The sequence below is a fragment of the Podarcis tiliguerta genome (genome assembly GCF_965153285.1).
Source record: "Podarcis tiliguerta genome assembly, chromosome: 2".
In the NCBI taxonomy this organism is placed as follows: Eukaryota; Metazoa; Chordata; class Lepidosauria; order Squamata; family Lacertidae; genus Podarcis; species Podarcis tiliguerta.
This window is the reverse complement of record NC_139535.1, coordinates 6354691-7453576: the sequence shown is the minus strand read 5'-3', so window position 1 is coordinate 7453576 and position 1098886 is coordinate 6354691. Positions and strand designations below refer to the sequence as shown.

The window sequence follows — 1098886 nt, the reverse complement described above, 5'->3', positions numbered from 1 at the left end:
AAGATGCAGCATTCAGCCATCTCATTGGACATGTAGATAGTGGTACTTAACTGTTAATGTTAGCTTGATTGTTTGTTTATGCAGCAAAGAAACTAAAAACATAATGTGTAGTTTGGGTGAAAAATAGATGATGAGCATTTTCACATTGTACTTCCAGAGTGGCTGGAAGAAGCAGGAGAACAACCCTTAGGCATCCCCCCCAAATAGGAAGCCTAGAGTAACTGGTAGGATCATGTGCTCAGTCACGCAATGGCTTTCCAAGAGGATTGCACCCATTTATGACAGATGAAACTGTTGATGGCTACTATTCATGAGAGCTATGCCCTGCCCCATGGTTGGAGGCAGTAATGCTTTCAAATACAGTCCAACCTCAGTTCTTGAGCACCTCGGTTATCATATGTTTCGGCTGCCAAATGCCGAAAACCCAGAAGTGTTCTGGTTTTTTAACATTTTTCAGAACCCCAATGTCCGGTGTGATTTCTGCTTGTGTGCAAGAAGCTCTTGCAACCACTCAGAAGTTGCCCCTTGGTTGTTGAACGTTTCAGAAGCTGAATGGGCTTCCAGAACGGATTGAGTGTGTCAACCAAGGTTTGACTGTACCAGAATCCTCTTGGGCTGAGGTTCTGCTTGAAGGTTTCCCCCAGAACATCAGGGTGGCCTCTGTGTAAAGAGGATGCTGGACTAGATGGGCCTTTGACCTGATCCAGCAGGCTCTTATGCCTGTGCTGCCCCTTTAGCTGTACGTCTCTCACAGGGAACTTTCCGTAGGCTGTCCTTTGGCATCTCTCTGTGGGAGTGTGTGTGCATTTGGGGTCCTTGTCAGTTCTGCAACGAGGAACATAGGGTGTGGTCCCGCTGCATTTATTTACTTGTGCCATGCTGATGCTGCATGCCAACAGGCGGAGCGTGTGGTAGGTGTGTTCAAGGCGCATGGCATGCATCATGCGCCAACAGTGAGCACTGCTGAGGCATTTGATCAAGGCCTGTATTTTAAAATGAGCTTAAAAATACAGTGGTGCCTCGCAAGACGAAAAGAATCCGTTCCGCAAGTCTCTTCGTCTAGCGGTTTTTTCGTCTTGCGAAGCAACCCTATTAGCGGTTTAGCGGATTAGCGCTATTAGCCGTTTAGCGGCTATTAGCGGCTATTAAAGGCTTAAGGGATTAGCGGATTAGCTGCTAAAAGGCTATTAGCAGCTTAGCACCTTAGAAAAAGGGGGTGGGGAGCGAAAAAAAATCTCAAGACTTGCAAGACATTTTCGTCTTGCGAAGCAAGCCCATAGAGAAATTCGTTCTGCGAAGCGCATTGAAAAACGGAAAACCCTTTCGTCTAGTGGGTTTTCCGTCTTGCGAGGCATTCGTCTTGCGGGGCACCACTGTATGTTTGTATGTTTCATGCCAGGCAGAAAAGCAGCTGGCTAAGTACTTTGGCAGTTGTTTATCCTCTTGAACAGGGCCCCCCTGATTTATAATAGTACCTCAAAGTTGTAAAAGGAAATTACAGGCTAGGGAGCAAAGGTTATATTGACCCCTACATATTACAGAATACAATCAAGCTGCAAAAACACTAATTAAGAGTTGGTAAATAGTTTAACAGAAAATAATACCATGTGCCTCCCATCAGCCACATTTTCCTAAGGTTAAAGGACAAGAGCTAATAGGAACAGCAGCTGGCTGGGAAAGGGGGGTGTAAAATGAAGAGGTTTTTCTCTTTACTGAGTTTCTCAGGCAAAGGCTTTTCTTCTAAAAATCTATCTATGTTATGTATGAAATATATTGGCTTTAATGTAATTATGCAAAGGATGTAGAAAGTAAGAAATGTTAGATTCTTATGTTAGATTCGTATTTCATTGATGGTGTGTGAGAAGGTGATCTCTGTTTAAGATAGAATTTAAAAACCATGAGCCATCTGTTTTAGCCATTTGCCCCTGTTGCCAGAAGGCCAGAAGGCCAGAAGGGCAAAAGAGCGAAAGGGCAATAGGGCAAAGATGATCTAGTAATTAAGGTGCCTTGTCGAGGCAAATGTAAGATATATGGCTACTTGTCTGCCATTTATGAATAGAAGGAAATATAGCTATTTGTCTCCCATAAAAGGTAATAGGAAATGGGTGTATCTTTTATGATTGGTTCTAGCAAACAGCCAATAGGAATTTCAACCAGGCTGATTGGATAGAGGCAGCCAAAGGAGGAGCAAGGGGGCTGGGCTGAGGAAATATAAGTGCTGGCCATCAGGGCTGGAGTGAGCAGAGCTTTGGTAACTGTATACCACTGTGCCTATCATTTATTTGTCTGACAAATAAATTATTATTTTAATTTCTCTATTGCTGCGTTGAATATTTCATTCCAGCTAAGCGTTAACCACAAGCAGGGTGCTACACTGCTAGGACTGCAGCGTCCAGTCTCTTAGTTTCATTTCTGTGCTGATGATTTTGAGCTACCTCCTATGAGCTACCTATGAATTAACTAAACGCTTTCTTCCTGCTCACTAGCTGCTAGTTTATGGTTAGGCAGGCACAGTGGCTGAGGAGGGGGGTGGGGTGGGCGCGTGCCACCCAGGTGCCATGTCTGAGGGGGGCGACCAGAAGGCACTCCGCAGGGTGCTTGCCCTGCCGCCTTTGGCTGTGGTGGTACAAGCCGCCATCGCACCGCTGCAGCCGTGTGCAGAGGATCCTGCCGGTGTCCTTACGGTGGTCAAGTGGGGCTGGGGGCAAACCGCTATGTATGGCACATGTGCAGCATCACTACATACAGGGCATACACAGGGTCTCTACGTACAGGGCATGTGCGCAATGCCACGCATGTGCCGTACATAGCGGTTTGCCACAGGCGCCGCTCAAGCGCCATACGGATGGCAGTGGGATCCCTTCGCCATCGCTACAGCTGCAAGCGGAGGATCCTGCCTCCATTCATACGGTGTTCGAGCACCAGTGGCGGCAAACCGCTGCGTACAGCACATGCGTGGCGCCACTTGCATGTGCCATACATAGCGATGCCACGCATGCGTCACTGCTGGTTAGCCTTCCTTCATTGCTGGGCAGACATGGCTTGGGGAATACAGACTGGCCCAGAGGTTGTGCAGCCATGTGCAATGAGAAAAGCCATACAAAAAATCCCAGTGCAGTAGCATATTTAAAACTACAACCTTGACAGGAGGCAAGAGTAATAAAAAGAGAAGCAAAAGGAATAAAAAACATACAAAATTTATTGATGAATAGAGCAAACACATTAAAATACTTATAGAAGCAAGTGCCAAGTAAAACATGCATTTAAAAAGAAGTACCAGTGACAGGAAAAATACACTGAAGTAGAAGAATGGAGAAACAGAAGCATTTGAAAGATCTCTCTGCCTCTCCATTGCTGTCTTGTGCAGATTAAACTGACGTGAAATGAGTGCGCTATGATAAAAGCTTTCCCCACACTTGTGGGCTATTTGGTGGGAATTGTCTTGTGCTGATTAATTGGATATTTAAAAAAGGGTCTTGCTCTTCAGCCTGAGAAGCTCTGCGATGTCTCCTATTTATGCTTCAGTTGATGTAACCCAAGGCTTCCGCTGCACCCAAATGTTTTGGAACAAATCGAACATACAAAACATTTCTTTTCAGGGCGCGTTACATTATGTTCAACAAGACTTGGTTCAGAAGCATGGCTCAGGCCAAAATCTGGCTCCTCTCCTCTATGAATTCTCTGATGTGCCATAAGGGATGTGCTGCACCTGAAGCTCTCTCCGCATTCTGAGCATTTGTGAGGTCCTTCTTCAATGTGCATCCTGTTATGTTTAATGAGATCAAAAGGAGAAGTAAAGTCCTTGTTGCATTTTGGGCATTTGTATGTTTTCCCTACTTCATGGGTTCTCTGGTGTGCGTTGAGATCTATGCTACGATCGAAGCTCTGCCCACATTTTGAGCATTTATAAGGCTTCTCTTTCGTGTGGATTCTTTGATGCTGCCTAAGGTTGGATTGGGTAATGTAACTCTTGCCACATTCTGAGCATTTGTATGGCCTCTCCCCTGAGTGGATTCTCTGATGTACTTTTAAGGTGCTCTTTTGATTGAAGCTGTGCCCACATTCTGAGCATTGATAAGGCTTCTCTTTCGTGTGGATTCTTTGATGCACCCTAAGGTTGGGTTGAGTAAGGTAACTCTTGCCACATTCTGAGCATTTGTATGGCCTCTCTGTGTGGATTCTCTGGTGTACGTTCAAATTGGATTTGTGACTGAAGCTCTGCCCGCATCCTGAGCATTTATAAGGCTTCTCTTTAGTGTGGATTACTTGGTGTGAGGTAAGGTTTGATCTACTACTGAAGCTTTTTCCACATTCCTCACATTTATAGGGCTTCTCTCCCGTGTGACATCTTTCATGCAGAACAAGGGACGTATTGGTCTTATAGCTTTTCCCACACCACATACATAAATAGGGGGCCTCTCCTGTGTGAAGTCTTTGGTGTCGATTAAGGTTCGACTTGTGTTTGAAGCTTTTTCCACATTGGCTACATTGATAGGGTCTCTCTTCCACCTGAGTTCTCTGCATAACATTCTCGTCCATCTCTTTGTGCTCAGGCCCCGTTGGCAACATCACACAACGTTCTCCTTCATTCTCAGTTAATTGCATATCATCTGCTGAAATCAAGGGGAGAAAGTCTTGATGGGACCCCAAAGGAGAAGGAAAGCTTCCGTTGGCTCTCCACTAAATGTGTCATTTCATTCATTGAAATTGGCTATCTCCCATAGTGAGAGTTATTTATTTCCCCTATGTCTGTTAGGATATCCTGCTGAAAGACACTTTCCCCAGCAGATCTTTCCTTTCCTCTAAAGCAGGAGTTTTAGAGATTGAAGGGAATATTAATGGTTTAAGAATGACCGATAGTTTACTGGAATTAAACAACAGTATATGCGGGTGGCACTGTGGGTTAAACCACAGAGCCTCGGACTTGCCATCAGAAGGTCGGTGGTTCGAATCCACAAGATGGGGTGATCTCCCGTTGCTCGCTCCCTACTCCTGCCAACCTAGCAGTTGGAAAGCACGTCCAAGTGCAAGTAGATAAATAGGTACTGCTCTGGCGGGAAGGTAAACAGTGTTTCCGTGCGCTGTTCTGCTTTGCCAGAAGCGGCTTAGCCATGCTGGCCTCATGACCCGGAAGCTGTATGCCTGCTCCCTCGGCCAATAAAGCGAGATGAGCACCGCAACCCCAGAGTCGGTCACGACTGGACCTAATGGTCAGCGGTCCCTTTACTTTTTTTATGCTGCTGAAGTTTGATGTGTTTGTTGGTTTGCATGCTCTGGTGGAACAATTAGGATCCACGTCCTTGTCTAACCCAAGACAGGGTTTTATTTTCTTATGAAGGATAATCAGGTATTGTGAATGCATTGGCAGAATTCCTGATTATCTTGCCTCCCTATATAAATAAGAATGGAAGGTATTATCACTCTCTGCCGTTCATGTGGTGACCAGTAGGTGGCCATGCCAACTGCAGCGTGAGGAACAGGTGGCTGACACAGGTGAACTGCGGGGGGGGGGGGATATGCAAGGAGGTCAGATATAAAAGGGAGGAGCTTTAGTCAAGTGGGGAGTGGGGAGGACAAAGGGGTAGGGGAAGACGGAACTTGCCTCCAATCCTGCCCTCCTCGTTCTCCTTGTTTTCCTTCTGCAGCTGCCTCTGCTCAACTAAAACTGGAGCCTGGCCTGCATCAGGGAGATTTGCAGCCTCCTCTTCCTTCTCCTCCGGTATCAGCTGAAACAGCAGAAAGGAATCCTTTCAATAGCAACCTTTTGTTCAAGCTGGAGCAACAGTCCACGCCATCTTTTTCACTCGCCCTCTGCAAGTGAGAAATTAGGGCTGCGTTTGTTCACACCACACATTTAAGGTGTGCCCATTTATTGCACACACACCCAATCTCCAAGTGGTGCGGTATTCCCAGGGGTTCCATGCGCTTACCGAGGGCTCGGTTTCCTCAGAATGAGGGACAGCTGAGACTGTGGTATCTTGATAATAAATGGTTTATTTACACATCTATGCAACCTGAGCTCCGATGGAGGGGCTCACAGCATTAATGCCCGCCAAAGGGACTTGCTTCTCCAACCCGTCATCGCAGCTATTTTGAGGCGGGCGCCTCCAGCGCTCTTCAGGACCTTCAAATCCTGAAGACATGTGGAATCCCTTGTTGAGGGCTATATAAAACAATATGGAAGAGGGCAGTGTGGTGTAGTGGTTAAGAGCGGTAGTCTCATAATCTGGTGAACCGGGTTTGCTTCCCCGCTCCTCCACGTGCAGCTGCTGGGTGGCCTTGGGCCAGTCACAATTCTTTGAAGTCTCTCAGCCCCACTCACCTCACAGAGTGTTTGTTGTGGGGGAGGAAGGGAAAGGAGAATGTTAGGCACTTTGAGGCTCCTTAAAGGGAGTGAAAGGCGGGATATCAAATCCAAACTCTTCTTCTTCTTCATCTAGTCTACTGTGGCCTGCACATGGCCTTCCTAACCACCAGAGGGACAGGGCGTGTGATGGCCAGCAGAGGCAGACTAGAGTCTGGTGGTGCAGTTCCCAAGCAATTCCACCAGAGGGCTGGAGCCTTTCGCTGATTGGCTACAGAGTCAACTAGACACTGGGGGGGGGGGGAGCAGCACTTTTGGAGGGAAAACAAAAGGAGCCATTTCTGAGGGAGAGAGTTAGATAGGGCTGGATTAGAAAAGATGGACAGGATTTGACTGGAGATGTTAGAGTGGGTTCAGGTTGAGGGATAGGGTTCAGGATATCTTGATGATAGATGGTTTATTTACACATCTAAGCAACCTGAGCTCCGATGGAGGGGCTCACAGCATTAATGCCCCCCAAAGGGCCTTGCTTCTCCAACCCGCCATAGCAGCTATTTTGAGGCGGGCGCCCCAGTGCTCTCCAGGACCTTCAGACCCTGAAAACATGTGGAATCCCTTGTTGAGGGCTAGATAAAACAATATGGAAGAGGCAACCCTGTCTAGTCTACTGTGGCCTGCACATGGTCTTCTCAACCACAAGAGGGACAGGGCGTGTGATGGCCAGCAGAGGCAGACTAGAGTCTGGTGGTGCAGTTCCCAAGCAATTCCACCAGAGGGCTGGAGCCTTTAGCTGATTGGCTACAGAGTAGGCTACAGATAGGGCTGGATTAGAGAAGATGGACAGGATTTGATTGGAGATGTTAGAGCGGTTTCAGGTTGAGGGATAGGGTTCAGGATAGGATTTGATGGAGAACTCGTTCATATTTGAGTTGAACATCCACACTGAGGATGTCAGCAAGAGGACAGAGCCTCACAGCTTTACATATAGGGAGAAAGTGTTGAGGGTCTGGGAAATGTAAACAGACAGGAATGTTCTGGAAGGGCTGAGACTGAGCCAGGAGAGGGAGAAGATGTGGGAATACAGACTCCATGGGTCTCGAGTTCTTCTAGGAAAAGAAGACTCCTAAAGCAGTCACAAGGGCTGAGGGAATTGCCTTGGTCTATTATTCTATTTCGAATACCTCAGGAATGAGATGATTAAGAGAGTATGTAACTGAAGAAAAGTGCCCCTCACTCACAGACCAAAGTATTAATCTGCAAAGGAAGCTGTGCTGTATTAAATGTATTTAACTGAACTACCTGTTATAACTAAGTAGCAGAAACTGAACCGGGCATTTTGCCACCTCTTCTAGAACCTAAACATCTAACTGAAGTGTCCCAACTGATTTTTAGCAACCAAAGTTTAAGAAGAGCCGTGCCTAGAGCATTATGTTTAAGCCTCTGGCATCTTTATGAAAGTTAACTTTTACTTGAAAGAATGCATTTCCTGACCCGCTTTATTTCACAAACTTCTTTTAGTTTAATAAAACTTTTCAAGGGTGTTTGAGCAAGCCCTGCCCGAAACTCTAATCTACTATGTTTTCCCTCACAGGACAAACTATGGTTAATTATAGAAATTTGTGCAATTGGCTTAAAGTGAAGAGTGTGCGCTATATTTAATGGGGGGCAGTTAGCGTAAGGTTGCCAGATTCTTTTCAATGAATCCGGGGACACTTTTCAATTTCAATAGGAATGATAGGATTTCATCAGGGGACTGATTTATAAATCCGGGGACTGTCCACGGGAAACAGGGAAGTGTGGTAGCCTTAGGTTAGTGGGGTGAGTCCACCGCACTATTAATTGGTAGTAAGTGGGTGCCGCAGAGCTCAACCCTTGGCCCCACAACCAACCCTCTGGCAGCATAACAGCCAGGGGTAACTAAATGCCCACCAATTTAGATCCCTTTAAAATATGATTGGCCCTAGCCCAGTATACCTGAAGGAGCGTCTCCACCCCCATCGTTCTGCCCGGACGCCGAGGTCCAGTGTTGAGGACCATTGGCGGTTCCCTCATTGCGAGAAGCAAAGCTACAGGGAACCAGGCAGAGGGCCTTCTTGGTAGTGGTACCCGCCCTGTGGAACGCCCTCCCATTCTATGTCAAGGAGATAAACAACTACCTGACACTTAGAAGACATCTGAAGGCAGCCCTGTTTAGGGCAGTTTTTAATGTGTGACATTTTAATGTATTTTTAATCTTTGTTGGAAGCCGCCCAGAGTGACTGGGAAACCCCAGCCAGATGGGCGGAGTATAAATAATAATTTTTTAAATTATTATTATTATTATTATATTCATGGAAGTGAAGGCTGTCAACAGCTACTAGCCATGACGGCTCTGTTCTGTCTCCCCAGTCAGAGGAGGTACTGCATCTGAATATGCGTTTTGGGGGACCACAGAAGAGGAGAGAGCTCTTGTGCTTGCATGTTTCCCCACAGGCATCTGTTTGGCCACTGGGAGAACAGGTTGCTGGACTAGATGGGCCATTGGCCTCTGCTTCTTAATTATTTCACCTGGAAGGAGAGCATGACTTCGACGTCTCCCGGTTCTTCATACCAGTAAGCAGTGCTTTTTTCCTTGAAAAATGTTTAGGGGAACTCTCATTTTCCTACTCATATTGAAATACTGCCCCGTAATGAGGCCAGACTTGGATTCATAACTGTTTGGGGCTATGCGTACCTCTGCGTCCCCCGCAAAAAAGCACTGCCAGTGAGGATTCATAGAGTCATGGTCCTCCATGGGTCACAGATACAGGTCTCTCAACTCTGTAAGAGAATACGGGATACGTAACGGAGACACCCAAGATATTAGGGATATTCCCACACCCAGAGATCTTTGAGGAAGGGCCTCGCGTTAAGCCAGGCATCCTCAAACCTGGCCCTCCAGATGTTTTGGGACTACAACTCCCACCATCCCTAGCTAACAGGAGCAGTGGTCAGGGATGATGGGAATTGTAGTCCCAAAAACATCTGGAGGGCCGAGTTTGGGGATGCCTGTGTTAAGCGAATTTCCTCCAGTCACTACACTGTGACCCTCATCTATTTGTGCATGTACCTCGGTTTACATATGCTTCAGGTTACAGACTCCGCTAACCCAGAAATAGTAGCTTGGGTTAAGAACTTTGCTTCAGGACGAGAATAGAAATCGTGCTCCGGCGGCAGCGGGAGGCCCCATTAGCTAAAGTGGTGCTTCAGGTTAAGAACAGTTTCAGGTTCAGAATAGACCTCCGGAACAAATTAAGTACTTAACCCGAGGTACCACTGTATTCTTTTCTATACAGTTTTCTATACAGTTTGCAAGGAACAAGCAGTAGTTAAGATCAACCGCAAATACGGGTTTAAATATGGGCCCTATGCCTTTAACTAAAGAAGCATTGTAATAGAATACAGGCATTATTCCAGTCTTAATGTTTTGATTGATAGGCTCTTTCTATATTTTGACAATCTGTACTTGCTTTTGGCTTGTGATGGGATCATTGTACATTGTGTAAACTGCTTAATATTTTGCTGTACCAAGCGGCATATACGTTAGTAAAATGAATGAATGCAATGAATACTTGGAGGAAGCCATGACTATTTAAAGAGGTACCTTTAAAAGTATGGCATTAATGTGGTCATTTTTTTTTTTTACACTGGCAAAGTACACCTACTCCTAAGGATGCTGCTGCTTCCCGGCAGGGACTTTGAGGTCCAGCTCCCCAGCAGTGTGGTCTCCAAACCTAATATTCCTGCTTCAAGGACACCTCTAACAAAGGAAACATTGAATGCCAAAGCTCCTTTACAGAAGATGATCCAGCAAGAAAGAAGGGAAACTGAAACTGAAACTAAACTTGGGAAAGCCCTCCTTCCGCCTCCCACTCCCAGATACATTAACCCAGAGCTTTCTAAACTGTGTGTCGCCACACAATAGTGTGTTGGCTGAAGTACGTAGGTATATTGTGCGAATTCTCCCCATGCTCCTCCTGGGGCTGGAAAGGGCTTAGTTTAACCTGCAGTTTGCTAGAAAAACTGAATTGCTGCGTCAAAAAATGATGCATGTCTACAAGGCGTTGTCACCAACATGCAAAGTTTGGAAACCTAAACAGTAACGCCCTTTTCTTCTTAATATTGTGGGCTTGAACCAAAGTCTGTTGCCTGTTGCAACAACACTTTCCTCACCAAATTCCGCTCCCACCACTAGGCACCTCCCAGATTCAGCTTCCATCCTCCTCTGAAGAAATGAAAGAATCCCTTTAACTCACCCTGGAAAGTAGAAAGGAAAATGGGTCTACTATCCAGCCCCAATGCAGCACTCACTCTGGGGGTGGAAGACTAAAAGCTAGGATGTCAGCGCCCAGGAAGCGGAGCAGAAATGGGAACTCTATGTTAAGCTTCTCCTACAGGATCTCATGATGTTTTCTCTTGAGCTCTAGACAGGTGGTGCTGAATTTAGGACTCGCCTCTTGCATCCCAGACTTATTCTCCCCCAGCTGTGCACATGCTCAGGTAAATGGGAACAGCTGCTGATTGTTTCTGAGGGTTTTGCAAAGGCTGCTGGGAAATGAAGTTCACAGGGATGAAAACTGAGCCAAGACCAGCAACCAGGCAGCTGAGAGAGAAAGATTCCCTCTCTCTCCTCTTGCATTTTGATTTCTAGCCTTCCTGTTCTCTTTTAAGATTTAAATCCAAAATTTATTTTCATATATATTTTCCACATAGGAACATTAAAAATAAGAAGGCATGGCTTGGGGAAGACAGATTGGCCCACAGGCCAGAGGTTCTACAACCATGTGCAATGAGAAAACCGGTTTAATAAACGTTGTTACAGTATGTTTAAAACTGCAACCTTGACAGGGAGCGAGAGTAATAAAAAGAGAAGCCAAAGGGGTAAAAACATACAAAATTTATTTGTGAATACAGCAAACACATTAAAATACTTATAGAAGCAAGTGCCAAGTAAAACATGCATTTAAAAAGAAGTACCAGTGATTGGTACACTGAAGTAGAAGAATGGAGAAACAGAAGCATTTGCAAGATCTCTCCATTGCTGTCCTGTGCCGATTCAACTGACGTGAAATGAGTGCGCTATCATAAAAGATTTCCCCACATTTGTGGGCTATTTTGTGGGAATTGTCTTGTGCTGATTAATTGGATATTTTAAAAAGGGTCTTGCTTCAGCCTGAGAAGCTCTGCGATGTCTCCTATTTATGCTTCAGTTGGTGTAACCTAAGGCTTCCGCTGCACCCAAATGTTTTGGAACAAATCGAACATACAAAACATTTCTTTTCAGGGCGGATGTGCTGCACCTGAAGCTCTCTCCGCATTCTGAGCATTTGTGAGGTCCTTCTTCAATGTGCATCCTGTTATGTTTAATGAGATCAAAAGGAGAAGTAAAGTCCTTGTCGCATTTTGAGCATTTGTATGTTTTCTCCACTTCATGGGTTCTCTGGTGTGTGTTGAGATGTGTGCTATGATCGAAGCTCTGACCATATTTTGAGCATTTTTAAGGCTTCTCTTTCGTGTGGATTCTTTGATGCAGTCTAAGGTTGGATCGGGTAATGAAATTCTTGCCACATTCTGAGCATTTGTGTGGCCTCTCCCCTGAGTGGATTCTCTGGTGTACTTTCAAGTTGTACTTTTGACTGAAGCTCTGTCCGCATTCTGAGCATTTGTATGGCCTCTCCCCTGTGTGGGTTCTCTGGTGTACATTCAGACTGCTCTTTTGATTGAAGGTCTTCCCACATTTTTCACATTGATAAGGCTTCTCTTTCGTGTGGATTCTTTGATGCACCCTAAGGTTGGGTTGAGTAAGGTAACTCTTGCCACAATCTGAGCATTTGTATGGCCTCTCCCCTGTGTGGGTTCTCTGGTGTACTTTCAAGTTGGTCTTTTGACTGAAGCTCTGCCCGCATTGTGAGCATTTATAAGGCTTCTCTTTAGTGTGGGTTACTTGGTGTAGGGCAAGGTTTCGCTTGTACCTGAAGCTTCTTCCACATTCCTCACATTTATAGGGCCTCTCTCCCGTGTGACTTCTTTCATGCTCAATAAGGGACGAGTTGCGCTTAAAGCTTTTCCCACACTGCTTACATATATAAGGGGCCTCCCCTGTGTGAACTCTTTGGTGTTGATAAAGGTTTGCCTTGTGTTTGAAGCTTTTTCCACATTGGCTACATTGATAGGGTCTCTCTTCCACCTGAGTTCCCTGTATAAGATTCTCGTTCATTTCTTTGTGCTCAGGCTCCGCTAACAACATCGCACAACGTTCTCCTTCATTCTCAGTTACCTGCATATCATCTGCTGAAATAAAGGGGAGAACGTCTTGATGGGACCCCAAAGGAGGAGGAAAGCTTCTGTTGGCTCTCCACTAAATGTGTCATTTCATTCATTTAAATTGATTGTCTCCCATAGTGCGACTTATTTATTTCCTCCTATGTCTGTTAGAATATGCTGCTGAAAGACACTTTGCCCAGCAGATCTTTCCTTTCCTCTAAAGCAGGAGCTTAAGAGATTGAAGGGAATATTAATGGCTTAAGAATTACTGGTAGCTTATACTGGAATTAGGTAAAGGTAAAGGGACCCCTGACCATTTGGTCCAGTCGTGACCAACACTGGCGTTGCGGTGCTCATCTTGCTTTATTGGCCGAGGGAGCCGACGAACAGCTTCTGGGTTATGTGGCCAGCATGACTTCAGCTGTTCTGGCGAACCAGAGCAGCACACAGAAACGCCATTTACCTTCCTGCTGAAGCAGTTCCTATTTATCTACTTGTACTTTGACATGCTTTCAAACTACTAGGTTGGCAGGAGCAGGGAGTGAGCAACAGGAGCTCACCCCTTCGCGGGGATGTGGACCGCCGACCTTCTGATCGGCACGTTTTAGGCTCTGTGGTTTAACCCACGGCGCCCCTTTAGTGGAATTAAACAAGAGTATACTGGTGAAATTTGATGTGTTTGTTGGTTTGCATGCTCTTTCGGAACAATTAGGATACAAGTGCTTGTATAACCTGGGACAGGGATTTATTTTCTTATGAAACAAAATCACTTATTTTGAATGCATTGGCACAAATCCTGATTTTCTTGCCTTCCTAGATAAATAAGAATGGATAGGTATTATCACTCTCTGCAGTTCATGTGGTGACCAGTAGGTGGCCATGCCAACTGCAGCATGAGGAACAGGTGGCTGAGACAGGTGAACTGCTGGGGGGGGGGATATGCAAGGAGGTCACATATAAACGGTGGGGCTTTAGTCAAGTGGGGAGTGGGGAGGGCAAATGGGTAGGGGAAGACGGAACTTGCCTACAATCCTGCCCTCCTCGTTCTCGTTTTCCTTCTGCAGCTGCCTCTGCTCAACTAAAACGGGAGCCTGGCCTGCATCAGGGAGATTTGCAGCCTCCTCTTCCTTCTCCTCCGGTATCAACTGAAACAGCAGAAAGGAATCCTTTCAATAGCAACCTTTTGTTCCAACTGGACCAACAGTCCACGCCATCTTTTTCACTCGCCCTCTGCAAGTGAGAAATTAGGGCTGCGTTTGTTCACACCACACATTTAAGGTGTGCCCATTTATTGCACACACACCCAATCTCCAAGTGGTGCGGTATTCCCAGGGGTTCCATGCGCTTACCGAGGGCTCGGTTTCCTCAGAATGAGGGACAGCTGAGACTGTGGTATCTTGATAATAAATGGTTTATTTACACATCTAAGCACCCTGAGCTCCGATGGAGGGGCTCATAGCATTAATGCCCCCCAAAGTGTCTTGCTTCTCCAACCCGCCATAGGAGCTATTTTGAGGTGGGCGCCCCAGTGCTCTCCAGGACCTTCAGACCCTGAAGACATGTGGAATCCCTTGTTGAGGGCTAGATAAAACAATATGGAAGAGGCAGCCCTATCTAGTCTACTGTGGCCTGCACATGGTCTTCTCAACCACCAGAGGGACAGGGTGTGTGATGGCCAGCAGAGCCAGACTAGAGCCTGGTGGTGCAGTTCCCAAGAAATTCCACCAGAGGGCTGGAGCCTTTCGCTGATTGGCTACAGAGTCAACTAGACACCGAGGGGGGGGGGAGGAGCAGCACTTTTGGAGGGAAAATAAAAGGAGCCATTTCTGAGGGAGAGAGTTAGATAGGGCTGGATTAGAGAAGATGGACAGGATTTGATTGGAGATGTTAGAGCGGGTTCAGGTTGAGGGATAGGGTTCAGGATAGGATTTGATGGAGAACTGGTTCATATTTGAGTTGAACATCCACACTGAGGATGTCAGCAAGAGGACAGAGCCTCACAGCTTTACATATAGGGAGATAGTGTTGAGGGTCTGGGAAATGTAAACAGACAGGAATGTTCTGGAAGGGCTGAGACTGAGCCAGGAGAGGGAGAAGCTGTGGGAATACAGACTCCATGGGTCTCGAGTTCTTCTAGGAAAAGAAGACTCCTAAAGCAGTCACAAGGGCTGAGGGAATCCCCTTGGTCTATTATTCTATTTCGAATACCTCAGGAATGAGATGATTAAGAGACTACGTAACTGAAGAAAAGTGCCCCTCACTCACGGACCAGAGTATTAATCTGCAAAGGAAGCTGTGCTGTATTAAATGTATTTAACTGAACCACCTGTCATAACTAAGTAGCAGAGACTGAACCGAGCATTTTACCACCTCTTCTAGAACCTAAACATCTAACTGAAGTGTACCAACTGATTTTTAGCAACCAAAGTTTAAGAAGAGCTGTGCCTAGAGCATTATGTTTAAGCCTGTGGAATCTTTATGAAAGTTAACTTTTACTTGAAAGAATGCATTTCCTGACCCGCTTTATTTCACAAACTTCTTTTAGTTTAATAAAACTTTTCATGGGTGTTTGAGCAAATCCTGCCCAAGACTCTAATCTACTATGTTTTCCCTCACAGCACAAACTGTGATTAGTTGTAGAAATTTGTGCAATTGGCATACAGTGAAGAGTGTGCGCTATTTTTAGTGGGAGGCAGTTAGTGGGGTGAGTCCACTGCACTATTAATTGGTAGTAAGTGGGTGGGTCTGCCACAGAGCTCAACCCTTGGCCCCACAACCAACCCTCTAACAGCCAGTGGTAACTAAACGCCCACCAATTTAGATCCCTTTAAAATATGATTGGCCTCAGCCCAGTATACCTGAAGGAGCGTCTCCACCCCAATCGTTCTGCCCGGACGCTGAGGTCCAGGGCTGAGGGCCTTCTGGCTGTTCCCTCCCTGTGAGAAGCAAAGCTACAGGGAAGCAGGCACAGGGCCTTCTCAGTAGTGGCATCTGCCCTGTGGAACGCCCTCCCACCAGATGTCAAAGAGATAAACGGGGTACAAATAAATTATTATTATTATTATTATTATTATTATTATTATTATTATTATTATTATTATTTTCATGGAAGTGAAGGCTGTCAACAGCTAGTAGCCATGACGGCTCTGTTCTGTCTCCCCAGTCAGAGGAGGTAATGCGTCTTAATACGAGTTTTGGGGGACCACAGAAGAGGAGAGAGCTCTTGTGCTTGCATGTTTCCCCACAGGCATCTGTTTGGCCACTGAGAGAACAGGATGCTGGACTAGATGGGCCATTGGCCTCTGCTTCTTAATTCTTTCACCTGGAAGGAGAACATGACTTCGACGTCTCCCGGTTCTTCATACCAGTAAGCAGTGCTTTTTTCCTTTAAAAATGTTTAGGGGTACTCTCATTTTCCTACTCATATTGAAATACTGCCCCGTAATGAGGCCAGACTTGGATTCACAAAATGTTTAGGGCTATGCGTACCTCTGCGTCCCCCGCAAAAAAGCACTGCCAGTGAGGATTCATAGAGTCACGGTCCTCCATGGGTCACAGATACAGGTCTCTCAACTCTGTAAGAGAATGCGGGATACGTAACGGAGACACCCAAGATATTAGGGATATTCCCACACCCAGAGAGCAATGAGGAAGGGCCTCGCGTTAAGCCAGGCATCCCCCAACTTGGCCCTCCAGATGTTTTGGGACTACAACTCCCACCATCCCTACATAACAGGACCAGTGGTCAGGGATGATGGGAATTGTAGTCCCAAAAACATCTGGAGGGCCGAGTTTGGGGATGCCTGCGTTAAGCAAATTTCCTCCAAACAATACACCGTGACCCCCATCTATTTGTGCATGTACAGTGGTACCTCGGTTTACATATGCTTCAGGTTACAGACTCCGCTAACCCAGAAATAGTAGCTCGGGTTAAGAACTTTGCTTCAGGATGAGAATAGAAATCGTGCTCTGGCGGTAGCGAGAGGCCCCATTAGCTAAAGTGATGCTTCAGGTTAAGAACAGTTTCAGGTTAAGAAGAGACCTCCGAAATGAAATAAGTACTTAACCCGAGGTACCACTGTATTCTTTTCTATATATTTTGCAAGGAACAAGCAGTAGTTAAGATCAACCGCAGATACGGGTTTAAATATGGGCCCTATGCCTTTATCTAAAGAAGCATTGTAATAGAACACAGGCATTATTCCAGTCTTAATGTTTTGATTGATTGGCTCTTAATGTATTTTGACACTCTGTACTTGCTTTTGGCTTGTGATGGGATCATTGTACATTGTGTCAACTGCTTCAATATTTTGCTGTACCAAGTGGTATATACGTTAGTAAAATGAATGAATGAAATGAATGCTTGGAGGAAGCCATGACTGTTTAAAGAGGTACCTTTAAAAGTATGGCATTAATGTGGTCATTTTTTTTTACACCGGCAAAGTTCACCTACTCCTAAGGATGCTGCTGCTTCCTGGCAGGGACTCTGAGGTCCAGCTCCCCAGCAGTGTGGTCTCCAAGCCAAATATTCCTGCTTCAAGGACACCTCCAAATAAGGAAACATTGAATGCAAAAGCTCCTTTACGGAAGATGATCAAGCAAGAAAGAAGGGAAACTGAAACTGAAACTAAACTTGGGAAAGCCCCTCCTTCCGCCTCCCACTCCCAGATACATTAACCCAGAGCTTTCTAAACTGTTTCTTGCCACACAATAGTGTGTTGGCTGAAGTATGTAGGTATATTGTGCGAATTCTCCCCATGCTCCTCCTGGGGCTGGAAAGGGGTTAGTTTAACCTGCAGTTTGCTAGAAACACTGAATTGCTGCGTCGAAAAATGATGCATGTCTAAAAGGCGTTGTCGCCAACATGAAAAGTTTGGAAACCTATACAATAAAGCCCTTTTCTTCTTAATATTGTGGGCTTGAACCAAAGTCTGTTGCCTGTTGCAACAACACTTTCCTCACTAAATTCCGCTCCCACCACTAGGCACCTCCCAGATTCAGCTTCCATCCTCCTCTGAAGAAATGAAAGAATCCCTTTAACTCACCCAGGAAAGTAGAAAGGAAAATGGGTCTACTATCCAGCCCCAGTGCAGCACTCACTCTTGGGGTGGAAGATTAAAAGGTAGGATGTCAGCACCCAGGAAGCAGAGCAGAAATGGGAACTCTATGTTAAGCTTGTCCTACAGGATCCCATGACGTTTTCTCTTGAGCTCTAGACAGGTGGTGCTGAATTTAGGACTTGCCTCCTGCATCCCAGACTTATTCTCCCCCAGCTGTGCACATGCTCAGGTAAATGAGAACAGCTGCTGGTAATTTCAGAAAGTTTCGCAAAGGCTGCTGGGAAATGAAGTTCACAGGGAGGAAAACTGAGCCAAGACCAGCAACCAGGCAGCTGAGAGTGAAAGATTCCCTCTCTCTCCTCTTGCATTTTGATTCCTAGCCTTTCTGTTCTCTTTTAAAATTTAAATCCAAAATTTATTTTCATATATATTTTCCACATAGGAACATTAAAAATAAGAAGGCATGGCTTGGGGAAGACAGATTGGCCCACAGGCCAGAGGTTCTACAACCATGTGCAATGAGAAAAGCTGTTTAATAAACGTTGTTACAGTATGTTTAAAACTGCAACCACGAGAGGGAGCGAGAGTAATAAAAAGAGAAGCCAAAGGGGTAAAAACATACAAAATTTATTTGTGAATACAGCAAACACATTAAAATACTTATAGAAGCAAGTGCCAAGTAAAACATGCATTTAAAAAGAAGTACCAGTGATTGGTACACTGAAGTAGAAGAATGGAGAAACAGAAGCATTTGCGAGATCTCTCTGCCTCTCCATTGCTGTCTTGTGCCGATTCAACTGACGTGAAATGAGTGCGCTATCATAAAGGATTTCCCCACACTTGTGGGCTATTTGGTGGGAATTGTCTTGTGCTGATTAATTGGATATTTTTAAAAGGGTCTTGCTCTTCAGGTTGAGAAGCTCTGCGATGTCTCCTATTTATGCTTCAGTTGGTGTAACTCAAGGCTTCCGCTGCACCCAAATGTTCTGGAACAAATCGAACATACAAAACATTTCTTTTCAGGGCGGGTTACATTATGCTCAACAAGACTTGGTTCAGAAGCATGGCTCAGGCCAAAATCTGGCTCCTCTCCTCTATGAATTCTCTGATGTGCCATAATGGAGGTGCTGCACCTGAAGCTCTCTCCGCATTCTGAGCATTTGTAAGATCCTTCTTCAATGTGCATCGTGTTATGTTTAATGAGATCAAACGGAGAAGTAAAGTCCTTGTCGCATTTTGAGCATTTGTATGTTTTCTCCACTTCGTGGGTTCTCTGGTGTTCATTGAGATGTGTGCTATGATCGAAGCTCTGCCCACATTTTGAGCATTTATAAGGGTTCTCTTTGGTGTGGGTTCTCTGGTGTACTTGCAAATTGCTCTTTTGTCTGAAGCTCTGCCCACATTCTGAGCATTTATAAGGCTTCTCTTTGGTGTGGGTTCTCTGGTGTACTTTCAAATTGCTAATTTGACTGAAGCTGTGCCCACATTCTGAGCATTTATAAGGCTTCTCTTCCGTGTGGATTCTTTGATGCACTGTAAGGTTGGGTTGAGTAAGGTAACTCTTGCCACACTCTGAGCATTTGTATGGCCTCTCCCCTGTGTGGGTTCTCTGGTGTATTTTCAAGTTGAACTTTTGACTGAAGCTCTGCCCACATTCTGAGCATTTATAAGGCTTCTCTTTAGTGTGGGTTACTTGGTGCTTGGCAAGGATTGACTTACGACTGAAGCTTCTTCCACATTCCTCACATTTATAGGGCTTCTCTCCCGTGTGACTTCTTTCGTGCAGAACAAGGGACGTCTTGCTCTTATAGCTTTTCCCACACTGATTACATATATAGGGGGCCTCTCCTGTGTGAACTCTTTGGTGTTGATAAAGGTTCGACTTGTCTTTGAAGCTTTTTCCACATTGGCTACATTGATAGGGTCTCTCTTCCACCTGAGTTCTCTGCATTACATTCTCGTCCATCTCTTTGTGCTCAGGCTCCGCTGACAACATCACACAACGTTCTCCTTCCTTCTCAGTTACCTGCATATCATCTGCTGAAATCAAGGGGAGAAAGTCTGGATGGGACCCCAGAGGAGGAGGAAAGCTTCCGTTGGCTCTCCACTAAATGTGTCATTTCATTCATTGAAATTGATTGTCTCCCATAGTGCGACTTATTTATTTCCTCCTATGTCTGTTAGAATATACTGCTGAAAGACATCTTGCCCAGCAGATCTTTCCTTTCCTCTAAAGCAGGAGCTTAAGAGATTGAAGGGAATGTTAATGGTTTAAGAATGACCTGTACTTTACTGGAATTAAACAACACTATATGCGGGTGGCACTGTGGGTTAAACCACTGAGCCTAGGCCTTGCCGATCAGAAGGTCAGCGGTTCAAATCCCCGCAATGGAGTGAGCTCCCGTTGCTGGGTCCCTTCTCCTGCCAACCTAGCAGTTCGAAAGCAGGTCAAAGTGCAAGTAGATAAATAGGTACCGCTCTGGTGGGAAGGTAAACGGCGTTTCCGTGCTCTGCTCTGGTTAGCCAGAAGTGGCTTAGTCATGCTGGCCACATGACCCGGAAGCTGTACGCTGGCTCCCTCGGCCAATAAAGCGAGATGAGCGCCGCAACCCCAGATTGGACCTAATGGTCAGGGCTCCCTTTACCTTTTTTATACTGCTGGTGGAACAATTAGGATCCACGTCCTTGTCTAACCCAAGACAGGGTTTTATTTTCTTATGGAAGATAATCAGGTATTCAGAATGCATTAGCACAATTCCAGATTATTTTGCCTTCCTAGATACCGTACATAAGAATGGAAGGTATTATCACGCTCTGCAGTTCATGTGGTGACCAGTAGGTGGTCATGCCAACCAAAGCATGTGGAACACCTGGCCAGCCCAGGTGAGCTGGGGCAGCATATGCAAGGGGGAGAGAAATAAAAGGAGGCCTTTAGTCAGGTGTGGGGAAAGGGCAAATGGGTAGGTGGGTTTGGCACGTATAGCAGGATAGGGGGAGTCTGAACTTACCCCAAATACTGCCCTCTCCATCATCCTCTTCCTCCTGGGTTTCATTCTGCAGCTGCCTCTGCTCAAGTGAAAATGGAGCCTGGCCTGGAGTGAAGAAATTTGCAGCCGCCTCCCCATCACCATCATCTTCCTCCTGGGTTTCATTCTGCAGCTCCTGAAACACAAGAAAGGAGTAATTTCAATAGGAGCCTATTGTTCAAGCTGGAGCAGCAACCTCTCATCATTTCTATCTTTAACTCACATTCCACAAGTGAGAAATCAGGAATGTGTTTCTTTACATACTACACATTTAAAGTATACCCGTTTATTGCACACACACCCAATCTCCAAATGGAGCCTGGCCTGCAGTGAAGAAATTTGCAGCCGCCTCTCCATCACCATCATCTTCCTGGGTTTCATTCTGCAGGTGCCACTGCTCAACTGAATATGGAGCCTGGCCTGCAGTAAAGAAATTTGCAGCCGCCTCCCCATCACCATCCTCTTCCTCCTGGGTTTCATTCTGCAACCGCCTCTGCTCAACTGAAAATGGAGCCTGGCCTCCAGTGAAGAAATTTGCAGGCGCCTCCCTCTCCTCCTATATCACCAGAAACAAAAGAAAGGAATAATTTCAATAGGAGCCTATTGTTCAAGCTGGAGCAACTGCCCCCATCATCTCTATCTTTCACTCACATTCCACAAGTGAGAAATCAGGGATGTGCTTGTTTACATGGGACACATTTAAAGTATACCCATTTATTGCACACACACCCAGTCTCCAAATGGTGTGGTATTCCAGGTTTCCAGGAGCTTACAGAGGGTTCGGTTTCCTCAAAATGAGGGACAGCTGAGAGTGTGGTATATTAATGATCGATAGTTTATTTACACATCTATGCAACCTGCGCCTCTGATGGAGGGGCTCACTATATTAATGCCCCCTAAATGTTCTTGCTCCTTCCACCCGCCATAGCAGCTATTTTGAGACTAGCACCGCCAACGCTCTCCAGGACCGCCAGACCCTGAAGGCATCACATGTGGAGTCCCTTGCTGAAGACTAGACTGAAGACTAGACAGACCATATGGAAGAGGCAACCTTATCTAATCTATTGTGGCCTGCACATCTCCTTCTCAAGCATTAGAGGGACAGGGAACTCAACCCCTGGCCCCACTCCCACCCCCTGGCAGCACATTGGCAAATGGGAACTAAATGGCCACCAACTTGGATGGCTTGAAAATATTCTTGGACATATTCATGGAGGAGAAGTCTATCCATGACTACTAGCCATGATGGCTATCCCCTACTTCCACACTTAGAGGTAGTATTATTTTCTTAATATGAGTGTGGGGAGACCACAGAAGAGGAGAGGGCTCTTGTACCCCTGTTTGGCCACTGGGAGACCAGGATGCTGGACTAGATGGGCCATTGGCCTTTAGTTCTTGATTATTTCACCTCTAAAGAGTGTATCACTTCATTAATGTGTTCCTGGAGTATCACTTCATCAATGTCTTCCAGAGCTTGATCCGATTCAGGGTCCATGTGGAATTGGTCCCCCATGGGTCACAGATACAGGTCTCCCAACTCTGTAAGAGAATATGGGATATGTAGCAGAGACACCAAAGATATTAGGGAGATTCCCACACCTAGAGCATTATGAGAAAGGGCCTCATGTGAAACAGGCTTCCTCCAAATTCTAAACCGTTGTGTGTGGGGGGGGGAGGAGGTAAAGGACTCCAGGACGGTTAAGTCCAGTCAAAGGCAACTATGGGGTTGTGGCGCTCATCTCCCTTTCAGGCCGAGGGAGACTGTGTTTGTCCACAGACAGCTTTCCAGGTCATGTGGCCAGCAGGACTAACCCGCTTCTGGCACAATGGAACACCGTGATGGAAACCAGAGCGCACGGAAAGTCTGTTTACCTTCCCGCCACAGCGGTACCTATTTATCTACTTGCACTGGCATGCTTTCAAACTACTAAGTTGGTAGGAGCTGGGACAGAGCAACGGGAACTCACCCCGTCGTGGGGGATTCGAACCACCGACCTTCCGATCAGCAAGCCCAAGAGGCTCTGTGGTTTAGACCACAGCACCACCCACGTCCCATGAACCCCATGTCTGCATGTATTTTTTCTATACAGTTTGCAAGCAACCAGCAGTAATTAAGATCTACCACAATTTAGGACAGAGCTTAGTGGCTTTTTCTTCTTAATATTGTGGGTTTGAACCAAAGTCTGTTGCCTGTTGCAACAACACTTTCCTCACCAAATTCTGCTCCCACCACTAGGCACCTCCCAGATTCAGCTTCCATCCTCCTCTGAAGAAATGAAAGAATTCCTTTAACTCACCCAGGAAAGTAGAAAGGAAAATGGGTCTACTATCCAGCCCCAATGCAGCACTCACTCTGGGGGTGGAAGATTAAAAGCTAGGATGTCAGCGCCCAGGAAGCAGAGCAGAAATGGGAACTCTATGTTAAGCTTCTCCTACAAGATACCATGACGTTTTCTCTTGAGCTCTAGACAGGTGATGTTGAATTTAAGACTCGCCTCCTGCATCCCAGACTTCTTCTTCCCCAGCTGTGCACATGCTCAGGTAAATGGGGCCAGCTGCTGATTGTTTCTGAGGGATTTGCAAAGGCTGCTGGGAAATGAAGTTCACAGGGAGGAAAACTGAGCCAAGAAGAGCAACATGGCAACTGAGAAAGACTCTCTCCTCTTGTACTTTGAGTTATAGCCTTCCTGTTCTTTTTTAAAACTTAAAATTGAATTTATTTTCATATATTGCCAACATAGGAACATTAAAAAAAGAAAAAGAAAATATGAAATCCATCAGGTTTAGCATCCCAAACACAAGACATACTGCATGTCTTTAGCATCTGCTATTGAAAAATTGAGGGCCCTTATAAATGGTGGTGAAAAAAAGTAAAGGTAAAGTACTCCTGACAGTTAAGTCCACTTGTGAACGACTCTGGGGTTGTGGCGCTCATCTCGCTTTACCGAGAGCCAGTGTGGTGTAGTGGTTAAGAGCAGTAGACTTGTAATCTGGTGAACGGGGTTCGTGTCTCTGCTCCTCCACATGCAGCTGCTGGGTGACCTTGGGCTAGTCACACTTTTCTGAAGTCTCTAAGCCCCACTCACCTCACAGAGTGTTTGTTGTGGGGGAGGAAGGGAAAGGAGTATGTTAGCCACTTTGAGACTCCTTCGGGTAGTGATAAAGCGGGATATCAAATCCAAACTCCTCCTCTTCTTCTTTTTCTTCTACTGGCCAAGGGAGCCGGCATTTGTCCACAGACAGTTTTTCCGGGTCATGAGACCAGAGCAGCGCACATAAACACTGTTTACCTTCCCACCGGAGCGGTACCTATTGGAGAATGTTTATTGAATATATGTGGGGGGGGGGGGAATTGAGTGTATTTGAAAACGTTGGCAGCATTAAGATAAATTCAACTGTGTAAATAAGTTTAAATGGAAGTAATAATGGAATACTGAAATATACTCAGAGTCGAGAGTGGATTTCATGCTCTTTATTCAGTTCATAGTGGTGAGGAGGAATGAATGTTTTCCCAAAGTATCTGCTTTATATACATTATTTACACAATGGGCTGCACGTGATTGGCTAATTCCGGAATTCTCCTGTAGGCCACTCAGGTTGTGGATTCACTTCCATCTGGAGCTGGATTGGGTGGCTCCTGCAGACCAATCATACTGCTGCATTGTTCTAGGACCAATCAGACTCCTGCATTTTGGATCCTATTCAACTCAGTACATAACAAATACCGAATGGTTTAGTTTATATAAAATATGCAGGGGTTTATGCTATGTAAAATGAACCACAGAAAGAGGAGAAGGGAAGACACTGATATTTTAAGGTTGCATAAATGAATATTCTAAATTGTAAAACAAAACAAAAAATAAAAATTCCGAGTGATGAGGGCTCCATGTTGCCTCTTGTTGCCAAGGAGGTACATCTCTGCATAACTGTTTGTGGAGAACACAGACCAAAGAACATGTGAAGAGCCTGCTGGATCTGGCCACTGACCTGTCTAGTCCCGCATCCTGTTCTCAGTGACCAACTTGATTTCCCAACAGGAATCCTGCAAGTAAGACCTGAGCTCAAGAGGACTCTCCTCTCCTTCAGCTACCAGAAGCTGGTACTCAGAAACATATTGTTATGTACTGAAGTTCTCACCCTGGGCCAGCAGGGGGATACTGTAGATAGTTATGCAAATGAAGGATCGAAAGTGACATTCAGTGATTGGATAGTTGGTATGCAAATGAAGGATCAAAAGTGACGTTCAGTGATTGGGTAGTTTTAGAAAATGGCAACAGTTACATTGTTCTGGAGCTTTATATAAGCAGGCTGACTGAGCTCCTTAGTCAGTTCTGTTCCAGCTTAGAAATAAAGAGCTGCTTTGGAAGAATCGCTGTGTCGTCTGATATGTTCGCCCCCAACTTAACACATATACTGCTTCCAGAGCATAGCCACCATAGCTAGGAATGTTAATTGTGCTGAAATCATGCTTTGGGCATGTGGCTGCAGTGGCGTAGCGTAGGTTGCTAGCATCCGGGTCTGCCTAGAGCGGTGGGTGGGAGGGAAACAGATGGAGCATGCATGCGCATTCAGCTGCCTAACGGCGTCCACGTCAACCAGGAGATCGCAGTGACAGAGATAAGAAGAGTAATTCCATTGTCTGGAGAGGTCACTTCCTGGTTTGCCTGGAGAAGCCATTTTGAGCTGAGGCCAGTGAAAGGAGCGCATAGCTGTATGGAGGCAGCAACCGCCCTGTGGCCTCAGCCTATGCTGCACCATGCTGTGACTGGTGACTGTGGGAAGCGATTGCAAGATTAAATAGGCTTCCCACAGGGGGACAAAAGCAGGAGAGTATCATTATTGTAAAGGTAAAGGTAAAGGTACCCCTGCCCGTACGGGCCAGTCTTGACAGACTCTAGGGTTGTGTGCTCATCTCACTCTAGAGGCCAGGAGCCAGCGCTGTCCGCAGACACTTCCGGGTCACGTGGCCAGCATGACAAGCTGCATCTGGCGAGCCAGCGCAGCACACGGAATGCCGTTTACCTTCCCGCTAGTAAGCGGTCCCTATTTATCTACTTGCACCTGGGAGTGCTTTCAAACTGCTAGGTTGGCAGGCGCTGGGACCGAGCGACGGGAGCGCACCCCGCCGCGGGGATTCGAACCGCCGGCCTTTCGATCGGCAAGTCCTAGGCGCTGAGGCTTTAACCCACGGCGCCACCCACGTCCCTACACAGCGCCACCCGCGTCCCTACACAGCGCCACCCGCGTCCCAATTATTGTAGGGTTGTCATTATTGTAGGGTTGCTATATTTCAAAATCTGGACACAAAAGTTGTTGAGCTTTTTTTAGTCTTGCCCAAAGGCATTTCAGGGATTTCTGCCCAGACACAGTTTCCAATGACTGAATCCCAGCTATGTCTGGGAAATTCCAGATGTGTGACAACCATACATTATCATGCTGAACTCACACTTTGTGACTGACTGACTGACTGACTTTGTGACTGAGAAGGAAACACTGAACGGGCCTTAGGTTTGATATAGCCCTTCTCCCATGTTATGAATACCCTTGTTCATGGCATGTTAACACAAAGTGTCACTAGCTTCCGAGCTAGCGGTGCCAGGGTAGCTTAGAAGGGAATGTACAGAAAGACAGGACTACGCAGCATCTCTAGAAATACATACTCTACAGTGTCGTGCTAAATGGGTTTCAAATTCCACACTACTCGGCAGTCTCAATCCTGTGCTCCAACTGAGAACTCCACTTCCCCAGCCAACAGCACCACAGACCTATTCCAGAACTACCTGGCCCTGAGGAAAGAAGAGAGGTCTAGACTTTCCCCAGGTAGTTTGTCTTGGCAAGCTCACACTGAAATTTGTTGTTTAGTATCTTCATGTAAACCACATTGTAAAGGTTTGCCAGAATAGCAGTAGTTAAATATCTTAAACAATGCACCAACATATACTTACAGGGTGTTTAACATGGCAGCCTTAAAGTGACAAATGTATAACATATAGAAACAGAAGAAAAACACAACAATTTTTATTGGCAAAGGCATTCTGATATTTACAGAAGCAATTCCCAGATAAAACATGCATTTCAAAAAGAGAAATGTTTATCGGAATAACATGTATGTCAATTTAAGAATGGAGAAACAGAAGGTTTTGGAACAGCTCTCTCTTCCACGTGGAGTGAACTTCCTATAGCCATGCCTACCTTTTTATTTTGAGTTTGATTCCTCCCATAGGAAACTAAATGAGTAACTAGAATTGGTTAAAATCCATCCACTAAAAGAATTAAAACCAACCAAGATCCATAAAAACTGAGGCAGGGAGTTCCGCAGAAGGTAACCAAGCACAATGTTGCATTTAATTGCCTTCCCAGGGCACTCGACAGGACCCCATCTGCTCACATACAAGTACTAAGATGTCCTGTTGACAATATTTACCCTCTGTGCATTCTTCAATGTGAAATAAGGCATGCACAACCTTTCCACATTCTAAGCAGTTATCCCATTGGCTGCCTCTCTTACACTCATGTATTTGAGCTATCTTCACAGATCTTGCTGCAGTCTGATAGTATCTGTGGCCCCCTCCACCTTATGGATTACTCAAAGTATTGCAAGGCTTGTGTCAAAATGGAAACTCATTTGACACCCATACAAAACGTTTCTTTTTGGGGAGGCTGGTTTCTATTTATACAAGTCTTGACTGAGAAGCATAGCTTGTGCCACAGTCTGGCTACTCCCCTGTATGGCTCCTCTGATGAGCTTTAAGGAAATTGCTGGATCTGAATCTCCAGCCACACTCTGAGCATTCATAAAGCCTCTCTGCAGTGTGGGTTCTTCGATGAAGAATAAGTTGTGAGCCCAGCTTGAAGGTCTCCCCACATTTACGGCATTTGAAAGGTCTCTCCTCAGTGTGAGTTTTCAGGTGGCAACTAAAGCTTGAACTCTCTCTGAAACCTTTCTCACACAATACACATTTAAAGGGTGTCTCTGCTGCGCAGATTCTTTGATGTATAAGAAGATCAAACTTTGAATAAAAACTCTCTTTGCACTTGGAACATTTGAATGGGTTTTGCTGTGCAATGAGTGTTGGAGAAAGAGAAGCACCATCTCCCCTCTCCGCTATGGGGCTTCCCCCTAGCCTCCTTCGTCCATCCTGCATTGTCAGGTTTTCACTCATCTCTTCATCCTGAGGTCCAAATGTGCTGTGTGGTTCTCCCTCAGTTTCAGTCAACTGCATGCCACCTGTAAGAATAATAATATAAAGCCCGATAGAACTCAACCTGAGAAGCAGAAACTTCAGTAGGAAACCCCCTAAATGTGTTTGGGTGCCATTTCCTTTATTTAAACTCACTATTCCACATACTGATACTGGGGAGTCTTTAGCATATGTTCTGCAAAGATCTGCCCAGCGCCCCCAAGTCTGACAAGCGCCACCATTGTGAATGACAAGCGCCGCCACTAGCGCAGCACATCTCTGGTAAAGTCGAAAATCCTTTAGTGAAACAGTAGGTATACATTTCGGTAATACAGTGGTACCTCGGGTTAAGTACTTAATTCGTTCCGGAGGTCCGTACTTAACCTGAAACTGTTCTTAACCTGAAGTACCACTTTAGCTAATGGGGCCTCCTGCTGCTGCCGTGCCGCCGGAGCGCGATTTCTGTTCTGATCCTGAAGCAAAGTTATTAACCTGAAGCACTATTTCTGGGTTAGCAGAGTCTGTAACCTGAAGCGTATGTAACCTGAAGCGTATGTAACCCGAGGTACCACTGTACCTAGGTATATATGTATTTCGTTTTCTAGCTTGATCAAAATTATTTATTATTTCATAACAGGTAGATCAGGGGTCAGCAACCTTTCTCAGCCGTGGGCCAGTCCACTGTCCCTCAGACCATGTGGTGGGCCGGACTATATGGGGGGGGGGGGGCGGTGGCGGCAATGAATGAATTCCTATGCCCCACAAATAACCCAGAGATGCATTTTAAATAAAAGGACACATTCTACTCATGTAAAAACATGCTGATTCCCAGACCGTCTGCGGGCCAGGTTTAGAAGGCGATTGGGCTACATCTGGCCCCCGGGCCTTAGGTTGCCTATCCCTGAGACAGACAGTTAAGAGCTTAGGTGGCCCCCCAGAATTTGGTGCCTGGGTGTGTCGCACCCGGAGTAAAGATGGCCCTGTACTGATATTATCATTCTCCTGGAGAAACCCTCTCAGTGAGTGAGATGGATCCCCCAGCTGTCCTCTTCACGCATAGCTGGGATTCTGAATTTAAATTGTTATCTTCCTTGCCCCCAAGCTATGGGGGTGAAACTCACCAATGACTCACTGAACCACCCTTCTAATATGGTTACTGCCTTACGGAACATACCTAAAGAAAATAGATGCATCATCACTGAATACCCCAATTCCCCAGATTCCTGCAGAGTTTTGTGGGAAACGTGGGGGACTGAATTTAAGATTGGAAAAATGAAGAACTGAAAGAAGTGAAATTGACTGATTCTTCCATCCATATATACAATAGTGGAAACCTTTTGGGGAAAGTATATTTCTGAGGTCTCATGACACCACTTTTTGGGGGAGTAATACCATATTATTATTTATCAATGGAAAGATCATGTAATGAAGAATGTAATGCAACAAAGTTACTGCATATCAGCCTAAGCAAGTTGTGCTTCCTTTTTTCTGGTTATTTGGCTATACCTTTTGATAGAATATAGATAATTGAACAAGCTTCATTGCATTACATTCTTCGTTAAATTATCTTTCCATTGACATATAATTTTATGGTATTACTATAAAAAAGGTGGTGTTATGAGCCATCAAACCTCAGAAATATACTTTTTCCAAAAGGTTTCCACAATTTTGGCCACTAGTAGTATACATATATACTAGGGATGTGGGTGGCGCTGTGGGTTAAACCACAGAGCCTAGGGCTTGCCAATCAGAAGGTCGGTGGTTTGAATCCCCGCGACGGGGTGAGCTCCCATTGCTGGGTCCCTGCTCCTGCCAATCTAGCAGTTCGAAAGCATGTCAAAGTGCGAGTAGATAAATAGGTACCGCTCCGGCGGGAAGGTAAACGGCGTTTCCGTGCGCTGCTCTGGTTCACCAGAAGCGGCTTAGTCATGCTGGCCACATGACCCGGAAGCTGTACGCCGGCTCCCTCGGCCAATAAAGCGAGATGAGCGCCGCAACCCCAGTAGGCCATGACTGGACCTAACGGTCAGTGGTCCCTATCCCTTTTTATACATATATACTGCTGTTGGAATCACAGAGCATCTTATAACTCAGGAACAAAGAAGCCATCTCCCTCCTGCCCTTACCTATCAGGCTGGTCTCATCTCTGCCATCTTCCCTCTTGGGTGTCAGCCATGGTTGCCAGACCACCACTGTGGGGGCAGCTTGGCATGCTGTGGATGAACTCGGAACCACCACCTCTGACTGTACCTGAAATACCAACAGTGGACCATTTTTAGGATAGATAAACATTACTGGATGTGAAGGCTTCATCCTACGTTTCACCACACTATCTTCAGACTCCAATTGCCTTAGCAAGAGAGCAAAACCAGGGCTAGATTTCACCCAAGGGATCTAGAAGTCTTTGTGGAGCTTCTTCTGGAGGTCACAGAAAAGCCACCAAATCAGCCTGGCTTGCAGGCTGTTCAACTGGGACAGGACCGGACCCCGAAGGACTGTCTTCACCCTAATCGCTCAGCCGGGACACGGAGGTCCAGCTCCGAGGGCCTTCTGGCTGTTCCCTCCCTGCGAGAAGTGAAGTTACAGGGAACCAGGCAGAGGGCCTTCTCGGTGGTGGCGCCTGCCCTGTGGAATGCCCTTCCATCAGATGTCAAGGAAATAAACAACAAGGAATAAACAAGGAAATAAACAACTTTCTGACTTTTAGAAGACATCTGAAGGCTGCCCTGTTTAAGGAAGTTTTTAATGTTTGATGTTTTAGCGTGTTTTTAATATTCTTTTGGGAGTGGCTAGAGAAACCCAGCCAAATGGGCGGGCTATAAATAATTTATTATTATTATTATTATTATTATTAATTATTATTATTATTAGCCCATCAGGCTGTTTTCCCCAAACCATGCCCATCCACCCATCAGCTGATGCCACTGATGTATGAGGAACTAGGGAGCCAATATACCATATTTTTCCATGTGTAAGATAATGCTTTTTGCTTAAAAAAAAGTCAATAATTGGGGGTTGTCTTCTACAGGGATGGTGAATGCACTAGGGTGGAAAAACACACAATTTAGCTTCCCGCAGCTGCTGTGTCTGGCTTAGGCGGTCTCCCCCCGCCCCAAAAAAGCTCAAAAACTTGATGATCTGCCCCCGCACATGCACCCTCCCCCACTGCCACCCCAGGCACTCACAGGGGTTGCCACGCCAGTGCTGGTGCTTTGAACATTCAATAAAACATCAAACTTGTTCTGTCTGATGTTTAAAATATTGCTTTCTTAATTTTTGGGTTCAAAAAAACCAGGGGTTGTCTTATATACGGGGGCATCTTATACACAGAAAAATACGGTAGATCAGTCGGTAGAGGATGAGACTCTTAGTAGGAATGTGGCCTTTTCAGTCACTTGGGAGAAAGAGTTTTAGGGCAGAGCAATATTGCAAGATGCAAGGACTTCACGCTCTCCTCCACAGTGACCTTCATGGTCCATTGGCCTTACCGGAGAGAAAGATCCCGGCTTGCAGCTTCGCCTTCTTGGTTGTAAAGTTAGGAGAGATCTCATTGCCTTGTCCCATTACATCTACCTGCCATGGATGCTTTAGCTGAGGTTCCTGCATTGCAGGGGGTTGGATGAGATGAGCCTTGAGTCCCTTTCAATGCTGATTCTATAAAATAACACAGTGTAAGGGTCTCACCTCGAGGTCCTGGAAGACTTCTCCTGTCTCCTCCATCCCAGCTTCTAACGGGGAACTTCTGGGTTTGCTGTCTTCCATGACTTTCCTCTGAAAAAACAACAACAGAAGCCGAGAGTTAACATATGGGCTGGTGTGGTAATCTGAGGGGAAATTAATGAGTTGCCCGAGAGAATCAGACCTAATAAGGACTTCCAATATGGCAGGCATGTCCAACACGTCGGTCGCGATCTACTTGCCGATCACGAAGCTGTTCTAGGTCAATCGCTGGGTGTTGTAGGCCAATCTCCCCCAAAAGCTCATCAACTCTGGGTCATCCTCCCCCCCCCCAAAACCCCAGATCACTGCCAGTTTTTTTTTTTTTAATACTGGAAGTAGATCGCAGTCTCTTGGGCGTTGGACCTGCCTGCAATATGGTACGCTTTGCATACAGAAGGTTGCAAGTTCAATCCCCGGCATCTCCAGGTGGGGCTGGGGAAAGTTCTGTACCTAAAATCCTTGCCAGTCAATGTAAACAGTTCTGAGTTAGATGGACCAATAGTCTAATGATGATGATGATGATGATAATTTATTAAATTTGTATAACACCCTTCATCTGAAGAGCACAGGGTGGTCCACAACAACAAAATACAAAATGAGAACATAATACATAATAAAAATGATAATAAGGATCAGTAAAGATCAGTAACCCCCTACCACAAATACAGTTAAAAGGCCAAGTGTGTTGATCAACCAAAGGCCTGGTTGAAGAGGAATGTCTCCACCCCCATCGTTCTGCCTGGACACTGAGGTCCAGCTCCGAGGTCCTTCTGGCGGTTCCCACCCTGCAAGAAGTGAGGTTACAGGGAACCAGGCAGAGGGCCTTCTCGGTAGTGGCACCCGCCCTGTGGAATGCCCTTCCATCAGGTATCAAGTAAATAAACAACTATCTGACTTTTAGAAGACATCTGAAGGCAGCCCTGTTTAGGGAAGTTTTTAATCTTTGATGTTTTATTGTGTTTTTAATATTTTATTGGGAGCCACCCAGAGTTGCTGGGGAGACCTGGCCAAATGGATGGGGTATAAGTAATAAACAACTACAATAATGCTGGTAGCCCTTCCAGGTTGCATATATGTGTAAATATGGAGTGCTGTGTAACAATATAACTGTATTTAAAGCACATGACTACCTCCCCAAGAATCCTGGGAACTGTAGTTTCCTTATCACAGAGCTACAATCCCCAGCACTCAAAACCAACTACAGTTCCCAGGAATCTTTGGGGGAAGTAATGTGTTTTAAATGTCTGGTAAGGATCTGCCCTATTAATGACGTGCATTATTTTCAATGGTTCTGTTCTGAGTAGAACTCATAACGGCTACAGCCCACTGTCCAGGGGATGCTAAAGATATGAAAATGCCTTGATACAAAATCAGGTGGGTTTTTTTGTCATTGCATACAACACAAAGTTATATGGAGTAAATAAAACAAATGGAAAATAAAGAGAAACCAAACTCTCTTGTGTTCAGTGGGACGTACTCTCAGGTAAACATGAAGCTGAGGCTCCAATACTTTGGCCATGAGAAGAGAAGACTCCCTGGAAAAGACCCTGATGTTGGGAAAGATGGAGGGCACAAGGAGAAGGGGATGACAGAGGACGAGATGGTGGGACAGTGTTCTCGAAGCTACCAGCATGAATCTGACCAAACTGCGGGAGGCAGTGGAAGACAGGAGTGCCTGGCATGCTCTGGTCCATGGGGTCATGAAGAGTTGGACACGACTAAATGACTAAACAACAAACTTGTGTAGGGTCGCAGCATTACAGTTTGAAAGCTTATGGTTTCACACCTTAAAGGTAAAGGTAAAGGTACCCCTGCCCGTTCGGGCCAGTCTTGCCAGACTCTAGGGTTGTGCGCTCATCTCACTCTATAGGCCAGGAGCCAGCGCTGTCCGCAGACACTTCCGGATCACATGGCCAGTGTGACAAGCTGCATCTGGCGAGCCAGCGCAGCACACGGAACGCCGTTTACCTTCCCGCTGGTAAGCGGTCCCTATTTATCTACTTGCACCCGGAGGTGCTTTCGAACTGCTAGGTTGGCAGGCGCTGGGACTGAATGACGGGAGCACACCCCGCTGCGGGGATTCGAACCGCCGACCATGCGATCGGCAAGTCCTAGGCACTGAGGCTTTAACCCACAGCGCCACCTGCGTCCCTAAGCGCCACCTGCGTCACACCTTATGACATCTTAATGTTGGAAGGACAATTCTGCCCATCTTCAGTGATCCAGAGTTCAAAGGACAAAAAGCTTCCCTCACCACCTGGGCTTCCACTGGGGCACAAATTTCCTCCTTTTGTTAACTCACCAAGATCCGTCTCCAGCGTCAACAGAGGGCCCCAAAGCAGCACCCACTCCAAGAAGTGAAATACATTCAAAGGAGCACCCAACGAGTTAAACATCAGGAAGGGAAAGGCAGAAGCAAGAACCCAAATTTGGAGCGCCTTCCTGGGTGAATCCTGTTCTCCAGAGAGTTCTTCCTAGGGGCAAACCAGCCGCTCCAAGAGAGGCAGTCATGACTTTCCTTCCTCCTCCTCCTATAGCTCCTTTCTCATTTGCTCATTAAAATGGGAACCAGCTGCAGGTCATTTGTATGGAGTTTTCAGGGGGCTTGCTGGGAATTGTAGTCATGAGGAAGTAGAAACTTTGGCAGGGAGAAACCGTCGGAACTGAAAAGAAACGGCTGAGGTTTTGTTTTCATTTCAATACGAAGAATAACTTCACATTGTTTTCTTGCTCAGCTTTCCTATAGTGTCTTCTTGAGACTTAAAAAAAAAGGACGAAGGATGTAAGAAAATGGTTTGCTGGGAATCAGGAATGGTGCTGATATAAATCACCCCCACATACCCCACATGAATGGATTTGTTTAGCCCAGTTGGACAGGCAGCGTCACCCAATGGATAGTTCATAGCTGTCAACGTTTTACTTTTTTAAAGGGAAATTCCCTTATTCTGAATAGGATTCCTCGCAAAAAAAGGGAAAAGTTGACAGCTATGAGTAGTTGCAAGGGACGGGGAGACAGGAGGTTAAGGGGTGATATGATAGCCATGTTCAAATATATAAAAGGATGTCACATAGAGGAGGGAGAAAGGTTGTTTTCTGCTGCTCCAGAGAAGCGGACACGGAGCAATGGATCCAAACTACAAGAAAGAAGATTCCACCTAAACATTAGGAAGAACTTCCTGACAGTAAGAGCTGTTCGACAGTGGAATTTGCTGCCCAGGAGTGTGGTGGAGTCTCCTTCTTTGGAGGTCTTTAAGCAGAGGCTTGACAACCATATGTCAGGAGTGCTCTGATGGTGTTTCCTGCTTGGCAGGGGGTTGGACTCGATGGCCCTTGTGGTCTCTTCCAACTCTATGATTCTATGATTCTAGGATCTTGCCCTAATTCGAACAATCACACCACACTGGCTCTCTTATTGAATTGAATGCCAATTAGGGAGTTTTCTGGGTTGGCAAGGGCTGCTGGGGATTGTAGTTCTCATAGAATCACCAAATCACAGAGTTGGAAGGGACCCTAAGGGTCATCTAGTCCAACCCCCGGCAATGCAGGAATCTCAGCTGAAGCAGCCATGACAGATGGGCATCCAACCTCTGCTCAGAAACCTCCAAGCAAGGAAAGTCCACAACCATGCATATTTTTATACAGTGGTACCTCAGGATGTGAACAGAATCCGTTCCGGAGTCCCGTTCACATCCTGAACAGAACGTAAGACGCGACTGTGTGTCTGCGCATGCGCGGGTCATGTTTTGCCACTTCCAAGACTACGCGTGACATCATTTTGACCATCTGCGCATGCGCGAGCAGCGTATGACTGTACTCCTCTGACATCTCCCATGCCCATGCTCAGAATCTAATTTGAAGTTTATATAGAGATCTATACATTTATAAGATTTTAAAATCCTGACTTGCCACTTTTAAAAACCTACAAGGAAGGCAGGCCTTTGTCTTCCTGCAGGTCCACCCCATATGTCAGAATGTCCCCTCACAGTCCTTACATTTCCAACCTTTGTACCAACCTTAGTTGTTTAGTTGTGTCCGACTCTTCGTGCTCCCCTGGACCAGAGCACGCCAGGCACTCCTGTCTTCCACTGCCACCCGTAGTTTGGTCAAACTCATGCTGGTAGCTTCGAGAACACTGTCCAACCATCTCGTCTTCTGTTGTCCCCTTCTCCTTCTGCCCTCCATCTTTCCCAACATCAGGGTCTTTTTCCAGGGAGTCTTCTCTTCTCATGAGGTGGCCAAAGTATTGGAGCCTCAGCTTCAGGATCTGTTCTTCTAGTGAGCACTCAGGGCTGATTTCCTTAAGAATGGATAGGTTTGATCTTCTTGCAGTCCATGGGACTCTCAAGAGTCACCTCCAAAACCATAATTTAGAAGCATCAATTCTTCGGTGATCAGCCTTCTTTATGGTCCAGCTCTCACTTCCATACATCACTTCTGGGAAAACCATAGCTTTAACTATACAGACCTTTGTTGGCAAGGTGATGTCTCTGCTTTTTAAGACGCTGTCTAGGTTTGTCATTGCTTTTCTCCCAAGAAGCAGGCGTCTCTTAATTTTGTGGCTGCTGTCACCATCTGCAGTGATCATGGAGCCCAAGAAAGTAAAATCTCTCACTGCCTCCATTTCTTCGCCTTCTATTTGCCAGGAGGTGATGGGACCATTGGCCATGATCTTCGTTTTTTTGATATTGAGCTTCAGACCATATTTTGCGCTCTCCTTTTTCACCCTCAATAAAAGGTTCTTTAATTCCTCCTCACTTTCTGCCATTTGTTATAAGAAAAACTGCTCCCTTTCCCTTATGGGGTATTTCAGAGCCTGTATAGAGTCCTTAAGTGGGTTTCCCCATCGGTAGATGAAAATAACAGAGGCCAACCGTAGTAAGCCTGATCTTTATTCAAAGAACTGTTGCAACATGGTCCCCCCTCACCACATGCAGGAGGTAGGAGAACCCAGAACAATGCTGTCCAACCCCGTATACAGACTTTTGAAATTGCCCACCCTGTAGCCCAAGACACCCCCCCCCCCCCGAAAAAACCCCATCATACATACATCACAGAAGGAGGCACTCTACAGCAGAAGACCTGCCTGCCAGGATAGCTGATAATAGTCACTGATTGCTTTACCTGGGCAGCCTGGCCATTCTTTTGTGATGGTTAATACTTTAGCTCCTGAATCCAGCTCACAGGCTCACCCTTTTCATACACCAATACGCCCTTAATACAGGATTTGCAAGCAAAAAGACAATAGGAAGGCTTTCCCCCTTTGCCTCCCTTATTGCAGAGGAATATTTAAGGTCATTGGGAGAGTCAAAATGGCTTCAGGACTGCTCTCCCATACTATTTCAGACACATGGTTCATATATTTAGATATGTGTGCATTTATTATTATTTATTCTATATCTGAGACCTTAAAATTCTCATAACACATTCTTGTACCTTTGAGCTAGCTTCTCTGTGGGTCTTTTTTGATATCTTTGAGCCACAACTTCTATTCCCCTTGATCCTCAGCAGGGCTTGGCCGAGGGGTTTTTGGGGAGCAGCAACATCTGCAGGGCATCACATACGCCCGGGACAGGGAGCCTGTGCTCTCCAGATGTTGCACAGCCACTGCTAAGGGATGAGGGGACTTTGGGAGTCCAACAACTTCTGGAAGGCTGCAGCTTCCCTGTTGCTGAAACTGAAAATAATCCACATATATAAGTTTATTGGAGTGGCACAAAATACTTCCTGAGATGTGTGCAAACCTGGTGGCCACCTAGAAGAAACGTCTGACCTCTGTAATTGCCAACAAGGGTTTTGCAACCAAGTACTAAGTCATCTTTTGCAAAGGGATCACATACTTATTTCACTCATTATAACGCACGTCAATTTCTGACTTTTGTCATCTGGGTTTCTGGGGGGTTTTCCTATTGTTATTCTGTCTCTCACAGCTACAACAAACCTACCATTAAAATTATGGACTGGTCATTTCTTCATCAGAGGGCAAACGGGCAAATTTAGCAGGGGATCAAATACTTTCCCCCCTCACTGTATTATATATATTCCCCAAATTGGCTTTGAACTGAGCAAATGCCCAGGGAACAGAGCTATCAACCCCCACTTCCCACCTCCCAGGAGTCGCCTTGGGAACAGAGCCTGGATTCCTAGAGAGGATTTTGACGCGTAGCTTTCTGTTTCGAATGAGACTCGCTTCCCGGAAACAACGTCACGAGCAGCTGCTTTTGAAAAATTCCCGCTTCCGGCCAGCTCTCTCTTTTTCTTGCAGCGTGGCTGAAGCTGGATCGTGGATGCGCGCTGGGCTCGGTGAGGAGATCTCGGCTAAGCTTAGGGGAGGCTTTTGGTGTCTGCAGAGAGATGGGAAGCAGAAACTAAAAGAAGAGGCGGGTGTTTATTTTACTATGAAATAAAGTCAGAAAAGCCTATTTCCGAATTAAAAATTAAGATTGTGTGGGTGCGTGTCCCCCCCCTCCTCTTTTCCTTTTGATTCTTTTGCTCTTTTTACACATTAACTTTGTTTGGGTTTTTTTTTATTGCATTATATGTTGGAAACCCTTCATAAAATCGATTTAAAAAGGAAGGAAGAAAAACATATGACTTTTTCAGGATTTAAAGTTACTGGGGGTTTGGGAAGCATCCGCGCACCAATAGCAACATATTTTAAGGTGATTCCAGAGCAGAGACTCTTTCTACAGATTTCTGCTTTTGCACAACGAGGTAAAAGGGGGGGATTTCAACGGCGGGTCTAAAGCGCCCCTTCAAAAGGGTTTAATCTCCTTTGCAAGCCTGGTGTGGTGGTCTCTGTCCCCCGTCTTTTCAACTTTTGATTTTCCCCATTCCCCAGGATGTTACAAAAGTGAGGCAGAGAGAAAGAAAACTTTTATCAAAATATTTTTTTAAAATAATATTTATTAGATATTTAATAGTTACAGAAAGAAAAAGGATAAAAAAGAAAAGAAAAAACAGTAAAAAAAATGAACAAACAATGCATCAAAAATAGAAAGAAAAAACAGTACAACCAAACAACAAGAAAAAACAAAAACATTTAAAAACACATCTAAATTTCATATCTTTATCTTTCATTTGCTTGTTTCCTCAACTTCCTCACGCCGCCCTTTTTTGTATTCTAGTTCAAATTAGCTGGTTCAGCAAATCCTTGAAAACTTTTATCAAAATAAGGCACAGGGTTGGATTTTACACGGAAAGCTGTAACTGAGAATGGGAGTGTGCCTACCCAGACATATATTTTAATATGAACTTGTATTTTATCATGTACATTGAGTACAACTCAAACTGGTTGAGTTTCTGAAGGCGATAGCTATTGCTACTGGTTATGCTCTGCCTCCAGCTCTGCTTTTGAATATCAGTTGCTGAGAATTGGGAGAGAGTTTCTGTTGCATTCAGTTCCTGCTTGTAGGCTTCCCACTAGAGGCAACTGGTTGTCCCCCTGTAAGAAGAAGGGACCCTCTTTTGGCATTAAGTGGTTCATAAATAATCCTAAGATATGGACCTTTGGTCTGACTGAGCAAGGCTCTTCTGGTGGTCAAGATATTTTTGTAACGCGAGCTGCCCTAAATTGAGTAAATGATGTTTTAGTCTTGCATCTAATCACAGTCCCTCTTGTTTTTCCCCTGCTTTCCTTAGTGCTGCACTGTTTCTGCGAGGTAACCCATTGCGGATCAAAGCCCCACAGTTCACTTCTTGTGGAAGTTGAGGATTTTTAAGGGAGGCTCATCTCCTACTCTCCTTTTTTATATATATTTTTCAAATTAAAATTTTACAGAGATATATCAAACATAAATCATAAAAACAATATTCCAGGGAATCTCCTGGGCTTCCATTCTCCCCTTTGTGGGTCCTATTATTAATCATTTCTTCCTGCATCTTTTATGACAGCCCAGACCTATTACCTCTTCAATTTTGTCCAGAATTAACCTTAAACTACAAGTGATATTGCAATCCTACTAACAGTTTTAACTGTTTACAATGGTCTTTAAGATAAGTTATAAGTTTTGCCCATTCCTTATTAAAATTTTGGTCTTCCTGATTCTTCTGGTCATTTTAGCCATTTCAGCGTAGTCCATTAACTTCACCTGCCAGTCTTCTCTGGTAGGAACTTTATCTTCTTTGCAGCTCTGGGCCAGTAACATCCCTGCAGCTGTGGTCACGTACATAAAAAGTCTTTTCTGCTCCTTTAGGATAAAACTTCTCTGTTTTATCGTGTTTTTAATATTCTGTTGGGAGCCACCCAGAGTATATTATTATTTATTATTTTCCATTTCCCACCTTATCCCTGTAGAGCAGAAGGGCAGCTGAGACTTCCTCTGAAATAAATGTGGTGTCTTTAAGAACCTTCAAGGTTCTTCCCCAATATATAAAAATATATAATCCAGTCATGGAATAAGGATGCTTATTGAGGGCTGGATTGGACCCAGCACTATTGCTCTGCCCTAAAAGGTCTCCTTTCTCTTTCACTCTTGGAGATGGCATCTGAGGTGGCGGCTGTGAGCTCCTCCCCATGTTATGTCGAGAGGAGGCCGCTGTCCTCTGAAATCCAGCGAGGAGATGGTGATGAGAAGGCCTCCCTCTATCAGATCCTGCTTGAGCTCATGGATGCTGTGAATCGCCTTCCTGAGCCGACCTCAGCTGGATCTCCTTCCTGCCCTTCAGGAAGCTCAGAGGCTCCTTGGAGCCTGCAATGTATGTACTTTATAACAGGGGTCCTCAAATCTTCTACCCTTCAGAGTCACTTCAGATGGCTGAGAATTCCTGAGGCCCACCTGACACAAAATGACAGTGCAGGGCAGAGCTCATCAGATAACCAGTGCTATATGGAGGCAGCGTGTAGTGCAATTGGGTGCAAATGACTGGCATAATTGTCCGTGGATACCTAATCCATCTTTGGACATTTGCTAAATTCTCTGCCTTGCTGTTTTCCCCTCTTGTGGCAAGGAGTTCTGTAGGTAAGCTTCCTGAAGTTAAGTACAGCCATTTGCAAGTATCTTTCCTCATCCCCTATACTTCGTTGACCTCAATTTTTAGGGTTGTAAGTTGTTTTGAATTGTTTTTAATACTGTGTTTTGACGCTGTATCTGTCCCTTGGACCTTTGAGTGAAGGGCAGGAAATAAGTAAGTAAATAGCATACTCCTTTCACACTCAACCTTATTTTCCTTCACCCAGCTCCCATTGCCAGTTCCTTCCATCCTTCGGCCTCGGCCCAGTATACCTGAAGGAGTGTCTCCACCTCCAGTGTTCAACCTGGGCACTGAGGTCCAGCTCCTAGGGCCTTCTGGCAGTTCCCTCACTGCAAGAAGTAAGGTTACAGGGAACCAGTCAGAGGGCCTTCTTGGTAGTGGCACCTGCCCTGTGGGTCACCCTCCTGACAGATGTCAAGGCAATAAACAACTATCTGACTTTTAGAAGACATCTGAAGGCAGCCCTGTTTAGGAAGTTTTTAATGTTTGATGTTTTCTCCTGTTGGGAGCTGCCCAGAATGGCTAGGGAGGCCCGGCCAGATGTTGTTGTTGTTATTTAGTCATGTCCGACTCTTTGTGACCCCCTGGACCAGAGCACGCCACACACTCCTGTCTTCCACTGCCTCCCACAGTTTGGTCAGACTCATGTTTGTAGCTTCGAGAACACTGTCCAACCATCGCGTCCACGGTTGCCCCCTTCTCCTTGTGCCCTACATCTTTCCCAACATCATAAATTATTATTATGTTATGTATTATATTATATATATTATATTATATTATATTATATTATATTATATTATATTATATTATATTATATTATATTATATTATAATTCCTTTTGAATTCACTTCTTCCTCCCGTATCAGCTCCCCTCTATTACCCTCTTCTTTCCTGTTCCGTGTTTGTTACTTGATTATTACTATAGTAAATACTTTACTTTTCTCTCTCTCTCTCTCCTAGAGGAAGTTGTGGATGAACCAGTTTCTTCTGGGGAGGAGCCAGAAGCCCCCAGTGAAGCCAAAGTTGCCCACAGAGAAGGGAGATCCCGTAAAAGTTCAGAAGTCGCAAAGGGTAGTTGCCAGAGCAAAGGCCTTGCTCAACATCTACTTGGGGCACTGCTGGGGCTTGGCCCACATCTGACGGCTCCCTCAGCGATAACCTTCTCTCCAGAACCTGGCTCCTTTAGAGGACAGTGAGGGGCAGAGGCCTGGGACTTGTATAACTGCCTGCATCTGACAGAACAATGGGGAGGAGAACTGGGATGCTGTGGAAGCATCCAGCTTTTCAGGATTCCTCCAAGTGAATACCTCTCATTTCCTTGGTGTTGCTTCAGGTGCAAGACCCATTGAAATGAATGGATATGACTAATTGGGGCTTGTTGATTTCAGTGAGCCTACTCTTGAGTTCAGCTTAGCTGCACAATGCTTGAAGTCCCTCCTTATCGCTTACCTCTTCTGGGAAGCCATTGGCCTATATGCACAGATACCTTTCTAATTAAGACCAGGGTTGTTGTCATCGTCACCTACCCTTCTCTCAAAGGTCCCAGGGCAGGTTAGGGCATTAAACCACCCTCCCATCATATGTCAAGGAGATAAAGCACTACACAACTTTGAGAAAACATCTGAAGGCAGCCCTGTTTTGGGAAGTTTTTAATGTTTGATGTTTAGTTTTTATATTCTGCTAGAAGCCGCCCACAGTGGCTGGGGAAACCCAGCCAGGTGGGTGGGGAACAACAACAACATAATTTATTACTTATACCCTGCCAATCTGGCTAGGTCTCCGCAGCCACTCTGGGCAGCTCCCAACAGAATATTAAAAGCATGATAAAACATCAGACATTAAAAACTTTCCTAAACAGGGCTGCCTTCAGATGTCTTCTAAAAGTCAGATGGTTGTTTATTTCCTTGACATCTGGTGGGAGGGTGTTCCACAGGACGGGCACCAGTACTGAAAAGGCCCTCTGCCTGGTTCCCTGTAACCTCACAGGGAGGGAATTCCCAGAAAGCCCTCTGCGCTAGACCTCAGTGTCTGGGCTGAACGATACGGTGGAGATGCTCATCAACAATGTATTCCAGGTATATGTATTTGGAATAATCACCTGCCTCTATTGGAACCCTGTTCCTCCTTATTAAATTTATTACCCGTTCATCATCATCAGGTTCCAGGGTGGGTTACAATTTAAAATTCAGTCTTAAATTCAAGTTGAAGCAGATTAGACACACAGTAATATTGGTGGGGCCCTGAAAACAAACATCTCAGGTGTCTAAAGGTGTGGGGAAGGTTGAGCCCTTCAGATGTTGTTTAATTGCACCTCCCATCATCCCTGGCTGTTGGTCATGCCTCCTTCTGTTTCCTTGCATCTGTTATAGATTATAAGCTGTTTGTGCCAGGGATTGTCGTACCTGTTCTTTGTAAAACCCCATGTTCATAGTGCCGTATGACTGCTGCTACAATTGCAACAATAAAATAATCAAATGCATTTAAGACTAAGCTGATCTTCCAGGGCAGTTGAGGTATTATTTTTTTGTTTTTATTTTGTGTACTGGGTGATGTTCACAATTAATGTGGAAGCTCAGGCACCACCCAACACTTATGCTGGTGCCGGAAACCCAGAAGTGTGTGTTGGGGGAAGAGCCAAGTCATAAGTCATAAACTGCCTTGGTCCAGCATACCTGAAGGAGCGTCTCCACCCCCATCGTTCTGCCCGGACACTGAGGTCCAGTGCCAAGGGCCTTCTAGTGGTTCCCTCGCTGCGAGAAGCCAGGTTACAGGGAACCAGGCAGAGGGCCTTCTCGGTAGTGGTGCCTGCCCTGTGGAACACCCTCCCATCAGATGTCAAAGAGAACAACAACTACCAGACTTTTAGAAGACATTTGAAGGCAGCCCTCTTTGGGGGAGCTTTTAATGTTTAACAGACTATTGTATTTTAATATTTTGTTGGAAGCCACCTAGAGTGGCTTGGGAACCCCAGCCAGATTGGTGGGGTATAAGTAATAAATTATTACTGTTCGTAGTAGTAGTAGCAAATTCTGCAAGGTGAATGTTTCATCAAAGCATTGGCTGCTTCTGTGTAACCACTTTATTTGTAGGGCGACCTTTGCACAAATAAATCATGCTCAAAGCGGCTTACAACAAAGTATCATGAAATCAGCAATTGCAAGCATGGTTTCATAATACTGTAGCAACAAATTTGAGTGGACATAACAGCATACAAAAAACAAGGAAACAGCACTGCTGTAAGTGTAGCCACATTGCACCTTCTGGCAGGAACACAAACATGAAAGCAGTTGAAACATTTCTGCCTTGGTTCTAGCTGCTGCTGCTATGTCAGCTACAAAGGATCAGGTTAGTTGGATCAAATGTCCAAGGACTTGGCTAAAATGGTAAAGGAACCCTGATAGTTAAGTTCATCTCGCTTTACTGGCCGTGGGAGCCGATGTTTGTCTGCAGACAGTTTTCCTGAGTCATGTGGCCAGCATGACTAAGACGCGTCTGGCAAAACCAGAGCAGCTACTTGTACTTTGACGTGCTTTCAAACTGCTGGGTTGGCAGGAGCTGGGACGGAGCAACGGGAGCTCACCCCGTTGTGGGGATTTGAACCTCCGACCTTCCGATCTGCAAGCCCTAGGCTCAGTGGTTTAGACCACAGCGCCACCCGCGTCCCAAGGGCTCAGCTATACAGCTGCAAATAAAAGTGTGTTGTGAAGTGCATTATACAAATGTGACACTAGATGGCGATGGTGAGCTATGGCAAATTCAATATATTTTCCAAAACATTTCAAAAAGCATTTTCATGGCATTTTTAAAATATGCGTCTAGATTCCACCTATGTTTTTGCTTCTGTAAAGAATTACTGCCTCATTGGCATCACCCTACAAGAGACTATAAAATGGTTAACATGATTAAGTGTTTGTGTTGCTTTTTTTTCTTTTTTTCTTTTTTGGCTGCTGCTGGTGGTCAGTATTTACAACTTGAAGGATTCCTACTAGAAAATGATCCCAGGCTCTAACATGGCTAAATGCATCATTTTGTTTGCCAGATCTAGTGGTGCCCTGAATTGCAGCATTTTCTTACACACATTCCAAATGTCTGGGGCATAGATGTGTTAAATTACAAACAGGGTAGTGAGGGGTGCGGATTCTTTTAGCCTGGTGTGCCAGGTTTTTTCTCCCCTCTACATGCACCTTGCAGGCCAACTTTGATAGATGTGCATAGTCACCCACCTGTCAAATATCTGACAGAAGGATGAGGTCAGAGTTGACGGCTGTCACCTGTTCCTCATTCCTTTTTATATACATGTACAGTGGTACGTCAGGGACGTGGGTGGCACTGTGGGTTAAACCACAGAGCCTAGGATTTGATGATCAGAAGGTTGGTGGTTCGAATCCCCGCAACGGGGTGAGCTCCCGTTACTCGGTCCCTGCTCCTGCCCACCTAGCAGTTCGAAAGCACATCAAAGTGCAAGTAGATGAATAGGTACCGCTCCGGCGGGAAAGTAAATGGTGTTTCTGTGTGCTGCTCTGGTTCGCCAGAAGCGGCTTAGTCCTGCAGGCCAAATGACCTGGAAGCTGTACGCCGGCTCCCTCGGCCAATAAAGCGAGATGAGTGCCGCAACCCCAGATTCGGCCACGACTGGACCTAATGGTCAGCGGTCCCTTTACCTTTTTTACAGTGGTACCTCGGGTTAAGAACTTAATTTGTTCTGGATGTCCGTTCTTTACCCGAAACTGTTCTTAACCTGAGGTACCGCTTTAGCTAATGGGGCCTCCTGCTGCCACCATGCCACCACCATGTGATTTCTGTTCTCATTCTGAAGCAAAGTTCTTAACCCAAGGTACTATTTCTGGGTTAGCGGAGTCTGTAACCTGAAGCATCTGTAACCCAAGGTACCACTGTATATACTGGAGGTCTTCTCAGAGCAAAGTATGTAACTAAATTCTCAGATAATAGGGAGGACTCTTCAGATAATAATCATATATTTTGGTCACTGGAGCGCTATCTGAAATCCTGAGGAACTGCAGCCAGTTTAGACAGTATTGGGCAAGGTGGACCAAGAGCCCAACTTTTTGTGAGGCAGCTTCCCGTCTTCCCAAGTGTGCTGCAAATGGCTGTGCCACTTCTTTCTAATAAAAATAATAGAGTAGAGGAAAGGAAAGGAAAGGCAAAGGACCCCTGGAGTCCAGCCAAAGGTGATTATGGGGTGTGGCACTCATCTTCCTTTTCAGACCGAGGGAGCTGGCATTTGTTAGAGAGTAGAAAACAAGGGGTAGGGGAAGCATCATCTCAACTTTATTAGTAAAACAGTCACCATTACATAACATAAGCAATCAAAAACCTGCAACAGCTATTATCCAAGTTCATACTAACAAATGAATTAAGGACAAGCCAAGAGATCCTGATCCAGGATAGTCATTGTGCTCCTGTGCTCCAGGTTTCAGAGGACTGCGACTCCCATCAGATTCAGCCAGCATGACCAAGGGTTAGGGAGATGGGAATGGCAGTCCAACATCCTCTGGGAATACCCGTCTCTGTGCATTTAGAGGCATGTGATGAGAAGAACTCAATGTCCAAAAGAGAGAGATCTGAGCATTTAAGGCAGCCTTTCTCAACATGTGGGTCCCCAGATGTTGTTGAACTACAACTCTCATCACCCCTAGCTAGCAAGGCCAGAGCTCAGGGATGATGGGAGTTGTAGTCCAACAACATCTGGGGACCCACAGGTCAAGAACCGCTGATTAAGGTATAGGAAACCTTTGGCCCTCCAGACGCTGCTGAACTACAACTCCCATCAGCCCTTGCAGCAAGCACGGCCAATTGCCAGGGGTGATGGGAGATGCAATTCAGCAACATTTGGGGTGGGCCAAGGTCCCCCACATCTGGTTTCGATGCCAAGTCTGTGAAAGGAAAATCCCCGTGGCCCCACAAAAAAAGAAAAGATGGCTGTCCTTGATTTGACAGAGGAAAACGTTCCGTCTATCTGGCTTCTCCTCCCACAGACGGTTTTCATAAAATGATAAAATGCAACCAAACTATAAAAACTATGCAACAAAAGCAGTACAGCAATTTCTAAACCCAACAATCATCAAAAGGCTAAAAAAAATAATACACACAACTGGTTGCCTACATGTCTTGGTTTGTGGCCCAAGCCTGTATCCCTGGATGTTAAGAGAGGGCTGCACATCCCACACAGTTTAGGTGGTCCTCCGCCTGTGGGTTTTCTCATGTTCACGAAGGCTTGACTCGTCCTCAAACCTCTCGCCACAGTGTGGACATTGGTGTGGCCTCTCCTCTGCCTTCCCGATCTGTAACAGCACCTGGGTGCCTTCGATTTTCCCACAGGGAAAATATTTCTGTTCCAACGTATCCCGCTGAGTTCTCCGATGTTCGGTGAGGTTGGACAAGGACCGTGCAAAGCTGATCTTGCAGGTCGGGCACCTGGAAGTCTTCGGCCCCACGTGGCCCCTCTCGTGCACTCTCAGGTTGGCTAAGTGAGCAAAGACCTTGCCACACTCCTCGCACTGGTAGGGCATCGCTGCGTGGGCCCCTTGATGTGATCTCAGGCTTGTGCTGCAGCTGAAAGGCTTCCGGCATTGCGAACACGAGCGAGGCATCCTTTCAGTGAGCTGCGTCGGAAATTTGGCGGCGCTTCTGCAGGGACTGCGGCTCCGTTCCTCCAATTTCAAGCTCTGGTTCTGGGCTTCCATCACTTGCATTCTGATCCGAGCAGCAACAGGACATTTCTCCTTGCTCTCTTCTGGTTCCTCTGGTTTAAGGAAGATTCCACCCACCTCAGGCACAGACTGATCTTCTCCCTGTGGCTGCGGTGGTGGTTGTGGCTGCTGCTGCTCCTCAGCTCCCTCTGGCCATCTTGGCCAATCTTGAGTGCCTAAGTTCTGTCCTACCACTTCATCTGCCAAATGTTCTGGGGGCAACTCCATTGGTTCTTCCTCCATCTCTATCACTGGCACCTCAACTGTGGAAATAGGGTGGGGGGAACATGCAAATTAGAGAGTGTCTTCTGGATAAGGCCAATTGCCTAACTAGTCAGCATCCTTGAAGGAGCTGGGAATGTTTAGCCTGGAATAGAGGAATCATAGCATCATAGAATCACAGAGTTGGAAGAGACCACAAGGGTCATCGAGTCCAACCCCCTGCCAAGCAGAAGGAGACAGAAGAGATATGATAGTCTCCTTCAAATATCTCAAGGGCAAGGAAGAGGGAGCAAGCTTGTTTTCTGCTGCTCCGGCGTGTAGGACTTGAACCCACGGCTTCAAGTTACAAGAAAGGAGATTCCTGCTAAACATATGGGGGGAAAAACCCGAAAGAAGAATGGCAGACAAAATTAATGGACTATGCAGAATTAGATAAAATGACAGGAAGGATTCGAAACCTGCGGGACCAGAGATTTACAGAAGATTGGAAGAAATACACGAACTATCTGAAGAGCAACTGTAATCAACAAATTACGCTAGTAGGACTACAAGATGTTTTGTAAAAAGAAATGTATGAAGCATTGAAAAGTAGAGAAAGAATAGAGATATTAGTTATGAGTTAAATGTAATTGTGGAAGTAAGAAATGTATATGTAGTGAATAAATTGGAAAATGATATGTTGAAAAACTATATATATATATATATCCCCCTTGCCAATAAAGGTCCGTATAGTAAAAGCTATGGTTTTCCCAGAAGTGATGTATGGAAGTGAAACTGGCCCATAAAGAAGGCTGATCGCCGAAGAATTGATGCTTTTGAATTATGGTGCTGGAGGAGACTCTTGAGAGTCCCATGGACTGCAAGAAGATCAAACCTCTCCATTCTGAAGGAAATCAGCCCTGAGTGCTCACTGGAAGGACAGATTGTGAAGCTGAAGCTCCAATACTTTGGCCACCTCATGAGAAGAGAAGACTCCCTGGAAAAGACCCTGATGTTGGGAAAGATGGAGGGCACAAGGAGAAGGGGACGACAGAGGATGAGAAGGTTGGACAGTGTTCTCGAAGCTACCAGCATGAGTCTGACCAAACTGCTGGAGGCAGTGGAAGACAGGAGTGCCTGGCGTGCTCTGGTCCATGGGGTCACGAAGAGTCGGACACGACTAAACAACACACACACACACACACACACACACACACACACACATATATATATGGGGAAAAACTTTCTGACAGTAAGAGCTGTTGGACAGTGGAATGGTCTCCCTCATGAGGTTGTGGACTCTTCTTCCTTGGAGGTTTTCAAGCAGAAGTTGGTTGGCCATCAGCCATGGATGCTTTAGCTGAAACTATTGCATTGTGGGGGTTGGAAGGGAAACTGTAGTCCAACCCTACAGCTCTATGATTCTATGTATGTGGGAGTTGCAGGAGGAGTGACAGGTAACCAAAAAGGAAGTTGGTCCTCAAGCCATGAGTAATAATAATAATATTTTATTATTTATACCCCGCCCATCTGGCTGGGTTTCCCCAGCCACTGTGGGTGGCTCCCAACCGAATATTAAAAACACAAAACAGCATTAACATTAAAAACACCCCACAAGTTCACCCAACCTGTGTGTGAGAGAGAACTTAGCACTGACCCATGACCAGCTCTGTGCTCTAGCAGTGTGGCACAGTGGTTACAGTGTTGGGCTGAGACCTGGGAGACTGGGGTTCTAGTCCTTACTCAGCCATGAAGTTCGTCGGATGGCCTTGGGCAAATCACTGCTTCTCAGCCTAGCCTACCTAACAGGGGTGATGTGAGACAAAATGGGGAGAGGGAGAACAATGTACACTGTTTCATGCTCCTTCGTGAAAAGGTGAGACATACATGTAATGTCATAAATTAAAATAAGTGGTCTCACCTGCAGCTTCTTCTTCTGACTCTTCTGATACTGGTTCTTGTGAGGGAACGTGTTGATCCATGGTTATCTTCACAAAAGCCACACTGCTGTGTACTAAGTAGTAGTAGTAGAAATAAAACAAACAAATTGTTATTTATACCCCACCCCATCTGGCTGGGCCTCCCCAGCCACTCTGGGCGGCTCCCAACAGAATATTAAAGCCACAAGAAAGCATCAAATATTAAATACTTCCCTAAACAGGGCTGCCTTCAGATGTCTTCTAAAAGTCAGATAGTTGTTTATTGCCTTGACATCTGATGGGAGGGTGTTCCACATAGTGGGTGCCACTACCGAGAAGGCCCTCTGCCTGGTTTAATGCAAGATTTAATGCCGCTGATCTTGGTTAGGATATAAGAAGAGCCTAGACTCAACACTAGGAAGAACCTCCAATATGGTTGTTTTTGTTTTGTTTTGTTCAAAAAAATACTAGATAGCTTCTAAGTAGGTGTACATTTCTGTGAGATCAAGCTGAATTGATTTAGTTCTGAATTAACGGCAGTGTAATGGCACACATCTGAGCTAAACAATCTGTCCTTGCTTCCAGGCAGCTTCTCGCCCCAAAGAGTGGCCAGCATAGCAGAGAGACCAACAGAAGAATCAGACTTCACATGAGATGCAGAGGACAACACTGACTCTGCACACACTTACTACAGGATCTCTTCACGTCAGGGCCTCATTCACCTGCTCACTGTTCCTTTTCCTATAGGCTACCACGTCCCAGCTCTGTACCAATACCCCTTTGCCTTGTATGGAGAACAAGCAGTCCCGTTTCAATGAGCACAAGTATGACATCAAAAATGGCAATGCTCAGCTCAGAGAACCCTGCTATCGGGACGTAGGTGGCACCAGAGGTGAGAAGAGGGCAAATACCTGCCTTCACCAAAAGAAACTCATCCTTCACTTGCTACCCACTCATTCCTGGTGTAGTGGTTAAGAGCAGTGGACTCGTAATCTGGGGAACCGGGTTTGCTTCCCTGCTCCTCCACCTGCAGCTGCTGGGTGACCTTGGGCCAGTCTCACTTCTTTGAAGTCTCTCAGCCCCACTCACCTCACAGAGTGTTTGTTGTGGGGGAGGAAGGGAAAGGAGAATGTTAGCCGCTTTGAGACTCCTTCAGGTAGTGATAAAGCGGGATATCAAATCCAAACTCCTATTCTCCTTTCTTTCTTGAACCCTAGAAATATCCTTTGTCCCTTCTGTGCCTCAACATTTTCCCCAGCGCCACCACAGCACAGCGGAGTCCTCCTCCCACCCCTGCTTAATCCCCAGTCGTCTCACTTTCCCCTCTCTGCTTTTCTTCTCCCAAAGTATTGCATTAAAGTTAAGGTTACCCAATGAAAGGTCACAACTGAGCCCCAAAGCAACACGCGCCACAGAGCAAAATACATACAAGCCAGGAGCGGAAACAGGGAACCCCAATTACCTCTTCCAAGGCCTTAGCTACAAATGAAGCCCTTCAGGGAAGGTTGTCATGAAATGACTTCCCTCCTAAATCTCCCCTCTCTCTCCCAGCTGTGCACTTGCTCCACTTAATTTGGGCCAGCTGTTAAATTAACCCCTTAGCCTTTGCAGGGGCTGCTAGATTAAGGCGGAAGTCTTAACCTGCTTACCTGGGGGCAGGCCCTAGGGGACTTTCCTCTGAGTAGATACAGGTAGGATTGCAACCTCAGACTTGGGCCTTGTACACATTGCCATTTACTCCCGTGAGCTCTCACTGCTGGTGTTTGAAGCCACATTAGCCACAGTCTTTAAGTATTCTCTACGTTCTTGGGTAATACCATGGTTTGATTTGTTTCCGCTCAAACCAGCTTCTATCTGATTTGAAACTGAGGTGAAGCTGAGGTGTGTACAGTTCTGAAAGCCATTGCACACAAACAGGTTTTTGGTTAAATGGAGGGTTTCAGGTGCGTGTGTGTTGTCGTTGTTGCAGGAACAGGGGGAAGAACGCAGGGCCACATGCATTTTAAGGCACCATGATACAACTTTAATGGCATCTGCAGAGAAGTCTGGGAGCTGCAGTTTGTTAAGGGTGATGAGAGCTGTTAGGAGTAGCCCCTATTCTCCTCACATAACAACAGTTGTCAGAATGATTTAATGGAAACAACAACAACAACAACATAATTTATTTATACCCCACACCATCTGGCCGGGCCTCCCCAGCCACTCTGGGCTTCTCCCAACAGAATATTAAAAACACGATAAAACATGAGACTTTAAAAACTTCCCTAAACAGGGCTGCCTTCAGATGTCTGAAGTCAGATAGTTGTTTATTTCCTCGACATCTGATGGGAGGGCATTCCACAGGGCGGGCACCACTACTGAGAAAGCCCTCTGCCTGGTTCCCTGTAACTTCACTTCTCGCAGTGAAGGAACAGCCAAAAGTCTCTCGAAGCTGGACCTCAGTGTCTGGGCTGAACGATGAGGGTGGAAATGCTCCTTCAGGTATTCAGGGTTGAGGCTGTTTAGGGCTTTAAAAGTCAGCACCAACACTTTGAGTTGTACTCGGAAACGTTCTGGGAGTCATTGAAGGTCTTTCAGGACCGGTGCTATATGGTCTCTGTGGGACTCTGTGGGAATTATCACTTCCTGAGAGGGATAGGAAGTCTCCTAACAATTCCTGGCAGCCTCAACAAAGCACAGCTCCCAGAATTCTTTGGGGGAAGCCATTTGGGGCTACCTTTGAAGGTAACCCGGAAACTACAACTAATCCCTTAGTCCTTAGCTTCCCACTTAAGTGTTGTCATCAGCATCCCAAAATAGTTAGCTAGCTTGCAAGAGCCACAATTAAGTGATCCTCTTCAGCCTAATGGGTGGGCCTTTCCTCCACATCCGCCCATCTGCCAACTGCCTGGCAGGAGAACAAAAGCCAGACAGTTGCAGAGAAGTGGAGACAGGCTAGAAGCTGGATGCATCGACATGCTTGATGTGTGCTAGATTCTAAACTGTGACTAATGGAGAAGCAAGATCTCTTGGGGTGTTAATGTTGTGTGCTGTCAGGAGCAAGTCTGTCACACTGTGCAGGTTGGAGCTAACTCTTTATTAGCAAGAACAGGATTTGCACAGACTTGAGGGAGGGTCAGACCTGATGAGCACAGCAGCTCATCCCAGGTAGGTCTTGCCTCATGGATCAGAAGTCCATTCCTCCCCAAAGCCGTCTAGGTCCCCTCCTCTCCAGCAATCGGAGACTGCACCTGTGTGAAGTGAACCTCTCCTCCACCCTTTTCATGCCTCTTCTGGTTCTGGAAGACCAGGGGGAAGGGGAGTTTGTCATAGCAAGAGGGGGAGACAACCATGACTCTTCAGCAGCCTAACTCATCTTTGCCTCTTGGTCTTCTTTCTCCTCTGCTCCAGCTTCTGCCTCTGGTTCTGGGCTTCTCTCTGCCCCAGACTCTCCCTGCTCACTAAACCCTGTTGCCTCCTCAGCTTCTGACACCTTTTCCTCCCACTCTTCTTCCTCGGACAACTCATTATTGTCCCACCACACATCCCCAGGCTCTGAGCTTTCTTCCCTTGGGGGTTCCTCAGCTGGTTCCTCCCCCCACTCCTCTGCATCCAACCAGTTCATGACATGCAACCTCCATGGTATGCTCAGGTTGTACATGTGTGTCAGTAAAACCATATATCCTGAAGACACCAGTCTCTGCTGACCTTCATTACAAGGAAACTGAACCAGGGTTAGCACCTGGGACCCCTTGAATCTTACAACAGGTGGTGCAGGGCCGGCCCAGCTATTAGGTAACAGAAGCCCCTGATGCAGTGTCCCATGGGTACTCCATCTGCCCTATCTTCTCTGCTATTGCTGGAGAAGGGCACTGGCATTGGTGCTGATTTCCAGTGAAATCCTACCAAAATCATGTAAGATCATGCTGAGTTTATGAGATCGGTGCCAATGCTGGTGCCATTTCTCTGCTGATGGCGGCTGGGCAGAACTTTCCAGTTTTGCCTCAGGTGGCAAAATGGGATGTGCCACACCTGGGATGGTGTGTAAACCATATAATATTTTGGTCGTCCTAGCTTAGCTCTCTTTCTGCTGGAGGTCTTAATAAAGCGAAAGTGCATCTTCCCTTTCCACCTCAGTCATCCAAACAGAGGGGGAGGGTGCACGAAAATATATTCTCCCTGCTTTTACCCCGAGAAAGGGGCCAACAAGAACAAAAAACAAAAAACCAGCTCCAGAATGAGAGTCAGATCTAGAATAATCTGGAACCCGGGAAAGCTTCCAGTCAGTGTAGGCAGTACTGTAGCCAACAGTCTGGTTCAGGGTAAGGCAGCTTCCCATGGAGCCAAGTGTGTTAAGTTTAACGGTGAATTTTGGATATAATGGAGATGTAAAAGATTTGGATGATTATAAAAGATGCAGGAGGAAATGATTAACAACAGGAGGGGAGGAGGGACGTCCAGGGGATTCTCTGGAATCTTGTCTTTATGTTTGTGATTGTAAAATTTTAATTTGAAAACCAAATAAATAAATTTATTTAGAAGAAGAGGGAAAGAGCCCCTTGCATTTGAAAGGAGCACGTTCCTTACTGCTTAAGGGGGCAAACAGAGAGCAGAAAACAGAAAAAGGCACACACTAAGCTTTATTAGCAACACAACCACCATCAAAAAAGCAGGAACAGCCTATTATTAAGGAGAAGCCAAGAGATTCTGATCCAGGACAACCTCCCCTTCCCCTTCGAGTTGCTAATGACTCCGACTCCCATCAGCCCCAGCTAGCTTTACCAATGATTAGAGAAGATGAGAGTTGTACTCTGTTGTCCAAAACAGTTGTACTCTGTTGTCCAAAACAGAGGGTTCACTGCAGTCATCAAAAGACTCTTCACGATTATCTGAGCATTTAGATCAGGTGCACAGAACATTTGGTGCTCCAGACATTGCTGAACTACAACTCCCAGCAGCCTCAGCAAGCATGAGCCATGGGCCAGGGGTGGTGGGAGTTGTAGTTCAGCAACTCTGAAGGGCTAGCAGTTCCCCCACACTTGATTTAGATGCTTATTTTGTGACGGGAACATCCTGGTGTCTCCTCCCAAGGACGGGGAAGATGGCTGTCCTCAGCTATCTAGCTTCTCCCAAAGACAATTTTCACAAATCGGTCACCCAGAACTAAGCAATTAAAGCTATGCAACTGAAAGAGGACAGTGAGCTCTGCATCAAGCAGTCAGTGAAACGCTTTCCTACGTCCTTCACACAATCACCTTCCTAAGCTAAACAACAACAACAGATCTCCTTTGGTGGGTGTTGGATCCCTCAAGGTCCACCACGTTCTTGGAGCCTGACCACCTTCCATGTGGCTTATGTGGTTCTCCTCCTGTGGGTATTCTCATGATCATGAAACCTCGATTCAGCATCAAAGCTTTCATCACAGTTTAGACATCGGCAGGGTCTCTCCATTGTATGGAATGGCCCATGCGGCTCAAGGTCTAGATGGAGACCTGCTATTCTTGCACACAACAAACATTTACATTCTTTGGTTTTGTCGCGAGTTGTCTGGGGTTCTGTGAGGTTTCTTCCCGCAGTCCGAGGACCTCATTGCCTGGTGAACTTTTTCGTGCAATCCCAGGTTTGATTTGTGATGGAAGCACTTTCCGCATTCATTGCATTTGTAGGGCACGTGAAAGGTCTTGTGTAAGCTTAGGCTTGCAATCCGATAGAAACCCTTCCCGCACTCCGAACATTTATATTGTTTCTCGTTTGTCCTGAGTGACGGCAATTCAGAAGTCTCTCTGCTGTGACTGCCACTTTTTCCGAGTTTTGAGCTTTGAAATTGCTTCCCTTCCCCACAGATTCTCAGATGAGCACCATGACTCCCCGTGTCTGGATCTTCTCGTTCAATGAAGATTCCATCCAGATCAGATACACACTGAGCCCTCTCTTTTCCCAATTTCTCCCTTGCTCCATCCTGATCATGCAAGATCTCTCCTTCCACTTCAACCTCCATTCCTTCTCCCTGAGTCTTCCACTCCAGCATATCATCTGCTGGAAATAAGAGAGAAACTTTATTTTAGAGAGAGCTGGCAAGTTGGATGCTAACCTGCAGAAGGTGCAAATACAAAAGTGTAAAGTGTTTCCTTATGCTTATACTTCTTCCCAACTTCCCTCCTCCACGAGTGAAAAGCATGTTGCAATGAGTTTACTTTTCTTTCAGCCCTAACCATCAACAGGGAAAACACATATTAAATAGCCAGGGAAATTAAGCCAGAATTCTAACAGGACAGAAGGAACAGTGATGGATTGGAAGTAAGGGGAATTTCAGGAGCAGCAAAAGGCAACATAAAATGAGGTTGGCCTTTCGGGCACAAGTGGCCACCTACAGGATAATAATAATAATAATAATAATAATAATAATAATAATAATAATAATTTTTATTTATATCCCACCCTCCCCAGCCAAGGCTGAGCTCAGGGCGGCTAACAAGCAATAATAAAAAACAAGTTGAATGAATACAACTTAAAAACACGATTAAAATACAACATTAAAACATTGAAACATTAAAATATTAAAATGTAGCCTTATCATAGGAGGAGAAAGAAAAAAGAAAAAAGAAAAAGGGGGAGGGACTCAAATTGGCTCCAAGCCAAAGGCCAGGCGGAACAACTGTGTCTTACAGGCCCTGCGGAAAGAAATCAGATCCTGCAGGGCCCTGGTCTCATGAGGCAGAGCGTTCCACCAGGCCGGAGCCAGAGTTGAAAAGGCCCTGGCTCTGGTTGAAGCCAATCTAACTTCCTTAGGGCCTGGGACCACTAGGGTGTTGCTATTTATGGACCTTGAGGCTCTCCATGGGGCATACCGGGAGATAGGAAGATATTACAACCCTGACCCCTTAGCAGCTCTGTGACCCACAAGAACACACGGAAAGGGCCTCACCTGGGGGGAATTCTTCCATCCTGTCCAATCCCACTCCAGATGAAGGACTTGAGGGTTTGTCTTCTTCCATGGCCCTCTTTACAAAAATACTGTTGCAGTGTACAAGATGAGAAGGAATGCCAGTGATCTAGGCTGATGAGTTGAGTCTACGGAAAAGAAGATAGTAAGAAGAACCTAGAACCAGCTTGTTACGGAAATTACGGGGGCGGGGGGAGGGCATCTTTAAAGTTGTTAACAGTTACAAATATCATGCCTGAATGTATCCCTTCGACTTGACAGCTCAGGGAATATACCTAGCTTTATGAATCATATAAAATCAACCCCTTTGCCAGGGTCCTCCATTCCAACACCATTTTGCCCTTGGAAAAAGGACTCTTTCCCTGCCACCTCCCCAAGCTTGAAGACATGTATACACTCCAGGAAATGCTCAGAGGTGACAATTGCTGGGCTCATTGTTCTCCAAGGGAAGCCAAATCTGATCACCAGACTTGCCTCAAGCTCCTGACATGCAAAGGAAGTTCTATTGTACTTTGGGTGGTGGGACTTCAGAGGTGCTAATCTTATACCTGGGTCTTGCCCTGACATGTCTGCTTATGCTAACCTTGTACCAAGGACTTGTCTGGACATGTTTGCCAAGGTTAAACTAGTGTAACCCCTGTCTACCCCTCACCTTTCGTGACATGTCAGTGATGTGGCAATGATGTAGCAATGATGCTGTACAAACTGTATTCTGGGATATGGTGGGAAAGTTTTAAAAGTCCTTGTCACCACATCCTTAATGTTTCAATGTTCAAATTCCTCTTTGAACCTGTTGCGCGATAAACTTTGGTCTACAGCTATTTGCTCCGGTTGGTGGCTGGAGCAGCAAATCAGTCTCTTAAGTTTAAGCCAAGAAAGAGCATTCTCTAAAAGACTGAATATCAATATACATATCAAGACTTTGAGATAAGACCACTGAAGAAGCCCGGTAAACTATCTTGGGAGTGTGCTACCTGCAAGCCCCAGTTAAAGGGCCCCATCGGGGGCAAACAGCGGCCTTTTAAACACGTGGAAAACGCTGGCACCCTGTCTCTACAACTCTACTAGCATCTCTCGGTATTGTGAATATCACCGAACTTACCTTTGGTTGGTATCTCCATGAACTTATCTAATAGACCGAGTGAAGCATTTGAAAAAATCTGTTGAAACCAGACATTATAGGTTCATTTTAGGCTGGGTAGTTCCCAAGTCTTTGTGGCTTTGTTTAATGTTTTGTATTTTTCTCAGAAGGTTGATAAAGTAAGCCTAGCCAGAAAATGTGATGAAAATGATGTATAGATGGTATATTACACCCATTAAGTTAGCAAAAATGTATAAAGTTAGTAATAAATGCTGGAAATGTAAAGAAAAAGAGGGAACATTTTATCACATGTGGTGGGAATGTAAAAAGGTGAAAAGCTTCTGGGAGATGATATATAATGAAATGAAAAAAATGTTGAAATATACGTTTTTAAAGAAACCAGAAGCATTTTTACTGGGCATTGTTGGGAGTGATATAAATAGAAAGGAATATAAGCCCTTCTTATATGCAATAACAGCAGCATGAATATTATTGGCCCAAAAATGGAAGCAAGAAGAATTACTGACGATTGAAGAATGGAGGATGAAGTTAATGGACTATGCAGAGCTAGATAAACTAACAGGAAGGATTCAAAACCGGCGGGACCAGAAATTCATGGAAGACTGGAGTAAATTTATGGACTATCTGAAAAGTATTTGTGAAGATCAGACGACGTTTGTAGGTTTGCAAGAAGTTTTGTGAAGAGTATTATTGGAACTATTGCAAAAATGGATAAGGGGGAGGATGATTTGTTAAGAGATTTAAAGGCAATATAAAGTTAAGAAATGCATAAGAAGTGGTTAAAACAGTGGATCATCAGAGGTGCTGATGGAAGTCTAAAAAGATTGTATAAGTGATAAGCTTTGTGGTACATTTTATAATTTACATGTTAAAATCAATAAAAATTATATAGAGATAGAGATAGAGATAGAGATAGAGAGAGAGAGAGAGAGAGAGAGAGAGAGAGATGATAGAGAGATAGAGTAAGCCTGGCCATCATGCCTACTTACCTCTTCCAAGCTCCTGCCTGCAGATGAAACCCTCGCAAATGAAACAGGTATGAGAGGACTTTCCACCTCCTGAGCCTCCTCTTCCACACAGCTGGGCCTTGGCTCATTTTGAGTGGGGCCAGCTGCGAGTCGTTCCCTTAGCATTTGCAGGAATTGCTGGGAGTGCCTCAAGCATTGCAGGCAGAGCATTGCCGAGCAGGTGTGTAGCTTTAAAGAGAACTGTATTGCCCTCACAGAACTACAATTCTCAGGAGAGAGATGATGGTGATGATTAATTGAATTTATATAATGGCCAATACCCGCAGGTTTAATAGATAGACTGCTAAACCATTCTTTTATTATATATATAATTTTTAAATTATTTTTCAACATATTATTTTCAACAATAATTAACCATACTTTCGTATCTTGTACCATTTTTTTTTACTTCCATTTCTTCCTTCCACTATTACATTTAAATCTCATTAACTAATATCTCTATTCATAGCTGTCAACATTTCCCTTTTTTAAAAAAGGGAAATTCCCTTATTCCAAATAGGATTCCTCGCAAGAAAAGGGAAAAGTTGACAGCTATGTCTCAATTCTTTCTCTACTTCGCAATGTTTCATATATTTCTCCTTACAAAACTTCTTGTAGTCCTACTAGCGTAATTTGTTGATTATAGTTGCTCTTCAAATAATTCATATACTTCTTCAAATCTTCTGTGAATCTCTGGTCCCGCAGGTTTTGAATCCTTCCTGTCATTTTATCTAATTCTGCGTAGTCCATTAATTTTGTCTGCCATTCTTCTTTGGTTGGAATTTCTTCTTGCTTCCATTTCTGGGCTAACAATACACTTGCAGCTGTTGTTGCATATAAAAACAATTTAACATCTTGCCTATTAATATCCTCACCTATAATACCAAGTAAAAATACTTCTGGTTTTTTTTTAAAAAAAATGTATATTTCAACATCTTTTTCATCTCAGACTGCTAAACCATTCCATAATTGGGTGGGGGAGTTCCTAACAGCTCTCAGCACCCTTGAACTACTTTGTCATTTCATGGTGATTTAAATAGTCCTTCCTTGGAGGTTTTTAAGCAGAGTTTGAATGGCCACCTGTCCATCTGCATTGCAGGGGGTTAGACTAGATGACCCTCGGGGTTGCCCCTTCCAACTATGATGCTATGAAAGATACATGGGGAATGTGGTCATGGTTAGAACTCCATCTAAACTTCATGACAGCTTAAACTTTGTTGCAGCTTAATAGGGTGGTGAACTTGCTCAAGCTCATGGGGCGAGTTTCCTGGCTGAGAGGGAATTTGAATTCTTGGTCTACCAGCTCCTGGGCTGATTCTCTAAGCACTAAACCACAGTCTCCACAGTTCTCCCAGGGGGAATAGGGGCTCCTAACCACTCTTGCCACCCATAACAGACTACAGCATCTATGGTTTTTGGTGTGTCTCTTTACTGTAAAAATGGTGTTCACATAGTGCTCCAAAGAGGAACAACACATAAAGGTAAAGGAAAAGGACCCCTGACCATTAGGTCCAGTTGTGACCGACTCTGGGGTTGTGGCGCTCATCTCGCTTTATTGGCCGAGGGAGCTGGCATACAGCTTCCGGGTCATGTGGCCATGACTAAGCCGCTTCTGGTGAACCAGAGCAGCGCACGGAAACGCTGTTTACCTTCTCACTGGAGCGGTACCTATTTATCTACTTGCACTTTGACGTGCTTTTGAACTGCTAGGTTGGCAGGAGCAGGGACCGAGCAACGGGAGCTCACCCCGTCGCGGGGATTCAAACCGCCAACCTTCTGATCGGCAAGTCCTAGGCTCTGTGGTTTTACCCACAGCGCCACCCGCATCCTCAGTGCCACAAATGCAAGCCTGAAGCAGCAGTTCTTTCCTTGCAGCAGTTGGGTGGTTTGCATAACCCAGCCAGGAGGCTCGTGGCACCATTCACAGAACAAAAACTACCGTAGATATTAACATTTTGAAAAGGGGGGGGGGGGGCTGTCAGTCCATGACTTGGCTTTCGAAAAACGGGGGGTTTGCAATACTTGAGTACTAGGGAACCATCGCCCTACAGGAAGTACTAGAAAACTGAATGTAGCAACCCAGGTGCTTTGCCTAATTTATGCTGTGTGGTAATTATCTCACTGCAGGAAGTGAAGTTACAGGGAACCAGGCAGAGGGCCTTCTTGGTAGTGGCACCCACCCTGTGGAACGCCCTCCCACCAGATTTCAAGGAGATAAAGAACCTCACAACTTTTAGAAGACATCTGAAGGCAGCCCTGTATCGGGAAGCTTTTAATGTTTGACCAACTATTGTATTTTAATATTTTGCTGGAAGCTGCCCAGAGTTCCTGGGGAGACCCAGCCAGATGGGTGGGGTATAAATAATAAAATTATCATTATGAGTGTTCTGGGCCATGATATCTTATTCATCACAAAAGGGCCGGGTCTAAAGCATTAAGTTCTTTGGATGGCAGTGAAGTTAAGGAAGCAGTGGAAGAAAGTAATTTACGAGAGGAGGACAAACAATTTAAGGAAGATGAAGTGTGGATGAAGGCGGTACCCCAGACAAACCACCACCAACGGCTGTAAAGGCTTGAGCCGGTGTCAGTCCAGGGAAAATTGCCTTGCAGCATGCTGAGGATTGTAAACCAGAATGATAAAAGCGTAATTTGAAAAACCAAATAAATATTATTTTTTTTAAAAAAAGTAAACTGGACTGATGAATCTGCCTGTTTATTAGGATAAACTTTATTCATAACCACCTTTTAAAAACAAGTAGGACATCTCACAGGCCTTGCCTTTTAAACTTTGCACAAATATATGATTCACATAATCTTCTAGAACCTATGAAATGTACAAGGAACAAGCAGCAGAAGAGACACAAGCTATATCTTGATCGCAGGCGATTTAAGTTAAACCAATCCTTGACCTTTGTACCGATTACTGGACTTCTTCAGAGGAAAAATATATACATTCCCCCCATTGAAAGAGTTCTGGTTTTTTAGAGGTTAGCTTAGGCAGGTGAGGTTGATAAAAGATATTTTTTAAAAAATAAAATATGCTAACCCACCATTCCTCCTCTTTAATTTTAAAACTTGGGCTTCAACAAGGCAACACACTCCCCCCCCCCCAATATAAAGGCTGAAAATCATGTTGCTACATCGGGACTGCCTGGCAGGATCAGATGTGGATGACATCTTAAATACGGCGATGGTGATGTAGAAGTTGCAGCATAAGCAGTAGCGGCAGCAGTACATAGCACCATCTTTGTATATGGTGCCCTACAAAGGACACGCACAGATTCCAGGCTGCCTGTTGTAAGTCAGGTGTGCCTCCATTTATCTGGTCCTGGGGTCTGGTCCTTGATAAGTCAAGAGGACCTCCAAGTATTTGGCCCTGGGGTCTGTACTCTGGAAAGGCAGAAGCTTCTCCAGCTATTGGGTCCTGGGGTCTGGGCCGTGATAAGTCAAGAGGACCTCCAAGGAGTTGGCCCTGGGGTCTGTACTCTGGAACGGCAGGAGCTTCTACAGCTGTTGGGTCCTGGGGTCTGGGCCTTGATAAGTCAAGAGGACCTCCAAAGAGTTGGTCCTGGGCTCTGTACTCTGGAACGGCAGGAGCTTCTACAGCTATTGGGTCCTGGGGTCTGGGCCGCGATATGTCCATGGCCCTCTCACCTATCTGGCCCTCGGATTTGCGCTGCAATGAACCTAGGGCCACCTGGCCCCCCAATCTGCGTTGTGTTAGGTCCAGGGCCCCTGAAGCTCTCTGGGGATTGTGCTGTGATAAGTCCAGCACTGCCCCAGCTCTCTGGCCCCAGGGTGGAAACCGCCAAAAGGCCGGCACCCGGTTCTGACGCCAAGATGGTCTGCACCAAAATCCGGCCTGGTCCCCTTCCTCTTCCTCGGACTCCGATAAGGGCAGGGACTCTTTCTGTACAGGCCTGCTGCGGCAAACCGTCACCCCCCCCAGGGAAAAAATTCCATGGGTTTGGATGCCGGACACCACCCCTTCTCCCGTTTTTGTCCCTCTGTCGGCTTCCTTTCCCCCCTCATAACCATTCTGTGGCCTTTCTTGGTGGCTACTTAGAAACGTCTCCCAGTCCCACTCCATGCCATCACCCCCCAGAATCTGTGGGTGGCTTTCCTCTTGCACAAAGGGACCTGGTCCCGGAAGGAGTTTGATTGATTTTGTGGGAGGCATCAGGCCTCGGCCCAACCCAGGGGACCAGCAAGCAAGACCGTCGCTCTCCGCAGCTTCTGAGCTGTTGTCTTGCTCCTCTTCTTTGTCTTCGGCTTCCCCTTGGGCCTCCTCCGGATGAAGCCGCTTAAGTCCTGTCTTCGGCTGGGCTGGAAGCTAGAAAGTGAGGGGAAAGGGCGATATTATATATATATATATATATATATATATATATATATATATATATATATAATATTTTTATTAGGGTTTTTACATAGAAAAAAAGAAAAGAAAAGAAAAATACAAAAATTCAAGAATACAGAAATACAAAAACAACAACAAAAAAGACAATTAAAAACAATTCCATTTTCATGATATTCCTTGCATTTACTTATTTCCCAGACTTCCCCACACCTCCCCTCACTGTATTCCAGTTCAAATATTTAATCAGCAAATCCCTTCCCTCCATCTTAACTTAATCTTTATCTTAATATCTTAATGTATCTTAATCTTTTCTTAATATCTTAATATATTGAGCCTTTAATTTTACATCTTTTAACCTTCGAATTTTCCATACTCCTTCACCACTTTGTTGCTAATAACCATTTAACCTCAATCCGAAGTCATTCTAACATTCATTAATCTTATAATATTTCTGTAAGTAGTCTTTAAATTTCTTCCAGTCTTCTTCCACCGTCTCTTCTCCCTGGTCTCTGATTCTGCCAGTCATTTTTGCATGGAAAGGGCAATATTATAGAACAGCATCAAATGGGGAATAGAGAGGAGGAGGCTAAGAGATGACAGCAGTTACCAGAGGAAGAAGGGAACGGACCAGGAAGGAGGGATGAAATAAAAGGAGAGTTTTGTAGGAAAGGAGAAGAGGAGGAGAAATTGCAGGAGACTGATAAAAAACAGCACTTTTTTTTTCTAGAAAAAGAGGTGCTGGAACTCGCCACAAAAACCTCCCTCCTTCTCTTAGAAGGGCAACAGTGCCCACCTGAGAGGTGCCAGAACTGAGTTCCAAAGCCCTGATAAAACTACTTTTTTGAGAGGCATGTGGAGGAAGGGAGGGGGAAAAAATATAAAAAGGAAAAGCCTCCCCTGCTTATTAGCCTTTAAGAACAGCAAACTCTGCCGAAAATGGGGAGGGTCACAAGAAGATCGCCAGGTTTCATCTTCTTCCCATCAACTATGGTGGGAATGCCTGCTTGCTACAACTCCAAGGAGAATAATTTCCTCAATGCATTTCATATATAACAGGCACTGCAACAAGGCCTACTACTGTTCTGTCAATTATCATAGAAATCGTAGAACTGCAGAGCTGGAAGAGACCCCACGGTCATCTAGTCCAACCCCCTGCAATGCAGGAATCAGAGCTAATGTCACTGGAAACGAGTTATATGATAACAACAAATTAGAAAGATACTGGCTTGTATAGTTTATACAGTGGTACCTCTGGTTATGTACTTAATTCGTTCTGAATGTCCGTTCTTAACCTGAGGTACCACTTTAGCTAATGGGGCCTCCAGCCGCCGTGTGATTTCTGTTCTCATCCTGAGGTAAAGTTCTTAACCCGAGGTACTACTTCCGGGTTAGCGGAGTCTGTAACCCGAAGCATTTGTAACCCAAAGCGTTTGTAACCCGAGGTACCACTGTATATGTGTTTATCCCGTTTTGTTTGTTTGTTTATAAATCAAGTCTTTTCTTGAAGACAAAAGGGGGCTTTGAACTTGGCTTACTTTTCTGGGTAAGCAATCTTTGGAAGATGCTGAGGGACTCCGCATGGTATCACGCAAGGAACTCACACGCGCCTCCCGTAACACCTGCAACAGGGAAGAAGAGATGTTTTAAGGCAGAGCATTAGGGCCGAACCCCATCTAGCCCTCCACCCCCACAGTAAGAAGTCTTATTGGCACCTGGATGATATCACGGGTCATATTTGGCCACATTCCGGGGTGGGAAAATCTGGGGTTTTGATCCGCCATGGGTTGCCTCAGACAAACAGTGCAGCACTGTGGGAAACGAAAAGAAATGCAAGGGATCAAGACTGGATAGCAGGAAATATAATAATAATAATAATAATAATAATAATAATAATAATAATACCTTTATTGTCAATGTACAACCTGTGTACAATGAAATTAACTAAGCCTCCCTCCTCCCCACCCACAAACACTCAGTCTCATTGATCTCTGTGTGCTTGTTGCACAACACACCAACCCTGAACGTCAGTTGCACTGTATTATTTTCCGTTCAGCAGCCTAACAGCCCATGGATAGAAGCTGTTTTTTAGCCTGTTGGTACGGCTGATTATACTTCTATATCTCCTGCCCGAGGGTAGAAGATTAAAGAGGTGCTGCCTGGGGTGTGAATCATCCCTGAGAATTTTTCTCACTCTCCTAAGGCAATGATCCCTTGCGATGTCATCTAGCAGGTTCACCACCCTCTGTAAAGACTTTCTGTCTGTGGCTGTCAAGCCAACGTACCACACTGTGATACAATATGAGAGGACACTTTCTATTTTCTCAGCTTAGGACAGCTCGTTATATAGTGAATGGAGAGCCCTGTTCAATAATGTTTGTACCATTAAATTGACATATAAACTATGGGACAAGGATAACTGTGACTTTAAAGAGGAATGGGAACCTTTTACACAGTACCTAAAGACGCAACAAAGTGAATTGGACTCTTTGGCAGGTGTTGAATAAACACTCACAAACTTTTTATTGATAATAATTAGTTAGATAAATTAAGGATTTATACAATTCTGTAACATGCATAGAATAGCATTTATAGAGAAACCAGAGATTGGAACTGAGGGAAGTCAGGGGTGGGTTGTTTGTGGGAGGGAGGGGGGGAAATGAGGGGAAAAAATTAAGGATGATATGTTTTAAGATAATATGTTTTGTTGAATTACCTAATAATAATAATAATAATAATAATAATGTTCATAGCATTATTTACTAAGATAGAAACTGCTTGGCTCCGAAAGAGACTTCTAGCCCAGGGGGGACAACCAGTTGCAGGAACTGAGGGAATTGGCGTTTGGTGGCAAGGCTGCCTCTGAACAGAAGAAAGCCATGATGACTAGCAGCTTAGGGACATAAGAAGAACCAGGCAGGATCAGGCCAAAGGCCCAACTTCCAATTTTCAACAGGGACCAAGTTGGCGGCCATCACCTCCCCTCCCCAGCCCCTGAAACAACTATTTAAAACCTTCAAAAAGTAATTAAAACCAAGGGCAAGCAATGCCTGGAGAAACTTGTTTAAACAAAAATGTTTTTAGCAAGTGTTGAAGAGTACAGAGAAGAGCCTGCTAGGTTCCCCTTCAGTTTTATACACATGCTTGTATTAAGGGGGGGGGGCAATCAACTTAAATCAATAAGTATTTAGAACCCTTTATGAAGTTGATATAATTATAAGTTTTTCCTTTTGTCTGCCTGGAATCCCCCAAAATTCAGCTTTACTGGAAAGCTCAATTGGGCCCAGTCCTGGGTGGCACAAAGGGTCAGTGGGTTTGGCTTTTAACCCACCCAAGGACGGCTGTGGGCAGGATTCCTGCACTGCAGGGGGTTGGGCTAGATGACCCTCGGTGTCCCTTGCAACTGTACCAATTCCATGAGAGGTCTCTTCCCTCATCTGTCTCCATCCTGTCTCTCCACCCTTGCCCCTTTTCTCACCTAAAAAGCCAAAAACGTTGTATCTTTCCTCAGAGTTCCTTTTGAGGGCCCTTCCAACTCTTGCAGCCTAATCCACCTCACAGGGTCGTTGTGAGAATTAACTGGGGGCTGGGGCTATGTAGGCCACCTTGGGTGCCTTGGGGACCAAGATGGGATATAAATGAAAGGAAAGTAAATAAAGAATTAAAAAACCCCTTATAAGTATCATAAATTCCCTAAGATGGATGGATCAAAAGAGTGGGGGAAATCTTCAGTCTGAGATGAAAGCTGAACCGCTTTGTAACGTCTCCACCCCCATCGTTCAGCCCGGACACTGAGCTCCAGCCCCCAAGGCCTTCTGGCGTTTCCTTCATTGTGAGAAGTGAGGTTACAGGGAACCAGACAGAGGGCCTTCTCGGTAGTGGCGCCCACCCTGTGGAACGTCCTCCCTTCAGATGTGAAGGAAATAAGCAGCTATCTTCTCTTTAAAAGACATTTGAAGGCAGCCCTGTTTAGGGAAGTTTTTAATATTTAATGCTGTATTGTTTTTAACGCTTGATCGGAAGCCGCCCAGAGTGGCTGGGGAAACTCAGCCAGATGGGTGGGGTATAAATAATAAATTATTATTATAACAAAATGCAGGCAAGTGGAGAAATCCACTTAAGTCTACACCAGATGTGGAGTACCTATGGCCCTGCCAAAGTCCGTCTTCCACTTTATCATCCAGGTTCATTGGCTGTGGCTGATGGGAGTTGGAGAGTCCTGAAACATCCCAAGGGCCATAGGTTCCTGTGCAGTTTCACACACTTCTATTCATGCCCACCCCCAGTTGCTTCTTTCCTTGGGAGAGGAGAGACATTGGTCACACCCACCCTAGCCAATTAAAGCACATGGGCTTCCCCCAAAGGATCCTGGGAACTGCACGAGGAAGGGCTGTAGCTCTGCATGCAGAAGCTCCCTAATGGCGTTTATAGGCTCCCCACCTGAAACTTTGGAGACAAAGCCTTCTAGACAACACTGAGCCTACATGGACCAGTGCTTTGACTCAATATGAGGCAGGCTACTACCTTCCTAGTTTACCCCTCAGAGCTACAGTCCTTGGACCCTTAAAATACAGCTCCCAGGATTCTTTGGGGGAATACATATGTTTTTAATGTTTGGTGTAGGTGGAGCCATTTTTTATTTTTGCCTTGCCCTTGGGATACACCCATACTGGGGTTCGGGAATTGCAAACACTTGTGTGAGTCATGCTCTGGACCCACAGTTTAGGATTCCACTTAATAAGCACAGCACTTCTGGAAACAGAAAATTTGGAATAAGCACAGCACTTCTGGAAACAGAAAATTTTAACAGTGCAGGAAAAGTGAGGGTTTCAAACCTAATCAATGCAGTGGGATGGTGTCGTAATTGAGAAAGGGCCTGCTCCTGCAAACCGTTGAGGTGTGTTGCAATCCCCTTTGATTATAGACAATCACCATCGCTGCCACCACCTTTGTGGTGACAAAGATTTGTCTGCAGCCACAGTCAAAGGCGATTGCAATGCCCTTCTCCGGTTTCCGGGAGATTCCCCAGCACTTTTCAGTGGGCAACTGTGCCTTAAACTATTTGGGAATCTGGTTCCCAAGCCAAAGGGGGGGCACTCCCCCTAAGCCAAGTTGAGAAAATTGTCACATGTTTTGTGAGGGGGCACGTTGGACCCACATTTATTAGACTCCTGCTCCTCTCCAGCCATATCAACCACGCTGCAAAAGTGAGGAAGAGGGATTTAAAAAAAAACTCCACGCAAGGATTTTGCACCCGAATCCGCAGCTGAGAGTGGGATCTACTTTTCCGACCAGGGCTTCTTCTAAAACAAAAGCAGTGAGGCGCCTTGCACGGTCGTTTGACTGCGTCGATGCCCAATTTTCTCTTGCAGCGCGCGCGCGCGCCTCTGTTTTAAAGAATTTGCCTCTGGGAATTTATTCCCCAATGGGATCTTTCAAGCGCACGTGTTTTCTCCAGCCGCCGAGGCTTTAAATCTCTGCCTCGCTTTTGCAACGTGGTTGAACTTTCCGGGGAATCGGTGCGCGTGCCCAAAAAAGCTAGGAAAAGTTGGGACATCAAAACGCCTGGTTAAGGAAACCTGCAAGTGAGATCAGGATACTTCTGCGAGGTGCGCCCTTTGCTTTAGAATCCCCCCTTTTGGCGCAAAAGCAATAAAAATAGGTCTAGCCTTGAATCGCCTGTTAGAAGACCCTCATGCAACTGTTGTTGTACGGAGTCTCCCAAAATATATATAATATAAATATATTCATTTACAAAATATGCAGATTTACGTCTCTGGCTTTATTACAGAAGAGACACACAACCCTCACACCTCCAATTTCTGCTTTTCTCTGGAGGAGCTTACCAAAAAAATCCCCTCTCTTGAACTCACCTAAGGTCTTCCAGCGAGAGGATCCAGAAGCAGCTGCGTCCGTGGGGAAAAAGAGAGACCCGGAAGCGGGAATTTTTAAAAAAGCAGCTGGTTGCGACGTCGTTTCCGGAAGAGGAGCCCCATTGGAACAGAAACCCAACCTGGAGATCTTGTGTTCCTGAAATATACTCAGAGTCGCAAAGTGATTTCATGCTCTTTATTCAGCTCATAGTGGTGAGGAGGAATGAATGAAAGTCCCCTCAAAGTATCTGCTTATATACATTATTTACACAATGGGCAGTACATAACAGTTCCCAAGCTTACTCTCTGGAAGGGGGTTGCTCAATTTCCTCCCAAAAGCTTCCGATTTGAGGAAGGGGGGTTCCTTTAGGATTGGCAAAGGTTGCTGGGAATGGTGGTTCCAACCAACCCCCGCTGTGTTTTGGGTAGGAATTTAGGCATGAAAAAGAAAAAAACAACAGGTGAAAAGTTTTGGGTTGTTTCCCCCACCCCCCAGCAAAGGGGAATCTTCAGCTCTCCCCAGCTCTCTTTGTCCCTAACCCTTGGTTTTAAACCTTTTTGCTTGGATACACCATCAGAAATATCAGGAAGTGCAAATTTTACCCTGTGCAGGAGACTGTTTGTCACACGTGGCGAGTGCAGCTTGGAATGTGGGGAAAGGGTGGTGGAAAGGAATAGGATTGGGGGTTGGATTAGATGACCCTTCCAACCCCACAAGCGCCTGGTTCACAAAGGGGCAACCAAAATGACTGAAGTGGGTGGAGGAACTCCCCTGACTGAGCTGGCAGAGGTGGTCTCTGGCATGGTTTTGTATAACATAGTCATTCAGAGTTTGCCACTGGGCCCTGTGGGGACTTCATGGCTTCCATGGCAATCATTGGGCTTACTCAAATGGTCATTATACCACGCACATCACAACTGGAAGGGCACAACCTTGAATTCAAGATTGGGTTGCTGGAATGCACTCAGGTCTTTATTGAGATAGTTAGTAGTCCATTGAGTAGGTCTGTTTACAATTGTGTAGTAACAGACGTTTAGACAAATTTATGGAGGGGAATGGGACGTGGGGGCGCTGTGGTCTAAATCACAGAGCCTAGGGCTTGCTGATCAGAAAGTTGGTGGTTCGAATCCCCACAACGTGTTGAGCTCCTGATGCTCGGTTCCAGCTCCTGCCCACCTAGCAGTTCGAAAGCATGTCAAAGTGCAAGTAGATAAATAGGTACCGCTCCGGAGGGAAGGTAAATGACATTTCTGTGCGCTGCTCTGGTTTACCAGAAGCGGCTTAGTCGTACTGGCCACATGACCCGGAAGCTGCCTGCGGACAAACGCCGGCTCCCTCGGTCTAAATAGCAAGACGAGTGCGCAACCCCAGAGTCATCTGAAACTGGACCTAACAGTCAGGGGTACCTTTACCTTTGTTGTTGTTTAGTCATTTAGTCGTGTCTGACTCTTCGTGACCCCATGGACGAGAGCACGCCAGGCACTCCTGTCTTCCACTGCCTCCCTCAGTTTGGTCAAACTCATGCTGGTAGCTTTGAGAACACTGTCCAACCATCTCGTCCTCTGTCATCCCCTTCTCCTTGTGCCCTCCATCTTTCCCAACATCAGGGTCTTTTCCAGGGAGTGTTCTCTTCTCTTGAGGTGGCCAAAGTATTGGAGCCTCAGCTTCAGGATCTGTCCTTCCAGTGAGCACTCAGGGCTGATTTCCTTCAGAATGGATAGGTTTGATCTTCTTGCAGTCCATGGGACTCTCAAGAGTCTCCTCCAGCACCATAATTCAAAAGCATCAATTCTTCGGCGATCAGCCTTCTTTATGGTCCAGCTCTCACTTCCATATATCACTACTGGGAAAACCATAGCTTTAACTATATGGACCTTTGTTGGCAAGGTGATGTCTCTATGTGGGACAAGAAGCTACAGTTAGAACTGGATATAGAACAACTGATTGGTTCAAAATTGGGAAAGGAGTCTCTCTGCTTATTTAACTTATATGCAGAATTCATCATGCAAAAGGCTGGGCTGGATGAATCCCAAGCCGGAATTAAGATTGCCGGAAGAAATACCAATAACCTCAGATATGCAGATGACACAACCTTGATGGCAGAAAGTGAGGAGGAATTAACGAACCTTTTAATGAGGGTGAAAGAGGAGAGCGCAAAATATGGTCTGAAGCTCAACATCAAAAAAACTAACATCATGGCCACTGGCCCCATCACCTCCTGGCAAATAGAAGGGGAAGAAATGGAGGCAGTGAGAGATTTTACTTTCTTGGGCTCCATGATCATTGCAGATGGTGACAGCGGTCATGAAATTAAAAGACGCCTGCTTCTTGAGAGAAAAGCGATGACAAACCTAGACCTTTACCTTTATGGAGGGGAAAAAGGCTGCCCAAGGCTATTGCCTTCAAGGATATGTTCTCCCTCCTCTACTGAAGGTAGGAGGCCCCTGTGCGATGGGTTTTAGGAGTCACATGTAGAGAAGGTTCTGCTCCACATCTCCTTCTTGTGGGCTTCCCTTTGGGGCAACTCATTGGTCATTGTGATTACAGAATGCTGGACTTGATGGGCCTTTGGCCTGATGGGCTCCAGGGCTCTTAAGATGCCTATAAAGATCATTCAAACTCATCTTTCTGCCTCCTTGACCCATGTCAGTCAATTCAGTAAACATGTTTTTCTCTTGCTCTGCACCTGCTCTTCTGAAGTCCCAGAGGAAACCTCTCTTCCCTTTACAATTATCTGAACCACATCGATTTATTCTTATTATTTACAGAGTCCAAGCGATCCTCACACCCCACCCTCAAATATTGCATTTGGGAACAATAACACAAACACCACAATTAAGGGCAGCTGGAGGATTATTTCTTCCACTGTGCCTGAAGGGTTTGATGTATAAAATATCTCATGTGCCACAGAGTCCTTGGGGCTAAGATATAGGGCAGGTGAGGGGGGAGCTAAGTTTGTGCAAAGCTTAATCAGGACATAGGAAGTTGCCTTTGAGATCTGTACTATCTGCTGACTGGCATCAGCTTTCCTGGAAGGGGACATCCTCAGCCCTGCTTGGAAAGGTTAGAGAGGATTGCAGTTCACACCTTCTGGGTGCAAAAGAAGATGCTTGTCCACTGAATTTTTGGCCCTTCCCCTCAATCCCCCTTCGACAAGAGACCCAGAATGATAACACTGCTTCTGGTGATGTCTCTCACAAAGTGTGGGTTGCAGCAGTGCCCACCTAGTTTGATTGGTGATACAAATTCTCCTGTAAATTTTTACCAGCCAGCGGACCACCTCATTGGTGGAATCATATCTCCAAGATTTTTTGAAAATCCCTATTCCTTCACCTTTTCCAGCAACCCCTTCAACAGAATTGCTCAGTAAGTAATGATGTATTGATGGGGTGTGTTTCTGTTTCCTAGCTATTGTCCAGTTTCCTTGATGTACCTGAGTTACCTCTGTTTTCTGGTCATCCTGGTAAATCACTGGATCCTCTTTTTTGTTGAGGAAACACCTCATTCAGTGGGATGCAATACAATTGGGAAATCTGGGTAGGAATATAATGTTACACAAAAGAAGCAAACACCCTCTTTACTTATAAACCTATAATATGTAACTAGCTGAAGCTGTTGTGGGTCTTTCCTGGGGGTCGAAACAAGCATGCCAATTACTTTACTTCATTCATTTAAAGATCACTGTATGTCTCATGACTTGGTGAAAAACAGTGTTTCAAAGCATTTTAAAATGCAATTTAAGTAATTGGTAGTAGTTTTAATGTGTGCTGCTATCTGAAGAATAACTTTTTCTCTAAAATGTAGGAAATGGTGTGGGATGTGTTTGAGTTGCAGGTCTTCTGTAGTAAGTGATGTTGGAACTGCACAATTATTTCACCCATGCACAGCAAAATCTATGCAGATTGTAAATGTCTACTGTGCTTAGTCTCGTGCAAAGCAAAGCAGCCTGTGGGCTCAGTTTGGCTCCAGGACCATTTTCTCTGTTGTGCAGCCCAGCCCAGCATAACTAAGACTTCTTGGCTGCTCTGTGGGGCTCCTCTCCCCATATCCCCATTAGAAATATGCAAACCATTATTTGGGAACCTATTTTGCGAGACATTGCCTGGGAGGTTATTTTATAGAGGGATGGGTGGTAACCACTGGACCTAGTGGGGCGGCCGCCAAGGAAGAGTTGTGTTCTGGTTTTGCCTCCTCTCTCCTCCTTGCAAAGATACTGCATCCACTGATACTGGCACACCTCTGCCTTACTTTCCCCTGCCACCTCGCCTCATTTCCTATTTGCTTTGATTAACACAAAAAAGAATGCAACTTTTATTTTCACTGAATTGAGGGTAACTGTTTGACACACTGTTTTTGCAGTTGGGAGATGGTGAGGAGCTCACACGTTCTTCCATACCCCCTTGCTGTTCAAGATGTCAATGACAACCCCAGGCTCTTACCAAACACCCCCCTCGGCTACAGTATGTATGACACCTCTTTTCATGGAAGAATGACTTCTCATGCCCTGATAGACCTGCTTTCTGGTGGAGAAATCAGTATTCCAAACTACAGGTGTGGAAGACAGAAAAAACTGTTGGCTGTTCTTGAAGCTGGTGAATCTGACATCTCCACACACATTGCAAGCATGCTGGGCATCTACAAGATCCCACAGGTAAGAACTGGGTGCAGGTCCAACACACCAGGCAATATATGCCACCTAGTCAGACTGTAGGGAAAACCTAGGATAATGTAACTGATTGTATTGCTTACTTTACATTGTACACTGCTTTGAAACATTGTCTTTCATGAGGTGAAGAGCCATATAGAAACAAACTGAGCCTGGAACTTTTTCCATGGTAAGTACAATGGTTTAATGTGCATTGAAATGGGAAATGCATAATGTGTCTGTATTGTATGCTGTGAAGCATGGCTGGAAACTATCATTGAATTTGTCCATGGCAAGTCTGTGTTTATATGTAAGTTGTTCGTACGTTGCTAGTTTGTATAAGTCTTCAATACAATCACAGAAAGGAGCCGCATTTTTATTTTTCCAATTCATCAGTCTCAGTCTTTCTGCTGTGGTTATGGCAGGGAGATTCCACTTCTATTGTCGTTTTGCAAGGCTCCATGTGCTGGGTATATAATTCAAGAGGATGTTTTGCTCTGTAAATGTAAGGTTGTTCCGTACAGTTCTGTTGATGGTTTCAGTTACCTTCTGCCAAAATTCTTTTCATTCTTCATTCATGCGTCTCCAGAATTGTGTACATGACAGTAAAGATGCTTGGTGATACAATTCTAAGTCTGGGATCCCAAATCCTCCTTCTTTTATCAGGATTTGTATTTTTTCCATATTCTTGCAACTGAAGAGCCCCAAAGGCACTTTTTTTTTAAAAAAAGATTTAATTCTGAGAAAGTATTTGCTCGGTATATGAATTTGAATTCCTCTTAAGATATAGGTATTATTCTCTAGGTATTATTCTCATTTTAAGAGCATTGGCTTTCCCCAACAGGTCAAATTCAATGACTCCTATTTGTCGATGTCTTTTGATACCTCATGATATATTTCGTTGATGTTTAATGACACTAATTTAGATAAGTTTCATGGTATTAATATGCCTAGATATTTAATGTTGTCTTTGCAAATATGAAATTAGTATTGTTTATATGCCTGAACCAAAAAGTTATTTTCTATTAACATCAACTCCGATTTGCACCAGTTTATAGTGTAACCAGAGATATTTTTCATTAATACTGGAACAGTACTGTGAAGTTTCGTAATAAGCAGAAGAATATCTTCTATTTGTATTCAAGTGAGTTATGAATTGTACCAAAGAATTCCTTACGCTGTCTAATAGTACATGCCAGGAGCTCCAAACAGATATTAAAAAGCAAAGGCAAAAACGGGCAGCCTTGCCTAGTACCTCTGGATAATGCGAAAGGTGCAGACATTATGCCGTTTATCTTAACTCTAGATGTAGGGGACCAATAGAATAGGTTTATCCATTTTATAAAGTCTAATGGAAAACCATTTTTTTGTAGTACTTTTTTCATATATAGTTTATCAAAAGCTTTTTCCACATCTAGAGATAGTATAGGTAAATCTTCACTGTTCCTGTCTAAATTGATCAAATCCACTACCAGAGAGCCAGTGTGGTGTAGTGGTTAAGAGCGGTATTCTCGTAATCTGGGGAACTGGGTTCGTGTCTCCGCTCCTCCACATGCAGCTGCTGGGTGACCTTGGGCTAGTCACACTTCTTTGAAGTCTCTCAGCCCCACTCACCTCACAGAGTGTTTGTTGTGGGGGAGGAAGGGAAAGGAGAATGTTAGCCGCTTTGAGACTCCTTAAAGGGACTGAAAGGCGGGATATCAAATCCAAACTCCTCCTCCTCCTCCTCTTCTTCTTCTTCTTCTTCTTCTTCTTCTTCTTCTTCTTCTACCAGCCTGATGGGATCTGCAGCTTGTCTCACCTTTATAAACCCTGTTTGGTCATTTTTTATAATAGTTGTTATTACCGCTTGCAGTCTATTTGCCAGTATCGCAGTTAAGATTTTTGTATCAATGTTTATCAAAGAAATTGGGCGATGGTTGGCACAAGCGTCGGGTCCCTGCTAGGTTTTGGAATAACAGGAATATAAGCCTGGTTGAATAATGTTGAGCTGATTCCTTCTCTAAATAGGTGACACAAGATCAATATATGTTTTATACCATTCCACTGGAAAGCCGTCTAGCCCTGGTGCTTTACCATTTGCCATATTTAAGATTGTTTTCCTAATCCTGGCTTCTGATATTGGAGACACCAATAGTTGTTTGGGTGTGTTTTCTAGCCCTGGTAGTTTTCTTTTTTTGAATTCCCTGCCCCCCCATAACCTTTCCTGGTATCTCTTCTGGTTTACTTGTTTTTGTTGTTTAGTCGTGTCCGCCTCTTCGTGACCCCATGGACCAGAGCACGTCAGGCCCTCCTGTCTTCCACTGCCTCCTGCAGTTTGGTCAAACTCATGCTGGTAGCTTCGAGAACACTGTCCAACCATCTCGTCCTCTGTCGTCCCCTTCTCCTTGTGCCCTCCATCTTTCCCAACATCAGGGTCTTTTCCAGGGAGTCTTCTCTGGTTTACTTGTTGTTGTTTAGTCATTCAGTCGTCTCCGACTCTTCGTGACCCCATGGACCAGAGCACGGCAGGCACTCCTGTCTTCCACTGCCACCCGCAGTTTGGTCAGATTCATGTTTGTAGCTTCGAGAACACTGTCTAACCATCTCGTCCTCTGTCGTCCCCTTCTCCTTGTGCCCTCCATCTTTCCCAACATCAGGGTCTTTTCCAGTGAGTCTTCTCTTCTCATGAGGTGGCCAAAGTATTGGAGCCTCAGCTTCACGATCTGTCCTTCCAGTGAGCACTCAGGGCTGATTTCCTTAAGAATGGATGCGTTTGATCTTCTTGCAGTCCATGGGACTCTCAAAAGTCTCCTCCAGCACCATAATTCAAAAGCATCAATTCTTCGGCGATCAGCCTTCTTTATGGTCCAGCTCTCACTTCCATACATCACTACTGGGAAAACCATAGCTTTTACTATACGGACCTTTGTTGGCAAGGTGATGTCTCTACTTTTTAAAATGCTGTCTAGGTTTGTCATTGCTTTCCTCCCAAGAAGCAGGCGTCTCTTAATTTCGTGGCTGCTGTCACCATCTGTAGTGATCATGGAGCCCAAGAAAGTAAAATCTCTCACTGCCTCCATTTCCTCCCCTTCTATTTGCCAGGAGGTAATGGGACCAGTGGCCATGATCTTCGTTTTTTTGATGTTGAGCTTCAGACCATATTTTGCGCTCTCCTCTTTCACCCTCAATAAAAGGTTTTTTAATTCCTCCTCACTTTCTGCCATCAAGGTTGTGTCATCTGCATATCTGAGGTTGTTGATATTTCTTCCAGCAATCTTAATTCCGGCTAGGGATTCATCCAGCCCAGCCTTTCACATGATGAATTCTGCATATAAGTTAAATAAGCAGGGAGACAAAATACAGCCTTGTCGTACTCCTTTCCCAATTTTGAACCAATCAGTTGTTCCATATCCAGTTCTAACTGTAGCTTCTTGTCCCACATAGAGATTTCTCAGGAGACAGATGAGGTGATCAGGCACTCCCATTTCTTTAAGAACTTGCCATAGTTTGCTGTGGTCGACACAGTCAAAGGCTTTTGCATAGTCAATGAAGCAGAAGTAGATGTCTTTCTGGAACTCAGCCCAACCAGTGGTTTTTCCTACTTTCTTCAGTTTAAGCTTGAATTTTGCTATAAGAAGCTGATGATCTGAGCCACAGTCAGCTCCAGGTCTTGTTTTTGCTGACTGTATAGAGCTTCTCCATCTTTGGCTGCAGAGAATATAATCAATCTGATTTCGATGCTGCCCATCTGGTGATGTCCATGTGTAGAGTCGTCTCTTGTGTTGTTGGAAAAGAGTGTTTGTGATGACCAGCTTGTTCTCTTGACAGAACTCTATTAGCCTTTGCCCTGCTTCGTTTTGAATTCCAAGACCAAATTTGCCAGTTGTTCCTTTTATCTCTTGATTCCCTACTTTAGCATTCCAATCCCCTATAATGAAAAGAACATCCTTCTTTGGTGTCACTTCTATAAGGTCTTGTAAGTCTTCATAGAATTGGTCAATGTCAGTTTCTTCAGCACCAGTAGTTGGTGCATAAACTTGGATTATTGTTATGTTAAAAGGTCTGCCTTGGATTCGTATCGACATAATTCTATCATTTTTGAGATTGCATCCCAGTACAGCTTTCACCACTCTTTTGTTGACTATGAGGGCCACTCCATTTCTTTTGCGGGTTTCTTGCCCACAGTAGTAGATATGATGGTGATCCGAACTGAATTCGCCCATTCCCATCCATTTTAGTTCACTGATGCCCAGGATGTCAATATTTATTCTTGCCATCTCATTTTTGACCACATCCAACCTACCCAGGTTCATGGTTCTTACATTCCAGGTTCCTATGCAATTTTTTTCTTTACAGCATTGGACTTTCCTTTCGCTTCCATGCATATCCACAACTGAGCGTCCTTTCGGCTTTGGCCCAGCCGCTTCATCAGCTCTGGATCTACTTGTACTTGTCCTCCACTCTTCCCCAGTAGCATGTTGGACGCCTTCCGACCTGAGGGGCTCATCTTCCAGCGTCATAACTTTTATATGCCTGTTGTCTTTGTCCATGGAGTTTTCTTGGCAGGGATACTGGAGTGGCTTGCCGATTCCTGCTCCAGGTGGATCACGTTTGGTCAAAACTCTCCACTATGACCTGTTCATCTTGGGTGCCCTGCTCGGCATAGTTCATAGCTTCTCTGAGTTCTTCAAGCCCCTTCGCCACGGCGAGGCAGTGATCCATGAAGGGGCTCTGGTTTACTATACAGGTCCAAATAGAATTTTAGGAACTGGTTGTTAATCACAGTTGGAGATGTAGGCACTTCCCCTAATTCACCTCTAATTTATGAGATTATTGACTTCTCCCCCCCCCTTTTTTTTGCATAAGTCGATTTGTAAGAATCTTACCTGCCCTTTCACCTGCCTCCCAATACTTTTGTCCTGTACACATAAGTATGAATTCAACTTGTTCGGACAATATACTATTTAGCTCAAATTTCTTCTTTCATATCTTCCTATACAATTCATCAGTTGTCTTATTAACTATTAATGTCCATAAATAATTTCATTCCTCTTTCATTTTTCTCCCCTTACTATTTCTAAGATTTTTTTTTATGTGATTCAGTCTCTAACTAAAATAGTATTATTAAAATACTGTTGTATTTTATTGTATTTTATTAAAAAAGTATTAAAACACTATTGTATTTTAATAGTCTATTGGAAGCCACCCAGAGTGGCTGGGGAACCCAGCCAGATAGGCGGAGTATAAATAGTAGATTATTATCATATTATTATTATTATTATTATTATTATTATTATTATTATTATTATCTAATAAAAGCTTTATACGATTCCCATTCATAAATCCTAGTGGTCGAAGTCTCAGTATTTATATTGAAGAGTTGTTCACTCTTGGTCTTCATTTGTTTTACAAACTCATCATCGTTAAGTAGTGAGATGTTAAAATACCAGTTTCTTGGTATCTTAGCTGTATTATAATACTTCCAATCCAAGCTTCATTACAAAGGACAAAGAGCCATGCACATATGGGAAGCACTCAATATTACACAATGAGAATTTTTTCTGAAGACCTGTGGTTATCCAGACTTTCCCCCCACTTTGAACCCTTTGAAATAAAGATCTGTGCTCAGATACACAACATCCATCAATCTCACAATCTTGAATTTGATGGTAGAAGGACACTGATATTAAGAAAAAATCCAACCTAAAAGAATTTTTATGTACTTGACTAGAAAACATAAATTTCCTTTTAGTTGTTGTTGTTGTTTTGTCGTTCAGTCGTGTCCGACTCTTCGTGACCCCATGGACCAGAGCACGCCAGGCACTTCTGTCTTCCACTGCCACCCGCAGTTTGGTCAGATTCATGTTTGTAGCTTCGAGAACACTGTCTAGCCATCTCGTCCTCTGTCGTCCTCTTCTCCTTGTGCCCTCCATCTTTCCCAACATCAGGGTCTTTTCCAGTGAGTCTTCTCTTCTCATGAGGTGGCCAAAGTATTGGAGCCTCAGCTTCACGATCTGTCCTTCCAGTGAGCACTCAGGGCTGATTTCCTTAAGAATGGATGCGTTTGATCTTCTTGCAGTCCATGGGACTCTCAAGAGTCTCCTCCAGCACCATAATTCAAAAGCGTCAATTCTTCGGCGATCAGCCTTCTTTATGGTCCAGCTCTCACTTCCATACATCACTACTGGGAAAACCATAGCTTTTACTATACGGACCTTTGTTGGCAAGGTGATGTCTCTACTTTTTAAAATGCTATCTAGGTTTGCAATTGCTTTCCTCCCAAGAAGCAGGCGTCTCTTAATTTCGTGGCTGCTGTCACCATCTGCAGTGATCATGGAGCCCAAGAAAGTAAAATCTCCCACTGCCTCCATTTCCTCCCCTTCTATTTGCCAGGAGGTGATGGGACCAGTGGCCATGATCTTCGTTTTTTTGATGTTGAGCTTCAGACCATATTTTGTGCTCTCCTCTTTCACCCTCAATAAAAGGTTTTTTAATTCCTCCTCACTTTCTGCCATCAAGGTTGTGTCATCTGCATATCTGAGGTTGTTGATATTTCTTCCAGCAATCTTAATTCCGGCTAGGGATTCATCCAGCCCAGCCTTTCGCATGATGAATTCTGCATATAAGTTAAATAAGCAGGGAGACAAAATACAGCCTTGTCGTACTCCTTTCCCAATTTTGAACCAGTCAGTTGTTCCATATCCAGTTCTAACTGTAGCTTCTTGTCCCACATAGAGATTTCTCAGGAGACAGATGAGGTGATCAGGCACTCCCATTTCTTTAAGAACTTGCCATAGTTTGCTGTGATCCACACAGTCAAAGGCTTTTGCATAGTCAATGAAGCAGAAGTAGATGTCTTTCTGGAACTCTCTAGCTTTCTCCATAATCCAGTGCATGTTTGCAATTTGGTCTCTGGTTCCCCTGCCTCTTCTAAATCCAGCTTGCACTTCTGGGAGTTCTCGGTCCACATACTGCTTGAGCCTTCCTTGAAGAATTTTAAGCATAACCTTGCTAGCGTGTGAAATGAGTGCAATTGTGCGGTAGTTGGAGCATTCTTTAGCACTGCCCTTCTTTGGGATTGGGATGTAGACTGACCTTCTCCAATCTTCTGGCCACTGCTGAGCTTTCCAAACTTGCTGGCATATTGAGTGTAGCACCTTAACAGCATCATTTTTTAAAATTTTAAATAGTTCAGCTGGAATACCATCACTTCCACTGGCCTTGTTATTTGCAATGCTTTCTAAGGCCCATTTGACTTCACTCTCCAGGATGTCTGGCTCAAGGTCAGCAGCCACACTACCTGGGGTGTACGAGACATCCATATCTTTCTGGTATAGTTCCTCTGTGTATTCTTGCCACCTCTTCTTGATGTCTTCTGCTTCTGTTAGGTCCTTACCACTTCTTTGAACGAAATGTTCCTTTCATATCTCCAATTTTCTTGAACAGATCTCTGGTTCTTCCCATTCTGTTGTTTTCCTCTATTTCTTTGCATTGCTCATTTAAGAAGGCCTTCTTGTCTCTCCTTGCTATTTTTTGGAATTCTGCATTCAATTTCCTGTATCTTTCTCTATCTCCCTCGCATTTTGCTTGCCTTCTCTCCTCCGCTATTTGTAAGGCCTCATTGGACAGCCACTTTGCTTTCTTGCATTTCCTTTTCATTGGGATGGTTTTCGTTGCTGCCTCCTGTATAATGTTTCGAGCCTCCATCCATAGTTCTTCAGGCACTCTGTCCACCAAATCTAAATCCTTAAACCTGTTCCTCACTTCCACTGTGTATTCATAAGGGATTTGGTTTAGATTGTATCTTACCGGCCCAGTGGTTTTTCCTACTTTCTTCAGTTTAAGCTTGAATTTTGCTATAAGAAGCTGATGATCTGAGCCACAGTCAGCTCCAGGTCTTGTTTTTGCTGACTGTATAGAGCTTCTCCATCTTTGGCTGCAGAGAATATAATCAATCTGATTTCGATGCTGCCCATCTGGTGATGTCCATGTGTAGAGTCGTCTCTTGTGTTGTTGGAAAAGTGTGTTTGTGATGACCAGCTTGTTCTCTTGACAGAACTCTATTAGCCTTTGCCCTGCTTCGTTTTGAATTCCAAGACCAAATTTGCCAGTTGTTCCTTTTATCTCTTGATTCCCTACTTTAGCATTCCAATCCCCTATAATGAGAAGAACATCCTTCTTTGGTGTCACTTCTATAAGGTGTTGTAAGTCTTCATAGAATTGGTCAATTTCGGTTTCTTCAGCACCAGTAGTTGGTGCATAAACTTGGATTACTGTGATGTTAAAAGGTCTGCCTTGGATTCGTATCGAGATCATTCTATCATTCTTAAGATTGCATCCCAGTACAGCTTTCGCCACTCTTTTGTTGACTATGAGGGCCACTCCATTTCTTTTACGGGTTTCTTGCCCACAGTAGTAGATATGATAGTCATCCGAACTGAATTCGCCCATTCCTGTCCATTTTAGTTCACTGATGCCCAGGATGTCAATGTTTATTCTTGCCATCTCATTTTTGACCACATCCAACTTACCAAGGTTCATGGTTCTTACATTCCAGGTTCCTATGCAATATTTTTCTTTACAGCATTGGACTTTCCTTTCGCTTCCATGCATATCCGCAACTGAGCGTCCTTTCGGCTTTGGCCCAGCCGCTTCATCAGCTCTGGATCTACTTGTACTTGTCCTCCGCTCTTCCCCAGTAGCATGTTGGACGCCTTCCGACCTGAGGGGCTCATCTTCCAGCGTCATAACTTTTATATACCTGTTGTCTTTGTCCATGGAGTTTTCTTGGCAGGGATACTGGAGTGGCTTGCCGATTCCTGCTCCAGGTGGATCACGTTTGGTCAAAACTCTCCACTATGACCTGTTCATCTTGGGTGCCCTGCTCGGCATAGTTCATAGCTTCCCTGAGTTCTTCAAGCCCCTTCGCCACGGCAAGGCAGTGATCCATGAAGGGGTTCCTTTTAGTAGGTTTCCTTAAATACCAAGGGTCAACCAGATTCAATTCTTGTATGCACTTTTTGAGAGTTTCTCTAACTAATGAATCTTTTTTTCATGGAGGCCTGTTTCTATCCAGGTAAGGATCAGTTATTTCATTGAAATCACCTTCTATTATAAGTTTATCGTATGTACTTTGACTCAGATGACTAATACATTGATAAAACATATCTAGGGAATCTACATTTGGCCCATATATATTAATCAACATTATTACCATTTTGGCAATTTTCACACACAAAATTAAATAGCGTCTATTTTCATCACTAATAACTTGTTGTGTATCCACCCTCAATCCTTTTTGTATCAAGATAACGAGGCCTCCTGTATTGGAAGCATAATTTGTAGTATATACCTCTAATACCCAACCCTTCATTAACACTTTTTTTTGTCTTTTGCCCACAAATGTGTATCTTGTAAATAAGCGTTATCGGTATTTAAAGATTTTAAGTATTGCAGAATTACTTGCTATTTTTTTTAAATCTTCCAGCCCTTTTACATTTAAACTAACTAACTTCATATTGTATTATTAATTTCCTTTGGGCCACTCTTATCTTGGTCATAAATCCAATATTCATTGCTACAAGGTTTCTTGTAGATGCATATACGTATATATATAAAATGCCATTCATACATCTCATTAAATTGACCATCACCTTTCACATAGAAGTATCCACTCTTAGTCTTGAAAAACACACCACCAGTCTCTTTTTCTTTCCTCACCAGCTCAGTTATGGCTTTGTTCTTAATGATAAAGCTCAGTTCCCTTTTGTCTACTGGATGACTCCAAAGCAAGACACTCAGTACCATGGGGTGGTCCAACTCCTCCTTCATTTCAGATGGACGTGGGTCGGCCTCTTTGCTCCAAAAAATGACAACGGAGAACGGTCCCTGAGTACCTTGACACCTCTGATGATCAAAAAGGAAATTTGTATTGCCTTCACAGAAAGAGTAGAACATAAGACTTGGCTCTGGATACCCCATGAAGCACCTGCCGCGTGGAGAGAAGTCAATGTATTTGTTTACACTGCAGACTCTCAATATGGACTTTACATAATCATAGAGGTGGAATCCTTACTTCAAAGGGTACAGAGTGGAGGGAAAGTCTGGATAACCACAGGTCTTCAGAACAAATTCTCATTTTGTAATAGTGAGTGCTTCCCATATGTGCATGGCTCTTTTTCCTTTGTAATGAAGACTAGAAAAAGGACCAAAAAGGACTACTATGAGTCAATGTCTCCAACTATTTCAAGCTGCATGATAAATGTATATAATTGTTCATATTCAAAGCATACCTTGTCCCTGAGGGGTTTAACGAAATGCAGGGAGATGGAGAAACTGCAGTTGCTGCCCCAGGAAGAGGTGGAAAGAATCCACCTGGAAGACAACTATATCAATTACTTGAATATCCAAGTTGTGGCTCAGGCTTTAAATGCAGCATATTCATCCAGATCAAAGCGGAGTTCGATTGTGGGAGGTGGAAGAGGAGGAGGCAGGTTGGAACATCAAAGTCTATGGTCATGGCAGGTATGTCCGTTCCCTTTTGCAAACTGCAATTCTTTTTTTTTTTTTTTAATTTTTATTTTTTCCAATGCAAAATCATAACAAAAATTACAAACATTGAATCCAAAAAAATACTATACAGACAAACAAAACGGGACGTACAAAAAAAAACAAAAAACCAGAAAAAAGGGGAACAAAACAGAATCAAACGAAAACGAAAAAGCACACATTTACAGGAAAACAAAACATATCACTACATACATTTACACATATTGACTTCCTTCCTTTGTTCTAAAACCTCAGTAAATTTACTCTTACTGTATTGTTGTGTCTGGTTAAATTACTTTCATCTTTATACTTTTTTTTTTTTTATATATATATACACCATTTTTTTCCCCTTTAACCCTGTAAAGCATCATTCATTACATACCAATATACTTACTCCAGAACAATGTTTTTTCATATACTCTTTTGCACAACCCCATTCTTTTAATAATTTCTGGTCCGATTGTCCCCTTATAAATGCTGTGAGTCTTGCCAGATTTATGTATTCACAAAATTTAATTTGCCAATCTTTCACTGATGGAATTTTCCTCCCTTTCCAGTTTTTTGCTATAAGCATCCTGGCAGCTGTTGTTGCATAAAGGAACACTTTCCTTTGGTTTTCGGGAATATCGTTTGTAATTAAGCCTAAAAGGAATGCCTCTGGTTTTTTACTGAAAGATATTTTAAACATCTTTTTGAGTTCTTCGTAAATTTCGTTCCAGAATTGTTTAATAGGTCGGCATTCCCACCACATGTGAAACATTGTTCCTATTTCTTTTTTACATCTCCAACAGATATTCGAATTTAATTTATAAATTTTAGCCAATTTTACCGGAGTTAAGTACCATTGGTACACCATTTTCATAAAGTTTTCTCTTATTATGTAACATGCCGTGAACTTAATATCATGTTTCCATAATTTCTCCCATTGTTCTAGCCGAATCACATATCCTATATCACATGCCCATTTGATCATAACTTCTTTTACTTCTTCATCCTTTAATTCCCATTCTAATAAGAAATTATACATTTTGGATATATTTTTTTTTGAGTTTTGTAATAATACTTTTTGTAATTTTGATTCATCTTTTTCAAATCCTATTGTTTTATCCTGATTGAATACTTGTGCAATTTGGTGATATTGAAACCATGTAGTACAGTATTGGGTCACCTCTTCATATGGTCTTAATTTTAGTTGGCCCTGTTCTTCCTTTAAGAGCTGCTGGTATGTCGCCATTTTTCCTATAGTATTTTTCTTTTTAACAGATGTTACTTCTAATGGTGAGACCCACCATGGGGTTTTCGGTTCTAACAACCTTCTATATCTCACCCAGACCTTGTATAATGCATTTCTAATTACGTGGTTTAGGAATTCTTTATGTACTGCCACTTTGTTATAAATTAAATAGGCATGCCAACCATATCTGTTGTTCCATCCCTCCAAATCCAAAATGTCACTGTTATCCAATTTGATCCAATCCTTGATCCAAGTAAAGCATGCCGCATCATGATATAGTCTCAGGTCTGGGAGTCCAAAACCTCCCCTCTCTTTTGTGTCGGTTAGTAATTTATATTTGATCCGTGGCTTTTTGCCTTGCCATATAAACTTTGTTAGGTCCGTTTTCCATTTTTTAAAACAATCATCTTTACCTATTATGGGAATCATTTGAAAAAGGAACAAGAGTTTTGGTAAAATATTCATTTTAATAGCCGAAATTCTACCCCAGAGTGTTAAATTCAGTCTTGTCCAAGTTTCCATTTCTCTTTTTGTTTCTTCCCAGTTTTTTTTATAATTATCTTCAAACAAATTTATATTTTTCATTGTTAATTGTATTCCTAGATATTTCACTTTTTTTACAATTTGTAATCCAAATTTTTCTACCAGTTCCTTTTTCTCTTGATCTCCCATGTTTTTTACCATTAGTTTCGTTTTTTCTTTATTCAAGGCAAAACCTGAGACCCTTCCAAAGTTTCCCATTTTTTCTAGAGCCTTTGCTATGCTTTCCTTTGGGTTTTCCACCATTAAGACTAAATCATCTGCAAATGCCCTTATTTTGTATATTTTCTCTCCTAGGGATATTCCATTTATTTCTTGATCCAGTCTGATTTCTTGATTTAATATTTCCAAAACCAAAATAAATAATAACGGTGAAAGTGGGCACCCTTGTCTGGTGCCCTTCTGTATTTTAAAATAATCAGTTGTGTCATTATTTATTATTATATTTGCTTCTTGTTGTTCATAAATTGCTTTTAGCCCTCTTGTAATTTGGTCCCCCATGTCCATCTGGTCTAATAATATTTTTAGAAATTTCCATGATACTTTGTCAAACGCCTTTTCCGCGTCCACAAAAACAAAGGCTACCTTCTTACTCGGTTTCATGTCTAAATACTCGATCATATCAATCACTGTTCTTATGTTATCACTCATTTTCCTGCCCGGCAAGAACCCTGCCTGCTCTTTATTTATGCAATCCTGCAAAACTGTCTTTAATCTTGTTGCCAATATTTGTGCGTAGATCTTATAATCATTATTTAGTAATGATATTGGTCTGTAATTGGTTATAAACTCTTTACTTCGTCCTTGTTTTGGGATTACTACTATGTGAGCCTGTTTCCAGGTGTTGGGAATCTTCCCGTCTTCTAGTATTCTATTTAAGAGTGTTTTCATAGGTGATAATAATGGTTCCTCTAATTTTTTGTAATGTATTGCAGTAAGACCATCTGGACCTGGTGATTTTCCCAGTTTCATCTTAATTATCGCTTGATGAAGCTCTGTCGTGGTTATTGGGGAGTTTAGATCTTGAATCTTTTCTTTCTTAATTTTAGGTATATCCTTTCCATATAAATACTTTTTTATTTCATCCTCTGTCTCATTTCCTGCTTTATATAGCTTGTTATAATATTTTATAAAGCACTTTTTAACTTCTTCAGGATTATCTAACGTTCTCCCTTCTTCCACTATTTTATCAATCAGTTTTTCCTTTTGTCTTTTTTTCAATTGCCAGGCTAGCATCTTTCCAGGTTTATTTGCAAATTCGAACGACCTTTGTTTCATCCATTTAATATTATCCTCAATTTCACTATTTAATATTGCTGAAGCCTGGGTTTGTAATATTTTTAGTTTTTGGTTTATTAGTTCATTTTTTGGTTGTTTTGTTAATAATTTTTCATTTATTCCTATTTCTTTCCTTATTTGTTCTAGTTTTTGCTCTCTGATTCTTTTCCTTATTGCACTTTGTTGTATGTAAAAGCCTCTTATGAAAGCTTTACTTGCATCCCATATTGTCCTGATGTCTGTATCCTGTTCTTTATTTAATTCAAAAAATTCTTTCATTAGTTCTTGCGCTTTTTTCACAAGCTTTTCGTCATTTAATATTCTTTCGTTAAGTCTCCATCTTTTGTTAGTTTTCTTGTAATCCTTTAATTCTAATGTGACTGGGTTGTGATCTGTAATAATTTTGGTCTGTATTTCTGCTTTTTTAATTTTAGTTGTTAAATTATTTGATACCCATATGCTGTCAATTCTGCCGGCTGATTTTTTTACTTCCGAGAAATGTGTATACTGTCTTTCTCCTGGGTTTTTATATCTCCATGTGTCAATCAAATTTAAGTTTTCTACCATCTGAAAGAAGGTGTCTGGGAGTCTGCCTTTTTTTTGATTTTCTTTCCCTCTCTGTCCTGTCTAATTCTATTGATGTGACACCATTTAGGTCTCCCATTTAGGTCTCCCACTGCAATTCATTGTCCCAGCTCTGGAATCTTCATGCTAGGATCACAGGTTTTGCATTGAGCCAGACCACTGATCTAGCTAGCTTAGCATTGTCTACCTTGACTGACTAGCAGTGGTTCTGCACAGTTTTTGGAAGGGAATACTTTCCTAGCTCTGCTTAGAGATGCAATTGAGGATTGAATCTGGGACCTTCTGTGTGCAAAGCAGATTTTCTACCACCTAGGTAAACCCAGCCAGATGGGTGGGAAATTAATTAAATTATTATTATTATTACTGGGCAATGCCTCTTCCCCTATCATTCTGCATTCAGGGCCAAACATTGCAGCGATGCCCTGTGTTGGTTTATTTCTACAAATGTATAAGCCACCTTTCATCACATCAGTGTGATCCCAGGGTGGTTTCCATAGGTAAGGTAAAGATAAGTTAAGTCCAGACTATAGGATTGCGGCACTCATCTTGCTTTCAGGCCAAGGGAACCAGCGTTTGTCCACAGATAGCTTTCCATGTCATGCGGCCAACATGACTAAACCGCTTCTGGCACAATGGAACACTGTGACAAAAACCAGAGTGCATGGAAATGCTGTTCACCTTCCCACTGCAGCTTTACCTATTTATCTAACTGCTAGGTTGGCAGGAGCTGGGATAGAGCAATGGGAGCTCACCCTGTCACAGGGATTCGAACCGCTGACCTTCTCATCGGCAAGCCTAAGAGGCTCAGTGGTTTAGACCACAGTGCCACCCGCATCCATAAGAATGCAATGAACATAAAATAGGAAAGACTGTTAAAATAATCCAATCATTTTCCCCAACCCGCCTCCCGGGGAAGGGAATCCTCCTAGAGTCAAAGGAGGGGCACATAAAAAATGGACATAACAGTGAATAATTTGCTAGCAGCAACCAACAAACCAAATTCTAAGGTAGCACCAGACTCTAATTCAGAAATTATCTAAATATGCAGAATCTAGATTTGATTTTTTAATCATGTTCATTGGTTTCATAAACACAGAATCAAAAAGTATATCCATATAAAGAGATTCCTCTAAATCTTAGGACTCCCCCCCCCCATCCCCTCTATGGGGTCTATTTTAAACATTTAATACTGCATATTCTTTCATACTCCAATTTTTATTTCAAACCATATTATTTGAAACCATATCCATGGTAATTGTTGAACTACAAGTGAGATCAAAATCCTACTAATGTTTCCATCTGCTTACAGTGGTCTCATATCTCCCCCCCCCATTCCTTTATAAAGTTTTTGTCCTCTTGGTTCCTGAGTTTTCCAGTCAGTTTTTCCATCTTGTCATAGTCCATCAGCTTAGTTTGCCAAGCTTTTATTACCTTACAAGACCACCACATGTGATAAAGGTACCTTCTTTTTCTGTACATTTCCAACAAGTGTAGTTGTCCTATACTTTTGCGAACTTGGTAAGGGTTAAATACCACTGGTACATCATTTCCCCCCTTCATGGATCACTGCCTTGCTGTGGTGAAGGGGCTTGAAGAACTCAGAGAAGCTATGAACTATGCCGAGCAGGGCACCCAAGATGAACAGGTCATAGTGGAGAGTTTTGACCAAACGTGATCCACCTGGAGCAGGAACTGGCAAGCCACTCCAGTATCCCTGCCAAGAAAACTCCATGGACAAAGACAACAGGTATATAAAAGTTATGACGCTGGAAGATGAGCCCCTCAGGTCGGAAGGTGTCCAACATGCTACTGGGGAAGAGCGGAGGACAAGTACAAGTAGATCCAGAGCTGATGAAGCAGCTGGGCCAAAGCCGAAAGGACGCTCAGTTGCGGATATGCATGGAAGCGAAAGGAAAGTCCAATGCTGTAAAGAAAAATATTGCATAGGAACCTGGAATGTAAGAACCATGAACCTGGGTAAGTTGGATGTGGTCAAAAATGAGATGGCAAGAATAAATATTGACATCCTGGGCATCAGTGAACTAAAATGGACGGGAATGGGCGAATTCAGTTCGGATGACCATCATATCTACTACTGTGGGCAAGAAACCCGCAAAAGAAATGGAGTGGCCCTCATAGTCAACAAAAGAGTGGCGAAAGCTGTACTGGGATGCAATCTCAAAAATGATAGAATGATCTCGATACGAATCCAAGGCAGACCTTTTAACATAACAATAATCCAAGTTTATGCACCAACTACTGGTGCTGTAGAAACTGAAATTGACCAATTCTATGAAGACTTACAACACCTTATAGAAGTGACACCAAAGAAGGATGTTCTTCTCATTATAGGGGATTGGAATGCTAAAGTAGGGAATCAAGAGATAAAAGGAACAACTGGCAAATTTGGTCTTGGAATTCAAAACGAAGCAGGACAAAGGCTAATAGAGTTCTGTCAAGAGAACAAGCTGGTCATCACAAACACTCTTTTCCAACAACACAAGAGACGACTCTACACATGGACATCACCAGATGGGCAGCATCGAAATCAGATTGATTATATTCTCTGCAGTCAAAGATGGAGAAGCTCTGTACAGTCAGCAAAAACAAGACCTGGAGCTGACTGTGGCTCAGAGCATCAGCTTCTTATAGCAAAATTCAAGCTTAAACTGAAGAAAGTAGGAAAAACCACTGGGCCGGTAAGATACAATCTAAACCAAATCCCTTATGAATACACAGTGGAAGTGAGGAACAGGTTTAAGGATTTAGATTTGGTGGACAGAGTGCCTGAAGAACTATGGATGGAGGCTCGAAACATTATACAGGAGGCAGCAACGAAAACCATCCCAATGAAAAGGAAATGCAAGAAAGCAAAGTGGCTGTCCAATGAGGCCTTACAAATAGCGGGGGAGAGAAGGCAAGCAAAATGCGGGGGAGATAGAGAAAGATACAGGAAATTGAATGCAGAATTCCAAAAAATAGCAAGGAGAGACAAGAAGGCCTTCTTAAATGAGCAATGCAAAGAAATAGAGGAAAACAACAGAATGGGAAGAACCAGAGATCTGTTCAAGAAAATTGGAGATATGAAAGGAACATTTCGTTCAAAGATTACCATAATAAAGGACAAAAGTGGTAAGGACCTAACAGAAGCAGAAGACATCAAGAAGAGGTGGCAAGAATACACAGAGGAATTATACCAGAAAGATATGGATGTCTCGTACACCCCAGGTAGTGTGGTTGCTGACCTTGAGCCAGACATCCTGGAGAGTGAAGTCAAATGGGCCTTAGAAAGCATTGCAAATAACAAGGCCAGTGGAAGTGATGGTATTCCAGCTGAACTATTTAAAATTTTAAAAGATGATGCTGTCAAGGTGCTACACTCAATATGCCAGCAAGTTTGGAAAACTCAGCAGTGGCCAGAGGATTGGAGAAGGTCAGTCTACACCCCAATCCCAAAGAAGGGCAGTGCTAAAGAATGTTCCAACTACCGCACAATTGCACTCATTTCACACGCTAGCAAGGTTATGCTTAAAATTCTTCAAGGAAGGCTCAAGCAGTATGTGGACCGAGAACTCCCAGAAGTGCAAGCTGGATTTAGAAGAGGCAGAGGAATCAGAGACCAAATTGCAAACATGCGCTGGGTTATGGAGAAAGCTAGAGAGTTCCAGAAAGACATCTACTTCTGCTTCATTGACTATGCAAAAAAGCCTTTGACTGTGTCGATCACAGCAAACTATGGCAAGTTCTTAAACAAATGGGAGTGCCTGATCACCTCATCTGTCTCCTGAGAAATCTCTATGTGGGACAAGAAGCTACAGTTGTGGGACAATCTCTATGTGGGACAAGAAGCTACAAGAAGCTAACTGGATATGGAACAACTGATTGGTTCAAAATTGGGATAGGAGTACGACAAGGCTGTATTTTGTCTCCCTGCTTATTTAACTTATATGCAGAATTCATCATGCGAAAGGCTGGGCTGGATGAATCCCTAGCTGGAATTAAGATTGCTGGAAGAAATATCAACAACCTCAGATATGCAGATGACACAACCTTGATGGCAGAAAGTGAGGAGGAATTAAAAAACCTTTTATTGAGGGTGAAACAGGAGAGCGCAAAATATGGTCTGAAGCTCAACATCAAAAAAACGAAGATCATGGCCACTGGTCCCATCACCTCCTGGCAAATAGAAGGGGAGGAAATGGAGGCAGTGAGAGATTTTACTTTCTTGGGCTCCATGATCACTGCAGATGGTGACAGCAGCCACGAAATTAAGAGAAGCCTGCTTCTTGGGAGGAAAGCAATGGCAAACCTAGACAGCATTTTAAAAAGTAGAGACATCACCTTGCCAACAAAGGTCCGTATAGTAAAAGCTATGGTTTTCCCAGTAGTGATGTATGGGAGTGAGAGCTGGACCATAAAGAAGGCTGATCGCCGAAGAATTGACGCTTTTGAATTATGGTGCTGGAGGAGACTCTTGAGAGTCCCATGGACTGCAAGAAGATCAAACGCATCCATTCTGAAGGAAATCAGCCCTGAGTGCTCACTGGAAGGACAGACCGTGAAGCTGAGGCTCCAATACTTTGGCCACCTCATGAGAAGAGAAGACTCACTGGAAAAGACCCTGATGCTGGGAAAGATGGAGGGCACAAAGAGAAGGGGACGACAGAGGACGAGATGGTTAGACAGTGTTCTCGAAGCTACAAACATGAATCTGACCAAACTGCGGGTAGCAGTGGAAGACAGGAGTGCCTGGCGTGCTCTGGTCCATGGGGTCACGAAGAGTCGGACACGACTGAACGACTAAACAAACATCATTTTCATATACGGTAGTTTTCTTTCAACGCATAACATGCTGTGAATTTAAAATCTGTTTTCCATAATCTTTCCCAATCTGCCATCTGAATATTATGTCCCAGAACCTTTGCCCAGTGTAATGACTTGACCTGTTCATCTTTTATATGCCACTCTATATAGTAAGCTATACATTTTGGACAGGTAAGTTAACATTATTTTCTAACGTCTCTTTTTGAACTCTTGATATTTCACGACTAAAATCTTTCTTTTTATTTATCTTAAAAATATCATTTAATTGGTGAAACTGTAACCAATCTGTTACTAAATCCCTTATCTCCTCATAATCTTTTAGTTTCACCTGGTGTTCTGCTTCGGTTAACAGCTCTCTATATGTCAGCTCATTACTTCTCATATTCAGTTTTTTCAGAGATATTGCTTCTAGAGGGGAAAGCCACAATGGTGTTTTTTGCTCTAATAGGTTTATATATTTTCCCCATACTATAAAGATTAATTTTCTTATTAAATGATTCTGAAAGCCTTTGTATACCTTTGCTTTTTCATACCATAGATATGCATGCCATCCAAATCTATTGTCGTGTCCTTCTAAATCAAAAATATCTGCATTTTTCAATGCTTTCCATTCCCAGATCCAGCAGATGCAGGATGCCTCATAATATTATTTTAAATCTGTCAGGGCGAAGCTTCCTCTCTCTTTAGGATCAGTTAACAATGTATATTTTATCCTTGGTTTCTTCCTCTGCCAGATAAATCTAGAAATATCTTTTTGCCATTCATTGAAGTGTCCTGCACTGCTGATCACATGTATTGACTGGAATATAAATAGCAATCTTGGCAATACATTCATTTTTATAAGTGATATTCTTCCCCAGAGGGATAAATTCATTCTACTCCAAATCTCTAAGTTTCTCTTTATTTCTTTCCAAGTGTTTGTGTAGCAATCTTTAAATATGTTAATATTTTTAGCTGTCAACCATACCCCCAAGTATTTAACTTTCTTATGTATACTTAAGTCTGTAAGTTGTTGGAAATCCTTTTTATATTGTGCTGTCACATTCTTATCTAAGGTCTTAGTTTTAGTTTTATTTAATTTTAAACCTGCTACTTGTCCAAATTATTGGATTCTCTCCAGAACCTTCAGTAAAAGCTTTTAATTTATATGCTTTATTTCCTACTGTTATTCCTTTAATTGTCTCATCCCCATGTATTTTTCTCACCAGGGTCTCTAAGACCAAAATAAATAATAATGGGAACAGAGGGCATCCCTGTCTTGTCCCCTTCATTATTTTTACATTTTTCTGTATTCCCATTATTCACTATCAGCATAGCTTTTTGATCTAATTAAATTGCCTCAATATCTCTACTGAAAGCCTCCCTGAAATTCATCATTTCAATCATCTTTTTAATGAAGGCCCATGAAATATTATCGAAGGCCTTTTCTGCATCTATAAACAATAAAGCAGCTTTTTTCTTGTTCCTGACCTCAGGTATTCTATAATGTCAATTATATTTCTTATATTATCCTTCATCTGGTGGCCTGGCAAGAAACCTGCCTGATCTTGATGAATTAGATCGAATAAGACCCCCTTCATTCAGTTAGCAAGTATATTGGTCAATAATATATAATCATTATTTAAGAAAGACTATTTTAGCCTAGGCCAATGACTTTTTACAAAATCTACTAAGCACGCCTGGACTAGACAATAACACTTTAGACAGCAATACATTTACAAGCTTTTGCACCCCCACAACAAATGGAGGGACTCCCAACCTTCCTTACAATCTTTGACTTTCAGGGCAACCAATACCACTGGATAGTCTTATTTTTACAGTTTCCTTTAGACTGGTTATTACAGTCATACCTCATGTTGTGTTCACTTCATGTTGCATCTTTTCGGGTTTTCCGGGTTAGCCGCTCGCGATCTGCAAAAACGATCTGCATGCTTCGCGCATATGCAGAAGCACTCTACCGCACCGCGTGCATGTGCAGAACCGGCACTCTAGTTGCAGACTTCTTGGGGTGCAGACGGCACCCCGGAACGGACTGAGTCTGCAACTAGAGGTACCACTGTATAGGGAAAAGAGGATCCTGCAACAGAAACATGACTTTATTCATCTTAGAACTTAGTGTTCTGCTCTTAATAAAGCCATCTTGATAATTCTATCCGTATTTTCCCCAACCTCTTAATCAACCTTTCCTATATGTTGACTTTGGTCATCCCCAAAATGCGGAAGCAGAATGAGGGGGCCTAATAATCTATCACAGTCGCTCTGAGTCCAGAAGAGAGATGTTCCTCCTTGAAAGAAGATAAGGATGCAAAAAATTAGTGGCCACTTAACATACATGGGTTCATGTTATCTTAATGCTGGAGTTTCCTCTGTCATTCCAGCTTCATCCTTTCTTGAAAGAAGTCCGCTTCTATACTAATACTTCAGCTGATGGACAGTACTTGGATGAGGATGGGGCAGTGGCCGCTGACTTTGATATCGTGAATCTGGTGCTGTTTCCTAACAACTCTCTTGCTAGAGTGAAGATTGGGAGAATAGAGAGACACGGGTCCTCAAATATGAAGTTCACGATTAATCCGGAAGCAATTGTATGGCCCAATCTATTTAAGAAGGTAGGGGAAATTATATTTGTTATTTGATTCACTGTGACATGTGCTATGCTATAGCTACATTTTGAATAGTACATATGATGCTTGGACTGCAATCTTGTGCTCACTTCTCTGCAGCTAAGTCCCACTGAGATTAATGAGACCTGCTCTTGAGTAAAATTTCAGGCAAAGGCACAAATGCTACTGACACTTTCTCCCTGGTGCTCAATCTCTTTATGTCTAGACAGTTCCTCGTTCAAGATGCACTGAAAGCTGTCTCCCAGGATTTGCCAAAAAGGTTCAGGAAGGGAAGCCGCCGTGCTGCTATGATTGTGCTCCCTGCTCAGAAGAGACCATCTCCACTAAGGAAGGTAGGGGAAGATATCGGAGGAAAGGACCTTTGATAGAGGGATGGGGCTAATTCCTGAGTCACTACAAACATGATGTTAGTGATGTTATGGCACTGCATGAATGAAATACCCCCTTCAGGGAGGGCTCCCCTGTTCCCACCCCCAGCACCAGGAAATTTTATTTGCCCATGTGGTCAAGCATGTAGAATTAACCTGTATTTAATGATGGTAGCTTTTCTACAAAATTTTGATTTGTGGTTTTTATAGTGTTATTTTCTCATTTCTCATATTGGCTTCTACTACATAACCCATATAATTTTAGAGATGGAGAGGTGAAGCATCTTTGAAATCTACCCATTCATCACTAAAGATTAACTCATATGAAACCTCAAGGATATAACTGCTGCTCAAATAAAATCAAAGCCTCCTGTTCTAAGTGAAGCCAGTGGGAATGAGTTGATGGATTGAGACTTTTCTAGCTGTGAATGTTTGCCTCTCCCCTTCCCAACAAAACAATCTTCTTTCCTGATTTCTCCCATATGCCCACCTTTCCTCAGAATTGAAACAGCATAAGACCATTGTGGGTGTGTGACTGATGTTAGGATACTGAAGTGTCTTTTCCTCTATGCAGATGCTGATGAATGCACTAATTGTCCAGAAGATCAGCATCCAAATGAGGACCGAGATCGATGTGTCCCCAAAGCGATCACCTTCCTGTCCTATGAGGAATATTTGGGGAGCCTCCTAGCTTTCCTTTCTCTCTTCTTATCCTTAACCACAGGTTTTGTGTTAGGAATCTTCATTAAATACAACGAAACTCCCATAGTCAAAGCCAACAACAGGGACCTCTCCTACATCCTCCTCATCTCCCTCCTGCTTTCCTTTTTGTCCTCCTTCCTCTTCATTGGAAGGCCAAGGAAAGGGACCTGCCTTCTCCGACAAACGGCCTTCAGCATCATCTTTTCAGTTGCCGTCTCCTCTGTGTTGGCAAAAACCATCACTGTGGTGCTGGCCTTCCTGGCCACAAAGCCAGGGAACAGGGTGAGGAGATGGCTGGGGAAGAGTCTGGCCAACTCCATTGTCATTTCCTGTTCCAGTGTCCAAGTTCTCATCTGCACCATCTGGCTGGGGGCCTCTCCTCCATTCCCAGATTCTGACATGCATTCCCAGCTTGGAGCAATCATCCTGCAATGCAATGAAGGGTCTGTGTTCATGTTTTATGGCTCCCTCAGCTACATGGGCTTCCTGGCTGCCATCTGCTTCACGGTGGCTTTCCTAGCCAGGAAGCTGCCTGGAAATTTCAATGAAGCCAAGCTGATCACCTTCAGTATGCTGGTCTTCTGCAGTGTTTGGGTCTCCTTTGTGCCCACCTACCTGAGCACAAAGGGGAAATACATGGTAGCCGTGCAGATCTTCTCTATCTTGGCCTCCAGTGCTGGGCTCCTGGGCTGCATCTTCATTCCCAAATGCTACATTATTATACTGAGGCCAGATCTGAACATGAGAGAGCATCTGACAAGAAAAAGCTAAACATGACATTTGATTCTTAGCTCTATGGCTACCATAGAATCATAGAATTATAGAGCTGAACGTCTCCATCAGAATCCTGATTGGAACCACAACTTGTTTTTGGGATTAAAAAATATATATCTGGATCCCTGATAGCATTTTCCAGATGGTTCCAGTAAACCCCACAAATACATGCACATGCATGCATGCGTACATATTATTCTTATTATTTATTGAATTTAGGAGGTCTTGGGGTGGTTCACAGAATAAAATCAAAGTATAAAACCACAAAATATATAATCAAAATAAAACAACGCCCCAATAAACCTGCCCCCACAGCATATTCAAGCAGTTTCCTCTGATTACAATTTGCAGCTAACCATGTGTATGGTGAGGCAAAGGTCCCAAAACAGTATGAACCTCATTTGCCAATATAAAACTGCTGAGGAATTGGAGAGGTGTGTCGCAATCCCCTTTGACTAAGGATGCATTCAAATTTTTGTCACCACAAAGGTGGCGGTGGTGGCAATTGTGCACCATCGTAATCAAAGGGTGTTGCAACACACCTCTACGGTTTGTGGGAACAATCCCTTTTCTCAATTAGAACACCATCCTATTGCTTTGATTAGGTTTCAAGCCCTCACTTTTGAAGCACGATCAAATTTTTCTGGTTCCAGGAGTGCTGTGTTTATTCCAAAAGTGGAATCCTAAACTGTGGGTCCACAGCGCAGCTCATACAAGTGTTTGCAATTCCCGAACCCCAGCATGGGTGCATCCCAAGGGCAAGGCAAAAATAAAAAATGGCTCCACCTACACCAAACATTAAAAACATATGTATTCCCCCAAAGAATCCTGGGAGCTGAAGTTTAAGGGTCCAGGGACTGTAGCTCTGAGGGGTAAACTAGGAAGGTAGTAGCCTGCCTCATACTGAGTGAAAGCACTGGTCCATGTAGGCTCAGTGTTGTCTAGAAGGCTTTGTCTCCAAAGCTTCAGGTGGGGAGCCTGTAAACGTCATTAGGGACCTTCTGCATGCAAACTCTGTGGCTGAGGTACAGCCCTTCCTCATGCAATTCCCAGGATCCTTTGGGGGAATCCCGTGTGCTTTAATTGGCTAGTGTGGGTGTGACCGATGTCTCCTCTCCCAAGGAAAGAAGCAACTGGGGGTGGGCATGAATAGAAGTGTATAAAACTGTTCACAGGAACCCATGGCCCTTGAGATGTTTCAGGACTCTCCAACTCCCATCAGCCGCAGCCAATGAACCTGGATGATAAGGTGTAAGACAGGCATTGGGGTCCATGGTTCACAAAGGGGCATCAATCCTGACTGAGGTGGCAGAGGTGGTCTCTGCAATGGTTTTGTAGGAACATAGTCATTCAGAGTTTGCCAGTGGGCCCACTTGGGACTTCATGGCTTCCATGGCAATCATTGGGCTTACTCAAATGGTCATTATACCAGGCACATCACAACTGGAAGGGCACAACCTTGAATTCAAGATTGGGTTGCTGGAATACACTCAGGTCTTTATTGAGATATTTAGTAATCCACTGAGCAGGTATATTTACAATTGTGTAGTAACAGATGTTTAGACAAATTTATGGAGGGGAAAAAGGCTGCCCAAGGCTATTGCCTTCAAGGATATGTTATCCCTACTCTGCTGAAGGTAGGAGCCCCCTGTGCGATGGGTTTTGGAAATCACACGTAGAGAAGGTTCTGCTCCACATCTCCTGCTTGTGGGCTTCCCTTTGGGGCAACTCATTGGTCATTGTGATTACAGGATGCTGGACTTGATGGGCCTTTGGCCTGATCAGCTCCAGGGCTCTTAAGAGGCCAATAAAGATCATTCAAACTCATCTTTCTGCCTCCTTGACCCATGTCAGTCAATTCAGTAAACATGTTTTTCTCTTGCTCTGCACCTGCTCTTCTGAAGTTCCAGAGGAAACCTCTCTTCCCTTTACAATTATCTGAACCACAGCGATTTTTTCTTATTATTTACAGAGTCCAAGGGATCCTCATACCCCACCCTCAAATATTGCATTTGGGAACAATGACACAAACATCACAATTAAGGGCAGCTGGAGGATTATTTCTTCCACTGTGCCTGAAGGGTTTGATGTATAAAATATCTCATGTGCCACAGAGTCCTTGGGGCTAAGATATAGGGCAGGTGAAGGGGGGAGCTAAGTTTGTGCAAAGCTTAATCAAGACATAGGAAGTTGCCTTTGAGATCTGTACTATCTGCTGACTGGCATCAGCTTTCCTGGAAGGGGACATCCTCAGCCCTGCTTGGAAAGGTTAGAGAGGATTGCACTTCACACCTTCTGGGTGCAAAAGAAGATGCTTGTCCACTGAATTTTTGGCCCTTCCCCTCAATCCCCCTTTGACCCTGAGGCCACAGCCAGACACTTCCCTTTATTTGTCAAGTCACTGCAGCTTCTGATTTGCAAGAATGTGGGGTTTCTTCTGAGCAACGGGTAGTGGGAGGAGCAACAGTCACGAGCAAAGTGTAGCTGATAGACCCAGAATGATAAAACTGTTTCTGGTGATGTCTCTCACAAACTATGGGATGCAGCAGAGGGTAAAGTGTCCACCGACTGTGATTGGTGATATAAATTCTCCTGTGAATTTTTACCAGCCAGCGGACCACCTCATTGGTGGAATCATATCTCCAAGATTTTTTGAAAATCCATATTCCTTCACCTTTTCCAGAAACCCCTTCAAGAGAATTGAGATGTAAGTATTGATGTATTGATGGGGCATATTTCTGCTTCCAACTGCTCTCCAGTTCCCTTGATGTACCTGTGTTAACCCTGTTTTCCAGTAGTCTATTTTTGTGTGAAATATTTGAATTGGTTTTATCATTAGAAATCTACAGTTGAACAATTTATATGATGGGAAGTTTTGCTTCTGCACATGCTGAGCTGAAGCATTCCGTGCTCACCCACCCTAGAATGTTCGGTTACCTGTTCTTAATGCATGGTTGACCACATCTATGAATGCGAATATCAATCAATAGTAACAGTTTAACAAGGAGGTTTTCATACCTGTCTAACTCTGTGTTCCTTTCCCAAACCTTTAATCTATTGATGATTAATGCCTATATGCAGCCTATATGCAACCCTTGCTTTGTCTTTGTGTTAACCAATCAGCAACAAGCACATACGTGGCAATGCTGTAATATTCAATAAAAGGGACTCTCTGAGACATGCTCGGGAGATGCCTCCCGTATGACACTTGTCACTCGTCTGTCGTTTATTTCAACCCAACATTTATATAATCGTTTCATGAGATTCTCTTAATCTCATGACTCCCCCCCCCATCCCCTACATGGGTCCTTGTAACAGAATTTAAATTTACATATGCATACGTTCCCCACAATTTTCATTTTCCAAATTATCCATAATCTTCATCACTTTACAAGTGATTCTTAGAGTCCAGCTAAAGTTTTGATTTGCTTACAATAGTCTTCTAAGTAAATTATAAAATTTCCCCATTCTTTTTTAAAGTCATTGTCTTGGGTCCTGAGTCTCCCAGTTAGTTTTGCCATTTCGGTGTAGTCCAGAAGCTTGGCTTGCCATTCTTCCCTAATCGGGATTATTTCTTCCTTCCATCTTTGGGCTAGTAGCACCCTTGCAGCTGTTGTCGCATACATAAACAGTCTTTTCTAACTGGATTGAGGGTAACTGTGTGACACACTATTTTTGCAGATGGGAGGTTGTGAGGAGCTCACACGTTCTTTCATTCGCCCTTGCTGTTCAGGATATCAATGATAATCCCAAACTCTTACCAAACATCACCCTTGGCTTCAGCTTGTATGATACCTGTTTTCATGGAAGAATGACTTCCGATGCCTTGATAGACCTGTTTTCTGGTGGGGAAATCAGTATTCCAAACTACAGGTGTGGAAGACAGAAAAAGCTGTTGGCTGTTCTTGAAGCGGGTGAATCTGACATCTCCACACACATTGCAAGCATGTTGGGCATCTACAAGATCCCACAGGTAAGAACTGGGTGCAGGTCCAACACACCAGGCAACATATGCCACCTAGTCAGACTGTAAGGAAAACGTAGGATAATGTAACTGATTGTATTGCTTACTTTACATTGTACACTGCTTTGAAACATTGTCTTTTATGAAGTGAAGAGCCATATAGAAATAAATTGAGCCTGGAACCTTTTGCATAGTAAATACAATTGTTTAATGTTCATTGAAATGGGAAATGAATAATGTGTCTGTATTGTATACTGTGAAGCATGGCTGGAAACTTTCATTGGTTGTATCATAAGGTGTTTAGCTCATCTATGTGTATGCTAACCTGGGAGGCATCCCTATTGGGAAGGGTGCTTGTCAGGGGTTCAGGAGCAGAGTCACTGGAGAGGGAAGAAACAGAGAGCGAGGGGGAGGAGTCGGAAGGAAATGTCAGCGGCGACAGTAGTCCAAGATCTCTGAGTCTCTCCAGTGACTCGGAGGATTCACAGAAAGGGGCCCCCATGGTCAGGGCAAGGGGAGTGCCCAGGGGGACACCTCGGGAAGAAGGGGACTCAGAGAGTAGCAGCTGGAAATCCGGACCAGCGTCCCCCCCAGGGTGCAGTAGGGGGGAGGAGTCCAAGGCATCGGGATCAGGGAGCGCGCAGGCAGAGGGAGAACGTGAGGCAGGAGTGGCCACACCCTCGTCAGGGAGCGAGGAAACGGTCATCCGGAAAGTAAAACGCGCGCGCGCGCCAAGTTCAAATGTACAGGAGGGCGGCAAGGTGGGCAGCCCGGGTAAGGAGCCAGGTCCTAAAGCCCGCCGAAGAGAGGGGGAGGAGTCAGAGGGGTCTAGCTCCGCGTCGGAAGAGTCCAGGAGGAAGGAGACCCCGGGGGGTAGTAAGACCCAGAGGAAGAGAGAGAGAAGGAAGAGGTGGAGTAAGATTAGAGTCTTGAACTGGTGCACGGGGGGTGGAGATCCAGACAGAGCTTCGCCGGTCTAAAGTCCAGACGTAGGGCTGGGACGCTGAGACTTGTAAATGGAGACTATTCTTCAATAAAGACTTTGATACTGTACTATCGGCTAGCGTTGGTCCTTGGTGAGCTGGGACCCGGAGCCAGCCCTGACAGTAAGCTCTGTCTCAAATTTTAAAGTTTTGGCACCAAGAACCTCGCCACGTGAGTCGGCGCAGCGAGGACAGAGGAGGGGTGCTTACAGAGCTCACAAAACTCAGGCAAGATGACGACGGAAGAGCAGATAAAAGCCCTGCAAGAAGCGGTGACACAACTCAGCACTGAGGTAATTGCATCCAGGAAGAGAGAGGAGGAGATGGTTACCTCCTGCCGGGATCTCCAGGCCAGGTTGGACGTGCTTTCCAAAGAGGGGCAAACGGGAGCCAAGGCAGAAGGCATAGGTTTGGGGAGAAGGGGAGGAAGCCTTGTATCGCATTTCGACGGGAGTTTGCAGCAGTACCCCAACTTCAGAGCAGACCTGCTGTTTGCGCTGGATTTACTTGACAAAGACTTTAGAGATGAGAGAGAGAGAGTGGGGTTTATCTTGTCCCATTTGCATGGGGAAGCCAAAACGTGGCTGCGGAATCTATGGAGGGACAATGATCCAGCGCTCCAAGATGCGAAGGCTTTTATTAAAGCAATGGACTCCTGCTTTTTATCAAAGGTAGACGTCGATATTGCCAGGAGGGACATACATGGACTTAAACAAGGCAAAGCCAGCGTGCGGCAGTACCATACTCGATTTTTCGGACTGGTTCATGCCCTGGGGTGGGAAAAAGATTCTGCGCCAGTCAGAGACCTCTTTTGGGAGGGGTTGAATGCAGATGTAAAAGCGGAGATTGGAAGAGGGGAGAGACCAAGGAGCACCCAGCAGGTAGTCCAGAGGGCTCTGGAGATCGGGGTGCATCTGGAAGAACGTCCTTGCAACAGGGAAGAAGGGCGTTGGGGAAGGGCACCAGCCAGAGCACCTCCCTTCTTTCCCAGAGAAGCAGCGCGTGCGCACTCCACACCCTCGCAGGGAGGGGGAGAAGAGCCGATGGAGATAGGAGGTGCCAGGGCTCAGTCAGCTAACAGAGCCCTGACACCGGGAGCAGCCAAAACGAAGCCTCCTAGAGGGAACAGGAAGTGCTACATCTGCGACAGTGCTCAACACATGGCGAAAGAGTGTCCCCAGAGGCTCCACAAGCACACTGCAGCCTCCGCAACAGTCGCTGAAGCAGCTCAATTGAAAACGCAGCAACAGTTAAACGACAGAGTCTGGCTGGAGGAAGAGGCACTGGGGTCCAGTCAGACAAGTCAATGAAACAATCCCCAGCACTTTTGCAACCCACAGACCCCCTCCCACCCAAACCAGTGGTGCAGCTCACAGCGTCTCTCCAACTGCCCAATGGACGCACTCTGGAGGTGCCGATCACCATTGACTCCGGCAGCAACGCTGACTTTATAGGACTGGAATTCATTCAGCAGCACAATATACCACTGCTACCAGCCACGCTGCCCCTGAACGTTGTCACGGTGGATGGCAGAGACTTGTTAGGGGGGCAGGTGGTGCAACAAACGCAACCAATGGTGATGCGGATTGGAAATCACCGAGAAGTTATCAGCTTTAATGTCACACACCTGTCGGACACGCCTGTAGTCCTCGGCATGAGTTGGCTGCACAGGCACAGCCCGGCATTGGCGTGGTACCAACGCCAACTGACCTTCGGCTCCTCCTATTGCGCGGAACATTGCATCCTTCCTAGCCCGGAAGAAGGAGGGGACGACCCGCAGCTACAATTAGGCACGCTGCAAGCAGTGCCTCGCAAGTATGCAGCGTTTTTGGAGGTTTTCTGCGAGAAGGAAGCGGACAAGCTGCCCCCCCACAGGCCCTATGACTGCAAGATTGACCTCCTGCCAGGAGCGACGCTGCCAGCCGGGAAACTGTATTCCATGTCTGAGGATGAGCTGCAGGAGCTCAAGGAGTTCATAGACCTCAACTTGAAGCGCGGTTTCATCCGGGAGTCGAAGGCAGCGGGGGGCAGTCCTGTATTCTTTGTGAAGAAGAGGGACACGCCCCAAAAAAGACTTGTGGTAGACTTCAGAATTTTAAATTCCAGAACCAAGCCCGCGGCCTTTCCCATGCCCAAGATAGATGACCTGCTGGCGACGGCGAGGAAAGGACGCGTTTTTACAAAGTTGGATCTGCGAGGGGCGTACAACCTGATTCGCATACGGGAAGGAGACGAGTGGAAGACTGCCATGTTCACGCCCCTGGGCACATATGAATACAGAGTTATGCCCTTCGGTTTACAAAATGGCGCCCACTGTTTTCAAGCTTTCATGCATCACGTCCTGGCGGGTCTCCTCTACAAGACATGCGTCTGCTTCTTAGACGACATCCTGATATTCTCAGAATCTGAGGAGGCCCACGAAGAGGACGTCAAGGAAGTTCTGCAGAGACTGCAGGAGCATCGGCTGTATGCCAAGCTGGAGAAGTGCCAGTTCGACAGGACGGAGGTGGATTTCCTAGGCTACAAGCTGTCGGACAAGGGGCTTGCCATGGACAGCGCCAAGGTTCGCGCAGTGTTGGACTGGAAGAGCCCGCGCAATCGGAAGGAGGTCCAGCGGTTTGTGGGGTTCGCCAACTTTTACCGCAAGTTCATCAAGGGGTTCGCGATGCAGACGGCGGCCATTACTGACACGCTCAGCTCTAAGAAGAAGAAGTTCATCTGGACGGAACAAGCGGAGCAGTCCTTTCAGAACCTTAAGCGTCTCTTCTCGTCCGAAGGGCAGCTACTGCATGTGAATCCCAGCAAACCGATGAGGGTTGAAACAGACGCCTCAGACAGAGCCGTGGGCGCCGTACTGTTGCAGGAGGACCCACATGGGGACTGGAGACCGTGTGCCTTCTACTCTAGGAAGCTCAGCAAGTCGGAGCAGAACTACACCATCTGGGACAGGGAGTTGCTGGCCATTCATGCAGCGTTCAAGGCGTGGCGACACTTCCTCGTCGGGGCCAAGCACACCGTGCAGGTCCGCACGGATCATAAGAACCTGGAGTACTGGCGCACGGCAAGATTCCTAAACCAGCGGCACATCAGATGGGCGGAATTTTTCGCGGATTTCGACTTCAGGATAGAATACATCCCAGGCGACAACAACATCATGGCGGATGCACTGTCCAGGAAGCCGCAATACCTCGAAGAGGCGGCACCAGCAGCGGCCAAGCACATTTTCGCTCCGAAAGCGTGGGCGTGCGCTGCAGCAACCGTGGACTTGGAGGCGGTCCGTCGAGCACTGCAGAGGGACCCCTTTGCACAAGCCAAGATGGAGGAGGTGCACAAGGGCACGGTGAAGGACGACGAGTTCCAAGTACGGGACGGATTGCTCATCCGCAGAGGGGCCCTCTACGTACCGGGAGACGACCTCCGGGCGAAAGTACTGCAGCAGTTACACGACGCACCCACCGCCGGGCACTTTGGCAAGGAGAAGACGGCAGAACTCGTTGCCAGAGATTTTTGGTGGCCCAAGATGCGGGGGGAAGTCGCGGAGTACGTCTCGAGGTGCGACACCTGCCAAAGGGCCAAGTCAGTCCACAAACCTCCGGCGGGACTGCTCGAACCGCTGCAGACTCCGAGCGAACCGTGGGAGAGGGTGGCCCTGGACTTTGTCACGGATTTACCCAGCTCAAGGGGTAAAACGGCAGTGCTAGTGGTGGTGGACATGTTCACTAAAATGGCCCACTTCATTCCGTGCGCGAAGGTCGCCACGGCAGAACAGACCGCCAAACTGTTCATAGACCACGTCTTCAGAGTGCATGGACTGCCACGGTCTATCTTGTCCGACAGGGGGCGCCAGTTCATTTTGAGCTTCTGGCAGAAGCTGATGGGTTTCCTGAACGTCAAGATCAACCTAGCGTCGGCGAGACACCCGCAGACCAATGGACAAGCGGAACGCGTCAACGCCGTCATGCAGCAGTACCTGAGATGCTACGCAAATCAACAGCCGACGACATGGGTGGACTACCTGCCGCTCGCGGAGTTCGCTTACAACAACACGAAGCACGTGTCCACAGGGGTGACGCCGTTCTTCGCCAACAACGGGAGGCATCCCAGAACCTTCCCGGGATTAGAGAGACTGGGGGAGGGGGAGCCACAGGCAGCGGAAGTCTTGGCGGCGGAATTGCAGGAAGTCCACGAGCAGCTTAGGAGGCAGTTAGAGCTGGCAAAGCACGCATACAAACTGCAGGCTGACAAGCACAGGAGGGTTGGTGAAGACATACAGGTGGGAGACTGGGTGTGGTTAGCGGCCCACGCAGTGCCGACCAGATCCTTAGCTAAGAAGAAACTCGGACATAAGCAGCTAGGACCTTACCTAGTTGAGGCACAGATCAATCCGGTGGCCTTCCGGTTGACACTTCCGGAAGGATCCAGAATGCACCCAGTATTCCATAGGTCGGTGCTCACGCCCTACAAAGCACCTCACCGATTTCAGGCGCAGGGCACGGCACCAGACCAGTATGAGGAGATCCCCCCAAGGAGGGAGTCGCCAAGAAGGGAACCCATCAACCAGGTCACAGAGATTTTGGACTCGAGATGGGGGGAAGAGGGAGTAGAATATTTTCTCGCAAGGGAAGGTACCCCGGCCAGCGCCAACAGTTGGGTGCCGGACTATGCCCTGGACGAGCCTCTCCTCAAAGAGGAGTTTCATGCCTTGTTCCCACACAGGCCCATGCCAGCCGAGTATTTCGACGACTGGCTTTTCACACCCACGCTTTCTACCAGCACGTTCCAGGGATTCACCTCGGACGAAGAACCACCATTAGACACACGTTCACCGGAGGGCTCGCCCTCGGGGTTTGCCTCAGACCGCTCGTTTTGGTGGGACAATCGAGGAGAGGAGAGGTGGCTGAGGGGCCCTTGGCAGGCAACGGACCCAGAGGGGAACGAGGGTGAGAGGGACATGGACGTGATGGGGGAGGACGTTGGGTTCGAGCATGGCAGCACGGAGATGGAAGCAGAGGAGAACGAGGTCGGCGAAGACATGGAGGACGAGCCGGATTTCTCTAACTGGATGCACGCCACGGGGGACGAACTGTATCCACCATTCACCCCCACAACGACGGAGCACCCAGCACCCCCGCCGGAGGAAGGGGAGGGGGGAAGGGGGGGCTTCGAGGGGGGGATGGATGTCAGGGGTTCAGGAGCAGAGTCACTGGAGAGGGAAGAAACAGAGAGCGAGGGGGAGGAGTCGGAAGGAAATGTCAGCGGCGACAGTAGTCCAAGATCTCTGAGTCTCTCCAGTGACTCGGAGGATTCACAGAAAGGGGCCCCCATGGTCAGGGCAAGGGGAGTGCCCAGGGGGACACCTCGGGAAGAAGGGGACTCAGAGAGTAGCAGCTGGAAATCCGGACCAGCGTCCCCCCCAGGGTGCAGTAGGGGGGAGGAGTCCAAGGCATCGGGATCAGGGAGCGCGCAGGCAGAGGGAGAACGTGAGGCAGGAGTGGCCACACCCTCGTCAGGGAGCGAGGAAACGGTCATCCGGAAAGTAAAACGCGCGCGCGCGCCAAGTTCAAATGTACAGGAGGGCGGCAAGGTGGGCAGCCCGGGTAAGGAGCCAGGTCCTAAAGCCCGCCGAAGAGAGGGGGAGGAGTCAGAGGGGTCTAGCTCCGCGTCGGAAGAGTCCAGGAGGAAGGAGACCCCGGGGGGTAGTAAGACCCAGAGGAAGAGAGAGAGAAGGAAGAGGTGGAGTAAGATTAGAGTCTTGAACTGGTGCACGGGGGGTGGAGATCCAGACAGAGCTTCGCCGGTCTAAAGTCCAGACGTAGGGCTGGGACGCTGAGACTTGTAAATGGAGACTATTCTTCAATAAAGACTTTGATACTGTACTATCGGCTAGCGTTGGTCCTTGGTGAGCTGGGACCCGGAGCCAGCCCTGACAGTGCTCTTTGTTCTTAGCTGCTGAAGAGAATGGATGTGTTTTCTCTCTGTCTCTAGCAAACTGCCTGAGCCTGAATAGGGGCTTCAGTGGAGAAGAGATGGAGCTCTGTTTTTAGCTCAGAATGCAATATATTTGTAATCCACGTTATTATCCCACATACTGGGACCAGTGTAAGAGTTATACAACTAAGCGAATGTGATTCTGGTTGTTTTCAAGTTACATTCTGTAGGAAAAGCATATTTTTGATAGAGTTACAAACTTGGTGGATCAGGGGAATTCTGTGGACATAGTGTATCTTGATTTCAGTAAGACTTTTGAAAACATCCCCCATAATATACTTGCAGAGAGGTGTGGGCTGGATGAGGTAACTGTTAGGGGGATTTGTAGCTGGTTGACTGAGGGTCCTCTCCTGTGTTTGATGCAGTGTGGACATGGTGATCCATGCATTGGTGACTCAAGGCTCCATTACTGCAATGCACTCCATTATTGCCAGCATGTAACTCCACTGCTATAAAGTGTGCTCTAGTGGCCCAATCACTGTTAGTGATTCCCAATGGCTCAGATGCAGAGTTTGTATCCAACAGGAGCCATGTATTCAGTGTTATGGACCTAATGTTACCAAACTCCTTTCCAGCTGAGGATTGGCAAACCACTTCGCTATTGACTTTCTGGGGCCTACTGAAGAGGTTTATTTTGTTTTATTATTTCAGCAGGCATTTTATGGAAGTCTGATTTGAAAGTTTTACCTTCTTGATTTTTTTGTATTGCCTCTTTCTAAACTCTTTAGAGACTCCTGCAGTTAAGCAGTATAAAAACGGCTTCAATATTGATATTAAAAATTCTTTTTTTAAAAAAACACTAACCTGTCAGATTCACCCTAATTAAATTTACCATCACCTTTCACATAGAAGTATCCAATCTTAGTCTTAAAAAAACAAACCACCAGTCTCTTTTTCTTTCCTCACCAGCTCAGTTATGGCTTTGTTCTTAATGATAAAGCCCAGTTCCCTATTGTCTACTGGATGACTCCAAAGCAAGACACTCAGTACCAGGGGGTGGTCCAACTCCTCCTTCATTTCCGGTGGACGTGGGTCGGCCTCTTTGCTCCAAAAAATGACAACGGAGAAAGGTCCCTGAGTACCTTGACGCCCCTGATGATCAAAAAGGAAATTTGTATTGCCTTCACAGAAAGAGTTGTACATAAGACTTGGCTCTGGATACCCCATGAACTACCTGCCATGTGGAGAGAAGTCAATGTATTTGTTTACACTGCAGACTCTCAGTATGGACTTTTTATAATCATAGAGGTGGAATCCTTACTTCGGAGGTTACAGAATGGAGGGAAAGTCTGGATAACCACAGGTCTTCAGAACAAAATCTCATTATGTGATACTGACTGCTTCTCGTATGTGCATGGCTCTTTGTCCTTTGTAATGAAGACTAGAAAAAGGACGAAAAAGGACTACTATGAGCCAATGTCCCCAACTAGTCCAAGCTGCATGATAAATGTATATGATTGTTCATATTCAAAGCATGCCTTGTCCCTGAGGGGTTTAACAAAATGCAGGGAGAAGAAGAATCTGAAGTTGCTGCCCCAGGAAGTAGTGGAAAGCATTCAGTCGCAAGACAGCTACATCAATTACTTGAATATCCAAGTTGTGGCTCAGGCCTTAAATGCAGCATATTCATCCAGATCAAAGCGGATTTCGATTGTGGGAGGTGGAAGAGGAGGAGGCAGGTTGGAACATCAAAGTCTATGGTCATGGCAGGTATGTCCGTTCCCTTTTGCAAAGGATTGTAAGATTTCTTACTGTCAGCCAGATTCCGTATTGTTTTATGTTTTCCTGTGATTTTGATTCATTTGCAGTCGGTTTGCTTTTTTCAATTTGTTGTGTTGCTGCTTTTTCATGAGTTTCAAGATTCTTGGCCTTGTGGTTTTCTGGAAAGTTTCTGTGTTGTTGTTTTTTGAATGCAGCCCAGTGGCCCCAGCGCTGAGTGAGGGAAGGCTGGGCCAGGGCGGCAAGCAAGCAGGTAAGGGATGTCCCCCTGGTACAGGAACTGGATTGAGGTGCAAGCTCCATCACACTTTCCGTTGAGGAGTTCACGGCTGCACTCCCCTCAAGGGAGAAGTATAAAGGAGCCCTCACCTTTGCATCAGATCCCCTGCAACCTCATGAAGGCACCAAACAATTTAACCCCTGTGTTGCAAACAGTAGTCAGTAATATCCAAGGCAACATGATGACCAAATACAATGATACGATATCAATATGCACTCTTTATATAATAAGAAATATATGAAATCAAATAAACAGAAAAATTATGAATCTCTGAAAGTCACAAATTATGTACTCTTAATTCTCTTGAAAACATAAAACCAAATAAACATAAGTCTTATAAGTCTCTGAAAGTCTTTCTCTGAAAGAAGCAATGAAAACAGGCTGTAAAGCTTTGTTTATGGCATCCAACGCTGTCAAAGTAGTTCACAAACAGACGTTGTGAACAGAGCACGTTCGGCTTCCCAAAAAAGTTCCAAAACCAGAACATTCATTTCTAGGTTTGAAGTGTTCCGGTTCCAAGTAGTTCGAGAACTAAGCTGTACAAAAACTGAGGTACCACTGTCTTTATTTTCCCCAATTTGAACTGCATTTATTTCCCCCTAGTGGGTTCATGTTCTCTCAATGCTGGAGTTTCCTCTGTCATTCCAGCTTCATCCTTTCTTGAAAGAAGTCCGCTTCTATACAAATACTTCAGCTGATGGACAGTACTTGGATGAGGATGGGGCAGTGGCCGCTGACTTCGATATTGTGAATCTGGTGCTGTTTCCCAACAGTTCTCTTGCTAGAGTGAAGATTGGGAGAATAGAGAGACAGGGGTCCTCAAATATGAAGTTCACTATTAATCCGGAAGCAATTGTATGGCCCAATTTATTTAAGAAGGTATGAGAAATTATATCTGTCATTTTGTTAACTATGGCATCTGCCACGCTCTGACAACATTTTGAATTATACATATGATGCTTGGACTGCAATCTTGTGCTCGCTTCCCTGGAGCTAAGTCCCACTGAGATTAATGAGACCTGCTCTTGATTAAAATTTCATCCAAAGGCACAATTGCTACTGACACTTTCTCCCTGGTGCTCAATCTCTTTATGTCTAGATGGCGCCTCGTTCAAGATGCACTGAAAGCTGTCTCCCAGGATTTGCCAAAAAGATTCAGGAAGGGAAGCCGCCGTGCTGCTATGATTGTGCTTCCTGCTCAGAAGGGACCATCTCCACTCAGGAAGGTAGGGGAGGATCTCAGAGGAAAAGACTTTTGATAGAGGGATGGGGCTAATTTCTGAGTCACTCCAAACATGATGTTATTAATGGCACCTCATGAATGAAATACCCTCTTCAGGGAGGGCTCCTCTATTGCCAGCCTTCGGTGTCCCGCTCCCCAGCACCAGGAAATTTTATTTGTCCATGTGCTCAAGCATGTATTATTAATTAGCTCCTCTGCAGAATTTTGATTTGTGGTTTTTATATAGTTGTCAGTTCTCATTTTGGCTTCTACTACAGAATCCGTACAGTTTTACAGTAGGACAGGTGAAACATCTTTCAAATCTACCCATTCATCGGTAATGATTAACTCATAAGAAACCTCAAGGATTCAAGATGAGCACTGCTTAATAAGATCAAAGCATCGTGTTTTAAGAGAAGCCAATGGGAATGAGTTGATGGATTGAGACTTTTCTGGCTGTGAATGTTTGCCTCTCTCCTTCCCTACAAAACAATCTTTCATGATTTCTCCCATATGCCCACCTTTCCTCAGAATTGAAACAGCATAAGACCATTGAATAATATTTTTTTTAAAAAAAAAACCCACTTGTGAAGTTTGCCCTATGGAATTTACCATCATCTCTCACATAGAAGTATCCAATGCCCACCTTTCCTCAGAATTGAATAGCATAAGACCATTGTAGGTGTGTGACTGATATTAGGATACTGAAGTGTCCTTTCCTCTATGCAGATGCTGATGAATGCACCAATTGTCCAGAAGATCAGCATCCAAGTGAGGACCGAGATCAATGTGTCCCCAAAGCGATCACCTTCCTGTCCTATGAGGAATATTTGGGGAGCCTCCTAGCTTTCCTTTCTCTCTTCTTATCCTTAACCACAGGCTTTGTGTTAGGAATCTTCATTAAATACAAAGAAACTGCCATAGTCAAAGCCAACAACCGAAACCTCTCCTACATCCTCCTCATCTCCCTCCTGCTTTCCTTTTTGTCCTCCTTCCTCTTCATTGGAAGGCCAAGGAAAGGGACCTGCCTTCTCCGACAAACGGCCTTCAGCATCATCTTTTCAGTTGCCGTCTCCTCTGTGTTGGCAAAAACCATCACTGTGGTGCTGGCCTTCCTGGCCACAAAGCCAGGGAACAGGGTGAGGAGATGGCTGGGGAAGAGTCTGGCCAACTCCATTGTCATTTCCTGTTCCAGTGTCCAAGTTCTCATCTGCACCATCTGGCTGGGGGCCTCTCCTCCATTCCCAGATTCTGACATGCATTCCCAGCTTGGAGAAATCATCCTGCAATGCAATGAAGGGTCTGTGTTCATGTTTTATGGCTCCCTCAGCTACATGGGCTTCCTGGCTGCCATCTGCTTCACGGTGGCTTTCCTAGCCAGGAAGCTGCCTGGAAATTTCAATGAAGCCAAGCTGATCACCTTCAGCATGCTGGTCTTCTGCAGTGTTTGGCTCTCCTTTGTGCCCACCTACCTGAGCACCAAGGGGAAATACATGGTAGCTGTGCAGATCTTCTCTATCCTGGCCTCCAGTGCTGGGCTCCTGGGCTGCATCTTCATTCCCAAGTGCTACATTATTGTACTGAGGCCAGATCTGAACCTGAGAGAGCATCTGACAAGAAAAAGCTAAACACGACATTTGATTCTTAGCTTTAAGGATATCATAGAATCATAGAATTGTAGAGCTTAAAGTCCCCACCAGAATCTTGATTGGAACCACAGCTTGTTGTTGGGATTAAAAAATGTATATCATTTTACAGAAGGTTCCAGTAAACCCCACAAATATGTGTGTGTGCACCCGTGCATATTCTTCTTATCTATTGAATTTGTATACCGCCCTATACCAGGAGGTCCCTGGGCAGTTCACAGAACAAAATAACACCCCCCACTGCATAGCCAAGCAGTTTCCTCTCACTGCTATTTGCAGCTGACTATGTATATGGTAAGACATATGTCCAAGAACATTGTCATCAATGTTCCCTTGTGATGCGGAGGAAATAGATAATTTGCAGTAGACCTCTTAAAGTTTCTGATTCCCGGGACTTCAATAGTAGCAACTGTGGAGTTGCCCATTGCTGTTTGAAAACATTCCAGTACCAGGCTCTTCTATCTTGAGTTAGACTGCACGTTACTCATAGCTGAGTCTCCTAAGCTGCTTAAGAAGTTGTCAACTGAATTGATTTGGGGGGAGTGCCCCCCCTTTGGCTTAGGAACCAGATTCCCAAACAGTTTAAAGCACAGTTGCCCATTTAAAACTGTTGGGGAATCTCCATGAAGCCGGAGAAGGGCATTGCAATTGCCTTTGACTGTGGCTGCGGACAAATCTTTGTCACCACAAAGGTGGCGGTGGTGGCAATTGTGCGCCATCATAATCAAAGGGGATTGCAACACACCTCTACGGTTTGCGGGAGCAAGCCCTTTTCTCAATTAGAACACCATCCTACTGCTTTGATTAGGTTTGAAACCCTCACTTTGCTACACGGTTAACATTTTCTGGTTCCAGAAGTGCTGTGTTTATTCCAGAAGGGGAATCCTAAACTGTGGGTCCAGAGCGCAGCTCACACAAGTGTTTGCAATTCCCAAACCCCAGGATCGGTACATCACAATGGCAAGGCAAAAATAAAAAATGGCTCCACCTACACCATATATTAAAAGCCTATGTATTCCCCCGAAGAATCCTGGGAGCTGTAGTTTACACGTCCAAGGACTGTAGCTCTGAGAGGTAAACTAGGAAGGTAGTAGCCTGCCTCATATTGAGTCAAAGCATTGGTCCATGTAGGCTCAGTGTTGTCTAGATGGCATTGGCTCCTCAAAGTTTCTGGTGCGGCTCCTGGAAATGACATTAGGGATCAAGCCTAGGACCTCTGCATGCAGAGCAGATGCTCTGCGGCTGAGGTACAGCCTTTGTCACTCAGCTCCCAGGATCCTTTTGGGGGAAGCCTGTGTGCTTTAATTGACTGGTGTGGGTGTGACTGATGTCACCTCTCCCAAGGAAAGAAGCAACTGGGGGTGGGCATGAATAGAAGTGTATAAAACTATGCACAGGAACCCATGGCCCTTGAGATGTTTCAGGACTCTCCAACTCCCATCAATCCCAGCCAATGAACCTGGATGATAAGGTGTAGGACAGGCATTGGGGTCCCTTCCAACCCCACAAATCCATGGTTCACAAAGGGGCAACCAAAATGTTTGAAGGAAGTGGAGCAACTCCCCTGACTCAGGTGGCAGAGGTGGGCTCTGGCATGGTTTTGTAGGAACATAGTCATTCAGAGTTTGCCACTGGGCCCTGTGGGGACTTCATGGCTTCCATGGCAATCATTGGGCTTACTCAAATGGTCATTATACCAGGCACATCACAATTGGAAGGGCACAACCTTAAATTCAAGATTGGGTTGCTGGAATGCACTCAGGTCCTTACTGAGATATTTAGTAATCCACTGAGTAGGTCTATTTACAATTGTGTAGTAACAGATGTTTAGACAAATTTATGGAGGGGGAAAAGGCTGCCCAAGGCTATTGCCTTCAAGGATATGTTCTCCCTCCTCTGCTGAAGGTAGGAGGCCCCTGTGCGATGGGTTTTGGAAATCACATGTAGAGAAGGTTCTGCTCCACATCTCCTGCTTGTGAGCTTCCCTTTGGGGCAACTCATTGGTCATTGTGATTCTAGGATGCTGGACTTGATGGGCCTTTGGCCTGATGGGCTCCAGGGCTCTTAAGAGGCCAATAAAGATCATTCAAACTCATCTTTCTGCCTCCTTGACCCATGTCAGTCAATTCAGTAAACATGTTTTTCTCTTGCTCTGCACCTGCTCTTCTGAAGTTCCAGAGGAAACCTCTCTTCCCTTTACAATTATCTGAACCACATCGATTTATTCTTATTATTTACAGAGTCCAAGGGATCCTCACACCCCACCCTCAAATATTGCATTTGGGAACAATAACACAAACATCACAATTAAGGGCAGCTGGAGGTTTGTTTCTTCCACTGTGCCTGAAGGGTTTGATGTATAAAATATCTCATGTGCCACAGAGTCCTTGGGGCTAAGATATAGGGCAGGTGAGGGGGGAAGCTAAGTTTGTGCAAAGCTTAATCAGGACATAGGAAGCTGCCTTTGAGATCTGTACTATCTGCTGACTGGCATCAGCTTTCCTGGAAGGGGACATCCTCAGCCCTGCTTGGAAAGGTTAGAGAGAATTGCACTTCACACCTTCTGGGTGCAAAAGAAGATGCTTGTCCATTGAATCTCTGGCCCTTCCCCTCAATCCCCCTTTGACCCTGAGGCCACAGCCAGACCCTTCCCTTTATTTGTCAAGTCACTGCAGCTTCTGATTTGCAAGAATGTGGGGTTTCTTCTGAAAAGTGAGTATTGGGGGGAGGAACAGTCACGAGTAAAGTGTAGCTGATAGACCCAGAATGATAACACTGCTTCTGGTGATGTCTCTCACCAACTATGGGATGCAGCAGAGGGTAAAGTGTCAACCTAGTTTGATTGGTGATACAAATTCTCCTGTGAATTTTTACCGGCCAGCGGACCACCTCATTGGTGGAATCATAGCTCCAAGATTTTTTGAAAATCTGCATTTCTTCACATTTTCCAGCAGCCCCTTCAACAGAATTGAGATGTAAGTACTGATGTATTGATGGGATTTATAGCTTTTCTCCAGTTCCCTTGATGTACCTATGTTACCCTTGTTTTCTGGTAACCCTGATAAATCATTGGCTCCTCTTTTTTTGTTGAGGAAACACCTCATTCAGTGGGATGCAATACAATTGGGAGATTTGGGTAGGAAGATAATGTTACACAAAAGCAACAAACGCCCTCTTTGCTTATAAACCCGTAATATAAGGTTTATAATGTTGTGGGTCTTTCCTGGGAATTGAAACAAGAATGCCTGCTATTTTACTTTATTTATTTAAAGATTTCTTTATGATGGTTCAGACATTATTTTATGCAGTGGTACCTCAGGTTAAGTACTTAATTCGTTCCGGAGGTCCATTCTTAACCTGAAACTGTTCTTAACCTGAAGCATCACTTTAGCTAATGGGGCCTCCTGCTGCTGCCACGCCGCCAGAGCACGATTTCTGTTCTCATCCTGACGCAAAGTTCTTAATCTGAGGTACTATTTCTAGGTTAGCGGAGACTGTAACCTGAAGCGTATGTAACCCGAGGTACCACTGTAATGCAATTAAAGTAACTGGCTACCAGCATAAGTTTGACCAAACTGCAGGAGGCAGTGGAAGACAGGAGTGCCTGGTGTGCTCTGGTCCAGGGGGTCACAAAGAGTCGGACACGACTAAACGCCAAAACAATAACAACAGTAGTTTTGATATATGCTGCTCTCTGAAGAATAACTTGTTCTCTGAAATGTAGGAAATGCTTCAGGATGTGATTGAGTTGCAGGTCTTCTGTAGTAAGCAACGTTGGAACTAGACAATTATTTAACCCATGCACAACAAAATCTATCAAGCTGCAAATTGTAAATGACTCCTGTGCTTCGTCATGTGCAAAGCAGTCTGTGGGCTCAATTTGGCTCCAGGACCTTTTTCTCTGGCATCCAGCACAGCCAACGTAACTAAGACTTCTTGGCTGCTCTGTGGGGCTCCTCTCCCCATGCCCCCATTAGAAATATGCAAATCATTACTTTGGAAACCCGTTTTGCGAGACATTGCCTGGGAGGTTGTTTTATACAGGGATGGGTGGTAACCACTGGACCTAGTGGGGCAGCAGCCAAGGAAGAGTTGTGTTCTGGTTTTGCCTCCCTCCTCCTCCTTGCAAAGATACTGTCGACACTAATACTGGTACACCTCCGTCTTACTTTCCCCTGCCACCTCGCCTCATTTCCTATTTGCTTTGATTAACACAAAAAAGAATGTGACTTTCATTTTCACTGAATTGAGGGTAACTGCTTGACACACTATTTTTGCAGACGGGAGATGGTGAGGAGCTCACACGTCCTTCCATTCTCCCTGGCTGTTCAGGATATCAGTAATAATCCCAGGCTCTTACCAAACATCACCCTCGGCTACAGCATGTATGATACCTCTTTTCAGGGAAGAATGACTTCTGATGCCCTGATAGACCTGCTTGCTGGTGGGAAAATCAATATTCCAAACTACAGGTGTGGAAGACAGAAAAAGCTGTTGGCTGTTCTTGAAGCGGGTGAATCCGACATCTCCACACACATTGCAAGCATGTTGGGCATCTACAAGATCCCACAGGTAAGAACTGGGTGCAGGTCCAACACACCAGGCAACATATGCCACCTAGTCAGACTGTAGGGAAAACTTAGGATAATGTAACTGATTGTATTGCTTACCTTACATTGTACACTGCTTTGAAACATTGTCTTTCATGAAGTGAAGAGCCATAGAGAAATAAATTGACCTTTTGCATGGTAAGTACAGTTGTTTAATGTGCACTGAAATGGGAAATGCACAATGTTTCTGAACAGTGGTACCTCAGGTTACAGGCGCTTCAGGTTACAGAAGCTTCGGGTTACAAACTCCGCTCACCAAGAAATGTTTGCTCCAGGTTAAGAACTTTGCCCCAGGAGAAGAACGGAAATTGTAATTCAGTGGCGCAGCGGCAGCATTAAGCCCCATTAGCTAAAGCACGCCTCAGGTTAAGAACCATTTCAGGTTAAGAACAGACCTCTGGAACGAATTAAGTTCTTAACCCGAGGTACCACTTTATTGTATACTGTGAAGCACGGTTGGAAACTTGCAGAGAAGTTTGGGCTGGATGAGATAACTGTTAGGGGGATTTGTAGCTGGTTGACTGAGGGTCCTCTTCTGTGTTTGATGCAGTGTGGACATGGTAATCCATGCACTGGTGACCTCGATTACTGCAATGCACTCTGTTGCCAGCATGTAGCTCTAAAGTGTGCTCTAGCCACCCAGTCACTGAGCTCTTTGGGGGAGTCACTGTTAGTGGTTCCCAATGGCTCAGGTGCAGTCTCTGTGTGTGGTTTGGGAGCTGCATGGTCAGGGAAAAAACAATGCTGTCCAGGGTTGTAAAGAATAATTGGGTGCATTCTTTCCACCTTGGATCAAATCTATGCTTCCAAGTGCTATAAGAATGCTGCAGAGATAGCGCAGAATAGTGCGCACCCTGGAAACGATCTCTTTCAGCTTCTGCCATCTGGAAGAAGGTAAAGTAAAGGTAAAGGTACCCCTGCCCGTACGGGCCAGTCGTGTCCGACTCTAGGGTTGCGCGCCCATCTCGCTTAAGAGGCCGGGGGCCAGCGCTGTCCGGAGACACTTTCGGGTCACGTGGCCAGTGTGACGAAGCTGCTCTGGCGAGCCAGCACCAGCGCAGCACACGGAAACGCCGTTTATCTTCCCGCTATAAAGCGGTACCTATTTATCTACTTGCACCTGGGGGTGCTTTCGAACTGCTAGGTGGGCAGGCGCTGGGACCGAACGACAGGAGCTCACCCCACCGCGGGGATTCGAACCGCCGACCATACGATCGGCAAGTCCTAGGCACTGAGGTTTTACCCACAGCACCACCTGCGTCCCTTTCTGGAAGAAGTTACAGGGTTATAAAGACTAGGACTAGCCGCCTGAGAAACAGTTTCTATCCAAATGCGATTTTGGTTTTAAACACAATGTAAGGTAGTCTCTGAACCAGGCTGGGATAGCTGGGATAGCAGGTTTGTTGGTTTTTGAATGTCTGATGCAGATTTTTTCAATTTCATTGTTTTGTATGGGACAATGACAATAAAGATTATCGTATCGTATCCAACAGAAGCCATGTGTTCAGCATTTGGGACCCTTTTTTTTAAAAAAAAAACAAAACCCATCTTTATTGAAAATTCAAAAAGTGCATAATTATATCTGCACCGAACATGGTGAGACATGGAAATAAAAGAGAGAAAAAGAAGAAGGAAAACAGAACCCACGTAGAAGGGAAAATAAAGGGGAGAGGGGAAAAAAACCAGAACTGTATATTTTACAAAGTTGTTAAAGCCCTGGTGCTTTACCATCTGCCACATTTGTGATTGTTTTCTCATCTCGGCTTCTGATATTGGAGACATCAATAATGGTTTTTGTGTATATTCTAGCCCTGGTAGTTTTATTTTTTTGAAGCTCGCCCTCCCCATAAACTCTTTTGGTGGTACCTCTTCTGGTTCACTATACAGGTCTGAATAGATTTTCAGGAAGTGGTTGTTAATTATGGTTGGAGATGTATGCACTTCATGCAATTCACCTCTAATTTGTGAGATTATTGAGTTTTCTTTCTTTTGCATAAGTCGCTTCGCAAGAATCTTACCTGCCTTTCCACCTGCCTCCCAATACTTTTGTCCTGTACACATAAGCATGAATTCAACTTATTGGGACAATATATTTTTCCTTACTATCTTAAAGGTTTGTTGTTTTTTAATGTGATAAGTATGCTATAATTCGACCTCTAATAAAAGCTTTATACGCTTCCCATTCATATATCCTAGCGGTCAAAGTCTCAGTATTTATATCAAAGAATTGTTCAGTCTCGGTCTTCATTTGTTTTACAAACTGGTCATCATTAAGTAGTGAGATGTTAAAATACCTGTTTCTTGGTATCTTAGCTGTATTATAATACTTCCAATCCAAGCTAATTGCACTGTGATAAGATACACAACATACATCAATCTCACAATCTTGAATTTGATAGTACAAGGACACTGATATTAAGAAAAAATCCAACCTGAAACAATTTTTATGTACTTGACTATAAATTGTAAATTGCCTTTCCTTAAGCGCCAAGGGTCAACCAGATTCAACTTTTGCATGTACTTTTTGAGAGTTTCTCTAACTAATGAATCCCCCCCCCTCCCCCGTGGAGGTGTGTTTCTGTCCAGGTTAGGATTAATTATTTCATTGAAAACACCTTCTACTATAAGTTTATCATACGTACTTTGACTCAGGTGACTAAAACATTGATAAAACATATCTAGGGAATCTACATTTGTCCCATATATATCAATCAACATTATTACCTTTTCAGCAATTTTCATACCCAAAATTAAATAGCGTCCATTTTCATCACTAATAACTTGTTGTGTATCCACCCTCAATCCTTTTCGTATCAAGATAATGAGGCCTCTTGCATTGGAAGCATAATTTGTAGTATATACCTCTAATACCCAACCCTTCATTAACACTTTTTTTGTCTTGTGCCCACAAATGTGTCTCTTGTAAATAAGCGATATGAGTATTTAAAGATTTTAAGTATTGGAAAATTACTTGCTGTTTTTTGGAGTCTGTCAACCTTTTACATTTAAACTAACTAACTTCATATTGTATTATTAATTTCCTTTTGGCCACTCTTATCTTGGTCATAAATCCAATATTCATTGCTACAAGGTTTCTTGTATATGCATATAGGTATATATACAACCTGCCATTCATACACCTAAATTACCTTACACATAACTCTTTATATAATTTGGCTTTATGGACCCAATGTTATCAAACTTTAGCATTTTGGATCCAATATTATCAAACTCCTTTCCAGTTGAGGATTGGCAGGCCACTTCGCTACTGACTTTCTGGGGCCTACTGAAGGATTTTATTTTATTTTATTTCATTTTATCAGGCAATTTAATTGAAGTTTGATTTGAAAATTTTACCTTCTTGATTATTTTGGATTGCATCTTTTGAAACTGCTTAGAGACTATTGTGGTTAAGCAGTAGAAAAACTGCTTTTTTTAAAATTAAAAAACCCATTTGTGAGGTTTGCCCTAATTAAATTGACCATCACCTTTCACATATAAGTATCCACTCTTAGTCCTAAAAATCAAACCACCAGTCTCTTTTTCTTTCCTCACCAGCTCAGTTATGGCTTTGTTCTTAATGATAAAGCTCAGTTCCCTTTTGTCTACTGGATGACTCCAAAGCAAGACACTCAGTACCAGGGGGTGGTCCAACTCCTCCTTCATTTCCGGTGGACGTGGGTCGGCCTCTTTGCTCCAGACAATGACAACGGAGAAAGGTCCCTGAGTACCTTGACACCTCTGGTGATCAAAAAGGAAATTTGTATTGCCTTCACAGAAAGAGTAGAACATAAGACTTGGCTCTGGATACCCCATGAACCACCTGCCGCGTGGAGAGAAGTCAATGTATTTGTTTACACTGCAGACTCTCAATATGGACTTTATATAATCATAGAGGTGGAATCCTTATTTCAAAGGGTACAAAGCGGGGGGAAAGTCTGGATAACCACAGGCCTTCAGAGCAAATTCTCCTTATGTGATACTGACTGCTTCCCGTATGTGCATGGCTCTTTGTCCTTTGTAATGAAGACCAAAAAAAGGACCAAAAAGGACTACTATGAGCCAATGTCCCCAACTAGTTCAAGCTGCATGGTAAATGTATACGATTGTTCATATTCAAAGCATGCCTTGTCTTTGAGGGGCTTAACAAAATGCAGGGAGAAGGAGGATCTGCAGTTGTTGCCCCAGGAAGAGGTGGAAAGAATTCAGTCGCAAGACAACTACATCAATTACTTGAATATCCAAGTTGTGGCTCAGGCTTTAAATGCAGCATATTCATCCAGATCAAAGCGGAGTTCGATTGTGGGAGGTGGAAGAGGAGGAGGCAGGTTGGAACGTCAAAGTCTATGGCGATGGCAGGTATGTCCGTTCCCTTTTGCAAACTGCAGTTCATTGTCCCATGATGTCTGGAATCATCATGCTAGGATCACAGGAAGCTGCCTTGCACTGAGCCAGACCATTGGTCTGCCCAGCTTAGTATTGTCTACCTTGACTGATTAGCAGCGCTTCTCCCAGTTTTTGGAAGGGAAACTTTCCAAGCTCTGCTTAGAGATGAATTGGGGATTGCATCTGGGACCTTCTGAGTGCAAGGCAAATGCTCTACCAACTGGGCCTCTTCCCCCATCATTCTGCATTCAGAGTCAAACATTGCAGCAATGCCTTGTATTGATTGCTTTCTACAAATTTATAAGCCACCCTTCATCACTTAAGTGGGAGCCCACTGTGGTTTCCATTAGAATGCAATGAGCAGAAAATAGGAATGAACGAAAGAATACCTACCTACGGGACCGCCTCTCCTGGTATGCCCCACAGAGGAACTTACGGTCTTCAATTAAAAACATCTTGTAGGTCCCAGGCCACAGAGAGGTTAGGCTGGCCTCAACTAGAGCCAGGGCTTTTTTGGCTGCGGCTCCAACCTGGTGGAACGCTCTGTCACAAGAGACAAGGGCCCTGCAGGACTTGACATCTTTCCGCAGGGCCTGCAAGACAGAGTTGTTCCACCAGGCCTTTGGTCAGGGTGCAGCCTGACTCCCTCCTTTGGCAATCCTTACAAAACTTTAGTTTATGGTTGCCATCAATTTTGAATTTGATTTTAATTAATTTATATAATGTTTTTATAATGTTGCACTATTTTAGTGTTGTTAGCCGCCCTGAGCCCAGCTTCGGCTGGGGAGGGCGGGATATAAATAAAATTTATTATTATTATTATTATAATCCAATCGCATTGTTTTCTACCAACCCGGCTCCCAGAGAAGGGAATCCTCCCAGAGTCAGGGGAAGGGCACATCAGAAATGGACATACCAGCCAATAATTTTCTAGCAGCAACTTACAGACTAAGTTCAAAGGCAACACAAGAGAGAGAGAGAGAGAGAGAGAGAGAGAGAGAGAGAGAGATGTAGAGCTAGTTGGAGAATGCTCTAATACAGGAGTTATCTACCTTTTAGCAGCCTCCTACCCTAGAGGTCCCCCAATCAGTGCAGTTTTGAAAGGTCTAAACATGTAGAATCTAGATTAGATATGAATATCGAGGTTGACTTTTTTTCTACAAAAATTAATAAGCATACTAGGACTAGACAATAACATTTTCGTCTATCATTAGACAGCAATACATTTACAAGCTTTTGCAGCCTCACAACAAATGGAGGGAATCTTTAACCTTCCTTACAATCTTTGACTTTCAGGGTAACCAATTCCACTGGAAAGTCTCCTTTATACAGTTTCCTTTATGTGGTTATTATAGGGAAAAGAGGATCCTGCAATAGAAAGGTGACTTTATCCTTATTAGAACTTAGTGTTTTGCCCTCAATAAAGCCATCTTGATCATTCTATCCATATTTTGCCCAAAATCTTAATCAACCTTTCCAAATGTAATGATGCTGACTTTGGTCATCCCTAAAATACAGAAGCAGAATGAGGGGGCCAAATAATCTATCATAGTCACTATGAATTCAGATGAGAGATGCTGTGGAGTAAATCTGCTCTCCCTGGGCCAAAACTATGTGGAAAATGACCTAGGCAGAAAATGTCGTCACAGTCTTTGTCTGTGAATTACTTTCAGTTTGAGTCTGAGCGTGCTTCGGCACAGAGAGGATGTCTCCATGTCCCCATGGTGATTTACTGCTTGAAAATAAACGCTTTTAGAGATAGAAGAAACTGTCTCTGGACTTTTTACTCCTTCTCCTCACACGGAAGGCAACCGCTGCAACTCTGCATTTCTGCCTAGGTCGTTTTCCACAGAGTTTTGGCCCAGGGGAAGCGGCTGGACGGCAGATTTATTTGCACAGATGCTCCTCATTGAAAGAAGATAAGGATGCAAAAAATTAGTGACGACTTAACCAACATGTGTTCATGTTCTCTCAATGCTGGAGTTTCCAAAACCAGAACATTCGAGAACTAAGCTGTACGAAAACTGAGGTACCAGTGTCTTTATTTTCCCCAATTTGAACTGTATTTATTTCCCCCTGGTGGGTTCATGTTCTCTCAATGCTGGAGTTTCCTCTGTCATTCCAGCTTCATCCTTTCTTGAAAGAAGTCCGCTTCTATACTAATACTTCAGCTGAAGGACAGTACTTGGATGAGGATGGGGCAGTGGCTGCTGACTTCGATATCGTGAATCTGGTGCTGTTTCCCAACAACTCTCTTGCTAGAGTGAAGATTGGGAGAATAGAGAGACAGGGGTCCTCAAATATGAAGTTCACCATTAACCCGGAAGCAATTGTGTGGCCCAATCTATTTCAGAAGGTATGAGAAATTATATTTGTCATTTTATTAACTATGGCACCTGCCACGCTCTAACAACATTTTGAATAATACATATGACTGCAATCTTGTGCTCACTTCCCTGCAGCTAAGTCTCACTGAGATTAATGAGAACTGCTCTTGAGTAAAATCTCAGCCAAAGGCACAAATGCTACTGACACTTTCTCCCTGGTGCTCAATCTCTTTATGTCTAGACAGTGCCTCGTTCGAGATGCACTGAAAGCTGTCTCCCAGGATTTGCCAAAAAGGTTCAGGAAGGGAAGCCGCCGTGCTGCTATGATTGTGCTTCCTGCTCAGAAGGGACCATCTCCACTCAGGAAGGTAGGGGAGGATATCAGAGGAAAAGACTTTTGATAGAGGGATGGGGCAAATTCCTGAGTCACTCCAAACATGATGCTAGTAATGGCACCTCATGAATGAAATACCCTCTTCAGGGAGGGCTCCCCTGTTCCCACCCCCAGCACCAGGAAATTTTATCTCCCATGTGCTCAAGCAGGTAGAATTAATCTGAATTTAATGGTGGTAGCTCTTCTACAGAATTTTAATTTGTGGTATTTATATAGTTGTTTTCTCATTTTGGCTTCTACTACATAATCTGTACAGTTTTACAGTAGGACAGGTGAAACATCTTTCAAATCCACCCATTCATCAGTAATGATTAACTCATAAGAAACCTCAAGGATTCAAGATGAGCACTACTTAATAAGATCAAAGCATCGTGTTTTAAGAGAAGCCAGTGGGAATGAATTGATGGATCAATTCTTTTCTGGCTGTGAATGTTTGCCTCTCTCCTTCCCTACAAAACAATCTTTCCTGATTTCTCCCAGATGCCCACCTTTCCTCAGAATTGAAACAGCATAAGACCATTGTAGGTGTGTGACTGATATTAGGATACTGAAGTGTCTTTTCCTCTATGCAGATGCTGATGAATGCACCAGTTGTCCAGAAGATCAGCATCCAAGTGAGGACCGAGATCGATGTGTCCCCAAAGCGATCACCTTCCTGTCCTATGAGGAATATTTGGGGAGCCTCCTAGCTTCCCTTTCTCTCTTCTTATCCTTAACCACAAGCTTTGTGTTAAGAATCTTCATTAAATACAACGAAACTCCCATAGTCAAAGCCAACAACCGAAACCTCTCCTACATCCTCCTCATCTCCCTCCTGCTTTCCTTTTTGTCCTCCTTCCTCTTCATCGGCCAGCCTAGGAAAGCCACCTGCCTTCTTCGTCAAACTGCATTCAGCAATATCTTCTCAGTTGCTGTCTCTTCTGTGCTGGCAAAAACCATCACTGTGGTGCTGGCCTTCCTGGCCACAAAGCCAGGGAACAGGGTGAGGAGATGGCTGGGGAAGAGTCTGGCCAACTCCATTGTCATTTCCTGTTCCAGTGTCCAAGTTCTCATCTGCACCATCTGGCTGGGGGCCACTCCTCCATTCCCAGATTCTGACATGCATTCCCAGCTTGGAGAAATCATCCTGCAATGCAATGAAGGGTCTGTGTTCATGTTTTATGGCTCCCTCAGCTACATGGGCTTCCTGGCTGCCATCTGCTTCACGGTGGCTTTCCTAGCCAGGAAGCTGCCTGGAAATTTCAATGAAGCCAAGCTGATCACCTTCAGCATGCTGGTCTTCTGCAGTGTTTGGGTCTCCTTTGTGCCCACCTACCTGAGCACAAAGGGGAAATACATGGTAGCCGTGCAGATCTTCTCTATCTTGGCCTCCAGTGCTGGGCTTCTGGGCTGCATCTTCATTCCCAAATGCTACATTATTGTACTGAGGCCAGATCTGAACATGAAAGAGCATTTGACAAGAAAAAGCTAAACATGACATTTGATTCTTAGCTTGAACGATATCATAGAATTGTAGAGTTGGAAGTCCCCATCTGAATCTTGAGTGGAACCACAGCTTTTTGTTGGTAGTGTTTTCCAGAAGGCTCCAGTAAACTCCACAAATATGTTTGTGTGCATGTATCCTCATCAAAGTTCCCTTTTTTCACTTGTGATGGGCAGATAGATAATTTGCAGTAGACCTCTTAAAGTTTCTGATTCCTAATTCTTCACTAATAGCAACTATGGAGTTGCCCATTGTTGCTTGAAATCATTCCTGTACCAGGCTCTTTGATTCTGAGTTAGACTGCACGTTATTCATAGCTGAATTTCCTAAGCTGTTTAAGACGTTGTCAACTGAATTGCTAAAGTGCAAAATGAACTTAGTTAAATTAGAAGAAAAGGGACATTAAACTAGCTACATGAAGGACATAGATAAAAGGTCATATGGGAATGGTGATACACATAGTTTGTGGAAAAGAAATATTTTTGCACGTGAGTGTTGACGAGGTTCAAAAGTGCAAGAGTAGGAGAAAATACATGGAAGGACATGACGGAAACGATATTAGGTAGTCAGAAATGAGATAAGTGGTCTCTGGAGAAGTAAAGTTGTCGTTCTGGAGGTCCGTACTTAACCTGAAACTGTTCTTAACCTGAAGCACAACTTTAGCTAATGGGGCCTGCTGCTGCCGCTGCGCCACGGGAGCCCGATTTCTGTTCTTATTCTGAAGCAGTTCTTAACCTGAAGCACTATTTCAGGGTTAGCGGAGTGTGTAATCTGAAGCATATGTAACCTGAAGCGTATGTAACCCGAGGTACCACTGTACAAGATGCATGTGATAATGGCCTCATGTAGGCATGTCCTGGTATCTATGCTAACCAAAGGGAATGTGAACAGTTTGACACCAGAAAGGCCTATTTCATTGGCAAAAGCAAATTTAAAGCATAGCATCAAGTGTTTTTACACCAAGAGCTTGTCTCCTCTTCAGAAGTAACTGAATCTGGACAAAATACGTCCCTCTGGAAATGTTTTTCCTGCTTTGCATGTTTCGATCTCTGTTTCTCTTACTCCCCACTGTATTAGGAACTCTGATTCTTGAAATAAAATAGTATTTTATTACCTATTTCTGGGGTCTTCCTGTATGGTCTTTATAACTGGCAAACCCCTCACCAGCATAGAATCTGTATGGCTGGATCTAGACACATCAAAAAGCGATTCAGTTAAATGTGTTGTAAACTTCATACAGGGAAATCCTTTTGGCGAATGATGGGACTCCACAGCACCATCTGGTGTCACAGTGTTATAATGCGTATAAAGCACTTTATCTTTATGAACATAGTGAGTCCTATGATAGTGGGAAGGAGATTCCTGAAGCCAGACATCTCAGTTTGAATAATTCTTATTATTTATTAAATTTCTATAATGCCCATCGGCCATAGATGTCAGGGTGGTTCACAATATAAAAATACAATGTAAAAAAGACAAAAGACATAATAAAGATAAGAACAAAAACTAACCAATATTCCTCCACTCAGAAGACATTTCAAAGGGCATTAGATGTCAATCAGCCAATGTCCTGCTTAAAAAGGAACGTTTCGCTCGGCACCTAAAGGTGTACAATGAAGGTACCAGCCGAACCTCCCTGGAGAGCATTCCACAAATTGTGTCCTTGAGGAATCCCCTGGAATCTTTGTGAATCCTCTGAGTCCCTCACCCTTGTCCACTCGGTTATGTGGTAGTGAGGGCGATCACCTTTTAATCCCTTGAAAATAACATAGAACTGAAGAAGGAGGTTGGAAGAATGATGCTGTTTCCCACTTCCTCTTACAGCTTAATGTGTTTATCAAGTCTCACATTAATTCTCTTGGTTTATCTGAGAGTCTGCAACATTTTCTGCCTTTCTGTCTTTGGGATTGTGGTTGTCTTGCGGGTACGGGGGGAGTGACCAGAATGTGTGGCACCCACAGGACTATAACATATCCAGTTGTTTTTAGGGGCCTAAAAAGGTTGGTAGACCCTGGCCAAGGAACGAAGACTGTAAAAGTGGGACTTAATAGAGATGCATAAAATCATGCAGAAAGCGAAAAAGGAGACGCTTTCCCTGAAAAATTAATACTCAAAGAGGCATCCACGGAAGGTAATCCACTTGGATAATCTAGATCCTCTTGGAGCATCTAGACAGAAAATAGGAAGCAATTTTTTGGCTGCTGTAGCCCAATGGAGAAATTCACTGACACAGGAAATAGTGAAGAAGTGTGCATGCACACAAAAGCTCATACCAATAACAAACTTAGTTGGTCTCTAAGGTGCTACTGGAAGGAATATTTTTATTTTGTTTCAGCTACTAACTTAGACACTTTTAAAAGACACATGACTTCCAGCATCAGAGGCTGCATATCTCGGAATGCCAGTTGCTGGGATCAACTCTACTGCCATCAGCTTGGGTGGATCCCAGAAATGTCTGATTGGCCACTGGGTGCAACAAGATACTGCATTGGATTAAGCTTTGAACTGAACCAGCAGCAGGACTCTTCTAATGCTCTTGTCAGCAGCAAAGTTCAGGCCAAACTCTCACTCACCACGTGACCCTGGTCAAACTTTGGAGCAGCAACTTTGTTTCCTCCCAAACATGTTTATCTCCAACTCTGCTCCTGCCCCTCAGGCCACACAGAGACTTCAGGTTGTTGCAAAGATGAACTTCCTTCCCCTTATAATTATCAAAATCATAGTGATTCATTCTGCCTTGTTCCTGAGGGAAAGGTTGATGTATAGAAAATCACCTGTATCAGAAACAGACTGAGTCAAGACTGAGAGTAAGAGGGGTGGGATACATCTGTGTGAGGTTTAATGGCTCTGAAGGTATAGCTGAGCACTACCCATATTGGATAAATAAGAGTTTTTTTGCTTCTTCTGATGTAGCTGGCTATGGGGGTGAGAGGAACATTCACAAGAGAGGTGTAGCAATCAGTCAGAATGAGATCCCAGATGCTGATGCTGCTCATTTTGCTTGAATCCTGTAGAAACCTGAAGGCAAAATGCCCCTTGAATCCAATCCGGGAAGGAATCAAAGCACAGAATTATTTCCAGATTGGCGACTTCCTCATTGGCGGGATAATATCTCCAAATTTGTTTGGTCTACAACTTCCATACATCTTTTCACAGCCCCCATTAACCAGGTTTGAGGACGAGTAAGTAATTATATGCAGAAGGACATCGCGTTTTTCTACTGCACCCCAATGGCTTCTGTTTACTAGGGAAATAGTCTCCATTTTAGGGGTGAGGACTCTGTGGTCTTCCAGATGTTGTGGGACTGCAGCTCCCATCACCCCTGATCACTGGCCATGCTGGCAGGGGCTGAAGGGAACTTGAGTTTCACAGCAGCTAGTGGGTTGCATGTTCCCAGACGTGAACTATTTTTACCTGCTGTGTTGCTTGCTGAAGAACACAAGTGGATAAATGAACCTGATAAGGCCTCAAAATGATTCACTGAATGATCACACCTGCATTCATGAGATGAGTGGGACACTGGCGAAAATCCTACTTTGTGTTCCTGGTATGCAGGTGTATGGGAAATAGCACTTTCTGAACACTTGACCCAATGCAGCAGAGTTTTTAATGGACCAGTAAATAGAACCAAATTTTTAAGCATGTGGTTGTTCTTTAAAGATCACATTAAGAAGCCAGCACAGTTATTGCAACCGCCTATAACACATGGATCTCTATGGAGAGGGCTAATTAACCAGTGAGCCTATTATGTATGTACATTAAGGTTACTTCCAATTAACATATACTCCAAGTGCTGTGTTTGCTGTTCAGGTTAAGTTTATAGTGTTACTGTTGAAAACCAAAACAAAACATATTTAAACAAACAAAACAGATGTCTTTTGTGATTATATTTGGGAGGGCATTTGATTCTATCCCTTCCGATGTCTGAAATAACCTCCAAGAAGATATCAGCAGAATTAGTGTCTGCGACTGCCATTTCAATGAGATTGAACAGTTCCCACAGAGAGAAAAATGAATGACAAGGAACTATCATTCTGGATGAAATGCTATTTTAAGTGGGCTTTATCTCAACCTGCAACTACACAAGAAGCCCCCTTTGATGCAGAATAAGACACGCAATTGCAAGCTTAGCCAAGTTCAGTGCTTCTGAGGAATTAATTTGGCTCCAGGGACTTTATCTCTGCCCCCTCCTCCAGAAGCAATCAACATTCCTAAGATTTCCCCCTCACTGTTGATCCAGACACCTGAATTCACTTGCACATGAGAGACGGAAGGAAATACATCCTGCTGATGGTTTGTTTCACATAAAGACTGGTTGGAACTGACCTTTATCAAATAACAGCCCAATCCGAATCATACCTATTGAAAATAAGCCATACTAATCAAATAGAGCCTCTAAACAGACTTAGCTCTCCATTGCAACTCCTTTGAAGCAGCCAATACTAGCCTTAGCAGCCATGTCCCCATATTTCTCACACATTCAGAAAGAAGAATGTTTTCATCATTTCCCTTTTTTGAAGATTGTGGGCTTCTCCTCTTGAGAAATCCTTATATTTTAATTCTTAAGTGGCAAATGGATTTTCATCTTGTAAGAAGGATACGTATCTTCTCACCCTTCAAACAAACATACAGTCCCCATATTGTAACAAGTGAAAATCCAGTCAAAAAAGTTTAATTGCCAAGGTTTTTGAGTTATTTTAAAGGAAATTCCAGTGATTTCCACCCGGACACTGTTTCCAACTGCTGCCTTTCTTCTTGCAAGAAGGATACGTCCCTTCTCACCCTTCACAAAAAACATGCAGACTAGGTTTGCCATACAGTCATACCTGATGTTACGTTTGCTTCAGGTTACATGTTTTTGGGTTGCGGACCGCGGACAGCGGGAAACCTGGATGTACCGGAATGGGGGTACTTGTGGGTTTTGCCGCTCGTGCATGCGCAGACATGGCGCTTCAGCTTGTGAATGCTGCGGCTTGTGGACTTGCCTCCCCCACGGATTACGTCGGCAACCCAAGGTTCCACTGTATTGCAAAAAGTGAAAATCCAGACACAAAGTTCCTGAGCTTTTTTTTTTTGGGGGGGGGGGGAGATTTGGACCCAATTTTAAGGAAATTTCAGCAATTTCGGCCCGCACACTGTTTCCAACCACCGTCTTCCTGCTATGTCTGTATGGCAGCCCTAATGCAGACCATGATTTAGGGAATCAAATACTATTTATTTTTATTTAAGTGGTGAATGGTTTGACACTTTTTATTTGATTGACTTCATACAGAGCACCATTTAGGTTCTACTGGCATATATTGTCCTTCTTGTTCACCATCCAAGAGATCAGCCGGGATCCCAGGCTCTTACCCAACATCACTCTGGGCTACAGCCTCTATGAGAACTATTACAATGCAAGGATCACTTCTGATGCCATGCTAGACCTGCTTGCAGGTAGGGAAAGCAATATTCCAAACTATCGCTGTGGAAAATGGAGTAATATCTTGGCTGTTCTTGAAGGAGCCAATTCCATCATCTCCAAAGTGATTTCAACCACATCAGGCATGTACAAAATCCCACAGGTATGAAGGGTGGGGCATGGAGGGACACAAAAGAGGTTCAGCAGCAAAATAAATTCACTTTATTGTAAGCAAAAAGAGTCATCAAAGAGGGAGAAAATCCTGAGCTATGTTAAGCTAGATAGCTCAGTTGGTTAGAGTGTGGTGCTGCCAACGTCAAGGTTGCAGGCTTGATCCCCGTATGGGACAGCTGCATTGCAGGGGGGACGACAAGATGAACCTCAGGGTCGCTTCCAACTCTATGATTCTATGATTCTTCCCTGCTAGGGAAGCTTTTAATGTTTAATAGGTTATTGCATTTTAGTGTTCTGTTGGAAGCCACCCAGAGTAGCTGGGGAAACCCAGCCAGATGGACAGGCTTTAAATAATAAATTGTTATTATTATTATTAACACAGAGACTTTGCTAGTGTAGCAGCCTCCCAAAGTTTCCAAATAAAACCAGCCCTGGCCAGCACAATATTTGTTAGGTATTAAATATTTCAGGCTAATCCTGTTCTTTGAAAATGAAACACAATACTTTTTCTTCCCCACTCCAGATCAGTTATGGCTTTGTATCTGGGGTTGTTGATGAGAACACCAAAGTGCCTTTTGTCTACCACGTGGTCCCCAATGAAGAAGTTCAGTACCTGGGGATTGTAAAGTTCCTCCAGCATTTTGGATGGACGTGGATCGGCCTCTTTGCTCCAGACAGTGAGAATGGAGAAAGGTTCTTGAGTGCCTTGACATCTCTGATGGCCAGCAATGGAATTTGTGTTGCCTTTTCAGTAAGAATACCAGAAAATAATGAACCTAAGATGTTCACACAAATTGAATTTATTGCCCTATGGAGACAAACCAATGTATTCCTTTACTATGTAAACATTCATACGGCACTGGGTTTCATCATAACACTACAACAAGAACTCGAGAAACAAATGGATCAAAAAGTATGGCTCACAACAGCTTTTCAAGACATTGACACAAATTTATTTTTCTTTCCCAAGTCCTTGAAGTATATCCATGGTTCATTCTCCTTTGTAATGAAGACCAAAATTAGGAGCAAATGGGACTGCTGTAAATCAGATTCTTATCTTAATCTTTTCCGGCAAAAAGCATTTAGTTGTTCAAACTCAAAGCACGTCCTCAGTGTGAGAGGTTGGACAAGATGCAGAGATGTGGAGAATCTGGAGGTGCCGTCTGAAGAGGAGCTGCAGAGTGTTCTGTCTCAAGACAGCCACAGAACATACTTCAGTCTCCAAATCATGGCACATGCTTTAAATGATGCCTGTTCATCCAGATCAAAGCAGATGTTGATGGCGGGTGGAGGAGACCAGTTGGCATGTCAAAGGCTACAGCCATGGCAGGTATTTCCTTTCCCTTTCTAGAAATCAAACTTCTTTCTACCAACTCTACAATAATCATTCTCATTGATTTAGACATGAATGCAACAGTGAGGAAAAGGTTTTTGTTTTATTCATTTAGATTTAGATTCTTTTTAAAAGGCTCCTGCTGGAAGATGTATATACAGTGTGTATTTCATAAAATCTCAAGGTGGTCTACTGCAATGAAAAACATAAGATGATATAATAAAACCATAAGAAGCCAAAACAAGTTAAAAGCAGACATCCCTCCACCTGGAGGGTGTCTATTTAGTCTTGCCTGTAGGAGAAATTGTGGCACGACAGGAGTTTTGAATTCCAAGGAAGCAGGGATGAGGCATCTAAAATGCTTTCTAAGTTTGGGTGTTTAGTCCTCCGAAGATTCCAGACCAGGTATGCCAGGACTTTGGAGCTCCAAGGGAGCAGGGATGAGATGTCCAAAATGCTTTGAAATGCTGGTGTTTTCCCTGTCATTCCAGCTCCACCCTTTCTTAAGAGAAACCCGGTTGTTGAACACTTCCATGGGCGGACTGTATTTGGGTGAGAATGGGGAGCTGCCCATCATGTTTGATATTGAGAATTGGGTGGTGCTTCCCAATGAGTCTTGTGTTAGGGTGAAAATTGGGAGTATAGAGAGAGAGGCATCCACTGACTTCAAGCTTGCCATTAACCCAGAAGCTATTGTGTGGCCCAAGAGGTTCAACCAGGTAAGAGCCCCTTTATTCCACATGATACACATTAAGATCTAGTAATCTGTTGAATATTTCCAAGAGGAAATCAGGTATAATCTTTTGGAAGTTTGGCTGATGCTTTCATTATAATTAATTAAGTAAATTATTAAATGTGCATAATGCTCTTCATGTGCAGATACATACACAAACATGTATATCTGTATGTTTGTATGTAGGTAATTTTTTCATTTATTGTGGGAGCCTTTTTTGTGGAACCTGATTGAGCTGCACAATATGGTCCATGGTAAATCCAGCAACAGAAAAATTCCTGTGGTGCCCGCCTTCCCTGGATGCCCTAAGCACGTACTTATTTTGCTTAATGGTTAATCCAGCCCGGTCCTGCGAGATCTCATGAGAACATCTCAGAGCCCACGCAAGAGCATCCTGGAGCCCAGTGAGCAAAAGAGAGAGCTTGGGAGTAAGGCCTGCTTGGCATGCCAGCTCCGGAAGGTCAGGGTGGTTGTGCAGGAGCCGTTCCAAGGGGCTCATTCAAGCGCAGTGGAATTTTGGTTCTTGAACTTAATCCATTCCGGAAGTCCACTCAACTCCCCAAACTGTTTGAAAATCAAGGAACGGCTTCAAGTTGGCTGCGGGAGCTTCCTGCCCTCAATTGAAAGCCGCATCGGACGTTTGGCAGAGGCCCTTCTGTGGTGCCTTCCCTATGGAATGCCCTCCCATCAGATGTCAAAGAAATAAACAACTATCTTACTTTTAGAAGACATCTGAAGGCAGCCCTGTTTAGGGAAGTTCTTAATGGTTGATGTTTTAATGTATTTCTAACCTTTTCTTGGAAGCCGCCCAGCGCCCAGGGAAACCTAGCCAGATGGGTGGGGAATAAATAAATTATTATTGTTAAAAAAGCAAACACAGTAGGGGGCGGTTTCCGTTCTACATCAAGCATAGGAGCCAACTCCGAGGAACTTTGTGGGCTTTGGCCCCCACAATAAAATATTTTTTTAAAGTTGATGGGCATTGATTATGTGTTGTGCGGCTTACCTGGGCCCCCACAATATTTTATTCAAGTTGGCACCCCTGACATCAAGGGTGCTTTCCTTTTTTTTTATAAAAAAAATAATTTTTATTAAATTTCCATTTACCAAACCAATCATATCATATCATATTAATTATTCCAAATTATATCAATACGTATAACAAAGTCCAAATATTAAACCAAGTTTTAATTTTTTTGTGGGGGGTACCCATGCTTCGAGTTCGGTAGGAGTCCAATCATCTTTATATTTCTGCTGCTTTGATGTTCACAGTCCCATCTTATCATCTCCTTGTCATTATCCTTTTTCTTCTTAATAACCTCTGAATATTCTCCACCAGCGAGTTGAAAGAAACAGCCTTGTTATATTTCTGTGTGAACTCTGTAATGCTTTCCCGTAATTCATCTCACATAAATCCAAGAGTCCAAGAGTCTTATTCAGGCGGGAGTCGCCATTTTAGTCAATTCCGATGAAATACAGTCTCGGCGTCCGCTCCTTATTTTCCCAGACCTTCTGCACCATAAATCAGTCATTCCAGGAGGGTTATTGCTCTTTCAATGTTACGATCCAAACCTGATAGCAGAACAGTGGCTCGCCCTCCCTAAGACTGAAAATCTTGCATCAAGGTCTGCCTCTTAATGGTGGATCACTTTGTAACTATGCCACAAGAAAGCCTCCATTCTTTCCAGATCTTTCACAGAGTAAATCCTTTTATTAGCATTTTTGTTTCCACACACTCTATTTTTCAATCTCACTTGCAATCAATCATTGTGATGGTTCTTCTAAGGTGGGGGGCGTTGTTAGGTAAATCATATTGGGGGAAAAGAAAGCTCCCCGCCTTTCTGTTCCGTTCAACATACCGGCATGGCTGTGCTTCTTTGATGTAGTCCTTTGTTGATTACGTCCCATCGCTCTGTCTTCTCCATGGTAAATCTATTTAGCAGATAATACACTCCTGACCTCGCTTGAATCATGTGCATCTACTTCTCCAATTTTTTTTTTAAATCTTAAGCAATGCAGCTAGTTTCGCTCCTGAAAGTAGCGTCCGGGAGCTCCAGAACTCGCACAAGGGCTTTCCGCTCAGTGCCCCCACCCCCTCCTTCTTTTGAACTCAGGGGTGATTTATGGACAACCGCGGGCAAGACAGCATCTTCCCACCCCCTGGGAAGATGAAGGAGACTGATATACTCCCCATAATCAGCCTCTAATTACCTTGTGCAAGCTGGATAGATGGTATTGAAAGACATCTTCCAAAGCGCCCCTAGCGGCCCCCCCTGCTGAGTGACATCAAGGGTGCTTTCTTGTGGAACTGGAGACCCTGCTGGGTTCTTTCCAGACACTCTGAGTGAGTTCCATACGCACAAATATTGCTGACACTTCCTCTGTAATGTGCCATCTTTTCTTTATGGCTAGACTGTGCCTCACTCCAGGTGTACCAAAAGGTGTCACGCAGGATATGCCAAGGTGGTTCAAGAAGACAAGCCGGTTTGCTGCTACGGTTGTGTTCCGTGTGGGGAAGGGACCATATCTACACAGGAAGGTGGGTGACACCACAGGAGATGGAATTTGTTGGGAGAATATGAATAGGGCAACATATTAGTCAGAAACTTTCTGTGAAGATTCTAAAGAAATACTTGGATGCATTTTTAATCCCCTTCCAGGAAGTAATTTGAAAGAAATGTCTTGCAGGAAGCAATCTCTGGGATGCAAATTGGGTTCAGCCTGCCCTGCCCATAAGGCACCGCTTTGGCTATTTTATACCAAGTCTTCTAGGATCACAGAACCAGAACCACCCTCACAAAAGGAAATTAAAAATAGTGAAAATAGCAAATATTTATTTAAAAGAGAGAAAGCATAATGCAAAATAATAAAAAAAATTAGGTGAACATTCCATTCCATTGCATTGTAGAACAATTAAAAATTATGGGATTTCAGCAGGAAGTTATTGGATATCCCAGAAAAGGAGTTTGAGACCAGCTGTAGCAGCTTGGAAGAGAGGAGTTCAAGGATATTAAAAATAAATACATCATAAGTTGTGTGTCTTTGCTTCTCAGTTTGATCCTTTTAAATGGTTTGCATGTTTTGTGGTATTTTATTCATTGTGACTTGCTGTTTTTTATTGATTATAGATTAGTAATTCTTTATTGTACATGATAAGTGTTAGCTGTTTATTATTTGCTGATATTAAATTTTACTGTTTACTATTACTTAGAATTATTATTGAATAGTATTGAATTTTGCTTAATTTGATATGTTGTTTAATTTAAAGATATGCTTTTATTATGACTTTTTGTGTGTGTATTACTTCTGTAATCTTTGCTGTCTATTTTGTTGTTTCTTCAGCTTGTAACGCTCCTTCTGCATAGCAATATAGAAAGGCAGTTTACAAATTAAAAGTGATATGAAATATGAAAATGAAGTAGTGTTACTGCACAAAAACTATCGCATAAGGAAATGCACCAAAAACACTTGCATTTCTTACAATACATTCTCATTTTCTGATATCTCCCATATGAGTGCATTTCTCGATATGTAATAGAATATGTCTGTAAGCAAAGCCAAAGCCATTCCTTTTCTCCTCCTCAGATGCAGAGCGTTGCACCAAATGTCCAGAAGAACAATATCCAAACAAGGACCGAGATCACTGCATTCCGAGGATTATCACCTTCCTATCATATAAAGAATATTTGGGGATTCTCCTGACTTCTTTGGCTCTCTTCCTATCCTTAACCACAGGCTTTGTTGTAGGGATCTTCATTAAACACAAGGAAACTGCCATAGTCAAAGCCAACAACAGGGACCTCTCCTACATCCTCCTTGTCTCCCTCCTGCTTTCCTTTTTGTCCTCCTTCCTCTTCATTGGCCGTCCCAGGAAAGTCACCTGCCTCTTTCGACAAATGGCCGTCAGCACCATCTTCTCAGTTGCTGTATCTTCTTTGCTGTCCAAAACCATCATGGTGGTGCTGGCCTTCCTGGCCACAAAGCCAGGGAACAGGGTGAGGAGATGGTTAGGGAAAAGTCTGGCCAACTCTATTGTCCTTTCCTGCTCCAGTGTCCAAATGGTCATTTGCATCATTTGGCTGTGTATCTCTCCCCCATTCCCAGACTCTGACAAGCATTCCCAGGCTGGAGAGATCACCCTGCAATGCAATGAAGGGTCTGTTGCCATGTTTTATGCTGCCCTGGGTTACATGGGCTTCCTGGCTGCCATCTGCTTCACGGTGGCTTTCCTGGCCAGGAAGCTGCCTGGGGCCTTCAATGAAGCCAAGCTGATCACCTTCAGCATGCTGGTCTTCTGCAGCGTTTGGGTCTCCTTTGTGCCCACCTACCTGAGCACAAAGGGGAAATATATGGTAGCGGTGCAGATCTTCTCTATCTTGGCTTCTAGTGCTGGGCTTCTGGGCTGCATCTTCATTCCCAAATGCTACATTATTGTGCTGAGGCCTGATCTGAACACAAAGGAACACCTGGCCACAAAACCTAAAGTTGTTGCCTGATTCTTAACATATTTATAACTGTTTTCCACCACAGTAGTAATGAAACACACAGAGTTGCCTTGGGAATGAATGTATCTCCTTAGATAAAGTTTGCTCTTCATTTTTCATTCATCTTGAATGATGAAGGGGAAGAATTGAATCACATGCCTGGAGAGTGTCTGGACTTACAACTTTTAGGGATATCCCTACCTGTAGCATTACACGGAATGCAGCCTCCCTCTTCATACATAATTACACTTCTCTACCCTATCCAGTTTGTACTTTTTTTAAAAAAAATATTTATTGCTTTTTGAACAATTTACACAGTACAAAACCAAATAAAAACAGAAAAAAGAAAGAAATAAAAAGAAAAAGACAATACAATACAATATAAAAACACTACATAACACTAGACACATTAAACTAACAAAACCAAACAAAAACAATTTAAAACACTCAAACAATTTCAATATCTTATCTTTCATTCACTTATTTCACCGACCTCCTCACACCTCCCTTTTTGTATTCCACTTCTGTCAAATGTTTCAGCAATTCCTTTCCATCTTCCTCTGTTATCTGTCCTATAATTATCCTAGCACATTCTAAACCTTATTTTACCTTTAAAATTCCATTAATCTGTTTATACTTAAATCCTTATAACATTTCTACTAAAGCCATATAAGTTCATTCCAAAAATCTTTTAACATTCATTAATTTTACAATATTTCTGTAAATAATATTTAAACTTTTTCCAGTCTTCTTCCACTGACTCCTCTCCCTGGTCTCGGATTCTGCCAGTCATTTCCGCCAGTTCCATGTAGTCTATGTAGTTTATCAACTTCATCTGCCATTCTTCCTGGGTGGGTAACTCTTGTGTCTTACAATACTTCGCGATAAGTATTCTTGCTGTAAGTATCCAGTTTGTACTTTGACATGACCCAACTTCCTTTCTTCCTGAATTCATAACTGAAGCCTAAAGAATAACTTAGTGTAACTTGAAATTCTGCTTCTAAGGTGACATTTTTTCACCTTCGCGGCATCAAGCAGTTGGTCCCTTACCTTCCCCGCCCCGACCTGGCCACAGTGATCCATGCGACGGTCATCTCCAGGCTTGAATACTGTAATTCGCTCTACGCGGGGCTGCCCTCTACGCGGGGCTGCCCTTGAAGCTGTCCCAGAAACTCCAGTGGGTACAGAATGCTGCAGCGAGGCTCCTCACAGGGTCTCTGCCATGGGAGCATATTCACCCAGTGTTTTCAAGCTGCACTTGCTCCCGGTGGAGTACAGGATCAGATTTAAGGTGCTGCTTTTGACCTTTAAAGCCCTTCACGGCCTAAGACCCTAGTACCTACGGGACCGCCTCTCCCGGTATGCCCCACGGAGAGCCTCAAGGTCCATAAATAACAACACCCTAGTGGTCCCAGGCCCTAAGGAAGTTAGATTGGCTTCAACCAGAGCCAGGGCCTTGTCAACTCTGGCTCCGGCCTGGTGGAGTGCTCTGCCTCATGAGACCAGGAGCTGCAGGATCTGATTTCTTTCCGCAGGACCTGTAAGACAGAGTTGTTCCGCCTCGCCTTTGGCTTGGAGCCAATTTGATTCCCTCCCTCCCTCTCTTTCTTTTCCTTCTCCTCCTGCGATGAGGCTACATTTTAATATTTTAATGTTCCATTATTTTAATGTTGTATTTTATTTTTGGTTTTAAGTTGTAATCATTCATCTTGTTTTTATTATTGCTTGTAAGCCGCTCTGAGCCCGGCCTTGGCTGGGGAGGGCGGGGTATAAATAAAAAATTATTATTATTATTATTCTAGTATTAAAATCAGCAACTGAAAAACGGAATCTCACTTGAGTGTATTAATGCTTGAGGGAACCACCAGAAGGCCCTTGGAGCTGGACCTCAGTATCTGGTCTGGACGATGGGTGTGGAGACGCCCCATTAGATATACAGGGCCAATGTCATTTAGGGTTTTCAAGGTCGGCATCAACAAATGAATGTGACAGCTGTCTGGTGGGAGTGAGAGGGGCACCACGATAGCTGGTGCCAGAGACAATGATGAAGAAGAACCACCACCACTTGTAAGTAAGAAGGCAGGGGAGTGGTGGTGGCATGAAGGCAGGTTGAGATTGGTGGGGTAGTCCCCACTCACCCCCATGGATCAGACCTCTCACTTATTTGCACTTAGCTTCTGGAGAAGGGCAGGATCCATCCTTTTTGTCTCCTTCTCTTATATAGCACCAGCACTCATAGACATCTAATGAATCGGAAGGTTGGGAGATTGAGAGCAAACAAAAGATTGAATCATGCAGTACATAGTTTCTTCCCCCAAATGCCAGTCGCTGGTGACCAGTGCCTGGCAAGGCCCATTGCTTTCATGCCCTGCTTGTGAGCTTCTCAGCAATGTCTGATTGGCCACTGTGTTGCAGGACTAGATGGGAGTTTGGACTAACCCAGCAGGGCTGTTCTTAGCAAAGTTCAAGCCAAACTCGTCCCCGAAATGCAAGTGACTCATGTTGCAGTTTGAAGCCACATCTGCGATTTGGCGTAAACATATTTTCTGTCAGCTCTGTCAGTGCCCCTTGAACCATGTAGAGATCCCAAGAACTTTCTCCCCTTTCAATTATAAAAATAATAGTGATTTATTCTTCCCAAAGCTCAAGAGAGATCTCTGGCAATTGCCCAAACATCTGAAGCCAAGGAAGCCTGAGGTTATACATATCACACTGTGCTGGAGGCTATTGACTTCTTCTGATTACATGGCTGTGGGGGAGAAAGGAGAGGTCAAAATAGAGGTGTAGGAGGCCAAGACGGAATGACCTCCCTGCTGCGGCTTCTGCTGCTTCCTCTGTTTCTAATGGACCATCAAGTCTTGACGTGCAGCGTAAATTAATAATGCAGAGTTTTAAAGAATAAAAGCTTTACTAAGTTAAAATAAACTTCTTCATAAACAACATGGTTCCAGAATTTTGACTGAGATTACATAGTGACTCTGCTCACAACCAAAGCTGACAGACTCTGATTTCTTACAGAGAGCACAAAAGGGAAACTGGCTACTATGTCACATGTCAGACTGACCCAACAGTTAGCAGTTAGGCCAGAATAACTTTAGGAGGCCCAAATGACGGTGCAGTCCCAGCACTTCCCAGCCTGCTTTGCTGCTTCTGCTCTCATGTGTCTTTGTCACATGACAAGTCACATGACAAGTCTGTGGGAAGCTGAAAGCAAAGTGCTCCTTAAATTGGATGAGGGAAGAAAATGAAGCGCAGAGTTACTCATGGCCGGGAGATTTCCTCATTAGCGGAATCATATCTCCAAGAAGCTTTGCTGAGCAACTTCCATATAACTTTTCCCAGCCCCCAGTAACCAAGCTTAAAGTATTAATAATTAAATACATCATGAATATCATGCTTCTCCACCACCGCTTCAATGGTTCCCTTTAACCGGGAAATAGTTCTTATTTCAGGGATAGGGAGACAGTGGCCCTTCAGACGATGCTTGACTCCGGCTCCTCTCATCCTGACCACTGTTTGTGGAGGCCGAGGCTGAGGGGAGTTTCTAATCTCTTTTCCTTTTGCTCCTTACGGTCTTCAAATAAAAACATCTTGGAGGTCCCCGGCCACAGAGAGGCTAGGCTGGCCTCAACCAGAGCCAGGGCTTTTTCAGCCATTGCCCCGATCTGGTGGAATGCTCTGTCATAAGAGACTAGGGCCCTGAGGGACTTGACATCTTTCCACAGGGCCTGCAAGATAGAGATGTCCCACCAGGCCTTGGGCCAAGGCACAGTCTAACCCCCTCTCTCCTTCTGTAATCCTCACAGAACTCTAGCCCAATGGTTGCCATTAATTTGATTTGAATTGATTTTAAAATGAAATGATTTTAGAATGCTGTGATACTTTTATTGTTGTTAGCTACTCTGAGAACGACTTCGGCTGGGGAGGGTGGGATATGAATAATTTTTTTAATTTTATTTTATTACTATTACTATTAATAGTAATAAAATTTTTGTAGAATTGTAGAGTTGAATGTCCCCACCCCTCTGAATCTTGAGTGGAACCACAGGTTGTTGTTGGAATTAAAAAGTAATCTGGATCCCAGATAGTATTTTCCTAAGGGCTGCAGTAAACTCCACAAATATTATTATTATCATTATTTACTCAATTTATATACCACCCTATACAGGAGGTCTCAGGGCGGTTCACAGAAGAAAATCAAGAAGTATAAAGTATAACTATGAAACCACAAAATACATATTCAAAAAAGGGACATTAAACTAGCTAAATGAAGGACATAGATAAAAGGTCATATGGAAATCTGCAACGGTGTTACACATAGTTTGTGGAAGAGAAATATTTTTGGCACATTAGTTTTGGTGAGGATCAAAAGTACAAGACTAGGAGAAAACTTAGTACATGGAAGGACATGACTGAAATTGATATTAGGTAGTCAGAAATGAGCTAAGCCAGACACCTCAGTTTGATTAATTATTGTTATTAAAAATAATAATAATAGCGCCCATTGGCCCAAGATGTCAGGGTGCTTCACAAAATAAAAAGACAATGTAAAAAAGGCAAAATACGTAATAAAAAAGAACATAAACTAACCAATAATCCCTCCACCCAGAAGACATTTAAAAGGGCATTGGATGTCAATCAGCCAAAGGGCTGGTTAAAAAGGAACGTTTCGCTCGGCACCTAAAGGTGTACAATGAAGGTAGCAGCCGAACCTCCTTGGAGAACATTCCACAAATTGTGTTCTTGAGGAATCCATTGAAATCGTTGTGAATCCTCTAAGCCCCTCACCCTTGTCCACTCGGTTATGAGATAGTGAGGGCGATCACCTTTTAATCCCTTGAAAATGACATGGAACTGAAGAAGGAGTTTGGAAAGAATGATGCTCTTTCCCACTTCCTCTTACAGCTTCGGACTATAAAATACTCATTTGTTTTTAGGGGCCTAAAAAGGTTGGTAGACCCTGGTTAAGGAACGAAGACTGTAAAAGTGGGACTTAATAGAGATGCATAAAATCATGGAGGAAGAGAAAAAGGATAGGTTTTTCCTGAAAAATTATTACTCAAAGAGGCATCCATGGAAGAATCCACTTGGAGAATCTAGATAGAAAATAGGAAGCAATTTTTTTGGATACTGTAGCCCAATGGAGAAAGTCACTGACACAGGAAAGAGGGAAGAAGTACGCATGCAGGGGACACGGGTGGCGCTGTGGGTTAAACCACAGAGCCTAGGACTTGCCGATCAGAAGGTCGGCAGTTCAAATCCCAGCGATGGGATGAGCTCCCGTTGCTTCGTCCCTGCTCCTGCCAACCTAGCACTTTGAAAGCACGTCAAAGTGCAAGTAGATAAATAGGTACTGCTCCAGCGGGAAGGTAAATGGCGTTTCCGTGCGCTGCTCTGGCGAGCCAGAAGCGGCTTAGTCATGCTGGCCACATGACCCGGAAGCTGTACGCCGGCTCCCTCGGCCAATAAAGCGAGATGAGCGCCGCAACCCCAGAGTCGGCCACGACTGTACCAAATGGTCAGGGGTCCCTTTACCTTTACCTATGCATGCACACAAAAGCTCATACCAATAACAAACTTAGTTGTTCTCTAAGGTGCTACTGGAAGGAATTTTTTTTATTTTGTTTCAGCTGCTAACTGAGACACTTTTAAAAGACGCATGACTTCCAGGATAAGAGGCTGCAAATCTCTGAATGCCAGTTGCTGGGATCAACTCTATTGCCATCAGCTTGGGTGGATCCCAGAAATGTCTGATTGGCCACTGGGTGCAACAGGATACTGCATTGGATTAAGCTTTGAACTGAAGCAGCAGCAGGACTCTTCTAATGCTCTTGTCAGCAGCAAAGTTCATGCCAAATTCTCACGCACCACATGACCCATGTCAAACTTTGGAGCAGCGACTTTGTTTCCTCAAAAACATGTTTATCTCCAACTCTGCTCCTGCCCCTCAGGCCACACAGAGACTTCAGGTTGTTGCAGAGATGAACTTCCTTCCCCTTATAATTATGAAAATCATCATGACCTGACCTGCCTTGTTCCTGAGGGAAAGGTCGATGCACAGAAGATCACCTGTGTCAGAGACAGACTGAGTCAAGACTGACAGTAAGAGGGGTGGGATACATCTGTGTGAGGTTTAATGGCTCTGAAGGTATAGCTGAGCACTACCCATATGGGATAAATAAGAGTTTTTTGGCTTGTTCTGATGTAGCTGGCTATGGGGGAGAGAGGAACATTCACAAGAGAGGTGTAGCAATCAGTCAGAATGAGATCCCAGATGCTGATGCTGCTCATTTTGCTTGAATCCTGTAGACACCTGAAGGCAAAATGCCCCCTGAATCCAATCCAGGAAGGAAGCAAAGCACAGAATTATTTCCAGACTGGCGACTTCCTCATTGGTGGGATAATATCTCTAAATTGGTTTACTCTACAACATCCATACATCTTTTCGCAGCCCCCATTAACCAGGTTTGAGGATGAGTAAGTAATTTTATGCAGAAGAACGTCACGTTTTTCTACTGCAACCCATTGCTCCTGTTTACTAGGGAAATAGTCTCCATTCTAGGGGTGAGGACCAGATATTGCGGGACTGCAGCTCCCATCACCCCTGATCACTGGCCATGCTGGCAGGGGCTGAAGGGAACTTGAGTTTCTCAGCAGCTAGTGGGTTGCATCTTCCCAGACGTGCTTTATTTTTACCTTCTGTTCTGCTGTGATGCTTGCTGAAGAACACAAGGGTATAAATGAACCTGTTCAGGCATCAAAATGATTCATTGAATGGTCACACCTGCATTCATGAGAAAAAAAATCCTACTTTGTGTTCCTGGTATGCAGGTCTATGGGAAATAGCACTGGAGAAAATCCTACTTCCTGGTATGCAGGTGTATAGCACTTTCTGAACACTTGACCCAATGCAGCAGAGTTTTTAATAGACAGGTAAATGAAGCCAAATTTTTAATCATGTAGTTGTTCTTTACAAATCACATTAATAAGCCAGCTGTCAGGGAGGATTTGGAAGAGCAATGGACAGAAGAGGTGGAACAGGGGCTCAGGGATGCTGAAGAGCCCTTCAACCTCCCACAGGCTCCAGAAGGAAGCTCAGACTCAGGAAGGGAGGGGGCTTTCAAATCAGCACAGACAAGGAGGGAAATGAAACGTAAGGATCAAAGACGTCTCGTGCAATTCCCTCGCCTACTTTGTGGGCACGGGAATCGTCGGAAGCCACTCCCTGAATCTGACCCAACGGGTTTGGACGTATTGTTCTGCACTGTAGCTGTTTCTTGTATATATGTAATAAAGACCAGGCACCCCCAAACTCGGCCCTCCAGCTGTTTTGGGACTACAGTTCCCATCACCCCTGACCACTGATCCAGTTATCTTTACATCAGCACAGTTATTGCAACCCCTTATAACACATGTAAGTCTATGGAGAGCACTGATTAACCAGTAAGCCTATTATATATGTACTTAAGATTACTTCCAAAACATATACTCCAAGTGTTGTGTTTGCTGTTCATGTTAAGTTTGTAGTGTTACTGTTGAAAACCAAAAGAAAACATATTTAAACAAACAAAACAGATGTCTTTTGTGATGATATTTGGGAGGGCATTTGATTCCATCCCTTCCCTGTCTGAAATAACCTCCCAGAAGATATCAGCAGAATTAGTATCTGCGACTCCATTGCAATGAGACTGAACAGTTCCCACAGGGAGAAATATGAATGACAAGGAAACTATTCTCCTGGATGAAATGTTAGTTTAGGTGGACATTATCTCAAACTGGAACTACACTAGAAGCCCCCTTTGATGCAGAATAAGACACGCAATTGCAAGCTTAGCCAAGTTCAGTGTTTCTGGGGAATTAATTTGGCTGCAGGGACTTTTTCTCTCCTTCACCCCCCCCCCCCAGCAGCAATCCACATTCCTAAGATTTCCCCCTCACTGTTGCGTCAGACACCTGAATTCACTTGCACCGGAGAGACAGAAGGAAATACATCCTTCTAATGTTTTCTTTCACAGAAAGACTGGTTGGAACTGACCTTTATCAAATAACAGCCCAATCCGAATCATGCCTATTGAAAATAAGCCATGCTAATGAAATAGAGCTTCTAAACAGACTTAGCTTTCCATTGCAGTTGGCTCTTTATGCAACTCCTTTGAAGCAGCCAATACTAGCCTTAGCATCCATGTCCCCATATTTCTCACACATTCGGAAAGAATGTTTTCTTCATTTTCCTTCTTTGAAGATTGTGGGCTTCTCCTCTTGAGCAATCCTTATACTTTAATTCTTAAGTGGCAAATGGATTTTCATCTTGTAAGAAGGATATGTCTCTTCTCACCCTTCAAACAAACATACAGACTAGAGTCCCCATGTTGCAACAAGTGAAAATCCAGACAAAAGGATTTATTGGCAAAGTTTTTGAGTTATTTTAAAGGAAATTCCAGTGATTTCCACCCGGACAATGTTTCCAACTGCTGTCTTCCTGCTATGTCAGTATGGCAGCCCTAATGCAGACCATGATTTAGGGAATCAAATACTATTTATTTTCATTAGGTGGTGAATGGTTTGACACTTTTTATTTGATTGATTTCTTACAGATGGACATATAGGTTGTACTGGCATATCTTGTCCTTCTTGTTCACCATCCAAGAGATCAACGAGGATCCCAGGCTCTTACCCAACATCACTCTGGGCTACAGCCTCTATGAGAACTATTACAATGCAAGGATCACTTCTGATGCCATGCTAGACCTGCTTGCAGGTGGGGAAAGCAATATTCCAAACTATCGCTGTGGAAAATGGAATAATATCTTGGCTGTTCTTGAAGGAGCCAATTCCATCATCTCCAAAGTGATTTCAACCACGTCAGGCATGTACAAAATCCCACAGGTATGAAGGGTGGGGCATGGAGGGACACAAAAGAGGTTCAGCAGCAACATAAATTCACTTTATCATCAGCAGAGTCAAAAAGAGGGTTCAAAGAGGGAGAAAATCCTGAGCTATGTTAAGCTAGATAGCTCAGTTGGTTAGAGTGTGGTGCTGCCAACGTCAAGGTTGCAGGCTTGATCCCCGTATGGGACAGCTGCATTGCAGGGGGGAGGACAAGATGAACCTCAGGGTCGCTTCCAACTCTCTGATTCTATGACTCTTCAACATGGAGACTTTGCTAGTGTTGCAGCCTCCCAAAGTTTCCAAATAAGACTATCAGCCCTGGCCAGCACAATATTTCTTAGCTATTAAATATTTCAGGCTAATCCTGTTCTTTGAAAATGAAACACTATACTTTTTCTTCCCCACTCCAGATCAGTTATGGCTTTGTATCTGGGGTTGTTGATGAGAACACCAAAGTCCCTTTTGTCTACCGTATGGTCCCCAATGAAGAAGTTCAGTACCTGGGGATTGTAAAGTTCCTCCAGCACTTTGGATGGACGTGGATCGGCCTCTTTGTTCCCAAGAATGAAAATGGAGAAAGGTTCTTGAGTGCCTTGACATCTCTGATGGCCAGCAATGGAATTTGTGTGGCCTTTTCAGGAAGAATACCAGAAAATAATGAACATGAGAAGTTCATACAAAGTGAATTAATTGCCCTATTGAGACAGACCAATGTATTCGTTTACTATCAAAGCAATTATTTGGGATTGGGTTTCATCATATTAATACAACAAAAACTCAGGAAGCATATTAGGCCAAAAGTATGGCTCACAACAGCTTTTCAAGACATTGACACGAATTTGTCTTATGGTCCCAAGTACTTGAAGTATATCCATGGTTCATTCTCCTTTGTAATGAAGACCAAAATAATGAGCAAACGTGACTGCTGTAAATCAGAGTCCTATCTTCGTAATCTTTTCCGGCAAAAAGCATTTAGTTGTTCATACTCAAAGCATGTCCTCGCTGTGAGAGGTTGGACAAGATGCAGAGATGTGGAGAATCCGGAGGTGCCATCTGAAGAGGAGCTGCAGAGTGTTCTGTCTCAAGACAGCCACAGAACATACTTCAGTCTCCAAATCATGGCACATGCTTTAAATGTTGCCTGTTCATCTCGATCAAAGCAGATGTTGATGGCGGGTGGAGGAGACCAGTTGGCATGTCAAAGGCTACAGCCATGGCAGGTATTTCCTTTCCCTTTCTAGAAATCAAAGTTCTTTCTACCAACTCTACAATCATCATTCTCATTGATTTAGACACGACTGCAACAGTGAGGAAAAGGTTTTTGTTTTATTTATTTAGATTTAGATTCTTTTTTTAGGCTCCTGCTGGAAAATATATATACAATGTGTATTTCATAAAATATCAAGGTGGTCTACTGCAATAAAAAACATAAGACCATAGAATAAAACCAAAAGAAGCCAAAACCAGTTAAAAGCAGACGTCCCTCCACCTGGAGGGTGTGTGTTTAGTTTTGCCAGTAGGAGAAGTTGTGGCACAACAGGAGTTTTGAGTTCCAAGGAAGCAGGGATGAGGCATCTAAAATGCCCTCTAAGTTCTGGTGTTTAGTCCTTTGTAGATTCCAACGAGGCCAGGTATGCCAGGACTTTGGAGCTGAAAGGGAGAAGGGATGAGATGTCCAAAATGCTTTGAAATGCTGGTGTTGCCCCTGTCATTCCAGCTTCACCCTTTCTTAAGAGAAACCCGGTTGTTGAACACTTCCATGGGCGGACTGTATTTGGGTGAGAATGGGGAGCTGCCCATCATGTTTGATATTGAGAATTGGGTGGTGCTTCCCAATGAGTCTTGTGTTAGAGTGAAAATTGGGAGTATAGAGAGAGAGGCATCCACTGACTTCAAGCTCGCCATTAACCCAGAAGCTATTGTGTGGCCCAAGAGGTTCAGCCAGGTAAGAGCCCCTTTATTCCACATGATACACATGAAGATCTAGTATTCTGTTGAATATTTCCAAGAGGAATTCAAGTATAATCTTTTGGAAGTTTGGCTGATGGTTTCAATATAATTAATTAAGTAAATTATTAAATGTGCATAATGCTCTTCATGTGCAGATACACGCACACACATGTATGTATGCATGCATGCATGCATGTATGTACGTATGTATGTAATTTTTTCATTTATTGTGGGAGCCTTTCTTGTGGAACCTGATTGAGCTGCACAATATGGTCCATGGTAAATCCAGCAAAAAAAAAAAAATCCTGTGGTGCCCGCTTTCCCTGGATGCCCTAAGCACGTACTTATTTTGCTTAATGGTAAATCCAGCCCTGCGAGATCTCATGAGAACATCTCAGAGCCCACGCAAGAGCATCTTGGAGCCCAGTGAGCAAAAGAGAGAGCTTGGGAGTAAGGCCTGCTTGGCCTGTCAGCTCCGGAAGGTCAGGGTGGTTGTGCAGGAGCCGTTCCAAGGGGTTCATTCGAGCGCAGTGGGATTTTGGTTCTTGAACTTAATCCATTCCGGAAGTCCGTTCAACTCCCCAAACTGTTCGAAAACCAAGGAACGGCTTCCAATTGGCTGCGGGAGCTTCTTGCACTCAATTGAAAGCCGCATCGGACGTTTGGCAGAGGCCCTTCTCGGTAGTGGTACCTGCCCCGTGGAAAGCCCTCCCATCAGATGTCAAAGAAATAAACAACTATCTTACTTTTAGAAGACATCTGAAGGCAGCCCTGTTTAGGGATGTTCTTAATGGTTGATGTTTTAATGTATTTCTAATCTTTTCTTGGAAGCCGCCCAGAGTGGCTGGGGAAACCCAGCCAGATGGGTGGGGAATAAATAAATTATTGTTATTGTTGTTATTTAAAAAGCAAACACAGCAGGGAGGCTTCCATTCTACATCAAGCATAGGAGCCAACTCCTAGGAGCTGTGGGGGCTATGGCCACCACAATAAAATATTTGAGGGGGCTGGGGACCCATAAAGTTAATGGGCATCAATTATGTGTTGTGCAGCTTGCCTGGGCCCACACAATATTTTATTCAAGTTGGCACCCCTGACATCAAGGGTGCTTTCTTGTGGGACTGGAGACCCTGCTGGGTTCTTTCCAGACTCTCTGAGTGAGTTCCATAGGCACAAATATTCCTGACATTTCACATTTAATGTGCCCTCTGTTCTTTATGGCTAGACTGTTCCTCACGCCAGGTGTACCAAAAGGTGTCGCCCAGGATATGCCAAGGTGGTTCAAGAAGGAAAGCCGGTTTGCTGCTACGCTTGTGTTCCGTGTGGGGAAGGGACCATATCTGCACAGGAAGGTGGGTGACGGCACAGGAGATGGAATTTGTTGGGAGAATGTGAATAGGGCAACATATTAGTCCAAATCTTTCTGTGAAGATTCTAAAGACATATTTGGATGCATTTTTAATCCCCTTCCAGCAAGTTATTTGAAAGAAATGACTTGCAGGAAGCAATCTCTGGGATGCAAATTGGGTTCAGCCTGCTCTGCCCATAAGCCACACCTTTGGTTATTTTATACCAAGCCTTCTAGGATCAGAGAACCAGAAGCACCTCACAAAAAGAAATTAAAAATGTCTTCAAAATAAACGAGAAATAGTGTAAATAGCAAATATTTATTTAAAAGAGAGAAAGCATGATGCACAATAATAATAAAAAATTAGGTGAACATTCCATTCCATTCTATTGTAGAAGAATTAAAAGTTATGGGATTTCAGCAGGAAGTTATTGGATATCCCAGTCAAGGAGTTTGAGAACAGCTGTAGCAGCTTGGAAGAGAGGAGTTAAAGATATTAAAAATAAATAAATCATACGTTGTGTGTCCTTGTTTCTCAGTTTGACCCTTTTACATGGTTTGTATGTTTTGTGGTATTTTATTCATTGTGACTTGCTGTTTTTTTATTGATTATAGATTAGTAATTCTTTATTGTACATGATAAGTATTAGCTGTTTATTATTTGCTGATATTAAATTTTACTGTTTACTATTCCTTAGTATTATTTTTGAATAGTATTGAATTTTGCTTAATTTGATATGTTGTTTATTTTAAAGTTATACTTTTATTATGACTTTTTGTGTGTCGTCTGTGATCTTTGCTGTCTATTTTGTTGTTTCTTCAGCTTGTAACCCTCCTTCTGCATAGCCATATAGAAAGGCAGTTAACAAATTAAAAGTGAAATGAAATATGGAAATGAAGTAGTGTTACTGCCCAAAAACTATCACATAAGGAAATGCACCGAAGAAGCTTCCCTTTCTTACAATACATTCTCATTTTCTGATATCTCCCATGTGAGTGCATTTCTTGACATGTAATAGATTGTGTTTGTAAGCAAAGCCAAAGCCATTCTTTTTCTCCTCCTCAGACGCAGAGCGTTGCACCAAATGTCCAGAAGAACAATATCCAAACAAGGACCGAGATCACTGCATTCCGAGGATTATCAGCTTCCTATCATATAAAGAATATTTGGGGATTCTCCTGACTTCTTTGGCTCTCTTCCTGTCCTTAACCACAGGCTTTGTTGTAGGGATCTTCATTAAATACAAGGAAACTCCCATAGTCAAAGCCAACAACAGGGACCTCTCCTACATCTTCCTTGTCTCCCTCCTGCTGTCCTTCTTGTCCTCCTTCCTCTTCATAGGCCGTCCCAGGAAAGTCACCTGCCTCCTTCGACAAACGGCCTTCAGCACCATCTTCTCAGTTGCTGTATCTTCTTTGCTGTCCAAAACCATCATGGTGGTGCTGGCCTTCCTGGCCACAAAGCCAGGGAACAGGGTGAGGAGATGGTTAGGGAAAAGTCTGGCCAACTCCATTGTCCTTTACTGCTCCAGTGTCCAAATGCTCATTTGCATCATTTGGCTGTGTATTTCTCCCCCATTCCCAGACTCTGACAAGCATTCCCAGGCTGGAGAGATCACCCTGCAATGCAATGAAGGGTCTGTGGCCATGTTTTATGCTGCCCTGGGTTACATGGGCTTCCTGGCTGCCATCTGCTTCACGGTGGCTTTCCTGGCCAGGAAGCTGCCTGGGGCCTTCAATGAAGCCAAGCTGATCACCTTCAGCATGCTGGTCTTCTGCAGCGTTTGGGTCTCCTTTGTGCCCACCTACCTGAGCACAAAGGGGAAATACATGGTAGCTGTGCAGATCTTCTCTATCTTGGCTTCTAGTGCTGGGCTTCTGGGCTGCATCTTCATTCCCAAATGCTACATTCTTGTGCTGAGGCCTGATCTGAACACAAAGGAACACCTGGCCACAAAAACTAAAGTTGTTGTCTGATTCTTAACTGTATTCCACCATAGTAGTAATGAAACACACAGAGTTGACTTGGGAATGAATGTATCTCTTTAGATAAATTTTTTCATTCATCTTTAATGATGAAAGGGAATCATTGAATCACATCCCTGGAGAGTTTCTGGACTTACAACTTTAAGGAATATCCCTACCTGTAGAGTTACCCGGAGTGCAGCCTCCCTCTTCATACATAATTATCGTTCTCTACCATATCCAGTTTGTACTTTGACTTGACCCAATTTCCTTTCTTCCTGAGTTCATAACCTAAGCCTACGTAATAACTTAGTGTAACTTGAAATTCTGCTTCTAGTATTAAAAACAGCAACTGAAAAACGGAATCTCACTTGAGTGTATTAATGCCTTAGGGAACCACCAGAAGGCCCTTGGAGCTGGACCTAAGTATCTGGTCTGGACGATGGGTGTGGAGACGCTTCTTTAGATATACAGGACCAATGTCATTTAGGGTTTTCAAGGTCGGCATCAACAAATGAATGTGACAGCTGTCTGGTGGGAGTGAGAGGGGCACCACGATAGCTGGAGCCAGAGACAATGATGAAGAAGAACCACCACCACTTGTAAGTAATAAGGCAGGGGAGTAGTGGTGGCATGAAGGCAGGTTGAGATTGGTGGGGTAGTCCCCACTCACCCCCATGGAGCAGACCTCTCACTTATTTGCCCTGAGCTGCTGAAGAAGGGCAGGATGCACCCCTTTTGTCTCCCTCTCTTATTTAGCACCAGCACTCATAGAGTTTGGGCTAACCCAGCAGGGCTGTTCTTAGCCAAGTTCAAGACAAACTCATCCCCGAAATTCAAGTGACTCATGTTGCAGTTTGAAGCCACATCTGCGATTTGGCGTAAACATATTTTCCCTCAGCTCTGTCAGTGCCCCTTGAACCATGTAGACATCCCAAGAACTTTCTCCCCTTTCAATTATAAAAATGGTAGTGATTTATTCTTCCCAAAGCTCAAGAGAGATCTCTGGCAGTTGCCCAAACATCAGAAGCCAAGGAAGCCTGAGGTTATACGTATCACACTGTGGTGGATGGAGGGTGTTGACTTCTTCTGATTACCTGGCTGTGGGGGAGAAAGGAGAAGTCAAAATAGAGGTGTAGGAGGCCAAGCCGGAATGACCTCCCTGCTGCGGCTTCTGCTGCTACCTCTGCTTCTAATGCCCCATCAAATCTTGACGCGCAGCGTAAATTAATAATGCAGAGTTTTAAAGAATAAAAGCTTTACTAAGTTAAAATAAACTTCTTCATAAACTACATGGTTCCAAACAGTTTGACACTCAGATTACATACTAACTCTGCTCACAACCACAGCAGAGAGACTCTGATTTCTTACAGAGAGCACAAAAGAGAAACTGGCTACTATGTCACATGTCAGAGTGACCCAACAGTTAGCAGTTAGGCCTGAATAACTTTAGTAGGCCCAAATGACTTTGCAGACCCAGCACTTCCCAGCCTGCTTTACTGCTTTTGCTCTCATGTGTCTTTGTCACATGACAAGTCTGTGGGAAGCTGAAAGCAAAGTGCTCCTTAAATTTGACGAGGGAAGAAAATGAAGCGCAGAGTTACTCATGGCCTGGAGATTTCCTCATTAGCGGAATCATATCTCCAAGAAGCTTTGCTGAGCAACTTCCATATAACTTTTCCCATCCCCAGTAACCAAGCTTAAAGTGTAAATAATTAAATACATTGTGGATATCATGCTTCTCCACCACCGCTTCAATGGTTCCCTTTCATAGGGAAATAGTTTCAGGGATAGGGAGACAGTGGCCCTTCAGGCGCTGCTGGACTCCGGCTCCTATCATCCTGATCACTATTTGTGGAGGCCGAGGCTGAGAGGAGTATCAAATCTCTTTTCCTTTTGCTCCTTACGGTCTTCAAATTAAAAGAATATCGGAGATCCCGGGGCACAGGGAGGTTAGGCTGGCCTCAACCAGAGCCAGGGCTTTTTCGGCCGTTGCCCCGATCTGGTGGAACGCTCTGTCGCAAGAGACTAGCGCGCTGCTAGACTTGACATCTTTCCGCAGGGCCTGCAAGACAGCGCTTTGGCCAAGGCACAGTCTGACCCCCTCTCTCCTTCTGTAATCCTCACAGAACTCTAGCCCAATGGTTGCCATTAATTTGATTTGAATTGATTTTAAAATGACATGATTTTAGAATGCTGTGCTACTTTTATTGTTGTTAGCTACTCTGAGAATGACTTCGGCTGGGGAGGGTGGTATATGAATAAAAAATTTATTTTATTTTATTCCTATTATTATTATTATTATCCATGTCTTTTAAAATTATAAACTTGAGGTCTAGGCAGTTTTAGGAATGATATTTGTAAGCTGCAGCAGAAGTTTGGCCAAAGAGCAAGATCAGGACGCTATAAATAAACTGAGGCCTTTGTACAGTTGTCGAATTGTAGAGTTGAATGTCCCCACCCCTCTGAATCTTGAGTGGAACCACAGGTTGTTGTTAGAATTAAAAAATAATCTGGATCCCAGATAGTATTTTCCTGAGGGCTGCAGTAATCTCCACAAATATTATTATTATCATTATTTACTCAATTTATATACCACCCTATACCGGAAGTCTCAGGGCGGTTCACCAGAAGAAAATTAAAGTATAACTATGAAACCACAAAATACATCATCAAAATACAATGCCCCAATAGCCACCCCCCCCACTGCATAGATAAGCAGTTTCCTCTCACTGCAATTCCAGCTAACCATGTGTATGGTGAGAAAAAGTTCCAAAAGCATCGTTGTCAAAGTTCCCTTAGCTCACTTGTCATGCGGAGGAGATAGATAATTGACAGTAGACCTCTTAAAGTTTCTTCACTAATAGCAATTGTGGAGTTGCCCATTGTTGCTTGAAATCATTCCTGTACCAGGCTCTTCGATCTTGAGTTAGACTGCATATTACTCATAGCTGAATTTCTTAAGCTGCTTAAGACGTTGTCCACTGAATTGCTATAGTGCAAAATGAACTTTGCTAAATTAGAAGAAAAGGAACATTAAACTAGCTAAATGAAGGACATAGATAAAAGGTCATATGGAAATCTACACCGGTGTTACACATAGTTTGTGGAAGAGAAATATTTTTGGTACATGAGTTTTGATGAGGATCAAAAGTACAAGACTTGGAGAAAACTTAGTACATGGAAGGACATGACTGAAACTTGGTATTAGGTAGTCAGAAAAGAGCTAAGCCAGACACCTCAGATTGATTAATTATTATTATTAAAAATAATAATAGCGCCCATTGGCCATAGATGTCAGGGTGGTTCACAACATAAAAAGACAATGTAAAGAAGACAAAATACATAATAAAAAAGAACACAAACTAACCAATAATGCCTCCACCAGAAGACATGTAAAAGGGCCTTGGATGTCAGTCAGCCAATGTCCTGCTTAAAAAGGAACGTTTCGCACGGCACCTAAAGGTGTACAATGAAGGTACCAGCCGAACCTCCCTGGAGAACATTCCACAAATTGTGTCCTTGAGGAATCCATTGAATTCGTTGTGAATCCTCTGAGTCCCTCACCCTTGTCCACTCGGTTATGAGATAGTGAGGGTGATCACCCTTTAATCCCTTGAACATGGAACTGAAGAAGGAGGTTGGAAAGAATGATGCTCTTTCCCACTTCCTCTTACAGCTTCGGACTATAAAATACCCAGTTGTTTTTAGGGGCCTAAAAAGGTTGGTAGACCCTGGTTAAGGAAGGAAGTCTGTAAAAGTGGGACTTAATAGAGATGCATAAAATCATGGAGGAAGAGAAAAAGGATAGGTTTTTCCTGAAAAATTATTACTCAAAGAGGCATCCATGGAAGAATCCACTTGGAGAATCTAGATAGAAAATAGGAAGCAATTTTTTTGGATAGTGTAACCCAATGGAGAAATTCACTGACACAGGAAAGAGGGAAGAAGTACGCATGCACGGGACACGGGTGGCGCTGTGGGTTAAACCACAGAGCCTAGGACTTTTATGATCAGAAGGTCGGCGGTTTGAATCCCCGCGACGGGGTGAGCTCCCATTGCTCGGTCCCTGCTCCTGCCAACCTAGCAGTTCGAAAGCACGTCAAAGTGCAAGTAGATAAATAGCTACCGCTCCGGCAGGAAGGTAAATGGCATTTCCGTGCGCTGCTCTGGTTCGCCAGAAGCGGCTTAGTCATGCTGTCCACATGACCCGGAAGCTGTATGCGGCTCCCTCGGCCAATAAAGCGAGATGAGCGCCGCAACCCCAGGGTCGGCCATGACTGTTTTGGGATACTGACAGGGAGACAAAAGCCATCATGCCCCCACGCTGTCTCCGGACGATCCATCGATCTCCCGTAGAAATGCAGTATCAGTCAATTAGCGACACAAGCCTCAGAAATAACTGTCCACATTCCAAGGACTGGTGCACGCTCTATCAGCAGAGTTCGCACAACGAAAGATGCACCCAGGAGAGCATTATTTACAACTTTATTCAGCGTTGGTCAGAACAAAGGAAAAAAAATGACTGCCTGCTTCGATGTCCAGGCACAGAGAGAAAACGAAAGCTAGATACAAAACAGTAACTTCCTGTGAGCAGGAAATACGCAGGCTGTGACTCACAACAGCCTGTCCCCTTTTAAGGTGGAACGGAAATATCCTAACAGACTGGACCTAATGGTCAGGGGTCCCTTTACCTTTACCTATGCATGCACACAAAAGCTCCTACCAATAACAAACTTAGTTGTTCTCTAAGGTGCTACTGGAAGGAATTTTTTGTTTGTTTGCTTCAGCTGCTAACTGAGACACTTTTAAAAGACGCATGACTTCCAGGATAAGAGGCTGCATATCTCTGAATGTCAGTTGCTGGGATCAACTCTACTGCCATCAGCTTGGGTGGATCCCAGAAATGTCTGATTGGCCACTGGGTGCAACAAGATACTGCATTGGATTGAGCTTTGAACTGAACCAGCAGCAGGACTCTTCTAATGCTCTTGTCAGCAGCAAAGTTCAGGCCAAACTCTCACTCCCTACCACGTGACCCATGTCCAACTTTGGAGCAGCAACTTTGTTTCCTCCAAAACATGTTTATCTCCAACTCTGCACCTGCCCCTCAGGCCACACAGAGACTTCAGGTTGTTGCAAAGATGAACTTCCTTCCCTTTATAATTATCAACATCATAGTGATTCATTCTGCCTTGTTCCTGAGGGAAAAGTTGATGCACAGAAGATCACCTGTATCAGAGACAGACTGAGTCAAGACTGAGAGTAAGAGGGGTGGGATACATCTGTGTGAGGTTTAATGGCTCTGAAGGTATCGCTGAGCACTACCCATATTGGATAAATAAGAGTTTTTTTGGCTTATTCTGATGTAGCTGGCTATGGGGGTGAGAGGAACACTCACAAGAGAGGTGTAGCAATCAGTCAGAATGAGATCCCAGATGCTGATGCTGCTCATTTTGCTTGAATCCTGTAGACACCTGAAGGCAAAATGCCCCTTGAATCCAATCCGGGAAGGAATCAAAGCACAGAATTATTTCCAGACTGGCGACTTCCTCATTGGCGGGATAATAACTCCAAATTGGTTTACTCTACAACTTCCATACATCTTTTCGCAGCCCCCATTAACCAGGTTTAAGAATGAGTAAGTAATTATATGCAGAATGACGTCATGTTTTTCTACTGCACCCCAATGGCTCCTGTTTACTAGGGAAATAGTCTCCATTTTAGGGGTGAGGACTCTGTGGTCTTCCAGATGTTGCGGGACTGCAGCTCCCATCACCCCTGATCACTGGCCATGCTGGCAGGGGCTGAAGGGAACTTGAGTTTCACACCAGCTAGTGGGTTGCATGTTCCCAGAAGTGCTCAATTTTTAACTGCTGTGCTGCTGTGTTGCTTGTTGAAGAACACGGGTGTATAAATGAGCCTGATCATGATTTATTTTCATTAAATACTGAATGGTTTGACACTTTTTAATTGATTGATTTATTACAACTATTTATTACAACTGATTTATTAGAACTATTACAATGCAAGGATTACAGTGATTTCCACCCGCACACTGTTTTCAACTGCTGTCTTCCTGCTATGTGTGTATGGCAGCCCTAATGCAGACCATGATTTAGGGAATCAAATAGTATTTATTTTCATTAAGTGGTGATTGGTTTGACACTTTTTATTTGATTTATTTCATACAGAGCGCCATATAGGTTCTACTGGCACATCTCGTCCTTCTTGTTCACCATCCAAGAGATCAACCGGGATCCCAGGCTCTTACCCAACATCACTCTGGGCTACAGCCTCTATGAGAACTATTACAATGCAAGGATCACTTCTGATGCCATGCTAGACCTGCTTGCAGGTGGGGAAAGCAATATTCCAAACTATCGCTGTGGAAAATGGAATAATATCTTGGCTGTTCTTGAAGGAGCCAATTCCATCATCTCCAAAGTGATTTCAACTACTTCAGGCATGTACAAAATCCCACAGGTATGAAGGGTGGGGCATGGAGGGACAGAAAAGAGGTTCAGCAGCAAAATAAATTCTCATTATCATCAGCAGAGTCAAAAAGAGGCGTCAAAGAGGGAGAAAATCCTGAGCTATGTTAAGCTAGATAGCTCAGTTGCTTAGAGTGTGGTGCTGCCAACGTCAAGGTTGCAGGCTTGATCACCGTATGGGACAGCTGCATTGCAGGGGGGAGGACAAGATGAACCTCAGGGTCGCTTCCAACTCTACGATTCTATGACTCTTCAACACAGAGACTTTGCTAGTTTTGAAAATGCCCAAAGTTTCAAAATAAAACTATCAGTCCTGGCAAGCACAATATTTGTTAGGTATTAAATATTTCAGGCTAATCCTGTTCTTGGAAAATGAAACACTATACTTTTTCTTCCCCACTCCAGATCAGTTATGACTTTGTATCTGGGGTTCTTGATGAGAACACGAAAGTTCCTTTTGTCTACCGTATGGTCCCCAATGAAGAAGTTCAGTACCTGGGGATTATAAAATTCCTCCAGCATTTTGGATGGACGTGGATCGGCCTCTTTGCTTCAGAGAATGAGGATGGAGAAAGGTTCTTGAGTGCCTTGACATCTCTGATGGCCAGCAATGGAATTTGTGGTGCCTTTTCAGTAAGAATACCAGAAAAGAAGGGACATGAGATCTTAGCACGAAGTGAATTTATTGCCCTATGCAGACAGACCAATGTATTCATTTACTATGCAAACAGTCATACGGCACTGGGTTTCATCATGCTACTACAACAAGAAATCGAGAAACAAATTGGGCCAAAAGTATGGCTCACAACAGCTTTTAAAGACCTTGACATGAATTTGTTTTTTGGTCCCAAGATCTTGAAGGATATCCATGGTTCATTCTCCTTTGTTATGAAGACCAAAATAAGGAGCAAACGTGACTGCTGTAAATCAGAGTCCCATCTTCTTTATCTTTCTCGGCAAAAAGCATTTAGTTGTTCATACTCCAAGCACGTCCTCGCTGTGAGAGGTTGGACAAGATGCAGAGATGTGGAGGATCCGGAGATGCCGTCTGAAGAGGAGCTGCAGAGTGTTCTGTCTCAAGACAGCCACAGAACATACTTCAGTCTCCAAATCATGGCACATGCTTTAAATGTTGCCTGTTCATCTAGATCGAAGCAGATGTTGATGGCGGGTGGAGGAGACCAGTTGGCATGTCAAAGGCTACAGCCATGGCAGGTATTTCCTTTCCCTTTCTAGAAATCAAAGTTCTTTCTACCAACTCTACAATAATCATTCTCATTGATTTAGACACGAATGCAACAGTGAGGAAAAGGTTTTTGTTTTATTTATTTAGATTTACATTCTTTTTTTAGGCTCCTGCTGGAAAATATATATACAATGTGTATTTCATAAAATATCAAGCTGGTTTACTGCAATAAAAAACATAAGACCATATAATAAAACCAAAAGAAGCCAAAACCAGTTAAAAGCAGACGTCCCTCCACCTGGAGGGTGTCCGTTTAGTCTTGCCAATAGGAGAAGTTGTGGCACAACAGGAGTTTTGAGTTCCAAGGAAGCAGGGATGAGGCATCTAAAATGCTTTCTAAGTTCGGGTGTTTAGTCCTCCGTAAATTCCAACGAGGCCAGTTATGCCAGGACTTTGGAGCTCAAAGGGAGAAGGGATGAGATGTCCAAAATGCTTTGAAATGCTGGTGTTGCCCCTGTCATTCCAGCTTCACCCTTTCATAAGAGAAACCCGGTTGTTGAACACTTCCATGGGCGGACTGTATTTGGGTGAGAATGGGGAGCTGCCTATCATGTTTGATATTGAGAATTGGGTGGTGCTTCCCAATGAGTCTTGTGTTAGAGTGAAAATTGGGAGTATAGAGAGAGAGGCATCCACTGACTTCAAGCTCGCCATTAACCCAGAAGCTATTGTGTGGCCCAAGAGGTTCAACCAGGTAAGAGCCCCTTTATTCCACATGATACACATTAAGATCTAGTAATCTGTTGAATATTTACAAGAGGAATTCAAGTATAATCGTTTGGAAGTTTGGCTGATGCTTTCATTATAATTAATTAAGTAAATTATTAAATGTGCATAATGCTCTTCATGTGCAGATACACGAACACACATGTATGTATGTATGTATGTAATTTTTTCATTTATTGTGGGACCCTTTCTTGTGGAACCTGATTGAGCCGCACAATATGGTCCATGGTAAACCCAGCAACAGAAAAATTCCTGTGGTGCCCGCCTTCCCTGGATGCCCTAAGAACGTACTTATTTTGCTTAATGGTTAATCCAGCCCGGCCCTGCGAGATCTCATGAGAACATCTCAGAGCCCACGCAAGAGCATCCTGGAGCCCAGTGAGCAAAAGAGAACTTGGGAGTAAGGCCTGCTTGGCAGGTCACCTCCGAAAGGTCAGGGTGGTTGTGCAGGAGCCGTTCCAAGGGGTTCATTCGAGCGCAGTGGAATTTTGGTTCTTGAACTTAATCCATTCCGGAAGTCCACTCAACTCCCCAAACTGTTTGAAAACCAAGGAACGGCTTCTGATTGGCTGCGGGAGCTACCTGCACTCAACTGAAAGCTGCATTGGACGTTTGGCTTCTGAAAAATGTTCACAAACCGGAACACTTGCTTCCGAGTTTGCAGCGATCGGTAGCTGATTTGTTTGGGAGCCAAGCCATTCAGGAACCAAGGTACCACTGTATATACATTTTTGCATATACTACTCCTTCCCCGGAATGTAACTCCTGCATAAGATGTGATCATACTCTATGTTTAAATAGTGCTCTTCTTCAGAGTGTTTTATTGCTGCTGTTCTGGGATGGGATTTTTCTTTTCTTTTGTTTCTGCATCTTTTGCCCTGCGCCTAGAGAACTTGCTGGGTTGTTTCCGAACTCTATGAATCAACTCCATAGATACAAATATTCCTGGCAAACAAATATTTTCCCTGTATGTACCTTCTTTTTTATTATTATTCAACTGTGCCTCAGTCCAGTTGTTCAAAGACCTATGTACTAATACCTTTTTCAGTACGTTTCCGAGCACAATTCAAAGTGTTGGTGCTGACCTTTAAAGCCCTAAACCGCCTCAGCCCAATATATCTGAAGGAGCGTCTCAACCCCCCATAGTTCAGAGGTCCAGCTCCAATGGCCTTCTGGCCGTTCCCTCCCTGCAAGAAGTGAGGTTACAGGGAACCAGGCAGAGGGCCTTCTCGGTAGTGGTGCCTGCCCCGTGGAACGCCCTCCCCTCAGATGTCAAGGAAATAAACAAATACCTGACTTTTATAAGACATCTGAAGGCAGCCCTGTTTAGGGAAGTTCTTAATGATTGATATTTTAATGTATTCCTAATCTATTGTTGGAAGCCGCCAAGAGTGGCTGGGGAAACCCAGCCAGATGGGTGGGGTATAAATAAATTATTATTGTTATTATTGTTATTTAAAAAGCAAACACAGCAGGGAGGCTTCCATTCTACATCAAGCATAGGAGCCAACTCCTAGGAGCTGTGCGGGCTATGGCCCCCGCAATAAAATATTTGAGGGGGCTGGGGACCCATAAAGTTGATGGGCATCGATTATGTGTTGTGCGGCTTGCCTGGGCCCCCACAATTTTTATTCAAGTTGGCACCCCTGACATCAAGGGTGCTTTCTTGTGGGACTGGAGACCCTTCTGGGTCCTTTCCAGACTCTCTGAGTGAGTTCCATAGGCACAAGTATTGCTGACACTTCCCCTTTAATGTGCCATCTTTCCTTCATGGCTAGACTGTTCCTCACGCCAGGTGTACCAAAAGGTGTCGCCCAGGATATGCCAAGGTGGTTCAAAAAGGAGAGCCGGTTTGCTGCTACGCTTGTGTTCCGTGTGGGGAAGGGACCATATCTACACAGGAAGGTGGGTGACGCCACAGGAGATGGAATTTGTTGGGAGAATATGAATAGGGCAACATATCGGTCAGAAACCTTCTGTAAAGATTCTAAAGACGTATTTGGATGCAGATCCTTTATTGATTTCTTCATTTTTAATCCCCTTCCAGGAATTTATTTGAAAGAAATGACTTGCAGGAAGCAATCTCTGGGATGCAAATTGGGTTCAGCCTGCCCTGCCCATATGGCACAGCTTTGGCTATTTTGTACCAAGCCTTCTAGGATCAGAGAACCAGAACCACCCTCACAAAAGTAAATTTAGAATGTCATCAAAATAAATGAGAAATAGTGAAAATAGCAAATGTTTATTTAAAAGAGAGAAAGCATGATGCACAATAATCAAAAAAATTAGGTGATCATTCCATTCTAATGCATTGTAGAACAATTAAAAATTATGGGATTTCAGCAGGGTTATTGGATATCCCAGACAAGGAGTTTGAAAACAGCTGTAGCAGCTTGGAAGAGAGGAGTTCAAGGATATCAAAAATAAATAAATCATAAGTTGTGTGTCCTAGTTTTTCAGTTTGATCCTTTTGCATGTTTTGTGGTATTTTATTCATTGTGACTTGCTGTTTTTTATTAATTATAAATTAGGAATTTTTATTGTACATGATAAGCGTTAGCTGTTTATTATTTGCTGATATTAAATTTTACTTTTTACTATTTCTGAGTTTTATGATAGAATATTATTGAATATTGCTTTATATGATATGTTGTTTATTTTAAATTATGCTTTGATGATGACTTTTTGTGTGTCGTCTGTGATCTTTGCTGTCTATTTTGTTGTTTCCTCTACTTGTAACCCTCCTTCTGCATAGCAATATAGAAAGGCAGTATACCAATTAAAAGCGAAATGAAATATGAAAATGAAGTAGTGTTACTGCCCGAAAACTATCGCATAAGGAAATGCACCGAAGAAGCTTCCATTTCTTACAATACATTCTCATTTTCTGATATCTCCTATGTGAGTGCATTTCTTGACATGTAATAGAATATGTCTGTAAGCAAAGCCAAAGGCATTCTTTTCTTTCCTCCTCAGATGCAGAGCGTTGTACCAAATGTCCAGAAGAACAATATCCAAACCAGGACCGAGATCACTGCATTCCGAGGATTATCAGCTTCCTATCATATAAACAATATTTGGGGATTCTCCTGACTTCTTTGGCTCTCTTCCTGTCCTTAACCACAGGCTTTGTTGTAGGGATCTTCATTAAACACAAGGAAACTCCCATAGTCAAAGCCAACAACAGGGACCTCTCCTACATCCTCCTTGTCTCCCTCCTGCTGTCCTTCTTGTCCTCCTTCCTCTTCATTGGCCGTCCCAGGAAAGTCACCTGCCTCCTTCGACAAACGGCCTTCAGCACCATCTTCTCAGTTGCTGTATCTTCTTTGCTGTCCAAAACCATCATGGTGGTGCTGGCCTTCCTGGCCACAAAGCCAGGGAACAGGGTGAGGAGATGGTTAGGGAAAAGTCTGGCCAACTCCATTGTCCTTTCCTGCTCCAGTGTCCAAATGGTCATTTGCATCATTTGGCTGGGCATCTCTCCCCCATTCCCAGACTCTGACAAGCATTCCCAGGCTGGAGAGATCACCCTGCAATGCAATGAAGGGTCTGTTGCCATGTTTTATGCTGCCCTGGGTTACATGGGCTTCCTGGCTGCCATCTGCTTCACGGTGGCTTTCCTGGCCAGGAAGCTGCCTGGGGCCTTCAATGAAGCCAAGCTGATCACCTTCAGCATGCTGGTCTTTTGCAGTGTTTGGGTGTCCTTTGTGCCCACCTACCTGAGCACAAAGGGGAAATACATGGTAGCCGTGCAGATCTTCTCTATCTTGGCTTCTAGTGCTGGGCTTCTGGGCTGCATCTTCATTCCCAAATGCTACATTATTGTGCTGAGGCCTAATCTGAACGCAAAGGAACACCTGGCCACAAAAACTAAAGTTGTTGTCTGATTCTGATATTTATAACTGTTTTCCACCACAGTAGTAATGAAACACACAGAGTTGCCTTGGGAAGGAATGTATCTCCTTAGATAAAGTTTCCTCTTCATTTTTCATTCATCTTGAATGATGAACGGGAATCATTGGATCACATGCCTGGAGAGTGTCTGGACTTACAACTTTTAGGGATATCCCTACCTGTAGCATTACACGGAATGCAGCCTCCCTCTTCATACATAATTATCCTTCTCTACCATTTCCAGATTGTACTTTGATATGACCCACCTTCCTTTCTTCCTGAATTCATAATCGAAGCCTAAAGAATAACTTAGTGTAACTTGAAATTCTGCTTCTAAGGCGACATTTTTCCACCTTCGCCGCATCAAGCAGTTGGTCCCTTACCTTTCCCGCCCCAACCTGGCCACAGTGATCCATGCGATGGTCATCTCCAGGCTTAACTACTGTAATTCGCTCTACGCGGGGTTGCCCTTGAAGCTGTCCCAGAAACTCCAGCGGGTACAGAATGCTGCAGCGAGGCTTCTCACGGGGTCTCTGCCATGGGAGCATATTCACCCAGTGCTTTTCAAGCTGCACTGGCTCCTGGTGGAGTACAGGATCAGATTTAAGGTGCTGCTTTTGACCTTTAAAGCCCTTCATGGCCTAGGACCCTCGTACCTACGGGACCGCCTCTCCCGGTATGCCCCACGGAGAGCCCCAAGGTCCATAAATAACAACACCCTAGTGGTCCCAGGCCTTAAGGAAGTTAGATTGGCTTCAACCAGAGCCAGGGCCTTTTCAACTCTGGCTCCGGCCTGGTGGAACGCTCTGCCTCATGAGACCAGGGCCCTGCAGGATCTGATTTCTTTCCACAGGGCCTGTAAAACAGAGTTGTTCCGCCTGGCCTTGGCTTGGAGCCAGTTAGATTCCCTCCCTCCCTCTCTTTCTTTTTTTCTTTCCTTCTCCTCCTGCGTTGAGGCTACATTTTATTTTAATGTTGTAATATTTTAATGTTGTATTTTAATTTTGTTTTTAAGTTGTAATCATTCAACTTGTTTTTATTATTGCTTGTAAGCCGCTCTGAGCCTGGCCTTGGCTGGGGAGGGTGGGGTATAAATAAAAAATTATTATTATTATTATTCTAGTATTAAAATCAGCAACTGAAAAATGGAGTCTCACTTGAGTGTATTAATGCTTGAGGGAACCTCCAGAAGGCCCTTGGAGCTGGACCTCAGTATCTGGTCTGGATGATGGGTGTGGAGACGCTCCTTTAGATATACAGGGCCAATGTCATTTAGGGTTTTCAAGGTCAGCATCAACAAATGAATGTGACAGCTGTCTGTTTAGTGGGAGTGAGAGGGGCACCACGATAGCTGGAGCCAGAGACAATGATGGAGAAGAACCACCACTTGTAAGTAAGAAGGCAGGGGAGTGGTGGTGGCATGAAGGCCGGTTGAGATTGGTGGGGTAGAACCCATTCACCCCCATGGAGCAGACCTCTGACTTATTTGCACTGAGCTTCTGGAGAAGGGCAGGATCCATCCTTTTTGTCTCCCTCTCTTATTTAGCACCAGCACTCAGAGACATCCAATGAATCAGAAGGTTAGGAGATTGAGAGCAAACAAAATATTGACTCATGCAGTACATAGTTACTTCCCCCAAATGCCAGTCGCTGGTGACCAGTGCCTGGCAAGGCCCATGGCTTTCATGCCCTGCTTGTGAGCTTCTCAGCAATGTGTGATTGGCCACTGTGTTGCAAGACTAGATGGGAGTTTGAACTAACCCAGCTGGCCTGTTCTTAGCAAAGGTCAAGCCAAACTCATCCCCGAAATGCAAGTGACTCATGTTGCAGTTTGAAGCCACATCTGTGATTTGGTGTAAACATATTTTCCCTCAGCTCTGTCCCTGCCCCTTGAACCATGTAGAGATCCCAAAAACTTTCTCCACTTTTAATTATAAAAATGATAGTGATTTATTCTTCCCAAAGCTCAAGAGAGATCTCTGGCAGTTGCCCAAACATCAGAAGCCAAGGAAGCCTGAGGTTATACATATCACACTGTGCTGGAGGGTGTTAACTTCTTCTCATTACCTGGCTGTGGGGGAGAAAGGAGAAGTCAAAATAGAGGTGTAGGAGGCCAAGACAGAATGACCTCCCTGCTGCGGCTTCTGCTGCTACCTCTGCTTCTAATGCACCATGATGTCTTGACGCGCAGTGTAAATTAATAATGCCGAGTTTTAAAGAATAAAAGCTTTACTAAGTTAAAATAAACTTCTTCATAAACAACATGGTTCCAGATAGTTTGACACTCAGATTACATACCGACACTGCTCACAACCATAGCAGAGAGACTCTAATTTCTTACAGAGAGCACAAAAGAGAAACTGGCTACTATGTCACATGTCAGACTGAGCTAACAGTTAGCAGTTAGGCCTGAATAACTTTAGTAGGCCCAAATGACTGTGCAGTCCCAGCACTTCCCAGCCTGCTTTGCTGCCTCTGCTCCCATGTGTGTTTGTCACATGACAAGTCTGTGGGAAGCTGAAAGCAAAGTGCTCCTTAAATTGAAAGAGGGAAGAAAATGAAGTGCAGAGTTACTCATGGCGTGGGGATTTCCTCATTAGCGGAATCATATCTCCAAGAAGCTTTGCTGAGCAACTTCCATATAACTTTTCCCAGCCCCAGTAACCAAGCTTAAAGTGTAAATAATTAAATACATCGTGGATATCATGCATCTCCACCACCGCTTCAATGGTTCCCTTTCACAGGGAAATAGTTTCAGGGATAGGGAGACAGTGGCCCTTCAGATGCTGCTGGACTCCGGCTCCTCTCATCCTGATCACTATTTGTGGAGGCCGAGGCTGAGGGGAGTTTCTAATCTCTTTTCCTTTTGCTCCTTATGGTCTTCAAATTAAAAGAATATCGGAGATCCCGGGCCACAGGGAGGTTAGGCTGGCCTCAACCAGAGCCAGGAATTTTTCGGCCGTGGCCCCGATCTGGTGGAACGCTCTGTCACAAGAGACTAGGGCCCTGCGGGACTTGACATCTTTCCGCACGGCCTGCAAGACAGAGTTGTTCCACCAGGCCTTTGGCCAAGGCACAGTCAGATCCCCTCCTTTGGTAATCCTCACAGAACTCTAGCCCAATGGTTGCCATTAATTTGATTTGAATTTATTTTAAAATGAAATGGTTTTAGAATGCTGTGCTAGTTTTATTGTTGTTAGCTGCCCTGAGCCCGGCTTCGGCTGGGGAGGGCAGGATATAAATAAAAAATTATTATTAATATTATTATTATTATCCATGTCTTTTAAAATTATAAGCTTGAGGTCATAGGCAGTTTTAGGAATGATATTTGTAAGCTACAGTGGGAGTTTGGCCAAAGAGCAAAACAAAGATGCTACAAATAAACTGAGGCCTTTGTACAGTTGTAGAATTGTAGAGTGGAATGTCCCCACCCCTCTGAATCTTGAGTGGAACCACAGCTTGTTGTTGGGATTAAAAAATAATCTGGATCCCAGATAGTATTTTTCTGAGGGCTGCAGTAAACTCTACAAATATTATTATTATCATTATTTATTGAATTTATATACCACCCTATAATGGGAGGTCTCAGGGCGATTCACAGAACAAAATCAAAGTATAACTATGACAACACAAAATTCAAAATAAAAAAACAATACCCCAATAATCCTCCCCCCTTGCATAGACAAGCAGTTTCCTCTCACTGCAATTCCAGCTAACCCTGTGTATGGTGAGAAAAAGGTCCAAAAGCATTGTTGTCAAAGTTCCCTTAGTGATGCGGAGGAGATAGATAATTGACAGCAGACCTCTTAAAGCTTCTGATTCCCAATTCTTCACTAATAGCAATTGTGGAGTTGCCCATTGATGCTTGAAATCATTCCTGTACCAGGCTCTTTGATTCTGAGTCAGACTGCACGTTATTCATAGCTGAATTTCCTAAGCCTCATAAGACGTTGTCAACTGAATTGCTAAAGTGCAAAATGAACTTAGCTAAATTAGAAGAAAAGGGACATTAAACTAGCTAAATGAAGGACATAGATAAAAGGTCATATGGAAATCTACAAGGTTATTATACATATTTTGTGGAAGAGAAATATTTTCGGCACATGAGTTATGATGAGGATCAAAAGTACAAGACTAGGAGAAAACTTAGTACATGGAAGGACATGACTGAAACTTGATATTAGGTAGTCAGAAACGAGCTAAGCCAGACAGCTCAGATTGATTAATTATTGGCCATAGATTTCAGGGTGGTTCACAACATAAAAAGACAATGTAAAAAAGACAAAATACATAATAAAAAAGAACACAAACTAACCAATAATGCCTCCAACAGAAGACATTGAAAAGGGCATTGGATGTCAATCAGCCAAAGGCCTGGTTAAAAAGGAACGTTTCGCTCGGCACCTAAAGGTGTACAATGAAGGTACCAGCCGAACCTCCCTGGAAAGCATTCCACAAATTGTGTCCTTGAGGAATCCCCTGGAATCTTTGTGAATCCTTGAAGCCCCTCACCCTTGTCCACTCGGTTGTGAGATAGTGAGGGCGATCACCATTTAATCCCTTGAAAATGACATGGAACTGAAGAAGGAGGTTGGAAAGAATGATGCTCTTTCCCACTTCCTCTTACAGCTTCGGACTATAAAATACCCAGTTGTTTTTAGGGGCCTAAAAAGGTTGGTAGACCCTGGTTAAGGAACGAAGACTGTAAAAGTGGGACTTAATAGAGATGCATAAAATCATGGAGGAAGAGAAAAAGGATAGGTTTTCCCTGAAAAATTATAACTCAAAGAGGCATCCACGGAAGAATCCACTTGGAGAATCCAGATAGAAAATAGGAAGCAATTTTTTGGATAGTGTAGCCCAATGGAGAAATTCACTGACCTAGGAAAGAGTGAAGAAGTGTGCATGCACGGGACACGGGTGGCACTGTGGGTTAAACCACAGAGCCTAGGACTTGTATGATCAGAAGGTCGGCGGTTCGAATCCCCGCGACGGGGTGAGCTCCCGTTGCTCGGTCCCTGCTACTGCCAACCTAGCAGTTTGAAAGCACATCCAAGTGCAAGTAGATAAATAGGTACCGCTCCGGCGGGAAGGTAAATGGCATTTCCATGCACTGCTCTCGTTCGCCAGAAGCAGCTTAGTCATGCTGGCCACATGACCCGGAAGCTGTATCCCAGCTCCCTCGGCCAATAGCGCGAGTTGAGCGCTGCAACCCCAGAGTCAGCCACAACTGGACTTAACAGTCAGGGGTCCCTTTACCTTTACCTATGCATGCACACAAAAGCTCATACCAATAACAAACTTGGTTGGTCTCTAAGGTGCTACTGGAAGGATTTTTTTTTATTTTGTTTCAGCTGCTAACTTAGACACTTTTAAAAGACGCATGACTTCCAGGATAAGAGGCTGCATATGTATGAATGTCAGTTGCTGGGATCAACTCTATTGCCATCAGCTTGGGTGGATCCCAGAAATGTCTGATTGGCCACTGGGTGCAGCAGGATACTGGATTGGATTAAGCTTTGAACTGAACCAGCAGCAGGACTCTTCTAATGCTCTTGTCAGCAGCAAAGTTCAGGCCAAACTCTCACTCACCACGTGACCCATGTCAAACTTTGGAGCAGCAACTTTGTTTCCTCCCAAACATGTTTATCTCCAACTCTGCTCCTGCCCCTCAAGCCACACAGAGACTTCAGGTTGTTGCAGAGATGAACTTCCTTCCCCTTATAATTATCAACATCATAGTGATTTATTCTGCCTTGTTCCTGAGGGGAAAGTTGATGCACAGAAGATCACCTGTATCAGAGACAGACTGAGTCAAGACTGAGAGTAAGAGGGGTGGGATACATCTGTGTGAGGTTTAATGGCTCTGAAGGTATAGCTGAGCACTACCCATATTGGATAAATAAGAGTTTTTTGGATTATTCTGATGTAGCTGGCTATGGGGGTGAGAGGAACATTCACAAGAGAGGTGTAGCAATCAGTCAGAATGAGATCCCAGATGCTGATGCTGCTCATTTTGCTTGAATCCTGTAGAAACCTGAAGGCAAAATGCCCCTTGAATCCAATCCGGGAAGGAATCAAAGCACAGAATTATTTCCAGACTGGCGACTTCCTCATTGGCGGGATAATATCTCCAAATTTGTTTGGTCTACTACTTCCATACATCTTTTCACAGCCCCCATTAACCAGGTTTGAGGACGAGTAAGTAATTATATGCAGAAGGACATCGCGTTTTTCTACTGCACCCCAATGGCTTCTGTTTACTAGGGAAATAGTCTCCATTTTAGGGGTGAGGACTCTGTGGTCTTCCAGATGTTGCGGGACTGCAGCTCCCATCACCCCTGATCACTGGCCATGCTGGCAGGGGCTGAAGGGAACTTGAGTTTCACAGCAGCTAGTGGGTTGCATGTTCCCAGACGTGAACTATTTTTACCTGCTGTGTTGCTTGCTGAAGAACACAAGTGTATAAATGAACCTGATCAGGCCTCAAAATGATTCATTGAATGATCACACCTGCATTCATGAGATGAGTGGGACACTGGCGAAAATCCTACTTTGTGTTCCTGGTATGCAGGTGTATGGGAAATAGCACTTTCTGAACACTTGACCCAATGCAGCAGAGTTTTTAATGGACCAGTAAATAGAACCAAATTTTTAAGCATGTGGTTGTTCTTTAAAGATCACATTAAGAAGCCAGCACAGTTATTGCAACCGCCTATAACACATGGATCTCTATGGAGAGGGCTAATTAACCAGTGAGCCTATTATGTATGTACATTAAGGTTACTTCCAATAACATATACTCCAAGTGCTGTGTTTGCTGTTCAGGTTAAGTTTATAGTGTTACTGTTGAAAACCAAAACAAAACATATTTAAACAAACAAAACAGATGTCTTTTGTGATGATATTTGGGAGGGCATTTGACTTTATCCCTTCCCCTGTCTGAAATAACCTCCCAGAAGATATCAGCAGAATTAGTGTCTGCGACTGCCATTTCAATGAGATCGAACAGTTCCCACAGAGAGAAAAATGAATGACAAGGAACTATCCTTCTGGATGAAATGCTAATTTAAGTGGGCATTATCTCAACCTGGAATTACACAAGAAGCCCCCTTTGATGCAGAATAAGACACGCAATTGCAAGCTTAGCCAAGTTCAGTGCTTATGAGGAATTAATTTGGCTCCAGGGACTTTATCTCTGCCCCCTCCTCCAGAAGCAATCAACATTCCTAAGATTTCCCCCTCACTGCTGAGCCAGACGCCTGAATTCACTTGCACATGAGAAACGGAAGGAAATACATCCTGCTAATGGTTTGTTTCACATAAAGACTGGTTGGAACTAACCTTTATGAAATAACAGCCCAATCCGAATCATGCCTATTGAAAATAAGCCATACTAATCAAATAGAGCCTCTAAACAGACTTAGCTCTCCATTGCAACTCCTTTGAAGCAGCCAATACTAGCCTTAGCAGCCATGTCCCCATATTTCTCACACATTCAGAAAGAAGAATGTTTTCATCATTTCCCTTTTTTGAAGATGTGTGCTTCTCCTCTTGAGAAATCCTTATATTTTAATTCTTAAGTGGCAAATGGATTTTCATCTTGTAAGAAGGATACGTATCTTCTCACCCTTCAAACAAACATACAGACTAGGGTCCCCATATTGTAACAAGTGAAAATCCAGTCAAAAAAGTTTAATTGCCAAGGTTTTTGAGTTATTTTAAAGGAAATTCCAGTGATTTCCACCCGGACAGTTTCCAACTGCTGCCTTTCTTCTTGCAAGAAGGATATGTCCCTTCTCACCCTTCACAAAAAACATGCAGACTAGGTTTGCCATACAGTCATACCTGATGTTACGTTTGCTTCAGGTTACATGTTTTTGGGTTGCGGACCGCGGACAGCGGGAAACCTGGATGTACCGGAATGGGGGTACTTGTGGGTTTTGCCGCTCGTGCATGCGCAGACATGGCGCTTCAGCTTGTGAATGCTGTGGCTTGTGGACTTGCCTCCCCCACGGATTACGTCCGCAACCCAAGGTTCCACTGTATTGCAAAAAGTGAAAATCCAGACACAAAAATTGTTGAGCTTTTATTGGCAAAGTTCCTGAGCTTTGGGGGGGGGGGGGAGATTTGGACCCAATTTTAAGGAAATTTCAGCAATTTCGGCCCGCACACTGTTTCCAACCGCCGTCTTCCTGCTATGTCTGTATGGCAGCCCTAATGCAAACCATGATTTAGGGAATTAAATATTATTCATTTTCATTCAGTGGTGAATGGTTTGACTCTTTTTATTTGATTGACTTCATACAGAGTGCCATATAGGTTCTACTGGCATATCTCGTCCTTCTTGTTCACCATCCAAGAGATCAACCGGGATCCCAGGCTCTTACCCAACATCACTCTGGGCTACAGCCTCTATGAGAACTATTACAATGCAAGGATCACTTCTGATGCCATGCTAGACCTGCTTGCAGGTGGGGAAAGCAATATTCCAAACTATCGCTGTGGAAAATGGAATAATATCTTGGCTGTTCTTGAAGGAGCCAATTCCATCATCTCCAAAGTGATTTCAACCACGTCAGGCATGTACAAAATCCCACAGGTATGAAGGGTGGGACACAAAAGAGATTCAGCAGCAAAATAAATTCACTTTATTGTCAGCAAAAAGAGGCATCAAAGAGGGAGAAAATACTGAGCTATGTTAAGCTGGATAGCTCAGTTGGTTAGAGTGTGGTGCTGCCAACGTCAAGGTTGCTGGCTTGATCCCCGTATGGGACAGCTGCATTGCAGGGGGGAGGACAAGATGAACCTCAGGGTCGCTTCCAACTCTACAATTCTAGGATTCTTCAACACGGAGACTTTGCTAGTGTTGCAGGCTCCCAAAGTTTCAAAATAAAACTATCAGCCCCAGTCAGCAAAATAAATAAAACCAGCAAAATATTTGTTAGGTATTAAATATTTCAGGTTAACCCTGTTCTTTCCTCTGAAAATGAAACACTATACTTTTTCTTCCCCACTCCAGATCAGTTATGGCTTTGTATCTGGGGTTCTTGATGAAAACACCAAAGTTCCTTTTGTCTACCGCGTGGTCCCCAATGAAGAAGTTCAGTACCTGGGGATTATAAAGTTCCTCCAGCATTTTGGATGGACGTGGATCGGCCTCTTTGCTCCAGAGAATGAGAATGGAGAAAGGTTCTTGAGTGCCTTGAAATCTCTGATGGCCAGCAATGGAATTTGTGTTGCCTTTTCAGTAAGAATACCAGAAAAGAATGAACATGAGTGGTTAACACAAAGTGGACTAATTGCCCTATGGAGACAGACCAATGTATTCGTTTATTATGTAAACATTCATACGGCACTGGGTTTCCTCATGAAACTACAACAAGAACACGAGAAACAAATTGGGCCAAAAGTATGGCTCACAACAGCTTTTCAGGACATTGACTTTAATTTTTATTTTGGTCCCAAGTACTTGAAGTATATCCATGGTTCATTCTCCTTTGTAATGAGGTCCAAAATAAAGAGCAAACGTGACTGCTGTAAATCAGAGTCCCATCCTCTTAAACTTTTTTGGCAAAAAGCATTTAGTTGCTCATACTCAAAGCACCTCCTCGCTGTGAGAGGTTGGACAAGATGCAGAGATGTGGAGGATCCGGAGGTGCCGTCTGAAGAGGCGCTGCAGAGTGTTCTGTCTCAAGACAGCCACAGAACATACTTCAGTCTCCAAATCATGGCACATGCTTTAAATGTTGCCTGTTCATCCAGATCAAAGCAGATGTTGATGGCGGGTGGAGGAGACCAGTTGGCATGTCAAAGGCTACAGCCATGGCAGGTATTTCCTTTCCCTTTCTAGAAATCAAAGTTCTTTCTACCAACTCTACAATAATCATTCTCATTGATTTAGACATGAATGCAACAGTGAGGAAAATGTTTTTGTTGTATTTATTTAGATTTAGATTCTTTTTTAAAAGGCTCCTGCTGGAAGATGTATATACAGTGTGTATTTCATAAAATCTCAAGGTGGTCTACTGCAATGAAAAACATAAGACGATATAATAAAACCATAAGAAGCCAAAACAAGATAAAAGCAGACATCCCTCCACCTGGAGGGTGTCTGTTTAGTCTTGCCTGTAGGAGAAATTGTGGCACGACAGGAGTTTTGAGTTCCAAGGAAGCATGGATGAGGCATCTAAAATGTTCGGGTGTTTAGTCCTCCAAAGATTCCAGGCCAGGTATGCCAGGACTTTGGAGCTCAAAGGGAGGAGGGATGAGATGTCCAAAATGCTTTGAAATGCTGGTGTCTTCCCTGTCATTCCAGCTTCACCCTTTCATAAGAGAAACCCGGTGGCTGAACACTTCCATGGGCGGACTGTATTTGGGTGAGAATGGGGAGCTGCCAATCATGTTTGATATTGATAATTGGGTGGTGCTTCCCAATGAGTCTTGTGTTAGAGTGAAAATTGGGAATATAGAGAGAGAGGCATCCACTGACTTCAAGCTCAGCATTAACCCAGAAGCTATTGTGTGGCCCAGGTGGTTCAACCAGGTAAGAGCCCCTTTAGTCCACATGATACACATGAAGATCTAGTAATCTGCTGAATATTTCCAAGAGGAATTCAAGTATAATCTTTTGGAAGTTTGGCTGATGCTTTCATTATAATTAATTAAGTAAATTATTAAATGTGGATAATTCTCTTCATGTGCAGATACACACACACACATATATGTATGTATGTATGTATGTTCGTATATTTGTATGTATGTAATTTTTTCATTTATTGTGGGAGCCTTTCTTGTGGAACCTGATTGAGCTGCACAATATGGTCCATGGTAAATCCAGCAACAGAAAAATTCCTGTGGTGCCCGCCTTCCCTGGATGCCCTAAGCACATACTTATTTTGCTTAATGGTAAATCCAGCCCGGCCCTGCGAGATCTCATGAGAACATCTCAGAGCCCACGCAAGAGCGTCCTGGAGCCCAGTGAGCAAAAGAGAGAGCTTGGGAGTAAGGCCTGCTTGGCTTGCCAGCTCCGGAAGGTCAGGGTGGTTGTGCAGGAGCCGTTCCAAGGGGCTCATTCAAGCACAGTGGAATTTTGGTTCTTGAACTTAATCCATTCCGGAAGTCCACTCAACTCCCCAAACTGTTTGAAAACCAAGGAACGGCTTCTGATTGGCTGCGGGAGCTACCTGCACTCAACTGAAAGCTGCATTGGACGTTTGGCTTCTGAAAAATGTTCACAAACCGGAACACTTGCTTCCGAGTTTGCAGCGATCGGTAGCTGATTTGTTTGGGAGCCAAGCCATTCAGGAACCAAGGTACCTCTGTATATACATTTTTGCATATACTACTCCTTTCAAGGAATGTAACCCCTGCATAAGATGTGATCATACTCTATGTTTAAATACTGCTCTTCATCAGAGTGTTTTATTGCTGCTGCTCTGGGATGGGATTTTTCTTTTCTTTTGTTTCTGCATCTTTTGCCCTGCGCCTAGAGAACTTGCTGGGTTGTTTCCCAACTCTATGAATCAACTCCATAGACACAAATATTCCTGGCACACAAATATTTCCCCTGAATTTACCTTCTTTTATATTATTATTCGACTGTGCCTCAGTCCAGTTATTCAAAGACCTATGTACTAATACCTTTTTCAGTACGTTTCTGAGCACAATTCAAAGTGTTGGTGCTGACCTTTAAAGCCCTAAACGGCCTCAGCCTATTATATCTGAAGGAGCGTCTCCACCCCCATCGTTCAGAGGTCCAGCTCCAAGGGCCTTCTGGCCGTTCCCTCCCTGCAAGAAATGAGGTTATAGGCAGAGGGCCTTCACGGTAGTGGTGCCTGCCCCGTGGAACGCCCTCCCATCAGATGTCAAGGAAATAAACAACTACCTGACTTTTATAAGACATCTGAAGGCAGCCCTGTTTAGGGAAGTTCGTAATGATTGATATTTGAATGTATTCCTAATCTATTGTTGGAAGCCGCCAAGAGTGGCTGGGGAAACCCAGCCAGATGGGTGGGGTATAAATAAATTATTATTGTTATTATTGTTATTGTTTTAAAAACAAACACAGCAGGGAGGCTTCCATTCTACATCAAGCATAGGAGCCAACTCCTAGGAGCTGTGGGGGCTTTGGCCCCCGCAATAAAATATTTGAGGGGGCTGGGGACCCATAAAGTTGTTGGGCATCAATTATGTGTTTTGCGGCTTGCCTGGGCGCCCACAATTTTTATTCAAGTTGGCACCCCTGTCATCAAGGGTGCTTTCTTGTGGGACTGGAGACCCTGATGGGTTCTTTCCAGACTCTCTGAGTGAGTTCCATAGACACAAATATTGCTGACATTTCACCTTTAATGTGCCCTCTGTTCTTGATGGCTAGACTGTTCCTCACGCCAGGTGTACCAAAAGGTGTCGCCCAGGATATGCCAAGGTGGTCCAAGAAGGAAAGCCGGTTTGCTGCTATGCTTGTGTTCCGTGTGGGGAAGGGACCATATCTACACAGGAAGGTGGGTGACGCCACAGGAGATGGAATTTGTTGGGAGAATATGAATAGGGCAACATATTAGTCAGACACATTCTGTGAAGATTCTAAAGACGTATTTGGATGCAGATCCTTTATTGATTTCTTCATTTTTAATCCCCTTCCAGGAATTTATTTGAAAGAAATGACTCGCAGGAAGCAATCTCTGCCCTGCCCTGCCCATAAGGCACAGCTTTGGCTATTTTGTACCAAGCCTTCTAGGATCAGAGAACCAGAACCAGCCTCACAAAAGGAAATTTAGAAAGTCATCAAAATAAACGAGAAATAGTGAAAATAGCAAATGTTTATTTAAAAGAGAGAAAGCATGATGCACAATAATAATAAAAAATAGGTGATCATTCCATTCCAATGCATTGTAGAACAATTAAAAATTATGGGATTTCAGCAGGGTTATTGGATATCCCAGACAAGGAGTTTGAGAACAGCTGTAGCAGCTTGGAAGAGAGGAGTTCAAGGATATTAAAAATAAATAAATCAGAAGTTTGTGTCCTAGTTTTTCAGTTTGATCCTTTTGCATGTTTTGTGGTATTTTATTCATTGTGACTTGCTGTTTTTTATTAATTATAAATTAGGAATTCTTTATTGTACATGATAAGTGTTAGCTGTTTATTATTTGCTGATATTAAATTTTCTTTTTACTATTTCTGAGTTTTATGATAGAATATTATTGAATATTGCTTTATATGATATATTCTTTAAAGTTATGCTTTTATGATGACTTTTTGTGTGTGTATTACGTCTGTGATCTTTGCTGTCTATTTTGTTGTTTCTTCACCTTGTAACCCTCCTTCTGCATAGCAATGTAGAAAGGCAGTATACAAATTAAAAGCGAAATGAAATATGAAAATGAAGTAGTTTTACTGCCCGAAAACTATCGCATAAGGAAATGCACCGAAGAAGCTTCCCTTTCTTACAATACATTCTCATTTTCTGATATCTACTATGTGAGTGCATTTATCGATATGTAATAGAATATGTCTCTAAGCAAAGCCAAAGCCATTCTTTTTCTCCTCCTCAGATGCAGAGCGTTGTACCAAATGTCCAGAAGAACAATATCCAAACAAGGACCGAGATCACTGCATTCCGAGGATTATCAGCTTCCTATCATATAAAGAATATTTGGGGATTCTCCTGACTTCTTTGGCTCTCTTCCTGTCCTTAACCACAGGCTTTGTTGTAGGGATCTTCATTAAACACAAGGAAACTCCCATAGTCAAAGCCAACAACAGGGACCTCTCCTTCATCCTCCTTGTCTCCCTCCTGCTGTCCTTCTTGTCCTCCTTCCTCTTCATTGGCCGTCCCAGGAAAGTCACCTGCCTCCTTCGACAAACGGCCTTCAGCACCATCTTCTCAGTTGCTGTATCTTCTTTGCTGTCCAAAACCATCATGGTGGTGCTGGCCTTCCTGGCCACAAAGCCAGGGAACAGGGTGAGGAGATGGTTAGGGAAAAGTCTGGCCAACTCCATTGTCCTTTCCTGCTCCAGTGTCCAAATGGTCATTTGCATCATTTGGCTGTGTATCTCTCCCCCATTCCCAGACTCCGACAAGCATTCCCAGCCCGGAGAGATCACCCTGCAATGCAATGAAGGGTCTGTTGCCATGTTTTATGCTGCCCTGGGTTACATGGGCTTCCTGGCTGCCATCTGCTTCACGGTGGCTTTCCTGGCCAGGAAGCTGCCTGGGGCCTTCAATGAAGCCAAGCTGATCACCTTCAGCATGCTGGTCTTCTGCAGCGTTTGGGTCTCCTTTGTGCCCACCTACCTGAGCACAAAGGGGAAATACATGGTAGCCGTGCAGATCTTCTCTATCTTGGCTTCTAGTGCTGGGCTTCTGGGCTGCATCTTCATTCCCAAATGCTACATTATTGTGCTGAGGCCTAATCTGAACGCAAAGGAACACCTGGCCACAAAAACTAAAGTTGTTGTCTGATTCTGATATTTATAACTGTATTCCACCACAGTAGTAATGAAACACACAGAGTTGCCTTGGGAAGGAATGTATCTCCTTAGATAAAGTTTCCTCTTCATTTTTCATTCATCTTGAATGATGAACGGGAATCATTGGATCACATGCCTGGAGAGTGTCTGGACTTACAACTTTTAGGGATATCCCTACCTGTAGCATTACACGGAATGCAGCCTCCCTCTTCATACATAATTATCCTTCTCTACCATTTCCAGATTGTACTTTGATATCACCCACCTTCCTTTCTTCCTGAATTCATAATCGAAGCCTAAAGAATAACTTAGTGTAACTTGAAATTCTGCTTCTAAGGCGACATTTTTCCACCTTCGCCGCATCAAGCAGTTGGTCCCTTACCTTTACCGCCCCAACCTGGCCACAGTGATCCATGCGACGGTCATCTCCAGGCTTGACTACTGTAATTCGCTTAACGCGGGGTTGCCCTTGAAGCTGTCCCAGAAACTTCAGCGGGTACAGAATGCTGCAGCGAGGCTCCTCACGGGGTCTCTGCCATGGGAGCATATTCACCCAGTGCTTTTCAAGCTGCACTGGCTCCTGGTGGAGTACAGGATCAGATTTAAGGTACTTCTTTTGACCTTTAAAGCCCATCACGCCCTAGGACCCTCGTACCTACGGGACCGCCTCTCCCGGTATGCCCCACGGAGAGCCCCAAGGTCCATAAATAACAACACCCTAGTGGTCCCAGGCCTTAAGGAAGTTAGATTGGCTTCAACCAGAGCCAGGGCCTTTTCAACTCTGGCTCCGGCCTGGTGGAACGCTCTGCCTCATGAGACCAGGGCCCTGCAGGATCTGATTTCTTTCCACAGGGCCTGTAAGACAGAGTTGTTCCGCCTGGCCTTTGGCTTGGAGCCAGTTTGATTCCCTCCCTCCCTCTCTTTCTTTTTTTCTTTCCTTCTCCTCCTGCGTTGAGGCTACATTTTATTTTAATGTTGTAATATTTTAATGTTGTATTTTAATTTTGTTTTTAAGTTGTAATCATTCAACTTGTTTTTATTATTGCTTGTAAGCCGCTCTGAGCCTGGCCTTGGCTGGGGAGGGCGGGGTATAAATAAAAAATTATTATTATTATTATTCTAGTATTAAAATCAGCAACTGAAAAATGGAGTCTCACTTGAGTGTATTAATGCTTGAGGGAACCTCCAGAAGGCCCTTGGAGCTGGACCTCAGTATCTGGTCTGGACAATGCATGTGGAGATGCTCCTTTAGATATACAGGACCAATGTCATTTAGGGTTTTCAAGGTCAGCATCAACAAATGAATGTGACAGCTGTCTATTTGGTGGGAGTGAGAGGGGGCACCACGATAGCTGGAGCCAGAGACAATGATGGAGAAGAACCACCACTTGTAAGTAAGAAGGCAGGGGAGTGGTGGTGGCATGAAGGCCGGTTGAGATTGGTGGTCTAGTCCCCATTCACCCCCATGAAGCAGACCTCTCACTTATTTGCACTGAGCTTCTGGAGAAGGGCAGGATCCATCCTTTTTGTCTCCCTCTCTTATTTAGCACCAGCACTCATAGACATCCAATGAATCAGAAGGTTAGGAGATTGAGAGCAAACAAAATATTGACTCATGCAGTACATAGTTACTTCCCCCAAATGCCAGTCGCTGGTGACCAGTGCCTGGCAAGGCCCATTGCTTTCATGCCCTGCTTGTGAGCTTCTCAGCAATGTGTGATTGGCCACTGTGTTGCAAGACTAGATGGGAGTTTGGACTAACCCACCAGGGCTGTTCCTAGCAAAGTTCAAGCCAAACTCATTCCCAAAATTCAAGTGACTCATGTTGCAGTTTGAAGCCACATCTGCGATTTGGCGTAAACATATTTTCTGTCAGCTCTATCAGTGCCCCTTGAACTGTCAGTGCCCCAAAAACTTTCTCCCCTTTCAATTATAAAAATGATAGTGATTTATTCTTCCCAAAGCTCAAGAGAGATCTCTGGCAGTTGCCCAAACATCAGAAGCCAAGGAAGCCCGAGGTTATACATATCACACTGTGCTGGAGGGTGTTGACTTCTTCTGATTACCTGGCTGTGGGGGAGAAAGGAGAAGTCAAAATAGAGGTGTAGGAGGCCAAGCCAGAATGACCTCCCTGCTGCGGCTTCTGCTGCCGCCTCTGTTTCTAATGGACCATCAAGTCTTGACGCGCAGAGTAAATTAATAATGCAGAGTTTTAAAGAATAAAAGCTTTACTAAGTTAAAATAAACTTTCATAAACAACATGGTTCCAGATAGTTTGACACTCAGATTACATACTGATTCTGCTCACAACCGAAGCAGACAGACTCTGATTTCTTACAGAGAGCACAAAAGAGAAACTGGCTACTTTGTCACATGTCAGAGTGACCCAACAGTTAGCAATTAGGCCTGAATAACTTTAGTAGGCCCAAATGACTGTGCAGTCCCAGCACTTCCCAGCCTGCTTTGCTGCTTCTGCTCTCATGTGCCTTTGTCACATGACAAGTCTGTGAGAAGTTGAAAGCAAAGTGCTCCTTAAAATTGATGAGGGAAGAAAATGAAGCGCAGAGTTACTCGCGGCCTGGAGATTTCCTCATTAGCGGAATCATCTCTCCAAGAAGCTTTGCTGAGCATCTTCCATATAACTTTCCCCAGCCCCCAGGAACCAAGTTTAAAGTGTAAATAATTAAATATATCATGGATAAGTATTGCACTTGGGCAAAAAAAATGAGAGGCACAAATACAAGATGGGTGACACCTGGCTTGAGAGCAGTATATGTGAAAAGGATCTAGGAGTCTTGGTTGACCACAAACTTGACATGAGCCAACAGTGTGATGCGGCAGCTACAAAAGCCAATGCAATTCTGGGCTGCATCAATAGGAGTATAGCATCTAGATCAAGGGAAGTAATAGTGCCACTGTATTCTGCTCTGGTCAGACCTCACCTGGAGTACTGTGTCCAGTTCTGGGCACCACAGTTCAAGAAGGACACTGACAAACTGGAACGTGTCCAGAGGAGGGCAACCAAAATGGTCAAAGGCCTGGAAACGATGCCTTATGAGGAACGGCTAAGGGAGCTGAGCATGTTTAGCCTGGAGAAGAGGAGGTTAAGGGGTGATATGATAGCCATATTCAAATATATAAAAGGATGTCACATAGAGGAGGGAGAAATGTTTTCTTTTTTTTTTAATAATAATATTTATTAGAAATTTAACAGTTACAAAAAGAAAAAAAGAAAAAACAGTAAAAAATTTAACAAACAATACATCAAAGATAAAAAGGAAAACAAAAAAAAATACATCAAAACAACAAGAAAAACAAAAACATTTTTAAAAAAACACATCCAATTTCCATTTCTTTGCCTTTCATTTATTTGTTTCCTCGACCTCCTCACACCTCCCTTTTTTTGTATTCTAGTTCAATTTAGTTATTTCAGCAAATCCTTTCCATCTTTCTCAATCTTTTTTTGGTTCTATAATTTGTCTAACACAATCTAACTTTAAATTTTCCACTTTAGCCCATAAACAATCAGTTTTTACTTAATTCCTTATAACATTTCTGCTAAAACCATGTAACTTCATTCCAGCATTCTTCTAACATTCATTAATTTTGCAATATTTCTGTAAATATACTTTAAATTTTTTCCAATCTTCTTCTACCGACTCTTCTCCCTGGTCTCGGATTCTGCCAGTCATTTCCGCCATTTCCATATAATCCATCAGCTTCATCTGCCATTCTTCCCAGGTGGGTAGATCTTGTGTCTTCCAGTACTTTGCAATAAGTATTCTTGCTGCTGTTGTGGCATACATAAAAAAAGTTCTATCCTTCTTTGGCACCAATTGGCCGACCATGCCCAAGAGAAAGGCCTCTGGTTTCTTCAGGAAGGTATATTTAAATACCTTTTTCATTTCATTATATATCATCTCCCAGAAGGTCTTAATCCTTGGGCACGTCCACCAAAGGTGAAAGAAAGTACCTTCAGTCTCATTACATTTCCAACATTTATTATCGGGCAGATGATAGATTTTTGCCAGCTTGACTGGTGTTATGTACCACCTGTAAATCATTTTCATTAAATTCTCCTTTAAGCATTACATGCCGTAAACTTCATACCTGTGGTCCATAACTGTTCCCAGTCAGCCATCATAATGTTATGTCCAACATCTTGTGCCCATTTAATCATAGCAGACTTCACCGTTTCATCTTGAGTATTCCATTTCAGCAGCAAGTTATACATTCTTGACAAATTCTTAACTTTAGGTTCTAACAATTCTGTTTCTAATTTTGATTTTTCCACCTGGAAACCTAATTTTTTGTCCAAATTATATGCCTCCATTATTTGATAATAATGAGCCAATCTCGTACTCTGTTTTTCAATTTTTCAAAGCTCTGCAATTTTAGCCTGTCTCCCTCTTGCTCCAAAATTTCCCAATACTTCGGCCATTTGGCCTCCATATTGAGTTTTTTCAATGCCTTTGCTTCCATTGGTGACAACCATCTTGGGGTTTTATTTTCTAACAAATCCTTGTATCTTATCCAAACATTAAACAATGCTTTTCTAACAATATGGTTTTTAAAGGCTCTATGTACTTTAACCTTATCATACCACAAATATGCATGCCAGCCAAATACATTATTAAAACCTTCCAAATCCAAGACATCAGTATTTTCAAGAAGCATCCATTCTCTCAGCCAACAAAATGCGGCTGATTCATAATAAAGTTTAAGGTCTGGCAGGGCAAATCCACCTCTTTCTTTAGCATCTGTTAATATCTTAAATTTTATTCGAGGCTTCTTGCCCTGCCAGACAAATCTAGAGATATCTCTCTGCCACTTCTTGAAACAATCCATTTTGTCCACGATTTGCAGTGTTTGGAACAAAAATAACATCCTTGGCAGCACATTCATTTTTATCACAGCAATTCGGCCTAACAATGATAGTTTCAAATTTGACCATATTTCTAAATCCTTTTTCACTTCAGACCAACATTTTTCATAGTTATCCTTAAATAAATTCACATTTTTAGCAGTCATATTAACCCCCAAATATTTCACTTTCTTGACCAATGTTAATCCTGTCTCCTTCTGAAACTTTTCTCTCTCCATCACAGTTAAATTTTTCTCTAGAACCTTGGTTTTCATCTTGTTTAACTTAAAACCTGCTACCTGACCAAATTCTTGAATCAATTCCAATACTCTTTTAGTACTAGATTCTGGCTCCTGTAGAGTCAATACCAAATCATCAGCAAATGCTTGCAATTTGTACTGTTTAGCTCCCACTTGTATACCTTTAACCAATTGGTCCCTTCTAATCATGTTTAACAAAATCTTCAGGACCGATATAAAAAGCAATGGAGAGATTGGGCACCCTTGTCGTGTTCCTTTCTCAATCTTAAATTCTTCCGTCACTACATTATTCACAATTAATTTAGCCTTCTGTTCTGAATAAATTGCACCTATACCATTTCTAAAACCTTGGCCAGCCCCCATCCCCTGTAGATTCTTCTTCATAAAACTCCAAGAGATGTTGTCAAAGGCTTTTTCCGCGTCCACAAATATCAAAACTGCTTTAGTATTGATCTTCACTTGTAATTTTTCAATAATATTGATTATGTTCCTCGTATTATCAGACAAGTGTCTGCCCGGGAGAAAGCCCGCTTGATCTTTATGAATTTCTTCTGCTAATACCTTTTTTAATCTTTTAGCCAATATATCTGCAAAAATTTTGTAATCCACATTAAGCAGTGATATGGGGTGGTAGTTCTTAAGTTGTGTCTTTTCAGTCTCTTTTTTCGGTATAAGTGTAATATAAGCGTCCTTCCACGACTCTGGTGCCCTTTTCCCCTCCAATATTTCATTACAGACTTCCTTTAAAGGTTGTATTAACCATTCTTTCAAAGATCTGTAGTATCTTGAAGTCAATCCATCCGGTCGTGGAGATTTACCCAGTTGCATATTCTGAATGGCCCCTTCTACTTCCTGCACTGTAATTTTATGGTTCAACATTAACTTATTTTCCTGGGAGATTTTTTGTAGTCCATTAATTTTCAAAAATCTATCAATGTCTATTTCTTTCTGCTTTTCCTGTGTATATAGTTGTTTAAAATACCTCTGGAAGCACTTTCTAATTTCCACTGGATTCTGTATATTCTTTCCTTCCACTTCCAAATTCGTAACTGTATTAAGTTTTTGTCTTTTTTTCAATTGCCAGGCCAGAAGTTTTCCGCACTTATTTGCCGATTCAAATGTCTTTTGTCTCATCTGTCTCATCTTCCATTCTATTTCCTGATTCATCATTTTCATATATTGTACTTGATATAACTTTCTCTTTCAGAATCTCCTGCGACTTTGGTTTCACCCTCAGTTTCTTCTCTCCTTCCTTTATTTTTTCCAGGATTTTATCTTTTTTCTCATTTTGTGTTCTCTTCTTAATTGCATTCTGTTGTATCAAAAATCCTCTCATGACCGCTTTGCTTGCATCCCAAATTACTCTTTTTTCCACTGTAGTATTCATATTTATCTCAAAATAGTCTCTCAGAGTTTTTGGGGCCTTCTTGGTCACTTCTTCATTCCTAAACAGGGCATCATCCATCCTCCATCTAAAGGAACCAATTGGTATCAGTTTCATTTCCATCTTCACAGCGTTATGGTCGGAGCAAGATTTAGGGCAGATTTCCACTTTATTAGTCTTCGGGGCCAGTCCTCTAGTTACCCAAATTTGGTCGATTCTTGTCCATGTCATCTTAGCCTCAGAGAAGAAAGTTCCCTCTCTTCCCAAGGGGTTCTTCGTTCTCCAGATGTCAACTAAGTCCATGTTTTCAGTCATGTCAAAAAAGGTTTTTGGTAGTCTACCATCCTTGGTGACTACCTGTCTCTGTGCCTTGTCCATATTTGTAGACACCACTCCATTCATATCTCCCATCAGGATCATATTGTCATTGGGGTCTCATGCAACTTTTTGAAAAATTCCGATTTTCCTTCATTTGGTGCATAAATACCTACTATCAAAAATTTCTCTCCTTGTGATTGAATTTCAATTGCGACAAATCTTCCTTGGTCATCTTTAAATATAAATTTCGGTGATAGGCTCTCTTTTGCATATAGGACCACTCCTCTTTTTTTAACTTTATCTGATGAAATAAATTCTTGGCCCAATCTTTTATTAATCAATATCTTCCTGTGAAGCCTTATCACATGTGTTTCTTGCAAGCAAATCAAGTCCAATTGTTCTTTTTTAAGTAAATGAAAGACCCTCCTCCTTTTTACGGGGGAGTTAAAACCATTAATGTTCCAGCTTAATATTTGCAGTGCCATGATGTGATTACTCTGGTTTTCCTCCAACTGCACCCAGTGCTTGCTCTTCTTCCGTCGGTGGTGTCAATGTCTTGTTCATTAGATGGTCCAATCCATAAGGTAGTGTTGCTACGTCCACAAGTCCTCTTTTTGGTGACCCTCTATCCAGTGCTCTTTGCTCTAATCCTCTGTCTGACGCTCCTCTGTCTAACACTTTTGGCTCTTTTCCAAGCTCCTTCTGCAGATCTTCCTCGTGTTTGTTCATAAACTTTACTTTATCTTCTTCTGATCTTATTTTTATTTTCCTTCCTTTAAAAGTGAAGGATAAACCTTGGGGGAATTCCCACCTGAAATTAATTTGGTTCTTTCTCAGCAGAACAACCAATTCTCCGTAATCAGACCTAAGGTCCAAAAGATGTTTCGGGATATCTTTAAATATTTCCACTCTTGACTGTTGTATTACCAGAGTTTTCTGGTAATGCCAACTCAAAATTCTGTCTCTCTCTTCTTTCAATCTGAGGGTAATCAGACAGTCTCTTATTCTATTCTTCTCTTTCCTCCCTCCTCTTCCAAGTCTGAAGGCCCTCACAATTTTAAATTCCTCTTGTTCCGATTTCAACTCCCAAAATTCTACAAATTCCTGCGTAAGAAAGTCTGCCAAACTGCCCTTTTCCAATTCAGGGACAGCTCTGATCCTCAAATTTATCTGTTTGTCCTTAAGCTCAATCATAGAAAGCTTCAACTTATGGTCTTCAAGTTGCCTCACCAGGTCTGGAACTTTCTCTGTTTCCAATTGAGTTACTATAGCTTCCACAGCCGCAGCTTTCTCCTTAGCCTCCTCTGCGGCCTGTCGTGTCAAATTAGATTCCTGTATCAGTTTTTCAATAGATTCTGTGTTGCTATTAACTTTTTGTCCCAAATTATTTAAACTTTCTGTATTCTGATCAATTTTTTTATTTGCATCATCTACTTTTTTGTTAAGTTGTTCCAATGAATCATTTATCTTACTTAATGCAATTGCCAGAGCTTCTTCTGATGCCATACCTTTTGATTTGGGCTGAGTTGAAACAGCCGCAGGTAGGGTGGAATGCCCAGATACAGAGGCTCTTCGCTGCCACGGCTTCCTGGACCTTGTTGTTAATAGGTCTATTTTTTCTTTTTCATCTGTCATAACACTTAAATAGTTCAAGGTTAATCCCACAGTCCCAGAGTCTAAACACAGAGCTGGAAAATTCCAGCACTTGTAGCACTTGTAGCAATTTCAAAAACTTCCTCTGGAGGGACAAAGTTACTAATTGTATTTGTATTAGACCGAAATGTCTCCTTTTTAAAGTACAACTGCAACAATGAAACTGGTTTTACAGTTATTTCTAGTCCCTTTGCTCTTTTTTTTGCGGCAGAATAGGATAGTTGAAACAATGTATCTCTCTTGTTTGACTGGCTGTCAGTGAACGGTCATTTTCTGCTGCTCCAGAGAAGCGGACATGGAGCAATGGATCCAAACTACAAGAAAGAAGATTCCACCTAAACATTAGGAAGAACTTCCTGACAGTAAGAGCTGTTCGACAGTGGAATTTGCTGCCAAGGAGTGTGGTGGAGTCTCCTTCTTTGGAGGTCTTTAAGCAGAGGCTTGACAACCATATGTCAGGAGTGCTCTGATGGTGTTTCCTGCTTGGCAGGGGGTTGGACTCGATGGCCCTTGTGGTCTCTTCCAACTCTATGATTCTATGATTCTATATCATGCTTCTCCACCTCCACTTCAATGGTTCCCTTTAACCGGGAAATAGTTCTTATTTAGGGATAGGGAGACAGTGGCCCTTCAGGTGCTGCTGGACTCCGGCTCCTATAATCCGGACCACTGTTTGTGGAGGCCGAGGCTGAGAGGAGTATCAAATCTCTTTTCCTTTTGCTCCTTACGGTCTTCAAATAAAAACATCTTGGAGGTCCCAGGCCACAGGGAGGTTAGGCTGGCCTCAATTAGAGCCAGGGCTTTTTTGTCTGTGACCCCGATCTGGTGGAACACTCTGTCACAAGAGACTAGGGCCCTGCTAGACTTGACATCTTTCCGCAGGGTCTGCAAGACAGAGCTGTTCCACCAGGCCTTTGGCCAAGGCATAGTGTGACCCCCTCCTTTGGTAATCCTCACAAAACCCTAGCCCAATGGTTGCCATTAACTTATTTGAATTGATTTTAAAATGAAATGGTTTTAGAATGCTGTGCTACTTTTATTGTTGTTAGCCGCTCTGAGCCCAGCTTCGGCTGGGGAGGGCGCGATATAAATAAAAATTTATTATTATTATTATTGTTATTATTATCCATGTCTTTTAAAATTATAAGCTTGAGGTCATAGGCAGTTTTAGGAATGATATCTGTAAGCTACAGTGGGAGATTGGCCAAAGAGCAAGATCAGGACGCTCTAAATAAACTGAGGCCTTTGTACAGTTGTAGAATTGTAGAGTGGAATGTCCCCACCTCTCTGAATCTTGAGTGGAACCACAGGTTGTTGTTGGAATTAAAAAAAAATCTGGATCCCAGATAGTATTTTCCTGAGGGCTGCAGTAAACTCTACAAATATTATTATTATCATCATTATTTATTGAATTTATATACCACCCTATAACGGGAGGTATCAGGGCGATTCACAGAACAAAATCAAAGTATAAATATGACACCACAAAATTCAAAATCAAAAAACAATGCCTCAATAACCCCCCCCCCCCAATGCATAGACAAGCAGTTTCCTCTCACTGCAATTCCAGCTAACCATGTGTATGGCGAGGAAAAGGTCCAAAAGCATCCTTGTCAAAGTTCACTTAGTGATGCGGAGGAGATAGATAATTGACAGTAGACCTCTTAAAGCTTCTGATTCCCGATTCTTCACTAATAGCAATTGTGGAGTTGCCCATTGTTGCTTGAAATCATCCCTGTACCAGGCTCTTTGATTCTGAGTTAGACTGCACATTATTCATAGCTGAATTTCCTAAGCTGCTTAAGACGTCGTCAACTGAATTGCTAAATTGCAAAATGAACTTAGCTAAATTAGAAGAAAAGGGACATTAAACTAGCTAAATGAAGGACATAGATAAAAGGTCATATGGAAATCTACAAGGTTATTATACATAGTTTGTGGAAGAGAAATATTTTCGGCACATGAGTTATGATGAGGATCAAAAGTACAAGACTAGGAGAAAACTTAGTACATGGAAGGACATGGCAGAAACTTGATATTAGGTAATCAGAAACGAGCTGAGCCAGACACCTCAGTTTGATTTTATTCTTATTATTTTATTTATTAAATTTCTATAGCGCCCATCAGCCATAGATGTCAGTGTGGTTCAGAACATAAAAATACAATATAAAAAAGACAAAATACATAATAAAAAAGAACGTAAACTAACCAAAAATCCCTCCACCCAGAAGACATTTCAAAGGGCATTGGATGTCAATCAGCCAAAGGGCTCGTTAAAAAGGAACGTTTCGCTTGGCACCTGAAGGTGTACAATGAAGGTACCAGCCGAATCTCCCTAGAGAGCAGGGTCTCCAGTCCCACAAGAAAGCACCCTTGATGTCAGGGGTGCCAACTTGAATAAAATATTGTGGGGACCCGGATAAGCCATGCCCCATAGAAATTATCACATGATGCAGTGCGCACACACTATGTGGATGGGAATACCCATCAACTTTGCAGGGTCCAGCCCTACTGGAAGGAAATTTTTTATTTTGTTTCAGCTGCTAACTGAGACACATTTAAAAGGCGATCACATGGCTGCCAGGATCAGAGGCTTCATATTTCTGAATGCCAGTTGCTGAGGTCAACTCCAGGAAAGAGCTGTTGCCATCAACTTGGGTTGGCCACTGGGTGCAGCAGGATACTGGATTGGATTAAGCTTTGAACTGAACCAGCAGCAGGACTCTTCTAATGCTCTTGTCAGCAGCAAAGTTCAGGCCAAACTCTCACTCACCACGTGACCCATGTCAAACTTTGGAGCAGCAACTTTGTTTCCTCCCAAACATGTTTATCTCCAACTCTGCTCCTGCCCCTCAAGCCACAAAGAGACTTCAGGTTGTTGCAGAGATGAACTTCCTTCCCCTTATAATTATCAAAATCATCATGATTTAATCTGCCTTGTTCCTGAGGGAGAAGTTGATTCACAGATGATCACCTGTGTCAGAGACAGATTGAATCATGATTGAGAGTAAGGGTGGTGGGATACATCTGTGTGAGGTTTAATGGCTCTGAAGCTATCGCAGAGCACTACCCATATTGGTTAAATAAGAGTTTTTTGGCTTCTTCTGATGTAGCTGGCTATGGGGGTGAGAGGAACATTCACAAGAGAGGTGTAGCAATCAGTCAGAATGAGATCCCAGATGCTGATGCTGCTCACCTTCCTTGAATCCTGTAGAAACGTGAAGGCAAAATGCCCCCTGAATCCAATCTGGGAAGGAAACAAAGCACAGAATTATTTCCAGACTGGCGACTTCCTCATTGGCGGGATAATATCTCCAAATGTGTTTGGTCTACAACTTCCATACAACTTTTTGCAGCCCCCATTAACCAGGTTTAGGGATGAGTAAGTAATTATATGCAGAAGGAAGTCACGTTTTTCTCCTGCACCCTAATGGCTCCTGTTTACTAGGGAAATAGTCTCCATTTTAGGGGTGAGGACTCTGTGGTCTTTTAGATATTGCGGGACTCCAGCTCCCATCACCCCTGATCACTGGCCATGCTGGCAGGGGCTGAAGGGAACTTGAATTTCGCAGCAGCTAGTGGGTTGCATCTTCCCAGACGTGCTCTATTTTTAACTGCTGTGCTGCTGTGTTGCTTGTTGAAGAACACGGGTGTATAAATGAGCCTGATCATGATTTATTTTCATTAAATGATGAATGGTTTGAGACTTTTTAATTGATTGATTTCATACAGTTTGTCAAATAGGTTCTACTGGCATATCTCGTCCTTCTTGTTCACCATCCAAGAGATCAACCGGGATCCCAGGCTCTTACCCAACATCACTCTGGGCTACAGCCTCTATGAGAACTATCACAATGCAAGGATCACTTCTGATGCCATGCTAGACCTGCTTGCAGGTGGGGAAAGCAATATTCCAAACTATCGCTGTGGAAAATGGAATAATATCTCGGTTGTTCTTGAAGGAGCCAATTCCATCATCTCCAAAGTGATTTCAACCACGTCAGGCATGTACAAAATCCCACAGGTAAGAAGGGTGGGGCATGGAGGGACACCAAAGGGGTTCAGCAGCAAAATCAATTCTCATTATCGTCAGCAGAGTCAAGAAGAGGCATCAAAGAGGGAGAAAATCCTGAGCTATGTTAAGCTAGATAGCTCAGTTGTTTAGAGTGTTGTGCTGCCAACGTCAAGGTTGCAGGCTTGATCCCCGTATGGGACACCTGCATTGCAGGGGGGAGGACAAGATGAACCTCAGGGTCGCTTCCAACTCTATGATTCTATGATTCTTCAACACGGAGACTTTGCTAGTGTTGCAGCCTCCCAAAGTTTCCAAATAAAACTATCAGTCCTGGCCAGCACAATATTTGTTAGGTATTAAATATTTCAGGCTAATCCTGTTCTTTGAAAATGAAACACAATACTTTTTCTTCCCCACTCCAGATTAGTTATGGCTTTGTATCTGGGGTTGTTGATGAGAACACCAAAGTTCCTTTTGTCTACCGTATGGTCCCCAATGAGGAAGTTCAGTACCTGGGGATTGTAAAGTTCCTCCAGCACTTTGGATGGACGTGGATCGGCCTCTTTGCTTCAGAGAATGAGGATGGAGAAAGGTTCTTGAGTGCCTTGACATCTCTGATGGCCAGCAATGGAATTTGTGGTGCCTTTTCAGTAAGAATACCAGAAAAGAAGGGACATGAGATCTTAGCACGAAGTGAATTTATTGCCCTATGTAGACAGACCAATGTATTCATTTACTATGCAAACAGTCATACGGCACTGGGTTTCATCATGGTACTACAACAAGAAAACGAGAAACAAATTGGGCCAAAAGTATGGCTCACAACAGCTTTTAAAGACCTTGACATGAATTTGTTTTTTGGTCCCAAGATCTTGAAGTATATCCATGGTTCATTCTCCTTTGTAATGAAGACCAAAATAAGGAGCAAACGTGACTGCTGTAAATCAGAGTCCTATCTTCGTAATCTTTTGCGGCAAAAAGCATTTAGTTGTTCATACTCAAAGCACCTCCTCGCTGTGAGAGGTTGGACAAGATGCAGAGATGTGGAGAATCTGGAGGTGCCGTCTGAAGAGGAGCTGCAGAGTGTTCTGTCTCAAGACAGCCACAGAACATACTTCAGTCTCCAAATCATGGCACATGCTTTAAATGTTGCCTGTTCATCTAGGTCAAAGCAGATGTTGATGGCGGGTGGAGGAGACCAGTTGGCATGTCAAAGGCTACAGCCATGGCAGGTATTTCCTTTCCCTTTCTAGAAATCAAAGATCTTTCTACCAACTCTACAATAATCATTCTCATTGATTTAGACACGAATGCAATATCAAGGTGGTCTACTGCAATAAAAAACATAAGATCATATAATAAAACCAAAAGAAGCCAAAACCAGTTAAAAGCAGATGTCCCTCCACCTGAAGGGTGTTTGTTTAGTCTTGCCAGTAGGAGAAGTTGTGGCACGACAGGAGTTTTGAGTTCCAAGGAAGCAGGGATGAGGCATCCAAAATGCCTTCTAAGTTCTGGTGTTTAGTCCTCTGTAAATTCCAACGAGGCCAGGTATGCCAGGACTTTGGAGCTGAAAGGGAGCAGGGATGAGATGTCCAAAGTGCTTTGAAATGCTGGTCTTTTCCCTGTCATTCCAGCTTCACTCTTTCTTAAGAGAAACCTGGTTGTTGAACACTTCCATGGGCGGACTGTATTTGGGTGAGAATGGGGAGCTGCCAATCATGTTTGATATTGAGAATTGGGTGGTGCTTCCCAATGAGTCTTGTGTTAGAGTGAAAATTGGGAGTATAGAGAGAGAGGCATCCACTGACTTCAATCTCGCCATTAACCCAGAAGCTATTGTGTGGCCCAAGTGGTTCAACCAGGTAAGAGCCCCTTTATTCCACATGATACAAATGAAGATCTAGTAATCTGTTGAATATTTCCAAGAGGAATTCAAGTATAATCTTTGGGAAGTTTGGCTGATGCTTTCATTATAATTAATTAAGCAAATTATTAAATGTGTATAATGCTCTACATGTGCAGATACACACACACACATGTATGTATATATGTATGTTCAAATATTTGTATGTATGTAATTTTTTCATTTGTTGTGGGAGCCTTTTTGTGGAACCTGATTGAGGTGCACAATATGATCCCTGGTAAATCCAGCAACAGAAAAATTCTGTGTTGCCCACCTTCCCTGGATGCCCTAAGCACGTACTTGTTTTGCTTAATGGTAAATCCAGCCCGGCCCTGCGAGATCTCATGAGAACATCGCAGAGCCCACGCAAGAGCATCCTGGAGCCCAGTGAGCAAAAGAGAGAGCTTGGGAGTAAGGCCTGACCGGAAGGTCAGGATGGTTGTGCAGGAGCCGTTCCAAGGGGCTCATTCGAGTACAGTGGAATTTTGGTTCTTGAACTTAATCCATTCCGGAAGTCCGCTCAACTCCCCAAACTGTTTGAAAACCAAGGAACGGCTTCCAATTGGCTGCGGGAGCTTCCTGCACTCAACTGTAAGCCACAATTCAAAGTGTTGGTGCTGACGTGTAAAGACCTAAACCGCCTCAGCCCAATATATTTAAAGGAGCGTCTCCACCCCCATTGTTCAGCCCGGATACTGAGGTCCAGCTCCGAGGGCCTTCTGGTGGTTCCCTCCCTGCAAGAAGTGAGGTTACAGGGAACAAGGCAGAGGGCCTTCTCAGTAGTGGTGCCTGCCCTGTGGAACGCCCTCCCATCAGATGTCAAGAAAATAAACAACTTCCTGACTTTTATAAGACAACTGAAGGCAGCCAAGTTTAGGGAAGTTCTTAATGATTGATATTTTAATGTATTCCTAATCTTTTGTTGGAAGCCGCCCAGAGTGGCTGGGGAAACCCAGCCAGATGGGTGGGGTATAAATAAATTGTTGTTATTGTTATTGTTATTGTTTAAAAAGCAAACAGAGTAGGGTGGTTTCCATTCTACATCAACCATAGGAGCCAACTCCTAGGAAAGTTGATGGGCATCGATTATGTGTTGTGTGGCTTGCCTGGGCACCCACAATATTTTATTCAAGTTGGCACCCCTTACATCAAGGGAGCTTTCTTGTGGGACTGGAGACCCTGCTGGGTTCTTTCCAGACTCTCTGAGTGAGTTCCATACGCACAAATATTGCTGGCACTTCCCCTTTAATGTGCCATCTTTTCTTTATGGCTAGACTGTTCCTCACGCCAGGTGTACCAAAAGGTGTCGCCCAGGATATGCCAAGGTGGTCCAAGAAGGAAAGCCGCTTTGCTGCTACGCTTGTGTTCCGTGTGGGGAAGGGACCATATCTACACAGGAAGGTGGGTGACGCCACAGGAGATGGAATTTGTTGGGAGAATATGAATAGGGCAACATATTGGCCAGAAACCTTCTGTGAAGATTCTAAAGACGTATTTGGATGCAGATCCTTTATTGATTTCTTCATTTTTAATCCCCTTCCAGGAATTTATTTGAAAGAAATGACTCGCAGGAAGCAATCTCTGGGATGCAAATTGGGTTCAGCCTGCCCTGCCCATAAGGCACAGCTTTGGCTATTTTGTACCAAGCCTTCTAGGATCAGAGAACCAGAACCAGCCTCACAAAAGTGAATTAAATATGTCTTCAAAATAAATGAAAAATAGTGAAAATAGCTAATATTTATTTAAAAGAGAGAAAGCATGATGCACAATAAAAAAAAAAATAGGTGAACATTACATTACATTGCATTACATTACATTTTAATTGTAGAACAATTAAAAATTATGGGATTTCAGCAGGAAGTTATTGGATATCCCAGACAAGGAGTTTGAGAACAGCTGTAGCAGCTTGGAAGAGAGGAGTTCAAGGATATTAAAAATAAATAAATTATAAGTTGTGTGTCCTTGTTTCTCAGTTTGACCCTTTTACATGGTTTGCATGTTTTGTGGTATTTTACTCATTGTGAGTTGCTGCTTTTTATTGATTATAGATTAGTAATTCTTTATTGTACATGGTAAGTGTTAGCTGTTTATTATTTGCTGATATTAAATTTTACTTTTTACTATTTCTGAGTTTTATGATTGAATATTATTGAATATTGCTTTATATGATATGTTGCTTATTTTAAAGTTATGCTTTGATGCTGACTTTTTGTGTGCGTTTTACGCCTGTGATCTTTGCTGTCTATTTTGTTGTTTCCTCTACTTGTAACCCTCCTTCTGGATAGCAATATAGAAAGGCAGTATACAAATTAAAAGTGAAATGAAATATGGAAATGAAGCGGTGTTACTGCACAAAAACTATCGCATAAGGAAATGCACCAAAAAAGCTTCCCTTTCTTACAATACATTCTCATTTTCTGATATCTCCCATATGAGTGCATTTCTCGACATGTAATAGAATATGTCTGTAAGCAAAGCCAAAGCCATTCTTTTTCTCTTCCTCAGATGCAGAGCGTTGCACCAAATGTCCAGAAGAACAATATCCAAATAAGGACCGAGATCACTGCATTCCGAGGATTATCAGCTTCCTATCATATAAAGAATATTTGGGGATTCTCCTGACTTCTTTGGCTCTCTTCCTGTCCTTAACCACAGGCTTTGTTGTAGGGATCTTCATTAAACACAAGGAAACTCCCATAGTCAAAGCCAACAACAGGGACCTCTCCTACATCCTCCTTGTCTCCCTCCTGCTGTCCTTCTTGTCCTCCTTCCTCTTCATTGGCCGTCCCAGGAAAGTCACCTGCCTCCTTCGACAAACGGCCTTCAGCACCATCTTCTCAGTTGCTGTATCTTCTTTGCTGTCCAAAACCATCATGGTGGTGCTGGCCTTCCTGGCCACAAAGCCAGGGAACAGGGTGAGGAGATGGTTAGGGAAAAGTCTGGCCAACTCCATTGTCCTTTCCTGCTCCAGTGTCCAAATGGTCATTTGCATCATTTGGCTGGGCATCTCTCCCCCATTCCCAGACTCTGACAAGCATTCCCAGGCTGGAGAGATCACTCTGCAATGCAATGAAGGGTCTGTTGCCATGTTTTATGCTGCCCTGGGTTACATGGGCTTCCTGGCTGCCATCTGCTTCACGGTGGCTTTCCTGGCCAGGAAGCTGCCTGGGGCCTTCAATGAAGCCAAGCTGATCACCTTCAGCATGCTGGTCTTCTGCAGCGTTTGGGTCTCCTTTGTGCCCACCTACCTGAGCACAAAGGGGAAATACATGGTAGCCGTGCAGATCTTCTCTATCTTGGCTTCTAGTGCTGGGCTTCTGGGCTGCATCTTCATTCCCAAATGCTACATTATTGTGCTGAGGCCTAATCTGAACACAAAGGAACACCTGGCCACAAAAACTAAAGTTGTTGCCTGATTCTTAGCATATTTATAACTGTATTCCACCGCAGTAGTAGTGAAACACACAGAGTTGCCTTGGGAATGAATTTATCTCCTTAGATAAAATTTGCTCTTCGTTTTTCATTCATCTTGAATGATGAAAGGGAATCATTGAATCACATGCCTGGAGAGTGTCTGGACTTACAACTTTTAGGGATAACTACCTCTAGCGTTACACGGAGTGCAGCCTCTCTCTTCATACATAATTTTGTTATGGTGGAGTACAGGGTCAGATTTAAGGTGCTGCTTTTGACCTTAAAGCCCTTCACGGCCTGGGACCCTCGTACCTACGGGACCGTCTCTCCTGGTATGCCCCACGGAGAGCCTCAAGGTCCATAAATAACAACACCCTAGTGGTCCTAGGCCCTAAGGAAGTTAGATTGGCTTCAACCAGAGCCAGGGCCTTTTCAACTCTGGCTCTGGCCTGGTGGAACGCTCTGCCTCATGAGACCAGGGCCATGCAGGATCTGATTTCTTTCCGCAGGGCCTGTAAGACAGAGTTGTTCCGCCTGGCCTTTGGCTTGAAGCCAATTTGATTCCCTCCCTCCCTCTGTTTCTTTTTTCTTTTCCTTCTCCTCCTGCGATGAGGCTACATTTTAATATTTTAATGTTCCATTATTTTAATGTTGTATTTTACTTTTGTTTTTAAGTTGTAATCATTCATCTTGTTTTTATTATTGCCTGTAAGCCACTCTGAGCCTGGCCTTGGCTGGGGAGGGCGGGGTATAAATAAAAAAATATTATTATTATTATTATTATTATTATTATTATTATTATTATTATTATATTTCTCTACCATATCCAGTTTGTACTTTGACATGACCCACCTTCCTTTCTTCCTGAGTTCATAACCTAGGGTAGACATGGAATGTTAATGGGATCAATGATAAAAAAAAAAAAACGGAATAAAATTCAACAATATTTGAAAAAACAAAATCTGGACATTATTTGTTTACAAGAGACACATGTAATGAGGAGACATAGAAAATTTTAATAAATAAAAAATTAGGAAATGAATTTATTTCATCAGACAAAGTAAAAAATAGAGGAGTGGTTTTATATATAAAAAATAAAATAGAAGCCCATCAGATATTTAAAGATGAAGAAGGTAGAATTGTGGCAGTACAAGTCAAATGGCAAGGCAAAAAAATAATAATTGTCGGAGTGTATGCACCCAATGAAAACAAAATAGATTTTTTCAGGGACTTAGAGGAGAGATTATTTGAGTACATGGATCAAAAAATTATAATTATGGGTGATATGAACGCAGTGGTCTCAGTGGAGATGGACAGAGTGAGAGCATCAGGAAAAGCAAAGGAAGGGAAACTACCAAAGACTTTTTTTTTCAGTGGTAGAGAACTGTAATTTAATTGCTATCTGGAGACTAAAACACCCATTGGAAAAACAATTTACCTATCACTCAGAAGCAAATCAATCAATGTCAAGAATTGACCAAATTTGGATAACAAACGATCTTACATCAAGAATATTAAAGATTGAAATCCAACCTAAAGTCCTTTCGGACCACAATCCAATAAAATGTACCTTAAAAGGATTTGAAGAAAAATCTTTTCGTTGGAGAATAAATGAAAGTCTTTTTGATGATCAAAAAATAGTAGAGAATGCGAAAAAACAAATGAGAGACTATTTCATTAACAACATGAATAAAGGAACAAAAAACAGCATAGTGTTGGATGCTGGGAAAGCAGTTATGAGAGGTTTCTTTATACAACAAAATGCAATTAAAAATAAACAGAGAGATAAAGGAAAAAAAGAAATTTTAAAACAAATTATGGAAAATGAGAAAAAACTTACTGAAAAACCAAATGATAAAAAACTAAAAATGAATATAAAAACCTTACAAACGCAATTCTCTATGATAATAATAAGGAAGTGGAATGGAACATCAAAATGATGAGACAAAAGAATTTTGAATATGCAAACAAATCAGGGAAATTATTGGCATGGCAAATTATGAAAAGGAAAGGACAGAACATGGTACATAAGATTGTGGTTGAAGACAAAGAAATAGATGATCTGAAAGGAATAAGGAAAGGATTTGTGGACTTTTATAGACAATTATATAAAAAGAAGGAGAAAGATAATTTAAAGAAAATAGAGGAATATTTGAATGAGAAAGGGGTGCAGAAAATTCCGACAAAAGAGAAAAGTAAATTAAATGAGATGATAGAACAAGAAGAAATAGAAAAAGCAATTAAAGAGTTAAAAAGTGGAAAGACCCCAGGACCAGATGGATTCTATAATGGTTCTAGGGATTGCTTGTGCGTAAGTAGCCTTTACTCCTGGCTAGGTTGCATGGTTGAACCCTTTCTGACTAGACAGCCCTCTATTCCATGGCTGCCTCAGTCGCTGGCAGAATCCGTCAGTGGGCGTTTCTTAAACCGCTTCCAACATAAAAGCTGCTTGACACCCAGTCTCCTCCCCCGTTGCCTGCGCGAAAGCTTTTTGCGCAAGGTGGGTGTGGGCAAAGGAGCACTAGTCCCCTCTCCGCTTGTCTCCTGCGAAGAGTCCTGGAGACACCTCTCCGCTTCCTCTATCTCCTCCCCTTCTCCGCTGGTGTTACGCTGATTTCCTTCCCCAGCGTATGGGCTATCCCTCCTCCTACTGGGACCCTCTCCACCATCATCCGGGAGCCCTCTCACCTCCTCCTGCTCCGATGGCAGTTCCCTGACAGATTCAGTGCAAGATTTTACAAAGAAATGAAAGACGTTATAGTTTAACGATATATTAACGAAAAAAGAAATACCAGAAACATGGAAAGAGGCATATATTGCCTTAATACCCAAGCAGGACTCAGATTTGACCCAAGTTAAGAACTATAGGCCGATTTCGCTTTTAAATAATGATTACAAACTATTCACCAACATATTGGCGAACAGAATGAAAAAGTTGTTAAAGGATTTGATACATGAAGATCAAGCAGGCTTTCTTCCTGGCAGACAAATGAAAGATAATATCAGGAATATAATTAATGTTTTGGAATATTTGAATGCCAGGAATGATATGCAAGCTATGCTGATATTTGTAGATGCGGAAAAGGCCTTTGACAATATTTCTTGGGAATTTATGTTAAAACATTTTGAAATGATGGATATTGGACAAAGTATCATGAATGGTATAGGGGCAATATATAAAGATCAAAGAGCAAAATTAATAGTTAACAACGTGGTGACAGAAAACATAAAAATAACCAAAGGTACTAGGCAAGGATGCCCGCTTTCACCAATGTTATTCATCATGGTCCTGGAAGTTTTTTTAAGAGCAATAAGAAACAATCAACAAATAAATGGGATTACGGTAGGAAACAAGCAATATAAGATCAAAGCCTTTGCTGATGACTTGGTTTTAACTCTGGAAAATTCGACAGACACCATAAGGGAAGTTTGGAAGGAAATAGAACAGTTTGGTCACCTGGCAGGATTTATTTTAAATAAGAAAAAGACTAAAATGATTTGTAGAAATATGGACTGAGAAACTATTGACAAAGTGCAGCAACAGTTAGAAATAGAAGTGGTAAAGAAAATTAAATATTTGGGAGTTTGGTTAACCCCAAGAAGCATTGATCTATATCAAAATAACTATATTCCAACAAAGAACAGGATCAAAAAAGACCTAGAGGTGTGGGGAAGAATGAAATTTTCATTTTGGGATAGAATCGCAATAATAAAAATGAACGTGCTACCAATGATGCTGTTTTTGTTTCAAACCATTCCAGTAATCAGAGGGGCAGCGATTTTTAAAAATTTGCAAAGAGAAATTTCAAGGTTCATATGGCAGGGTAAGAAGCTGAGAATAAAGTTTAAGATATTGACGGATGCGGAAGAAAGAGGAGGCTTTGCCCTGCCGGACCTGAAATTATATTATGAAGCATCCTGCCTCTGCTGGTTGAAGGAATGGATAAAATTGGAAAACACTGATTTACTGGATTTAGAAGGTTTTGACAACAGATTTGGGTGGCATGCTTATTTATGGTATGATAAAAAGCGAGTACACAAAGGGTTTGGAAACCACACCAAAGGAGGCTCATTGATAGAAGTTTGGGAAAAGTATAAAAACTTGTTGGAGGCAAAAACGCCATTTTGGATGTCACCATTAGAGGTATTATGTGTGAAAAAAACTAATATGAAGGGGGATTGGGTAACATATCGAGACTTAATAAGAAAAATAGATGGCAAATGGATGTTGAGGCCATAAGAAGAAGTTAAGAGACTGAAGAAGAAGTTAATGACTGGCTGCACTATTATCAAATTAATGAAATGTTTAAAAAAGATCTAAAGTTAAGAGGTTTCGAGGAGAAAGAATCGAAATTCCAGAAAGAAATAATAAACAGTGATTTTAAAATTTTGGCTAAAATGTATAAGATATTGTTTGAATGGCACACAAAAGATGAAGAGATAAAATCAGTCATGATTGACTGGGCTAAAGACTTTGGATATAACATACAAATGGAGGATTGGGAAAAACTGTGGAAAGAAGGTTTAAGATTTACTGCATGTACAACTATAAAAGAAAATGTGATGAAAATGATGTATTGATGGTATTTAACATCCGTGAAATTAGCAAAGATGTACAAGGGATGTAATAAATGTTGGAAATGTAAAGATAAAGAAGGTACATTTTACCATATGTGGTGGGAGTGCAAGAAAGTAAAAAGTTACTGGGAAATGATATATAATGAATTGAAAAAAATATTTAAATATACCTTTGCTAAGAAACCAGAAGCACTCCTACTTGGTATTGTAGGGAATGAGATAAACAAGAAAGATAGGAAATTATTTTTATATGCAGTAACAGCAGCGAGAATACTGATAGCACAGAAATGGAAGCAAGAAGAGTTACCAGCATTGGAAGAATGGAGAATGAAGATGATGGACTTTGCAGAACTTGATAGACTGACAGGAAGAATCCGAAATCGATGAGATCAGAGATTTACTGAAGAATGGGAAAAGTTTGCAGAATATATGCATAATTTAAGTGAAAAACAAATAACGCTTGTAACTTTTAATGAAGCTTTGTAAAAAAGAAAGATTAGAACTGGAGTGAAACAAGATTTAATTTATAAATTAGATGAGATTTTAGAAATGTGTAGGAAATTAAGAAGGGAAGGAGTACCAGCCAAGTTGAGGGAAGTCAAAAAAAGAGTATGGATTTAAAAAATTGTATGAATTGTATTAATTTGTTTTATTTGTAAACTGAATAAAAATTATATTGGAAAAAAAAAAATAACTTAGTGTAACCTGAAATTCTGCTTCTAATGAAGGAGGTGAGGACAGGTGACCCCACCTAGGCCCGAAGTCACCCCAGGCCTCAAGACTTCACCCCAGGCCTCAAAACCAAAGTTCCCATTTCTCTCTTCTAAAAATCCACAGCTTCAGCTTTTCTCTGCTCTTCTCTGCTTTCTCACAAGATGCTGCTGCATAGCAAAAGGTTATTTTTATCAGTACGAGAGAGCTTCAAGGAGCTAATGAATAGACTCTATCAATGCCAAGAATAAGCAGGCCTGGGAACTGAGTCTTATCTCATCCAGTTGCAACACATCTTGGACACGCTGAAACGCAAGGCTCCTCAACCTCCTTGGCTTCTCATCCCCCTTTCCTGGGAAGGGTGCCAAGAGTCCCAAGACAAGAGCTTTCTGTTCATGCTCAGGGAAACTCATGAGGCAAGACTCCTGAGGAGGGGGAGAAGGGGGGGGGACTGGAGGGGAATATATGCTTTGTGCAAATGGCTGTGAACTTGTGCTAAGCTTGGGAGTTATCATACTTGCTCCTTCTACCAAGCCCGGATGGTAGTAATAAAGCTCTTTCTCTGGATCAACCCTGGAGTGTCTGCTTGACTCCCACTTCCCTGTCCCGGGCGCAATGCTCTTCCCTCCTGAAGGCAAAGCCTGAAAAGGCTACAATAGTATTAAAAACAGCAACTGAAAAACAGTCCCAGCACTTCCCAGCCTGCTTTTCTGCTTCTGCTCTCATGTGTCTTTGTCACATGACAAGTCTGTGGGAAGCTGAAAGCAAAGTGCTCTTTAAATTTGATGAGGGAAGAAAATGAAGTGCAGAGTTATTCGCGGCTTGGAGACTTCCTCATTAGTGGAATCATATCTCCAAGAAGCTTTGCTGAGCAACTTCCATATAACTTTCCCCAGCCCCCAGTAACCAAGCCTTTGGCCAAGGCACAGTCTGACCCCCCCCCCTTTGGTAATCCTCACAGAACTCTAGCCCAATGGTTGCCATTAGTTTTATTTGAATTGAAAGAAAGCACCCTTGATGTCAGGGGTGCCAACTTGAATAAAATATTGTGAGGACCCAGGTAAGCCATACCCCATATAAATGATCACATGATGCAGTGCGCACACACCATTTGGATGGGAATACCCATCAACTTTGTAGGGTCCAGCGCTACTGGAAGGAGTTTGTTTATTCTGTTTCAGCTGCTAACTGAGTCACATTTGAAAGGCGATCACATGGCTGCCAGGATCAGAGGCTTCATATTTCTGAATGCCAGTTGCTGAGGTCACCTCCAGGAAAGAGCTGTTGCCGTCAACTTGGATTGCCACTGGGTGCAACAGGATACTGGATTAGATTAGGTTCAGAACTGAACCAGCAGCAGGACTCTTCTAATGCTCTTGTCAGCAGCAAAGTTCGTGCCAATCTCACACACCACGTGACCCATGTCAAACTTTGGGGCACCGACTTTGATTCCTCGCAACCATGTTTATCTCCAATTCTGCTCCTGCCTTCAAGCCACACAGAGACTTCAGGTTGTTGCAGAGATGAACTTCCTTTCCCCAATAATTATCAAAATCATCATGATTTAATCTGCCTTGTTCCTGAGAGAGAAGTTGATTCACAGAAGATCACCTGTGTCAGAGACAGACTGAATCATGATTGAGAGTAAGGGGGGTGGGATATATCTGTGTGAGGTTTAATGGCTCTGAAGCTATCGCTGAGCACTACCCATATTGGATAAATAAGAGTTTTTTGGCTTCTTCTGATGTAGCTGGCTATGGGGGAGAGAGGAACATTCACAAGAGAGGTGTAGCAATCAGTGAGAATGAGATCCCAGATGCTGATGCTGTTCATTTTGCTTGAATCCTGTAGAAACCTGAAGGCAAAATGCCCCCTGAATCCAATCTGGGAAGGAAACAAAGCACAGAATTATTTCCAGAGTGGCGACTTCCTCATTGGCGGGATAATATCTCCAAATGTGTTTGGTCTACAACTTCCATACATCTTTTCGCAGCCCCCATTAACCAGCTTTAGGGACGAGTAAGTAATTATATGCAGAAGGATGTCACGTTTTTCTACTGCCCCCCAATGGCTCCTGTTTACTAGGGAAATAGTCTCCATTTTAGTGGTGAGGACTCTGTGGTCTTCCCAATGTCGCGGGACTCCAGCTCCCATCACCCCTGATCACTGGCCATGCTGGCAGGGGCTGAAGGGAACTTGAGTTTCACAGCAGCTAGTGGGTTGCATCTTCCCAGGCGTGCTCTATTTTTACCTTCTGTGCTGCTGTGATGCTTGCTGAAGAACACGGGTGTATATATGAGCCTGATCATGATTTATTTTCATTAAATGGTGAATGGTTTGACACTTTTTATTTGATTGAATTCATACAGATTGACATTTAGGTTCTACTGGCACATCTTGTCCTTCTTGTTCACCATCCAAGAGATCAACCGGGATCCCAGGCTCTTACCCAACATCACACTGGGCTACAGCCTCTATGAGAACTATTACAATGCAAGGATCACTTCTGATGCCATGCTAGACCTGCTTGCAGGTGGGGAAAGCAATATTCCAAACTATCGCTGTGGAAAATGGAATAATATCTTGGCTGTTCTTGAAGGAGCCAATTCCATCATCTCCAAAGTGATTTCAACCACGTCAGGCATGTACAAAATCCCACAGGTATGAAGGGTGCGACACAAAACAGGTTCAGCAGCAAAACAAATTCTCATTATTGTCAACAAAATGAGGCATCAAAGAGGGAGAAAATCCTGAGTTATGTTAAGCTAGATAGCTCAGTTCGTTAGAGTGTGGTGCTGCCAACGTCAAGATTGCAGGCTTGATCCCCGTATGGGACAGCTGCATTGCAGGGGGGAGGACAAGATGAACCTCAGGGTCGCTTCCAACTGTACGATTCTATGACTCTTCAACACAGAGACTTTGCTAGTTTTGCAACTGCCCAAAGTTTCAAAATAAAACTATCAGCCCAGGCCAGCACAATATTTGTTAGGTATTAAATATTTCAGGCTAATCCTGTACTTTGCTCTGAAAATAAAACACTGTACTTTTCTTCCCCACTCCAGATCAGTTATGGCTTTGTATCTGGGGTTGTTGATGAGAACACCAAAGTCCCTTTTGTCTACCGTACGGTCCCCAATGAAGAAGTTCAGTACCTGGGGATTGTAAAGTTGCTCCAGCATTTTGGATGGACGTGGATCGGCCTCTTTGCTCCAGACAGTGAGAATGGAGAAAAGTTCTTGAGTGCCTTGACATCTCTGATGGCCAGCAATGGAATTTGTGTTGCCTTTTCAGTAAGAATACCAGAAAATAATGAACCTAAGATGTTCACACAAAGTGAATTTATTGCCCTATGTAAACAAACCAATGTATTCCTTTACTATGTAAACATTCAGATGGCACTGGGTTTCATCATGACACTACAACAAGAACTCGAGCAACAAATTGGTCCAAAAGTATGGCTCACAACAGCTTTTCAAGACATTGACATGAATTTATTTTTCTTTCCCAAGTCCTTGAAGTATATCCATGGCTCATTCTCCTTTGTAATGAAGACCAAAATTAGGAGCAAACGGAACTGCTGTAAAAAAGAGTCTTATCTTAATCTTTTCCGGCAAAAAGCATTTAGTTGTTCAAACTCAAAGCACGTCCTCGCTGTGAGAGGTTGGACAAGATGCAGAGATATGGAGGATCTGGAGGTGCCGTCTGAAGAGGAGCTGCAGAGTGTTCTGTCTCAAGACAGCCACAGAACATACTTCAGTTTCCAAATCATGGCACATGCTTTAAATGTTGCCTGTTCATCTAGATCAAAGCAGATATTGATGGCGGGTGGAGGAGACCAGTTGGCATGTCAAAGGCTAGAGCCATGGCAGGTATTTCCTTTCCCTTTCTAGAAATTGAAGTTCTTTCTACCAACTCTACAATAATCATTCTCATTGATTTAGACACAAATGCAACAGTGAGGAAAAGGTTTTTGTTTTATTCATTTAGATTTAGATTCTATCTTTAGGCTCCAGCTGGAAAATATATATATAAAAAATGTGTATTTCATAAAATATCAAGGTGGTCTACGGCAATAAAAAACATAAGACCATATAATAAAACCATAAGTAGCCAAAACAAGTTAAAAGCAGACGTCCCTCCACCTGGAGGGTGTCTGTTTAGTTTTGCAAGTAGGAGAAGTTGTGGCATGACAGGAGTTTTGAGTTCCAAGGAAGCAGGGATGAGGCATCTAAAATGCTTTCTAAGTTCGGGTGTTTAGTCCTCCGTAAATTCCAACGAGGCCAGTTATGCCAGGACTTTGGAGCTCAAAGGGAGAAGGGATGAGATGTCCAAAATGCTTTGAAATGCTGGTGTTGCCCCTGTCATTCCAGCTTCACCCTTTCATAAGAGAAACCCGGTTGTTGAACACTTCCATGGGCGGACTGTATTTGGGTGAGAATGGGGAGCTGCCCATCATGTTTGATATTGAGAATTGGGTGGTGCTTCCCAATGAGTCTTGTGTTAGAGTGAAAATTGGGAGTATAGAGAGAGAGGCATCCACTGACTTCAAGCTCGCCATTAACCCAGAAGCTATTGTGTGGCCCAAGAGGTTCAACCAGGTAAGAGCCCCTTTATTCCACATGATACACATTAAGATCTAGTAATCTGTTGAATATTTACAAGAGGAATTCAAGTATAATCTTTTGGAAGTTTGACTGATGCTTTCATTATAATTAATTAAGTAAATTATTAAATGTGCATAATGCTCTTCATGTGCAGATACACGCACACACATGTATGTATGTATGTATGTATGTATGTATGTATGTAATTTTTTCATTTATTGTGGGAGCCTTTCTTGTGGGACCTGATTGAGCTGCACAATATGGTCCATGGTAAATCCAGCAACAGAAAAATTCCTGTGGTGCCCGCCTTCCCTGGATGCCCTAAGAACGTACTTATTTTGTTTAATGGTTAATCCAGCCCGGCCCTGCAAGATCTCATGAGAACATCTCAGAGCCCATGCAAGAGCATCCTGAAGCCCAGTGAGCAAAAGAGAACTTGGGAGTAAGGCCTGCTTGGCCTGTCAGCTCCGGAAGGTCAGGGTGGTTGTGCAGGAGCCGTTCCAAGGGGCTCATTCAAGTGCAGTGGAATTTTGGTTCTGGAACTTAATCCATTCCGGAAGTCCACTCAACTCCCCAAACTGTTTGAAAACCAAGGAACGGCTTCTGATTGGCTGCGGGAGCTACCTGCACTCAACTGAAAGCTGCATTGGACGTTTGGCTTCTGAAAAATGTTCACAAACCGGAACACTTGCTTCCGAGTTTGCAGCGATCGGTAGCTGATTTATTTGGGAGCCAAGCCATTCAGGAACCAAGGTACCTCTGTATATACATTTTTGCATATACTACTCCTTCCCCGGAATGTAACCCCTGCATAAGATGTGATCATACTCTATGTTTAAATACTGCTCTTCATCAGAGTGTTTTATTGCTGCTGCTCTGGGATGGGATTTTTCTTTTCTTTTGTTTCTGCATCTTTTGCCCTGTGCCTAGAGAACTTGCTGGGTTGTTTCCCAACTCTATGAATCAACTCCATAGACACAAATACTCCTGGCACACAAATACTTCTCCTGTATGTATCTTCTTTTTTATTATTATTAGACTGTGCCTCAGTCCAGTAGTTCAAAGACCTATGTATTAATACTCTTTTCAGTACATTTCCGAGCAAAATACAAAGTGTTGGTGCTGACCTTTAAAGCCCTAAACCGCCTCAGCCCAGTAGACCTGAAGGAGCGTCTCTACCCCCATCGTTCAGCCCAGACACTGAGGTTCAGCTCCGAGGGCCTTCTGGCGGTTCCCTCCCTGCAAGAAGTGAGGTTACAGGGAACCAGACGGGGCCTTCTCGGTAGTGGTGCCTGCCCTGTGGTACATCCTCCCATCAGATGTCAAGGAAATAAACAACTACCTGACTTTTATAAGACATCTTTGTGGGCAGCCTCCCAAAGTGGCTGTGGAAACCCAGCCAGATGGGTGGGGTATAAATAAATTGTTACTGTTATTATTTAAAAAGCAAACACAGCAGGGAGGCTTCCGTTCTACATAATAATAATAGTAATAATAATAATTTATTATTTGTACCTCGCCCATCTGGCTGGGCCTCCCCAGCCACTCTGGGAGGTTTCCACAGAGTCCAAAAATACACTAAGATGTCACACATTAAAAACTTCCCTGAACAGGGCTGCCTTAAGATGTCTTCTGAATGTCAGGTAGTTGTTTATCGCTTTGACATCTGATGGGAGGGCGTTCGACAGGGCGGGCGCCACTCCCGAAGAGCCCCTCTGCCTGGTTCCCTGTAGCTTTGCTTCTCGCAATGAGAGAACCGCCAGAAGGCCTTTGGCGCTGGACCTCAGTGTCCGGGCAGAACGATGGGGGTGGAGACGCTCCTTCAGCTATACTGGGCCGAGGCCATTTACATCAAGCATAGGAGCCAACTCCTAGGAGCTGTGGGGACTTTGGGCCCCACATTAAAATATTTGAGGGGGCTGGGGCTCCATAAAGTTGATGGGCATCGATTATGTGTTGTGTGGCTTACCTGGACCCCCACAATATTTTACTCAAGTTGGCACCCCTTACATCAAGGGTGCTTTCTTGTGGGACAGGAGACCCTGATGGGTTCTTTCCAGACTCTCTGAGTGAGTTCCATAGGAACAAATATTGCTGACACTTCCCCTTTAATGTGTCATCTTTTCTTTATGGATAGACTGTTCCTCACGCCAGGTGTACCAAAAGGTGTCGCCCAGGATATGCCAAGGTGGTTCAAGAAGACAAGCCGCTTTGCTGCTACGCTTGTGTTCCATGTGGGGAAGGGACCATATCTACACAGGAAGGTGGGTGACACCACAGGAGATGGAATTTGTTGGGAGAATTTGTTAGTCACAAACGTTCTGTGAAGATTCTAAAGACATATTTGGATGCATTTTTAATCGCCTTCCAGGAAGTTATTTGAAAGAAATGACTTGCAGGAAGCAATCTCTGAGATGCAAATTGGGTTCAGCCTGCTCTGCCCATAAGGCACACCTTTGGTTATTTTATACCAAGCCTTCTAGGATCAGAGAACCAGAACCACCCTCACAAAGGAAATTAAAAATGTCTTCAAAATAAACGAGAAATAGTGTAAATAGCAAATATTTATTTAAAAGAGAGAAAGAATGCACAATAATAATAAAAAATTAGGTGAACATTCCATTCTATTGTAGAAGAATTAAAAGTTATGGGATTTCAGCAGGAAGTTATTGGATATCCCAGTCAAGGAGTTTGAGAACAGCTGTAGCAGCTTGGAAGAGAGGAGTTCAAGATATTAAAAATAAATAAATCATAAGTTGTGTGTCCTTGTTTCTCAGTTTGACCCTTTTACATGGTTTGTATGTTTTGTGGTATTTTATTCATTGTGACTTGCTGTTTTTTTATTGATTATAGATTAGTCATTCTTTATTGTACATGATAAGTATTAGCTGTTTATTATTTGCTGATATTAAATTTTACTGTTTACTATTCCTTAGTATTATTTTTGAATAGTATTGAATTTTGCTTAATTTGATATGTTGTTTATTTTAAAGTTATACTTTTATTATGACTTTTTGTGTGTCGCCTGTGATCTTTGCTGTCTATTTTGTTGTTTCTTCAGCTTGTAACCCTCCTTCTGCATAGCAATATAGAAAGGCAGTTTACAAATCAAAAGTGAAATGAAATATGGAAATGAAGTAGTGTTACTGCCCAAAAACTATCGCATAAGGAAATGCACCGAAGAAGCTTCCCTTTCTTACAATACATTCTCATTTTCTGATATCTCCCATGTGAGTGCATTTCTCGACATGTAATAGGATGTGTCTGTAAGCAAAGCCAAGGCCATTCTTTTTCTCCTCCTCAGATGCAGAGCGTTGCACCAAATGTCCAGAAGAACAATATCCAAACAAGGACCGAGATCACTGCATTCCGAGGATTATCAGCTTCCTATCATATAAAGAATATTTGGGGATTCTCCTGACTTCTTTAGCTCTCTTCCTGTCCTTAACCACAGGCTTTGTTGTAGGGATCTTCATTAAATACAAGGAAACTCCCATAGTCAAAGCCAATAACAGGGACCTCTCCTTCATCCTCCTTGTCTCCCTCCTGCTGTCCTTCTTGTCCTCCTTCCTCTTCATTGGCCGTCCCAGGAAAGTCACCTGCCTCCTTCGACAAACGGCCTTCAGCACCATCTTCTCAGTTGCTGTATCTTCTTTGCTGTCCAAAACCATCATGGTGGTGCTGGCCTTCCTGGCCACAAAGCCAGGGAACAGGGTGAGGAGATGGTTAGGGAAAAGTCTGGCCAACTCTATTGTCCTTTCCTGCTCCAGTGTCCAAATGGTCATTTGCATCCTTTGGCTGTGTATCTCTCCCCCATTCCCAGACTCTGACAAGCATTCCCAGGCTGGAGAGATCACCCTGCAATGCAATGAAGCGTCTGTTGCCATGTTTTATGCTGTCCTGGGTTACATGGGCTTCCTGGCTGCCATCTGCTTCACGGTGGCTTTCCTGGCCAGGAAGCTGCCTGGGGCCTTCAATGAAGCCAAGCTGATCACCTTCAGCATGCTGGTCTTCTGCAGCGTTTGGGTCTCCTTTGTGCCCACCTACCTGAGCACCAAGGGGAAATACATGGTAGCCGTGCAGATCTTCTCTATCTTGGCTTCTAGTGCTGGGCTTCTGGGCTGCATCTTCATTCCCAAATGCTACATTCTTGTGCTGAGGCCTGATCTGAACACAAAGGAACACCTGGCCACAAAAACTAAAGTTGTTGTCTGATTCTTAACATATTTATAACCGTTTTCCACCACAGTAGTAATGAAACACACAGAGTTGCCTTGGGAATGAATGTATCTCCTTAGATAAAGTTTGCTCTTCATTTTTCATTCATCTTGAATGATGAAAGGGAATAATTGAATCACATGCCTGGAGAGTGTCTGGACTTACAACTTTTAGGGATAACCCTACCTGTAGAGTTACACGTATTGCAGCCTCCCTCTTCATACATAATTATCCTTCTCTACCCTATCCAGTTTGTACTTTTTTTAAAAAAATAATATTTATTGCTTTTTGAACAATTTACACAGTACAAAACCGAATAAAAACAGAAAAAAGAAAGAAAGAAAAAGAAAAAGACAATACAATACAATACAATATAAAAACACTACATAACACTAGACACATTAAACTAACAAAACCAAACAAAAACAATTTAAAACACTCAAACAATTTCAATATCTTATCTTTCATTCACTCATTTCACCGACCTCTTCACACCTCCCTTTTTGTATTCCACTTCTGTCAAATGTTTCAGCAATTCCTTTCCATCTTCCTCTGTTATCTGTCCTATAATTATCCTAGCACATTCTAAACCTTATTTTACCTTTAAAATTCCATTAATCTATTTATACTTAAATCCTTATAACATTTCTACTAAAGCCATATAAGTTCATTCCAAAAATCTTTTAACATTCATTAATTTTACAATATTTCTGTAAATAATATTTAAACTTTTTCCAGTCTTCTTCCACCGACTCCTCTCCCTGGTCTCGGATTCTGCCAGTCATTTCCGCCAGTTCCATGTAGTCTATCAACTTCATCTGCCATTCTTCCTGGGTGGGTTACTCTTGTGTCTTCCAATACTTCGCGATAAGTATTCTTGCTGTAAGTATCCAGTTTGTACTTTGACATGACCCACCTTCCTTTCTTCCTGAATTCATAACCGAAGCCTAAAGAATAACTTAGTGTAACTTGAAATTCTGCTTCTAAGGCGACATTTTTCCACCTTCGCCGCATCAAGCAGTTGGTCCCTTACCTTTCCCGCCCCGACCTGGCCACAGTGATCCATGCGACGGTCATCTCCAGGCTTGAATACTGTAATTCGCTCTACGCGGGGCTGCCCTTGAAGCTGTCCCAGAAACTCCAGCGGGTACAGAATGCTGCAGCGAGGCTCCTCACAGGGTCTCTGCCATGGGAGCATATTCACCCAGTGTTTTCAAGCTGCACTGGCTCCCGGTGGAGTACAGGATCAGATTTAAGGTGCTGCTTTTGACCTTTAAAGCCCTTCACGGCCTAAGACCCTCGTACCTACGGTACCGCCTCTCCCGGTATGCCTCAAGGTCCATAAATAACAACACCCTAGTGGTTCCAGGCCCTAAGGAAGTTAGATTGGCTTCAACCAGAGCCAGGGCCTTTTCAACTCTGGCTCCGGCCTGGTGGAACGCTCTGCCTCATGAGACCAGGGCGCTGCAGGATCTGATTTCTTTCCGCAGGACCTGTAAGACAGAGTTGTTCTGCCTGGCATTTGGCTTGGAGCCAATTTGATTCCCTCCCTCCCTCTCTTTCTTTTTTCTTTTCCTTCTCCTCCTGCGATGAGGCTACATTTTAATATTTTAATGTTCCATTATTTTAATGTTGTATTTTAATTTTCTTTTTAAGTTGTAATCATTTATCTTGTTTTTATTATTGCTTGTAAGCCGCTCTGAGCCCGACCTTGGCTGGGGAGGGCGGGGTATAAATAAATAATAATAATAATTATTATTATTCTAGTATTAAAATCAGCAACTGAAAAACGGAATCTCACTTGAGTGTATTAATGCTTGAGGGAACCACCAGAAGGCCCTTGGAGCTGGACCTCAGTATCTGGTCTGGACGATGGGTGTGGAGACGCTCCTTTAGATATACAGGACCAATGTCTTTTACGGTTTTCAAGGTCGGAATCAACCAATGAATGTGGCAGCTGTCTGTTTGGTGGGAATGAGAGGGGCACCATGATAGCTGGAACCAGAGACAATGATGGACAAGAACCACCACTTGTAAGTAAGAAGGCAGGGGAGTGGTGGTGGCATGAAGGCCGGTTGAGATTGGTGGTGTAGTCCCCATTCACCCCCATGGAGCAGACCTCTCACTTATTTGCACTGAGCTTCTGGAGAAGGGCAGGATCCATCCTTTTTGTCTCCTTCTCTTATATAGCACCAGCACTCATAGACATCCAATGAATCTGAAGGTTGGGAGATTGAGAGAAAACAAAACATTGATTCATGCAGTACATAGTTACTTCCCCCAAATGCCAGTCGCTGGTGACCAGTGCCTGGCAAGGCCAATTGCTTTCATGCCCTGCTTGTGAGCTTCTCAGCAATGTCTGATTGGCCACTGTGTTGCAGGACTAGATGGGAGTTTAGACTAACCCAGCAGGGCTGTTCTTAGCAAAGTTCAAGCCAAACTCATCCCCGAAATTCAAGTGACACATGTTGCAGTTTGAAGCCACATCTGCGATTTGGCGTAAACATATTTTCTGTCAGCTCTGTCATTGCCCCTTGAACCATGTAGAGATCCCAAGAACTTTCTTCCCTTTCAATTATAAAAATGATAGTGATTTATTCTTCCCAAAGCTCAAGAGAGATCTCTGGCAATTGCCCAAACATCAAAAGCCAAGAAAGCCAGAGGTTATACGTATCACACTGTGCTGGAGGGTGTTGACTTCTTCTGATTACCTGGCTGTGGGGGAGAAAGGAGAAGTCAAAATGGAGGTGTAGGAGGCCAAGACAGAATGACCTCCCTGCTGCGGCTTCTGCTGCTACCTCTGCTTCTAATGGACCACCAAGTCTTGACGCGCAGCGTAAATTAATAATGCAGAGTTTTAAAGAATAAAAGCTTTACTAAGTTAAAATAAACTTTCATAAACTACATGGTTCCAAACAGTTTGACACTCAGATTACATGCTGACTCTGCTCATAACTGAAGCAGACAGACTCTGATTTCTTACAGAGAGTACAAAAGGGAAACTGGCTGCTATGTCACATGTCAGAGTGACCCAACAGTTAGCAGTTAGGCCTGAATAACTTTAGTAGGCCCAAATGACTGTGCAGTCCCAGCACTTCCCAGCCTGCTTTACTGCTTTTGCTCTCATGTTTTTTTGTCACATGACAAGTCTGTGAGAAGCTGAAAGCAAAGTGCTCCTTAAATTGGATGAGGGAAGAAAATGAAGCGCAGAGTTACTCATGGCCGGGAGATTTCCTCATTAGCGGAATCATATCTCCAAGAAGCTTTGCTGAGCAACTTCCATATAACTTTTTCCAGCCCCCAGTAACCAAGCTTAAAGTATTAATAATTGAATACATCATGAATATCATGCTTCTCCACCACCGCTTCAATGGTTCCCTTTAACCGGGAAATAGTTCTTATTTCAGGGATAGGGAGACAGTGGCCCTTCAGACGATGCTGGACTCCGGCTCCTATCATCCTGACCACTGTTTGTGGAGGCCGAGGCTGAGGGGAGTTTCTAATCTATTTTCCTTTTGCTCCTTTTGGTCTTCAAATAAAAACATCTTGGTGGACCCGGGCCACAGGGAGGCTAGGCTGGCTTCAACCAGAGCCAGGATATTTTCGGCCGTGGCCCCGATCTGGTGGAACGCTCTGTCACAAGAGACTAGGGCCCTGAGGGACTTGACATCTTTCCGCAGGTCCTGCAAGACAGAGCTGTTCCACCTGGCCTTTGGCCAAGGCACAGTCTGACCCCCTCCTTTGGTAATCCTCACAGAACTCTAGCCCAATGGTTGCCATTAATTTGATTTGAATTGATTTTAAAATGAAATGATTTTAGAATGCTGTGCTACTTTTATTGTTGTTAGCTGCTCTGAGAACGACTTCGGCTGGGGAGGGTGGGATATGAATAAATTTTTTTATTTTATTTTATTACTATTACTATTAATAGTAATAAAATTTTTGTAGAATTGTAGAGTTGAATGTCCCCACCCCTCTGAATCTTGAGTGGAACCACAGGTTGTTGTTGGAATTAAAAAGTAATCTGGATCCCAGATAGTATTTTCCTGAGGGCTGCAGTAAACTCCACAAATATTATTATTATCCTTATGTACTCAATTTATATACCACCCTATACCGGGAGGTCTCAGGGTAGTTCAAAGAACAAAATCAAAGTATAACTATGAAACCACAAAATTTATAATCAAAAAACAATGCCCCAATAATCCTCTCACTGCAATTGCAGCTAACCATGTGTATGGTGAGAAAAAGGTCCGAAAGCATCATTGTCAAAGTTCCCTTAGCTCACTTGTGATGCGGAGGAGATAGATAATTGACAGTAGACCTCTTAAAGCTTCTGATTCCCGATTCATCACTAATAGCAATTGTGGCGTTGCCTATTGTTGCTTAAAATTATTCCTCTTCGATCTTGAGTTAGACTGCATATTAGTCATAGCTGAATTTCCTAAGCTGCTTAAGACATTGTCAACTGAATTGCTATAGTACAAAATGAACTAAGCTAAATTAGAAGAAAAGGGACATTATACTAGCTACATGAAGGACATAGATAAAAGGTCATGTGGAAATCTGCAACTTTCATATGGAAATATTTCTGGCACGTGAGTTTTAATCCCTTGAAAATAACATGGAACTGAAGAAGGAGGTTGGAAAGAATGATGCTCTTTCCCACTTCCTCTCACAGCTTCGGAATATAAAATACCCAGTTGTTTTTAGGGGCCTAAAAAGGTTGGTAGATCCTGGCTAAGGAACGAAGACTGTAAAAGTGGGACTTAAAAGAGATGCATAAAATCCTGGAGAAAGCGAAAAAGGATAGATTTTTCCTGAAAAATTATTACTCAAAGAGGCATCCACGGAAGAATCCACTTGGAGAATCTAGATAGAAAATAGGAAGCAATTTTTTTGGATAGTGTAGCCCAATGGAGAAATTCACTGACACAGGAAAGAGGGAAGAAGTACGCATGCACGGGACACGGGTGGCGCTGTGGGTTAAACCACAGAGCCGAGGACTTTTATGATCAGACGGTCGGCGGTTCAAATCCCAGCGACGGGGTGAGCTCCTGTTGCTTCGGCCCTGCTCCTGCCAACCTAGCACTTTGAAAGCACGTCAAAGTGCAAGTAGATAAGTAGGTACCGCTCCGCCGGGAGGTAAACGGCGTTTCCGTGTGCTGCTCTGGTTCGCCAGAAGCGGCTTAGTCATGCTGGCCACATGACCCGGAAGCTGTATCCCAGCTCCCTCGGCCATTAAAGCGAGTTGAGCGCTGCAACCCCAGAGTCGGCCACGACTGGACTTAACAGTCAGGGGTCCCTTTACCTTTATCTATGCATGCAGACAAAAGCTCACACCAATAACAAACTTAGTTGGTCTCTAAGGTGCTACTGGAAGGATTTTTTGTTTGTTTGTTTCAGCTGCTAACTGAGACACTTTTAAAAGACAATCACATGACTTCCAGGATCAGAGGCTGCATATCTCTGAATGCCAGTTGCTGGGATCAACTCTACTGCCATCAGCTTGGGTGGATCCCAGAAATGTCTGATTGACACTGGGTGCAACAAGATACTGCATTGGATTAAGCTTTGAACTCAACCAGTAGCAGGACTCTTCTAATGCTCTTGTCAGCAGCAAAGTTCATGCCAAACTCTCACTCACCACGTGACCCATGTCAAACTTTGGAGCAGCAACTTTGTTTCCTCCCAAACATGTTTATCTCCAACTCTGCTCCTGCCCCTCAGGCCACACAGAGACTTCAGGTTGTTGCAAAGATGAACTTCCTTCCCCTTATAATTATCAACATCATAGTGATTTATTCTGCCTTGTTCCTGAGGGAAAAGTTGGTGCACAGAAGATCACCTGTGTCAGAGACAGACTGAGTCAAGACTGAGAGTAAGAGGGGTGGGATACATCTGTGTGAGGTTTAATGGCTCTGAAGGTATAGCTGACCACTACCCATATTGGATAAATAAGAGTTTTTTTGCTTGTTCTGATGTAGCTGGCTATGGGGGAGAGAGGAACACTCAAAGAGAGGTGTAGCAATCAGTCAGAATGAGATCCCAGATGCTGATGCTGCTCATTTTGCTTGAATCCTGTAGAAACCTGAAGGCAAAATGCCCCCTGAATCCAATCTGGGAAGGAAACAAAGCACAGAATTATTTCCAGAGTGGCGACTTCCTCATTGGCGGGATAATATCTCCAAATTTGTTTAATCTACAACTTCCATACATCTTTTCGCAGCCCCCATTAACCAGCTTTGTGGATGAGTAAGTAATTATATGCAGAAGGACGTCATGTTTTTCTACTGCACCCCAATGGCTCTTGTTTACTAGGGAAATAGTCTCCATTTTAGGGTGAGGACTCTGTGGTGTTCCAGATGTTGCAGGACTGCAGCTCCCATCACCCCTAATCAATGGCCATGCTGGCAGGGGCTGAAGGGAACTTGAAGTCTGCAGCAGCTAGTGGGTTCCTTGTTCCCATACAATTCCCAGGTCTATTTTTACCTGCTGTGCTGCTGTGCTGCTTCTTGAAGAACACAAGTGTATAAAGGTGCATGGGAAATAGCACTTTCTGAACACTTGACCCAATGCAACAGAGTTTTTAATGGACCGTAAGCATGTGGATGTTCTTTACAGATCACATTAAGAAGCTAGCTCAGTTATATCAACCCCCTATAACACATGTATCTCTATGGAGAGGACTAATTAACCAGTGAGCCTATTATGTATGTACCTTAAGTAGAGTTCCAATAACATATACTCCAAGTGTTGTGTTTGCTGTTCATGTTAAGTTTACGGTGTTACTGTTGAAAACCAAAACAACACGTATTTAAACAAACAAAACAAAAGTCTTTTGTGCTGATATTTGGGAGGGCATTTGATTCCATCCCTTCCCTGTCTGAAATAACCTCCCAGAAGATATCAGCAGAATTAGTGTCTGCGACTCCATTGCAATGAGATTGAACAGTTCCCACAGGGAGAAATATGAATGACAAGGAAACTATTCTCCTGGATAAAATGCTAGTTTAAGTGGACATTATCTCAACCTGGAACTACACTAGAATCCCCCTTTGATGCAGAATAAGACACGCAATTGCAAGCTTAGCCAAGTTCAGTGCTTCCGGGGAATTAATTTGGCTTCAGGGACATTTTCTCTACTTCACTCCCCCCCCCCCAGCAGCAATCCACATTCCTAAGATTTCCCCCTCACTGCTGTGCCAGACACCTGAATTCACTTGCACAGGAGAGACGGAAGGAAATACATCCTTCTGGTGGTTTGTTTCACAGAAAGACTGGTTGGAACTGACCTTTATCAAATAACAGCCCAATCCGAATCATGCCTATTAAAAATAAGCCATACTAATCAAATAGAGCTTCTAAACAGACTTAGCTCTCCACTGCAGTTGGCTCTTTATGCAACTCCTTTGTAGCAGCCATGTCCCCATATTTCTCACACATCCGGAAAGAAGAATGTTTTCTTCATTTCCCTTCTTTGAAGATGTGTGCTTCTCCTCTTGAGAAATCCTTATATTTTAATTCTTAAGTGGCAAATGGATTTTCATCTTGCAAGAAGGATATGTCTCTTCTCACCCTTCAAACAAACATACAGACTAGAGTCCCCATGTTGCAACAAGTGAAAATCCAGACAAAAAAAGTTATTTTGAGTTATTTTAAAGGAAATTCCAGTGATTTCCACCCACACACTGCTTCCAACTGCCGTCTTCCTTCTATGTCTGTATGGCAGCCATAATGTAGAACATTATTTGAGAATCAAATACTGTTTATTTTCATTAAATGGTGAATGGTTTGACACTTTTTAATTGATTGATTTCTTACAGTTTCTCGAGTAGGTTTTACTGGCACATCTTGTCCTTCTTTTTCTCCATCCAAGAGATCAACCAGGATCCCAGGCTCTTACCCAACATCACATTGGGCTACAGCCTCTATGAGAACTATCACAATGCAAGGATCACTTCTGATGCCATGCTAGACCTGCTTGCAGGTGGGGAAAGCAATATTCCAAACTATCGCTGTGGAAAATGGAATCATATCTTGGCTGTTCTTGAAGGAGCCAATTCCATCATTTCCAAAGTGATTTCAACCACGTCAGGCATGTACAAAATCCCACAGGTATGAAGGGTGGGGCATGGAGGGACACAAAAGAGGTTCAGCAGCAAAATAAATTCACTTTATTGTAAGCAAAAAGAGTCATCAAAGAGGGAGAAAATCCTGAGCTATGTTAAGCTAGATAGCTCAGTTGGTTAGAGTGTGGTGCTGCCAACGTCAAAGTTGCAGGTTTGATCCCATTATGCGACAGCTGCATTGCAGGGGGGAGGACAAGATGAACCTCAGGGTCGCTTCCAACTCTATGATTCTTCCCTGCTAGGGAAGCCTTTAATGTTTAATAGGTTATTGCATTTTAGTGTTCTGTTGGAAGCCGCCCAGAGTGGCTGGGGAAACCCAGCCAGATGGGCGGGCTTTAAATAATAAATTGTTATTATTATTATTAACACGGAGACTTTGCTAGTGTAGCAGCCTCCCAAAGTTTCCAAATAAAATCAGCCCTGGCCAGCACAATATTTGTTAGGTAGTAAATATTTCAGGCTAATCCTGTTCTTTGAAAATGAAACACTATATTTTTTTCTTCCCCACTTCAGATCAGTTATGGCTTTGCATCTGGGGTTGTTGATGAGAACACCAAAGTCCCTTTTGTCTACCGTACGGTCCCCAATGAAGAAGTTCAGTACCTGGGGATTGTAAAGTTCCTCCAGCACTTTGGATGGACGTGGATCGGCCTCTTTGCTCCAGACAGTGAGAATGGAGAAAGATTCTTGAGTGCCATGACATCTCTGATGGCCAGCAATGGAATTTGTGTTGCCTTTTCAGTAAGAATACCAGAAAAGAATGAATATAAGAGGTTCACACAAAGTGAATTTATTGTCCTATGGAGACAGACCAATGTATTCATTTACTATGTAAACAGTCATACTGCACTGGGTTTCATCATGCTACTACAACAAAGACTCAAAAAACAAATTGTGCCAAAAGTATGGCTCACAACAGCTTTTCAAGACCTTGACACGAATTTTTTTTTCTTTCGCAATTCTTTGAAGTATATCCATGGTTCATTCTCCTTTGTAATGAAGACCAAAATCAGGAGCAAACACGACTGCTGTAAACAAGAGTCCCATCTTCTTAATTTCTCTCAGCAAAAAGCATTTAGTTGTTCATACTCAAAGCACGTCCTCGCTGTGAGAGGTTGGACAAGATGCAGAGATGTGGAGGATCCGGAGGTGCCGTCTGAAGAGAAGCTGCAGAGTGTTCTGTCTCAAGACAGCCACAGAACATACTTCAGTCTCCAAATCATGGCACATGCTTTAAATGCTGCCTGCTCATCTAGATCAAAGCAGATGTTGATGGCGGGTGGAGGAGACCAGTTGGCATGTCAAAGGCTACAGCCATGGCAGGTATTTCCTTTCCCTTTCTAGAAATCAAAGTTCTTTCTACCAACTCTACAATGATCATTCTCATTGATTTAGACACGAATGCAACTGTGAGGAAAATGTCTTTGTTTTATTTATTTAGATTTAGATTCTTTTTTTAGGCTCCTGCTGGAAGATATAAAGATTGTTTCCCCCCCAAAAAATTTTTATTGGTTTTCACAATATTACAAAAAAGAAACAAACAAACAAGACAAACAAACAAAACAAAAATAAATCATGGCCTTATTGAAAATTACAGTTATTTACTTTGTTAAGTGACTTCCTCGCTTCCCCTTAGTTGAATTTCATTGCATATCCTTTTAATGGTTTTCCAAATCCCAATTTTTATGAAATTTAGCGTATTTTTTGCCCGATAGGACGCACCGTCCCATAAGGCGCACCTAGTTTTTTATGGGGGGGGGGGGAGAAAGGAAAAAAAATATTTGCCCCCCCCCCAGGTGCGGGGCTGGGACGGGGGAAGCCTGAGCTTCCCCCGACCCCAGCCCCCAGAACAGGCAACTCTCCGCAAGCCGTGGGAGCCCGGTGCCAGGCTCCCACGACTTGCAGAGAGATGCGCGAAATCTGAGCTCAGCGCACCCAGCCTTCGGCATGCAGGCAAATCTCCGCAAGCTGTGGAAGCCCAGCGCAGGGCTCCCGCGCCTTGCGGAGAGCTGCGCAAAGCCTGGAGAGTGAGAGGGGTCGGTGCACACTGACCCCTCTCGCTCTCCAGGCTTCAGCAAAAGCCTGTATTCGCCCCATAGGACGCACACACATTTCCCCTTCATTTTTGGAGGGGAAAACGTGCGTCCTATGGGGCGAAAATACGGTAACTTAAACATTAACATCCTTAAATCTTCGTCTTATAGAATTAAACATATTACTTTATCACTTAACATAAATAAAATCCTAAGCCCATTAGGTATCTGCAAGCTATTTCCAGTTAATTTAACTTAACAAATTTAAATAAATAGTCATTAAATTTATTCCATTCCTCCTGATACTCCTCCTCCTTCTGGTCACGGACTCTTCAGGTTAGGTCGACTAGTTCCGAAAAATCCATCATCTTCATCTGCCATTCTTCTATTGTTGGTAGTTCTTGGGTGTGCCACTTTTTATCTAACAAAATACAATACATCTTTCTTGGGCAATTCCAAACCTGTTATTCCAAGAAGAAAGGCCTCTGGTTTCTTAATAAATGTATATTTCAACATTTTTTTCAATTCATTATAAATATTTCCCCAGAAGTCTTTCACCTTGGGACAGGTCCACCACATATGATAAAAGATTCCTTCCTTTTCTTTACATTTCCAGCATATATTGTCACAATTATGATATATCTTTGCTATTTTTACAGGAGTCAATTACCATCTATACATCATTTTCATTATATTTTCCTTTAGCAAAGTCTATGCGCTGAACTTGACCCCTTTCTTCCACAATCTTTCCCAATCCTCAAACATTAGATTATGTCCTATATCTCTTGCCCAATCTACCATCACAGATTTGACTTGTTCATCTTTTGTATGCCACTCCAACAATAGCTTGTACATTTTAGATAAATTTTTACCTTTAGTATCCAACAACTCCGTCTCCAACTTAGATTTTTCATAAGCAAAACCATTTTTCTCATCCAATTTATACAATTCCTTGATCTGGTGGTAATGTAGCCAATTTAGCTTATCTTTAACTTGCTCAAATGGTTTTAATTTGTATCCTTCCTCTTCTTCTATTAATAAATCATAATATCTCAACCATTTGGTGTCCGTATTTAATTTTTTCTGGGCCTTTGCCTCCATTGGTGAAAGCCATCTGGGTGTCTTTCTTTCTAAGAGATCTTTGTATTTTATCCAAACATTGTACAACAATTTCCTAATTACATGGTTTTAAAATGCCTTATGGGCCTTTACCTTGTCATACCATAAATATGCATGCCAACCGAACACATTGTCAAATCCCTCCAAATTTAATAGATCTGTGTCTTCTAGTTGCATCCATTCTTTAATCCAGCAAAGTGCAGCAGCTTCAAAATAGATCTTTAAATCTGGCAGGGAGAATCCCCCTCTTTCTTTAGAATCCATGAGTAATTTATATTTAATTCTGGGTTTCCTCCCCTGCCAGATAAATCTGGAGAGTGCTTTCTGCCATTCTTTAAAGCATTTCACATTATCTATAATTGGGAGGGCTTGAAACAAGAAGAGCATAGTTTGACTATACATCCAAATCTCTTTTAATTTCATTCCATAATTTCTCATAATTAAAAAGGTAAAGGTAAAGGTACCCCTGCCCGTACGGGCCAGTCGTGTCCGACTCTAGGGTTGTGCACCCATCTCGCTTAAGAGGCCGGGGGCCAGCGCTGTCCGGAGACACTTCCGGGTCACATGGCCAGCGTGATGAAGCTGCTCTGGCGAGCCGGCACCAGCGCAGCACACGGAAACGCCGTTTACCTTCCCGCTAGTAAGTAGTCCCTATTTATCTACTTGCACCCGGGGGTGCTTTCGAACTGCTAGGTTGGCAGGCGCTGGGACCGAGCAACGGGAGCGCACCCCGCCGCGGGGATTCGAACCGCCGACCTGATGATCGGCAAGTCCTAGGCGCTGAGGTTTTACCCACAGTGCCACCCGCGTCCGATTATCTCATAATTATCTTTATATAAATTCAAATTTCTCCCAGACAGGTTCACCCCCAAATATTTAACTTTTTTCATAAAATCTAGGCCGTTTTTTCTTGTAATAATTTTTTTTCTTCATTATCCAGATTTTTCTCAATTAATTTGGTCTTGCTCTTGTTTAATTTAAATCCTGCTACCTGACCAAACTCTTGCATCAGCTCCAGTGCTTTAACTGCACTGGAATCTGGATCTTGTAGTGTCAGAACAAGATCATCAGCAAAGGCTTTTAATTTATATTGTTTCAAACCTACTGTAATACCTTTGACTTGTTCATCTTTTCTAATCATACTTAGCAAAACCTCCAGTACTGAAATAAACAGCAGAGGGGAAAGTGGGCACCCTTGCCTGGTTCCCTTCTCAATTCTAATTTCCTCTGACACCACATTATTTACAATAATTTTGGCTTTTTGTTTTGGATAGATCACTTTAATACCATTTAAAAAATCCTGACCTATCCCCATACTCTCTAAATTATGTAACATAAAACTCCAAGAAACATTGTCAAAGGCTTTCTCTGCATCAATAAATATTAACATTACTTTACAGCTCTTTCTTGCGTCTAACTTTTCCAAAATATCCACAACATTTCTAATGTTGTCTTTCATATGTCTTCCAGGCACAAATCCTGCCTGGTCTTTATGAATATACTCAGATAAAACCTTGTTTAGCCTGTTAGCCAGTATATTTGCAAAAAAATTGTAATCCACATTGAGTAGGGAGATTGGTCTGTAGTTTTTAACGTTGGATGTATCCTGACCCTGTTTAGGAATCAGAGTAATATAAGCTTGCTTCCAGGATTCAGGTGCTTTACCCCCTCGTAAAATTGAATTAGATACTTCTACCAGAGGTTGAATGAGCCATTCTTTCAATGTTTTATAATATTTCACTGATAGACCATCGGGTCCTGGTGTCTTGCCAAGTTGCATTGAATTTATTGCCTGTTCCACTTCCTGGTTTGTAATTAAACCTTTTAGTAGATTCTTTTTATCCTTTGGAATCTGTTGCAAGACATTAATCTTTATGCTCGATTTTCCCTATATCTTCTTTATCCTTTTTATACAGTTGTTTATAATTTTTATAAAAGCATTTTCCAATGTCTGCAGGGTTCTCTACAGATTTTCCTTCTGTAACAATGTTTGTAATCGTACTTTGTTTTTGTCTCTTCTTTAGTTGCCAGGCTAATAATTTTCCACATTTATTTGCAGATTCAAAATTTATTTGTCTCATCCTTCTTATCTTCCATTCAATTTATTGATTTACTAACTGTGAATATTGAACCTGTAGGGCTTGAATTTCTTTTTGGATCTGCAAATCCTTTGGGTTTCCTCTAAGCTTCTTCTTTATCTTTCAGTTGTTCCATAATTTTATCTTATGTCTCATTCTGTGACTTTCTCCTAATTGCATTTTGTTGTATCAGAAACCCTCTCATTACCGCTTTGCTGGCCTCCCAAATCACCCTTCCTTGATTCATATTGAGTTCAAAATAATCCTTTAGGGTTTTTGGGCTTTATTGACAATTAATGAGCTTCTCAGCAGATCATCATTCATTTGCCATCTGAAGGAACCCTGAACAAACATTTTCAGGTCCATAGAAACTCCATTATGGTCCGAGCAAGTTTTAGGGCAAATTTCCGTTTTTATTACTTTAAGAGCCAAGTCTCTGGATATCCATAGATAATCTGTTCAGTAAAATACTTGATTTGCATCTGAGAAAAAAGGGAAGTCTCTTTCCATTGGATTTCTAATTCTCCCTATATCTGACAGATCAAAATTTTCAGTTAAATCAAAGAAAGTCTTTGGTAGTCTGCCAGAATTTGTAACCTTTGATCTCTGAGTTCTGTCCATCAAAGTAGATGTGATTCCGTTCAAATCCCCCATCAATATAATGTTATAATCCATATATTCCAACAGACTTGCTTCCAAGTTCTTAAAAAATTCGGCTTTGTCATCATTAGGTGCATAGATTCCTAGTAACAAATATTTCTCGCCTCGTGCTGAAATTTCAACAGCTATGTATCTTCCTTCCTCATCTTTGAAAGCAAATTTTGGATTCCATTTATCTTTGATGTAGAAAACCACTCCTCTTTTTTTAACTTTGTCAGAAGAAATAAATTCTTGGCCCAATCTTTTATTTATTAATTTTTTTCTATGTAATTTTGTAATGAGGGTTTCTTGTAAACAAGTTATATCCAAGTTTTGTTTTTCCAGACTGTGATAACTTTTTCTCCTTTTTTGCGGTAAGTTCATGCCATGTACGTTCCATGAATAAATTCTCAACACTCAAAGGGCAAAGGGATGAGGTGTCCAAAATGCTTTGCAATGCTTTGAAATGCTGGTGTTTTCCCTGTCATTCCAGCTTCACCCTTTCTTAAGAGAAACCCGGTTGTTGAACACTTCCATGGGCGGACTGTATTTGGGTGAGAATGGGGAGCTGCCCATCATGTTTGCTATTGAGAATTGGGTGGTGCTTCCCAATGAGTCTTGTGTTAGAGTGAAAATTGGGAGTATAGAGAGAGAGGCATCCACTGACTTCAAGCTTGCCATTAACCCAGAAGCTATTGTGTGGCCCAAGAGGTTCAACCAGGTAATAGCCCCTTTATTCCACATGATACAGATGAAGATCTAGTATTCTGTTGAATATTTCCAAGAGGAATTCAAGTATAATCTTTTGGAAGTTTGGCTGATGCTATCATTATAATTAATTAAGTAAATTATTAAATGTGCATAATACTCTTCATGTGCAGATAAACACACACACATATATTTGTATTTGTGTTTATTTGTTTGTATGTATGTAATTTTTTCATTTATTGTGGGAGCCTTTTTGTGGAACCTGATTGAGCTGCACAATATGGTCCGTGGCAAATCCAGCAACAGAAAAATTCCTGTGGTGCCCGCCTTCCCTGGATGCCCTAAGAACGTACATATTTTGCTTAATGGTTAATCCAGCCCGGCCCTGCGAGATCTCATGAGAACATCGCAGAGCCCACGCAAGAGCAAAAGAGAGAGCTTGGGAGTAAGGCCTGCTTGGCCTGTCAGCTCCAGAAGGTCAGGGTGGTTGTGCAGGAGCCGTTCCAAGGGGCTCATTCGAGCCCAGTGGAATTTTGGATCTTGAACTTAATCCATTCCGGAAGTCCACTCAACTCCCCAAACTGTTTGAAAACCAAGGAACGGCTTCCAATTGGCTGCGGGAGCTTCCTGCACTCAACTGAAAGCCACTTGCTTCCGGGTTTGCAGCGTTCGGTAGCTGATATGTTTGGGAGCCAAGCCATTCAGGAACCAAGGTACCAGTGTATATACATTTTTGCATATACTACTCCTTCCCCAGAATGTAACTCCTGCATAAGATGTGATCATACTCTATGTTTAAATACTGCTCTTCATCAGAGTGTTTTATTGCTGCTGCTCTGGGATGGGATTTTTCTTTTATTTTCTTCTGTTCCTACATCTTTTGCCCTGTGCCTAGAGAACTTGTTGGGTTGTTTCCAAACTCTATGAATCAACTCCATTGATACAAATACTCGTGGCAAACAAATACTTCCCCCGTATGTACCTTCTTTTTTATTATTATTAGACTGCGCCTCAGTCCAGTAGTTCAAAGACCTATGTATTAATACTCTTTTCAGTACATTTCCGAGCACAATACAAAGTGTTGGTGCTGACCTTTAAAGCCCTAAACCACCTCAGCCCAGTAGACCTGAAGGAGCGTCTCCACCCCCATCGTTCAGCCCAGACACTGAGGTCCAGCTCCGAGGGCCTTCTGGCGGTTCCTTCCCTGCAAGAAGTGAGGTTACAGGGAACCAGGCAGAGGGCCTTCTCGGTAGTGGTGCCTGGCCTGTGGTACGCCCTCCCATCAGATGTCAAGGAAATAAACAACTACCTGACTTTTATAGGACACCTGAAGGTAGCCATGTTTAGGGAAGTTCTTAATTATTGATGTTGTAATGTATTCCTAATCTTTTGTGGGCAGCCTCCCATAGTGGCTGTGGAAACCCAGCCAGATGGGTGGGGTATAAATAAATTGTTATTGTTATTGTTATTATTTAAAAAGCAAACACAGCAGGGAGGCTTTCGTTCTACATAATAATAATAGTAATAATAATTTATTATTTGTACCTCGCCCATCTGGCTGGGCCTCCCCAGCCACTCTGGGAGGTTTCCACAGAGTCCAAAAATACACTAAGATGTCACACATTAAAAACTTCCCTGAACAGGGCTGCCTTAAGATGTCTTCTGAATGTCAGGTAGTTGTTTATCGCTTTGACGTCTGATGGGAGGGTGTTCGACAGGGCGGGCGCCACTCCCGAAGAGGCCCTCTGCCTGGTTCCCTGTAGCTTTGCTTCTCGCAATGAGAGAACTGCCAGAAGGCCCTCAGCGCTGGACCTCAGTGTACGGGCAGAACGATGGGGGTGGAGACGCTCCTTCAGGTATACTGGGCCGAGGCCATTTACATCAAGCATAGGAGCCAACTCCTAGGAGCTGTGGGGACTTTGGGCCCCACATTAAAATATTTGAGGGGGCTGGGGCCCCATAAAGTTGATGGGCATCGATTATGTGTTGTGTGGCTTACCTGGACCCCCACAATATTTTACTGAAGTTGGCACCCCTTACATCAAGGGTGCTTTCCTGTGGCACTGGAGACCCTGCTGGGTTCTTTCCAGACTCTCTGAGTGAGTTCCATAGGCACAAATATTGCTGACACCTCTCCTTTAATGTGCCATCTTTTCTTTATGGCTAGACTGTGCCTCACGCCAGGTGTACCAAAAGGTGTCGCCCAGGATATGCCAAGGTGGTTCAAGAAGACAAGCCACTTTGCTGCTACGCTTGTGTTCCATGTGGGGAAGGGACCATATCTACACAGGAAGGTGGGTGACACCACAGGAGATGGAATTTGTTGGGAAAATTTGTTAGTCAGAAACGTTCTGTGAAGATTCTAAAGACATATTTGGATGCATTTTTAATCACCTTCCAGGAAGTTATTTGAAAGAAATGACTTGCAGGAAGCAATCTCTGGGATGCAAATTGGGTTCAGCCTGCTCTGCCCATAAGGCACACCTTTGGTTATTTTATACCAAGCCTTCTAGGATCAGAGAACCAGAACCACCCTCACAAAGGAAATTAAAAATGTCTTCAAAATAAACGAGAAATAGTGTAAATAGCAAATATTTATTTAAAAGAGAGAAAGCATGATGCACAATAATAATAAAAATTTAGGTGAACATTCCATTCTATTGTAGAAGAATAAAAGTTATGGGATTTCAGCAGGAAGTTATTGGATATCCCAGTCAAGGAGTTTGAGAACAGCTGTAGCAGCTTGGAAGAGAAGAGTTCAAGATATTAAAAATAAATAAATCATAAGTTGTGTGTCCTTGTTTCTCAGTTTGACCCTTTTACATGGTTTGTATGTTTTGTGGTATTTTATTCATTGTGACTTGCTGTTTTTTTATTGATTATAGATTAGTAATTCTTTATTGTACATGATAAGTATTAGCTGTTTATTATTTGCTGATATTAAATTTTGCTGTTTACTATTCCTTAGTATTATTTTTGAATAGCATTGAATTTTGCTTAATTTGATATGTTGTTTATTTTAAAGTTATACTTTTATTATGACTTTTTGTGTGTCGTCTGTGATCTTTCCTGTCTATTTTGTTGTTTCTTCAGCTTGTAACCCTCCTTCTGCATAGCAATATAGAAAGGCAGTTTACAAATTAAAAGCAAAATGAAATATGGAAATGAAGTAGTGTTACTGCACAAAAACTATCGCATAAGGAAATGCACCAAAAAAGCTTCCCTTTCTTACAATAAGTTCTCATTTTCTGATATCTCCCATGTGAGTGCATTTCTCGACATGTAATAGAATATGTCTGTAAGCAAAGCCAAAGGCATTCTTTTTCTCCTCCTCAGATGCAGAGCGTTGCACCAAATGTCCAGAAGAACAATATCCAAACAAGGACCGAGATCACTGCATTCCGAGGATTATCAGCTTCCTATCATATAAAGAATATTTGGGGATTCTCCTGACTTCTTTGGCTCTCTTCCTGTCCTTAACCACAGGCTTTGTTGTAGGGATCTTCATTAAATACAAGGAAACTCCCATAGTCAAAGCCAACAACAGGGACCTCTCCTTCATCCTCCTTGTCTCCCTCCTGCTGTCCTTCTTGTCCTCCTTCCTCTTCATTGGCCGACCCAGGAAAGTCACCTGCCTCCTTCGACAAACGGCCTTCAGCACCATCTTCTCAGTTGCTGTATCTTCTTTGCTGTCCAAAACCATCATGGTGGTGCTGGCCTTCCTGGCCACAAAGCCAGGGAACAGGGTGAGGAGATGGTTAGGGAAAAGTCTGGCCAACTCCATTGTCCTTTCCTGCTCCAGTGTCCAAATGGTCATTTGCATCATTTGGCTGTGTATCTCTCCCCCATTCCCAGACTCTGACAAACATTCCCAGGCTGGAGAGATCACCCTGCAATGCAATGAAGGGTCTGTGGCCATGTTTTATGCTGCCCTGGGTTACATGGGCTTCCTGGCTGCCATCTGCTTCACGGTGGCTTTCCTGGCCAGGAAGCTGCCTGGGGCCTTCAATGAAGCCAAGCTGATCACCTTCAGCATGCTGGTCTTCTGCAGCGTTTGGGTCTCCTTTGTGCCCACCTACCTGAGCACAAAGGGGAAATACATGGTAGCCGTGCAGATCTTCTCTATCTTGGCTTCTAGTGCTGGGCTTCTGGGCTGCATCTTCATTCCCAAATGCTACATTCTTGTGCTGAGGCCTGATCTGAACACAAAGGAACACCTGGCCACAAAAACTAAAGCTGTTGTCTGATTCTTAACTGTATTCCACCATAGTAGTAATGAAAAACACAGAGTTGACTTGGGAATGAATGTATCTCTTTAGATAAAGTTTTTCATTCATCTTTAATGATGAAGGGGAATCACTGAATCACATGCCTGGAGAGTTTCTGGACTTACAACTTTTAGGGATATCCCTACCTGTAGAGTTACCCGGAGTGCAGCCTCCCTCTTCATACATAATTATCCTTCTCTACCATATCCAGTTTGTACTTTGACATGACCCAACTTCCTTTTTTCCTGAGTTCATAACCTAAGCCTACGTAATAACTTAGTGTAACTTGAAATTCTGCTTCTAGTATTAAAAACAGCAACTGGAAAACGGAATCTCACTTGAGTGTATTAATGCCTGAGGGAACCACCAGAAGGCCCTTGGAGCTGGACCTCAGTATCTGGTCTGGACGATGGGTGTGGAGACGCTTCTTTAGATATAAAGGGCCAATGTTATTTAGGGTTTTCAAGGTCGGCATCAACAAATGAATGCGACAGCTGTCTGTTTGGTGGGAGTGAGAGGGGCACCACGATAGCTGAAACCAGAGACAATGATGAAGAAGAACCACCACCACTTGTAAGTAAGAAGGCAGGGGAGTGGTGGTGGCATGAAGGCAGGTTGAGATTGGTGGCGTAGTCCCCACTCACCCCCATGGAGCAGACCTCTGACTTATTTGCCCTGAGCTGCTGGAGAAGGGCAGGATCCATCCTTTTTGTCTCATTCTCTTATAGAGCACCAGCACTCATAGACATCCAATGAATCAGAAGGTTGGGAGATTGAGAGCAAACAAAAGATTGAATCATGCAGTAGATAGTTTCTTCCCCCAAATGCCAGTCGCTGGTGACCAGTGCCTGGCAAGGCCCATTGCTTTCATGCCCTGCTTGTGAGCTTCTCAGCAATGTCTGATTGGCCACTGTGTTGCAGGACTAGATGGGAGTTTGGGCTAACCCAGCAGGGCTGTTCTTAGCCAAGTTCAAGCCAAACTCATCCCCGAAATGCAAGTGACTCATGTTGCAGTTTGAAGCCACATCTGTGATTTGGTGTAAACATATTTTCCCTCAGCTCTGTCATTGCCCCTTGAACCATGTAGAGATCCCAAGAACTTTCTCCCCTTTTAATTATAAAAATGATAGTGATTTATTCTTCCCAAAGCTCAAGAGAGATCTCTGGCAATTGCCCAAACATCAGAAGCCAAGAAAGCCTGAGGTTATACATATCACACTGTGCTGGAGGGTGTTAACTTCTGATTATCTGGCTGTGGGGGAGAAAGGAGAAGTCAAAATAGAGGTGTAGGAGGCCAAGACAGAATGACCTCCCTGCTGTGGCTTCTGCTGCTTCCTCTGTTTCTAATGGACCATCAAGTCTTGACGCGCAGCGTAAATTAATAATGCCGAGTTTTAAAGAATAAAAGCTTTACTAAGGTAAAATAAACTTCTTCATAAACAACATGGTTCCAAACAGTTTGACACTCAGATTACATAGTGACTCTGCTCACAACCGAAGCAGACAGACTCTGATTTCTTACAGAGAACACAAAAGAGAAACTGGCTACTATGTCACATGTCAGAGTCACCCAACTGTTCGCAGTTAGGCCTGAATAACTTCAGGAGGCCCAAATGACTGTGTAGTCCCAGCACTTTCCAGCCTGCTTTGCTGCTTCTGCTCTCATGTGTCTTTGTCACATGACAAGTCTGTGGGAAGCTGAAAGCAAAGTGCTCCTTAAAGTTGATGAGGGAAGAAAATGAAGGGCAGAGTTACTCACGGCCTGGAGATTTCCTCATTAGCGGAATAATATCTCCAAGAAGCTTTGCTGAGCAACTTCCATATAACTTTCCCCAGGCCCCAGGAACCAAGCTTAAAGTATAAATAATTAAATACATCATGAATATCATGCTTCTCCACCACCGTTTCAATGGTTCCCTTTAACCGGGAAATAGTTCTTATTTCAGGGATAGGGAGACAGTGGCCCTTCAGGCGCTGCTGGACTCCGGCTCCTATCATCCTGACCACTGTTTGTGGAGGCCGAGGCTGAGAGGAGTTTCTAACCTCTTTTCCTTTTGCTCCCTACGGTCTTCAAATTAAAAGAATATCGGAGATCCCGGGGCACAGGGAGGCTAGGCTGGCCTCAACCAGAATCAGGGCTTTTTTGGCCGTGGCCCGGATCTGGTGGAACGCTCTGTCACAAGAGACTAGGGCCCTGCGGGACTTGACATCTTTCCGCAGGACCTGCAAGACAGAGTTGTTCCACCAGGCCTTTGGCCAAGGCACAGTCTGACCCCCTCCTTTGGTAATCCTCACAGAATTCTAGCCCAATGGTTGCCATTAATTTGATAAGAAATGATATTAAAATGAAATGATTTTAGAATGCTACTTTTATTGTTGTCAGCCGCTCTGAGCCTGGCTTCGGCTGGGGAGGGCGGGGTATAAATAAATTATTATTATTATTATTATTATTATTATTATTATTATTATTATTATCCATGTCTTTTAAAATTATAAGCTTGAGGACATAGGCAGTTTTAGGAATGATATTTGTAAGCTACAGTGGGAGTTTGGTCACAGAGCAAGATCAGGACACTATAAATAAACTGAGGCCTTTGTACAGTTGTAGAATTGTAGAGTTGAATGTCCCCACCCCTCTGAATCTTGAGTGGAACCACAGGTTGTTGTTGGAATTAAAAAATAATCTGGATCCCAGATAGTATTTTCCTGAGGGCTGCAATAAACTCCACAAATATTATTATTATCCTTATGTACTCAATTTATATACCACCCTATACCGGGAGGTCACAGAACAAAATCAAAGTATAACTATGAAACCACAAATTTTATAATCAAAAAACAATGCCCCAATAATCCTCCCCCCTTGCATAGACACTGCAATTCCAGCTAACCTGTGTATGGTGAGAAAAAGGTCCGAAAGCATCGTTGTCAAAGTTCCCTTAGCTCATTTGTGATGCAGAGGAGATAGATAATTGACAGTAGACCTCTTAAAGCTTCTGATTCCCGATTCATCACTAATAGCAATTGTGGAGTTGCCTATTGTTGCTTAAAATTATTCCTCTTCGATCTTGAGTTAGACTGCATATTAGTCATAGCTGAATTTCCTAAGCTGCTTAAGACATTGTCAACTGAATTCCTATAGTACAAAATGAACTAAGCTAAATTAGAAGAAAAGGGACATTAAACGAGCTGCATGAAGGACATAGATAAAAGGTCATATGGAAATCTGCAACTTTCATATGGAAATATTTCTGGCACGTGAGTTTTGATGAGAATCAAAAGTACAAGACAAGGAGAAAACTTAGTACATGGAAGGACATGACTGAAACTTGATATTAGCTAAGCCAGACACCTCAGTTTGATTAATTATTATTAATAATAAAAAGTAAATTTCTATAGCACCCATTGGCCATAGATGTCAGGGTGGTTCACAACATAAAAAGACAATATAAAAAAGACATAATACATAATAAAAAAGAACACAAACTAACCAATAACCCCTCCACCAGAAGACATTTAAAAGGGCCTTGGATGTCAAACAGCCAATGTCCTGCTTAAAAAGGAACGTTTCGCTCGGCACCTAAAGGTGTACAATGAAGGTACCAGCCGAACCTCCCTAGAGAGCATTCCACAAATTGTGTCCTTGAGGAATCCCCTGGAATCTTTGTGAATCCTCTAAGCCCCTCACCCTTGTCCACCCGGTTATGAGATAGTGAGGGCGATCACCTTTGAATCCCTTGAAAATGACATGGAACTGAAGAAGGAGGTTGGAAAGAATGATGCTCTTTCCCACTTCCTCTTACAGCTTCGGAATATAAAATACCCAGTTGTTTTTAGGGGCCTAAAAAGGTTGGTAGACCCTGGCTAAGGAATGAAGACTGTAAAAGTGGGACAATAGAGATGCATAAAATCATGGAGAAAGCGAAAATGAGTAGGTTTTTCCTGAAAAATTATTACTAAAAGAGGCATCCACGGAAGAATCCACGTGGAGAATCTAGATAGAAAATAGGAAGCAATTTTTTGGATACTGTAGCCCAATGGAGAACTTCACTGACACAGGAAAGAGTGAAGAAGTACGCATGCACGGGACACGGGTGGCGCTGTGGGTTAAACCACAGAGCCTAGGACTTGTATGATCAGAAGGTCAGCGGTTCAAATCCCAGCGACAGGGTGAGCTCCCGTTGCTGCTTCCCTGCTCCTGCCAACCTAGCACTTCGAAAACACGTAAAAGTGCAAGTACATAAATAGGTACCGCTCCAGCGGGAAGGTAAATGGCATTTCCGTGCGCTGCTCTGGTTCGCCAGAAGCGGCTTAGTCATGCTGGCCACATGACCCGGAAGCTGTATCCCGGCTCCCTCGGCCAGTAAAGCGAGATGAGCGCCGCAACCCCAGAGTCAGTCACGACTGGACCTAATGGTCAGGGGTACCTTTACCTTTACCTATGCATGCACATGAAAGCTCATACCAATAACAAACTTAGTTGGTCTCTAAGGTGCTACTGGAAGGATTTTTTTTTAATTTTGTTTCAGCTGCTAACTGAGACACTTTTAAAAGACACACGACTTCCAGGATCAGAGGCTGCATATCTCTGAATGCCAGTTGCTGGGATCAACTCTACTGCCATCAGCTTGGGTGGATCCCAGAAATGTCTGATTGGCCACTGGGTGCAACAGGATACTGCATTGGATTAAGCTTTGAACTGAACCAGCAGCAGGACTCTTCTAATGCTCTTGTCAGCAGCAAAGTTCAGGCCAAACTCTCACTCACCACGTGACCCATGTCAAACTTTGGAGCAGCAACTTTGTTTCCTCCCAAACATGTTTATCTCCAACTCTGCACCTGCCCCTCAAGCCACACAGAGACTTCATGTTGTTGCAAAGGGGAACTTCCTTCCCTTTATAATTATCAACATCATAGTGATTTATTTTGCCTTGTTCCTGAGGGAAAGGTTGATGCACAGAAGATCACCTGTGTCAGAGAGAGACTGAGTCAAGACTGACAGTAAGAGCGGTGGGATACATCTGTGTGAGGTTTAATGGCTCTGAAGCTATCGCTGAGCACTACCCATATTGCATAAATAAGAGTTTTTTGGCTTCTTTTGATGTAGCTGGCTATGGGGGGTGAGAGGAACATTCACAAGAGAGGTGTAGCAATCAGTCAGAATGAGATCCCAGATGCTGATGCTGCTCATTTTGCTTGAATCCTGTAGAAACGTGAAGGCAAAATGCCCCTTGAATCCAATCCGGGAAGGAATCAAAGCACAGAATTATTTCCAGACTGGCGACTTCCTCATTGGCGGGATAATATCTCCAAATGTGCTTGGTCTACAACTTCCATACATCTTTTCGGAGCCCCCAGTAACCAGGTTTAGGGATGAGTAAGTAATTATATGCAGAAGGATGTCACGTTTCCCCAATGGCTCCTGTTTACTAGGGAAATAGTCTCCATTTTAGGGGTGAGGACTCTGTGGTCTTCCAGATGTTGCAGGACTGCAGCTCCCATCACCCCTGATCACTGGCCATGCTGGCAGGGGCTGAAGGGAACTTGAGTTTCTCAGCAGCTAGTGGCTTGCATGTTCCCAGACGTGCTCTATTTTTACCTGCTGTGCTGTTGTGTTGCTTGCTGAAGAACACAGGTGCATAAATGAACCTGATCAGGCCTCAAAATGATTCACTGAATGATCACACCTGTATTCATAAGATGAATGGGACAGTGGAGAAAATCCTACTTTGTGTTCCTGGTATGCATGTGTAATAGCACTTTCTGAACACTTGACCCAATGCAGCAGAGTTTTTAATGGACACGTAAATAGAACCAAATTTTTAAGCATGTGGTTGTTCTTTACAGATCACATTAAGAAGCCAGCACAGTTATTGCAACCCCTATAACACATGTATCTCTATGGAAAGGACTAATTAACCAGGGAGCCTATTATGTATGTACATTAAGGTTACTTCCTTTTTTTTTTTTTTTTAGACTTCTTTTTATTGAGTTTTCCGAACAATTCACACATAACAAACAGTCCTAAAGAGAGTCATAACATACAAACAACATCCAAGAAAAAAAACACAAAAAAACAAAGAGCACAGAAAAACCGAGAAAGAGGACTGTTTGCAATGGATGCAAACTACAAGAAAGAAGATTCCACCTAAACATTAGGAAGAACTTCCTGACAGTAAGAGCTGTTCGACAGTGGAATTTGCTGCCAAGGAGTGTGGTGGAGTCTCCTTCTTTGGAGGTCTTTAAGCAGAGGCTTGACAACCATATGTCAGGAGTGCTCTGATGGTGTTTCCTGCTTGGCAGGGGGTTGGACTCGATGGCCCTTGTGGTCTCTTCCAACTCTATGATTCTATGATTCTATGATTCTATGAAAGAGGGGGGGGGGGGAACAACAAAAACAACAAAAAAAACAACAACGCATTAAATAAATCAGAGAAGTACTTCCCTTCATCTCGGTCTAGGTTATGTAACCATCCTTCCTTTCTGCGGTCTCTGATCTCTCTCCATATCTCCACTTCACAGATTTTATATTTCGCCTACTGTAATTTTAATATTACCTAAATTTGTTTCTGTATATGTTATAAATTTATTCCAATCATTAATAAATTTTTTACTTTTTTGATGCCTGATTCTTTGTGTCAACTTATCTAATTCTATGTATTCAAATAATTTAATCTGCCAATCTTTAATTGTTGGGATCTTAGGGGTTTTCCAGTTCTGCGCCAACAATATTCTAGCTGCTGCCATCGCATACTGGAACATTGTCTTATCATCTTTTTTAATTTCCTCACCAACCATCCCTAACAGAAAAGCCTCCGGTTTCTTGGGAAAATTGTATTTCAGGATCTTTTTTAATTCCTTATAAATGAGTCCCCAAAACCTTTTCACCTCTACACATGTCCACCACATATGGTAGAAATCACCCTCTTTTATTTTGCACTTCCAACACTTCTTATCCCCGGTCTTATACATTTTCTGCAACTTTACTGGAGTGATGTACCAGCGATACATCATTTTTTCCATATTTTCCCGAATTCCCATACAGGCTGTAAATTTCATATCTATTTTCCATAGTTGTGTCCATCTATCATATTCTAAGTTGTGTCCCAAATCTATAGCCCATTTTATCATAACCTCCTTCACCTCCTCATCTTTAGTATCCCAATCCAGTAATTGACCATACATCTTGGATAGAAGTTTGGTGTTTCCTTCTACTATTTCCACCTGGAATTTCGATTTTTTCTCATTTATTCCTATCTTTTTATGTTCGTTCCATAAGGCGTTTATTTGGTGGACTTGTAGCCAACTTACTTGCCTATCTTTTAGCTCCTCATATGTTCTAAGCTTCCATCCTTTATCCGATCTGACCAATAGGTCTTCATAAGTCCATCTTTGCTTGTCCATATTTGGTTTTTTAATCTTTAAAATATCAGTGGGTGATAACCACCATGGAGTGCTTTTTTTCTAGGAATCTTTTATTTCTGTCCCAAACCTCTAGTAACGCTCCTCTAATAATATGGTTTGAAAAACCCTCATGTATCTTCCCTTTATCCTGCCATAAATAGGCGTGCCAGCCGAACCTGGTGTTGAATCCTTCTAGATCCAACAGGTCAGTATTATTTAAAGTAATCCATTCTTTGATCCAACACAGGCACGACGCATCGTAGTATAATTGCAGGTTTGGGACACGAACCCTCCTCTCTATGGTCGGTGAGAATTTTGAACTTAATTCTTGCTCTTTTCCCCTGCCAGATAAATCTGGACAGGGTTTTCTGCCAATCTTTAAACCTTGTGATACCTCTGATCACAGGAATGTTTTGAAATAAAAACAGCAATCTCGGCAACACAGACATCTTAATTGCTGCCATCCTTCCTGACCAGGATAACCTTATCCTACTCCATATGTCTAAATCTCTTTTTATCTCGTTCCAGGTCTTATTGTAATTATTTTCTACTAGATTTATGTTTTTCGTTGAAATCCAAATACCCAAATATTTTACTTTTTTCACAACTTTTATTCCTGTTTGGACCTCTAGCTGTTTTCTTTGATCTTCCTCCAGATTCTTTGTTAAGATCTTGGTTTTAATTTTGTTTAGTTTAAAGCCAGAGACTTTCCCAAATTCTTCTAATATCTCTATAACTTTGCCGATGCCTCCTACTGGATCTTCAAGAGAGATAACTAAATCATCGGCATAAACCTTTAATTTGTATTCTTTTTCTCCAATTTTAATTCCTCCTACTTCAGGTGTTTTCCTTATCTTGTTTGCAAGTACCTCTAGAACCATTATAAATAAGAGAGGGGACAGAGGGCATCCCTGTCTCGTACCCTTCGATATCGTGAATGAGTTGGATAGACTATTATTTATGATTAGTTTAGCTCTTTGTGTTGAGTAAATGCCTTTTATTCCTTTCAAAAAGGGTCCATCTATCCCTGCCCTCTCCATACAATTTAGCAGGAACTCCCATGATACGTTATCGAATGCCTTTTCAACGTCAATAAAAATCAACGCTGCAGATATGTCAATCCTAAGGTCTAAGTATTCGATAATATTAATTATATGTCTAACGTTATCTTTCAATTGTCTATTAGGAAGGAACCCTGCTTGGTCTTTATGTATAAATTTTACTAGGTGTTTTTTTAATCTAGTCGCCATTATCTCTGCAAAGATCTTATAGTCGTTGTTAAGCAATGATATCGGTCTATAATTCCTTATGTCTAATTTATCCGAATCTGGTTTAGCTATTAAAGTAATATGAGCTTCCTTCCAGGAATCTGGTATCTTTCCTTCTCTCATGATGCTGTTCATCACATCACATAGCACCGGAGCTAGGTATTCCTCTAATGTTTTGTAATATTTTGCTGAGAGGCCATCAGGAGGTTACTTCCAATAACATATACTCCAAGTGTTGTGTTTGCTGTTCATGTTAAGTTTATAGTGTTACTGTTGAAAACCAAAACAAAACATATTTAAACAGACAAAACAAAAGTCTTTTGTGCTGATATTTGGGAGGGCATTTGATTCCATCCATTCCCCTGTCTGAAATAACCTCCCAGAAAATATCAGCAGAATTAGGGTCTGCGACTCCATTGCAATGAGATTGAACAGTTCCCACAGGGAGAAATATGAGTGACAAGGAAACTATTCTCCTGGATAAAATGCTAGTTTAAGTGGACATTATCTCAACCTGAAACTACACTAGAATCCCCCCTGGATGCAGAATAAGACACGCAATTGCAAGCTTAGCCAAGTCCAGTGCTTCCGGGGAATTAATTTGGCTCCAGGGACATTTTCTCTGCTTCACCCCCCCCCCCAGCAGCAATCCACATTCCTAAGATTCCCCGCTCACTGCTGAGCCAGACACCTGAATTCACTTGCACCGGAGAGACGGAAGGAAATACATCCTTCTGATGGTTTGTTTCACATAAAGACTGGTTGGAACTGACCTTTACCAAATAACAGCCCAATCCGAATCATGCCTATTGAAAATAAGCCATACTAATGAAATAGAGAGCTAAACAGACTTAGCTCTCCATTGCAGTTGGCTCTTTATGCAACTCCTTTGTAGCAGCCAATACTAGCCTTAGCAGCCACTTCCCCATATTTCTCACACATTCGGAAAGAAGAATGTTTTCTTCATTTTCCTTCCTTGAAGATTGTGTGCTTCTCCTCTTGAGAAATCCTTATATTTTAATTCTTAGGTGGCAAATGGATTTTCATCTTGTAAGAAGGATATGTCTCTTCTCACCCTTCAAACAAACATACAGACTAGGGTCCCCATATTGTGACAAGTGAAAATCCAGACAAAAAGATTTATTGGCAAAGTTTTTGAGTTATTTTAAAGGAAATTCCAGTGATTTCCACCCACACACTGTTTTCAACTGCTGTCTTCCTGCTATGTCTGTATGGCAGCCCTAATGCAGACCATGATTTAGGGAATCAAATACTATTTATTTTCATTAAGTGGTGAATAGTTTGACACTTTTTATTTGATTGATTTCGTGCAGAGCGCCATTTAGGTTCTACTGGCATATCTCATCCTTCTTGTTCGCCATCCAAGAGATCAACCGGGATCCCAGGCTCTTACCCAACATCACTCTGGGCTACAGCCTCTATGAGAACTATTACAATGCAAGGATCACTTCTGATGCCATGCTAGACCTGCTTGCAGGTGGGGAAAGCAATATTCCAAACTATCGCTGTGGAAAATGGAATAATATCTTGGCTGTTTTTGAAGGAGCCAATTCCATCATCTCCAATGTGATTTCAACAACGTCAGGCATGTACAAAATCCTACAGGTAGGAAGGGTGGAGCATTGAGGGACACAAAAGAGGTCCAGCAGCAAAATAATTTCACTTTATCATCAGCAAAAAGAGGGCGAAAATACTGAGCTATGTTAAGTTAGATAGCTCAGTTGGTTAGAGTGTGGTGCTGCCAACTTCAAGGTTGCAGGCTTGATCCCCTTATGGGACAGCTGCATTGCAGGGGGGAGGAAAAGTTGAACCTCAGGGTCTCTTCCAACTCTATGATTCTATGATTCTTCCCTGCTAGGGAAGCTTTTAATGTTTAATAGGTTATTGTATTTTATTGTTCTGTTGGAGGCCGCCCAGAGTGGCTGGCGAAACCCAGGCAGATTATTATTATTATTATTATTATTATTATTATTATTATTATTGAGACTTTGTTAGGGTTACAGCCTCCCGAAGTTTCAAAGTAAAACTATCAGCCCCAGTCAGCAAAATAAATAAAACTAGCAAAATATTTGTTAGGTATTAAATATTTCAGGCTAATCCTATACTTTGCTCTGAAAATGAAACACTATATTTTTTCCTCCCCACTCCAGATTAGTTATGGCTTTGTATCTGGGGTTGTTGATGAGGACACTGAAGTCCCTTTTGTCTACCGTACGGTCCCCAATGAAGATGTTCAGTACACGGGGATTGTAAAGATGCTCCAGCATTTTGGATGGACATGGATCGGCGTCTTTGCTCCAGAGAATGAGAATGGAGAAAGGTTCTTGAGTGCCATGACATCTCTAATGGCCAGCAATGGAATTTGTGTTGCCTTTTCAGTAACAATACCAGACAGGAATGAACCTGGGAGGTTCACACAAAGTGAATTAATTGCCCTACGGAGACAGACCAATGTATTCCTTTACTATGTAAACAGTCATACAGCACTGCGTACCCTCATGACACTAGAAGAAGTACTTTGGAAACAAGAACTTGGGTCAAAAGTATGGCTCACAACAGCTTTTCAAGACCTTGACATAAATTTGCTTTATGGTCCCAAGTTCTTGAAGTATATCCATGGTTCATTCTCCTTTGTAATGAAGACCAAAATAAGGAGCAAACGTGACTGCTGTAAATCAGAGTCCCATCTTTTTAATCTGTTTCGGCAAAAAGCATTTAGTTGTTCATACTCAAAGCACGTCCTCGCTGTGAGAGGTTGGACAAGATGCAGAGATGTGGAGGATCCGGAGGTGCCGTCTGAAGAGGAGCTGCAGAGTGTTCTGTCTCAAGACAGCCTCAGAACATACTTCAGTCTCCAAATCATGGCACATGCTTTAAATGTTGCCTGTTCATCCAGATCAAAGCAGATGTTGATGGCGGGTGGAGGAGACCAGTTTGCATGTCAAAGGCTACAGCCATGGCAGGTATTTCCTTTCCCTTTCTAGAAATCAAAGTTCTTTCTACCATTCTCATTGATTTAGACACGAATGCAACAGTGAGGAAAAGGTTTTTGTTTTATTTATTTAGATTTAGATTCTTTTTAAAAGGCTCCTGCTGGAAGATGTATAAACAGTGTGTATTACATAAAATCTCAAGGTGGTCTACTGCAATGAAAAACATAGGACAATATAATAAAACCATAAGAAGCCAAAACAAGTTAAAAGCAGACATCCCTCCACATGGAGGGTGTCTGTTTAATCTTGCCTGTAGGAGAAATTGTGGCACGACAGGAGTTTTGAGTTCCAAGGAAGCATGGCTGAGGCATCTAAAATGTTCGGGTGTTTAGTCCTCCGAAGATTCCAGGCCAGGTATGCCAGGACTTTGGAGCTCAAAGGGAGCAGGGATGAGATGTCCAAAATGCTTTGAAATGCTGGTCTATCCGACCTAAAACTTTACTACGAGGCAGCCTGTTTCACCTGGCTAAAAGATTGGTGCACGTTGCAGGATTCGGACCTCCTGGACCTGGAAGGTTTTGACAACCGTTGGGGATGGCACGCCTACCTAATATATGGAAAAGCGAAAATTCATAAAAACTTTACCAACCATATAATAAGAAAGTCACTCTTTGCTGTATGGAGAAAAATATAAAGACCTGATGGAGCCTAAAGTCCTGTGGTGGACTTCTCCAGTAGAAGCCATAGCAGTAAAACGGAAAAATACTCAGGAAAGGTGGCCAACATATAAAATACTTCTAAAAAATGAAGACAACCAAATAAAATTAAAAAAACTTTGAGGAAATAAGAGACCACATTTCAGACTGGTTCCAATACCATCAGTTATTTGAAAAATTTAAATCTGACAAACAAAAGGGGTTCTCAACAGAAATTTCCCAAAGCTGACAGAATATGCTGAATTAGATGGTTTATCAGAAAAAATAAAGAATAAATCAAAACAGGGATTTGTTTCTAAATGGGAGGTTTTTTAAAGAATATCTGAATAATAATAATAATAATAATAATAATAATAATAATAATAATAACAACAACAACAACAACAACAACAACAATAATTTATATCCCGCCCTCCCCAGCCGAAGCCAGGCTCAGGGCGGCTAACAACAATAAAACAGTACAAAAGTATAGAACAAACAACACTCTAAAATCATTCATTATAAAATTAATTAATTCAAGCCACTGACAACCATTGGGCCAGAGCTCTGCAAAGATTGCCGAGGGAGGGAGTCAGGCTGTGCCCTGGCCAAAGTCCTGGTGGAACAGTTCTGTCTTGCAGGCCCTGCAGAAAGATGTCAAGTCCCGCAGGGCCCTGGTCTCTTGTGACAGAGTGTTCCACCAGATCGGAGCCACGGCCAAAAAAGCCCTGGCTCTAGTTGAGGCCAGCCAAACTTCTCTGTGGCCTGGGACCTTCAAGATGTTTTTATTTGAATACCGTAAGTTTCTCTGTGGGGCATACCAGGAGAAGCGGTCCCGTAGGTACGAGGGTCCTAGGCCGTATAGGGCTTTAAAGGTTAAAACCAGCACCTTAAACCTGATCCTGTACTCCACCGGGAGCCAAGGCAGCTGGTATAGCACCGGGTGAATGTGATCTCGCAGCGAAGACCCCGTAAGGAGTCTCGCTGCAGCATTCTGCACCCGCTGGAGTTTCTGGGTCAGTCTCAAGCGCAGCCGCACGTAGAGTGAGTTACAATAATCCAGTCTGGAGGTGACCGTCGTGTGGATCACAGTGGCTAGGTCAGGGCGAGAGAGGTAAGGAGCCAACTGCTTAGCTTGGCGGAGATGGAAAAATGCCGCCTTTGTTGTAGCTGCCATCTGCGCCTCCATGGAAAGGGAGGTGTCGAAGATTACACCCAAACTCTTAACGGACGGTGCTGGCACTAATTGCACCCCCGTAAGAGATGGGAGTTGCCCCCCCAATCCCATATCGTCCCATCCCAGCCACAGGACCTCTGTCTTCGAAGGATTTAGCTTCAACCGGCTCCCATGTAACCATCCAGCCACAGCTTCCAAACATCTGGCCAGTGTGTCTGGGGCCGAGTCAGGATGGCCATATAGTAGTTTAAATTCTGTTGCAGCATTCGAGGAACTTCAGTAATAGTTGAAAGGTAGATATAAGAAATTAGATTTAATGAGAATAAGTTTAATTATTAAAAAAATTGTGTATTGGCAATAAGAAATATGAATTTGAAGTATGGAATAGACGGGAGGTTGGGTCTTTAGTGTTAAGACCAATAGATGTTTGATTGTTTGCTAAGAATATTATGTGTCTATGGTTATTTTTCTAATTTGTGTATAATTTGGTATTTGTGTTTTTTGTTTGTTTGTTTTTCTTGTTGTATAAATAAAAACTTTTTTTTTTTTTAAAAAATGCTGGTCTTTTCCCTGTCATTCCAGCTTCACCCTTTCTTAAGAGAAACCCGGTTGTTGAACACTTCCATGGGCGGACTGTATTTGGGTGAGAATGGGGAGCTGCCAATCATGTTTGATATTGAGAATTGGGTGGTGCTTCCCAATGAGTCTTGTGTTAGAGTGAAAATTGGTAGTATAGAGAGAGAGGCATCGACTGACTTCAAGCTCTCCATTAACCCAGAAGCTATTGTGTGGCCCAAGAGGTTCAACCAGGTAAGAGCCCCTTTATTCCACATGATACACATGAAGATCTAGTAATCTGTTGAATATATACAAGAGGAATTCAAGTATAATCTTTTGGAAGTTTGGCTGATGCTTTCATTATAATTAATTAAGTAAATTATTAAATGTGTATAATACTCTTCATGTGCAGATACACACACACACATATGTTTCTATTTGTGTTTATTTGTTTGTATGTATGTAATTTTTTCATTTATTGTGGGAGCCTTTTTGTGGAACCTGATTGAGCCGCACAATATGGTCCATGGTAAATCCAGCAACAGAAAAATTCCTGTGGTGCCCGCCTTCCCTGGATGCCCTAAGCATGTACTTATTTTGCTTAATGGTTAATCCAGCCCGGCCCTGCGAGATCTCATGAGAATATCTCAGACCCCACGCATGAGCATCCTGGAGCCCAGTGAGCAAAAGAGAGAGCTTGGGAGTAAGGCCTGCTTGGCCTGCCAGCTCCGGAAGGTCAGGGTGGTTGTGCAGGAGCCGTTCCAAGGGGCTCATTCGAGTGCAGTCGAATTTTGGTTCTGGAACTTAATCCATGCCAAAAGTCCACTCAACTCCCCAAACTGTTCGAAAACTAAGGAACGGCTTCCAATTGGTTGCGGGAGCTTCCTGCACTCAACTGAAAGCCACTTGCTTCTGGGTTTGCAGCGTTCGGGAGCTGATATGTTTGGGAGCCAAACCATTCAGGAACCAAGGTACCGCTGTATATACATTTTTGCATATACTACTCCTTCCCCGGAATGTAAGCCCTGCATAAGATGTGATCATACTCTATGTTTAAATACTGCTCTTCATCAGAGTGTTTTATTGCTGCTGCTCTGGGATGGGATTTTTCTTTTCTTTTGTTTCTGCATCTTTTGCCCTGTGCCTAGAGAACCTGTTGGGTTATTTCCAAACTCTATGAATCAACTCCATTGACACAAATACTTCTCCTGTATGTATCTTCTTTTTTATTATTATTAGACTGTGCCTCAGTCCAGTAGTTCAAAGACCTATGTATTAATACTCTTTTCAGTACATTTCCGAGCACAATATAAAGTGTTGGTGCTGACCTTTAAAGCCCTAAACCGCCTCAGCCCAGTAGACCTGAAGGATCATCTCTACCCCCATCGTTCAGCCCAGACACTGAGGTTCAGCTCCGAGGGCCTTCTGGCGGTTCCCTCCCTGCAAGAAGTGAGGTTATAGGGAACCAGGCAGAGGGCCTTCTCGGTAGTGGTGCCTGCCCTGTGGTACGCCCTCCCATCAGATGTCAAGGAAATAAACAACTACCTGACTTTTATAGGACACCTGAAGGTAGCCATGTTTAGGGAAGTTCTTAATGATTGATGTTGTAATGTATTCCTAATCTTTTGTGGGCAGCCTCCCAGAGTGGCTGTGGAAACCCAGCCAGATGGGTGGGGTATAAATAAATTGTTATTGTTATTGTTATTATTTAAAAAGCAAACAGCAGGGAGGCTTCCGTTCTACATAATAATAATAGTAATAATAATTTATTATTTGTACCTCGCCCATCTGGCTGGGCCTCCCCAGCCACTCTGGGAGGTTTCCACACAGTCCAAAAACACACTAAGATGTCACACATTAAAAACTTCCCTGAACAGGGCTGCCTTAAGATGTCTTCTGAATGTCAGGTAGTTGTTTATTGCTTTGACATCTGATGGGAGGGCGTTTGACAGGGCGGGCGCCACTCCCGAAGAGCCCCTCTGCCTGGTTCCGTGTAGCTTTGCTTCTCGCAATGAGAGAATTGCCAGAAGGCCCTCGGCGCTGGACCTCAGTGTCCGGGCAGAATGATGGGGGTGGAGATGCTCCTTCAGGTATACTGGGCCGAGGCCATTTACATCAAGCATAGGAGCCAACTCCTAGGAGCTCTGGGGGCTTTGGGCCCCACATTAAAATATTTGAGGGGGCTGGGGCCCCATAAAGTTGATGGGCATCGATTATGTGTTGTGTGGCTTACCTGGACCCCCACAATATTTTACTCAAGTTGGCACCCCTTACATCAAGGGTGCTTTCTTGTGGGACTGGAGACCTTGCTGGGTTCTTTCCAGACTCTCTGAGTGAGTTCCATAGGCACAAATATTGCTGACATTTAACCTTTAATGTGCATCTTTTCTTTATGGCTAGACTGTGCCTCACGCCAGGTGTACCAAAAGGTGTCGCCCAGGATATGCCAAGGTGGTTCAAGAAGACAAGCCGCTTTGCTGCTACGCTTGTGTTCCATGTGGGGAAGGGACCATATCTACACAGGAAGGTGGGTGACAGCACAGGAGATGGAAATTGTTGGGAGAATTTGTTAGTCACAAACGTTCTGTGAAGATTCTAAAGACATATTTGGATGCATTTTTAATCGCCTTCCAGGAAGTTATTTGAAAGAAATGACTTGCAGGAAGCAATCTCTGGGATGCAAATTGGGTTCAGCCTGCTCTGCCCATAAGGCACACCTTTGGTTATTTTATACCAAACCATCTAGGATCAGAGAACCAGAACCACCCTCTCAAAGAAATTAAAAATGTCTTCAAAATAAACGAGAAATAGTGTAAATAGCAAATATTTATTTAAAAGAGAGAAAGCATGATGCACAATAATAAAAAAAATAGGTGAACATTCCATTCCATTGCATTGTAGAACAATTAAAAATTATGGGATTTCAGCAGGAAGTTATTGGATATCCCAGTCAAGGAGTTTGAGAACAGCTGTAGCAGCTTGGAAGAGAGGAGTTCAAGATATTAAAAATAAATAAATCATAAGTTGTGTGTCCTTGTTTCTCAGTTTGACCCTTTTTCATGGTTTGTATGTTTTGTGGTATTTTATTCATTGTGACTTGCTGTTTTTTTATTGATTATAGATTAGTAATTCTTTATTGTACATGGTAAGTATTAGCTGTTTATTATTTGCTGATATTAAATTTTACTGTTTACTATTCCTTAGTATTATTTTTGAATAGTATTGAATTTTGCTTAATTTGATATGTTGTTTATTTTAAAGTTATACTTTTATTATGACTTTTTGTGTGTGTGTTATGTCTGTGATCTTTGCTGTCTATTTTGTTGTTTCTTCAGCTTGTAACCCTCCTTCTGCATAGCAATACAGAAAGGCAGTTTACAAATTAAAAGTGAAATGAAATATGGAAATGAAGTAGTGTTACTGCCCGAAAACTATCGCATAAGGAAATGCACCGAAGCAGCTTCCATTTCTTACAATACATTCTCATTTTCTGATATCTCCTATGTGAGTGCATTTCTCGACATGTAATAGAATATGTCTGTAAGCAAAGCCAAAGCCATTCTTTTTCTCCTCCTCAGATGCAGAGCATTGCACCAAATGTCCAGAAGAACAATATCCAAACAAGGACCGAGATCACTGCATTCCGAGGAATATCACCTTCCTATCATATAAAGAATATTTGGGGATTCTCCTGACTTCTTTGGCTCTCTTCCTGTCCTTAACCACAGGCTTTGTTGTAGGGATCTTCATTAAATACAAGGAAACTCCCATAGTCAAAGCCAACAACAGGGACCTCTCCTACATCCTCCTTGTCTCCCTCCTGCTGTCCTTCTTGTCCTCCTTCCTCTTCATTGGCCGTCCCAGGAAAGTCACCTGCCTCCTTCGACAAACGGCCTTCAGCACCATCTTCTCAGTTGCTGTATCCTCTTTGCTGTCCAAAACAATCATGGTGGTGCTGGCCTTCCTGGCCACAAAGCCAGGGAACAGGGTGAGGAGATGGTTAGGGAAAAGTCTGGCCAACTCCATTGTCCTTTCCTGCTCCAGTGTCCAAATGGTCATTTGCATCATTTGGCTGTGTATCTCTCCCCCATTCCCAGACTCTGACAAGCATTCCCAGCCTGGAGAGATCACTCTGCAATGCAATGAAGGGTCTGTTGCCATGTTTTATGCTGCCCTGGGTTATATGGGCTTCCTGGCTGCCATCTGCTTCACGGTGGCTTTCCTGGCCAGGAAGCTGCCTGGCGCCTTCAATGAAGCCAAGCTGATCACCTTCAGCATGCTGGTCTTCTGCAGCGTTTGGGTCTCCTTTGTGCCCACCTACCTGAGCACCAAGGGGAAATACATGGTAGCCGTGCAGATCTTCTCCATCTTGGCTTCTAGTGCTGGGCTTCTGGGCTGCATCTTCATTCCCAAATGCTACATTCTTGTGCTGAGGCCTGATCTAAACACAAAGGAACAGCTGGCCACAAAACCTAAAGTTGTTGTCTGATTCTTAGCATATTTATAACTGTATTCCACCACAGTAGTAATGAAACACACAGAGTTGACTTGGGAATGAATGTATCTCTTTAGATTAAGTTTTTCATTCATCTTGAATGATGAAAGGGAATCATTGAATCACATCCCTGGAGATTTTCTGGATTTACAACTTTTAGGGATATCCCTACCTGTAGAGTTACCCGGAGTGCAGCCTCCCTCTTCATACATAATTATCCTTCTCTACCATATCCAGTTTGTACTTTGACATGACCCAATTTCCTTTCTTCCTGAGTTCATAACCTAAGCCTACGTAATAACTTAGTGTAACTTGAAATTCTGCTTGTAGTATTAAAAACAGCAACTGAAAAACGGAATCTCACTTGGGTGTATTAATACCTGAGGGAACCACCAGAAGGCCCTTGGAGCTGGACCTCAGTATTTGGTCTGGACGATGGGTGTGGAGACGCTTCTTTAGATATACAGGGCCAATGTTATTTAGGGTTTTCAAAGTTGGCATCAACAAATGAATGTGACAGCTGTCTGGTGGGAGTGAGAGGGGCACCACGATAGCTGGAACCAGAGACAATGATGAAGAAGAACCACCACCACTTGTAAGTAAGAAGGCAGGGGAGTGGTGGTGGCATGAAGGCAGGTTGAGATTGGTGGGGCAGTCCCCACTCACCCCCATGGAGCAGACCTCTCACTTATTTGCCCTGAGCTGCTGAAGAAGGGCAGGATGCACCCCTTTTGTCTCCCTCTCTTATATAGCACCAGCACTCAGAGACATCCAATGAATCGGAAGGTTGGGAGATTGAGAGGAAACAAAAGATTGAATCATGCAGTACATAGTTTCTTCCCCCAAATGCCAGTCGCTGGTGACCAGTGCCTGGCAAGGCCCATTGCTTTCATGCCCTGCTTGTGAGCTTCTCAGCAATGTCTGATTGGCCACTGTGTTGCAGGACTAGATGGGAGTTTGGACTAACCCAGCTGGGCTGTTCTTAGCAAAGTTCAAGCCAAACTCATCCCCAAAATGCAAGTGACTCATGTTGCAGTTTGAAGCCACATCTGCGATTTGGCGTAAACATATTTTCTGTCAGCTCTGTCAGTGCCCCTTGAACCCTGTAGAGATCCCAAAAACTTTCTCCCCTTTTAATTATAAAAATGATAGTGATTTATTCTTCCCAAAGCTCAAGAGAGATCTCTGGCAGTTGCCCAAACATCAGAAGCCAAGAAAGCCCGAGGTTATACATATCACACTGTGCTGGAGGGTGTTGACTTCTTCTGATTACCTGGCTGTGGGGGAGAAAGGAGAAGTCAAAATAGAGGTGTAGGAGGCCAAGCCAGAATGACCTCCCTGCTGTGGCTTCTGCTGCTGCCTCTGCTTCTAATGGACCATCAAGTCTTGACGCGCAGCGTAAATTAATAATGCAGTTTTAAAGAATAAAAGCTTTACTAAGTTAAAATAAACTTCTTCATAAACTACTTGGTTCCAAACAGTTTGACACTCAGATTACATAGTGACTCAGCTCACAAGTGAAGCAGACAGACTCTGATTTCTTACAGAGAGCACAAAAGAGAAACTGGCTGCTATGTCACATGTCAGAGTGACCCAACAGATAGCAGTTAGGCCTGAATAACTTTAGTAGGCCCAAATGACTGCGCAGTCCCAGCACTTCCCAGCCTGCTTTGCTGCTTCTGCTCTCATGCGTCTTTGTCACATGACAAGTCACATGACAAGTCTGTGGGAAGCTGAAAGCAAAGTGCTCCTTAAATTTGACGAGGGAAGAAAATGAAGCGCAGAGTTATTCGCGGCCTGGAGATTTCCTCATTAGTGGAATCATATCTCCAAGAAGCTTTGCTGAGCAACTTCCATATAACTTTCCCCAGCCCCCAGGAACCAAGCTTAAAGTGTAAATAATTAAATACATCATGGATATCATGCTTCTCCACCACCGCTTCAATGGTTCCCTTTCACAGGGAAATAGTTCTTATTTCAGGGATAGGGAGACAGTGGCCCTTCAGATGCGGCTGGACTCCGGCTCCTATCATCCTGACCACTGTTTGTGGAGGCCGAGGCTGAGAGGAGTTTCTAACCTCTTTTCCTTTTGCTCCTTACGGTCTTCAAATTAAAAGAATATCAGAGATCCTGGGCCACAGGGAGGTTAGGCTGGCCTTAACCAGAGCCAGGGCTTTTTCGGCCATTGCCCCGATCTGGTGGAACACCCTGTCACAAGAGACTAGGGCCCTGCGGGACTTGACATCTTTCCGCACGGCCTGCAAGACAGCGCTTTGGCCAAGGCACAGTCTGACCCCCTCTCTCCTTCTGTAATCCTCACAGAACTCTAGCCCAATGGTTGCCATTAATTTGATTTGAATTGATTTTAAAATGAAATGATTTTAGAATGCTGTGCTACTTTTATTGTTGTTAGCTACTCTGAGAATGACTTCGGCTGGGGAGGGTGGGATATGAATAATTTTTTTTATTTTATTTTATTATTATTACTATTATTATCCATGTCTTTTAAAATTATAAGCTTGAGGTCTAGGCAGTTTTAGGAATGATATTTGTAAGCTGCAGTGGGAGTTTGGCCAAAGAGCAAGATCGGGACGCTATAAATAAACTGAGGCCTTTGTACAGTTGTAGAATTGTAGAGCTGAATGTCCCCACCCTTCTGAATCTTGAGTGGAACCACAGGTTGTTGTTGGAATTAAAAAATAATCTGGATCCCAGATAGTATTTTCCTGAGGGCTGCAATAAACTCCACAAATATTATTATTATCCTTATTTACTCAATTTATATACCACCCTATACCGGAGGTCTCAGGGCGGTTCACAGAAGAAAATCAAAATATAACTATGAAACCACAAAATACATATTCAAAAAACAATGCCCCAATAGCCCCCCCACACTGCATAGACAAGCAGTTTCCTCTCACTGCAATTCCAGCTAACCCTGTGTATGGCAAGAAAAAGGTCCAAAAGCATCGTTGTCAAAGTTCCCTTAGTGATGCGGAGGAGATAGATAATTGACAGCAGACCTCTTAAATCTTCTGATTCCCGATTCTTCACTAATAGCAATTGTGGAGTTGCCCCTTGCTGCTTGAAATCATCCCTGTACCAGGCTCTTCGATCTTGAGTTAGACTGCATATTACTCATAGCTGAATTTCCTAAGCCTCATAAGACGTTGTCAACTGAATTACTAAAGTGCAAAATGAACTTAGCTAAATTAGAAGAAAAGGGACATTAAACTAGCTAAATGAAGGACATAGATAAAAGGTCATATGGAAATCTGCAACGGTGTTACACATAGTTTGTGGAAGAGAAATATTTTTGGCACATGAGTTTTGATGAGAATTAAAAGTACAAGACAAGGAGAAAACTTAATACATGGAAGGACATGACTGAAATTGATATTAGGTAGTCAGAAACGAGCTAAGCCAGACGTCTCAGATTGATTAATTATTATTATTAAAAATAATAATAGCGCCCATTGGCCATAGATGTCAGGGTGGTTCACAACATAAAAAGACAATGTAAAGAAGACAAAATACATAATAAAAAAGAACACAAACTAACCAATAATGCCTCCACCAGAAGACATTTAATAGGGCATTGGATGTCAATCAGCCAAAGGGCTGGTTAAAAAGGAACGTTTCGCTCGGCACCTAAAGGTGTACAATGAAGGTGTTAGGGTGTGAAACCTAAGACGCTGGCAAATTAGCAATGTCATGTGACTTTAAGTAGTCAAGCTCGTTAAGTTGTTAAGTTGCTCAGTATATAAAGAGTGTTTGTTTTCTCTGCCTGTTGGGGGCGTGCTGGACGTGAAGCAAAAAATGTGTGAAAGCTCCGGAGGTGTTTCTGTTATCTTTCTGCAATAAACCTGTCTTTGGAAAGACAGGCTTCCCTGTGTCGTTTTTTCTGCTGCTGAGACTTTGGAGCTTGTACTGCAACAAGAATCTCTGCACTGGACTTAATTAATACTCTGCAAAGAAAGCTGTTGCTGGTGGCGCAGCGGAAGCGCTTACTGGACCAGTACACAGACTCTCTTAGGTTATGGATCCTTCTACGTTTCTACAGCTGTATTGTGTGCAGAGAAAGTGAAAGCAGCTTTCGGATGAGAGAAGACCGGCTTGGTCGTAAATCTAGCTCTTAAAGGAACTGAAAGGCTTCAGAGGAGGCTGGAGGCGTCTGAAAAGTGAGTAAAACAAATCCCAAGGGGAAAGAGAAGCAAGGGCACACAGAGGGAGTAGCAGCAGACCCCAAGAATGGCAGTGGAAAATTTCCAGGTTCCCTTTACAAAGTTGAACTCTGCTAATTACGTGCAGTGGTCTAAGAGGGCTCAAGTCTGGTTGGAAGCCAAAGAAGTGTGGGCTGACTATGTCCAGAGGCGAAAGCCATTTGTGGCTGTTGCAGCAGATGCCACAGCAGAGCAACAGGCTGCTGCACATGCTCAGAACAGGGAACATGATAAAATGGACACTAAAGCTAGATGCATGTTGATGGTATCGATAGATGATTCCCAATTACCTCATGTGGAAAATTTAAGGTCCGCATTTGAAATTTGGGAAGCTCTTGGGCGAATTCACCATAGAGCCACGCCCGGAGAGAAGGTGAACATTATACGTGCTTTGTATGAGTTGAAACTGAAGCCAGGGGATAGTGTGGTTGAACACACGTCACAGATGACTGAGTATTTCAACCGACTGTCATCTCTAGGTGTGACTTTTCCTGAAAATATTAAAGTTTATACTCTGCTTAGCAGCCTGCATGTAGGGTTTGAAAACTTAGTACTAACTTTACAAGTTTTGCCAGAGGACCAGCTGAATATGAATTATGTGACTGGTAGATTGTGTGAGCAAGAATATCAACATCATAGAAAACGTATTGATAATTCAAATACCCCAAGGGTTGGATGTTCAGATAATTCCCAGCGTGAGGGAACTAGCAGGCAGAGCTGTAAAGAAGCCTCACAAGTGTCTGCTATGGCCAGCAAGTCATGTTTTCGATGTAGCAGCAGGTTTCATTTGATAGCAAAGTGTCCAGAAAAGCAACAGGAATTTCAACAGTCCAAGGCCAGTTTCCGGAGCTACAAGGGAAGACGACGTGAGAACTACAAGAATCAACGATCCAGAGGGGGAGCAGGTGCTGATAAGGGACTATCTGCAATGGCAGCACAACAGAGTCCTAAAAGGAGCCGACAAACCTTGAAGTGGATAATTGACAGTGGAGCAAGTCACAGTTTAGTTCCAGCGACATCTAGTGGCAGCTTGATGAACTGCAAGACATTGCCAGTTGCAAAAACCGTGACTATAGCAGACAATAGTAAACGAGAAATGAACCTTAAAGGCACAATTTATGTTAACTGTTTGCAAACTAACCTTCCTGTTTTTGTTCTTCCAGGAATGAAGAATGCGCTTTTGAGTGTGTCATGCCTGGTAAAAAGTGGTTTTAAGGTTGAGTTTGAAAATGATGTGTGCACCATTTCGAAACAGGGGAAGGAGCTAGTTAAAATTCCCTGTGAGGATGGGCTTTTTGTTTTGGATGAAGAGCAGTTAGCAGCAGGTAGATGTTCAACAGGTGAAGCGCAAGCTAAGTGTGTAAATAAGGCTCCTCATACAGGTTGTGTACATCTACTACACAGAAGGTTAGCTCATATATGCTTTAAGTATGTAAGCAAGATGCCAGATTTAGCTGAGGAGTGTAACATTAAACCCTGTCCAAATTTTCTGGATTGTTGTGCTTGTAAACATGCTAAGGTTAAGACATGTAACTATCCTAGATCTGATAGAGTAAGCAAGAAACCCTTTGAACTTGTGCACACGGACGTGTGTGGCCCTATGCCAGTCAAATCGCTTGGAGGTGCGAGATTTATGCAAATTTTGGTGGATGATTTTTCAAGAGCTAGTTGGGTTTTCTTTCTGAAAGAAAAATCACAAGCAGCTTCCATCCTGATGGATTGGATTGAAGAAGTTGAATGTAAATTTGACACCAGGGTACGTAAAATACAATCAGATCGTGGTGGGGAATATGTGAACCACACGCTGGAGACGTGGTTAAAAAGGAAAGGTATAGTTCATAGACTTACCAATCCCTATTCACCACAGGAGAATGCAGTTGCCGAAAGAAAATTTCGAACATTACAGGAAGCCATTGCTGCTTTGCTGTTTGATTCTGGACTTCCACAGCGGTTTTGGGCTGAGGCTGCACTGTATGCGAATTATACTTTTAACAGAGTGTACAATAGCACAGTAGGCAATACTCCTTACTTCATGCTATTTGGGAAAAAACCAAAAATTGATCATCTAAGAGTTTTTGGATGTCGTGCTTATGTGCTGGTGCCTAGGGCACAACGTAGGAAAGGTGATCCTAGGTCTAAAGAAATGGTTTTCTGTGGTTATCAAGCAAACACAAAAGGTTGGAGATTTGTGAATGTAGAAGGCAATCAAACGAAAATCACAATCAGCAGAAGTGCGGAATTTTGTGAACAGGATGGTTGGAATAAAATTCATGGAAATCCTGACATACTATTTGATGTGGTGGACAGTAACAATGAAACTCAGGCCCCAGGGCAGGTATTAGTTCCCGAACAGGCTGAGGAATTTAAGTCTGAGGACGAGGGTGAGAAATCGCCTAGTTCACCCAAGTCTGTAAAGTCAGAATCTTCTAGCTCTAAAAGTTCACCTGTACAGCAAGAGAGACGTGTAAAGTCAGAATCAGAAAGTTCTTCAACTACTAGTGACAAACAGGTGACTACTAGTGACAAACAGGTGACGACTAGTGATTCTGAGTCAGAGGGGGAAACTGAAGGAACATCGCAGGAACTGCCAAGGCGTTCCAAGCGTACCAACAAAGGTAAACCTCCTGAAAGGTACCAAGCTATTAGTGTTTGGGCTGGTTTGGCAAATTGCGAACCTGAAAGTTTTGAGGAGGTTGAGCAATTACCCCAGGAGGAGGCCAGTAGGTGGCGTGAGGCCATGCAAAAGGAGTTGAATTCTATGAAAGAACTGGGTGTGTTTTCCATCACCAAACTGCCAGAAGGTACCAAGGCAGTAAGTTGTAGGTGGGTGTACAGGATAAAGACAACAGCGATGGGGAAACCAGAGTACAAAGCAAGACTTGTAGCTCGAGGTTTTACACAAAGAAAGGGGTTACATTATTCCGAAGTCTATGCACCCACTTCAAGGAGTGAAACCCTACGGGCACTATTAGCAGTTGCTGCTCAGAAAGGGTTTAAAGTGAATCAATTTGATGTCTCTACAGCTTATCTTCATTCAGACTTGGCTGAAGAGCTCTATATGGAGCTACCGCCAGGATTAAAAGTTGGTAAATCAAATCAGGTATGGAAACTACATAAATCTATTTATGGACTCAAGCAATCTGCTCATAATTGGAATGAGTGTTTGAATGACGTTTTGGTAGGCATTGGTTTTAGCAGGAGCAAGGCTGACAATTGCTTATATTTCAGAGGTTCAGGAGATGCTCAAGAATCTTTGCTTGTTTATGTAGATGACCTGATTTATACTTCAAAGACACAAGAACAAGTAAAAAAACTAGCCAAAGAGTTAAATAAACACTTCAAAGTTAAGAATCTTGGTGATGTGAAGGTCTATCTTGGTGTTCAGATAGATAGAACCAAAAATGGCAGTTTTCTACTGAATCAAAAAGGCAAGATATTGCAAATGTTGAAAAAGTTTGGCATGACGGAGTGTGCAGGTGTTAGAACACCAATGGAAATGGGTTTTGTAAAAGACAATGAGTTCAAGGATAGTGCTGAATTCAAGCGTGCTGAAATCTTTCAGTCAGCACTGGGAAGCTTACTTCATCTTTCGCAATGGAGTAGACCAGATATTGCTTACGCTGTTAACTTACTCAGCAGAGAAGCTTCAAAACCTAGTGTAAATGCATGGAAAGGAATTCAAAGAGTGTTAAGATATTTACAATACACCAAAGATTTTTGCCTTGAATTATCTTCGGAAGGACAAGCACAGATTACTTGTTGGGCAGATAGTGATTGGGCGAATTTAAAGGATAGAAAATCAGTATCTGGCTGTGTAATAAAATTTGGTAACTCTCTGATTGGGTGGAGATCCAAGAAACAGAACCTGATTGCTTTGTCGTCAACAGAAGCTGAGTTCTGTGCCTTATCTGAGTTATGTAGAGATCTAGAATTTTACAAATGCTTGGCACAAGAGATGTATGAAAAGGCCATCACTCCAATCACTGTATGGGGTGATAATCAACCGTGTCTTAAGTTAGCACAAAATGGGCAGTTTAAAGGTCGTACAAAACATTTGGATATCCGCTTTCAAAATGTTTGTCAAACGGTAAAAGCAGGAATTGTTGAATTAAATTACTGTCCCAGTCATGAAAATCAAGCTGATGGTTTTACAAAACCACTTGGGTTTCAGCGGCATGAAAACTTTTGTGAAGAAATGGGTCTGAAGTAATTTTTTGTTTTTGTATTGCCAGCGAGAGGGGGTGTTAGGGTGTGAAACCTAAGACGCTGGCAAATTAGCAATGTCATGTGACTTTAAGTAGTCAAGCTCGTTAAGTTGTTAAGTTGCTCAGTATATAAAGAGTGTTTGTTTTCTCTGCCTGTTGGGGGCGTGCTGGACGTGAAGCAAAAAATGTGTGAAAGCTCCGGAGGTGTTTCTGTTATCTTTCTGCAATAAACCTGTCTTTGGAAAGACAGGCTTCCCTGTGTCGTTTTTTCTGCTGCTGAGACTTTGGAGCTTGTACTGCAACAAGAATCTCTGCACTGGACTTAATTAATACTCTGCAAAGAAAGCTGTTGCTGGTGGCGCAGCGGAAGCGCTTACTGGACCAGTACACAGACTCTCTTAGAAGGTACCAGCCGAACCTCCCTGCAGAACATTCCACAAGTAGTGTTCTTGAGGAATCCATTGAAATCTTTGTGAATCCTCTAAGCCCCTCACCCTTGTCCACTCGGTTGTGAGATAGTGAGGGCGATCACCTTTTAATCCCTTGAAAATGACATGGAACTGAAGAAGGAAGTTGGAAAGAATGATGCTCTTTCCCACTTCCTCTTACAGCTTTGGAATATAAAATACCCAGTTGTTTTTAGGGGCCTAAAATGGTTGGTAGACCTGGTTAAGGAAGGAAGATTGTACAAGTGGGACTTAATAGAGATGCATAAAATCACGGAGGAAGAGAAAAAGGATAGGTTTTCCCTAAAAAAATAATAACTCAAAGAGGCATCCACGGAAGAATCCACTTGGAGAATCCAGATAGAAAATAGGAAGCAATTTTTTGGATAGTGTAGCCCAATGGAGAAATTCACTGACCTAGGAAAGAGTGAAGAAGTGTGCATGCACGGGACACGGGTGGCACTGTGGGTTAAACCACAAAGCCTAGGACTTGTATGATCAGAAGGTCGGCGGTTCGAATCCCCGCGACGGGGTGAGCTCCCGTTGCTCGGTCCCTGCTACTGCCAACCTAGCAGTTTGAAAGCACATCCAAGTGCAAGTAGATAAATAGGTACCGCTCCGGCGGGAAGGTAAACGGCATTTCCATGCACTGCTCTCGCTTGCCAGAAGCAGCTTAGTCATGCTGGCCATATGACCCGGAAGCTGTACGCCGGCTCCCTCGGCCAATAAAGCGAGATGAGCGCCGCAACCCCAGAGTCGGCCACGACTGGACTTAACGGTCAGGGGGCCCTTTACCTTTACCTATGCATGCACACAAAAGCTCATACCAATAACAAACTTAGTTGGTCTCTAAGGTGCTAATGGAAGGATTTTTTAAAATTTTGTTTCAGCTGCTAACTGAGACACTTTTAAAAGACGCATGACTTCCAGGATCAGAGGCTGCATATCTCTGAATGTCAGTTGCTGGGATCAACTCTATTGCCATCAGCTTGGGTGGATCCCAGAAATGTCTGATTGGCCACTGGGTGCAACAGGATACTGGATTAGATTAAGCTTTGAATTGAACCAGCAGCAGGACTCTTCTAATGCTCTTGTCAGCAGCAAAGTTCAGGCCAAACTCTGACACACCACAAATGACCCATGTCAAACTTTGGAGCAGCGACTTTGTTTCCTCCCAAACATGTTTATCTCCAACTCTGCACCTGCCCCTCAAGCCACACAGAGACTTCAGGTTGTTGCAAAGATGAACTTCCTTCCCTTTATAATTATCAACATTATAGTGATTCATTCTGCCTTGTTCCTGAGGGAAAGGTTGATGCACAGAAGATCACCTGTATCAGAGACAGACTGAGTCAAGACTGAGAGTAAGAGGGGTGGGATGTATCTGTGTGAGGTTTAATGCCTCTGAAGGTATAGCTGACCACTACCCATATTGGATAAATAAGACTTTTTTGGCTTGTTCTGATGTAGCTGGCTATGGGGGAGAGAGGAACACTCAAAGAGAGGTGTAGCAATCAGTCAGAATGAGATCCCAGATGCTGATGCTGCTCATTTTGCTTGAATCCTGTAGAAACCTGAAGGCAAAATGCCCCTTGAATCCAATTTGGGAAGGAATCAAAGCACAGAATTATTTCCAGACTGGCGACTTCCTCATTGGCGGGATAATAACTCCAAATTTGTTTAATCTACAACTTCCATACATCTTTTCGGAGCCCCCATTAACCAGGTTTAAGAATGAGTAAGTAATTATATGCAGAATGACGTCATGTTTTTCTACTGCACCCCAATGATTCCTGTTTACTAGGGAAATAGTCTCCATTTTAGGGCGAGGACTCTGTGGTGTTCCAGATGTTGCAGGACTGCAGCTCCCATCACCCCTGATCACTGGCCATGCTGGCAGGGGCTGAAGGGAACTTGAAGTCTGCAGCAGCTAGTGGGTTCCTTGTTCCCATACAATTCCCAGGTCTATTTTTACCTGCTGTGCTGCTGTGCTGCTTCTTGAAGAACACAAGTGTATAAAGGTGTATGGGAAATAGCACTTTCTGAACACTTGACTCAATGCAGCAGAGTTTTTAATGGACCGTAAGCATGTGGTTGTTCTTTACAGATCACATTAAGAAACTAGCTCAGTTATTGCAACCCCCTATAACACTCAGTTATTGCAACCCCCTATAACACATTTAAAAGGGATGCGGGTGGCGCTGTGGGTAAAAGCCTCAGCGCCTAGGGCTTGCCGATCGAAAGGTTGGCGGTTCGAATCCCCGTGGCGGGGTGCGCTCCCGTTGTTCGGTCCCAGCGCCTGCCAATCTAGCAGTTCGAAAGCACTCCCGGGTGCAAGTAGATAAATAGGGACCGCTTACTAGCGCGAAGGTAAACGGCGTTTCCGTGTGCGGCTCTGGCTCGCGAGAGCAGCGATGTCATGCTGGCGACGTGACCCGGAAGTGTCTCCGGACAGCGCTGGCCCCCGGCCTCTTGAGTGAGATGGGCGCACAACCCTAGAGTCTGTCAAGACTGGCCTGTACGGGCAGGGGTACCTTTACCTTTACTATAACACATGTATCTCTATGGAGAGGACTGATTAACCAGTGAGCCTATTATGTATGTACCTTAAGGTGAGTTCCAATAACCTATACTCTAAGTGTTGTGTTTGATGTTCATGTTAAGTTTATGGTGTTACTGTTGAAAACCAAAACAAAACGTATTTTGTGCTGATATCTGGGAGGGCATTTCATTCCATCCCTTCCCCTGTCTGAAATAACCTCCCAGAAGATATCAGCAAAATTAGTGTCTGCGACTCCATTGCAATGAGATTCCCACAGGGAGAAATATGAATGACAAGGAAACTATCCTTCTGGATGAAATGCTACATTAAGTGGACATTATCTCAACCTGGAACTACACTAGAAGCCCCCTTTGATGCAGAATAAGACACGCAATTGCAAGCCAAGTTCAGTGCTTCCGGGGAATTAATTTGGCTCCAGGGACTTTTTCTCTGCCCCCCCCCCTGCAGCAATCCACATTCCTAAGATTTCCCCCTCATTGCTGAGCCAGACACCTGAATTCACTTGCACAGGAGAGACGGAAGAAAATACATCCTTCTGATGGTTTGTTTCACAGAAAGACTGGTTGGAACTGACCTTTATTAAGCCCAATCTGAATCATGCCTATTGAAAATAAGCCATACTAATCAAATAGAGCTTCTAAACAGACTTAGGTCTCCATTGCAGTTGGCTCTTTATGCAACTCCTTTGAAGAAGCCAATAGTAGCCTTAGCAGCCACTTCCCCATATTTCTCAGGCATTCGGAAAAAAAGAAGGTTTTCTTCCTTTTTTTTTCTTTGAAGATGTGTGCTTCTCCTCTTGAGAAATCCTTATATTTTAATTCTTAGGTGGCAAATGGATTTTCATCTTGTAAGAAGGATATGTCTCTTCTCACCCTTCAAACAAACATACAGACTAGAGTCTCCATGTTGCAACAAGTGAAAATCCAGACAAAAAGATTTATTGGCAAAGTTTTTGAGTTATTTTAAAGGAAGTTCCTGTGATTTCCACCCGCACACTGTTTCCTACTGCTGTCTTCCTGCTATGTGTGTATGGCAGCCGTAATGCAGACCATGATTTAGGGAATCAAATACTAATTATTTTCATTAAGTGGTGAATGGTTTGACATTTTTTATTTGATTGATTTCTTACAGTATGCCATTTAGGTTCTACTGGCACATCTTGTCCTTCTTGTTCACCATCCAAGAGATCAACCGGGATCCCAGGCTCTTACCCAACATCACATTGGGCTACAGCCTCTATGAGAACTATTACAATGCAAGGATCACTTCTGATGCCATGCTAGACCTGCTCGCAGGTGGGGAAAGCAATATTCCAAACTATCGCTGTGGAAAATGGAATAATATCTTGGCTGTTTTTGAAGGAGCCAATTCCATCATCTCCAAAGTGATTTCAACCACGTCAGGCATGTACAAAATCCCACAGGTATGAAGGGTGGGGCATGGAGGGACACAAAAGAGGTTCAGCAGGAAAATAAATTCTCATTATTGTCAGCCAAAAGAGGCATCAAAGAGGGAGAAAATCCTGAGCTATGTTAAGCTAGATAGCTCAGTTGGTTAGAGTGTGGTGCTGCCAACGCCAAGATTGCAGGTTTGATCCCCGTATGGGACAGCTGCATTGCAGGGGGGAGGACAAGATGAACCTCAGGGTCGCTTCCAACTCTAAAAGTCTATGATTCTTCAACACAGAGACTTTGCTAGTTTTGAAACTGCCCAAAGTTTCAAAATCAGTCCTGGTCAGCACGCTATTTGTTAGGTATTAAATATTTCAGGCTAATCCTGTTCTTTGAAAATGAAACACTATACTTTTTCTTCCCCACTCCAGATCAGTTATGGCTTTGTATCTGGGGTTGATGATGAGAACACCAAAGTCCCTTTTGTCTACCGCATGGTCCCCAATGAAGAAGCTCAGTACTTGGGGATTGTAAAGATGCTCCAGCATTTTGGATGGACGTGGATCGGCCTCTTTGCTCCAGAGAATGAGAATGGAGAAAGGTTCTTGAGTGCCTTGACATCTCTGATGGCCAGCAATGGAATTTGTGTTGCCTTTTCAGTAAGAATACCAGAAAATAATGAACCTAAGATGTTCACACAAAGTGAATTAATTGCCCTATGGAGACAAACCAATGTATTCCTTTACTATGTAAACAGTCATACGGCACTGGGTTTCATCATGCGACTACAACAAGAACTCGAGAAACAAATTGGTCCAAAAGTATGGCTCACAACAGCTTTTCAAGACATTGACATGAATTTATTTTTCTTTCCCAAGTCCTTGAAGTATATCCATGGTTCATTCTCCTTTGTAATGAAGACCAAAATTAGGAGCAAATGGGACTGCTGTAAAGAAGAGTCTTATCTTAATCTTTTCCGGCAAAAAGCATTTAGTTGTTCATACTCAAAGCACCTCCTCCCTGTGAGAGGTTGGACAAGATGCAGAGATGTGGAGAATCTGGAGGTGCCGTCTGAAGAGGAGCTGCAGAGTGTTCTGTCTCAAGACAGCCACAGAACATACTTCAGTCTCCAAGTCATGGCACATGCTTTAAATGTTGCCTGTTCATCTAGATCAAAGCAGATGTTGATGGCGGGTGGAGGAGACCAGTTGGCATGTCAAAGGCTACAGCCATGGCAGGTATTTCCGTTCCCTTTCTAGCAATCAAAGTTCTTTCTACCAACTCTACAATAATCATTCTCATTGATTTAGACATGAATGCAACAGTGAGGAAAAGGCTTCCTGCTGGAAGATGTATATACAGTGTGTATTTCATAAAATCTCAAGGTGGTCTACTGCAATGAAAAACATAAGACGATATAATAAAACCATAAGAAGCCAAAACAAGTTAAAAGCAGACATCCCTCCACCTGGAGGGTGTCTGTTTAGTCTTGCCTGTAGGAGAAATTGTGGCACGACAGGAGTTTTGAGTTCCAAGGATGAGGCATCTAAAATGTTCGGGTGTTTAGTCCTCCGAAGATTCCAGGCCAGGTATGCCAGGACTTTGGAGCTCAAAGGGAGCAGGGATGAGATGTCCAAAATGCTTTGAAATGCTGGTCTTTTCCCTGTCATTCCAGCTTCACCCTTTCTTAAGAGAAACCTGGTTGTTGAACACTTCCATGGGCGGACTGTATTTGGGTGAGAATGGGGAGCTGCCCATCATGTTTGATATTGAGAATTGGGTGGTGCTTCCCAATGAGTCTTGTGTTAGAGTGAAAATTGGGAGTATAGAGAGAGAGGCATCCACTGACTTCAAGCTCGTCATTAACCCAGAAGCTATTGTGTGGCCCAAGTGGTTCAACCAGGTAAGAGCCCCTTTATTCCACATGTTACGCATGAAGATCTAGTAATCTGTTGAATATTTCCAAGAGGAATTCAAGTATAATCTTTTGGAAGTTTGGCTGATGCTTTGGCTGATGCTTTCATTATAATTAATTAAGTAAATTATTAAATGTGCATAATGCTCTTCATGTGCAGATACACGCACACACATGTATGTATGTATGTATGTATGTATGTAATTCTTTCATTTATTGTGGGAGCCTTTCTTGGGGAACCTGACTGAGCTGCACAATATGGTCCATGGCAAATCCAGCAACAGAAAAATTCCTGTGTTGTCCGCCTTCCCTGGATGCCCTAAGCACGTACTTATTTTGCTTAATGGTTAATCCAGCCCGGCCCTGCGAGATCTCATGAGAACATCTCAGAGCTCACGCAAGAGCCCAGTGAGCAAAAGAGAGAGCTTGGGAGTAAGGCCTGCTAGTACTAATACCTTTTTCAGTATGTTTCCGAGCACAATTCAAAGTGTTGGTGCTGACCTTTAAAGCCCTAAACGGCCTCGGCCCAATATATCTGAAGGAGCGTCTCAACCCCCCATCGTTCAGAGGTCCAGCTCCAAGGGCCTTCTGGCTGTTCCCTCCCTGCAAGAAGTGAGGTTATAGGGAACCAGGCAGAGGGCCTTCTCGGTAGTGGTGCCTGCCCCGTGGAACGCCCTCCCTGACTTTTATAAGACATCTGAAGGCAGCCCTGTTTAGGGAAGTTCTTAATGATTGATATTTTAATGTATTTCTAATCTATTGTTGGAAGCTGCCCAGAGTGGCTGGGGAAACCCAGCCAGATGGGTGGGGTATAAATAAATTATTGTTGTTATTGTTGTTATGTAAAAAGCAAACACAGCAGGGAGGCTTCCATTCTACATCAAGCAAAGGAGCCAACTCCTAGGAGCTGTGGGGGCTTTGGCCCCCGCAATAAAATATTTGAGGGGGCTGGGGACCCATAAAGTTGATGGGCATCAATTATGTGTTGTGCGGCTTGCCTGGGCCCCCACAATATTTTATTCAAGTTGGCACCCCTGACATCAAGGGTGCTTTCTTGTGGGACTGGAGACCCTGCTGGGTTCTTTCCAGACTCTCTGAGTGAGTTCCATAGGCACAAATATTGCTGACATTTCACCTTTAATGTGCCCTCTGTTCTTGATGGCTAGACTGTGCCTCACGCCAGGTGTACCAAAAGGTGTCGCCCAGGATATGCCAAGGTGGTTCAAGAAGGAAAGCCGGTTTGCTGCTACGCTTGTGTTCCGTGTGGGGAAGGGACCATATCTACACAGGAAGGTGGGTGACACCACAGGAGATGGAATTTGTTGGGAGAATATGAATAGGGCAACATACTGGCCAGAAACCTTCTGTGAAGATTCTAAAGACGTATTTGGATGCAGATCCTTTATTGATTTCTTCATTTTTAATCCCCTTCCAGGAATTTATTTGAAAGAAATGACTCGCAGGAAGCAATCTCTAGGATGCAAATTGGGTTAAGGCTGCCCTGCCCATATGGCACAGCTTTGGCTATTTTGTACCAAGCCTTCTAGGATCAGAGAACCAGAACCACCATCAAAAAAGTAAATTTAGAATGTCATCAAAATAAATGAGAAATAGTGAAAATAGCAAATGTTTATTTAAAAGAGAGAAAGCATGATGCACAATAATCAAAAAAATTAGGTGATCATTCCATTCTAATGCATTGTAGAACAATTAAAAATTATGGGATTTCAGCAGGGTTATTGGATATCCCAGACAAGGAGTTTGAGAACAGCTGTAGCAGCTTGGAAGAGAGGAGTTCAAGGATATCAAAAATAAATAAATCATAAGTTGTGTGTCCTAGTTTTTCAGTTTGATCCTTTTGCATGTTTTGTGGTATTTTATTCATTGTGACTTGCTGTTTTTTATTAATTATAAATTAGGAATTCTTTATTGTACATGATAAGCGTTAGCTGTTTATTATTTGCTGATATTAAATTTTACTTTTTACTATTTCTGAGTTTTATGATTGAATATTATTGAATATTGCTTTATATGATATGTTGTTTATTTTAAAGTTATGCTTCTATGATGACTTTTTGTGTGCGTATTACGCCTGTGATCTTTGCTGTCTATTTTGTTGTTTCCTCTACTAGTAACCCTCCTTCTGCATAGCAATATAGAATGGCAGTATACAAATTAAAAGCGAAATGAAATATGAAAATGAAGTAGTGTTACTGCACAAAAACTATCGCATAGGGAAATGCACCGAAGAAGCTTCCCTTTCTTACAATACATTCTCATTTTCTGATATCTCCCATATGAGTGCATTTCTCGACATGTAATAGAATATGTCTGTAAGCAAAGCCAAAGCCATTCTTTTTCTCCTCTTCAGATGCAGAGCGTTGCACCAAATGTCCAGAAGAACAATATCCAAACAAGGACCGAGATCACTGCATTCCGAGGATTATCAGCTTCCTATCATATAAACAATATTTGGGGATTCTCCTGACTTCTTTGGCTCTCTTCCTGTCCTTAACCACAGGCTTTGTTGCAGGGATCTTCATTAAACACAAGGAAACTCCCATAGTCAAAGCCAACAACAGGGACCTCTCCTTCATCCTCCTTGTCTCCCTCCTGCTGTCCTTCTTGTCCTCCTTCCTCTTCATTGGTCGTCCCAGGAAAGTCACCTGCCTCCTTCGACAAACGGCCTTCAGCACCATCTTCTCAGTTGCTGTATCTTCTTTGCTGTCCAAAACCATCATGGTGGTGCTGGCCTTCCTGGCCACAAAGCCAGGGAACAGGGTGAGGAGATGGTTAGGGAAAAGTCTGGCCAACTCCATTGTCATTTCCTGCTCCAGTGTCCAAATGGTCATTTGCATCATTTGGCTGTGTATCTCTCCCCCATTCCCAGACTCTGACAAGCATTCCCAGGCTGGAGAGATCACCCTGCAATGCAATGAAGGGTCTGTTGCCATGTTTTATGCTGCCCTGGGTTACATGGGCTTCCTGGCTGCCATCTGCTTCACGGTGGCTTTCCTGGCCAGGAAGCTGCCTGGGGCCTTCAATGAAGCCAAGCTGATCACCTTCAGCATGCTGGTCTTCTGCAGCGTTTGGGTCTCCTTTGTGCCCACCTACCTGAGCACAAAGGGCAAATACATGGTAGCCGTGCAGATCTTCTCTATCTTGGCTTCTAGTGCTGGGCTTCTGGGCTGCATCTTCATTCCCAAATGCTACATTATTGTGCTGAGGCCTAATCTGAACACAAAGGAACACCTGGCCACAAAACCTAAAGTTGTTGCCTGATTCTTTACATATTTATAACTGTTTTCCTCCACAGAGTTGCCTTGGGAATGAATGTATCTCCTTAGATAAAGTTAGCTCTTCATTTTTCATTCATCTTGAAGGATGAAAGGGAATAATTGAATCACATCCCTGGAGAGTTTCTGGACATACAACTTTTAGGGATAGCCCTACCTGTAGAGTTACACGTATTGCAGCCTCCCTTTTCATACATAATTATCTTTCTCTACCATATCCAGTTTGTACTTTGGCATGACCCACCTTCCTTTCTTCCTGAGTTCATAACGTAAGCCCAAAGAATAACTTAGTGTAACCTGAAATTCTGCTTCTAATGAAGGAGGTGAGGACAGGTGACCCCACCTAGGCCCGAAGTCACCCCAGGCCTCCAAACCAAATTTCCCCTTTCTCTCTTCTAAAAATCCACAGCTTCAGCTTTTCTCTGCTCTTCTCTGCTTTCTCACAAGATGCTGCTGCATAGGCAAAACGTTATTTTTATCAGTACGAGAGAGCTTCAAGGAGCTAATGAATAGACTCTATCAATGCCAAGAATAAGCCGGCCTGGGAACTGAGTCTTATCTCATCCAGTTGCAACACATCTTGGACACGCTGAAACGCAAGGCTCCTCAACCCCCTTGGCTTCTCATCCCCCTTTCCTGGGAAGGGCGCCAAGAGTCCCAAGAGAGGAGCTTTCTGTTCATGCTCATGGAAACTCATGAGGCAAGACTCCTGAGAAGGGGAAGAAGGGGGAGGGAACTGGAGGGGAATATATGCTTTGTGCAAATGGCTGTGAACTTGTGCTAAGCTTGGGAGTTATCATGCTTGCTCCTTCTACCAAGCCCGGATGGTAGTAATAAAGCTCTTTCTCTGGATCAACCCTTGAGTGTCTGCTTGACTCCCACTTCCCTGTCCCGGGCGCAATGCTCTTCCCACCCGAAGGCAAAGCCTGAAAAGGCTACACTAGTATTAAAAACAGCAACTGAAAAACGGAATCTCAAAGGAGTGTATTAATGCTTGAGGGAACCTCCAGAAGGCCCTTGGAGCTGGACCTCAGTATCTGGTCTGGACGATGGGTGTGGAGACGCTCCTTTAGATATACAGGGCCAATGTCATTTAGGGTTTTCAAGGTTGGCATCAACAAATGAATGTGACAGCTGTCGGTTTGGTGGGAGTGAGAGGGGCACCACGATAGCTGGAGCCAGAGACAATGATGAAGAAGAACCACCACCACTTGTAAGTAAGAAGGCAGGTGAGTGGTGGTGGCATGAAGGCTGGTTGAGATTGGTGGGGTAGTCCCCATCCACCCCCATGGACCAGACCTCTCACTTATTTGCCCTGAGCTGCAGGAGAAGGGCAGGATCCATCCTTTTTATCTCCCTCTCTTATATAGCACCAGCACTCATAGACATCCAATGAATCAGAAGGTTGGGAGATTGAGAGGAAACAAAATATTGAATCATGCAGTACATAGTTACTTCCCCCAAATGCCAGTCGCTGGTGATCAGTGCCTGGCCACGCCCATTGCTTTCATGCCCTGCTTGTGAGCTTCTCAGCAATGTCTGATTGGCCACTGTGTTGCAGGACTAGATGGGAGTTTGGACTAACCCAGCAGGGCTGTTGACAAGGTTAAAGTGCACAGAATGTTCAAAATTCACATTGTCAGGAAAGCATTGCTTAATGTGTGGATTAGGTATAAGGATCTTTTGGAAAACAAAACTCCAAGGTGGTTGTCTCCAATGGAAGCAAAAGCTTTAAAGAAACTCAATATGGAGGCCAATTGGCCAAAGTATTGGGAGATTTTGGAACAAGATGGAGACAAATTGAAACTACAGAGTTTTGATAAACTAAAAAGCAAAGTCCGAGACTGGCTCCATTACTATCAAATAATGGAGGCATTCAAAATGGACAGGAAAATTGGCTTCCAGGTGGAAAAATCAAAATTGGAAACAGAATTGTTAGAACCCAAAACAAAAATATTGTCAAGAATGTATAACTTGCTGCTGAAATGGAATACACAGGATGAGGAAGTGAAATCAGCAATGATTAAGTGAGCACAAGATGTTGGTCATAATATAATGTTTGCTGACTGGGAACGGTTATGGACCACTGGGATAAAGTTTACGGCAAGTAATGCCTTAAGAGAGAATATAATGGAAATGATTTACAGATGGTACATGACACCAGTCAAGCTAGCAAAAATTTATCATATGCCAGATAATAAATGTTGGAAATGTAAAGAATCTGAAGGTACTTTCTTTCACCTTTGGTGGACGTGCCCAAGGATTAAGTCCTTCTGGGAGATGATTTATAATGAATTGAAAAAAGTGTTTAAATACACATTTCGAAAGAACCCAGAAGCCTTTCTCCTAGGTATGGTAAACCAACAGGTTCAGGTGAAGGACAGGACATTTTTTATGTACGCCACAACAGCAGCAAGAATACTCATTGCACAGCATTGGAAGACGCAAGAATTACCCACGCTGGAAGAATGGCAGATGAAGGTTATCGACTACATGGAACTAGCAGAAATGACTGGCAGAATCAGAGACCAGGGAGAAGAGACGGTGAAGGAAGATTGGAGGAAGTTTAAAGACTATTTACAGAAGCATTATAAGATAAAGAATGTTTGAGGACATCAGATTGAATTTAAAAGAATATTAGCAAAAAAATAAATAAAAAATCAACGATTAAGAAAGACTAATGTTTTAAGACATATGGAAATGCAATTATGTTAAGATATTAAGATTAAGTTGAACCAAAGATATGCCAGAGGGAAAGAATTTACTGTCAGAATATAAGATCTAGAATACAGAGTGGGAAGGTCTGGGGAAGTCGCAGATCCAAGCTAAGGTTAAAAAATGCAAAGACACAATAATAGTTTTTTTAAAAAAAATCTTTTATTTTTTTTTCCTGTACACTGTATTTTATATTGTTTGTATGTATTGTTTTTATTTTTTGTTTTGTATTTGTTTGTTTGTATTCTCTGTTTATTGGTTGTGAAAATAAAAAATATTATATATATATAAAAAAAAAACCCCAGCAGGGCTGTTCTTAGCAAAGGTCAAGCCAAACTCATCCCCGAAATGCAAGTGACTCATGTTGCAGTTTGAAGCCACATCTGCGATTTGGCGTAAACATATTTTCTGTCAGCTCTGTCAGTGCCCCTTGAACCATGTAGAGATCCCAAAAACTTTCTCCCCTTTCAATTATAAAAATGATAGTGATTTATTCTTCCCAAAGCTCAAGAGAGATCTCTGGCAGTTGCCCAAACATCAGAAGCCAAGGAAGCCTGAGGTTATACATATCACACTGTGCTGGAGGGTGTTAACTTCATCTGATTAACTGGCTGTGGGGGAGAAAGGAGAGGTCAAAATAGAGGTGTAGGAGGCCAAGCCAGAATGACCTCCCTGCTGCGGCTTCTGCTGCTACCTCTGCTTCTAATGCCCCATCAAGTCTTGACGCGCAGCGTAAATTAATAATGCCAAGTTTTAAAGAATAAAAGCTTTACTAAGTTAAAATAAACTTCTTCATAAACTACATGGTTCCAAACAGTTTGACACTCAGATTACATACCGACACTGCTCACAACCGAAGCAGACAGACTCTGATTTCTTACAGAGAGCACAAAAGAGAAACTGGCTACTATGTCACATGTCAGAGTGACCCAACCGTTAGCAGTTAGGCCTGAATAACTTTAGTAGGCCCAAATGACTGTGCAGTCCCAGCACTTCCCAGCCTGCTTTGCTGCTTCTGCTCTCATGTGTCTTTGTCACATAACAGGTTTGTGGGAAGCTGAAAGCAAAGTGCTCCTTTAATTTGATGAGGGAAGAAAATGAAGCGCAGAGTTACTCGCGGCCTGGAGACTTCCTCATTAGCGGAATCATATCTCCAAGAAGCTTTGCTGAGCAACTTCCATATAACTTTTCCCAGCCCCCAGTAACCAAGCTTAAAGTGTAAATAATTAAATACATCATGAATATCATGCTTCTCCACCTCCACTTCAATGGTTCCCTTTCACAGGGAAATAGTTTCAGGGATAGGGAGACAGTGGCCCTTCAGGCGCTGCTGGACTTTGGCTCCTCTCATCCTGACCACTGTTTGCGGAGGCCGAGGCTGAGCGGAGTTTCTAATCTCTTTTCCTTTTGCTCCTTACGGTCTTCAAATAAAAACATCTTGGAGGTCCCCGGCCACAGGGAGGCTAGGCTGGCCTCAGCCAGAGCCAGGGCTTTTTCGGCCGTTGCCCCGATCTGGTGGAATGCTCTGTCACAAGAGACTAGGGCCCTGTTGGACTTGACATCTTTCCGCACGGCCTGCAAGACAGCGCTGTTCCACCTGGCCTTTGGCCAAGGCACAGTCTGACCCCCTCTCTCCTTCTGTAATCCTCACAGAACTCTAGCCCAATGGTTGCCATTAATTTAATTTGAATTGATTTTAAAACGCAATGATTTTAGAATGCTGTGCTACTTTTATTGTTGTTAGCTACTCTGAGAATGACTTCGGCTGGGGAGGGTGGGATATGAATAAAAATTTTTATTTTATTTTATTACTATTATTATTATTTTTATCCATGTCTTTTAAAATTATAAGCTTGAGGTCTAGGCAGTTTTAGGAATGATATTTGTAAGTTACAGTGGGAGTTTGGTCAAAGAGCAAGATCAGGACGCTATAAATAAACTGAGGCCTTTGTACAGTTGTAGAATTGTGGAGTTGAATGTCCCCACCCCTCTGAATCTTGAGTGGAACCACAGGTTGTTGTTGGAATTAAAAAATAATCTGGATCCCAGATAGTATTTTTCTGAGGGCTGCAGTAAACTCTACAAATATTATTATTATCATTATTTATTGAATTTATATACCACCCTATAACGGGAGGTCTCAGGGCGATTCACAGAACAAAATCAAAGTATGACTATGACATCACAAAATTCAAAATAAAAAAACAATGCCTCAATAACACCCCCCCCCCAATGCATAGACAAGCAGTTTCCTCTCACTGCAATTCCAGCTAACCCTGTGTATGGCGAGAAAATGGTCCAAAAGCATCATTGTCAAAGTTCCCTTAGCTCACTTGTGATGCGGAGGAGATAGATAATTGACAGTAGTCCTCTTAAAGTTTCTGATTCCCAATTCTTCACTACTAGCAATTGTGGAGTTGCCCCTTGCTGCTTGAAATCATTCCTGTACCAGGCTCTTCTATCTTGAGTTAGACTGTATATTATTCATAGCTGAATTTCCTAAGCTGTTCAAGAGGTTGTCAACTGAATTGCTAAAGTGCAAAATGAACTTAGCTAAATTAGAAGAAAAGGGACATTAAACTAGCTAAATGAAGGACATAGATAAAAGGTCATATGGAAATCTACAAGATTGTTACACATAGTTTGTGGAAGAGAAATATTTTTGGCACGTGAGTTTTGATGAGGATCAAAAGTACAAGACTTGGAGAAAACTTAGTACATGGAAGGAAATGACAGAAACTTGATATTAGGTAGTCAGAAACGAGGTAAGCCAGACACCTCAGTTTGATTAATTATTATTATTATAAATACTAATAAAATGTATATAGCGCCCATTGGCCATACATGTCAGGGTGGTTCACAACATAAAAAGACAATGTAAAGAAAACAAAATACATAATAAAAGAGAACACAAACTAACCAATAATGCCTCAACCAGAAGACATTTAATAAGGCATTGGATGTCAATCAGCCAAAGGGCTGGTTAAAAAGGAACGTTTCGCTTGGCACCTGAAGGTGTACAATGAAGGTACCAGCCGAATCTCCCTGGAGAGCAGGGTCTCCAGTCCCACAAGAAAGCACCCTTTATGTCAGGGGTGCCAACTTGAATAAAATATTTTGGGGACCCAGGTAAGCCATGCCCCATATAAATGATCACATGATGCAGTGCGCACACACCATTTGGATGGGAATACCAATCAACTTTGTAGGGTCCAGCCCTACTGGAAGGAAATTTTTTATTTTGTTTCAGCTGCTAACTGAGACACATTTAAAAGCCAATCACATGGCTGCCAGGATAAGAGGCTGCATATCTCTGAATGTCAGTTGCTGGGATCAACTCTACTGCCATCAGCTTGGGTGGATCCCAGAAATGTCTGATTGGCCACTGGGTGCAACAAGATACTGCATAGGATTAAGCTATGAACTGAACCAGCAGCAGGACTCTTCCAATGCTCTTGTCAGCAGCAAAGTTCAGGCCAAACTCTCACTCATCACGTGACCCATGTCAAACTTTGGAGCAGCAACTTTGTTTCCTCCAAAACATGTTTATCTCCAACTCTGCTCCTGCCCCTCAAGCCACACAGAGACTTCAGGTTGTTGCAAAGATGAACTTCCTTCCCCTTATAATTATCAACATCATAGTGATTTATTCTGCCTTGTTCCTGAGGGAAAAGTTAATGCACAGAAGATCACCTGTGTCAGAGAGAGACTGAGTCAAGACTGAGAGTAAGAGGGGTGGGATACATCTGTGTGAGGTTTAATGGCTCTGAAGCTATAGCTGAGCACTACCCATATTGGATAAATAAGAGTTTTTTGGCTTCTTCTGATGTAGCTGGCTATGGGGGAGAGAGGAACATTCACAAGAGAGGTGTGGCAATCAGTCAGAATGAGATCCCAGATGCTGATGCTGCTCATTTTGCTTGAATCCTGTGGAAACCTGAAGGCAAAATGCCCCTTGAATCCAATCGGGGAAGGAATCAAAGCACAGAATTATTTCCAGACTGGCGACTTCCTCATTGGTGGGATATTAACTCCAAATATGTTTTCTCTACAACTTCCATACAACTTTTCGCAGCCCCCATTAACCAGGTTTAAGAATGAGTAAGTAATTATATGCAGAAGGACATCGCGTTTTTCTACTGCACCCCAATGGCTCCTGTTTACTAGGAAAATAGTCTCCATTTTAGGAGTGAGAACTCTGTGGTCTTCCAGATGTTGCGCGACTGCAGCTCCCATCACCCCTGATCACTGGCCATGCTGGCAGGGGCTGAAGGGAACTTGAGTTTCACACCAGCTAGTGGGTTGCATGTTCCCAACCGTGCTCTGTTTTTACCTTCTGTGCTGTTGTGTTGCTTGTTGAAGAACACAAGTGTATAAATGAACCTGATCAGGCCTCAAAATGATTCACTGAATGATTACACCTGCATTCATGAGATGAGTGGGACACTGGCGATAATCCTACTTTGTGTAATTTTTAAGCATGTGGTTGTTCTTTACAGATCACATTAAGAAGCCAGCACAGTTATTGCAACCCCCCTATAACACGCGGGTGGCGCTGTGGGTAAAACCTCAGCGCCTAGGACTTGCTGATCGTCAGGTCGGCGGTTCAAATCCCCGCGGCGGGGTGCGCTCCCATCTTTCGGTCCCAGCGCCTGCTAACCTAGCAGTTCGAAAGCACCCCGGGGTGCAAGTAGATAAATAGAGACCGCTTTATAGCGGGAAGGTAAACGGCGTTTCCGTGTGCTGCGCTGGCTTGCCAGATGCAGCTTGTCACGCTGGCCATGTGACCCGGAAGTGTCTTCAGACAGCGCTGGCCCCCGGCCTCTTAAGCGAGATGGGCGCACAACCCCAGAGTCGGATACGACTGGCCCGTACGGGAAGGTGTAGCTATAACACATGTATATCTATGGAGAGGACTAATTAACCAGTAAGCCTATTATGTATGTAACTTAAGGTTACTTTCAATAACATATACGTGTTGTGTTTGCTGTTCATGTTAAGTTTATAGTGTTACTGTTGAAAACCAAAACAAAACATATTTAAACAGACAAAACAGAGGTCTTTTATGCTGATATGCTGCCTGAAATAACCTCCCAGAAGATATCAGCAGAATTAGTGTCTGTGACTGCCATTGCAATGATATTGAACAGTTCCCACAGGGAGAAATATGAGTGACAAGGAAACTATTCTCCTGGATGAAATGCTACATTAAGTGGACATTATCTCAACCTAGAACTATACTAGAAGCTCCCCTGGATGCAGAATAAGACACACAATTCCAAACTTAGCCAAGTTCAGTGCTTCTGGGGAATTAATTTGGCTCCAGGGACTTTTTCTCTGCTTCACTCCCCCCTCCCCAGCAGCAATCCACATTCCTAATATTTCCCCCTCACTGCTGAGCCAGACACCTGAATTCACTTGCACAGGAGAGACGGAAGGAAATACATCCTTCTGATTGTTTGTTTTGCTGAAAGACTGGTTGGAACTGAGCTTTCTTAAATAACAGCCCAATCCTAATCCTGCCTATTGAAAATAAGCCATACTAATGATATAGAGCCTCTAAACAGACTTAGCTCTCCATTGCCGTTGGCTCTTTATGCAACTCCTTTGAAGCAGCCATTTCCCCATATTTCTCACACATTCGGAAAGAAGAATGTTTTCTTCCTTTTCCTTCTTTGAAGATGTGTGCTTCTCCTCTTGAGAAATCCTTATATTTTAATTCTTAAGTGGCAAATGGATTTTCATCTTGTAAGAAGGATATGTCTCTTCTCACCCTTCAAACAAACATACAGACTAGAGTCCCCATATTGTAACAAGTGAAAATCCAGACAAAAAGATTTATTGGCAAAGTTCTTGAGTTATTTTAAAGGAAATTCCAGTGAATTCCACCCACACACTGTTTCCAACTGCTGTCTTACTGCTATGTGTGTATGGCAGCCCTAATGCAGACCATGATTTAGGGAATCAAATACTATTTATTTTCATTAAATAGTGAATGGTTTGACACTTTTGATTGATTGATTTCTTACAGTATGCCATTTAGGTTCTACTGGCATATCTCGTCCTTCTTGTTCACCATCCAAGAGATCAACCGGGATCCCAGGCTCTTACCCAACATCACTTTGGGCTACAGCCTCTATGAGAACTATTACAATGCAAGGATCACTTCTGATGCCATGCTAGACCTGCTTGCAGGTGGGGAAAGCAATATTCCAAACTATCGCTGTGGAAAATGGAATAATATCTTGGCTGTTCTTGAAGGAGCCAATTCCATCATCTCCAAAGTGATTTCAACCACGTTAGGCATGTACAAAATCCCACAGGTATGAAGGGTGGGGCATGGAGGGACAGAAAAGAGGTTCAGCAGCAAAATAAATTCACTGTATCGTCAGCAAAAAGGGGCATCAACGAGGGCAAAAATACTGAGCTATGTTAAGCTAGATAGCTCAGTTGGTTAGAGTGTGGTGCAGTTGGTTAGAGTGTGGTGCAGTTGGTTAGAGTGTGGTGCTGCCAACGTCAAGGTTGCAGGCTTGATCCCCGTATGGGACAGCTGCATTGCCAGGGGGACGACAAGATGAACCTCAGGGTCGCTTCCAACTCTATGATTCAAAAGTTTATTCCCTGTTTAGGGAAGCTTTTAATATTTAATAGGTTATTGTATTTTCGTGTTCTGTTGGATGCCGCCCAGAGTGGCTGGGCAAACCTCGCCAGATGAGCGGGGTATAAATAATAAATTATTATTATTATTATTAACACGGAGACTTTGCTGGGGTTGCAGCCTCCCAAAGTTTCAAAGTAAAACTATCAGCCCCAGTCAGCAAAATAAATAAAACTAGCAAAATATTTGTTAGGTATTAAATATTTCAGGTTAATCCTGTACTTTGCTCTGAAAAAGAAACACTATATTTTTTCTTCTCCACTTCAGATCAGTTATGGCTTTGTATCTGGGGTTGTTGATGAGAACACCAAAGTCCCTTTTGTCTACCGTACGGTCCCCAATGAAGATGTCCAGTACACGGGGATTGTAAAGTTCCTCCAGCATTTTGGATGGACGTGGATCGGCCTCTTTGTTCCAAAGAATGAGAATGGAGAAAGGTTCTTGAGTGCCATGACATCTCTGATGGCCAGCAATGGAATTTGTGTTGCCTTTTCAGTAACAATACCAAACAGGAATGAACCTGGGAGGTTCACAGTAAGTGAATTAATTGCCCTACGGAGACAGACCAATGTATTCCTTTGCTATGTAAACAGTCATATAGCACTGCGTACCCTCATGACACTAGAAGAAGTACTTTGGAAACAAGAACTTGGGTCAAAAGTATGGCTCACAACAGCTTTTCAAGACATTGACATGAATTTGCTTTATGGTCCCAAGTCCTTGAAGTATATCCATGGTTCATTCTCCTTTGTAATGAAGACCAAAATAAGGAGCAAACGTGACTGCTGTAAATCAGAGTCCCATCTTTTTAATCTGTTTCGGCAAAAAGCATTTAGTTGTTCATACTCAAAGCACGTCCTCGCTGTGAGAGGTTGGACAAGATGCAGAGATGTGGAGGATCCGGAGGTGCCGTCTGAAGAGGAGCTGCAGAGTGTTCTGTCTCAAGACAGCCACAGAACATACTTCAGTCTCCAAATCATGGCACATGCTTTAAATGTTGCCTGTTCATCCAGATCAAAGCAGATGTTGATGGCGGGTGGAGGAGACCAGTTGGCATGTCAAAGGCTACAGCCATGGCAGGTATTTCCTTTCCCTTTCTAGCAATCAAAGTTCTTTCTACCAACTCTACAATAATCATTCTCATTGATTTAGACACGAATGCAACAGTGAGGAAAAGGTTTTTGTTTTATTTATTTAGATTTAGATTCTTTTTAAAAGGCTCCTGCTGGAAGATGTATATACAGTGTGTATTTCATAAAATCTCAAGGTGGTCTACTGCAATGAAAAACATAGGACGATATAATAAAACCATAAGAAGCCAAAACAAGTTAAAAGCAGACATCCCTCCACATGGAGGGTGTCTGTTTAATCTTGCCTGTAGGAGAAATTGTGGCATGACAGGAGTTTTGAGTTCCAAGGAAGCATGGATGAGGCATCTAAAATGTTCGGGTGTTTAGTCCTCCGAAGATTCCAGGCCAGGTATGCCAGGACTTTGGAGCTCAAAGGGAGCAGGGATGAGATGTCCAAAATGCTTTGAAATGCTGGTCTACCCGACCTAAAGCTTTACTACGAGGCAGCCTGTTTCACCTGGCTAAAAGATTGGTGCACGTTGCAGGATTCGGACATCCTGGACCTGGAAGGTTTTGACAACCGTTGGGGATGGCACGCCTACCTAATATATGGAAAAGCGAAAATTCATAAAAACTTTACCAACCATATAATAAGAAAGTCACTCTTTGCTGTATGGGGAAAAATATAAAGACCTGATGGAGCCTAAAGTCCCGTGGTCGACTTCTCCAGTAGAAGCCATAGCAGTAAAACGGAAAAATACTCAGGAAAGCTGGCCAACATATAAAATACTTCTAAAAAATGAAGACAAACAAATAAAATTTAAAAACTTTGAGGAAATAAGAGACCACATTTCAGACTGGTTCCAATACCATCAGTTATTTGAAAAATTTAAATCTGACAAACAAAAGGGGTTCTCAACAGAAATTTCCCAAAGCTGACAGAATATGCTGAATTAGATGGTTTATCAGAAAAAATAAAGAATAAATCAAAACAGGGATTTGTTTCTAAATGGGAGGTTTTTTAAAGAATATCTGAAAAATAAATATAATAATAATAATAATAATAATAATAATAATAATAATAATAATAATAATTTTTATTTATATCCCGCCCTCCCCAGCCGAAGCCAGGCTCAGGGCGGCTAACAACAATAATAACAATAAAACAGTACAAAAGTATAGCACAAACAACACTCTAAAATCATTCATTATAAAATTAATTAATTCAAGCCACTGGCAGCCATTCGACCAGAGCTCCGCAAAGATTGCTGAGGGAGGGAGTCAGGCTGTGCCCTGGCCAAAGGCCTGGTGGGACAGTTCTGTCTTGCAGGCCCTGCAGAAAGATGTCAAGTCCCGCAGGGCCCTGGTCTCTTGTGACAGAGTGTTCCACCAGATCGGAGCCACGGCCGAAAAAGCCCTGGCTCTAGTTGAGGCCAGCCTAACTTCTCTGTGGCCTGGGACCTTCAAGATGTTTTTATTTCAAGACCGTAAGTTTCTCTGTGGGGCATACCAGGAGAGGCGGTCCCGTAGGTACGAGGGTCCTAGGCCGTATAGGGCTTTAAAGGTTAAAACCAGCACCTTAAACCTGATCCTGTACTCCACCGGGAGCCAGTGCAGCTGGTATAGCACCGGGTGAATGTGATCTTGCAGCGAAGACCCCGTAAGGAGTCTCGCTGCAGCATTCTGCACCCGCCGGAGTTTCTGGGTCAGTCTCAAGGGCAGCCCCACGTAGAGCGAGTTACAATAATCCAGTCTGGAGGTGACCGTCGCGTGGATCACAGTGGCTAGGTCAGGGCGAGAGAGGTAAGGAGCCAACTGCTTAGCTTGGCGGAGATGGAAAAATGCCGCCTTTGTTGTAGCTGCAATCTGCGCCTCCATGGAAAGGGAGGTGTCGAAGATTACACCCAAACTCTTAACGGACGGTGCTGGCACTAATTGCACCCCCGTAAGAGATGGGAGTTGCCCCCCCAATCCCATATTGTCCCGTCCCAGCCAGAGGACCTCTGTCTTCGAAGGATTTAGCTTCAACCGGCTCCCACGTAACCATCCAGCCACAGCTTCCAAACATCTGGCCAGTGTGTCTGGGGCCGAGTCAGGATGGCCATATAGTAGTTTAAATTCTGTTGCAGCATTCGAGGAACTTCAGTAATAGTTGAAAGGTAGATATAAGAAATTAGATTTAATGAGAATAAGTTTAATTATTAAAAAAATTGTGTATTGGCAATAAGAAATATGAATTTGAAGTATGGAATAGACGGGAGGTTGGGTCTTTAGTGTTAAGACCAATAGATGTTTTATTGTTTGCTAAGAATATTATGTGTCTATGGTTATTTTTGTAATTTGTGTATAATTTGGTATTTGTGTTTTTTGTTTGTTTGTTTTTCTTGTTGTATAAATAAAAAAAAATGCTGGTCTTTTCCCTGTCATTCCAGCTTCACCCTTTCTTAAGAGAAACCCGGTTGTTGAACATTTCCATGGGCGGACTGTATTTGGATGAGAATGGGGAGCTGCCCATCATGTTTGATATTGAGAATTGGGTGGTGCTTCCCAATGAGTCTTGTGTTAGAGTGAAAATTGGGAGTATAGAGAGAGAGGCATCCACTGACTTCAAGCTCGCCATTAACCCAGAAGCTATTGTGTGGCCCAAGAGCTTCAACCAGGTAAGAGCCCCTTTATTCCACATGATACACATGAAGATCTAGTAATCTGTTGAATATTTCCAAGAGGAATTCAAGTATAATCTTTTGGAAGTTTGGCTGATGCTTTCATTATAATTAATTAAGTAAATTATTAAATGTGTATAATACTCTTCATGTGCAGATACACACACACACACATGTTTCTATTTGTGTTTATTTGTTTGTATGTATTTAATTTTTTCATTTATTGTGGGAGCCTTTTTGTGGAACCTGATTGAGCCGCACAATATGGTCCATGGTAAATCCAGCAACAGAAAAATTCCTGTGGTGCCCGCCTTCCCTGGATGCCCTAAGCACGTACTTATTTTGCTTAATGGTTAATCCAGCCCGGCCCTGCGAGATCTCATGAGAACATCTCAGAGCCCACGCAAGAGCATCCTGGAGCCCAGTGAGCAAAAGAGAGAGCTTGGGAGTAAGGCCTGCTTGACATGCTAGCTCCGGAAGGTCAGGGTGGTTGTGCAGGAGCCGTTCCAAGGGGCTCATTCGAGTGCAGTCGAATTTTGGTTCTGGAACTTAATCCATTCCGGAAGTCCACTCAACTCCCCAAACTGTTCGAAAACTAAGGAACGGCTTCCAATTGGTTGCGGGAGCTTCCTGCACTCAACTGAAAGCCACTTGCTTCCGGGTTTGCAGCTTTCGGGAGCTGATTTGTTTGGGAGCCAAGCCATTCAGGAACCAAGCTGCCACTGTATATACATTTTTGTGTATACTACTCCTTCCCCGGAATGTAACTCCTGCATAAGATGTGATCATACTCTATGTTTAAATACTGCTCTTCATCAGAGTGTTTTATTGCTGCTGCTCTGGGATGGGATTTTTCTTTTCTTTTGTTTCTGCATCTTTTGCCCTTGCCTAGAGAACCTGTTGGGTTATTTCCAAACTCTATGAATCAACTCCATTGACACAAATACTCGTGGCAAACAAATACTTCTCCTGTATGTATCTTCTTTTTTATTCTTATTAGACTTTGCCTCAGTCCAGTAGTTCAAAGACCTATGTATTAATACTCTTTTCAGTACATTTCCGAGCACAATACAAAGTGTTGGTGCTGACCTTTAAAGCCCTAAACCGCCTCAGCCCAGTAGACCTGAAGGAGCGTCTCCACCCCCATCGTTCAGCCCAGACACTGAGGTCCAGCTCCGAGGGCCTTCTGGCGGTTCCCTCCCTGCAAGAAGTGAGGTTACAGGGAACCAGGCAGAGGGCCTTCTCGGTAGTGGTGCCTGCCCTGTGGTACGTCCTCCCATCAGATGTCAAGGAAATTTATTAAATTTATTATTTGTACCTCGCCCATCTGGCTGGGCCTCCCCAGCCACTCTGGGAGGTTTCCACAGAGTCCAAAAATACACTAAGATGTCACACATTAAAAACTTCCCTGAACAGGGCTGCCTTCAGATGTCTTCTGAATGTCAGGTAGTTGTTTATCGCTTTGACATCTGATGGGAGGGCGTTTGACAGGGCGGGCGCCACTCCCGAAGAGCCCCTCTGCCTGGTTCCCTGTAGCTTTGCTTCTCGCAATGAGAGAACCACCAGAAGGCCCTCGGCGCTGGACCTCAGTGTCCAGGCAGAAAGATGGGGGTGGAGACGCTCCTTCAGGTATACTGGGCCGAGGCCATTTACATCAAGCATAGGAGCCAACTCCTAGGAGCTGTGGGGACGTTGGGCCCCACATTAAAATACTTGAGGGGGCTGGGGCCCCATAAAGTTGATGGGCATCGATTATGTGTTGTGTGGCTTACCTGGACCACCACATCAAGGGTGCTTTCTTGTGGGACTGGAGACCCTGCTGGGTTCTCTCCAGACTCTCTGAGTGAGTTCCATAGGCACAAGTATTGCTGACACTTCCCCTTTAATGTGTCATCTTTTCTTTATGGCTAGACTGTGCCTCACGCCAGGTGTACCAAAAGGTGTCGCCCAGGATATGCCAAGGTGGTTCAAGAAGACAAGCCGCTTTGCTGCTACGCTTGTGTTCCATGTGGGGAAGGGACCATATCTACACAGGAAGGTGGGTGACACCACAGGAGATGGAATTTGTTGGGAGAATTTGTTAGTCAGAAACGTTCTGTGAAGATTCTAAAGACATAGTTGGATGCATTTTTAATCCCCTTCCAGGAAGTTATTTGAAAGAAATGACTTGCAGGAAGCAATCTCTGGGATGCAAATTGGGTTCAGCCTGCTCTGCCCATAAGGCACACCTTTGGTTATTTTATACCAAGCCTAGGATCAGAGAACCAGAACCACCCTCACAAAGGAAATTAAAAATGTCTTCAAAATAAACGAGAAATAGTGTAAATAGCAAATATTTATTTAAAAGAGAGAAAGCATGATGCACAATAATAATAAAAAATTAGGTGAACATTCCATTCTATTGTAGAAGAATTAAAAGTTATGGGATTTCAGCAGGAAGTTATTGGATATCCCAGTCAAGGAGTTTGAGAACAGCTGTAGCAGCTTGGAAGAGAGGAGTTAAAGATATTAAAAATAAATAAATCATAAGTTGTGTGTCCTTGTTTCTCAGTTTGACCCTTTTACATGGTTTGTATGTTTTGTGGTATTTTATTCATTGTGACTTGCTGTTTTTTTATTGATTATAGATTAGTAATTCTTTATTGTACATGATAAGTATTAGCTGTTTATTATTTGCTGATATTAAATTTTACTGTTTACTATTCCTTAGTATTATTTTTGAATAGTATTGAATTTTGCTTAATTTGATATGTTGTTTATTTTAAAGTTATACTTTTATTATGACTTTTTGTGTGTCGTCTGTGATCTTTGCTGTCTATTTTGTTGTTTCTTCAGCTTGTAACCCTCCTTCTGCATAGCCATATAGAAAGGCAGTTAACAAATTAAAAGTGAAATGAAATATGGAAATGAAGTAGTGTTACTGCCCAAAAACTATCACATAAGGAAATGCACCGAAGAAGCTTCCCTTTCTTACAATACATTCTCATTTTCTGATATCTCCCATGTGAGTGCATTTCTTGACATGTAATAGATTGTGTCTGTAAGCAAAGCCAAAGCCATTCTTTTTCTCCTCCTCAGACGCAGAGCGTTGCACCAAATGTCCAGAAGAACAATATCCAAACAAGGACCGAGATCACTGCATTCCGAGGATTATCAGCTTCCTATCATATAAAGAATATTTGGGGATTCTCCTGACTTCTTTGGCTCTCTTCCTGTCCTTAACCACAGGCTTTGTTGTAGGAATCTTCATTAAATACAAGGAAACTCCCATAGTCAAAGCCAACAACAGGGACCTCTCCTACATCCTCCTTGTCTCCCTCCTGCTGTCCTTCTTGTCCTCCTTCCTCTTCATTGGCCGTCCCAGGAAAGTCACCTGCCTCCTTCGACAAACAGCCTTCAGCACCATCTTCTCAGTTGCTGTATCTTCTTTGCTGTCCAAAACCATCATGGTGGTGCTGGCCTTCCTGGCCACAAAGCCAGGGAACAGGGTGAGGAGATGGTTAGGGAAAAGTCTGGCCAACTCCATTGTCCTTTACTGCTCCAGTGTCCAAATGCTCATTTGCATCATTTGGCTGTGTATTTCTCCCCCATTCCCAGACTCTGACAAGCATTCCCAGGCTGGAGAGATCACCCTGCAATGCAATGAAGGGTCTGTGGCCATGTTTTATGCTGCCCTGGGTTACATGGGCTTCCTGGCTGCCATCTGCTTCACGGTGGCTTTCCTGGCCAGGAAGCTGCCTGGGGCCTTCAATGAAGCCAAGCTGATCACCTTCAGCATGCTGGTCTTCTGCAGCGTTTGGGTCTCCTTTGTGCCCACCTACCTGAGCACAAAGGGGAAATACATGGTAGCTGTGCAGATCTTCTCTATCTTGGCTTCTAGTGCTGGGCTTCTGGGCTGCATCTTCATTCCCAAATGCTACATTCTTGTGCTGAGGCCTGATCTGAACACAAAGGAACACCTGGCCACAAAAACTAAAGTTGTTGTCTGATTCTTAACTGTATTCCACCATAGTAGTAATGAAACACACAGAGTTGACTTGGGAATGAATGTATCTCTTTAGATAAATTTTTTCATTCATCTTTAATGATGAAAGGGAATCATTGAATCACATCCCTGGAGAGTTTCTGGACTTACAACTTTAAGGAATATCCCTACCTGTAGAGTTACCCGGAGTGCAGCCTCCCTCTTCATACATAATTATCGTTCTCTACCATATCCAGTTTGTACTTTGACTTGACCCAATTTCCTTTCTTCCTGAGTTCATAACCTAAGCCTACGTAATAACTTAGTGTAACTTGAAATTCTGCTTCTAGTATTAAAAACAGCAACTGAAAAACGGAATCTCACTTGAGTGTATTAATGCCTTAGGGAACCACCAGAAGGCCCTTGGAGCTGGACCTAAGTATCTGGTCTGGACGATGGGTGTGGAGACGCTTCTTTAGATATACAGGACCAATGTCATTTAGGGTTTTCAAGGTCGGCATCAACAAATGAATGTGACAGCTGTCTGGTGGGAGTGAGAGGGGCACCACGATAGCTGGAGCCAGAGACAATGATGAAGAAGAACCACCACCACTTGTAAGTAAGAAGGCAGGGGAGTAGTGGTGGCATGAAGGCAGGTTGAGATTGGTGGGGTAGTCCCCACTCACCCCCATGGAGCAGACCTCTCACTTATTTGCCCTGAGCTGCTGAAGAAGGGCAGGATGCACCCCTTTTGTCTCCCTCTCTTATTTAGCACCAGCACTCATAGACAGTTTGGGCTAACTGCACTCATAGAGTTTGGGCTAATCCAGCAGGGCTGTTCTTAGCCAAGTTCAAGACAAACTCATCCCCGAAATTCAAGTGACTCATGTTGCAGTTTGAAGCCACATCTGCGATTTGGCGTAAACATATTTTCTCTCAGCTCTGTCAGTGCCCCTTGAACCATGTAGACATCCCAAGAACTTTCTCCCCTTTCAATTATAAAAATGGTAGTGATTTATTCTTCCCAAAGCTCAAGAGAAATCTCTGGCAGTTGCCCAAACATCAGAAGCCAAGGAAGCCTGAGGTTATACATATCACACTGTGGTGGATGGAGGGTGTTGACTTCTTCTGATTACCTGGCTGTGGGGGAGAAAGGAGAAGTGAAAATAGAGGTGTAGGAGGCCAAGCCGGAATGACCTCCCTGCTGCGGCTTCTGCTGCTACCTCTGCTTCTAATGGATCATCAAGTCTTGACACGCAGCGTAAATTAATAATGCAGAGTTTTAAAGAATAAAAGCTTTACTAAGTTAAAATAAACTTCTTCATAAACTACATGGTTCCAAACAGTTTGACACTCAGATTACATACTAACTCTGCTCACAACCATAGCAGAGAGCCTCTAATTTCTTACAGAGAGCACAAAAGAGAAACTGCCTACTATGTCACATGTCAGAGTGACCCAACAGTTAGCAGTTAGGCCTGAATAACTTTAGTAGGCCCAAATGACTTTGCAGACCCAGCACTTCCCAGCCTGCTTTACTGCTTCTGCTCTCATGTGTCTTTGTCACATGACAAGTCTGTGGGAAGCTGAAAGCAAAGTGCTCCTTAAATTTGACGAGGGAAGAAAATGAAGCGCAGAGTTACTCATGGCCTGGAGATTTCCTCATTAGCGGAATCATATCTCCAAGAAGCTTTGCTGAGCAACTTCCATATAACTTTTCCCATCCCCAGTAACCAAGCTTAAAGTGTAAATAATTAAATACATTGTGGATATCATGCTTCTCCACCACCGCTTCAATGGTTCCCTTTCACAGGGAAATAGTTTCAGGGATAGGGAGACAGTGGCCCTTCAGGCGCTGCTGGACTCCGGCTCCTATCATCCTGATCACTATTTGTGGAGGCCGAGGCTGAGAGGAGTATCAAATCTCTTTTCCTTTTGCTCCTTACGGTCTTCAAATTAAAAGAATATTGGAGATCCCGGGGCACAGGGAGGTTAGGCTGGCCTCAACCAGAGCCAGGGCTTTTTCGGCCGTTGCCCCGATCTGGTGGAACGCTCTGTAGCAAGAGACTAGGGCGCTGCTAGACTTGACATCTTTCCGCAGGGCCTGCAAGACAGAGCTGTTCCACCAGGCCTTTGGCCAAGGCACAGTCTGACCCCCTCTCTCCTTCTGTAATCCTCACAGAACTCTAGCCCAATGGTTGCCATTAATTTGATTTGAATTGATTTTAAAATGACATGATTTTAGAATGCTGTGCTACTTTTATTGTTGTTAGCTACTCTGAGAATGACTTCGGCTGGGGAGGGTGGTATATGAATAAAAAATTTATTCTTCTTATTATTATTATTATTATCCATGTCTTTTAAAATTATAAACTTGAGGTCTAGGCAGTTTTAGGAATGATATTTGTAAGCTGCAGCGGAAGTTTGGCCAAAGAGCAAGATCAGGACGCTATAAATAAACTGAGGCCTTTGTACAGTTGTCGAATTGTAGAGTTGAATGTCCCCACCCCTCTGAATCTTGAGTGGAACCACAGGTTGTTGTTAGAATTAAAAAATAATCTGGATCCCAGATAGTATTTTCCTGAGGGCTGCAGTAATCTCCACAAATATTATTATTATCATTATTTACTCAATTTATATACCACCCTATACCGGAAGTCTCAGGGCGGTTCACCAGAAGAAAATTAAAGTATAACTATGAAACCACAAAATACATCATCAAAATACAATGCCCCAATAGCCACCCCCCCCCCACTGCATAGATAAGCAGTTTCCTCTCACTGCAATTCCAGCTAACCATGTGTATGGCAAGAAAAAGGTCCAAAAGCATCGTTGTCAAAGTTCCCTTAGCTCACTTGTCATGCGGAGGAGATAGATAATTGACAGTAGACCTCTTAAAGTTTCTTCACTAATAGCAATTGTGGAGTTGCCCATTGTTGCTTGAAATCATTCCTGTACCAGGCTCTTCGATCTTGAGTTAGACTGCATATTACTCATAGCTGAATTTCTTAAGCTGCTTAAGACGTTGTCCACTGAATTGCTATAGTGCAAAATGAACTTTGCTAAATTAGAAGAAAAGGAACATTAAACTAGCTAAATGAAGGACATAGATAAAAGGTCATATGGAAATCTACACCGGTGTTACACATAGTTTGTGGAAGAGAAATATTTTTGGTACATGAGTTTTGATGAGGATCAAAAGTACAAGACTTGGAGAAAACTTAGTACATGGAAGGACATGACTGAAACTTGGTATTAGGTAGTCAGAAAAGAGCTAAGCCAGACACCTCAGATTGATTAATTATTATTATTAAAAATAATAATAGCGCCCATTGGCCATAGATGTCAGGGTGGTTCACAACATAAAAAGACAATGTAAAGAAGACAAAATACATAATAAAAAAGAACACAAACTAACCAATAATGCCTCCACCAGAAGACATGTAAAAGGGCCTTGGATGTCAGTCAGCCAATGTCCTGCTTAAAAAGGAACGTTTTGCACGGCACCTAAAGGTGTACAATGAAGGTACCAGCCGAACCTCCCTGGAGAACATTCCACAAATTGTGTCCTTGAGGAATCCATTGAATTCGTTGTGAATCCTCTGAGTCCCTCACCCTTGTCCACTCGGTTATGAGATAGTGAGGGTGATCACCCTTTAATCCCTTGAACATGGAACTGAAGAAGGAGGTTGGAAAGAATGATGCTCTTTCCCATTTCCTCTTACAGCTTCGGACTATAAAATACCCAGTTGTTTTTAGGGGCCTAAAAAGGTTGGTAGACCCTGGTTAAGGAAGGAAGTCTGTAAAAGTGGGACTTAATAGAGATGCATAAAATCATGGAGGAAGAGAAAAAGGATAGGTTTTTCCTGAAAAATTATTACTCAAAGAGGCATCCATGGAAGAATCCACTTGGAGAATCTAGATAGAAAATAGGAAGCAATTTTTTTGGATAGTGTAACCCAATGGAGAAATTCACTGACACAGGAAAGAGGGAAGAAGTACGCATGCACGGGACACGGGTGGCGCTGTGGGTTAAACCACAGAGCCTAGGACTTTTATGATCAGAAGGTTGGCGGTTTGAATCCCCGCGACGGGGTGAGCTCCCATTGCTCGGTCCCTGCTCCTGCCAACCTAGCAGTTCGAAAGCACGTCAAAGTGCAAGTAGATAAATAGCTACCGCTCCGGCAGGAAGGTAAATGGCATTTCCGTGCGCTGCTCTGGTTCGCCAGAAGCGGCTTAGTCATGCTGTCCACATGACCCGGAAGCTGTATGCGGCTCCCTCGGCCAATAAAGCGAGATGAGCGCCGCAACCCCAGGGTCGGCCATGACTGTTTTGGGATACTGACAGGGAGACAAAAGCCATCATGCCCCCACGCTGTCTCCGGACGATCCATCGATCTCCCGTAGAAATGCAGTATCAGTCAATTAGCGACACAAGCCTCAGAAATAACTGTCCACATTCCAAGGACTGGTGCACGCTCTATCAGCAGAGTTCGCACAACGAAAGATGCACCCAGGAGAGCATTATTTACAACTTTATTCAGCGTTGGTCAGAACAAAGGAAAAAAAATGACTGCCTGCTTCGATGTCCAGGCACAGAGAGAAAACGAAAGCTAGATACAAAACAGTAACTTCCTGTGAGCAGGAAATACGCAGGCTGTGACTCACAACAGCCTGTCCCCTTTTAAGGTGGAACGGAAATATCCTAACAGACTGGACCTAATGGTCAGGGGTCCCTTTACCTTTACCTATGCATGCACACAAAAGCTCCTACCAATAACAAACTTAGTTGTTCTCTAAGGTGCTACTGGAAGGAATTTTTTGTTTGTTTGCTTCAGCTGCTAACTGAGACACTTTTAAAAGACGCATGACTTCCAGGATAAGAGGCTGCATATCTCTGAATGTCAGTTGCTGGGATCAACTCTACTGCCATCAGCTTGGGTGGATCCCAGAAATGTCTGATTGGCCACTGGGTGCAACAAGATACTGCATTGGATTGAGCTTTGAACTGAACCAGCAGCAGGACTCTTCTAATGCTCTTGTCAGCAGCAAAGTTCAGGCCAAACTCTCACTCCCTACCACGTGACCCATGTCAAACTTTGGAGCAGCAACTTTGTTTCCTCCAAAACATGTTTATCTCCAACTCTGCACCTGCCCCTCAGGCCACACAGAGACTTCAGGTTGTTGCAAAGATGAACTTCCTTCCCTTTATAATTATCAACATCATAGTGATTCATTCTGCCTTGTTCCTGAGGGAAAAGTTGATGCACAGAAGATCACCTGTATCAGAGACAGACTGAGTCAAGACTGAGAGTAAGAGGGGTGGGATACATCTGTGTGAGGTTTAATGGCTCTGAAGGTATCGCTGAGCACTACCCATATTGGATAAATAAGAGTTTTTTTGGCTTATTCTGATGTAGCTGGCTATGGGGGTGAGAGGAACACTCACAAGAGAGGTGTAGCAATCAGTCAGAATGAGATCCCAGATGCTGATGCTGCTCATTTTGCTTGAATCCTGTAGACACCTGAAGGCAAAATGCCCCTTGAATCCAATCCGGGAAGGAATCAAAGCACAGAATTATTTCCAGACTGGCGACTTCCTCATTGGCGGGATAATAACTCCAAATTGGTTTACTCTACAACTTCCATACATCTTTTCGCAGCCCCCATTAACCAGGTTTAAGAATGAGTAAGTAATTATATGCAGAATGACGTCATGTTTTTCTACTGCACCCCAATGGCTCCTGTTTACTAGGGAAATAGTCTCCATTTTAGGGGTGAGGACTCTGTGGTCTTCCAGATGTTGCGGGACTGCAGCTCCCATCACCCCTGATCACTGGCCATGCTGGCAGGGGCTGAAGGGAACTTGAGTTTCACACCAGCTAGTGGGTTGCATGTTCCCAGAAGTGCTCAATTTTTAACTGCTGTGCTGCTGTGTTGCTTGTTGAAGAACACAGGTGTATAAATGAGCCTGATCATGATTTATTTTCATTAAATACTGAATGGTTTGACACTTTTTAATTGATTGATTTATTACAACTATTTATTACAACTGATTTATTAGAACTATTACAATGCAAGGATTACAGTGATTTCCACCCGCACACTGTTTTCAACTGCTGTCTTCCTGCTATGTGTGTATGGCAGCCCTAATGCAGACCATGATTTAGGGAATCAAATAGTATTTATTTTCATTAAGTGGTGATTGGTTTGACACTTTTTATTTGATTTATTTCATACAGAGCGCCATATAGGTTCTACTGGCACATCTCGTCCTTCTTGTTCACCATCCAAGAGATCAACCGGGATCCCAGGCTCTTACCCAACATCACTCTGGGCTACAGCCTCTATGAGAACTATTACAATGCAAGGATCACTTCTGATGCCATGCTAGACCTGCTTGCAGGTGGGGAAAGCAATATTCCAAACTATCGCTGTGGAAAATGGAATAATATCTTGGCTGTTCTTGAAGGAGCCAATTCCATCATCTCCAAAGTGATTTCAACTACTTCAGGCATGTACAAAATCCCACAGGTATGAAGGGTGGGGCATGGAGGGACAGAAAAGAGGTTCAGCAGCAAAATAAATTCTCATTATCATCAGCAGAGTCAAAAAGAGGCGTCAAAGAGGGAGAAAATCCTGAGCTATGTTAAGCTAGATAGCTCAGTTGGTTAGAGTGTGGTGCTGCCAACGTCAAGGTTGCAGGCTTGATCCCCGTATGGGACAGCTGCATTGCAGGGGGGAGGACAAGATGAACCTCAGGGTCGCTTCCAACTCTACGATTCTATGACTCTTCAACACAGAGACTTTGCTAGTTTTGAAAATGCCCAAAGTTTCAAAATAAAACTATCAGTCCTGGCAAGCACAATATTTGTTAGGTATTAAATATTTCAGGCTAATCCTGTTCTTGGAAAATGAAACACTATACTTTTTCTTCCCCACTCCAGATCAGTTATGACTTTGTATCTGGGGTTCTTGATGAGAACACCAAAGTTCCTTTTGTCTACCGTATGGTCCCCAATGAAGAAGTTCAGTACCTGGGGATTATAAAATTCCTCCAGCATTTTGGATGGACGTGGATCGGCCTCTTTGCTTCAGAGAATGAGGATGGAGAAAGGTTCTTGAGTGCCTTGACATCTCTGATGGCCAGCAATGGAATTTGTGGTGCCTTTTCAGTAAGAATACCAGAAAAGAAGGGACATGAGATCTTAGCACGAAGTGAATTTATTGCCCTATGCAGACAGACCAATGTATTCATTTACTATGCAAACAGTCATACAGCACTGGGTTTCATCATGCTACTACAACAAGAAATCGAGAAACAAATTGGGCCAAAAGTATGGCTCACAACAGCTTTTAAAGACCTTGACATGAATTTGTTTTTTGGTCCCAAGATCTTGAAGGATATCCATGGTTCATTCTCCTTTGTTATGAAGACCAAAATAAGGAGCAAACGTGACTGCTGTAAATCAGAGTCCCATCTTCTTTATCTTTCTCGGCAAAAAGCATTTAGTTGTTCATACTCCAAGCACGTCCTCGCTGTGAGAGGTTGGACAAGATGCAGAGATGTGGAGGATCCGGAGGTGCCGTCTGAAGAGGAGCTGCAGAGTGTTCTGTCTCAAGACAGCCACAGAACATACTTCAGTCTCCAAATCATGGCACATGCTTTAAATGTTGCCTGTTCATCTAGATCGAAGCAGATGTTGATGGCGGGTGGAGGAGACCAGTTGGCATGTCAAAGGCTACAGCCATGGCAGGTATTTCCTTTCCCTTTCTAGAAATCAAAGTTCTTTCTACCAACTCTACAATAATCATTCTCATTGATTTAGACACGAATGCAACAGTGAGGAAAAGGTTTTTGTTTTATTTATTTAGATTTACATTCTTTTTTTAGGCTCCTGCTGGAAAATATATATACAATGTGTATTTCATAAAATATCAAGCTGGTTTACTGCAATAAAAAACATAAGACCATATAATAAAACCAAAAGAAGCCAAAACCAGTTAAAAGCAGACGTCCCTCCACCTGGAGGGTGTCCGTTTAGTCTTGCCAATAGGAGAAGTTGTGGCACAACAGGAGTTTTGAGTTCCAAGGAAGCAGGGATGAGGCATCTAAAATGCTTTCTAAGTTCGGGTGTTTAGTCCTCCGTAAATTCCAACGAGGCCAGTTATGCCAGGACTTTGGAGCTCAAAGGGAGAAGGGATGAGATGTCCAAAATGCTTTGAAATGCTGGTGTTGCCCCTGTCATTCCAGCTTCACCCTTTCATAAGAGAAACCCGGTTGTTGAACACTTCCATGGGCGGACTGTATTTGGGTGAGAATGGGGAGCTGCCTATCATGTTTGATATTGAGAATTGGGTGGTGCTTCCCAATGAGTCTTGTGTTAGAGTGAAAATTGGGAGTATAGAGAGAGAGGCATCCACTGACTTCAAGCTCGCCATTAACCCAGAAGCTATTGTGTGGCCCAAGAGGTTCAACCAGGTAAGAGCCCCTTTATTCCACATGATACACATGAAGATCTAGTAATCTGTTGAATATTTCCAAGAGGAATTCAAGTATAATCGTTTGGAAGTTTGGCTGATGCTTTCATTATAATTAATTAAGTAAATTATTAAATGTGCATAATGCTCTTCATGTGCAGATACACGAACACACATGTATGTATGTATGTATGTATGTATGTAATTTTTTCATTTATTGTGGGACCCTTTCTTGTGGAACCTGATTGAGCCGCACAATATGGTCCATGGTAAACCCAGCAACAGAAAAATTCCTGTGGTGCCCGCCTTCCCTGGATGCCCTAAGCACGTACTTATTTTGCTTAATGGTTAATCCAGCCGGGCCCTGCGAGATCTCATGAGAACATCTCAGAGCCCACGCATGAGCATCCTGGAGCCCAGTGAGCAAAAGAGAGAGCTTGGGAGTAAGGCCTGCTTGGCAGGTCACCTCCAGAAGGTCAGGGTGGTTGTGCAGGAGCCGTTCCAAGGGGCTCATTCGAGTGCAGTGGAATTTTGGTTCTGGAACTTAATCCATTCCGGAAGTCCACTCAACTCCCCAAACTGTTTGAAAACCAAGGAACGGCTTATGATTTGCTGCGGGAGCTACCTGCACTCAACTGAAAGCTGTGTTGGACGTTTGGCTTCTGAAAAATGTTCACAAACCGGAACACTTGCTTCCGGGTTTGCAGCGATCGGTAGCTGATTTGTTTGGGAGCCAAGCCATTCAGGAACCAAGGTACTACTGTGTATACATTTTTGCATATACTACTCCTTTCCCGGAATGTAACTCCTGCATAAGATGTGATCATACTCTATGTTTAAATAGTGCTCTTCTTCAGAGTGTTTTATTGCTGCTGCTCTGGGATGGGATTTTTCTTTTCTTTTCTTTCTGCATCTTTTGCCCTGCGCCTAGAGAACTTGCTGGGTTGTTTCCCAACTCTATGAATCAACTCCATAGACACAAATATTCTGGCACACAAATATTTCCCCTGAATTTACCTTCTTTTATATTATTATTCGACTGTGCCTCAGTCCAGTTATTCAAAGACCTATGTACTAATACCTTTTTCAGTACGTTTCCGAGCACAATTCAAAGTGTTGGTGCTGACCTTTAAAGCCCTAAACGGCCTCAGCCTATTATATCTGAAGGAGCGTCTCCACCCCCATCGTTCAGAGGTCCAGCTCCAAGGGCCTTCTGGCCGTTCCCTCCCTGCAAGAAGTGAGGTTACAGGGAACCAGGCAGAGGGCCTTCACGGTAGTGGTGCCTGCCCCGTGGAACGCCCTCCCATCAGATGTCAAGGAAATAAACAACTACCTGACTTTTATAAGACATCTGAAGGCAGCCCTGTTTAGGGAAGTTCGTAATGATTGATATTTTAATGTATTCCTAATCTATTGTTGGAAGCCGCCAAGAGTGGCTGGGGAAACCCAGCCAGATGGGTGGGGTATAAATAAATTGTTATTGTTATTATTGTTATTTAAAAAGCAAACACAGCAGGGAGGCTTCCATTCTACATCAAGCATAGGAGCCAACTCCTAGGAGCTGTGGGGGCTTTGGCCCCCACAATAAAATATTTGAGGGGGCTGGGGACCCATAAAGTTGATGGGCATCAATTATGTGTTGTGCAGCTTGCCTGGGCCCCCACAATATTTTATTCAAGTTGGCACCCCTGACATCAAGGGTGCTTTCTTGTGGGACTGGAGACCCTTCTGGGTTCTTTCCAGACTCTCTGAGTGATTTCCATAGGCACAAATATTGCTGACATTTCACCTTTAATGTGCCATCTTTCCTTCATGGCTAGACTGTTCCTCACGCCAGGTGTACCAAAAGGTGTCGCCCAGGATATGCCAAGGTGGTCCAAGAAGGAAAGCCGGTTTGCTGCTATGCTTGTGTTCCGTGTGGGGAAGGGACCATATCTACACAGGAAGGTGGGTGACGCCACAGGAGATGGAATTTGTTGGGAGAATATGAATAGGGCAACATACTGGCCAGAAACCTTCTGTGAAGATTCTAAAGACATATTTGGATGCAGATCCTTTATTGATTTCTTCATTTTTAACCCCCTCCCAGGAATTTATTTGAAAGAAATGACTCGCAGGAAGCAATCTCTGCCCTGCCCTGCCCATAAGGCACAGCTTTGGCTATTTTGTACCAAGCCTTCTAGGATAAGAGAACCAGAACCACCCTCACAAAAGGAAATTTAGAAAGTCATCAAAATAAACGAGAAATAGTGAAAATAGCAAATGTTTATTTAAAAGAGAGAAAGCATGATGCACAATAATAATAAAAAAATTAGGTGATCATTCCATTCCAATGCATTGTAGAACAATTAAAAATTATGGGATTTCAGCAGGGTTATTGGATATCCCAGACAAGGAGTTTGAGAACAGCTGTAGCAGCTTGGAAGAGAGGAGTTCAAGGATATCAAAAATAAATAAATCATAAGTTGTGTGTCCTAGTTTTTCCGTTTGATCCTTTTGCATGTTTTGTGGTATTTTATTCATTGTGACTTGCTGTTTTTTATTAATTATAAATTAGGAATTTTTATTGTACATGATAAGCGTTAGCTGTTTATTATTTGCTGATATTAAATTTTACTTTTTACTATTTCTGAGTTTTATGATAGAATATTATTGAATATTGCTTTATATGATATGTTGTTTATTTTAAATTATGCTTTGATGATGACTTTTTGTGTGCGTATTACGCCTGTGATCTTTGCTGTCTATTTTGTTGTTTCCTCTACTTGTAACCCTCCTTCTGCATAGCAATATAGAAAGGCGGTATACCAATTAAAAGCGAAATGAAATATGAAAATGAAGTAGTGTTACTGCCCGAAAACTATCGCATAAGGAAATGCACCGAAGAAGCTTCCCTTTCTTACAATACATTCTCATTTTCTGATATCTCCCATATGAGTGCATTTCTCGACATGTAATAGAATATGTCTGTAAGCAAAGCCAAAGCCATTCTTTTTCTCCTCCTCAGATGCAGAGCGTTGCACCAAATGTCCAGAAGAACAATATCCAAACAAGGACCGAGATCACTGCATTCCGAGGATTATCAGCTTCCTATCATATAAACAATATTTGGGGATTCTCCTGACTTCTTTGGCTCTCTTCCTGTCCTTAACCACAGGCTTTGTTGTAGGGATCTTCATTAAACACAAGGAAACTCCCATAGTCAAAGCCAACAACAGGGACCTCTCCTTCATCCTCCTTGTCTCCCTCCTGCTGTCCTTCTTGTCCTCCTTCCTCTTCATAGGCCGTCCCAGGAAAGTCACCTGCCTCCTTCGACAAACGGCCTTCAGCACCATCTTCTCAATTGCTGTATCTTCTTTGCTGTCCAAAACCATCATGGTGGTGCTGGCCTTCCTGGCCACAAAGCCAGGGAACAGGGTGAGGAGATGGTTAGGGAAAAGTCTGGCCAACTCCATTGTCATTTCCTGCTCCAGTGTCCAAATGGTCATTTGCATCATTTGGCTGGGCATCTCTCCCCCATTCCCAGACTCTGACAAGCATTCCCAGGCTGGAGAGATCACCCTGCAATGCAATGAAGGGTCTGTGGCCATGTTTTATGCTGCCCTGGGTTACATGGGCTTCCTGGCTGCCATCTGCTTCACGGTGGCTTTCCTGGCCAGGAAGCTGCCTGGGGCCTTCAATGAAGCCAAGCTGATCACCTTCAGCATGCTGGTCTTCTGCAGCGTTTGGGTCTCCTTTGTGCCCACCTACCTGAGCACAAAGGGGAAATACATGGTAGCTGTGCAGATCTTCTCTATCTTGGCTTCCAGTGCTGGGCTTCTGGGCTGCATCTTCATTCCCAAATGCTACATTATTGTGCTGAGGCCTAATCTGAACACAAAGGAACACCTGGCCACAAAAACTAAAGTTGTTGTCTGATTCTTTACATATTTATAACTGTTTTCCTCCACAGAGTTGCCTTGGGAATGAATGTATGACTTTAAATAAGGTTAGCTCTTCATTTTTCATTCATCTTGAAGGATGAAAGGGAATCATTGAATCACATCCCTGGAGAGTTTCTGGACATACAACTTTTAGGGATATCCCTACCTGTAGAGTTACCTGGAGTGCAGCCTCCCTCTTCATACATAATTAACCTTCTCTACCATATCCAGTTTGTACTTTGACATGACCCACCTTCCTTTCTTCCTGAGTTCTTAACTTAGTTATACATGGCCAATGTAATTTAGGGTTTTCAAGGTGAGCATCAACAAATAAATGTGACAGCTGTCTGTTTGGTGGGAGTTCGAGGGGCACCACGATAGCTGGAGCCAGAGACAATGATGGACAAGAAAGCCTTTCCTACTCCCAGGAGGGAAGGGATTGTGAGCGGGAGACGATTCCTGCATCATGCGGGGGGCGCTCCGCCCCCTGCTTCAACTCCAGGACTGGCGCCACGCCCCTCCCCGGTTGAACACCCAATAGGGAAGCTCCGCGGAGGCAGGGCTTGCTGCTCAAACGCAGCCGCGCCAGCCCATCCCCACCATTGCACAGACATTTTCTTTGAGTCACCCACCCTCCACTCCCTTTAGATTAGCTGTTCCTGAGACTTTGCTATAGACCTCTGGTTGGTCGCCCTGTTTAATCAGGGGGCCTGGTAGGACATTTTTCCAATTGGCTAAATTGGCCCAGCCTCTTGGTTTTTTTCACCTACCTCGTAGCAACCGTCACAACTTTCATGGTATTTGGCGGTTAGGCATTTGAATGTGTTGTTGGTGTTTCAGGGGGCAAGGTGTGGCCATTGCCTTCCCCGACAATTTTGGGTATTCCGCTAAAGGAATCCGGCGGTCGTGGATCCTGTCCGATGCCCGTGTGGCGGGGGGCCATGGCACGACCCTCGGTGACATCAGGAAGAGAGCCTATAGTTGGATTAGCATCAACAGGCTCCCCCTACTGGTGGTTAACCCCTCCTCAGACTCACCCCTCTACAAGTGGGAGGAGTCTAATGTTCCGTGGTCCAATGCCTAAGCCAATACCTTCTCACATGCTGTCATCAATAAAGCTGTGGCCTTTACCTTACCCATTAACCTTACATTCTGTGTCCACGTGTCTTTATTCCCCAAACGGGGATCGGGTCCTCGAATCACAACCCCCACTTGTAAGTAAGAAGGCAGGTGAGTGGTGGTGGCATGAAGGCAGGTTGAGATTGGTGGGGTAGTCCCCATCCACCCCCATGGAGCAGACCTCTCACTTATTTGCACTGAGCTTCTGGAGAAGGGCAGGATCCATCCTTTTTGTCTCCCTCTCTTATTTAGCGCCAGCACTCAGAGACATCCAATGAATCGGAAGGTTGGGAGATTGAGAGGAAACAAAATATTGAATCATGCAGTACATAGTTACTTCCCCCAAATGCCAGTCGCTGGTGACCACTGCCTGGCAAGGCCCATTGCTTTCATGCCCTGCTTGTGAGCTTCTCAGCAATGTCTGATTAGCCACTGTGTCGCAGGACTAGATGGGAGTTTGGGCTAACCCAGCTGGGCTGTTCTTAGCCAAGTTCAAGCCAAACTCGTCCCCGAAATTCAAGTGACTCATGTTGCAGTTTGAAGCCACATCTGCGATTTGGCGTAAACATATTTTCTGTCAGCTCTGTCAGTGCCCCTTGAACCATGTAGAGATCCCAAGAACTTTCCCCCCTTTCAATTATACAAATGATAGTGATTTATTCTTCCCAAAGCTCAAGAGAGATCTCTGGCAGTTGCCCAAACATGAGGAGCCAAGGAAGCCTGAGGTTATACTGTACATAGCACACTGTGCTGGAGGGTGTTGACTTCTTCTCATTACATGGCTGTGGGGGAGAAAGGGGAAGTCAAAATGGAGGTGTAGGAGGCCAAGACAGAATGACCTCCCTGTTGCGGCTTCTGCTGCTACCTCTTCTTCTAATGGACCATCAAGTCTTGACGCGCAGCGTAAATTAATAATGCAGAGTTTTAAAGAATAAAAGCCTTACTAAGTTAAAATAAACTTCTTCATAAACTACATGGTTCCAAACAGTTTGACACTCAGATTATATACTGACTCAGCTCACAAGTGAAGCAGACAGACTCTGATTTTTTACAGAGAGCACAAAAGAGAAACTGGCTACTTTGTCACATGTCAGAGTGACCCAACAGATAGCAGTTAGGCCTGAATAACTTTAGTAGGCCCAAATGACTGTGCAGTCCCAGCAGTTCCCAACCTGCTTTACTGCTTTTGCTCTCATGTGTCTTTGTCACATGACAAGTCACATGACAAGTCTGTGAGAAGCTGAAAGCAAAGTGCTCCTTAAATTTGATGAGGGAAGAAAATGAAGCGCAGAGTTACTCGCGGCCTGGAGACTTCCTCATTAGCGGAATCATATCTCCAAGAAGCTTTGCTGAGCATCTTCCATATAACTTTTCCCAGCCCCCAGTAACCAAGCTTAAAGTATAAATAATTAAATACATCATGAATATCATGCTTCTCCACCACCGCTCCAATGGTTCCCTTTAACCGGGAAATAGTTCTTATTTCAGGGATAGGGAGACAGTGGCCCTTCAGACGATGTTGGACTTTGGCTTCTATCATCCTGACCGCTATTTGTGGAGGCCGAGGCTGAGGGGAGTTTCTAATCTCTTTTCCTTTTGCTCCTTATTGTCTTCAAATAAAAACATCTTGGAGGTCCCTGGCCACAGGGAGCCTAGGCTGGCCTCAGCCAGAGCCAGGGCTTTTTCGGCCGTGGCCCGGATCTGGTGGAACGCTCTGTCACAAGAGACTAGGGCCCTGTGGGACTTGACATCTTTCCGCAGGACCTGCAAGACAGAGCTGTTCCACCAGGCCTTTGGCCAAGGCACAGTCTGACCCCCTCCTTTGGTAATCCTCACAGAACTCTAGCCCAATGGTTGCCATTAATTTGATAAGAAATGATTTTAAAATGAAATGATTTTAGAATGCTGTGCTACTTTTATTATTATTAGCCGCTCTGAGCCCGGCTTCGGCTGGGGAGGGTGGGGTATAAATAAATTATTATTATTATTATTATTATTATTATTATTATTATTATTCATGTCTTTTAAAATTATATTTTTTTATATATAATATTTTTTATTTTAACAATTAGTAAACAAACAATACAAACAAACAATACAGAACAGAAAATAAAAACAACACATCAAGCAATATAAAATACAATGTATAAAAAAAGAAAAAAAAGAAAAAGTAAAGAAAAAAGTTAAAAACAATCACTGTGTCTTTGCATTATTTAACATTAACCTGTGTCTGCAACTTCCCCAGACCTTCCCACTCTGTATTCCAGATCTTATATTCTGACAGTAAATTTTTTCCCTCTGACATTTCTATAGTTCAACTTAATCTTAATCTCTTAACATAATTACATTTCCACTTATCTTAAAAACATTTGTCTTTCTTAATCATAAATTTTTTTGCTAATATTCATTTAAATTTAGTCTGATGTCCTCAAACGTTCTTTATCTTATAATACTTCTGTAAATAGTCTTTCAACTTCCTCCAGTCTTCCTTCGCCGTCTCTTCTCCCTGGTCTCTGATTCTGCCAGTCATTTCTGCTAATTCCATATAGTCAATAACCTTCATCTGCCATTCTTCCAGTGTGGGTAGTTCTTGCGTCTTCCAATGACGCAAATTATAAGCTTGAGGACATAGGCAGTTTTAGAAATGATATTTGTAAGCTACAGTGGGAGTTTGGCCACAGAGCAAGATGAGGACACTATAAATAAACTGAGGCCTTTGTACAGTTGTAGAATTGTAGAGTTGAATGTCCCCACCCCTCTGAATCTTGAGTGGAACCACAGGTTGTTGTTGGAATTAAAAAATAATCTGGATCCCAGATAGTATTTTCCTGAGGGCTGCAGTAAATTCCACAAATATTATTATTATCCTTATGTACTCAATTTATATACCACCCTATACCGGGAGGTCTTAGGGCGGTTCAAAGAACAAAATCAAAGTATAACTATGAAACCACAAAATTTATAATCAAAAAACAATGCCCCAATAATCCTCCTGCCTTGCATAGACAAGCAGTTTCCTCTCACTGCAATTCCAGCTAACCCTGTGTATGGTGAGAAAAAGGTCCGAAAGCATCGTTGTCAAAGTTCCCTTAGCTCACTTGTGATGCGGAGGAGATAGATAATTGACAGTAGACCTCTTAAAGCTTCTGATTCACGATTCTTCACTAATAGCAATTGTGGAGTTGCCTATTGTTGCTTAAAATTATTCCTCTTCGATCTTGAGTTAGACTGCATATTAGTCATAGCTGAATTTCCTAAGCTGCTTAAGACATTGTCAACTGAATTGCTATAGTACAAAATGAACTAAGCTAAATTAGAAGAAAAGGGACATTAAACGAGCTACATGAAGGACATAGATAAAAGGTCATATGGAAATCTGCAACTTTCATGTGGAAATATTTCTGGCACGTGAGTTTTGATGAGAATCAAAAGTACAAGACTAGGAGAAAACTTAGTACATGGAAGGACATGACGGAAACTTGTTATTAGGTAGTCTGAAACGAGCTAAGCCAGACACCGCAGATTGGTTAATTATTATTATTATTAATAATAAGCAAATTTCTATAGCGCCCATTGGCCATAGATGTCAGGGTGGTTCACAACATAAAAAGACAATGTAAAAAAGACAAAATACATAATAAAGAAGAACACGAACTAACCAATAATGCCTACACCAGAAGACATTTAAAAGGGCATTGGATGTCAATCAGCGAAAGGCCTGGTTAAAAAGGAATGTTTCGCTCGGCACCTAAAGGTGTACAATGAAGGTACCAGCCGAACCTCCCTGGAAAGCATTCCACAAATTGTGTCCTTGAGGAATCCCCTGGAATCTTTGTGAATCCTCTGAGTCCCTCACCCTTGTCCACTCGGTTATGAGATAGTGAGGGCGATCACCTTTTAATCCCTTGAAAATGACATGGAACTGAAGAAGGAGGTTGGAAAGAATGATGCTCTTTCCCACTTCCTCTTACAGCTTCGGACTATAAAATACCCAGTTGTTTTTAGGGGCCTAAAATGGTTTGTAGTAGACCCTGGTTAAGGAACGAAGACTGTAAAAGTGGGACTTAATAGAGATGCATAAAATCACAGAGGAAGAGGAAAAGGATAGGTTTTCCCTGAAAAATTATAACTCAAAGAGGCATCCACGGAAGAATCCACCTGGAGAATCTAGATAGAAAATAGGAAGCAGTTTTTTGGATACTGTAGCCCAATGGAGTAATTCACTGACACAGGAAATAGTGAAGAAGTACGCATGCACGGGACACGGGTGGCGCTGTGGGTTAAACCACAGAGCCTAGGACTTTTATGATCAGAAGGTCGGCGGTTCAAATCCCCGCGACGGGCTGAGCTCCCATTGCTCGGTCCCTGCTCCTGCCAACCTAGCAGTTCGAAAGTACGTCCAAGTGCAAGTAGATAAATAGGTACCACTCCAGCGGGAAGGTAAACGGCATTACCGTGCGCTGCTCTGGTTCACCAGAAGCAGCTTAGTCATGCTGGCCACATGACCCGGAAGCTGTACGCCGGCTCCCTCGGCCAATAGACCGAGATGAGCGCCGCAACCCCAGAGTCGGCCACGACTGGACCTAATCGTCATGGGTCCCTTTACCTTTACCTATGCATTCACACAAAAGCTCATATCAATAACAAACTTAGTTGGTCTCTAAGGTGCTACTTTTTAATTTTGTTTCAGCTGCTAACTGAGACACTTTTAAAAGGCAATCACATGACTTCCAGGATCAGAGGCTGCATATCTCTGAATGTCAGTTGCTGGGATCAACTCTATTGCCATCAGCTTGGGTGGATCCCAGAAATGTCTGATTGGCCACTGGGTGCAGCAGGATACTGCATTGGATTAAGCTTTGAACTGAACCAGCAGCAGGACTCTTCTAATGCTCTTGTCAGCAGCAAAGTTCAGGCCAAACTCTCACTCACCACGTGACCCATGTCAAACTTTGGAGCAGCAACTTTGTTTCCTCCCAAACATGTTTATCTCCAACTCTGCTCCTGCCCCTCAAGCCACACAGAGACTTCAGGTTGTTGCAGAGATGAACTTCCTTCCCCTTATAATTATCAACATCATAGTGATTTATTCTGCCTTGTTCCTGAGGGAAAAGTTGATGCACAGAAGATCACCAAGACTGAGAGTAAGAGGGGTGGGATACATCTTTGTGAGGATTAATGGCTCTGAAGCTATCGCTGAGCACTACCCATATTGGATAAATAAGAGTTTCAGGCTTCTTCTGATGTAGCTGGCTATGGGGGAGAGAGGAACACTCACAAGAGAGGTGTAGCAATCAGTCAGAATGAGATCTCAGATGCTGATGCTGCTCATTTTGCTTGAATCCTGTAGAAACCTGAAGGCAAAATGCCCCTTGAATCCAATCCGGGAAGGAATCAAAGCACAGAATTATTTCCAGACTGGCGACTTCCTCATTGGCGGGATAATATCTCCAAATTGGTTTTCTCTACAACTTCCATACATCTTTTCGCAGCCCCCATTAACCAGGTTTAGGGATGAGTAAGTAATTATATGCAGAATGACGTCACGTTTTTCTACTGCACCCCAATGGCTCCTGTTTACTAGGGAAATAGTCTCCATTTTAGGGGTGAGGACTCTGTGGTCTTCCAGATGTTGTGGGACTGCAGCTCCCATCACCCCTGATCACTGGCCATGCTGGCAGGGGCTGAAGGGAACTTGAGTTTCACAGCAGCTAGTGGGTTGCATGTTCCCAACCGTGCTCTATTTTTACCTTCTGTGTTTCTGTGTTGCTTGCTGAAGAAGACAGGTGCATAAATGAACCTGATCAGGCATCAAAATGATTCACTGAATGATCACACCTGCATTCATGAGATGAGTGGGACACTGGAGAAAATCCTACTTTGTGTTCCTGGTACACTTGCCCCCATGTGGCAAAGTTTTTAATGGACACGTAAATGAAGCCAAATTTTTAAGCATGTGGTTGTTCTTTACAGATCACATTAAGAAGCCAGCACAGTTATTGCAACCCCCTATAACACATGCATATCTATGGAGAGGACTAATTAACCAGTGAGCCTATTATGTATGTACATTAAGGTTACTTCCAATAACATATACTCCAAGTGTTGTGTTTGCTGTTCATGTTAAGTTTATAGTGTTACTGTTGAAAACCAAAACAAAACATATTTAAATAGACAAAACAGAGGTCTTTTATGCTGATATGCTGCCTGAAATAACCTCCCAGAAGATATCAGCAGAATTAGTGTCTGCGACTGCCATTGCAAGGAGATTGAACAGTTCCCACAGGGAGAAATATGAATGACAAGGAAACTATTCTCCTGGATGAAATGTTAGTTTAAGTGGACATTATCTCAACCTGGAACTACGCAAGACACCCCCTCTGATGCAGAATAAGACACGCAATTGCAAGCTTAGCCAAGTTCAGTTCTTCTGGGGAATTAATTTGGCTCCAGTAACATTTTCTCCCCCCCCCCCCCCAGCAGCAATCCACATTCCTAATATTTCCCCCTCACTGCTGAGCCAGACACCTGAATTCACTTGCACCGGAGAGACGGATGGAAATACATCCTTCTGATGGTTTATTTCACATAAAGACTGGTTGGAACTGACCTTTATCAAATAACAGCCCAATCCGAATCATGCCTATTGAAAATAAGCCATACTAATGAAAAAGAGAGCTAAACAGACTTAGCTCTCCATTGCAGTTGGCTCTTTATGCAACTCCTTTGTAGCAGCCAATACTAGCCTTATCAGCCATGTCCCCATATTTCTCACACATTCGGAAAGAAGAATGTTTTCTTCATTTTCCTTCTTTGAAGATGTGTGCTTCTCCTCTTGAGCAATCCTTATATTTTAATTCTTAAGTGGCAAATGGATTTTCATCTTGTAAGAAGGATATGTCTCTTCTCACCCTTCAAACAAACATACAGACTAGAGTCCCCATGTTGCAACAAGTGAAAATCCAGACAAAAGGATTTATTGGCAAAGTTTTTGAGTTATTTTAAAGGAAATTCCAGTGATTTCCACCCGCACAATGTTTCCAACTGCTGTCTTCCTGCTATGTCAGTATGGCAGCCCTAATGCAGACCATGATTTAGGGAATCAAATACTATTTATTTTCATTAGGTGGTGAATGGTTTGACACTTTTTATTTGATTGATTTCTTACAGATGGACATATAGGTTGTACTGGCATATCTCGTCCTTCTTGTTCACCATCCAAGAGATCAACCGGGATCCCAGGCTCTTACCCAACATCACCCTGGGCTACAGCCTCTATGAGAACTATTACAATGCAAGGATCACTTCTGATGCCATGCTAGACCTGCTTGCAGGTGGGGAAAGCAATATTCCAAACTATTGTTGTGGAAAATGGAATAATATCTTGGCTGTTCTTGAAGGAGCCAATTCCATCATCTCCAAAGTGATTTCAACCACGTCAGACATGTACAAAATCCCACAGGTATGAAGGGTGGGGCATGGAGGGACACAAAAGAGGTTCAGCAGCAACATAAATTCACTTTATCATCAGCAGAGTCAAAAAGAGGGTTCAAAGAGGGAGAAAATCCTGAGCTATGTTAAGCTAGATAGCTCAGTTGGTTAGAGTGTGGTGCTGCCAACGTCAAGGTTGCAGGCTTGATCCCCGTATGGGACAGCTGCATTGCAGGGGGGAGGACAAGATGAACCTCAGGGTCGCTTCCAACTCTATGATTCTATGACTCTTCAACACGGAGACTTTGCTAGTGTTGCAGCCTCCCAAAGTTTCCAAATAAGACTATCAGCCCTGGCCAGCACAATATTTCTTAGCTATTAAATATTTCAGGCTAATCCTGTTCTTTGAAAATGAAACACTATACTTTTTCTTCCCCACTGCAGATCAGTTATGGCTTTGTATCTGGGGATGTTGATGAGAACACCAAAGTCCCTTTTGTCTACCGTATGGTCCCCAATGAAGAAGTTCAGTACCTGGGGATTATAAAATTCCTCCAGCATTTTGGATGGACGTGGATCGGCCTCTTTGTTCCCAAGAATGAAAATGGAGAAAGGTTCTTGAGTGCCTTGACATCTCTGATGGCCAGCAATGGAATTTGTGTGGCCTTTTCAGGAAGAATACCAGAAAATAATGAACATGAGAGGTTCATACAAAGTGAATTTATTGCCCTATGCAGACAGACCAATGTATTCGTTTACTATGAAAGCAATTATTTGGGATTGGGTTTCATCATATTAATACAACAAAAACTCAGGAAGCATATTGGGCCAAAAGTATGGCTCACAACAGCTTTTCAAGACATTGACACGAATTTGTCTTATGGTCCCAAGTACTTGAAGTATATCCATGGTTCATTCTCCTTTGCCATGAAGCCCAAAATAAGGAGCAAATGTGACGTCTGTAAACCAGAGTTCCATCATCTTTATCTTTTTCAGCAAAAAGCATTTAGTTGTTCATACTCAAAGCACGTCCTCGCTGTGAGAGGTTGGACAAGATGCAGAGATATGGAGGATCCGGAGGTGCCGTCTGAAGAGGAGCTGCAGAGTGTTCTGTCTCAAGACAGCCACAGAACATACTTCAGTCTCCAAATCATGGCACATGCTTTAAATGTTGCCTGTTCATCTAGATCAAAGCAGATGTTGATGGCGGGTGGAGGAGACCAGTTGGCATGTCAAAGGCTACAGCCATGGCAGGTATTTCCTTTCCCTTTCTAGAAATCAAAGTTCTTTCTACCAACTCTACAATAATCATTCTCATTGATTTAGACACGAATGCAACAGTGAGGAAAAGGTTTTTGTTTTATTTATTTAGATTTAGATTCTTTTTTTAGGCTCCTGCTGGAAAATATATATACAATGTGTATTTCATAAAATATCAAGGTGGTCTTCTGCAATAAAAAACATAAGACCATATAATAAAACCAAAAGAAGCCAAAACATTTAAAAACAGACATCATTCCACTTTGAGGGTGTCTGTTTAGTTTTGTCAGTAGGAGAAGTTGTGGCACGACAGGTGTTTTGAGTTCCAAGGAAGCAGGGATGAGGCATCTAAAATGCTTTCTAAGTTTGGGTGTTTAGTCCTCTGTAATTTCCAACGAGGCCAGGTATGCCAGGACTTTGGAGCTGAAAGGGAGCAGGGATGAGATGTCCAAAATGCTTTGAAATGCTGGTGTTTTCCCTGTCATTCCAGCTTCACCCTTTCTTAAGAGAAACCCGGTTGTTGAACACTTCCATGGGCGGACTGTATTTGGGTGAGAATGGGGAGCTGCCCATCATGTTTGATATTGAGAATTGGGTGGTGCTTCCCAATGAGTCTTGTGTTAGAGTGAAAATTGGGAGTATAGAGAGAGAGGCATCCACTGACTTCAATCTCGCCATTAACCCAGAAGCTATTGTGTGGCCCAAGAGGTTCAGCCAGGTAAGAGCCCCTTTATTCCACATGATACACAAGAAGATCTAGTATTCTGTTGAATATTTCCAAGAGGAATTCAAGTATAATCTTTTGGAAGTTTGGCTGATGGTTTCAATATAATTAATTAAGTAAATTATTAAATGTGCATAATGCTCTTCATGTGCAGATACACGCACACACATGTATGTATGCATGCATGCATGCATGTATGTATGTATGTATGTAATTTTTTCATTTATTGTGGGAGCCTTTCTTGTGGAACCTGATTGAGCTGCACAATATGGTCCATGGTAAATCCACCAAAAAAAAAATTCTGTGGTGCCCGCTTTCCCTGGATGCCCTAAGCACGTACTTATTTTGCTTAATGGTAAATCCAGCCCGGCCCTGCGAGATCTCATGAGAACATCTCAGAGCCCACGCAAGAGCATCCTGGAGCCCAGTGAGCAAAAGAGAGAGCTTGGGAGTAAGGCCTGCTTGGCCTGCCAGCTCCGGAAGGTCAGGGTGGTTGTGCAGGAGCCGTTCCAAGGGGCTCATTCGAGCCCAGTGGAATTTTGGTTCTGGAACTTAATCCATGCCAAAAGTCCACACAGCTCCCCAAACTGTTTGAAAACCAAGGAACGGCTTCCTATTGGCTGCGGGAGCTTCTTGCACTCAATTGAAAGCCGCATCGGACGTTTGACAGACGCCCTTCTCGGTAGTGGTGCCTTCCCTGTGGAATGCCCTCCCATCAGTTGTCAAAGAAATAAACAACTATCTTACTTTTAGAAGACATCTGAAGGCAGCCCCGTTTAGGGAAGTTCTTAATGAGTGATGTTTTGATGTATTTCTAATCTTTTGTTGGAAGCCGCCCAGAGTGGTCGGGGAGACCCAGCCAGGTGGGAGGGGTATAAATAAATTATTATTGTTAAAAAAGCAAACACAGTAGGGGTGGTGGTTCCGTTCTACATCAAGCATAGGAGCCAACTCCTAGAAACTTTGTGGGCTTTGGCCCCCACAATAAAATATAAATTTGATGGGCATCGATTATGTGTTGTGCTTCTTTCCTGGGCCCCCACAATATTTTATTCAAGTTGGCACCCCTGACATCAAGGGTGCTTGCTTGCCTGCTGGGTTGTTTCCAGACTCTCTGAGTGAGTTCCATAGGCACAAATATTGCTGACACTTCCCCTTTAATGTGTCATCTTTTCTTTATGGATAGACTGTTCCTCACGCCAGGTGTACCAAAAGGTGTCGCCCAGGATATGCCAAGGTGGTTCAAGAAGACAAGCCGATTTGCTGCTACGCTTGTGTTCCGTGTGGGGAAGGGACCATATCTACACAGGAAGGTGGGTGACGCCACAGGAGATGGAATTTGTTGGGAGAATATGAATAGGGCAACATATTAGTCAGAAACTTTCTGTGAAGATTCTAAAGACATATTTGGATGCATTTTTAATCCCCTTCCAGGAAGTTATTTGAAAGAAATGACTTGCAGGAAGCAATCTCTGGGATGCAAATTGGGTTCAGCCTACACTGCCCATATGGCATAGTTATGGCTATTTTATACCAAGCCTTCTAGGGTCAGAGAACCAGAACCACCCTCACAAAGGGAAATTAAAAATGTCTTCTAAATAAACGAGAAATAGTGAAAATAGCAAATATTTATTTAAAAGAGAGAAAGCATGATGCACAATAATCAAAAAAATTAGGTGATCATTTCATTCCAATGCATTGTAGAACAATTAAAAATTATGGGATTTCAGCAGGAAGTTATTGGATATCCCAGACAAGGAGTTTGAGAACAGCTGTAGCAGCTTGGAAGAGAGGAGTTCAAGGATATTAAAAATAAATAAATCATAAGTTTGTGTCCTAGTTTTTCAGTTTGATCCTTTTGCATGTTTTGTGGTATTTTATTCATTGTGACTTGCTGTTTTTTATTAATTATAAATTAGGAATTCTTTATTGTACATGATAAGCGTTAGCTGTTTATTATTTGCTGATATTAAATTTTACTTTTTACTATTTCTGAGTTTTATGATTGAATATTATTGAATATTGCTTTATATGATATGTTGTTTATTTTAAAGTTATGCTTCTATGATGACTTTTTGTGTGTGTATTACGCCTGTGATCTTTGCTGTCTATTTTGTTGTTTCTTCAGCTTGTAACCCTCCTTCTGCATAGCAATATAGAAAGGCAGTATACAAATTAAAAGTGAAATGAAATATGAAAATGAAGTAGTGTTACTGCACAAAAACAATCGCATAAGGAAATGCACCAAAAACACTTCCATTTCTTACAATACATTCTCATTTTCTGATATCTCCCATATGAGTGAATTTCTTGACATGTAATAGAATATGTCTGTAAGCAAAGCCAAAGCCATTCCATTTCTCCTCCTCAGATGCAGAGCGTTGCACCAAATGTCCAGAAGAACAATATCCAAACAAGGACCGAGATCACTGCATTCCGAGGATTATCAGCTTCCTATCATATAAACAATATTTGGGGATTCTCCTGACTTCTTTGGCTCTCTTCCTGTCCTTAACCACAGGCTTTGTTGTAGGGATCTTCATTAAATACAAGGAAACTCCCATAGTCAAAGCCAACAACAGGGACCTCTCCTTCATCCTCCTTGTCTCCCTTCTGCTGTCCTTCTTGTCCTCCTTCCTCTTCATTGGCCGTCCCAGGAAAGTCACCTGCCTCCTTCGACAAACGGCCTTCAGCACCATCTTCTCAGTTGCTGTATCTTCTTTGCTGTCCAAAACCATCATGGTGGTGCTGGCCTTCCTGGCCACAAAGCCAGGGGACAGGGTGAGGAGATGGTTAGGGAAAAGTCTGGCCAACTCCATTGTCATTTCCTGCTCCAGTGTCCAAATGGTCATTTGCATCATTTGGCTGGGCATCTCTCCCCCATTCCCAGACTCCGACAAGCATTCCCAGCCCGGAGAGATCACCCTGCAATGCAATGAAGGGTCTGTGGCCATGTTTTATGCTGCCCTGGGTTACATGGGCTTCCTGGCTGCCATCTGCTTCACGGTGGCTTTCCTGGCCAGGAAGCTGCCTGGGGCCTTCAATGAAGCCAAGCTGATCACCTTCAGCATGCTGGTCTTCTGCAGCGTTTGGGTCTCCTTTGTGCCCACCTACCTGAGCACAAAGGGGAAATACATGGTAGCCGTGCAGATCTTCTCTATCTTGGCTTCTAGTGCTGGGCTTCTGGGCTGCATCTTCATTCCCAAATGCTACATTATTGTGCTGAGGCCTAATCTGAACACAAAGGAACACCTGGCCACAAAAACTAAAGTTGTTGTCTGATTCTTAACATATTTATAACTGTTTTCCACCACAGTAGTAATGAAACACACAGAGTTGCCTTGGGAAGGAATGTATCTCCTTAGATAAAGTTTGCTCTTCATTTTTCATTCATCTTGAATGATGAAAGGGAATCATTGAATTACATGCCTGGAGAGTGTCCCTACCTGTAGCATTACACGGAATGCAGCCTCCCTCTTCATACATAATTATCCTTCTCTACCATATCCACTTTGTACTTTGACATGACCCACCTTCCTTTCTTTCTGAATTCATAACCGAAGCCTAAAGAATAACTTAGTGTAACTTGAAATTCTGCTTCTAAGGCGACATTTTTCCACCTTCGCCGCATCAAGCAGCCTTTCCCGCCCCGACCTGGCCACAGTGATCCATGCGACGGTCATCTCCGGGCTTGACTACTGTAATTCGCTCTACGCGGGGCTGCCCTTGAAGCTGTCCCAGAAACTCCAGCGGGTACAGAATGCTGCAGCGAGGCTCCTCACGGGGTCTCTGCCATGGGAGCATATTCACCCAGTGCTTTTTAAGTTGCACTGGCGCCCGGTGGAGTACAGGATCAGATTTAAGGTGCTGCTTTTGACCTTTAAAGCCCTTCACGGCCTAGGACCCTCGTACCTACGGGACCGCCTCTCCCGGTATGCCCCACAGAGAGCCTCAAGGTCCATAAATAACAATACCCTAGTGGTCCCAGGCCCTAAGGAAGTTAGATTGGCTGCAACCAGAGCCAGGGCCTTTTCAACTCTGGCTCCGGCCTGGTGGAATGCTCTGCCTCATGAGACCAGGGCCCTGCAGTATCTGATTTCTTTCCGCAGGAAGACAGAGTTGTTCCGCCTGGCCTTTGGCTTGGAGCCAATTTGATTCCCTCCCTCCCTCTCTTTATTTTTTCTTTTCCTTCTCCTCCTGCGATGAGGCTACATTTTAATATTTTAATGTTCCATTATTTTAATGTTGTATTTTAATTTTGTTTTTAAGTTGTAATCATTCAACTTGTTTTTATTATTGCTTGTAAGCCGCTCTGAGCCTGGCCTTGGCTGGGCAGGGCGGGGTATAAATAAAAAATTATTATTATTATTATTCTAGTATTAAAATCAGCAACTGAAAAACGGAATCTCACTTGAGTGTATTAATGCTTGAGGGAACCTCCAGAAGGCCCTTGGAGCTGGACCTCAGTATCTGGTCTGGACGATGGGTGTGGAGACGCTCCTTTAGATATACAGGACCAATGTCATTTAGGGTTTTCAAGGTTGGAATCAACAAATGAATGTGGCAGCTGTCTGTCTGGTGGGAGTGAGAGGGGCACCACCATAGCTGGAGCCAGAGACAATGATGGAGAAGAACCACCACTTGTAAGTAAGAAGGCAGGGGAGTGGTGGTGGCATGAAGGCAGGTTGAGATTGGTGGGGTAGTCCCCATTCACCCCATGGAGCAGACCTCTCACTTATTTGCCCTGAGCTTCTGGAGAAGGGCAGGATCCATCCTTTTTGTCTCCCTCTCTTATATAGCACTAGCACTCAGAGACATCCAATGAATCGGAAGGTTGGGAGATTGAGAGGAAACAAAATATTGAGTCATGCAGTACATAGTTACTTCCCCCAAATGCCAGTCGCTGGTGACCAGTGCCTGGCAAGGCCCATTGCTTTCATGCCCTGCTTGTGAGCTTCTCATCAATGTCTGATTGGCCACTGTGTTGCAGGACTAGATGAGAGTTTGGGCTAACCCAGCAGGGCTGTTCTTAGCAAAGGTCAAGCCAAACTCATCCCCGAAATGCAAGTGACTCATGTTGCAGTTTGAAGCCACATCTGTGATTTGGTGTAAACATATTTTCCGTCAGCTCTGTCAGTGCCCCTTGAACCATGTAGAGATCCCAAAAACTTTCTCCCCTTTTAATTATAAAAATGATAGTAATTTATTCTTCCCAAAGCTCAAGAGAGATCTCTGGCAATTGCCCAAACATCAGAAGCCAAGGAAGCCTGAGGTTATACATATCACACTGTGCTGGAGGGTGTTGACTTCTTCTGATTAACTGGCTGTGGGGGGAAAAGGAAAAGTCAAAATAGAGGTGTAGGAGGCCAAGACAGAATGACCTCCCTGCTGTGGCTTCTGCTGCTGCCTCTTCTTCTAATGCCCCATCAAGTCTTGACACGCAGCGTAAATTAATAATGCAGAGTTTTAAAGAATATAAGCTTTACTAAGTTAAAATAAACTTCTTCATAAACAACATGGTTCCAAACAGTTTGACTGAGATTACATACTGATTCTGCTCACAACCGAAGCAGACAGACTCTGATTTCTTACAGAGAGCACAAAAGAGAAACTGGCTACTATGTCACATGTCAGAGTGACCCAACAGTTAGCAGTTAGGCCTGAATAACTTTAGTAGGCCCAAATGACTGTGCAGTCCCAGCACTTCCCAGCCTGCTTTGCTGCTTCTGCTCTCATGTGTCTTTGTCACATGACAAGTCTGTGAGAAGCTGAAAGCAAAGTGCTCCTTAAATTGGATGAGGGAAGAAAATGAAGCGCAGAGTTACTCGCGGCCTGGAGACTTCCTCATTAGCGGAATCATATCTCCAAGAAGCTTTGCTGAGCAACTTCCATATAACTTTCCCCAGCCCCCAGGAACCAAGCTTAAAGTGTAAATAATTAAATACATCATGGATATCATGCTTCTCCACCACCGCTTCAATGGTTCCCTTCCACAGGGAAATAGTTCTTATTTCAGGGATAGGGAGACAGTGGCCCTTCAGGCGCTGCTGGACTCCGGCTCCTATCATCCTGACCACTGTTTGTGGAGGCCGAGGCTGAGAGGAGTTTCTAACCTCTTTTCCTTTTGCTCCTTACGGTCTTCAAATTAAAAGAATATCAGAGATCCTGGGCCACAGGGAGGTTAGGCTGGCCTTAACCAGAGCCAGGGCTTTTTCGGCCGTGGCCCCGATCTGGTGGAACACCCTGTCACAAGAGACTAGGGCCCTGCTAGACTTGACATCTTTCCGCAGGGCCTGCAAGACAGCGCTTTGGCCAAGGCACAGTCTGACCCCCTCTCTCCTTCTGTAATCCTCACAGAACTCTAGCCCAATGGTTTCCATTAATTTCATTTGAATTGCTTTTAAAATGAATTGATTTTAGAATGCTGTGCTACCTTTATTGTTGTTAGCTGCTCTGAACCCGGCTTCAGCTGGGGAGGGTGAGATATAAATAAAAAATTATTATTATTATTATTGTTATTATCCATGCCTTTTAAAATTATAAGCTTGAGGTCATAGGCAGCTTTTGGAATGATAATTGTAAGCTGCAGTGGGAGTTTGGCCAAAGAGCAAGATCAGGACGCTATAAATAAACTGAGGCCTTTGTACAGTTGTAGAATTGTAGAGTGGAATGTCCCCACCCCTCTGAATCTTGAGTGGAACCACAGCTTGCTGTTGGAATTAAAAAATAATCTGGATCCCAGATAGTATTTTCCTGAGGGCTGCAGTAAACTCCACAAATATTATTATTATCCTTATGTACTCAATTTATATACCACCCTATACCGGGAGGTCTCAGGGTAGTTCAAAGAACAAAATCAAAGTATAACTATGAAACCACAAAATTTATAATCAAAAAACAATGCCCCAATAATCCTCTCACTGCAATTGCAGCTAACCATGTGTATGGTGAGAAAAAGGTCCGAAAGCATCATTGTCAAAGTTCCCTTAGCTCACTTGTGATGCGGAGGAGATAGATAATTGACAGTAGACCTCTTAAAGCTTCTGATTCCCGATTCATCACTAATAGCAATTGTGGCGTTGCCTATTGTTGCTTAAAATTATTCCTCTTCGATCTTGAGTTAGACTGCATATTAGTCATAGCTGAATTTCCTAAGCTGCTTAAGACATTGTCAACTGAATTGCTATAGTACAAAATGAACTAAGCTAAATTAGAAGAAAAGGGACATTATACTAGCTACATGAAGGACATAGATAAAAGGTCATGTGGAAATCTGCAACTTTCATATGGAAATATTTCTGGCACGTGAGTTTTAATCCCTTGAAAATAACATGGAACTGAAGAAGGAGGTTGGAAAGAATGATGCTCTTTCCCACTTCCTCTCACAGCTTCGGAATATAAAATACCCAGTTGTTTTTAGGGGCCTAAAAAGGTTGGTAGATCCTGGCTAAGGAACGAAGACTGTAAAAGTGGGACTTAAAAGAGATGCATAAAATCATGGAGAAAGCGAAAAAGGATAGATTTTTCCTGAAAAATTATTACTCAAAGAGGCATCCACGGAAGAATCCACTTGGAGAATCTAGATAGAAAATAGGAAGCAATTTTTTTGGATAGTGTAGCCCAATGGAGAAATTCACTGACACAGGAAAGAGGGAAGAAGTACGCATGCACGGGACACGGGTGGCGCTGTGGGTTAAACCACAGAGCCGAGGACTTTTATGATCAGACGGTCGGCGGTTCAAATCCCAGCGACGGGGTGAGCTCCTGTTGCTTCGGCCCTGCTCCTGCCAACCTAGCACTTTGAAAGCACGTCCAAGTGCAAGTAGATAAATAGGTACTGCTCAAGCGGGAAGGTAAATGGCGTTTCCGTATGCTGCTCTGGCTCGCCAGAAGCGGCTTAGTCACATGACCCGGAAGCTGTACGCCGGCTCCCTTGGCCAATAAAGCGAGATGAGCGCCACAAGACCAGAGTCGGCCACGACTGTACCTAATGGTCAGGGGTCCCTTTACCTTTATCTATGCATGCAGACAAAAGCTCACACCAATAACAAACTTAGTTGGTCTCTAAGGTGCTACTGGAAGGAATTTTTTTTATTTTGTTTCAGCTGCTAACTGAGACACTTTTAAAAGACGCATGACTTCCAGGATAAGAGGCTGCATATCTCTGAATGTCAGTTGCTGGGATCAACTCTACTGCCATCAGCTTGGGTGGATCCCAGAAATGTCTGATTGACACTGGGTGCAACAAGATACTGCATTGGATTAAGCTTTGAACTGAACCACCAGCAGGACTCTTCTAATGCTCTTGTCAGCAGCAAAGTTCATGCCAAACTCTCACTCACCACCACATGACCCATGTCAAACTTTGGAGCAGCAACTTTGTTTCCTCCCAAACATGTTTATCTCCAACTCTGCTCCTGCCCCTCAGGCCACACAGAGACTTCAGGTTGTTGCAAAGATGAACTTCCTTCCCCAAATAATTATCAAAATCATAGTGATTTATTCTGCCTTGTTCATGAGGGAAAAGTTGATGCACAGAAGATCACCTGTGTCAGAGACAGACTGAGTCAAGACTGAGAGTAAGAGGGGTGGGATACATCTGTGTGAGGTTTAATGGCTCTGAAGCTATCGCTGAGCACTACCCATATTGGATAAATAAGAGTTTTTTGGCTTGTTCTGATGTAGCTGGCTATGGGGGAGAGAGGAACACTCAAAGAGAGGTGTAGCAATCAGTCAGAATGAGATCCCAGATGCTGATGCTGCTCATTTTGTTTGAATCCTGTAGAAACCTGAAGGCAAAATGCCCCCTGAATCGAATCCGGGAAGGAATCAAAGCACAGAATTATTTCCAGACTGGTGACTTCCTCATTGGCGGGATAATATCTCCAAATTTGTTTAATCTACAACTTCCATACATCTTTTCGCAGCCCCCATTAACCAGCTTTGTGGATGAGTAAGTAATTATATGCAGAAGGACGTCATGTTTTTCTACTGCACCCCAATGGCTCTTGTTTACTAGGGAAATAGTCTCCATTTTAGGGTGAGGACTCTGTGGTGTTCCAGATGTTGCAGGACTGCAGCTCCCATCACCCCTAATCAATGGCCATGCTGGCAGGGGCTGAAGGGAACTTGAAGTCTGCAGCAGCTAGTGGGTTCCTTGTTCCCATACAATTCCCAGGTCTATTTTTACCTGCTGTGCTGCTGTGCTGCTTCTTGAAGAACACAAGTGTATAAAGGTGTATGGGAAATAGCACTTTCTGAACACTTGACCCAATGCAACAGAGTTTTTAATGGACCGTAAGCATGTGGATGTTCTTTACAGATCACATTAAGAAGCTAGCTCAGTTATATCAACCCCCTATAACACATGTATCTCTATGGAGAGGACTAATTAACCAGTGAGCCTATTATGTATGTACCTTAAGTAGAGTTCCAATAACATATACTCCAAGTGTTGTGTTTGCTGTTCATGTTAAGTTTACGGTGTTACTGTTGAAAACCAAAACAACACGTATTTAAACAAACAAAACAAAAGTCTTTTGTGCTGATATTTGGGAGGGCATTTGATTCCATCCCTTCCCTGTCTGAAATAACCTCCCAGAAGATATCAGCAGAATTAGTGTCTGCGACTCCATTGCAATGAGATTGAACAGTTCCCACAGGGAGAAATATGAATGACAAGGAAACTATTCTCCTGGATAAAATGCTAGTTTAAGTGGACATTATCTCAACCTGGAACTACACTAGAATCCCCCTTTGATGCAGAATAAGACACGCAATTGCAAGCTTAGCCAAGTTCAGTGCTTCCGGGGAATTAATTTGGCTTCAGGGACATTTTCTCTACTTCACTCCCCCCCCCCTCCCCAGCAGCAATCCACATTCCTAAGATTTCCCCCTCACTGTTGATCCAGACACCTGAATTCACTTGCACAGGAGAGACGGAAGGAAATACATCCTTCTGGTGGTTTGTTTCACAGAAAGACTGGTTGGAACTGACCTTTATCAAATAACAGCCCAATCCGAATCATGCCTATTAAAAATAAGCCATACTAATCAAATAGAGCTTCTAAACAGACTTAGCTCTCCACTGCAGTTGGCTCTTTATGCAACTCCTTTGTAGCAGCCAATACTAGCCTTATCAGCCATGTCCCCATATTTCTCACACATCCGGAAAGAAGAATGTTTTCTTCATTTCCCTTCTTTGAAGATGTGTGCTTCTCCTCTTGAGAAATCCTTATATTTTAATTCTTAAGTGGCAAATGGATTTTCATCTTGCAAGAAGGATATGTCTCTTCTCACCCTTCAAACAAACATACAGACTAGAGTCCCCATGTTGCAACAAGTGAAAATCCAGACAAAAAAAGTTATTTTGAGTTATTTTAAAGGAAATTCCAGTGATTTCCACCCACACACTGCTTCCAACTGCCGTCTTCCTTCTATGTCTGTATGGCAGCCATAATGTAGAACATTATTTGAGAATCAAATACTGTTTATTTTCATTAAATGGTGAATGGTTTGACACTTTTTAATTGATTGATTTCTTACAGTTTCTCGAGTAGGTTTTACTGGCACATCTTGTCCTTCTTGTTCACCATCCAAGAGATCAACCGGGATCCCAGGCTCTTACCCAACATCACTCTGGGCTACAGCCTCTATGAGAACTATTACAATGCAAGGATCACTTCTGATGCCATGCTAGACCTGCTTGCAGGTGGGGAAAGCAATATTCCAAACTATCGCTGTGGAAAATGGAATCATATCTTGGCTGTTCTTGAAGGAGCCAATTCCATCATTTCCAAAGTGATTTCAACCACGTCAGGCATGTACAAAATCCCACAGGTATGAAGGGTGGGGCATGGAGGGACACAAAAGAGGTTCAGCAACAAAATAAATTCACTTTATTGTAAGCAAAAAGAGTCATCAAAGAGGGAGAAAATCCTGAGCTATGTTAAGCTAGATAGCTCAGTTGGTTAGAGTGTGGTGCTGCCAACGTCAAAGTTGCAGGTTTGATCCCCGTATGGGACAGCTGCATTGCAGGGGGGAGGACAAGATGAACCTCAGGGTCGCTTCCAACTCTATGATTCTCCCCTGCTAGGGAAGCCTTTAATGTTTAATAGGTTATTGCATTTTAGTGTTCTGTTGGAAGCCGCCCAGAGTGGCTGGGGAAACCCAGCCAGATGGGCGGGCTTTAAATAATAAATTGTTATTATTATTATTAACACGGAGACTTTGCTAGTGTAGCAGCCTCCCAAAGTTTCCAAATAAAATCAGCCCTGGCCAGCACAATATTTGTTAGGTAGTAAATATTTCAGGCTAATCCTGTTCTTTGAAAATGAAACACTATATTTTTTTCTTCCCCACTTCAGATCAGTTATGGCTTTGTATCTGGGGTTGTTGATGAGAACACCAAAGTCCCTTTTGTCTACCGTACGGTCCCCAATGAAGAAGTTCAGTACCTGGGGATTGTAAAGTTCCTCCAGCACTTTGGATGGACGTGGATCGGCCTCTTTGCTCCAGACAGTGAGAATGGAGAAAGGTTCTTGAGGGCCTTGACATCTCTGATGGCCAGCAATGGAATTTGTGTTGCCTTTTCAGTAAGAATACCAGAAAAGAATGAACATGAGAGGTTCACACAAAGTGAATTTATTGTCCTATGGAGACAGACCAATGTATTCATTTACTATGTAAACAGTCATACTGCACTGGGTTTCATCATGCTACTACAACAAAGACTCAAAAAACAAATTGTGCCAAAAGTATGGCTCACAACAGCTTTTCAAGACCTTGACACGAATTTTTTTTTCTTTCCCAATTCTTTGAAGTATATCCATGGTTCATTCTCCTTTGTAATGAAGACCAAAATCAGGAGCAAACACGACTGCTGTAAACAAGAGTCCCATCTTCTTAATTTCTCTCAGCAAAAAGCATTTAGTTGTTCATACTCAAAGCACGTCCTCGCTGTGAGAGGTTGGACAAGATGCAGAGATGTGGAGAATTCGGAGGTGCCGTCTGAAGAGGAGCTGCAGAGTGTTCTGTCTCAAGACAGCCACAGAACATACTTCAGTCTCCAAATCATGGCACATGCTTTAAATGCTGCCTGCTCATCTAGATCAAAGCAGATGTTGATGGCGGGTGGAGGAGACCAGTTGGCATGTCAAAGGCTACAGCCATGGCAGGTATTTCCTTTCCCTTTCTAGAAATCAAAGTTCTTTCTACCAACTCTACAATGATCATTCTCATTGATTTAGACACGAATGCAACTGTGAGGAAAATGTCTTTGTTTTATTTATTTAGATTTAGATTCTTTTTTTAGGCTCCTGCTGGAAGATATAAAGATTGTTTCCCCCAAAAAATTTTTTTATTGGTTTTCACAATATTACAAAAAAGAAACAAACAAACAAGACAAACAAACAAAACAAAAATAAATCATGGCCTTATTGAAAATTACAGTTATTTACTTTGTTAAGTGACTTCCTCGCTTCCCCTTAGTTGAATTTCATTGCATATCCTTTTAATGGTTTTCCAAATCCCAATTTTTATGAAATTTAGCGTATTTTTTGCCCGATAGGACGCACCGTCCCATAAGGCGCACCTAGTTTTTTATGGGGGGGGGAGAAAGGAAAAAAAATATTTGCCCCCCCCCCAGGTGCGGGGCTGGGACGGGGGAAGCCTGAGCTTCCCCCGACCCCAGCCCCCAGAACAGGCAACTCTCCGCAAGCCGTGGGAGCCCGGTGCCAGGCTCCCACGACTTGCAGAGAGATGCGCGAAATCTGAGCTCAGCGCACCCAGCCTTCGGCAGGCAGGCAAATCTCCGCAAGCTGTGGAAGCCCAGCGCAGGGCTCCCGCGCCTTGCGGAGAGCTGCGCAAAGCCTGGAGAGTGAGAGGGGTCGGTGCACACTGACCCCTCTCGCTCTCCAGGCTTCAGCAAAAGCCTGTATTCGCCCCATAGGACGCACACACATTTCCCCTTCATTTTTGGAGGGGAAAACGTGCGTCCTATGGGGCGAAAAATACGGTAACTTAAACATTAACATCCTTAAATCTTCGTCTTATAGAATTAAACATATTACTTTATCACTTAACATAAATAAAATCCTAAGCCCATTAGGTATCTGCAAGCTATTTCCAGTTAATTTAACTTAACAAATTTAAATAAATAGTCATTAAATTTATTCCATTCCTCCTGATACTCCTCCTCCTTCTGGTCACGGACTCTTCAGGTTAGGTCGACTAGTTCCGAAAAATCCATCATCTTCATCTGCCATTCTTCTATTGTTGGTAGTTCTTGGGTGTGCCACTTTTTATCTAACAAAATACAATACATCTTTCTTGGGCAATTCCAAACCTGTTATTCCAAGAAGAAAGGCCTCTGATTTCTTAATAAATGTATATTTCAACATTTTTTTCAATTCATTATAAATATTTCCCCAGAAGTCTTTCACCTTGGGACAGGTCCACCACATATGATAAAAGATTCCTTCCTTTTCTTTACATTTCCAGCATATATTGTCACAATTATGATATATCTTTGCTATTTTTACAGGAGTCAATTACCATCTATACATCATTTTCATTATATTTTCCTTTAGCAAAGTCTATGCGCTGAACTTGACCCCTTTCTTCCACAATCTTTCCCAATCCTCAAACATTAGATTATGTCCTATATCTCTTGCCCAATCTACCATCACAGATTTGACTTGTTCATCTTTTGTATGCCACTCCAACAATAGCTTGTACATTTTAGATAAATTTTTACCTTTAGTATCCAACAACTCCGTCTCCAACTTAGATTTTTCATAAGCAAAACCATTTTTCTTATCCAATTTATACAATTCCTTGATCTGGTGGTAATGTAGCCAATTTAGCTTATCTTTAACTTGCTCAAATGGTTTTAATTTGTATCCTTCCTCTTCTTCTATTAATAAATCATAATATCTCAACCATTTGGTGTCCGTATTTAATTTTTTCTGGGCCTTTGCCTCCATTGGTGAAAGCCATCTGGGTGTCTTTCTTTCTAAGAGATCTTTGTATTTTATCCAAACATTGTACAACAATTTCCTAATTACATGGTTTTAAAATGCCTTATGGGCCTTTACCTTGTCATACCATAAATATGCATGCCAACCGAACACATTGTCAAATCCCTCCAAATTTAATAGATCTGTGTCTTCTAGTTGCATCCATTCTTTAATCCAGCAAAGTGCAGCAGCTTCAAAATAGATCTTTAAATCTGGCAGGGAGAATCCCCCTCTTTCTTTAGAATCCATGAGTAATTTATATTTAATTCTGGGTTTCCTCCCCTGCCAGATAAATCTGGAGAGTGCTTTCTGCCATTCTTTAAAGCATTTCACATTATCTATAATTGGGAGGGCTTGAAACAAGAAGAGCATAGTTTGACTATACATCCAAATCTCTTTTAATTTCATTCCATAATTTCTCATAATTAAAAAGGTAAAGGTAAAGGTACCCCTGCCTGTACGGGCCAGTCGTGTCCGACTCTAGGGTTGTGCACCCATCTCGCTTAAGAGGCCGGGGGCCAGCGCTGTCCGGAGACACTTCCGGGTCACATGGCCAGCGTGATGAAGCTGCTCTGGCGAGCCGGCACCAGCGCAGCACACGGAAACGCCGTTTACCTTCCCGCTAGTAAGTGGTCCCTATTTATCTACTTGCACCCGGGGGTGCTTTCGAACTGCTAGGTTGGCAGGCGCTGGGACCGAGCAACGGGAGCGCACCCCGCCGCGGGGATTCGAACCGCCGACCTGATGATCGGCAAGTCCTAGGCGCTGAGGTTTTACCCACAGCGCCACCCGCGTCCGATTATCTCATAATTATCTTTATATAAATTCAAATTTCTCCCAGACAGGTTCACCCCCAAATATTTAACTTTTTTCATAAAATCTAGGCCGTTTTTTCTTGTAATAATTTTTTTTCTTCATTATCCAGATTTTTCTCAATTACTTTGGTCTTGCTCTTGTTTAATTTAAATCCTGCTACCTGACCAAACTCTTGCATCAGCTCCAGTGCTTTAACTGCACTGGAATCTGGATCTTGTAGTGTCAGAACAAGATCATCAGCAAAGGCTTTTAATTTATATTGTTTCAAACCTACTGTAATACCTTTGACTTGTTCATCTTTTCTAATCATACTTAGCAAAACCTCCAGTACTGAAATAAACAGCAGAGGGGAAAGTGGGCACCCTTGCCTGGTTCCCTTCTCAATTCTAATTTCCTCTGACGCCACATTATTTACAATAATTTTGGCTTTTTGTTTTGGATAGATCACTTTAATACCATTTAAAAAATCCTGACCTCTCTAAATTATGTAACATAAAACTCCAAGAAACATCGTCAAAGGCTTTCTCTGCATCAATAAATATTAACATTACTTTACAGCTCTTTCTTGCGTCTAACTTTTCCAAAATATCCACAACATTTCTAATGTTGTCTTTCATATGTCTTCCAGGCACAAATCCTGCCTGGTCTTTATGAATATACTCAGATAAAACCTTGTTTAGCCTGTTAGCCAGTATATTTGCAAAAAAATTGTAATCCACATTGAGTAGGGAGATTGGTCTGTAGTTTTTAACGTTGGATGTATCCTGACCCTGTTTAGGAATCAGAGTAATATAAGCTTGCTTCCAGGATTCAGGTGCTTTACCCCCTCGTAAAATTGAATTAGATACTTCTACCAGAGGTTGAATGAGCCATTCTTTCAATGTTTTATAATATTTCACTGATAGACCATCGGGTCCTGGTGTCTTGCCAAGTTGCATTGAATTTATTGCCTGTTCCACTTCCTGGTTTGTAATTAAACCTTTTAGTAGATTCTTTTTATCCTTTGGAATCTGTTGCAAGACATTAATCTTTATGCTCGATTTTCCCTATATCTTCTTTATCCTTTTTATACAGTTGTTTATAATTTTTATAAAAGCATTTTCCAATGTCTGCAGGGTTCTCTACAGATTTTCCTTCTGTAACAATGTTTGTAATCGTACTTTGTTTTTGTCTCTTCTTTAGTTGCCAGGCTAATAATTTTCCACATTTATTTGCAGATTCAAAATTTATTTGTCTCATCCTTCTTATCTTCCATTCAATTTATTGATTTACTAACTGTGAATATTGAACCTGTAGGGCTTGAATTTCTTTTTGGATCTGCAAATCCTTTGGGTTTCCTCTAAGCTTCTTCTTTATCTTTCAGTTGTTCCATAATTTTATCTTATGTCTCATTCTGTGACTTTCTCCTAATTGCATTTTGTTGTATCAGAAACCCTCTCATTACCGCTTTGCTGGCCTCCCAAATCACCCTTCCTTGATTCATATTGAGTTCAAAATAATCCTTTAGGGTTTTTGGGCTTTATTGACAATTAATGAGCTTCTCAGCAGATCATCATTCATTTGCCATCTGAAGGAACCCTGAACAAACATTTTCAGGTCCATAGAAACTCCATTATGGTCCGAGCAAGTTTTAGGGCAAATTTCCGTTTTTATTACTTTAAGAGCCAAGTCTCTGGATATCCATAGATAATCTGTTCAGTAAAATACTTGGTTTGCATCTGAGAAAAAAGGGAAGTCTCTTTCCATTGGATTTCTAATTCTCCCTATATCTGACAGATCAAAATTTTCAGTTAAATCAAAGAAAGTCTTTGGTAGTCTGCCAGAATTTGTAACCTTTGATCTCTGAGTTCTGTCCATCAAAGTAGATGTGATTCCGTTCAAATCCCCCATCAATATAATGTTATAATCCATATATTCCAACAGACTTGCTTCCAAGTTCTTAAAAAATTCGGCTTTGTCATCATTAGGTGCATAGATTCCTAGTAACAAATATTTCTCGCCTCGTGCTGAAATTTCAACAGCTATGTATCTTCCTTCCTCATCTTTGAAAGCAAATTTTGGATTCCATTTATCTTTGATGTAGAAAACCACTCCTCTTTTTTTAACTTTGTCAGAAGAAATAAATTCTTGGCCCAATCTTTTATTTATTAAATTTTTTCTATGTAGTTTTGTAATGAGGGTTTCTTGTAAACAAGTTATATCCAAGTTTTGTTTTTCCAGACTGTGATAACTTTTTCTCCTTTTTTGCGGTAAGTTCATGCCATGTACGTTCCATGAATAAATTCTCAACACTCAAAGGGCAAAGGGATGAGGTGTCCAAAATGCTTTGCAATGCTTTGAAATGCTGGTGTTTTCCCTGTCATTCCAGCTTCACCCTTTCTTAAGAGAAACCCGGTTGTTGAACACTTCCATGGGCGGACTGTATTTGGGTGAGAATGGGGAGCTGCCCATCATGTTTGCTATTGAGAATTGGGTGGTGCTTCCCAATGAGTCTTGTGTTAGAGTGAAAATTGGGAGTATAGAGAGAGAGGCATCCACTGACTTCAAGCTTGCCATTAACCCAGAAGCTATTGTGTGGCCCAAGAGGTTCAACCAGGTAATAGCCCCTTTATTCCACATGATACAGATGAAGATCTAGTATTCTGTTGAATATTTCCAAGAGGAATTCAAGTATAATCTTTTGGAAGTTTGGCTGATGCTTTCATTATAATTAATTAAGTAAATTATTAAATGTGCATAATGCTCTTCATGTGCAGATACACGCACACACATGTATGTATGCATGTATGTATGTATGTATGTAATTTTTTCATTTATTGTGGGAGCCTTTCTTGTGGAACCTGATTGAGCTGCACAATATGGTCCGTGGCAAATCCAGCAACAGAAAAATTCCTGTGGTGCCCGCCTTCCCTGGATGCCCTAAGAACGTACATATTTTGCTTAATGGTTAATCCAGCCCGGCCCTGCGAGATCTCATGAGAACATCGCAGAGCCCACGCAAGAGCATCTTGGAGCCCAGTGAGCAAAAGAGAACTTGGGAGTAAGGCCTGCTTGGCCTGCCAGCTCCGGAAGGTCAGGGTGGTTGTGCAGGAGCCGTTCCAAGGGGCTCATTCGAGTGCAGTGGAATTTTGGTTCTGGAACTTAATCCATTCCGGAAGTCCGCTCAACTCCCCAAACTGTTTGAAAACCAAGGAACGGCTTCCAATTGGCTGCGGGAGCTTCCTGCACTCAACTGAAAGCCACTTGCTTCCGGGTTTGCAGCGTTCGGTAGCTGATATGTTTGGGAGCCAAGCCATTCAGGAACCAAGGTACCAGTGTATATACATTTTTGCATATACTACTCCTTCCCCAGAATGTAACTCCTGCATAAGATGTGATCATACTCTATGTTTAAATACTGCTCTTCATCAGAGTGTTTTATTGCTGCTGCTCTGGGATGGGATTTTTCTTTTATTTTCTTTTGTTCCTACATCTTTTGCCCTGTGCCTAGAGAACTTGTTGGGTTGTTTCCAAACTCTATGAATCAACTCCATTGATACAAATACTCGTGGCAAACAAATACTTCCCCCGTATGTACCTTCTTTTTTATTATTATTAGACTGCGCCTCAGTCCAGTAGTTCAAAGACCTATGTATTAATACTCTTTTCAGTACATTTCCGAGCACAATACAAAGTGTTGGTGCTGACCTTTAAAGCCCTAAACCACCTCAGCCCAGTAGACCTGAAGGAGCGTCTCCACCCCCATCGTTCAGCCCAGACACTGAGGTCCAGCTCCGAGGGCCTTCTGGCGGTTCCTTCCCTGCAAGAAGTGAGGTTACAGGGAACCAGGCAGAGGGCCTTCTCGGTAGTGGTGCCTGCCCTGTGGTACGCCCTCCCATCAGATGTCAAGGAAATAAACAACTACCTGACTTTTATAGGACACCTGAAGGTAGCCATGTTTAGGGAAGTTCTTAATTATTGATGTTGTAATGTATTCCTAATCTTTTGTGGGCAGCCTCCCATAGTGGCTGTGGAAACCCAGCCAGATGGGTGGGGTATAAATAAATTGTTATGGTTATTGTTATTATTTAAAAAGCAAACACAGCAGGGAGGCTTTCGTTCTACATAATAATAATAGTAATAATAATTTATTATTTGTACCTCGCCCATCTGGCTGGGCCTCCCCAGCCACTCTGGGAGGTTTCCACAGAGTCCAAAAATACACTAAGATGTCACACATTAAAAACTTCCCTGAACAGGGCTGCCTTAAGATGTCTTCTGAATGTCAGGTAGTTGATTATCGCTTTGACATCTGATGGGAGGGTGTTCGACAGGGCGGGCGCCACTCCCGAAGAGGCCCTCTGCCTGGTTCCCTGTAGCTTTGCTTCTCGCAATGAGAGAACTGCCAGAAGGCCCTCGGCGCTGGACCTCAGTGTCCGGGCAGAACGATGGGGGTGGAGACGCTCCTTCAGGTATACTGGGCCGAGGCCATTTACATCAAGCATAGGAGCCAACTCCAAGGAGCTGTGGGGACTTTGGGCCCCACATTAAAATATTTGAGGGGGCTGGGGCCCCATAAAGTTGATGGGCATCGATTATGTGTTGTGTGGCTTACCTGGACCCCCACAATATTTTACTCAAGTTGGCACCCCTGACATCAAGGGTGCTTTCCTGTGGCACTGGAGACCCTGCTGGGTTCTTTCCAGACTCTCTGAGTGAGTTCCATAGGCACAAATATTGCTGACACCTCTCCTTTAATGTGCCATCTTTTCTTTATGGCTAGACTGTGCCTCACGCCAGGTGTACCAAAAGGTGTCGCCCAGGATATGCCAAGGTGGTTCAAGAAGACAAGCCACTTTGCTGCTACGCTTGTATTCCATGTGGGGAAGGGACCATATCTACACAGGAAGGTGGGTGACACCACAGGAGATGGAATTTGTTGGGAAAATTTGTTAGTTAGAAACGTTCTGTGAAGATTCTAAAGACATATTTGGATGCATTTTTAATCCCCTTCCAGGAAGTTATTTGAAAGAAATGACTTGCAGGAAGCAATCTCTGGGATGCAAAGTGGGTTCAGCCTGCTCTGCCCATAAGGCACACCTTTGGTTATTTTATACCAAGCCTTCTAGGATCAGAGAACCAGAACCACCCTCACAAAAGAAAATTAAAAATGTCTTCAAAATAAACGAGAAATAGTGAAAAAAGCAAATATTTATTTAAAAGAGAGAAAGCATGATGCACAATAATAATCAAAAATATTAGGTGATCATTCCATTCCAATGCATTGTAGAACCATTAAAATTTATGGGATTTCAGCAGGGTTATTGGATATCCCAGACAAGGAGTTTGAGAACACCTGTAGCAGCTTGGAAGAGAGGAGTTCAAGGATATTAAAAATAAATAAATCATAAGTTTGTGTCCTAGTTTTCCAGTTTGATCCTTTTGCATGTTTTGTGGTATTTTATTCATTGTGACTTGCTGTTTTTTATTAATTATAAATTAGGAATTTTTATTGTACATGATAAGCGTTAGATGTTTATTATTTGCTGATATTAAATTTTACTTTTTACTATTTCTGAGTTTTATGATAGAATATTATTGAATATTGCTTTATATGATATGTTGTTTATTTTAAATTATGCTTTGATGATGACTTTTTGTGTGTGTATTACGCCTGTGATCTTTCCTGTCTATTTTGTTGTTTCTTCAGCTTGTAACCCTCCTTCTGCATAGCAATATAGAAAGGCAGTTTACAAATTAAAAGCGAAATGATATATGGAAATGAAGCGGTGTTACTGCCCAAAAACTATCGCATAAGGAAATGCACCAAAAAAGCTTCCCTTTCTTACAATACATTCTCATTTTCTGATATCTCCCATATGAGTGCATTTCTCGACATGTAATAGAATATGTCTGTAAGCAAAGCCAAAGCCATTCCTTTTCTCCTCCTCAGATGCAGAGCGTTGCACCAAATGTCCAGAAGAACAATATCCAAACAAGGATCAAGATCACTGCATTCCGAGGATTATCAGCTTCCTATCATATAAAGAATATTTGGGGATTCTCCTGACTTCTTTGGCTCTCTTCCTGTCCTTAACCACAGGCTTTGTTGTAGGGATCTTCATTAAATACAAGGAAACTCCCATAGTCAAAGCCAACAACAGGGACCTCTCCTTCATCCTCCTTGTCTCCCTCCTGCTGTCCTTCTTGTCCTCCTTCCTCTTCATTGGCCGACCCAGGAAAGTCACCTGCCTCCTTCGACAAACGGCCTTCAGCACCATCTTCTCAGTTGCTGTATCTTCTTTGCTGTCCAAAACCATCATGGTGGTGCTGGCCTTCCTGGCCACAAAGCCAGGGAACAGGGTGAGGAGATGGTTAGGGAAAAGTCTGGCCAACTCCATTGTCCTTTCCTGCTCCAGTGTCCAAATGGTCATTTGCATCATTTGGCTGTGTATCTCTCCCCCATTCCCAGACTCTGACAAACATTCCCAGGCTGGAGAGATCACCCTGCAATGCAATGAAGGGTCTGTCGCCATGTTTTATGCTGCCCTGGGTTACATGGGCTTCCTGGCTGCCATCTGCTTCACGGTGGCTTTCCTGGCCAGGAAGCTGCCTGGGGCCTTCAATGAAGCCAAGCTGATCACCTTCAGCATGCTGGTCTTCTGCAGCGTTTGGGTCTCCTTTGTGCCCACCTACCTGAGCACAAAGGGGAAATACATGGTAGCCGTGCAGATCTTCTCTATCTTGGCTTCTAGTGCTGGGCTTCTGGGCTGCATCTTCATTCCCAAATGCTACATTCTTGTGCTGAGGCCTGATCTGAACACAAAGGAACACCTGGCCACAAAAACTAAAGTTGTTGTCTGATTCTTAACTGTATTCCACCATAGTAGTAATGAAAAACACAGAGTTGACTTGGGAATGAATGTATCTCTTTAGATAAAGTTTTTCATTCATCTTTAATGATGAAGGGGAATCACTGAATCACATGCCTGGAGAGTTTCTGGACTTACAACTTTTAGGGATATCCCTACCTGTAGAGTTACCCGGAGTGCAGCCTCCCTCTTCATACATAATTATCCTTCTCTACCATATCCAGTTTGTACTTTGACATGACCCAACTTCCTTTTTTCCTGAGTTCATAACCTAAGCCTACGTAATAACTTAGTGTAACTTGAAATTCTGCTTCTAGTATTAAAAACAGCAACTGGAAAACGGAATCTCACTTGAGTGTATTAATGCCTGAGGGAACCACCAGAAGGCCCTTGGAGCTGGACCTCAGTATCTGGTCTGGACGATGGGTGTGGAGACGCTTCTTTAGATATAAAGGGCCAATGTTATTTAGGGTTTTCAAGGTCGGCATCAACAAATGAATGCGACAGCTGTCTGTTTGGTGGGAGTGAGAGGGGCACCACGATAGCTGAAACCAGAGACAATGATGAAGAAGAACCACCACCACTTGTAAGTAAGAAGGCAGGGGAGTGGTGGTGGCATGAAGGCAGGTTGAGATTGGTGGGGTAGTCCCCACTCACCCCCATGGAGCAGACCTCTCACTTATTTGCCCTGAGCTGCTGGAGAAGGGCAGGATCCATCCTTTTTGTCTCATTCTCTTATAGAGCACCAGCACTCATAGACATCCAATGAATCAGAAGGTTGGGAGATTGAGAGCAAACAAAAGATTGAATCATGCAGTACATAGTTTCTTCCCCCAAATGCCAGTCGCTGGTGACCAGTGCCTGGCAAGGCCCATTGCTTTCATGCCCTGCTTGTGAGCTTCTCAGCAATGTCTGATTGGCCACTGTGTTGCAGGACGAGATGGGAGTTTGGGCTAACCCAGCAGGGCTGTTCTTAGCCAAGTTCAAGCCAAACTCATCCCCGAAATGCAAGTGACTCATGTTGCAGTTTGAAGCCACATCTGCGATTTGGTGTAAACATATTTTCCCTCAGCTCTGTCATTGCCCCTTGAACCATGTAGAGATCCCAAAAACTTTCTCCCCTTTTAATTATAAAAATGATAGTGATTTATTCTTCCCAAAGCTCAAGAGAGATCTCTGGCAATTGCCCAAACATCAGAAGCCAAGGAAGCCTGAGGTTATACGTATCACACTGTGCTGGAGGGTGTTAACTTCTTCTCATTACCTGGCTGTGGGGGAGAAAGGAGAAGTCAAAATAGAGGTGTAGGAGGCCAAGACAGAATGACCTCCCTGCTGCGGCTTCTGCTGCTACCTCTGCTTCTAATGGACCACCAAGTCTTGACGCGCAGCGTAAATTAATAATGCAGAGTTTTAAAGAATAAAAGCTTTACTAAGTTAAAATAAACTTCTTCATAAACTACATGGTTCCAAACAGTTTGACACTCAGATTACATACTAACTCTGCTCACAACCACAGCAGGCAGACTCTTACAGAGAGCACAAAAGAGAAACTGGCTACTATGTCACATGTCAGAGTGACCCAACAGTTAGCAGTTAGGCCTGAATAACTTTAGTAGGCTCAAATGACTGTGCAGTCCCAGCACTTCCCAGCCTGCTTTACTGCTTTTGCTCTCATGTGTCTTTGTCACATGACAAGTCTGTGGGAAGCTGAAAGCAAAGTGCTCCTTAAAGTTGATGAGGGAAGAAAATTAAGCAGAGAGTTACACGCGGCCTGGAGACTTCCTGATTAGCGGAATCATATCTCCAAGAAGCTTTGCTGAGCAACTTCCATATAACTTTCCCCAGCCCCCAGGAACCAAGCTTAAAGTGTAAATAATTAAATACATCATGGATATCATGCTTCTCCACCACCGCTTCAATGGTTCCCTTTCACAGGGAAATAGTTCTTATTTCAGGGATAGGGAGACAGTGGCCCTTCAGATGCGGCTGGACTCCGGCTCCTATCATCCTGACCACTGTTTGTGGAGGCCGAGGCTGAGAGGAGTTTCTAACCTATTTTCCTTTTGCTCCTTACGGTCTTCAAATTAAAAGAATATCAGAGATCCTGGGCCACAGGGAGGTTAGGCTGGCCTTAACCAGAGCCAGGGCTTTTTCGGCCGTGGCCCCGATCTGGTGGAATACCCTGTCACAAGAGACTTGGGCCCTGCTAGACTTGACATCTTTCCACACGGCCTGCAAGACAGCGCTTTGGCCAAGGCACAGTCTGACCCCCTCTCTCCTTCTGTAATCCTCACAGAACTCTAGCCCAATGGTTGCCATTAATTTGATTTAATTTTAAATACATCATGGATATCATGCTTCTCCACCACCGCTTCAATGGTTCCCTTTCATAGGGAAATAGTTTCAGGGACAGGGAGACAGTGGCCCTTCAGATGATGCTGGGCTCTGGCTCCTATCATCCTGACCACTGTTTGTGGAGGCCGAGGCTGAGGGGAGTTTCTAATCTCTTTTTCTTTTGCTCCTTACGGTCTTCAAATAAAAAAATCTTGGCCACAGGAAGGCTAGGCTGGCCTCAGCCAGAGCCAGGGCTTTTTCGGCCGTGGCCCCGATCTGGTGGAACACTCTGTCACAAGAGACTAGGGCCCTGCTAGACTTGACATCTTTCCGCAGGGTCTGCAAGACAGTGCTGTCCCACCAGGCCTTTGGCCAAGGCACAGTCTGACCCCCTCCTTTGGTAATCTTCACAGAACTCTAGCCCAATGGTTGCCATTAATTTGATTTGAATTGATTTTAAAATGAAATGATTTTAGAATGCTGTGCCACTTTTATTGTTGTTAGCTACTCTGAGAACGACTTCGGCTGGGGAGGGTGGGATATGAATAAAATATTTTATTTTATTTTATTCCTATTATTATTATTATTATCCGTGTCTTTTAAAATTATAAGCTTGAGGTCATAGGCAGTTTTAGGAATGATATTTGTAAGCTGCAGCGGGAGTTTGGCCAAAGAGCAAGATCAAGATGCTATAAATAAACTGAGGCCTTTGTACAGTTGTAGAATTGTAGAGTTGAATGTCCCCACCTCTCTGAATCTTGAGTGGAACCACAGGTTGTTGTTGGAATTAAAAAATAATCTGGATCTCAGATAGTATTTTCCTGAGGGCTGCAGTAATCTCCACAAATATTATTATTATCAATATTTACTCAATTTATATAGCACCCTATACCGGAGGTCTCAGGGCGGTTCACCAGAAGAAAATCAAAGTATAACTATGAAACCACAAAATACATATTCAAAAAACAATGCCCCAACAGCCACCCCCCCCACTGCATAGATAAGCAGTTTCCTCTCACTGCAATTCCAGCTAACCATGTGTATGGTGAGAAAAAGGTCCAAAAGCATCGTTGTCAAAGTTCCCTTAGTGATGCGGAGGAGATAGATAATTGACAGTAGACATCTTAAAGCTTCTGATTCACGATTCTTCACTAATAGCAATTGTGGAGTTGCCCATTGATGCTTGAAATCATTCCTGTACCAGGCTCTTCGATCTTGAGTTAGACTGCATATTACTCATAGCTGAATTTCCTAAGCTGCTTAAGACGTTGTCCACTGAATTGCTATAGTGCAAAATGAACTTAGCTAAATTAGAAGAAAAGGGACATTAAACTAGCTAAATGAAGGACATAGATAAAAGGTCATATGGAAATCTACACCGGTGTTACACATAGTTTGTGGAAGAGAAATATTTTTGGTACATGAGTTTTGATGAGGATCAAAAGTACAAGACTTGAAGAAAACTTAGTACATGGAAGGACATGACTGAAACTTGGTATTAGGTAGTCAGAAAAGAGCTAAGCCAGACACCTCAGATTGATTAATTATTATTATTAAAAATAATAATAGCGCCCATTGGCCATAGATGTCAGGGTGGTTCACAACATAAAAAGACAATGTAAAGAAGACAAAATACATAATAAAAAAGAACACAAACTAACCAATAATGCCTCCACCAGAAGACATGTAAAAGGGCCTTGGATGCCAATCAGCCAAAGGGCTGGTTAAAATGGAACGTTTCGCACGGCACCTAAAGGTGTACAATGAAGGTACCAGCCGAACCTCCCTGGAGAACATTCCACAAATTGTGTCCTTGAGGAATCCATTGAATTCGTTGTGAATCCTCTGAGTCCCTCACCCTTGTCCACTCGGTTATGAGATAGTGAGGGTGATCACCCTTTAATCCCTTGAACATGGAACTGAAGAAGGAGGTTGGAAAGAATGATGCTCTTTCCCACTTCCTCTTACAGCTTCGGACTATAAAATACCCAGTTGTTTTTAGGGGCCTAAAAAGGTTGGTAGACCCTGGTTAAGGAAGGAAGCCTGTAAAAGTGGGACTTAATAGAGATGCATAAAATCATGGAGGAAGAGAAAAAGGATAGGTTTTTCCTGAAAAATTATTACTCAAAGAGGCATCCATGGAAGAATCCACTTGGAGAATCTAGATAGAAAATAGGAAGCAATTTTTTTGGATAGTGTAACCCAATGGAGAAATTCACTGACACAGGAAAGAGGGAAGAAGTACGCATGCACGGGACACGGGTGACGCTGTGGGTTAAACCACAGAGCCTAGGACTTTTATGATCAGAAGGTCGGCGGTTTGAATCCCCGCGACGGGGTGAGCTCCCATTGCTCGGTCCCTGCTCCTGCCAACCTAGCAGTTCGAAAGCACGTCAAAGTGCAAGTAGATAAATAGCTACCGCTCCGGCAGGAAGGTAAATGGCATTTCCGTGCGCTGCTCTGGTTCGCCAGAAGCGGCTTAGTCATGCTGTCCACATGACCCGGAAGCTGTATGCGGCTCCCTCAGCCAATAAAGCGAGATGAGCGCCGCAACCCCAGGGTCGGCCATGACTGTTTTGGGATACTGACAGGGAGACAAAAGCCATCATGCCCCCACGCTGTCTCCGGACGATCCATCGATCTCCCGTAGAAATGCAGTATCAGTCAATTAGCGACACAAGCCTCAGAAATAACTGTCCACATTCCAAGGACTGGTGCACGCTCTATCAGCAGAGTTCGCACAACGAAAGATGCACCCAGGAGAGCATTATTTACAACTTTATTCAGCGTTGGTCAGAACAAAGGAAAAAAAATGACTGCCTGCTTCGATGTCCAGGCACAGAGAGAAAACGAAAGCTAGATACAAAACAGTAACTTCCTGTGAGCAGGAAATACGCAGGCTGTGACTCACAACAGCCTGTCCCCTTTTAAGGTGGAACGGAAATATCCTAACAGACTGGACCTAATGGTCAGGGGTCCCTTTACCTTTACCTATGCATGCACACAAAAGCTCCTACCAATAACAAACTTAGTTGTTCTCTAAGGTGCTACTGGAAGGAATTTTTTGTTTGTTTGCTTCAGCTGCTAACTGAGACACTTTTAAAAGACGCATGACTTCCAGGATAAGAGGCTGCATATCTCTGAATGTCAGTTGCTGGGATCAACTCTACTGCCATCAGCTTGGGTGGATCCCAGAAATGTCTGATTGGCCACTGGGTGCAACAAGATACTGCATTGGATTGAGCTTTGAACTGAACCAGCAGCAGGACTCCTCTAATGCTCTTGTCAGCAGCAAAGTTCAGGCCAAACTCTCACTCCCTACCACGTGACCCATGTCAAACTTTGGAGCAGCAACTTTGTTTCCTCCAAAACATGTTTATCTCCAACTCTGCACCTGCCCCTCAGGCCACACAGAGACTTCAGGTTGTTGCAAAGATGAACTTCCTTCCCTTTATAATTATCAACATCATAGTGATTCATTCTGCCTTGTTCCTGAGGGAAAAGTTGGTGCACAGAAGATCACCTGTATCAGAGACAGACTGAGTCAAGACTGAGAGTAAGAGGGGTGGGATACATCTGTGTGAGGTTTAATGGCTCTGAAGGTATCGCTGAGCACTACCCATATTGGATAAATAAGAGTTTTTTTGGCTTATTCTGATGTAGCTGGCTATGGGGGTGAGAGGAACACTCACAAGAGAGGTGTAGCAATCAGTCAGAATGAGATCCCAGATGCTGATGCTGCTCATTTTGCTTGAATCCTGTAGACACCTGAAGGCAAAATGCCCCTTGAATCCAATCCGGGAAGGAATCAAAGCACAGAATTATTTCCAGACTGGCGACTTCCTCATTGGCGGGATAATAACTCCAAATTGGTTTACTCTACAACTTCCATACATCTTTTCGCAGCCCCCATTAACCAGGTTTAAGAATGAGTAAGTAATTATATGCAGAATGACGTCATGTTTTTCTACTGCACCCCAATGGCTCCTGTTTACTAGGGAAATAGTCTCCATTTTAGGGGTGAGGACTCTGTGGTCTTCCAGATGTTGCGGGACTGCAGCTCCCATCACCCCTGATCACTGGCCATGCTGGCAGGGGCTGAAGGGAACTTGAGTTTCACACCAGCTAGTGGGTTGCATGTTCCCAGAAGTGCTCAATTTTTAACTGCTGTGCTGCTGTGTTGCTTGTTGAAGAACACAGGTGTATAAATGAGCCTGATCATGATTTATTTTCATTAAATACTGAATGGTTTGACACTTTTTAATTGATTGATTTATTACAACTATTTATTACAACTGATTTATTAGAACTATTACAATGCAAGGATTACAGTGATTTCCACCCGCACACTGTTTTCAACTGCTGTCTTCCTGCTATGTGTGTATGGCAGCCCTAATGCAGACCATGATTTAGGGAATCAAATAGTATTTATTTTCATTAAGTGGTGATTGGTTTGACACTTTTTATTTGATTTATTTCATACAGAGCGCCATATAGGTTCTACTGGCACATCTCGTCCTTCTTGTTCACCATCCAAGAGATCAACCGGGATCCCAGGCTCTTACCCAACATCACTCTGGGCTACAGCCTCTATGAGAACTATTACAATGCAAGGATCACTTCTGATGCCATGCTAGACCTGCTTGCAGGTGGGGAAAGCAATATTCCAAACTATCGCTGTGGAAAATGGAATAATATCTTGGCTGTTCTTGAAGGAGCCAATTCCATCATCTCCAAAGTGATTTCAACTACTTCAGGCATGTACAAAATCCCACAGGTATGAAGGGTGGGGCATGGAGGGACAGAAAAGAGGTTCAGCAGCAAAATAAATTCTCATTATCATCAGCAGAGTCAAAAAGAGGCGTCAAAGAGGGAGAAAATCCTGAGCTATGTTAAGCTAGATAGCTCAGTTGCTTAGAGTGTGGTGCTGCCAACGTCAAGGTTGCAGGCTTGATCCCCGTATGGGACAGCTGCATTGCAGGGGGGAGGACAAGATGAACCTCAGGGTCGCTTCCAACTCTACGATTCTATGACTCTTCAACACAGAGACTTAGCTAGTTTTGAAAATGCCCAAAGTTTCAAAATAAAACTATCAGTCCTGGCAAGCACAATATTTGTTAGGTATTAAATATTTCAGGCTAATCCTGTTCTTGGAAAATGAAACACTATACTTTTTCTTCCCCACTCCAGATCAGTTATGACTTTGTATCTGGGGTTCTTGATGAGAACACCAAAGTTCCTTTTGTCTACCGTATGGTCCCCAATGAAGAAGTTCAGTACCTGGGGATTATAAAATTCCTCCAGCATTTTGGATGGACGTGGATCGGCCTCTTTGCTTCAGAGAATGAGGATGGAGAAAGGTTCTTGAGTGCCTTGACATCTCTGATGGCCAGCAATGGAATTTGTGGTGCCTTTTCAGTAAGAATACCAGAAAAGAAGGGACATGAGATCTTAGCACGAAGTGAATTTATTGCCCTATGCAGACAGACCAATGTATTCATTTACTATGCAAACAGTCATACGGCACTGGGTTTCATCATGCTACTACAACAAGAAATCGAGAAACAAATTGGGCCAAAAGTATGGCTCACAACAGCTTTTAAAGACCTTGACATGAATTTGTTTTTTGGTCCCAAGATCTTGAAGGATATCCATGGTTCATTCTCCTTTGTTTCTGATATTTATAACTGTTTATAACTGTTTTCCACCACAGTAGTAATGAAACACACAGAGTTGCCTTGGGAAGGAATGTATCTCCTTAGATAAAGTTTGCTCTTCATTTTTCATTCATCTTGAGTGTCTGGACTTACAACTTTTAGGGATATCCCTACCTGTAGCATTACACGGAATGGAGCCTCCCTCTTCATACATAATTATCCTTCTCTACCATTTCCAGATTGTACTTTGATATGACCCACCTTCCTTTCTTCCTGAATTCATAATCGAAGCCTAAAGAATAACTTAGTGTAACTTGAAATTCTGCTTCTAAGGCGACATTTTTCCACCTTCGCCGCATCAAGCAGTTGGTCCCTTACCTTTCCCGCCCCAACCTGGCTACAGTGATCCATGCGACGGTCATCTCCAGGCTTCACTACTGTAATTCGCTCTACGCGGGGCTGCCCTTGAAGCTGTCCCAGAAACTCCAGCGGGTACAGAATGCTGCAGCGAGGCTTCTCACGGGGTCTCTGCCATGGGAGCATATTCACCCAGTGCTTTTCAAGCTGCACTGGCTCCTGGTGGAGTACAGGATCAGATTTAAGGTGCTGCTTTTGACCTTTAAAGCCCTTCATGGCCTAGGACCCTCGTACCTACGGGACCGCCTCTCCCGGTATGCCCCACGGAGAGCCCCAAGGTCCATAAATAACAACACCCTAGTGGTCCCAGGCCTTAAGGAAGTTAGATTGGCTTCAACCAGAGCCAGGGCCTTTTCAACTCTGGCTCCGGCCTGGTGGAATGCTCTGCCTCATGAGACCAGGGCCCTGCAGGATCTGATTTCTTTCCACAGGGCCTGTAAGACAGAGTTGTTCCGCCTGTCCTTTGGCTTGGAGCCAGTTTGATTCCCTCCCTCCCTCTCTTTCTTTTTTTCTTTCCTTCTCCTCCTGCGTTAAGGCTACATTTTATTTTAATGTTGTAATATTTTAATGTTGTATTTTAATTTTGTTTTTAAGTTGTAATCATTCATCTTGTTTTTATTATTGCTTGTAAGCCGCTCTAAGCCCGACCTTGGCTGGGGAGGGCGGGGTATAAATAAAAAATTATTATTATTATTATTCTAGTATTAAAATCAGCAACTGAAAAATGGAGTCTCACTTGAGTGTATTAATGCTTGAGGGAACCTCCAGAAGGCCCTTGGAGCTGGACCTCAATATCTGGTCTGGACAATGCATGTGGAGACGCTAATTTAGATATACAGGACCAATGTCATTTAGGGTTTTCAAGGTCGGAATCAACAAATGAATGTGACAGCTGTCTATTTGGTGGGAGTGAGAGGGGCACCACGATAGCTGGAGCCAGAGACAATGATGAAGAAGAACCACCACTTGTAAGTAAGAAGGCAGGGGAGTGGTGGTGGCATGAAGGCTGGTTGAGATTGGTGGGGTAGCCCCCACTCACCCCCATGGAGCAGACCTCTCACTTATTTGCACTTAGCTTCTGGAGAAGAGCAGGATCCATCCTTTTTGTCTCCTTCTCTTATATAGCACCAGCACTCATAGACATCTAATGAATCTGAAGGTTGGGAGATTGAGAGCAAACGAAATATTGAATCATGCAGTACATAGTTTCTTCCCCCAAATGCCAGTCGCTGGTGACCAGTGCCTGGTAAGGCCCATTGCTTTCATGCCCTGCTGGTGCAATGTCTGATTGGCCACTGTGTTGCAGGACAAGATGGGAGTTTGGGCTAACCCAGCTGGGCTGTTCTTAGCAAAGGTCAAGCCAAACTCATCCCCGAAATGCAAGTGACTCATATTGCAGTTTGAAGCCACATCTGTGATTTGGTGTAAACATATTTTCTGTCAGCTCTGTCAGTGCCCCTTGAACTGTCAGTGCCCCAAAAACTTTCTCCCCTTTCAATTATAAAAATGATAGTGATTTATTCTTCCCAAAGCTCAAGAGAGATCTCTAGCAATTGCCCAAACATCTGAAGCCAAGGAAGCCTGAGGTTATACGTATCACACTGTGCTGGAGAGTGTTGATTTCTGATTATCTGGCTGTGGGGGAGAAAGGAGAAGTCAAAACAGAGGTTTAGGAGGCCAAGCCAGAATGACCTCCCTGCTGCGGCTTCTGCTGCTACCTCTGCTTCTAATGCCCCATCAAGTCTTGACGCGCAGTGTAAATTAATAATGCAGAGTTTTAAAGAATAAAAGCTTTACTAAGTTAAAATAAACTACTTCATAAACAACATGGTTCCAAACAGTTTGACTGAGATTACATACTGATTCTGCTCACAACTGAAGCAGACAGACTCTGATTTCTTACAGAGAGCACAAAAGAGAAACTGGTTACTATGTCACATGTCAGACTGACCCAACAGTTAGCAGTTAGGCCTGAATAACTTTGGGAAGCCCAAATGACTGTGCAGTCCCAGCACTTCCCAGCCTGCTTTGCTGCTTCTGCTCTCATGTGTCTTTGTCACATGACAAGTCTGTGAGAAGTTGAAAGCAAAGTGCTCCTTAAAATTGATGAGGGAAGAAAATGAAGCGCAGAGTTACTCGCCTGGAGACTTCCTCATTAGCGGAATCATATCTCCAAGAAGCTTTGCTGAGCATCTTCCATATAACTTTCCCCAGCCCCCAGGAACCAAGTTTAAAGTGTAAATAATTAAATATATCATGGATAAGTATTGCACTTGGGCAAAAAAAATGAGAGGCACAAATACAAGATGGGTGACACCTGGCTCGAGAGCAGTACATGTGAAAAGGATCTAGGAGTCTTGGTTGACCACAAACTTGACATGAGCCAACAGTGTGATGCGGCAGCTAAAAAAGCCAATGCAATTCTGGGCTGCATCAATAGGAGTATAGCATCTAGATCAAGGGAAGTAATAGTGCCACTGTATTCTGCTCTGGTCAGACCTCACCTGGAGTACTGTGTCCAGTTCTGGGCACCACAGTTCAAGAAGGACACTGACAAACTGGAACATGTCCAGAGGAGGGCAACCAAAATGGTCAAAGGCCTGGAAACGATGCCTTATGAGGAACGGCTAAGGGAGCTGGGCATGTTTAGCCTGGAGAAGAGGAGGTTAAGGGGTGATATGATAGCCATGTTCAAATATATAAAAGGATGTCACATAGAGGAGGGAGAAATGTTGTTTTCTTTTTTTTTTAATAATAAAATTTATTAGAAATTTAACAGTTACAAAAGGGAAAAAAAGAAAAAACAGTAAAAAATTTAACAAACAATACATCAAAGATAAAAAGGAAAACAAAAAAAATACATCAAAACAACAAGAAAAACAAAAACATTTTTAAAAAAACACATCCAATTTCCATTTCTTTGCCTTTCATTTATTTGTTTCCTCGACCTCTTCACACCTCCCTTTTTTTGTATTCTAGTTCAATTTAGTTATTTCAGCAAATCCTTTCCATCTTTCTCAATCTTTTTTTGGTTCTATAATTTGTCTAACACAATCTAACTTTAAATTTTCCACTTTAGCCCATAAACAATCAGTTTTTACTTAATTCCTTATAACATTTCTGCTAAAACCATGTAACTTCATTCCAGCATTCTTCTAACATTCATTAATTTTGCAATATTTCTGTAAATATACTTTAAATTTTTTCCAATCTTCTTCTACCGACTCTTCTCCCTGGTCTCGGATTCTGCCAGTCATTTCCGCCATTTCCATATAATCCATCAGCTTCATCTGCCATTCTTCCCAGGTGGGTAGATCTTGTGTCTTCCAGTACTTTGCAATAAGTATTCTTGCTGCTGTTGTGGCATACATAAAAAAAGTTCTATCCTTCTTTGGCACCAATTGGCCGACCATGCCCAAGAGAAAGGCCTCTGGTTTCTTCAGGAAGGTATATTTAAATACCTTTTTCATTTCATTATATATCATCTCCCAGAAGGTCCTAATCCTTGGGCACGTCCACCAAAGGTGAAAGAAAGTACCTTCAGTCTCATTACATTTCCAACATTTATTATCGGGCAGATGATAGATTTTTGCCAGCTTGACTGGTGTTATGTACCACCTGTAAATCATTTTCATTAAATTCTCCTTTAAGGCATTACATGCCGTAAACTTCATACCTGTGGTCCATAACTGTTCCCAGTCAGCCATCATAATGTTATGTCCAACATCTTGTGCCCATTTAATCATAGCAGACTTCATCGTTTCATCTTGAGTATTCCATTTCAGCAGCAAGTTATACATTCTTGACAAATTCTTAACTTTAGGTTCTAACAATTCTGTTTCTAATTTTGATTTTTCCACCTGGAAACCTAATTTTTTGTCCAAATTATATGCCTCCATTATTTGATAATAATGGAGCCAATCTCGTACTCTGTTTTTCAATTTTTCAAAGCTCTGCAATTTTAGCCTGTCTCCCTCTTGCTCCAAAATTTCCCAATACTTCGGCCATTTGGCCTCCATATTGAGTTTTTTCAATGCCTTCGCTTCCATTGGTGACAACCATCTTGGGGTTTTATTTTCTAACAAATCCTTGTATCTTATCCAAACATTAAACAATGCTTTTCTAACAATATGGTTTTTAAAGGCTCTATGTACTTTAACCTTATCATACCACAAATATGCATGCCAGCCAAATACATTATTGTTTAGTCGTTCAGTCGTGTCCGACTCTTCGTGACCCCATGGACCAGAGCACGCCAGGCACTTCTGTCTTCCACTGCCACCCGCAGTTTGGTCAGATTCATGTTTGTAGCTTCGAGAACACTGTCTAACCATCTCGTCCTCTGTCGTCCTCTTCTCCTTATGCCCTCCATCTTTCCCAACATCAGGGTCTTTTCCAGTGAGTCTTCTCTTCTCATGAGGTGGCCAAAGTATTGGAGCCTCAGCTTCACGATCTGTCCTTCCAGTGAGCACTCAGGGCTGATTTCCTTAAGAATGGATGCGTTTGATCTTCTTGCAGTCCATGGGACCCTCAAGAGTCTCCTCCAGCACCATAATTCAAAAGCGTCAATTCTTCGGCAATCAGCCTTCTTTATGGTCCAGCTCTCACTTCCATACATCACTACTGGGAAAACCATAGCTTTTACTATACGGACCTTTGTTGGCAAGGTGATGTCTCTACTTTTTAAAATGCTATCTAGGTTTGCCATTGCTTTCCTCCCAAGAAGCAGGCGTCTCTTAATTTCGTGGCTGCTGTCACCATCATTAAATACATTATTAAAACCTTAAATACATTATTAAAAACAAATACATTATTAAATACATTATTAAAACCTTCCAAATCCAAGACATCAGTATTTTCAAGAAGCATCCATTCTCTCAGCCAACAAAATGCGGCTGATTCATAATAAAGTTTAAGGTCTGGCAGGGCAAATCCACCTCTTTCTTTAGCATCTGTTAATATCTTAAATTTTATTCGAGGCTTCTTGCCCTGCCAGACAAATCTAGAGATATCTCTCTGCCACTTCTTGAAACAATCCATTTTGTCCACGATTTGCAGTGTTTGGAACAAAAATAACATCCTTGGCAGCACATTCATTTTTATCACAGCAATTCGGCCTAACAATGATAGTTTCAAATTTGACCATATTTCTAAATCCTTTTTCACTTCAGACCAACATTTTTCATAGTTATCCTTAAATAAATTCACATTTTTAGCAGTCATATTAACCCCCAAATATTTCACTTTCTTGACCAATGTTAATCCTGTCTCCTTCTGAAACTTTTCTCTCACCATCACAGTTAAATTTTTCTCTAGAACCTTGGTTTTAATCTTGTTTAACTTAAAACCTGCTACCTGACCAAATTCTTGAATCAATTCCAATACTCTTTTAGTACTAGATTCTGGCTCCTGTAGAGTCAATACCAAATCATCAGCAAATGCTTTCAATTTGTACTGTTTAGCTCCCACTTGCATACCTTTAACCAATTGGTCCCTTCTAATCATGTTTAACAAAATCTCCAGGACCGATATAAAAAGCAATGGAGAGATTGGGCACCCTTGTCGTGTTCCTTTCTCAATGTTAAATTCTTCCGTCACTACATTATTCACAATTAATTTAGCCTTCTGTTCTGAATAAATTGCACCTATACCATTTCTAAAACCTTGGCCAGCCCCCATCCCCTGTAGATTCTTCTTCATAAAACTCCAAGAGATGTTGTCAAAGGCTTTTTCCACGTCCACAAATATCAAAACTGCTTTAGTATTGATCTTCACTTGTAATTTTTCAATAATATTGATTATGTTCCTCGTATTATCAGACAAGTGTCTGCCCGGGAGAAAGCCCGCTTGATCTTTATGAATTTCTTCTGCTAATACCTTTTTTAATCTTTTAGCCAATATATCTGCAAAAATTTTGTAATCCACATTAAGCAGTGATATGGGGTGGTAGTTCTTAAGTTGTGTCTTTTCAGTCTCTGTTTTCGGTATAAGTGTAATATAAGCATCCTTCCACGACTCTGGTGCCCTTTTCCCCTCCAATATTTCATTACAGACTTCCTTTAAAGGTTGTATTAACCATTCTTTCAAAGATCTGTAGTATCTTGAAGTCAATCCATCCGGTCGTGGAGATTTACCCAGTTGCATATTCTGAATGGCCCCTTCTACTTCCTGCACTGTAATTTTATGGTTCAACATTAACTTATTTTCCTGGGAGATTTTTTGTAGTCCATTAATTTTCAAAAATCTATCAATGTCTATTTCTTTCTGCTTTTCCTGTGTATATAGTTGTTTAAAATACCTCTGGAAGCACTTTCTAATTTCCACTGGATTTTGTATATTCTTTCCTTCCACTTCCAAATTCGTAACTGTATTAAGGTTTGTCTTTTTTTCAATTGCCAGGCCAGAAGTTTTCCGCACTTATTTGCCGATTCAAATGTCTTTTGTCTCATCTGTCTAATCTTCCATTCTATTTCCTGATTCATCATTTTCATATATTGTACTTGATATAACTTTATCTCTTTCAGAATCTCCTGCGACTTTGGTTTCACCCTCAGTTTCTTCTCTCCTTCCTTTATTTTTTCCAGGATTTTATCTTTTTTCTCATTTTGTGTTCTCTTCTTAATTGCATTCTGTTGTATCAAAAATCCTCTCATGACCGCTTTGCTTGCATCCCAAATTACTCTTTTTTCCACTGTAGTATTCATATTTATCTCAAAATAGTCTCTCAGTGTTTTTTGGGCCTTCTTGGTCACTTCTTCATTCCTAAACAGGGCATCATTCATCCTCCATCTAAAGGAACCAATTGGTATCAGTTTCATTTCCATCTTCACAGCGTTATGGTCGGAGCAAGATTTAGGGCAGATTTCCACTTTATTAGTCTTCGGGGCCAGTCCTCTAGTTACCCAAATTTGGTCGATTCTTGTCCATGTCATCTTAGCCTCAGAGAAGAAAGTTCCCTCTCTTCCCAAGGGGTTCTTCGTTCTCCAGATGTCAACTAAGTACATGTTTTCAGTCATGTCAAAAAAAGGTTTTTGGTAGTCTACCATCCTTGGTGACTACCTGTCTCTGTGCCTTGTCCATATTTGTAGACACCACTCCATTCATATCTCCCATCAGGATCATATCAGGATCATTGGGGTCTCATGCAACTTCTTGAAAAATTCCGATTTTCCTTCATTTGGTGCATAAATACCTACTATCAAAAATTTCTCTCCTTGTGATTGAATTTCAATTGTGACAAATCTTCCTTGGTCATCTTTAAATATAAATTTCGGTGATAGGCTCTCTTTTGCATATAGGACTACTCCTCTTTTTTTAACTTTATCTGATGAAATAAATTCTTGGCCCAATCTTTTATTAATCAATATCTTCCTGTGAAGCCTTATCACATGTGTTTCTTGCAAGCAAATCAAGTCCAATTGTTCTTTTTTTAAGTAAATGAAAGACCCTCCTCCTTTTTTCGGGGGAGTTAAAACCATTAATGTTCCAGCTTAATATTTGCAGTGCCATGGTTTTCCTCCAACTGCACCCAGTGCTTGCTCTTCTTCCGTCGGTGGTGTCAATGTCTTGTTCATTAGATGGTCCAATCCATAAGGTAGTGTTGCTACGTCCACAAGTCCTCTTTTTGGTGACCCTCTATCCAGTGCTCTTTGCTCTAATCCTCTGTCTGACGCTCCTCTGTCTAACACTTTTGGCTCTTTTCCAAGCTCCTTCTGCAGATCTTCCTCGTGTTTGTTCATAAACTTTACTTTATCTTCTTCTGATCTTATTTTTATTTTCCTTCCTTTAAAAGTGAAGGATAAACCTTGGGGGAATTCCCACCTGAAATTAATTTGGTTCTTTCTCAGCAGAACAACCAATTCTCCGTAATCAGACCTAAGGTCCAAAAGATGTTTCGGGATATCTTTAAATATTTCCACTCTTGACTGTTGTATTACCAGAGTTTTCTGGTAATGCCAACTCAAAATTCTGTCTCTCTCTTCTATCGATCTGAGGATAATCAGACAATCTCTTATTCTATTCTTCTCTTTCCTCACTCCTCTTCCAAGTCTGAAGGCCCTCACAATTTTAAATTCCTCTTGTTCCGATTTCAACTCCCAAAATTCTACAAATTCCTGCGTAAGAAAGTCTGCCAAACTGCCCTTTTCCAATTCAGGGACAGCTCTGATCCTCAAATTTATCTGTTTGTCCTTAAGCTCAATCATAGAAAGCTTCAACTTATGGTCTTCAAGTTGCCTCACCAGGTCTGGAACTTTCTCTGTTTCCAATTGAGTTACTATAGCTTCCACAGCCGCAGCTTTCTCCTTAGCCTCCTCTGCGGCCTGTCGTGTCAAATTAGATTCCTGTATCAGTTTTTCAATAGATTCTGTGTTGCTATTAACTTTTTGTCCCAAATTATTTAAACTTTCTGTATTCTGATCAATTTTTTTATTTGCATCATCTACTTTTTTGTTAAGTTGTTCCAATGAATCATTTATCTTACTTAATGCAATTGCCAGAGCTTCTTCTGATGCCATACCTTTTGATTTGGGCTGAGTTGAAACAGCCGCAGGTAGGGTGGAATGCCCAGATACAGAGGCTCTTCGCTGCCGCGGCTTCCTGGACCTTGTTGTTGATAGGTCTATTTTTTCTTTTCCATCTGCCATAATACTTAAGTAGTTCAAGGTTAATCCCACAGTCCCAGAGTCTAAACACAGAGTTGGAAAATTCCAGCACTTGTAGCACTTGTAGCAATTTCAAAAACTTCCTCTGGAGGGACAAAGTTACTAATTGTATTTGTATTAGACCAAAATGTCTCCTTTTTAAAGTACAACTGCAACAATGAAACTGGTTTTACAGTTATTTCTAGTCCCTTTGCTCTTTTTTTTGCGGCAGAAAAGGATAGTTGAAACAATGTATCGCTCTTGTTTGACTGGCTGTCAGTGAACGGTCATTTTCTGCTGCTCCAGAGAAGCGGACATGGAGCAATGAATCCAAACTACAAGAAAGAAGATTCCACCTAAACATTAGGAAGAACTTCCTGGCAGTAAGAGCTGTTCGACAGTGGAATTTGCTGCCAAGGAGTGTGGTGGAGTCTCCTTCTTTGGAGGTCTTTAAGCAGAGGCTTGACAACCATATGTCAGGAGTGCTCTGATGGTGTTTCCTGCTTGGCAGGGGGTTGGACTCGATGGCCCTTGTGGTCTCTTCCAACTCTATGATTCTATGATTCTATATCATGCTTCTCCACCTCCACTTCAATGGTTCCCTTTAACCGGGAAATAGTTCTTATTTAGGGATAGGGAGACAGTGGCCCTTCAGGTGCTGCTGGACTCCGGCTCCTATAATCCGGACCACTGTTTGTGGAGGCCGAGGCTGAGAGGAGTATCAAATCTCTTTTCCTTTTGCTCCTTACGGTCTTCAAATAAAAACATATTGGAGGTCCCGGGCCACAGGGACGTTAGGCTGGCCTCAATTAGAGCCAGGGCTTTTTGTCTGTGACCCCGATCTGGTGGAACGCTCTGTCACAAGAGACTAGGGCCCTGCTAGACTTGACATCTTTCCGCAGGGTCTGCAAGACAGAGCTGTTCCACCAGGCCTTTGGCCAAGGCATAGTCTGACCCCCTCCTTTGGTAATCCTCACAAAACCCTAGCCCAATGGTTGCCATTAATTTGATTTGAATTGATTTTAAAATGAAATGGTTTTAGAATGCTGTGCTACTTTTATTGTTGTTACCTGCTCTGAGCCCAGCTTCGGCTGGGGAGGGTGGGATATAAATAAAAATTTATTATTATTAATATTATTATTATCCATGTCTTTTAAAATTATAAGCTTGAGGTCATAGGCAGTTTTAGGAATGATATCTGTAAGCTACAGTGGGAGATTGGCCAAAGAGCAAGATCAGGACGCTCTAAATAAACTGAGGGCTTTGTACAGTTGTAGAATTGTAGAGTGGAATGTCCCCACCCCTCTGAATCTTGAGTGGAACCACAGCTTGTTGTTGGAATTAAAAAAAAATCTGGATGCCAGGTAGTATTTTCCTGAGGGCTGCAGTAAACTCTACAAATATTATTATTATCATTATTTATTGAATTTATATACCACCCTATAACGGGAGGTCTCAGGGTGATTCACAGAACAAAATCAAAGTATAACTATGACACCACAAAATTCAAAATAAAAAAACAATGCCTCAATAACCCCCCCCCAATGCATAGACAAGCAGCTTCCTCTCACTGCAATTCCAGCTAACCATGTGTATGGCGAGGAAAAGGTCCAAAAGCATCATTGTCAAAGTTCCCTTAGCTCACTTGTGATGCAGAAGAGATAGATAATTGACAGCAGTTAAAGTTTCTGATTCCCGATTCTTCACTAATAGCAATTGTGGAGTTGCCCATTGTTGCTTGAAATCATTCCTGTACCAGGCTCTTCAATCTTCAGTTAGACTGCATATTACTCATAGCTGAATTTCCTAAGCTGCTTAAGACGTTGTCAACTGAATTGCTATAGTGCAAAATGAACTTAGCTAAATTAGAAGAAAAGGGACATTAAACTAGCTAAATGAAGGGCATAGATAAAAGGTCATATGGAAATCTACAAGGTTATGATACATAGTTTGTGGCAGAGAAATATTTTCGGCACGTGAGTTATGATGAGGATCAAAAGTACAAGACTAGGAGAAAACTTAGTACATGGAAGGACATGACAGAAACTTGATATGAGGTAATCAGAAACGAGCTGAGCCAGACACCTCAGTTTGATTTTATTCTTATTATTTAATTTATTAAATTTTTATAGCGCCCATCAGCCATAGATGTCAGGTTGGTTCACAACATAAAAATACAATATAAAAAAGACAAAATACATAATAAAAAAGAACGTAAACTAACCAATAATCCCTCCATTAGAAGACATTTCAAAGGGGATTGGATGTCAGTCAGCCAAAGGCCTGGTTAAAAAGGAACTTTTCACTCGGGACCTGAAGGTCTACAATGAAGGTACCAGCCGAATCTCCCTGGAGAGCAGGGTCTCCAGTCCCACAAGAAAGCACCCTTGATGTCAGGGGTGCCAACTTGAATAAAATATTGTGGGGACCCAGATAAGCCATGCCCCACATAAATGATCACATGATGCAGTGCGCACACACCATTTGGATGGGAATACCCATCAACTTTGTAGGGTCCAGCCCTACTGGAAGGAAATTTTTTATTCTGTTTCAGCTGCTAACTGAGACACATTTAAAAGGCGATCACATGGCTGCCAGGATCAGAGGCTTCATATGCCAGTTGCTGAGGTCAACTCCAGGAAAGAGCTGTTGCCATTAACTTGGGTTGGCCACTGAGTGCAGCAGGATACTGGATTGGATTAAGCTTTGAGCTGAACCAGCAGTAGGACTCCTCTAATGCTCTTGTCAGCAGCAAAGTTCAGGCCAAACTGTCACTCACCACGTGACCCATGTCAAACTTTGGAGCAGCAACTTTGTTTCCTCCCAAACATGTTTATGTCCAACTCTGCTCCTGCCCCTCAGGCCACACAGAGACTTCAGGTTGTTGCAAAGATTAACTTCCTTCCCCTTATAATTATCAACATCATAGTGATTTATTCTGCCTTGTTCCTGAGGGAAAGGTTGATGCACAGAAGATCACCTGTGTCAGAGACAGACTGAGTCAAGACTGAGAGGTTTAATGGCTCTGAAGCTATCGCTGAGCACTACCCATATTGGATAAATAAGAGTTTTTTGGCTTCTTCTGATGTAGCTGGCTATGGGGGTGAGAGGAACATTCACAAGAGAGGTGTAGCAATCAGTCAGAATGAGATCCCAGATGCTGATGCTGCTCATTTTGCTTGAATCCTGTGGAAACCTGAAGGCAAAATGCCCCTTGAATCCAATCGGGGAAGGAATCAAAGCACAGAATTATTTCCAGACTGGCGACTTCCTCATTGGTGGGATAATAACTCCAAATATGTTTAATCTACAACTTCCATACAACTTTTCGCAGCCCCCATTAACCAGGTTTAAGAATGAGTAAGTAATTATATGCAGAATGACGTCACGTTTTTCTACTGCACCCCAATGGCTCCTGTTTACTAGGAAAATAGTCTCCATTTTAGGGGTGAGAACTCTGTGGTCTTCCAGATGTTGTGGGACTGCAGCTCCCATCACCCCTGATCACTGGCCATGCTGGCAGGGGCTGAAGGGAACTTGAGTTTCACACCAGCTAGTGGGTTGCATGTTCCCAACCGTGCTCTGTTTTTACCTGCTGTGCTGCTGTGTTGCTTGTTGAAGAACACAAGTGTATAAATGAACCTGATCAGGCCTCAAAATGATTCACTGAATGATCACACCTGCATTCATGAGATGAGTGGGACACTGGCGAAAATCCTACTTTGTGTAATTTTTAAGCATGTGGTTGTTGTTTACAGATCACATTAAGAAGCCAGCACAGTTATTGCAACCCCCATAACACGCAGGTGGCGCTGTGGGTAAAACCTCAGCACCTAGGACTTGCTGATCGTCAGGTTGGCGGTTCAAATCCCCGCGGCGGGGTGCGCTCCCATCTTTCGGTCCCAGTGCCTGCCAACCTAGCAGTTCGAAAGCACCCCCGGGTGCAAGTAGATAAATAGGGACCGCTTTATAGCGGGAAGGTAAATGGCGTTTCCGTGTGCTGCACTGGCTTGCCAGATGCAGCTTGTCACGCTGGCCACGTGACCCGGAAGTGTCTTCGGACAGCGCTGGCCCCCGGCCTCTTAAGCGAGATGGGCGCGCAACCCCAGAGTCGGATACGACTGGCCCGTACGGGCAGGGGTACCTATAACACATGTATATCTATGGAGAGGACTAATTAACCAGTGAGCCTATTATGTATGTAACTTAAGGTTACTTTCAATAACATATACGTGTTGTGTTTGCTGTTCATGTTAAGTTTATAGTGTTACTGTTGAAAACCAAAACAAAACATATTTAAATAGACAAAACAGAGGTCTTTTATGCTGATATGCTGCCTGAAATAACCTCCCAGAAGATATCAGCAGAATTAGTGTCTGTGACTGCCATTGCAATGAGATTGAACAGTTCCCACAGGGAGAAATATGAGTGACAAGGAAACTATTCTCCTGGATGAAATGCTACTTTAAGTGGACATTATCTCAACCTAGAACTATACTAGAAGCACCCCTGGATGCAGAATAAGACACGCAATTGCAAACTTAGCCAAGTTCAGTGCTTCTGGGGAATTAATTTGGCTCCAGGGACTTTTTCTCTGCTTCACTCCCCCCTCCCCAGCAGCAATCCACATTCCTAAGATTTCCCCCTCACTGCTGAGCCAGACACCTGAATTCACTTGCACAGGAGAGACGGAAGGAAATACATCCTTCTGATTGTTTGTTTTGCTGAAAGACTGGTTGGAACTGACTTTTCTTAAATAACAGCCCAATCCTAATCCTGCCTATTGAAACTAAGCCATACTAATGAAATAGAGAGCTAAACAGACTTAGCTCTCCATTGCAGTTGGCTCTTTATGCAACTCCTTTGAAGCAGCCAATACTAGCCTTAGCAGCCATGTCCCCATATTTCTCACACATTCGGAAAGAAGAATGTTTTCTTCATTTTCCTTCTTTGAAGATGTGTGCTTCTCCTCTTGAGAAATCCTTATATTTTAATTCTTAGGTGGCAAATGGATTTTCATCTTGTAAGAAGGATATGTCTCTTCTCACCCTTCAAACAAACATACAGACTAGAGTCCCCATATTGTGACAAGTGAAAATCCAGACCAAAAGATTTATTGGCAAAGTTCTTGAGTTATTTTAAAGGAAATTCCAGTGAATTCCACCCACACACTGTTTCCAACTGCTGTCTTACTGCTATGTGTGTATGGCAGCTCTAATGCAGACCATGATTTAGGGAATCAAATACTATTTATTTTCATTAAATGGTGAATGGTTTGACACTTTTGATTGATTGATTTCTTACAGTATGCCATTTAGGTTCTACTGGCATATCTCGTCCTTCTTGTTCACCATCCAAGAGATCAACCGGGATCCCAGGCTCTTACCCAACATCACTCTGGGCTACAGCCTCTATGAGAACTATTACAATGCAAGGATCACTTCCGACGCCATGCTAGACCTGCTTGCAGGTGGGGAAAGCAATATTCCAAACTATCGCTGTGGAAAATGGAATAATATCTTGGCTGTTCTTGAAGGAGCCAATTCCATCATCTCCAAAGTGATTTCAACCACGTTAGGCATGTACAAAATCCCACAGGTAAGAAGGGTGGGGCATGGAGGGACACAAAAGAGGTTCAGCAGCAAAATAAATTCACTGTAACGTCAGCAAAAAGGAGCATCAACGAGGGAAAAAATACTGAGCTATGTTAAGCTAGATAGCTCAGTTGGTTAGAGTGTGGTGCAGTTGGTTAGAGTGTGGTGCTGCCAACGTCAAGGTTGCAGGCTTGATCCCCGTATGGGAAAGCTGCATTGCCGGGGGGACGACAAGATGAACCTCAGGGTCGCTTCCAACTCTATGATTCAAAAGTTTATTCCCTGTTTAGGGAAGCTTTTAATATTTAATAGGTTATTGTATTTTCGTGTTCTGTTGGATGCCGCCCAGAGTGGCTGGGCAAACCTCGCCAGATGAGCGGGGTATAAATAATAAATTATTATTATTATTATTAACACGGAGACTTTGCTGGGGTTGCAGCCTCCCAAAGTTTCAAAGTAAAACTATCAGCCCCAGTCAGCAAAATAAATAAAACTAGCACAATATTTGTTAGGTATTAAATATTTCAGGTTAATCCTGTACTTTGCTCTGAAAAAGAAACACTATATTTTTTCTTCCCCACTTCAGATCAGTTATGGCTTTGTATCTGGGGTTGTTGATGAGAACACCAAAGTCCCTTTTGTCTACCGTACGGTCCCCAATGAAGATGTTCAGTACATGGGGATTGTAAAGATGCTGCAGCATTTTGGATGGACGTGGATCGGCCTCTTTGTTCCAAAGAATGATAATGGAGAAAGGTTCTTGAGTGCCATGACATTTCTGATGGCCAGCAATGGAATTTGTGTTGCCTTTTCAGTAACAATACCAGACAGGAATGAACCTGGGAGGTTCACAGTAAGTGAATTAATTGCCCTACGGAGACAGACCAATGTATTCCTTTGCTATGTAAACAGTCATATAGCACTGCGTACCCTCATGACACTAGAAGAAGTACTTTGGAAACAAGAACTTGGGTCAAAAGTATGGCTCACAACAGCTTTTCAAGACATTGACATGAATTTGCTTTATGGTCCCAAGTCCTTGAAGTATATCCATGGTTCATTCTCCTTTGTAATGAAGACCAAAATAAGGAGCAAACGTGACTGCTGTAAATCAGAGTCCCATCTTTTTAATCTGTTTCGGCAAAAAGCATTTAGTTGTTCATACTCAAAGCACGTCCTTGCTGTAAGAGGTTGGACAAGATGCAAAGATGTAGAGAATCCGGAGGTGCCGTCTGAAGAGGAGCTGCAGAGTGTTCTGTCTCAAGACAGCCACAGAACATACTTCAGTCTCCAAATCATGGCACATGCTTTAAATGTTGCCTGTTCATCCAGATCAAAGCAGATGTTGATGGCGGGTGGAGGAGACCAGTTGGCATGTCAAAGGCTACAGCCATGGCAGGTATTTCCTTTCCCTTTCTAGCAATCAAAGTTCTTTCTACCAACTTTACAATAATCATTCTCATTGATTTAGACACGAATGCAACAGTGAGGAAAAGGTTTTTGTTTTATTTATTTAGATTTAGATTCTTTTTAAAAGGCTCCTGCTGGAAGATGTATATACAGTGTGTATTTCATAAAATCTCAAGGTGGTCTACTGCAATGAAAAACATAGGACGATATAATAAAACCATAAGAAGCCAAAACAAGTTAAAAGCAGACATCCCTCCACATGGAGGGTGTCTGTTTAATCTTGCCTGTTGGAGAAATTGTGGCACAACAGGAGTTTTGAGTTCCAAGGAAGCATGGATGAGGCATCTAAAATGTTCGGGTGTTTAGTCCTCCGAAGATTCCAGGCCAGGTATGCCAGGACTTTGGAGCTCAAAGGGAGCAGGGATGAGATGTCCAAAATGCTTTGAAATGCTGGTCTACCCGACCTAAAACTTTACTACGAGGCAGCCTGTTTCACCTGGCTAAAAGATTGGTGCACGTTGCAGGATTCGGACCTCCTGGACCTGGAAGGTTTTGACAACCATTGGGGATGGCACGCCTACCTAATATATGGAAAAGCGAAAATTCATAAAAACTTTACCAACCATATAATAAGAAAGTCACTCTTTGCTGTATGGGGAAAAATATAAAGACCTGATGGAGCCTAAAGTCCCGTGGTGGACTTCTCCAGTAGAAGCCATAGCAGTAAAACGGAAAAATACTCAGGAAAGCTGGCCAACATATAAAATACTTCTAAAAAATGAAGACAACCAAATAAAATTTAAAAACTTTGAGGAAATAAGAGACCACATTTCAGACTGGTTCCAATACCATCAGTTATTTGAAAAATTTAAATCTGACAAACAAAAGGGGTTCTCAACAGAAATTTCCCAAAGCTGACAGAATATGCTGAATTAGATGGTTTATCAGAAAAAATAAAGAATAAATCAAAACAGGAATTTGTTTCTAAATGGGAGGTTTTTTAAAGAATATCTGAAAAATAAATATAACAACAACAACAACAACAACAACAACAACAACAACAACAATTTTTATTTATATCGCACCCTCCCCAGCCGAAGCCAGGCTCAGGGCGGCTAACAACAATAAAACAGTACAAAAGTATAGCACAAACAACACTCTAAAATCATTCATTATAAAATTAATTAATTCAAGCCACTGGCAACCATTGGGCCAGAGCTCTGCGAAGATTGCCGAGGGAGGGAGTCAGGCTGTGCCCTGGCCAAAGGCCTGGTGGAACAGTTCTGTCTTGCAGGCCCTGCAGAAAGATGTCAAGTCCCGCAGGGCCCTGGTCTCTTGTGACAGAGTGTTCCACCAGATCGGAGTCACGGCCGAAAAAGCCCTGGCTCTAGTTGAGGCCAGCCTAACTTCTCTGTGGCCTGGGACCTTCAAGATGTTTTTATTTTATGTGATCTTGCAGCGAAGACCCCGTAAGGAGTCTCGCTGCAGCATTCTGCACCCGCTGGAGTTTCTGGGTCAGTCTCAAGGGCAGCCCCACGTAGAGCGAGTTACAATAATCCAGTCTGGCGGTGACCGTCGCGTGGATCACAGAGGCTAGGTCAGGGCGAGAGAGGTAAGGAGCCAACTGCTTAGCTTGGCGGAGATGGAAAAATGCCGCCTTTGTTGTAGCTGCAATCTGCGCCTCCATGGAAAGGGAGGTGTCGAAGATTACACCCAAACTCTTAACGGACGGTGCTGGCACTAATTGCACCCCCGTAAGAGATGGGAGTTGCCCCCCCAATCCCATATTGTCCCGTCCCAGCCACAGGACCTCTGTCTTCGAAGGATTTAGCTTCAACCGGCTCCCACGTAACCATCCAGCCACAGTTTCCAAACATCTGGCCAGTGTGTCTGGGGCCGAGTCAGGATGGCCATATAGTAGTTTAAATTCTGTTGCAGCATTCGAGGAACTTCAGTAATAGTTGAAAGGTAGATATAAGAAATTAGATTTAATGAGAATAAGTTTAATTATTTAAAAAATTGTGTATTGGCAATAAGAAATATGAATTTGAAGTATGGAATAGACGGGAGGTTGGGTCTTTAGTGTTAAGACCAATAGATGTTTTATTGTTTGCTAAGAATATTATGTGTCTATGGTTATTTTTGTAATTTGTGTATAATTTGGTATTTGTGTTTTTTGTTTGTTTGTTTTTCTTGTTGTATAAATAAAAACTTTTTAAAAAAGAAAAAAAAATGCTGGTCTTTTCCCTGTCATTCCAGCTTCACCCTTTCTTAAGAGAAACCCGGTTGTTGAACTCTTCCATGGGCGGACTGTATTTGGGTGAGAATGGGGAGCTGCCAATCATGTTTGATATTGAGAATTGGGTGGTGCTTCCCAATGAGTCTTGTGTTAGAGTGAAAATTGGGAGTATAGAGAGAGAGGCATCCACTGACTTCAAGCTCGCCATTAACCCAGAAGCTATTGTGTGGCCCAAGAGGTTTAACCAGGTAAGAGCCCCTTTATTCCGCATGATACACATGAAGATCTAGTATTCTGTTGAATATTTACAAGAGGAATTCAAGTATAATCTTTTGGAAGTTTGGCTGATGCTTTCATTATAATTAATTAAGTAAATTATTAAATGTGCATAATGCTCTTCATGTACAGATACACACACACACATATGTTTCTATTTGTGTTTATTTGTTTGTATGTATGTAATTTTTTCATTTATTGTGGGAGCCTTTCTTGTGGAACCTGATTGAGCTACACAATATGGTCCATGGTAAATCCAGCAACAGAAGAATTCCTGTGGTGCCCACCTTCCCTGGATGCCCTAAGCACGTACTTATTTTGCTTAATGGCTAATCCAGCCCGGCCCTGCGAGATCTCATGAGAACATCTCAGACCCCACGCAGGAGCATCCTGGAGCCAAGTGAGCAAACAGAGAGCTTGGGAGTAAGGCCTGCTTGGCCTGCCAGCTCCGGAAGGTCAGGGTGGTTGTGCAGGAGCCGTTCCAAGGGGCTCATTCGAGTGCAGTGGAATTTTGGTTCTGGAACTTAATCCATTCCGGAAGTCCACTCAACTCCCCAAACTGTTCGAAAACTAAGGAACGGCTTCCAATTGGTTGCGGGAGCTTCCTGCACTCAACTGAAAGCCACTTGCTTCCGGGTTTGCAGCTTTCGGGCGCTGATTTGTTTGGGAGCCAAGCCATTCAGGAACCAAGGTACCACTGTATATACATTTTGGCATATACTACTCCTTCCCCGGAATGTAAGCCCTGCATAAGATGTGATCATACTCTATGTTTAAATACTGCTCTTCATCAGAGTGTTTTATTGCTGCTGCTCTGGGATGGGATTTTTCTTTTCTTTTGTTTTGTTTCTGCATCTTTTGCCCTGTGCCTAGAGAACCTGTTGGGTTATTTCCAAACTCTATGAATCAACTCCATTGACACAAATACTCCTGGCACACAAATACTTCTCCTGTATGTACCTTCTTTTTTATTATTATTAGACTGTGCCTCAGTCCAGTAGTTTAAAGACCTATGTATTAATACTTTTTTCAGTACATTTCCGAGCACAATAGAAAGTGTTGGTGCTGACCTTTAAAGCCCTAAACTGCCTCAGCCCAGTAGACCTGAAGGAGCGTCTCTACCCCCATCGTTCAGCCCAGACACTGAGGTTCAGCTCCGAGGGCCTTCTGGCGGTTCCCTCCCTGCAAGAAGTGAGGTTACAGGGAACCAGACAGGGCCTTCTCGGTAGTGGTGCCTGCCCTGTGGTACATCCTCCCATCAGATGTCAAGGAAATAAACAACTACGTGACTTTTATAAGACATCTGAAGGTAGCCATGTTCAGGGAAGTTCTTAATGATTGATGTTGTAATGTTTTCCTAATCTTTTGTGGGCAGCCTCCCAGAGTGGCTGTGGAAACCCAGCCAGATGGGTGGGGTATAAATAAATTGTTATTGTTATTGTTATTATTTAAAAAGCAAACACAGCAGGGAGGCTTCCGTTCTACATAATAATAATAGTAATAATAATTTATTATTTGTACCTCGCCCATCTGGCTGGGCCTCCCCAGCCACTCTGGGAGGTTTCCACAGAGTCCAAAAATACACGAAGATGTCACACATTAAAAACTTCCCTAAACAGTGCTACCTTAAGATGTCTTCTGAATGTCAGGTAGTTGTTTATCGCTTTGACATCTGATGGGAGGGCGTTCGACAGGGCGGGCGCCACTCCCGAAGAGCCCCTCTGCCTGTTTCCCTGTAGCTTTGCTTCTCGCAATGAGAGAACCGCCAGAAGGCCCTCGGCGCTGGACCTCATTGTCCGGGCAGAACGATGGGGGTGGAGACGCTCCTTCAGGTATACTGGGCCGAGGCCATTTACATCAAGCATAGGAGCCAACTCCTAGGAGCTGTGGGGGCATCGATTATGTGTTGTGTGGCTTACCTGGACCCCCACAATATTTTATTCAAGTTGGCACCCCTTACATCAAGGGTGCTTTCTTGTGGGACTGGAGACCTTGCTGGGTTCTTTCCAGACTCTCTGAGTGATTTCCATAGGCACAAATATTGCTGACACCTCTCCTTTAATGTGCCATCTTTTCTTTATTGCTAGACTGTGCCTCACGCCAGGTGTACCAAAAGGTGTCGCCCAGGATATGCCAAGGTGGTTCAAGAAGACAAGCCACTTTGCTGCTACGCTTGTGTTCCATGTGGGGAAGGGACCATATCTACACAGGAAGGTGGGTGACAGCACAGGAGATGGAACTTGTTGGGAGAATTTGTTAGTCACAAACGTTCTGTGAAGATTCTAAAGACATATTTGGATGCATTTTTAATCCCCTTCCAGGAAGTTATTTGAAAGAAATGACTTGCAGGAAGCAATCTCTGGGATGCAAATTGGGTTCAGCCTGCTCTGCCCATAAGGCACACCTTTGGTTATTTTATACCAAGCCTTCTAGGATCAGAGAACCAGAACCACCCTCTCAAAGGAAAATAAAAATGTCTTCAAAATAAACGAGAAATAGTGTAAATAGCAAATATTTATTTAAAAGAGAGAAAGCATGATGCACAATAATAAAAAAATTAGGTGAACATTCCATTCCATTGCGTTGTAGAACAATTAAAAATTATGGGATTTCAGCAGGAAGTTATTGGATATCCCAGTCAAGGAGTTTGAGAACAGCTGTAGCAGCTTGGAAGAGAGGAGTTCAAGATATTAAAAATAAATAAATCATAAGTTGTGTGTCCTTGTTTCTCAGTTTGACCCTTTTACATGGTTTGTATGTTTTGTGGTATTTTATTCATTGTGACTTGCTGTTTTTTATTGATTATAGATTAGTAATTATTTATTGTACATGATAAGTATTAGCTGTTTATTATTTGCTGATATTAAATTTTACTGTTTACTATTCCTTAGTATTATTTTTAAATAGTATTGAATTTTGCTTAATTTGATATGTTGTTTATTTTAAAGTTATACTTTTATTATGACTTTTTGTGTGTGTGTTATGTCTGTTATCTTTGCTGTCTATTTTGTTGTTTCTTCAGCTTTTAACCCTCCTTCTGCATAGCAATACAGAAAGGCAGTTTACAAATTAAAAGTGAAATGAAATATGGAAATGAAGTAGTGTTACTGCCCGAAAACTATCGCATAAGGAAATGCACCAAAAGGTTTCCCTTTCTTACAATACATTCTCATTTTCTGATATCTCCTATGTGAGTGCATTTCTCGACATGTAATAGAATATGTCTGTAAGCAAAGCCAAAGCCATTCTTTTTCTCCTCCTCAGATGCAGAGCATTGCACCAAATGTCCAGAAGAACAATATCCAAACAAGGACCGAGATCACTGCATTCCGAGGAATATCACCTTCCTATCATATAAAGAATATCTGGGGATTCTCCTGACTTCTTTGGCTCTCTTCCTGTCCTTAACCACAGGCTTTGTTGTAGGGATCTTCATTAAATACAAGGAAACTCCCATAGTCAAAGCCAACAACAGGGACCTCTCCTTCATCCTCGTCTCCCTCCTGCTGTCCTTCTTGTCCTCCTTCCTCTTCATTGGCCGTCCCAGGAAAGTCACCTGCCTCCTTCGACAAACGGCCTTCAGCACCATCTTCTCAGTTGCTGTATCTTCTTTGCTGTCCAAAACCATCATGGTGGTGCTGGCCTTCCTGGCCACAAAGCCAGGGAACAGGGTGAGGAGATGGTTAGGGAAAAGTCTGGCCAACTCCATTGTCCTTTCCTGCTCCAGTGTCCAAATGGTCATTTGCATCATTTGGCTGTGTATCTCTCCCCCATTCCCAGACTCCGACAAGCATTCCCAGCCCGGAGAGATCACTCTGCAATGCAATGAAGGGTCTGTCGCCATGTTTTATGCTGCCCTCGGTTATATGGGCTTCCTGGCTGCCATATGCTTCACGGTGGCTTTCCTGGCCAGGAAGCTGCCTGGGGCCTTCAATGAAGCCAAGCTGATCACCTTCAGCATGCTGGTCTTCTGCAGCGTTTGGGTCTCCTTTGTGCCCACCTACCTGAGCACAAAGGGGAAATACATGGTAGCTGTGCAGATCTTCTCTATCTTGGCTTCTAGTGCTGGGCTTCTGGGCTGCATCTTCATTCCCAAATGCTACATTCTTGTGCTGAGGCCTGATCTGAACACAAAGGAACAGCTGGCCACAAAACCTAAAGTTGTTGTCTGATTCTTAGCATATTTATAACTGTATTCCACCACAGTAGTAATGAAACACACAGAGTTGACTTGGGAATGAATGAATCTCTTTAGATTAAGTTTTTCATTCATCTTTAATGATGAAAGGGAATCATTGAATCACATCCCTGGAGAGTTTCTGGACTTACAACTTTTAGGGATATCCCTACCTGTAGAGTTACCCGGAGTGCAGCCTCCCTCTTCATACATAATTATCCTTCTCTACCATATCCAGTTTGTACTTTGACATGACCCAATTTCCTTTCTTCCTGAGTTCATAACCTAAGCCTACGTAATAACTTAGTGTAATTTGAAATTCTGCTTCTAGTATTAAAAACAGCAACTGAAAAACAGAATCTCACTTGAGTGTATTAATACCTCAGGGAACCACCAGAAGGCCCTTGGAGCTGGACCTCAGTATCTGGTCTGGACGATGGGTGTGGAGACGCCTGCGATGAGGCTACATTTTAATATTTTAATGTTCCATTATTTTAATGTTGTATTTTATTTTTGTTTTTAAGTTGTAATCATTCATCTTGTTTTTATTATTGCTTGTAAGCCGCTCTGAGCCCGACCTTGGCTGGGGAGGGCGGGGTATAAATAAAAAATTATTATTATTATTATTATTCTAGTATTAAAATCAGCAACTGAAAAACGGAATCTCACTTGAGAGTATTAATGCTTGAGGGAACCACCAGAAGGCCCTTGGAGCTGGACCTCAGTATCTGGTCTGGACGATGGGTGTGGAGACGCCCCATTAGATATACAGGGCCAATGTCATTTAGGGTTTTCAAGGTCGGCATCAACCAATGAATGTGACAGCTATCTGTTTGGTGGGAGTGAGAGGGGCACCATGATAGCTGGAGCCAGAGACCATGATGGAGAAGAACCACCACTTTTAAGTAAGAAGGCAGGTGAGTGGTGGTGGCATGAAGGCCGGTTGAGATTGGTGGTGTAGTCCCCACTCACCCCCATGGAGCAGACCTCTCACTTATTTGCCCGGAGCTGCTGAAGAAGGGCAGGATCCATCCTTTTTGTCTCATTCTCTTATATAGCACCAGCACTCATAGACATCCAATGAATCAGAAGGTTAGGAGATTGAGAGCAAACAAAACATTGAATCATGCAGTACATAGTTTCTTCCACCAAATGCCAGTTGCTGGTGACCAGTGCCTGGCAAGGCCCATTGCTTTCATGCCCTGCTTGTGAGCTTCTCAGCAATGTCTGATTGGCCACTGTGTTGCAGGACTAGATGGGAGTTTGGACTAACCCACCAGGGCTGTTCTTAGCAAAGTTCAAGCCAAACTCATCCCCGAAATGCAAGTGACTCATGTTGCAGTTTGAAGCCACATCTGTGATTTGGTGTAAACATATTTTCTGTCAGCTCTGTCAGTGCCCCTTGAACCATGTAGAGATCCCAAGAACTTTCTCCCCTTTCAATTATAAAAATGATAGTGATTTATTCTTCCCAAAGCTCAAGAGAGATCTCTGGCAATTGCCCAAACATCAGAAGCCAAGAAAGCCAGAGGTTATACGTATCACACTGTGCTGGAGGGTGTTAACTTCTTCTCATTATCTGGCTGTGGGGCAGAAAGGAGAAGTCAAAATAGAGGTGTAGGAGGCCAAGACAGAATGACTTCCCTGCTGCGGCTTCTGCTGCTACCTCTGCTTCTAATGCCGCATCAAGTCTTGACGCGCAGCGTAAATTAATAATGCAGAGTTTTAAAGAATAAAAGCTTTACTGAGTTAAAATAAACTTCTTCATAAACTACATGGTTCCAAACAGTTTGACACTCAGATTACATAGTGACTCAGCTCACAAGTGAAGCAGACAGACTCTGATTTCACATGTCAGAGTGACCCAACAGTTAGCAGTTAGGCCAGAATAACTTTAGCAGGCCCAAATGACTGTGCAGTCCCAGCACTTCCCAGCCTGCTTTGCTGCTTCTGCTCTCATGTGTCTTTGCCACATGACATGTCTGTGGGAAGCTGAAAGCAAAGTGCTCCTTAAATTTGATGAGGGAAGAAAATGAAGCGCAGAGTTACTCGCAGCCTGGAGATTTCCTCATTAGCGGAATCATATCTCCAAGAAGCTTTGCTGAGCAACTTCCATATAACTTTTCCCAGCCCCAAGTAACCAAGCTTAAAGTGTAAATAATTAAATTCTTCATGGATTTCATGCTTCTCCACCACACCTTCAAAGGTTCCCTTTAACTGGGAAATAGTTCTTATTTCAGGGATAGGGAGACAGTGGCCCTTCAGGCGCTGCTGGACTCCGGCTCCTATCATCCTGACCACTGTTTGTGGAGGCCGAGGCTGAGGGGAGTTTCTAATCTCTTTTCCTTTTGTTCCTTACAGTCTTCAAATAAAAACATCTTGGAGGTCCCGGGCCACAGAGAGGCTAGGCTGGCCTCAACCAGAGCCAGGGCTTTTTCGGCCATTGCCCCGATCTGGTGGAACGCTCTGTCATAAGAGACTAGGGCCCTGAGGGACTTGACATCTTTCCGCAGGGCCTGCAAGACAGAGCTGTTCCACCAGGCCTTTGGCCAAGGCACAGTCTGACCCCCTCCTTTGGTAATCCTCACAGAACTCTAGCCCAATGGTTGCCATTAATTTGATAAGAAATGATTTTAAAATGAAATAATTTTAGAATGCTGTGCTACTTTTATTGTTGTTAGCTACTCTGAGAACGACTTCTGCTGGGGAGGGCGGGATATAAATAAAAAATTATTATTATTATTATTATTATTATTATTATTATTATCCATGTCTTTTAAAATTATAAGCTTGAGGACATAGGCTGTTTTAGGAATGATATTTGTAAACTACAGTGGGAGATTGGCCAGAAAGCGAAACAAAGATGCTACAAATAAACTGAGGCCTTTGTACAGTTGTAGAATTGTAGAGTTGAATGTCCCCACCCTTCTGAATCTTGAGTGGAACCACAGCTTGTTGTTGGGATTAAAGAATAATCTGGATGCCAGATAGTATTTTCCTGAGGGCTGCAGTAAACTCCACAAATATTATTATTATCATTATTTATTGAATTTATATACCATCCTCTACCGGGCAGTGTCAGGGGGGGTTCACCAGAACAAAATCAAAGTATAACTATGAAACCACAAAATACATATTCAAAAAACAATGCCCCAATAACCCCCCCCCACTGCATAGGCAAGCAGTTTCCTCTCACTGCAATTCCAGCTAACCATGTGTATGGTGAGGAAAAGATCCAAAAGCATCGTTGTCAAAGTTCCCTTAGTGATGCGGAGGAGATAGATAATTGACAGTAGACCTCTTAAAGTTTCTGATTCCCAATTCTTCACTACTAGCAATTGTGGAGTTGCCCATTGTTGCTTGAAATCATTCTTGTACCAGGCTCTTCTATCTTGAGTTAGACTGTATATTATTCATAGCTGAATTTCCTAAGCTGTTCAAGACGTTGTCAACTGAATTGCTAAATTGCAAAATGAACTTAGCTAAATTAGAAGAAAAGGGACATTAAACTAGCTAAATGAAGGACATAGATAAAAGGTCATATGGAAATCTACAAGGTTATGATACGTAGTTTGTGGAAGAGAAATATTTTCGGCACATGAGTTATGATGAGGATCAAAAGTACAAGACTAGGAGAAAACTTAGTACATGGAAGGACATGACAGAAACTTGATATTAGGTAATCAGAAACGAGCTAAGCCAGACACCTCAGTTTGATTTTATTCTTATTCTTATTATTTTATTTATTAAATTTCTATAGCGCCCATCAGCCATAGCTGTCAGGTTGGTTCACAACATAAAAATACAATATAAAAAACACAAAATACATAATAAAAAAGAACGGAAACTAACCAATAATCCCTCCACCAGAAGACATTTAAAAGGGCATTGGATGTCAATCAGCGAAAGGGCTGGTTAAAAAGGAATGTTTCACTTGGCACCTGAAGATGTACAATGAAGGTACCAGCCAAATCTCCCTGGAGAGCAGGGTCTCCAGTCCCACAAGAAAGCACCCTTGATGTCAGGGGTGCCAACTTGAATAAAATATTGTGGGGACCCAGATAAGCCATGCCCCGTAGAAATTATCACATGATACAGTGCGCACACACAATTTGGATGGGAATACCCATCAACTTTGTAGGGTCCAGCCCTACTGGAAGGAAATTTTTTATTTTGTTTCAGCTGCTAACTGAGACACATTTAAAAGGCGATCACATGACTGCCAGGATCAGAGGCTGCATATTTCTGAATGCCAGTTGCTGAGGTCAACTCCAGGAAAGAGCTGTTGCCATCAACTTGGGTTGGCCACTGGGTGCAGCAGGATACTGGATTGGATTAAGCTTTGAACTGAAGCAGCAGTAGGACTCCTCTAATGCTCTTGTCAGCAGCAAAGTTCAGGCCAAACTCTCACTCACCACGTGACCCATGTCAAACTTTGGAGCAGCAACTTTGTTTCCTCCCAAACATGTTTATCTCCAACTCTGCTCCTGCCCCTCAGGCCACACAGAGACTTCAGGTTGTTGCAAAGAGTAACTTCCTTCCCCTTATAATTATCAACATCATAGTGATTTATTCTGCCTTGTTCCTGTGGGAAAAGTTGGTACACAGAAGATCACCTGTATCAGAGACAGACTGAGTCAAGACTGACAGTAAGAGGGGTGGGATGTATCTGTGTGAGGTTTAATGGCTCTGAAGCTATAGCTGAGCACTACCCATATTGGATAAATAAGAGTTTTTTTGCTTGTTTTGATGTAGCTGGCTATGGGGGTGAGAGGAACACTCACAAGAGAGGTGTAGCAATCAGTCAGAATGAGATCCCAGATGCTGATGCTGCTCATTTTGCTTGAATCCTGTAGAAACGTGAAGGCAAAATGCCCCTTGAATCCAATCCGGGAAGGAATCAAAGCACAGAATTATTTCCAGACTGGCGACTTCCTCATTGGCGGGATAATATCTCCAAATCTGATTGCTCTACAACATCCATACATCTTTTCGCAGCCCCCAGTAACCAGGTTTAGGGATGAGTAAGTAATTATATGCAGAAGGACGTCATGTTTTTCTACTGCACCGCAATGGCTCCTGTTTACTAGGGAAATAGTCTCCATTTTAGGGGTGAGGATTCTGTGGTCTTCCAGATATTGCGCGACTGCAGCTCCCATCACCCCTGATCACTGGCCATGCTGGCAGGGGCTGAAGGGAACTTGAGTTTCTCAGCAGCTAGTGGGTTGCATGTTCCCAGATGTGCTCTGTTTTTACCTTCTGTGTTTCTGTGTTGCTTGCTGAAGAACACAAGTGCATAAATGAAGCTGATCAGGCCTCAAAATGATTCACTGAACGATCACACCTGTATTCATAAGATGAATGGGGCACTTTGGGTTCCTGGTATGCAGGAGTATGGGAAATAGCACTTTCTGAACACTTGACGCAATGCGGCAGAGTTTTTAATGGACACGTAAAGGAAGCCAAATTTTTAAGCATGTAACCCCCTATAACACATGTATCTCTATGGAGAGGACTAATTAATCAGTGAGCCTATTATGTATGTACATTAAGGTTACTTCCAATAACATATACTCCAAGTGTTGTGTTTGCTGTTCATGTTAATTTTATAGTGTTACTGTTGAAATCCAAAACAAAACGTATTTAAACAGACAAAACAGAGGTCTTTGATGCTGATATGCTGTCTGAAATAACTTCCCAGGAGATATCAGCAGAATTAGTGTCTGCGACTCCATTGCAATGAGATTAAACAGTTCCCACAGAGAGAATAATGAATGACAAGGAAACTATTCTCCTGGATGAAATGTTAGTTTAGGTGGACATTATCTCAAACTGGAACTACACAAGAAGCCCCCTTTGATGCAGAATAAGACACGCAATTGCAAGCTTAGCCAAGTCCAGTGCTTCCGGGGAATTAATTTGGCTCCAGGGACATTTTCTCTGCTTCACCCCCCCCCCCCCAGCAGCAATCCACATTCCTAAGATTCCCCCCTCACTGCTGAGCCAGACACCTGAATTCACTTGCACCGGAGAGACGGAAGGAAATACATCCTTCTGATGGTTTGTTTCACATAAAGACTGGTTGGAACTGAACTTTATCAAATAACAGCCCAATCCGAATCATGCCTATTGAAAATAAGCCATACGAATGAAATAGAGAGCTAATCAGACTTAGCTCTCCATTGCAGTTGGCTCTTTATGCAACTCCTTTGAAGCAGCCAATACTAGCCTTAGCAGCCACGTCCCCATATTTCTCACACATTCGGAAAGAAGAATGTTTTCTTCATTTTCCTTCCTTAAAGATTGTGTGCTTCTCCTCTTGAGAAATCCTTATATTTTAATTCTTAGGTGGCAGATGGATTTTCATCTTGTAAGAAAGATATGTCTCTTCTCACCCTTCAAACAAACATACAGACCAGGGTCCCCATATTGCAACAAGTGAAAATCCAGGCAAAAAGATTTATTGGCAAAGTTTTTGAGTTATTTTAAAGGAAATTCCAGTGATTTCCACCCACACACTGTTTTCAACTGCTGTCTTCCTGCTATGTCTGTATGGCAGCCCTAATGCAGACCATGATTTAGGGAATCAAATACTATTTATTTTCATTAGGTGGTGAATGGTTTGACACTTTTTATTTGATTGATTTCTTACAGATTGCCATATAGGTTCTACTGGCATATCTCGTCCTTCTTGTTCACCATCCAAGAGATCAACCAGGATCCCAGGCTCTTACCCAACATCACTCTGGGCTACAGCCTCTATGAGAACTATTACAATGCAAGGATCACTTCTGATGCCATGCTAGACCTGATTGCAGGTGTGGAAAGCAATATTCCAAACTATCGCTGTGGAAAATGGAATAATATCTTGGCTGTTCTTGAAGGAGCCAATTCCATCATCTCCAAAGTGATTTCAACTACGTCAGGCATGTACAAAATCCCACAGGTATGAAGGGTGGGGCATGGAGGGACACAAAAGAGGTTCAGCAGCAAAATAAATTCTCATTATCGTCAGCAAAAAGGGGCATCAACGAGGACAAAAATACTGAGCTATGTTAAGCTAGATAGCTCAGTTGGTTAGAGTGTGGTGCTGCCAATGTCAAGGTTGCAGGTTTGATCCCCGTATGGGACAGCTGCATTGCAGGGGGGACGACAAGATGAACCTCAGGGTCGCTTCCAACTCTATGATTCTATGATTCTTCCCTGCTAGGGAAGCTTTTAATGTTTAATAGGTTATTGTGTTTTAGTGTTCTGTTGGAGGCCGCCCAGAGTGGCTGGCGAAACCCAGGCGGGGTATAAATAATAAATTATTATTATTATTATTATTATTATTATTATTATTATTATTATTATAACGGAGACTTTGTTAGGGTTACAGCCTCCCGAAGTTTCCAAATAAAACTATCAGCCCCAGTCAGCACAATATTTGTTAGGTATTAAATATTTCAGGCTATTCCTGTACTTTCCTCTGAAAATAAAACACTGTAGTTTTCTTCCAGATCAGTTATGGCTTTGTATCTGGGGTTGTTGATGAGAACACCAAAGTTCCTTTTGTCTACCGTACGGTCCCCAATGAAGAAGTTCAGTACCTGGGGATTGTAAAGTTCCTCCAGCACTTTGGATGGACGTGGATCGGCCTCTTTGCTCCAGACAGTGAGAATGGAGAAAGGTTCTTGAGTGTCTTAACATCTCTGCTGGCCAGCAATGGCATTTGTGTTGCCTTTTCATTAACAATACCAGAAAAGAATGAACTTAAGATACTGACACAAAGTGAATTAATTGCTCTACGGAGAGAGACCGATGTATTCCTTTACTATGTCAACGTTCATACAGCACTGAGTGTCATCATGCGACTACAAGAAGAACAAGAGAAAAAAATTGGGCCAAAAGTATGGCTCACAACAGCTTTTCAAGACCTTGACATAAATTTGTTTTTTGGTCCGAAGCATTTGAAGTATATCCATGGTTCATTTTCCTTTGTAATGAAGACCAAAATAAGGAGCAAACGTGACTGCTGTAAATCAGAGTCCTATCTTCGTAATCTTTTGCGGCAAAAAGCATTTAGTTGCTCATACTCAAAGCACCTCCTCGCTGTGAGAGGTTGGACAAGATGCAGAGATGTGGAGAATCTGGAGGTGCCGTCTGAAGATGAGCTGCAGAATGTTCTGTCTCAAGACAGCCACAGAACATACTTCAGTCTCCAAATCATGGCACATGCTTTAAATGTTGCCTGTTCATCCAGATCAAAGCAGATGTTGATGGCGGGTGGAGGAGACCAGTTGGCATGTCAAAGGCTACAGCCGTGGCAGGTATTTCCTTTCCCTTTCTAGAAATCAAAGTTCTTTCTACCAACTCTACAATAATCATTCTCATTGATTTAGACACGAATGCAACAGTGAGGAAAAGGTTTTTGTTTTATTTATTTAGATTTAGATTCTTTTTTTAGGCTCCTAATGGAAAATATATATACAATGTGTATTTCATAAAATCTCAAGGTGGTCTACTGCAATAAAAAACATAAGACCATATGATAAAAACAAAAGAAGCCAAAACATTTAAAAACAGACATCATTCCACTTTGAGGGTGTGTGTTTAGTTTTGCCAGTAGGAGAAGTTGTGGCACGACAGGAGTTTTGAGTTCCAAGGAAGCAGGGATGAGGCATCTAAAATGCCTTCTAAGTTCTGGTGTTTAGTCCTCTGTAGATTCCAACGAGGCCAGGTATGCCAGGACTTTGGAGCTCAAAGGGAGGAGGGATGAGATGTCCAAAATGCTTTGAAATGTTGGTGTTTTCCCTGTCATTCCAGCTTCACCCTTTCTTAAGAGAAACCTGGTTGTTGAACACTTCCATGGGCGGACTGTATTTGGGTGAGAATGGGGAGCTGCCCATCATGTTTGATATTGAGAATTGGGTGGTGCTTCCCAATGAGTCTTGTGTTAGAGTGAAAATTGGGAGTATAGAGAGAGAGGCATCCACTGACTTCAAGCTCGCCGTTAACCCAGAAGCTATTGTGTGGCCCAAGAGCTTCAACCAGGTAAGAGCCCCTTTATTCCACATGATACACATGAAGATCTAGTAATCTGTTGAATATTTCCAAGAGGAATTCAAGTATAATCTTTTGGAAGTTTGGCTGATGCTTTCATTATAATTAATTAAGTAAATTATTGTTTTTGTTGTTGTTTAGTCGTTTAGTCGTGTCCGACTCTTCGTGACTCCATGGACCAGAGCACGCCAGGCACTTCTGTCTTCCACTGTCTCCCGCAGTTTGGTCAGACTCATGCTTGTAGCTTTGACAACACTGTCCAACCATTTCGTCCTCTGCCGTCCCCTTCTTCTTGTGCCCTCCATCTTTCCCAACATCAGGGTCTTTTCCAGGAAGTCTTCTCTTCTCATGAGGTGGCCAAAGTATTGGAGCCTCAGCTTCACGATCTGTCCTTCCAGTGAGCACTCAGGGCTAATTTCCTTAAGAATGGATGCGTTTAATCTTCTTGCAGTCCATGGGACTCTCAAGAGTCTCCTCCAGCACCATAATTCAAAAGCATCAATTCTTCGGCGATCAGCCTTCTTTATGGTCCAGCTCTCACTTCCATACATCACTACTGGGAAAACCATGGCTTTAAGTATACGGACCTTTGTTGGCAAGGTGATGTCTCTGCTTTTTAAGATGCTCTCTAGGTTTGTCATCGCCTTTCTCCCAAGGAGCAGGCGTCTTTTAATTTCGTGACTGCTGTCACCATCTGTAGTGATAATGGAGCCCAAGAAAGTAAAATCTCTCACTGCTTCCATTTCTTCCCCTTCTATTTGCCAGGAGGTGATGGGCCCAGTGGCCATGATCTTCGTTTTTTTGATGTTGAGCTTCAGACCATATTTGGCGCTCTCCTTTTTCACCCTCATTAAAAGGTTCTTTAATTCCTCCTCACTTTCTGCCATCAAGGTTGTGTCATCTGCATATGTGAGGTTGTTGATATTTCTTCCGGTGATCTTAATTCCGGCTTGGGATTCATCCAGCCCAGCCTTTCGCATGATGAATTCTGCATATAAGTTAAATAAGCAGGGAGACAATATACAGCCCTGCCGAATTCTTTTCCCAATTTTGAACCAATCAGTTGTTCCATATCCAGTTCTAACTGTAGCTTCTTGTTCCACATAGAGATTTCTCAGGAGACAGATGATCTTCTCCAATCCTCTGGCCACTACTGAGTTTTCCAAACTTGCTGACATATTGTGTGTAGCACCTTAACAGCATCATCTTTTAAAATTTTAAGTAGTTCAGCTGGAATACCATCAGTTCCACTGGCCTTGTTATTTGCAGTGCTTTCTAAGGCCCATTTGACTTCACTCTCCAGGATATCTGGCTCAAGGTCAGCAACCACACTACCTGGGGTTTACGAGACATCCATATCTTTCTGGTATAATTCCTCTGTGTATTCTTGCCACCTCTTCTTGATGTCTTCTGCTTCTGTTAGGTCCATACCACTTTTGTCCTTTATTATGGTAATCTTTGTACGAAATGTCCCTTTCATATCTCCAATTTTCTTGAACAGATCTCTGGTTCTTCCCATTCTGTTGTTTTCCTCTATTTCTTTGCATTGCTCGTTTAAGAAGGCCTTCTTGTCTCTCCTTGCTATTTTTTGGAAATCTGCATTCAATTTCCTGTATCTTTCACTATCTCCCTCACATTTTGCTTGCCTTCTCTCCTCCGCTATTTGTAAGGCCTCGCTGGACAGCCACTTTGCTTTCTTGCATTTCCTTTTCATTGGGATAGTTTTCGTTGCTGCCTCCTGTATAATGTTGCGAGCCTCCATCCATAGTTCTTCAGGCACTCTGTCCACCAAATCTAAATCCTTAAACCTGTTCCTCACATCCACTGTGTATTCATAAGGGATTTGACTTAGATTGTATCTTATCGGCTCAGTGGTTTTTCCTACTTTCTTCAGTTTAAGCTTGAATTTTGCTATAAGAAGCTGATGATCTGAGCCACAGTCAGCTCCAGGTCTTGTTTTTGCTGACTGTATAGAGCTTCTCCATCTTTGGCTGCAGAGAATATAATCAATCTGATTTCGATGCTGCCCATCTGGTGATGTCCATGTGTAGAGTCGTCTCTTGTGTTGTTGGAAAAGAGTGTTTGTGATGACCAGCTTGTTCTCTTGGCAGAACTCTGTTAGCTTTTGCCCTGCTTCATTTTGAACTCCAAGGCCAAACTTGCCAGTTGTTCCTTTTATCTATTGACTCCCTACTTTAGCATTCCAATCCCCTATAATGAGAAGAACATCCTTCTTTGGTGTCATTTCTATAAGGTGTTGTAAGTCTTCATAGAATTGGTCAATTTCAGTTTCTGAAAGTAAATTATTAAATGTGCATAATGCTCTTCATGTGCAGATACACACACACACATGTATATCTGTATGTTTGTATGTATGTAATTTTTTCATCTATTGTGGGAGCCTTTTTTGTGGAACCTGATTGAGCCGCACAATATGGCCCATGGTAAATCCAGCAACAGAAAAATTCTGTGGCCCCTCCTTCCCTGGTGCCCTATGCAAGTACTTATTTTGCTTAATGGTTAATCCAGCCCGGCCTTGCGAGATCTCATGAGAACATCACAGAGCCCACGCAAGAGCATCCTGGTGCCCAATGAGCAAAAGAGAGAGCTTGGGAGTAAGGCCTGCTTGGCAGGCCAGCTCCGGAAGGTCAGGGTGGTTGTGCAGGAGCCGTTCCAAGGGGCTCATTCGAGTACAGTGGAATTTTGGTTCTGGAACTTAATCCATTCCAGAAGTCCGCTCAACTCCCCAAACTGTTCGAAAACCAAGGTATGGCTTCCGATTGGCTGCAGCAGCTTCCTGCACTCAATTGAAAGCCACGTTGGACGTTTGGCTTCTGAAAAATGTTCACAAACCAGAAAACCTGCTTCCGGGTTTGCAGGATTTGTTTGGGAGCCTAGCCATTCAGGAAACAAGGTACCACTGTATATACATTTTTGCATATACTACTCCTTCCCCGGAATGTAAGCCCTGCATAAGATGTGATCATACTCTGTGTTTAAATACTGCTCTTCATCAGAGTGTTTTATTGCTGCTGTTCTGGGATGCGATTTTTCTTTTCCTTTCTTTTGTTTCTGCATCTTTTGCCCTGTGCGTAGAGAATTTGTTCGGTTGTTTCCAAACTCTATGAATCAACACCATAGACACAAATTCTCCTGGCACACAAATACTTCCCCTGAATGTACCTAATTTTTTATTAATATTATACTGTGCTTCATTCCAGTTGTTCAAAGACCTATGTACTAATACCTTTTTCAGTACGTTTCTGAGCACAATTCAAAGTGTTGTTGCTGACCTTTAAAGCCCTAAACGGCCTCAGCCTATTATATCTGAAGGAGCGTCTCCACCCCCATCGCTCAGCACGGATACTGAGGTCCAGCTCCGAGGGCCTTTTGGCGGTTCCCTCCCTGCAAGAAGTGAGGTTACAGGGAACCAGGCAGAGGGCCTTCTCGGTAGTTGTGCCTGCCCCGTGGAATGCCCTCCCATCAGATGTCAAGGAAACAAACAACTTCCTGACTTTTAGAAGACACCTGAAGGCAGCCCTGTTTAGGGAAGTTTTAAGTGATTGATGTTTTAATGTATTTCTAATCTTTTGTTACAAGCTGTCCAGCGCGGCTGGGGGAACCCAGCCATATGGGTGGGGTATAAATAAATTATTATTATTACAAAAGCAAACACAATAGGGGCATTTCCGTTCTACATCAAGCATAGGACCCAACTCCTAGGAACTTTGGGGGCTTTGGCCCCCACAATAAAATATTTGAGGGGGCTGGGTCCCGGAAAAGTTGATGGGCATCGATTATGTGTTGTGCGGCTTACCTGGGCCCCCACAATATTTTATTCAAGTTGGCACCCCTGACATCAAGGGTGCTTTCTTTTAAATAATTTTTATTAAATTTCCATTTACAAAACCAATCATATCATATCATATCATATCATATCATATTAATTATTCCAATACATATCACATCCAAATATTAAACCAAGTTTTAATTTTTTTGTGGGGGGTACCCATGCTTCGAGTTCGGTAGGAGTCCAATCATCTTTATATTTCTGCTGCTTTGATGTTCACAGTCCCATCTTCTCCTCTCCTTGTCATTATCCTTTTTCTTCTTAATAACCTCTGAATTTTCTCCACCAGCGAGTTGAAAGAAACAGCCTTGTTATATTTCTGTGTGAACTCTGTAATGCTTTCCCGTAATTCATCTCACATAAATCCAAGAGTCCAAGAGTCTTATTCAGGCGGCAGTCGCCATTTTAGTCAATTCCGATGAAATACAGTCTCGGCGTCCGCTCCTTAATTTTCCCAGACCTTCTGTACCATAAATCAGTCATTCCAGGAGGGTTATTGCCCTTTCAAATTTACGATCCAAACCTGATAGCAGAACAGTGGCTCACCCTCCCTAAGACTGAAAATCTTGCATCAAGGTCTGCCTCTTAATGGCAGATCACTTTGTAACTACGCCACAAGAAAGCCTCCCTTCTTTCCAGATCTTTCACAGAGTAAATCCTTTCATTAGCATTTTTGTTTCCACACAGTCTATTTTTCAATCTCACTTGCAATCTATCATTGTGATGGTTCTTCAGGGCGGGGGGGTGGGGGTTGTTAGGTAAATGATATTGGGGGGAAAAGAAAGCTTCCCCCCCCTTTCCATTCTGTTCAACATACCAGCATGGCTGTGCTTCTTTGATGTAGTCCTTTGTTCATTCCGTCCCATCGCTCTGTCTTCTCCATGGTAAATTTATTTAGCAGATAATTCACTTCTGACCTCGCTCGAAACATGTGCATTCACTTTTCCATTTTTTTTTTTTATCTTAAGCAACGCAGCTAGTTTCGCTCCTGAAAGTAGCATCCGGGAGCTCCAGAACTCACACAACGGCTTTCCGCTCAGTGCCCCCACCCCTCCTTCTTTCGAACTCGGGGGTGATTTATGGACAGCTGCGGGCGAGACAGCATCTTCCCACCCCCTGGGAAAATGAGGGAGACTGATATACTCCCCATAATCAGCCTCTAATTACCTCGTGCAAGCCGGATAGATGGTATTGTCGGACATCTTCCAAGGCGCCCCTAGCGGCCCCCCATGCTGAGTGACATCAAGGGTGCTTTCTTGTGGGACTGGAGACCTTGCTGGGTTCTTTCCAGACTCTCTGAGTGAGTTCTATATGCACAAGTATTGCTGACACTTCCTCTTTAATGTGCCATCTTTTCTTTATGGCTAGACTGTGCCTCACGCCAGGTGTACCAAAAGGTGTCGCCCAGGATATGCCAAGGTGGTTCAAGAAGACAAGCCGCTTTGCTGCTATGCTTGTGTTCCGTGTGGGGAAGGGACCATATCTACACAGGAAGGTGGGTGACACCACAGGAGATGGAATTTGTTGGGAGAATTTGTTAGTCAGAGACGTTCTGTGAAGATTCTAAAGACATATTTGGATGCATTTTTAATCCCCTTCCAGGAAGTTATTTGAAAGAAATGACTTGCAGGAAGCAATCTCTGGGATTCAAATTGGGTTCAGCCTGCTCTGCCCATAAGGCACAGCTTTGGCTATTTTATACCAAGCCTTCTAGGATCAGAGAACCAGAACCACCCTCACAAAAGGAAATTTAAAATGTCTTCAAAATAAGTGAGAAATAGTGAAAATAGCAAATATTTATTTAAAAGAGAGAAAGCATGATGCACAATAATAATAAAAATTAGGTGAACATTCCATTCCATTGCAGAACAATTAAAAATTATGGGATTTCAGCAGGAAGTTATTGGATATCCCAGTCAAGGAGTTTGAGACCAGCTGTAGCAGCTTGGAAGAGAGGAGTTCAAGGATATTAAAAATAAATAAATAATAAGTTGTGTGTCCTTGTTTCTCAATTTGATCCTTTTACATGGTTTGCATGTTTTGTGGTATTTTATTCATTGTGACTTGCTGTTTTTTATTGATTATAGATTAGTAATTCTTTATTGTACATGATAAGTGTTAGCTGTTTATTATTTGCTGATATTAAATTTTACTGTTTACTATGCCTTAGTATTATTATTGAATAGTAATTTTGCTTATTTTGATATGTTGTTTATTTTAAAGTTATGCTTTTATTATGACTTTTTGTGTGTGTATTACGCCTGTGATCTTTGCTGTCTATTTTGTTGTTTCTTCAGCTTGTAACCCTCCTTCTGCATAGCAATATAGAAAGGCAGTTTACAAATTAAAAGTGAAATGAAATATGGAAATCAAGCAGTGTACTGCCCGAAAACTATCGCGTAATGAAATTCACATGCTCATTTTCTGATATCTCCTATGTGAGTGCATTTATCGACATGTAATAGGATGTGTCTGTAAGCAAAGCCAAAGGCATTCTTTTTCTCCTCCTCAGATGCAGAGCGTTGCACCAAATGTCCAGAAGAACAATATCCAAACAAGGACCGAGATCACTGCATTCCGAGGATTATCAGCTTCCTATCATATAAAGAATATTTGGGGATTCTCCTGACTTCTTTGGCTCTCTTCCTGTCCTTAACCACAGGCTTTGTTGTAGGGATCTTCATTAAACACAAGGAAACTCCCATAGTCAAAGCCAACAACAGGGACCTCTCCTACATCCTCCTTGTCTCCCTCCTGCTGTCCTTCTTGTCCTCCTTCCTCTTCATTGGCCGTCCCAGGAAAGTCACCTGCCTCCTTCGACAAACGGCCTTCAGCACCATCTTCTCAGTTGCTGTATCTTCTTTGCTGTCCAAAACCATCATGGTGGTGCTGGCCTTCCTGGCCACCAAGCCAGGGAATAGGGTGAGGAGATGGTTAGGGAAAAGTCTGGCCAACTCCATTGTCCTTTCCTGCTCCAGTGTCCAAATGGTCATTTGCATCATTTGGCTGGGCATCTCTCCCCCATTCCCAGACTCCGACAAGCATTCCCAGGCTGGAGAGATCACCCTGCAATGCAATGAAGGGTCTGTTGCCATGTTTTATGCTGCCCTGGGTTACATGGGCTTCCTGGCTGCCATCTGCTTCACGGTGGCTTTCCTGGCCAGGAAGCTGCCTGGGGCCTTCAATGAAGCCAAGCTGATCACCTTCAGCATGCTGGTCTTCTGCAGCGTTTGGGTCTCCTTTGTGCCCACCTACCTGAGCACCAAGGGGAAATACATGGTAGCCGTGCAGATCTTCTCTATCTTGGCTTCTAGTGCTGGGCTTCTGGGCTGCATCTTCATTCCCAAATGCTACATTCTTGTGCTGAGGCCTGATCTGAACACAAAGGAACACCTGGCCACAAAAACTAAAGTTGTTGCCTGATTCTTAACATATTTATAACTGTTTTCCTCCACAGAGTTGCCTTAGGAATGAATGTATCTCCTTAGATAAAATTTGCTCTTCATTTTTCATTCATCTTTAATGATGAAAGGGAAGCATTGAATCACATCCCTGGAGAGTTTCTGGACATACAACTTTTAGGGATATCCCTACCTGTAGCGTTACACGGAGTGCAGCCTCCCTCTTCATACATAATTATCCTTCTCTACCATATCCAGTTTATACTTTGACATGACCCAACTTCCTTTCTTCCTGAGTTCATAACCTAAGCCTACATAATAACTTAGTGTAACTTGAAATTCTGCTTCTAGTATTAAAAACAGCAACTGAAAAACGGAATCTCACTTGAGTGTATTAATGCTTGAGGGAACCACCAGAAGGCCCTTGGAGCTGGACCCTCAGTATCTGGTCTGGACGATGGGTGTGGAGACGCTTCTTTAGATATACAGGGCCAATGTCATTTAGGGTTTTCAAGGTCGGCATCAACCAATGAATGTGACAGCTGTCTGTTTGGTGGGAGTGAGAGGGGCACCACAATAGCTGGAGCCAAAGACAATGATGGAGTAGAACCCCCACTTGTAAGTAAGAAGGCAGGTGAGTGGTGGTGGCATGAAGGCAGGTTGAGATTCGTGGGGTAGTCCCCATTCACCCCCATGGAGCAGACCTCTCACTTATTTGCCCTAAGCTTCTGGAGAAGGGCAGGACGCATCCTTTTTGTCTCCTTCTCTAATATAGCACCAGCACTCATACACGTCCAATGAATCGGAAGGTTGGGAGATTGAGAGCAAACAAAAGATTGAATCATGCAGTACATAGTTTCTTCCCCCAAATGCCAGTTGCTGGTGACCAGTGCCTGGCAAGGCCCATTGCTTTCATGCCCTGCTTGTGAGCTTCTCAGCAATGTCTGATTAGCCACTGTGTTGCAGGACTAGATGGGAGTTTGGACTAACCCAGCAAGGCTGTTCTTAGCAAAGTTCAAGCCAAACTCATCCCCGAAATGCAAGTGACTCATGTTGCAGTGATTTGGTGTAAACATATTTTTCCAGCTCTGTCCCTGCCCCTTGAACCATGTAGAGATCCTGGGAATTTTCTTCCCGTTATAATTATAAAAATGATAGTGGTTTATTCTTCCCAAAGCTCAAGAGACATCCCTGGCAATTGCCCAAACATCAGAAGCGAAGGAAGCCTGAGGTTATACCTGTCACACTGTGCTGGAGGGTGTTGACTTCTTCTGATTACCTGGCTGTGGGGAAGAAAGGAGAAGTCAAAATAGAGGTGTAAGAGGCCAAGCCAGAATGACCTCCTTGCTGCGGCTTCTGCTGCCGCCTCTGCTTCTAATGCCCCATCAAGTCTGGGGGAAGCTGAAGGCAAAGTGCTCCTAAAATTTGATGAGGGAAGAAAATGAAGCGCAGTTACTCCCGGCCTCGAGACTTCCTCATTAGCGGAATCATAACTCCAAGAAGCTTTGCTGAGCAACTTCCCTATAACTTTCCCCAGCCCCCAGGAACCAAGCTTAAAGTGTAAATAATTAAATGCATCGTGGATGTCTTGCTTCTCGACCACCACTTCAATGGTTCTCTTTAAAGGGGAAATAGTTCTTATTTCAGGGATAGGGAGACAGTGCAGTACAATATAATAGACAAGGAATCACAGTGAGTCTACTTTGAGAATTACATTTAAGAAACACAGAACTGTTTGCTTGAACAACTTAAGGTATCACAAGAAATCATATTTAAATATCAAAACATGTAAGGAAATTATCAAAAGGTCCACATAAAGAGGCATACAGCAAAAGCTGCACAATGCGAAACACTCTCCCCAGAGGGGCTCGCGTGGTGCCATCATTACATATCTTTAGCCACCAGGCAAAAACAGTGGTCTTTCATAAGGCGTCTGACTTTTAATTATTAGGGTCTATTTGAGTGGGTGTTGTGGTCCAATCTAGCTTTTAAAAGTAGATTTAATTTTTTTAATGCAGGTTTTAAGGTATGTTTTTGTTTCTTTGTTTCATATAATTGTACGTTGCTTTGAGTTGCTGTGGAAAAGAGAACAAATCGATTTAATAAATAATAATGCCAGAGACACCGATTTGGGGAGGTCGTTCCCTCTCAGCTTCATCCTATGTAACAAGGATGTTTTGGTGACGAAAAGTGAGATAAACCTTGTGCACTACATCTGTCTACATCTGCGGGATACAAATGTAAGCATTAAATCGTGAAATGGACGGACAAATCTTTGCCTCTCCTTCCCTACTACATAGGTTTATTCTGCTACTTCATTTCCCTCCAAAATGTATTAGAACACAGATATTTATGGATGTAAGTGATGCTGAAGCCACTTTTCTCATCCTCAGATGCAGATCATTGCCACAAATGTCCAGAAGATGAATATGCAAACAAGCACCAGAATCAATGTATTCCTAATCTTCCTGGTTTATGAAAAATATTTGGGGATAATCTCAGCTTCTATTACGCTATTCTTGTCTTTGACAGCAGGCATCATATCAGGAATCTTCATTAAATGTAAAGAAACTCCAATAGCCAAAGCCAAAAACCGGGACCTCTCCTATATCATCCTCATCTCCCTCCTGCTTTCCTTTTTGTCCTCCTTCCTCTTCATTGGAAGGCCAAGGAAAGTGACCTGCCTTCTCCGACAAATGAAGAAGAAGAAGAAGAAGAAGAAGAGGAGGAGGAGGAGGAGGAGGAGTTTGGATTTGATATCCCGCCTTTCACTCCCTTTTTTAAAGAGTCTCAAAGCGGCTAACATTCTCCTTTCCCTTCCTCCCCCACAACAAACACTCTTCAGCATCATCTTCTCGGTTGCCATTTCTTCTGTGTTGGCAAAAACCATCATGGTGGTGCTGGCCTTCCTGGCCACAAAGCCAGGGAACAGGGTGAAAAGATGGCTGGGGAAGAGTTTGGCCAACTCCATTGTCATTTCCTGTTCCAGTGTCCAAATGGTCATTTGCATCATTTGGCTGGGCATCTCTCCCCCATTCCCAGACTCTAACAAACACTCCCAGGCTGGAGAGATCACCCTGCAATGCAATGTAGGGTCTGTTGCCATGTTTTATGGTTCCCTTAGCTACATGGGCTTCCTGTCTACCATCTGCTTCATGGTGGCTTTCCTGGCCTGGAGCCTTCAATGAAGCCAAGCTGATCACCTTCAGCATGTTAGTCTTCTGCAGCATTTGGATCACCTTTGTGCCCACCTACCTGAGCACACAGGGGAAATACATGGTAGCTGTACAGATCTTCTCTATCTTGGCTTCTAGTGCTGGACTCCTGGGCTGCATCTTCATGCTCAAGTGCTACATTTTTATACTGAGGCCTGACCTAAATACAAAGGAATACCTGACAATAAAAACTAAAGGCATCTGATCTTGAGTACTATGTATAGGGACAGATTCTGCGTACAACAGAATCTGAAGCAGAACCAGTTTTGTCTCCAGAGGGGGAGGGGTGTATCTGAGAAGCAGAGCTGGTTCCACCCAAGTTCTATGCCCAACATCTCCAGTTTAAAACATGAAGAAGCGGGACCAGGAAATGCCACTTTCATTCTGAGATCCTGCCAGTTAGAGGGGATAATACTTAGCTGGATGGGCCGGTGGGCTGCATACACATCAAACGTTTGAGACACAGCATGTGACCCCCCCAATGAATACTAGGAGCTGTAGATTACCCCCCACAGAGCTACAGCTCCCAGTACTCTTAACAAACTACACACTTTTTTTACAGGGATGTTCTCATGTTCTTCACTCGAGTAGGACTCGAATAGGACTCTGGCAGAGACACATGTCCGACTGGCATGTTCTCTCCCTCCTGGTCTTTCGTTTGGGAGCTTCAAAAGCTTTCTTCAGCCCGAACATCACAGCAACCAATGCCAACCTTAGGGATCCACAGAGTTTGTGCACCTTGTGTGACAGACCTCAGCAACTCAGCATTTTGGCTAATCTACTTTATTTACATATAAACACACATGGAGCACTGCAACATGGCTCCCTCTTTCTATAGGATTAGACAGCAAAGAGAAAAAGAACAAAGGACAATAGTCCCACTTCATGGAACACAGTAACACAAACATCCTGTCTCTGTCACTTCCCACTCCGTGGAGTTAAAGCATACACCATCATGTGATAGACAAAAATCCCATGACTGCACTCATAGATCAGGAATTCTAACACTTCACTGGTGGGCGGAAGCGTTGGGTCACTGGGAGCATAGTCGGTTGCTGTATTCAGGGCCAGGTTGGAATTTCCCAGTTGGCTAATTGGCTCCAGCCCTCTGGTTTTCACCATCCTCATAGCGAATCCCTCGTGGCAGGGATTGTGAGTTTTATGGGTTTAGAACTTTTCTGAACTTTCTAGAACTTTCTAGTTCTCAAAAGAACAAGCTAGTAGCTGTGTTTATCTAGATAGTCATGTGAGACTCGAGGTCATGGCTTGGGGTGGGTATTATATTCTACTGCCTGCTGGACAGTTTAGCTTCAGTCTTTCTTACTTCCTGTTTTCCTGTCTATTTTTTTGCTTCTGTAACCTGATGTGCTCTTCGGGGTGGAAGATATTTGTACCTTACTGGGGATCCAGTAAGTCCTGTACGCTTTTAAACCTCAGTAAACTGTTGCTGAAGAATTCTGCTATATGAGTGAGTGTTTCTTTGGAACGATGCATGGGAGATGGACTTCATGCATTTGATACTCTGCTATTTTCTGCCCATGTGCTGGAGTTGCTCAAGCATGGAGACAGGGGTGGCGGCTGATTTTTGCACCAGCCCTGTCACTTCATAGCAATTGTCGCAACGTTGACAGTTTAGGCATTGTTTAGCTGACTTTGATATTGGCAATTGGGGAATGTTGAGTGCAGTAAGGAGTTAAACTGCTATGCCTCGGCTCAAAAGGGGAGGGATTGTCAGGGCAAAAAGCCAGGACGTGATGTGAGCAGTCTGGAATGCTCTGTGTGTTCTGTGAGAAATCGAAAGTGTTTTCTGTGTGGAGCTGCTGCGCTCAGACAGTGAGCAGCTAAAGATGCAGCTTCAGTCCGGAGAGTGAAACTGTTTTTTTTAAGTGTTTTGTACCAATAAAAGAAACTACAGAAAGAATCTGCCTTTCTCATTGATCAAGCCTTATCACACGCTGCTGCGCATATTCTGCTGAAGAGTTTTACGACCTAGAAGAGGCGCGCAGTGGAAGCGTGCCGGACACCATTTGATCATAAATCTGTCTGAAGAGATTTATGGAAGCAGTCGGACTCACTAACTAGCTTACAGGGAAGGCTATTGAGCAGGTGGTTGCAGGCCAGATCCAGGCACTCTCACAGGAAACTGATTTTCTAGATCCATTTAAATTAGGGTTTACTTTGTTGGACCTCAGTGTCTGGGCTGAATGATGGGGGTGGAGATGCTCCTTCAGGTATACTGGGCGGAGGCTAATTAGGGCTTTAAAGGTCAGCACCAACACTTTGAATTGTACTGGGAGCTAGTGGAGATCCTTTAGGACCAGCGTTATATGGTCCTGGCAGCCACTCCCAGTCACCAGTCTAGCTGCTGCATTAGTTGTAGTTTCCAGGTCACTGTCAAAGGTAGCCCCACATAGAATGCATTGCAGTAGTCCAAGCGGGAGATAACCAGAGCATGCACCATTCTGGTGAAACAGTCTGCGGGCAAGTAGGGTCTCAGCCTGCATACCAGATGGAGCTGGTAGACAGCTGCCCTGGACACAGAATTGACCTGTTCCTCCATGGACAGCTGTGAATCCAAAATGACTCCCAGGCTGCTCACCTGGTCATTCAGGGGCACAGTTACCCCATTCAGGACCAGAGAGTCCCCCACACCTGCCCTCCCCCTGTCCCCTGTGTCCCCCCACAAACAGTACTTCTGTCTTGTCAAGATTCAATCTCAATCTGTTAGCCACCATCCATCCTCCAACCACCTCCAGACACTCACAAAGGACATTCACCGCCTTCACTGGCTCAGATTTAAAAGAAAGGTAGAGCTGGGTATCATACACATACTGATGAACACCAAGCCCCCTCCTGCCCTGCTTTTGAGGTTCCCAGAGCTGTCTGATTCACTACTGGGAGATACAGAGTCCTGGACAAGATTGTACTTTGGTCTGATCTGGCTGCAGGGCTCTCCCTAGGTAAAGGTAAAGGGACTCCTGACCATTAGGTCCAGTCGTGGCCGACTCTGGGGTTGCGGCACTCATCTCGCTTTATTGGCCAAGGGAGGCAGCATACAGCTTCCGGGTCACGTGGCCAGCATGCCTAAGCCGCTTCTGACGAACCAGAGCAGCACACAGAAACACCATTTACCTTCCCGCCAGAGTGGTACCTATTTATCTACTTGCACTTTGACATGCTTTCGAACTGCTAGGTTGGCAGGAGCAGGGACTGAGCAACAGGAGCTCGCCCCGTCGCAGGGATTCGAACCGCCGACCTTCTGATCGGCAAGTCCTAGGCTCTGTGGTTTAACCCACAGTGCCACCCGCGTCCCTCTCCCTAGGTACTTGTGCGCAAAATTCAGGTCAAACTCTCCCTATCCCCTTTCCTTGACTTATATCAAAACTTTGGAGATGCATATCACAAACACGCTTTTCTCCAGCTGTACACCTGCCCCTTAAGCCATATAAGACTCCAGGGAGTTGTGGATGCGAAACTTCTTCAACTTATAATTATCAAAATCATAGTGATTTATTCTTGTAAGAGCTAGAGAGATATTTTTTGCAGATGGCCTAGGCATCAGAATCAACAAGAGTGTTGATAGCAATGTCATTAATTGCACTGTGCCTGGAAAGCAAAGTCGGTGCAGAGAATATTTCCCGAGTCAAGATCTGCAGCAGGAGAGAGGAGAGGGCGGGGGATGTGTGATGTTACATAATTCGGAAGTCACAGCAGAACAACACCCAAATCATTAAAGCCACTGCAGCTTTGGTCTTGGAAGAGCTTCTTGCTTCTTCTGATCTGCTTTCACTGGAGGTGAGAGGAGCCACTGATATGAGAGATGTAGAAGGCAAGGCCAGAATGAGATCACTGCTGCTTCTGTTGCTGCTTCTGTTGCTAATGATGCCCCATGGAGTCTTTAGGAACCTGAAAGCAAAATGCCCCTTGAATCTGATCCGGGACCAGCATAAAGCACTCAGTTACTACCGGCCTGGAAACTTCCTCATTAGTGGGATTGTATCTCCAAAATATTTTTTTGGAAAACTTCCGTACAACTTTTCCCAGACTCCCTTAACCAGGGAAAAGGGGTAAGTAATTCTATGCAGATGGATGTTGTGTTTCTCCACCACCTCTCCAACGGCTGCTTTTTAAACCAGGCAAATAGCCCCTATTCAAAGCTCCGGAACCTGTGACCCTCCAGACATTGTTGGATTAAAGTTCCCATCATCCCTTGCTGGCTGGGCTGGTACTGGTGGGAGTTGGAGTCCAGCAATAGATTCCCAGCCATCCATTCCATTTTCAGCTTCCCTGGGTCTTGCAGGAAGTGCTCCTCTGACAACAGCATAATGCAAATGATCAGGGATCAAAATGAGGCATAACATTATTCCAATTTGGGTAGATAGGTGCGGGCGACACCAAATTCAGGCAATTTCCAAAGTGCAAAGTTTCTGTTTATTTTACTTTTATTTTATTTTGACACTATATCACACAATTACAATAATCTGCCAGTAGTGCAACAGTAGACCATGTGAAAATTCCTCTTCGCTAAATTAATGCTTTCCTTCTCCATCTCCACCTTTTCCCTTTTGTGTCATATGTTTTTGAATTATGAGCCTGACAGACTGTCTTAAGAAAATTAATACACTGAGTGACATTTCTTGGCTGGAAAGAAGGAGAAATAGGCTTTAAATAAAACAAATACATATCATAATACAGAGCAGGAGACTTCCTCATTAGGGGAGTTGGATGTCCAAAATATGAAAAATAATTATTCAACTTTTTCTCACACACCCCTTCAGCTGACCAGATTTCATTCATAACTACTGCAATGCGCTCTATGTGGGGCTACCTTTGAAGGTAACCCGGAAACTACAACTAATCCAGAATGCAGCAGCTAGACTGGTGACTGGGAGCGGCCACCGAGACCACATAACACCGGTCTTGAAATTATTATTATTATTATTATTATTATTATTATTATTATTACTGGTTGATGTGTTTGGTACTCCTGAACTCAAATGGTTTCTAATGACCAGGGAGACACCCTGTTTCCTAGTCCCCAACTTAGTGGTCATCATTGGCAAAGGACATGCCCTTGCTTGACCCCTGTGTTGGCTTTTGAAAAACAGTTGGGGGATCTATGCAGTCATCATCTGAAGCAGCCAAAACCATGCAAGTAGCATTGCTGCAACTTCCCAGTCTTTTACAAATTTTGGGGTTGGGGATGGGGTTCATTTTTACTCAGTTTTGTTCTTTGAAGACAATGTGCACTTCTAAGCTCCTGCAATGGAGCACATATCCCCAGTTATTATTGGAGAATGCAGAGATCTTTGGAGAAAAATGTGGGGTATAAATTCAAGAAGTAAAATGCATGCAGACATACAAACTATTATTTGAAGATAAAATACATTTGTTTTTGTTAAATGGTGAATAGCAGTTTAACGCTTCAAAATTGGTTGATTTATTACAGTTTGTCTGCCAGCAGGTACTGGCGAATCTTGTCCTTCTTGCTCACCATCCAGGAGATCAACAGTGATCCCAGGATCTTACCCAACATCACCCTGGGTTACAACCTCTATGAGAACCATTTAGATGAAAGGATAACTTCTGATGCCACGATAGATCTGCTTGCAGGTGTGGAAAGCAATATTCCGAACTATAACTGTGGGAAACAGAATAACCTGCTGGCTGTTCTCGAAGGGGGAAATTCTGCAATCTCAAAGCAGATTTCATCCATGTTAGGCATCTACAAAATCCCACAGGTAGGCAGGGTGGCAGCATGAAGGGACAGAGCAGAATGTCAGCTGCATGAAATCCCACTTTTTTTGACACCTTTCTTTCCAGAGAAGTCAAGAGAGGGCATTAAAAATGAGAAAACTGCTTTTTTTGTTTTCAAAATTCAGCCTCCACCAACCTAGCACCTTCCAGATGGTTCAGACCACAATACCATCCTACATCCAGTTGAAGAGTTGGAAAGCTAATTTAGTCCACCCCCCTATAATGCAGCAGACTCGAGATTAAGAGTCTCATGCTCTACTTATTGACCTATCCCAGTCACAGCCAGCACAAATTTTCTCAGATATTAATCACTTCAGATTAATAAGGATATGTTCCTGGAAGTAAAGCAAATCACTATCAGTTTCTATTATGATCTTGTTGAGATTCCTGCATCGCAGGACTAGATGACCCTCAAAAGTCTACAATTTTAATTCTTTCTTTTCTCACTAGATCAATGTTGCCTTCATGGCTCAGGTTCTTGAAGATAAAACCCAGTCCCCATTTGTCTACCGGATGGTCCCCAAAGAAGAAGCTCAGTATCGGGGCATTGTGAAGTTGCTCCTGCATTTTGGGTGGACCTGGATCGGCCTCCTTGCTCCAGACAATGATGCTGGAGGAAGATTTGTGAGTGACTTAACACCTCTGCTGATCGGCAGCGGGATTTGCATTGCCTTGTCCAAAAGATTTCCAGAAAAGGATCTAATTAAAATGTTCAGCCCCAATGAACCATATGGCACCTGGAGACAAGTTGATGTATGTGTTTGCTACGTAACCACTCAAATGGGATCAAATATAGTTTTTGCAATTCAAGCAGTACGTGGGAAACAAATCGGGCCAAAAGTCTGGATCACAACAGCTTTTCAGGACATCGACTTGAATTTGTCTTATCCTCCTTATATCTTCCAGCACTTTCATGGTTCTTTATCCTTTGTAATGAAAAGCAAGCTCAGTAGCAGCAGAAGGGCCTACTCCATACCAGGCTCCCATTTCCTTCAGCAATTTTGGGAGGAAGCTTTTCATTGTTCATATTCAAAACATGTGCTGTCTGTGAGAGGCTGGACAAGATGTGCAGAGGAGGAGAAACTGCAGGATCTGCCCCCAGAGGAGCTCCAGGGAGCCCTGTCTCAAGACAGCTACAGTGCTTACCTCAATATTCAAGCTGTGGCTCAGGCCTTAAATGCAGCATATTCATCTAGATCCAGGTGGATGTTAATGGTGAATGGAGGAGACACATTGGAACATCAAAGGTTATGGCAATGGCAGGTATTTCCTTTTCCTTTTTTCTTTTTCGCAAACTATCCATTGTCCCAATGGTGGAATCAAATTTACAAGCGAGATTTTTCCTTGCCCGTTTCTGAAGGAAATCCAATTTGTAAGGGTTCTGGTTAAGGTGAACATTTAGGCTCACTTTGGTTATGTCATATGATACTTCCATATCTTGTGGTTCCTCTCTGGTACCATTAGAGAGATTTGTATTAAATTTCTGTTTTACATTTTAGAAAATTCACTTAAACAACCTTAAAATATCAGTGAAGTTCCTTCCTCTCTTTCCATGGTTCATTTTGCACAACATAAATCCCTGCATATTTTATATGAACTAAACCATTTAGTATTCCATTATTACATCCATCAAAAATGATTTACACTGTTGAATTTATCTTAATGCTGCCAACGTTTTCAAGTATACACAATCCCCCCCCCATATATTCAATAAACATTTTCCAATCTTCTCTAAACGTATGTTGTTCTTGTTCTCTTATTCTATATGTGAATTCTGCAAGCTGCGCATATTCCATCAACTTAAGTTGCCATTCTTCTTTAGTTGAGACTTCGCTTGTTTTCCATTCTGGGGCTAACAAAACACGGTCTGCAGTAGGGGCATACATAAATAACCTTTTTTTGACACCTGGGAATTTCCGCCGGAGTTATCCCCAACAAAAAGGACTCTGGTTTGTTTTTTTAAAAGTACTTTTAAACATTTCCCCCCAGTTCATTATGAATTATTTCCCAATACTCTTTTACCCTTTTACAGGTCCACCACATATGATAGAATGTACCCTCAGTCTCATTACATCTCCAACACTTATCTGATTCAGTCTTATACATCTTCGCAAGTCTTCTTGGAATAGATACAGGTTTCTTATTCAGGGATGAAATCTCACATCCCAATCCGCTGGGTGTTTAAGCTGCCCATCAACAATTAAGCACCTGGAATGTAGACTGAGCGGGCACACAGATCTTCTGGTCACAGTCTTCCACATTGCTTTATTAATGCTGACGTTCCCCTGTCATTCCAGCTTCACCCTTTCTTAAGAGAAATCCAGTGTTCAAACACTTCCATGGGCAGACTATGTTTGGATGAGAATGGGGAGCTGCCAGCTGACTTTGATATTGATAACTGGGTGTTGTTCCCTAATGGGTCCTGTGTTAGAGTGAAAATTGGGAGTCTGGAGAGAGTGACTTCTACTGGCCTAAAGTTCGCCATTAACCCAGAAGCCATTGAGTGGCCCAAGCAGTTTAACAAGGTATGAGGATATAACAGAGGGATGAGACTATGAGACCCTGATTACACTCTTCGTAGTGCAACTGCTGCACAACAGCCTTGTCAGGTGGACCAACTATGTCTTAAGAACCCAGTAAATGCTGCCAGAGGGGAATCTGGGGTGCTCAAGGAAATACTGGCACCCTAGGATCCTGAGACAAGATAAGCAGCATTTCCCAGCCAGGTTCCTCTCTGTTCATTTGGGGAGGAAAACCAGCATTTATCTCTTTCTTTCTCCCAGGGAACAGAGTAGCCCACTTTTTTGTAACACCCCAAATTGCATCCCCAGGAGTTTGCACCCAGCAGTGAGGAACATGGCAGGTGGCTCAAATCCTTAAATTTAGCAAATCCACATTTCAAACTCCAAGAGGCAATTGGTATGAAGTTCTATTCAGATTAGAAGGAAGGGAAGAAGGAAAATGGACAAAGCAAAATACAGTGGTGCCCTGCAAGACGAATGCCTCGCAAGACGGAAAACCCGCTAGACGAAAGGGTTTTCCGTTTTGGAGGTGCTTCGCAAAACGAATTTGCTATGGGCTTGCTTCGCAAGACGAAAATGTCTTGCGAGTTCCTGTGAGGTTTTTTTCCCTCCCCCCCTTTTTCCCAAGCCGCTAAGCCGCTTAACAGCTGATCGCTAAGCCGCTTAACAGCTGATCGCTAAGCCGCTTATCAGCTGATCCACTAAGCCCACTAAGCCGCTAAAAGCCTTTTAGCAGCTAATCCGCTAATCCCTTAAGCCTTTAATAGCCGCTAATAGCTGCTAAACCGCTAATAGCGCTAATCCGCTAAGGCGCTAATGGGCTTGCTTCGCAAGACGAAAAAAAACCGCAAGACGAAGAGACTCGCGGAACGGATTCTTTTCGTCTTGCGAGGCACCACTGTACTGAGAAGAGTTTGATATCCCCCCTTCTTTGCCAGTACTCAAAGCACCTTTGAAAACATAATAATCCAGGAATCATTTTTAAGGTTAACATTTTTTAGCGTTATTGTCTTCAGGATATTGCATGTACAATTGCTGCATTGCATCAGTCTTGTTTGTTGCCCCTATTTTCTTATTACTGTTATTCTGGATTTGTTTTTGTCTTATTTTGTCCTCTGTATAGAAGGTAGAGATAACAATGTTGAGACAAAGAAGCAAACACACCAAACGGTTTTCCCTGCCATGCCCTTTTCTTAAAATAAAAAAGTGCTTCCCCAGAAATAAATGGACCGGGTCAGTGGGACTAGGGGTCTTGCTGGATGCTTTGCAAACTCTATGAAATAATTCCACCGGCACAGGTGCTCCTAACACTTTCTTCTTGATACACCTTGTCTTGATTATCAGACTGTGCCTCGCTCCAGGTGTACCGAAAGCTGCCGCCCTGGATATGCCAAGGTAGTTCAAGAAGGAGAGCCAGTTTGCTGCTACTCTTGTGTTCCATGTGTGGAAGGGACCATCTCCACTCAGGAAGGTGGGTGATTCCAAGGGCGGGGTGACGAGGGTGACACTGTGGTCTAAACCACTGACAAGGATCCTGAGATCACGTTAAAGGTAGCCAACTTCTGTGCGATTGCCATAAAACTTAGAGAACAAGCTGTGCTATCATAAGGATTAAGGTTTCAAATGATAATTTTAGGTTATATGTTAGTGACTAAGTTTTAATTTATATATTTTTTAACTGTTGCTATATCTGTATTGTCCCTGTTATAGGTAAAGGTAAAGGGACCCCTGACCATTAGGTCCAGTCGTGGCCGACTCGGGGGTTGTGGCGCTCATCTCGCTTTACTGGCCGAGGGAGTCAGCGTACAGCTTCCGGGTATGTGGCCAGCATGACTAAGCCGCTTCTGGCGAACCAGAGCAGCGCACGGAAACGCTGTTTACCTTCCCGCCAGAGCGGTACCTATTTATCTACTTGCACTTTGATGTGCTTTCGAACTGCTAGGTTGGCAGGAGGGTCCCTGTTATACCTAATTGCAAATTCAAATGTATCCCTATTATGTTTTATGACTTCCTTGATATTGTATGTGGGCTGGAACTGGTCTGTGACTGAAATAATAAAATTCAGTATTCACTGAGCCTCTTGGGCTTGCTGATTGGAAGGTCGGCGGTTCAAATCCCCGCGACGGGCTGAGCTCCCGTTGCTCTGTCCCAGCTCCTGTCAACCTAGCAGTTCGAAAGCATATCAGCACACATAGATAAATAGGTAAAAAATGTAAAGATAAATAGATAAATAGGTACCGCTGTGGTGGAAAGGTAAGCGGCGTTTCCGTGTGCTCTGGTTTCCATCACGGTGTCCCGTTGCGCCAAAAGCAGTTTATTCATGCTGGCCACATGACCCAGGAAGGTGTCTGTGGACAAATGCCGGCTCCCTTGGCCTGAAAGTGGAAATCAGCACCGTACCCCATAGTTGAATTGGACTGGACTTAACCGTCCAGGGGTCCTTTTCCTTTACCTGACTCCAAGGGAGAGGAATTCCTTGGGAGAATAAGAACAGGCCAGAGATTTACTCAGAGACTCCTTCTGTGAAGATTCTGATAGCATTTTTGAATCTGGATCCTTTCCTGGTGTCTACATTATTATTCACCTTCATTAATTAATTAGTTGCCGAAAGTGAGTTTAAAGAATGACAGAAATGAAGTTATATCTGGGGTACAAAGCAGGGAGCAGGGAGAGGGCTCACCATGCACTATGTACTATGTGTTCCTCTTGCTATTTCCAACCACGTCCTCAGTGATCAAAGAACCAAAGCACGCCCAGAAGAAAGTGAATTAAAAAATTTATTAAGAATAACTGACCAGCAGTGATTTTTAAAAATATTTATTTATAATTATGATAGCAGGATACAGAATAAGCAAGAAATTATATGACAATGATTAAACTATAATAGATGGAAAATAAATAACAACGGGCCTATTGTGAGCATTGCATGAAAGAAATATAAATCCAACTGCAATTATCCAAAAGTCCAGGTAAACAGGTGTGTCTTCCATGCACACCAAAAACTGTACAATGAAGACACCATGTGCAGCTCTGTGGGGAGGACTCTGCCTGTCAATGTTACCTACATCACAAGGTTATTTCAGAAACAAAAATTGAAAAGTGCCTTGTGTGTCACATCAATCTCTTTACACCTGTAAAGGTTAAATAAATCAATTAACATTTTCCTCCTTTGTTGCATATTCTAATTTTGTTACCTCCTCCACATCATCATCTTCTCCCAAAATGCAGTATGATACAGAGAGTTACAGATATAAGTGATGGAGATGAAAACTTTTTCTCCTTCTCAGATGCAGACCATTGCAGCAAATGCCCAGAAGATCACCATCCAAACAAGGACCAGGATCAATGTATTCCCAAGATTATCACCTTCCTGACCTATGAAGAATCTTTGGGGATCCTCCTGGTTTCTGTTGCCCTTTTATTGTTATTAACCACAAGCTTCGTTTTAGGAATCTTCATTAAATACATGAAAACTCCCATAGTCAAAGCCAACAACCGGGACCTCTCCTATATCCTCCTCATCTCCCTCTTGCTTTCATTTTTGTCCTCCTTCCTGTTCATCGGCCAGCCAGGGAAAGTGACCTGCCTTCTCCAACAAGCAGCCTTTAGCATTATATTCTCGGTTGCTGTCTCCTCTGTGTTGGCAAAAACCATCACTGTGGTGCTGGCCTTCCTGGCCACAAAGCCAGGAAACACTATGAGGAGATGGCTGGGGAAGTGTTTGGCCAACTCCATTGTCATTTCCTGTTCCAGTGTCCAAATTGTCATCTGTACCATCTGGCTGGGGCTCTCTCCCCCATTCCCAGACTCTGACAAGCATTCCCAGGCTGGGGAGATCACCCTGCAGTGCAACGAAGGGTCTATTGCCATGTTTTATGGTTCCCTCAGCTACATGGGCTTCCTAGCTGCCATCTGCTTCACGGTGGCTTTCCTGGCCAGGAAGCTGCCTGGAGCCTTCAATGAAGCCAAGCTGATCACCTTCAGCATGCTGGTCTTCTGCAGCGTTTGGGTCTCCTTTGTGCCCACCTACCTGAGCACAAAGGGGAAATACATGGTAGCTGTGCAGATCTTCTCTATCTTGGCTTCTAGTGCTGGGCTTCTGGGCTGCATCTTCATTCCCAAGTGCTACATTATTATGCTGAGGCCTGATCTGAACACAAAGGAACATTTGACTGCAAAAGCTAAAGCTGGCACCTGATCCTTAAATATTCAATTTTGACAGTTGATACCCAGCAATATCTTCTTAGATACAAACCTCTCTTCATTTTGCATAAATTATGAGTGAGGACAATGAATGCCTAAAGACTGCAATGGCTACAGGCACTATGATATTATAATTTTCCGTGCCTTGCTGTACCACAGCCTGATTCCCCTCAGATTCTTGATCAACCATCTGGCCATAATCTTCATGCTCCCCTGGGCATCACTGTGACTGGTTTGACACATCTGTTTGTTTATATGGCTAGCTTGCCCTAAAACTGCGCCCACCTGGATCACAACATATCAAATGGCAAATAATAATTCAAAAAAAAATATTAGAAACAACCAGAAGAAATCACAATATTAATGAGGAAACAAATCCGACAGTTCAAGCTAAAAACATTGCACAAAACAATGCATGTTTTAGTAGCTTAAACTAAACTGAAGTTATACCAAAACAAAACAGGATGGTAGTTAAAAAAAAACCCTCACCGTTTCCCAGATGATGCACTTGTGTGCAGTAGTTGGGACAAAACAAAAAATGGAGCCTCCTCCAAATAATCTGCAGTAGAACTTCTTTAGTGGCTGAAATCCACCCCCACCTAACTCCTGGTTTTATCTCCCTATTTCCTGCTTTGTGTATCAATGTGCTGGAGAGGAACAGACCCAGGGGACCAAAATTGGGGAACCCCATGTGTAGAATTTGAAAACTCGAGTCTAAGTTGAGCAAAAGTGATACAACAACAACAACAACAGCAACAAATTTGCACCCTGCCCATCTGACTGGGTTGCCCTAGCCATACTAGATTATTGTCATATGTGCAGAAGAAATTGTGTGACCTGGCAGGTAGCACTTTTTGCAACTGCTGCTAGGAAAATTAGAGCAAATTATATAGCCAAGGTAGCCATTAACTGTAAAGGTGATGAATTTATTTGATCCTATCTATCTACCTCAGGCTATGCTCTATCTTTCTCACCACACTCTGAGTATAAATTGCACACTGTATTAATTGATATTGTTTTTAACATTAGTGGCCATGTGATGATTTTAGCTTATGAATTTTATCGTTTAATGTTTTTATTTGTACATTGGGGTATTTTTATAGCTTTGTTTAGAGTACGTAATGTTTTAATAATATAAATGTTTTAAGTTTTTTTTTTTAATCAATTCAGTATATTTTCTTTTTATTGTCAAATAATTCTGTGTACATTGCGGCAGCCTTTGGCTATGTGCAATAAAATTGACTGAGACTGAGACTATTTATCTAATTATATGTTAAGTGAATAATAATAATAATAAATTTTATTTATACCCCACCCTCCCCAGCCAAGACCGGGCTCAGGGCGGATAAAAACCAATTATAAAAACAAGTTGATTAAAATACAACTTAAAAGCAAGATTAAAATACAACATTAAAACATTAAAATGCAGCCTCTTCACAGGAGGAGAAAGGAAAAAGAAAGAGGGGGAGGGAATCAAACTGATTCTAAGCCAAAGGCCAGGTGGAACAACTCTGTCTTACAGGCCCTGTGGAAAGAAATCAGATCCCGCAGGGCCCTGGTCTCATGAGGCAGAGCGTTCCACCAGGCCGGAGCCAGTGTTGAAAAGGCCCTGGCTCTGGTTGAGGCTAATCTGGCTTCCTTAGGGCCCAGGACCTCTAGGGTGTTGCTATTTGTAGACCTTAAGGTCTTCCGTGGGGCATACCGGGAGAGGTGGTCCCATAGGTACGAGGGTCCTAGGCCGTAAAGGCTTAATAGTGTGCCAGTGAGGCACCCTTTTCCATAGGGAGAGGCTCAGACTCAGAAGCGGAGAGACTCTGAGACCCCTGGAAAAGGATGCTGTTATGTACTGAGTTGAATAGGATCCAAACTGCAGCAGTCTGATTGGTCCTAGAACAATAGGATCCAAATTGCAGCAGTCTGATTGGTCCTAGAACAATGCAGCAGTATGATTGGTTGGCAGGAACCACCCAATCATGCTCCAGATATAAGTGAATCCACAACCTGATTGGCTTACAGTAGAATTCCAGAATTAGCCAATCATGTGCAGCCCATTGTGTAAATGATGTATATAAAGCAGATACTTTGAGGGGACTTTCATTCATTCCTCCTCACCACTATGAGCTGAATAAAGAGCATGAAATCACTTTGCGACTCTGAGTATATTTCAGATGCTTTGCTCACTGGCTGCAGAGTGCAGAGCTGAACTGCTTCTCTCTGCTGCCGCCTGTCGGCTTTTCTCATTGACTTTGTGGGTGCCCTGCCCCCACCATTATATTATTGTGGCTGCCCAAGCACCCACGGCCCCCTGGAGTTGGCTCTTATGGAAGGCAAGCAATGCAGAGCCAGACACACCTCTTCCAAACATGTTAGTAGCTGTTTGCCAGTCCTGCCTGCCTGCAATACAATTGCCCCCCAAGTCTGAAACCCCAAGTTGCACCTGGGGGAAAGGGCATAGGAGGAGGAGACAGGAAGGCCTGGAAGGGAGATGATCTGGTTATATCATTGCTAATATCTGACTGCATTGGAAGGATTCAGAGTTTCATATCAATCAATGTGCTTCAATGCTTGATAGTTTATTTCATGATGAATTGAAAGCGCCACCATAGCCACATTATCAAAAGGAATTACAGGTGATTCTCAACTTATGCTTGGGTTATGTTCCAGGAATAGTGCATAAAGCCAAAATCACATATGGTCAAAACACACTGGATTCCACAAAATCGAACACAGGATTGCCAAACGGTTTTTTCCCCTGGACACCTGCCCCCTTTCTACCTCCTTGTTTGTTTGTTTGTTTGTTTGTTTCTTTATTTATTTATTGCCAAGCATGTATAGCTGAATGCACACAAATTAAATGTGTGAGAGTTTCAAGTTGCTTATATTTGGATAGTAAGTGTTGGCATGAATTAATATGCTTGTAATGATGTATTGTTATATATTTATATTGCTGTCATGTTGCGAGGGGTGTTGGTTACATTTATGTGAAAAAGCAGCATGCATACTGAAATCATAGAATCTTAGAGTTAGAAGGGACCCTGAGGGTCATCTAGTCCAACCCCCTGCAATGCAGGAATCCCAGCTAAAGCATCCATGACAGATGACCCTCCAACCTCTCTTTAAAAACCTCCAAAGAAGGAGATTCCACCACCTCTCATGGGAGTCTGTTCCACTGCTGAACAGCTCTTACTGCCAGAGAGGTTTTTTTTTAATGTTTAGTTGGAATCTCCTTTCTTGCAAATTGAAGCCATTGGTTCGAGTCCTACCACCCAGAGCAGGAGAAATCAAGCTTGCACCATCTTCCATGCAACAGCCCTTAAGATATTTGAAGATGGCTATCATATCTCCCATCAGTCTCCTCTTTTCCAGGTTAAACATACCCAGGTTAAACATTCAAGCGCTCCTCCTAAGGCTTGGTTTCCAGACCCTTGATCATCTTGATTGTCCTCCTCTGCACACATTCCGGCTTGTCAACGGCCTTCTTAAATTGTGGTGCCCAGAACTGGACAGGGTATTTCAGATGTGGTCTGACCAAGGCAGAATAGAGTGCTACTATTACTTCCCTTGATCTGGACACTAGACTTCTGTTGATGCAGCCTAGAATAGCTTTAGCTGCTGCATCACACTGTTTACTCATGTTAAGCTTGTGGTCCACCAAGATATAATAAATATTTTGCTATCTTCCCTCTCTCTCCTTTGTGTAAGCCGTTGTTTGTTTACTCTGTGGACACAGAGACAAATGGTTTGATGACACTGGTTTAGGGACTGGTCTAAGGCAGAGCAGAGAGCAGAATCTACAAAGCAGGTGGTTCTTGCGATACGATACGATACGATACGATACGATACGATACGCTATCTTTATTGTCATTGTCCCTTGCGGAACAATGAAATTGAAAAACTACATAAAACTACATTAAAACTACATAAAACTACCACAAAACTACATAAAACTACATTAAACTACATAAAAACTACATAAAACATTCAAAAACCCCTAGAAAACTCTAAAACCCCATTTTAAAATACACTATACTACAGAGACCCCTTATGCTGCGTTTAGAACCAGAATAGCATTAGCGTAGAAACGGTTTTTCAGGCGGCGAGTCCTGGCCTTTATAATCCTATACCTTCTTCCAGAAGGCAGAAGCTGAAAGAGATCATTTCCGGGGTGTGTACTATCATGTGCTATCTCTGCCTCTTTCTTATGGCACCTGGCAGCATAGATTTGATCTAAGGTGGGAAGAGTGCACCCAATAATTCTCTCTGCAGTCTTTACAATCCTGGATAGCATTGTTTTATCCCTGGCCGTGCAGCTCCCAAACCACACGCACAGACCATAAGTTAGTACGCTCTCCACAGTGCAATTGCACATTTTTACTGAGTACCAGCCTTGTGTACCCTTAGGCAATGTCACTGGAAATTTACTAGAAAGCCCAGCTTCTCATTGGGCCTCTGTCTCAAGGAAGAAGCCATAAGTCTCAGGCAGCAAGCAATCACTAAGAGAAAGAACTACATTATTAGGGACCTAGAGTTTACTCAGAAATCTCACCTACAAGTGATCCAAAGTTTTCTCAAAAGGCTCAAATCCACCCCCCCCCCTTTGCCCAAGTATGAAGCACATCACTCCAGGTTCTTGATAAACATAACACAGGATTGCCAAAATCCTGACAGATGCCACCTTATGTTTTTGTTGTCAGATGCTCCTTTGTATTCAGATCAGGTCTCAGCACAACAATGTAGCACTTGGGAATGAAGATGCAGCCCAGGAGCCCAGCACTGGAGGCCAAGATAGAGAAGATCTGCACAGCCACCATGTATTTCCCCTTTGTGCTCAAGTAGGTGGGCACGAAGGACACCCAAACACTACAGAAGACCAGCATGCTGAAGGTGATCAGCTTGGCTTCATTGAAGGCCCCAGGCAGCTTCCTGGCCAGAAAAGCCACCGTGAAGCAGATGGCAGCTAGGAAGCCCATGTAACCGAGGGCAGCATAAAACATGGCCACTGACCCTTCGTTGCACTGCAGGGTGATCTCTGCAGTCTGGGAGTGCTTGTCAGAGTCTGGGAATGGGGGAGAGATGCCCAGCCAGATGGTGCAAATGACAATTTGGACACTGGAACAGGAAATGACAATGGAGTTGGCCAGACTCTTCCCCAGCCATCTCCTCACCCTGTTCCCTGGTTTTGTGGCCAGGAAGGCCAGCACCACCATGATGGTTTTTGCCAACACAGAGGAGATGGCAACTGAGAAGATGATGAAGAAGGTTGCTTGTCGAAGAAGGCAGGTGAACTTCCTTGGCTGGCCAATGAAGAGGAAGGATGATAAAAATGAAAGCTGGAGGGAGACAAGGAGCATATAGGAGAGGTCCCTGTTGTTCGCTTTGACTATGGGCGTTTCTTTATATTTAACGAAGATTCCTAACACGATTCCTGTTGCTAAGGACAAGAATAGGCAAATGGAGAGTATGATCATCCCCAAATGTTCTTCATAAGACAAGAAAGTAATAATTTTGGGGACACACTGATCTCGTTCCTTATTCGGATGCTGATCTTCTGAGCATTTTGTACAGTGTTCTGCATCTGAGGAGAAAAAGAATGGTTTCAACACCATTTACATCCATAACCCTCTGCATTCTTGTACATTTTGAAGATGGATGCTGATGTTGTGTAGGTGACAAAATTAGAATGTGCAGTAGCAAAAGATAGGCAGAATTGGCTCATTTGCTTCTTTAAACCTTACACTTGCATTCTGCCCTTACTCCAAGATGACAGAGGTGGTGCACAAAGTTTTTCTTACTTTTTAACCACTGAAATAACCATACAATACTGGACAAAGCTGAGAGACCTCTGGCCACCCCGGATGTATACATCTGGCATCTTCATTGTGTGGTTTTTCCCTATTATAAAGATAACCTTTTTATCGGCTGTTGTATTGTAATCATATTAACATAACGTATGGTTCACTTTATATTGTGCTTTGACTGCATTATTTACTTTTTTTGGCAATTTCTCAGTTATTCAAAATGATTTTTAAAACTATCTTTTTGTTGTTGGTTCTCAGATTTGGTTCATTGAAAGCATGGTACAAAATACCTGAATAACTGACTGTGTGCAATGTATGCTGAGGCTGTCCCTACCCCCCACTTTGTACCCCAGAGATTGCTTCCTTCTACTGAGAAATGAGGTTACAGGGAACCAGGCAGAGGGCCTTCTCGATAGTGGCCCCCACCCTGTGGAATGCCCTCCCAACAGATGTCAAGGATGCAAACAACTATCTGGCTTTTTTAAGACATCAGGGAAGTTTTTAATGTTTGGTGTTTTATCATGTTTGTAATATTCTGTTAGGAGCTGCTCAGAGTGACTGGGGAAAGCCAGTCGGATGGGTGTCATACAACTATAATAATACTAATACTACTGCTACTGCTACTACTACTAATAATAATTCAACTCACTTCCTGGAAGTGGTGAAGCTGAGTAAAAATAGCAAAGATGAGAAAGGATCCACATTCAAAAATTTCTTTGGAATCTTCACAGAAAGTGTCGCTGAGTGAATCTCTGTTTTGTCTTTATTCTCCCAAGAACCCTTGGACTCACTCACCTTCCTGAGTGGAGATTGTCCCTTCCGCACACAGAACACACAAACAACAGCAAACTGGCTTTCCTTCCTGAACCCTTTTGGCATATCCTGGTCGACATCTTTCCGTACATCTCGAGCGAGGCACAGTCTAACCATAAAGAGAAGGTGCATCAGAAGGAAACCACTGGGAGTATTTCTGGCTATGGAATTCATGCATAGAGGTCAAAAAGGGCACATCTTGGATGCACATTTGTCACCTCCAGACTGGATTATTGTAACTCGCTCTACATGGGGCTGCCCTTGAGACTGACCCAGAAACTCCAGCGGGTGCAGAATGCTGCGGCGAGACTCCTTACGGGGTCCTCGCTGTGGGATCACATTCACCCAGTGCTATACCAGCTGCACTGGCTCCCGGTGGAGTACAGGATCAGGTTTAAGGTGCTGGTTTTAACCTTTAAAGCCCTATACGGCCTAGGACCCTTGTACCTACAGGACCGCCTCTCGTGGTATGTCCCACAGAGGAACTTACGATCTTCAAACAAAAACATCTTGGAGGTCCCACGCCACAGAGAGGTTAGGCTGGCCTCAACCAGAGCCAGGGCTTTTTTGGCTGTGGCTCCGATCTGGTGGAACGCTCTGCCACAAGAGACTAGGACCCTGCTGGACTTGACATCTTTCCGCAGGGCCTGCAAGACAGAGCTGTTCCACCACGCCTTTGGCCAAGGCACAGTCTGACCCCCTCCTTTGGTAATTCTTTAGTGAAGTATTCTCTGATTTTTCCCATTCTTTTTGAAACTCTTGTCTAGTGTGATCTCTAATTGCCTCTGTTAATCTAGCCAGTTCAATATACTCTAACAGTTTGTCTTGCCATTCCATTTTTGTTGGCACAGTTTCTTTTCCCCATACCTTGTTAAACTGCTTGGGCCACTCAATGGCCTCTGAGTTAATAGAGAACTTTACGCCAGTGGGTGCCTCTTTCTCCAATCTCCCAATCTTCACTCTAACACGAGACTTATTAGGAAACATCACCCAGTTCTCAATAGAAAAGTCAATGGGCAGCTCTCCATTCTCATCCAAACACAGTCCTCCTATGGAAGTATTTGAGCACTGGATTTCTTTTAAAAAATGGTGAAGCTGGAATGACATGGGAAACACCAGCATTAAGCAAGCAGGAAACCATGTTGGATATCTTGGTCTTGTTTACTTTAAGCTCTTATGAACTGGGGCTGTTGCACATTTCAGGCATTCTATTTTATTATTAAAAAGCTAGCCCACCTTTCATGTTATAAAATAACAAGGTGCCTTGCAGAATAAGAGCTATAGAAAAGAAAAGAGAATGGCAGATGAAGTTGATGGATTACATGGAACTGGCGGAATTGACTGGCAGAATCCGAGACCAGGGAGAAGAGTCGGTGGAAGAAGACTGGAAAAAATTTAAAGCCTATCTACAAAAACATTGTAAAATTAATGAATGTTAGAAGGATGCTGGAATGAAGTTATATGGTTTTAGCAGAAATGTAATAAAGACTTAAGTAAAAATGGATTGATAACGGGATAAAATGGAAAATTTAAGGTTAGACTGTTAAGATAAATTATAGAACAAAAATTGAGTAAGATGGAAAGAATTTGCTGAAATAGTTAATTGAAATAGAATACAAAAAAGGGAGGTGTGAGGAGGTCGATGAATCAAGTTAATGAAAGGTAAAGATATGGAATATTGGATGTATGTGTTTAATGTATTGGGTTTTTTTTCGTTTTTTTTCATTTTTTCTTTTTTTTTGTATTGTTGTAGTGTGTTTTTTTATTGTAATTGTAATGTATGTTCTGCTAACTTTATATTGTTTCCTTTTCTTTCTTTCTTCCCCCCCCCCCCTGTAATTTCCAAACCTCTAATAAATATTTATTTAAAAAAAATAGAAAAGAAAAGAAAAGACTTCTAGGAATCCTCAGAGGCCATAGGCGTCAAAAATGTCTTATCAAAAATGCAATATTCTATAGTTGCTACAATGGATAGCATTTAAAACAAACACACACACCCACACACACACCAAGAAAGGCAATACCTGCCATGGATGCAGCCTTTGAAATTCCCAGTTGTCTCCTCCACCCACCCTAAACCGCTGCTTTGATCTTGCTGAATAGGCAGCATTCAAGGCTTGAGCCATGGCTTGGATGCTGAAGTAAGTGATGTAGTTGTCTTGCGACAAGGTTGTCTCCAGCTCCTCCTGGGGCAGATCCTGCAGTTTCTCCTCCTCTGCACACCTTGTCCAGCCTCTCACAGACAGCACATGTTTTGAATATGAACAATGAAATGCTTCGCGCCAGAATTGCTGAAGAAAATGGGAGCCTGGTGCGGAGGAGATATTTCTGGTGCTCCTTAATTTTGTCTTCATTACAAAGGAAAAGGAACCATGGAAGTGCTGGAATATATAAGGAGGATAAAACAAACTCAAGTCGATGTCCTGAAAAGCTGTTGTGATCCAGACTTTGGGGCCAATCTGTTTCTCACTCTGTAGCGAAAAGATGATAGCCCATCCCACTTGTGTGGTTACAAAGGAAACAAACACACAAACTTGATTCCAGCTGGCATATTCATCTGATCCTAATATTTCGTATGCGTTTTTTTCTGGTATTCTTTTTGATATGGCAATGCAAATCCCACTGCTGATCATCAGAGGTGTCAAGGCACTCACAAATCTTTCTCCATCATCATTGCTTGGAGCAAGGAGACCAATCCACGTCCATCCAAAATGAAGGAGCAGCTTGATAATCCCCTGGTACAGAGTTTCTTCTTTGGGGATCATCCGGTAGACGAAAGGGAACTGGGTTTTATCTTCAAGAACCTGGGCCATAAAGCCATAACTGATCTAGCAAGGAAAGGAAGAGATTGGTGTTTTGTTTTGCTTTCAGGATGAGAAACAGGTTATTTATTTACCTGAACTGATTAATATGTAACTGCTAGTTGAGGCTGATGGGAGTTCCTGAGTTTTGGAAAGAGCCTCATATCCATTGCTCAGGATTTTCTCATTTTTAAATGTCCCTTCTTAACTGCCCTGGAGACAAAAAGGTGTTTGATGTAGCTGGCATTCTCCTCTGTCCCTCTATTCTGCCACCCTTCATACCTGTGGGATTTTGTAGATGCCTGACATGGCTGAAATCTCTTTTGAGATAGCAGAATTTTCATGTTCAAGAACAACCAGCATGTGACTCTGTTTCCCACATTGGTAGTTTGGGACGTTGCCTTCCCCTCCTGCAAGCAGGTCCAGCATGGCATCGGAAGTCATCCTGGCATCATGATAGTTCTCATAGAGGTTGTAGCCCAGGGTGATGTTGGGTATGAGCCAGGGATCCTGGTTAATCTCCTGGATGGTCAACAAGAAGGACATGATGTGCCAACTGTACCTCACACTAAATCTGCAAGAAATAAATAGAATAAAAAAAGTGTCAAACCAGGCAACAAAATTGAACATCCACAAATAATGGGGTGCATGCCTATTATACAAATGAAATAAAATAAAATAAATGGGGCCATGCATGCTCCTGCAATGCATGGGGGGTAGAAGCACACCATCTTCAAAGAACAAAACTGAGTAAAAACAAATTCTCTCCAAAGTTTGGGTTAAGCATGGTAGCTCACTTGGTAGAGCATGAGACGCTTAATCCCAGGGTCATGGGTGAGGCCCATCATTGGGCAAAAGATTCCTGTATTGCAGGGGGTTGGACTAGATGACCGCCATGGTCCCTTCCCACTCTAAACTTCTATGATTCTAAGTAGGGGAAGTGTGTTGCCAAGGATGATCACTGGACTGGGACAAGAAAACAGAGTATCTCCATGGTAGTTGGAATCAGCTTAAGCACAGATTGGGAAGTTCCAAGGGCAACAATAAATCTTTACTTATGAATGAAGCCTAGCAGGTCTCTCTCTCTCTCTCTCTCTCTCTCTCTCTGTGTGTGTGTGTGTGAGAGAGAGAGAGAGAGAGGGGTGGGGTGGGGGAGGAAGATAGAGGGACAGGTTGTTCATATTTTGGACGTCTGACTCCACCAATGAGACCTGCATAGATTTTTAATGTTTGGTGTCCTAATGTGTTTTAATTTGTTGGAAGCTGCCCAGGGTGTCTGGGGCTACCCAGCCAAACAGATAATTTTACAGGCAAGAACCCAGAGAAGCTGCAAATAGGAGAAGTGTGCTTGAGAACCTTTTGCAGGACTCTCAATCGCATCAGCCCCAACCAGCAAGGATCATGAATGATGGACGCTGCAGTTCAGAAATGTGTGAGTAAATAGGAACCACTGGAATGGGGGTGGAGGAACATGACAGACACCTGCAGAGAATTACTTACTCGTTAATCCTGAACACTGGGGTCTGGGAAAAGACATAAGGATGCTGCTCTTTAAAAACGTTTGGAGATATAATCCCACTAATGAGGAAGTCTCCAGACCGGTGGTAGTTGTTTGCATCATTTTGATCCTTGATCAGATTCAAGGGGCATTTTGCCTCCAGGCTCCCCCAGACTTCATGGGGAATGATTAGCAGGAAGAGGAGTGAAAGGAGCAGTAAGATCATTCTGACTCTGCCTTCTACATGCCCCAGTTGGCTCTTCTCACCTCCAGTGCCAGGAGATCAGAAGAAGAGGGAATCTCTCCCAAGGCCGAAGCGGCAGTGGCTTTACTGAGCTGGGAGGTGTTCAGCTGTAGCTTCAGAGCTGCTAACCTTACACAGGCATATCTCTCCCTCCTCTGGCCAGCTTTTCACCTGTTCTAAATCTTGACTCAGTCTGTGTCAGACACAATAAAAATATTCTCTGCACCAACTTTGCTTTCCAGGCACAGTGCAATGAATAACGTCATGCTGTTTTTGATTCTAATGTTTAGGCCATCTCCAGAAATACCTCTTGAGCTCTGACAGTAATAAATCACTATGATTTTGATAATTACAAGTGGAAGAAGTTTTGTCTCTGAGGCTTATTGGAGTCTGGAATGAATGGCTCAAGGGGCAGGGGCAGAGCTGGAGAAAAACATGTTTGTGATATGCATTGCCTACAGGAGTAGGAGAGTTTGGCTTGAACTTTGCTCACAAGAACTTAGGTAGAGCCATGCAACTGGGTTAAAGCAAAGTCCCATCCAGTCCACCCCACTATATCACACGGTGGTGAATCAGGTGGCTCTGGGAAGTTCACAAGCAGGGCTGGAGGTTCCCGATGGAGCTGGTCACACTTTCTCAAGGAATTTGGTTTGTGTGTGTTAAAGCTATCAGTGACTATGAGTTATGATGACTATGCTCTGCAGCTAAGACAGGATGGGGTGCTGTTGTGCTCGTGTCCTGCTAGAGGTGCAAATCTCTCCTACACCAATTATTATTATTTTATTATTATTATTATTATTATTATTATTATTATTATTATTATTTGTACCCCGCCCATCTGGCTGGGTCTCCACAGCCACTCTGGGTGGCTTCCACAGAGAGCAAAAACACACTAAAATGTCACACATTAAAAACTTCCCTGAACAGGGCTGCCTTAAGATGTCTTCTGAATGTCAGGTAGTTGTTCATCGCTTTGACATCTGGTGGGAGGGCGTTCCACAGGGCGGGTGCCACTACCGAGAAGGCCCTCTGCCTGGTTCCCTGTAGCTTTGCTTCTCGCAATGAGGGAACCGCCAGAAGGCCCTCGGCACTGGACCTCAGTGTCCGAGCAGAATGATGGAGGTGGAGACGCTCCTTCAGGCATACTGGGCCGAGGGCGTTTAGGGCTTTAAAGGTCAGCACCATTAGGTAAAAATGCTGTGGTGCAGGGAATTTACTAAGCTTTCCACTAATTTAGACTGGTGAAAGCGTTAAAGGTAAAGGTAAAGGGACCCCTGACCATTAGGTCCAGTCGTGACCGACTCTGGGGTTGCAGCGCTCATCTCGCTTTATTGGCCGAGGGAGCCGGCGTACAGCATCCGGGTCATGTGGCCAGCAAGACTAAGCCGCTTCTAGCGAACCAGAGCAGCGCACGGAAACACTGTTTACCTTTCCGCCAGAGCGGTACCTATTTATCTACTTGCACCTTGACGTGCTTTCAAACTGCTAGGTTGGTAGGAGCAGGGACTGAGCAACAGGAGCTCACCCCGTCAAAGGGATTCGAACCGCTGACCTTCTGATCGGCAAGTCCTAGGCTCTGTGGTTTAACCCATAGCGCCACCCACGCTTTCCACTAGTTTAGACTGGTGATAGCTTTAGGAGCATGCAATTTAGGGCTTATTATCAAAAGCTGTCCAGTTTATTCTTATTTGCCCATCTAGTTTTATTTTTGATTTTGGGGGCCTCAAGGCCAGAAACCAGAGTTAGAGGAGGAGTGATCTCCCATTTCCAACTGAGTGAGTGTTCAATGCCTCATCTTAAAAAGCTTGTAGGTGAAAGCATAGAAACTTATGGGGACATCTTCATTGTTTCTATACAGTTCTGAACTTCTCACTCTGCTCTTGAGCTCCTAAACCATGGCACCTGAGCGTTGGTTCTGCTGCTAAGCATCTACCACCATCTGCCAGGATAAAGATCTATTTCCTTCTTACAAGTAAGAGCCTTGGCTTGCAAGCTTTGGAGTGGGAATCATGGCATAACTGGAAGATGCTATAATGATGACGTAAACATGCCAGCAATGCACAATATTATTTAGAAAACAAGACTGTGCAAAACTAGGGTGAGCCAGGTGAACACGAGCAGCATAAAGACCAAAGTGGTTGGAAGGTCTCTATTGGGAATCAGGCTGTGATAAAGAAATAATATAAAACATTAAGTCCAAACATTCCTTTCCATCATTCAAGATTTATGCAGAATGAAGAGAGAGAGTCAGAGTTTATGAAGCTTTAATCCAGAAACAATTATGTATGTTTAATTTCTACAGGGCGGGCCATTGTCAGCATTGATTAGTTTAAGAATCAGATACCATTCTTAGTTTTTGTTGTCAGGTGCTCCTTTGTATTCAGAACAGGCCTCAGCACAATAATGTAGCACTTAGGCATGAAGATGCAGCCCAGAAGCCCAGAACTAGAGGCCAAGATAGAGAAGATCTGCACGGCTACCATGTATTTTCCCTTTGTGCTTAGGTAGGTGGGCACAAAGGACACCCAAACACTGCAGAAGATCAGCATGCTGAAGGTGATCAGTTTGGCTTCATTGAAGGCTCCAGGCAGCTTCCTCGCCAGGAAAGCTACCATGAAGCAGATGGTAGATAAGAAGCCCATGTAGCTAAGGGAACCATAAAACATGAACACAGACCCTTCATTGCACTGCAGGATGATCTCTCCAACCTGGGAGTGCTTGTCAGAGTCTGGAAATGGGGGAGAGATCCCTAGCCAGATGATGCAAATGACCATTTGGACACTGGAGCAGGAAATGACAATGGAGTTGGCCAGACTCTTCCCAAGCCATCTCCTCACCCTGTTCCCTGGCTTTGTGGCCAGAAAGGCCAGCACCACCATGATGGTTTTGGACAGCAAAGAAGATACAGCAACTGAGAAGATGGTGCTGAAGGCCGTTTGTCGAAGGAGGCAGGTGACTTTCCTGGGACGGCCAATGAAGAGGAAGGAGGACAAGAAGGACAGCAGGAGGGAGACAAGGAGGATGTAGGAGAGGTCCCTGTTGTTGGCTTTGACTATGGGAGTTTCCTTGTGTTTAATGAAGATCCCTGCAACAAAGCCTGTGGTTAAGGACAGGAAGAGGGCCAAGGAAGTCAGGAGAATCCCCAAATGTTCTTTATATGATAGGAAGCTGATAATCCTCGGAATGCAGTGTTCTCGGTCCTTGTTTGGATATTGGTCTTCTGGACATTTGGTGCAACGCTCTGCATCTGAGGAGGAGAAAAAGAGTGGCTTCAGCACTACTTAATTCCATCAGCCACCTTTGTTCTATTGCGTTTTGGAGAAAGATACCAATATGAGAGAGGTCAGGAAATAAGAATGTGGAGTAAGGAAGGAGAGGCAAACAATTTTTCATTTGCTTATTTGATGTTTACACTTGCATCCTGCCTTTCCTGCAAGGAGATGGGGGTGGCACACATGGGTTCCCCCCCACTTTTTATTGCCAAGACAATCTTGTAGGTTAAAGCTGGGGGGCAACAACCTCCACAGAGAAGCAGTTCTGGCATCTTCGTCCTGCGTTGTACAGTTTTGGCTGATGCTGAAGATGCCTCTCTTCAACTTGACCTTTGACAGTTTGCTTTTTATTTGATTATTTATTTCCTCCATTTCACCCCCGCCTTTCTGCCAAGGAGCTGGAGATGGCATGCATGGTTCTCCCCTTTTCATCCTCACAGCAAACCTGTGAGGTGTATACTGTATTTCTCCTTCATCTTGGATAACTTTTACATAAGCTGGACTGGTGGAAGAGTGTTAAAAAGATAATTGCCTTCTCATGTTTCACTTTTTACGTATGATTTCTTGTTATGCCTTTAATACAGTAGCTAATCCAAATACTTTCAAATTTCTTCCATGAAATGCTCATATTATTCCCCTCAAAATTATTCATATTGTAATCATTTTCCTATTATGCATTCTTTATTTCATATTGTGCTTTCATTGTGTTTAAAATTTGTTATTCTTCACTATTTTTTCATGGTTTTCTAAACATTTTATTAAATAAAAAAATTGTTTCTTTTGGGCGTTGTCAGGCTTCAATCCCTCCCATGGTGGCAGCCAAGAAGCAGATAAACCAAAAAACCGTTCTTACCAAGCAATTTATTCACTATGCACAGAGAGAGAGAGAGACGAAGGAATGCATTCTACCTAGGATAGAAAACATCTGAAGGCAGCCCTGTTTAGGGAAGCTTTTAATGTTTAATAGGTTATTGTATTTTAGTGGTTTGTTGGAAGCCGCCCAGAGTGGCTGGGGAAACCCAGCCAGATGGGTGGGGTATAAATAATATTTTTTAAAAAATAAAATAAAAAAATAACGGTGTTTTCCAAGTAAAGTCCTAAACCTTCCGTCTCTCCCATTCTATGTCACCCTTGTGTTGGCTAATCTGAGCTTTTTGCCTCGGAGCTTTCTGTTCTACTACCCTTAATGCATGTCTGGTCCGGGGGGGGGGGGAGTCATGAATGCTTTCCAAAGACACTGAGTCTGTCAGCTGTCTCTCCCCTGGTGCTGCTTCTTCCTGCTGTTCCTCTTCCAATATTTCCAAGCCTCTCCTCTCTGCAGCTTCTGAACTATGCCCTTCCGCAAGCCGCTGTTCTAAATCTATACTCTCTCCTCTTCTCTGGAAGGTTCTGGGGAAGGGGGGTGGGCGGTCCCCACCATTCCTCCTAAGTCCAGCCCCTGACAGGCATTGTTCTTGTTCTTTGATAACTGAGAGCACATTGTAAAATAACTAAATGAACTCACTGTCCTTATTCTCCCAAGGAATCTCCTCTCCCTTTGAGTCACCTACCTCTCTGAGTGGAGATCGTCCCTTCTGCACAGGGAGCGCAAGCATAGCAGCAAACCACCTTTCCTTCTTGAACCACCTTGGCATACCCAGGGTGGCAGCTTTTGGTGCACTTGGAGCGAGGCACAGTCTAACCATTAAGAAAAGAAGGTACATTAAGGAGAGAGTGTTAGTAGCATTTTTGACAATGGAATTCACTCAGAGTATCTGGTAAGGACACAACAGCATCCCTAGTCCAACTGATTCCACCCACTATTTTATGGGAAGCACTTGGAAACAGCAAAGAAAGGATGTACACACCCACCCACCCACCCACAAAACATAATAACAGCAATAAGAAAACTGTAGCAGTAGCTGGGGGAAGTGTCTGGGAAACACATTGATTCTAGTTTCAGGATCTTGCTGTTTTGCAGCATTCTCGCTTCGCAGGTAAGATGCAACTTCCGTTGTGTGGGCAGGGCGGTCCCTCCACCTACATGGCTGACCCCCTGGCAACGCCTCCCCAGGCAGGATTGGGCAATTGGCTGAGGTAGGCGGAGACCTCCAGGTATCCAGCCTGGGGAGGGTGAAGCCAGCCTGTACTATTGGGAGCCGTACTGGGATCCAGGGGGCTGCGCATGGCCACACAAAATGCACCCCCCATTTGATGTGGGGAGCGGTCATTCTCACAAGGACAAGTGTTAAGCACGCTTTCCTAGCCTCTCCCCTTTGTTATATCCCCTACCTTCTTAAATGGCTTGGGCCACTCAATGGTTTCTGGGTTAATGCTAAACTTTATGCCAGTCGACGCCTCTCTCTCTAGACTCCCAATCTTCACTCTAACACGAGACTGATTAGGAAACATCACCCAGTTCTCAATATGAATGTTGGTTGGCAGCTCCCCGTTCTTATCCAAACACAGTGTGCCCAGAGAAGTATTTAAGCATTGGATTTCTTTCAAGAAAGGGTGAAGCTGGAATGACAGCAGAAACAACAGCATTAAGGAAGCATGGAACCATGTTGGCTATCTCAATCTTATTCCCATTGAGCTCTTATGAATTGTGGGCAGTGAACATCTTGTGTAGACTATAAGCCCTCTTGAAGAATTCTATGTTATCAATTAAAACATTTATAGACCACCTTTTATATCAAACAGCTAGGAGCTGAGCAGAGTAAGATCAATACAAAGACAATAAAATATTTTTTAAAACCCATGAGGACTATAGATATCCAAAGTGTTTAACCAAGGTAGTCCTCAAAATCAGTGCTCAGGAATGCCCTTAGAATAATAGAATCGTGGAGTTGGAAGGGATCCACACTATCTCTACTGAAGATTATTCTACACTTCTGGGGGCCAATCCAGTTAAGCCCTTGACGTGGCTATCCATAGTGAACACCAGCGAGTGTTTGGGACATGGCACTTTGCCAAGCTTCTTGAGCACATTCTGTGGTGCCCAGCACGCTTCCTCAGTGCGAGTAAATCAGCAGAGCCACACTCAACATCAAAGTGATTCAGGAGCTCTGACCCAGACAATGAAGGCAATAACTCACAGAGGCAATTAAGTACAGACAGACAGCTTTGCTGCCAGGTTGTATAAGCTTAACTGTTTCCCTTTACAGTGGTACCTTGGTTCTTGAACTTAGTCCATTCTGGGAGTCCATTCAACTCCTGAAACCATTCGAAAACCAAGGCACGGCTTCCGGTTGGCTGCAGGAGCTTCCTGCACTCAAGCGGAAGCTGTGTTGGATGTTCGGCTTCCGAAAAACATTCGCAAACCGGAACACTCACTTCCGGGTTTGCGGAGTTTGGGAGCCAATTTGTTCAGGAGCCAAGCTGTTCAAGTACCAAGGTACCACTGCACATAGTTCATCTGCCGAAGTTCCAGTAAACAGTTAGTTCTGGAAGGAATGAACACTTACATTCACCGCAACATGTCTTGCTACTAAAATGGATTCTACAGCTGTGTCAATGGATTGCAAGGAAAGATAATACCTGCCATGATTGCAGCCTCAGAAATTCCTCTTCCTTTTTCCCACCTGCCATCATCATCCACCTTGATTTAGATGAATATGCAGCATTTAAGGCATGCGCCACAGCTTGGACATTGAAGTAAGTGCCGTAGCTGTCTTGAGACAGGACTCTGTCCAGCTCTTCTCTGGGCAAAGGCTCCAGCTTCTCCTCCTCTCTGCATCTTGTCTGGCCTTTCATAGACAACACATGCTTTGAATAGGAACAATGGAAAGCTTCCTCCCAAAACTGGTTCAGGAAATGGGACCTTGGTTCATAGTAGATATGTTTGGTGCTCTTTATTTTGGTCCTCATTACAAAGGACAAAGAACCATGGATGTACTTGAAGAAAAAAGGATGTAAAGAAAAGATAAAATTGATGTCTTGAAAGGCCGTTGTGATCCAGACTTTTGGCCCAATTTGTTTCTCAAGCACTTCTTGTACTGAAAAGATTATACCAAATCCCATTTGAGTTGTTATGTAGCAAACAAATACTCTGGCTTGTCTCCAGATGGCAAAAGGCTCATTTGGGCTGAACATTTTTAATACATCCTTTTCTGGAAATATTTTTGACAAGGCAATGCAAATTCCACTGCTGATCAGCAGAGGTGTCAAGGCACTCACAAATCTTTCTGTGCCGTCATTGTCTGGAGCAAGGAGGCCAATCCACGTCCATCCAAAATGCAGGAGCAACTTGAGAATGCCCTGGTGCTGAGCTTCTTCTTTGGGGACCATCCGGTAGACAAAAGGAAACTGGATTTTATCCTCAAGAACCTGGGCAATGAAGGCATAACTGACCTATTGAGAAAAAAAAGAGATAAGTGGTGTGCTTTGCTCTCAGGAACAGATTTTTATTAACCTGAAATGATAAATATCTAACAAGATTTATGCTGGCTGTGGCTGATGGAAATTACAGTCTGAAACATCCGAGGGGAGGGTGACAGGTTGGTTAAAAAGGAGCCATTATAGTTCAGGATTTTCTCATGTTTTATTGGCCCTTCACTGGGGGCAATGGGCACTGGGGTTGAAATTCTCCTCTGTCTCTCCATGGAGCCACCGTTCCTACCTGTGGGATTTTGTAGATTCTTGACATAGCTGAAATCTCCTTTGAGATGACAGAATTGGCTTGTTCAAGAACAGCCAGCAGGTTATTCCATTTCCTGCAGTTATAGTTTGGGACATTGCTTCCCCCACCTGCAAGAAGGTCTAGCATGGCGTCAGAAGTCAACCTTGCATCAAAGTGGTTCTCAAAAATATTGTAGCCCAGGGTGATGTTAGGTAAGAGCCTGAGAGCTTGGTTTATCTCCTGGATGGTGAACAAGTAGGACAATATGTGCCAGTAGAACATAGGTGAGACACTGCAAAAAATATACCAATTAAAAAATATTAAACTGCTATTCACAATTTATTAACAAATGAACAAAAACATTATCTGATCCACAAATTATTACAGGTATATAAATATTGGGAGGTTTATGCTCCATTTCAGGAGTATAGAAGGACTTCATCTTCAAATAAAAAGGTAAAGGGACCCCTGACCATTAGGTCCAGTCATGACTGACTCTGGGGTTGCGGCGCTCATCTTGCTTTATTGGCTGAGGGAGTCGGCGTACAGCTTCCGGGTCATGTGGCCAGGTCATCTTCAAATAAGTATTAGTAAAAACAATTTCCTCTGAAAAGTTTGTGAAACGTTGGGAAATTACAGGAAAGGCTGCGTTTTCTTCAGTGGTCATGGCAGCTTCTGAAGGATTGCTTCAAAGGAAGGTCTGTGTAAATTGTTCAACTATTTTTCAAAAGGCAATACAGGGTTCAAGGTAGGGGAGTCTTTCTCCCAGACTGACCACTGGCATCATGATCACTTACGAAAAAATCCTGGTGGGTTGAAGGTGTGAGAGAGAGAAAAAGAGAGAGTTGGATATTTTGGAGACCTGAATCCGCTAATCAGGAAGTCCTCTGACCTGTTTTATTTTATCTAAATCACCCGGAACAATTTAGCATTTCTTTTTTAAGACCGTCTCTAGCCTCAGGCTTATAATTCAAGAAGACATGGCACAAAAGGGAAGTGGCTTGGGTTGGAGGAGGAAAACTTTAATATACCTAAGAGAAGTTTCAACATGAACTACTGTTGGTTTACTGCTGCATTCCTTAGAGATGATTTTCATTAAGCTGTATATAAATTGTGCAAATAAAAATAATAAAATCACAGCATCTTGGAAACCACTTGGATCTCACGACATCCTCACCTCCTTCGTACACGTGAAATAATTTAATCCATCGTTAGGATATCTGGTTAGGTTCATTTCCATTCTAGTGTGTTGCTACAGGCTGAAAACCCCTGTAACTTGCCCTGAGAAACAAGAGCTATTGGTGTGGAGGTGGAGAAACAAGACAACCATCTGCATTTAATTACTTACCTCTCAATCCTGGTGGAGGGGGCCTGGGAAAAAACATATGGACGTTGCTCAAGAATATATTTTGAAGGTATGATCCCACTAATAAGGAAGTTTCCAGGCCGGTAGTAACTGCGTGCTTTATTCTGATCCCTGATCAGATTCAAGGGGCATTTGGCCTTCCGGTTCCCATAGACTCCATGGGGCATCATTAGCAGCAGAAGCAGCAACAGAAGCAGCAGGGATCTCATTCTGCCTCTGCCTTCTACATCTCTTGTCAGTAGCTCCTCTCACCTCCAGAGCCAACACAGCAGAAGTCAAAAGCTCTTGCAAGACCCAAGCTGCAGTGGCTCTCCCAGTCTGGGTGGGGTTCAGCTAAGGCAGAATTAACTCTCATGCATCCATCTCCTGCTCCCGTCCCATCCTTTACCTGCTCTGAACCTCAGCTCCGTCTGACTCCAACACAGGAAATATTATCTGCAAATTGTTTTTCAGGCAGAGTACAATGAATAACATCTTGCTCTTGTTGATTCTGATGCTTAGGTCATGTCCAGAAATATCCCCTGAGCTTTCTGCAGAATAAATCACTATGATTTTGATAATTGATGATTTTGATTTTGATACGTGGTAGAAGTTTAGTCTCTGCAACTTCCTGGCGTCTTTGCATGGCTCATACATGTTTGCTGTGTGCATTTTCAAAGTTTGACAGGAGTCAAGGGGTGGGGAGTTGGGCCTGAACTTTGCCCACAAGAACCTAAGGAGAGCCCTGCAAGTGGGTTAGACTATCTATTCAAGCATCCAGTATCTCCCATTGGTGACACATCTGGGAAGGTCACAAGCAGGGCAGAACTGTATTTTTTTGGAAACAAGTTGTTTATTTCATGGAAACAACTTAGAGTTTTTTTTTTTTTTAATGGTCTATACCAGGGGTGGCCAACTCCCGAGAGACTGTGATCTACTTTCTAAATCTGGCAGTGTTCTACAGAAGGGGAAGTGCCCTATTTTTGGGGGGGTCAGGGACTGTTTGGCAGCTCGGAGGAGGGAGAGGGACAAAAGCAGCCAGTAAACTTACGGTCGCTGGCCAGATAACAGCCTCCGTTTATAAACTCCGGCTTCCCTTATGCAGCAATACAACGGTCGACCGCGATCTACCAAAACCTCACAGGGATCGACCAGTAGATCACCATCAACGTGTTGGACATCCCTGGTCTATACCATTTATTTTATTTAATGGAAGAACTTAAAACCACCTCCACTCAGGATTTTTTAAAAAAGCATTTACTTCAAAGGGGGAATATGATGCTTTGACTGTGACTGTGTCTACATACATACATACATCCTAGCAATAATAATAATAATAATAATAATAATAATAATAATAATAATAATAATAAATTTTATTTATACCCCGCCCTCCCCAGCCAAAGCTGGGCTCAGGGCGGCTAACAACAGTCAAAACAATCCAACATTCTAAAAACTTTTCACCATAAAATCAATCAAAAACAAATTGATGGCAACCAGCAAACAAGACCCTGTGCAGATTGCCAGAGGAGGGGGTCAGGCTGCGCCCTGACCAAAGGCCTGGTGGAACAGCTCTGTCTTACAGGCGCTGCGGAAGGATGTCAAGTCCCGCAGGGCCCTAGTCTCTTGTGACAGAGCGTTCCACCAGATTGGAGCCACAGCCGAGAAAGCTCTGGCTCTAGTTGAGGCCAGCCTAACCTCTCTGAGGCCTGGGACCTTCAGGATGTTTTTATTTGCAGACCGTAGGTTTCTCTGTTGGACATACCAGGAGAGGCGGTCCCGTAGGTACGAGGGTCCTAGGCCGTATAGGGCTTTAAAGGTTAAAACCAGCACCTTAAACCTGATCCTGTACTCCACCGGAAGCCAGTGCACCTGGTATAGTACCGGATGAATGTGATCTCGCAGCGACGACCCCGTAAGGAGTCTCGCTGTGGCATTCTGCACCCGCTGGAGTTTCTGGGTCAGTCTCAAGGGCAGCCCCACGTAGAGCGAGTTACAATAATCCAGTCTGGAGGTGACCGTCGCGTGGATCACAGTGGCTAGGTCAGGGCGAGAGAGATAAGGAGCCAACTGCTTAGCTTGGCGGAGATGAAAAAATGCCACCTTTGTTATAGCTGTAATCTGCGCCTCCATAGAGAGGGAGGTGTCGAAGATTACACCCAAACTGTTAACGGACGATGCTGGCACTAGTTGCACCCCCGCAAGAGATGGGAGTTGCCCCCTCAATCCCATATCGCCCCGTCCCAGCCAGAGGACCTCTGTCTTCGAAGGATTTAACTTCAACCGGCTCCCACGTAACCATCCAGCCACAGCTTCCAGGCATCTGGTCAGTGTGTCTGGGGCCGAGTCAGGATGGCCATCCATCAACAGATAGAGTTGGGTGTCATCAGCATACTGATGGCAACCCAGCCCAAAACTCCGGACAAGGTGGGCGAGGGGGCGCATAAAGATGTTAAAAAGCATCGGAGAGAGAATCGCACCCTGAGGCACTCCACACACCAGGGAGTGGCGCGATGACAATTCCTCCCCAAGCGCCACCCTCTGTCCCCGACCAGAGAGAAACGAGCGCAGCCATTGAAGGACTGTGCCCTGGATCCCCACGTCGGCAAGGCGGTGGTCCAGGAGTTCGTGATCGACCATGTCGAAGGCTGCTGACAGGTCTAGAAGAATCAGCAGCCCCGACCCGCCTCGATCCAGCTGCCTGCGGAGATCGTCTGTTAGGGCGACCAGAGCCGTCTCGGTCCCATGACCAGCGCGGAAGCCGGACTGGAATGGATCAAGAGCCGATGTTTCATCCAGAAACCTACCAAGCTGTTCAGCAACCGCTCTCTCAATCACCTTACCCAGGAATGGAAGATTCGAAACCGGACGGTAATTGGATAGATCTAAAGGATCTAATGATGTTTTCTTTAAGAGCGGGCGCACCACTGCCCCCTTCAATTCCCCTGGAAATATCCCGGTGCCAAGGGACAAATTGATGATATCACCCAGGGGGGCCCCCACCTCGTCTGGACACGCTCTAATCAGCCAAGACGGGCACGGGTCAAGAGGACAGGTGGTGGGCTTTCCAGCTCGGAGGAGTCTGTTCACATCGGCTGGGGATATCTGGTCAAAGTGGTCCAATACTGGACCCGAGGACAGTTGAGGGGCCTCCAGTTCCCTTATTGTATCCAAATTGGCAGGGAGGTCATGGTGGAGCAACAGGACCTTCTCTGCAAAAAAGCTCGCAAATGCCTCACAGCTGTGTGTCGAATTGTTATTTAAATTTGGCTGTCCTTCAAGGGACGTTAAAGACCTAATTATACTAAATAATTGCGCCGGGCGAGAGCTAGCGGATGCAATGGAGGCCGAGAAGTAGGACTTCTTAGCGGCCTTCACTGCCATCTCATAGGTTTTCATAAAAACCCTATAAGATGTTCTTGAGGCTCCGTCACGGGCACCCCGCCATACTCGCTCTAGCCGTCTGAGGTCCCGCTTCATTTTCCGAAGCTCCTCGGTAAACCAGGGAGCCCGGTTTCTGCGGGGTCGCAGAGGGCGCTTAGGTGCGATCTCATCGTTGGCTGCTAGGAGCTGGATATTCCAGCCCTCAACAAGCTCAGTCAATGAGTTGCCAGGGGGAGCAAGGTCCCGCAAGGCCTGACGGAATCTATCAGGGTCCATCAGCCTCTGCGGGCGAGCCCAAATCGGCTCGCCACCTAAGCAGGGTAGGGGTGGAACGTCAATCCTGGCTTTCAGAGCGTAGTGATCAGACCATGGCACCTTCATTGAGGGAAACATGATCACATCTATACCGACACCAAAGATCAAATCCAGCGTGTGGCCTGCTTGATGTGTGGGGCCCGAAACAAACTGGGAGAGCCCTAGTGTCGCCATGGAAGACACCAGGTCCAGAGCCTGTGAGGAGGGAGTGGCATCAGCATGGATGTTGAAGTCCCCCAATACCAATAGGTTAGGGAACTCCAAGGCCCAGCCAGCCACCGCCTCCAGCAGGCCTGACAGGGTGGCTGCTGGTGCGCTAGGTGGCCGGTACACCAGCCAAACAGCCAAGCTCACCTCGGAGCCCCACACTAGGCCAACACACTAGGCCAACACAGGGTGTCATAATGAAACTGAGATGTCTGACTGTAGATAGTTTCTTCCACTGATCATAAACATTCTAGACTGGTGAGGATTTGGCAGTTATTAGGACTATACAGGAAGACACCAGAAATAGGTGATAGAAGGAGATTTTATTTCGGGAATCTGAATCCCTAATACAGACAAGAAATCTGAAGGTAAGAGCAACAGAGAGCAATATAAACTGACACATGCAAAACAGCAAATACATTTCCAGAGAGGCCAATTCTGTCCAGATGTAGCGATTTCTGAGGAGGAGACAACCTCTTGGCATAAAAACACCAGCTTCTATATTTCCATTTGCTTTTGCCAAGCATAGTTTCTGATGTCAAATTGTTCACATTCCCTTTGGTTAGCATAAATACCAGGACATGACTACATTTAGTGCTATTTTTCTAGAAAGATTAGTGCTGGAACTCACCCTTCTTTCTCTTATACAGTGGTACCTCAGGTTAAATATGCTTCAGGTTACAGACTCCGCTAACCCAGAAATAGTGCTTCAGGTTAAGAACTTTGCTTCAGGATGAGAACAGAAATCGTGCTCCAGTGGCACAGCGGCAGCAGGAGGCCCCATTAGCTGAAGTGGTGCTTCAGATTAAGAACAGTTTCAGGTTAAGAACAGACCTCCGGAACAAATTAAGTACTTAACCCGAGGTACCACTGTAATGGCAATGGTGCCCACCTGAGAGGTGCCACAACTGAGTTCCTGTGAGTTCCAGCTGACAAAAAGCCCTGTCTATACGAGGTCATCACATGCATCCAACTGTTCCCATTTCTTCCTGTCTGAATCTGACAACTTTACTTCTCCAAAGACCACCCATCTCCTTCCTGACTACCAAAACTCAATGTCCCAAACCAAAACTTCAAGTAATGTCCTTCCATGTACTAACTTTTCTTGTAGCGCTTTTGCCCCTCATCAAGACTCATTAGCAGAAAATATTTCTCTTCTCCAAACTATTCATAAATGTGTAGATTCCCATGAGACTTTTAAACTGTTTTCTTGATTCTATTACATCCTTAACAACAACAATCCTTAATCCCAACAACAAGCTGTGGTTCCAGTCAAGATTCCGGTGCAACTTCAAATGCTACAATTCTATGATACCCTTAGAGCTAAGAATCAAATGTCATGCTCAGTTTTTTCGTGTCAGGTGCTCTCTCATGTTCAGATCTGGCCTCAGTATAATAATGTAGCACTTGGGAATGAAGATGCAGCCCAGGAGCCCAGCACTGGAGGCCAAGATAGAGAAGATCTGCACGGCTACCATGAATTTTCCCTTTGTGCTCAGGTAGGTGGGCACAAATGAGACCCAAACGCTGCAGAAGACCAGCATGCTGAAGGTGATCAGCTTGGCTTCATTGAAATTCCCAGGCAGCTTCCTGGCTAGGAAAGCCACTGTGAAGCAGATGGCAGCCAGGAAGCCCATGTAGCTGAGGGAGCCATAAAACATGAACACAGACCCTTCATTGCATTGCAGGATGATTTCTCCAAGCTTGGAATGCATGTCAGACTCTGGGAATGGAGGAGAGGCGCACAGCCAGATGGTGCAGATGAGAACTTGGACACTGGAACAGGAAATGACAATGGAGTTGGCCAGACTCTTCCCCAGCCATCTCCTCACCCTGTTCCCTGGCTTTGTGGCCAGGAAGGCCAGCACCACAGTGATGGTTTTTGCCAGCACAGAAGAGACACCAACTGTGAAGATATTGCTGAATGCTGTTTGACGGAGAAGGCAGGTGGCTTTCCTTGGCCTTCCAATGAAAAGGAAGGAGGACAAAAAGGAAAGCAGGAGAGAGATGAGGAGGATGTAGGAGAGGTCCCTGTTGTTGGCTTTGACTATGGGAGTTTCTTTGTATTTAATGAAGATTTCTAACACAAAGCTTGTGGTTAAGGATAAGAAGAGAGAAAGGGAACCTAGGAGGCTCCCCAAACATTCTTCATAGGAGAGGAAGGTGATCGCTTTGGGGACACATCGATCTCGGTCCTCACTTGGATGCTGATCTTCTGGACAATTGGTGCATTCATCAGCATCTGCATAGAGGAAAAGACACTTCAGTATCCTAACATCAGTCACGCACCTACAATGGTCTTATGCTGTTTCAATTCTGAGGAAAGGTGGGCATATGGGAGAAATCAGGAAAGAAGATTGTTTTGTACGGAAGGAGAGAGACAAACATTCACAGCTAGAAAAGTCTCAATCCATCAACTCATCTTTTCTCTTAAAGGCTTCTCTTAGAACAGGACGCTTTGATTTTATTGAGCAGTTCTTATATCCTTGACGTTTCATATGTGTTAATCTTTAGTGATGAATGGGTGGATTTCAAAGGTGCTTCACCTCTCCATCTCTAAAATTATATGGGATATGTAGTAGAAGCCAATATTAGAAATGAGAAAATAACTATATAAAAACCACAAATCAATTTTGTAGATAAGCTACCATCATTAAATACAGGTTAATTCTACATGCTTGAGCACATGGGCAAATAAAATTTCCTGGTGCTGGGGGTGGGAACAGGGGAGCCCTCCCTGAAGAGGGTATTTCATTCATGAGGTGCCATTACTAACATCATGTTTGGAGTGACTCAGGAATTAGCCCCATCCTCCTATCAAAAGTCCTTTCCTCTGAGATCCTCCCCTACCTTCCTGAGTGGAGATGGTCCCTTCTGAGCAGGAAGCACAATCATAGCAGCACGGTGGCTTCCCTTCCTGAACCTTTTTGGCAAATCCTGGGAGACAGCTTTCAGTGCATCTTGAACGAGGAACTATCTAGACGTAAAGAGATTGAACGCCAAGGAGAAAGTGTCAGTAGCAATTGTGCTTTTGGATTAAAGTTTATACCTGTTTACTCAAGAGCAGGTCCCATTAATCTCAGTGGGACTTGGCTGCAGGGAAGTGAGCACAAGATTGCAGTCATATGTATTATTCAAAATGTTGTTAGAGTGTGGCAGATGCCATAGTTAATAAAATGACAAATATAATTTCTCCTACCTTCTGAAATAGATTGGGCCACACAATTGCTTCCGGATTAATGGTGAACTTCATATTTGAGGACCCCTGTCTCTCTATTCTCCCAATCTTCACTCTAGCAAGAGAGTTGTTAGGAAACAGCACCAGATTCACAATATCGAAGTCAGCGGCCACTGCCCCATCCTCATCCAAGTACTGTCCATCAGCTGAAGTATTAGTATAGAAGCGGACTTCTTTCAAGAAAGGATGAAGCTGGAATGACAGAGGAAACTCCAGCATTGAGAGAACATAAAACCACAACTGGAACTTTGGATGGATTTCTGCCAGCAGGTGAAAACAATGTGATTGGATTAATTTAAATTTCATTCCTATTTTCTCTTCATTGCATTCTTATGGAAACCACCCAGGGATCACGTTGATGTGATGAAAAGTGGCTTATAAATTTGAAGAGCATCTGCTTTGCTTTCAGAAGGTCCCAAATTCAATCTCCAATTGCATCTCCAGGAAGAGCTGGGAAAGTCTCCCTTCCAAAAACTGTGCAGAACCACTGCTGGTCTATCAAGGTAGACAATACTTAGCTAGGTAGAACAATGGTATGGCTCAGTTAAAGGCCGCTTCCTGTGGTCCTAGCATAGCGATTCCAGAGCTGGGACAATGAACTGCACTTTGTAATATTGAATGAACATACCTGCCATGACCATAGCCTTTGAAGTTCCAACCTGCCTCTTCCTCCCGTAATTGAAATCCACTTGGATCTGGATGAATATGCTGCATTTAAGGCCCTAGCCACAGTTTGGATATTCAAGTAATTGACGTAGCTGTCTTGCGACTGGATTCTCTCAATGTCTTCTTGGGGCAGCAACTTCAGACTCTCCTGCTCCCTGCATTTTGTCAAACCCCTCACAGACAAGTCCGGCAATGAATATGAACAATCAAATATTTTTTCTGAGCAGCTTAGACTAAGTGAGGTCACTGGCCCATAGAAATCCTTGTTCGTCTTTTTTTTGGTCTTCATTACAAAGGACAAAGAGCCATGGGCATATCGGAAGCAGTCGGCACTGCATGATCCAAGTTTGTTCTGAAGCCCTGTGGTTATCCAGACTTTCCCTCCTCCACATTGTGCCCTTTGAAGTAAGGATTCCACCTCTATGATTATATAAAGTCCATACTGAGAGTCTGCAGTGTAAACAAATACATTGACTTCTCTCCATATGGCAGGTAGTTCATGGGGTATCCAGAGCCAAGTCTTATGTTCTACTCTTTCAGTGAAGGCAATGCAAATTTCCTTTTTGATCATCTGAGGTGTCAAGGTACTCAAGGACCTTTCTCCGTTGTCACTGTCTGGAGCAAAGAGGCCAACCCACGTCCACTGGAAATGCAGGAGGAGTTGGACCACCCCATGGTACTGAGTGTCTCGCTTTGGAGACATCCAGTAGACAAAAGGGAACTGAGCTTTATCATTAAGAACAAAGCCATAACTGAGCTGGTGAGGAAAGAAAAAGAGACTGGTGGTTTGATTTAAAGGACTAAGAGTGGATACTTCTATGTGAAAGAGGAGGGCAAATTTAATTGGAGCAAACCTCACATGGTGTGTGTGTTTTTAATATAGTAATTTTAAAAAAATAATAATCAATTTTTAAAAGTCTTAATTACCATAATCTCTAAATATGGTTTCTCACTTCATGAAAGACAATGATTTAAAGCATCGCACAATGTAAAGTGGGATGCGGGTGGCGCTGTGGGTTAAACCACAGAGCATAGGACTTGCCGATCAGAAGGTCGGCAGTTCGAATCCCCATGACGGGGTGAGCTCCCGTTGTTCTGTCCCTGCTCCTGCCCACCTAGCAGTTCAAAAGCACGTCAAAGTGCAAGTAGATAAATAGGTACCACTCCAGCGGGAAGGTAAACGGTGTTTCCGTGCGTTGCTCTGGTTCGCCAGAAGCAGCTTAGTCATGCTGGCCACATGACCTGGAAGCTGTACGCCGGCTCCCTCGGCCAGTAAAGCGAGATGAGCACCGCAACCCCAGAGTCGGCCACGACTGGACCTAATGGTCCCTTTACCTTTACAATGTAAAATCAGTTACATCATCCTATGTTTTTCCTACTTTCTGACTAGGTGGCATATGTTGCCAGGTGTGTTGGAACTGAACCCAATCTAATCTTTATTACAGTCATAGACCAGCCTAAGTAGGGTGGGCAACAATCCTTTAAAATCTGTAAAACATTTTGGAAAGCTAAAATTATTAAAACAGAAGGTATATATAAAAGACTATAAGAATCTAAAAGAGGCTAAAAGAATCTAAAAGAAGGGTTGGGAGTATTCAACAGACATGGAAGAGCATAAAAGGTTAGCATATAAACAGCTATGGCCAGTGCTTTTTTTCTAAAAAAAATGTCTAGGGGTACTCTCATTTTCCTACTCATATTGAAATACTGCCCCTCAATGAGGCCAATATGGGTGTTCATTAAAACTAGTTTATGGCACAGGTCATCATCCGTCGAATTTTAAACACTGCTATGCAGAACCTGGCAACAATGTATGTTGTAGCAGGGTTGGCACCTGAGGAGGACCTGCACCCAGTTCTTACCTGTGGGATCTTGAAGATGCCCAACATGCTTGCAATGTGTGTGGAGATGTCGGATTCCCCCCCTTCAAGAACAGCCAGCAGCTTTTTCTGTCTTCCACACCTGTAGTTTGGAGTATTGATTTCCCCACCAGCAAACAGGTCTATCAGGGCATCGGAAGTCATTCCTCCCTGAAAACTGGTATCATAAATGCTGTAGCCGAGGGTGATGTTTGGTAAGAGCCTAGGGTTATTGTTTATTTCCTGAACAGCAAGGGAGAATGAAAGAACATGTGCACTCCTCTCATCCACCCAGCTGCAAAAATAGTGTGTCACACAGTTACCCTCAATTCCGTGAAAATGAAAGTTGCATTCTTTTTTGTAATAATCAAAGCAAGGGGGAGAAAGGAGGGGAAACCGGAACACAAATCAGCCCCTTTTCTGTTGATCTCAGCTGCCCTCCAGGTCCAGTGGTTTGCAGCCATGACTGTATCAAACGACCTCCCAGGCAATATCTCACAACGGGTTCCCAAATAATGGTTTGCATATTTCTAATGGGGACATGGGAAGAGCAGCCCCACAGAGCAGCCAAGAAGTTTTAGCTATGTTGGGTGCCAGAGAAAATGGTCCTGGAGCCAAACTGAGCCCACAGGCTGCTTTGCACATGACGAAGCACAGTAGTCATTTACAATTTGCAGCTGCATAGATTTTGTTGTGCATGGGTTAAATAATTGTCTAGTTCCAACGTCGCTTACTACAGAAGACCTGCAACTCAAACCCATTGCACAGCATTTCCTACATTTCAGAGAACAAGTTATTCTTTGGAGAGCAGCACACATCAAAACTACTACCAATTACTTAAATTGCATTATAAAATACTTTGAAGCACTGCTTTTCACCAAGTGAACAGACATACAAAAATATTTAAATAAATACAGTAAAGTATATTAACAACCATGCTTGTTTCAACCCCCAGGAAGGACCCAGGACAGCTTCAGCTATTTACATATTATAGGTTTATAAGCAAGAGGTGCTTTTGTGTAACATTATCTTCCTACCCAGATCTCCCCATTGTCTTGCATCCCACTGAATGAGATGCTTCCTCAACGAAAAAAGAGGAGCCAATGATTTATCAAGGCTACCAGAAAACAGGGGTGACACAAGTACTTCAAGAGAATCGGAGAGTGGGAAGGAAGCAGAAATAATTTACATCATCATTGTTGTTGTTTGGTTGTTTAGTCGTGTCCGACTCTTTGTGACCCCATGGACCAGAGCACGCCAGGCACTCCTGTCTTCCACTGCCTCCCACAGTTTGGTCAAACTCATGCTGGTAGCTTCAAGAACACCCTTCATGGATCACTGCCTTGCCGTGGCGAAGGGGCTTGAATAACTCAGAGAAGCTATGAGCTATGCCGTGCAGGGCCACCCAAGATGGACAGGTCATAGTGGAGAGCTTGGACCAAACGTGATCCACCTGGAGCAGGAACCAGCAAGCTACTCCAGTATCCCTGCCAAGAAAACTCCATGGACACAAACAGCAGGCATATAATACATCATGACTTACCTATGAATTCTGATGAAGGGGTTTCTGGAAAAGGTGAAGTAATGTGGCTTTTCAAAGAATCTTGGAGATATGATTCCACTAATGAGGTGGTCTGCTGGCCGGTAAAAATTCACAGCAGAAAGTATATCGGTGATCTCAGTCGGTGGGCACTTTATCCTCTGCTGCAGCCCATAGTTTGCGAGAGACATCACCAGAAATAATGTTATCATTCTGGGTCTCTCAGCTACACTTTGCTTGTGCCTCTTCCTCCTCCCACTAACTGCTGTTCAGAAGAAGCTCCACATTCTTGCAAATCAGAAGCTGCAGCGACTTTACAAATACAGGGAAGTGCATTTGTATGTCAAAGGGTGATTGAGGGGAAGGGCCAAAAATTCAATGGGCAAGCATCTGTTTTGCACCCAGAAGGTGAGAAGTGCAGTCCTGACTCACCTCTCCAGGTAGTGCTGAGGATGATGTCCCCTTCCTGGAAAGCTGCTGCCAGTCAGCAAAGAGTACAGATCAAAAAGGCAGCTTCCTATGTTCTGATCGAGCTTCGCACAAACTTAGCTCCCCTCTTCACCTGCCCTATATCTTAGCCCCAAGGACTCTGTGGCTCATGGGATAAGTGGAACAGACACAGTGGAATAAATACACCACCAGCTGCCCTTAATTGTGATGTTACTTCATTGTTCCCAAATGCAATATTTGAGAGCGGAGGGTGTGAGGATCCCTTAGAGGATCAGAAGAGATCATGGTGGTTCAGAGAAGTGTAAAGAGAAGAGAGGATTCCTCTGGAACTTCAGAAGAGCAGGTGCAGAGCAAGAGAAAAACATGTTTCCTGAATAGACTGACATGGATCAAGGGAGGAGAAAGATGAGTTTGACTGATCTTTACTGCCCTCTTAAGAGCCCTGCAGCTGATCAGGCCAAAGGCCCATCAAGTCCAGCATCCTGCAATCACAATAGCCAATGAGTTGCCCCAAAGGGAAGCCCATAAGCTGAAGATGAGCACAGCAGAACTTTCCCTACATGTGATTTCTAAAACCCATCGCACAGGTGCCATCTCCTTCCACCCACGCTCAGTTGCAGGGAGTTTCCCTGCACTCACATTTGAGCTGTCTCCTAGTTTAGTTTCCTCACCCTAAGCTCTGGAGTATACCAAGGAGCCCAGTGTGTTCCACAAAGTGAAAGAGGGGGCTCAGGGTCATGGGAGTGATTCATGCTCTTATGTAGCTGAATTGCTTCATACTTTCTGAATGTCCCATGGTCTTAGCTTTGTTCTGTGTTACAGTGTTCAAAATTAGCCAGGCTCCAGGCACATTTTGCACTTAGCTATTGGCCAAGGTCAATGAGGCACCCAAATAGTTTGTTAGGGCAGAGAAGGTGTCCATTGACTGTTGGCAGTAACAAGTCCCCAGTGATCCAAGAAATAAATAATCATCTTAATAATGTAGTTATGGAGTGGCCTGCAATGAGTGACCCACTCAAGAAATGAACAAAAGGTTTCCCCAAAGGCTACTGAACAACAGCCCTTATGCTTGAATGGCTCCTCTCCACTGACTGGACATAGCAGGACCTCAGGTTCTGCTATGGACACCTCCACCTGCAACACCAAGTGTTGCCTTTTGGCCTCATTTCTGCACTGAGAGTGTTCAGCAAAGTCCTAGTTGCCCTGGTGGCACACCTACTAGTGTGGTGTAGTGGTTAAGAGCGGTAGTCTCGTAATCTGGGGAACCGGATTGCGTCTCCGCTCCTCCACCTGCAGCTGCTGGATGACCTTGGGCTAGTCACACTTCTCTGAAGTCTCTCAGCCTCACTCACCTCACAGAGTGTTTGTTGTGGGGGAGGAAGGGAAAGGAGAATGTTAGCCACTTTGAGACTCCTTAAAGGGAGTGAAAGGCAGGATATCAAATCCAAACTCCTCTTCTTCTTCTTCTTCTTCTTCTACTACTATCAGGGACTACGCAGAAGAGGAATTGTGGAGACAGCCAACCCATCCTGACCCTTCCAAGGAGGAGGAAAAGGAAGGCCGTATAGATTTAAAACAGGGGTTTGAGGGGGGTAGCAGCTCAGAGGTAGATGAGGAGAAAAGCTGGGAAATCATGGCACATCTGGAACAACACCCAGATGACACATTGTCATTAGGAAACATTCCAGATCCTCCATCTCCCAGAACCCAGAGAGCCTTAAAAGTAGGAGAGCAAAGGTCTCAAAGATAGAGGGCATGTAGCAGCACCCCTATAGGAGACAATGAGCATGGCAAATGAGAACGTGGGAGAGATGGGGGTGGAGATTCACACGGGACAACGCCATTATCCAAGAGGCTGGGTTCTATAGCTTCTCTCTGTAACGATTGAAATAAAAAAGGACTGTGAGAAGTTCAGAAGTTCAGTCCACTTGTCGAGTGATACTCTGAGTTCCATGCATCCACTGAAGCAGGTGGACCATGGTGGGTCAGCGCTTAACTTTGCTGACCCCGGGGTGCCCTGCTTAAGGCAGGCAGTAGCTGACCAGCTAGATACAATCATCTCTCCCACCAATGGAGGCACCCATAGCTCTTGTACCTTATGACAAACAGGATGATATTATAACCTGTAGCTGCTGCCTCCCGCGTTGTTTTTGCTGCCTTTTTTCAGTGACATCCCTGGGGTACAAGCCTTGGCAGTGTGTATAAAAATATTTGAGGGACCCCCCCCCCCAAGTTGATGGGCATTACCATCTAAATAGAGTGCATGTGTCGCATCTTGTGATTGATTATGTGGTGCGAGACTTACTTCCCCTTACCAATATATTATTCAAATTCACACCCCTGGCCAGGAACAATCTGGTTATCAGTAAGTTGAAATCATAATTTTGTCTCCAAACAGAACAATGATGCTTGCTTTCTGGTTAATTCACAACTTTGGAACTACAGGGATGATTTCATATAATTTATATATGCTCAAAGCCGTTTACAAAAAGATCATAGAACTAGGGGGATTCCAGAATTATTTCCACTGAAACAAAATCCTTTTTCCATATGCAAAGGCTGCAGCTAAGATGGCTCTTCCTTGGTGATTTAAACACAAATTTCAGCACACATTTTACCCCTCTGTGCTCAGTGTAAGTGCCTGACATAAAGGCAGCAAGTGTAATTCAGAATGTATTTGAATTACATCTATTCTATGGTTAGCAGAACCAGATCCATTGAGTAACGGAGCTTATAAGGAAGGGAGGGTGAATGAATGTTCAGGACGTGGAAGTTGGTGTTAGAACTGGGGTGTCAGCATAGCTGTCAACTTTCCCCCTTTCTTGCGAGGAATCCTATTCGGAATAACGAAATTTCCCTTAAAAAAAGGAAATGTTGACAGCTATGGGTGTTAGTTGCAAGTGCTTTTTTGCTGATATTTTGGAGGGCAAGTATTCTTTTTTGTTCAAGTTATTGAGCTTGAAGTGAACTACTGGCTAAATCTTGACTCAATATTTCTCTGACACAGGATCTTCTGTGCACCAGATTTCTCTCCCCAGGGCCCCAGAACAGTGGAATGAATGACACGGTGCTGCTATTTATTCAGACGTTTGGACAATTACGAAAAATACCGCTTGAGTTTTGGGGAGAATAAATCACTATGATTCTGATAATCATAAGGTTCACAGTACTTTGGTGGCATTCGTGGAACATTCAAAGAGTATGTTGCCATTTAAATGTCAAGCTGACCTTTGACCCCCCACAAGCTGGCCCAGGTAAAGACCAGGAGCCATTTCTGTGCATTCTTGTTCTCATGTTTTCCTCCAGGTCTGCACCTGTGCCTTGAGCCACACAGAGACTCAGGTGATGCATCTCCCCCTTATAATTATTCTTATTCTTGCCAAATCACCAGGGATTTAGACAAATCAGCCAAACATCAGAATCAAGGCTAAAGTGAGGTAATTTATTACACTGTGCCTGAAAAGTTTCTTGCAGAAAATATACCCTGTGCCATGGGCCACTTTTCTTGTCCAATTCTCAGGGCTCAGATTAATAATGAGATTCTAAAAGCACCCGAGGTCAACCCATGGAATTTTAAGTATACCTTTTCAGCTGTTTCTGGGTGAGCCAACTTTTGTTAGTGTGTCAACAGATCTTTCTTCGCTGTTGATGCAATAACAAAGTCTATTGTTTCTCCTTCTGATTCCCCTTGAGCCCTTATCTAAGTTTTCTCTCCTACAAGCCCAACTTCCAGGTTCTGTGACACAGTAGTCATGGCTTTCCCCATAAGATCTTTCTTCCAAATTGCCCCAAACAGTTTCAGCTGCTAAGAAGTATAGAATACACACCCTACACCACAAATGAGAAGTGACTGGTTCCTGTCTTCATTTTCACTGCAAGCCCTGCCCACACTCTGGATCATGTTTATCTATTGTTGTTGAAGTTTGGTCGTTCAGTCATGTCCGACTCTTCGTGACCCCCTGGACCTGAGCACGCCAGGCACTCCTGTCTTCAGGCAATTGAATATGTCAGAGTCACACAACAAACATTTGGGGGGGGGGTGTCAGATTGTGGCCACTCTAAGCAACTGGAACAGTCTCCCTCAGGAGGTTGTGGTCTCTCCTTCCTTGGTGTTTATAAGCAGAGGTTGGGTGGCCATCTTTCATGGATGCTTTAGCTAAGATTCCTTCATTGCAGGGGGTTGGACTAGATGCCCCTTGGGGTCCCTTCCAGTTCTATAATTCTATGATTCTATGATAACCCTGCAATCCTAAGTAATGGATTATTGTTCCCACCAACATTAAATGTGACCCCATAACTCCTATTTTTGTTCAACAGCCCAATGAATGTGAAGATTGTATTTGGGGTAGGTTGTGTGATACCTCTCATTGTTCTTGATCATAAAGTTCAGAGTTTCCCTGGCCTTCTGTGTGGCCCCTTCTACTTCCCTTTCCATGTAGGGGCCGAATCACCCTGTTTTTAGGGCTGGTTGTGACCATTCTGTGTGACCATTGCAACAATTCTGAACACAAAGAATGGGTTTTGATTTTCACTGATCTTTCATGCAGGCCCTGCACCCTCATTCTGGTTCAAGAGCCCATTTAACAAAAAGGTTAGTCTTGGTGGGTTGTGCTGCATTTAAGTGACTCATCATAACTTGTCTGAAGTAATGGGTTTGCACTTCCTCTTAACCATACATGTGGGCCCTGAATTGCCTTTTTGATTTAAAGGCCCAGTGAAACTAAATATTTTTGGAGTGTCATGTAACTTTTCTATGAGCCCAGACATTTGCCTTGGTCCTAAACAAGAGGTTTCATGTCTGCCAAGTCATCTATGGGGCCCTGGAATCCTGAGGGGTGCCTTTGATGAATATATTGCTTTAGGGTGTATTGTAACCTCTCCATGATCCAATTCCATCATCCATGATTCTAAGGGAAAGGATTTTTTCTCTGTACCCTTTCAGGACCCATATGGAAGTTTAAGGCTCAAAACCATTTTGGGGAGTGTTGGGAGGTATCTGATGGTGGGGTAGACAGGTCACAATACACAATTCAGTGCAATCCACTCAACCATAATTCTCAGAAGATGACTAGACAATTCTGCAGCCATTCAATGCAGGCCTCATCCTGCTTTAAAGGTCAGACGTGTGCCTAGAAATTGGGGGCAAATATAAGTACAGTGTTACCTCAGGTTAAGGACTTAATTTGTTCTGGAGGTCCGTTCTTAACCTCCCACTGCTGCCCCCACGCTGCCGCTGCGTGATTTCTGTTCTCATCCTGAAGCAAAGTTCTTAACCCGAGGTACTATTTCTGGGTTAGCGGAGTCTGTAACCAGAAGCGTTTGTAACTTGGAGCGTATGTAACCCAAGGTACCACTGTATAGATTGTAGCCATTGGAAATGCCCTTTTATTTCTTCTGTCAATAATTTATTTTAGTATTTTAATAATAGTTGCCTTGACAGAGAAGTAGTATAGAAATGCAGTAAACAGGCAAATATTGTGCTGGAGAAGAGATACCCCTTCCTTATTTGTGTAGGAGCAGGATTTTAATCACACTTGTAATGTAACAAACACTATGGATAATATGGAAGGATACAAAATGTTATGGAATAATATGCAGTTGTAAATGTTGGCAATAGGACCCATGGGGGGGGATGAGGGGAAATCTCAAGATTCAGAGAAATCTCTTTATATGCTTATGTAATGTGATAATTTTTTACTTGTAAAATCAATTAATTATTTTTTTAAAAAGTTGTTTGTGTTGGTTTCCACATTCCCTTTCCAGAGCGCAGACTTGGAGTGTGACATTCCCCATGTCATGCTTCACTTTCAGACATGCTTTGAATTCAAAATTAATTCAGCATTCCTGAAGGGGGTTCCTTTAACTAGCCACACCCCTCTCTCCCCCTCCTTGCCTTTGATGAGCTGCTTCTCAGGTAGCATTTTCAGGGAGGAGAGCTGCTCAGCTGAGTGAGAATAAGGAAGTGAAGTTATGGGAGCATTGTCTTGTCTGCTCATAAGACCTACTGAATGGCAATGAATTTTAGTTCCTGCTTCCCTGTGAGAGGGCAGCCCTCTCTCCAAGAATCATAGAATCATAGAATCATAGAGTTGGAAGAGACCACAAGGGCCATCGAGTCCAACCCCCTGCCAAGCAGGAAACACCATCAGAGCACTCCTGACATATGGTTGTCAAGCCTCTGCTTAAAGACCTCCAAAGAAGGAGACTCCACCACACTCCTTGGCAGAAAATTCCACTGTCGAACAGCTCTTACTGTCAGGAAGTTCTTCCTAATGTTTAGGTGGAATCTTCTTTCTTGTAGTTTGGATCCATTGCTCAGTGTCCACTTCTCTGGAGCAGCAGAAAACAACCTTTCTCCCTCCTCCATGTGACATAAGAAAATGTCAAGTGTGAGGCAGTTAGGCCTGGCCTGCCCCAAAGTGACTAGCAGTTCAAGGGAGGAGGGTTTGGCATCTCAGAGTTGGGAGCTAGATGTGGGAGTTTTCACAAACATGTTTTTCTCCCAACTACGACCCCTGCACGTGAATATCCATAAATTCTTGAGGATGTTGTACAGTTGCTGTTTGTTTCCTTTGTAATTATTAAAATCACAGTGGTTTCCATACATCTTCTTCTACTTTGATACTTGGGCCATACCCACTGAAGGTTCAACATGGGTTTCTGTGGTTGTTCGTTAAAAAAATGCATTGCCACCTCCTATTCAGCTGTGGTCTTTATTGGTGCAACATTTTACAGGGCAGAAGAGTAGAAGTATGTGCTTTCGAGAGTTTACAACCATGGAAGCAGAATCATAAGAGGATTCATTACAATCAGGTAGTACAGAAATTTTGTCATAGCTTTCAGATTGTTAAAGCAATCAAGTAAATTCACCATTCACCTTCTCTATTTTCCATGGTGTGTTACATGGAAGATTGATAAATTAATTTCCATATCTGTGGTGCTGCAACATGCTGTGCTAATCGACTGAACTATCCTGCAGATCTCAACATTCACCATGGCAGAGATTGGGGGGTTGGGATTGGGTCCTCCTCTAAGAACTCGGGCTCTGATCCAAGTACCGACATGCTGAATTGGGCTCAGTAGCTACAAAATTATATAAAATACCATAACAACTGGAAAGGTCCTTAAGAACCTTTAAATATCAGATAACCTAAAAAGATATATGGGAATGTGACTTTATCAACTGTTTGTGATGTATAATTTATGTTCTTGCCCAAAGTGTAAGGCTCAATGACTCCCAGCTAATAACGTCTGAAAAAATCTCTCTCTCTCTCTCTCTCTCTCTTTACATATATGTTACATGTTACAAAGTGAGAGTTAAATCTCTTCGTATTACCATACTTAAATATTTAATAGATTTGGAACAAATGTGGAACTGATAGTCCTTAAATGAATGGGTAAGTAAATTTTCACCTATAGGCACCAAACCCAATTTGCACCAGTTAATAGAGTATTGTGAAGACATCTATCAGCTGCACTAACATGGAAATAGTAAAATGGGGTTTAGAAATCCTCAGAAGAATATCATCTGCATATGAAATCAATTTATATTCAACTGAATTGTGGACTACTCCATAGATCTCCCTATGTTGTCTAATAGCAGAAGCAAACATGAAAAAGCAAGGGTGAAATCAGACATGCTTGTCTAGTTCCTCTAAGTTGGGGTGCTCCAACTTCTTTGTTTCCTCCCAGAATCCAAGTGTAGGACAGACAGTTTTTGCAAACATGTTTTTCTCCAGCCTACGCCTGCACATTAAGCCACGTAAAGAGTTCAGGACATTTCAGAGGCCATGCTTGTTCCCTTTATAATTATCAAAATCATAGAGGGGTTTTTCTTTCATCTTCTTCTCAACAAAGCTCCAGAGATTTGTCCCAAGATCACCATTGAGTCCACTCAGGGAGATATCTGAATTGTCAACAACTTAAGGTAATTAAGATATATCATCAGAGCAGAAAGGAATTGGTGCATAAAGGCCTTCTGTACCACTGACAATTTGGGTTCAGATTTAGGAGAGGTGAGTTGCTATACAAGGGTGCAAGACTGACCTCTATTCCTTCTAGATGGGAAGCCTTGGTTGGATTCCATCCACATTATCTAATTATCTTCTAGTTCAGAGGAGCAGTCACAGACAAGGAAGGTGTTCCAAGCAGGCACAGAATGGTACTGCTTCTCCTGCTCTTCCTGCCTCATGCAGACAGTGGAGTGAAGGCAAAATGCCCCTTGACTTTGGAGAGAGACTGGATTGAGCCATTCAATTATTACAGGCCAGGAGACCACATCATTAGTGGAGTCTTCTCTGCCACAGGTGCAATATTTAATCCACAGCACTTCAATGAGTCTCCCTCTACCAACTTTATCATGTAAGTCCATTTATGGCGATTTGGTTATTACTGCTTCATTCAATATTTATCTTTATTCATCATCCTTTTGGAGCTGTGGTGTATCTGTATACTTTAGACCTTCCAGGCTGCGATGCTTTAGGGTATACATTTTTAATTCTTTATTTTCTTTCTTTTTTACTGTCTGCACTTCTTTTTAAAAACAAATCAATAAAACTAATTATAAAAATAAAAGACTGGGGAGGGAGGGAGAGAGGAATAGATGTTCTGTGTCATTTTACGAGCCTTTAAAAACCTTTTGTCTCGTATTGTTATTTGAAAGTCTGTGTACGTCTAATTTCATCATGAAAAATTCACTCTATTTTAGTTTTGTTTTCCAAGGGATAATGGGTAGTGATTGAACAAGGCTTTCCCACTAGTCAGGCATCATTAAGTGGGGATTGGCTGAAAACTTCTGAATCTGGATCAGTGTTGGCATGATTAAATTCTAGAAGTTGGATTCAGGACTTTATATTATCCTTAGAAGCTTGTCCAAAAAAATGAAGAGTTGGAAGTGATATATTCACTGAATGCTGGAGGATATGATGTGATATTTTTTGCAGCAAAGAAGGAACGAGGTACTGGCTGCCCCTGTCTTTTTTCTTTGCCATTCAAGAGATCAACCAGAATCCCAGGCTCTTGCCCAACACCACTCTGGGCTACAATATCTATGAGACCTTTTTTCATGGAAGGGTGACGTATGAAGCTTTGGTAGACCTGGTCTCTTCTAGACAGGCGAATGTTCCAAACTACAACTGTGGAAAACAGAATAACTTGATTGCAGTTCTGGAAGGGGCTGACTCTGACTCTCAAAATTCCATCCAGATTTCAAGCATGTTGAGCATCTATAAAATGCCACAGGTAGGAATGGAGATTGAGGAATTATCTGGCTGTGGTTCTCAGGCATGAAAATTTTGGGTAGTGTCAACTCAGAATGAGGAAGACATAGGAGGTCAAGGGATTGAAGAAAGGAGATAAGGAACGGTCAGAAGAATTGCTGTTCTCGTTTTGATATTACCTGTACTTCCTCCCTTCCCTTTGTGTCAAATGTTGATGTTTGTGTGTGTGTGTGTGTGTGTGTGTGTGTGTGTGTTTGTATGCCTTTGCATATGAAGTGAGAAGAAAGGGAACTTCCCTCGTACTAGTGGCCATGCCACTAAAAATTGGATAAAGCGGGGAAGTTTCCTTTGAGTGAAACCGTGAAATTTGTTTATTCATTGAAAACATTCATAAGCCACTCAATTATTAACAAAACCTTTTAGTAGTGCACAACCTAAAACAGTAACAAAATTGTTGAAACAAATCTACAGTATAAAGTATTAAAATAAAAGGATAAAGGTGTATTTTAAAAAATGAAAACAGGAACTGAGGGAATTCATAAAAATAAAAATGGAATCCAGTCTTATATGTCAAGAAAAGTCTGGGCAAAAAACCAACAACACACGTGTTTTTACAAAGCAAATATATGTTATTTGGTGTATGAATTATTTCATCTTTGATCCCAAACATTGCAAGCCAACAGTCCTTCTTTTCTTGCCAGGTCAACTATGCTTTTGGCTCCCATGTTCTGAATGACAAGAGGCAGTTCCCCTTTTTCTATCGGACGGTCCCCAAAGAAGAGGCCGTTTACCCACCGATTGTCAAGCTGCTCCATTACTTCAGATGGACGTTCATTGGTCTCATTGCTCCAGACACTGACAATGGAGTGAAGTTCATGAAGAAATTGACACCTTTGCTCGTAGAGAGTGGCATCTGTGTTGCTGTCTCACTAATCATTCCACAAATTAATACAATCCGTATGACGGTCAATGTTCCTCCATTAGAAAAGTGGGGGAAAGTCCATGTATTTTTTTATTATGTAGAAACTACTTATTTCTTGCTGGGAATACGACTTGGAAAAATAATGTTTGACCAGCTGGTCAAACCCACAGCAGGAAAAGTCTTCATCACAACATCTATGTGGGATTTGAGTATAGACTTCGTCAGCTTCATCAACCATGGTTTTGATTTCCAGCACTTCCACAGTATTCTTTCTTTCTCTATTAGGGCAAATAAATGGACAAAATATGATAATTTTGATGCCTTTTTCTTTGGAAGCAAGCAGTTTTGGGAGACAGCCTTTAATTGTTCCTATTTACAGAATACATTGTCAGTGAAAAGCTGGACAAGATGCAGAGAAAGAGAAGAACTGGAGATGTTGCCCCAAGACCATCTGGAAAGACTCTTATCTCTAAACAGCTACAGGATTTACAACACTGTCCAAGCTGTGGCCCGTTCCTTAAATGCTGCATATTCCTCTAGATCTAAGTGGAGGTTGAAGGACAGTCTGGAAGTTCAAAGGCTACAGCCATGGCAGGTATTTCCTTTCCCATCACTGACATCTCAGCCAAACATGACAATCAATTGTACAATTCCTGAATGGTTGCCTTGGAGATTGTCTGAGAACTTGGGGAATGTATTGGGGAGGGGAAGTTTTGAAAACCCCTTTGTAAAATTATTATTATTATTATTATTATTATTATTATTATTATTATTATTATTTATACCCCACCCATCTGGCTGGGTTTCCCCAGCCACTCTGGGCGGCTTCCAAAAGAATATTAAAATACTGTGACACATCAAACATTAAAAGCTTCCCTAAACAGGGCTGCCTTCAGATGTCTTCTAAAAGTCTGGTAGTTGTTGTTCTCTTTGATATCTGGTGGGAGGGCGTTCCACAGGGAGGGCCCCACTACCGAGAAGGCCCTCTGCCTGGTTCCCTGTAACTTGGCTTCTCGCAGTGAGGGAACCGCCAGAAGGCCCTCGGTGCTGGACCTCAGTGTCCGGGTAGAACGATGGGGGTGGAGACGCTCCTTCAGGTATACTCGACCGAGGCCGTTTAGGGCTTTAAAGGTCAGCACCAACACTTTGAATTGTGCTCGGAAACGTACTGGGACCCAAAGCAGGTCTTTCAAGACCGGTGTTATATGGTCTCGGCGGCCGCTCCCAGTCACCAGTCTGGCTGCTGCATTCTGGATTAGTTGTAGTTTCCGGGTCACCTTCAAAGGTAGCCCCACGTAGAGCGCATTGCAGTAGTCCAAGCGGGAGATAACCAGAGCATGCACCACTCTGGCTAGGCAGTCCGCGGGCAGATAGGGTCTCAGCCTACGTACCAGATGGAGCTGGTACACAGCTGCCCTGGACACGGATTTAACCTGTGCCTCCATGGACAGCTGTGAGTCCAAAATGACTCCCAGGCTGTGCACCTGGTCCTTCAGGGGCACAGTTACCCCATTCAGGACCAGGGAATCCTCCACACCTGCCCGCCTCCTGTCCCCCAGAAACAGTACTTCTGTCTTGTCAGGATTCAATCTCAATCTGTTTGTCGCTATCCATCCTCCAACCACCTCCAGACACTCACACAGGACCGTCACCGCCTTCACTGGTTCTGATTTGAAAGAGAGGTAGAGCTGGGTATCATTGCATTACTTATCCTTTTTATCTCCTCTCAGACGATAGTCTCTCTGGGAACAGTTCCCACCACTGGCCTAATCTCTTCTTTGCCTTGCAGTGGCCCATTTGACCCCCAGGCCCTCCATAAGAATTCCCTGGGGCAGGGAAGAGGGCATTGTACTGGCTCTCTCTCCCAAAGCCTTCTTCTCTCCTGTTAGGGAGATACTTTGGCACCTACTGAGCTCCACTGAGCTCTATCTTTTGTCCAAAGATTGTGCGTGTTGATGGAGCCTGTATTAAGTGTCTGAGTGACTCACGTTCTCATTACGATAAGAGTTTGAGATATATGGACATTCATCATATTTCTGGCGTATTTATATTCTGACTCCATTAATACGCAATGAGTTAAATTTTCCATTTCATATAGAATCTTGAATATTTTAATAGGGAGCAGATAATACCTGCTCTTTTGGTGCCAGGCTGGAGTAACAATGCAGCTCAGAACACAGAGGCAGTCAATTGTTAACTATTTATTCAAGAAAACCGGCATACAACTCAGCAACCCTTCCCATTTGGTCCGGCCCCTATAGAGCAGTTGCCAGAACTGAAGGGACCTGCCTTCTGCCCTTTCTAAGGCACCTCTGGTCTCTGTTCTGCCCTTTTCATTATCCTGCATGTTCTTGGAGACCAGGGAGGAGGGCAGCTTGTTTCAGCAGGAGAGAAAGAGTCCTTGGATTCTCCAGCAGCCTCTTACCCCTCTCTTCTGCTTCAGCCTCACAGTCTGTACTGCTCCCCATCACTGACTCTCCCTGCTCACTAAACCCTGTTGCCCCCTCAGCATCTAGCCCCTCATTGTAATCTTCTTCCTCTGACCTCTCCTCAGTCTCCCACCACCAATCCCCTGGCTCTGAGCCTTCCTCCCATGGGGATTCCCTTGAGGGTTCGCTTCCTGGTGCTTCCCACAATTCCTCAAACTGCCCAATCAGTCCCTGACACTCTGTAGCCAATCCCAAATGAGAGCAGATCCAAGCATGAGTTGAATAGTCAGTGTTGTTTCCCGTGTTCTATATGCAGCCCTTTTCTCTGCCATTCTAGCTCCACACTTTCCTGGGAGAAGCCCAGTTTTACAATTCTTCAATGGACGGAGTGTATTTGGATGAGAATGGGGAACTGGCAGCTGACTTGGACATTGTGAACTGGATGGTGTTTCCAAATCGGTCCCTCCTTAGAGAGAGGATTGGGAGCATCAATAGGCAGAAATCCCTAGACCTAAAGTGCACCATGGACCAGAATGCCACTGTGTGCCCCAAATGGCTCAACAAGGTGGGGGAAATAATTTGTTTTATTAGATTTCCCATCCGATAAATCATGTTTTGTGTCACACTGCCTTCAAATGCCTCCGGCATTCCTTGAAAATCTAACTCTGTATATGTATGAATCAGCTGCTTTGGGAGTGTAATTCCAAGGTGGGTGTTTTAGTAACTAGATGATGTGGCCACTGGTTTCCCCCTTCCCCTGTCATATTTAAACCATTTAAAACTTAAAATATGTAGGAGAGTGTGGCTTTTAGCAGCCTCAGTGCTGGCAATATTTCCTGAAATGCTCCTGTAAATCCATGTTCTATGCTGCAGTTTCCAGAAAAATGTGCAATAGGTTTGTTTGCCAGAAGAGATGGACTCCTAACTTGAACCCTTCAAGGAAATTTAACCACCCCTCACCTTTTGCAGTTAGTTCCTTCCCCAACATGTGACACCTAGCACCCCTTAAAAAAAAAACAAAAAAACCCAAGCATTATTTTCTGAATATGGTTTACCTGCGCTCCTGTATGTCCCGCTTGATCAAATATGTTTGTGCAAATACGTTTTTTAAAACCTGAAACTTAATATGAAATATAAAGTACTGGAAAAGAGGTGATGGGAAAACCTACTGGATGGCAGACTTGAGAGCTGTGGTTCTCAATCAAGTCCACATTGATACTTTGGTCAAACCAACAGCAGATTCAACTTGGATCACTATGAACCTCAAATGAATAAAGTTTAGTTACCTCTGATTAATACAGTGATCATGACACGTTATCAAGTACAAGTCTATGCTTTAACAAACCAAACTGAAACACAGCTGAGCAACAGGGGAAGGAAAGTGGAAGAATCTTGGGTTTTGATCAAAATTGACAGTACTTTGACTGTTAGTCAAACTTGGCACAAGAGGCACCATGAACTCTGGGATGGTTGTCGGCACAAATGTTTCATACAGTTGTGTCCAACAAGGTGCCTTTTGTCTGTCACATTAGAAGCTTTTGGCCTCAGGATACTTATCCTAACATTGACACCCTTTCAGGAAAGGCGTCACGGTGGCTTAGAATTCTTTTATTCCTTTCAGAAAGATTAGTGAGGGCCTCCTGCATTGTGATTCCCTTAGTATGCGGAATCCTCTCCCCATTGTTTTTACCACCAATTGACGATATACCAGTTGCCTCAGGTTTTCTGTCCTGTAATATTATTAATACCAATAAATGCTCTCCTTGGTTATATGTAGTGATTTTTATTGAATATAGTTATGTTTTCTTTTAGTGGAGACCACTTTGGTATTACTTTTTGTTAAAGAAAAGCAGTACAGAAGGCAATAAAGTTGATATTCCTTGTGTTCATTCCAGATGCAGAGCTTTGCACAAGGTGTCCAGAAGATCAGCATCCAAACACAGCCAGAGATCAATGTTTCTACAAGATCATCACCTTCCTGGCTTATGAAGAACCGTTAGGGATCTTCCTAGCTTCCTTTGCCCTGTTCTTATCCTTAACCACGTGTGTTGTGCTAGTAATATTCATTATATTCCGCGAAACTCCCATAGTCAAAGCCAACAACCGGAACCTCTCCTATATCCTCCTCATCTCCCTCCTGCTTTCCTTTCTGTCCTCCTTGCTCTTCATTGGAAGGCCAAGGAAAGTGACCTGTCTTCTCCAAAAAATGGCCTTCAGCATCATCTTTTCAGTAGGCATCTCTTCTTTGTTGGCAAAAACCATCACTGTGGTGCTGGCCTTCCTGGCAACAAAGCCAGGAAACAGGGTGAAGAGATGGCTGGGAAAGACTCTGACCAACTCCATTATCATTGCCTGTTCCAGTGTCCAAGTTGTCATCTGCACCATCTGGCTGGGGACCTCCCCACCATTCCCAGAGTCTGACATGCATTCCCATTCCAGAGAGGTCATCCTGCAATGCAATGAAGCGTCTGTTGCCATGTTTTATGCTGCCCTGGGTTACATGGGATTCCTGGCTGCCATCTGCTTCATGGTGGCTTTCCTGGCCAGGAAGCTGCCTGGGGCCTTCAATGAAGCCAAGCTGATCACCTTCAGCATGCTGGTCTTCTGTAGCGTTTGGGTCTCTTTTGTGCCCACCTACCTGAGCACCAAGGGGAAATACATGGTAGCCGTGCAGATCTTCTCTATCTTGGCTTCCAGTGCTGGGCTTCTGGGCTGCATCTTCATTCCCAAGTGCTACATTGTTATACTGAGGCCAGATCTGAACCTGAGAGAGCACTTGACAAGAAAAAACCTAAACAGGACATTTGATTCTTAGCTGTAAGGCTATCACAGAATGAAGTAAAAAGTTCTACAAGAAAAGTTAGTACATGGAAGGACATTACTGGAAGTTTTGGCTTTGGACAGGACAGTGATGTTGATTTTAGGTAGTCAGGAAGGAGATGGGTGGTTTTTGGAGAAGTAAAGTTGTCAGACTCAGACATAAAGAAAGGGGAACAGTTGGATGCATGTGATTGTGGCGCTCGTACGGAGCCCCCGGTTGTCTCACGGACTATTGACCTGTGCACCACTAATCCGCTGCCACCAACCAGGTCCTCCCCGGTAAAATCACTTCAGTCTCAGTCAGCTTTTCAATTAATAAAGAAGAGTATATTTTATTTCAGACACAAACAAAACTTTTACAGCATTCCAAACGTTGTTGCTCTTTACTTTCTTAGTCTTATTTTCCTCTCTCTATCTCTTCTCCCTCCCCACACTCAAGAACCCACTGCCCTAACTGTCTGTCTATTACTAACTGCCTTTCCCAACCAGCCAACCCACGAAATCCAACCAACTACCTGCCCACAACTCCCAACGAACTCCTTCCAGAACTCCTCCCAGACCTAGTTTTATAGACCCACTGACTCCACCCCCCCGGGTCCTCTCTGTGCCACTTATTTAACTATTTCCCCTCCAGCACTCTCTCATATACTGTATGTTAACGTCACAGTGAGGACCTCATGTAGATAGGGCTTTTTTCAGTTGGAACTCAGAGGAACTCAATTCCGGCACCTCTCAGGTGGGCGCCATTGCCATTTTAGGAGAAAGAAGGGTGAGTTCCAGCACCAATCTTTCTAGAATAATAGTATGTAGACATGTCCTGGTATTTATGCTCACCAAAGGGAATGTGAACAATTTGACATCAGAAACCATCCTTGGCAAAAGCAAAGGGAAAGTATAGGAGCTAGTTTTATATTGATCAGTCTATATTGATCTCTGTTGCTCTTGCTTTCAGATTTCTTGTTTGAATTTGACAAATGTAGAATCCATATGCCTCAGTGCAAGAATACTACTTTGTATGCAGCTAGTGCACACCTGGGTTCAACTTGCAGAAAACAATTTTTAAGCCTCCTTTTCTGATGGATTCAAAACGTGTCCAAATGATTAAGCTTTACTTTTAATGGACTTTCTTGATATTGTATGTGGGCTGGAACTGGTCTGTGACCGTAATAATAAATTCATTCATTCATTTGAGTGTCTTCTTCTTAAAAATCATACTCTTAAATAGTTCCTGTATTTAAAAATACAAATTTAAATGAAAATGGATTAGGACCTCTTCCAAAACATCTTTGAGCAGAGGTAACAGCATGGGAAGTGCAGCCTCTCTAGTTTCAAAGCCACTGTCAGCTCCCATCTTGGGCTCCAGTGCTGGGCTTTTAGGTTGCATCTTCATGCCCAAGTGCAACATTATTGTGCTGAGGTCTGATCTGAATACAAAGGCATATTTAACAATAAACAGCCAAAAAAACAAAACCACTTGGAGCTTTAAAGCACACACGTGTGCCCAGAAAGCATGCGGATAGAGGTAAGCATGGCTAAGCCACTGGAGATGTACAAAGGTTGTTTTTCAAAAAGCTGCATGCATTGATTTCCAAACTCCCTTTCCAGAGTGCAGACTTGGAATGTGACCTTCCCCACGTCATGCTTCACTTTCAGCCATGTTTGGAATTCAAAATTAATTCAGCAGTCTCTTCCCACCACACTTGCTTTCACCAGCTACTCCTCTTTTTCCTTTTCCTCTGGCCCAAGCCTTGAGGAGCTGCTTTTTGAGCGGAGTTTACACAGAGGAGAGCTGCTCTGCTTAAAGAGAATAAGGAACTGAAGTCATGGAGGCATACTCTTGTCTGCTTAGAAGACATTCTGATTTGGAATGAATTTTCTTCCAACTTGGCTGTCCCTCTAGGGAAAATTTCAAATGTAAGGCAGTCGGGGTGGGCCTGGCCTGAGCAAAAGTGACTCACGGTTTAAGCAGCGGTGCCGACCTGGGCCCTATACTGTGGGTGCCCAGCATGTGTGCAATGCCACAACATCATTGGCCAGGGAGGGCGGGGTATAAATAAAATTGATTATGATTATGATGACATCATACAGGCTTTAGCACAGGCACAGCCCCCAACCCAGTTGCTACTGGGACACCGGAGTGCCAGAAGTTAATTGGCAGTGGACGGCTGTGGAAGGCACATGGCGATAGCAGTATGGGGTGGAGGTCAAGCATCCACAGAACAAAAAATGTGGTTGTCTGGGCTCCCAGGGTCTCCTAAAGTTGGTGCCTCTGAGTTCAAGTGAGGAGGGTCTGGCGTCTCAGAATTAGCAGCTAGAACTGGGAGTTTTCACAAACATGTTTTTCTCCCAACTACTACCCCTTCTCATGAATACTAATTAACTGTCTAGGATGTTGTAGAGCTGCTGCTTCTTTCCTTTGTAATTATCAAAATCATAGTGATTTTCTTTCATCTTCTCAAGCAAGCTCCAGAGACTTCACAGATCGCAGTTGAGTGCACTGAAGTAAACATGAGAATCAAGAGCAATATGAGGCAACATCTTGCATTTGGAAAAGACTGGGGTATAAATGCCTTTTGTTCCAATGAGAATTTGGGTTGGAATTTAGGTTAGGTGAGTTGGATGATGAAGGTGTGAGGTTGACTTCCACCCCCTTCAAAACTGAATTTGTAGTTGGACTCCATCCACATTAGGAAAGCAAAAAGAGTTTGGCTTCATCAAATAAATCTCTGAAATGAGCAGTCACAAGGAAGGGAGATGTTCCAGAAAGGGATTGCTACTGCTGTTGCTGCTGCCTTATGTGGAATGTGGAGTGAAGGTGAAATGCCCCTTGACTCTGGAGAGAGATGAACTAGACCCATTCAGTTATTCCAGACCAGGAGACCACCTCATTGGTGGGCTCATCTCTGCCACAATGGCTACGTTTGTTCCACACACTTTCAAGACGTCTCCCTCTACCAAATTCAGAGAGTAAGTCATTTTATGGAATGGGGTTAGAGATGTTCCTTTAGCTACCAAATTCACGAGTCCCAATTCCCAGGCTAAAGGGGTTCATTCTTGGTTTTGCAAGTGGAAAGGGCCAGGGCACGTTCTGCATTGCAGGACCAGGCATCGGGCTCCCCATGCCCCAGCCCATACAAATAAGAGACGAATAAGACGGTTTGGGGTCAAAACATGCCACAACTTTATTGAATACATATGAAAGAGATTTGGCTTGGGCATGGGACAATCTAAATACTTCCAGCCTGCCTGCCAGAAGTGACGTGTGGTCAATCGTGGTGGGGGTTCCTAAGGCTTACATCAAATAGGGTGACCCCTGCAATGAACACCGTGTGTGTGGGGGGGTGCCTTTGGCCCTGGGCACACAGACATGGACACTCCCCCTGGATCCCTTTAACAGGACACCCCAGCATTTGGAGGGGCAGGCAGAGACTACAACTTCCCTTCCATCGAAAACACAGGATTGCCCCAATGCCCAACCAGTTGGGATGCTATGTGGTAGGCAAAAGCACCAGGTAAGAGCCAATTAACCCGGTGGGCAAATTCCTACCCGGACCCATAAGGAACGGCAGCCACCATAGCCACAGCCAAGTCATTGACTATCAGCTTGAACCGAGGGAGGGTGGGCAGAGAAACCCAGTGAAGGAATGAACAGGCAGTGCCCCAGGTGTGGGCTGCTTAAATGGGCTTATGCCCCCCCACTGCCTATCAGGAAGGGCACTGGAGTTCTAGTTCCCTCATCTGGGCCCCAGGAAAGCCTCTGCTGTCTCACAACGCAGTTGCACCAAGAGGGTGAATGGACTTGCTGCTCTTCACTGTCCATCCCCTTAAAGTGTAACCAAATCCACTACAAAATTTAGCAATCTGATAGCCTTAAATATCTGATGGAAACCGTTGTAAATATCTTCCGGATTTCCTCTGTACTGAGCATTCAGTCTGATTATTTTTCTATTTGCTTTCTATTGAGCATTTGTACTGATTATTTGCATCCAACAACAAACCACAAGTAGGGAAGGTTTCAAAAGGTATGTTCCAAAGGAACCCTCCAATCTTATGACACTGCAAAGTAAAAATAGGAAACTATGAAAATGGGGAAACTACAGAAATGTCACCTTCATTTCATTTGCCCACCCCTGCTGCTTTTGCTAAGCTGAGCTCTGTCCATGGATGGGCTCATGTGGAAGGGAAAGGAGCTGAGTTTCCTCCTCCACCACCACCAGAATTTCTGTCAGGAAGCTGCAAATTGTAGTTCTGGAAACAGCTCTTTGATTTCAAGGGGGATATTGAAGGACCTTCAAAAATGAATGGTGGAGCAAGATCAGCCAGAGGGCTAATGCTATCAGACTTCTACTAAAGTTCAACCTGTATATAGAAATAAACAATTTATTCAAAAAAATGTTGCTTCAGGAACATTCATAGAATCATAGAATCATAGAATCATAGAATCATAGAGTTGGAAGAGACCACAAGGGCCATCGAGTCCAACCCCCTGCCAAGCAGGAAACACCACCAGAGCACTCCTGACATATGGTTGTCAAGCCTCTGCTTAAAGACCTCCAAAGAAGGAGACTCCACCACACTCCTTGGCAGCAAATTCCACTGTCGAACAGCTCTTACTGTCAGGAAGTTCTTCCTAATGTTTAGGTGGAATCTTCTTTCTTGTAGTTTGGATCCATTGCTCCGTGTCCGCTTCTCTGGAGCAGCAGAAAACAACCTTTCTCCCTCCTCCATGTGACATCCCTTCATATATTTGAACATGGCTATCATATCACCCCTTAACCTCCTCTTCTCCAGGCTAAACATGCCCAGCTCCCTTAGACGTTCCTCATAAGGCATCGTTTCCAGGCCTTTGACCATTTTGGTTGCCCTCCTCTGGACACGTTCCAGTTTGTCAGTGTCCTTCTTGAACTGTGGTGCCCAGAACTGGACACAGTACTCCAGGTGAGGTCTGACCAGAGCAGAATACAGTGGCACTATTACTTCCCTTGATCTAGATGCTATACTCCTATTGATGCAGCCCAGAATTGCATTGGCTTTTTTAGCTGCCGCGTCACACTGTTGGCTCATGTCAAGTTTGTGGTCAACCAAGACTCCTAGATCCTTTTCACATGTACTGCTCTCAAGCCAGGTGTCACCCATCTTGTATTTGTGCCTCTCATTTTTTTTGCCCAAGTGCAATACTTTACATTTCTCCCTGTTAAAATTCATCTTGTTTGTTTTGGCCCAGTTCTCTAATCTGTCAAGGTCGTTTTGAAGTGTGATCCTGTCCTCTGGGGTGTTAGCCACCCCTCCCAGTTTGGTGTCATCTGCAAATTTGATCAGGATGCCCTTGAGTCCATCATCCAAGTCGTTGATAAAGATGTTGAATAAGACCGGGCCCAAGACAGAACCCTGTGGCACCCCACTAGTCACTCTTCTCCAGGATGAAGAGGAACCATTGATGAGCACCCTTTGGGTCCGGTCAGTCAGCCAGTTACAAATCCACTGAGTGGTAGCATAGTCAAGACCGCATTTTACCAGCTTCTTTACAAGAATATCATGGGGCACCTTGTCAAATGCCTTGCATTCAGGAACTTCCTTTCAGTGAAGAAAACTTGGGCATATATTAAACAACTTTGAATGCTAAGAAGGACAAGGCTGCTGTGAAAGCACATCACTCAGGCAAAGACACGGCACAAGTGACTTTTCATTTTTGCTTTTTAAAACTTATTGTTTTTGTTTTATTAATCCATAAGTTATAGGGTGGGGGTAGTTGTGTCTAAAGCTTGGGTTAGTTGTGTTATGAACCATAGGATTTACAGCATAAACTGTTTTTATCACTGATTTCAAATCAAGTGAAGAGAGCCACACACTCAGAGGACCCCACAGAGCACATCAAGATCACAAGACATTGTGATTCAAATGAAGTCACTCAAATTCTCACCTTTAATTCATGAAGGGGGCAGGGAGAGAACAGTAAGTGCGACCTGTCACATAATGTGTAAATAAATCATATATCATCAGGACACTACATTCTTCGCTGTCCCTCATTCCAAGCAAACTGAACTATGCGTAAGTGTTTGGAACCCCTGGAATGTTGCATGAAACACTATTAACTGTCAAAACTTGTCACAAAAAGGCAGAACTGAATGTGATCTATTGGTAGAATGCTGGATAATGATTGTGTGCTATGTACATTTTTGCAGGAGAACAGGAACATGGTACTGGCTGTTCCTGTCCTTTTTGTTTGCCATTCGGCAGATCAACCAGAATCCCAGGCTCTTGCCCAACATCTCACTAGGTTACAGCATCCATGATAACTTTTATCATGGAAGGGTGACGTATGAAGCTTTGGCTGACCTGCTCTCTTCTGGGCAGGTGAATGTCCCAAACTTCAACTGTGGGGAACAGAATCAGCCGCTCGCTGTTCTTGAAGGGGCTGACTGTGACTCTCAAAACTCCATCCTGATTTCCACCATGTTGGGCATCTATAAAAACCCACAGGTAAGAATGGAGAGGGGTGTAGGCTGTTATCATACCACCTTTTCTTTCTTTCCTTCCATGTGTGTCAAATGCTGATTCTATGCATTTCACGCCCATTGTGCTGGTAGCCATGCTACTAGAAATTGGAGTAAGTGGAAACATTTTTTTTGTGAGCAAAACACTGGTATTTTGTTTATTAATTCAAAACATTTGCAACCCACCTTAGAATTAAAAAATGTTGTTGTGGTGTACAGCAAAAACAGTAACATTTCAATGATGCAAGATATACAAAAGAAAATCAGGGAAACAGTAGTACAATAACAAATTTAAAAAACTGCTTTAAAATATTTCTAGAGACAGAAACAGAGTCCAATGTTATGTGTCAAGGAAAGCCCAGGGGAAAATATTTATCTTCGCAATAAAATTATTTGTTATTCGTTTGATCCAAATATTGCAGCTTTGATCCAAAATAAAAACAATCTAACTATCTTCCTCTTCTTGCCAGGTCAATTATGCTTTTGTTTCCCGAGATCTGAATGACAAGAGGGAGTTTCCCTTTTTCTACAGGATGGTCCCCCAAGAAGATGCCCTGTACCCCGGAATTGTCAAGCTGCTCCTTCACTTCAACTGGACATTCATTGGTCTTCTGACTCAAGACACCGACAACGGAGAGAGATTCGTGAAGACCTTGACGCCTCTGCTTACAAAGAGTGGCATTTGCGTTGCATTCTCACAAGGCTTCATCCTAAAACTAAGCATTAACACATTGATATTCAGTATTTCTCAATTCATTGAGTGGGAACAAGTCAATGTATTTCTTTACTATGTAGAAAACATTTATTTAACAGCGGGGCTCAAAATTGTGAAAGAGTTGATCCATGTTTTTAAAAAATCCACTGCAGGAAAAGTCTTGATCACAACAGCGATGTGGGACATCTCCATAAACCTAAAATACAGTGGTTTAGATTACCAGCACATCCGAGGTATTTTTTCTTTTTTTATTGTGAAAAATAATTGGGTACAACCTGATGACTTTAATCACTTTTTCTTTGCTATCAAGAAGTTTTGGGAGGAAAGCTTCCATTGTTCCTATGTAAAGCATGCATTGTCAGTGAAAGGCCGGACGAGATGCAGAGAGAGAGAAGATCTGGAGATGCTTCCTCAAGACGATCTGGAAAGAATCCTCTCTTCAGACAGTCACAGGATTTACAACACAGTCCATGCTGTGGCACATTCCTTACATGCTGCCATATTCGTCCAGATCTAAGTGGAGGTTGATGGATAGTCTGGACGTTCAAAGGCTACAGCCATGGCAGGTATTTCCTTTTCCATCACAGACATCTCTGCCAAATATGACGGTCCAGAATTATCATATTGGAGAAGGTCTGAGAACTTGGGGAATGTAGTGGGTGAAATTTATCAAACTGCTTTTTGAAGTGCTCTGAATTGGATCCTCTTTGTGCCCCCCCATACACAAAAGTCCCTCAGAGGGCACTGCCCTTCTGGTTGTTGTTGTTGTTTAGTAGTGTCCGACTCTTTGTGACCCCCTGGACCAGAGCACGCCAGGCACTCCTGTCTTCCACTGCCTCCCGCAGTTTGGTCAAACTCATGCTGGTAGCTTCGAGAACACTGTCCAACCATCTCGCCCTCAGTCGTCCCCTTCTCCTTGTGCCCTCCATCTTTCCCAACATCAGGGAGGGTCTTTTCCAGGGAGTCTTCTATTCTCATGAGGTGGCCAAAGTATTGGAGCCTCAGCTTCAGGATCTGTCCTTCCAGTGAGCACTCAGGGCTGATTTCCTTCAGAATGGAGAGGTTTGATCTTCTTGCAGTCCATGGGGCTCTCAAGAGGCCCCTCTGGTAATGGACACCAATCCTTCCCCTTTGGCTGCAGTGTCCCATTTGGACAAGACCCCTAACCCCTAATGTGAGAATTCCCTTTGGCAAGAGAGATGGTGCTGCAGGCTCCCTCTCCACATATGGCAGCGGTTTTCAACCAGTGAGCTGTTGCTCCCTTGGGGGCCTTGGATGGTTGTCAGGGGAGCTGCGGGCAACACCAGCTTCCATCCCTCCCTCCTGCTTGCCTGTGAGTGGCGCTGCTTCCCCAGGCCAAGACCTGCCTGTTCCCCAAGGGAAAGTGGGTTGGCTTCCTGCACTGTGTGCCACTGCTTTCTTCATCTCCTTTTCCATCCTCCTCCTCTTCCTTCCCCAGTATGGTGTAGTGGTTAAGAGCAGTGGACTCGTAATCTGGTGAACCGGGTTCGCTTCCCCGCTCCTCCACATGCGGCTGCTGGGTGACGTTGGGCTAGTCACACTTCTCTGAAGTCTCTCAGCCCCACTCACCTCCCAGAGTGTTTGTTGTGGGGGAGGAAGGGAAAGGAGATTGTTAGCCGCTATGAGACTCCTTTGGGGAGTGATAAAGCGGGATATCAAATCCAAACTCCTCTTCTTCTTCCCCTCTCCCCTCTCCCCTTGCTCTCTTTCTCTCTTCCTTCCCTTCCTCCCTTCCCCCAGCAGGCAGTAGGAACCACAGTGGCAGCAGCCCAGATCCCAGGAGCCACAGCAGCCGTCAGCCCCCACTACCCTCCACAACTCCCGCCTGAAGAGCCACAATGCATCTTTCCATTTTCTTCAAGCATGCCCTGGAAGAACCAGCCCTACACCTGCCCTATTGCACCACTGCCCCCCCCCTTTCCTGGGCCACCTTGCAGACCCCAGCAACCCTCTTCCTCCCCATTATTAAGGAAGCAGAGCAGAAAACAAGCAGAGACTTCTGAGAGATGCTCCACTTTAGCAAACAGCTGCCTTGCACCTCCCACTTCCCCACATTCCCTCTGTGTCAGGCCCCTCCCTCAGTCTATGGGGAGCCCCTAGGGACCCTTTCTGTTTCTGCCTGGCTCTCTGCTCTGTGATATGCATCAGACACCTTGTTTTGGGACGGGGGGGGGGGCTGTCAGGCTGCCAGCAGAAAAGCTGTTGGGGGGATGGGACTCTGTGGCGAAGCTGCCATGTCTGATTCCTGTGCTCTGTGCTGGGACACCTGCTTGTTCCCCCCATTTCCTCATCCTCCAAGCTCCCAGTCTCCAGCACTTCAGAGCTCTTCCCCTCCTCAGGCTCCAAATCCTCTCCCTCTGTGCTATCCCTAGGGGGCCCTTGATCAGGTGGTTTCCCCCACACCTTCTCACCTAGTCAGTCCCTGATATGAGCCCCGCCTCCACCATGGAGGGGGCTGTACTGCTGCAGACAGGTCAAAGGGGGAAACAAGGTCCAGCTCTGAGGGCCTTCTGGCAGTTTCCTCACTGCAAGAAGCGAGGTTACAGGCAGAGGGCCTTCTTGGTAGTGGCGCCCCCCCTGTAGAACACCCTCCCATCAGATGTCAAGGAAATAAACAACAATCTGACTAAGAAGACATCTGAAGGCAGCCCTGTTTAGGGAAGCTTTTTATGTTTGATGTTTTATCACTTTTTTATTATTATGACTAATAATATTCTCTTGAGAGCCGCCCAAAGTGGCTGGGGAAACCCAGTCAGATGGGTGGGGTATAAATAATAAATTATTATTACAGTTATTATGTAGTTGGTCAAAGGAGTCGTGGACTCAGAAAGGTTGAAAACCTCTGGCTTGCGGCTTCTTCCTTTCTGACCTGGGTTCTATGTTGGAACCTACTGAGTTCTACTAAGCTCCAGCCTTTGTCCAAGCGATGGGGGCCTATATTATCTGGGTGTCTCGTGTACTTATCAGGATGTTGTTGGATATACATGGACACTTGTAATATTTTTGGTGTCCTTTCATTACTATCCTATTAATATTCATTAAACCAATCTTTTTATCATTAAGTTGAATGGGGAATACTCTCAAATCACTGGCAGCCTAAGCAAATATAAAGGTAAAGGTAAAGGGACCCTGACCATTAGGTCCAGTCGTGGCTGACTCTGGGGTTGCGGAACTCATCTCTCTTTATTGGCCAAGGGAGCTGGCATACAGCTTCTGGTTCATGTGGCCAGCATGACTAAGCCGCTTCTGGCAAACCAGAGCAGTGCACGGAAACGCCATTTACCTTCCCGCCAGAGAGGTACCTATTTATCTACTTGCAGTTGCGGGGATTTGAACCGCCGACCTTCTGACCGGCAAGTCCTAGGCTCTGTGGTTTAACCTACAGTACCACCCGCGTCCCTTGCAAATATACCCAGGCATAAATTTCATAGTAGCTCACACTCATAGCTACTTGAGTCTGCACCCAGATCAAAGTCAGAAGAGAGCCAGGAATTGAAAGTTGGATAGCCATTGTTGTTCTCCATATTCCAAACACTGCCCTTTTCTCTGCCATTCTAGCTCCACCCTTTCCTGGGAAATGCCCAGTTTTACAATTCTTCCATGGATGGAGTGTATTTGGATGAGAACGGGGAAGTGGGAGCCGACTGGGACATCGTGAACTGGGTGCTGTTTCCCAATTGGACCAACCTTAGAGTGAGATTTGGGAGCATCAAGAGACAGGGATCCTCAGACCTAAAGTGCACCATTGATGCAGATGTGTTGCCCAAAAGGCTCAACAAGGTGGGAGATACCGTCTATTGCATTTTATCTAATCTCTAATCATGGCCTCCTGCTTCGTGTGGGGCTGCCTTCAAATGCCTGTCAACATCAGCTGTGAACATTTTAACAACCTAGCATGGAATCTCTGTCAAGCTGTGCATATGTAGGAGTCAACTGTTCTGGAGTGCAATTTCCAGGGGGTTGCTTATTGTAGTAATTAGATGAGGTGGCCAAGGTTTTCCCCAGCCATTACCATATTTAAATTGTCATGAACCCACATGCACTCACATGCATTCATACTCGCACTAAAGAGAGCTTTAGCCTGTCAGCATCAACATTCAATATTTTGACAGTCTGGGACACACTAAAGAGAGGATTAGGGTCTTTCACTGGAGTCCTGACATGGGCTTGTTATGAATACGTGTCCACCTTTATCCTAAAGCCCACAAGAAGTTCTTGCAGCAAAGGAATAAACAAAGTTGGGTTTATTATATGGAACAGAAGTGAGAGATATTCACTTCTGTCCACATATGTGGATATTTTTGAATGATTCAGGCAGCAAAATTACACTTTAAGCAGGCAGCAACTCACAGAAAAGATAAACACCTTGATCTAAATGGCAACAGAAATACCGAGTGATTTTGAAAAAAGCCTGTAGGAAAGTGAGCTTGCCAATTTCCTCACAGAAACCCACACTATAGAGCAAGGAACAATGGAACTGGAAGAGTATAACTGTCCTCAAGCATCTGTATGTTGGTCCTTGAGAATCCTGCATAAGTTCTGTTGGAAATTGCAGTGCCATCTGACTACTAACAGAGCCAACTGCCTACTGGGAAATTTGGCATTTTTAATAGTATTCTTCTTCATAGAGAAGGGAAAGGGCTTTGAAGTGAAGAAGTCCTGCGTATTTCTCACCTTGCCCACCCTAGTGATAAGATAACTAAAACTGGGCATCCTGTTTGGGTTCCATCCTGGTGTGCATGAAAGACTGTGATAGTGAGCCATTTCCCACATTTCTGCCTCAATCCCACTTGGCTGCCCTGACACTGTACAGCCCGGCTGCTTCACTTCACACCAGCTGCAGCTTCCAGATTTTCTTCATGACTAGCCCCACAATAGTAGAACCTGCAGGTTAGCAGAGCATGGATAACTGAGAGCAGCCTAATCCTAACCAGGAACATCCTTGGCTAGTTAACCGGCCAAAGCTAGAAATGCACATTCAGTACCAATTGGGCCACCTGGACCTCCAACAACTACGCAATTGTTATGGTCTTTTCCGCCTTATGCTTAGTTGCAAGGTCCACGTGAGAATCCTGGGCCTTCCCAAGCCTCTGTCTCATTTCCATAGGGGGCGGCGGAAATAGAGGGCTAACACAATTTCTTTGTTGCTTGCTGCTTAGACCTTGCCTCCTTCCAAGTGTGTGGAAAGTTGCAGCCCTGGATTGGTCAAACGTGTTCAGGAAGGAATGCCACTCTGCTGCTATGATTGCGTTCCCTGTGCAGAAGGGACCATCTCCACTCAGGAAGGTGGGTAATGCCAGCAGAAAGGGCTGCCCTTGAGGAAGAGGAAATCGCTTCATTCCAATATACAGGGGAATACAGTGGTACCCCGCAAGACGAATGCCTCAGAAGACGGAAAACTCACAAGACGAAAGGGTTTTTCATTTTCTGAGGTGCTTCGCAAGACGGACTTTCCTAAGGGCTTGCTTCGCTAGATGAAACGGCCCTGCCTCTCGTGTCATGGCGATGGTCACTGCACGCATGCACTCTCACTTCCCCGCTCCTCCGGCTCCCTCCCACCTTCCGGCTGACAGTTAGTGCCTCGCGCCGCTGCCCACCCCCCTCGCGCGCTCCCCTCAGAGAGCCGTTGCCGCCAGCGCCTCTCTCTCCCTGGAGTCGCGCTCCTGAGCCCTGCTGCCCTCCAGCAGCCGCAACGTGCGGGTGAGTCTGAGGTACCGGCTCCGGCAGCTGTCCTGCTTCTCCCCACTCCTCCCCGCCGTTGTCAGTGTTTAAATGCAGTGGTGCTTCGCAAGACAAAAAAACTTGCATAACGAAAAAACTCGCGGAACGAATTAATTTCGTCTTGCGAGGCACCACTGTATTTAGAACTGATGATAACTCCAATACAGATTGGAGAAGTGGGCCCACATTCACAAAATAAATTTCAATGGGGGGGGGGGATATAAAGTTCTGGACTTTGGCATGAATAACCAGCTGTAAGATGGGGAACACCTGGCTTGCCATTAGTACACGGGAAAAGCATCTAGGGGTTTTAGTAGATCACTAGCTTAACAGGAGTCAACAGTGTGATGCATAAGCAAAAAAAGCTCATGTTTTTCTAGGCTGCATCAGCAGAAGTCTTGTGTCCCCTCCCCCCCCCATCATCTCTTTGACCGAATGAAACCGCCTCTCAATCCAAACCTTTTAAATCCTGGTAGCTGAGTTTATTTTTGCAGCTTCTTATCTCATCATCTCTAGCACATGCCTGTAGGGTAAAGGTACCCCTGCCCATACGGGCCAGTCTTGACAGACTCTAGGGTTGTGCGCCCATCTCACTCAAGAGGCCAGGGGCCAGCGCTGTCCGGAGACACTTCCGGGTCACGTGGCCAGCGTGACATCGCTGCTCTGGCGAGCCAGAGCCGCACATGGAAACGGCGTTTACCTTCCCGCTAGTAAGCGGTCCCTATTTATCTACTTGCACCCGGGAGTGCTTTCGAACTGCTAGGTTGGCAGGCCCTGGGACCGAACAACGGGAGCGCACCCCGCCACGGGGATTCGAACCGCCAAACTTTCGATTGGCAAGCCCTAGGCGCTGAGGCGTTTACCCACAGCGCCACCCGCGTCCCTCATGCCTGTAGTTTACTCCAATTAAAAAAGCCAATCAGCAGGATAACCTGTGCTTCCAGGGACAGGATCGGGGGGTCACAGCAGCCAGCTTGCTCCATAAACCCAGTGCCTTTGCCTGTCCTTGCATTCCATGGGGAAGCAAGTACCAGACTGCCAGGCAAACTGTGGGTGAGAGCCAGGTTCCTCTTCCAACCGAAGAGGAATGCAGAAAATGCAATTCAGCCATCATTCTCTGATTATCTCCATTTGTCTTTCTCTGTGGTGTTGGGAGAGACATCCGTCCCCTGGCGCACAAGAAACAGGAAGCCTGTTATAGCCATCTTCAAATATCTAAAGGGCTGTCACATTGCTTTCTCCTGTTCCAGTGGGTAGGACCCGAACCAATGTCTTCAAGTTACAAGAAAGGAGATTCTGACTAAAGATCAGGAAAAACTCCCTCTGAAAATGATGGCCTCTCCTTCCTTGGAGGTTATTAAGCAGATGTTGGATGGCCTCTGCCCTGGATGCTTTAGTTAAGATTCCTGCATTGCAAGGGGGTGGATTAGATGACCCTTAGGCCATGCTCCCCCCATTGTTTTCCCCACCAATGAAAGGCATACCTGTTGCCTCAAGTGGTCCATTATCATTGACATTATTAATATTGATTCCTGATATACAATTATTTTTATTGGATATATTTATATGTTCTTCTAGTGGGAACTGCTGTGGTATCACTGTCTGCAAAGGCAGTACAGAGGATATAGGGTTGATCTTATGCTTGTTCTTTCCAGATGCTGAACATTGCACCAGGTGTCCGGAAGATCAACATCCAAACAAGGCCAGAGATCAATGTCTCCCCAAGACTATCACCTTCCTGGCTTATGAAGAATATTTGGGGGTTCTCCTGGCTTCTTTGACCATCGTTTTATACCTAACTTCAGGCTTTGTGTTAGGAATCTTCATTAAGTATAATGAAACTCCCATAGTAAAAGCCAATAACAGGGACCTCTCTTATATCCTCCTTGTTTCCCTCTTGCTTTGCTTATTGTCCTCCTTCCTTTTTATTGGCAGGCCAAGGAAAGGGACCTGCCTTCTCCGACAAATGGCCTTCAGCATCATCTTTTCAGTTGCCATCTCTTCTGTGTTGGCAAAAACCATCACTGTGGTGCTGGCCTTCCTGGCCACAAAACCAGGAAACAGGGTGAAGAGATGGCTGGGGAAGAGTCTGGCCAACTCCATTGTCATTTCCTGTTCCAGTATCCAAGTTGCCATCTGCAGCATCTGGCTGGGAATCTCTCCTCCCTTCCCAGAGTCTGACATGCATTCCCAGCCCAGAGAGACCATCCTACAATGCAATGAAGGGTCTATTGCCATGTTTTATGGTGCCCTTGGCTACATGGGCTTCCTGGCCTCCATCTGCTTCACAGTGGCTTTCCTAGCTAGGAAGCTGCCTGGGGCCTTCAATGAAGCCAAGCTGATCACCTTCAGCATGCTGGTCTTCTGCAGTGTTTGGGTCTCCTTTGTGCCCTCCTACCTGAGCACCAAGGGGAAATACATGGTAGCCGTGCAGATCTTCTCTATCTTGGCCTCCAGTGCTGGGCTTCTGGGCTGCATCTTCTTTCCCAAGTGCTACATAATTGTACTCAGGCCTGATCTGAACACAAAGGAGCATCTGACAACAAAAGCTGGTTCTTAAATTACTCATTTTCGACAACTGTTGTCCAGCACGGCAATGATGAAAAAGACATACTTGACTTGGAAATGTAGCTTCTTAGATTTTAACGTTTATGGCTCCATTTCTTATGGTTACGTTTCAAACCTTTAAGAAGTGTCTAAATGTTTACCTTTTATTTTTAATTGTGATATATTAACTTGGAAATTTGAGTGTCTTCCTCTTAAAATTCATACTCTTTGGCAGCTCCTGCATTTCAAAATATTGCTTTATTAGGAAAATTGATTAGGACTGCTAAAACAAATAGAGTAAAAAAGTGGAATTCAGTAGTGAAATCTTTTGATTCAAGAACAGTTAACAGAGGGCACTGATACATTATTTACACATATATAGATATATAGACCACAATGGGAGGATTCTTAGGAGTGGTGAATAAACATGGTAGAAATAATTTATTCCTTATTGCAAAGAGCCATTTAAAACATGTTAAACTTTGAGGTATGGATTGCTCCTCGTTGTAGACAGAATTAATATCTGTATTTTCCTTCACAAATATTATGTTAAAAATACTGAGAAAATTGTGCCCTAATATATCTGTTGCTCTTCAAGGTGCCTCAAGACTTGAGAAATGCGAGAATGTTATGGATATTAGGAAAGGATATATTGATTAAATATTATCCTTCCTTCACTCATGCTAGTGAGTGTTGTAGGAAAGCAGATTCCGCTCAATATAGCAGGAAGCTAGTTTGCAGATTCATTTGAATCCCTTCAGTTAAGTAATCCAATCTTGCCCTGATGGATTATTCCTGGTGTCTCATTTTATCCCTCTTAAAAGAATAAAGACACACGAGTCTTTCCTTAAAAGTAACAAGATTACTCACTTTCAGTTTAGTTTGATCCCTGAAAGGCAGGCTTTAGCTAGTAGTTACATAACAAACTGTGAGTTCCTCTCATATGGAGATTGAGCTCATGTGATGCTGGCTGAGAGCCAGCAGACAGCAAAAATACATTAATGTAACAAAATGGCTGCAGGAGAGCAGCATGGCAGCGAGAGAGAGACAAAATGGCTGTAGGTTCTGGATGAGCGTCTGACCTGTGGTTGCAGGACTGCATCAGCTTCCTCATCCTCCTCCAACGGAGGAGTAAAATATAGCAAAAATACATTAAGAGAACAAAATGGCTGCAGGAGAGCAGCATGGCAGCAGGAGACAGACAAAATGGCTGCATGGTTTGGCTCATGGAGTCAGTCAGGGCCACGCCCATCTCCCAGGTCACATGCAGGGGGAGGATGCACCAGACCAGTGGAACAGGAGGTTTTACTGACTGGAGTAACATCTCCCTGCCTGCGCCCACTCTAGGGAAACAAGGAATGTTGTGTTTGACTGCTCCAATGGATTACATCCCACAAGAAAGAGTGCTAGGTTTCCCCCCTTCATTTCTGTTGGGAACTATGTCAGCAAGCTTTGAGGCAGAAGAAAGGAAGATTATTTTTACCAGAGAGGGTGGGGACAAGGTCACACTATCCTGGACACCCTCCTGCAAGGGGATCAAAAGATATGCTCATGTGGACTCCCAGTGGAGGATGGCAAACTGGAAAGAGTCCATTGCTAGCTCATCTGCCAGCATGGATAATTATTTGGTGATAAAACTTGGTCAGAATATCTGCTAGGGTCAATGAGAGATTTATAGGCAAGCCTAAGAAGTTCTGAAGAGATACTCTCCCATCATTATCAAGAGGAGTTTAAACCTCCAGAGACATTGGGGGGGGGGGCTTTGTTCAGAACATGGAGTTACAGCAGCTCATACACCGAATAATTGGTCAGAACTGTTAAAATAAACACAAACAAACACACTTTTAATCTAGCGGGGGACTTGAATTGTGACGGGTGGGAAAAGGTTGCACTGTCCAAGGGCTCCTCCTGCAAGTGGGTCAAGAAAGATGCTCATTTGATTAGCCCCATTGTGACCCAAGGAAATGTCTTTGTAAAGCTTGCTAAGAAAATCTTCCAAATACATGGAGAAAATGTCACCCTTTACTATGAACATCATAGAAAGGTAGCTGACATGTCCCTCATTCCAGGACTAATCAAGAACCCCGATATTGTGTTGGCAGGTCTACTTACTATATAACCAAAGTGGCCTTTTTGCTACACCTCCTTCTGAAATGAATGATACTTCCTACCGGTTTTTCCAGTTCTCCAGAACCACCCAAGGCTTACGTTTCTGCTGCTATGCCTCTGGGGCATGGAACTCCAAATGGATAGATTGGCACCATGTACAACGCCACCAACGTAAAGGTTGGCTGGGAAATTATACACATTGCACCGATAGATTTTGGTTGTGGGGTTCCTTCAATACCACCTATCAAGGAAACACCACATCTTCAGATCTGTATACATACTTTCCCCAATATACAGTCAATTTCACCAGACAGGGATCCATCTGTTCTGGATGGATGATCAAGGATCCAAATTAATGGTTCTTGTATAATGGACTTGCTACCAACTACCTCCCGGTAACTATCAGTGTGTGGGAATCGGAGCCTTCACTTTCCCTGTGACTGTAGAGACTTATCCTCCTTTTGCCTCTAGAAGCAGGAGATGGAGAGAAGTCCAGGGGGAACAGTGCAGTGAGGAAATCTATCTGACCCGTTTCATAGGTGCTGTTGGTGGAGGTTTTGTTAGTGTGCTAACGCTAAATATATTTCCAGGAGTTGTTTCTGAACAAAATCGTGAAGCTCTTTTTGCCTTAACATGTAGGCTGGAGAAAACCATCAACGCCACAACCTATATACTCAGGCAGTTACAATCTGAAATTGAGGATTTATATCAGATAACCGCTGCTAACAGGCTAGCACTGGACTATCTCCTTGCCAAGTCAGGAGGTTTCTGTAAGATAATCTCAGACGGCAAATGTAAGGTGAAGTTTCTGACCTTAATAGCACTATTGAGGATGAATTGCAAAAGTTACAGGCCCTTAGATATGACAACCAACCAAGTCAAAATCCCTGGGAGTGGATGTGGTCTTGGGTCCCAGGAGTTGGGTGGTTACATAGTCTTTTGACCACCATTGCAGTAGGAAGGTTAATACTGTTGATGATTCTGTGTATTACTCCTTGTTGCATATCTCTGATCAGAGGAATGGTGGCTCGAAGCATTAAGAGTCTCACTGATACCCACAGAATGGCCATATATCGAGCCTTACCCCCCAATCCAGAAGAAGAACATGAAGAACATGATTATGCTAGATTAATTCACGAGACTCCTCCTGAAGAGATTCCCCTGGAAGAGACAGTTGTCTATACTGGAGTTCAACATGAGGGTCAAGCTGGAGAAACAAATGCTTGAATTGTTTTTAAGCTTGAAAGGGGGAAATGTGACAAGGCCATACAGGTATACCATTGTGCCTTATATGCTGTAATGTATCTTCACAGTGCCTAACGCTAGATGCTAGAAGTGCCTAACCTCTAGGAAACAAATGCTGTGTCTCTCTGTGTCTTGTTGCTGTGTTTGCAGAAAACAGAAATATATTTAGCTGCGTTTGCAATCACATTCCTCCGATCACCATGACCGGACAAAGGAGGATGTCTGAAGTTGGGTACTTTCCATATTACGCAGATGTCTGATAACAAAATGGGGGGTGGCTTTGCCTGCCAAAAGGGGATTTTTTTCCACTTGCTTACAGATAACAAGGTATAAGCAATGACTCAGCTATACAGCTGCAAGTACAACGTTTTAAGTGTGTTTTAAGTGCATTATTATATATATGGGACGCGGGTGGCACTGTGGTCTAAACCACAGAGCCTAGGGCTTGCCGATCAGAAGGTCGGTGGTTCAAATCCCCACAACGGGGTGAGCTCCCATTGCTCTGTCCCTGCTCCTGCCAACCTAGCAGTTCGAAAGCATGTCAAAGTGCAAGTAGATAAATAGGTACCGCTCCAGCGGGAAGGTAAACGGCGTTTCTGTGAGCTGCTCTGGTTTGCCAGAAGCGGCTTAGTCATGCTGGCCACATGACCCGGAAGCTGTCAGCCAATAAAGCAAGATGAGTGCCGCAACCCCAGAGTCGGTCACGACTGGACCTTATGGTCAGCGGTCCCTTTACCTTTACCTTTACACAGTGGTACCTAAGGTTACAGACACTTCAGGTTACAGATGCTTCAGGTTACAGACTCCGCTAACCCAGAAATAGTACCTCGGGTTAAGAACTTTGCTTCAGGATGAGAACAGAAATCATGCAGCGGCAGGCCCCATTAGCTAAAGTGGTGCTTCAGGTTAAGAACAGTTTCACGTTAAGAACAGACCTCCAGAACGAATTAAGGTCTTAACCCGAGGTACCACCGTATATATATTTAACTGCAGTTGTGTTGCGTTTCATCGTGATATGATACCCCTGAAATGAATGGGTAAGTACATTTTCACTTGTAGGCACCAATTCCAATTTGCACCAGTTAACAGAGTATTGTGATATTTAACCAAAGACATATATCACCATAAACTGTAAAATGAGGTTTAGAAACAATCAGAAGAATATCATCTGCATATGAATTCAATTTATATTCAACTGAATTGCGGATCTCCCTATGTTGTCTAATAGGAGAAGCAAACATGAAAAAGCAAGGGTGAAATCAGACATGCTTGTCTAGTTCCTCTAAGTTGGGGGGCTCCAACTTCTTTGTTTCCTCCCCGAATCCAAGTGTAGGACAGACGGAGTTTTTGCAAACATGTTTTTCTCCAGCCTGCACCTGTGCTTGGAGCCACGTAAAGAGTTCAGGGCATTTCAGAGGCCATGCTTATTCCCTTTATAATTATCAAAATCATAGAGGGGTTTTTCTTTCATCTTCTTCTCAACAAAGCTCCAGAGATTTGTCCAAAGATCACCTTTGAGTCCACTCAGGGAGACATCTGAATTGTCAACAACATAAGGTAATTAAGATATATCATCAGAGCAGAAAGGAATTGGTGCATAAAGGCCTTCTGTATCACTGACGATTTGGGTTCAGATTTAGGACAGGCGAGTTGCAATACTAGGGTGCAAGACTGACCTCTATTCCTTCTAGGTGTGAAGCCTTGGTTGGATTCCATCCACATTATCTAATTATCTTCTAGTTCAGAGGAGCAGTGACAGGAAAGGAAGGTGTTCCAAGCAGGCACAGAATGGTACTGCTTCTCCTGCTCTTCATGCCTCATGCAGACAGTGGAGTGAAGGCAAAATGCCCCTTGACTTTGGAGAGAGACTGGATTGAGCCATTCAGTTATTACAGGCCAGGAGACCACATCATTAGTGGAGTCTTCTCTGCCACATTTGCTGTATTAAATCCATGGCACTTCAATGAGTCTCCCTCTACCAGCTTTATCATGTAAGTCCATTTATGGCAATTTGGTTATTGCTGCTTCATTCAATATTTATCTTTATTCATCATCCTTTTGGAGCTGTGGTGTATCTGTGTACATTAGACCTTCCAGGCTGTGAAGCTTAGGCTATAAATTTTTAATTCTTCGTTTTTTTTCTTTTTTAATGTTTGCACTTCTTTTTAAAAACAAATCAATAAAAATAATTATAAAAATAAAAGGCTTGGGGGAGGCCAGGGAGAGAAAGAGAGCAATAGATGTTCCGTGGCATTTTATGAGCCTTTAAAAACCTTTTGTCTCTTATTGTTATTTGAAAGTCTGTGCACGTCTAATTCCATGAGGAAAAAATCCCTCTATTTTAGTTTTGTTTTCCAAGGGATATTGGGTATTGATTGAACAAGGCTTTCCCACCAATCAGGCATCATCAAGTGGAGATTGGCTGAAAACTTCTGAATCTGGATCAGTGTTAGAATCATAGAATCATAGAGTTGGCAGAGACCACAAGGGCCATCGAGTCCAACCCCCTGCCAAGCAGGAAACACCATCAGAGCACTCCTGACATATGGTTGTCAAGCCTCTGCTTAAAGACCTCCAAAGAAGGAGACTCCACCACACTCCTTGGCAGCAAATTCCACTGTCAAACAGCTCTTACTGTCAGGAAGTTCTTCCTAATGTTTAGGTGGAATCTTCTTTCTTGTAGTTTGGATCCATTGCTCCGTGTCCGCTTCTCTGGAGCAGCAGAAAACAACCTTTCTCCCTCCTCTATATGACATCCTTTTATATATTTGAACATGGCTATCATATCACCCCTTAACCTCCTCTTCTCCAGGCTAAACATGCCCAGCTCCCTTAGCCGTTCCTCATAAGGCATCGTTTCCAGGCCTTTGACCATTTTGGTTGCCCTCCTCTGGACACGTTCCAGTTTGTCAGTGTCCTTCTTGAACTGTGGTGCCCAGAACTGGACACAGTACTCCAGGTGAGGTCTGACCAGAGCAGAATACAGTGGCACTATTACTTCCCTTGATCTAGATGCTATACTCCTATTGATGCAGCCCAGAATTGCATTGGCTTTTTTAGCTGCCGCGTCACACTGTTGGCTCATGTCAAGTTTGTGGTCAACCAAGACTCCTAGATCCTTTTCACATGTAAGGCTCTCAAGCCAGGTGTCACCCAACTTGTATTTGTGCCTCTCATTTTTTTTGCCCAAGTGCAATACTTTACATTTCTCCCTGTTAAAATTCATGATTTAGCATGATTAAATTCTAGAAATTGAATCCAGGACTTTATATTATCCTTAGAAGCTTGTCCAAAATAAGAAAGAGTTGGAAGTGATATACTCACTAAATGCTGGAGGATATGATGTGATATGTACATTTTTTTCAGCAAAGGAAGAACAAGGTACTGGCTGCCCCTGTCTTTCTTCTATGCCATTCACGAGATTAACCAGAATCCCAGGCTCCTGCCCAACATCACGCTGGGCTACAATAGCTATAATAACTTTTTTCATGGAAGGATAACGTATGAAGCTTTGGTAGACCTGGTCTCTTCTAGACAGGCGAATGTTCCAAACTATAACTGCGGAGAACAGAATAACTTGATTGCTGTTCTTGAAGGGGCTGACTCTGACTCTGAGAACTCCATCCAGATTTCAAGCATGTTGGGCATCTATAAAATGCCACAGGTAGGAATGGAGATGGTGGGATCATCTAACTGAGCTTCTCAGGCATGAAAGTGTTGGGTAGTGTCAACTCAGAATGAAGAAGACATAGGAGGTCAAGGGATTGAAGAAAGGAGATAAGGAATGGTCAGATGAATTGCTGTGCTCTTGTTGATACAACCTGTCTTTCCTCCCTTCCCATTGTGTCAAATGCTGATTTTTCTCTCTGTGTGTTTGTATGCCTGTTCATATAAATTGGGAAGGAAGGAACTTCCCTCGTACTAGTGGCCATGCCACTAAAAATGGGATAAAGTCGAAAAGATTTCCCTGAGTGAAACTGTGATGTTTTGTTTTTCAACTGAAAACATTTATAACGCATTTGATAAATAATTTTTTTTTTAGCATTCCACAACATAAAACTGTAACAAAATTGTTGAAACAAATGTACAGTATAATACCAGTAAATTAGAAATATAAAAGCGTATTTTAAAAGATGAAAACAGGAACTGAGGGAATTCATAAAGATAAAAATGGGGTCCAGTCTTATGTGCCAAAGAAAATCTGGGCAAAAGAACAATGCGTCTTTACAAGGCAGATATATGTTATTTAGGGTAAGAAATATTTCGGCTTTCACCCAAACATTGCAAGCCAACAGTTCTTCTTTTCTTGCCAGGTCAGCCATGCTTTTGGCTCCCATGTTCTGAATGACAAGAGGCAGTTCCCCTTTTTCTATCGGATGGTCCCCAAAGAAGAGGCCGTTTACCCAGCGATTGTCAAGCTGCTCCATCACTTCAGGTGGACGTTCATTGGTCTCATTGCTCCAGACACTGACAATGGAGTGAAGTTCATGAAGAAATTGACACCTTTGCTCGTAGAGAGTGGCATTTGTGTTGCTGTCTCACTAATCATTCCACAAATTAATACAATCCATGGGATGGTCAAGGTTCCTCCATTAAAAAAGTGGGCACAAGTCCATATATTTCTTTGTTATGTAGAATCTACTTATTTCTTGGTGGGAATAAAACTTACAGAAAAAATATTTGACATGCTGGTCAAACCCACTGCAGGGAAAGTCTTCATCACAACATCTATGCGGGATTTGAGTGCAGACTTAATTGAGTTAATCAACAGTGGTTTTGATTTCCAGCACTTTCACAGTATTCTTTCTTTCTCTATTGGGGCAAATAAATGGACAAAATATGGCAATTTTGATGCCTTTTTCTTTGCAATCAAGCAGTTTTGGGAGGAAGCTTTTACTTGTTCCTATACAGAGCATACATTGTCAGTGAAAAGCTGGAGAAGATGCCGAGAAAGAGAGGAACTGGAGATGCTGCCCCAAGACCATCTGGAAAGACTCTTATCTCTAAACAGCTACAGGATTTACAACACTGTTCAAGCTGTGGCCCGTTCCTTAAATGCTGCATATTCCTCCAGATCTAAGTGGAGGTTGAAGGACAGTCTGGAAGTTCAAAGGCTACAGCCATGGCAGGTATTACTTTCCCATCACTGACATCTCAGCCAAACATGACAATCAATTGTACAATTCCTGAATGGTTGTCTTGGAGAACTTGGGGAATGTAGTGGGGAGGGAATATTTTGCAAACCCGTTTGTGTAGTGTCCTGAATTGGATCCTTTCTATCCCCCATCAGACGACAGTCTCTCTGGGAACAGTTCCCACCACTGGCTAAACCTCTTCTTTGCCTTGAAGTGGCCCATTTGACCCCCGCCCCCTCCATAAGAATTCCCTGGGGCAGGGAAAAGGGCATTGCACAGGCTCTCTCCCCCAAAGCCTTCTTCTCTCCTGTTAGGGAGATACTTTGGCACCTACTGAGCTCCACTGAGCTCTATCCTTTGTCCAAAGATTGTGCGTGTTGATGGAGCCTGTATTAAGTGTCTGAGTGACTCATGTTCTCATTATGATAAGAGTTTGAGATATATGGACATTCATCATATTTCTGGCGTATTTATATTCTGATTCCATTAATACACAATGAGCTAAATTTTCCATTTCATATAGAATCTTGAATATTTTAATAGGGAGCAGATAATACCTGCTCTTTTGGTGCCAGGCTGGAGTAACAATGCAGCTCAGAACACAGAGGCAGTCAATTGTTAACTATTTATTCAAGAAAACCGGCATACAACTTAGCAACCCTTCCCATTTGGTCTGGCCCCTATAGAGCAGTTGCCAGAACTGAAGGGACCTGCCTTTTGCCGTTTCTAAGGCACCTCTGGTCTCTGTTCTGCCCTTTTCATTATCCTGCACGTTCTTGGAGACCAGGGAGGAGGGCAGCTTGTTTCAGCAGGAGAGAAAGAGTCCTTGGATTCTCCAGCAGCCTCTTACCCCTCTCCTCTGCTTCAGCCTCACAGTCTGAACTGCTCCCCGTCACTGACTCTCCCTGCTCACTAAATCCTGTTGCCCCTTCAGCATCTAGCCCCTTATCCCAATCTTCTTCCTCTGACTTCTCCTCAGTCTCCCACCACCAATCCCCTGGCTCTGAGCCTTCCTCCCATGGGGATTCCCTTGAGGGTTCGCTTCCTGGTGCTTCCCACAATTCCTCAAACTGCTCAATCAGTCCCTGACACTCTGTAGCCAATCCCAAATGAGAGCAGATCCAAGCATGAAATGTGCAGAGTTGAATAGTCAGTGTTGTTTCCCCTATTCTATATGCAGCCCTTTTCTTTGCCATTCTAGCTCCACTCTTTCCTGGGAGACGCCCAGTTTTACAATTCTTCAATGGACGGAGTGTATTTGGATGAGAATGGGGAACTGGCAGCTGACTTGGACATTGTGAACTGGATGGTGTTTCCAAATCGGTCCCTCCTTAGAGAGAGGATTGGGAGCATCAATAGACAGAAATCCCTAGACCTAAAGTGCACCATGGACCAGAATGCCACAGTGTGCCCCAAATGGCTCAACAAGGTGGGGGAAATAATTTGTTTTATTAGATTTCCCATCCAATAAGTTCAAATCATGTTTTGTGTCACACTGCCTTCAAATGCCTCCGGCATTCCTTGAAAATCTAACTCTGTATATGCATGAATCAGCTGCTTTGGGAGTGAAATTTCAAGGTGGGTGTTTTAGTAACTAGATGATGTGGTTTCCCCCTTCCCCATCATATTTAAACCATTTAAAACTTAAAATATGTAGGAGAGTGTGGCTTTTAGCAGCCTCAGTGCTGGCAATATTTCCTGAAATGCTCCTGTAAATCCATGTTCTATGCTGCAGTTTCTAGAAAAGTGTGCAATAGATTTGTCTGCCAGAAGAGATGGACTCCTAACTTGAACCCTTCGAGGAAATTTAACCACCCCTCAACTTTTGCAGTTAGTTCCTTCCCCAACATGTGGCGCCTAGCACCCCTTAAAAAGAACCCAAGCATTATTTTCTGAATATGGTTTACCTGCGCTCCTGTATGTCTGCGGCTGTAATGCTGTGATGCTAAAAGGTTTTGTGACGCTTCCCGCTTGATCAAATATGCTTGTGCAAATACGTTTTTTTAAAAACTGAAACTTACAATGAAATATAAAGTACTGGAAAAGAGGTGATGGGAAAACCTACTGGATGGCAGACTTGAGAGCTGTGGTTCTCAATCAAGCCCACATTGATACTTTGGCCAAACCAACAGAAGGTTCCACTTGGATAACTATGGACCTCAAATGAAAAACGTTTAGCTACCTCTGATTAATACAGTGATCATGACACGTTATCAAGTACAAGTCTGTGCTTTAACAAACCAAACTGAAACACAGCTGAGCAACAGGGGAAGGAAAGTGGAAGAATCTTGGGTTTTGATCAAATAGGGAAACATTCTCAGGAGAGGTTTTGCTGCAATCAAGCAGTATATAAATGTGGTCAAAGATAATTAATCAAGTAATACATTGTTATCATTCTTAAATCATCAGCCTTAACACGTTTTCCTTGATGCCCCTTTATGCTCAGCCCCTGCCTACTTCCAGGTGTGTGGAAAGTTGCCAGCCTGGATTCTTCAAGGTAGTTCAGGAAGGAATGCTGCTCTGCTGCTATGACTGCGTTCCCTGTGCGGAAGGAACGATGGCCACTCAGGAAGGTGGGTGACACCAGCAGAAAGACCTGCCCTTGGGGAAGAGGACAGAGGACCTTTCTGTTGTCCAGGGTGTATTAAAGGGGAGTTCTAGAACTGATGCACTGCTACAACACAACTGGGCATCTTCCCCATTGGGTGTTCATACATGCTGTATTGACAGGATCAATGACAATTGGAAGCTGACACAGAGTAGGAGAAAATCCTGAGATGTGGGAATTTGACAGTACTTTGACGGTTAGTCAAACTTGACACAAAAGGCACCATGAACTCTGGGATGATTATCAGACACAAATGTTTCATACAGTTGAGTCCAACAAGGTCCCTTTTGAGTGTCATATTAGAAGCTTTTGGCCTCAGGACCCTTATCCTAACATTGACACCCTTTCAGGAAAGGCGTCACGGTGGCTTAGAATTATTTTATTCCTGTCAAAAATATTATTGAGGGCCTCCTGCATTGTGATTCCCTTAGTATGTGGAATCCACTCCCCAGTGTTTGTACCAGTGTTTCTCCCTGGTTATATGTAGTGATTTTTATTGAAAATAGTTATGTTTTCTTTTAGTGGAGACCACTTTGGTATTACTTTTTGTTAAAGAAAAGCAGTACAGAAGGCAATAAAGTTGATATTCCTTGTGTTCATTCCAGATGCAGAGCGTTGCACCAGGTGTCCAGAAGATCAGCATCCAAACAAGGACAGAGATCAATGTTTCTACAAGATCATCACCTTCCTGGCTTATGAAGAACCGTTAGGGATCTTCCTAGCTTCCTTTGCCCTGTTCTTATCCTTAACAACGTGTGTTGTGCTAGTAATATTCATTATATTCCGAGAAACTCCCATAGTCAAAGCCAACAACCGGAACCTCTCCTATATCCTCCTCATCTCCCTCCTGCTTTCCTTTCTGTCCTCCTTGCTCTTCATTGGAAGGCCAAGGAAAGTGACATGTCTTCTCCAAAAAATGGCCTTCAGCATCATCTTTTCAGTAGGCATCTCTTCTTTGTTGGCAAAAACCATCACTGTGGTGCTGGCCTTCCTGGCAACAAAGCCAGGAAACAGGGTGAAGAGATGGCTGGGAAAGAGTCTGACCAACTCCATTATCATTGCCTGTTCCAGTGTCCAAGTTGTCATCTGCACCATCTGGCTGGGGACCTCCCCACCATTCCCAGAGTCCGACGTGCATTCCCATTCCAGAGAGGTCATCCTGCAATGCAATGAAGGATCTGTTGCCATGTTTTATGGTGTCCTTGGCTACATGGGCTTCCTGGCCTCCATCTGCTTCACAGTGGCTTTTCTGGCCAGGAAGCTGCCTGGGGCCTTCAATGAAGCCAAGCTGATCACCTTCAGCATGCTGGTCTTCTGCAGCGTATGGGTCTCCTTTGTGCCCACTTACCTGAGCACAAAGGGGAAATACATGGTAGCCGTGCAGGTCTTCTCTATCTTGGCTTCCAGTGCTGGGCTTCTGGGCTGCGTCTTCATTCCCAAATGCTACATTATTATACTGAGGCCAGATCTGAACCTGAGAGAGCATCTGACAAGAAAAAACCTAAACAGGACATTTGATTCTTAGCTGTAAGGCTCTCACAGAATGAAGTAAAAAGTTCTACAAGAAAAGTTAGTACATGGAAGGACATTACTGGAAGTTTTGGCTTTGGACAGGACAGTGATGTTGATTTTAGGTAGTCAGGAAGGAGATGGGTGGTTTTTGGAGGAGTAAAGTTGTCAGACTCAGACTTAAAGAAAGGGGAACAGTTGGATGCATGTGAGGACCTCGTGTAGACAGGGCTTTTTTCAGTTGGAACTCAGAGGAACTCAATTTCAGCACCTCTCAGGTGGGCGCCATTGTCATTTTAGGAGAAAGAAGGGTGAGTTCCAGCACCTCTCTTTCTAGAATAATAGTATGTAAACATGTCCTGGTATTTATGCTCACCAAAGGGAACGTGAACAATTTGACATCAGAAACAATGCTTGGCAAAAGCAAAGGGAAAGTATAGGAGCTGGTGTTTCTGTGCGAAGAGGCTGTCTCCTCCTCCGAAATCGCTACATCTGGATAGAACCAGCATCTCTGAAAATGTATTTGCTGTTTTGCATGTTTCAGTTTATATTGATCTCTGCTGCTCTTACCTTCAGATTTCTTGTCTATATTAGGGATTCAGATTCCTGAAATAAAATCTCCTTTTATCACCTATTTCTGGTGTCTTCCTGTATGCTCCTAATAGCTGGCAAACCCCTCACCAGTCTACAACCAGTTTAGAATCTTTATGATCAATGGAAGAAACTCTGCAGCCAGAAATCTCAGTTTGATTATGTGCCAACACAAATGACACTTCTTTTTTGCTATTATGTATGTATGCATGCAAGGGATGCGGGTGGCGCTGTGGGTTAAACCACAGAGCCTAGGACTTGCCGACCAGAAGGTCGGCGGTTCAAATCCCTGCGAGGGGATGAGCTCCCATTGCTCGGTCTCTGCTCCTGCCAACCTAGCAGTTCAAAAGAATGTCAAAGTGCAAGTAGATAAATAGGTACCACTCCGGCGGGAAGGTAAACGACGTTTCTGTACGCTGCTTTGGTTCGCCAGAAGCGGCTTAGTCATGCTGGCCACATGACCCAGAAGCTGTACGCCGGCTCCCTCAGCCAATAAAGCAAAATGAGCACCGCAACCCCAGAGTCGGCCACAACTGGACCTAATGGTCAGGGGTCCCTTTACCTCTACCTTATGTATGCATGCAGACACCGACACAGTCAAAGCATCAAATTCCCCCTTTGAACTGAATGCTTTTTTTTAATGCTTTTTTTTTTTTTTTTGCAATTTTCCTCAGTGGCAATGGTTTTAAGTTCTTCCATTAAATAAAAAATTGTATAGAGCAGGCATGTAAGTAGGCCGTGATCTACTATCCATTATCAAAACCTGGCAGTGATCTACCACACTCTCCCATTCTCATTCTTCAACTTAAAAATATTATATTTGCCTGAGGTTATGACAAAAATAATAACGAATGATAGTCACTTCCATAAAACCTGAAAAGTTCATAATAAATCAATATATTTAAAAAAAATACATAATCAGAACATGATGCACCGATTGTTGTTTACAAAAGCTCATGCCATAATAAATGTGTTAAGTCTTTAAAGAACCCCAGGACTCTTGCTGTTTTTCTAATGAGTCTGGGGCACATGTCAACCACAATGGTTTCCCCCATAGTTTGAAACAGAAATTGGGCAAACTGAGCTGCAGTTGACAGCCTTCAAGCACCATCTTAAGAACTGGATGAAACCTGTAGAAGCCCTTTCCCCTGGATCCAACCTACCACTTCCATTTGAGTAAACCTAAACCAGTCCTTTCTCTCTCTGAGGAGCTAGTCTCTCTCTGTCTCTCACGGCATGCTGGGAATTGTAGTCCTGCCTGGCCTCTTCTTCTGCATATGCCTCTGCCCTCCTCCTCACCGCTCCTGCCTCCTGCCTTGCGCCAGCTCACTTCTCCTTCTGCCGTTGTTGCAGAGACTAAACTTTTACCACGTATAATTATCAAAATCATAGTAATTTATTCTTCAGAAAACCCAAGAGATATTTCTGGACATGACCTAAGCATCAGAATTAACAAGAGCAAGGTGTTATTCATTGTACTCTGCCTGAAAAACAATTTGGTGCAGATAATATTTCCTGTGTTGGGAGTCAGACGGAGCTGAGATTCAGAGCAGGTAAAGGATGGGACGGGAGCAGGAGATGGATGCATGAGAGTTAATTCTGCCTTAGCTGAACCCCACCCAGACTGGGAGAGCCACTGCAGCTTGAGTCTTGCAAGAGCTTTTGACTTCTGCTGTGTTGGCTCTGGAGGTGAGAGGAGCTACTGACAAGAGATGTAGAAGGCAGAGGCAGAATGAGATCCCTGCTGCTTCTGTTGCTGCTTCTGCTGCAAATATGCCCCATAGAGTCTATGGGAACCTGAAGGCCAAATGCCCCTTGAATCTGATCAGGGATCAGAATAAAGCATGCAGTTACTACCAGCCTGGAAACTTCTTTATTAGTCGGCTCATACCATCAAAATACATTATTGAGCAACTTCCATATGTTTCCAACCTCTGCTTACAAAACATCCAAGGAAGGAGGGTCCACAACCTCCTGAGGGAAACGGTTCGAGTTGCTTAGAGTGAAACAGTTGCTTAGAGTGGCCACAATCTGACCCCCCCCCCCCAAAAAAATGTTTGTTGTGAGACCCTAAAATATTCAGGTTGGGGAATCCTATAGATAAACATGATCCAAAGTGTGGACAGGGCTTCCAGTGAAAATGAACACAGGAACCAATCGCTTCTCATTTGTGGTGTAGGGTGTATATTCTATACTTCTTACCAGCTGAAACTGTAAGAAAGGTCTTCCAACTGACCAGGAAGCTGCCTGGGGCCTCCAGTGAAGCCAAGCCGATCACGTTCAGCATGCTGGTCTTCTGCAGTGTTTGGGTCCTTTAGTCACATCCCTTGGAATATTCCCTTTCCAGGTCTCTTCCCAAGGTGACCCCTAATATCACCAGTCATCAAATGTGCATCTCTCTTGACCCACTTGCAGGAGGGTACCCCAAATAGTGTGATGTTGTTTCCACCCTTCACAATGCAGGTTCCCCCACCTGTTATCTATGGACTAAATGCCTCTGTGTGTTTATTTTAACAGTTTTGCCCTGCCCTTTATGTGCCAGAGGGCAGCTGGAGCTGATCTTGGGCGGATTCCCCTCCACTGTGACAAGTTCTGCCATATCTAAGAAGTCAGGAGACAGAGCTTCATCTACGGAGAATCTGAGCCAGCCCAGATGAAGGGGGAAGAATCCCTCCACTCATCAGGGTAATGGAAAAACAGTAGCAGGAAACTGAGCCAGAGTCAATTAGGAGCTCATGCTGGAGATAGTCTGCATTTTTTTAAAAGGAGCTGACAGTGGCCTTGAGAGTAGAGAGGCTGCACTTCCCATGTTACCTCTGCTCAAAGAAGTTTTAGAATATATGGCAAAGCCTGCAAAATAGATGCAAAGCAAATGGGATGAGTGGGAGTACAATAAGCAGTTATCTCAAGTCACTATCAAAGGGCTTATGGCTCTCTGGTAGAAATAATCTTCCTTTCTTCTGCCTCAAAGCTTGCCGAGATCGTTCCAAACAGAAACAAAGGGGGAAAACCTAGCACTTGTGGGATGTAATCCATTATAGAATCATAGAATCATAGAGTTGGAAGAGACCACAAGGGCCATCGAGTCCAACCCCCTGCCAAGCAGGAAACACCATCAGAGCACTCCTGACATATGGTTGTCAAGCCTCTGCTTAAAGACCTCCAAAGAAGGAGACTCCACCACACTCCTTGGCAGCAAATTCCACTGTCGAACAGCTCTTACTCTCAGGAAGTTCTTCCTAATGTTTAGGTGGAATCTTCTTTCTTGTAGTTTGGATCCATTGCTCCGTGTCCGCTTCTCTGGAGCAGCAGAAAACAACCTTTCTCCCTCCTCTATGTGACATCCTTTTATATATTTGAACATGGCTATCATATCCCCCCTTAACCTCCTCTTCTCCAGGCTAAACATGCCCAGCTCCCTTAGCCGTTCCTCATAAGGCATCATTTCCAGGCCTTTGACCATTTTGGTTGCCCTCCTCTGGACACGTTCCAGTTTGTCAGTGTCCTTCTTGAACTGTGGTGCCCAGAACTGGACACAGTACTCCAGGTGAGGTCTGACCAGAGCAGAATACAGTGGCACTATTACTTCCCTTGATCTAGATGCTATACTCCTATTGATGCAGCCCAGAATTGCATTGGCTTTTTTAGCTGCCGCGTCACACTGTTGGCTCATGTCAAGTTTGTGGTCAACCAAGACTCCTAGATCCTTTTCACATGTACTGCTCTCAAGCCAGGTGTCACCCATCTTGTATTTGTGCCTCTCATTTTTTTTGCCCAAGTGCAATACTTTACATTTCTCCCCGTTAAAATTCATCTTGTTTGTTTTTGCCCAGTTCACTAATCTGTCAAGGTAGTTTTGAAGTGTGATCCTGTCCTCTGGGGTGTTAGCCACCCCTCCCAGTTTGGTGTCATCTGCAAATTTGATCAGGATGCCCTTGAGTCCATCATCTGAGTCGTTGATAAAGATGTTGAATAAGACTGGGCCCAAGACAGAACCCTGTGGCACCCCACTAGTCACTCTTCTCCAGGATGAAGAGGAACCATTGATGAGCACCCTTTGGGTTCGGTCAGTCAGCCAGTTACAAATCCACTGAGTGGTAGCATAGTCAAGACCGCATTTTACCAGCTTCTTTACAAGAATATCATGGGGCACCTTGTCAAATGCCTTGCTGAAATCAAGGTAGGCTACATCCACTGCGTTCCCTTCATCTACCAGGCTTGTAATTCTGTCATAAAACGAGATCAGGTTAGTCTGACATGACTTATTTTTCAGAAATCCATGCTGACTATTGGTGATCACAGCATTCCTTTCTAGGTGCTCACAGACTGTTTGCTTAATGATCTGCTCCAGAATCTTCCCTGGTTTTGATGTCAGACTGACTGGGCGGTAATTATTTGGGTCCTCTCTTTTCCCCTTTTTGAAAATAGGGACAGCATTTGCCCTCCTCCAGTCTGCCGGGACTGCGCCTGTTCTCCAGGAATTCTCAAAGATGACTGCCAGTGGTTCTGAGATCACATCTGCCAGTTCTTTTAATACTCTTGGATGCAGTTCATCTGGCCCTGGAGACTTGAATACATCTAAACTAGCCAAGTATTCTTGTACTATCTCCTTAGTTATTCTGGGCTGTGTTTTCTCTGCTGAATCATTTGCTCCAAATTCTTCAGGTCGGGCATTGTTTTCTTTATCGGAGAAGACTGAGGCAAAGAAGGCATTGAGGAGTTCAGCCCTTTCTGTGTCCCCTGTTTGCATTTCACCATCTTCTCCTCTGAGTGACCCCACTGTTTCTTTGTTCTTCCTTTTGCTACGAACATACCCATAAAAGCCTTTTTTGTTGATTTTAACCTCTCTAGCAAGCCTGAGTTCATTCTGTGCTTTAGCTTTTCTGACTTTGTGTCTACACGTGCTGGCTATTTGTTTGAAAAGGTGGTTTCCCCCCTTTTTCATTTTTTGTACACATCCTTTTTTTAATCTTAACTCAGTTAAAAGTTCTTTAGATAGCCACCCTGGCTTCTTTAGGCACCTTCCATGTTTCCGTCTCATTGGTATTGCCTGAAGTTGTGCCTTTACTATCTCCCTCTTAACAAACTCCCAGCCATCATGAACTCCCTTTCCTTTTAGTATTACTGTCCATGGGATCTCACCCAGCACTTCCCTAAGTTTTATGAAGTCGGCTTTCTTAAAGTCAAGAAATTGAGTCCTAATATGCTTGGCTGCTCCTTTCCGCTGTATAGTAAACTTCAGAAGAGCATGATCACTCGCGCCTAATGATCCTTCCACTTCTACCCCACTAACCAGGTCATCAACATTGGTTAGGACCAGATCTAAAATGGCTGTTCCTCTTGTTGCTTCTCCCACTTTATGGACAATGAAGTTGTCTGCAAGGCCAGTGAGGAATCTGTTTGACCTTATGCTCTTGGCTGAGTTTGACATCCAACAAATATCCGAGTAATTGAAGTCTCCCATTACTACTATCTCCCTTCCTTTTGCATGCTTGGCCATCTGTTCCAGGAAGGCATCATCTATGTCCTCCGTTTGGCTTGGGGATCTATAGTAAACTCCCACAATGAGGTCACTGTTATTCTTCTCTCCCTTAATTTTGACCCAAATGCTCACACTTTGGCTTTGAGGTTCTAAATCTTGGATCTCTTCACAGGTATACACATCCCTGACATATAACGCCACTCCTCCTCCTTTCTTGTCTGGTCTGTTTCTCTGAAATAGATTGTATCCCTCCATTATTACATTCCAATCGTGGGACTTATCCCACCAGGTTTCAGTGATGCCTATTATGTCATATTTAGTTTGCTGTACCAAGAGCTTAAGCTCATCTTGTTTATTTCCCATGCTTTGCGCATTAGTGTACAGACATTGAAGTCCATTAATCATTCCCCCGTGTCTCTTATTTAAGGATTTTTCCTCCCACCACCAGGTCTGCGTGGAGCAGTCAAATACAACACTCCTTGTTTCCCTAGAATGGGCACAGGCAAGGAGATGTTACTCCAGTCAGTATAACTTCCTGTTCCACTGGTGACCTGCATGTGACCTGGGAGATGGGCATGGCCCTGTCTGACTCCATGAGCCGAATCATGCAGCCATTTTGTCTCTCTCTCGCTGCCATGCTGCTCTCCTGCAGCCATTTTGTTCTCTTAATGTAATTTTGCTGTCTGCTGGCTCTCAGCCAGCATCACATGAGCTCAATCTCCATATGAGAGGAACTCACAGTTTGTTATGTAACTACTAGCTAAAGCCTGCCTTTCAGGGATCAAATAGAACTGAATGTGAGTAATCTTGTTACTTTTAAGGAAAGACTCATGTGTCTTTATTCTTTTAAGAGGGATAAAAGGGGACACCAGGAATAATCCATCAGGGCAAGATTGGATTACTTAACTGAAGAGATTCAAATGAATCTGCAAACTAGCTTCCTGCTATATTGAGCAGAATCTGCTCTCCTACAACACTCACTAGCATGAGTGAAAGAAAGATAATACTTAATCAATATATCCTTTCCTAATATCCATAACATTCTCACATTTCTCAAGTCTTGAGGCACCTTGAAGAGCAACAGATTTATTAGGGCACATTTTTCTCAGTATTTTTAACATAATGTTTGTGAAGGAAAATACAGATATTAATTCTGTCTACAATGTTTATGTTTATTCACCACTCCTAAGAATCCTCCCATTGTTGTCTATATATCTATATATCTGTAAATAATGTTTCGATGCCCTCTCTTAACTGTTCCTGAATCAAATGATTTCACTACTAAATTCCACTTTTTTACTCTATTTGTTTTAGCAGTCCTAATCAATTTTCCTATTAAAGCAATATTTTGAAATGCAGGAGCTAAAATTTTAAGAGGAAGTCACTCTACTTCCCAAGTTAAAATAGCACAATTAAAAATAAAATTTAAACATTTAACACTTCTTAAAGGTTTGAAACATAACCATCAGAAATGGAGCCATAAACATGCCTTTAAATCTAAAGCTACATTTGCAAGGCAAGTATGTCTTTTTCATCATTGCAGTGCTGGACAACAGTTGTCGAAAATGTGTAATTTAAGAACCAGCTTTTGTTGTCAGATGCTCCTTTGTGTTCAGATCAGGCCTCAGTACAATTATGTAGCACTTGGGAAAGAAGATGCAGCCCAGAAGCCCAGCACTGGAGGCCAAGATAGAGAAGATCTGCACGGCTACCATGTATTTCCCCTTTGTGCTCAGGTAGGTGGGCACAAAGGAGACCCAAACGCTGCAGAAGACCAGCATGCTGAAGGTGATCAGCTTGGCTTCATTGAAGGCCCCAGGCAGCTTCCTAGCTAGGAAAGCCACTGTGAAGCAGATGGAGGCCAGGAAGCCCATGTAGCCAAGGGCAGCATAAAACATGGCAATAGACCCTTCATTGCATTGCAGGATGATCTCTCTGAGCTGGGAATGCATGTCAGACTCTGGGAAGGGTGGAGAGATTCCCAGCCAGACGATGCAGATGACAACTTGGACAATGGAACAGGAAAGGACAATGGAGTTGGCCAGACTCTTCCCCAGCCATCTCTTCACCCTGTTTCCTGGCTTTGTGGCCAGGAAGGCCAGCACCACAGTGATGGTTTTTGCCAACAAAGAAGAGATGCCTACTGAAAAGATGATGCTGAAGGCCATTTGTCGGAGAAGACAGGTCACTTTCCTTGGCCTTCCAATGAAGAGGAGGGAGGACAAAAAGGAAAGCAGGAGGGAGATGAGGAGGATATAGGAGAGGTTCCGGTTGTTGGCTTTGACTATGGGAGTTTCTCGGAATATAATGAATATTCCTAGCACAACACACGTGGTTAAGGATAAGAATAGGGCAAAGGAAGCTAGGAAGATCCCTATAGGTTCTTTATAAGCCAGGAAGGTGATGTTTTTGTAGAAACATTGATCTTTGTCCTTGTTTGGATGCTGATCTTCTGGACACCTGGTACAATGCTCTGCATCTGGAAAGAACACAGGGAATATCAACTTTATGGCTTTCTGTACTGCTTTTCATTAACAAAAAGTAATACCAAAGTGGTCTCCACAAAAAGAAAACATAACTATATTCAATAAAAATCATTGCATATAACCAGGGAGAATCTTCAATTGGTGGTAAAAACACTGGGGAGTGGATTCCAAATACTAAGGGAATCACAATGCAGGAGGCCCTCAATAATATTTGTGACAGGAATAAAAGAATTCTAAGCCACCGTGACGCCTTTCCTGAAAGGGTGTCAATGTTAGGATAAGGGTCCTGAGGCCAAAAGCTTCTAATATGACAGACAAAAGGCACCTTGCTGGACACAACTGTATGAAACATTTGTGTCTGATCATCACCCCAGAGTTCATGGTGCCTCTTGTGCCAAGTTTGACTAACAGTCTAAGTACTGTCAATTTCCCACATCTCAGGATTTTCTCCCACTCTGTGTAGGCTTCCAATTGTCATTGATCCTGTCAATACAGCATGTATGAACACCCAATGGGGAAAATGCCCAGTTGCGTTGTAGCAGTGCATCAGTTCTAGAACTCCCTTTAATAAATCCCGGACACCAGAAAGGTCCTTTGTCCTCTTCCCCAAGGGCAGGTCTTTCTGCTGGTGTCACCCACCTTCCTGAGTGACCATCGTTCCTTCCGCACAGGGAACGCAGTCATAGCAGCAGAGCAGCATTCCTTCCTGAACTACCTTGAAGAATCCAGGCTGGCAACTTTCCACACACCTGGAAGTAGGCAGGGGCTGAACATAAAGGGGCATCAAGGAAAACGTGTTAAGGCTGATGATTTAAGAATGATAACAATGTATTACTTGATTAATTATCTTTGACCACATTTATATACTGCTTGATTGCAGCAAAACCTCTCCTGAGAATGTTTCCCTATTTGATCAAAACCCAAGATTCTTCCACTTCCCTTCCCCTGTTGCTCAGCTGTGTTTCAGTTTGGTTTGTTAAAGCACAGACTTGTACTTGATAACGTGCCATGATCACTGTATTAATCAGAGGTAGCTAAACGTTTTTCATTTGAGGTCCATAGTTATCCAAGTGGAACCTTCTGTTGGTTTGGCCAAAGTATCAATGTGGGCTTGATTGAGAACCACAGCTCTCAAGTCTGCCATCCAGTAGGTTTTCCCATCACCTCTTTTCCAGTACTTTATATTTCATTGTAAGTTTCAGTTTTTAAAAAAACGAAAAACGAAAAACGAAAAACGTATTTGCACAAGCATATTTGATCAAGCGGGAAGCGTCACAAAACCTTTTAGCATCACAGCTTCTGGCAAACAAATCTATTGCACACTTTTCTGGAAACGGCAGCATAGAACATGGATTTACAGGAGCATTTCAGGAAATATTGCCAGCACTGAGGCTGCTAAAAGCCACACTCTCCTACATATTTTAAGTTTTAAATGGTTTAAATATGACGGGGAAGGGGGAAAACCAGTGGCCACATCATCTAGTTACTAAAACACCCGCCGTGAAATTACACTCCCAAAGCAGCTGATTCATGCATATACAGAGTTAGATTTTCAAGGAATGCCGGAGGCATTTGAAGGCAGTGTGACACAAAACATGATTTGAACTTATCGGATGGGAAATCTAATAAAACAAATTATTTCCCCCACCTTGTTGAGCCATTTGGGGCACACAGTGGCATTCTGGTCCATGGTGCACTTTAGGTCTAGGGATTTCTGCCTATTGATGCTCCCAATCCTCTCTCTAAGGAGGGACCGATTTGGAAACACCATCCAGTTCACAATGTCCAAGTCAGCTGCCAGTTCCCCATTCTCATCCAAATACACTCCGTCCATTGAAGAATTGTAAAACTGGGCTTCTCCCAGGAAAGAGTGGAGCTAGAATGGCAGAGAAAAGGGCTGCATATAGAACAGGGGAAACAACACTGACTATTCAACTCATGCTTGGATGTGTTCTCATTTGGGATTGGCTACAGAGTGTCAGGGACTGGTTGGGCAGTTTGAGGAATTGTGGGAAGTAGCAGGAAGCGAACCCTCAAGGGAATCCCCATGGGAGGAAGGCTCAGAGCCAGGGGATTGGTGGTGGGAGACTGAGGAGAGGTCAGAGGAAGAAGATTACAATGAGGGGCTAGATGCTGAAGGGACAACAGGGTTTAGTGAGCAGGGAGAGTCGGTGATGGGGAGCAGTACAGACTGTGAGGCTGAAGCAGAGGAGAGGGGTAAGAGGCTGCTGGAGAATCCAAGGACTCTGTCTCTCCTGCTGAAACAAGCTGCCCTCCTCCCTGGTCTCCAAGAACGTGCAGGATAATGAAAAGGGCAGAACAGAGACCAGAGGTGCCTTAGAAAGGGCAGAAGGCAGGTCCCTTCAGTTCTGGCAACTGCTCTATAGGGGCCAGACCAAATGGGAAGGGTTGCTGAGTTGTATGCCGGTTTTCTTGAATAAATTGTTAACAATTGACTGTCTCCTGTGTTCTGAGCTGCATGTTACTCCAGCCTGGCACCAAAAGAGCAGGTATTATCTGCTCCCTATTAAAATATTCAAGATTCTATATGAAATGGAAAATTTAACTCATTGCGTATTAATGGAATCAGAATATAAATACTCCAGAAATATGATGAATGTCCATATATCTCAAACTTATCGTAATGAGAACATGAGTCACTCAGACACTTAATACAGGCTCCATCAACACGCACAATCTTTGGACAAAGGATAGAGCTCTGTGGAGCTCAGTAGTATCTCCCTAACAGGAGAGAAGAAGGCTTTGGGAGAGAGAGCCTGTGCAATGCCGTCTTCCCTGCCCCAGGGAATTCTTATGGAGGGGGTGGGGGTCAAATGGGCGACTGCAAGGCAAAGAAGAGATTAGGCCAGTGGTAGGAACTGTTGCCAGAGAGACTATCTTCTGAGAGGAGATAAAAAGGATCCAATGCAGGGCACTTCACAAAGGGGTTTTCAAAACTTCCCCTCCCCAATACATTCCCAGACAATCTTCAAGGCAACCATTCAGGAATTGTACAATTGATTGTCATGTTTGGATGAGATGTCAGTGATGGGAAAGGAAATACCTGCCATGGCTGTAGCCTTTGAACTTCCAGACTGTCCTTCAACCTCCACTTAGATCTAGAGGAATATGCAGCATTTAAGGAACGGGCCACAGCTTGGACAGTGTTGTAAATCCTGTAGCTGTTTAGAGATAAGAGTCTTTCCAGATGGTCTTGGGGCAGCATCTCCAGTTCTTCTCTTTCTCTGCATCTTGTCCAGCTTTTCACTGACAATGTGTGCTCCAAATAGGAACAATTAAAGGCTGTCTCCCAAAACAGCTTGCTTGCAAAGAAAAAGGCATTAAAATTATCATATTTTGTCCATTTACTTGCCCTAATAGAGAAAGAAAGAATACTGTGGAAGTGCTGGAAATCAAAACCATGGTTGCTGATGCTGACGAAGTCTATACTCAAATCCCATATAGATGTTGTGATCAAGACTTTCCTCGCAGTGGGTTTGACCAGCATGTCAAATATTTTTTCTGTAAGTTTTATTCCCGCCAAGAAATAAGTAGATTCTACATAACAAAGAAATATATGGACTTGTGCCCACTTTTCTAATGGAGGAACATTGAACCTCACCCTGTTTGTATTAATTTGTGGGATGCTTAGTGAGATGGCAACGCAAATGCCACTCTCTTCAAGCACAGGTGTCAATGTCTTCATGAACTTCACTCCGTTTTCAGTGTCTGGAGCAATGAGACCAATGAACGTCCATCTGAAGTGATGGAGCAACTTGACAATCGCTGGGTAAACGGCCTCTTCTTTGGGGACCGTCCGATAAAAAAAGGGGAACTGCCTCTTGTCATTCAGAACATGGGAGCCAAAAGCATAGTTGACCTGGCAAGAAAAGAAGGACTGTTGGCTTGCAGTGTTTGGGTGAAAGCCAAAATAGTTCTTACCCCCAATAACATATATCTGTTTTGTAAAGACACACTTTTTTTGCCCAAACTTCCCTTGGCACATAAAACTCGATGCCATTTTTATGTTTATGTATTCCCTCAGTTCCTGTTTTCATCTTTTAAAATACGCTTTTATACGTCTATTTTACTGGTATTATACTGTACATTTCTTTCAACAATTTTGTTACTATTTTATGTTGTGCAATGCTAAAATGTTTTTTTATTTGTTGAATGGGTTTTCAGTTGAAAAACAAAACATCACAGTTTCACTCAGGGAAATCTTTTCGACTTTATCCCATTTTTAGTGGCATGGCCACTAGTACGAGGGAAGTTCCCCTCCTTCCCATTTTATATGAATAGGCATACAAACACACAGAGAGAAAAATCAGCATTTGACACAAAGGGAAAGTACAGGTAGTATCAAAACGAGAACAGCAATTCTTCTGACCATTCCTTATCTCCTTTCTTCAATCCCTTGACCTCCTATGTCTTCTTCATTCTGAGTTGATACTACCCAACACTTTCATGCCTGAGAAGCTCAGCCAGATAATTCCTCCATCTCCATTCCTACCTGTGGCATTTTATAGATGCTCAACATGTTTGAAATCTGGATGGAGTTCTCAGAGTCAGAGTCAGCCCCTTCAAGAACAGCAATCAAGTTATTCTGTCCTCCGCAGTTGTAGTTTGGAACATTTGCCTGCGTAGAAGAGACCAGGTCTACCAAAGCTTCATACGTCACCCTTCCATGAAAAAAGTTCTCATAGATATTGTAGCCCAGAGTGATGTTGGGCAAGAGCCTGGGATTCTGGTTGATCTCTTGAATGGCAAAGAAGAAAGACAGGGGCAGCCAGTACCTCGTTCCTTCTTTGCTGAAAAAAAAATCACATCATATCCTCCAGCATTCAGTGAATATATCACTTCCAACTCTTCATTTTTTTGGACAAGCTTCTAAGGATAATATAAAGTCCTGAATCCAACATCTAGAATTTAATCATGCCAACACTGATCCAGATTCAGAAGTTTTCAGCCAATCCCCACTTAATGATGCCTGACTAGTGGGAAAGCCTTGTTCAATCACTAACCATTATCCCTTGGAAAACAAAACTAAAATAGAGTGAATTTTTCATGATGAAATTAGACGTACACAGACTTTCAAATAACAATACGAGACAAAAGGTTTTTAAAGGCTCGTAAAATGACACAGAACATCTATTGCTCTCTCCCTCTCTCCCCAGTCTTTTATAATTAGTTTTATTGATTTGTTTTTAAAAAGAAGTGCAGACAGTAAAAAAGAAAGAAAATAAAGAATTAAAAATGTATACCCTAAAGCATCACAGCCTGGAAGGTCTAAAGTATACAGATACACCACAGCTCCAAAAGGATGGTGAATAAAGATAAATATTGAATGGAGCACCCCCATAAAATGACTTACTGCTGAAAGCTGGTAGAGGGAGACTCAGTGAAGTGCTGTGGATTAAATATTGCACCTCTGGCAGAGAAGACTCCACTAATGAGGTGGTCTCCTGGCCTGTAATAATTGAATGGCTCAATCCATTCCCTCTCCAAAGTCAAGGGGCATTTTGCCTTCACTCCACAATCTGCATGAGGCAGGAAGAGCAGGAGAAGCAGTACCATTCTGTGCCTGCTTGGAAGACCTTCCTTTCCTGTCACTGCTCCTCTGAACTAGAAGATAATTAGATAATGTTGACGGAATGCAACCAAGGCTTCACACCTAGAAGGAATAGAGGTCAGCCTTGCACCCTAGTATTGCAACTTACCTCTCCTAAATCTGAACCCAAATTGTCAGTGGTACAGAAGGCCTTTATGCACCAATTCCTCTCTGCTCTGATGATATATCTTAATTACCTTATGTTGTTGACAATTCAGATATCTCCCTGAGTGGACTCAACGGTGATCTTTGGACAAAATCTCTGGAGCTTTGTTGAGAAGAAGATGAAAGAAAAACCCCTCTATGATTTTGATAATTATAAAGAGAACAAGCATGGCCTCTGAAATGTCCTGAACTCTTTACGTGGCTTCATGCGCAGGCGTGGGCTGGAGAAAAACATGTTTGTAAAAACTGTCTGTCCTACACTTGGATTCTGGGAGGAAACAAAGAAGTTGGAGCACCCCAACTTAGAGGAACTAGACAAGCATGTCTGATTTCACCCTTGCTTTTTCATATTTGCTTCTGCTATTAGACAACATAGGGAGATCCACAATTCAGTTGAATATAAATTGAATTCATATGCAGATGATATTTTTCTGATTGTTTCTAAACCTCAGTTTACAGTTCCCATGTTTATGGTGATAGATGTCTTTGGTTAAATATCACAATACTCTGTTAACTGGTGCAAATTGGAATTGGTGCCTACAAGTGAAAATGTACTTACCCATTCATTTCAGGGGTATCATATCACGATGAAACGCAACACAACTGCAGTTAAATATATATACGGTGGTACCTCGGGTTAAGAACTTAATTCGTTCTGGAGGTCTGTTCTTAACGTGAAACTGTTCTTAACCTGAAGCACCACTTTAGCTAATGGGGCCTCCCGCTGCCGCTGCATGATTTCTGTTCTCACCCTGAAGCAAAGTTCTTAACCCGAGGTACTATTTCTGGGTTAGCGGAGTCTGTAACCTGAAGCATCTGTAACCTGAAGTGTCTGTAACCTTAGGTACTGTTGTGACGTGGGGTTTGTGATTTCAGCTCTCTTGACATAATCTGCTGGAGACAGTTCTCTAGTAACACTTCTTTATTACAGCAAACAAGACTGAAGACTGAGGAGGGGAAAGCTACATTTATAGGGACAGGGGACTAGCTAGAAAGGATACATTTTGGAGGGAACAATATCAGGCAATCACAGTCCTGCCTTTTGGAGGAAACCAATAAGACAGAGGATCCAAATACAGCAGTTTAAATGAACCAATAGTAGCTGTACCCCCTGAAACCAAAAGGCAGTTACTTTACCCTAATGCAAATATAGACAATAATAATACAGATATAAAATCCTTTGACTCAATACACAACACCCCTCCCCCCCTAGTGAGCACAGCAGACGTAATCTCTCAGGTACTGTGGGGTCCTACAACTTCTACTTGATCTCCTGACAACAGGCGTTGCCGGTTCTGGATTGGGTGTTACCTGTGGTAGAGGGGCTGCTATAGGGGTTTCCTCAGGAACAGATGGAGTCCCAGACATCTCAGGGTTCCCTACCTGTACCTCGTCATCATGAGGACTAGCAGACCCTGGTTCATTTGCTGAAGCCCCTGGTGACTGCACCTCTGGGCCATTTTCACTCTGGTCTTGCAGCTCTGCGTCGTTAGCCAGGGATGAATTATCTGACTCCTCCCTGCTGAGCGCCCGGCGCCTCAGCTGATCTATATGTCTCTTCCAAACTTGCCCATTTTCCAAGGTTACATAATAGGACACAGGTCCACTAGCCCGGGTGACCACACCAGCCACCCACCGCGAACCTCGTGAATAGTTCCTCACCCAGACCAGATCTTCAGGGGCGAGATACCTTGTTGTGTCAGTCTCAGCCTGGGGGGTTGTTCTTGAATTATGGTTTGGCATTTTATCCGGGTGGACATAATCCAGCACCGTTACCAGTCTTCTACCCAAGAGCAGCTCAGCTGGCGACTTGCCCGTCGCAGTACACGGCGTCGCATGCTGCAAAAATAACATTCGCGCGATGCGAGCTGACCAGTTACCCTCCATTAAGCGCGCAATGGATTCTTTGGCTGTTCTTACCATGCGCTCAGCCTGCCCATTGGAGGATGGGTGAAAGGGCGCGGATGTGACCCCTCTTATGAAGTTATCAGCCAAGAATGCCCTGAATTCTTGGGATACAAAAGCTGCCCCATTATCTGATACAATGGTCTCAGGTAACCCGTGGGTTGCAAACAGCTGCCTCAACACCTTGATTACGGCAGCTGATGCCATGCTAGGGACCATCGCCACTTCTAACCATTTGGAATATGCATCGACGACAACCAAAAAGACCTTCCCCTGGAATGGCCCAGCAAAATCTAAGTGCAGCCGGCTCCAGGGAGATCTGGACTGCTCCCACCAGTGAACTGGTGCTCTGGCCACTTCTGGCCGCACCTCTTGGCATGCCTTACATGTTCGTACCCATTGTTCTATGTTCTGGTCCATTCCAGGCCACCACACATAACATCGGGCTAGCGACTTCATCCTGACCATTCCCGGGTGTCCCATGTGAAGCGTCTCAAGCACCCTGTTTCTCAGTGGTGCTGGGATGATCACCCTATCTCCCCACAGGAGACAACCCTTATGCATGGACAACTCGTGCTGCCTTGTCGCATAAGGCCTGAATTTGTCTTCATGCGGACCACCTGGCCACCCCCTCCCCACCCAAGTGAGCACACGGGAGAGAACAGCATCTTTCCTCGTTTTCTCAGCTATATCAGTAGCCGTTACAGGAGCCCCCGGAAGTGTTTCCAGCATCATTATGTGCTCCGCTGGAGCGGGATCCTCATTGCTCCCGCCAGGAAGGGGCAATCGACTCAGCGCATCAGCGTGGCACAACCGTTTCCCCGGCACATGGGTCAAGGTGTACTGGAACCCGTTCAGGAATATAGACCAACGCAACATTCTGGGGGAGAGAATTTGTGGCGTTTGTTTGTTCGGGTTGAACAACCCTAACAGCGGTTTGTGGTCCGTTTCAATGGAGAAATGGCGACCGTACACATAATCATGGAACTTTTTGATTCCTGCCACAATTGCAAGCGCCTCTTTGTCAATTTGAGCATAGTTGCGCTCCGTGGGCGACAACGTACGGGAATAGAAAGAGATGGGCTTTTCCGACCCATCCAGTTCCCTATGACTCAGCACCGCCCCCAGGCCGTATTGAGAGGCATCACATGCCAGGACCAGCGGCTTTGACTCATCATAATGAGCAAGGACGCTCCCGCTACTCAGCATTCTTCGCAAGGAGTCAAAAGCCTTCTGCTGCCCCTGCCCCCATCGCCACACATTCTTTTTCTGCAACAGTCTATGTAATGGTTCAGCTACCGAAGCTTTATGGGGTAAGAACGAATGATAAAAGTTAATAAGTCCCAGGAATGACTGCAACTCCGTCTTGTTCTGTGGTCGTGGTGCCTCGACGATGGCCTTAATCTTAGCATCTGTGGGGTGGATGCCTGATGCATCAATTTTAAACCCCAAGAAATCCACAGCTGGCACCCCAAAACTGCATTTTTCCTTTTTCAGTTGCAACCCCACCTCCTTGAACTTGAGCAACACTGCACGGACACGCGCAACCAGTTCCTGTGGGTCTTTTCCAGCAATCAAAACGTCATCAAAAAATGGCAAGACCCCCGGCAGACCTCTTAACAGGCGTTCCATGAGCCCTTGAAAAATCCCTGGGGCCACACAAACTCCAAATTGTAATCTGTTAACTCTGAACGCCCCTTTATGTGTGACAATAGTCTGTGCTTCCGCTGATTGTGGGGTTACTGGCAGCTGTTGGTAGGCTTGTGCCAGGTCAATTTTGGCAAACACCTTGCCCCCAGCCAGTTTAGCCAACAGATGTGATACGACTGGAATGGGGTATGAGTTTCCCCTGAGTGCCTTATTGATAGTACATTTGTAATCTGCACAGATCCTGACTTCCCCATTTGCTTTAAGGGGCGTGACGATTGGAGTCTCCCACTTAGCAGAGTCCACGGGTGAGAGAACTCCCTGCTTGACCAATTTATCCAGCTCTGCTTCGATCTTGGGTTGCAGTGCAAATGGCACTCGCCTTGGTTTGAGTCGGATTGGGGCCACCCCAGGGTCCAACTCGAAGTCAACTGGGGGCCCTTTATAACAACCCAGTTTTCCATTAAAGAGACCAGCAAACTCTTTGCATAATGCCTCGCTCATCTCAGGGCAGGTTTGGATTGAATTAAGCCCTGATATACTCAGTCCCAGGGCGGGGAACCAGTCAGTGCCCAGGAGACTGGGGCGACTGCCCTTCGCAATCACCAGTTTGAGTACAGCCTGTTTGTCCCGGAACTGAACTCTCACGGCACACATTCCCATAACATGGATGCGGCCCGCTGAGTATGACTGCAAGGTTGCCGGGAAGGGCTCCAGAGGGGGCAACTTACCCCTGGGGAAGAATGTCCTCGCGGTCTGGTCCGACACGATAGTGAATCCAGATCCGGAGTCCACCTCCATGTCGCACTGCTGACCCTCAATCTTCACCTTGACGTGTGCCTTGCCTTGCGCTGGGAACTGCACGACCCTCCCGTTGATCTCCGTTACATAGTGGCAGTCCTTTAGAAAATGGGTTGCTGTGGGCGGTCTGCGATGCTCCAGTCTAGGTGTTCCTGTCGCTCCCAACGCCGCCGATCTACAGACCCTGGCGATGTGACCTGTCTTCCCGCACGTCCGGCACATAGCATCCCGGAAACGACAACTCTTCCGCTCATGGTTTCCGCCACAACCTGGACACCTGCCTCGGTGATCTTTGTGCACTGTGCAGGCCTGACGCACTGACTCGACCCCACGGACTGGGCTCTGGCTCGGAGTAGCCTCTAGCTCGTCCATGGCATGCGCAACTTCTATCTGTGGCTTAGGGCCTTGCGACTGGCATCAAGCTCCTCTCTTTCATAATTCTCCGTGGCGGTGGCCTCCTTCAAGGCTGAAGCAAGGGTAACCTCTTCTTTAGCCACGATGCGTCTTCTGGCTTTCTTGCTGCTCAGACCACCGATAAACCGATCCAGGAGAGTCTCTTCCAGATTTTGGAAGTCGCAGTGCTGAGCGAGCTTCCGCAGTTCAGCTAGAAATGCAGATACAGACTCCCCAGCACGCTGCTGCCTCTCATGAAACTCCATCCGCCGGGCCATCTTGGTCTCAGTAGGCGCCAAATGGCTTGTTAGGCAGGCAAGAATATCTTTGAGAGATGTCTCACTTAGCTTCGCTGGAGCAAGCAATGCCTTGGCCAGCTTGAAGGTCTCAGGCCCACAGTAGCTCAGGAATGTGGCCCTTCTTTTGCTGGCATCGTTGATCCCTTGAGCCACTGCGAAGAACTCGAAGCGTTCGACGTAGTCTTCCCACGTGTGGGGCTCTGATGGCTGGAAGGGCTCCAATACCCTTGGACTCTCCATTGTCCTGTGGCAGGGTCGTCTTCTCAGCTGGCCAGTGAGTCTTGTTCTTAGCTGCAATCCGGACTCTGAGGCAGGGCTGCGTTTAACCGCTCCTCAGCATTCCGGATCCCACCTTCGTCGCCAGTTGTTGTGACGTGGGGTTTGTGATTTCAGCTCTCTTGACATAATCTGCTGGAGACAGTTCTCTAGTAACACTTCTTTATTACAGCAAACAAGACTGAAGACTGAGGAGGGGAAAGCTACATTTATAGGGACAGGGGACTAGCTAGAAAGGATACATTTTGGAGGGAACAATATCAGGCAATCACAGTCCTGCCTTTTGGAGGAAACCAATAAGACAGAGGATCCAAATACAGCAGTTTAAATGAACCAATAGTAGCTGTACCCCCTGAAACCAAAAGGCAGTTACTTTACCCTAATGCAAATATAGACAATAATAATACAGATATAAAATCCTTTGACTCAATACACAACAGGTACCACTCTGTAAAGGGACTGCTGACCATAAGGTCCAGTCGTGACTGACTCTGGGGTTGCAGCGCTCATCTCACTTTATTGGCCGACAGCTTCCGGGTCATGTGGCCAGCATGACTAAGCCGCTTCTGGCAAACCAGAGCAGCGCACAGAAACGCCGTTTACCTTCCTGCTGGAGCAGTACCTATTTATCTACTTGCACTTGCTTCACAATTTTGTTCAGAAACAACTCCTGGAAATATATTTAGCGTTAGCACACTAACAAAACCTCCACCAACAGCACCTATGGAACGGGTCAGATAGATTTCCTCACTGCACTGTTCCCCCTTGACTTCTCTCCATTTCCTGCTTCTAGAGGCAAAAGGAGGATAAGTCTCTACACTCACAGGGAAAGTGAAGGCTCTGATTCCCACACACTGATAGTTACCGGGAGGTAGTTGGTAGCAAGTCCATTATACAAGAACCATTAATTTGGATCCTTGATCATCCATCCAGAACAGATGGATCCCTGTCCGGTGAAATTGACTGTATATTGGGGAAAGTATGGATACATTGAAAGCATTGCAAATAACAAGGCCAGTGGAAGTGATGGTATTCCAGCTGAACTATTTAAAATTTTAAAAGATGATGCTGTTAAGGTGCTACACTCAATATGCCAGCAAGTTTGGAAAACTCAGCAGTGGCCAGAGGATTGGAGAAGGTCAGTCTACATCCCAATCCCAAAGAAGGGCAGTGCTAAAGAATGCTCCAACTACCGCACAATTGCACTCATTTCACACGCTAGCAAGGTTATGCTTAAAATTCTTCAAGGAAGGCTCAAGCAGTATGTGGACCGAGAACTCCCAGAAGTGCAAGCTGGATTTAGAAGAGGCAGAGGAACCAGAGACCAAATTGCAAACATGCGCTGGATTATGGAGAAAGCTAGAGAGTTCCAGAAAGACATCTACTTCTGCTTCATTGACTATGCAAAAGCCTTTGACTGTGTCGACCACAGCAAACTATGGCAAGTTCTTAAAGAAATGGGAGTGCCTGATCACCTCATCTGTCTCCTGAGAAATCTCTATGTGGGACAAGAAGCTACAGTTAGAACTGGATATGGAACAACTGATTGTTTCAAAATTGGGAAAGGAGTACGACAAGGCTGTATTTTGTCTCCCTGCTTATTTAACTTATATGCAGAATTCATCATGCGAAAGGCTGGACTGGATGAATCCCTAGCCGGAATTAAGATTGCTGGAAGAAATATCAACAACCTCAGATATGCAGATGACACAACCTTGATGGCAGAAAGTGAGGAGGAATTAAAAAACCTTTTATTGAAGGTGAAAGAGGAGAGCGCAAAATATGGTCTGAAGCTCAACATCAAAAAAACGAAGATCATGGCCACTGGTCCCATCACCTCCTGGCAAATAGAAGGGGAGGAAATGGAGGCAGTGAGAGATTTTACTTTCTTGGGCTCCATGATCACTGCAGATGGTGACAGCAGCCACGAAATTAAGAGACGCCTGCTTCTTGGGAGGAAAGCAATGACAAACCTAGAAAGCATTTTAAAAAGTAGAGACATCACCTTGCCAACAAAGGTCCGTATAGTAAAAGCTATGGTTTTCCCAGTAGTGATGTATGGAAGTGAGAGCTGGACCATAAAGAAGGCTGATCGCCGAAGAATTGACGCTTTTGAATTATGGTGCTGGAGGAGACTCTTGAGAGTCCCATGGACTGCAAGAAGATCAAACGCATCCATTCTTAAGGTAATCAGCCCTGAGTGTTCACTGGAAGGACAGATCATGAAGCTGAGGCTCCAATACTTTGGCCACCTCATGAGAAGAGAAGACTCACTGGAAAAGACCCTGATGTTGGGAAAGATGGAGGGCACAAGGAGAAGGGGACGACAGAGGACGAGATGGTTAGACAGTGTTCTCGAAGCTACGAACATGAGCCTGACCAAACTGCGGGTGGCAGTGGAAGACAGGAGTGCCTGGCGTGCTCTGGTCCATGGGGTCACGAAGAGTCGGACACGACTGAACGACTAAACAACAACAACAACAATGGATACAGATCTGAAGATGTGGTGTTTCCTTGATAGGTGGTATTGAAGGAACCCCACAACCAAAATCTATCAGTGCAATGTGTATAATTTCCCAGCCAACCTTTACGTTGGTGGCGTTGTACATGGTGCCAATCTATCCATTTGGAGTTCCATGCCCCAGAGGCATAGCAGCAGAAACATAAGTTGGTTCTGGAGAAGTGGAAAAACAAGTAGGAGGTGTCATTAATTTCAGAAGGAGGTGTAGCAAAAAGGCCACTTTGGTTATATAGTAAGCAGGCCTGCCAACACAATATCGGGGTCCTTGATTTGTCCTGGAATGAGGGACATGTCAGCTACCTTTCTAGGATGTTCATAGTAAAGGGTGACATTTTCTCCATGTATTTGGAACATTTTTTTAGCAAGCTTTGCAAAGACATTTCCTTGGGTCACAATGGGGCTGATCAAATGAGCATCTTTCTTGACCCACTTGCAGGAGGAGCCCTTGAACAGCGCAACCTTTTCCCACCCGTCACAATTCAAGCCAGCCCCCCCCCCCCGATTAAAAGTGTGTTTGTTTGTGTTTATTTTAACAGTTCTGACCAATTATTCGGTGTATGAGCTGCTGTAACTCCATGTTCTGAAAAAGCCCCCCCCCCAATGTCTCTGGAGGTTTAAACTCCTCTTGATAATGATGGGAGAGTATCTCTTCAGAACTTCTTAGGCTTGCCTATAAATCTCTCAATGACCCTAGCAGATATTCTGACCAAGTTTTATCACCAAATAATTATCCATGCTGGCAGGTGAGGTAGCAATGGACTCTTTCCAGTTTGCCATGCTCCACTGGGAGTCCAAATGAGCATCTCTTTCGATCCCCTTGCAGGAGGGTGTCCAGGATAGTGTAACCTTGTCCCCACCCTCCACAATCTAGGTCTCCCCACCACTTGTTATCTATAGATTAAATGTGTCTATGTGTGTTTATTTTAGCAGTTCTGCCCTGCCTCTTATGTGCCAGAGGGACAACTGGAGCTGATCCAGGGTGGATTTCCTTCCACTATGACAAGTTCTGCCATGTCTAAAGAAGTCAGGAGACAGAGCTTCAGCTACAGAGAATCTGAGACATCACAGATGAAGGGGGGAGAATCCTTCCACTCATCATGGTAGTGGAAAAAGAGCAGTACCAGCAGGAGAAACTCCAGCCAGAGTCAAATAGGAACTCATGCTGGATATGGTTTGCATCCCCCCCCCCCCAAGGAGCTGACAGTGGCCTTGAGACTAGAGAGGCTGCACTTCCCATCTTGTTACCTCTGCTCAAAGAAGTTTTAGAATATATTGCAAAGCCTGCAAAATAGATGCAAAGCAAATGGGATGAGTGGGAGTACCATGAGCAGTTATCTCAAGTCAAAGGGCATTGGGCTCTCTGGAAGAAATGATCCATTACTTCCTTCATCTAACTATCATTGCCGTGATATTTCCCAACAGAGATGAAGAAGAAGAAGAAAATCAGCACTCTTTCTCGCCAGCTCAAAAGCAACTTAGTCCTGAGACACCATGAAGAGCAACAGATTTATCAGGGCACAATTATCTCAGTATTTTTAACATCATGTTTGTGAAGGAAAATACAGGTATTAATTGTACGTACAACGAAGAACAACTCATATCTCAAAGTTCAACATGCTTTAAATGGCATTTTACAATAAGGAATAAATTATTCTTACCATGTCTATTCCCCCCTCCTAAGGACCCTCCCATTGTGGTCTCTATATCTGTAAATAATGTTTCTGTGCCCTCTGTTAACTGTTCCTGAAACAAAATATTTCACTACTCAATTACACTTTTCTCCTCTATTTGTTTTAGCAGTCCCAATCAATTTTCCTATTAAATCAATATATTGAAATGCAGGAAGTGCCAAAGAACCTGAATTTTTAGAGAAAGACATTCAGCTTTCCAAGTTGAAAAAGCACAATTAAAAATAAAATTTAAACATTTAGACACTTCTGAAAGGTTTGAAAAGTAACCATCAGAAAAGGAGCCATAATCATGCTTTTAAATCTAAGAAGCTACATTTGCAAGGCAACTATGTCTTTTTCAACATTACTGTGCAGGACAACAGTTGTCGAAAATGAGTCATTTAAGAAGCAACTTTTGTTGTCAGATGCTCCTTTGTGTTCAGATCAGGCCTGAGTACAATTATGTAGCACTTGGGAAAGAAGATGCAGCCCAGAAGCCCAGCACTGGAAGCCAAGATAGAGAAGACCTGCACGGCTACCATGTATTTCCCCTTTGTGCTCAGATAGGAGGGCACAAAGGAGACCCAAACACTGCAGAAGACCAGCATGCTGAAGGTAATCAGCTTGGCTTCATTGAAGGCCCCAGGCAGCTTCCTAGCTAAGAAAGCCACTGTGAAGCAGATGGAGGCCAGGAAGCCCATGTAGCCAAGGGCAGCATAAAACATGGCAACAGACCCTTCATTGCATTGCAGGATGATCTCTCTGGGCTGGGAATGCATGTCAGACTCTGGGAAGGGGGGAGAGATGCCCAGCCAGATGCTGCAGATGACAACTTGGATACTGGAACAGGCAATGACAATGGAGTTGGCCAGACTCTTTCCCAGCCATCTCTTCACCCTGTTTCCTGGTTTTGTGGCCAGGAAGGCCAGCACCACAGTGATGGTTTTTGCCAACAAAGAAGAGATGCCTACTGAAAAGATGATGCTGAAGGCCATTTGTCGGAGAAGACAGGTCACTTTCCTTGGCCTTCCAATGAAGAGCAAGGAGGACAGAAAGGAAAGCAGGAGGGAGATGAGGAGGATATAGGAGAGGTTCCGGTTGTTGGCTTTGACTATGGGAGTTTCTCGGAATATAACGAATATTCCTAACACAACACAAGTGGTTAAGGATAAGAATAGGGCAAAGGAAGCTAGAAAGATCCCCAAAGGTTCTTCATAATCCAGGAAGGTGAGTATCTTGTAAAAACATTGATCTCTGGCCTTGTTTGGATGCTGATCTTCTGGACACCTGGTGCAATGCTCTGCATCTGGAAAGAACACAAGGAATGTCAACTTTACTGTAATGCTTTTCATTAACAAAAAGTAATACCAAAGTGGTCTCCAATGAAAGAAAGCATAACTATATTCAATAAAAATCACTGCATATAACCAGGGAGTGCATTTATTGGTATTAATAATATTACGGGACAGGAAAGCCTGAGGCATCTGGGATGTCTTCAATTGGTGGTAAAAACCCTGGGGAGAGGATTCCACATACTAAGGGAATCACAATGCAGGAGGACCTCACTAACAATTCTGATAGCAATAAAATAATTCTAAGACATGGTGACCCCTTTCCTGAAAGGGTGTCAATGGTAGGATAAGGGTCCCAAGGCCAAAAGTTTCTAATATGTCAGACAAAAAGCACCTTGTTGGACTCAACTGTATGAGACATCTGTGCCTGATAACCATCCCAGAGTTCATGGTGCCTCTTGTGCCAAGTTTGACTAACCGTCAAAGTACTGTCAATTTCCCACATCTCAGGATTTTCTCCTACTCTGTGTCAGCTTCCAATTGTCATTGATCCTGTCAATACAGCATGTATGAACACCCAATGGGGAAGATGCCCAGTTGTGTTGTAGCAGTGCATCAGTTCTAGAACTCCCCTTTAATACACCCTGGACACCAGAAAGGTCCTGTGTCCTCTTCCCCAAGGGCAGGTCTTTCTGCTGGTGTCACCCACCTGCCTGAGTGACCATCGTTCCTTCCGCACAGGGAACGCAGTCATAGCAGCAGAACAGCATTCCTTCCTGAACTACCTTGAAGAATCCAGGCTGGCAACTTTCCACACACCTGGAAGTAGGCAGGGGCTGAGAATAAAGGGGCATCAAGGAAAATGTGTTAAGGCTTGATAACAATGATAAGAATGATAACAATGTATTACTTGATTATCTTTAACAAAACTTGTTTACTGCTTGATTGTAGCAAAACCTCTAATGATAATGTTTCCCTGTTTGATCAAAACCCTAGTTCCTTCCTCTTCCCTCCTCCTCCTGCTCCTCCTGCTGTAAAATCCTCAAAGCATAGACCTCCCCTCTTGGACATGATACAGTGTCATGATCGCTGTGTAAATCAGAGGTAGCTAAACTGTTTGAGGGCCATAGTTACCCCAGTGGAACCTTCTGTTGTTTTGGCCAAAGAGTGGGCTTGATTGAGAACCACAACTCTCAAGTCCTTAGTCCAATATGTTTTCCCATCAGCTATTTTCTAGTACTCTAAATTATTTTTATATTTCATTGTACGATTCAGTTTTATAAAACATATTTGCACAAACATATTTTATCAAAAGGGAGGTTTCTCAAAAACTTTTAGCATCACAATATAAGTGCAGCAGACATACATCACAGTAAAACCATTTCCAGAAAATAATGCTTGTGTTGTTGTTTTTTTAAAAAAGTGGTCCTAGGTGCCACATAGAATTTGGGGGAGGGGGGTCCAGATATTAGCCACCCTTCATATAAATAAATGATAAACTGGTGAAGCAGTTCCTCTCACCTCAACCTGTTTTTGAACTGGAGCTGGGACAGTATTTTCTAACAATATTTTTTTTCATTCACCAAAAGGGTTGGGAGAGGAACTAACTGCAAAAGTTGAGGGGTGCTTAAATTTCCTTGAAGGGTTCAAGTTAGGAGGCCATCTCTTCTAGCAAACAAACCTATTGCACACTTTTCTGGAAATTGCTGCATAGAACATGGATTTACAGGAGCATTTCAGGAAATATTGCTAGCACTGATTGTCAGCAAAGCTCAGATGCTGACAGGAGAGAGAGAACAGGTAGCAGCAGAAGGCAGGGAGGAGGGGTGGGGAGCAGCTGTAATCTGAGCTCTGAGTAAAGGGGAGGGAATAAACAGGGCCAGAGAGACAGGCAGCTGTGTGAGAGCTCCAATAGTGAGACAGATGTTGGAATGTAGGAAACATTCTCTCCCAAATCTCGTAGGATCTCAAAAGTGGCAAGGGCGCACAAAGGATACCAGAAGAGAAGTTGGGGGCTTCCGTGCTGGGGAAGGGGGAGGAGCTCAGTCTGGGCATCTTCTGGTGAGGACGAGGAGTAGAGGAGCTCCATCCTAGTTTGTTGTTTTAGCAATAAATGTGAAATAATTAACAGCCAGAGTCATCTCACGTTTGTGGGAGAGACCAAGATGCTGCTAAAAGCCACACTCTCCTACAGATTTTTTATGGTTTAAATATGGCAGGGGAAGGGGAAAACCATTGGCCACCTCTTCTACTTACTAAAATAAGCAACCGCCTAGAAATCACCCAGCCAAACAGCTGAATCCTGCATATACACAGTTTCAGAGGAACCTACTCTTAAATCTTCAAGAAATGCAGAAGGCACCTTAAGGTAGCCACACACTGAGCATGGTGACAATCAGGAGTTCCCAGCTTAATAACACAGTAAGCGTAGGTGTAATGGTTCTAGGGGTTGTTCGTGCGTAAGCTGGTGCAAACACCTGGCTGGATTGCCTGAGTGAACCTTTTCTGTCCGGACAGCCACTCACCCGTGGCTGTCTCAATCGCTGGCAGAATCCGTCAGTGGGCGTTTCTTAAACTTCTTCCAGCAAAGAAGCTCTTTGATGCCTAGTCTCCTCCTACTCTCTCTGCACGAAAGCCTTCTGCGCAAGGAGGGCGTAGGCAGCGGAGGACCTCTACTCTCCCCGCTGGTCCCCGGCACGGAGTCATGGGACCGCCTCACCGCTTCCCCCATCTGCCCCCCTTCTCCACTGGTGCTACGCTGATTCTCTTCCCCAGAAGATGGGCTGCCTCTCCCAATCCCGGGACGCTCTCCGGAATCCCTCTGGATTTTGCTCTCTCCCTCCAGCACTGATGGCAGTTCCCTGACAGTAGGTAATAAAAAATGAAGAATTATTACAAAAACAAACAGATAGCTCTGGATGGCTCTAATGCAGCCACCACCATTATCACTCAAATGAGCCTTCTGAAGACTCCTTCGGGTGTCTACAGAATATATTGAACCAATGCCCCTTATGTCTTTTGTTTTGCTTCCTGTCTAGCAGTCCTGCCATTCGCCAACTCCTCGGACTTATTGGATCAGCTCCAGCCTCTTCCTTTTCTGAGAGAATATCTCTGTGTCTGTTCACGCCTATTTGAGCCTTCTGAGAGCTTTGGCTGAGTTCCAGCCCGCTCTCGGTCGTTTCCCTGGCAACCTTCATTCCAAGGGGTGGGGAAGTCTCCTCTGACTGCTGTTCAGTCTGTGTCCGATCTGACCATCTCTGTTCTGCAGCTGGCTGTAAAGTTCCACTAGGAGCTGGCTCATTCTGGACAGTGACATGATTAGAGCTTATGGGATGGGAAATCCAATAAAATGAAACAAATTATTTTCCCCACCTGGTTGCACCATCTGGGGCACACAGTGGCATTCTGGTCGGTGGTGCACTTTAGGTCTAGGATTCTTCGTCTCTTGATGCTCCCAATCCTCTCTCTAAGGAGGGACTTATTGGGAAACACCACCCAGTTCACGATGTCCAAGTCAGCTGCCAGTTCCCCGTCCTCATCCAAATACACTCTGTCCATTGAAGAATTGTAAAATTGGACGTCTCCCAGGTAAGAATGGAGCTAGAATGGCAGAGAAAAGGGCCACATACAGAACAGGGGAAACAACACTGACTATTCAACTCTGCGCATTTCATGCTTGGATCTGCTCTCATTTGGGATTGGCTACAGAGTGACAGGGACTGGTTGGGACTGGGTGGGCAGTCTGAAGAATTGTGGGAAGCACCAGCCAGAAAACTTCCAAGGGAACGCCGAGGAGAGGAGGCTCAGAGCCAGAGGATTGGTGGTGGGACACTGAGGAGAGCTCGGAGGAAGAAGACTGCAATGGGGGGCTGGATACTGAAGGGGGCAACAGGGTTTAGTGAACAGGGAGAGTCGGTGATGGGGAGCAGTTCAGACTCTGAGGCTGAAGCAGAGGAGAAGGGTCAAGAGGCTGCTGGAGAAGCCAAGGACCATTTGGGAATGATAGGGACAGAGGTATCTAAATTGTACGAAATTTATTTATGCATGAAGCAACAGCAGCTACTCTCCTAAAAAAGGAAAGAAGCAGAAGGAAGAATGGATACAAAATCTAATGGAATATGCAGAAATGGCAAAAGTTCCCGGAAGAATAAGAAATCATGATAACAAACTTTTTAAAAATGGTTTATTGACTATTTGCAGATAAATCACAAACATCTAAAACCATTGGCAGGATTATTGTAATAACCTGCAGTTTCATAAGAATATATATTTAAAGTAGATAATTAAATGAGCAAATTAAATGAATTTGGATATGCCAAAGATATAAAAAAGCAAGTTTAAAGAACCACAGAAAGAGGGGGATGGGAGTAAAACGTTGAAATGTTAAAATGATTCTAAAACTAATGAAATGTATAGATTTTAAAAGTATAAATAAAAACTTTTAAAAAGATAAAAGACCGAATGGGAAGTGTTGCTGAGTTATATGCCGGTTTTCTTGAATGAATGAACAACTGAGTGCCTCTTTGTTCTGAGCTGCATGTGACTCCAGTCTGGCACCAAAAGATGTATAATGAAGGTGCCAGACAAACCTCCCTGGAGACAGCATTCTCCAAACGGGGAGCCACTGCAGAAAAGGCACAGTCTCATGTTGCCACCCTCTAGACTCCTTATGCCCCTTCATGGACCACTGCCTTGCCGTGGCGAAGGGGCTTGAAGAACTCAGAGAAGCTATGAACTATGCCGAGCAGGGCACCCATGATGAACAGGTCATAGTGGAGAGTTTTGACCAAACGTGATCCACCTGGAGCAGGAACCGGCAAGCCACTCCAGTATCCCTGCCAAGAAAACTCCATGGACAAAGACAACAGGCATATAAAAGTTATGACGCTGGAAGATGAGCCCCTCAGGTCGGAAGGCGTCCAACATGCTACTGGGGAAGAGCGGAGGACAAGTACAAGTAGATCCAGAGCTGATGAAGCGGCTGGGCCAAAGCCGAAAGGACGCTCAGTTGCGGATATGCATGGAAGCGAAAGGAAAGTCCAATGCTGTAAAGAAAAATATTGCATAGGAACCTGGAATGTAAGAACCATGAACCTGGGTAAGTTGGATGTGGTCAAAAATGAGATGGCAAGAATAAACATTGACATCCTGGGCATCAGTGAACTAAAATGGACGGGAATGGGCGAATTCAGTTCGGATGACTATCATATCTACTACTGTGGGCAAGAAACCCGTAAAAGAAATGGAGTGGCCCTCATAGTCAACAAAAGAGTGGCGAAAGCTGTATTGGGATGCAATCTCAAAAATGATAGAATGATCTCGATACGAATCCAAGGCAGACCTTTTAACATCACAGTAATCCAAGTTTATGCACCAACTACTGGTGCTGAAGAAACTGAAATTGACCAATTCTATGAAGACTTACAACACCTTATAGAAGTGACACCAAAGAAGGATGTTCTTCTCATTATAGGGGATTGGAATGCTAAAGTAGGGAATCAAGAGATAAAAGGAACAACTGGCAAATTTGGTCTTGGAATTCAAAACGAAGCAGGGCAAAGACTAATAGAGTTCTGTCAAGAGAACAAGCTGGTCATCACAAACACTCTTTTCCAACAACACAAGAGACGACTCTACACGTGGACATCACCAGATGGGCAGCATCGAAATCAGATTGATTATATTCTCTGCAGCCAAAGATGGAGAAGCTCTATACAGTCAGCAAAAACAAGACCTGGAGCTGACTGTGGCTCAGATCATCAGCTTCTTATAGCAAAATTCAAGCTTAAACTGAAGAAAGTAGGAAAAACCACTGGGCTGGTAAGATACAATCTAAACCAAATCCCTTATGAATACACAGTGGAAGTGAGGAACAGGTTTAAGGATTTAGAATTGCTGGACAGAGTGCCTGAAGAACTGTGGATGGAGGCTCAAAACATCATACAGGAGGCAGCAACGAAAACCATCCCAATGAAAAGGAAATGCAAGAAAGCAAAGTGGCTGTCCAATGAGGCCTTACAAATAGCGGAGGAGAGAAGGCAAGCAAAATGCGAGGGAGATAGAGAAAGATACAGGAAATTGAATGCAGAATTCCAAAAAATAGCAAGGAGAGACAAGAAGGCCTTCTTAAATGAGCAATGCAAAGAAATAGAGGAAAACAACAGAATGGGAAGAACCAGAGATCTGTTCAAGAAAATTGGAGATATGAAAGGAACATTTCGTTCAAAGATTACCAAAATAAAGGACAAAAGTGGTAAGGACCTAACAGAAGCAGAAGACATCAAGAAGAGGTGGCAAGAATACACAGAGGAACTATACCAGAAAGATATGGATGTCTCGTACACCCCAGGTAGTGTGGTTGCTGACCTTGAGCCAGACATCCTGGAGAGTGAAGTCAAATGGGCCTTAGAAAGCATTGCAAATAACAAGGCCAGTGGAAGTGATGGTATTCCAGCTGAACTATTTAAAATTTTAAAAGATGATGCTGTTAAGGTGCTACACTCAATATGCCAGCAAGTTTGGAAAACTCAGCAGTGGCCAGAAGATTGGAGAAGGTCAGTCTACATCCCAATCCCAAAGAAGGGCAGTGCTAAAGAATGCTCCAACTACTGCACAATTGCACTCATTTCACACGCTAGCAAGGTTATGCTTAAAATTCTTCAAGGAAGGCTCAAGCAGTATGTGGACCGAGAACTCCCAGAAGTGCAAGCTGGATTTAGAAGAGGCAGGGGAACCAGAGACCAAATTGCAAACATGCGCTGGATTATGGAGAAAGCTAGAGAGTTCCAGAAAGACATCTACTTCTGCTTCATTGACTATGCAAAAGCCTTTGACTGTGTCGATCACAGCAAACTATGGCAAGTTCTTAAAGAAATGGGAGTGCCTGATCACCTCATCTGTCTCCTGAGAAATCTCTATGTGGGACAAGAAGCTACAGTTAGAACTGGATATGGAACAACTGATTGGTTCAAAATTGGGAAAGGAGTACGACAAGGCTGTATTTTGTCTCCCTGCTTATTTAACTTATATGCAGAATTCATCATGCGAAAGGCTGGGCTGGATGAATCCCTAGCCAGAATTAAGATTGCTGGAAGAAATATCAACAACCTCAGATATGCAGATGACACAACCTTGATGGCAGAAAGTGAGGAGGAATTAAAAAACCTTTTATTGAGGGTGAAAGAGGAGAGCACAAAATATGGTCTGAAGCTCAACATCAAAAAAACGAAGATCATGGCCACTGGTCCCATCACCTCCTGGCAAATAGAAGGGGAGGAAATGGAGGCAGTGAGAGATTTTACTTTCTTGGGCTCCATGATCACTGCAGATGGTGACAGCAGCCACGAAATTAAGAGACGCCTGCTTCTTGGGAGGAAAGCAATGGCAAACCTAGATAGCATTTTAAAAAGTAGAGACATCACCTTGCCAACAAAGGTCCGTATAGTAAAAGCTATGGTTTTCCCAGTAGTGATGTATGGAAGTGAGAGCTGGACCATAAAGAAGGCTGACCGCCGAAGAATTGATGCTTTTGAATTATGGTGCTGGAGGAGACTCTTGAGAGTCCCATGGACTGCAAGAAGATCAAACGCATCCATTCTTAAGGAAATCAGCCCTGAGTGCTCACTGGAAGGACAGATCGTGAAGCTGAGGCTCCAATACTTTGGCCACCTCATGAGAAGAGAAGACTCACTGGAAAAGACCCTGATGCTGGGAAAGATGGAGGGCACAAGGAGAAGGGGACGACAGAGGACGAGATGGTTAGACAGTGTTCTCGAAGCTACAAACATGAATCTGACCAAACTGCGGGTGGCAGTGGAAGACAGAAGTGCCTGGCGTGCTCTGGTCCATGGGGTCACGAAGAGTCGGACACGACTGAACGACTAAACAACAACAACAAGACTCCTTATGAGGGAGGGACATGAAGAAGGGCCTCAAATGATGATTGCAGCTGTTATCTGCTCTGCATAAAAAAAATCAAGATATTCTATATAAAATGGAAAATTTAGTTGAATGCATATTAATGGGATCAGAATGTACTGTGGTACCTTGGTTTACAACCATACTCCGTTCTGGAGGTCCGGTTGTAAACCACAACAGGTTGTAACCCAAGGCGCGCTTTCACCAATGGGGCCTCCCCCCCCCCCAAGGTGTTGTAATCCAAAAAAAAGGGACATGCACTTCCGGGTTGTAATCCAAGGTTGTAATGCAAAGTGGTTGCAAACCAAGGTACCACTGTAAATACACCAGAAATATGACAGATGTCCACATATATTAAACTCTTAGCATAATGAGAAGATGAGTCACTCAGACACTTAATACAGGCTCCAGCAACACACACAATCCTTTGGAGAAAGGGTAGAGCTTAGTGGAGCTCAGAAGATGCCAACGTTTCACCCTAAACAGGAGGGAAGAAGGCTTTGGGAGAGAGAGCCTGTGCAATGCCATATTCCCTGCCCAAGGGAATTCTTATGTAGGAGGTGGGGGTCGAATGGGCCACTTCAAGGCAAAGAAGAGGAGGTGGGGGTCGAATGGGCCACTTCAAGGCAAAGAAGAGGTTAGGCTAGTGGTGGGAACTGTTCCCAGAGAGACTGTCATTTGAGAGGAGATAAAAAGGATTCAGTTCATAGCACTTCACAAAGGGGTTTGCAAAATTTCACCTCCCCACTACATTCCCCAAGTTCTCAGACAATCTCCAAGGCAACCATTCAGGAATTGTACAATTGATTGTTGTGTTTGGCTGAGATGTCCAAGATGGGAAAGGAAATACCTGCCATGGCTGTAGCCTTTGAACTTCCAGACTGTCCTTCAATCGCCACTTAGATCTGGAGGAATACGCAGCATTTAAGGAATGGGCCACAGCTTGGACAGTGTTGTAAATCCTGTAGCTGTTTAGAGATAAGAGTCTTTCCAGATATTCTTTGGGCAGCATCTCCAGTTCCTCCCTTTCTCGGCATCTTGCCCAGCTTTTCACTGACAATGTGTGCTCTAAATAGTTACAAGTAAAAGCTTCCTCCCAAAATTGCTTTATTGCAAAGAAAAAGGCATCGATATCATCATATTTGGCCCATTTATTCAGCCCAATAGAGAAAGAAAGAAGACTGTGGAAATGCTGGAAATCTAAACCACTGTTGATTAACTCAATTAGGTCTACACTCAAATCCCACATAGATGTTGTGATCAAGACTTTCCCCGCAGTGGGTTTGACCAGCTTGTTAAATATTATTTCAGCAACTTGTATTCCCCTCCAGAAATAAGTAGATTCTACGTAATATAAGAATACTTGGACTTGTCGCCACTTTTCTGATGGTGGAACTTTGGACCTCATACGGTATGTATTATGTTGTGGAAAGCTCAGTGAGATAGCAACACAAATGTTACTCTCTTCTAGCATAGGTGTCAATGTCTTCATGAACGTCTCTCCGTTTTCAGTGTCTGGAGCAATGAGACCAATGAACGTCCATCTGAAGTGATGGAGCAGCTTGACAATCGGTGGGTAAACGGCCTCTTCTTTGGGGACCATCCGATAGAAAAAGGGGAACTGCCTCTTGTCATTCAGAACATGGGAGCCAAAAGCATAGCTGACCTGGCAAGAAAAGAAGGACTGTTGGTTTGCATTGTTTGGGATCAAAGATGAAATAATTCATACACCAAATAACATATATTTGCTTTGTAAAAACATGTGTGTTGTTGGTTTTTTGCCCAGACTTTTCTTGACATATAAGACTGGATTCCATTTTTATGAATTCCCTCTGTTCCTGTTTTCATTTTTTAAAATACGCCTTTATCCTTTTATTTTAATGCTTTATACTGTAGATTTGTTTCAACAATTTTGTTACTGTTTTAGGTTGTGCACTACTAAAAGGTTTTTTAAATAATTGAGTGGGTTATGAATGTTTTCAATGAATAAACAAATTTCACGGTTTCACTCAAAGGAAACTTCCCCGATTTATCCAATTTTTAGTGGCATGGCCACTAGTACGAGGGAAGTTGCCTTTCTTCTCATTTTATATGCAAAGGCATACAAACACACACACACACACACACCAGCATTTGACACAAATGGAAGGGAGGAAAGACAGGTTGTCTCAACAAGAGCACAGCAATTCATTCGACCATTCCTTATCTCCTTTCTTCAATCCCTTGACATCCAATGTCTTCCTCATTCTGAGCTGACAGTACGCCAAATTTTCATGCCTGAGAAGCTCAGCCAGATAATCCCTCCATCTCCATTCTTACCTGTGGCATTTTATAGATGCTCAACATGCTGGAAATCTGGATGGAGTTCTCAGAGTCAGAGTCAGCCCCTTCAAGAACAGCAATCAAGTTATTCTGTCCTCCGCAGTTGTAGTTTGGAACATTCGCCTGTCTAGAAGAGACCAGGTCTACCAAAGCTTCATACGTTATCCTTCCATGAAAAAAGGTCTCATAGATATTGTAGCCCAGAGTGGTGTTGGTCAAGAGCCTGGGATTCTGGTTAATCTCTTGAATGGCAAAGAAGAACGACAGGGGCAGCCAGTACCTTGTTCCTCCTTTGCTGAAAAAATGTAAATATCACATCATATCCTCCAGTATTCAGTGACTATATCACTTCCAACTCTTGCTTTTTTTTTTTTCTTTTTTTTTTTTTGGACAAGCTTCTAAGAATAATATAAAGTCCTGGATTCAATTTCTAGAATTTAATCACCCTAACACTGATCCAAATTCGGACGTTTGGCAGCAAATTCCCAATTAATGATGCATGAGTGTTGGGAAAGCCTTGTTCAATCAATACTCATTATCCCTCGCATAACAAAACTAAAGCAGAATGAATTTCTCAAGATGGAATTAGACATGCATAGACTTTCAAAGAACCATAGGAGTTTAAAGGTTTTTAAAGACTCATTAAATGACACAGAACATCTATTGCTGTCTCTCCTCCGCCATCCCCCAGATCCCTTCCAAGCCTGTTATATTTATAATTAATTTTATTGATTTGTTTTAAAAAAGAAGTACAAACATTAAAAAAAAAGAAAATGAAGAATTAAAAATTTAAATCCAAAAGCATCACAGCCTGGAAGACCCAAGGTACACAGATACACCACAGCTCCAAAATGGTGATAAGTAAAAATCAATATTGAATGGAGCAGCAGTAACCCAATCCCCATAAAATGACTTACTGCTTAAAGCTGGTAGAGGGAGACTCAGTGAAGTGCTGTGGATTAAATATAGCAAATCTAGCAGAGATGACTCCACTAATGAGGTGGTCTCCTGGCCTGTAATAAATGAATGGCTCTATCCAATCTCTCTCCAAAGTCAAGGGGCATTTTGCCTTCACTCCACAGTCTGCATGAAGCAGGAAGATCAGGAGAAGCAGTACCATTCTGTGCCTGCTTGGAACACCTTCCTTGTCTGTGACTGCTCCTCTGAACTAGAAGATAATTAGATAATGTGGATGGAATCCAACCAAGGCTTGATATCTAGAAGGGATAGAAGTCAGCCTTGCACTCTTGTATTGCAACTCACCTCTCCTAAATCTGAACCCCAATTCTGAGAGGTACAGAAGGCCTTTATGTACCAATCCATCCCTGCTCTGATGAAATATGTTAATAACTTCATGTTGCTGTCAGTTCTGATATCTCCCTGATTGGACTCAAAGGTGATCTTTGGACAAATCTCCGGAGCTTTGTTGAAAAGGTGATGAAAGAAAAACCCCTCTGTGTTTTTGATAATTACAAAGGGAAGAAGCACAGACTCTAAATGTCCTGAATTATTTACGTGGCTTCATGCGCAGGTGCAGGCTGGAGAAAAACATGTTTGCAAAAACTCCCACATGTGCCTTCAAACTCTGAGAGGCATAACAGAATGGGCAACTAAAAAGTCTAACTTTGGTGAAAGAAGCTCATTCTACACCCTCCAACATTCCTCGGGTGTAAATAGGGAGGCACATCTTTTGGCGCTGTCCTCTCGTGGGAGCCTGCTGACTTGCGCGAGATTGTGGCACCACTGCAAGCTTGAGCAGGGTCATGCCTGGGATATGGAAGGCTGAAGGTTTAGAAGGGTCGTTCTTCTGTATCACAAGGGCTGACAGGGAAGTGCCGGGCCATTGCAGGTCAAGAAGGGGCTGGGGAGACAGCGAGGTCATCCTGGCTTGACTACTTCAGCTTGAGAAGTTGCAGGAAACTTAGCTCCAGCTCCGCCATTCCCCTCCACGTGGTGGGGTGAGCTCCCTTCTCACTCTGGAGCCCTCCCCAACAGACAGTCACTGCGATATGGGGGTGAGCTCCTCCCCTGGGTCTGTCTGTCAACATGTAGGACTCTTCTAGATCAGGGTGTGAGAAGAGGAGAGCCAGCAGGACTGAGACTGTTCTGCTGCGGGATGGCAGGTGTACCCTCTGATTCCTCACTGTGTCTCTGCTCACATTGAGACACTCAGTCTCCAGCCTTGTCCTGGAAGGGCCTCCCCCTTCTGACACCCCCCTTCCCCATTGTCCCACCACCAGGACACAAGGGTTCAGTCTCATCTTCCCTGTCTTCCTTGAGGGGCTCTTGGATGGGAGGCTCCCCCACTCCTCCTCATCCTGCCAGTCCGTGATACTTGAATATGGACCATGTTGAGACACAAGTCAACTGAGGTGTCCCACCCCAAGCCATTGCAGGAAGCTCTATGGTCTGCAAGCCCCACACTTGGCTTCTGGAAGGAGACAAAGGTATTGAGGGCTGCATGCAGCCCTTGGGCTGCGAATTGGAGCACCCCAACTTAGAGGAACTAGACAAGCATTTCTGATTTCACCCTTGCTTTTTCATATTCGCTTCTGCTATTAGACAACATAGGGAGATCCACAATTCAGCTGAATATAAATTGAATTCATATGCAGATGATATTCTTCTGATTGTTTCTAAACCTCATTTTACAGTCCCCATGCTTATGCTGATAGATGTCTTTGGTTAAATATCACAATACTCTGAACTGGTGCAAACTGGAATTGGTGCCTACAAGTGAAAATTTACTTACCCATTCATTTAAGGAGTATCATTTCGACATTTGTTCCAAATCTATTAAATATTTAAGTATGATATAACTCACTATGTAACATGTAATATAATATAATATAATATATATATGAGGACATTTTCAGCCTGTTATGATTTTTTATATTATTTTGTAGCCCTTAGCAACTTTTGTCTGTCCAACCTCTGCTTAACAACCTGTAAGGAAGGAGAGTCCATCACTTTCTGAGGAAGACTGTCAAACAGGCCTTACCATCAAAACGTTCCTCCTGCTGTTTAGTCGGAATCTCCTTTATCATCTTGGTTGGCCTTCACTGCGCACGTTCCAGCGTGTCCATATCTTTCTTATATTTTGACACACAGAACTGGACACAATATTCCAGGCGGGGTCTGACCAAGGCAGAATGAAGCAGTGCTATTCTTTTCCTTGATCTGGAAACTGGACCTCTGTTGATGCAGCTTAGAACAGCATGAGCTGCTTTTGCTTATGCATCACACTATTGACTCCTGTTAAACTTGTGGCCTACTAATTCCCTAGATCCTTTTCAGGGGTACTAATGGCAAGCCAGGTGTTCCCCATCTAACATTTGTACAGCTGGTTATTCATGCCAAAGTGCAGAACCTTATATTCCCCCACCCATTGAAATTTATTTTGTTAATGTGGGCTCACTTCTCCAATCTGTATTGGAGTTATCATCAGTTCTAAATTTCCACCTGTATATTGGAATGAAGCGATTTCCTCTTCCTCAAGGGCAGCCCTTTCTGCTGGCCTTACCCACCTTCCTGAGTGGAGATGGTCCCTTCTGCACAGGGAATGCAATCATAGCAGCAGAGTGGCATTCCTTCCTGAACACGTTTGACCAATCCAGGGCTGCAACTTTCCACACACTTGGAAGGAGGGAAGGTCTAAGCAGCAAGCGGCAAAGAAATTGTGTTAGGCCTACAGTGGTACATCTACAGTGGTACATCTAGTTAATTCATTCCGCAGGTCCGTACTTAACCTGAAACTGTTCTTAACCTGAAGCACCACTTTAGCTAATGGGGCCTCCTGCTGCTGCTGCACCGCCATAGCATGATTTCTGTTGTCAACCTGAAGCAAAGTTCTTAACCTGAAGCACTATTTCTGGGTTAGCGGAGTATGTAACCTGAAGCGTATGTAACCTGAAGTGTATGCAACCTGAGGTACCACTGCAAATGGTGTGAAGTGAAGCAGCCAGGCTGCTCAGTGTGGGAGCAGCCAAGTGGGCTAGAGGTAGAAATGTGGAAAACAGAACATGAGATTGGGAAAATGAGAAATGGAGAGGAATCCAAACATTCCTACATATCACCAAATCTACTAGAACCACACTGGCTGTGTGTTTGCTACTGAGTCCAATTCAGCATGTCGCTACTTGGATCAGAGCCTAAGTTCTTACAGGAAGACCCGACCCTCCCCCCTTCCCAAATATCTGCCATGGTGAATGGTGAGATCTGCAGGATAGTTCAGTCAATTAGCACAGCATGTTGCAGCACCACAGATATGGAAATTCATTTATCAATCTTCCATGTAACACACCATGGAAAATAGAGAAGGTGAATGGCGAATTTACTTGATTGCTTTAACAAACTGAAAGCTATGATGAAAATTCTGTGCTACCTGGTTATAATAAATGATCTTATGATACTGCTTCCATGGTTGTAAACTCTTGAAAACACATACTTCTACTCTTCTGCCCTGTAAAATGTTGCACCAATAAAGACCACTGTTTAATCGGAGGTGGCTAACCATATTATTTAAAGAAGGACCGCAGAAACCTTCAATGGGTGTGGCCCAAGCATCAAAGCAGACATGGAGACAAGTGCAGTTCTCAAAGCTGACATCCAGCAGGCTTTTCCACCAGCTATTCCCCAGTGCTTTCGATAATTTTTCTAATTGATTTTAAAATAGAGTTTTTAAAAGAAGAAATATATTTGATAGGTGGGCAGTCAGGTTTTTTTTGGGGGGGGGGTATCACAGTATCACAGCAGAGACATATGGGAGCAGTCAGTAAAAACATATTTTAAAATAATTTAATTTAATTTTGCCATAGATAGTCTATTCAAACTCCTGAATGGGGGGGGGGGCATCAAGGTAATGGTGGGACAATGGTCGGGTTCAGTTAATGGCTCAACATCACAGTCTTTCTCACACACTAGGGTGGGAAGGAAACAGGATGGCCAGCTTTAGCCATTTCCTCACTAGGAAGGGCATTTCAAAGCCCTTTCCCTTCCCTAAGAGGAAGATCACAATTTTAAACCCCTGATTTTCCAGTAGGCATTTGGCTTTGCTAGTAGTCAGTTGGCTCTGTGATCTCCAATAGAACTCATCCACAATTCTCAAGGACCAACATACAGATGCTTAAGGACAGTTATAATCTTCCCTCCCTTTGCATTTCTGCCTTTTTATTAAGTGTGGGTTTCTGTGGGGGAATGGCCAAGCTCACTTTTCTACAAGTTGGGCTTGCTGGAGAAAAAACTTAGATAAAGGCTCAAGGGGAATCAGAAGGAGAATAAAGAAAAGTCCTTGAAACAATAGACTTTGTTATTGCATCAACAGCGAAGAGAGATCTGTTGATGAACTAACAAAAGTTGGCTCACCCAGAAACAGCTGAAAAGGTATACTTAAAAACTCATTGGCTGGCCCTCAGGTGCTTTTAGAATCTCCTGATTAATCCGAGCCCTGAGAATTGGACAAGAAAAGTGGCCCATGGCACAGGGTATATTTTCTGCAAGAAACTTTTCAGGCACAGTGTAATAAATTACCTCACTTTAGCCTTGATTCTGATGTTTGGCTGATTTGTCTAAATCCCTGGTGATTTGGCAAGAATAAGAATAATTATAAGGGGGAGATGCATCACCTGAGTCTCTGTGTGGCTCAAGGCACAGGTGCAGACCTGGAGGAAAACATGAGAACAAGAATGCACAGAAATGGCTCCTGGTCTTTACCTGGGCCAGCTTGTGGGGGGTCAAAGGTCAGCTTGACATTTAAATGGCAACATACTCTTTGAATGTTCCACGAATGCCACCAAAGTACTGTGAACCTTATGATTATCAGAATCAAAGTGATTTATTCTCCCCAAAACTCAAGAGGTATTTTTCGTAATTGTCCAAACGTCTGAATAAATAGCAGCACCGTGTCATTCATTGCACTGTTCTGGGGCTCGGGGGAGAGAAATCTGGTACACAGAAGATCCTGTGTCAGAGAAATATTGAGTCAAGATTTAGCCAGTAGTTCACTTCAAGCTAAATAACTTTAACAAAAAAGAATACTTGCCCTCCAAAATATCAGTAAAAAAGCACTTGCAACTAACACCCATAGCTGTCAACATTTCCTTTTTTTAAGGGAAATTTCCTTATTCCGAATAGGATTCCTCGCAAGAAGAGGGAAAAGTTGACAGCTATGCTAACACCCCAGTTCTAACACCAACATCCACGTCCTGAACATTCATTCACCCTCCCTTCCTTATAAGCTCAGTTACTCAATGGATCTGGTTCTGCTAACCATAGAACAGATGTAATTCAAATACATTCTGAATCACACTTGCTGCCTTTATGTCAGGCACTTACACTGAGCACAGAGGGGTAAAATGTGTGCTGAAATTTGTGTTTAAATCACCAAGGAAGAGCCATCTTAGCTGCAGCCTTTGCTTATGGAAAAAGGAATTTGTTTCAGTGGAAATAATTCTGGAATCCCCCTAGTTCTATGATCTTTTTGTAAACGGCTTTGAGCAGTATATAAATTATATGAAATCATCTCTGTAGTTCCAAAGTTGTGAATTAACCAGAAAGCAAGCATCATTGTTCTGTTTGGAGACAAAATTATGATTTCAACTTACTGATAACCAGATTGTTCCTGGCCAGGGGTGTGAATTTGAATAAAATATTGGTAGGGGGGAGTAAGTCTCGCACCACATAATCAATCACAAGATGCGACACCTGCACTCTATTTAGATGGTAATGCCCATCAACTTGGGGGGGGGGGGTCCCTCAAATATTTTTATACACACTGCCAAGGCTTGTACCCAGGGATGTCACTGAAAAAAGGCAGCAAAACCAACGTGGGAGGCAGCAGCTACAGGTTATAATATCATCCTGTTTGTCATAAGGTACAATAGCTATGGGTGCCTCCATTGGTGGGAGAGATCATTGTATCTAGCTGGTCAGCTACTGCCTGCCTTAAGCAGGGCACCCCGGGGTCAGCAAAGTTAAGGGCTGACCCACCATGGTCGACCTGCTTCAATGGATGCATGGAACTTAGAGTATCACTCGACAAGTGGACTGAACTTCTGAACTTCTCACATAGAATCATAGAGTTGGAAGAGACCACAAGGGCCACCGAGTCCAACCCCCTGCCAAGCAGGAAACACCATCAGAGCACTCCTGACATATGGCTGTCAAGCCTCTGCTTAAGGGCCTCCAAAGAAGGAGACTCCACCACACTCCTTGGCAGCAAATTCCACTGTCGAACAGCTCTTAGTGTCAGGAAGTTCTTCCTAATGTTTAGGTGGAATCTTCTTTCTTCTAGTTTGGATCCATTGCTCCGTGTCCGCTTCTCTGGAGCAGCAGAAAACAACCTTTCTTCCTCCTCTATGTGACATCCTTTTATATATTTCAACATGGCTATCATATCACCCCTTAACCTCCTCTTCTCCAGGCTAAACATGCCCAGCTCCCTTAGCCGTTCCTCATAAGGCATCGTTTCCAGGCCTTTGACCATTTTGGTTGCCCTCCTCTGGACACGTTCCAGTTTGTCAGTGTCCTTCTTGAACTGTGGTGCCCAGAACTGGACACAGTACTCCAGGTGAGGTCTGACCAGAGCAGAATACAATGGCACTATTACTTCCCTTGATCTAGATGCTATACTCCTATTGATGCAGCCCAGAATTGCATTGGCTTTTTTAGCTGCCGCCTCACACTGTTGGCTCATGTCGAGTTTGTGGTCAACCAAGACTCCTAGATCCTTTTCACATGTACTGCTCTCAAGCCAGGTGTCACCCATCTTGTATTTGTGCCTCTCATTTTTTTTGCCCAAGTGCAATACTTTACATTTCTCCCTGTTAAAATTCATCTTGTTTGTTTTGGCCCTTAAATGCACCACAACCCACCAAAACCAATCTTTATGTTAAACAGGCTCTTGAACCAAAATGAGGGTGCAGGGACTGCATGAAAGATCAGTAAAAATCAAAACCCATTCTTTGTGTTTAGGATTGATGCAATGGTCACACAGAATGGTCACAACCAGCACTAAAAACAGGGTGGTGAGGCCCTTTCATGAAAAGGGGAGAAGAAGGGGCCACACAGAAGGCCAGGGAAACTGTGAACTTTATACTCAAGAACAATGAGACAGTGACAGAGGCATCACATAACGTACCCCAAATACAATCTTCACATTCATTGGGCTGTTGAACAAAAATAAGAGTTATGGGGTCTCATTTAATGTTGGGGGGAACACTAATCCATTACTTAGGACTGCAGGTGAATCATAGAATCATAGAACTGGAAGGGACCCCAAGGGGCATCTAGTCCAACCCCCCGCAATGAAGGAATTCTTAGCTAAAGCATCCATGAAAGGTGGCCACCCAACCTCTGCTTATAAACACCCAAGGAAGGAGAGTCCACAACCTCCTGAGGGAGACTGTTCCAGTTGCTTAGAGTGGCCACAATCTGACACACACACACACACACCATGTTTGTAGTGAGACCCTAAAATATTCAATTTGGGGGATCCTATAGCTAAACATGATCCAGAGTTTGGGCAGGACTTCCAGTGAAAATGAAGACAGGAACCAGTCACTTCTCATTTGTGGTGTAAGGTGTGTATTCTATACTTCTTATCAGCTGAAAGTGTTTAGGGCAATTTGGAAGAAAGATCTTATGGGAAAAGCCATGACTTCTATGCCACAGGGCCTGAAAGTTGGTCTTGTAGGAGAGAAAACTTAGATAAAGGCTCGAGGGGAATCAGAAGGAGAATAAAGAAAAGTCCTTGAAACAATAGACTTTGTTATTGCATCAACAGAGAAGAGAGATCTGTTGACACACTAACAAAAGTTGGCTCACCCAGAAACAGCTGAAAAGGTATATTAAAAACTCATTGGCTGGCCCTCGGGTGCTTTTAGAATCTCATGATTAATCCGAGCCCTGAGAATTGGACAAGAAAAGTGGCTCATGGCACAGGGTATATTTTCTGCAAGAAACTTTTCAGGCACAGTGTAATAAATTACCTCACTTTACCCTTGTTTCTGTTGTTTGGCTGATTTGTCTAAATCCCTGGTGATTTGGCAAGAATAAGAATCATTATAAGGGGGAGATGCATCACCTGAGTCTCTGTGTGGCTCAAGGCACAGGTGCAGACCTGGAGGAAAACATCTGAACAAGAATGCACAGAAATGGCTCCTGGTCTTTACCTGGGTTGGTCTGGGGGGGGTGTAAGGTCAGCTTGACATTTAAATGGCAACATACTCTTTGAATGTTCCACGAAAGCCACCAAAGTACTGTGAACCTTATGATTATCAGAATCAAAGTGATTTATTCTCCCCAAAACTCAAGCGGAATTTTCATAATAGTACAAACGTCTGAATAAATAGCAGCACCGTGTCATTCATTGCACTGTTGTGGGGCCCGGGGGAGAGAAATCTGGTACACAGAAGATCCTGTGTCAGAGATATATTGAGTCAAGATTTAGCCAGTAGTTCACTTCAAGCTAAATAACTTTAACAAAAAAGAATACTTGCCCTCCAAAATATCAGCTGAAAAGCACTTGCAACTAACACCCATAGCTGTCAACATTTCCTTTTTTTAAGGGAAATTTCCTTATTCCGAATAGGATTCCTCGCAAGAAAAGGGAAAAGTTGACAGCTATGCTAACACCCCAGTTCTAACACCAACATCCACGTCCTGAACATTCATTCACCCTCCCTTCCTTATAAGCTCAGTTACTCAATGGATCTGGTTCTGCAAGCCATAGAATAGATGTAATTCAAATACACTCACTATTACACTTACTGCCTTTATGTCAGGCACTTACACTGAGCACACAGGGGTAAAATGTGTGCTGAAATTTGTGTTTAAATCACCAAGGAAGAGCCATCTTAGCTGCAGCCTTTGCATATGGAAAAAGGATTTTGTTTCAATGGAAATAATTCTGGAATCCCCCTAGTTATATGATCTTTTTGTAAACGGCTTTGAGCAGTATATAAATTATATGAAATCATCTCTGTAGTTCCAAAGTTGTGAATTAACCAGAAAGCAAGCATCATTGTTCTGTTTGGAGACAAATTTATGATTTCAACTTACTGATAACCAGATTGTTCCCGGCCAGAGGTGTGAATTTGAATAAAATATTGGTAGGGGGAAGTAAGTCTCGCACCACATAATCAATCACAAGATGCGACACATGCACTCTATTTAGATGGTAATGCCCATCAACTTGGGGGGGGGGGTCCCTCAAATATTTTTATACACACTGACAAGGCTTGTGCCCCAGGGATGTCACTGAAAAAAGGCAGCAAAAACAACGCGGGAGGCAGCAGCTACAGGTTATAATATCATCCTGTTTGTCATAAGGTACAAGAGCTATGGGTGCCTCCATTGGTGGGAGAGATCATTGTATCTAGCTGGTCAGCTACTGCCTGCCTTAAGCAGGGCACCCCGGGGTCAGCAAAGTTAAGCGCTGACCCACCATGGTCGACCTGCTTCAATGGATGCATGGAACTCAGAGTATCACTCGACAAGTGGACTGAACTTCTGAACTTCTCACAGTCCTTTTTTATTTCAATCGTTACAGAGAGAAGCTATAGAACCCAGCCTCTTGGATAATGGCGTTGTCCCGGGTGAATCTCCACCCCCATCTCTCCCACGTTCTCATTTGCCATGCTCATTGTCTCCTATAGGGGTGCTGCTACATGCCCTCTATCTTTGAGCCCTTTGCTCTCCTACTTTTAAGGCTCTCTGGGTTCTGGGAGGTGGAGGATCTGGAATGTTTTCTAATGACAATGTGTCATCTGGGTGTTGTTCCAGATGTGCCATGATTTCTAAGCTTTTCTCCTCATCTACCTCTGAGCTGCTACCCTCCTCAAACCCCTGTTTTAAATCTATACGGCCTTCCTTTTCCTCCTCCTTGGAAGGGTCAGAATGGGTTGGCTGTCTCCACAATTCCTCTTCTGTGTAGTCCCTGATAGTAGTAGTAGTAGTAGTAGTAGTAGAAGAAGAAGAAGAAGAAGAAGAAGAAGAGTTTGGATTTGATATCCTGCCTTTCACTTCCTTTAAGGAGTCTCAAAGCGGCTAACAATCTCCTTTCCCTTCCTCCCCCACAAAAAACACTCTGTGAGGTGAGTGGGGCTGAGAGACTTCAAAGAAGTGTGACTGGCCCAAGGTCACCCAGCAGCTGCATGTGGAGGAGCGGAGACGCGAACCCGGTTCCCCAGATTACGAGACTAGCGCTCTTAACCACTACACCACACTAGTGGGTGTGCCACCAGGGCAACTAGGACTTTGCTGAACACTCTCAGTGCAGAAATGAGGCCAAAAGGCAACACTTGGTGTTGCAGGTGGAGGTGTCCATAGCAGAACCTGAGGTCCTGCTATGTCCAGTCAGTGGAGAGGAGCCATTCAAGCATAAGGGCTGTTGTTCAGTAGCCTTTGGGGAAACCTTTTGTTCATTTCTTGAGTGGGTCACTCATTGCAGGCCACTCCATAACTACATTATTAAGATGATTATTTATTTCTTGGATCACTGGGGACTTGTTACTGCCAACAGTCAATCGACACCTTCTCTGCCCTAACAAACTATTTGGGTGGCCCATTGACCTTGGCCAATAGCTAAGTGCAAAATGTGCCTGGAGCCTGGCTAATTTTGAACACTGTAACACAGAACAAAGCCAAGACCATGGGGCATTCAGAAAGTATGAAGCAATTCAGCTACATAAGAGCATGAATCACTCCCATGACCCTGAGCCCCCTCTTTCACTTTGTGGAACACACTGGGCTCCTTGGTATACTCCAGAGCTTAGGGTGAGGAAACTAAACTGGGAGACAGCTCAAATGTGAGTGCAGGGAAACTCCGGTAAATGGAACTGAGCGTGGGTGGAAGGAGATGGCACCTGTGCAATGGGTTTTAGAAATCACATGTAGGGAAAGTTCTGCTGCGCTCATCTTCAGCTTATGGGCTTCCCTTTGGGGCAACTCATTGGCCATTGTGATTACAGGATGCTGGACTTGACAAGCCTTTGGCCTGATCAGCTCCAAGCCTCTTAAGAGGGCAGTAAAGATCAGTCAAGCTTGTTTCTCTCTCTCATAGAACCACCTCAGTCTATTCAGTAAACATGCTTTTCTCTTGCTCTGCACCTGCTCTTCTGAAGTTCCAGAGGATTCCTCTCTTCTCTTTACACTTCTCTGAACCACCATGATCTCTTCTGATCCTCTAAGGGATCCTCACACCCTCCGCCCTAAAATATTGCATTTGGGAACAATGAAGTAACATCACAATTAAGGGCAGCTGGTGGTGTATTTATTCCACTGTGTCTGTTCCACTTATCCCATGTGCCACAGAGTCCTTGGGGCCAATATACAGGGCAGGTGAAGAGGGGAGCTAAGTTTGTGCGAAGCTTAATCAGAACATAGGAAGCTGCCTTTTTGATCTGTACTATTTGCTGACTGGCAGTAGCTTTCCAGGAAGGGGACATCCTCAGCACTACCTGGAGAGGTGAGTCAGGATTGCACTTCTCACCTTCTGGGGGCAAAACAGATGCTTTTCCATTGAATTTTTGGCCCTTCCCCTCAATCCCCCTTTGACATACAAATACACTTCCCTGTATTTGTAAAGTCGCTGCAGCTTCTGATTTGCAAGAATGTGGAGCTTCTTCTGAACAGCAGTTAGTGGGAGGAGGAACAGGCACAAGCAAAGTGTAGCCAAGAGACCTAGAATGATAACACTGCTTCTGGTGATGTCTCTCGCAAACTATGGGCTGCAACAGAGGATAAAGTGCCAACCAACTAAGATCACCGATATCCTTTCTGCTGTGAATTTTTACCGGCCAGCAGACCACCTCATTAGTGGAATCATATCTCCAAGATTCTTTGAAAAGCCACATTACTTCAACTTTTCCAGAAACCCCTTCATCAGAATTTATAGGTAAGTCATGATGTATTATATGCCTGTTGTTTGTGTCCATGGAGTTTTCTTGGCAGGGATACTGGAGTAGCTTCCACCTGGTTCCTGCTCCAGGTGGATCACGTTTGGTCAAAGCTCTCCACTATGACCTGTCCATCTTGGGTGGCCCTGCATGGCTTAGCTCATAGCTTCTCTGAGTTATTCAAGCCCCTTCGCCACGGCAAGGCAGTGATCCATGAAGGGTGTTCTTGAAGCTACCAGCATGAGTTTGACCAAACTGTGGGAGGCAGTGGAAGACAGGAGTGCCTGGCGTACTCTGGTCCAGGGGGTCACAAGGAGTCGGACACGACTAAACAACCAAACAACAACAATGATGATGTAAATTATTTCTGCTTCCTTCCCACTCTCCAGTTCTCTTGAAGTACCTGAGTCACCCCTGTTTTCTGGTAGCCTTGATAAATCATTGGCTCCTCTTTTTTTGTTGAGGAAGCATCTCATTCAGTGGGATGCAAGACAATGGGGAGATCTGGGTTGGAAGATAATGTTACACAAAAGCACCTCTTGCTTATAAACCTATAATATGTAAATAGCTGAAGCTGTCCTGGGTCCGTCCTGGGGGTTGAAACAAGCATGGTTGTTAATATACTTTACTGTATTTATTTAAATATTTTTGTATGTCTGTTCACTTGGTGAAAAGCAGTGCTTCCCACTTTGCATTGTGCGATGCTTTAAATCATTGTCTTTCATGAAGTGAGAAACCATATTTAGAGATTATGGTAATTAAGACTTATAAAAATTATTATTTTTTAAAAATTGCTATATTAAAAAAGAACACCATGTAAGGTTTGCTCCAATTAAATTTGCCCTCCTCTTTCACATAGAAGTATCCACTCTTAGTCCTGAAAATCAAACCACCAGTCTCTTTTTCTTTCCTCACCAGCTCAGTTATGGCTTTGTTCTTAATGATAAAGCCCAGTTCCCTTTTGTCTACTGGATGACTCCAAAGCAAGACACTCAGTACCATGGGGTGGTCCAACTCCTCCTTCATTTCAGATGGACGTGGGTCGGCCTCTTTGCTCCAGACAATGACAACGGAGAACGGTCCCTGAGTACCTTGACGCCTCTGATGATCAAAAAGGAAATTTGTATTGCCTTCACAGAAAGAGTACAACGTAAGACTTGGCTCTGGATACCCCGTGAACTACCTGCCATATGGAGAGAAGTCAATGTATTTGTTTACACTGCAGATTCTCAGTATGGACTTTATATAATCATAGAGGTGGAATCCTTACTTCAAAGGGCACAATGTGGAGGAGGGAAAGTCTGGATAACCACAGGCCTTCAGAACAAACTTGGATCATGCAGTACCGACTGCTTCCGATAAGCCCATGGCTCTTTGTCCTTTGTAATGAAGACCAAAAAAAAGACGAACAAGGATTTCTATGGGCCAGTGACCTCACTTAGTCTAAGCTGCTCAGAAAAAATATTTGATTGTTCATCTTCTATGCCGGACTTGTTTGTGAGGGGTTTGACAAAATGCAGGGAGCAGGAGAGTCTGAAGTTGCTGCCCCAAGAAGACATTGAGAGAATCCAGTCGCAAGACAGCTATGTCAATTACTTGAATATCCAAACTGTGGCTCAGGCCTTAAATGCAGCATATTCATCCAGATCCAAGTGGATTTCAATTACGGGAGGAAGAGGCAGGTTGGAACTTCAAAGGCTATGGTCATGGCAGGTATGTTCATTCAATATTACAAAATGCAGTTCATTGTCCCAGCTCTGGAATCACTATGCTAGGACCCATGGCAAATTAAGAAAAGGAAAGAACAGAAAATGGTACATAAGATTGTGGTTGATGATAAAGAAATAGATGATCCGAAGGGAATAAGGAAAGGATTTGTAGACTTTTATAGACAATTATACAAAAAGAAGGAGAAATATAATCTAAAGAAAATAGAGGAATATTTGAACGAGAAAGGGGTGCAGAAAATTCCGACAAAAGAGAAAAGCAAATTAAATGAGATGATTAAACAAGAAGAAATAGAAAAAGCAATCAAAGAGTTAAAAAGTGGGAAAACGCCAGGTCCAGATGGATTTAGTGCAAGATTTTATAAAGAAATGAAAGACATCATAATTTCACCACTGAAACAAGTAATGAATGATATATTATTGAGAAATGAGATACCAGAAACCTGGAAAGAGGCATATATTACTTTAATTCCCAAACAGGACTCAGATTTGACTCAAGTTAAGAACTATAGGCCGATTTCGCTTTTAAATAATGACTACAAATTATTTGCTAATATATTGGCAAACAGAATGAAGAAGTTGTTAAAGGAGTTGGTACATGAAGATCAAGCAGGCTTTCTTCCTGGCAGGCAAATGAAAGACAATATTAGGAATATAATTAATGTTTTGGAATATTTGAATGCCAGGAATGATAAGCAAGCAATGTTAATATTTGTGGATGCGGAAAAAGCCTTTGATAATATTTCTTGGGAATTCATGTTAAAAAACTTTGAAATGATGGACATTGGACAAAACTTAATGAATGGGATAGAGTCAATATATAAAGACCAAAGAGCAAAATTAATAGTTAACAATGTGGTGACAGAAAACATAAAAATAACGAAGGGTACTAGACAAGGACGTCCGCTCTCACCATTGTTATTCATCATGGTCCTGGAAGTCTTGTTAAGAGCGATAAGAAATAACCAACAGATAAAAGGGATAACGGTAGGAAGCAAGCAATATAAGATTAAAGCATTTGCTGATGACCTGGTTTTAACTCTGGAAAATTCGACAGACACTATAAGGGAAGTTTGGAAGGAAATAGAGCAATTTGGACAATTGGCGGGATTCCGCTTAAATAAGAAAAAGACAAAAATGATGTGTAGAAATATGGACTTAAAATCTATTGAGGAAGGGCAGCAACAGTTAGAAATAGAAGTGGTTAAGAAAGTCAAATACTTGGGAGTTTGGTTAACCCCAAGAAGTATAGATCTATACCAAAATAATTATATTCCAACATGGAGTAAGATTAAAAAAGACCTAGAGGTGTGGGGAAGAGTGGAATTTTCATTTTGGGGCAGAATCGCAATAATAAAAATGAACGTGCTACCAAAGATGTTATTTTTGTTTCAAACCATTCCAATAATCAGAGGGGCAGCGATCTTTAAGAACTGGCAAAGAGAAATTTCAAGGTTCATACGGCAGGGTAAGAAGCCGAGAATAAAGTTTAAGATGCGAAAGAAAGAGGAGGCTTCGCCCTGCCGGACCTGAAACTATCTTATGAAGCATCCTGCCTCTGCTGGTTGAAGGAATGGATAAAATTGGAAAATACTGACTTATTGGATTTGGAAGGTTTCGACAATAGATTTGGGTGGCATGCATATTTATGGTATGACAAAAAGCGGTCACATAAAAGGTTTGGAAACCACACCATCAGAGGCTCATTGATAGAAGTTTGGGAAAAGTATAAAAATCTGTTGGAGATAAAAACACCATGGTGGTTGTCACCATTGGAGGTATTATGTGTGAAAAAGATCAATATGAGTGGGGAATGGGTAGCATATAGAGAATTAATAAGAAAAATAGATGGCAAATGGACGTTGAAGCCATATGAAGAAGTTAAAAGATATGTGAATGACTGGCTGCACTATTACCAAATTAATGAAATGTTTAAAAAAGAGCTAAAACTAAATGGTTTTGCGGAGAAAGAGTTGAAATTCCAGAAAGAAATAATAAACAGTGACTTTAAAATTTTGGCTAAAATGTATAATATATTGTTAGAATGGCACACAAAAGACGAAGAGATGAAATCAGTTATGATTGACTGGGCCAAAGATTTTGGATATAACATATATATGGAGGATTGGGAGAAATTGTGGAAAGAAGGCTTAAGATTTACTGCATGTACAACTATAAAAGAAAATGTAATGAAAATGATGTATCGATGGTACTTAAAACCCGTGAAATTAGCTAAGATGTACAAGGGATGTAATAAATGTTGGAAATGTAAAGATAAAGAAGGTACATTTTACCATATGTGGTGGGAATGCAAGAAAGTTAAAAACTATTGGGAAATGATATATAATGAACTGAAAAAAATGTTTAAATATACATTTGTTAAGAAGCCAGAAGCATTCCTGCTAGGTATCGTAAGAAATGAGATAAATAAGAAAGATAGGAAATTATTTTTGTACGCAGTAACAGCAGTGAGAATATTGATAGCCCAGAAATGGAAGCAAGAAGAACTACCAACATTGGAAGAATGGAGAATGAAAATGATGGACTTTGCAGAACTGGATAGAATGACTGGAAGAATTAGGAATCGACGAGATCAGAGATTCACTGAAGAATGGGAATTTTTTTTAGAATATATGCATAACCTAAGTGAAAAACAAATAACGCTTGTAACATTTAACGAAGCTTTGTAAAAATGAAAGATAAAATCTGGAGTGAAACTTGATTTAATTTACAAAGTAGATGAGAACTAAGAAATGTGTGGAAAATTGAGAAGGGAAGGAGTACCAGCCAAGCTGAGGGAAGTCAAAAAACGAGAGAATGGTTTTTAAAAAATTGTATGAATTGTATCAATTTGTTTTATTTGTAAATTGAATAAAAATTATATTAAAAAAAAAAAGGAATCACTCTGCTAGGACCACAGGAAGCGGCCTTTAACTGAGCCATACCATTGTTCTACCTAGCTAAGTATTGTCTACCTTGATAGACCAGCAGTGGTTCTGCACAGTTTTTGGAAGGGAGACTTTCCCAGCTCTTCCTGGAGATGCAATTGGAGATTGAATTTGGGACCTTCTGAAAGCAAAGCAGATGCTCTTCAAATTTATAAGCCACTTTTCATCACATCAACGTGATCCCTGGGTGGTTTCCATAAGAATGCAATGAAGAGAAAATAGGAATGAAATTTAAATTAATCTAATCACATTGTTTTCACCTGCTGGCAGAAATCCATCCTAAGTTCCAGTTGTGGTTTTATGTTCTCTCAATGGTGGAGTTTCCTCTGTCATTCCAGCTTCATCCTTTCTTGAAAGAAGTCCGCTTCTATACTAATACTTCAGCTGATGGACAGTACTTGGATGAGGATGGGGCAGTGGCCGCTGACTTCGATATCGTGAATCTGGTGCTGTTTCCTAACAACTCTCTTGATAGAGTGAAGATTGGGAGAATAGAGAGACAGGGGTCCTCAAATATGAAGTTCACGATTAACCCGAAAGCAATTGTGTGGCCCAATCTATTTCAGAAGGTAGGGGAAATTATATTTGTCATTTTATTAACTATGGCATCTGCTACTCTCTAACAACATTTTGAATAGTACATATGAGGCTTGGGCTGCAATCTCGTGGTCACTTCCCTGGAGTTATGTCCCACTGAGATTAATGGAATTAAACTCTTGAGTAAAGAGGTATAAAATTTCATCCAAAGGTACAATTCCTACTGACACTTTCTCCCTGGTGCTCAATCTCTTTATGTCTAGACGGCGCCTCATTCAAGATGCACTGAAAGCTGTCTCCCAGGATTTGCCAAAAAGGTTCAGGAAGGGAAGCCTCCGTGCTGCTATGATTGTGCTCCCTGCTCAGAAGGCACCATCTCCACTCAGGAAGGTAGGGGTAAGGACATTGGATAGGAGAATGGGGCTGATTTCTGAGTCACTCCAAACATGATGTTAGTAATGGCACCTCATGCATGAAATACCCTCTTCAGGGAGGGCTCCCCTGTTCCCACCCCCAGCACCAGGAAATTTTATTTGCCCATGTGGTCAAGCATGTAGAATTAACCTGTATTTAATGATGGTAGCTTTTCTACAAAATTGATTTGTGGTTTTTATATAGTTATTTTCTCATTTCTCATATTGGCTTCTACTACATAACCCATATAATTTTAGAGATGGAGAGGTGAAGCATCTTTGAAATCCACCCATTCATCACTAAATATTAACTCACATGAAACCTCAAGGATATAAGTACTGCTCAATAAAATCAAAGCGTTCTGTTCTAAGAGAAGCCTTTAAGAGAAAAGTTGAGTTGATGGACTGAGACTTTTCTAGTTGTGAATGTTTGCCTCTCTCCTTCCCTGCAAAACAATCTTCTTTCCTGATTTCTTCCATATGCCCACCTTTCCTCAGAATTGAAACAGCATAAGACCATTGTGGGGACGCGGGTGGCGCTGTGGGTAAAAGCCTCAGCGCCTAGGGCTTGCCGATCAAAAGGTCGGCGGTTCGAATCCCCGCGGCGGGGTGAGCTCCCGTTGTTCGGTCCCAGCGCCTGCCAACCTAGCAGTTCGAAAGCACCTCCAGGTGCAAGTAGATAAATATGTTGAACTGTTTCTTTAAATGTAAAGATTCATCATTGTTTCACCCAATGTGTATACCTTTAAGGGGCCGGAGCAAGGGCCAGAGCGAACTAACGAGATCCAGCTTCACAGCTGTGAAGCATAGCAGGTGCTGCTGAGTTGCATTGATTAAGCTGTGTCGGGAATTGGCTGCAGTATATAAGGGGCAGCACCTAGCTCTGCCTTTTACCCTGGGGATGGGTTGGTGGTTGGGTCGTGCTTGTTTGTAGATGTATTTAGTGTTTAAGGAGTTTTTGTTTTTCTTATTAAAACCTTGTTTGAGTTAATTTTGAGTCCCTTCTTCTTCTTTTTTTTAATGCATGGTCTCCCCAGCAAGCTCTCTGCAGCGTTACTACACTGCAAAAAGCCAACAAAATAGGGACCGCTTACTAGAGGGAAGGTAAACGGCGTTCCGTGTGCGGCTCTGGCTCGCCAGAGCAGCGATGTCACGCTGGCCACGTGACCCGGAAGTGTCTCCGGACAGCGCTGGCCCCCGGCCTCTTAAGTGAGATGGGCTCACAACCCTAGAGTCTGTCAAGACTGGCCCGTACGGGCAGGGGTACCTTTACCTTTACCTTTAAGACCATTGTAGGTGTGTGACTGATATTAGGACACTGAAGTGTCTTTTCCTCTATGCAGATGCTGATGAATGCACCAATTGTCCAGAAGATCAGCATCCAAGTGAGGACCGAGATCGATGTGTCCCCAAAGTGATCACCTTCCTGTCCTATGTGGAATATTTGGGGAGCCTCCTAGCTTTCCTTTCTCTCTTCTTATCCTTAACCACAAGCTTTGTGTTAGAAATCTTCATTAAATACAAAGAAACTCCCATAGTCAAAGCCAACAACCGGAACCTCTCCTACATCCTCCTCATCTCCCTCCTGCTTTCCTTTTTGTCCTCCTTCCTCTTCATTGGAAGACCAAGCAAATCCACCTGCCTTCTCCGTCAAACAGCATTCAGCAATATCTTCACAGTTGGTGTCTCTTCTGTGCTGGCAAAAACCATCACTGTGGTGCTGGCCTTCCTGGCCACAACGCCAGGGAACAGGGTGAGGAGATGGCTGGGGAAGAGTCTGGCCAACTCCATTGTCATTTCCTGTTCCAGTGTCCAAGTTCTCATCTGCACCATCTGGCTGTGCGCCTCTCCTCCATTCCCAGAGTCTGACATGCATTCCAAGCTTGGAGAAATCATCCTGCAATGCAATGAAGGGTCTGTGTTCATGTTTTATGGCTCCCTCAGCTACATGGGCTTCCTGGCTGCCATCTGCTTCACCGTGGCTTTCCTAGCCAGGAAGCTGCCTGGGAATTTCAATGAAGCCAAGCTGATCACCTTCAGCATGCTGGTCTTCTGCAGCGTTTGGGTCTCATTTGTGCCCACTTACCTGAGCACAAAGGGAAAATTCATGGTAGCCGTGCAGATCTTCTCTATCTTGGCCTCCAGTGCTGGGCTCCTGGGCTGCATCTTCATTCCCAAATGCTACATTATTACACTGAGGCCAGATCTGAACATGAGAGAGCACCTGACAAGAAAAAACTGAGCATGACATTTGATTCTTAGCTCTAAGGGTATCATAGAATTGTAGCATTTGAAGTCACACCGGAATCTCAACTGGAACCACAGCTTGTTGTTGGGATTAAGGATTGTTGTTGTTAAGGATATAATAGAATCAAGAAAATAGTTTAAAAGTCTCATGGGAATCTACACATTTATGAATAGTTTGGAGAAGAGAAATATTTTCTGCTAATGAGTCTTGATGAGGGGCAAAAGCGCTACAAGAAAAGTTAGTACATGGAAGGACATTACTTGACGTTTTGGTTTGGGACATTGAGTTTTGGTAGTCAGGAAGGAGATGGGTGCTCTTTGGAGAAGTAAAGTTGTCAGAATCAGACAGGAAGAAATGGGAACAGTTGGATGCATGCGATGACCTCGTATAGACAGGGCTTTTTGTCAGCTGGAACTTACAGGAACTCAGTTGTGGCACCTCTCAGGTGGGCACCATTGCCATTACAGTGGCACCTCAGGTTAAGTACTTAATTTGTTCCAGAGGTCTGTTCTTAACCTGAAACTGTTCTTAATCTGAAGCACCACTTTAGCTAATGGGGCCTCCTGCTGCCGCTGTGCCACCGGAGCACGATTTCTGTTCTCATCCTGAAGCAAAGTTCTTAACCTGAAGCACTATTTCTGGGTTAGCGGAGTCTGTAACCTGAAGCGTATTTAACCTGAGGTACCACTGTATAAGAGAAAGAAGGGCGAGTTCCAGCACTAATCTTTCTAGAAAAATAGCACTAAATGTAGACATGTCCTGGTATTTATGCTAACCAAAGGGAACGTGAACAATTTGACATCAGAAACTATCCTTGGAAAAAGCAAATGGAAAGTATAGAAGCTGGTGTTTTTATGCCAAGAGGTTGTCTCCTCCTCCGAAATAGCTACATCTGGACAGAATCGGCCTCTCTGGAAATGTATTTGCTGTTTTGCATGTGTCAGTTTATATTGCTCTCTGTTGCTCTTACCTTCAGAATTCTTGTCTGTATTAGGGATTCAGATTCCCGAAATAAAATCTCCTTTTATCACCTATTTCTGGTGTCTTCCTGTATGGTCCTAATACCTGGCAAACCCCTCACCAGTCTAGAACCAGTTTAGAATCTTTGTGATCAGTGGAAGAAACTGTCTGCAGTCAGACCTCTCAGTTTGATTATGTGCCAATACAAATGACACCCTTTTTTTGCTAGGGATGTATGTATGTGGATGCGGGTGGTGCTGTGGGTTAAACCACAGAGCCTAGGACTTGTCAATCAGAAGGTTGGTGGTTCAAATCGCCACAACGGGGTGAGCTTCCTTTGCTCGGTCCCAGCTCCTGGCAACCTAGCAATTCGAAAGCACGTCAGAATGCAAGTAGATAAATAGGTACCGCTCTGGCGGGAAGGTAAACAGCGTTTCCATGTGCCGCTCTGGTTCGCCAGAAGCAGCTTAGTCATGCTGGCCACATGACCCGGAAGCTGTACGCCGGCTCCCTCGGCCAATAAAGTGAGATGAGCGCCGCAACCCCAGAGTCGGTCACGACTGGACCTAATGGTCAAGGGTCCCTTTACCTTTACCTTTAACGCTTTCACCAGTCTAAATTAGTGGAAAGCTTAGTACATTCCCTGCACCACAGCATTTTTACCTAATGGTGTTGACCTTTAAAGCCCTAAACGGCCTCGGCCCAGTATACCTCCATTGTTCTGCCCACACTGAGGTCCAGTGCTGAGGGCCTTCTGGCGGTTCCCTCATTGCGAGAAGCAAAGCTACAGGGAACCAGGCAGAGGGCCTTCTCGGTAGTGGCACCCGCCCTGTGGAACGCCCTCCCACCAAATGTCAAAGCGATAAACAACTACCTGACATTCAGAAGACATCTTAAGGCAGCCCTGTTCAGGGAAGTTTTTAATGTGTGACATCTTAGTGTATTTTTGGACTCTGTGGAAGCCACCCAGAGTGGCTGGGGAGACCCAGCCAGATGGGCGGGGTACAAATAATAAATTATTATTATTATTATTATTATTATTATTTGGTGTAGGAGAGATTTGCACCTCTAGCAGGACACGAGCACAACAGCACCCCATCCTGTCTTAGCTGCAGAGCATAGTCATCATAACTCATAGTCATTGATAGCTTTAACACACACAAACCAAATTCCTTGAGAAAGTGTGACCAGCTCCACCGGGAACCTCCAGCCCTGCTTGTGAACTTCCCAGAGCCACCTGATTCACCACCGTGTGATATAGTGGGGTGGACTGGATGGGACTTTGGTTTAACCCAGTTGCATGGATCTGCCTAAGTTTTTGTGAGCAAAGTTCAAGCCAAACTCTCCTACTCATGTAGGCAATGCATATCACAAACATGTTTTTCTCCAGCTCTGCCCCTGCCCCTTGAGCCATTCATTCCAGACTCCAATAAGCCTCAGAGACAAAACTTCTTCCACTTGTAATTATCAAAATCATAGTGCTTTATTACTGTCAGAGCTCAAGAGGTATTTCTGGAGACGGCCTAAACATCAGAATCAAAAACAGCATGACGTTATTCATTGCACTGTGCCTGGAAAGCAAAGTTGGTGCAGAGAATATTTTTTTTGTGTCTGACACAGACTGAGTCAAGATTTCGAGCAGGTGAAAAGCTGGCCAGAGGAGGGAGAGATATGCCTGTGTAAGGTTAGCAGCTCTGAAGCTACAGCTGAACACCTCCCAGCTCAGTAAAGCCACTGCCGCTACGGCCTTGGGAGAGATTCCCTCTTCTTCTGATCTCCTGGCACTGGAGGTGAGAAGAGCCAACTGGGGCATGTAGAAGGCAGAGTCAGAATGATCTTACTGCTCCTTTCACTCCTCTTCCTGCTAATCATTCCCCACGAAGTCTGGGGGAGCTTGGAGGCGAAATGCCCCTTGAATCTGATCAAGGATCAAAATGATGCAAACAACTACCACCGGTCTGGAGACTTCCTCATTAGTGGGATTATATCTCCAAACGTTTTTAAAGAGCAGCATCCTTATGTCTTTTCCCAGACCCCAGCGTTCAGGATTAACGAGTAAGTAATTATCTGCAGGTGTCTGTCATGTTCCTCCACCCCCATTCCAGTGGTTCCTATTTACCCACACATTTCTGAACTACAGCGTCCATCATTCATGATCCTTGCTGGTTGGGGCTGATGGGATTGAGAGTCCAGCAAAAGGTTCTCAAGCACACATGTCCTATTTGCAGCTTCCCTGGGTTCTTGCCTGTAAAATTATCTGTTCTTATTCTTATCTGGCTGGGTAGCCCCAGACACCCTGGGCAGCTTCCAGCAAATTAAAACACATTAGGACACCAAACATTTAAAATCTATGCAGGTCTCATTGGTGGAGTCAGATGTCCAAAATATGAACAACCTTTCCCTCCCTCTCTCTCTCTCTCTCTCTCTCTCTCTCTCTCCCTCTCTCTCCCCCTCTCTCTCTCCCTCTCTCTCTCTCACACACACAGACCTGCTAGGCTTCATTCATAAGTAAAGATTTATTGTTGCCCTTGGAACTTCCCAATCTGTGCTTAAGCTGATTCCAATTACCATGGAGATACTCTGTTTTCTTGTCCCAGTCCAGTGGTCATCCTTGGCAATACACTTCCCCGACTTAGAATCATAGAAGTTTAGAGTGGGAAGGGACCATGGCGGTCATCTAGTCCAACCCCCTGCAATACAGGAATCTTTTGCCCAATGATGGGCCTCACTCATGACCCTGGGATTAAGCGTCTCATGCTCTACCAAGTGAGCTATCATGCTTAACCCAAACTTTGGAGAGAATTTTTTTTACTCAGTTTTGTTCTTTGAAGATGGTGTGCTTCTACACTCCTGCATTGCAGGAGCATGCATGGCCCCATTTATTTTATTTTATTTCATTTGTATAATAGGTATGCACCCCATTATTTGCGGATGTTCAGTTTTGTTGCATGGTTTGACACTTTTTTATTCTATTTATTTCTTGCAGATTTAGTGTGAGGTACAGTTGGCACATCATGTCCTTCTTGTTGACCATCCAGGAGATTAACCAGGATCCCTGGCTCATACCCAACATCACCCTGGGCTACAACCTCTATGAGAACTATCATGATGCGAGGATGACTTCCGATGCCATGCTGGACCTGCTTGCAGGAGGGGAAGGCAACGTTCCAAACTACCAATGTGGGAAACAGAGTCACATGCTGGTTGTTCTTGAACATGAAAATTCTGCTATCTCAAAAGAGATTTCAGCCATGTCAGGCATCTACAAAATCCCACAGGTATGAAGGGTGGCAGAATAGAGGGAGAATGCCAGCTACATCAAACACCTTTTTGTCTCCAGGGCAGTTAAGAAGGGACATTAAAAAATGAGAAAATCCTGAGCTATGGATCTGAGGCTCTTTCCAAAACTCAGGAACTCCCATCAGCCTCAACTAGCAGATATTTTGTTACATATTAATCAGTTCAGGTAAATAAATAACCTGTTTCTCATCCTGAAAGCAAAACAAAACACCAATCTCTTCCTTTCCTTGCTAGATCAGTTATGGCTTTATGGCCCAGGTTCTTGAAGATAAAACCCAGTTCCCTTTCGTCTACCGGATGATCCCCAAAGAAGAAACTCTGTACCAGGGGATTATCAAGCTGCTCCTGCATTTTGGATGGACGTGGATTGGTCTCCTTGCTCCAAGCAATGATGATGGAGAAAGATTTGTGAGTGCCTTGACACCTCTGATGATCAGCAGTGGGATTTGCATTGCCATATCAAAAAGAATACCAGAAAAAAACGCATACGAAATATTAGGATCAGATGAATATGCCAGCTGGAATCAAGTGTGTGTGTTTGTTTCCTTTGTAACCACGCAAGTGGGATGGGCTATCATCTTTTCGCTGCAGAGTGAGAAACAGATTGGTCCCAAAGTCTGGATCACAACAGCTTTTCAGGACATCGACTTGAGTTTGTTTTATCCTCCTTATATATTCCAGCACTTCCATGGTTCCTTCTCCTTTGTAATGAAGACAAAGTTAAGGAGCACCAGAAATATCTCCTCCGCACCAGACTCCCATTTTCTTCAGCAATTCTGGCGCGAAGCATTTCATTGTTCATATTCAAAACATGTGCTGTCTGTGAGAGGCTGGACAAGGTGTGCAGAGGAGGAGAAACTGCAGGATCTGCCCCAGGAGGAGCTGGAGACAACCTTGTCGCAAGACAACTACATCACTTACTTCAGCATCCAAGCCATGGCTCAAGCCTTGAATGCTGCCTATTCAGCAAGATCAAAGCAGCGGTTTAGGGTGGGTGGAGGAGACAACTTGGAATTTCAAAGGCTGCACCCGTGGCAGGTATTGCCTTTCTTGGTGTGTGTGTGTGTGTGTGTGTGTGTGTGTGTGTGTGTTTTAAATGCTATCCATTGTAGCAACTATAGAATACTGCATTTTTGATAAGACATTTTTGATGCCTATGGCCTCTGAGGATTCCTAGAAGTCTTTTCTTTTCTTTTCTATTTTTTTTTATATAAATATTTATTAGAGGTTTGGAAATTACAGGGGGGAAAAGAAAGAAAGAAAGAAAAGGAAACAATATAAAGTTAACAGAACATACATTACAATTACAATTTAAAAAAAACACTACAACAATACAAAAAAAATAAAAAAATTTAAAAAACACGAAAAAACCCCCAATACATTAAACACATACATCCAATATTCCATATCTTTACCTTTCATTAACTTGATTCATCGACCTCCTCACACCTCCCTTTTTTGTATTCTATTTCAATTAACTATTTCAGCAAATTCTTTCCATCTTACTCAATTTTTGTTCTATAATTTATCTTAACAGTCTAACCTTAAATTTTCCATTTTATCCCGTTATCAATCCATTTTTACTTAAGTCTTTATTACATTTCTGCTAAAACCATATAACTTCATTCCAGCATCCTTCTAACATTCATTAATTTTACAATGTTTTTGTAGATAGGCTTTAAATTTTTTCCAGTCTTCTTCCACCGACTCTTCTCCCTGGTCTCGGATTCTGCCAGTCATTTCCGCCAGTTCCATGTAATCCATCAACTTCATCTGCCATTCTCTTTTCTTTTCTATAGCTCTTATTCTGCAAGGCACCTTGTTATTTTATAACATGAAAGGTGGGCTAGCTTTTTAATGATAAAATAGAATGCCTGAAATGTGCAGCAGCCCCAGTTCATAAGAGCTTAAAGTAAACAAGACCAAGATATCCAACATGGTTTCCTGCTTGCTTAATGCTGGTGTTTCCCATGTCATTCCAGCTTCACCATTTTTTAAAAGAAATCCAGTGCTCAAATACTTCCATAGGAGGACTGTGTTTGGATGAGAATGGAGAGCTGCCCATTGACTTTTCTATTGAGAACTGGGTGATGTTTCCTAATAAGTCTCGTGTTAGAGTGAAGATTGGGAGCTTGGAGAAAGAGGCACCCACTGGCGTAAAGTTCTCTATTAACTCAGAGGCCATTGAGTGGCCCAAGCAGTTTAACAAGGTATGGGGGAAAGAAACTGTGCCAACAAAAATGGAATGGCAAGACAAACTGTTAGAGTATATTGAACTGGCTAGATTAACAGAGGCAATTAGAGATCACACTAGACAAGAGTTTCAAAAAGAATGGGGAAAATCAGAGAATACTTCACTAAAGAATTACCAAAGGAGGGGGTCAGACTGTGCCTTGGCCAAAGGCCTGGTGGAACAGCTCTGTCTTGCAGGCCCTGCGGAAAGATGTCAAGTCCAGCAGGGTCCTAGTCTCTTGTGGCAGAGCATTCCACCAGATCAGAGCCACAGCCAAAAAAGCGCTGGCTCTGGTTGAGGCCAGCCTAACCTCTCTGTGGCCTGGGACCTCCAAGATGTTTTTGTTTGAAGATCGTAAGTTCCTCTGTGGGGCATACCAGGAGAGGCGGTCTTGTAGGTACGAGGGTCCTAGGCCGTATAGGGCTTTAAAGGTTAAAACCAGCACCTTAAACATGATCCTGTACTCCACCAGGAGCCAGTGAAGCTGGTATAGCACTGGGTGAATGTGATCCCGCAGCGAGGACCCCATAAGGAGTCTCGCTGCAGCATTCTGCACCCGCTGGAGTTTCTGGGTCAGTCTCAAGGGCAGCCCCATGTAGAGTGAGTTACAATAATCCAGTCTGGAGGTGACAAATGTGCATCCAAGATGTGCCCTTTTTGACCTCTATGCATGAATTCCATAGCCAGAAATACTCCCAGTGGTTTCCTTCTGATACGCCTTCTCTTTATGGTTAGACCGTGCCTCGCTCGAGATGTACGGAAAGATGTCGCCCAGGATATGCCAAAAGGGTTCAGGAAGGAAAGCCAGTTTGCTGTTGTTTGTGTGTTCTGTGTGCAGAAGGGACAATCTCCACTCAGGAAGGTGAGTGACTCCAAGGGTTCTTGGGAGAATAAAAACAGAGCAGAGATTCACTCAGCGACACTTTCTGTGAAGATTCCAAAGACATTTTTGAATGTGGATCCTTTCTCATCTTTGCTATTTTTACTCACCTTCACCACTTCCAGGAAGTGAGTTGAATTATTATTATTAGTAGTAGTAGTATCAGTAATATTAGTATTATTATATTTGTATGACACCCATCCGACTGGCTTTCCCCAGTCACTCTGAGCAGCTCCTAACAGAATATTACAAACACGATAAAACACCAAACATTAAAAACTTCCCTGATGTCTTCAAAAAGCCAGATAGTTGTTTGCATCCTTGACATCTGTTGGGAGGGCATTCCACAGGGTGGGGGCCACTATCGAGAAGGCCCTCTGCCTGGTTCCCTGTAACCTCATTTCTCAGTAGAAGGAAGCAATCTCTGGGGTACAAAGTGGGTAGTAGGGACAGCCTCAGCATACATTGCACACAGTCTGTTATTCAGGTATTTTGTACCATGCTTTCAATGAACCAAATATGAGAACCAACAACAAAAAGATAGTTTTAAAAATAATTTTGAATAACTGAGAAATTGCCAAAAAAAGGAAATACTTAATGCAGTGAAAGCACAATATAAAGTGAACCATACATTGTGTTAATATGATTACAATACAACAGCCGATAAAAAGGTTATCTTTATAATAGGGAAAAACCACACAATGAAGATACCAGATGTATATATCTGGGGTGGCCAGAGGTCTCTCAGCTTTGTCCAGTATTGTATGGTTATTTCAGTGATTAAAAAGTAAGAAAAACTTTGTGCACCCCCTCTGTCATCTTGGAGTAAGGGCAGAATGCAAGCGTAAGGTTTAAAGAAGCAAATGAGCCAATTCTGCCTATCTTTTGCTATTGCACATTCTAATTTTTTCACCTACACAACATCAGCATCCGTCTTCAAAATGTGCAAGAATGCAGAGGGTTCTGGATGTAAATGGTGTTGAAACCATTCTTTTTCTCATCCTCAGATGCAGAACATTGTACAAAATGCTCGGAAGATCAGCATCCGAATAAGGAACGAGATCAGTGTGTCCCCAAAATTATTACTTTCTTGTCTTATGAAGAACATTTGGGGATGATCATACTCTCCATTTGCCTATTCTTGTCCTTAGCAACAGGAATCGTGTTAGGAATCTTCATTAAATATAAAGAAACCCCCATAGTCAAAGCCAACAACAGGGACCTCTCCTACATCCTCCTTGTCTCCCTCCTGCTGTCCTTCTTGTCCTCCTTCCTCTTCATTGGCCAGCCAAGGAAGTTCACCTGCCTTCTTCGACAAGCAACCTTCTTCATCATCTTCTCTGTTGCCATCTCCTCTGTGTTAGCAAAAACCATCATGGTGGTGCTGGCCTTCCTGGCCACAAAACCAGGGAACAGGGTGAGGAGATGGCTGGGGAAGAGTCTGGCCAACTCCATTGTCATTTCCTGTTCCAGTGTCCAAATTGTCATTTGCACCATCTGGCTGGGCATATCTCCCCCATTCCCAGACTCCGACAAGCATTCCCAGGCTGGAGAGATCACCCTGCAATGCAATGAAGGGTCTGTGGCCATGTTTTATGCTGCCCTCGGTTACATGGGCTTCCTGGCTGCCATCTGCTTCACAGTGGCTTTTCTGGCCAGGAAGCTGCCTGGGGCCTTCAATGAAGCCAAGCTGATCACCTTCAGCATGCTGGTCTTCTGTAGTGTTTGGGTGTCCTTTGTGCCCACCTACTTGAGCACAAAGGGGAAATACATGGTGGCTGTGCAGATCTTCTCTATCTTGGCCTCCAGTGCTGGGCTCCTGGGCTGCATCTTCATTCCCAAGTGCTACATTGTTGTGCTGAGACCTGATCTGAATACAAAGGAGCATCTGACAACAAAAACATAAAGTGGCATCTGTCAGGATTTTGGCAATCCTGTGTTATGTTTATCAAGAACCTGGAGTGATGCGTTTCATACTTGGGCAAGGGGGGGGGGTGGATTTGAGCCTTTTGAGAAAACTTTGGATCACTTGTAGGTGAGATTTCTTAGTAAACTCTAGGTCCCTAATAATGTAGTTCTTTCTCTTAGTGATTGCTTGCTGCCTGAGACTTATGGCTTCTTTCCTTGAGACAGAGGCCCAATGAGAAGCTGGGCTTTCTAGTAAGTTTCCAGTGACATTGCCTAAGGGTACACTCAGTAAAAATGTGCAAGAACCACCTGCTTTGTAGATTCTGCTCTCTGCTCTGCCTTAGACCAGTCCCTAAACCAGTGTCATCAAACCATTTGTCTCTGGGACCACAGAGTAAACAAACAACAGCTTACACAAAGGAGAGAGAGGGAAGATAGCAAAATATTTATTATATCTTGGTGGACCACAAGCTTAACATGAGTCAACAGTGTGATGCAGCAGCTAAAGCTATTCTAGGCTGCATCAACAGAAGTCTAGATCAAGGGAAGTAATAGTAGCACTCTATTCTGCCTTGGTCAGACCACATCTGAAATACCCTGTCCAGTTCTGGGCACCACAATTTAAGAAGGCAGTTGACAACCTGGAATGTGTGCAGAGGAGGGCAATCAAGATGATCAAGGGTCTGGAAACCAAGGCTTAGGAGCGCTTGAATGTTTAACCTGGGTATGTTTAACCTGGAAAAGAGGAGACTGATGGGAGATATGATAGCCATCTTCAAATATCTTAAGGGCTGTTGCATGGAAGATGGTGCAAGCTTGATTTCTCCTGCTCTGGGTGGTAGGACTCGAACCAATGGCTTCAATTTGCAAGAAAGGAGATTCCAACTAAACATTAAAAAACCCCTCTCTGGCAGTAAGAGCTGTTCAGCAGTGGAACAGACTCCCATGAGAGGTGGTGGACTCTCCTTCTTTGGAGGTTTTTAAAGAGAGGTTGGAGGGTCATCTGTCATGGATGCTTTAGCTGGGATTCCTGCATTGCAGGGGGTTGGACTAGATGACCCCCAGGGTCCCTTCCAACTCTAAGATTCTATGATTTCAGTATGCATGCTGCTTTTTCACATAAATGTAACCAACACACCTCACAACACGACAGCAATATAAATATATAACAATACATCCTTACAAGCATATTAATTCATGCCAACACTTACTATCCAAATATAAGCAACTTGAAACTCTCACACATTTAATTTGTGTGCATTTAGCTATACATGCTTGGCAATAAATAAAGAAATAAACAAACAAACAAGGAGGTAGAAAGGGGGCAGGTGTGCAGGGGGAAAAACCGTTTGGCAATCCTGTGTTTGTGGAATCCAGTGTGTTTTGACCATATGTGATTTTGGCTTTATGCACTATTCCTGGAACATAACCCAAGCATAAGTTGAGAATCACCTGTAATTCCTTTTGATAATGGGGCCATGGTGGCGCTTTCAATTCATCATGAAATAAACTATCAAGCATTGAAGCACATTGATTGATATGAAACTCTGAATCCCTCCAATGCAGTCTGATATTAGCAATGATATAACCAGATCATCTCCCTTCCAGGCCTTCCTGTGTCCTCCTCCTATGCCCGTTCCCCCAGGTGCAACTTGGGGTTTCAGACTTGGGTGCAATTGCATTGCAGGCAGGCAGGACTGGCAAACAGCTACTAACATGTTTGAAAGAGGTGTGTCTGGCTCTGCGTTGCTTGCCTTCCATAAGAGCCAACTCCAGGGGGCCGTGGGTGCTTGGGCAGCCACAATAATATAATGGTGGGGGCAGGGCACCCACAAAGTCAATGAGAAAAGCCGGCAGGCGGCAGCAGAGAGAAGCAGTTCAGCTCTGCACTCTGCAGCCAGTGAGGAAAGCATCTGAAATATACTCAGAGTCGCAAAGTGATTTCATGCTCTTTATTCAGCTCATAGTGGTGAGGAGGAATGAATGAAAGTCCCCTCAAAGTATCTGCTTTATATACATTATTTACACAATGGGCTGCACATGATTGGCTAATTCTGGAATTCTACGGTAAGCCAATCAGGTTGTGGATTCACTTATATCTGGAGCATGATTGGGTGGTTCCTGCCAACCAATCATACTGCTGCATTGTTCTAGGACCAATCAGACTGCTGCATTCTGAATCCTGTTGTTCTAGGACCAATCAGACTGCTGCAATTTGGATCCTATTGTTCTAGGACCAATCAGACTGCTGCAGTTTGGATCCTATTCAACTCAGTACATAACAGCATCCTTTTCCAGTGTCTCAGAGTCTCTCCGCTTCTGAGTCTGAGCCTCTCCCTGTGGAAAAGGGTGCCTCACTGGCACACTATTAAGCCTTCACGGCCTAGGACCCTCGTACCTATGGGACCGCCTCTCCCGGTATGCCCCACGGAAGACCTTAAGGTCTACAAATAGCAACACCCTAGAGGTCCTGGGCCCTAAGGAAGTCAGATTAGCCTCAACCAGAGCCAGGGCCTTTTCAACACTGGCTCCGGCCTGGTGGAACGCTCTGTCTCATGAGACCAGGGCCCTGCAGGATCTGATTTATTTCCACAGGGCCTGTAAGACAGAGTTGTTTCGCCTGGCCTTTGGCTTAGAATCAGTTTGATTCCCCCCCCCCCCTTTCTTTTTCCTTTCTCCTCCTGTGAAGAGGCTGCATTTTAATGTTTTAATGTTGTATTTTAATCTTGCTTTTAAGTTGTATTTTAATCAACTTGTTTTTATAATTGGTTGTTATCCGTCCTGAGCCCGGTCTTGGCTGGGGAGGGCGGGGTATAAATAAAATTTATTATTATTATTATTATTCACTTAACATATAATTAGATAAATAGTCTCAGTCTCAGTCAATTTTATTGCACATAGCCAAAGGCTGCCGCAACGTACACAGAATTATTTGACAATTAAAAGAAAATATACTGAATTGATTAAAAAAAAGACTTAAAACATTTATATTATTAAAACATTACGTGCTCTATACAAAGCTATAAAAATACCCCAATGTACAAATAAAAACATTAAACAATAAAATTCATAAGCTAAAACCATCACATGGTCACTAATGTTAAAAACAATATCAATTAATACAGTGTGCAATTTATACTCAGAGTGTGGTGAGAAAGATAGAGCATAGCCTGAGGTAGATAAATAGGATCAAATAAATTCATCACCTTTACAGTTAATGGCTACCTTGGCTATATAATTTGCTCTAATTTTCCTAGCAGCAGTTGCAAAAAGTGCTACCCGCCAGGTCATACAATTTCTTCTGCACATATGACAATAATCTAGTATGGCTAGGGCAACCCAGTCAGATGGACAGGGTGCAAATTTGTTGTTGTTGTTGTTGTTGTTGTATCACTTTTGCTCAACTTAGTCTCGAGTTTTCAAATGCTACACATGGGGTTCCCCAATTTTGGTCTCCTGGGTCTGTCCCTCTCCAGCACATTGATACACAATAACAAAGCAGGAAATAGGGAGATAAAACCAGGGGTGAGGTGGGGGAGGATTTCAGCCACTAAAGAAGTTCTACTGCAGATTATTCAGAGGAGGCTCCATTTTTTTTTGGCCCCAACTACTGCACACAAGTGCATCATCTGGGAAACGGTGAGGGGTTTTTTAACTACCATCCTGTTTTGTTTTGGTATAACTTCAGTTTAGTTTAAGCTACTAAAACATGCATTGTTTTGTGCAATGTTTTTAGCTTGAACTGTCAGATTTGTTTCCTCATTAATATTGTGATTTCTTCTGGTTGTTTCTAATATTTTTTTTTTTGAATTATTATTTGCCATTTGATATGTTGTGATCCAGTTTGGGCGCAGTTTTAGGGCAAGTTAGCCATATAAATAAACAGATGTGTCAAACCAGTCACAGTGATCCCCAGGGGAGCATGAAGATTATGGCCAGATGCCTGATCAAGAATCTGAGGGGAATCAGGCTGTGGTACAGCAAGGCACAGAAAATTATAATATCATAGTGCCTCTAGCCATTGCAGTCTTTAGGCATTCATTGTCCTCACTCATAATTTATGCAAAATGAAGAGAGGTTTGTATCTAAGAAGATATTGCTGGGTATCAACTGTCAAAATTGAATATTTAAGGATCAGGTGCCAGCTTTAGCTTTTGCGGTCAAATGTTCCTTTGTGTTCAGATCAGGCCTCAGCATAATAATGTAGCACTTGGGAATGAAGATGCAGCCCAGAAGCCCAGCACTAGAAGCCAAGATAGAGAAGATCTGCACAGCTACCATGTATTTCCCCTTTGTGCTCAGGTAGGTGGGCACAAAGGAGACCCAAACGCTGCAGAAGACCAGCATGCTGAAGGTGATCAGCTTGGCTTCATTGAAGGCTCCAGGCAGCTTCCTGGCCAGGAAAGCCACCGTGAAGCAGATGGCAGCTAGGAAGCCCATGTAGCTGAGGGAACCATAAAACATGGCAATAGACCCTTCGTTGCACTGCAGGGTGATCTCCCCAGCCTGGGAATGCTTGTCAGAGTCTGGGAATGGGGGAGAGAGCCCCAGCCAGATGGTACAGATGACAATTTGGACACTGGAACAGGAAATGACAATGGAGTTGGCCAAACACTTCCCCAGCCATCTCCTCATAGTGTTTCCTGGCTTTGTGGCCAGGAAGGCCAGCACCACAGTGATGGTTTTTGCCAACACAGAGGAGACTGCAACTGAGAATATAATGCTAAAGGCTGCTTGTTGGAGAAGGCAGGTCACTTTCCCTGGCTGGCCGATGAACAGGAAGGAGGACAAAAATGAAAGCAAGAGGGAGATGAGGAGGATATAGGAGAGGTCCCGGTTGTTGGCTTTGACTATGGGAGTTTTCATGTATTTAATGAAGATTCCTAAAACGAAGCTTGTGGTTAATAACAATAAAAGGGCAACAGAAACCAGGAGGATCCCCAAAGATTCTTCATAGGTCAGGAAGGTGAAAATCTTGGGAACACATTGATCCTGGTCCTTGTTTGGATGGTGATCTTCTGGGCATTTGGTGCAATGGTCTGCATCTGAGAAGGAGAAAAAGTTTTCATCTCCATCACTTATATCTGTAACTCTCTGTGTCATACTGCATTTTGGGAGAAGATGATGATGTGGAGGAGGTAACAAAATTAGAATATGCAACAAAGGAGGAAAATGTTAATTGATTTATTTAACCTTTACATGTGTATCCAAAAGAGATTGATGTGACACACAAGGCACTTTTCAATTTTTGTTTCTGAAATAACCTTGTGATGTAGGTAACATTGACAGGCAGAGACCTCCCCACAGAGCTGCACATGGTGTCTTCATTGTACAGTTTTTGCTGCACATGGAAGACACACCTGTTTACCTGGACTTTTGGATAATTGCAATTGGATTTATATTTCTTTCATGCAATGCTCACAATAGGCCCGTTGTTATTTATTTCCCATCTATTATAGTTTAATCATTTTCATATAATTTCTTGCTTATTCTGTATCCTGCTATCATAATTATAAATAAATATTTTTAAAAATCACTGCTGGTCAGTTATTCTTAATAAATTTTTAAATTCACTTTCTTCTGGGCGTGCTTTGGTTCTTTGATCACTGAGGACGTGGTTGGAAATAGCAACAGGAACACATAGTACATAGTGCATGGTGAGCCCTCTCCCTGCCCCCTGCTTTGTACCCCAGATATAACTTCATTTCTGTCGTTCCTTTAAACTCACTTTCGGTAACTAATTAATTAATGAAGGTGAATAATAATGTAGACACCAGGAAAGGATCCAGATTCAAAAATGCCACCAGAATCTTCACAGAAGGAGTCTCTGAGTAAATCTCTGGCCTGTTCTTATTCTCCCAAGGAATGCCTCTCCCTTGGAGTCAGGTAAAGGAAAAGGACCCCTGGACGGTTAAGTCCAGTCCAATTCAACTATGGGGTACGGTGCACAGACACCTTCCTGGGTCATGTGGCCAGCATGAATAAACTGCTTTTGGTGCAACGGGACACCGTGATGGAAACCAGAGCACACGGAAACGCCGCTTACCTTTCCACCACAGCGGTACCTATTTATCTATTTATCCTTTTTACCTATTTATCTATGTGTGCTGCTATGCTTTCGAACTGCTAGGTTGACAGGAGCTGGGACAGAGCAACGGGAGCTCAGCCCGTCGCGGGGATTTGAACCGCCGACCTTCCAATCAGCAAGCCCAAGAGGCTCAGTGAATACTGAATTTTATTATTTCAGTCACAGACCAGTTCCAGCCCACATACAATATCAAGGAAGTCATAAAACATAATAGGGATACATTTGAATTTGCAATTAGGTATAACAAGGACCCTCCTGCCAACCTAGCAGTTCGAAAGCACATCAAAGTGCAAGTAGATAAATAGGTACCGCTCTGGCGGGAAGGTAAACAGTGTTTCAGTGCGCTGCTTTGGTTCGCCAGAAGCGGCTTCGTCATGTTGGCCACATGATCCGGAAGCTGTACACCAGCTCCCACGGCCAGTAAAGCGAGATGAGCGCCGCAACCCCAGAGTCGGCCACGACTGGACCGAATGGTCAGGGGTCCCTTTACCTTTACCTATAACAGGGACAAGACAGATATAGCAACAGTTTAAAAATATATAAGTTAAAACTTAGTCACTAACATATAACCTAAAATTATCATTTAAAACCTTAATCATTATGATAGCACAGCTTGTTCTCTACGTTTTATGGCAATCGCACAGACGTTGGCTACCTTTAACGTGATCTCAGGATCCTTGTCAGTGGTTTAGACCACAGTGTCACCCTCGTCACCCGCCCTTGGAATCACCCACCTTCCTGAGTGGAGATGGTCCCTTCCACACATGGAACACAAGAGTAGCAGCAAGCTGGCTCTCCTTCTTGAACTACCTTGGCATATCCAGGGCGGCAGCTTTCGGTACACCTGGAGCGAGGCACAGCCTAATAATCAAGACAAGGGGTATCAAGAAGAAAGTGTTAGGAGCACCTGTGCCGATGGAATTATTTCATAGAGTTTGCAAAGCATCCAGCAAGATCCCTAGTCCCACTGACCCCATCCATATATTTCTGGGGAAGCACTTTTTTATTTTAAGAAAAGGGCATGGCAGGGAAAACCGTTTGGTGTGTTTGCTTCTTTGTCTCAACATTGTTATCTCTACCTTCTATACAGAGGACAAAATAAGACAAAAACAAATCCAGAATAACAGTAATAAGAAAATAGGGGCAACAAACAAGACTGATGCAATGCAGCAATTGTACAGGCAATATCCTGAAGACAATAACGTTAAAAAATGTTAACATTAAAAATGATTCCTGGATTATTATGTTTTCAAAGGTGGTCTGGCAAAGAAGGGGGGATATCAAACTCTTCTCAGTATTTTGCTTTGTCCATTTTCCTTCTTCCCTTCCTTCTAATCTGAATAGAACGTCATACCAATTGCCTCTTGGAGTTTGAAATGTGGATTTGCTAAATTTAAGGATTTGAGCCACCAGCCATGTTCCTCACTGCTGGGTGCAATCTCCTGGGGATACAATTTGGGGTGTTACAAAAAAGTGGGCTACTCTGTTCCCTGGGAGAAAGAAAGAGATAAACGCTGGTTTTCCTCCCCAAATGAACAGAGAGGAACCTGGCTGGGAAATGCTGCTTATCTTGTCTCAGGATCCTAGGGCGCCAGTATTTCCTTGAGCGCCCCAGATTCCCCTCTGCATTTACTGGGTTCTTAAGACATAGTTGGTCCACCTTACAAGGCTGTTGTGCAGCAGTTGCACTACGAAGAGTGCAATCAGGCTCTCCTAGTCTCATCCCTCTGTTATATCCTCATACCTTGTTAAACTGCTTGGGCCACTCAATGGCTTCTGGGTTAATGGCGAACTTTAGGCCAGTAGAAGTCACTCTCTCCAGACTCCCAATTTTCACTCTAACACAGGACCCATTAGGGAACATCACCCAGTTATCAATATCAAAGTCAGCTGGCAGCTCCCCATTCTCATCCAAACATAGTCTGCCCATGGAAGTGTTTGAACACTGGATTTCTCTTAAGAAAGGGTGAAGCTGGAATGACAGGGGAACGTCAGCATTAATAAAGCAATGTGGAAGACTGTGACCAGAAGATCTGTGTGCCCGCTCAGTCTACATTCCAGGTGCTTAATTGTTGATGGGCAGCTTAAACACCCAGAGGATTGGGATATGAGATTTCATCCCTGAATAAGAAACCTGTATCTATTCCAAGAAGACTTGCGAAGATGTATAAGACTGAATCAGATAAGTGTTGGAGATGTAATGAGGCTGAGGGTACATTCTATCATATGTGGTGGAACTGTAAAAGGGTAAAAGAGTATTGGGAAATAATGCATAATGAACTGGGGGGAAATGTTTAAAAGTACTTAAAAAAAAAAAAAACCAGAGTCCTTTTTGTTGGGGATAACTCAGGCGGAAATTCCCAGGTGTCAAAAAAAGGTTATTTATGTATGCCCCTACTGCAGACCGTGTTTTGTTAGCCCCAAAATGGAAAACAAGCGAGGTCTCAACTAAAGAAGAATGGCAACTTAAGTTGGTGGAATATGCGCAGCTTGCAGAATTAACATATAGAATAAGAGAACAAGAAGAACATATGTTTAGAGAAGATTGGAAAACGTTTATTGAATATATGGGGGGCGGATTTTGTATACTTGAAAACATTGGCAGCATTAAGATAAATTCAACAGTGTAAATAATTTTTGATGGATGTAATAATGGAATACTAAATGGTTTAGTTCATATAAAATATGCAGGGATTTATGTTGTGCAAAATGAACCATGGAAAGAGAGGAAGGAACTTCACTGATATTTTAAGGTTGTTTAAGTGAGTTTTCTAAAATGTAAAACAGAAATTTAATACAAATCTCTCTAACGGTACCAGAGAGGAACCACAAGATATGGAAGTATCATATGGCATAACCAAAGTGAGCCAAAATGTTCACCTTAACCAGAACCCTTACAAATTGGATTTCCTTCAGAAACGGGCAAGGGAAAATCTCGCTTGTAAATTTGATTCCATCATTGGGACAATGGATAGTTTGCGAAAAAGAAAAAAGGAAAATGAAATACCTGCCATTGCCATAACCTTTGATGTTCCAATGTGTCTCCTCCATTCAGCATTAACATCCACCTGGATCTAGATGAATATGCTGCATTTAAGGCCTGAGCCACAGCTTGAATATTGAGGTAAGCACTGTAGCTGTCTTGAGACAGGGCTCTCTGGAGCTCCTCTGGGGGCGGATCCTGCAGTTTCTCCTCCTCTGCACATCTTGTCCAGCCTCTCACAGACAGCACATGCTTTGAATATGAACAATGAAAAGCTTCCTCCCAAAATTGCTGAAGGAAATGGGAGCCTGGTATGGAGTAGGCCCTTCTGCTGCTACTGAGCTTGGTTTTCATTACAAAGGATAAAGAACCATGAAGGTGCTGGAAGATATAAGGAGGATAAGACAAATTCAAGTCGATGTCCTGAAAAGCTGTTGTGATCCAGACTTTTGGCCCGATTTGTTTCCCACGCGCTGCTTGAATTGCAAAAACTATATTTGATCCCATTTGAGTGGTTACGTAGCAAACACATACATCAACTTGTCTCCAGGTGCCATATGGTTCATTGGGGCTGAACATTTTAATTAGATCCTTTTCTGGAAATCTTTTGGACAAGGCAATGCAAATCCCGCTGCCGATCAGCAGAGGCGTTAAGTCACTCACAAATCTTCCTCCAGCATCATTGTCTGGAGCAAGGAGGCCGATCCAGGTCCACCCAAAATGCAGGAGCAACTTCACAATGCCCCAATACTGAGCTTCTTCTTTGGGGACCATCCGGTAGACAAATGGGGACTGGGTTTTATCTTCAAGAACCTGAGCCATGAAAGCAAAATTGATCTAGTGAGAAAAGAAAGAATTAAAATTGTAGAATTTTGAGGGTCATCTAGTCCTGCGATGCAGGAATCTCAACAAGATCATAATAGAAACTGATAGTGATTTGCTTTACTTCCAGGAACATATCCTTATTAATCTGAAGTGATTAATATCTAAGAAAATTTGTACTGGCTGTGACTGGGATAGGTCAATAAGTAGAGCATGAGACTCTTAATCTCGAGTCTGCTGCATTATAGGGGGGCGGACTAAATTAGCTTTCCAACTCTCCAACTGGATGTAGGATGGTATTGTGGTCTGAAACATCTGGAAGGTGCTAGGTTGGTGGAGGCTGAATTTTGGAAGAAGAAAAAAGCAGTTTTCTCGTTTTTAATGCCCTCTCTTGACTTCTCTGGAAAGAAAGGTGTCAAAAAAAGTGGGATTTCATGCAGCTGACATTCTGCTCTGTCCCTTCATGCTGCCACCCTGCCTACCTGTGGGATTTTGTAGATGCCTAACATGGATGAAATCTGCTTTGAGGTTGCAGAATTTCCCCCTTCGAGAACAGCCAGCAGGTTATTCCGTTTCCCACAGTTATAGTTCGGAATATTGCTTTCCACACCTGCAAGCAGATCTATCGTGGCATCAGAAGTTATCCTTTCATCTAAATGGTTCTCATAGAGGTTGTAGCCCAGGGTGATGTTGGGTAAGATCCTGGGATCACTGTTGATCTCCTGGATAGTGAACAAGAAGGACAAGATTCGCCAGTACCTGCTGGCAGACAAACTGTAATAAATCAACCAATTTTGAAGCGTTAAACTGCTATTCACCATTTAACAAAAACAAACGTATTTGATCTTCAAATAATAGTTTGTATGTATGCATGCATTTTACTTCTTGAATTTATACCCCACATTTTTCTCCAAAGATCTCTGCATTCTCCAATAATAATTGGGGATATGTGCTCCATTGCAGGAGCTTAGAAGTGCACATTGTCTTCAAAGAACAAAACTGAGTAAAAATGAACCCCATCCCCAACCCCAAAATTTGTAAAAGACTGGGAAGTTGCAGCAATGCTACTTGCATGGTTTTGGCTGCTTCAGATGATGACTGCATAGATCCCCCAACTGTTTTTCAAAAGTCAACACAGGGGTCAAGCAAGGGCATGTCCTTTGCCAATGATGACCACTAAGTTGGGGACTAGGAAACAGGGTGTCTCCCTGGTCATTAGAAACCATTTGAGTTCAGGGGTACCAAACACATCAACCAGTCATCATCATCATCATCATCATCATTTATACCCCGCCCATCTGGCTGGGTTGCCCCAGCCACTCTGGGCGGCTTCCAACAGAATATTAAGATACAATAGTCTATTAAACATTAAAAGCTTCCCTAAACAGGGCTGCCTTCAGATGTCTTCTAAAAGTCTGGTAGTAGTTTTTCTCTTTGACATCCGGTGGGAGGGCGTTCCACAGGGCAGGTGCCACTACCGAGAAGGCCCTCTGCCTGGTTCCCTGTAACTTGGCTTCTCGCAGCGAGGGAACCGACAGAAGGCCCTCGGTGCTGGACCTCAGTGTCCGGGCAGAATGATGGGAGTGGAGACGCTCCTTCAGGTATACTGGGCTGAGGCCGCTTGGGGTTTTAAAGGTCAGCATCAACACTTTGAATTGTGCTTGGAAACGTACTGGGAGCCAGTGTAGGTCTTTCAAGACTGGTGTTATGTGGTCTCGGTGGACGCTCCCAGTCACCAGTCTAGCTGCTGCATTCTGGATTAGTTGTAGTTTCTGGGTCACCTTCAAAGGTAGCCCCACATAGAGGGCATTGCAGTAGTTATGAATGAAATCTGGTCAGCTGAAGGGGTGTGTGAGAAAAAGTTGAATAATTATTTTTCATATTTTGGACATCCAACTCCCCTAATGAGGAAGTCTCCTGCTCTGTATTATGATATGTATTTGTTTTCTTTAAAGCCTATTTCTCCTTCTTTCCAGCCAAAAAATGTCACTCAGTGCATTAATTTTCTTAAGACAGTCTGTCAGGCTCATAATTCAAAAACATATGACACGAAAGGGAAAAGGTGGAGATGGAGAAGGAAAGCATTAATTTAGCGAAGAGGAATTTTCACATGGTCTACTGTTGCACTACTGGCAGATTATTGCAATTGTGTGATACAGTGTCAAAATAAAATAAAAGTAAAATAAATAGAAACTTTTCACTTTGGAAATTGCCTGAATTTGGTGTCGCCCGCACCTATCTACCCAAATTGGAATAATGTTATGCCTCATTTTGATCCCTGATCATTTGCATTATGGTGTTGTCAGAGGAGCACTTCCTGCAAGACCCGGGGAAGCTGAAAATGGAATGGATGGCTGGGAATCTCTTGCTGGACTCCAACTCCCACCAGTACCAGCCCAGCCAGCACGGGATGATGGGAACTTTAATCCAACGATGTCTGGAGGGTCACAGGTTCCGGAGCTTTGAATAGGGGCTATTTGCCTGGTTTAAAAAGCAGCCGTTGGAGAGGTGGTGGAGAAACACAACATCCATCTGCATAGAATTACTTACCCCTTATCCCTGGTTAAGGGAGTCTGGGAAAAGTTGTATGGAAGTTTTCCGAAAAAATATTTTGGAGATACAATCCCACTAATGAGGAAGTTTCCAGGCCGGTAGTAACTGAGTGCTTCATGCTGGTCCCGGATCAGATTCAAGGGGCATTTTGCTTTCAGGTTCCTAAAGACTCCATGGGGCATCATTAGCAACAGAAGCAGCAACAGAAGCAGCAGTGATCTCATTCTGGCCTTGCCTTCTACATCTCTCATATCAGTGGCTCCTCTCACCTCCAGTGAAAGCAGATCAGAAGAAGCAAGCAGCTCTTCCAAGACCAAAGCTGCAGTGGCTTTAATGATTTGGGTGTTGTTCTGCTGTGACTTCCAAATTATGTAACATCACACATGCATATCCCCCGCACTCTCCTCTCTCCTGCTGCAGATCTTGACTCGGGAAATATTCTCTGCACCGACTTTGCTTTCCAGGCACAGTGCAATTAATGACATTGCTATCAACACTCTTCTTGATTCTGATGCCTAGGCCATCTCCAAAAAATCTCTCTAGCTCTTACAAGAATAAATCACTATGATTTTGATAATTATAAGTTGAAGAAGTTTCGCACCCACAACTCCCTGGAGTCTTATATGGCTTAAGGGGCAGGTGTACAGCTGGAGAAAAGCGTGTTTGTGATATGCATCTCCAAAGTTTTGATATGAGTCAAGGAAAGGGGATAGGGAGAGTTTGACCTGAATTTTGCACACAAGTACCTAGGGAGGGGGACGCGGGTGGCACTGTGGGTTAAACCACAGAGCCTAGGACTTGCCGATCAGAAGGTCGGCGGTTCGAATCCCTGCGACGGGGTGAGCTCCTGTTGCTCAGTCCCTGCTCCTGCCAACCTAGCAGTTCGAAAGCATGTCAAAGTGCAAGTAGATAAATAGGTACCACTCTGGCGGGAAGGTAAATGGTGTTTCTGTGTGCTGCTCTGGTTCGTCAGAAGCGGCTTAGGCATGCTGGCCACGTGACCCGGAAGCTGTACGCTGCCTCCCTTGGCCAATAAAGCGAGATGAGCGCCGCAACCCCAGAGTCGGCCACGACTGGACCTAGTGGTCAGGAGTCCCTTTACCTTTACCTAGCGAGAGCCCTGCAGCCAGATCAGACCAAAGGACAATCATGTCCAGGACTCTGTATCTCCCAGTAGTGAATCAGACAGCTCTGGGAAGCTCAAAAGCAGGGCAGGAGGGGGCTTGGTGTTCATCAGTATGTGTATGATACCCAGCCCTACCTTTCTTTTAAATCTGAGCCAGTGAAGGCGGTGAATGTCCTTTGTGAGTGTCTGGAGGTGGTTGGAGGATGGATGGCGGCTAACAGATTGAGAATGAATCTTGACAAGACAGAAGTACTGTTTGTGGGGGGGGGGACAGGGGGAGGGCAGGTGTGGGGGACTCTCTTGTCTATTATATTGTACTGCACTGTCTCCCTATCCCTGAAATAAGAACTATTTCCCTTTTAAAGAGAACCATTGAAGTGGTGGTAGAGAAGCATGACATCCACGATGTATTTAATTATTTACACTTTAAGCTTGGTTACTGGGGGCTGGGGAAAGTTATATGGAAGTTGCTCAGCAAAGCTTTTTGGAGATAAGATTCCGCTAATGAGGAAATCTCCAGGCCATGAGTAACTCTGCGCTTCATTTCCTTCCCTCATCAAATTTAAGGAGCACTTTGCTTTCAGCTTCCCAAATACTTGATGGGGCATTAGAAGCAGAGGCGGCAGCAGAAGCCGCAGCAGGGAGGTCATTCTGTCTTGGCCTCCTACACCTCTATTTTGACTTCTCATTTCTCCCCCACAGCCAGGTAATCAGAAGAAGTTAACATCCTCCAGCACAGTGTGACACGTATAACCTCAGGCTTCCTTGGCCTCTGATGTTTGGGCAATTGCCAGGGATGTCTCTTGAGCTTTGGGAAGAATAAACCACTATCATTTTTATAATTATAACGGGAAGAAAGTTCCCAGGATCTCTACATAGTTCAAGGGGCAGGGACAGAGCTGGAAAAATATGTTTACACCAAATCACTGCAACATGAGACACTTGCATCTCAGGGATGAGTTTGGCTTGAACTTTGCTAAGAACAGCCCTGGTGGGTTAGCCCAAACTCCCATCTAGTCCTGCAACACAGTGGCCAATCAGACATTGCTGAGAAGCTCACAAGCAGGGCATGAAAGCAATGGGCCTTGCCAGGCACTGGTCACCAGCAACTGGCATTTGGGGGAAGTAACTATGTACTGCATGATTCAATATTTTGTTTGCTCTCAATCTCCCAACCTTCCGATTCATTGGATGTCTCTGAGTGCTGGTGCTAAATAAGAGAGGGAGACAAAAGGGGTGCATCCTGCCCTTCTTCAGCAGCTCAGGGCAAATAAGTGAGAGGTCTGCTCCATGGGGGGGAGTGGGTTCTACCCCACCAATCTCAACCGGCCTTCATGCCACCACCACTCCCCTGGTGGTTCTTCTCCATCATTGTCTCTGGCTCCAGCTATCGTGGTGCCCCTCTCACTCCCACCAAACAGACAGCTGCCACATCCATTTGTTGATGCCAACCTTGAAAACCCTAAATGACATTGGCCCTTATATCTAAAGGAGCGTCTCCACACCCATCGTCCAGACCAGATACTGAGGTCCAGCTCCAAGGGCCTTCTGGTGGTTCCCTCAAGCATTAATACACTCAAGTGAGATTCCGTTTTTCAGTTGCTGTTTTTAATACTAGAAGCAGAATTTCAAGTTACACTAAGTTATTACGTAGGCTTAGGTTATGAACTCAGGAAGAAAGGAAGTTGGGTAATGTCAAAGTACAAACTGGATATGGTAGAGAAGGATAATGATGTATGAAGAGGGAGGCTGCACTCCATGTAACGCTACAGGTAGGGATATCCCTAAAATTTGTATGTCCAGAAACTCTCCAGGGATGTGATTCAATGCTTCCCTTTCATCATTAAAGATGAATGAAAAATGAAGAGCAAACTTTATCTAAGGAGATACATTCATTCCCAAGCAACTCTGTGTGTTTCATTACTACTATGGTGGAATACAGTTAAGAATCAGACAACAACTTTAGTTTTTGTAGCCAGGTGTTCCTTTGTGTTCAGATCAGGCCTCAGCACAAGAATGTAGCATTTGGGAATGAAGATGCAGCCCAGAAGCCCAGCACTAGAAGCCAAGATAGAGAAGATCTGCACCGCTACCATATATTTCCCCTTTGTGCTCAGGTAGGTGGGCACAAAGGAGACCCAAACGCTGCAGAAGACCAGCATACTGAAGGTGATCAGCTTGGCTTCATTGAAGGCCCCAGGCAGCTTCCTGGCCAGGAAAGCCACCGTGAAGCAGATGGCAGCCAGGAAGCCCATGTAACCCAGGGCAGCATAAAACATGGCCACAGACCCTTCATTGCATTGCAGGGTGATCTCTCCAGCCTGGGAATGCTTGTCAGAGTCTGGGAATGGGGGAGAGATGCCCAGCCAAATGATGCAAATGACCATTTGGACACTGGAGCAGGAAAGGACAATAGAGTTGGCCAGACTTTTCCCTAACCATCTCCTCACCCTGTTCCCTGGCTTTGTGGCCAGGAAGGCCAGCACCACCATGATGGTTTTGGACAGCAAAGAAGATACAGCAACTGAGAAGATGGTGCTGAAGGCCGTTTGTCGAAGGAGGCAGGTGACTTTCCTGGGACGGCCAATGAAGAGGAAGGAGGACAAGAAGGACAGCAGGAGGGAGACAAGGAGGATGAAGGAGAGATCCCTGTTGTTGGCTTTGACTATGGGAGTTTCCTTGTATTTAATGAAGATTCCTAACACAAAGCCTGTGGTTAAGGACAGGAAGAGAGCCAAAGAAGTCAGGAGAATCCCCAAATATTCTTTATATGATAGGAAGCTGATAATCCTCGGAATGCAGTGATCTCTGTCCTTGTTTGGATATTGTTCTTCTGGACATTTGGTACAACGCTCTGCATCTGAGGAGGAGAGAAAGAATGCCTTTGGCTTTGCTTACAGACATATTCTATTACATGTTGAGAAATGCACTCATATCGGAGATATCAGAAAATGAGAATGTATTGCAAGAAAGGGAAGTGTTTTTGGTGCATTTCCTTATGCGATAGTTTTTGTGCAGTAACACTGCTTCATTTCCATATTTCATTTCACTTTTAATTTGTAAACTGCCTTTTTATATTGCTATGCAGAAGGAGGGTTACAAGCTGAAGAAACAACAAAATAGACAGCAAAGATCACAGGCGTAATACACACACAAAAAGTCATAATAAAAGCATAACTTTAAAATAAACAACGTATCAAATTAAGCAAAATTCAATACTATTCAATAATAATACTAAGGAATAGTAAACAGTAAAATTTAATATCAGCAAATAATAAACAGCTAACACTTATCATGTACAATAAAGAATTACTAATCTATAATCAATAAAGAACAGCAAGTCACAAAGAATAAAATACCACAAAACATACAAACCATGTAAAAGGATCAAACTGAGAAACAAGGGCACACAATTTTTTTTAATTTTTTTTTTTATAACTTGAACTCCTCTCTTTCAAGCTGCTACAGCTGGTCTCAAACTCCTTGTCTGGGATATCCAATAACTTCCTGCTGAAATCCCAAAATTTTTTTATTGTTCTACTAAGCAATGGAATGGAATGTTCACCTTTTTTTTTATTACTGTGCATCATGCTTTCTCTCTTTTAAATAAATATTTGCTTTTTTCACTATTTCTCATTTATTTTGATGACTTTCTAAATTTCCTTTTATGAGGATGGTTCTGGTTCTCTTATCCTAAAAGGCTTGGTACAAAATAGCCAAAGCTGTGCCTTATGGGCAGAGCAGGCTAAACCCAATTTGCATCCCAGAGATTGCTTCCTGCAAGTCATTTCTTTCAAATAACTTCCTGGAAGGGGATTAAAAATGAAGAAATCAATAAAGGATCTGCATCCAAATATGTCTTTAGAATCTTCACAGAAAGATTTTTGACTAATATGTTGCCCTATTCATATTCTCCCAACAAATTCCATCTCCTGTGCTGTCACCCACCTTCCTGTGTAGATATGGTCCCTTCCCCACATGGAACACAAGCGTAGCAGCAAACCGGCTTGTCTTCTTGAACCACCTTGGCATATCCTGGGCGACACCTTTTGGTACACCTGGCGTGAGGAACAGTCTAGCCATCAAGAACAGAGGGCACATTAAATGTGAAATGTCAGCAATATTTGTACCTATGGAACTCACTCAGAGAGTCTGGAGAGAACCCAGCAGGGTCTCCAGTCCCACAAGAAAGCACCCTTGATGTAAGGGGTGCCAACTTGAATAAAATATTGTGGGGGCCCAGGCAAGCCACACAACACATAATTGATGCCCATCAACTTTATGGGGCCCCAGCCGCCTCAAATATTTTATTGTGGTGGCTAAAGCCCCCACAGCTCCTAGGAGTTGGCTCCTATGCTTGATGTAGAACGGAAAGCTGTGTTTGCTTTTTAAATAATAACAATAACAATTTATTTATACCCCACCCATCTGGCTGGGTTTCCCCAGCCACTCTGGGCGGCTTCCAACAATAGATTAGAAATACGTTAAAACATCACTCATTAAGAACTTCCCTAAACAGGGCTGCCTTCAGATGTCTTCTAAAAGTAAGATAGTTGTTTATTTCTTTGACATCTGATGGGAGGGCATTCCATAGGGAAGGCACCACAGAAGGGCCTCTGCCAAACGTCCGATGCGGCTTTCAATTGAGGGCAGGAAGCTCCCGCAGCCAACTTGAAGCCGTTCCTTGTTTTTCGAACAGTTTGGGGAGTTGAGCTGACTTTTGGCATGGATTAAGTTCAAGAAACAAAATTCCACTGTACTTGAATGAGCCCCTTGGAACGGCTCCTGCACAACCATCCTGACTTTCCGGAGCTGGCCTGCCAAGCAGGCCTTACTCCCAAGCTCTCTGGTTTGCTCACTGGGCTCCAGGATGCTCTTGTGTGGGCTCTGAGATGTTCTCACGAGTTCTCGCAAGGCCAGGCTGGATTTACCATTAAGCAAAATAAGTACATGCTTAGGGCATCCAGGGAAGGCGGGCACCACAGGAATTTTTCTGTTGCTGGATTTGCCATGGACCATATTGTGCAGCTCAATCAGGTTCCACAAGAAAGGCTCCCACAATAGATAAACAAATTACATAAATACAAACATACAGATATACATGTGTATGTGTGTATCTGCACATGAAGAGCATTATGCACATTTAATAATTTACTTAATTAATTATAATGAAAGCATCAGCCAAACTTCCAAACGATTATATTTGAATTCCTCTTGGGAATTTGACAGATTACTAGATCTTCATGTGTATCATGTGGAATAAAGGGGCTCTTACCTGGTTGAACCACTTGGGCCACACAATAGCTTCTGGGTTAATGGCGAGCTTGAAGTCAGTGGATGCCTCTCTCTCTATACTCCCAATTTTCACTCTAACACAAGACTCATTGGGAAGCACCACCCAATTCTCAATATCAAACATGATGGGCAGCTCCCCATTCTCACCCAAATACAGTCCGCCCATGGAAGTGTTCAACAACCGGATTTCTCTTAAGAAAGGGTGAAGCTGGAATGACAGGGAAAAGACCAGCATTTCAAAGCACTTTGGACATCTCATCCCTGCTCCCTTTCAGCTCCAAAGTCCTGGCATACCTGGCCTCGTTGGAATTTACGGAGGACTAAACACCCGAACTTAGAAAGCATTTTAGATGCCTCATCCCTGCTTCCTTGGAACTCAAAACTCCTGTCGTGCCACAACTTCTCCTACTGGCAAGACTAAACAGACACCCTCCAGGTGGAGGGACGTCTGCTTTTAACAGGTTTTGGCTTCTTATCATTTTATTATATGGTCTTATGTTTTTATTGCAGTAGACCACCTTGATATTTTATGAAATACACATTATATATATATCTATATCTTCCAGCAGGAGCATAAAAAAAGCATCTAAATCTAAATAAATAAAACAAAAACCCTTTCCTCATTGTTGCATTCGTGTCTAAACCAATGAGAATGATTATTGTAGAGTTGGTAGAAAGAACTTTGATTTCTAGAAAGGGAAAGGAAATACCTGCCATGGCTGTAGCCTTTGACATGCCAACTGGTCTCCTCCACCCGCCATCAACATCTGCTTTGATCTAGATGAACAGGCAACATTTAAAGCATGTGCCATGATTTGGAGACTGAAGTATGTTCTGTGGCTGTCTTGAGACAGAACATTCTGCAGCTCATCTTCAGACGGCACCTCCAGATTCTCCACATCTCTGCATCTTGTCCAACCTCTCACAGCGAGGAGGTGCTTTGAGTATGAGCAACTAAATGCTTTTTTCCGCAAAAGATTACGAAGATAGGACTCTGATTTACAGCAGTCACGTTTGCTCCTTATATTGGTCTTCATTACAAAGGAGAATGAACCATGGATATACTTCAAGTACTTGGGACCATGAGACAAAATCTTGTCAATGTCTTGAGAAGCTGTTGTGAGCCATACTTTTGGCTCAATATGGTTCCTGAGTTGTTTTTGTAGTGATATGATGAAATCCAATCCCAAATAATTGCTTTCATAGTAAACGAATACATGGGTCTGTCTCCATAGGGCAATTAAGTCACCTTGTGTGAACCTCTCATGTTCATTCTTTTCTGGTATTCTTGCTGAAAAGGAAACACAAATTCCATTGCTGGCCATCAGAGATGTCAAGGCACTCAAGAACCTTTCTCCATTTTCATTCTTTGGAGCAAAGAGGCCGATCCACGTCCATCCAAAGTGCTGGAGGAACTTTACAATCCCCAGGTACTGAGCTTCTTCATTGGGGACCATGCGGTAGACAAAAGGTACTTTGGTGTTCTCATCAACAACCCCAGATACAAAGCCATAACTGATCTGGGGTGGGGAAGAAAAGGTATAGTGTTTCATTTTCAGAGCAAAGAACAGGATTAGCCTGAAATATTTAATACCTAACAAATACTGTGCTGGCCAGGACTGATAGTTTTATTTTGAAACTTTGGGCATTTTCAAAACTAGCTAAGTCTCTGCGTTGAAGAGTCATAGAATCGTACAGTTGGAAGTGACCATGAGGTTCATCTTGTCCTCCCCCCTGCAATGCAGCTGTCCCATACGGGGATCAAGCCTGCAACCTTGACGTTGGCAGCACCACACTAACCAACTGAGCTATCTAGCTTAACATAACTCAGGATTTTCTCCCTCTTTGATGCCTCTTTTTGCTGATGATAATGAGAATATATTTTGCTGCTGAACCTCTTTTGTGTCCCTCCATGCCCCACCCTTCATACCTGTGGGATTTTGTACATGCCTGACGTGGTTGAAATCACTTTGGAGATGATGGAATTGGCTCCTTCAAGAACAGCCAAGATATTATTCCATTTTCCACAGCGATAGTTTGGAATATTGCTTTCCCCACCTGCAAGCAGGTCTAGCATGGCATCAGAAGTGATCCTTGCATTGTAATAGTTCCCATAGAGGCTGTAGCCCAGGGTGATGTTGGCTAAGAGCCTGGGATCCCGGTTGATCTCTTGGATGGTAAACAAGAAGGACAAGATGTGCCAGTAGAACCTAAATGGCGCGCTGTATGAAATAAATCAAATAAAAAGTGTCAAACCAATCGCCACTTAATGAAAATAAATAGTATTTGATTCCCTAAATCATGGTCTGCATTAGGGCTGCCATACACACATAGCAGGAAGACAGCATTGAAAACAGTGTGCGGGTGGAAATCACTGAAATCCTTGCATTGTAATAGTTCTCATAGAGGCTGTAGCCCAGAGTGATGTTGGGTAAGAGCCTGGGATCCTGGTTGATCTCTTGGATGGTGAACAAGAAGGACAAGATATGCCAGTAAAACCTATTCAACAAACTTTATGAAATCAATCAATTAAAAAGTGTCAAACCATTCACCATTTAATGAAAATACATCATGCTCAGGCTCATTTACACACTTGTGTTCTTCAACAAGCAGCACAGCAGGTAAAAACAGAGCACGGTTGGGAACATGCAACCCACTAGCTGGTGTGAAACTCAAGTTCCCTTCAGCCCCTGCCAGCATGGCCAGTGATCAGGGGTGATGGGAGCTGCAGTCCTGCAACATCTGGAAGACCACAGAGTCCTCACCCCTAAAATGGAGACTATTTCCCTAGTAAACAGAGGCCATTGGGGTGCAGTAGAAAAACACGATGTCCTTCTGCATATAATTACTTACTCATTCTTAAACCTGGTTAATGGATGCTGTGAAAAGATGTATGGAAGTTGTAGAGAAAACCAATTTGGAGATATTATCCCGCCAATGAGGAAGTCGCCAGTCTTGAAATAATTCTGTGCTTTGTTTCCTTCCCGGATTGGATTCAGGGGGCATTTTGCCTTCAGGTTTCTACAGGATTCAAGCAAAATGAGCAGCATCAGCATCTGGGATCTCATTCTGACTGATTGCTACACCTCTCTTGTGAGTGTTCCTCTCACCCCCATAGCCAGCTACATCAGAAGAAGCCAAAAAACTCTTATTTATCCAATGTGGGTAGTGCTCAGCTATACCTTCAGAGCCATTAAACCTCACACAGATGTATCCCACCCCCCTTACTCTCAATCATGATTCAGTCTGTCTCTGACACAGGTGATCATCTGTGAATCAACTTCTCTCTCAGGAACAAGGCAGATTAAATCATGATGATTTTGATAATTATAAGGGGAAGGAAGTTCATCTCTGCAACAACCTGAAGTCTCTGTGTGGCTTGAGGGGCAGGCGCAGAGTTGGAGATAAACATGGTTGCGAGGAATCAAAGTCGGTGCCCCAAAGTTTGACATGGGTCACGTGGTAGGGAGTGAGAGTTTGGCACGAACTTTGCTGCTGACAAGAACATTAGAAGAGTCCTGCTGCTGGTTCAGTTCTAAACTTAATCTAATCCAGTATCCTGTTGCACCCACTGGCCAACCCAAGTTGATGGCAACAGCTCTTTCCTGGAGTTGACCTCAGCAACTGGCATTCAGAAATATGAAGCCTCTGATCCTGGCAGCCATGCGATCACCATTTAAATGTTTCTGTTAGCAGCTGAAACAGAATAAAAAAATTCCTTCCAGTAGGGCTGGACCCTACAAAGTTGATGGGTATTCCCATCCAAATGGTGTGTGCGCACTGCATCATGTGATCGTTTATATGGGGCATGGCTTACCTGGGTCCTCACAATATTTTATTCAAGTTGGCACCCCTGACATCAAGGGTGCTTTCTTGTGGGACTGGAGACCCTGCTCTCCAGGGAGATTTGGCTGGTACCTTCATTGTACACCTTTAGGTCCCGAGTGAAACGTTCCTTTTTAACCAGCCCTATTAAATGTCTTCTGGTGGAAGCATTATTGGTTTGTTTGTGTTCTTTTTTATTATGTATTTTGTTTTCTTTACATTGTCTTTTTATGTTGTGAACCACCCTGACATCTAAGGCCAATGGGCGCTATATACATTTTATTATTATTTATAATAATAATAATTAATCAAACTGAGGTGTCTGGCTTAGCTCGTTTCTGACTACCTAATACCAAGTTTCAGTCATGTCCTTCCATGTACTATGTTTTCTCCTTGTCTTGTACTTTTGATCCTCATCAAAACTCATGTGCCAAAAATATTTCTCTTCCACAAACTATGTGTAACACCGTTGCAGATTTCCGTATGACCTTTTATCTATGTCCGTCATGTAGCTAGTTTAATGTCCCTTTTCTTCTAATTTAGCTAATTTCATTTTGCACTTTAGCAATTCAGTTGACAACCTCTTGAACAGCTTAGGAAATTCAGCTATGAATAATATACAGTCTAACTCAAGATAGAAGAGCCTGGTACAGGGATGATTTCAAGCAACAATGGGCAACTCCACAATTGCTATTAGTGAAGAATCGGGAATCAGAAGCTTTAAGAGGTCTACTGTCAATTATCTATCTCCTCCGCATCACTAAGGGAACTTTGACAACGATGCTTTTGGACCTTTTTCTTGCCATACACATGGTTAGCTGGAATTGCAGTGAGAGGAACCTGCTTGCCTATGGAGTGGGGGGTGGGATTATTGGGGCATTGTTTGTTGATTATAAATTTTGTGGTTTCATAGTTATACTTTGATTTTCTTCTGTGAACCGCCCTGAGACCTCCAGTATAGGGTGGTATATAAATTGAGTAAATAATGATAATAATAATATTTGTGGAGTTTACTGCAGCCCTCAGGAAAATTCTATCTGGGATCCAGATTATTTTTTAATTCCAACAACAACCTGTGGTTCCACTCAAGATTCAGAGAGGTGGGGACATTCAACTCTACAATTCTACAACTGTACAAAGGCCTCAGTTTATTTATAGCGTCCTGATCTTGCTCTTTGGCCAAACTCCCACTGTAGCTTACAAATATCATTCCTAAAACTGCCTATGACCTCAAGCTTATAATTTTAAAAGACATGGATAATAATAATAATAATAATAATAATAATAATAATAATAATAATAAATAATAATAATAATTTTTTGTTTATATCCCACCCTCCCCAGCCGAAGCTGTTCTCAGAGCGGCTAACAACAATAAAAGTAGCACAGCATTCTAAAAAGAGATTAGAAACTCCCCTCAGCCTCGGCCTCCACAAACAGTGGTCAGGATGATAGGAGCCGGAGTCCAGCAGCGCCTGAAGGGCCACTGTCTCCCTATCCCTGAAACTATTTCCCGGTTAAAGGGAACCATTGAAGCGGTGCTGGAGAAGCATGATATTCATGATGTATTTAATCATTTATACGTTAAGCTTGGTTACTGGGGGCTGGAAAAAGTTATATGGAAGTTGCTCAGCAAAGCTTCTTGGAGATATGATTCCGCTAATGAGGAAGTCTCCAGGCCGCGAATAACTCTGCACTTCATTTTCTTCCCTCATCCAATTTAAGGAGCACTTTGCTTTCAGCTTCCCACAGACTTGTCATGTGACAAAGAGACATGAGAGCAGAAGCAGCAAAGCAGGCTGGGAAGTGCTGGGACTGCACAGTCATTTGGGCCTACTAAAGTTATTCAGGCCTAACTGCTAACTGTTGGGTCACTCTGACATGTGACATAGCAGCCATTTTCTCTTTTGTGCTCTCTGTAAGAAATCAGAGTCTGTCTGCTTTGGTTGTGAGCAGAATCAGTATGTAATCTCAGTCAAACTGTTTGGAACCATGTTGTTTATGAAGAAGTTTATTTTAACTCAGTAAAGCTTTTATTCTTTAAAACTCTGCATTATTAATTTACGCTGCGCGTCAAGACTTGATGGGGCATTAGAAGCAGAGGTAGCAGCAGAAGCCGCAGCAGGGAAGTCATTCTGTCTTGGCCTCCTACACCTCTATTTTGACTTCTCCTTTCTGCCCCACAGCCAGATAATGAGAAGAAGTTAACACCCTCCAGCACAGTGTGATACGTATAACCTCTGGCTTTCTTGGCTTCTGATGTTTGGGCAATTGCCAGAGATCTCTCTTGAGCTTTGGGAAGAATAAATCACTATCATTTTTATAATTGAAAGGGGAGAAAGTTCTTGGGATCTCTACATGGTTCAAGGGGCAGGGACAGAGCTGGGGGAAAATATGTTTACACCAAATCACAGATGTGGCTTCAAACTGCAACATGAGTCACTTGCATCTCGGGGTTGAGTTTGGTTTGAACTTGGCTAAGAACAGCCCAGCTGGGTTAGTTCAAACTCCCATCTAGTCCTGCAACACAGTGGCCAATCAGACATTGCTGAGAAGCTCACAAGCAGGGCATGAAAGCAATGGGCCTTGCCAGGCACTGGTCACCAGCGCCTGGCATTTGGGGGAAGTAACTATGTACTGCATGAGTCAATCTTTTGTTTGCTCTCAAGCTCCCAACCTTCCAATTCATTGGATGTCTCTGAGTGCTGGTGCTAAATAAGAGAGGGAGACAAAAGGGGTGCATCCTGCCCTTCTTCAGCAGCTCAGTGCAAATAAGTGAGAGGTCTGCTCCATGGGGGTGAGTGGGGACTGCCCCACGAATCTCAACCTGCCTTCATGCCACCACCACTCCCCTGCCTTCTTACTTACAAGTGGTGGTGGTTCTTCTTCATCATTGTCTCTGGTTCCAGCTATCGTGGTGCCCCTCTCACTCCCACCAGACAGCTGTCACATTCATTTGTTGATGCCAACCTTGAAAACCCTAAATAACATTGGCCCTGTATATCTAAAGAAGCGTCTCCACACCCATCGTCCAGACCGGATACTGAGGTCCAGGTCCAAGGACCTTCTGGTGGTTCCCTCAGGTATTAATACATTCAAGTGAGATTCCGTTTTTCAGTTGCTGTTTTTAATACTAGAAGCAGAATTTCAAGTTACACTAAGTTATTACGTAGGCTTAGGTTATGAACTCAGGAAGAAAGGAAATTGGGTCATGTCAAAGTACAAACTGGATATGGTAGAGAAGGATAATTATGTATGAAGAGGGAGGCTGCACTCCGGGTAACTCTACAGGTAGGGATATCCCTAAAAGTTGTAAGTCCAGAAACTCTCCAGGGATGTGATTCAATGATTCCCTTTCATCATTAAAGATGAATGAAAAACTTAATCTAAAGAGATACATTCATTCCCAAGTCAACTCTGTGTGTTTCATTACTACTGTGGTGGAATACAGTTATAAATATGCTAAGAATCAGACAACAACTTTAGGTTTTGTGGCCAGCTGTTCCTTTGTGTTCAGATCAGGCCTCAGCACAAGAATGTAGCATTTGGGAATGAAGATGCAGCCCAGAAGACCAGCACTAGAAGCCAAGATAGAGAAGATCTGCACGGCTATCATGTATTTCCCCTTGGTGCTCAGGTAGGTGGGCACAAAGGAGACCCAAACGCTGCAGAAGACCAGCATGCTGAAGGTGATCAGCTTGGCTTCATTGAAGGCCCCAGGCAGCTTCCTGGCCAGGAAAGCCACCGTGAAGCAGATGGCAGCCAGGAAGCCCATGTAACCCAGGGCAGCATAAAACATGGCCACAGACCCTTCGTTGCATTGCAGGGTGATCTCTCCAGCCTGGGAATGCTTGTCAGAGTCTGGGAATGGGGGAGAGATACACAGCCAAATGATGCAAATGACCATTTGGACACTGGAGCAGGAAAGGACAATGGAGTTGGCCAGACTTTTCCCTAACCATCTCCTCACCCTGTTCCCTGGCTTTGTGGCCAGGAAGGCCAGCACCACCATGATGGTTTTGGACAGCAAAGAAGATACAGCAACTGAGAAGATGGTGCTGAAGGCCGTTTGTCGAAGGAGGCAGGTGACTTTCCTGGGACGGCCAATGAAGAGGAAGGAGGACAAGAAGGACAGTAGGAGGGAGACAAGGAGGATGAAGGAGAGGTCCCGGTTGTTGGCTTTGACTATGGGAGTTTCTTTGTGTTTAATGAAGATCCCTACAACAATGCCTGTGGTTAAGGACAGGAAGAGAGCCAAAGAAGTCAGGAGAATCCCCAAATATTCTTTATATGATAGGAAGGTGACAATCCTCGGAATGCAGTGATCTCGGTCCTTGTTTGGATATTGTTCTTCTGGACATTTGGTGCAACGCTCTGCATCTGAGGAGGAGAAAAAGAATGGCTTTGGCTTTGCTTACAGACACATCCTATTACATGTCGAGAAATGCACTCACATGGGAGATATCAGAAAATGAGAATGTATTGTAAGAAACGGAAGCTGCTTCGGTGCATTTCCTTATGCGATAGTTTTCGGGCAGTAACACTACTTCATTTCCATATTTCATTTCACTTTTAAATTGTAAACTGCCTTTCTGTATTGCTATGCAGAAGGAGGGTTACAAGCTGAAGAAACAACAAAATAGACAGCAAAGATCACAGACATAACACACACACAAAAAGTCATAATAAAAGTATAACTTTAAAATAAACAACATATCAAATTAAGCAAAATTCAATACTATTCAAAAATAATACTAAGGAATAGTAAACAGTAAAATTTAATATCAGCAAATAATAAACAGCTAACGCTTATCATGTACAATAAAGAATTCCTAATTTATAATTAATAAAAAACAGCAAGTCACAATGAATAAAATACCATAAAACATGCAAAAGGATCAAACTGAAAAACTAGGACACAAACTTATGATTTATTTATTTTTAATATCCTTGAACTCCTCTCTTCCAAGCTGCTACAGCTGTTCTCAAACTCCTTGTCTGGGATATCCAATAACCCTGCTGAAATCCCATAATTTTTAATTTTTTTACAATGCATTGGAATGGAATGATCACCTAATTTTTTTATTATTGTGCATCATGCTTTCTCTCTTTTAAATAAACATTTGCTATTTTCACTATTTCTCATTTATTTTGATGACTTTCTAAATTTCCTTTTATGAGGATGGTTCTGGTTCTCTTATCCTAAAAGGCTTGGTACAAAATAGCCAAAGCTGTGCCTTATGGGCAGAGCAGGCTAAACCCAATTTGCATCCCAGAGATTGCTTCCTGCGAGTCATTTCTTTCAAATAAATTCCTGGAAGGGGATTAAAAATGAAGAAATCAATAAAGGATCTGCATCCAAATATGTCTTTAGAATCTTCCCAGAATGTGTCTGACTAATATGTTGCCCTATTCATATTCTCCCAACAAATTCCATCTCCTGTGGCGTCACCCACCTTCCTGTGTAGATATGGTCCCTTCCCCACACGGAACACAAGCGTAGCAGCAAACCGGCTTTCCTTCTTGGACCACCTTGGCATATCCTGGGCGACACCTTTTGGTACACCTGGCGTGAGGAACAGTCTAGCCATAAAGAACAGAGGGCACATTAAAGGTGAAATGTCAGCAATATTTGTGCCTATGGAACTCACTCAGAGAGTCTGGAAAGAACCCAGAAGGGTCTCCAGTCCCACAAGAAAGCACCCTTGATGTCAGGGGTGCCAACTTGAATAAAATATTGTAGGGGCCCAGGTAAGCCACACAACACATAATTGATGCCCAACAACTTTATGGGGCCCCAGCCCCCTCAAATATTTTATTGCGGGGGCCAAAGCGCCCACAGCTCCTAGGAGTTGGCTGCTTTGCTTGATGTAGAATGGAAGCCTCCCTGATGTGTTTGCTTTTTAAATAACAACAATAACAATAATAATTTATTTATACCCCACCCATATGGCTGGGTTTCCCCAGCCACTCTGGGCAGCTTCCAACAATAGATTAGAAATACATTAAAATATCAATCATTAAGAACTTCCCTAAACTCCCTCTCTGCCATGGGAGCATATTCACCCAGTGCTTTTCAAGCTGCACTGGCTCCCGGTGGAGTACAGGGTCAGATTTAAGGTGCTGCTTTTGACCTTTAAAGCCCTTCACGGCCTAGGACCCTCGTACCTACGGGACCGCCTCTCCTGGTATGCCCCACGGAGAGCCTCAAGGTCCATAAATAATAACACCCTAGTGGTCCCAGGCCCTAAGGAAGTTAGATTGGCTTCAACCAGAGCCAGGGTCTTTTCAACTCTGGCTCCCGCCTGGTGGAACGCTCTGCCTCATGAGACCAGGGCCCTGCAGGATCTGATTTCTTTCCGCAGAGCCTGTAAGACAGAGTTGTTCCGCCTGGCCTTTGGCTTGGAGCCAATTTGATTCCCTCCCTCCCTCTCTTTCTTTTTTCTTTTCCTTCTTCTCCTGCGATGAGGCTACATTTTAATATTTTAATGTTCCATTATTTTAATGTTGTATTTTACTTTTGTTTTTAAGTTGTAATCATTCATCTTGTTTTTATTATTGCTTGTAAGCCGCTCTGAGCCCGGCCTTGGCTGGGGAGGGCGGGGTATAAATAAAAAAAAAATATTATTATTATTATTAAACAGGGCTGCCTTCAGATGTCTTATAAAAGTCAGGTAGTTGTTTATTTCCTTGACATCTGATGGGAGGGTGTTCCATGGGGCAGGCACCACTACCGAGAAGGCCCTCTGCCTGGTTCCCTGTAACCTCACTTCTTGCAGGGAGGGAACGGCCAGAAGGCCATTAGAGCTGGACCTCTGAACGATGGGGGGTTGAGACGCTCCTTCAGATATATTGGGCTGAGGCGGTTTAGGGCTTTAAAGGTCAGCACCAACACTTTGAATTGTGCTCGGAAACGGACTGAAAAAGGTATTAGTACATAGGTCTTTGAACAACTGGACTGAGGCACAGTCGAATAATAATAAAAAAGAAGGTAAATTCAGGGGAAATATTTGTGTGCCAGGAATATTTGTGTCTATGGAGTTGATTCATAGAGTTGGGAAACAACCCAGCAAGTTCTCTAGGCACAGGGCAAAAGATGCAGAAACAAAAGAAAGGAAAAATCGCATCCCAGAACAGCAGCAAGAAAACACTCTGATGAAGAGCAGTATTTAAACATAGAGTATGATCACATCTTACGCAGGGGTTACATTCCTTGAAAGGAGTAGTATATGCAAAAATGTATATACAGAGGTACCTTGGTTCCTGAATGGCTTGGCTCCCAAACAAATCAGCTACTGATCACTGCAAACCCGGAAGCAAGTGTTCCGGTTTGTGAACATTTTTCGGAAGCCAAACGTCTGAGGCAGCTTTCAATTGAGTGCAGGAAGCTCCCGCCGCCAATTGGAAGCCGTTCCTTGGTTTTCAAACAGTTTGGGGAGTTGAGCAGACTTCCAGAATGGATTAAGTTCAAGAACCAAAATTCCACTGTACTTGAATGAGCCCCTTGGAACTGCTCCTGCACAACCACCCTGACCTTCCGGAGCTGGCGTGCCAAGCAGGCCTTACTCCCAAGCTCTCTCTTTTGCTCACTGGGCTCCAGGATGCTCTTGCGTGGGCTCTGAGATGTTCTCATGAGATCTCGCAGGGCCGGGCTGGATTAACCATTAAGCAAAATAAGTACGTTCTTAGGGCATCCAGGGAAGGCGGGCAACCCAGGAATTCTTCTGTTGCTGGATTTACCATGGACCATATTGTGCAGCTCAATCAGGTTCCACAAGAAAGGCTCCCACAATAAATGAAAAAATTACATACATACATACATACATACATGTGTGTGCGTGTATCTGCACATGAAGAGCATTATGCACATTTAATAATTTACTTAGTTAATTATAATGAAAGCATCAGCCAAAGCATCAGCCAAACTTCCAAAAGATTATACTTGAATTCCTCTTGGAAATATTCAACAGATTACTAGATCTTCATGTGTAACATGCGGAATAAAAGGGCTCTTACCTGGTTGAACCTCTTGGGCCACACAATAGCTTCTGGGTTAATGGCGAGCTTGAAGTCAGTGGATGCCTCTCTCTCTATACTCCCAATTTTCACTCTAACACAAGACTCATTGGGAAGCACCACCCAATTCTCAATATCAAACATGATGGGCAGCTCCCCATTCTCACCCAAATACAGTCCGCCCATGGAAGTGTTCAACAACCGGGTTTCTCTTAAGAAAGGGTGAAGCTGGAATGACAGGGAAAACACCAGCATTTCAAAGCATATTGGACATCTCATCCCTTCTCCCTTTGAGCTCCAAAGTCCTGGCATATCTGGCCTCATTGGAATCTACAGAGGACTAAACACCCGAACTTAGAAAGCATTTTAGATGCCTCATCCCTGCTTCCTTGGAACTCAAAACTCCTGTCGTGCCACAACTTCTCCTACTGGCAAGACTAAACAGAAACCCTCCAGGTGGAGGGACGTCTGCTTTTAACTTATTTTGGCTTCTATTCGTTTTATTATGGGTTTTTTATTGCAGTAGACCACCTTGATATTTTATGAAATACACATTGTATATACATCTTCCAGCAGGAGCCTAAAAAAAGAATCTAAATCTAAATAAATAAAACAAAAACTTTTTCCTCACTGTTGCATTCGTGTCTAAATCAATGAGAATGATTATTGTAGAGTTGGTAGAAAGAACTTTGATTTCTAGAAAGGGAAAGGAAATACCTGCCATGGCTGTAGCCTTTGACATGCCAACTGGTCTCCTCCACCCGCCATCAACATCTGCTTTGATCTAGATGAACAGGCAACATTTAAAGCATGTGCCATGATTTGGAGACTGAAGTATGTTCTGTGGCTGTCTTGAGACAGAACACTCTGCAGCTCCTCTTCAGACGGCACCTCCAGATTCTCCACATCTCTGCATCTTGTCCAACCTCTCACAGCGAGGACGTGCTTTGAGTATGAACAACTAAATGCTTTTTGCTGGAAAAGATTAAGAAGATAGGACTCTTGTTTATAGCAGTCATGTTTGCTCCTTATTTTGGTCTTCATTACAAAGGAGAATGAACCATGGATATACTTCAAGTACTTGGGACCGAAAGAAAAATTTGTGTCAATGTCTTGAAAAGCTGTTGTGAGCCATACTTTTGACCCAATATGGTTCCTGAGTTTTTGTTGTAGTGCCATGATGATACCCAATCCCAAATAATTGCTTTCATAGTAAAGGAATACATTGGTCTGTCTCCGTAGGGCAATTAATTCAGTTCGTGTGGACCTCTCATGTTCATTCTTTTCTGGTATTCTTACTGAAAAGGCCACACAAATTCCATTGCTGGCCATCAGAGATGTCAAAGCACTCAAGAACCTTTCTCCATTCTCACTGTCTGCAACAAAGAGGCCGATCAACGTCCATCCAAAATGCTGGAGGAACTTTACAATCCCCAGGTACTGAACTTCTTCATTGGGGACCACACGGTAGACAAAAGGAACTTTGGTGTTCTCATCAAGAACCCCAGATACGAAGCCATAACTGATCTGGAGTGGGGAAGAAAAAGTATTGTGTTTCATTTTCAAAGAACAGGATTAGCCTGAAATATTTAATACCTAACAAATATTGTGCTGGCCAGGGCTGATAGTTTTATTTGGAAACTTTGGGAGGCTGCAACACTAGCAAAGTCTCTGTGTTGAAGAGTCATAGAATCATAGAGTTGGAAGCGACCCTGAGGTTCATCTTGTCCTCCCCCCTGCAATGCAGCTGTCCCATACGGGGATCAAGCTTGCAACCTTGACGTTGGCAGCACCACACTCTAACCAACTGAGCTATCTAGCTTAACATAGCTCAGGATTTTCTCCCTCTTTGATGCCTCTTTTTGCTGATGATAATGAGAATTTATTTTGCTGCCGAACCTCTTTTGTGTCCCTCCATGCCCCACCCTTCATACCTGTGGGATTTTGTACATGCCTGACGTGGTTGAAATCACTTTGGAGATGATGGAATTGGCTCCTTCAAGAACAGCCAAGATATTATTCCATTTTCCACAGCGATAGTTTGGAATATTGCTTTCCCCACCTGCAAGCAGGTCTAGCATGGCATCAGAAGTGATCCTTGCATTGTAATAGTTCTCATAAAGGCTGTAGCCCAGAGTGATGTTGGGTAAGAGCCTGGGATCCCGGTTGATCTCTTGGACGGTGAACAAGAAGGACGAGATATGCCAGTACAACCTATTTGACAAACTGTATGAAATCAATCAATTAAAAAGTGTCAAACCATTCAGTATTTAATGAAAATAAATCATGATCAGGCTCATTTATACACTTGTGTTCTGCAACAAGCAACACAGCAGCACAGAAGGTAAAAATAGAGCACGTCTGGGAACATGCAACCCACTAGCTGCTGCGAAACTCAAGTTCCCTTCAGCCCCTGCCAGCATGGCCAGTGATCAGGGGTGATGGGAGCTGCAATCCCACAATATCTGGAAGACCGCAGAGTCCTCACCACTAAAATGGAGACTATTTCCCTAGTAAACCGGAGCCATTGGGGGGCAGTAGAAAAACGTGACATCCTTCTGCATATAATTACTTACTCGTCCTCAAACCTGGTTAATGGGGGCTGTGAAAAGATGTATGGAAGTTGCAGACCAAACACATTTGGAGATATTATCCCGCCAATGAGGAAGTCGCCACTCTGGAAATAATTCTGTGCTTTGTTTCCTTCCCAGATTGGATTCAGGGGGCATTTTGCCTTCAGGCTTCTACAAGATTCAAGCAAAATGAGCAGCATCAGCATCTGGGATCTCATTCTGACTGATTGCTACACCTCTCTTGTGTGTGTTCCTCTCACCCCCATAGCCAGCTACATCAGAAGAAGCCAAAAAAACTCTTATTTAACCAGTATGGGTAGTGCTCAGCGATAGCTTCAGAGCCATTAAACCTCACACAGATGTATCCCACCCCTCTTACTCTCAATCATGATTCAGTCTGTCTCTGACACAGGTGATCTTCTGTGAATCAACTTCTCTTTCAGGAACAAGGCAGATTAAATCATGATGATTTTGATAATTATTGGGTGAAGGAAGTTCATCTCTGCAACAACCTGAAGTCTCTGTGTGGCTTGAGGGGCAGGCGCAGAGTTGGAGATAAACATGGTTGCGAGGAATCAAAGTCGGTGCCCCAAAGTTTGACATGGGTCACGTGGTAGGGAGTGAGAGTTTGGCACGAACTTTGCTGCTGACAAGAACATTAGAAGAGTCCTGCTGCTGGTTCAGTTCTAAACTTAATCTAATCCAGTATCCTGTTGCACCCACTGGCCAACCCAAGTTGATGGCAACAGCTCTTTCCTGGAGTTGACCTCAGCAACTGGCATTCAGAAATATGAAGCCTCTGATCCTGGCAGCCATGCGATCACCATTTAAATGTTTCTGTTAGCAGCTGAAACAGAATAAAAAAATTCCTTCCAGTAGGGCTGGACCCTACAAAGTTGATGGGTATTCCCATCCAAATGGTGTGTGCGCACTGCATCATGTCATCATTTATGTGGGGCATGGCTTACCTGGGTCTCCACAATATTTTATTCAAGTTGGCACCCCTGACATCAAGGGTGCTTTCTTGTGGGACTGGAGACCCTGCTCTCCAGGGAGATTCGGCTGGTACCTTCATTGTACACCGTCAGGTGCCAAGTGAAACATTCCTTTTTAACCAGCCCTTTGGCTGATTGACATCCAATGCCCTTTTAAATGTCTTCTGGTGGAGGCATTATTGGTTTGTTTGTGTTCTTTTTTATTATGTTTTTTGCCTTTTTTACATTGTCTTTTTATGTTGTGAACCACCCTGACATCTATGGCCAATGGGCGCTATATAAATTTTATTATTATTTATAATAATAATAATTAATCAAACTGAGGTGTCTGGCTTACCTCGTTTCTGACTACCTAACATCAAGTTTCTGTCATTTCCTTCCATGTACTGAGTTTTCTCCAAGTCTTGTACTTTTGATCCTCATCAAAACTCATGTGCCAAAAATATTTCTCTTCCACAAACTATGTGTAACAATCTTGTAGATTTCCATATGACCTTTTATCTATGTCCGTCATGTAGCTAGTTTAATGTCCCTTTTCTTCTAATTTAGCTAATTTCATTTTGCACTTTAGCAATTCAGTTGACAACCTCTTGAACAGCTTAGGAAATTCAGCTATGAATAATATACAGTCTAACTCAAGATAGAAGAGCCTGGTACAGGGATGATTTCAAGCAACAATGGGCAACTCCACAATTGCTATTAGTGAAGAATCGGGAATCAGAAGCTTTAAGAGGTCAACTGTCAATTATCTATCTCCTCCGCATCACTAAGGGAACTTTGACAACGATGCTTTTGGACCTTTTTCTCGCCATACACATGGTTAGCTGTAATTGCAGTGAGAGGAAACTGCTTGCCTATGCAAGGGGGGGGGGTTATTGGGGCATTGTTTTTTGAATATGTATTTTGTGGTTTCATAGTTACACTTTGGTTTTGTTCTATGAACCCCCCCTGACACTGCCCGGTAGAGGATGGTATATAAATTCAATAAATAATGATAATGATAATATTTGTGGAGTTTACTGCAGCCCTCAGGAATATACTATCTGGCATCCAGATTATTCTTTAATCCCAACAACAAGCTGTGGTTCCACTCAAGATTCAGAAGGGTGGGGACATTCAACTCTACAATTCTACAACTGTACAAAGGGCTCAGTTTATTTGTAGCATCTTTGTTTTGCTCTCTGGCCAATCTCCCACTGTAGTTTACAAATATCATTCCTAAAACAGCCTATGTCCTCAAGCTTATAATTTTAAAAGACATGGATAATAATAATAATAATAATAATAATAATAATAATTTTTTATTTATATCCCGCCCTCCCCAGCCGAAGTCGTTCTCAGAGTAGCTAACAACAATAAAAGTAGCACAGCATTCTAAAATTATTTCATTTTAAAATCATTTCTTATCAAATTAATGGCAACCATTGGGCTAGAATTCTGTGAGGATTACCAAAGGAGGGGGTCAGACTGTGCCTTGGCCAAAGACCTAGTGGGACAGCTCTGTCTTGCAGGCCCTGCGGAAAGATGTCAAGTCCTGCAGGACCCTTGTCTCTTGTGACAGAGCGTTCCACCAGATCGGAGCCACAGCCCAAAAAACCCTGGCTCTAGTTGAGGCCAGCCTAACCTCCCTGTGCCCCGGGATCTCCGATATTCTTTTTATTTGAAGACCATAAGGAGCAAAAGGAAAAGAGATTAGAAACTCCCCTCAGCCTCGGCCTCCACAAACAGTGGTCAGGATGATAGGAGCCGGAGTCCAGCAGCGCCTGAAGAGCCACTGTCTCCCTATCCCTGAAATAAGAACTATTTTCCGGTTAAAGGGAACCATTGAAGGTGTGGTGGAGAAGCATGAAATCCATGAAGAATTTAATTATTTACACTTTAAGCTTGGTTCCTGGGGGCTGGAAAAAGTTATATGGAAAGTTGCTCAGCAAAGCTTCTTGGAGATATGATTCCGCTAATGAGGAAATCTCCAGGCTGCGAGTAACTCTGCGCTTCATTTTCTTCCCTCATCAAATTTAAGGAGCACTTTGCTTTCAGCTTCCCACAGACATGTCATGTGGCAAAGACACATGAGAGCAGAAGCAGCAAAGCAGGCTGGGAAGTGCTGGGACTGCACAGTCATTTGGGCCTGCTAAAGTTATTCTGGCCTAACTGCTAACTGTTGGGTCACTCTGACATGTGAAATCAGAGTCTGTCTGCTTCACTTGTGAGCTGAGTCACTATGTAATCTGAGTGTCAAACTGTTTGGAACCATGTAGTTTATGAAGAAGTTTATTTTAACTCAGTAAAGCTTTTATTCTTTAAAACTCTGCATTATTAATTTACGCTGCGCATCAAGACTTGATGATCCATTAGAAGCAGAGGTAGCAGCAGAAGCCGCAGCAGGGAGGTCATTCTGTCTTGGCCTCCTACACCTCTATTTTGACTTCTCCTTTCTCCCCCACAGCCAGTTAATCAGAAGAAGTCAACACCCTCCAGCACAGTGTGATACGTATAACCTCAGGCTTCCTTGGCTTCTGATGTTTGGGCAATTGCCAGAGATCTCTCTTGAGCTTTGGGAAGAATAAATCACTATCATTTTTATAACTGAAAGGGGAGAAAGTTCTTGGGATCTCTACATGGTTCAAGGGGCACTGACAGAGCTGACAGAAAATATGTTTACACCAAATCGCAGATGTGGCTTCAAACTGCAACATGAGTCACTTGCATTTTGGGGATGAGTTTGGCTTGACCTTTGCTAAGAACAGCCCTGCTGGGTTAGTCCAAACTCTCATCTAGTCCTGCAACACAGTGGCCAATCAGACATTGCTGAGAAGCTCACAAGCAGGGCATGAAAGCAATGGGCCTTGCCAGGCACTGGTCACCAGCGACTGGCATTTGGGGGAAGTAACTATGTACTGCATGAGTCAATCTTTTGTTTGCTCTCAATCTCCCAACCTTCCGATTCATTGGATGTCTCTGAGTGCTGGTGCTATATAAGAGAGGGAGACAAAAGGGGTGCATCCTGCCCTTCTTCAGCAGCTCAGGGCAAATAAGTGAGAGGTCTGCTCCATGGGGGTGAGTGGGGACTGCCCCACGAATCTCAACCTGCCTTCATGCCACCACCACTCCCCTGCCTTCTTACTTACAAGTGGTGGTGGTTCTTCTTCATCATTGTCTCTGGTTCCAGCTATCGTGGTGCCCCTCTCACTCCCACCAGACAGCTGTCACATTCATTTGTTGATGCCAACCTTGAAAACCCTAAATAACATTGGCCCTGTATATCTAAAGAAGCGTCTCCACACCCATCGTCCAGACCAGATACTGAGGTCCAGCTCCAAGGACCTTCTGGTGGTTCCCTCAGTTATTAATACATTCAAGTGAGATTCCGTTTTTCAGTTGCTGTTTTTAATACTAGAAGCAGAATTTCAAGTTACACTAAGTTATTACGTAGGCTTAGGTTATGAACTCAGGAAGAAAGGAAATTGGGTCATGTCAAAGTACAAACTGGATATGGTAGAGAAGGATAATTATGTATGAAGAGGGAGGCTGCACTCCATGTAACTCTACAGGTAGGGATATCCCTAAAAGTTGTAAGTCCAGAAACTCTCCAGGGATGTGATTCAATGATTCCCTTTCATCATTAAAGATGAATGAAAAACTTAATCTAAAGAGATACATTCATTCCCAAGTCAACTCTGTGTGTTTCATTACTACTGTGGTGGAATACAGTTATAAATATGCTAAGAATCAGACAACAACTTTAGGTTTTGTGGCCAGCTGTTCCTTTGTGTTCAGATCAGGCCTCAGCACAAGAATGTAGCATTTGGGAATGAAGATGCAGCCCAGAAGCCCAGCACTAGAAGCCAAGATAGAGAAGATCTGCACGGCTACCATGTATTTGCCCTTGGTGCTCAGGTAGGTGGGCACAAAGGAGACCCAAACGCTGCAGAAGACCAGCATGCTGAAGGTGATCAGCTTGGCTTCATTGAAGGCCCCAGGCAGCTTCCTGGCCAGGAAAGCCACCGTGAAGCAGATGGCAGCCAGGAAGCCCATGTAACCCAGGGCAGCATAAAACATGGCCACAGACCCTTCATTGCATTGCAGGGTGATCTCTCCAGCCTGGGAATGCTTGTCAGAGTCTGGGAATGGGGGAGAGATACACAGCCAAATGATGCAAATGACCATTTGGACACTGGAGCAGGAAAGGACAATGGAGTTGGCCAGACTTTTCCCTAACCATCTCTTCACCCTGTTCCCTGGCTTTGTGGCCAGGAAGGCCAGCACCACCATGATGGTTTTGGACAGCAAAGAAGATACAGCAACTGAGAAGATGGTGCTGAAGGCCGTTTGTCGAAGGAGGCAGGTGACTTTCCTGGGACGGCCAATGAAGAGGAAGGAGGACAAGAAGGACAGCAGGAGGGAGACAAGGAGGATGTAGGAGAGGTCCCTGTTGTTGGCTTTGACTATGGGAGTTTCCTTGTATTTAATGAAGATCCCTACAACAAAGCCTGTGGTTAAGGACAGGAAGAGAGCCAAAGAAGTCAGGAGAATCCCCAAATATTCTTTATATGATAGGAAGCTGATAATCCTCGGAATGCAGTGATCTCGGTCCTTGTTTGGATATTGTTCTTCTGGACATTTGGTGCAACGCTCTGCATCTGAGGAGGAGAAAAAGAATGGCTTTGGCTTTGCTTACAGACATATTCTATTACATGTCGAGAAATGCACTCACATAGGAGATATCAGAAAATGAGAATGTATTGTAAGAAAGGGAAGCTGCTTCGGTGCATTTCCTTATGCGATAGTTTTCGGGCAGTAACACTACTTCATTTCCATATTTCATTTCACTTTTAAATTGTAAACTGCCTTTCTGTATTGCTATGCAGAAGGAGGGTTACAAGCTGAAGAAACAACAAAATAGACAGCAAAGATCACAGACATAACACACACACAAAAAGTCATAATAAAAGTATAACTTTAAAATAAACAACATATCAAATTAAGCAAAATTCAATACTATTCAAAAATAATACTAAGGAATAGTAAACAGTAAAATTTAATATCAGCAAATAATAAACAGCTAATACTTATCATGTACAATAAAGAATTACTAATCTATAATCAATAAAAAAACAGCAAGTCACAATGAATAAAATACCACAAAACATACAAACCATGTAAAAGGGTCAAACTGAGAGACAAGGACACACAACTTATGATTTATTTATTTTTAATATCTTGAACTCCTCTCTTCCAAGCTGCTACAGCTGTTCTCAAACTCCTAGACTGGGATATCCAATAACTTCCTGCTGAAATCCCATAATTTTTAATTGTTCTACAATGCAATGGAATGGAATGTTCACCTAATTTTTTTATTATTGTGCATCATGCTTTCTCTCTTTTAAATAAATATTTGCTATTTACACTATTTCTCGTTTATTTTGAAGACATTTTTATTTTCCTTTGAGAGGGTGGTTCTGGTTCTCTGATCCTAGAAGGCTTGGTATAAAATAACCAAAGGTCTGCCTTATGGGCAGAGCAGGCTGAACCCAATTTGCATCCCAGAGATTGCTTCCTGCAAGCCATTTCTTTCAAATAACTTCCTGGAAGGCGATTAAAAATGCATCCAAATATGTCTTTAGAATCTTCACAGAACGTTTGTGACTAACAAATTCTCCCAACAATTTCCATCTCCTGTGGTGTCACCCACCTTCCTGTGTAGATATGGTCCCTTCCCCACACGGAACACAAGCGTAGCAGCAAAGCGGCTTGTCTTCTTGAACCACCTTGGCATATCCTGGGCGACACCTTTTGGTACACCTGGCGTGAGGAACAGTCTAGCCATCAAGAATAGAGGGCACATTAAAGGTGAAATGTCAGCAATATTTGTGCCTATGGAACTCACTCAGAGAGTCTGGAAAGAACCCAGCAAGGTCTCCAGTCCCACAAGAAAGCACCCTTGATGTAAGGGGTGCCAACTTGAATAAAATATTGTGGGGGTCCATGTAAGCCACACAACACATAATCGATGCCCCCACAGCTCCTAGGAGTTGGCTCATATGCTTGATTTAAATGGCCTCGGCCCAGTATACCTGAAGGAGCGTCTCCACCTCCATCGTTCTGCCCGGACACTGAGGTCCAGCGCCGAGGGCCTTCTGGCGGTTCTCTCATTGCGAGAAGCAAAGCTACAGGGAACCAGGCAGAGGGCCTCTTCACGAGTGGCGCCCGCCCTGTCGAACGCCCTCCCATCAGATGTCAAAGCGATAAACAACTACCTGACATTCAGAAGACATCTGAAGGCAGCCCTGTTCAGGGAAGTTTTTAATGTGTGACAACTTAGTGTATTTTTGGACTCTGTGGAAACCTCCCAGAGTGGCTGGGGAGGCCCAGCCAGATGGGCGAGGTACAAATAATAAATTATTATTACTATTATTATTATGTAGAACGGAAGCCTCCCTGCTGTGTTTGCTTTTTAAATAATAACAGTAACAATTTATTTATACCCCACCCATCTGGCTGGGTTTCCACAGCCACTCTGGGAGGCTGCCCACAAAAGATTAGGAAAACATTACAACATCAGTCATTAAGAACTTCCCTGAACATGGCTACCTTCAGATGTCTTATAAAAGTCAGGCAGTTGTTTATTTCCTTGACATCTGATGGGAGGGCGTACCACAGGGCAGGCACCACTCCCGAGAAGGCCCTCTGCCTGGTTCCCTATAACCTCACTTCTTGCAGGGAGGGAACCGCCAGAAGGCCGTCGGAGCTGAACCTCAGTGTCTGGGCTGAACGATGGGGGTAGAGACGCTCTTTCAGGTCTGCTGGGCTGAGGCGGTTTAGGGCTTTAAAGGTCAGCACCAACACTTTATATTGTGCTCGGAAATGTACTGAAAAGAGTATTAATACATAGGTCTTTGAACTACTGGACTGAGGCACAGTCTAATAATAATACAAAAGAAGATACATACAGAAGTATTTGTGTGCCAGGAGTATTTGTGTCAATGGAGTTGATTCATAGAGTTTGGAAATAACCCAACAGGTTCTCTAGGCACAGGGCAAAAGATGCAGAAACAAAATAAAAGAAAAATCCCATCCCAGAACAGCAGCAATAAAACACTCTGATGAAGAGCAGTATTTAAACATAGAGTATGATCACATCTTATGCAGGAGTTACATTCCGGGGAAGGAGTAGTATATGCCAAAATGTATATACAGCGGTACCTTGGTTCCTGAATGGCTTGGCTCCCAAACATATCAGCTACCGAACGCTGCAAACCCGGAAGCAAGTGGCTTTCAGTTGAGTGCAGGAAGCTCCCGCAACCAATTGGAAGCCGTTCCTTAGTTTTCGAACAGTTTGGGGAGTTGAGTGGACTTCCGGAATGGATTAAGTTCCAGAACCAAAATTCGACTGCGCTCAAATGAGCCCCTTGGAACGGCTCCTGCACAACCACCCTGACCTTCTGGAGCTGGCATGTCAAGCAGGCCTTACTCTCAAGCTCTCTCTTTTGCTCACTGGGCTTCAGGATGCTCTTGCGTGGGGTCTGAGATGTTCTCATGAGATCTCGCAGGGCCGGGCTGGATTAGCCATTAAGCAAAATAAGTATGTGCTTAGGGCATCCAGGGAAGGCGGGCACCACAGGAATTTTTCTGTTGCTGGATTTACCATGGACCATATTGTGCGGCTCAATCAGATTCCACAAAAAAGGCTCCCACAATAAATGAAAAAATTACATACATACAAACAAATAAACACAAATACAAACATATGTGTGTGTGTGTATCTGTACATGAAGAGTATTATACACATTTAATAATTTACTTAATTAATTATAATGAAAGCATCAGTCAAACTTCCAAAAGATTATACTTGAATTCCTCTTGGAAATATTCAACAGAATACTAGATCTTCATGTGTATCATGTGGAATAAAGGGGCTCTTACCTGGTTGAACCTCTTGGGCCACACAATAGCTTCTGGGTTAATGGTGAGCTTGAAGTCAGTGGATGCCTCTCTCTCTATACTCCCAATTTTCACTCTAACACAAGACTCATTGGGAAGCACCACCCAATTCTCAATATCAAACATGATTGGCAGCTCCCCATTCTCACCCAAATACAGTCCGCCCATGGAAGTGTTCAACAACCGGGTTTCTCTTAAGAAAGGGTGAAGCTGGAATGACAGGGAAAAGACCAGCTTTTTTTTTCTTTTTTAAAAAGTTTTTATTTATACAACAAGAAAAACAAACAAACAAAAAACACAAATACCAAATTATACACAAATTACAAAAATAACCATAGACACATAATATTCTTAGCAAACAATAAAACATCTATTGGTCTTAACACTAAAGACCCAACCTCCCATCTATTCCATACTTCAAATTCATATTTCTTATTGCCAATACACAATTTTTTTAATAATTAAACTTATTCTCATTAAATCTAATTTCTTATATCTACCTTTCAACTATTACTGAAGTTCCTCGAATGCTGCAACAGAATTTAAACTACTATATGGCCATCCTGACTCGGCCCCAGACACACTGGCCAGATGTTTGGAAGCTGTGGCTTGGATGGTTACGTGGGAGCCGGTTGAAGCTAAATCCTTCGAAGACAGTGGTCCTTTGGCTGGGATGGGACGATATGGGATTGGGGGGGGCAACTCCCATCTCTTACGGGGGTGCAATTAGTGCCAGCACCGTCCGTTAAGAGTTTGGGTGTAATCTTCGACACCTCCCTTTCCATGGAGGCGCAGATTGCAGCTACAACAAAGGCGGCATTTTTCCATCTCCGCCAAGCTAAGCAGTTGGCTCCTTACCTCTCTCGCCCTGACCTAGCCACTGTGATCCACGCGACGGTCACCTCCAGACTGGATTATTGTAACTCGCTCTACGTGGGGCTGCCCTTGAGACTGACCCAGAAACTCCATCGGGTGCAGAATGCTGCAGCGAGACTCCTTACGGGGTCTTCGCTGCGAGATCACATTCACCCGGTGCTATACCAGCTGCACTGGCTCCCGGTGGAGTACAGGATCAGGTTTAAGGTGCTGGTTTTAACTTTTAAAGCCCTATACGGCCTAGGACCCTCGTACCTACGGGACCGCCTCTCCTGGTATGCCCCACAGAGAAACCTACGGTCTTCAAATAAAAACATCTTCAAGGTCCCAGGCCACAGAGAAGTTAGGCTGGCCTCAACTAGAGCCAGGGCTTTTTCGGCCGTGGCTCCGATCTGGTGGAACACTTTGTCACAAGAGACCAGGGCCCTGCGGGACTTGACATCTTTCTGCAGGGCCTGCAAGACAGAACTGTTCCACCAGGCCTTTGGCCAGGGCACAGCCTGACTCCCTCCCTCGGCAATCTTCGCAGAGCTCTGGCCCAATGGTTGCCAGTGGCTTGAATTAATTAATTTTATAATGAATGATTTTAGAGTGTTGTTTGTGCTATACTTTTGTACTGTTTTATTGTTGTTAGCCACCCTGAGCCTGGCTTCGGCTGGGGAGGGCGGGATATAAATAAAAAATGTTGTTGTTGTTGTTGTTGTTGTTGTTGTTGTTGTTATTATATTTATTTTTCAGATATTCTTTAAAAAACCTCCCATTTAGAAACAAATTCCTGTTTTGATTTATTCTTTATTTTTTCTGATAAACCATCTAATTCAGCATATTCTGTCAGCTTTGGGAAATTTCTGTTGAGAACCCCTTTTGTTTGTCAGATTTAAATTTTTCAAATAACAAATGGTATTGGAACCAGTCTGAAATGTGGTCTCTTATTTCCTCAAAGTTTTTAAATTTTATTTGGTTGTCTTCATTTTTTAGAAGTATTTTATATGTTGGCCAGCTTTCCTGAGTATTTTTCCGTTTTACTGCTATGGCTTCTACTGGAGAAGTCCACCACGGGACTTCAGGCTCCATCAGGTCTTTATATTTTTCCCCATACAGCAAAGAGTGACTTTCTTATTATATGGTTGGTAAAGTTTTTATGAATTTTCGCTTTTCCATATATTAGGTAGGCGTGCCATCCCCAACGGTTGTCAAAACCTTCCAGGTCCAGGAGGTCCGAATCCTGCAACGTGCACCAATCTTTTAGCCAGGTGAAACAGGCTGCCTCGTAGTAAAGTTTTAGGTCGGGTAGACCAGCATTTCAAAACATTTTGGACATCTCATCCCTGCTCCCTTTGAGCTCCAAAGTCCTGGCATACCTGGCCTGGAATCTTCGGAGGACTAAACACCCGAACATTTTAGATGCCTCATCCATGCTTCCTTGGAACTCAAAACTCCTGTCGTGCCACAATTTCTCCTACAGGCAAGATTAAACAGACACCCTCCATGTGGAGGGATGTCTGCTTTTAACTTGTTTTGGCTTCTTATGGTTTTATTATATCGTCCTATGTTTTTCATTGCAGTAGACCACCTTGAGATTTTATGAAATACACACTGTATATACATCTTCCAGCAGGAGCCTTTTAAAAAGAATCTAAATCTAAATAAATAAAACAAAAACCTTTTCCTCACTGTTGCATTCGTGTCTAAATCAATGAGAATGATTATTGTAGAGTTGGCAGAAAGAACTTTGATTGCTAGAAAGGGAAAGGAAATACCTGCCATGGCTGTAGCCTTTGACATGCCAACTGGTCTCCTCCACCCGCCATCAACATCTGCTTTGATCTGGATGAACAGGCAACATTTAAAGCATGTGCCATGATTTGGAGACTGAAGTATGTTCTGTGGCTGTCTTCCGACAGAACACTCTGCAGCTCCTCTTCAGACGGCACCTCCGGATTCTCCACATCTCTGCATCTTGTCCAACCTCTCACAGCGAGGACGTTCTTTGAGTATGAACAACTAAATGCTTTTTGCCGAAACAGATTAAAAAGATGGGACTCTGATTTACAGCAGTCATGTTTTCTCCTTATTTTGGTCTTCATTACAAAGGAGAATGAACCATGGATATACTTCAAGGACTTGGGACCATAAAGCAAATTCATGTCAATGTCTTGAAAAGCTGTTGTGAGCCATACTTTTGACCCAAGTTCTTGTTTCCAAAGTACTTCTTCTAGTGTCATGAGGGTACGCAGTGCTATATGACTGTTTACATAGCAAAGGAATACATTGGTCTGTCTCCGTAGGGCAATTAATTCACTTACTGTGAACCTCCCAGGTTCATTCCTGTCTGGTATTGTTACTGAAAAGGCAACACAAATTCCATTGCTGGCCATCAGAGATGTCATGGCACTCAAGAACCTTTCTCCATTCTCATTCTTTGGAACAAAGAGGCCGATCCACGTCCATCCAAAATGCTGGAGCAACTTTACAATCCCCGTGTACTGAACATCTTCATTGGGGACCGTACGGTAGACAAAAGGGACTTCAGTGTTCTCATCAACAACCCCAGATACAAAGCCATAACTGATCTGAAGTGGGGAAGAAAAAATATAGTGTTTCTTTTTCAGAGCAAAGTACAGGATTAACCTGAAATATTTAATACCTAACAAATATTTTGCTAGTTTTATTTATTTTGCTGACTGGGGCTGATAGTTTTACTTTGAAACTTTGGGAGGCTGCAACCCCAGCAAAGTCTCCGTGTTAATAATAATAATAATAATTTATTATTTATACCCCGCTCATCTGGCGAGGTTTGCCCAGCCACTCTGGGCGGCATCCAACAGAACACGAAAATACAATAACCTATTAAATATTAAAAGCTTCCCTAAACAGGGAGTAAACTTTTGAATCATAGAGTTGGAAGCAACCCTGAGGTTCATCTTGTCGTCCCCCGGCAATGCAGCTGTCCCATACGGGGATCAAGCCTGCAAACTTGACGTTGGCAGCACCACACTCTAACCAACTGCACCACACTCTAACCAACTGAGCTATCTAGCTTAACATAGCTCAGTATTTTTGCCCTCGTTGATGCCCCTTTTTGCTGACGATACAGTGAATTTATTTTGCTGCTGAACCCCTTTTGTGTCCCTCCATGCCCCACCCTTCTTACCTGTGGGATTTTGTACATGCCTAACGTGGTTGAAATCACTTTGGAGATGATGGAATTGGCTCCTTCAAGAACAGCCAAGATATTATTCCATTTTCCACAGCGATAGTTTGGAATATTGCTTTCCCCACCTGCAAGCAGGTCTAGCATGGCATCAGAAGTGATCCTTGCATTGTAATAGTTCTCATAGAGGCTGTAGCCCAGAGTGATGTTGGGTAAGAGCCTGGGATCCCGGTTGATCTCTTGGATGGTGAACAAGAAGGACGAGATATGCCAGTAGAACCTAAATGCCATACTGTAAGAAATCAATCAATCAAAAGTGTCAAACCATTCACCATTTAATGAAAATAAACAGTATTTGATTCCCTAAATCATGGTCTGCATTAGGGCTGCCATACACACATAGCAGTAAGACAGCAGTTGGAAACAGTGTGTGGGTGGAATTCACTGGAATTTCCTTTAAAATAACTCAAGAACTTTGCCAATAAATCTTTTGGTCTGGATTTTCACTTGTCACAATATGGGGACCCTAGTCTGTCTGTTTGTTTGAAGGGTGAGAAGAGACATATCTTTCTTACAAGATGAAAATCCATTTGCCACCTAAGAATTAAAATATAAGGATTTCTCAAGAGGAGAAGCACACATCTTCAAAGAAGGAAAATGAAGAAAACATTCTTCTTTCCGAATGTGTGAGAAATATGGGGATATGGCTGCTTCAAACGAGTTGCATAAAGAGCCAACTGCAATGGAGAGCTAAGTCTGTTTAGCTCTCTATTTCATTAGTATGGCTTAGTTTCAGTAGGCAGGATTAGGATTGGGCTGTTATTTAAGAAAGGTCAGTTCCGACCAGTCTTCCAGCAAAACAAACAATCAGAAGGATGTATTTCCTTCCATCTCTCCTGTGCAAGTGAATTCAGGTGTCTGGCTCAGCAGTGAGGGGGAAATCTTAGGAATGTGGATTGCTGCTGGGGGGGGGGGAGTGAAGCAGAGAAAAAGTCCCTGGAGCCAAATTAATTCCCCAGAAGCACTGAACTTGGCTAAGTTTGCAATTCAGTGTCTTATTCTGCATTCAGGTGTGCTTCTAGTATAGTTCCAGGTTGAGATAATGTCCACTTAAAGTAGCATTTCATCCAGAAGAATAGTTTGCTTGTCACTCATATTTCTCCCTGTGGGAACTGTTCAATCTCATTGCAATGGCAGTCACAGACACTAATTCTGCTGATATCTTCTGGGAGGTTATTTCAGACAGCATATCAGCATAAAAGACCTCTGTTTTGTCTGTTTAAATATGTTTTGTTTTGGTTTTCAACAGTAACACTATAAACTTAACATGAACAGCAAACACAACACTTGGAGTATATGTTATTGGAAGTAACCTTAAGTTACATACATAATAGGCTCACTGGTTAATTAGTCCTCTCCATAGATATACATGTCTTATAGGTACCCCTTCCCGTACGGGCCAGTCGTATCCGACTCTGGGGTTGCGCGCCCATCTCGCTTAAGAGGCTGGGGGCCAGCGCTGTCTGAAGACACTTCCGGGTCACATGGCCAGCGTGACAAGCTGCATCTGGCAAGCCAGCGCAGCACACGGAAACGCCGTTTACCTTCCCGCTATAAAGCGGTCCTTATTTATCTACTTGCACCCCGGGGTGCTTTCGAACTGCTAGGTTAGCAGGCGCTGGGACCGAAAGATGGGAGCGCACCCCGCCGCAGGGATTTGAACCGCCGACCTGACGATCAGCAAGTCCTAGGCGCTGAGGTTTTACCCACAGCGCCTCCCGCGTGTTATAGGGGGTTGCAATAACTGTGCTGGCTTCTTAATGTGATCTGTAAAGAACAACCACATGCTTAAAAATTACACAAAGTAGGATTTTCGCCAGGGTCCCACTCATCTCATGAATGCAGGTGTGATCATTCAGTGAATCATTTTGATGCCTGATCAGGTTCATTTATACACTTGTGTTCTTCAGCAAGCAACACAACAGCACAAAAGGTAAAAATAGAGCACGTCTGGGAACATGCAATCCACTAGCTGCTGAGAAACTCAAGTTCCCTTCAGCCCCTGCCAGCATGGCCAGTGATCAGGGGTGATGGGAGCTGCAGTCCCGCAACATCTGGAAGACCACAGAGTCCTCACCCCTAAAATGGAGACTGTTTCCCTAGTAAACAGGAGCCATTGGGGTGCAGTAGAAAAACGTGACGTCATTCTGCATATAATTACTTACTCATTCTTAAACCTGGTTAATGGGGGCTGCGAAAAGTTGTATGGAAGTTGTAGATTAAACATATTTGGAGTTATTATCCCACCAATGAGGAAGTCGCCAGTCTGGAAATAATTCTGTGCTTTGATTCCTTCCCCGATTGGATTCAAGGGGCATTTTGCCTTCAGGTTTCCACAGGATTCAAGCAAAATGAGCAGCATCAGCATCTGGGATCTCATTCTGACTGACTGCTACACCTCTCTTGTGAGTGTTCCTCTCTCCCCCATAGCCAGCTACATCAGAAGAAGCCAAAAAACTCTTATTTATCCAATATGGGTAGTGCTCAGCTATACCTTCAGAGCCATTAAACCTCACACAGATGTACCCCATCAATCGTGATTCAGTCTGTCTCTGACACAGGTGATCTTCTGTGCATCAACCTTTCCCTCAGGAACAAGGCAGAATGAATCAGTATGATTTTGATAATTATAAGGGGAAGGAAGTACATCTTTGCAACAACCTGAAGTCTCTGTGTGGCCTGAGGGGCAGGAGCAGAGTTGGAGATAAACATGTTTGGGAGGAAACAAAGTTGCTGCTCCAAAGTTTGACATGGGTCACGCGGTGAGTGAGAGTTTGGCACGAACTTTGCTGCTGACAAGAGCATTAGAAGAGTCCTGCTGCTGGTTCAGTTCAAAGCTCAATCCAATGCAGTATCTTGTTGCACCCAGTGGCCAATCAGACATTTCTGGGATCCACCCAAGCTGATGGCAGTAGAGTTGATCCCAGCAACTGGCATTCAGAGATATGCAGCCTCTTATCCTGGAAGTCATGCGTCTTTTAAAAGTGTCTCAGTTAGCAGCTGAAACAAAATAAAAAAAATCCTTCCAGTAGCACCTTAGAGACCAACTAAGTTTGTTATTGGTATGAGCTTTCATGTGCATGCATAGGTAAAGGTAAAGGGACCCCTGACCATTAGGTACAGTCGTGGCCGACTCTGGGGTTGCGGCGCTCATCTCGCTTTATTGGCCGAGGGAACCGGCGTACAGCTTCTGGGTCATGTGGCCAGCATGACTAATCTGCTTCTGGTGAACCAAAGCGTCGCACGGAAACGCCATTTACCTTCCCGCCGGAGCAGTACCTATTTATCTACTTGCACTTCGACGTGCTTTCGAACTGCTAGGTTGGCAGGAGCAGGGACCCAGCAACGGGAGCTTACCCCATCGCGGGGATTCGAACCGCCGACCTTCTGATCATAAAAGTCCTAGGCTCTGTAGTTTAACCCACAGTGCCACCCGTGTCCCGTACATGCACACTTCTTCACTCTTTCCTGTGTCAGTGAATTTCTCCATTGGATTACACTATCCAAAAAACTGCTTCCTATTTTCTATCTAAATTCTCCAAGTGGATTCTTCTGTGGATGCCTCTTTGAGTAATAATTTTTCAGGAAAAACCTATCCTTTTTCTCTTCCTCCGTGATTTTATACATCTCTATTAAGTCCCACTTGTACAGTCTTCATTCCTTAGCCAGGGTCTACCAACCTTTTTAGGCCCCTAAAAACAACTGGATATTTTATAGTCCGAAGCTGTAAGAGGAAATGGGAAAGAGCATCATTCTTTCCAAACTCCTTCTTCAGTTCCATGTCATTTTCAAGGGATTAAAAGGTGATCGCCCTCACTATCTCATAACCGAGTGGACAAGGGTGAGGGACTCAGAGGATTCACAAAGATTCCAGGGGATTCCTCAAGGACACAATTTGTGGAATGCTCTCCAGGGAGATTCGGCTGGTACCTTCATTGTACACCTTTAGGTGCCGAGCGAAACGTTCCTTTTTAACCAGCCCTTTGGCTGATTGACATCCAATGCCCTTTTAAATGTCTTCTGGTGGAGGCATTATTGGTTATTTTGTGTTGTTTTTTATTATGTATTTTGTCTTTTTTACATTGTCTTTTTATGTTGTGAACCACCCTGACATCTATGACCAATGGGCGCTATTAATAATAATAATAATAATAATAATAATAATAATAATAATAAATCAAACTGAGGTGTCTGGCTTAGCTCTTTTCTGACCACCTAATATCAAGTTTCAGTCATGTCCTTCCATGTACTAAGTTTTCTCCTAGTTTTGAACTTTTGAACCTCATCAAAACTCACGTGCCAAAAATATTTCTCTTCCACAAGCTATGTGTAACACCGTTGTAGATTTCCATATGACCTTTTATCTATGTCCTTCATTTAGCTAGTTTAATGTCCCTTTTCTTCTAATTTAGCTAATTTCATTTTGCACTTTAGCAGTTCAGTTGACAACGTCTTGAACAGCTTAGGAAATTCAGCTATGAATAATATACAGTCTAACTCAAGATAGAAGAGCCTGGTACAGGGATGATTTCAAGCAACAATGGGCAACTCCAAAATTGCTATTAGTGAAGAATCGGGAATCAGAAACTTTAAAAGGTCTACTGTCAATTATCTATCTCCTCCGCATCACTAAGGGAACTTTGACAACGATGCTTTTGGACCTTTTTCTTGCCATACACAGGGTTAGCTAGAATTGCAGTGAGAGGAACCTGCTTGCCTATGGAGTGGGGGGGGGGTTATTGGGGCATTGTTTTGTGATTATGTATTTTGTGGTTTCATAGTTATACTTTGATTTTGTTCTATGAACCCCCCTGACACCGCCCGGTAGAGGGTGGTATATAAATTCAATAAATAATGATAATAATAATGGAGTTTACTGCAGCCCTCAGGAAAATACTATCTGGCATCCAGATTATTTTTTAATTCCAACAACAAGCTGTGGTTCCACTCAAGATTCAGAAGGGTGGGGACATTCAACTCTACAATTCTACAACTGTACAAAGGCCTCAGTTTATTTATAGTGTCCTGATCTTGCTCTTTGGCCAAACTCCCACTGCAGCTTACAAATATCATTCCTAAAACAACCTATGTCCTCAAGCTTATAATTTTAAAAGACATGACTAATAATAACAACAACAACAACAACAACAACAACAATAATAATAATAATAATTTATTTATTTATACCCCGCCCTCCCCAGCCGAAGCCAGGCTCAGAGTAGCTAACAACAATAAAAGTAGCACAGCATTCTAAAATCATTTCATTTTAAAATCAAATTATTTTTTTTTAATTTTTTAAATGCTTTATTTTTTTCAATGCAAAATCATAACAAAAATTACGAACATTGAATCCAAAAAAATACTATACAAACAAACAAAACGGAACATACAAAAAAAACCAGAAAAAAGGGGAACAAAACAGAACCAAACGAAAACGAAAAAGCACACATTTACAAGAAAAAAAAAACCATATCATTACGTACATTTACACATATTGACTTCCTTTCTTTGTTCTAAAACCTCAGTAAATTTACTCTTACTGTATTGTTGTGTCTGGTTAAATTACTTTCATCTTTATACTATATATATATATATATATATGTATGTATGTATATACACCATTTTTTTCCCCTTTAACCCTGTAAAGCATCATTCATTACATACCAATACACTTACTCCAGAACAATGTTTTTTCATATACTCTTTTGCACAACCCCATTCTTTTAATAATTTCTGGTCCGATTGTCCCCTTATAAATGCTGTGAGTCTTGCCAGATTTATGTATTCACAAAATTTAATTTGCCAATCTTTCACTGATGGAATTTTCCTCCCTTTCCAGTTTTTTGCTATAAGCATCCTGGCAGCTGTTGTTGCATAAAGGAATACTTTCCTTTGATTTTCGGGAATATCGTTTGTAATTAATCCTAAAAGGAATGCCTCTGGTTTTTTACTGAAAGATATTTTAAACATCTTTTTGAGTTCTTTGTAAATTTCGTTCCAGAATTGTTTAATAGGTCGGCATTCCCACCACATGTGAAACATTGTTCCTGTTTCTTTTTTACATCTCCAACAGGTATTCGAATTTAATTTATAAATTTTAGCCAATTTTACCGGAGTTAAGTACCATTGGTACACCATTTTCATAAAGTTTTCTCTTATTGTGTAACATGCTGTGAACTTAATATCATATTTCCATAATTTCTCCCATTGTTCTAGCCGAATCGCATATCCTATATCACATGCCCATTTGATCATAACTTCTTTTACTTCTTCATCCTTTAATTCCCATTCTAATAAAAAATTATACATTTTGGATATTTTTTTTTTGGAGTTTTGTAATAATACTTTTTGTAATTTTGATTCATCTTTCTCAAATCGTATTATTTTATCCTGATTGAATATTTGTGCAATTTGGTGATATTGAAACCATGTAGTACAGTATTGGGTCACCTCTTCATATGGTCTTAATTTTATTTGGCCCTGTTCTTCCTTTAGGAGTTGCTGGTATGTCGCCATTTTCCCTATAGTATTTTTCTTTTTAACAGATGTTACTTCTAATGGTGAGACCCACCATGGGGTTTTCGGTTCTAACAACCTTTTATATCTCACCCAGACCTTGTACAATGCATTTCTAATTACGTGGTTTAGGAAATCTTTATGTACTGCCACTTTGTTATAAATTAGATATGCATGCCAACCTTATCTATTGTTCCATCCCTCCAAATCCAAAATGTCACTGTTATCCAATTTGATCCAATCCTTGATCCAAGTAAAGCATGCCGCATCGTGATATAGTCTCAGGTCTGGGAGTCCAAAACCTCCCCTATCTTTTAATGGCAACCATTGGGCTAGAGTTCTGTGAGGATGACCAAAGGAGGGGGTCAGACTGTGCCTTGGCCAAAGGCCTGGTGGAACAGCGCTGTCTTGCAGGCCCTGCGGAAAGATGTCAAGTCCAGCAGGACCCTAGTCTCTTGTGTCAGAGCGTTCCTCCAGATCGGGGCAATGGCCGAAAAAGCCCTGGCTCTGGCTGAGGCCAGCTTAGCCTCCCTGTGGCCGGGGACCTCCAAGATGTTTTTATTTGAAGACCATAAGGAGCAAAAGGAAAAGAGATTAGAAACTCCCCTCAGCCTCAGCCTCCACAAACAGTGGTCAGGATGAGAGGAGCCGGAGTCCAGCAGCATCTGAAGGGCCACTGTCTCCCTATCCCTGAAATAAGAACTATTTCCCGGTTAAAGGGAACCATTGAAGCGGTGGTGGAGAAGCATGATATTCATGATGTATTTAATTATTTATACTTTAAGCTTGGTTCCTGGGGGCTGGAGAAAGTTATATGGAAGTTGCTCAGCAAAGCTTCTTGGAGATAAGATTTCGCTAATGAGGAAATCTCCAGGCCGCGAATAACTCTGCACTTCATTTTCTTCCCTCATCAAATTTAAGGAGCACTTTGCTTTCAGCTTCTCACAGACTTGTCATGTGACAAAGACACATGAGAGCAGAAGCAGCAAAGCAGGCTGGGAAGTGGTGGGACTGCACAGTCATTTGGGCCTACTAAAGTTATTCAGGCCTAACTGCTAACTGTTGGGTCACTCTGACATGTGACATAGCAGCCAGTTTCTCTTTTGTGCTCTCTGTAAGAAATCAGAGTCTGTCTGCTTTGGTTGTGAGCAGAATCAGTATGTAATCTCAGTCAAACTGTTTGGAACCATGTTGTTTATGAAGAAGTTTATTTTAACTTAGTAAAGCTTTTATTCTTTAAAACTCTGCATTATTAATTTACCCTGCACGTCAAGACTTGATGGGGCATTAGAAGCAGAGGAAGCAGCAGAAGCCGCAGCAGGGAGGTCATTCTGTCTTGGCCTCCTACACCTCTATTTTGACTTCTTCTTTCTCTCCCACAGCCAGTTAAGCAAAAGAAGTCAACACCCTCCAGCACAGTGTGACACGTATAACTTCAGGCTTCCTTGGCTTCTGATGTTTAGGCAATTGCCAGGGATGTCTCTATATAGTTCAAGGGGCAATGACAGAGCTGGGGAAAAATATGTTTACACCAAATATGTTTACACCAAATCACAGATGTGGCTTCAAACTGCAACATTTCGGGGATGAGTTTGGCTTGACCTTGGCTAAGAAGAGCCCTGCTGGGTTAGTCCAAACTCCCATCTAGTCCTGCAACACAGTGGCCAATCAGACATTGCTGAGAAGTTCAAAAGCAGGGCATGATAGCAATGGGCCTTACCAGGCACTGGTCACCAGCGACTGGCATTTGGGGGAAGAAACTATGTACTGCATGAGTCAATATTTTGTTTCCTCTCAATCTCCCAACCTTCTGATTCATTGGATGTCTATGAGCGCTGTCTATGAGCGCTGGTGCTAAATAAGAGAGGGAGACAAAAAGGATGGATCCTGCCCTTCTCCAGAAGCTCAGGGCAAATAAGTGAGAGGTCTGCTCCATGGGGGTGAATGGGGACTACACCACCAATCTCAACCGGCCTTCATGCCACCACCACTCCCCTGCCTTCTTACTTACAAGTGGTGGTTCTTCTCTATCATTGTCTCTGGCTCCAGATATGGTGGTGTCCCTCTCACTCCCACCAAACCGACAGCTGTCACATTCATTTGTTGATGCCGACCTTTAAAGCCCTAAATGACATTGGCCCTGTATATCTAAAGGAGCGTCTCCACACCCATCATCCAGACCAGATACTGAGATCCAGCTCCAACGGCCTTCTGGAGGTTCCCTCAAGCATTAATACACTCAAGTGAGATTCCATTTTTCAGTTGCTGATTTTAATACTAGAATAATAATAATTTTTTATTTATACCTCGCCCTCCCCAGCCAAGGCCAAGCTCAGAGCGGCTTACAAGCAATAATAAAAACAAAATGAATGATTACAACTTAAAAACAAAAATAAAATACAACATTAAAATAATGGAACATTAAAATATTAAAATGTAGCCTCATCGCAGGAGGAGAAGGAAAAGAAAAAAGAAAGAGAGGGAGGGAGGGAATCAAATTGGCTCCAAGCCAAAGGCCAGGCGGAACAACTCTGTCTTACAGGTCCTACGGAAAGAAATCAGATCCTGCAGGGCCCTGGTCTCATGAGGCAGAGCGTTCCACCAGGCCGGAGCCAGAGTTGAAAAGGCCCTGGCTCTGTTTGAAGCCAATCTAACTTCCTTAGGGCCTGGGACCACTAGGGTGTTGTTATTTATGGACCTTGAGGCCCTCCGTGGGGCATACCGGGAGAGGCGGTCCCGTAGGTACGAGGGTCCTGTTGGAAATCAAGCTTTTATCAGGAGAAACTGGCAACTCTCCCAGGCACCCGGCTTGGTCTCCAGTTGACCTCCCGGTCTGCTTTCCCGGCAGGATCCAGGCAGAGGTCGTGATAGGCGATCCTTCTCAGCGTGAGAAGAACACACCCCCTCTTTCCTGCCCCCCCCGGCAGGGGAAAGAGATAGACAGAAACGTATTTACATGCCTTTATTTCTGTCTTTGCAGCGTTACAAAAAAACATGACTGCTCTCTTCAAACTCCAGCAGTCGAGAGAACAAACACTTCCTGTACAACTCATATTGCACTCTGAGCTAATTCTGGTGCCCTCTGTTTCCCACAGACAGTCCCAACATCATGTGATGTTGTTTTGAAGCAAGCAGCTCGCAGCAGCATTGTTTCTATATCGTAACATACTCCCCCATATGAATCAATGTGCGCTGTGAGCAAAGCTTGATCCAGAGAAGAAAACAAACAGTTGTTATACATATAACACTCCCCTGTTGTTTCAGTTCCACCCTTGGAACTACCTGCCACTGGTTTCCCCAGTGTACCTCTCTGGTTGTCTGACTTCCAAGGAATGAGTGCATCTGCATTTCCTTGGCTAGGGAATGTAGTGTTATGCTTAGCAACTCCCTGTTGTGTCTCTGTCTCTGACTTAGACACAGCTTTAACCTGTCTTGAGTTGTCAACAATAGTAACACATGCTACAGCTGAGTTAGCAAACTCTTTTGAATACCTCTTGGGTGGTACACCCTTTGTAACTCTCTCGGACCTGCGTATGAGGTGCTGATCCTCTCTGCTCACTGGTTCAGTCTCAGGACTCTTTGGAGAACCAGTTCCAATAGTAAACAGTGGTTCGTCCTTCACCTGTGAAGGTCTAGCCATTGTGTGAGATTTCCTCTCAATGAGTGTGTCAACTGAGCTCTTCGAGCTATCACTGTTACTCTCAGTACCACTGTAATCAGTAAAATCATCATCATCATCTGAACTGTCCTCAGTGGGAAATGTGTGAACAATTACTCTCTCCTGTTCAGGAGCACTCTCTAGAAATTTTGTGAGAATCACCTGACCAGATTCAGACAAAATTACTCTGTAGAGACCCTTTTCATAACCCACAAAAATGCCTCTAGCATTCTTCACCCCATCTGGAGTTTCAGTCCTGATTTGAGATCCAAAAACCTTAAAATGCGCGACAGAAGGTTTTCTGTGAAACAGCTTCTCAAAAGGAGAACATTCCATACCTTTTGAAACCTTTCTCACCCAAGAGTAACAAAAACAAGATAAAGATTCAGCCCAATACTCATGTGGCAAATGTGAACTCAGCAATTGCGCTTTCATCCCATTTTGCAATTCTTTGTTCACTTGCACACAGACACTTTTGTTCCATGCATCTGCTGAAACAGCAATCTTATGCCTTATTCTTTTCTTATCCAGGAAATCCTGTAAATCCTGTAAAAGAAAAACTGCCTTTTCATCTGTGAAAAGACAATCAATGTTAGCATCATGAATATTCTTAACCTTGTCGCAAAACTCTTTAAACCTTTCTAAGGCTTCTTGTGGTTTGTGCAATATGTATATCCACACATAATGAGAGAAATAATTCACACACACAAGATAATATCTTGCATTGCCTCTAGATGGTGCTAGAGGACCAATCACATCAGCATACACTCGCTGAAAAGCTTTGGTTACTCTCGTCGTACTCTGGACGTTTTTCGTCACACCTGCAAGAGAAATCATGTTAGACTCAGATGCATTACAATTTATGCAATCACTTTGATCAAAAGTCAACAAATACAGTCCATCTTTCTCTCTGGCAGAAAGATACAGCTCTCCATCTTTGAAGATTTTGCAGCTTTCTCTATCATAGGACAAGACCAGTCCTTTCTTTGTGATCTGCGAAACACTCAGCAGATTGAACTTTAAATCAGGAACCAAATACACATTGTTAATAGTCAAGTTCAGACTCAAGATACACAGTTCCAAACCCGATCACTTTCAGCTCCTGGCCATTGGCCTGTTTCACAGTGAAGCTTTGCTTCTTAAACGTTGAAAACAGTCCTCGGCGCGACGTCATGTGTTGCCTGCAACCCGTGTCAAGAACAAAAGCGTTCTCCGTTGAAAATTCGGCTTTTGTTGACAGCAATGCTTTTGCAGGTTTCATCTGGAACTTGGTACGACTTTTGCCTGATGCCTCAGGCTTTGCAGAGCTCCCCTTAGCTCCTTTCTGTTGATGTGGCTTCTTACAATTCCGCTGAAGATGCCCAGTCTGTCCACAATTGTAACAAAGGACAACATTTAAAGCAACAGTCCGTTCTTCACTTGCAATAGCAGTGGGGGTGTCAGAACTCCGAGTTTCTCTCCCCCTGTCTTTGACATCTATTGCAGCAAAGCGATCTCTCTCATTGAGAACCACTGAACAAATTCTCTCAACCGTAAGATCTCTGGCAGGTAGAGAACCCAGTTGACTTACAACTGTTTTATAAGTCCGATTAAGGCTGTTAATAATCATGAAGCAGAATATCTCTTCCTGTAGAGGGAAATTGCGTTGCGCCATCTGCTGGCGTAAGAATTTCATCTCTGTCAGATGCGCTTGTACATCTCCATCAGGCACTAGCCTCATATTGGTTAGCTTTTCAAAATGCAGCAACACTGGAGAACCAGCATCTCTTTGATGTATTCTACGCAGCGTTTCCCAAATCTCACGCACGTATTCCAAAATCTGAATATGCACGAGTTGATCATCTGAGATACACAGAATTATGGCCGTCCTGGCTCTCACATTCTGTGAATTCCAACCTGGTGTTGGTGCAGCAGGGATGGGGTTATCAATCACCGCATAAATCCTCTGATTCTGAAGCAGGGCTTTCATCTTTACAGACCATGAGGAATAATTGTCATTAGTCAGTGGAGGTGGGTAACGTAAGCCTCCCCCCTTCTTGGTATCCATTTTGAATCCAAGCCTCAGCTCTCACTCTCGAGCCTGTAAAATCCAAGAGTCTATTGGGTTGTTTACTGCCTTTGCACCTGGCAGCTAAATGCAGGCAGCTCCGGAAAGTCCCTCCAAGAGCAATGAGACAACAGACAAAGAAACGCTGGAATATTACCAGTGTTTTTCAGTCTCTTACAGTCCCAGCCTCTCTTCCGTTGGCTAGTAAATTTCCACTTCCTTTTCAAGCTAACTATCCGGAATGCCCTCCCACCAGATGTCAAGGAGAACAACAACTACCAGACTTTTAGAAGACATCTGAAGGCAGCCCTGTTTAGGGAAGCTTTTAATGTTTGATGTATCACAGTATTTTAATATTCTTTTGGAAGCCGCCCAGAGTGGCTGGGGAAACCCAGCCAGATGGGCGGGGTATATATAATATATTATTATTATTATTATTATTATTATTATTATTATATCTCCGAAGTAGCTGAAAAGATTGATGTCTCGTTGCTTAGCAACTGGAAATTCCAAGCTTGAGCAGCAAACCTTATCAGTCCCAGGAATGCTAAGAATGTGGCTCTCTCTCAGTGCTGTTTTTTATCCAAAAAGCAGCTTTTGTGAACCAGAGAAGATTCATTCTGTGTTCACCCTTTTAGCCCATAAAATCAGCATACCTTAGGGGTTCCGTTGCCCGTTAGCTTATCAGCAAAAATGATTTCTCCAGTGCTCGGCCGTTCTTGTAGCTTCCAATCCCCTCGCTACCATATCTTCCTTTATCTCCTTGCAGAGGATGAAGTACGATCCATCAACCTCTCTTGCTGCTTTCATGGATCGAAACCATCGGCTCCGTGCTACCAGATGTTGAAAATCAAGCCTTTATTAGGAGAAACTGGCAACTCTCCCAGGCACCCGGCTTGGTCTCCTGTTGACCTCCCAGTCTGCTTTCCCGGCAGGATCCAGGCAGAGGTCACGATAGGCGATCCATCTCAGCGTGAGAAGAACACCCCCCCTCTTTCCTGCCCCCTCCCGGCAGGGGAAAGAGAGAGACAGAAACGTATTTACATGCCTTTATTTCTGTCTTTGCAGCGTTACAAAAAAACATGACTGCTCTCTTCAAACTCCAGCAGTCGAGCGAACAAACACTTCCTGTACAGCTCATATTACACTCTGAGCTAATTCCGGTGCCCTCTGTTTCCCACGGACACTCCCAACATCATGTGATGTTGTTTTGAAGCAAGCAGCTCGCAGCAGCATTGTTTCTATATCGTAACAGGTCCTAGGCCGTGAAGGGCTTTAAAGGTCAAAAGCAGCACCTTAAATCTGATCCTGTACTCCACCGGGAGCCAGTGCAGCTGGAAAAGCACTGGGTGAATATGCTCCCATGGCAGAGACCCCGTGAGGAGCCTCGCTGCAGCATTCTGTACCCGCTGGAGTTTCTGGGACAGCTTCAAGGGCAGCCCCGCGAATTACAGTAGTCAAGCCTGGAGATGACCGTTGCATGGATCACTGTGGCCAGGTCGGGGCGGGAAAGGTAAGGGACCAACTGCTTGATGCAGCGAAGGTGGGAAAATGTCGCCTTAGAAGCAGAATTTCAAGTTACATTAAGTTATTCTTTAGGCTTAGGTTATGAATTCAGGAAGAAAGGAAGGTGGGTCATGTCAAAGTACAAACTGGATATGGTAGAGAAGGATAATTATGTATGAAGAGGGAGGCTGCACTCTGTGTAACTCTACAGGTAGGGATATCCCTAAAAGTTGTATGCCCAGAAACTCTCCAGGCATGTGATTCAATGATTCCCTTTCATCATTCAAGATGAATGAAAAATGAAGAGCAAACTTTATCTAAGGAGATACATTCCTTACCAAGGCAACTCTGTGTGTTTCATTACTACTGTGGTGGAAAACAGTTATAAATATGTTAAGAATCAGACAACAACTTTAGTTTTTGTGGCCAGGTGTTCCTTTGTGTTAAGATTAGGCCTCAGCACAATAATGTAGCATTTGGGAATGAAGATGCAGCCCAGAAGACCAGCACTAGAAGCCAAAATAGAGAAGATCTGCACGGCTACCATGTATTTCCCCTTTGTGCTCAGGTAGGTGGGCACAAAGGAGACCCAAACGCTGCAGAAGACCAGCATGCTGAAAGTGATCAGCTTGGCTTCATTGAAGGCCCCAGGCAGCTTCCTGGCCAGGAAAGCCACCGTGAAGCAGATGGCAGCCAGGAAGCCCATGTAACCCAGGGCAGCATAAAACATGGCGACAGACCCTTCATTGCATTGCAGGGTGATCTCTCCAGCCTGGGAATGCTTGTCAGAGTCTGGGAATGGGGGAGAGATACACAGCCAAATGATGCAAATAACCATTTGGACACTGGAGCAGGAAAGGACAATAGAGTTGGCCAGACTTTTCCCTAACCATCTCCTCACCCTGTTCCCTGGCTTTGTGGCCAGGAAGGCCAGCACCACCATGATGGTTTTGGACAGCAAAGAAGATACAGCAACTGAGAAGATGGTGCTGAAGGCCGTTTGTCGAAGGAGGCAGGTGACTTTCCTGGGACGGCCAATGAAGAGGAAGGAGGACAAGAAGGACAGCAGGAGGGAGACAAGGAGGATGTAGGAGAGGTCCCTGTTGTTGGCTTTGACTATGGGAGTTTCCTTGTATTTAATGAAGATCCCTACAACAAAGCCTGTGGTTAAGGACAGGAAGAGAGCCAAAGAAGTCAGGAGAATCCCCAAATATTCTTTATATGATAGGAAGCTGATAATCCTCGGAATACAGTGATCTCGGTCCTTGTTTGGATATTGTTCTTCTGGACATTTGGTGCAACGCTCTGCATCTGAGGAGGAGAAAAAGAATGGCTTTGGCTTGGCTTACAGACACATCCTATTACATGTCGAGAAATGCACTCACATGGGAGATATCAGAAAATGAGAATGTATTGTAAGAAAGGGAAGCTTCTTCGGTGCATTTCCTTATGCGATAGTTTTTGGGCAGTAACACTACTTCATTTCCATATTTCATTTCGCTTTTAATTTGTATACTGCCTTTCTATTTTGCTATGCAGAAGGAGGGTTACAAGTAGAGGAAACAACAAAATAGACAGCAAAGATCACAGGCGTAATACGCACACAAAAAGTCAACATAAAAGCTTAACTTTAAAATAAGCAACGTATCATATAAAGCAATATTCAATAATATTCAATCATAAAACTCAGAAATAGTAAAAAATTAAATTTAATATCAGCAAGTAATAAACAGCTAACGCTTATCATGTACAATAAAGAATTCCTAATTTATAATTAATAAAAAACAGCAAGTCACAATGAATAAAATACCACAAAACATGCAAAAGGATCAAACTGAAAAACTAGGACACAAACTTATGATTTATTTATTTTTAATATCCTTGAACTCCTCTCTTCCAAGCTGCTACAGCTGTTCTCAAACTCCTTGTCTGGGATATCCAATAACCCTGCTGAAATCCCATAATTTTTAATTGTTCTACAATGCATTGGAATGGAATGATCACCTAATTTTTTTGATTATTGTGCATCATGCTTTCTCTCTTTTAAATAAATATTTGCTATTTTCACTATTTCTCGTTTATTTTGATGACATTTTAAATTTCCTTTTGTGAGGGTGGTTCTGGTTCTCTTATCCTAGAAGGCTTGGTACAAAATAGCCAAAGTTGTGCCTTATGGGCAGGGCAGGCTGAACCCAATTTGCATTCCAGAGATTGCTTCCTGCAAGTCATTTCTTTCAAATAAATTCCTGGAAGGGGATTAAAAATGAAGAAATCAATAAAGGATCTGCATCCAAATACTTCTTTAGAATCTTCACAGAAGGTTTCTGGCCAATATGGTGCTCTATTCATATTCTCCCAACAAATTCCATCTCCTGTGGCGTCACCCACCTTCCTGTGTAGATATGGTCCCTTCCCCACACGGAGCACAAGCGTAGCAGCAAACCGGCTTTCCTTCTTGAACCACCTTGGCATATCCTGGGCGACACCTTTTGGTACACCTGGCGTGAGGAACAGTCTAGCCACAAAGAAAAGATGGCACATTAAAGGAGTAGTGTCAGCAATATTTGTGTCTATGGAAATCACTCAGAGAGTCTGGAAAGAACCCATCAGGGTCTCCAGTCCCACAAGAAAGCACCCTTGATATCAGGGGTGCCAACTTGAATAAAATATCGTGGGGGCCCAGGTAAGCCACGCAACACATAATCGATGCCCAACAACTTTATGGGGCCCCAGCCCCCTCAAATATTTCATTGTGGGGGCCAAAGCCCCCACAGTTCCTAGGAGTTGGCTCCTTTGCTTGATGGTTAATGGAAGCCTCCCTCCTGTGTTTGTTTTTAAAACAATAACAATAATAACAATAATAATTTATTTATACCCCGCCCATCTGGCTGGGTTTCCCCAGCCACTCTGGGTGGCTTCCAACAATAGATTAGAAATACATTAAAATATCAATCATTAAGAACTTCCCTAAACAGGGCTGCCTTCAGATGTCTTCTAAAAGTCAGGTAGTTGTTTATTTCCTTGACATCTGATGGGAGGGCGTTCCACGGGGCAGGCACCACTACTGAGAAGGCCCTCTGCCTGGTTCCCTATAACCTCATTTCTTGCAGGGAGGGAACGGCCAGAAGGCCCTTGGAGCTGCACCTCTGAACGATGGGGGTGGAGACGCTCCTTCAGATATATTGGGCTGAGGTGGTTTAGGGCTTTAAAGGTCAGCACCAACACTTTGAATTGTGCTCGGAATTGTACTGAAAAGAGTATTAATACACAGGTCTTTGAACAACTGGACTGAGGCACAGTCGAATAATAATAAAAAAGAAGATACATACAGGGGAAATAACTACGTGCTTAGGGCATCCAGGTAAGGCGGACACCACAGGAATTTTTCTGTTGCTGGGATTTGCCATGGACCATATTGTGCAGCTCAATCAGGTTCCACAAAAAAGACTCCCACAATAAATGAAAAAATTACATACATACATACATACATACATGTGAGTGTGTGTATCTGCACATGAAGAGCATGATGCACATTTAATAATTTACTTAATTAATTATAATGAAAGCATCAGCCAAACTTCCAAAAGATTATACTTGAATTCCTCTTGGAAATATTCAACAGATTACTAGATCTTCATGTGTATCATGTGGAATAAAGGGGCTCTTACCTGGTTGAACCTCTTGGGCCACACAATAGCTTCTGGGTTAATGGTGAGCTTGAAGTCAGTGGATGCCTCTCTCTCTATACTCCCAATTTTCACTCTAACACAAGACTCATTGGGAAGCACCATCCAATTCTCAATATCAAACATGATGGGCAGCTCCCCATTCTCACCCAAATACAGTCCGCCCATGGAAGTGTTCAACAACCGGGTTTCTCTTAAGAAAGGGTGAAGCTGGAATGACAGGGAAAAGACCAGCATTTCAAAGCATTTTGGACATCTCATCCCTTCTCCCTTTGAACTCCAAAGTCCTGCCATACCTGGCCTCGTTGAAATCTACAGAGGACACTTCCGGGTTAGCGCCTCTGGTAATGGCGGATTTCCTCTAATCTGGAGGAATCTGCTCTGGACCACTGCGGAGAGGCAGAAACCCACCAAAAACCACAGGCGGGAGAAGCCTGTGGACCTCGGATTCGGCTGGCATGTTTTGCGCCTCCCCTACTCGCGGGGAAACCCGGTTTCGGGGATCCGGAGCGATGTGGGGTGAGCGGCGCGGTGCTTCGAATCAAACGCTTTTTTCGTGGAGCCAAGCCGCATTGCTGTTGCTGGAGAGCGCTGACTTTTTCCTGTGGACAATTGGATTTTAAACAACTACTTGTAAGTAGAACGAAAAATTGGATTTTCAAACATCGTGATTCGGCACTGAAACGGGAAGGTTCTAAACAGGAAGTCCACCTTCCGTTTTGTAAATAGATCAAAGCAAAGACGTCGCAAGCTAAAGTCTGGGGAAAGCCTTTTGTAAAGGATTAAATTTTCATCATTTAAAACATTAAACCCCCCATGGAAGCAGGAGAAGAGGGGGAATTCTTTTTGGACTGTTTAAGCCTGCAGGAGAGAGAGTGAGGAGAGATAAATAACCACCGTTTTGAACCTGGGACCGGGCTGTCAGTAAGATTGACGGTTTGGGAAAACTCATTGACTGCGAATAGAACATATGCTGACAGATAGGTAAATAAGAGATATACATTGTTTCCATTGTTTTCCTCTGCACTTAAAAAGGAGAAAAAGTAACTGAAAATTGAAAATTAACTCTGTTACTGGATCTGGGTCTAAAAGATACAAATAGAAACTGTTTCCTCTAGAGGGAGCCTTTGAAACTGTTGCAGGAGTGAAGTGGAGTTGGGGAATTTTCCAGTTAGAATTAAGGACCGTGAGAAATAAAGTGACCTTGGACAAGAATGTCAAAACAAGAAGCCCTAGTGAATGCATTTTGCAAGATAAGTGCTTTACTGGAACAACTTCATGAGAAGACGGATGTGATAGCTAATAAAATTGACAATTTGGGACAAAAAACAGATTTTGGACAAAAAGTGAACATTTATATAGAAAATATTCGGGCATTGACTCAGGAACCCATCTCGAAATGGCAAGCTGTGGAGAAGATGATTGAAAAAACTACTCTTGCCCCTGAATCTCAAGCAATACAAGTGGAGGTCTCATCTTCACAGAGACAATTTGATGGATACAAGCTGATGCCATGTGTGATTGATTTTGAAAGTCAGATTTGGAGAGATGGTGTCCTGCTTGGATCGGAGAAGGAAAGTCGGACAGACTCCCTTATGAAGGGATGCTCTGGACTTTGTGATTTGGATTTGGGCCAGGGGGAGATTGGAGTTCTGGAGGCCTTTAGCCTTGAAGGGACTTTGGAACATGTCCTGAAATATCTTTTTGGACTTTAGTTCTGACTATGGAGTATGGGCTGACCGGTCGAATAAAGGAACTGTCAAGATGGAGTCCCCCCGGGACCTACTCCTCAGCACCAAAGGAAGGAAACTAAGAACAAGCTCAGCAGAAGATAAAGTAAAATGTACGCATAAATATGAAGAAGACCTGCAGAAGGGACATGGAGAAGAGTTAAGAGCCTTGGATAGAAGATCACCAGGTTGATGGGCTATATAGAACTGATAGAAAGGACTGACAGAATCCGAGACTAGGGAGAAGAGACGATGGAAGAAGATTGGAAAAAAAATTCAAAATCTGTTTAGAGAAATATTGTAAAATTAATGAATGTTAGGAAATGTTGGAATGAAATTACATGACTTTAGTAGAAATTTTATAAGGAGTTAAGCATAGATAAATTTTAAGGTTTTGATGGTAAGATAAGGTTAAAATAAATTAAGATAACGAAACGATAGAAAGCAGTGAAAGATGGAAAGGATTTGCTGTTATAGTTAATAACTGGAATACAAAAAAGGGAGGTGTGAGGAGGTGGAGGAAATAAGTTAATGAAAGTAAGGATAAATATTGGATGTGTTTTTTTAATTGTTTTTGTGTTTCTTTGTGTTTTGATGTATTGTGTTGTTTTTTACTTCTTCTTTTCTTTTTGCTTTCATTTTTTCCCCCTTTTTTGTGCTCTTTTTTTGTAACTTTTAAACTTCCAATAAATATTATTTAAAAAAAAAAAAAAAATACAGAGGACTAAACACCAGAACTTAGAAGGCATTTTAGATGCCTCATCCCTGCTTCCTTGGAACTCAAAACACCTGTCGTGCCACAACTTCTCCTACTGGCAAAACTAAGCAGACACCCTCAAAGTGGAATGATGTCTGTTTTTAAATGTTTTGGCTTCTTTTGGTTTTATTATATGGTCTTATGTTTTTATTGCAGTAGACCACCTTGATATTTTATGAAATACACATTGTATATATATTTTCCAGCAGGAGCCTAAAAAAAGAATCTAAATCTAAATAAATAAAACAAAAACCTTTTCCTCACTGTTGCATTCGTGTCTAAATCAATGAGAATGATTATTGTAGAGTTGGTAGAAAGAACTTTGATTTCTAGAAAGGGAAAGGAAATACCTGCCATGGCTCTAGATTTTGACATGCCAAAATGTGGTCTCTTCCACCCGCCATCAACATCTGCTTTGATCTAGATGAACAGGCAACATTTAAAGCATGTGCCATGATTTGGAGACTGAAGTATGTTCTGTGGCTGTCTTGAGACAGAACATTCTGCAGCTCCTCTTCAGACGGCACCTCCAGATTCTCCACATCTCTGCATCTTGTCCAACCTCTCACAGCGAGGAGGTGCTTTGAGTATGAACAACTAAATGCTTTTTGCCGAAACAGATTGAGAAGATAGGACTCTGATTTACAGCAGTCATGTTTGCTCCTTATTTTGGTCTTCATTACAAAGGAAAATGAACCATGGATATACTTCAAGATCTTGGGACCAAAAAACAAATTTATGTCAAGGTCTTGAAAAGCTGTTGTGAGCCATACTTTTGGCCCAATTTGTTTCTCTTGTTCTTCTTCTAGTTGCATGATGACACGCAGTGCTTTATGAACGTTGACATAGTAAAGGAATACATTGGTCTGTCTCCGTAGGGCAATTAATTCACTTTGTGTCAGTATCTTAGGTTCATTCTTTTCTGGTATTGTTACTGAAAAGGCAACACAAATTCCATTGCTGGCCATCAGAGATGTCATGGCACTCAAGAACCTTTCTCCATCCTCATTGTCTGGAGCAAAGAGGCCGATCCACGTCCATCCAAAGTCCTGGAGGAATTTTATAATCCCCAGGTACTGAACTTCTTCATTGGGGACCGTACGGTAGACAAAAGGGACTTTGGTGTTCTCATCAACAACCCCAGATACAAAGCCATAACTGATCTGGAAGAAAACTACAGTGTTTTATTTTCAGAGGAAAGTACAGGAATAGCCTGAAGTATTTAATACCTAACAAATATTGTGCTGACTGGGGCTGATACTTTTATTTGGAAACTTCGGGAGGCTGTAACCCTAACAAAGTCTCCATTTTAATAATAATAATAATAATAATAATAATAATAATAATAATAATAATAATAATAATTTATTCTTTATACCCCGCCCATCTGCCTGGGTTTCCCCAGCCACTCTGGGCGGCCTCCAACAGAACACTAAAACACAATAACCTATTAAACATTAAAAGCTTCCCTAGCAGGGAAGAATCATAGACTTGTAGAGTTGGAAGCGACCCTGAGGTTCATCTTGTCCTCCCCCCTGCAATGCAGCTGTCCCATACGGGGATCAAGCCTGCAACCTTGACGTTGGCAGCACCACACTCTAACCAACTGAGCTATCTAGCTTAACATAGCTCAGGATTTTCTCCCTCTTTGATGCCTCTTTTTGCTGACAATAAAGTGAATTTATTTTGCTGCTGAATCTCTTTCGTGTCCCACCCTTCATACCTGTGGGATTTTGTACATGCCTGACGTGGTTGAAATCACTTTGGAGATGATGGAATTGGCTCCTTCAAAAACAGCCAAGATATTATTCCATTTTCCACAGCGATAGTTTGGAATATTGCTTTCCCCACCTGCAAGCAGGTCTAGCATGGCATCAGAAGTGATCCTTGCATTGTAATAGTTCTCATAGAGGCTGTAGCCCAGAGTGATGTTGGGTAAGAGCCTGGGATCCCGGTTGATCTCTTGGATGGTGAACAAAAAGGACGAGATATGCCAGTAGAACCTATATGGCAATCTGTAAGAAATAAATCAAATAAAAAGTGTCAAACCATTCACCACCTAATGAAAATAAATAGCATTTGATTCCCTAAATCATGGTCTGCATTAGGGCTGCCATACAGACATAGCAGTAAGACAGCAGTTGGAAACAGTGGGTGGGTGGGAATCACTGGAATTTCCTTGAAAATAACTCAAAAACTTTGCCAATAAATCTTTTTGTCTGGATTTTCACTTGTTGCAACATGGGGACCATAGTCGGTATGTTTGTTTGAAGGGTGAGAAGAGACATATCCTTCTTACAAGATGAAAATCCAATTCCCATTTAAGAATTAAAATAGAAGAAGAGGAAGAAGAAGAGTTTGGATTTGATATCCCGCCTTTCACTCCCTTTAAGGAGTCTCAAAGCGGCTAACATTCTCCTTTCCCTTCCTCCCCCACAACAAACACTCTGTGAGGTGAGTGGGGCTGAGAGACTTCAGAGAAGTGTGACTGGCCCAAGGTCACCCAGCAGCTGCATGTGGAGGAGCGGAGACACGAACCCGGTTCCCCAGATTAGGAGACTACCGCTCTTATCCACTACACCACACTGTATAAGGATTGCTCAAGAGGAGAAGCACACATCTTCAAAGAAGGAAAATGAAGAAAACATTCTTCTTTCCAAATGTGTGAGAAATATGGGGACATGGCTGCTAAGGCTAGTATTGGCTGCTACAAAGGAGTTGCATAAAGAGCCAACTGCAATGGAGAGCTAAGTCTGTTTAGAGGCTCTATTTGATTAGCATGGCTTATTTTCAATAGGCAGGATTAGGATTGGGCAGTTATTTAAGAAAGGTCAGTTCCAACCAGTCTTTCTGTGAAACAAACCATCAGAAGGATGTATTTCCTTCCGTCTCTCCGGTGCAAGTGAATTCAGGTGTCTGGCTCAGCAGTGAGGGGTAAATCTTAGGAATGTGGATTGCTGCTGGGGGGGGGGGGAGTGAAGCAGAGAAAATGTCCCTGGAGCCAAGTTAGTTCCCCAGAAGCACTGAACTTGGCTAAGCTTGCAATTGCGTGTCTTATTCTGCATCAAAGGGGGCTTCTAGTGTAGTTCCAGTTTGAGATAATGTCCACCTAAACTAACATTTCATCCAGGAGAATAGTTTCCTTGTCATTCACATTTCTCCCTGTGGGAACTGTTCAATCTCATTGCAATGGAGTCGCAGACACTAATTCTGCTGATATCTCCTGGGAAGTTATTTCAGACAGCATATCAGCATCAAAGACCTCTGTTTTGTCTGTTTAAATACGTTAGAAATATGTTAAAATCTTAACATGAACAGCAAACACAACACTTGGAATATATGTTATTGGAAGTAACCTTAAGGTACATACATAATAGCATCACTGGTTAATTAGTCCTCTCCATAGAGATACATGTGTTATAGGGGGTTGCAATAACTGTGCTGGCTTCTTAATGTGATCTTTAAAGAACAACCACATGCTTAAAAAATTGGTTCTATTTACTGGTCCATTAAAAACTCTGCTGCATTGGGTCAAGTGTTCAGAAAGTGCTATTTCCCCTACACCTGCATACCAGGAACACAAAGTAGGATTTTCTCCAGTGTCCCACTCATCTCATGAATGCAGGTGTGATCATTCAGTGAATCATTTTGGTGCTTGATAGGGTTCATTTATACACTCCTGTTCTTCAGCAAGCAACACAACAGCACAGAAGGTAAAAATAGAGCACGTCTGGGAAGATGCAACCCACTAGCTGCTGCGAAATTCAAGTTCCCTTCAGCCCCTGCCAGCATGGCCAGTGATCAGGGGTGATGGGAGCTGCAGTCCTGCAACATCTGGAAGACCACAGAGTCCTCACCCCTAAAATGGAGACTATTTCCCTAGTAAACAGGAGCCATTGGGGTGCAGTAGAAAAACATGACGTCCTTCTGCATATAATTACTTACCCATCCGCAAACCTGGTTAATGGGGGCTGCGAAAAAATGTATGGAAGTTGTAGACCAAGCACATTTGGAGATATTATCCCGCCAATGAGGAAGTCGCCAGTCTGGAAATAATTCTGTGCTTTGATTCCTTCCCGGATTGGATTCAAGAGGCATTTTGCCTTCAGGTTTCCACAGGATTCAAGCAAAATGAGCAGCATCAGCATCTGGGATCTCATTCTGACTGATTGCTACACCTCTCTTGCGAGTGTTCCTCTCTCCCCCATAGCCAGCTACATCAGAAGAAGCCAAAAAACTCTTTTTTATCCAATATGGGTAGTGCTCAGCGATAGCTTCAGAGCCATTAAACCTCACACAGATGTATCCCACCCCTCTTACTCTCAGTCTTGACTCAGTCTCTCTCTGACACAGGTGATCTTCTGTGCATCAACCTTTCCCTCAGGAACAAGGCAGAATAAATCACTATGATGTTGATAATTATAAGGGGAAGGAAGTACATCTTTGCAACAACCTGAAGTCTCTGTGTGGCCTGAGGGGCAGGAGCAGAGTTGGAGATAAACATGTTTGGGAGGAAACAAAGTCGCTGCTCCAAAGTTTGACATGGGTCACGTGGTGAGTGAGAGTTTGGCCTGAACTTTGCTGCTGACAAGAGCATTAGAAGAGTCCTGCTGCTGGTTCAGTTCAAATCTTAATCCAATGCAGTATCTTGTTGCACCCAGTGGCCAATCAGACATTTCTGGGATCCACCCAAGCTGATGGCAGTAGAGTTGATCCCAGCAACTGACATTCAGAGATATGCAGCCTCTGATCCTGGAAGTCATGCGTCTTTTAAAAGTGTCTCAGTTAGCAGCTGAAACAAAATAATAATAAAAAATCCTTCCAGTAGCACCTTAGAGACCAACTAAGTTTGTTATTGCTATGAGCTTTCATGTGCATGCATAGGTAAAGGTAAAGGGACCCCTGACTGTTAAGTCCAGTTGTGGCCGGCTCTGGGGTTGCCGCGCTCAACTCGCTTTACTGGCCGAGGGAGCCGGCGTACAGCTTCCGGGTCATGTGGCCAGCATGACTAAGCCGCTTCTGGCAAACCAGAGCGACGCACGGAAATGCCATTTACCTTCCCGCCGGAGCAGTACCTATTTATCTACTTGCACTTTGACGTGCTTTTGAACTGCTAGGTTGGCAGGAGCAGGGACCGAGCAATGGGAGCTCACCCCGTTGCAGGGATTCGAACAGCTAACCTTCTGATCGGCAACTCCTAGGCTCTGTGGTGTAACCCACAGCGCCGCCCATGTCCTGTGCATGTATACTTCTTCACTCTTTCCTGTGTCAGTGAATTTCCCCATTGGGCTACAGTATCCAAAAAACTGCTTCTTATTTTTTATCAAAATTCTCCAAGTGGATTCTTCCATGGATGCCTCTTTGAGTAATAATTTTTCAGGAAAAACCTATTCATTTTCACTTTCTCCATGATTTTATGCATCTCTATTGTCCCACTTTTACAGTCTTCGTTCCTTAGCCAGGGTCTACCAACCTTTTTAGGCCCCTAAAAACAACTGGATATTTTATAGTCCGAAGCTGTAAGAGGAAGTGGGAAAGAGCACCATTCTTTCCAACCTCCTTCTTCAGTTCCATGTCATTTTCAAGGGAATAAATGGTGATCGCCCTCACTATCTCATAACCGAGTGGACAAGGGTGAGGGGCTTAGAGGATTCACAAAGATTCCAGGGGATTCCTCAAGGACACAATTTGTGGAATGCTCTCCAGGGAGGTTCGGCTGGTACCTTCATTGTACACCTTTAGGTGCCGAGCGAAACGTTCCTTTTTAACCAGCCCTTTGGCTGACTGACATCCAATGCCCTTTTCAATGTCTTCTGGTGGAGGCATTATTGGTTTGTTTATGCTCTTTTTTATTATGTATTTTGTCTTTTTTACATTGTCTTTTTATGTTGTGAAGCACCCTGACATCTATGGCCAATGGGCGCTATAGAAATTTACTTATTATTATTATTATTAATAATTAATCAAACTCAGGTGTTTGGCTTAGCTTGTTTCTGACTACCTAATATCAAGTTTCAGTCATGTCCTTCCATGTACTAAGTTTTCTCCTAGTCTTGTACTTTTGATCCTCATCAAAACTCATGTACCAAAAATATTTCTCTTCCACAAACTGTGTGTAACACCACTGCAGATTTCCATATGACCTTTCATCTATGTCCTTCATGTAGCTAGTTTAATGTCCCTTTTCTTCTAATTTTGTTTAGTTCATTTTTCACTTTAGCAATTTAGTGGACAACGTCTTATGAGGCTTAGGAAATTCAGCTATGAGTAATATGCAGTCTAACTCAGGATAGAAGAGCCTGGTACAGGAATGATTTCAAGCAACAATGGGCAACTGCACAATTGCTATTAGTGATGAATTGGGAATCAGAAGCTTTAAGAGGTCTACTGTCAATTATCTATCTCTTCCGCATCACAAGTGAGCTAAGGGAACTTTGACAATGATGCTTTTGGACCTTTTTCTCGCCATACACAGGGTTAGCTGGAATTGCAGTGAGAGGAAACTGCTTGTCTATGCATTGGGGGGGGGGTGTTATTGAGGCATTTTTTTTATTTTGAATTTTGTGATGTCATAGTTATACTTTGATTTTGTTCTGTGAACTACCCTGAGACCTCCCGGTATAGGATGGTATATAAATTCAATAAATAATGATGATAATAATAATATTTGTAGAGTTTACTACAGCCCTCAGGAAAATACTATCTGGGATCCAGATTCTTTTTTAATCCCAACAACAAGCTGTGGTTCCACTCAAGATTCAGAGGGGTGGGGACATTCAACTCTACAATTCTACAACTGTACAAGGGCCTCAGTTTATTTATAGCGTCCTGATCTTGCTCTGTGGCCAAACTCCCACTGTAGCTTACAGATATCATTCCTAACACTGCCTATGACCTCAAGCTTATAATTTTAAAAGACATGGATAATAATAATAATATTATTATTAATAATAATTTTTTATTTATATCCCGCCCTCCCCAGCCGAAGCCGGGCGCAGAGTGGCTAACAACAATAAAAGTAGCACAGCATTCTAAAATCATTTCATTTTAAAATCAATTCAAATCAAATTGATGGCAACCATTGGGCTAGAGTTCTGTGAGGATTACCAAAGGAGGGGGTCAGACTGTGCCTTGGCCAAAGGCCTGGTGGAACAGCTCTGTCTTGCAGGCCCTGCGGAAAGATGTCAAGTCCCACAGGGCCCTAGTCTCTTGTGACAGAGCGTTCCACCAGATCAGGGCCACAGACAAAAAAGCCCTGGCTCTAGTTGAGGCCAGCCTAACCTCCCTGTGCCCCGGGATCTCCGATATTCTTTTAATTTGAAGACCATAAGGAGCAAAAGGAAAAGAGACTTGATACTCCTCTCAGCCTCGGCATCCACAAACAGTGGTCAGGATTATAGGAGCCAAAGTCCAGCAGCATCTGAAGGGCCACTGTCTCCCTATCCCTGAAATAAGAACTATTTCCCGGTTAAAGGGAACCATTGAAGTGGAGGTGGAGAAGCATGATATAGAATCATAGAATTATAGAGTTGGAAGAGACCACAAGGGCCATCGAGTCCAACCCCCTGCCAAGCAGGAAACACCATCAGAGCACTCCTTAAATGTGGTTGTCAAGCCTCTGCTTAAAGACCTCCAAAGAAGGAGACTCCACCACACTCCTTGGCAGCAAATTCCACTGTCAAACAGCTCTTACTGTCAGGAAGTTCTTCCTAATGTTTAGGTGGAATCTTCTTTCTTGTAGTTTGGATCCATTGCTCCGTGTCCGCTTCTCTGGAGCAGCAGAAAACAACCTATCTCCCTCCTCTATGTGACATCCTTTTATATATTTGAACATGGCTATCATATCACCCCTTAACCTCCTCTTCTCCAGGCTAAACATGCCCAGCTCCCTTAGCCGTTCCTCATAAGGCATCGTTTCCAGGCCTTTGACCATTTTGGTTGCCCTCCTCTGAACACGTTCCAGTTGGTCAGTGTCCTTCTTGAACAGTGGTGCCCAGAACTGGACACAGTACTCCAGGTGAGGTCTGACCAGAGCAGAATACAGTGGCACTATTACTTCCCTTGATCTAGATGCTATACTCCTATTGATGCAGCCCAAAATTGCATTGGCTTTTTTAGCTGCCACATCACACTGTTGGCTCATGTCAAGTTTGTGGTGAACCAAGATTCCTAGATCCTTTTCACATGTACTGCTCTCAAGCCAGGTGTCACCCATCTTGTATTTCTGCCTCTCATTTTTTTGCCCAAGTGCAATACTTATCCACGATGTATTTAATTATTTACACTTTAAACTTGGTTCCTGGGGCTGGGGAAAGTTATATGGAAGATGCTCAGCAAAGCTTCTTGGAGATATGATTCCGCTAATGAGGAAGTCTCCAGGCCGCGTGTAACTCTCTGCTTAATTTTCTTCCCTCATCAACTTTAAGGAGCACTTTGCTTTCAGCTTCCCACAGACTTGTCATGTGACAAAGACACATGAGAGCAAAAGCAGTAAAGCAGGCTGGGAAGTGCTGGGACTGCACAGTCATTTGGGCCTACTAAAGTTATTCAGGCCTAACTGCTAACGGTTGGGTCACTCTGACATGTGACACAGTAGCCAGTTTCTCTTTTGTGCTCTCTGTAAGAAATCAGAGTCTGTCTGCTTCACTTGTGAGCAGTGTCGGTATGTAATCTGAGTGTCAAACTGTTTGGAACCATGTAGTTTATGAAGAAGTTTATTTTAACTTAGTAAAGCTTTTATTCTTTAAAACTCTGCATTATTAATTTACGCTGCGCATCAAAACTTGGTGGTCCATTAGAAGCAGAGGTAGCAGCAGAAGCCGCAGCAGGGAGGTCATTCTGTCTTGGCCTCCTACACCTCTATTTTGACTTCTCCTTTCTCCCCCACAGCCAGATAATCAGAAGATGTCAACAGCCTCCAGGACAGTGTGATACGTATAACCTCAGGCTTCCTTGGCTTCTGATGTTTGGGCAACTGCCAGAGATCTCTCTTGAGCTTAGGGAAGAATAAATCACTATCATTTTTATAATTAAAAGGGGAAGAAAGTTCTTGGGATCTCTATATGGTTCAAGGAGCAATGACAGAGCTGGGGAAAAATATTTTTACACCAAATCACTGCAACATGAGTCACTTGCATTTCGGGGATGAGTTTGGCTTGAACTTGGCTAAGAACAGCCCTGCTGGGTTAGTCCAAACTCCCATCTCGTCCTGCAACACAGTGGCCAATCAGACATTGCTGAGAAGCTCACAAGCAGGGCATGAAAGCAATGGGCCTTGCCAGGCACTGGTCACCAGCAACTGGCATTTGGGGGAAGAAACTATGTACTGCAAGAGTCAATCTTTTGTTTGCTCTCAATCTCCCAACCTTCCGATTCATTGGATGTCTATGAGTGCTGGTGCTATATAAGAGAATGAGACAAAAAGGATGGATCCTGCCCTTCTCCAGCAGCTCAGGGCAAATAAGTGAGAGGTCTGCTCCATGGGGGTGAATGGGGACTACACCACCAATCTCAACCTGCCTTCATGCCACCACCACTCACCTGCCTTCTTACTTACAAGTGGTGGTGGTTCTTCTCCATCATTGTTTCTGGCTCCAGCTATCGTGGTGCCCCTCTCACTCCCACCAAACCGACAGCTGTCACATTCATTTGTTGATGCCGACCTTGAAAACCCTAAATGACATTGGCCCTGTATATCTAAAGAAGCGTCTCCACACCCATCATCCAGACCAGATACTGAGGCCCAGCTCCAAGGGCCTTCTGGTGGTTCCCTCAAGCATTAATACACTCAAGTGAGATTCCGTTTTTCAGTTGCTGTTTTTAATACTAGAAGGAGAATTTCAGGTTACACTAAGCTATTATGTAGGCTTAGGTTATGAACTCAGGAAGAAAGGAAGTTGGGTAATGTCAAAGTACAAACTGGATATGGTAGAGAAGGATAATGATGTATGAAGAGGGAGGCTGCACTCCATGTAACGCTACAGGTAGGGATATCCCTAAAAGTTGTATGTCCAGAAACTCTCCAGGCATGTGATCCAATTATTTCCTTTCATCATTCAAGATGAATGAAAAATGAGCAAACTTTATCTAAGGAGATACATTCATTCCCAAGGCAACTCTGCGGAGGAAAACAGTTACAAATATTTTAAGAATCAGACAACAAATTTAGTTTTTGTGGCCAGGTGTTCCTTTGTGTTCAGATCAGGCCTCAGCACAAGAATGTAGCATTTGGGAATGAAGATGCAGCCCAGAAGCCCAGCACTAGAAGCCAAGATAGAGAAGATCTGCACGGCTACCATGTATTTCCCCTTTGTGCTCAGGTAGGTGGGCACAAAGGAGACCCAAACGCTGCAGAAGACCAGCATGCTGAAGGTGATCAGCTTGGCTTCATTGAAGGCCCCAGGCAGCTTCCTGGCCAGGAAAGCCACCGTGAAGCAGATGGCAGCCAGGAAGCCCATGTAACCCAGGGCAGCATAAAACATGGCAACAGACCCTTCATTGCATTGCAGGGTGATCTCTCCAGCCTGGGAATGCTTGTCAGAGTCTGGGAATGGGGGAGAGATGCCCAGCCAAATGATGCAAATGACCATTTGGACACTGGAGCAGGAAAGGACAATGGAGTTGGCCAGACTTTTCCCTAACCATCTCCTCACCCTGTTCCCTGGCTTTGTGGCCAGGAAGGCCAGCACCACCATGATGGTTTTGGACAGCAAAGAAGATACAGCAACTGAGAAGATGGTGCTGAAGGCTGTTTGTCGAAGGAGGCAGGTGACTTTCCTGGGACGGCCAATGAAGAGGAAGGAGGACAAGAAGGACAGCAGGAGGGAGACAAGGAGGATGTAGGAGAGGTCCCTGTTGTTGGCTTTGACTATGGGAGTTTCCTTGTATTTAATGAAGATCCCTACAACAAAGCCTGTGGTTAAGGACAGGAAGAGAGCTAAAGAAGTCAGGAGAATCCCCAAATATTGTTTATATGATAGGAAGCTGATATTCCTCGGAATGCAGTGATCTCGGTCCTTGTTTGGATATTGTTCTTCTGGACATTTGGTGCAACGCTCTGCATCTGAGGAGGAAAAAAAGAATGCCTTTGGCTTTGCTTACAGACACATCCTATTACATGTCGAGAAATGCACTCACATAGGAGATATCAGAAAATGAGCATGTGAATTTCATTACGCGATAGTTTTCGGGCAGTAACACTACTTTATTTCCATATTTCATTTCACTTTTAATTTGTAAACTGCCTTTCTACATTGCTATGCAGAAGGAGGGTTACAAGCTGAAGAAACAACAAAATAGACAGCAAAGATCACAGGCGTAATACACACACAAAAAGTCATAATAAAAGTATAAATTTTTAAAAAAACAACATATCAAATTAAGCAAAATTCAATACTATTCAATAATAATACTAAGGAATAGTAAACAGTAAAATTTAATATCAGCAAATAATAATCAGCTAACACTTATCATGTACAATAAAGAATTACTAATCTATAATCAATAAAAAACAGCAAGTCACAATGAATAAAATACCACAAAACATGCAAACCATTTAAAAGGATCAAACTGAGAAACAAAGACACACAACTTATGATGTATTTATTTTTAATATCCTTGAAATCCTCTCTTCCAAGCTGCTACAGCTGGTCTCAAACTCCTTGACTGGGATATCCAATAACTTCCTGCTGAAATCCCATAATTTTTAATTGTTCTACAATGGAATGGAATGTTCACCTAATTTTTATTATTATTGTGCATCATGCTTTCTCACTTTTAAATAAATATTTGCTATTTTCACTATTTCTCATTTATTTTGAAGACATTTTTAATTTCCTTTTGTGAGGGTGGTTCTGGTTCTCTGATCCTAGAAGGCTTGGTATAAAATAGCCAAAGCTGTGCCTTATGGGCAGGGCAGGCTGAACCCAATTTGCATCCCAGAGATTGCTTCCTGCAAGTCATTTCTTTCAAATTACTTCCTGGAAGGGGATTAAAAATGCATCCAACTATGTCTTTAGAATCTTCAGAGAACGTCTCTGACTAACAAATTCTCCCAACAAATTCCATCTCCTGTGGTGTCCTGTGTAGATATGGTCCCTTCCCCACACTGAACACAAGCGTAGCAGCAAAGCGGCTTGTCTTCTTGAACCACCTTGGCATATCCTGGGCGACACCTTTTGGTACACCTGGCGTGAGGCACAGTCTAGCCATAAAGAAAAGATGGCACATTAAAGAGGAAGTGTCAGCAATATTTGTGCATATAGAACTCACCCAGAGAGTCTGGAAAGAACCCAGCAGGGTCTCCAGTCCCACAAGAAATCACCCTTGATGTCACTCAGCATGGGAGGCCGCTAGGGGCGCCTTGGAAGATGTCCAACAATACCATCTATCCTTCTTGCACGAGGTAATTAGAGGCTGATTATGGGGAGTATATCAGTCTCCCTCATCTTCCCAGGGGGTGGGAAGATGCTGTCTCAACCGCAGCTGTCCATAAATCACCCCCGAGTTCGAAAGAAGGAGGGGGTGGGGGCACTGAGGGGAAAGCCCTTGTGCGAGTTCTGGAGCTCCCGGATGCTACTTTCAGGAGCGAAACTAGCTGCGTTGCTTAAGATAAAAAAAATAAAAATGGAAAAGTGAATGCACATGTTTTGAGCGAGGTCAGGAGTGAATTATCTGCTAAATAAATTTACCATGGAGAAGACAGAGCGATGGGACGGAATGAACAAAGGACTACATCAAAGAAGCACAGCCATGCCGGTATGTTGAACAGAATGGAAAGGGGGGGGGGAAGCTTTCTTTTCCCCAAATATCATTTACCTAACATCCCCCCCGCCCAGAAGAACCGTCACAATGATAGATTGCAAGTGAGATTGAAAAATAGACTGTGTGGAAACAAAAATGCTAATGAAAGGATTTACTCTGTGAAAGATCTGGAAAGAAGGGAGGCTTTCTTGTGGCGTAGTTACAAAGTGATCTGCCATTAAGAGGCAGACCTTGATGCAAGATTTTCAGTCTTAGGGAGGGTGAGCCACTGTTCCGCTATCAGGTTTGGATCGTAACTTTGAAAGGGCAATAACCCTCCTGGAATGACTGATTTATGGTGCAGAAGGTCTGGGAAAATTAAGGAGCGGACGCCGAGACTGTATTTCATTGGAATAGACTAAAATGGCGACTGCCACCTGAATAAGACTCTTGGACTCTTGGATTTATGTGAGATGAATCACGGGAAATCATTACAGAGTTCACACAGAAATATAACAAGGCTGTTTCTTTCAACTCGCTGGTGGAGAAAATTCAGAGGTTATTAAGAAGAAAAAGGATAATGACAAGGAGATGAGAAGATGGGACTGTGAACATCAAAGCAGCAGAAATATAAAGATGATTGGACTCCTACCGAACTCGAAGCATGGGTACCCCCCACAAAAAAATTAAAACTTGGTTTAATATTTGGACTTTGTGATATGTATTGATATAATTTGGAATAAGTAATATGATATGATATGATTGGTTTTGTAAATGGAAATTTAATAAAAATTATTTAAAAGAAAGCACCCTTGATGTCAGGGGTGCCAACTTGAATAAAATATTGTGGGGGCCCAGGTAAGCCGCACAACACATAATCGATGCCCATCAACTTTTTGGGGTCCCAGCCCCCTCAAATATTTTATTGTGGGGGCCAAAGCCCCCAAAGTTCCTAGGAGTTGGGTCCTATGCTTGATGTAGAACGGAAATGCCCCTACTGTGTTTGCTTTTGTAATAATAATAATTTATTTATACCCCACCCATATGGCTGGGTTCCCCCAGCCGCGCTGGACAGCTTGCAACAAAAGATTAGAAATACATTAAAACATCAATCACTTAAAACTTCCCTAAACAGGGCTGCCTTCAGATGTCTTCTAAAAGTCAGGAAGTTGTTTATTTCCTTGACATCTGATGGGAGGGCATTCCACGGGGCAGGCGCAACTACCGAGAAGGCCCTCTGCCTGGTTCCCTGTAACCTCACTTCTTCCAGGGAGGGAACCGCCAAAAGGCCCTCAGAGCTGGACCTCAGTATCCGTGCTGAGCGATGGGGGTGGAGACGCTCCTTCAGATATAATAGGCTGAGGCCGTTTAGGGCTTTAAAGGTCAGCACCAACGCTTTGAATTGTGCTCGGAAACGTACTGAAAAAAGTATTAGTACATAGGTCTTTGAACAACTGGAATGAAGCACAGTATAATATTAATAAAAAATTGGGTACATTCAGGGGAAGTATTTGTGTGCCAGGAGAATTTGTGTCTATGGAGTTGATTCATAAAGTTTGGAAACAACCGAACAAGTTCTCTAGGCACAGGGCAAAAGATGCAGAAACAATAGAAAGGAAAAGAAAAATCGCATCCCAGAACAGCAGCAATAAAACACTCTGATGAAGAGCAGTATTTAAACATAGAGTATGATCACATCTTATGCAGGGGTTACATTCCGGGGAAGGAGTAGTATATGCAAAAATGTATATACAGTGGTACCTTGGTTCCTGAATGGCTTGGCTCCCAAACAAATCAGCTCCCGAACGCTGCAAACCCGGAAGCAGGTTTTCTGGTTTGTAAACATTTTTCAGAAGCCAAACGTCCATCGTGGCTTTCAATTGAGTGCAGGAAGCTGCTGCAGCCAATCGGAAGCCGTACCTTGGTTTTCGAACAGTTTGGGGAGTTGAGCGGACTTCTGGAATGGATTAAGTTCCAGAACCAAAATTCCACTGCACTCGAATGAGCCCCTTGGAACGGCTCCTGCACAACCACCCTGACCTTCCGGAGCTGGCAGGCCAAGCAAGCCTTACTCCCAAGCTCTCTCTCTTTTGCTCACTGGGCTCCAGGATGCTCTTGCGTGGGCTCTGAGATGTTCTCATGAGATCTCGCAGGGCTGGGCTGGATTAACCATTAAGCAAAATAAGTACGTGCATAGGGCACCAGGGAAGGAGGGGCCACAGAATTTTTCTGTTGCTGGATTTCCCATGGACCATATTGTGCAGGTCAATCAGGTTCCACAAAAAAGGCTCCCACAATAGATGAAAAAATTACATACATACAAACATACAGATATACATCTGTGTGTGTGTATCTGCACATGAAGAGCATTATGCACATTTAATAATTTACTTTCAGAAACTGAAATTGACCAATTCTATGAAGACTTACAACACCTTATAGAAATGACACCAAAGAAGGATGTTCTTCTCATTATAGGGGATTGGAATGCTAAGGTAGGGAGTCAATAGATAAAAGGAACAACTGGCAAGTTTGGCCTTGGAGTTCAAAATGAAGCAGGGCAAAGGCTAATAGAGTTCTGCCAAGAGAACAAGCTGGTCATCACAAACACTCTTTTCCAACAACACAAGAGACGACTCTACACATGGACATCACCAGATGGGCAGCATCGAAATCAGATTGATTATATTCTCTGCAGCCAAAGATGGAGAAGCTCTATACAGTCAGCAAAAACAAGACCTGGAGCGGACTCAGATCATCAGCTTCTTATAGCAAAATTCAAGTTTAAACTGAAGAAAGTAGGAAAAACCACGGAGCCGATAAGATACAATCTAAGTCAAATCCCTTATGAATACACAGTGGATGTGAGGAACAGGTTTAAGGATTTAGATTTGGTGGACAGAGTGCCTGAAGAACTATGGATGGAGGCTCGCAACATTATACAGGAGGCAGCAACGAAAACCATCCCAATGAAAAGGAAATGCAAGAAAGCAAAGTGGCTGTCCAACGAGGCCTTACAAATAGCGGAGGAGAGAAGGCAAGCAAAATGTGAGGGAGATAGTGAAAGATACAGCAAATTGAATGCAGATTTCCAAAAAATAGCAAGGAGAGACAAGAAGGCCTTCTTAAATGAGCAATGCAAAGAAATAGAGGAAAACAACAGAATGGGAAGAACCAGAGATCTGTTCAAGAAAATTGGAGATATGAAAGGAACATTTCGCACAAAGATTACCATAATAAAGGACAAAAGTGGTATGGACCTAACAGAAGCAGAAGACATCAAGAAGAGGTGGCAAGAATACACAGAGGAATTATACCAGAAAGATATGGATGGCTCGTACACCCCAGGTAGTGTGGTTGCTGACCTTGAGCCAGACATCCTGGAGAGTGAAGTCAAATGGGCCTTAGAAAGCACTGCAAATAACAAGGCCAGTGGAAGTGATGGTATTCCAGCTGAACTACTTAAAATTTTAAAAGATGATGCTGTTAAGGTGCTACACACAATATGTCAGCAAGTTTGGAAAACTCAGTAGTGGCCAGAGGATTGGAGAAGATCATCTGTCTCCTGAGAAATCTCTATGTGGAACAAGAAGCTACAGTTAGAACTGGATATGGAACAACTGATTGGTTAAAATTGGGCAAGGAGTACGGCAGGGCTGTATATTGTCTCCCTGCTTATTTAACTTATATGCAGAATTTATCATGCGAAAGGCTGGGCTGGATGAATCCCAAGCCGGAATTAAGATCGCCGGAAGAAATATCAACAACCTCAGATATGCAGATGACACAACCTTGATGGCAGAAAGTGAGGAGGAATTAAAGCACCTTTTAATGAGGGTGAAAGAGGAGAGCGCCAAATATGGTCTGAAGCTCAACATCAAAAAAACGAAGATCATGGCCACTGGGCCCATCACCTCCTGGCAAATAGAAGGGGAAGAAATGGAAGCAGTGAGAGATTTTACTTTCTTGGGCTCCATTATCACTGCAGATGGTGACAGCAGTCACGAAATTAAAAGACGCCTGCTTCTTGGGAGAAAGGCGATGACAAACCTAGACAGCATCTTAAAAAGCAGAGACATCACCTTGCCAACAAAGGTCCGTATAATTAAAGCCATGGTTTTCCCAGTAGTGATGTATGGAAGTGAGAGCTGGACCATAAAGAAGGCTGATCACCGAAGAATTGATGCTTTTGAATTATGGTGCTGGAGGAGACTCTTGAGAGTCCCATGGACTGCAAGAAGATCAAACACATCCATTCTTAAGGAAATTAGCCCTGAGTGCTCACTGGAAGGACAGATCGTGAAGCTGAGGCTCCAATACTTTGGCCACCTCATGAGAAGAGAAGACTTCCTGAAAAAGACCCTGATGTTGGGAAAGATGAAGGGCACAAGGAGAAGGGGACGGCAGAGGGCGAAATGGTTGGACAGTGTTCTCAAAGCTACAAACATGAGTCTGACCAAACTGCGGGAGACAGTGGAAGACAGAATTGCCTGGCGTGCTCTGGTCCATGGAGTCACGAAGAGTCGGACACGACTAAACGACTAAACAACAACAATAATTTACTTAAATAATTATAATGAAAGCATCAGCCAAACTTCCAAAAGATTATACTTGAATTCCTCTTGGAAATATTCAACAGATTACTATATCTTAATGTGTATCATGTGGAATAAAGGGGCTCTTCCCTGGTTGAACCACTTGGGCCACACAATAGCTTCTGGGTTAATGGCGAGATTGAAGTCAGTGGATGCCTCTCTCTCTATACTCCCAATTTTCACTCTAACACAAGACTCATTGGGAAGCACCACCCAATTCTCAATATCAAACATGATTGGCAGCTCCCCATTCTCACCCAAATACAGTCCGCCCATAGAAGTGTTCAACAACCGGGTTTCTCTTAAGAAAGGGTGAAGCTGGAATGACAGGGAAAAGACCAGCATTTCAAAGCACTTTGGACATCTCATCCCTGCTCCCTTTCAGCTCCAAAGTCCTGGCATAACTGGCCTCGTTGGAATTTACGGAGGACTAAACACCCGAACTTAGAAAGCATTTTAGATGCCTCATCCCTGCTTCCTTGGAACTCAAAACTCCTGTCGTGCCACAACTTCTCCTATTGGCAAGGCTAAACAGACACCCTCCAGGTGGAGGGACGTCTGCTTTTAACTTGTTTTGGCTTCTTATGGTTTTATTATATGGTCTTATGTTTTTTATTGCAGTAGACCACCTTGATATTTTATGAAATACACATTGTATATATATTTTCCAGCAGGAGCCTAAAAAAAGAATCTAAATCTAAATAAATAAAACAAAAACTTTTTCCTCACTGTTGCATTCATGTCTAAATCAATGAGAATGATTATTGTAGAGTTGGTAGAAAGAACTTCGATTTCTAGAAAGGGAAAGGAAATACCTGCCATGGCTCTAGCCTTTGACATGCCAACTGGTCTCCTCCACCCGCCATCAACATCTGCGTTGATCTAGATGAACAGGCAACATTTAAAGCATGTGCCATGATTTGGAGACTGAAGTATGTTCTGTGGCTGTCTTGCGACAGAACACTCTGCAGCTCCTCTTCAGGCGGCACCTCCGGATTCTCCACATCTCTGCATCTTGTCCAACCTCTCACAGCAAGGACGTGCTTTGAGTATGAACAACTAAATGCTTTTTGCCGCAAAAGATTAAGATTATGGGACTCTGATTTACAGCAGTCACGTTTACTCCTTATTTTGGTCCTCATTACAAAGGAGAATGAACCATGGATATACTTCAAGTACTTGGGACCATAAGACAAATTCATGTCAATGTCTTGAAAAGCTGTTGTGAGCCATACTTTTGGCCCAATTTGTTTCTCCTGTTCTTCTTGTAGTTGCATGATAACACGCAGTGCTGTATGAACGTTGACATAGTAAAGGAATACATTGGTCTGTCTCCAAAGGGCAATTAATTCACTTTGTGTGAACATCTTAGGTTCATTCTTTTCTGGTATTCTTACTGAAAAGCCAACACAAATTCCATTGCTGGCCATCAGAGATGTCAAGGCACTCAAGAACCTTTCTCCATTCTTATTGTCTGGAACAAAGAGGCCGATCCACGTCCATCCGAAATGCTCGAACATCTTTATAATCCCCAGGTACTGAACTTTTTCATTTGGGACCGTACGGTACACAAAAGGAACTTTGGTGTTCTCATCAAGAACCCCAGATACAAAGCCATAACTGATCTGGAGTGGGGAAGAAAAAGTATAGTGTTTCATTTTCAGAGCAAAGAACAGGATTAGCCTGAAATATTTAATAACTAACAAATATTGTGCTGACCGGGACTGATTTTGAAACTTTGGGCAGTTGCAAAACTAGCAAAGTCTCTGTGTTGAAGAATCATAGATTTGTAGCATTGGAAGCAACCCTGAGGTTCATCTTGTCCTCCCCCCTGCAATGCAGCTGTCCCATACGGGGATCAAGCCTGCAAGCTTGACGTTGGCAGCACCACACTCTAACCAACTGAGCTATCTAGCTTAACATAGCTCAGGATTTTCTGCCTCTTTGATGCCTCTTTTTGCTGACAATAAAGTGAATTTATTTTGCTGCTGAATCTCTTTCGTGTCCCACCCTTCATACCTGTGGGATTTTGTACATGCCCGACGTGGTTGAAATCACTTTGGAGATGATGGAATTGGCTCCTTCAAGAACAGCCAAGATATTATTCCATTTTCCACAGCGATAGTTTGGAATATTGCTTTCCCCACCTGCAAGCAGGTCTAGCATGGCATCAGAAGTGATCCTTGCATTGTAATAGTTCTCATAGAGGCTGTAGCCCAGAGTGATGTTGGGTAAGAGCCTGGGATCCCGGTGATCTCTTGGATGGTGAGCAAGAAGGACGAGATATGCCAGTATAACCTATCCGGCATACTTTAAGAAATCAATCAATTAAAAGTGTCAAACATTCACCATTTAATGAAAATAAATAGTATTTGATTCCTAATTAAATTGGTCTGCATTAGGGCTGCCATACGGACATCGAAGGAAGACGGCAGTTGGAAACAGTGTCCGGGTGGAAATCACTGGAATTTCCTTTAAAATAACTCAAAATAACTTTTGTGTCTGAATTTTCACTTGTTGTAGTATGGGGACCCTAGTCTGTATGTTTGTTTGAAGGGTGAGAAGAGACATATCCTTCTCACAAGATGAAATTCCATTTGCCACTTAAGAATTAAAATATAAGGATCGCTCAAGAGCAATTATAAGGATTGCACACATCTTCAAAACAAATAATAATGAAGAAACATTCTTTTTTCCGAATGTGTGAGAAATATGGGGACATGGCTGCTTCAAAGGAGTTGCATAAAGAGCCAACTGCAATGGAGAGCTAAGTCTGTTTAGAGGCTCTATTTGATTAGTATGGCTTATTTTCAATAGGCATGATTCGGATTGGGCTGTTATTTAAGAAAGGTCAGTTCCAACCAGTCTTTCTGTGAAACAAACCATCAGAAGGATGTATTTCCTTCCGTCTCTCTGGTGCAAGTGAATTCAGGTGTCTGGCACAGCAGTGAGGGAAAATATTAGGAATGTGGATTGCTGCTTGGGGGGGGGGTGCAAAGAAAAAGTCACTGGAGCCAAATTAATTCCCCAGAAGCACTGAACTTTCCTAAGCTTGCAATTGTGTGTCTTATTCTGCATCCAGGGGGGCTTCTTGTGTAGTTCCAGGTTGAGATAATGTCCACTTAAACTAGCATTTCACCCAGGAGAATAGTTTCCTTGTCTTTCATATTTCTCCCTGTGGGAACTGTTCAATCTCATTGCAATGGAGTCGCATACACTAATTCTGCTGATATCTTCTGGGAGGTTATTTCAGACAGGGGAAGCATGGAATCAAATGCCCTCCCAAATATCAGCACAAAAGACCTCTGTTTTGTTTGTTTAAATATGTGTTGGTTTGGTTTTCAAAAGTAACACTATAAACTTAACATGAACAGCAAACACAACACTTGGAGTATATGTTATTGGAAGGAACCTCAAGGTTGCTTAAGTAACCTTAAGCCTCATTGGTTAATCAGTCCTCTCCATAGAGATACAGGTGTTATAGGGGGTTGCAATAACTGTGCTGGCTTCTTAATGTGATCTGTAAAGAACAACCACATGCTTAAAAATTTGGTTCTATTTACTCGTCCATTAAAAACTCTACTGCATTGGGTCAAGTGTTCAGAAAGTGCTATTTCCCCTACACCTGCATACCAGGAACACAAAGTAGGATTTTCTCCAGTGTCCCACTCATCTCATGAATGCAGGTGTGATCATTCAGTGAATCATTTTGGTGCTTGATAGGGTTCATTTATACACTCCTGTTCTTCAGCAAGCAACACAACAGCACAGAAGGTAAAAATAGAGCACGTCTGGGAAGATGCAACCCACTAGCTGCTGCGAAACTCAAGTTCCCTTCAGCCCCTGCCAGCATGGCCAGTGATCGGGGTGATGGGAGCTGGAGTCCTGCAACATCTGGAAGACCACAGAGTCCTCACCCCTAAAATGGAGGCTATTTCCCTAGTAAACAGGAGCCATTGGGGTGCAGTAGAAAAACATGACATCCTTCTGCATATAATTACTTACTCGTCCTCAAACCTGGTCAATGGGGGCTGCGAAAAGATGTATGGAAGTTGTAGACCAAGCACATTTGGAGATATTATCCCGCCAATGAGGAAGTCGCCAGTCTGGAAATAATTCTGTGCTTTGATTCCTTCCCGGATTGGATTCAAGGGGCATTTTGCCTTCACGTTTCTACAGGATTCAAGCAAAATGAGCAGCATCAGCAATCTCATTCTGACTGATTGCTACACCTCTCTTGTGAATGTTCCTCTCACCCCCATAGCCAGCTACATCAGAAGAAGCCAAAAAACTCTTATTTATCCCATATTGGTAGTGCTCAGCGATAGCTTCAGAGCCATTAAACCTCACACAGATGTATCCCACCCCTCTTACTCTCAGTCTTGACTCAGTCTCTGACACAGGTGATCTTCTGTGCATCAACCTTTCCCTCAGGAACAAGGCAGAATGAATCACTATGATTTTGATAATTATAAGGGGAAGGAAGTTCATCTCTGCAACAACCTGAAGTCTCTGTGTGGCTTGAGGGGCAGGAACAGAGTTGGAGATAAACAAGGTTGCGAGGAATCAAAGTCGGTGCCCCAAAGTTTGACATGGGTCACTTGTGGTGTGTGAGAGTTTGGCACGAACTTTGCTGCTGACAAGAGCATTAGAAGAGTCCTGCTGCTGGTTCAATTCAAAGCTTAATCTAATCCAGTATCCTGTTGCACCCAGTGGCCAGTCCAAGTTGATGGCAACAGCTCTTTCCTGGAGTTGACCTCAGCAACTGGCATTCAGAAATATGCAGGGTCTGATCCTGGCAGTCATGTGAACGCCTTTTAAATGTTAGCTGGAATTGCAGTGAGAGGAAACTGCTTGCCTATGTAGTGGGGGTGGGGTTATTGGGGCATTGTTTTTTGATTATGTATTTTGTTAGTCTAAACTCCCATCTAGTCCTGCAACACAGTGGCCGATCAGACATTGCTGAGAAGTTCACAAGCAGGGCATGAAAGCAATGGGCCTTGCCAGGCACTGGTCACCAGCGACTGGCATTTGGGGGAAGTAACTATCTACTGCATGATTCAATCTTTTGTTTGCTCTCAATCTCCCAACCTTCCGATTCATTGGATGTCTCTGAGTGCTGGCACTAAATAAGAGAGGGAGACAAAAGGGGTGCATCCTGCCCTTCTTCAGCAGCTCAGGGCAAATAAGTGAGAGGTCTGCTCCATGGGGGTGAGTGGGGACTACCCCACCTATCTCAACCGGCCTTCATGCCACCACCACTCCCCTGCCTTTTTACTTACAAGTGGTTGTTCTGCTCCACCATTGTCTCTGGCTCCAGCTATCGTGGTGCCCCTCTCACTCCCACCAAACAGAGAGCTGCCACATTTATTTGTTGATGCTGACCTTGAAAACCCTAAATGACATTGGTCCTGTATATCTTTTTTCAATATAATTTTTATTCAGTTTACAAATAAAACAAATACAATTCATACAATTTTTTAAAAACCATTCTCACCTTTTGACTTCCCTCAACTTGGCTGGTACTCCTTCCCTTCTTAATTTCCCACACATTTCTTAGTTCTCATCTAGTATTGTAAATTAAATCTTATTTCAACTCCAATTTTAATCTTTCTTTTTTTACAAAGCTTCATTAAAAGTTACAAACGTTATTTGTTTTTCACTTAAATTATGCATATATTCTGAAATTTTTTCCCTTCTTCAGTAAATCTCTGATCTCGTCGATTTCGAATTCTTCCTGTCATTCTATCCAGTTCCGCAAAGTCCATCATCTTCATTCTCCATTCTTCCAGTGTTGGTAGTTCTTCTTGCTTCCATTTCTGAGCTATCAATATTCTCGCTGCTGTTACTGCGTACAAAAATAGTTTCCTATCTTTCTGATTTATCTCATTCCCTACAATACCAAGTGGTCCTGTATATCTAAAGGAGCGTCTCCACACCCATTGTCCAGACCAGATACTGAGGTCCAGCTCCAAGGGCCTTCTGGAGGTTCCCTCAAGCATTAATACACTGCATTGAGATTCCGTTTTTCAGTTGCTGTTTTTAATTCTAGTGTAGCCTTTTCAGGCTTTGCCTTCGGGTGGGAAGAGCATTGCGCCCGGGACAGGGAAGTGGGAGTCAAGCAGACACTCCAGGGTTGATCCAGAGAAAGAGCTTTATTACAACCATCCGGGCTTGGTAGAAGGAGCAAGTGTGATAACTCACAAGCTTAGCACAAGTTCACAGCCATTTGCACAAAGCATATATTCCCCTCCAGTTCCCTCCCCCTTCTTCCCCTCCTCAGGAGTCTTGCCTCATGAGTTTCCCTGAGCATGAACAGAAAGCTCCTCTCTTGGGACTCTTGGCACCCTTCCCAGGAAAGGGGGATGAGAAGCTAAGGGGGGTGAGGAGCCTTGCGTTTCAGCGTGTCCAAGATGTGTTGCAACTGGATGAGATAAGACTCAGTTCCCAGGCCAGCTTATTCTTGGCATTGATAGAGTCTATTCATTAGCTCCTTGAAGCTCTCTCGTACTGATAAAAATAACGTTTTGCCTATGCAGCAGCATCTTGTGAGAAAGCAGAGAAGAGCAGAGAAAAGCTGAAGCTGTGGATTTTTAGAAGAGAGAAAGGGGAAATTTGGTTTTGAGGCCTGGGGTGACTTCGGGCCTAGGTGGGGTCACCTGTCCTCACCTCCTTCATTAGAAGCAGAATTTCAGGTTACACTAAGTTATTCTTTGGGCTTAGGAAGCCCAACTCAGGAAGAAAGGAAGGTGGGTCATGTCAAAGTACAAACTGGATATGGTAGAGAAAGATAATTATGTATGAAGAGGGAGGCTGCACTCCATGTAACTCTACAGGTAGGGATATCCCTAAAAGTTGTAAGTCCAGACACTCTTCAGGCATGTGATTCAATGATTCCCTTTCATCATTCAAGATGAATGAAAAATGAAGAGCAAATTTTATCTAAGGAGATAAATTCATTCCTAAGGCAACTCTGTGTGTTTCACTACTACTGTGGTGGAATACAGTTATAAATATGCTAAGAATCAGACAACAACTTTAGTTTTTCTGGCCAGGTGTTCCTTTGTGTTCAGATCAGGCCTCAGCACAAGAATGTAGCATTTGGGAATGAAGATGCAGCCCAGAAGCCCAGCACTAGAAGCCAAGATAGAGAAGATCTGCACGGCTACCATGTATTTCCCCTTTGTGCTCAGGTAGGTAGGCACAAAGGAGACCCAAACACTGCAGAAGACCAGCATGCTGAAGGTGATCAGCTTGGCTTCATTGAAGGCCCCAGGCAGCTTCCTGGCCAGGAAAGCCACCGTGAAGCAGATGGCAGCCAGGAAGCCCATGTAACCCAGGGCAGCATAAAACATGGCCACATACCCTTCATTGCATTGCAGGGTGATCTCTCCAGCCTGGGAATGCTTGTCCGAGTCTGGGAATGGGGGAGAGATGCCCAGCCAAATGATGCAAATGACCATTTGGACACTGGAGCAGGAAAGGACAATGGAGTTGGCCAAACCTTTCCCTAACCATCTCCTCACCCTGTTCCCTGGCTTTGTGGCCAGGAAGGCCAGCACCACCATGATGGTTTTGGACAGCAAAGAAGATACAGCAACTGAGAAGATGATGCTGAAGGCCGTTTGTCGAAGGAGGCAGGTGACTTTCCTGGGACGGCCAATGAAGAGGAAGGAGGACAAGAAGGACAGCAGGAGGGAGACAAGGAGGATGTAGGAGAGGTCCCTGTTGTTGGCTTTGACTATGGGAGTTTCCTTGTGTTTAATGAAGATCCCTACAACAAAGCCTGTGGTTAAGGACAGGAAGAGAGCCAAAGAAGTCAGGAGAATCCCCAAATATTCTTTATATGATAGGAAGGTGATAATCCTCGGAATGCAGTGATCTCGGTCCTTGTTTGCATATTGTTCTTCTGGACATTTGGTGCAACGCTCTGCATCTGAGGAGGAGAAAAGGAATGGCTTTAGCTTTGCTTACAGGCATAATCTATTACATGTCGAGAAATGCACTCATATGGGAGATAGCAGAAAATGAGAACGTATTGTAAGAAAGGGAAGTGTTTTTGGTGCATTTCCTTATGCGATAGTTTTCTGGCAGTAACACTACTTTATTTCCATATTTCATTTCGCTTTTAATTTCTATACTGCCTTTCTATATTGCTATGCAGAAGGAGGGTTACAAGCTGAAAAAACTACGAAATAGACAGCAAAGATCACAGACATAATACACACACAAAAAGTCATAATAAAAGCATAACTTTAAAATAAACAACATATCAAATAAAGCAAAATTCAATAATATTCAATAATAATACCAAGGAATAAAGGTAAAGGTACCCTTGCCCGTACGGGCCAGTCGTGTCCAACTCTAGGGTTGTGCACCCATCTCGCTCAAGAGGCCACGAGCTGGCGCCGTCCAAAGACACTTCCGGGTCACGTGGCCAGCGTGACGAAGCTGCAGCTGGCGAGCCAGCACCAGCGCAGCACACGGAAACGCCGTTTACCTTCCCGCTATAAAGCGGTATCTATTTATCTACTTGCACCCGGGGGTGCTTTCGAACTGCTCGGTGGGCAGGAGCTGGGACCGAACGGAGGGAGCTCACCCCGCTGCGGGGATTCGAACCGCCGACCTTATGATCAGCAAGTCCTAGGCACTGAGGTTTTACCCACAGCGCCTCCCGAGTCCCAAGGAATGTTGTTGTTTAGTCGTTCAGTCGTGTCCTTAAGAATGGATGCGTTTGATCTTCTTGCAGTCCATGGGACTCTCAAGAGTCTTCTCCAGCACCATAATTCAAAAGCGTCAATTCTTCGGCGATCAGCCTTTTTTATGGTCCAGCTCTCACTTCCATACATCACTACTGGGAAAACCATAGCTTTTACTATACGGACCTTTGTTGGCAAGGTGATGTCGCTACTTTTTTTTTTTTCTAGGCAGCATTTTAAAAAGTAGAGACGTCCCAAGGAATAGTAAACAGTAAAATCTAATATCAGCAAATGCTAAACAGCTTACACTTATCATGTACAATAAAGAATTACCAATCAATAATCAATAAAAAACAGCAAGTCACAATGAACGAAATACCACAAAACATGCAAACCATGTAAAAGGATCCAACTGAGAAACAAGGACAAACAACTTATAATTTATTTATTTTTAATATCCTTGAACTCCTCTCTTCCAAGCTGCTACAGCTGTTCTCAAACTCCTTGTCTGGGATATCCAATAACTTCCTGCTGAAATACCATAATTTTTAATTGTTCTACAATGCAATGTAATGTAATGTTCACCTAACTTTTTTATTATTGTGCATCATGCTTCCTCTCTTTTAAATGAATTGCAATTTTCACTATTTCTCGTTTATTTTAAAGACATTTTTAATTCACTTTTGTGAGGGTGGTTCTGGTTCTCTGATCCGAGAAGGCTTGCTATAAAATAACCAAAGCTGTGCCTTATGGGCAGGGCAGGCTGAACCCAATTTGCATCCCAGAGATTGCTTCCTGCGAGTCATTTCTTTCAAATTACTTCCCAGGAGGGGATTAAAAATCAAGAAAGGATCTGCATCCAAATATGTCTTTAGAATCTTCCCAGAATGTGTCTGACTAATATGTTGCCCTATTCATATTCTCCCAACCAATTCCATCTCCTGTGGCGTCCCCCACCTTCCTGTGCAGATATGGTCCCTTCCCCACACGGAACACAAGCATAGCAGCAAACCGGCTTTCCTTCTTGAACCACCTTGGCATATCCTGGGCGACACCTTTTGATACACCTGGCGTGAGGCACAGTCTAGCCATAAAGAAAAGATGCACATTAAAGGGGAAGTGTCGGCAATATTTGTGCCTATGGAACTCACTCAGAGAGTCTGGAAAGAACACAGCAGGGTCTCCAGTCCCACAAGAAAGCACCCTTGATGTAAGAGGTGCCAACGTGAGTAAAATATTGTGGGGGTCTAGGTAAGCCACACAACACATAATTGATGCCCATCAACTTTATGGGGCCCCAGCCCCCTCAAATATTTCAATGTGGGGGCCAAAGCCCCCACAGCTCCTAGGAGTTGGCTCCTATGCTGGATGTAAATGGCCTCGGCCCAGTATACCTGAAGGAGCGTCTCCACCCCCATCGTTCTGCCCGGACACTGAGGTCCAGCGCCGAGGGCCTTCTGGCGGTTCTCTCATTGCGAGAAGCAAAGCTACAGGGAACCAGGCAGAGGGCCTTTTTCGGGAGTGGCGCCCGCCCTGTGGAACACCCTCCCATCAGATGTCAAAGCGATAAACATCTACCTGACATTCAGAAGGCATCTTAAGGCAGCCCTGTTCAGGGAAGTTTTTAATGTGTGACATCTTACTGTATTTTTGGACTCTGTGGAAACCTCCCAGAGTGGCTGGGGAGGCCCAGCCAGATGGGCGAGGTACAAATAATAAATTATTATTACTATTATTATTATGTAGAACGGAAGCCTCCCTGCTGTGTTTGCTTTTTAAATAATAACAATAACAATAACAATTTATTTATACCCCACCCATCTGGCTGGGTTTCCACAGCCACTCTGGGAGGCTGCCCACAAAAGATTAGGAAAACATTACAACATCAATCATTAAGAACTTCCCTGAACATGGCTACCTTCAGATGTCTTATAAAAGTCAGGTAGTTGTTTATTTCCTTGACATCTGATGGGAGGATGTACCACAGGGCAGGCACCACTACCGAGAAGGCCCTGTCTGGTTCCCTGTAACCTCACTTCTTGCAGGGAGGGAACCGCCAGAAGGCCCTCGGAGCTGGACCTGTGTCTGGGCTGAACAATGGGGTAGAGACGCTCCTTCAGGTCTACTGGGCTGAGGCGGTTTAGGGCTTTAAAGGTCAGCACCAACACTTTGTATTGTGCTCGGAAATGTACTGAAAAGAGTATTAATACATAGGTCTTTGAACTACTGGACTGAGGCACAGTCTAATAATAATAATAATGAAGGTACATACAGGGGAAATATTTGTGTGCCACGAGTATTTGTGTCTATGGAGTTGATTCATAGAGTTCGGAAACAACCCAACAGGTTCTCTAGGCACAGGGCAAAAGATGCAGAAACAAAAGAAAAGAAAAATCCCATCCCAGAACAGCAGCAATAAAACACTCTGATGAAGAGCAGTATTTAAACATAGAGTATGATCACATCTTATGCAGGAGTTACATTCCGGGGAAGGAGTACTATATGCAAAAATGTATATACAGTGGGACCTTGGTTCCTGAATGGCTTGGCTCCCAAACAAATCAGCTACTGATCGCTGCAAACCCGGAAGCAAGTGGCTTTCAGTTGAGTGCAGGAAGCTGCTGCAACCAATTGGAAGCCGTACCTTGGTTTTCGAACAGTTTGGGGAGTTGAGCGGACTTCTGGAATGGATTAAGTTCCAGAACCAAAATTCGACTGCACTCGAATGAGCCCCTTGGAACGGCTCCTGCACAACCACCCTGACCTTCCGGAGCTGGCAGGCCAAGCAGGCCTTACTCCCAAGCTCTCTCTTTTGCTCACTGGGCTCCAGGATGCTCATGCGTGGGCTCTGAGATGTTCTCATGAGATCTCGCAGGGCTGGGCTGGATTAACCATTAAGCAAAATAAGTACATCCAGGGAAGGCAGGCAACACAGAATTTTTCTGTTGCTGGATTTGCCAGGGATTATATTGTTCAGTTCAATCAGGTTCCACAAAAAGGCTCCCACAACAAATGAAAAAATTACATACATACAAATATACATACATACATACATGCATGTGTGTGTGTGTATCTGCACATGTAGAACATTATGCACATTTAATAGTTTACTTAATTAATTATAATGAAAGCATAAGCCAAACTTCAAAAAGATTATACTTGAATTCCTCTTGGAAATATTCAACAGATTACTAGATCTTCATGTGTATCATGTGGAATAAAGGGGCTCTTACCTGGTTGAACCACTTGGGCCACACAATAGCTTCTGGGTTAATGGCGAGCTTGAAGTCAGTGGATGCCTCTCTCTCTATACTCCCAATTTTCACTCTAACACAAGACTCATTGGGAAGCACCACCCAATTCTCAATATCAAACATGATTGGCAGCTCCCCATTCTCACCCAAATACAGTCCGCCCATGGAAGTGTTCAACAACCGGGTTTCTCTTAAGAAAGGGTGAAACTGGAATGACAGGGAAAACACCAGCATTTCAAAGCATTTTGGACATCTCATCCCTTCTCCCTTTGAACTCCAAAGTCCTGGCATACCTGGCCTCGTTGGAATTTACAGAGGACTAAACACCAGAACTTAGAAGGCATTTTAGATGCCTCATCCCTGCTTCCTTGGAACTCAAAACTCCTGTCATGCCACAACTTCTCCTACTTGCAAAACTAAACAGACACCCTCCAGGTGGAGGGACGTCTGCTTTTAACTTGCTTTGGCTTCTATTGATTTTATTATATGGTCTTATGATTTTTATTGCAGTAGACCACCTTGATATTGCATTCATGTCTAAATCAATGAGAATGATTATTGTAGAGTTGGTAGAAAGAACTTTGATTTCTAGAAAGGGAAAGGAAATACCTGCCATGGCTGTAGCCTTTGACATGCCAACTGGTCTCCTCCACCTGCCATCAACATCTGCGTTGATCTAGAAGAACAGGCAACATTTAAAGCATGTGCCATGATTTGGAGACTGAAGTATGTTCTGTGGCTGTCTTGAGACAGAACACTCTGCAGCTCCTCTTCAGACGGCACCTCCAGATTCTCCACATCTCTGCATCTTGTCCAACCTCTCACAGCGAGGACGTGCTTTGAGTATGAACAACTAAATGCTTTTTGCCGCAAAAGATTAAGAAGATAGGACTCTGATTTACAGCAGTCACGTTGGCTCCTTATTTTGGTCTTCATTACAAAGGAAAATGAACCATGGATATACTTCAAGTATTTCGGACCGAAAGACAAATTCGTGTCAATGTCCTGAAAAGCTGTTGTGAGCCATACTTTTGACCCCATATGGTTCCTGAGTTTTTGTTGTAGTGCCATGATGAAACCCAATCCCCTATAACTGCTTACATAGTAAAGGAATACATTGGTCTGTCTCCGTAGGGCAATTAATTCACTTTGTGTGAACCTCTCATGTTCATTCTTTTCTGGTATTCTTACTGAAAAGGCCACACAAATTCCATTGCTGGCCATCAGAGATGTCAAGGCACTCAAGAACCTTTCTCCATTCTCACTGTCTGGAGCAAAGAGGCCGATCCACGTCCATCCAAAATGCTGGAGGAACTTTACAATCCCCAGGTACTGAACTTTTTCATTAGGGACCACGTGGTAGACAAAAGGAACTTTGGTGTTCTCATCAACAACCCCAGATACAAAGCCATAACTGATCTGGAGTGGGGAAGAAAAAGTATTGTGTTTCATTTTCAAAGAACAGGATTAGCCTGAAATATTTAATACCTAACAAATATTGTGCTGGCCAGGGCTGATAGTTTTATTTTGAAACTTTGGGCATTTTCAAAACTAGCAAAGTCTCTGTGTTGAAGAGTCATAGAATTGTAGAGTTGGAAGCGACCCTGAGGTTCATCTTGTCCTCCCCCCTGCAATGCAGCTGTCCCATACGGGGATCAAGCCTGCAACCTTGACGTTGGCAGCACCACACTCTAACCAACTGTGCTATCTAGCTTAACATAGCTCAGGATTTTCTCCCTCTTTGATGCCTCTTTTTGACTCTGCTGACGATAATGAGAATTTATTTTGCTGCCGAACCTCTTTTGTGTCCCTCCATGCCCCACCCTTCATACCTGTGGGATTTTGTACATGCCTGATGTGGTTGAAATCACTTTGGAGATGATGGAATTGGCTCCTTCAAGAACAGCCAAGATATTATTCCATTTTCCACAGCGATAGTTTGGAATATTGCTTTCCCCACCTGCAAGCAGGTCTAGCATGGCATCAGAAGTGATCCTTGCATTGTAATAGTTCTCATAGAGGCTGTAGCCCAGGGTGATGTTGGGTAAGAGCCTGGGATCCCGGTTGATCTCTTGGATGGTGAACAAGAAGGACAAGATGTGCCAGTAGAACCTAAATGGCATACTGTAAGAAATCAATCAATCAAAAGTGTCAAACCATTCACCATTTAATGAAAATAAATAGTATTTGATTCCCTAAATCATGGTCTGCATTAGGGCTGCCATACACACATAGCAGGAAGACAGCAGTTGGAAACAGTGTGTGGGTGGAAATCACTGCAATCCTTGCATTATAATAGTTCTCATAAAGGCTGTAGCCCAATGTGATGTTGGGTAAGAGCCTGGGATCCCGGTTGATCTCTAGGACGGTGAACAAGATAGACAAGATATGCCAGTACAACCTATTTGACAAACTGTATGAAATCAATCAATTAAAAAGTGTCAAACCATTCACCATTTAATGAAAATAAATCATGATTAGGCTCATTTATACACTTGTGTTCTTCAACAAGCAACACAGCAGCACAGAAGGTAAAAATAGAGCACGTCTGGGAAGATGCAACCCACTAGCTGCTGCGAAATTCAAGTTCCCTTCAGCCCCTGCCAGCATGGCCAGTGATCAGGGGTGATGGGAGCTGCAGTCCCACAACATCTGGAAGACCACAGAGTCCTCACCCCTAAAATGGAGACTGTTTCCCTAGTAAACAGGAGCCATTGGGGTGCAGTAGAAAGACATGACGTCCTTCTGCATATAATTACTTACTCATCCTGAAACCTGGTTAATGGGGGCTGCGAAAAGATGTATGGAAGTTGTAGACCAAGCACATTTGGAGATATTATCCCGCCAATGAGGAAGTCGCCAGTCTGGAAATAATTCTGTGCTTTGATTCCTTCCCGGATTGGATTCAGGGGGCATTTTGCCTTCAGGTTTCTACAGGATTCAAGCAAAATGAGCAGCATCAGCATCTGGGATCTCATTCTGACTGATTGCTACACCTCTCTTGCGAGTGTTCCTCTCTCCCCCATAGCCAGCTACATCAGAAGAAGCCAAAAAACTGCTATTTAACCAATATGGGTGGTGGTCAGTTATACCTTCAGAGGCATTAAACCTCACACAGATACATCCCACCCCTCTTACTCTCCATTGTCATTCAGTCTGTCTCTGATACCAGTGATCTTCTGTGCACCAACTTTTCCCTCAGGAACAAGGCAGAATAAATCACTATGATGTTGATAATTATAAGGGGAAGGAAGTTCATCTCTGCAACAACCTGAAGTCTCTGTGTGGCTTGAGGGGCAGGAGCAGAGTTGGAGATAAACATGTTTGGGAGGAAACAAAGTTGCTGCTCCAAAGTTTGACATGGGTCACTTGTGGTGCGTGAGAATTTGGCACAAACTTTGCTGCTGACAAGAACATTAGAAGAGTCGTGCTGGTGGTTCAGTTCAAAGCTTAATCTAATCCAGTAGCCTGCTGCACCCAGTGGCCAACCCAAGTTGATGGCAACAGCTCTTTCCTGGAGTTGACCTCAGCAACTGGCATTCAGAAATATGAAGCCTCTGATCCTGGCAGCCATGTGATCACCTTTTAAATGTGTCTGTTAGCAGCGGAAACAGAATAAAAAAATTCCTTCCAGTAGGGCTGGACCCTACAAAGTTGATGGGTATTCCCATCCAAATTGTGTGTGCGCACTGCATCATGTGATCATTTATGTGCGGCATGGCTTACCTGGGTCTCCACAATATTTTATTCAAGTTGGCACCCCTGACATCAAGGGTGCTTTCTTGTGGGACTGGAGACCCTGCTCTCCAGGGAGATTCGGCTGGTACCTTCATTGTACACCTTCAGGTCCCAAGCGAAACGTTCCTTTTTAACCAGCCCTTTGGCTGATTGACATCCAATGCCCTATTAAATGTCTTCTGGTAGAGGCATTATTGGTTAGTTTGTGTTCTTTTTTATTATGTATTTTGTTTTCTTTACATTGTCTTTTTATGTTGTGAACCACCCTGACATCTATGGCCAATGGGCGCTATATAAATTTTATTATTATTTATAATAATAATAATAATTAATCAAACTGAGGTGTCCGGCTTACCTCGTTTCTGACTACCTAATATCAAGCTTCTGTCATGTCCTTCAATGTACTGAGTTTTCTCCAAGTCTTGTACTTTTGATCCTCATCATAACTCCTGTGCCAAAAATATTTCTCTTCCACAAACTATGTGTAACAATCTTGTAGATTTCCATATGACCTTTTATCTATGTCCGTCATGTAGCTAGTTTAATGTCCCTTTTCTTCTAATTTCGCTAAGTTCATTTTGCACTTTAGTAATTCAGTGGACAACGTCTTATGAGGCTTAGGAAATTCAGCTATGAGTAATATGCAGTCTAACTCAAGATAGAAGAGCCTGGTACAGGGATGTTTTCAAGCAACAATGGGCAACTCCACAATTGCTATTAGTGAAGAATCGGGAATCAGAAGCTTTAAGAGGTCAACTGTCAATTATCTTTCTCCTCCGCATCACTAAGGGAACTTTGACAACGATGCTTTTGGACCTTTTTCTCGCCATACACAGGGTTAGCTGGAATTGCAGTGAGAGGAACCTGCTTGCCTATGGAGTGGGGGGTGGGATTATTGGGGCATTGTTTTTTGATTATGTATTTTGTGGTTTCATAGTTATACTTTGATTTTGTTCTATGAACCCCCCTGACACCGCCCGGTAGAGGGTGGTATATAAATTCAATAAATAATGATAATAATAATGGAGTTTACTGCAGCCCTCAGGAAAATACTATCTGGCATCCAGATTATTTTTTAATTCCAACAACAAGCTGTGGTTCCACTCAAGATTCAGAAGGGTGGGGACATTCAACTCTACAATTCTACAACTGTACAAAGGCCTCAGTTTATTTATAGCGTCCTGATCTTGCTCTGTGGCCAAACTCCCACTGTAGCTTACAAATATCATTCCAAAAGCTGCCTATGACCTCAAGCTTATGATTTTAAAAGACATGGATAATAATAATAACAACAACAACAACAACAACAACAACAATAATAATAATTTATTTATTTATTTATACCCCGCCCTCCCCAGCCGAAGCCAGGCTCAGAGTAGCTAACAACAATAAAAGTAGCACAGCATTCTAAAATCATTTCATTTTAAAATCAATTCAAATCAAATTAATGGCAACCATTGGGCTAGAGTTCTGTGAGGATGACCAAAGGAGGGGGTCAGACTGTGCCTTGGCCAAAGGCCTGGTGGAACAGCTCTGTCTTGCAGGCCCTGCGGAAAGATGTCAAGTCCCGCAGGGCCCTAGTCTCTTGTGACAGAGCGTTCCACCAGATCGGGGCAACGGCCGAAAAATTCCTGGCTCAGGTTGAGGGCAGCCTAGCCTCCCTGTGGCCCGGGACCTCCAAGTTGTTTTTATTTGAAGACCATAAGGAGCAAAAGGAAAAGAGATTAGAAACCGCCCTCAGCCTCGGCCTCCACAAACAGTGGTCAGGATGAGAGGAGCCGGAGTCAAGCAGCTCTTGAAGGGCCACTGTCTCCCTATCCCTGAAATAAGAACTATTTCCCGGTTAAAGGGAACCATTGAAGTTGTGGTGGAGAAGCATGATATCCATGATGTATTTAATTATTTATACTTTAAGCTTGGTTCCTGGGGGCTGGAAAAAGTTATATGGAAGTTGCTCAGCAAAGCTTCTTGGAGATATGATTCCGCTAATGAGGAAGTCTCCAGGCCATGAGTAACTCTGCGCTTCATTTTCTTCCCTCATCAAATTTAAGGAGCACTTTGCTTTCAGCTTCTCACAGACTTGTCATGTGACTTATCATGTGACAAAGACACATGAGAGCAAAAGCAGTAAAGCAGGTTGGGAAGTGCTGGGACTGCACAGTCATTTGGGCCTGCTAAAGTTATTCAGGCCTAACTGCTATCTGTTGGGTCACTCTGACATGTGACAAAGTAGCCAGTTTCTCTTTTGTGCTCTCTGTAAGAAATCAGTCTCTCTGCTTTGGTTGTGAGCAGAGTTAGCATGTAATCTGAGTGTCAAACTGTTTGGAACCATGTTGTTTATAAAGAAGTTTATTTTAACTTAGTAAAGCTTTTATTCTTTAAAACTCGGCATTATTAATTTACACTGCGCGTCAAGACATCATGGTGCATTAGAAGCAGAGGAAGCAGCAGAAGCCGCAGCAGGGAGGTCATTCTGTCTTGGCCTCCTACACCTCTATTTTGACCTCTCCTTTCTCCCCCACAGCCAGGTAATGAGAAGAAGTCAACAGCCTCCAGCACAGTGTGATATGTATAATCTCAGGCTTCCTTGGCTTCTGATGTTTGGGCAACTGCCAGAGATCTCTCTAGAGCTTTGGGAAGAATAAATCACTATCATTTTTATAATTGAAAGGGGAGAAAGTTCTTGGGATCTCTACATGAAAGCAATGGGCCTTGCCAGGCACTGGTCACCAGCAACTGGCATTTGGGGGAAGAAACTACGTACTGCATGAGTCAATATTTTGTTTGCTCTCAATCTCCCAACCTTTAGATTCATTGGATGTCGATGAGTGCTGGTGCTAAATAAGAGAGGGAGACAAAAAGGATGGATCCTGCCCTTCTCCAGAAGCTCAGTGCAAATAAGTGAGAGGTCTGCTCCATGGGGGTGAATGGGGACTACCCCACCAATCTCAACCGGCCTTCATGCCACCACCACTCATCTGGCTTCTTACTTACAAGTGGTGGTTTTTGTCCATCATTGTTTCTGGCTCCAGCTATTGTGGTGCCCCTCTCACTCCCACCAAACAGACAGCTGCCACATTCATTTGTTGATTCCGACCTTGAAAACCCTAAAAGACATTGGCCCTGAATATCTAAAGGAGCGTCTCCACACCCGTTTGTCCAGACCAGATACTGAGGTCCAGCTCCAAGGGCCTTCTGGAGGTTCTCTCAAGCATTAATACACTCAAGTGAGATTCCGTTTTTCAGTTGCTGATTTTAATACTAGAATAATAATAATAATAATAATAATAATAATAATAATATTTTTTTATTTATACCCCGCCCTCCCCAGCCAAGGCCGGGTTCAGAGCGGCTTACAAGCAATAATAAAAACAAGATGAATGATTACAACGTAAAAACAAAAATAAAATACAACATTAAAATAATGGAACATTAAAATATTAAAATGTAGCCTCATCGCAGGAGGAGAAGGAAAAGAAAAAAGAAAGAGAGGGAGGGAGGGAATCAAATTGGCTCCAAGCCAAAGGCCAGGTGGAACCAGGGCCCTGGTCTCATGAGGCAGAGCGTTCCACCAGGCCGGAGCCAGAGCTGAAAAGGCCCTGGCTCTGGTTGAAGCCAATCTAACTTCCTTAGGGCCTGGGACCACTAGGGTGTTGTTATTTATGGACCTTGAGGCTCTCCGTGGGGCATACCAGGAGAGGCGGTCCCGTAGGTACGAGGGTCCTAGGCCGTGAAGGGCTTTAAAGGTCAAAAGCAGCACCTTAAATCTGACCCTGTACTCCACCGGGAGCCAGTGCAGCTTGAAAAGCACTGGGTGAATATGCTCCCATGGCAGAGACCCCGTGAGGAGCCTCGCTGCAGCATTCTGCACCCTCTGGAGTTTCTGGGACAGCTTCAAGGGCAGCCCCGCGTAGAGCGAATTACAGTAGCCAAGCCTGGAGATGACCGTCGCATGGATCACTGTGGCCAGGTCGGGGCGGGAAAGGTAAGGGACCAACTGCTTAATGCGGCGAAGGTGGAAAAATGTCGCCTTAGAAGCAGAATTTCAAGTTACATTAAGTTATTCTTTAGGCTTCAGTTGTGAATTCAGGAAGAAAGGAAGGTCTGTCATGTCAAAGTATAAACTGGATAGGGTAGAGAAAGATAATTATGTATGAAGAGGGAGGCTGCACTCTGTGTAACTCTCAGGTAGTGTTATCCCTAAAAGTTGTAAGTCCAGACATTCTCCAGGCATGTGATTCAATGATTCCCTTTCAACATTCAAGATGAATGAAAAATGAAGAGCAAACTTTATCTAAGGAGATACATTCATTCCCAAGGCAACTCTGTGGAGGAAAATAGTTATAAATATGTTAAGAATCAGACAACAACTTTAGTTTTTGTGGCCAGGTGTTCCTTTGTGTTCAGATCAGGCCTCAGCACAATAATGTAGCATTTGGGAATGAAGGTGCAGCCCAGAAGTCCAGCACTAGAAGCCAAGATAGAGAAGATCTGCACGGCTACCATGTATTTCCCCTTTGTGCTCAGGTAGGTGGGCACAAAGGAGACCCAAACGCTGCAGAAGACCAGCATGCTGAAGGTGATCAGCTTGGCTTCATTGAAAGCCCCAGGCAGCTTCCTGGCCAGGAAAGCCACCGTGAAGCAGATGGCAGCCAGGAAGCCCATGTAACCCAGGGCAGCATAAAACATGGCAACAGACCCTTCATTGCATTGCAGGGTGATCTCTCCGGCCTGGGAATGCTTGTCCGAGTCTGGGAATGGGGGAGAGATGCCCAGCCAAATGATGCAAATGACCATTTGGACACTGGAGCAGGAAAGGACAATGGAGTTGGCCAGAGTTTTCCCCAACCATCTCCTCACCCTGTTCCCTGGCTTTGTGGCCAGGAAGGCCAGCACCACCATGATGGTTTTGGACAGCAAAGAGGATACAGCAACTGAGAAGATGGTGCTGAAGGCCGTTTGTCGAAGGAGGCAGGTGACTTTCCTGGGACGGCCAATGAAGAGGAAGGAGGACAAGAAGGACAGCAGGAGGGAGACAAGGAGGATGTAGGAGAGGTCCCTGTTGTTGGCTTTGACTATGGGAGTTTCCTTGTGTTTAATGAAGATCCCTACAACAAAGCCTGTGGTTAAGGACAGGAAGAGAGCCAAAGAAGTCAGGAGAATCCCCAAATATTGTTTATATGATAGGAAGCTGATAATCCTCGGAATGCAGTGATCTTGGTCCTTGTTTGGATATTGTTCTTCTGGACATTTGGTGCAACGCTCTGCATCTGAGGAGGAGAAAAAGAATGGCTTTGGCTTTGCTTACAGACATATTCTATTACATGTTGAGAAATGCACTCATATCGGAGATATCAGAAAATGAGAATGTACAGTGGTGCCTCGCAAGACGAAAAGAATCCGTTCCGGGAGTCTTTTCGTCTTGCGGTTTTTTCGTCTTGCGAAGCAAGCCCATTGACGGAGTAGAGCTATTAGCGCTATTGGCTAAAAAAGGGCTAAAAACGGCTTTTGGGGGGGGGATTAGCGGTTTTGCTGCTAAAATGCTTTTAGCAGCCTAGCGATTCAGAATAAGGGGTTTTGGAGCAAAAAAAAAATTCGATTTTTTTCGTCATTTTTCGTCTTGCGAAGCAAGCCCATAGGGAAATTCGTCTTGCGAAGCGCCTCTGCAGACGGAAAACCCTTTCGTCTTGCGGGTTTTCCATCTTGCGAGGCATTCGTCTTGCGGGGCACCACTGTATTGTAAGAAAGGGAAGTGTTTTTGGTGCATTTTCTTATGCGATAGTTTTTGTGCAGTAACACTACTTCATTTTCATATTTCATTTCGCTTTTTTTTTTCATTTCGCGTAACACGCACACAAAAAGTCATCATAAAAGCATAACTTTAAAATAAACAACATATCATATAAAGCAAATTTCAATGCTATTCAATAATAATACTAAGGAATAGTAAACAGTAAAATTTAATATCAGCAAATGATAAACAGCTAACGCTTATCATGTACAATAAAGAATTCCTAATTCATAATTAATAAAAAACAGCAAGTCACAATGAATAAAATACCACAAAACATGCAAAAGGATCAAACGGAAAAACTAGGACACACAACTTATGATTTATTTATTTTTAATATCCTTGAACTCCTCTCTTCCAAGCTGCTACAGCTGTTCTCAAACTCCTTGTCTGGGATATCCAATAACTTCCTGCTGAAATCCCATAATTTTTAATTGTTCTACAATGCAATGGAATGGAATGATCACCTAATTTTTTTGATTATTGTGCATCATGCTTTCTCTCTTTTAAATAAATATTTGCTATTTTCACTATTTCTCGTTTATTTAGAAGACATTCTAAATTTCCTATTGTGATGGTGGTTCTGGTTCTCTTATCCTAGAAGGCTTGGTACAAAATAGCCAAAGCTGTGCCTTATGGGCAGGGCAGGCTGAACCCAATTTGCATCCCAGAGATTGCTTCCTGCGAGTCATTTCTTTCAAATAAATTCCTGGAAGGGGATTAAAAATGAAGAAATCAATAAAGGATCTGCATCCAAATACGTCTTTAGAATCTTCACAGAAGCTTTCTGGCCAATATGTTGCCCTATTCATATTCTCCCAACAAATTCCATCTCCTGTGGCGTCACCCACCTTCCTGTGTAGATATGGTCCCTTCCCCACACGGAACACAAGCGTAGCAGCAAACCGGCTCTCCTTCTTGGACCACCTTGGCATATCCTGGGCGACACCTTTTGGTACACCTGGCGTGAGGAACAGTCTAGCCATGAAGGAAAGATGGCACATTAAAGGGGAGGGGCCAGCAATATTTGTGCCCATGGAACTCACTCAGAGAGTCTGGAAAGAACCCATCAGGGTCTCCAGTCCCACAAGAAAGCACCCTTGATGTCAGGGGTGCCAACTTGAATCAAATATTGTGGGGGCCCAGGAAAGCCGCACAACACATAATTGATGCCCAACAACTTTATGGGTCCCCAGCCCCCTCAAATATTTTATTGCGGGGGCCAAAGCCCCCACAGCTCCTAGGAGTTGGCTCCTTTGCTTGATGTAGAATGGAAGCCTCCCTGCTGTGTTTGCTTTTTAAATAATAACAATAACAATAATAATTCATTTATACTCCACCGATCTGGCTGGGTTTCCCCAGCCACTCTGGGCAGCTTCCAACAATAGATTAGAAATACATTAAAATATCAATCATTAAGAACTTCTCTAAACAGGGCTGCCTTCAGATGTCTTATAAAAGTCAGGTAGTTGTTTATTTCCTTGACATCTGATGGGAGGGTATTCCACAGGGCAGGCACCACTACCGAGAAGGCTCTCTGCCTGGTTCCCTGTAACCTCACTTCTTGCAGGGAGGGAACGGCCAGAAGGCCATTGGAGCTGGACCTTTGAACGATGGGGGTGGAGATGCTCCTTCAGATATATTGGGCTGAGGGGGTTTAGGGCTTTAAAGGTCAGCACCAACACTTTGAATTGTGCTCGGAAACGTACTGAAAAAGGTATTAGTACATAGGGTTCTTAACTATTTATTCAAGAAAACAGCATATGACTCAGCAACACTTCCCAAATTGTCTTTTCTTCTTTTTTATAGTTTTATTTATACTTTTCTAATTTATACATTTCATTAGTTTTACAATCATTTTAATATTGCAAAGTTGGACTTCCTCCCCCCTCTTTCTCCGGTTCCTTAAATTTACTCTTTTATATCATCTGCATATCCAAATTCATTAAATTTGCTCATTTAATTATCTACTTTAAATATATATTCTTATGAATCTGCAGGTTATTACAATAATCCTGTCAATGTTTTTAGATGTTTGCAATTAATCTGAAAATATTCAATAAACCATTTCAAAGTTCTTTTATAAAAAGTTTGTTATCATGATTTCTTATTCGTCTGGTAACTTTCGCCATTTCTGCATATTCCATTATATTTTGTATCCATTCTTCCTTTGCAGGGACTTCTACTTCATTTCTTTTTTAGGAGAGTAGCTGCTGTAGTTGCAGACATAAATCAGTTTCTGTACAATTTAGATACCTCTGTCCCTATCATTCCCAAACAGTCCTTGGGTTCTCCAGCAGCCTCCGGACTCCTCTCTTGTGCTTCAGTCTCAGTGTTTGAACTGCTCCCGTCACCAACTCCCCCTGCTCACTAAACCCTGTTGCCCCTTCACATTCCAGCCCCTCATCAAAATCTTCTTCAGTATCCCATCACCAATGCCCTGGCTCTGAGCCTTCCTCCCATGGGGATTCCCTTGAGGGTTCGCTGCCTGGTGCTTCCCACAATTCCTCAAACTGCCCAACCAGTCCCTGACACTCTGTTGCCAATCCCAAATGAGAACACATCCAAGCATGAAATGTGCAGAGTTGAATAGTCAGTGTTGTTTCCCCTATTCTATATGCGGCCCTTTTCTCTGCCATTCTAGCTCCACTCTTTCCTGGGAGACGCCCAGTTTTACAATTCTTCAATGGACGGAGTGTATTTGGATGAGAACGGGGAACTGGCAGCTGACTTGGACATCGTGAACTGGGTGGTGCTTCCCAATAAGTCCATCCTCAGAGAGAGGATTGGGAGCATCAAGTGACGAAGAATCCTAGACCTAAAGTGCACCACCGACCAGAATGCCACTGTGTGCCCCAGATGGTGCAACCAGGTGGGGAAATAATTTCACTTTATTGGATTTCCTATCCCATAAGCTCAAATCATGTCACCATGCTCTGTGTGCAGCTACCTCACTTGCCTTCTGCATTTCTTGAAGATTTAAGAGTAGGTTCCTGTGAAACTGTGTATATGCAGGATTCAGCTTTGATCAAACAGGGAAACATTATCATTAGAGGTTTTGCTGCAAGGAAGCAGTGTATAAATGTGGTTAAAGATAACTCATCAAGTAATACATTGTTATCACCTTTAACACATCAGCCTTAACACGTTTTCCTTGATGTCCCTTTATGCTCAGCCCCTGCCTACTTCCAGGTGTGTGGAAAGTTGCCAGCCTGGATTCTTCAAGGTAGTTCAGGAAGGAATGCTGCTCTGCTGCTATGACTGCGTTCCCTGTGCGGAAGGAACAGTGGCCACTCAGGAAGGTGGGTGACACCAGCAGAAAGACCTGCCCTTGGGGAAGAGGACAAAGGACCTTTCTGGTGTCCGGGATTTATTAAAGGGAGTTCTAGAACTGATGCACTGCTACAACACAACTGGGCATTTTCCCCATTGGGTGTTCATACATGCTGTATTGACACACCCAATGACAATTGGAAGCCTACACAAAGTGGTAGAAAATCCTGGGATGTGGGAATTTAACAGTACTTTGGCTGTTAGTCAGACTTGGCACAAGAACTCTAGGATGGTTATCAGTCACAAATGTTTCATACAGTTGAGTCCAAAAAGGTCCCTTTTGAGTGTCATATTAAAATCTTTTGGCCTCAGGACCCTTATCCTAAAGTTAAGTTAAAGTTTTGGCCTTCTTGGTTCCTGAGCTTTCCAGTCAGTTTTGCCATTTCAGCCCAGTCCAACAGTTTAATTTGCCATTCTTCTCTGGTAGGGACGTTATCATCTTTCCATCTCTGGGCTAGTAACATCTGTGCGGCTGTCATTGCATACACAAAAAGTCTTTTCTGCTCCTTTGGGATCTTGGTACCTACAATTCCTGATAAATAAAAGCTTCTGGAGTCTTTATAAAATATATAGAAAAATAAACTGAATTTTCTCACGAGAAATTCATGCAGGAAATATTCATTACAGAACAATCAGCTACATTCCAAACTGCAACAGGACAAGGAAGGAGACAGGAACCCTTTTGAGGAGGGGCAGCATAGAAATCTAATCAATGATAAAAGTAATACTAATAATTTCCTTAACAATTCTGACATGCTCCAAGGTGTTTGAGGGTAGAGACAAATGTCTAATAGTAGGCAAATAAACAGCAAAAGGCACAAACAGAATAGGATAACGGCATAATTTGAAAAATCTGTTTCAAACCACAATGAGGTGGAAATGGTTCTCTCTTCAAATGACCCTTTTGAGAGTGAGTAGAGCAAAGCACATGTTTTAACAGGCTTTCTGCAGATAAAATAATTTATGCAGAACAAAATAAAGGCCTTTAAGAAGAAGAGGGAAAAGTCTGACTATCAACAGTTTGAATAGAGAAATAAGTGTGACTGGTTCTTTGAAACCCAAATATGGATTTGCAGCCATGCCTCCATTAAACATTATGTCAGAAAATAAGATTGTGTAAAAGTACTCATTGTGAACCCCTGGTAAACATGTGCAGCATAAAGACTAGTATGGTTGGTCAATAATATAGGATCAGCCTGTGATGAAGCGATGTAAAACCTTATGCCCAAAGTACCTATGGCCATTGCACAGCTACTGTGAATTAATTTTCAACTTTCATGATTTATTTGACAGGAAGAAAGATTTAAATCTAAGAAGCTACATTTGCAAGGCAAGTATGTCATTTCATCGTTGTCATTTTACAGCTACTGTGAATTAATTTTCAACTTTCATCATTTATGTGACAGTAGGAAAGTTTTAAATCTAAGAAGCTACATAGACAAGTATGTCTGTGCTGGACGACAGTTGTCAAAAATGAGTCATTTAAGAATCAGCTTTTGTTGTCAGATGCTCCTTTGTGTTCAGATCAGGCCTCAGTACAATTATGTAGCACTTGGGAAAGAAGATGCAGCCCAGAAGCCCAGCACTAGAAGCCAAGATAGAGAAGATCTGCACGGCCACCATGTATTTTCCCTTTGTGCTCAGGTAGGTGGGCACAAAGGACACCCAAACACTGCAGAAGACCAGCATGCTGAAGGTGATCAGCTTGGCTTCATTGAAGGCCCCAGGCAGGTTCCTGGCTAAGAAAGCCACCATGAAGCAGATGGAGGCCAGGAAGCCCATGTAGCCAAGGGCACCATAAAACATGGCAATAGACCCTACATTGCATTGCAATGTGATCTCTCCAGCCTGGGAGCTCATGTCAGATTCTGGGAATGGGGGAGAGATTGCCAGCCAGATGGTGCAGATGAGAACTTGGACACTGGAACAGAAAATGACAATGGAGTTGGCCAGACTCTTCCCCAGCCATCTCCTCATCGTGTTTCCTGGCTTTGTGGCCAGGAAGGCCAGCACTACAGTGACAGTTTTTGCCAATATAGAAGAGACAGCAACTGAAAAGATGGTGTTGAAGGCCATTTGTTGAAGAAGGCAGGCTGCTTTCCGTGGCTGGCCAAGAAACATGAAGGAGGACAAAAAGGAAAGCAAGAGGGAGATGAGGAGGATGTAGGAGAGGTCCCTGTTGTTGGCTTTGACTATGGGGGTTTCCTTGTACTTAATGAATGTTCCTAACACAATGCCTGTGGTTAAGGATAACAAGAGGGAAAAGGAAGCTAGGAGGCTCCCCAAAGGTTCTTCATAAGCCAGAAAGGTTATAATCTTAAAGACACATTGATCCCTGGGATTGTTTGGATGTTGATCTTCAGGACACCTGGTGCAATGCTCTGCATCTGCAAAGAACAAGAGTAATATCAAATTTGTACCCTTCTGAAATGGTTTTCCCTTGCAGAAAGTAAAGCCAAAGTGGCTCCCACAATAAGAAAACATGACTATATCCAATAACAATAACTGCATATGACCAAGGACATCAGGAATCAGTATTAATATTGTAGGTCAGGGAAAACCTGGGGCAGCAAGTATGTCTTAATTTATTGGTGAAAACAATGGGGAGAGCCTTCCACATGCTAGACACCGCAATGTCACAATAACCCTGTCAAATGGTTCAGGGTGAGAAAAATGGACTGACGAAAGGTCCTCCAGTTGTTCTTGCTTCTGGCTCAACAGATTTATGTCTTTCTTTTTGGAGAGAGAGGTTTGGAAGAGAGATTCTTATCCTCTTGTCGGAGAGTTAAGCACAGTGGTGTTTGTTCCAAGCACATTAAAATTTGGTTTAATTTGCATCTGCCCACATCCACCTGTAAATAAATGTTCCCCACTAGAATGCATAAAAGGTAAAAGGTAAAGGGACCCCTGACCATTAGGTCCAGTCGCGGACGACTCTGGGGTTGTGGCGCTCATCTTGCTTTATTGGCCGAAGGTACCAGCGTACAGCTTCCGGGTCATGTGGCCAACATGACTAAGCCGCTTCTGGCGAACCAGAGCAGTGCACGGAAATGCCGTTTACCTTCCCGCTGGAGCGGTACCTATTTATATACTTGCACTTTGATGTGCTTTCAAACTGCTAGGTTGGCACTTCTGATCGGCATGTCCTAGGCTCTGTGGTTTAACCCACAGCGCCACCTGCGTCCCTACTAGAATGCATAGGCTAGAATAAATCACAGATACTTAGCTTTGCTTAGAGTTTCGATAAATAACAGCAAACAAATCTCCATCCATTGTCAGAAAAATAAAGATTAAAACTACTTGGTACTTGGTTTTCCTTACAAGAAGGATCTTGCAATATGCATGCTATAAAAATCTCATTTAAGAGAGATTCAGTTCACTTGCAGGAAGGCACGGTCACATAGCTCCTTCTTCGCTTGCTCCAGGAAACACGAAAAGAAACAGGCTGAGAAACTGGAGGGGAGTGTGGTGTGGCTTGCTTGTGCACATTTTGCATATGAATTTCAATAATCAGTTCTAAAATTTCTCTTTAAAAAGCCACTGATGTCAGAATGAAATGTCCTCTTTCCCAAGGTCAGCCCTTTCCACTGGGATCACCCACCTTCCTGAGTGGAGATGGTCCCTTCTGCACAAGGAATGCAGTCATAGCAGCAGAGTGGCTTTCCTTCCTGAACGACTTTGACGAATCCAGGGCTGCAACTTTCCACACACCGGGAAGTAGGTAGGGTCTAAGTAGAAAGATAAGGAGCATTTTATAAAAAAAGTTATAGAAATGGTGAAATGGGAAAAGCTGTGGGAAAGCGATCTTAATTTTACTGCCTCTAGTGGGCTGAAAGAAAACTATATGAAAATGGTATCTAACACCGGTTCAAATGGCTGAAATGTCTAAAAATGCTAATAATCAATGTAATCAACTTTTAGTCATATCTGGTGGTTTTGTAAGAAAACAAAAGCTTACCGGGAAATGGTAAATAATGGATTGATTAAGATGACAATAGACGGGGGGGAAACAGAAGCCTTTTTGCTAGGTTTGATCGGGCCAGAGATACCGAAAATAAAGATAAAATTGTTTATGTATGCAACAACTGCAGCAAGTATTGTATTTGCACAGAAGTGGAAGGAAACAGCAATATCCACAAAAGAAGAATGGATGAACAAACTAATGGATTATGCCGAAACAGCAAAACTCACTGCTAGACTAAGTGAGTCTAAGGATGAGGTGTTTGTAGAAGAATGGAAACCCTTTTCGGATTACTTAAGTAAATAATTCTTTTTCAATACAAGATGGATTTAGATCTTAAGCAACAGAAGAACAAGAATATGGTATTTTCAGGTTTATATTTTATACTGTGTATACTGTTAGAAACAAATGGACAGTTCAGAGAGCAGAGATATAACAATTATTGAGTGATATGGGAACTCAAAGAAAAACAAAAATGGTAACTCGTGATGTTTTTTAATGGACTATTTAAACAATTTAATGATATATACATATTAAAGGAGCATTCAAAAAATGTGTTAGCCTGTTCCCTCCCCCCTGTGGAAATGACGGAAAGGGTTACGAAGGGCCATGAAAGATGATTTCTCCCACCAGGCTGAGCCATTTGGGCCACACAATGGCATCCTGGTCAATGGTGAATTGTAGGTCTGGCAAACCCCGTCTGTTGATACTCCCAAATTTCACTTTAAGGATGGACTTATTGGGAAACTTCAGCCAATTCACGACATTAAAGTCGGCTGCTAATTGCCCATTCTCATCCAAATAGACTCCATCCATGGAAGAATTGTAGAACTGGGAGTTTCCCAGGAAAGGGTGGAGCTGGAAGGGAAGAGAAAGAACAGCATTTAGAATATGGGAAAGGTCCAACTCTGACCTTTTTGTGCTTGATCTCCTCTGACTTGGACTGCGTAGAGAATCAAGAAGCTGTGCATCATTTTCAAGCGCTTGCTGCACTGAAACTTGCACCCAATGGGGCTTACTCCCAGGTAAGTAGGTCTAGGCTGCCATCCTGTGCACACTTACCTGTTGGTTTCTGTTTCCCTCACTGAGCAGCTGCTGGTAGTCACAGGACTATGTTTTCATTCCACAGTCCAGATACTGGTGGATTCCCACGGGAAAGGGAGATGGGATGTGACGTATACTGGTTTCCTGTTTCCTTTGTACTGTTCTTTCTTTTTTTGGAGTTGCTCTCTGCTTCTCACAGAGACAAGATATATATTTGTATGCTCTCTGCATAGCTTAGTAATAAAGTTTAGCAATGTAGCCATACCTGCCTCATCCTTCCATTGCGGACTCTGGGTGTTTTATACTCTGCTGGGCTCAAGCGAAGATGAGCCGTATCAGCTCGGAGGACTGGAGCTGAATTTACTAACAATGGGAGTATCCCCCATTGGACTTAATGGGACTTCTGGCTAGCAACACATAGGGTAAAAGGTAAAGGTACCCCTGACCGTTAAATCCAGTTGCGAACGGCTCTGGGGTTGTGCGCTCATCTCGCTCTATAGGCTGAGGGAGCCGGCGTTTGTCCACAGACAGCTTCCGGGTCATGTGGCCAGCATGACTAAGCCGCTTCTGGCGAAACCAGAGCAGCGCACAGAAATGCCGTTTACCTTCCCACCGGAGCGGTACCTATTTATCTACTTGCACTTTGACGTGCTTTCAAACTGCTGGGTGGACAGGAGCTGGGACCGAACAACGGGAGCTCACCCCGTCACGCGGATTCGAATTGCTGACCTTCCGATCGGCAAGCCCTAGGCTGTAAAAATACTGTGTCTTTATTATGTGGTTGGGACAGGCTTCCTTGCCTCAGCATCAGTTGGTTGAAACATATTTCCAGCACACAGCTCCTACCTGCTCTGTGTGGAAACAGTATGAAACTCTGCTGTTTATGATGTGAAAATATTGGTTTGCTGCATATTAATAAGCCAAAACATATAAACACTGTCATAATGAGTACAGGAGCCACTGCGAGATATGCAGGCAGGCATGGGAGTTTCCCCTTCTCTTTGGGAACCCCCGATAAGAATTAAAGAGCCTTTAACAGGTTTATAGTCCTCTTTATTTACAACAACACAGAGCCACCCTCCTTCAGGATCTCAGTTGCCCACTCTGAATTCCCTCCTCTTCTGCAGCAAGAAGCATGCCAGTGCCCTATTCTCCTGCCCCTGTGCTTCTGTTGAACCTTAACCCTTTGTCTTGCCAAATGCAAGGTGGTTCTTTTAATGAGATTCAGAAGCAAGACAAACACAAGTGAGTGAAAAGATTAAATATTTTATTCTAAACAGCAAGCATTACATACATTACCAAGCAAGCACTTCGATCTGCCACTGGGAAGCCCTCAAGACGTGGCAAAGGTGGCATGACCCTCCTGCCAGGAGTTCATGCATGAGCTTCTGAGCTATGGCCCCAAACCATCTGATTTATTGATAGCTAGCCTGTATGGCTTGCCCAACTGCCCAGTTGCAGATTATTCGTTAGCTAGTCCCCTCTTCCAATACCGCACATTCCTCCAAACAGTGTCTAACAACAAAGAAGGTCAGAAGGTGCCCTGCATTATCACTTCTTTCTTCCACCAGTTTATACATTAAAAGGCTGTTCTCAGCCATCAAAGAACTTTAACAAGAGATGGAAAAGGGAAATAAACAGAGGCAGGAAGAGAAGACCAAGTTAGATCACTAAACTCCTCAAAATTAGGAATGCCTTCAGGAAAAGGTTGCCCATACACCCTTTCAGACCTTCAAGTACGAGGGGAGGGAGGAAAGTCCCCGCCGCTCTTGAATGAAAAGTCTCCTAAACACTCCCTCCCTCCTGGTTGCCTAGCTACTGACTCAAAGCTATCCAGCTCTTCCCCCAACTGTACAGTCTCTGAATCAGCTGCTGGGAAAGTTGAAGGAAGGAGGGGCAAACTCTCCACTTCTTCTTCTGTCAGAGGCTGCTCTGTCTGTGTCTACATTCCTTCATCTTCGGAATCAAAGCAGTCTCTGGCATCCGATTCTGACCAGCCCCTGACAGCCACCAAAACACTCAATACATGCTCCAGAAACACCCAAAGTCCCTTGGACATAGGCTGGAGCTAAGTTGAGCTTGGTAGGGGCACCCCAGTCCGGAGGGAGAGTGAGTCTGTGTAATGGCATCTACCTTGCCCTGCAGAACTCTTGCAGAATGTGTAAGGAGTCTTATTCAAAATCGGCCGCTGGAGGGAAAGGGGTGCTAATCTAGTGGTGGGGGCTGTTTCCAGAGGTGCTGTGCCCTCTGACACTAGCGTTAGTGTTATGTACTAAGCTTGGATCCTAGAACAATAGGCAGGTAGGATCCTAGAATGCAATAACTGATTGGCCTTCAGGAAAAGACCAATCAGGCTCCAGGAGGGAAGCAGAAACAGCCAATCAGATGGGACTCATTGTGTAAATAATGTATATAAAAGCCTGAGGTTTGGGGGGGAATTCAGTCACTGTTTTACAAGCTGCAATGGTGCAAAAATGTGGTTACAAAGCACGGATCCACATGGATCCTCGGGGTTTTAGCATTGGGTCACCCCAAATTCACCATCAGATCACATGTCTCTGGCCACAGCATGAACCACAAAAATGATACATCCACTGTTTCATTCAGAATATATATATTTTCTTGTTTTCCTCTTCTAAAAACTAGGTGTGTCTTATGGTCAGGTGCATCTTATGGAACGAATGAAAAATACCTGCCATGGCTGTATCCTTTGACGTTCTAGGCTGTCTGTCACCCGCCACAGAGACCTGGAGGAATATGCAGCATTTAAAGCACGTGCCAAAGCTTTGACAGTGTTGAAAATCCGGTAGCTGTCTAGAGAGAGGCTTCTTTCCATATCATCTTGGGGCAGCATCTCATGTTTTCCTTTCTCCCTGCATCTTATCCAGCCTTTCACCGACCATGCATGCTTTAAATAGGAACAACTGAAAGCATCCTCCCAAAACTGCTTGATTGCAAAGAAAAGGGATGGAATGTCGTTAGATTCTTTCCTTTTATTTGTTTCAGTGTAGAAAGAAAAAATGCCATGGATGTGCTCGTAAGATAAGCCGCTGTACATTAACTCGAAGGAGATGTCCCACATAGCTGTTGTGACCAGGATTTCCCCTCCAGTGGGCTTTATCAAGTTCTCAAATAAATGTTGTAGAATGAAAATTCCATGCAAGGCATGAAGTGTCTCTGCATAATAAACAAACACACGGGCTTGTCTCCACTTTAAGAATTTGCGGAAATTGATCTCGAATCCATGTGTGTTCAGTACCGAGATGGTTTGTGAGATGGCAATACAAATACCATTCCTGATGAGCACAGGAGTCAGGGTCTTCATGAATCTCTCTCCGTTTTCAGTGTCGGGGGCAATTAGACCAATGAACGTCCATCTGAAGTGATAGAGCATCTTGACAATCCCTGGGTACTGGGCTTCTTCTTTGGGGACCATTGGGTAGAAAAAAGGGAACTGTCTCTTATCATCCAGAACATGAGAGACGAAAGCATAGCTGACCTGGCAAGAAAATAAACATTATTGGCTAACTTAGTTTTGGATCAAAGCCAAAATGTAGCTAACCCTGAATATAGTCGTACCTTGAAAGTCGAACAGTTTAGTTCCCAAACGTTTTGGCTCTCGAATGTCACAAACCCGGAAGTGACTATTCCAGTTTGTGAACCATTTTTGGAAGCCGAATGTCCGATGGAGCTTCCACAGCTTCCGATTGGCTGCAGGAGCTTCCTGCAGCCAATCAGAAGCCGCACTTTGGTTTCCCAAACGTTTTGGAAGCCGAAAAGACAAATGCTTTTGCCAGGCTTTCCTTGACACATAAGATAAGGTTCTGTTTTTATCTCTAGGAATTCCCTTAATTCTGGTTTGCTTTTTATATTGCTTTATGCGACCATTTGACGGTTTTGAGGGGAACAATTTTTAATGAGATAAGTCAAAACACTCATCAGTCTCCAGAGCTTGTGTTACTAAATCTAAATTTAAATGAGACTTGGTGGATAAAACACTAATTGGATTCTTTTAGTGGCAGCAAGTATGGTTATAACTGCACTCTGTCATACTGCCCTTATGGAAAAAATTGACACACAAATTGAGTCCGGCAAGACGAACAAAGCACAACCACACTTTTGCTGGAGAATGGCAGAGGTTTATTTTGTTCACAAATGCTCCAAAAAAACCAAAGAGCAATTCCAAACCTTTATACAGATTTGTGGATCACATAATAAAAATGAGTTTTACAGATGGATATTGTTATAAGCCATGTTTTATGTACGAGAATACAGGCACAATGTCCCTGGGAAAAACACATTTAAGTTTGTTCAGTGTGGATTACCTTTGTTTCTGGAATATATATGCAATGATTTGGAAAATAAAAGATACTGTTCTTTGTTTTAAAGATGGTGTTTTTGTGGTACACTAAGGATATAAAGCTGTCAGTCAAGTCCAACATTCTGAGAGGACTAACTGCCTCTATGTGGCAGTTTGTCTGTTGGTTGGTTGCTGCAAGGAGTGTTAACTGGTAACTGCTCGGATGCAGTCTTCTCATGAGTCACTACTATCTAGTATATAGTTTATCTGTTAAGTAACTAAAGCCTGCCTTCAGTAACAACTCTGTAAACTGAATGAAACTGGAAGTAAAGTAGTTTATGTTAATATGATTCAGATTCATGTGTTTTGTTTAGCGGGACAGAAGGGATTATCAGCCAGGAATGTATAAATATTGATAGGACTCAAACGAGTTAGCAATCCACTAGTCGCTGCATAAACTCAAACAGGGAATCGTTTAAACTCTGCTAAATTATATAAACGTTCCAACACTGACCACTCCTGAACGTCTGTTGCTTTGCCTGAAAGGACAGTCCTATTGGTTATTGACCCTTATTGCTCATGTATCCCTTTTTTTAGTCATTACAGTGGTACCTCGGGTTACAGACGCTTCAGGTTACAGACTCCGCTAACCCAGAAATAGTACCTTGGGTTAAGAACTTTGCCTCAGGATGAGAACAGAATTCATGTGGCAGCAGCAGGAGGCCCCATTAGCTAAAGTGGTGCTTCAGGTTAAGAACAGTTTCAGGTTAAGAACAGACCTCTGGAACAAATTAAGTTGTTAACCCGAGGTACCACTGTCCATTAAAAAGAAAGAGAGACTTAAGGCTGCGATCCCAAATGCACTTTCCACTATCTCCTCATGGGTTCTTCCCCTGCCAGACCTTGCCAGCTCTGTACCCATTTATGCTCATGGAGCTGAACTGGCATGGATTGGCCAGGAACGAGACCTTGGGGTTATAGTGGATGCCTCCTGTTACCCTAGTATGCGGCAAACTGGCAAATTCGATGCTATGGATTCTTAGGAAAGGGTATATTAAAAAAAACCTGCCAACATCTGTCTTCTTTTAAAAACAAATTAAGATTAATAACAGGTTGTCTCCATTCACACTTAACATCTACCCCACCAAAATTTCTCCAAAATTTGGCTCAGCCACAAAACGCCACACCCCTCTCCATTCCTACCTGTGGGATTTTATAGATGCCCAACATTCTTGAAATCTGGATGGAGTTCTGAGTGTCAGCCCCTTCGAGAACAGCAAGCAGGTTATTCTGTCCTCCGCAGTTGTAGTTCGGAACATTCACCTGCCTAGCAGACAGCAGGTCTACCAGAGCTTCACATGTCACCCTTCCATGAAAGAAGTTCTCATGGATGTTGTAGCCCAGAGTGATGTTGGGCAAGAGCCTGGGATTCTGGTTGATATCCTGAATGGCAAATAAGGAGGAAAGGGGTTGCCAGTACTGTGTGAATGTTTTTCTGCAAAAATGTACATATTGCATCATCATCACCATCATCCAGTATTCATTTGAATATGTCAGATTCAACTCAACATGTTTGGGCAAGCTTCTACAGATAATATAAAGTTCTCTATTCCGTTTCTTATACTATCCCGATCCAGAAGCTCAACAGCCAATCCTCTCCTAATGATGTGTTACATGATGGCTACGGATACATGGGGACGCGGGTGGCGCTGTGGGTTAAACCACAGAGCCTATGGCTTGCCGATCGGAAGGTCAGCGGTTCGAATCCCCGTGACGGGGTGAGCTCCCGTTGCTCGGTCCCTGCTCCTGCCAACCTAGCAGTTCGAAAACACATCAAAGTGCAAGTAGATAAATAGGTACCGCTCCAGCGGGAAGGTAAACAGCGTTTCCATGTGCTGCTCTGGTTCGCCAGAAGTGGCTTAGTCATGCTGGCCACATGACCCAGAAGCTGTACGCCGGCTCCCTGTAGAGCGAAATGAGCGCTGCAACCCCAGTGTCGTCCACGACTGGACCTAATGGCCAGGGGTCCCTTTACCTTTACTGAGTCATGAACAAGGCGAGATATTTCCAGTCAACATTTTCCTTTTGAAAACAAACATTTTAAAGCTTAACTGAATGACTGGCAACATTTACTGTTATTTCCCTAGTCTCCTGAAAATGGAGATGGCTTCATTTGAGGCACAGTGCTCTGTGCTCTTGATGTGCTCTGGGTGTCCTCTGAGATTTTAGTCCACTTTTTCTTAGGGTTCACATTGTACCACAGTAAGGGGAGGAGAAATCCAGGGGTGCAGCCAAGTTTTGTTTCCTTGGAAGGAGGATCCTGGAAGCCTGTGACATTTTGTGATGTGTGGTTTATTTACACATCTATACAGGCTGAAGCTAAATAGAAGCTTGACAGCATAAAAACTCCCAACTGATTCTGCTTCCTCATTCAGTTTTGAAGGGAAAGCTTTCGGGATCTTCAGCACTTCCCAGAAACCCAGAAACTCTTTTATGCTTCCCTCAAACTATCTCCAAAACCAAAACTTTCCACTTAATCTCAAAAACAATTATGAGTATGTGTGTGTGTGTGTGTGTGTGTGCATGCGTGTGTGTGTGTGTGTGTGAGAGAGAGAGAGAGAGAGAGAGAGAGAGAGAGAGAGAGAGAATAAGGCCTCATTCCCCTTTCACAAGAGCCCTCCATGGAGAAATCACTCCTTAGCAAAAGCAACATGGGCCAGAGCCAAAAAGCTTATGTTTCTGTAGTTTTCCCATTTAAATGGTTTTATATTATTACTTTGCAGTGCCATCAGATTTAAAAGATTTCTGGGGACTTCTCCAAGCCTGTCGTTTTGTATCTGCAAGATGAGAGGCTGTGTTACAAGGCAGAACTGAAGTGGCCGAACCAGTCTCTGAGAAATTAGTGGCCCCAACCCAGGTTGTTAAGCATCCTTTTTACATGTCTAAAGAGTTGGTCACATGCAGGTGGGTTGCCAAAGAAACAACCAGATAGTGATGCCTGCAGAAGGAGCCCCATCGCTTGGCTGGAGAGCATGTCATCATAGGAGTAGGGGAACACTGGGCAAGGGCAATAATCCTGCTTCCAAGAGAAAGAAATACTGACAGGAATGTGAACTTGAAAGTGCAACGCTTTCTGCAATGTTATATAAGGCAAACAGCTGAGTAGGAATGCTCAATAAAAAGCGGGTGTCATATGCCTCCCCTACATGTGTGATAAGATGGCGCCCGGCACACTTCTCCTGTGCCTTTGGACGCTCATGCCGATAGAAAACTTGAGCTCTTTGAAGCTTTCAGCAGGCTTCTTGCTAATCTCTAACAGCCTTTAATTGTGAAGAAAAACATCATAAATCAGTCCCGGCGAGAGAGCAGACATCCTTCTCGCCTCTCAGCCAAAAAAACGAAAGGAAACTCACACACAAAGAAAGATTCCCGTATGTGAACCAAACCATGCCTCAGAATGTGAGACGTCACACAGAACTGTTTAACCCTGTAAGTTCTGATTCTCCTCACACTACAACCATTGTGGAAACAAATGGAATGCTCAATAAAAAGTTAATCTGACGTGACATAGAACTGTTTCCTTCTTCGAAAAATTATGAAGTTTGCTGAAGTTCACAGTGGATCAGGTCTTACTTTCCTAAAGGAAAACTGCAACTGATTCCCCCATACCCCCCCCTCCCCTTCACCCATGTGTGATCTCAATTTTTTACTTCTTCCGTCTTGTTGTGTTGTTATAATTTGAATGTGAAATATTATTTATTTGAAATATTATTTATAATATAAAAGTTTTAATACAAAATTTCTGTGATGTATTTGTATACAGCAAAGAGAAGTTTAGAGTAATTGGGAATATTTTGATTTAGTTAATAATGTAACAGGTTTATGTTAGGAAACGAATATGGATGCTGAATTTGATGTTTGTAATTTTTCTCTTTTTTTGGTTTTGGAAATGAAAAAAGAAAAACTGCAACTGATTTACTGATTTAAAAGGCAGATGCGGGGTGAATAAGATGTGGGGGGCAGCAAGCAGGGTTTGCCCTGGCCTTTTTAAAAGAACCTCTTTAGCCACAGGATTCTTTCTCAAAGTCTCTAAAAAGCTGAGTATGTAGAAGCTACTCTGCTTCACAGCTGAAAGGGAACCCTTGCCAACTTTCTGAAAGGCAGGCTATTATGCTGTCAGTGGTGCCTTAGCACTGGTGCACCCAAAAAATCTCTCTCCAAAAACAAAACGGGGTTTAGTAGAAGTAGGAAAGAGCCTGTCAATTGGGAGCAATTGGAGCTCTTGAAATTAGTTGTGAGTGGAGCAGCAGTAAGCCAACCCCCATAAAATGACATACCAGAAAAAGCTGGTAGAGGGAGAGACGTTGAAGTGCTGTGGATTAAATAAAGCTCTTGTGGCAGAGATGACCCCACTAATGAGGTGGTCTCCTGGCCTGTGATAATTGAATGGGCCTATCTGATCTCCCTCCAGAGTCAAGGAGCATTTTGCCTTCGTCCCACAGTCTGCATAAGGCAGAAGGAGGAGGAGGAGAATGAAAACAAGAACCATTCTGTGTCTGCCTGAAACAGCCCCCTCCCTTGCGACTGCTCCTCTCAGTGAGAAAATCATTAGACGAGGCCAAACACTTTTTGCAAAGTCCAATGGCTTTCCTTACGTTGGGTGGAGCCCAACCAAGACTCCACATCTGAAGGGGATGGAAGTCAACCTCACTGTCTCATAATAAAACTCACCTGCCCTAAAACTGAAGCCAAGCTCTCAGGGGTGCAGAAAGCATTTATGGGCTGGTCCTTTCCAGCTCAGATGAAAGAGATTGTGTCATGTCGTTCTCAATAATGATGTTTATTTTAGTGGATTCAGAGGTGAGCTTTGGACAAAGCTCTGGAGCTTTCTTGAGAAGCAGGTGCCGAAGGGAAGGGAATCACTATTATCTTGATAATTATAAGAAGCATTGACTCTGCAACATTGTGGACTCTTTCCATGGCTCAGGTGTAGGACTGGAGAAAAACATATACGCAAAAACTCCCATATCTGGCTGTAGACTTTGAGATGGAGGCAGCTGACCATGTCTAACCTCGCTGTGGGGTGGTGTTCACAGGTGTCTGGAACAAGATTTGCTTTTAAGACAAGCAGTAGGGACCTTTGGCCCACAAGCCAATTTAGGCCAATTTGAGCCAGTGTGATGTAGTGGTTAAGAGCGGTAGACTTGTAATCTGGTGAACTGGGTTCGCGTCTCCGCTCCTCCACATGCAGCTGCTGGGTGACCATGGGCTAGTCACACTTCTCTGAAGTCTCTCAGTCCCACTCACCTCACAGAGTGTTTGTTGTGGGGGAGGAAGGGAAAGGAGAATGTTAGCTGCTTTGAGACTCCTTTGGGTAGTGATAAAGCGGGATATCAAATCCAAACTCTTCTTCTTAGGACTGCCAGACCATCCCCATTTGACCCAAAAGGCTACTATGGCTACCTTCCCAACACAGAATGTATCTTTTTCCTGGGGTTCCCCTGCAGAGCAGAGGTGGAGATGAGGGTCATTTCTATTCAGTATATCTCCTGGGTAGACATACCTAGGCTCAGATAACCTCACTCCCATACTCTCCCTCGTGTAGAGCAACTCTCTGTTGGAATACGCCGGGGGGGGTGTCCACGCAGCCCGTGAGATGAGACAAACCTCTCCGGGCGTCTTCCTGAAGTTGTGCAGCTCCAGGATGTCCATAAATCATCAGTCCCGGCACGCTCCAGCAACACATGGCAGATACCTATGTGCACGCACACTCAGCAGAGATCAGCAGAAACAAAGTGGAGATTGGTGTGCTCATTCTAAGCTTTTATTAAGCAGTATATACAGGGACGCGGGCAGCGCTGTGGGTTAAACCACAGAGCCTAGGGCCTGCCGATCAGAAGGTCGGCGGTTCGAATCCCCATGACGAGGTGAGCTCCCGTTACTCAGTCCCTGCTCCTGCCAACCTAGCAGTTCAAAAGCACATCAAATGCAAGTAGATAAATAGGTACCGCTCCGGCGGGAAGGTAAACGGTGTTTCCGTGCGCTGCTCTGGTTCGCCAGAAGCGGCTTAGTCATGCTGGCCACATGACCCAGAAGCTGTACTCCAGCTCCCTTGGCCAATAAAGGGAGATGAGCGCCGCAACCCCAGAGTCGGCCATGATTGGACCTAATGGTCAGGGGTCCCTTTACCTTTATATACAGAACAAAGCGGTCATGGAGTTCTCTCACTTCAGCTCCGAGAAAAAACAGAAAGTAAAAAGTACAAAAACACAACAGAGCGGAAGAGATAAGGCTAGCTTCTGTTCTCAGGCTTTCCAAGACTAGAAAGTAAACACAGACATGTGATGTAACAATTACACATCCAGCAACGGAGGAGTGAAGTGCCAACACTCTCCTCTGTCAATTACGCAAGGCACTCTCTTTTTGAAGTTTAAATAACAAATAACTTTTACCCAGCATACTTGCACTTGTTAGATTAAGTGTACAAGGCAGAGTTATGCTGCTAATACATATTACGTAGATTTGAATCTAGGACAAAAGCTGTTACAGCCTGACTAACTCTGAGGCAGAACACAGCACAACAGAACAGGCCTAGTGCACAGATGCTCTAACATGCAGGCTTTCAACCTTTTTGGGTCCACAGTTCCCTTGACCAACTACATTCTTTCTGTGGCACCCCTGTTGGGGCTCAGGAGCCCAGTTGGGTCACCCTTTACCTGCAGAGTTGGCAGCCTCTCACCCTTTTTTGAACACTGTCCCTTGTAAGGTGTTCCCTCAGCCTCCTCTCCTTGAGAGTCCTCCGGGCACCGCCCCTGGTCTCTGAGCTGCCCCCTGCTGCCCCAAAGACAGGTACCTCCTCACACTGCTCCACAGGGGCCTGGAACTTGTCTGTCCATTCCCAAGAGCAGGGGCTGGCGGACTGGCTGGCTGGACTCCCTCACCCCCTTGCTTGCTTACTCCGAGGCCACCTCAGCTCCTAGCACCCAGCACCCCCTGGCCAGCCCCAGAGGCACCACTCGCCTGCGGAGTTTGTAGTCACGGCTGCTGCAACAAACAGTTGTGCAAGCCTTTGGGGAGGCAGAGACACAAGAGGGCATCAGAGGAGGGAGAGAAGGAAAGAGGGGCAGAGGCCAGGGTTGCCTGTGGCACCCATGACCATCATTCAAGGCACCACAGGGTTCCACAGCACACTCGTTGAAAACCACTGCTCTAACACAAGAAGAAGAAGAAGAAGAAGAAGAAGAAGAAGAAGAAGAAGAAGAAGAGGAGGAGGAGGAGGAGGAGGAGGAGGAGGAGGAGGAGGAGGAGGAGTTTGGATTTGATATCCCACTTTATCACTACCCTAAGGAGTCTCAAAGGGGCTAACAATCTCCTTTCCCTTCCTCCCTCACAACAAACACTCTGCGGGGTGAGTGGGGCTGAGAGACTTCCGAGAAGTGTGACTAGCCCAAGGTCACCCAGCAGCTGCATGTGGAGGAGCGGAGACGCGAACCCGGTTCCCCAGATTACAAGTCCACCGCTCTTAACCACTACACCACACTGGCTGTGCAGTTCATAACTTCCATAACTGTACCAACTGACATAACTGCCTCTGGCAGAAGGTGTATGGCATCACAGAATTATATATTGGAATTCTATAGCCCATAGAAACCAACACCTAGGGGCTGAGGTCTCTTCAGCCCCCAATAAAATATTTGGGGGGGCCTGGGCTCCCCAAAATTAATGGGCATTGCCATTCAAATGGTGTGCGTATGTGTGATATAATATGATCAGTTATGTGGGGTGGGGCTTACCTGGGCCTCTCCAATATTTTATTCAAGTTTGCATCCCTGCTATAGCCCTTGAGAGTATTAACCCTTTACTTAGCATTTAGCATTTTGGATGAGATAGATAGATAGATAGATAGATAGATAGATAGATAGATAGATGATAGATGATAGATAGATAGATGATAGATAGATAGATAGATGATAGATAGATAGATAGATAGATAGATAGATAGATAGATAGATGATAGATGATAGATAGATAGATGATAGATAGATAGATGATAGATAGATAGATAGATAGATAGATAGATAGATAGATGATAGATAGATTGATTGATAGATAGATAGATAGATAGATAGATAGATGATAGATAGATAGATGATAGATAGATAGATAGATAGATAGATAGATGATAGATAGATAGATAGATAGATAGATAGATAGATAGATAGATATAGATGATAGATGATAGATAGATAGATAGATAGATAGATAGATATAGATAGATGATAGATAGATAGATAGATAGATAGATAGATAGATAGATAGATAGATAGATAGATGATAGATAGATAATAGATGGACAGATAGATAATAGATAGATAAATAGATAGATAGATGATAGATAGATAGATAGATAGATAGATAGATGATAGATAGATAGATAGATAGATGATAGATAGAATTAAATTTTCTGTTTCACATTTTAAAGTACTCATTTTTGCATCCTTAAGATATCAATGACTTCCCTTCTTCTCTTTCCATGGTTTATTTTACATATCATAAATCCCTGCATATTTTACAGAAACTATACCAATCTCTGCCAAGAAAACTCCATGGACAAAGACAACAGGCATATAAAAGTTATACTGCTGGAAGCTCAAATACTTTGGCCACCTCATGAGAAGAGAAGACTCCCTGGAAAAGACCCTGATGTTGGGAAAGATGGAGGGCACAAGGAGAAGGGGATGACAGAGGACGAGATGGTTGGACAGTGTTTTCGAAGCTACCAGCATGAGTTGGACCAAACTGCGGGAGGCAGTGGAAGACAGGAGGGCCTGACGTGCTCTGGTCCATGGGGTCACGAAGAAGCGGACACGACTAAACAACAAAAACAAGTAAACCAGAAGAGGTACAAGAAAAGGTTAGGGGGGGCAGGGAATTATGGGGGGAGGCAGTGGAAGACAGAAGTGCCTGGCGTGCTCTGGTCCATGGGGTCAGAATCAGAATAAAACTTTATTTGCATAGCCAACAGGCCATAGCATCGAAAGACAAACACCAACAGAAGTACATTACAAATATAGTTAAAATCTTGTGACCTGTGGAGCTGAGGACTTTGCAGAAATATTGCCTGCACTTGGGCTGACGAAATAAAGGTGCTATCAGCCTCCGTCAATATGTTAGAGGGAAAACTAAATGCTCTCACCAAAACCCCTACCCCGATTTTGATTCCGCCATCAAATCACCAGGGACCTGATAATCATCAGGCACAGAGCCCAAGTAGGGGGCAGCAGCTAGTAAACCTCCAACTCACCCCTAACAATATATGCTTGAACATCGTTCACTCCCGCTTCCCCTACCATGCCTGGAGAAATTGTAAAGCTGCTGTGATCTCACTGCGAATGTTGACCAGGTCCTACTTGGCCCAGGGCGATCTCCTATCATTAGAATGGCTGCCAGAGACTCCAAAATTTAAGCGCTTGGTGCTTAAGTTCGATTCTCCCAGGCTTCCTACACTTTTGAGCAAACTTCAAAATCGCCTCAACTGGTATGGAATCTTCCCACAAAGATGCTTCTTTAACAACTGTAGGGGCATTATTGGGAAAATCCCAAACTCAGCAAATTTGGTTAGCCGACCCACAAGGAGGATTGAGGATCACGCCCGGAATTCGCAGCAACGGTCCCTCCCTATGAACCCCTCCCCACGATCTACTAGACGACCATCCCACCGGCAAGAAGGGACTGCCTTAAGGGGTAGAGCTTTGACGGATCCAGCTTTGGCCCCGCCAACCTCCCTACTGGCGGCCAAGGGGGAAGGGAGACCGGGAACAGAGGAACAAAACGATAGAGTGCACATGCAACAAAACCAACAAAACCAGAGCCTAGTGCATCAGCAGAAAAACAAAGCTCCTATTGAGACTCAACTTCATTCGAATGACAGAGAGGACTCTTTCTCCATAGAAGAACATGCCCTAATAAATCGGTTCTGGTCACTACAGACGTCAGCCCAAAGGGAAATCTTGGTTAGACTGGACACCCTGAGAAGCAGACTGACCAAAAAGGTGGCCCATGTTGAGACTACGGAAGGCTCATACACACGGCCTATATCCCCTAAGTGCCTAGTGGACAAGAGGACGGCGGGAGGCGCCTTTAAATGCGTAGATTCGGAAGACCAATCGCAGCCTCCGCTGGTGTATGGCAAGGCAAAACTAAAACAGACTGTCACATCTCCGAGTACCTGGTTCAACTATCTTAAACTCTCCCCAAATGAAATAGCTACTCCCCCAAGCCCAAACCACCCCCCTAAGTCCCCGGGAGCTATGGATAATCACTCCCCTATGCAGCAGATGCCTATTGACAAACTTAATGGGAGTGTTTTTTTAGATGTAAAGGGGTCACTGGACTCTGTGGACCCAACAAATCTACACCATGGAGGGACAGAGAATTAAAGCTGCTGTCCTGGAACATTGCAGGATGGCGCGCTAAGAAAAACAATCAACAATTTGCGATGTTTCTTAAGCGATTTGATATCATCCTCCTGCAGGAGACCTGGTACAGCGACCCCATTTTGTTCAATGGGTATTCTTGCCACTCCCTACTTGCTACTCCATCTGTGAGGGGAGGTAGGCCTAGTGGAGGTCTAGCTAGTCTCATCTCCACAGAGCTTGAACATTCCTTAAAAGCCCTCCCAAACTGCAATTCACTAGCCACGGCAGTCCTACTCAAAATCAAGAGAGATGCACTGGTAGTGGTCAATGTCTACCTGCCCCCCTGCCAAAAAAAATCCATAGTGAAAGCTAACTGGGCAGAGTTAGAGGCATTCTTAGAGTCCATAGAATCTTCCTACCCTTCTACACCGATCATAATCGGGGGGGATTTCAACGCCCGTATGGGAACTGATGATGACAACCTTTACAGCCAATATAATCAGATTCAGGACCCTGAAAGCCCAACCGAAGAATGCGTCTCACGACTTTCTAAAGATAATAAATGTAATTTCTCGGGGCTATGCCTAGCCCAGGTCGCAAAAAGAAGGGAGCTGATGATATTAAACGGTAGTAGGGAAGAGGACCACCCAGGGGAGTATACCCATCTTTCAAAGATGGGAGGAAGTGTGATAGACTATATTCTGATATCAAGATTCGCCTATAATTCTGTATCGAAGTTTCAAGTGGGACATAACACCGAAAGCGACCACCTCCCACTAACTTTAGCGCTCAATGGCCCATCGTTTAACAAACCCACGGCTAACCTTTACTACACCCCCATCGTTAACCTGGGATCATTGGCCCCCAGAAGCATTAAATGGTCCCCCATGCTTAATACAGAGTTAACTCACCTCCTCCATTCGGAAGACGTGAAGTCCATCTACTCAGCCATTGTATTAGCCAATACCGGGGCAAAGGCCATGGACTCGTTCAACGAGTTATTAGCAAGACTAAAGACCTTCCTAACAACTGAGATACTTAACTCTGTTACAAAGCGGGCAAAGGATCAAGAGAGTTGGTTTGATTCGGAGTGTAGACAAGCAAGGAAACGTCTGAGATCAACCTATCGGAATTACAGAAACACCGGAGCACCTTCGCTATTTATGGCCTACATCTATTTAAGACGAAATTACAAACAGCTATTAAAGGTAAAAAAACAAAAAGCCGAGAGAATGGCCTGGTGTAGACTAGTGAAGGCCTCGAATGACAAAGACTCAACCTCCTTCTGGCGTACCATTAGGGGGATCCTGGGCCAAGAGCAGATTGGTCCCACATGCACTGTAGAACCCCAGGAGTGGATGAAATATTTCCAAACCCTCTTCTATGATGACAAAGCTCAGCACAACGATCCAAGTGCCTACTCTGAGAACTTACCATATTGGCCTCCTGTCTCCATAGAGGAGGTGGGGAAACTAATTGCCCAACTGAAAAACAACAAAGCCCCGGGCATAGACTACATTCCAGCAGAGCTCCTGAAGAACAATACCAGTTGGTGGGCTCCTATAATGGCGTCAATATTTACATACATCGATTCAACAGGCATAATCCCTGGTTGCTGGACAGAGGCAGTAATCATCCCAATCTATAAAAAGGGTCCCATGGCAGATCCATGGGGTCATGAAGAGTCGGAAATGACTAAACGACTAAACAACAACATACCAATCGGTTTTTCATTATTGCATCCCTCATAACTTGTTTACACTGTTGAATTTATCTTAATTCTGCCAGTGTTTTCAGCTGTACACAGTTATTTCCCATATATTCAATAAACGTTTCCCCATCTTCTCTAAACGTACGTTCTTCTTGTTCTCTTATTCTATATGTTAAGCCTGCAAGCTGCGCATATTCTGTCAGCTTAAGTTGCCATTCCTCTTTGGTTGGACATTTTGGATGCTTTCATCCCACGTGTAAGGCTGGCATGACCTTTAATAACATTAGCTTGGGCCTGCTCCCCATGCTGCTCTTAAATGGCATAGTGATGCATTGCATCAGCCGGTTGGCTCTTCTAGCCAGGTAGGGCATAACTTATGTTAAGTGCTGGGCAGGAATTAAGAGACATGGTGATGTGGAGCAAATTACAAATTTCATTCTGGGGCCGTATATCTGTGGTTAAATTAAACATTTTGCCAAAGATGCTTTCCTTGTTTCAGACTATACCGGTTATTGGAAAAACAGGCTGCATTGACAGCTGGCAGAAAGAAATATCTAAATTCATTTGGTAAGGGAGAAGACCAAGAATAAAACATAAGGTCTTAATAGATATTAAGGAAAGGGGAGGCTTTGGTCTCCCCGATTTAAAATTATACTATGAGGCTGCCTGCTTCTCGTGGGTGAGGGACTGGTACCTTCTAAGCAATACAGATGTACTAGATACAAAATATACAACGGGATAGACAGGAAGTCCAAAGTGTTGGTACATATATGATCTTGGAATAGTTTTTTGTCCTTGTTTTTTTTCCCTTTAGGTATATAAACTTTGTATATAAGCTTTGTATACATGCTGAAAATTATATTATAATAAGCCTTGTGATGTAATATGATAATGTTTACCGATGTAACATAAGAACGTTAATAAATAAATAAAGCTCAAAAAAAAAAAAAAGGAATGGTTGAGTGACCCGGCATGGACAATAATAGAAGCGTAATAACTCCTCACTCCTCAAATCTTCGTAAAGAGTGCGACCCAGAAGCACATGAGCCACTGACTCAATACTGCCATCTCCACATGGACATAACCGTTTTTTCCAGTGGAATTGATTGGCTTTCCATAGGTATCGGAATGCCCACTGTGGGTAGCCAGCTACTGGACTGCTACTGGACTGCATTGGCCTTTGGACTAAGCCAGTCATAGGATATTTCTTAAGTTCACGTCAAGCAAAGTTCAGGCAATACTAACTGCCCCTCCCGACTGAAGAACTTTGGAGCTGCCTCTGTGATATCCCACAAACATGTTTTTCTCCAGCTTTTCACTTGCCCCTCGAGTCATGCAAAGACTACAGGAAGCTGCAGAGGTGACCCTTAATCCCTTTATAATTATCAAAACCAGGGTGAATTATCAAAATCCCTTGCCAAAGCTCAAAAGGTATTTTTTGGCAATTACCTAAACATCAGAATCAAGGTCAGCATGAGATTATTGGTTATTTTGTGCACAGAATATATCCCATATCAGAAACAGATTTATACCAAGAGTTTGGGCAGGTAAAAGATTGGGGGGGGGATACCTGCTTGACGTTTAATGCCTCTGAAATCATAGCTGAACACCACCCACGTTGATAAAGTCACTGCAGCTTTGATCATACAAGAGTTTTTCGTTTCTTCTGATAAACTGGCACTGAAGAAGAGAGGAGATCCGGAGGCCAAACCAGAATGACCTCCCTGCTACTTCTGTTGCTGCTTCTGCTGCTCATACCCCATCGAGTCTGTGGACAAAGTGCCCTGAAGACAAAATGCCCCTTGAATATGATCAGGGAAGAAAATGAAGCCCTCAATTACTACCGGCCTGGATACTTCCTCATTAGTGGGATCGTATCACCTCAAAACTTCATTAAGCAACGGCCATACATCTTTTCCCAGTCCCCCTTATCCAAGTTTGATGGGTAAGTAATTCTTGGGCAATCACTCATAGCCAAGTAAGATTGTCTTCCATGAACAAGGTCTTAACGGTGTGTCCATAAGTGACTGTGGAGGCCAATTCTGAATCCACACGTCCTTCCACACTGGGGACATAGGTTTCTGACTGGGGGTTGATCACGGTGAGGGTTTGCCAAGCGTGCCTTCCTCTTAGCACGTTTCTCCCTTTCGTCCTGAGTTTAAAAGGCTTCAAAGTGACACCTTTGATAAAGCCTGTTCTCCAATAAGCAGGGGGCTGTTCTACTTCTTCACCTGCACTCCTAAATACTCAGGAAATAACTGGTTTCACTTGCAAAGGGAAGACTCAAAGAAAGGGCACAAGAGGTCCTTCTGATCTCCTTTAGTTTCTTTCACTGAAGGTCTGTACTGCCCATAACTAGATTTTGATTTACAGCAAAATACTAAATTTGTCTACTGAAAAGTAAGTCCCATTGATTCAATGGTGTTTCCTGTTAGCTAAATGGGGTTGCAGCCTTTTCACCCTTCCAGCGTGAAGACTGAGCTCTGCTTTTCCACAAAGTGACATTTCTGCAGCCCTGACAACTGAAGTAACTGCATTTCATGTTCAAATTTTGTACTTTGTACTGCAGTGGAACAGACATCTCCCCATTGTTATTCTATAACAAGAGAGCCAGTGTGGTGTAGTGGTTAAGAGAGGTAGTCTCATAATCTGGTGAACCGGGTTCGCTTCCCCGCTCCTCCACATGCAGCTGCTGGGTGACCTTGGGCCAGTCACACTTCTTTGAAGTCTCTCAGCCCCACTCACCTCACAGAGTGTTTGTTGTGGGGGAGGAAGGGAAAGGAGAATGTGAGCCACTTTGAGACTCCTTAAAGGGAGTGAAAGGGGGGATATCAAATCCAAACTCTTCTTCTTCTTCTCAGCCCCACTCACCTCACAGAGAGTTTGTTGTGGGGGAGGAAGGGAAAGGAGAATGTTAGCCGCTTTGAGACTCCTGAAGGGGAGTGAAAGGCGGGATATCAAATCCAAACTTGTCTTCTTCTTCTTCTATAACAGACACCCAGATTATTATTTGGGGTTCAAACAATGTTTGTTTTTAATAAATGGTGCAAAACATTTTGACGCTTCTTAATTGTTTGCTATTTTGCAGCTTGTCATCTATGTACTACTGGCACATTTTGTCCTTCTTGTTCACAGTCCAGGAAATCAACCAGGATCCCAGGCTCTTACCCAACATCACCTTGGGCTATAACCTCTACGAAAACTATTTCGACGCACGGAGGACTTCCCATGCCATGCTCGAACTGCTTGCAGGCGGAGAAAGCAATATTCCAAACTACAAATGTGGGAAACAGAATAAACTCCTGGCAATCCTTGAAGGAAGCAATTCTATAATCTCGATAGAGATTTCAACCATGTCAGGCATCTACAAAATCCCACAGGTATGAAGGTGGCGTATGGGTGGGCAGAGGAGAACTTCAGCTGCATAAAATTCCAGTTTTTCTCCCAAGGAATGAAAGGCATCAGAAAGTATGAAAATCCGGAGGCTTCCTTCAGTTCCCAGCCTCCATCAACCTAGTACCCTCCAAATGGTTCAAATTAAAACTCCTAGCATCACCAGCCAACACAGTTAATTAGTAATCATTTTGGTTAATAAATATTATTATAGACTGGGGGGGGTGCATAAACCCTATAAATTAATAAATGCTAGGATTTTGATTATTTGGGATGTGAAGGGAGAAATACAAGCTGCAGAGGATTTTCTGGAGTAGCCTATGCAAAACGGCCTGGCTAAACTAGGGACACCGGTGGTGCTGTGATCTAAGCCACAGAGCCTAGGGCTTGCTGATCGGAAGGTTGGCAGTTCAAATCCCCGTGACGGGTGAGCTCCTGTTGTTCAGTCCCAGCTCCTGCCCACCTAGCAGTTCAAAAGCACATCAAAATGCAAGTAGATCCATCTGGGATCCATCTTAGATTTATCTTCTTTATTCATTTTATGTACAATCTTTACAACAGAAGACTTCACATCCAAGATAAAACAGTATATAACAAAACCTTGAGTCTCATATTTTCGTTTGTACTGATTCTTCTCAGATTCCCTTATCTTACTATTCTTTAATATTTGTCTTCTTCTTTTGGTTCCTTATCCTTAATCTCTTAATCTCCCATATATATCTTTAACAATTTTTCAATTAATGCCCTCACCTCCCTCCCCTAAACCCGTTGCTTCCCTTCACCCATGTGCGATCTTCTTTACATACTGTTGTTGTTTTTTGTTGTGTTAACAGCTGTTTATATTTGTTGTTCCATATTTGTTTTAATATCATCCTATAACCTTGCGCCCTTTAAGCTGTTGCATATTAATTTTAGGCTCCGAAGCCAACTCTTTTCATGTAATCCTTTACGGATTCCCACTCTTTATAAAAAAAAATTATTAGAACAGCCTCTGATTGATGCTGTTAACTTTGCCATCTCCACAAATTCACAAATTTTAGCTCGCCATTCTAGTAATTCTGGAATTTTGGTCTGGGATCCATCTTTGGACAGGCTGACCACTGCCTGGGAGAGATGCCTTGGGCTCCAGGGCTGTGGGGTACAAGCGCCTCTTGAAATGTAATGCTGTAAGATCTGGACTCCCTCCATGCAGACTGAAGGTGTAAATAGGTGAATAAACCATATTTCTTAAAGCTACGACAGTCTCTGCCATGTCTTCATAGAGTCATAGAATCATAGAGTTGGAAGAGACCACAAGGGCCATCGAGTCCAACCCCCTGCCAAGCAGGAAACACCATCAGAGCACTCCTGACATATGGTTGTCAAGCCTCTGCTTAAAGACCTCCAAAGAAGGAGACTCCACCACACTCCTTGGCAGCAAATTCCACTGTCGAACAGCTCTTACTGTCAGGAAGTTCTTCCTAATGTTTAGGTGGAATCTTCTTTCTTGTAGTTTGGATCCATTGCTCCGTGTCCGCTTCTCTGGAGCAGCAGGAAACAACCTTTCTCCCTCCTCTATGTGACATCCTTTTATATATTTGAACATGGCTATCATATCACCCCTTAACCTCCTCTTCTCCAGGCTAAACATGCCCAGCTCCCTTAGCCATTCCTCATAAGGCATCGTTTCCAGGCCTTTGACCATTTTAATTGTCCGAAGGAGCTCAGACCCGGGGTGAGTGCCTGGAACCCCTGGGCTTTTGCTACTGGTCAGCAGAAACAAGGGGGAGGCACCCAACTTTTGTAACAATTTTATTGATTGATTGATTGATTGAATGAATGAATGAATTTATATACCGCCCTATACCTGGAGTCTCAGGGCGGTTCACAGAATAAAATCAAGATGTATAACCACAAAATACCTAATAAAAATAAAAACAATAGTCCAATAGTCTGCCCCCCCCCCCGGACAAAAAAAAACACATTTTAAAAGGGCATAGGATGTAACTAGGATCAACCAAAGGCCTGGTTAAAAAGGAACGTTTTTGCCTGGTACCTAAAGGTGTACAATGAAGGCGCCAGGCGAACCTCCCTGGGGAGAGCATTCCACAGATGGGGAGCCACTGCAGAGAAGGTCCTGTTCTCGTGTTGCCACCCTCTGAACCTCTTGAAGGGCCTCAGAAGATGGGCCTCAGAAGATGATCTCATGGTCTGGGTAGGTTCAGATGGAAAGAGGCGGTCCTTGAGGTCATAGAATCATAGAATCATAGAGTTGGAAGAGACCACAAGGGCCATCGAGTCCAACCCCCTGCCAAGCAGGAAACACCATCAGAGCACTCCTGACATATGGTTGTCAAGCCTCTGCTTAAAGACCTCCAAAGAAGGAGACTCCACCACACTCCTTGGCAGCAAATTCCACTGTCGAGCAGCTCTTACTGTCAGGAAGTTCTTCCTAATGTTTAGGTGGAATCTTCTTTCTTGTAGTTTGGATCCATTGCTCCGTGTCCGCTTCTCTGGAGCAGCAGAAAACAACCTTTCTCCCTCCTCTATATGACATCCTTTTATATATTTGAACATTGCGGTCTATTCCTTATCCTGAAAACAAAGCAAAACATTAATTCTTACTTTCCTCACCAGATCAGTTATGGCTCTGTTGCTCATCTTCTTGATGATAAAACCCAGTTCCCTTTTGTATACCGGATCGTCCCCAAAGAAGAAAATCAGTATCTGGGGGTTGTGAAGTTGCTCCTGCATTTTGGATGGACGTGGATTGGTCTCATTGCTCCAGACAATGAGAATGGTGAAAGGTTCTTGAGAGCCTTCACAGCGCTTACGACCAGTAACGGAATTTGCATTGCCTTATCAAAAAGAGTACATGAAAATAATCCACTTCAAATCCTCGGCCCGAGTGAACCATTTGCCATATGGAGACAATTCACTGTAATGGTTTACTACGAAACCACCCAAATGGGATGGATGCCAGTTAAGGCACTCCAAGGAACACTTGAGAAAGAAATTGGGGCAAAAGTCTGGATCACTGCAGGTTCTCAGGACATCAACTTCAATTTGTCTTTCGATCTCGATTTCTTCCAGTACATCCATGGTTCTTTGTCCTTTTTAATGAAACCCCCACAAAGGGCCAAACATGACTGCTATAAGCCACGTTCCTATCTCCTTGGGCAGTTTTGGCAGAATGCATACCATTGCTCATATTCAAAGCACGCGCTGGCCAAAAAAGGTCAGACAAGATGCACAGAGAAGGATAAACTGGAGACCTTGCCCAAAGAGGAGCGGGAGAGAGCCCTGTCTCAAGACAGCTACAGCACTTACTTCCATGTCCAAGTTGTGGCACACGCCTTAAATTCTATGTACTTATCTAGATCAAAGTGGATGTTGATGGTGGGTGGAGGAGAAAGGTTGGAGCATCGAAGGCTGAAGCCATGGCAGGTATTCACTTGTGCATTTGCAAACTGTAATCCATTCTCCCAGCTATGGAATAAAGTTTAATTGTCAGATAAAAAGTGTGCCCATTGTGGAGGAAATCCAATTAGTGAGTCTCGTGGTGGAGGTCAGCCCATTCTCCTCCTCCTCCTCCTCCTCCTCCTCCTCCTCCTCCTCCTCCTCCTCCTCCTTCTTCTTCTTCTTCTTCTTCTTCTTCTTCTGTGATCCCTCGTAGCCGAGAAATATTGTCTTCTATAAACCCAGTATTAAAAGTGTAAGTAACTGTGGAGGCCAATTGTGAATGTACACATCCTTCCACAGTGAAGATATAGGTTTCCAGGCAGGAGTTGATCATGGTGAGGGTTTGCCAAGTGTGCCTTCCTCTTAGCATGTTTCTCCCGTTCCTCCTGAGTTCGAGCGTCTTCAAAGCCCATGACACCTTTGGTAAAGGCTGTTCTCCAATTGGAGTGCTCGTAGGCCAGTGTTTCCCAGTTGTCGGTCTTTATACTACATTTTTTTAGATTCACTTTGAGAGAGTCTTTGAACCTCTTTTGTTGACCACCAACATTATGCTTTCCATTTTTAAGTTCGGAATAGAGTAGTTGCTTTGGAAGACAATACAGTGGTACCTCGGGTTAAGAACTTAATTCGTTCTGGAGGTCCGTTCTTAACCTGAAACTGTTCTTAACCTGAAGCACCACTTTAGCTTATGGGGCATCCCGTTGCCTCCATGCCGCCACCTCGCGTTTTCTGTTCTCATCCTGAAGCAAAGTTCTTAACCCGAGGTACTGTTTCTGGGTTAGCAGAGTCTGTAACCTGAAGCGTCTGTAACCCGAGGTACCACTGTAATCAGGCATCCGCACAACATGACCAGTCCAACGAAGTTGATGTTGAAGAATCATTGCTTCAACATGGGCGATCTATGCTTCTTTCAATACACTGGCATTAGTTCACCTGTCTTCCCAGGTGATGTGTAAATTTTTTCTGAGACACCGTTGATGGAATCTTTCAAGGAGCTGGTGAAGGCGTTTATATCAGAAGGCTCCCCCGTATCTAGCGGTTCCTCCCTGGTTCCCTTAGAGAGCTCCAGCTTTCCTAACCAAAGCTGGACACTCCTCATCCCCTCGCATCTCTGCTGGACATTGAAGTTGCCCACCAACAATGAAACACCTGGGACACAGGTTGAGCAGCCGGAAAGGTCTCCTGATCACAGTCTTCCCCACCATGGTGAGCTGTAGTGTGTTTTTATTCATTTACCTACATGGATTTATATTTAAGCATTCATATACAGCTCATTGGAAGTATGGAAGTGAGAGCTGGACCATAAAGAAAGCTGATCGCCGAAGAATTTATGCTTTTGAATTATGGTGCTGGAGGAGACTCTTGAGAGTCCCATGGACTGCAAGAAGATCAAACCTCTCCATTCTTAAGGAAATCAGCCCTGAGTGCTCACTGGAAGGACAGATCCTGAAGCTGAGGCTCCAACACTTTGGGCACCTCATGAGAAGAGAAGACTCCCTGGAAAAGACCCTGATGTTGGGAAAGATGGAGGGCAGAAGGAGAAGGGGACGACAGAGGACGAGATGGTTGGACAGTGTTCTCGAAGCTACCAGCATGAGTTTGACCAAACTGTGGGAGGCAGCGGAAGACAGGAGTGCCTGGCGTGCTCTGGTCCAGGGGGTCACGAAGAGTCGGACACGACTAAACAACAACAACATACAGCTCCTTGTGAAAAGACCACAGGGATGTTTATAATGTAAGGAAACAACAAGATAGCCAAAAAAAAAGCTCTTTTAAACTGCCACTCTTCCTTGATGGGCACCATATTCGTTCTCTACTTTTGTGCCAATAAGATTCTAGCCGCAGTAGTAGCATATAATAATTTTTTGTTTGTTTGTGTTTTAGGGACTTTCATTGTTACCATTCGCAAAAGGAATGCCTTGGGTTTTGCGGGGAAGGTTTTTTCAAATATCTTTTTTAATTCATTGTCAATTACTTCCCAGAATTCCCTGATTGCTTTACAAGACCACCTCATGTAGTTTCATGCTTTCTCTGTCATTCCAGCTCCACCCTTTCTTAAGGGCAATCCAGTTTGCAAATACGTCCATCGGCAGCCTGAGTTTGGATGAGAACGGGCAGCTGCCAGCCAACTATGATATTGAGAACTGGGTAATGCTTCCCAATAAATCTCGTGTTAGAGTGAAAATTGGGAGTATACAGAGAAAGGCATTCACCATTAACCCGGAAGACATTGTGTGGCCCCAAAGCTTTAACAAGGTACAGAACACTTTACAGTGGTGCCTCGCAAGACGAAAAGAATTCGTTCCACGAGTCTCTTCGTCTAGCGGTTTTTTCGTCTTGCGAAGCAACCCCATTAGCGGATTAGAGGATTAGCGCTATTAGCGGTTTAGCGGCTATTAGCGGCTATTAAAGGTTTAAGGGATTAGCTGCTAAAAGGCCTTAGAAAAAGAGGGTGGGAAGCGGAAAAAAATTGCAGGAACTCACAAGACATTCTCGTCTTGCGAAGCAAGCCCATAGGAAATTCGTTTTGCGAAGCACCTCCAAAACGGAAAACCCTTTCGTCTAGCGGGTTTTCCGTCTTGCGAGGCATTCGTCTTGCGGGGCACCACTGTATTCTATGTGCCATCAGTTATGGGCTAATAACGTGCTTAATAACTCACATAGTATTTCAGCTGCAACCCTTTGCACGTTTACCAGGGAGTAAATCCCATTCAATACAATGCAGGAGTTGGAACTTTAACAACAACAACAACAATAATAATAATTCAGGAGACATTTTTTAGGTTAGCGTTTCCAGTTGTTGTTATGGTTGGACGCGGGTGGTGCTGTGGTCTAAACCACTGAGCCTCTTGAGCTTGCCGATGGGAAAGTTGGTCATTCGAATCCCTGCGACGGAGTGATCTCCCATTGCACTGTCCCAGATCCTGCCAACCTATCAGCTTGAAAGCACACCAGTGCAAGTAGATAAATAGGTACCGCAGTGGTGGGAAGGTGAACGGTGTTTCCGTGCGCTGCTCTAGTTTCTCCAGAAGCAGCTTAATCGTGCTGGCCACATGACCCAGAAAGCTGTCTGTGGACAAACGCCGGCTCCCTCAGCCTGAAAGCAAGATGAGCACCGCACCCCATAGTCAAATTTGACTGGACTTAACCATCCAGAGGTCCTTTGCCCTTTTTTTACCTTATGGTTGGTTGTTGCAATAAACAACTATTTTACTTTTAAAAGACAACTGAAGGCGGCCCTGTTTAGGGAAGTTTTTAATGTCTGATGCTGTATCGTTTTTAATATTCGGTTGGAAGCCGCCCAGAGTGGCTGGGGAAACCCAGCCAGATGGGCGGGGTATAAATAATAAATTGTTGTTGTTGTTGTTGCTCTTCATCAGTGCGTTTTGTTGTTGTTTGTCATTACTTTCCTTCTGGGACTGTTATTTTGCTATTGTATTTTTTGCAGTGCATTTTGAGTTTTTTAATGTGTATAAAAGAGGGATATAAATGTCAAACAAACAAGAAAACACACCCAAGAGGTTTTCTCATCATGATTTCCTGCATCAAATTTGTTTCTTGGGGGGGTGGGGGTGTTCCCAGTCAGTGGAACTAGAGATTCTGTTGGGTCCTTAAAATGAATTCCATTGACACAAATCCTCCTAACAATTTACCTTTGGTGCTCCTTTTTCTCCTTATGGCTAGACCGTGCCGCGCTCCAGGTGTACAGAAAGCTGCCGTCCTGGCTATGCCAAGGTGGTTCAAGAAGGAGAACCATTTTGCTGCTATGGCTGCGCTCTGTGTGTGGAAGGGACCATCTCGACTCAGGAAGGTGGGTGGTTCCAACAGAGATGACATTCCTTGGGAGAGGAAAAGTAGGCTGACGATTCGCTCAGACACACTTTCTGTGAAGATCCCAAAGACATATTTTCCAGGGAGTTGAAAGAAACGGCATTATCTAGGGGATAAGAGTTCATCGATAAAGACCTGGTTATGTTTAGAATGATACCGCATAGGAAATGTTCCCTGATACGAAGATGAGGGAATCTATGGAATGCAGATAGAGAGAAGTGATAAGGATAATGATCTGTTGTGACCTTGACGGAAGCGTACAATAGACGAGCCTTCTTGTGTTTTGGCTCATTTTCCTCTCTCTTTTTTCTTTTTTCCCCTTTTCTCCCCCCCCCCTCCTCCTCCTTCTTTCCTTTTTCTTTTTTCATTTTTCTTCCCCATAATGGCTTGTGTTCTATGCCACGTACTTTGATATTTTTTGTATTTTTTTAGCTTTTCCCATCATTATTATTACTAAGGATTTTTCTTTTGTAATTTTGGTTGTTTATATTTACCTGTATTTGTTTAAAGCAAAATAAAAGAATAAAAAAGAAAGAAAGAAAGAAAGAAAGAAAGAAAGAAAGAAAGAAAGAAAGAAAGAAAGAAAGAAAGAAAGAGTGCTCTGATGGTGTTGGACTCGATGGCCTTTGTGGTCTCTTCCAACTCTATGATTCTATGATTCTATGAAAGAAAGGGCATTGAAGATGCGATCGCTGTGCTACAGAAAGGGGAAGAGGGAGAGGGCTGATCCTGCACTGACCACAATGCCTTACTTTAGCTATTTTAAACTGATTCAAGAACCCCACCAAAAAGCAAGAAAGCAAATGAATTCATATATATTAACAAAAAATAACTGACATACGGGAAGTAGTAAATATTTAAAACAGCGAAAGCATTATAAGGGAGAAAATAAATTCTGTGAGAGTGATTATAATGTAATAGATGAAAAATTACAGCGGGGCTACTGTGAAGTGCCTGGCGTGCTCTGGTCCATGGGGTCACGAAGAGTCGGACACGACTAAACGACTAAACAACAACAACTGTGAGCACTACATGGAAGAAATATAAAATGACTTTGTCTGAAGAAATCATACATTAGAAGTACTGGCAGAGAAAGGAAAAATATAGATACAGTGGTACCCCGCAAGACGAATGCCTCGGAAGACGAAAAACTCGCTAGACGAAAGGGTTTTTCGTTTTCTGAGGTGCTTTGCAAGACGGATTTTCCTAAGGGCTTGCTTCACTAGATGAAACGGCCCTGCCTCTCGTGTCATGGCGACGGTCACTGCACGCACGCACGCTCGCTTCCCCGCTCCTCCGGCTCCCTCCCACCTTCCCGCTGACGGTTGGTGCCTCGCACCGCTGCCCACCCCCCTTGCGCGCTCCCTTCAGAAAGCCGTTGCCGCCAGCGCCTCTCTCTCCCTGGAGTCGCACTCCTGAGCCCCGCCGCCCACCAGCAGCCGCGTCGCACGGTGGCCACAACGCGCGGGTGAGTCTGAGGTACCGGCTGCGGCAGCTGTCCTGCTTCTCCTCGCCCCTCCCCGCCGTTATCAGTGTTTAAATGCAGTGGTGCTTCGCAAGATGGAAAAATTAGTACAACGAAAAAACTTGCGGAACGAATTAATTTCGTCTTGCGAGGCACCACTGTAAATAAAAAGAATTTACTCGATGCCAAAATCCAGGTTAGGGGCAAGTATTCTTTGGTGAGAGAATCCCAGTGGAGATTTAAAATATGCAGCAAAGTAAAGCATGGTAATAGAGGCTTTTGGACCTTTGAAATATGCCCTTCTGGGTTCCTTCCAAAATTTCCCACTTCCCCTAGCACAGCTAAGACCATGCGTTTGGTAAGTTAAAAATTATTTACTTACAGATGCTTCAAAGGTCAGATTCATGTGCTTTTACATACAGCATTCAGACAGCACAGGCAGCAAAGCTTAGGCTTGCTCCAAAGTGGTGGATGTTCCTAAATTATTTGTATAGGAACACAAGGATGGCTTTTTTAAAAAAAAAACATTCAGTGAGCTTGCAAGCAACAAGCTCAGGCCTCTTTACATGCTGGAGTTCACATAGTAGACTGAAGGAAACAATAGATTTGCCTTCCTCCCAATGTGAGGGAGAGCGACCTAGCAAAGCCTAGCAGGACAGCTTAATCTATGGCATTAACCCCTTCATGCATCAATTGGACTTAAGCGTTTTGGTTAAGTCCAAGCTGGTTATCCTACCAAAAAAAAAAGTTCAAAATTAGATAGCAATTCTTCTTCTAACCAATTCCCTCCAATCCAGCTAACAGAAACATTGCTGGAGTTATAGAATAAATACATAAATGTAAAGAGGCACACCTTCAGCATCTGGCAAAAGCTGTACAACGAAGAGGCCAGACATATCTCTCAGGGGAGGTCACTGCCTCTCAGCTTTACCTATAGTGTTCTTCGCAGTTCTGAAGTGAGAAAAACCTTGTGCACCACCTTTGTCTCCACAAAGGAAAGGCAAGATTCAAGGGTAAACATTAAAAGAGAAAATAACAGATCAACTGTTAGAATCATAGAATCATAGAGTTGGAAGAGACCACAAGGGCCATCGAGTCCAACCCCCTGCCAAGCAAGAAACACCATCAGAGCACTCCTGACATATGGTTGTCAAGCCTCTGCTTAAAGACCTCCAAAGAAGGAGACTCCACCACACTCCTTGGCAGCAAATTCCACTGTCGAACAGCTCTTACTGTCAGGAAGTTCTTCCTAATGTTTAGGTGGAATCTTCTTTCTTGTAGTTTGGATCCATTGCTCCGTGTCCGCTTCTCTGGAGCAGCAGAAAACAACCTTTCTCCCTCCTCTATGTGACATCCTTTTATATATTTGAACATGGCTATCATATCACCCCTTAACCTCCTCTTCTCTAGGCTAAACATGCCCAGCTCCCTTAGCCGTTCCTCATAAGGCATCGTTTCCAGGCCTTTGACCATTTTGGTTGCCCTCCTCTGGACACGTTCCAGTTTGTCAGTGTCCTTCTTGAACTGTGGTGCCCAGAACTGGACACAGTCCTCCAGGTGAGGTCTGACCAGAGCAGAATACAGTGGCACTTTTACTTCCCTTGATCTAGATGCTATACTCCTATTGATGCAGCCCAGAATTGCATTGGCTTTTTTAGCTGCCGCGTCACACTGTTGGCGCATGTCAAGTTTGTGGTCAACCAAGACTCCTAGATCCTTTTCACATGTACTGCTCTCAAGCCAGGTGTCACCCATCTTGTATTTGTGCCTCTCATTTTTTTTGCCCAAGTGCAATACTTTACATTTCTCCCTGTTAAAATTCATCTTGTTTGTTTTGGCCCAGTTCTCTAATCTGTCAAGGTTGCCCCTCCCTACCACACCTTCTTGTTTCCTGACCACTCCTGCATCAATGTTATTTTTCCAAGTCTATTGGAATACAGATGGTTACGGACGCCTATCTTTCTCTCTTCCTCAGATGCAAACCATTGTACCCTGTGTCCAGAGGATCAATATCCAAACAAAGGCCGAGATCAATGTGTCCCAAAGATCATCACCTTTCTGGCTTATGAAGAACATTTGGGGATCACCTTGGTTTCCATCTCCCTTCTCTTCTCTTTAGCCACAGGCGTTGTGTTAGGAATCTTCATTAAATACCAAGAAACTCCCATAGTCAAAGCCAACAACCGGGCCCTCTCCAACATCCTCCTCATCTGCCTCCTGCTTTCCTTTTTGTCCTCCTTCCTCTTCATCGGCCAGCCAAGGAAGGTGACCTGCCTTCTCCGACAAATGGTCTTCAGCATCATCTTCTCAGCTGCCATTTCTTCTCTGTTGGCAAAAACTATCACTGTGGTTCTGGCCTTCCTGGCCACAAAGCCGGGGAACAGAGTGGGGAAATTGCTGGGGAAGAATCTGGCCAACTCCACTGTCATTTCCTGCTCCAGTGTCCAAGTTGTCATCTGCACCATCTGGCTGGGAATCTCTCCACCCTTCCCAGAGTCTGACATGCATTCCCAGCCTCGAGAGATCATTCTACAATGCAATGAAGGGTCTGTTGCCATGTTTTATGGTGTCCTCGGCTACATGGGCTTCTTGGCCTCCATCTGCTTCACTGTGGCTTTCCTAGCCAGGAAGCTGCCTGGGGCCTTCAATGAAGCCAAGCTGATCACCTTCAGCATGCTGGTCTTCTGCAGCGTTTGGTTGTCCTTTGTGCCCACCTACCTGAGCACAAAGGGAAAATACATGGTGGCCGTGCAGGTCTTCTCTATCTTGGCCTCCAGTGCTGGGCTTCTGGGCTGCATCTTCTTTCCCAAGTGCTACATAATTATACTGAGGCCTGATCTGAACACAAAGGAACATCTAAAGACAAAAACTGAAGATGGCCTCTGATTCTTAAATATCCTTTTAAACTTTGAAAATGGATCTCCAGCAAAATAGTTATGTGGAGATAGGTGCTTAGATGTGAATCTCTCTTCCGTCTCTATAAATCATGAATGGTGATAATGTATTCATAATGACTTTGTGTCAGGGACTGGATACATATGAACGGTGGTAGAAACCAGCTGGGGAACTCCCGAGGAAAGAAGGCTCAGAGCCCAGGGATTGGTGGTGGGACGACGACGAGTGGTCACAGGGAAGAAGAAGAAGAAGAAGAGGAGGAGGAGGAGGAGGAGGAGGAGTTTGGATTTGATATCCCGCCTTTCACTCCCTTTAAGGAGTCTCAAAGTGGCTAACATTCTCCTTTCCCTTCCTCCCCCACAACAAACACTCTGTGAGGTGAGTGGGGCTGAGAGACTTCAGAGAAGTGTGACTAGCCCAAGGTCACCCAGAAGCTGCATGTGGAGGAGCGGGGACGTGAACCCAGTTCCCCAGATTACGAGACTTCTGCTCTTAACCACTACACCACACTGGCTCTCAGTGGAGAAGACTGGGAGGAGGAGGTGTTGGAAGCTGAAGAGCTAACAAGGCTTAGTGAGCTGGGAGTGTTGGTGGCAGAGAGAAATCCAGAAACAGAAGCTGAATCAGGAGAGAAGTGAGGCCAAGAGGTGGAGATGAGTCAGGCTGGTGAAGAGTCACGGGTGTCTCTCCGTCCTGCTGTGACAAGCTCCCCTCCCCTCTGGTCTCCCAGAACCAGAAGAGGAATGACATGGGAGGAGCAAAGGCAGACACGCAGACACAGTCTCCGATTGCTTGGGGAAAACCCTGTGGAGGAGAGGACTTAAAGAGCTGTTGGAAGGTGGGGACCTTCAGTCTCTGCAACTGTACAAGATGTACAGAAAAAGAGTCGCTGTGCTCATTAGATGTGATACTCCTGTGAAGATCCTGTTTCATTTAATAAAGAATTAACTCCACTTACTTCATGTGATGTACTGCTGGCTCGCGCCTGACACTCTGCTGTGGTTGTGCATAATGAGTTCTTTCATCACAGACAGGTTGCGATAAAATACCTACGCAACCACACTATTCTTACTAGTCTTTATGCAAGTACAGTGGTACCTCGGGTTAATTCATTCTGGAGGTCCATTCTTAACCTGAAACTGTTCTTAACCTGAGGTACCACTTTAGCTAATGGGGCCTTCCGCTGCCGCCGCACTGCCACCGTGCAATTTCTGTTCTCATACTGAAGCAAAGTTCTTAACCCGAAGTACTATTTCTGGGATAGTGGAAGTGCCTGTAAACCGAGGTACCACTGTAATGCTCTTCCAGAGAGCACAAGTTCAATTCAGGGATGATTCTGGCATCATAGCATTCAATTGAGCCATGGTCCAGCTCTGAGGGCCTTCTGGTGGTTCCCTCACTGTGAGAAGTGAGGTTTCAGGGAACCAGGCAGAGGGCCTTCTCCATAGTGGCACCCGCCCTGTGGAATGCCCTGGGAGGGAACCTGCGCTCGGGTATAGGGGATATACATTTTATTTTGAGGGTCTCAGACCCACTTCTAACAGGGCAGATGTACAGAACATCCTGCACCTCCCCACCCTGAATGCAGAGCAAGATTCCTTGAGCTGCAATCATCAATATGGAATCTTTGCTGCACGCATTGGCAGCCGGTACTCTTGCTTGCTTTGCTGTGGGTTTGTGAGGAGGAAACTGACTGATGGAGAAACAATGGAAGTTGCTCAATCCCCCCTCAATTTTGTCCACTGTCACTCGTATGGTTTTCCAGGACTTATAACTTGACCTCCAGACATCTAGACATTTATGCAACTTCTGTGTGTGAATATCTAATAAGATGGTAGCCGGATTTCTTCATGTGTAGAAAGTTTAATTTCTATGGTTTTCCCTATAGGTATACATCGAGGGCTCTTCCTACACTCCAAGCATTAATGCAACAATTTACTTATGCAGTTTTCCAGCTGCATCTTGGGGGTGGTCTACATGCAGGAGAGCATCTCAGTGTGACTGAGAGTAAGTGGGGGAAGTCATGTGAGGCTTGTCCACTCAGAAGATATACGGAGTAGAAATGGCCTTCGTTTCCAGCTCTTACTGAGACATGGCTTGGCCAAAGCAGCCTCACTTGTCTAATGCCTGCAGACTGTCTCACCAGAATGGTGCATGCTCTAGTTATCTCTCGCTTGGACTACTACAATGTGCTCTATGTGGGGCTACCTTTGAAGGTGACCCAGAAACTACAACTAATCCAGAATGCGGCAGCTAGACTGGTGACTGGGAGCGGCCGCCGAGACCACATAACACCGGTCTTGAAAGACCTACACTGGCTCCCACTACGTTTCCGAGCACAATTGAAAGTGTTGGTGCTGACCTTGAAAGCCCTAAACGGCCTCGGTCCAGTATACCTGAAGGAGCGTCTCCACCTCCATTGTTCTGCCCGGACGCTGAGGTCCAGTGCCAAGGGACTTCTGGCAGTTCCCTTGCTACGAGAAGCCAAGTTACAGGGAAGCAAGCAGAGGGCCTTCTTGCTAGTGGCACCTGCCCTGTGGAATGCCCTCCCACCAGATGTCAAAGAGAAAAATAGCTACCAAACTTTTAGAAGACATCTGAAGGCAGCCCTGTTTAGGGAAGCTTTTAATGTTTAATAGGTTATTGTATTTTAGTGTTCTGTTGGAAACTGCCCAGAATGGCTGGGGAAAGCCAGCCAGATGGGCAGGGTATAAATAAAAAGTTGTTGTTGTTGTTGTTGTTAATGGGAAGAGTCTGCCAGGCCTAAATTGTCCTGTGCTCCATAGGATTCCCAGCACGGGCCTAAAAAGAAATCTTGCTCCTGACTCTTGTGAAGGTGTTTTTGTGAAGGCTAAACATTTTCCTTCTTACAGTTTGGAGACAGATCTGGGAGTTTTCACAGACATGTATTCCTCCAGCCTTTTGCACCTATGAATGGAGCTGTGTGAAGAGTTAAAGATATTGCAAAGCTGAGGCTTCTTGCCTTCCCTTATTCATTCTTTTATTTATATTTTATACATTTATTACATTTTATGCATTATATATATATATATATAAGTAATTTTGACACCCTCCATATCTCCTCAAAATAATTTTTCCTGCATATTCCCCATCTTTCCTTAATGGCACATGCTAATTTATCATTAATAGCTATATCCCACACCTCTGCATACCATTCTTCCATTTTATATTCTGCTTGCCCCTTCCACCTCCTAACTATCATAATTTGTGCAGCTGTCAATAAATTTGTGAGCAAATCCTTCATAGCCTGTGAACCTTCCACGCCCATAATAAATTGATAATAATGCTACCTCTGGACTTTTGGTCAGCTTTAACCCAGTGATTTCTGTTATCTCTTTAAACACCCTTTGCTTAAAAAAAATCACATATTTACACCCCTACCAGATGTGAACATAATTCCCTGTTTCCTGGCATCCTCTCCAACATAACACCAGATATTCCTTGTTTATTTGATTCAATCTGACTGGTGTTAAATACCATATCCAAATTAATTTATAATAATTTTCTTTTATTCCTATAGACAACATTTTCAATGTACGATTTTCCCATATTTTCCCCCAGCTTTGACTATCAATCTGCCCTGTTGTCTCCTTTTCCCTTCTGAATGATCGAAATCATAGTGATTTTCCCCATCATCTTCTCAACAGAGCTCCAGAGATTTGTCCAATGAGCATTTACGAGTCCACTAAAATAAGCATCAGAATTGAGAACAGCATGAGGCAATGTCTTGCGTCTGAGCTGGAAAGGACCGGTGCATCAGTGCCTTTGGTGCCACTGAGAGCTTGGGCTGAAATTTGGGGCCGGGGAATTGGGCTGTGCAGGTGCTGAGGTTGATGTCCATCCACTTCAGATGTCAAGTCTTGGTGTGACTCGGTCAATGCTCGGAAAGCCATTGCAAAAAGCGTTTGGCTTCATCTCATTGTTTCCTAATTGCAAGGAGCAGTAACAAGGGAGGGGGCTGTTCCAAGCAGACAAGGAATGCTGCGGCTGTTGCTGCTGTTGCTGCTACAACATCATTACGCAGAGTGCCGGATGAAGGCGAAATGCCACTTGACTTTGGAGAGAGATAGGATAGGTCCATTCGGTTATTACAGGCCGGGAGATCACATCATCAGTGGGCTCATCTCTCCCACAAGAGGATTCTTCCATCCACACACCTTCAAGGAGTCTCCCTCAGCCAGTCTTTCCCTGTAAGCCATTTTATGGGGATGAGTTTGCTGATGCCCCACAAGCTACCAATTTCACGAGCCCCCCAATGATCAGGTTTTCTCCTGCTCCCCCTAAATCCCTGTCCTGTTTTGTAATTGGGGAGAGACCCTGGGAAACCAGCAAGGGACTCGAACCCATGGCTTCAAGTTGCAGGAAGGGAGATTCCGACAAGACATATGGGAAAACGTTCAGACAGTAAGAGCTGTTTGACAGTGGAACAGTCTCCCTTCGGAGGTTGAGGACAATCTCCTTCCTTGGATGTTTCTGAGCAGAGGTTGGAGGGCCACCTGTCAGGGATGCTTTCGCTGAGATTACTGCATTGCAGGGGGTTGGACTAGATGACCCTCGGGGTCCCTTTGAGGTCCCTTCCAACTCTACAAGTCTATGATTCTATGAACTGCCTAACCTGCCATTTGGACACTGTCACAGAAAGGTCCCTTTTCAGTTGTAGAGCAGAGCAGAGCAGCCTGGAGAAACATAGCTTTGACCTACAGAACAAGCGCCCAATTTTCTTTTTGAGACTTTGAGAAAAAGGCCGCTGCCTAAAGAGGTTCTTGCTTGACTTTGCAAGCGGGGAAGGCCAGGGCACCCTCTCCTTTTCTGTCCCCTCCCCCCAACCCAGATGATCCCTGTCTATTAAATAAGTAAATGTTCCCCCAATTGCAGCTTTTCTGAAGTAAATTAGCACCAGATCCACAATATAAACTCCAGCAACTTATGAGCTGTTTGTAAATTTCCAAAGAAGCAAAGAGTTGTACAGTAGGTCACTATGAGATTACCTTGTAAAGATAAGTAACTCTGCAACATTTAAAAGCTGTAATGAAGTCACATGTCTCAGACACAGACATGACTCCAGCTACTTTTGGCTGTTGTTTATTTAACCCAGAAATTCCAGGATGCGGTAGGGGTTTAGGTGAATGTGGTTTCTACAGCTGTGATGAATCCTAGCAGAGGGCCTTCTCGGTAGTGGCACCCTCCCTGTGGAACGCCCTCCCATCAGATGTCAAGGAAATAAACAACTATTCGACTTTTAGAAGACATCTGAAGGCAGCCCTGTTCAGGGAAGTTTTTCATGTTTGATGTCGCATTGTGTTTGAATTTGTTGGAAGCCGCCCAGATTTCAAATCAAGTGAAAAGGACCAAACTCTCAGAAGGCATCCAGAGCACAAGTCACTGTAAGCTAGAGCAATAATCCGCCAATGAATTTGGGGTGTGGAACTGCAGTGCCGCGTGAGCAAGATGAATAAACACCCAGCAATAAAAGATAATGGGAGAGGATTTACCCCAGCAAATTGTTTCTCAAAATTACAAATACCTAAATACAGACGGTCATTTACCCTCGCTAGATTCAATGTGCTGCCATCTGCCTTATTGCAGGGCAGATTCGAGGGTAAACCATACGCGGAACGAGTCTGCCCCTGCGGCTTGATGGAGGTATAAACTGTCTCTCATGCCTTGTTACGCTGCCGTTTCTATGGGGATATACACTCGGTATTTATTACCCCTGCTATGCTATTCAAAAATCTCCAAATGAATCCAAACTTCAGTGTGTATATTCCCTGGTAGAGGACAAGGATCCTGAGATCACATTAAGGGTAGCCAAATTCTGTGTGATTGCCATAAAACGTAGGGAACAAGCTGTGCTATCATAATGATTAAGGCCTTAAACGATAATCTTAGGTTATATGTTAGTGACTAAGTTTTAATTTATATATTTTTAAACACTTGCTATATCTGTATTGTCCCTCTTATACCTAATTGCAAATTCAAATGTATCCCTATCGTGTTTTATGACTTCCTTGATATTGCATGTGGGCTGGAACTGGTCTGTGACCGAAATAATAAAATTCATTCATTCACAAGTCACTGTGACTCAAATGAAGTAATCCCAATTCTTCCCTGTAATCCACAAGACAGAGGGAGAGGGAGAGAGGTGACGCTGAATGTTGTTGTTGTTGTTGTTGTTGCTGCTGCTGCTGCTGCTGCTGCTGCTGTTTAGTCGTGTCCAACTCTTCGTGACCCCGTGGACCAGAGCATGCCAGGCACCCCTGTCTTCCACTGCCTCTCGCAGTTTGGTCAAACTCATGTTCGTAGCTTCGAGAACACCGTCCAACCATCTGGTCCTCTGTCGTCCCCTTCTCCTTGTGCCCTCCATCTTTCCCAACATCAGGGTCTTTCCCAGGGAATCTTCTCTTCTCATGAGGTGGCCAAAGTATTGGAGCCTCAGCTTCAGGATCTGTCCTTCCAGGGAGCACTTAGGGCTGATTTCCTTAAGAATGGAGAGGTTTGATCTTCTTGCAGTCCATGGGACTCTCAAGAGTCTCCTCCAGCACCATAATTCAAAAGCATCCATTCTTCGACGATCAGCCTTCTTTATGGTCCAGCTCTCACTTCCATACATCACTACTGGGAAAACCATGGCTTGAACTATACGGACCTTTGTTGGCAAGGTGATGTCTCTGCTTGATGCTTAATGCTGAATGTTACCTATCATTTATTGAAAGCTTAAAATGTTTTATCTGCTGTTATACTAATAAGTTTTGTTTTCCAAAGGGGAATGCCTGTGGTTTGAACAAGGCTCTCCCACCTCCCACTCAGCGTTAAGTAAGGATCAGTGTTAGCAAAAGCTCTGCAAACTGAATCTAGAATTTATCCATAAAAACCTGGGCGGGGGGGGGCAGGGACAAAGATGAATCTGATATACTCACTGATTGCAGGATCATAGAATTGTAGAGTTGCAAGGGATCAACCCCCTGCAATGCAGGAATCTTTTGCCCAACATGGGGCTCTGTCTCACGACCCTGAGATTAAGTGTCTCATGTTCTACCAGATGAGCTTGGCTGATGCTGTTATGTGTATATTTTTTTGCAGGAAAGGGGGGACAAGGTACTGGCAATACCTGTCCTTCTTGCTTGCCATTCAAGAGGTCAACCAGAACCCCAGGCTCTTACCCAACATCACTCTGGGCTACAACATCCACCAGAACTTTTTTGATGGAAGGGTTACAATCGAAGCTTTGGTAGACTTGCTCTCTACTGGGCAGGCAAATGTTCCGAACTATAACTGTGGAGGGCAGAATAATCTGCTCACTGTTCTCGAAGGAGCCGATTCTCCAAACTCCATCCAGATTTCAAGAATGCTGAGCATCTATAACATCCCACAGGTAGGGATGGAGAGGAGTGTGGCAGCTAGACTGGTGACTGGGAGCGGCCGCCAAGACCACATAACACTGGTCTTGAAAGACCAACATTGGCTCCCAGTACGTTTCCAAGCACAATTCAAAGTTGGCCCAGTATACCTGAAGGAGCGTCTCCACCCCCATCCTTCTGCCTGGACACTGAGGTCCAGTGCCGAGGGCCTTCTGGCGGTTCCCTCACTGCGAGAAGCCACGTTACAGGGAACCAGGCAGAGGGCCTTCTCAGTAGTGGCACCCGCCCTGTGGAACGCCCTCCCACCAGATGTCAAAGAGAAAAACAACTACCAGACTTTTAGAAGACATCTGAAGGCAGCCCTGTTTAGGGAAGCTTTTAATGTTTGATGTATCACAGTATTTTAATATTCTGTTGGAAGCTGCCCAGAGTGGCTGGGGAAACCCAGCCAGATGGGCGGGGTATAAATAATTTATTATTATTATTATTATTATTATTATTATTATTATTATTATTATTATTATTATTAATTTATACATATCTATTATTATTATTATTATTATTATTATTATTATTATTATTATTATTATTATCTGACTGAGCCCAATTCCAGAGAACTCAAAAATCGGTGGGGTGGAAGTTATGTGAGATTGGAGACAGGCCTTTGATTTTATAAGGGCCAAGACATGTCTTTCTTTCCTCACACGATTATTGCTACTCATATCGGCTTTTCAGAATTTCAAAATAAATCTTCCTTTTCTTGCCAGATCAATTACGCTTTTGTCTCTCATGTGATGAATGACAAGAGACAGTTCCCTTTTCTCTACCCGATGGTCCCCAAAGAAGAAGCCCTGTACCCAGGGATTGTCAAGCTGCTCCATCACTTCAGATGGACGTTCATTGGCCTTCTTACTCAAGACACCGACAACGGAGAGAGGTTCATGAAGAATTTGATGCCTTTGCTCACCCAGAATGGCATTTGTGTTGCCATCTCACAGAGCATTCCACAAGTCAAAACACATTATGTGTTGGATATGCTTCCATTTGAAAAGTGGAGACAAGTCAATGTATTTTTTTACTATGTAGAAACATCTTATTTTGTAGCGGGAGTGGTACATGCAGAAAAAATATTCCACCGGTTGTTAAAACCCACTGCAGGGAAAGTCTTGATCACAATTATTACGTGGGACATTTCCTTCGAGTTAACATACAGAGGTTTCTCTTTCCAACACATCCATGGTATTTTTTCTTTCTTCCTTGGGACGAATAAATGGGCACAATATGATTACTCTCTTCCCTTTTTCTCCGCTATCAGTAAGTTTTGGGAATATGCCTTTAATTGTTCCTATGTAAAGCATGCCTTGTCAGTGAAAGGCTGGACAAGATGCAGAGAGAGAGAGAAACTGGAGATGTTGCCTCAAGATGATCTGGAAAGAATCCTCTCTCTAGACAGCTACAGGATTTACAACGCCATCCAAGCTGTGGCATCTGCCTTAAATGTGGCATATTCCTCTAGGTCAAACAGGAGGGTGATGGCCAGTCTGGAAGTTCAAAAGCTACAGTCATGGCAGGTATTTCCTTTTCCCATCACAGACATCTCTGCCAAACATGACAATAGAGTGTAACCATTCCAGAATTGACAAAGAGCATGTGAAATGGTGTCAGAAGGGGGAATTTTGCAAACCCATTGTGGAAGCATCCTGAACTGGCCCCTCTCAATGCCCCCATACACTGACCTCAGGAACGGCCAGAGTAGGATAAGGTGGTAGGAGGAACCACCAAGGGCAGAAGACTCAGAGCCCGGGGATTGGTGGTGGGACAATGATGGGTGGTTACAGGGAGAAGATGTCACAGGGAGAAGACCAGGAAGAGGTGTCAGAAGCTGAAGGGGCAACAGGGCTTAGTGAGCACAGGGAGTCTGTGGCAGAGAGAAGCCCAGAATCAGAGGCAGAAGCGGAGGCTGGAGAAGAGGGAGAGATGAGTCTGGCTGGTGAGGAAGCCAGGGAGTCTCCCCCTCCTGCTGCGACAGGCTCCCCTGACTCCCAGAACCAGAAGAGGTATGAAACGGGAGAAGCAAAGGCAGGCTGCTTGCTGGCACAGTCTCTGATTGCTCGGAAGAAACCCTAGAGAAGAGGCTGTGGGGACGTTGGGACTTTTAGTCTCAGCAATTGGTTACATGGAGTAATAACTTACAGTGCATAAGCTGCTGTGTTCATTAGGCATAAAACTCAGGAAAGCCTGTGAAGACCATGTTTCGCTAATATAAAGAGTTAACTCCAGCTTTGAACGGTGACCAGCTTGCTCTGTGACACCAGGGTGCTACTTTGGCACCTACTGAGCTCCACTAAGTCCCAGGGACTGTGTTTGTGTTGCTGGACCTGTATTCAGTGTCCTGCACTAAGTTGTGCCAGCCCCATTCCTGTATAACAGGAATGAAAGGGGCATGTCCCTGTTGAATCAGCATCTTCCATTGGCTAACCATGTCACATGATGTGTCTTTGTATAGCCATGCCTTGAGTTGAGATATGTATTGTCTGCCATGCCTTTGCTGAGTTGTATATGTACTATACTTATTTGAGCACTGAAGCTGTTGGAATTGGGGCAGATGCCAGGAAACAGGGAATTATGTTCACATGTGGTGGGGGTGTAAATATGTACAATTTTTCTGGCAAAGGGTGTTTAAGGAGATAACAGAAATCACTGGGTTAAAGCTGACCAAAAGTCCAGACGTAGCATTATTATCAATTTACGATGGGGTGGAAGGTTCGCAGACCATGAAGGGCTTGCTCACAAATTTATTGGCAGCTGCACGAATTATGATAGCTAGGAAGTGGACGGGGCAAGCAGAATATAAAATGGAAGAATGGTATAAAGAGATGTGGGATATAGCTATTAACGATAAATTAACATGTGTCATTAAGGTAAGATGGAGGGTATGAGGGAGAAATTATTTTGAGGAGATACAGAAGGTGTTTGTAGAATTTGTACTGTCAAAACGGAAAGGGGTCGCAAGAGATGTTGAAATTTTGGGAGGTTGGATAGTTACAATGGAATGGTCTCAGTGGTGGGGTGCACATTTTTATTCTTATTTATTTATGTTTATTACTTTGTCAAAATGAAATTATAAAAAATAATAATAAAATAAACAGTGGCAGAGGGCGACTGGGGAAAAAAATGCTTTTGGCAAGAATCAGCATCTGAGTTCTTGTGCTTCATTCAGGAGACAAACTGTTTAACACACACAACTACTTGAGCCTTAACTGTTAAGTTGTGGGTGAACATATCAGACGACACAGCGATTCTTCAAAACAGCTCTTACAGCTCTTGTTTATTCACAGGCCAGAACAGAACTGAACTGAAGGGTTCAGCCAGCCTGCTTATATAGAGCTCCACTACAACGCTACAGTAGCAACTTTCTGTAACTACCCAATCACTGAACGTCACTTTCAATCCCCTATTTGCATAAGTGGACCTGAGTGAAAACTATCTGCAGTATCCCCCTGCTGGCTCAGGGTGAGAACTTCAGTACATAACATTAACCAAGCCCCAAGTCAGAGGAGAGCCAGGCATGAAACGGGCAGAGCTGGATAGTCAGTGTCCTTTCCCATATCCTAAATGCTGCTGTTTTCTTTCCCTTCTAGCTCCACCCTTTCCTGGGAAACGCTGAGTTTTACAATTCTTCCATGGACGGAGTGTATTTGGATGAGAACGGGGAACTGGCAGCTGACCTGGACATTGTAAACTGGGTGGTGTTTCCCAATAAGTCCATCCTCAGGGTCAAGTTTGGGAGTATTAAGAGACGGGGATCCCCAGAAGTACAGTTCACCATTGATAAGGATGCCATTGTATGGCCCAAATGGCTCAACCAGGTGGGGGGAAATAATCTTTCATTCTATTGCATTTCCCAAACACCTGTCGATAACAAAGCTCAGCATTTATTGAAACTCTCATGGTGGATCCCTGTAAAATTGTGTGTTGCACCAACACTTTGAATTGTGCTCAGAAATGTACCGGGAGCCAATGTAGGTCTTTCAGGACCGGTGTTATATAGTCTTGGTGGCCACTCCCAGTAACCAGTCGAGCTGCCAAATGAGTTGGACAGAACTTCCCCCACCCTCTGCCATATTTAAACAATTAAAAACCCTCATTATCTTGACTGAATTGTGCTTTTAGCCCTTTTCTGAAATGCTCACGAGAAGCCACATTGAACTGGCCATTTCCCAGCAACTTCCAGAAAGGCTGCAGTAGATTTGTGCGCTTGGATGAGAGATGACCTCCTCATCCAAACACTTCGAGGAAATTTAACCATCCCTGAAACTTTGAAAGTAGTCTATAATTTCAAGAAAGCCTCTCTCCCAGCTCTGCTTCAGAGAAAGGCTGGTTGGGGGGAGGAACTTCCCCACCAAATTATTTATTTAAATTTATTTAAATTTTATGTGCCACCCAAGACTCCTGTTTTAAAAAAATGTTTTTACTGAATGCTCCCAGGTGTCCACTGCTGTGATATACAGTGATGGCAAAATACTAGTGAACCTGCCAGAACTGGAAGTAGATACTCCATGCTATTGAATCTACATGGGCCTCTGGGACCTAGGTAGTTGCTACAGTTTTTACTTACTTAGTCACAAGCTTCAAATGTAAAATGCCCTTCCCCAACCCCATGCCCCATTTCCATAGAAAACACATTTTCCTTGTTTCCCCTGTCTTTGTGCTTAGACCCTGCCTCCGTCCAGGTGTGTGGAAAGTTGTCGCCCCGGATTTCTCAAGCTGGTTCCGGAAGGGAAGCCACTCTGCTGTTATGGCTGCATGTCCTGTGCAGAAGGGACCATCTCCACTCAGGAAGGTGGGTGGCACCAAAGTCTTGAGCAAGGGGACAAAGACTCATAGAATCATAGAGTTGGACCCAGATGACCATCTAGTCTAGGGTCGCCATATTCCCCATAGCAAAAACTCGAATTACAGGGTGTCTCGCAAGACGAAATTAATTCGTTCTGTGAGTTTTTTCGTTCTACGAGTTTTTTCGTCTTGCAAAGCACCACTGTGTATTGACGGTTTCCCGTAGGAATGCATTGGCAGTTTTAAAAAAAAGGCGCAAGACGTTTCGTCTTGCGAAGCAAGCCCATAGGGAAATCCGTCTTGCGAAGCAACTCAGAAAACGAAAAACTCTTTCGTCTTGCGAGTTTTTCGCCTTCCGAGGCATTCATCTTGCGAGGTACCACTGTATATATATATATGTACAGCAATACAGTGGGGTACATGATTTTTAAAAAAAAAAAATTCTTAAACAATTTCAACATAAAAATTTATCAATCCAAATATTCAATTACATTATTTTTCCCTCCCCCCCCCCATCCCTCCCTCTCCCCCCCACCCAGGACTCCCCTCAGCTCCCTTCTCTGGTTTCTTTGCACATATTGTTCTCTGCATATTATAAAATTGTACATATCCTTACCTTGTCTATCATAAAGGTAAAAGGTAAAGGAACCCCTGCCTGTACGGGCCAGTCGTGTCCGACTCTAGGGTTGTGCGCCCATCTCACTCAAGAGGCAGGGGCCAGCGCTGTCCGGAGACACTTCCGGGTCACGTGGCCAGCGTGACGAAGCTGCTCTGGCGAGCCAGCACCAGCGCAGCACACGGAAACACCGTTTACCTTCCCGCTATAAAGCGGTACCTATTTATCTGCTTGCACTTAAGGGTGCTTTCGAACTGCTAGGTGGGCAGGTGCTGGGACCGAAAGACGGGAGCTCACCCCGCCACGGGGATTCAAACCACCGACCATGCGATCGGCAAGTCCTAGGCACTGAGGTTTTACCCACAGCGCCACCCGCGTCCCACTTGTCTATCATATATTCAACTAATAAATTTGTGGATGTTTACTCAAAACCTGCCAAGGAGTCCAAGTCATAATGTTGTATTTTAAACTACAGTGGTACCTCGGGTTACATACACTTCAGGTTACAGACTCCGCTAACCCAGAAATATTACCTTGGGTTAAGAACTTTGCTTCAGGATGTGAACAGAAATCGTGTGGCGGTGGCGTGGAGGCAACAGGATGCCTCATTAGCTAAAGTGGTGCTTCAGGTTAAGAACAGTTTCAGGTTAAGAACGGACCTCCGGAACGAATTAAGTACTTCACCCGAGGTACCACTGTAATTTGTAAAACGTTCCCATTCTTCCTTGAAGTCATGATTTTCCTTGTCACACAGTTTATATGTCAACTTGGCCAAGTCCACATAGCTCATGATTTTTTCTTGTCACTGTTACAGTGGGGTACATGATTGATAATACTCCTGTTTTTCTGCAGATGCAGAGCATTGCACCAGCTGCCCAGAACATCAACAACCAAACAAAGCCAGAGATCAATGTGTCCACAAGATTGTCACCTTCCTGGCTTATGAAGAACCTTTGGGGGTCGTCCTAGCTTCCTTTTCCCTCTTCTTATTCTTAACCACAGGCTTTGTGTTAGGAACATTTATTAAGTACAAAAAAACTCCCATAGTCAAAGCTAACAACCGAGACCTCTCCTATATTCTCCTCGTCTCCCTCCTGCTTTCCTTTTTGTCCTCCTCCCTCTTCATCGGACAGCCAAGGAAAGCAACCTGCCTTCTGCAACAAACGGCCTTCAGTATCATCTTCTCAGTTGCCGTCTCTTCTTTGTTGGCAAAAACCATCACTGTGGTGCTGGCCTTCCTGGCCACAAAGCCAGGGAACAGAGTGAAGAAATGGCTGGGGAAGAGTCTGGCCTACTCTATTGTCATTTCCTGCTCCTTTGTCCAAGTTGTCATCTGTACCATCTGGCTGGGAATCTCTCCACCCTTCCCAGAGTCTGACATGAGCTCCCAGACTGGAGAGATCATCCTGCAATGCAATGAAGGGTCTATTGCCATGTTTTATGGTGCCCTTAGCTACATGGGCTTCCTGGCCTCCATCTGCTTCATGGTGGCTTTCCTAGCCAGGAACCTGCCTGGAGCCTTCAATGAAGCCAAGCTGATCACCTTCAGCATGCTGGTCTTCTGCAGCGTTTGGGTCTCCTTTGTGCCCACCTACCTGAGCACCAAAGGGAAATACATGGTAGCCGTGCAGGTCTTCTCTATCTTGGCCTCCAGTGCTGGGCTTCTGGGCTGCATCTTCATTCCTAAATGCTACATTATTGTACTCAGGCCAGATATGAATACAAAGGCATATTTAAGCACAAAAACTAATTTGGAAACCTGATATTTCTGAAACTGTTTTCCAGAGGTGTCATTTATAATGTTCAAGGCCAAAACTACTTTTTGTTTCAGATTATGTGGGAGGATTCACATTTGGTTAGCCACTGTGGGAACAGGATGTTGATGATGGGTCTTAGGACTGATTTAGCAGAAGGATTCTCCTTATCACAGGAGCCAGCTGTGGTGAATCTATGTGCCATCTTCAACTCCTTGAATTATTCCATCAACGGTGCTTCCAAAAAATTGTACGTTATCACTTGGGAAGACAGGCGAACTAATGCCAGAGTACTGAAAGAACAAAGATCACCAGTGTCAAAGCAATGATTCTTCAACACCAACTTTATTGGACTGGTCATGTTGTGCGGATGCCTGATTATGTCTTCCAAAGCAGCTACTCTACTCCGAACTTAAAAATGGAAAGCGTAATGCTGGTGGTCAACAAAAAAAGGTTCAAAGACTCTCTTTAGCCAAATCTTTTAAAATGTAGTATAAACACCGACAACTGGGAAACACTGACCTGCGAGCGCTCCAGTTGGAGAGCAGCCTTTACCAAAGGTGTTGTGGGTTTTGAAGACGCTCAAACTCAGGACGAAATGTTCTAAGAGGAAGGCACGTTTTGCAAACCCCCCTCCCAGAAATCTACGTCCCCACTGTGGAAGGATGTGTGGAGCCTCTACAGTCACTTATGGACTCACGGTTAAAACCATATTCATGCAAGGCAATCTTACTCAGCTACAAGTGATCACCAAAGAATCACCTTCTCATCCAACTATAAACCATAGACACACTTACCCAACCCAGCCTTTTTTACTGTACGTGGAGAGCCCTCCTTGCACCTTCCCTGGACTTGTTCTTTCACTCTAACGGTCATTGTTAGTTTCCTCCTAAACTGGTTCTCACCAGTTCTGTGGTCAGGCCTCACTCTTGTGGAGCGACTCTGGCCTCCGGTAATGTGTTTTACAGAATTTCTACTTCACCAACTGAAGGGGAGTTAGAATCATAGAATCATAGAGTTGGAAGAGACCACAAGGGCCATCGAGTCCAAGCCCCTGCCAAGCAGGAAACACCATCAGAGCACTCCTGACATATGGTTGTCAAGCCTCTGCTTAAAGACCTCCAAAGAAGGAGACTCCACCACACTCCTTGGCAGCAAATTCCACTGTCAAACAGCTCTTACTGTCAGGAAGTTCTTCCTAATGTTTAGGTGGAATCTTCTTTCTTGTAGTTTGGATCCATTGCTCCGTGTCCGCTTCTCTGGAGCAGCAGAAAACAACCTTTCTCCCTCCTCTATGTGACATCCTTTTATATATTTGAACATGGCTATCATATCACCCCTTAACCTCCTCTTCTCCAGGCTAAACATGCCCAGCTCCCTTAGCCGTTCCTCATAAGGCATCGTTTCCAGGCCTTTGACCATTTTGGTTGCCCTCCTCTGGACACGTTCCAGTTTGTCAGTGTCCTTCTTGAACTGTGGTGCCCAGAACTGGACACAGTACTCCAGGTGAGGTCTGACCAGAGCAGAATACAGTGGCACTATTACTTCCCTTGATCTAGATGCTATACTCCTATTGATGCAGCCCAGAATTGCATTGGCTTTTTTAGCTGCCGCGTCACACTGTTGGCTCATGTCAAGTTTGTGGTCAACCAAGACTCCTAGATCCTTTTCACATGTACTGCTCTCAAGCCAGGTGTCACCCATCTTGTATAGTTGATAGACCACTGGCGGTCTGCGGGCCCATTTGAGACCCCCAGTTTAAACTGTGTATATATATATATATATATATATGCAGGTTTTGGTGTCCTCGGGTGTCTTCCCGTGTAAAAGTTGGGGTGTCTAGGCGACGTTTCGACGAGGTCTCACTCGTCATCTTCAGGCTGGTGCTTTCGGCTTCTTGTTACTGGAACAGAGCAGGATCTCAGTGTTTGAGTTCCTATAAATACTGTTGAGGAGGTGTGGTGTATAGCCTCCAATGTTCTGGGCAGAGAGGAGGTTCCCAGGCTAGTGTGCCTTTTCTTCTTTTGTTCCTTAATTACTTGAGGGATATCTTGAGTGATTTCTTGAGTGATTTCCTGAATCCCACTTAGGTGGGTCATTAGGTGTGGATTAGTTGCTAAAGCCTTCGTGTCTTGAACTCTTGAACTTTGTGAAGAGTTTTTCTGAGAAGATGGCTGTACTGCACTTGGTTGTGCTCTGGCTTGGCTTCGTGTATAGGGGCGAGCTGTGGTTTTGTGGCCTGTGCCAGCCAGATCTGTGTAGGGATTGCAGGGGGGTGCAGCATCCGGAGGTGCCACCCTGGTTTGGCTACTGGATGGTGTCTGTAATTTATCTGTGGAGAGGGTCTGGGTTTGGGTCTGGTGTGGTTGATTGGTGATGGCGTTCTGTGTGCCTCTGGATCTGGTGTCAGATTTTGTGGGGAGGGCTAATTTCCAGATGTCTGGCAAGCGGGATGTGTCGTCACGCTTGTTCATGTTGTGAGGGTGTTTCTCTATCTCGATGGCTTCCATGATTATTCTCTTGTGGTGATGTTCCATGTTAAAGAGCAATTTGGAATCTGCAAAATTAATTTCGTGTCCTGTTTCTTTCATGTGTTGGAAAAGAGAGGAAGTTTTTTCTTCTTTTTTGACGGCATTCTTGTGTTCTGCGATCCGTGCATTTATTCGTCTGTTTGTTTGTCCAATGTACGTGGCTGGGCAGACTTTGCAGGGTATTTCATAGACCCCTTGGTTTTCCAACTGAATTTTATCCTTGGGGTTTCTGAGGATATTGGCTATTTTTTGGTTGGTGCAAAAGGCTGTTTTGATATTGTGTTTATGGAGGATTTTGCTAATTTTATCTGTAGTGCCCTTGATATAAGGAAGGAGGGCTATGCCATTGTTTTCTTCTGTGTCTTGGTTTTTGGGGGGTGTTTCTTTTTGGATTAGCTTCGTAACCCTGTAAATAAAATCAGACTTGAAGTCACCAACATCCTCTGCTCCAGCAAACCACCCAGAAGCAATTTACACAAAGAAGAACAGAAAGCACTCACCAACCTGAGGAAAGACAACAACATAATCATTCTCCCAGCAGACAAAGGTAATGCCACTGTTGTGATGAACACATCGGACTACCAAGCAAAACTATCAAATCTACTCCAAGACCCTACCTACCAACCTATAAAAACAGATCCCACCACCTATCTGGAAAAAACCACCAAATCCAAAATAAAAGCCTCTCCTATCAGTGAAGAAATCCAGCTAAGAATCATCCCCAGAGAAAAATCATCCAGATGCCCCAAACTCTACGGCCTCCCCAAGATACACAAAGAAGGAACACCACTCAGACCAATAGTCAGCTCCATAGGCTCACCTCTACAAAATCTCGCTAAATTTCTCGCCAAGCAACTTCAGCCCTATGCAGAATCCATCTCTTCACACGTTCCAAACTCCTTCCAGTTCATAGAAACAATAAAGAAGCAAAACCTACAACCCAATGACCTACTTGTGAGCTTCGATGTTGTATCTCTCTTCACACAAGTGCCCATTAATGAAGCCTTGACAGCCATTCAAAACAAATACAATCCCCCCGAATACATCTTGGACCTGACCAACCACTGCCTAACCAACACGTACTTCATCCACAATGGACAAAGATACAAACAGATAGAAGGAGCACCTATGGGATCACCCCTCTCACCGGTCATCGCTAACCTGTACATGGAACACTTTGAAACCAATGCTTTAGACAAGTCAGAACACAAACCCAAACTTTGGCTCAGATATGTTGACGACACCTTTGTAATTTGGCCACACGGGAAGGAAAAACTGGATAGCTTCCTCACACATCTCAACAGCCTACACCCCAAAATACAATTCACTATGGAAATAGAAGCCAACAACCAACTTCCCTTCCTTGACGTCCTAATCTACAAAAAACCTGATGGCTCCCTAGGACACACTATCTACCGGAAAAAAACACACACCAACCGCTACTTACATGCACAATCACACCACCACCCTGCACAAATAAACTCCGTAGCCAAGACTCTCATCTCCAGAACCAAACGCCTGGCTGACGAAGACCACTTGACAACTGAGTTACAGAATCTCTCAAATGTGTTAATTGCCAATGGATACCAGCAAAACAGGGTTACGAAGCTAATCCAAAAAGAAACACCCCCCAAAAACCAAGACACAGAAGAAAACAATGGCATAGCCCTCCTTCCTTATATCAAGGGCACTACAGATAAAATTAGCAAAATCCTCCATAAACACAATATCAAAACAGCCTTTTGCACCAACCAAAAAATAGCCAATATCCTCAGAAACCCCAAGGATAAAATTCAGTTGGAAAACCAAGGGGTCTATGAAATACCCTGCAAAGTCTGCCCAGCCACGTACATTGGACAAACAAACAGACGAATAAATGCACGGATCGCAGAACACAAGAATGCCGTCAAAAAAGAAGAAAAAACTTCCTCTCTTTTCCAACACATGAAAGAAACAGGACACGAAATTAATTTTGCAGATTCCAAATTGCTCTTTAACATGGAACATCACCACAAGAGAATAATCATGGAAGCCATCGAGATAGAGAAACACCCTCACAACATGAACAAGCGTGACGACACATCCCGCTTGCCAGACATCTGGAAATTAGCCCTCCCCACAAAATCTGACACCAGATCCAGAGGCACACAGAACGCCATCACCAATCAACCACACCAGACCCAAACCCAGACCCTCTCCACAGATAAATTACAGACACCATCCAGTAGCCAAACCAGGGTGGCACCTCCGGATGCTGCACCCCCCTGCAATCCCTACACAGATCTGGCTGGCACAGGCCACAAAACCACAGCTCGCCCCTATACACGAAGCCAAGCCAGAGCACAACCAAGTGCAGTACAGCCATCTTCTCAGAAAAACTCTTCACAAAGTTCAAGAGTTCAAGACACGAAGGCTTTAGCAACTAATCCACACCTAATGACCCACCTAAGTGGGATTCAGGAAATCACTCAAGAAATCACTCAAGATATCCCTCAAGTAATTAAGGAACAAAAGAAGAAAAGGCACACTAGCCTGGGAACCTCCTCTCTGCCCAGAACATTGGAGGCTATACACCACACCTCCTCAACAGTATTTATAGGAACTCAAACACTGAGATCCTGCTCTGTTCCAGTAACAAGAAGCCGAAAGCACCAGCCTGAAGATGACGAGTGAGACCTCGTCGAAACGTCGCCTAGACACCCCAACTTTTACACGGGAAGACACCCGAGGACACCAAAACCTGCATTCCTGTACCCGTGAAAATCTACGAAAGCATATATATATATATATATATACACACACACACACACATACACACACACACACACACATACATATGAATGATACATCAATATACATCACTTGAGAAGCTTTTCCAAAACAACTCCAAAAGCTTTATAAAATCTTTTCCCCCCCAATTTGCAGCAAATGTAAACAATAAGCAATGATCCACAGTTCTGCATGAAAAACCTGGAAGAAACGTTTATTTCAATGTAGTTTGCATAATGTTGACAAAAAGAAATATCTATCTAGGAAAAACTGCCCCCCAAAATTACTATCCCGTTTACATTTTAACTGACTGATGGAGAAACAATGGAAGTTGCTCAATCCCCCCTCAATTTTGTCCACTGTCACTCGTATGGTTTTCCAGGACTTGTAACTTGACCTCCAGACATCTAGACATTTATGCAACTTCTGTGTGTGAATATCTAATAAGATGGTAGCCGGATTTCTTCATGTGTAGAAAGTTTAATTTCTATGGTTTTCCCTATAGGTATACATCGAGGGCTCTTCCTACACTCCAAGCATTAATGCAACAATTTACTTATGCAGTTTTCCCACTGTGTGAATTCTCTGATGTGAAATAAGATTTGTGTTTTTGCTATAGCTCTTCCCACATTCAGAACACTTATATGGTTTCTCCCCCGTGTGGATTCTCTTGTGTGCCGTGAGGCTAGAGCTCTGACTGAAGCTTTTTGCGCACACAAAACATTTATAGGGCTTCTCCCCTGTGTGGATTCGCATGTGCTTAATAAGCGTCGAGTGATTGCAGAAGCTCTTGCTACAATCTGAGCATTTGAAAGGTTTCTCCCCGGTATGAATTCTCTGATGGGAGGTAAGGTTTGAATTCCAAGTGAAGCTCTTCCCACACTCTAGACATTTGTATGGTTTCTCCCCTGTGTGGATTCTCTGATGCAGAGTAAGGTTGGTGTTCTTGCTAAAGTTTTTCCCACACTCCAAGCATTTATAGGGCTTCTCCCCCGTGTGAATTCTTTGGTGTGAGGTTAGGTGCCCACCCTGGCTAAAGTTCTTCCCGCACACAAAGCATTTGTACGGTTTCTCTCCTCTGTGAATTCTCTTATGCTTAATAAGATCTGACTGGCTAGAAAACCTCTTGCTACAGTCTGGGCAGCCATAGGGCTTCTCCCCTGTGTGGATTCTTTGATGTGAAGTAAGGTTGGTACTCCGTGTGAAGCACTTTCCACACACAAAGCATTTGTACGGTTTCTGCTCTTCACAGAGCATTTGAAATTCTGGAAGATTTTCGCCCTCAGTGAAGCTCTTCCCAAACACGAAGGTCTGTTCTGGTTTCTCTTCTGTGTGTATTCTCCAACAAATATCAAGGCCCTTGACCCTCCTGTTTTCTGCCTGTTCTTGTTGATCTGGGATGTCATAAAAGTTCCCATCCTGATAAGGAATGGATTGGTGATTCTTTTTCCCTGTGTGGTTGCCTTCCTCCATCTGTGGTCCATCTCGATTCCAAAGGATCTCCTTCAACTGTTCATGCCCATCTCTTCCGGACAATATCCCAGGCAATTCCCGTTCTTCCTCATTCTCCCCCACATCATCTGCAAGAAGAAAGAGAGAAACCCAGTAAGATATCAAGGAGCGAAGAGGGAACAAAGCTCACTATTAGCTTGGGAAAGGCTTGGGACCTTCCACGAGACACAACCACAACTCCCAACACCTGTGCAAAAGTCTGTGGGAGTCTTTTTGTCTGTGAACAAATATTACTGTATGCAACCTTGGGGGTGGCTTGGACAGTGGGAAGGAAGTATCCCCATTTCCCCCCCATAGTAATAAATTGGTGGTGAACAGGGCATTTTGGGTAGTGGTGCCCTACATGGGAGGGCCTTCTCGGTGGTGGCACCCGCCCTGTGGAACGCCCTCCCACCAGATGTCAAAGAGAAGAACAACTACTAGACTTTTAGAGGCCATCTGAAGGCAGCCCTCTTTAGGGAAGCTTTTAATGTTTGATGTATCACAGTATTTTAATACTCTGTTGGAAGCTGCCCAGAGTGGCTGGAGAGGCCCAGCCAGATGGGTGGGGTAAAAATAATAAATTCTATTCTATTCTATTTTGGTTTTTCAAATTAAAGTTTTACTATCACACATCCAACATACAACATAAAAACAAGATTCCATAGAATCTCCTAGATTTCCCTCCTCCCCTTTGCGGGTCCTATTGTTAGTCATTTCCTCCTGCATCTTTTATACTAATCCAAATAGTTTCAACTGTTTACAGTCGTACCTCGGCTCCCAAACGCCTTGGGAGTGGAATGTTTTGGCTCCCAAATGATAGAAAACCAGAAGTGAGTGTTCCGGTTTTCGAACGTTCTTTTGGAAGCCGAACATCCGACGGGGCTTCTGTGGCTTCCGATTGGTTCCATGCTTTTGAAATCAAACTTTTCAGAAGTCAAATGGACTTCCAGAACGGATTCTGATCGACTTTCAAGGTACAACTGTACAGTGGTACCTCAAGTTACAGACGCTTCAGGTTACAGACTCCGCTAACCCAGAAATAGTACCTCAGGTTAAGAACTTTGCTTCAGGATGAGAACAGAAATTGCACGGTGGCAGGGCAACAGCGGCGGGAGGTTAAGAACAATTTCAGTTTAAGAACGGACCTCCAGAACGAATTAAGTTCTTAACCTGAGTTACCACTGTACAGTGGGTTTTAAGATAAATTATAAATTTGCCCCATTCTTTATTTAAATTCTGTTCTTCCTGATTTCTGACTCTTCCAGTCATTTTTGCCATTTCGGCATAAATCCATCAACTCAAATCTGCCATTCTTCTCTGGTTGAGACTTTATCTTATTTCCATCACCCCTTTCTCAATGAATCATAAAGTTGTGGTGGTTGCTTCCCCTCCCATTGTTTTGTTTGATGTTTATCATTTCCAGTTACCTGTTTATCACTGTGTGTGGTGTTGTTGTTTTTTAATCCATTTGCTCATTTGATAGTGGCATTATTTCTTTAACATGAGCAAATCATGGAGAATAAATCTATTGATTGCTACTGGCCCTGATAGCTGCAATCTACCTCCAATGTCGGAATCAGTGTCCCCCCTGAATGCTAGTTGCTTGCAATCGCAAGGCTGTCAATGCTGCACTCAGGTCCTGGCTTGGGAGCTTCCCACTGCGGCCTCTGGTGGGCCACTCTAGGAAGAGGGAGTCAGTGAAGTTTTGTCTCCTTTTGCCAGAAGCACTTCAAGGGTTCTGTATCTTACCGGCATCAATCTCTATTTGGATCGTGGGTTCACTGGGGACCTGGGGACCTTCCCCACAGGAAATGGATAGTTCTGCTTCCTGTGCTGGTCGGATTTCCTGACAGCACCTCGTTCTTTCCTGACTTGCTGAGGAACTATTGAGCTCGTGACACGGGGAAAGCCTCTCTTTCCATGCTGAAGTCCCACGTGGCGCCACCGTGTCAGAATCGCTGGGCAAATATTTCTCCTCCTCATCTGCGGTCATCCATCCTTTGCCTGCTGAAGACAAAAAGTGGGAATCCCAAACAATTCCATACCTGTATTAGAGGAAACGGGGTACAAAAGACAACCAAGCTTCTTGGTTTAGAGAAAAGAAAAGGGTAAAATGATCAAGTGCATAATTAAGCTTGGTGTGGAAAAAGTGGACAGCGGAGACGGATGGATAAGTAAATATTTTGATGAATCACCACTAGGAGAATGTATGTCTGGAACGAAGGGGGGTGGAGGAAAAAACTCTTTTTTTCTTTGCATGATAACCCTCCACCCCAGAAAGAAATAAGATCGTCGCGTTTTAATAATCATAAGCAGGACTTTAAGAACTGTGTGGGATGGAATACAATACAATAAGAGAAGATTGAATGGTGAGAAAGAGGAAAAATTTTATGACGCAGTTAAAAAAAAATGGCGTCTCGCCAAGACAGGCTGGCCGGAGAAGAAGAACGAGGAGGAGAATCAGGACTGTTTGAAAGAGAAGGAATGTTGGAATGTAAGTTCGACCTGACAGAGCCCCCTGATTTATTTGATTTATTGGGCTAGCCTGAGGAAAAATAACGGACAGACCGAAGATTAACTTTGTTTATGGAAGCATTCAACAGAGGCTGTTCTTGAATAATATGGTCTTGGAAGAGCACAAAACCCACACAGAGATGCCACATTTTTAACCTGTTTGTGAAAATCATCAGAGATCGCAAAGAAAGGAACAGAAGCTTAGCTAAACAGCATGCATGTAATAAACTTGAGGATTGAATGGAGCAAGAACATGTCCTTGCAGAAGCACAAGCTGGTTCCAGGGCAATCCAGTCAACTTTAGACCAAGGCCTAGGACTCCAACATCTTGCAGAAAAATATGCCTCAAGAACAGGAGGATCTCTCTACGCCGCTTTCATAGCCCACTGCTTTTGGCTGGCTGAGAGAAAAGCATGTCTCTCTCTTCACCTTCTGACTGACTGCCCCTCTGCCAACTTGGGGCTGCTCCTCTGGACTGTGGGAAGCTATGTCCACAACACTGCCTGATCTTGAGCCCAGCACAATAGCAGGCCATCCACCATGCTTACCCGACAGGCACGGATCCCCATCGCAGTGGCTGCCATCTTCCTGCTTGGTTTCCACATTGGCCGGCCTCTGCACAGCACCAGGAGCTTGGTCAACATCAGACGAACCCTCTTCCTCCTCAAATAATACCTGCAACACCAGAGAGGGGCCTGTTCATCTTTTTCAGCCAAAGGACCAAAGCAGCCAGGTAGGCCTTTCACAATATGAATTTTCTCTTTTTTAAACCAAGTAGCACAGGTGGTTGAAACTGCGCAAGTTAAATGCTAGCAAACTAGTGTTTATTCCGGGAGCGAGGAACCTTCCAGACACTGCTGAACAACAACTCCCATCAGCACCAGTAAGCATGGTCAACGGTGATGAGAGTCATAGATTAACAACATCTGGGCACAACAGTTCAAGAAGGACACTGGCAAACTGGAACGTGTCCAGAGGAGGGCAACCAAAATGGTCCAAGGCCTGGAAACGATGCCTTATGAGGAACGGCTAAGGGAGCTGGGCATGTTTAGCCTGGAGAAGAGGAGGTTAAGGGGTGATATGATAGCCATGTTCAAATATAGAAAAGGATGTCACATAGAGGAGGGAGAAAGGTTGTTTTCTGCTGCTCCAGAGAAGCGGACACGGAGCAATGGATACAAACTACAAGAAAGAAGATTCCACCTAAACATTAGGAAGAACTTCCTGACAGTAAGAGCTGTTCGACAGTGGAATTTGCTGCCAAGGAGTGTGGTGGAGTCTCCTTCTTTGGAGGTCTTTAAGCAGAGGCTTGACAACCATATGTCAGGAGTGCTCTGATGGTGTTTCCTGCTTGGCAGGGGGTTGGACTCGATGGCCCTTGTGTTCTCTTTCAACTCTATGATTCTATGATTCTATAATTCTAACATCTGGAAAGCCAGAGGTTATATAATAATATAATAATTTATTATTTGTACCCCGCCCATGTGGCTGGGCCTCCCCAGGCACTCTGGTTGGCTCCCAACAAAGATTAAAAATACATTAAAATGTCACACATTAAAAACCTCCCTGAAAAGGGCTGCCTTCAGATGTCTTCTAAATGTCAGGTAGCTGTTTATCACTTTGACAGCTGATGGGAGGGCGCTCCACAGGGCGGGTGCCACTACCAAGAAGGCCCTCTGCGTGCTTCCCTGTAACCTCACTTCTTGCAGCAAGGGAACCGCCAGAAGGCCCTCGGAGCTAAACCTCAGTGTCCGGGCTGAACAATGCGGGTGGAGATGCTCCTTCAGGTATACTAGGCTGAGACCATTTAGGGCTTTAAAGGTCAGCACCAACACTTTGAATTGTGCTCAGAAACGTACTGGGAGCCAATGTAGGTCTTTCAAGACCAGTGTTATGTGGTCTCAGCGGCCGCTCCCAGTCACCAGTCTAGCTGCCGCACTCTGGATTAGTTGTAGTTTCCGGGTCACCTTCAAAGGTAGCCCCACGTAGAGCGCATTGTAGTAGCCCAAGCGGAAGATAACTAGAGTAATGCACCACTCTGGCAAGACAGTCCGCAGACAGGTAGGGTCTCAGCCTACGTACCAGATGGAGCTGATAAACAGCTGCCCTGGATTCAGAATTGACCTGCACCTCCATGGACACCTGGTTTGGTGTAACCTGCCAACCAGTTTTATGGCAGCTCTCACCTGGGTATCCAGTCTCTCGGCCTCTCGCTGCCTCAACAAGAACTCCTCGGCCAGGGCTACCGCCTGGGAGCAGGTTTCTGGGCTGTGCTCCCTCACCCAGCCCTGGATCTCCAACGGGAGGACGGTCAGGAACTGCTCCAGGATCAGCAGCTCCAGGATCTGCTCCTTGGAGTGCCTCTCCACCTTCAGCCACTGGCGGCAGAGCTCTTGGAGCTGCCCGCAAACCCCTCTCGGCCCCTCGGCCTCCTGGTAGCGGAAGCAGCGGAAGTGCTGGCGCCACCTCTCCCTCGTGAGGGCATCCCATCGCAGGATGATGGCCTTCACTTTCCCATAATTCTCCTTGTCTCCGGCCTCCAGGCTGCTGAAGGCCAGCTCGGCTTCCCCGCTGAGGGCCGGCAGCAGACGGACCGTCCACTCAGCCTTGGGCCACCGGCAGGCTTCGGCCACTCGCTCGAAGGAGGCCAGGAAGGCCTGGGCATCGTCCCAGGGGGTGGGCTCCTCCGGCAACTGGGGGACCCCCCATTCCGAGTGAGGGGACTCTACCGTCTTCAAAAACTCCTGCCACTGGTCTTCCCAGGTCTGAGCCAAACCATCTTCCGGCTCCTCCTTCGCCTGGTGCAGAGTCGCTCTCCGGCGCGATCCCCCACAATGCACTGCTTCAGGGGATTCGCTTTCTCCCTCGAAGCCCATCCTGGGTTTGCAGTTTACATTGTCGCAAATGGATTTCGCGGGGCTTTCCCTTTGCATACTGCCGTCGGGAACATCCCTTTCCATTTTCATCCCGGGACAAACTCCCGGAAAACTCCAGAATAAACTACCGTGATCGAGGTGGGTGCGCTGAGCTTCTGTCTGGAAGAGGGAAAAAAAATATGCAGGTGAGATAAACCTTTCCAAACTCTCTCCCTGGTGGAATCTTTTTCCCCAGGCAAAGGGCCTTCTCGGTAGTGGCACCTGCCCTGTGGAACACCCTCCCACCAGATGTCAAGGAAATAAACAACTCCCTGACTTTTAGAAGACATCTGCAGGCAGCCCTGTTTAGGGAAGCTTTTAATGTTTGATGTTTTATTGTGCTTTTAATTCTGTTGGGAGCCACCCAGAGTGGCACTGGCCTGGGCGGAACCAACTGGCACGTAGCTCCTTCCCTCTCCGGAACATTCTACCTGGTTATCATGGAACCAGAATGTTTTAGGACCTAAATTTGCTCCCTTTCCCCCCCCCCCTTCCCTCCACATTGCCAGGGATCGAACCTGTGACATTCTGCATACAAAGAAGATGCTTTTCCACTCATCCACCTTAAGATTTGAGCCTCTCACAAATTTCCAGAGTCTCCCAGAAAGAGGAGCCGATTTCTAAACCACTTTGGGAATTGTCAGTCAAGGGGAACAGAGGACCTCCTCTTTTCAACTTCTTCAACAAAGGTTCCCATGATTCTTTTGGAGAAGCCACAACCGTGGAAAGTTGTATTAAAGGCACTTTGAGTGTATGGTACACAGACATTTGCACACACTTCAAACCTTAAAAGTTCAAGAGAGCCTCGCCTTCTCCTGTTGACAGCCACCTCAAGCTTCTCTCTTCTGCTTTCCTGACATTTCCCTGTTAATTTCTACACTACAGTTGAGCATTCACACAACATGAAAGCCACATCTGGGAATATAGCGCAAGCTTCACATTAATTTCTCAGTTACAGTGGAACCTCGGTTTTCGAACGTAATCCGTTCCAGAAGACCATTCGACTTCCGAAACATTAGAAAATTCAGGGGCTGTCGCTAATTTCAATGGGGGGGGGCGGACGCGCCTCGGAAGCCATTCGAGTTCCGAAAAACGTTTTAAAACCGAAACACACACAGGTTTTCAGCATTTGGGAGCTGAAACGTTTGGCAATGGAGCCGTTCGAGAACTGAGGTTTGACTGTATTTGCTTCTGGGCGGGGGGTGGGGGAATCTGTTTGCAAATGATACAGAAATGAGCGCTAAACTTACATACCCTTCAACATATCTCCGAAGAAAATAGGGACATCCTCTTCCATAATAAGAATAAGAATAAGAATAATGTCATTATTTATACCCCGCCCATCTGCTGGTCACTCTGGGCAGTTTCCAACATACCGTATTTTTCGCCCTATAGGACGCACTTTTCCCCCTCCAAAAATGAAGGGGAAATCTGTGTGCGTCCTATGGGGCGAATGCAGGCTTTCACTGAAGCCTGGAGAGTGAGAGGGGTCGGTGCGCACTGACCCCTCTCGCTCTCCAGGCTTGGTGCAGATATCCGCAAGCCTGGGGAGCCCGGCAGATAGCAGCCTGCATCCCGAAGCCTGGGGCACATGTTCCCGCCGGGCTCCTAAGGCTTGCGGATAGCAGCCTGTTCTGGGGGCTGGGGTCGGGGGAAGCTCGGGCTTCCCCCGCCCCAGCACCGCACCTGGGGGGGAAATAATTTTTTCCCCTTTATTTCCCCCCAAAAAAACTAGGTGTGCCCTATGGGCCGGTGCGCCCTATAGGGTGAAAAATACGGTATATAAAAACATAGTAAAACATTAAACAATTTTTAAAACCTCCACATGAACCCAAACCAATGACTTTGAGTTACAAGAAAGGAGATTCTGGCTGTTAACGGAGAAATCTGAGTGCTCCCTTGGACAAAAAAACAAGGACACCAGCCAGGAATACCAGAGCAAAACAGCAGCCAGTAGGCTTGGTCTTGACTGAAGACTGTCGCGACAGGACTCCCACCTGCCACAAGGTAGAACAAGATGGAAGCCCCGAACAAAAGAGCCCCCAAACTTTTATTAGCTGCTAATCCCCATGTTACAGCCCCCCAAACTACATCACTAATACATCATGGTTACATCATGAAAGGGGAGGTCTGGTGGCAGTAATCTGAGCATCCTGGACCCTGCCCCATGGTTCTCCTTGCCCTCCACCAAACACCCATCAAGTGTAACAAAAGAGATATTTACATTTCCCTCTTTCCCAGCCAAGTTAATGACACCCTTTTGTCTTCATCTGGGTTTGTTATTTCTGGAATGGCTACCTGTCTGGCACTCAGGTATCAGGATGCCAGGGATTATCACTCAGGCAGAGGGGCTGCTGAGTAGCTGAGCTCACCTATCTATATGGATTTCTGATAATTCTTACATTTGGTATCGTGCAGCAAAGGCCCTTTGAATAGATAGGAAGAAACTGTGATGAAGTGTTTTGTGGGGACAAATCACAAAAGTCACAAAAGTGATTGTGCTGATTTTGGTAGTGGGCTGCATGTGTGTGATATCTGCTGGAGGGGCAACCCCCCCCCAACCTATACATAAATTCCTGCAACATCAGGAAGAACTTTCTGACAGGAAGAGCTGTTTGACTGTGGAATGGTCCAACCCCTCTCCATCCTTGGAGGTTTTTAAGCAAAGGTTGGATGGCCATCTGTCACGGATGCTTGAGTTGAGATTCCTGCATTGCAGGGGGTTGGACTAGATGACCACTGGAGTCCCTCCCAACTTTATGATTCTGTGATCTGTATACCTGCTAAGCATCCTAGACATGGAAGTGCTCTCTTTTACACACACAGAGGAGTACCAACTTCGTCCTGCCAACTTGGGTGCCCGGGGCCATGGGTGCCATGCAGCAGGAATGGCCCTGGCACTGAAATTTGTGGGTGCCCACAAATTCATAGGGAATTTTGTGGGAGGGTCCCATGGAACTGGCACCTGTTCACACACACACACACATTTAAGAGTAAGTGCTCTCTGGAAGCCAGTTTCGGAAAATTGCATTAAAATGCATTCATCTGGCAACGACGTGCAATAATTTAGGGACACTTAGGGGAACTTTTAACGTTTAATAGATCATTGTGTTTTAATATTCTGTTGGAAACCCAGCCAGATGGGTGGGGTATAAATAATAAATTATTATTATTAAAGTATTATAATTTAGAAAATCAATTAAAAAAAAAGGAAGGAAGGAGGCGTTCTCACCTTGTGATCCGGCTTGGTGTTTGAAGGGATGCGCGTCCCCAATCTTCCCCGCTCCTGCGTCCGTTCAGACGTGCATCTCCCCCGTGTCGCCACGTGCGCCCCAAGAGCACCCGCCGGCCCCAAGAAAACTGCATGCATTCAAAGGAATCGCGGAAGGAGCTTAGCCCTCCATGCGAACATTTGGGTCTCTCATTCCCTCTCTCCCAGCTTCTGTTGCAGGGATCTTGCTGGCCCAGATCCAATTCCACAAGGGGAGGTTTGGATCCACACATAAACATAAACACACACACTTTTTTCCCTATCTCTCTCTCTGATCCCCGATTCTAGGTGGGTATATTATTTTAATTTATTTAGGGCAAAGGGCTCCCTCCTGCCTTCTTAGCATTGACTGGGGGGCGGGAGGGGGGGAAAGCTCCTCCTCTTTCTGCACAGAGGAGGGGGGAGTCAGGCTGGACTTTTCTGGGCAAAGGGGAATTCTGGGAGTTGTAGTCTTTCCCTGTTGGAGCTGCAATCCCCGGAGAGCTTTTCCGATCTCTCAAAGAGGAGGTGGGGGTCACTTAAGGGCGCTGCTGCGTTGATTTTCTCATTTGATCCACCGGCTGTTGGCATCCCTGCACCGCTTCCCATTCAAACGAATCCCAAGATAGCTTGAAAAGCACCGGCGGTATTAAGCTCATTAGGATTTTAGCCGGTTGTAAACCACCTCAGTGATTTTTCTTTTTTCATGAATGAGGGACAGTATAGAAACAGCGTTGTTAGATGGAGGCGGTGATGGTAAATCCTAGCGCGATCCTTATGCTGCAACCCTGCGGCCATAGAATCATAGAATCATAGAGTTGGAAGAGACCACAAGGGCCATCGAGTCCAGCCCCCTGCCAAGCAGGAAACACCATCAGAGCACTCCTGACATATGGTTGTCAAGCCTCTGCTTAAAGACCTCCAAAGAAGGAGACTCCACCACACTCCTTGGCAGCAAATTCCACTGTCGAACAGCTCTTACTGTCAGGAAGTTCTTCCTAATGTTTAGGTGGAATCTTCTTTCTTGTAGTTTGGATCCATTGCTCCGTGTCCGCTTCTCTGGAGCAGCAGAAAACAACCTTTCTCCCTCCTCTATGTGACATCCTTTTATATATTTGAACATGGCTATCATATCACCCCTTGACCTCCTCTTCTCCAGGCTAAACATGCCCAGCTCCCTTAGCCGTTCCTCATAAGGCATCGTTTCCAGGCCTTTGACCATTTTGGTTGCCCTCCTCTGGACACGTTCCAGTTTGTCAGTGTCCTTCTTGAACTGTGGTGCCCAGAACTGGACACAGTACTCCAGGTGAGGTCTGACCAGAGCATAATACAGTGGCACTATTACTTCCCTTGATCTAGATGCTATACTCCTATTGATGCTGCCCAGAATTGCATTGGCTTTTTTAGCTGCCGCGTCACACTGTTGGCTCATGTCAAGTTTGTGGTCAACCAAGACTCCTAGATCCTTTTCACATGTACTGCTCTCAAGCCAGGTGTCACCCATCTTGTATTTGTGCCTCTCATTTTTTTTTTGCCCAAGTGCAATACTTTACATTTCTCCCTGTTAAAATTCATCTTGTTTGTTTTTGCCCAGCTCTCAAATCTGTCAAGGTCGTTTTGAAGTGTGATTCTGCCCTCTGGGGTGTTAGCCACCCCTCCCAGTTTGGTGTCATCTGCAAATTTGATCAGGATGCCCTTGAGTCCATCATCTTGAGTCCATCATCCACTCAGGGTTGAATCCGGTGCTCAGAATAAACGCAATGCGCATTCGTCTGTTCCACAGTGATGGACTCTCCTTCCTTTGGGGGGTTTTAGGCAGAGGTTGGACGGCCACCTGTCATGGATGCTTTAGTTCCTGCATTGCAGGGGGTTGGACTAGATGACCCTCAGGGGTCCCTCATAGGGGCACAAGAGCCATCTCCCCTTCCAAAGTGGCTGAACAATCAACCCTTCTTCACAGAGAACTGGGAATTGTAGCTCTCCCAACCTTTTTTGGGCCATGCCCCACCTAAGAATCTCTAAAATCCTGATCCCCCCCCCCCCCCGTGACATGTAACTCTTATTATTCAAAATAAATAAAATTCCTTCCAGTAGCACCTTAGGGACCAACTAAGTTTGTTATTGGTATGAGCTTTCGTGTGCACGCACACTTCTTCAGATACTTATTATTCAAAAATTGAACTCCAGTTCACGTGGAGGAAGCCTAAAAGGCCATTAACTTGGTCTAACTCGTTCTTGAATTGTCCCCCTTAAAAATTGCCCCCCTGTGGGGGGGGTGCTCCACGTACCACATCCTAGAAAGGTCTCAGCACCCTTAACAAACTACATCTCCCAGAATACTTTAGGCAAAGCCATGAATGTTCAAAGTAGTATTGAACTGGCGGAAATGCCTGGCAGAATCCGAGACCAGGGAGAAGAGTCAGTGGAAGAAGACTGGAAAAAATGTAAAGCTTATCTACAAAAACATTGTAAAATTAATGAATGTTAGAAGGATGCTGGAATGAAGTTATATGGTCTTAGCAGAAATGTAATAAAGAATTAAGTAAAAGCTGGTTGATAACGGGACAAAATGAAAAATTTAAGGTTAGAACGTTAAGATAAATTACAGAACAAAAATTGAGAAAGACGGAAATAATTTGCTGAAATAGTTAACTGAAGTAGAATACAAAAAAGGGAGGTGTGAGGAGGTCGATGAAACAAGTAAATGAAAGGTAAAGATATGGAATATTGGATGTGTGTGTTTAGTGTGTTGTTGTTTTTTCTTTTTTTCTGTATTGTTGTATTGTCTTTTTATTGTAATGTATGCTTTGTTAAACTTTTTATTGTTTTTTCTTCTTCTTTTTTCTTTTTTCTGTAATTTCTAAACTTCTAATAAATATTTTTTTTTATAAAAAAAACAAAGTCGTATGATACAGGCTCCTGCGAGACATGGTGGACTCTCCTTCCTTGGGGGATTTGAAGTAGAGGTTGAAAGGCCATCTGTCATGTTTGATATTATTATTATTATTATTATTATTAATGCCCCGCCCTCCCCAGCCAAGACCAGGCTCAGGGAGGCTAACACCAGGTACAAAAACAATTGATTAAAATACAACATTAAAATGCAGCCTCATTTCAGTAGAAACTCAAATCAGAAACTTTTTGGGGAATAAAAACATCAAATCTTCACCAAGGCCAACTATCCAGACTGGTCCTACGTGGGCCAGAAAAAAGCCAGGGAAGTCCCCAAATAGGAGTTCCATCACAGGAGAAAGGAAAAAGGAAAGAGGGGAAGGGGATCAAGTTGATTCCAAGCCAAAGGCCAGGCGGAACAACTCTGTCATACAGGCCCTGCGGAAAGAAATCAGATGAAGTTTAGATTTCTGCATTGCGTGGGGGTTCAACTAGATGACCCTGAGGTGGGGGGGTCCCTTCCAACTCTACGGTTCTATGAATCTACAATATGTCCCAAAACCACAAACTGGGCGAATGAAAACTGGCAGGTAATTGCATGCACTCCTGTATGCTGCCTTGTGACCAAAGGCAAATTGTTCACTTGTGATTGTTTACGGAGCAATGGATCCAAACTACAAGAAAGAAGATTCCACCTAAACATTAGGAAGAACTTCCTGACAGTAAGAGCTGTTCGACAGTGGAATTTGCTGCCAAGGAGTGTGGTGGAGTCTCCTTCTTTGGAGGTCTTTAAGCAGAGGCTTGACAACCATATGTCAGGAGTGCTCTGATGGTGTTTCCTGCTTGGCAGGGGGTTGGACTCGATGGCCCTTGTGGTCTCTTCCAACTCTATGATTCTATGATTCTGGTCTTTGCAGCGGGTTAGACTAGATGACCCTGAGGGTCCCTTCCACCTCTACAACTCTCCAATTCTAGGACAAATGCTTAGACCCTCACGGACTGAAGGTATCTAGAGACCATCCCACATTTGTGAATCCTGAAAGACTTGGTCTCTGTCTATCTGTCTGGCTTAGCTGCTGACAAATTTAGGCATGGATGCATATTTTCTGCCACTGGTATCTTAAGTGTTTTGGATTAATCAGCAAAAGCTTGGCTTGCTATACTAGAAGGTGAGAGCAGCTGAAAATGGATCAGACCACTGGCCTGTTCTCTAGCATCCTGTTCTCAGTAATTCTTCACACAGCACATGGTTAAACAATGGAACTCCCTGCCACTGGAGGCAGTGATGTTCACCAACTTGGATAGCTTTAAGAGGATTGGACAAATCCACAGAGGAGAAGGCTGGCAATAGCTACCATAGCTATGTTGTACTTCCTCTGTCGGAGGCAGTATACCTCTGAATACCACTAGCTGGGAACCACAGAATGGGGAAAAGTGTCTTCTTGTGGTCAAATCCTGCTTGTGGATTTCCCACAGGCAGCTGGTCAGCCACTGTGAGATAAGGAGGCTGGACTAGATGGGCTGGATCTAGCATGGCTCTTTATTTATTTATTTTTTCCATCTTGATATTTTATTAAGGATTTTCTTGTTTTACAGAAGTAAATGTAATGCCTCGTTGTTTTTTTCCCATGTAACATTTTTACAAATCCATTTCATTTGTTGAGGCATTAGGGGGAGAAGAAGAAAAAAGAAAGAAAAAAGAAAGGGGGGGTGGAGAGAGAGAAGATGGAAGGGGGTGGGGTCGGGTGGCGGTGTTTCTATTATGTTTAATGTATGTAGAGTTTGGGGTCAGCGTTGTTTGTGTTGTTCACTTGTGTTCCTTTGGTGGTGAGAGAGGTTGGGGTTGGCCTAGGGTGTGATTGTTTGCTTGTGATTGGCTGTGGTGATCTTTGTTTATGTGTGTGAGTGAGGTGGGTGGGTGTTTTGGATCAGGTTAGCCATATTGATTTGTATGCTGTTGGTGGATTGTTGTCATTGTCCTGTTGGGCTGTGTATGTGATAAAGGGGAGCCATACCGGGGTGAAGGCGTCTTCTTCTGTTTGTCCCTGTGTCAGTTTCAGTTTATTAGTTAATTTTTCTAGTAGGGCTGTGTCCCATACTATTTGGTACCATTATATACAAGAGCTACACAACACTGCCCCTTAAAAAGCTTGGTAACTGTTTGGGTATGGCTGAATTGCCTGAGAACTTTCTACACTGTTTCTACCCCAACAAAACATGGAACCGACCAGTTAACAGTTTAAAAACCATTTAATCACTTCTTTGCAAAAGAAATTTATTTATTGAGATGTTTATGGGGAAATGCATGCAGTACATAGTTATACGTTATTCTCTGCTGTTTTATCCTTTCTTTCCCTTTCCCTCCTCCCTGTCCCATAATCAATATCCACATGAGTCTTTTTCTGTGAAAATCTCGTGTGTGTGTGATAGCTGTCAACGTTTCCCCTTTTTTAAGGAAAATTCCCTTATTCTGAATAGGACTCCTCGCAAGAAAAGGGAAAAGTTGACACCTATGTGGTGTGTGTGTGTTCTTGACTCTGGACACACCACCTGTTTGTAGAGCTAATGCTAGCTAATAGTCCAGGATAATGAGTTTAGTTTTCCTCAGTGGAAGCTTAAAGGCTCCAGACCCGTCTCTTGATTGCTGGGCATCTCCCTCTGGCTTTTGGAATGGGACACCCTTCAGAGCAAAGAGAACAGGGGGGGGAACCAAGAAACAGCTGTAAGCTGCTTTGAATCTGAATACAGTCGTACCTTGGATCTCGAACGCCTTGGCTCCTGAACAAATTGGCTCCCGAACAATCAAAACCCAGAAGTGAGTGTTCCGGTTTTTGAAGAATTTTTGGGAAACTCTTTCTTTTTCTGTTAAGGTCACGCTGACTATAAATACAAGCCAGATGGATCCTGGGTTTTACTTTCTCTTTCTATCTCTTTGTTCTAGTGTTCTGTTTCTGTATGCTCTGGTGTTAAGGTTTAGTCTTATTATAAGCTTGTAAGTTTTATTGTAAGCGCTGCAACTGGATTCTTATGGACTGTGCCAGTCCTGAATGTGACCATTATGCTCATTTCCCTTCAGCAGCAAGTAAAACTGACAGTAAGAGCTGTTCGACAGTGGAATTTGCTGCCAAGGAGTGTGGTGGAGTCTCCTTCTTTGGAGGTCTTTAAGCAGAGGCTTGACAACCATATGTCAGGAGTGCTCTGATGGTGTTTCCTGCTTGGCAGGGGGTTGGACTCGATGGCCCTTGTGGTCTCTTCCAACTCTATGATTCTATGATTCTATGATTCTATGGATGAAGTACAATTGCCTCTGGTCTGTTTTTTCCTTCCCAGAAGAGGCGACAGATTCTGCCCCCTTACCCACTACAGAGTGGTTAACAAAAAGGAGTTTATTTTCAGCCCCAGACCCATTTAAAGGATGCCTGTTCCTAAGACAAAAACTGCAGAGCATCCCTTTGCCATGTTTTATCCTCTTCCGAACAGAAAGCCCCCGAAAGAAGAAGAAGAAGAGTTTGGATTTGATATCCCACTTTATCACTACCCTAAAGGTAAAGGTAAATGGACCCCTGACCATTAGGTCCAGTCGTAGCCGACTCTGGGGTTGCAGCACTCATCTCGCTTTATTGACCGAGGGAGCCGGCATACAGCCGGTCATGTGTCCAGCATGACTAAGCCACTTCTGGCGAACCAGAGCAGTGCATGGAAACGCCGTTTACCTTCCCGCCAGAGTGGTACCTATTTATCTACTTGCACTTTTATGTGCTTTCAAACTGCTAGGTTGGCAGGAGCAGGGAGCGAGCAACGGGAGCTGAGAGTGGGGCTGAGAGAAGTGTGACTGGCCCAAGGTCACCCAGCAGCTGCATGTGGAGGAGCCGGGAAGCGAACCCGGTTCACCAGATTACAAGTCCACTGCCCTCAACCACTACACCACACTGGCTCTCACTGGCTTGCCACCCGTCCCGGGGGGAAAGACAGGAGGCTCAGGTGCCGGCCTTGTCTTCGCTGTGTACGCTCTGGTGCCTGGCGAGGTGCGCTTTGCGGATGAAGTCCCTCCCGCACTCAGCGCACTTGTAAGGCTTCACGCCGGCGTGGATCCTCTTGTGGTTGATGAGCCCCGATCCCGAGTGGAACCTACTCCCGCACTGTGAGCACTTGTAGGGTTTCTCCCCCGTGTGGGTCCTCTCGTGGACGGTCAGCAGCGAGTTCCGGCTGAAGCACTTCCCGCAGGCAGGGCACTTGAAGGGCTTCTCCCCCGTGTGGCTCCTGCAGTGCACCAGCAGGTGGGAGCTCTGGCTGAAGGTCTTCCCGCAGAAGGAGCACTTGTAGGGCTTCTCGCCCGCATGGCTCCGCTGGTGGTAGATGAGGCCCTGGCGCGAGTGGAAACTGCTCCCGCACTGGGCGCACTTGTACGGCTTCTCCACGTCGTGGGTCCTCTGGTGGAAGAGAAGGTGCGAGCTCTGGCCAAAGGTTTTCCCGCAGGTGGAGCACCGGTGGTAGGGCCTCTCCGGAGCGTTTTCACCCGAGTCATGTCCAAAGTCCTCCCCGCTCATCTTCTGCGTCTGGGGCGGCGGGCCTTCGACGAGGATTTTTCCATTTGCCGCAGGGGAAACGGACACCACCAATCTGTTCCGGACGTGGTTTCCCTGCAGGGTTTTGGGTCTGAGCTCCTTCGGGGAAGTTTGCCCCTGCTCAGGACCCCAGGGACTGCAATCAACGGACCTCCTTTGGGGTGCCCGATGCAACTCCACTGGCTTGGGCCTTGCCTGCGGATCGTTGTGCTCGTTCGTTTGCCTGTAATCTGTTGGAATCAAGAGAAAGAAGATTAGCCTGAGGGATCAAGCCAGCAAACTCGTCAAAGAGCAAGTCGGCAGTAAATCACACCACTCAAAGTTGGAGTTAACTGTGTGTTTGTGTTTTTTAACAAAGTAATAATCATAAATATGTAAGACTAACAATGTGTTGGTACTAAAGGGTTAAGAGGTAACAAGTCGCTCTAATCACTGAGCAGCTGGAAGTCATTAAGCATCCAGGAATGTGAGTTAGTTTGTATAAATAGTCAGTTCACCCGTGTTTTCCCCGCCCTCCTTTTGACCTGACCCGCAGACTCAGTTTGTGGCCATGGGCGTGTTTGCTGATATGAGTTAAGTTTGGAGTAAAGTTTTCTTTATGACGGAGATAAAAGCATGTGTGCTTTATCGCCAGGGTTTTTCTTTTGTAAATAAAGTTTTTTCCTGAGTTCCAAAGTGCTTGCTCCAGGATTCTTCATTGAAAGGTACTGCCTCTCCTGCCTTCCTTCTACCGCTGCACGAAATTCTCTGCTGGGATAAGATTTATGGCGTTGGAAGCGCACTGGACGTTTATTTAACATTAAACTAATTAAAGTTTAATGGACACAATGTGCACCCCACCCCAAGACCATTCCACTGTAACTATCCAACCTCCCAAAATTTCAACACCTGTGGTGGTTTGACCCCTTTCCGTTTTAACAGTACAAATTCTACAAACACCCTCTGTATCGCCTCGAAATCATTTCTCCTGCATATTCCCCTTCTTACCTTAATGGCACATGTTAATTTATCATTAATAGCTATATCCCACACCTCTTTATACCATTCTTCCATTTTGTATTCTGCTTGCCCCTTCCACTTCCTAGCTACAATAATTCGTGCAGCTGTCAAAAAAATTGTGAGCAAGCCCTTCATGGTCTGCAGACCTTCCACCCCCTCGTAAATTGAAAATAATGCCACCTCTGGACTTTGGGTCAGCTTTAACCCAGTGATTTCTGTTACCTCTGTTATTTCTGTTAACTTTATTAGTGTAATGTCTAATGAGCTCAGCAGCTCACCCCTGGTAGGTTCTTTAGACGTGATTCCTGTAGTGCAGCAGGTTGGACTAGATGACCCCTTGAAATCCCTTCTGATGCTACAATTCTGTGATTTTTTTGCTTACTGTCAGGACTGGCTCCTGGTCCCAGCTCACAGAGGACCAACGCTGGCTGGTATTTATGTACAAAAGTCTTTATTGAAGTACAGTTTCCATTTCCACGCCGCAGCGCTCCATCCCTACGTCTAAACTTTAGACCGGCGAAGCTCCCTCTGAGTCCCCGCCCCCTGTACACCAGTTTAAGACTCTAGCTTTACTCCACCTCTTCTTTCTCCTCTGGGTCCTGTTGCCCTCCGGGGCCCCTGTCTCCCTGGATTCCTCTGAGGCTGACGATGACGACCCCCCTGACTCCTCCCGCTCTCTTCTGCGGGCTTTAGGACCTGGCTCTCTTCCCGGGCTGCCCACTGTGCCTCCCTCCTGTACATTTGAACTTGGCGCGCGCGCGCGTTTAACTTTCCTGATGACCGTTTCCTCACTCCCCGACGGAGGTGTGGTCAATCCTGCCTCATGTTCTCCCGCTGGCAGCGCTCCACCTGATCCCGATGCCTGGGACTCCTCCCCCCTACTGCCCTCTGGGGGGGACGCGGGCCCTGATTTCCAACTGCTACTCTCTGAGTCTCCTCTGGCCCCTTCTTCCCGAGGTGTCCCCCTGGGCACTCCCCTTGCCCTGACCATGGGGGCCCCTTTCTGTGAATCCTCCGAGTCACTGGAGAGACTCAGAGACCTCGGACTACTGTCGTCGCTGACATTTCCTTCAGACTCCTCCCCCTCGCTCTCCGTTTCCTCCCTCTCCTGTGACTCTGCTCCTGAACCCCTGACATCCATCCCCCCCTCGAAGCCCCCCCTTCCCCCCTCCCCTTCCTCCTGCGGGGGTGCTGGGCGCTCCGTCGTTGTGGGGGTGAATGGTGGATACAGTTCGTCCCCCATGGCGTGCATCCAGTTAGATAAATCCGGCTCGTCCTCCGTGTCTTCGCCGACCTCGTTCTCCTCTGCTTCCATCTCCGTGCCGCCATGCTCGAACCCAACGTCCTCCCCCATCACGTCCATGTCCCTCTCACCCTCGTTCCCCTCTGGGTCCGTTGCCTGCCAAGGGCCCCTCAGCCACCTCTCCGCTCCTCGATTGTCCCACCAAAATGAGCGGTCTGAGGCAAACCCCGAGGGCGAGCCCTCTGGTGAACGTGTTTCTAATGCTGGTTCTTCGTCCGAGGTGAATCCCTGGAACGTGCTGGTAGAAAGCGTGGGTGTGAAAAGCCAGTCGTCGAAATACTCGGCTGGCATGGGCCTGTGTGGGAACAAGGCATGAAACTCCTCTTTGAGGAGAGGCTCGTCCAGGGCATAGTCCGGCACCCAACTGTTGGCGCTGGCCGGGGTACCTTCCCTTGCGAGAAAATATTCTACTCCCTCTTCCCCCCATCTCGAGTCCAAAATCTCTGTGACCTGGTTGATGGGTTCCCTTCTTGGCGACTCCCTCCTTGGGGGGATCTCCCTATACTGGTCTGGTGCTGTGCTCTGCGCCTGAAATCGGTGAGGTGCTTTGTAGGGCGTGAGCACCGACCTATGGAATACTGGGTGCATTCTGGATCCCTCCGGAAGTGTCAACCGGAAGGCCACCGGATTGATCTGTGCCTCAACTAGGTAAGGTCCTAGCTGTTTATGTCCGAGTTTCTTCTTAGCTAAGGACCTGGTCGGCACTGCGTGGGCCGCTAACCACACCCAGTCTCCCACCTGTATGTCTTCCCCAACCCTCCTGTGCTTGTCTGCTTGCAGTTTGTATGCGTGCTTTGCAAGCTCTAACTGCCTCCCAAGCTGCTCGTGAACTTCCTGCAATTCCGCCGCCAAGACTTCCGCTGCCTGTGGCTCCCCCTCCCCCAGTCTCTCTAATCCCGGGAAGGTTCTGGGATGCCTCCCGTTGTTGGCGAAGAACGGCGTCACCCCTGTGGACACGTGCTTCGTGTTGTTGTAAGCGAACTCAGCGAGCGGCAGGTAGTCCACCCATGTCGTCGGCTGTTGATTTGCATAGCATCTCAGGTACTGCTGCATGATGGCGTTGACGCGCTCCGCTTGCCCGTTGGTCTGCGGGTGTCTCGCCGACGCTAGGTTGATCTTGACGTTCAGGAAACCCATCAGCTTCTGCCAGAAGCTCGAAATGAACTGGCGCCCCCTGTCGGACAAGATAGACCGTGGCAGTCCGTGCACCCTGAAGACGTGGTCTATGAACAGTTTGGCGGTCTGTTCTGCCGTGGCCACCTTCGCGCACGGAATGAAGTGGGCCATTTTAGTGAACATGTCCACCACCACTAGCACTGCCGTTTTGCCCCTTGAGCTGGGTAAATCCGTGACAAAGTCCAGGGCCACCCTCTCCCACGGTTCGCTCGGGGTCTGTAGTGGTTCGAGCAGTCCTGCCGGAGGTTTGTGCACTGACTTGGCCCTTTGGCAGGTGTCGCACCTCGAGACGTACTCCGCGACTTCCCCTCTCATCTTGGGCCACCAGAAATCTCTGGCAACGAGTTCTGCCGTCTTCTCCTTGCCGAAGTGCCCGGCGGTTGGCGCGTCGTGCAACTGCTGCAGTACTTTCGCACGGAGTTCGTCTCCCGGTACATAGAGTGCTCCTCTGCGGATTAGCAATCCGTCCCGTATTTGGAACTCGTCGTCTTTCGCCGTGCCCTTGCGCACGTCCTCCATCTTGGCTAGTGCGAAGGAGTCCTCCTGCAGTGCTCGACGGACCGCCTCCAGGTCCACGGTTGCGGAAGCGCACGCCCACGCTTTCTGGGCGAAAATGTGCTTGGCCGCTGCTGGCGCCGCTTCTTCGAGGTATTGCGGCTTTCTGGACAGTGCATCTGCCATGATGTTGTTGTCGCCTGGGATGTATTCTATCCTGAAGTCGAAATCCGCAAAGAACTCCGCCCATCTGATGTGCCGCTGGTTCAGGAACCTTGCCGTGCGCCAGTACTCCAGGTTCTTATGATCCGTGCGAACCTGCACTGTGTGTTTGGCCCCGATGAGGAAGTGCCGCCACGCCTTGAATGCTGCATGAATGGCCAGCAACTCCCTGTCCCAGATGGTGTAGTTCTGCTCTGACTTGCTGAGCTTCCTAGAGTAGAAGGCACACGGTCTCCAGTCCCCATGCGGGTCCTCCTGCAACAGTACGGCGCCCACGGCTCTGTCTGAGGCGTCCGTCTCAACTCTCAGCGGTTTGCTGGGATTCACATGCAGTAGTTGCTGCTCGGACGAGAAGAGACGCTTAAGGTTCTGGAAGGACTGCTCCGCTTGCTCCGTCCAGATGAACTTCTTCTTCTTGGAGCTGAGCGTGTCGGTAATGGCCGCTGTCTGCATCGCGAACCCCTTGATGAACTTGCGGTAAAAGTTGGCAAACCCCGCAAACCGCTGGACCTCCTTCCGATTTCGCGGGCTCTTCCAATCCAACACTGCGCGAACCTTGGCGCTGTCCATGGCGAGCCCCTTGTCCGACAGCTTGTAGCCCAGGAAATCCACCTCCTTCCTGTCGAACTGGCACTTCTCCAGCTTGGCGTATAGCCGATGCTCCTGCAGTCGCTGCAGAACCTCCTTGACGTCCCCCTCGTGGGTCTCCTCAGATTCCGAGAATATCAGGATGTCGTCCAAGAAGCAGACGCATTTCTTGTAGAGGAGACCCGCCAGGACGTGATGCATGAAGGCTTGAAAACAGTGGGCGCCATTTTGTAAACCGAAGGGCATAACTCTGTATTCATATGTGCCCAGGGGCGTGAACATGGCAGTCTTCCACTCGTCCCCCTCCCGTATGCGAATCAGGTTGTACGCCCCTCGCAGATCCAACTTTGTAAAAACGCGTCCTTTCCTCACCGTAGCAAGCAGGTCATCTATTTTGGGCATTGGAAAGGCTGTGGGCTTGGTCTTTGAATTTAAGAGCCTGAAATCCACTACAAGCCTCTTTTGGGGCGTGTCCTTTTTCTTCACAAAGAATACAGGACTGCCCCCCGCTGCTTTCGACTCCCGGATGAAACCGCGCTTTAAGTTGAGGTCTATGAACTCCTTGAGCTCCTGTAGCTCGTCTTCAGACATGGAATACAGTTTCCCGGCTGGCAGCGTCGCCCCTGGCAGGAGGTCAATCTGGCAGTCATAGGGCCTGTGGGGAGGCAGCTTGTCTGCTTCCTTCTCGCAGAAAACCTCCAAAAACGCTGCGTACTTGTGTGGCACTGCTTGCAGCGTGCTTAATTGTAGCTGCGTGTCTTCCCCTCCTTCTTCCGGGCTAGGAAGAATGCAATGTTCCGCGCAATAGGAGGAACCGAAGGTCAGTTGGCGTTGGTACCACGCCAATGCTGGACTGTGCCTGTGCAGCCAACTCATGCCCAAGACCACCGGCGTGTCCGACAGTTTGGTGACGTTGAAACTGATGACCTCTTGGTGATTTCCAATCCGCATCACCATTGGCTGCGTTTGTTGCACCACCTGCCCCCCTAACAAGTCTCTGCCATCCACCGTGACAACCTTCAGGGGCAGCGTGGCTGGTAGCAGTGGTATATTGTGCTGCTGAATAAAATCCAGTCCTATAAAGTCGGCGTTGCTGCCGGAGTCAATAGTGATCGGCACTTCCAGAGTGCTGCCGCTGGGCAGTTGGAGAGACGCTGTAAGCTGCACCACTGGTTTGGGTGGGAGGGGGTCTGTGGGCTGCAAAAGTGCTGGGGATTGCTTCATGGACTTGTCTGACTGGACCCCAGTGCCTCTTCCTCCAGCCAGACTCTGTCGTTTAACTGTTGCTGTGTTCCCAGTCGAGTTGCTTCTTTGACTGTTGCCGAGGCTGCAGTGTGCTTGTGGAGCCTCTGGGGACACTCTTTCGCCATGTGTTGAGCACTGTCGCAGATGTAGCACTTCCTGTTCCCTCTAGGAGGCTTCGTTTTGACTGCTCCCGGCGTTAGGGCTCTGGTAGCTGACTGAGCCCTGGCACCTCCTAGCTCCATCGGTTCTTCCCCCCCTCCTTGGGGGGGTGTGGATTGCGCACGCGCTGCATCTCTGGGAAAAAGGGGAGGTGCTTTCGCTGGTGTGCGTCCCCAACGCCCTTCATCTCTGTTCCATGGACGTTCTTCCAAACGCACGCCGATTTCCAGCGCCCTCTGAACCACTTGCTGAGTGGTCTTAGGTCTCTCTCCTCTTGCAATCTCATCTTTCACATTTGCATTCAATCCTTCCCAGAAAAGGTCTCTGACTGGAGCAGAATTCTTCTCCCACCCCAGCGCGTGGACTAATGCAAAAAAGCGGGCATGATACTGCCTTACACTGGCTTTGCCTTGTTTGAGACCATGTATGTCTCTTCTGGCAATATCGACGTCTATCTTTGATAAAAAACATGCATCCATCGCTTTAATGAACGCATCCGCGTCTTGGAGCGCCGGATCATTATCTCTCCATAAATTTCTCAGCCACGCTTTGGCTTCCCCATGCAAATGGGATAGGATAAACCCCACTTTTTCTCTTTCATCTCTAAAGTCCTTTTCCAGCAGATTCAGCGCAAAGAGCAAGTCTGCTCGGAAATTAGGGTACTGTGGTAAACTCCCGTCGAAATGCGATACCAGGCTGCCCCCCCTTTTCCCCAGCCCTATGCCCTCTGGTCTGGCTCCCGTTTGCCCTTGTCTAGTAAGCATGTCCAACCTGGCTTGGAGATCCTTGCAGACTGTATCCATTTCTTCTTCCCTTTTTCTGGAGGCACGCACCTCTGCGTTGAGTTGAACCACAGCATTTCGCAGGTCTGTCCATTCCTGTTCTGTAGTCATCTTGTCTGATTCTTGTGAGCTCGCAAAGCACCACTTCTCTCCCCTCGCTACGTCGACTCACGTTGCGAGGTTCTTGGTGGAAAATCTTCTTCGGGGAGGGAGCTTACTGTCTGGACTGGCTCCTGGTCCCAGCTCACAGAGGACCAACGCTGGCTGGTATTTATGTACAAAAGTCTTTATTGAAGTACAGTTTCCATTTCCACGCCGCAGCGCTCCATCCCTACGTCTAAACTTTAGACCGGCGAAGCTCCCTCTGAGTCCCCGCCCCCTGTACACCAGTTTAAGACTCTAGCTTTACTCCACCTCTTCTTTCTCCTCTGGGTCCTGTTGCCCTCCGGGGCCCCTGTCTCCCTGGATTCCTCTGAGGCTGACGATGACGACCCCCCTGACTCCTCCCGCTCTCTTCTGCGGGCTTTAGGACCTGGCTCTCTTCCCGGGCTGCCCACTGTGCCTCCCTCCTGTACATTTGAACTTGGCGCGCGCGCGCGTTTAACTTTCCTGATGACCGTTTCCTCACTCCCCGACGGAGGTGTGGTCAATCCTGCCTCATGTTCTCCCGCTGGCAGCGCTCCACCTGATCCCGATGCCTGGGACTCCTCCCCCCTACTGCCCTCTGGGGGGGACGCGGGCCCTGATTTCCAACTGCTACTCTCTGAGTCTCCTCTGGCCCCTTCTTCCCGAGGTGTCCCCCTGGGCACTCCCCTTGCCCTGACCATGGGGGCCCCTTTCTGTGAATCCTCCGAGTCACTGGAGAGACTCAGAGACCTCGGACTACTGTCGTCGCTGACATTTCCTTCAGACTCCTCCCCCTCGCTCTCCGTTTCCTCCCTCTCCTGTGACTCTGCTCCTGAGCCCCTGACACTTACCCAGCAGGCTGTCACTGCAGTCACTCTCCTCCTTTGCTTCTCTGCGTGGCTGTGTCTGGGCTGGAAGCACAGAGGTTCGCTCTGTTCCTAAGAAACCAACGGCACCCTCCTCACCTGGCAGAGGCTCCTGAAACAAGAAACATGAATCAATTTTAGCCAAATACTAATAATAATATTATTTTTTATAATATTTTTATTAAGACTTTTACATAGAAAAAAAGAAAAGAAAAATACAAAAATACAAAAAGAAAAAGAAAAACAGATAAAAACAATTCCATTTTCATAGTATTTCTTGCATTTGCTTATTTCCCAGACTTCCCCACACCTCCCCTCGCTGTATTCCAGTTCAAATGTTTAATCAGCAAATCCCTTCCCTCTATCTTATCTTAATCTTTATCTTAATATCTTAATGTATTAAACCTTTAGTTTTGCATCTTTTAACCTTCAACTTTTTCCATACTCCTTCACCGCATTATTACTAATAACCTTTTAACCTCCATCCGATGTCATTCTAACTTTCATTAATTTTATAATATTTCTGTAAATAGTCTTTAAATTTCTTCCAATCTTCTTCCACCGTCTCTTCTCCCTGGTCTCTGATTCTGCCACAAATAATAATAAGAATAAGAATAAGAATAAGAATAAGAATAAGAATAAGAATAATAATTTATTATTTGTACCCCACCCATTTGGCTGGGTTTCCCCCAGCCACTCTGGGCGGCTTCCAACAAAGATTAAAAATACATCAAAATGTCACACATTAAAAACTTCCCTGAACAGGGCTGCCTTCAGATGTTTCCTAAATGTCATGTAGTTGTTTATCTCCTTGAAATCTTTTGGGAGGGCGTTCCACAGGGCGGGTGCCACTACTGAGAAAGCCCTCTGCCTGGTTCCCTGTAACCTCACTTCTTGCAGTGAGGGAGCCACCAGAAGGGCTTCAGCACTGGGCTTAGGCCTGCAAATTCCTGGCTGGACCTAACTCACAATGCTTTAGTGAAAATAAGGACACAGGAACAGCCCGCTGGATCAGGCCAATGCCCATCAAGTCCAGCATCCTATTTGGGCTGGATGTTCATCAGTATGCAGATGATAGCCAGCTCTACCTCTCCTTTAAATCAGAATCAGTGAAGGCGATGAAAGACCTCTGTGAGTGTCTGGAGGTGGTTGGAGGATGGACGGCGGCTAACAGATTGAGGTTGAATCCTGACAAGACAGGGGTACTTTTTTGGTAGGACAGGGGGCAGGCAGGTGTGGAGGACCCCCTGGACCTGAAAGGGGTAACTACGCCCCTGAAGGACCATGAGCACAGCCTAGGAGTCATTTTGGACACACAGCTGTCCATGGAGGCGCAGGTCAATTCTGTGTCCAGGGCAGCTGTCTACCAGCTCTATCTGGTACGCAGGCTGAGACCCTACCCGCCCGCAGACTGTCTCTCAAGAGTGGTGCATGTTCTGCTTATCTCCCGCTTGGACTATTGCAATGCGCTCTACATGGGGCTACCTTTGAAGGTGACCCGGAAACTACAACTAATCCAGACTGCGACAGCAAGACTGGTGACTGGGAGCAGCCGCCGGGACCATATAAGACCGGTCCTGAAAGACCTACATTGGTTCCCAGTACGTTTCCGGGCACAATCCAAAGTGTTGGTGCTGACCTTTAAAGCCCTAAACAGCCTAGGCCCAGTATTTAGCGATTTAGCGCTTCTGTGCATGCGTGAGCGCCAAAACCCGGAAGTAACCCGTTCCGGTACTTCCAGGTTCGGCACGGTCCGTAACCCGAAAATGCACAACCCGCAGTGTTCGCAACCCAAGGTATGACTATACCTGAAGGAGCATCTCCTCCCCCATTGTTCAGCCCGGACACTGAGGTCAGGATTTGAGGGCCTTCTGGCGGTTCTGCGAAAAGTGAGGTTACAGGGAACCAGGCAGAGGGCCTTCTCGGTAGTAGCACCTGCCTTGTGGAACGCCCTCCCATCAGATATCAAGGAAATAAAAAACTACCTGATTTTTAGAAGACATCTGAAGGCAGCCCTGTTTAGGGAACTTTTTAATATTTAGCGTTTTATTGTGCTTTTAATATTCTGTTGGGAGCCGCCCAGAGAGGCTGGGGAGACCTGGCCAGATGGGTGGGGTATAAGTAATAAATTATTATATTATTATTAATTGTCACCTCAGCCAGACAATAAACACTCAATGAGGGTCTGAAGCAGAGCCTGGGAAGTGTCCTGAGGGGTGCTGGGGGATGCATTTGGCCCACCGTGCCTGAGGTTCCTCCACCTAGATTAGACCTCCTCACCTTCTGCTGTTCCCATCTCTCTGTCTCCTTCTGCCTCTGTAGAAAATCCTCCGCCAGGGCCACCGCCTGGGAACAGCTGTCCGGGCCGCATTCCCTGACCCAGCTCTGGATCTCCGATGGTAGGATGCTCAGGAACTGCTCCAGGATAAGCAGCTCCAGGATCTGCTCCTTGGTGTGCCTCTCCACTTTCAGCCAGCGGTGGCAGAGCTCCTGGAGATGGCTGTAGGCCCCTCTCGGACCATCAGCCTCCTGGTAGCAGAAGCGCCGGAAGTGCTGGCGCTGCTTCTCCCTGCTGATGGCGTCCCCGCGCAAGATGGCCGCCTTCACTTTCCCATAATCCTCTCTGTCTCTGGCCTCCAAGTTGCCAAAAGCCCATTTGGCCTGTCCGCTGAGGGCCGGCAGGAGTCGAGCCACCCACTCCTCTTTGGGCCACTGGCAGGCTTTGGCCACTTGCTCAAAGGAGGCGAAGAAGGCCTTGGCGTCGTGCCAGGGGGTGGGCTCCTCTGGCCACTGTGGGATCCCCCACGCCGAGTGAGGAGACTCCACTTCCTTCAGGAACTGCTGCCACTGGGCTTCCCAGCACTGAAGGATGCCTTCCTTTGGCTCCTGTTTCACCTTTTGCTGCGAATGTGGCGTCCTTCTTGGGTATTTCTGGGTAACATGAGCATTTTCCCCAGATCCGCCTGACCCTTCCACCAGTCTGAGGCCTAGCGGGTCTTCCATCTGCAGGCTGGTGGCAATTCCTCCGCAGGACACTGACAGTCTCCGAATATTTCCGTAGATGCCCAGGAAAGGGGATTTCTTCTTCAGAGGTTGGGGGAGAGGAAGAAAGGAACACAAATAAACATTTGTTTCAAGATCATCAGCAAACATTTTATGCCAGCTTATTTTCTTTCTTTCTTTCTTTCTTTCTTTCTTTCTTTCTTATTTATGTATTTATGTATTTATGTATTTATGTATTTATGTATTTATGTATTTATGTATTTATTTATTTATTTATTTATTTATTTATTTATTTCATTTATATCCCATCTTTTTCCTCCAAATAGATCAAGGTGGCACAGATGTTTTGCTTCTTCCTCATATAAGGTTAGGGAAGCGGGTGGCACTGTGGGTTAAACCACAGAACCTAGGACTTGCCGATCAGAAGGTCGGCGGTTCGAATCCCCGCGACGGGGTGAGCTCCCGTTGCTCGGTCCCTGCTCCTGCCAACCTAGCAGTTCGAAAGCACGTCAAAGTGCAAGTAGATAAATAGGTACCACTCCAGTGGGAAGGTAAACGGCGTTTCCGTGCGCTGCTCTGGTTCACCAGAAGCGGCTTAGTCATGCTGGCCACATGACCCGGAAGCTGTACGCCGGCTCCCTCGGCCAATAAAGCAAGATGAGCGCCGCAACCCCAGAGTCGGTCACGATTGGACCTAATGGTCAGGGGTCCCTTTACCTTTACCTTTTACATATAGGGTTGGTTAGGCCAAGAAGCAGGCGACTGGCCCTCAAAGTCACATAGTGAGCTTCACGGCCGATCAGGGATTTGAACCCTCGTACCTACGGGACCGCCTCTCCTGGTATGCCCCACAGAGAAACTTACGGTCTTCAAATAAAAACATCTTGAAGGTCCCAGGCCACAGAGAAGTTAGGCTGGCCTCAACTAGAGCCAGGGCTTTTTCGGCCGTGGCTCCGATCTGGTGGAACACTCTGTCACAAGAGACAAGGGCCCTGCGGGACTTGACATCTTTCCGCAGGGCCTGCAAGACAGAGCTGTTCCACCAGGCCTTTGGCCAGGGCACAGCCTGACTCCCTCCCTCGATAATCTTCGCAGAGCTCTGGCCCAATGGTTGCCAGTGGCTTGAATTAATTAATTATATAATGAATGATTTTAGATGTGCTGTACTTTTGTACTGTTTTATTGTTGTTAGCCACCCTGAGCCCGGCTTCGGCTGGGGAGGGCGGGATATAAATAAAAGTTATTATTATTATTATTATTATTATTATGTCCCAGCTCCTGGCCTAGCACTCTAACACAAACGCCACACTGTGGCCACGGATTTATCCTCTCATTGAGAATGAGACCTGCGGCATGAGGGTAACATAGCCAAATGCCCCCCACCCGCCATGAGAGGATGGGGAGTCCCGGCATCACACCCAGAGCCGCATAGCTTAGAAATCCACACACCTCAATAACAAAGCAAACACACATCTCACATCCGCAACCTTTACCAAAAAAAGAAGAAACGCCATTGCTACTGCTATTCTGGTTTATAACCTGAAGATGGAAACTCGGGTCACTGAACGTGCCCCCAACACCATATGGTGGCGACGGGAATATCTGCATGCGCAGGGCTGCCATATTTCAAAAAGTGAAAATCTGGGCACAAAAGTTGTTGAGCTTTTTCCATTTTCCTGGACAGTTCAGCAATTTCCTGGACAGGGCACAATACCAGCTATGCCTGAGAAATTCAAGACATATGGCAGTCCAGTGCATGCAGGAATATCGGCTGTCAGACCCGCCCAGCCAAGTACTGTGTACAATAATGGGCAAAGTCATTTCAGGCAGGGAACATTCCCAACCCTACCTTGGGGTGCCAAAGACATAGACAGACAGACAGACAGACAGACAGACAGACACAGGTAGGTAGGTAGGTAGGTAGATGATAGATAGCTAGAGATAGATAGAAAATGATAGATAGATAGATAGATAGATAGATGATTGATAGATAGATAGATAGATGATAGATAGATAGATAGATAGATAGATAGATGATAGATAGATAGATGATAGACAGATAGATAGATAGATAGATAGGTAGGTAGATATCTGCATTGATATACTGCCCTCTCATAAAATAATCACTGCTGTGTACAGCAAGCTTACAAACGTAGCAGGAGCCTGAATCCGGGAACTTTTGCATGCAAAGCCCCCTTTTTGCTGCAAATCGCTCTGAGCTTATCCCCTTCACATTTTACCCTTCAGTGGGCAACCGGGATGGAGAATGAGCCTGGGGTCTTATGCAAAGCAAATAATAGGTGGAGGCTAGAACCCTGAGCTACTAGCTTTCTGGGTGCAAGGCATTATCGACCACTAGGAAGCATTCAATCGTGCAAGACCCACGTCAGTCAGCAGGAGAGTCTCAGGAACGCTGGAGCCCTGCCTGGGCTTCACCACCTGTCACCTGCTACACCTCCCTTTGCAGGTGCAAATCCTCCTCCCTCCCCACCCCCCTTTGATCTGGTCTCCTTCTCATCCCAGAATCGGGCTTCTCCTTCAGGAGCTCCAGCCCCAACAACAAAACGAAGAGATGGTGTAATGATAACCTCACCTAAAGGCATAGCCCCACACCAAAAAAAGAGAATCGGTTTCCGGGGGGAGGGGGAAAGAGGATGGAACAGGAAACGGGGCTTTCCAGTGTTTACATCCTGGGTTATGTTTTCACCACTTCCGTTTCCTCCTTTCTAGGAAGCTGGAGGGTCCTCCAAGGAACTCTCTCGTTTTAACTCCTCCATAGGCAGTGGGAAAATCCCCTTTTACACACAGGGAGTGTTTCCTCTAGCACCTAAAATGTACAGTATAGCTTTCATCATAGGCTGAAGAAGCATCTTTTCATCCTGTACTCTGACACCTGAGATAAAAGGGTGTTCATTTCATTTTTTTAATTTTATTTTATTTTACCCACCCTTTTCTTTTAATTGCAAACCCTTTTCCACTTATAATTGTGTTTTCGCATTGCTCTGTTTCCTTCCTTTGTGGTGAAGCATGGGTAAGGGTTAGAATGTAACAATAAAAATTTTAAAAGATAATGATACTTTTTGTTAGGACCAATAAAAAGGTTTTTTTCTGAGTAGCGAGCAAGTTTTCATATTCCACAAATCCTCCCTTGATCAAAGAAAGCTGATGGATGGAGAAAGGTCCCCCCCCCCCTTAACGTGAGAACCTGTGGACATCAAAGGAAACTGAACGCTGGAAGATTCGGGACAGGCAAAAGGAAAAGTCTTCATAGAATCACAGAATCATAGAGTTGGAAGAGACCACAAGGGCCATCAAGTCCAACCCCCTACCAAGCAGGAAACACCATCAGAGCACTCCTGACATATGGTTGTCAAGCCTCTGCTTAAAGACCTCCAAAGAAGGAGACTCCACCACACTCCTTGGCAGCAAATTCCACTGTCGAACAGCTCTTACTGTTAGGAAGTTCTTCCTAATGTTTAGGTGGAATCTTCTTTCTTGTAGTTTGGATCCATTGCTCCGTGTCCGCTTCTCTGGAGCAGCAGAAAACAACCTTTCTCCCTCCTCTATGTGACATCCTTTTATATATTGGAACATGGCTATCATATCCCCCCTTAACCTCCTCTTCTCCAGGCTAAACATGCCCAGCTCCCTTAGCCGTTCCTCATAAGGCATCGTTTCCAGGCCTTTGACCATTTTGGTTGCCCTCCTCTGGACACGTTCCAGTTTGTCAGTGTCCTTCTTGAACTGTGGTGCCCAGAACTGGACACAGTACTCCAGGTGAGGTCTGACCAGAGCAGAATACTTCTTTCCAGGACAGCAGAGCAAAACTGATTATGGAACTCTCTGCCACAGGAGGCGAAAGAAAATGCTTCTTCACACAGTGAATAATTACATGAGACAAGTTCCCAAACATGGCTTTAAAAGACTGGTCTTGGAGGTTGAGGCTATCAGTGGCTTCTAGCCATGGTCAAGAGGCCGTAATGCTTTTCAATTCTGGGAGCTGCAAGAGGGGAGAAAATGGTACTTACCTACTTGCATGTTCCCCATGGGCACTGTTGTAAAATTTAAGTTGCACACAGAGGAAAATGCCTTGAGAGAAATGATACTTTATTTTAGCACACAGAACAATCCCAAAAAGCCACTTTGACTCTTCCAAAGTGACCTCAAATATTCATATGCAGTTGGGGGAAGGAGATGGGGAGAGCTTCCCCATTGTCTTTTCACTTGCAAATCCCACTACGTTTTTGTTAAGCTGTCAATAGGTTTGTAAGTAAAGAATTTAGAAACTAAAGTATTTACCATCTTGCCCTGTTACCGGAAAAATCCGAGGGCTCCCTTGGACAAAAAGTAAAGACACCAACCAGAGTAAATTGGAGCAAATCAGCAGCCTGTAGGCTTGGCCTTTATTGATTTCCTGCTACAACCCTATATTAAGGTCTTATATATATATAATAAATGTTCATAAATGTACCAAGCAAACACGTACATAAATATGTGAACCACAAGTTTGAAGCAGTGCAGTCCTGGAGCCATTTTGGCTCCCAAACTGACCAAACGTTTACTCTGCAAGGTCAAAGGAAAATGGAAAAGCCTCCCCATTGTCTTTTCCTTCACAAATCCTGTCTTGAGGGTATATCTGTGTATGAATGGGGTGAGCCTGTGGCCTGGCTCAAGAACTGGGTATTTGTCACTACAAAAGACTGGCCAGGTTCCCCAGGGTAAGCATTAACAGGTAACCTGCCAGACAGGAGATAAACAACGACAGGAGATAAACAACGCACTTAGATTTCTGCTGTAGACCGCCCTTTCTGTGATGTATGTATGATGTTTCTGGGGGTGGGCTTGGACTCCAGGGTGGGCAATTTAAAGTGTCTATATAAGGGCGGGCACACCTGGGTTCTGGGTCGTCCTCCTTTCCTGCGTGTGAGGGGAGCACCCTGTTGCAACAGTTCAATAAAGATCAGGCTTACAAGCTGCTTTGCTTCTCAAGGCTGTATATTGTCTCCCTGCTTATTTAACTTATATGCAGAATTCATCATGCGAAAGGCTGGGCTGGATGAATCCCAAGCCGGAATTAAGATCGCCGGAAGAAATATCAACAACCTCAGATATGCAGATGACACAACCTTGATGGCAGAAAGTGAGGAGGAATTAAAGAACCTTTTTATGAGGGTGAAAGAGGAGAGCGCAAAATATGGTCTGAGGCTCAACATCAAAAAAGCGAAGATCATGGCCACTGGGCCCATCACCTCCTGGCAAATAGAAGGGGAAGAAATGGAGGCAGTGAGAGATTTTACTTTCTTGGGCTCCCTGATTACTGCAGATGGCGACAGCAGTCATGAAATTAAAAGACGCCTGCTACTTGGGAGAAAGGCGATGGCAAACCTAGACAGCATCTTAAAAAGCAGAGACATCACCTTGCCAACAAAGGTCCGTATAGTTAAAGCCATGGTTTTCCCAGTAGTGATGTATGGAAGTGAGAGCTGGACCATAAAGAAGGCTGATCGCCGAAGAATTGATGCTTTTGAACTATGGTGCTGGAGGAAACTCTTGAGAGTCCCATGGACTGCAAGAAGATCAAACACATCCATTCTTAAGGAAATTAGCCCTGAGTGCTCACTGGAAGGACAGATCCTGAAGCTGAGGCTCCAATACTTTGGCCACCTCATGAGAAGAGAAGAATCCCTGGAAAACACCCTGATGTTGGGAAAGATTGACGGCACAAGAAGAAGGGGATGACAGAGGACGAGATGGTTGGACAGTGTTCTCGAAGCTACAAACATGAGTCTGACCAAATTGCGGGAGGCAGTGGAAGACAGAAGTGCCTGGCGTGCTCTGGTCCAGGGGGTCACGAAAAGTCGGACACGACTAAACAACAACAACAATTCTCTGGTTGGCCTCTGTTCTTTTCACCGACCAATGGAGAACCTACAAAGGACTCTATAAGAGCTCTTGTGTTCCCCATAAGGGAATAAGGGCAGATTTTCGTTTATTACACTTCTCTGACCGATCATGGATTTAGGGGACTCAATGAGTCCCTTGGAGTGTTGAGCAGAAAATGCCAAACCCCATTTTTTTACATCAGCACAGCCACTGTGAGAACAGGGTGGGAACTTCTTATGTTCTTAAAAACAAGCTTTCTGAACAGGGCACAGTAGGAAAATGGGAAGATGCCTTAAACAGAGTCAGATCCATGTATCTCAGTATTGCTCAAGACATACTGCCGCCCGAGTTCCCCTCATTGTCTGCGAGTCCTGGAAAAGCTGCTCCCTGCCTTGCAGGTCTTCTCCCACCTGGTCTGGGAGGGCAGGCCCCGGACTGACTCCAGCTACAAAAGCAGAGGCTGCCAAACAGACTCTTGAACTGGGGTACTGTTTAGTGGGGTTTATATTGCGGGGAGCGTGTTGCTGTTAATTTTTTGTATCTCTTATTTTGCATATATACTCAAGCAAATGATCTGGAGTGCTCCAATATCTTCTTTCAGAGGGACTTAAATTGTGTTTTCCGCCAATGTCTACTGCACGTAACGGAGTTGGAAGGGACCCCAAGGTTCATCTAGTCCAACCCCCTGCATAGCTGTCAACTTTTCCCTTTTCTTGCGAGGAATCCTATTTGGAATAAGAGAATTTCCCTTTAAAAAGGGAAACTTTGACAGCTACGATCCCCTGCAATGCAGGAAACTTATCCCCAACATGCAGCTCAAACCCCTGATTCTGAGACTTCCGGGTTGGCGCTTCTGGTAATGGTGGATTTCCCCCGTTCGGGAGGAATCAGCTCCTTGGAAATTAGGGTCTGACCGCCACGGCAAGGCAGAGACCCGTCAGAAACCACGGGCGGAAGAAGCCCGTGGACTTGGGATGCGGTAGGTACCTTTTGCGCCTCCCCTACTCGCAGGGAGATTAAGTCCCGTGCTCTACCGAGATATCCCAGCTGACAAGGCTTAGCTTTAGAGCATACAGAACAAGTCCTCCCTGGTGTCATTCCCATAATAAGCCATCTCCAGACTTACCCCAAGAGCCAGTCCTGAAGGTACGGCTCTTTACTCTGTCCCCTCTGGTACCTGAGAGGTGTATTTGCAGGGCATACCCTATTCTTGCGATTGTAGTCCAGTTTTGTTTTTTCTAAAAATTATTTATTAAATTTATATAGCATCCTTCATCAGAGGATCACAGGTTTACAGTATAAAAACACAAAAATATATAACGTAATAACAAACAAAACAATAACACCCCCCCCCCCGAAACACACACACACAGTTTCAAAGATAGGTTAATTAACCAAAGGCCTGGGAAAAGAGGAACGTTTGAATTTTTAATTGTTGTAACCCACACTTGGACCTGCTGGCAAAGGGTAGGTAATAAATTTAATGATTTATTGAATTTCAATTAAATTTAATGATGATCATGATAATAATCTGCCGTGCCTTTGTTTTCAAACAGCTTCGTTCTCGAATGTTTTGGCTCCCGGACACCGCAAACCCAGAAGTGACTGTTCCGGTTTGCGGACTATTTTTGGAAGTCAAACATCCGACGGGGCTTCTGATTGGCTGCAGGAGCTTCCTGCAACCAATCAGAAGCCGCACTTTGTTTTCCGAATGTTTTGGAAGTCGAACGGACTTCCGGAACAGATTCGGTTCGACTTCCAAGGTACAACTGTACAGTGGTACATCTGGATGCAAACAGGATCCATTCCGGAGCCCCATTCACATCCTGAGTAAAACGTAAGACACGTCTGCGCGTGCGCAGGTCGCATTTTGCCGCTTCTGCGCGTGACGTCATTTTGAGCGTCTGCGCATGTGGCGAAACCCGGAAGTAACGCGCTCCGTTACTTCTGGGTCGCCGCGGAGCGTAACTTGAAAATGCTCAACCTGAAGCACATCTAACCCAAGGTATGACTGTACTGAGTTAGACTGTTGGTCCACGTAGATCAGTATTGTCAGCACGGATCGGCAGCAGCTCTCTAACGGTTTCAGGCAGGGGATCTTTCAGGCAAGCTTGGGGCCCTCCGGGCGGTTATTAGACTTTTGACTACCATCAGCCAAGACAAGCAAGGCCAATGGTCAGGGATGATGGTATTTGTAGTCCAGCAACAGCTAGGCCTCACCCCGGGTCTAAAGCATCACTAAACCATTTCTTACTAACCCAAAGATTTTTCCCCCTTCCCCAGCTTTCTATTATTCTGTGATACTTCTGCAAAGATTTCCCAGAACTGCCGCTCTCAATTAAAGAAAACGGAGTGCACCAAACTCATTGTTTGTTGATCAAACAAAAACTGCTCGAACCACCATACGGATTAAACAATCATTGGTAATAAAACAGTCTTCAAAGTTTTTAAAACGAAGGGAGGTGTGTCTTCCCTTAGAATTATTGTGGGGGTTCCCCCCACTGGTGAAAACTGATTTTCACAGCACAACCCCACACCTGCCGACTCTGAAAGCCCGAGTCTCATGAGGTCACTCCCAAGCTCAGCGAGTCCCGGATCGAACCTTTACCAGAAGTCTCCAGCTCCCTGATCCCTTTGACTGGAGGTGGCGAAGGCAGGACCTGGGACCTTCTGTATGCAAAGCAGTTGCCCTACCAAAATGAGTGACAGCTTCTCCCTAGAATGGTACAATACCTTTCTCGTGGGACGGGCTAACAAACCTGCTTTTTTCCCTTTCTGTCAGGGTCCACATTCTCTTAGGAGCCACATGCCAGCAGAGGGAGAGGGTGGAGTCAGCGGTGGGTGGGGCCAAAGCCCAAAGTGGACAGGACCAGAGCCAAAAATGGGTGGGACGCTTGTCTCTGTAGGTGTCTCTCTCTCAACCGCCTCTTTTACGCCCTTTCTCTCTCCCTCAATTTCCCCTTTTCTCTCTGTGCCACCCGCTTCTCTCTCTCTCTCAACCACCCTCTTTTCTTTCATTCCCCCCACCTGCATGAAATCAGGTTAAAAACCGAATGAAATCAGAGAGAGCCACATGTGGTCATCCCTGCTGCAGGGGGGAAACTTGGAACACAGTTGTACCTTGGAAGTCGAACGGAATCTGTTACGGAAGTCCATTTGACTTCCAAAAATTTTGGAAACCAAAGTGGCTTCTGATTGACTGCAAGAAGCTCCTGCAGCCAATCAGAAGGCACGTCGGACGTTCGGCTTCCAAAGAACGTTCACAAACCAGAACACTCACTTCCAGGTTTGCAGCGTTCAGGAGCCCAAACCTTTATGTGTCAAGGCATTCAGTTTCCAAGGTACAGTCATACCTCGGGTTGAAGTAGCTTCAGGTTGAGCATTTTCAGGTTGCGCTCTGCAGCGACCTGGAAGTAACAGAACGCGTTACTTCCGGGTTTCGCCGCTCGCGCATGCACAGACGCTCAAAATGATGTCACGCGCATACACAGAAGTGGCACACGCAGATTGCGTTCACTTCAGGATGCGAACGGGGCTCCGGAATGGATCCCGTTCGCATCCAGAGGTACCACTGTATGACTGTACACCTATCTGAGAAAGCTAGGTGTCTCTGAATAAATTGATTTTAAGTCCTATGGGGGGGTGTTCTTGCACGTTAGGTTCCTGTGGTGCTTTTCCTCCGTTCATTCCAGGGAGAGTTCCGATTAACCAGCAAACCCCTACAAGTAACCGAGGCAAGGTTTCTCCTACGAGCGACGGCAACCAGCCGGAGACCCCCGCAACGACAAGCAGGCCAAAGCAGTTTACACAGCTTCCTCTGCGTGGGTTTTTCTCGCGAGATGCGAGTTCGAAACAAAGCTCTCCCCGCAGTCAAGAGCGCTCGTGGGGCTTCTCCCCGACGTGGACCCTGCCGTGCGCAAGGAGGAGCCGTTTGCGGCTGAAGCATTTCCCACAGGCCGCGCATTTGTGGGGCTTCTCGCCCGTGTGGGTCCGCCGGTGCGAGGTGAGGCCCGCGCTCCAGCCAAAGGTCTTCCCGCACTCGAAGCAGCGGTACGGCTTCTCCCCCGTGTGGATCCTGCGGTGCGAGGAGAGCTCGGCGCTCCGCCGGAAGCTCTTCCCGCAGTCGGGGCACTTGTGGGGCTTGTCCCGCTGGTGGATCCTCACGTGCTGGATGAGGTAGGAGACGCAGCTGAAGCGCTTGGCGCAGACGGAGCACTTGTGGAGCTTCTCCCCCGTGTGGCTCCTCTTGTGCTGCGCCAGCTGGGCATTGCGCCCGAAGCTTTTCCCGCAGGCGAGGCACTGGAAGGGCTTCTCCTTGGTGTGGATCCTCTCGTGGAAGATCAGGTGAGACCTCTGGCGGAAAGTCTTGGGGCAGGAGGCGCACTCGTAGGGCCTCTCGCCCGTGTGGGTCCGCCGGTGAAGGATGAGGTTGGAGCTGCAGGCGAAGCGCTTCCCGCAGGCGGCGCACTTGTAGGGCCGGTCGCCCGTGTGCATGCGCCGGTGGCGCAGGAGGTACGAGTTGCAGCTGAAGCTCTTTCCGCAGGCGGCGCAGGCGTACGGCTTCTCGCCCGTGTGGATCCTCTCGTGCACCACCAGGTAGGAGTTGCAGCTGAAGCTCTTGCCGCAGGCGGCGCAGCGGAAGGGCTTCTCCCCCGTGTGGATCCTCTCGTGGCGGATCAGGTGAGACTTATCCCGGAAGGTCTTGGGGCAGGAGGAGCACTGGTGCGGCTTCGTCTTCCCCTCGTGCATCTGCTGGTGCCGGGTCAGGTTGTCCTTGCGGCTGAGGCTCTTCCCGCACTCGCCGCACCGGTAGGGCGCTTTCTGAGCTGGGGCTCTTTTGTGCCCTGAGAGGGGGGGGTCGTTTCCCGGGCAACCGGGAGGGATCGGGTACCATTCCGCTTGCTCCAGGCTCCCCAGGCAACTGTGCTTCCCTTCGAACGCTCTCGCCTGCCTGCCGTCTAACAGAACATGGAAAAAAGAAGGAAAGGGAAGAGGCATGTATGAGGACAGCGAGAACCAACCACCTAGAGTTCCCAGCAGCTTGTATTACGAGTATTTTTGATTATTAATTTGCATGACGCAAACGTAACATGAGGTATGACTGTATTTTCTCACAAGCAGTGGGTAATATTCAATCGCATTTTACTCCGAGTAGACCCGCTGATGAATGAAGCTAAGTTAGGTCTGTTGATTTCTACTTTAAGTGAAACTTAAGTCAAGTAGGGACGCAAGTGGCGCTGTGGGTTAAACCACAGAGCCTAGGACTTGCCGATTAGGACTTGTTGTGATTAGGCATTTTCCTTGCCACATTTTGTGAATGAATCATGATGTAGTAGTCATAAGGGTCTTCACCACCATGGGGATAAATCACTCATAAAGAACTGTGGGATACTCAGGGGGTGGTGACTAAATGGGGCTTTGATAGAAACTTATGAAGGTATGAATACTGGTGAGAGGGATAGAGGGAAAGTATCCTTCCTTTCAAGGGTGGTGCTGTGGGTTAAAACCACAGAGCCTAGGACTTGCCGATCAGAAGGTCGGCGGTTCGAATCCCCGCGACGGGGTGAGCTCCCGTTGCTCGTTCCCTGCTCCTGCCAACCTAGCACTTCAAAAGCATGTCAAAGTGCAAGTAGATAAATAGGAAACGCTCCGGCGGGAAGGTAAACGGCGTTTCCGTGTGCTGCTCTGGTTCGCCAGAAGCGGCTTAGTCCTGCTGGCCACATGACCCGGAAGCTGTATGCCGGCTCCCTCGGCCAAAAAAGCGAGATGAGCGCCGCAACCCCAGAGTTGGCCACAACTGGACCTAATGGTCAGGGATTCCTTTACCTTTACCTAAGTTGAGTAACACCCATTGAATATGTGTCCTGTCTCTAACCGTTGGAGATTCTTTGCTGGACCTTGACATCGCCAACATCATTGAGATCTCCTCTAAAAGGAATGGATCCACATGTGGTCTTCTCTGGGTCGATCTCCTGACAGCTCTCTCTCATGTGCCAATTCTCCTGCTTATTCCATGGGGAAATGCTCTGCTCTGCTCTCTCCAGGGGCAGTCCGTGGACCCCCAATTGCTCCAGACTGCCTGGGGTGTATTTTGCTTCTTCACAAGCGTCGACACAGCCTTCAGCGGCTAGGGAAAAAAAGAGTCATCCCAATCACAAACGTACGGTCAGCCGAGCAAAGAGCAGGGGCCGGGGCAATGAAACCAGATTTTGAAACGAGAACATAAGAAAAGAACCTTCATACGATAATCTTTATTGTCGTTGTCCCAATGCATGTAGATTTTTAATTTCATTGTTCAGTATGGGACAATGACAATAAAGATATCGTATATCGAAATTGAAAAAATCTACATCAGACATTCAAAAACCAACAAGCCTGCTATCCCTGCCTGGTTAGCCCCCTAAAAACTCAGATACCCCATTTTTAAAATACAATATACTCCCATAGAGACTCCTTACACTGCGTTTAAAACCAAAATCGCATTTGAATAGAAACTGTTTCCCAGGCGGCTAGTCCTAGTCTTTATAACCCTGTACCTTCTTCCAGAAGGCAGAAGCTGAAAGAGATCATTTCCGGGGTGTGCACTATCCTGCGCTATCTCTGCAGCTTTTTTGTGACACCTGGAAGCGTAGATTTGATCCAAGGTGGGAAGAGTGCACCCAATTATTCTCTCTGCAGTCTTTACAACCCTGGACAGCATTGTTTCTTCCCTGACCACGCAGCTCCCAAACCACACACACAGACCATAAGTTAATACACTCTCCGCAGTACAATGGTAAAATGCCATCGACAGGTCCCTTCATGGAGGCCATCTGTCTTGGAGGCCTGAGTCGAGATTCCTGCACTGCAGGGGGTTGGACTAGATTGCCCTCTGGTCCCCTTCCAAATCTACAGTTCAATGGTCCTACGGAGAAAAGGGCTATTGGTGGTTACGCTTTGCCTCCACGACCAGAGGAAGCAATACTTCTGAACGCCTGTTGCCAGATACCACAGGTGCTTGAATCCTGCCTCTGGCTGGCCACTGTGAAAACAGGATGCTGGACTAACCGCTTGGCCTAATCCAGGAAACTCTTCCTATGTTCTTAATGAACCTGCTACAAAACTGTCTTTCCAATGGAGTAACTAGAAATGGAAACATTTTGATAAAGATGTCTCCATTTGGAGAAAGGTGCCTACTGGCTTGATGCTAAAGGGGCACCCAAGTGCAACAGCCTAATAATAATAATAATAATAATAATAATAATAATTTTTTATTACTTCCAAAACCAAAAAAAAGAAAATTTACAAACATCAAATTCAACATCCATATTCATTTTCCAACTTAAACCTATTACATAATTAACTAAATTAAAATATACCTAAATACTCTAAACTTCCCTTTGCTGTATACAAATACAACACAGTTAGAAAATTTATATTAAAGGTTTTATATTATAAATAATATTTCAAATTCCCCTATACCACCCGTTCCCCTTCACCCATGTGTGATCTTATTTTATTTTTACTTCTTCACTCTTGTTGTGTTGTTAATAATAATTTATTATTTATACCCTGCCCATCTGGCTGGGTTTCCCCAGCCACTCTGGGCAGCGACCAACAGAAAATTAAAAACACGGTAAAAAATCAAACATTAAAAACTTCCCGAAACAAAGTTGCCTTCTGATGTCTTCTAAAAGTCAGATAGTTGTTTATTTCCTTGACATCTGATGGGAGGGCGTTCCACAGGGCAGGGGCCACTACTGAGAAGGCCCTCTGCCTGGTTCTCTGTTACCTCACTTTTCGAAGCAAGGGAACTGCCAGAAGGCCCTTGGCACTGGACCTCAGTGTCTGAGCAGAACTATGGGGGTGGAGACGCTCCTTCAGGTATACAGTGGTACCTCAGGTTAAGAACTTATTTCGTTCTGGTGGTCTATTCTTAACCTGAAACTGTTCTTAACCTGAAACACCACGTTAGCTAATGGGGCCTCCCGCTGCTGCAGCACAATTTCTGTTCTCATCCTGAAGCAAAGTTCTTAACCCAAGTTACTATTTCTGCGTTAGCGGAGTCTGTAACCTGAAGTGTCTGTAACCTGAGGTACCACTGTACTGGGCCGAGCCCTATCTGTGATTCCCAGCAATACAGAACCATAGAGTTGGAAGGGGTCCCGAGGGTCATCCAGTCCAACCCCCTGCAATGACGGAATCTTTGTCCCAACGTGGGGCTCGAACCCACAACCCTGAGATGAAGATTCTCAGGCTCTACCGACTGAGCTGCCTCCAGCAGTGCAGGTAGAACATAGCCACCGCAGATAGTAGACACTGTTGGGTCCATGAATTTGGAGCTCCCAGATGGGGCTGAGGGGAGCTGGGAGCCCGACAGCGGCTTTTGCTGTTGGAGCTGAGCCTACAGAGCCTCGAACCCACAACCTCCCAAGTGCCACTGAGCTGAGCTGCCTGATCCCAGACTGAGCTCTGCAGGGATTTTCTCCGTTCCCGCCAGGAAGTCAGGCAGGTAACAATGCTCACCTAGGAGACCGGCCTCTCCGCAGCCACAGTCCTCCTGCTTGGCTGCCACGCCGAGCTGATTCTGGTCAGCATCTACAGGATCCTGGCTTGGCCCCGTGAAACTGACGGCTGCCTCCGCGAGGAGAGTCAGCACCTGGAAACAGGCGAGAGCAACAATTTAAAGCAGGGTGGACCAACCCGTAGTGATGTATGGAAGTGATGTATGGAAGTCGTATGGAAGTGAGAGCTGGACCATAAAGAAGGCTGTTCGCCGAAGAATTGATGCTTTTGAATTATGGTGCTGGAGGAGACTCTTGAGAGTCCCATGGACTGCAAGAAGATCAAACCTATCCATTCTGAAGGAAATCAGCCCTGAGGGCTCACTGGAAGGACAGCTCCTGAAGCTGAGGCTCCAATACTTTGGCCACCTCATGAGAAGAGAAGACTCCCTGGAAAAGACCCTGATGTTGGGAAAGATGGAGGGCACAAGGAGGAGGGGACGACAGAGGATGAGATGGTTGGATAGTGTTCTCTAGGCTACCAGCATGAGTTTGACCAAACTGCGGGAGGCAGTGGAAGACAGGAGTGCCTGGCGTGCTCTGGTCCATGGGGTCACGAGGAGTCGGACACGACTAAACAACAACAAGGACCAACCGGTATCCCGCAAGGCCTCTTTCGGCAGCCCTTGGCAACGTTGGAGAACAAAACATCTTAAAGCCTAAAAAAGTTCATGTATGCCATCACAGCAGCAAAAATTATTGTGGCGAGGAAGTGGGAAAATGAAACAATACCGACAATCACAGATTGGCAGATACTCATGTTAGAATATTTACAACTAGCAAAACTGACGGGAAGAGTTAGAGGAGGATTGAACCAGAAAATATTTGGAGAATGGAGAATATTTAAGGATTGTATAAGATCATATTGTACCAACCACACCATATTAGCAGAACTTGAGTGATACTTGTAAACACAATAAATACCGTTTGTGGAGTAGACGTTACGAAAATTTAATTCAGGGTGCGACCCACGAATACAGTGGTACCTTGGTTCTCAAACTCAATCTGTCCTGGAAGTCCGTTCGACTTCCAAAACATTCGCGAACCAAGGCACGGCTTCTGACTGGCTGATTGGCCCTGGAAAGCTGCCTTCAGGTGTCTTCCAAAAGTCAGAGAGTTGTTTATTTCCTTGACATCCGATTCTTGCTGCACACCTGGTCTGAGACGTTGAACCACCCTGCCAGTACACTGATCAAAAAGCCACATTTCCCTAACACAACAGGTGAATAGAACGTTAAGACGATAGCATAATAATAATAAGGAAAACAGATGCAACATACTCCCTGCCTGCATGCAACCTGATTTAGATCATTGATCCATCTAGCTGGAGGTCTTTCAGATGGAGGTCTCCCCCAGGCTGGGGGACTGAATCTGGGACCATCTGAAGGCAAAGCAGACATTTTACTCCTGAGCTAGGGCCTTTCCCCTACACAAGCTCTGCATCTAGAAGAGTGACTAGTGGGGTGCCACAGGGTTCTGTCTTGGGCCCGGTCTTATTCAACATCTTTATCAACGACTTGGATGATGGACTCAAGGGCATCCTGATCAAATTTGCAGATGACACCAAACTGGGAGGGGTGGCTAACACCCCAGAGGACAGGATCACACTTCAAAACGACCTTGACAGATTAGAGAACTGGGCCAAAACAAACAAGATGAATTTTAACAGGGAGAAATGTAAAGTATTGCACTTGGGCAAAAACAATGAGAGGCACAAATACAAGATGGGTGACACCTGGCTTGAGAGCAGTACATGTGAAAAGGATCTAGGAGTCTTGGTTGACCACAAACTTGACATGAGCCAACAGTGTGACGCGGCAGCTAAAAAAGCCAATGCAATTCTGGGCTGCATCAATAGGAGTATAGCATCTAGATCAAGGGAAGTTATAGTGCCACTGTATTCTGCTCTGGTCAGACCTCACCTGGAGTACTGTGTCCAGTTCTGGGCACCACAGTTCAAGAAGGACACTGACAAACTGGAACGTGTCCAGAGGAGGGCAACCAAAATGGTCAAAGGCCTGGAAACGATGCCTTATGAGGAACGGCTAAGGGAGCTGGGCATGTTTAGCCTGGAGAAGAGGAGGTTAAGGGGGGATATGATAGCCATGTTCAAATATCTAAAAGGATGTCACATAGAGGAGGGAGAAAGGTTGTTTTCTGCTGCTCCAGAGAAGCGGACACGGAGCAATGGATCCAAACTACAAGAAAGAAGATTCCACCTAAACATTAGGAAGAACTTCCTGACAGTAAGAGCTGTTCAACAGTGGAATTTGCTGCCAAGGAGTGTGGTGGAGTCTCCTTCTTTGGAGGTCTTTAAGCAGAGGCTTGACAACCATATGTCAGGAGTGCTCTGATGGTGTTTCCAGCTTGGCAGGGGGTTGGACTCGATGGCCCTTGTGGTCTCTTCCAACTCTACGATTCTATGATTCTATGATCTTCCCTCTTCTGCGCTGAGGTGTACATGACACTCTGCCGAACCTGGCCCACTCAGCCGCCTGAAACCTTCTCACCTGCTTCGCTTTTATATATATATATAATTTTCAATAAATTTTCTGTTTTACAATTAAAATCCTCATTTAAACATCCTTAAAATTTCAGCTACTTCCCTTCTTCTCTTTCCACGGTTCATTTTGCATAACATAAGGTGAAGGGTAAAGATGTTAGGATATTTCCGTTCCACCTTAAAAGGGAACAGACTTTGAGTCACAGAGTCTGCGTATTTCCTGTTTTCACAGGATGTTTCTGTTGTGTCTTTGCTTTTGTTTCTCTCTCTCTCTCTGCCGGAGACATCTGAAGCAGGCAGTCATGTTTTTCTTTGTTCTGATCAACGCTGAATAAACTTGTAAATAATACTCTCCTGACTGCATCTTTCACTGTGCATTATCTGCTGATAGAGCGTGTTCAGCTCTGGAATGTGGGAAGCTATTTCTGGAGGTCGTGTCGCTAATTGCTGATACTGCGTGTCTACGGGAGATCAATGGACGTCCGGAGACGACGTGGAGTCATGATGGACTTTGTCTCCCTGGCAGTATGCCAACAAAAGGGACCCCTGACCATTAGGTCCAGTCGTGACCGACTCTGGGGTTGTGGCGTTCATCTCGCTTTATTGGCCAAGGGAGCTGGCATACAGCTTCCAGGTCATGTGGCCAGCATGACTAAGCCGCTTCTGGTGAACCAGAGCAGCGCACGGAAACGCCGTTTACCTTCCCGCTGGAGCGGTACCTATTTATCTACTTGCAGTTTGACGTGCTTTCGAACTGCTAGGTTGGCAGGAGCTGGGACCAAACAACGGGAGCTCACCCCGTCACGGGGATTCGAACCGCCGACCTTCTGATCATCAAGTCCTACGCTCTGTGGTTTAACCCACAGCACCACGGCATCCCCTTTGCACAACATAAATCCCTGCATATTTTACAAAAACTAAACCATTCAGTGTTCTATCATTGCATCCATCAAAATTTATTTACAAAATTTATCTGAATTCTGCCCACATTTTCAAGTGTACACAATTCCCCCCCCCATATATTCAATAAATGTTTTCCAATCTTCTCTAAACGTATGTTCTTCTTGTTCTCTTATTCTGTATGTTAGATCTACAAGCTGCACATATTCCATCACCTTAAGTTGCGAATCTTCTTTGGCTGGGACCTCGCTGGTTTTCCATTTTTGGGCTAACAAAACATGGGCCGCAGTAGTAGTAGACATAAATAACATTTTTTGACACCTGGGAATTTCCATCTGAATTATCCCCAACAAAAAGAACTCTGGTTTTTTGGGGGGAAGTGCTTTATAACACTTTCTTCAATTCATTATGGATTATTTCCCAATACTCTTTTACCCTTTTACATGTCCACCACATGTGGAAGAAAGTTCCCTGTCCACCTCTTTGCATCTCCAGCACTTATCTGATTCAGCCTTAAAGATCTTAGCAAGCCTATTTGGAGTTAAATACCACCTGTAAATCATTTTTACAGATTTACAGAAGGAGAATCTCCACCCCCATCATTCAGCCCGGACATTGAGGTCCAGTGCTGAGGGCCTTCTGGCGGTTCCCTCACTGCGAGAAGCCAAGTCACAGGGAACCAGGCAGAGGGCCTTCTCGGTGTTGGCACCCGTCCTGTGGAATGCCCTCCCACCAGATGTCAAAGAGAACAACAACTACCAGACTTTTAGAAGACATCTGACGGCAGCCCTGTTTAGGGAAGCTTTTAATGTTTAACAGACCACTGTATTTTAATACTTTGTTGGAAGCCGCCCAGGGTGGCTGGGGAGACCCAGCCAGATGGGCGGGGTATAAATAATAAATTATTATTATATTATTATTATTATATTTTACTCCTCACCTGCTTCTCCATCCTTTCGGCATCCTTCTGGAGGAAGTCCTCGGCCAGGGCCACCACCTGGGCGCACGTCTCCGGCCCCCACTGCCTGACCCAGCTCTGGACATCGGCCGGAAGGATGGCCAGGAGCTGCTCCAGGACCAGCAGCTCCAGGATCTGCTCCTTGGTGTGCCTCTCAATCTTCAGCCACGCCTGGCAAAGGTCCCGGAGCTGCCTATGGGCCCCCCTCGGCCCCTTGGCCTGCTGGTAGCAGAAGCCCCTGAAGCGCTGCCGCTGCTTCTCCCGCTTCAGAGCATCCCAGCGCAAGATGGCCGCCTTCACTTTCCCATAATCCTCTCTGTCTCCGGCTTCGAGTGCAAGGAAAGCCTGCTTGGCTCCACCGCCGAGGGCCGGCAGGAGCCGGGCTGCCCACTCCTCCCGGGGCCACCGGCAGGCTTCGGCCACTTGCTCAAAGGTGGCCAGGAAGGCCTTGGGGTCGCCCCATGGCTTGGGCTCCTCCGGCAATGGGCCAGTGGGGCTGAGGGGCTGAGGGGCCTCCACCATCTTCAGGAACTCCTGCCACTGGGCTTCCCAGTGTTGAAGCAAACCCTCGCAGGGCTCTTGTTTAACTAAGGTTGCGTCTGGAGTTTTTTGGACGACTTCTCCGACGGTCTCATGGGGGTCCTTGCCGCTGCCGTCCAGTGCCTCCCCTTGCGGACAGCTTCCTGGGTCCATTTTCATGCCGGTTCCACCTCAGCTGGTGGCCTGAGGGTCTCAAGAGTCTCACGACTCAAGAGAGTCGTGGCGGATGATGCTGCCACATTCTAGGCCGTCACGGAAGGGGTAGCTCCCTGGGTATAGCAAAGAAAGATCACAGAATTGTAAAATTCATAGCATTGGAAGGGAACCCAGGGATCATCAAGTCCAAGGCAAGAATTTTTTGCCCAATGTGGGGCTCAAACCGACAACCCTGAGATTAAGAGCTTCCTGGTCTACTCCAATTAAATTGATTTAGAAAGCATTTAACGTTTCAGAAATCCCTTAAGTGGTGTGTGTGCGGATGCCTGGTGATGATCTCCCAAAGCAACTACTCTATTCCGAACTTAAAAATGGAAAGCGTAATGCTGGTGGTCAACAAAAGAGGTTCAAAGACTGTCTCAAGGCAAATCTTTAAAAATGTAGTATAAACATTGACAACTGGGAAACACTGGCCTGCGAGCGCTCCAGCTGGAGAACAGCTTTTACCAAACTCAGGACGCAAACGTGCTAAGAGGAAGGCACACTTGGCAAATCCACACCGGATCAACTCCTGCCCAGAAACCAATGTCCCTACTGTGGAAGGACGTGTGGATCCAGAATTGGCCTCCATAGTCACTTACGGACTCACTGTTAAAACAGTGTTTATGGAAGACAGTCTTACTCGGCTATGAGTGATCGCTGAATAAGATATATCAGGATCAGACCGCTCCCCACAAAGTATCCTGGAAACTATAATTCGTTAACAGTGCTCAGAGTTTTAGGGCATCCCCTATTCTCTCCTTGTTGTGCTACAGTTCCCAGAGTCGAAAGGGGCCCTGGGGGTCGTGCAGTAATTATAATTGCAGCGTCGTTGCCTCCTAAATAAGGAGCCAGGGCACAGGGCAGAAGAGGCTCCGCTAACATCACGGCAAAGGCCCCAAAGATGCTGGCTAGTGGTCCCTCCATGCTGCTTAATTGCCCAAACCTGTAAAACAACCTAAACAACATGTCACTAGATAAGGCAAGAGGCTGTTCTGTACATTGTGCTGCTTCTTCCCTTTCAAGCTGCTGCAGTTTGCGAAGTCAACACAAATCAATTTTTCGCCTTCTCCTTGAGAACTCATCCTTTGAGGCCAGGACAATATGGATGATTATCATACATAACAACAGCAACAACAATAACACAGCACTTTTTAAAGCAATAATAATAATAATAATACAACAAAGCACCTTTTCAAGCAATAAACAACAACACAGCACCTTTTTAAGCAATAATAATAATAATAGTAATAATAATAATACAACAAAGCACCTTTTCAAGCAATAAACAACAACAACACAGCACCTTTTCATGCAATAATACAGCGGTATGGCTGTCTTCATAAGAATAAGTATGATTTGGATACAATGGAGGACCGTAAATTGGATTGACCTAAAATATGCAGCTAAAAAGGTTACTTAAAGAACCCATGAGGGTGGGGGGAGTCCTGATTCGGAAGAATCTTGTGTAAAATTCTAATATGTGCAAGAATATTATTTGTGTGAACGAATTTGTAAAATCAAATAATACGCAGGGATAAATATGATTGTGCAGCAGCACGGTCGTCAAATAAAACAACGGTAATACAGCGTCAACATGACAATATAGCAGCATTGCCTATTCCAACCTTTCCAAGTGAATTCTTCTAATAACAACAATAATATGGCAGCAGAGTCGTCTGGCGCACCTTTCCGGCAGCGGTTTGCTGTGCAGAAATCTGCAAAGGAGCCTTTTCCCCAGCCCACCACTCTCCTCCCCAAACGGGAACACAGGACCCTCCTCTAGATGCTGGGAGAGGGGAGGGAGGAAACCCCTGATTGTCTCTTTCGCTAATTAGCGCCCCCCCCCCCCCGCAGCCAGTCCTCCTCCCCCGGGCCCGTTTCCTCCCCGGGAATTTCCGTGCACCAAACCAGGCGCGCAACGCGTGTGTGCGCACACACACACACACACCACTTTTCCGGGCGCAGGAGGGGGAGAGGGGCTGCTGCGTTGAAAAGCATCCCGTGTTGCAGCGTCCTTGCTAGGAATCGCAGCCTCTTTCTGCATTAACTCTTTCTGCATCTCTCTCTCCCCCTCACCCTTATTTACAGGTAGGTAGTCGTGTTGGTCTGCGGTAGTCGAAACAAACAAACAAAAAATTCCTTCCAGTAGCACCTTGTTGTTGTTGTTTAGTCGTGTCCGACTCTTCGTGACCCCATGGACCAGAGCACGCCAGGCACTCCTGTCTTCCACTGCCTCCTGCAGTTTGGTCAAACTCATGCTGGTAGCTTTGAGAACACTATCCAACCATCTCCTCCTCTGTCGTCCCCTTCTCCTTGTGCCCTCCATCTTTCCCAACATCAGGGTCTTTCCCAGGGAGTCTTCTCTTCTCATGAGGTGGCCAAAATCTTGGAGCCTCAGCTTCAGGATCTGTCCTTCCAGTGAGCACTCAGGGCTGATTTCCTTAAGAATGGAGAGGTTTGATCTTCTTGCAGTCCATGGGACTCTCAAGAGTCTCCTCCAGCACCATAATTCAAAAGCATCAATTCTTCAGCGATCAGCCTTCTTTATGGTCCAGCTCTCACTTCCATACATCACTACTGGGAAAACCATGGCTTTAACTATACGGACCTTAGTTGGCAAGGTGATACATTCATACCTCGGAAGTCGAACAGAATCTGTTCCGGAAGTCCATTCGACTTCCAAAACATTCGGGAACCAAGGTGCGGTGTCCAATTGGCTGCAGGAAACTCCTACAGCCAATCAGAAGCCGTGGAAGCCCCGTCAGACATTCAGGTTCCAAAGAACGTTCACAAACCGGAACAATAACGTCCGGGTTTGCAGCGTTCAGGAGCCAAAACGTTTGTCTCGCAAGACGTTCGGGATCCAATGTACGACTGTAATGTTATAGCTTAATTCTTTTCTCTCTATATATATTTTTATTAAATTTTCTGTTTTACAATTTAAAACACTCATTTAAACATCCTTAAAATATCAGTGACTTCCCTTCCTCTCTTTCCATGGTTCATTTTGCCTGTCGTAAATCCCTGCATATTTTACATAAACTAAACCATTCAGTATTCCATTATTACATCCATCAAAACGTATTTACGCTGTTGAATTTATCTTAATGCTGCCAACATTTTCAAGTGTACACAATTCCCCCCCCCCCGCATATATTCAATAAACATTTTCCAATCTTCTCTAAACATATGTTCTTCTTGTTCTCTTATTCTAGATGTTAAATCCGCAAGCTGCGCATATTCCGGCAGCTGTTGCCACTCTTCTTTGGTTGGGACCTCACTCGTTTTCCATTTTTCAGCTAACGAAACATGGGCCGCAGTAGTAGCATACATAAATAACCTTTTTTGACACCTGGGAATTTCCATCTGAAATTCCTTCATTCTTTTACGGTCAAGTGGTATATAAATTTTATGAAACAAAAAATAAACTTGCTGAAACTGAACTAGTCCTTTCTGTGAACCCCAGTGTCAGCATTCTTGATTGTAAATGTTTTAGGGCAGAGACCCTTTTTCTCTTTCTCTCTCTCTCTCTCTCTCTCTCTCTCTTTTAAACTGTCCCAGAGATAGGGATGCTATGGCCCTTCGTGTCTTCTGGAATGTCTTCATAAACGACTTGGATAAAGGAATTGAGGGGATGCTCATCAAATTTGCAGATGACACCAAATTGGGAGGGGTAGCTAATCTACTGGGAGGGTAGTACTATAGTTTGTGTGTGTCTGTGTGTGTGTGTGTGTGTGTGTGTGTGTGTGTAATGGCTTCAAGTTACAAGAAAGGAGATTCCAACTAAACATACAGAAAGGTCAAGCTGAATAGTGTGAGTAATCTCACACTTTTAAGCTTGAAAGGGGGGAATGTGGTAGTGGCCCAAAGGGCCACAATAAATGTGATAATGTGTATCCCTGTAAATCCTTGAGTGTGCTTCTAAAAGAGATGTTATGGTAGCCTGTTACTTCATGAAACTGATGATTTTGCAAGTTGGGGCAGAAATGCAGCTAATATGTGAATCACAAAGAAACAGCTCAAAGCTAGAACATAAGTTGCTACATGGTGCAAATGGCTACACGTAACACAGGTTTCCCAACATGCACGCTAACACAATGAAACACAACACAGTGGGAATCAGAACTTAGCAGAAATTGCCAGTGTTTATTGTGCATGTGTATTAAACATGAAATGAGGTGATGATGTATATGATTGGTGAAAATTGAAATGCTTTGTTTGAAATTTTATAAATACCACTGCCTAAACCACCGAGCGGCGTTGCAGTTTTGCGGAACGATCCGACTCTTGACTCCTCACGTTTCTGAGTTTTATTGGCGTAAACGCAGGAGATAAACCATTTTCTGGCTTACAACAATCCAATCTGTCATCTTAGCTTCTTAGTACAGTCATACCTTGGTTTTCGAACAGAATGCGTTCCGGAAATCCGTTTGACTTCTGAAATGTTCAGAAACCAAGGCGCAAGAGTCAGACATGACTAAACAACAATACGTATATACTGTTGCTGCTTGGACTTGTTGTTTAGTCGTTTAGTCGTGTCCGACTCTTCGTGACCAGAGCACGCCAGGCACTCCTGTCTTCCACTGCCTCCCGCAGTTTGGTCAAACTCATGCTGGTAGCTTCGAGAACACCGTCCACCCATCTCGTCCTCTGTCGTCCCCTTCTCCTTGTGCCCTCCATCTTTCCCAACATCAGGGTCTTTTCCAGGGAGTCTTCTCTTCTCATGAGGTGGCCAAAGTCTTGGAGCCTCAGCTTCAGGATCTGTCCTTCCAGTGAGCACTCAGGGCTGATTTCCTTCAGAATGGAGAGGTTTGATCTTCTTGCAGTCCATGGGACTCTCAAGAGTCTCCTCCAGCACCAGAGTTCAAAAGCATCAATTCTTCGGCGATCAGCCTTCTTTATGGTCCAGCTCTCACTTCCATACATCACTACTGGGAAAACCATAGCTTTAACTGTACGGACCTTAGTTGGCAAGGTGATACAGTCATACCTCGGAAGTCGAACAGAATCTGTTCCGGAAGTCCATTCGACTTCCAAAACATTCGGGAACCAAGGTGCGGTGTCCAATTGGCTGCAGGAAACTCCTACAGCCAATCAGAAGCCGTGGAAGCCCCATCAGACATTCAGGTTCCAAAGAACGTTCACAAACCGGAACAATAACGTCCGGGTTTGCAGCCTTCAGGAGCCAAAACGTTTGTCTCGCAAGGCGTTCGGGATCCAATGTACGACTGTAATGTTATAGCTTAATTCTTTTCTCTATATATTTTTATTAAATGTTCTGTTTTACAATTTAAAACACGCATTTAAACATCCTCAAAATATCAGTGACTTCCCTTCCTCTCTTTCCATGGTTCATTTTGCCTGTCGTAAATCCCTGCATATTTTACATAAACAAAACCATTCAGTATTCCATTATTACATCCATCAAAACTTATTTACGCTGTTGAATTTATCTTAATGCTGCCAACATTTTCAAGTGTACACAATTCCCCCCCCCCATATATTCAATAAACATTTTCAGATCTTCTCCGAACTCATGTTCTTCTTGTTCTCTTATTCTAGATGTTAAGTCTGAAAGCCACACATATTCTTTCAGCTTAAGTTGCCACTCTTCTTTGGTTGGGACCTCACTCGTTTTCCATTTTTCGGCTAACGAGACACGGGCATACATAAATAACCTTTTTTGACACCTGGGAATTTCCATCAGAAATTCCTTCATTCTTTTACGGTCAAGTGGTATATAAATTTTATGAAACAAAAAATAAACTTGCTGAAACTGAACTAGTCCTTTCTGTGAACCCCAGTGTCAGCATTCTTGATTGTAAATGTTTTAGGGCAGAGACCCTTTTTCTCTTTCTCTTTCTCTTTCTCTCTCCCTCTCTCTCTCTCTCTCTCTCTCTCTCTCTCTGTCCAACCATCTCGTCCTCTGTCGTCCCCTTGTGCCCTCCATCTTTCCCAACATCAGGGTCTTTTCCAGGGAGTCTTCTCTTCTCATGAGGTGGCCAAAGTATTGGAGCCTCAGCTTCAGCCTTCCAGTGAGCACTCAGGGCTGATTTCCCTAAGAATGGATAGGTTTGATCTTCTTGCAGTCCATAGGACTCTCAAGAGTCTCCTCCAGCACCATAATTTAAAAGCATCAATTCTTCGGCGATCAGCCTTCTTTATGGTCCAGCTCTCACTTCCATACATCACTACTGGGAAAACCATGGCTGTTAGACCTTTGTTGGCAAGGTGATGTCTCTGCAAGGGACATCACCTTGCCACAGTCTCTGCAAGGGTTAAGTGCACCGATGCTTGGAGGCAGCTTCCTAGAGAGGAAGGAAGTTGGCAGGAGGAGGCTCTTGGTCCTCCAGAGCGGAACCCCCGCCCCCTCCCGCCTGGCTGCTCCCTCCTTGGAGACTGGTGCGCAGGGAAGAAGCTAAAGAGTTGTTTGCTGCTGCGCATTGCTTCGAGCAGGGATAAAGTTTCCCCAGCGCAGTGGAAAGAGTTTCCCTTGGTGTTTCCAGCTTCAGGGCGGGGGGGTGTCTGGTGAGCCCCCTCCCCATTTTCCTGGGTGGAAGACCTGCAGAGGCGCAGTGGAGGCAAGAGGGGGCGGGTGGGAAGACCCCTCCGAAGGGTGACTTGGGGAGAAAGGGCTTAAAAGCTGCCTTGCACTGAGACAGACCAATGGGGCCACCTAATATTGTCGACACTGGCTGGCAGCAGCTCTCCAGGGTTTCAGGCGGGGGGGGGGATTGGCATAGAATCATAGAATTGCAGAGTTGGGAGGAAAGAAATGCGTTCTCCCCATATCTAGTTCCCCGCTTGATTTATCCAGCTGCCCCATAGCAGAAGTACTGTCGGAAGGCAGTGCGGTGTAGTGGTGAGAGCAGAGCTTTCCAAATTGTGTCACTCGGCTGCAGTGTGTAGGTGTGTCTTGCGAACGCTTCTCACGTTCCTCCTGGGGCTGGAAAGGGTTTCGTTTAACCTCTGGTTTGCTAGTAAAACTGAATCAACGTGTCGCGAAATGATACGTGTCTTAAAAAGTGTGTCTCCGGCGAAAAGCTTAGAATGCTCTGGGTTAGCATGCCAGACCAGGATAAGGGTTCAAACCCACCACTCCATCACTGGGTGACCTTTGGCAGCCTCACAGGGTCGTTGTAGGGATTAACCGAGGAGTGGGTTGAACCATGTGCCCCTTGGAGAAAAAGTTGGGATATAAATGCAGTAAATGAGAACTTCTGCGGACCTGCAAAAGCAAGATGGAGTGGCCAGCCAGATGGAGAAGTCAGTTGCCAGCCTTGGCATCTAGAGGTCTCCACGTGACCGAAAAGTGCCCAGGGAGTTTCTAGCACTGAGGTGGTGGTAGGAAGACATTCCCACAAGGAGAGCGAAGGCACCCTTGGCTAAGAGCAGGGCCAGATATGTGGGGAAGAAAAAGCAGGGGAGTGCCTGTGAGGAGGGGGCTGGGGAAAACAAACAATATCCATCCAATAATATTCATTGAAGGCAGAAAGCAGGGCTGCCAGACAGTAAGTGGATCCACAACCAATTACAGGCAGAGCCAAATAATTCTAGTCACGTCCCCATTTGATACCATTTTAAACGGCCACAGCTTCCCCCAAAGGATTCTGGGAGCGGACGTTTGTTAAGGGCTCTGGGAGCTGTTGGGAGATCCCCTGTTTCCTCACAGAGCTGCAATTCCCAGAATTCACTGGGAAGGGGGGTTGATCCCTGCATTTGCAAGGGGTTGTGCTAGATGACCCTTGGGGTTTCTTCAGCTCTACACTTCTATGAATTTTAAGCCCCTCTGGGAACTGTAGCTTTGTAACTCTTAACATAGCAAGTTAGTTTTCCCCTCACAGACCATCTTGTTCACTTTGCAGGGCTTGGCTTCCTTCCCACCAGTGGCCAATCTTTGCTGTGAGACAGACTATAGCAGAAGCGACCTTCAGCCATGTTGGAGCAGGAGCCGAAGTTGCGGGAGCAGGGAGCAACGGGCCCTGAAGCAGGAAGGAGCACCAACACCGTCGGAGGTGGGCACAGCGGGGACTTCTGGGACGGAAATGTGCAGAAGGTCATAATCAAGGAGGAGACCCTCTGCTCAGATGTGCCGTGCCAGCACTTCAGGGGGTTCTGCTACCAGGAGGCTGAGGGACCCCGGGAAGCCTGCAGCCAACTCCACCATCTTTGCCGCGAGTGGCTGAAGCCAGAGAGACACACCAAGGCTCAGATCCTGGACTTGGTGGTCCTGGAGCAGTTCCTGGCTGTCCTCCCCCCGGAGATGGAGAACTGGGTGAGGAGATGCAGAGCGGAGACTAGTTCCCAGGCGGTGGCCTTGGCCGAAGGTTTCCTCCTCAGCCACCAAGAGGATGTGAAGCAGGAACGGCAGCAGGTGAGGTGTTTATACCCATGGGGTCCCAATTCAGGTTTGACCGGCTCCAGACCACCAGCCTTGGAATCTGGAACCCGGCCTTGGTCCAATTCTGCAGCCCTTGTTCCTCTGGGATAAACCATAATCTCCAGATTCCCAGGTGTCATTTTTCTTATAAAAAAAAGTAAATTCCTAGCGTTTTAAGAAACTGAGGCAAAAACATAAACACAATTCTTCCATTTTTTGTTGAGAAATTAGCCCGCTTCATGCTTAATGGCGTTTTCCTTTGACTGCCCCACACTGGGGGAAATCTGCCCCAGAAAACATTTCGTGGACGTGTGTGTGTGTGTGTGTGTGTGAGAGAGAGAGAGAGAGAGAGAGAGAAACAGAAAGAGAGAAATTGAAATACTTTATTGTCACTTGTACAACTTGTATACAGTGAGATTACACGAGCACCCCCCACTCAGCTCTCTTAGTCTTAATTCCCCTTGTTTACTGACGCACACCCACCAAACCCAAAAGTCAGTTGCCCTGTTGTTATCTTTTCATTCAGCAGCCTAACAGCCCAGGGATAGAAGCTGTTCTTTACCCTGTTGGTGCGACTAATCATGCTTCTGTATCTTCTGCCTGAGGGCAGGAGATCAAGGAAGTGCCGGCCACGGTGTGAATCATCCCTGAGAATTCTCCTCACTCTCCTGAGGCAACCTTCTTCCGCAATGTCATCCAGCGGATTCACGGGACAGCCCATAATATCTTGTGCTGTATTCACCACCCTCTGTAGGCACTTCCTATCAGTTGATGCCAAACCAGCGTACCACACCGTGATGCAGTATGAAAGGACACTTTATATTGTGGACCGGTAGAAGGAGATCATCAAATGTTGATTGACATCGTTCTTCCACAATACTCTGAGGAGAGCAGGAGAGATGGATTTGGGGTGGGAGGGATGAATATGTGAATCGTGAGAGGTTTGTGTGTGAGAGTCCATGAGAATGGTGTGGCCACCTTGTAAAAAGGTAAAAGGTAAAGGACCCCTGGACAGTTAAGTCCAGTCAAAGGTAAGTGGTCCAAACCACTGAGCCTCTTGGGCAGGGGTCAGCAAACTTTTTCAGCAGGGGGCCAGTCCACTGTCCCTCAGACCTTTTGGGGGGCCGGACTATATTTGGGGGGCGGGCATGAACAAATTCCTATGCCCCACAAATAACCTAGAGGTGCATTTTAAATAAAAGGGCACATTCTACCCACGTAAAAACACCAAGCAGACCCCACAAATAACCCAGAGAGGCATTTTAAATAAAAGGGCACTTTCTACTCATGTAAAAACTCGCTGATTCCCAGACCATCTGCGGGCTGGATTGAGAAGGTGATTGGACCAGATCCGGCCCCCGGGCCTTAGTTTGCCTACCCATGCTCTTGGGCTTGCCGATCAGAAGCTCAGCAGTTCAAATCACCACCACGGAATGAGCTCCCATTGCTTTCCCAGCTCCTGCCAACCTAGTAGTTCGAAAGCACACCAGTACAAGTAGATAAATAGGTGCCACTGCGTCAGGAAGGTTAACGGTGTTTCTGTGCGCTTTGGCTTCTGTCATGGTGTCCCGTTGCACCGGAAGCAGTTTAGTCCTGCTGTCCTCATGACCCGGAAAGCTGTCTGTGGACAATTGCCGTGACACTGGAAAAACCAGCCACCGCTTTTTAACAGAATGGCCCTCAGAAGCCTTTTCTAATCCACACTCACAAATCCCTATTGTAACCCTTCCCGGTCTTTGTATTTCAGGGCCTGTTTGCAGAAGAAGCCACTGACTTCTCCAAGGTACAGAATGCGGCCCCGGTGGACTCTCGGCAGAGGCTTCTGTCCAAGTTGATTAAACAGGAGGAGGACGAAGGCGCCACTTTGCGGAGTAAGAGCTAACAGGATAAAATATCAGCTTGGTCTCCCTCTCGCCACGACGGCTCCATGCTCTCGCTCCACAATCTGAGGCAGTACATCCCACTGAATAACAATTATTGGGGGAGAGGGTGCTGTTGTGCTTAGTTTCTGCTTGCGGGGGCAATTCCTGTAGGTATCTGGTTAGCCACCTTGAGAACAGGATTTTGGGACAGGCCAGACCAACACATTTCACTAGACACATGTTAGTAATTTGTTTTTTTGTTTTGTTTTGTTTTTTGAAATAGTTTTTATTTGATTTTACAGGTTAAGAAAATAACAATACAACCATACGCATCCACATTTACGGGTTCCTCCAAATCTCCAGACTTCCCATCTCCCCTCCATGGGTCCTATTAAACCTTTTCTACTGCATCTTTTCCAATAATCTATATTTTATATAGGGACGCGGGTGGCGCTGTGGGTAAAAGCCTCAGCGCCTAGGGCTTGCCGATCGAAAGGTCGGCGGTTCGAATCCCCTCGGCGGGGTGCGCTCCCGTTGTTCGGTCCCAGCGCCTGCCAACCTAGCAGTTCGAAAGCACCTCCGGGTGCAAGTAGATAAATAGGGACTGCTTACTAGCGGGAAGGTAAACGGCGTTTCCGTGTGCGGCTCTGGCTCGCCAGAGCAGCGATGTCACGCTGGCCACGTGACCCGGAAGTGTCTTCGGACAGCGCTGGCCCCTGGCCTCTTAAGTGAGATGGGCGCACAACCCTAGAGTCTGTCAAGACTGGCCCGTACGGGCAGGGGTACCTTTACCTTTACTTTTTATATTTTATATAACTCCATTGTCTCCCTAGGACTTGCTACACTACAAGTGTTATTAAAGGTAAAGGTACCCCTGCCCGTACGGGCCAGTCTTGACAGACTCTAGGGTTGTGCGCTCATTTCACTCTATAGGCCGGGAGCCAGCGCTGTCCGCAGACACTTCCGGGTCACGTGGCCAGCGTGACAAGCTGCATCTGGCGAGCCAGCACAGCACACGGAATGCCGTTTACCTTCCCGCTAGTAAGCGGTCCCTATTTATCTACTTGCACTTAGGGGTGCTTTCGAACTGCTAGGTTGGCAGGCGCTGGGACCGAACGACAGGAGCGCACCCCGCCGCGGGGATTCGAACCGCCGACCATGCGATCGGCAAGTCCTAGGCGCTGAGGTTTTACCCACAGCGCCACCCGTGTCCCACTACAAGTGTTATTACAATCCTGCTAATGTTTTCATCTGCTTACAGTGGTCTCCAAGATAACTTAATCAATGTTCCCCATTCTTTTTTAAAGTTTGGTCTTCTTGGTTTCTGAGCTTTCCAGTCAGTTTTGCCATTTCAGCCCAGTCCAACAGTTTAATTTGCCATTCTTCTCCGGTAGGGACTTTATCTTCTTTCCATCTCTGGGCTAATAGCATCCGTGCGGCTGTCGTCGCATACATAAAAAAGTCTTTTCTTCTCCCTTGGAATACCAGCACCTATAATTCCTAATAAAAAAAACTTCTGGATTTTTAAAAAAATAATAATTTGAACATTTGTTTCATCTCATTATATATCATTTCCCAGAATGCTTTTATTACCTTATAAGACCACCACATATGATAAAAGTTGCCTTCTTTTTCTTTACATTTCCAACAGATCTTTGTTAGTAATTTGTTGATCATCCTTATATCTTTGTACCCCTCATAGGAGATGTGCCAAGTATGCCAGTTATATGTTCTACCTCATGTCTCCCTTCCGGTCCAATGGAAATGGTTTCTGGGCAACCGGATCAGGTAAGAGGCGGGATCTCTGGAGTGACAGCCCTGGGATTCTCTGGTTTCCTCTGCCTGCTGCCTGTCTCCCTCTTCCTGAAAGAATCTCTTTCCCTTTCCATCAGTCAGCGTTGCCCACTGTGAATGCCCCTCCCTAAAGGCCCAAGGGAAGTAATAGTGCCACTGTATTCTGCTCTGGTCAGACCTCACCTGGAGTACTGTGTCCAGTTCTGGGCACCACAGTTCAAGAAGGACACTGACAAACTGGAACGTGTCCAGAGGAGGGCAACCAAAATGGTCAAAGGCCTGGAAACGATGCCTTATGAGGAACGGCTAAGGGAGCTGGGCATGTTTAGCCTGGAGAAGAGGAGGTTAAGGGGTGATATGATAGCCATGTTCAAATATATGAAAGGATGTCACATAGAGGAGGGAGAAAGGTTGTTTTCTGCTGCTCCAGAGAAGCGGACACGGAGCAATGGATCCAAACTACAAGAAAGAAGATTTCACCTAAACATTAGGAAGAACTTCCTGACAGTAAGAGCTGTTCGACAGTGGAATTTGCTGCCAAGGAGTGTGGTGGAGTCTCCTTCTTTGGAGGTCTTTAAGCAGAGGCTTGACAACCATATGTCAGGAGTGCTCTGATGGTGTTTCCTGCTTGGCAGGGGGTTGGACTCGATGGCCCTTGTGGTCTCTTCCAACTCTATGATTCTATGATTCTAATTCCCTCATTATTCCCCTGGAGGAATCAGCTGTTGGACCACGCTTAGCAGCGGCAGAACTGTCAAGGGACACATACAAAGAGAGAATGCTTTGCTTATTGTTTTATTTATTAAATTTATATAGCGCCCTGCACCCGAAGTTCTCTGGGCGGTTCACAGGGGAAAACTTTCTTGTCTATTTACAGCTGCCCTGTATCTTTGTACTTTTGTCCTTCCAGGCTGCGACACTTTATCGTTTAAAAGTTTGGATTATTTCCCCCCTGTTCTAACATTTGCCCTTTTGTTGTTGTTGTTAATAAAATAAATGTTATTACTAATCATTTGAAAAAAGAAATTGGAATAACCTCGCACCAAACCATGGTTCGTTCTAACCATAGTTTAGAAACCAAGCTATGATTCGATACAAGCTAACCATGGTCTAGAGCAGTGGTTCCCAACCTTTTTTTTGGCCATGCCCCACCTAAGCATCTCTAAAATCCTGATCCGCCCCCCCCCCCCGTGACATATAATTCCTATTACAGTGGTACCTCGGGTTAAGAACTTAATTCGTTCTGGAGGTCCGTTCTTAACCTGAAACTGTTCTTAGCCTGAGATACCACTTTAGCTAATTGGGGCCTCCCGCTGCTGCTGTGCGATTTCTGTTCTCATCCCGAAGCAAAGTTCTTAACCCGAGGTAATATTTCTGGGTTAGCGGAGTCTGTAACTTGAAGCGTCTGTAACCCGAGGTACCACTGAATTCAAAAGGTGAACTCCTATTCATGTGGAGGAAGGCTAAAAGCCCATTAACTGTTAATAACTCATTCTCAAATATCCCCCCCCCCTGTGGGAGGTGTGCCCCACGCTGGGAACCACAGGTCTAGAGAGTTGCTGTTGCATTAACTGTTAAGAGAATAAGAACTCTACGTGGGGCTGCCCTTGAGATTGACCCAGAAACTCCAGCGGGTGCAGAATGCCACGGCGAGACTCGTTATGGGGTCTTCGCTGCGAGATCACATTCATCCGGTGCTATACCAGCTGCACTGGCTCCCGGTGGAGTACAGGATCAGGTTTAAGGTGCTGGTTTTAACCTTTAAAGCCCTATACGGCCTAGGACCCTCGTACCTACGGGACCGCCTCTCCTGGTATGTCCCACAGAAGAACTTACGGTCTGCAAATAAAAACATCCTGAAGATCCCAGGCCACAGAGAAGTTAGGCTGGCCTCAACTAGAGCCAGGGCTTTCTCGGCTGCGGCTCCAACCTGGTGGAACGCTCTGTCACAAGAGACTAGGGCCCTGCAAGACTTGACATCTTTCCTCAGGGCCTGCAAGACAGAGCTGTTCCACCAGGCCTTTGGTCAGGGCCCAGCCTGACCCCCTCCTCTGGCAATCTGCACAGAATTTTGCTTAATGGTTGCCATCAATTTGATTTTAATTAATTTTTATAATGAAAGGTTTTTAGAATGTTGGATTACAGTGGTGCCCCTCAAGACGAATGCCTCGCAAGACGGAAAACCCGCTAGACGAAAGGGTTTTCCGTTTTTCAATGCGCTTCGCAGGACGAATTTCTCTATGGGCTTGCTTCGGAAGACGAAAATGTCTTGCGATTTCTTTTCGCTCCCCACCCCCTTTTTCTAAGGCACTAAGCTGCTAATAGCCTTTTAGCAGCTAATCCGCTAATCCCTTAAGCCTTTAATAGCCGCTAAACCGCTAATAGCGCTAATCCGCTAATAGGGTTGCTTCGCAAGATGAAAAAACCGCTAGACGAAGAGACTCGCGGAACGGATTCTTTTCGTCTTGCGAGGCACCACTGTATTTTGATTGTTGTTAGCCGCCCTGAGCCCAGCTTCAGCTGGGGAGGGCAGGGTATAAATAGAATTTATTATTATTATTATTAACTATTGTATTCTCTCTCTCTCTCTCTCTCTCTCTCTCTCTCTCTCTTTCTCGCTTTGTTTTCCTTCCTTCCTTCCTTCCTTCCTTCCTTCCTTCCTTCCTTCCTTCCCAGGTTTCCTTTGAGGAAGTGGCTGTACATTTCACCGAAAAGGAGCATGCCCTGCTGCACCCTGGCAAAATCACTGTGGACCGCAAAGAATCCATGGCTGAGAATTCTGGGGTTGTGGCCTCTCAGCCTAAGTGCCCAAAAGTCTCCAGCGGGAAGAGGACTTTAACCGACCACCACCAAGGAAATCACGCGGGGAAGAAGCCGTACGCCTGCCTGGAGTGTGGGAAAAGCTTCACGCGCAAGAGGAGCCTCACTATCCACCAGAGAAACCACACGGGGGAAAAGCTGTACAACTGCTTGGAGTGCGGAAAGGGCTTCACGCAGAAGGGGCACTTCATTACACACCAGAGATCTCACACGGGCGAGAAGCCCTTCCAGTGCTTGGAGTGCGGGAAAAGCTTCGCGCAGAAGGGGCACTTCACGGCCCATCGGAGATCCCACACGGGGGAAAAGCCGTACACGTGCCCCGAGTGCGGGAAGAGCTTCACGCAGACGACGCACCTCTCCACACACCTGAGATCTCACACGGGGGTAAAACCGTACACTTGCTTGGAGTGCGGGAAAAGCTTCAGCGTCAAGGCGACGCTTCGATCCCACCAGAGGTCTCACACAGGGGAGAAGCCCTACAAATGCCCGGCGTGCGGGAAAAGCTTCAGCATGCTTGCGAACCTTAGGAGACATGAGAGAATCCATGCCGGGGTGAAGCCGTACAAGTGCTTTGAGTGCGGGAGGAGCTTCTGTAAGAAGGCCAGCCTAACTGACCATCAAGTAAGTCACACAAAGGAAGAACAAGCGATGTACAAATTCTTTTAAATGAAACGAAACCTCCATGCCCAGAGGGGAGAGCTTTGCGCAGAAGAAAACCCTTGCCGTACGTCAGATGAGTCGCACAAGGGGGAAAGCCACATAAATGCCGGCTATTTGGGGAAAGTATAAATAATTACAGGAAGTGCATCGCTCCTTGTTGATGAATCAACACAATGTAGAAAGCGCACAAATGCACAGAGTGTGGGAAAAGCTTTTCTTGGAAGATGAGCCTTACTGCACATCAGAGAATCCACCTTAGAAAGTCAAGAGGGTAGAATGACCTTCAGGTCTAATAAGGCCCTTGAATCCAAACAGCTGGTGGGGTGAATGAACTGACAATATGGGGGATACTATTGGCAGGAATGAGGAACGTAAGAAGAGATTGCTGGATCAAGCCAATGGCCCCTCTAATTTAGCATCCCATTCTCACGGTGGCCAACTAGATGCCTTGGATAAACCAGCAAGCAGGATTCGAACACAAGAGCACTCTCCCCTCCTGTGGCCTGTAGCAAATGGCATTCGAGGCTCAGTTCAAAGTGTGACCGTTGACCTTTTAAAAGGCTGAACAGCCTGGGAATCAGTGTATTGCCTCCGTGCCCAGAAATGTCACGACACTTTGGGCACAAGCATGAAACATACGAGTCGATTCCTGGCAGGGCGGGTGTCGGGACCGGGTCCACAATAGCTCACTAGGTTTCAGTGATGTTAAACCCTTTAGTCAAAGAAACAAAACAGTCCAGGCCTAGTGAGCCACAGCTGCTCTTCCTGGTAGATCTTGACCCAAGGAGGCCGTTGCGAGGACTGAAGGTTTCTTCCAAGCAATCGGAGACCGCGCCAGCAAGCAGCCCGCCTTTGCTCTTCCCATTTCATACCTCTTCTGGTTCCAGGAGTCAGGGGAGCCTGTCGCAGCAGGAGGGGGAGACTCCTTGGCTTCCTCACCAGCCGGACTCATCTCTCCCTCTTCTCCAGCCTCTGATTCTGGGCTTCTCTCGGCCACAGACTCTCCCCGCTCACTAAGCCCTGTTACCTCTTCAGCTTCTGACACCTCCACTTCTCCATCTTCTCCCTGTGATCATTCATTGTTGGCCCACCACCAATCCCCGGGCTCCGAGACTCCTTCCCTTAGGGGTTCCTCTCTGGTTCCTCTCCCCGTTCCTCTGCGTCCAACCAACCCATGACATTCCTCGACCAAGAGAACTTGTAGCTCATTATTGAATTACTAAATACTAACTCGTTTTTGCCTTATTTCCCCTTTGGTATGTGAATAATAATTAGTGAATCCTGAAATGAACATTCCTCTCTCTCCCCCTGATCTTTTTTTTAAATAATCTTTTTTATTGATCTTCAAGGATATAAACATACAGCATAAAACAGTACAAAATCCAAATATGGAGATTGCTCTGAATCTCCTGACTTCCCTCGTCCCTTTCATGGGTCCTTTTAATTCTATTTTCAGCTGCGTATCAGTACTTCTCCAATTTTTCACCTTCCTAAGTTACAGTGGGGCCTCGCAAGACGAAATTAATTCGTTCTGCGAGTTTTTTCGCCTTGTGAATTTTTTTGTCTTGCGAAGCACGGTTTCCCATAGGAAATGCATTGACGGTTTCCCATAGGAATGCATTGACGGTTTTAAGAAAAAGGCGCAAGACGTTTTCGTCTTGCAAAGCAAGCCCATAGGGAAATTCGTCTTGCGAAGCAACTCAAAAAACAAAAAACTCTTTCGTCTTGCGAGGCATTCGTCTTGCGAGGTACCACTGTATCTCTATGTTCTGTTACATTACGAGTGTATTTAAAATCCTGCCATCGTTTGACCAGTTTATAATAATTCTGCATATACTTTATAAACATTTCCCATTCTTTTTTAAATTTATTGTCTTTTTGATTCCTGAGCGTCCCAGTTACCGTATTTTTCGCTCTATAAAACGCACCAGACTACAAGACGCACCTAGTTTTTGGAGGAGGAAAACAAGAAAAAAAATATTCTGAATCTCAGAAGCCAGAACAGCAAGAGGGATTGCTGCGCAGTGAAAGCAGCGATCCCTCTTGCTGTTCTGGCTTCTGGGATAGCTGCGCAGCCTGCTTTCGCACCATAAGACGCACACAGATTTCCCCTTACTTTTTAGGAGGGAAAAAGTGAGTCTTATAGAGCAAAAAATACGGTAATTTTGCCATTTGGGCCTAGTCCATCAACTTGATTTGCCATTCTTCTCTGATCAGGGCTGTCTCCTCCTTTTCTCCCTCTGATCTTTTCTTTCTGCTTTCTGTTCCATAACTTTATATGCAAGGTGGTGGTTTTTAAAGTTTTTATGATGGTGTTTCAATGGTGGGTCTTTGGGGTGGTGGCTGTTGTTGTTGTTGTTTGGTAAGTTGTATCGCTGTATGTTTGTATAGTTCTTTTGAATGTGCTTGTAAGCAACCCTGGAATTGGGAGCTGGGGGATAAATGTCCTGAATAAACAGAATTTCCATCCTTTGTTGATTCTCCAAACTGACACTCCCCGCCCCTGTTGTAAACAAAAAATTGCCCTTTTCCCTTATGGGGTATCCAAGAGTCCATATAGAGTCCTTACATAGGTTCCCTATTGCAGTGGCGTAGCGTGGGTTGTCAGCACCCGGGGCAAGGCAAGTAATTTGCGCCCCCCCCCCCCGCTGCACTGTCCCTCCCCCAGATAGTCCCTCGCTCTCTCTCCGCACCGCACCGCACGCCTGGCACCCTCCCCTCCACAGTGGGCGGCGGCTCGGCGAGTGTGAGCACGCCTCCCCCCAGATGTTGCGCCCGGTGCGGCCGGCCCCCCCTGCACCCCCCACGCTACACCACTGCCCTATTAGTAGAGTAGCCTTTTTAATCCTTGGGTAGGAACAATTTTTGCACCCGAGCAGAGACAAAAGGAGCCAAACGACACCAAGGGGTTAATCCAGAGAAAGAGCGTTTTATTCTGCCATGGGGGGGGGGGGCAGAGGCACCTGTGTGATTCAGTTCACAAAAGACAGGCCGCCCCGAAAACATTTTACAAGCAGGTTTTATCCTTTTTTCAAACCCCTTTTTTCCTCTCCCCCTTCACAGATTCTTACATAGAATGTTGCTTTTCGTTCCCTGGTTCTGTTCCCGGAAGTATGTTGCAAATCAATGTACCAGGACAAAGTTGTCTTGGATCTGGGAAGCGAAAAGCTTTACTGTTCTCAGCTCTGGGTTTGTTACAGCGTTTTTGTTACAGAGAGGACTGCTTAGCTCGTGCTTTTTGTCTTAGAGGAAAATGCAGTTTTTAAAATGCGTACGCCGAGGCCTGGCTGGGGGGGGGGGATTCACAAACAGTTTTTAGGGCTTTCTGGGGTAACCCTAACTGTACCCCTTCAGTAGGAGAGAATAACAGAGGCCAACCAGAGAATATTGAGAAGCAAAGCAGCTAGTAAGCTTGATCTTTATTGATCTGTTGCAACAGGGTGCTCCCCTCACACGCAGGAGAGGAGGAGGACCCAGAAAAATGGCGTGCAAGGCCTTATAAAGACTTTTGAAATTGCCACCCTGTAGATCAAGACCACCCCCAGAAACATCATACATACATCACAGAAGGGGTGTAACCTAAGACCACCCCTCAGATACATCACAAAAAAGGTGGTCTAAACAGAAATTTAAATGTTGTTTTGAAGGAAGGTGAGGACAGGTGACCTCACCTAGGCCCGAAGTCACCCCCCACCAAAGCAGGCTCAAAGCTTCTCAAAGCTTCTCAAAATCATTTTCTCAGCAGCTAAGCATCAGAAACATTCCGCTCTGCTGTAACAAAGGTAGAGAACAATCCATTGTTTCTCAGGCCTTTCTCATGCCTTCTGGCCTTGCTAAAGAACCACACTGCAACTTGCTTTCTGTCCGGGAACCGTGCCAAAGCACAAGAATGAAACAACTGGAACACACTGAAACCCCCTCACCCCCTTTCCTGCCAAGAGTCCACAAAAGCTCCAAGACAGCTTTCTGTACATGCTCAGGGGAACACATCATGGGGCAGGACTCCTGAGGGAGGAGAAAGGAGGAGGGATCTGGAATGGGTATATATGTTTGTGCACATGATTGTGAACTCGTGCATGCTTTTGTGGACTATCACACTTGCTCCTTCTACCAGTTCATGGATGGTAGAAATCAAACCTTTTTCTCCGAAACTATTCCTTGAGTGTCTGTTGACTCCCACTTCCCTTTCCCAGGCGCAATATTTTTCCCACCCGAGGGCAAAGCCTCATAAGGCTACAGTTTTTCTCCTGTCCTTGTTTATCTCCTGCCTGGCAGGTTACTTGACTGGATTGCCTGGGGAGCCTGGCCATTCTTTTGTAGTGATAAAATACTTAGTTCCTGGGCCAGGTCACAGACTCACACCCTATTCATATCTTAAATGTGTCCTTAAGACAGGATTTGTGAAGGAAAAGACAATGGGGAGGTTTCCCACTTTGACCTTTCAGAGAAAACATTTGCTCAGTTTAGGAATCAAAATAGCTTCAGGTCGGTCTTCCTGTGCTGATCTATGTACGTGCGGTTATGAACATTACCATATATCTAAGACCTCAAAATTCCTCTCACACCCCTAACCTAAGCATATGAACTTGGAACATAAAAAGTTGTCAGATTGTTAGTTCATTGAGTTCGTCGACTTCATTGACTGGCAGCATCTCTCCAGAGTTTCAGACAAGGGACTTCAAAACTCCTGATTGGCTGATGTCAGGTGATTGACAGGCAGGCAACTCTTCTCCCCCTCTGAATTTTTGCCTGTCTTGGTGCTGGGCTCTGATAAGGATTTTGGACCCTCCAGCAAAAATGGGTTCCCAACCCACGGTTCAGAACCGTTTCTCTGTCGCTGTGAGCAAACACTTGCCTCCCCAGCTATACTTTCACAGGTGGCCTTGAGAAAACCTTTCCGCAAAACCTCTGGAGGACCCCAGCTGAACAGAGGGCTGTCTTGGCTGCGAAATCAGCTTGCCTGAGTTTTCGAAGGAGGTGCACAGAGGCAGCTGACCAGATGCTCGTCTGGATTGGTAGAACCCCCGTTCCAGTGGGGGACACGACTCAGAAGGCAGCGTGGTGCAGTAGTTAGAGCTGGGAGTCCTCCAGCACAGCCCTCAAATCCCCACCCAGCTCCCTTGGTGCCTACAAAAGCTTCCTGCCTGTTACAGTAAAATCTGGGTGCAAGGCTGCTCTGACACCCAGCTCGTTGGACTAAGTCCGCGGGTGCCTGCGGAGGAAAATGAGCTCAGCCGGAGACAGGAGCAAAACTGCAGAAGATCCAAGTTTATTGCGCAACAGGTTCAAGGCGAGATTGAACAGCGAGAAAGGGGTGACATGAACTTTTGAAACTTCCCTCCATGTCCCAGGATACAGTGCAAAATACATCCCAGTTACATCATGAATACATTAAGAAGAGGTTGGGTTACACAGATTACATCATGAATACATTAAGAAGAGGTTGGGTCACACAGGATTAACATATGGAGGAGGGAGGGGAGAATGTGCAGAGCTGGAGATATGCGCAGATAAGCACGTCCTGAGTACCTGATGAGAAGACAATGGTCCATGTATGCATAGTCTGCCACCTGGCATTGCCCGAGGAAAGGCTTGGCAGAGTGATTTGACAGGATTAGGGTCTTAACACCTTGCTTGAGGGATTATGGAGGACAGGGGAGGTGTCATGGAGTCCTAGAGAAATTGAGCAAATTGGCACGTTGATTTTCTATGATTTATAGATTTTAGTCCCTTCTGTCATTGACAGTTGGAAATAAATGGATATATTGTAGCGAAGAAGGAGGTGAAGAAGACATGCCCCCCCTTCCGTATCACTGCCCATCTTAGCATTCTCCGTGAAAACATTTTATTATCAATACCGCCCCCCCCCCGGACATCCAGAAGACCAATGAAGAAAGCGGGAGGGGGGGTTTAGATACTGACCAAGTGAAAAAAGGAAATCTTTGTATAATACCAGGGCCCCCAATACTGTGGGGCCACTGCCCCCTTGGTTTCTTAAATTCATCCCCAGTGCCCCATACTGTATAAAAAGAATTATTCAGAATAGTGGCACTAAGGAGGACGATGCAGCTGTACCTTGGTTTTCGAACAGCTTAGTTCTCGAACATTTTGGCTCCCACAAACCTGGAAGTGAGTGTTCTGGTTTACAAACTATTTTTGGAAGCTGAACATACGATGGGGCTTCTGCGGCTTCCGATTGGCTGCAGGAGCTTCCTGCAGCCAATCAGAAGCCACGATTTGGTTTCCAAATGTTTCAGAAGTCGAACGGACTTCCAGAACGGATAATGTAAGGTGCCAGTCCTCATTGAGGAAGAGCTGCTTAATCAGGAACAAAGGCTCAGGTTGGTGAGAACCATCGTAGGTTCAATCCCCAGTTTGGGCCACCTCCAAGTCCTGCATTGCAGGGGGTTGGACTAATAGCTGTCCCACAAATAGACTAATTTGTCCCACAAATAGCTTCTATGATCCCTTTCTGCATGCAAAGCAGCCCTTCTTTGCTGACCCACACATAGGAGCCAAGTCCTAGGGGCTGAGGGATTTCCCCCCCCCAATAAAATATATGAGGGGGCTGTCCCCCTAAGTTGATGGTCACTGCCAGTGCTTTTTTGTTCTTAAAAAACCGCTTAGGGGTACTCTCATTTTGACTCATGAAAATCACCATGTTATAGTTCAACTTGGGAAAAATGAATACAGGACAGTAAATGGACCAAAGTACAAAAGATTCACAAAATGTTTAGGGGGTGTGCGTACCGTACCCTGAGTATCCCTAGAAAAAAAAAAGCACTGGGCATTGCCATTCAAATACTGTGCGTGCACACTGTCATGTGATCGATTAACATCTTTATCAACAACTTGGATGATGGACTCAAGGGCATCCTGATCAAATTTGCAGATGACACCAAACTGAGAGGGGTGGCTAACACCCCAGAGGACAGGATCACACTTCAAAACAACCTTGACAGATTAGAGAACTGGGCCAAAACAAACAAGATGAATTTTAACAGGGAGAAATGTAAAGTATTGCACTTGGGCAAAAAAAATGAGAGGCACAAATACAAGATGGGTGGCACCTGGCTTGAGAGCAGTACATGGGAAAAGGATCTAGGAGTCTTGGTTGACCACAAACTTGACATGAGCCTACAGTGTGATGCGGCAGCTAAAAAAGCCAATGCAATTCTGGGCTGCATCAATAGGAGTATAGCATCTAGATCAAGGGAAGTTATAGTGCCACTGTATTCTGCTCTGGTCAGACCTCACCTGGAGTACTGTGTCCAGTTCTGGGCACCACAGTTCAAGAAGGACACTGACAAACTGGAACGTGTCCAGAGGAGGGCAACCAAAATGGTCCAAGGCCTGGAAACGATGCCTTATGAGGAACGGCTAAGGGAGCTGGGCATGTTTAGCCTGGAGAAGAGGAGGTTAAGGGGTGATAGGATAGCCATGTTCAAATATATAAAAGGATGTCACATAGAGGAGGGAGAAAGGTTGTTTTCTGCTGCTCCAGAGAAGCGGACATGGAACAATGGATCCAAACTACAAGAAAGAAGATTCCACCTAAACATTAGGAAGAACTTCCTGACAGTAAGGGCTGTCTGACAGTGGAATTTGCTGCCAAGGAGTGTGGTGGAGTCTCCTTCTTTGGAGGTCTTTAAGCAGAGGCTTGACAACCATATGTCAGGAATGCTCTGATGGTGTTTCCTGCTTGGCAGGGGGTTGGACTCGATGGCCCTTGTGGTCTCTTCCAATTCTATAATTCTATGATTCTATGATTATGTGGGGCGGGGCTTACCTCCCCCCCCCCCAAAAAAAAATATTTCATTCAAGTTGAAATCCCTGGACCAACAGCAAGGGTTAAATGGCAGAGATGGATTCCTAGACAGGAAGGCATTTTTTTTCCGGGGGGGGGGGTCTCCTCTAGAACAACAAGGCTCCTCCCCATCCTGCTTTGGAGAGGTGCTGGAGGTTGCAGAGAGCGGGGACAAAGGAGGTTTGCAAGGCTTTGCAGGATTTTGCAGCAGCGGGAGGAAAATTCCTCTCTTTCTGGCCATGTCGAGGGATGTCTTGAAGGATGACGTCAAACTGCAAGGTCGACCCCAGCCGGTTCAGGCTGGGGGCGGCGAGGGATCCTGGGGAGGGATCCTGCGGTGGATCCTGGGTGAGGGGGGCACCCTCAGCTCCGAGGCGCAGCGCCAGCGTTTCAGGCAATCCTGCTACCGAGACCCCGAGGGACCCCGAGAGGTTTGCAGCCGACTCCACCGCCTCTGCCGTCAGTGGCTGGAGCCAGAGAGACACACCAAGGCTCAGATCCTGGATTTAGTGGTCCTGGAGCAGCTCCTGGCCGTCCTCCCTGCGGAGACAGAGAACTGGGTCAGGGAATGCGGAGCAGAGACCAGTTCCCAGGCAGTGGCCCCGGCAGAAGGTTTCCTCTGGAGTCAGGCAGAGGAGAAGCAAGGAGAGCAGCAGGTAAGAAGCATAGCATCCTAGAATTGTAGAGTCGGAAGGGACCAGGAGAGGCATCTAGTCCAACCCCGCCCAACATGGTAAAGGTGAAGGTAAAGGGACCCCTGTCCATTAGGTCCAGTGGTGGCCGACTTGGGTTGTGGTGCTCATCTCGCTTTATTGGTCGAGGGATCCGGCATACAGCTTCCGGGTCATGCGGCCAGCATGACTAAGCCGCTTCTGGCGAACCAGAGCAGCGCACGGAAGCGCCGTTTACCTTCCCGCCAGAGCAGTACCTATTTATCTACTTGCACTTTGATGTGCTTTCAAACTGCTGGGTTGGCAGAAGCAGGGACCGAGCAATGGGAGCTCACCCCGTCGCGGGGATTCGAACCGCCCAACATGGTACTTGAACCCATAACTCTGAGATTAAGAGTCTTTTGCTCTACTTACTGAGCTATCAATGAGTTGTTGTTGTTGTTGTTGTTATCATCATCATTAGAACTTATTAGTTTCTTGCCACATTGTTATTGTTGTTATTAATATTATTCTTATTATCATTGAAACTTATTAGTTGCTTGTCACATTTTAAGTAGTAGTAGTGGTAGTTTCTTGTCACCAAGGGTCTCCAACCGACTAACAGCAAAGAAAAATACACAGTACATAATACCATGGGGGGGGGGGAGAATGGGGAAACATATAATACATTAATATTTCCTACAGTATTACATTTAATGATCACCATAACGAATTGAAAAAAAACATTTAAAAGTACTTTCCAAAAAAACAGAGACCTTTCTGTTGGGGATAATTCAGACTGAAATTCCCAGGTGTCAAAAGAAGTTATTTATGTATGCTACTACTGTGACCCTTGGGACGCGGGTGGCGCTGGGGGTAAAACCTCAGCGCCTAAGACTTGCCGATCACATGGTTGGCGGTTCGAATCCCCGTGGCGGGGTGAGCTCCCGTCTTTCGGTCCCAGCTCCTGCCCACCTAGCAGTTCAAAAGCACCACTAAGTGCAAGTAGATAAATAGATATCGCTTACTAGTGGGAAGGTAAACAGCGTTTCCGTGTGCTGCGCTGGTGCTGGCACGCCAGAGCAGCTTTGTCACGCTGGCCACGTGACCCGGAAGTGTCTCCGGACAGCGCTGGCCCCCGGCCTCTTAAGTGAGATGGGCACACAACCCTAGAGTCGGACACGACTGGCCCGTACGGGCAGGGGTACCTTTACCTTTACTACTGTGGCCTATGTTTCATTAGCCCAAAAATGGAAAATGAGCAAGGTCCCAGCTAAAGAAGAATGGCAACTTAAATCGATGGAATACACAGAGCTTGCAGACTTAACATATAGAATAAGAGAACAAGAAGAACATACGTGTTAGAGAAGATTGGAAAATGTTTATTGAATATAAACACTTGAAAATGTTGGCAGCATTAAGATAATTTCAACAGTGTAAATAAGTTTTGATGGATGTAATAATGGAATACTAAATAGTAAAATTTCTGTAAAATACCCAGGGATTTATGATATGCAAAATGAACCATGGAAAAAGAAGAAGGGAAGTCATTGATATTTTAAGGATGTTTAAATGAGTGTTTTAAATTGTAAAAAATAAAATTTCCCGTTGGGCTCTCTGTTTTTTTTCTACAGGGGAAGGACTCAGTCACAATCTGGAATCTAATTGCAAAATACCGCCTGGCCTCCAGGCAGAATCTCGTGGAACTGTCAGGGGATACTTCGGCCATCTTGGGAGCCGCCTCAGATCACAAGTCCAAGATGGCCGAGCAAGACTCTCAAGCAGGAGGAGAACCTAGTGCAACCCAGGCTGGGAGCAGTGGCGGATCCTGGGAAAGGACCACGCCGGAGATCCTGGATGCGGAATATGCCCTCAGTGTCAATGCACGGAGACAGCATTTCAGGGACTTCCAGTACAGGGAAGCTGAGGGACCTCAGGAGGTTTGCAGCCGACTCCACCATCTTTGCCATCAGTGGCTGAAGCCGGAGAGACACACCAAGGCTCAGATTCTAGACCTGGTGATCCTGGAGCAGTTCCTGGCTGTCCTCCCCACGGAGATGGAGAACTGGGTCAGGGAATGTGGAGCGGAGACCAGTTCCCAGGCGGTGGCCCTGGCCGAAGGTTTCCTCCTGAGCCGAGCAGAGGACAAGAAGCAGAATGGGCTGCAGGTGAGAGAGACGGTTTTCATCCTGATAGTTTTCAGGGGCTCAGAATATTCCCCATGTTCATTTTCTGGAAATCCTCGAAGGAGGGGACAGCACGCCAAGGCCTGATTCTGCCCCATTCCTTTCCCAGTCCCTCTCTGTTTCTGATCTCTGCTCTTCTTTTGCCTACAGGACCTATTTTTGGAAGAGGCTGTGGACTTTGCTGAGGCAGAGAAGGATCCGTCAGACTCCAGGCAGATCAAACAGGAGGAAGGCGGAGGTGCCACATCACTGGGTAAGGCTTAGCGTGGCATTATTGCCCGTCTTGGTCTTCCTCTCTCAGGTACGCCTAAAATAAGCAGGCCTCGGTCCAGTATACCTGAAGGAGCGTCTCCACCCCCATCGTTCTGCCCGGACACTGAGGTCCAGCTCTGAGGGCCTTCTGGCAGTTCCCTCGCCGTGAGAAGCCAAGTTACAGGGAACCAGGCAGAGGGCCTTCTCAGTAGTGGCACCTACCCTCCCACCAGATGTCAAAGAGAAAAACAACTACCACACTTTTAGAAGACATCCGAAGGCAGCCCTGTTTAGGGAAGCTTTTAATGTTTAATAGGTTATTGTATTTTAATATTCTGTTGGAAGCCGCCCAGAGTGGCTGGGGAAACCCAGCCAGGCAGGCAGGGTGTAAATAATGAATTATTATTATTATTATTATTATTATTATTATTATTATTATTATTTCTCTCAATCCCATGTTGGGGACAAGCTGATGGCAATAAAAAAACGCTGAGTTTCAACACTTAACTTCAACACTGGCTTGAAAGAGCCAAGCTTTTTATTCTTGTAAATCGTTCTGGGACTGTTATGGGAGGCAAGTAATAAATTCAATATACAGTGGTACCTCGGTTGTCGAACGTAATCCGTTCCGGAACACTGTTTGACTTCCAAAACGTTCAACAACCAAGGCGCAAAGGGCAGTCTGTAAAGTCAATGGAGAAAATTGGAAAAAACCGCAGCAGAAGCCATTCGACTACCGATGTGCATTAAAAAACGGAAGCATTTACTCCGGGTTTTTGGCGTTCGAAAACTGAAACGTTTGGCTTCAGAGACGCTCAAAAATCGACGTACCACTGTACTGGCTACCTAACCTGGGGGGGGGGAGAAAGGAGGGGAGAGGAGGGAAGGAAGGAAGGAAGGAGAAAGAGAGGGAGAGAGAGAGAGAAAAGAAGAAGAAAGAAATAGAAATTGAATTGAATTGAAATTGAAATACTTTATTGCCACTTGTACAACTTGTATACAGTGAGGCAACGTTCCCTCCCAGTAGAAGGAGATCATCAAATGTTGATTGACACCGTTCTTCTGCAATGCTCTGAGGAGATGGAGTCTCTGTTGGGCTTTCTTAACCGCCTGGGTTGTATTTATTTTCCAAGTACAGTGGTACCCCGCAAGACGAATGCCTCGGAAGACGAAAAACTCGCAAGACGAAAGGGTTTTTCGTTTTCTGAGGTGCTTCACAAGATGGATTTTCCTAAGGGCTTGCTTCGCTAGACGAAATGGCCCTGCCTCTCGTGTCATGGCGACGGTCACTGCACGCACGCACGCTCGCTTCCCCGCTCCTCCGGCTCCCTCCCACCTTCTGGCTGACGGTTAGTGCCTCGCGCCGCTGCCCACCCACCTCGCGCGCGCCCCTCAGAGAGTCGTTGCCGCCAGTGCTTCTCTCTCCCTGGTGGCGGTTCCGCCGAGTCGCGCTCCTGAGCCCCACCGCCCTCCAGCAGCTGCGTCGCACGGTGGCCACAACGCGCGGGTGAGTCTGAGGTACCGGCCGCGGCAGCTGTCCTGCTTCTCCCCCCCCCCCGCCATTGTTAGTGTTTAAATGGAGTGGTGCTTCGCAAGACGATAAACCTCGCACAACGAAAAAACTCGCGGAACAAATTAATTTCGTCTTGCGAGGCACCACTGTAAGGTCTTCACTGAGATAAACTCCTAGGAATTTAAAGGAAGAGACTCTCTCCACACAGCCCTCCCCGATGTACAGCGGAAAGAAAGAAAGAAAGAAAGAAAGAAAGAAAGAAAGAAAGAAAGAAAGAAAGAAACGAACCCTTGGGTATTTTTGCCCTCTTGCATGAAACTGAAATGCTTCAAGATTGAATCACTGCAAGGCTAACTATGTGAGGCTTCCCTTACACTTGATTTGGAAACTTCAGTTAGAATCATCGAATCATAGAGTTGGAAGAGACCACAAGGGCCATCGAGTCCAACCCCCTGCCAAGCAGGAAACACCATCAGAGCACTCCTGACATATGGTTGTCAAGCCTCTGCTTAAAGACCTCCAAAGAAGGAGACTCCACCACACTCCTTGGCAGCAAATTCCACTGTCAAACAGCTCTTACTGTCAGGAAGTTCTTCCTAATGTTTAGGTGGAATCTTCTTTCTTGTCGTTTGGATCCATTGCTCCGTGTCCGCTTCTCTGGAGCAGCAGAAAACAACCTTTCTCCCTCCTGTATGTGACATCCTTTTATATATTTGAACATGGCTATCATATCACCCCTTAACCTCCTCTTCTCCAGGCTAAACATACCCAGCTCCCTTAGCCGTTCCTCATAAGGCATCGTTTCCAGGCCTTTGACCATTTTGGTTGCCCTCCTCTGGACACGTTCCAGTTTGTCAGTGTCCTTCTTGAACTGTGGTGCCCAGAACTGGACACAGTACTCCAGGTGAGGTCTGACCAGAGCAGAATACAGTGGCACTATTACTTCCCTTGATCTAGATGCTATACTCCTATTGATGCAGCCCAGAATTGCATTGGCTTTTTTAGCTGCCGCGTCACACTGTTGGCTCGTGTCAGTTAGTGCAGAATGCTGCAGCATGGTTGCTGACAGGAGTTGTCGGCACATAACAGCCATGCTCAAGGATCTATGCCGCTTGCTCATTTGCTACCCAGCTAGATTCAAGGTGGTACTATTAGCATATAAAGTTTTTTTAACAGCTTGGGATCAGTTTGCTTGCAAGGTACCAGTGGTGCTGTTCGGTTACACGGTTTTGGCCGTCCGAATGGGTGGTACTGTTTTGGCTGCACTTGTAATGAGCCCAGGAGGACTTTGATTTGTAAATGCAAGGAATAGCAAGTAAATCTCCCCCTTTTTCATGTCCCCCTCAGGAGATGGACGTGGCAGGATGCGGGCCGTATGTTGCAGCTCTTCTCTTCCTTGTGGTGGAGTGGAAATTGCATCTGTGCGGCTGGACCAGGTAAATATAGGGATTGACGGAGAGCCCGAAATGGAAACCCAGGGTGCCTCTGGACCCGGAAGAATCTGCACCTTCCCTCTCTGCTTCCATCAAAGTTGTGCGCTCAGAAACTAGTGTGAATGCCCATTCAGACAGCTTAAACCCTAAAGTGCAACACCCTTTAAAAAAAAATTAATAAATTGCATTTTATTTATTTGTTAACGTTCTTATATCACATCGGTAAACATTGTCATATTACATTACAGGACTTACTAGAATATAATTTCCTACATGTATACATCAATTATATACAAATTTTATATACCTAGAAAGAAAATGAAACCAAAAGAAAGAACAAAGAGGGAAAAAAGGTGGGGGGGAATTCCACCCCGCCCAATCATATACATACCAACACATAGACTTCCTGTATTTCCTGTTGTATATTCCTTTTTTACAAATGAATGTACTCTGAAGTGCAACGCCAAGCTAAATAATTTTAAGTTTAGTCTTACCAGCGTACCCTTTCTCGGGCAAATATAGTTTTGGGGTAGTTTGCATAAAACATTTATTTATTTATTTATTTATTTATTTATTTATTTATTTATATTTGGGTACTGCCCTATACCCGTAGATCTTAGGGCGGTTCACAACATAAATCCTATACACACACACACAAAATGCACAATTAAAAATAAGAACAAAACAAAATCAATAATCCCCATCTTCCATAACACATTTAAAAAGGGCATCGGATGTCAATCCTCCAAAGGCCTGGTTGAAGAGGAATGTTTTCGCTTGGTTCCTGTCAGGGACCTGCCATCGGAGCAGGAGGAGGTGAGAGGGCTCCCGGACGATGGTGGAGAGGGTCCCAGTAGGAGGAGGGACAGCCCATACGCGGGGGAAGGAAATCAGTGCAACACCAGTGGAGAAGGGGAGGAGATGGAGGAAGCGGAGGGGTGGCTCCAGGACTCTTCGCAGGAGACAAGCGGAGAGGGGACTAGTGCTCCGTTGCCCACACCCACCCTGCGCAGAAAGCTTGCGCGCAGGCAAAGGGGGAGGAGACTGGGCGTGAAGCAGCTTTTATGTTGGAAGCGGTTTAAGAAACGCCCACTGACGGATTCTGCCAGCGACTGAGGCAGCCACGGAATAGAGGGCTGTCTAGTCAGAAAGGGTTCAACCATGCAACCTAGCCAGGAGTAAAGGCTACTTACGCACAAGCAATCCCTAGAACCATTACAGTTCCTAAAGGTGTACAGTCAAATCTCGGATCCCGAACAGCTTTGCTTTGGAACATTTCAGCTCCCAAATGCCGAAAACCCAGTAAATGCTCCGGTTTTCGAATGTTTTTCGGAAGCCGAATGTCCGATGCTGCTTCCGCTTGAGTGCAGGAAGCTCTTGCAGCCAATCGGAAGCCGTGTCTCGGTTGTCGAATGTTTCGGAACCATGGAAAAGTTTAAATGATTATTTATGTAGACAAAGATTAAGTGTAAGGTATTGGTTTATGATTTATGAAAGATTTAGAAAACTTATTGATTAGAATATTTCTATGGGAAAAATACGGAATAACAGATACAACTTTGCTTAAAATATATACAGGAAGTGCAGTGTAAGCAATGGAAGTCAATCAATGAAATTTTATTATTGAGATATTTGTAGAATAAATTTGGAAGAAATTCTTCCAAATTTTTTTCTTCTTTTTCTTTTTTGTTTATCTTTTCTTCCTTTTTTCTTTTTTGTTCTTTTTTATATATGTGTGCTTATCTGAAATATGTATATATGTATGTATTTGCAGTATTTTGCTAGTATTTTGTAATAATTATGTTAAATAAAATTAAAAATTAATTATTATGTTTTTAAAAAGAACGTTTCGGAACCAAATGGACTTCCGGAACGGATTACGTTCGACAACCGAGGTTTGACTGTATAATGAAGTTGCCAAGCGACCCTTCCTGGGGAGAGCTTTCCACAAATGGGAGCTAAAAAAAGCGACGATAAAACGAAATAAAAGCTTCTGCCATGGGCCCTTTGAAACCCTTTCACATATCCCTGGTGGGTACGTGAGAGAAGAGAATGTACCGTATTTTTCGCCCTATAGGACGCACTTTTTCCCCTCCAAAAATGAAGGGGAAATCTGGGTGCGTCCTATGGGGCGAATGCAGGCTTCGCGGACCTCTCCGCTAGCAGCGGGAACGCTCCCGCTGCTGGCGGAGAGGTGCCTGCATGCCGAAGCCTGCGCGCGCTGAGCTCAGCGCGCCCAGGCTTCGCGGACCTCTCCGCTAGCAGCGGGAACGCTCCCGCTGCTGGCGGAGAGGTGCCTGCATGCCGAAGCCTGCGCGCGCTGAGCTCAGCGCGCCCAGGCTTCGCGGACCTCTCCGCTAGCAGCGGGAACGCTCCCGCTGCTGGCGGAGAGGTGCCTGCATGCCGAAGCCTGCGCGCGCTGAGCTCAGCGCGCCCAGGCTTCGCGGACCTCTCCGCTAGCAGCGGGAACGCTCCCGCTGCTGGCGGAGACGTGCCTGCATGCTGAAGCCTGCGCGCGCTGAGCTCAGCGCGCCCAGGCTTCGCGGACCTCTCCGCTAGCAGCGGGAGCCAGCACTGGGCTCCCACGGCTTGCAGAGAGCTGCCTGTTTGGGGGCTGGGGTCGGGGGAAGCTCGGGCTTCCCCAACCCCGCGCCTGGGGGGGAAATAATTTTTTTCCTTTATTTCCCCCCCAAAAAACTAGGTGCGCCTTATGGGACGGTGCGTCCTATAGGGCGAAAAATACGGTATATTAGATCAATTTGTAAAGGGAATAGAATCTTGCCAAATAGCATGCTCCTAAATAGAGTTTGTGGGACGCGGGTGGCGCTGTGGGTTAAAGCCTCAGTGCCTAGGGCTTGCCGATCGAAAGGTTGGCGGTTCGAATCCCCGCGGCGGGGTGCGCTCCCGCTGTTCGGTCCCAGCGCCTGCCAACCTAGCAGTTCGAAAGCACTCTCGGGTGCAAGTAGATAAATAGGGACCGCTTACTAGCGGGAAGGTAAACGGCGTTTCCGTGTGCTGCGCTGGCTCGCCAGAGCAGCGATGTCACGCTGGCCACGTGACCCGGAAGTGTCTTTGGACAGCGCTGGCCCCCGGCCTCTTGAGTGAGATGGGCGCACAACCCTAGAGTCTGTCAAGACTGGCCCGTACGGGCAGGGGTACCTTTACCTTTAAATAGAGTTTATTTCCCCCCACCCCAGGTGACTTTTGAGGACGTGGCTGTGTACTTCGCAGAGGAGGAGTGGAAACTGCTGGATCCAGACCAAAAAGTGCTGCACAAGGAAGTCATGGAGGAGAATTGGGGGGTTGTTGCTTCTCTGGAGCAACAAGACCCTGGTGACCCCAAGGCTTCAGGAGACCTTCATGCCACCCAGGCCGGGAGCAGTGAGGAATTCTGGGAAAGAACCGGGCAGAAGATCCTAGGTGAGGCTCTCTCTTTTTAATTGGCTGAGACTCCCTTGTCTTTGTGGCTGATAAAATTACCGTATTTTTTGCTCTATAAAACTCACTTTTTCTCTCCTAAAAAGTAAGGGGAAATGTGTGTGCGTCTTATGGAGCGAATACAGGCTGTGCAGCTATCCCAGAAGCCAGAACATAACAAAAGGGATTGCTGCTTTCACTGCGCAGTGATCTCTCTTGCTGTTCTGGCTTCTGAGATTCAGAATATTTTTTTTCTTGTTTTCCTCCTCCAAAAACTAGGTGCATCTTGTGGTCTGGTGCGTCTTATAGAGCGAAAAATACGGTAGTTGGCAGGTGCTAAATATACTAAACTTTGGCTTGCAGAGTACGTCAACCGCACACCTGTAGCAAATCGTACACAGAGAAATATTGGTAGAGAATAAGAATAGAATACCACCCCCCCCCCCAATCTGGCTGGGTTTCTGTTGGGCAGATACCAACAGAATATTAAAATACAATAATCTATTAAACATTAAAAGCTTCCCTAAACAGGGCTGCCTTCAGATGTCTTCTAAAAGTCTGGTAGTTGTTTTTCTCTTTAACAACTAGTGGAGGCGTTCCACAGGGCGGGTGCCACTACTGAGAAGGTCCTCTGCCTGGTTCCCTGTAACTTGGCTTCTCGTAGGGAGGGAACCGCCAGAAGGCCCTCGGAGCTGGACCTCGGTGTCCGGGCTGGACGATGGGGGTGGAGATGCTCCTTCAGGTATACTGGACCAAGGCCGTTTAGGGCTTTCAAGGTCAGCACCAACACTTTGAATTGTGCTCGGAAACTTATTGGGAGCCAGTGTAGGTCTTTCAAGACTGGTGTTATGTGGTCTCGGCGGCCGCTCCCAGTCACCAGTCTAGCTGCCGCATTCTGGATTAGTTGTAGTTTCTGGGTCACCTTCAAAGGTAGCCCCACGTAGAGCGCATTGCAGTAGTCCAAACGAGAGATAACTAGAGCATGCACCATTCTGGCGAGACAGTCCGTGGGCAGGTAGGGTCTCAGCCTGTGTACCAGATGAAGCTGGTAGACAGCTGCCCTGGATACAGAATTGACAAAAAAATGTCAAAAAAACCAGATGTTGTTTATTACAGGAAGTACATAACTTGGATAGACGAGTTTGTCGGTCTAATCTAGTGTAGAAAAAGCTGTGTTTACTGCTTTGTCCTCGGGGGATAGATCCAAGAGAGAAGAGTGAGGAGGAGAAAGTTGTCTTCTTTCTTCTTCGGCGATCACTCGTACCCGAGTAAGATTGTCTTCCATAAAAACGATTTTAACAGTGCGTCTGTTAGTGACTGTGGAGGCCAATTCTGGATCCACACATCATTCCACAGTGGGGACATAGGTTTCTGGGCGAGAGTTGATCACAGCAAGGGTTTACCAAACGTGCCTTCCTCTTAGCACGTTTCTCCCTTGCGTCCTGAGTTCGAGTGTCTTCAAAGCCCATGACACCTTTGGTAAAGGCTGGTCTCCAACTGGAGCGCTCGCAGGCTAGTGTTTCTCAGTTGTCACTGTTTATACATTTTTTTAGATTTGCCTTGAGACAGTCTTTAAATCTCTTTTGTTGACCACCAGCATTACGCTTTGCATTTTAAAGTTTGGAATAGGGTAGTTGCTTTGGAAGACGATAATCAGGCATCCACACAACATGACCAGGCCAGCGAACTTGATGTTGAAGAATCATTGCTTCGACATTGGGAATCTTTGCTTCTTGCAGTACACTGGCATTAGTTTGCCTGTCTTCCCAAGTGATGTGTAAATTTTTTTGGAGAGAGTGAGGAGGAGGAAGTTGTAGCATAAGGTGTATCAGTCTAATAATAGAACAGTCAGCATAGACATCACAGGTACAGTGATAGCCTAGCAATCTGACGGTCCCTTACTGCTTCAGTTTTAACCCCAGATGCCTTGGTCACTCTCTTGCTACATTTCAGAATCCTGAGTCTTGTTGTTGTTTAGTCGTTTAGTCGTGTCCGACTCTTCGTGACCCCATGGACCAGAGCACGCCAGGCACTCCTGTCTTCCACTGCCTCCCGCAGTTTGGTCAGACTCATGCTGGTAGCTTCGAGAACACTGTCCAACCATCTCGTCCTCTGTCGTCCCCTTCTCCTTGTGCCCTCCATCTTTCCCAACATCAGGGTCTTTTCCAGGGAGTCTTCTCTTCTCATGAGGTGGCCAAAGTATTGGAGCCTCAGCTTCACGATCTGTCCTTCCAGTGAGCACTCAGGGCTAATTTCCTTAAGAATGGATACGTTTGATCTTCTTGCAGTCCATGGGACTCTCAATAGTCTCCTCCAGCACCATAATTCAAAAGCATCCATTCTTCGGCGATCAGCCTTCTTTATGGTCCAGCTCTCACTTCCATACATCACTACTGGGAAAACCATGGCTTTAACTATACGGATCTTTGTCGGCAAGGTGATGTCTCTGCTTTTTAAGATGCTGTCTAGGTTTGCCATCGCCTTTCTCCCAAGGAGCAGGCGTCTTTTAATTTCATGACTGCTGTCGCCATCTGCAGTGATCATGGAGCCCAAGAAAGTAAAATCTCTCACTGCCTCCATTTCTTCTCCTTCTATTTGCCAGGAGGTGATGGGCCCAGTGGCCATGATCTTCGTTTTTTTGATGTTGAGCTTCAGACCATAATCCTGAGTCTTACCCTGGCTTTTGGGATCTCTTTGCAGGACGTCCTTAGGTGTCATATCTTTGTTAGCTTTGGGGGCTGGAAGGCTTGCTCCATCCATGTAGCCAAAGAGAGTGGGCTCATACGCCATGGTTGCAGTCTCACATGCGTACTTGATAACATTTTATTTATTCATTTGGTCAAATAATAATAATAATAATAATAATAATAATAATAATAATAATAATAATAATTTATTATTTATACCCCGCCTATCTGGCTGGGTTTCCCCTGCCACTCTGGGCAGCTTTCAACAAAGTACAGTGGTACCTCAGGTTAAGTACTTAATTCGTTCCAGAGGTCCGTTCTTAACCTGAAACTGTTCTTAATCTGAGACACCACTTTAGCTAATGGGGCCTCCTGCTGCTGCTGCGCCGTCGGAGCACAATTTCTGTTCTCATCCTGAAGCAAAGTTCTTAACCTAAAACACTATTTCTGGGTTAGCGGAGTCTGCAACCTGAAGCGTATGTAACCTGAAGCGTATGTAACCTGAGGTACCACTCTATTAAAATACAGTGGTCTGTTAAACATTAAAAGCTTCCCTACACAGGGCTGCCTTTAGATATCTTCTAAAAGTCTGGTAGTTGTTGTTCTCTTTGACATCTGGTAGGAGGGCATTCCACAGGGCGGTCGCCACTACCGAGAAGGCCCTCTGCCTGGTTCCCTGTAACTTGGCTTCTCGCAGGAAGGGAATCACCAGAAGGCCCTCAGAGCTGGACCTCAGTGTCCTGGCAGAACGATGGGGGTGGAGAAGCTCCTTCAGGAAGTTTCTCTTCCGTAGCAAGAGCCCCAGGTTGACCTACACTAATTTTTGAGGTTTAATGGCTCATAACACCTGATTGGCTCTCTAAACACACATGCTCATTGGCTACATTCAGATGAAGGAAAGCTACTGCATCTCAACCTAAGCAAGTTGTGCTTCCTTTTTCTGGTTATTTGGCTATACAGTGGTACCTCGGGTTAAGAACTTCATTCGTTCCGGAAGTCCGTTCTTAACCTGAAGCACCACTTTAGCTACTGGGGCCTCCTGCTGCCACCGCACTGCCAGAGCATGATTTCTGTTCTCATTGTGAAGCAAAGTTCTTAACCCGAGGTACTATTTCTGGGTTAGCGGAGTCTGTAACCTGAAGCGTCTGTAACCTGAAGTGTCTGTAACCCGAGGTACTACTGTAACTTTGTTGCATTACAGGCTTCATAAAATTATATTTCCATTGATACATAATTTTATGGTATTACTCCCAAAAAAAAAGTGGTGCTGTGAGCCATCAAACCTCATAAATATACTTTTCCCAAAAGGTTTCCACAATTTTGTCTACTAGTGTGCAACGTACATTGGTCATCTGTCATGGATGCTTTAGTTGAGGTTCCTGCGTTGAAAGAGGGCTGAACTAGATGGCCCTCAGGGTCCCTTCCAACTGAAGGAGCGTCTCCACCCCCATCATTCTACCCGGACACTGAGGTCCAGCGCCAAGGGCCTTCTGGCGGTTCCCTCCGTGTGAGAAGCCAAGTTACAGGGAACCAAGCAGAGGGCCTTCTTGGTAGTGGCACCCACCCTGTGGAACGCCCTCCCACCAGATGTCAAAGAGAAAAACAACTATCAGACTTCTAGAAGTCATCTGAAGGCAGGCCTGTTTAGGGAAGCTTTTAATGTTTAATAGACTATTGTATTTTAATATTCTGTTGGAAGCTGCCCAGAGTGGCTGGGGAAACCCAGCCAGATGGGCGGGGTATAAATAAATTATTATTATCATCATCATCATCATCATCATCATCATCATTATGTGATTCTGTGAAATTTCATGTTAGGGATCATTAAAAAAAAGATGCCAACAGTTTAAAGCTCTTCTTTCCTTCTCACAAAGTATCCCTCTTATTTCTCAAGGTGAAAAGCAGGATGAAGGAGAATCAAACATGGCGCTGTTGGAAAGATATGGATGCAAAGAGGAGGAAGAACAGAGAGCAAGACCTGAGCTAAAACAGGATAACAGGAACGAATTCTCTCCTTCTCAGGAAGGTGACATCTATGAGATCCCAGCTGAAGAGAACCTTAACAACAGAAAAGAAAGCAATCAGTGCCCTGTGTGTGGCAAAATGTTCAAATGGAAATCGAGCCTTTATACCCACTCTAAGCTCCACACAGGGGAGAAGCCATTCAAGTGTTCTGAGTGTGGAAAGAGCTTCAGTCAAAAGGCAACCCTCACTACTCATCAAAGAATCCACACCGGGGTGAAACCATTTCAATGTTCCGAATGTGGAAAGAGCTACAGTAGAAATTCAAGCCTTACTGCTCACCAGAGAATCCACACAGGGGAGAAACCGTATATGTGCCCGGAGTGTGGAGAAAGCTTCAGTGAGAAGAGAAATCTCATTGTTCATCAAGGAACTCACACAGGGGGGAAGCCATTTCAGTGCTTGGATTGTGGAAAGAGCTTCAGTCAGATATCAAGTGTAAGCAGACATCAAAGAATACACACTGGTGAGAAACCATATATATGCTCAGAGTGTGGGAAAAGCTTCAATCAGAAAAGAAATTTGACTGTTCATCAAGGAACTCATACAGGGGAGAAACTATTTAAATGCTCGGAGTGCGGAAAGAGCTTTAATAGGAAAGACCGGCTTATTTTACATAATAAAATCCACAGAGGGGAGAAACCATTTAAATGCTTGGAGTGCGGAAAGAGCTTCAGTCAAAGCTCAAGCTTTACTTCACACCAAAGAATTCACACCGGGGAAAAACCTTTCAAATGCTTGGAGTGCGGAAAAAGTTTCCGTTGGTCTAGCGTCTTGACTTTACACCAACGAATTCACACAGATAAGAAACCGTATAGCTGCTTGGAGTGCGGAAAAAGCTTCAGGCAGAAGAGCAATCTCACAGCTCACGAAGGAATCCATACTGAGCAGAAACCATTTAAATGTTTGGAGTGCGGAAAGAGCTTCAGTCAAAAGATGTACCTCACTTGCCATCAGGGAACACACACAGGAGAGAAACCATTTAAATGCTTGAAATGTGGAAAGAGCTTTCGTTGGGTTACCTCTCTTACTTTACATCAGAGAACCCACACAAGGGAGAGACCATACACATGCTTGGAGTGTGGAAAGAGCTTCAGTCAAAAAACCCATCTCACTTATCATCAAGGGACTCACACAGGGGAGAAACCTTTTAAATGTCTGGAGTGTGGAAAGAGCTATAAAAAGAAAGACTCCCTTATTTTACATCAGAGAATCCACTCAGGGGAAAAGCCCTTTAGATGCCTGGAGTGTTGAAATAGCTTTATTAGAAAGGACTGCCTTATTTCACATCAGCACGTCCACACGGGGGAGAAGGCTTTTAAATGTTTAGAGTGTGGAAAGAGCTATATTAGGGAAAGCTCCCATATTTCACATCAGAGAATCCACACAGAGGAGAAATTTTGAATGTTTGGAGCACAGAAAGAGCTTCAATCACGGGTCAAGCTTTTTATCACACCAAAGAATTCAAACGTGTGGAATACATAAAGAGCTTCAGGAAGAGCAGGGACCTCGGTAGATGTATGCTCAGACTGTAGCATGATTTGTCACCACAGAGACAGCCTTAGAAATCATCAGAGACTGCGCATAGAGGAGCAACTATATACGTACAGGCTTGGAATGTAGGAGTGTCATCTATGAGCAAGCAGAATAAAAGGGCCAAATCACATCGAAGAGTCTACCCAATGGTGAAACCACGAAACTGAAGTGTGGAAGGAAAATGTAAATAAATCTTCACACAGGGAGGAAGTGTCTAAAGAAAGAAGACTACAGCTTTTCTGACCAGTCACACTTTTATAGCACACACACACATGAGATTGACAGTATAAATGTACGATTCCAAACATGGTATGTGGGGAAAGTGATTAGGGCCATCATCTTAACTAGTACAATGTTGTGATTAAGCATTTTTCTTGCCACATTTTGTGAATGAATCATGATGCAGTAGTCATAAGGGTCTTCACCACCATGGGGATAAATCACTCATAAGGAACTGTGGGATACTCGGGGGGGGTGACTAAATGGGGCTTTGATAGAAGCTTATGAAGGTATGAATACTGGTGAGAGGGATAGAGGGAAAGTATCCTTCCTTTCAAGGGACACGGGTGGTGCTGTGGGTTAAACCACAGAGCCTAGGACTTGCCAATCAGAAGGTTGGCGGTTTGAATCCCCGCGACGGAGTGAGCTCCCGTTGCTCGGTCCCTGCTCCTGCCAACATAGCAGTTCGAAAGCACGTCAAAGTGCAAGTAGATAAATAGGTACCGCTCCGGCGGGAAGGTAAACATTTCCGTGCGCTGCTCTGGTTCGCCAGAAGCGGCTTAGTCAGGCTGGCCACATGAACCGGAAGCTGTACGCCGGCTCCCTCGGCCAATAAAGAGAGGTGAGCGCCGCAACCCCAGAGTCGGGCACAACTGGACCTAATGATCAGGGGTTCCTTCACCTTTACTCTTCCTTTCTCGTCATGTTAGAACTCAAGGTTAACCTAAATAGTTCCATAGTTGTGTACAAATAGAAAGTTTCACTTGATATTGAAATGATTTTATAGATAGATTGCTGCTCAGAATGGCATATAGGGAAATGTTACCTTTCTGTTAAGAAACAGGTTTTAAGAATATGAGGTTTGATATATATGATTAAATTCTCAAAGATAAAGTAAGATAAGGGAAGATAACTAACACTTATTGGGGGGTTTTAAACAAAGTTTGGATGATTCTATTCAATCTCTGTGTTGAAACGTGGAGTTTATTATGTATTGGATGGAGTTCAAGATGCAGCACAGCAGTATTTGGTTTTAAGAATATTACAGGGCAACTGTTGTAAATATTAATTGTTTGATATACACTCAATTTTTTACTATTTTTTTAAATTGAATTTATATACTGCCCCATACCTGCAGGTTTCAGGGCGATTCACATAAAAGATCACAATATACTGTATTTTTCACCCTATAGGACGCACCGTCCCATAAGGCGCACCTAGTTTTTTGGGGGGGGAAATAAAGGGGGGGATTATTTTCCCCCCAGGCGCGGGGTTGGGGCGGGGGAAGCCCGAGCTTCCCCTGACCCCAGCCCCCAAACAGGCAGCTCTCTGCAAGCCGTGGGAGCCCAGCGCTGGCTCCCGCTGCTTACAGAGAGGTCCGCGAAGCCTGGACACGCTGAGCTCAGCGTGTGCAGGCATCAGCATGCAGGCAACTCTCCGCAAGCAGTGGGAGCGCTCCCGCTGCTTGCGGAGAGGGCCGCGAAGCCTGGACGCACTGAGCTCGGCACGCGCAGGCTTGAGCATGCAGGCAACTCTCTGCAAGCAGCGGGAGCGCTCCCGCTGCTTATGGAAGGGTCCGCGAAGCCTGGACGCGCTGAGCTCAGCGTGCGCAGGCTTCAGCATGCAGGTAACTCTCTGCAAGCAGCGGGAGCGCTCCCGCTGCTTACGGAGGGGTCCGCGAAGCCTGGACGCGCTGAGCTCAGCGCGCGCAGGCTTCAGCATGCAGGTAACTTTCCGCAAGCAGCGGGATCCCAACGCTGGGCTCCCGCTGCTTGCGGAGAGGTGCGCGAAGCCTGCATTCGCCCCATAGGACGCACACACATTTCCCCTTCATTTTTGGAGGGGAAAAAGTGCATCCTATAGGGCGAAAAATACGGTATAAAATACAAATACAAACAATAACCCAATAACACTCCACCCCCAAGAGAGCCACATTTTAAAAGGGCATAGGATGTCCATCAAATCAACCCAAGGCTTGGTTAAAAAGGAGCGTTTTTGCCTGGCGCCTAAAGGTGTATAAGGAAGGCGCCAGGCAAACTTTCCTGGGGAGAGCATTCCATAGACAGGGAGCCACTGCAGAGAAGGCCCTGTTCTCGGGATCTGTGTTATATGCTCAAAGCACCTTGCTCCGGTGAGCAACCTGGCCACTGAAATCTGTACTAGCTGAAGTTTCCAAACCGTCTTCAGAGGCAGCCCTACATATAACACATTGCAGTAACCTAACCTTGAAGTTATCAGCGCATAGACAACAGTAGTTAGGCTATCCCTGTCCAGATAGGGGTGTAGCTGGGCCACCAGCCAAAGCTGATGGAAGGCACTCCAGTCCTTCTGAGCCTCAAGCAAAGGATCCAGGAGAACCCCCAAGCTACGAACCTGCTCCTCCAGAGGAAGTGTAACCCCATCAAGAGCAGGCGACCTCCCACCCATCTGCTCTAGGAACCACCCACTAACTGAGCCTTATCTGGAGTGAGCTTCGATTTGTTGGCTCTCATCCAGTCCATTACCCAGGCAGGACAGTGGTCCAGCACTTCCACTGCCTCACCTGCAGATAGAAAGGAGAAATAGAGCTGAGTGTCATCAGCACACTGCTGATGACATATTCCGAAACTCCAAGCTTTTGCATACTTGTTGATCATGGGTATCTTATTGATATTCTCCTTTTCTGAGATACAATAGCTGTCTTCAAATATCTAAAAGTCTGTCACATGGAAGATGGAGCAAGCTTGTTTTCTGCTCCAGAGAGTAGGACCAGAACAAATTATTTCATGTTACAAGAAAGGAAGAGGAGGAGGAGTTTGGATTTGATATCCCGCTTTATCACCACCCTAAGAAGTCTCAAAGCGGCTAACATTCTCCTTTCCCTTCCTCCCCCACAACAAACACTCTGTGAGGTGAGTGGGGCTGAGAGACTTCAGAGAAGTGTGACTAGAATCATAGAGTTGGAAGAGACCACAAGGGCCATCGAGTCCAACCCCCTGCCAAGCAGGAAACACCATCAGACCACTCCTGACATATGGTTGTCAAGCCTCTGCTTAAAGACCTCCAAAGAAGGAGACTCCACCACACTCCTTGGCAGCAAATTCCACTGTCGAACAGCTCTTACTGTCAGGAAGTTCTTCCTAATGTTTAGGTGGAATCTTCTTTCTTGTAGTTTGGATCCATTGCTCCGTGTCCGCTTCTCTGGAGCAGCAGAAAACAACCTTTCTCCCTCCTCTATGTGACATCCTTTTATATATTTGAACATGGCTATCATATCACCCCTTAACCTCCTCTTCTCCAGGCTAAACATGCCCAGCTCCCTTAGCCGTTCCTCATAAGGCATCGTTTCCAGGCCTTTGACCATTTTGGTTGCCCTCCTCTGGACACGTTCCAGTTTGTCAGTGTCCTTCTTGAACTGTGGTGCCCAGAACTGGACACAGTACTCCAGGTGAGGTCTGACCAGAGCAGAATACAGTGGCACTATTACTTCCCTTGATCTAGATGCTGTACTCCTATTGATGCAGCCCAGAATTGCATTGGCTTTTTTAGCTGCCGCGTCACACTGTTGGCTCATGTCAAGTTTGTGGTCAACCAAGACTCCTAGATCCTTTTCACATGTACTGCTCTCAAGCCAGGTGTATTTGTGCCTCTCATTTTTTTTGCCCAAGTGCAATACCTTACATTTCTCCCTGTTAAAGTTCATCTTGTTTGTTTTGGCCGAGTTCTCTAATCTGTCAAGGCCGTTTTGAAGTGTGATCCTGTCCTCTGGATCAAGGTCACTAGCCCAAGGTCACCCAGCAGCTGTATGTGGAGGAGCGGGGAGGCGAACCCGGTTCACCAGATTACGAGTCCACCGCTCTTAACCACTATATCAGGAAGAACTTTAGTTGAGATTCCTGCATTGCAGGGGGTGAGACTAGATGACCCTCAGGTCCCTTCCAACTCTACAATTCTATGGTTCTGTGGTTCCCAGGAAATGCATAAAAAACATAATAATAAACAAAATTAAGGATTAGACGAATTCATGGTCTCCCAGTAGCTCTTATCCATGATAAATGGAACCAGATAGATTATGATCAAAAGGGAGGCAACAGCACAATACAGTACAGTTATTGAAAATTATATATGATTTATCATGGCTAGGAGGAATAGCTTGGCTTCTGTTGTTCATGCTCTCCTCCTTTCTGGCCTACTGTAATGAGCTCCCCTTGAAGATTATCAGAAATCTGAAGCTAGTGCAGAATTATTTATTGTATTTATTTATTACATATTTATTCTGCCCTTCATCTGAAGATCTTGGGGCAGTTCACAGCATAAAAGTACAAAACAAAAACACAAAATACAGAATAAAAACAAGAACAAATCCATAAGCCGCACCTCCCAAAAACACATTTAAATGACACAGAATGTCAATCAGCCAAAGGTCTGGTTGAAGAACGGCGTTTTCTGCCTGGCCCCTAAAAGTATATAATGAAGGTGCCAGTTGAGCTTCCTGGGGGAGAGCATTCCTCAAGCGGGGAGCCACCACAGAAAAGGCCTGTTCTTGTGTTGCCACCCTCTGGGCGTCTCATGGAGGAGGCGCATGAAGAAAGGCCTCAGCGGATGGTCTCAGGGTTTGGGTCAGTTCATATGAGAAGTGGTCCTTGAGGTATTGAGGTCTCAAGCCACAAAGCCCTGATATTGCCAGCTTCCTGCTTCCCTTGTAAAGAAGAGTAGCTCTGCTGCTCCTGAGCCACTGGAGGAGCTTATAGGCCTGTGCTTTTTCAGCCTGGGGTCCCCAGATGTTGCTGGACTACAACTCCCATCACCCCCAAGTCTCCGGGATGTAGAGTATTGCTTTCCTGTATTGCTAGAATATTGCTTTCCTGTATTGCCTTCCTGTGTTGCTTTCCTGTCGAATTCTTAGAGATCCTGCGTAGGTGGTTTTTCTGCACATTCCCTTCCAAGCTACCCTGGCACGGATAGCGCGGAATCTCTAAGTGATGTCATGACCTTCCTATCTAACTATATACATCCCCTGTTTATCACCGCAGACTAGAAGAATGTTAAGTGCACTCTATATAATCTCTGAGTACCACCCTATCAATCATAGATTACTATGTACCTGTGCTCTATCTAGTGATGCGTAATGTCTTCATGTAACCCCTCGTATGTGTATGCAACACTGTAATGCTTGTACGCACCCCACGTGTAACCAATCAGCACTAAGCATATATGAGGCAATTGGGGTAATATACAATAAAAGGGACTCTCCGAGACTTGGTCTGGGAGATGCCTCCCACATGACACCACTACTCGTCTGTCGCTTATTTCAACCCAACACCGGGAACCAAGCCATATGAGGAACGGTTGAAGGAGCTGGGTATGTTTACCCTGGAGGAGACAAGAGGAGATATGATAGCCACTTTCAAATATCTAAAAGGCTGTGTACAAATAATAAATTATTGTTGTGCAGATGGAGCCTAAGTTTCATTAATTCTTTATGTTTGCATTGTTTTCGTATGTGAACTGCCTTGAGTTTTTAACAGAAATGCAAAGTGAACATTCCTTTCTTTTCCATTTCATTTCATTTTTCTTCCCAACCCTCAATTCTTTTCCTTTCCAATAGGTGCCTAAAGGCCACTTTTATCCATGAAAGCTTTAAACTTGAATTAAAAGGAAACCAGAAGAAACACACACACACGCCAGAAGAAACCAAGAGTTTAATTTAATATAATGGTTTATTGTAACAAATGGTGACTTAGAGCATTTAAACAAAACTGAAAGGCTATGTTCTACTATCTGTAAAGCAGCCTTCATCAACCTGGTGCAAAACATGGGCTTTGTAGTATAGTTGCCATCGGCACAACTAGTGGTCAAGGATGATGGGTTTTGTAGTCCAAGAAACCTGGAAAGCACCAGGCTGGCAGAGGGTAATGTGAAGGAAGAGGGTGACAATACTTGCTAGCACGGTCATAGGATCCCCAAACATCCATTCAACTAAGTGCTCCTCAGAGTAGACCCACTGAGATTAATGAACCCAAATTAGTAATCTTCGTTAACTACACAGACCATTGTTAAGCTATGGAACTCCCTGCCTCAGGAGGCAGTGATGGCCCTAGCTTGGATGGCTTCAAGAGATGGCTATCTCCTTATGGGATAGTTTCCAGGTATATTACTTTTCTAACTTAAGTCTGCTTTCTGGGATCCAATTGTGAACAGAATGTGTGAGTAAACTCTTTTTATACTTTTATAGAAGACTGTAACATGTCTTATCTTTTTATGAGGGACTCAATAGGGAATTCTCAACGCAACTTATTTTAGAGGCTTTAGCGAGCCTCAGCAAACGCATCCGCTGTACAAGTTTAAAAAGGGGAATGTTACTCTGCTAAACTGCAGAACTTGTTAACACAAGTTGGAAAGGATATACTCAAACAATATCTCCTCTCCTGCATCCCTGAACATTCCCACACTTGCTTCCAACACTTCTACATGAAATTCCCATGCGGATTCTCCGATGTAGTGTTAGGCCTGTTCCGGCCAAAGCTCTTTCAACACCTTGAGCATCCGTACTGTTTCTCCTGTGTGGCTCCTCTCGTGGGCATGGAGGCTCGAGTTCTGGCTGAACCTTTTCCCACATATCAAGCACTTGTAGGGCCTCTCCCCTGTGTGGACCCTCTGGTGCCTAGCAAGGTCCCCGTTCCTCCGGAAGCAGTTCCCGCACTGCAAGCACTGAAACGGCTTCTCCCCCGTGTGGCTTCTCTGATGTGAAATGAGGTTCGTGCTGTTGACGTAGTTCTTCCCGCACTCCGCGCATTTAAAGGGCTGCTCCCCTGTGTGCAGCCTCTGATGGTTCCTAAGGTTCCACTTGTGGCGGAAATTTATGCCGCACTCGGAGCAGGCGTAGGGTTTCTCCCCGGTGTGGATCCTTTGGTGCCGTGTGAGGTCCGTGTTCTTGATGAAGCTCTTCCCGCACTCGGAGCATCTGAACGGTTTTTCTCCCGTGTGGATTTTCTGATGGGAGTGGAGGTTGATTTTCTGAGTGAAGCTCTTCCCGCACTCGGAGCACTGAAACGGCTTCTCCCCTATGTGGATTCTCTGGTGGGTCCTGAGGCTCGAATGCCCACTGAAGTTCTTCCCACACTCCAAGCAGTGAAACGCTTTCTCCTCTAGGAGGGCCCTCTTACGGGTCTTGAGTTCTGAACGGTGGCTTAAGCCCTTTCCGTACTCGGAGCACTGAAGTGGTTTCTCCAGTGTTTGCGTTCTCCGTTGAACATTAAACCTTGGTTTCAAACTGAAGGCGTTCTTGCACACGGGGTGCCTATTCCTTTCTTTTCCTTCTGCCATTTTGTCTTGGGTTGGGATTTCCTGGAGGTCACAGGGTTGATAAACCACAGAACTTTCCCTTCCCTTCTGTTTTGCTTCTGTTTTCCGCCTCCACTCTTTCCTCTCTCTGCTTCTGTCTCTTTTCAGTGACGCGCCACACGGTTCTTGCTCAGTCTCACTCTTCCATGTGAGTCTATCACATGCTGGAAAAGACAAGTGGGGCAATGGGAGTAAGGCTACAAGAGAGTAAGGGAATTAGTTTGGAGCTGAAAGACAACAGACACTCCTTTTTATAATCCACTACATTGTGGTGAGGATAATAATAATAAGAATAAATAAATAAATAAATAATTTATACTCCACCCATATGGCTGGGTTTCCCCAGCCACTCTGGGAAGCTCCCAACATATTAAAATATTAAAATATTTAATTATTAAATTTAATTATAAATATTAAATTATTAAATAAAATATTTAAAACACGATAAAACATCAAACATTAAAAACTTCCCTAAACAGGGCTGCCATCAAATGTCTTCTAAAAATCAGGTAGTTGTTTATTTCCTTGACATCTGAAGGGAGGGCGTTCTACATAGTGAGCACCACTACTGAGAAGGCCCTCTGCCTGGTTCCTTGTAATCTCACTTCTCGCAGGGAGGGAACCGCCAGAAGGCCCTCAGAGCTGGACCTCAGTGTCCGGGCTGGACGATGGGGGTGGAGACGCTCCTTCAGGTCTACTGGGCTGAGGCCGTTTAGGGCTTTAAAGGTCAGCACCAACACCTTGAATTGTGCTCGGAAACGTATTATGTGTTTCCTAATGTTTACAGTTGCTTCTGACCCCAGAGGTGAAAAAGGAGGAAAGCTTACACAGAGAGGACACGTTCCAGAAGTTCTCCTCCATGACTTCCCTGTGCAGGTCTCTCTGATGCGGCTCCAGCACTGCCAGCTCCTCCTCATTGAAATACACAGCCACGTCCTCAAAGGTCACCAGGCCCTAGAAGACAGAGGGTTCAAACAGGCAACAAGTCATGCTTCTTCCCCTTCTACAGTGGTGCCTCGCAAGACAAAATTAATTCGTTCTGCGAGTCTCTTCGTCTAGCGGTTTTTTCGTCTTGCGAAGCAACCCTATTAGCGGCTCAGCGGATTAGCGCTATTAGCGGTTTAGCGGCTATTAAAGGCTTAAGGGATTAGCGGATTAGCTGCTAAAAGGCTATTAGCGGTTTAGCGGCTTAGAAAAAGGGGGTGGGGAGCGGAAAAAAATCTCAAGACTCGTAAGACATTTTCATCTTGTGAAGCAAGCCCATAGGGAAATTCGTCCTGCGAAGCGCATTGAAAAACGGAAAACCCTTTCGTCTAGCGGGTTTTCCATCTTGCGAGGCATTCGTCTTGCGGGGCACCACTGTAGTCAGGGATGATGGGAGTTGGGAGTCCTGCTGGAGGGCTGCCAGGCCTGCCCCCCCCCCCCGCCAGATCAATCCGATTTCTTAAATTTATATCCCAGACTTCTTCCCCTAACAGCCCAGAGCAGCAAGCAGCCAATGATAAAGCAGTAAAAACGTCTTAGAAACTGGGAAAGCTTTCAGCTTGAAAGGCTAGTTGAAAGTCTGCCATAATGGAGGAAATTACACATTGATGTAGGATTTAGACAAGGCTCAGAGCCACCGGGTGCTTTTTATATGATTTGGACTGACTCTCCCCATATGAACCAACCTGGACCCTGTGAAATTCCTCCGAGGCCCTTCTCCGTGCGCCCCCTCTCCACAAGGGGCCCAGAGGGTGGCAACACGAGAGGGGCCTTTTCCGTGGTGGCTCCCTCTCTGGACACAACTTGTTTCCTTTCACAGCTTGAGCTTTGATACTTAGCCCAAATACAAATGTATTACAAGCAGCGCCCCCATTTAGGCGGGGGGTTACATTCTGAGGCACCGTGCGTGGTGGCAAAATTTAATTTAATTGAAACCCATTGAAAAAGCCTGCAAACACCTCATTCCGCCCTTCCAGTGACATCTTTATGACATTTATCACTTCCAGGTTGGCGCAATGCACGTATGCACAGCTATGCACATATTGAATACGTGTTAATGGGGGGCTGCCTGTCATCTTATGTGCCATTTTATTTTTATTATATGTTTTGCTTTTTTAAAAAATTGTTTAATCATTTTTTCGATACAAACATCAACCGCAAAAGACACATACAACAATAACAGTAATAACACAATTTGACAATTCAGATTTGAATACACTGATATACCTATGACTACACCTTTTTAAACAGTATTTTATCTCCTCCCCCTACTTCCCACCACTATCCGCCTTATCGCTTAAATATTCGTTCCAGATTTCTTCACATTTATCCATTCTTATTTTGCGTCGACATGCAATTCTAATCTGTCCATATTATCAATCCATGTACTCAATGGATCTTTTTGCGGCTCTTCCAATTCATCAAAACAAGTTTTTTTGCTTCTAATATATATCTTTATGTTTTGCTCTTTATATGCTGTCAAATGCTGTTTTGAATGTTTCTTGTACAAATAAAAGTGAAGAAAAGTAAATAAAGATTAAAGGTAAAGGTACCCCTGCCCGTACGGGCCAGTCTTGACAGACTCTAGGGTTGTGCGCCCATCTCACTCAAGAGGCCGGGGGCCAGCGCTGTCCGGAGACACTTCCGGGTCACGTGGCCAGTGTGACATCGCTGCTCTGGCGAGCCAGAGCCGCACACGGAAACGCCGTTTACCTTCCCGCTAGTAAGCGGTCCCTATTTATCTACTTGCACCCAAGAGTGCTTTTGAACTGCTAGGTTGGCAGGCGCTGGGACCGAACAACGGGAGCGCACCCCGCCGCGGGGATTCGAACCGCCGACCTTTCGATCGGCAAGCCCTAGGCGCTGAGGCTTTTACCCACAGCGCCACCCGCGTCCCAAATAAAGATTACCCCCCCCCCAAAAAAAAGAGAGAGAGAGAGAAAAGAAAGTCTTTAAAGAAGCTGTGTTATACTGAGTCTACACTGACCGGCAGAGGCCCTCCAGGGTTTCCGGAGTCTCCCAGCTCTACATGGAGATGCTGGGAACTGAACCCAAGAACGTGTGCATACAAAGCGGATGTTCTGCAACAGAGCTATGGCGCTTGCAATCTCCTCAGCGGGCAAATTGACAGAAGCAAAGGTGATGGTTCAGGCCCAGGAAGATGAGGAGGGAACAGAGACCTGTTCACACTCATCACTGAAGCATGAAGGTGGAATGGGCACTGAAGGTCACTGAAGGATCTGGGATGATCAACCCCTTACCTTGTCTGGTTGCATAGAATCCGTTCCCATTCCATCCTGAAGAACAGGCGGCCCCGAACTGATGGCTGCTGTTATTTCACTGCCTGGAATGGCAGGAAGATATTGGATTATTTATACCCTTTTTCTGTTGTTATGTATTTAGATTATTTACATCTGGCTTTTTCTCTGGCCAAGTCACACTGTTAGAATTTCAGAAGAGGTTTGCTTCTCAATACCAGCTGCTCTGAAGTAAGAATCAGAGGGCTTATGCCTTTACACCCTGCTGATGGAAGCATCTGGCTGGCCACTGAAGGAAGCAGGGTGCTAGATGACAGCAGCGAGCCAGCAGTAAATCACCCCAAGCAAGCTAGAGTTACCATATTTTTCGCTCTATAGGATGCACTATTTCCCCTCCAAAAATTAAGGGGAAATGTGTGTGCGTCCTATGGAGCGAATGCAGGCTCCTTGGCTTCAGCATTAGCAATGTGAAGCCTCCAGAGCGCAGAGGGAGCGCTCCCTCCATGCTCTGGAGGCTACGCATTGCTTTTGCTGAAGCCTGGAGAACGAGAGCGGTCGGTACGCACCGACCCCTCTTGCTCTCCAGGCTTCAGGGATAGCCACCTGAAGCCTTTGGAGTGCAGCGGGAACTCGCGCTGCACTCCAAAGGCTTCGGGTTCCTTTTGCTGAAGCCAAGGAGCCTGCATTCACTCCACAGGACGCACACACATTTCCCCTTAATTCTCTCCTGGCTTCAGCAGAGAGGGAGAGCTGCGCAGCGCCCCTTCAGCGAAGCGGGAGGAGAAATGGAAGGGGCTCCGTTTCTCCTGCCGCTTCGCTGAAGGGGTGCTGAGCAGAGAGGGGGATAAATTTTTTTCTTGTTCTCCCCCTCTAAAACAAGGTGCGTCCTATGGTCGGGTGCGTCCTATAGAGTGAAAAATATGGTAACTCTTTATTAGCAAAACGGAAGTGTCAGGCCTAATGAGAACTCCGGTCTTGTCCCCATGAAGCAGTTGCCAAGACTAGAGGTCCCCACCTCCCTACAGCTGGCTGTGTCTCCTCCTCTCTTTCCCAAGCAATCAAAGACTATGCCGATGTGGCTGTCTTTCCTCCTGCTTCATGCCTCTCTTGGTTCAGGGAGACCAGGAGGGAGGGGAGCTGGTTCAAGAAGGACACTGACAAACTGGAACGTGTCCAGAGGAGGGCAACCAAAATGGTCAAAGGCCTGGAAACGATGCCTTACGAGGAATGGCTAAGGGAGCTGGGCATGTTTAGCCTGGAGAAGAGGAGGTGAAGTGTAGCCATGTTCAAATATATAAAAGGATGTCACATAGAGGAGGGAGAAAGGTTGTTTTCTGCTGCTCCAGGGAAGCGGACACGGAGCAATGGATCCAAACTACAAGAAAGAAGATTCCACCTAAACATTAGGAAGAACTTCCTGACAGTAAGAGCTGTTCGACAGTGGAATTTGCTGCCAAGGAGTGTGGTGGAGTCTCCTTCTTTGGAGGTCTTTAAGCAGAGGCTTGACAACCATATGTCAGGAGTGCTCTGATGGTGCTTCCTGCTTGGCAGGGGGTTGGACTCGATGGCCCTTGTGGTCTCTTCCAACTCTATGATTCTATGATTCTTTGGTCTCAGCAGGAGGGGGAGACACCCATGCCTCTTCACCAGTCTGACACATCTTTGCCTCTTGGCTTCCCTCCTCCTGCTTCAGCTTCTGCCTGTGATTCTGGGCTTCTCTCTGTCACATGCTCTCCCCGCTCACTAAACCCTGTTACCTCTTCAGCTTCCGACACCTCCTCCTCCCAGTCCTCTCCCTCTGACTACTCATCGTTGTCCTACCACCAGTCCCCAGGCTGTGAGCCTTCTTCCCTTGGGGGTTCCCCAGCTGGTTCCTCCACCAATGCTCTGCGTCTGACCATTCTCTGACCGTAGACAAGGTGGACCTTTGGCTTGATCAAAACTTATGTTCTGATGCACACAATGAGGTTGCAGCCTTAAGGCATCAAACCACTTCCTCCAGAAGCAAGTGGGGAACGCAGCCTCTGACAGTCACACCTGACATCACCGATTGGCTTTGGCAAATATCTGCCAGCCCAGGGCTTCCTGGGAAGAGATCCCCAGAAGCCAGCTGGACTGGAAGAGGAAGACTCAAGGTGGTGATCTTAGCTCAACAACAAATGTTGAGCTGAAAGCATCTCATGATAACAATAGCGTTGAAAATTAACGGACATTATGGTCACTGTAATATAAAAAACACAGTCACATCTAAATAAAGCACAAACAAGTTTATCAAAAACAAGTCAATACAAACGCATATTAATTCAGCATATCAGAAATAACTACTGAGCCCTCTGCCAGTAGATCAGAATGCAAAAAGAAAAGAGAAAGGTTCCAATAATTTATTAGAACTTGGACATTAAGCAGAAGGAAAGGGACGTGGGTGGCGCTGTGGGTTAAACCACAGAGCCTAGGACTTGCCGATCAGAAGGTCGGCGGTTCGAATCCCCGCGACGGGGTGAGCTCCCGTTGCTCGGTCCCTGTTCCTGCCTAGCAGTTTGAAAGCACGTCAAAGTGCAAGTAGATAAATAGGCACCACTCCGGCGGGAAGGTAAACGGCGTTTCCGTGCGCTGCTCTGGTTCGCCAGAAGCGGCTTAGTCATGCTGGCCACATGACCCGGAAGCTGTACGCCGGCTCCCTCGGCCAATAAAGCGAGATGAGCGCTGCAACCCCAGAGTCGGCCACGACTGGACCTCATGGTCAGGGGTCCCTTTAACCCTTTACCTTTAAACAGAAGGAACTTTACCTAGAGAGGTCATGATCCCACATTTCTTCATGACCTCCCTGTGCAGGGTCCTTTGGTTTGAATCCAGCAGTGCCCACTTCTTCCCAGTGAAGTAAACAGCCACCTCCTCAAATACCAAAAGATCCTGAAAGAGAAAGAAACATTTCACCCTGCACAGTTATTGCTGCGATTCTCCCCCCTCCAAGTGCAATCAGACAGAACAATTAAGGGTGAGGTTGGCGGGTATCTCCTTATAGGATTTAAACCTTCAGGAGGGCCATTGGGAAAATAAGGTAGGAAACGAGAAGCGTTCTGCCTGTCACATCGGGAACCTCTACTCAAGACACCCCTTATTGTGGAGCTGCTTCTGGTACCTTCTATCAGCGAAGAGCCTCCCACCTGAGGTAGAAATTCTACAAAAACTATTATCAGTGAGGCCGGGGTCACTACACCAGAGTGAAGCCTGAGCAAAGAACTGGTAAGAACTGTTACAAAGTGCAATGTGTTATATGTAGGGCTGCCTCTGAAGACGGTTTGGAAACTTCAGCTAACGCAGAATTCAGTGGTCAGGTTGCTCACCGGAGCAACAGTTTGACCATGTTACACCAATCCTGGTCCAAATGCACTGGCTACTGATTAGTCTCCAGGCCAAATTCAAATTCCAGGCCAAATTTTGACCTATAAAGCCTTAAATGGCTCAGGACCGCAATACCTCAAGGACAGACTCTTTCCATATGCACCTGAGATCATCTTCTGAGGCCCTCCTTCATGTGCCTCCACCTCGAGAGGTCCGGAGGGTGGCAACGCGAGAACAGGACCTTTTCTGCAGTGGCTCCCCGTCTGTGGAATGCACTCCCCAGGGAAGTTCGCCTGGCGCCTTCATTATACACCTTTAGGCGCCAGGCAAAAATGTTCCTTTTTAACCAGGCCTTTGGTTGACCTGATTGACATCCTATACCCTTTTAAAATGTGGCTCTTTTGGGGGTGTGGTGTGGGTTACTGCTTTCATTTTTATTTTATGTATTGTGATCTTTCCTGTGAACCAACCCTGAGACCTCAGGGTATAGGGCGGTGTATAAATTAATTAAATAAATAAATTAATAGAAGAAACCCAGTGCTGACTGTTAGTGTGAAAGACAACTCCAGATAAGGCATATGGGGGGCTCTGAACCGAGAGCAAAAAACTTGGGTTGAGTGTTTTCAAGGACTGCAGTTGGATGACGAGATGGTGGGGCGCCGAGGTGGCAGAAAGTGGTTGGCTAGAGAAGAAACAGCCTTGGCAATGCTCTCACAGACTCTTCCGTCTGGTCATGCATTACTGAATGCAAGTCAGACTAATTGGGGGGTTTGGTGTGAGCCTTTGAACCCCCATCCTCCACCAAGGGAATTTTCTCCCACAGACTTCTGGGGAGGTCACTGAAAGCATATTCGGATACTGAGCCAGGACCGGCTCCACTTCTCTGCAAACCAGCTTCACAGGCTCCAACCCACAAGAAGGCGTGCCCACTTTCTTGCCAATCCTTGGACTTCAGCTGCTGCCCGCCCCGCTCCTCAAAAGGAAGACCCACTGGACACGACACCTGCTGGATCAACACCTTAGCTAGTGCAGAAATACCTGTCTTGTACCTGCTATACTTTGCAAGCCACACCTTGTACCTGATTGATGCAGCAAAGGCTTTGCCAGAAACAGAATTGGGAGCTTGAGTTGGTCTGGCAACGAAGGCCAGGATCCTGTCCCCACTTGGCTACCCAGTGATCATTCCCCGCCGCTGCCTGCTTACCTGATACAGTTTTACTGAGGCAGCTTCCGCCCCACCACAAGGAAGAGAAGGTATTTTCAGCATCCCTGGAGTCTCCTCTGCCTCAGGGAGATCAGCGTCTACTTCCTGCTCGTGAAACTAGAATATGCAGGGAGTAAAAAGAGAAATGGATGAGAAAAAGGATATACATGGAATACATGTTAGGAGATGCCTGAATGTAACATGTCACTCAATAAAACTTCAGACACTGAATACCTGGGTAAACATAGATAAGATAGACAGATAGATAGATAGATAGAGAGAGAGAGAGATAAAGAGATACAGTGGTACCTTGGGTTAAGTACTTAATTCGTTCTGGAGGTCCGTTCTTAACCTGAAACTGTTCTTAACTTGAAGCACCACTTTAGCTAATGGGGCCTCCCGCTGCCACCGCCACGTGATTTCTGTTCTCATCCTGAAGCAAAGTTCTTAACCCAAGGTACTATTTCTGGGTTAGTGGAGTCTGTAGCGTATGTAACCTGAAGCGTATGTAACCCAAGGGACCACTGTATATGGGATTTTTAAACATTTATATTCTAAATACCTAAACAATAGAAGAAAAGGGATAATGGATGACCAGCACATCAGTTGTAATATAGCAGTTAAAGTTTAACAAGTAAGTTATTTTTGCCGCAGCCTCTAATATCCAAAACAATAAAAATGTTTTTGTTTATTTTACGAAAAGACAGCCATCAGCACAAAACTATTAATATGAAACTCTCTCACCTGCTGCTCTGCCTGCTTCTTCTCCTCTGCCCGACTCAGGAGGAAACCTTCTGCCAGGGCCACCGCTTGGGAACTGGTTTCCGCTCCACATTCCCTGACCCAGCTCTCCATCTCCGGGGGAAGGACAGCCAGGAACTGCTCCAGGATCACCAGGTCCAAGATCTGAGCTTTCGTGTGTCGCTCTGGCTTCAGCCACTGATGGCAGAGATGGTGGAGTCGGTTGCAAACTGCTCTGGGTCCTTCGGCCTCCTGGTAGCAGAAATGCCTGAAGCACTGGCTTGGAGCATCTGAACAGAGGGTGTTGCTTTCCTGACCCAGGATCTTCTTCACATTGCCTTCCCAGAATTTCCCACTGCTCTCAGCCTGGGCAGCTTGAGGGCTTCTTCCTGTATCCTCCAACATGGTGTCTGGAATCTGGGAACCAGCGCTGACAGGCTTGCCACCTGTCCTGTATAATGCAGGATTGTCCTGTATTTCAATGCGAAACGCTACGTAAAACGTACAGATACATTTGTAGGGAAGTTTTTAATGTTTGATGTTTTATTGTGTTTTCAATATTCTGTTGGGAGCCGCCCAGAGTGGCTGGGGAATCCCAGCCAGATGGGCGGGGTATAAATAATTAAATTATTATTACTGCTATTATTTTGTCCTGAATTTCAGGTCTTCTGCCTGCCCGAGTTAGGGCTCCTCTCCCCAAAAATGCACGTATTCGGAAGGGTGTGTGGAAGGCCGTGTATTATTATTATTAATTGAATTTATATACCACCCTATACCGGGTTGAGGTCTCATGCCGGTTCACAGAATAAAATCAAGATATAAAACCACAAAATACGTAGTAAAAATAAGCTCTGGGTGGCCAAGCACAGACAGATTTACACATTCATAAGTGTGAGAGAGACAAATTGCAGAGAGGTCACCCTGTGAGGCTGCAACAGATTGCAATGGGTTGCTGTGAAGTGGATTCAGCACCAGGTGAGAAAATCAATCGCCCCCAATCAAAGGCGGCCGCCCTAAGCCCTAGGATCTGGGCTCAGGCAATCGAGCGGGGTCTCTAGAGCTCCTTAAGCTCAGGGGAGAAAATGGCCCTGATGGAAAAAAGAATCTTAAGGTTGACAGGCAGGTCCTGCTCCTCCCCAGATGCCTGAGGGGCCCTTAATATCGTCGCAGAGAAATCTCTCCCCCGTTGCCATGGTTACCTGTGGGTTGTGGTGAGCCTGGCTTCCTTCCGGCCGCGAGCGCAGCTCCGCCCGGCCTCATCCGGGTCCCTTTCTCCGCCTCACTTCCGCCTCCTCGGCCGGCTCCGCCCCTTAGCAACCGGGCCTGCTGCCGGCTGCTTAGCAACCGGGCGCCCCCCTTAGCAACCGCGACCTGGTTCAGAGACACCCGTGTTAAATATTCATATGGATTTTTAGTTGCATCTCTTTTCACCTCTTCTTTTATTTCTCACATTGTATTTTATCGCGACCCTATGCAAATCGTCATTCTGTTAAAAGTCATGCAGCCCCTAGCACACTGAATCATAGAATTATAGAGTTGGAAGAGACCACAAGGGCCACCGAGTCCAACCCCCTGCCAAGCAGGAAACACCACCAGAGCACTCCTGACATATGGTTGTCAAGCCTCTGCTTAAAGACCTCCAAAGAAGGAGACTCCACCACACTCCTTGGCAGCAAATTCCACTGTCAAACAGCTCTTACTGTCAGGAAGTTCTTCCTCATGTTTAGGTGGAATCTTCTTTCTTGTAGTTTGGATCCATTGCTCCGTGTCCGCTTCTCTGGAGCAGCAGAAAACAACCTTTCTCCCTCCTCTATGTGACATCCTTTTATATATTTGAACATGGCTATCACATCCCCCCTTAACCTCCTCTTCTCCAGGCTAAACATGCCCAGCTCCCTTAGCCGTTCCTCATAAGGCATCGTTTCCAGGCCTTTGACCATTTTGGTTGCCCTCCTCTGGACACGTTCCAGTTTGTCAGTGTCCTTCTTGAACTGTGGTGCCCAGAACTGGACACAGTACTCCAGGTGAGGTCTGACCAGAGCAGAATACAGTGGCACTATTACTTCCCTTGATCTAGATGCTATACTCCTATTGATGCAGCCCAGAATTGCATTGGCTTTTTTCGCTGCCGCGTCACACTGTTGGCTCATGTCAAGTTTGTGGTCAACCAAGACTCCTAGATCCTTTTCACATGTACTGCTCTCAAGCCAGGTGTCACCCATCTTGTATTTGTGCCTCTCATTTTTTTTGCCCAAGTGCAATACTTTACATTTCTCCCTGTTAAAATTCATCTTGTTTGTTTTGGCCCAGTTCTCTAATCTGTCAAGGTCGTTTTGAAGTGTGATCCTGTCCTCTGGGTTGTTAGCCACCCCTCCCAGTTTGGTGTCATCTGCAAATTTGATCAGGATGTCCTTGAACTGTGATCAGGATGCCCTTTGATCAGGATGCCCTTGAATTGTTAACTGTGTTAACAATTGCTACAATGGGCAGTGGGGAGGGGGGGCGGAATTAATGAAATGGTCTGTCTGGGCCACCAGCAGTCTCAAACTACACCTGCGCACCTCTGGTTCTGCTCTCCTCAATATCATAGCATCATAGAATGGTAGAGTTGAAAGGGACCCCCAGAGTCATCTAGTCCAACCCCCTGCAATGCGAGAATCTCAGCTGGAGCATCCATGAATGAGGGCCATTGAGCCTCTGCTTATAAACCTCTGTAAAAAACGTAAATCTGCCCTTATTCCCTTATGGGGGACACAAGAGCCCTTATAGAGTCGTTTGCAGGTTCTCCATCGGTCGGAGAAAAGAACAGAGGCCAACCAGAGGATATTGAGAAGCAACGCAGCTCGTAAGCCTGATCTTTATTGAACTGTTGCAACAGGGTGCCCCTTTCACACGCAGGAAAGGAGGACCCAGAACAAAGGTGTGTCCGCCCTTATATAGACATTTTAAATTGTCCGCCTTGGAGTCCAAGACAACCCCCAGATACATCATACCTACATCACAGAAAGGGCGGTCGACAACAGAAATCTGAGTGCGTTTGTTTATTTCCTGTCTGGCAGGTTACCTGTTAATGCTTACTTGATTGGATATCCTGGGGAGCCTGGCCAGTCTTTTGTAATGATAAATACTTAGTTCTTGAGCCAGGTCACAGGCTCACCCTATTCATACACAGACATACCCTTAAGATAGGATTTGTGAACAAAAAGACAATGGGGTGGCTCCCCCACCTTGAAGAAAACATTTGGTCAGTTTGGAAGTGAAAATGGTTTCACGGCAGTCCTCGTGTGCTGCTCCAGACATGTGGTCCACACATCTATGTACAATGGTACCTCGAGTTAAGTACTTAATTTGTTCCGGAGGTCCGTACTTAACCTGAAACTGCTCTGAAGCACCACCTTAGCTAATGGGGCCTCCTGCTGCTGCCGCGCCGCCAGAGCACAATTTCTGTTCTCGTCCTGAAGCAAAGTTCTTAACCTGGAGCACTATTTCTGGGTTAGCGGAGTCTGTAACCTGAAGCGTATGTGTCAGGGGTTCAGGAGCAGAGTCACAGGAGAGGGAAGAAACGGAGAGCGAGGGGGAGGAGTCGGAAGGAAATGTCAGCGGCGACAGTAGTCCGAGGTCTCTGAGTCTCTCCAGTGACTCGGAGGATTCACAGAAAGGGGCCCCCATGGTCAGGGCAAGGGGGACACCTCGGGAAGAAGAGGCCAGAGGGGACTCAGAGAGTAACAGCTGGAAATCCGGACCAGCTTCCCCCCCAGAGTGCAGTAGGGGGGAGGAGTCCAAGGCATCGGGATCAGGGAGCGCGCAGGCAGAGGGAGAGCGTGAAGCAGGAGTGGCCACACCCTCGTCAGGGAGCGAGGAAACGGTCATCAGGAAAGTTAAACGCGCGCGCGCGCCAAGTTCAAATGTACAGGAGGGCGGCAAGGTGGGCAGCCCGGGTAGGGAGCCAGGTCCTAAAGCACGCCGAAGAGAGGGGGAGGAGTCAGAGGGGTCCAGCTCTGCGTCAGAAGAGTCCAGGAGGGAAGAGACCCCGGGGGGTAGTAAGACCCAGAGGAAGAGAGAGAGAAGGAGGAGGTGGAGTAAGATTAGAGTTTTAAGCTGGTGCACAGGGGGCGGAGATCCAGATAGAGCTTCGCCGGTCTAAAGCTCAGACGTAGAGCTGGGACGCTGAGATTTGTAAATGGAGACTATTCTTCAATAAAGACTTTGATACTGTACTACCGGCTAGCGTTGGTCCTTGGTGAGCTGGGACCCGGAGCCAGCTCTGACAGTAAGCTCTATCTGCATTTCTTAAAGTTTTGGCACCAAGAACCTCGCCACGTGAGTTGACGCAGCGAGGGCAGAGGAGGGGTGCTTCAAGAGCTCACAGAACTCAGGCAAGATGACGACGGAAGAGCAGATATCCGCCCTGCAAGAAGCTGTGACACGACTCAGCACGGAGGTAATTGCATCCAGAAAAAGAGAGGAGGAAATGAGTAGCGCCTACCGGGATCTCCAAGTAAGATTGGACGTGATTTCCAAACAGGGGCCACCTGGATCCAAAGCAGAGGGCATTGGATTGGGAAAGAGGGGAGGCAGCCTTGTATCCCATTTTGACGGGAGTTTACAGCAGTACCCCAACTTTAGAGCAGACCTGTTGTTTGCGCTGGATCTGCTTGACAAAGACTTTAGAGATGAAAGAGAGAAAGTGGGGTTTATCCTATCCCATTTGCATGGTGAAGCCAAAACGTGGCTGAGAAATTTATGGAGGGACAATGATCCGGCGCTCCAAGACGCGAAGGCTTTCATTAAAGCTATGGACTCGTGTTTTTTATCAAAGATAGACGTTGATATTGCCAGGAGAGACATACATGGACTTAAGCAAGGCAAAGCCAGCGTGCGTCAGTACCATACGCGTTTCTTCGCACTGGTTCATGCACTGGGATGGGACAAAGCTTCTGCGCCAGTGAGAGATCTCTTTTGGGAGGGCTTGAATACAGAAGTAAAAGCCGAGATTGGAAGGGGGGAGAGGCCAAGGAGCACCCAGGAAGTGGTCCAGAGGGCTCTGGAGATCGGGGTGCATCTGGAGGAACGTCCTTGCAACAGAGAAGAAGGACGTTGGGGAAGGGCACCAGCCAGAGCACCTCCCTTCTATCCCAAAGAAGCAGCGCGTGCGCAGTCCACGCCCTCGCAGGGAGGGGGAGAGGAACCGATGGAGCTCGGAGGTGCCAGGGCTCAGTCAGCTACCAGAGCCCTGACGCCGGGAGCAGTCAAGACGAAGCCTCCTAGAGGGAACAGGAAGTGCTACATCTGCGACAGTGCTCAACACATGGCGAAAGAGTGTCCCCAGAGGCTCCACAAGCACACTGCAGCATCAGCAACAGTGACAGAAGCAACGCAGCAGGGAAACGACAGAGTCTGGCTGGAGGAAGAGGTACTGGGGTCCAGCCAGACAAATCAATGAAACAATCCCCAGGGATTTTGCAGCCCACAGACCCCCTCCCACCCAAACCAGTGGTGCAGCTTACAGCGTCTCTCCAACTGCCCAACGGAAGCACTCTGGAAGTGCCGATCACCATTGACTCCGGCAGCAACGCCGACTTTATAGGACTGGATTTTATTCAGCAGCACAATATACCACTGCTGCCAGCCACACTGCCCCTGAAGGTTGTCACAGTGGATGGCAGGGACTTGCTAGGGGGGCAAGTGGTGCAACAAACGCAACCAATGGTGATGCGGATTGGAAATCACCAAGAGGTCATCAGCTTCAACGTCACCAAACTGTCAGGCACGCCGGTAGTCTTGGGCATGAGTTGGCTGCACAGGCACAGTCCAGCATTGGCGTGGTACCAACGCCAATTGACCTTCGGTTCCTCCTATTGCGCGGAACATTGCATTTTTCGTAGCCAAGAAGAAGGAGGGGAAGACACGCAGCTACAATTGAGCACGCTGCAAGCAGTGCCACGCAAGTACGCAGCGTTTTTGGAGGTTTTCTGCAAGAAGGAAGCAGACAAGCTGCCTCCCCACAGGCCCTATGACTGCCAGATTGACCTCCTGCCAGGGGCGACGCTGCCAGCCGGGAAACTGTATTCCATGTCTGAAGACGAGCTGCAGGAGCTCAAGGAGTTCATAGACCTCAACTTAAAGCGCGGTTTCATTCGGGAGTCGAAAGCAGCAGGGGGCAGTCCTGTATTCTTTGTGAAGAAAAAGGACACGCCCCAAAAAAGACTTGTAGTGGATTTCAGGCTCTTAAATTCAAAGACCAAGCCCACAGCCTTTCCAATGCCCAAAATAGATGACCTGCTTGCAACGGTGAGGAAAGGACGCGTTTTTACAAAGTTGGATCTGAGAGGGGCGTACAACCTGATCCGCATACGGGAGGGGGACGAGTGGAAGACTGCCATGTTCACGCCCCTGGGCACATATGAATATAGAGTTATGCCCTTCGGTTTACAAAATGGCGCCCACTGTTTTCAAGCGTTCATGCATCACGTCCTGGCGGGTCTTCTCTACAAGAAATGCGTCTGCTTCTTGGACGACATCCTGATATTCTCAGAATCTGAGGAGACCCACGAGGGGGACGTCAAGGAGGTTCTGCAGCGACTGCAGGAGCATCGGCTGTACGCAAAGCTGGAGAAGTGCCAGTTCGACAGGAAGGAGGTGGATTTCCTGGGCTACAAGCTGTCGGACAAGGGGCTCGCCATGGACAGCGCCAAGGTTCGCGCGGTGTTGGATTGGAAGAGCCCGCGCAATCGGAAGGAGGTCCAGCGGTTTGTGGGGTTCGCCAACTTTTACCGCAAATTCATCAAGGGGTTCGCGATGCAGACAGCGGCCATTACCGACACGCTCAGCTCCAAGAAGAAGAAGTTCATCTGGACGGAGCAAGCGGAGCAGTCCTTCCAGAACCTCAAGCGTCTCTTCTCGTCCGAAGGGCAGCTATTGCATGTGAATCCCAGCAAACCGCTGAGGGTTGAGACGGACGCCTCAGACAGAGCCGTGGGCGCCGTACTGTTGCAGGAGGACCCGCATGGGGACTGGAGACCGTGTGCCTTCTACTCTAGGAAGCTCAGCAAGTCAGAGCAGAACTACACCATCTGGGACAGGGAGTTGCTGGCCATTCATGCAGCATTCAAGGCGTGGCGGCACTTCCTCATCGGGGCCAAACACACTGTGCAGGTTCGCACGGATCATAAGAACTTGGAGTACTGGCGCACGGCAAGGTTCCTGAACCAGCGGCACATCAGATGGGCGGAGTTCTTTGCGGATTTCGACTTCAGGATAGAATACATCCCAGGCGACAACAACATCATGGCAGATGCACTGTCCAGAAAGCCGCAATACCTCGAAGAAGCGGCGCCAGCAGCGGCCAAGCACATTTTCGCCCAGAAAGCGTGGGCGTGCGCTTCCGCAACCGTGGACCTGGAAGCGGTCCGTCGAGCACTGCAGGAGGACTCCTTCGCTCTAGCCAAGATAGAGGAGGTGCGCAAGGGCACGGTGAAAAACGACGAGTTCCAAATAAGGGACGGATTGCTCATCCGCAGAGGAGCACTCTATGTACCGGGAGATGAGCTCCGCGCGAAAGTACTGCAGCAGTTGCACGACGCGCCAACCGCCGGGCACTTCGGCAAGGAGAAGACGGCGGAACTCGTTGCCAGAGATTTCTGGTGGCCCAAGATGAGGGGGGAAGTCGCGGAGTACGTCTCGAGGTGCGACACTTGCCAAAGGGCCAAGTCAGTGCACAAACCTCCGGCAGGACTGCTCGAACCGCTGCAGACCCCGAGCGAACCGTGGGAGAGGGTGGCACTGGACTTTGTCACGGATTTACCCAGCTCGAGGGGTAAAACGGCAGTGCTAGTGGTGGTGGACATGTTCACTAAAATGGCCCACTTCATTCCGTGCGCGAAGGTGGCCACGGCAGAACAGACCGCCAAACTGTTCATAGACCACGTCTTCAGGGTGCACGGACTGCCACGGTCTATCTTGTCCGACAGGGGGCGCCAGTTCATTTCGAGCTTCTGGCAGAAGCTGATGGGTTTCCTGAACGTCAAGATCAACCTAGCGTCGGCGAGACACCCGCAGACCAACGGACAAGCGGAGCGCGTCAACGCCATCATGCAGCAGTACCTGAGATGCTATGCAAATCAACAGCCGACGACATGGGTGGACTACCTGCCACTCGCTGAGTTCGCTTACAACAACACGAAGCACGTGTCCACAGGGGTGACGCCGTTCTTCGCCAACAACGGGAGGCATCCCAGAACCTTCCCGGGATTAGAGAAACTGGGGGAGGGGGAGCCACAGGCAGCGGAAGTCTTGGCGGCGGAATTGCAGGAAGTCCACGATCAGCTTAGGAGGCAATTAGAGCTTGCAAAGCACGCATACAAACTGCAGGCTGACAAGCACAGGAGGGTTGGTGAAGACATACAGGTGGGAGACTGGGTGTGGTTAGCGGCCCACGCAGTGCCGACCAGATCTTTAGCTAAGAAGAAACTCGGACATAAGCAGCTAGGACCTTACCTAGTTGAGGCACAGATCAATCCGGTGGCCTTCCGGTTGACACTTCCGGAGGGATCCAGAATGCACCCAGTGTTCCATAGGTCGGTGCTCACGCCCTACAAAGCACCTCACCGATTTCAGGCGCAGGGCACGGCACCAGACCCGTATAGGGAGGCCCCCCCAAGGAGGGAGTCGCCAAGAAGAGAACCCATCAACCAGGTCACAGAGATTTTGGACTCGAGATGGGGGGAGGAGGGAGTAGAATATTTTCTCGCAAGGGAAGGTACCCCGGCCAGCGCCAACAGTTGGGTGCCGGACTATGCCCTGGACGAGCCTCTCCTCAAAGAGGAGTTTCATGCCTTGTTCCCACACAGGCCCATGCCAGCCGAGTATTTCGACGACTGGCTTTTCACACCCACGCTTTCTACCAGCACGTTCCAGGGATTCACATCGGACGAAGAACCAGCATTAGAAACACGTTCACCGGAGGGCTCGCCCTCGGGGTTTGCCTCAGACCGCTCGTTTTGGTGGGACAATCGAGGAGAGGAGAGGTGGCTGAGGGGCCCTTGGCAGGGAACGGACCCAGAGGGGAACGAGGGTGAGAGGGACATGGACGTGATGGGGGAGGACGTTGGGTTCGAGCATGGCGGCACGGAGATGGAAGCAGAGGAGAACGAGGTCGGCGAAGACATGGAGGACGAGCCGGATTTCTCTAACTGGATGCACGCCACGGGGGACGAACTGTATCCACCATTCACCCCCACAACGACGGAGCACCCAGCACCCCCGCCGGAGGAAGGGGAGGGGGGAAGGGGGGGCTTCGAGGGGGGGATGGATGTCAGGGGTTCAGGAGCAGAGTCACAGGAGAGGGAAGAAACGGAGAGCGAGGGGGAGGAGTCGGAAGGAAATGTCAGCGGCGACAGTAGTCCGAGGTCTCTGAGTCTCTCCAGTGACTCGGAGGATTCACAGAAAGGGGCCCCCATGGTCAGGGCAAGGGGGACACCTCGGGAAGAAGAGGCCAGAGGGGACTCAGAGAGTAACAGCTGGAAATCCGGACCAGCTTCCCCCCCAGAGTGCAGTAGGGGGGAGGAGTCCAAGGCATCGGGATCAGGGAGCGCGCAGGCAGAGGGAGAGCGTGAAGCAGGAGTGGCCACACCCTCGTCAGGGAGCGAGGAAACGGTCATCAGGAAAGTTAAACGCGCGCGCGCGCCAAGTTCAAATGTACAGGAGGGCGGCAAGGTGGGCAGCCCGGGTAGGGAGCCAGGTCCTAAAGCACGCCGAAGAGAGGGGGAGGAGTCAGAGGGGTCCAGCTCTGCGTCAGAAGAGTCCAGGAGGGAAGAGACCCCGGGGGGTAGTAAGACCCAGAGGAAGAGAGAGAGAAGGAGGAGGTGGAGTAAGATTAGAGTTTTAAGCTGGTGCACAGGGGGCGGAGATCCAGATAGAGCTTCGCCGGTCTAAAGCTCAGACGTAGAGCTGGGACGCTGAGATTTGTAAATGGAGACTATTCTTCAATAAAGACTTTGATACTGTACTACCGGCTAGCGTTGGTCCTTGGTGAGCTGGGACCCGGAGCCAGCTCTGACAGTATGTAACCCGAGGTACCACTGTATGCGCTTGGTTGGTACATTTATGAACATTTATTATATATAATTCCTGCATTGCAGAGGGCTGGAGTAGGTGGTCCCTTGCCGACTCTCCCATTCTCTGGTTCTAGGATGGGGTTTCCTCCTTCTTGCAGAGCCTCTTCATTGCTCCATCTTTTAATAGCCAACAGAAGGAACAGCTCACAAGGATGCCAGCTGAAAGGACCCCCTAAATAAAGCATATGGGGGGGTGCGCAATGCACATGATCTCACTCCTGCTTTCAAGAGAAATTTCAGAGAGGGCTGAGCTGAGCACGTTTGGCTTGCCAAGGGTTAAAAAGCACTGAGCACATCCCTCAGTAAAAGCTAGAGGTGGGGGGGGGCAGACCCCCCCAAGCAGTGGTTCTCAACCTGTGGGTCCCCAGATGTTGTTGGACTACAACTCCCATCATCCCTGGCTAGCAAAGCCAGAGCTCAGGGATGATGGGAGTTGTAGTCCAACAACATCTGGGGACCCACAGGTTGAGAACCGCTGCAAGCAAAATCCCTTCCCTTCTCCGTCTGTTTTTGCAAGGGGGGGTGGCGGCTTCTGTCTCTGCTCTGCACATTTTGCCTCTGTGCCTTAGGAGTCAACTCACAGGGACAGAGGTCCCTTCACCACCACCCCATAAAATATTTTTAGGGTTTCTGACTACCCCTAAAATATGTTATGGGGGGGGGCAGGAGAAACCAGGAAGAGAAGAACTTTAAGAAAGAATGGGGAAAATTTACAATGTATTTAAGAGAACACTGTAAACAACAAAAAACTTTGGCAGGATTTTGAGTAACGCTTGTAATGTACTAAAAATTATGGTCAAAGTGGATTAAGGAAAATAGAGAAGAGAAGCAGTTGAAAAAAAGATTGATAATGGTAACCACTGAAGGGCAGAGGGGAGTCAAAGGATTATGGGAATCCTTGATGTTGAGGTTTAATATTTGAATTTAAATTTGCAATGTAAAACTTAATAAAAAAGATTTGACCAATAAAAATATATTTTAGGGGGCCAGGCTCCCCAAAAGTTGATTGGTATTGGCATTCAAATGGTGTGTGCACACCATGTCATGTGATTTTTTGATATTTTTATTGGGGGAAAATCAACCATAAAGAAATAAAGAGGGGAAGAAGGGGGAAAGCGAACAAAGATATGAATAAGAGAAAAAAGAGGGGGGGGAGTGTTCAAAAATGCGATGTACTATCCCATACATTCTTACATAAATAGATATAGTGTTATTATCCCAATACATTTTTAGATGTGAATAGCCTGCTGCATTCTGCATAAACTCATTCCAAATGATGACGTATTTATTATGTGGCAGGACTTACCTCCCTCCCCCCCCCAAAAAATATTTTATTCAAGTTGGCACCCCTGCTCAGTGTCCCTTCTGGGATCTGACAAGTCTCCATCTTCCCCATAGGGCGTATTGGGAAGAAGGGGGAAAGTCCCAGGCCTGCAGGGGAGGATGCATAGAGGGTCTGCTCAGCTCATGCGTGGGGAGACCCCTAAGTCAGGGAGCAGAGAAGAAGAAGAAGAAGAGTTTGGATTTGATATCCCGCCTTTCACTCCCTTTAAGGAGTCTCAAAGCGGCTAACATTCTCCTTTCCCTTCCTCCCCCACAACAAACACTCTGTGAGGTGAGTGGGGCTGAGAGACTTCAGAGAAGTGTGACTGGCCCAAGGTCACCCAGCAGCTGCATGTAGAAGAGCGGAGACGCGAACCTGGTTCCCCAGATTATGAGACTACTGCTCTTAACCACTACACCACACTGGCTCTCAGTGTGTATTCCTTTATTTGAATACATACCAATCAGAGGGCCTTCTCGGTAGTGGCGCCCACCCTATGGAATGCTGTCCCATCAGATGTCAAGGAAATAAACAACCATCAAGGAAGGCTGAGAGACTTCAGAGAAGTGTGACTGGCCCAAGGTCACCCAGCAGCTGCATGTGGAGGAGCGGAGACGCGAACCCGGTTCCCCAGATTACGAGACTACTGCTCTTAACCACTACACCACACTGGACCTCTTCCCTTCTCTGCAAAGCCAGGAAGAAGGCAAGTGTGCAGGAGGTCTGCAACTCCTTTGCATAAGAGGCTCTCTGTCAGTAGGAGCTATTGTCTGAGCCCAGCTCTCCACCAATCCCAGGCTTTGCAGATCAACTTTGGCAGGTGAGTGGCAGCACCCGCCTGTCAAATCATATGATGCCGTAATTCTGCCAGGTGACGTCATCAGACGCACAGTGGGTCCAAACTCTTTTCTTACAGGGATACAGACAGAACCAGGTCCAGAAACGCCAGTTGATTGACAACCTGTCATGGAGAGGGAGAGAGAGAGAAAGAGAGAGAGAGAGAGAGAGAGAGAGAGAGAGAGAGGGAGACAGAGGGGGAGACAGACAGACAGAAAGAGAGAGAGAGAGAGAGAGAGAGAGAGAGAAGTGCATTTCAGGGATTCATGCCTCTTTGTCCAACAATGGAAAGGACTTTATTTACTTTAATTTATGAATCACTTCCTACGAGGCATCAAGGAGAAAACCATATATGAGTTTCAAATCTAACACAGATGCAGACTGGGATAAAGATCTCTACTTTAAAAGGGCTACGTGGTCGATCCTTGCAAAATAAAAATAAAAGGCATAATGGGGTGGGGTGAGGAATCATCCAATTTAAAGTCCCACAAAATACAAGTCCATTGGAAGATGTCGACCTGGAAGTAAACTTCCAGGGAGTTCGAGGCAGTTATATTCCCAGGTGTGTTATGGGGACCTATACCTTTCAATGGCCTTGCTTCTCATTCACCTTGAGTGTGTTTGCTTGGCTGACAGGATTGCGGCCTCCAACTCTGGATAAATGCCTCTTGTACGCTTGGATTGAGAATATAGGGAGAGATGTGGTCGCCATCAAGCTTTTTTCTTCCCAATGAATACCCTTGGAATTTTGATGAAGATGCCACGGGCGCCAGCCACAAAATGGTTCATTCACAAAAAAGTGAAGCAGTTAACTACCCAACCACAACATTATATCGATGTGTAAGATGATGGTCCTCATCGTCCTTTTTCTCTCTCTCCCTAAACATCGCCGCTTGTTTTCACTAGGTAAACTTGAGTTCTCATAAAATGAGAGAGGGAGTCCATTTCTCCCTCTGTGCCTCAATAGTAGTTTTATCAGCCACTATCACTGCTCCATATAATCATCTCCCCACCCAACTGAAGCATCCCAAATTCTCTTTTGAGTCCCCAGCCCCCATGGCGGTGGCCGCTCTAGGTCACTAGGAGTGATAGTTCATTCACAAAAGGCGACAGTGTTAAATGCTTACTCAAAACACTAAACTTTGTAAGATTCCGACTCTATTCATTTCCCTAAGTACAATACAGGGTTTGTAGGGATTTGAACGTCAGTCTCATGTGTTGACTCTCTGTTGGCTGCAAAAGTCCAATTGGTCACTAGAGCTCTATTCCAGGGGTTCCCAGTGGTCCACAAGCTTCGTTCAGGTATTCCATGGCACGTCCGTGTTAAATATTCATACTGATTTTAGCTGTATTTTCCATTGCTTCTTTTATTTCTTATATTGCCTTTTATTGCGATCCAAATGCAAATTGTCCTTCTATGAAATAGCATTTAAAATACCATTTAAAATCATACAGCACTTAGCACAGTGTGTTACAATTGCTACAATGGGCAAGGGGAGGGGAATACAGTGGTATCTCTAGCTGCGAACAGGATCCGTTCCGGAGCCCCGTTTGCAACATGAGCAGAACGCACCCCGCGTCTGTGCGGGTCGCGATTCGCCGCTTCCGCGCATGCGCGTGACGTCACTTTGCGTGTCTGCGCATGCGGTGAGACCCGGAAGTAACCCTTTCCGGTACTTCTGGGTCGCTGCGGGACACAACCTGAAAATGCTCAACCTGAAGCAAACGTAACAAGAGGTATTAACTGTAATTAAATGGTTTGTCAAGACCATCAAGTGGTCCATCGGGGGGGGGGGATTCTCTAATCTACTTCATCGACTGCTCTAATCTACTTTGTTACATATGCTTCGTTCGGCTGTGAATCGCAAAACGACAGATTCATAGAACGGTAGAGATGGAAGGGAGCCAGGGGTCATCTAGTCCAACCCCCTGCAATATAGGGAATCTAAAGAAGATTGGCACTTCCCCCTCATGCTGTGCGCACTTCTAGGATTCCCCCATGGGTGGGTTCTTCAGTGTGACGTGATCCTTATATTCTGGCCGAAGCTCGTCCCACATCCGAAGCATTTGGATGGTTCCTCCCCTGTGGACCGGAGTCGCCATGGGAGCTATTTCCATGTTCCAAGGCAGCTGCTCCAGGTGCAGCCTCTGGTGCTTTTTCAGGCTCTCGTTCCGCCGGAAGCTTTTCCCGCACTCCAGGCAGCTATAAGGTTTCTCCCCTGTGTGGGTTCCCTCGTGAGCGGTGAGGTTGCTCTTCTGGCGGAAGCTCTTCCCGCACTCGGGGCAGGTGTAGGGCTTCTCTCCCGTGTGGATATTCTGGTGCGAGATGAGCGAGTCTCTCCTCATGAAGCTCTTCCCGCACTCCTGGCACTGGAAGGGCTTCTCGCCCGTGTGGATCCTCTGGTGCGAAACGAGGGACCCTTTCACAATGAAGCTCTTCCCGCACTCCAGGCATTTGAACGGCTTCTCGCCGGTGTGGAGCAGCTGGTGCAAGTTGAGCGTGCCTCTCCGCGTGAAGCTCCTCCCGCACTCAAAGCACTGGAACCGCTTCTCGCCCGTGTGGATGCTCTGGTGCGAAACCAGGTTCGAGTTCTTCCGGAAGCACTTCCCGCACTCAGAGCACTTGAAGGGCTTCTCCTCGGTGTGGATGCTCTGATGTGAGATAAGGGCGCCTTTCCGGATGAAGCTCTGCCCGCACTCCAGGCACCGGAAAGGCTTCTCGCCGGAGTGGATCCGCTGGTGCAAATTGAGGTTGCCTTTGCTGTTGAAGCTCTGCCCGCACTCAAAGCATTTGAAGGGCTTTTCGCCCGTGTGGGTTCCCTGATGAGCGGTGAGGCTCTTCTTCTCTCTGAAGCTCTGCCCGCACTCCAGGCACTGAAAGGGCTTCTCGCCGGTGTGGATTCTCCGGTGAGAGATGAGGCTCGAATTCCTGCAGTAGCTCTTGCCGCACTCCGAGCACTTGTAGGGCTTGTCCCTCGCGTGGATTCTCTGGTGGAAAATAAGGCTCCCTTTCCGGTTGAACCTCCTCCCGCACTCCAGGCACTTGTACGGCTTCTCCCCCGTGTGGATCCTCTGGTGGGAGATGAGGGAGTCCCGGCGAATGAAGCTCTTGCCGCAATCGGCGCACTCGTACGGCTTCTCCCCTCTGTGGATCTTCTCGTGCGACGTCACGCTGGAGCTCCGACTGAAGCCCTTCCCACACTCCAGGCATTTGAACGGCTTCTCCCCAGTGTGGACTTTGGAGTGAGCATCGAGGCTCGATTTCCATTTGAACATTTTGCCGCACACAGGACACCTTTCCTTCCTCTTGTCCTGTTTCTCTTCGGCTGGGATTTCGCAGGCGCCGCTGCCTCGACGGGCGGACGACTCCTTGCTCTTCTGTTTAGCTTCCGCTTTCCTCCTCGGCTCTCTGCCCTCTTTGCGTCGGGCTCTTGGCAACGATGCCGCGCTGCGTTCCCCTTCGCCCTGACTCCCTGCTCCTGGAACAAAAGGAAGCTTCGTAAGTACTGAAGTGAGAAAGGGAGTTAGGTATTTTGGGAAAAGAGGGAAAGGATAGTAAATTCTTTCAATATGCAGTGACAGCTGCAAGGATGTTACTGGCTCAGAAATGGAAGCAACAGGAAATACCAACAATGGAAGAATGGAGAAGGAAGCTGCTAGACTATGCTGAGCTGGATAAAATGACTGGGAAGATTAGCTACTTAAGAGACCAAAAGTTCACAGAAGACTGGGGAAAAATTGTGGAATATCTGGAGAGCATAAGTGAGGGTCAAATAACGCTAGAGGGATTTTAAAAAGCACTGTGAAACGCGAGAAGTATTGTTAAAAGGGAATAGAAAAAGAAAGGTTTAAATAATGACAATGCAAACTTAAGAAATGCGTAAATTAGTAATGACTACGAAAGATTTACGGGAAAGCTGAAGGAAGTCTAGAAAAGGAAGGCTTTGTGAAAATTGGACGTGAAATCATTGTATGATTTGTTTTTGTTGTAAATTAATAAAAATTATTATTTTTTAAAAAAGAAAGGGAGTATTCACTGCAGATCACAAATGGGAGGGTGACTTTACCAGCTACAAGGAAAACGGAGCCTCAGCCACAGAAAAAAGGGAGATGCTCACCTATGAGCTTTTGCATAGTCCTTTCCCAGAGTTCCTCACTGCTCCCAGCCTGCACTGCTGCTTCGTGGGCAGCCAAGCCTTGCTGTTCCAGGGAGGTGACCATTTTCCAGTTCTCCTCCATGACCTCGCGGTGCAGGGCCCTTTGGTCCGGATCCAGCGAGCTCCATTCCTCCGCGGTGAAACATACAGCCACATCCTCAAACGTCACCTGAGCGGGGGATAAAAAGAAATGTGATCTCCGCGTGGAGAATGGCAAAGAAGAGGAAGAAGGAAAAGCTTGCTTATGTAGCTGCCTTTCAAGATTTAAATCATCAGAAACAACATTCGCAGCTTCCTTGCTGGGCAGCTAGGATGAGAGCAGATGGGGAAGAGGTTGATTTTTGCGGGAATGTTGTGGATAGTAGAAGAGGATATATTAATTAAATATTATCCTTCCTTAACCCACCTCTCTCAGCAACCAGAAACATCATAACGTGGCGGAACGCTCTGTCACAAGAGACTAGGGCCCTGCGGGACTTGACGTCTTTCCGCAGGGCCTGCAAGACAGAGCTGTTCCGCCTGGCCTTTGGTTTGGACTCAGTCTGACCCTTATGTTTCCCTCCCCTTATGGTCTTGATTTATCGGCTACTTTAAAATGAGGCTGCATTTTAAATTGCGTTTTAACCTGTATTTTAAATTGTTTTTTCCCCTCCCCCTCCCCCCCTTTTCCCCTTATTATGTTTTTACTATAAATAAATATTATTATTATTATTATTATTATTATTATTATTATTACCACCAGACACTGGAGAGACCTGTCAGGAGTAAGCATGGAGCAATGGTACCAAATAGTTTGGGAAACAGCCTTACTAGAAAAATTAACTAATAAACTGAAACTGACACGGGGACAAACAGAAGAAGACGCCTTCACCCCGGTATGGCTCCCCTTTATCACACACACAGCCCAACAAGACAATGACAAAAACCCATCAACAGCATACAAATCAATATGGCTAACCTGATCCAAAACACCCACCCACCCCACCCACACATGTAAACAAAGACCACCACAGCCAACCACAAATGAACAACCACACCCTAGGCCAACCCCAACCTCTCTCACCACCAAAGGCACACAAGTGAACAGCAAGGAACCTGCACAAGCGACGCTGACACAAAACCCCACATATATTAAATAAAATAGAAACATTGCCACCCGACCCCACCGCCACTCATCTTTCTCCCACTCCACCTCTTTCCCCCTTTTCTTCCTAAAGTCTCAACAAATGAAACCAAGTTGTAAAAAAAAATGTTACACGGGAAAAAATACAAGAGGGAGACATTGCACATACCTTTGTAAATCAAGAAAATCTTTAATAAAAATACATTAAAAATAAAAATAAAAATATTATCCTTCCTCACTCACACTAGTGAGTCAGTAGAAGAGTAGATTCCCCTGTATATAGCAGGAAGTTAGTTGGTAGATTTGTTTGAATCTCTTTACTTAAGGAATCCAATCCAGCATTGTCCAGATTGGGTTTTGTTCCTCGTAAATTCCCCTTTAAAGGTAAAGGTAAAAGGACCCCTGACCATTAGGTCCAGTCGTGGCCGACTCCGGGGTTGTGGCGCTCATCTCGCTTTATTGGCCGAGGGAGCCGGCATACAGCTTCCAGGTCATGTGGCCAGCATGACTAGCCGCTTCTGGCGAATCAGAGCAGCGCATGGAAACGCCGTTTACCTTCCCGCCGGAGCGGTACCTATTTATCTATTTGCACTTTAGCGTGCTTTTGAACTGCTAGGTTGCCAGGAGCAGGGACCGAGCAACAGGAGCTCATCCCGTCGCGGGGATTCGAACCACCGACCTTCTGATCGGCAAGTCCTAGGCTCTGTGGTTTAACCCACAGCGCCACCCGCGTCCCAAATTCCCCTTTAATCCCTCCTAAAAAGAATAAAGACAAAACAGTCTTCTCTTAAAATAATGATAAGAAGTTTACTGACGTTCAGTAAGCAAACTGAATGCAGACTTTAGCTTATAGTTACAAAACAGAGTTTGAGTTCATCCCATATGGGAATGAGCCCATGTGCTGCTGGCTGAGAGCCGGCAGACAACAAAATACATCAAGATGAAATAAAACAAAGAAGAAGGGGGAATTTACCAGGAACAAAACCCAATCTGGACAACCTAGATTGGATTGCTTAAGTAAAGAGATTCCAACGAATCTACCAACTAGTTTCTTGCAATATACTGGAGAACATACTCTACTACTGACTCACTAGCGTGAGTGAGGAAGGATAATATTTCATCAATATATCCTCTCCTGCTATCCACGACATTCCCACAATTTTTCCAGGCCCAGTGCGTTGTGCTGGACACAGAGGCAGCCAGGCTCACCGGCAGCCTCTTCTCTTACCTGCTCCAGAGGCACAGAAGGTGCTTCCACTCCGCCATCAGGAAGGGGCGAGGGAGGACACACCACAATAATCCTCAGTCCTTCTCCTGCAAGGGGAACAAAGGAAGACCGGTTTCTTAATTATTTAGACGGGTGGTGTGCAGTCAATGGACTAAGGGGACTAGGCTAGTCTTCCCCAAGCCCACAAAGTTTCTGCCGGGCTTAAGGAGAGAAGCATGATTCTCAAGCATGGGACGTCAGGACGTCAAGATGCGGAAATGGCTAAAATGTCCGGAAGAATCAGAAATCAGGAAGACCAAAAGTTGAATAAGGAATGGGGAAAATTATAATTATCTTAAAAACCATTGTAAACAGCCAAAATTGTTAGTAGGATTGGAATAACACTTGTACAGTGGTACTTTGGTTACCGAACGGCTTAGTTGTCGAACAAATCGGCTCCCAAACACAAACCCGGAAGTGAGTGTTCCGGTTTGCAAACGTTTTCCAGAAGCCAAACGTCCGACACAGCTTCCGCGGCCTCCGACTGAGTGCAGGAAGCTCCTGCAGCCAACCGGAAGCCACGCCTTGGTTTTCGAACAGTTTCGGGAGTCAAACAGACTCCGCTAGGTTCCTTATCTTTCTTCCAATCCCACCAATCAGCTGTTTCCTTCCAACACTCCCTTCCTTCTTTTTTCCTTAGCTGGAGCAGTTTTTTGCTCTTCCTTTTATTCTAATTTCTCTCCTTTAGTCTTCCTGTTTTCCCCCTTTGCAAGTTTACTGTCTTTACCTCCCCCCTCCCAGGCAGCCTCCTTTATCTCTAGCATTCCTTATCTCTCTCCCGATCAGCAAACGATCAGTGGCTTTGTTTCAACACCCACTTCCCTCTTTCAAAAAAAAAAAAGCATGATCTGCTTTTTGCCCCAGGGCAATTCAGCTCCAGGGACCACGCATTCGCGCAGATATTTCCCCTAACATTTTAGGAAGAAAAAAGTGTGTCTTATGGAGCGAAAAATATGGTATATATTTCAACAACAACAAAACTTTAAAAGAGAGTGTCTTGCGTAGTTTTTATAGGAGGGAAAAGATAAATAGCTAAATGGTCAAATAACCCAGGGCTGTCTTCAACAAAAGTCTGCTACTATGGGAACTAGAGTTTAATTCCCACAAAATCGCCCTTCCAGAAAATACTGTATTAATTCCCGAACGACGGAAGCTAAGCATTTGGTGGAGTCAGCTCCTCCCCGACACAGGATCAAGGGAAAACAAGAGAGACCCGCTCAAGAAGGGAAGACCCAAGCTGGGAAATGTCTTGTGAATCCTTACCCAACGAAGGAGCGCCTTCGTCTTCTTCCTCCTGTTTGATCCACCACTTGGGGAGAGGCATCTGCCTGGGGTCTGACAGGTCCTCCTCTGCCTCAGGAAAGTTCACGGCTTCTTCTGCAAATAGTCCCTGCAGTTGAAAGAGCATCAAGGATCAGAAACAGAAAAGAGGGGACAGAGAGAGAGAGAGAGAGAGAGAGAGAGAGAGAGAGAGAGATTAGGAAAGAAATGAGCGGTCCTCTCCTTGGAGGACTTCCAGAATGGGTGAAAAGTGGACAACCGTTGCACACTTTGGAAATGTCCTTAGAAAATATTCTCAGCCCCCTGGAACCACCAAGATGAAGCAAAGACCTGATGAAGAGAGCGCAGCAGAGGTTATATTTTCTGAGAATCCTCCGCAAAAACAATCTCTCAAAGGACCTGTTGATGGCATTTTACCATTGTACTGTTGAGAGTGTCTTAACTTATGGTCTGTGTGTGTGGTTTGGGAGCTGCACGGTCAGGGGAAAAACAATGCTGTCCAGGGTTGTAAAGACTGTGGAGAGAATAATTGGGCGCACTCTTCCCACCTTGGATCAAATCTATGCTTCCAGGTGTCACAAGAAAGCTGCAGAGATAGCACAGGATAGTGCGCAACCCGGAAATGATCTCTTTCGGCTTCTGGCTTCTGGAAGAAGGTACAGAGTTATAAAGACTAGGACTAGCTGCCTGAGAAACAGTTTCTATCCAAATGCGATTTTGGTTTTAAACGCAGTGTAAGGTAGTCTCGCTCACTGGAAGGACAGATCGTGAAGCTGAGGCTCCAATACTTTGGCCACCTCATGAGAAGAGAAGACTCCCTGGAAAAGACCCTGATGTTGGGAAAGATGGAGGGCACAAGGAGAAGGGGACGACAGAGGACGAGATGGTTGAAGCTACCAGCATGAGTTTGACCAAACTGTGGGAGGCTGTGGAAGACAGGAGTGCCTGGCGTGCTCTGGTCCATGGGGTCACGAAGAGTCGGACACGACTAAACGACTAAACAACAACAACAAGGTAGTCTCTATGTGAGTATATTGTATTCAATTATGGGGTATCAGAGTTTTTAGGGGCTAACCAGGCTGGGATAGTTGGGATAGCAGGCTTGTTGGTTTTCGAATGTCTGATGTAGATTTTTTCCTTGTTCTGTATGCGACAATGACAATAAAGATTATCATACCTGCTGTTCCTCCGTATGCTTCACATCTTCTGCTCGGCTCGAGAGGAAACCTTCGGCCAGGGCCACCGCCTGGGAACCGGTCTCTGCTCCACGTTCCCTCACCCAGTTCTCCATCTCTGTGGAGAGGACAGCCAAGAACTGTTCTAGGAGAACCAGATCAGGCTTTTCGTGTCTATCGCTCTGGCCGCAGTCACTCAGGGCAAAGATGGTGGAGTCAGCCACAAACCTTTCGGCAGGCCGTGTTAGAGAAACCGTCTGAAGTGCTGGAGCTGAGCATCTGAGCTGAGGGCGTCCTCCTCGTTCTGGATTGTCTGCACAGTTCCTTCCCAGAATCCTCTGCTTCTCACCGTCTACTTATCCCATCTGTGCTCCAAGGCAGGGCCACCAAGGTGGTTCAAAGAACGCCCTCCCTGCTCTGCCAATTTCGGTCATAAAGCAAAATCTGCCCCTAAAATGTGGGTCCTGCAAAACCAAAAAGAAGAACAATACATTTCTGCAATGCCGAACCTGCTCAGGGACCTCCACCAGTTGCTGAATTACTACCAGGCCCGAGTTCAAGTTGTTACCATAAGGCCTTTAATAATCTGGGACCGTTTTACCCAAATTAACGTTATTAAGGGTGCCCAGCATTTTCAGGAGAGATCCCAGTTCTCCATCACAGAGCTACAGTTTAACTGTCAATCCCACTTGACAGAAAACTCTGGGAATTGTAGCTCTGCAAGGGGAATTTGGGGTGGAGGGTGTCACTCCTCCAGCTCTCAGCACACTTATAACAAACCACAGCTCCCAGATTTCTGGGAACAAGAGCTGTTCGAACCGGCATCATGGTGCTTTAACGTATGATGTGGCCAGAAAAAGAGGCTCCCATTGCATCATCAATATAGCTGGGGATGTTGGGGAAATTAAGATGCTCCAAAGCAGGCATGATCAATCACGGATTATTATGGCTGTTATTTCTTGGTTGTCTGGAGATATTAGCCAGCCATCTTGCTAACGAAAGAGAAGATGCCGACAGGAGGAAAGAGGGGAAAGGAGTTTGTCTAGTGTGCAACACCAATGGGTCCTGGTGGCATCTTTACTAATAATAATAATAATATTTCTGCCCCAGCCATCTGACTGGGATGCCCCATCCACTCTGGGCAGCTTCCAACATATATAAAAACATAATAAAACATTACATATTAAAAAATCGTCCCTAGACAGGGCTGCCGTCAGATATCTTCTAAAGGTTGTGTGGCTACTCATCCCCTTGACATCTGATGGGAGGGAGTTCCACAAGCTGGGCGCCACCACCGAGAAGGCCAAACCCTCAGAATGCCAGACAGCAACGTAAAAAGAATATCCTGGATCAGCTGCACGTGAAATTGGGACTCTGAGAGGAGCCCTGCTGCAGAATCGCGCCAAAGTGGTAGGACCCGATCACAAGACCCCTCTCCCGCCTCCTCTCCTGTGCTTTCCTTCGGAAGCATTGGCCCAGCATACGGATAAAGCCTTGCGCTCTGCGGATTTCACAGAATCACCAAACTGTCGTGTCAGGAGGGTCCCCCAAAGGCCATTTAGCCCAGCCCCCCACCCTGCAATGCCGACATCACAGCTCAATGATCCCTGACAGGTGGCACACCCAAGCTCTGCCAAGGAAGGAGAGACCACTCGCTTCTCATACATGAACATACATACCCAACCAGTGGCGTAGCGTGGGTTGTCAGCACCCGGGGCAAGGCAAGTAATTTGCGCCCCCTAACCGGTGGATTTGCGCCCCCTAACCGGTGGATTTGCGCCCCCTAACCCGTGGATTTGCGCCCCCTAACCTGTGGATTTGCGCCCCCTAACCCCCAGATGTTGCGCCCAGTGTGGCCGGCCCCCCCTGCACCCCCCACGCTACGCCACTGTACCCAACTCCCTCTTGCCTAAGGAAACTGATGATCCAAACCAGAAAAGGGTGCTATGGGGGGGGGCTTGCCTTGCTCCTCTGTGCTCCCCAGGCCTTCCCCCACCCCCAAGGCGCTGTCTGACCCCCACTTGGGGGGTAAAAGGAGGGCTTCCAGCCCCTTCATTCCCCACACCCACACATTGCACCCAAAAGCTGAAAGGGGGGGGGGAGACTCACGTGATTGGGAAGGACAAAGGACAGTTTCCCTCTGCAAAAAAGCGCTGCAGGGATGTGCGGGGAGGGCTGGGGGGGGGGCGGGAATGCGACCTCCCGGTTCAAGCTGCAGTGGGGCAGGCGCAGGAACCAGCTGTCAGCTTTGCAGCGAATAAATGCATCCGTGCAATTCAACCTCCGGCTGCAATCCAAGGCTGGCTTTTTTCTCCCTTTTTTTGCAAAGCAGGATGGGGGAGCCGCCTTTGCTCCGGAGGACTCCTCCTCCCCTCCACCCCCACGCAAGCACCCCCCCCCCAAAAAAATATGCCCTTCCTCTCTAGGAATCCGCTCTCTCTTGCATCGGCATCGTTTTCACCCTTGCATGGCTGGAGGAGCAGCTGCAGGAACGCCAAATCCGCGCGCAGCGAATCGATCCTTGCAAACAATTGCGCTTGGGAAGGTCCGCTGCCGGCAGGGTTGGCCGACCGTGGCCTCCTCTGAAAAGGAGGGCTGTCCCTGCCGGCTTGCATGCTGGCTCCTTAGCAAAGCAACAACGCTGCAAGGTTGGCCCGATCGGACCAGTTTCGTCTATGGCAGGGAGGTCTGTCCCGCGAGGCGTTTTTTGGGCGACCCTCGACAGCATTTAAAGGGAGGAAAAATAGAATCATAGGATTGTAAAAAGGGTCCCAAGGGTCATCTAGTCCAACCCCCGGCAATACAGAAATAAAGCCTTAAGAAAATAATTTTTGTGTATCATGCGATCTCAACAGAAGCCCACCTGTCTTGTTTGTATATTAAATTTGCTGAATTTAACCCATTATTAGATTAGTTTAGTGTGTGCGCACGCACACACACAAAAATACACACACACACACACACATATACATTATTCTTATTATTAAGTTTGCAGATGACACCACCATAATGGGTTTAATAACAGGTGGAGAAGAATCAGCTTATAGAGGGGAGGTCCCAAAAATATCTACATGGTGCCTAGGGAACAACTTGCACTTTAATATCAGCAAGACAAAGAAGATGGACTTTCGGAGGAAAAGAGGAAAACTAGCCCCACTGTACATTGGGGAGGGCTGTGTGGAGAGAGTCTCTTCCTTTAAATTCCTGGGAGTTTATATCAGTGAAGAGGAGTTTGGAGTTTGGATTTGATATCCCGCTTTATCACTACCCTAAGGAGTCTCAAAGCGGCTAACATTCTCCTTTCCCTTCCTTTCCCACAACAAACACTCTGTGAAGTGAGTGGGGCTGAGAGACTTCAGAGAAGTGTGACTGGCCCAAGGTCACCCAGCAGCTGCATGTGGAGGAGCGGAGACGCGAACCCGGTTCATCAGATTACGAGACTACCGCTCTTAACCACTACATCACACTTGGAAAATAAATACAACCCAGGTGGTTAAGAAAGCCCAACAGAGACTCCATCTCTTCAGAGTATTGCAGAAGAACGATGTCAATCAACATTTGATTATCTCCTTCTACCGGTCAATAGAAAGTGTCCTTTCATACTGCAACACGGTGTGGTACGCTGGTTTGACATCATCTGATAGGAAGTGCCTACAGAGGGTGGTGAATACAGCACAAGATATTATGGGCTGTCCCGTGAATCCGCTGGATGAAATACACACCCTGGCCGGCACTTTCTTGATCTCCTGCCCTCAGCTTCTATCCCTGGGCTGTTAGGCTGCTGAATGAAAAGATAACAACAGGGCAACTGACTTTTGGGTTTGGTGTGTGTGTGTGTGCTTCAGTAAACGAGGGGAATTAAGACCAAGAGAACTGGGGGGGGGGGGGTGCTTGTGTAATTTCAATGTATACAAGTTGTACAAGTGACAATAAAGTATTTCAAAATATCAAATTTCAATATACAGTGGTGCCTCGCAAGACGAAAAGAATCCGTTCTGTGAGTCTTTTCATCTTGCGGTTTTTTCGTCTTGCGAAGCAAGCCCATTAGCGGATTAGCGCTATTAGCGCTATTAGCGCTATTGACAGTATGGCTTTTTAAGGCTTAAGGGATTAGCGGTTTTGCTGCTAAAATGCTTTTAGCAGCTTAGCGCTTCAGAAAAAGGGGTTTTGGAGCGAAAAAAAATCGCAACAATTTTCGTCAATTTTCGTCTTGCAAAGCAAGCCCATAGGGAAATTCGTCTTGCGAAGTGCCTCTGCAAACGGAAAACCCTTTCGTCTTGCGGGTTTTCCGTCTTGCGAGGCATTCGTCTTGTGGGGCACCACTGTACACACACACATTACATTTTCTGCTTTACAATTTAGAGTATTCAAACAACCTTAAAATATCAATGACTTCCCTTCTCTTTCCATGTTTCATTTTACATAGCATAAATCCCTGCATATTTTATATAAACTAAACCATTCAGTATTCCAATATTGCATCCACCAAAACCTACTTACACCGTTGAATTTATCCGAATGCTGCCAACGTTTTCAAGTGTGCACAATTTCCCCCCAAAATTAAGCCCATTCTTGGTTGGGCATAGGGTCACCTAGTCGCAGCTCCCTACAACGCAGGAATCTTTCGCCCAACGTGGGGCTCTCGAACCCACAACCCAGAGACTAAGAGCTTCATGCTCTCCCGACATGAGCTATCCCAGCGGACGAAATTAACCTTCGAACGTCAAAGCATACAGACAGCCCCAAAGGTGCAAATTTTCAAAGGTTTATTAAAGGGAAAGGGGGGCGGGTGACAAAAATATAGGATGAAAAGAAAAAAATCACTTTGCACTAGATCAGTGTTTCCCCAAGTGGGTTATACCGCCCCCCCCGGGGGGGGGGGTGCTGGAACAATCCAGGGCCTTGTGTGTAACCGGGGGGCATTTAATAAAAATAAGGGGGCAGTGGAAGCTTAAAGAAAGAAGAACGTTTTGAAGAACTGTACGTTTCATCTGTTGTGTAACAATGCTTACTGCCAGCAATATGTAGATAGAAATAAAGGTAAAGGGACCCCTGACAGTTAAGTCCAGTCGCGGATGACTCTGGGATTGCGGCACTCATCTCGCTTTACTGGCCGAGGGAGCCGACGTTTGTCCACAGACAGTTTTCCGGGTCATGTGGCCAGAATGACAAAGCTGCTTCTGGCAAAACCAGAGCAGCACACAGAAACACCGTTTACCTTCCCGCCAGAGCGGTACCTATTTATCTACTTGCACTTTGACATGCTTTCGAACTGCTAGGTTGGCAGGAGCAGGGACCGAGCAACGGGAGCTCACCCCGTCGCGGGGATTCGAACCGCCGACCTTCTGATCAGCAAGTCCTAGGCTCTGTGGTTTAACCCACAGCGCCACCCGCGTCCCATGTAGATAGAAACACAGATATCTAAAAGAGAAGAAATTTGCCACTGCATCTTTCTGTTTGTTTGCTTAAAGAAGGTAGGTTTCCAGGGGGCACTGAGTAATATATTTTTTTCTGGAAAGGGGGCAGTAGGCCAAATAAGTTTGGGAACATTTGCACCAGACAGACTCAGTGAGAAGTTCCAAAACATGCATGGAATAACCTTGCAGTGCGAGACGGCAGAGGGATGTCAAAAGGGAAGATGGATTTCACAGGGGAAGGGTCCTACTTTTAGCCCTGTAACTCTGGGAACAGGGGGAAGGAAATTTGCCAAACAGGATGGGATTTTGGGTCGCCCTGAGTGGCATGACCCTTTGGCACCAAGGCAAAGAGCAGGTCAGAGAAGAAGAGTTGGATTTGATATCCCGCTTTATCACTACCCTAAGGAGTCTCAAAGCGGCTAACATTCTCCTTTTCCCTTCCTCCCCCACAACAAACACTCTGTGAGGTGAGTGGGACTGAGAGACTTCAGAGAAGTGTGACTGGCCCAAGGTCACCCAGCAGCTGCATGTGGAGGAGCGGAGACGCGAACCCGGTTCCCCAGATTACGAGTCTACCGCTCTTAACCACTACACCACACTGGCTCTCGAGCAAGAGATGTTTCCTCCAGGCGCCTGGCAAAAAGGACTCTAGTTGGGTATGGCGGGGGGGTGACTCCATCTTGTGACTTTTGTTACATAATTGGACAAAAACCATAGAAGAGATTCAAGATCACTGGCACAGAAAAATTGAGACGGACATTTTTTCTTCTCCAGCTTCTTCGCAGCTCATGGAACAATCTGGGTATTGATAGGGTTTCGCCATCTGCAATTGATTTGAGACGTGGCCGGGTTTCTGTTCCGAGTAAAGCTCTCTAGACATTTCGACGGTTTCTCCCGTGTGGATGGTCTGATGAGAACTTAGGCTTTTCCTCCAAGCAAATCTCTTTCCGCACTCCAGGCATTCGTACGGTTTCTCCCCGGTGTGGATTCTCTGATGACAGCTAAGGCTAGTTTTCCGGGTGAAGCTCTTGCCGCACTCCAAGCATTTATATGGCGTCTCCCCTCTGTGAGTCAGTTGGTGCACGGTGAGGTAATTTTTCTGAGTAAAGCTTTTCCCGCACTCCGGGCATTTAAATGGTTTCTGCCCTCTGTGCTTCATCTGATGTAAACTGAGGTTCTTCTTCTCTGTGAAGTTTTTCCCGCACTCCAAACACTGATACGGCTTCGCCCCGGTGTGACTCCTCTGGTGCCTGTTGAGGTCCGTTTTCCGAATAAAGCTCTTCCCGCACTCCAGACAGGTATACGGTTTCTCCCCGGTGTGAATCCGGAGGTGATTTTTAAGGTGGCCTTCGTACCAAAAGCCCTGGCTGCACGCCAAGCATTTATACGGCTTCTGCCCAAAATGAACCCGCCTGTGCCTGTTGAGATCTTTGAGCTGGCCAAAGCTCTTTCCGCACTCCACGCACCTAAACGGCTTCTCCTCCCTGTGAGTCAGCTGGTGGATCGTGAGGTAATTTTTCTGAGCAAAGTTCTTCCCGCACTCGGGGCATTGAAACGGTTTCTCCCCTCTGTGATTCATCTGATGTGTGCTGAGGCTCCTCTTCTGGGTGAAGCTTTTTTCGCACTCGAGACATTTATACGGCTTCTCCACTGTGTGGATCCACTGGTGTCTCTTGAGGTCTGTCCTCTGACTGAAGCTCTTTCCGCACTCGGCGCATTTGTACGGCTTCTGCCCTGTGTGGATACGGAGGTGTTTCCGAAGGTAGGAACTTTTGGAAAAGCTCTTGCTGCAATTCATGCATTCGAAGAGCTTTCGCCCAGCGCTGCTTGCCGTGCAGATGAAATTGTCCTCGCACAAAGAGCACTGGCCGCTCTGTTTTCCGTCCTCCATTTCCTCTCCCACTGGGATTTCAGCAACATCGCCCCTTTGGGAGGAAGAGGATTTCTCCTTCCTCGTCTCCGGTTTTCCTTCTGCTTTTCTCCCCTGCTGTTCCTGCTCTTTACACCTGGCTCTTTCGTCTCCTGAGAAGAAGAGAGACAACATGTAAAGCCTGAAATTGAAGAAGTACGCTAACTAAGAATTGATTGCTGTTGTGGGAAATAGGGGAAAGGAGAAAAATCTGCTATACAAAGCGGGATTAAGATGGTTGTCTCCCCCCCCAACCTGAAGCATTTCCCAATATAGCACCCCACTCTTTTAATAATAATAATAATAATAATAATAATAATAATAATAATAATAATTTATTTATACCCCACCCATCTGGTTGGGTTTCCACAGCCACTCTGGGTGGCTCCCAACAGAACGTAATAATAATAATAATAATAATAATAATAATAATAATAATAATAATAATAATATGCTATGTTCCGGGTGCAGAGAGCACATTTCCTCCTTTTGCCTCCTTTTTTGAGAGAAATGCAAAGACGGTGTCATCCTACTGCTTAGCATTCTAAGGGATAAAACGAACTGGATTCCTCAAGAGGAAGGAAATTCGGATTTGAGAAGAGATGATGATGATAATTTATTTATACCCCGCCCATCTGGCTGGGTTTCCCCAGCCACTCTGGGCAGCTCCCAACAAAATATTAAAAACACAATAAAACATCAAACATTAAAAACTTCCCTAAGCGGTGCTGCCTTCAGATGTCTTCTAAAAGTCAGGTGGTTGTTTATTTCCTTGACATCTGATGGGACAGCATTCCATAGGGTGGGCGCCACTACCGAGAAGGCCCTCTGATTGGTATGTATTCAAATAAAGGAATACACACTGAGAGCCAGTGTGGTGTAGTGGTTACTCAGTGTGGTGTAGTGGTTAAGAGCGGTAGTCTCGTAATCTGGGGAACCGGGTTCGCGTCTCCGCACCTCCACATGCAGCTGCTGGGTGACCTTGGGCCAGTCACACTTCTCTGAAGTCTCTCAGCCCCACTCACCTCACAGAGTGTTTGTTGTGGGGGAGGAAGGGAAAGGAGAATGTTAGCCGCTTTGAGACTCCTTAAAGGGAGTGAAAGGCGGGATATCAAATCCAAACTCTTCTTCTTCTTCTTCTTCTTCATTAGATAAGCTGCCAGAAAACATGCCTTGAGGCAAATAGAGTTGCCATACGTCCAGGATTCGGCCATCGTAAACAGCTCCCAGTCGGAAAGTGCCTTAAAGTGCAACAACCCATGTCGAAGGTGTAGATTTTGACGAATTTCTTTTTAAAATAGCTCAAAAACTTTTTTTTTAGATGGACTTCCACTAGTTATCGTATCATAGCACTTGCGGAAAATAGGCAGAAAATATCTTATTCTCAGATGAGACCACCAGGGGGAAAACACATCTTGATTGTGAGGAAGAAAAGGAACATGCAACCCTCCCTGCCTTGTAATCTATTAAAAGGAAAAGCTTCACTGGGGTCTTATCATCCCCAAACCAAGGGAAAGTGCAGTGGGCAAGGGGCCTCACCCAAAAAGGCCACGATGCCACCATTCTCCTCCATGACTTCCTTGTACAAGGCTCTTTGGCTCAGATCCAGCAGGTCCCACTCCTCCTCAGTGAAACGCACAGCCACCTCCTCGAGCGTCACCAGACCCTGAAAAGGAAAAAGACCATTTCCCGCTCGCAGTTAATGCGACAGATAACAACAACAACAATTTATTTATTCCCCAGCCACTCTGGGCAGCTCCCAACAGAATATTAAAAACACAATGAAACATCAAACATTAAAAAGTTCCCTAAACAGGGCTGCCTTCAGATTTCTGCTAAAAGTCAGATAGTTCCTTGACATCTGATTGGAGGACGTTCCACAGGGCAGGTGCCACCACCGAGAAGGCCCTCTGACTGGTTGCCTGTAACCTCACTTCTTGCAGTGAGGGAACCGCCAGAAGGCCCATGGAGCTGGACCTCAGTGTCCGGGCTGGACTATGGGGGTGGAGACACTCCTTCAGGTATACTGGGCTGAGGCCGTTTAGGGCTTTAAAGGTCAGCACCAACACCTTGAATTGTGCTCAGAAATGTACTGGGAGCCAATGTAGGTCTTTCAGGACCGGTGTTATATGGTCTCGGCGGCCGTTCCCAGTCACCAGTCTCGCTGCCACATTCTGGATTAATTACAATTTCCGGGTTACCTTCAAAGGTAGCCCCACGTAGAGCGCATTGCAGTAGTCCAAGTGAGAGATAACTAGAGCATGCACCACTCTGGTGAGACAGTCTGCGGGCAGGTAGGGTCTCAGCCTGCGTCCCACATGGAGCTGGTAGACAGCTGCCCTGGACACAGAATTGACCTGCGCCTCCATGGACAGCTGTGAGTCCAAAATGACTCCCAGGCTGCACTCCTGGTCCTTCAGGGGCACAGTTACCCCATTCAGGACCAGGGGGTCCTCCAAACCTGCCCGCCTCCTGTCCCCCCAAAACAGTACTTCTGTCTTGTCAGGATTCAACCTCAATCTGTTCTGACCCCAGCGAGCACAACCAGAAAGTACACTTGAGTCAAGCCATTGGAAGGTCTAATGCAGGGACAGCAAACAGGGGGCCGGCCCACTGTCCCTCAGACCTTGTGGGGGGCCGGACTATATTTTGGAAAATAAAATAACGAACGAATTCCTATGCCCCACAAATACCCCAGAGATGCATTTTAAATAAAAGGGCACATTCTACTCATGTAAAAACAAGCTGATTCCTGGACCGTCCACGGGCCGGATTTAGAAGGTGATTGGGCTGGATCCGGCCCCCGGGCCTTAGTTTGGCTAAAAGGTAAAGGTACCCCTGCCCGTACGGGCCAGTCTTGACAGACTCTAGGGTTGTGCGCCCATCTCACTTAAGAGGCCGGGGGCCAGCGCTGTCCGGAGACACTTCCGGGTCACGTGGCCAGCGTGACAAAGCTGCATCTGGTGAGCCAGCGCAGCACACGGAAACACCGTTTACCTTCCCGCCAGTAAGCGGTCCCTATTTATCTACTTGCACCCAAGGGTGCTTTCGAACTGCTAGGTTGGCAGGCGCTGGGACCGAATGACGGGAGCGCACCCCGCTGCGGGGATTCGAACTGCCGACCTTTCGATCGGCAAGCCCTAGGCGCTGAGGCTTTTACCCACAGCGCCAACCGGGTCCCTGTTAGTTTGGCTAGCCATGGTCTAATGGGAAAGTGCAATGTTTCCAGGTCCAGAGAGACAAGCAAAGGACAGAGGAAGCCAGAGCTCCTCTCAGTGGCTCAGGAAAGGGCCTTCTCAGTGCTCAAAATTCCCCAGGTGCAAGGCGCATTTTGCAACTGGTGCAGATTAAATTGCGACCACGTGGAGACTGGCATCTCCACCTGGCTGGCCGCTCCAGCTTTCTCATACAAGGAAGCAAAAGAGCTCATTTATTGCATTTATATCACAACTTTTTCAGCAAGGAGTACATGGTTCACCCTCCCTCATCAGTTAATCCCAACAATGACCCTGTGAGGTAGGTTAAGAGGCTGTGACTGACTCCAAGGTCACCCAGTGAGCTTCATGGCAGAGTGGGGGAATTTGAACCCTGATCTCCCAGGTCCTTGTCCGACACCCTAACCACTGCACCACCCTGGCTTCCTAGAGTCCTGCTATGGGGCTGCTCTATAAATTACTGTACTTTTCGCTCTATAAGACGCACCAGACCACAAGACGCACCTAGTTTTTGGAGGAGGAAAACAAGAAAAAAATTATTCTGAATATCAGAAGCCAGAACAGCGAGAGGGATCGCTGTGCAGTGAAAGCAGCAATCCCTCTTGCTGTTCTGGCTTCTGGGATAGCTGCGCAGCCTGCATTCGCTCCATAAGACACACACACATTTCCCCTTACTTTTCAGGAGGGAAAAAGTGAGTCTTATAGAGCAAAAAATACGGTAAGTTGGTCAATAAATATGGGCAAAGCAAAGTGTCACATGGTGAAGGATCTGAAATATTTTCCTTGGAGCTTGAATTTGTTTTCGTTTTTTCTGGATTGTTAGGTTTGATGTTTTAACTGTTAGGATCATCCTACTCTCTTGTAGGATGCTGGTAGAGACACATGCCCGGCTGGCATGTTCTCTCTCTCCTGGTTGGTCATTCGGGGGCTTCAAAAGCTTTCTCCAGCCCGAACATCACAGCGATTGATACCAAAAGCATCAGCACACTTACGATCCTGTAGTATTTGCAGTTTGTGTAACAGAACTCAGTAGCACAGCATTTTGGCTAATCTACTTTTATTTACATATAAGACCCTTGGAGCATTCTGACTGAGCTCCTTCCTCTTTCTCATCAGACAGCAAAGAGAAGGAGACAAAGGACAATAGTCCCACTTTCCGGAGAACAGTAACGCAAAACATCCTGTCTCCGTCACTTCCCACACTGTGGAATGAAAACATACACCGTCATGTGATAGGCAACAATCTCATGACTGCAAACACGGAGCAGGAATCCTAAGATTAATGTGCTGTAAACCCGCTTTGAGATTTTTTCTTTCTTTTTTCTTTCAAAATATTGCTGTTCTCTCTGAGACGACGAGAGAGAAGACATGTTTCTTTGTCCTGATTTATGATTAATAAATCTGTAGTTATAATATGCTGATAGTGTGCCCTGGCTCAGAAGTCCGGGTCGCTGATTTACGTCAGAGCAGAGGTGATGGTCTTCGCACTGGGCCGCTGGAAGGAGATGGCCCAGCCGGGGCTAACCAGCTGGCCTCCCGGCCCTCTGCATGTCAACAATTCCTGCATTGCAAGGGGGTTGGACTAGATGACCCGTAGGTCCCCTTCCAGCTTTATGATCCTCTTACTTGATCTGTATGCTGAGAAGTAGCTCCAGCACAAAGAGATGATCTTTCCAGCTTCAGTGGAGCTTCCTTTGCCTCAGGAACATCAGCGGCCACTGCTTCAAACAGGCCCTGTAAGGAAAACAGGGATGAGAGAGAGAGAGAGAGAGAGAGAGAGAGAGAGAGAAGGGTTAGCAAAAAGAAACGCCCTAAGTCCGGAGTGGAATGTCACCTCTGAAGAGGATTTGTTGGGAAAGTGAGCCAACTGGCAGGGTTTCGCAATATTATTGGAAATCTCTGTGTTATCAGGATGAAACTGTCTCACACCAAATTTTGGGAGTAAAGAGAGAAATGGATGAGAAAAAGGATATACAGTGGTGCCCCGCAAGTCGAAATTAATTCGTTCTGCGAGTTTTTTTGTTCTACGAGTTTTTTCGTCTTGCGAAGCACCAATGTGTATTGACGGTTTCCCATAGGAATGCATTGGCGGTTTAAAAAAAAAAGGCGCAAGACATTTTCGTCTTGCGAAGCAAGCCCATAGGGAAATTTGTCTTGCGAAGCAACTCAGAAAATGGAAAACCCTTTCGTCTAGCGAGTTTTTCGTCTTGCGAGGCATTCGTCTTGCGGGGCACCACTATACATGGAATACATGTTAGGAGATTCCCGAATGTAACATGTCACTCAATAAAACTTCTTCAGACACTGAATACCTGGGTAGACATAGATAGATAGATAGATAGATAGATAGATAGATAGATAGATGATAGATAGTTAGACAGATAGATGATAGAGATATAGATAGATAGATAGATAGAGATGATAGATAGATAGATAGATAGATAGATAGATAGAGATATAGACAGACAGACAGACAGATATATGGGATTTTTAAACATTTATATTCTAAATACCTAAACAATAGAAGAAGAGGGATAATGGAATGACCGGTTGTAATATACCGTATTTTTCGCTCTATAGGACACACCAGACCATAGGAGGGGGAGAACAGGGGAAAAAATTTCTCCCCTCTCTGCTCAGCGCCCCTTCAGCGAAGCGGCAGGAGAAATGGAGCCCCTTCCATTTCTCCTCCCGCTTCGCTGAAGGGGCGCTGCGCAGAGAGGGAAAACTGTGCAGCGCCTCTCCAGCGAAGCGAAGCCTGGAGAGCAAGAGTGATTGGTGTGCACCGACCACACTCGCTCTCCAGGCTTCAGGCGGCTATCCGCAAGCCTTCGGAGCACAGCGGGAACTCCTGCTGCGCTCCGAAGGCTTGTGGATAGCTGCCTGAAGCCCCTGGAGTGCAGCGGGAATTCCCTGCACTCCGGGGGCTTCAGGCGGCTTCAGCGAAAGCAACACGAAGCCTCCGGAGCGCGGGGGGAGCTCTCCCTCTGCGCTTCGGAGACTGCGCATTGCTATCGCTGAAGCCAAGGAGCCTGCATTCGCTCCATAGGACACACACACATTTCCCCTTCATTTTTGGAGGGGAAAAAGTGCGTCCTATAGAGCGAAAAATACAGTAGCAGTTAAAGTTTAACAAGTACCATATTTTTCGCCCTATAGGACACACCGGCCCATAGGAGGCACCTAATTTTGGGGGGGGGGGAATAAAGGGAAAAAAATTATTTCCCCCCCAGGCGCGGGGCTGGGGCGGGGAAAGCCCGAGCTTCCCCCGACCCCAGCCCCCAGAACATGCAGCTCTCCGCAAGTGTGGGAGCCCAGCACTGGGCTCCCACGGCTTGCAGAGAGCTGTGCGAAGCTAAGCCTGGGCGCGCTGCGCCTCTGCGCTGTCCCCCGAGCTTGCGCGGCTGGCTGCAGGGAGAAGTGGGCTTCTCCCCGCCACCAGCCTCCAAACCACATCGGGAGACAGCGGGATGGTGCGCTGCGCCTCCCCGCTGTCCCCCGAGCTTGCGGGGCTGGCAGTGGGGCTCTCCAGGCTTCAGTGAAAGCCTGCATTCGCCCCATAGGACGCACACACACTTCGCCTTCATTTTTGGAGGAGGAAAAGTGCGTCCTATAGGGCGAAAAATACGGTAAGTTATTTTTGCTGCAGCCTCTAATATCCAAAACAATAAAAATGTTTTTGTTTATTTTATGAAAATACAGCCATCAGAACAAAATTATTAAGATGAAACTCTCTCACCTGCTGCTCTGCCTGCTTCTTCTCCTCTGCCCGGCTCAGGAGGAAACCTTCGGCCAGGGCCACCGCCTGGGAACTGGTCTCTGCTCCACATTCCCTGACCCAGTTCTCCATCTCCGGGGGGAGGACAGCCAGGAACTGCTCCAGGATCACCAGGTCCAGGATCTGAGCTTTCGTGTACCGCTCCGGCTTCAGCCACTGACAACAGAGGTGGTGGAGTCGGCTGCAAACCGCTCTGGGTTCCTCGGCCTCCTGGTAGTGAAAGTGCCTGAAACGCTGGCGCCAAGAATCCAAGCTGAGTGGGTCCTCCTCCCCCAGGACCTTTTGCCGGGTGTTTTCCCAGCATCCTTTGCTGCCTGCAGCTTGGACGGCATGGGATCCTCTTCCTGCCCCTGGGCCAGCAAATTCTGCCCCTTCCACCTTCAGCGCATGATCTGAGGCAGCCTCCAACATGGCTGAAAAACGTGTCCCTTTCCCTACTCAGTCAGATGCCGTCTTAAGGAAAAATCTGGCCAAAGAAGCGAGGAGCCGGAGACCTTCGCAGCCGAGAAAGATACCTAGGAATAAGAACATTTTGAAAATATTTCATTTTATCGATTGCAGGGAGATAAATAAGAAAAATAAAAAGTAAAGGGGAAATTAATACAGTGGTACCTCAGGTTACAGACGCTTCAGGTTACATACGCTTCAGGTTACAGACTCCGCTAACCCAGAAATAGTACCTCGGGTTAAGAACTTTGCTTCAGGATGAGAACAGAAATCGCGTGGCAGCGGCAGGAGGCCCCATTAGCTAAAGTGGTGCTTTAGGTTAAGAACAGTTTCAGGTTAAGAACGGACCTCCAGAACGAATTAAGCACGTAACCAGAGGTACCACTGTAAGGATACCTTTTAAAAAACATTTTAAAAGGCCAAGGACAACAGCAGTAGCAAAATACAGTGGTACCTCAGGTTACAGATGCTTCAGGTTACATACGCTACAGACTCTGCTAACCCAGAAATAGTACCTTGGGCAGTGCGAGGCCCTATTAGCTAAAGTGGTACCTCAGGTTAAAAACAGTTTCAGGTTAAGAATGGACCTCCAGAACAAATTAAGTTCTTAACCAAAGGTACCACCATATACGTTACAAAACTATATATAGTATATATGTAGATAAAGTCATTGTTTTCCGCCAGTGTACTGTAGCTCAGTCGATAGAGCACGAGACTCTTACTCTCAGGGTTGTGGGTTTGAACCCCATGTTTGGTGAAAGATGGCTGGACTAGACGACTCTTGGGGTCCCTTTCAATGCTGCCGTTCTATGATTCTAAGCAGGCTCCCCATGGAAGCTTTTAATGTTTGATGTTGTTGCTGTTTTTCCTGTACAGTGGTACCTCGGGTTAAGAACTTAATTCGTTCTGCAGGTCCGTTCTTAACCTGAAACTGTTCTTAACCTAAAGCACTTTAGCTAATGGGGCCTCCTGCTGCCGCCGTGCCACCGCCACACAATTTCTGTTACAGTGGTACCTCGCAAGACGAATGCCTCGGAAGACGAAAAACTCGCAAGACGAAAGAGTTTTTCGTTTTCTGAGTTGCTTCGCAAGACGGATTTCCCTATGGGCTTGCTTCGCAAGACGAAACGTCTTGCGCCTTTTTTTTTAAACCGCCAATGCATTCCTACGGGAAACCGTCAATACGCAGTGGTGCTTCGCAAGACGAAAAAACTCGTAGAACGAAAAAACTCGCAGAACGAATTAATTTCGTCTTGCGAGGCACCACTGTACGTTCTTTCAGGTTATGTCCCGCTGAAACCTGGAAGTACCAGAAAGGGTTACTTCTGTGTTTCGCCGCTCACGCATGCACAGACAGGCAAAATGACGTCATGCGCATGCGCATAAGCAGCGAATCGTGACCCGCTCTGCGCAGATGCGCCACTGCGGGTTGCGCTCTTTTCATGTTGCAAACGGGCCTCCGGAACGGATCCCGTTCGCAACCAGAGGTACCACTGTATTTCTGTTGGCGTGTCAGGGGCAACCCAGCCAGATGAGTGGGGTATTAGAAATATATGGTGGTGGTGACGAAGGCCTGCTTTTCTCCCCAGTCCCTCATAGAGTTGGAAGGGACCCAAGGGTCATTTGTGGGGTGCCTCAGGGTTCTGTCCTCTCCCCCATGCTTTTCAACATTTACATGCAGCCACTGGGAGAGATCATCAGGAGGTTTGGGCTGGGTGTTCATCAGTATGCGGATGATACCCAGCTCTACCTCTCTTTCAAATCAGAACCAGTGAAGGCAGTGAAGGTCCTGTGTGAGTGCCTGGAGGCAGTTGGAGGATGGATGGCGGCTAACAGATTGAGGTTGAATCCTGACAAGACAGAAGTACTGTTTCTGGGGGACAGGAGGTGGGCAAGTGTGGGGGACTCCCTGGTCCTGAATGGGGTAACTGTGCCCCTGAAGGACCAGGTGCGCAGCCTGGGAGTCATTTTGGACTCACAGCTGTCCATGGAGGTACAGGTCAAATCTGTATCCAGGGCAGCTGTTTACCAGCTCCATCTGGTACGTAGGCTAAGACCCTATCTGCCTGCAGACTATCTCGCCAGAGTGATGCATGCTCTGGTTATCTCCCGCTTGGACTACTGCAATGCGCTCTACGTGGGGCTACCTTTGAAGGTGACCCGGAAACTACAACTAATCCAAAATGCGGCAGCTAGACTGGTGACTGGGAGCGGCCACCGAGACCATATAACGCCGGTCTTGAAAGACCTACATTGGCTCCCAGTACGTTTCCGAGCACAATTCAAAGTGTTGGTGCTGACCTTTAAAGCCCTAAACGACCTCGGTCCAGTATATCTGAAGGAGCGTCTCCACCTCCATCGTTCTGCCCGGACACTGAGGTCCAGCTCCGAGGGCCTTCTGGCGGTTCCCTCACTGCGAGAGGCCAAGTTACAGGGAACCAGGCAGAGGGCCTTCTCAGTAGTGGCGCCCGCCCTGTGGAACGCCCTCCCATTAGATGTCAAAGCGATAAACAACTACCTGACATTCAGAAGACATCTGAAGGCAGCCCTGTTCAGGGAAGTTTTTAATATGTGACATTTTAGTGTATTTTTCATCTTTGTTGGAAGCCGCCCAGAGTGGCTGGGGAAACCCAGCCAGATGGGCGGGGTACAAATAATAAATTATTTTTTGTTGTTGTTGTTGTTGTTGTTGTTGTTGTTGTTGTTGTTGTTGTCCAACCTCGGAATCCACTGCCGGAATCTCAGCTAAAGCATCCCTGACAGTTGGCCATCTAACCTCTGCTTTTCAAAACCTCCAAGGAAGGAAAGTCCATCACCTCCCGAGGGGGAGGCCATTCGACTGTCAAAAAGCTCTGACTGTCAGAAAGTTTTTCCGTATGGAATCTTCTTGCTTGTAACTGGAAGCCATGGGTTCGAGTCCTGCCCTCTGGAAGAGGAGAAAACAAGCTTGCTCCATCTTCCATGGGACAGCCCTTGAGATATTTGAAGATGGCTCTCATTTCTCTTCCCAGGCTACCCATCTCCCTCCGAAGGCTTGCAGACCCTTGATCATCCCGGCCGCCCTCCTCTTCCCCCACCTTCCAGCTTGTCAATATCCATTTTGTCCAGCCCTACTGGGCTTCTCCCCACTTGGGGGCTATCTTCCCACCCACCCCTTCCGTTTCCCTGCTTGCATTTCCCAGGCTCCCAGTCCCTACTGCAAATCTGGTGGTGGTATTATTATTATTATTATTATTATTATTATTATTATTATTATTCAGGGAAGTTTTTAACGTGTGACATTTCCATGTATTTTTTAATCTTTGTTGGAAGCTGCCCAGATTGGCTGGGGAGACCCATTCAGATGCGTAGGGTACAAATAATAAATTATTATTATTATTGCTTTTTCCTGGAGGGGCGGGTGGACACAGCGGTACGCATACCCCTAAACGCATATCTGTCAACTTTTCGCTTTTCTTATGAGGAATCCTATTCAGAATAAGGGAATTTCCCTTAAAAATAGGGAAACGTTGACAGCTATGCCTAAACATTTTGTGAATTTTTGTCCATTTACTGTCTTTATTTGAACTATAAAATGGTGGTTTTCTTGAGTCAAAATGAGAGTGCCCCCTAAACATTTTTTTTTAGAAAAAAAGCACTGATCATTATTATTATTATTCAGATTTACACACCGCCCTTCATCCAAAGAACACGGGGCAATTTTGCAACGTGAAAACACAAACATGCATAACAAGAATAATCATAACAATAAATAGCAATGACACCCCCAAGGCCAAATGCAAGAGGAGAGAGACTCACCAGATTTCCCTGCTACCCCGATTTAAAGAAACACCCGGCTCCTTATGCAGGATCAGGGCGCAACCTCGCCGCAAAGCACCCTCTGCTCTCCATAGGATCTCCTCTCCTGCTTCCTCGATCTGCAAGGCAGGATGGGGAGGGGCCTTGGCTAGGGAGGCCTTTGCCCTCCCCCCTCCAGCTCCCCAGATTTCGCTCCTCTCTAGGATCCGGCCTCCGGTTAACCCTCTGAGGACCGGGGAGGAAGATCGCTGCCTCCTGCAATCCTATGGCCGCCTGCGCGCTGCAGAGCTGCGATCCCGCGCCTGGAAAGCTTGGAAATTGCGGAGAGCTCTGACGCACCGCTGGATCACTTTTTCTCTGCTTGTTGCAGCAAGCTGTCACTCTCCGGACTAGCGTGCTGCATGGATTTTAATTGGATTCTTATTTTTATTTTTTACACACACAGACACACACACACGAGACTAGGAATAAATGGACAATTGATGGGCTAGCTCGGTTGGTAAAGCGTGAGACTCTCCCAAAAAAAATTATTTTCAAGTTTATACATTTCACCAATTTTACAATCATCTTAACATTGCGAAACTTGACTTCCTCCCCCCCTCTTTCCAGCGGTTGCTTACATTTATTCTTAATATCTTGTGCATATCCAAATCAACTTAATTTGCTCATTTATTCATCCACTTTAAATATATACTCTTACAAAACTGCAGGCCATTACAAGAATCGTGCCAATGTTCTTACCTGTTTTACAATAAATATTCAATAAACCATTTCCATTCTTTTATAAAATGCTTGTCATCCTTGATTTCTTATTCTTCCAGTATGTTTAGCCATTTCTGCATATTCCGTAAGTTTTGGATCCATTATTCCTTTGCTGGGACTTCTGCTTCTTTCCATTTTTGGGCAAGTAACATTTTTGCATACATGAATAAGTTTCTATACTGTTTAGGTAGTTCTATCCCTATAATTCCCAAAACAATTGCTACATGGTTTTTAATTGGGGGAAAAAATTAACACACACACATTAGAGACTAGGAATAAATGGATGGGATAACTCGGTTGGTAAAGCATGAGAGTCTTCATCTCAGGGTTGTGGGTTCGAGTCCCATGTTGGGCAAACGATTCCTGCATTGCAGGGGGTTGGACTAGATGACCGTTGGGGGTCCCATTCCCATTCTATGATACATTATTTGTTCTCCCCCAATGGAGGGGTATGGAAAGTCGAGTCCACCAAGCCAGGGTCAGTATTGAGACCTGCCATTCTTCACTTGCAAATAAAAAAACAATGCAGAGTTAGGAATGTTCAGTGAGGTGGCCCAAGTTTGCTGATGGCAATAAGTAGCTTGGGGTCAGCTCAGTCGGCAGAGCATGAGGCTTTTAATCTCAGCGTCGTGGGTTTGAGTCCCATGTTGGCCAAAAAGATCCCTGCGTTGGACTTGATGACACCAGGATCCCTTCCCGCTCCACGATTCTACATGATTCTATGCTTCCAAAACAAAAAGAGGTTGCAAAGAGCTCCGAAAGGACCTCTTCAAACTGGGTGAATGGGTGGTAAAATATGTGCATGTGTGTATGCCTATTACACCCATCCTGGTCTGACTGCACTGGCTGCCAATTAGTTTCCAGTCCCAATTCAAAGTGCTGGTTTTGACCCACAAAGCCTTAAAACAGCTCAGGACCGCAATACCTTAAGAACAGCCTCTCCCAGTATGATCCAGACTCTGTGATCATCACCTGAAGCCCTGCTTCGTGTGAAGTCGGGAGGGTAGCAACGGGGCCTTTTCCGCAGTGGCTCCCCGTTTGAGTAATGCTCTCCCCAGGGAGGCTCACCTCCACTTCTCCCTGGCCTTTGGCTAAGTAAACAATCTATGGCCTTTTAAATGTGTTTGTCGAAGGGAGGATTATTGGTTTGTTTTTGTTTTATTATGTATTTTGTGTTCTCATTTTTGTATTTATATGTATTTTATTTATGCTTTTCAGGTTTATACATCTCACTAATTTTACAATCCTTTTAATATTTCAAACCTTGACTTCCTTCCCCCTCTTTCTGCAGTTCCTTAAAAAAGTTTGTTGTCTTGATTTCATATTCTTCTGGCAAGTTTTGCCATTTCTGCATATTTCATAAATTTTTGCATCCGTTACCTCCTTTGCTGGGATCGTGTGTTTTGTTTTGTTTTTTGTATTTTTAGGTTGCGAACCTCCCTGTGATCTTCATATGAAGGGCAGAATACAAATTTAATAAAAACTGATAAATAATAATAATATGTGTGTGTGTTTAATCTCTCTCCCAAAACAAAAACACATACATGGCATGAAGAAAGTGGACAGAGGATTTTTCCCCCCTGTCTCATAATTCCTATGGCTAAGGCAATCCCTCGGGTAAACTGGTCCCAAGCTATTAAGGGACTTTGCAAGATGTTTCTGTCTTTGCAGCCAAATACAGAGCTGGTGACAGCAGCCATGAAATTAAGAGACGCCTGCTTCTTGGGAGGAAAGCAATGGCAAACCTAGACAGCATTTTTAAAAGCAGAGACACCACCTTGCCAACAAAGGCCCGTATAGTTAAAGCTATGGTTTTCCCAGTAGTGATGTATGGAAGTGAGAGCTGGACCATAAAGAAGGCTGATCACCGAAGAATGGATACTTTTGAATTACGGGGCTGGAGGAGACGCTTGAGAGTCCCATGGACTGCAAGAAGATCAAATGCATCCATTCTTAAGGAAATCAGCCCTGAGTGCTCACTGGAAGGACAGATCCTGAAGCTGAGGCTCCAATACTTTGGCCACCTCATGAGAAGAGAAGACTCCCTGGAAAAGACCCTGATGTTGGGAAAGATGGAGGGCACAAGGAGAAGGGGACGACAGAGGACGAGATGGCTGGACAGTGTTCTCGAAGCTACAAACATGAATCTGACCAAACTGCGGGTGGCAGTGGAAGACAGGAGTGCCTGGCGTGCTCTGGTCCATGGGGTCACGAAGAGTCGGACACGACTGAACGACTAAACAACAACAACACAGAGCTGGGTGGCTGGGTGACAGACGTGGGTGCAGTAGATCAGCAGGCACCCTTTGCGCAATTGCGCACGCAGCTTGCAACAGCGCGTTTTATTTTTATTCTTGCTCAAGGAGTTAAAGGCAAAGAGTCGGTGCTTCCTAGAAATAACCCAGTTGTTTTATTTTTTTCCGAAGTGAGCACCGGATGTCAGCTGCATGCAAGCCGCTTCCTCTGCTGGCCCCGCCCGGACATGCGATTTCCAAATGTTGCTTCTTGGCAGGCGCCGAAGGAGCAGGAAGAGTTGGCTGGGCTTGCAGGAGGAGGAAGGCTCGGAGGGCGGCCGTTGCCTGCAGGGCGCCTGGGCCAGGGAAGGGGAGGAAAAGGCACAAGGTGACTCAGAGGGAAAGGGGAAAAATGGATTTGCACCTTCGTCCCGCTGAGTTTTAAGGCTGGACGGGAATTGGCTCCTCCAGCCACTCTGGTTATCAAGGCGCCCTGGACTTGCAAGATCTCAGAAAACGTGCGTTTCAGTGGCTTCAGCAGCTTGGAGTTGGGCTTAGTTACAGCTATTCCTGCATTCATAGAATCATAGTATTGCAGAGTTGGAAAGGGACCCCCGGGGTCATCTAGTCCAACCCCCGCCAATGCAGGAAACTCAGCTAAAGCATCGAGGACAGATGGCCACCCAACCCCCTGGATTGCAGGCAGTTGGACTATGATTCTGAAGGAGGGCTGAGTGGTTGTGGGGCTGGCTGGGAGGGAGGAAGAGAGTTTGAGTTGTGCCAACTTGGAGGGCGTAAAGGTAAAGGGACCCCTGACCATTAGGTCCAGTCGCGGACAACTCTGGGGTTGTGGTGCTCATCTCGCTTTATTGGCCGAGGGAGCCGGCATACAGCTTCCGGGTCATGTGGCCAGCATGACTAAGCCGCTTCTGGCGAATCAGGGCAGCGCACGGAAACGCCGTTTACCTTCCCGCGGGAGCCATACCTGTTTATCTACTTGCACTTTGATGTGCTTTCGAACTGCTAGGTTGGCAGGAGCAGGGACTGAGCATCAGGAGCTCACCCCGTCACGGGGATTCGAACCACCCGACCTTCTGATCGGCAAGTCCTAGGCTCTGTGGTTTAACCCACAGCGCCACGCACCTCCCCTTGGAGGGTTTACAAAGTGGGTTAGGACAGTTCATGGAGGAGAGCTCTGTCAATGGCTACCAGCCAGGATAGCTGTGTCTTGCACCCACGGTCAGTGCTTCTGGAAGCCCCAGGAAGGGAGAGGGCTCTTGTGCTCAGATCCTGCTTCCATCCGGTCAGCCACTGTGAGAACAGGATGCTGGACTCGATGGGCCCCTGGTCTGATCCAGATTCAGGGCCCTTCTTACGTTTCCAGAAGGGGCAGCAAGGCAGAAAGGATGGGTTGGGAATCCCAACTGGGGAGAATATAATATTTTAGTAAAGGTAAAGGTACCCCTGCCCATACGGGCCAGTCGTGTCCGACTCTAGGGTTGTGCGCCCATCTCACTCTATAGGCCGGGGGCCAGCGCTGTCCGGAGACACTTCCGGGTCACGTTGCCAGTGTGACATCGCTGCTCTGGCGAGCCAGAGCCGCACACGGAAACGCCGTTTACCTTCCCGCTAGTAAGCGGTCCCTCTTTATCTACTTGCACCCGGGGGTGCTTTCGAACTGCTAGGTTGGCAGGCGCTGGGACCGAGCAACAGCAGCTCACCCCGCCGCGAGGATTCGAACCGCCGACCTGATGATCGGCAAGTCCTAGGTGCTGAGGTTTTACCCACAGCGCCACCCGCGTCCCCTTCTATATATAATATTTTACTTTCCTCTTATTTCTGCTGCTTTGAATGCGCCGCTTGGATTTGGCTTCCTTCTGTCATGTTTTTGGATTGCTTTACCTGATCATAGAATTGCAGAGTCGGAAGGGACCCAGAAGGTCCTCTAGCCCAACGCTCTGCAGTGTATGTTGCCCTATGCGGGGCTCGAACCCACAACCCGGAGATGAAGAATCTCATACTCTACCAACGATCCCGACTGATATTTTGAGATCTCCCTCCTTAAGAATATAAAGCGGTATAGAAATGAAATTACAATGATAAAGCGCTTTTGTTCTCAGGTTCTGCTTGTGAGTTTCAGCAGAAAGTTCACCTGTTCACCTGTCAAAAATGTCCCTCTTCAACCAGGCCTTTGGCTGATTCATATTCTATAGCCTATGAAATGCATTTGTGAGAAGGGAGGGAGTTTTTGTTTTGAATTATTTACATGTGTTTTAAACCTCGTATTTTTATCCTGTGAACAGCCCTGCCAGCCTGTGAGGAAGGGTGGTATTTAAATCTAACAGATAAATAAATAAAAAGTTAAAAGTTGCTCAGGAAGTTGGACTGATCTTGTACAGTGGTACCTCAGGTTACAGACGCTTCAGGTTACAGATGCTTCAGGTTACAGACTCCGCTAACCTAGAAATATTACCTCAGGTTAAGAACTTTGCTTCAGGATAAGAACAGAAATCGTGCTCCAGCGGCGCAGCAGCAGCGGGAGGCCCCATTAGCTAAAGTGGTGCTTCAGGTTAAGAACGGACCTCCAGAACGAATTAAGTTCTTAACCCGAGGTACCACTGTAGTGCTCTTCTTCTGTTCTTGTCGGGGTACAAAGCACAATTCCTCAAAACAGCCCATGTGAGGAATGAGCATGCTCAGTGGCTGCAGAATGCTGAGCGGCTCTGGGGGTGGAATCTCAGGTGGAAGCATTTCATGGAGCAACACTTTTTTACATTCCTGTTTGGTCTCATATTTCTGTTCCCAGCTCTCTTTCCTCTCTGCTCCCCTCCCTCTTCTCTTCCGCGATCACTCATAGCCAAGTAAGATTGTCTTCCATAAACACAGTCTTAACAGTGAGTCCGTAAGTGACTGTGGAGGCCAGTTCAGGGTCCACACACCCTTCCACAGTGGGGACATAGGTTTCTGGGAGGGAGTTGATTATGGTGAGGGTTCGCCAAGCATGCCTTCCTCTTAGCACGTTTCTTCCTTTTGTTCTGAATTCGAGCGTCATCAAAGTCCATGACACCTTTAGTAAAGGCTGTTCTCCCATTGGAGCGCTCACACTTGTCACTGTTTCTACAACATTTTTTAAGATTTGCCTTGAGAGAGTCTTTAAACCTCTTTTGAAGACCAACAGCATTACGCTTTCTATTTGTAAGTTCGGAATAAAGTACAGTGGTACCTCGGATTACATATGCTTCAGGTTACAGACGCTTCAGGTTACAGACTCCACTAACCGAGAAATAGTACCTTGGGTTAAGAACTTTACTTCAGGATGAGAACAGAAATGGCAGTGCGGCGGCAGTGAGAGGCCCCATTAGCTAAAGTGGTGCCTCAGGTTAAGAACAGTTTCAGGTTAAGAACGGACCTCCAGAACGAATTAAGTTCTTAACCTGAGGTACCACTGTAGTTGCTTTGGGAGACAATAATCCGCACAACATGACCAGTCCAACAAAGTTGATGTTGAAGAATCATTGCTTCGACACGGGTGATCTTTGCTTCTTCCAGTACACTGGCATTAATTCACCTGTCTTCCCAAGTATTGTGCAAAAAATTTTCGAGGAGTTGGAGATGGCGTTTATAACTCTCTCCCCCCTCTCTGCTCCCCTCCAGGAACAACCCTGCCCCACCACTGGCGGATATCCTTGCTTCCCTCTCGTCACCCATTGAATCCCAAAGGTCTGCACTCTGGAGAAAGGCAGTGGCCTTGTGGTATAGGCCAGGGGTTCCGAGAGACACCTGCAGGACCAAAATGTCTCTCTTTGCTGTGAAGGCGCTGGGAGGACATGTCTCTAAACCGTGGAAGGACCTGGCAGGGTTGGAGCTGAAGGGCGCGGAGGTTGGCATCTGGGTCCCGGCTGCTGCCGAGCCAAGAGAGCGCTTGGGGATAAAAACAGAAGACCCAGATCCATCGGAGGCGACAGACCAATTGGGAGATGGGCAGGACGGGAGCCCCCACGTCGTTCAGGCTGGGAGTATTGGGGAATTCCTGCAGGGGTCCACAGACCCGCCTGTTACTCTGAACTCAAAGGAGGACTTGTTGCAGTGCTGGGAGGCCCAGTGGCAGGAGTTCCTGAGGAAACTGGAGCCTCCTAGCCCAGAACGGGGGACCCCCCAGTCGCCGGAAGAGCCCAGCGTCTGGGATGACGCTAAGTCCTTCCTGGGCTCCTTCGAGCAAGTGGCTGAAGCTTGCCGCTGGCCGCACGAGGAGTGGGTGGCCCGTCTTCTGCCGGCCCTCGGCGGCGATGCACAGCGGACTTTCGTCAAGCTGGAGTCTTGCGACTGGAAGAACTACCAGAAGGTGAAGGCTGCCATCTTGCGGGCCGCAGCCCTGAGGACGGAGAAGCAGAGGCAGCGCTTCCGGCGCTTCTGCTACCAGGAGGCCGGCGGCCCCCGAGAGGCTTACAGCCGGCTCCAGGAGCGCTGCCGGCAGTGGCTGAAGGCCGAGAAGACGACCAAGGAGCAGATCCTGGAGCTGCTGGTCCTGGAGCAGTTCCTGGCCATCCTGCCGCCCGACGTCCAGGGCTGGGTGAAGGAGCGGGGCCCCGAGACCTGCGCCCAGGCCGTGATCCTGGCCGAGTTTTTCCTCCAGAGGAAGGAACAGTTGGAGTGGGGGCCACGCCGAATGAGGGAGGTTGGTTTGTGCCTCGTAAGAGCAGGGCATTGTGGCCATCACACAGGGTCCCCGGACGTTTCACCGTCTACTGATCCCTGTGCCACCACTTTATTTCTCGCTGCCACCACCCAGGCCCTACCTGGTACAGTCCAGTCAGGGTTAAGTTGGAACATAAACTTCTGTTTATTTATTGCAGTTTAAGGAAGGGACGCGGGTGGCGCTGTGGCTTTAACCTGGAGTACCCAGGTATAAGTGGACTACAAAGCCCATCATCCACTGTTTAGCCCAGAGGTCAAGGACGATGGGATTTGTAGTCCAACCACATCTGACAGAAGAACACTGTGCTGGGTGACCCTTTGTTATTTTAAACAAGAGAAGCCGGGGATTGAACCTGTGGCGTTCAGCATGCCCAGCGGGTGTTCTGCCACTGATCTCAAGGGCTCTTCTAATCTCACCCCCTTCCTGCTCAAGCCTGAAGGGCCTCTTTGCTGTCATTTCAGCCACCATTTGTGGACCCGTCTGTGAGTTCCCCAGTGGCAGACGCTAGGCCGGGGCAGCTGTGCCGCGAAGTCAAGCGAGAGGAAGAGGAAGAGGAGGATGCTGTCATTGTGACCTCACATGGTAAGAAATGGTCTTCATTTCTGGGATGCTTCAGATCTCCTGGAGAGCCCTCAGTGGTTCGTTTCTTTATTTGTCAACTCCGCACGACTTCCCCTCCTCTCCCGGTGTGACAGAGAAGGGGAAACGGGGGTTCTTGCAGCTTTTTCCTGTTTTGCAAGGCTCGTTGAATTACCGTATTTTTCGCTCTATGGGACACACCGGACCACAAGACGCACCTAGTTTTTAGCAGCTGTCTTGGCTTCTGCCATAGCTGTGCAACCTCTGCAGCCAGGAGCTAAACCTCTCCAGCGAGGCTAAAGAAGCGTGGCTAAAGAAGCCAAGGCAGTGAGCGCGATCCATCCCGCTCGCTGCCTTGGTTTCCTCTTCAGCCTTGCGCAGCCTCTCCAGCCGGGGGAGGCTGCGCAAGGCTACGGCAATTCCCCCACCTCCCGCAAAAGCCCACAGGAGCCGCGCACCCTCTAAGGAGTGTGCGGCTCCTGTGGGCTTTTCTACGAGGAGGAAGAAGGGACTGACTGGCCCCGTCAGTCCCTTCTCCCTCCTGAGGAAAAGCCCGCAAGAGCCCCGCGAAGCTTGTGTGCGGCTCTTGGGGGCTTTTCCTGCCTGCCTCCCCCCTGCATTCGCTCCATAAGACGCACAGACTTTCCCCCTTAGTTTTTAAGGGGGGGGAAATGCAACCTATGGAGTGAAAAATACGGTGCCACCTTCGGAAGACGTCTGGTGCACCTTGCACTATTCTCCGTCTTTCTCCTTTTTCGAGCAGGTAGAAGGCAGAGGAGACTAAGCTTGGAGGGCAGAGAGACCCCAGAGCAGTCGGCAGCTGTGGGGCAATATGAGGCCTTGAGGTGGAGGGAAGAAGACGACATCTCCCAGCCTCGCTACAGTCGTCATGGAGGCGAGATTTGGCCCAGGCCTGACTTCCAGCAGGAACCTGACGGAGAGGAGACACTGGAGGAATCTGTGCCTCACAGGAGACGCGGGCTGAGAGAGAGCCAGGAGAGAGGTAAGGAGACATTTTCAAGTCCATCAGTAGCAGAATACCCTTTTTTGTGAGCAGGAGGTTCTCCAGTTTGATGCCTGGCATTGCCAGTTATTTCTTATACAGTGGTAAAGGGTAAAGGGACCCCTGACCATTAGGTCCAGTCGTGGCCGACTCTGGGGTTGCGGCGCTCATCTCGCTTTATTGGCCGAGGGAGCCGGCGTACAGCTTCCGGGTTATGTGGCCAGCATGACTAAGCCGCTTCTGGCGAACCACAGCAGCGCACGGAAATGTCGTTTACCTTCCCGCCGGAGTGGTACCTATTTATCTACTTGCACTTTGACGTGCTTTCGAACTGCTAGGTTGGCAGGAGCAGGGACTGAGCAACGGGAGCTCACCCCTCAGCGCTGGATCTCAGTGTCTGGGCTGAGTGATGAGGGTGGGGATGGTCCTTCAGGTTTACTGGGCCGAGGCCGTTTAGGACTTTAAAGGTCAGCACCAACAGTTAGAATTGTGCTCAGAAACGTACTGGGAGCCAATGCAGATCTCTCAGGCCTGGTGTTATGTGGTCCCAGCGGCCACTCCCAGTCACCAGTCTAGCTGCCGCATTCTGGATTAATTGCAGTTTCCTGGTCACCTTCAAATGTAGCCCCACATAGAGCGCATTGCAGTAGTCCAAGCGGGAGATATTTATTTACGATTATTACTTTGTAAAAATAAATGTAATAAGTGTAAATAAATGTATAAAATATAGGAGGAGGAGAAGATAGACACTGGTTGCCCATCTACTACTGGGAAAAAATATATGTGGGGAATATTGTGCCCCTTTTCCTGATTATATTGTGTCCTATTTTCTAATATCCCCTGCCACACTGTGTTATAGGGCTCCACCATTGCATTAACAAGGATACGGACAGCCCGGGTGGGTGCGAAGCTTTAAGCATGCTGAGAAGGCATGGAATGGAGTATCCCCAAGAGGGGCTCTCCACATACAGCGTCTGTCTACTAGCCATCCAGGTTCACCCAAGCAGGCATCTCTTCCCTTCTTCCTCTCAACAGGTTACGGAGCAGAAAACGAGTGTGAGAGCCAACTGTGGGAAGGCCCTGCACTAGCGGAACATTCCGGAAAGGGGCCGAGAGAGCCGGCTTCAGAGAGTGAGGACCAGGAGGTCGACGAGCAGCTGCTCCGGCGGAAGAGGCGGAGGAGGAACCGCTGGGTGGGCCAGGTGAGCACGGACAAACTTCCGTGCCAGCAGAGCACGGAGGTGGCCAATGGAAACCTTTCCGCCATGCACCTCAGGCCTGCCTTTTGCTTGCTGGACGTCATGGAAGGGGACCTTCCTGAACCAGGGACCCCAAAGAAGCGGCGGCGGAAGCCCAACTGGAATATGGAGGAGAAGACGCTGCTGTACAAGCTGGTGGTGGCGAACAAGGAGGCGGCACTGGGCCTCGTCCCCGGGAGCAGGGCGGCCGCGCGGCAGGCGGCGTTCTTTGTGGCTGCGGGCAAGAGGGTGTCTGCGCTGGGCTACTACGAGAGGTCAGGCCTCGCCACCCGCAAGAGGTGGAACGACACGTATGGGAACCTCCGGAAGAGGGTCAGGGCCTACCGGCGGCAGGGCCTGCCGTTCGACAAAGCGGTGGAGAAAGCTATGAGGCCCGAAGAGGCGGTCATCTGCCCGCTGCTCTACCGGAAGCGGGTCAAGGCCGCCGGATTAGGTTCTGCGAACCGTGAATGTCTGCCACACAGTGGTGAGTTAGAAGAGGGTGCTGTTGTGCTTTTAACTTTTTAGTATTTGTATCGTCTGACTTTGTTTTAGTTGCTGCAACTCTATATATACAATCATACCCCGGGTTAAAGTCGCTTCAGGTTGAGCGTTTTCAGGTTACGCTCAGTGGTGACCCGGAAGTAACGGAACGCGTTACTTCCAAGTTTTGCTGCTCGCGCATGTGCAGGCGCTCAAGATGACGTCATGTGCATGCGCAGAAGCGGTGAATCGCGACACGCACAGACGTGGGTGGCGTTCTGCTCAGGATGCAAACGGGGCTCCAGAATGGATCCTGGTTCGCATCCAGAAGTACCACTGTGTGTGTGTGTGTGTGTGTGTGTGTGTGTTTGTTTGTATGTATGATAGATTAAATTTTCTATTCACATAGCAGCATAATACAGTGGTGCCTCGCAAGACGAAAAGAATCCATTCCGTGAGTCTCTTCGTCTAGCGGTTTTTTCGTCTTGCAAAGCAAGCCCATTAGTGGATTAGCGCTATTAGCGGTGTAGCGGCTATTAGCGGCTATCAGCGGCTTAAGGGATTAGCGGATTAGCTGCTAAAAGGCTATTAGCAGCTTAGTGCCTTAGAAAAAGGGGGTGGGGAGCGGGGAAAAAACCCCAGGAATCGCAAGACATTTTCGTCTTGCGAAGCAAGCCCATAGCAAATCCGTCCTGCGAAGCACCTCCAAAACGGAAAACCCTTTCGTCTAGCGGGTTTTCCGTCTTGCGAGGCATTCGTCTTGCGGGGCACCACTGTATATAAACGCTCCTGGACTTCGCTCCTCCCCTTTGTGGGTCTTATTATTAATCCTTTCCATCTGCATCTTTTATAATACAGCCGTACCTTGGTTCTCAAATTTAATCCATTCCGGGAGTCCATCTGACTCCCGGAACAGTTCGGAAACCAAGGCTCAGCTTCCGATTGGCTGCAGGAGCTTCCTGCACTCAATCGGAAGCTGTGTAAGCCGTGTCAGATGTTTGGCTTCCGAAAATTGTTCAAAAACCGGAACAGAGTGTTATCTCCCCCTCCTGCTGCAACCAGCTCCCATCCTCCCTGTTCTCCCAGAACCAGAAGAGGCGTGAAAAGGGCAGAGGAGGGGTTGGCTGTCTGCAGGTGCAGTCTCAGATTGCTTGGGAAAACCCCTGGAGAAGAGGAGACACAGCCAGCTGTGAGAAGGCAGGGACCAGCTTCATGAGAGCGACACCTGAGTTGCTGTGCTCTGTAGGCCTCACACTCCTGTGCGGATCCTGTTTTGCTAATAAAGAGTTGTTGTTCTTTAATTTTATTTGTACTTTTCAGATATATACATTTCACTGATTTTACATTCATTTTGACATTTTAAAACTTGACTTCCTCCCCCTCCCTTTCTGCGGTTCCTTAAATTTACTTTTAATATCTTCTGCATATCCAAATTAACTTAACTTACTCATTTATTTATCTTCTTTAAATATATAGATGCAGTTATTATAGTAATCCTGCCAGTGCTTTTAATCTGTTTACAATTTATCTGTACATATTCAACAAACCATTTCCATTCTTTTATAAAAAGCTTATCTTGATTTCTTATTCTTCCGGTAAGTTTCGCCATTTCTGCATATTCCGTAAGTTTTTGTATCCAATCTTCCTTTGCCAGGACTTCTGCTTCTTTTCTTTTTTCAGCAAGTAACATTCTTGCCGCTGTAGTCACATACATGAATAATTTTCTATACAATTTAGGTAGTTCTATCCCTATAATTGAAGCTACCAACATGAGTTTAACCAATCTGCGGGAGGCAGTGGAAGACAGGAGTGCCTGGCGTGCTCTGGTCCATGGGGTCACGAAAAGTCGGACACAACTAAACAACAACAATAATTCCTATAATTCCTAAAAGAAAAGTTTCTGGGGTTTTTTACAAACGTTATTTTAAACATCCTTTTCATTTCATTGTACAGTGGTACCTCGGGTTAAGAACTTAATTCATTCTGGAGGTCCGTTCTTAGCCTGAAACTGTTCTTAACCTGAAGCACCACTTTAGCTAATGGGGCCTTCCGTTGCTGCCGCACAATTTCTGTTCTCACCCTGAAATAAAGTTCTTAACCCAAGGTACTATTTCTGGGTTAGCAGAGTCTGTAACCTGAAGCGCCTGTAACCCGAGGTACCACTGTATATCATTCCCCAGTAAGCCTTAACCTAGTAACAAGACCACCACATATGATAAAAAGAACCTTGCTAATAAAGAGTTAACTCTTGCTTGCTGGGTGTGATTTACTGCAGGTTGGCTCCTGCAAAGACTTTGTGCATCTTTACAATCTGAGGCAGGATGGGTGTGTAGCTTGGCCCCCACCTAACCAGGCCCTCCTCTTTCGTTCCAGCCCTGCCAGAGGACCCCACAGACTCGGAGGACGACTCCACGCCCCCCACCTCAGACGGAGAATACTTGCCAGCTACAAAGGGGCCGCTGGGGGCTTCGCCAGGAGCCGGCCTTCGTCTTAGAGGCAGGCTGCCAGCACAGCTGCATTCTCTAGCCACCCAGGAGGAAGTAGCAGTGGCATGGAAAGATGAACGCTCAGCAGGTGTCTGAAGTGTCCGGCAACTGCTGCCATTGGGACGACCAGGGCTGAATAGGGACCTTGGGCAGTCAGCTGTCCCTGTGACAATTTTTGGGTGCTCCTAGCTTGCTGTTCTCCAAGGAAATCTCAGTTGGATGTTTTCGGTGCAATCCTGCCACCGAGTTAACTGGACGCAGCAGAGGCTAGGGACCTTTACCCCAGCAAAGAGTGCTGTAGCATTGCGCCTTTTCACCAGCACTTCTGCGGCTGGTGGGATCATTCCTGCATTGCAGGGGGTCAGACTAGATGGCCCTTGGGGTCCCTTCCAAATCTACATTTCTAGGAGTATTATTCCCAGGGTTTGTGAATGCAACAACCCTGATTTCTCCCTCCTTGTTTTTTCTTCGTACATTGAATTTTTATTTACTTTTCTTCCTGTTTCCTTATTTGCTACATGTCACTGAACTGTGGTTTCGATCAAATAAAAAGAACTTAAAAAAAAAAAACCTACATAAATCACTGCCACCTTGGATATTTAAATATCTGTTGTAATTTGAGAAAATGTGCATGGAGCGAACTATGCAACACCCAGGAGGAATTGGGGAAGGAAATGAATCGGTTTTAAATCTCTCGGGTAAGAATAAATGTAATTTAACCAAGTTTGTTTGTTTGTTTAACAGGCTTCTGTTTGATTTGTGTTAAATGAAATGTTCCTATTTTGTCCTTTAGATTTTTAGGGGTTGCAATCCTATGGGATAGATTTTCAAGCACTTTATCTACTTGGCTGTAACGGATCATTTTCTATACTTCTTAAATCTTTATATACATAAAGAAAAGTTGAAAAAGAAATAGAGTTGGGTATCATTAGCAGACAGGCGTCTCACTCAGCGGTTTTAAGGTAGACTTTCCAATACAGCCCTCAATCCGGATCAGTCCAGTGGCCAATGTAGGCCAGCATCCTGTTTTCACAGTGGCCAACTAGATGCCTGAGGGAAACCCGGAAGCAGAATTCGAACACAGGAGCACACTGCCCTCTTGTGGTTTCCAGCAATAGCCCTCTCCCCCAGAAATTTGTCTAATTCTCTTTTATTTATTATTATTCTCTTATTATTACCGAGTTTCAGTATTACGAAAACTGTTCCGAAATTGCTGTGCCGAATACAAATCCAGTTGCTTGTAGGCCAAGAGAAAACAAAAGTAGGCAAGTTTAAACAACGGAAACCATAAGCAGTGTTGCAATAGGGCAGAAAGTGATTAAGTGCTTTACTTATGTTTTCTGAGACAGGTGTGTGCAAAAGGTAAACGTCAAAATATAAAGAGCAAAATATTATTATTATTTTTTTAAAAAATAATCCTTACAGATTCTTGTATTTTAAAGCCACCCATACTAGCGGTGGTCACTGCCTCCTGTGGCAGTGAGTTCCATCGTTTAACTGGCATTCAGAGTATTCCAAATGCGATTAAACTACCGTATTTTTCGCCCCACAGGGCACACCGGCCCATAGGGCGGACCTAGTTGGGGGCGGGGAATAAAGGAAAAAAATTATTTCACCCCCCAGGCACGGGGCTGGGGCGGGGGATGCCTGAGCTTCCCCCGACCCCAGCCCCCAGAACAGGCTGCTATCCACAAGCCGTGGGAGCCCGGAGGGAAGTCGTGCCGGTCTCCCCAGGTTTGCGGATATCTGCCCGAAGCCTGGAGCGCGCTTCTCAGCGGGCTTCGGGATGCAGGCAGCTCTCTGCAAGCCTGCAACTTTGCGCCGGGCTCCCACGGCTTGCGGAGAGCTTCCTGAAGCCTGGAGAGCGAGAGGGGTCTGTGCGCACCGACCCCTCTCGCTCTCCAGGCTTCAGCGAAAGCCTGCATTCGCCCCATAGGACGCACACACATTTCCCCTTCATTTTTGGAGGGGAAAAAGTGCGACCTATAGGGCAAAAAATACGGTAATTCATGGAGGATAAAGTTAGCAGTGGCCGGTAGGCATGGTAGCTATGTCCTGCCTCCACTGTGCCCCACCCAGTTTTGGCCACCACTGGCATGGTAACGCCACCCCACCTGGGAATCTGTTTAGGTTATACCAGGGCTGAGGAACAAGCAGGTTTCAAGGACCGCCTCTCCCCCATATGAACCAACATGGACCCTGCGACCATCATCTGAGGGCTTTCTTCGTGTGCCTCCTCCACGAGACGTCCAGAGAGTGGCAACGCGAGAACAGGGCCTTTTCTGTGGTGGCTCCCCATTTGTTGCATGCTCTCCTCAGGGAGGCTTAGCTGGCGCCTTCTTTACATCGGTGCCAGGCAAAAACATTCCTCTTCTCCCAGGCCTTTGCTTCACAAGCCAACCCATGGCCATTGTAAGAGGGCTTGTTGTTTTTGATCATAGGATGCTGGCAGTAGTCATACTCTCAGGTTACAGACACTTCAGGTTGCGTTTCTTCGGGTTACGGACCCCCAAAACTTGGAAGTACCGGAACGGGTTACTTCCGGGTTTCGGCGGCCACGCATGCGCAGAAGCGCCAAACCACGCTTTGCACATGCGCAGACGCGCCGCTGCAGGTTGCGAACGTGCATCTCGCACAGATCACATTCGCAACCCGAGCGTCCACTGTACAGTGGTACCTCGGGTTACATACGCTTCAGGTTACAGACTCCGCTAACCCAGAAATAGTACCTCGGGTTAAGAACTTTGCTTCAGGATGAGAACAGAAATTGTGCTCTGGCGGCACAGCAGCAGCAGGAGGCCCCGTTAGCTAAAGTGGTGCTTCAAGTTAAGAACAGTTTCAGGTTAAGAATGGACCTCCAGAACGAATTAAGTACTTAACCTGAGGTACCACTGTATAGAAATTTAATAAATGAACAAATAAACGTTAATGCCCATCACCCTTGCCAATGGTCGGGGTGATGAAAATTGTAGTTCATCATCTGGATGAGGCAAAGGCTACCGACCCTTGGATTATATCTTCTACAGGGGAAAAATACAAGATCCCTGGTCCCGACCTAAGTAAGGCGTTGACATGCCCCCGAAAAGAGTCCGCAGATTTGCTCCACATTTACATGCACTAGTAAATAGAGGCATTTGCAACGTTAAGAAATACTGCTAGCACATTTGCAAAGCTAAGCAGGGCCTGATATGGTTTCAAATTGGATGGGCGACAGCGTGTTGAGATTCCTGCATTGCAGGGGGTTGGGCTAGATGACCCTCAGGGTCCCTTCCAACTCAACGATTCTACTGTAATTTAAATAGAGAACACAAGACACTCTTCAGCATTCTTTGCCTCCAGGGTTATGCAGACCATCAAAGAAAAGCATTTTCTGTAATAGCTGGCGATCTGCGTCAATTTTTTGTATTGTTCTTTATTGTGCTCTAATTGTTGCAAACCACGTCAATATTTTTAAAAATGAAATGGTGATATACAAATATATTTTATCAATCAGTCAGTCTTGTAGCAACGGGGAGATGCTCCACAGGTCGACCTGCCGGCCTACTCAGGCCTGCAGCCCGGGTGCAAAATGCCAGTGGGCAATTTTACAGCCAAACCTCACTCCTAAATTAATTGTAGGGATGTGAATTTCTGGAACATGTATGAATAAAGGGGGAAAGGCATTACAGTGGTGCCCCGCAAGACAAATGCCTCGCAAGACGGAAAACCCGCTAGACGAAAGGGTTTTCCGTTTTGGAGGTGCTTCGCAAAACGAATTTGCTATGGGCTTGCTTTGCAAGACGAAAATGTCTTGCGAGTTCCTGCGATTTTTTTTCGCTCCCCACCCCCTTTTTCTAAGGCGCTAAGCTGCTAATAGCCTTTTAGCAGCTAATCCGCTAATCCCTTAAGCCTTTAATAGCCTTTAATAGCCGCTAAACCGCTAATAGCACTAATCCGCTAATGGGGTTGCTTCGCAAGACGAAAAAACCGCTAGACGAAGAGACTCGCGGAACGGATTCTTTTCGTCTTGCGAGGCACCACTGTAATCCATTTAAATGGCAGGGAGAATTTGTGCCACGATAGATGTGGGATCTTAAAACAGCTTCTCTAAAATGATGGATTTTCACCAAAAAGTGTTGTGGGGACGGGAGAGTGGGGAGATCTGTCAAGACCATGGCTAGGCAAACTAAGGCCCGGGGCCCAGATCCGGCCCGATCACCTTCTAAATTTGGCCCACGGATGGTTCAGGAATCAGCGTGTTTCTACATGAGTATAATGTGTCCTTTTATTTAAAATGCATCTCTGGGTTATTTGTGGGGCATAGGAATTCGTTCATTTCCCCCCGGAAAAAATATAGTCCGGCCCCCCACAAGGTATGAGGGACAGTGGACCGGCCCCCTGCTGAAAAAGTTTGCTGACCCCTGGTCAAGACCATGATCAATTTCCAAGTGGTCCATGGGAGAAAAGGTTTAGGGACCACGGACTTGACTTTTCTGATTAATCCCCACCCCACCCCCCAAAAGACAATCCTCTTTGCCCTGGCTTTCGATATCTCAGATGTTTATTTTCAGGAGCCATTTTATTCTGTGATTCGTAAAGGTAAAGGTACCCCTGCCCATTCGGGCCAGTCTTGCCAGACTCTAGGGTTGTGCGCTCATCTCACTTAAGAGGCCGGGGGCCAGCGCGTCCGCAGACACTTCCGGGTCACGTGGCCAGCGTGACAAAGCTGCTCTGGCGAACCGGCACCAGAGCAGCACACGGAAACGCCGTTTACCTTCCGCTCTAAAGTGGTACCTATTTCTCTACTTGCACTTAGGGGTGCTAGGTGGGCAGGAGCTGGGAGCGAAAGACGGGAGCTCACCCCGCCGCAGGGATTCGAACCGCCGACCATGCGATCGGCAAGTCCTAGGCACTGAGGTTTTACCCACAGCGCCACCCGTGTCCCTCTGTGATTCGTAAGTTGCTTTAAAGTCTCATGGGCCAATAAGTGAGTGTTTCTGGCTGTTAACCAAAAGGTTGGTGGTTCGAGCCCACCTAGGGACGGCTTGGGGCAGAATTCCTGAGCGAGACGACCCTTGTGATTCTATGATTCTAACTGTGTTTTATTTGTTATAATTCACACTGGGACTCCCGATTCCTCTCACAGAGCCACAGTTCCCAGAAGGATTTAACAATCAGTTCTTCGTTACAGGGACCTTCATGACTGGCAGCTCTGTAAGGAGAATTTGGGGTCTCCTAACAAATTTCAGCTAGATGCATTAATTTGCCTATTACTAAACGGTAATGACGACAATACATTTTCAGTAAGTTCAGTAACACATTTCAGTTAAGTGTACACATCAATTATGAGAGGCGTTTAGAGCTGCTCCCTCGCAGAACTACAATTCCCAGACTGGGAATTTCACAGTCTTCACAGGGAACTCTGGGAATTGCAGCTCTCTGATGGGAACAGGGGTTCTCCTAACAACTCTCTGCCACAAATTTTAAAAGTGGCATTGTGGTGATTTAAATGTATGGTGTGGACTTCATTCAAAAGAGGGGGAGCCCCACAAAGAATTTCAGCCAATAGAAGCTCTCTCATGTCGATTAGAATTTGATACAGTCAATACTGGCCACTCCAGAATTAACTCGGGGATTGTGCTGTGACTATAGTTCAGCTGTCCCCCAACCTGGTGCCCTCAGATTACAACTTCCACCAGCCCCAACCAAGGAGCATGTAGTTTTATGAAAACCAGAGGGAACCCAGTTCAGCTCATTCTGCACCCCTGGCTTTTCTTTCGTTTCTCTGCTGTGTGGATTCTTTGATGTTTAGTGACAATGGTCTTCCAAGAAAAACTCCTTCTGTACACCAGGCTTTTATACGGTTTTCCCCTGGCGTAGCGTTTTCTGTAATAATAACAACAATTTATTATTTGTACCCCGCCCATCTGGCTGGGTTTCCCCAGCCACTCTGGGCGGCTTCCACAAAGACCAAAAATACACTAAGATGTCATACATTAAAAACTTCCCTGAACAGGGCTGCCTTCAGATGTCTTCTGAATGTCAGCTAGTTGTTTATCTCTTTGACATCTGATGGGAGGGCGTTCCACAGGGCGGGCGCCACTACCGAGAAGGCCCTCTGCCTGGTTCCCTGTAGCTTTGCTTCTCGCAATGAGGAAACCGCCAGAAGGCCCTCGGCGCTGGACCTCAGCGTCCAGGAAGAACGATGGGGGTGGAGACGCTCCTTCAGGTATACTGGGCCGAGGCCGTGTAGGACTTTAAAAGTCAACACAAACACTTTGAATTGTGCTCGGAAATGTACTGGGAGCCAATGTAGATCTTTCAAGACCGGTGTTATGTGGTCTCGTGGGCGCCCCCAGTCACCAGTCTAGCTGCCGCATTCTGGATTAGTTGTAGTCACCTTCAAAGGTAACCCCACGTAGAGCGCATTGCAGTAGTCCAAGTGAGAGATAACTAGAGCATGCACCACTCTCGCGAGACAGTCCGCGGGCAGGTAGGGTCTCAGCCTGCGTACCAGGTGGAGCTGGTAGACAGCTGCCCTGGATACAGAATTGACCTGCGCCTCCATGGACACCTGTGAGTCCAAAATGACTCCCAGGCTGCGCACCTGGTCCTTCAGGGGCACAGTTACCCCATTCAGGACCAGGGGGTCCTCCACACCAGCCCGCCCCCTGTCCCCCCAAAACAGTACTTCTGTCTTGTCAGGATTCAACCTCAATCCATTAGCCGCCATCCATCCTCCAACCACCTCCAGGCACTCACACAGGACCTTCACTGGTTCTGATTTGAAACTCAGATCAGTTATCTCATTTCTCTCCCGAGTGAATTTGTGGATGAGAATTGAGGATGCGTTGCGTTGCCTAATCCAAAAATTCAGGAATTTTTGTTTTCATTTTCCATGATGTGTAGAGAGGTTTATTTTGAAAGGGTACGGCAAAGGAGAGCAGGCCTCATCTTGGGCACAGACAGTTACTCCTTGCTACCTCACGACCCTTCAGCTGAAAAACCAGATCTAGGAGTATCCCTAAGCTTCATTTTTGCTTCTAAAGGGGGAAGAGAAACTCAGTCTCAAAGTCGCCAGCACCCCTAGCAATAGTGCCTCCATCTTGGATTAAGATTCAGTACATTCACCAACAGCAGTTCCAAAACAGACCTCAGGATTAGATGAAACAAATTCCGCATTCCTTAACAGTTCTGCGGTTTATCCGCTCTGTGGATTCTCTGATGTTTGGTGAGATTTGTCTTGTGCGTGAAATTCTTACCACACTCCGAGCATGTATATGGTTTCTCCCCACTGTGAATCCGTTGGTGGGAAGCGAGGTATTTGCTAGTACTGAACCTCTTTCCACACTCCAGACATTTGTAAGGTTTCTCCCCTGTGTGGGTTCTCTGATGAGAAGTGAAGTCTGAACTCTGACGGAAGCTCTTTCCGCACTCTGAGCACTTAAATGGCTTCCCCCTCGTGTGGATTCGCTGGTGAGCTGTGAGGTATTTGTTGCTACTGAAGCTCTTCCCACATTCCAAACAATTATACGGTTTCTCCCCTGTGTGGAGAGTTTGGTGCGAAATCAGACTGGTGCTGAAAAAGAAACTCTTTCCACACTCTAAGCATTTAAAAGATTTTTCCCCTGTGTGGATTTTCTGATGTGAACTGTAGTTGGTTCTATGACTAAACCTCTTTCCACACTCCAAGCACACATACGGCTTCTCCCCTGTGTGGATTCTCTGATGTGAACGGAGGTTTCTGCGATCGCTAAACCGCTTTCCACACTCCAGACATTTATAGGGTTTCTCCCCCGTGTGGATAATTTGATGTGAAGTAAGGCTGGCGCTTGTACTGAAGCTCTTCCCACACTCCACACACTTATAGGGTTTCTCTCCCGTGTGAAGTTGTTGATGGTGAGTGAGGCTTGTGCTATGATTAAACCTCTTTCCGCACTCCAAACATTTATAGGGTTTCTCCCCTGTGTGGATTTTCTGATGTGCAGTGAGGTTAGTCTGCTGGCTAAAACTTTTTCCACACCTCAAGCACGGATACGGTTTCTCCCCTGTGTGAGTTCGTTGATGGGTAGTGAGATTTATCTTCTGCCTGAAACTCTTTCCGCACTCCACACATTTAAAAGGTTTTTCTCCCGTGTGGATTCTCTGATGAGAAGTCAGGTACTTGCTGCTGCTGAAGCTCTTCCCACACTCCAAACACTTATATGGTTTTTCCCCTCTGTGAATATTTTGGTGTGCAACAAGGCCATCCCTCTTATTAAAACACTTCCCACACTCCAAACATTTAAACGGTTTCTCCCCTGTGTGGATTCTCTGATGTGAAGTGAGATACTTGCTGTTGCTGAAGCACTTTCCGCACTCCAAGCATTTGTATGGTTTCTCCCCTGTGTGGATTTTTTGATGCGAAGTAAGGGCATCTCTCCTATTAAAGCTCTTTCCACACTCCAGGCATTTAAATGGTTTCTCTCCTGTGTGGATTCTCTGATGAATCGTGAGATACTTACAAGTGCTGAAACACTTTCCACACTCCAGGCATTTATAGGGCTTCTCCCCTGTGTGGATTCTGTGATGGGAAGTGAGGCTTGTGCTCTGACTGAAGCTCTGTCCGCACTCCATGCATTTATATGGTTTCTCACCCGTGTGGATTCTCTGGTGTTTTCTAAGGGTTGACTTATCGCTGAAGCTTTTGTTACAGTCCGAACATTTAAATGGCTTCTCCCCTGTGTGGATTTTCCAATGGGCAATGTGGCTCAATTTGCAGGTAAAGCTTTCCCCACACACAAGGCACTGGCTCCTTTCTTCTCCTTCACCTATGTTTTCTTGGACTGGGATTTCAGAAATCTCAGCGCTCAGAGAAGCAGAGGATTCGCTTAGTGTGTGTTTCACTTCGGGCTTTGTTCTCTCTTCTTCCTCCTCTTCACATCCGGTTCTGTCTAACAACACCCTGTGTGGTTCATCTTCATTCTCCCTCTCTCTCCCGTCATGTCCTGGAAAAAGGAGAGACAATTAATTAGTAACAGCCCAAGTGGGAAATAAGAGTCTGATATCAAAGAAGGAGAACAGGGGCGGACAACCTTTTCGTGGCAAGGGTCAGAACAGTGAGTACCTCTTTGTAATTTTGACAAATGACAGGGCCTTTTCGGTGGTGGCTCCCTCCCTAGTGCCCTCCCTAGTGAGGTGAGCCTGCCTCTATCATTATTATCTTTCAGGAGGAATCCGAAAACATTCCTGTTTTGCAAAACAACAAAGCATGGGACAGAGTGAGGGAGATATTTATGGAACAACAATGGGATATCTGCTCCGCCCAAGGCAACAGCAGCAACCAGGAAAAGATAGACATAACATTTTACAGGGACAGGAAGAAACACCATGGACAGAATAACTGCCACACACAGGAAGAACAAGGATATAGTTTGAGTGCTTCACTTGTAGTTTTATAAATCATTTAAGGTGTCAATACGAATAGAAGTTATTAATATTGCAGTTGTTGTATTAGGGATTATTATGACGACAGGAATGTAATTGAAATTTATAAGATTTTGGAAGGCAGAAAAAAAATAGAATAATCAAACCATCAATTCTAACACACCTTATCTAAATTACATAATTCGGTATTTGAACAATTGGTATTAGTAATTGTATTATAAATTGGTATTGTCATAATGAGGCTATTATTGGGTTATAATTGAAAACTAATAAAAATTATTATCAAAAAAGAAAAGATTCCTGTTCACCCAGGCATTTGGTGGCTGAAAAATACTGCTCCTGGCAACCTCGAGATCACTGAAGTAGGTTTTAATTGCAGTTCAGGCGGTCCCTGAGGTAGCCTGGGCCTAAGTTGTTTGGGGCTTTGCAAACTAATACAAGGACCTTAAAACCTGGTTCGGGATCAGACGGGCATGTACAGGATTACGCTGTTAAGTTGCTAAAATTCATGCCAGCCTTCCCCAAGCTGCAGGTGTTGTTGAGACTACAGCTCCCATCATCCTTGATCGCTGGCCATGCTGGCTAAGGATGATGGGGATTGTAGTCCGACAAGAGAAGGACTCAAGATTGAGGGAAGTTGGCTTTTAGGCAAACCTCACCCCTCACCCTTTTAGAATACAAAGGAGAAGCAAGGAGATTGAGGGAAGGTTCTTTCATATGTGGTGGACCTGTAAAAGGGTAAAAAAGTATTGGGAAATAATCCACAACAAATTGAACAAAAAAATGTTTAAAAGCACTCCCCCCACCCCCCAAAAAAAAACCAGAGTCCTTTTTGCTGGGGATAATTCAGACGAAAATTCCCAGGTGTCAAAAAAGGTTATTTATGTATGCCACTACTCCGGCCTGTGTTTTGTTTGCCCAAAAATGGAAAACAAGCGAGGTCCCAACTAAAGAAGAATGGCAACTTAAATTGATGGAATACGCGCAGCTTGCAGCCTTAACATACAGAATAAGAGAACAAGAAGAACATACATTTAGAGAAGATTTGAAAATGCTTATTGAATATAGGAAGGGAAATTGTGCACACCTGAAAACGCTGGCAGCATTAAGATAAATTCAACAGTGTAAATAAGGTTTGATGGATGTAATAATGGAATACTGAATGGTATAGTTTCTGTAAAATATGCAGGGATTTATGATTAGCAAAATGAACCACGGAAAGAGAAGAAGGGAAGTCATTGATATCCTAAGGATGTTTAAATGAGTACGTATTCAAAATTGCAAAACAGAAAATTTTAATAAAAAATAGAATAGAATAGAATAGAATAGAATAGAATAGAATAGAATCTCTTATTCTTTCTTGAACACCATTCTCTAGGGTTGGGATTTTGGAGCATCAGGGAAGGAGAATGTGATGTGAAACTAAGAGGATGAGGGGGAAAGGATTTGTGAGTAAGGAGAGGGGAGGTGGAAAGTCTGGAATTTATTATTATTATTTAATCACCTCCCACATACAGGAAGAGATTGAGGCTGGAGATTAGGTCTTATGGTGGCAAGGGAAGGATTTGGGGGCAAGAAACAAAAGAGTGTGGCTAATAATAAAAAATAATTTAATATCCTTCCTTTCCCTGATAAAAAACAGGGCATGTCTGATGCTCTTATGTGCCCATATGAGACTGCAACCTTGGGGCACCCTCCAGCTTCTTCTAAAATCAAGGAAAAAGCTGGACATCCAAGCCTGCCACCATCTGTTGTGGCTTTGACAAAGGTCTGCCAGCTTACAGGATTCCTGGAAGGCGAAGATGCAGGGTGATGAAATGTAATAATAATAATAATAATAATTATTATTATTATTATTATTATTATTATTATTATTATTATTATTTATGCCCCGCCCTCCCCAGGCAAGGCTGGGCTCAGGGCGGCTAACAAGCAATAATAAAAACAAGTTGAATGAATACAACTTAAAAACAAGATTAAAATACAACATTAAAACATTGAAACATTAAAATGCAGCCTCATCACAGGAGGAGAAAGGAAAAAGAAAAAAGAAAGAGGGGGAGGGAATCAAATTGGCTCCAAACCAAAGGCCAGGCGGAACAACTCTGTCTTACAGGCCCTGCGGAAAGAAATCAGATCCTGCAGGGCCCTGGTCTCATGAGGCAGAGCGTTCCACCAGGCCAGAGCCAGAGTTGAAAAGGCCCTGGCTCTGGTTGAAGCCAATCTAACTTAGCAAGGATACATACAAGAAAAGAAAAAAAATAGGCTGTGATTATTGTTTCTCGCCATCAACCAAGGGGAAAGGGGGCTCATACCCAGAAAGGCCACGATTCCAGGCTTCTCCTCCTCCACGGCTTCCCTTTGGTCTGGATCCATCAGGGTATTCTCGGTGAAATGTACAGCCTCCACTTCAAAGGCACAGGATCCTGAAAGAGAAGGGGAAACGTCCTCCAGTTAGTTAATGTTTACAACTTGCCATCTCTTTTTCTGGGCAATCCCCTTGATGTCATAGAATCATAAAACTGCACAGCTGGAAGAGATACCAAGAGTCATCTAGTCTAACCTCCTGCAATGCAGGAATAATAGCTAAAGCATCTGAAATTTTAAGATCTTATATATATAATAAATGTTCATAAATGTACCAAGCAAACATGTGCATAAATACATAAACCACATGTCTGAAGCAGCACAGGAAAACAGCCCTGGATCCATTTTGGCTCCCAAACTGACCAAATGATTTCTCTGCAAGGTCAAGGAAAATGGACAAGCCTCCCCATTGTCTTTTCCTTCACAAATCCTGTCTTAAGGGTATATCTGTGTATGAATAGGGTGAGCCTGTGATCTGTCTCAGGAACTAAGTATTTATCTATACAAAAGACTGGCCAGGCTCCCCAGGGTATCCAGTCAAGTAAGCATTAACAGGTAACCTGCCAGATAGGAGGTAAACAACGCACTCAGATTTCTGTTGTAGACCGCCCTTTCTGTGATATCGGTATGATGTGTCTGGGGGGTGGTCTTGGGCTACACCCCTTTCTGTGATGTATGTATGATGTTTCTGGGGGTGGGCCTGGACTCCAGGGCTTGCAATTTAAAGTGTCTATATAAGGGCGGGCACACCTTGGTTCTGGGTCCTCCTCCTTCTCCTGCGTGTGAAGAGGGCACTCTGTTGCAACAGTTCAATAAAGATCAGGCTTACTAGTTGCTTTGCTTCTAAATATTCTCTGGTTGGCCTCTGTTCTTTTCTCCAACAGATGGAGAGCCTGGAAAACGACTCTATAAGGGCTCTTGTGTCCCCCATAAGGGAATAAGGGCAGATGTATGTTTACATTTCTTACACATCCATGACGGACGGGAGCTCTGCTTAAAAACCTCCAGGGAAGGACGGTCCACAATTTCCCGGGGGGAAACCGTTCCACCGTCCAACAGCTCTTACCATCAGAAAGCTTTCCAAAATGTTAAGTTGGAATCCTGAAATATACTCGAAGTCGACAGCTCATAGTGGTGAAGAGGAATGGAAGTTCCCCCAGAATGTCTGCTTTATATACATTATTTACACTATGGGCCCCACGTGATTGGCTAATTCCGGGATTCACCTGTAGGCCAATCTGGTTGCGGATTCACTTCCACCTGCAGCTGGATTGGGTGGCTCCTGTGGACCAATCAGACTGCTGCATTCTGAATCCTATTGTTTTAGGACCAATCAGACTGCTGCATTCTGAATCCTATTGTTCTAGGACCAATCAGACTGCTGCCTTTTGGATCCTATTCAACTCAGTACATAACAAATCCCCTTTCTTGTAACCTGAAGCCATTGGTTCGAATCCTACCCTCCAGAGCAGGAGAAAACAAGCATGCTCCCTCTTCCACGGGACAGCCCTCCTAAGGCTTGGTTTCCAGACCCGTGATGCTTGGAGCTCAATCAATGCAAGATATATTAAGATATACTTTCTTGGGCTCCATGATCACTGCAGATGGTGACAGCAGTCACGAAATTAAAAGACGCCTGCTTCTTGGGAGTAAAGCTATGACAAACCTAGACAGCATCTTAAAAAGCAGAGACATCACCTTGCCAACAAAGGTCCGTATAGTTAAAGATATGGTTTTCCCAGTAGTGATGTATGGAAGTGAGAGCTGGACTATAAAGAAGGCTGAAGAATGGATGCTTTTGAATTATGGTGCTGGAGGAGACTCTTGAGAGTCCATGGGACTCTGCAAGAAGATCAAACCTTTCCATTCTGAAGGAAATCAGCCCTGAGTGCTCACTGGAAGGACAGATCCTGAAGCTGAGGCTCCAATACTTTGGCCACCTCATGAGAAGAGAAGACTCCCTGGAAAAGACCCTGATGCTGGGAAAGATGGAGGGCAGAAGGAGAAGGGGACGACAGAGGACGAGATGGTGGGACAGTGTTTTCGAAGCTACCAGCATGAGCTTGACCAAACTGCGGGAGGAAGTGGAAGACAGGAGTGCCTGGCGTGCTCTGGTCCAGGGGGTCACAAAGAGTCGGACATGACTAAACGACTAAACAACAACAACAAGGTGCTACTGGAAGCAATCTTTTTAACAAATTTCTTCTGTTTCGACTACGGCAGACCAACACGGCTACCCACCTGTAACTCGGTATTTCATCAGCAGAGTTCAGTTCTGAAACATTGCCTTTCACTAGACTATGCAACAAGGAAACTGTCTCACTAACACTAACTAATATTTTGAAATGTTTGACTGCTCTTCCGTGCAAAACTGATGTGTCTAAAAATTGTATCTAAAACATAATTTGGTTTTTTAATATGTGCAGTGGAAGACAGGAGTGCCTGGCGTGCTCTGGTCCAGGGGGTCACGAAGAGTCAGGCACCACTAAACGTAAACAACAACAAAATTAGGCCACCGATGCCAGGCCAATCTAGTTGATATCCCTGCATTGCGGAGGGTTGGGGTCCCTCCCAACTCTACAATGCTATTCTTCTATGGCACCTGCTCTGCTCAATCCTCTTGCCCGTTTTCTCTCCAGTCACTGTCCAGCTACTCTGCAGTTGACTTGGGGGAGCGTCTCCCGCTTTTCTCCCTTGCATTTCCCCCCTCCCCATATTCTCTGTGGGTCTCCTTCACCCAAATGCAAGAGGAGGGGGCTCACCAGATCCACCCCACCTTGGAGGCGCACCACCTTCAAGGAACCGGCTTCCAGCTTGCAAAAAAAATATTCTCTTTGCGCTCCTTGCGCGCACCAAACCTCCGTCTTCCCTTTGCAAAGCTGGAGGGGTGAAGTCTTTTGCTTTAGAGGACACGCTCCCCCCTCTCCTTTCCCAATTTCCTTCCTCTCTAGGAATCGCTCTCTTCCGCTTCGCTTTAACCCTTCCTTCCTCAAACTTCTCCCTTCTGGAAGAAGGTACAGTATAGGGTTATAAAAGCCAGGACTAGCCGCCTGAGAAACAGTTTCTACGCAAATGCAATTCTGGTTCAAAACGCAGCATAAGGAGTCTCTATAGTATATTGTATCTTAAAATGGGGTTTCAGAGTTTTTAGGGGGTTTTGAATGTTTTATGTAGTTTTTCAGTTTCATTGTTCTGTATGGGACAATGACAATAAAGATATCGTATATTGTCCAGGCAGCAGTCACGAAATTAAAAGATGCCTGCTTTATGGGAGAAAAGCAATGACAAACCTAGACAGCATCTTAAAAAGTAGAGACATCAGCTTGCCAACAAAGGACCGTATAGTAAAAGCTATGGTTTTCCCAGTAGTGATGTATGGAAGTGAGAGCTGGACCATAAAGAAGGCTGATCACCGAAGAATTGATGCTTTTGAATTGTGGTGCTGGAGGAGACTCTTGAGAGTCCCATGGACTGCAAGAAGAACAAACCTCTCCATTCTGAAGGAAATCAGCCCTGAGTGTTCACTGGAAGGACAGATCCTGAAGCTGAGGCTCCAATACTTTGGCCACCGCATGAGAAGAGAAGACTCCCTGGAAAAGACCCTGATGTTGGGAAAGATGGAGGGCCCAAGGAGAAGGGGATGACAGAGGACAAGATGGTGGGACAGTGTTCTTGAACCATTGTATAAATGGTTTCTTGAAAAGAAGAACCGCGGCTCTTGCAAATTCTGCCTCTCCCGGAGATGCGCAAAGGCCCGGTCTTGCGGCTGGCACCACAACTTTGAGATTAATCTGGAGTGAGAGCCCTGAGTTGTAAACCCTAACTGCAACAGAAATCTGAGTGCTTTGTTTAACTCCTGTCTGCCAGGTTATCTGATAATGCCTTATCTGATTGCCTTTCGTGGTAGAAGAAGAAGAGTTTGGATTTGATATCCCGCCTTTCACTCCCTTTAAGGAGTCTCAAAGCGGCTAACATTCTCCTTTCCCTTCCTCCCCCACAACAAACACTCTGTGAGGTGAGTGGGGCTGAGAGACTTCAGAGAAGTGTGACTGGCCCAAGGTCACCCAGCAGCTGCATGTGGAGGAGCGGAGACGCGAACCCGGTTACCCAGATCACGTGACTACCGCTCTTAACCACTACACCACACTGGTAGTCTGCCCATTCCTTTGAGATGGTAATCACTTAATTCCTGAGACAATGGGAAGCTTCCCTCACCCTCTCCCTCCTTGCAGAGAAACATTTGGTCAGTTTGGGAGTCAAAATGGTCCATTTACTGTTTTGAATGCAATGGTACGTTACCATAAAACACGTTAAAGGATCCAATGGCATGTATCACTTAGAAATGTTCTTCTTTTCTAGAAACCATTTATACATTTTTTTTATTTTGAGGAGGAGTGGAATTGCATTTGCAAATGGATCAATTGATTAATCCTTTCTCAAGAGTGTTAATAAGAGGATTGTCACATGACATCTTTGTGGCTTTGCAGGATAAGGGATCCCCTATTTCAACTGTCTTTGCTTCAAGAAGGAATCTGACGGAAGAAGGAAGCGATCCTACAGCTCAGGCCGAGGGACCCCAAGAGGTTTGCAGCCGACTCCACCATCTCTGCCGTCAGTGGCTGAAGCCGGGGAGACACACCAAGGCTCAGATCCTGGATTTAGTGGTCCTGGAGCTGCTCCTGGCTGTCCTCCCTGTGGAGACAGAGAGCTGGGAAAAACTGTGGAAAGAGATTTTAAAATTCCCAGCATGCAGTTAATTAAAGGAAAATTCTATTAAGATGATGTACCGATGGTATTTTTGTAAAGCTTGCTAAAATGTATAAAGATACCTCTAATTTATACTGGAAATGTAAGGATAAGGAAGGTAATTTTTTTCCCTATGTGGTGGATGTGTAAAAAAGTAAAGGGCTTCTGGGAAATGATATAGAATGAACTTTAAAAAATTCTTGAAATTACGTTTGTTGAAAAAAAACCAGAGGCATTTTTACCAGGTGTAATAGGAGAATTGCCAAGGAAGCAAAAGAGACTGTTTATTTATGCGACTACAGCAGCCAGAATGCTGCTAGCCCAGATGCAGAAAGAAGAAAAGGTCCCAACGAAAGAGGAATGGATAACTAAGATTACTGACTCTACCGAAATGGCTAAACTTACCGTGAAGATCAGGCACCAAGATGAGAAAAAATTCAATCAAGAATGGGAAAGCTTTATAGACTATTTTAGAGAACACTGTAAAAACGTCAAAACATTGGCAGGTTTGATGTAACATTTATGAACTAAGAATAGAATTAGGAGGGGGGAAAGAAGTTGGAATTAATTGGAGAAATATAATTATATGCAAGGAGAATAAAGGGGGGGACGGAAACTAGGGGGGCCGGGGGAAAAGCCATTTATTGCAAATTTGGATTGAATACCTATATACCAAAAGGGGAACTGTTGTTATTTTGAAAGTTGAAAATAATTTCTTTTATATAATAAATAGTTTAAGAAATGTTTTAGGGCGCCCGTGCAGCTGATCCAGCGGGGCTTTCCGGAGGCGAGACCAGCGCCTCTCCTCGCTCTTTGCCCGGAGAAGCCCAGAGACACCTGCCGCTCGGCTCCGAAACGGTTAAGAGCAGCGGCGACAGAGCTGAGATTCCTAGAGCGGAGGGGGGAAAAGGCTGCCGGGAGAATAGCAGCTTCCGCTTCCTGTCCCGCTTTTGGGGTGGGGGGAGATGCCGAACATGGCGGCGGCTGTCCTTCCTCGCGGAGGCGCTGGAGGTGCGTCATATTATTATGTATTATAACGCGGGTGCTGCTGGGGGGAGTGTGGAGAGGGAGTTTTAAAAAACCCTATTAGGTAGACCGTTTCAATGTAGGTTTTTTTCTGTGCCTCCTTTCTCTAGTATTTCATATAATATTTTCAGTTCCCATTATTCATGCATTTGTGTACATTATTCTGCTAAAATAATGCATTTACAGTTCTTTCCCCCTTTGGATTGGATATCTACGTACCAAAAGGGGAACTGTTGTTATTTTTAAAATTGAAAATAATTTCTTTTATATAATAAATAGTTTAAGAAATGTTTTAGGGGTAGGAAATATTTTCCCAATGGAAGGGCAGGTCTTTCTCCTCCTTTCCTCCCTGCAGGCCAACTTGGGCAGGTGGGGGACCTTCCTTCGTCTCTCCATAGGGCTTGGGCTCAAGGCAAAACCTTGTGCATTAATAATAGTAATAATAATATTTATTTAGTTATACCCCGCCCTCCCTGGCCAGGACCTAGCTCAGGGTGGCTAACACGAAATATAAATTACTATAAAATACAGTAGGGAAAAAAACAAACAAAAAAACAACAGTTGCTTAAAATACGGCTTAAAATACAGTGGATGAAAGATCAGAATTAATGAAACCAAACACTGGTAAGGGCTCCTTATCAAGCCTACCTAGTGGCAGTGAAGGCAGCAAAGAAAGCATAGTTTTCTGCCTCCATTGCATCCTCAGCATGTTGTCTGGCAGAGATTTTCCGGTTTGTACAGGGCCTTTTACAGGCTGGCCCAAAGGAGGAGTAGAACCAGCAGTAGCTTGCTGTGTGCAAAGCATTTTGGCGATCAAATTGCTTGTATCCACCAAGATGTTGACTCTGCTGTTACAGCAGATGAGTCTCATGGGGTGTCCAGAGCACAGTCTAGTCCTGTTGTGAATTTTTTCAGTTGGTAAGGCTCGAGGATATGGACAAGGTGCTTGGATCAGTCAGGGTGACCGTTTGCATTCTAGACTCTTTCCCCTCTTGGCTGATAAAAACCAGCAGGGAGATGATCAGTGCCTCTTTACAAGAGGGGGTGGTCCCTGCATGTTTGAAGGAGGCAGAGGTAAAAACCACTCCTTAAAAAACTTTCCCTGCATTGAGAAAACTTAACTAAGAACCGGGCACTTGCTAATCTCCCTTTCCTGGGCAAGGTCCTGGAGCAAGTGGTCACAGACCAGATCCAGGTGCTTTTGGAAGAACCTGATTTTCTGGATCTATTTCAGTCAGAGTTTAGACCTGGCTTTGGCCCAGAAACTGCTTTGGTGGCCCTGTATGATGATTTCTGTCATGAGAGAGACAAGGGAAACATGTCTCTGTTAACGTATTTTTCACTCCATAGGGCGCACCGGACCATAGGGCGCACCTAGTTTTGGGAGGAGGAAAACAAGAAAAAATTATTCTGAATCCCAGAAGCCAGAACAGCAAGAGGGATCTGGCTTCTGGGATATCGTGTGGCTGTTCTGGCTTCTGGGATAACCGCGCCAAGCCTCTTCAGCGGGATGAAGGCTCCCCCTGCCCGAAGAGGCTGCGCACGGCTAAGGCAGAAGCCAGAACAGGCGCGTCGCTGAAGGGGTGCTGCGCCTTCTCTCTCTCTGCGCAGCGCCTCTCCTTCACAGCGCCCCTTCAGCGAAGCTGGAGAAGGAACAGAAGGAGTCCCTTCTGAGTCCTGCTTCGCATGACAGGCGTGTCGCTCAAGGGGTGCTGCGCCTTCTCTCTCTCTGTGCAGAGCATCTCCTTCAGCGAAGCCGCAGGAGGAACATAAAGAGACACTTCTGTTCCTCCTCCGGCTTCCAGGTCAGGCGTGTCGCCGTGAAGCCAAGGAGCCTGCATTCGCTCCATAGGACGCACACACATTTCCCCTTCATTTTTGGAGGGGAAAATGTGCGTCCTATAGAGCGAAAAATACGGTATTTGTTCTCGACCTCTCAGCGGCTTTCATTACCATCGACCAGGGTATCCTTCTGGAGCGGCTCTCTGAACTGGGGGGTGGGTGGGTGGGCTGGCGCCCCCCCCCTTTTGCCTGGAGATCAGGGACTTTGCCCGTAGTAGCAGAGTACAGCAGAAGCAGACTGTGGTTGTTTTGGAGCATCAAGGTTTATTTACAAAAAAATAAAGTAAATCAGCATGTCGATGAGCGGACTCGCGTACCCGTCTTCTTCCTGAGTCAGAGACAGAGGGAGAGCAAGCAGCAAGGGGCCAGAGGCCAGGGCCAAAAGGGAAGAGGGAGGAGACATATACAGTGGTGCCCCGCAAGACAAATGCCTCGCAAGACGGAAAACCCGCTAGACGAAAGGGTTTTCCGTTTTCTGAGGTGCTTCGCAGGAAGAATTTCTCTATGGGCTTGCTTCGCAAGACGAAAATGTCTTGCGATTCTTGCGATTTTTTTTCGCTCCCCACCCCCTTTTTCTAAGGCACTAAGCTGCTAATAGCCTTTTAGCAGCTAATCCGCTAATCCCTTAAGCCTTTAATAGCCGCAAATAGCTGCTAATAGCGCTAATCTGCTAATAGGGTTGCTTCGCAAGACGAAAAAACCGCTAGACGAAGAGACTCGCGGAACGGATTCTTTTCGTCTTGCGAGGACCACTGTAAATAGCTCCCGTTCTCATACAACAATACACTAGGTAAATAGGCAATTAAAGGCACCATGCCACACTGTGCAATGAGAGAATAAAACACTGCAATACTGGCATCGTGGCCCTGCTTTGCGGTGGTTCCAGTCCTACTTGGATGGTCATTTCCAAAGGGTGTTACTTGGGGAATGCATTTCAGCCCCATGGAAGCTTCAATGTGGGCTTCCGCAAGGCCCAATCCAATCCCCCATGTTCTTTAACATCTACATGAAATCACTGGGAGGGGTTATCCAGAGGTTTGGAGTATGTTGCCAGCAGTATGCTGATGACACTCAGCTATCTCCTTTCTATCTGTTTTTTTCCCCAAAATAAAATTTATTGAAAATTTAAAAATTACAAATAAGATAAACAGAAAAAAAGGAAAAAGAAGATAAAAACAATAGAAAAGCAAACATCAATCAAACAATACAAATAAAAAAAGTTCAAAATCCAAAAAAAGAAAGAAAGACAAAACACATAACACATCAAAGTCCCAAAACCAAAATTAACCACAAAAATTTAAAAACAAATCCAGTATTCCCAAATCCTTAACTGTCATAACCTTATTTCATCGACCTCCTCATACCTCCCTTTTGTGTATTCTAGTTATTAATTATAACAGCAAATCCTTTCCATTTTTTCATAATACCTTGTCATTAAATTACCTTGATCTATTTTAGCCTATACAGTGGTGCCCCGCAAGACGAAAAACCCGCTAGACGAAAGGGTTTTCCGTTTTGGAGGTGCTTTGCAAAACGAATTTCCTATGGGCTTGCTTCGCAAGACGAAAATGTCTTGCGAGTTGCTGCGGGGGTTTTTTCCTCCCACCCCCCTTTTCCCCAAGCCACTTAGCAGCTGATCTGCTAAGCCGCTTAACAGCTGATCCGCTAAGCCGCTTATCAGCTGATCCACTAAGCCGCTTATCAGCTGATCTGCTAAGCCGCTAATAGCGCTAAGCCGCTAATGGGCTTGCTTCCCAAGACGAAAAAAACCGCAAGACGAAGAGACTCGCGGAACGGATTCTTTTCGTCTTGCGAGGCACCACTGTATTACATAAAAAAACCCTAAAATTTTAAACTTAAGTCTTATTCATACCAGTTTCTCCTAGCCTTAACATATTCTTACCACCCTCTTTTTAACAATTCTACTAAAGTCAAATAATTTCATTCCAGCATTTTTCTACTATTCATTAATTTTCTAGAACAATCCTAAATAAGAATTATTATTATTTTTGAAACTTTCTTCCAATCTTCATCCAACGTCTCTTCCTCCTGGTCCCGGGTTTAGTCAGTCCTTTCTGTCCCATCCATCAAGTTCATTAACCTGGTAATCTTATGTCCGAGGCCCTTAAGTCTCTTTCATGTCCCATCCGCAGATCTTCTTCATATTCTCCTTTCACTCTTGGAAACTCCAACTTAAGAATGTTTTTATCCCTTCTCGACAGATCAGCCCCTTTTCCATAGTCCACACTGAACTCCATGTGATTTTTAATAACTTGTTTCAAACCTCCTCCAAAATTGAGGACCCCCCATCCCCAAACTCCTCACGACCCATTGCCAGACTTGAAAAGTCAAAACATCCCTGCATAGGGGGGGTCTATCCGGCCCCCCATCTCCAAACTAAATATCACTCTATCTCTCCAAATCTGGCTTTTTCCAAGTTCATTTGTCAGATCCAACAACTCATTTTCCTGCTGGGCCACAGCTCCCTCCATCTCTGCCACCTGAGGTCCAACAACTACCTCCTCCCTCATCTGATCTGTCAGAGCACAAGTTGATTCCTGGGTGGGTTCTATGTAGATACCCACCGCCTGTCCAGAATTTCTAATCGCAACAGTCATCAAATCCGTCTTCTCATGTAACTGTCCCAATAAGACACTTGTCACATCCGTCTTCTCATGTAACTGTTCCAGTGAAACGCTTATCTTGCGAAAAGCACACACCAAAGCCTCTGAGTACATTGTTATGCAAGGTCAGCAGTCTGTTCCCACGATATTAATCTATTTGCAGCTGCGAGACTCTCCAGTTCAAATTCAGTAACAGTATCTTTTTTTAAAAAAAAAATAATATTTTATTTTCCACATTCAATAAACAAACAAAGAACAAATCGACAAACACATCAAAAAGAAAAAAGAAAAAGAAAAACAATACATACATTGTACAAAGACAAGAAGAAAAATGAAAAAGGTAAGAATAAAAGAATTAAAAACAAATATTGTGTCATTGTATTCTTCAGCATTAACTTAAGTCTGCGACTTCCCCATGCCTTCCCACTCTGTATTCTAGGTCTTATATTCTGGTAGTAAACTCTTTCCCTTTGGCGTATCTTTGGTTCAGATTAATGTTATTGTCTTATTTATCCTTACATTTCCCTATGTCTTACTAAATATACTTTCTTTAACATTGTCATTTTTATAATAACATTCTTTTACATTCAATCTGATAACCTCAAACGTTCGTAATTTTATAATGCTTCTGTAAATAGTCTTTAAATTTCCTCCAGTCTTCCTTCACCATCTCTTCTCCCTGGTCTCTGATTCTGCCAGTCATTTCTGCAAGTTCCATATAGTCAATGAGCTTCATTTGCCATTCTTCCAGCGTGGGTAGATCTTGCGTCTTCCAGTATTGCGCGATGAGTATTCTTGCTGCTGTTGTAGCATCAAATTCAGTAACAGTATCACAAGCTCCCTCTAGGGGAAAAACTTCCATTTGTATTCATCTCTTCTTCTTTTTTCCCCCCCTCAAAGGCGGGTCTAATAACAAAGTTTCCTTTTTCAGATATTTTGTCAATATTTGTTCCTTTAGAATGCGAAAGAGAGCAATGGAATCACTATGTTTCTCTTCTTTTAACTATCTGTCAAAGACGTTTGTCTTTAGTCAATGAACTTCCCAAAAGCTTCTCTCCTGACACCCCGCTCCCAGGATCGAGACGATGGAAAATTACTTTTCTTTACGTTCTCTTCTGCAGGCTTAAACAGTCCAGAAAAAATCCCCCCTCTTCTCCTGCTTCCGAAGGGGGTTCAGTACTTTTAAATGATGAAAGTTAATCCTTTACAAACGATTTTTTAAACTCTAGTTTACCATGTCTTTGCTTTAAGCTATCTACAAAAAACGGAAGGCTGACTTCCTGTTTAGACCTTCCCGTTTCAGTGCCAATTTAAAAAGAATTTCTCAGTCCAAATTCCTGTTCTAGTTGTCGTTGTTTAAAGTCCAATTGTCCAAATCTTATCTACTCACGGGTAGTTGTTTTTGTAGCCAAATTGTCCCAGGAAAAAGGGAGCGCTCTCCGGCAACGGCTATACGGCTTCACTCCACGGAAGAAGCAGTTGACTCTCAGCACCGCGCCACTTGCCCCTCTACGCTCCGGAGCCCAAAATTGGGTTCCTTTACGAATTGGGGGGGGGGCACAAAAGGTGCCCACCGAGTCCCATGGTCACAGGCTTCATCCGCCTGTGATTTTTAAAGGGTCCCCGCTTCGCCGTAGCGGAACAGACCCGTTTCCCGTGGAGCTAGTCCCTCCAGATCAGAGGGAATCCGCCATTACCGATGGCGCACCCCGGAAGTCTATTTCTCCTTTCTATCTGTAGTGGAAGTGCTGGACCAGTGTCTTGCCTGGGTAATGGGCTCTATGAGAGCCAACAAATTGAAGCTCAATCCAGATAAGGCTCAGTTAGTGGGTGGTTCCTAGAGCAGATGGGTGGGAGGTCGCCTGCTCTTGATGGGGTTACACTTCCTCTGGAGGAGCAGGTTCGTAGCTTGGGGGTTCTCCTGGATCCTTTGCTGTCACTTGAGGCTCAGAAGGCCTGGAGTGCCTTCCATCAGCTTTGGCTGGTGGCCCAGCTACACCCCTATCTGGCCAGGGATAGCCTTCAGCTAGTGCAGAATTCAGCAGCCAGGTTGCTCACCGGAGAAAGGTGGCTTGGGCATATTACCCCCATCCTGGTCTGACTGACTACCAATTAGTTTCTGGGTCCAATTCAATTTGCTGGTTTTGACTTGTAAAGCCTTAAGTGGCTCAGGACCAGGAATACTTCAAGGGCTGCTTCTTTCCATATGAACCTACCTACCTGGACCCTGAGATCCCCTTATGAGGGCCTCCTCCTCAAGTGGTCCGAGGATGGCAACACGATAACAGGGCTTTCTCTGCAGTGGCTCCCTGTCTGTGGAATGCTCTCCCCAGGGAAGTTCGCCTGGCGCCTTTCTTATAAACCTTCGTTGTTGTTTACTCGTCTTAGTCGTTTCCGACTCTCCGTTACCCCATGAACCAGAGCATGCCTTGGAAACAGTCGCTTTCTTCTCAAAGCTTCTCCTTTTTTATGTCCATGGAGCTTTCATGGCAAAATACTGGAGTGGGTTGCCACTTTCTTCTCCAGGTGGATCACGTTTAGTCTAAACTCTCGGCTGACCTCTCTATCCTGGGTGGCCCTGCACGGCATAGGTCATAGCTTCTCTCAGTTATTCAAGCCCCTTCGCCACGACAAGGCAGTGATCCATGAAGGGATATACACCTTTAAGTGCCATGCAAACATGTTCCTTTTTATCCAGGTTTTTGCTTGATATGTTTGACATCCTGTAGTCTTTTTCAAACGTGGCTCTTTTTGGAGGGTGGTGGTTATTGGGTTGTTATTTTTATTCTGATTATATATGATGTGACCTTTCTGTGAACCACGCTGAGACCTCGGGGTATAGGGGGGTATATAAACTCAATAAATAATAATACTAACATTAATACTTTCATTATTTGTACCCCATGGATTGGACTGGGTTGCCCCAGCCATTCTAGGTGGCTTCCAACAAATATAAAAGCACAATAAAAAAGAAAACATTAAAAACTTCCCTACACAGTGCTGCCTCCAGTTGTCTTCTAAAATTTGCATAGTTATTTTTTTGACAACTGACGGGAGGGCGTTCCACAGGGTGGGCACCACTGCCAAGAAGGCCCTCTGCCTTGTTCCCTATAACTTCCCTTCTCACAGTGAGGGAACTGCCACAAGGCCCTGGGACCTGGATCTCTGTGTCCTGACTGAATGATTGGGGTGAAGACCCTCCTTTAGCATTTCATCAGTTTGCCTTTTTATTCCATCAGGAGATGTTGAAGGGATGCTGGCAGAAGGGGAACAATCAGAAGTGTCACCGAAAGGATCCAAAGAGGAGGGGGAGCAAAGGAAGCTGAGGGTTCAAGATGGAGGCAGAAGGCGAGAGGGGAGACGAAAGCAGAAGCCGGAGGGTGACTCTTGTTTGTCTCAGGGTGGTGAAAATCAAATTCCCAGAGAGGAGAAAAAGCATGAATGTTTGGAGTGTGGAAAGAGCTTCAGTAACAGTAGTGCCTTTATCTTGCACCAAAGATCTCATACAGGGGAGAAACCGTATACATGTTCAGAGTGTGGAAAGAGCTTCAGTCACAATAGTGTCTTTATCTTGCACCAAAGATCTCATACAGGGGAGAAACCGTATACATGTTCAGAGTGTGGAAAGAGCTTCAGTCGGAGTAGCTTACTTAAGTCCCATCAACGAACTCATACAGGGGAGAAACCTTACAAATGTTTGGAGTGTGGGAAGAGCTTCAGTCACAGTAGTGCCCTTATCTTGCATCAAAGATCTCATACAGGAGAGAAACCGTATAAATGTTCAGAGTGTGGAAAGAGCTTCAGTCACTGTGGTACTCTTACTAGGCATCAAAGATCTCATACAGGGGAGAAACCGTATACATGTTTGGAGTGTGGAAAGAGCTTCAGTGAGAATGGTGCCCTTACCTCGCATCAAAGATCTCATACAGGGGAAAAACCGTATACATGTTCAGAGTGTGGAAGGAGCTTCAGTCAGAGTAGCACCCTTAAGTCGCATCAACAAACTCATACAGGGGAGAAACCGCATACGTGTTTGGAGTGTGGAATGAGCTTCGCTCGCAGCAATGCGCTTACTAGTCATCAACAAACTCATCGAGGCAGCAAACCTTTTAAATGCTGGGAATGTGGCAAGAACTTCAGTCGCATCTACTCCCTTTCCTCACATGAAAGAGTTCATACAGGGGAGAAACGATATACATGTTTGGAGTGTGGAAAGACCTTCAGCTACAGTTGCAGCCTTACCTTGCATCAAAGATTGCACACAGGAGAGAAACCGTATAAATGTTTGGAGTGTGGCAAGAGCTTCTATCGTGGTAGCGAACTCACGTTGCATCAAAGAACTCATACAGGGGAGAAGCCATATACATGTTCGGAGTGTGGAAGGAGCTTCCGGTGCAGTAGCTCCCTTACGTTGCATCAACGAACTCATACAGGGGAGAAGCCGTATACATGTTCGGAGTGTGGAAGGAGCTTCAGGTGCAGTAGCTCCCTTAAGTCGCATCAACGAACTCATACAGGAGAGAAACCGTATACATGTTCGGAGTGTGGAAGGAGCTTCAGGTACAGTAGCTCCCTTACGTTGCATCAACGAACTCATACAGGAGAGAAACCGTATACATGTTCAGAGTGTGGAATGAGCTTCACTCAAAGTAGCTCCCTTAAGTCGCATGAAAGAACTCATACAGGAGAGAAACCGTATACATGTTTGGAGTGTGGAAAAAGCTTCCGTCGCAGTAAGCAGCTTACTAGCCACCAAAGAACTCATACAGGGAGGAAATCTTAGAAATGTTTGGCCTATAGAAAGAACTTATGTGACAAGGACTCCCTTACTAAACGGAAATGAACTCGTACAAGGGAAACAGAAAGGGTTGGCGTGTGGGAAGATCTTTAATCATATCAAATAACTCCTGCAGAGAGTAAAACAACGATTGTGTTCAGAATTAGAATTTGCTTCCATTGGAATTTTTTTTCCTTTTAGTGGCTGTGTTGCAGATTGTTCTCCTGAGCAGAGTTGGATTTACATAGCTATGTTCTATTTTCTTTCTCATGCGTTATTTCCCATGTATTCATCACTTGTATATAGCGTTGCTTTAATATTTCTCCTATACCCCAAAATTTGTTAATCTGGTGTGAATTGATCTGATATTTTTCATAGACACAAATGCATCCGCTGGTATTCTGTTGACGTATGTAAATGACGTATCTTTGCAATGAGAGTCTGGCCCCACAGATCATAGCTCTAATGAACAAATGCTGTTGAAAAACATATACTGTATAATAAGCCTCAATACGCAGTCAAGAGAGAAATTCTTCTTTGGCGATCGCTCGTAGCCAAGTAAGATTGTCTTCCATAAACACGGTTTTAACAATGAGTCCGTAAGTGACTATGGAGGCCAATTCTGGACACACACGTCCCTCCACCGTGGGGACATAGCTTTCCAGGTGGGAGTTGATCATGGTTGGGGTTTGCCATGCATGCCTTCCTCTTAGCACGCTTCTCCCTTGTGTCCTGAGTTCGAGTGTCTTCAAAGTCCGTGACACCTTTGGTCGAGAGAGAAATTAGAGCAGTTTAGAAGATGCGTTGATTTTCCAGCCTGTGTCTAGAGTGTTAATAGGTCACGGTTTCGGGATGTGTGTTTCTTCACCTTCATCTGCCTAGGAGGGATTTCAGTTTTATGTCTCCGAAATATCCAGGCAGTGGCCGGAATAGAGGCAATGGAAAGAATATGATGAAATAAAAGAACATCTTCAAAGCTGGCTGCATCATAGACAATTAAAGGATATCTTTAAAGAGGACAATAAGAAAGGCATCTCCTAGTCGGTTTCCTCAGCTTGTAAACCGCCTTGAGTATTGTAAGATAGAAAGGCGGTATACAAATTAAAAATGATGATGGTGATGATGATGATGATGATGTAGAACTGGCAAAAATGACAGACAGACTAAGAGAAAAGGACAACAGAGACTTTGAAAAACAATGGGAACCATTTATAGAAACAAAGATAGAGTTGATGGCAGGATTTAAATAAACATTCGCACTATTAGTATTAGAAAATGTGTAGAAGATAGAGAAATATGGTGTGCTTACTTTTATGTATTTAGGTTTGATGTCATGTTATTAATAACTTTTTCTGTTAGGAGGTAGCAAGGTGGGTGAAAAGAAAAACAAACCAGAAGCGGAAGTTGGGGAAGCCTAGGAGGGGAGGGAGGAAGGAACACATAGTAAATGTTAAGACTTTGAGATGTATGTAATGAATGAAAAAGAAAAATGAATAAAATTTTATTTAAAAAAACCAGTGAGTCCATAAGTGACTGTGGAGGCCAATTCTGGACCTACACGTCCCTCCACAGTGGGGACATAGCTTTCCAGGTGGGAGTTGATCATGGTTGGGGTTTGCCATGTATGCCTTCCTCTTAGCATGCTTCTCCCTTGCGTTCTGAGTTCGAGTGTCTTCAAAGTCCATTACACCTTTGGTCGAGAGAGAAATTAGAGCAGTTTAGAAGATGCATTGATTTTCCAGCTTGTGTCTAGAGTGTTAATAGTTCACTGTTTCGGGATGCATGTTTCTTCACCTTCATCTGCCTAGGAGGGATTTCAATTTTATGTCTCCGAAATATCCAGGCAGTGGCCGGTTCCTGATGGGATGCATTTGTGCTGTGTGTTCTCCTCCCAGCTCTCCCCTCCCCTAGTATTTCCTGTAACACCCCCCCCCAACATTCTGGAAATGTGAACTCCACTATGCAGCTATGTGCAGGTATTTGTTTATTTTATAATCTGGGAAAGGAAGAAGATGCACCCTCATGCAGCACACATGAAAAAACCAAATTATGTTTTAAATACAATTTTTAGATACATCAGTTTTGCACGGAAGAGCAGTCAAACATTTCAAAATACATGTGTGTTAGCGAGACAGTTTCCTTGTTGCATAGTCTAGTGAAAGGCAATGCTTCAGAACGGAACTCTGCTGATGAGTTACAGGTAGGTAGCCGTGTTGGTCTGCCGTAGTCGAAACAAAATAAATAAATAGATAAGATAAGATTCCTTCCAGTAGCACCTTAGAGACCAACTAAGTTTATTATTTGTATACTTCTTCCGATACACTGAAACAGAAGTTACCAGGCCCTTCTATATAATGAGAGGGTGGGGAGGGGTACTACTCAGAAGGGTGGTGGGAATGGGTGACTGGCTGATCGGTGTGGTAAACCTGTTGAGGACTGTTAATGCCTGCAATTGGTCTTACAGGAAAAAGCAAGGGGTGAGATGGCTAAAATAGCTTATCATGTATAATGAGATAAGAATCCATTGTCTCTATTCAGACCAGATCTCTCCATGGTTTTAAGTTTGGTAAAGGTAAAGGTAAAGGTACCCCTGCCCATACGGGCCAGTCTTGACAGACTCTAGGGTTGTGCGCCCATCTCACTCAAAGAGGCCGGGGGCCAGCGCTGTCCGAAGACACTTCCGGGTCACGTGGCCAGTGTGACATCGCTGCTCTGGCGAGCCAGCGCAGCACACGGAAACACCGTTTACCTTCCCGCTAGTAAGCGGTCCCTATTTATCTACTTGCACCCGAGAGTGCTTTCGAACTGCTAGGTTGGCAGGCGCTGGGACCAAACAGCGGGAGCGCACCCCGCTGCGGGGATTCAAACCGCCGACCTTTCGATCGGCAAGCCCTAGGCGCTGAGGCTTTAACCCACAGCGCCACCCCCGTCCCTCCTTTAAGTTTGGTAGTAAGTTGCAATTCAGCAACTTCTCTTTCCAGTCTATTTCTGAAATTCTTTTGTAATGAGACCGCGACTTTCAGATCTTGTATAGAATGTCCTGGGAGATTGGAGTGTTCTCCTACTGGTTTCAGAAATACCTGATAGTGCAGGTATTAGTCCAGCAAACTTAACCCATCTTCTCCAATGGATGCCTGTTGCTCATGCCTAGAGATGGGAAGGCCTGGAAAAAAACTAGAAAAAGGGGGGGGGGACACACAGATTTTTCCTAAAGCCCTTTTTTCCTGGAAAAATTGGAAAAAATTGTTTGATATAGTTTGAATATTCCACACATTTTCAATTTCAATTTTTCCTCGAAAAAAATGACTTTGGGGGGAAAGAGGAAAAAACGTGTCCTCCCCCCTTTTTCCATCCCCCCCCCAGGTCTTCCAGAACCCCCACTTTGGAGCTCCCTGTCGACAGACACAGGCAGGTGCTCTCACTGTAATCTTTCCGGCAACTGCTCAAAACATTTCCGTTGGGCCAGCGCATCTGAACACGTAGAAGCTGCCTGCGATTTACTTCCTTTTAACCACTGCTGACTTTAATCATCTTCTGAATACCCTTAAATACCTGCTTTTAACTGTGTTTTATCCATCATTTTAATGTTCTGTTGTCTATTTTTGTAAACTGTTTAGAAGCTCTCTTACCACCATGCGGTTTATAAGATATAATAACAAGTTCAATTTAGAAAACACACAGACTCCTTTTCCTTTCATACAGAGTTTGAGCCTTAGTGCAACATAATATTCAGTAACTGGATGTTGCTTCCTTCTGGGCCTGGCATGCAAAAAAATTGCCTTACGCTTTGCCCCCGCTGTCCTCAAGTGGAGATGGGAAGGCCTGGAAAAAACCGGAAAAATGGGGGTGGGGACAGTCCGTCCCCCCGTTTCCCCCCAAAGCCGTTTTTTAGAAGTCCATGGGGGAAATGACATAGAGGAAGAGGAAGAAGAAATGGAAAATGATAGCAGTAGTTTAGAAAGTGAGATAGAATAAACTGCATGTATATGTTGTATCTTCTATTGCTTTTAAAGCGCTACTCAAAGGGTAGACCTTCCATGCAGCTTAAATATTGAGGTGGACCTTAACTTTATTTGCTGTTGGTGCTAAGAGGCAATTTTGATTATTATTTATGTTGGTGGTTTCTTGCTGTTTTGTTGCTTTTGAGAGAAAGGGGGGTGGTTACCTGTTTTATTGCAAGCCTAATACTTTTATATACACTGTGTTTCATGGAATCTGAAAACTACTCCACGCTGATTTTTTTTTCAAGTTTTCCAGAAAAAAACAAGGAAAAACGTTTCTCCCCCCCCCCCCCATGGCTTCAAAATTTCCGGAGATTTTACATCTCTACTCTGCTGCCTTCTTAGAAACTGTCCTCTGGTCCCCCCCATATGTCTGTCGTTCACTAAAATGCTTGCACTCCCATTATAAGGTGCAAGCCCTTCCTGGGAATTCCTGGGCAGAGAGCTGCTGAACCCCAGACCCCAAAAGGAAATCCAACCTCATCCAGGAGGCGATGCTAAAAACTGAATTCTGTTTTAAATGCAGTTTTAAAGATATATTTGCACAGAAATGTAAAAAATGCCTTTGTTAGGAAAACCGTTGCCCTAGGTACTCTACCCTAGGTGCAGGCTTTCCCAAACATGGGCCTCTAGCTATTTTTGGACTACGATTCCCATCATCCCTTATGACTGCTGGGAGTGATAGGAGTTGTAGTCCTGAAAGATCTGGAGACCCAAGTGTGGGAAAGTATGCTCTAGTGAAAGGGGAGGATACGGACGTGAACTTTGCTGATTCAATTGTAGACGGCATCTTCTTTAGCTCCAATTAGAGAGGAGTTCAGGGAGCAAACGGCCTCTTCCTCTGATGACGTCTCTCCCCCTGCCTTGCTGAGATTGTGTGTTTCTGCTTCCTTGCAGCCATATATTGCAGGGGGCTGGACTAGAGGACCTTTGGGGTCCCTTCCAACTCTATCATTTTATGGAAGCTGCCCATACACACACACAGCCACACATCCCCCCTTGCCCAGCACATTCACAAGGTGGGAACATAAAGAACGCAGGGAAATTGAAATGCAATCTGTGACACACACACCCCTTTAACACAGTGGCTCCCAGGCTTTTTCTGGCTCCCATCTTCTTTTTTCCATAAAATCGTCCCAATGCCTATTATTATTATTATTATTATTATTATTATTATTATTATTATACCACCCTATACTCGGGGGTCTCAGGGTGCTTCACAGAATAAGATTAAGATATAAAACCGAGAAACCTACAACAACCCTGTGAGTTAGGCTACGCTGAGAGGCATAGACTGGCCCCATGGCTACCTGGTGAGGAATTCGATCCCTGGTCTTCCAAGGCCATAGTCGAGCACTCTAACCACTACATGACACTGCCTCTCATCACTGCCTAAGAAGTCCCAACATTGTGGAAGTAGAGATCAGAGTTCCCACAAGGGAGAGATTTATTCACCCTCTCCCCCAGCTGCCTGGTGCTCAAAGGGTTAAAGATGAAGTGCAGGATTCCCAGAGAGGCAGGAAGCTGGAGGAGCAGCTTGGTCCTCCAGGGCAAAAGCCCCTCCTCCCTCCTGCCTTGTGCATGGTCCTTTTGCAGAAGAGAGGCTGCAGAGGTTGGATGCATGGAAGAAAGCAGGCAGGGAGGCTGGGGCTGGATCCTGCTCCAACCCAGAGCAGCTTGAAGCAGGACCTGAGGTTCCCCCACCTCTGGCTGAGGCCCCTTGTGGTCCACGCTCCCTTGGCCAGCCTTTGCCTCGAAGCAGAACCTGGAAAGAATAGGAAAAGAGGCTGCAGGGGACAATCCTTCAGCCATATTGGAGGCTGCTGTCCAAATCTCTAAACTGCCCCACTTGGGAGATCTTGGGAAGAGGTATGAAGACCCTCCTGGATGGGGACGCCCTCAGCTCACATGCTCAGCACCAGAGATTCAGGCATTCCCGCTACCAGGAGGCCCAGGGACCCCGAGAGGTTTGCAGCCGACTCCACCGCCTTTGCAGGGAGTGGCTGGAGCATTATTTCCCTTCACTGTGCCCACCCCCTCCAGGGATGTTCTCTCTCTCTCCCCCTGCTGAGTTGATTCCCCCTCCCCCCATATTTGAGCAAAAGGGATCCATAGGTCATAGAATAAACATGTCCCCCATATTGGACTCTACAGCCAGAGAAGGCACTGCAACTCTCCCAACATCTTGACCTCACCCCCAAAGGCACACTCCTCCATGGTCTCCCGAGACAGACAGATGCCAACATCATTGTAGATTCCTCCATTGCAGCAGGTTGGACTAGATGACCCACAGGCCCTTCCACTCTATGATTCTATTCACTATATTTTCTTCACCCACAGTCCTCAGAGGCAGCAATGCTTCTGAATACCAGTTGCAGGAGAGGAGAGGGCTCTTCTGCTCGGATCCTGCCCTCTGGTTCCCTCTGGTTGGCCACTGTGAGAACAGGATGCTGCCCTAGAAGGGCCATTGTCCTGATCAAGCAGCTCTTCTTATGCTTTTAATAAAAGAGAAATAGTATCCGAATACAGTCAACCTCGGCTTCTGAACACCTCCGTTTTGGAATATTTCAGCTCCCGAACGCCAAAAAACCAGACGTGCATTTTTCAGTTTTTGAACGTTTTTCGGAAGCTGAACATCCGACGCGGCTTCTGCTTGAGGGCACGAGGCTCTTGCAGCCAATCAGAAACCGTGTCTCGATTGTCAAACATTTTGGAAGCCGAACGGGATTACGTTTGACAACCGAGGTTTGACTGTATAAAATGTTGCTACTTACTGTTTTGAACGCAATGGTACATTACCATAAAACACCGTTAAAGGATCCGATGGCATATATCACTTAGAAATGTTATTCTTTTCTAGAAACCATTTATACATATTTTTTTTTAATTTGAGGGTGGGGCGAGGAATTGCATTTGCACATGTGGCAAAGATTGTATGGTAAACTTAAAGCCTCTACTATTAGAAAATTCTTCCACTTGTAATGCATACCTACAAGCAGTGCAATGTCCGCGTTTGAATAAACCTTGTGGAGCTGTGGTCAAGGTCTGCTGTGTAGAGGTGTGTGGTAAGTCAGTATGTACTAGCATATCTCTAAGTGATCTGGTGCGTCATTTATCAAAGCAGGGAAAGACCTCACAGCCTGGAATATTCAATCTCACTGGGCAAAAGACATATACCACTTGAATCATGGGGAAAGCCGTGGAAAGAGATTTTAAAAATTCACAGCATGCAGTTCATTAAAATAAAATTCTATGAAGATATGTACCAATGGTATTTGACTCCAGTAAAGCTTGCTAAAATGTATAAAGATACCTCTAATTTGTGCTGGAAATGTAAGGATAAAGTAGGTACATTTTTTTCATATGTGGTGGTGGACATTTAAGAAAGTAAAGGAGTCTGGGAAGTTATATACAATGAATTTAAAAAATGTTTAAAATTACATTTGTAAAAAACAACAACCAGAGGCTTTTTTTTACTAGGTGTAATAGAAGAAGAATTGCCAAGGAAGCAAAGGAGACTGTTTATTTATGCGACTACAGCGGCCAGAATGCTGCTAGCCCAGATGTGGCAAGAAGAAAAGTTCCCAAAGAAAGAAGAATGGAAAACTAAGATGAATGACTCTGCCGAAATGGCTAAACTTACGGTGAAGATCAGGCACCAAGATGAGAAACAATTGAATCAAGAATGGGAAAACTTTATAGACTGTTTTAGAGAACACTGCAAAACGTCAAAACATTGGCAGGTTTGATGTAACAATGATGAACTAAGAATAGAATTAGGAGGGGGAAAAGAAGTTGAAATTAATTGGAGAAATATAATTATATGCAAGGAGAAAAAAGGGGGGGAATGGAAACAAGAGGGGGGCGAGGAAAAGCCTTTTATTGCAAATTTGGATTGGATATCTATTTACCAAAAGCGGAACTGTTGTTATTTTGAAAATAAAATATTTTGTATAAAAACATAGTTTAAAAAACTTTTTGGGGCGGCCGCGCAGCTGATCCAGCGGGTCTTTCCGGAGGCGAGACCAGCGCCTCTCCTCGCTCTTTGCCCGGAGAATCCCAGAGGCTACTGCCGCTCGGCTCCGAAACGGTTAAGAGCAGCGGCGACAGAGCTGAGATTCCTAGAGAGGAGGAAAAAGGCTGACGGGAGAATAGGAGCTTCCGCTTCCTGTCCCGCTTCTGGCGGGGGAGAGATACCTGTCATGGCGGCGGCTGTCATTCCTCTCGGAGGCGCTGGAGGTGCGTCATATCATTATGTATTATAAAGGGGGAGAGACGGGGGGGGGGTGCAGCTGGAGGCAGTGTGGAGAGGGATTAAAAAAACCCCTATTAGGCAAAGCGTTTCAATGTAAGTTCTTTTCCTCTGTCTCCTTTTTCTAGTCATCAATTTGTTCAGATTTTCACATCTTATTATTTTTAAATAGAGCTCTTGGAAGTTGGCCAGCAGTTTGGTGCAGATGTCGCCTAATGCACACGCTTTTGCAAAGGGTATTTCCCATGTATTTCCCATAATACCCACGCTTTTTAACATCTGCATGCAGCCGCTGGGAGAGTTTATCAGGGGATTGGGATGGGTGGCCGTCAATTTGCAGATGAGACCCAGCTCTGCCTCTCTTTCAAATGAGAACCAGTGAAGGCGATGAAGGTCCTGTGTGAGTGTCTGGAGGTGGTTGGAGGATGGATGGTGGCTAACAGATTGAGGTTGAATCCTGACAAGACAGAAGTACTGTTTTGAGAGGACAGGGGGCGGACAGGTGTGGGGGACTCCCTGGTCCTGAATGGGGTAATTGTGTCCCTGAAGGACCAGGTGCGCAGCCTGGGAGTCATTTTGGACTCACAGCTGTCCATGTAGATGCAGGTCAATTCTGTGTCCAGGGCAGCTGTCTACCAGCTCCATCTGGGACGCAGGCTGAGACCCTACTTGCCCACGGACTGTCTCACCAGAGTGGTGCATGCTCTGGTTATCTCCCGCTTGGATTACTGCAATGCTCTCTATGTGGGGCTACCTTTGAAGGTGACCCGAAAACTGCAACTGATCCAGAATGCGGCAGCTAGGCTGGTGACTGGGAATGGCCAGTCACAGGATCATATAACGCCGGCCCTGAGAGATCTGCATTGGCTCCCAGTACGTTTCTGAACACAAGTCAAAGTTTTAGTTCTGACTTTAAAGCCCTCAACGGCCTCAGCCCAGTAGACCTGAAGGAGCATCTCCACTCCCATTGTTCAGCCCGGACACTGAGATCCAGCACCTTCTGGCGGTTCCCTCATTGCAAGAAGTGATGTTACAGGGAACCAGGCAGAGGGCTTTCTTAGTAGTGGTGCCCTTCCAGTGAAACACCCTCCCATCAGATGTCAAGGAAATAAGCAGCTATCCTATTTTTAAAAGACATCTGAAGGCAGCCCTGTTTAGGAAAGTTTTAAATATTTAAATGCTGTATCGTTTTTAACACTCGATTGGGAGCCGCCCAGAGTGGCTGGTGAAACTCAGCAGCGAGATGGGTGGGGTGTAAATAAATTATTATTATTATTATTATTATTATTATTATTATTATTATTATATTTACATTTCCCATAATTATTGCATTCTGTATATAATTCCGCTATTTTTTTTCATTTATAGGTCTTCCCCCTTTTTATGGGGGTAGGACATCTTTTCCTAATGGAAAAGATCTTTCTCCTCCCAGCAGGCCAACATGGGCAGGTGGGAGACTTTCCTTAGTCTCTTCATAGGGCTAGGGGTCAAGGCAAACCCTTAAGCATTGGAAAACCTTCTGCAGAGGCTCCCCCTGGAACTTGTAATAATTTTTATCCGACCTGATTTTACTATCGTTTGTTAACTTTATATACCTCCCCATACCCACAGGCCTCAGGACGGTTCATAGGATAAAATTACAATATAAAAACTCAAAAGTACATAATCGAAACAGAAACAAAAACAACCCAATGACATCGCACCAACATACACATTTTAAATTACTTGTGTTTCAATTAAACAGCAGTTTCTGCAAGAGCAGTTCTGGGCAGAAGAGGTTTTTTAAAAAAGGAGAAACAAGCAACTTCACGTCCACATTAAAAGTCCACATGTGGCTGAGGCCTTATACAGACAGGCTAATAATGATAACACTACTAATAATACAAATATTCCTGAGCGTCCTCTCCCACTTTGTGGAGCCCGATTGGCCCCCTGGTACACTCCAAGCTGGGAGACTGAACGCAAATGGATGAAAGATCCTAATGAATGCAACCAAACACTGGTAAGGGCTCATTATCAAGCCTCCCTAGTGGCAGTGAAGGCAGCAAAGAAAGCATAGTTTTTTGCCTCCATTGCATCCTCATCATGTTGTCCGGCATAACTTTTCTGTGTTGTACGGGGCCTTTTACAGGCTGGCCCAAAGGAGCTGGTAGAACTAATGGTAGCTTGCTTTGACTGCTTTGCAGAGCATTTTGTTGTTAAAATTGCTTGCCACAATGCTATGTCGATTGCAGGAGAGATCTGACCAGGTTCATATGGCAGGGTAAGAAACCCCGCATAAAATACAAATTACTGACAGACAAAAAAAGAAAGGGGCGGGTTTCGCACTCCCTGATTTAAGGACATATTTCAAAGCCTCGTGCCTATCTTGGATAAAGGATTGGATCTTATTAGAGAAAACATATCCTTGATTTGGAGAGTTGCAACTACAGGTACGGATGGCATAAAGTCAAAGTCCACAGAGGGTTCACTAATCATATAGTCAGAAATGCTCTTTATAAAGTGTGGACAAAATACCAACCATTATTAAAAACCCAAACACCTATGGTGGCTGTCCCCAGTAGAGGCTTTTTCAGTCAAAAAAATAAATATGGAGGGAAATTGGGCAACCTATAGTCAACTATTAAAAGAAGACAAGGACATCTGAGATTGAAAACATTCAGAGAGATAAGGCACTACCTCACCGATTGCCTTCCATATCACCAAAAAAATTGGCTTTGGGAAAGATGAACCCAAACTACAAAAAGCATTATTACGAAATGACAAAAAAAATTCTCTAAAACTGTTATTGGAATGGTATCTGAAAGACGAGGAAGTAAAGGATGTAATGGTTAAATGGGCCCAGGAGATCGGCCCCACAATACAGATGGAACAGTGGGAGAGACTCTGGAGGTTAGATATCAGATTTACTGCCTGTTATACTATCAAGGAAAACTTAATGAAAATGTTATACAGGTGGTATGTGACACCTTCCAAACTAGCCAAGATATATGAACTCAAATCCAACCAATGTTGGAAATGCAATAATGCAGAGGAAACAATGATACATGTATGGTGGTGCTGTGAGAAAATTAATAAATTTTGGGGGTGTATCCATGAAGAGCTAAAAAAGATGCTCAAAGCTCCTATAGAAAAAAAGCCAGAGGCATACCTAATGGGCATGATAGGAAAGGACACCCCACAGGATAACAAAAGGTTATTCTTATATGCCACAGCTGCAGCCAGATTAAAGGTAAAGGTAAAGGTACCCCTGCCCGTACGGGCCAGTCTTGACAGACTCTAGGGTTGTGCGCCCATCTCACTCAAAGAGGCCAAGGGCCAGCGCTGTCCGAAGACACTTCTGGGTCACATGGCCAGCGTGACATTGCTGCTCTGGCGAGCCAGAGCCGCACACGGAAACGCCGTTTACCTTCCCGCTAGTAAGCGGTCCCTATTTATCTACTTGCACCCAGGGGTGCTTTCGAACTGCTAGGTTGGCAGGCGCTGGGACCGAACAGCGGGAGCGCACCCCGCCGCGGGGATTCGAACCGCCGACCTTTCGATCGGCAAGCCCTAGGCGCTGAGGCTTTAACCCACAGCGCCACCCGCGTCCCGATGCAGCCAGATTATTACTTGCTAAAAATGAGAAAGGGGACATTATTCCCACAAAAGCAGACTGGATGGGTAAATTATGTGACTTTATAGAATTGGCCAAACGGCAGCCGTAAGACACCAGTCAAACCAGAATTTAAGGAAGGAATGGCAATGCTTTGAGGACCAAATGAAAAAACACTGTTCTAAAGAAAACCAGTTGATATGTATGGACTAAGGATGTAAAGTTGAATCAGATTATGACAAATTAATAATAGGTGACTGTTGAATACTATAAAAAACACAATGTAAATAAGAGTATAGAATATTGAAAGATATTGAGTTGAGGCGGAGGGAAGTCACGGTGTTGGAATTTTTATTTTACATATCTTTATTTTATGTTGGAATATTTTATTTCATGAATGGTATATTGATTGTATATATACTTTCTATAATAAACTTTATCGAGGAAAAAGAAGGAGATAAAATTGCTTGCATCCACCAAGATCTTGACTGCTATTACAGCAGATGAGTCTCATGGGGCGTCCAGAGCACAGTCTAGTCCTGTTGTCTTGGATGAGTTTTTTCAGTTGGTAAGGCTCAAGGATATGGACAAGGTGCTTGGATCAGTCAGGGCGACCATTTGCACTCTAGACCCTTGCCCCTCTTGGCTGATAAAATCCAGCAGGGAAGGAACAGGTGGCTGGGCCAGGGAGATGATCAGTGCCTCTTTACAAGAGGGGGTGGTCCCTGCATGTTTGAAGGAGGCAGTGGTAAAACCACTCCTTAAGAAACCTTCTCTGAATTCAGAAAGCCTAACTACCGGCCAGTTGTTGATCTCCCTTTCCTGGGCAAGGTTCTGGAGCAAGTGGTCACAGACCAGATCCAGGTGCTTTTGGAAGAAACTGATTTTCTGGATCCATTTCAATCAGGTTTAGGCCTGGTTTTGGTACGGAAACTGCTTTGGTGGCCCTGTATGATGACCTCTGTCGAGAGAGAGACAAGGGAAATGTGTCCCTGTTCATTGTTCTCCACCTCTCAGCGGCTTTCAATACCATCCACCATGGTATCCTTCTGGAGTGACTCTCTGAACTGGGGGTGGGTGGCACTGCTTTGCGGTGGTTCCATTCCTACTTGGATAATAATAATAATAATAATAATAATAATAATAATAAATTTTATTTATATCCCGCCCTCCCCAGCCGAAGCCGGGCTCAGGGCGGCTAACAACACTAAATTAGTGCAACATTATAAAACATTATAAAAAATTAATTAAGATCAAATTGAAAATTGATGGCAACCATAACTAAAGTTTTGTAAAGATTGCCAAAGGAGGGAGTCAGGCTGCACCCTGACCAAAGGCCTGGTGGAACAGCTCTGTCTTGCAGGCCCTGCGGAAAGATGTCAAGTCTTGCAGGGCCCTAGTCTCTTGTGACAGAGCGTTCCACAAGGTTGGAGCCGCAGCTGAAAAAGCCATGGCTCTAGTTGAGGCCAGCCTAACCTCTCTGAGGCCTGGGACCTTCAAGATGTTTTTATTTGAAGACCGTAAGTTCCTCTGTGGGGCATACCAGGAGAGGCGGTCCCGTAGGTACGAGGATCCTAGGCCGTATAGGGCTTTGAAGGTTAAAACCAGCACCTTAAACCCGATCCTGTACTCCACCGGGAGCCAGTGCAGCTGGTATAGCACCGGATGAATGTGATCTTGCAGCGAAGACCCTGTAAGGAGTCTCACTGCGGCATTCTGCACCCGCTGGAGTTTCTGGGTCAGTCTCAAGGGCAGCCCCACGTAGAGCGAGTTACAATAATCCAGTCTGGAGGTGACCGTCACGTGGATCACAGTGGCTAGGTCAGGGCGAGAGAGGTAAGGAGCCAACTGCTTAGCTTGGCGGAGATGAAAAAATGCCGCCTTTGTTGTAGCTGCAATCTGCGCCTCCATGGAGAGGGAGGTATCGAAGATTACACCCAAACTCTTAACGGATGGTGCTGGCACTAATTGCACTCCCGCTAGAGATGGGAGTTGCCCCCTCAATCCCATATCGTCCCGTCCCAGCCAGAGGACCTCTGTCTTCGAAGGATTTAACTTCAACCAGCTCCCACGTAACCATCCAGCCACAGCTTCCAAGCATCTGATCAGTGTGTCTGGGGCCGAGTCAGGATGGCCATCCATCAGCAGATAAGAGTTGGGTGTCATCAGCATACTGATGGCAGCCCAGCCCAAAACTCCGGACAAGCTGGGCGAGGGGGCGCATAAAGATGTTAAAAAGCATCAGGGAGAGTATCGCACCCTGGGGCACTCTACACACCAAGGAGTGGCAGGATGACAATTCCCCCCCAAGCGCCACCCTCTGTCCCCGACCGGAGAGAAACGAGCGCAGCCATTGAAGGACTGTGCCCTGGATCCCCACGTCGGCAAGGCGGTGGTCCAGGAGTTCATGATCAACCATGTCGAAGGCTGCTGACAGGTCTAGAAGAATCAGCAGCCCCGACCCGCCTCGATCCAGCTGCCTGCGGAGATCATCTGGTCATTGCCAAAGGGTGTTACTTGGAGAATGCTTTTCAGCCCCATGGAAGCTTCAATGTGAACTTCCGCAAGGCCCAATCCAATCCCCCATGTTCTTTAACATCAACATGAAATCGCTGGGAGGGGTTATCCAGAGGTTCGGAGTACGGCGCCAGCAGTATGCTGATGACACTCAGCTCTATTTCTCCTTTCTATCTCCAGATGAGGCAGTGGAAGTGCTGAACCAGTGTCTTGCCTGGGTAATAGGCTGGATGAGAGCCAACAAATTGAAGCTCACTCCAGATAAGGCTCAGTTAGTGGGTGGTTCCTAGAGCAGATGGGTGGGAGGTCGCCTGCTCTTGATGGGGTTACACTTCCTCTGGAGGAGCAGGTTCGTAGCTTGGGGGTTCTCCTGGATCCTTTGCTGTTGCTCGAGGCTCAGATGGCCTGAAGTGCCTTCCATCAGCTTTGGCTGGTAGCCCAGCTACACCCCTATCTGGCCAGGGATAGCCTATCTACTGTTGTCTATGCTCCGGGAACTTCAAGGTTAGATATAGGTATGCGTTATACGTAGGGCTGCCTCTGAAGACAGTTTGGAAACTTCAGCTAGTGCAGAATTCAGCGGCCAGGTTGCTCACCGGAGAAAGATGGCTTGAGCATATTACACCCATCCTGGTCTGACTGCACTGGCTACCAATTAGTTTCTGGGCTTAATTCAAGGTGCTGGTTTTGACTTATAAAGCCTTAAATGGCTCAGGACCAGGAATACTTCAAGGGCTGCTTCTTTCCATATGAACCTACCTACCTGGACCCTGAGATCCCCTTATGAGGGCCTCCTCCTCAAGTGGTCTGAGGGTGGCAACACGAGAACAGGGCTTTCTCTGCAGTGGCTCCCTGTCTGTGGAATGCTCTCCCCAGGGAAGTTGGCCTGGCGCCTTTCTTATAAACCTTCGTTGTTGTTTACTCGTCTTAGTCATTTCCGACTCTCCGTTACCCCATGAACCAGAGCATGCCTTGGAAACAGTCGCTTTCTTCTCAAAGCTTCTCCTTTTTTATGTCCATGGAGCTTTCATGGCATAATACTGGAGTGGGTTGCCACTTTCTTCTCCAGGTGGATCACGTTTAGTCTAAACTCTCGGCTGACCTGTCTGTCTTGGGTGGCTCTGCATGGCATAGGTCATAGCTTCTCTGAGTTATTCAAGCCCCTTCGCCACAACAAGGCAGTGATCCATGAAGGGATATACACCTTTAAGTGCCATGCAAACATGTTCCTTTTTATCCAGGTTTTTGCTTGATATGTTTGACATCCTGTAGTCTTTTTCAAACGTGGCTCTTTTTTGGGGGGAGGGGTTATTGGGTGGTTATTTTTATTCTGATTATGTATGATGTGACCTTTCTGTGAACCACGCTGAGACCTCGGGGTATAGGGTGGTATATAAACTCAATAAATAATAATACTAACATTAATACTTTCATTATTTGTACCCCACGGATTGGACTGGGTTGCCCCAGCCATTCTAGGTGGCTTCCAACAAAGATAAAAGCACAATAAAAAATAAAACATTAAAAACTTCCCTACACAGTGCTGCCTCCAGTTGTCTTCTAAAATTTGCATAGTTATTTTTTTGACAACTGACGGGAGGGCGTTCCACAGGGTGGGCACCACTGCCAAGAAGGCCCTCCGCCTTGTTCCCTGTAACTTCCCTTCTCACAGTGAGGGAACTGCCACAAGGCCCTGGGACCTGGATCTCTGTGTCCTGACTGAATGATTGGGATGAAGATGCTCCTTTAGCATTTCATCAGTTTGCCTTTTTATTCCATCAGGAGATGTTGAAGGGATGCTGGCAGAAGGGGAACAATCAGAAGTGTCACCGAAAGGATCCAAAGAGGAGGGGGAGCAAAGGAATCTGAGGGTTCAAGATGGAGGCAGAAGGCGAGAGGGGAGACGAAAGCAGAAGCCGGAGGGTGACTCTTGTATGTCTCAAGGTGGTGAAAATCAAATTCCCAGAGAGGAGAAAAAACATGAATGTTTGGAGTGTGGAAAGAGCTTCAGTAACAGTAGTGCCTTTATCTTGCACCAAAGATCTCATACAGGGGAGAAACCGTACACATGTTCAGAGTGTGGAAAAAGCTTCAGTCACAATAGTGTCTTTATCTTGCACCAAAGATCTCATACAGGGGAGAAACCGTATACATGTTCAGAGTGTGGAAAGAGCTTCAGTCGGAGTAGCTTACTTAAGTCCCATCAACGAACTCATACAGGGGAGAAACCTTACAAATGTTTGGAGTGTGGGAAGAGCTTCAGTCACAGTAGTGCCCTTATCTTGCATCAAAGATCTCATACAGGAGAGAAACCGTATAAATGTTCAGAGTGTGGAAAGAGCTTCAGTCACTGTGGTACTCTTACTAGGCATCAAAGATCTCATACAGGGGAGAAACCGTATACATGTTTGGAGTGTGGAAAGAGCTTCAGTGAGAATGGTGCCCTTACCTCGCATCAAAGATCTCATACAGGGGAAAAACCGTATACATGTTCAGAGTGTGGAAGGAGCTTCAGTCAGAGTAGCACCCTTAAGTCGCATCAACGAACTCATACAGGGGAGAAACCGCATACGTGCTTGGAGTGTGGAATGAGCTTCGCTCACCACAATGGGCTTGCTAGACATCAACAAACTCATCGAGGCAGCAGACCTTATAAATGCTGGGAATGTGGCAAGAACTTCAGTCGCATCGACTCCCTTTCCTCACATGAAAGAGTTCATACAGGGGAGAAACGATATACATGTTTGGAGTGTGGAAAGACCTTCAGCTACAGTTGCAGCCTTACCTTGCATCAAAGATTGCACACAGGAGAGAAACCGTATAAATGTTTGGAGTGTGGCAAGAGCTTCTGTCGCAGTAGCCAACTCACGTTGCATCAAAGAACTCATACAGGAGAGAAACCGTATACATGTTCGGAGTGTGGAAGGAGCTTCAGGTGCAGTAGCTCCCTTACGTTGCATCAACGAACTCATACAGGAGAGAAGCCGTATACATGTTCGGAGTGTGGAAGGAGCTTCAGGTGCAGTAGCTCCCTTAAGTCGCATCAACGAACTCATACAAGAGAGAAACCGTATACATGTTCGGAGTGTGGAAGGAGCTTCAGGTACAGTAGCTCCCTTACGTTGCATCAACGAACTCATACAGGAGAGAAACCGTATACATGTTCAGAGTGTGGAATGAGCTTCACTCAAAGTAGCTCCCTTAAGTCGCATGAAAGAACTCATACAGGAGAGAAACCGTATACATGTTTGGAGTGTGGAAAAAGCTTCCATCGCAGTAAGCAGCTTACTAGCCACCAAAGAACTCATACAGGGAGGAAATCTTAGAAGTGTTTGGCCTATAGAAAGAACTTAGGTGACAAGGACTCCCTTACTAAACTGAAAAGAACTCGTACAAGGGAAACAGAAAGGGTTGGAGTGTGGGAAGATCTTTAATCATATCAAATAACTCCTACAGAGAGTAAAACAATGATTGTGTTCAGAATTAGAATTTACTTTCATTGGATTTTTTTCCCCTTTTAGTGGCTGTGTTGCGGATTGTTCTCCTGATCAGAGTTGGATTTACATAGCTAGGTTCTATTTTCTTTCTCATGCGTTATTTCCCATGTATTCATCACTTGTATATAGCGTTGCTTTAATATTTCTCCCATCCCCCAAATTTGTTAATCTGGTGTGAATTGATCTGATATTTTTCATAGACACAAATGCATTCGCTGGTATTCTGTTGACGTATGTAAATGACGTATCTTTGCAATGAGAGTCTAGCCCCACAGATCATAGCTCTAATGAACAAATGCTGTTGAAAAACATATACCGTATAATAAGCCTCAATACGCAGTCAAGAGAGAAATTCTTCTTCTTTGGCGATCGCTCGTAGCCAAGTAAGATTGTCTTCCATAAACACAGTTTTAACAATGAGTCCGTAAGTGACTATGGAGGCCAATTCTGGACCCACACGTCCCTCCACAGTAGGGACATAGCTTTCCAGGTGGGAGTTGATCATGGTTGGGGTTTGCCATGTATGCCTTCCTCTTAGCACGCTTCTCCCTTGTGTCCTGAGTTCGAGTGTCTTCAAAGTCCGTGACACCTTTGGTTGAGAGAGAAATTAGAGCAGTTTAGAAGATGCATTGATTTTCCAGCCTGTGTCTAGAGTGTTAATAAGTCACTGTTTCAGGATGTGTGGTTCTTCACCTTCATCTGCCTAGGAGAGATTTAAGTTTTATGTCTCCGAAATATCCAGGCAGTGGCCGGAATAGAGGCAATGGAAAGAATATGACGAAATAAAAGAACATCTTCAAAGCTGGCTGCATCATAGACAATTAAAGGATATCTTTAAAGAGGACAATAAGAAAGGCATCTCCTAGTCGGTTTCCAAATTCCAACGAGGCAGTGATAGAAGAAAGAACAAAATTATTTTAAAAAGGCATATAACATTCTTTTGGAGTGGGAAACCAAAGACGAAGAAGTAAAATTGGTAATGATTAAATGTATACTATTGAGAGAGAACTATATGAACATGATGTATAGATGGTATCTATCACCGGTTAAACTGGCAAAAATGTATAAAAATGAAAAGAGAGTGTTGGAGATGTGAAATAGAAGGTACGTTTTATCATATGTGGTGGGATTGTAAAAAGGTAAAAGCCTTTTGGGAAATGATATATAATGAATTGAAGAAAATGTTGAAAATAACTTTTGTTAAAAACCAGAAGCCTTCTTACTAGGTATTTTAGGCCAAGACATAAGGAAAGAAAAGAGGACTTTATTTATGTATGCCACTACAGCAGCAAGAATGTTGATTGCACAAAATTGGAAGACTGGAGAAATACCAACTAAAGAAGTTGATGAACTCTGAGGGGAGAGACTCCATCCGGCAAGGCCTCCTTCCACCTGCCTTGCCCCACTCTCTGCTTCTCAATGTGTACTGTATTGTTTTATGTACTGTGGCTTGCCATTTTGTAATGATTACAGTTTAGATATTATTGTAACTGTTAAGTGGATTTCTGATTAACTTTTATATGTTGATAGTATTATTTTAAACTATTCTAATGATTGTTGAATGTTACTTTTTGGATGGAGGTTGCCTATTTTAAAGTTATGTTTTATTATCACATTTTTGTATTGCATTAGATTGTTATAAGATGTACATTTTTTGTTTCCTCAGCTTGCACACCGCCTTGAGTATTGTAAGATAGAAAGGCGGTATACAAATTAAAAATGATGATGATGATGATGATGATGTAGAACTGGCAAAAATGACAGACAGACAAGAGAAAAGGACAACAGCAACTTTGAAAAACAATGGGAACCATTTATAGAAACAAAGAAACAAAGATAGAGTTGATGGCAGGATTTAAATAAACATTCACACTATTAGTATTAGAAAATGTGTAGAAGATAGAGAAATATGGTGTGTTTACTTTTATGTATTTAGGTTTGATGTCATGTTATTAATAACTTTTTCTGTTAGGAGGTAGCAAGGTGGGTGAAAAGAGAAACAAACCAGAAGCGGAAGTTGGGGAAGCCTAGGAGGGGAGGGAGGAAGGAACACATAGTAAATGTTAAGACTTTGAGATGTATGTAATGAATGAAAAAGAAAAATGAATAAAATTTTATTTAAAAAAACCAATGAGTCCGTAAGTGACTGTGGAGGCCAATTCTGGACACACACGTCCCTCCACAGTGGGGACATAGCTTTCCAGGTGGGAGTTGATCATGGTTGGGGTTTGCCAAGCGTCCCTTCCTCTTAGCACGCTTCTCCCTTGCGTTGTGAGTTCGAGTGTCTTCAAAGTCCATGACACCTTTGGTCGAGAGAGAAATTAGAGCAGTTTAGAAGATGCATTGATTTTCCAGCTTGTGTCTAGAGTGCTAATAGGTCACTGTTTCGGGATGTGTGTTTCTTCACCTTCATCTGCCTAGGAGGGATTTCAGTTTGATGTCTCCGAAATATCCAGGCAGTGGCCGGTTCCTGATGGGATGCATTTGTGCTGTGTGTTTTCCCCCCAGCTCTCCCCTCCCATAGAATTCCCCATAACACCCCCCCCCTGCATAATGTGAACTCCATTATGCAGCTATGTGCAGGTATTTGTTTATTTTATAATCTGGGAAAGGAAGAAGATGCACCCTCATGCAGCACACGTGAAAAAACCAAATTATGTTTTAAATACAATTTTTAGATACATCAGTTTTGCACGTGTAATGGTTCTGGGGATTGCTTGTGCGTAAGTTGCCTTTACTCATGGCTAGCTTGCATAGTTGAACCCTTTCTGACAGGGCAGCCTCTATCTCGTGGCTGCCTCAGTCGCTGGCAGAATCCGTCAGTGGGCGTTTCTTAAACCGCTTCCAACATAAAAGCTGCTTGACGCCCAATCTCCTCCCCCGTTGCCTGCGCGAAAGCTTTTTGCGCAAGGTGGGTGTGGGCAAAGGAGCACTTGTCCCCTCTCCGCTTGTCTCCTGCGAAGAGTCCTGGAGCCACCCCTCCGCTTCCTCTATCTCCTCCCCTTCTCCACTGGTGTTGCGCTGATTTCCTTCCCCCGCGTATGGGCTATCCCTCCTCCTACTGGGACCCACTCCACCATCATCCGGGAGCCTTCTCACCTCCTCCTGCTCCGATGGCAATTCCCTGACATCCACCTCCCCCCCAGGACCCCCTCCACCCCCGGCCCGACCTTCTGACCTATCCTCGTCCCTATCCTCGGCCGGCGATGCAGGGAATCCCCAGAAGGAGCTGTCGTCATCCGATGATTCAAAACCTGCTTCCCACCCAACTCGGCACCTTTCTGTGGGGTGGGCCCCCCAGTTTGCCTCTTCTCCCTCGGATACCTCCTCTCCCTCCTCTTCGGAGGCAGGGAAACCGACGAAGTCCTCCTCCTCGGTAGTGCCAAACTCCTCCTCCCAGAATCTCACTGGTGGTTTGGGTTTCCTCGGGAACAGGTGGTGGAACTCTTCCACGATGTACCCGTCCTCAACCGCCTCAGCCGGGACCCACGTGTTCTCTGACTCGGGTTCCCCTTCCCAGGCTACCAAGTACTCCACCTGGCGCCCTCGCCACCTTGAATCGAGTATTTCCGTGGCTCGCATTTGGTGTTCCCTCTCCTCCACCTGCGGGTGGGTGGTGCCCCTTCCCCCCTGCTCTGGAAACTCCCACCCCTTCCTGTATAGTGAGAGTAGGGACCTATGGAACACCAGATGTATCTTCATGCTGTTGGGCAGTTTAAGCTTGAATGCCACTGGGTTCACCTGCTGTGTTACCTCAAGGCCCCAGTCTCCTTGGTTGCAATTTCTTGCACCCTCCCTTTAGGGGTAACCCTTGGGTTGACAACTACACCCGGTCCCCTACCCGTATGGCTTCTCCCTCCCTACGGTGCTTATCAGCCTGCAGCTTGTAGACTTCCTTCGCCCGCTCCAAATTCCACCTGAGTTATTGGTGCAAGGCCTCCATTTCTTCCACGAACTGCTCTGCCGCTGGTACACTCCATCCTTCCTCCCCCCTCCCCGGGAAGGCCCTGGGGTGACACCCATAATTGGCCATGAACGGGCTCATACCCATGGACACATGTTCGGCGTTGTTATACGCAAACTCAGCCAGCGCCAACTTCTCTACCCAATCGTTCTCCCTCTCCCCTACGTAGCATCGTAGGTATTGTTGGAGTATCCCGTTTGCTCTTTCTGCTTGCCCGTTGGTTTCTGGGTGTCGCGCCGTCGAGAACCCCACCTCGACCTGCAACAAGCTCATGAGCTTCCTCCAGAACTGGGAAGTAAATTGTTTCCCGCGATCTGAGATGACCCGCTTATCTTCCCACCAAAGGACTCACACAAAGGAAGAAGCCTACAAATGTCTGGAGTGCGGAAAGAGCTTCAGCTGGCTTAACTCCTATACTTTACATCAGAGAATTCACACAGGAGAGAAACTGCTCAAGTCCATGCAAGGTGGAATGATTTCCTGTGAGAGCACCGGCTCACATCAAACTATCGACTCTGGGAAAGAAACTATAAACATGCTTAGAATGTGGCAAGGGCTTTAGTCGTAGCAAATCCCTCACTTCCCACCTGCAGCTTCATGCAGAAGAGATGATATAACTTGCCACTAAAGAATTCAGAGAAGCGTGGAAATGTAAAACGCCTAGGGTGTAGAAAGAACTTTGCTCAGAAGGCAAACTTCACGAAACATCCCAAAACAGTGGAGAAGCAATACCACAGCTGGCGGGGGCTGTTGGGAGTTCAAATCCTTCTGTTGATGGTAAAAAATTGATGGCTGGGATTTTGTGCATGATCATGTGACCATGATGTGAAGTGGAGAAGGGGGAATTATTGAGCTGCGATTCCTGCCTTGCAAGGGGTCAGACTAGATGACCCTTGGGGGTACCTTAACAATTCTATGATTCTGTGATATCTCAGGATAAGGAATAGCTACCATTCTGATTGTGGTGATTTCTTGCTTTTGTTTAAAGATTTTTGTGGCCACTCTAGCCGGAGAACAATACAATATTAAGATAGTGTGTAATCTGATAATGTAACTGTCCTTTGCTCTTGGGATTATTTTGTGTCTCTGTATTTTGTTCTGCACATTGTGGTAATATATTTCAAAATGTTTAATCCTTGGTTTAAATTTTTTTTTTTATTACAGTATTTAGGATTAAAATGGTTACTTTTAATCATGTTTTACTCATGTCATTGTTTCGTAAACCGTTGCGAGGGTTTTTCAAATAAACAGTCCAGCGGTATATACGTTTTGTGAAATAAAACCAGAAATGTATGTATTTCATTTATTTATTATTGCATGCACCTGTTTCAAGGTGATGTGTAATAAAAAGCAGTTTAAAAGACCACCCAAAAACCCAACAGGCATATTTAAACAAAAGAAAAATACAAAATAGACACTCCTGTGTCAGAGACTCGTTCGTTCATCTGCAAAAGCTGATCCGAATGAAAATGCCACCAGTTTGGTTCTGGAAAGAGCAGATGATCCTGGGATGGACCCTGACTGCCTTCACCAAGTGGGTGCCCTGAAGGCGTTTTAGACTTACGAGAATTATATTCCAGAATAACTGCAGGGCACCTGCTTCGTGAAGGCTTCACGGCCTTGTTCCTGTTGGCATTTTCAGGGCCCTATTTCAAAGGGTTTCAAATAACGTAAGATAAGCCTTCTGGATCAGATCAGGGGCCCATCTAGTCCAGCATCGTGTGGGTGGCCCTGTGGTCTAAACCACTGAGCCTCTTGGGCTTGACGATCAAAAGGTCAGCGGTTCGAATCCCCACGACGGGGTGAGCTCCTATTGCTCTGTCCCAGCTCCTGCCAACATAGCCGTTCGAAAGCACACCAGTGCAAGTAGATAAATAGGTGCCACTGTGGAGGGAAGGTAAACAGCATTTCCATGCGCTCTAGCTTCCATCAGGGTGCCCCGTTGCACCAGAAGCGGTTTAGTCCTGCTGGCCACATGACCTGGAAAGCTGTCTGTGGACAAACGCCGGCTCCCTCAGCTTGAAAGTGAGATGAGCGCCGCAACCCCATAGTCATCTTTGACTGGACTTAACCGTCCAGTGGTCCTTTACCTTTTACCTTCTCACTGTTTCTGACCAGATGCTCCCTGGGAAGCCCTCCAGGACTTGAGAAGGGTGCAGAACCTTTAATTCAGGACTGAGGAACCTTTTCCATCTCAAGGGCCACATTCTCTTCCGGATGACCTTGTGTGGGCCACATGTCCGAGGTAGGCGGTGCCAGAGCAAACAATGCAAATTTCACCATTATAGGGTTGTCACCTTTGTTCTGGCAAAGGGTGGGGTGATTATTTCCCCCCAGTAATAATAAAATAATAATAATAATAATAATAATAATAATAATTTATTTATACCCTGCCCGCCTGGCTGGGTTTCCCCAGCCACTCTGGGCGGCTTTCAACAGAATATTAAAATACAATAACCTATTAAACATTAAAAGCTTCCCTAAACAGGGCTGCCTGTTCAGCTGGTGCTGAAGCGACTTCCGAGCAATCCTTTACAATCTGTTGCAGCCTAACAGGACGGCCCCTCTAGAATTTGTATTACACACACACACACACACATTCAAGAATTGGTAAATCTGTGCGTGCTTGACTACCCAGAGCTTAAAATACCGTATTTTTTGCTCTATAAGACTCACTTTTCCCCTACTAAAAAGGGGAAATGTGTGTGTGTGTTATGGAGCGAATGCAGGCTGCAGCTATCCCAGAAGCCAGAACAGCAAGAGGGATTGCTGCTTTCACTGCACAGTGATCCCTCTTGCTGTTCTGGCTTCTGAGATTCAGAATGTTTTTTTTCTTGTTTTCCTCCCCCAAAAACTAGGTGCGTCTTGTGGTCTGGTGCGTCTTATAGAGCAAAAAATACGGTACATGACCTTTCACGAACCCATTCAAATGAATGCATTTGGAGAGGATCTCTAATTTAGCAGAGAGAGAGAGAGAGGACCTAAAACAGGACAAAACTCTCTATCGATACAGGACATTTTACACTTAAATATGGGACAGTCCTTTACTATACAGGGCAGGTGGCAACCCTACCATTGTACAGCCCAGTCTCCACACACACACAAACCCTCTTCTTCTTTGGCGATCACTCGTAGCTGAGTAAGATTGTCTTCCATAAACACGGTTTTAACAATGAGTCCGTGTCTGTGGAGGCCAATTCTGGATCCAAACGTACTGAAAGCACTGGTCCTTCTAGCTCAGTATTGACCGCTCTCTCCATCATTTCATTATTATTTTTTACGATTTCCAGGTTTATGCATTTCAATAATTTTATAATCATGTTAACATTTCAAAACTCGACTTCCTTCCCCCTCTTTCTGCGGTTCCTTAAATTTATTTTTAACATTTCTTGCATATTCCAACTTAATTTACTCATTTATTCATCTACTTTAAATATAGACTCTTATAAAACGGAAGGTTATTACAATAATCCTGCCAATGTTTTTACTTGTTTACAATTGATTTGTAAATATTCAATAAACCATCTCCATTATTTTATAAAGTTTATTATCCCGATTTCTTATTTTTCCAGTAAGTTTCGCCATTTCTGCATATTCCATAAGTTTTTGGATCTGTTCTCCTTTCGTTGGGACTTATTCTTTCAATTTTTGCGCACATAACATTCTTGCCGCTGCAATCACATACATAAATAAATTTCTGTATAGTTTGGGTAGTTCTGTTCCTATAATTCCCAAAAGGGAATTCCCAAAATGCTCCCCAGTGTTTCAGACAAGAACTCTCTCCTAGCCCTTCCGAGGTCCATTAATCGAAGTTTGGGATAGGTATAAAAACCTATTGGAACCTAAAGTACCACACTGGTTGTCACCATTAGAGGTTATGAGCGTAAAGAAAATCAATATGAGAGGTGATTGGGCAACATATGGCCAATTGTTAGTGAAAGAAGGAGGAAAATGGAAAGGGAAACCATATGAACAAGTTAAAAAGTATGTATATGATTGGTTGCATTATTATCAGGTAAATGAAATGTTTAGGAAAGATGTTAAAGAACGGGGCTACGTAGACAAAGACTCAACATTCCAGTCAGAGATAGTAAACAAGGAGGTTAAAAATCTGTTCTCCTTTCGTTGAGACTTATTCTTTCCATTTTTGCGCACGTTTCCATTTTCAGACAAGAACTCTCTCCTAGCCCTATTTGGATAATGTGTGGTGGAATTGTAAGGCAGTAAAAGGATTTTGGAAAATGATATATAACGAGTTGGAAAAAATATTTAAAATAACCTTTGCTAAAAAACAACCCCGAAGCCTTCCTTTTAGGAATTCTAGGAGCTGAAATCCCAAGGGAGCAGAAAGGACTATGTAGGCCAGCGGTTCTCAACCTGTGGGTCTCCAGATGTTGTTGGACTACAACTTCCATCATCCCTGAGCTCTGGCCTTGCTAGCTAGGGGTGATGGGAGTTGCAGTTCAACATCTTGGGACCCACAGGTTGAGAAAGGCTGATGTATGCGACCACGACTGCGCAGATGTTATTGACCCGGAGATGGAAGATAAAGTTCCTACCAGACAAGAATGGCAGGTGAAGTTAATGGATTATGCTGAAATGGCTAAAATGACTGGAAGAGCCAGAAATCAGGAAGGACAAAATTTTAATAAGGAATGTGGAAAATTTATAACCTATCTTAAATTAGATCATCATAAAGAGTTAAAATCATTAGTAGGATTGGAATATCATTTGTAGTTTAAGGGTGAATTATTGGAAAAATGGAGATGTAAAAAAATTGGATCATCATAAAAGATGCGGGAGGAAATGATTACTAACCATAGCTGTCAACTTTTCCCTTTTTTAAAGGGAAATTCCCTTATTCCAAATAGGATTCCTCGAAAGAAAAGGGAAAAATTGACAGCTATGTTTGTAACAGGACCCACAAAGGGGAGGGTGGAAGTCCAGGAGATTCCTTGGAATCTTGTTTTTATGATTTATGTTTGATATATCTCTAAAATTCTAATTTGAAAAACCAAATTTTTTTTATAAAAAGAGAAGATGCTCTAGCCTCCACCCTAATCAGCGCTTGAGGTGCGAAGAAGGGTTAGCAAGGGGTGTGTGGCCAGGATACAGTTCCAAGAGCCAGATAAAGCCCAGGCGGCCTGAGGTTACCTACCCCTGCTACAGAGAAACCGAATTACAAGCTTTTGCTCCCAGAAAAGCACATTGAGACACCAAGTGTAGTCACCACCTGCTCTATAAGGCAGGATCGTATGAGCTAACAGAGCTGGATTCTTGGTGTCGTTTTGGCACTACCCACAGGGACCGTGGTGATGTTTTGAAAGGAGGGATAGAGAATCTGCACCTCCTAATCCGGGATGCTGTTGGACTACAATGCCCATGATTGACAGATGGTATCTAAGTTTGAGTAGACTACAGAGCCGTAGCTAGGTGATATTGCACCCCTGGCAGAACCATCCAGATTGCACCCCCTGCCACAGACAAATTAGCTCTTCTTTCCACCTCTCCTCCAATTCTTGGTATGAGCTTTCGTGTCTGTTTCAATTCCATCGGCTTCCTCAACTGTCTGGAATGAGCGATAGCATCCAACTCCTGAGGAGATGAAGCTGAGAATGAACCCACTGCAATTAATGGACCTAAGTTTAACCAATTGGCATTCAATATTTATTGCTGTTTCTAATTACGATTTACGTATATTTTGCTGGGTTTATCCTTACATAGTGTACTCCACATTATTATATTTTTTAATAAAAGTGCATATTAACAAATTTGTAAAAATAAATTCAAAGAGCAGAACTAACATTGCATTCAGCCCTTAAGCTTTTTAAAAATTATGATTAAGCAGTCTCTTAATAACTCTTGTAACTCGCTCTACGTGGGGCTGCCCTTGAGACTGACCTACAAACTCCAGCGGGTGCAGAATGCCGCGGCGAGACTCCTTACGGGGTCCTCACTGTGAGATCACATTCACCTGGTGCTATACCAGCTGCACTGGCTCCCGGTGGAGTACAGGATCAGGTTTAAGGTGCTGGTTTTAACCTTTAAAGCCCTATACGGCCTAGGACCCTCGTACCTATGGGACCGCCTCTCCTGGTATGTCCCACAGAGGAACTTAGGGTTTTCAAACAAAAACATCCTGAAGGTCCCAGGTGTCAGAGAGGTTAGGCTGGCCTCAACTAGAGCCAGGGCTTTTTCGGCCGTGGCCCCAATGTGGTGGAACGCTCTGTCACAAGAGACTAGGGCCCTGCGGGACTTTACATCTTTCCACAGGGCCTGCAAGACAGCGCTGTTCCACCAAGCCTTTGGCCAGGGCACAGCCTAACTTACTCCTTTGGCAATCTTCACAGATCTTTAGCCCAATGGTTGCCATCAATTTGATTTGAATTAATTTTATAGTGAAATGATTTTAGAATGTTGTACTATTTTATTGTTGTTAGCCACCCTGAGCCCGGCTTCGGCTGGGGAGGGCGGGATATAAATAAAATTTATTATTAATTTCTAAATTAAAGGAAAAGCCAGTGGGTATCCTTAAAAAAATCAAGTGAGAAGAAAGGTTTTATTTTGTTTTGGACATTTTTAAACTTTCCAGGATGGCTTTCCAAACAAGAATAACCACAAAACAGCAAAAAGCACGAGTTTACACACAGACAGGAGCAATAAAACATCTCCAAAATGCCAGAGATTTTAAGAACTCTCTCTATAAAATTACAAAAAGTTGAGATAGAAAAGCATAGCTTTTTTTCACTCTGCAGGAGAAAGGATCAGAGCTCTGATGAAAGATCTTTCCACAAGAATAGCATTTAGAAAGTTTATCCCACACCTGAATTTGAAGAGCTTAATTCCAAAAGGGGCTTAAGTCAATTGCGACCATAAATTTATTTCTGACTAGGTCCTTTCTGAGTGCAAACACAATTTTCAAGGCTTGCTAACACAGTGACTTAGGCCCAAAATTTATACAAGATTCCCCCACACACCCCAGATTGGTGGGACTCACGGCAACATCGACAGGCCAAAACTGGATTTTTGGGGGGTCAAAATTAAGTCCCTTTCGGAATGAAGCTCTTCATTTGTTCATGAGTAGTTATGAAGTTCATTGTACACTAACAAAATTGGGCATCACCCGTGTGAGTTCTCTGATGTGAAGAAAGGTCCCAACTTTGATAGAAGCTCTCTGGTTTGTAACCAAGGCTATATTCACACCATATCTCCGATTTACTATGATGATGCTTTATACAGGCAAGGCTTCCCCCAAAGAATTCTGGGAGCTGCCATTTATTAAGGGTGCTGAGACTTCTTAGGAGACCCCCTGTTCCCTCACAGAGCTACAATTCTCACGAGTGTTTTAACATGCCAGCTCCCATAATTCTGTGAGGGAAGCCATAATTGTTTAACGTGGCACCATAATGTGTCAAATGAATGGTGTGAATCGTAGAGTTGGAAGGGATCCCGAGGGTCATCTAGTCCAACCCCCTGCAATGCAGGGATCTCAACTAGAGCATCCATCACAGATGGCCACCCAACCTCTGCTTAAAAACCTCCAAGGAAGCAGAGTCCACAACCTCCTGAGCGAGACTTTTCCACTGTCCAACAGTCAGAAAGTTCTTCCTGATGTTTAGTCAGAATCTCCTTTATTGGAGGTTGAAGCCGTGGGTTCAAGTCCTACCCTCCAGAGCAGGACAAAACAAGCTTGCTCCCTATTCTATGCAACTGCCTGTGGCGATCACACAGGGTCCCCGGACGTTTAACTGTCTATTGATCCCAATGTGCTCGCTTCCCCGCTGCCACCAACCAGTTACTCTCTGGTAAAACACTGAGTCCAGACAGTTATTAAAAAGTGAACAACAACAACAAAAGAAAGAAAGTTTATTTTATAAACATTAACAAGTTTATGGTTCCTCAGATAATATTCCTGTCAGTATCTTAACTTTAGTTTCCTTACCGGCCTATACCTTCCTAATACCTTCTGACGGATTATCTCAACTGTTTGACTGACTCCTCTTAACGAATTCTCTCACTCACACCAGACCAGCCCAACCCAGAGACTTATCTTCTCTGTCTCTTCTAACTCCAGACTGTCTTCTCAACTACTCTAACCCCTAAAAAAACCCCTGTGCTTAAACCTTATACACAGTTAACTCTGCCCCCGGGTTCCCATTGGTTAGTCATTTTACAAATAGTTAACCCTTTGCCTATGGATCCAGTATGATGTCACACACAGAGGAGGGCAAACGCCACACAGCCCTTAGATATTTGAAGATGGCTATTGTATCTCCTATCAATCTCCTCTTTCTTAGGCTAAACATACCCAGCCACTTCGACCGTTCCTCATAAGGCTTGGCCTCAGAGTAGACCCATTGCAATTAATGAACCTACGTTAGTCAGGTCCACTGGCTGACTAGCATTGGGTTCAACTCTCCTTGCAGTCTCCATTTCTATGGGTTCTCTCCTCTGTGACTCCGTTGATGAGACGCGAGGTACTTACTAGTACTAAAGCTCTTTCCACACTCAAGGCATTTAAAGGGTTTCTCCCCTGTGTGGACAGTTTGATGTGAAATAAGGCTAGTGCTAAAACAGAAGCTCTTTCTGCACTCTATGCATTTAAATGACTTCTCTGTGTCGATTTTTGGCTGGGAACTGAGGTACTAGCTATTACTGAAGCTCTTTCCGCACTCTGAGAGTTTGAGGTATTTCTCTTTCATGTGGATTCTCTTATGTGAATTGAGGTTGGGTTAGGGTGAATTCTCTGGTGTGAACGGATGTTCATGCTGTCGCTAAAGCTCTTTCCAGGCATTTGTACAGCTTCTCGCCCGTGTGAATCTTTTGATGCGACGAAAGGTTGTGTCTCCTACTAAAGCTCTTCTTGCACTCAGGGCATTGATTGGGCTTCTCTAAGCTAAGAACTTTGCTTCAGGATGAGAACAGAAATTGTGCGGCGGCAGTGTGGCTTTCCTGTGGCCTTCACAGCAAACCCAGACTTAATAATTTGTTTGCCTGCTTCCCCTCTTGCCCATGTGCCTAGTAGGAAAATGGGCAGCCTTTGGCACTAGAAGTGGCAGAGCAGGAAACAAGACACACTGGGGTCTGGGCAGGCTCTCTGGCAGTGGCGAACAATGGCTTGCGCAAGCCTTATAGTGAATGACACACATAGGGGGCGTAGGGATGGGGGACACCAGTGGGCAGCTTCTGACAAGGCAACACAGACAGTGGCATGAGCCTGAACAGCATCAGATCCCATGACTGCAAGGAAGCAGAAACACACAAGCTCAGCAAGGCAGGGGGAGAGATGTCATCAGAGGAAGAGGCCGTTTGCTCCCTGAACTCCTCTCTTATCGGAGCTATAGAAGATGCCGTCTACAATTGAATCAGCGCAGTTCACGTCCATATCCTCCCCTTGCACTAAAGAAGGATTCCCACACTTGGGTCTCCAGATCTTTCAGGACTACAACTCCCATCACTCCCAGCAGTCATAAGGGATGATGGGAATCGTAGTCCAAAAACAGCTAGAGGCCCAAGTTTGGGAAAGCCTGAACTAGGGTATCTAGGGCAATTGTTTTAATAACACAGGCATTTTAAACATTTCTGGATAGTCTTATGTAAAAATATATCTTAAAAACTCCATTTAAAACAGAATTCGATTTTTTAGCATTGCATGCTGGATAAGGTTGATTTCTTTTTGCAGTCAAGGGTACAGCAGCTCTCTGCCCAGGAATTCCCAGGAATGGCTTCTGCCTTGTCACGGGAAGTGCAAGCATTTTAGTGAATGACCAACATGGGGGTGCCAGAACACAATCATTGTTTTATTCTCTGTAGGAGTTATTTGATATGAATAAAGATCTTCCCACACTCCAGCCCTTTCTAAGATATTTTCCTTCTATGAGTTTTTACTGTTTAGGAAGGGAGCCCCTGTCACGTAAGTTCTTTCCATACACCAAACATTTCTAAGATTTCCTTCCTGTATGATTTCTTTGGTGTCTATTAAGGCCGCTACTCTGACTGAAGCTCTTTCCACACTCTGAACATGTATATGGTTTCTCTCCTGTATGACTTCTTTGGTGTCTAGTAAGGTGACTCCTGTTCCTGAAGCTCTTTCCACACTCGGAACATTTATATGGTCTGTCCCCTGTATGAGTTCTTTGATGCAACATAAGGGACCTACTGCAAATGAAGCTTTTGCCACACTCTGAACATGTATACGGTTTCTCTCCTGTATGAGTTCTTTGATGCAATGTAAGGGAGCTACCACGACTGAAACTCTTCCCACACTCCAAACATTTATACGGTTTCTCTCCTGTGTGCACTCTTTGATGCAACGTAAGGGTGCCATTCTGACTGAAGCTCTTTCCACACTCCAAACACGTATATCGTTTCTCCCGTATATGAATTCTTTGATGCAAGGAAAGGGAGTAGATGCGACTGAAGCTGTTGCCACATTCCGAGCATTTATAAGGTTTGCTGCCTCGATGGGTTTGTTGATGTCCAGTAAGCGCACTGCTGTGACTGAAGCTCTTTCCACACTCAGAACATGTATACGGTTTCTCGCCTGTATGAATGTGTTGATGCAAGGTAAGGTCGCTACTTTGAGTGAAGCTTTTTCCACACTCTGAGCATCTATATGGTTTCTCCCCTGTATGCGATCTTAGATGGAAGGTAAGGCCACTACTTTGAGTGAAGCTCTTTCCACACTCTGAACATGTATATGGTTTCTCTCCTGTATGAATCCGTTGATGGGAGATAAGGGAACTACTCTGACTGAAGCTCTTTCCACACTCCAAACATTTATACGGTTTCTCTCCTGTGTGTACTCTTTGTTGATGTGAGGTTAGAGATGACCGACTACCCAATCTCTTTCCACACACTGTGCATTCATGCTTTTTCTCCTCTCTGGGAATTTGATTTTCACCACCCTGAGACATACAAGAGTCACCCTCCGGCTTCTGCTTTCGTCTCCCCTCTCGCTTTCTGCCTCCATCTTGAACCCTCAGCTTCTTTTGCTCCCCCTCCTCTTTGGATCCTTTCGGTGACACTTCTGATTGTTCTCCTTCTGCCAGCATCCCTTCAACATCTCCTGATGGAATAAAAAGGCAAACTGATGAAATGCTAAAGGAGCGTCTTCACCCCAATCATTCAGTCAGGGCACAGAGATCCAGGTCCCAGGGCCTTGTGGCAGTTCCCTCACTGCGAGAAGTGAAATTAGAGGGAAGGAGGGAGAGGGCCTTCTCCCACCCTGTGGAACACTATCTTTCAGATGTCAAGGAAATAAAGAACTATACAACTTTTAGAAGACATCTGAAGGCAGCCTTGTACAGGGAAGTATTTAATGTTTAATATTTTATTATGCTTTTATATTTGTTGGAAGCCACCTAGAGTGGCTGGGGCAACCCAGTCAGATCTGTGGGGTACAAATAATGAAAGTATTAGTATTAGTATTAGTATTAGTATTAGTATTTATTGAGTTTATATACCGCACTATACCCAGACGTCTCAGCATGATTCACAGAAAAGATCACAGAATAAAAACATTTTTGCATGGCGCCTAAAGGTGAATAATGAAGGCCCCAGGTGAACATTCCTGGGGAAAGCTTTCCACAGAGGGGGAGTCACTGCAGAGAAGGCCCTGTTATTGTGTTGCTACCCTTTGGACCACTTGAGGGGGAGGCCCACGAAGGAGGGCCTGAGGGTCTGGGTAGGTTTATATGCAAAGAGGCGGTCCTTGAAGTATTGTGGTCCTGAGCCATTTAAGGCTTTATAGGTCAAAACCTGGAAACTAATTGGTAGCCAGTGCAGTCAGACCAGGATGGGGGTAATATGCTCAAACCACCTTGCTCCGGTGAGTAACCTGGCCACTGAATTCTGCACTAGCTGAAGTTTCCAAACTGTCTTCAGAGGCAGTCCTACATATAATCCATATCTATATTTAAACTTGCAGTTACAAGAGCATAGACAACAGTCAATAGGCTATCCCTGTTCAGATAGGGGTGTAGCTGGGCTACCAGTCAAAGCTGACGGAAGGCACTCCAGGCCATGTGAGCCTTGAGCAACAGCAAAGGATCCAGGAGAACCCCAACTCCTATGAACCTGCTCCTTCAGAGGACATGTATCCTATTAAGAGCAGGCAAGCTTCCAGGCATCTACTCTAGGGAACCACCCACTAACTGAGCCTTATCTGGAGTGAGCTTCAATTTGTTGGCTCTCATCCAGTCCACTACCCAGGCAAGACACTGGTCCAGCACTTCCACTGCCTCATCTGCAGATAGAAAGGAGAAATAGAGCTGAGCGTCATCAGCATACTGCTGGCAACGTACTCCGAACCTCTGGATAACCCCTCCCAGAGATTTCATGTAGATGTTAAAACAACATGGGGGATTGGATTGGGTCTTGCAGAACCCCACATTGAAGGTTCCATGGGGCTGAAATGCATTCCCCAAGTAACACCCACTGGGAACGACCATCCAAGTAGGACTGGAATCACCACAAAGCAGTGCCACCCACCCCCAGTTCAGAGAGTCACTCCAGAAGGATACCATGGCTGATAGTATTGAAAACCACTGAGAGGTCAAGAAGAATTAACAGGGACCTGTTTCCCTTGTCTCTCTCATGACAGAAATAATCATACTGTACAGGGCAACCAAAGCAGTTTCCGTGCCAAAACCAGGCCTAAACCCTGATTGAAATGGATCCAGAAAATCAGTTTCTTCCAAAAGCACCTGGATCTGGTCTGCAACTACTCGCTCCAGAACAACCCTCTCTGGTAAAGAGGCACTGATCATCTCCCTGGCCCAGCCTGCTGTTCCCTCCCTGCTGTTTTTTATCAGCCAAGAGGGGAAGGGGTCAAGAGTGCAAACAGTTGCCCTGACTGATCCAAGCACCGTGTCCATATCCTTGAGCCTTACCAACTGAAAAAACTCATCAAAGACAACAGGACTAGACTGTGCTCTGGACGCCCCATGAGAGTCATCTGCTGTAACAGCAGAGTCAAGATCTTGGTGGATGCAAGCAATTTTATCGCCAAAATGTTTTGCAAACAAGTCACAGTGAGCTACTGCTGGTTCTACTCCTCCTTTGGGCCAGCCTGTAAAAGGCCTGTACAAACTGGAAAATATCTGCCAGACGACATGTTGAGGATGCAATGGAGGCAGAAAACTATGCTTTCTTTGCTGCCTTCACTGCCACTAGGTAGGCTTGATAATGAGCCCTTACCAGTGTTTGGTTTCATTAATTCGGATCTTTCATCCACTTGTGCTCAGTCTCCCAGCTTGCAGTGTACCAGGGGTCCAATTGAGCTCCACAAAGTGGGAGAGGACGCTCTGGGGTATTCATATTATTAGTAGTTGTATTACCAGTCCTATTATCATTATTAGCCTGTCTGTATAAGGCCTCAGCCACACTTTTAAAGTGGACTTGAAATTGCTTGCTTCTCTTTTTTTTAAAACCTCTTCTGCCCCGAACTGCTCTTGCAGAATAATAATAATAATAATAATAATATTTTTTTTATTTATACCCCGCCCTCCCCAGCCAAGGCCGGGCTCAGAGCAGCTTACAAGCAATAATAAAAACAAGATGAATGATTACAACTTAAAAACAAAAATAAAATACAACATTAAAATAATGGAACATTAAAATGTAGCCTCATCGCAGGAGGAGAAGGAAAAGAAAAAAGAGAGGGAGGGAGGGAATCAAATTGGCTCCAAGCCAAAGGCCAGACGGAACAACTCTGTCTTACAGGCCCTGCGGAAAGAAATCAGATCCTGCAGGGCCCTGGTCTCATGAGGCAGAACGTTCCACCAGGCCGGAGCCAGAGTTGAAAAGCCCCTGGCTCTGGTTGAAGCCAATCTAACTTCCTTAGGGCCTGGGACCACTAGGGTGTTGTTATTTATGGACCTTGAAGCTCTCCGTGGGGCATACCGGGAGAGGCGGTCCCGTAGGTACGAGGGTCCTAGGCCGTGAAGGGCTTTAAAGGTCAAAAGCAGCACCTTAAATCTGACCCTGTACTCCACCGGGAGCCAGTGCAGCTTGAATAGCACTGGGTGAATATGCTCCCATGGCAGAGACCCCGTGAGGAGCCTCACTGCAGCATTCTGTACCCGCTGGAGTTTTTGGAACAGCTTCAAGGGCAGCCCCGCATAGAGCGAATTACAGTAGTCAAGCCTGGAGATGACCGTCGCATGGATCACTGTGGCCAGGTTGGGGTGGGAAAGGTAAGGGACCAACTGCTTGATGCGGCGAAGGTGGAAAAATGTCGCCTTGGCTGTTGCTGTAAGTTGCGCCTCCATGGAAAGGGAGGCGTCAAGGATTACACCCAAACTCTTAACAGAAGGCAATGGCACTAATTGGGCCCCCGTAAGAGAAGGGAGTTGGTCCTTCATCCCCATGCCATCCCGACTTAGCCATAGGACCTCTGTCTTTGAAGGATTTAGTTTCAATTGGCTCCCACGAAACCATCCAGCCACAGCTTCCAAGCATCTGGTCAGTGTGTTCGGGGCCGAGTCAGTGTGGCCATCCATCAGCAGATAGAGCTGAGTGTCATCAGCATATTGGTGACAGCCCAGCCCAAAGCTCCGGATAATCTGGGCAAGGGGACGCATAAAGATGTTAAAAAGCATCGGGGAGAGAATTGCGCCCTGCGGCACTCCACACACCAAGGAGTGGCGCGATGACATTTCCCTCCCTAGTGCCACCCTCTGTCCCCGACCAGAGATGAAAGAGCACAACCAGTTACGGGCTATGCCCTGTATCCCCACGTCTGCGAGGCGGTGGTCCAGAAGATCATGATCGACCATGTCAAAGGCTGCTGACAAATCTAAAAAGGATCAGCAGTCCTGACCCGCCTCGATCTAGTTGTCTACGGAGATCATCTGTTAGGGCAACCAGAGCCGTCTCCGTCCCAAAACCAGGACGGAAACCGGACTGAAATGGATCTAATGCCGATGTTTCCTCCAGAAACCTACCAAGCTGTTCAGCAACCGCTCTCTCAATTACCTTACCCAGGTATGGAAGATTTGAAACTGGGCGGTAATTGGATAGGTCTAAGGGAACTAATGAAGTTTTCTTTAAGAGTGGACACACCACTGCTTCCTTCAGTTCCCCTGGGAATGTCCCCGTGTCAAGGGACAAATTGATAATTTCAACCAGGGGGGTCTGCGCAACATCTGGACACTCCCTAATCAGCCAAGACGGGCACGGATCAAGGAGGCAGGTGGTGGGCCTACCAACTTGGAGGAATCTATCCACATCAGTAGGGAGTATCCAAAACTGCTTACTTAAATGAAACAAAAATATATAAAATGTGTGTGTTGGGGGGGTATTGGTTTGTTTTTGTTTTGATAATGTACTTTGAGTTCTTATATTGTAATTTTATCCTGTGAACGGCCCTGAGGCCTGTGGGTATTGGGAGGTATTATAGTAATTATAGTAAAAAAAAATTATAGTAAAATCAGGTCGGATAAAAATTATTACAAGTACCAGGGGGAGCCTCCGCAGAAGGTTTCCCAATGCTTAAGGGTTTGCCTTGACCCCTAGCCCTATGGGGAGCCCAAGGAAGGTCCCCCACCTGCCCAGGTTGGCCTGCAGGGAGGAGAAAGATCTGCCCTACCATTGGGAAAAGATGTCCTACCCCCATAGAAATGGGGAAAGACCTATAAATGAATCATTTTAGCTGAATTATATACAGAATGCATTAATTATGGCAAATGTAAATATTATGGGAAATACCCTTTGCAAAACCGTGTCCATTAGGAGAAATCTACACCAAAATGCTGACCAACTTTCGAGAGGTCGAAATAATTTAAAATAAAATTATTTAAAATTAACACTATTTAAAAATAATAAGGTGAAAATCTGGGTAAATTGACGACTAGAAAAAGGAGACAGAAAAAACTTACATTGAAACGGTTTGCCTAATAGGGTTCTTTTTCATCCCTCCCCACACTCCCTCCAGCTGCACCCCTCCCCCCCGTCTCTCCCCCCTTATAATACATAATAATAAGACGCACCTCCAGCGCCTCCGCGAGAAAGTACGGCCGCCGCCATGACCAGCAACTGACCCCCCCCGGGCACCAAAGCGAGACAGGAAGCGGAAGCTCCTATTCTCCCGGCAGCCTTTTTTCCCTCCGCTCTAGGAATCTCAGCTCTTTCGCCGCTGCTCTTAACCGTTTCGGAGCCGAGCGGCAGGAGCCTCTGGGCTTCTCCGGGCAAAGAGCGAAGAGAGGCGCTGTTCTCGCCTCCGGAAAGACCCGCTGGACCAGCTGCTCGGGCGCCCCAAAACGTTTTCTAAACTATTTTTTATTATAATTATTTTCAAATTTCAAATAAACAACGTTTTTCCTTTTGGTACATACATATCCAATCCAAATTTGCAATAACTGCCTCCCCCCCGCCACGTTTCCATTCCCCCCTTTTATTCTCCTTGCATATAATTACTATATATTTCCTCAATTAATTTCAACTTATTTTCTCCCTCCTCATTATATTCTTAGTTCATAAATGTTACATCAAACCTGCTAATGTTTTGACTTTTTACAGTGTTCTCTAAAATTGTTTATAAAGTTTTCCCATTCTTGATTGAATTTTTTCTCATCTGATCGGTAACTTTAGCCATTTCGACATAGTCAATCATCTTAGTTATCCATTCTTCTTTAGTTGGGACCTTTTCTTCTTTCCACATCTGGGCTAGTAGCATCTGGCCCCTGTAGTTGCATAAATAAACGGTCTCTTTTGCTTCCTTGGCATATTTTCTCCTATTACACCTAGTAAAAAAGCCTCTGGTTTTTTTTAACAAACGTAATTTTAATATTTTTTTAAAGTTCATTGTATATAATTTCCCAGAAGCCCTTTACTTTTTTACACGTCCACCACATAGGGGGGGAAATTACCTTCCTTATCCTTACATTTCCAGTATAAATTAGAGGTATCTTAATACATTTTAGCAAACTTTACTGGAGTTAAATACCATTGGTATATCATTTTCATATAATTTTCTTTTAATGAACTACATGCTGTGAATTTTAAAATCTCTTTCCACAGTTTTTCCCATGATTCAACAGGTATATCAACCTGTATCTTTTGCCCAATGTATCATTACAGGTGAAACTCGAAAGATTAGAATATCATGGAAAAGTTCACTTCTTTCAGTAATTCAACTTAAAAGGTGAAACTAATATATAAGATCGTGAAGCTGAGGCTCCAATACTTTGGCCACCTCATGAGAAGAGAAGATTCACTGGAAAAGACCCTGATGTTGGGAAAGATGGAGGGCACAAGGAGAAGGGGACGACAGAGGAAGAGATGGTTAGACAGTGTTCTCGAAGCTACAAACATGAATCTGACCAAACTGCGGGGGGCAGTGGAAGACAGGAGTGCCTGGCGTGCTCTGGTCCAGGGGGTCACGAAGAGTCGGACACGAATGAACGACTAAACAACAATAATATATAAGATAGAATCATGACATGCAAAGCGAGATATGTCAAGCCTTTATTTGTTATAATTGTGATGCTCATGGCGTAAGGAATCCAAAACAGAGGTGTTCAGGAGCCAAGGTTTGACTGTATTCTGATACTATTTTTAAATTATTAAAAACACATAGAGGAGGGAGAAAGGTTGTTTTCTGCTGCTCCAGAGAAGCGGACATGGAGCAATGGATCCAAACTACAAGAAAGAAGATTCCACCTAAACATTAGGAAGAACTTCCTGACAGTAAGAGCTGTTTGACAATGGAATTTGCTGCCAAGGAGTGTGGTGGAGTCTCCTTCTTTGGAGGTCTTTAAGCAGAGGCTTGACAACCATATGTCAGGAGTGCTCTGATGGTGTTTCCTGCTTGGCAGGGGGTTGGACTCGATGGCCCTTGTGGTCTCTTCCAACTCTATGATTCTATGAAAACATTAAGAACTGCTTGATCAGGTCAATGGCCCTTCTAGGGCACCATCCTGTTCTCACAGTGGCCAACCAGAGGGCAGGATCCGAGCAAAAGGGCCCTCTCCTCTCCTGCAACTGGTGTTCAGAAGCATTGCTGCCTCTGAGGACTGTGGGTGAAGAAAATATAGTGAATAGAATCATAGAGTGGAAGGGCTCCTGTGGGTCATCTAGTCCAACCCGCTGCAATGCAGGAATCTACGATGATGCTGGCATCCGTCTGTCTCGGGAGACCATGGGGGAGTGTGCCTTTGGGGGTGAGGTCAAGATGTTGGAAGAGTTGCAGCGCCTTCTCTGGCTATGGAGACCAATATGGGGGACATGTTTATTCTATGACCTATGGATCCCTTTCACTCAAATATGGGGGGAGGGGGAATCAACTCAGGAGGGGGAGAGGGAGAGAACATTCCTGGAGGGGGTGGGCGCAGTGTAGGGAAGTAATGCATAGACAGGGAAAAAACAGAAAAATGTGAAGAGGTGCTGAAATTGTGCTCAAATAATATCGAGGGCACAGGTGAAAGGCAAAGCAAGTTTCTCGTCTTCTTGCTTCAGAATGAAGAGCTGTTTAAATAGGAACCAAGGAAGCTTCCTAGTCCAGAACCAGAGCATTGGACTATCTAGATCTGTGCTGTCTGCACTGACTGGAAGCATCTCTCCAGGTTTCAGGCAGGGACAATTTCCTAGACCCGCTGGAAGATGTCGGGAATCGAACCCAGAACTTTCTGCACCCAAGAGCCACTTTCGCCTTTTAAGGGACACCACACTCAGAATTCACCAGCCACCACGGATCTCTGGGAGTTACCAGGATGAAACTGTCTCACCTGCTATAGCTTCTCCTCTGCCCGGCTCAGGAGGAGACCTTTGGCCAGGGCCACTGCCTGGGAACTGGTCTCCGCTCCCTGATCCTTCACCCAGTTCTCCATCTCTGTGGGGAGGACAGCCAGGAACTGCTCCAAGATCACCAGGTCCAGGATCTGAGCCTCGGTGTGTCACTCTGGCTCCAGCCACACCCTGCAAAGGCGGTGGAGTCGGCTGCAAACCTCTCGGGGTCCCTTGGCCTCCTGGTAGCAGGAATGCCTGAATCTCTGGCCCTGAGCATGTGGGCTGAGGGCGTCCCCATCCAGGGGGGTCTTCATACCTCTTCCCAGGATCTCCCAAGTGGGGCAGTTTGGGGATTTGGGCAGCAGCCTCCAATATGGCTGAAGGATTGTCTCCTGCAGCCTCTTTTCTTATTCTTTCCAGGTTCTGCTTCGAGGCAAAGGCTGGCCAAGCGTGGACCACAAGGGGCCTCAGCCAGAGGTGGGGGAACCTCAGGTCCTGCTTTAAGCTGCTCTGGGTTGCAGCAGGATCCGGCCCCAGCCTCCCTGCCTGCTTCCTTCCATGCATCCAACCTCTGCAGCCTCTCTTCTGCAAAAGGACCATGTACAAGGCAGGAGGGAGGAGGGGCGCTTGTCCTGGAGGACCAAGCTGCTCCTCCAGTTTCCTGCCTCTCTAGGAATCTTGCACTTCTCTTTTAACCCTTTGAAGACAAGGCAGCTGGGGTAGAAGAAAATCTCTCCCTTTGGGGGACTCTGATCTCTACTTTCACAAGGTTGGGACATCTTAGGCAGTGGTGAGAGGCAGTGTGGTATAGTGGTTAGAGTGCTGGAGCATGGACTTGGGAGACCAGGGATCGAATTCCCCACCGGGTGGCCATGGGGCAAGTCACTGCCTCCCAGCCTAACCTACCTCACAGGGTTGTTGTAGGGCATTAAAGGAGGAGAGGAAGAACAATGTATTATATGCTATACTCAGCTCCTTGGAGAAAAAGGCAGGATATCAAATTTAAGAATGGGGAAAAGTTGGAATGGGACCTAATGGTCATCTAGCCCAACCCCATACACACACACACACACCAGATTTGTGCAGGTTGTTTTGGGTTTTTTTGTATTTTGTGGTTTGGATCTTGATTTTATTCTGAGACCCCCAAGGTATAGGACAGTATATAAATAATAATAATAATAATAATAATAATAATAATAGGCATTGGGACAATTTTATGGAAACAAGAAGATGGGAGCCAGAAAAACCCTGGGAGCCACTGTGTTAAAGGGGTGTGTGTGTCACAGATTGCATTTCAATTTCCCTGCGTTATTTATGTTCCCACCTTGTGAATGGGCTGGGCAAGGGGTGTGTGTGTGTGTGTGTGTGTATGGGCCGCTTCCATAGAATGATAGAGTTGGAAGGGACCCCAGGGACCCTCTAGTCCAACCCCAATGTACAGGAATCTCAGCTAAAGCATCCCTGACATATGGCCATCCAACCTCTGCTTAAAAACCTCCAAGGAAGGGGAGACCATTCACTGTCAAACACAGATTCTTGTAAGCAATCACATTGTGATGGAACGGTACCTGAGCCAGGTGGCACTAATAGTGAGGAAAGGATCTGTAACACCCAAGACCTTTGGGGAAAGCCTGCAGAGTTCAGGCAAGCAGAGAGGAAGGGAAAGCATAATTTCCTCTCTCACTGCATTTAACCCTCAGAGGACCAAAATCTCTTCTTCCTGGGGAATCCTAAAACTGAATTTATCCGCTTTTCCCTGAGATTAACGTTAAATAAGTTCTTGTTATTAAATATACCAAGAGAAGAGCACACCAAGAACTCAGGCCAATGTAAGTTTCAGTAGTGGGAGTCGTCCCTATTAGCAAATCAATAGCCAATTGTGACAAAAACTAATCCATTCAAAAGCATGTATTCTGACAAGGATTATAAACTCAAACAGAGATTACAAACTCAAACTCATAAGGACATGTATAACACAAAAATTCGTTACAGAAATAGAGATAAGAGTTTATGAGTAGAGATGAGTACATGTTCATCCATAGTCAGATTCGACGTGGAGATCTTAGTTTCAATCATTAAACAGAAGTCAGAAGTCAATTATGGATCGGAAACCAGGACAGGGCCCTGTTTCGATGTATTCCCCTTCATCAGCTGGTACAAGGCAGCTTCTTGGGTTCCTCCAGTGTCGTTTTCGCAATTGAAATCATTCCTCTGGGGAGAAAGACAATACATGCATCTTCCACTTACCCTCTGGTGGGCGGTAGCAGCTGAATGGGGGGGGGGGAGCAACTTGACCTTTTGTCTCAGTTCAGTGGCCCACAACAAGAAATCTTGAGCGTTGTCTCTTAATTCCCTGAGAAGCGTTAGACAGGCTGACATACAGCTCTTCCCTGAGATTAAGCACCTGTTGGGAACAGTGGGACTGACTCCTGAGAAAACCTGCACTGAAGCGATTCTTAGGAACTGCACACTTGTTTTGGCTATTTCATCTTTTGTAGGCGTTCATTATTTTGTTCCCTAAAGTTCACATGCAGCTTTACTGTACATATATGTTTGGGATTTTTTAAATCCACGGTTCAGGAAAAATAAAACGATGACATCAGTAAAAAACCCTAAAATGACTATTTTATTGTTAAAAATAACGAAATAAACAATAAAACCTGGATTAAAACACAGTGAAAGCGGCTGCCTCGTATCAATAGGCAGTGAGTTGGGTGCAGCACGTTGGGTGCAAATATTCTTCAATTTTTTGACTGCCCTGTTGGTACAACGCATTTCCAAAATTAATTTCCTAACGAGTCGCATGTGCACAGAGAAACAGATCCCCACAATGAACGAAGGTTTCCTGGCTTAGATCCTGGCGTTCCCGTGGACGTCAGCAGCAAACCCGGCCTTAAGGATCTGCTTGCCTTCTTCTCTGGTGGAGAATGGGCAACCTTTGGCACTAGAAGTTACACAGCAGCAGGCAGACACGTTGGGGTCTGGGCAGGCTCTCCGCCAGTGGCGAACAATGGCTTGGGCAAGCCTTATAGTGAATGACACACATAGGGGGGCGTAGGGCTGGGGGACACCAGTGGGCAGCTTCTGACAAAGCAACACACAGTGGCATGAGCCTGAACAGCAGCAGATCCCATGGCTGCAAGGAAGCAGAAACTCACAAGCTCAGCAAGGCAGGGGGAGAGACGTCATCAGAGGAAGAGGCCGTTTGCTCCCTGAACTCCTCTCTAATTGGAGCTATGAAAGATGCCGTCTGCAATTGAATCAGCAAAGTTCATGTCCATATTCTCACCTTTCACTGGAACAGGATTCCCACACTTGGGTCCCTGGTTCTTTCTGGACAACAACTCCCATCACCCCCAGATAGCAGCAGTAAGGGATGATGGGAATTGTAGTCCAGAAACAGATAGAGACCCAAGTGCAGGAAAGCCCGGACTAGAGTATCTAGGGCAATTGTTTTCCAAACACAGGCATTCTTAACATTTCTGACTGATCTTCTGTGCAAATATATCAGAAAAAACTGCATTTAAAACAGAATTTTTTAGCATTGTGTGCTGGTTAAGGTTGATTTCTTTTTGGGGTCTGGGGTTCAGTAGCTCTATGCCCAGGAATTCCCAGGAAGGGCTTGTGCTTTTGTCATTGGAAGTACAAGCATTTTAGTGAATGACAGAAATATTGGGGGGGGGGGGACCAGAAAACGATTCATGGTTTACTCTCTGTAGGAGTTATTTGATATGATTAAAGACATTCCAACCCTTTCTAAGATACTTCCCTCGTACGTGTTCTTTACTGTTTAGGAAGGGAGCCCCTGCCACTGAAGTTCTTTCCATGTGCCAAACATTTTTAAGATTTCCTCCCTATATGACTTCTTTGGTGTCTAGTTAGGTGACTCCGGCGCCTGAAGCTATTTCCACACTCGGAGCATTTATATGGTTTGTCCCCTGTATGAGTTCTTTGATGCAACATAAGGGAGCTACTGCAAATGAAGCTTTTTCCACACTCCGAACATGTATACGGTTTCTCTCCCGTATGAGTTCGTTGATGCAATGTAAGGGAGCTACCGCGACTGAAGCTCTTCCCACACTCCAAACATTTATACGGTTTCTCTCCTGTGTGCACTCTTTGATGCAACGTAAGGGTGCCATTCTGAATGAAGCTCTTCCCACACTCCAAACATGTATATCGTTTCTCCCCCATATGAATTTTTTGATGCAAGGAAAGGGAGTCGATGCGACTGAAGCTGTTGCCACATTCCAAACATTTATAAGGTTTGCTGCCTCGATGAGTTTGTTGATGTCTAGTAAGTGCAGTGCTGTGACTGAAGCTCTTTCCACACTCAGAACACGTATACGGTTTCTCCCCTGTATGAGATATTTGATGCAAGGTAAGGTCACTACTTTGAGTGAAGCTCTTTCCACACTCTGAGCATGTATACGGTTTCTCTCCTGTATGAGATCTTTGATGCAAAGTAAGGCCACTACTTTGAGCGAAGCTCTTTTCACACACTGAACATGTATACGGTTTGTCTCCTGTATGAGTTCGTTGGTGCAATATAAGGGTACCACTCCGACTGAATCCCTTTCCACACTCTGAACATGTATACGGTTTCTCCCCTGTATGAGTTCGTTGATGTGAAGTAAGAGCTGAGCGATTACAAAATCTCTGTCCGCATAATGTACATTCATGCTTTTTCTCCTCTTTGTCAATTTGATTTTCACCACCCTCAGACATACAAGAGTCACCCTCCGGCTTCTGCTTTCGTCTCCCCTCTTGCCTGTTACCTCCATCTTGAACCCTCAACTTCCTTTCCTCTTTGGATCCTTTCGGTGACATTTCTGATTGTTCCCCTTCTGCCAGCATCCCTTCAACATCTCCTGATGGAATAAAAAGGCAAACTGATGAAATGCTAAAGGAGCATCTTCACCCCAATCATTCAGTCAGGACACAGAGATCCAGGTCCCAGGGCCTTGTGGCAGTTCCCTCACTTTGAGAAGGGAAGTTACAGGGAACAAGGCGGAGGGCCTTCTTGGTAGTGGTGCCCACCCTGTGGAACGCCCTCCCATCAGATGTCAAATAAACAACTATACAAGTTTTAGAAGACATCTGAAGGCAACCTTGTATAGCGAAGTTTTTAACATTTGATGTTTTATAATGCTTTTAAATAATGAAAGTATTTGTTAGCATTATTATTTATTGAGTTTATATACCGCCCTATAACCAGAGGTCTCAGCGTGGTTCTCAGAAAAGATCACAACATATATAATCAGAAAAAACACACAACCCAATAACACCCTCCCCTCACAAGAAAAGAGCCACAATTGAAAAAGGGTATAGAACGTCAACCAAAATTCTGGCTAAAAAGGAACTTTATTGCCTGGTGCCTAACGGTGTATAATGAAGGCGCCAGGTGAACTTCCCTGGGGAGAGCATTCCACAAACGGGGAGCCACTGCAGAGAAGGCCCTGTTCTCGTGTTGCCACCCTCTGGACCACTTGAGATCAGAAGGGGACCACAGGGTCCGGGTAGGTTAATATTGAAAGAAGCGGTCCTTGAAGTATTCCTGGTCCTGAGCCATGTAAAGTTTTATAGGTCAAAACTAGCACTTTGAATTGGGCCTGGAAACTACCATATTTTTCGCCCCATAGGGCGCACCTAGTTTTTTGGGGGGGGAAATAAAGAAAATAAATTTTATTTCCCCCCCAGGCGCAGAGCTGGGGCGGGGGAAACCCGAGCTTCCCCCGACCCCAGAACAGGCTGCTATCCGCAAGCCTAGGGAGCCCGTTGGGAAGTCGCGCTGGTCTCCCCAGGCTTACAGATATCTACCCAGGGTGCCCTGGGCTTCGGGCAGCAGGCTGCTATCCACAAGCCTCCCGCGGACTCCCCAGGCTTGCGGATAGCTTCCTGAAGCTTGGAGAGGGGTCGGTGTGAGCTGACCCCTCTCGCTCTCCAGGCTTCAGCGAAAGCCTGCATTCGCCCCATAGGACGCACACACATTTCCCCTTCATTTTTGGAGGGGGAAAAGTGCGTCCTATAGGGCAAAAAATACGGTAATTGGTAGCCATTGCAGTCGGACCAGCATGGGGGTAATATGCTCAAACCTCCTTGCTCCGGTGAGCAACCTGGCCACTGAATTCTGCACTAGCTTAAGTTTCCAAACTGTCTTCAGAGGCAGCCCTACGTATAACACATATCTATATTTAACCCTGCAGTTCCCGGAGCATAGACAACAGTAGATAGGCTATCCCTGTCCAGAAAGGGGTGTAGCTGGGCTACCAGTCAAAGCTAGACTGTGCTCTGGACGCCCCATGAGACTCATCTGCTGTAACAGCGGAGTCAAGGTCTTGGTGGATACAAGCAATTTTATCGCCAAAATGTTTTGCAAACAAGTCACAGTGAGCTACTGCTGGGTCTACTCCTCCTTTGGGCCAGCCTGTAAAAGGCCCTGTACAAACTGGAAAATATCTGCCAGACGACATGTTGAGGATGGAATGGAGGCAGAAAGCTATGGTTTATTTACTGCCTTCACTGCCACTAGGTAGGCTTGATAATGAGCCCTTACCAGTGTTTAATGCATTAATTTGGATCTTTCATCCACAGTATTTTAAGCAACTATTTTTTTCCCTACTACATTTTATAGTAATTTATATTTCGTGTTAGCCACCCTGAGCTAGGTCCTGGCCAGGGAGGGCGGGGTATAACTAAATAAATATTATTATTATTATTATTATTATTAATGCACAAGGTTTTGCCTTGAGCCCAAGCCCTATGGAGAGACGAAGGAAGGTCCCCCACCTGCCCAAGTCGGCCTGCAGGGAGGAAAGGAGGAGAAAGACCTGCCCTTCCATTGGGAAAATATTTCCTATCCCCATTGAAAGGGGGAAAGACCGATAAATGCATTATTTTAGCAGAATAATGTACAGAAATGCATTAATAATGGGAACTGAAAATATTATATGAAATACTAGAGAAAGGAGGCACAGAAAAAACCTACATTGAAACGGTCTACCTAATAGGGTTTTTTAAAACTCCCTCTCCACACTCCCCCCGGCTGCACTCGCGTTATAATACATAATAATATGACGCACCTCCAGCGCCTCCGAGAGGAAGGATAGCCGCCGCCATTACCGGCATCTCCCGCCCCCCCCCCCCCGAAGCGGGACAGGAAGCGGAAGCTGCTATTCTTCCGGCAGCCTTTTCCCCCCTCCGCTCTAGGAATCTCAGCTCTGTCGCCGCTGCTCTTAACCCTTTCGGAGCCGAGCGGCAGGAGCCTCTGGTCTTCTCCGGGCAAAGAGCGAGGAGAGGCGCTGGTCTCGCCTCCGGAAAGACCCGCTGGATCAGCTGCACGGGAGCCCCAAAAAGTTTTCTAAATTATTTATTATAAAAAATATATATTTTATTTTCGAATTTCAAAATAACAACATTTTTACTTTTGGTATACAGAATACATATCCAATACAAATTTGCAATAGATGACTCCCCACCCCGGTTTCCACCCCCTGTTATTTCTCCTTGCATATAATTATATTTCTCCCAATTAATTTCAACTTCTCTCCCCCCCCCCCGCAAATTCTGTTCTTAGTTCATAAATGTTACATCAAACCTGCTAATGTTTTGCCTCTTTTACAGTGTTATTTAAACGTGTCTATTGAGTTTTCCCATACTTGATTGAATTTTTTCTCATCTTGGTGCCTGATCTTCAGGGTTAGTTTAGCCATTTCGGCAGTCACTCATCTTAGTTATCCATTCTTCTTTCGTTGGGACCTTTTCTTCTTTCCACATCTGGGATAGTAGCCTCTGGCCAATGAAGTCGCATAAATAAACAGTCACTTTTGCTTCCTTGGCATATTTTCTCCTATTACACCTAATAAGAAAGGCCTCTGATTTTTTAAAAAACGTAATTTTTAACATTTTTTTAAGTTCATTTTTTATAATTTCCCAGAAGCCCTTTCCTTTTTTACATGTCCACAACATATGAAAAAAGAAAAAAAAGGACTTTCCATATCCTCACATTTCCAGCATAAATTAGAGGTATCTTTATACATTTTAGCAAGCTTACTGGAGTGAAATAGCATCGGTACATCATCTTCATAGAATTTTATTTTCATGAACTGCATGCTGTGAATTTTAAAATCTTTTCCCATGATTCAAGTGGTATATGTCTTTTGCCCGGTGAGATTGAATATTCCAGGCTGTGAGGTCTTTTCCTGCTTTGATAAATGACGCACCGGATCACTTAGAGATATGCTAGTACATACTGACTTACAACACACGTCTACACAGCAGACCTTGACCACAGCTCCAGGAGGTTTTTTCAAATGTGGACATTGGACTGCTTGTAGATATGCATCACAAGTGGAAGAATTTTCTAATAGTAGAGGCTTTAAGTTTACCATGTGTTGCCACATGTGCAAATGCAATTCCACCCCCACCCCCCCGCTCCAGGTTTCAGGCAAGGACGATTTCCCAGCCCCTCCTGGAAATCGAACCCAGAACCTTCTGCACCCAAGAACCACTTTCGCCTTTTAAGAGACACCACCCTCAGAATTGAGCAGCCACCATGGATCTCTGGGAGTTACCAGGATGAAACTGTCTCACCTGCTGCTGCTTCTCCTCTGCCCGGCTCAGGAGGAAACCTTCGACCAGGGCCACCACCTGGGAACTGGTCTCCGCTCCCTGATCCTTCACCCAGTTCTCCATCTCTGGGGGGAGGACAGCCAGGAATTGCTCCAGGACCACCAGGTCCAGGATCTGAGCCTCGGTGTGTCGCTCTGGCTTCAGCCACTCCCTGCAAAGGCGGTGGAGTCGGCTGCAAACCTCTCAGGGTCCCTGGGCCTCCTGGTAGCGGGAATGCCTGAATCTCTGGCACTAGCAACTGAGCTGAGGGTGTCTACATCCAGGAGGGTCTTCATAGCTCTTCCAAGGATCTCCCAAGTGGGGCAGTTTGGGGATTTGGACAGCAGCCTCCAATATGGCTGAAGGATTGTCCCCTGCAGCCTCTTTTCCTATTCTTTCCAGGTTCTGCTTCAAGGCAAAGGCTGGCCAAGTGAGCGTGGACCACAAGGGGCCTCAGCCAGACATGGGGGAACCTCAGGTCCTGCTCTAAGCTGCTCTGGGCTGAAGCAGGATCCGGCCCCAACCTCCGGCCCCAAATTGAAAATGTGTGGAATATTCAAACTATATCAAACATTTTTTTTCAATTTTTCCAGGAAAAAAGGGCTTCAGAAAAAATCTGTGTGTCTCCCCCCCCCCCATTTTTCGAGTTTTTTTCCAGGGCTTCCCATCTCTAGGCATGAGCAACAGGCATCCATTGGAGAAGATGGGTTAAGTTTGCTGGACTAATACCTGCACTATCAGGTATTTCTGAAACAAGTAGGAGAACACTCCAATCTCCCAGGACATTCTATACAAGATCTGAAAGTCGCTGTCTTATTACAAAAGAATTTCAGAAATAGACTGGAAAGAGAAGGTGCTGAATTGCAACTTATTACCAAACTTAAAACCATGGAGAGACCTGGTCTGAATAGAGACAATGGATTCTTATCTCATTATACATGATAAGCTATTTTAGCCATCTCACCCCTTGCTTTTTCCTGTAAGACCAATTGCAGGTGTTAACAGTCCTCAACAGGTTTACCACACCTATCAGCCAGTCACCCATTCCCACCACCCTTCTGAGTAATACCCCTCCCCACCCTCTCACTATATAGAAGGGCCTGGTGACTTCTGTTTCAGTGTATCTGAAGAAGTGTGCATGCACACGAAAGCTCACACCAATAACAAACTTAGTTGGTCTCTAAGGTGCTACTGGAAGGAATCTTATCTATTTATTTATTTACAACACGGCTACCTACCTGTAACACGGTATTTCATCAGCAGAGTTCAGTTCTGAAACATTGCCTTTCACTAGACTATGCAACAAGGAAACTGTCTAGCTAACACACATGCATTTTGAAATATCTGACTGCTCTTCCGTGCAAAACTGATGTATCTTAAAAATGTATTTAAAACATAATTGGGTTTTTTAATGTGTGCTGCATGAGGGTGCATCTTCTTCCTTTCCCAGATTATCAGATAAACAAATACCTGCACATAGCTGCATAGTGGATTTCACATTTCCAGAATGTTGGGGGGGGGGGGTGTTACGGGAAATACTAGGGGAGGGGAGAGCTGGGGGGGAGAACACACAGCACAAATACATCCCATCAGGAACCGGCCACTGCCTGGATATTTCGGAGACATAAAACTGAAATCCCTCCTAGGCAGATGAAGGTGAAGAAACACACATCCCAAAACAGTGACCTATTAACACTCTAGACACAGGCTGGAAAATCAATGCATCTTCTATACTGTTCTAATTTCTCTCTCGACCAAAGGTGTCATGGACTTTGTAGACACTCGAACTCAGGACACAAGGGAGAAGCGTGCTAAGAGGAAGGGACGCTTGGCAAACCCCAACCATGATCAACTCCCACCTGAAAAGCTATGTCCCCACTGTGGAAGGATGTGTGGGTCCAGAATTGGCCTCCACAGTCACTTATGGACTCACTGGTTTTTTTTAAATAAAATTTTATTCATTTTTCTTTTTCATTCATTACATACATCTCAAAGTCTTAACATTTACTATGTGTTCCTTCCTCCCTCCCCTCCTAGGCTTCCCCAACTTCCGCTTCTGGTTTGTTTCTCTTTTCACCCACCTTGCTACCTCCATACAGAAAAAGTTATTAATAACATGACATCAAACCTAAATACATAAAAGTAAGCACACCATATTTCTCTATCTTCTACACATTTTCTAAAGTAATAGTGTGACTGTTTATTTAAATCCTGCCATCAACTCTATCTTTGTTTCTTTGTTTCTATAAATGGTTCCCATTGTTTTTCAAAGTCTCTGTTGTCCTTTTCAATTAGCCTCTCTGTCATTTTTGCCAGTTCTACATCATCATCATCATTTTTAATTTGTATACCGCCTTTCTATCTTACAATACTCAAGGCGGTTTACAAGCTGAGGAAACAAAAAATGTACATCTTATAACAATCTAATGCAATACAAAAATGTGATAATAAAACATAACTTTAAAATAGGCAACCTCCATCCAAAAAGTAACATTCAACAATCATTAGAATAGTATAAAATAATACTATCAACATATAAAAGTTAAACAGGAATCCACTCAACAGTTACAATAATATCTAAACTGTAATCATTACAAAATGGCAAGCCACAGTACATAAAACAATACAGTACACATTGAGAAGCAGAGAGTGGGGCAAGGCAGGTGGAAGGAGGCCTTGCCGGATGGAGTCTCCCCCCTCATAGTTCATCAACTTCTTTAGTTGGTATTTCTCCAGTCTTCCAGTTTTGTGCAATCAACATTCTTGCTGCTGTAGTGGCATACATAAATAAAGTCCTCTTTTCTTTCCTTTTGTCTTGGCCTAAAATACCTAGTAAGAAGGCTTCTGGTTTTTTTTTACAAAAGTTATTTTCAACATTTTCTTCAATTCATTATATATCATTTCCCAAAAGGCTTTTACCTTTTTACAATCCCACCACATATGATAAAACGTACCTTCTATTTCACATCTCCAACACTCTCTTTTCATTTTTATACATTTTTGCCAGTTTAACCGGTGATAGATACCATCTATACATCATTTTCATATAGTTCTCTCTCAATAGTATACAATCTGTCCATTTCAAATTTACTTTCCACAATTTTATCCAATCTTCAAATTGTATGTTATGGCCCATTTAATCATTACCAATTTTACTTCTTCGTCTTTGGTTTCCCACTCCAAAAGAATGTTATATGCCTTTTTAAAATAATTTTGTACTTTCTTCTATCACTGCCACGTTGGAATTTGGAAACCGACTAGGAGATGCCTTTCTTATTGTCCTCTTTAAAGATATCCTTTAATTGTCTATGATGCAGCCAGCTTTGAAGATGTTCTTTTATTTCGTCATATTCTTTCCATTGCCTCTATTCCGGCCACTGCCTGGATATTTCGGAGACATAAAACTGAAATCCCTCCTAGGCAGATGAAGATGAAGAAACACACATCCCGAAACAGTGACCTATTAACACTCTAGACACAGGCTGGAAAATCAATGCATCTTCTAAACTGCTCTAATTTCTCTCTCAACCAAAGGTGTCACGGACTTTGAAGACACTCGAACTCAGGACGCAAGGGAGAAGCGTGCTAAGAGGAAGGGACGCTTGGCAAACCCCAACCATGATCAACTCCCACCTGCAAAGCTATGTCCCCACTGTGGAGGGACGTGTGGGTCCAGAATTGGCCTCCATAGTCACTTATGGACTCATTGTTAAAACCGTGTTTATGGAAGACAATCTTACTTGGCTACGAGCGATCGCCAAAGAAGAAGAATTTCTCTCTTGACTGCGTATTGAGGCTTATTATACAGTATATGCTTTTCAACAGCATTTGTTCATTAGAGCTATGATCTGTGGGGTTATACTCTCATTGCAAAGATACGTCATTTACATACGTCAATAGAATACCAGCGAATGCATTTGTGTCTATGAAAAATATCAGATCAATTCACACCAGATTAAAAAATTTGGGGGATGGGAGAAATATTAAAGCAACGCTATATACAAGTGATGAATACATGGGAAATAACGCAAGAGAAAGAAAATAGAACACAGCTATGTAAATCCAACTCTGATCAGGAGAACAATCTGCAACACAGCCACTAAAAGGAATAAAAATTCAAATGGAAGCAAATTCTAATTCCGAACACAATCATTGGTTTACACTCTGTAGGAGTTATTTGATATAATTAAATATCTTCCCACACTCCAACCTTTCTGTTTCCCTTGTACGAGGAGAGCCAGTGCAGTGTAGTGGTTAAGAGCGGTAGACTTGTGATCTGGTGAACTGGGTTCGCATCTCCTCTCCTCCATATTCAGCTGCTGGGTGACCTTTGGCTAGTCACACATCTTTGAAGTCTCTCAGCCCCACTCACCTCACAGAGTGTTTGTTGTGGGGGAGGAAGGTAAAGGAGAATGTTAGCTGCTTTGAGACTCCTTCGGGTAGCAATAAAGAGGGATATCAAATCCAAACTCTTCTTTTCGTCTTCTTCTTCTTTTCAGTTTAGTAAGGGAGTCCTTGTCACCTAAGTTCTTTCTATAGGCCAAACATTTTTAAGATTTCCTCCCTGTATGAGTTCTTTGGTGGCTAGTAAGCTGATTACTGCGACTGAAGCTTTTTCCACACTCCAAACATGTATACGGTTTCTCTCCTGTATGAGTTCTTTCATGCCACTTAAGGGAGCTACTTTGAGTGAAGCTCATTCCACACTCTGAACATGTATACGGTTTCTCTCCTGTATGAGTTCTTCCATGCGACTTAAGGGAGCTACTATGAGTGAAGCTCATTCCACACTCTGAACATGTATACGGTTTCTCTCCTGTATGAGTTCTTCCATGCGACTTAAGGGAGCTACTATGAGTGAAGCTCATTCCACACTCTGAACATGTGTACGGTTTCTCTCCTGTATGAGTTCTTTGATGTGACTTAAGGTGGCTACTGTTACTGAAGCTCTTTCCACACTCTGAACATGTATACGGTTTCTCTCCTGTATGAATTCTTTCATGCGACTTAAGGGAGCTACTGCACCTGAAGCTCCTTCCACACTCTGAACATGTATACGGTTTCTCTCCTGTATGAGTTCGTTGATGCAATGTAAGGGAGCTACTGCACCTGAAGCTCCTTCCACACTCCGAACATGTATACGGCTTCTCCCCTGTATGAGTTCGTTGATGCAACATAAGGTTGCTACTGCACCTGAAGCTCCTTCCACACTCCGAACATGTATACGGCTTCTCTCCTGTATGAGTTCTTTGATGCAACGTGAGTTGGCTACCACGACAGAAGCTCTTTCCACACTCCAAACATTTATACGGTTTCTCTCCTGTGTGCAATCTTTGATGCAAGGTAAGGGTGGAACTCTGGCTGAAGGTCTTTCCACACTCCAAACATGTATATCGTTTCTCCCCTATATGAATTTTTTGATGCAAGGAAAGGGAGTCGATGCGACTGAAGCTCTTGCCACATTCCAAGCATTTATAAGGTTTGCTGCCTCGATGAGTTTGTTGATGTCTAGTAAGCCCAGTGCTTCGAGTGAAACTCATTCCACACTCCAAACACGTATGCGGTTTCTCCCCTGTATGAGATCTTTGATGAGACTTAAGTGCGCTACCATGACTGAAGCTCCTTCCACACTCTGAACATGTATACGGTTTCTCCCCTATATGAGTTCGTTGATGCGAGGTAAGGGTACCACAGTGACTGAAGCTCCTTCCACACTCTGAACATGTATACGGTTTCTCCCCTGTATGAGATCTTTTATGCAATTTAAGGGTACTACGTTGACTGAAGCTTTTTCCACACTCTGAACATTTATACGGTTTCTCCCCTGTATGAGATCTTTGATGCAAGATAAGGACAGTACTCTCTCTGAAGCTCTTCCCACACTCCAAACATTTGTAAGGTTTCTCCCCTGTATGAGTTCGTTGATGCGACTTAAGATTGCTACTGTTACTGAAGCTCTTTCCACACTCCGAACATGTATACGGTTTCTCTCCTGTATGAAATCTTTGGTGTCTGGTAAGGCTACGATTGTCACGGAAGCTCTTTCCACACACCGAACATGTATATAGTTTCTCCCCTGTATGAGTTCTTTGATGTGAGGTAAGGGTACCACAGTGACTGAAGCTCCTTCCACACTCTGAACATGTATACGGTTTCTCTCCTGTATGAATTTGTTGATGCGACTTAAGTGAGCTACCGTGACTGAAGCTCCTTCCACACTCTGAACATGTATACGGTTTCTCTCCTGTATGAATTTGTTGATGCGACTTAAGTGAGCTACCGTGACTGAAGCTCCTTCCACAGTCTGAACATGTATACGGTTTCTCCCCTGTATGAGATCTATGATGCGAGGTAAGGACACTACTGCTACTGAAACTCCTTCCACACTCTGAGCATGTGTACGGTCTCTCTCCTGTATGAGACCTATGATGCAAGGTAAGGGCACTACTGTTACTGAAGCTCTTTCCACACTCCAAACATTTATAAGGTTTCTCCCCTGTATGAGTTCGTTGATGCGATGTAAGGCCGCTACTGTTACTGAAGCTCTTTCCACACTCAGAACATGTATGAGGTTTCTCCCCTGTATGAGTTTGTTGATGTGACTTAAGGTGGCTACTCTGACGGAAGTTCTTTCCACACTCTGAACAAGTATACGGTTTCTCCCCTGTATGAGATCTATGATGCGAGGTAAGGACGCTACTGCTACTGAAACTCCTTCCACACTCTGAGCATGTGTACGGTTTCTCCCCTGTATGAGATCTTTGGTGTCTAGTAAGAGTACCATATTGACTGAAGCTCTTTCCACACTCGGAACATGTATATGGTTTCTCATCTGTATGTACTCTTTGATGTAAAGTAAGAGCTGAGCGACGACCAAATCTCTTTCCACACACTGTGCATTCATGCTTTTTCTCCTCTCTGGGAATTTGATTTTCACCACCCTGAGACATACCAAAGTCACCCTCTGGCTTCTGCTTTCGTCTCCCCTCTTGCCTTCTGCCTCCATCTTGAACCCTCAGCTTCCTTTGCTCCCCCTCCTCTTTGGAGCCTTTCGGTGACACTTCGGATTGTTCCCCTTCTGCCAGCATCCCTTCAACATCTCCTGGTGGAATAAAAAGGGAAACTGATGAAATGCTAAAGGAGCGTCTTCACCCCAATCATTCAGTCAGGACACCGAGATCCAGGCCCCAGGGCCTTGTGGCAGTTCCCTCACAGCTAGAGTGGCTGGGGCAACCCAGTGAGATGTGTGGGGTACAAATAATGAAAGTATTAATATTAGTATTATTATACTAATATGGGGTTCAATATGGGGTTCGGGTAGGCTGCTTTTTTAAAAAAAATATGTAGATCACCAGGAACAGTGAAACCCCTCAGGCGGCCAATACACTGGGTGTACATAAACAATAAAAACATATTCAAATCAACCATATGTACAATTCTATATATATTAAACTCCACACTCCATAAGATATTAACATTTAATCACCCCATATTGTTCAAACCTGCCCAAATAATTCAACATCTTCTCCAACCAGTCCACCTCTTTCTCACTGACCTTAAACCCTTTCGTTTTACGTATCTTCACAGTTAGGTATTCTAAAATGATAATATTATTCAATTTTTCCCTCCATTTGTTCACCCCTAGCTCTTCTCCATTTTTCCAATTATTCGCTATAACCTGTCTAGCTGCACTTACCACCAATTTTACCTATTTACATTCCTCTTTTGTTTTTAACCCGATGCTACCCAGGCTAATAAGAACCATTAATTTAGATATTTCCACACTTCTACCCACAATTCCCAATATTTCTATACCAATCTGTTTCCAAAACTTCTTAACTAATGGATCATCCCACCACATATGACTCTACGTTCCCATCACTCCACATTTCCTCCAGCAATTCTTACTTCCAGATTTTGTGATAGGATACAACCTTACTGGTGTGTAATACCATTTTTGTACCAGCTTCAACCCCTGTTCCTGGATTATCCTAGAGGTCGCAACAAAGAGTGATTGCTGAAAAATTCTTTCCCAATCTTCATCTAAAATCTGTTCCTGGATATCTAACCTCCAATATTCTTTCAAACTTTCCTCTGGTGATTTCCCCATATTTAATAACACGTTATACAATTTTGAAACTATTTTGGCCCTATCTAACCTATATTCTTTCACTAATTCTTCGAAAGGTGTAATAATTCTTTTACCACATTCTTTAGCTACTTCTTACTTCAACAGGGAGGAAAGTTGCTTTTTCTGTAACCAATTAATTTTGTTCCACATTCCACTTTCCTCTTCCATCGTACCTTCTATTTCCCAACTTTTCTCCATATCCTGAATTGAGATCTCCTTTAATTTATCCCCTACCTCTTTCGGGATGAGCTCCCGTAACGGGCCCATTTTATCATAATACCACATTTGGGTAAGGGGAGAAAGGTCAGGAAAAAGTTTACTTCTCCACTTCTCCCATACCCAAATGGACCCCGTAAATGTTGATATTTTTTCTACTTCCTTTTTCCTTTTTCTCCTATCGAATATTCTTATTTTCCCTCCAACCGAATCATAAGATGTCTCAGTTGGCAAGCTTCATAATATAAAACCAAACTGGGAATCCCCCATCCTCCATCTTGGGTTCTATGATACCTATATCTGCCGGCTCGCCTTGGTTTCTTGGATGCAAAAACAAACCTATCGATTTTCCCTTGCCACCCCTTCAAAATCCGTTCCGCTATGTGCCAGGGTAATACATTAAAAAGATACGTTAATCTGGGTAACAAAAGCATTTTAACTAAGGCAATTCTTGTACTAATTGATTCCTTCCTTTTCTCCCATATTCTCAACTTCGACTGAATACCGCTCCAAATTTCTTTATAATTATATTCAAATATTTTCTCCACATTTTTAGATATCCTTACTCCTAAATACTTTACTATCTTATTTGCTATAGGAATACAGTGGTACCTTGGGTTAAGTACTTCATTCGTTCCGGAGATACGTTCTTAACCTGAAACTGTTCTTAACCTGAAGCACCACTTTAGCTAATGGGGCCTCCTGCTGCTGCTGCGCTGCTGGAGCACGGTTTCTGTTCTCATCCTGAAGCAAAGTTCTTAACCTGAGGTACTATTTCTGGGTTAGCGGAGTCTGTAACCTGAAGCGTATGTAACCTGAAGTGTATTTAACCTGAGGTACCACTGTGCTCAATAATTCAGAGGCTTCTAATTGAGTTTTATGTTCCACGTTTAAACACATCATTGGTGATTTAGAAAAATTAACTTTTAACCCTAATACTTTTGAAAATCCTTGCAAAATTCTTTTTAATGGCCCCATTGGGGTCTCTAGGTCCTTGACCGTCACCATCATATCATCTGCATACATTGTCATTAACGCCCCCTCTGCTCTCCTTTCCCCCAGGATTTCAAATCCATTAATCTCATTATTCTTTTTGAGTTTAATTGCTAAGGGTTCCAATGCTAAGATAATGAGCATGGGAGAAAGTGGACATCCTTGCCTTGTACCAATTAGCACCTGGGCGTTCCCCCCTGCCGACCCACCAATTCCTACCATTGCTTTGGACTCCGTATATATTGCTTCTATCACATTTTGAAATTTCACTCCAAATTTATATTTTAGCAGTATCTTTTTCAAATGATTCCAATCCACCAAATCAAATGCTCTATATATATCCAGTGACATGAAAGTAAGAGGCAGGTCCTCATTTTTCGCTAAATACACCATACCCATCACCTTCCTAACTGCCTCCACCAAATACTTCTGAGGCATAAACCCAAATTGCTCTTCCCCCACCAATTGTACAATACAGTTTTTTAGCCTTATTGTTATGACTTTGGCAGATATTCTATGATCCATATTAGTAATTGATATTGGCCTATAAGAATCCGGCAGTTTGATCTTTCTCCGGTTTGGGAATTAATACCAACCTTGGCTCCAACCAGAAGGTGGAGTTGAAGCTCCATTCAAAATTCCTTGGTACAGTACAGTCATAGGTGGCACCAATATATCCTTAAAATGCTTAAAATACACCACACCGTACCCATCCAATCCTGGTGCCAATTGCACATTCATAGAGTCGATTGCTAATCTAACTTCCTCCTCTGTTATATCCTTATCCAATTCCCTTCTATTTTCCTTCTTGTAATTCTGGGAGCTCCAATCCTTCACAAAATTGATCCACCTCTTCGTCCTTAATTCCTTTATTTGCATACAATCTTATAAAATCCTAAAAAGGTCTCCAATATCTTATTAGGGTCTGTTTCCAACCCCCCTTTATCATCTCTAATAGCTCTAATATTTTTCCTTTCCTGATAATTCCTAATTTTATTTGCTAATATTTCCCCTCCTTTCCCTTCACATTCATAATATTTGTGTCTACTATACCATAACTTTAAAGTGGTTCTATTCATATCTAAAACTTTCAACTCTTCTCTCTTTTGATCTATTTTTTCCCTATCCTTCGTTTGCTTAGACATCCTAAATTTCTCCTCCAATAACCTAACTACTTCTTCTACCTCCTTAATCCTTCTATCTTTCCCCTTTTTTAACACTGACAAACTCTGAATACATTCTCCCCTAATGACTGCCTTTATTGCTTCCCATTTTGTTGCTAATGGGATTTCTGGGTCTTGATTCTCCTGAAAATACCTTTCTACCGCAATGTATATTTTAACTTACTCTGCTCATCAGCTACCAACCAAGGGTAAGACCTATTCATGTGGCCTATTTGAAGGAAAGCAGATATGGGGGCAGGGGCAGTGATCTTAATCATTCCAATATCCATTCCCTTCACCCATTTCCTAGCCTCTTGGGATATCAAAATACCATCCAGTCTTGAGAATGTGCCATGTGGGCTAGCATAAAATGAATATGAGTAATCCTTGGGGAACAACTCCATCCATAGTTCCAATAATCCAAACTTCCCACATAATGTTTTAAACTTCATACCCTTTTCCTTTTTGGAACTATTTCCCCCTTGTAGATTGTGATGCGTGCCTCCTCCCTCCGTAACTGCACTTAGCAGAGACGCTTTCGAGGCCAGCCGCCATAAATTCCTTTCTTTATTGCTTTCCGACAAGATTACATGCAGAATAAACAAAGCGACCCGTTGCTCTAACTACTTTCTCTTTTCCCTCTCCCGCGAGACCAACAGAGCCAACGGCCCAGCCCCTTCCGTCTTTCCCTGTGACGTGGATCCCCCTCTCTCTGAAGCACCCCTTCCTCCCCAGACTCACTGCTCTCTTCTCTGTCCTCTGAGGACTCACTGCTGATTAGTGGAGACCTCTCTCTGTACCCCCTGATTCTCTCCTCCCTTGCTGCCTGCAGTTCCCTGACATAGATTAACATTAAAGCCCCCCCCCCCACTACTTTTGTATAAGGCGAGAATTTCTCAAGCTTCTGTAAACACCTATAGAGAAAATCCAGCTGGGGCTTCTTAGGGGGAAAGATTGGTGCTAATGCCACCGGCTCTCCCTCCAAGGAACCTTGAACAAAAGCAAACCTTCCATTCATATCTCCTAACACCTTATTCTCCACAAAGTCAACATTGGATTTAATTACTATTCCCACCCCTCTACTTTTCAAAGTTCCAGAAGCCATAAATTTATTCCCTTTTCCAATTCCAGGGAAATTAACCTTTCTCTTCCCACCCCCCACTATATGTTTCTTGCAAAAAACAACAACATCAGCCTTCAGTTCTTGAATGTACTTCCCAATCCTCACTCGCTTCACCTGATTATCCAAACCTCTAACATTGTACACACAATATTCACATTCTTTATCATGTCTTTCCCAACCATCTCACTTCTCCTTTTCCCTCCTTTTTTGTACCATACCCTCCTGGAGGTAAACCCAACCCCAACTAACCCTACTGTGAGCCCTACCCTTTCACCCCCACAAAAAAGTCCAGGCCAAAGAAACAAGAGAATAACTGTGTGCCGCCAAACTGCGTTCATACGCAAAACTTTCATAAGGAAAGAAGTATTGTGGTCCTGAACCATTTAAGGCTTTATAGGTCAAAATTTGCACTTTGAATTGGGCCCCGTAACTAACTGGTAGCCAGTGCAGTCAGACCAGGATGGCTGTAATATCCGCAAACCGCCTTGCTCCAGTGAGCAACCTGGCCAGTAAATTCTGCACTAGCTGAATTTTCCAAATTGTCTTCAGAGGCAGCTCTACGTATAACGCATATCTATATCTAACCTTGAAGTTACCAGAGCATAGACAACGGTAGATAGGCTATCCCTGTACAGATAGGGGTGTAGCTGGGCCACCAGCCAAAGCTGATGGAAGGCACTCCAGTCCTTCTGAGCCTCAAGCAAAGGATCCAGGAGAACCCCCAAGCGACGAACCTGCTCCTCCAGAGGAAGTGTAACCCCATCAAGAGCAGGCGACCTCCCAGCCATCTGCTCTAGGAACCACCCACTAACTGAGCCTTATCTGGAGTGAGCTTCAATTTGTTGGCTCTCATCCAGTCCATTACCCAGGCAAGACACTGGTCCAGCACTTCCATTGCCTCATCTTCGGATAGAAAGGAGAAATAGAGTTCAGTGTCATCAGCATACTGCTGGCAACGTACTCCAAACCTCTGGATAACTCCTCCCAGCGATTTCATGTAGATGTTAAAGAACATGGGGGATTGGATTGGGCCTTGCGGAAGCCCACATTGAAGCTTCCATGGGGCTGAAATGCGTTCTCAAAGTAACACCCTTTGGAAATGACCATCCAAGTAGGAATGGAACCACCGCAAAGCAGTGCCACCCACCCCCAGTTCAGAGAGTCACTCCAGAAGGATACCATGGTGGATGGTATTGAAAGCCGCTGAGAGGTGGAGAACAATGAACAGGGACACATTTTCCTTGTCTCTCTCTCTCGACAGAGGTCATCATACAGGGCCACCAAAGCAGTTTCCGTGCCAAAACCAGGCCTAAACCTGATTGAAATGGATCCAGAAAATCAGTTTCTTCCAAAAGCACCTGGATCTGGTCTGCGACCACTTGCTCCAGAACCTTGCCCAAGAAAGGGAGATCAACAACTGGCCGGTAGTTAGGCTTTCTGAATTCAGAGGAGGTTTCTTAAGGAGAGGTTTTACCACTGCCTCCTTCAAACATGCAGGGACCACCCCCTCTTGTAAAGAGGCACTGATCATCTCCCTGGCCCAGCCACCTGTTCCCTCCCTGCTGGATTTTATCAGCCAAGAGGGGCAAGGGTCTAGAGTGCAAACGGTCGCCCTGACTGATTCAAGCACCTTGTCCATATCCTCGAGCCTTACCAACTGAAAAAACTCATCCAACACAACAGGACTAGACTGTGCTCTGGACGCTCCATGAGATTCATCTGCTGTAACAGCAGAGTCAAGGTCTTGGTGGATGCAAGCAATTTTATCGCCAAACAAGTCACAGTGAGCTACTGCTGGTTCTACTCCTCCTTTGGGCCAGCCTGTAAAAGGCCCTGTACAAACTGGAAAATATCTGCCAGACGACATGTTGAGGATGCAATGGAGGCAGAAAACTATGCTTTCTTTGCTGCCTTCACTGCCACTAGGTAGGCTTGATAACGAGCCCTTACCAGTGTTTGGTTTCATTAATTCGGATCTTTCATCCACTTGTGCTCAGTCTCCCAGCTTGGAGTGTACCAGGGGTCCAACTGAGCTCCACAAAGTGGGAGAGGACGCTCTGGGGTATTCATATTATTAGTAGTTGTATTACCAGTACTATTATCAATATTAGCCTGTCTGTATAAGGCCTCAGCCACACTTTTAAAGTGGACTTGAAATTGCTTGCTTCTCTTTTTTTTAAAACCTCTTCTGCCCCGAACTGCTCTTGCAGAATAATAATAATAATAATAATTTTTTATTTATACCCCGCCCTCCCCAGCCAAGGCCGGGCTCAGAGCAGCTTACAAGCAATAATAAAAACAAGATGAATGATTACAACTTAAAAACAAAAATAAAATACAACATTAAAATAATGGAACATTAAAATATTAAAATGTAGCCTCCTCGCAGGAGGGGAGGAGAAGGAAAAGAAAAAAGAAAGAGAGGGAGGGAGGGAATCAAATTGGCTCCAAGCCAAAGGCCAGGTGGAACAACTCTGTATTACAGGCCCTGCAGAAAGAAATCAGATCCTGCAGGGCCCTGGTCTCATGAGGCAGAGCGTTCCTCCAGGCCGGAGCCAGAGTTGAAAAGGCCCTGGCTCTGGTTGAAGCCAATCTAACTTCCTAAGGGCCTGGGACCACTAGGGTGTTGTTATTTATGGACCTTGAGGCTCTCCGTGGGGCATACCGGGAGAGGCGGTCCTGTAGGTACGAGGGTCCTAGGCCGTGAAGGGCTTTAAAGGTCAAAAGCAGCACCTTAAATCTGATCCTGTACTTCACCGGGAGCCAGTGCAACTTAAAAAGCACTGGGTGAATATGCTCCCATGGCAGAGACCCCATGAGGAGCCTCGCTGCAGCATTCTGTACCCGCTGGAGTTTCTGGGACAGCTTCAAGGGCAGCCCCGCGTAGAGTGAATTACAGTAGTCAATCCCGGAGATGACCGTCGCATGGATCACTGTGGCCAGGTTGGGGCGGGAAAGGCTGCTTGATGCGGCGAAGGTGGAAAAATGTCGCCTTAGAAGCAGAATTTCAAGGCTGGAGATTAGGTCTTATGGGGGCAAGGGAAGGATTTGGGGGCAAGAAGCAAAAGAGTGTGGCTAATAATAAAAAAATAATTTAATATCCTTCCTTTCCCTGATCAAAAACAGGGCATGTCTGATGCTCTTATGTGCCCATATGAGACTGCAACCTTGGGGCATCCTTCAGCTTCTTCTGAAATCAAGGAAAGAGCTGGACATCCAACACCCAAGCCTGCCACCATCTGTTGTGGCTTTGACAAAGGTCTGCCAACTTAAGGGATTCCTGGAAAGGGACCCCGGAAGCCCAGCCAGGCTGGAAGGCGAAGATGCAGGGTGATGAAATGTAATAATAATAATAATAATAATTTTTATTTATACCCCGCCCTCCCCAGGCAAGGCCGGGCTCAAAGTGGCTTACAAGCAATAATAAAAACAAGATGAATGATTACAACTTAAAAACAAAAATAAAATACAACATTAAAATAATGGAACATTAAAATATTAAAATGTAGCCTCCTCGCAGGAGAAGGAAAAGAAAAAAGAAAGAGAGGGAGGGAGGGAATCAAATTGGCTCCAAGCCAAAGGCCAGATGGAACAACTCTGTCTTTCAGGCCTTGACCCCAAGCCCTATGGGGAGCCCAAGGAAGGTCCCCCACCTGCCAGAGTTGGCCTGAAGGGAGGAGAAAGATCTGCCCTTCCATTGGGAAAAGATGTCCTACCCCCATAGAAATGGGGAAAGACCTATAAATGAATCATTTTAGCTGAATTAGATACAGAATGCATTAATTATGGCAAATGTAAATATTATGGGAAATACCCTTTGCAAAACCGTGTCCATTCGGAGAAATCTACACAAAAATGCTGACCAACTTTCAAGAGGTTGAAATAATTTAAAATTAAATTATTTAAAATTAACACTATTTAAAAATAATAACATGTGAAAATCTGGGTAAATTGACGACTAGAAAAAGGAGACAGAAAAAACTTACATTGAAACGGTTTGCCTAATAGGGTTCTTTTTCATCCCTCCCCACACTCCCTCCAGCTGCACCCCCCCGTCTCTCCCCCCTTATAATACATAATAATAAGACGCACCTCCAGCGCCTCCGCAAGAAAGTACGGCCGCCGCCATTACCCGCACCAAAGCGAGACAGGAAGCGGAAGCTCCTATTCTCCCGGCAGCCTTTTTTCCTCCGCTCTAGGAATCTCAGCTCTGTCGCCACTGCTCTTAACCGTTTCGGAGCCGAGCGGCAGGAGCCTCTGGGCTTCTCCGGGCAAAGAGCGAAGAGAGGCGCTGGTCTCGCCTCCAGAAAGACAGGCTGGACCAGCTGCACGGGAGCGCCAAAACGTTTTCTAAACTATTTCTTATTATAATTATTTTCAAATTTCAAATAAACAACGTTTTTCCTTTTGGTACATACATATCCAATCCAAATTTGCAATAACTGCCTCCCCCCCCCGCCACGTTTCCATTCCCCCCTTTTATTCTCCTTGCATATAATTACTATATATTTCCTCAATTAATTTCAACTTATTTTCTCCCTCCTCATTATATTCTTAGTTCATAAATGTTACATCAAACCTGCTAATGTTTTGACTTTTTACAGTGTTCTCTAAAATTGTTTATAAAGTTTTCCCATTCTTGATTGAATTTTTTCTCATCTGATCGGTAACTTTAGCCATTTCGACATAGTCAATCATCTTAGTTATCCATTCTTCTTTAATTGGGACCTTTTCTTCTTTCCACATCTGGGCTAGTAGCATCTGGCCCCTGTAGTTGCATAAATAAACGGTCTCTTTTGCTTCCTTGGCATATTTTCTCCTATTACACCTAGTAAAAAAGCCTCTGGTTTTTTTTAACAAATGTAATTTTAATATTTTTTTAAAGTTCATTGTATATAATTTCCCAGAAGCCCTTTACTTTTTTACACGTCCACTACATAGGGGGGGAAATTACCTTCCTTATCCTTACATTTCCAGTATAAATTAGAGGTATCTTTATACATTTTAGCAAGCTTTACTGGAGTTAAATACCATCGGTATATCATTTTCATATCATTTTCTTTTAATGAACTACATGCTGTGAATTTTAAAATCTCTTTCCACAGTTTTTCCCATGATTCAACCGGTATATCAACCTGTATCTTTTGCCCAATGTATCATTACAGGTGAAACTCGAAAGATTAGAATATCATGGAAAAGTTCACTTATTTCAGTAATTCAACTTAAAAGGTGAAACTAATATATAAGATCGTGAAGCTGAGGCTCCAATACTTTGGCCACCTCATGAGAAGAGAAGATTCACCGGAAAAGACCCTGCTGTTGGGAAAGATGGAGGGCACAAGGAGAAGGGGACGACAGAGGACGAGATAGTTAGACAGTGTTCTCGAAGCTACAAACATGAATCTGACCAAACTGCGGGAGGCAGTGGAAGACGGGAGTGCCTGGCGTGCTCTGGTCCAGGGGGTCATGAAGAGTCGGACACGAATGAACGACTAAACAACAACAATATATAAGATAGAATCATGACATGCAAAGCGAGATATGTCAAGCCTTTATTTGTTATAATTGTGATGCTCATGGCGTAAGGAATCCAAAACAGAGGTGTTCAGGAGCCGAGGTTTGACTGTATTCTGATACTATTTTTAAATTATTAAAAACACATAGAGGAGGGAGAAAGCTTGTTTTCTGCTGCTCCAGAGAAGCGGACACGGAGCAATGGATCCAAACTACAAGAAAGAAGATTCCACCTAAACATTAGGAAGAACCTCCTGACAGTAAGAGCTGTTCGACAGTGGAATTTGCTGCCAAGGAGTGTGGTGGGGTCTCCTTCTTTGGAGGTCTTTAAGCAGAGGCTTGACAACCATATGTCAGGAGTGCTCTGATGGTGGTTCCTGCTTGGCAGGGGTTGGACTTGATGGCCCTTGTGGTCTCTTCCAACTCTATGATTCTATGAAAACATTAAGAACTGCTTGATCAGGTCAATGGCCCTTCTAGGGCAGCATCCTGTTCTCACAGTGGCCAACCAGAGGGCAGGATCCGAGCAAAAGGGCCCTCTCCTCTCCTGCAACTGGTATTCAGAAGCATTGCTGCCTCTGAGGACTGTGGGTGAAGAAAATATTGTGAATAGAATCATAGAGTGGAAGGGCTCCTGTGGGTCATCTAGTCCAACCCGCTGCAATGCAGGAATCCATGATTATCTTGGCATCCGTCTGTCTCGGGAGACCATGGAGGAGTGTGCCTTTGGGGGTGAGGTCAAGATGTTAGGAGAGTTGCAGCGCCTTCTCTGGCTGTAGAGACCAATATGGGGGACATGTTTATTCTATGACCTATGGATCCCTTTCGCTCAAATATGGGGGGAGGGGGAATCAACTCAGCAGGGGGAGAGAGAGAGAACATTCCTGGAGGGGGTGGGCACAGTGAAGGGAAATAATGCATAGACAGGAAAAAAAGGGGTGAAGAGGTGCTGAAATTGCGCTCAAATAATATCGAGGGCACAGGTGAAAGGCATAGCAAGTTTCTCGTCTTCTTGCTTCAGAATGAAGAGCTGTTTAAATAGGAACGAAGGAAGCTGCCTAGTCCAGAACCAGACCATTGGACTATCTAGATCTGTGCTCTCTGCACTGACTGGAAGCATCTCTGCAGGTTTCAGGCAGGGACAATTTCCTAGACCCGCTGGAAGATGTCGGGAATCGAACCCAGAACTTTCTGCACCCAAGAGCCACTTTCGCCTTTTAAGGGACACTACACTCAGAATTCACCAGCCACCACAGATCTCTGGGAGTTACCAGGATGAAACTGTCTCACCTGCTATAGCTTCTCCTCTGCCCGGCTCAGGAGGAGACCTTTGGCCAGGGCCACTGCCTGGGAACTGGTCTCCGCTCCCTGATCCTTCACCCAGTTCTCCATCTCCGGGGGGAGGACAGCCAGGAATCGCTCCAGGACCACCAGGTCCAGGATCTGAGCCTCAGGGTGTCGCTCTGGCTCCAGCCACTCCCTGCAAAGGCGGTGGAGTCGGCTGCAAACCTCTCGGGGTCCCTTGGCCTCCTGGTAGCAGGAATGCCTGAATCTCTGGCGCTGAGCATGTGGGATGAGGGTGTCATCCATCCAGCCTCCAATATGCATGAAGGATTGTCCCCTGCAGCCTCTTTTCTTATTCTTTCCAGGTTTTGCTTTAAGGCAAAGGCTGGCCAAGGGAGCGTGGACCACAAGGGGCCTCAGCCAGAGGTGGGGGAACCTCAGGTCCTGCTTCAAGCTGCTCTGGGTTGGAGCAGGATCAGGCCCCAGCCTCCCTGCCTGCTTCCTTCCATGCATCCAACCTCTGCAGCCTCTTCTGCAAAAGGACCATGTACAATGCAGGAGGGAGGAGGGGTGCTTGTCCTGGAGGACCAAGCTGCTCCTCCAGTTTCCTGCCTCTCTAGGAATCCTGCACTTCTCCTTTAACCCTTTGAAGACAAGGCAGCTGGGGGTAGAAGAAAATCTCTCCCTTTGGGGGACTCTGATCTCTACTTTCACAAGGTTGGGACATCTTGGGCAGTGGTGAGAGGCAGTGTGGTGTAGTGGTTAGAGTGCTGGAGTATGGCCTTGGGAGACTAGGGATCGAATTCCCCACCGGGTGGCCATGGGGCAAGTCACTGCCACCCAGCCTAACCTACCTCACAGGGTTGTTGTTGGGGATTAAAGGAGGAGAGGAAGAACCATGTATTATATGCTATGTTCAGCTCCTTGGAGAAAAAGGCAGGATATCAAATCTAAGAATGGGGAAAGTTGGAATGGGACCTAATGGTCATCTAGCCTCCCCCCAACAGATTTGTGCGGGTTGTTTTGGTTTTTATTTTGTATTTTGTGGTTTGGATCTTGATTTTATTCTGAGACCCCAAGGTATAGGACGGTATATAAATAATAATAATAATAATAATAAGGCATTGGGACAATTTTATGGAACCAAGAAGGTGGGAGCCAGAAAGCCTGGGAGCCACTGTGTTAAAGGGGTGTGTGTGTCACAGATTGCATTTCAATTTCCCTGTGTTATTTATGTTCCCACCTTGTGAATGGGCTGGGCAAGGGGGGATGTGTGTGTGTGTGTGTGTGTGTATGGGCAGCTTCCATAGAATGATAGAGTTGGAAGGGACCCAAAAGGTCCTCTAGTCCAACCCCCTGCAATACAGGAATCTCAGCTAAAGCATCCCTGACATATGGCCATCCAACCTCTGCTTGAAAACCTCCAAGGAAGGGGAGACCATTCACTGTCAAATACAGATTCCTGTAAGCAATCACATGGTGATGGAACTGTACCTGAGCCAGGTGGCACTAATAGTGAGGAAAGGATCTGTAACACCCAAGACCTTTGGGGAAAGCCTGCAGAGTTCAGGCAAGCAGAGAGGAAGGGAAAGCATAATTTCCTCTCTCACTGCATTTAACCCTCAGAGGACCAAAATCTCTTCTGCCTGGGGAATCCCCAAACTGAATTTATCTGCTTTTCCCTGAGATTAACGTTAAATAAGTTGGAGTTCTTGTTATTAAATATACCAAGAGAAAAGCACACCAAGAACTCAGGCCAATGTAAGTTTCAGTAGTGGGAGTCGTCCCTATTAACAAATCAATAGTCAATTGTGACAAAAACTAATCCATTCAAAAGCAAGTATTCTGACAAGGATTATAAACTCAAACAGAGATTACAAACTCAAACTCATAAGGACATGTATAACACAAAAATTCGTTACAGAGATAAGAGTTTATGAGTAGAGATAAGTACAAGTTCATCCATAGTCAGATTCAACGTGGAGGTCTTAGTTTCAATCATTAAACAGAAGTCAGAAGTCAATTATGGATCGGAAACCAGGACAGGGCCCTGTTTCGATGTATTCACCTTCATCAGCTGGTACAAGGCAGCTTCTTGGGTTCCTCCAGTGTCGTTTTCGCAATTGAAATCATTCCTCTGGGGAGAAAGACAATACACACACCTTCCATTTACCCTCTGGTGGGCGGTAGCAGCTGAATGGGGGGGGGGCAACTTGACCTTTTGTCTCAGTTCAGTGGCCCACAACAAGAAATCTTGAGCGTTGTCTCTTAACTCCCTGAGAAGCGTTAGACAGGCTGACATACAGCTCTTCCCTGAGATTAAGCACTTGTTGGGAACAGTGGGACTGACTCCTGAGAAAACCTACACTGAAGCGAGTTGTAAATGGATTCTTAGGAACTGCACACTTGTTTTGGCTATTTCATCTTTTGTAGGCGTTCGTTATTTTGTTCCCTAAAATTTACATGCAGCTTTACTGTACATATATGTTTGGGATTTTTTTAATCCACGGTTCAGGAAAAATAAAACGATGACATTATCAGTAAAAAAACCTAAAATGACTATTTTATTGTTAAAAATAACGAAATAAACAATAAAACCTGGATTAAAACACAGTGAAAGCGGCTGCCTCGTATCAATAGGCAGTGAGTTGGGTGCAGTAAGTTGGGTGCAAATATTCTTCAATTTTTTGACTGCCCTGTTGGTACAACGCATTTCCAAAATTAATTTCCTAACGAGTCGCATGTGCACAGAGAAAGTGATCCCCACAACGGACCAAGGTTTCCTGGCTTAGATCCAGGCTTTCCCGTGGACGTCAGCAGCAAACCCGGCCTTAAGGATCTGCTTGCCTTCTTCTCTGGTGGTGAATGGGCAACCTTTGGCACTAGAAGTTACACAGCAGCAGGCAGACACATTGGGGTCTGGGCAGGCTCTCTGCCAGTGGCGAACAATGGCTTGGGCGAGCCTTATAGTGAATGACACTCATAGGGGGGAGGCGTAGGGCTGGGGGACACCAGTGGGCAGCTTCTGACAAGGCAACACAGACAGTGGCATGAGCCTGAACAGCAGCAGATCCCATGGCTGCAAGGAAGCAGAAACACACAAGCTCAGCAAGGCAGGGGGAGAGACGTCATCAGAGGAAGAGGCCGTTTGCTCCCTGAACTCCTCTTATCGGAGGTATGAAAGATGCCATCTACAATTGAATCAGCGCAGTTCACGTCCATATCCTCCCCTTTCACTGGAGCAGGATTCCCACACTTGGGTCTCCAGATCTTTCAGTACTACAACTCCCATCACTCCCAGCAGTCATAAGGGATGATGGGAATCGTAGTCCAGAAACAGCTAGAGGCCCAAGTGCAGGAAAGCCTGGACTAGAGTATCTAGGGCAATTGTTTTCCAAACACAGGCATTCTTAACATTTCCGACTGATCTTCTGTGCAAATATATCAGAAAAAACTGCATTTAAAACAGAATTTTTTAGCATGGCGTGCTGGTTAAGGTTGATTTCTTTTTGGGGTCTGGGGTTCAGTAGCTCTATGCCCAGGAATTCCCAGGAAGGGCTTGTGCTTTTGTCATTGGAAGTACAAGCATTTTAGTGAATGACAGAAATATGGGGGGGGGGGGGGGGACGACCAGAAAACGATTCATGGTTTACTCTCTGTAGGAGTTATTTGATATGATTAAAGATCTTCCCACACGCCAATCCTTTCTAAGGTGTTTCCCTTGTACGAGTTCTTTACTGTTTAGGAAGGGAGCCCCTGTCACTGAAGTTCTTTCCATGTGCCAAACATTTTTAAGATTTCCTCCCTATATGACTTCTTTGGTGTCTAGTTAGGTGACTCCGGCGCCTGAAGCTATTTCCACACTCGGAGCATTTATATGGTTTGTCCCCTGTATGAGTTCTTTGATGCAACATAAGGGAGCTACTGCAAATGAAGCTTTTTCCACACTCCGAACATGTATACGGTTTCTCTCCCGTATGAGTTCGTTGATGCAATGTAAGGGAGCTACCGCGACTGAAGCTCTTCCCACACTCCAAACATTTATACGGTTTCTCTCCTGTGTGCACTCTTTGATGCAAGGTAAGGGTGCCATTCTGAATGAAGCTCTTTCCACACTCCAAACATGTATATCGTTTCTCCCCCTTATGAATTTTTTGATGCAAGGAAAGGGAGTCGATGCGACTGAAGCTGTTGCCGCATTCCAAACATTTATAAGGTTTGCTGCCTCGATGAGTTTGTTGATGTCTAGTAAGTGCAGTGCTGTGACTGAAGCTCTTTCCACACTCAGAACACGTATACGGTTTCTCCCCTGTATGAGATATTTGATGCAAGGTAAGGTCACTACTTTGAGTGAAGCTCTTTCCACACTCTGAGCATGTATACGGTTTCTCTCCTGTATGAGATCTTTGATGCAAAGTAAGGCCACTACTTTGAGTGAAGCTCTTTTCACACACTGAACATGTATACGGTTTATCTCCTGTATGAGTTCGTTGGTGCAATATAAGGGTACCACTCCGACTGAATCTCTTTCCACAGTCTGAACATGTATACGGTTTCTCCCCTGTATGAGTTCGTTGATGTGAAGTAAGAGCTGAGCGATTACAAAATCTCTGTCCGCACAATGTACATTCATGCTTTTTCTCCTCTTTGTCAATTTGATTTTCACCACCCTCGGACATACAAGAGTCACCCTCCGGCTTCTGCTTTCGTCTCCCCTCTTGCCTGCTGCCTCCATCTTGAACCCTCAACTTCCTTTCCTCTTTGGATCCTTTCGGTGACATTTCTGATTGTTCCCCTTCTGCCAGCATCCTTTCAACATCTCCTGATGGAATAAAAAGGCAAACTGATGAAATGCTAAAGGAGCATCTTCACCCCAATCATTCAGTCAGGACACAGAGATCCAGGTCACAGGGCCTTGTGGCAGTTCCTTCACTGTGAGAAGGGAAGTTACAGGGAATGAGGCAGAGGGACTTCTTGGTAGTGGTGCCCACCCTGTGGAACGCCCTCCCATCAGATGTCAAATAAACAACTATACAAGTTTTAGAAGACATCTGAAGGCAACCTTGTATAGCGAAGTTTTTAATATTTGATGTTTTATAATGCTTTTAAATAATGAAAGTATTTTAGTATTATTATTTATTGAGTTTATATACCGCCCTATAATCAGAGGTCTCAGCCTGGTTCTCAGAAAAGATGACAACATATATAATCAGAATAAAAACAACAACCCAATAACACCCTCCCCTCACAAGAAAAAAGCCACAATTGAAAAAGGGTATAGAACGTCAACCAAAATTCTGTCAAAAAGGAACTTTATTGCCTGGTGCCTAATGGTGTATAATGAAGGCGCCAGGTGAACTTCCCTGGGGAGAGCATTCCACAGACAGGGAGCCACTGCAGAGAAGGCCCTGTTCTCGTGTTGCCACCCTCTGGACCACTTGAGATCAGAAGGGGACCTCAGGGTCCAGGTAGGTTCATATGGAAAGAAGCGGTTCTTGAAGTATTCCTGGTCCTGAGCCATTTAAAGCTTTATAGGTCAAAACTAGCACTTTGAATTGGGCCTGGAAACTACTGTATTTTTCACCCCATAGGGCGCACCTAGTTTTTTTTTGGGGGGGAGGGAATAAAGAAAATAAATTTTATTTTCCCCCCAGGTGCAGAGCTGGGGCGGGGGAAACCCGAGCTTCCCCCAACCCCAGCCCCCAGAACAGGCTGCTATCCGCAAGCCTAGGGAGCCGGGTGGGAAGTCGCGCTGGTCTCCCCAGACTTGCAGATATCTACCTAGGGCGCCCTGGGCTTCAGGCAGCAGGCTGCTATCCACAAGCCTCCCGCGGACTCCCCAGGCTTGCGGATAGCTTCCTGAAGCCTGGAGAGCGAGAGGGGTCGGTGCGAGCTGACCCCTCTCGCTCTCCAGGCTTCAGCGAAAGCCTGCATTCGCCCCATAGGACGCACACACATTTCCCCTTCATTTTTGGAGAGGAAAAAGTGCGTCCTATAGGGCAAAAAATATGGTAATTGGTAGCCACTGCAGTCAGACCAGGATGGGGGTAATATGCTCAAACCTCCTTGCTCCGGTGAGCAACCTGGCCACTGAATTCTGCACTAGCTGAAGTTTCCAAACTGTCTTCAGAGGCAGCCCTACGTATAACACATATCTATATTTAACCTTGCAGTTCGCGGAGCATAGACAACAGTAGATAGGCTATCCCTGTCCAGAAAGGGGTGTAGCTGGGCTAGCAGTCAAAGCTGATGGAAGGCACTCTTGGCCACCTGAGCCTCGAGTGACAGCAAAGGATCCATGAGGACTCCCAAGCTACAAACCTGCTCCTTCAAGGACGTGTAACCCCATCAAGAGCAGGCAAGCTTCCAGGCATCTGTTCTAGGGAACCACCCACTAATAGCACCTCAGTCTTATCTGGATGGAGCTTCAGTTTCTTGGCTCTCATCCAGTCCATTACCCAGGCAAGACACTGGTCCAGCACTTCCACTGCCCCACCTGCAGATAGAAACGAAAAGTACAGCTGAGTGTCATCAGCATACTGCTGACAACATACTCCAAACCTCCAGATCACCCCACCTAGCAATTTTATATAGATGTTAAACAGCATGGGGGATAGGATTGGGCCCTGCGGAACCCCACATTGAAGGTTCCACGGGCCTGAAAAGCATTCCCCAAGTAACACCCTTTGGAAATGACCGTCCAAGTAGGACTGGAACCACCGCAAAGCAGTGCCACCCACCCCCAGTTCAGAGAATCACTCCAGAAGCATACCATAGTTGATGGTATCAAAAGCCGCTGAGAGGTTGAGAACAATGAACAGGGACATATTTCCCTTGTCTCTCTCTCGACAGAGATCATCATACAGGGCCACCAAAGCAGTTTTTTGTGCCAAAACCAGGCCTAAACCCTGGTTGAAATGGATCCAGAAAATCAGCTTCTTCCAAAAGCACTTGGATCTGGTTTGTGACCACTCGTTCCAGAACCTTGCCCAGAGATTAGCAAGTGGTCAGTAGTTAGTTCCGTTTTCTGAATCCAGGGAAGGTTTCTTAAGGAGTGGTTTTACCACTGCCTCCTTCAATCATGCAGGGACCACCCCCTCTTGTAAAGAGGCACTGATCATCTCCCTGGCCCAGCCTGCTGTTCCCTCCCTGCTGGATTTTATCAGCCAAGAGCGGAAAGGGTCTAGAGTGCAAACAGTCGCCCTGACTGATCTAAGCACCTTGTCCATATCCTTGAGCCTTACCAACTGAAAAAACTCATCCAACACAACAGGACTAGACTGTGCTCTGGACGCCCCATGAGACTCATCTGCTGTAACAGCAGAGTCAAGGTCTTGGTGGATGCAAGCAATTTTATCTCCTTCTTTTTCCTCGATAAAGTTTATTATAGAAAATATATATACAATCAATATACCATTCATGAAATAAAAGATTCCAACATAAAATAAAGATATGTAAAATAAAAATTCCAACACCGTGACTTCCCTCCGCCTCAACTCAACATCTTTCAATATTCTATACTCTTATTTACATTGTGTTTTTGATAGTATTCAACAGTCACCTATTATTAATTTGTCATAATCTGATTCAACTTTACATCCTTAGTCCATACATATCAACAGGTTTTCTTTAGAACAGTGTTTTTTCATTTGGTCCTCAAAGCATTGCCATTCCTTCCTTAAATTCTGGTTTGACTGGTGTCTTACTGCTTGGTGGATGCAAGCAATTTTATCTTCAAAATGCTTTGCAAACAAGTCACAGCCAGCTACTGCTCGTTCTACTCCTCCTTTGGGCCAGCCTGTAAAAGGCCCCTTACAACCCAGAAAATCTCTGCCAGACGACATAATGAGGATGGAATGGAGGCAGAAAACTATGGTTTATTTACTGCCTTCACTGCCACTAGGTAGGCTTGATAATGAGCCCTTACCAGTGTTTAATGCATTAATTTGGATCTTTCATCCACAGTACTTTAAGCAACTATTTTTTTTCCTACTACATTTTATAGTAATTTATATTTCGTGTTAGCCACCCTGAGCTAGGTCCTGGCCAGGGAGGGCGGGGTATAACTAAATAAATATTATTATTATTATTATTAATGCACAAGGTTTTGCCTTGAGCCCAAGCCCTATGGAGAGACGAAGGAAGGTCCCCCACCTGCCCCAGTTGGCCTGCAGGAATGAAAGGAGGAGAAAGATCTGCCCTTCCATTGAGAAAGTATTTCCTATCCCCATTCAAAGGGGGAAAGACCGATAAATGCATTATTTTAGCAGAATAATGTACAGAAATGCATTAATAATGGGAACTGAAAATATTATATGAAATACTAGAGAAAGGAGGCACAGAAAAAAACCTACATTGAAACGGTCTACCTAATAGGTTTTTTTAAAACTCCCTCTCCACACTCCCCCCAGCTGCACTCGCATTATAATACATAATAATATGACGCACCTCCAGCGCCTCCGCGAGGAAGGACAGCCGCCGCCATGACCGGCATCTCCCGCCCCCCAGAAGCGGGACAGGAAGCGGAAGCTGCTATTCTCCCGGCAGCCTTTCCCCCCCCCTCCGCTCTAGGAATCTCAGCTCTGTCGCCGCTGCTCTTAACCGTTTCGGAGCCGAGCGGCAGGAGCCTCTGGTCTTCTCCGGGCAAAGAGCGAGGAGAGGCGCTGGTCTCGCCTCCGGAAAGCCCCGCTGGATCAGCTGCACGGGAGCCCCAAAAAGTTTTCTAAATTATTTATTATAAAAAATATATATATTATTTTCGAATTTCAAAATAACAACATTTTTACTTTTGGTATACAGAATACATATCCAATACAAATTTGCAATAGATGACTCCCCACCCCGGTTTCCATCCCCCCCCCGTTATTCTCCTTGTATATAATTATATTTCTCCCAATTAATTTCAACTTCTCCCCCCCCCCCACAATTCTGTTCTTAGTTCATAAATGTTACATCAAACCTGCTAATGTTTTGCCTCTTTTACAGTGTTATTTAAACGTGTCTATTGAGTTTTCCCATTCTTGATTGAATTTTTTCTCATCTTGGTGCCTGATCTTCAGGGTTAGTTTAGCCATTTCGGCAGTCACTCATCTTAGTTATCCATTCTTCTTTCGTTGGGACCTTTTCTTCTTTCCACACCTGGGATAGTAGCCTCTGGCCGCTGTAGTCGCATAAATAAACAGTCTCCTTTGCTTCCTTGGCATATTTTCTCCTATTACACCTAATAAGAAAGGCCTCTGATTTTTAAACAAACGTAATTTTAAACATTTTTTTAAGTTCATTTTTTATAATTTCCCAGAAGCCCTTTACTTTTTTACATGTCCACAACATATGAAAAAAGAAAAAAAAAGGACTTTCCTTATCCTTACATTTCCAGCATAAATTAGAGGTATCTTTATACATTTTAGCAAGCTTACTGGAGTGAAATAGCATCGGTACATCATCTTCATAGAATTTTATTTTCATGAACTGCATGCTGTGAATTTTAAAATCTTTTCCCATGATTCAAGTGGTATATGTCTTTTGCCCAGTGAGATTGAATATTCCAGGCTGTGAGGTCTTTTCCTGCTTTGATAAATGACGCACCAGATCACTTAGAGATATGCTAGTACATACTGACTTACAACACAGGTCTACACACCAGACCTTGACCACAGCTCCAGGAGGTTTTTTCAAATGCGGACATTGGACTGCTTGTAGATATGCATCACAAGTGGAAGAATTTTCTAATAGTAGAGGCTTTAAGTTTACCATGTGTTGCCACATGTGCAAATGCAATTCCACCCCCACCCCCCCGCTCCAGGTTTCAGGCAAGGACGATTTCCCAGCCCCTCCTGGAGATCGAACCCAGAACCTTCTGCACCCAAGAACCACTTTCGCCTTTTAAGAGACACCACCCTCAGAATTCAGCAGCCACCATGGATCTCTGGGAGTTACCAGGATGAAACTGTCTCACCTGCTGCTGCTTCTCCTCTGCCCAGCTGAGTAGGAAACCTTCGGCCAGGGCCACCACCTGGGAACTGGTCTCCGCTCCCTGATCCTTCACCCAGTTCTCCATCTCCGGGAGGAGGACAGCCAGGAATTGCTCCAGGACCACCAGGTCCAGGATCTGAGCCTCGGTGTGTCGCTCTGGCTTCAGCCACTCCCTGCAAAGGCGGTGGAGTCGGCTGCAAAACTCTCGGGGTCCCTGGGCCTCCTGGTAGCGGGAATGCCTGAATCTCTGGCACTAGCAACTGAGCTGAGGGTGTCTGCATCCAGGAGGGTCTTCATAGCTCTTCCAAGGATCTCCCAAGTGGGGCAGTTTGGGAATTTGGGCAGCAGCCTCCAATATGGCTGAAGGATTGTCTCCTGCAGCCTCTTTTCCTATTCTTTCCAGGTTCTGCTTCAAGGCAAAGGCTAGCCAAGTGAGTGTGGACCACAAAGGGGCTGAGCCAGACATGGGGGAACCTCAGGTCCTGCTCTAAGCTGCTCGGGGCTGAAGCAGGATCCGGCCCCAACCTCCGGCCCCAAATTGAAAATGAAAATGTGTGGAATATTCAAACTATATCAAACATTTTTTTTCAATTTTTCCAGGAAAAAAGGGCTTCAGAAAAAATCTGTGTGCCCCCCCCCCATTTTTCTAGTTTTTTTCCAGGGCTTCCCATCTCTAGGCATGAGCAACAGGCATCCATTGGAGAAGATGGGTTAAGTTTACTGGACTAATACCTGCACTATCAGGTATTTCTGAAACCAGTAGGAGAACACTCCAATCTCCCAGGACATTCTATACAAGATCTGAAAGTCGCTGTCTTATTACAAAAGAATTTCAGAAATAGACTGGAAAGAGAAGTTGCTGAATTGCAACTTATTACCAAACTTAAAACCATGGAGAGACCTGGTCTGAATAGAGACAATGGATTCTTATTTCATTATACATGATAAGCTATTTTAGCCATCTCACCCCTTGCTTTTTCCTGTAAGACCAATTGCAGGCGTTAACAGTCCTCAACAGGTTTACCACACCTATCAGCCAGTCACCCATTCCCACCACCCTTCTGAGTAATACCCCTCCCCACGCTCTCACTATATAGAAGGGTCTGGTGACTTCTGTTTCAGTGTATCGGAAGAAGTGTGCATGGACACAAAAGCTCACACCAATAACAAACTTAGTTGGTCTCTAAGGTGCTACTGGAAGGAATCGTATCTATTTATTTACAACACGGCTACCTACCTGTAACACAGTATTTCATCAGCAGAGTTCAGTTCTGAAGCATTGCCTTTCACTAGACTATGCAACAAGGAAACTGTCTAGCTAACACACATGCATTTTGAAATATTTGACTGCTCTTCCGTGCAAAATTGATGTATCTAAAAAATGTATTTAAAACATAATTGGGTTTTTTAATGTGTGCTGCATGAGGGTGCATCTTCTTCCTTTCCCAGATTATCAGATAAACAAATACCTGCACATAGCTGCATAGTGGATTTCACATTTGCAGAATGTTGGGGGGGGGGTGTTATGGGAAATACTAGGGGAGGGGAGAGCTGGGGGGAGAACGCACAGCACAAATACATCCCATCAGGAACCGGCCACTGCCTGGATATTTCAGAGACATAAAACTGAAATCCCTCCTAGGCAGATGAAGGTGAAGAAACACACATCCCGAAACAGTGACCTATTAACACTCTAGACACAGGCTGGAAAATCAATGCATCTTCTATACTGTTCTAACTTCTCTCTCGACCACAGGTGTCATGGACTTTGAAGACACTCGAACTCAGAACACAAGGGAGAAGCGTGCTAAGAGGAAGGGACGCTTGGCAAATCCACAGCGTGATCAACTCCCACCTGGAAAGCTATGTCCCCACTGTGGAGGGACGTGTGGGTCCTCCACAGTCACTTACGGACTCATTGTTTTTTTTAAATAAAATTTTATTCATTTTTCTTTTTCATTCATTACATACATCTCAAAGTCTTAACATTTACTATGTGTTCCTTCCTCCCTCCCCTCCTAGGCTTCCCCAACTTCCGCTTCTGGTTTGTTTCTCTTTTCACCCACCTTGCTACCTCCTAACACAAAAAGTTATTAATAACATGACATCAAACCTAAATACATAAAAGTAAGCACACCATATTTCTCTATCTTCTACACATTTTCTAATACTAATTGTGTGAATGTTTATTTAAATCCTGCCATCAACTCTATCTTTGTTTCTTTGTTTCTATAAATGGTTCCCATTGTTTTTCAAAGTCTCTGTTGTCCTTTTCAATTAGCCTGTCTGTCATTTTTGCCAGTTCTACATCATCATCATCATCATCATCATCACCATCATCATCATCATTTTTAATTTGTATACCGCCTTTCTATCTTACAATACTCAAGGCGGTTTACAAGCTGAGGAAACAAAAAATGTACATCTTATAACAATCTAATGCAATACAAAAATGTGATAATAAAACATAACTTTAAAATAGGCAACCTCCATCCAAAAAGTAACATTCAACAATCATTAGAATAGTATAAAATAATACTATCAACATATAAAAGTTAAACAGAAATCCACTCAACAGTTACAATAATATCTAAACCGTAATCATTACAAAATGGCAAGCCACAGTACATAAAACAATACAGTACACATTGAGAAGCAGAGAGTGGGGCAAGGCAGGTGGAAGGAGGCCTTGCCGGATGGAGTCTCCCCCCTCATAGTTCATCAACTTCTTTAGTTGGTATTTCTCCAGTCTTCCAATTTTGTGCAATCAACATTCTTGCTGCTGTAGTGGCATACATAAATAAAGTCCTCTTTTCTTTCCTTATGTCTTGGCCTAAAATACCTAGTAAGAAGGCTTCTGGTTTTTAACAAACATTATTTTCAACATTTTCTTCAATTCATTATATATCATTTCCCAAAAGGCTTTTACCTTTTTACAATCCCACCACATATGAAATAACGTACCTTCTACTTCACATCTCCAACACTCTCTTTTCATTTTTATACATTTTTGCCAGTTTAACCGGTGATAGATACCATCTATACATCATTTTCATATAGTTCTCTCTCAATAGTATACAATCTGTCCATTTCAAATTTACTTTCCACAATTTTATCCAATCTTCAAATTGTATGTTATGGCCCATTTAATCATTACCAATTTTACTTCTTCGTCTTTGGTTTCCCACTCCAAAAGAATGTTATATGCCTTTTTAAAATAATTTTGTACTTTCTTCTATCACTGCCTCGTTGGAATTTGGAAACCGACTATGAGATGCCTTTCTTATTGTCCTCTTTAAAGATATCCTTTAATTGTCTATGATGCAGCCAGCTTTGAAGATGTTCTTTTATTTCATCATATTCTTTCCATTGCCTCTATTCTGGCCACTGCCTGGATATTTCGGAGACATAAAACTGAAATCCCTCCTAGGCAGATGAAGGTGAAGAAACACACATCCCGAAACAGTGACCTACTGACACTCTAGACACAGGCTGGAAAATCAATGCATCTTCTAAACTGCTCTAATTTCTCTCTCAACCAAAGGTGTCATGGACTTTGAAGACACTCGAACTCAGGACACAAGGGAGAAGCGTGCTAAGAGGAAGGGACGCTTGGCAAACCCCAACCATGATCAACTCCCACCTGCAAAGCTATGTCCCCACTGTGGAGGGACGTGTGGGTCCAGAATTGGCCTCCATAGTCACTTATGGACTCATTGTTAAAACCGTGTTTATGGAAGACAATCTTACTTGGCTACGAGCGATCGCCAAAGAAGAAGAATTTCTCTCTTGACTGCGTATTGAGGCTTATTATGCAGTATATGCTTTTCAACAGCATTTGTTCATTAGAGCTATGATCTGTGGGGCTATAATCTCATTGCAAAGATACGTCATTTACATACGTCAACAGAATACCAGCGAATGCATTTGTGTCTATGAAAAATATCAGATCAATTCACACCAGATTAACAAATTTGGGGGATGGGAGAAATATTAAAGCAACGCTATATACAAGTGATGAATACATGGGAAATAACGCAAGAGAAAGAAAATAGAACACAGCTATGTAAATCCAACTCTGATCAGGAGAACAATCTGCAACACAGCCACTAAAAGGAATAAAAATTCAAATGGAAGCAAATTCTAATTCTGAACACAATCATTGGTTTACACTCTGTAGGAGTTATTTAATATAATTAAATATCTTCCCACACTCCAACCTTTCTGTTTCCCTTGTACGAGGAGAGCCAGTGTAGTGTAGTGGTTAAGAGCGGTAGACTTGTGATCTGGTGAACTGGGTTCGCATCTCCTCTCCTCCATATTCAGCTGCTGGGTGACCTTTGGCTAGTCACACATCTTTGAAGTCTCTCAGCCCCACTCACCTCACAGAGTGTTTGTTGTGGGGGAGGAAGGTAAAGGAGAATGTTAGCTGCTTTGAGACTCCTTCGGGTAGCGATAAAGAGGGATATCAAATCCAAACTCTACTTTTCGTCTTCTTCTTCTTTTCAGTTTAGTAAGGGAGTCCTTGTCACCTAAGTTCTTTCTATAGGCCAAACATTTTTAAGATTTCCTCCCTGTATGAGTTCTTTGGTGGCTAGTAAGCTGCTTACTGCGACTGAAGCTTTTTCCACACTCCAAACATGTATACGGTTTCTCTCCTGTATGAGTTCTTTCATGCCACTTAAGGGAGCTACTTTGAGTGAAGCTCATTCCACACTCTGAACATGTATACGGTTTCTCTCCTGTATGAGTTCTTCCATGCGACTTAAGGGAGCTACTATGAGTGAAGCTCATTCCACACTCTGAACATGTATACGGTTTCTCTCCTGTATGAGTTCTTCCATGCGACTTAAGGGAGCTACTATGAGTGAAGCTCATTCCACACTCTGAACATGTGTACGGTTTCTCTCCTGTATGAGTTCTTTGATGTGACTTAAGGTGGCTACTGTTACTGAAGCTCTTTCCACACTCTGAACATGTATACGGTTTCTCTCCTGTATGAGTTCTTTCATGCGACTTAAGGGAGCTACTGCACCTGAAGCTCCTTCCACACTCTGAACATGTATACGGTTTCTCTCCTGTATGAGTTCGTTGATGCAATGTAAGGGAGCTACTGCACCTGAAGCTCCTTCCACACTCCGAACATGTATACGGCTTCTCCCCTGTATGAGTTTGTTGATGCAACATAAGGTTGCTACTGCACCTGAAGCTCCTTCCACACTCCGAACATGTATACGGCTTCTCTCCTGTATGAGTTCTTTGATGCAATGTGAGTTGGCTACCACGACAGAAGCTCTTGCCACACTCCAAACATTTATACGGTTTCTCTCCTGTGTGCAATCTTTGATGCAAGGTAAGGGTGGAACTCTGGCTGAAGGTCTTTCCACACTCCAAACATGTATATCGTTTCTCCCCTATATGAATTTTTTGATGCAAGGAAAGGGAGTCGATGCGACTGAAGCTCTTGCCACATTCCAAGCATTTATAAGGTTTGCTGCCTCGATGAGTTTGTTGATGTCTAGTAAGCCCAGTGCTTCGAGTGAAACTCATTCCACACTCCAAACACGTATGCGGTTTCTCCCCTGTATGAGTTCTTTGATGAGACTTAAGTGCGCTACCATGACTGAAGCTCCTTCCACACTCTGAACATGTATACGGTTTCTCCCCTATATGAGTTCGTTGATGCGAGGTAAGGGTACCACAGTGACTGAAGCTCCTTCCACACTCTGAACATGTATACGGTTTCTCCCCTGTATGAGATCTTTTATGCAATTTAAGGGTACTACGTTGACTGAAGCTTTTTCCACACTCTGAACATTTATACGGTTTCTCCCCTGTATGAGATCTTTGATGCAAGATAAGGACAGTACTCTCTCTGAAGCTCTTCCCACACTCCAAACATTTGTAAGGTTTCTCCCCTGTATGAGTTCGTTGATGCGACTTAAGATGGCTACTGTTACTGAAGCTCTTTCCACACTCCGAACATGTATACGGTTTCTCTCCTGTATGAAATCTTTGGTGTCTGGTAAGGCTACGATTGTCACGGAAGCTCTTTCCACACACCGAACATGTATATGGTTTCTCCCCTGTATGAGTTCTTTGATGTGAGGTAAGGGTACCACAGTGACTGAAGCTCCTTCCACACTCTGAACATGTATATGGTTTCTCTCCTGTATGAATTTGTTGATGCGACTTAAGGGTGCTACTCTTACTGAAGCTCTTTCCACACTCCGAACATGTGTACGGTCTCTCTCCTGTATGAGATCTATGATGCAAAGTAAGGGCACTACTGTTACTGAAGCTCTTTCCACACTCCAAACATTTATAAGGTTTCTCCCCTGTATGAGTTCGTTGATGCGACATAAGTCCGCTACTGTTACTGAAGCTCTTTCCACACTCAGAACATGTATGAGGTTTCTCCCCTGTATGAGTTTGTTGATGTGACTTAAGGTGGCTACTCCGACGGAAGTTCTTTCCACACTCTGAACAAGTATACGGTTTCTCCCCTGTATGAGATCTATGATGCGAGGTAAGGACGCTACTGCTACTGAAACTCCTTCCACACTCTGAGCATGTGTACGGTTTCTCCCCTGTATGAGATCTTTGGTGTCTAGTAAGAGTACCATATTGACTGAAGCTCTTTCCACACTCGGAACATGTATATGGTTTCTCATTTGTATGTACTCTTTGATGTAAAGTAAGAGCTGAGCGACGACCAAATCTCTTTCCACACACTGTGCATTCATGCTTTTTCTCCTCTCTAGGAATTTGATTTTCACCACCCTGAGACATACCAAAGTCACCCTCTGGCTACTGCTTTCGTCTCCCCTCTTGCCTTCTGCCTCCATCTTGAACCCTCAGCTTCCTTTGCTCCCCCTCCTCTTTGGAGCCTTTCAGTGACACTTCGGATTGTTCCCCTTCTGCCAGCATCCCTTCAACATCTCCTGGTGGAATAAAAAGGGAAACTGATGAAATGCTAAAGGAGCGTCTTCACCCCAATCATTCAGTCAGGACACTGAGATCCAGGTCCCAGGGCCTTGTGGCAGTTCCCTCACAGCTAGAGTGGCTGGGGCAACCCAGTGAGATGTGTGGGGTACAAATAATGAAAGTATTAATATTAGTATTATTATTTATCGAGTTTATATACCTCCCTATACCCAGAAGTCTCAGCGTGTTTCTCAGAAAGTATCACAGAATAAAAACAACAATCCAATAACACCCCCTCCAAAAAAAGTCACATTTGAAAAAGGATATAGGATGTCAAACATATCAACCAAAAGCCTGCTTAAAATGGAACCTTTTTGCCTGGCATTTAAAGGTGTATAATGAAGGTGCCAGGAGAACATTCCTGGGGAAATGCATTCCACAGATGGCGAGCCACTGCAGAGAAGGCCCTGTTCTCGTGTTGCCACTCTCCGGATCTCTTGAGGAGGAGGCCCACAAAGGAGGGTCTCAGAATATGATCTCAGGGTTCGGGTAGGCTGTTTTTTTAAAAAAATTATGTAGATCACCAGGAACAGCGAAACCCCTCAGGCGGCCGATACACTGGGTGTACATAAACAATAAAAACATATTCAAATCAACCATATGTACAATTCTATATATATTAAACTCCACACTCCATAGGATTTTAACATTTCATCACCCCATATTGTTCAAACCTGCCCAAATAATTCAACATCTTCTCCAACCAGTCCACCTCTTTCTCACTGACCTTAAACCCTTCCGTTTTACGTATCTTCACAGTTAGGTATTCTAAAATGATAATATTATTCAATTTTTCCCTCCATTTGTTCACCCCTAGCTCTTCTCCATTTTTCCAATCATTCGCTACAACCTGTCTAGCTGCACTTACCACCAATTTTACCTATTTACATTCCTCTTTTGTTTTTAACCCGATGCTACCCAGGCTAACAAGAACCATTAATTTAGATATTTCCACACTTCTACCCACATTTCCCAATATTTCTATACCAATCTGTTTCCAAAACTTCTTAACTAATGGATAATCCCACCACATCTAAAATCTGTTCCTGGATATCTAACCTCCAATATTCTTTCAAACTTTCCTCTGGTGATTTCCCCATATTTAATAACACGTTATACAATTTTGAAACTATTTTGGCCCTATCTAACCTATATTCTTTCACTAATTCTTCGAAAGGTGTAATAATTCTTTTACCACATTCTTTAACTACTTCTTACTTCAACAGGGAGGAAAGTTGCTTTTTCTGTAACCAATTAATTTTGTTCCACATTCCACTTTCCTCTTCCATCGTACCTTCTATTTCCCAACTTTTCTCCATATCCTGAATTGAGATTTCCTTTAATTTATCCCCTACCTCTTTCGGGATGAGCTCCCGTAACGGGCCCATTTTATCATAATACCACATTTGGGTAAGGGGAGAAAGATCAGGAAAAAGTTTACTTCTCCACTTCTCCCATACCCAAATGGACCCTGTAAATGTTGATATTTTTTCTACTTCCTTTTTCCTTTTTCTCCTATCGAATATTCTTATTTCTTTATAATTATATTCAAATATTTTCTCCACATTTTTAGATATCCTTACTCCTAAATACTTTACTATCTTATTTGCTATAGGAATACAGTGGTACCTTGGGTTAAGTACTTCATTCGTTCCGGAGATACGTTCTTAACCTGAAACTGTTCTTAACCTGAAGCACCACTTTAGCTAATGGGGCCTCCTGCTGCTGCTGCGCTGCCGGAGCACGGTTTCTGTTCTCATCCTGAAGCAAAGTTCTTAACCTGAGGTACTATTTCTGGGTTAGCGGAGTCTGTAACCTGAAGTGTATGTAACCTGAAGTGTATATACACCATATATAAATATGCTAAATACACCATACCCATCACCTTCCTAACTGCCTCCACCAAATACTTCTGAGGCATAAGCCCAAATTGCTCTTCCCCCACCAATTGTACAATACAGTTTTTTAGCCTTATTGTTATGACTTTGGCAGATATTCTATGATCCATATTAGTAATTGATATTGGCCTATAAGAATCCGGCAGTTTGATCTTTCTCCGGTTTGGGAATTAATACCAACCTTGGCTCCAACCAGAAGGTGGAGTTGAAGCTCCATTCAAAATTCCTTGGTACAGTACAGTCATAGGTGGCACCAATATATCCTTAAAATGCTTATAATACACCACACCGTACCCATCCAATCCTGGTGCCAATTGCACATTCATAGAGTCGATTGCTAATCTAACTTCCTCCTCTGTTATATCCTTATCCAATTCCCTTCTATTTTCCTTCTTGTAATTATGGGAGCTCCAATCCTTCACAAAATTGATCCACCTCTTCGTCCTTAATTCTTTTATTTGCATACAATCTATTATAAAATCCTAAAAAGGTCTCCAATATCTTATTAGGGTCTGTTTCCAATCCCCCTTTATCATCTCTAATAGCTCTAATATTTTTCCTTTCCTGATAATTCCTAATTTTATTTGCTAATATTTCCCCTCCTTTCCCTTCACATTCATAATATTTGTGTCTACTATACCATAACTTTAAAGTGGTTCTATTCATATCTAAAACTTTCAACTCTTCTCTCTTTTGATCTATTTTTTCCCTATCCTTCTTTTGCTTAGACATCCTAAATTTCTCCTCCAATAACCTAACTACTTATTCTACCTCCTTAATCCTTCTATCTTTCCCCTTTTTTAACACTGACAAACTCTGAATACATTCTCCCCTAATGACTGCCTTTATTGCTTCCCATTTTGTTGCTAATGGGATTTCTGGGTCTTGATTCTCCTGAAAATACCTTTCTACCGCAATGTATATTTTAACTTACTCTGCTCATCAGCTACCAACCAAGGGTAAGACCTATTCATGTGGCCTATTTGAAGGAAAGCAGATATGGGGGCAGGGGCAGTGATCTGACGTGGCCCAGGGAGAGAGGGAAAAATAGTGGAAGTAAACAGCTGGCTTCGCAAATGGTGTAAACAGGAACGGTTTGGATTCTTCGATCACAGACTGCAGTTTCTGGAAGATGGACTTCTGGCAAGCGACGGGCTGCACCTCACAACGGTTGGGAGGAATGTTTTTGCCAAAAATCTCAGAAACCTCATCAGGAGGGCTTTAAACTGACTAATGTGGGGGAGGGAGACAGTGCTCCTGAAGGTAGGAGTCTATCAACTGATGAAGATGATCATCCAAATGTCATAGACCAAATGGAGCAAACAGCATGCAGACCTGGTGGTGGGAGGAAAAAATCCTTAAATAAGAGACACGGGGGAATGATTAATGGGCTTCAATGTCTGTACACTAATGCGCAAAGCATGGGAAATAAGCAAGATGAGCTTGAGCTCTTGGTACAGCAAACTAAATATGACATAATAGGCATCACTGAAACCTGGTGGGATAAGTCCCACGATTGGAATGTAATAATGGAGGGATACAATCTATTTCAGAGAAACAGACCAGACAGGAAAGGAGGAGGAGTGGCATTATATGTCAGGGATGTGTATACCTGTGAAGAGATCCAAGATTTAGAACCTCAAAGCCAAAGTGAGAGCATTTGGGTCAAAATTAAGGGAGAGAAGAATAACAGTAACCTCATTGTGGGAGTTTACTATAGATCCCCAAGCCAAACGGAGGACATAGATGATGCCTTCCTGGAACAGATGGCCAAGCATGCAAAAGGAAGGGAGATAGTAGTAATGGGGGACTTCAATTACCCGGATATTTGTTGGATGTCAAACTCAGCCAAGAGCATAAGGTCAAACAGATTCCTCACTGGCCTTGCAGACAACTTCATTGTCCAGAAAGTGGGAGAAGCAACAAGAGGAACAGCCATTTTAGGTCTGGTCCTAAACAATGCTGATGACCTGGTTAGTGAGGTAGAAGTGGAAGGATCATTAGGCGCGAGTGATCATGCTCTTCTGAAGTTTACTATACAGCGGAAAGGAGCAGCCAAGCATACTAGGACTCAATTTCTTGACTTTAAGAAAGCCGACTTTATAAAACTTAGGGAAGTGCTGGGTGAGATCCCATGGACAGTAATACTAAAAGGAAAGGGAGTTCATGATGGCTGGGAGTTTGTTAAGAGGGAGATAGTAAAAGCACAACTTCAGGCAATACCAATGAGACGGAAGCATGGAAGGTGCCTAAAGAAGCCAGGGTGGCTATCAAAAGAACTTCTAACCGAGTTAAGATTAAAAAAGGATGTGTACAAAAAATGGAAAAGGGGGGAAACCACCAAAGAGGAATTCAAACAAATAGCCAGCACATGTAGACACAAAGTCAGAAAAGCTAAGGCACAGAATGAACTCAGGCTTGCTAGAGAGGTTAAAAGCAACAAAAAAGGCTTTTATGGGTATGTTCGTAGCAAAAGGAAGAACAAAGAAACAGTGGGGTCACTCAGAGGAGAAGATGGAGAAATGCAAACAGGGGACAGAGAAAGGGCTGAACTCCTCAATGCTTTCTTTGCCTCAGTCTTCTCTGATAAAGAAAACAATGCCCGACCTGAAGAATTTGGAGCAAATGATTCAGCAGAGAAAACACAGCCCAGAATAACTAAGGAGATAGTACAAGAATACTTGGCTAGTTTAGATGTATTCAAGTCTCCAGGGCCAGATGAACTGCATCCAAGAGTATTAAAAGAACTGGCAGATGTGATCTCAGAACCACTGGCAGTCATCTTTGAGAATTCCTGGAGAACAGGCGAAGTCCCGGCAGACTGGAGGAGGGCAAATGTTGTCCCTATTTTCAAAAAGGGGAAAAGAGAGGACCCAAATAATTACCGCCCAGTCAGTCTGACATCAATACCAGGGAAGATTCTGGAGCAGATCATTAAGCAAACAGTCTGTGAGCACCTAGAAAGGAATGCTGTGATCACCAATAGTCAGCATGGATTTCTGAAAAATAAGTCATGTCAGACTAACCTGATCTCGTTTTATGACAGAATTACAAGCCTGGTAGATGAAGGGAACGCAGTGGATGTAGCCTACCTTGATTTCAGCAAGGCATTTGACAAGGTGCCCCATGATATTCTTGTAAAGAAGCTGGTAAAATGCGGTCTTGACTATGCTACCACTCAGTGGATTTGTAACTGGCTGACTGACCGAACCCAAAGGGTGCTCATCAATGGTTCCTCTTCATCCTGGAGAAGAGTGACTAGTGGGGTGCCACAGGGTTCTGTCTTGGGCCCGGTCTTATTCAACATCTTTATCAACGACTTGGAGGATGGACTCAAGGGCATCCTGATCAAATTTGCAGATGACACCAAACTGGGAGGGGTGGCTAACACCCCAGAGGACAGGATCACACTTCAAAACGACCTTGACAGATTAGAGAACTGGGCCAAAACAAACAAGATGAACTTTAACAGGGAGAAATGTAAAGTATTGCACTTGGGCAAAAAAAATGAGAGGCACAAATACAAGATGGGTGACACCTGGCTTGAGAGCAGTACATGTGAAAAGGATCTAGGAGTCTTGGTTGACCACAAACTTGACATGAGCCAACAGTGTGACGCGGCAGCTAAAAAAGCCAATGCAATTCTGGGCTGCATCAATAGGAGTATAGCATCTAGATCAAGGGAAGTAATAGTGCCCCTGTATTCTGCTCTGGTCAGACCTCACCTGGAGTACTGTGTCCAGTTCTGGGCACCACAGTTCAAGAAGGACACTGACAAACTGGAACGTGTCCAGAGGAGGGCAACCAAAATGGTCAAAGGCCTGGAAACGATGCCTTATGAGGAACGGCTAAGGGAGCTGGGCATGTTTAGCCTGGAGAAGAGGAGGTTAAGGGGTGATATGATAGCCATGTTCAAATATATGAAGGGATGTCACATGGAGGAGGGAGAAAGGTTATTTTCTGCTGCTCCAGAGAAGCGGACACGGAGCAATGGATCCAAACTACAAGAAAGAAGATTCCACCTAAACATTAGGAAGAACTTCCTGACAGTAAGAGCTGTTCGACAGTGGAATTTGCTGCCAAGGAGTGTGGTGGAGTCTCCTTCTTTGGAGGTCTTTAAGCAGAGGCTTGACAACCATATGTCAGGAGTGCTCTGATGGTGTTTCCTGCTTGGCAGGGGGTTGGACTCGATGGCCCTTGTGGTCTCTTCCAACTCTATGATTCTATGATTCTATGATCTTAATCATTCCAATATCCATTCCCTTCACCCATTTCCTAGCCTCTTGTGATATTAAAATACCATCCATGTGCCATGTGGGCTAGCATAAAATGAATATGAGTAATCCTTGGGGAACAACTCCATCCATAGTTCCAATAATCCAAACTTCCCACATAATGTTTTAAACTTCATACCCTTTTCCTTTTTGGAACTATTTCCCCCTTGCAGATTAACATTAAAGTCCCCCCCCCCAACTACTTTTGTATAAGGCGAGAATTTCTCAAGCTTCTGTAAACACCTATAGAGAAAATCCAGCTGGGGCTTCTTAGGGGGAAAGATTGATGCTAATGCCACCGGCTCTCCCTCTAAGCAACCTTGAACAAAAACAAACCTTCCATTCTTATCTCCTAACACCTTATTCTCCACAAAGTCAACATTGGATTTAATTACTATTCCCACCCCTCTACTTTTCAAAGTTCCAGAAGCCATAAATTTTTTCCCTTTTCCAATGCCAGGGAAATTAACCTTTCTCTTCCCACCCCCCACTATATGTTTCTTGCAAAAAAACAACATCAGCACCTGGATCTGGTCTGCGACCACTTGCTCCAGAACCTTGCCCAGGAAAGGGAGATCAACAACTGGCCGGTAGTTAGGCTTTCTGAATTCAGAGAAGGTTTCTTAAGGAGAGGTTTTACCACTGGCTCCTTCAAACATGCAGGGACCACCCCCTCTTGTAAAGAGGCACTGATCATCTCCCTGGCCCAGCCTGCTGTTCCGTCCCTGCTGGATTCTATCAGCCAGGAGGGGAAAGAGTCTAGAGTGCAAACGGTCACCCTGACTGATCCAAGCACCTTGTCCATATCCTCGAGCCTTACCCACTGAAAAAACTCATCCAGCACAACAGAACTAGATTGTGCTCTGGACGCCCCATGAGACTCATCTGCTGTAACAGCAGAGTCAAGATCTTGGTGGATGCAAGCAATTTTATCTCCTCCTTTTTCCTCGATAAAGTTTATACTCTTATTTACATTGTGTTTTTGATAGTATTCAACAGTCACCTATTATTAATTTGTCATAATCTGATTCAACTTTACATCCTTAGTCCATACATATCAACAGGTTTTCTTTAGAACAGTGTTTTTTCATTTGGTCCTCAAAGCATTGCCATTCCTTCCTTAAATTCTGGTTTGACTGCTGTCTTACGGCTGCCGTTAGTTTGGCCTATTCTATAAAGTCACATAATTTACCTATCCAGTCTGCTTTTGTGGGAATAATGTCCCCTTTCTCATTTTTAGCAAGTAATAATCTGGCTGCAGGTGTGGCATATAAGAATAACCTTTTGTTATCTTGTGGGGTGTCCTTTCCTATCATGCACATTAGGTATGCCTCTGCCTTTTTTTCTATAGGAGCTTTGAGCATCTTTTTTAGCTCTTCATGGATACACCCCCCAAAATTATTAATTTTCTCACAGCACCACCATACATGTATCATTGTTTCCTCTGCATTATTGCATTTCCAACATTGGATGGATTTGAGTTCATAAATCTTAGCTAGTTTGGAAGGTGTCACATACCACCTATATAACATTTTCATTAAGTTTTCCTTGATAGTATAGGTAAAGGTAAAGGTAACTCTAGGGTTGTGCGCCCATCTCACTCAAGAGGCCGGGGGCCAGCGCTGTCTGGAGACACTTCCGGGTCACGTGGCCAGCGTGACAAGCTGCATCTGGTGAGCCAGCGCAGCACACGGAACGCCATTTACCTTCCCGCTGGTAAGCGGTCCCTATTTATCTACTTGCACCCGGGGGTGCTTTCGAACTGCTAGGTTGGCAGGTGCTGGGACCGAGCAACGGGAGCGCACCCCGCCGCGGGGATTCGAACCGCCGACCTTTCGATCGGCAAGCCCTAGGCGCTGAGGCTTTTACCCACAGCGCCACCCGCGTCCTTGATAGTATAACAGGCAGTAAATCTGATATCTAACCTCCATCTGTATTGTGGGGCCGATCTCCTGGGCCCATTTAACCATTACATCCTTTACTTCCTCGTCTTTCAGATCCCATTCCAATAACAGTTTTAGATAAATTTTTTGTCATTTCGTAACAATGCTTTTTTGTTGTTTGGGTTCATCTTTCCCAAAGCCAATTTTTTTGGTGATATGGAAGGCAATCGGTGAGTTAGTGCCTTATCTCTCTGAATGTTTTCAATCTCAGATGTCCTTGTCTTCTTTTAATAGTTGACTATAGGTTGCCCAATTTCCCTCCATATTTATTTTTTTGCCTGCAAAAGCCTCTACTGGGGACAGCCACCATAGGTGTTTGGGTTTTTAATAATGGTTGGTATTTTGTCCACTTTATAAAGAGCATTTCTGACTATATGATTAGTGAACCTTCTGTCGACTTTGACCTTATTGTAGCCAAGCTATGCATGCCATCCGTACCTGTTGTTGCAACTCTCCAAATCAAGTATATGTTTTCTCTAATAAGATCCAATCCTTTATCCAACATAGGCACGAGGCTTTGAAATATGTCCTTAAATCGGGGAGTGTGAAACGCCCCCTTTCTTTTTTTGTCTGTCAGTAATTTGTTTTTTATGCGGGGTTTCTTACCCTGCCATATGAACCTGGTCAGATCTCTCCTGCAATCGACGTACCATTGTGGCAAGAATTTTAACAACAAAATGCTCTGCAAAGCAGTCAAAGCAAGCTGCCATTAGTTTTACCAGCTCCTTTGGGCCAGCCTGTAAAAGGCCCCGTACAACACGGAAAAGTTATGCCGGACTACATGATGAGGATGCAATGGAGGCAAAAAACTATGCTTTCTTTGCTACCTTCACTGCCACTAGCTAGGTTTGATAATGACCCCTTACCAGTGTTTGGTTGCATTCATTCAGATCTTTCATCCACTTGCGTTCAGTTTCCCAGCTTGGGGTGTACCAGGGGGCCAATCGGGCTGCACAAAGTGGGAGAGGACGCTGAGGGATATTCGTATTATTAGTAGTATTACTAATAGTATTATCATTATTAGCCTGTCGGTATAAGGCCTCAGCCACACTTGGACTTTTAATGTGGACGTGAAGTTGCTTGTTTCTCCTTTTTAAAAAAATCTCTTCTGCCCAGAACTGCTCTTGCAGAAACTGCTGTTTAACTGAAACACAAGTAATTTAAAATGTGTATGTTGGGGCGATGTCATTGGGTTGTTTTTGTTTCTGTTTCGATTATGTACTTTTGAGTTTTTATATTGAAATTTTATCCTGTGAACCGTCCTGAGGCCTGTGGGTATGGGGAGGTATATAAATTTAACAAACGATAGTAAAATCAGGTCGGATAAAAATTATTACAAGTTCCAGGGGGAGCCTCTGCAGAAGGTTTTCCAATGCTTAAGGGTTTGCCTTGACCCCAAGCCCAATGGGGAGCCCAAGGAAGGTCCCCCACCTGCCCAGGTTGGCCTGCAGGGAGCAGGAGTAAGATCTGCCCCTCCATTGGGAAAAGATGTCCTACCCCCATAAAAAGGGGGAAAGCCCTATAAATGCATTATTTTAGCGGAATTATCTACAGAATGCATTAATTATGGTAAATGTATATATTTGGGGATATACCCTTTGCAAAAGCGCGTGCATTAGGCGAGATCTGCACCAAAATGCTGACCAATTTTCAAGAGGTCTTTAAAAATGTGAAAATCTGGATAAATTGATGACTAGAAAAAGGAGACGCAGAAAAAAAACTTACATTGAAACGGTTTGCCTAACAGGGTTTTTTTTTAATCCCTCCTCAGAACTCCCTCCAGCTGCACCCCACTCCCCCCCCCCCCAGTTATAACATACTGTATAATGATTTGACGCACCTCCAGCGCCTCCGCGAGGAACGACACTCGCCGCCATGTTCGGCATCTTCCCCACGAAGCGGGACAGGAAGCGGAAGCTGCTATTCTCCCGACAGCCTTTTTTTGCTCCCCTCTAGGAATCTCAGCTCTGTCGCCGCTGCTCTTAACCGTTTCGGAGCCGAGCGGCAGGAGCCTCTGGGCTTCTCAGGGCAAAGAGCGAGGAGAGGCGCTGGTCTCGCCTCCAGAAAGACCCGCTGGATCAGCTGCGCGGGCGCCCTAAAACGTTTTCTAAACTAATTTTTAAAAATTATTTTCAATTTTCAAATTAACATTTTTGCTTTTGGTACAATCCATATCCAATCCAAATTTGCAATAATTGACTTTCCCCCGCCCCCGTTTCTATCTCCCTTTTATTCTCCTTGCATGTAATTACTATATATTTCCTCAATTAATTTCAACCTTTGTTCTCCCTCCCAATTCTGTTCTTAGTTCATAAATGTTACATCAAACCTGCCAATGTTTTGACGTTTTTTACAGTGTTCTTTTAAATAGTCTATAAAGTTCTCCCATTCTTGATTGAAATCTCTTCTGATTAGATCTGTTCACGGAAAGTTTAGCCATTACGGCAGTCAGTCATCTTAGTTATCCATTCTTCTTTCTTTGGGACCTTTTCTTCTTTCCACATCTGGGCTAGTAGCATCTGGCCTCTTTTGCTTCCTTAGCAATTCTTTTCCTATCACACCTAGTAAAAAAGCCTCTGGTTGTTGTTTTTTACAAATGTAATTTTAAACATTTTTTAAGTTCATTGTATATACTTTCCCAGAAGCCCTTTACTTTTTTACATGTCCACCACATGTGGGGGGGGGGGGAGTGCCTTCCCCTTATCCTTACATTTCCAGTATAGAGGTATTTTTTATACATTTTAGCAAACTTTAGTGGAGTAAAATACCACCAGTACATCATCTTCATATAATTTTCTTTTAATGAACTACATACCGTGAATTTTAAAATCTCTTTCCACAGCTTTCCCCATGATTCAAGTGGTATTTTATAACCTATATCTTTTGTCCATTGTATCATTACAGCTTTAACCTCTTCATCTTTCGTCTCCCATTCCAACTGTAGTTTGTACATTCTTAGTAACAATTTCTCATTATTTTCTAATAATTCCCTTTCAAACTTTAAGAATTCCTTCCCAAAGGAATATGTCACCTCTGAATATGTCATTTAATTGGTAATATTGTAACCAATCCGTTAACAGAGCTTTTATATCCCCATATTCTTTCACCTTTAATTTGTAGTCTACTTCTGTTAGCAGATCTTTCTTTGTTGCCCAATTTCCATTCATGTTTACCTTTTTTACAGATATGGTTTCTAATGGGGAATGCCACAAAGGTGTCTTCTTCTCTAATAAATTCTTATATTTGTCCCATACTTGGTAAATTGATTTCCCTATAATGTGTACCTTTGTTTTCTCATACCATAAGTAAGCATGCCAACCAAACCTATTATCATGACCTTCCAGATCTAATACCTCAGTATTGTTTAACTGTACCCATTCTCGCAGCCAGCAGAGACAGGACACTTCATAATATAACTTTAAAGCCAGCAGGGAGAATCCACCTCTTCGTTTTAAACCTGTTAATAATTTATATTTTATTCTAGGTCCCCCACCCGTCAGATAAATTTATATACAGTGGTGCCCCGCAAGACGAATGCCTCGCAAGACGGAAAACCCGCTAGACGAAAGGGTTTTCCGTTTTTCAATGCGCTTCGCAGGACGAATTTGCTATGGGCTTGCTTCGCAAGACGAAAATGTCTTGTGAGTTCTTGCGATTTTTTTTCGCTCCCCACCCCCTTTTTCTAAGGCACTAAGCTGCTAATAGCCTTTTAGCAGCTAATCCGCTAATCCCTTAAGCCTTTAATAGCCGCTAATAGTCGCTAAACCGCTAATAGCGCTAATCCGCTAATAGGGTTGCTTCGCAAGACGAAAAAACTGCTAGACGAAGAGACTCGCGGAACGGATTCTTTTCGTCTTGCGAGGCACCACTGTATTGCTTGGTTCTGTATCCACAGCAGTAACCAGAGGAAGGAGGACTGGTGGGACGAGCACAGAGAGAAGAAATGCCTCGATGCAACTGCAGCTGCACAGCTGGACGCCTCCATCTTCCCAAGCTGCAACAAAACATCTCACCTGTTTCGGTCTCTATAGCCACAGCAGGTGCCGTAACTCTTCAGCGGTTTGACCTCATCCCCAAAGGTGCAGCCCTTCATTGTCTCCCGGGACAGATGGATGCCAACCAAACCCTTGATTGTGTTGTTGTTGTTGTTTTTAAAAAACCACTCAAAGCGATTTTAAAAAAGAATCAAACAACGGAATTATCTGTTAAAAACAACTATTTTAAACATTCGAAAAACAATTAAATTCGACGATATGCTAAAACACAGATTAAAACACACTATCTGGACAGGCTTGCCTAAACAAAAAATGTTTTCGACAGCTGACGAAAAGGGTACAGGGGCGGCAGCTGCCCGATGCCAATCGGCAGGGATTTCCAAACTACGGGTGCTGCCACGGTAAAATACATTTTATTTTTTACAAATGTGGAATGACTATTACGTGGCACTTGCCACAGCGCCAGCTCTGCAGATCAAAGTGGTCAATGGTTATATATGGGGTAAGATGATCTCTCAGATAAACTCATCTCAACCTCAACCCAGCAGAGCAGACACAGGGGTCCTTAGCCCCGGGGGCCAAATCCAGCCCCTCAGAACTCTCCCTGGTCCAAACCTCTTCAGCCACACCCCTCAGCAGCCCTGCTTTGGGCAATTTCCTTATATTTAACATTTTGTTCTTTCTCAAGGCTGCTTTCCTCAAATCATGCAGGTTCTGGCCGGCTTCAAGATGTAAATTTCAGCTAACCCCTTTCTTCAGCCTCCTCAGAGGAAAAGAACAGGCTTACCCACCCATGCATTGATTTAGGGGTGCCGTATTTCAAAAAGTGACAATCCGGACACAAAAATAGTTGAGCTATTATTTTTTTTAAGTTTTGGCCAAATTCGCTGAGCTCCGAAACTTCCTTTTTAAAGATCCTTCTAAAAATCGACACTTCCGGATTTTCCCAGACATGTCAGTGCTTTCCACCCGGTTACCATTGCCGACGGCCAAATTCCAGACATATGTCAACCCTAATTTATTTCCATTACACTATACCATCTTGTAGCCATAAGAGGGCCTTCTCTGTGGCAGCCCCTAAATTGTGAAACTCCCCACAGAGATATAACTGGCACCTTCATTTTGGCAAACGCTGAAGATGCACCTCTTACCGCTTCTGACGCTATAGATGTATATTTTTAGGACCCACCCTAAGTCATTTTAAATTGTTTTTAATTTTGTGTTTTAGTTGTTGTTACCCGCCCTTGGACCCGTGGGTAAAGGGCGAGCAGTCAGTTGCAATTGTCATTCTGACGGTAAGAAGGATATTTTTAAACTAGGTTGGGTAGTCAAGGATTCCTTCGCAGTTCTTCCTATAATTGCAAGAAGTTGTTCCTTCCAAAGCTACAGTTCTATTATCATCTAATGAAGATGAACGGTAGAAAATCCAGGACGGGTAAGGAAGATCTTCTTCACACAGCACATAGCTAAACTACAGAATTCACTGCCACAGGATATAGTACAATTAGACACATGTGTGGAGGATAAGACTGCTAATGGCTACCATTCATGATGGATATATATTGCCTTCAGAATCAGAGGCAGTGTGCATCTGAATCCTCGTCACTCGGGAACAGAAGTGGGAGAGGGTGTTGACCTCACACCCTGCTTATTACGCTTCCTTCTGTTCTGTCATCTTAAGTCTTCCCACAAAGAACCTTTCAACACTCCACAAACGTTTTTAATGAATTCTTCCTAGTACAAATTATTGGATGCCCAGAAAGGATTTCACGCGTGCTTAAGATTTTCCCACGCTTCACTTATAGGGTTCTCCGCTTTGTGGATTCTTCAATGTGCACAGGTGTGCCTGCATACGCAGAAGCTCTTCCCGCACCCCAAACATTTATATAGCTTCTCCCCAGTGTGAATTCTTTAATGGAAAGTGAGACGCATGCTTCTACTGAAACCCTTTCCACATGCCGTGCATTGATATTTCGTCACGAGAGTGAGTCATTTGATGTTTAGTCAGGATTCCACGTTGAATGAAGCTCCTTCCACATTCCAGGCATTTATACGGTTTCTCCCCTGTATGAGTTCTTTGATGGGTAGTCAGGATTCCACGCTGAATGAAGCTCTTTCCACACTCCAAGCACTGGTAGGGTTTCTCCCCTGTGTGAATTCGTTGATGAGAAGCAAGGCTTGATTTAACAGAAAATGTCATGCCACAGTCTGAACATTTATAGGGCTTCTCCCCCACATGATTTTTTTGATGAGAAGAGAGGTATGTGCTCCTACTGAAGCTCTTTCCGCACTCCAAGCATTGATAGGGTTTCTCCCCTGTGTGAATTCTCTGATGAGAAGCAAGGTTTGGGCTTCGACTGAAACTCTTTCCACACTCCAAACAATTATATGGTTTCTCCCCTGTGTGAGTTGTTTGATGGGAAGAAAGTTCCGGACTTGAACGGAAACTCTTTCCACACTCCAAACATTTATATGGCTTCTCTCCTGTGTGAATTCTTTGATGAGAAGTGAGATTCACCTTCTGAATGAAACTCTTTCCACACTCCAAGCACTGGTACGGTTTCTCTCCTGTGTGAATTCTTTGATGAGCAATGAGACCTGTTTTCCCACTGAAACTCTTTCCACACTCCAAGCATCCATATGGCTTCTCCCCGGTGTGAACTCTCTGATGACAAGTAAGGTTAGAACTGAAATGGAAGCTCTTCCCACACTCCAAGCATTGATATGGCCTGTCCCCTGTGTGGGTTCTCTGGTGAGAAGCAAGATTTACCTTTTGGCTGAAGCTCTTTCCACACTCGTAGCACTGATACGGTTTCTCTCCTGTGTGAGTTGTTTGATGGGCAATGAGGCCTGTTCTTACGCTGAAGCACTTTCCACATTGCAAGCACTGGTAGGGTTTCTCCCCTGTGTGAGTTGTTTGATGGGAAGAAAGTTCCGGACTTGAACGGAAGCTCTTTCCACACTCAAAGCATTTATATGGTCTGTCCCCTGTGTGGGTTCTCTGATGAGTATTGAGATTCACCTTCTGACTGAAGCTCTTTCCACACTCCAGGCATTTATATGGTCTCACACCTGTGTGAATACTTCGATGAGCAATGAGGCCCGTTCTCCCGCTGAAGCACTTTCCACATTCCAGGCATCCATACGGCTTCTCCCCTGTGTGAACTCTCTGGTGGCAAGTAAGATTGGAACTGAAATGGAAGCTCTTCCCACACTCCAAGCATTTGTACGGCCTGTCCCCTGTGTGGGTTCTCTGATGAGAAGTGAGGTTTACCTTCTGACTGAAGCTCTTTCCACACTCGGTGCACTTAAATGGTTTCTCCCCTGTGTGAGTCGTCTGATGGGAGACGAGGGCTGTTCTGCCGCTGAAGCTCCTTCCACATTCCAAGCATTTATATGGTTTCTCCCCTTTGTGGGTTGTTCGGTGGGAAGACAGATCTGCATTCGAACCGAAAGTCTTTCCATGCTCCAGGCATCTGTCCTCCACATGGGTCCTTTGGTGGGAAGTGAGATTTGAATTCTCCATGAAGCTCTTTCCATACTCCAAGCGCTGATATGGTTCCTCCACCAAGTGGATCAGACAGAAACTCTCTCCACAGTCCAGGCATTTATATGGTTTCTCTTCTGTGTCGATACTTTGATGGCCCATGAGGCCTGTTGTCACGCTAAGGCCCATTCCATACTCTAGGCTTACATATGGTTTCTCCTCCGTATGGGTTCTGAAATGGCAAGTCAGGTCGGAACTGAAATGGAAGCTCTTTCCACACTCCAAGCACTGATATGGTTTCTCCTCTGTTTCCCTCAGCATGGAAGGGCTGTTCTTTTCCTGTCTCTCATCCACTTCTTCCTGAGCTGTGATTTCGTGGCAGTCAGTGTCCTGAGAGGCAGAGGCTTTCCCCCTCATCTTCTGATTTGCTTCGGTTTTCCTTCTCTGCTGTTCCCTCTTCTCACATCTGTCTCTTTCCAGAGATATCCTGGGAGAGTCTCCCTTTTCCTCGCTGTCCCATTCGTCACCTGCTGGAACGGAGGGGGATAATCAGTCAGAAACGGAGCCTCAAATCATAGAACGACTCAAACAGTTCTGATAAGGGCTGAAAAGACTTAAGAGGGATTGTTTTTGTATATGCTGGAAGCAGCCCAGAGTGGCTGACGCAACCCAAACAGATGGGCGGGGTACAAATACAGTCATACCTTGGTTGTCGAACACCTTGGTACTCGTCTGTTTTGGTTCCTGAACGCCACAAACCCAGAAGTGAGGGTTCTGGTTTGCGAACGTTTTTTGGAAGCCAAACGTCCAACATGGCTTCCACGACTTCTGATTGAGTGCAGGAAGCTCCTGCAGCCAATCAGAAGCCGCGCCTGGGTTTTTGACCGTTTTCAGAAGTCAAACAGATTCTGGAACGGATTCCGTTCAAGAACCAAGGTACGACCGTAATAAAATTATTACTATTATTAGCATCATCACCACCATTTTAGCACAGGGAGAGGAAGCCTGCTGGACTGACCCCAATGTAACTAGACTTATTAATACTGTTATTAACAAACAGTTTGTTAGATTTGTTTCCTTCCTTTCCACCCAAAGGAGCCCAGAAAAGCAAACAGCAAAATGTTGAAACAAAATTTAAAAATTCCTTCCAATAGCACCTTAGAGACCATAGAATCATAGAATCATAGAGTTGGAAGAGACCACAAGGGCCATCGAGTCCAACCCCCTGCCAAGCAGGAAACACCATCAGAGCACTCCTGACATATGGTTGTCAAGCCTCTGCTTAAAGACCTCCAAAGAAGGAGACTCCACCACACTCCTTGGCAGCAAATTCCACTGTCAAACAGCTCTTACTGTCAGGAAGTTCTTCCTAATGTTTAGGTGGAATCTTCTTTCTTGTAGTTTGGATCCATTGCTCCGTGTCCGCTTCTCTGGAGCAGCAGAAAACAACCTTTCTCCCTCCTCTATGTGACATCCTTTTATATATTTGAAGATGGCTATCATATCACCCCTTAACCAACTAAGTTTGTTATTGGTATGAGCTTTCGTGTGCACGCCCACTTCTTCAGATGTTAAAACAGCCCAATTTAAAAATTGAATTTAAAAAAGAAACGTATTTAAAGTGTTAAAAAACCATTCAAAACAGTCTTAAGAACGTTTGGAAGATCTGACAACAATAACATACCCTCAGAGTTATTACTTTCATGGTTGCTATGGCCAGTAAACAGGAGTGCTCTTAACTTTCTCCTGAATATCAGTAACAGAGACAGCTGCGCCTCACTCAGGAGGGGGAGCCAGCACCAAGAAGCTCCTGCCAGAAATAACTGTGGATGGGGCAGCTCCGTGGCCAAAGGTGAACGGAGGAGGGAGTTGTAATCGAGGAACGTTTAGTAGACCACAGCGGGTTGCCTACACCTTCCCTCAAAGCATCGTGAGAGCTGTGGTTTCTTAAGGGCTCTGAGAGTGGTTAGGTGACCCCCTATTTAATAATAACAATAGTATTATTTATACCCCGCCCATCTGGCTGGGATTCCCCGGCCCCTCGGGGCGGCTCCCAACAGAATATTAAAAACACGATAAAACATCAAACATTAAAAACTTCCCAATACAGGGCTGCCTTCAGATGTCTTCTAAAAGTCAGATAGTTCTTTGACATCTTACGGGAGGGCATTCCACAGGGCGGGTGCCACTACCGAGAAGGCCCTCTGCCTGGTTCCCTGTAACTTCACTTCTCGCAGGGAGGGAACCGCCAGAAGGCCCTTGGCATAGGACCTCAGTGTCCAGGCAAAATGATGGGGTTGGAGACGCTCCTTCAGGTATACTGGACCGAGGCCGTTTAGGGCTTTAAAGGTCAGCACCAACACTTTGAATTGTGCTCGGAAACGTACTGGGAGCCAATGTAGGTCTTTCAAGACCAGTGTTATATGGTCTCGGCGGCCGCTCCCAGTCACCAGTCTAGCTGCCGCATTCTGGATTAGTTGTAGTTTCCGGGTCACCATCAAAGGTAGCCCCATGTAGAGTGCATTGCGGTAGTCCAAGCGGGAGATAACCAGAGCATGCAACACTCTGGCGAGACAGTCCTGGGCAGGTAGGGTCTCAGCCTGCGTACCAGGTGGAGCTGATAAACAGCTGCCCTGGACACAGAATTGACCTGCACCTCCATGGACGGCTGTGAGTCCAAAATGACTATTCCACTCTCAGAGCTACAATTCCCAGAGTCCTCTGGGAAGAAGGATTGACTGCTAAACCACTCTGGGAACTATAGCACTGTGAGGGGAACAGGAGTCTCTCCTGACAACTCTCAGCACTCATTTTTGTTCAGACAAGGTTTCCCTGCTGGATGACCTAGTGTCTCCTCTGTGTGTGTGTGTTTCTAAATTTATCTGTGATTCTGTTCTGTGCTGTTTTTAAGCTGGGTTCTTTTTTCTTAAATATATATATATAATTCTGTATGTCCTCTAAGAGACGGACGTTTAATTAATGAGTTTTATATATGGTACCCCTTGGCTGTAAGAGAAAAAACCTCAAGGCATTTTACAAAAAGAATAAAACAATGGGAAAATGTGGTCAGCAACTGGGTGACAACCGAACTTTAATTAAGAAATGACGCAGCTACGGGAGGAAACGATCAACATATGTTTGCAACACGAGCGGGAAACCTGATTTTAAGACATCGTATTATATTAAAGTAATTTAGTTTGTAAAAATGTGGAAAACTAATAAAAAGATTTTTTTTTTAAAAAAAGAAGAAAACAATGAACTTATCAGCAAAAAACCAGTTAAAAACAACTATTTTAGCCACTTAAAAGAATTGAAAATCAACAGTGCTAAAAATGGTTGTGGGTAAATGAATAAGGCTTCCCTTGCAGGGAGTTGGAGTATGTGATCCCTAGTCACCTTCGAGCTCTACAGGTCTATGTGCTGCAGAGATAATCAGCTAAAGAACAAAACTGTGTCTTACCCAGAGAGGCCAGAATCTCCCAGTTCTCCTCCATGACTTCCCTGTGCAGGGACCTTTGATTCGGATTCAGCAGGGCCCACTCTTCCGCAGAGAAATGCACAGCCACCTCCTCAAAGGTCACCAAATCCTGGAAGAGAAGCAAACATTTCCTCTTCACAGATAACGGGACATTTATTTACCAGCAAAGTCCCAAGTGCAGACGAGGTGGGTGGGTTTTACCCTCAGCGCCGAGGATGGTTTGGGTTAATGCATGTGGTTTAAAACCCATTTAAACATTTTCATTCTATTAAATTGCATTTCAATGTGTGTTTTAAGATGCTTGCAACTGTTGATTAAACAGTTTTTAAAAAGCTGTTTCATTTCATTACATGCACACGTTTGAGAGATGCAGAAACGAACCACCGCTTGCCTGTTTTCCTTTATTATAAAATTTATTTTTTTTCTATTTTTCAAAAGTGTTTTGACCTAAAAACACTCCAATGTTTCCCAACCAACATAAATATAAATATAAATATAAATAATATAAATATAAATAAAAATATAAATATAAATTGACCCCCCCCCACTCCTTTTGCCGCTTTCTTATATTTTTAAGATTTATAACACTGCATCTCCTTTGTTACTCCAATTAATATTTTTTTAACATTCATTTTAAGTGTTTGGTTTGGGTTACATCTTGCCTGTTTGACCCGCAACTTTAGAAAGAAAATGACGCAGAGCGGAGAAATGGTTATTTCAGAGAGATAAAATCAATGCTACGAATGATAAGGCTATGATTTCATGGAAGTGCAACTGAGCAGTCAAAAAGTTCTGGTATACAATCAAATCCAGATAAAACTATACTTTACAGGAGCCTGCCAGCTCTAAGTGTGTATTTGGACGTAATTCATGAATGGCTACCATGTAGCTGCATAGTCCGTAGGTTCGTCTTTGGTTTTTAAAAAGGATTCGGTTTTCTTTTTAATTGTATTATTTCATCCAGTGATTTTTTTTCTGGGAAAATAGGAACTTACCACTAAATGTGTTTGTTTGTTGCAGGCCCAGTCACAGTGCCCCTCTCCCAGGCAGTGGCTAAATGCTACTTGTGATTAATAAACTCACGCAGACAATGATCTGGATTTGAAATGGCTAAAACTTTATTGATTACAGATGTATGTGGATTTTTGGCTGAGGCATTGTGGGTATATATTTGTTCCAGCCCCCCCAGACAAAAAAATAATTATTATTTAATTTTTAAAAGGTAAGGGAGTTCAGTTCCCCCCAGTTCCTGCTCCAAAAAACAAAAAATCCCTGATTTTTATCACAGACGCATTTGCAGCCCTGGGGTCCTTTTGAAAGGAGAATAGCACTTAATGGCTGTCAGGGATTATGGAAGCCACCCATAATCCGTTGAGAATCTGCAAGCTGCCACAGCAACCTGTTGTGCGTTTTTCCAAGGCTTGCTGAAGTTTGCACAGCCAGAAACACTACACTGGGTCCAGCACATTTTCCACGCAGCCTTGAAGTGAATTGAAGTGTCTGGAGGTGATTGGAGGATGGATGGTGGCTAACAGATTGAGGTTCAATCCTGACAAGACAGAAGTACTGTTTTGGGGGGACAGGTGGGTTTGGGGGACTCGATGGTCCTGAACGGGGTAACTGTGCCCCTGAAGGATCAGGTGTGCAGCCTGGGAGTCATTTTGGACTCACAGCTGTCCATGGAGGCGCAGGTCAATTCTGTGTCCAGGGCAGCTGTCTACCAGCTCCATTTGGTATGCAGAATGAGACCCTACCTGCCCACGGACTATTTCATCAGAGTCCTGCATGCTCTGGTTATCTCCTGCTTGGACTACTGCAATGTGCTCTATGTGGGGCTACCTTTGAAGGTGACCCGGAAAATACAACTAACCCAGAATGCGGCAGCTACACTGGTGACCGGGAGCGACCGCCGAGATCCTATAACACCAGTCTTGAAAGACCTACATTGGCTCCCAGTACGTTTCCAAGCACAATCCAAAGTGTTGACCTTTGAAGCCCTAAATGGCCTTGGCCCGAAGGAGTGTCTCCACCCCCATCGTCCAGTCCAGACACTGAAGTCCAGCTCTGAGGGCCTTCTGGCAGCTCCCTCCCTGTGAGAAGTGAGGTTACAGGGAGCCAGGCAGAGGGCCTTCTCGGTAGTGGCGCCTGCCCTGTGGAACGTCCTCCCATCAGATGTCAAGGAAAAAGACCACTATCTGACTTTTAGAAGACATCTGAAGGCAGCCCTATTTAGGGAAGTTTTTTATGTTAGATGTTTTATCATGTTTTTAATATTCTGTTGGAAGCCACCCAGAGTGGCTGGGGAAACTCTGCCAGATGGGCGGGGTATAAATAATAAATAATAATAATTATTATTATTATTAGGAATCCCAAGTGCCAGCACAGCAATAAATCACAGCAACACAATCAGGTATAGATAGAACTTTTTTTTACTACTGGCTTTATAAGCTTATACGGGACGCGGGTGGTGCTGTGGGTTAAAGCCTCAGTGCCTAGGGCTTGCCGATCAAGAGGTTGGCGGTTCGAATCCCCGCGGCGGGGTGCACTCCCGTTGTTCGGTCCCAGCGCCTGCCAACCTAGCAGTTCGAAAGCACCCCCGAGTGCAAGTAGATAAATAGGGACCGCTTACTAGCGGGAAGGTAAACGGCGTTTCCGTGTGCGGCTCTGGCTCGCCAGAGCAGCGATGTCACGCTGGCCACGTGACCCGGAAGTGTCTTCGGACAGCGCTGGCTCCTGGCCTATAGAGTGAGATGAGCGCACAACCCTAGAGTCTGGCAAGACTGGCCCGTACGGGCAGGGGTACCTTTACCTTTACCTTATAAGCTTAACAATTCCAAAAACTATTTACCAGCTTCTCCGATAGAGGCAAACTTCTTTCTAAGTTTTTTAAAGGTCTTGCCATAGTTGGCTGCAAGACACACCCCGCCCTCAAAGGACTACATCCTTTCATTTTGAGGTTTATGTTCAGACTAAACGGACTCTTACTCAATTCCAGAAACTGAGCTCTTGGAGTGCTGACCTTGCAGATGTAAAAAAATCCAAAACAAAACCAGCAAGAAAACAGCTTCTGGAAATTGCATGATTTCTGGCAAACGAATGTCTCACCCCGACAACGGCCTCCATAACAGGCCTGGTGGGCAGATGCTAAGGGAATGAGACATATCCAGAGAAGTGAGCCCATCTCCATCTCCCCAGTGATCCTTCTCCTTAAAAGGTAAAGGTAAAAGGCCCCCTGACCATTAGGTCCAGTCGTGGCCAACTCTGGGGTTGTGACACTCATCTCACTTTATTGGCCGAGGGAGCCGACGTACAGCTTCCGGGTCATGTGGCCAGCATGACTAAGCTGCTTCTGGCAAACCAGAGCAGCGCACAGAAACGCCATTTACCTTCCCGCCGGAGAGGTACCTATTTATCTACTTGCACTTTAACGTGCTTTTGAACTGCTAGGTTGGCAGGAGCAGGGACTGAGCAACGGGAGTTCACCCCTTTGCGGGGATTTGAACCACCGACCTTCTGATCAGCAAGCCCTAGGTTCAGTGGTTTAACCCACAGCGCCACCCGCGTCCCTGATCCTTCTCCTTACCTGATCCTTTTCCATCACAGCTCCTTCCCTTCCACCACCGGGGAGAGATGACCCGCTACATGCTGCGGGCATCATTCCATCTCCTGCAAGAGACGGAAAAAAATTAATAATTTATTATTTATACCCCCGCCCACCTGGCTGGGTTTCCCCAGCCACTCTGGGTGGCTTCCAACAAAGATTAAAAATACATTAAAATGTCACACATTAAAAACTTCCCTGAACAGGGCTGCCCTCAGATGTCTTACAAATGTCAGGTAGTTGTTTTTCTCTTTGACATCTTGTGGGAGGGCGTTCCACAGGGTGGGTGCCACCACCGAGAAGGCCCTCTTGCCTGGTTCCCTGTAACTTGGCTTCTTGCAGCGAGGGAACCTCCAGAAGGCCCTCAGAGCTGGACCTCAGTGTCCGGGCAGAACGATGGAGGTGGAGACGCTCCTTCAGGTATACTGGACTGAGGCCGTTCAGGGCTTTAAAGGTCAGCACCAACACTTTGAAGCGGCAAGAAGGCTGTTTCGGGTTGCCTTGCCTCCCAGGTTGCGCCATGAACCACTTAACGGATTTGCCCCCACATCCTGTCATTGCAGGAAGTTCGTATGGGGATCGAACCTGCAACCTCGGCGTTGACAGCACTGCGCTCTAACCAACCGAGCTATCCAAGCGCAATGGATGTGGAGTAAGTAAAAAACACGAGCATACCCAAGGGTGAATCGTTATCATAGCAATCCAGGGATGGGGAATCTCTGGCCCAGCTGCTGCTGCTGCTGCTAGACTCCAACTGCCAGCATCCCTCAACAGTGGCCTGGCGTCAGGCAGCAGAGGAACCAACCCCCACGGCAGGTTGACAGGAACAGATAAAACGAGGAAAAGTCCTTGCCATCTGCTTTTTATTCAACATTCACAGAGAGAGGCTTGGGAATGCAGCCTTGCAGAATAATGGTGAATCTACACACCCCCTGTCTCTCCCATTTCCTCATGGGTCATCGCTACGGGTGCTGCAAAGTGCCCTCTGCCTTTGAACTCTGCTCTCCTACTATATACACACACACACACACACACACACACACACACACACATTTTTATTGATTTTTTAACATACCAGTTCCAACAGTCATACAACCTATCTTCCCATCTTATACAATATTTTTGACTTCCGTCAACACCTCTGATGATTTTCCGTTCTTTATCACTTATTCTGCATTTCTTAATTTCCTATTACATTTAATTGTCCTTAACTAATAATTCTTTTCATAGCCTTTCTTCCAATATTTCAAATAATCCACCTTACAAAACTTATTGCAGTCCTACTAGAGTAGTCTGTTCATCACAATTACTTTCCAGATACGGCGGTACCTCTGGTTACATACTTAATTCGTTCCGGAGGTCCATTCTTAACCTGAAACTGTTCTTAACCTGAAGCACCACTTTAGCTAATGGGGCCTCCTGCTGCTGCTGCGCCGCCAGAGCACGATTTCTGTTCTCATCCTGAAGGAAAGTTCTTAACCTGAGGTAATATTTCTGGATTAGCGGAGTCTGTAATCTGAAGTGTATGTAACCTGAAGCGTATGTAACCCAAGGTACCACTGTACAGTCATACCTCAGGTTGAAGTAGCTTCAGGATGAGTATTTCGGGTTACGCTCCGTGGTGACCCGGAAGTAACGGAGCACGTTACTTCTGGGTTTTGACGATCGTGCATGCACAGACGGTCAAAATGACGTCACGCGCATGTGCAGAAGCGGCGAATTGCAACCCACGTACACGCAGATGCGGGTTGCGTTTGCTTCAGGATGCGAACAGGGCTCCAGAACCGATCCTGTTCGCATCCAGAGGTATCACTGTAGTTCATATATTTACTCCAGTCGTCTAAGAATCTCTGATCCTGCAGGTTTCGAATCCTTCCTGTTACAGTGGTATCTCGGGTTACATACGCTTCAGGTTACAGACTCCGCTAACCCAGAAATAGTGTTTCAGGTTAAGAACTTTGCTTCAGGATGAGAACAGAAATTGTGCTCCGGCGGCACAGCGGCAGCAGGAGGCCCCATTAGCTAAAGTGGTGCTTCAGGTTAAGAAAAGTTTCAGGTTAAGAACAGACCTCCGGAACGAATTAAGTACTTAACCCGAGGTACCACTGTAATTTATCTAGTTCTGCATAGTCCATTGCTCTCCTACTTTCAAGGCCCGCCAGGTTCCAAGAGAGGGGGGTCTGGAATGCTTTCTAAAGACACTGAGTCCGTCAGCCGTCGCCCCCCAAGGTGCTTCTTCTTCTCCTCTTCCTCCGAGCTGTGACCTCCCTCAAATCCCTCTTGTGATTCTGAACTCCTCTTCCTCCTCTGCCCAGTCCCTGACACCTGTCAGTCAGAGGCTGATGGGAGGTGGGGTCCAGTGACATTTGGGAGGCCACAGTTTCCCCACCCATGCAGAGATCCTTACCAAGCAAGGTGGCCCCTCTGTCACACTCTGGGGCGATCCCGCCTTGTGGGGGGCTCTGCCTCGTCCCCGAATGAGCTTCCTCTGAGTCAGAAAATCTGGCGCTCGCTTCTGCAAACAGGCCTTTCTCCTGGAGCAGAGATGGGAGTGGAAAGGAAAAGGAAAAGGATAGAGGAGGCAAAGATGCATCAGAAGAAGTAGACCAAAATAGCCTATCCAGTTCTAGCGTTTGGCTGTCCGGGCTGACTAACTAGAAGCCTCCAGGAACGTAAGCTAAGGGCCCATCTAGTCCAGCGTCCTGTTCTCACAGTGGCCAACCAGGTGCCCATGGGAAACCCGAATGCAGGATTCGAGCTCTTGTGTGTGGATTCCAGCGCCTGGCATTCAGAAGAGTTATTGCCTCCTTCCATGGAGCTTTTTGAATTCTGGTGCTGGAGGAGACTCTTGAGAGTCCCGTGGACTGCAAGAAGATCAAATGCATCCATTTTTAAGGAAATCAGCCCTGAGTGCTCACTGGAAGGACAGATCGTGAAGCTGAGGCTCCAATACTTTGGCCACCTCATGAGAAGAGAAGACTCCCTGGAAAAGACCCTGATGTTGGGAAAGATGGAGGGCACAAGGAGAAGGGGACGACAGAGGACGAGATGGTTGGACAGTGTTCTCAAAGCTACCAGCATGAGTTTGACCAAACTGCGGGAGGCAGTGGAAGACAGGAGTGCCTGGCGTGCTCTGGTCCAGGGGGTCACGAAGAGTCGGACACGACTAAACGACTAAACAACAACGACAAGCCATGGAGCCACAGCACAGCCATCCTGGCTAGTAGCTGTGGATAGGCCTCCCCTTCATGAACTTGTCCAGTTCTCTTTTGAAGCCATCCAAGATGGCGGCCATCACTGCCTCCAGTGGCAAGGAGTTCCATAGTTTACACTGATATACAAATCTGAATTGTCAAATTGTGTTATTGTTATTATGGTTTTTGTTGTAGTGTCTTTTGCGGTTGTTGTTTGTATCGAAAAAATGATGATTATTTTTTTTTTTTAAGGGCGTTTCATAGTTTAAAGTATGTGCTGCATGAAGAATTACTTTCTGTCCTGAATTCAGCTTGGATATCTCTAAGTTACCATGTTATAAGAGAGGGATGGGGGGGACTATCTATTCGCGTTCTCGTACTATGACTCATTTTATAAACTTCTATCAGGTCATCTCTTTTCACCTCTTAGATAGTTTTAGGAAATCCTCCTTCACCTTCACTGCCTTTGGTTTGTTTTGGTTCTAATTCTGACTATGTATTTTGTGTTTCTTATATCGCCAGTATAATTTTCATTAAAAACTTCTGTTTTACGTTTTAGAATGTTTATTTAGACAACCTTAAAATATCAATGACTTCCCTTCTACTCTGGCATGGTTGATTTTGCATATCATAAATCCCTACATATTATACATAAACTAAACCATTCCATTATTACATCCATCAATACTCATTTACACTGCTGAATTTATCTTAATGCTGCCCACATTTTCAAGTGTACACAATTCCCCCCATATATTCAATAAACATGTTCCAATCTTCTCTAAAAGTATGTTCTTCTTGTTCTCTTATTCTATATGTTAAATCTGCAAGCTGCACATATTCCATCGATTTAAGTTGCCATTCTTCTTTAGTTGGGACCTCACCCATTTTCCATTTTGGAGCTAACAAAATACTGTTTCTTATGTTGTCATTTCATGTTGTGAACCACGCTGAGATCTATAGATGAAGGGCAATATATAAGAATAAAAATGTTCTCACCTGCTGCTCTTCCTGTTTCCTGTCCTCTGCCCGGCTCAGGAGGAAACCTTTGACCAGGGCTACTGCCTGGGAGCTGGTCTCCGCTCCACATTCCCTGACCCAGTTCTCCATCTCCGGAGGGAGGACAGCCAAGAACTGCTCCAGGACCACCAGGTCCAGGATCTGAGCCTTGGTGTGTCTCTCTGGCTTCAGCCACTGACGACAAAGATGGTGGAGCCGGCTGCAAACCTCTTGAGGCTCCTCAGCTTCCTGGTAGCGGAACTGCCTGAAATGCCAGCGCTGGACATCTAAGCTGAGGGTCTCTTCCTCTCCCAGGATGCTCTCCACAGTTCTTTTCCAGAATTCCCCACTGCTTCCAGGCTCGGGGTCTCTTCCTCCTTCAAGGACAGCTGGGTTTTGCTCATCCATTGGGAAAACCTCCTACCGATTTCCGTCTAGAGGCAGAGAGGGGAGCAATTGGAACAGACCACCAAATCCTGCCAAGTGTGACATTGTCCCGTTAGCAAATGCGGGGAGAAGCTGCTGGGGGAACGCATGCCGGAAGTGGGAGGGGCTGTAGCACGTGGTGGGAGGTGCCAGAGCCCAATGTGGGTGGGGCAAGAACCAGGCCCCGCCTCCCACATGCTATTTATCCCACACAATTCCTCTACCACTCATTCACTCACTGGGTGCGACCTTGGGCCAGCCGCTGCCTCTCAGCCTAACAGGGCTGTTGGGGATTAAATCAGGAGGGGGAGAACCATCTACTGCACCTTGTAGCTCCTTGGAGCAAAGGTGAGATATCTAGCTGTCTGATGGCATAGTGCAGGAATCAGTTGCAGCGCAGGAATGATTTTTCTTTTGTTTCTTTTGGGGGGGGGAGGTCACAGCCTGTAAGTAGGTTAACCTTCCCCTCCTTAAAATAACCCTGCTATGCTGCAGACCAGCAAGAAAATGCTGCAACGGGAGCTTTTACCCTCTTCCCCAATCTCATAGAATCATAGAGTTGGAAGAGACCACAAGGGCCATCGAGTCCAACCCCCTGCCAAGCAGGAAACACCATCAGAGCACTCCTGACATATGGTTGTCAAGCCTCTGCTTAAAGACCTCCAAAGAAGGAGACTCCACCACACTCCTTGGCAGCAAATTCCACTGTCGAACAGCTCTTACTGTCAGGAGGTTCTTCCTAATGTTTAGGTGGAATCTTCTTTCTTGTAGTTTGGATCCATTGCTCCGTGTCCGCTTCTCTGGAGCAGCAGAAAACAACCTTTCTCCCTCCTCTATGTGACATCCTTTTATATATTTGAACATGGCTATCATATCACCCCTTAACCTCCTCTTCTCCAGGCTAAACATGCCCAGCTCCCTTAGTAGTTCCTCATAAGGCATCGTTTCCAGGCCTTTGACCATTTTGGTTGCCCTCCTCTGGACATGTTCCAGTTTGTCAGTGTCCTTCTTGAACTGTGGTGCCCAGAACTGGACACAGTACTCCAGGTGAGGTCTGACCAGAGCAGAATACAGTGGCACTATTACTTCCCTTGATCTAGATGCTATACTCCTATTGATGTAGCCCAGAAATCTCCTGGCAGATGGACTTAGACGAGCCTTGCATCATTAAGCTCCAGCGCCACTCTTTTTCTTCCTTGTTTTGATTCTTTGTGGTGTGTCCCCCCATTCCTCCCTATGCACCCCAGACTAGACAACATGGGCGTAGGATGCCAATAATAATAATTATTATTATTATTTATATCCCGCCCTCCACAGCCAAAGCCGGGCTCAGGGCGGCTAGCAACAATAAAATAACACAACATTCTAAAATCATTTCATTATAAAATTAATTCAAATCAAATTGATGGCAACCATTGGGCTAGAGTTCTGTGAAGATTGCCAAAGGAGGGAGTCAGGCTGTGCCCTGGCCAAAGGCTTGGTGGAACAGCTCTGTTTTGCAGGCCCTACGGAAAGATGTCAAGTCCCGCAGGGCCCTAGTCTCTTGTGGCAGAGCGTTCCACCAGATCGGAGCCACAGCTGAAAAAGCCCTGGCTCTGGTTGAGGCCAGCCTAACCTCTCTGTGGCCTGGAACCTCCAAGATGTTTTTGTTTGAAGATTGTAAGTTCCTCTGTGGGACATACCAGGAGAGGCGGTCCCGTAGGTACGAGGGTCCTAGGCCGTATACGGCTTTAAAGGTTAAAATCAACACCTTAAACCTGATCCTGTACTCCACCGGGAGCCAGTGCAGCTGGTATAGCACCGGGTGAATGTGATCCCACAGCAAGGACCCCGTAAGGAGTCTTGCCGCGGCATTCTGCACCCGCTGGAGTTTCTGGGTCAGTCTCAAGGGCAGCCCCACATAGAGCGAGTTACAATAATCCAGTCTGGAGGTGACCGTCGCGTGGATCACAGTGGCTAGGTCAGGGCGAGAGAGGTAAGGAGCCAACTGCTTAGCTTGGCGGAGATGAAAAAATGCCGCCTTTGTTATAGCTGCAATCTGCGCCTCCGTGGAAAGGGAGGTGTCGAAGATTAAACCCAAACTCTTAACTGACGGTGCTGGCACTAATTGCACCCCCGCAAGAGATGGGAGTTGCCCCCTCATCCCATATTGTCCCTTCCCAGCCAAAGGACCTCTGTCTTCGAAGGATTTAACTTCAACCGGCTCCCACATAACCATCCAGCCGCATGTTAAAGAAAAATATTATTCTCAGCTGGATGCCATCCTATCAGAGATGCCCAAGGAGGATAAAATTTTCCTCTTGGGTGGTGGCTGCTGTGTGTGTCCTGGTTGAGCTCAGTCGTCGTCTTCTTTCTTTCTTTCTTTCTTTCTGTATTAATTAATTAGTTAATTAATTATACCCCGCCCAACTGACTGAGTTGCCCCCAGCTGATCTGGGTGGCTTCCAAAGAAAATATAGAGGGAAAGAAAGACAGACACATAGATCATTAAAAGCTTTCCGAAACAGGGTTGCCTTCCATTTCCCCATGGGGTGCAATGAGGGATGGGGCAGATAAAGGATCCTGCACCCGCTATGGTGGCTTTTCCCCTCCAGCCTGCGGCCGGTGCAGGGATCTGGGCATCTTCCCCAGCCAGAGGCGCCCTGGCCCTTAAGGCCAGCTTTGCACCCCGGGGCTCCCCTTCCTGCAGAGGCCACAAGAGGCGCGGGGGCTCACCAGCTCCAGGCGGGGCCGCCGATGCAGCGCTCCGGGGAGAGGCAGAAGGTCGCTTTTCTCCTCCGCCAGGCAGGGGAATAAAGACTTTGGGGAGGAGGAGGGGGAGGCATCGGCTCCGGAGAGGCTGGGAGACTACAACTCCCATAATGCCCGGCAACTGGCTCAGCGGGTTGAGGATGATGGGAGTTGTAGTCCAATCGGCCTCTGGCTCGACCTAGGCTGGAGAACAACTGCGGAAGGACCCCGCCTCCGCCACTTCCGGTCGTCCCGCCTCAACCCCCCCCCTCCCGTCCTGTCTAGGATTCAGATTCACTTGGTTTTAACCCCTGGGAGGCCAAGGAGAGGCGCATCATCTCTCTCCCCGCCCCCATCTCTTAAAGCAGCATAAAAAGAGGGAAACGCAGAACTGTCATCCTCTTCCACCTGATTCGATTTCTCCTTTCCTATTTGTTTAATTAAAAATACATACATAGGTCACTTCCCAGCAATGAAGTGCTAGCGTACGCAATAGCAACCAGCCAACCAATGTTTATTACAGCAAACAGCCAGCATTTGGCGGGGGGGGGGGGGGCGGCGCAACAGATCAATAAAACAGACAAACACAAGAATGTTGTATTGTGCTTTTATTTTTTGTTGTGAGCTGCCAAGAGTGGCTGCGGCAACCTAGTCAGATGGGTCGGAATTATTTCTATTTTTTTTATTATTATTATTTAGAAGCGATACAACAAACAAAGCCATCCATACAATGGAAACCTGGAGGAAGAAACAGTTTCATCTGATCTTCGTGCATCGCAGGGGGTTGGACTAGATGACCCTTGGGATCCCTTCCAACGCTGCAAAGCTGTGATTCTTAACAACAACAACAACAACAACAATTAATTACTTATACCCCATGTTGTGTATTGAGTCAAAGGATTTTATATCTGTATTATTATTGTCTATATTTGCATTAGGGTAAAGTAACTGCCTTTTGGTTTCAGGGGGTACAGCTACTATTGGTTCATTTAAACTGCTGTATTTGGATCCTCTGTCTTATTGGTTTCCTCCAAAAGGCAGGACTGTGATTGCCTGATATTGTTCCCTCCAAAATGTATCCTTTCTAGCTAGTCCCCTGTCCCTATAAATGTAGCTTTCCCCTCCTCAGTCTTCAGTCTTGTTTGCTGTAATAAAGAAGTGTTACTAGAGAACTGTCTCCAGCAGATTATGTCAAGAGAGCTGAAATCACAAACCCCACGTCACAACAACTGGCGACGAGGATGGGATCCGGAATGCTGAGGAGCGGTTAAACGCAGCCCTGCCTCAGAGTCCGGATTGCAGCTAAGAACAAGACTCACTGGCCAGCTGAGAAGACGACCCTGCCACAGGACAATGGAGAGTCCAAGGGTATTGGAGCCCTTCCAGCCATCAGAGCCCCACACGTGGGAAGACTACGTCGAACGCTTCGAGTTCTTCGCAGTGGCTCAAGGGATCACCGATGCCAGCAAAAGAAGGGCCACATTCCTGAGCTACTGTGGGCCTGAGACCTTCAAGCTGGCCAAGGCATTGCTTGCTCCAGCGAAGCTAAGTGAGACATCTCTCAAAGATATTCTTGCCTGCCTAACAAGCCATTTGGCGCCTACTGAGACCAAGATGGCCCGGCGGATGGAGTTTCATGAGAGGCAGCAGCGTGCTGGGGAGTCTGTATCTGCATTTCTAGCTGAACTGCGGAAGCTCGCTCAGCACTGCGACTTCCAAAATCTGGAAGAGACTCTCCTGGATCGGTTTATCGGTGGTCTGAGCAGCAAGAAAGCCAGAAGACGCATCGTGGCTAAAGAAGAGGTTACCCTTGCTTCAGCCTTGAAGGAGGCCACCGCCACGGAGAATTATGAAAGAGAGGAGCTTGATGCCAGTCGCAAGGCCCCTAAGCCACAGATAGAAGTTGCGCATGCCATGGACGAGCTAGAGGCTACTCCGAGCCAGAGCCCAGTCCGTGGGGTCGAGTCAGTGCGTCAGGCCTGCACAGTGCACAAAGATCACCGAGGCAGGTGTCCAGGTTGTGGCGGAAACCATGAGCGGAAGAGTTGTCGTTTCCGGGATGCTATGTGCCGGACGTGCGGGAAGACAGGTCACATCGCCAGGGTCTGTAGATCGGCGGCGTTGGGAGCGACAGGAACACCTAGACTGGAGCATCGCAGACCGCCCACAGCAACCCATTTTCTAAAGGACTGCCACTATGTAACGGAGATCAACGGGAGGGTCGTGCAGTTCCCAGCGCAAGGCAAGGCACACGTCAAGGTGAAGATTGAGGGTCAGCAGTGCGACATGGAGGTGGACTCCGGATCTGGATTCACTATCGTGTCGGACCAGACCGCGAGGACATTCTTCCCCAGGGGTAAGTTGCCCCCTCTGGAGCCCTTCCCGGCAACCTTGCAGTCATACTCAGCGGGCCGCATCCATGTTATGGGAATGTGTGCCGTGAGAGTTCAGTTCCGGGACAAACAGGCTGTACTCAAACTGGTGATTGCGAAGGGCAGTCGCCCCAGTCTCCTGGGCACTGACTGGTTCCCCGCCCTGGGACTGAGTATATCAGGGCTTAATTCAATCCAAACCTGCCCTGAGATGAGCGAGGCATTATGCAAAGAGTTTGCTGGTCTCTTTAATGGAAAACTGGGTTGTTATAAAGGGCCCCCAGTTGACTTCGAGTTGGACCCTGGGGTGGCCCCAATCCGACTCAAACCAAGGCGAGTGCCATTTGCACTGCAACCCAAGATCGAAGCAGAGCTGGATAAATTGGTCAAGCAGGGAGTTCTCTCACCCGTGGACTCTGCTAAGTGGGAGACTCCAATCGTCACGCCCCTTAAAGCAAATGGGGAAGTCAGGATCTGTGCAGATTACAAATGTACTATCAATAAGGCACTCAGGGGAAACTCATACCCCATTCCAGTCGTATCACATCTGTTGGCTAAACTGGCTGGGGGCAAGGTGTTTGCCAAAATTGACCTGGCACAAGCCTACCAACAGCTGCCAGTAACCCCACAATCAGCGGAAGCACAGACTATTGTCACACATAAAGGGGCGTTCAGAGTTAACAGATTACAATTTGGAGTTTGTGTGGCCCCAGGGATTTTTCAAGGGCTCATGGAACGCCTGTTAAGAGGTCTGCCGGGGGTCTTGCCATTTTTTGATGACGTTTTGATTGCTGGAAAAGACCCACAGGAACTGGTTGCGCGTGTCCGTGCAGTGTTGCTCAAGTTCAAGGAGGTGGGGTTGCAACTGAAAAAGGAAAAATGCAGCTTTGGGGTGCCAGCTGTGGATTTCTTGGGGTTTAAAATTGATGCATCAGGCATCCACCCCACAGATGCTAAGATTAAGGCCATCATCGAGGCACCACGACCACAGAACAAGACGGAGTTGCAGTCATTCCTGGGACTTATTAACTTTTATCATTCGTTCTTACCCCATAAAGCTTCGGTAGCTGAACCATTACATAGACTGTTGCAGAAAAAGAATGTGTGGCGATGGGGGCAGGGGCAGCAGAAGGCTTTTGACTCCTTGCGAAGAATGCTGAGTAGCGGGAGCGTCCTTGCTCATTATGATGAGTCAAAGCCGTTGGTCCTGGCATGTGATGCCTCTCAATACGGCCTGGGGGCGGTGCTGAGTCATAGGGAACTGGATGGGTCGGAAAAGCCCATCTCTTTCTATTCCCGTACGTTGTCGCCCACGGAGCGCAACTATGCTCAAATTGACAAAGAGGCGCTTGCAATTGTGGCAGGAATCAAAAAGTTCCATGATTATGTGTACGGTCGCCATTTCTCCATTGAAACGGACCACAAACCACTGTTAGGGTTGTTCAACCCGAACAAACAAACGCCACAAATTCTCTCCCCCAGAATGTTGCGTTGGTCTATATTCCTGAACGGGTTCCAGTACACCTTGACCCATGTGCCGGGGAAACGGTTGTGCCACGCTGATGCGCTGAGTCGATTGCCCCTTCCTGGCGGGAGCAATGAGGATCCCGCTCCAGCGGAGCACATAATGATGCTGGAAACACTTCCGGGGGCTCCTGTAACGGCTACTGATATAGCTGAGAAAACGAGGAAAGATGCTGTTCTCTCCCGTGTGCTCACTTGGGTGGGGAGGGGGTGGCCAGGTGGTCCGCATGAAGACAAATTCAGGCCTTATGCGACAAGGCAGCACGAGTTGTCCATGCATAAGGGTTGTCTCCTGTGGGGAGATAGGGTGATCATCCCAGCACCACTGAGAAACAGGGTGCTTGAGACGCTTCACATGGGACACCCGGGAATGGTCAGGATGAAGTCGCTAGCCCGATGTTATGTGTGGTGGCCTGGAATGGACCAGAACATAGAACAATGGGTACGAACATGTAAGGCATGCCAAGAGGTGCGGCCAGAAGTGGCCAGAGCACCAGTTCACTGGTGGGAGCAGTCCAGATCTCCCTGGAGCCGGCTGCACTTAGATTTTGCTGGGCCATTCCAGGGGAAGGTCTTTTTGGTTGTCGTCGATGCATATTCCAAATGGTTAGAAGTGGCGATGGTCCCTAGCATGGCATCAGCTGCCGTAATCAAGGTGTTGAGGCAGCTGTTTGCAACCCACGGGTTACCTGAGACCATTGTATCAGATAATGGGGCAGCTTTTGTATCCCAAGAATTCAGGGCATTCTTGGCTGATAACTTCATAAGAGGGGTCACATCCGCGCCCTTTCACCCATCCTCCAATGGGCAGGCTGAGCGCATGGTAAGAACAGCCAAAGAATCCATTGCGCGCTTAATGGAGGGTAACTGGTCAGCTCGCATCGCGCGAATGTTATTTTTGCAGCATGCGACGCCGTGTACTGCGACGGGCAAGTCGCCAGCTGAGCTGCTCTTGGGTAGAAGACTGGTAACGGTGCTGGATTATGTCCACCCGGATAAAATGCCAAACCATAATTCAAGAGCAACCCCCCAGGCTGAGACTGACACAACAAGGTATCTCGCCCCTGAAGATCTGGTCTGGGTGAGGAACTATTCACGAGGTTCGCGGTGGGTGGCTGGTGTGGTCACCCGGGCTAGTGGACCTGTGTCCTATTATGTAACCTTGGAAAATGGGCAAGTTTGGAAGAGACATATAGATCAGCTGAGGCGCCGGGCGCTCAGCAGGGAGGAGTCAGATAATTCATCCCTGGCTAACGACGCAGAGCTGCAAGACCAGAGTGAAAATGGCCCAGAGGTGCAGTCACCAGGGGCTTCAGCAAATGAACCAGGGTCTGCTAGTCCTCATGATGACGAGGTACAGGTAGGGAACCCTGAGATGTCTGGGACTCCATCTGTTCCTGAGGAAACCCCTATAGCAGCCCCTCTACCACAGGTAACACCCAATCCAGAACCGGCAACGCCTGTTGTCAGGAGATCAAGTAGAAGTTGTAGGACCCCACAGTACCTGAGAGATTACGTCTGCTGTGCTCACTAGGGGGGGAGGGGTGTTGTGTATTGAGTCAAAGGATTTTATATCTGTATTATTATTGTCTATATTTGCATTAGGGTAAAGTAACTGCCTTTTGGTTTCAGGGGGTACAGCTACTATTGGTTCATTTAAACTGCTGTATTTGGATCCTCTGTCTTATTGGTTTCCTCCAAAAGGCAGGACTGTGATTGCCTGATATTGTTCCCTCCAAAATGTATCCTTTCTAGCTAGTCCCCTGTCCCTATAAATGTAGCTTTCCCCTCCTCAGTCTTCAGTCTTGTTTGCTGTAATAAAGAAGTGTTACTAGAGAACTGTCTCCAGCAGATTATGTCAAGAGAGCTGAAATCACAAACCCCACGTCACAACACCCCACCCATCTGGCCGGGCCTCCCCAGCCACTCTGGGCGGCTTCCAACAGAATATTTTTTTTCAAAAACAACAACAATAAAACATCAAACACTAAACACTTCCCTAAACAGGGCTGCCTTCAGATGTCTTCTAAAAGTCAATATACAGTGGTACCTCGGGTTACATACGCTTCAGGTTACAGACTCCACTAAACCAGAAATATTACCTCGGGTTAAGAACTTTGCTTCAGGATGAGAACAGAAAGCGCGGCGGCCCCATTAGCTAAAGTGGTACCTCAGGTTAAGAACAGTTTCAGGTTAATAACGGACCTCCAGAACGAATTACGTTCTTAACCCGAGGTACCACTGTAGTTGTTTATTTCTTTGGCATCTGATAGGAGGGCGTTCCACAGGGCAGGCGCCACTACAAAGAAGGCCCCTCTGCCTTAAGTGAGGAATGTGACTAGAAGCATTTTTGCTATTTGGGTCCTCTAAGGCAGCAGCATCCTTCAGCTCAGAGTCCTCAAAGATGCTTGGTTCTTTCCCAGAATCCTTCACTCCTCCCAGCACAGAGGGTCTTGGGGAATTTTGCCCTTTCCAAGCAATCTTTAATTTTCTGCTTCTACCTTTAGCCTGGCTAGAAGATCTCTCTCCTCTTTTGCCAGATCCTGTCTTACTGCGGTTGAAATATACTCAGAGTCGCAAAGTGATTTCATGCTCTTTATTCAGCTCATAGTGGTGAGGAGGAATGAATGAATGTCCCCTCAAAGTATCTGCTTCAGGATATACATTACAAAGTATATACATTATTTACACAATGGGCTGCACATGATTGGCTAATTCTGGAATTCTACTGTAAGCCAATCAGGTTGTGGATTCACTTATATCTGGAGCATGATTGGGTGGTTCCTGCCAACCAATCATACTGCTGCATCGTTCTAGGACCAATCAGACTGCTGCATTCTGAATCCTATTGTTCTAGGACCAATCAGACTGCTGCAATTTGGATCCTATTGTTCTAGGACCAATCAGACTGCTGCAGTTTGGATCCTATTCAACTCAGCGGTGAAAACGTATGAGTGAGGATAAGTTTCCTGGGATAGCTCTGTTGGTAGAGCATGAGACTCTTAATCTCAGGGCGGCGGGTTCGAGCTCCACATTGGGCAAAAGATCCTTGCATTTCAGAGGGTTGGACTGGTGACTGGGAGCGGCCGCCGAGATCACATAACACTGGTCTTGAAAGACCTATATTGACTCCCAGTACGTTTCCAAGCACAATTCAAAGTGTTGGTGCTGACCTTTAAAGCCCTAAACGGCCTTAGTCCAGTATATCTGAAGGAGCGTCATCACCCCCATCGTTCAGCCCAGACACTGAGGTCCAGCACGAAGGGCCTTCTGGTGGTTCCCTCCCTGCAAGAAGCCAAGTTACAGGGAACCAGGCAGAGGGCCTTCTCGGTAGTGGCACCCGCCCTGTAGAACGTCCTCCCATCAGATGTCAAAGAGAACAACAACTACCAGACCATATAACACCAGTCCTGAAAGACCTACATTGGCTCCCAGTGTGTTTCCAAGCACAATTCAAAGTGCTGGTGCTGACCTTTAAAGCCCTGAACAGCCTCAGCCCAGTATAACTGAAGGAGCATCTCCACCCCCATCATCATTCAGCCCAGACACTGAGGTCCAACTCCAAGGGCTTTTTATTGGTTCCCTCATTGCGAGAAGTGAGGTTACAGGGAACCAGGCAGAGGGCCTTCTCGGTAGTGGTGCCCACCCTGTGGAATGCCCTCCCTTCAGATGTCAAGGAAATAAACAACTATCTGATTTTTAGAAGACATCTGATGTTTAGAGAAATTATTAATGTTTGATGTTTAATTGTGTTTTTAATATTCTGTTGGGAGCCGCCCAGGATGGCTGGGGAAACCCAGCCATATAGGAAGGGTATCAATAATCATCATCATCATCATCATCATCACCACCTCAGGACAGCAGTGGCGTAGCGTGGGGGTGCAGGGGGGGCCGGCCACACCGGGCGCAACATCGGGGGGGGGCGCTTGCACTCGCAGCTCTCTGCCCCTACCTGGCTCACTCACTCTCTCTTACTGCAGGGCTGGCTGTGCGAATCTGATCCGAGCCGCCGGGTCGCCGCCCACTGTGGAGGGGAGGGTGCCAGGCGTGCGGTGCGGAGAGAGAGCGAGGGAATATCTGGGGGAGGGACAGTGCAGCGGGGGGGGCGCAAATTACTTGCCTTGCCCCGGGTGCTGACAACCCACGCTACGCCACTGCAAGACAGCACCAACAGTTGAATATCAGAAAATTAAAGACATCCATGCAGAGGCGTAAAACCAGCCGCAAAATCAGTGGGGAAGCAGGCATGAGATCCCTAAGGGGTTGGAAAAGATTGGAGGGCATGTTCCTCCCCCTCCTCCCTGCAGCCCTGGGACCCCTTTTCGCCCAAATGTAGAAGGAGGGAGATCCTAGGAGGGACCTCTGAGGCAGCGCTTGGGGGGAGGGCTGGGTCCTATTCATGGCTGTCTTTAGCAGATGAGGCGCTGGGGTGCAAATATCCACCCAGGGCCCCCAAATTACCACGGATAGTTGCGGGTGAAGCTGCACACTGCCAGCCACTGGGGGGGGGCGGCGCAACTCCCCCCCAATCCGCTTTGGGAAGCTGAGGCATCTGATCAAGATCTATATCTTAAAATAAGCTTAAAAATATATTTGCGAATGCTTGGTTCATGCCAGATATAAAGCAGCTGGCAGTTGTTTTGTTTTCCTGCACAAGGGCCCCATAGATTTATAACACCAGCAGGAGGCAAGTTTCTCAAAAGTTATAGAAGGGAATTACAGGCTGGGAGCAGAGGTCATACAAATTACAGAATACAATCAAGCTGCAAAAACACTAATTAAGAGTAGGTAAATAGTTTATCCTGGGCTTCCCATCAGCCACATTTTCCTAAGGTTAAAGGGCAAAGAGCTAATATGAACAGCAGCTGGCTGGGAAAGGGGGGGGGTGTAAAATGGAACTTTTTTACTAAGGAACTTTTTATTAAGTTCCTTTCTTTCTTTGAAAAGGCCTTTCCTTTTCTGCTAAAAATCTATCTATGTTATGTATGAAATATATTGACTTTAATGTAAGTATACAAAGGATTTAGAAAGTAATAAATGTTAGATTCTTATATTAGATTCTTATTTCATTGATGGTGTGTGAGAAGGTGAACTCAAGATCTCTGTTTATGACAAAATTTAAAACCATGAGCCATCTGTTTTAGCCATCTGCCCCTGTTGCCAGGGGCAGAAGGGCATAAGAGCAGAAGGCCAGAAGGGCAAAAGAGCAAAAGGGCAAAGGGTGATCTGGTAATTAAGGTGCCTTGTCGAGGCAAATGTAAGATATATGATAGAAGGAAATATAGCTCTTTGTCTCCCAGAAAAGGTAATAGGAAATGGGTGTATCTTTTATGATTGGTTCTAGCAGACAGCCAATAGGAATTTCAACCAGGCTGATTGGACAGAGGCAGCCAAAGGAGGAGTAAGGAGGCTGGGCTGAGGGAATATAAGTGCTGGCCACCAGGGCTGGAGTGTGCAGAGCTTTTGGTAACCATATACCACTGTGCCAATCATTTATTTGTCTGACAAATAAATTATTATTTTAATTTCTCTATTGCTGCGTTGAATATTTCATTCCAGCTAAGCGTTAACCACAAGCAGGGTGCTACAAAGCTGCATGCCTGCCAGCCATATGGCTGGCAAGGCGCAGCTGGTGTTCAGCTCCCCTACTCAGTGGGACACCCCTGAGAGGCCAGCCCCCTGGTGCGACGCACCACTAAGCCCTATGGGAAAGACAGCTCTGGTCCTGTTCCCCCTGCAAGGGAGAAGGCAAAACAGAGCAAGAAAGGGGCTTGCAGACTTGCATCTGGTGGGGGGGGGAGAGCTATCCACACACCCCATCCCTATGTCAATCTTTCTAGGAATTTAGAAATCTAATCATTTTAACATTTAGGAGGCCAAGCTGCTGTATGTGTCGGAAACGATGCGTTGTAGGCCAGAGCTGTGCGTATAATAATCCTATATTATTACAGCGGCAAGATTGCTACAGGAACAAAGGTGGAAAGTCTATTGCCCTATGCGCTACAGAAGAATGGCCAATAAAACTAGTGGATTTGGCTGAGATGCCGACGTTAAGACATTTAATGAGAGAAAAATCATTACTGCGCAAATAAGGACTAGGGAATTTCTTATGGGCTTTTGGCATGAAAGAGAAAACGATCTTTAAAATATCAGGATTTGAAGGTTGAAAAAATACTGGTTTATAGATGACAGAATGGTTGGATCTTAAGGCATGAATACCACACGTAGCTGCAGGACAGAGAACTGGAAGTCCTTGTATTTATTTGTTTTGTTTTGTCTTTCTTTTCTTTTTCTCTCGCTTTCTCTTTTTCTTAGGGTTCTCCTTTCCGTGTCTTCCTTCTGACTTTTAGACCTCCGTTCTCTTTTAGACCAGGCCGCTGTTTCATTTCAGTATATAAGATGCTTTAAAATAGGTATGCATTTTTGTACATCTTTGCACATAATTTTTATTAAATTTTCTGTTTTACAATTTAAAATACTCATTATTACATCCTTAAGATATCAGGGACTTCCCTTTTTTCTGCTCTGGTCCGACCTCACCTGGAGTACGTTGTCCAGTTCTGGGCACCACAGTTCAAGAAGGACACTGACAAACTGGAACGTGTCCAGAGGAGGGCAACCAAAATGGTCAAAGGCCTGGAAACGATGCCTTATGAGGAACGGCTAAGGGAGCTGGGCATGTTTAGCCTGGAGAAGAGGAGGTTAAGGGGTGATAGGATAGCCATGTTCAACTATATAAAAGTATGTCACATAGAGGAGGGAGAAAGGTTGTTTTCTGCTGCTCCAGAGAAGCGGACACGGAGCAATGGATCCAAACGACAAGAAAGAAGATTCCACCTAAACATTAGGAAGAACTTCCTGACAGTAAGAGCTGTTCGACAGTGGAATTTGCTGCCAAGGAGTGTGGTGGAGTCTCCTTCTTTGGAGGTCTTTAAGCAGAGGCTTGACAACCATATGTCAGGAGTGCTCTGATGGTGTTTCCTGCTTGGCAGGGGGTTGGACTCGATGGCCCTTGTGGTCTCTTCCAACTCTATGATTCTATGATTCTATGATTCTATGATTCTTTCCATGGTTCATTTTACATATCATAAATCCCTGTATGTTTCGCAGGAACTATACCATTCAGTATTCCATTATTGCATCCATCATAACTTGTTTACACTGTTGAATTTATCTTAATGCTGCCAGCGTTTTCAGCTGTACACAGTTATTCCCCATATATTCAATAAACGTTTTCCAATCTTCTCTAAGCGTATGTTCTTCTTGTTCTCTTATTCTATATGTTAAGTCTGCAAGCTGCGCATATTCTATCTGCATAAGCTGCCACTCTTATTTAGTTCGTTTTACCTTTTTTGGTACATATTTGAATAAACATCAATCAATCAATCAATCAATCAATCAGACCAGAGCTGCGCAATTAGAACTGATTTTCCCTCCTTGGCTCAGAGAGGCGCAGAGCGAAGGAAGCCATCCTGCCTTCTAAGGGTTAAAATGAACTGACTCCGGTTCCTAGAGAGGATGTGAATTAGGGGGGTGGGGGTGCAAAAGGAGGAGGAGAGTGGGGCGGGGGTCCTCCGGAGCAAATGCAAGCCTGTGCAAACAGCTCCCTCCTCCAGCTCCAGCCCAGCCTCTCTCAAGCGCTGCATCGGAGACCCCCCAGGATCTGGTCAGTCGTCTGCCCCCCCATAGCTCTATGCATGGGGCGATGGGGGGCTGAAGGGGAGCCCTGGGGTGGCAGGGAGGGAGGAGGGTGCAGGGGAGGCACTGCAAGGCAGGACAGGGAGATGCGGGGTTGCTGCTGGCCCTCCCACCCCCTACTTGCCCCCCAATGGCATCTTAGGCTCCTTTTGCACCAGGGTGGGGGGGGGATCCTGCGACAGGACTCCAACTCCCATCAGCCCCTGCCCGCACGGCCGGCAATGAGGAATGATGGGAGTTGGAGTCCATCACTCCATCCCGGTTTGGCGTTGTTTACCGCCCATGGAATTGTAGAGCATAGCTGTCAACGTTTCCCCTTTTAAAATGGAAATTCCCTTATTCCGAATAGGATTCCTCGCAAGAAAAGGGAAAAGTTGACAGCTATGTCGTAGAGTTGGAAGGGACCCTGCGGGTCATTCTAGTCCAACCCCCTGCAATGCAGCAATCTGTTGCCCAATGCAGGATTCGAACCCACGGCCCCGAGATTAAGATGGGTGGCTCTTCTTTGATCGGGCCTCTGTGTCATCGGTTTCCCTTCAAAAGGGGAGTTGCTGAAGCACTCAGCAGCCTGGTTAAATCTTTCAGTGAAAGGATGGAAAGGTACATCAGGCAGAGGGAGGGAGGGAGAAAAATTGAAGAAGAACCTGGAAACCAAACAACGCTGGCTGGTGGATTTTGGGGTCATAGAATCATAGAATCATAGAGTTGGAAGAGACCACAAGGGCCATCGAGTCCAACCCCCTGCCAAGCAGGAAACACCATCAGAGCACTCCTGACATATGGTTGTCAAGCCTCTGCTTAAAGACCCCCAAAGAAGGAGACTCCACCACACTCCTTGGCAGCAAATTCCACTGTCGAACAGCTCTTACTGTCAGGAAGTTCTTCCTCATGTTTAGGTGGAATCTTCTTTCTTGTAGTTTGGATCCGTTGCTCCGTGTCCGCTTCTCTGGAGCAGCAGAAAACAACCTTTCTCCCTCCTCTATGTGACATCCTTTTATATATTTGAACATGGCTATCATATCACCCCTTAACCTCCTCTTCTCCAGGCTAAACATGCGCAGCTCCCTTAGCCGTTCCTCATAAGGCATCGTTTCCAGGCCTTTGACCATTTTGGTTGCCCTCCTCTGGACACGTTCCAGTTTGTCAGTGTCCTTCTTGAACTGTGGTGCCCAGAACTGGACACAGTACTCCAGGTGAGGTCTGACCAGAGCAGAATACAGCGGCACTATTACTTCCCTTGATCTAGGGTCAAAGGCATTGCAAAGCTTGGTCGCTTCTGTAAAGAAGCTGTTGGAGATGCATCTCATGGTCTGCCTCACCAAAACAGTTCATACGTGCGTGGAATAAAACTTTAGTAGTAGTAGTAATAATAATAATAATAATAATTTATTATTTATACCCCACCCATCTGGCTGGGTTTCCCCAGCCACTCAGTAAAATGCAATAACCTATTAAACATTAAAAGCTTCCCTAAACATGGCTGCCTTCAGATGTCTTCTAAAAGTCTGGTAGTTGTTGTTCTCTTTGACATCTGGTGGGAGGGTGTTCCACAGGGCGGGCGCCACTACCGAGAAGGCCCTCTGCCTGGTTCCCTGTGACTTGGCTTCTCGCAGCAAGGGAACCGCCAGAAGGTCCTTGGAGCTGGACCTCAGTGTCCAGGCAGAACACAGTGTCCGAGCAGTAAAACGGTAAAGGGACCCCTGAGCATTAGGTAGTAGTATTAATATTAATATTTTGTTGGGAGCCACCCAGAGTGTCTGGGGAAACCCAGCCAGATGGGTGGGATATAAATATTATTATTATTGTTAAAGCCTCCATGTGCAGGGGCAGCATATTGAACTTCAGGTGCAGCAGCAGAAAAGGCTCTGCCCTCTTTTAAATTTATATTAATATTTCTAAAATAAAGGAGGGAAGTGAGGTTTTGTGCACCCAGTAGATTAAAACACCGCCTGCAAATTAAAGAATCGGTTTCGCAGACTGACTGCAGCCGAGCAACAACCTTCGTTTCAACCACGTTTGAGGTGGTTTGGGGGTGAGACTTGGCTAAACTAGGTCCCTCTTCCAGGCTCTCAGTATTTTGTGTGAGGGATGTACTGGAAACGTGGATTAGAATATAAAGTCCCTACCAGAGAAGAGTGGCAGGTCTAAGTTGATGGACTATGTCGAAATGGCAAAAATGACCGGAAGAATCAGAAATCAGGAAGACCAAAATTGCAATAAGGAATGGGGAAAATTTATAATCTTATTTTATAGGTAAAGGGACCCCTGACCATTAGGTCCAGTCGCGGACGACTCTGGGGTTGCGGGCTCATCTCGCTTTCTTGGCCCAGGGAGCCGGCGTACAGCTTCCGGGTCATGTAGCCAGCATGACTAAGCCGCTTCTGGCGAACCAGAGCAGCGCACGGAAACACCGTTTACCTTCCCGCCGGAGTGGTACCTATTTATCTACTTGCACTTTGTGCTTTCAAACTGCTAGGTTGGCAGGAGCAACGGGAGCTCACCCCTTCGCAGGGATTCAAACCACCAACCTTCTGATAGGTAAAGTCCTAGGCTCTGTGGTTTAACCCACAGTGCCACCCGCGTCCCAATCTTATTTTATAAACCGTTGTAAACAGCTAAAATCGTTAGTGGGGTTGGCGAGAGGAAGAGAAGGGCAGAGAGGGCTGTGACAGCCAGATTATAAAAGTCTGAGCCTTGGCAGTGAAGCCAAAGGATCATGCAAGTGGTTCATTTCCAGCTGCTGACCAGAAGAACCAGCTTTGCTTCAGCCCTGTCTCCTGATTCTGCTGTTTTGCGTGAAAGCGAAATCTTGCCTTTCAGGATCCGGTGACCCACTGAGGAGATGGCTCTGCATTTCAAAAAGGAGGAAGAGGAGGAGGCCTGGGCGCCCCTGGATCCTGACCGGGCGGCTCTGCATGGAGAAGTCAAGGAGGAAAAGGGCAGGATCCTGGACTCGCTCGGTAAGGGTGTCTGTCTAAAAGAGCAGTTAAGAACCTACTTGTTGAATGGTTCCTATGCTTTCGTACTCCAAAGCCCATTCTCCTTTTCTAGTGGGATTTGATCTCTCTTTGTCGATTAAGAGCATTTATCTCCCACCTTTCAATTTAATATAAAAAAAAATCCACTAGGGCAAGCATAGGCAAACTCAGGCCCTCCAGATGTTTGGGACTACAGTTCCCATCATCCCTGACCACTGGTCCTGTTAGCTAGGGATGATGAGAATTGTGGTCCCAAACATCTGGAGGACCGGAGTTTGCTTATGCCTGCAGTAGAGTATTATGCATGATTATAGGTAAAGGTAAAGGGACCCCTGACCATTAGGTCCAGCTGTGACTGACTCTGGGGTTGCGGCGCTCATCTCACTTTATTGGCCGAGGGAGCCGGCGTACAGCTTCCGGGTCATATGGCCAGCATGACTAAGCCGCTTCTGGCGAACCAGTTTACCTTCCCGCCGGAGCGGTACCTATTTATCTACTTCCACTTTGACGTGCTTTTGAAGTGCTAGGTTGGCAGGAGCAGGGACTGAGCAACGGGAGCTCACCCCGTCACGGGGATTCAAACCGCCAACCTTCTGATCAGCAAGTACTAGGCTCTGTGGTTTAACCCACAGCGCCACCCGTGTCCCTATGCATGGTTATACATTGGTGCAAAATATTAAAGGCTTGGCATCATCAAAATAGCCATTTTTAATATTCGGTTGCAGGACACATTTAATAGCTGAGAGCTGGAACAACAAGTAAATAACTAAATAATTGTTTTCGGTCCTTATTGTTTTAATAAAATTAATTTGAATATAATACAAATTTAAAAATGGACTTCCCATTCCACTTCCATGAGGTTTCTCTTTCTTCCCTTACTTGCTGCTCAACGTAACATAGATTTATTAATTCCATTTCAATGCTTAAAAATATTTCAGCATTAATTTCCCCCCTTCTTCATCTCCCATCAACTACATATTTCAATTCCTGCATAGACTTGCATTTAATTATAACAGATTCCCCAAACGTCAAGTAGAGTTACTTCACTTTGTCAGCCAACAGACATCAATAACTGTAAATCAGTATTCCACAAATGCATATTATTTCTATACATTTATTAACAGGATTGATGTGCCTTTCAGTTATCAGAAACCCTAAGCAGTTTAGAGGGGGGGCTATTGGATTGTTGTTTTTATTTTTACTAGGTATTTTGTGGTTTTATGTCTTGATTTTATTCTGTGAACCACCTTGATACCCTGGGTATAGGGTGGTATATAAATGCAATAAATAATAAGAATAATACTTATAATATAAAAGAGACATTAACATTACCGATAAAACCAGAAGCTTAAAAACAAATGAGTGGAAACGGTTTTTAAAAGAAAATCAGCAAGTCTTAAAAAGACACATTCCAAAAGAAAATCACAGAGTAGTATACCATAGTTTTCCGTGTATAAGAGGATTTTATATATATATATAAAATAATGTTAAAAATTGGGGGTTGTCTTATACACGGATAGTGTGTGTGGGGGGGGCAATTGGTTGTAGCCGCAAGCAGGAGATTGTCAATGGTGATTGGGTGGGTGATTGGTGGCTGCTGTCGATTGGCTGCTTCTGCGTCAATTTTGTGGGTGATTGGTGGCTGTGGCAAGGCCTGGTGTTGACTGGCTGCCACTGAGGCAATTGGGCGGGTGACTGGCGGCTGCTGTCGGCGAGAGCCAGTGTGGTGTAGTGGTTAAGAGTGGTAGTCTCGCAATCTGGGGAACCGGGTTCGCGTTTCCGCTCCTCCACCTGCAGCTGCTGGGTGACCTTGGGCCAGTCTCACTTCTCTGAAGTCTCTCACTCCCGCTCACCTCACAGAGTGTTTGTTGTGGGGGAGGAAGGGAAAGGGAAAGGGAAAGGAGAATGTTAGCCGCTTTGAGACTCCTTCAGGTAGTGATGAAGTGGGATATAAAATCCAAATCCAAACTCTTGGCGACGCATGCAGCCCCCCCCCCAAAAAAAGCTTAACAACTCTAGGCAATCTTCCCCCATTTTCTTAATTAGGAGTCCCCAAAAATAGGGGTTGTCTTATACACAGGGCCGTGTTATACACGTAAAAATATGGTACTTGTCAGAATTACCTTTGTAAAAAAGGCTTTTAGCAGGCCCCGAAAACAGCACAGCGAAGGCACTTGCCTAATATCAAGGGGCAGAGAATTATTTGCAAGTGCAGGACAGACATTATGAGAGAAATTATGTAGCACATCCCAATTAACAATTACCTGAGGTCCTTCAATTATTTGAAGCGCCCATTTCCGATACGGACTCTTATCGTTTTCTTGTCTTCAATGCAACAGGTGACCAAGGGGCAACTGAGGAAACGGAAGAACTATGGGGGGTGTCACTGGAAAAAGAACAGTGTGGAAAGAGGGAACAGCCAGCAAGGAAAGCAAAAGCAAATCAGGGGAGGGAAAAACCCTTTGCTTCCCAGGGCAGTGGCCGCCTTGAAATCGCAACCCCAGAAACAACCGATAAAAGGAAGAAGACCAGTCAGTGCCTCGTGTGTCAGAAAAGCTTCAGTTCTAGGTCTAAACTCAGAGCTCATTGCAAAATCCACAAAGGGGAGGAACCCTATAAATGCTGGGAGTGCGGAAAGAGCTTCAGTTGGTTTACAAACCTCAGCAGGCATCAAAGAACTCACACGGCAGGGAAAGTGCACCCATGCCTGGAGTGTGGAAAGAGCTTCAGTTCGAACTCGGACCTTAGGAAGCATCAGATAATCCACACGGGGGAGAAACCCTATAAATGCCTGGAGTGCGGGAAAAGCTTCAGTCGTAGCACCACTCTTATCGTGCATCAAAGCCTCCACACTGGGGAGAAGCCGTACCGATGCCTGGAGTGTGGGAAGAGCTTCAGTCAGAAGATGTATGTCACTCGTCATCAGAGAATTCACACTGGGGAGAAACCCTATAAATGTGCGGAGTGTGGGAAGAACTTCACTGTGAGGACGAGCCTGACTGCTCATCAGAGAATTCACACAGGGGAGAAACCGTATAAGTGTGCAGAGTGCGGGAAGAGCTTCAGTCACAACTCAAGCCTAACAATGCATCAGAGGACTCACATGGCAGAGAAACCGTACAAATGTTCGGAATGTGGAAAGAGTTTCAGCGTCAAAATTAGTCTTACTTATCACGAAAGGATTCACACAGGGGAGAAACCGTATACGTGCTCGGAGTGTGGGAAGAGCTTTAGTCAGAGCTCAGCCCTCTCCACACATCAGAGAATTCACACGGCCGAGAAACCCTATAAATGTCCCGATTGTGGAAAGAGCTTCAGTCAGAACGCCGACCTTATTACCCATCAGAGAATCCACACAGGGGAAAAGCCATATAAGTGCTCGGAGTGCGGAAAGAGCTTCCGTTTGAGCACGGGCCTCAGTAACCATCACCGGATTCACACGGGGGAGAAACCCTACGAATGCCTGCAGTGTGGGAAAAGCTTCAACAACAGCACAACCCTCAGTATGCATCAGAGGACTCACTCCGAAGAGAAACCGTATAAATGCTTGGAGTGTGGAAAGAGCTTCTGTTCGAGCACAATCCTCATGTACCATCAAGCGACTCACTCGGAGGAGGAGCCCTATAAATGCTCGGAGTGCGGAAAGAGCTTCAACCTGAACAAAGACCTCACTTCTCATCAGAGAATCCACCGAGAGGAGAAGCCCTACAGATGCCTGGAGTGCGGAAAGAGCTTCAATCAGAAGATTAATCTCACGTTTCATCGAAGAATCCACACAGGGGAGAAGCCGTATCAATGCTCGGAGTGCGGAAAGAGCTTCAGTCGAAGCACACACCTTACATGTCATCGGAGAATTCACTCGGGGGAGAAACCGTATAAATGCCTCGAGTGCGGGAAGTGCTTCAGTTCGAGCTCAAACCTCAGTAAGCACCAAGTGACTCATTCCGGGGAGAAGCCCTACAAATGCTCCGAGTGCGGAAAATGCTTTAAAAGGAGATCATACCTCAGTAAGCATCAGAGAACTCATGAAGAGGAGGAAGTATAGAAATGCATTACGCCTAGAAAGAACGTTCATCCAACTTCTCAGATTTCACACCCAGGAGAAACCACATACCATGCGTTGCCTCTTAGGCCGGATCCACACCACAGATTCAAAGCACATCCAACACATTTAAAGAACACGACTTTCCCTCAGAAATCCTGGGAAAAGTAGATTATTAAGGGGTGTGCTTTTTTTGTTTTGTTTTTTAAGGAAAGGGCTTTTAATGGGGCTGGGCTGTTGTTGTTTTACTACCTGTGTGTTAATAGATTTGTTTTTATATTGTTTTAATTCTGCTATAGTTTAATTACTTTTTAATATAATTTTATTTTTTGTTTTCACCTTTTACAAATATTTTTACAGAAATTTGTAGCAAAATTGATCTGCGTTTCTTTCGACTTCCCTCCCCTCCTTTCTGCGGTTACTTACTTTGTATATTTTTATTACTGCATATCCAGTTCAAACCTGTTTACTGATTTGCCCTTACGTTCTCATTTAATTATTTATTACTGCATGAATTTATGTCTATCCTGCTAATATTTCAAGTTTTACAATGTATCTCCAAATAATCAACAAATGTTCCCCATTTTGTTTCAAAAAATCTCTCTTCTTGGTTTCGTATTCTTCCGGTAAGTTTCACCATTTCTGCATATTCCATCTATTTTATTTTCCAGTCCTCCTTTGTCGGAACTGTTTCTTCTTTCCATCTCTGGACATAAATCATTTGGGCAGCTATAGTACAGTGGTACCTCGGGTTAAGTACTTAATTCGTTCTGGAGGTCTGTTCTTAACCTGAAGCACCACTTTAGCTAATGGGGCCTCCCACTATCGCTGCGTGATTTCTGTTCTCATCCTGAAGCAAAGTTCTTAACCCGAGGTACTATTTCTGGGTTAGCGGAGTCTGTAACCTGAAGCGTATGTAACCTGAGGTACGACTGTAATGTATATAAATATATATATATATTTCTGTTATTTGGGTACCTCTCCCCCAAATATTCCTAAAAGTAAAGCTTCTGTGTATTTTTAACAAAAGTTATCTTCAACATTTTTTACAGCTCATTATAAATCATTTATCAGAAAGCTTTTGCTACCTTACATAACTACCACATACGGAAGAAAGTAGCCTCTTGTGGGGGGAAAGTGGGATATAAATATAACAACAACATTAAGGGTACTGGGAATTGTAGTTCTGTGGTGGGGGAACCATAGTTCCGAGAATTCTTTGGAAGAAATTGCTTTAAATGTGCATTGGATGTGCTTTCAATTGTGTGGCTCTGTGCTCAGTTTCCGTAGACCACCCAGTTGTAAATATATGTTATTGTAAACATTCCAATTAAGGTAAAACATCACCCATCATTCTACTTTCACTTACATTTTGCAGCAGATTGGTGCTTCAGTGACATTGGTGAGGTTCACATGCCATGTTAAACCACAGTTAAAATAAGTGATTGTTCCATTTTCAGCATGGGGAAAATTATGGAGAGGGGATTTGAAATTTACAGCGTGTTATACATTAAAATAGGGATGCACGTGGCGGTGTGGGTTAAACCACAGAGCCTAGGGCTTGCCGATCAGAAGGTTGGCGGTTCGAATCCCCGCAACGGGGTGAGTCCCTGCTCCTGCCAACCTAGCAGTTCAAAAGCACGTCAAAGGGCAAGTAAATAAATAGGTACCACTCCGGCGGGAAGGTAAACAGCGTTTCCGTGTGCTGCTCTGGTTCGCCAGAAGCAGCTTAGTCATGCTGGTCACATGACCCGGAAGCTGTACACCAGCTCCTTCAGCCAGTAACGCGAGATGAGCGCTGAACCCCAGAGTCGGCCACGACTGGACCTAATGGTCAGGGGTCCCTTTACCTTATACATCAAAATAAAATTATATGAAAATGATGTACAGCTTGTATTTAACTCCTGGGTAAATTAGCAAAAATGTACAGGACAAGTTCAAATATTTGCTGGAAATGTAAAGAAAAGGAAGGCACCTTTTACCATGTGTGGTGGAACTGTAAAGTAACAAAGGAAATATGGGAAATGATATATAATGAATTTGGGGGGAAACTGTTTAAAATAATGTTTGTTTTTTTAAAAAAACCAGAAGCCTTTTTGAAAAGACTGTTAATGTATGCAGCAACAGCTGCAAGGAAGCTGCCTGCCCGAAGTTGGAAAAACGATAAAATCCCTACCAGGGTGGACTGGCAGGCAAACTACTGGATTATGTAGAGATGGCAAGAATGACTGGGAAAATCAGAAACCAGGAAGATCAAACTTCAACAAAGAATGGGAGAAATTTATATCATATTTGGCAGTCTGCTGTAAATATTTGAATTCTTTGGCAGGTCTTAAATAACTCTTGTAATGTTACATAGACTTTGGATATAATGGAGGACTGAAAAATTAGGATTTATAGTATGCAGTTGAAAAAGTTAATTAAAGAACCCATGGAGGGGAGGAGGGAGGTCTTGAGATTCAGAATAATCTTGTATAATTTTTATTATTTGTTATTTTGAGTGTGAATGAATTTGTAAAATCAAATAAAAATCATTTATTTTTTTAAAAAAGTGATGGCTTTGTGTGAACTGGAAGCCCCAAGGTATATACACTGCTAAAATACGGTAACACCTTTCGGCTGCTCCCGGATTTCTGACATTGCTCCATTAAAAAGACACCAGTGTCTGACTTACTGGGATGTCCGAACCCAGCTTGCGGTCTGTTTCTCTCCAAACAATGAGCAGGAAAACAAGGACAAACCTGGTAATTTTGCTTGGAGAAACTTTCCACTCTCAAACGGGTCTTACCGTCAAGAAATTTCTTAAGCAGAGGAAAGCATAGTTATCCTCCAACCGCCTCCAGGCACTCACACAGGACCTTCACCGCCTTCACTGGTTCTGATTTAAAGGAGATGTAGAGTTGGGTGTCATCTGCATACTGATGAACACCCAGCCCAAACCCCCTGATGATCTCTCCCAGCGGCTTCATATAGATATTAAAAAGCATGGGGGAGAGGACGGAACCCTGAGGCACCCCACAAGTGAGAGCCCAGGGGTCTGAACACTCATCCCCCAACACCACTTTCTGGACACGGCCCAGGAGAAAGGAGCGGAGCCACCGTATAACAGTGCCCCCAGCTCCCAGCCCCTCAAGACGGTCCAGAAGGATGTTATGGTCAATGGTGTCAAAGGCCGCTGAGAGATCCAGCAGAACTAGGAAACAGCTCTCACCTTTGTCCCTAGCCCACCGGAGATCATCAACCAGCGCAACCAAGGCAATTTCAGTCTCATGGTGAGGCCTGAATCCCGATTGGAAGGGATCCAAATAGTCCGCATCCTCCAGGCATGCCTGGAGTTGTTCGGCAACCACCCGCTCAATCACCTTGCCCAAGAATTTGAGACTGGGCGATAGTTAGCCAAATTGGCTGGGTCTAAAGATGTTTTTTTTAAGAAGCGGTTTAATGACCACCCCTTTCAGCGGGTCTGGGAAGGCTCCCTCACAGAGGGAAGCATTCACCACCCTGCAGAGCCCATCACCCAGCCCTTCCCAGCTCGCTTTTATCAGCCAGGATGGGCAAGGATCAAGGAGACAGGTGGTCGGTTTCACTCGTCCAAGCAGCCTGTCCACATCCTCGGAGGTAACAGATTGGAATTGATCCCATATAACAGGACTAGACAGAACTCTAGCACTCTCCCACCCTGGCCCTGCTCCCACGGTGGAATCTACCTCCTTTTGAATCTGAGCGACTTTATCTGCAAAAAAAATTTGCAAAAGCATTGCAGGAGATCTTGGGGTCCCTACCAGGCCCCGGTGGTGCAGGTGGTTCCGATAGATTGCGAACCACCTGAAAAAGTCTCCTGCTGCTGTTTTCTGCAGATACAATGGAGGTGGTGAAGAAGGCCCTCTTCGCCATCGCCATTGCCATTGCCACTGGGTAGGCTCGACGTTGAGCTCTAGCCCGTGTCCAGTCTGATTCAGAATGAGTTTTCCGCCACCGGCGCTCTAGCCGTCTCAACAATTGTTTCATCACCCTCAGCCCCGGGGAAATCACGGGGCTGTCCGGGCTCCATGCAATCGGAGAGGGCGCTTCGGAGCCAGATAGTCAATAGCCCTGGTTAACTCCGCATTCCAGCGGGCCACCAGGGAATCAGCTGAAAGGCCATCAACTTGGGATAAAACATCCCCTACCACTCTCTGGAAACCAGTTGGATCCATTAAGTAGCGGGGGTGGACCATCCGAATAGGTCCCACCTCCCTGCAGAGGGGAAGGGTCGCGGAGAAGTCCAGTTGCACCAGGAAATAATCTGACCATGGCACTTCTTTTGTTTTGCTTTTAGTTAGTGTCAGATCACCAACATCTGTAAAGGTAAACACCAAGTCTAAGGCATGTCCACGGCTATGAGTTGGGCCAAACTATTCAGGGACAGCCCCATGGAGGCCATGCTTTCCACAAAGTCCCGAGCGGTCCCTTGTAAGGTCGTGTCGGCATGGATGTTAAAATCCCCCAGGACAACCAAGCTAGGTGTCTCCAGGAGCATATCCCCCACGACCTGAAGCAGCTTGGGCAGGGAATCCTTGGTGCAGCGGGGAGGTTGGTACACCAATAGGAATCCTGTACTGCCCCTATTGCCCAACTTCCAGAACATGCACTCAGAGAACTTGGCCTTCCCAATAGGACGCCTGGTGCAGACTAATGACTTCCTAAAAATCACTGCAACCCCCCCCTCCCCGCCCACATGACCTGGGTTGCTGTGCGTAAGAGAAACCTGGTGGGCAAGCAGCAGCAAGGACAGGCCCATCTGATTCATCCAACCAGGTCTCTGTCACACATGCCAGGTCAAATCCTCTATCCACAATCAGGTCGTGGATGGCAGTGGTTTTATTCATCATTGACCTGGCATTGCACAGCAACACTTTCAGGTCATGTGGGTTTCCTTTGCTGATTCCAGTATCCTTCCAGTCAGGACCAGACCTGGAGGCAGGGATAGTCCTCAAACAACGACTAACCCTGCCTCCTCAGTAATGACATGGTCTGGTCTTGGCGTAACTCCTCCTCCTGCCCGTGATCACTGAGATCGGGTGTCCCAATGCATCCCCCCCTGTGGAACCTGCCCCAGCCATTCTATTGACTGATGCCCACTCCCCGGCAGCCCCGACCCTTCCCCTTAAAGGCAAAATACAAACTATATAATAACTTAACAGAATAATAAAAATAGAAGCAAAGCAAGAAACAATAGTGCTAAAATTAAACTACTTCCCACCCTGACTAAATACTTATCCAACCCCAAGCGGAAATAAAATAATAAAATTATAAAATATTATAAAAAACAACCACCATTTAAAGTGCAGCAAATTAAAAGCACTTAAAACATTTAAAACCATTTTGTCACTTGCTGCAGGGAGCTGCTCAGGCCTCTAAACTGGGGCGGTGAGTGCAGGCCCCGCCCCCTAGGCCCGATGGAGTTGGCAGGAAAGGGAGCGGCCCACCCGGCACTCGCCAGAGCAGCAGCAGCAGCAGCATGATGGGGTTGGAGATGCTCATTTATTCTTTCTGGCAGTTCCCTCGTTGCGAGAAGTGAGGTTACAGGGAACCAGGCAGAGGGCCTTCTTGGTGATGGCACCTGCCCTGTGGAACGTCCTCCCATCAGGTGTCAAGGAAATAAACAACTATCTGACTTCTAGAAGACATCTGAAGGCAGCCCTGTTTAGGGAAGTTTTTGATTTTTGGTGTTTTAAAATTTTGGCATCTCCACCCCCATCGTTCTGCCCAGACACTGAGGTCCAGTACCGAGGGCCTTCTGGCGGCTCCCTTGCTGCGAGAAGCCAAGTTACAGGGAACCAGGCAGAGGGCCTTCTCGGTAGTGGCGCCAGCCCTGTGGAACACCCACCCTTCAGATGTGAAGGAAATAAGTAGCTATCTTATCTTTAAAAGACATCTGAAGGCAGCCCTGTTTAGGGAAGTTTTTAATATTTAATGCTGTATTGTTTTTAACACGTGATTGGAAGCCGCCCAGAGTAGCTGGGGAAACTCAGCCAGATGGGCGGGATATATTATTATTATTATTATTATTATTATTATTATTATTATTATTATTTACTACATGGTTAAACACAAAATGCTATATGATGCTTTCATTCAGTATTGCCTTCAGAACTGATAGGCATAAAGGAAGAGATTAAGAAGCAGAAGAAACAGGTGCGGAAAGATTAAAAGGTCCCAACGAAAGAAGAATGGATAACTAAGATGACTGACTGCCTAAATGGCTAAACTTTCCCTGAAGATCAGGCACCAAGATGAGAAAAAATTCAATCAAGAATGGGAAAACTTTATAGACTATTTTAGGGAACACTGTAAAAACGTCAAAACATTGGCAGGTTTGAACTAAGAATAGAATTAGGAGGAGGAAAAGAAGTTGAAATTAATTGGAGAAATATAATTATATGCAAGGAGAATAAAGGGGGGGACGGAAACTAGGGGGGCCGGGGGGAAAGCCATTTATTGCAAATTTGGGAAAATGTTATTTTGAAAATTGAAAATAAAAAATATAGATATTTTTAAAATAGTTTAGAAAACTTTTTGGGGCGGCCGCGCAGCTGATCCAGCGGGGCTTTCCGGAGGCGGGATCAGCGCCTCTCCTCGCTCTTTGCCCGAAGAAGACTAGAGGCTCCTGCCGCTCGGCTCTGAAACGGTTAAGAGCAGCGGCGACGGAGCTGAGATTCCTAGAGCGGAGGAAAACGGCTGTCGGGAGAATAGGAGCTTCGCCGGGGAGGATGCCGAACATGGCGGCGGCTCTCCTTCCTCGCGGAGGCGCTTCAGGTGGGTCATATCATTATGTATTACAACGGGGGGGGGGGAGTGGGGGTGCTGCTGGAGGGAGTTGTGGGGAGGGATTAAAAAAACCCCTATTAGGCAAAGCGTTTCAATGTAAGTTTTTTTCTACGTCTCCTTTTTCTCGTCGTCAATTTGTCCAGATTTTCACGTTATTATCTTTAAAGACCTCTTGAAAATTGGTCAGCATTTTGGTGCAGATTTCTCCTAATGGACACGCTTTTGCAAAGGGTGTTTCCCCAAATATGTACACTTACCATAATTAATGCATTCTGTATATGATTCCGCTAAAATAATGCATTTATAGGGCTTTCCCCCTTTTTATGGGGGTAGGACATCTTTTCCCAATGGAGGGGCAGATCTTTCTCCTGCTCTCCTCCCTGCAGGCCAACCTGGGCAGGTGGGGGACCTTCCTTGGGCTCCCCATAGGGCTTGGGGTCAAGGCAAACCCTTCAGCATTGGGAAACCTTCTGCAGGGGCTTCCCCCTGGAACTTGCAATCATTCTTATCTGGCCTGATTTCATTATAATTTATTAAAATCGTATACTTCCCTATAACCACAGGCCTTAGGGCAGTTCGCAGGATAAAATTGCAATAACTTGCAATCAAAACATAAACAAAATCAACCCAATAACCCCCCGCAAACCACACACATTTTAAAACATTTGTGTTTCAATTAAATACAGCAGTTTCTGCAAGAGGAGTTCTGGGCAGAAGAAGTTAAAAAAAAAGGAGAAACAAGCAACTTCAAGTCCACATTAAAATTACAAGCGTGGCTGAGGCCTTACTTAGACAGGCTAATGCTATTACTATTACTACTACCCCTACCCCTGAGCACCCTCTCCCACCAGTGTCTTGCCTCGGTAATGGACTGGATGAAAGCCAACAAATTGAAGCTCAATCCAGATAAGAGTGAGGCTCAGTTAGTGGGTGGTTCCCTAGAGCAGATGGCTGGAAGGTCGCCTGCTCTTGATGGGGTTACACTTCCTCTGGAGGAGCAGGTTCCTAGCTTGGGGGTTCTCCTGGATCCTTTGCTGTTGCTCGAGGCTCAGATGGCCTGGAGTGCCTTTCATCAGCTTTGGCTGGTAGCCCAGCTACACCCCTATCTGGACAGGGATAGCCTATCTACCGTTGTCTATGCTCTGAGAACTTCAAGGTTAGATATAGATATGCGTTATACGTAGGGCTGCCTCTGAAGGCAGTTTGGAAACTTCAGCTAGTGCAGAATTCAGTGGCCAGGTTGCTACCAATTAGTTTCTGGGCTCAATTCAAGGTGCTGGTATTGACCTATAAAGCCTTAAATGGCTCAGGATCACAATACTTCAAGTACCACCTCAATACTGCTGCTTCTTTCCATATGAACCTAGCTGGATCCTGAGGTCCTCCTTCGTGGGCCTCCTCAAGTGGTCCAGAGGGTGGCAACACGAGAACAGGGTCTTCTCTGCAGTGGCTTCCTGTCTGTGGAATGCTCTCCCCAGGGAAGTTCACCTGGCGCCTTCATTATACACCTTTGTTGTTGTTTAGTTGTCTTAGTCGTGTCCGATTCTCCGTGACTCCGTGAATCAGAGCATGCCTTGGAAACTCATTTTCCTCTCAAAGCTTCTCCTGCTTTATGTCCATGGAGCTTTCATGGCGTAATACTGGAGTGGGTTGCCAGTTTCTTCTCCAGGTGGATCACATGTAGTCTAAACTCTCGGCTGACCTGTCTGTCTTAGGTGGCCCTGCAAGGCATAGGTCATAGCTGAGTTATTCAAGCCCCTTCACCACGACAAGGCAGTGATCCATGAAGGGGTATACATCTTTAGGTGACATGCAAACATGTTCCTTTTTAACCAGGCTTTTGCTTGATATGTTTGACATCCTATAGTTTTTTTCAAACGTGGCTCTTTTTTGGGGAGGTGTTATTGGGTTGGATTTTATTCTGATTATATATGATGTGAACTTTTCTGTGAACCATGCTGAGTCCTCCGGGTATAGGGCAGTATATAAACTCAATAAATAATAATACCATATCAATAAATAATAATCCCATATTAATGCTTTCATTATTTGTACCCCCACGGATCTGACTGGGTTGCCCCAGCCACTCTAGCTGCTTCTAACAAATATAAAAGCATAATAAAACATTTAAAACTTCCCTCTACATGGCTGCCTCCAGTTGTCTTCTAAAAGTTGTATAGTTGTTTGTTTCCTTGACATCTGATGGGAGGGCGTTCCACAGGGTGGGCACCACTACCAAGAAGGCCCTCCGCCTCGTTCCCTGTAACTTCACTACTCACAGTGAGGGAACTGCCACAAGACCCTAGGACCTGGATCTCTGTGTCCTGACTGAATGATTGGGGTGAAGATGGTCCTTTAGCATTTCATCAGTTTGCCTTTTTATTCCATCAGCAGATGTAGAAGGGATGCTGGCAGAAGGGGAACAATCAGAAGTGTCACCAAAAGAATCCAAAGAGCAACGGACGCTGAGGGTTCAAGATGGAGGCAGCAGGCGAGAGGGGAGACAAAAGCAGAAGCGGGAGGGTGACTCTTGTATGTCTCACGGTGGTGAAAACCAAATTCCCAGAGAGGAGAAAAAGCATGAATGCACCGTGTGTGGAAAGAGATTTGGTCGTCGCTCAGCTCTTACTTTACATCAAAGAGTACATACAGGAGAGAAACCATTTACATGTTCCGAGTGTGGAAAGAGCTTCAGTCAATGTGGCCAGCTTACTAGGCATCAAAGAACTCATACAGGGGAGAAACCATATACATGTTCTGAGTGTGGAAAGAGCTTTATTTGGAGTAGCAGCCTTATGTTGCATCAACGAACTCATACAGGGGAGAAACCGTATAAATGCTTGGAGTGTGGAAAGAGCTACAGTCAAAGTAGTTCCCTCACCTTGCATCTACGAACTCATACAGGGGAGAAACCGTATAAATGTTCAGAGTGTGGAAAGAGCTACAGTCACTGTGGTGCCCTTACCTTGCATCAAAGATCTCATACAGGGGAGAAACCGTATATATGTTCAGAGTGTGGAAAGAGTTTCAGTGAGAATGGTACCCTTACCTCGCATCAAAGATCTCATACAGGGGAAAAACCGTATACATGTTCAGAGTGTGGAAGGAGCTTCAGTCATGGTAGCGCACTTAAGTCGCATCAACGAACTCATACAGGGGAGAAACCGCATACGTGTTTGGAGTGTGGAATGAGCTTCGCTCGCAGCAATGGGCTTACTAGACATCAACAAACTCATTGAGGCAGCAAACCTTATAAATGCTCGGAATGTGGCAAGAGCTTCAGTCGCATCGACTACCTTTCCTCGCATGAAAGAGTTCATACAGGAGAGAAACGATATACATGTTTGGAGTGTGGAAAGACCTTCAGCCATAGTTCCAGCCTTACCTTGCATCAAAGATTGCACACAGGAGAGAAACCGTATAAATGTTTGGAGTGTGGCAAGAGCTTCTGTCGCGGTAGCCAACTCACGTTGCATCAAAGAACTCATACAGGAGAGAAACCGTATACATGTTCGGAGTGTGGAAGGAGCTTCAGGTGCAGTAGCTCCCTTAAGTCACATCAAAGAACTCATACAGGAGAGAAACCGTATACATGTTCGGAGTGTGGAAAAAGCTTCAGTCAGAGTAGTGCCCTTACTAGCCACCAAAGAACTCATACAGGGAGGAAATCATAGAAATGTTTGGTGTATGGAAAGAACTTCAGTGGCAGGGGCTCCCTTCCTAAACAATAAAGAACTCGTACAAGGGAAACATCTTAGAAAGGGTTGGCGTGTGGGAAGATCTTTAATCATATCAAATAACTCCTACAGAGAGTAAACCAGTGATCGTGTTCTGGTCCCTCCAGGACAGCCATTATTGGAGTGGAAGAACTTTCCGACAGTAAGAGCTGTTTTGACAATGGAACAGTCTCCCTCGGGAGGTGGCGGGCTCTCCTTCCTTGGAGGATTTTAAGCAGAGGTTGGATGGCCTTCTGCTATGGATGCTTTAGCCGAGATTAGTTCATTGCTGGGGGTTGGACTAGATGACCCTTGGGGTCCCTTATAACTACAGTTCTATGATTCTATATACAGCAGAACCATCATCTGCTAGACAGCCCTGTTTAGGGAAGCTTTTAATGTTTAATAGGTTATTGTATTTTAATATTCTTTTGTAAGCCGCCCAGAGTGGCTGGGGAAATCCCGCCAAGTCGGAGGGGTATAAATTAGTATTACTTGGGAGGAAGTTCCCTTCAGACAGGCTCCTCTTTGTTTTTCTAGCTCTGTGTGCTTCCTCACCCGCCCTCTCCAAATGGGTGAAAGCAGCAAGGAGAGGGAGCCAAGCTGCTCGCCCCTCTGCCATTAGGGAAATTGGGATAAGGAGAGAGGGAGTACTGACAAGGGAGAGCAGTGAGGTCCACTGATGCCATCTAGCCTTCTCCCCAACCACAAATTTATTATTATTATTATTATTATTTCTATTATTCATTTCTGTACTGCTTGATATATTTTTTAAAAATCTCAAAGCGGTTTACTGCATATTTAACATCAATAAAACAATCTAGAATCAAACATTTCTGAAGAATGTCAAATATAAAGTATACAGTCAAAGCAACATATTTAACAGGAAACTAAAATATTATCTTAAAATATTTCAAAATAAAACATTACAAAGGAGGCCGACTACAGAATACATATTTAACTCAAAGTTTACAAAAAAACAACAACTTGAACATTTCAAAAGAAAACATTGCTAAGTGAAGCCAACTATAAAATGCACATTGCAAACAGCATAATTTACAAGCCGGTTGACTGACTGAACCCAAAGAGTAGACGAAAGGGTTTTCCGTTTTGGAGGTGCTTCGCAGGACGAATTTCTCTATGGGCTTGCTTCGCAAGATGAAAATGTCTTGCGATTCCTGGGGGGGTTTTTTGGCTCCCCACCCCCTTTTTCTAAGCCACTAAGTTGCTAATAGCCTTTTAGCAGCTAATCCGCTAATCCCTTAAGCCTTTAATAGCTGCTAAACCGCTAATAGCGCTAATCCGCTAATGGGCTTGCTTCGCAAGACGAAAAAAACCGCTAGACGAAGAGACTCACGGAACGGATTCTTTTCGTCTTGCGAGGCACCACTGTATTGAATTTGCCGTGAGCTCACCATTGCTCACCATTAGTGGGACACGGGTGGCGCTGTGGGTAAAACCTCAGCGCCTAGGACTTGCCGATCGCATGGTCGGCAGTTCGAATCCCCGCGGCGGGGTGCGCTCCCGTCGTTCGGTCCCAGCGCCTGCCAACCTAGCAGTTCGAAAGCACCCCCGGGTGCAAGTAGATAAATAGGGACCACTTACTAGCGGGAAGGTAAACGGCGTTCCGTGTGCTGCGCTGGCTCGCCAGATGCAGCTTGTCACGCTGGCCACGGGACCCGGAAGTGTCTGCGGACAGCGCTGGCTCCCGGCCTCTTAAGTGACATGAGCACACAACCCTAGAGTCTGGCAAGACTGGCCCGTACGGGCAGGGGTACCTTTACCTTTACCTTACACCATTGCCATCTAGTGTCACATTTGTATAAAGCACTGAAAACACATTAAAACGTTATATTTGCAGCTGTACAGCTGAGCCCTGTGAGAACAGGAAACTTGACAAGGTGGGCCACATTGGAAAATGTTTATTGAATATATGGGGGGGATTGTGCACACTTGAAAACATTGGCAGCATTAAGGTAAATTCAACAGTGTATTTTTAAAAAGTTCTTTATACTTTTCAAATTTATACATTTAATTAGTTTTACAATCAATTTAACATTTCAAAATTTGATTTCCTTCTCCCTCTTTCTGTGCTACATTGGCTCCCAGTACGTTTCCGAGCACAATTCAAAGTGTTGGTGCTGACCTTTAAAGCCCTAAATGGCCTCGGTCCTGTATACCTGAAGGAGCGTCTCCACCCCCATCGTTCAACCCGGACACTGAGGTCCAGCTGCAAGGGCCTTCTGGCAGTTCCCTCCCTCAGGCAAATATAATATGTTTAAGCTGAAGAATGACAAAGGGAGAGTGTGGTAGATCACTGCCAGTTTTTGATATTGGATGGTAGATCTTAGGCTACTTGTGGTTGGACGTGCCTGATCTAGAAGATATAGATGATTTGATTAGAAAAATAATGGGGTTGATGGATGGAGTGGGAGGAAAGTTTATTTTGAAGAGTCTATCTCTCTGTTGCACCAGCTGCATTGTGTTTTGTTGATGAATAGCTATTATTTTTTAAAAAGAAGCAAGACCCCACCCCAGGTTAATTAGTTAAGTCCCCAAATGTTCTAGACTCCATTATGAAGCATCTCAACTTGATGGTTCCCAACCAAGGCCAGGGACACATCACAAGGGCAGCCACCACAGACCCACACTGACAACCACAGCTTCCAGTAACTCACACTATATTTGTCCTCTTGGGGGCTTCCCACTGGGGCACCTGATTGGCTACTGGGAGAAGAGGAATCTGGACTAGATGGGCCTCTGGATCTGCACTGCCTTGTCGTGAAGACCGTTTAAGATAAGAGGACCCCATTTTCTGTTCAACTCTTATGATGCCGTCTTGGTTTAGTGATTGTAACATCATGACTGGTCTATATCATTCAGCTGCATGTTCCTCTCTGGGGCTCTAAATGGAGTCTTGTTTTGAGTGTGACTTTTGGATGTGAATATATGAACTTGTCGGACTCCTTATTAATTGCTTTTCACCTAAGATAGGAATTAGTTGGGTCTTCAGAAAGTTAAACGAATAGTACAAAGAAGGTCATGAGCATTACTTCAAAAATGGGGAAGAGCGGCAGCTCAGGGGAACAGCGCCTGCTTTTTCCAGGTTCAACCCCCTCATCTCCACTGGGAAAGGTGCCGCTCTGAAATCCAGGAGAGCCACAGCCCCTCAGTGTAAGTAGACACTGCAGAGCAAGATGTCCCTGTATCTAAAGCACCAATGCAGCTCAATTACACACACACACACACACACACACACCAGTGCATGGCATCTCCAGGATTGACTTTCTGTTCCCACAGTTCAGGGAGGCTGGAGCTGAGAGATGTTGTGTTGTGTTTGAGAGGCCTGCTCCTTCCTGATTTGTTTTCCTGCTGCTTCAAGAAACCAGTCATTGTTAATTCAATAAAGTTCTCTGTCAAGGCTTCCTGCCCCTGGAGGGGACAAACGAACTGCCCACCCACTGCTCTGGTCCCCATGATGAAATCAGGCAGAGACACATTATCTCCACATTGCAGATCCTCATAGCAGTGGAAGTGTTGGTCCTCCAAGAAATCTGAATGTTGGGAGATCCAGGACAGATAAAGGCATTTTGTTGTGCAGCACATAATTGAGCTATGGAACTCACTGCCACTGGAGGCAGAGATGGCTACCAGCTTAAAATCATGGAACTGCAGAGTTAGAAGGGACCACAATTGTCACCTAGTCCAGATCTCTGCAACGCAGGAATCTTTTGCCCAACGTGGTGCTCAAGCCGGGGACCCTTAGATTAAGACTATTGTGCTCCACCCACCGAGCTGCAGAGAAGACAAGGGGACAAATTCATGGAGCACTAGGCTGTGAAGCACAATGGCTCTGCTTCCACAGTCCAGAGGCAGCAGGCTTCTAAATCTTCTCAGCTTCGCCTTTGAGCCGGTGCCAACGACTGGGCTCAACCTCTTCAGCCCTGACTGGGCCAGGTGAGCTGAGTGCTTTGGACTCACAACTTAGAGCTGTGAGCACCAAACTCAGTTCCAAAGTCAGCAGAGCCCTGCAGAGAATATATTACACGAACGACGGCTCTGAAGCATAACTTCTTTATTCTTTTACAGCTACTATAAACTAAAATAAACTACTAAAGGCTATCGGAGATGCTGGACTCTGATACTGGAATCTGGACTCTGTTACAGTTGCTTGAGCAGTCACCTTATCTGTATACAGAGAACACTCAAACTCCTTTTGAAGTCAGGCTGGAGCGGAAGAAGCAATGAGCAAATTCCGCCCCCTCCTTTCTGAAACATTGTCAGCAGATTCTTGCAATGGGAGGGGTGAAATATCCACAAATCTCAGGCGCTGGAAACTGCAAGGAGGGAGGGGAGGCTGCTTTTGCTCTCTGGTTCTGCTTGCAGGTTTTCCACGGGTGTCTGAATGGCCCCTCTTGGGCGCTGGACCAAATGGGCCACTGTTGTGTCCTTCCGTGGGGTGAGTAGAGGCTCACAGGGAAACTGCTCTGGTCAGACCTCACCTGGAGTACTGTGTCCAGTTCTGGGCACCACAGTTCAAGAAGGACACTGACAAACTGGAACGTGTCCAGAGCAGGGCAACCAAAATGGTCAAAGGCCTGGAAACGATGCTTTATGAGGAACGGCTAAGGGAGCTGGGCATGTTTAGCCTGGAGAAGAGGAGGTTAAGGGGTGATATGTTCAAATATATAAAAGGATGTCACATAGAGGAGGGAGAAAGGTTGTTTTCTGCTGCTCCAGAGAAGCGGACACGGAGCAATGGATCCAAACTACAAGAAAGAAGATTCCACCTAAACATTAGGAAGAACTTCTTGACAGTAAGAGCTGTTCGACAGTGGAATTTGCTGCCAAGGAGTGTGGTGGAATCTCCTTCTTTGGAGGTCTTGAAGCAGAGGCTTGACAACCATATGCCAGGAGTTCTCTGATGGTGTTTCCTGCTTGGCAGGGGGTTGGACTTGATGGCCCTTGTGGTCTCTTCCAACTCTATGATTCTATGATTCTATGAAACTTATGATGACACACAAACATCGTCATCATCACAGAGGACAGGGGTCGGCAACTTTTTTAAGCCACAGGCTGGCCCGCTGGCCCTCAGACCTTGTGGCAGGCCAGAGAAGCCGCACTCTACGCAGGGCGGGGAGAAGCCAGGAGGAGGGAGGAAGGAGGCAACGGCATGGTGTCTGAGAGGGAGGGGGGCAATGAAATGGTGCAGGGGGGGAAATGGCACAGCCCGAACGAACAGAATCCCCACACCGATCCACGGACAGTCTGTGGGCCGGATCTTGAAGGCAATTGGGCCTGATCCGAGCCCCGGGCCTTAGTTTGCCGACCCCTGGTATAGAGGATGGAGCAAGGGGAGGTGGCCCTCAGGCAGGTGGGGGGGGGGCAAAGGTGTATTTATTTTGACATGTGCCACCACCCCATGGGAAACGCAGGAAAAGGAGATCAGGCTGCACAGGTCAGTAGTCGGCGGCCCTGATAGTGGAGCTGGAGAAAGTCCTGCCAGATCTTTGTGGGGTCAATTCCACAGGCATTTGTTGTTCTAGCTCTTAGTATCCCAGGAGAGAAATCAGATGTAACTGGTGCTGAAAAGACGCTCCTTGGGGGAGCATCAACTCTAAACACATTAACTGGGCAGAAGCCCCACTCAATGCAATGCGGTTTATTTCTGGCAACGTGTGGAGATGGTGAGGCTGTATTTGCAGAGGGCATTTGAAGCTGACACCCTGTTCAATTTCTTTTTTATTTTCTTCCCATCTGAGATCTCCAGCTGTCCTGTCTGACATGGGGGAAGGGGTTCGTTTTTTAGTCCTCTATTAATCCAATTATGCATGCATTTTCACAGCTGCATAAGGTCTTGTGGGGAGAGGGAGGTTTTGTAGAATTGCAGAGTTGCGAGGGATCCTGAGGGTCATCTAGTCCCTCTGCCAAATCAGACATCTCAAAAGGAAAACAAGACTGAAGGTGAGGAAAAGATTATTTATTGGATCTGTTAGAAGTGTGACTGTCTCTTTAAGAAGAAGTAAGCTGCAGAGGGAATTCTGGGAAAAGGAAGGAAAATGAATCTTCTCAAAGGGCCCTTGAAAAACTGCCCAAGGTTCTCCTGGTGGGTAAATGTCATATCAGTCACTCTGGTCTGGAGAGAAACTCTTTATGGGCCTGAGAGGCAGATTTCGTCTCCTCAGGAGATACTTAAGTGGGTTTCATATCCCCACAGAAGAAAGAAAGGGAGGAGGGTCTCTCCAGAGAACGAGGCTCCTGAGAACGTGTAGAGTTCGGCTCCTGAGTCAGCGTCAGAAAAAGACACACGTCCACCTTTATAGTCCAGAGTCACGCGGATCCTCCTGGGCTCCTCACTCAGGGACAGGGGAGAGGAAACAGGGGAGGTGCAGGCCAAGTACTTCCCTCCCCACTTCCCCACAGCCCAGATCCCTCTCTCAGGGAATAAGGAGAAGAAGCCCTTTCTCTCCACAGACTTCCTGGTGACCCCCACAGCCCACAATTCCCCACTTCCCACATCGACGTCCCAGAAATGTCTGCCTGCTGTGAATCCCTCACGTCCCAACACACAACAGTAGCGTCTGAATCTCTCAGGATTATCAGGCAGGGCTTGAGGTTTGTCTCCCAACCTCAGGCTTTTCTGATCCTTGGACAGGATGAGCCTGGGATGGGCTGTGTCTGGATCCAGAGTGACATTTGCTGTTGGGGAGAAGATGAGGGAAAGAGAAGATTAGGCAGAGTCAGCAGAGAGAGAGAGATGGACATCCTGATAAATAAATAAAAAACACCCAAAAAAACCAAATTCCCTTTCAGATCAAGGGGATTTCTTTGCATCGCATGCAAGACTGAGACTCCTCCTTGCAGACTCTCATCAGAATAAATAACTTCCTTGTTGGTTTTTAACTCAGTTTCCTTCACTTTCTTATATTCAATGTGCATTCTGCCTGCCCTCCTCTCAACCCAGGCATTTTCTAAGGGGGAAAACCACCCAGGAAACCTTTTACTCAGCTCTTCTGTGCTATCTAAGGGGAAAGAGAGGAGAATTGGAGGAGGAGGCAGGAGAGGAGAGAAGCTGCTTTCCTCTGACAATCTCTGTGGGAATTGGCCTTTGGGGACCCCTGGGTTGGGCTGGGGGAGGAGGACCCCCAGTAATAATAGTAGTAGTAGTAGTAGTAGTAAATAATAATAATAATAATAATATCAACATTTGCATACTGCCCTTCATCTATAGGTCTCGGGTGGTCCACAGCATAAAAATACAACACAAAACCACATATAGTCTTCCCCTCACTTTCGCATGAGTTATGTTCTGGGCCCTCATGCACAAAAGTGAAAATCGCGTTAAGTGGGGAGCCTGTTTATTCCTGCTCTCCATCTCTCTCACCCACTTGGTCTCTCCTTCCTCCCCACCATCTTGGAAGTTTAGGCCTTGCCGCCAGGGAAGAGGAGGCAGGTGGCAGGCAATTTTACAAAGGACTGCTTATTCCAGGCTTCTCTTTGGGATTTAATATACAGTGGTGCCCCGCAAGACGAATGCCTCGCAAGACGGAAAACCCGCAAGACGAAAGGGTTTTCCGTTTTCAGAGGTGCTTCGCTAGACGAATTTCCCTATGGGCTTGCTTCGCAAGATGAAAATTGACAAAAAAAATTGAGTTTTTTTTCGCTCCCCAACCCCTTTTTCTGAAGCGCTAAGCTGCTAAAAGCCTTTTAGCAGCTAAACCGCTAATCCCTTAAGCCTTTAATAGGCGTTAATTGCCCTTAAACTGCCAATAGCACTAATAGCGCTAATCCGCTAATGGGCTTGCTTCGCAAGACGAAAAAACCGCAAGACGAAAAGACTCGCGGAACGGATTCTTTTCGTCTTGCGAGGCACCACTGTATACCATAAGACTAGTTCCCTGGGGGAAGGGGGGAATAACTCAAAAGGTTAACAGTTTGGGGCTGAGACAGTCATGATAGGCAAGTGTAGGGCTGCCCTATTTTGAAGAGCAAGAAAGATGACACATTGGCCAACTTTGACTTTTAACCATGGATCGTTATGATGACTCTCATTTTAAATACCCCTACTATATGTAGGCTATAGAAGCTGTGATATATTGCTAGTAGCAATGCTCTTAACTTCCAACAACAAAAGAATAATAATAATAATAATAATACATATTGCTCCCTCACTTGCCACATGAAAGTTTTTGGGCTCATGTTCACATCTTTGTGAACATAAGTGTACACAGAACAATTTATTAAACTGTTAAACATGTACATATGGACTCTCCTTAAGGGCAGAGGGATGTTAACTCTTGTCCTCCTGGACTCCTTCTCCAAGATCTTGTAGCTGAGCCAGAGTCCTTTTAGTTCAGCCACAAGAGAAAGGATTTTGCTAGATTAAGATTCTGTTGTGATTCTCTGCTGCAGACTAGCTAAGCAAGGTGCCTTAGATCTGAGTCTAATACACTAGAAAAAAATTCATGCGTTCATGTAAACCAAAAAAACAAACAAAAAAAACTTGGGACATTATGCCAAATTTTAAAAATCCGCCTGACAGAAATTTTAATCATGAAAATAGAAGTTGTGGCAGGAAAAAGAGGACATATGGCAACCAGGCCTGAAAAAGGTCACATGGAAAAGCAACCCAACTCTCTCTAGCCAGGAGTAAAGCTCTTCCCCCCTCCGCCTGATCCTTCTGGGAAGTTTCTCTCTTCCCCTTCAAGTCCACCTTCTCTGCCTTTGTGGCACAAACAGCAGGGCTAAAGTCAAGCGGTGGATGGTTCTCAACTGTACAGAAGAGACTCTTGATCCTTCATGAAACACTAGTCCCCCCCCCCTCCTGTGAACTGGGGTCTCATGTGAAACTTACCTCTGTGGAGATTTCTGAAAGCCTGGACATCTGAGGAAGCAAAAAGATAGGCTTAATGAGCTACACTGCAATAGCTCAAAGAAAATCTTTTTACAAAACTTCACCATAACGTAGCACCTGTTGTTTCTTTATATCAAGCAAAAGATGAAATCATAGAACAAAGAAATGCAAAGACAACAACTGAAGGCCTAAGGAATTAAAACAACTAACGTGTTTAGCTGTGATTCCTGCATTGCAGAAGACTGGACTAGAAGATCCTTGGGATCTTTCAAACTTTACTATTCCATGATTCCATGGGGGAATCAGAAGTGGTAAACCATACTAGAAAATGGCAGACTGCCATCATTCAAAATCCACAAATGAAATGGGGATCTGTACTGGAGGGCTGGAGGAAGGTTAACATCTGCGCCAAGTGAACTGGTGGGAAAAAGCTGTTGAAACCGGAATTTCCAAGCATGCTGACAAAGCAGATTGGAGAGGAAGAAGCTGCAGAGCTTTACCCTGTAATTCAAAGGGTCTCTTGCAATGGGGAGTCTTCCCTCATGGAATGGGGCTCATCTCATAAGAACTGTGGGAACTCTCAGGAGATGGGGATGGCTGAAGCATGAGAAATGGCCTTGGTTCTGCTGCTGGGAGACCAGCCTGGGCAGGAGGTGGAGGAGGGACTGGGTGCTTGCGGGTGCCCTTTTTAACACACTTCACGAGGGGGAAATCCAAGCAAATCTCAAGAACCATCAAAAGAACCTCTCCAGATTGTGTGGAGGGAAAACAAAATGCAAGTGAGGTTCCATATGAATCAGAACATTGTACTGATCGAGCAGGATTCTCCTTAAGGGCATTTTTAAGATATAGTAAGCCTCTGAGGCTTTCCCCCACAATCAAGCAGTATATAAATTTTAAGAAATAAAGCAAAATCTATAAAATTGAGGGGGAAACCAGGATACTAGTCTATAGGCAGGAGTGGAACTCAGACTGGTGTGCGGGTTCTTCGCAGGGACAAGCTCTGCCCCCAGTCCAAGCCTTCAAACCCCTCCCAGTTCATTCATGGGACATAGAAAGAACCCAAACACCTCTAGAGGACTGTTTCCCAGAGTGACGCCATTGAAGGGGGTCCCAAAGTCCACAGAACAGACGTTTCAACACCAATGAAATATCAGTCCCCATCCCTCCTGTAAAATTGTTCCTCCCCTGGAAATTTACCTTTCTGAATCTGTTTTCTGAATAACAGAGCATCTGAGGAAGCAAAAGGATATAAAGTGTAAGGGCAACGCTCTTCCACCTGAGATAAATCTCCATACAAAAGTAACATTTCATAATGTAGCATCTGTAAAAGTAAAGTATGGTGAAACCTCGGTTTTCGTTTGTCTCCGTTACCTTACGTTTCGGTTCCTGAACCGGGAAAAACCCGGAAGTGTTGCAAGCGCTGTGCCTCAGAAGTCGAATGTCCTTCCGGAGCAGATTACGTTCAACTTCCAAGGTTTGACTGTACAATTATTAAATAGTACAGTGGAACATTTTAACAAAGCACATCAAAGTGCAAGTCGATAAATAGGTACCGCTCCGGCAGGAAGGTAAACGCCGTTTCCGTGCGCTGTTCTGGTTCGCCACAAGCGGCTTAGTCCTGCTGGCCACATGACCAGGAAGCTGTACGCCGGCTCCCTGGGCCAGTAAAGCGAGATGAGCGCCACAACCCCAGAGTTGTCCACGACTGGACCTAATGGTCAGGGGTCCCTTTACCTTTACTTTAATCCAAGTTTATGCACCGACTACCGGTGCTGAAGAAAAAATATATATTCAGCATGAATCCTGATGATCTCTGAACTTTGTCGCAGAAATTGGGCTCTACATTGGAGGACTGGAGGGGAGGCAGAGCAATAGGAATCCTGCAAAAGGATAAAGAGGGGAGATGGAGGCAGCCTTACGATCTTCCCCAAGCAAAGTATGGGGCAAATTATTAAAACCAAAATTGTGAATCATAAAGAGAAGCAAAGGTTGATGAGGAAGGCTTGGCTGAGCTCTCAGGCAAAAAGAAGCCCTTCCTCACAAACCTTCTAGAAAACATTCAGATTGTTAAGAAGCAGAATTCTGCCCTTTGGGGCTCATGTGCTCTTGCTTCCTCCTCAGTGGGGGAACTCTCAGGAGATCTTGAAGGCTGAAGCCCTAGATATGGCAGCTGCAGGGGGATGCCAGAGGAGGAGACGGCTCAGGCCTTGGCTCCATGGCTGAGAAACAAGCCTGAGCAGGAGGCAGAGGGGGAACTGGGGGCTTCTTAATGCCCTTTGACTCCACTCAGAGGAGGAGAACCTCCAAAAGGACAAACTCAGATTGTGCAGACGGGAAACCAAAAGGAAAAGGAGGTTCTGTAGAATTGTAAAAGATGCAGATGGGAGGAAAACACCCCAACTTTCCTCTACACTCTGGTTCAGGCTTTCTTTACAGGATCCAGCGTCACAATATACATGGGCCATTCTGGGGGACAGGAAATGAAGGCTGGAGCACCAAGAAGGAAGGTATCCTGGGGTTATTCAATTCCATGCAGTAAGAGCCTGGCATGTTCAGTTCTGAAGAAGTAACAGAATTTCCAGTGTGAAATCCTGACAGCCAGTTTCCATTACCCTTCAATTGTTTCACTGCATCCTCCACAAGGTGATTTAGATCACAGGATTCCAAGATCCTGTTCCTCAGCTCTGGAGGGAAAGTCATCGGCTTCTCTGGACTCTCTCTTTTCTCATACCTGGTGAAAAGAAAAACAATCTCAGCCCATTCAAATCCGCAATTTCTGTTAAAGGAAAAGAAAGGAAGTGAGAGGAGGAAGCTGGAAGAAGCCTAGAGGGACAGGCAGGCGCCGAGGGGGGAGTTTCTTCCTCACTACGGACTCCTCAGCCAGACCCCCAAGGGCCAAAACAGCAACCCCAGGCCTCCGGGTCTCCCCACTGGTGTCAATTCAAAGAAGCAGCAGAATCATATGGTATCAAGGGGCAGGAATTGTCTGAGGGTGGTGACAGCACAGCACACCTTTCCTTTCCCTAGATGTCCCCAGAGAAGGGGTGAGGAAGAAAAAGAAATGCACTTTTGTTGGGAAACAAGAAATGTTCCTTAAAACCTCTACTCTGCACCTGAGTGATACCTTAAATATAAATACTGCAGCTGGAATATGGTCAAGAAAATAGCCAATTCCTGCTCCTTGGTCAATAATCGCACCCCCCAGGGGCTCTATGGGGCAGGAGTTTGCTTGGGACAGGGTGGGGTGGCCGGCAGAGTGTTTGCTGCAGAGTGACTGAACTGGTCGGTCTAGAAGGAAACAACTAAGGCAGACACGTCCAACTCCCAAGAGACTGCGATCTACTCACAGTATAAAAAGACCAACTGTGCTCTACCCATTGTCAAGTTCCAAAGAGGGGGTCCTGTTTTACCTGTGAGATGCCTCAGGGAGTGAGTCCTACGGTCTCCCCCCTGCAGCCCCTGGAGGGCCATGTCTGAGGTTCTTGCATCCCGGCCTCATGGAGGGATGCTAATGGAAATGAGCCAGATCCACTTACCTCCGCAAGGTGCTTCTCACATCCTAGAGGGGAAAAGAGAAGGGAATTCACTGCACACCACAGGCCACACTAGGAAGACCCCCTCAGACCCTGCCCCTCGGATGTCAGTCTGCCTGGCACAAGGCAAGCTTGTGGGCAGGGATGGCGGAATCAGCCAGTTTGGGTTTCTCACAGCTTTTATTTTTCCAGTCTGAAATTATGAATTTTTCCGATACCAAGTTCTCCACATTTTCACATCTGTTTGAAATTATTGTTGAAAATCCTTATGAAAATCCACCAGTACTTAAGGGAATCTCATGTTTATGGATTCAGTAGAAGATTCCAACCCATCTCATGTCTTAGATTATAATTTATTAACTTTAATCCAGTTTGCGTTGTGCAATTCAGACGTAAGTAAGCCTACAGGATATTCCTACCAGGGAACTGTCCCAAATTGTCTTCTACAGAAGTCCCCAAATTTTAAATTCTACTTTCCAACTGGAAATAAGAAAAGCACCTGCAGCATAAAATGCCTCCAAAGGGCTAATAAAATAGTCTCGGACCTGTATACTGAGGAGATTTCACCCCTCCCATAACCAAGAATCTCCTGAGGAGTCTGCTGATTCTGCAGAGGAGGAGGAGGCGTGTTCTGCTCTCTACTTATTCTGCTCCAGCACCACATCAAAGAGTCGGTCAGTCAGTCAGTGTTTCAGAGAGAGAGAGTGTTAGTTAGAGATCGTGTGTATAGATAAGGTTGCTGCTAAGAGCAGCTGCAGGCACTCAGTGCGGTTTAGCATTCATTTATGCTTAGACCTCATTTAGCTCTGTATATAGTTGTATTATAGTTATAGAATAAAGAAGATATTCTACAGAGCTGCTCTCCGAGTTGTTTATATACTCTGCTAGACTCTGCTGTACTCTGCTGTGCGATGACTGTCTACTTGTGGAAGTGAATCCGGTGCTCACAACTCTAAGCTGTGAGTCCACAGCACTTTGACCTGTTCCTGTGCTGAAGGTGGTCTCTGGAAGTGCTACCCAGCTCGCCTAGCCCAGTCGGGGCTGAAGTGGATGAGTCCAGTTAGTGGCACTGGCTCAAGGGCGATGCTGACATATACCTGAAGGAGCGTCTCCACCCCCATCGTTCTGCCTGGACACTGAGGTCCAGCTCCGAGGGCCTTCTGGCGGTTCCCTCCTTGCAAGAAGCGAGGTTAGAGGGAACCAAGCAGAGGGCCTTCTTGGTAGTGGTGCCCACCCTGTGGAACGCTCTCCCAGCAGATGTCAAGGCAATAAACAACTATTTTGCTTTTAAAAGTAAACTGAAGGTGGCCCTGTTTAGGGAAGTTTTTAATGTCTGATGCTGTATTGTTTTTAATATTTGGTTGGAAACCGCTCAGAGTGGCTGGGGAAACTCAGCCAGATGGGCAGGATAAAAATTTATTATTATTATTATTATTATTATTATTATTATTATTATTATTATTTAGCTGAGTGTTTCTTTGGGCTCCTCCACACTTCTGCTTTTCCTTTGCCCAGAAAACACGGGTCCAAGTGGTTTTCCCTTTGCCCTGCCACTTTCCCTCAGGAAAAACCTGCTCCTTGGTGCAACATTGAAGCAAATGTCAATCTGGAGAAAACCTGGCTGAGGTTTGCTCTCATTCAGCAGTAAAGAGCCAGTTTTCCTTGAGGAAAGGGGTGGGACAAGCAGCAGTCTGGATGAGTCCCCCTGTCTTGCTCTTTCGTCACTGTGACTGAGCACCATTTTGGGCTGATCTGGATCCACTGTGAAGGCCATCAACCCAGAAGTTTTGGAGGGAATGGGAAGAGAAGCTTGGTCAAGAGACTGGCTCATGTCAGAAGCAGGCCTGAACTCATCCTTGCTGAAGCCCAGCCCAGGGCAGGAAGGCAGCATTGCCAAGAAGGAAGGCATTTGGAGACAAATCATCAGCAAAGAGCTGAAAACCATCTCCTGTTCCATCAAGAACACAGAAGAATCTCTAGTCTGCATTCAGGTGAGTTAAGCATCCCAGGTGTCTTGGGACTTCCTGTCCATTACAAACCTGACTAGAGGCTCCATCATCTGAGCCCCTGCACTGCTTGAATACATGAAAGAGACATATAAAGGATTGGAGGCAGCCTTTTCCTGGAGCCTTGGGCTGTTCTTGCCACCGTCTTACCTGTAGGAGTTCACTTGCTGGCTGCTGACGCTTCTCCTCCACCTCCTGGATGATCCTCTCAAGAGAGGAGAGATTCCTGGAGAGTCTGGCCAGCTGCTCATCCCTTCTCCCTGCAATCTCCTTCTCCACCTCTTCCACGTGAGTCAGCAGACGTTTTTCTTGTTCTTCCAGGAACCGGCGCAGTTCTCTGAACTTCTCCACAATCTTCAGCCTCTCTGTTTCTGTCAATTTCTGCAAGGAAAGAGGAGGTCTGAGTGTGTTTGGTGCTTAGCCTCGAAACAGCAGAAAGAACATTATGAGAATTCCACAGGAAGGACGCTTCTGATTTTTCATAGACATGAAACCTCTAGTGGCTAAAGAAGTAAACATTTATTTTGAGGGGAGGCCCTCTCCATTGATATTTCTGTTGACGTCTATTTTGCAGATAGGTAAAGTTAAAGGGACCCCTGACCATTAGGTCCAGTTGTGCCCGACTCTGGGGTTGCAGCGCTCATCTCGCTTTACTGGCCAAGGGAGCCAACATACAGCTTCCGGGTCATGTGGCCAGTATGACTAAGCTGCTTCTGGCGAACGAGAGCAGCGCACAGAAACGCCGTTTACCTTCCTGCCGGAGTGGTACCTATTGATCTACTTGCACTTTGACGTGCTTTCAAACTGCTAGGTTGGCAGGAGCAGGGACCGAGCAACGGGAGCTCACCCCGTCGCGGGGATTCAAACCGCTGACCTTTTGATCGGCAAGCCCTAGGCTCTGAGGTTTAACCCACAGCGCCACCCGCGTCCCATTTTGCAGATGGATACTGCGTAAAGCAAGGAGCTTTTTTCCTAGTCATGGATGTTCCCTGCATGTTTTGGGGCATGGCATGACCAGAGTTCAGAGTTGTTCAGAGAACATCCAGGGACATAAAACCCCTCAGTTTAGACTGGGGCAATTTAGGTGTAGGAAGGAACAGAAACAGAGGAGGACAAAGTGCAGAGTTCATCCCCAGAGCTCCCCTGTTTTCTTTGAAGGTTCAAAATGGCCTGAGTTTACTTAAAGTGAACAAGAGCGCACATTTAGAACGGCAATTCTTTAGTAGAATTTATGGTAAATCAGGATTTGGTTTGAATTGCTTCCACCCTTTCAGCTCACAAGTCCTCAGGCTTCTTCTTGACTGCTATTCACATAATAAATGACAAGGGGAAATGAACTCTATTTAGCTGCATTCAAAGGTGAACTTACCTAATTCGCTCTTGCTGAAAAAATATGGAGACCAAAACAGAACAAACTTTTGAAATTCACACCTCTGATATTTTCAAGCTTGACCCAGCCAGGTAATATTCACAAAAATGTATTTATGAGGGTAAAGTACAGATCAAAATATTTATAAAAGTAGGTAGCTACCCTAACATCTGATACATTTTCAGAACAATAAATTAATAAACAGACTGATATGAAAAATGAGAAATGAGGAGAAGCTGAAATGGGCAGATTTCCCCATCACTTCTCAGTCCTGATTCAATTCTTCTTCTTCTTCTTCTTCTTCTTCTTCTTCTTCTTCTTCTTCTTCTTCTTCTATTGAATTTATACACTGCCCTATACCTGGAGGTCTCAAGTGCTTGTTCCCTGTCTAGTAACAATAGAGACACTTACAAGGAGGTCTTTGCTTTCCTTGTCCAGATCTGCTTGATAGGCCAGAATTTCCTCTCTCTCTTTCCTCAGAATCTCCAGGCGGCACCAGATCTCTCCCTAAAGAGAAAAGGAAAACTCAGCTTTGATTGAGACACACAGAGAAATTAAAATCACAATGGCTTCTTGCGCCCAGTGGCCTTGCTAGAATAGCAAAGTAGTTTCCTGGCGGAAATAAAAGTACAGAGGTTTTCAGCCTTTTTGGGTCCACGGCTCCATGGGTCAACTACCTTCTATCTTCAGCACCCCTGTGGGGCTCAGGATCCCAGTTAGGTCCCCCCTTGCCTGCAGAGCTGGCAGCCCCTCACCTTTTCTCAAACACCCTCCCTTGTGGAGCGATCTCTCAGCCTCCTCTCCTCTCCTTGGGAGTCCCAGCCTGACTTCTCACCTTGAGGTCTCAGGGAGAAGTGGGAAGAGGAGGAGGAAGGGCTAAGGCAGGATCCAACCTGGGATGTATCAGTCTAGCATCAAAGAGATAGTGAGGTCAGCCCAAGAGGCGAGAGATGCAGAGATTGACCAGAGCTTCTCAAAACTTCACCCATTCCAAACCCCTCTTTCGGGTCAGATGGCAATTCAGGTTTTCTGCTATTTGTCAGTTATTTTCTCTGCAGTAGCCAGAGCCCACGTGTGCTTGGGCCACCAGGGGAGATTTAAGTGCTGCAGCTTCTTCCATTTCTGGGCCAAAGAAGTTCTTGCTGCGACCAGAATCCACCTAAGTAGCTCCTTCGGTCAGAAGATTGCTGTCTGGTCATCCTGACAATTCAAAGGGACCAGCTTTTTTCCACTATTATTACTATTTTGTGGCATTAGTAGCACTGCATGGCACAGGAGCATTTTTGCACCACTGTAGTAAAATAAGTGATTTTTTAAAAAAGGGATTAAAAGGCACTATATATAGTATATAATTTCACAGGTCCAATTCCGAGTTGCCATGAAAAAGTCATCTTGCCCCCTTGTCCTTGCAGATGCTACTCTGAACCACGGAGTCCTTTCAGTGGCGTAGCGTGGGTTGTCAGCACCCGGGGCAAGGCAAGTAATTTGCGCCCCCTAACCCGTGGATTTGCGCCCCCTAACCCGAAACCCAAGACGTTGCGCCCGGTGCGGCCGGCCCCCCCTGCACCCCCCACGCTACGCCACTGAGTCCTTTGCCATTTGGGGTGGGAGGAGATACTCAGCCCCCCCAAAACCTCATTGCACAGGCTCCATAGCACCCCCAGAATAAGCCACCAGTAGGTCCTTCCACTCCCCACTCCCAAATCTGCTTCCAACAGATACTTGGGGGTGGGATCCTGCAAAATCTGGTCAATTCCTGGCTAACAGTTCCCCGCCCGCCCCCCGCCCCCAGCTGATCCTTTGCTGCTCTCTGTTTTGCAGGGCATTGAGGAGGCATCCTGGCAACCAAAGGAGACTTGTACTTAGTTGTCTATGTGCCATTTACATTTGTACTGTTCTAACTATGTACAAAGCAACCTTTCTGGGGGATGTGGACGAGGTTAACCCTTTCTCTCCCTGCCAAGGTCCCAGTTCAAATCTTTGAAGCTGCTGTGAGTATTTCAAGATCCCCTTGTCCCCCTGGCAGAGAGAAAGACTTCAGCTCCCCCCTCCACCCCCCCCAGGAGCCCTCAGGCGTCCCCTGGGCTGCTTCCAAGGTGATAAACAACGACCAATCAATGCCATGTCTACTTTGGACTTCAGAACTGAAAAGAAAACCTCCCAAGAAGAATCCACAGCTATTTATCCCCCCCCCCCCCCAGATCCAGGGATCTCCTACCTTGTACTCCTGGAAAGCCTCTTCCAGAGGAATCACCTTGTGATTTTCATGTTCCTTCGACTTGTCGCACACCACGCAGATGGGGGCTTCGTGGACTTTGCAGAAGAGCTTCAGGGGCTCCTGGTGCTTCTCACAGACTCCTCCTTTCCCTCCTTCCTCCTTTCCCTCTTGAAGGCTGAGATTCTTGGCTATTTCCACCATATTAGCCAGTTGTCGGTTGGGGATGAGGCTCCTTCTCGGGACTCTTCCTCTGCACTGGGGGCAGGAAGCCTCTGCCTCCGATTCCCCCCAGAACAGGACCAAGCAGGATCGGCAGAAGTTGTGCCCACACTCTGGGATGGTCACTGGATCCTTGAAGTAATCCAGGCAGATGGAGCAAGTGGCTTCATCACGGAGATGCTGGATGTGACCCCCCGCAGCAGCCATGGCTCCCTCGCGCTGAAGACCGAGTTAAGTTTCACTTCTTCACTTTTCAGCCACTGGGAGTTTCCCTTCCTGAAAATGACTCAGTGATCATGTGATCTTCATTTTTTTTAAAAAAAAAACATGCCTCCAGGTCTTTGCAATTGCTGAATGTTTTCTCAAGTAGCAGCGAATGCTTTTGGATTGCTTCCCATGCAAACACACACGTATCTAGTAAGTTTCATACTGCAACATTTTTCATTCATAGGCTTCCTTGTTATTTTTGAATTGGAGAAAATCTGCCTCTGCCCTAAATGGACAGGAGTTCTGATTTAGCAAGCGGGACTTGATTCCGTGAAGAGAACTCCTAAAAATCTGGTTGCTAGTTCTAACTTTATCCCTTTTTAGCATGCTGGCAAAGGACTTCAGATTGGAACAGATACGCTGATCAAACACCAAAAGACCCACGCGGAGGAGAAATGTAATGAATGCGCCGAGTGCGGAAAAAGCTTCATTCAGGAGGCATTAATCGGGCACCAGGTAATTCATTTAGGGAATATGTCCAGCTAATATTCTTGAAAAGTGCCACATTCCACAGAAAGAAAGAGGGAGAAATATTGGTTACAACCTGATTTGCAGTGGAGAACACACACCATATCTGTGTCACAAGACATAGGCAGATGGCCAGTTGTTGTTGTTAATTCAAGAAAGTTCTCTGTTGAGGCTTCCTGCCCCAGGAGGGGACAAACAAAACTGCCCACCCCCTGCTTTGGTCCCCACAATGGAGGCAGGGAGACAGAGAAACATTATATCCACGTTGCAGATTCTCATACCACTAGAAGTCGTGGCCCCCAAACAAAGCTGATTGTTGGGAGATTCAGGACAGAAAAAAGCATTTCGTTGTGGAGCGTGTAAATGAACCATGGAACTCACTGCCACTGGAGGCAGAGATGGCAACCAACTTAAAATCATGGAGTTGCATAGTTGAATGGTACAACAAGGGTCACCTAGTCCAGATCTCTGCAACGCAGGAATCTTTTGCGTGGTGCTCAAGCCAGTGACCCTTAGATTAAGACTATCATGCTCCACCCATTGAGCTGGGGACAAGACAAGGGGACAAATTCATGGAGCACTAGGCTGTGAAGCACAATGGCTCTGCTCTGCCTCCACAGTCCGGAGGCAGAAGACTTCTAAATCTCAGGTCCTGGAAACTGCAGGGGGGGGGGGAGGAGGCTGGTTTTGCTCTCTGGTTCTGCTTGCAGGTGTCCCACAGGGAAACGGGTGGCCCCTCTTGGGCGCTGGACCAAATGGGCCACTTTTGTGTCCTTCCAGGGGTTGAGTGGAGGCTCACAGGGAAACTTACGATGACACACAAACATCACCAACATCATATAGGGGGTGGAGCAAGGGGAGGTGGCCCTCAGGCAGGTGGGGGGGGGGGAGATGTCTTTATTTTGACATGTGCCACCACCCCATGGGAAATGCAGGAAAAGGAGATCAGGCTGCACAGGTCAGCAGTCAGTGGCCCTGATAGTGGAGCCAGAGAGAGTCCTACCAGATCTTTGAGAGAGGTCAATTCCACAGGCATTTGTTGTTCTAGCTCTTAGTATCCCAGGAGAGAAATCAGATGCAGCTGGTGCTGAAAAGACGCTCCTTGGGGGACCATTGTGTATTTGGGGTGGGGGGGCTGAGGAACACAAGGAAGGTGTCCTGCGAAATGTATGGGGCAGCACAGCCCATGGGGCCCCCTGCCGGACTGCAGCTCCCATCCTCTCTGACCCCTGGCCATGCTGGATGGGTCAGAGGGGAGTTGGAGTCCAGCATTATCCAGAGGACACCCCATTTGATGCCCCTGATAGACAGAATCCAGCCTGTAAACACGGAATGTTAATGCATCAACCCTAAACACATATAACTGGGCCGAAGCCCCACTCAATGCAATGAGGTTTATTTCTGGCAACGTGTGGAGATGGGGAGGCTGTATTTGCAGAGGGCATTTGAAGCTGATGCTGTTATGTACTGAAGTTCTCACCCCGGGCCAGCAGGGGGATACTGTAGATAGTTATGCAAATGAAGTATCGAAAGTGACGTTCAGTGATTGGATAGTTTTAGAAAGTTGCAACAGTTACGTTGTTCTGGAGCTAGCTCTATATAAGCAGGCTGACTGAGCTCTTCAGTTCAGTTCTGTTCCAGCTTACAAATAAAGAGCTGCTTTGGAAGAATCGCAGTGTCGTCTGATATGTTCACCCACAACTTAACAGACGCCCTGTTCAATTTCTTTTTTATTTTCTTCCCATCTGAGGTCTCCAGAGTAAGGAGCTATCCTGCCTGATGTGGGGGAAGGGGTTCATTTTTAGTCCTCTATTGTTCCAATTATGCATGCATTTTCACAGCTGCATAAGGTCTTGTAGGGAGAGGGAGGTTTCTTAGAATTGCAGAGTTGCGGGGGATCCTGAGGGTCATCTAGTCCCACCCCCTGCAGTGCAGGAAACCTTTGCCGAACGTGGGGCTCCAACCCACAACCCTGGGATTAAGAGTCTCGTGCTCTGCCAAATCAGACATCTCCAAAGGAAAACAAGACTGAAGGTGAGGAAAAGATGATTTATTGGGACTGTGAAAAGTGTGACTGTCTCTTTAAGAAGAAGTAAGCTGCAGAGGGAATTCTGGGGAAAGGAAGGAAAATGAATCTTCTCAAAGGGCCCTTGAAAAACTGCCCAAGGTTCTCCTGGTGGGTAAATGTTTTTTATGTCAGTCACTCCGGTCTGGAGAGAAACTCCTGCTGGGCCTGAGAGGCAGATTTAGTCTCCTCAGGAGATACTGAGGTGGGTTTTATTGTCCCACAGATGAAAGAAAGGGAGGAGGGTCTCTCCCGAGAACGAGGCTCCTGAGAACGTGTAGAGTTCGGCTCCTGAGTCAGCGTCAGAAAAAGACACACGTCCCCCTTCATAGTCCAGAGTCACCCGGATCCTCCTGGGCCTCTCACTCGGGGACAGAGGAGAGGGATCAGGGGAGGTGCAGACCAAGTACTCGCTTTCCCAATTCTCCAAAGCCCAGATCCCGCACTCAGGACTGAAGATTAAATAGTCCTTTCTCTCCACAGACTTCCTGGCGACCCCCACAGCCCACCATCTCCCACTTCCCACAGTGACATCCCAGAAATGTCTGCCTGCTGTGAATCCCTCACGTCCCAACACACAAATCTCATGGCTAAATCTCTCAGGATTATCAGGCAGGGCTTGAGGTTTGTCTCCATATCTCAGGCTTTTCCGATCCTTGGACAGGATGAGTTGGGGATGGGCTGTGTCTGGATCCAGAGTGACATTTGCTGTTGGGGAGAAGATGAGGGGTAGAGAAAATTAGGCAGAGTCAGCAGAGAGAGAGAGATGGACATCCTGATAAATAAATAAATAAAAAACACCCAAAAAACCCAGATTCCCTTTCAGATCAAGGGGATTTCTTTGCATCGCATGCAAGACTGAGACTCCTCCTTGCAGACTCTCATCAGAATAAATAACTTCCTTGTTGATTTTTAGCTCAGTTTCCTTCACTTTCTTATATTCAATGTCCATTCTGACTGCCCTCCTCTCAACCCAGGCATTTTCTAAGGGGAAAAACCACCCAGGAAACCTTTTACTCAGCTCTTCTGTGCTATCTAAGAGGAAAGAGAGGAGAATTGGAGGAGGCAGGAGAGGAGAGAAGCTGCTTTCCTCTGAAAATCTCTGTGGGAATTGGCCTTTGGGGACCTCTGGGTTGGGCCCTGGGGGGGGAGAGGACCCCCAGCAGTAATAGTAGTAGTAGTAGTTCTAGTAATGATAATAAATAATAATAATAATAATAATAATAATAATAATAATAATCACATTTGCCTACTGCCCTTCATCTATAGGTCCGAGGGTGGTCCACAGCATAAAAATACAACACAAAACCACATATAGCCTGCCTCTCACTTTTGCGGGAGTTATGTTCTGGGCCCTTGTGCACAAAAGTGAAAATTGTGTTAAATGGGGAGCCTGTTTATTCCTGCTCATCTCTCTCACCCACTTGGTCTCTCCTTCCTCCCCACCATCTTGGAAGTTTAGGCCTTGCCGCCAGGGAAGAGGAGGCAGGTGGCAGGGCAATTTTACCAAGGACTGCTTATTCCATGCTTCTCTTTGGGATTTAATATATACCTTAAGACTAGTTCCCTGAGAGAAGGGGGGAATAACTATTTTGAAGAGCAAGAAAGAGGACACATTGGCCAACTTTGACTTTTAACCATGGATCGCTATGACGACTCTCATTTGAAATACCCCTACTATATGTAGGCTATAGAAGCTGTGATATATTGCTAGTAGCAATGCTCTTAACTTCCAACAACAAAATAATAATAATAATAATAAATAATAAATAATAATAATAATAATAATAATAATAATAATAATAATAAATACATATAGCTCCCTCGCTTGCCACATGAAGGTTTTTGGGCACATGTTCACATCTTGGTGAACATAAGTGTACACAGAACAATTTATTAAACTGTTAAACATGTACATATGGACTCTCCTTAAGGGCAGAGTGATGTTAACTCTTGCCCTCTCGGACTCCTTCTCCAAGATCTTGTAGCTGAGCCAGAGTCCTTTTAGTTCAGCCACAAGAGAAAGGATTTTGCTAGATTAAGATGCGGCTCTGTTGTGATTCTCTGCTGCAGACTAGCTAAGAAAGGTGCCTTAGATCTGAGTCTAATACACTAGAAAAAAATCCATGCGTTCATGTAAACCAAAAAACCAAACAAAAAAACTTGGGACATTATGCCAAATTTTAAAAATCCGCCTGACAGAAATTTTAATCATGAAAATAGAAGATGTGGCAGGAAAAAGAGGACATATGGCAACCAGCCTGAAAAAGGTCACATGATGGAAAAGCAACCCAACTCTCTCTAGCCAGGAGTAAAGCTCTTCCCCCCTCCGCCTGATCCTTCTGGGAAGTTTCTCTCTACCCCTTCAAGTCCACCTTCTCTGCCTTTGTGGTACAAACAGCAGGGCTGGAGTCAAGCGGTGGATGGTTCTCAACTGTACAGAAGAGACTCTTGATCCTTCATGAAACACTAGTCCCCCCCCCCTCCTGTGAACTGGGGTCTCATGTGAAACTTACCTCTGTGGAGATTTCTGAAAGCCTGGACATCTGAGGAAGCAAAAAGATAGGCTTAATGAGCTACACTGCAATAGCTCAAAGAAAATCTTTTTACAAAACTTCACCATAACGTAGCACCTGTTGTTTCTTTTTATCAAGCAAAAGATGAAATCATAGAACAAAGAATTGCAAAGAAAACAACTGTAGGCCTAAGGAATTAAAACAACTAACGTGTTTAGCTGTGATTCCTGCATTGCAGAAGATTGGACTAGAAGATCCTTGGGATCCTTTCAAACTTTACTATTCCATGATTCCATGGGGGAATCAGAAGCGGTAAACCATGCTAGATAATGGCAGAATGCCATCATTCAAAATCCACAAATGAAATGGGGATCTGTACTGGAGGGCTGGAGGAAGGTTAACATCTGCGCCAAGTGAACTGGTGGGAAAAAGTTCTTGAAAGCGGAATTTCCAAGCATGCTGACAAAGCGGATTGCAGAGGAAGAAGCTGCAGAGCTTTACCCTGTAATTCAAAGGGTCTCTTGCAATGGGGAGTCTTCCCTCATGGAATGGGGCTCATCTCATAAGAACTGTGGGAAGTCCTAGGAGATGGGGATGGCTGAAGCATGAGAAATGGCCTTGGTTCTGCTGCTGGGAGACCAGCCTGGGCAGGAGGTGGAGGAGGGACTGGGTGCTTGTGGGTGCCCTTGTTAACACACCTCACGAGGGGGAAATCCAAGCAAATCTCGAGAAGCCTCAAAAGAACTTCTCCAAATTGTGTGGAGGGAAAACAAAATGCAAGGGAGGTTCCATATGAATCAGAACAATGTACTGGTCGAGCAGGATTCTCCTTTAGGGCATTTCTAAGATATAGTAAGCCTCTGAGGCTTTTCCCCACAATCAAGCAGTATATAAATTTTAAGAAATAAAGCAAAATATATAAAATTGAGGGGGAAACCAGGATACTAGTCTATAGGCAGGAGTGAAACTCAGACTGGTGTGCGGGTTCTTTGCAGGGACAAGCTCAGCCCCCAATCCAAGCCTTCAAACCCCTCCCAGTTCGTTCATGGGACAGACAAGGAACCCAAACACCTCTAGAGGACTGTTTCCCAGAGTGACGCCATTGATGGGGGTCCCAAAGTCCGCAGAACAGACGTTTCAACACCCATGAAATATCAGTCCCCATCCCTCCTGTAAAATAGTTCCTCCCCTGGAAATTTACCTTTCTGAATCTGTTTTCTGAATAACAGAGCATCTGAGGAAGCAAAAGGATATAAAGTGTAAGGGCAACGCTCTTCCACCTGAAATAAATCTCCATACAAAAGTAACATTTCATAATGTAGCATCTGTAAAAGTAAATTTTGGTGAAACCTCGGTTTTCGTTTGTCTCTGTTACCTTACGTTTCAGTTCCTGAACCCGGAAAAACCCGGAAGTGTTGCAAGCGCTGTGCCTCAGAAGTCGAATGTCCTTCCGGAGCAGATTACGTTCAACCTCCAAGGTTTGACTGTACAATTATTAAATAGTACAGTGGAACATTTTAACAAAGCACGTCAAAGTGCAAGTCGATAAATAGGTACCGCTCCGGCGGGAAGGTAAACGGTGTTTCCGTGCGCTGCTCTGGTTCGCCACAAGCGGCTTAGTCCTGCTGGCCACATGACCCGGAAGCTGTACGCCGGCTCCCTCGGCCAATAAAGCGAGATGAGCGCCGCAACCCCAGAGTTGTCCACGACTGGACCTAATGGTCAGGGGTCCCTTGACCTTTACTTTAATCCAAGTTTATGCACCGACTACCGGTGCTGAAGAAAAAATATATATTCAGCATGAATCCTGATGATCTCTGAACTTTGTCACAGAAATTGGGCTCTACATTGGAGGACTGGAGGGGAGGCAGAGCAATAGGAATCCTGCAAAAGGATAAAGAGGGGAGATGGAGGCAGCCTTAAGGTCTTCCCCAAGAAAAGTGCGGGGCAAATTATTAAAACCAAAATTGTGAATCATAAAGAGAAGCAAAGGTTGATGAGGAAGGCTTGGCTGAGCTCTCAGGCAAAAAGAAGCCCTTCCTCACAAACCTTCTACAAAACATTCAGATTGTTAAGAAGCAGAATTCTGCCCTTTGGGGCTCATGTGCTCTTGCTTCCTCCTCAATGGGGGAACTCTCAGGAGATCTTGAAGGCTGAAGCCCTAGATATGGCAGCTGCAGGGGGACGTCTGAGGAGGAGACGGCTCAGGCCTTGGCTCCACGGCTGAGAAAGAAGCCTGAGCAGGAGGCAGAGGGGGAACTGGGGGCTTCTTCATGCCCTTTGACTCCACTCAGAGCAGAAGAACCTCCAAAAGGACAAACTCAGATTGTGCAGACGGGAAACCAAAAGGAAAAGGAGGTTCCATAGAATTGTAAAAAGATGCAGATGGGAGGAAAACACCCCAACTTTCCTCTACACTCTGGTTCAGGCTTTCTTTACAGCATCCAGCGTCACAATATACATGGGCCATTCTGGGGGACAGGAAATGAAGTCTGGAGCACCAAGAAGGAAGGTATCCTGGGGTTACTCAATTCCATGCAGTAAGAGCCTGGCATGTTCAGTTCTGAAGAAATAATAGAATTCCCACTGTGAAATCCTAGCAGCCGATTTTCATTACCTTTCCATTGTTTCACTGCATCCTCCACAAGGTGATTTACATCACAGGATTCCAAGATCCTGTTCCTCAGCTCTGGAGGGAACGGCAGTGGCTTCTCTGGACTCTCTCTTTTCTCATACCTGGTGAAAAGAAAAACAATCTCAGCCCATTCAAATCCGCAATTTCTGATAAAGGAAAAGAAAGGAAGTGAGAGGAGGAAGCAGGAAGAAGCCTAGAGGGACAGGCAGGCGCGGAGGGGGGAGTTTCTTCCTCACTACGGACTCCTCAGCCAGACCCCCAAGGGCCAAAACAGCAACCCCAGGCCTCTGGGTCTCCCCACTGGTGTCAATTCAAAGAAGCAGCAGAATCATATGGTATCAAGGGGCAGGAATTGTCTGAGGGTGGTGACAGCACAGCACACATTTCCTTTCCCTAGATGTCCCCAGAGAAGGGGTGAGGAAGAAAAAGAGATGCACTTTTGTTGGGAAACAAGAAATGTTCCTTAAACCTCTACTCTGCACCTGAGTGATACCTTAAAGCCAGAATACGGTCAGGAAAATAGCCAATTCCTGCTCCTTCATGAGTAGCTGCCCCCTCCCAAGGGGCTCTATGGGGCAGGTGTTTGCTTGGGACAGGGTGGGGTGGCAGGCAGAGTGTTTGCTGTAAAGTGACTGAAGTGGTCAGTCGAGAAGGAAACAACTAAGGGAATAATTGCTCCTAGGAAAGCGACTTTGCCTTGTTGTGTGTGCCAGTAAAACAGCCTTCTCATAGTGACACTTGAGTAAACTCAAAATATTTGTTTCTGAAGCTTGGGGATCTATTGCGTTGATACATTAGATAGCCACTGCTCTAGAACCAGATGTTTGCAGAAGTTAAGACAGATCTTCCCCACGTATATAACCAAATGAAATGAGTCATCAAAGGGGCATTCAGGCCAATAGAAAACAAATTATACACATTATAAAAGTAAAACCAAAACCTCACAAAGGAAATGGCACTAATTCATTGGGGAGCTACAAGTGCGAAAGAGGGGGGCCTGTTTTACCTGTGAGATGCCTCAGGGAGTGAGTCCTACGGTCTCCCCCCTGCAGCCCCTGGAGGGCCATGTCTGAGGTTCTTGCATCCCGGCCTCATGGAGGGATGCTAATGGAAATGAGCCAGATCCACTTACCTCTGCAAGGTGCTTCTCACATCCTAGAGGGGAAAAGAGAAGGGAATTCACTGCACACCACAGGCCACACTAGGAAGACCCCCTCAGACCCTGCCCCTCGGATGTCAGTCTGCCTGGCACAAGGCAAGGTTGTGGGCAGGGATGGTGGAATCAGCCAGTTTGGGTTTCTCACAGCTTTTATTTTTCCAGTCTGAGATTATGAATTTTTCCAATATCAAGTTCTCCACATTTCCACATCAGTTTGCAATTATTGTTGAAAATCCTTATGAAAATCCACCAGCACTTAAGGGAATCTCATGTTTATGGATTCAATAGAAGATTCCACTCCATCTCTTGTCTTAGATTATAATTTATTAACTTTAATCCAGTTTGCATTGTGCAACTCAGACGTAAGTAAGCCTACAGGATATTCCTACCAGGGAACTGTCCCAAATTGTCTTCTACAGAAGTCCCCAAATTTCAAATTCTACTTTCTTTCTATTTTGTTTTTTTTCCTTTTTTTCATTTTTAAAATTTATTTTATTTTAGTAAGGATTTTCTTGTTTTACAGAAGTAAGTGTAATGCCTCGGGGTTTTTTTGTTTTTGTTTTTTTCCCATGTAACATTTTTACAAATCCGTTTCATTTGTTGAGGCATTAGGGGGAGAAGGAAAGAAAGAAAAAAGAAAGGGGGGGTGGAGAGAGGGAAGATGGATGGGGGTGGGGTCGGGTGGCGGTGTTTCTATTATGTTTAATGTATGTAGAGTTTGGTGTCAGCGTTGCTTGTGTTGTTCACTTGTGTTCCTCTGGTGGTGAGAGAGGTTGGGGTTGGCCTAGGGTGTGATTGTTTGCTTGTGATTGGCTGTGGTGATCTTTGTTTTCGTGTGTGAGTGAGGTGGGTGGGTGTTTTGGATCAGGTTAGCCATATTGATTTGTATGCTGTTGGTGGATTCAAATTCTACTTTCCAACTGGAAATAAGAAAAGCACCTGCAGCATAAAATGCCTCCAAAGGGCTAATAAAACAGCCTTGGACCTGTATACCTGAAGGAGCGTCTCCACCCCCATCGTTCTTCCCGGACACTGAGGTCCAGCTCTGAGGGCCTTCTGGCGGTTTCCTCCTTGCAAGAAGTGAGGTTAGAGGGAACCAAGCAGAGGGCCTTCTTAGTAGTGGTGCCCACCCTGTGGAACGCCCTCCCAGCAGATGCCAAGGCAATAAACAACTATTTTGCTTTTAACAGAAAACTGAAGGTGGCCCTCTTTAGGGAAGTTTTTAATGTCTGATGCTGTATTGTTTTTAATATTCGGTTGGTAACTGCACAGAGTGGCTGGGGAAACTCAGCCAGATGGGCAGGATAAAAATTCATTTTATTATTATTATTATTATTATTATTATTATTATTATTATTATTTATGTATTTATTATTATTATTATTATTATTATTATTATTATTATTATTATTATATAGCTGAGTGTTTCTTTGGGCTCCTCCACACTTCTGCTTTTCCCTTGCCCAGAAAACATGGGTCCAAGTGGTTTTCCGTTTGCCCTGCCACATTCCCTCAGGGAAAACCTGCTCCTTGGTGCAACATCAAAGCAAACGTCAGTCTGGAGAAAAGCTGGCTGATGTTTGCTCTAATTCAGCAGTAAAGAGCAGGTTTTCCTTGAGGAAAGGGGTGGGACAAGCAGCAGTCTGGATGAGTCCCTCTGTCTTGCTCTTTCGTCACTGTGACTGAGCACCATTTTGGGCTGATCTGGATCCACTGTGAAGGTGATCAACCCAGAGGTTGTGGAGGGAACGGGAAGAGAAGCTTGGTCAAGAGACTGGCTCATGTCAGAAGGAGGCCTGAACTCATCCTCGCTGAAGCCCAGCATTGCCAAGAAGGAAGGCATTCGGTGACAAATCATCAGCAAAGAGCAGAAAACCACCTCCTGTTCCATCAAGAACATAGAAGAATCTCTAGTCTGCATTCAGGTGAGTTAAGCATCCCAGGTCTCTTGGGTCTTCCTGTCCATTACATACCTGATTGGAGGCTCCATCATCTGAACTCCTGCACTCCTTGAATACATGAAAGAGACACATAAAGGATTGGAGGCAGCCTTTTCCTGGAGCCTTGGGCTGTTCCTGCCACCGTCTTACCTGCAGGAGTTCACTTGCTAGCTGCTGACTCTTCTCCTCCATCTCCTGGATGATCCTCTCAAGAGAGGAGAGATTCCTGGAGAGTCTGGCCAGCTGCTCATCCCTTCTCCCTGCAATCTCCTTCTCCACCTCTTCCACGTGAGTCAGCAGACATTTTTCTTGTTCTTCCAGGAACTGGCGCAGTTCTCTGAACTTCTCCACAATCTTCAGCCTCTCTGTTTCTGTTAATTTCTGCAAGAAAAGAGGAGGTCTGAGTGTGTTTGGTGCTCAGCCTTCAAAACATCAGGAAGAGAATTGTGAGAATTCCACAGGGAGGACACTTCTGATTTTTCTATAGACATGAAACCTCCAGTGGCTAAAGAAGTAAACCTTTATTTTGAGGGGAGGCCCTCTCCATTGCTGTTTCTGTTGACGTCTATTTTGCAGACGGATACAGCCTAAAGGAAGGAGCTCTTTTTTCCTAGCCATGGATGTTCCCTGCATGTTTTGGGGCAAGGCATAACCAGAGTTCACAGTTGTTCAGAGAACATCCAGGGACATAAAACACCCCTCAGTTTAGACTGGGGCCATTTAGGTGTAGGAAGGAACAGAAACAGAGGAGGAGGAGAACAAAGTGCAGAGTTCATCCCCAGAGCTCCCCTGTTTTCTTTAAAGCTTCAAAATGGCCTAAGTTTCCTAAAAATGAACAAGAGCGCACATTTAGAAAGGCAATTCTTTAGTAGAATTTATGGTAAATCAGGATTTGGATTGAAATGCTTCCACCCTTTCAGCTCACAAGTCCTCAGGCTTCTTCTTGACTGCTATTCACATAATAAATGACATGGGGAAATGAACTCAATTTAGCTGCATTCAAAGGTGAACTTACCTAATTCGCTCTTGCTGAAAAAATATGGAGACCAAAACAGAACTTTTGAAATTCACACCTCTGATATTTTCAAGCTTGACCCAGCCAGGCAATATTCACAAAAAATGTATTTATGAGGGTAAAGTACAGATCAAAATATTTATACAAAGAGGTAGCTACCCTAACATCTGATTCATAACAGACTGATATGGAAAAAGGAGAAATGAGGAGAAGCTGAAATGGGCAGATTTCCCCATCACTTCTCAGTCCTGACTCAATTCTTTTTCTTCTTCTTCTTCTTTATTGAATTTATATATTGCCCTATACCTTGAGGTCTCAAGTGCTTGTTCCCTGTCTAGTAACAATAGAGACACTTACAAGGAGGTCTTTGCTTTCCTTGTCCAGATCTGCTTGATGGGCCAGAATTTCCTCTCTCTCTTTCCTCAGAATCTCCAGGCGGCGACAGATCTCTCCCTAAAGAGAAAAGGGAAAACTCAGCTTTGATTGAGACACACAGAGAGATGAAAATCACAATGGCTTCTTGCGCCCAGTGGCTTTGCTAGAATAGCAAAGTAGTTTCCTGGAGGAAATAAAAGTACAGAGGTTTTCAGCCTTTTTGGGTCCACGGTTCCATGGGTCAACTACCTTCTATCTTCAGCACCCCTGCCTGTGGGGCTCAGGATCCCAGTTAGGCAGCCCCTCACCTTTTCTCAAACACCCTCCCTTGTGGAGCGATCTCTCAGCCTCCTCTCCTCTCCTTGGGAGTCCCAGCCTGACTTCTCACCTTGAGGTCTCAGGGAGAAGTGGGAAGAGGAGGAGGAAGGGCTAAGGCAGGATCCAACCTGGGATGTATCAGTCTAGCGTCAAAGAGATAGTGAGGTCAGCCCAAGAGGCGAGAGATGCAGAGATTGACCAGAGCTTCTCAAAAAAAAAAAAAAAAAATCCTTAAATAAGAGACACGGGGGAATGACTAACGGACTTCAATGTCTGTACACTAATGCACAAAGCATGGGAAATAAACAAGATGAGCTTGAGCTCTTGGTACAGCAAACTAAATATGACATAATAGGCATCACTGAAACCTGGTGGGATAAGTCCCACGATTGGAATGTAAAAATGGAGGGATACAATCTATTTCAGAGAAACAGACCAGACAAGAAAGGAGGAGGAGTGGCGTTATATGTCAGGGATGTGTATACCTGTGAAGAGATCCAAGATTTAGAACCTCAAAGCCAAAGTGAGAGCATTTGGGTCAAAATTAAGGGAGAGAAGAATAATAGTGACCTCATTGTGGGAGTTTACTACAGATCCCCAAGCCAAACGGAGGACATAGATGATGCCTTCCTGGAACAGATGGCCAAGCATGCAAAAGGAAGGGAGATAGTAGTAATGGGGGACTTCAATTACCCAGATATTTGTTGGATGTCAAACTCAGCCAAGAGCATAAGGTCAAACAGATTCCTCACTGGCCTTGCAGACAGCTTCATTGTCCAGAAAGTGGGAGAAGCAACAAGAGGAACAGCCATTTTAGATCTGGTCCTAACCAATGTCGATGACCTGGTTAATGGGGTAGAAGTGGAAGGATCATTAGGCGCAAGTGATCATGCTCTTCTGAAGTTTACTATACAACGGAAAGGAGCAGCCAAGCATACTAGGACTCAATTTCTTGACTTTAAGAAAGCCGACTTCATAAAACTTAGGGAAGTGCTGGGTGAGATCCCATGGACAGTAATACTAAAAGGAAAGGGAGTTCATGATGGCTGGGAGTTTGTTAAGAGGGAGATAGTAAAAGCACAACTTCAGGCAATACCAATGAGACGGAAACATGGAAGGTGCCTAAAGAAGCCAGGGTGGCTATCTAAAGAACTTTTAACTGAGTTAAGATTAAAAAAGAATGTGTACAAAAAATGGAAAAGGGGGGAAACCACCAAAGAGGAATTCAAACAAATAGCCAGCACGTGTAGACACAAAGTCAGAAAAGCTAAAGCACAGAATGAACTCAGGCTTGCTAGAGAGGTTAAAAGCAACAAAAAAGGCTTCTATGGGTATGTTCGTAGCAAAAGGAAGAACAAAGAAACAGTGGGGTCACTCAGAGGAGAAGATGGTGAAATGCAAACAGGGGACACAGAAAGGGCTGAACTCCTCAATGCCTTCTTTGCCTCAGTCTTCTCCGATAAAGAAAACAATGCCCGACCTGAAGAATTTGGAGGAAATGATTCAGCAGAGGAAACACAGCCCAGAATAACTAAGGAGATAGTACAAGAATACTTGGCTAGTTTAGATGTATTCAAGTCTCCAGGGCCAGATGAACTGCATCCAAGAGTATTAAAAGAACTGGCAGATGTGATCTCAGAACCACTGGCAGTCATCTTTGAGAATTCCTGGAGAACAGGCGAAGTCCCGGCAGACTGGAGGAGGGCAAATGTTGTCCCTATTTTCAAAAAGGGGGAAAGAGAGGACCCAAATAATTACCGCCCAGTCAGTCTAACATCAATACCAGGGAAGATTCTGGAGCAGATCATTAAGCAAACAATCTGTGAGCACCTAGAAAGGAATGCTGTGATCACCAATAGTCAGCATGGATTTCTGAAAAATAAGTCATGTCAGACTAACCTGATCTCATTTTTTGACAGAATTACAAGCCTGGTAGATGAAGGGAACGCAGTGGATGTAGTCTACCTTGATTTCAGCAAGGCATTTGACAAGGTGCCCCATGATATTCTTGTAAAGAAGCTGGTAAAATGCGGTCTTGACTATGCTACCACTCAGTGGATTTGTAACTGGCTGACTGACCGGACCCAAAGGGTGCTCATCAATGGTTCCTCTTCATCCTGGAGAAGAGTGACTAGTGGGGTGCCACAGGGTTCTGTCTTGGGCCCGGTCTTATTCAACATCTTTATCAACGACTTGGATGATGGACTCAAGGGCATCCTGATCAAATTTGCAGATGACACCAAACTGGGAGGGGTGGCTAACACCCCAGAAGACAGGATCACATTTCAAAACGACCTTGACAGATTAGAGAACTGGGCGAAAACAAACAAGATGAATTTTAACAGGGAGAAATGTAAAGTATTGCACTTGGGCAAAAAAAATGAGAGGCACAAATACAAGATGGGTGCCACCTGGCCTGAGAGCAGTACATGTGAAAAGGATCTAGGAGTCTTGGTTGACCACAAACTTGACATGAGCCAACAGTGTGACGCGGCAGCTAAAAAAGCCAATGCAATTCTGGGCTGCATCAATAGGAGTATAGCATCTAGATCAAGGGAAGTTATAGTGCCACTGTATTCTGCTCTGGTCAGACCTCACCTGGAGTACTGTGTCCAGTTCTGGGCACCACAGTTCAAGAAGGACACTGACAAACTAGAACGTGTACAGAGGAGGGCAACCAAAATGGTCAAAGGCCTGGAAACAATGCCTTATGAGGATCGGCTAAGGGAGCTGGGCATGTTTAGCCTGGAGAAGAGGAGGTTAAGGGGTGATATGATAGCCATGTTCAAATATATAAAAGGATGTCACATAGAGGAGGGAGAAAGGTTGTTTTCTGCTGCTCCAGAGAAGCGGACACGGAGCAATGGATACAAACTACAGGAAAGAAGATTCCACCTAAACATTAGGAAGAACTTCCTGACAGTAAGAGCTGTCCGACAGTGGAATTTGCTGCCAAGGAGTGTGGTGGAGTCTCCTTCTTTGGAGGTCTTTAAGCAGAGGCTTGACAACCATATGTCAGGAGTGCTCTGATGGTGTTTCCTGCTTGGCAGGGGGTTGGACTCGATGGCCCTTGTGGTCTCTTCCAACTCTATGATTCTATGATTCTATGATTCTATGAAAACCTCACCCATTCCAAACCCCTCTTTCGGGTCAGATGGCAATTCAGGTTTTCTGCTATTTGTCAGTTATTTTCTCTGCAGTAGCCAGAGCCCACGTGTGCTTGGGCCACCAGGGGAGATTTAAGTGCTGCAGATTCTTCCATTTCTGGGCCAAAGAAGTTCTTTCTGCGGCCAGAATCCACCCAGGTAGCTCCTTCGGTCAGAAGATTGCTGTCTGGTCTTCCCGCCAATTCAAAGGGACCAGCTTTTTTCCACTATTATTACTATTTTGTGGCATTAGTAGCACTGCATGGCACAGGAGCATTTTTGCACCACTGTAGTTGTTGTTGTTTAGTCGTTCAGTCGTGTCCGACTCTTCGTGACCCCATGGACCAGAGCACGCCAGGCACTCCTGTCTTCCACTGCCTCCCGCAGTTTGGTCAGACTCATGTTTGTAGCTTCGAGAACACTGTCCAACCATCTCGTCTTCTGTCGTTCCCTTCTCCTTGTGCCCTCCATCTTTCCCAACATCAGGGTCTTTTCCAGGGAGTCTTCTCTTCTCATGAGGTGGCCAAAGTATTGGAGCCTCAGCTTCAGGATCTGTCCTTCCAGTGAGCACTCAGGGCTGATTTCCTTAAGAATGGATGCGTTTGATCTTCTTGCAGTCCATGGGACTCTCAAGAGTCTCCTCCAGCACCATAATTCAAAAGCGTCAATTCTTCGGCGATCAGCCTTCTTTATGGTCCAGCTCTCACTTCCATACATCACTACTGGGAAAACCATAGCTTTTACTATACGGACCTTTGTTGGCAAGGTGATGTCTCTACTTTTTAGAATGCTATCTAGGTTTGCCATTGCTTTCCTCCCTAGAAGCAGGCGTCTCTTAATTTCGTGGCTGCTGTCACCATCTGCAGTGATCATGGAACCCAAGAAAGTAAAATCTCTCACTGCTTCCATTTCCTCCCCTTCTATTTGCCAGGAGGTGATGGGACCAGTGGCCATGATCTTCGTTTTTTTGATGTTGAGCTTCAGACCATATTTTGTGCTCTCCTCTTTCACCCTCAATAAAAGGTTTTTTAATTCCTCCTCACTTTCTGCCATCAAGGTTGTGTCATCTGCATATCTGAGGTTGTTGATATTTCTTCCAGCAATCTTAATTCCAGCTAGGGATTCATCCAGCCCAGCCTTTCGCATGATGAATTCTGCATATAAGTTAAATAAGCAGGGAGACAAAATACAGCCTTGTCGTACTCCTTTCCCAATTTTGAACCAATCAGTTGTTCCATATCCAGTTCTAACTGTAGCTTCTTGTCCCACATAGAGATTTCTCAGGAGACAGATGAGGTGATCAGGCACTCCCATTTACCATACTACCACTGTAGTAGAATAAGTGATTTTTTAAAAAAGGGATTAAAAGGCACTATATATAGTATATAATTTCACAGGTCCAATTCGAGTTGCCATGAAAAAGTCATCTTTCCCCCTGGTCTTTGCAGATGCTACTCTGAACCACGGAGTCCTTTGCCATTTGGGGTGGGAGGAGATACTCAGCCGCCCCCCAAACCTCATTGCAGAGGCTCCACAGCACCCCTAGAATAAGCCACCAGTAGGTCCTTCCACTCCCCACTCCCAAATCTGCTTCCAACAGATACTTGAGGGGTGGGATCCTGCAAAATCTGGTCAATTCCTGGCTAACAGTTCTCCGCCCGCCCCCATCCCCCCCCCAGCTGATCCCTTGCTGCTCTCTGTTTTGCAGGGCATTGAAGAGGAATCCTGGCAACCAAAGGAGACATGTACTTAGTTGTCTATGTGCCATTTACATTTCTACTGTTCTAAATAGGTACATAGCAGCCTTTTTGGGGGATGTGGATGAGGTTAACCCTTTCTCTCCCTGCCAAGGTCCCAGTTCAAATCTTTGAAGCTGCTGTGAGTATTTCAAGATCCCCTTGTCCCCCTGGCAGAGAGAAAGACTTCAGCTCCCCCCTCCAGCCCCCCCAGGAGCCCTCAGGCGTCCCCTGGGCTGCTTCCAAGGTGATAAACAAGGACCAATCAATGCCATGTCTACTTTGGACTTCAGAACTCAAAAGAAAACCTCCCAAGAAGAATCCACAGCTATTTATTTCTCCCCCTCCAGATCCAGGGATCTCCTACCTTGTATTCCTCCAAAGCCTCTTCCAGAGGAATCACCTTGTGATTTTCATGTTCCTTTGACTTGTCGCACACCACGCAGATGGGGGCTTCGTGGACTTTGCAGAAGAGCTTCAGGGGCTCCTGGTGCTTCTCACAGACTCCTCCTTTCCCTCCTTCCTCCTTTCCCTCTTGAAGGCTGAGATTCTTCGCTATTTCCACCATATTAGCCAGTTGCCTGTTGGAGACGAGGCTCCTTCTCTGGACTCTTTCTCTGCAGTGAGGGCAGGAAGCCTCTGCCTCCGATTCCCCCCAGAACAGGACCAAGCAGGATCGGCAGAAGTTGTGCCCACACTCTGGGATGGTCACCGGATCCTTGAAGTAATCCAGGCAGATGGAGCAAGTGGCTTCATCACGGAGACGCTGGATGTGACCCCCCGCAGCAGCCATGGCTCCCTCGCGCTGAAGACCCGAGTTAAGTTTCGCTTCTTCAGTTTTCAGCCACTGGGAGTTTCCCTTCCTGAAAATGACTCAGTGATCATGTGATCTTTATTTAAAAAAAACAACAACATGCCTCCAGGTCTTTGCAATTGCTGAATGTTTTCTCAAGTAGCAGCGAATGCTTTTGGATTGCTTCCCATGCTTTTGATTACACACAAACACACACGTACCTGGTAAGTTTCATACTGCTACATTTTTCATTCATAGGCTTCCTTGTCATTTTTGAATTGGAGAAAATCTGCCTCTGCCCTAAATGGACAGGAGTTCTGATTTAGCAAGCGGGACTTGATTCCGTGAAGAGAACTACTAAAAATCTGGTTGCTAGTTCTAACTTTATCCCTTTTTAGCATGCTGCCAAAGAACTTCAGATTGGAACAGACGCTTTCAGCCTTGCCAGCTGGTGCCCTCTGTTTGCTTAGGACTACAGCTCCCATCATCCCTGGCCAGGACATCTCCAGGTGTGGTTGGGAAGACCTTGCAGAGCCACTGCCAGTCAGTGGAGGCAAGACTGACCTTGATAGACCAATGGTCTGGCAGAAGGCCACTTTCATATGGGATGAGACCTTCTGCATGCAGTGCATGTGCTTTGCCACTGGGGACAGAGCCTTTTGCGTGGTGGCACCCGATTTATGGAACTCCTTCCCAAGATATGATTGCGTGGTACTATCTTGGCCATTATTATTAATTGATATTACTTCAAACTGTGTAAACTCTTCCTATATTCCCAATGAAGTGTGGTCCTTTCCAATGGCTGAAAAACCTGGAGGGTTTGAACAGAATGCCGGTTCTGAATAGTGGTTGCTGGAGACTCTAGAAGGGGAGAGGGCTCTTGTGCTCAGGTCCGGCTTATCTGTTTCCCTCGGGCATTCAATAATTTTTCAAAAAAACATTTGTTTGTTTCACCACCACTTGCAGGTAAAAGGAGAACGATCAAGACGGAGAATTCCCACCCAGGCGAAGCTGTGCCAGAGGAACGCTCCTTTGTTAGCTGAGATTGCAGAGCAAAAGCAGGAGTCCAAAGGACACCAGGGAACAAAGGAATGCAGCAAGTCCCCTTTAGCGAACACACAACACCGTTTGGGGTGGAAAAGCCCTTCCCCTCAAATCATGGGAGGAACGACCAACACAGTTTGGGTCGGGGTACGCTAAATGCTGAAGGTCCTTACGAATGTCCTGTGTGTGGGGAGAGCTTCCAGCGAGGATCCGCCCTGGCTGAGCACCAGAGGATGCACATGGGAAAGGAAGCGCATGAATGGTCTGAGGGCGAGAAGCCCTTTCCCCAGCGAGAGATCTGGGTGAGCCATCAGAGAGGCCTCATGGAAGAGAAGCCGCACAAGGGCTCCCACTGGGGGGAAAGCTTCAGCCAGAGGACCAGGTTGGTGAGTCACCTGCAAATCCACACGGGAGGGAGGCCTCACGAATTCCCGGACTGCGGGAAAAGCTTTTCCCGGAGAGATACGTTACTCAAACACCGGAGAACCCACACAGGGGGGAAGCCGGACGAGTGCCATGATTGTGGGAGAAACTTCAACCACCCGTGCAACTTGATTGAACATCGGAAGACACACACAGGGGAGAAACCCCACCGAGTGTGGGGGAAGTTTCCATCATCCTTGTAGGTTGATTGACCATCAGAACATCCACACCGGAGAGAAGCCTCACAAATGCCCCGAGAGCAGGAAAAACTTTCGCCCGTGAGATACGTTGATCAAACACCAAAAGACCAACGCGGAGGAGAAACCTTATGAATGCGCCGAGTGCGGAAAAAGCTTCATTCAGAAGAAGGGATTAATTGGACACCAGATATTTTATTTAGGGTATACGTCCAGCTAATATTCTTGAAAAGTGCCACATTCCACAGAAAAAAAGAGGGAGAAATGTTGGTTACAACCTGATTTGCAGTGGAGAACACACACCATATCTATGTCACAAGACATGGGCAGATGGCCAGTTGTTGTTGTTAATTCAAGAAAGTTCTCTGTTGAGGCTTCCTGCCCCAGGAGGGGACAAACAAAACTGCCCAAACAAAGCTGATTGTTGGGAGATCCAGGACAGAAAAAAGCATTTCGTTGTGGAGCGTGTAAATGAACCATGGAACTCACTGCCACTGGAGGCAGAGATGGCAACCAACTTAAAATCATGGAATTGCATAGTTGAACGGTACAACAAGGGTCACCTAGTCCAGATCTCTGCAATGCAGGAATCTTTTGCCCAACGTGGTGCTCAAGCCAGTGACCCTTAGATTAAGACTACCATGCTCCACCCGTTGAGCTGGGGACAAATTCATGGAGCACTAGGCTGTGAAGCACAATGGCTCTGCTCTGCCTCCACAGTCCAGAGGCAGAAGACTTCTAAATCTCAGGTGCTGGAAACTGCAGGGGGGGGGGAGGCTGGTTTTGCTCTCTGGTTCTGCTTGCAGGTGTCCCACAGGCATCTTGGTGGCCCCTCTTGGGCGCTGGACCAAATGGGCCACTTTTGTGTCCTTCCAGGGGTTGAGTGGAGGCTCACAGGGAAACTTACGATGACACACAAACATCGCCAACATCATATAGGGGGTGGAGCAAGGGGAGGTGGCCCTCAGGCAGGTGGGGGGGGGGAGGTGTCTTTATTTTGACATAAGCCACTACCCCATGGGAAATGCAGGAAAAGGAGATCAGGCTGCACAGGTCAGTAGTCGGCGGCCCTGATCGTGGAGCCAGAGAAAGTCCTACCAGATCTTTGAGAGAGGTCAATTCCACCGGCATTTGTTCTTCTAGCTCTTAGTATCTCAGGAGAGAAATCAGATGCAGCTGGTGCTGAAAAGACGCTCCTTGGGGGAGCATTGTGCATTTGGGGTGGGTGGGGCTGAGGAACACAAGGAAGGTGTCCTGCAAAATGTATAGGGCAGCACAGCCCATGGGGCCCCTTCCGGAAGCTGCCGGACTGTAGCTCCCATCCTCTCTGACCCCTGGCCATGCTGGATGGGTCAGAGGGGAGCTGGAGTCCAGCATTATCCAGAGGACACCCCATTTGATGCCCCTGATAGACAGAATCCAGCCTGTAAACACGGAACGTTAATGCATCAACCCTAAACACATAGAACTGGGCAGAAGCTTCACTCAATGCAATGAGGTTTATTTCTGGCAACGTGTGGAGATGGGGAGGCTGTATTTGCAGAGGGAATTTGAAGCTGACGCCCTGTTCAATTTCTTTTTTATTTTCTTCCCATCTGAGGTCTCCAGAGTAAGGAGCTATCCTGCCTGATGTGGGGGAAGGGGTTCGTTTTTTAGTCCTCTATTAATCCAATTATGCATACATTTTCACAGCTGCATAAGGTCTTGTGGGGAGAGGGAGGTTTTGTAGAATTGCAGAGTTGTGAGGGATCCTGAGGGTCATCTAGTCCCACCCCCTGCAGTGCAGGAAACCTTTGCCGAACGTGGGGCTCCAACCCACAACCCTGGGATTAAGAGTCTCGTGCTCTGCCAAATCAGACATCTCCAAAGGACAACAAGACTGAAGGTGAGGAAAAGATGATTTATTGGGACTGTTAAAAGTGTGACTGTCTCTTTAAGAAGAAGTAAGCTGCAGAGGGAATTCTGGGGAAAGGAAGGAAAATGAATCTTCTCAAAGGGCCCTTGAAAAACTGCCCAAGGTTCTCCTGGTGGGTAAATGTTTTTTATGTCAGTCACTCTGGTCTGGAGAGAAACTCCTGCTGGGCCTGAGAGGGAGATTTAGTCTCCTCAGGAGATAATGAGGTGGGTTTCATATCCCCCCAGATAAAACAAAGGGAGGAGCGTCTCTCCCGAGAATGAGGCTCCTGAGAACGTGTAGAGTTCGGCTCCTGAGTCAGCGTCAGAAAAAGACACACGTCCCCCTTCATAGTCCAGAGTCACCCGGATCCTCCTGGGCTTCTCACTCAGGGACAGAGGAGAGGGGTCAGGGGATGAGTAGGCCAAGTACCCCCCTCCCGACTTCCCCACAGCCCAGATCCCTCACTCAGGATTGAAGGAGAAGCTGCCCTTTCTCTCCACAGACTTCCTGGCGACCCCCACATCCCACCATTCCCCACTTCCCACATCGACTTCCCAGAAATGTCTGCCTGCTGTGAATCCCTCACGTCCCAACACACAAGAGTAGTGTCTGAATCTCTCAGGATTATCAGGCAGGGCTTGAGGTTTGTATCCCTGTCTCAGGCTTTTCCGATCCTCGGACAGGATGAGTTGGGGATGGGCTGTGTCTGGATCCAGAGTGACATTTGCTGTTGGGGAGAAGATGAGGGAAAGAGAAGATTAGGCAGAGTCAGCAGAGAGAGAGAGATGGACATCCTGATAAATAAATAAAAAACACCCCAAAAACCCAGATTCCCTTTCAGGTCAAGGGGATTTCTTTGCATCACATGCAAGACTGAGACTCCTCCTTGCAGACTCTCATCAGAATAAATAACTTCCTTGTTGATTTTTAACTCAGTTTCCTTCACTTTCTTATATTCAATGCGCATTGTGACTGCCCTCCTCTCAACCCAGGCATTTTCTAAGGGGAAAAACCACCCAGGAACCCTTTTACTCAGCTCTTCTGTGCTATCTAAGAGGAAAGAGAGAATTGGAGGAGGCAGGAGAGGAGAGAAGCTGCTTTCCTCTGAAAAATCTCTGTGGGAACTGGCCTTTGGGGACCTCTGGGTTGGGCTGGGGGGGGAGAGGACCCCCAGCAGTAGTAGTGGTAGTTCTAGTAATGATAATAAATAATAATAATAATAATAATAATAATAATAATAATAAATAATATAATCACATTTGCCTACTGCCCTTCATCTATAGGTCCGAGGGTGGTCCACAGCATAAAAATACAACACAAAACCACATATAGCCTGCCTCTCACTTTTGCGGGAGTTATGTTCTGGGCCCTTGTGCACAAAAGTGAAAATTGTGTTAAATGGGGAGCCTGTTTATTCCTGCTCTTCATCTCTCTCACCCACTTGGTCTCTCCTTCCTCCCAACCATCTTGGAAGTTCAGGGCTTGCCGCCAGGGAAGAGAAGGCAGGTGGCAGGGCAATTTTACCAAGGACTGCTTATTCCATGCTTCTGTTTGGGATTTAATATATACCTTAAGACTAGTTCCCTGAGAGAAGGGGGGAATAACTCAAAAGGTTACCAGTTTTGGGCTGGGACAGTCATGATAGGCAAGTGTAGGGCTGCCGTATTTTGAAGAGCAAGAAAGAGGACACATAGACCAACTTTGACTTTTAACCATGGATCGCTATGACGACTCTCATTTGAAATACCCCTACTATATGTAGGCTGTAGTAGGTGTGATATATTGCTAGTAGCAGTGTTCTTAACTTTCAACAACAAAAGAATAGTAAGAATACATATAGCTCCCTCACTTGCCACATGAAATATTTGGGCTCAGGTTCACATCTTTCTGAACGTAAGTGTACACAGAACAATTTATTAAACTGTTGAACATCTGCATGTGGACTCTCCTTAAGGGCAGGGGAGTCTTAACTCTTGCCCTCCCGGACTCCTTCTCCAAGATCTTGTAGCTGAGCCAGCATCCTTTTAGTTCAGCCACAAGAGAAGGGATTTTTACAGTATGTCGCTAGCTTAAGATGCTGCTCTGTTGTAATTCTCTGCTGCAGATTAGCCAAACCGGGTGCCTTGGGTGTGACTCTAATGCTGGCATAGGCAACCTCGGCCCTCCAGGTGTTTTGGGACTACAACTCCCATGATCCCTAGCTAACAGGACCAGTGGTCAGGAATGATGGGAATTGTGGTGCCAAAACATCTGGAGGGCCGAGGTTGCCTATGCCTGCTCTAATGCAATGGGGAGTCCTCCCTCATGGAATGGGGCTGATCTCATAAGAACTGTGGGAACTCTCAGGAGATGGGGATGGCTGATGAGGTTGAAACTGAGGAGGAGGCAGCTCAGGCCTTGCTCTGCTGCTGGGAGACCAGCCTGGGCAGGAGGTGGAGGAGGGACTGGGTGCTTGCGGGTGCCCTTTTTAAGACACCTCACAAGGGGGAAATCCAAGCAAATCTCGAGACGCCTCAAAAGAACCTCTCCAGATTGTGTAGAGGGAAAACAAAATGCAAGAGAGGTTCCCTATACATGAGAACTCAAAACCAGGGACACTGGACTGACCCTGTAGGATTTTCCTTAAGGGTTTTGTAAGATATTGTAAGGCTCTGAGGCTTTTCCCTACAAACAAGCAGTATATCAATTTTATGAAAGCAAAATCTATAAAATCGAGGGTGAAACCAGGATACTAGTCTATAGGCAGGAGTGGAACTCAGACTGGTGTGCATGTTCTTCGCAGGGACAAGCTCAGCCCCCAGTCCAAGCCTTCAAACCCTCACCCAGTTCATTCATGGGACAAACAAAGAACCCAAACACCTCTAGAGGACTGTTTCCCAGAGTGACGCCATTGATGGGGGTCCCAAAGTCCGCAGAAGGGAAGGTTCACCACCCATGAAATATCAGTCCCCATCCCTCCTGTAAAATTGTTCCTCTCCTGGAAATTTACCTTTCTGAATCTGCTTTCTGTATAAAACAGCATCTGAGGAAGCAAAAAGATATAAAGTGTAAGCGCAACGCTCTTCCACCTGAAATAAATCTCCATACAAAAGTAACACTTCATAATGCAGCATCCTTGAATTGACTCCATTCAGAGCAGGAGAACCTCCCAAAGGACAACCCCAGATTGTGCAGACAGGAAACCAAAAGGAAAAGGAGGTTCCGTATAATTGAAAAGAGATACACTCTGGTTCAGGCTTTCTTTACAGGATCCAGCGTCACAATATACATGGGCCATTCTGGGGGACAGGAAATGAAGGCTGGAGCACCAAGAAGGAAGGTATCCTGGGGTTACTCAATTCCATGCAGTAGGAGCCTGGCATGTTCAGTTCTGAAGAAATAATAGAATTCCCACTGTGAAATCCTGGCAGCCAATTTTAATTACCTTTCCATTGTTTCATTGTATTCTCCACAAGGTGATTTAGATCACAGGATTCCAAGATCCTGTTCCTCAGTTCTGGAGGGAACGGCAATGGCTTCTCTGGACTCTCTCTTTTCTCATACCTGGTGAAAAGAAAAACAATGTCAGCGCATTCAAATCCGCAATTTCTGTTAAAGGAAAAGAAAGGAAGTGAGAGGAGGAAGCTGGAAGAAGCCTAGAGGGACAGGCAGGCGCGGAGGGGGGAGTTTCTTCCTCACTACGGACTCCTCAGCCAGACCCCCAAGGGCCAAAACAGCAACCCCAGGCCTCTGGGTCTCCCCACTGGTGTCAATTCAAAGAAGCAGCAGAATCATATGGTATCAAGGGGCAGGAATTGTCTGAGGGTGGTGACAGCACAGCACACATTTCCTTTCCCTAGATGTCCCCAGAGAAGGGGTGAGGAAGAAAAAGAGATGCACTTTTGTTGGGAAACAAGAAATGTTCCTTAAAACCTCTACTCTGCACCTGAGTGATACCTTAAAGCCAGAATACGGTCAGGAAAATAGCCAATTCCTGCTCCTTGGTGAGAAATCGCACCCCCCCCAGGGGCTCTATGGGGCAGGAGTTTGCTTGGGACAGGGTGGGGTGGCCGGCAGAGTGCTTGCTGCAGAGTGACTGAACTGGTCAGTCTAGAAGGAAACAACTAAGGCAGACACGTCCAACTCCCAAGAGACTGAGCTCTACTCACAGTATAAAAAGACCAAGTGTGCTCTACCCATTGTCAAGTTCCAAAGAGGGGGTCCTGTTTTACCTGTGAGATGCCTCAGGGAGTGAGTCCTACGGTCTCCCCCCTGCAGCCCCTGGAGGGCCATGTCTGAGGTTCTTGCATCCCGGCCTCATGGAAGGATGCTAATGGAAATGAGCCAGATCCACTTACCTCTGCAAGGTGCTTCTCACATCCTAGAGGGGAAAAGAGAAGGGAATTCACTGCACACCACAGGCCACACTAGGAAGACCCCCTCAGACCCTGCCCCTCGGATGTCAGTCTGCCTGGCACAAGGCAAGGTTGTGGGCAGGGATGGTGGAATCAGCCAGTTTGGGTTTCTCACAGCTTTTATTTTTCCAGTCTGAAATTATTAATTTTTCCAATATCAAGTTTTCCACATTTCCACATCAGTTTGCAATTATTGTTGAAAATCCTTATGAAAATCCACCAGCACTTAAGGGAATCTCATGTTTATGGATTCAATAGAAGATTCCCAACCCATCTCATGTCTTAGATTATAATTTATTAACTTTAATCCAGTTTGCATTGTGCAACTCAGACGTAAGTAAACCTACAGGATATTCCTACCAGGGAACTGTCCCAAATTGTCTTCTACAGAAGTCCCCAAATTTCAAATTCTACTTTCCAACTGGAAATAAGAAAAGCACCTGCAGCATAAAATGCCTCCAAAGGACCTGTATACCTGAAGGAGCGTCTCCACCCCCATCGTTCTTCCCGGACACTGAGGTCCAGCTCCGAGGACCTTCTGGTGGTTCCCTCCCTGCAAGAAGTGAGGTTAGAGGGAACCAAGCAGAGGGCCTTCTTGGTAGTGGTGCCCACCCTGTGGAACACCCTCCCAGTAGATGTCAAGGCAATAAACAACTATTTTGCTTTTAAAAGAAAACGGAAGGTGGCCCTCTTTAGGGAAGTTTTTAATGTCTGATGTTTTTAATATTTGGTTGGAAACCGCTCAGAGTGGCTGAGGAAACTCAGCCAGATGGGCAGGATAAAAATTTATTATTATTATTATTATTACTATTATTATTATTATTATTATTATTATTATTATACAGCTGAGTGTTTCTTTGGGCTCCTCCACACTTCTGCTTTTCCCTTGCCCAGAAAACACAGGTCCAAGTGGTTTTCCCTTTGCCCTGCCGCTTTCTCTCAGGGCAAACCTGCTCCTTGGTGCAACATCGAAGGAAACGTCTATCTGGAGAAAAGCTGGCTGATGTTTGCTCTAATTCAGCAGTAGAGAGCGGGTTTTCCTTGAGGAAAGGGGTGGGACAAGCAGCAGTCTGAATGAGTCCCTCTGTCTTGCTCTTTGGTCACTGTGACTGAGCACCATTTTGGGCTGATCTGAATCCATTGTGAATGAGATCAACCAAGAAGTTGTGGAGGGAAGTGGAAAAGAAGCTGGGTCAAGAGACTGGCTCATGTCGGAAGGAGGCCTGAACTCATCCTTGGCAAAGCCCCTCAAAGGGCAGGAAGGCAGCATTTCCAAGAAGGAAGGCATTTGGAGACAAATCATCAGCAAAGAGCAGAAAACCACCTCCTGTTCCATCAAGAACACAGAAGAATCTCTAGTCTGCATTCAGGTGAGTTAAGCATCCCAGGTCTCTTGGGTCTTCCTGTCCATTACATACCTGACTGGAGGCTCCATCATCTGAGCCCCTGCACTCCTTGAATACATGAAAGGGGACATAAAGGATTGGAGGCAGCCTTTTCCTGGAGCCTTGGGCTGTTCCTGCCACCTTCTTACCTGCAGGAGTTCACTCGCTGGCTGCTGACGCTTCTCCTCCATCTCCTGGATGATCCTCTCAAGAGAGGAGAGTTTCCTGGAGAGTCTGGCCAGCTGCTCATCCCTTCTCCCTGCAATCTCCTTCTCCACCTCTTCCATGTGATTCAGCAGACCTTTTTCTTGTTCTTCTAGGAACTGGCGCAGTTCTCTGAACTTCTCCACAATCTTCAGCCTCTCCGTTTCTGTCAATTTCTGCAAGAAAAGAGGAGGTCTGAGTGTGTTTGGTGCTTAGCCTCGAAACAGCAGAAAGAAAATTATGAGAATTCCACAGGGAGGACACTTCTGATTTTTCTATAGACATGAAACCTCCAGTGGCTAAAGAAGCAAACCTTTATTTTGAGGGGAGGCCCTCTCCATTGCTGTTTCTGTTGACTTCTATTTTGCAGACGGATGCAGCCTAAAGCAAGGAGCTCTTTTTTCCTAGCCATGGATGTTCCCTGCATGTTTTGGGGCATGGCATAACCAGAGTTCGAAGTTGTTCGGAGCACATCCAGGGACATAAAACTCCCCTCAGTTTAGACTGGGGCCATTAAGGTGTAGGAAGGAACAGAAACAGAGGAGGACAAAGTGCAGAGTTCATCCCCAGAGCTCCCCTGTTTTCTTTCAAGGTTCAAAATGGCCAGAGTTTACTTAAAACGAACAAGAGCCCACATTTAGAAAGGAAATTCTTTAGTAGAATTTATGGTAAATCAGGATTTGTATTGAATTGCTTCCACCCTTTCAGCTCACAAGTCCTCAGGCTTCTTCTTGTCTGCCATTCACATAATAAATGACATGGGGAAATGAACTCAATTTAGCTGCATTCAAAGGTGAACTTACCTAATTCGCTATTGCTGAAGAAATATGGAGACCAAAACAGAACAATCTTTTGAAATTCACACCTCTGATATTTTCAAGCTTGACCCAGCCAGGTAATATTCACAAAAAAATGTATTTATGAGGGTAAAGTACAGATCAAATATTTATATTTATATAAATATTTATACTACATATTTATACAAGGAGGTAGCTACCCTAACATCTGATTCATTTTCAGAACAGTAAATTAATAAACAGACTGATATGAAAAATGAGAAATGAGGAGAAGCTGAAACAGGCAGATTTCCCCATCACTTCTCAGTCCTGACTCGATTCTTCTTCTTCTTCTTCTTTATTGAACTTATACACTGCCCTATACCTGGAGGTCTCAAGTGCTTGTTCCCTGTCTAGTAACAACAGAGACGCTTACAAGGAGGTCTTTGCTTTCCTTATCCAGATCTGCTTGATAGGCCAGAATTTCCTCTCTCTCTTTCCTCAGAATCTCCAGGTGGCGACAGATCTCTCCCTAAAGAGAAAAGGAAAAATTCAGCTTTGATTGAGACACACAGAGAGATAAAAATCACAATGGCTTCTTGCGCCCACTGGCCTTGCTAGAATAGCAAAGTAATTTACTGGTGGAAATAAAAGTACAGAGGTTTTCATCCTTTTTGGGTCCACGGCTCCATGGGTCAACTACCTTCTATCTTCAGCACCCCTGTGGGGCTCAGGATCCCAGTTAGGTCCCCCCTTGCCTGCAGAGCTGGCAGCCCCTCACCTTTTCTCAAACCCCCTCCCTTGTGGAGCGATCTCTCAGCCTCCTCGCCTCGCCTTGGGAGTCCCAGCCTGACTTCTCACCTTGAGGTCTCAGGGAGAAGTGGGAAGAGGAGGAGGAAGGGCTAAGGCAGGATCCAACCTGGGATGTATCAGTCTAACGTCAAAGAGATAGTGAGGTCAGCCCAAGAGGCGAGAGATGCAGAGATTGACCAGAGCTTCTCAAAACCTCACCCATTCCAAACCCCTCTTTCGGGTCAGATGGCAATTCAGGTTTTCTGCTATTTGTCAGTTATTTTCTCTGCAGTAGCCAGAGCCCACGTGTGCTTGGGCCACCAGGGGAGATTTAAGTGCTGCAGCTTCTTCCATTTCTGGGCCAAAGAAGTTCTTGCTGCGGCCAGAATCCACCCAGGTAGCTCCTTCGGTCAGAAGATTGCTGTCTGGTCATCCTGCCAATTCAAAGGGACCAGCTTTTTTCCACTATTATTACTATTTTGTGGCATTAGTAGCACTGCATGGCACAGGAGCATTTTTGCACCACTGTAGTAGAACAAGTGATTTTTAAAAAGGGATTAAAAGGCACTATATATAGTATATAATTTCACAGGTCCAATTCGAGTTGCCATGAAAAAGTCATCTTTCCCCCTGGTCTTTGCAGATGCTACTCTGAACCACAGAGTCCTCTGCCATTTGGGGTGGGAGGAGATACTCAGCCCCCCCAAACCTCATTGCACAGGCTCCACAGCACCCCCAGAATAAGCCACCAGTAGGTCCTTCCACTCCCAAATCTGCTTCCAACAGATACTTGGGGGGTGGGATCCTGCAAAATCTGGTCAATTCCTGGCTAACAGTCCCTGTCCAGTCCCCCCTCCCAGCTGATCCCTTGCTGCTCTCTGTTTTGCAGGGCATTGAGGTGGAATCCTGGTAACCAAAGGAGACTTGTACTTAGTTGTCTATGTGCCATTTACATTTCTACTGTTCTAAATACGTACAAAGCAGCCTTTGATTTGTCGCACACCACGCAGATGGGGGCTTCGTGGACTTTGCAGAAGAGCTTCAGGGGCTCCTGGTGCTTCTCACAGACTCCTCCTTTCCCTCCTTCCTCCTTTCCCTCTTGAAGGCTGAGATTCTTGGCTATTTCCACCACATTAGCCAGTTGCCTGTTGGAGACGAGGCTCCTTCTCGGGACTCTTTCTCTGCACTGGGGGCAGGAAGCCTCTGCCTCCGATTCCCCCCAGAACAGGACCAAGCAGGATCGGCAGAAGTTGTGCCCACACTCTGCGATGGTCACTGGATCCTTGAAGTAATCCAGGCAGATGGAGCAAGTGGCTTCATCACGGAGACGCTGGATGTGACCCCCCGCAGCAGCCATGGCTCCCTCGCGCTGAAGACCCGAGTTGAGTTTCCCTTTTTCAGTTTTCAGCCACTGGGAGTTTCCCTTCCTGGAAGTGACTAAGTGATCATGTGATCTTTATTTAAAAAAAACAACAACATGCCTCCAGGTCTTTGCAGTTGCTGAATGTTTTCTCAAGTAGCAGCGAATGCTTTTGGATTGCTTCCCATGCTTTTGATTACACACAAACACACACGTACCTGGTAAGTTTCATACTGCAACATTTTTCATTCATAGGCTTCCTTGTTATTTTTGAACTGGAGAAAATCTGCCTCTGCCCTAAATGGACAGGAGTTCTGATTTAGCAAGCGGGACTTGATTCCGTGAAGAGAACTCCTAAAAATCTGGTTGCTAGTTCTAACTTTATCCCTTTTTAGCATGCTGGCAAAGAACTTCAGATTGGAACAGACGCTTTCAGCCTTGCCAGCTGGTGCCCTCTGTTTGCTGAAGACTACAGCTCCCATCATCCCTGGCCAGGACATCTCCAGGTATGGTTGGGAATGCCCTTGCCTGAAGACCCTGCAGAGCCACTGCCAGTCAGTGGAGGCAGTACTGACCTTGATAGACCAATGGTCTGGCACAGGGGTCTGCAACCTTTAAAACAAAAAGAGTCACTTGGACCTGTTTCCGAAGGAAAAAAAAGTGGGAGCCTCAAAACTCGTCATTATAAAAACAACTTTTTTGTAACTTTTTTATTATTTCTTTGTTTGACCCCTTAGAATTACTCCTCCTCATAGAAATAAACGTTAAATTAACAAGTAACGTTTTTGTGTGTGTGTTCTGAATAGCGGTTGCTGGAGACTCTAGAAGGGGAGAGGGCTCATGTGCTCAGGTCCGGCTTATCTGTTTCCCTCAAGCATTCAATAATTTTTCAAAAAAATTTTTTTTTGTTTCACCACCACTTGCAGGTAAAAGGAGAACGATCAAGACGGAGAATTCCCACCCAGGCGAAGCTGTGCCAGAGGAACGCTCCTTTGTTAGCTGAGATTGCAGAGCAAAAGCAGGAGTCCAAAGGACACCAGGGAACAAAGGAATGCAGCAAGTCCCCTTTAGCGAACACACAACACCGTTTGGGGTGGAAAAGACCTTCCCCTCAAATCATGGGAGGAACGACCAGCACAGTTTGGGTCGGGGTACGCTAAATGCTGAAGGTCCTTAGGAATGTCCGGTGTGTGGGGAGAGCTTCCAGCGAGGATCCGCCCTGGCTGAGCACCAGAGGATGCACATGGGAGAGGAAGCGTAGGAATGGTCTGAGGGCGAGAAGCCCTTTCCCCAGCGAGAGATCTGGGTGAGCTATCACTCATGGAAGAGAAGCCGCACAAGGGCTCCCACTGGGGGGAAAGCTTCAGCCAGAGGGCCAGGTTGGTGAGTCACCTGCAAATCCACACGGGAGGGAGGTCTCACGAATTCCCAGACTACGGGAAAAGCTTTTCCCGGAGAGATACGTTACTCAAACACCGGAGAACCCACACAGGGGGTAAGCCGGACGAGTGCCATGATTGTGGGAGAAACTTCAACCACCCGTGCAACTTGATTGAACATCGGAAGACACACACAGGGGAGAAACCCCACCGAGTGTGGGGGAAGTTTCCATCGTCCTTGTAGGTTGATTGACCATCAGAACATCCACACCGGAGAGAAGCCTCACAAATGCCCTGAGAGCAGGAAAAACTTTTCTCCGTGAGATACGCTGATCAAACACCAAAGGACCCACACGGAGGAGAAACCTTATGAATGCGCCGAGTGCGGAAAAAGCTTCATTAAGAAGAAGGGATTAATTGGACACCAGATAATTCATTTAGGGAATACGTCCAGCTAATATTCTTGAAAAGTGCCACATTCCACAGAAAAAAAGAGGGAGAAATGTTGGTTACAACCTGATTTGCAATGGAGAACACACACCATATCTATGTCACAAGACATAGGCAGATGGCCAGTTGTTGTTAATTCAAGGAAGTTCTCTGTTGAGGCTTCCTGCCCCAGGAGGGGACAAACAAAACTGCCCACCCCCTGCTCTGGTCCCCATGATGGAGGCAGGGAGACAGAGAAACATTATCTCCACGTTGCAGATTCTCATAGCACTAGAAGTCGTAGCCCCCAAACAAAGCTGATTATTGGGAGATCCAGGACAGAAAAAAGCATTTCGTTGTGGAGCGTGTAAATGAACCATGGAACTCACTGCCACTGGAGGCAGAGATGGCAACCAACTTAAAATCATGGAGTTGCATAGTTGAAGGGTACAACAAGGGTCATCTAGTCCAGATCTCTGCAATGCAGGAATCTTTTGCCCAACGTGGTGCTCAAGCCAGTGACCCTTAGATTAAGACTATCATGCTCCACCCATTGAGCTGGGGACAAGACAAGGGGACAAATTCATGGAGCACTAGGCTGTGAAGCACAATGGCTCTGCTCTGCCTCCACAGTCCGGAGGCAGAAGACTTCTAAATCTCAGGTGCTGGAAACTGCAGCAGGGGGGGGGGGGGAGGAGGCTGGTTTTGCTCTCTGGTTCTGCTTGCGGGTGTCCCACAGGCATCTTGGTGGCCCCTCTTGGGCGCTGGACCAAATGGGCCACTTTTGTGTCCTTCCAGGGGTTGAGTGGAGGCTCACAGGGAAGCTTACGATGACACACAAACATCACCAACATCATATAGGGGGTGGAGCAAGGGGAGATGGCCCTCAGGCAGGTGGGGGGGAGATGTCTTTATTTTGACATGTGCCACCACCCCATGGGAAATGCAGGAAAAGGAGATCAGGCTGCACCGGTCAGTAGTCAGTGGCCCTGATCGTGGAGCCAGAGAAAGTCCTACCAGATCTTTGAGAGAGGTCAATTCCACCGGCATTTGTTGTTCTAGCTCTTAGTATCCCAGGAGAGAAATCAGATGCAGCTGGTGCTGAAAAGACGCTCCTTGGGGGAGCATTGTGTATTGGGGGGGGGGCTGAGGAACATGGGGAAGGTGTCCTGCGAAATGTATGGGGCAGCACAGCCCATGGGGCCCCCTCCGGAAGCTGCCGGACTGCAGCTCCCATCCTCTCTGACCCCTGGCCATGCTGGATGGGTCAGAGGGGAGTTGGAGTCCAGCATTATCCAGAGGAGACCCCATTTGATGCCCCTGATAGACAGAATCCAGCCTGTAAACACGGAAAGTTAATGCATCAACCCTAAACACATAGAACTGGGCCGAAGCCCCACTCAATGCAATGAGGTTTATTTCTGGCAACGTGTGGAGATGGGGAGGCTGTATTTGCAGAGGGAATTTGAAGCTGACACCCTGTTCAATTTCTTTTTTATTTTCTTCCCATCTGAGGTCTCCAGAGTAAGGAGCTATCCTGCCTGATGTGGGGGAAGGGGTTCGTTTTTTAGTCCTCTATTAATCCAATTATGCATACATTTTCACAGCTGCATAAGGTCTTGTGGGGAGAGGAAGGTTTCCTAGAATTGCAGAGTTGCGAGGGATCCTGAGGGTCATCTAGTCCCACCCCCTGCAATGCAGGAAACCTTTGCCGAATGTGGGGCTCCAACCCACAACCCTGGGATTAAGAGTCTCGTGCTCTGCCAAATCAGACATCTCCAAAGGAAAACAAGACTGAAGGTGAGGAAAAGATTATTTATTGGGACTGTTAGAAGTGTGACTGTCTCTTTAAGAAGAAGTAAGCTGCAGAGGGAATTCTGGGGAAAGGAAGGAAAATGAATCTTCTCAAAGGGCCCTTGAAAAACTGCCCAAGGTTCTCCTGGTGGGTAAATGTTTTTTATGCCAGTCACTCTGGTCTGGAGAGAAACTCCTGCTGGGCCTGAGAGGGAGATTTAGTCTCCTCAGGAGATAATGAGGTGGGTTTCATATCCCCCCAGATAAAACAAAGGGAGGAGCGTCTCTCCCGAGAACGAGGCTCCTGAGAACGTGTAGAGTTCGGCTCCTGAGTCGGCGTCAGAAAAAGACACACGTCCCCCTTCATAGTCCAGAGTCACCCGGATCCTCCTGGGCTCCTCACTCGGGGACAGAAGAGAGGGACCAGGGGATGAGTAGGCCAAGTACCCCCTTCCCGAATTCCCCACAGCCCAGACCCCTTCCTCAGGATTGAAGGAGAAGCTGCCCTTTCTCTCCACAGACTTCCTGGCGACCCCCACATCCCAGCATTCCCCATTTCCCACAGTGACATCCCAGAAATGTCTGCCTGCTGTGAATCCCTCACGTCCCAACACACAAGGCCAGGCATTGAATCTCTCAGGATTATCAGGCAGGGCTTGAGGTTTGTCTCCCAACCTCAGGCTTTTCCGAACCTTGGACAGGATGAGGTAGGGATGGGCTGTGTCTGGATCCAGAGTGACATTTGCTGTTGGGGAGAAGATGAGGGAAAGAGAAGATTAGGCAGAGTCAGCAGAGAGAGAGAAAGATGGACATCCTGATAAATAAATAAAAAAACACCCAAAAAACCCAGATTCCCTTTCAGATCAAGGGGATTTCTTTGCATCGCATGCAAGACTGAGACTCCTCCTTGCAGACTCTCATCAGAATAAATAACTTCCTTGTTGATTTTTAACTCAGTTTCCTTCACTTTCTTATATTCGATGTGTATTGTGCCTGCCCTCTTTTCAACCCAGTCATTTTCTAAGGGGAAAAACCACCCAGTAAACCTTTTACTCATCTCTTTTGTGTTATCTAAGGGGAAAGAGAGGAGAATTGGAGGAGGCAGGAGAGGAGAGAAGCTGCTTTCCTCTGACAATCTCTGTGGGAATTGGCCTCTGGGGACCTCCGGGTTGGGATAGGGGATGAGGACCCCCTAATAATAATAATAATAATAATAATAATAATAATATCAACATTTGCATACTGCCCTTCATCTATAGGTCTCAGGGTGGTCCACAGCATAGAAATACAAGACAAAACCACATATAGTCTTCCCCTCACTTTTGCGGGAGTTATGTTCTGGGCCCTCGTGCACAAAAGTGAAAATTGTGTTAAATGGGGAGCCTGTTTATTCCTGCTCTCCATCTCTCTCACCCACTTGGTCTCTCCTTCCTCCCAACCATCTTGGAAGTTTAGGCCTTGCCGCCAGGGAAGAGGAGGCAGGTGGCAGGGCAATTTTACCAAGGACTGCTTATTCCATGCTTCTCTTTGGGATTTAATATATACCTTAAGACTAGTTCCCTGAGAGAAGGGGGGAATAACTATTTTGAAGAGCAAGAAAGAGGACACATTGGCCAACTTTGACTTTTAACCATGGATCGCTATGACGACTCTCATTTTAAATACCCCTACTATATGTAGGCTATAGAAGCTGCGATATATTGCTAGTAGCAATGCTCTTAACTTCCAACAACAAAATAATAATAATAATAATAATAATAATAATAATAATAATAATAATAATACATATAGCTCCCTCACTTGCCACATGAAGGTTTTTGGGCACATGTTCACATCTTGGTGAACATAAGTGTGCACAGAACAATTTATTAAACTGTTAAACATGTACATATGGGCTCTCCTTAAGGGCAGTGGGATGTTAACTCTTGTCCTCCCGGACTCCTTCTCCAGGATCTTGTAGCTGAGCCAGAGTCCTTTTAGTTCAGCCACAAGAGAAAGGATTTTGCTAGATTAAGATGCGGCTCTGTTGTGATTCTCTGCTGCAGACTAGCTAAGCAAGGTGCCTTAGATCTGAGTCTAATACACTAGAAAAAAATCCATGCGTTCATGTAAACCAAAAAACCAAACAAAAAAACTTGGGACATTATGCCAAATTTTAAAAATCCGCCCGACATAAATTTTAATCATGAAAATAGAAGATGTGGCAGGAAAAAGAGGACATATGGCAACCAGGCCTGAAATAGTCACATGATGGAAAAGCAACCCAACTCTCTCTAGCCAAGAGTAAAGCTCTTCCCCCCTCCGCCTGATCCTTCTGGGAAGTTTCTCTCCACCCTTCAAGTCCACCTTCTCTGCCTTTGTGGCACAAATAGCAGGGCTAAAGTCAAGCAGTGGATGGTTCTCAACTGTACAGAAGAGACTCTTGATCCTTCATGAAACACTAGTCCCCCCCCCCCTCCTGTGAACTGGGGTCTCATGTGAAACTTACCTCTGTGGAGATTTCTGAAAGCCTGGACATCTGAGGAAGCAAAAAGATAGGCTTAATGAGCTACACTGCAATAGCACAAAGAAAATCTTTTTACAAAACTTCACCATAACGTAGCACCTGTTGTTTCTTTTTATCAAGCAAAAGATGAAATCATAGAACAAAGAATTGCAAAGACAACAACTGTAGGCCTAAGGAATTAAAACAACTAACGTGTTTAGCTGTGACTCCTGCATTGCAGAAGATTGGACTAGAAGATCCTTGGGATCTTTCAAACTTTACTATTCCATGATTCCATGGGGGAATCAGAAGTGGTAAACCATACTAGAAAATGGCAGACTGCCATCATTCAAAATCCACAAATGAAATGGGGATCTGTACTGGAGGGCTGGAGGAAGGTTAACATCTGCGCCAAGTGAACTGGTGGGAAAAAGCTGTTGAAACCGGAATTTCCAAGCATGCTGACAAAGCAGATTGGAGAGGAAGAAGCTGCAGAGCTTTACCCTGTAATTCAAAGGGTCTCTTGCAATGGGGAGTCTTCCCTCATGGAATGGGGCTCATCTCATAAGAACTGTGGGAACTCTCAGGAGATGGGGATGGCTGAAGCATGAGAAATGGCCTTGGTTCTGCTGCTGGGAGACCAGCCTGGGCAGGAGGTGGAGGAGGGACTGGGTGCTTGCGGGTGCCCTTTTTAACACACTTCACGAGGGGGAAATCCAAGCAAATCTCAAGAACCATCAAAAGAACCTCTCCAGATTGTGTGGAGGGAAAACAAAATGCAAGTGAGGTTCCATATGAATCAGAACATTGTACTGATCGAGCAGGATTCTCCTTAAGGGCATTTTTAAGATATAGTAAGCCTCTGAGGCTTTCCCCCACAATCAAGCAGTATATAAATTTTAAGAAATAAAGCAAAATCTATAAAATTGAGGGGGAAACCAGGATACTAGTCTATAGGCAGGAGTGGAACTCAGACTGGTGTGCGGGTTCTTCGCAGGGACAAGCTCTGCCCCCAGTCCAAGCCTTCAAACCCCTCCCAGTTCATTCATGGGACATAGAAAGAACCCAAACACCTCTAGAGGACTGTTTCCCAGAGTGACGCCATTGAAGGGGGTCCCAAAGTCCACAGAACAGACGTTTCAACACCAATGAAATATCAGTCCCCATCCCTCCTGTAAAATTGTTCCTCCCCTGGAAATTTACCTTTCTGAATCTGTTTTCTGAATAACAGAGCATCTGAGGAAGCAAAAGGATATAAAGTGTAAGCGGAACGCTCTTCCAGCTGAAATAAATCTCCATACAAAAGTAACATTTCATAATGTAGCATCTGTAAAAGTAAAGTATGGTGAAACCTGGGTTTTCGTTTGTCTCCATTACCTTACGTTTCGGTTCCTGAACCGGGAAAAACCCGGAAGTGTTGCAAGCGCTGTGCCTCAGAAGTCGAATGTCCTTCCGGAGCAGATTACGTTCAACTTCCAAGGTTTGACTGTACAATTATTAAATAGTACAGTGGAACATTTTAACAAAGCACGTCAAAGTGCAAGTTGATAAATAGGTACCGCTCCGGCAGGAAGGTAAACGCCGTTTCCGTGCGCTGTTCTGGTTCGCCACAAGCGGCTTAGTCCTACTGGCCACATGACCAGGAAGCTGTACGCCGGCTCCCTGGGCCAGTAAAGCGAGATGAGCGCCACAACCCCAGAGTTGTCCACGACTGGACCTAATGGTCAGGGGTCCCTTTACCTTTACTTTAATCCAAGTTTATGCACCGACTACCGGTGCTGAAGAAAAAATATATATTCAGCATGAATCCTGATGATCTCTGAACTTTGTCGCAGAAATTGGGCTCTACATTGGAGGACTGGAGGGGAGGCAGAGCAATAGGAATCCTGCAAAAGGATAAAGAGGGGAGATGGAGGCAGCCTTACGATCTTCCCCAAGCAAAGTATGGGGCAAATTATTAAAACCAAAATTGTGAATCATAAAGAGAAGCAAAGGTTGATGAGGAAGGCTTGGCTGAGCTCTCAGGCAAAAAGAAGCCCTTCCTCACAAACCTTCTAGAAAACATTCAGATTGTTAAGAAGCAGAATTCTGCCCTTTGGGGCTCATGTGCTCTTGCTTCCTCCTCAGTGGGGGAACTCTCAGGAGATCTTGAAGGCTGAAGCCCTAGATATGGCAGCTGCAGGGGGATGCCAGAGGAGGAGACGGCTCAGGCCTTGGCTCCATGGCTGAGAAACAAGCCTGAGCAGGAGGCAGAGGGGGAACTGGGGGCTTCTTAATGCCCTTTGACTCCACTCAGAGGAGGAGAACCTCCAAAAGGACAAACTCAGATTGTGCAGACGGAAACCAAAAGGAAAAGGAGGTTCTGTAGAATTGTAAAAAGATGCAGATGGGAGGAAAACACCCCAACTTTCCTCTACACTCTGGTTCAGGCTTTCTTTACAGCATCCAGCGTCACAATATACATGGGCCATTCTGGGGGACAGGAAATGAAGGCTGGAGCACCAAGAAGGAAGGTATCCTGGGGTTAGTAAATTCCATACAATAAGAGCCTGGCATGTTCAGTTCTGAAGAAGTAACAGAATTCCCAGTGTGAAATCCTGGCAGCCAGTTTCCATTACCCTTCAATTGTTTCACTGCATCCTCCACAAGGTGATTTAGATCACAGGATTCCAAGATCCTGTTCCTCAGCTCTGGAGGGAAAGTCATCGGCTTCTCTGGACTCTCTCTTTTCTCATACCTGGTGAAAAGAAAAACAATGTCAGCCCATTCAAATTCACAGTTTCTGATAAAGGAAAAGGAAGGAAGTGAGAGGAGGAAGCTGGAAGAAGCCTAGAGGGACAGGCAGGCGCGGAGGGGGGAGTTTCTTCCTCACTACGGACTCCTCAGCCAGACCCCCAAGGGCCAAAACAGCAACCCCAGGCCTCTGGGTCTCCCCACTGGTGTCAATTCAGAGAAGCAGCAGAATCATATGGTATCAAGGGGCAGGAATTGTCTGAGGGTGGTGACAGCACAGCACACATTTCCTTTCCCTAGATGTCCCCAGAGAAGGGGTGAGGAAGAAAAAGAAATGCACTTTTGTTGGGAAACAAGAAATGTTCCTTAAAACCTCTACTCTGCACTTGAGTGATACCTTAAATATAAATACTGCAGCTGGAATAAGTTCAAGAAAATAGCCAATTCCTGCTCCTTGGTGAGAAATCGCACCCCCCCAAGGGGCTCTATGGGGCAGGAGTTTGCTTGGGACAGTGTGGGGTGGCCGGCAGAGTGTTTGCTGCAGAGTGACTGAACTGGTCAGTCTAGAAGGAAACAACCAAGGCAGACACGTCCAACTCCCAAGAGACTGAGATCTACTCACAGTATAAAAAGACCAACTGTGCTCTACCCATTGTCAAGTTCCAAAGAGGGGGTCCTGTTTTACCTGTGAGATGCCTCAGGGAGTGAGTCCTACGGTCTCCCCCCTGCAGCCCCTGGAGGGCCATGTCTGAGGTTCTTGCATCCCAGCCTCATGGAGGGATGCTAATGGAAATGAGCCAGATCCACTTACCTCTGCAAGGTGCTTCTCACATCCTAGAGGGGAAAAGAGAAGGGAATTCACTGCACACCACAGGCCACACTAGGAAGACCCCCTCAGACCCTGCCCCTCGGATGTCAGTCTGCCTGGCACAAGGCAAGGTTGTGGGCAGGGATGGTGGAATCAGCCAGTTTTGGTTTCTCACAGCTTTTATTTCTCCAATCTGAAACTATGAATTTTTCCAATATCAAGTTTTCCACATTTCCACATGAGTTTGCAATTATTGTTGAAAATCCTTATGAAAATCCACCAGCACTTAAGGGAATCTCATGTTTATGGATTCAGTAGAAGATTCCACTCCATCTCTTGTCTTAGATTATAATTTATTAACTTTAATCCAGTTTGCATTGTGCAATTCAGACGTAAGTAAGCCTACAGGATATTCCTACCAGGGAACTGTCCCAAATTGTCTTCTACAGAAGTCCCCAAATTTCAAATTCTACTTTCTTTTTTGTTCCCCCCCCCCTTTTTTTCCCTTTTTTAAAATTTATTTTATTTTATTAAGGATTTTCTTGTTTTACAGAAGTAAGTGTAATGCCTCGGGGGTTTTTTGTTTTTGTTTTTTTCCCATGTAACATTTTTACAAATCCATTTCATTTGTTGAGGCATTAGGGGGAGAAGAAAAAAAAGGGGGAAAAAGAAAAAAGAAAGCGGGGTGGAGGGAGGGGAGATGGATGGGGGTGGGTCGGGTGGCGGTGTTTCTATTATGTTTAATGTATGTAGAGTTTGGTGTCAGCGTTGCTTGTGTTGTTCACTTGTGTTCCTTTGGTGGTGAGAGAGGTTGGGGTTGGCCTAGGGTGTGATTGTTTGCTTGTGATTGGCTGTGGTGATCTTTGTTTTCGTGTGTGAGTGAGGTGGGTGGGTGTTTTGGATCAGGTTAGCCATATTGATTTGTATGCTGTTGGTGGATTCAAATTCTACTTTCCAACTGGAAATAAGAAAAGCACCTGCAGCATAAAATGCCTCCAAAGGGCTAATAAAACAGCCTCGGACCTGTATACCTGAAGGAGCGTCTCCACCCCCATCGTTCTTCCCAGACACTGAGGTCCAGCTCCGAGGGCCTTCTGGCGGTTCCCTCCTTGCAAGAAGTGAGGTTAGAGGGAACCAAGCTGAGGGCCTTCTTGGTGGTGGTGCCCACCCTGTGGAACGCCCTCCCAGCAGATGTCAAGGCAATAAACAACTATTTTGCTTTTAACAGAAAACTGAAGGTGGCCCTGTTTAGGGAAGTCTTTAATGTCTGATGTTTTTAATATTCGGTTGGTAACTGCTCAGAGTGGCTGGGGAAACTCAGCCAGATGGGCAGGATAAAAATTTATTTTATTATTATTATTATTATTATTATTATTATTATTATTATTATACAGCTGAGTGTTTCTTTGGGCTCCTCCACACTTCCGCTTTTCCCTTGCCCAGAAAACACAAGTGGTTTTCCCTTTGCCCTGCCGCTTTCTCTCAGGGCAAACCTGCTCCTTGGTGCAACATCGAAGGAAACGTCAATCTGGAGAAAAGGTGGCTGATGTTTGCTCTAATTCAGCAGTAGAGAGCGGGTTTTCCTTGAGGAAAGGGGTGGGACAAGCAGCAGTCTGGATGAGTCCCTCTGTCTTGCTCTTTGGTCACTGTGACTGAGCACCATTTTGGGCTGATCTGAATCCATTGTGAAGGCCATCAACCCAGAAGTTGTGGAGGGAACGGGAAGAGAAGCTTGGTCAAGAGACTGGCTCGTGTCGGAAGGAGGCCTGAACTCATCCTCGCTGAAGCCCAGCCCAGGGCAGGAAGGCAGCATTGCCAAGAAGGAAGGCATTTGGAGACAAATCATCAGCAAAGAGCAGAAAACCGCCTCCTGTTCCATCAAGAACACAGAAGAATCTCTAGTCTGCATTCAAGTGAGTTAAGCATCCCAGGTCTCTTGGGTCTTCCTGTCCATTACAAACCTGACTAGAGGCTCCATCATCTGAGCCCCTGCACTCCTTGAATACATGAAAGGGGCACATAAAGGATTGGAGGCAGCCTTTTCCTGGAGCCTTGGGCTGTTCCTGCCAGCATCTTACCTGCAGGAGTTCACTCGCTGGCTGCTGACTCTTCTCCTCCATCTCCTGGATGATCCTCTCAAGAGAGGAGAGTTTCCTGGAGAGTCTGGCCAGCTGCTCATCCCTTCTCCCTGCAATCGCCTTCTCCACCTCTTCCACATGAGTCAGCAGACCTTTTTCTTGTTCTTCCAGGAACTGGCGCAGTTCTCTGAACTTCTCCACAATCTTCAGCCTCTCTGTTTCTGTTAATTTCTGCAAGGAAAGAGGAGGTCTGAGTGTGTTTGGTGCTTAGCCTCAAAACAGCAGAAAGGAAATTATGAGTATTAAACAGGAAGGACGCTTCTGATTTTTCTATAGACATGAAACCTCCAGTGGCTAAAGAAGCAAACCTTTATTTTGAGGGGAGGCCCTCTCCATGGCTGTTTCTGTTGACTTCTATTTTGCAGACGGATACTGCCTAAAGGAAGGAGCTCTTTTTTCCTAGCCATGGATGTTCCCTGCATGTTTTGGCATAACCAGAGTTCACAGTTGTTCAGAGAACATCCGGGGACATAAAACACACCTCAGTTTAGACTGGGGCCATTTAGGTGTAGGAAGGAACAGAAACAGAGGAGGACAAAGTGCAGAGTTCATCCCCAGAGCTCCCCTGTTTTCTTTAAAGGTTCAAAATGGCCTGAGTTTACTTAAAATGAACAAGAGCCCACATTTAGAAAGACAATTCTTTAGTAGAATTTATGGAAAATCAGGATCTTGTTTGAATTGCTTCCACCCTTTCAGCTCACAAGTCCTCAGGCTTCTTCTTGACTGCCATTCACATAATAAATGACAAGGGGAAATGAACTCAATTTAGCTGCATTCAAAGGTGAACTTACCTAATTCACTCTTGCTGAAAAAATATGGAGACCAAAATACAGATTTAAAATTCTGATATTTTCAAGCTTGACCCAGCCAGGTAATATTCACAAAAATGTATTTATGAGGGTAAAGTACAGATCAAAATATTTATACAAGTAGGTAGCTACCCTAACATCTGATTCATTTTCAGAACAATAAATTAATAAACAGACTGATATGAAAAATGAGAAATGAGGAGAAGCTGAAACAGGCAGATTTCCCCATCACTTCTCAGTCCTGACTCGATTCTTCTTCTTCTTCTTCTTTCTTGAATTTATATACTGCCCTATACCTGAGGTCTCAAGTGCTTGTTCCCTGTCTAGTAACAACAGAGACACTTACAAGGAGGTCTTTGCTTTCCTTGTCCAGATCTGCTTGATGGGCCAGAATTTCCTCTCTCTCTTTCCTCAGAATCTCCAGGCGGCGACAGATCTCTCCCTAAAGAGAAAAGGGAAAACTCAGCTTTGATTTGAGACACACAGAGAGATGAAAATCACAATGGCTTCTTGCGCCCAGTGGCCTTGCTAGAATAGCAAAGTAGTTTCCTGGAGGAAATAAAAGTACAGAGGTTTTCATCCTTTTTGGGTCCACGGCTCCATGGGTCAACTACCTTCTATCTTCAGCACCCCTGTGGGGCTCAGGATCCCAGTTAGGTCCCCCCTTGCCTGCAGAGCTGGCAGCCCCTCACCTTTTCTCAAACCCCCTCCCTTGTGAAGCGATCTCTCAGCCTCCTCTCCTCTCCTTGGGAGTCCCAGCCTGACTTCTCACCTTGAGGTCTCAGGGAGAAGTGGGAAGAGGAGGAGGAAGGGCTAAGGCAGGATCCAACCTGGGATGTATCAGTCTAGCGTCAAAGAGATAGTGAGGTCAGCCCAAGAGGCGAGCGTCTCAAAATTTGGGGTGGGAGGAGATCCTCAGGTCCCCCAAAACTCATTGCAGAGGCTCCACGGCATCCCCAGAATAAGCCAGCAGTAGGTCCTTCCACTCCCCACTCCCAAATCTGCTTCCAACAGATACTTGGGGGGTGGGATCCTGCAAAATCTGGTCAATTCCTGGCTAACAGTCCCTGTCCAGTCCCCCCCCCCCCTCGGCTGATCCCTTGCTGCTCTCTGTTTTGCAGGGCATTGAGGAGGCATCCTGGCAACCAAAGGAGACATGTACTTAGTTGTCTATGTGCCATTTACATTTCTACTGTTCTAAATACGTACAAAGCAACCTTTCTGGGGGATGTGGACGAGGTTAACCCTTTCTCTCCCTGCCAAGGTCCCAGTTCAAATCTTTGAAGCTGCTGTGAGTATTTCAAGATCCCCTTGTCCCCCTGGCAGAGAGAAAGACTTCAGCTCCCCCCTCCAGCCCCCCCAGGAGCCCTCAGGCGTCCCCTGGGCTGCTTCCAAGGTGATAAACAACGACCAATCAATGCCATGTCTACTTTGGACTTCAGAACTCAAAAGAAAACCTCCCAAGAAGAATCCACAGCTATTTATTTCTCCCCCTCCAGATCCAGGGATCTCCTACCTTGTATTCCTCCAAAGCCTCTTCCAGAGGAATCACTTTGTGATTTTCATGTTCCTTTGACTTGTCGCACACCAGGCAGATGGGGGCTTCGTGGACTTTGCAGAAGAGCTTCAGGGGCTCCTGGTGCTTCTCACAGACTCCTCCTTTCCCTCCTTCCTCCTTTCCCTCTTGAAGGCTGAGATTCTGGGCTATTTCCACCATATTAGCCAGTTGCCGGTTGGAGACGAGGCTCCTTCTCGGGACTCTTTCTCTGCACTGAGGGCAGGAAGCCTCTGCCTCCGATTCCCCCCAGAACAGGACCAAGCAGGATCGGCAGAAGTTGTGCCCACACTCTGCGATGGTCACTGGATCCTTGAAGTAATCCAGGCAGATGGAGCAAGTGGCTTCATCACGGAGACGCTGGATGTGACCCCCCGCAGCAGCCATGGCTCCCTCGCGCTGAAGACCCGAGTTAAGTTTCGCTTCTTCACTTTTCAGCCACTGGGAGTTTCCCTTCCTGAAAATGACTCAGTGATCATGTGATCTTTATTTTAAAAAAAAACATGCCTCCAGGTCTTTGCAATTGCTGAATGTTTTCTCAAATAGCAGCAAATGCTTTGGGATTGCTTCCCATGCTTTTGATTACACACAAACACACACGTACCTGGTAAGTTTCATACTGCAACATTTTTCCTTCGTAGGCTTCCTTGTTATTTTTGAATTGGAGAAAATCTGCCTCTGCCCTAAATGGACAGGAGTTCTGATTTAGCAAGCGGGACTTTATTCCATGAAGAGAACTCCTAAAAATCTGGTTGCTAGTTCTAACTTCATCCCTTTTTAGCATGCTGGCAAAGAACTTCAGATTGGAACAGACGCTTTCAGCCTTGCCAATCTGGTGCCCTCTGTTTGCTTAGGACTACAGCTCCCATCATCCCTGGCCAGGACATCTCCAGGTATGGTTGGGAAGACCTTGCAGAGCCACTGCCAGTCAGTGGAGGCAGTACTGACCTTGATAGACCAATGGTCTGACACAGGGGTCTGCAACCTTTAAGACAAAAACAGTCACTTGGACCTGTTTCCGAAGGAAAAAAAACTGGGAGCCTCAAAACTCGTCATTATAAAAACAACTTTTTTGTAACTTTTTTATTATTTCTTTGTTTGACCCCTCAGAATTACTCCTCCTCATAGAAATAAACGTTAAATTAACAAGTTACCTTTTTGTGTGTGTGTGTTCTTCACTCCCCTTCAAATCAGTGACCAGCATACATGCCCCCTTTCAATGCACTGACCAGCGTACATGCCCCTTACAATGTAGCAGGCGGGAAGGTGACGTTGGGACAGTGCGTGACTAACGGACACACCGCCCCCATGCGACGTCACAGCCAGTACAGCACCCGCCACAGTGGGGAGTGTTGGGGCGCACATTGCGCCTCCTCCCCTCGCTAGTATCCGCCCCGGAGCCGCGGCAAAGGTGTAAAAGAGCCACATGCGGCTCCAGAGCCGCAGGTTGCAGACCCCTGGTCTGGCAGAAGGCCACTTTCATATGGGATGAGACCTTCGGCATGCAGTGCATGTGCTTTGCCACTGGGGACAGAGCCTTTTGCGTGGTGGCACCCGATTTATGGAACTCCTTTCCAAGATATGATTGCGTGGTACTATCTTGGCCATTTATTAATTGATATTACTTCAAACTGTGTAAACTCTTCCTATATTCCCAATGAAGTGTGGTCCTTTCCAATGGCTGAAAAACCTGGAGGGTTTGAACAGAATGCCGGTTCTGAAGAGCGGTTGCTGGAGACTCTAGAAGGGGAGAGGGCTCTTGTGCTCAGGACCGGCTTATCTGTTTCCCTCGGGCATTCAATAATTTTTCAAAAAAATATATTTTTGTTTCACCACCACTTGCAGGTAAAAGGAGAACGATCAAGACGGAGAATTCCCACCCAGGCGAAGCTGTGCCAGAGGAACGCTCCTTTGTTAGCTGAGATTGCAGAGCAAAAGCAGGAGTCCAAAGGACAGCAGGGAACAAAGGAATGCAGCAAGTCCCCTTTAGCGAAAACACAACACCGTTTGGGGTGGAAAAGCCCTTCCCCTCAAATCATGGGAGGAACAACCAGCACAGTTTGGGTCGGGGTACGCTAAATGCTGAAGGTCCTTAGGAATGTCCTGTGTGTGGGGAGAGCTTCCAGCGAGGATCCGCCCTGGCTGAGCACCAGAGGATGCACATGGGAGAGGAAGCGTAGGAATGGTCTGAGGGCGAGAAGCCCTTTCCCCAGCGAGAGATCTGGGTGAGCTATCACTCATGGAAGAGAAGCCGCACAAGGGCTCCCACTGGGGGGAAAGCTTCAGCCAGAGGACCAGGTTGGTGAGTCACCTGCAAATCCACACGGGAGGGAGGCCTCACGAATTTCCAGACTGCGGGAAAAGCTTTTCCCGGAGAGATACGTTACTCAAACACCGGAGAACCCACACAGGGGGGAAGCCGGACGAGTGCCATGATTGTGGGAGAAACTTCAACCACCCGTGCAACTTAATTGAACATCGGAAGACACACACAGGGGAGAAACCCCACCGAGTGTGGGGGAAGTTTCCATCATCCTTGTAGGTTGATTGACCATCAGAACATCCACACCGGAGAGAAGCCTCACAAATGCCCTGAGAGCAGAAAAAACTTTCCTCCGTGAGATACGCTGATCAAACACTAAAGGACCCACGCGGAGGAGAAACCTTATGAATGCGCCGAGTGTGGAAAAAGCTTCATTCAGAAGAAGGGATTAATTGGACACCAGATAATTCATTTAGGGAATACGTCCAGCTAATATTCTTGAAAAGTGCCACATTCCACAGAAAAAAAGAGGGAGAGATGTTGGTTACAACCTGATTTGCAGTGGAGAACACACACCATATCTATGTCACAAGAGATAGGCAGATGGCCAGTTGTTGTTGTTAATTCAAGAAAGTTCTCTGTTGAGGCTTCCTGCCCCAGGAGGGGACAAACAAAACTGCCCACCCCCTGCTCTGGTCCCCACGATGGATGGAGGCAGGGAGACAGATACACAATATATCCACGTTGCAGATTCTCATAGCACTAGAAGTCGTGGCCCCCAAACAAAGCTGATTGTTGGGAGATCCAGGACAGAAAAAAGCATTTCGTTGTGGAGCGTGTAAATGAACCATGGAACTCACTGCCACTGGAGGCAGAGATGGCAACCAACTTAAAATCATGGAATTGCATAGTTGAACGGTACAACAAGGGTCACCTAGTCCAGATCTCTGCAATGCAGGAATCTTTTGCCCAACGTGGTGCTCAAGCCAGTGACCCTTAGATTAAGACTATCATGCTCCACCCATTGAGCTGGGGACAAGACAAGACGGGACAAATTCATGGAGCACTAGGCTGTGAAGCACAATGGCTCTGCTCTGCCTCTACAGTCCAAAGGCAGAAGACTTCTAAGTCTCAGGTGCTGGAAACTGCAGGGGGGGGAGGAGGCTGGTTTTGCTCTCTGGTTCTGCTTGCAGGTGTCCCACAGGCATCTGGGTGGCCCCTCTTGGGCGCTGGACCAAATGGGCCACTTTTGTGTCCTTCCAGGGGTTGAGTGGAGGCTCACAGTGTTATGTACTGAGTTGAATAGGATCCAAACTGCAGCAGTCTGATTGGTCCTAGAACAATAGGATCCAAATCGCAGCAGTCTGATTGGTCCTAGAACAATAGGATTCAGAATGCATCAGTCTGATTGGTCCTAGAACAATGCAGCAGTCTGATTGGTTGGCAGGAAACACCCAATCATGCTCCAGAGATAAGTGAATCCACAACCTGATTGGCTTACAGTAGAATTCCAGAATTAGCCAATCATGTGCAGCCCATTGTGTAAATAATGTATATAAAGCAGATACTTTGAGGGGACTTTCATTCATTCCTCCTCACCACTATGAGCTGAATAAAGAGCATGAAATCACTTTGCGACTCTGAGTATATTTCACTGGCGACGAAGGTGGGATCCCGCTGAGCTGACTGCCACACACCGCACCGCAGCACTGCCACCTGCCGCACCGCTGCCTCGCACCGTGTATCCAGGCTTCAGCTCCGGGACACAAGGAACTCAGAATGGCAACCAACAGCAGCTTCTCGCCGTTCAACCCAGCATCTGGAGACTGGGAAGCGTACGCCTCTCGTTTCACGTTCCTCCTAGAAGCCAAAGGGGTCACCGATGAAGAAGACGCCAAGAAGAGGGCAATATTCTTCAGCGTCTGCGGAGAGGAGACGTTTGAAATCGCCCGGGCTCTCCTTGCGCCTGAAGACGTCGCTACAGTTCCATACAAAACAATAATGGAGCAGCTGAAGGGGCACTTTTCGCCACAGCCCTCAGTGGTGGCTCGTCGAAATGCCTTCTACGCAAAGCGGCAAGCCCCTGGGGAAACCATAACTGGGTTTGTGACCTCTCTCCGCCAAGCCGCCCGGTTCTGCAACTTCTCAGAGCTGGAGAACATGCTTCGTGACCGCCTCGTCGGTGGCCTGAGGGATGAGAAGCTGCAACGACGCCTCTACGCTAAGAAGAACCTAACGTTCCAGGTCGCTCTGGAGGAGGCCCTGGCAACGGAAGCTGCGGAGAAGTCGACGCAAGAGGCACGGCCGAGCCAGCCATCCCAACCGAGGGTCCACCACGAAGACCTCACCGACGACTCAGGATCCAACAGGGAGGAGGTGCACCGAGTACAGCAGCGCACTCAAGCAGCCCACATACCACAGCTGCCTCGACGAGAAGGAGGGAACTGCGCTAGCTGTGGAGAAAGTCACGAGAGGAGGACCTGCCGTTTCCGCAACGCAGAGTGCAGGCAGTGCAGAAAATCGGGGCACATCGCCCGGGTGTGTCGGGCTCGGCCCACCCGACGCCAGGCATCAGATGACCAATCCAAGAGCCCCAGGTCCCGGGGCCCAACGCACCAAGGCAACTCAACGGAGCTCACGGACTTCCAGGTATACCAGTTGCCCCACCCCAACGTAGAGAAAATTTATGTAGAGGTACAGATAGAGGGGGCCCCATGCCGCATGGAGCTTGACACGGGTTCAAATCTATCCATAATCTCGGCAAGGACGTTAAGGAAACTGTGTCCTACTGGGGGTCCCAAACTCAGGCCGGCCCCATTCACCCTCCGGGACTTCCAGAAACGTAAGGTCCCCACAATGGGGGTGGGGACCTTCAGGGTGCAATACCGAGGGCGGACGCGGCAACTGGACTTGCTTGTGGTCAAGGGCCCCTACATTAGCTTACTGGGATTGGCATGGTTTGCACCACTGGGGCTAGCCGTCACCGGGGTGAACAACACTAGCTTACAAGTGGACGTGGACGCCATATGCAAGGAATTTCCAGGGGTTTTTGATGGGAAATTGGGACAGTATACGGGCCCCCCCATTGCTCTACAGCTTGACCCCGCAGTACGACCAGTCAGGCTCAAGGCCCGCCGGGTCCCGTTCGCCCTGAAACCCCGTATAGACGAGGAATTGGACCGGCTCGTGGAGCAAGGAGTGCTGGAGCCGGTGCCTAATGCCCCCTGGGAAACCCCAATCGTCACACCCGTCAAGCCTAATGGTTCGGTCCGCATCTGCGCAGACTACAAATGTACCATAAACAAGGCCCTCACGGCCCATGCATACCCAGTGCCAGTGGTCAGCCATGTCCTTGCCACCCTGGCTGGGTCGAAAATTTTTGGCAAGCTGGACTTGGCCCAAGCATATCAACAGCTACCAGTAGATGAGGCCACAGCAGAGGCACAGACGATTGTGACGCACAGAGGAGCGTTCAGGGTAAAGCGGCTGCAATTCGGCGTCAGCGTGGCACCAGGCATATTCCAGAACCTAATGGACTCTCTCCTTAAAGGAATTCCTGGCGTCACCCCCTTCTTCGATGATGTGTTGATTGCCGGGCCCACACCAGAGGAGTTTGAGGACCGCCTCCGCACCGTTCTGCACCGTTTCCAGACGGCGGGTCTCAAGGTGAAGCGGGAAAAATGTCTACTAGGAGTGCCTCAGGTGGACTTTCTGGGATTTATGGTGGACGCAGAAGGGGTACACCCGACTGGGGACAAGGTACGGGCCATTTGTGATGCCCCAGCGCCCAAGAACAAGACTGAACTTCAGGCCTTCTTGGGACTATTGAACTTTTACCATTCCTTCCTTCCCCACAAAGCGGCAGTAGCAGAGCCCCTACACAGACTTCTGGACAAGCGGGCCCCTTGGGTGTGGGGCCAGCGCCAGGAGGCTGCATTCCAGGCAGTCAAGGACTTGCTTGTCTCAAACTCGGTCTTGGCACACTTCGACGAGAGGCTGCCGGTGGTGCTAGCATGCGACGCCTCACCCTATGGCATTGGCGCTGTCCTGGGACACCAACTCCCGGATGGAAGAGAGGTACCAGTAGCATACTTTTCCCAGACACTCAGCGCAACCGAACGGAACTACTCACAAATAGACAAGGAGGGGCTGGCAATTGTGAAGGGAGTAAAAAAATTCCATGATTTCTTGTACGGGCGGCCCTTCACCGTGGTGACTGACCACAAGCCGTTGCTTGGCTTGTTTGCCCCCGAAAAGCAGACCCCCCAAGTGCTGTCTCCTCGCGTCCTCAGGTGGTCAATTTTCCTTGCCAGCTACCAGTACGCACTGATTCACCGACCTGGGAAGGCGATGGGCCATGCGGACGCCCTCAGCAGGCTACCACTACCGGAAACAGGCCCCGACCCAGCACCTGCACAAGAGGTTATGAGCCTGGAGCTGCTTCCCGACCGCCCCATTCAGGCACAAGAAGTTGCACACCATTCCAAGAAAGACAGGGTCATCTCCCGGGTCCTGGACTGGGTGTGGAGGGGATGGCCCAGCAACAGCCCTGGGCCAGAATTCGCTGGCTACACAACCCGCAAACATGAACTGTCGGCCCACAAGGGGTGCCTGTTATGGGGAAGCAGGGTCGTTGTTCCCCAGCCCCTCCGCAAAAGGGTCCTCACAGCCCTACACGAGACACACCCAGGGGTAGTAAGAATGAAGGCCCTGGCCAGGAGTTATGTGTGGTGGCCGGGGATCGACGGAGAGATAGAGGCCTGGGTCAAACACTGCCAGGCCTGCCAAGAATCCCGCCCAGATCCCCCAAGGGCCCCAGTCCAGTCCTGGGAGTCCGCCCGAGCACCATGGTCACGCCTGCATGTGGACTTCGCTGGCCCCTTTCAGGGGAAAACATTCTTCATAGTGGTGGACTCCTACACCAAATGGCTGGAAGTCGCACTGGTACCGTCCACTTCTACATCCGCAGCCATCCGGGTACTACGCAGGCTGTTTGCAACCCACGGGCTCCCTGACACTCTCGTCTCAGACAACGGGACTGCATTCACGTCAGGAGAATTCCAAACCTTCACAGCGCAGAACGCCATCCGCCACATCCGTTCGGCGCCATTCCACCCTGCCACCAATGGCCAAGCAGAACGCATGGTGCGGACCACCAAGGACACCCTTCGCCGCATGACGCAAGGGGATTGGGAGTACCGTCTTGCCACATTCCTCCTAGCACAGCACAGTACCCCCAGCTCAACGACTGGCCGGAGCCCCGCTGAACTACTAATGGGTCGGCGCCTTGCAATCAGATTGGACCGCCTTCACCCTGATAGAGCTCAGGATGAGGTAGTGGTGGGGGAAGGCAGGAACCCCCGGACCTTCGAGGCCCAGGACCCAGTGTACGCAAAGAATTTTGGGGCAGGCCCAGCATGGGTACCCGCCACAGTCACCAGGGTCACTGGCCCCGTGTCATACGAGGTGCTAACGGATGGGGGGCAATGCTGGCGCCGCCACTGCGACCAGATACGGCGACGATTCCCGGGAGAAAACCAGGAGGAGGAAAGGTCAGAGGAGTCCCAAGGGAACAGAGCGGCAGTGAGGCCCATAGAGCAGGAGGGGCCAGCAGGAGAGGCAGAATCAGTAAATACAGAGAGGACCCGCGAGGCCGAAAGGACACCGGAACCAGAATCACGACTGAGCGAGCCAGTTGCGCCAGACCAAACAGGCCCATCACAGCCAGCATCCTTGGAACACGAGCCAGAACCTGAACCCCGGACCAGGGAACACCACAGGCCGCAACGCACACGTAGGCCGCCGGCGTACCTCGAGGACTATGAATGTGACCTCCCTGGCAGGACTGGAACTTAGAGGGGAGGGGTGTTATGTACTGAGTTGAATAGGATCCAAACTGCAGCAGTCTGATTGGTCCTAGAACAATAGGATCCAAATCGCAGCAGTCTGATTGGTCCTAGAACAATAGGATTCAGAATGCATCAGTCTGATTGGTCCTAGAACAATGCAGCAGTCTGATTGGTTGGCAGGAAACACCCAATCATGCTCCAGAGATAAGTGAATCCACAACCTGATTGGCTTACAGTAGAATTCCAGAATTAGCCAATCATGTGCAGCCCATTGTGTAAATAATGTATATAAAGCAGATACTTTGAGGGGACTTTCATTCATTCCTCCTCACCACTATGAGCTGAATAAAGAGCATGAAATCACTTTGCGACTCTGAGTATATTTCACACAGGGAAACTTACGATGACACACAAACATCACCAACATCATATAGGGGGTGGAGCAAGGGGAGGTGGCCCTCAGGCAGGTGGGGGGGGAGGTGTCTTTATTTTGACATGTGCCACCACCCCATGGGAAATGCAGGAAAAGGAGATCAGGCTGCACAGGTCAGTAGTCAGTGGCCCTGATAGTGGAGCCAGAGAAAGTCCTACCAGATCTTTGAGAGAGGTCAATTCCACCGGCATTTGTTGTTCTAGCTCTTAGTATCCCAGGAAGGAAATCAGATGCAGCTGGTGCTGAAAAGACGCTCCTTGGGGGAGCATTGTGCATTTGGGGTGGGGCTGAGGAACACGGGGAAGGTGTCCTGCGAAATGTATGGGGCAGCACAGCCCATGGGTTAGGGTATGCGAAATGTATGGGCAGCACAGCCCATGGGGCCCCCTCCGGAAGCTGCCGGACTGCAGCTCCCATCCTCTCTGACCCCTGGCCATGCTGGATGGGTCAGAGGGCAGTTGGAGTCCAGCATTATTCAGAGGACACCCCATTTGATGCCCCTGATAGACAGAATCCAGCCTGTAAACACGGAACATTAATGCATCAACCCTAAACACATAGAACTGGGCCGAAGCCCCACTCTATGCAATGAGGTTTATTTCTGGCAACGTGTGGAGATGGGGAGGCTGTATTTGCAGAGGGCATTTGAAGCTGACACCCTGTTCAATTTCTTTTTTATTTTCTTCCCATCTGAGGTCTCCAGAGTAAGGGGCTATCCTGCCTGATGTGGGGGAAGGGGTTCATTTAGTCCTCTATTAATCCAATAATGCATGCATTTTCACAGCTGCATAAGGTCTTGTGGGGAGAGGGAGGTTTCCTAGAATTGCAGAGTTGCGAGGGATCCTGAGGGTCATCTAGTCCCACCCCCTGCAGTGCAGGAAACCTTTGCCGAACGTGGGGCTCCAACCCACAACCCTGGGATTAAGAGTCTCGTGCTCTGCCAAATCAGACATCTCCAAAGGAAAACAGGACTGAAGGTGAGGAAAAGATGATTTATTGGGACTGTTAAAAGTGTGACTGTCTCTTTAAGAAGAAGTAAGCTGCAGAGGGAATTCTGGGGAAAGGAAGGAAAATGAATCTTCTCAAAGGGCCCTTGAAAAACTGCCCAAGGTTCTCCTGGTGGGTAAATGTTTTTTATGTCAGTCACTCTGGTCTGGAGAGAAACTCTTTATGGGCCTGAGAGGCAGATTTAGTCTCCTCAGGAGATACTTAAGTGGGTTTCAAAGTCATCCAGATAAAAGAAAGGGAGGAGGGTCTCTCCCGAGAAAGAGGCTCCTGAGAACGTGTAGAGTTCGGCTCCTGAGTCAGCGTCAGAAAAAGACACACGTCCCCCTTCATAGTCCAGAGTCACCCGGATCCTCCTGGGATCCTCACTCAGGGACAGAGGAGAGTCATCAGGGGAGGTGCAGGCCCAGTACCCCCCTCCCCACTTCCCCACAGCCCAGACCCCTCTCTCAGGACTGAAGTCGAAAAAGCCCTTTCGCCTCACAGACTTCCTGGCGACCCCCACATCCCACCATTCCCCACTTCCCACATCGACTTCCCAGAAATGTCTGCCTGCTGTGAATCCCTCACGTCCCAACACACAAATCTCGTGGCTAAATCTCTCAGGATTATCAGGCAGGGCTTGAGGTTTGTCTCCCCATCTCAGGCTTTTCCGATCCTTGGACAGGATGAGCCTGGGATGGGCTGTGTCTGGATCCAGAGTGACATTTGCTGTTGGGGAGAAGATGAGGGGAAGAGAAAATTAGGCAGAGTCAGCAGAGAGAGAGAGATGGACATCCTGATAAATAAATAAAAAACCCAGATTCCCTTTCAGATCAAGGGGATTTCTTTGCATCGCATGCAAGACTGAGACTCCTCCTTGCAGACTCTCATCAGAATAAATAACTTCCTTGTTGATTTTTAGCTCAGTTTCCTTCACTTTCTTATATTCAATGTCCATTCTGACTGCCCTCCTCTCAACCCAGGCATTTTCTAAGGGGAAAAACCACCCAGGAAACCTTTTACTCAGCTCTTCTGTGCTATCTAAGAGGAAAGAGAGGAGAATTGGAGGAGGCAGGAGAGCAGAGAAGCTGCTTTCCTCTGAAAATCTCTGTGGGAATTGGCCTTTGGGGACCTCTGGGTTGGGCTGGGGGGGGGAGAGGACCCCCAGCAGTAATAGTAGTAGTAGTAGTTCTAGTAATGATAATAAATAATAATAATAATAATAATAATAATAATCACATTTGCCTACTGCCCTTCATCTATAGGTCTCAGGGTGGTCCACAGCATAAAAATACAACACAAAACCACATATAGCCTGCCTCTCACTTTTGCGGGAGTTATGTTCTGGGCCCTTGTGCACAAAAGTCAAAATCTGCATTAAGTGGGGAGCCTGTTTATTCCTGCTCTCCATCTCTCTCACCCACTTGGTCTCTCCTTCCTCCCCACCATCTTGGAAGTTTAGGCCTTGCCGCCAGGGAAGAGGAGGCAGGTGGCAGGGCAATTTTACCAAGGACTGCTTATTCCATGCTTCTCTTTGGGATTTAATATATACCTTAAGACTAGTTCCCTGAGAGAAGGGGGGAATAACTATTTTGAAGAGCAAGAAAGAGGACACATTGGCCAACTTTGACTTTTAACCATGGATCGCTATGACGACTCTCATTTGAAATACCCCTACTATATGTAGGCTATAGAAGCTGTGATATATTGCTAGTAGCAATGCTCTTAACTTCCAACAACAAAATAATAATAATAATAATAATAAATAATAAATAATAATAATAATAATAATAATAATAATAATAATAATAATAATAATAAATACATATAGCTCCCTCGCTTGCCACATGAAGGTTTTTGGGCACATGTTCACATCTTGGTGAACATAAGTGTACACAGAACAATTTATTAAACTGTTAAACATGTACATATGGACTCTCCTTAAGGGCAGAGTGATGTTAACTCTTGCCCTCTCGGACTCCTTCTCCAAGATCTTGTAGCTGAGCCAGAGTCCTTTTAGTTCAGCCACAAGAGAAAGGATTTTGCTAGATTAAGATGCGGCTCTGTTGTGATTCTCTGCTGCAGACTAGCTAAGCAAGGTGCCTTAGATCTGAGTCTAATACACTAGAAAAAAATCCATGCGTTCATGTAAACCAAAAAACCAAACAAAAAAACTTGGGACATTATGCCAAATTTTAAAAATCCGCCTGACAGAAATTTTAATCATGAAAATAGAAGATGTGGCAGGAAAAAGAGGACATATGGCAACCAGCCTGAAAAAGGTCACATGATGGAAAAGCAACCCAACTCTCTCTAGCCAGGAGTAAAGCTCTTCCCCCCTCCGCCTGATCCTTCTGGGAAGTTTCTCTCCCCCCTTCAAGTCCACCCTCTCTGCCTTTGTGGTACAAACAGCAGGGCTAAAGTCAAGCGGGGGATGGTTCTCAACTGTACAGAACAGACTCTTGATCCTTCATGAAACACTAGTCCACCCCCCCCTCCTGTGAACTGGGGTCTCATGTGAAACTTACCTCTGTGGAGATTTCTGAAAGCCTGGACATCTGAAGAAGCAAAAAGATAGGCTTAATGAGCTACACTGCAATAGCTCAAAGAAAATCTTTTTACAAAACTTCACCATAATGTAGCACCTGTTGTTTCTTTAT

At 44.8% G+C, this 1098886-nt stretch overlaps 55 protein-coding genes, 7 long non-coding RNA genes and 3 pseudogenes across 83 annotated transcripts in view; 36 read left to right on the top strand and 29 right to left on the bottom strand.

Moving 5' to 3' along the window:
* Positions 1-8661: 8661 nt before the first annotated feature.
* Positions 8662-12956, top strand: LOC310671083. Of its 2 annotated transcripts, XR_014507760.1 has the most exons (3): positions 8662-8896; positions 9979-10822; positions 12554-12956. It is a non-coding gene; the product is annotated as an uncharacterized lncRNA (long non-coding RNA). The 2 variants fall into 2 exon arrangements; XR_014507761.1 differs by lacking the exon at positions 12554-12956 and having other exon boundaries at positions 9979-11730.
* Positions 12957-26824: 13868 nt separating this feature from the next.
* LOC310670041 (uncharacterized protein) lies at positions 26825-37662 on the bottom strand. The gene is made up of 4 exons (XM_083424488.1): positions 37516-37662; positions 31538-31624; positions 29980-30103; positions 26825-27900 (listed from the first exon to the last, which is right to left on the bottom strand). The coding sequence occupies exons 1-4, from the start codon at positions 37516-37518 to the stop codon at positions 27389-27391; spliced, it is 726 nt and encodes a 241-aa protein (XP_083280614.1). The 5' UTR covers positions 37519-37662; the 3' UTR covers positions 26825-27388.
* A 151-nt stretch (positions 37663-37813) lies between these two features.
* Positions 37814-43172, top strand: LOC310670037. Its single transcript, XR_014507492.1, has 3 exons — positions 37814-37873; positions 40051-40267; positions 41504-43172. It is a non-coding gene; the product is annotated as an uncharacterized lncRNA (long non-coding RNA).
* Positions 43173-61149: 17977 nt separating this feature from the next.
* Positions 61150-68745, bottom strand: LOC310672726 (uncharacterized protein). Its single transcript, XM_083430333.1, has 4 exons — positions 68635-68745; positions 64477-64572; positions 64300-64383; positions 61150-62737 (listed from the first exon to the last, which is right to left on the bottom strand). The coding sequence occupies exons 2-4, from the start codon at positions 64543-64545 to the stop codon at positions 61583-61585; spliced, it is 1308 nt and encodes a 435-aa protein (XP_083286459.1). The 5' UTR covers positions 64546-64572; positions 68635-68745; the 3' UTR covers positions 61150-61582.
* Positions 68746-71801: 3056 nt separating this feature from the next.
* On the top strand, positions 71802-96736 carry LOC310672913 (vomeronasal type-2 receptor 26-like; the record flags this gene model as incomplete). Its single annotated transcript, XM_083430598.1, has 6 exons — positions 71802-72001; positions 72995-73286; positions 82986-83786; positions 94650-94880; positions 95101-95227; positions 95838-96736. The coding sequence occupies 6 exons, from the start codon at positions 71802-71804 to the stop codon at positions 96734-96736; spliced, it is 2550 nt and encodes an 849-aa protein (XP_083286724.1).
* Positions 96737-99237: 2501 nt separating this feature from the next.
* Positions 99238-112523, top strand: LOC310672912 (vomeronasal type-2 receptor 26-like; the record flags this gene model as incomplete). The annotated part of the gene is made up of 6 exons (XM_083430597.1): positions 99238-99446; positions 100421-100712; positions 108584-109384; positions 110322-110552; positions 110773-110899; positions 111625-112523. 6 exons carry the CDS (start codon positions 99238-99240, stop codon positions 112521-112523), a joined length of 2559 nt encoding a protein of 852 aa, XP_083286723.1.
* Positions 112524-115307: 2784 nt separating this feature from the next.
* On the top strand, positions 115308-125729 carry LOC310672911 (vomeronasal type-2 receptor 26-like; the record flags this gene model as incomplete). The annotated part of the gene is made up of 6 exons (XM_083430596.1): positions 115308-115516; positions 116822-117113; positions 120710-121510; positions 123663-123893; positions 124106-124232; positions 124831-125729. 6 exons carry the CDS (start codon positions 115308-115310, stop codon positions 125727-125729), a joined length of 2559 nt encoding a protein of 852 aa, XP_083286722.1.
* Positions 125730-128708: 2979 nt separating this feature from the next.
* LOC310670179 (vomeronasal type-2 receptor 26-like) lies at positions 128709-137878 on the top strand (the record flags this gene model as incomplete). The annotated part of the gene is made up of 6 exons (XM_083424994.1): positions 128709-128923; positions 131014-131305; positions 131840-132646; positions 133141-133368; positions 135795-135921; positions 136968-137878. 6 exons carry the CDS (start codon positions 128709-128711, stop codon positions 137876-137878), a joined length of 2580 nt encoding a protein of 859 aa, XP_083281120.1.
* A 6250-nt stretch (positions 137879-144128) lies between these two features.
* On the top strand, positions 144129-196761 carry LOC310670184 (vomeronasal type-2 receptor 26-like; the record flags this gene model as incomplete). The annotated part of the gene is made up of 7 exons (XM_083425020.1): positions 144129-144343; positions 146461-146752; positions 147166-147975; positions 148473-148700; positions 149931-150057; positions 151120-152055; positions 196721-196761. The coding sequence occupies 6 exons, from the start codon at positions 144129-144131 to the stop codon at positions 152028-152030; spliced, it is 2583 nt and encodes an 860-aa protein (XP_083281146.1). The 3' UTR covers positions 152031-152055; positions 196721-196761.
* On the top strand, positions 157445-164371 carry LOC310672909 (vomeronasal type-2 receptor 26-like; the record flags this gene model as incomplete). The annotated part of the gene is made up of 6 exons (XM_083430562.1): positions 157445-157659; positions 158213-158504; positions 158918-159727; positions 160225-160452; positions 162263-162389; positions 163461-164371. 6 exons carry the CDS (start codon positions 157445-157447, stop codon positions 164369-164371), a joined length of 2583 nt encoding a protein of 860 aa, XP_083286688.1.
* Positions 170365-178845, top strand: LOC310672908 (vomeronasal type-2 receptor 26-like; the record flags this gene model as incomplete). Its single annotated transcript, XM_083430561.1, has 6 exons — positions 170365-170579; positions 172689-172980; positions 173401-173628; positions 173983-174210; positions 176755-176881; positions 177935-178845. The coding sequence occupies 6 exons, from the start codon at positions 170365-170367 to the stop codon at positions 178843-178845; spliced, it is 2001 nt and encodes a 666-aa protein (XP_083286687.1).
* A 6996-nt stretch (positions 196762-203757) lies between the features above and the next one.
* LOC310670171 (vomeronasal type-2 receptor 26-like) lies at positions 203758-211004 on the top strand (the record flags this gene model as incomplete). Its single annotated transcript, XM_083424977.1, has 6 exons — positions 203758-203972; positions 204323-204614; positions 205016-205822; positions 206324-206551; positions 208695-208821; positions 209862-211004. The coding sequence occupies 6 exons, from the start codon at positions 203758-203760 to the stop codon at positions 210770-210772; spliced, it is 2580 nt and encodes an 859-aa protein (XP_083281103.1). The 3' UTR covers positions 210773-211004.
* Positions 211005-216804: 5800 nt separating this feature from the next.
* On the top strand, positions 216805-229731 carry LOC310672824 (vomeronasal type-2 receptor 26-like; the record flags this gene model as incomplete). Its single annotated transcript, XM_083430480.1, has 6 exons — positions 216805-217030; positions 218602-218893; positions 219421-220230; positions 225270-225497; positions 227652-227778; positions 228821-229731. The coding sequence occupies exons 1-6, from the start codon at positions 216816-216818 to the stop codon at positions 229729-229731; spliced, it is 2583 nt and encodes an 860-aa protein (XP_083286606.1). The 5' UTR covers positions 216805-216815.
* A 5183-nt stretch (positions 229732-234914) lies between these two features.
* Positions 234915-248297, top strand: LOC310672823 (vomeronasal type-2 receptor 26-like; the record flags this gene model as incomplete). Its single annotated transcript, XM_083430479.1, has 6 exons — positions 234915-235129; positions 239759-240050; positions 240596-241408; positions 243833-244060; positions 246209-246335; positions 247387-248297. The coding sequence occupies 6 exons, from the start codon at positions 234915-234917 to the stop codon at positions 248295-248297; spliced, it is 2586 nt and encodes an 861-aa protein (XP_083286605.1).
* Positions 248298-258700: 10403 nt separating this feature from the next.
* On the top strand, positions 258701-266328 carry LOC310670172 (vomeronasal type-2 receptor 26-like; the record flags this gene model as incomplete). The annotated part of the gene is made up of 6 exons (XM_083424978.1): positions 258701-258915; positions 260872-261163; positions 261563-262369; positions 262807-263034; positions 264213-264339; positions 265418-266328. 6 exons carry the CDS (start codon positions 258701-258703, stop codon positions 266326-266328), a joined length of 2580 nt encoding a protein of 859 aa, XP_083281104.1.
* Positions 266329-266655: 327 nt separating this feature from the next.
* LOC310671218 lies at positions 266656-764079 on the top strand. Its single transcript, XR_014507906.1, has 2 exons — positions 266656-266696; positions 763743-764079. It is a non-coding gene; the product is annotated as an uncharacterized lncRNA (long non-coding RNA).
* Positions 272944-283437, top strand: LOC310672822 (vomeronasal type-2 receptor 26-like; the record flags this gene model as incomplete). Its single annotated transcript, XM_083430478.1, has 6 exons — positions 272944-273158; positions 275089-275380; positions 275983-276795; positions 279218-279445; positions 281360-281486; positions 282527-283437. 6 exons carry the CDS (start codon positions 272944-272946, stop codon positions 283435-283437), a joined length of 2586 nt encoding a protein of 861 aa, XP_083286604.1.
* Positions 288887-295855, top strand: LOC310670175 (vomeronasal type-2 receptor 26-like; the record flags this gene model as incomplete). Its single annotated transcript, XM_083424987.1, has 6 exons — positions 288887-289101; positions 289655-289946; positions 290360-291169; positions 291667-291894; positions 293714-293840; positions 294901-295855. 6 exons carry the CDS (start codon positions 288887-288889, stop codon positions 295809-295811), a joined length of 2583 nt encoding a protein of 860 aa, XP_083281113.1. The 3' UTR covers positions 295812-295855.
* Positions 302239-309632, top strand: LOC310672821 (vomeronasal type-2 receptor 26-like; the record flags this gene model as incomplete). The annotated part of the gene is made up of 6 exons (XM_083430477.1): positions 302239-302453; positions 304106-304397; positions 304811-305620; positions 306117-306344; positions 307537-307663; positions 308722-309632. The coding sequence occupies 6 exons, from the start codon at positions 302239-302241 to the stop codon at positions 309630-309632; spliced, it is 2583 nt and encodes an 860-aa protein (XP_083286603.1).
* On the top strand, positions 315089-328027 carry LOC310672820 (vomeronasal type-2 receptor 26-like; the record flags this gene model as incomplete). The annotated part of the gene is made up of 6 exons (XM_083430476.1): positions 315089-315303; positions 316898-317189; positions 317717-318106; positions 318299-318526; positions 325947-326073; positions 327117-328027. 6 exons carry the CDS (start codon positions 315089-315091, stop codon positions 328025-328027), a joined length of 2163 nt encoding a protein of 720 aa, XP_083286602.1.
* LOC310672819 (vomeronasal type-2 receptor 26-like) lies at positions 348231-358776 on the top strand (the record flags this gene model as incomplete). The annotated part of the gene is made up of 6 exons (XM_083430475.1): positions 348231-348445; positions 350392-350683; positions 351266-352078; positions 354349-354576; positions 356692-356818; positions 357869-358776. The coding sequence occupies 6 exons, from the start codon at positions 348231-348233 to the stop codon at positions 358774-358776; spliced, it is 2583 nt and encodes an 860-aa protein (XP_083286601.1).
* LOC310670178 (vomeronasal type-2 receptor 26-like) lies at positions 363591-375444 on the top strand (the record flags this gene model as incomplete). Its single annotated transcript, XM_083424993.1, has 6 exons — positions 363591-363805; positions 365436-365727; positions 366281-367090; positions 367587-367814; positions 373042-373168; positions 374186-375444. 6 exons carry the CDS (start codon positions 363591-363593, stop codon positions 375094-375096), a joined length of 2583 nt encoding a protein of 860 aa, XP_083281119.1. The 3' UTR covers positions 375097-375444.
* On the top strand, positions 382172-522435 carry LOC310672813 (vomeronasal type-2 receptor 26-like; annotated as a pseudogene). Its single transcript has 6 exons — positions 382172-382356; positions 383739-384030; positions 515487-516281; positions 519582-519812; positions 520044-520170; positions 521537-522435. The product of its transcript is annotated as a vomeronasal type-2 receptor 26-like (transcript).
* LOC310672818 (vomeronasal type-2 receptor 26-like) lies at positions 384512-390845 on the top strand (the record flags this gene model as incomplete). The annotated part of the gene is made up of 4 exons (XM_083430474.1): positions 384512-385309; positions 386344-386571; positions 387913-388039; positions 389856-390845. The coding sequence occupies 4 exons, from the start codon at positions 384512-384514 to the stop codon at positions 390764-390766; spliced, it is 2064 nt and encodes a 687-aa protein (XP_083286600.1). The 3' UTR covers positions 390767-390845.
* LOC310672817 (vomeronasal type-2 receptor 26-like) lies at positions 395448-411799 on the bottom strand (the record flags this gene model as incomplete). Its single annotated transcript, XM_083430473.1, has 6 exons — positions 395448-396346; positions 406748-406874; positions 407469-407696; positions 408717-409529; positions 409798-410089; positions 411552-411799. The coding sequence occupies 6 exons, from the start codon at positions 411797-411799 to the stop codon at positions 395448-395450; spliced, it is 2607 nt and encodes an 868-aa protein (XP_083286599.1).
* On the bottom strand, positions 416392-422542 carry LOC310672816 (vomeronasal type-2 receptor 26-like; the record flags this gene model as incomplete). Its single annotated transcript, XM_083430472.1, has 6 exons — positions 416392-417290; positions 417899-418025; positions 418248-418478; positions 418915-419709; positions 420815-421106; positions 422355-422542. 6 exons carry the CDS (start codon positions 422540-422542, stop codon positions 416392-416394), a joined length of 2532 nt encoding a protein of 843 aa, XP_083286598.1.
* Positions 448347-453781, top strand: LOC310672815 (vomeronasal type-2 receptor 26-like; the record flags this gene model as incomplete). Its single annotated transcript, XM_083430471.1, has 4 exons — positions 448347-448376; positions 448979-449200; positions 450580-450706; positions 452797-453781. 4 exons carry the CDS (start codon positions 448347-448349, stop codon positions 453699-453701), a joined length of 1284 nt encoding a protein of 427 aa, XP_083286597.1. The 3' UTR covers positions 453702-453781.
* On the bottom strand, positions 473942-480864 carry LOC310672814 (vomeronasal type-2 receptor 26-like; the record flags this gene model as incomplete). Its single annotated transcript, XM_083430470.1, has 6 exons — positions 473942-474846; positions 475493-475619; positions 476502-476729; positions 477918-478733; positions 479367-479611; positions 480828-480864. The coding sequence occupies 6 exons, from the start codon at positions 480862-480864 to the stop codon at positions 473942-473944; spliced, it is 2358 nt and encodes a 785-aa protein (XP_083286596.1).
* Positions 490443-503613, bottom strand: LOC310670519 (vomeronasal type-2 receptor 26-like). Its single transcript, XM_083425988.1, has 4 exons — positions 502590-503613; positions 501670-501967; positions 492143-492269; positions 490443-491447 (listed from the first exon to the last, which is right to left on the bottom strand). Exons 1-4 carry the CDS (start codon positions 502790-502792, stop codon positions 490543-490545), a joined length of 1533 nt encoding a protein of 510 aa, XP_083282114.1. The 5' UTR covers positions 502793-503613; the 3' UTR covers positions 490443-490542.
* LOC310671143 lies at positions 500314-501109 on the top strand. Its single transcript, XR_014507825.1, has 2 exons — positions 500314-500761; positions 500863-501109. It is a non-coding gene; the product is annotated as an uncharacterized lncRNA (long non-coding RNA).
* On the top strand, positions 514359-531720 carry LOC310672812 (vomeronasal type-2 receptor 26-like; the record flags this gene model as incomplete). The annotated part of the gene is made up of 9 exons (XM_083430469.1): positions 514359-514567; positions 515600-515711; positions 519582-519812; positions 520044-520170; positions 525285-525456; positions 526388-526679; positions 526936-527739; positions 529670-529796; positions 530822-531720. The coding sequence occupies 9 exons, from the start codon at positions 514359-514361 to the stop codon at positions 531718-531720; spliced, it is 2973 nt and encodes a 990-aa protein (XP_083286595.1).
* On the bottom strand, positions 535857-544350 carry LOC310672811 (vomeronasal type-2 receptor 26-like; the record flags this gene model as incomplete). Its single annotated transcript, XM_083430468.1, has 6 exons — positions 535857-536767; positions 538545-538671; positions 539555-539782; positions 540818-541630; positions 542098-542389; positions 544166-544350. The coding sequence occupies 6 exons, from the start codon at positions 544348-544350 to the stop codon at positions 535857-535859; spliced, it is 2556 nt and encodes an 851-aa protein (XP_083286594.1).
* LOC310672810 (vomeronasal type-2 receptor 26-like) lies at positions 547244-554015 on the bottom strand (the record flags this gene model as incomplete). The annotated part of the gene is made up of 6 exons (XM_083430467.1): positions 553443-554015; positions 552520-552811; positions 551300-552109; positions 550570-550797; positions 549243-549369; positions 547244-548154 (listed from the first exon to the last, which is right to left on the bottom strand). The coding sequence occupies exons 1-6, from the start codon at positions 553655-553657 to the stop codon at positions 547244-547246; spliced, it is 2583 nt and encodes an 860-aa protein (XP_083286593.1). The 5' UTR covers positions 553658-554015.
* Positions 557884-565221, bottom strand: LOC310672809 (vomeronasal type-2 receptor 26-like; the record flags this gene model as incomplete). The annotated part of the gene is made up of 6 exons (XM_083430466.1): positions 557884-558794; positions 559871-559997; positions 562431-562658; positions 563148-563957; positions 564365-564656; positions 565007-565221. The coding sequence occupies 6 exons, from the start codon at positions 565219-565221 to the stop codon at positions 557884-557886; spliced, it is 2583 nt and encodes an 860-aa protein (XP_083286592.1).
* On the bottom strand, positions 569728-580499 carry LOC310672808 (vomeronasal type-2 receptor 26-like; the record flags this gene model as incomplete). Its single annotated transcript, XM_083430465.1, has 6 exons — positions 580195-580499; positions 577970-578261; positions 576576-577388; positions 573922-574149; positions 571691-571817; positions 569728-570638 (listed from the first exon to the last, which is right to left on the bottom strand). The coding sequence occupies exons 1-6, from the start codon at positions 580407-580409 to the stop codon at positions 569728-569730; spliced, it is 2586 nt and encodes an 861-aa protein (XP_083286591.1). The 5' UTR covers positions 580410-580499.
* Positions 591841-602089, bottom strand: LOC310670177 (vomeronasal type-2 receptor 26-like; the record flags this gene model as incomplete). The annotated part of the gene is made up of 6 exons (XM_083424992.1): positions 591841-593067; positions 594145-594271; positions 595425-595652; positions 598280-599092; positions 599653-599944; positions 601875-602089. 6 exons carry the CDS (start codon positions 602087-602089, stop codon positions 592157-592159), a joined length of 2586 nt encoding a protein of 861 aa, XP_083281118.1. The 3' UTR covers positions 591841-592156.
* On the bottom strand, positions 622291-630279 carry LOC310672807 (vomeronasal type-2 receptor 26-like; the record flags this gene model as incomplete). The annotated part of the gene is made up of 6 exons (XM_083430464.1): positions 629982-630279; positions 629051-629342; positions 627828-628637; positions 627198-627425; positions 624922-625048; positions 622291-623201 (listed from the first exon to the last, which is right to left on the bottom strand). Exons 1-6 carry the CDS (start codon positions 630194-630196, stop codon positions 622291-622293), a joined length of 2583 nt encoding a protein of 860 aa, XP_083286590.1. The 5' UTR covers positions 630197-630279.
* On the bottom strand, positions 635316-650954 carry LOC310672806 (vomeronasal type-2 receptor 26-like; the record flags this gene model as incomplete). The annotated part of the gene is made up of 7 exons (XM_083430463.1): positions 650589-650954; positions 647778-648584; positions 644672-644899; positions 643682-643808; positions 641752-642467; positions 637599-637725; positions 635316-636226 (listed from the first exon to the last, which is right to left on the bottom strand). The coding sequence occupies exons 1-7, from the start codon at positions 650916-650918 to the stop codon at positions 635316-635318; spliced, it is 3246 nt and encodes a 1081-aa protein (XP_083286589.1). The 5' UTR covers positions 650919-650954.
* On the top strand, positions 681666-691133 carry LOC310672805 (vomeronasal type-2 receptor 26-like; the record flags this gene model as incomplete). Its single annotated transcript, XM_083430462.1, has 7 exons — positions 681666-681670; positions 683641-683932; positions 684686-684855; positions 685234-685489; positions 687560-687787; positions 688635-688761; positions 690223-691133. 7 exons carry the CDS (start codon positions 681666-681668, stop codon positions 691131-691133), a joined length of 1989 nt encoding a protein of 662 aa, XP_083286588.1.
* LOC310672804 (uncharacterized protein) lies at positions 696611-727822 on the bottom strand. Its single transcript, XM_083430461.1, has 9 exons — positions 727612-727822; positions 724296-725099; positions 722001-722127; positions 713479-714284; positions 706580-706711; positions 702598-703467; positions 700981-701095; positions 699668-699925; positions 696611-698004 (listed from the first exon to the last, which is right to left on the bottom strand). Exons 2-9 carry the CDS (start codon positions 725016-725018, stop codon positions 696977-696979), a joined length of 4059 nt encoding a protein of 1352 aa, XP_083286587.1. The 5' UTR covers positions 725019-725099; positions 727612-727822; the 3' UTR covers positions 696611-696976.
* On the bottom strand, positions 734506-746642 carry LOC310670236 (uncharacterized protein). 3 transcript variants are annotated; one of them, XM_083425189.1, is made up of 5 exons: positions 746492-746642; positions 743788-744614; positions 739407-739539; positions 736777-737028; positions 734506-735859 (listed from the first exon to the last, which is right to left on the bottom strand). In XM_083425189.1, the coding sequence occupies exons 2-5, from the start codon at positions 744502-744504 to the stop codon at positions 734772-734774; spliced, it is 2190 nt and encodes a 729-aa protein (XP_083281315.1). In that variant the 5' UTR covers positions 744505-744614; positions 746492-746642; the 3' UTR covers positions 734506-734771. The 3 variants fall into 3 exon arrangements, with proteins under 3 accessions (XP_083281315.1, XP_083281313.1, XP_083281314.1); XM_083425187.1 differs by lacking the exon at positions 746492-746642 and adding an exon at positions 746169-746367; XM_083425188.1 differs by lacking the exon at positions 746492-746642 and adding an exon at positions 746229-746367.
* On the top strand, positions 750894-760082 carry LOC310670573 (putative zinc finger protein 75C). 3 transcript variants are annotated; one of them, XM_083426129.1, is made up of 5 exons: positions 750894-751452; positions 752409-752917; positions 754671-754794; positions 756488-756573; positions 759256-760082. In XM_083426129.1, exons 2-5 carry the CDS (start codon positions 752480-752482, stop codon positions 760063-760065), a joined length of 1458 nt encoding a protein of 485 aa, XP_083282255.1. In that variant the 5' UTR covers positions 750894-751452; positions 752409-752479; the 3' UTR covers positions 760066-760082. The 3 variants fall into 3 exon arrangements, with proteins under 3 accessions (XP_083282255.1, XP_083282256.1, XP_083282254.1); XM_083426130.1 differs by lacking the exon at positions 750894-751452 and having other exon boundaries at positions 752020-752924; positions 754690-754794; XM_083426128.1 differs by lacking the exon at positions 750894-751452 and having other exon boundaries at positions 752022-752917.
* A 3782-nt stretch (positions 764080-767861) lies between the features above and the next one.
* Positions 767862-784336, top strand: LOC310670151 (uncharacterized protein). The gene is made up of 6 exons (XM_083424918.1): positions 767862-768522; positions 770151-770684; positions 770853-770955; positions 773815-773903; positions 777098-777320; positions 781899-784336. The coding sequence occupies exons 1-6, from the start codon at positions 768106-768108 to the stop codon at positions 783278-783280; spliced, it is 2748 nt and encodes a 915-aa protein (XP_083281044.1). The 5' UTR covers positions 767862-768105; the 3' UTR covers positions 783281-784336.
* A 2351-nt stretch (positions 784337-786687) lies between these two features.
* On the top strand, positions 786688-789372 carry LOC310671158. The gene is made up of 3 exons (XR_014507842.1): positions 786688-786702; positions 787536-788590; positions 789095-789372. It is a non-coding gene; the product is annotated as an uncharacterized lncRNA (long non-coding RNA).
* An 89-nt stretch (positions 789373-789461) lies between these two features.
* On the bottom strand, positions 789462-800925 carry LOC310670344 (zinc finger protein 75D-like). 2 transcript variants are annotated; one of them, XM_083425552.1, is made up of 7 exons: positions 800833-800925; positions 799637-800084; positions 798893-799009; positions 797133-797256; positions 794350-794432; positions 791932-792058; positions 789462-791268 (listed from the first exon to the last, which is right to left on the bottom strand). In XM_083425552.1, exons 2-7 carry the CDS (start codon positions 800036-800038, stop codon positions 790265-790267), a joined length of 1857 nt encoding a protein of 618 aa, XP_083281678.1. In that variant the 5' UTR covers positions 800039-800084; positions 800833-800925; the 3' UTR covers positions 789462-790264. The 2 variants fall into 2 exon arrangements, with proteins under 2 accessions (XP_083281678.1, XP_083281677.1); XM_083425551.1 differs by having other exon boundaries at positions 799637-800104; positions 800833-800904.
* An 11257-nt stretch (positions 800926-812182) lies between these two features.
* On the bottom strand, positions 812183-823295 carry LOC310670289 (uncharacterized protein). 3 transcript variants are annotated; one of them, XM_083425387.1, is made up of 7 exons: positions 823022-823295; positions 821141-821376; positions 820915-821030; positions 819720-819846; positions 818418-818503; positions 816028-816235; positions 812183-815388 (listed from the first exon to the last, which is right to left on the bottom strand). In XM_083425387.1, exons 3-7 carry the CDS (start codon positions 821026-821028, stop codon positions 813896-813898), a joined length of 2028 nt encoding a protein of 675 aa, XP_083281513.1. In that variant the 5' UTR covers positions 821029-821030; positions 821141-821376; positions 823022-823295; the 3' UTR covers positions 812183-813895. The 3 variants fall into 3 exon arrangements, with proteins under 3 accessions (XP_083281513.1, XP_083281511.1, XP_083281512.1); XM_083425385.1 differs by having other exon boundaries at positions 820915-821376; XM_083425386.1 differs by lacking the exon at positions 823022-823295 and having other exon boundaries at positions 820915-821759.
* Positions 823296-826944: 3649 nt separating this feature from the next.
* Positions 826945-839718, bottom strand: LOC310670308 (uncharacterized protein). The gene is made up of 5 exons (XM_083425459.1): positions 839477-839718; positions 835193-835746; positions 833080-833187; positions 829778-829904; positions 826945-828351 (listed from the first exon to the last, which is right to left on the bottom strand). The coding sequence occupies exons 2-5, from the start codon at positions 835640-835642 to the stop codon at positions 827060-827062; spliced, it is 1977 nt and encodes a 658-aa protein (XP_083281585.1). The 5' UTR covers positions 835643-835746; positions 839477-839718; the 3' UTR covers positions 826945-827059.
* A 2965-nt stretch (positions 839719-842683) lies between these two features.
* Positions 842684-853680, top strand: LOC310670190 (uncharacterized protein). Of its 2 annotated transcripts, none has more exons than XM_083425036.1 (6): positions 842684-842860; positions 846127-847147; positions 847630-847750; positions 848511-848750; positions 849786-850475; positions 852845-853680. In XM_083425036.1, the coding sequence occupies exons 1-6, from the start codon at positions 842721-842723 to the stop codon at positions 853051-853053; spliced, it is 2421 nt and encodes an 806-aa protein (XP_083281162.1). In that variant the 5' UTR covers positions 842684-842720; the 3' UTR covers positions 853054-853680. The 2 variants fall into 2 exon arrangements, with proteins under 2 accessions (XP_083281162.1, XP_083281161.1); XM_083425035.1 differs by having other exon boundaries at positions 848508-848750.
* Positions 853681-858831: 5151 nt separating this feature from the next.
* Positions 858832-866147, bottom strand: LOC310670341 (uncharacterized protein). The gene is made up of 3 exons (XM_083425544.1): positions 865931-866147; positions 864678-864861; positions 858832-861923 (listed from the first exon to the last, which is right to left on the bottom strand). The coding sequence occupies exons 2-3, from the start codon at positions 864736-864738 to the stop codon at positions 860122-860124; spliced, it is 1863 nt and encodes a 620-aa protein (XP_083281670.1). The 5' UTR covers positions 864739-864861; positions 865931-866147; the 3' UTR covers positions 858832-860121.
* Positions 866148-870346: 4199 nt separating this feature from the next.
* On the top strand, positions 870347-880788 carry LOC310670485 (uncharacterized protein). 2 transcript variants are annotated; one of them, XM_083425909.1, is made up of 2 exons: positions 870347-870486; positions 878207-880788. In XM_083425909.1, the coding sequence occupies exons 1-2, from the start codon at positions 870441-870443 to the stop codon at positions 879748-879750; spliced, it is 1590 nt and encodes a 529-aa protein (XP_083282035.1). In that variant the 5' UTR covers positions 870347-870440; the 3' UTR covers positions 879751-880788. The 2 variants fall into 2 exon arrangements, with proteins under 2 accessions (XP_083282035.1, XP_083282036.1); XM_083425910.1 differs by having other exon boundaries at positions 870401-870486; positions 878210-880788.
* LOC310673141 lies at positions 874192-876287 on the top strand. Its single transcript, XR_014508877.1, has 2 exons — positions 874192-875145; positions 875778-876287. It is a non-coding gene; the product is annotated as an uncharacterized lncRNA (long non-coding RNA).
* Positions 880789-887917: 7129 nt separating the features above from the next.
* Positions 887918-899737, top strand: LOC310670493 (uncharacterized protein). 3 transcript variants are annotated; one of them, XM_083425937.1, is made up of 4 exons: positions 887918-887984; positions 895892-898595; positions 898893-899039; positions 899137-899737. In XM_083425937.1, the coding sequence occupies exons 1-2, from the start codon at positions 887948-887950 to the stop codon at positions 897433-897435; spliced, it is 1581 nt and encodes a 526-aa protein (XP_083282063.1). In that variant the 5' UTR covers positions 887918-887947; the 3' UTR covers positions 897436-898595; positions 898893-899039; positions 899137-899737. The 3 variants fall into 3 exon arrangements, with proteins under 3 accessions (XP_083282063.1, XP_083282062.1, XP_083282064.1); XM_083425936.1 differs by having other exon boundaries at positions 898893-899737; XM_083425938.1 differs by having other exon boundaries at positions 887933-887984; positions 895895-898595; positions 898893-899737.
* Positions 899738-911448: 11711 nt separating this feature from the next.
* On the bottom strand, positions 911449-917659 carry LOC310670702 (uncharacterized protein). Its single transcript, XM_083426394.1, has 2 exons — positions 917563-917659; positions 911449-912638 (listed from the first exon to the last, which is right to left on the bottom strand). The coding sequence occupies exons 1-2, from the start codon at positions 917597-917599 to the stop codon at positions 911512-911514; spliced, it is 1164 nt and encodes a 387-aa protein (XP_083282520.1). The 5' UTR covers positions 917600-917659; the 3' UTR covers positions 911449-911511.
* A 4533-nt stretch (positions 917660-922192) lies between these two features.
* LOC310672803 (uncharacterized protein) lies at positions 922193-927418 on the bottom strand (the record flags this gene model as incomplete). The annotated part of the gene is made up of 2 exons (XM_083430460.1): positions 922193-925170; positions 927382-927418. The coding sequence occupies 2 exons, from the start codon at positions 927416-927418 to the stop codon at positions 924140-924142; spliced, it is 1068 nt and encodes a 355-aa protein (XP_083286586.1). The 3' UTR covers positions 922193-924139.
* A 4836-nt stretch (positions 927419-932254) lies between these two features.
* LOC310672802 (uncharacterized protein) lies at positions 932255-955890 on the bottom strand (the record flags this gene model as incomplete). Its single annotated transcript, XM_083430459.1, has 4 exons — positions 955782-955890; positions 953792-953829; positions 933852-936011; positions 932255-932325 (listed from the first exon to the last, which is right to left on the bottom strand). Exons 3-4 carry the CDS (start codon positions 935995-935997, stop codon positions 932255-932257), a joined length of 2217 nt encoding a protein of 738 aa, XP_083286585.1. The 5' UTR covers positions 935998-936011; positions 953792-953829; positions 955782-955890.
* Positions 949256-974729, bottom strand: LOC310670731 (uncharacterized protein). 2 transcript variants are annotated; one of them, XM_083426445.1, is made up of 2 exons: positions 974248-974350; positions 949256-952155 (listed from the first exon to the last, which is right to left on the bottom strand). In XM_083426445.1, exons 1-2 carry the CDS (start codon positions 974291-974293, stop codon positions 951125-951127), a joined length of 1077 nt encoding a protein of 358 aa, XP_083282571.1. In that variant the 5' UTR covers positions 974294-974350; the 3' UTR covers positions 949256-951124. The 2 variants fall into 2 exon arrangements, 1 of the variants encoding a protein (XP_083282571.1); XR_014507619.1 differs by lacking the exon at positions 949256-952155 and adding an exon at positions 963724-964249 and having other exon boundaries at positions 974248-974729.
* Positions 974730-976605: 1876 nt separating this feature from the next.
* Positions 976606-994547, bottom strand: LOC310670141 (uncharacterized protein). 2 transcript variants are annotated; one of them, XM_083424888.1, is made up of 6 exons: positions 994303-994547; positions 991162-991595; positions 989376-989502; positions 986951-987033; positions 983350-983476; positions 976606-980416 (listed from the first exon to the last, which is right to left on the bottom strand). In XM_083424888.1, the coding sequence occupies exons 2-6, from the start codon at positions 991567-991569 to the stop codon at positions 978339-978341; spliced, it is 2823 nt and encodes a 940-aa protein (XP_083281014.1). In that variant the 5' UTR covers positions 991570-991595; positions 994303-994547; the 3' UTR covers positions 976606-978338. The 2 variants fall into 2 exon arrangements, with proteins under 2 accessions (XP_083281014.1, XP_083281013.1); XM_083424887.1 differs by having other exon boundaries at positions 976606-980419; positions 994303-994507.
* An 11229-nt stretch (positions 994548-1005776) lies between these two features.
* On the top strand, positions 1005777-1015003 carry LOC310670356 (uncharacterized protein). The gene is made up of 3 exons (XM_083425576.1): positions 1005777-1005879; positions 1008732-1008871; positions 1011229-1015003. The coding sequence occupies exons 2-3, from the start codon at positions 1008754-1008756 to the stop codon at positions 1012932-1012934; spliced, it is 1824 nt and encodes a 607-aa protein (XP_083281702.1). The 5' UTR covers positions 1005777-1005879; positions 1008732-1008753; the 3' UTR covers positions 1012935-1015003.
* A 4652-nt stretch (positions 1015004-1019655) lies between these two features.
* Positions 1019656-1023505, top strand: LOC310670818 (uncharacterized protein). 2 transcript variants are annotated; one of them, XM_083426589.1, is made up of 2 exons: positions 1019656-1019729; positions 1022133-1023505. In XM_083426589.1, the coding sequence occupies exons 1-2, from the start codon at positions 1019684-1019686 to the stop codon at positions 1022978-1022980; spliced, it is 894 nt and encodes a 297-aa protein (XP_083282715.1). In that variant the 5' UTR covers positions 1019656-1019683; the 3' UTR covers positions 1022981-1023505. The 2 variants fall into 2 exon arrangements, with proteins under 2 accessions (XP_083282715.1, XP_083282716.1); XM_083426590.1 differs by having other exon boundaries at positions 1019670-1019729; positions 1022136-1023505.
* A 5917-nt stretch (positions 1023506-1029422) lies between these two features.
* LOC310670994 (zinc finger protein RFP-like) lies at positions 1029423-1041905 on the bottom strand. Its single transcript, XM_083426892.1, has 8 exons — positions 1041441-1041905; positions 1039634-1039729; positions 1038004-1038234; positions 1035851-1035873; positions 1034927-1035045; positions 1033512-1033544; positions 1032312-1032341; positions 1029423-1030156 (listed from the first exon to the last, which is right to left on the bottom strand). The coding sequence occupies exons 1-8, from the start codon at positions 1041864-1041866 to the stop codon at positions 1029639-1029641; spliced, it is 1476 nt and encodes a 491-aa protein (XP_083283018.1). The 5' UTR covers positions 1041867-1041905; the 3' UTR covers positions 1029423-1029638.
* A 2524-nt stretch (positions 1041906-1044429) lies between these two features.
* On the bottom strand, positions 1044430-1060520 carry LOC310670559 (zinc finger protein RFP-like). Of its 2 annotated transcripts, XM_083426089.1 has the most exons (8): positions 1059667-1060520; positions 1054082-1054177; positions 1052860-1053090; positions 1050743-1050765; positions 1049593-1049711; positions 1048177-1048209; positions 1046976-1047005; positions 1044430-1045167 (listed from the first exon to the last, which is right to left on the bottom strand). In XM_083426089.1, exons 1-8 carry the CDS (start codon positions 1060090-1060092, stop codon positions 1044650-1044652), a joined length of 1476 nt encoding a protein of 491 aa, XP_083282215.1. In that variant the 5' UTR covers positions 1060093-1060520; the 3' UTR covers positions 1044430-1044649. The 2 variants fall into 2 exon arrangements, with proteins under 2 accessions (XP_083282215.1, XP_083282216.1); XM_083426090.1 differs by lacking the exon at positions 1046976-1047005 and having other exon boundaries at positions 1059667-1060519.
* Positions 1060521-1063642: 3122 nt separating this feature from the next.
* LOC310670999 (zinc finger protein RFP-like) lies at positions 1063643-1072591 on the bottom strand (annotated as a pseudogene). Its single transcript, XR_014515466.1, has 7 exons — positions 1072178-1072591; positions 1070849-1070944; positions 1069582-1069812; positions 1067991-1068013; positions 1067078-1067196; positions 1066643-1066675; positions 1063643-1064380 (listed from the first exon to the last, which is right to left on the bottom strand). The product of XR_014515466.1 is annotated as a zinc finger protein RFP-like (transcript).
* A 1397-nt stretch (positions 1072592-1073988) lies between these two features.
* Positions 1073989-1077118, top strand: LOC310671135. Its single transcript, XR_014507817.1, has 2 exons — positions 1073989-1076172; positions 1076868-1077118. It is a non-coding gene; the product is annotated as an uncharacterized lncRNA (long non-coding RNA).
* On the bottom strand, positions 1076174-1087264 carry LOC310670558 (zinc finger protein RFP-like). 3 transcript variants are annotated; one of them, XM_083426086.1, is made up of 8 exons: positions 1086656-1087264; positions 1085486-1085581; positions 1084271-1084501; positions 1082196-1082218; positions 1081270-1081388; positions 1079855-1079887; positions 1078655-1078684; positions 1076174-1076911 (listed from the first exon to the last, which is right to left on the bottom strand). In XM_083426086.1, exons 1-8 carry the CDS (start codon positions 1087079-1087081, stop codon positions 1076394-1076396), a joined length of 1476 nt encoding a protein of 491 aa, XP_083282212.1. In that variant the 5' UTR covers positions 1087082-1087264; the 3' UTR covers positions 1076174-1076393. The 3 variants fall into 3 exon arrangements, with proteins under 3 accessions (XP_083282212.1, XP_083282213.1, XP_083282214.1); XM_083426087.1 differs by lacking the exon at positions 1078655-1078684 and having other exon boundaries at positions 1086656-1087133; XM_083426088.1 differs by lacking the exons at positions 1078655-1078684; positions 1079855-1079887 and having other exon boundaries at positions 1086656-1087129.
* An 8953-nt stretch (positions 1087265-1096217) lies between these two features.
* The window catches only part of LOC310672801 (zinc finger protein RFP-like), a 15046-nt pseudogene continuing 12377 nt past the window's right edge, over positions 1096218-1098886 (bottom strand). The window contains exons 6-7 of the transcript XR_014515465.1: positions 1098755-1098784; positions 1096218-1096955 (exon numbers count right to left, since the gene is read on the bottom strand). The product of XR_014515465.1 is annotated as a zinc finger protein RFP-like (transcript). The remainder of the gene's footprint in view (positions 1096956-1098754; positions 1098785-1098886) is intronic.

What these genes read in the sequence shown, in the direction of transcription:
- LOC310672726 (XM_083430333.1), bottom strand. Translation starts at nt 64,545, where the DNA reads ATGGCGGATCAAAACCCCAGATTTTCCCACCCCGGAATGTGGCCAAAT. An exon ending in TGACCCGTGATATCATCCAG is followed by an intron (nt 64,384 to 64,476) that starts GTGCCAATAAGA and finishes TCCCTGTTGCAG; the next exon opens with GTGTTACGGGAGGCGCGTGT. An exon ending in AAGATTGCTTACCCAGAAAA is followed by an intron (nt 62,738 to 64,299) that starts GTAAGCCAAGTT and finishes CTCACTTTCTAG; the next exon opens with CTTCCAGCCCAGCCGAAGAC.
- LOC310670308 (XM_083425459.1), bottom strand. Translation starts at nt 835,642, where the DNA reads ATGTTGGAGGCTGCCTCAGATCATGCGCTGAAGGTGGAAGGGGCAGAA. An exon ending in AGAAGCAGGCAGAGCAGCAG is followed by an intron (nt 833,188 to 835,192) that starts GTGAGAGAGTTT and finishes TTTTCCTTACAG; the next exon opens with GGCCTGTTTGAAGCAGTGGC. An exon ending in CTTCTCAGCATACAGATCAA is followed by an intron (nt 829,905 to 833,079) that starts GTAAGAGGATCA and finishes TTTCCTTTTCAG; the next exon opens with GGTCTGGTGACGCTCGAGGA.
- LOC310670818 (XM_083426589.1), top strand. Translation starts at nt 1,019,684, where the DNA reads ATGCCGAACATGGCGGCGGCTCTCCTTCCTCGCGGAGGCGCTTCAG. An exon ending in TCCTCGCGGAGGCGCTTCAG is followed by an intron (nt 1,019,730 to 1,022,132) that starts GTGGGTCATATC and finishes TTATTCCATCAG; the next exon opens with CAGATGTAGAAGGGATGCTG.
- LOC310670141 (XM_083424887.1), bottom strand. Translation starts at nt 991,569, where the DNA reads ATGGATGAGCAAAACCCAGCTGTCCTTGAAGGAGGAAGAGACCCCGAG. An exon ending in CAGAGGGGCCACCTTGCTTG is followed by an intron (nt 987,034 to 989,375) that starts GTAAGGATCTCT and finishes CGTCTCTTGCAG; the next exon opens with GAGATGGAATGATGCCCGCA. An exon ending in GGAGATTCTGGCCTCTCTGG is followed by an intron (nt 980,420 to 983,349) that starts GTAAGACACAGT and finishes CCTCCGTTCCAG; the next exon opens with CAGGTGACGAATGGGACAGC.
- LOC310670190 (XM_083425035.1), top strand. Translation starts at nt 842,721, where the DNA reads ATGCGATTTCCAAATGTTGCTTCTTGGCAGGCGCCGAAGGAGCAGGAA. An exon ending in AGGGGAGGAAAAGGCACAAG is followed by an intron (nt 842,861 to 846,126) that starts GTGACTCAGAGG and finishes GCTCCCCTCCAG; the next exon opens with GAACAACCCTGCCCCACCAC. An exon ending in TGTCATTGTGACCTCACATG is followed by an intron (nt 847,751 to 848,507) that starts GTAAGAAATGGT and finishes TCCTTTTTCGAG; the next exon opens with CAGGTAGAAGGCAGAGGAGA.
- LOC310670236 (XM_083425189.1), bottom strand. Translation starts at nt 744,504, where the DNA reads ATGAAAATGGACCCAGGAAGCTGTCCGCAAGGGGAGGCACTGGACGGC. An exon ending in CCGAAAGGATGGAGAAGCAG is followed by an intron (nt 739,540 to 743,787) that starts GTGAGGAGTAAA and finishes GCCTGTTTCCAG; the next exon opens with GTGCTGACTCTCCTCGCGGA. An exon ending in CGGAGAGGCCGGTCTCCTAG is followed by an intron (nt 737,029 to 739,406) that starts GTGAGCATTGTT and finishes TTTTTTCCCTAG; the next exon opens with CCGCTGAAGGCTGTGTCGAC.
- LOC310670558 (XM_083426086.1), bottom strand. Translation starts at nt 1,087,081, where the DNA reads ATGGCTGCTGCGGGGGGTCACATCCAGCGTCTCCGTGATGAAGCCACT. An exon ending in GTGAGAAGCACCTTGCAGAG is followed by an intron (nt 1,081,389 to 1,082,195) that starts GTAAGTGGATCT and finishes TCTTTTCACCAG; the next exon opens with GTATGAGAAAAGAGAGAGTC. An exon ending in TGCAGTGAAACAATTGAAGG is followed by an intron (nt 1,079,888 to 1,081,269) that starts GTAATGGAAACT and finishes TTGCTTCCTCAG; the next exon opens with ATGCTCTGTTATTCAGAAAA.
- LOC310672804 (XM_083430461.1), bottom strand. Translation starts at nt 725,018, where the DNA reads ATGGAAGACCCGCTAGGCCTCAGACTGGTGGAAGGGTCAGGCGGATCT. An exon ending in GCGTACACAGCGAAGACAAG is followed by an intron (nt 706,712 to 713,478) that starts GCCGGCACCTGA and finishes CTTTGAATGCAT; the next exon opens with GCAGTTTTCTTGGGGCCGGC. An exon ending in TGAGAGCTGCCATAAAACTG is followed by an intron (nt 701,096 to 702,597) that starts GTTGGCAGGTTA and finishes GTATTATTTGAG; the next exon opens with GAGGAAGAGGGTTCGTCTGA.
- LOC310670702 (XM_083426394.1), bottom strand. Translation starts at nt 917,599, where the DNA reads ATGGCGGCGGCCGTACTTTCTCGCGGAGGCGCTGGAG. An exon ending in TTCTCGCGGAGGCGCTGGAG is followed by an intron (nt 912,639 to 917,562) that starts GTGCGTCTTATT and finishes TTATTCCATCAG; the next exon opens with GAGATGTTGAAGGGATGCTG.
- LOC310670731 (XM_083426445.1), bottom strand. Translation starts at nt 974,293, where the DNA reads ATGCCGAACATGGCGGCGAGTGTCGTTCCTCGCGGAGGCGCTGGAG. An exon ending in TCCTCGCGGAGGCGCTGGAG is followed by an intron (nt 952,156 to 974,247) that starts GTGCGTCAAATC and finishes TTATTCCATCAG; the next exon opens with GAGATGTTGAAAGGATGCTG.
- LOC310670289 (XM_083425385.1), bottom strand. Translation starts at nt 821,028, where the DNA reads ATGGAGAACTGGGTGAGGGAACGTGGAGCAGAGACCGGTTCCCAGGCG. An exon ending in CGAAGGCGCTCCTTCGTTGG is followed by an intron (nt 818,504 to 819,719) that starts GTAAGGATTCAC and finishes TTCCCCTTGCAG; the next exon opens with GAGAAGGACTGAGGATTATT. An exon ending in CTTCTGTGCCTCTGGAGCAG is followed by an intron (nt 816,236 to 818,417) that starts GTAAGAGAAGAG and finishes TCCCCCGCTCAG; the next exon opens with GTGACGTTTGAGGATGTGGC.
- LOC310670344 (XM_083425552.1), bottom strand. Translation starts at nt 800,038, where the DNA reads ATGTTGGAGGATACAGGAAGAAGCCCTCAAGCTGCCCAGGCTGAGAGC. An exon ending in AGAAGCAGGCAGAGCAGCAG is followed by an intron (nt 799,010 to 799,636) that starts GTGAGAGAGTTT and finishes TGCATATTCTAG; the next exon opens with TTTCACGAGCAGGAAGTAGA. An exon ending in TGGGATCATGACCTCTCTAG is followed by an intron (nt 794,433 to 797,132) that starts GTAAAGTTCCTT and finishes CTGCCATTCCAG; the next exon opens with GCAGTGAAATAACAGCAGCC.
- LOC310670341 (XM_083425544.1), bottom strand. Translation starts at nt 864,738, where the DNA reads ATGGATCCAGACCAAAGGGAAGCCGTGGAGGAGGAGAAGCCTGGAATC. An exon ending in TGGAATCGTGGCCTTTCTGG is followed by an intron (nt 861,924 to 864,677) that starts GTATGAGCCCCC and finishes TCCTTTTTCCAG; the next exon opens with GACATGACGGGAGAGAGAGG.
- LOC310670559 (XM_083426089.1), bottom strand. Translation starts at nt 1,060,092, where the DNA reads ATGGCTGCTGCGGGGGGTCACATCCAGCGTCTCCGTGATGAAGCCACT. An exon ending in TAGCAAGTGAACTCCTGCAG is followed by an intron (nt 1,050,766 to 1,052,859) that starts GTAAGACGGTGG and finishes TTTCCCCTCTAG; the next exon opens with GATGTGAGAAGCACCTTGCA. An exon ending in CAGAAAACAGATTCAGAAAG is followed by an intron (nt 1,047,006 to 1,048,176) that starts GTAAATTTCCAG and finishes TTGCTTCCTCAG; the next exon opens with ATGTCCAGGCTTTCAGAAAT.
- LOC310670573 (XM_083426129.1), top strand. Translation starts at nt 752,480, where the DNA reads ATGTTGGAGCAGGAGCCGAAGTTGCGGGAGCAGGGAGCAACGGGCCCT. An exon ending in TGAAGCAGGAACGGCAGCAG is followed by an intron (nt 752,918 to 754,670) that starts GTGAGGTGTTTA and finishes TTTGTATTTCAG; the next exon opens with GGCCTGTTTGCAGAAGAAGC. An exon ending in CGAAGGCGCCACTTTGCGGA is followed by an intron (nt 754,795 to 756,487) that starts GTAAGAGCTAAC and finishes TACCCCTCATAG; the next exon opens with GAGATGTGCCAAGTATGCCA.
- LOC310670041 (XM_083424488.1), bottom strand. An exon ending in AAGTCTTCCAGGACCTCGAG is followed by an intron (nt 30,104 to 31,537) that starts GTGAGACCCTTA and finishes TTGGTATTTCAG; the next exon opens with GTACAGTCAGAGGTGGTGGT. An exon ending in AGATGAGACCAGCCTGATAG is followed by an intron (nt 27,901 to 29,979) that starts GTAAGGGCAGGA and finishes TTATTCTTACAG; the next exon opens with GTGGCATGCAGTTGACTGAA.
- LOC310670356 (XM_083425576.1), top strand. Translation starts at nt 1,008,754, where the DNA reads ATGGCTCTGCATTTCAAAAAGGAGGAAGAGGAGGAGGCCTGGGCGCCC. An exon ending in CAGGATCCTGGACTCGCTCG is followed by an intron (nt 1,008,872 to 1,011,228) that starts GTAAGGGTGTCT and finishes TCAATGCAACAG; the next exon opens with GTGACCAAGGGGCAACTGAG.
- LOC310670493 (XM_083425937.1), top strand. Translation starts at nt 887,948, where the DNA reads ATGGCGGCGGCTGTCATTCCTCTCGGAGGCGCTGGAG. An exon ending in TCCTCTCGGAGGCGCTGGAG is followed by an intron (nt 887,985 to 895,891) that starts GTGCGTCATATC and finishes TTATTCCATCAG; the next exon opens with GAGATGTTGAAGGGATGCTG.
- LOC310670994 (XM_083426892.1), bottom strand. Translation starts at nt 1,041,866, where the DNA reads ATGGCTGCTGCGGGGGGTCACATCCAGCATCTCCGTGATGAAGCCACT. An exon ending in TGCAGTGAAACAATTGAAGG is followed by an intron (nt 1,033,545 to 1,034,926) that starts GTAATGGAAACT and finishes TTGCTTCCTCAG; the next exon opens with ATGCTCTGTTATTCAGAAAA. An exon ending in TTTCAGAAATCTCCACAGAG is followed by an intron (nt 1,030,157 to 1,032,311) that starts GTAAGTTTCACA and finishes TCTCCCCAACAG; the next exon opens with CAAATGTCACTCTGGATCCA.
- LOC310670485 (XM_083425909.1), top strand. Translation starts at nt 870,441, where the DNA reads ATGCCGAACATGGCGGCGGCTGTCCTTCCTCGCGGAGGCGCTGGAG. An exon ending in TCCTCGCGGAGGCGCTGGAG is followed by an intron (nt 870,487 to 878,206) that starts GTGCGTCATATT and finishes TTATTCCATCAG; the next exon opens with GAGATGTTGAAGGGATGCTG.
- LOC310670519 (XM_083425988.1), bottom strand. Translation starts at nt 502,792, where the DNA reads ATGGTACTGCTTCTCCTGATCTTCCTGCTTCATGCAGACTGTGGAGTG. An exon ending in CCCTCTACCAGCTTTAAGCA is followed by an intron (nt 501,968 to 502,589) that starts GTAAGTCATTTT and finishes ACATTTTTTCAG; the next exon opens with CAAAGGAGGAACAAGGTACT. An exon ending in GCATCTATAAAATGCCACAG is followed by an intron (nt 492,270 to 501,669) that starts GTAAGAATGGAG and finishes CTTTATTCTCAG; the next exon opens with CCCCTGCCTACTTCCAGGTG.
- LOC310670151 (XM_083424918.1), top strand. Translation starts at nt 768,106, where the DNA reads ATGTCGAGGGATGTCTTGAAGGATGACGTCAAACTGCAAGGTCGACCC. An exon ending in AGAAGCAGAATGGGCTGCAG is followed by an intron (nt 770,685 to 770,852) that starts GTGAGAGAGACG and finishes TTTTGCCTACAG; the next exon opens with GACCTATTTTTGGAAGAGGC. An exon ending in AACCGGGCAGAAGATCCTAG is followed by an intron (nt 777,321 to 781,898) that starts GTGAGGCTCTCT and finishes TTATTTCTCAAG; the next exon opens with GTGAAAAGCAGGATGAAGGA.